This window comes from Pongo abelii, chromosome 14, assembly GCF_028885655.2.
Source record: "Pongo abelii isolate AG06213 chromosome 14, NHGRI_mPonAbe1-v2.0_pri, whole genome shotgun sequence".
In the NCBI taxonomy this organism is placed as follows: Eukaryota; Metazoa; Chordata; class Mammalia; order Primates; family Hominidae; genus Pongo; species Pongo abelii.
In genome coordinates, this window is record NC_071999.2 from 113,205,408 (window position 1) to 114,358,840 (window position 1,153,433).

The following is a 1,153,433-nucleotide window of genomic DNA, read 5'->3' on the forward strand; positions in this document are numbered from 1 at the left end:
CATTATCTCTCTGTGTTGCCCAGGCTGGTCTCAAACCCCTGAGCTCAAGCATGCCTTAGCTTCCCAAAGTGCTAAGATTTCAGGTGTGAGCCACTGCACCCAGCCTCATTTAATGCACCTAAACAACCTCATTTAATGCACACAACAACCCTAGGACACTGTAGGGAATTGTCATGGTAAGAGTATGAAGGGAGAGATACTTGCAATGAGTTTTGCAAACAGCGGTTAGCTTTAGTTAGCCCTGAGAATCTGTTTCTCAAAGTAAAAGGGATTACATTTGTAGAGGAAAATGGATTTGCCATGGTAACAGGCACGGTCTGTAACTCATAGCCCTCTGCTGCCTTGAGAATTATTTCGGCCTCTATTTTACTTATATTTTCAGGGTCTCTTACAATAAAATGTTGATTTCCAGAACTATTGTTCTTGAATAAGAGCATGGCAAACTGCTCCTGGGTTTCAGCAGTAGAGAAAGGGAAACTGCCAAAAGAAACCTAGGTGAGGGAGCATTATCTCTTTGAAGGTAAGAAATTAATTGATGAGCTATGATTTTTTTGGTTATAATTTTCAAAGTGGTCAATGCAACCAAAATTATACAACATGGTCTGATACGGTTAGGCTTTGTGTCCCCACTCAAGTCTTCATGTTGAATTGTAATCCCCAGATGTTGAGGGAAAGACCTGGTGGGAAGTGATTGGATGATGGGGGTGGTTTTCCCCATCCGGTTCTCATGATAGTACGTGAGTTCTCATGAGATCTGATGATTTTATAAGGGGCTCTTCCCCCTTGGCTTCCTACACATGCTTTCTCACCTGCCGCCATGTAAGACATGCCTGCTTCCCCTTCTGCCATGATTGTAAGTTTCCTGAGGCCTCCCCACCCATGTGGAGCTGTGAGTCAATTAAACCTCTTTTCTTTATAAATTACCCAGTGTAAGAATGGACTAATGCATGGTCCAATTACTTGTGTGCATTTGACCATTGTATGAGAAACAAAATCTTAAGACCAGGTAGCACACTTTTTGGAATAGCTCTTTAGAATTTTTTTTTTCCTTACAACTAAAATAATAATATACTTGGCCTATTTCTTTCAATGTTTTCATACATTTACTAACCATGAGCCATAAAAGGCAAAACTTATTTCCACCTATGCTTTCAGCATCTTTATTCCTCTTCATCTATACCAATCAGATCTGAAAAACTTAATGAGTTTACCCTCTGCTGTCCCCCAACAAAGAAACCCTTGACTTCAATCAACAGTCAAGTTTGTTAAGCATTGATGGAATAAGATTATTGGTAACAGAAGGGCAACTCCTTACAGCTGGCTTTTCTTTTTCTTCCTCTCCTTCTTCCCACCACCACCCCCTACCCTGCCTTATTGCTTTGCACAGTACTCTGCACATAGAAGGTGCTTAACATATGCTTTTTATTGAGTATTTAGTAACATTTTTGAGGTATGTTGCTGCTATTGTTGCTGTCGATAGAGGGGAAAAAAGAGTGTTTTTACAGTAACTAGTGATATTCCAGAGTTCACGGATAAATTTTCCTGTTGATATATTTCTAAATTAATGTGTGACACTTCACTGGATATCACTTTGAACACAGCTATAACTTCTGAAGAAAATAAATCACTGAATCAGACAGTGTTTATTAGCCAATGTGCTGTTATTTCCTAAAGCACTACTTCTACTTGTGATAAAATTGGCAGCCAGGGAGATAAAGAGAGTGTTTGAAAGTGTTATATCCAAGGGTCCTAGATGAACTGCAAAAATACAGTGTGTATTACATGAAAATTTTTGTTCTTTAATGTTTCCTTATTTGTTTAGAAAAATGCCATTTTAAAAATATTATTTATTATCTCTATAACTGTTTAATTAAAGCATTTCACAATTATGATATTAAGAGGAAAATCAGCATTCATTCATTTATTTTCCTTCCTCCTTTCAACAACTAGCTCCTGTTGTTTGCAAATTATAAAACGGTTTCTCATCTGTTTTCCATTTTACGTTCTATGATAATAATGCAACTGGTAACACTGCCTTCTCCCCAGTCATGGACAGTGTGCATCTCAGTTTTATGATTGCTTTTTGTTGCAGCTTGGGGAAAGATTAAAAGGCCTGTCAAATCTCAAGAGATTCCCCGCTAATGAATCACAAATAGCTCTGCAGCAGGCTGGAAGCATGCTTTCCTCTGTGAAACACACAGGGTTCTCTTTTGCATTCCCTTCCATTTGCTCTGGTGGACCTGTTGGAGGACCCAGTGATTTCTAGGCTTTGTCATGGATGTTAGATTTGGGAGCTCAATTAGCAACTATCTCAGCCAACAATAATGGGGAGCTAACGGGAGGTTTGCTTGGTGGCCTGTGCCTCTGTGGCAAAGCCACACCTCCACATGTCCTGCGGGCTCGCTTCTTCACTCCTGTCTGGAAGCCAAGATCTCAGTTCATCTACACATGCCCTGGCAGTGTCTCAGTCCTGTGTCTGAGATTCTTACAAACATCCCATATTTCAGTCAAATATTCTCCTTCTCTTTTTTTTTCTCCCTGCCCCATAGATCTACCAGGCACAAAGGACAAATGTTCTGTAATGGGTAAGCTTAGGCTGGTGTGGGTGAGGGTGCCTGGTAAGTTCCTTTATGGAACTAGCAGGGGTCACAAAGCAGACCATTTTCTCCTCCAGTGTCACTCAAAGTTAGCTAGCCAGTGGCCCTTGAAAAGAAAAATAGAAGTTCAAAACATAAAAAAATACAAACCAAATGTCTTCATTAAAAAAATCATCTTCATCAAAAAATACAAAATGCTCTGATGGTTATTCCACATTTTTAAAAGGTGATATGACCTTTGTACTTTCTGAGATAACCAGCTAGTGATGTTCCTGGAAGCCTCTGCCATCTCATCTCCTGTTCCCCGCATCACTAGCCTTCCAGATAAAATTTGTTCTTGCAACACCTCTGGTCTTTTGAAATGTGCAGACTCCTGTCTGGATTTCAGGTCAAATTCAGACTTTTTTTTTTGAGATGGGGATACATGTGCAGAACGTGCAGGTTTGTTCCATAGGTAAACATGTGCCATGGTGGTTTGCTGCACCTATCAACCCTCTTTTTTTTTTTTTTCAATATTACCATAAATACTGTTTGTTGCTATCTTTCATCTGGAACAAGCTGGTGAGTAAGGTAGATCTTCTCGTATTGTCTTCAGGGCATGCCAGCGTGATGCACTTCCTGGCTACCAGCCCTCATGGGCTCACGTTGGGTGCTGGTGGCACACTCACACATCCCCATAGCTGGGACTGAGATTTCTCCTTTCATACATTATTCACAGCTTGCAGCAATGAGTGCTTCTGCAGTCTTTTAACCTTATCCAAATGTAACCTCGCATTCACAATTATACATAACTTGGAAGAAGCATGCTGTACCATAAAAAGTTGCCTTCTGGGGAATTTGTTGTTGTTGGGCTTGAGCTTAAACTAAGATGGCTTAGACAGAAAATTGGTGAACAACAACATTTCTCCACTTCCTTTTGCATAACAGCTGGGAGGAATCAGTTCATGCTACAAGCCCAGGGTGCGCCGGCCAGCTGGCAGGAGCGCTCCAGAGCCAGGGTGCCAGATCCCAAACAGCTGCATCACTGCTCATCCATCTGTAGCACACACCATATGCCAAACCCCAAAGTAAGTGGGGAGGGGATCCCTTTAAAAAGAGATTTTCAAAGCCACAGAGAAAAAGCATTTTCTCCTATAATGCACAGACTTTGATCTCATATTCTCCTGCTCCTCTCGCCCTCACCCAGTCTGAACGCCCACATGATTTAGAATTGGTGCAAAATAGTAAGGGAGCGGTTTGCTTGGTCAGCTTCAGGAAACCATTTCTCAGGTAACTTGTAAAGAAACCTACCACCTGCGTCTATTTTTTACAAAAGGAACCATGTAATAATTTAATTTGGAAAAACCTTTCATGAAGTTTGCAAATCATTTGTTATGTCTTAGATTTCATCATGTAGCCACATTTTGAACTTTGAAAAGCACGGAATGAGTACCTTTGGGAAATACTCCAAGATTTTCTTCATCTTAGTAACTTTAGAAGTTAATAAGCCACAGTTAAGGAACACCATATCCCAAAAAGACCCTCTAGTCTTATGCTTTCCTTTCCAAGGTCATTGAAGATCATGAGAATTGAACTTGTGAAACGGTCTGACCAGATATTCCATTTTATAAAGAGATACTCATTTAAGTAAATGTGAATTCTAGAATGAGGATTGTTTAGGATAGTCAATCACTTACAGACATTACTTCCTGCTGGAAATGAGAAGAAAATATTTTCCCACTCTTTTGTGAACATCTCAAAATATAGATGGCAAGGCTCCAGTGGCCATGGGAAGATGGAATGGCACTCTGTGGTCACTCAGAGATGGCAGCGCTGACCTCTGATGCAGATTCCAGTCCATGTTTGGAGCTGGGGTGAGTCTTTTGTGAAAACCCATTGCCGTTCTGTTGACTTTACTTGGCATGGCTCTCATTGTCGTTCTGGTAGTGGTGATGGGAATACAATATCTTCATTGTACTTTTTTCTCTGTATCTACCTTTGACCTTGATTTCTAAGTTTCCTCCATTGTTACTAATACAAGTATTTTGTATTACAAACTACTTCACAGTTTAAATAATTCCTATTTATAAAATATTTTCTTGAAAGACACACTCAATGCAGGAAACTATGTCATTTGGAAAGTGGTACATATGGGAAAGGACTTGACCAGGCCAACACTATTTGGTGACATATTTCTATATTATCCTAAATAAAAGCCAAGGAGCCACGTGGCATAGTCTTTGCATGTAGTGGAATTCAAAAAAGGAGTTCAGCTGCCAAGTGGTAGATAAAAAGGGATTTCATTTTTCAGAGAACATTGAAGAGAAGTCATTTTCTAATTTTTAGTAACACTTTTTAAGAGCTCCCTTTCTCCACTATCCAACTGTTTAGTCATTCTCCATATTCTAAATCACAAACAATTCAGAGGCTTAAACAGGCTAGCAAAATCTTTTGCTGACATCACAGATGCAATATGTGTGTGCTTATATGAATATGTATGCTATTTATGATACACATGCAGATATAATAAGTGTAATATATACATATACATATATATCACATACACACATATTAATACAAATGACTACATAATACATGCATATATATATACACACACACATGCATATACGTGTTTCAGTTTAAGCATAGATATTCATATAAAAACTACTGAGGCTAGGCACAGTGGCTCACACCTATAATCCCAACATTTTGGGGGGCCCAGGAGGGAGGATCGCTTGAGGCCAGTTCGAGACAAGCCGGGGCAATATAGTGAGACCCTGTCTCTAAAAAAATACAAAAATTAGCCAGACATGGTTATAGTGCATGCCTGTAGTCTTAGCTACTCAGGAGGCTGAGGTGGGAGGATCGTGTGAACCCAGGAGTTTGAGGCGGCAGTGTGCTTTATTTGTACCATGGCACTCCAGCCTGGGAGACAGAGCAAGACACTGTCTCAAAACAACACAACAACAACAAAACAACCAACCAATCAAGCAAACAAAAAACCCACCACCACAACAACAACAACAAAAAACAACTACTGGAAGTCATTGTAGCAATACACTTAGGATGAGATAATTATCTCTCAGAGCCCCCAGCTTCATATACCATCACTTTGGGGGTTAGGACTTCAACATATGAGTTGGGCTGGAAAGAGGAGCACAAACAGTCTGTAACAGAGGCCATCCATGGTTTTGTTTCTAGGTAACTCTTCCAGGCATATGAAATATCTTGGTGGGAGGTTTTCATGGACACCCAGCTTTGTTTCTGTTCTGAACTCTAAGATGGCTGAATTGGGCAACAAGATCGATGTCGAGGTAGCACAAATGTCTGTTCAGAGTCCCCTGGGGTGAAAGGCAATATTAATCTAGAAATGGCAAAGAACTCTTCAACCTCACATGCTATTTTCAATTTAATGCAGATGATAGGAAAAAGAGGCATACACAGAAATTAAAAGAAAAACAAATTCAAAACAGATGTCAGGAAATACTTTGCTCCCCAGAGGAAGAAAAAAAACAGATGAGAAGAATATTTTAACAAGGCAGTTTACTAAGAAACTGTGATCATCATTTAAAAATAGAGACCTGGTGCTGGGCTAGGGGTGAGGTAGGCAGACACTAAATTTAGGGTGAGAAACATGAGCTTCCATAGAGAAAAATAAGCCCAGTGTGAGTTAGTCCCATTTATCATGCTCCACTGCCCCCTGCCTTAGTCTCTCCTTGGGTGTTTGGAAAGGTGTGCTAAAGTTGTGTTTATGAGACAGGAAATACATGTTTTAGCAAGAAATAAATCTGTCCCTACAGACAGAGATGGCTGTGTATTTCATGAAGTTGGGAGCCAGTTGTACCCCTTTTCACCTTTGTTTCCACTTTAGATGTCATCGCATGGACAGACTTTTCCAGACGACGGTCTCATAGCCAGGTTTCTGAATGGCTTTAGGTCAGGTTTTCAGACCAACATTTCCTGACTGATTATGGCGAGTAAAGTCCCCATTCAGCCTCATGTTTAACACTCTCTTTTATTTCAAGGGTGAGAGGAGAGTAGCATGAGTTGAGAAGTTGAGGAGAAGTTTTGGACCGAAACATTTTTAGTTTGTTTTAGAAATGCTTGTCTAAGAAGACCAAACATTTTAAAGCTTCTCAGACAACATATCACTGTAGTTTCTTCATCTCTGTCTCATGAAGTCACCCTCAAGAATGACTCAAGAAATAAGACTGCTGAATAATGATGCATGAATTAGATGCCACTTTAGAAATGGAAGGTTCTGGCAAATTCTGCATGAATTTTTTTTTAATTGTAGTCCTCAATGTTAAAAATATTTACAATAAGGTAGAAAATCAATGAAGTATGTACAGTCTAGTATAGTGAGTCCTGACAAAATTTCATACAAAATTCTGTTTTATTGACATGTTCCCAATGTCTAGTACAAAACTTGGGTTGCAGTAAGTGCACTGCAGTTTGCATTGAAGGAAATATCCCATGCCCTTACTCGTTGTTCAAATTATTTCTTACTCTTTGTTTTTCATGCAACATGCTGTTATTTGATACATCTCTCATCAGGTAAACCCCCTTTCTGGAATCATTTCAGAGTAAGTCCCCTGCTTCCCCTGCCCCTGCCCCACAAAGAATTTGTTGTTCCTTCCTCTGAGCTCCCATAAGCCTCTGGGGAAGCTGCTATTATAGCAATTATAATATCTTATTGTGCTGATGTATCTGTTTGTCTCCTTTCTTCAAAAAAAAAGCTACTCCCTCTTGAGATCAGGAGAATGTGTTATTACATTGCTTGTCTTTAGTCTCTGGTACATTTTTTTAGCATCGAATTAATAGCCAATGAAAGTTTATTGAACTGAAATGATCTCAGAAATTGTCTTAGTTTGGGTTCATTTATAAAAGGAACCTGAGATAAAGTCTTGAGTGCCTATGGTTTATTTGGAAGATGATTCCAAAAGTGAGGGCATGAGAAAGTGATGTAAAAATGGTAAAAACTCAGTAAGGGGTGGGTTGAGCTGCTATCTCCGTGAACAAATGAGGTGCATTCCCTGTGAGAACCTTCTTGAAAACTGCATAGCATGTAGCTCAGAATTCCCCTCTACCTAAAGAGAGGCCAGGGCATTTCTCTATCCATCCCTCTACCCATCTATAATAATGGTTGGCCTGGGAACAATCCCCATCACTGCCTGGCTACCCAGACTGCATGAGCTCCCAAGACTTTGGAGACAGCAAGAGACAAAAACGCTGACAGTCACACAGGACCGCTTGAGATTAAAGCTATCAGCAAGTGAAGACCTGCCTATCCCAGCTGCAGATAAAGGCTGAGGTGGGCTGTGGGGTAAAATAGTATCTACTTAATCCCCAGAAAGTATTTGTTGAACAATTTGACAACTGACTGAGGAATGAATGAGAAGTCTTGTGAATCAGACTCACCATGTCTGATTAACAGATGTGCACATAGAGTGCTAGATTTCTTTCACTCCAGCTGATAGGTAACTTCTTCAGGGGTCATAACATAAGAAAATGCAGACCTACAAAGCCAATTTGCGGCTGCATATGCGTGCATTGAAGAAGTAGGTGGATCAACAAGCTGTCTTTCTTGCTGCCTCAAGGAGTAAAGAGGGGCATGCTTGCACGTTTTTGTATATTCATGGGTGTGTGTCTATTTAGTGTTCACATTTATAACCCTCAGACCTCTGGTGCCTCATGTTAAGCTGTAGAAGTAATTTTTAAAAACCTGTATTAGGCAACCTACAGAATGGGAGAAAATTTTTGCCATCTACCCATCTGACGCAGGTCTAATATCTAGAATCCACAAAGAACTTAAACAAATTTACAAGAAAAAAAAACCCCATCAAAATGTGGGCAAAGGATATAAACAGACACTTCTCAAAAAAAGACATTTATGCGGCCAACAAACATAGGAAAAAAAGCTCAACATCACTGATCGGTAGAGAAACACAAATCAAAACCACAGTGAGACACCATCTCATGCCAGTTAGAATGGTGATTATTAAAAATTCAAGAAACAATAGATGCTGGTGAGGCTGTGAATTAGGAATGCTTTTACACAGTTTGTGGGAATGTAAATTAGTTCAACCATTGTGGAGGACAGTGTGGCAATTCCTCAAGGATCTAGAACCAGAAATACCATTTGACCCAGCAATCCCATTACTGGGTATACACCCAAAGGAAAATAAATTATACTACTATAAAGACAGATGCACATGTATGTTTATTGCGGCAATTATCACAATAGCAAAGACTTAGAACCCACCCAAATACCCATCACTGACAGACTGGATAAAGAAAATGTGGCACATATACACCATGGAATACTATGCAGCCATAAAAAAGGATGAGTTCACGTGCTTTGCAGGGACATGGATGAAGCTGGAAGCCATCATCCTTAGCAAACTAACACAGGAACAGAAAACCAAACACCACATGTTCTCACTCATAAGTGGGAGCTGAACAATGAGAATACATGGACACAGATAGGAGAACAACACATACCAGGGCCCTTTGGGTGGTAGGGGGTGAGGGGAGGGAAACTTGCTAACGGGTTAATAGGTGCAGCAAACCATCATGGCACACGTATACCTATGTAACAAACCTGCACGTTCTGCACATATATCCCAGAACTTAAAATTTTAAAAAGCTGTATTATAATTTGTCTAGTATCTTTGAAAACTCTTAAATATTCACGTACTGATGCTAACCCTGTCTTTTCTTGGACCAGAGAACTCACATCAAAGATGAGAAACATCCTTGCAGAAATGAGAGTATTCACACTCAGTGGTAATGAGGGAAATAGTTTCTTAACCTTTAACTCTTATGTTACCAAGCAAACAAATCCTTTCATACAAGCCACAGTAAAGGAACTTGCTATAAAGGACAAGTGAAAGTTATCCAATTAATGGAGCGATCCAAAAGTTTTTGGCGTTCTCTTTGTGGCAAACTTTTATTAGATATTTGTAGAATATTTTTGCCATCAAATTGTGTTTGACTTTAGAGAGAGAGGAAACTTGGTATTTTACCTAGTAGAGAATTAACCTGATTTAGAATTTAAAGGTTGTGATTCCATAAAAGAATGAGAGTGATGTTTAAACATAAGAGAGGGTTTCAAAGATTTGGAAAGTTGTCTAATTGGAGATATAAGGCTCTATTTTAAAAATAAATGAGCTTCGTGTTTTCTGTAAGACATATTCAGACTAACAGTACATATTATCCATCTTTACATTGAATAAAAAACAAAATATTCTATTTCTAAGTAAGGACATATCATATTCTAGAGGTATACCACGTGGTAGGGACCCACCAATGCCCGTGGCATTGAGTGACTTTGGGATCACAGGTGAATCAACCTAGTACTTGAGAAATAAGTGGAAAAGAAGACCCTAATGATGAATAGGTTGATTCAAGAAACAAGGAATAGCAAGTGCTAGGAGATAATTTTGGAAATTTGTCTTTGAAGGTGTCTTCACAAGTCAGCTGAATTTGGACACCATTATTGATGGGAAATATTCATTCTGTCCAATCACATTTTGAGCAGTGACCTTCTCATGGATAAACCCAAGCTGTACAAATAATGATGTAGGTAAGAAAGATTAAAGCTATTTAGAAAAGATAAATTCTGCAGTATTAGAGCAGAATAGTCAATAATTTATTTGGTCTGAAACACACTCTGCATACCTGCAGAAGCTAAGCAAGGTAAACCAGGGAGTTTGATATTTATCCTATTCTTAAGAGAATAAGACAATAAGAAGACTGGCTAGATTTTTGCAAAGAAGTTTTGAGTTATTCATGAATACATGAAATCTAAATGTAAAGTGCAGTCATAGTTCATTCTCCACTGAAGGCTCAGAAGGCTCATCTCTCTCACCTTTCTTGTAATGATCTTAAATAAGCCAGGTGGAAAAAAAATGAATTATTATTTTAAGAAATCGCATCCTCTCTGGATTGGAAGGAGCATCAGTTTTCAAGTTTAATTACTCACATAAAACTTAAGATTTCTCAATAACATCCTTATCAATAGTCTGCAGGTATGTGCTTGAGTTTCAGCTTTATTTCAGTATTATTCAGTATTATAAGCATCCCAAACCTCCTACAGCAGTTTATTTTGTACGGAGGTAAATGATTTTTCTGATAGCTTACAATTCCTTGAGTGTTTCTCAGTATGTACCTAGATATTCTTAAAATGTAGTCTCAGGACATTCCAGAAATGATTTTAAGGCACAGAGTATTAAATTCATCATTTTCTAAATTATTCAAGTCTTAATGCAGCTGAATAATAAATTAGCTTTGGTTTGGCAGTCAGTTCCATTACACTGCTAATTTATAAAAAGCTTAATCTACCTATGACCCCAGAAGGCTCTTTTATGCCTGCGACCACTGAGGCATGAATTGTAAATTACCTCCTTATAGAGGAAGTATTGAACATGGAAGACTGTCTAATAATTTTGAATCCAGCGGGCAACTTTGCCACTTACATTTCAGTATGTTCTAGCATGTCACACTCTGCCTGTGCCCTGCATACACACCGTTCCAACCACAAAGGCCCAGTGCACAAAGATTATGTGGCTCATTCAGGCTGGAATACGCTACAGGGCTATGCCCTTTCCCTGCTGTGGTCACATTTATGACCAGCTACTGTGCCTACATGTATCTAGAGCAGTGGTTCTCCATCAGGGATGATTCTCCCCAACAGGAGACATTTGGCAACATCTGAAGACATTTTTGGTTGTCATATCTGGAAGGGGATGTTAACGGCACCTAGAGGATATTGTCCAGGGATACTGCTAAGCATCCTACATTGCACAGGACAGCCCCTGTGACAAGGAATTCTATAGCCCCAAATGTTAATAATGCCAAAGTTAAAAATGCTTATGTCAATCATTTATTATCATCAATAATATTAATTAAGTGCCTTCCTGTGTGCACCCCTGGACATAAAGTGTTGGATTTAGCTCTTGTCCTCAAGATGGTTATCTTCTAAAACAACCACTCCTAATCAACGCAGTGTACAATGTACTGAGAAACAGTACAATAATCAATACAAGCATGTTTTCTATGGTTTCACATGGACGCATTTAGCAAGAAAAGCTGTGGTGATTTCTCCTGAGAGATTAGATATCGTAAGTTCCTTAAGTTAGATTTGCACTGCAACATGCAGAAGAAAACCATGTGAGCCCTTCTGTGAATCATGAGTACTGGTTTCTATACTACGAGCTATAGGTATCAGAATTTATATTTATCAGATTGACATAAGGTGTAACCCTATTAGTAGGTAACACTGATGATAATTCCAGAAAGACAAAGCTTTGTACAAGGCTCTTTTACATCCTTTAAAAAATATATATACATTTGCCAATGCAATCTCAAATTTCAGAATGTATGGCTTCTCTCTCAGCTTCAGTGAGACTTAAGCCCCTGAGGAAATGTATGTTTCTATGGAAACATTAATTAATTGTTCAATGTAGTAATAAAGTGCCCTGATGGATTTGCAAAGTAACTTGGTGGAGTCTGCTTTTCCTAAGTGATACCCATTTTTACTGCAATGTTCTTTCCTTCAAATTTTAAACTTGGAGACATTTAGGAGGTAGCATCCATAGCACTTGGTGACTGAATAAAAAGGAGCGCCACAAGAATAGGGAATGACAGAAAATTCTTCTAGGTCTCACTTGAGCAATGGCATTCACGGAATTGCCGTTCACTGGATATTGAGGGGAAGAGCAGGAGTTCAGATATGGACATATTCAGCTTAAGACACCTGTATGACTTATAAGTGAGAAGTTCCAGTTATATAGTTGGACCCAGAGCTCAAGAGAGATGTCATAGTGGAAATGTAGCTCAGGGACTTTGTATGAGAAGTCATGGAATTAAACCAGAACATCTGTTGGAAATATACGAATTAAGGAAGTGAAGTCAGTAAAGGAGACAGAAGAGACTGGTGGAATTTCAGAAGGGTGCAGGGAAATGGAAACAAAAGAGCAGAGGGTCTCAAGGAGCAAGTCATCAACTGTGTTATATGCAACAGAGTGACGAATGAGACTGTAAACTGCTGCGTGTCCATAGGAGAGCTTATACACATTCACAATTAGGAATCAAAAAATAAATTCCACAGGAGTGTGTGAGCTATGTATAGGCTGAACTTGAGCACAGCAAAGAGAGACTGGGTAACTGTGCAGTCAGAGTGCAGTATTAAAGGTGGGAGTCAACCAGCCTCTCTGTTGATGTGAGATGTGTCGGTGGATAGCAGGATCAGAACAGTGACCCCAGAAAAAATGAATCCCAGCCACACCAGCTACATTTTCTTCACTACAGTCTATACTAGAGATGTGTCCATAACTGTAGCTAATAATCAGGGTTCAGGTTCTGTCTTGCATGAGACCACATTCAAGGCCCTGGAAAGCCACAGAAATTTGGAATGCATTATTTTATATTAGTTTTGTTAAAGAAAGTATGCAAAATTGTTAAACTCTGGGCTCTACACAGCCTGTAGTAGCCCAAGAGCTTTACCATTACTTATGTGGAAAGAGATTGATGAATATATTTGTTTATATTTAAGGAAACTGTTAAGCATACCTCTGTTATGTGTAAAGTAGTATAAACCCCCAGCATATCCTTCAGATATTAACTACCAGGTAAATCCAACTATCACTAGTCATTGTGTCAAGATTATGCAGGTAAGGTAATGACAATCACTCAACATTTCACAAGAGGATTGGTCTGCTTTTGTTGCTCTGTATTTAACCTAATACATGCAATATGTTTGGATTGTGACCAGTTTAAAATGTAAACATCCAAAACTAAAGCCATCCAGATTGGCAGCAAACCACTAGAAAGTAAACATGAGAAGTATTTTTTTGAGTGCCCTTGCAAGTTAATCCTTAAAGTAACATGGCTATAGATTAGAATGCACGGTGACAACCAGAGACTGAATGGCAAATTTTGATTGATAGAAACAAATTGGTACATCTTCCAAGTAACACTGCAGCATGTGAAGAATGTCCATTTTATGGTTTATTTCCAGAGGCCACCCTCAAGATTGGTTAACTAGCAACCTATCATTTGGTATTTGCAGGAAAGGTGCTGGATGAAAGCTTTTTTTTTTTTTTTTTAATCTTCTTGATTTGTCTATGATGCCTCACTTGGGCATATTCCTCCATGCTACAAGTAGACACAAGAATGAATAAAATCCATCACTCCTAGTTCCCGGGTCTGGAAACCTCAAGGTCAAGATGCAACCCCGTTAACTTTTGTACACACAGCACTGCAAACAGTGAGCCCAGCGGAGTAGGCTTTAGATAAGGTATGTGGGAGCTGGGCAGAGACAGCAGCCTAGAGGAGTGGGAAAGGCAAAAAGAGGAGTAAGACAAAAGCAAAAGGAGAAGGGCTGCTGAACTTGGGGCTATCTGGTCACCCACAGCCTCACTCCCTTTGGATTTGAAAAGACAATTCGATGATTTTGATTTCCATCTTCTCCTCTGATTTTGTTTTTCCTTCCTCCTTCTCTCCCTCCCTCTCTTTCTTCCTCTTTTTTTTTTTTTTTTTGAAAAAATAACTGTAAAGTTAAGCTGCTTTTTGTAATTAATGGCCTAATTAATTTGTAATCAACTATTTGTAGTTAATGGACTAATTAATTTATAATCAACTATTTGTAATTAATGGTCTAAAAGTTGTTTTTGTTTTCGTTTCCCTAAGTTCAAAGCCATTAATGGCAAATGGGCTTCAGGCAGTCCTTCATCTGACCACACTTTGTTAGTAATTTTCTATTTTTAATTTAGAAGCCAGCACTTTGTGCAGAACAGTGAATGTGATTTAGTCAATTACTTTCCATTAAAATGATAAAAGTTTAAGAAACAAAAAGAGTGCAGCAAGTCATATTAGAAATAAGGGCAGATACTCTTATAATTCAGTGTTGTTTCACATGGTTAATAGACCAAGTCTGTGGCTACATGAGACAGGTGATAATAGTTACCACAGCTCTGATCATTAAACTCTCTAAGCTGCATCTTTAAAAAACGTTACCATCATATATTGTAAAGATTTCTTCTCGATAACACACATGCCCATGTCTTAATGTAAGTCTGACACTGGCCAAATAACAGGCCAATAATTGGATATTTGACCATTTATGAAAACAGAAAAAGGGCTTTAAAATCATTTTGTGTACATTAGCACAGGAAGTAGGAGAGGACATCTCACTCTTTAGATCTCTCTATGTTTGGCAGATGGCTTCACTTATTCTTAGTGATTGATATTGATGGGACAACTCTTTATTGTAATATGGCAGTTTATTCAATCTCAGGGCCACCCATCATAATTTATGTTGCTACAGTTTGAAATATTGAAGTCAGAATTCATACTTGAGATATTCTTGGCTGTGAGATGGAGAGCAAAGGACACTTCCCTTCTAATCTAAAGCCCTCCCTCTTCCTCTTTCTTCAGTTAAAATAGCTTTGTACGTATAAAAACTTGTCTTTTTTTTGAGATGGAGTTTCGCTCTTGTTGCCCAGGCTGGAGTGCAGTGGCACGATCTCGGCTCACTGCAACCTCTGCCTCCTGGGTTCAAGCGATTCTCCTGCCTCAGCCTCCCAAGTAGCTGGGATTACAGGCACCTGCCACCACGCCCAGCTAATTTTTGTATTTTTAGTAGAGACAGGGTTTTCACCATGTTGGTCAGGCTGGTCTCGAACCCCTGACCTCAGGTGATCCGCCTGCCGTGGCATCCCAAAGTGCTGGGATTACAGGCGTGAGCACCACACCCGGTCCCAAAACTTGTCTATTTTAACATCTGACTGGAACTTTTGGAAATTCTTATCACCTTGCCATTATGGAGTTCTTTAGCCCGTTTTGCAAAATTGCTTGTGTTTCTGTATACAGCCATCTCTATTGCTCATCTATTTTATTACTTCTCCACGATGCTAAAAAGCAGACAACAACAACAACAAAAAATATTTAAAGCTGGTAACATTGGTTTACTTAAAGAAGTAAAGCTCTTAACAGTTTATGAAGCACACTTATTTTGTAGGTTTGTGTGACTTTATCCCAGTATAAAAAACATAATTAACAAATAATAGGTAAAGAATGAATGACTAAATAGAGCCAACTAAGCAACGAAATATCCATATTCCAGCAGCTGCCCTGCTTTCTGCTTCCCCTAAAAGTTTCTCATTCCAATTAGTGGGAATGCCTGCCTTTCAGTTGCTTGGGTCTAAAACTCTGGAGTCATCTCTGATGCCTCCATTTCTCTCATTCCTCATCAGCAAATCTTGTCCACGTTGCTTTCAGAGTATCCAGAAATCGATGACTTCTTACCACCTCTGTGGATGCCACGCTGGCCTCAGCCTCCATCGTCCCTTGCTGGACGTTCCAGTAACCTCCCCGCCCTACCCTGGCTTCCCCCTCTTGTCCCTAGAATACAAGCTCAATAGATGAACCTGACAACCCGTTCATCATCGAAGCAGATCGGGTCACCCTCTTCTCAATCTTCTGAGACTTCTCAAATCAATCTAAGTAAAAGCTGAAGCTTCTAAAATGGTTTATGTAGCAGTCCCAGTTCTAGTTCTGACAGCTCTTTCTTTCCAACCTCTTCCCCTTCTCCTCCAGCTCTTGCTGATGCCTTTCCAGCTGCAGGGTCCCCTCACCACCCTTCCAACATGCCAAGCCTGCTCCCAACCCCAGGGCCTTTGCACTTGCTATTCTCTCCACCTGGAATGCCCACCCTTCCTGTGTCAGCGTTGCTCAGGGCATCTGCACCTCTTTCTGGGTGGTCCCCACTCAAACATCACTTCAGTGAGGCCTTCCCGTGACCACCTGATTTAAAATGCTCAGCCCTCGTATAACATGCCATGTATACATATGGCACATTTTGTGTATTATTTTATCGCTGTAGAAAGTGAATTCTGTGAAGCAGGGATGTAGTGAAGCAGTGTGCTTCACTCAGAGCTGTACTGCCAGTGCGTGGAGCAGTTCCTGGCACATACATGGAGCCAAAACATATTGGCAAAATGAATGATCCGTAACAAATGTGTCTAAACTCTGTTATCAAAAACTCCTGCAGTCCTATTTTCTATTCCCCACAGCGTGGTTGCCTTCACATTACCTAAGCTCGCCCACTGCCCAGAAGGCCCTGCTGCAGCCTTTGCAAGCCCCGGCCCAGCTTCTGCCCCCTCTTCCTGACACTTCCTGACACTTGCTACTTGTCCCTGCTTCTTGGATATTTATACCTCCTAACTTATATGTACATTAAATTCCTCTAAAGAATTTAATGTATCTTTTCCGCTTGCTTTCTTTTTTTTTTTCTTCCTATATTTCTCTTTTTTTGAGACAGGATTTCACTCTGTCACCCAGGCTGGAGTGCAGTGGTGTGATCACACCTCACTGCAACCTCAACCCCCCAACACAAGTGATCCTCCCACCTCAACTTCCCAAGTAGCTGGGACTACAATCAAGTGACGCTACACCTGGCTAATTTTTTTACTTTTATTTATTTATTTTTTTAAATTTTATTTTATTTTTTTGTAGAGACAGGGTCTCACTGTGCTACCCAGGATGGTCTCGAACTCCTCCCACATCTGCCTCCCAAAGTGCTGGTATTACAGCTCTGAGCACCGCACCTGGCCTGCAAGAACATAGCTTTTTCAGCAAGGGGTGCATGTTGTTATTAGTATTTGCTCAATAAATACATGTTGGCTGACCGAAGGAAGACGTGCATAAAGGAAAATCAAATGAATGACACATGTTCTGCCCTTCAGTGAATAGGAAGAGTGTGCAAAATCTGGAAAGAATTTATTTATGGGCGTATTAGAAATATCCCAAACACACTTTGATGGATTAGGCTGCTGATACTTTTTAATCATATACATCTTTGGTGCTTTTTCATCTGATTGAACTTCCTTTGAAAAAGATCATCCGTTGAAAAATTACATTATCAAAGCTAAGAGCCACATTTAAAAGATGAAACTTCCTCTTTCCCCCTGCTCCCAGAATTATTCTTTTTTTTCCCCTATTGGAAGTTAACTTTTAACATTAATTTTATTATCATTAACTATCTTTAGTTTAGGTACATTAAATTTGAAGAAGTTTTCTAATCAAAGCTACAACTATTGTCACATATTCCTGAAAAGAAATGTTCTCAACATACTAATTCAGGCATTCATTACATATTTTATTTTTGATGCAATTTAATCATAGGAACTTATATAACCTACAATTAGCTACTCCAAGAACTTGAAATAATATTTAAGCTACTGCAACAGCAAAACTTTAAATCTTCAACAATGGTTACTATGCAAATATCAACTAAGCAAACTCTCTTAATTTTTTTTATAAAAGTAATATACATGTGAATTTAAGTTTACTATTTGTGTGTGTGTATGTGTGTGTGAAAGAGTGTGCTTATTTTCACACATGTCTGTTTAACAGATATATCTATATGGAATTATTAGATGTTAAAAGCATGAGAAGCATAATGTATCAGGAGTTCTCATCTAGAAATCCAAATTCATGGGTTCTAAATAATATTATTTATGTAGCTGGAACTATTTATTAAATACGTACTTTGTGCTAAGTGCTTTGCATACATACCTCATTAATCCTCCCAACAAATGTATGAAACAATTACTGTTATTCCATTTTGCTGATTAGGAAACTGAGGCACAAAGAAAATAAATGATGATAATGATGACAAACGTGACAACCAAGTTTATTCAGCTTATAAATGCCCATCTGACTCCAATGCCCATATTCTCGCACTGAAGCTTTGCCAAGATTCAGCCCTATTATTACCCAGAGTTGTTATCTTAAGTAAGTCACTTGATGGCTACAATATGAATGGTGTTCTCTGGAATTATCTAATACAGGTGCTATTCTTCTATGGTCTTCAACGTCTTTATCTGTAAAATGGGGACATAATTGCTGCGCTGCTATCTCACAGTTGATTTGCAGTAGAGTTTTCACACCAACTCAATGAAGGGCACGAGTGTAAATGGCAGTACTATGGCTGCATTTTGAATACATAAGTGCAGCAATGACAGTGTTCCAGTTTGAATTATTATTTTTTGTATAATTAATTGTAGCACAGCTATTATCAGACTCAGCTCCAAGGACACTTCCCTGGCTACTGATTCCCTTCTTTCCTTCATATGACTTATGTACATTCATTTTTTCCATCCTAAGTTGCTTGCTTCTTTGAGGGCAGGTACTCTATATTTTTCACAATTCTAAGTGTTCCTGGAATCATAAATTCTAATGTACATCTAGTCATCTATTTCCAGTCCAGGAATAGACTGATCTCAAACTTTTCCTCGATTGTTTTCTTTCATTATTAATTACTTAATTAAGGAATTAATGTGCTTAATTCCTTTAATGACCAAGGTGATCAGCAATCAAGGAATGCCATCTAAGTGCCTCATGTGTACTCCATGCTATAGCCCCGTTACTTCCCATCTTTTCAGATTTCTTGGCTATGTGCACGTAGAATAATAAACAAATCTTTTATTCATATACTTTTTCTGTTCCTGTTTTTAAAAGACATGATTAGAATTGTTATTTAATCTATGATTTAATTATTTGCATTTCAACTGACCACAATTACAGGTAAGGGTTCACTTTTATGAATTAACATCTTTATTGTCTTTAAATATATTCACAATATATGGAAGTTTTCTCACCTTCAGAAGTCACATTACATACCACTGCACTGAAGAATTTAAGTTGATCGATGGGTTCTTTAGATCTACACCAGAACGGTATTTGTTATGTAGCCTCTTTGGTGTGGAGGGAAAAGTTCAGCGTCTGAAATTTGTTTCCAGGCTTCCTGTTTTCCTCACGCACTAGGAAGGGTAGGGAGCTCCCAAACTGCCTGCCTGGCTCAGGTCTAGAAAGGCGAGAAGCCAGGTGCTTTTCTACCTGTGTCCCAACTGCAGATGCTCTCAATCCAAGAGAACGAAGCACTCAAGCCACCTTGAAGTTATCACAATTTTACCTCTTGGAGGAGCCTCCACAGCTGGGATTTACACTTGACCTCGGACCAAGTCCTGTGTCATGGCTCTCACGCATGGACAACGATGGAATGTGCAGAAGTGCAGAAGCAACACTGTGGTGATCCTGGCAGTCGGCCTCTGCTGCATAGATAGGATAGGAATGGAACGCCTTGTGAAGGCCTGCATAGAAACAGGAATGGAAAACAGAAACCATGGCTAGCATCCACCCTATTTAGCTCAGCATTGACAGTTGACCATCAGACATTTTAATTCATGAATTAGTAATAGTGTATAGCCATTTACTTATTATTATTATTATTATTTTGAGAAATCAAGACAGCCTTGTTTTCAGTAGCATCCACTACTGACTATCATTCATCTACTTAACATGTGCCTGACATGAGCCCACAATTCTTCATCTTGTTCAAGATAGAAGCAATCCAACACCTGCTTTCTACTTCACAGCCTCTTGTATTCTATGTTAGCCTCACTGGGGACTGGATAAGTTATCAGAAAGAATTTACTCGTTTATAGTCTTATGGTCTTTTATCATATCCTCACAAACTATAAAGCAATAAAACACAACAAAGTCTTTCTAATCTTAGTTTAAATAATTTTAGAAGCAACAGGCTCCACTAGCCAACTATGTCTGAACACTCTGATAAAAGACAAAGTGTGATACCATTATCTTCAGTTTCTTTTGAATCTTACTTTTTAAAAAATAAATGCATATTGAAATATAACATGCTTCATACCTTCCATTGTATTTAGAACACTGAACTCATTGAATATCTATGTAAATAAACTGCAGTAAATACATTGCATTCTAAATGATGAAACACTATGGACAGAAGTAACTGTATTGGAACACACATTTCTATAGTCAATATAAATTTATATTGTTTCCACAAAGGACCAACAAGTAGATATTAACAGGTCAAACAAATATGGCTGTCCCAGTTAATTAGTTTAAGGGCTTCACTTAGAGCCTGCTCTAGGTGTTTATGCATTTACTTTGGCAAAATGTGCACTGTATCAAACTAAAAAGCTAGGGAAATAGATTTCTCAACATAAATATGTTACCAAGTAGAATTCCATAATTAGCAACACATAAAATCAGATATAGAAAGAGTAAAACCAGGCATGAAATTCAAAAATATTTGGGGGTTTAGATTTGAGAAAAAGCACCTGAATTATACATATCTCAGAGAATATATGCTTTTAGCAAACATGGAACACATATACACACATATGTATACATACATACACAGAACACACACATATAAAGATACATACACACACGCAAATATACACATAGAACACATTTTCATACCAACACATATTCACATACTAATAGTATTAACTCTTGATCAACAGTAAATTATAAATTTTTTTCTTTCTCCTGAATTGCCCATTTTTTTAATTCCACAGGACCAAGCACATTTGGGGCACTCAATAAATATTTGTTAACTTTAGCTTAATTGAATTGCATGAGTTTAGGACTGTGCGCAGAATCCCTGATTTGTGAAAGTCACTTAAATTGGTGTTGGAGGGCAGGACTAAATAAATTTTTTAATGTCAATTTCTCCTACTCTGCTTTCATAGTATGTTCAACATTTGCATACACCCAGGTGCAGTGGACAGATCATTCTAAATTTTTAAGTATGCTAGTTGGTGGCTCCTAACATACCATTAAAAAAAGCAAGAGCATATGACTATTTTGAATTCATTTGTCTATTTATGTTTTCAGCTTCTCTGACAATATCAATTTCCTAACAAGTCCGCAATTGAGAATGGAAACAATGCTAGCCTTCTGAAAGAGGGAGAAATCATTAACTTTCCTAACTAAAAGAGGGTGTATCATTTTGTCAAGTCTGAAGAAGACTTAACCTGAAAGGAGGACAAAAGAAAACACCCTTCTTAGGATTTTCTTGTGCATGTTTTCAAATTTGGTCTATGTTTTCACATAAGGACTCTTGTAGAACCTATATTTCTCTTTGATGCTTTTAATTTTTTTTTTTCCTCATTGAGGAATAAACTATGAAGAGGGCTTCTATTTTTTCCCTGTGGGTGAAACTGGCAGAGGCAATGGTTCACTAACTTTCCCTGGTGTTGCATCGTTTGCAGCAAGTAAGGTGCAGCCCGTGGTGTCTGAAGTGAAGGTGCTTTCCGGGCAGGAAGTAGACACATGATATGGCTCCTTAAGCAAGACTGTCCTAGACACCTAATCTAAAGCAAATAATATTTCAATATCCTCAGGTAGAGAGCCTACATTCCTAAAAGCCTTCTTGGGCAAGAAAGGGGTCAGCAAAAATAGCCAAAATAAAACAGCAAACCAGATAAGACTATCTCATGATAGACCTAAGAACTGCCTGGCAGCGATAGTCAATCTCGGGAAATGTTTGGTCAACACAGGAGCCTTAAAAGGAAGCAGGGGTGCTCCTGAGGGTATTGGTCTCATGGAAACAAAATATTGATCAGGTAGGTAGTTCCACTTGATAATCTTCAAACACTGGCCAAATAATTGGTGACAGATTTGAAGAATAAAACAGATAATGTTTTAAATAGTTGCTTTGGTGTGGAAAAAAATACAATTTCAGTATACAGTACCCTGGGGAATGCACTTATGGTGAATTGCTAATTTAAGGTGATTTTATGTTAGAGGTATAATTTTCTTTTAAGATAGAATCTTTACCAGGAAGGTGCCCAGTGGCAGGGCCCCCCCTGGCTTATGCATCTGTGAAAACAGATGGAAGTGAAGGACGGATGTCAAACCAGTTACATGCATGCAAATGCCTATATACAGGCACATTAATGTAAGTGCATAGGCTCTTTCCTAAAGTGTGAATTGATCATAAAATGATTGGGAGTCTTGAATTTCAACTGTGGGGTAGATTTGACTTTACCTGGATTCCAGGTATGAATACTCATTTCTTGCAGATGTAACACTTTCTGAAAGGGGACTCTGAAGTATGGGAAAAAAGATGAGCCCCGGGTGGATATTTTCTCCTGGGGCCTGTGCTTATGGTCACTGGATAATGTGGACCACGAGGGAAAGCATTTTCATAAAAGCTGGGATCATTATGATTTTCAGCTTTCTCTTTTGATAAAGCAAAATGAAAGGTTATTTTCTGGCATACTGAGATCATTACTTTTCCCAACATTAAGCTGTCTGAGTAGAATCGAGTCAGTATCTACCAGACACCAAAATACCCTAAGAATGTCTCATCCACTCTGGGTGTTTCTAACTCACTTGTGGTTTATTTCGTGTTTAGAATTTGTGTAGAGCTGCCAATTTGACAATAAAAAAGGAAAAATGGAATAGTTTGGTTTTGCTTCTTTGGTTTAAATTAACATCTGCCATCTTTCTGACCTGAATTCTGACAACACAATTGCTGTGAAATATTGTTTTAAACTTAAAACCAGAAATCCCAAGTGCAGCCTCCTGCGAAATAGGTGCTAGTTAGAACCAGCTGCCCAAAGCAGAACTGCTGAATGCTTCAAGGTTGCCTATGATCTGAGCAGATCCTGGGCAGTGCCTTTTCAAAGAGGAGCTGCCACTTCAAATATTTCTCCAAGATGGATTAAGATTTATCTATAGCACAACCTATGTGTTATTTCTCTTCTTGCTTAATTTATCATTGTGAAGTTCTCAAACTTAAGCAGAAATAATTAGGATTTGGGTGGTGGTGGGAAGGTGTGTGTCAGGGGGAAATGAAAGAAAAAAGATAGAATATCAATGAATCTGCAAAGGACAGTCTTAGAACATATGTTGTGGAAAAGAGGCATTGATTGTGGATGTATAACAAAAATTGCAAGTCCAAAGAGGCTCAAACCATACCTCTACATATCTTGCTTGTGCAACAGGTGACCCTTGATCATCAAAAAACAATAATAATTTTAACTAATCAAAAAAATTATCCGAGGGTAGAATTGGCCATGGTCATCTCATTAAGCACACAGTTCTGTTTTCAACCTAATTAGTCATCTAATTACTTACCCAAAATTAGTTAGTACATTCATATGCCTAATTAATTATAATTTCATTCAAAGTACCCCGTTGGTAATGCTTTTGTTCTCTGTTCCAACAAATCAAATTACTGAGGGACAGATTTGATTTGGAAATTGGTTTGGGTTGAGTCTCATCATAAACATATTAAAATATTAATGAATAAAACAGTGAGAGTATTAATTTCCATAATAAAGAGAACTCCTCAACAGTTAACTATTTCCAAGGAATACTGCCTTTAAATGGCATCATAAATCCCCTAACTTCTCAGATTGAGTGCTGAGGTTGAAGGAGCAAAATCCAAGTTTAAATACCCCCGTTTCTGTGATAAGGCCCTGTGCACAAAGGACTGAAAATTTCCAGGAGTGTAGCAAACCTGGTGGTGTAAAAGACAGTCTGTTTTCTAATCATCAGCACCGATTGCTCACTACTGTCTGTTCATTATCCATGGCTACCTTTTATCCTAAAAGATAATCTGCTTATGATGGTTAATTTGTTAGTTAAACATTTTTTAGGGAAAAAGAGTAAACAGGTATTATAAGTCTGCTCTAATGGCTTTATATGTTAACTCATGTAATCCTCAAAACAGACCTTTGAGTTAGACACTGTCGTTAGCCTCATTTTACAGAAGAGGTAACTGAGGCACAGAGAGATCACTTGCCTCAAGCTACCAGAGGCAAGGAATAAAGAACTGTTTTCTTAGAAAACCAGCCTTTAATGATGCACCATTTCATGAGCTTTATCTGAGAAGTGTCATGGAACTAAAACAACTCTGAATATAAAGATGGATTATGGAGAAGATCATTGGGGTTTGCTCTTTTTGCAGGGAGGGCCATAGTTGTGATTTCCACCCACAATCAAGCATGACAATAACGAAGGAGACAAAAGCCCACGGCCGGCCTCAATGTCATGGTCATTAAGACAAGGTAGGAGAATGTCATCTGATCTTTTCAGAAAATATAAAGGATAATTATCAAGGCACCCTTCTTTGAAGTAAATCTTCATTCTAATAGGGAATAAGAAAGTAAAATGAAGAAGGGAAAAGAAGGGAATCCTCATTGCATTCAGCAATCACTGTCAGAAAGACGGGAGTGATGTGACCTACTCTGATATTTCTTATCAAATATCTGTTACTAGTTGCTGTCCTAATCATTTTCCCAATGTCCTGAACTACTGGGGGTGCATTATATGACCTAGGGCTGGCCTTGAGGTGTCACCTCTACCATACCCTCATAATTTTATGACATTTCTGGTGTTACCCAACAATGTCCAACACAGGTTGTGTGCCAGAGTTCTCTGCTTCATGACCTAGTTACATACAATTCAAATATGTGTGAAATATTTGTATTTCCATGCTGGTTGGATCACCACTGTGCTAAATAACAAGGTGGCTTAGCCTGGTGGACAGAGCCCTCTCTAGCAGGTCTGAGCCTTGGTTTCAATCCTTCCCCTAATTAGTTGTGTAGACTCGGGCAAGGGGCTTAATATCTCTGAATCTCCGTTCCCCTTTTGCAAGATGAAGGCCTTTTTTTATGTCTAAAAAGGTACCCCACACATGACCCAGCAAAAATTATGTATTCTTAATTGCCTTACACACATAATGAAACTAAAAATAGAAATAATAAACATACCTTACACCAGGGATTAATGGGTGGTGACAAGTGAAGTGATTGTTTTGGTAACATAAAATGACTTGATCAGGGTTGCCTTGATGTGTTATATAATATCATAACATAGAATTTACCTTTTTCTGCTATTAATACAAAATTAGCAGCTAAATGCATTTCCAGGATGCTTTACACACAGAGAAGCCCCTGGCATGGATTGGGGCTTAACTATATTGTAAACTATGTTAAAAATAATCTACTTTTTAAAAAACTGGGCCACTGACTCATCTTTGTATGATAGTCATAAAAAGAAAAATTTAAACTTCTCAAGGGAAAGAGACAAAGCAAGAGAACCCAATTACCAGCTGAAACTGTACAAATATCAGCTCACACACCCAGCTTCAGCACAATAGGTATTGTAATGAATTGCCTTTCTTCACGAAAGCCCTGTGTTTCTATCCCCTGGTTTGCCATTTTCTCCTAAGATTGCCATCTCATTTGAGCTGTAAAGAAATGACGCATGGGTCTCCTTTTCTCAACTCCACCTCTAGAATTCAGTGCAAACATTCAACCATTCCTTTTCATTCTTCTCAACAGTTTTCTTGCCTTAATTAATGTTTTTATGAGAAGAAAGGAAGGGAAGGAGTGAGAATGAAGTATGTGAATAGACTGGAGAAAATCTTAAAACAGACACGTGCGAAGAGAAAGGTGAAGGAGAGAGAGAGTAAAAGTGGAGAGAATGAGAAAATTAAAAGAGAAGAAGGGAGCTGGGAGGCAGAGTTTCATGTTGTCTTTCTTTGTTGTTGATTTTCCCCATCTCTCCTCTTCCTCCTTTCATCCTCCCTCCTCCCCTCTTTCAGACTGTGCCCTTCAGGACTCAACCGAACTAGAAAGGCTCCTTCCTTGTCTTTCTTCCCAGGTCCACTGTGAATGATGAATTAATCTAAGGTCTATGCATAATTGCTCTGTGCTGTGCAAAACACATTTTCTTGAAGGGAGCTTTACACTTTATCTGTTTCAGCGATTAATATGTGTATAATATGCCTTCATTCCTAATTATTTTGTCACCATTTTGTTAAGTGCCCAGGATCTACATTTGAACTAAGACACTTTAATTATCAAATTAACACAATTTCATGGTAGATATGTCCCATTTCTCACCAGTGGACTTTTTATATTTTTATGTTTTTTTTGTTTTTTTTTTTTAATTATTATTAACTGGCTCCTTTCTGGTCCTTTCCCCTAATGGTACAAAGAAACAATGCCCATATGAATACGTTCCATAAATATCCAGAAATTAAGGGTTGCTAAACAGCAACCATACTGGCAACAAAGTCACTCCTTGTGTTTTTTATTAAATTTTAGTCCATCAGTGACATTTATTTATTCACAGGTTAGGAGCTTCAGTTCAGTTGGAAATATAAAATTTTCATAGCTTTTTCTACAACTAATTGCCTGAACTGAGTAGTCCCACGAACAAAAAGAAAAGAGCTTTGTGTTAATGAAAATGGGTATCTAAGCCTCTAGCTGACATTAAATTATGAAAAGAAGAAATACAAGAATTTACTTATTTTTTCAGTTGTCAAACAGAAATGGTAGGAGCAAAGGGGCAATGACTGAATAAAAAAGAAAGTAATTAGAAGAACCGGGATAATTTCTGAAGTTCTCTATTGAACTTCTTTATTGTACAATACTTAGCACAGTTTCTATTATGTGTTAGGGGCCCACACATATTTGCAATTTTCCTTCTGCCTCTGATAAGCAGACTCAGAGGAAAAGCGACTATACTGATTCTCAAGTTTAGACATTTATCTGATGATGCCAAGTGGCTGAGTTCATCTGCCTATGATGCCATCTTGATAAACATCATTTTTTAAAACAGCTTTATTGAGATATAATTTGCATACCATAAAATTCTTTTAAGTGTATAATTCAATGAATTGTAGTAAATTCACAGTTATGCAAACATCACCATAATCCAGATTTAGAACATTTTCATCCATCCAAAAGGAACTACTGTATTCATTTCCAGCCAATCCCTGTTGCCATCCTCTGGCCCCAGCCCATACTAACGTGCTTTCTTCTCTATATATTCATTCTCATAGACATTTCATGTAAGTGACATCATATAATATGTGCCCTTTGGCGTGAGACTTCCTTTACTTAGCATAGTGGTTTTGAGATTCATCCATGTTGCAGTAAGATCCTATTATTAACCTCAGCTTTACTGTTGCGGCTGCTCCTCCAAGAGGTTTTGGTTCAAATTGTTGTTTCTCCTGGAGTCAGTTTTTAGTTGGCTACATTGGGTGACGCATTTTTTGAATTACAAAGATGAACGATACCAAATTACGGAAAGGTGAAAAGATAATTTTTTAGATGATCAAGAGAATATTATCCAGAAGTTGTTGAGTGAGAGGCAAGGAAAAGTTCAATTGGAAGAATGGGTTGTTATGTGTATCGATACGATATTTACAAGGAAGAAATGGCAGCATTCAATGACAGAGTATTTGTTAAAGAAACCTACTCTGAATGAAGGCAGAAGGCAATGCCTGTGAAAAGTACTTGGGCTGAAATATTTACATATTTCAATGTGAAAAAAATCAGAAGTGGAAATATCTCACTTGGAGAGTGAAGAGTTAAGAGGCATCAAATAAGATTAAGTAAGGAACAAAATTAATGAGATGATATTGAGTATTCATTATTTTAGATACTAGATACTTTAAATTTACAAAAATACTTTTTCCTGCAGTATTAAAATAGATAAATGTCTATATTAGACCCTGCCCTCTCACTGAATACATTTCATTAAAATCTAGAGTGAATACAGAAGTAATTTGCATGAGAGGGAAAAAAACCCTGCAAGGATGTGTAACACTGTATTTTTTGAAGAAGGCATTTTTTTCAACATAGCATTATTTTTAATTTTTAAAATAAAATTACCTACAATTTTTCAAAATTTTATTTTATTGCTACTAAATTTAAAACTGGCTCTTTCTGCAGACCATGAGTTTTAAAAATAAACTATTTATTGAGAGGTTTTGACCACTGAAAATCATAGCATGCCGTAGTATTTTTACAGATTCAAAATTTTTTCTGGGGAGAAATCCTGATAGGACTTAAGTACAAATACATCTGCCATCTTGAGATGAATATACAAAATATCGATACCTTCCAGTCGAATCAGTTGGAGAAATAGCTAGGGCCTTGCTGAGCCATACTGGGGCCCAAGACAAAAGGAACAATGAACACCTTCATATACATGCTTTTATTATTTTTTTAAATCGACTTTACTTATTTATTTTATTTTTATTTTTAAAATTTTTTGTAGACATGGAATCTCAATATGTTCTCCAGGCTGGTTTTGAACTCCTTGCCTCAAGCGAGCCTCCCACTTCAGCCTTCCAAAGTGCTAGAATCAAAGGCATGAGCCACTGTGCCCAGCAATAGACTTTATTTTTTTAAAGTTTTAGCATTACAGAAAAATTAAAAATATAGTATAAAAAGTTCCCATATACCTCCCTATCCAGTTTTCTCTATCATTATCTGATATTAGTGTGTTATTCTTTTTACAATTAATGAACCAATAGTAATACATTATTATTAAAAGTGCATAGCTTATTCAGATTGCCCTAGTTTTTACCTAATGTCTTTTTCTGTTTCAGCATCTTATCTAGAATGCCCCAGTACATTTGGTGGTTATGTCCCCTGAGGCTCCTGTTTGCTATGACACTTGTTTTTGATGAACTTGATAGGTTTGAAGATGACTGATCAGGTATCGTGTAGGGTAGCTCTCTATTGGAATTTGTGTGGTATTTTGTTCACAATCAGACTCCAGTTATGTGTTTTGGGGAGGAAGATCACAGAGGTAAAATGTCATTCTTATCACATCACATCAAGAGTATGTACTACCAACATTAACCGTCACTGCTGATGCTAACTTTGATGACCTGGCTGTGATGGTTAATATTGAGTGTCAACTTGATTGGATTGAAGGATGCAAAATATTGTTCCTGGGTGTGTGTGTGTGAGGCTGTTGCTAAATGAGATTAACATTTGAGTCAGTGGACTGGGAGAGGCCGACCCACCCTCAATCTGGATGGGCACCATCTAAACAGCTGCCAGTGAGGCTAGAAAAAAGCAGGCAGGAGAAGATGGAAGAGCAGACTTGCTGAGTCTTCCAGCCTTCATCTTTCTCTCATGTTAGATGCTTCCTGCCCTCGAACATCAGTCTCCAAATTCTTTAGCTTTTGGACTCTTGGACTTACACCAGGGCTCTCAGGCCTTCGGCCACAGACTGAAGCCTGCACTGTCAGCTTCCCTACTTTTGAGGTTTTGGGACTCGGACTGAGCCACTACTGGCTTCCTTGCTCCTCAACTTGCAGACAGCCTGTCATGGGACTTCACCTTGTGATCATGTGAGTCAATTCTCCTTAATAGACTCCCTTTCATGTATACATCTATCTTATTATCTCTGTCCCTCTGGAGAACCATGACTGACATACTGGCTTAGGAGGTGTTTGTCAGTTACCTTCACCTCAAAGTTAGTTTTTCCCCCTTTTCATACTATAATACTTTTCATACTGTGAATAGTGATTCTGTCATAGGAAGTCACTATTCACAGCCCACACTTATCAAATGAGGAGTATGTTTTATCCTCTTGAGGGTGATCTACATAAATGATTTGAAATGCTTCTGAATGGGAGATTTGTCTCTTTTTATGTACTTACTAATGCTAGTACAGGCCCATGGATGTTTGGATGTTCATTTTACCCTTGGAGTTATATTCCAATACCACTTTATATTGTTGCTTAAGTTGTTCTAACTTTGGCCACTGAGAGCTACTTTAGTGGGCCTGTGTATCCCTTTGACATACCTTCATAAGTGTAGGATTTTATTTTAGTTTTTATTTGGCACTTTATTATTTTCTGGCACTACCAGATGCTACAGCCTCATCATGTATGTTTCCTGTACCAGTCAGAGATTCAGCCAGTTCTCCAAGGAGCCCTGCTTCTTTTTATTAAAGAATTATACCAGAAACCAAGGTCTGGGCATTAGGTGTTCTTGCTGCTCCTGAGGTGTCATTTCTTTCATATCCTCTTTGCTGACAGGGCAAAGGATTATATATATATATGACCACAATATTTTTAAATAATCAAATATGATTTTTCATAGGGGCTGAGAGAGCTTGCAAGCTCAAAACAATTATTTTAAATGGATAATATTCTCATTTATGATTTGTTTTTATATTAAAATATTTACATATTTCAGACTAAATGTTTTAGGATATTTTTATTCAACAAACATTTTCACAAGATTGTTTTGAATTTTTTTAAGGGAATTAAATTTAGACGGTACAAATCCATAGCCCTTCTCAGGTTCACTTTAATTTGTTACAAAATATAAAGTTAGTCAATTAAAAATAGGACTCTAACAAACGACATTATGCCAAGTTAATTCATTCTAAAATGCAATTATAGAATATCAAATTTAAATCTTGAGCATCATTGAACTATATGAATTAATTTGTTTGGTTCATCCGTTGCTTTTTTAGAACAAGTTACAATACCTTTCAATTCAAAAGTTTTGTTTTAAATAATTGCAATTTGCTAGAAGCTTCATAAGTTAACATTTTTTGGCACTTCATTCATTAAATAATTTTATTAAAGATTTTCACTGATTTTGAACAAGATGGTAAACCAAAATGTAAAAAATCATGTTACCAATGCTCAATAACATTCTAGATATTTAATTGGGATTCTTCAAAGGCTCAAACATGATAAAACCTGATTCAGGATGACTAGCAAAGAGAGTGAACTACCATACTAAGCATTTTTTATATCACACATCAGCTTTGGGCAATAAACATGTAGTTGAATATTTCTAGGTATGCATATATCAAAATATTTATAATCAGCCTACACTGATCCAATATTAAATTATTATTTGGATTCAATTATAAATTATGTGTACATTTCAACCAAGTCCTTTGGTTTATTAATTTAGTAAAAACACTGTTTTATCATAATGTTGACTTGACCCAAATTTATATTATGTATTATCAATAGAAGCAAACAAACAAAACAATACACATTAACTTATCTTTAATGTTTAACTCTTCATTTGATTTTATAACAGCATTTGCAATCATAGAATTAACTTCTCAAAACCTTACTTTGATTTTGTGAACTGGATGAAAAGGTATAACCGTTATTGGAATTAGCTTATTTTTCCTTCAAAGAATCGGATGACACTGATATAAAACTGGCACTATTTAACATTTGACAAATTCTTCTGCCAATGCGTGAACAGGGATTGCTTCACTTATTTTAGATCCATAAGAAAACCTGTAATATAAAAATAAGTGAAATTAATTTAAACAAGAGCCACGATCTATCTGGCACATCATGCTTCCTTCACCGAGGGATAGTCCCTGGACCTCTTCTAATGCTGTTAAATAATACTTGGGCCAAGTTTCAAAAATGACGATGACCTTGTGAAGGAGATGCTGATGCATCCTTAGAAACTGTGTCTCTTCTGGTTTCAGGGGATCGGTGGCTTTCCCATGGGCCTGCTCCTCTGCCCTCTGAGGATGATCAACACTGAAAAAAACTGACTCATGCAAGTTACATGTTTATCACCAACGGTCTTGGAAACCAAAAACCCAGTGCTTTTTTTGCATTAAAAATGCACTATCCGGGCACAGTGGCTCACGCCTGTAATCCCAGCACTTTGGGAGGCTGAGGCAGGTTTATTACTTGAGCCTAGAAGTTTGAGACGAGCGTGGGCAACATGGTGAAACCCCATCTCTACAAAAAATACGAAAAACACCTGGGCATGATGGCACACCCATGTAGTCCCAGCTACTTGGGAGGCTGAGGTGGCGGATTGCTTGAGCCCAGGGAGGTTGAGGCTGCAGTGAACTGTGATCACACCACTGCACTCCAGCCTGGGTGACAGAGTGAGACCCAGTTTCAAAAACAAACAAAAAAGAAAGAAAAGCTTAGAAAAACATACAAAGAGCAAAATGGAGAGAGAACAACATGTCTCACATATAGAACTGACAGAAGCTGCCTGGGTGAAGCATAATTTTCTAGAGAAATAGTGGTGAGAAAGGAAGCCAAGGAAAGTAAGCAGAAAGTGTCACTAAAACTCTCTTAAAAAGTTTGATCTTTTGCCGTTTTCTAAATAGGTCTTTTAATTAGATTTCAACTAATAATATGATCCAGTTGTACTGTAGGCAAGAACTTTTGAATGTTTTGATTGGAAAGGCAAATAATTTTTCTTTTTTTCTTTTTTCTTTTTTTTTTTTTTTGAGACGGAGTCTCGCTCTGTCACCCAGGCTGGACTGCAGTGGCGCTATCTCGGCTCACTGCAAGCTCCGCATCCCGGGTTCACGCCATTCTCCTGCCTCAGCCTCTCCGAGTAGCTGGGACTACAGGCGCCCGCCACCACGCCCGGCTAATTTTTTGTATTTTTAGTAGAGACGGGGTTTCACCGTGGTCTCGATCTCCTGACCTCGTGATCCGCCCGCCTCAGCCTCCCAAAGTGCTGGGAAATTTTTCTTTGCATTTACCTACCCCCTCTCTCTTTTTCTCTCTCTCTCTTTCTCTCTTTCCAAGACTGAGATTGGAAACATAAGCCATGAACTCTAACCTTAAGGTCAGGCAAAATGATCCCCACACTTAAAATAACTGCGTCGTGATACAAACAGATATAAAGCAAACCATAAATTATTTTGCATAAAAAGTAAGTCAGGAAGTGAGATCACAGCGTGAATTAAGTTAGAGAGGAACAAGAGATGAGTGACTGTCAGCATATTGAAAGATTGAGGAGAAAGGGAAGATGTATTTACGAGAATGATTTTTAAAACTTACATCCTAAAAAATTCCTTTAAAATAAAAGTTTTTTATTTGTTTCTAAGTGTCAATAAACAAGGGACCACAAGCTTACATATCACATATTTTAAGGTGTAGTATACAAATGGCAAAAAAGACATGTGCTTTAAAATATCTCATCCCTCAAAGGACCCCCTAGGAGTGTCTTCGTGCATTTCCAAAATTTCTTAATTTCCAAATATTAGCAATGCAAGTGTTTCAGGAATAAATTACTTCAAAGAAATATATGAAAGTACTAATGAGTAATTTACTTCATGAGAAATTATACATTTGTATCTCCAAATATGTTAGTATTCTGACATCATGTTTTCAGACTATATTTGACTGTAATTTTCTTTTTTTAATTTTAGTTTTTTAATTTTTTTCAATTTGCACATATTTGTTTACCAGTGGAAAGGGTTAACTACCATTGATTTCTTTAAATAGCCTATAGTTGTTAGGTCATAGTAGAGCATTTTCTCAATAGAAATCCCTCAGGCTTGTTAATCACACTATTTGTGATACTCTGCACACCGTACAGAGAAATAGCCTCCTTCCCAGTGCTGCTTCCATCTGCTCAGCAGGCATTTAAGTGAAGTGAAATGAAGGAGAAGACATTTTAGGCTTTCCTTAATTAATTCCCTAATCTACTGCTGTTTGTGTTTTTAAAAAATCAATCACAGCCTAGCTTCTGAAAAAAAATTAGTTCTGTTGAAACTTCAGTGAATTTAAGAATTGAACCAACTACTGAAAGGATCTAAGACCATCTTCATTCAAGGGTTATACATTTATTTAGCATCCTATCTTTATCTGCAAATCTCAGCTATTTTTGGTAGTATGTTGTTGAGGTCTATAGAGGCAGATACTTTTTACTTAGATTTTACAAGTAATTATTTACACACAAACATAGTATATAATCCAAACTTACAAATTATATTGTGCTTTTTATACAAGCAGGATGATAACTAGATAGACAGACGGTTGAACAGTAAGGAGGAACATTGAACAGTCTATTCAGAAACTTGCAGTGAAGCTAAAGAAAAGAAATACATTTTCAATTTTAAAACATGCTAAGTGATAAGTGAGAAAATTCTGAGATTGTTTTTTCCCATAATATAAAACATAGGTCAGAATGAGTGAGTGTATCAGTCCCTGGCTGTGAGTGCTGTATTAGGCTTTAGGGAAGAAGGATAATAGATCTGGTCTTATTAATGGGCAAAGTTTTCAAGAATGGAGAAAACAACATTCCTTGTGTTTTGGGGACAGATGGGAGAGATTTGAGTCAAACCAACGGAATAAAAAAAAAAATCCCTAGATAAGACCCAGGGACAGGAGCGTTACACATATTTGTGTTGGAGATAAGAATGGAAAAGTCATTTTGGTGCATTGTAGAGGGTAGGGAGTGTAAGCTAACTGCTAAGGCGACAGGAAGAAAGTCCTGTGTGAAGATTATCTTAGGTGCTCATGCCTGGCAGGACTATATAAGATGCACTGAAGTTCTGGAAAGGTTGATTTTTGACTATTCCTGTAGTTGAGGGCTTGAATAATGGTGATGACAGAGGAAGCTGAACAGAAAGTTTAACCAATAGAGATATAGTGGAATTAAAAAATGAAAATGACCTAGTGGTTGGATGTGGTTTGAATAAGCAGAGTGCTATCCTCTTATCTGAATGTATGGGCTATTTATGACTGTGTATGCTCTCAGTGCTAACACGTGGCATGACACAGAGTAGAAAATAAATATTTGTCGGATGAATGAATGAAAGGGTGAAATTGATGATAACTCCAGAATGTTGACCTTAGGCAACTGAAAAGGATAATTCTATCACTTAGGGGAAAAGTGGCTATAGGGCATGAAGTTGTTTTGGGAGTAAATATAAGAAGTTAGATTTAAACATGCAAGTTGGAAGTGAAGGTATTCTATCCAAGAGAAGATATTCAGCAGCCAATGTAACAAAATGAATTTGAAATTAATTGAATTGCATTGAAGAGGAAGGATCTGGTCATCTTTTGCCCAAAGACAATAGGTGAAGACTTGAGATTGAATGGTATATTCGGGGAAGAGAGAATGGAAAGAGAAAATTCAGATTCGAATTTAAATACGGTTGCCATTTAAGTTCATACTACATGCCAGTATTTATACTCTGTCATGTAATCATCAGTATGATCCTTTGAGATGAACATTAAAACCTCACACATAGCTGAGGAGGAACCTGAGGTTGAGAAAAATAACCTTGTTGAGAGTCACAGTTTGTGTACAGTACGGCCAAGGACAGCGCTCTGTCCTCAGGGCAAAGCAGCTTCCTACTGGAGGCCCAAGGAATAGATTATTGGAAACTGAACACAAGGAGTCAACAGTCAATCATCACTGAGTAGCTTGAAATGTAGTTTGCTTTGGCTGGTTTTGATTTCAAAACCAAATAAAAACCAGACCACACTCTTATACATGCTCTGATTGCTTGTTCCTTTCTTTGCTGATTTTCCTGTTCCAGTAAGGACTTTCTGCATTTTTTTAGTTGCTTGTTTAGATATCTCACATTTCAGTTAAACATGAACCATTAAAATGACTTATAAGGTTAAATGTAAATCTTTTTCCCAGTAAGAGACTTACTTGTAATTTTTTCTTGAAAACAATTAAGGGCCTATTCATGCTTTTAGATTTCTTTCTTCAGACATGCATTTTTATATCATTATTAGCAAATGGTATCAGACACAATATACTCTCCTTTTCCAGCAATTCACAGAAGAAAAACAAATATGCACTGAATCACACTCAAAGTTATCCACACCTTGGCTAAGTCTTTTATTCATTACAATTATTTAACAATGAGATAATGAGACAAATCCTAGTCTGACAGGATTTAGCGTATAGAAGTAGATACGCTAAGACAGCAGCATGGGCCTATTAAGGTATTAGGTTCTCACATGCACAGAGCATCACTAGGTAGAATCTTTAATTACTGTGGATAAAGAGCACCCAAAATTGTGGAGGCTGAAATCAAGAAAGAGTGGTTTACAGAAGCCTTGACCAATTCAGAAGTGAGAGGAATTAAGCTCAAATTAACTCTTTGCCTCAAAGATTGTGCAATTAACTACTAAGTATAGATGATTATTTTTGTATCATGTGGAATTAAATAGCACTACATACCTGTAATAGTGCACTGCACTGAGATATCAACTTAACTAAGATGAGGAAACCAAGGTCTACATAATAGGTTGATTTTTCAAAATAGTTACTTCAGAATTTTCCCTACATTTCTCTCTTTCCAGGATTATTAACATACTTATGGCAGAAATTCATATTTGTCTCTTTGAGTCCCCAAATGCCTGTCACCGAACTTGATAGATGGTAGGTACCACAGAATATTTTTTGAATGAATGCACGAATGTGTCATTAGATAAAATTTATAGGAGGCCATTGGTTTGGATGGAGCTCCTGCATTAGGCCCAACGGACCAAAGTGAAGTGGAATTACTCATGCCGAAGTTCTGTACCACCAAGCTGAAATTAAGATCGTTATCTTACCTTCTGAGAAATCAGGAGAGGGTGAGACAATAGCCAAATTCCCCAACAGGCCAGTTTCAGCAGGCACGAGGAAGTCCCCTCTACTTCAAGCTTTACAAGAAAAGTAGCTTTGCAACTATCAATCCCCTTTTTGTTTTCTGTTTCTGCTTTCCTCTATAGACAGCCCTTGTCTGCCTATAAAGCCAACCTCCTCTGCTCAGCTCATCAGAACACTCAATCTATTTTACAGAATGAGATGTTGCCTGATTCTAGAATTACAAATAATGTGCAATTAAGATCTCTAAAACCAAGATAAAGGCCCAAGAATGTGAAGCTAGATGACATTAAAGTCTCTTTTACCTCCCACATTTCTTGAAGTTCATCTTTCACCCTAAGACAACACTCACATGGTCTGTGGTCCTTTTGTCACCATCACCCTCACTCCACAAAAAAAAAACACAAAAGCAATCTAAAATATAAAATGTATTAAAGCACAGATAAAAAGAGTTTGAAATTTGACGGCATCACCCAGATTGATAATATAAATTAGTCAAAATAGCAAACATGGATATAATGGTGAAACAGTGGTTTACTCTGTAAACTAGCCTTGTACTGTTTGCGTGTAGTTGTAGCAGAGGGTGATTATCAAAGTATTGTTTCTTAAACTATGACTGAGTCCCATAGTGGTTGAAGAAATCAATTCATGGGTTGGAGTAGTGTTTAGCAGTGAAGTGAAGTGAAGAGATGAATGGAGAAAATTCATGAAACTTTTATTCACTTATACATGTTAAAGTGCCTAGGCCATGATCACATGGGTGTGGTGAGAAGGTCTGAAAATCACTGGTGGGCCAGGCACAGTGGCTCACACCTGTAATCCCAGCACTTTGGGAGGCCGAGGCGGGCGGATCACCTGATGTCAGGAGTTCAAGACCAGCCTGGCCAACATGGTGAAACTCCGTCTCTACTAAAAATACAAAAAATTAGCTGGGCGTGGTGGCGAGCGCCTGTAATCCCAGATACTAAGGAGGCTGAGCCAGGAGAATTGCTTGAACCCGGGAGGTGGAGGTTGCAGTGAGCCGAGATCGCGCCACTGCACTCCAGCCTGGGCAACAAGAGTGAAACTCCGTCAAAAAAAAAAAAAAAGGGAAGAAAGAAAAAGAAAGAGAAAGAAAGAAAAAGAAAGAAAGAAAACAAAGAAAGAAAGAAGGAAGGAAAGAGAAGAAAGAAAGAAGAAAAAGAAAGAAAGAGACACTGGTGTAGAGGAATGCTAAAATAAATTATGCTTTTATAGTTAGGAAATTTAATTTTTTTTCTAGGCCTTGATAAAAGGCACAAGAACTTTCTGCATTATCATTTCTGGCAGGCCATATCTACGCTCTGACAAGATACCAGCCGACTAGTTCCATGAAATCATTGACTTGGTGTGATATAGGTGTACCCTCACCAGATAAAAGGCCCCGCCTTTTATGTGGCTTTTTTTTTTCTTTTAAACACTGTAAAACATCACTAGTTGTGGGGAAGGTCAGACTGATTCTGTTCTACAGCAGAAAAGCCTGTTAAAAAACACATTAAAAGAAAGGCTTTTCTTTACTCTCTCACCCGTTTGGCTCTCAGCTGACAGGCAAAGGCTTAGAGCATCTGCTAAGTGCTTCACAGAATAACTTAGAAGCAATTGTGAGCACTCATTGTTTGAATGTAAATTATGGCTAGAATGGCCTAACAAGAATTTGTTGACCTTTACTGCAAAAAATGCTCAATAATTACCCTTCATTTTCTTAGAAAACACATTTTCACATAGCTTGCTATTAAATACACTATGTCCAGGCTTCCCTTATGATTCTGTTACTTATGTTAATAGTATTTAGTCAGCTCCTGTTTACCTGCATTTGTTCATTCATTCATTCACATTCATTGACTTTTGATCATATCCCAGGTTAGGAGCTGGACACCAGGGAATAGGGAGACATGGCTTCTGCCTTCAATAAGTTTGCAGTCTAGGAGAGGAGAAAGACAGGCAGACCAGCCATCACAGTGTGGTGCAATCGATTTCATAACAGATGGGGGAGGAATATCAAAATCATTCCCAGAGTCAGGGTAAGCCACCCTGAGGAAATGATGCTTGAATTAAGGTTTGAAGGATGAAAAATTGCTGGTCCTGTGAAGAAGGAGATAATGGCTGGGGTTCAAAGTGGTAGACTAGTAGAAGGAAGACCAGAAGAATGGGAAGGGCCAGCACCTTTATAGTACACCATACCCAACCAGTAGGCCTCTTACTGCTGTATTGTAATAGCCTTTTAACTGGCTTCCTTGACTGCAGTTCCTTCCCCTACAATGTATTCTGCACTCTACGACTGATTTGAGGACCCCAAAGCCTTTGTTCTCATCTATAGTTTCCCTCAGTTATGGAAGATAAATATTATTCTGCCAGCGGAGATCCTGCTTGACTATGCCCCATCTCCGTTTCTCCCCTCGTCTTCCCATCTAACCTATGGATTATGTGCATCACCAAAGCTGGTCTATTGGCTGAACCTGCTTCTGTTAAAGGAGTTATTAAGAAATTATTTTAGGCAGATAAAGAGGTAAAGGGGTCCTTGGGAAGTTTTTGTTTCTTTTAAAGCAGCTCCAGGAACATTTCTTGTCTACCAGGAAAGCCCCAGCTCTTGCTGGGCTGGAAAGCTCCAGAAACATTTCTTGTCTACCAGGAAAGCCCCAGCTGTTGCTGGGCTGAAAAGCTTTGATATGCAAATGCAGGCCATTAGAAACTGGGTCCACCCAAACATGGCTCCCTTCATCCTCCTCTTGCCCTTGCCCCCACACGTGCCTGGCAACATGGCTGCCCCCACATATCCCCATGTGTGTAGAACATCATGGCGCCCTGCATTTGCATATTAAAAGGATAGGGTGGGAGGGGAGGGCCAGGTTTTTCCACGGGCTACATGGATGACATGCCTGGTCAAACCAATCCCCTGAGCCCTATGCAAATCAGACACCACCTCCTCCAGCTTCCTCATATAAGCAGTCACTTTCCTCTCGCACTAGGGTTTTCTCTTTGTTTGAGTCATTCCTCCCTCTGTCTCTATACAGGGAAGCTGTTTTCTTCTTCCTGCTCTCCTGCCTGTTAAACTTGTTCCTCCTTAAAACCCCTCCATATGTGTTCATGTGAATCCTATCAGTGCAAGACCAAGAACCCTCGTGTTCCTCCAGCCATCGGAGCCGTAACACTTCTACTTTTTCCTTATTTTCTATTAATTACCCTAAAATATGCATGAAAGAGACAAGAGATCGTTAAACATGCCAATTCCTTTCCCTAATCTGAAGTAACATCTTTGCTGTATTTGTACCCAATCCCTAGTACCATCCTCCTGGTTCAGGAAAGAGACATTTTTTTCTTCCTCTCCTTGCCTGATACTGTAAGTGTTCCCAGTGGATTTGTCTTCTCACTGTGTGTGCACACATACACACACTGAAAGACGACTGTATGATTTCACCCATTTGTGTGGCTTCAATTACTACATAATGACTGGTGACTCTAAGACCCAAGAGCTCAAGCTGCATTTCCAGCTGTTCGCTAGACACACCACCTTATTTTTAGGAACATGTTTGAGACTAGAGTTAGTCTTGCTTTTCAGCTTGAAGGAAATAGGTTTACGCGCATGTGTGTCTGTGTGTGTGTACATCTCTAATTAGATGAAAATGGATTCATCTACCACTGTTCACCCAGGAATAATGGTCATCGGTGGCAACTGAGCCCTGAGAACATAATGCTGCACATTTTCTCTCTCCTATCTCATATAATCCCCATGACAACCCTGTGTGGTAGGCATGATTGTTATCCTAATTTTATTAATAACTAATTAGTCTTAAAGAGACTAACTTATTATTTCCTCAAGGTCATGTACCTCATATTTAGCAGAATCAAGTCACAAACACAGGTCTAATTATATTTCAAAATCCTTGTTTTTAAATGTTGCACCATACTGATGTCTCAAATATCTGTGCTTTTTTTGTTTGTTGGTTTATTTTGAAGCATTCAGAAGTGATCTCTGTTCATCTTATTCAAACTCCTATGGGTAAATATGTTGTTTATCTTCCTGTTTTGTCAACTAGAAACTAGAGCACAAGGAATATGAGGAGGGGCTTTTGAAGTCAGCGTGTTGACACAGTGAATGCCAGAACCAGCAGTTAAATGCAAATTTAGGAATATACATGATACAGCATCATGAAACAGCACAGACTACAGAAATAAAATAAAAACAAAATGACTCTAACTTCTTATATATTTGAATTTTCATAAAGTTGGAAGACTGTCTATAATATTGATAGAAAAAAGTATTTATTTGATCAAATATAGTTTTTCTAAGCTCACAGAAGCAAGGACAATTCTCAAAAGAATTGAGAGAGCTTGCCTTTTTTTTCACTATTATTTTTGAATGGGCATTCTAAGGAAATATTTACTTTGAGTACATTATAAAGCTACAATTTTTTATGATCTGTCATCTGTGATGACAAAATGAAATATTACTGCAAAATTTCTTTTTTCCCCCAAATGAGAGCTAACCACTGAGACAGCTCCCACGAAAAGGCAGATAACCCAGACTTTAAATGTCAGAAAAAACAAAAACTAACTTATGAAAATGCCTTACAAACTTAAGCAAAGGAAAGATTATTTTGTTCCTGAATAATCATTAAGGTCATGTAAACAAATGATATTACACTAATTGCTCAAGGTCAACCCGGGGAACTAGGTTTTTATGCTTGTGGCCACATATCCATACTCTGATCCTCTGAACTCTCCCACAGGGTCATAAAGAAAAGAGCCTTTCCCATGTTGTTGACAAATAATAATAATAATAATAATAATAAAGTATCTAAAGAAGTAACACAAATGAAAAAAATAACAGAAAGACAATAAAATGATAAATGCTGGAGCTGAAGAAATTTCTGTCGTGTTGGGTGTAAAAGTCATTTACGGAAAAAGTTTCTAGTTATCTTCAAAGACTGGTGCAGTGTGTCATAATTTTCTCCCAGAAATGACAGAGTCAAAAAATGTACTTAGTAGCTAAATATAGTACTTTATCAGTATTTGCATTATTTCTGTTCCCAAAGGAAAAACTATTAAATTTCCTCAACTTAATACCCTTTGCCATCTATTGCTTCCAGAACGTTCCAGACAAGTGCTGGTTGAACCTGTTGTGCTTGTTCCTTGGATTTCAGCCAAATGTCCAGTCACTAGTTGATGCTTTTGACATTCTAGGCTGGGACTGAGAGTTTCTGTTGACTTCTATTCTTGTGTGATTATTCAGACTGCTATGGGCTAAGGCCCAAAGCCATGGCAAGTTGCCCCCCCCTGCTTCAGGAATGACACCTCACACAGAGCTGGTTGTCTTATGAGTTCTCAGCCACCATTTTCAATACAGCTTAATAGATAACTCTACAGCTTTGCATCCAGTTTGTAACCAAATTACCCTTAGATAAGATAAGAAGTTTTGTACTTCCGGACTCTCATTTTAAAGTCTTGTCTGTCTATTTTGATTCTTGTACACACAGTCCCATTATGCCGTATGCAATATGATGTTATCAATTTGACATGTGTTTTAAGAAGAGGTGGCAAAATTTTTCTTGAAAGCTGTTCTTGAGTCTTTTCTTAGAAATATTGAATTTAGATACTGACTAATAAATAAAAACCCTCAATGTCCTTTCTAAAGTAGTTTGGGACCTAGAACTGAAAGAAATGTTGTAAAAGTTGTTATAATGTAAAATTAGTGAGGTAACATTTGATTGAAACACCTTTCTAAAACAATCATCAAATCAAATTAAATATGGAATGTAAGCATTCAATTTCACAAAAGCTTAAGTTTTTGGCACATATACACCATGGAATACTATGTAGCCATAAAAAACAATGAGTTCATGTCCTTTGCAGGGACATGGATGAGGCTGGAAACCATCATCCTGAGCAAACTATCACAAGGACAGAAAACCAAACACTGCATGTTCTCACTCATAGGTGGGAATTGAACAATGAGAACACTTGGACACAGGGCGGGGAACATCACACATGGGGGCCTGTCATGGGTTGGGGGGCAGGGGGAGGGATACCATTAGGAGAAATACTTAATGTAAATGACGAGTTAATGGGTGCAGCAAACCAACATGGCACATGTATACCTATGTAACAAACCTGCACGTTGTGCACATGTACCCTAGAGCTTAAAGTATAATAATAATTTTTTAAAAATTATCTTTCATAGTTAATTACGACTTCATAGCTAAAATGTCAGTCATGATGCTGATACATGAAATTCTTGCTACCTGAGTTTAGAAAACAATCACCTGAATAGCTATGGTCATTAGAAAGAAAAAGTGAGTCCTCACATGTAATTGATGCACACTGCTTATACACATTAGGATAGTGATTACTATTGTTTTTTCTATTTGATTCATTTGGGAAATTTGACCAATGGTAGCAAATTTCTCCTTAGAAAGTTTCTCATTTGAAGTTGACATTATCTGTTTTCAAAGACAGTCGAGTTCCATGGTCTAATCAGCAGTTCAAGCCATTATCTCCCAATTCCAAAGTCAATCACTTGTGATTCTGCTACCAAAACTCTCTGGTTTCCAGCTGTGGAAAGCTCATCCTCTGAGGGGAATCTTTCTTTACTGCCTCAGGGAAAACGTGAAGCTGACTTAGTTCTGGAGGCCTCCCTTTGTAGCCTTCATAGCAACATGGCAACAGAAGTTAATCATAAAATGCAGAGCACACGGTCAATTTCTAACCAAGAGAGATTAATTCATTTGAGAAGTTCAAACTAGACATACCCCTAGCTACTGATACAGTAAATAGCAGGATTTAGTCACATTTAATTCATCAAGGCAAAATGATGACAACCATTTATCAAGAAACACCTATGTTATGGATGTTGTGTACACATCGTCTGGAATTTTTAAGACATTTTATTAAAGCACTTGGTATTACACCTGCTTCATATATGGGCAGATAGGGTCAGAAAGGTATAAGTAACTCACTCAAAATCACATCTTTGTCACATCTAGTGACTTGCTGAGGTAGGATTTAGTCCCAGGACTGGACTGATACAAAGGCCAACCTCACAAACACTCCTGATCACATGACCATATTTAAGTGGTTAGACGGTTGTATAGTTAGGGTTTTCTTCAGAAGCAGAATATGAGATGTGTGTATATGTGTGTGTGTGTGTGTGTATATATATAGTGTGTGTATATAATATATATATACATAGTGTGTGTGTATGTGTATATACATATATATATTGTGTGTGTGTTTAGAGAGAGATTAGTTTAACAAATTAGCTCACAGAATCTATAGAGCAGGCTGAAGACCCAGGGAAAAGTTGCCATCTGCAGGCAGAATTCCTCCTTCCTCAAGGGAAGTTGGTATTTTCTCTTAAGGCCTTCAACTGATTGAACCTACTTTACCCAAAGGTTACATAATTAAGTGTAAATCTCATCTAAAACGTATCTTTTCAGAAACATCTGCATTCGTGCTTAACCCAAAATTCTGTACTATGGCCTAGTCAATTGGACACGTAAAATTCATTATCATAATGTAGTAAAATGTCAAAAGTCTGATTGGTAACTGATGGTTCAATTGGTCTGATTGGTAATTGTCTGATTGGTAATTGATGGGGGTCTTTCCAAGGTTCCATGATTTCATTGTTCTACACATGAAGGAAAATGCTGGTGGAGTGGATGATTATAACCAAAGGAGACACATAAGTGTCCTCAAAGAGTTCACTACCAAATAAGGTAATCGATATGGGCACGAAGAAGTTGTATTAAAGGTAAAGTTCATGCAGTGGCTTTCTTGATCTCTTATAAATAGATTGTGGACATTTGCCAATGGTTTTCGGTCTTCACCCTTTCCTGAGCTATAGCTGCTGGCCATTTTTCAGGATAAGGAAGCAGAGATCAGAAAGGTCAGTACCATAAGTCAGTATGACTGAGGGTGAACTGAGAAGTGTTATCTCCCTCCCCATCCTTTTCCTGCTGTCTCAGTTTCTGACTCTGTTTTGCGAGTCCAGTGCAGTTGGTTGAAATGAATGATTCTGGGCATGCAGTCAACATTTGTGTATAACTCTGCCCTAGATTTCTAGTGGAGCGGCAAAGCTACCTAGTGGTCGAATAGGGACCCTCCTGTTTTAGACCTTATGATTTCATTGTCTGCTTAGTTCCAGGCAGAGAAGCTGAGGCGTGGTTAGTGGGGAAGAAGATATTGCTAAGAGGAGATCAACTATACTGACCCTAGTACAGTTGATGAGACCAACATCTCAGACAGTTGTCATTCATATCCGTGATCTAACTTTGACCTATTGTGCCTCCAGTGAAAGGGGTTTTGCTTGTTGTCTGGGACCCCAAGAAGAAACCTAATCTGAGAGTAACACTGCATGGATTTTAAGTGTAAAGTCAATTTACAGCAAATATGATTAATATGCTCCCCTACCCTTGCCTGCTCCAAAATTATTCTTCCAGGAAATCTCATTAATGGTTGAAAAAGAAAAAAGATTCTCTTTTATTTCTAACCAAATATATTGTGCCACCTGCTTTACAGCCCCTTTATCTTGCTGAAGGTCTCAAATCATGACCTGAAGAACAACAACATTTTATTAGTAAAGCTTTTTATACACATTCTTAATTTACTTTAAAAATGAATAAGCCATTAAAAACCAGACCAGTGTACTGAAAAAATAAATCAGCCATCAGCACCTTAGAGTTTCTAATGTAAAGATAAGATTTGAAAAACCAAGTTACTTAAAAATCTGAACAGAAACTTCACACCTGCAGATCATCTTAGAAATGTGCAAAATGCAGACACATTTTTAACAAATATAGAAATAACATCCACACATTGGAAATAGAAACTGAGAAACATGAAATCTTACAAACTTGCAATAAACTTTTGAAATGAAAAAATTAAATGGCCCCCAAAGAACAGATCAGTGACTTTTAATCATTCTAATGCTGAGACGGGAAGACATTTACTATTTTTTCTAACACATTAATTTTTATCTGAAGACGTTTCAAAAAAATCACTTGACTGAAAATATAAATCTAAAACAGTAATGGTTTTACTTAGTAGGAAGGCTTTGGTTTTGCTAACTGCTGTACTGAACTTGAATGATGAGATTAATTATGTTATTGGATTATTCCACTGTTAACCCACCTCTAACTTGTGAAGAGGAACTGCCCTCATGAAGATTATATTAGAAGTGTTGGGTGCTTTACAGTAACAAGCAAGAAACAATTAGAAAGCAATATATGATCAAGTATTAAGTGGTATGATAAAGTCTCCAAACATAGCAGACGTCTAGACAGAGAGGACACTGGAACCAGCCAGGGGGATATCATGACAAATTAAAAATCTTCCTGAGGGAAATGAAGTGTGTGCATTTGACTAGACTGGCACACACAGATACAGCAGCAAACTTCATGGTTATTAGCTTGTCAGTAAATAACAAGTAGATTTAAAAAATGCCTCTTCAACTTTTTGAAATGTTAATCTGTATTCCATGGTTTGATAATGTTAACCTAAAAATGAACACTGTGGTCACCCAAATAAAATTTATGGAAAAACTATAAGTAATCTTCACTACTTCTGTCATAAACCATAAAATTAAAAAATCCAATCAGCCAGCAAGTTCAATTCATCACTCTTACACAAGTATCTTTCATCTGGCATCTACTGTTCATTCCCATGGTCGCTGCCACAGTTCATGCTGAGGCTGGCCCACCGCCTGACCCCGGGGGGCCGTGTTCATCTTTGTTCTAGCAAATGGTTCTCATGGGGTCTGTGTGAGGGGAGCATGGGTGTGCGGGGCCCGGCCCTGATTCTTGTCCTTACTGTTCCTTCCTTGGGCTCTTGTCACTGTTCTATCTGGTCTCTTCTTTTATGTTTTGTTTTGTTTAAAATCCCCTTGTTGCTAAACTGACACAATAACTATCTTTCAGAAACAGAAATGTGACTCTACCATTCCTCTGTTCTGATTTCTTACATCATTCCTTCCTTCCTTCATTTATTCAATCATCAAAACCTGCCATATTCCCAAATACACACAGTTTGTATAAGAACTTTCCAAAATAACCTTTGAATTACTTGTCCTAGCTTTTTAACTCCATTTCAACAAATATTTGATTATGACATGCCAGAAATTTTGGCAGACCCAGGAATAGTCAGCGCCATCTTTATGGAACCCCTTCCACCTCTCCTAAACTCCCAGCTGCTCCTTAGCTTAGATATTACGCTCCAGCATTTTTGAAGAATCCACAGCAATTGCCAATAACCTATCATGCTGTTCTCTGACTTTCAGCATTAACACATGCCAGTAGCTCTGCCTAAAGTTTCTTTTCTCCATCTTTTCATCATTCAAGACCCACTGGAATGTCTACAATGTTAAGCTGCAGGAGGGCTGTTTGTTCACTGATGGATCCCAAGCACCTAGGACAGTGTTAAGCTACAGGAGGGCTGTTTGTTCACTGATGGATCCCAAGCACCTAGGACAGTGCCTGGCACATAGCAGACATTCAATGAATGAATGTATGAATGAAAGCTCAGATTATATAGCTTCCTCTGGGAAGCACAGGACGTTTCCTAGAACAGATAGCAGGGTGGTATTGTGGAGGTGATTCAGGGGATCCTAAGGGGTTCCCAACCAAGAGTGAGCAGAGCAGCTACCAGCAGCTTTCCCAAGAAACCTTTCCTGCAGAGCAACTCCTCAACAAAGAAATAAATGGGAAGGCTGGCAAGTGGAGTTCTGGAAGTGGAGTACGCTGGTCTTCAGATGTGCCAATCTTGTAAAAATGTGCACTTCTTGTTTGTTTACTTTTTAAAATTTCACTCATGTATGACTAGACTTCTCATGACTCACACAAAACACGTTTATCTTCCATATGTGGGATGTATGCATGTGATACATTTCAAATGAAATGAAATGTGAGGAAACGGTAAAACAAACTTCCAACAATGTCAGGAAAGGCTCAAACCTATGACAAATGAAGTTCATGAAAAATAACAGGTCTTTTTTTTAAATTTGTTTATTTGAAGCCACAAGAGCAAAGCAAGCACAGGCCTTTGGGAAATATGATGTAATGTTGGCCAAAGGCAAACTTTGCAGTTCCATTTGGCCCCAAACTGTAAAGGGTAGGAAAAATCTAATGGAAAAAAACACCACTCAAGTTAGATGCAAAGAATATTTGAATCAAAAGACACCCAGTTAATATAAGTTCAAAACTCTGTGTCCATGAGATTACATCCAAATGTGTTAAATAAGTTTGCGTAGTCTCAAAAAAATTGTTTACAATTTTAAAAACATGTTCTCAACACAAAAGATGAATGAGGTGATGAATATTCCAATTGCTCTGGTTTCATCATTACACTTTGTATACGGGTATCAAAATATCACATATACCCCAAAATATGCACAACTATTATCTACTAATTTAAAAAGAAAATAATAAAGATAAATATATATGAATGATATGATGGGTTTTTAAATTTTATTATTTTTTGGCTGGAGAATGGCAACTATTGCAAATCTTCTGGAATTTCTAGAAACTATAGACTGTTATGAAACTATAGACAACAGTCTATAGTTTCTAGAAATTTTGCCAAAATAATATAATGAACTCTTTTCAGGGGATTGGTTGTGAGTAATTACAAAACAATCTGTTGATTCTAGATTTACTAAGCATATCTCATGCCTGACCAGACCAATTTAAAATTTTTTGTTAGAATCTCAAGGCACATTCTTCTTATGTACAAGATGCCAGTGACAGTTACCTTCATAGCAGTGTGACTGTAATGTTGAAATGCTAAACGAATAGAAGATACTGGGACATCACAAAGAATTATGACATGTGGATTCCACAGGAAAAGTTCAGAAATTCAACATCCTTAGAACAATCTTTTTCAAGAGGTTTATTAATAGCTAAAATGAAGGCATAAAAGAGAAGCAAATCTATTGTATGTTGACAAATTTTTTGAGAAATATCTAATATACTGTACCACAAAATGTTTTTATTACGTCTCAGATAATCTAAAATAAATTCTTAACATTGATGTTTATAATTTAGTTCAGATTATCTGGGATACAATAAAGGCATATTTGGGGGAAAATGTTCAATTAATCATGCTAGGTGACAAATAATACAATTTCTAAGCATTTGAAAGACTGGTTGGGTATTATTTTCTTTATATTAGGACATTCATGGACTAGATTGAGATCTACTGATGACAGGCCATCTTTATTGCCCTTGTGACCACAGCTGGAATCACCAAACCATTGAACACCTCTTTCTCCAGGCGCAGCTCTACTAAATGCCATGTAAAATTAGTTATTCCAGTCCTGTATCCTGGGTCTCTATTATGCACAACAGCAAAGCTTTAGCAGAAATAATGGAGAGAAAGCATGATATTCAAATATAGGACATAGTAGAAACTTTACAATTTTAGGATCTGCTTCTTTATTTGTGGGAGCCCTACCATAGGACTCAGAAGCTATGATGAGGTTGAGAGGCCTAACGTCCCCACAGCTGTCATCCAGTAATTATATATCACAAATTATGTTTATTTAAATGGCTTCACTTTGAGTACTAAATGTCAGTAATTCTGAAATATCACAGCATCATAGAAGATGTGAAATATCAGTACTGACTCATGTGTCTTCATTCTTCCCACCTTAATTTAATTTAAGGTCAGTTTTCTAAGACAAATCCCTGGTAGCTTGTTGACTTTCCAGCGCATTTTGACATGACCTTGCTCTTTGAAGCTTAGATCCTCTTAATTTCCAGCTCAGAAAGTGATTGCTTCAATAGGTGATATAGGTCCTTCACTTTTTTTTTTAAACCACTTTTCGAATACAGTTTTAGAAAAAGCCAGTATAGGCTTTTTTGGTATAAGCTAAAGCAACAAGTCTGTCCCAAGAAAGTTCAAATAGAGGCCAGCATCTATAGACACAATTTAAAAATTAACTGAAAAGCAAAACAGTTTAGACTTTCCACTCCTGATATATAGTACTTTTATTTTAGCCAAGAGGAGGACTATGAAATCTTTTGAAAGAGGTCAAAGTTACGTTCTATTCTCTAGCTTAAAAAAAAAAATTCCCCACCTGGAGGGCATTTTCAACACAATATGAACAGTTTTCAGCAAACACATTCTTAAAGATTCTTTCAACTCTGGTTTAAATGTACGGTGAGTGGATACATATGTTAATGACGCATGTTTACTGCCAAAGCTGATGCTGAAATAAAACCACTGGCTTCTCTTCCATATTCATTCCAACCTCTGTGGTTGGTACAACCAAACTGTGGGTTTTCTTTTCAGTTTTTGTATTTTCTTGTTCTCTCACCCTCGGTTCCTCCACCCACGGAGACAATTTATACGAACTCTGTATTGTTTTGCTCCTCCCGCTCTGCCACCTGGAATGTGTTCCCGGCTCCGGATCAGGCTCCTCGCTGTCTTCTGTAAAACACTTTATTTTCTACGATCCATTCCCTCAGTGCCTGCTTTATCACATTTTGTTAGCTGATGCTCCAAGATGAACTGCGTATAGCGATTCAATCACTGAAAGAGACAGATGACAACACTGCCCAGAGAGTCGACCGGACGCGGGTTAATAAGGAAACCCTTTGAGGTGGAGGCAGGGTTAAGAGAATCCAAGAAAGGGAATGAAGTCTCCCCGAGCTGGCAACGGTGGGAAGCTGTTTCCACCCCCAGGCCAAGATGCAAGGGTTTGGAACCATATTTCTGGAACCTAGAGAAAGATTGGAGCCCTGAGGAAAGGGACTCTCAATAGAAATGATAATTCAGCCACTGTGAGAATTAAAACCATGGAAGACCCATGATTTTAGGTTGACCTCACAAGAGAGCAGAGGACGAGGGAGTCTGGGTAATTTAGAGACAGTTCTTCATGTTTTGGTGGCCAGTCTCCTGACCCTATAGGCACAGGGCAGGGGAGAAGGGGGTGAGTAATGATCTTGGCAGTGGTGGGGTAAATGGAAAGTAAACAGGACACACCAAATGGGGGACTCCTGGGAACAGGATATTTTAACCTAAAGTACTTGGTTTCCCCAAACGTTCCGTGCCTGGAGTTTCAGGCATGAAAAGGACTGCTCGCTTTCAGACAACACTAGTAGGAGCAGGCTGAAAAAGTCCCAAAGTTTGCATAATGCACTGTGGGATGTGAACAAATCTAAATGTGGTAACCAAATTCTTGAATTGTTCAATTCATATGGTAATCTGAATTCCCACTGGAAATCCCGGAAAGATAAAATAGTTCACAGCTGATGCTAAGATTTGACCGACATGAATTGTAAGAAGCAGCACCTTGTTCCTGAAGATAGGTAAGGGAGATTGCATAATATATTTTTAAGAGCAATATAATCTTACTTTAGGAATCACATAAACACAAGCTCCGAAGTGGTTGCCTTTCTGCTTCTTAAAATAAAATTCTCCTAATTGCCATGTTTCAAGCTGAGCTGAGGAAGACAATACCAGACAGTCAAGTTTCTCTTCTATGACTTTTTATTCAATTTTTAATTTTTTAATTTTGAAATTATCTTTTCTTATAGAAAAGTCACAAATACAGTACAAAGAATATTTTCTTCCCTGAACTGTTCAAGAATATGTTGTTAACATGATGCCCCACTACTACTCATATTTTAGTGTACATTTCCGATAAACAAAGACATTCTTATATACAACCACATTGCAAACATCAGGAAAATCACATTCTTGCTGAACTACCATCCAACCCTCAGAGCCCATCCAAATTCCTTCCAGTTGTTAGAAAAATATCCTTTATAGCCAAATGTTTCAGTTCTGAATCACACATTGCATTTAGTTGTCATGAGCCTTTTGCTCACTGAATCTGGAAATGTTCCCCGATTTATCCTTTACTTTCATGATTTTGAAGGTTTTAAATATTACAGTCCATTCATTTTGTAGAATACCCCTCAATTTGGATTTGTCAGGGTTCCTCATGAATGAATTCAGGTTATGTTTATAATTGGCTGTCTTCTTCATATCACATCTTACCTGATGGAACAAAACTTTAAATTGTCCCATTATTGATTAAATTAACTTTGATCATTTGATTAAGGTGGAGTCTGTCTGGCATCTCCACTTTAAAAAGTCTTTTATCCTCCCTTTGTAACTGATAATTATTTAGGTATATGGAGTACTTTGAGATTATACAAAAATCTTACTCCTCACCAAACTGTGAACATATTCATGAGCATGGGCATATACTATCCGTATGCACTCATAGATTCCTGTTTTATTCAGTGCTATTACGTTCAGTGCTATTACAATTGGCTATTATCATTATTTTAATGCCCAAGCTGCCCCATATTTGCCCAGTGGGAGCCTTTTAAAGATGATTTCTGTGTCCCTTTGACATGTTCCCATGATTTTTAAAGAGCTTTTTAACATTTTCTTGCACAAGATGTTTGGAGCTCATTGTGTACATCTCTGCTCCAGTCTTAGACTCAACCATTTCTTCCAGAAGCCCTAGTTCCTTGTAGTGGAGAATAGAATTAAAAGCCAAGGTCCCAGGCACAAGACGTGCTTATTGTTTTTGTGGTGCTGCTAATCTCAGGCCCTCTTAGTGGACACAGCTCAAGACTCCATCAGACAAGTAACTAAATTAAGGGTTATATGAGACAGTTTTCTCACTGCTGGCAGAAGGGAATTATACATGTATACACACTTTTATGTCTAAATAATTTCCATATCTATTTGTATGTATTGAAAACCATGAGTACACACTGATACCTTATTTCCAATCCAACTGCACAGGATTCCTTTCTAGCTTTCTCTCTTTTCATATTTACGTGCCTCGTAAAACCCAGAAATTATTGGCTTGTATGATCAAGTCCTCTTTTCGTAGCCCATCTTCGATTGCTACTGCTGTCTGTTCCCCACACAGGCCGTGACACCCCAGCTGCACCAGCCCCCACGTGGACACCCACCTCACCTTGCCTGAGCTGCAGCACTCACCCTGGGCTGGGTTCTGTCCTCATGGAAATACCGTCCTGGCTCCACACAGGCTCCAGCTCCCTGCGCTGGGCTGCCTTCTGTCCAGACACCCTTCTTGCCACCTCTGGTTCCCAACTCCCCAATGGGCTGTCACCTTCACCCCCATTGAGAGGGTGCCCCCCTCATGCTAATGGCCCTTGCTGGCTTTTTATAAGACTTTTGCTCTATTCTCTGGGAACTCAGAATACATAAAAAGTAAATGTTAAGCTAAATATTACCATAAAATATTCAGGGCAGTAAAGGCTTGGTACATTGGACCATGGCATGCAAATTCTTCAAGAGCTCTTGCTTTCTAACAGATGATATCATATCAAAAATAATTCCATATCACTGGGAACCAAAAAGATCTATCACAAAAATCTGCAGTTTAATGATGGTGGTAGAGGCCATTTGTTCTACATCTTTCAATGTGCATCTGAGCATTTTAAAATATGAATTTCTGTAGTTTTCCATTTGCAGTTTAGGAAGACTGTTACCAGGTGGTGGAGATAACCTAGTCATGTGGAAATCTCTGCTGGCTTATGTATAAAAATCAAACTTTTTTGAAATGTAAATATTTTAAAGTAAACTTTACACTCAAAAGATTTTTTAAAGTACAATTTTACTGTCAATAAAATTATTTTTCAGTTTTTGAAGCATTTTTTATTCATAATCAAATTGCATGCATTCACTATACTCACCCACGTATTTAACTTTGTGTTAAATGCTGCATCGAATAATACATCCTCAAATCTCTGGACTTCAGAAATTCTTCCAACCAAATTCTCTGCTTGTGACCACAGGATTTTTTGTTTCTAACATAGTCAAGTACCACTTAAACAACATTGCTAGAAAAATGTAAAAGAGGGTATTTTTTATTTTGTTTCTCCATTCAATATCCTAAAATTTCTTGCTTCTAAGAATAAAATGTGCAGTGAAAATTGTTTAGCCCCAATCAGAGGGCAGTTTTCAGTGTTGCCTGTTCAGGAGGAAGAGGGAGGTTCTCACTCCACTTACCATTTTGGTCTCTAACTGGAATTTAACAATGTTTCATGAGCATGTTTCATTATGACCATAATCCTTGGGAGGAAAAGGCCTGTTTTTTCAAAGAGAAAATTAAACTGGTTTTATTCCAAGTGTGGTTATAATGTACTTTATTTTGTGGCCAATACATCTAATCAGAAGTTCATCTCCAGCTGGTATCATTGATGGGCATTTGGGTTGGTTCCAAGTCTTTGCTGTTGAGAATAGTGCTACAGTAAACATACGTGTGCATGTGTCTTTATAGTAGAATGATTTGTAGCCCTTTGGGTATATACCCACTAATAGGATTGCTGGGTCAAATGGTAGTTCTGGTTCTAGATCCTTGAGGAATTGCCGCACTGTCTTCCACAATGTTTGAACTAATTTACACTCTCACCAACAGTGTAAAAGCATTCCTATTTCTCCACATCCTCTCCAGCATTTGTTGTTTCCTGACATTCTAATTGGTGTGAGATGGTATCTCATTGTGGTTTTGATTTGCATTTCTCTAATGACCAGTGATGATGAGCTTTTTTTCATGTTTATTGGTCACATAAATGCCTTCTTTTGAGAAGTGTCTGTTCATATCGTTCGCCCACTTTTTGATGGGGTTGTTTGTTTTTTTCTTGTAAATTTGTTTAAGTTCCTTGTAGATTCTGGATATTAGCCCTTTGTCAGATGGATAGATTGCAAGACTTTTCTCCCATTCTGTAAGTTGCCTGTTCAGTCTGATGATAGCTTCTTTTGCTGTGCAGAAGCTCTTTAGTTTAATTAGATCCCATTTGTCAATTTTGGCTTTTGTTGCCATTGCTTTTTGTGTTTTAGTTATGAAGTCTTTGCCCATGCCTATGTCCTGAATGGTATTGCCTATGTTTTCTTCTAGGGTTTTTATGGTTTTAGGTCTTATGTGTAAGTCTTTAATCCATCTTGAGTTAATTTTTGTATAAGGTGAAAGGAAGGGGTCTAGTTTCAGTTTTCTGCATTTGGCTATAGTTTTCCCAACATCATTTACTAAATAGGGAAACTTTTCCCCATTGCTTGTTTTTAACAGGTTTGTCAAAGATCAGATGGTTGTAGATGTGTGGTGTTATTTCTGAGGCCTCTGTTGTGTTCCATTGGTCTATATATCTGTTTGGGTGCCAGTACCATGCTGTTTTGGTTACTGTAGCCTTACAGTATAGTTTGAAGTCAGGTAGTGTGTTGCCCCCAGCTTTGTTCTTTTTGCTTAGGATTGTCTTGGCAATGCAGGTTCTTTTTTGGTTCCATACGAAATTTAAATTTTTTTTCTAATTCTGTGAAGAAAGTCAATGGTACCTTGATGGGGATAACATTGAATCTATAAATTACTTTGGACAGTATGGCCATTTTCACAATATTGATTCTGCCTATCCATGAGCATGGAATGTTTTTCCATTTGTTTATGTCCTCTCTTATGTCCTTGAGCAGTGGTTTGTAGTTCTCCTTGAAGAGGTCCTTCACATCCCTTGTAAGTTGGATTCCTAGGTATTTTATTCTCTTTGTAGCAATTGTGAATGGGAGTTCACTCATGATTTGGCTCTCTGTCTATTATTGGTGTGTAGGAATGCTTGTGATTTTTGCACATTGATTTTGTATCCTGAGACTTTGCTGAAGTTGCTTATCAGCTTAAGGAGATTTTGGGCTGAGATGATGGGGTTGTCCAAATATACAATCATGTCATCTGCAAACAGAGACAATTTGACTTCCTCTCTTCCTATTTGAATAGCCTTTCTTTCTTTCTGTTGCCTGATAGCCCTGGCCAGAAATTCCAATACTATATTGAATAGGAGTGGTGAGAGAGGGGATCCTTGTCTTGTGCCTGTTTTCAAAGGGAATGCTTCCAGCTTTTGCCCGTTAAGTATGATATTGGCTGTGGGTTTGTCGTAAATAGCTCTTATTATTTTGAGATACATTCCATCAATACCTAGTTTATTGAGAGTTTTTAGCATGAAGGGGTGTTGAATTTTATCAAAGGCCTTTTCTGCATCTATTGAGATAAGCATGTGTTTTTTGTCATTGGTTCTGTTTATGTGATGGATTATGTTTATTGATTTGCATATGTTGAACCAGCCTTGCATCCCAGGGATGAAGCCAACTTGATCGTGGTGGATAAGCTTTTTGATGTGCCACTGGATTCGGTTTGTCAGTATTTTATTGAGGATTTTCACATCAATGTTCATCAGGGATATTGGCCTGAATATTTTTTGTTGTGGTGTCTCTGCCAGATTTTGTTGTCAGGTGATGCTGGCCTCATAAAATGAGTTAGGGAGGAGTCCCTCTTTTTCTATTGTTTGGAATAGTTTCAGAAAGAATAGTACCAGCTCCTCTTTGTACCTCTGGTAGAATTTGGCTGTGAATCCATCTGGTCCTGGGTTTTCTTTGGTTGGTAGGCTATTAATTACTGCCTCAATTTCAGAACTCTTATTGGTCTATTCAGGGATTCAACTTCTTTCTGGTTTAGTCTTGGGAAGGTGTATGTGTCCAGGCATTTATTTATTTTTTCTAGATTTTCTAGTTTATTTGCATAGAGGTGTTTACAGTATTCTCTGATGGTAGTTTGTATTTCTGTTGGATAAGTAGTGATCTCCCCTTTATCATTTTTTATTGTGTCTATTTGATTCCTCTCTCTTTTCTTCTTTATTAGTCTGGCTAGCTGTCTGTCTATTTTGTTTATCTTTTCAAAAAACCAGCTCCTGGATTCATTGATTTTTTGAAGGGTTTTTCATGTCTCTGTCTCCTTCAGTTCTGTTCTGATCTTAGTTATTTCTTGTCTTCTTCTAGCGTTTAAATTTGTTTGCTCTTGCTTCTCTAGTTCTTTTACCTGTGATGTTAGGGTGTCGATTTTAGATCTTTTCTGCTTTCTCCTGTGGGCATATACTGCTATATATTTCCCTCTAAACACTGCTTTAGCTGTATCCCAGAGGTGCTGGTACGTTGTGTCTTTGTTCTCATTGGTTTCAAAGAACTTATTTATTTCTGCCTTCATTTTGTCATCAACCGAGTAGTCATTCAGGAACAGGTTGTTCAGTTTCCATGTAGTTGTGTGGTTTTGAGTGAGTGTCTTAATCCTGAGTTCCAATTTGATTGCACTGTGTTCTGAGAAACTGTTTGTTATGATTTCCGTTATTTCGCATTTGCTGAGGAGTGTTTTACTTTCATTTATATGGTCAATTTTAGAATAATTGTAATGTGGTGCTGAGAAGAATGTATATTCTGTTGATTTGGGGTGGAGAGTTCTGTAGATGTCTATTCGGTCCACTTGGTCCAGAGCTGAGTTCAAGTCCTGAATATCCTTGTCAATTTTCTTTCTCTTTGATCTATCTAATATTGACAGTGGGGTGTTAAAGTCTCCCACTATTATTGTGTGAGAATCTAAGTCTCTTTGTGGGTGTCTAAGAACTTGCTTTATGAATCTGGGTGCTCCTATATTAATTGGGTATATATTTAGGATAGTTAGCTCTTCTTGTTGCATTGATCCCTTTACCATTACGTAATGTCCTTCTTTGTCTTTTTTGATCTTTGTTGGTTTAAAGTCTGTTTTATCAGAGATGAGGATTGCATCCCCTGCTTTTTTGTTTTGTTTTGTTTTCCATTGCTTGCAAAATACTCCACTGGGTATCACCAGCAGAGGTTGCAGAACAGCAAAGATTGTTGCCTGTTCCTTCCTCTGGGAAGCTTCATCCCAGAGAGGCACCTGCCAAATGCCAGTCAGAGCTCTCCTGTATGAGTTGTCTGTCGACCCCTGATGGGAGGTATCTCCCAGTCTGGAGGCACGGGGGTCCAGGACCCACTTGAGAAGGCAGTCTGTCCCTTATCAGAGTTGGAGCACTGTGCTGGGAGATCTGCTGCTCTCTTCAGAGCCAGCAGGCAGGAAAATTTAAGTCTGCTGAAGCTGCGCCCACAGCCACCCCTTGCCTCAGGTGCTCTGTCCCAGGGAGACGGGAGTTTTATCTATAAGCCCCTGACTGGGGCTGCTGCCTTTCTTTCAGAGATGCCCTGCCCAGAGAGGAGGAATCTAGAGAGGCAGTCTGGCTACAGTGGCTTTGTAGTGCTGTGGTGGGCCCTGCCCAGTCAGAACTTCCCAGCATCTTTGTTTACTCTGTCAGGGGAAAACTGCCTACTGAAGCCTCAGTAATGGTGAAAGCCCCTTCCCCCTCCAAGCTTGAGTGTCCCAGATCAACTGCAGACTGCTGTGCTGGCACAAGAATCTCAAGCCACCAGGCGCAGTGGCTCACGCCTGTAATCCCAGCACTTCAGGAGGCTGAAGCAGGTGGATCACGAGGTCAGGAGATTGAGACCATCCTGGCTAACATGGTGAAACCCCATCTCTACTAAAAATACAAAAATTAGCTGGGCATGGTGGTGGGTGCCTGTAGTCCCAGCTACTCGGGAGGCTGAGGCAGGAGAATGGCATGAATCAGGGAGGCGGAGATTGCAGTGAGACGAGATAGCGCCACTGCACTCCAGCCTGGGCGACAGAGCGAGACTCCATCAAAAAAAAAAAGAGAATTTCAAGCCAGTGGATCTTAGCTTGCTGGGGTCCATAGTGGGTGGAATCTGCTGAGCTAGACCACTTGGCTCCCTGGCTTCAGCCCCCTTTCCAGGGGAGTGAACGGTTCTGTCTTGCTGGCATTCCAGCGGCCCCTGGGGTATGAAAAAAAACTCTTGCAGCTAGCTCAGTGTCTGCCCAAATGGCCGCCTAGTTTTGCGCTTGAAACCCAGGGCCCTGGTGGTATATGCACCCGAAGGAATCTCCTGGTCTGGGGACTGCGAAAACCACAGGAAAAGTGTAGTGTCTGGGCTGGAATGCATTATTCCTTATGGCACAGTTTCTCACAGCTTCCCTTGGCTAGGGGAGGGAGTTTCCTGACTCCTTGTGCTTCCCAGGTGTGGTGACGCCCCACCCTGCTTTGGCTTGCCCTCCATGGGCTGCACTCACCGTCTAACCAGTCCCTATGAGATGAGCTGGGTACCTCCTTGGAAAGGTAGCAATCAGTTGCCTTTTGCATTGATCTCGCTGGGAGCTGCAGACCGGAGCTGTTCCTATTTGGCCATCTTGCTATTGCTCTGAAGTGGATTTTATAAACGGGTATCACACAATCTAGCTTTCACAGATGACAAAGGCCTTGGAGGAAGTTAATGTTTTGCTATTATTAACTTATCAAGCAACCACAGTCTCAAGGCATTCTTTCAGGCAATAAACCATATTCCTTTTGTTGTTGGCTCACTTTTTATTTTTATGGCCCATTAACCAGTGCTGAATTAAAATCAAATTTGTACAAATGATATAATACCCATATAGTCTCGCAAACTAGTTAGTCATCTGAATACCAAGTAAATTGCAATGCCAAAACAAGGTTATGAATCAAGTACATGAATAGATTTTAAATTACTGATGTTCAAAAACATTCTTATTTTAAAAGGATAGCCAAAAATGGGAGACAAAATGTTAAAAAGTGCCAAACAAGATAAATTTGGCATGAACTTTAGAAAACGTTTCATTTACATAGCAGAGCAGGAATTTTTGGCTGAATGAAACACACACTCTGTGTCGGCAAAAGCACAGAGTACTCTTTAGTGAGTCTTGTTTCTTGGTGTCTTCTTTTATTGGTCTTTGGAAGAGTTGAATGTTTCTGGACCAATTTGTCCACTTCTTAGTACTATGACATCAAAATACGCTAAAGCTTTTCTCTGTGAATTCATCTGCTACCCTGAAAAAAATGAAGACTAAACAGAATTTTTGCATGGGAAATTTCCGTGATCCTAATGAGAGGTTTGGAGTTCAGTGAACCAGCAATTATAATAATTTGAATCAAATTTTCTTTTTCAAATAACGAGCAGTTTTTATTTTTGAGAGAATAATTGAACTAATTAATTCCCTCCTAAATAAAGAAGGTGAGCGTCTCAACTCCCATGTGATGGCCACAGAGATCCCTTCGGCTTCACCCCAACCATGACCATGTAGCCGTTGGCAGTAGCTGGAAATGTCACTTGAGGTTCCTGTAGACATATGACAACATCATTACTAGGTGGAAGGTTTTCTCAGGGTATTCACTTCTTACTTTCGGCTGGAGGTGGGAGGATTGCTGCAGTGCTGTGATGCATACTGCCCCCAAACATTTCTCCCAAGTGCTTCTGCAAGAATTTTTAGCCAACGTTCAAATCTTTTTCAAGTAGAACTCTATTTGGACTGAGATGTTACACCTTGAAATAGGAAGAGCTTGTGTGGTGGAAAGACAAGGCCTTTGAATCAAGTGAACTTGGTTCCAATCCTAACTCCACCATGTGACATATGTGCTTATTATAGAACTCTTCTGTGAAACAGAAATGATGCTACCTGCCACTGGATTTATGTCAGGAATTAAATGAAACAACACACACAATGCAGTTTAATGCCCAGACATAGCAGAAGCTCAAGAATAGAGATTACTATTAATAAAATAAAACACACATGAGAAGGCGAAGGTATTTGAATCTTCAGTTGGATCGGTTTAATCTGTTGCTTTTTGGATTTCTAGTGCAATTAATTCAGCTACAAAAACAGAAATGTGACGAGAAGTGGTTCTCAATGCTTGCAAACCCAATGCCCTCCTTTTAAATTCATAAATAGTTTTGCAGTGTTTTGCTTATTATCTTGAAATAAAATGCATAGGCGAAATTAGATGCTCCTGGTTTATATATATATAGCTATCTTAAATATATATAGATTACATATAATCTATATATAATTATATGTAATATATATTCCAGAAAGTAAAGGCTCAATTAAGGCATACTACTCTACAAGAAGTGAAGAAATCAGATGCTCATCCTTTGTTATGGTCTGAATGTTTGTGTCCCTCCAAAATTCATATGTTGAGATCTAATCCTCAGTGTGTTGGTATTAAGAGGTAAGGCCTTTGGGAGATGACTAGGTCATGAGGATGAAGCCCTTGTGAATGGGATGAGTGAGCTTTTAAAAGAGGCCTAAGGAAGCTCATTTGCCCCTCTGCCACGTGAGAACTCAGCAACAAGGGGCCATCTATGAGGAACAGGCCCTCTCCAGACACCAAATCTGCCAGCGCCTTGATCTGGGACTTCCCAGCCTCCAGAGTTGTGAGCAATACATTCCGTTGTTTAAAAAGTACCCAGTTTCAAGCATTTTGTTATAGCAGCATAAATGGCTAAGAAATTCCTATATGTAAAATCTTCATGAATACAATAGATAAACAGTCAGACTGATTCAGATGTTTCATGCTGGTGATGCAAGTACCATGGACAACACCATATATTTTTTTAAATGGTAAATAATCCCCAGGAAAGTTCATAATGATCAAAAAAAAAAAAAAAGCTTTTCTCATTTTAGACATAGCTGCATTCCTGAAAAAGACAATCTATATTAGAATTTTATAACAGTAGTTTGCATTTATAATTAAACAACTAAATTTTAGGAGCAAAAGATTACCAATAAGCTTTTCTTTACATGGACATCCTACAAAATGCAGAAAGCCATGAAAACTGAGACGATTATTTATTGTGCAGGGCAGTTCCATGCTTTGCATAAGATAGCCTTCCAGATTCCTCTTTACTAAGGAAACCAACCAGCCAACCAACCAACCAAACAACAACAACAAAAAAACCGCAAAAAACCAGGTCCACAGGTTTTCAAAGTTTCCCCTTGGGTGAGTTCTTCTCTCCAGAGGAAGGCAATTTAGAACAATAGGTCCTGCAGGTAAGAGTAGACTGGGTGTAAATAGGGGAAAGGCCTGTAGGTAGTTACCAGGAATCTCAGGGTAGAGAAAAGCATGTAGAGAAAATGTTAAAAAGAAAGGAAGACATTGTCAATGGTAGCTAACTGAGAAAACAGGAACTGGCCCAAGAGTAGAAGCTTCCAGACATGAACTGGAAATAGGTGACTAAACCTACATCAGCTCTTGTCCAAGGGACTCTCTTAGTCTGTCTAGCCTGCTGTAATAGAATACCATAAATTGGGTGACTTATAACCAACAGAAATTTATTTCTCTTAATTCTGGAGGCTGAGAAATCCAAAGTCAAGGAGCTGGTGGATTTGGTGTCTGGTTAGGGTTCACTTCCTGGTTGGTTTATAGAAAGAAGTCTTTTCACTGTCACTTCAAATGGCAAAAAGGGTGAAAAACTTCCTCTGGATTCTTCTATAAGAACATGAATCCCATTCATGAGGATTTTAATATATGAATTTTGGGGAAACAAACATTCAAACCATAGCAGGGACCAAGTGGAGCTGAGTCTCAGAAACAAACATTGAGTTGAATCTGATCACAAGAGTCAGGTGACCCCAGTAGAGGAATCGCAAGAGGCAACTTCTGTGTTTTTCCCTATTCTGGAAAGCAAGGAGGAAGCTCCCCAAGAACCTTCTGCACTAAGGGTCTTCCCTAGCCCAGCACTATTCTCCACCGGCAACAACAAATATCTCAGCACCAAACCACTAGAATCACTCTCTGTCCACACAACCTGGAGACAGAAAAGAACCATCTTCTGAACTGATTTGTCTTCTGATGAGTCTATTTTGAAGATCCAGAGCAACAGCAAGATATTTTTGTCTTTCTCTTTCTAAACAGCTTTTGTTTTGTGTCTTTGAGTATTATTCTATTAAGCTATTTCATTAATGGCTCAATTGGAAACCTGAAAGTTTGTAATTGTTAGCATAAATGTTTTAGAATGGTAAGTAGTATAATTATAGTATTTTCATTGTTGTAACAAAATAAAATCACACATACAACGTATTGGTTCTTCCTGTTTAACAAGTACCCCATAACATTAACTGTAGTCAGAGTCTTACATGAGAATTTTCACAAGTGAAAATATCAACTTAAGGTTTATATCTGAGTTATAAGGGCTCAATATTCTCTGGTTATAAGATTAATATTACTCACCTTTATAAAATTTAATTAATAAAAAAGCCAAAACGTTTATCCAGATTATCTGTCCCTTTTTGCTTAAATGTCAGAACATTGGTTTTATTTATCCACAATGTGCTTGTTAATCCATCCTAGCTCACCAGAATGCCCTTCCTGGAACTTGTGACTTGACCAGCCTGTTTTTGCCCCAGCACTCCACCACACTGTGGCTCCTTTATTTTGTACTTCTGTGCATATGCATGCCTTAACAGGAACTCTGGAGGACACATGTCAGGCACACATGATCTACTGCCATAAAGACTGCATGTCTGTCTTGCCATGTTTCTTGCAGGAAACTTAGTTGCCTGTGCATCCCCATACACATGGAATATTTCCAGACTTGGAGGAGGCACCCATAATTACCAGTCAAATAAATGAATAACAGGGACCAATTTTTCAAATGTATATATGTATTTTGCTCAGTCTTCCAAGCCAATCTATTTAGATATTAATGTAACAGCTTTATTGAGGTATAAATCATATACCACACAATTCACGCATTTAAAATGTATAATAAAATAATTTGTAAAATATTGTTATGCAAACATTACAACAATCAATTTTAGAATATTTTTATCACTCTTGCAAGAAACTCTGTGTCCATTAGCTGTCACTGCTTCATTTCCTCATAATCCCTTAAACGCTACACAACCACCAGTGTACATTCTGTTTCTATAAATGCACCTATTATAGACAATTCATATAAATAAAACTATATGTCTTGCTTGGTGTCTTGCTTCTTTCACTTAGCATAATATTTTCAAGGCTCATTCATGTTGTAGCATATCCGTCTCTCACTCCTTTTTATGACTGACTAATATTACGTTGTGTAGATATTCCTAATTTTGTTTATCCATTCATCATTTGATGGAAGTTTTGTTGTTTTAAATTTTTAGATATTTCAAATAATGGTCATATAAACATTCATGTATACATTTTTATATAGACATATATTTTCAATTCTCTTGGGTATCTACATAAGAATAGAATTTTTGGATCATATAGTAACTCTTCAACATTTTGAGAATTGCCAAAATGTTTTTCAAGTGATGGTAGCGTTTATATAAGCAATGTATGAATTCTTCACATTCTCACCAACACTTGCTACCACTCATCTTTTTATTAGAACTATCTTAGTGGGTTGAAGTAGTTTCTCATTGTGATTTTGGTTTACATTTCTCAAATGACTAATAATTTTGAGTCTTTTAATGTGCTTATTGACAATTTGTATACCCTTTTTGGAGAAAAGGTTATTCAAATCCTTTGCTCATTTTAAAAACTATGTTGCATTTCTATTTTGGAATTGTAAGAATTCATTATTTATTCTGGACACTGGATCCTTATCACATAATTTGCAAATATGATTTGCAAATATTTTCTTCTATTTCGTGGGTGTTATAGGGTTGTTCAAGTCTTTTATTTCCTTCTGAAACTTCTAACTGGTTCTTCTATTTGTGGTTGAAAATGAAGTATTGAAGTCTTCAAAAATTATTGTTGTGGTTGGGAGTGGTTGCTCACGCCTGTAATCCCAGCTACTTTGGAAAGCTGAGGTAGGCAGATTGCTTGACCTCAGGAGTTCGAGACCAGCCTTGGCAGCATGGTGAAACTCTGTCTCAGCCAAAAATACAAAAAAATTAGCTAAGTGTGTTGGCGCATGCCTGTGGTCCCAGCTACTTGGGAGGCCCAGGTGGAAGGATAACTTGAGCCCAGGAGGTGAAGGTTGCAGTGAACCAAGATTGTGTCACTGCACTCCAGCCTGGGTGATAGAGCCCAGACCCACTTTCAGGGGAAAAAAAAAATTATTGAATTGCCTATATCTCCCTTCAATTCTGACAGCTTTTCTTTCATGTACTTTGAATCTCTGTTGTTAGGCACCTATTAATATATGTTTATAATTGTTATGTCTTTATGTTGGGTTGGCACTTTTATCATTAAAAAATGTTCTTCTTTGTCTATAGGAAAAAAATTTTGTCCTAAAATCATTTTTTTTCTGAAGTAGCTATCATAACCCTATTTTGGTTACAGTTTGAATTATATACATTTTTCAATACATTTAACATGAATCTACTGTTTGTTTAAATCTCAAATGTATCTCTTTTAGACATCATAGGGTTGGGTCACCTCATTCTTCCATTATGTCAATCTCTGCTTTTGGATTGGAGTGCTTAATACATTTACTTGTAGTGTAATTACTGATAAAGCAGAATTCACCTTTGCCCTCTTGCTATTTTTTGTCTATATTCCTTATATCTTTATATCTTTTTTATTCCTCTATTTCTCTATTACTGACTTCATTTGTGTTAGATACACATTTTCTAATACACAATTTTAATTCCCTTGTCATTTCTTTTACATTTTTTTTTGCTATTTTCTTAGTGTTAGAATTCAATTCTTATTTTAAAATATTCCAATGCAAATTAATATCAACTTAATTCCAATAGTACACAAAAACTTAATGTACAAAGGTTTGTTTTTGTTTTTGCAATTTGGAAGGTCAATAAATTGAGGATGTTAGTTTGTCCCTTGATATCTTTTTCAAGGAAACCAAATGCATCTTTGCATTTCAGAATTAGGTACTATGTGTGAAATTTTATAATTTACCCTCTATGTATAATAACTTTTAGGCTTGCTTCAGGCCATTTTATAATTCAAAGTGAACATATTTCGATTATTATTATTTTTCTTATAACCCTTATTCAAAAATTTCTTAATAATACATAAACTTGCTATTTTAAACCATACTATTTTATTTAATATTGCTGTCAGTCATTCTTCTCAAATACAGAATGCCTATTTAGTTTTAGAATTTCCTATACACTAGCTCTTCAATTAGATATGTACTGAGAATTAATTCATCTTGCATTTCTTGTCTTTTTACCCATTCCTAATCTAATGTGAATTTATCCATACCTAATCTAATGTGTACATTATGATTTAAGCTTTTAAAATTTACCGCATGACTATAATGCCATTTATTTATTTAAATTGGTAACTTTCAATTTTCAATGTAGAACGAGTGGGCGATGATAAGTTGCCTCTCTTCATGTTTTATTTAAATGCATAAATACTTTTCAAAGTTCCTTTATAGGATGTTCAAGTAGAGCCAAAATAAGTCTCATTTAAATACATTCTTATAGAATCTGCACATACAAACAGACACATATATTAATACTAGCTTATGACTTTGTCATCCTCATTAAAAAGTCAGTTTTAATCAACAATTCTACAATATGCATTTTCTTTCTCCCAAGCAAGGAGGACAATTACTGTGGAGGAACACAGAGAAGAATAGACTCCAATGAGCCTGAAGATAACAAAAGCAATATGAGGAAGGCCTAGAATGATGAGATAACTTGAATAAATACCTGAAATGATTGAAGTCTCAAGATATTAAGCCTAGAGACTTGGGAACATATAAGACTTATCTATATTTAAAGAACTGTCATTTCATGGTGGAGTAACTAGACAATATAGACATGTTTCCACCATGGGTAAAGCTAAGGAGATGAATGTGAGCTACAAGAGATTAAATTCAGGGTAACTGAGAAGGAGATTATTTAATGGTTAGATATTCACAAAGGTGAAAAGGAGTGAGTTCCTTGTTACTGTCATGTTCATGTATGGGCTGGATATACACTTGGGAAGAATTTGTGGAAAAAGCTTTTATATTATACCAAGTTGATATGTGAAATATTTAACCTTCAGTATCCCTCCAAAACCTGGGTCTTTATGATTTTGTGAGACAGAGTACCAATAATTATTAAACTTTAAAGCTAATTATGTCACTGGCTTTAAAAAGTAAGTTTCATGGAATGAATAAAATGAAAATTAATGAGATTAAAACAAAGGTCTTAAAACAACATGATTGAAGGTTGGGTAGACCAAAGGGAGCCCTTGCTGATCTTTCAGCATTAAAGGCCCAGGTCCCTTGACTCAACCCCTTTCTGGCAAACCAAATCCTTTTTCACCAGAGAGGATAAAATGTTCTGAGAGTGGAGAAATTCCTGGGACCAGAACATAAAATGTGAATGTTGATAGGATTATGAAAGTTGGATTGTTTAAATGGATTTCTATAAAGTAGTTGTGTCTTCTGTATCTAAATGTTTTATGAAAATGGATACTAGGACTGGGGACTATTTCCCTTATCTAGTACTGTAAAGCAGAGAGCATGTAAATTCATCCGTGTTGCAATATTAATTGGACATGTTAAATGGGGACTAGTGGGATTGTTCAAGCCCGCAGAGTGTACAGGAGAAGCTGGAAGTGTGGACAAGTTCTCCACTTGATAGTCCTTTATAGAGCATTTACTGGGGCCTATGCCAAAGACCTGTGGGCACCTCCCAGTGAGGACTACTGGGTCTCTGGGCTGGAGAATTTCCACTTGAGGGACATTTACTGCCTTGTGATGGGACATTAACTGAGTCTACCCCTGAGACTGTAGGACATAGAATGATCATGACATCTGAGATATCCATGCTGTCTGGGGTGGTGTCACAGAGGCACTATGATGGCGATGGCAGTGCCCAGAATTGTTCCATGATAAGGTGAAGCTGGTTTGTATAGGACCATGCTGCCTGGGGAGTTAGAAGGAGATACTCATGAGCAGGGTGCCTCTTTTTCCCTAGGACTGACTCTGGAGCTGTATGAGAAGTAGCTGGATCTTATAGGCCCCAACAAAAAACTCCTGACTGACTGAAGAAGAGCTGCTTGTCTTGTGGATAGCAGCTCTGGAGTGAGTGGTCAGCATCCTGTTTGGAGGCTGCTACTCTGATGGAAGAAAAGTAAAGAAAATATATATATATTTTTTTCTGTTGAGCTCCGTACAGCTTAGAGAAATTGGGAAAGTGGACTTCTATGAGCAAAATTTACCTTTCTCTTTACCTGATTTCCCCAAATTTGGAAAGTATTCACGAGTACCTTGATTTTATGACAATATAGTTATTTGGATAAAATTCAGTAAGAATCTGTTTTCTTTTGTAATGGGACATACTTGGAGACATTGGTTATTTTTCCAAGGCTTTGAATAGAATGGCACATTTTCGGGTATGACCAGGCTGCTTTGAGGAATTGAGATTGAATTTATGGAGCTGATAAAATGTTCTGTGGAAAGACTGGCTTGGTATCTTGCCTATATAGTTCCCTTATAAGATTCTTGACTTGTGGCAAGTAAAGAATGGCACTTTCTAACAGGCCCAGGAATCTCAAGATATTGTGTATCCTCAAGAAGAAAGAAAACTGTACAGATATTATAATCTGTTTGTTGGTGAATCCTTGGCCTGGCTTCTGACCTCAAGTCTTTTAAAAAGCCAAATTCAAAATTCTTTTAAAACTTCCAGCAAAGCCAACTTAAAAGGAGCCTATATGGCCAATCACTATTCTTGCTGCAATCTATACAAATAATCAGGCTGAATATAATGAGACTAAAATTTACTTGCAAATAAGTTAGTGTTACTATGATTTATCCTTGGTAGAAATGAGAAAACTGAAGGAAGAAAAATTTAGATTCTAGTCCTGATCATTATTTTTGAGTTTTTATATTTGCCTATAATTTGGGCTGAATTCTGAATTACTTCTTAAGTCTCTAAAGAAGAATCAGGTTTTAATTTTCTTCATGATGCTTTTAGTTGGCTGCCTAATGGAATAGGTTCTTTTTTGTTTTTGTTGTTCTGGACTTGTGTGCATTATATTTCTACTATTCAAATTATTAATGTTATGTATCTCATTATGTTATGTACCTCTTCTGAAAAAACTGAAATCACAGTATTCTCTAGTGAGGATTCATCAGATCCTGTGAATCTCCCTCAGTTGGAATCCCATTGTTTCCATTGCTAACGCACTGCTGCTGATGCTATACAATATCAAGCACCATCCCTAAAGGCTCGAGGTCCATTGGGGAAGAGGAGAGCATGTGAGATTGTAAGAGCCAGATTATGGGGTGGAGTGTGGGCCTAAAGCAACTCCATCTTGGATGCTAATCCACCATGTTGACTTCTGATTAACTTCAGTTCTCAAAAAGTCTCTAAGATTTCCAATTTATCCATTGTTCCTTATGTAGAGCACATATAAATCCTGCCCTTAAACAATTGTCCTACACATCCCTTTGGAAGCACAGATGCCCTTTCCCTGTGGTATATAAGCCCTGGGTCTGGCGGGTCATGGCACGAGGATCCACTTTCTTGTCTTGCTGCCACCTGAGACAAAGACATGGTTTCTGCTTGTAAGTCAGTCCATATTGAGTGTTTGTTTCTGAGAAAAATAAAATAAATAAAAAGGAAAATTCAAAAAAGAGAGAGGGTTTAAGGTGTCTCTGGCTGAAAAAGAGAGATAAGCATTTTGGAGGAGAATCAGGATTGTGAGGATGTTCTGAGGAAATCTTCAGAGGAGGGTAAAAATTATCAAACATATGCAGAGATCAATTTGGTAAAGTGAAAGTTCTTGTAGAATTGTATAAAAACTGGGCTCGGTGAGGTACAATGTGATACAAGGTATGGGAGGAAAAGAGAGATTTTACCAACTGAGAAACACTATACAAGTATACAAGTGTTAAGTGTTATTCTATTTTTAGTAAGAAACTTCAACTGGGTGGTGAAGTGTCAGGAAGCCTGGTACCAGGTGATGACCAGGTCCACTGTAGACAAAAAGTGTGTGATTCAGCAGAAGTAGAGAGCCCTCATTTCTAGGAGATGGTAGGCTATGCATGTAGTTGGCCTCAAGAGACAGGACTCTGGCTACCCAGAGATACTCGGAAGAGTGAGGCAATAACTAAATCTCAAAATAAGGATGTATCCTTAACAAGTAACCAAGATATGACCTCAGATCTGACACCATAAGCAAAAAATCTCGAGGAAGATGTCAAAGCCCAGTAAAAAGAGCTAAAATATGAGATTAGAGTGGCACCAATAAGGAGACTGGCTTATTTCTGAGTTTTCAAAATACTAATATGAGGTTTCCTACATTTTTTAACCTTACCGGGAAGATTGGCCTCAGAGCCTGGAGTAGAGCTGGATTAGAGACAGAAGCTGAAGAAGGATCCTAACCATGAGAAAGTAATGGGGGAAGAAGACACCAAAGAACAGCAGATGCATTGTAACTTGCATCTTCACTCTGACCACTTGCTAACAGCTACCTGGAGCATGACACTGTGAAGAGTTGAGAACACGTTTTACAACTTGGAAGGAAATAATGCCACAATCAAGTGACAGTGCCTGAAACAGGCATGGGACAGAGGTCAATGTTTGCATCCAATGTTCCTCACTCCTGCATAAGACCATTCTAAATTGAGGACGCGGCTCTGGAATGAAGTAGAGGCAGTGCGTGGCAGATCTTGATTACCAGATTGAAAGGTTATAATTTTGTATGAGAGCTAAGGGAAATCAGTTAAAGATCATGGCCAACAGAGATGCCTTTGGTGTTGGACTGGGTTAACAGAACAGGGTTGGAAGGAAGATAGGTTAATCAGAATAGCAGCAATCCCTCAACATCTGTGTTTGTGTCTCTCAGTTTTCACCCTAGTGTGAGAAGTGGGATTCAGTGCCCTCGTGTTGAATTTTCTGTGCAGTGAATTGTAAAAGCAATTGCCAATAAGAATGATTTCATGTATACATATTCCCCTGTGCAGCATGTTGCAAATTTATTCATAATCTTCTCCAGCTAATATAAGGAAACTCAGCTGTAGTGCCAAAATGACAGGATGATTTATGTATAAAACTGAAATCCACATTAAAAGTTTCCTATTTGATCTTCTGCTCTGGAATTTGTAGGGGAGAACAAAGGATGTTTAAGAAATAACCCTTCCTAAGGTATAATGTACAGGCAGGAGATTAACATCATTGCCTGTATAAAGTCAAATTTATGCTTTGCGTTATATGAATGTATGGAATAAAGATACTAAAGAAATGACCCCAAAACTAATGTCTAAACCAAGCAAAAATGATAGAATTTTAATCTGAAAATTAAAAAAATATATATTCTACTGCAAACCCATTTAATAGATGAAAAAAAGGAGGCCCAAAGAATTGTAGAGACTTGAAGTTTCTATAACATTAGGGACAGAAACGTAACTTGATATTAGATCTGCCAAGTGCAAAGCTTTTGTGCTTTCCACCTCACCATGATGTATTTTGAGATTTCTACTTCTTAGAGTGCTACCACTATCCTCCAGTTGCTGAGAGTAAAAGCCTTAGACGTTTTCTCACTGACTGCACTCCTTCTTATATCCTCCTACTGAACTCGTTGCTGCCTCACGCTCAGGTGCTGATTTACACCCATTCTTCTGCTTATCTAACTTTTGGATTTGTCTTTTTTCCTTCTTCATTGACTCTTAAATTTCTCAAGTGGACTTTTGTAAGAGCATCTTCATTACCTTGAGGGCTTTTATGTTTTGTTTCCTGTTTGTTATAAACCACCCTCAGATTTATGTTCATAAAACACAATTTAAATCAACTCTCCCAGGGTCAAAAGCCTTCAATGGCATCCAGTTTTCTATTACATATATAATATAATATAATATAATATATTTTAGAAATATATTTCACTTTACCAAATAGAAATAGAATATAATTTCTATTATGTATATAATATAATATATTATATATATTTTTATATATTATATATAATTATATATATTATACTTTAAGTTCTAGGGTACATGTGCACAACGTGCAGGTTTGTTACATATGTATACATGTGCCATGTTGGTGTGCTGCACCCATTAACTAGTCATTTACATTAGGTATATCTCCTAATGCTATCCCTCCCCCCTCCCCCCACCCCACAACAGGCCCCGGTGTGTGATGTTCCCCTTCCTGTGTCCATGTGTTCTCATTATTCAATTCCCACCTATGAGTGAGAACATGCAGTGTTTGGCTTTTTGTCCTTGCGATAGTTTGCTGAGAATGATGGTTTCCAGCTTCATCCATGTCCCTACAAAGGACATGAACTCATCAATTTTATGGCTGCATAGTATTCCATGGTGTATATGTGCCACATTTTCTTAATCCAGTCTATCATTGTTGAACATTTGGCTTGGTTCCAAGTCTTTGCTATTGTGAGTAGTGCTGCAATAACCATACATGTGCATGTGTCTTTATAGCAGCATGATTTTTATTCCTTTGGGTATACACCCAGTAATGGAATGGCTGGGTCAAATGGTTGAACTAGTTTACAGTCCCACAAACAGTGTAAAAGTGTTCCTATTTCTCCACATCCTCTCCAGCACCTGTTGTTTCCTGACTTTTTAATGATCGAATGGCATCCAGTTTTCTACTGACTTAGGTTCAATGGCATCCAGTTTTCTACTGACTTAGGTTCAACCTCTTTACTGCACTCAAGGATGGTGCTCCACAAACAACCCCCAACTCCTAACCCACCTCCAGAGAAAATTGCTTCTTTAGTGCTTCTGAATTATATTATATATAATATACATGTGTAGACACACAAAATACACACACACACATATATATGTGTCACCTTGAAAACTTACATACATTTATTAAATTACACTTCCCTGAATTCCATTCTTTGTTTGCATGCTGATCTCTCCCCAGAGGCTTTGTGCTCAGAGAACATGCCTACCCTGACTCACCCAGGCTTCTCAGCTTCTTGACTGCTTCATGATCAATGCTCAGGCATTTAGTAAGTAAATGAAACCCCCTCCCTTCTTTTTATGTGCCACCAATTCATTACACAAGCATTGCCATTCCAGCCGAACCAGTCTAGTCTCTGCCCCAAGAGTAGACATTGTACTGTCCCTCCTTTACACACACTTCCCCACCAATCTCTTGCTTTTTCTCTGAAATATGATATTCAAAATGGTGTTGCTCTGATTCAGACTTCTGAAGTGGAGTTGGAAAGTCACCCCAAGAAGCACTACCTGCACAGCCTGCACCCTTGCAAAACAAAAATTTGCCTTGAGCCTTTACCTAGGCTCAACCATCACAACCACAACATCCAGGAAAATAGCTAAATTTCACCAGCACTGCAACTTCTGAACAGAGACACCCAGTGAACTATGAACTCATAGAACTCCTAATCCACCTCCAGAGGAAATTGCCAGCAGCCTCCACCAATGATCAGTCTTTCAAAACAACTTGTGCAATCACACTTCTCTTCCTTTAAAAAGTTCCTACTCCCCTTCCTCTCTTTGGAACACAATTTGGCTTCTAGCCGAATCTGTGTCTCCCAAATTAGAATTCCTAAGACCCACATAAACGCCTTGTCTGACTGCTTTGCAATCTGGCCCTTCATCTCTTCTTGGTTGACGCTTCCCTTCTCACTCATCCAGACTGCATTCTTTTCTACCACTGTAGTCCCTACACATTGTACTCAAATGCTACTTCTTTTATGCATCCTTTCTTGATTATTACAATAGAAAAAGATCTTTTTTTTTTCTTCAGACCTACCACTTAAGAATTGCGATACAAAACACTTAGGATAAGGACCCCCAAAGCCCTGTGTTGCAATTATTTATTTGCAGGTTTTATTTATTTATGGATAGCAAGGTTGTCTTACCAATATTTGTATTTCCTAGAGCAGTTAGTGCCAAATATAAGAGCAAATATGAAATGCTAGTTTAAGACAGAGCACTGACTATATTACTCATAAATATCACAAAAATGGCACTGCCAGCGAAAAGGAAGGGTATTGTTAGTAAACCAAAACTTGTAGAAATACCTAAAAAGCAAGAAAAAAACCGTATATATATATATATATATATACACACACACACGTATTTGTGTATATATTGTGTGTATATATATATACATATTTATATACACACACGTACACACACACACAGGAGAACATTTCAGAAGTTGGCAGATAAAGAAAAATTCTAAAATTTGTTTTTAAAAATAAGAGCAAATATTAAACAAGCATCAGACTTCTCACCAACAAAATCTAATCGTTGACGACAATGGAAGAACAACGGTGAACAGGAAAATCATGCATAAGGGAAAAGTCAAGGTGCTTTTCAAACATAAAGAGGCTCAAAAAGTTTATTTGGACATGTACCTTTTTAAAAACTATAAACAATTTTCTCAAAAATCTAAGAAACAAAGCCAAAAAGAAATCTGAGAAAAAAAGAGGATATCAGTTTCAAGGAAGATGGAACTAACTTATGACTGAAGAAAAAATAAATCTCAGAATAACTCCTTTACTGCTGGCATAGAAATAATCATTCCAAATTAGAACACAAAGTCTGAGGGCTACATGAAAGTGTCTTCAAGAAGAAAATAGATAGCATCATACAAAATGAGTGATTATTCTGTCAAGAAAAATGTAAGGCAATTATAGAGTAAGGTTAAGAAGAACGTGAAAATAAATCATGATCTCAAAATAAAATTTTGACATAATTTGTTAGCAATTGATGGAGTTTAAAGAGCAGTGGCTTTTGAAATAACAAAGTCAAACAAAGATTATTCAGTTAATTCATAGGAAGCCTGACTGATATTCTCAATTCAAGTATAGTCACTTTGGATTTATGATAGTCAGAAAATATAATGACTTTACCATGATTTTCTTTTCTAGAAAATGATTTATCACTTTTTCTATAATGACCCACCTTCTAAAGTTTTTGAAAAATGTTAACTTTATGGGGATTTTTAAGAATATATATAAAAAATATAATATAAAATATAATTAGTTCTGTGGCTGTGAACATTATAATTAAAATATATATATGTTGAGATAATGTTTTTATTCTAAGTTCAGTAAGTTCTTTATTTTATTTCAGTTTCTTTTTTCCAATACATTTGAGAAAAATCAAATATAACACTTAATTAAAATATTAACAGTTGTTTTTTCATAATTATTCTTTTATCTACTTTTTCCAAATTTTAGATTGCAAGTGTATTAGTTCATTCTCATGCTGCTAATAAAGACGTACTTGAGACTAGGTAATTTATAAAGGAAAGAGGTTTAATTGGCTCACCGTTCCACATGGCTGGGGAGGCCTCATGATACTTACAATCATGGTCAAAGGCACCTCTTCACAGGGTGGCAGGAGAGAGAATGACAGCCGAGTGAAGGGGAAAGCCCCTTATAAAACCATCAGATCTCATGAGAACTTACTCACTATCACAAGAATAGCATGAGGGAGACCACCCCCATGATTCAATTACCTCCCACCTGGTGCCTCCCATGACACATGGAGATTATGGGAACTACAATTCAAGATGAGATTTGGGTGGGGACACAGCCAAACCATATCATTCCGCCCCTGGCTCCTTCCAAATCTCATGTCCTCACATTTTAAAACACAATCATGCCCTTCCAATAGTCCCCCAGCGTCTTAACTAATTCCAGCATTAACTCAAAAGTCCAAGTCCAAAGTCTTATCTGAGACAATGCAAATCCCTTCTGCCTATGAGCCTGCAAAATCAAAAGCACGTTAGTTACTTCTTAGATACAATGGGGGTACTTTGGGTAAATACATCCATTCCAATGGGAGAAATCGGCCAAAACAAAAGTCCCATGAAAGCCTGAAATCCAATAGGGCAGTCATTAAACCTTAATATTCCAAAAAGATCTCCTTTGGCTCCATATCTCACATCCAGGTGATGCTGGTGCAAGAGGTGGGCTACCATGGCCTTGAGCAGCTCCATCCCTGTGGCTCTGCAGGGTACAGTCCCCCTTCTGGCTGCTTTCACAGGCTGGAGTTGAGTGTCTGCAGCTCTTCCAGGTGAACGGTGAAAGCTGTCAGTGGATCTACCATTCTGGGGTCGGAGGACGGTGGTCCTCTTCTCATAGCTCCACTAGGCAGTGCCCCAGAGGGGACTCTGTGTGGGCACCCCAACCCCACATTTCCCTTCCACACTGGCCTAGCAGAGATTCTCCATGAGTGCTCTGCCCCTGCAGCAAACTTCTGTCTAGACATCCAAGCTTTTCCATACATCCTTTGAAATTTAGGTGGAGGTTCCCAAACCTCAGTTCTTAACTTCTGTGTACCCACAGGCTCAACACCACGTGTAAGCTACCAAGGCTGGGGGCTTGCACCCTCTGAAGCAATGGCCTGAGCTGCTGTACATTGGCCCCTTTTGGTCACAGCTGAAGTGGCTTGAATGCAGACCACCAAACCTCAAGGCTGAACACAGCAGGGGAGCCCAGGAAACCATTTTTCCCTTCTAGGCCTCCAGCCTGTGATGAGAGGGGCTGCCGTGAAGGTCTCTGACATGTCCTGGAGATATTTTTCCCATTTTATTGGTGCTTAACATTTGGCTTCTCATTACTTATGCAAACATTTGCAACCTGCTTGAATTTCTCCCCAGAAAATGGGGCTTTCTTTTCTATCACATTGTCAGGCTGCAAATTTTCCAAACTTTTATGCTCTGCTGCTTCTTGAATGTTTTGCTGCTTAGAAATTTCTTCCACCAGATACCCTAAATCATCTCTCTCAAGTTCAAATTTCCACGGATCTGTAAGGCAGAGGCAAAATGTCCCCAGTCTCTTTGCATAGCAAGAGTGACCTTTACTCCATTTCCCAACAAGTTCCCCATCTCCATCTGAGACCACCTCAGCATGGACTTCATTGTCCATATCACTCTCAGCATTTTGGTCAAAGCCATTCAACAGATCTCTAGGAAGTTTCAAACTTTCCCACATTTTTCTGTCTTCTTCTGAGCCCTCTAAACTGTTCCAACCTCTGCCTGTTACCCAGTTCCAAAGTTGCTTCTACATTTTCAGGTACCTTTACAGCAGTGCCCCACTACGTGGTACCAATTTAGTGTATTAGTCCATTCTTACACTGCTATAAAGAACTGCTCAAGACTGGATAATTTATAAAGGAAAGAGGTTTAATTGACTCACAGTTCTGCAGGGCTGGGGAGGCCTCAGGAAACTTACAATTACACTGAAATGGGAAGCAAACACATCCTTCTTCACATGGCAGCAGGAAGGACAAGAATGAGTGTCCAGTGAAGGGGGAAGCCCTTTATAAAGCCATCAGATCTTCTCAGAACTTACTATCATGAGAATAGCATGGGGGAAATCACCCCATGATTCAATTACCTCCCACCGGGTCTCTCCCGTGACATGTGGGGATTATGGGAACTACAGTTTAAAATGAGATTTGGGTGGAGACACAGCCAAACCATAGCAGCAAGTATGTATCATTTTTAAAACAAAAGCATATCATTTTAAGCAAATAAATTGTATTAGTCCATTCTTATGCTGCTAATAAAGACATACCTGAGACTGGGTAATTTATAAAGGAAAGAGGTTTCATGGACACACAATTCAGCATGGTTGATGAGGCCTCAAAATCATGGCAGAAGGCAATGGAAGACTAAAGGCACATCTTACGTGGCAGCAGGCAAGAAAGCATGGGCAGGGGAACTGCCCTTTATAAAACCATCAGATCACACGAGATTTATTCACTTTCACGAGAAGAGCAGGGGAAAATCCTGCCCCTGTGATTCAATTACCTCCCAATGGGTCCCTCCCATGACCTGGGATTATGGGAGCTACAATTCAAGATGAGATTTGGGTGGAGACACAGCCAAGCCATATCATAAATGTATTGAAAGTACCAAACAATTACCCCGAATGCATTCATTTAAGGAATTGTAACTGAACTCCAGAGACACCTTAGAATTTAAGATAGAGATGTGGTTTTTCAGTCCACTATGATGTTTATTTGTTGCACTTTCAAAATAAAAAAACAAATTGTTTGGGTGCAGTGGTTCAAGCCTCTAGTCTCAGCTACTGGGGAGGCTGAGACAGGAGGATCACTTGAGCTCAAGAATTCAAGACCAGGCCCAGCATGGTGGCTCACACCTGTAATCCCAGCACTTCAGGAGGCTGACGTGGGCATATTGCTTGAGGCCAGGAGTTTGAGACCGGCCTGGTCAACATGACAAAGCACCGTATCTACTAAAAATACCAAAGTGAGCCAGGCGTGGTGGTGCATGCCTGCAGTCTCAGCTGCTCAGAAGGCTGAGGCATGAGAATTGCTTGAACCCAGGAGATGGAGGTTGTAGTGAACCGAGATGATGCCACGGCATTCCAGCCATGGCAACAGAGCAAGACTGTCTCAAAAAAAAAGAAAAAAACAAAAGTCTAAGACGAGCCTGCGCAATATATTGAAACCCTGTCCTTAAAAAACAAACCAAATTGCCCTATTTACATTGCATGTAGAATTTCACTGCTTCTGAGTGAATTAAATAAATATTACTAGGAGTATGTAATTCAAGATTATTCACCTTTTATTTTAAGGAGAATAAATCTCAATTTTTTTTTTGTTTTTGTTTTGAGATGAAGTTTTGCTCTGTCACCCAGGCTGGAGGGCAGTTTCATGATCTTGACTCAATGCAACCTCTACCTCCTGTCTTCAAGTGTTTCTTTTGCCTCAGCCTCTAGAGTAGCTGGGACTACAGGCACATGCCACCATGCCTGGCTAATTTTTGTATTTTTAGTAGAGACAGAGTTTCACTGTCTTGGCAAGGCTGGTCTCGAAATCCAGATTTTAAGTGATTCACCCACCTCGTCTTCCCAAAGTGTTGGGATTACAGGCGTGAGCCACTGCACCCAGCCAACCTCAAGATTTTTAATGAAAATCATTTATTAATAGATTCAATAAGAAAAAATTTTGCTCCAAAGACAATGGTGAAGTCAATCCATGTATTAGGCTCTTTTTATTTTAGTGGTTAAACGTAAAGCACTTAAACATAGACCAACCTATAGTGAAGCGTACTCACAATCAGGAGAAGCAAAATCCGGGATGGAGAAGGGTCAGAGGAACCTGGACACCTGTATTGGTCAGTGGTAAATGAGAAGATGGTTTGTGGATTTGTGCCTGTTAGACCTCAGCTGGGATGTGATGGATCCAGAACCATGCTCCAGTGGGAAGGAGGAGGCCAGTGGAATTGCGTGGAGCTTGCTGGGAGCAGGGCTGCAGACCTGGGCCCTGATCTAGTGTAATTAGGTCCAAGTTTGAGGAAAGGGAACTGTAGACCAATGTTAGTGGCCAAAACAGATAAATGCAGGCTTTGGAGTCAAAGAGACCTGGGATGAAATCTAGCACTGCAGTTATACAACCAAATTATTTTTTCTTATTTTCAAAACAGTAACAACAATCTTTACCTAAATTCTTATCTTACAAACTTGCTATGTGATCAAAAGGGATTTGTGCAAAGCAGGTGGCATAGTGCTTGCATGTAGCATGCACTCCATGCATGGCAGCTATTAGGTTGGTGCAAAAGTAACTGTGGTTTTTGCCATTACTTGCAAAAACCGCAATTACTTTTGCACCGACCTAATGCTGCCACTATTCCTCTGGTGGCCATGGAGATCAGGGAGACCCAGCCTGGCAAAAGTTTCAGGCAGCTGGCCATGTCTGGGCAGGTGGCACGATTGTGACCTCAGAGGAATTTAAAGATGGTTGGGGGTTCACAGAAGAGCTTGGGTCCCAATAGAACTGAAGTGCTGACCAGATATTCATGCAGAAAATAATTGGTATGAAATGGATGTGCATAGAAATTGCTGGGAAAGATGAAGCCCCAGGATTCCTGGGTTCACACAAGGCATGGGTGCTACTGGATGTATTTTGACAAAGCCAGTTTGTTTTAGACCTCTGTCTGCTTGCGGGCAGGCTGGGTCTCCTAAAGTCCACTTTTCATAATGGCTTCATTAAATTTGACTCAAAATTCTGTTGAACTGAGTTTGTAAGTAATGGCTCTTTCTGTACATTTGAATGATTGATAAAGTTTTAAAAAGCATGTTTATATCTGGAACCCACTCTCTGGGATTTTTATTCAATTAGTCTAATGCACAGTCGGGATTGAAGATCCCTGAAGTAAATTCATTAATATCTACAACTAAATGAAGTTAAAATCTTAGGGCTGCAAATTAATTCTTCAGTCACATAAAGGTGTTACCAACCGCATGCTCCTGACTCCAGTTCTAGAAATGGTAACTCAATATCAAGTTCTGATTTCACTTAGACACTATGAATGCTTTCCACAGTTTAAAGGCTATATGATAGCTTTTTAAGTTAGGTAATTCCCTGTAAGACATTCTCTTGGATAAAATCTTAAACAAATAGAAAACACCTGTACAAAGCTACTGGGAGAGTCTAGTGTCATGTGAACATGTGAACATGATGTTAAGATCACAGCCATATTTGTCAAGTATTTAAACACACTTTATTTGTATTTGCATTAAAATAATCCTCTTTAGCAATGGCTTGTCTGTACAAGGCTCTCCAAGACAAGTCGAGACTGTTCAAGCTTGTTCATGGGTGTTCTTGCCTTAGCTCTCAACAAGGACAGACTTTACCCTACTGATGGCACACCTGGGGCTAATGTTTCTGACATTAGCATATCTCTGTTTGTAGATTTCTTATTATTCTACCCTAACATACATACACTTCTTGATTGATGGATTAACTGATTTATTTACTTGCTTATTCAGTCCATTCAACTTTCCAGCAAAGATTAAGACAAGAAGGCTTCTAACCCATAGCCACGACCCTGCTTCCCACACCCTCTTTTGCAGAGTGTGTCCCAGGGCTGCAAACTAGATGTGGTGGCTGGGCTGGTGAGTGGCATGTTGGTTTGCCTGTTTAAACACCCGGAGTCAGTGTGATGTGGTTGCTTTCTGTTCGTTTACTCATTGCTCCATATGGCCCATTGACAGCCGATAGCAACTTTGCTCATCTTTACAATTGGGTGTTTGACTGATGACAGATGTCAGTTGAAGATGGCTCTCTTACACATGGCCGACCAATCACCAGACAATCCCCAAAGGTGGGGACAAGATCCCAGTCAACAGATGGCTTGGCCTCTCTCAAATAAGCAGTAATTAAACATTTTGGCTAGAAATCTCCCTTTTTAGGTTTCCATTAAGAAGTTGTTACTCAATCCCATATGTGCTGATTTTTTCCATCTCCAAACATTCTTTCGCTGTCATTCAGGCACTTGACAGAAGTTCACATGAGTGCATTTTCAGAGATTCTGATCAAACAAACCCTAGAAAATCAAAAGATGAAGCTACCGGTGTTCAATGAGTGGCAGAGAAATAATTGAATTATAGACAGCAGCTTTGTAAAAGGCGGAGGTGGTTTCAGTAGAAGACATTGCTTCTGTTTACAAAAAGACATTCTAAAGGGCAGTTTATTTTTCTTACAGCTTTCTTCATATTACTGCTAATGTTTATGTTTCAAGAATATTGTTCTTTTTCCCAGTGGGTGAATCTTCATCTGATTATTTGTGTAAAAAAAAGTCCCATGTAGTTTGGACAAAAGCATGACATTTCAGATTGGGACCCATAAGCTCATTGCAGAACACAGGCCTGTAATGGAAAGTCGCGACTTCATTCATAAAGAAAGGAGGCAGCTTTCTTTGGAACATTCTTCATCTCAACACTTCTTCCACACTCACTTCTAGGGATTCTCCACTTTATTTTTTTTGTTTGTTTGTTTTTTGTTTTTGTTTTCCATTTCACAGCATTTTTCTTGTGGCAGATTTCTCTGTTTCACAAATATAAAAAATATTTTTAAAATCCTTTATGTGTACCTAGTGAAGGAATACAATGAATAATTTAGAAGGATATAAAATATTTCGATGTAAAAACATGAAAGGTGCTACTAAAGGCATGTTTATTTTGTTCTTGCCTCTTAGTAAAAGAAATAACTTTCCCCAACACAAACGGTAATACTTTTTTTTCTTTTTATTATTATTATTATCATTATTATACTTTAGGCTCTATGGTACATGTGCGCAACGTGCAGGTAAGTTACATATGTATACATGTGCCATGCTGGTGCGCTGCACCCACCAACTCGTCATCTAGCGTTAGGTATATCTCCCAGTGCTATCCCTCTCCCCTCCCCCCACCCCACAACAGTCCCCGAAGTGTGATGTTCCCCTTCCTGTGTCCATGTGTTCTCATTGTTCAATTCCCACCTATGAGTGAGAATATGCGGTGTTTGGTTTTTTGTTCTTGCGATAGTTTACTGAGAATGATGATTTCCAATTTCATCCATGTCCCTACAAAGGACATGAACTCATCATTTTTTATGGCTGCATAGTATTCTGTGGCGTATATGTGCCACATTTTCTTAATCCAGTCTATCATTGTTGGATATTTGGGTTGGTTCCAAGTCTTTGCTATTGTGAATAATGCTGCAATAAACATACGTGTGCATGTGTCTTTATAGCAGCATGATTTATAGTCCTTTGGGTATATACCCAGTAATGGGATGGCTGCGTCAAATGGAATTTCTAGTTCTAGATCCCTGAGGAATCGCCACACTGACTTCCACAAGGATTGAACTAGTTTACAGTCCCACCAACAGTGTAAAAGTGTTCCTGTTTCTCCACATCCTCTCCAGCACCTGTTGTTTCCTGACTTTTTAATGATTGCCATTCTAACTGGTGTGAGATGGTATCTCATTGTGGTTTTGATTTGCATTTCTCTGATGGCCAGTGATGGTGAGCATTTTTTCATGTCTTTTTTGGCTGCATAAATGTCTTCTTTTGAGAAGTGTCTGTTCATGTCCTTCGCCCACTTTTTGATGGGGTTGTTTGTGTTTTTCTTGTAAATTTGTTGGAGTTCATTGTAGATTCTGGATATTAGCCCTTTATCAGATGAGTAGGTTGTGAAAATTTTCTCCCATTTTGTAGGTTGCCTGTTCACTCTGATGGTAGTTTCCTTTGCTGTGCAGAAGCTCTTGAGTTTAATTAGATCCCATTTGTCAATTTTGGCTTTTGTTGCCATTGCTTTTGGTGTTTTAGACATGAAGTCCTTGCCCATGCCTATGTCCTGAATGGTAATGCCTAGGTTTTCTTCTAGGGTTTTTATGGTTTTAGGTCTAACATTTAAGTCTTTAATCCATCTTGAATTGATTTTTGTATAAGGTGTAAGGAAGGGATCCAGTTTCAGCCTTCTACATATGGCTAGCCAGTTTTCCCAGCACCATTTATTATATAGGGAATCCTTTCCCCATTTCTTGTTTTTGTCAGGTTTGTCAAAGATCAGATACTTGTAGATATGTGGCATTATTTCTGACGGCTCTGTTCTGTTCCATTGATCTATATCTCTGTTTTGGTACCAGTACCATGCTGTTTTGGTTACTGTAGCCTTGTAGTATAGTTTGAAGTCAGGTAGTGTGATGCCTCCAGCTTTGTTCTTTTGGCTTAGGATTGACTTGGCGATGCGGGCTCTTTTTTGGTTCCATATGAACTTTAAAGTAGTTTTTTCCAATTCTGTGAAGAAAGTCATTGGTAACTTGATGGGGATGGCATTGAATCTGTAAATTACCTTGGGAAGGATGGCCATTTTCACGATATTGAGTCTTCCTACCCATGAGCATGGAATGTTCTTCCATTTGTTTGTATCCTCTTTTATTTCCTTGAGCAGTGGTTTGTAGTTCTCCTTGAAGAGGTCCTTCACATCCCTTGTAAGTTGGATTCCTAGGTATTTTATTCTCTTTGAAGCAATTGTGAATGGGAATTCACTCATGATTTGGCTCTCTGTTTGTCTGTTATTGATGTATAAGAATGCTTGTGATTTTTGTACATTGATTTTGTATCCTGAGACTTTGCTGAAGTTGCTTATCAGCTTAAGGAGATTTTGAGCTGAGACAATGGGGTTTTCTAGATATACTGTCATGTCATCTGCAAACAGGGACAATTTGACTTCCTCTTTTCCTAATTGAATACCCTTGATTTCCTTCTCTTGCCTAATTGCCCTGGCCAGAACTTCCAACACTATGTTGAATAGAAGTGTTGAGAGAGGGCATCCCTGTCTTGTGCCGGTTTTCAAAGGGAATGCTTCCAGATTTTGCCCATTCAGTATGATATTGGCTGTGGGTTTGTCATAAATAGCTCTTATTATTTTGAGATATGTCCAATCAATACCTAATTTATTGAGAGTTTTTAGCATGAAGGGTTGTTGAATTTTGTCAAAGGCCTTTTCTGCATCTCTTGAGATAATCATGTGGTTTTTGTCTTTGGTTCTGTTTATATGCTGGATTACATTTATTGATTTGCATATATTGAACCAGCCTTGCATCCCAGGGATGAAGCCCACTTGATCATGGTGGATAAGCTTTTTGATGTGCTGCTGGATTCTGTTTGCCAGTATTTTATTGAGGATTTTTGCATCAATGTTCATCAAGGATATTGGTCTAAAATTCTCTTTTTTTTGTTGTGTCTCTGCCAGGCTTTGGTATCAGGATGATGCTGGCCTCATAAAATGAGTTAGGGAGGATTCTCTCTTTTTCTATTGATTGGAATAGTTTCAGAAGGAATGGTACCAACTCCTCCTTGTACCTCTGGTAGAATTCGGCTGTGAACCCATCTGGTCCTGGACTTTTTGTGGTTGGTAAGCTATTGATTATTGCCACAATTTCAGCTCCTGTTATTGGTCTATTCAGAGATTCAACTTCTTCCTTGTTTAGTCTTGGGAGGGTGTATGTGTTGAGGAATTTATCCATTTCTTCTAGATTTTCTAGTTTATTTGCATAGAGGTGTTTGTAATATTCTCTGATGGTAGTTTGTATTTCTGTGGGATCGGTGGTGATATCCCCTTTATCATTTTTTATTGCATCTATTTGATTCTTCTCTCTTTTTTTCTTTATTAATCTTGCTAGCGGTCTATCAATTTTGTTGATCCTTTCAAAAAACCAGCTCCTGGATTCATTGATTTTTTGAAGGGTTTTTTGTGTCTCTATTTCCTTCAGTTCTGCTCTGATTTTAGTTATTTCTTGCCTTCTGCTAGCTTTTGAATGTGTTTGCTCTTGCTTTTCTAGTTCTTTTAATTGTGATGTTAGGGTGTCAATTTTGGATCTTTCCTGCTTTCTCTTGTGGGCATTTAGTGCTATACATTTCCCTCTACACACTGCTTTGAATGCATCCCAGAGGTTCTGGTATGTTGTGTCTTGGTTCTCGTTGGTTTCAAAGAACATCTTTATTTCTGCCTTCATTTCGTTATGTACCCAGTAGTCATTCAGGAGCAGGTTGTTCAGTTTCCACGTAGTTGAGCGGTTTTGAGTGAGATTCTTAATCCTGAGTTCTAGCTTGATTGCACTGTGATCTGAGAGATAGTTTGTTATAATTTCTGTTCTTTTACACTTATTGAGGAGAGCTTTACTTCCAAGTATATGGTCAATTTTGGAATAGGTGTGGTGTGGTGCTGAAAAAAATGTATATTCTGTTGATTTGGGGTGGAGAGTTCTGTAGATGTCTATTAGGTCTGCTTGGTGCAGAGCTGAGTTCAATTCCTGGGTATCCTTGTTGACTTTCTGTCTCGTTGATCTGTCTAATGTTGACAGTGGGGTGTTAAAGTCTCCCATTATTAATGTGTGGGAGTCTAAGTCTCTTTGTAGGTCCCTCAGGACTTGCTTTATGAATCTGGGTGCTCCTGTATTGGGTGCATATATATTTAGGATAGTTAGCTCTTCTTGTTGAATTAATCCCTTTACCATTATGTAATGGCCTTCTTTGTCTCTTTTGATCTTTGTTGGTTTAAAGTCTGTTTTATCAGAGACTAGGATTGCAACCCCTGCCTTTTTTTGTTTTCCATTTGCTTGGTAGATCTTCCTCCATCCTTTTATTTTGAGCCTATGTGTGTCTCTGCATGTGAGATGGGTTTCCTGAATACAGCACACTGATGGGTCTTGAGTCTTTATCCAATTTGCCAGTCTGTGTCTTTTAATTGGAGCATTTAGTCCATTTACATTTAAAGTTAATATTGTTATGTGTGAATCTGATCCTGTCATTATGATGTTATCTGGTTATTTTGCTCGTTAGTTGATGCAGTCTCTTCCTAGTCTCAATGGTCTTTACATTTCGGTATGATTTTGCAGTGGCTGGTACCGATTGTGCCTTTCCATGTTTAGCGCTTCCTTCAGGAGCTCTTTTAGGGCAGGCCTGGTGGTGACAAAATCTCTCAGCATTTGCTTGTCTGTAAAGTATTTTATTTCTCCTTCACTTATGAAGCTTAGTTTGGCAGGATATGAAATTCTGGGTTGAAAATTCTTTTCTTTAAGAATGTTGAATATTGGCCCCCACTCTCTTCTGGCTTGTAGGGTTTCTGCCGAGAGATCTGCTGTTAGTCTGATGGGCTTCCCTTTGATGGTAACCCGACCTTTCTCTCTGGCTGCCCTTAACATTTTTTCCTTCATTTCAACTTTGGTGAATCTGACAATTATGTGTCTTGGAGTTGCTCTTCTCGAGGAGTATCTTTGTGGCGTTCTCTGTATTTCCTGAATCTGAATGTTGGCCTGCCTTGCTAGATTGGGGAAGTTCTCCTGGATAATATCCTGCAGAGTGTTTTCTAACTTGTTTCCATTCTCCCTGTCACTTTCAGGTACACCAATCAGACGTAGATTTGGTCTTTTCACATAGTCCCACATTTCTTGGAGGCTTTGCTCGTTTCTTTTTATTCTTTTTTCTCTAAACTTCCCTTCTCGCTTCGTTTCATTCATTTCATCTTCCAGGGCTGATACCCTTTCTTCCATTTGATTGCATCGGCTCCTGAGGCTTCTGCATTCTTCACGTAGTTCTTGAGCCTTGGTTTTCAGCTCCATCAGCTCCTTTAAGCACTTCTCTGTATGGGTTATTCTAGTTATACTTTCTTCTAAATTTTTTTCAAAGTTTTCAACTTCTTTGCCTTTGGTTTGAATATCCTCCCGTAGCTCGGAGTAATTTGATCGTCTGACGCCTTCTTCTCTCAGCTCATGAAAGTCATTCTCCGTCCAGCTTTGTTCCGTTGCTGGTGAGGAACTGCGTTCCTTTGGAGGAGGAGAGGTACTCTGCTTTTTAGAGTTTCCAGTTTTTCTGCTCTGTTTTTTCCCCATCTTTGTGGTTTTATCTACTTTTGGTCTTTGATGATGGTGATGTACAGATGGGTTTTTGGTGTGGATGTCCTTTCTGTTAGTTTTCCTTCTAACAGACAGGACCCTCAGCTGCAGGTCTGTTGGAGTACCTGGCCGGCCGTGTGAGGTGTCAGTCTGCCCCTGCTGGGGGGTGCCTCCCAGTTAGGCTGCTCGGGGGTCAGGGGTCAGGGACCCACTTGAGGAGGCAGTCAGCCCGTTCTCAGATCTCCAGCTGCGTGCTGGGAGAACCACTGCTCTCCTCAAAGCTGTCAGACAGGGACATTTAAGTCTGCAGAGGTTACTGCTGTCTTTTTGTTTATCTGTGCCCTGCCCCCAGAGGTGGAGCCTACAGAGGCAGGCAGGCCTCCTTGAGCTGTGGTGGGCTCCACCCAGTTCAAGCTTCCCGGCTGCTTTGTTTACCTAAGCGAGCCTGGGCAATGGCGGGCGCCCCTCCCCCAGCCTCGCTGCCGACTTGCTGTTTGATCTCAGACTGCTGTGCTAGCAATCAGCGAGACTCCGTGGGCGTAGGACCCTCTGAGCCAGGTGCGGACTATACTCTCCTGGGGCACCGTTTCCTAAGCCCGTCGGAAAAGCACGGTATTCGGGTGGGAGTGGCCCGATTTTCCAGGTGCCGTCTGTCACCCCTGGAAAGGGAACTCCCTGACCCCTTGCGCTTCCCGAGTGAGGCAATGCCTCGCCCCTGCTTCGGCTGGCGCACGGTGCACTCACCCACTGACCTGCGCCCACTGTCTGGCACTCCCTAGTGAGATGAACACGGTACCTCAGATGGAAATGCAGAAATCACCCGTCTTCTGCGTCTTCTGCGTCGCTGGCGGTGGGAGCTGTAGACCGGAGCTGTTCCTATTCGGCCATCTTGGCTCCTCCCCCGAAAGGAATACTTTTAAAAAATCATGTTGAGGTTTTCCTAAAGGAAAGAAAAAGACCGCTTCAAAAATCTGAGCATCTTTTTCTTAGCGAGTGTTCTAGAGAAAAAAGTATATATAATGAAAATAAATTCACATCCGTGAGTTGTTGAAGAAAAAAGCTACATAATAAATTATGATTATCAGTGTGCTTGCTTTCGTCAAATCCTATGTGTTACAGAACTTTCTAAGTATTTTCTTCTTAAAGTACTTTTTTCTTAAAGAAAAATTAAGCACAAAACATCACAGTCAATATAAACTCATGTCTGGAATTGAATTTCACCGTGTATCTGCAGCTTCTTCCTGGTATTGCCACTAGTGACCACACTGCTCACGTATGCAGCTATCCACACTTCATCTATCATTGACTTGTTGGAGCTTCAGACTGAATGGAAGTCGTTACCATGTGTGGCAAAGGGGTACGCTAACGATCTCTCAATCCATGATTCACAGACAGGACAAGGTAACATACAGCTCCAAACATCCACAACACACTAAGCCAGAGCACGCTAGTGGGGCCTGTCAATGTGTCATGTTATTGGGACAGTTGCTTATCCTGTTCCCTTTGGAGTCACCCTCATACATAATATTTAAATTTACTCCAGAGTTCTCACCTTTGGGCTAGTATTAGAAGCCATTTGGAATTTATGCAGCTCATTTTAGTAATGCTTTGTGTAATCCACATATTGGCCATCCACATAATCGAAAACCAAGTCATTAGAGATCATATTGAAGAATAATGTATAATATAGTATAATTTATGCTCTGTTTAACTTAATCTTCAAATGTTTTTACTTTACAAGTTCTCACTTGTAAGAGTTCATAGAATTACTTAGCAAAAATGAAGCTAAATATAAATAATTTCTAGATACCGATTCTTCATGGATGCTGTTATCCCTCCCATCTGTGGCCATTAGTTCTTATGCTGTGACGAAGGCCAGGAAACACAGATCAGAGCTGAGGTTGGTGACCTTTAGGTTGTCCAGCTGGCATGAGCATGGAAGAAGTATGTACCCTCTCACCAGCAGTTTCTGAGGCAGGGCTTCCAGTGCAAGATATTTATTAGTTAATGTTCTCAGGAGTCAGGAAGGCAAGACAGAGAAGGGAAAGCTTAGCAAAGGTGAGACTGCAGATGGAGTCCCAGGATCAGCTGGTCTCTGCAGGGGGGCTCTAGAGCCTTGTCCAGCTTCAGAGCATCACACTGGGTGTACTGGCACTGGCGATGGTGGTGCTCAGGGTGATTTGAACTCCCAGGCCCTCTAGTCCTCTTTACTAGTTGAGCAGCCCACTCATTGCCCAAGAGCAGTATCTGAAGCTGACTGGTGTGAGCCATTATCGGGCAGTTAACAGAAGCTGAGGGCTGGATGCATGGATGCACATAACTGATAAAAAGCAGAGATTCCATGTTCCTTGCAGATGGAGAAGGAGTGGTAGGCACAGATCTTGCCTGCTACCACACCCTTGGGGAAATTACACTCTCAGAAGACCAGGCTTCTGACCTGCAAGTAAAAAGCTCAGGAGCGAGGGGCAGGTAAAACACCATGCTTTTTGGATGCCGGGAGATTAGATGACATAATACTGCAAGTGCCTGGCACAGAACCTGAAACATGTTATTCAATTAGCAATTGTTACTCTCTCTCCGTTCTTGTAAGTACCCATCATTTTCCTGCTTAGCAATGTTCACTGTTCCTCGTTTTCTACAGAAAACATCTCATTTTGTCATGTACCAGTGTGAATGCAAAATTTTTACCAACTACTCCACAGATCGAAACTATGTAACCTGAAGCTATTGGAGTCTGTGAAGTCAATAAACCCTCTGAAATTGTGTGGGAAATCCAGAAAGCATGTTTTCATGGAAAAAGGCCCCATTGCTTGGAGAGGCAGGATTGTGTCTGAGTCCAAATTCCAGCTAACCCATTTCTTGCTGAGTGACCTGGAGAGGCAGGATTGTGTCTGAGCCCAAATGCCAGCTAACCCATTTCTTGCTGAGTGACCTTGGGCTGGTCTTGTTTAAACAATGTGCACTTAACTTTTGTCATCTGTTAAAGGGAGATGGTGACCATACGACCTCATAGGTCTGTTAGAATGATTAAATTAATTAATATATGAAAAGCCCTTATGTAAAAACACTGGATATCACGTTGAAATTGTGTGTGTTACTATTTATATTACTACTATTACTGCTGTTGTTATTATTATCATCATCATCATCTCATCCTATGCAGAAAGGTTGTGTGGCTGAAAGCTGTTTGGGAATTACTGCCCCTGAGGCATTTGCCCCTCTAACAAAGTTGATTCAACTTGCTGCCCTCTAAACATAACCCTGTATCTACGTCTTTGCTCTGCATGAATTTCCCCCTGAAGTTTCCTCTTCTCATAAGCCACTTGCAGCCATCTTTAAGGGTCATGTCTTCCTCCAACGGTCTTCCTTCCTCACAGTCTCTGGCCTCCAGAAGCCTGGCTCTCCCTCTGAATCCCCATCTCATTGCCAGTTTATTTAGCCAGTCAACTGTAATCCCACATTGTTGGGGATACTACCAAAGTCCCCAATTGTGTCTCTTCCCTCTTAAAAAAAAAAAACGGTAAGCAATATGGGAGGCAAGGCCTTGCCTGTATGACTTGATGTTCTACTCACCAACAGTCTTACAGAATAAGCAAATCCTAAGCACACAGAGAAGACACTCATTCAAATGCAGCTCATCCCTGTTGCCAAAGTAACTACCAAAGAGTGAGTTAGTCACATCATAGATGCTTAATAAATATAGACAGTGAATAAATAAATCAGTGGTGAAGCTTTACTTAAGTTACTGTGTTTGGAGTTGGCACCAATATTGATGAACTTTATGGTTAATGTTAAAGTTTTAAAGCAGAACTGCAAGTAAAAGAATAGACTTTTTCAAGCACGACCATTTTTGAAGTAGCACAGGATGTCACTAACTATAGCAAGCTATTGCCAGGCACTAAAATAACTGTTGCTGTGGGGCTGGTTAATGATACCTCGTTAGTGACAGAAGATAATGAGATGATAAGGGCAAGATTCATTGACCTTTCAAAGCCTTTTGATTTACTAAATGACACTGTTGGATAAGCTAATTAAATTTGGCTTTTCTCCTGCAGTGATAGCTGGGTTCTGCTCTCATTTGATTAGTAAGAAAAATCAGAGGCTGTTTTAAGGCTATCAGCTTGATTTATTACTATTCCTATCTGATGGTGCCTTGGGGCTCAATAAGCCATTGGTTTTATTTTATTTATTTTAAAATTATCTTTCTGATGCTAGAGATGATCCAGGAATTCACTTATAGAGCAATGATAATACCACTTCAAATAATGTTTCTCTTAGAGTCCCAGAACTTAATATGCTTTCCTTCTGAGTCACTACATTTGCCAACAAGGAGGATTCTGAAAGATAAGCTTACTGATGATGAAAACATCACTTGGTGGCCAACCTCCTCATTACACATAAAGACAAACAAATCTGAATCTAAGAGAAACAGAACAGCAAACACTTTGGGCATAGTGCCGTTAGTGAGCAAGTTACCTCATTGTCAGTTTCCAGGGAATTTGCTGCCCGTCCACGCACTTCTATTTCAATGGTAAAAATGTGGCATTTTTCTCCATAAATACTGGTTTGGCTCTGCTAAACCAAGTCCTACATTGAACTACAGACTTCTCAGTAATGGGAAAAAACAGCTATGTTTACTTTTTAGACAGGCATAGATTTAAAATGTTTCACACCTATAAAAAGTTTTAAATTCTATTTTTGCCAGATTATGAATTTCAATTCTATTCTTCATTGACTGCAGTTAAATGTAAAGAATATGAAACAATACTCTTTTTAAACAGAAGTGAGTTTATTTTTCAGAACTTGAAAGTGTAGATTTATTTCCCCTGGACTTTCCAAGACACACTTGTAAATAGTCATTCAAAAAGTTGAGTTCAACTCTAATAATGAAATAAATCATAATTCGCAGCTAGAATTTATGAGAATGATAAATTGAGCTTCTGACTGCTCTATTATATAATAGAAAACCACACAGAGTTAAAAGCCCGTATTAGCAACATACATCTACCATATGACCCCACAGTCATTCCACTTCCAGGCATTTGCCCAAGTGAAATTAAACGCATGGGTCCATAGAAAAACTTGTACACAAATATTCAGGGAAAAGTTATTTGTAATAGTCCCAAACTAGAAAAAACTTAAATGCTTACCAACAGGTGAATAGATTTTTTAAAAACTGTGGTATTGGCCTGGTGCGGTGGCTCACCCCTATAATCCCAGCACTTTGAGAGGCAGAGGCAGGAAGATCGCTTGAGCCCAGGAGTTTGAGAGCTGCCTGGGCAACACAGTGAGGCACCATCTCTACAAAAAAAAAAATAATAAAATAGCCAGGCATGGTGACACATGCCTGTGGTCACAACTACTCAGAAGGTTGAGGCAGGAGGGTCGCTTGAGCTTGGGAAGTTGAGGCTGCAGTGAGCTATGATCGCAATTTGGGTGGTTATTATATGCTGATTTTCTTAATTGTAATCATTAGACAGGTGTATACATGTTAGTTCTTCAACCTGTACAGTTTACATAAGCAGAGTTTATTGTACGTCAATCATATTTCAATAAAGTTGTTTTAAAAATTGCTAAGATAATTGATTTTTAATGTTTTTGCCACAAAAAAATGAAAATTTGGTGATATGATGAATATGTTAATTAGCTTGATTGAATCTCTCTGCCATGTATACATAGATCCAAACATCATATTGTGCCCCATAAATATACACAATTAGTATTTGTCAATTAAAATAAATTTTAAAAAACACTTGTACAAAAAAAAAAGCAATGTAAGTCTTACACAAAAGATAATAGCTGAGCTACTGCAGTCAGAGCAGTGGAGAGACAGACTACTGTGACCTCACCTACGTGTCTTAAATGACTTCTGAATAAAGCTCATTGGCAGAGAAATAAAAAACTTTACATATAAAAATAATCTATTGAAATTGCCCACAGGTTCTGCTTTTTGAAAATTACCTGCTGAAAAAATATGTATGGCTTGCATACTTTTGAGTCTTCTGGGCATAATTGAAGACTACATCTTTAATCTTTACAACTTTCTTTAAGTTATATTGTTTTGTTAAAGGGTCTGTTCTTTGAGTGTGTGGCTATCTGGTCGTGAGAAATGGACAGCTGTCCTGATGTGGTACGCGGCTTCCTGCTGCGGGGCTCGTCTGCTGATGGAGGTCAGAAACAGAAGAGAAATGGACAAGGGTGTCCTGATGTGGTACACGGCTTCCTGCTGGTGGGGCTCGTGTGCTGAGGGAGGTCACAAATAGAACACCCTTCTTGGTTTATCCTTTCTCCTTGAGCCCACTCCTGTATCCTGCACTAGTAATTGGTAGATAATGATTTTAGTAGCAAAACAAACCTTTCAATTATGCACTCTTGTGTGGAAAAAAAATGACTTAAATTTATGTCACGGTTGTCAATGCTAATGAGAACCGGAGATATGTGTTAAATGTAAGTCCAGATGGGAAGTTAATGTCATTTGGGCCCAGTAGGCTCGAGGCTTTCTAAAAGAATGATGAGTCATTCATGCCACTGAGGGGAATCTTTAAAACAATAGCCATGTTGAATTTTTAAAAAATATTGTTTGTAAGAGTTTTCGAATTGTACGTATCAGATTGAAAGCTGACATGACCATCCATGGGGGCAATGAAATATTTCTCTATGGCTGCTTCTCTCATTGATCTTCACCTCCTATAACCGATTCCCTGAGTCGACCCGGGTGAAAATGCCCCCAGAATTTGCCTATATCAGCAAAGGGGAGGATCCTGCCAGACACCATGCGGACTCAGAACCCTACTCCACGCTGAATTCCAGGAGGCTACTAACAACCAGTCGTGGGGAACAAGATTTATTCTCATCACGCCAAATGGCACAGTAAACCTACGAAGACCAACTCTGAAGACATTTGGTAGTATCACAGATCTAAACTATAAACAGACCAAAATGCTTCTTTAACCTGCATCTTACAAGCACACCCCTTTCTTAGCCTCCATTTTTATAGAAAGATTCTACTTTAACCATGTCTAGAAAGCTGAGGCTGGAGGAGGGAAGACTGTGTCTGGGAGAAGTTTCTCCTTTTTCTGGGTGGAGAAAAGTAGCACAAGATTATTCAGTCTGTACTTAATGTTCACGGTGTCTGATTCTAGGAAAAACTGCAGTAGACTGTGATTCATCATTTGTATTCTCTACGGGATAGTGCAGTCACTCTTATTAATAACCCAAAAGGAATATTCACTTGTGAATCTTAAACACCTTTGTGGTTACTGAATTAATTTCTATTTTTTTCATAACACTCCTGTAAAGAAGTTACAGAGTGGTCAACACTGTTACTTGTACTTTACTTGCCAGGAGGCAGAGGCAGAAGGAAGTTAAATGATTTGGTTAGGTGCAGACTCGTTCAGGCAGAGGGAGAAAAATGCATCGCCATTTATCGTCGCAAATTAGTTTATGTCTCCCCTTACACTTTCCCATCCACTACTCTCTAGTTTCTTAAAATTAGCTAGTGCTTCTCCCATAAATATGTGTGTTTCCTCTTATAACACTGTAACTAGGACTTAGTCGCTTACTTTTTTTTTTCTTGAGGCAGCCCATTTCTCGACTGCTGTTTCCCCAGCAACACTAGTAACCACAGAAAGGCTTGGACTATCTTTTAAATATGGGCGTAAGTATTCTGTGTGTTCTGAGCAATCGGGGAGGGGAGCCATTTGCTGGCTGTTCATTTATTGTGCTTCACTACAGGGTAAACGGATACTTTCCAAAATACTTGTCTGATGTCCCCAAATTAAATCCTGTGTCTCTGAGCAAACTTTTCCACTCTTGCCCTGCCTGTGTCTCCTGTGATCACTTCATACTCAGACAGGAGAAAACGACTTCAGTAATTGCCTGCTTAATTGGTAAGCATGGATCTCCAGACTGCACTTGCCTGTCTCGTCATGTCAGGCTGCTCCACAACTCTCAGTTGTTCCAGTATCACGTTATTCCCAAGATGGGCGCGTGATGACTTCCATTTTCAATCACGGTACTAAATCCCACACTTTGCTCCCGCGGGTTTCAACTAGTGAGGAGCGGGGAGAGAGGAACACACCTGCAGCCACTTTGACATGTCACGGGGAGGCTCCCTTGTGCATGTGTGCGTGTCTGTTTGCAAACCCCATCCCTGAAATCAACCCGCTGGTGGTTCTCTGCTAGCGGAGAGGGAGGCACCCCTTGGGGTGTGCACAGTACACGGGCCCCACAGGGTTGTGGCAGGAGAACACAGGCTGTGAATTTCTCAGCAGGCTGAAGATGAAATTGCTTATTGAAACTGGAAATAAAAATAACGAAACCATAAGATCACACAAATCCAAGGATTTTAGAGTTGAAAGCAACCGTAGAGAACATCTAGCTTAATTCCCTCGTCTATGATAAAATGTGAATCTGAGTCCCAGTGAGGTTAAAAGATTTTAGAAAGGATAATTCATGTTTTTCTTTGCTTTCTTTCTCAAGGGCTAACAATATTTTTTGTTTATTTTGGTCTATACCATGCCTTCTTTTAGAACTCCTAATTACACTTGTTATTGGGGTGGGAAAGACAGATAAAAGGAAAATCACTTATATCTTTATTTCTGGACTTTACACACGAATGTATGATGTCAAAAAGTCACAGCATTTTTATGTTAAAGAACAAAGTTATAGCACTACAACCATCCTAATGTCATAATGTAAATTTACTGGAAGAGGTCCAAATTTCTTGTTTTGACTTCTGTTCATATTTAAGTCCTATCTTCTTTCTCGCTATTTTTCTTCATCCCAATTTAGAATATGTCAGATTAAGCCAGGAGGGATCAGCGTCAATTGTTTCTGTAATCTCTCAGAAACAACTATATATTTATGCTAATTTATAAATTAGATGTTTTTTACATTGTTACCAAGGCAGGCCACATCTGTCAACATAGCATGTAAAAATATCATATAATAGTTCATTCTCACATTGCTATAAAGAACTACCTGAGACTGGCTAATTTACAAAGAAAAGAGGTTTAGTTGGCTCAAGGTTCCACAGGCTGTACAGGAAGCATGGCTCGGGAGGCCACAGGAAACTTTCAGTCACGGTGGAAGGCAAAAAGGAAGGGAAAACAGGCATGTCTTAATGGCCAGAGCAGGAGGAAGAGAGAGAAGGGGGAGGTGCTACATGCTTTTAAACAGCCAGATCTCATGAGCACTCACTCACTATCATGAGAACAGCAAGGGGGACATCCACAACCACAGTCCAATCACCTCCTACCAGGCCTCTTCTCCAACACTGGGGATTACAATTTGACGTGAGAGTTGGACAGGGACACAAATCCAAACCATATTGTATCAGTGGAAATTTAAAAAATCTCAGAGCTTTCCTTGCTTCTTTTCTTGGTTCAGTATCTATTTCTAGAATTTTCATTCTTCTTTCAGGGTCAGGAAATTTTTTGAGGATTTGTTAAAGACACAGTCTACAACTGGAAAAATAACATATCCACAGGCTCAAAATTCTGATTACAATGTCTAAGGGATATAACAATCCAGGGCCAAGAACCTCTCTTATGACTTTTATAAGTCAGGGTTTTTCAGAGGGACAGAACTAATAGGGTAGATGTATGTATGAAAGGGAGTTTTTAAAGGAGAATCGACTCACATGATCACAAGGTGAAGTCTTATGATAGGTCATCTGCAAGCTGGGGAAAGAAGAAGTCAGTAGTGGCTTAGTCCCAGTCAGAAACCCTCAAAAGGAGGAAAGCCAACAGTGCAGCCTTCAGCCTTCAGGGCAGCTGAAGGCCTGAGAGCCTTGGCAAACCACTGGTGTAAAGTCCCAGAGTCCAAAGGTCGAAGAACCTGAAGTCTGATGTCCAAGAGCAGGAGGAACGGGAGGAAGCATCTAGCACTGGAAAAGAAGGAAGCCAGAAGACCCAGTAAGCAAGCTTATCCCACCTTCCTTCACCTGCTTTCTGGACCCACTAGTAGCCAATTGAATGGTGCTGACCATATTGAGGGTGGGTCTTCCTCTCCTAGTCCACTGACTCAAATGCCCATCTCCTCTGCCAACACCCTCACAGACGCACCCAAAAATACTACTTCACCAGCCATCTAGGTATCCTTCAATCCAATCAGGTTGACACCTATTATTAACCATCACATGATTTATCTATAAGAAACAAATTCTAGGCCAGGCACGGTGGCTCAGGTCTATAATCTCAGTACTTTGGGAGGCCGAGGTGGGTGGATCATAAGGTCAGGAGGTCGAGACCAGCTTGACCAACATGGTGAAACCCCTTCTGTACAAAAAACACAAAAATTAGCAGGGCGTGGTGGCATGCGCCTGTAATCCCAGGTACTCAGGAGGCTGAGCCAGGAGAATCACTTGAACCCAGGAGACAGAGGTTGCAGTGAGCCGAGATCGTGCCACTGCACTTCAGCCTGGGTGACAGAGCGAAACTCTGTCTCAAAAAAATAAATAAATAAACCAATTCTATTGTTTTACCAGTGATCTAGGAGCTGTTAAGTTCAGTGTCAAGCAATACTAATTGTAGACCAATCAATACTAAGAACAAAAAAAGATACAGGAGGACTTATACAAGGAGCTGAGATTGAGCTCAGTGAAGACGCCGTTAACCAGACCAAAGACATTTGAAATAACAGAAACCTCTTGCAAATTGACATAATGGAGCTTCACCAATAAAAAATTGTGAGACTCTTAATGATAATTACCTTAATGGGAAATATGCAGAACATACAAGTGAGATTAAAAGGTGTTAATAAAAAGTCTCAGTAAATTTTATTATTTCAATAGAACCCAAAGTATGGGATGCATGTGTGGTTAAAATATAAAAGAGGTTTCTAAAACAACCCTCCCATCAAAGGTGAGCCAAAGGTCAAAATAATATAATCCATGTAGAATGTGTGTATTTCAAGAAAAGCAGAATTATGTAATGATGTTGCAATGCATAGAGTTAAAGAAAATAAATGTAGTGCACTGGACCTCAAAAATTCCTGAGTTTACTCTTTGATGAAATACCAGAAACACTTTAGAGATGGGATCTTGATGAGGATAATTCATTAGCCAAGACTCTTAGGAATTCTAGAAAATGGAGCACGTGCACATTTCATTGAAAAATACACAAGCTTTGGTAATTATACAGCTCAAGGACAAAGGGCAAGTTATAAATTTAAACAGTCATAATGCAATTATTTATTGAATAATAATGATCATTTTTTGTCATGAGGCTAGATATCATAGGGAGGTAGGGGAGTGGCCTGTGGTGACTATTAAAATCAATATTTCTGTACAGAAGAAAATACTGAGAAGAAATAATGTACATAAAGTTGCTATATAATAAGATGAGGCAGCATTCAAGTATTGGTACTAGGAACAATTTTTAAAATAAAATAAGAAACATGAAGGAAGAGATCTATGAAAACGTATTTGGAGGAAATTTTCTGGAGGGGGTATAATTACTTTGGATTTTTATTGTGAAGTAGATTTGGGGAAGGGGGCAATGCAGGGATGGAGAACCTGTTGTTCTTAGTTTTAGCTAGTGCTGTGTTAAAATAGTTCCTTTGAGTTGTAGGCTGAAGGAGATATTCCAGTTAGTTTACCAGTTACATTAGCTGGAGACCAGGCTTGCCACACCACCTCCCTCAGGGCAGTTTGTGATGCCCCTGCCATTTTGTAACAGGTACGACCAATTGATTCAGCAAATAAATCAACCAACAAGGTTGTTTGGTGTCATGTAGACAGAGCAACAGGGTGGAGTGCCCAAATCTGTTATTTTTATCAAGCTGTTTTTTGGAAGACAGGCAATCAGATGGTCTCACTTTGTACTGTAGTCTTTGAGGGTATCCAGCTTAATGAAAATAAGGAGTAACATATTCTGAAAATGGAGGGAAAAGATATTTTCTTTGACAGGAAAGAATTGCCTTATAAGTGGAAATTCTTATGTGGTCATTTCCAAGGATGACATGAAGAAAAGAAAAATATTTATCTGGGGGAAAAGGGATGATATGCTTTGTCTCTGTGTCTCCACCCAAATCTCATTTTCAACTGTGATCCCCATGTGTCAGGGGAGGGATCTGGTAGGAGGTGATTGGATCATGGAGGCAGTTTCCCCCAGGCTGTTCTCATGATAGTGAGGGAGTTCTCACAAGATCTGATGGTTTTAAAGTTTGTGGCAATTCCTCCTTCTCTCTCTCTCTCTCCTGCCACCTTGTGAAGAAGGTGCTTCTTTCCCCTTTCCCCTTCTGCCATGATTATAAGTCTCCTGAGGCCTCCACAGCCACATGGAACTGGGAGTCAATTAAACTTCTTTTCTTTGTAAATTACCCAGTGTCAGGTAGTATCTTTATAGCAGTGTGAGGATGGACTTACACAGGGGTTTTGTGAACAGAGCGGCGTACATCCCAGATTACACCCTAGATTTACGCAATGTCGAGCAAATATATGCCTTTGGTAACCATGATTATCTATCTGAATTATTTCAGATGTAAAAGTACTTGGTATTTTGTATGCTTTAGCCTGTAGAAACTGTGCCATCTTAGTGTGGATTCTCCAAGTGCAGTCATGTTCCTGTTAGACATAGACACCAGACACAGTTTTATGTTTGTTTTTACTTTGAAAAAAATACCATTACTACTACTCTGGTAAACAGAAAATTCTTCTTTAATGTCCTTTGAAATGTACACATTGAAAGCTGCAAAACAAAGAAATTATAATATTGAGTGTGCCTTTCCAACTACTCACTCCTTGGAGATTCGGAAATGTCAGACTGGTGAATTTGACCCTCCATACACATCCCCTTTTTAGTATTCCCTAAAGAAAGTGAGAGAGATTTTAGTGTCTACAAAATTGGGAACTTATTTTTCTTCCTTGTCTTTTGTGCCCTCGCTCTTAGCAACACATGTTCAGATGGGTCTTTGTAAGTTCAAAAATACCACTTTGATACAGGAGTAAGCAAACGAGAAAGGGGAAACTCGACACAAATAGGCAATTATATACTCAAGGAATACATCGTCAGCTGAAACCAAGAATTTGGGAAATATGGGTGTTTCCATGGGAGTCTAATTTCTGTATATCATGTGACTCAGCCACATCCATGTAAGTCTGAAGGGCCAGAACCTACACAGATCTATTTGCATATCTTATGAAAAACCACTCACCAAAGTGGAGAGGGGGTTGATGAGACTCCCTGCACACAACAGCTGTGCATCATGGTTAGAGTGAAAGAAAGAAGTAGAGAGGTGATTTTGAGAAACTCAATATCATTCAGGTCAATTTTCAGCCCAGGGCTGATGAAGCCACACTAGACTCCTAGGATGAGAAAAGCCTGATAGAGAGTGAGTAAAGAGAGAAGAGATGCACAGGTAAAACCTCTCAAAGATTACATAGCACGGAAAAGCAATGCCTGGTGTCCTGTGGACAGAATGAAGCAGAACTGAAGGATAGTATCTCCCCTACTCTAATCCTCTCATGAGGGTCAGCAGTGTAGGGGAACAGGAATGGGGGCACTGTGGACAGTGCAGTCAATGCCAGCAGCAGAAAGCTGACCCTACCTACTTCTGGGGTGCAGGTACAGGAAAGGGACAGCTGCCAGAGAGCCACATGGTTTTCAGAGGAAGTAAAACCTCGCCATGGTGCCCTGGATGGCCCTTCATATAACCCTACAGTAAACCCACATCTCAGTCCAACCTGGGAGGGACTTCAGGGATTTGAGAAAATCCCTCAATGCTCCAGCTTGAGCCTGAGCCAGGGATCCTGTTATTGTTACCCCAGGAAAACACGGGACACTCCTATTCTTAGTCTAGTCCAAGATTCTTGAAAAAAAAAAAAAAAACTAAAAAGCATTTCTCATGTCTCCAATTTTCACTGAATAATAAACCATTCTGGTTTTGTTCAGTTCTGCCAGGAGTGAGACTCCCCAGGGCTTGAATTCCAGCTCCTGCTGTTCACTAGCCATCTGGCTTTGGTCAAGTATTTAATCTCCTGAATGTTAGTTTTATTCATCTGTAAAACCTGGATAAAGTAACTACCTCATCAAATTATTTGCAGATTAAATGAGATGCATGTGAAATGCTTCCACAGTGTAGTTGGTGGGGCTGGAGGCTCCCTTTCTGCCAGGTCCTGAGGCACTTCTCCAGCTACACCTGCATCCCTGGTTTTCCCTTAGACCCCTTGGGCTGACTTGCATCTTCGTGCTGACAACCTCTGTCTGTTCTACACTCATATACCCAACTGTCTCCAAGGCCTTCTGAAATGTGTCAGCATAACAGAGGGGTTAGAGGTGCCAAAATTACTCCCTATGGCTCAGTGTCCTCATTTGTTAATTGACACAATAGTAAGGCTTATCTCTGCTATGTTAGGAAGATTAAATAAGTTAATATATGTAATAAATTTAAAACATGCTTGGTCCATAGTAAGCACTGTGTATTTTAGAGCTTATCGTTGCCACTGAATTCCTAAAAGGCATCCGAGATTTAACTCACCTAAGCAGAACTCTGGAGCTTCTGCCATCTCCAATCTCATTCAGTCATTCAACAAACATTTGCAGAGCAACTATTCAATACTGGACTGGGTTTCTGTCTTCCTAGAGCTAACGTTCCCGGGGCACACTGTCGACATGTGAATGCAGAGTGCAGTTTTGGTCTTTCCCATGTGCGCCAAGAGCCCCACCAGCTGTGTTTCCAAGCCCTGTGGTCTGGCACGTGGCTGATTCTCCCATCTCATCTCATGCACAGCCTTGTTCCCTCAGGCTGCTGCAGCCACACTGGCCTTCATTCTGGTCCGGAGGATGCTGGGCTGTTTCTAGACTTTCGACCTACTGCTCTCTCTGCCTGGAATGCCCTTTTCCAAGATCTCTTCACAGATGGCCCCATCTTGCCATCCAGAGTTCTGTCCCTGTACCTCCTCTTCAAGGAGACTGCCCGGCCTGTTCAGTGTGCCCAGCACCCAACCTCTGCTCTTTCTGGTTCCTCACCCTGTTTACTCTCTTTATAGGTTTGCCTTTTCTGAAATCTCTTATGTTTTGCTTTCCTGCTGTCTGTCTGACACCAGAATGAAAGCTCCATGAGGGCAGAAATCTTGTCTGCCTTGTGTATCGCTGTTTCCCTTCACCTGCAACAGCACCTAACCTTGGAAAATCCTCCACAGGGCTTAAACATCAATCAATAAATGATTTCCAGGGCTGTAACCATTCCTCCCAAATGAGGCCTCATCATATATCTACTTGGTCCGTGTTTCATCGAGGTAATACATGCTTGAATTGCATGTGTGTTAAAATATCATTAATGAGTTATAAGAAAGCTGTGACATATGACAAATTGATTAATCCTGTTTAGGCATTTCCTCATTTTTAAATATAAGTGGCTGCAGGCCTTGCTGAGCATCTCAGATCCTGCCATGAGCATCAAATATCAAGTAATCTTCTCAAGTACTTATGAAACCTGAGCCTTCTCTTATTCCTGCAAAGCTTTGCTCTGCTACCTGCTCTTGAGAAGTAGAGATGTGCCTCTTGTTTATGGTTACTCCTGAACCCTATGTCCATACAATTATATAACCCGGGTATCACTCAGATAGAAATAGTGAGGTTAGTTACACACACACGTTTTTAAATTTCTATCATTATACATATTGTCATATACAAATTACAGGTATATATGCAATATTTTGTTATTTTAGTTATCCAACTATTTATCAAATATTTCCAATGTTCTTGCTGTGTGATAGGTGTCATGCTAATAGTTAGAGGTGTAGAGGAAAATGTGAAATGATCTCGGGGATCTTAAAATTAAATGGGAGAGATATGTGTGAGAAATACCTTAGGGTATAGCATGGTCATTTCATATGGGTAAATATGTACAGTGATATTGAAAGCAGAGAGTAACCAAATACTTCTGCCTTGAGGTCAGGGAAGGCTCCATGAGGGAGGTAAAATTTGTACTGAGTCTTCATAGGCATTTCCCCAGCAAGGAAGGGTATGGGAAGGGCAAGAAGGGCCATCTGAATTGCTACGAGCATTCGTAAGTTGTAGGAGAAGCTGACACGCCGGGGGATGTAGTAGAAATGAGGTTGGACAAAGGTGCCAGAAGGAACTGTAGATAGGAGCTGAGTTAAAGGTCTTTGTTGCACAGAATTATTTGCATTTTGTATTTTGGAAAGCCAACAGAATATAATAAGCATAGGAGTTACTTGGTCAATTATTTTTTAAAGATTATTTTAACAATGATATTGAATAAGAGTTTAGTTGTGAATGATTGGAAGTCAGGACAAAGCTACTGTCAGAAAAACTTGAAGGAGACTGTTTCAGTAGTTCATGGGAGAAATAACAGGGTCATATCAATGTTAGAATAAGTGGGATGGAGTGCTACAATTTAAAAACCCACTGGAGAATCGAGGAAATGTAATTGTTATAGAAGGTTGCAAATCTTCTAGTTTGGAAGGTTAAATGACAATGAGGTTATCAGTTAAGATCTAGAATATAGAAGGCAGAACATGATTTAAGATGAAAAAAATTAATTCTACTCTGGTCCTACAAGACTGTAAGTAGCTGTATGTATTGTAGTCAGTGAGATATAATGATCTAGAAACTGGGACAAGTGATTTGTTATTCAGATAGATGGCATTCGGATCCTGTGCATGGATAATATCCTTTACAAAGAAGAAAAGGCCAAAATAGATAGAGTGGAGTAGCGTAGAGTAGAGTAGAGTAGAGTAGAGTAGAGTAGAGTAGAGTAGAGTAGAGTAAACAGAGTAGACTCTCCTTCCATGCTATGCAGCAGCTGTCATGATAAGGCCGAAAGCTGTCATGATAAGGCCAAAATCTAAAGAAGCAATATCCAATTAATGATCTCATGCTAAAAATCAGAAGTTAGCATGAGTCAAGGAAGGGGTTTCCCTAGAAATTTCAGAGACATCATGGCCCTACAGACACCTTGATTTCAGATATCTGGTCTCCAGAACTGTGAAAACATAATTTTCTGTTATGTGAAGCCACTATTTTAAGGTGTCTGCGGGGTTGGTTTTTTCTGAAGGCAGTGAGGAAGAATCTGCTCCAGACCTTTTCCCTAGCTTCTCTGGTGGCTCGCTGAGCATCTCCGGCATTTTTTGGCTTGTAGAGGCACCATCTCAGTCTCTACCTTTGTCTTTGTGTGGCATTCTCCTTGTGTTTGTGTGTCTTTCTCAGTCTCCAAATTTCCCCTTATTAAATAAGAATACCAGTCATATTGGATTAAGGCCCACCCCAATGACCTCATTTTGACTGAGTTACTTCTGTAAAAATTCTGCTCCAAATAAGGCCACATTCTCATGTATTGGGGTTAGGATTTCAACCTTTCTTTCCTGGGGGACACGGTTCAATTTGTACTCAAGCCCTGTAGGTTGCCTCAAGTGTTTCCAAGTTACTCCCAGACTTTCATGAATAGGTTCTAAGAATCTAGGAGACCCTTCACACTTTAACCTTGGGGATGACATCCCAGGAAGTAAACCTGGAACCACCCCCTGCTCTGTCTCTAATCAGAGGATTCACAGTCACCTGACTCTCATAGTTGGTCATATGAAGCCTTCCCTGACAACACTACTATGTTTGCCCCAGATGAAATGTTAGTGCAAGGTTTTTCAGATCTCCAAAGAGGGAAGATCTGGGACTTCACAGCTCACATAACAGGTTGTTTGTGCAATTTATTTGCTCTCAACTTTGCAAGCATGACAGAATTTTGCTGAGATCAATTATTGTCATAACTAGGGTGACAATATAATCAAATATGCTCTACACAGTCATGGTTTATTCCTGCTCTCTAGGTGTAATTATGAACAGGTCTCCACTTCCAGTCTCAAACAGGACCTGGTTTGGTAGCAAGGTTGGGAAGAAGTGTCTCACCCCATTTATTTCTAAACCATTGACAGAAGATGATACTTGCGCATCATCAAATTGTCTTAGGTAAGGTCATAGCAAGGTACCACATGGGTTCTGGTGGACAGAACCCCAAAACAAGACATATTGGAGCTGAAGGTGAACAATCTCACATCCACATTTGCTATGGAGAGAAAGGATTTGTCTGTAAGTCTTGAAAGAAGACTCATGCTTGAGCTATGAGTGGCTGGATTTACAATGCTGCTTTGGAGGTCAGAGGTTCTTCTCCAAGTTTCTGAATTCAGCAAGTTCAAACTTCACCTATGGGTTCCTTGTAGTGACAGACAGTGGCCAATATCACATGTTAAAGATTCAAGCCAGATCCAATTTAATGGATCTGTTGAATCATCAACATTGGATGATTCTTGTTCCCATATTTGGGGTGCTCCTTTATGTTCATTACGGTAGTTTAAAAGAAAATAATTATTTAAACCATCCTAAATAGATGATATACAGCTATGTAGAATCAAAATGGAAAGACTCAGTTATCTTTCGCCTCCTTTCAGGTTGCCCAAAACAAATATCGGTGTAACCCAGCGTAGACTCACTGACTTATGAGACAAGGAAGGTGAAAATATTCCTGCCTACATTGCTCCTCAAGATTTATTTTCCCTAAATTTATACTAAATTAATTATAATAAATAGTTAAATTGTTTTTAATACCCCATGGAACCCATGACTATTCCATTTCTTTTTTGGCTACTGAAATTCCAACATCATTTAGTTTACTGATTGACAAGCAGTGGGCATCAAACATTTGCTGTATTGAATTTAAGCCTGAGTTTCTGTTGATTAATGTTTAGGTTAAAATCTTGGCATCAATTAGCCTATTAACTAATTAACATCTAGTATGGATTGGACGTTGGGCTAATATAGATTTCCATCTGCAAAATCACCTACTATTATGCAGGTTAAAAACTACTTGATCTATTTCCAATGAACTGTCTCTTTATATTCACATATAGCCTCTGAAATGTCCAGAAGTCTAATGTAATAGATATCTACTTCTGCATGAGAAATTATCACAAACTTAGCACTCAAAACAACACAAATTTATTTTCTCACAGTTTCCATGGGTCTGAAGTATGGATCAGAATAGTTAGATTCCTTCTCAACTTCTCATCAGGGTGAGAATCAGGGTGTTGGGTTAGCCTGTGCTCTCATTAGTGGCTTGGAGTCCTCCCTGGTTGCTGGCAGGATCCAGTTTGTTGTGGTTGTATGACTGCAGTTCTCAGCTCCTGAAGGCTGCCTGCCATTCCCTACCATGTAGCCCTCTCCACACCAAGACGTTTGCTTCTTCAAAATAGGAGAATGTTTGCTGCTGCTTTGAGTCTCTCTAATACCTTCAAATTCTGATCTCTATACTTTTGCAGATTAATCTCCCTTTCATTAGCTTAAATTTGACAATTAGAAATCTTAATAACATTTTCAATCCCTTCTCCATTGTCAGATAATACACACTAATAATGAGAATATTTCATCATATTTATAGGACCTGTCCATGCTCAAAGGGAACACGTTCAACATGGAATGTATATGAGTGGGGAAGAATCTTGGGTGCCATCTTAGAATATGAAGAACATCTCTTGTTCCTTTGAAAAAAGGCAAAACTGTTGTACTCATCTGTAAAATGGACATAATAATACTTTAGCTCACATGAATGTTGTGAGGATTAAGTGACATAAAGCGTGCATTTACCAAAGCACTCAGCAACATGATCATGCTCAGTGTAACTAATTAAAAAGAACACTGTTCAACCCACCAAGAAACCTAGTCTTGCTCCATATTCCTGCTGGACCACAATTTAACATATTTCATGGCCATGATTCCATCTTGCCTTTCACCCTTCTTCCCAGGACTGCCCAGGTGGACAAAAAATAAAAAGGTGCCATGGAACACTTGCAGTCAACAACTGTCATTTGAAACTATCATAGGTTAAATGTAGGCATTTAAAATTTGGCAGGAGGTAAGATGGAAAGGAGCACCAGAAGTCATATTCCAAATATTTAACAAGTAGTAAACTACAGGGAAGTTCCAATAAAAAGAGAGGCCAGACTGATATCTGGACCTGGACCTAAAGATCACTTGTGGGGCCAGATACTCACTCCAGTTGCTTGTTAGTGGTGAGGTTCCATGATCCTAAGTAGGGGACTTAGTGGCTACAAGCAGCTGCTATGTACCAAGAAGTATGGAGATGTTTGGATATTTTTTCAGTTGGTGTGTAGCATGTGCACACTGGCTGTCTATTGCCCTGTTTGTAGTTTAAGAATATTTACTTCTAAAAAGTGTTCCCAGGAGAAATAATGCATTAAGCCCTCATCAGGGAATGCTGGAGATTAAACCACCAGATCACAGGGAAAAAGCTGTTTCATACAGATACGTTGATACGGTCCAGGATTTTACGGTGAGGAAGGGAGAAAAGACATTCAGAGAATTAAAGGGGGTTTTTCCTGAGTCCAGTCAGCTCTCTCCTCCCCTGTGTCTTGTTCTATTTCCATGAATACCTCTAACATCTATTACCTGCATTGGTTACATTGCTACAGAGCCCTGGTACCACTCTTGCATACACAAAGCCATCAAAAGCAGGCTTTATGAATTAGAGTGCTCGCCCAATGGAACTGTTTGCTTCCATTCATAATTCATTGACATCCTTGCTAAATAAATATTGGGGTATTCATTCATCCCAAGCAATTATCTAAAAGAAGCTACATCTATCACAAGGGTTCATAAACGGGGAGACTCGAGGATAAAAAATTCTAATTAAAAGAAGTCTGCTTTTAATAGCAAATACCCTCATTGTCATTCATATGTGTTAAGTACTTACCAGTATTGGAAATGAGATGCCAGCTGAAATGATCCATTAAAATACAGCAGCAGGCCTCTCTCCTTGTGGGTTCCCCTGTGTGCATTAGGATCAGAGCAGAATAAACCCGGGGTCTGGCAAGAGTTCTTGCGGAACTCAGACTTCTTTCCTATGTTCTAGCTGGACTCCAGGATCCCATGACCTGCTCACACCACTTGGACACCCAGAGCCTTGACACCCCATTTCTGATGTTTAAAGGAATCAGGGCCAGCACGTGTTTCAGGTGTCAGTGAGGAGAGATGCTCTGCAGGAGATCTCTGTCTGGCTTCCAGCTTTCAGAGTCTTGAAGGAAATCTTAGCACCGGCACATCTCTCTCACATCTTTCTGGTTTTGAACAGCGCATCATTAGGGCTTCCTCTAGGGCCCATGCCAGCCTCTAAGTTAAATAAATTATGCATGGAAACAAGCAGTTTCTTGCCATGGTTACCTTCTTTACATGATTGCAGCAGGCTTCTACTGTGAGGTAGGTGCCGTTGTGGGAATTGTAACAAAATTCCCCTGTTGACTTGAAGCAGAGGCTTGGGCATTGTTTCAAATGAGTTCTTTCTTTTGTCAAAATTCTTTCCTTGATTTTATTCCTATAGTAAAATGTCCTCTGTATCATTATGCTCAAAAATATTATTGACATTTGTATTGGATTACATGCAAATATTTGCATCACAATGCCCTAGAAATTATTTAAAACAACTTAAATTCCGACTCAAATGTTGTCACCTCTGGCTTCACATTTATTCATTGATTGATACAACAGGCATAATTAAGTCCTGATGTTTAAATAGAACCTACCTACAACCTCACATTTCACCAAACTTTAATGGTGATGTGGAAATGACAAATCAAATGGCCGATTTTCGTAAAGACAGAAGCCAGGTGCCATGGCTCTTACCTATAATAACAGTGCTTTGGGAGGTGGAGGTGGGAGGATCATTCAAGGCCAGGAGTTCAAGACCAGCTTGGGCCACACAGCAAGACTCTGTTTCTACAAAAAAGATTTAAAAAGTTAGCCAGGCATGGTGGTGCACCTGCAGTCCTAGCTACTCAGCAAACTGAGGCAGGAGGATCACTTGAGGCCAGGAGTGTGGGGTTGCCTGGGGCACAGAGCGAGACTCTGACTCTAAAAAATAAAAAATAGAATAAAATATCAATTCAGAATTTTATTTTTAAGTTTTCACAGAATCATATAAAACTAAAAGCATATCAGCTTATGTTTCTGAGACTTAATCCAAAATCTTTTTGGACTACTTTGAGCCAAAATCTTTGAAAGGCATGAGAAAATGACAACAACTTTAGAAGTTTGTGAAAACAAATATTAATAATAATGATTTTAAAAGGCAGAGCCATTCTAATGAAATTGTGTAACAGATTTTCAAAATAGAGTATGACATGTAAATCCCAAGTGACTATCACTGCTAGTCTAGAATGGACTCCATTTCTGCAGGTGCCTTTGTTTCTGTTTCCTCATCTTGAACAGTGAAATAACATTGTCTGCCCAGCCATCTGTTACAAAGATTAATAAAAAAAAATTCTTTCTTGGCATTTGGAATTTCTTGCATAAGACTCAATCTAGGAGTTAAGCACTTTTACATATTTTATTTTTAAAAAGAATGTAGAATGCAAACGTTACTTCTTGGAATTTCTCAAATAGTTTCATCTCTCAATGCATGGTTGGTCACAATTAATATTAGTTTAGAAATGATTATTGAATGTATTGCTTTGTGTAGAGCAGCAGTGTTGCACTTCTAGATGACAAAACTGCAATTCTGTGTTGTAAATATGAAGTATTAATACAATTACTTTATCCTGAGAGCAGCTATCTTATTCTCAGAAAACTCTTTCTACAGATAATAGAAAATCAAGCCCACGTAAAGGTCTCTGTGAGTTATCAGAATTTCAAATAGCATCTTCCAAAGAAAGAAATAAAATATTCATATTATGGATGTTTTTTCAGAAATATAAATTTTTGAGAAAACGTGTCTTTTTGATTTCAAAAGATAGTTTCCTACTTTGTCACGAGCCATTGCAAAGTGTCAGTTGTGTGCATAGCATGATTCAAAGTAACGTAAGCAAAATGAAACAATTATAATGATAGCATTTTGAACTTTTTATAACATTTATTCTGAAGACTACCTACAAAGTCATATGTAATCTTATTTTGCTGTAAAATCTTTGAATGGATGTGGTATTCTGAAAGACAGAAGTACAAAGAAATACTTATGTAATTCAAAAGTTAGCAATGAGTTGAAGGTAGATTCACACTTCCCATCTCCTATGAAACTATTTTCCATCAATAATTGTCTATAAATTTTTTTAAAAGTGACTCATTTCTATGAGGCTGCCTTGTTTAATTCTCATCTTTATTACTTTCATACTTTCTTTGCCTTCTATAAACATTCATTTTGTTAATTTGTTCACCTGCCCATTCATTCATTAAACAAACATTTATTAAGTACCTGCTGCATGTCATACATTGAATGAGGTGCTGGGAATATAGCACTAAATCAAAGAGAAGTCCTACAATCATTGATCTGGTATTCCAGTGGGTGTATTTATGGAATAAACTCTCTCTCACAATCTCTCTTCTCTTCTTTGTCTTTTTTTCTCTTCATTTCTTTCTACATACACACATGCACACGTGCACACACATATGGATCATATGTATATATATGTGTGTGTATTTGATATATATTTATAGTATATTAGATATTAACTACTATTTAAAAAATAAGCAAGACAGGGGAAAGGAATGGCTAGAGGTAAAAGTAATGAATAATATTATAACTTTAGAATAGGGTATTCCACTAAAGAACTTATTCACGTAAACAAACACCACCTGTTCTCCAAAACCCTATTAAAATGAAAAATAAAGTTAAAAAATAAAATAGGGTATTCACGGGGGAAGTGACTAAGACAGTGTAGCCAAGCACTGGCCTGGGTGCAGGGATGAGGATGAGAAGCTAGGCAGCTCTTCATTGTGCAGGAGGTCACGGTGCAGTGAGGAAGCAGTGTAGTAGAGGATGCTAACAGATGCCTGTGACAGGCACCATGGATTTGCTCTCCAAAAGCCATTTCAACCATTTTCCCTTTCCTCTTCCTTACTGTAAAGACTAGAAAGCAAAAATCCTTAATATTCTGGCTTTCCTCGTGGCTTGAAGTAGTCATATGACCCAGTTCTGGCCAGCAGGATTCAAGCAGAGGTTCTCAGAGCAGCATTCCCTTTCCAGGTAAGAAGGCACATCTTACTGGAGAATGTCCATACCTTTCCCCTCCTTCCCCCTGGAATGTCAACCTGAGATCCTGAATGTAGAAAGCTGAGGCACTCAAAGAGAAAAGGAGCTGGGCCACTGATGACGTTATTTGCAGCTGCCCAACCCCAGACTCTGTACCCCTGTTTATGGGAGAAAAATCGACCTCTATTTGTTTAGACCATTATTAATGAAACTTTCTACTCCTTGAAAGTAACAGCAGGCTGCATAAAGCTCATCATCACTGGTCATTAGAGAAATGCAAATGAAAACCACAATGAGAAACCATTTCACACCAGTTAGAATGGCGATTATTAAAAAGTCAGGAAACAACAGATGCTGGCGAGGCTGTGGAGAAATAGGAACGCTTTTACACTGTCAGTGGGAGTGTAAATTAGTTCAACCATTGTGGAAGACAGTGTGGCAATTCCTCAAGGATCTAGAACCAGAAATACCATTTGACTCAGCAATCCCGTTACTGGGTACATACCCAAAGGATTACAAATCATTCTACTATAAAGACACACGCACACGTATGCTTATTGCAGCACTATTCACAACAGCAAAGACTTGGAACCAACCCATATGCCCATCAATGATAGACTGTATAAAGAAAATGTGGCACATATACACCATGGAATACTATGCAGCCATAAAAAAAGGATGAGTTCATGTCCTTTGCAGGGACATGGATGAAGCTAGAAACCACCATTCTCAGCAAAGTAATACAGGAACAGAAAACCAAACACCACATATTCTCACTCGTAAGTGGGAGTTGAACAATGAGAAAACATGGACACAGCGAGGGGAACAACACACACTGGGGCCTGTTGGGGGTTGGGGGGCTAGGGGAGGGAGAGTATTAGGGCAAATACCTAATGCAAGTAGGGCTTAAAACCTAGGTGATGGGTTGATCGGTGCAGCAAACCACTGTGGTACATGTATACCTATGTAACAAAACTGCACATTCTGCAGATGTATCACAGACCTTAAAGTAACATTTAAAAAAATAATAACAGCATTCTTTACTAATAAAAGGTAAGAACCTAATGCAGAGAAGTCCCAAGAAGGATCAGAGCAGCTTGACTTGGGGAATTTAAAAGGGAGTCTTCCCAGAGAAGGTGAATGTGTGGCTGGATCTCCAAAATAGTGCAGAACTCTTCCAGGTGGGGAACTGAGGCTGAGGGTGGGGTGCAGGAAATGCCTCCATCCTGTGACTGACAGCCACTGGGATAACTGATGGGAGAGCACGTTTAGAAAGAAGGTAAAATTTACTGAAAAGCCAGAGAGTTCTTGTGTATGTGGGCTATAACTATGAATATCTGTAATATTAGACTTCAAAATGGAGAAACTGTGAATATATTTATTATATCTCCTAGAAATAACAATAATAACACCATTACATATTAACATAAACCATATATATGGATAAAAATTAGTTTTCCAACACACACAAAAAAGTGAGAAGCATGACATTGTTTTACATTTTGCAAATCTCCTTAAAGTCTGGCTTAATGGAAGACAGCTGGATTCTCGTATCTGCTTTTGCATTCAATTTATTGTGAAACATTGTTTTGGCTTAAGGAGAGGGAAAAAAATCTGGCCACACACAGATATTAGGTTTACAAAGAGAGGAATATACTAGCCTTATCGGATAATTGTATAGGTTCTTCTCTGATACTTCAGCAAAACCCAAAAAGTGGCTGTTTTTGAAAGGTCAAGTGAAATGTGGAACCTGAAATCATATCCTGGAACTTTCCATTTACTGTTACATTAAAAGCCGTTGGTCCAGCTGGCACTTTGGATATTTTACCTATGCATAACTTGTTAAATTTTGCAGTTGACACACATTCATATATGGTTTTTTTTAAACCACATTTTTCATTATCATCGCTGATGTAATTCAGAAACTCTTTAAGTGCTGGAAGACTATCAGGCTCACAGCAGCAAATATCATATGTCCACAATTCTAGTTTTTGCTTGAAACTCAACATTTGGCAATGCATACTGTCAATTGTTTTTCTTGCAATGACAGCCTCGCTTTACTCATTTTGAGAAAATGTCTGCCAAATGCCCAATTCTGGATAACCATACACTGTCTCTTAGTTGTCCTTTCAAGTAAAAATATTGTCCCATAGGAAAAAAAACTACTAGCTCAGCTTGCAGCTCCAACATATCATCAGTACCTTTCATTCAGACCATTATCTTACTTTGGTTGGCAACAATAGCACTTCATGAATATTTCTCATTTTATCGCACAGAATAATAGAAAGTACACACTCAAAAGTCAAGTTTCAACAGAATCAGTTTTTTTTCTGAGTAATCAAGGACTTACTTAAGTGAAACTAGCATTTCAAAAAAATTGCATGCCAGTGCTAGTAAAAAACATATTGACTACTAATATAGTTTGGTGCCACAGCTTTGATCCATGTTAAGGCATCAGCAGTGCCATTCACCCTTGCTTTTCTACCCAGAGGGAACATGCTATTTGCCATATCAAAGGCAAATAACATCTTAGTATCATTATAAAAGTAGTTGAACCTCATCGTGAAAAGATCTCAGGGATCCCTAGGGGCCTGCAGCCGGAAGTTGAGAACTGCTGCAATAGAGCTGTGGTTTTCAAACTTCAGTGTGCATCAAAATCACCCACTCATTAAAATGCAGATTGCTGGATCCGCCACAAGAGTTTCTGCCTCAGCAGGTCTGAGGTGGAGACCAAGCATGTGCCATCTAACAGTTCCCAGGTGATGCCTGATGCCGTTGGTCGGAAGACCATAATTTGAGAGCCACTTCCACAGAAGGTAAATTTAGTTGTTTAATATACAAGCTACCTCTTATTTGTAAGTTACAATCTATATTTGCGCAGTTGTAAGCATGACCCACATCTTGCTACCATTTAGAATTGCATTTTGCACAAACTTGGCATTAAGTCAATAATTTGGTAATCAAATAACTGGAGTACTATTATTGCCATAGACTGATAACTTGACAGAAAATAGGATATTATAAATATACTGTGAACATCTTATTTTCTTTCAAGTTATCAGTCTGTGGCTGATAAAGTTATCGGTCTGTGCAGATTATCAAGTTATCAGTCTGTGCTGGTTGATTTTACATATCAAAATCATGGAAAGCCCAGATATTGGGTTAAACATTATTTCTGGGTGTACCTGTGAAGATGCTTCTGGATGGGATTAATCCGGATAAATCAGTTGGGGGCAGTTTAACTTACATCATTGCCTCTATGGTTCTCCAGCTTGCAGACCTTGGACTCCTCAGCCTTCATAATTGTGTGGGTCAATTTTATATATATACATACAGTCGTCCCTTGGTACCCTCAGGTGATTGGTTCTAGGACCTCCCATGGATACAACACCCTGTGGAAGTTCAAGTTCCTTATGTAAAATGGTGTAGTATCTGCATAGGACCTACAACATCTTCCCAAATACTTTAAATCATCTCTAGATTACTTATAACACCTAATATGACATAAATGCTTTGTAAATAGTTGCTGTGCTATATTGTTTAGGGAATAATGACAAGGAAAAATGTCTGTACATGTTGAGTACAGACGCAACAAACCATCTTTTTTTTCTGAATATTTTCAATCGGCAGTTGGTGTAATCCATGTGTAGAGCCCAGGGATAAAAAAGGCTGACTTTATATTCATATCCTATTTGTTCCACTTCTTTGGAGAACCCAGAATAATACACAGGGTCCTTGGTATACCACTTTCAATCAAGATTGTCCATGAATAATTGGTAAGATCATGTATATTTTTTCAAGAATGACATAGCGTTTTGCTCTGTTTTTTGAAACATTTCTGGAATGAAGAATTCTGCAATGGAGAAAATTCTTGGTTATATCTAAGCCATCCTCAGAAGCATTGCATTTGCAGAAAGGCTGTTTGTAGTGAAGAGCCCAGATCTCTCTCCATGTCTTCAATTTCCAGTTAAAATGAGCAAGCCCATGATCTTACTTTACCTGTTAGGAAAATCTTACTGAAATAAAGAAGGCAACCTATCAAAGTTTTAGAATTGGCCTTCAAGGTTGCTATGTCTGAGTAACTTTAAGGTCATTTCAAGTTAGAAAAAGAAGTTTGATGGATGAGGAGTGGTAAGGTAGACAAGATAGCATTTCAAATATCAAAATAACTCAAAATGTCCACACTTTAATTACGTTTGTCAAATCACATATTTTAGATTCATTGAGTTCAGGAAAGGATGGTTAAACGTCATGAAAATTGAAAATGTACTTTTATTTCTGCAATGATGAAGTGACATTGCAGTTCTCAGGACTCTGCTGTTAGCTGGTTTTTCAAAATTTATTGGCATGATATCCCAGTCAGCCCCAATGTCAATCAACTTTATTAAATATTTATTTTTTTGCTAAGAAAAAAACAACATGAAAGGGAGCTATACTAATAATCAAGAGCATGAATGAATATCAAAAGAAGTAATTTTTAAGTGTCTAGTATCAGATGTGTCACTTTTCATTTCACTTATAAACAATATTTCAAGATCTTTAACACATTTTCTTTTCTCATAGATACAATTTATATTAGAAGAGTACAAATACATTTTTATTTATTATGGTTAGGTTTTAAGACATTCATTATACACATTGAATTACAGAAGGATTTAAGCATAAAACTTAATAGTATGCCGTCAAAAAAAGGAGAAGGGGGATGAGATCCTGTACAAGAAGATACTAAATCACACATTTTAGCTGTAGTGGGTGAATAATTCTTAGGAAAGAATAATGTCCAAGTTCTTAGGACCAATGAAGCTTTTATTTATCTAAAATTATCACCACCAGCATTGACTTTCAGAAAGTCACAGAACTGGAACAGGTCATTCTATGCTACTTTTAAATTTTCAAACCAAAGGATGGATACACTTTAGTTAATACTAACTCATTTCACTGTTACAGCTAAGGCACAACTCTCCAATTGGGGCAGTTAACACAATTCATTTGCATTCTGCAGATTTTTGGTTTGTGTTGCCTTTCAAACAAAGGTTTACGATAAACTATAAGCACTCACTCAGTTGTCTTCAGTAGCATAATTGTACCATTTACAAGTAGGTAAAATTCTGGTTTTCTCTGAAGTGTGTCCTTTATATGCAGAGGGTTATCTGAGTGTATTGAGCACTCAGTCTCATTTTGACCTGGCTTCCCCAAAAGGATCTAGCCTGTTGCACCTGGGATGCCTACACAGTCTTTGTTCATCTGAAAGGCACTTTATTTAGAGACACATTAGAGTTTTAGTGAAGTTGAAACAATATATTGAAATAATAAATAATTGCTTAATTCAAGCAGCTGTTAACTTGAACAGAATGAATGAAGCTAGATGTGCCTCCTTTCCAGTCTCCCCCTTCTTCATCTCTTCTTTTTCCCTCTGAGATTTGAAGACCTTTGGCAGGAGGCTGAATGCAGTGGGCAATGGATAATTGCTTGGTGATGGTTGTTTCTTTGGATTAGCTTTGAACTGCTCTATCTTTGAAAGATGGTTTTCAAAGTGATTCCATGGAGTTTATCATGGACCTGCTCTGTGATGTGCAGCCTTTAGACAAGTCAACCCTAAGGCTCTTTGCTGTCTCCTGCCTAATGCAGGTTGCAGTGAGAGGTAGCCCTGAACTTCCTGGGCCCTGCAGATCCACAGAGTCAGTGGCTGAATGTGTGGCTTCCACTACAATGGCAGGAAGAGCAGTGGCAGGAAGCCACTGTTTACCACCCACCCGCCAGGTGCTCCTGGCATTCCTCTTGGAGTTAACACTGAGTGAGACAGGGATTATGTCAGCTTTGTAACCTCACTGCTCATAGATTATGGAGTTAGGACATGAGAACTGCTATGGACCTCAGAGATTATTGTAGGGAATGACAAGTTTCAACACCCAGGCCATTTCCAAATGACCGGTAGTACCCACTAACACTCCAGCTGATGCTCTGCATTAAGAAAAACCTGAAGCTCTGTCTAGACTCTGGTAAGAGTGCCCTGTTGATTAGTCATGCTCGTCATGTGTGTAAAAAGAGGCTTCTTGAAATACCTCTTAAATGGTGGCCATTCCTTATATTGTTCAAGCCCATTCACTTTAAAATTTGGCAAATTGAGATTTAAAGGAATGAACTACCTGTATGCTGGTTTACCTCTCCGCAGTGAATCATCCTGGGAGGAGAAAACAATAACTGATTTTCTAACCTTGGGGATAACTGGTCTTTCATTATCCTCTTCACTATGAGGATTAAAACATTCCTCCTTATAGGGAATTATGTTGGATCTGCAAGTCCAATGTCTCGGTTTAGATATGGTGTAGTTATAAAGACCTTCAGCCACAGCTTGGACCTGAGTCTTTATAACTATTTAGGAGAAGAAAGACTTTATGTCTAATAAATTGCTATAATGTTTAATTCAAGTCCTACATAGAATTAAAATTTGGCAAGGGATAATGTGTAATGAGGAAATCAGAGACAAGTTTGGAGGAACTTTGATGGTAAGTGGAAGATGAGCATTTAATGAAGAACTTTGAATGCCATGGAGTATTCTGGAATCAGTCATGTAGGCCAGGATTTTTCAACCTTGGCACTATTGACTTTGAGTCGGATACTTCTTTACAGTGGGAGGGACTGTTTGGACATTAAAGGATATTTTGTAGCATCCCTGTCTTCTACTCAATAAACGCAGGAAGCACTCCCCAGCCAAGCTGTAAAAACCAAAAATACCACCTTTCCCTTGGGGGACAAAAATCATCCCAGTTGACAACCACTGATATAACTACATCAGTAGCTAGAAATCTCCTGGAATTATTAAAAAAAGAATTATATGATAAAGGCTTTAAGTAAGATTAATTTGTCATCTGCATTAGTATGGGTTATTTATTTAAACTTTATAACCTATTTATTTAAACTTCATAACCTATTTTTATGATAATTTAGAGCGTTTTAAATGGAAGATTTAAAAGGAAGATGGCAGAAGAAGAAATGTCTTTTAGGAAGCCATAATTTGACAAGTTATGTTAATTACTACTGGCAGCTGGCTCCTAAAATATTCTATACTTCCTAAATAGGGTCATACCTGCCCTAAAAGGAGATTAAAAGAAATTATCTTTTTCCCCTTCTGTGAAGGCACGCCCTGTGTGCACTGAGATATGCACATATCATCCCTGGAGAAGACAAATAACAGACTCCATTCTCTGAAATGTTTGTCTTTCCGGGGAGTACTTTAAGGATGGTGGAATTGATATTCTGTTCCTACCTTAGGCGGATAATCTTCGTGAACTTCATTCTTATTAAAACGTAGAGTTTTCTGATAGCTCTCAAATCATTCTCTATTCCAAATACTTTATAACTGCCTTGCAGTTCTCCAAAAGGTTAATTTTGTAATATTTTGGTTATGAGAACATTCTTTTAAATGATTGCAGCTAAGACTACCTCAAACTGTCAAGATAATAATAACACTTTGTGCTTATCAAGAGCTTTTCCTCACCAGGGATCACAGCACTTGCCCACGTGCTCTCTGATACCCTCAGAACCTCCTTGCTGTACTAGAATTTTAGCTGGTGTGTCTGAAAATGAATCCCTTCTCATTATCAGACCGCATTTTGCTTCTTCACATTCTTAATTTGAAAGCCAAATATTTCTGTTAAATCTATCTTGGCAGTTTTTTCATGTGAATATTAAAATCCAGTGCTTTTGGAAATCGAAAGGTTGCTTTGTAAATATCCAATCACAGGCTCTGCTTTTGAGATTCAATAATCGAAACATTTTCCCTTGCATCTTTGATTATGGTGTTCTCCCAAGTATGATGTGAATTTCCTAAAATGCACTTACTTTAGATGGATCTTATAAAAATGCTTCATCAGTGTGCTGTAAAACAATGAGATTTTTCAATGGTGAAAAAGGTGTTGAGAGAACCAAGTCCTTTTCCAGCTCTTTGCTTCATTAAACAGTCTGAAGGGCCCATCTATAGGGCAAGGCCTTGAATGGTGAGGTTATCACAGCGAAAACCCCGGCCTTGAGGAGGCTACTTCAGCAAAGAGACCCGTTGGTGTCTGTGTGTAGATGATAAAAAAGAACAAAAGCTCTGGCGCATTCACAGAGAACGCGTTCACCATGCCAGGCTACACTGGGAAAGCAGAGTTTAGAATGAGCTTAAAACACAACAGAACCAAGGAACTCATTCACTCCAGTGTTACTACAAACTTGGAAAAATAATCACTTCCAACTGGAGGGAATGGTTTTGAGAGGAGATGCATGATGGTAATTAGTCAGTGCATATATTACTCAAGAAGAGGAGCTGCTTGATCCTGATTACAGATAAAATACGAATTCAGATGAAGATATGGATCTGGTGCCTTTGAATAAGCAGCCTGTGTTTTATTCCTGGCTATGTCCTTGTGACAAATAAAATAAATTGTAAGATGACTAAATGACAGAATAATGTTCATTGATAATACATCCTCCTCAGTAAACTCATCTTGATAAATATTGTGAGCTTTTGGAATTCTACTGTTGTTCCAAGCATGCAGCAAAAGAAAGATAAGAATAAATTATCGTTGTTCACCTTTACAGGTAGACATTTGACTGGTTATTTTCCAAGGTGACATAAATCACAGTATTGTTTGATCTTCCATCAGAAAGAAATAAAGTGGATTACAAATATTTATGTAGAGTCTAATGTCGCAGGCAGAATGGCTGTGAAATATTGAGACCTACATAATAAGTAGCAAAATTTTAGGGATGTTGAGAGACTTGATACCCATCTCAGCTTTTCCAGTTTCTCCAGCAAACAAAATTGATGCAGGAAAAGCAGTGTAGATGTATAAAAAGTGATTTTCTTACTCATGGGGAAATCGTCCCATTCTTCGTTTTTATCATCATCTTAATAATTAAAAATGTAAACAAGCATTTATAACGCTTTCTTTTGTTTATATAATGATCAGAGTAAGATTGTACGTATTTCATTATTAATGGCTCCTTCTAACTATTGTGTGATTAAAGTATAGGCAGAGACCAGCCCATCACTAGGCACCAAATCTCTCAATGACACAAGCTGTCAGGTGCAGAATACTTCATTTGAGGGGGTGGGGGGAGTTGTTTCTGAGTCCTACTCTTATATATAAATTTAAATAAATAAATAAACATATATTATATATGATATTTGTGGTGGGGAAAGGTGTTAGATAATAAGTAATACTCATTGAAATACAAGAGGATATGACATTGTTATTTGTTTGTTTGTTGTTTTTTTTAAATACGGCAAAAGCATCCTACTAGTGCTAAAAACTTCAGTGCACCCACCCAAGCACAGCCAATTCTCTTATTTTTAAAGCTCTCCTCATTTCTTTATATTGTTCTCACTTCAGATGCTCTATATAGCTGAGAGCAAATTGAACTGAAATGGAATTCTTAGTAGGCATAATTTTCTCCACTTTTCTAAAGAAGAATTCTAGGCCAGAATCTGATGAGCTGATCTCACTGCTCCTGCAACGGTTAGATAAGCTTAGAACTGATTCCTCCATTGCTAGAATAGAAAGAGCTCAAGAAAAATCAAGCCTTAGCCTGTATTAAATGCACTTATCCCCTATTTACATATATTTCTGTATTCTTTAAGTCAAAATCCAATTTATTTAAAACACCGTCTTCAGCCTTACGTATTTTTCTGGTCATTAGGAAGTCCTGGCTGCAACGTTTGCTTAAAGCCCTGTCACAGGCCCAGATGTCTGCCACTGGCTTTTTTGCTCACATTCCTCTGCATTTATGTGTTTTTACTGACTCAGAGGATCTGAGCCATGCTCATGTGGGTAAGGACACGTCTTCTGGAGTCATCCACTTTGATCACTTACCCATGCAGAGACTGCTTGCACTGACATCCTGGCGTTCCGATGTGGTGCACATTCCTGGTGAGCTCAGAAATCCAGCTGCGCTGAGGTTCTGCCAGGTCATATTTCTTTCTCCTGGGGTCTATCATATTGGTCACCTTCCTAATATCAGTCAATCAAAGATTGGGTTAGATTGGATAGAATCGGCTGTGGAAAGGTGAAAATGATGCTAAAGGCCTGAGCACAAATCTAATGACCTCACCAGGAGGCTCTTTACCAGCTCAGAGCTGGGCACAGGATTGGCGACAAAGAAACTCTTGCCTGTTGAATGTTGTTGGCTGTCTGCTACTACTCTGGAGTTTCAGTTAGCCTGCAACTTGGTTAAATTTCATAGGGCAGGGCTGTACTATTTGAGCTTCTTTTTTTCTCCTCTGTGTTGTCATGGAATCAATCAATTATAATGCATTTGCTTTGGCTTACTATACCCAATTAAAAAATCAGTCAATCAATCCTGGCTCATAGGAGTATATGACTTATCCCAACACAGATTCCAAGGAAAACTAAATTTGAAGTGAGGAAAGGTAGGGTATATCTATTAGATTTATTTTATGGGCTTTTGCTCCTTTTCTTTCTTTCTTTTTTTTTTTTAATTGGGCTCAGTACCTGATGATCATTAATTCCACCCAGTTTTCTTTGAGGCCCAAGGCATGTGGACTACTCCTTATTTCACAGTTTCATCGCAATACATTTAATTTTTATATTTCATTAACAAAATGGCAATAAAAATGACACCTAATTTATGCAGCCAGGCTGAGACTATGTCTGAGATGTTTGATAGCTTTGTGTCAGCCAAATGAAATATGATGTTTGACAAAATCCTCCTTATGATATATGACACTTAGATTTGCTACTGCACATTTTATCATCATGGAAACATGATTTATATTGTATTCTTCATCAGGAAATAAAACCCTGAACAAATCCCTCTCTCTATACATCTAGATCTTTCACCTTATTAATGATCTTTCATGACTGAGAGGAGTGACTGCTAATAGCCACTCTATGCAGATTATAATAAGGTAATAAATAATTATCTTTTAAGGTTATGTACATGCTGATTTCCTCACCAGTTGAAGTTATGTGAGGATAAATATGAGAATACACAGAGGCGGGATTTCCAGGACTTTACACATAGACAATCAGATGAGCCCATCAAATGACACATGCTATTTAAGTACTGGGCAGGCTGCACACCCTCTCACTGCCCACCCCAGACTACCTGTGAGTGTCATATACCCATCTTTCTTCCCCTCCTCCATGTGGCCATATTACATGTTATTTCCAGAATGCTTGCTTTTATCCTTGCTGCTCCTGTGCCTGGGAGGGCTTCCTTGTATTCATCATTTCTTAATGAATTTTTACTCCATTTCAATGAAACATTTCATGTTCTTGGAAGCCTTTCCTAGCTTGGAAACCTTGAGTATTCCTTCTTGTGGCCTCCTATAGAGAGGATGTTTGATGAATGTATGAATGAAGTGGATTGTCATTATTGTAAAAATATTAAAGAAAGGAGCCAATAGTATTAGAATAAATTGTTAGGATTGTTGCTGGGTTTTAACTCCCTTAAATGTGCTTGTTGTTTGCTGAGGACTAGCTAATGTAGCTGGAGTTGTAAACCGGGGGAGTGCTCTTGTTGTTTCTTGCTTGTTTCCTGTCTTCCCCACTGCATGTCTCTGTTTATTTGCCCATTATGGACATTCTATGTAAGTGGAATCATACAATATGTTGTCTTTTCTAACATTTTTTTCCCTTAGCACAATATTTTCAAGCTTTCTTGATGTTGTATCACATATTAGTACTTCATTCTTTTTTATTGCTGAATACTATTTCATTCTGTGAGTCTATCACAGCTTTTTTTAATCCTTTCGTCAGTTGACGGGTATATTGTTTCACTATTTGGCTATTATGCATAATGCTGCTGTAAACATCTGTGTGCAAGTTTTTGTGCATGTAGGTTTTTATAAATAAAATTTCAATAGGTGTATCTTTAACATTTTGAGGAACTGCCAGGCTGTTTTCCAAAGCAGCTGCACCATTTTGCATCCCCACTAGCAATACTGAAGATTCCATTTCTTCCACATCCTCGCCAACCCTTGTTAGCATATGTTTAACTTGGCTATTTATTTATTTACTTTACTTTTTAAGTTGCCAGATAAAATTGTATATATTTATCAGATACAACATAATGTTATGAAATATACATACACATAGTGGAATGGCGAAATGTAGTTAATTAACATAGGCATTACCTCACATCATTATCATTTTGTGGTGAGAATGCTTAAAATCTACCCTCTTAGTGTTTTTCAAGAATACAATACAGTCCTACACCACATAACAACCTTTGGGCCAGTGATGGACCACATATACAACAGTGGTCCCATGAAGTTCTAATGAAGCTGAAATACTCCTATCACCTAGTGACCATGTAGCCATTGTGACATTGCAGTGCAATACATCACTCAACAAATTTGTGGTTGAGATGGAAAACAATTTTAAACTGGGTGTAAATGAGGTTGACATTGAGGAGCTCCTAGAGGTTGTTCCTGAGGAATTGATTAATGAGGAATTCTTGAAATCAAACAGGAACGCATAGCTGAAGAAGTATTCAAAAGAAAAGGAAACTGCAGAAGAAAACTCCCAAAGAAAATTTTGTGAAGTGTTCAGCAGAAGTTTTTGCAGACCTCAAGCTCTTTATAAAGTTTGAAAACATGGAGCCCAACACGGAAAGATTTTCATTATAAAGAGAAATGTTCATGGTGCATTACCTGCTTACAAGCAAATCTCTGATTTAAAAAAACAAACAAACAAGCAAACCACCATGTCATATTTCTGAAAAGACTGACACCTCCTCAAGAAGAGCTTCAAAAGGCATCAAGGCACTGTTATCATATGAGAAGACAGCTCCATGTGTGCTATTGCCCCTGAAGACCTTCCAGTAGGACAGGATGTGGAAGAGGAAATCAGTGATATTAGTCATTAGCCCAGTCACGCCTAAGCTAATATGTGTGTTTGTGTCTTCGTTTTTAACAAAACAGTTTAAAAAGTGAAAAAAAATGTAAAAATTTTAAAAGTAGAAAAAAGTATATGGAATAAGGATATCAAGAAAGAAAACAGTTTTATAGACCTGTACAATGTGTTTGTGTTTTAAGCTAATTATTATAAAAGAGTCAAAAAGTTAAAAATATTAAAAAACTGATAAAATTAGAAGTTAGAATAAGCTAGGGTTAATTTTTTATTGAAAAAAGAAAAATATTTTCATAAATTTAGTGTAGCCTTAGTGTAGTGTTTAAAGTCTGCTATAGTGGATAGTAATGCCCTAAGTCTTCATATTCATTCTCCACTCATTCACTCACTTACTCCTCCAGAGCAACTTCCAGACCTGCAAGCTGCATTCACTGTGAGTACCCTTTACAGGTGTACCATTTAAAAAATTTTAGACCAATTTTTACTGTAGCTTTTCTACATTATATTTAGATATACAAATACCATTGTGTTGTAATTGCCTACAGTATCTAATACAGTAACATGTTGTACATGTTTGTAGCCTAGGATCAAAAGGTAGTGCCAGATAACTTAGATGTGTAGGAGACTATACCATCTAGGTTTGTGTAAGTAAACTCTATGATGTTCACACAATGATGAAATCACCTAACAATGCATTTCTCAGGATGTATCTTTGTCATTACATGATTCATGACTATTGTTATTAACTATAGTCTTCATCGTGTTGTATAATAGATACCTTGAACATATTCCTTCTATCTAACTGAATTTTTTTACGCTTTGACGAACATCTCCCTGACCATCTCTGCTGCAGATGCACCACTCCAGACCCTAATAGAAACCATTATTCTCGCTACTTCTACAAGTCCAACGATGTATCTATACTACATTTTCTTTATCCATTCTTCCATTGATTCCATAGGTTGTTTGCATATCTTGGCTGCTGTGAATAATGCTGCAATGAACATGAAAGTGCAGGTATCTTTTTCACATACTAATTTCATTCCATTTGGATATATACACAGTAGTGGGATTACTGGCTGGATAATATGGTAGTTGTATTTTTGATCTGGGGGGAAACCTCTATACTATTTTCCATAATGGCTGTACTAAAAGTGTACAAAAAGTTTCCTTTTCTCTGCATTCTCACCAACACCTGTTCTCTTTTGTCTTTTTGATAATAGCCATTCCTTTATTTATTTATTTGAGACAGGGTCTCATTCTGTCACCCAGGCTAGAGTGCAGCTGCACAATTCACAGTTCACTGAAACCTTGACCTCCTCACTCCCAGGCCCAATTGATCCTCCCACCTCAGCCTCCCAAATAGCTGGGACCACAGGCATGTGCCACTATCCCTGACTAATTTTCTTTTTAAAATTTTTTTGTAGATATGGGGTTCCCTATGTTGCCAAGGCTGGTCTCAAACTCCTGAGCTCAAGTGATCCTCCTGCATCAATCCCCCAAAGTGCTGGGATTACAGGTGTGAGCCACCATGCCTGGCTGGCAAAAGCTATTCTAACTGGGATGAGGTGATATATCATTGTACTTCTGAATTGCATTTCCCTGATAATTAGTGACATTGGGGATTTTATTACATACCTGTTGGCCACTTGTATGTCTTCTTTTGATAAATATCTTTTCAGATATTTTGTCCATTTTTAAATTGGATTATTTGGGGTTTGTTTTTGCTATTGAGTTGTTTGAGTTTCTTATATGTTATGAACATTAGCTACTTGGCAAATGTAGAGTTTGCAAATATTTTCTCCCATTCTGTATGCTTTCTCTTCCCCACTGTTGATTGTTTCCTTTGCTGTGCAGAAGCTTCTTAGTTTGATGTAATCCCACTTCTCTACTTTCGTTTTTGTTGCCTGTGCTTTTGAGGTCTTATCCAAAAAAATCTTTGCCCACAAGAATGTCATGAAGTATTTTTCCTATGTTTTCTTATAGTAGTTTCATAGCTTCAGGTCTTACATTGAAGTATTTAAGTAATTTTGAGTTGCTTTTTGTGTGTGGTGAGAGAAGTCTAGTTTCATTCTTCAGCATACGGATATCCAATTTTCTCAGCACCATTTATTGAAAAGACTGTCCTTTTCCCAATGTGTGTTTTTGGCCACTTCATAAAAAATCAGTTGGCTGTAGATATGTGGATTTATTTCTGATTTCTCTATTCTGTTCCATTGGTCTATGTGTTTGTTTTTATGTCAGTGCTGTGCTACTGTAGTTACTATAGCTTTGTAGCACATTTTGAAGTTAGGTAGTGTGATGCCTCCAGCTTTGTTCTTTTTGCTCAAGATTGCTTTGGCTACTCAGGGTCTTTTGTAGTTCTATACAAATTTTAGGACTTTTATTTCTATTTCTGTGAAATATAGAATTTTGATTTTATTTCTACTTCTGTGAAGTATAATATTTTGACAGAGATTACATTGAATCTATAGATCATTTTGGTTAATATAAACATTTTAACAATTTTAATTATTTCAATCCATTAACACAAGATATAATCTAATTTATTTGTGCCCTCTTCAATTTTTTTCATCAGTGTTTTGTAGTTTTCAGTGTAGAGATTTTTCAGCTACCTGGAAAAACTTATCCTAGGTATTTTACCTTTTTGTAGCTATTATAAATGAGATGGTTTTCTTGATTTCTTTTTTGGATAGTATGCTATTAGCATAGCATAAAAATGCTACTGATTTTTGTATGTTGATTTCTGTATTCTGTAGCTTTACTAAATTTATTTATTAGTTTTAACAGTTTTTTGATGGAGTATTCAGTGTTTGTTATATATAAAATCCTGTCATGTGCAAACAAGACAGTTTGACTTCTTTCTTCTCTATTTGTTTATCTTTTATTTCTTTCTCTTGTCTAATTGCTCCAATTAGGATTTCAAGTATTATACTGAATAGAAACAAAGAAAGTCTTTGTTTTATTCCACATCTCAGAGAAAATGGCTCAACTTTTTTCTGTTCATATGGTGTCAGTTATGAGCTTGCCAAATGCAACTTTTATAGTGTCAAGGTGCATACCTTCTATGCCTAATTGGTGAAGAGGTTTTTTTTTTTATCATAAAGTGATGTTAAATTTTGTCAAGTGCTTTTTCTGCATCTATTGAAATAATTATGTGTTTTTTCCCTTTATTTTGTTAATGCAACTAGTCAAATTTTTTTTTTTTTTGATGTGCGTATGTTGAACCATCTTTGTACCCCTGGGATGAATCCATTTGAGCATGGTGAATGATTTTTTTTAAGGTGCTGCTGAATTGGGTTTGCTAGTATTTTGTTGAGGGTTTTTGCATCTATGTTCATCAGGGGTATTGTCCTGTAGTTTTCTTTTTCAGTTGTGTTAATGTCTGCCTTTGGTATGAGGGTAATGCTAGCTTTGTAGAATGAGTCTGGAAGAAATCCCTCCTCCTCAATTTTCTGGAATAGTTTGAGTAGAATTGTTATCAATTCTTCTTTCAATGTTTGGTAGAATTCAGCAATAAAGCCAACAGGTCCTTGATTTTTCTTTGATGGGAGACTTTCTACGATTCAATTTCATTATTCATTATTGGTATGTTCAGTTTTCAAAATTTTTTATTATTTAATCATGGTATGTTGTACTTATCCAGAAATTTATTATTTTATTCTAGGTTTTCCAATTTGTTTTCTAACAGTTATTCAGAATAGTCTCATATGATCCTTTGTATTTCTATGGTATTAGTTATAATGTCTCCTTTTTGAATCTCTGGTTTTATTTATTTGAGTCTTCTCTTTTTAGTTTAATTAAAGGTTTATTGCTTCTGCTTATCTTTTCAAAAAACCAACTTTTCATTTTGTTGAATATTTTGTATATTTTTTAGTCTCTATTTCATTTGTTTCTGCTCTGATATTTACTGTTGCTTTCTTTCTACTAATTTTGTTCCTAGTTTGTTCTTGTTTTTCTGCTTCCTGAAGGTACAATGTTTGGCTGTTTATTTGAGATCTTTCTAATTTTTTGGCATAGGTGTTTACTGCTATAAACTTCCCTCTGAATACTGCTTTTACTGTATCCCATACGTTTGTATATCTTTTGTTTCCATTTTCATTTGTCCCTAGAAATTTTTTGATTTCACTTTTAATTTCTTTTTGTCTCACTGGTTGTTCAGGAGCATGTTGTTTAATTTCCATATATTAGTATAATTTCTGAAAATTCCTCTTGTTATTTGTTGTTGTTTGTTTTTATTACTTTTAAAATTTATTTTCAATTGACATACAATAATTGTGCATATTTATTACCGGGAATACAGTGAGATTTCCATACATATAAGGTACAGTGATCAGATCAGGATAATTAACCCATTCATCATCTCAAACATTTATTGTTTCTTTGTGTTGGGAAAATTCAGTATCCTTTTTATAGCTATTTGAAACTATATATTATTGTTAATTAGAGTTATCCTACAGTGGTACAGAGCAATAGAATCAGGGCTGGGCTCTGTGGCACATGCTTGCAATCCCAGCACTTTGGGTGGCCAAGAAGGGAAGAATACTTGAGGCCAGGAGTTTGAGACCAGCCTGAGTAACACAGTGAGACGTTTGTCTCTAAAACATATTTCTCCCATCTAGTTATATCCTTTACCGAATCTCTCCCTATCTCCCCCTCTTTCTCCTAACCTTCCCAGTCTCTAATATCCTCTGGTCTACTTTTTATTTCTATGAGATCAACTTTTTTTTAGCTTCCATACAAGAATGAGAACATATGGTATTTAACTTTCTGTTCTTGGCTTACTTAAAATATAGTGTCCTCCAGTTCCATCCATGTTACTGTGAATGACAGGCTTTCATTCTTTTTAATGTCTGAATAGTATTCCATTATGTATAATGTATATCACATTTTCTTTATCCATTTATCTGTTGTTGGACACCTAGGTGATTCCATATCTTGACAATTATGAATACTGCTGTAATAAATGTGGGGGTGCAGATGTCTCTTTGATATACTGATTTTCTTTTCTTTGGATAAATGCCTGGTAGTGGGATTGCTAGATCATATGATAGTTGTATTTGTAGTTTTTTGAGGAACCTCTCTACTGTTCTCTATAGTGGCTGTACCAGTTTACATTCCCACCAACAGCACCTAAGAGTACCCTTTATCCACATCCTTACCAGCATGTGTTATTTCTTTATTTTTATAATTGCCATCCTAAATGGGGTGAGATGATACCTTATTGTGATTTTGATCCTTCTTTTATTGATTTCTAGTGTCACCACTGCAATCAGAAACAATACAGACAGACCTTAGACATACTGCAGCTTTGGTTCCAGACCAACACAATAAATTGAATATCACAATAAAGTAACTAACATACATTTTTTTAGTTTCCCAGTACATATAAAAGTTGCTTTTATACAATACTGTAACCCATCAAGTGTGCAATAGCATTATGTCTAAAAAATATACATACCTTAACTGAAAATATTTTTTTTTTTTTTGAGAATGCTAACAATCACTTGAGCCCTCAGCAAGTCACAATCTTTTTGCTAGTGGATTGTCTTGCCTTGATGTTTATGGCTACTGACTGATCAGGGTGGTGGTTGCTGAAAGTTGGGGTGGCTGGCAATTTCTTAAAATGTGACATCAATGAAGTTCACCACATGGTTTGTCTCTTTCATGAGAGATTTCTCTGTAAAATATGATAATGTTTGATAACATTTTATACACAGTAGAACTTCTTTCAAAATTAGAGCCAAACCTTTCAAATTCTGCTACTGCTTTATCAACTAAGTGTATGTAATATGAAAAATGCCTTGTTGTCATGTAAACAATGTTCACAGCATCTTCACCAGGATCCCTATCTCAAGAAACCACTTTCTTTGTTCATCCATAGGAAGCAACTCCTCATCCGTTCAAGTTTGATAATGAGATTGCATAATTCAATCACATCATCAGGCTCCACTTCTAGTTCTGGTTCTCTAGTTCTCTTGCTATTTCCACCACATCTGCAATGTCATCCATGAGGGTTGGAATCAACTTTTTTCAAACTGCAGTCAATGCTGTTATTTTGAACTCCTCCCATGAATCATGAATGTCCTTAGTATCATCTAGAATGGTGAATCCTTTCCAGAAGGTTTTCAAATTACTATGCAAAAATCCATCAGAAGAACCTATCTATGGCAGCTATAGCCTTAAAAATGTATTTCTTACACAATAAGATTTGAAAGTCAAAATTCTTCCTTGATCCCTGGTTTGCTGAATAGATGCTGTGTTAGCAAGCATGAGAAACCAGTTAATCTCTTTTTGTATCTCCATCAGAGCTTTTGTGCTACTAGGTGCATTGTCAATGAGCAGGTAATATTTTGAAAGGAATTTTTTTTTTTTTCTGAGCAGTAGGTCGCAACAGTGGACTTAAAATATTCAGTAAACCATAAGGTAAATAGATGTGTTGTCATCCAGGCATTGTTGTTTCATTTATAGAGTAGATTTAGCATAATTCTTAAGGGTCCTAGGACTTTCAGCATGGTAAATGAACATTGGCTTCAACTTAAGGTCACCAGCTGTGTTAGCCTCTAACAAGGAAGTCAGCCTGCCCTTTGAAGCAAGGCATTGACTTCTCCTTTCTAGCTATGAAAGTCCTAGATGACATTTTCTTCCAATAAGGCTGTTTCATCTACACTGTATATATGTTGTTTAGTGTAGTCACCTTCATTAATTATCTTAGGTAGATCTTCTGGATAACTTGCTACAGGTTTACATAGGCACTTACTGCTTCACCTTACACTTTTATGTTGTAGAGACAGCTTTTTTCCTTAAATCTCATGAACCAACTTCTGCTAGCATCCAACTTTTCTTCTGCAGCTTCCTCACCTCTCTCAACTTTCAGAGAATTGAAGAGAGTGAGAACTTTGCTTTTTATTAAGCTTTGGCTTCAGGGAATGTTGGGGTTGGTTTGATCTATGCAGATCACTAAAACTTTCTCCATATCATCAATAAGGCATTTCTACTTTTTTATCAGATGTGTGATCACTGGAGTAGCACTTTTAATTTCTTCCAGAACTTTTTATTTGCCTTCACAACTTAGATAACTGGCATAAGAGGCTTAGCTTTCAGCTGGTTTTAGATTTCAATATGCCTTCCTCACTAAATTCAACCATTTATAGCTTTTGATTCAAAGTGAGAGACATGTGACTCTTCCTTTCACTTAAACACTTTGAGGCCATTGTAAGGTTATTAATTGGCCTAATTTCAGTATTGTGTCTCAGGGAATAGAGAGGCCTGAGGAGAGGGAGACAGATGAAATAAAGGCTGGTTAGTGGAATTATCAGGACACACATAACATTTATCAATTAAGTTTGCTGTTTTATATGGGCACAGTGTGTGGCACCCCAAACCGTTACAATAGTAATATCAAGGATCACTGATCACAGATCCCTATAACAAGTATAATAATAATAAAGCTTAAAATACTGTGAGAGTTACGAAAATGTGATGCAGATGCAAAGTGAACACATGCTGTTGGAAAAATGGTTTCGATAGACTTGCTCAACTCAGGGTTGCCATAAACCTTAGACTTGTAAAAAATGCACTATGTATGAAGCTCAGTAAAAGGAAGCACAAAAAAAAGGTGTACTTGTACTTGATATAATTTTATTTTAAAAAAATTATTAAGACTTGTTTTGTGGCTTGCCAACTGTTCTATCCTGAAGATTGTTCCATGTGCACTGGAGAAGAACATGTATTCTGTTGCCTTTGAATGTAGAGTTCTTTATATATCTGCTAGGTGCATTTTGTCTAAAGTGCAGCTCAGTCTCAGTATTTCCTTCTTAATTTTCTATCTGGGTGATCTGGCCATTGTTAAAAGTGGAGTATTGAAGTCCCTTACTACTATCGTATTATTTATTTCTCCCTTCATGCCTATTAACATTTGCTCTTTATATTTAGGTGCTCCAATGTTGATGTATATATATTTAGAATGTTTCTGTCTTCTTGATGGATTGTGCCCTTTATCATTAGATAATGTCACTCTTTGTCCCTTGTGACTATTTTTGACATGAAGTCTACTTTATCTGATATAAGTGAAACCATCTCTACTCTTTTTGGTTATCATTGGCATGGATTACCTTCTTCTATCTCATTACTTTCAGCCTATGGGTGTTCTTAAGGCTAAAGTGAGTCTCTTACTCATTTTTTTAATTGGATAATTTAATCTATTTATATTCAAAGTAATTATTTATAGGTAAGACCTTAACGCTGCCATTTGGTTGGTTGTTTTCTCATTGTTTTGTAGATATTTTGAATTTTTCCCCTCCCTTGTTTTTCATCTTGATTTAGAGGTTTTCTTTAACACTAAGTTTTAACTTCTTTCTTTTTACTGTTCGTGCATTGGCTATAGTTTCTTGCTTTGTGGCTTACACATAGACTGTTTTATACTGATAACAACTTAACTTCACTAGCATACAAAAACTCTAGACTTTTATACTGTTTCTCACAATGTATATTTTTGATGTCATAATTTACATCCGTTTATATTATGTATTGCTTAACAACCTATTGTAGCTATCATTTTTTTTTATCGTATTGACTTTTGATCTTCCTACTAGAGATACGTATCATTTAAAGAGTACCATAACAGTCTTAAGGTATTCAGAATTTCGTTATATATTTACCTCTACCTCTACCTTTTAACTTTTATGTTTCCAGGTTACTACTTAGCAACCTGTTGTTTCTACTTGAAGAACTGCTTAAGCATTTCTTACAGGGCTGGTCTAGAAGTCATGAATTCTGTCAACTTTTGTTTGACTGGGAAAGACACTATTTCTTCCTCATTTGTGATGGACAGCTTTGTTGAGTATAGTATTTATGGTTGATACATTTTTTTACTTTCAGCATATTGAATATATTATTCCCTTCTCTCCTGACAGGGTTTCTGCTGAGAACTCCCTAATGGAATTTCCTTATATGACTTGACACTTTTCTCTTGCTACTTTTACAGTTTTATCTTTGTCTTTGGACAGTTTAATTGGAGAATTCCTCAGTGAGAACTTCCTTTGGTTGAATCTGTTGGGGTATCTTTTAGTTTCATGTATCTGGATGTCCATATCTCTTCCAAGACTTGAGAAGTTTTCAGTAATTGTTTCACCCAGTAAACTTTCTGTCCCTATTTTTGTCTGTTTTCCTGTAACCTCCATAATTTGACAGTTTATTTGTTTAATAGTGTCCTATAGATCCTATAGGACATCTTTACTTCTTTTTATTCTATTTGTTTTTATCGCCTCTGACTGGGTCATTTCAAAGATTACTTCTTTTTGCTTGATCTAGTTTAATGTTGAAGCTCTCTGTTGTATTTTTTTTTTTTTTTTTTTTTGAGACAGAGACTAGCTCTGTCACGAAGGCTGGAGTGTAGTGGCGCAATCTCGGCTTATTGCAAGCTCCGCATCCTTGGTTCACGCCATTCTCCTGTCTCAGCATACTGAGTAGCTGGGACTACAGGCACCCGCCACCACACCCGGCTAATTTTTTTTTTGTATTTTTAGTAGAGACTGGGTTTCACCATGTTAGCCAGGATAGTCTCGATCTCCTGACCTCGTGATCTGCACCCCTTGGCCTCCCAAAGCACTGAGATTACAGGCATGAGCCACCGCACCCAGCCTCTGTTGTATTTTTTTTAATATTAGTCGTTGAATTCTTCAGATGGAAGATTTCTATTTGGTTATTTTTCATGATAACTCTTCATTAAATTTCTTCTTAATATCATGAATTATTTTCTTGGTTATATTGAATTGTCCATCTGTATTCTCCTGTATTTCATGGAGTTTCTTGAAGATCATTACACTGAATCTCTTTTCCAGCAATTTATAGATCTCTTTTTATTTAGGATCTTTTATTACAGAGGTATTATATTCCTTTGGCAGTGTCATATTTTCTTGCCTTTTCATCAATGTGTCCCTGTGTTTATGTCTACATATTTGGTAGAACAATCACCTCTTCTAAATCTTACAGCATGGCTTTTGTAGGAAAGACTTTCACTTGTAGAAGGGACTTAGTGTGGCAGTTGGAAAGAACATTGTGGCTCTGGTTTTGAGTAGATGGAGTAGCATACCCTCCTTGCAGCTCCTTCAGTGGCATTAAATGTCAGTAATAACTGTGAGTACCTCAGTGGCCTAGGCTATTTGTGGCAGTGGCAGTGTGAGTTGTTAATGTCCTCAGTAGCAATGGCTTTTGGGATTCTCCTATTCTTGTTTTCCCTACAATGAGAAGACTTGGCTGAAAGGATCCCTCTTGGCAACAGGTCTAATATGGCCCACAAGCAGCTACTGTAGTACTGGGTTTCAGAGTGCAAGTGCCCAGAGCGGCTGTAGGGACGGGGTGCTACACTCAGGGTTTCACGAACCTATTATGGCACCTGAGGCCTGGGGTGGATGTTCACTCTCTGTGCCAGTGTTGGGTATAAATTACCCACAAATCCAAGGTCTATGACTCTGAGGCCTAGCAGCCTGGGCCCAGGAGCTGGGCTGTAGTGCAGCATTGGCCCAAGTCTAGGGAAGAAATGTGTTCTGGAGAATTGGGCCCAGAAAGCAGGATACAGTTGCAATTTGGGAACAAGAGCCAATAATGCTCAGTGACAACTCAGGTTCCAGGGGATGATGCAATGTGTAGTGGTGACTCTGGACTCTGGGACAGTGGGATTCAGCAATATCCCAAACTCTCTGAGGCCAGGTGCAGTGGCAGCAAGAACCTAAAGCTGGTAGACTGAAGCTGTTGCTTAGACCTGGAAGCAACACAGCAATAATTCCTCTCCCTGGAGGAGGAAGTGTCTTGGCAACCCAGACTCTAGGGGCTAGTCCAGGCAGGGAAGCATGAGACTAGAGTTGTTTGGCCTGTAGGGAGGGGTTTCTCAGCCCAGCCACTTCTTTGTTTCCCTGGGATGTGGGGTACAACATCAACTGGCTCTTGTCTATTTAGCCACTCGGCTCGGCCAAGGCACCAGTTCCCTAGGAGGCAATGTGTTACTGCAGCTCAGGCCTGGCATGAAGGGGCATGACTGTTCTGGTCATGGCACCTCTTTCCTGGGATGTAGGGTGATCCTTTGGCTTAGGTATAGTGTGAGGAAATAGTGCCTGGGAGGCAGGCACTGATCAACATAGGCACTGGTGAGGCCTCACTGCTCTGGGAGCCCAAGGTATAGTCGTTCCATAGCATTTGTGGGAGACTGGTTCCAGGACCCCCATGGATACCAAAATCCACAGGTGCACAAGTATCTTATATAAAATGGTGTGGTATTTGCATACAGCCGAGGCAGATGCTCCTATATACTCCAAATCATTCCTAGATTACTCATAATACCTAATACAATCTAAGTGCTATGTAAATACTTGTTATACCGTATTGTTTAGGAAACTATGACAAGAATAATCTGTAAATGGTTATTACAGAAGCAACTATTTTTTTAAAAAATATATTTTTGATTTGGAGTTGATTGAATCCATGGATGCAGGACCAATGGATACAGGCAGCTGACTCCTCTTTTCCCAGGAAGCTGGACACTGCTTTGGCTCTCGCACAGGCAGCAGGGTGCAGCAGCATCAGCTGGGAAGGGTAGATGGAGCAGCTGCACCAAGGCATCATTTCTCTGGAAGGGAATGTGCTGCTTCTGTGTGGGTCCCTAGGGGCAGGGCCAGCAGTGACTGGGAAGGATCGATGGAGTGGCTTTGCCAAGGCACCCCTTCCCCAGGAGAGAGTAGGCAGCGTCAGCTCGGGCATCAAGGGTGCAAGGTGTAGCTGCAACTTGGAAGGGTAGGTGGCATGGGTCTCAGTGACTCAGCTCCACGGGGTAGGGTGTTATAGCAGCTCGCAGTTTGACTCAAAGGAGTAGGCGAAGGTGATTTGGTAGTGGCTAGGTAAGCCTCAAGGACAGAAGGTTGCCATGGCCACTTGCCCCCGTAGCAGGACACGCTCCAACATAGTTCCAGTTCCAGCCAAAATGGTGTAGCACAGTAGTTGCATGGGCCACAGAGGGCAGGGCAGTGTAGCTCTTTCTGCAAGGGGAGCACAGCTGCATGGACTCCAGGCAGCTACCTCAGCTGAGCCTAGTGCCTGTGAGGACAGCAAGAGTCCCCAGGGGTGAGGTCTCTAGGTGTCCAAGGTATTGGTGGGGGCTACTGTGGTCCCTTTGCTCACCTTTGGGCCAGCTGACTCCTTCATTCTCTATGTGGCTATCTTGAGTTTCTGTGCTCTATAGGATTTGTGCTATAAATAAATATATATATAAAATAGAAAATTACAGAAAGAAACAATTCATAAGTTTTAAATTGTGCACCATCCTGAGTAGTGTGATGAAATCTCATGCTGTCCAACCTGAGATGTGAATTCTCCCTTTATCCAGCGCATCCATGCGGCAGATTCTCCCTGCTGTGAGTCACGTAGCCGCCTTGGTTATCAAATCGACTGTCCTGGTATCACAGTGCTTATGTTCAAATAATCCTTATTTTACCCAACAATGACCCTAAAGCACAAAAGTAGTAATGCTGGCATATTGTTAAAACTTTTCTATTTTATTATTAGATATTATTGTTAGTCTCTTACTGTGCCTAATTAAACTCTATTGTAATTAAACTTTATCATTTAATTAAACTTCATCTTCATAATAATTAATTAAACTGTAGTAATTAAACTTTATCATCCGTACGTATGTATAGGGAAAACCAGTATATATGTAGGGTTCGTCCCATCTGCAGCTTCAGGCATCCACTGGGGTTCTTGGAATGTATCCTCTGAGAATAAAGGGGGACTACTGTGTAATGAAGCTCCAGTTATTGCTGGTACATTTCCTCATTTGAGAAAATACACCACTTCGTGGATTCAACTGGACCCCTTAACTTCAGCCTCGCACATTCGAAATGTTTAGGACTTTTCACAGGGACCAGGACATGTGGTTGGTTTAGAACAAGATACCACAACGTGTTGACCAGCATAGTTTTTAACACTAGAATCTACAATCAAGAGGCCTGCAAGGTCAGGGGAGAGGGCAGTGGGTGCGAGTGGCCAATACATGCGGCCAGCGTGTTACAATGAGCATAAACCAGTTTTGCTTCTCATTTCATCACAATTCTGATGATGGATATTAACATCTTCATTTTGTAAATGACAAAACTGAATCTTGAATATATTAAATAACTTTAGCAAGATGACCTACGTAGCTAGGAAGTTTGAAGTCGAGAGGTGAACCAGCCCTGTCTGCTGCCATGCCCCACTTTCTGTCTGCAGTATTGTGCGCTGTGGTTTCTTCTCCTGTATCCTTTTCTTAAATACAAGATATTATCCTTAAATCTTGCAACTGTGGCTTATCTTTTCACTGAACCAGCCCTCTCCAAGGTTATCAATGTCCTTCAAACTCCAAACCAGTTGGTCTCACCATAGTCTTTGTTCCCTGTGTTGGCCGAGCAGCAAGGTGTCTGATTGATCTCGCTGCCACTTTTTCACACTTGGTTTTCAGCTCTTAAGAAAACATTTCCCCCTTTACTAGCCTCTTGCTTCTTGGGTCACTCCTACTGTGGCTTCCACATTATTCTATTTCCTAAAGCGGGCATATTCTAGGACTCAACACCGAAATTCATTCGTTTTCACTTTACTCTCTTCTTTGACAATTCATTGTCACACATTTGTATGGATAATTCCATAATGTCCATTTGTAATCTATTCACTTCCAGATACCTCCACCTGGGTGTCCTCTTCTTGTGTCTGCTGTTTGTTTTGATCAGCTGATACAACTTTATCTTAATGTTTTGAAGTTAAATCTCATTACGTGCATCAAACACTCTTCATTTTGTCACGGCCTCCACCAGTCTCTATTACTTATGTTAAATTGATTTACATATTTGTGTCCCTGGTAGACACTGCAGGCATTTAAGTTTGTGATCTCTCAAAAATCAACCTTTTCAAATATCAACACATCTTAATGACTCATCTAGCTCAGGGGTCAGCAAACTGCTATTCGTTGGCTAAATTTGCTCTGCTTCTTGTTTTTATAAATAAAGCTTTATGGGAACACATGACCATTTGTTTGCATATTGTCTACAGCTAATTTGTATCATAACAGCAGAATTAAATAATACTAACAGAGACAATATGGACACAAAAACGTTTACTATATGGCTTTTTACAGAAAAAATTTGCCACCCCAAATCTTGCTCCTATTCCAAAGTTCTTTATTTTGAAGGATATGCTATCATTCCTGCAACCACTCAGGTTAGAAACCATGTAAGTCATCTCAAGTCTTTTTTGTTTAACCTCTTCTATTTTTCTAATCACAACAACATTCTGTAAATTTCTTTCTTTTTAAGGCCTGTCACATTCCATTCTTCCGTATTCTAATACTTATCACACTATTATACAAGTCCTTCAACTAATTTCCCTATTTTTATACTTTTGCCTTCTTACTTATTGTGTAGTGCACTCCTTATTAACTTTCCTAATTCCATAAAATCGTCTTTTCTTCAAAAGTCTTAAGGAGTCATTCATTGGAATAAGCAACAGACTCATCTTATTATATAACTTTATTACATAATGTGCAATTTCTAAAAGGTTTAGTGATCACCAGGCTAACATATAAATGGGCCTGTCTAAATTACTCGTGTAAAAGGGATACATAATTTGTCTAAAATCATATTTCTGGCCATGGCAAAGCTGAAATTCTCATCCAAATCTTTAGGCTGTCAATACAGGACTCTTTTTATTATTTAGCCCTTCATACACACCCTTTCCCTGTCTGACCTCAGTCAAATCTCTAAAGATTTTTCTATTACCACCTAAATGAACCCTATAGTTCTGCAAAACATTTCCACTTCTCACCTCTGCATTTTAATCTTAGTCTTCATTCTGCATACTATCCTGTTTCTCTACCTTTTGTTCCTTTATAGGCTGCCTCAAAACCTCTTCCTCTACAAATCTTTTACTACTTTTTCACTTTCCTGTGTTCTCTGCTTCCCTTTTTATAAGATTTAATGGCTTATAGCAATACTGTTAACATAACTGGTTCATGTTGTATTTGCATATTCTCAAATATAAGTCTTTCTAGCTATATGATAAGCCTACCCTTCTCTGGGGTAGGAGCTCTGCTGTTCTGACTGCAGTGGGATGTGTTTTGGGGCAGTCTGGGACCTACAAAGCTACAGCCAGTGGCAGGGTGGGCAGAAGGCAGAGGGGCCTAAAAGAACAGGATGGGAAGAGCGAGCCCAACCAGTAGGGGTTGTCACTGCGGAGGTTGACCAGAGTCTGCTTAAGTTTCCCTCAGTTAAGTGTTTCTACACACACAGTTCCCAACTTGGTTGAACATGCTGCTTGTGTTGAATGCTTAGTGTCAGGTGGGACACAGTAAGGTGTTTCGCCCCTCACTACAGGGTTCAACATCATTCATAGAAGGCGGAGTGGGTAAGACATAGGTCTGGGTGGAGGGCACCAGCTTGGGAGGGTTGGAGTCCTGTTAAAACATTCATCCCAACAAGGAAAAAGAAAGCTGAACTGAAAAACAGTGCCAGCAGTCTAGTTATAAAGACAGTGAGTGTGACAAGGGTGAGGAAAATGCTGTGATTTTTGTGAGCAAATGTGTTTTTAGGCTCATGGGAGCCTCCCAGCCCTGACCTGGTGGGTCTGAGCAGACTGACACACAGGTGGCCTCGGGCAGGTTGGCTCACCATTCAGTCAGGCTGGACCTCTGGCTGACTTTGAGGATGTCCACAGATCAGAGGGTCTGGGGAAGACACAGACTGACATCCTTCCCTGATGCCTCCTGCCACCCAGAGCTCTTATCACTGCGCTTGACGCCCCTCAGTCTCCCAACACATTTGTCGCTGCTACCGAAGAGGATTGCAAGTCATCTTGTGTTTACTTAACACACTTACAGAAGAGTGGCGGCTGGGAGGACAGGGGAGGCAGGCGCAGAGCAGGGAGGGAGCACAGACACAGATGGAGGTGAAATGTTGACCTGGAAAGCTGCTTCCTTGAGAGTGAGCAGGGCATGGCAGAGATGCAGCCCTCCATTATTCTGCCGTACACAGCAGGCATTATTAGCAGTGAAAATAAAAGAAACGAAGCAAGGAAAGGCCACAAGAAGAGGAATGAATGATCCCCAAGGTCAGAAGCTGTGACTCTGCCCTATCTCCCAGGACAGGTCTGGCCCGTGGTGGATGCCTGAGAATGTGGTCATTGAGGGAGAGAAAGAGAAAACAGCTCTTTAGAGAGGGAAATAGGATAGTCAGAAGGAAATGCTGATATAGAAACTGGCCATCCGTCTTCTGGATTTGAGGAAATATGCTGAAGAAATGGTTTCTCAATGTGTCTGCCCCATCAAATTCACATCCAGTTCAAGACAAAGCAAGGATACTGTAGGTGGAAAAGGTGCCTAATACCTCTTCAATGGATGACACCAGTTTAGGTAAAGAAATGGCATCACCAAGAGGCTAGAAGGGTAAAGAAATGGCATCACCAAGAGGCTAGAAGCCCTGATGGCAGCCACCCAATGAGCCCGAGGTGGATTCAAGAATGTTTCATCTTATTTTGTCTCCCTGTCTCCTTCCTTAACAACCTTCCTTAGGAGAGAAGCAAATGAGACATAAGGTCAGATGAGAAAGCAGTGCCCTTCAGTTCAAGAAATGGGCAGTTTCCATGGTGGTTTCTGCTTATCTCATAATGGATTAACATTTAAGGTGAAGGAGGAAAAGTCCCGCTTGGTTTAGAATCCTATTTCAAGGTAATTTTAAGCTCTGCTAGTATTAAAATTTCACTTTTTTTTTTTTTTTTTTTTTTTTTTTTAGCCAAATGGAACCCAAATTTAGCCCCTGTGGAGTCTCCTGCTAGCCCTCCCAGTCTGAAACCCCATTCCAAATAAAACTCACAAGAGAGTTTATTTAAACTATTTTTTTATAACAAACTGGGATTTATTCTTAGAGCTGCTGATGGAACACTTTAATTTACAAACGGGTTTCCCAAAGCTTCATAAAGCCACCAGATGCAAAGAGAAGAGGCTGCATCACCGTGCTCAGCCTGTTTAATGCAGGCAATATTGTAAACAGCACTCTAGGGGAAGGTTTCAGAAGTACATTTAATTGCATTTTCCACTTCTTGTAACAGCAAGGGATTAAGCCAAGATGGAACGTAATGGAACCTGCTCCATCCCATCACCTTAAAGTAAGAGAGGAAAGGAATGCACAATGGTAGGCTTATCAGGAAAAAAAAAATGCCATCATCTTTATTTGAATAAGTTTGTGAATGCGCAAAAGCAAACATATTAATTTGTATTTTGTTTTCTGGTGGTCAGTGTGTACCTAAAAAGTTTACTCATATTTATTAGAAATAATTTTTGTCTCTCCTCATGGAATCTTGATTTCAGAAATAAATAAGTTCTAATCAGTATTTTATAGGCAGCACCGTTTAAATAGCTTATATCCTAATGATCCATACAATATATAGTAAGGAATATCTGGACTAGAGAAATGGGCAAGTACTAATTACTGAACTTTCAGCTTATTTGGGCTGTTGTAATGCCATAAGGCATGAGAAGAAACAAAGATGAGCTAGCTAGGCATTTGTTTCCAACACTCCCATTGAGGTTATTCCCATTGAGATCATTCCCGTTGGTCATTAGATGAGACAATAAATGCAAAGTGCCCAGTATAGTGGATGGAAAGTAATAGGAGCTGAATGTAAGTGAATCCCTTGCCCCTTTTAACAATTAGTAAATAATAGTATTTCAAAATTAATCATACTATAGGTTGTTTTATTTTTGGGTCTGTATGCTCTCTTCTAACTTTTTTCTCCGTGACAGAACATTTGTTGATTTTTACATTTCTAGCGCCTTAGCAAAATCTTCAGTAAAAGTACAGAGATGCAGACTCTGAGCTAAATATCTAAAATCTGCCACTTACTAGCTAAGGTTTAATATAGCTTTACTTCAATTCTCAAACCTTAAAACTGAAGAAAATAATTATCCTCACTTTATGGGATTAAGAATTAGCAAACACAAATGCTTAGCAGAGTGGCAAATAATAGACAACACTTAGTTCCCATAAGTCTTACCTCTGTTATACGGTGGGTGAACATTTGATAAAGGAATATGTGAGACAGAAAAGGCTGAAAAACACCAGTGTGGCTCAGTGCAGTCATTCTGTCCACAAAGGTCTCCATTAAATTACAATAAACAAATAATTAGAAAATTTAGAAGTGTGCAGAGGGATACCCCCACATGACATTTTAAATTTTTTTGCAAGGCCATGTATGTTCCTAGTAAACCATACATACTCCCAATTTTTTTAATGAAAAGATTTGACATAATTTTCTCATACTGCAAAATTTAACTCCCATTTAGGAATCAACAAATCTGAGATCTTTTATGTTGAAATGAGAGCAGGAATGGTGGAGCAGTTTTCAAAATATTTATAATGAGTCAGCGGTAGACAAAACACATCTAATAAGTTCTCTGGAAAACCATAGTTTTAATTTGCCATTTTGCTGGCTATGTTTGCATTCAAAAACTCAGAAAAAATATGTAGCACAGTTTTCAACAGATGAATGCACTTCAGTATCAGTAATTATTAATACTTCAAAGTGTGTTTGAATTTGCTTGAGTTTAGTTAATAAGAAAACTTTCTTCCTTTTTGCTTTTTAGAAAATTAAACATTAACCAGGCATTTTTCTTAACAATCTGCCGTTATGAGCCATACTGTGGACTTTCGTCTTAACACAGGCAACTCTACCACATCTGTACGTGAACAGCCCTGACATAGAGTAAGAACAAGCCAATTGCGCAATTTAATGAAATGCTTTGGAGTTTAGGTTTAGATAACACCTGCTTGCTTCCTCGTCTCCCCCAAGTATGACCACGATGGTGAAGAGAAAATGTAAACTTAACGTTAGTTAAGAAATTATTGTATTAATTGTAGATTATTAAGAGATCTCAGATAGATGATATTTTTAAAATGTTATGTAGAAAATTCTTCCCTTAAAAAAATCCATACCTTGGGCCCAGGGTGCTCCTATGCCCTTACTCTGAAAGGGATAAGACACTCCCAGGATACAAAGTCACAGGAAAATGAGAAAAGGGTGCCAAGGACCATTTGCCATATAGGAAAATTGGTCAGATCTAAAATTGTTAGGTCATAAGACTCAGTTTCTAGTCTGTTGGAAACCAAAATCGCATGGGGGTGGATTGGGCAGAGAAGGATCATAGTTTCCTCTAGGCCGAGGAGAAGATAACAGGAAAGAGAAGGTCTGGTCTAAGAAATAGGACTACATGAGCTGTCATCAGCTTGCAAGGACAAAAATTATCTCACTTGCCATAGACTGGCCAGACCAATGTCTCATGAGGCTACCGAATTTCCAAGCTGTATCAGTTGGAGATCTATTAGGTTGGTGCAAAAGTAACTGTGTTTTGTGTCTTTAAAAGCAGTGGCAAAGACCACAACTACTTTTGCACCAATCTAAGAGATCTTTCTCTTTCTCATTTTCCGGATTTCAAACTTGCTCCTGCTTTGGAAACAATTTCTCATGTTAAACACATATGCAATCGTGTCCTAGCTTAGTGTCTTTTCTTTTCTGTGTTGCCTACTTGGTAATATTCAGTTGGATTTTGAGGATGCCTCAGCTGTAGTGTTGGTCCAAGGATGGCTCAGACCAGTGGGTTGTTCTTGGGATTGCATTTCACCAAGGTGCTAAATGTCTGCCTCCAAGGTAAAATAATGTTAGAGAATGCTGTAGTGTAAATAAATGCACATTACAATTTTTTTCAGATTAATTCATATCAGCCACCATTTAAATTATTAACCAATCTTGTAAATGAATTGTACACTTTATTTTAAAACAAACTTACAGAGGACCAAGTATAATGGCCCAGAGCTGAAGAATGGGATTTGGAGAGTCAGAAAAACATTGTTTTGAGTCCCGGGGTTGTTACTTAGAGAGCTTTGTGAGTTTACCTTGGAAAAGTCACATAAATCCCAGAGACTTGATTTTCTGATTTGTAACAGCTCACACAGTAAGTGATGATAAGGTAGTGCTGAATGTATTTAAAAAGAATGACTATTTTATCCTAAATTACTATTTTTCCACACTATAGAGATGATATAATAGTAGTAACTAATAATTATTTACCTTTTACTATATTTCAAGGGCTTTTCTAAGTATTTTATAAGCATTTTCTCACTTAATCCTCACAATAACCCTGAGATCAATATTATCATTATCCTCATTTTCAAATGAAGAAAGCATGGTAAAAGGAGGATGAGGAACTTAGCTAAGGCCACACACTCAGTAGGAGCACTGCTCTATCCAACAGCTATTTCCTGAGTATATGTTATGTGCCAGGCACTGTTGTAGGCCAAAAGATACCACAGTGAATGAAAAGACACAAATGCCTGTCCTCAGAAATGACATCCTGGTGATAATGCTAATCTTATCAGCAACTGACACTTATTAAACATTTACCAGGAGCTGGGTGCTACAATAATCTCATGTATTTTGTAAACTATTTCTTTGAGGTAAGTAATTGTTTTTATTCCACTTTACGGGAAAAGTTTTGTTTCTCAGCTGTGTTTGCATAACTACAAATTGCTAACAGTAATATTATGTCTGCTTTGTTGAATCAATCGGGGGAACTGAAATTAATCGAAATACTGATTTGAATCAGTTTTAGTTCTGATCATTTTTTATGACTCCTTCAATAGTGCTGGTAAATTAAACAAATTAAGCCTAGACTAACTTACCAGCTACTAAAAATTTTGATTAATAAACACATTCCTGTTTGTTTTTTATTTGTAGTTCAGCCAAATTGGTGTGGGATGCAGCAGGCGCAGTCCCCAGATCAGTTTTATTGGTTAGGGTTCCTGATATTTATCACTAATTAATTTTTGTGCATAACTTCTGAGACTTGTGGAGAATATTAAATGACTTATTTAAGGCCTGACCTGGATGCCTGGTTCACGTCAAGTTCTCAGCATGTAGAGCCGATTACAGATTCACTCTGGGGATGTCCTGGAGTGCAGGCCATTTGGAAAGGACTCCAGGACATCTGGCCTGCACCCTGAAGCAATGGACACAGGGACTGGAGGAGAACTGAAGACCCTCTCTGGCCATGGGGCACTGTGCAGGAAGACCAGAGATAGGCACTGACAAAGGGAAGTACTTTTGGAAAACAAACCCTCTGCAAGGACCAGAAGCAATGAGATGAAGGGAGACTCAACACCTGTGCCTCAAAAAGAAGCAGTTGCAATAGAAAAGGGGCTTATGGATAATGAGAATGCAAAATTTCACATTTTGGGGAAAGGAGAACCATACAGGAATACACCAAATATTTGAAAATAGGTTCTGAGTTTAGATGGGGCACACACTAATTTGTTTTTTACTCCCCTCCTGCTGCCATGGACCCAGTGTGAGTCACCTGAGAAAGTGAAATAAGGATTAATTCATTCTACAATTTTCTTTGTTATCACTTGTACCTATTTATGAAATTCAGAAACCAGAAGTGTTCAGAAATATGAGTCAATTCCAGTTTGGAAGAAAAAGGAAAACTTGTTGCTTATTTTTTCAAACATAAGCTCTGGGATGGAACCAAACTAGAATCTGGGGCATGATGAAGTTACCAGAGGTCCACAGAGACAGTGCCTTGTATCTAGCAGAGGCTCAACAAGTATGTGTTGAATTTACAACTTTCTGGATTTGCAAAATGAGTTAAAGACCACCTAATGACCACTTCATTAGATACCTCAGTCTTTAATCACTGATTTTCCATGCCCTGTCTGAAGCTTAGGTCAACTTCATTTCCCATGGAAACCTTCATTCCATTCAGTTATTCTAATTGTTACAAAGCTCTTGTCTGAGTTGATCTGAAATCTGCCATAATTCCAACCACTGTATCTGGTTCCGCTACATTTGATTTGAATTGGGGTGTTGGTACACAAATGGATCAGAGGACCCCAGATGCATTGCTTACTTGAGAGTTTTGTCTTGGGCTCTGTGCACCTCAGAGTCACAAGAGTGTTATTTCTTCCACATCAATACACTCCTCCCCCAAATACATCTTACATTTGAGCTAAGTGTGCTCCACTTTTAACATTCTAAGAGAGGCATGATTCAAACACATGCAAATTCACCCACTCAGCTGAGTGAGTACCGAGGCAAAATGGACAATTTTTAGTTCTTTCAGACATTTTAAACTGTAAAAAAAAAACCTAATTTACAAAAAACTGAATATTGCATTTTGAAGTCTTATTTCATTCAAGTAAATTTAAATATCTTCAGTGAAATATGCAGAAGGTACAAAACACAGTAATTTAATTTGAAGTGATTTAAATCATGAGAACAATAAATCAGACATTCAAGTTAAACTATGATACAACCCATAGAATTTAATCCATGAAGCATATGGTATCACCTACAATATCTTCTTCAATGCAAAGATGAAGAGTAAAACCGAAAAGAAATAGGCACTACCAGAGCGTGCAATACTCATTTTACATGTAATTAAAACTAACAATTTCTTTTCATTTATAGAACATACTCTGATGACCTTTGAGGTTGGTGGCAGGATAGGACATTAGCTTATAATTATGCTTTGATTTGCAATGAAAAATTGAAATGACTATTCCTTTCCTCTCTGTTTGAATTAAAGCATGAAACATTACTGCCCTCTCCTGATATATTTTGGTAGAACACCTCCTAGAAGGAATTTTGACCTGAAACCAAATTTTAAAAATCATTTTACCCACTAGAAATGAACACTTTCCTTTACAAATTTATATCAATTTAATTTTAAAAATAATTATTTCACATCTTTTTAAAATTAAAAATGGTGCATTAATCTTTTGAAATCCAGATATAAATTAATGAGCCAGAAAATGCTGGGAAAATAATGATGGCTGTTAGTATCATGCATTTATATGACATGTTCAAAGAGTACTTAATGGAATTTTTTTCATTTGGTGTCACATCATCTCCAGGAGGAAGTAAATCATTATATTTTATTTGTTCAACTTTTTAGGTCTGTTGTTGCAGCTCATAATTGATTTTTCAAGTGCAAGTTGTAGGCCTTTAATTTGGATGCTTTTGTGACTGAGTTATGTTTCTTCATTCTACTATATCAACATAAGATAGTGCCTAAGTATATGTAAACAGATGATGAAGTCTCCTGCAATTTTTCTAATCTCCATCAAGAACCGAATACACATTTTCCAATGAAACGTAATTCATTCAGGGATTTTTACCATTTTATCTTGTCTGTAAAATGAAAAACCAAGATCAAAAGGTGAGATAAGGCACTGTTTGTATTTAATTATGATTTATGATCCACTTAAGCGTTGACACCTGCTCAAAATCAGAGTTTACTTTTTTATATTTTTGTATCTAGAAAAGAAAATTACATTTATTCTTTGCTTAAGGACTTGAGGGATTACAGAATGATTGCTTTTACTCTGGTTTATATCCATGGTTGCACAAAGGGAAATCCAGATGGGGAATATTTGCTTTGAATCTGTGCAAAAAATTTCCAGGATTATGTTTATGTTTATTTTTTATTCTATCCTCTGAAAATTTTACATTTTGTAGGGTCTGCAATCATCTTTGCAGAAGGATGTTTCTGACTGTACATTTGGGTCATTTCATTAATAAGGATCACCTGGATGGTGTAGTGACCAACTCTTAAAGCCTTGTCCTAATCATACTGCTAAATAAAAACCGATTGGATTTTATATGTCTTTTTTTTTATAAAGCCTTAGAATCTTCTCATGTTAAGGCATCTTACAGCAAATTTGGTTAATAACCATATAGCAAGTTTGTGCTTAATAACCAAAGTCTAGGGCAAAAATCAGTTGACTTTCATTTACCTCATTGTACCCTACAGCTACCAACATTCTGTTACTAAAACACAGGGACCTCCCCAGGGGAGGTTCTTCATTTACTGATTCTGTAAATCCATGAATATGCAATGCAAGCCTGTTGTGATCCAATCACTCCGTTGGCAGAGTGTATAATGGGGTGAACCAAAGAGAATTGGCTTTCCATTCAAAGACCCCCTTCAAAGAAATAGCTGTGAAACAAATTTACGATGGAGAGAAGCCCCTTGGGGGAGAAATGAAGAGAATTCCTGATGAGAGAGAATCACAGGGAGTTCCCGCTTTGGATTGGGCCATCCAGGAAAGCCTGTGTGAGTCTGCGAGCCTGTGTTTCATCAGGTCTCATGGGCACTGACTACAAGACACCTAGATGACTTTGATGTGATACATTCCACTCAGAAAACAAAGAAACGTGGTGCTTTTCTTCAGTTAGAATCTTTCCTTATACTCATTAGAAGAGCTTATTTTATGCATATTTAGATACAATTTTTAAAAATCATATATCACCTGTAGGTGAACATAAAATGAAAAATGTGAATAAAATAAGTTGATTAAGGCAATTCAAAAGCTTTCACATGTTTAGAGTTCAGTGGGGGAGAACGTGGAACAAGAAGAAGCTGAAAGACCTGGTAGAGGAAAGAATTGAGAAGCCAAGCTTTGGAGAGAGTAGGGAAACAGTGTAGTAGCTGTAGGGACATGCAAATAGGTGTGTTGTGAAGGAATATCAGTAATGTTACTGGAAATCAGCTGGCAGAACACGAAGGGAAAGGAGGCCAGCGAGGAGGTAACTGGAGGGATCCCATCGCTGAGAAGGTAGGTGATGATGCGGCCATGGCTGGTGTGCAAGAGAAGGGATACTCCCTTTTCTGAAAGGACAAGAGGAAGAAGTGGAAGCTGACTCAGCTAGATTTTTGATGGAAGATGAGAAAATCCCAGACTTTCAGTCTGAAGTCTTCTAAACTCTCTAACTGAATAAGAGGCAAAGTCTTCAGCTGAAAATGAGGATGTGTGTGCAGGAGGTTATGGAAACTTTAGGAATTCAGAAAAGTTATTAAATAATCTTTGCAAAAGAACAGAACTGTTAGCTGACTGGAGAGGCTGTAGTTGTTTTGGACAGTGGTACAGAACCGCTGAAGCTTGGGGCTTATACAACCAGCCTACTGTGTGCTGTATGGGATAGGCCGGAGACGTATATGTTTGTTTTTATATTTATTTTTTTCTGAAAGTTTACCCAGCGAAGACCTTAGGAGAAACACCAAAAGAGTCAAAGTAACTGCAAGGATGTTAATGTAATAAAATGTTGGGCAACACTACTGAGCTCTTACGATGTGTCCACCCCTGTTTTAAATTCATTGTATAAATTTACCCATTTGGTCCTTAAGATTGTACTGTGAGGTAGGAACAATTTTATTGGCATTCCTATTTCACAGGTGAAGAAACTAAGGCACAAATAGGTTAAATAACTTGTCCAAGGTCATAACCAATAAGTGTTAGAGCCTGCGATCAAAACCTGGCAGTCAGGATCCAGAGGCTGTGCTGAAAACACCTGTGTGACAATTCTTCTACCTTTAATGCTTCACTCTGTGGTTTCCATTAAATAAGATTATAAATTTTAAAAAAGAGGGGCTGATGGATGGAAAGAAAATGATAAGATCAATGAATTAGAGGATTTGATAAGGTTCTTATTAACCGTGTTAGGATTTAGATTGTGAACAATGTATTACCAAAAATATACAAATAATTTTATGAAAGTGGATAGGATAATCAAATTTGCATCTGTTTAAAAGTCCACACTGCCTCTGTGGATAAGGGATCAAGGATGAGCAAGACCGGAGCACAAGGACCCATGGATTCACTAGGAAAGCCAGTGTCATATTAGGAATTTGACTGTGGCAGTGAAAAGCTATGAACGTGTAGGAGGGCAATTAAAGAGGAAGAATCAGCAGCACTAACTTAGGTTTGATTGACAGGAAAAGGAGGCAGGGAACATTCTCAGCTTTCTGGATAGTTCAGCTGACATTGGAAGTGTCATCAAGATAGAAACAGAAGTTTGAGAACCGTGGGTGAGAATGTTTCCGTATTTATTTGGGGCATTTTGATTTTAAGCAAAAGGCTATAGAGATGGAGAGGTTTAGTTGGTATTTGGTTATGTAAATATTAAGCCCCACAGAGCAATTTGGGCTATACTTCAGTAAGGAGGAAAGTTATCAGCTTCTGGGCTGCAGTAGAAGCCATAGAAGGAAATGGGATCAGCAAGGGCACAGGGAGCTGAGGGAAGGGCAGAAGACAGAGAGCTGAGATGGGCTGAGGAGATGCAAGAGGCAGGGAAGAAGGCAGAGGAGGGCCAGGGTGCAAGGGCAGGATGGATGCAGAGATGAAGTCATGGGAACAGTGAGTGGGAAACATTTCAAGAATCAGGGAGTGACCAAGAGCAGCTGAGAGGTCACTAAAGACAGAGCTGTAAGTGTCCACTGTATTTATTGATGAATATGTTAGTCCATTCTCACACTGAGGAAATACCCAAGACTGGGTAATTTTGAAAGGAGGGAGGTTTAATTGACTCACAGTTCCACATGGTTGGGGAGGCCTCAGGAAACTTAGAATCATGGCAAAGGGCAAAAGAGAAGCAAAGGCCCATCTTACATGGCAGCAGGAGAGAGTGAATGTGTGTCCCTGAAGAAAAAAAACTACCATTTATAAAACCACCAAATCTCGTGAGAATTCACTTACTATCACGAGAACAGCATGGTGGAAACCACTCCTGTGATTCAAGCACTTCCCACCAGGTCCCTCTGTAAACACTTGGGGATTAAAATTCAAGAGGAGATTTGAGTGGAGACACAAAGCCTAATCATATAAATGAGGAAATCATTAGTAACCTCAATGAGATACACTCTATTAAAGCAAAGGGTGGATTGCAGGGGCTGGAGCAGCCACAGGAAGGAGAGGAGGTGGAGAAGGCAAGAACAGACAATCCTTCGAAAAGGCTTGGTTAAGGTAGTGGAGAGAGAGGGAGCTGTAGCTAGTAGGGTCAAGTGTTTATTTTAAGGTGGGAATGTGAAGAATGTTTAAGCTGTGCTTAGAAAAATCCAGTAGAGAAGAAAAAGCAAAAGATACAAGAAAAAACTATCAAGAGAGGTGATATAGTTTGGATAGATGTCCCGCTTAAATCGCATATTAAATTGTAATCCCCAGTATTAGCAGTGGTGCCTGGTGGGAGATGACTGGATCATGGGGGTAGAGTTCTCATGAACGGTTTAGCACCATCTCCTTGTCCTCGCGATAGTGAGTGACTTCTCGCAAGATCTGGCTGTTTAAAAGTGTGTGACACCTCTCTTTCTCCCTCTTGCTCCTGCTTCTATGTAACCTGACTATTCCCTCTTTGCCTTCTGTCGTGATTGGAAGCTTCCTGAGGCTTCACCAAAAGCTAAGCAGACATTGTCACCATACTTCCTGTAAAGCCTGCAGAACCATGAGCCAATTAAACCTCATTTCTTTGTAAATTACCCAGTCTCAGGTATTCCTTTATAGCAATGCAAAGATGACCTAATTCAAGAGGAAAGTCCCTGAAGATAGCAGGAGTGGACAGTGTCCTGAGCACAGATGGAGATCATCCCAGGCGGGAACAGACACGTCTTTCCTTGCAACTAGGGGAAGACACTGTGTATGAGCTTCGGTACAAGAGGGTAGTCATTGCTGGGGACAGAAATCAAAGATGGTCCCCTGTGATGACTTGCCTCATCTCGGAGAAGACGGAAGTGAGGTCATTTGCTGAAAAGAAGTGGATGATAGGAAAGTCAATGGTCTGAGAATAGAAAAGAGACTTTTCTGTATGACTGGCACCATTCTATGAATTTCTATTCTCCTTGATAACACGGAAGGCATCATTCCTGTGACAGTGGTGCCGTGACTTTGAAGAAGGAAGACTTATGTGTCAAGATTATTCTGAAAATAGTACTTAATGGAATAAGTGGATTAACTTCATTTTAGTGTTTCTTGAATATTTGTTAGCAAAGTACCATGTAAATTCTGTTGAGATTGTCTCTTGGAAGGCTTAATTAACTCTGGCTCCAATTTAGGTATCTTTGATAGGTAAAATTGATTTTCTATGTCCTCAGTTTTTTATCCTTAATGATAATGATGATGATGATAACAAAAACAACTAATTTTGATTGAGCCTTTAAATATACCAAGTCTTTTTATAAATACTTCAATCCCATTTCACTGTCAGAAGCGCTTATGAAGTAGGTAGTATTATATCACCTACTTTGCAGATAAAGAAATCAAGGAACATAAGGATTTAGTTATAACTTGCCTTGGGGCACATAACTAAGAAACGATGCATTCAGGATTCAAACTCAGTAATGTGGTTCTGATGAGGGTGCTTGTAACCTCTAAACAACATTTTCTCATGAACCATGGTGAATTTTGCCTAATTATGCCCTTGCTTTATAAGTAAAACCAGTCTGATTATTTTAAACATGTCAAACTTCCTGTAACCCCCAGAACTGTAACTCATCCCACTGTCCTCAGTCAGAGAATGTACTCACATTCTGAGAAGCAAGGGAACAGGATTATTGTCCTCCCCTCCGCTCAAGTTTATTGTCTTATCGTTCATGGGTTCTCTGTTTTCAGCTACACGAGTGGAATGCATTGCACTGGGTCTTTCCACGGCTAACTTTTCTTGCTCCTCTCTATCTCATTGTCTTCTGGTATTTGAAATCCTGCTCCTTTCCCAGGCATCTCCATCTCCATTTATTCAGCTTCAGAAAGCTTAAGCTTAGACTCATCCATGTTTCTTCTCCTCTCACCTACACATTCTGTTAATTAACCAGGTCTGCTGGCTTGACCTTAGAAACATATCTTCAAGCCATTTTTTTCTCATTCTTTCTGTCCTTGACCATGAGCCAAAGCCCTCATCGACACTCACATTTTTGGTTTCTGAGAAGAGCATATTACGAAGTGTAAACATTAAGAAAGTCATTTCCCAATATAACTGTTTCCAAGCTTTGTCTACCACTTGTGCTATCATCCAAATGTTGGTGTCCCCTCCTCCCTGGAAATTTGGATGGTGGAACCTAATCTTTAGTGGGATACTACTAGGAGGTGAGGCCTTTGGGGAGGTGATTAAGTCATGAGGTCAGAACCCTCATGAATAGGATTAGTGCCTTTGTAAAAGAGATGTGAGACAGCCTGTGGTGCATAGTTTCCTAGGACTGCCATAACAAAGTACCACAGCTGGGGTGGCTTACACAACAGAAAGTTATTTTCTCATTTCTGGTGTCTTGAAGTCCAAGATCAAGATTTTAGCAGGGTTGATTCCTCTGAAGTCTTTCTCCTTGGCTTGTAGGGGGCCGTCTTCTCCCCATGTCTGCTCATGGTCTTCCCTCTGTGTGAAACTTAATTTCTTCTCCTTATAGGAACACCAGTCATATTGATTTTAGGCCTACTGTAATGATTTCATTTAAACTTCCTCTTCGGAGGCCCAACTCCAAACACAGTCACATTCTGAAATACAGGGAGTTAGGACTTTAACATATGAATTTGAGGCAGGGGACACAATTGACCCCTTAACAACTGACTTTCACTCCTGCCACATTAGAGTCTTTTCTCAACACTGTAAATCTCATCATATTATCCCAATGGCTTTGCCTTATGCTTGGAATAAAATCTAGGCTCGTTGCTGTGGTTTTCATAGCCAAATACACTGCATTATTTCAGGTGTGAGAAGGCTATGGTGACCAGGTAAGCACTCAGTCTCTGGAGTTTCATTGCCTGTGCTCAGATTCTAACTCCACTTCAGTGACTTGACCTTGGTGAAAATTACTTAATTTACTTAAACCTCAGTTTCATCATCTATAAATAAGGATAGTCTGCTAGTAGAATGTTTAGGGTTCTGGATAAAATGTGGTAGTCCAGATACAGATTTCATGGAATCCTTGGTCCTTATGAAGATCCTATAAATGTTGGCAATTCATGATTTTCTTATATTCATTCACCTCTTTCCTGAGATTGTGCAAGAACTCCTAGACCTCCAGTCTCCAAACTCTTACCGTTTTAAACTTTCTTACACTCTTGCCACACTGTGTTCCTAGATTTATCTCTCTATAACCTGATCTTATCTTGCCAAAAACTCCAAAAGAGCTGCAATCTGTTTGACATAAATGTTATGTCCCTACTCCAAGAATTAAAGAGCTGAAAATTTGGCCAAAAACTACACATCCATCTTTTTCTCTCAATAACTCTACCAATCTTAGAATCCTTTACTTCAACTGATGATATTGCCATAGTGATGGCACACACCCTGCACCTTCCAAATGCACAGATTTTCCTAGTCTTTGCTTATGAACCTATTCTTTCTTCAAAACTTTACTTTTCTAGTCATCCTCCATCCAGAGTCTCTCTTCACTATATTCCTTGAGCACTTTATGTGATGTTCTCCTGATAGTGCTTACCATCAGTATGCTTCACTTTATAACAGTGAAACATAATCTTAGGATACAACTCAAGGGTGTAAAAAACATGACATATTAATTTTATTTTAATTTCCATATTGTTAGAGTGTATGTTCAAGTTTTAAAATGTAAGTATGCCAAAAGGTAAAAGTCCTGTACCTTACCCGCTTCATAAGAACCACCATAAACTCTGAAAAGTTTCTTCTGATGTTTATATTACATTTTTATACTGTTTATTCTGCTATTTCTCTATTTATAAATTTGATGCATTACTGTTATTATCATTATTATTAGAGTCAGAATCTCGCTCTGTAACCCAGGCTAGAGTGCAGTGGTGTGATCACAGTGCACTGCAGCCTTGAACTCTTGGGCTTAAGGGATCTTCCTGCCTTAGCCTCCTGAATTGTTGGGACTATAGACATGCACCACCAAGCCCAGCTAATTTGTTGTTATTGTAGAAAAGATGACTTGCTATGTTGCCCAGGCTGGTCTCAAATTCCTGGCCTCAAGTGATTATTTTGCCTCATCATCCCAAAGTGCTGGGATTGCAGTCATGAACCACTGCACCTGTCCTGGTCATTATTTTTTAACTTGCTGTCATAATTGGTGAGGAATATGCCATGCTACCTCACCTCATATTATAACCATACAGAATTTTGAGTTTCTATTACTTACCTTTGTTATTTATAGTAACATATGGTTTTACTTCAACATCCATCCAATAAAAATAATGTCTCTCGGTTCTTCGTGTCGTAAGATAACATTAGCACTTCCTTTGACCACTCCTTCATAGTGCTACCACCTTCACCACACAGGGCATTTCACCACACAATGTGAACATTGAGGACATTTACATACTATTCTATAACCATAATTAAGTATTCCAGAAGTTTTCTTTCTTTCTTTCTTTCTTTTCTTCCTTTCTTTTTATTTCTTTCTTTCCTTTTTTTTTTTTGTTTTTTTAGATGGAGTCTCACTCTGTCACCCAGGCTGGAGTGCAATGGCACAATCTTGACTCACTGCAATCTCCACCTCCCAGGTTCAAGTGATTCTCCTGCCTCAGCCTCCTGAGTAGCTGGGACTACAGGTGTGTGCCACCACACCCGGCTAATTTTTTGTATTTTTGTAGAGACGGGTTTCACTGTGTTAGCCAGGATGGTGTCGATCTTCTGACCTCATGATCCACCTGCCTCAGCCTCCCAAAGTGCTGGGATTACAGGCATGAGCCACTGCACTCAGCCGAGTTTTCTCTCAATTAACTCAATTAAAAATCAATGTGCATTTGATATTTTTGAGTAAAAAAATATTATTCATCATATGCCATGTAGTATAATATGATTGCTTTTCCTTTCTTGTATACATTTTTTTCCTGACATTTAATTGCTGTTTTCTTGTACCAATTAGCTTTAAAAGAGCTTCAAGTTTTTAAAGTCTCCATTACAACATTATTCTATCATGTCCCATTTTCCCAAATAACTCTTCCCTTCTGGAGCTCCCTGCTAGTCTCCTGTCCACAGAGGGCTGCTTTCTAAGCCTGCTGCCAAACATCAGCAGTTTTCTTTCATTGCTCTCCCAGGTAGATCCACTCTATCTTCAACTCCATCAGTAATGAAAACCTGCTACTTTTGCTGACCAGCATCCATTCTTTTGCTGTAACAGGAGCCTGATTTTCTGCCTGGAAACCATCCCTATCCTACTCTCAAGCTTTGTTGTTCTAGTGTTGTCCTGCCACCATAGATGCTTTGTGTATAGACCCGTTGTGACAACACTGGAGTGGCTGGGAAAAGAGACTGACCCACAGGATGGGTCATCTGGTCTACCTGATGGAATCCTCCCTCTGTAGCAGATGCTACTTGATGAATATCCACATAAGACATAAATATCTGTACACTCTGTGTGCATATTGAGAAGTCCTTCTAAATGCTTCTTCTCCAGCTTCCCTCGCTGCTGGTCTTTCATTCTTATTCATATTAATTCCCCGAAAGCCAAATTTTTAGACCGTTCTCATAAATCAGCATAAGTTTTTGACTTTGGCTTTTTCTCCTTCCAGGTATGGTATAAAATGGAATTTAATGATTTTTTTTATCATTCTCTTTGAAGGCCACCGTGATAGGACTATCATGGGCAGAATTTCAATCTAGTTGGAACCAGGAAAATTTAAGCTAGGCAGGATGTTTTTCTCCATTGTTCACTTATCATAGGGAAAGCCTCGTTAGTCCACAGATGGGATTGAATAAAAGAATCAATACAGCCAGAATAAGTGTCATGGGGGTCTGAACCATTTGTGGTGCAACTTATGCTAGCAGAACCATTTTGACCCAAAAGTTGTATGTGTGCAGTGCATGCGTACATACAACTTTTGCATGGTTGAATGGGAACTTGATGTTACAGGGTAAAACAATTTGTTATGTTTACTAGGCTGAAGTAACAAGACAAAACCCTTTTCAAAACTGTAATAGCTATTTGCAGAAGAGAAGATTGCTTTGCTCCAAAATACCAAGGTTCTTGCCCGTAATTCTTCTATAGGATCCCATAGAGCATCTCATGTTGCAGTTTGATTTCCTATAGATAGATCAACTTTGGATTAAGTAGCTGAGCATCTCACACTGCAGCCTTGCTACTGAAAAAGTTTTTCTTGCTCAGAATTCCACTCAAAATAAGTAGCCTTAATTATTCCTTGGTTCCTGGGTTATAGGGGCATACCCAAACCTGGTGTAAGTTGTTTCTAAAATTCAGAGTCCCAGAAAACATTTTGATTTTTTCCTAGTGATAGGCTGTAAGGAGGCAATCTTTGTCTCTCACTTTAGAAGGGATAGCCAAACATATCATATCCCTAGAGTACTATAAATTTATATGCTATTGCAGGGTTTTGTTTTCAAACTTCATTTCTCCTCCCATCTTCTGGTGTATATGTGTCTTATGGCATCTAGGTTACTTGCCAGTTCCTGATATCCAGGTTCAATTAGCATGATATCACTAACGCAGTGGATCATTGGAATGTTCTGTGTAGTAACAAGTTGGCCAAGATCCCATTGGACTATATTATGACAGAGTAGTGAAGTTGACATAGTTCTGAGGCATGACTGTGAAGGTACACTACTGTCCTTCCTAGGTAAAAGTAAATTGCTTCTGCTAGTTCTTTCCAGTCAGTTTAGAAGAAAACATAAACCATGTACAGGATATTATAACTTGGGATGTTATGCTTGAAAGAATAACTACAATTAGGGTCAATACCTGGAAAAGTTTATAGTAATCCCCATGATTATCTGGATCCATTCAGCTTTTTTTAGGACAGATCAAGTGAGTTAAAAGTAGATGTGTATATAATCCCCGCCTCAGTGTATTTGAAATTTTCACTGGTGCCCTTATTTTCTGTAGTTCCTCTAGGGATGTGAGATTGCTTTTGATTTATTCTTTTTATTGAACAAAGCAGTTCCAGGGGCTCCTGTTTGCTTCCTTCTGTCCTTAATAACATCACTTCCTGACCAGAGAACCAATGTGAGGAAATCTTCTTTCCAGAGTATGTCCTGTCTAGTCCAGTCACTCATTTAAGAATTGGGGAAATAACCCAGAATTAGGTTGTAGACTCACTCAAATGAATGTCAAATGGTCTTAGACTGTCTCAGAGGTGATAAGCGTCTTCACTTCCAGCAGTACCCCTCAGTAATATTTTGAGTTCTCAGGAATTAAAGTCAACTAAGAATTGGTGTCTAGTAATCTCTCCATCTCTCATTTTTCACTCTCCAGTGTACAGCCATTCTGACAAAAAATGAGTAGGATGAAGATTTGTAAAATACACTATTTATTGTGGCTGTGTCAAAGGAAACATTCTCTAGGCTGTTGAACCTCGCTTTCAACCAAGAAGATCTGCCTCTGTGAACAGACTTAATTCTGTCTGCTAGTTGGGAGGACATAAAATATTATTGTAGGTATTCATGACATAATTTAAGAGATTTTGTGGTTAAATAAATCAATTAACATTTTAATATGCCACTGTCTATTTAATTCCTTGGGGCAACATGACCAATGAATCACCTTTATCGGTGCCTTTGGATCAACACACTCTGACACTATGCTCCTGCTGGCATTTCCATAATTGTACCGTTTTCTCTCTTGCACTTAAGCATTGCCAATGGCCCCTATCACTCAGGGTTCATCATTTGTACTGAAATTAGAGCCCATTTCAATGACTGTATCTCCCATTATTATCCCCAGTCATAAAACAGTTACAGAACAGTTTCCAAAGAGCTTTCTAAAGATACTAATGATGTTTTCACCTATGCACTTTCTAATATCTTAGTAAACCAAGACACTTCAGAAGACCAAGTGTCTTCTGAACCCTGTCAGGTGACAGAGTAAAAGGAATAGGTGAAAAATGCACTTATAATAATCTACCCCAACATTACCATCCCTCTAAAATGTTACGTTCCTTTCTCCACATTATATCAGTTCTGGAATTTCAGACACATTAAATTCAGTACACAACATTGAGTCTATGGTTCAACCACTGAAGCAAACAAACTTTTCATCTACTTTCTACTGCTTGAACTAATGCATTAATTTCAGATTCTCAGGAAAGTATGCCCAAAACAATATATTTGGTCTGATTCAATATTATATTGGGCTTCCTTATCTAGCAATCTTAGAATTCATTTCCACACATGTTTTCTAGTTTTCTGACAATATAAATTGGCCTGATTTAGCAATGATTTGGGTGTACAAGTTGTCCCTTCTAAAAAAAAACTTTGTAATCCCTCTACATGAAGTGTACTGAAGATGATTGTATTTATAACTCTGGAGGAAGGATAGTTGGCGATGACTCCATGCAACAGAACTGCTTCTGGTGAGATCTCACGTGACTTTTAAGCAAGGGGATACCAGTTTCCTCAGGCAAGAGAAGAAAAGGTAACTATGATGGCAAAAGAAGACTCAACAGGGTTTGGTTTTAAGATTCTCATTTTCATCCTGGTCCAAAATCTCAAGGTTCTGCTCATTTCTAATCCCTTTTCTAGACCCACTTAAATAATTTGACAAGGCTGTGAATTCAATGTACTTAATATAATATTTGCTTGGAATCTGTCACGTGCTAAACAGTGGCTATAAGTAATAAGACATTTTTAAAGCCACTGAAAAACTTTTATTCTCTGACTGTAAGTTAAATTGGGGGTGCAAAGCCCTGACTTTATCTTTTTTTTTTAAAGATCTACGTTGCAATCAGTAATAGAAATCCCAAGCCACAGTACTCATAGCCATTATAAATACATACATACTATGATAGTCAGAGGCAGTATTTACTTTGTATCTCAGTGTCTTTCTTTCAATCAGCACTTCCGCTCTTGGTATATTCAGGGTGTTAATACACACTAGGATGCTCTGACTAAATAAATTTGAATAAGTAAATTTATAAATAAACACATGAATACACATTAAAGTGCTTTGGATAAATAATAATTTTTCAAACAGTTTGGACATTAACTTAAATGTTAAGCAGATTTTTTAATGCAAAAGTTCTCAGAAGGTTCACATACTAAAAGCACAGTGTGTATGAAGAACATACATGTTCCCTGAAGTCTGTTCTTCAGGACACATTTAGGAAATGCTACTTTAAGCCTTAGTGTCTCATCTAGGCCCTCGCAATGTGCCCAAATTAAATGTTTAGGATTTCTTTCTCTATTAGTTTTCTACTGCTGTGTAGCAAATTACCCCAAACTTAGCAGCTTAGAAAACATCCACATAATCACCGATTCTGTGTTAGAAGCCAGGCATGGCTTAGCTGCGCTCACTGCTTAGAGTCTCGCAAGGCTGCAATCAAGTGTTGGCTGGAGCTGCCCTACTGAACGTCAACTGGGAAAAGGTCTACTTTTGTTGTTAGAATTCAGGTCTTGGGTTGATAGAATTGAGGGCTTCTTTTGGTGCTGACTGTTGGCCAGAGGTCACTCTCCCCTCCTAGAGGCTGCCTTCAGTTCTTTGCCTATAGGCCTCCCAACACGGGCAACCCACAACAGGCAGCTTGCATTTTCAAAACCAGCATGGGGGTGAGGAGCTCAAACAAGATGTCTACTCTCATCATATAGGATGTAACAGTGTAACCACATGTAGGTGTGCACATCTATCCATCCCCTTTTCCTTATTGTGTAGTTAGAAGGACAGCACAGAACTCCTGCCCCCACGCATACACACATTCCAGGAAGGAGATTAGCCCAAATGGTGACTACCAGGAGACAGGGATCACAGGTGGCCACCTTAAGAGTCTGTCTGCCACATTTCCCTTTTGTGAATGGCCTTTTTTTCTGTCTGGTCTCACCCTATTAATTATCTCACTTGGGAAAAGGATGACATTTTTCTGTATTACACGGGCTGGATTATTAGGTGTCTCTTTTCTGCTACCTGGTTCCTTCAGAGGAGAGTACAACTAGAATTTACTCCATAATGGCCAAGTCAACACACTACATTTTCTTTCTTTTCATTTATTTGTTTTTTGCTATGTCCTATTACCTATTATCTACTGCCAAAAAGGTTCCTGCATCTGCCCTACATGCATAAAAGTACTGGGGAGGTATGAGAATCAGGACATCAGTTTGGAACTGGGACATGGAGATTCCACAGGGAAATTTAGGCTGCAGGAATTTCTGCAGCCTTCAGCTGAAGACACTCGCCAGCGACTCCAGACGGTGTTCTCATGTGGCCTAGCTGGTGCCCTCTGCATGTGGCCAATAGGAGCAGCTATCAATATTCCACTTTTCCCCCAGTAATTCCAGGCATTGCCCATTGTCACATATGACAGCACACTTTAAATTCAAGGACAGCTTCTCTCAAGCTGTTCTCTTTCTAAGTGATTTTGCCCTGCCATCATTTCTTAATGCCCAGAAAATATAATCTTTATTATTAAGCTAATATAATTGTTTCGGTGAATGAGATGCCAAAAATACACAAGAGTGCATGTCAAAGTCAACGTGCCTGGCTTGGGGTTATTCATGCTTTTGCAATATCTGTACTTCTTTTCTCTCCCACTAGAATAGATAATTAACAGTTGATTGAAATTTCAAAGCAGCATCTGTGTAAAAAAGCATCCAACTCATAACATTCAATAGTTGCTACTTTGAAAATATCCTCTTAACTAATTTGCTTTATTATCTTTCCAAGATGTGTCCCTTCCGATTTGAGTAACCTGGAACAAAGTGGCCCATTTGGCTCAGTCTAGTATTTCTTTTGGCTCACAACCTCATAACATAACAGTGCAATTGACTCCACATTCAGAGTAGAAAAATTGCTCTGCCAACATTTTCTAATAACACTATCTCTCTGTACCACTGGGCAGCTAAGTATTCTCTTGGTAGAACCAGGAAAGGAAAGAGATGTTTGTTACTTTTTATAAACTTTTCCTTAACCTAAAACCTTTTTTTGAAAAAAAGGAATTCTTGAACTTTCAGAAAGAAAACTAGTTTTATAATCCAAAAGTTGATATTGAAGTTGTTTGTCTAGAGTATTTAATGCATTTTTCCATAGATGCAATGCTCCAAGTAGTGGTTAGACTTATAGCACAGTAATACTGATCTGCCTCCTGCCTACCTCATCAGTCTTTTATTGTTCTACTCTGCCCCAAATTTCTGTTTCATTTATTCTAGGTTTGGCAAGGTTTTTCTGTAAAGTCCCAGGAAGTATGTCCTTTAGGTTTTGCAGGCCATGTGGTCTCTGCCACAACCACCTAAAGCTGCCATTACAAAGCAGAAACAATCATAGACAATATACAAATGAATGGGGCTATATTCCAACAAAAAATTATTTATACACACTGAAATTTGAATTTCACGTAATTTTCATCTCTCACAAAATATTATTTATCTTTTTTTAACAACCATTTAAAACTGTGGAAATTATTCTTAGCTTGCCACTTGTCCAAAAACAGACAGCAGCTGAATGTGGCTGTCGGGCTGTCATTTGTGGATCTAAGTCAGCCTTCTTCCAGTTCTTTGACGCTACCAAACTCTTTCATATTCAGTCCTATGTCCATATCCTTCCTTCTACCTGGTAGGCTCCATATTTTTCTACTCTCCCTTTCTTTTCCTCCTCTTTTACCAAAGTAATTTATATTCAGCCCTATCAACTTCAGAACTTACCTCTATTGCTATGTTTTAAAGGAAGCCTCCCATGAACCTAAAACAACGTCTGACTTTAGCCCCTACCACAGTCTGCTTTCACAGTGCATCCTGTGCTTCTTTAGAAAAGTTTATTGTAATATAATCAATAATCAACTAAAAGTATACTCACATAATATCTGTTATGCATTACTGTTTATGTCTACAAGCTCCTTGAGAACAGGGATTATATTTGTTTGGTTACAAACATATGTCCTATGCATAACACAATGCTTTCCATATAGTACAGGATGAATAAATGTTTTTGTACATCAAGCACATAATGCTTAATACAATTCTAAAATGTAAGTATCCCCACTTTATAGATGAAAGAGCTCAGGCTTCAATAAGATAAATAAATACCCTACTTGAGGCCACAAGGCTAATAAGGTCATTTCTGCCTGCTCCAAATGTTTTGATATTTCTACTATTGTATTAAAAGACATATTAACCTTTTACTGCACTGTATTAGTTGGTATTAAAATGTTAGGCATTTTCATTAAAATGGTGAAATCTATTTGTCGTATCTAAAATAGTAGAAAGGATTATGCAAAACATAAAAATGACAATACAAAATCTCATTTTTTTCTAACTATATGTACATTGATAAGAATTTTTGCTTATTTTTACAGTTTGGAGACTTTGAACCTAATCAGTGCTTAGATGTTTGTCTTTTCTCCTCAATCTTGTTTGAGACTCAGTCATTCCTTTCAATCTTCCAACTCAATCTTTCTTTCTCTGGGAGATTTTTTTCTTCTATTATTTGCTTAATTGTCTATCATCTATTCACTAATTTTTCATTAAGTAATAAACTTTGTTATTCATTAAGTCTTATAGATCTATTCTTAAAGTCTTCTAGCTTTGCCATCATGATTTCTATCTCTTTATATGACTTGGAATAACTCTCCTATTTGATCTTTTAGGCCACGAATTCATGCCTTCATAACAGTCAATGGAGCATATGACTTTTTAGTTCAAAAAATCAGATTTAAAAACAAAATTCCAAAAATGTGGCTTTTATGTGCTTTAATATCCTTGAGTGCTCATATATATATATATATATATATATATATATATTTAAAATTGTCATTGTTCAGTTTCATCAGTTATAATTCATTAGAGAACTGTTTTGTTTATTTTTCTCTCTCTGATCAGCTGTTTTCTGTACTTGAGGTGGTAGAGTTTCTGTTCCCTCAGCATCCTCCAGGGCAGCCTCTTCAATGTGAAAGAAATAGCATTTTTTGCCCCTGGGCCTCTGGTGCAGCAGAATTGGAATGAAGTTTCCCACTGAGACTCAAGAAACGTTCTTCCTCTGTTCACACCTATCCTTGCTCTTTCCTTGCTCAAATGTTAGCTTCTCCTCATTTTAGGGGATGCAGGTTGGCAGACATACTCACATAGTTTATATCCCACTATTTTTTTCCCTGGGGGGATGAAGGATTACTGGAGTCCAAGACGATCCATGTATCCCTTTACCTCCTCACCCTATCCCACTCACACATGCTGGGATAGGTTCCTTGTTTGCTCCCTAGGGGAGAAAATTACCTTCCTCATATGAATGTATTTTCATGAGATTTAAAGGAAGCTTCTTTTTAAAAATGCTTCCTCAAAAGTAGTGCTGTTGGAATCCAGGTCACTAGTGAGTCCTTTATATTATTTGTATGTAATGCATTTTTATCTGATGTTGTAAATTGATCTTCTTATGAAACTGAATGTCGGATTAAAAATTTAAAAATATATTTTAGTGAACTTTAAAAGAACCAATCTGTTTATTCTTGTACTATTTTTAAAGCAGGACTTTGACCTCAGGCCAGCAGCATAGCCCTGGTTAAAAGGTCCTCGTATGGAGATTGATGGGACAGGACCTGCAGACTACCCTTATTAAAACAATCCCAAGCGCAATTTCTACCATAGTGCACTGGGAAAAATCATCATATCGTCTTTTGTATGGAGAGTGGATTCATTATTTAAAAGCACATTTTCAAAATTCTTAATACTGCTACTATTTAAAATTACCCTTTAGAAAATATTAATTTTTATTAAAGAAACTAAAAATTAGTTTCTAGCATTCGTGATTTTTTAGGTTAGGTAAAATATTGCTCATATCATGAGGACAATGCACATAATAGCTTGGGTAGATTGTTCATTTTTCAGCTAATAATTTTGTTGTTGTTTTGGCCTAGCTTCGGAGTCACAAATTTTTATGATTTGATAATATTCTTGCAGTTACTTTTCTATTATATTTCCCTGCAATTCTTTTTTGAGCTGCATATTGCTATGGTAGTGCTTCCATTTTGTATTGTTTCCTGTTGGTTATTTGAAACTCCTGCTAGCAGTGCCTCCTGATGCTTACTAGAACAAAAACTTAATTTTTAAAATAATGCTTTACTACGCGACTTAACTATTTGGTCTGAACTATACCTAAGTATAGCATTATAAGTTAATTGTAACCAAATATGTTTGAAGATGAATGTTGATGAAGATAAATATAAATTTCAGAGTATAGTCCTTGAAAATGGACCATGATATTAGGTAAGATTCTAATATCAAGATTAGGTTTGAGATGATAAGATTGATTATTTATGTGTAAAGTAGTCACCCCATGGCCCAGGATGATCTTATTTTGTCAAAAATATGAACAGCAATTCCATTGTGCAGCACACCAATCTTGAAGATTGTTAACAAAACAATAAACTACTGAATCATCACAACTAGATCAGTTATTTTATTTCTGCCAAATTATTTTCCTCTGCTAAAGGAAAATAAAACAAATAAAAATAAAGCAAAGCAAAACAATTTTCAGAACATTTCAAAAGCCATCTTTCTGCCTAAAGTTCATCATCATCCTCCCTTTGCTTACCTATCTAACCTGTAGCTATTGAACAAATGATTTAAATTAAAACACAAGTATGGCTTTTTAGACTATATTCCTAACTCTGGTTCCACATGTGAGAGAATGAAGAGTTCAGATTTTATTCACAAAACACTTCCAAACAAAACTCCTTCAAATCGACTCCAAATAAAATGTTTGTCAATAAATAATGCAATTCTATCAATATCAATATTATTCTATCAATATCAATAAATAATGCCAATCCATGTACTATATGTATATATAATCCTTCTTATAAAAATAAACAAAAGAAAGTCGTTAGGAGTTGTAATATTGTTTCCAACATTTGTGACATTTCTCTGCAGGTAAGAGCTCAATGAGTTTCCTTGAATAAGATTATAAACCAGTCAAGAGCGGTAGCCCTCAACCAGAGGGGATTTTACCTTCCAGGAGATATTTGGCAAAGTCTGCATGAATATCAAGGAAGACAATCTTATTTCAAGAGTTAACTTGAGGTGGGGGGAAAGATTTGGGGCCCAAATCATCTTTCTCAGAAAGCCAATGTTTACATGATGGTCGGAACAAGGAATTAAGCTTCCAGAGTCACCTCTTGTCATGTGAAATCCAGTTGGGTAGTTGCTACCATCACTTTGGTCTAATTAACAAGTGTCTCTAAAGCATTTATTATTATTTCTTGGAAACAAATCTTATTGATATTGAATATTTGAAAAGTTAACTTGTCAAATCAGTACTAAATTACATTGCTAATGAGAGCTAGTTGTAGATATTGTTTCTATATATGAGAAAATGGAACTTTTGTATTGTCTGGATTGGAATTCAACAAAGCTATAGATTAGGTCTATAAATTAGTTCTTCAAAACCGGACAATACATAAATTTGCACAGGAAAACGATAGGAAAAATAGTGCAAATCCAAACTTTTTAATTAGGAAATTCACACGAAATGTTTGACATACTTATTCATAGTGACCAGTGTTTTTGATACTGCAGACAAAATACTATATTTTTATGGGTTGAGTTGTGTCCCCTTGGAAAAATATGTTGAAGTCTTAACTCCTGGTACTGTGAATATGACCTTATTTGAAAATCAGGTCTTTGAAGATGTCACCAAGTTAAAATGAGGTCATTAGAGTGCGCCCTCATCCACGGATTGGTGTCCCTGTAATAAGAGGAGGGAGATCTGAAGAGAACACCATGTGAAGACATGGAGAGAGGAAGATGGCCCCATGAAGACAGAGTCCGAGATTGGAGTGATGCTACCACAAGCTAAGAAAGCCTGTGGCTGCCAGAGCTGGAAGAGGCAAGGAGGGATCCTCCCCAAGAGGCTCAGAGGGAGCACGGTCTGGCCAACACCTTGACTTTGCAATTCTAGCCTCTTGAACTCTGGGAGAATAAATGTCTACTGTTTAAAATCTACTGTTTGTGGTACTTTGTTTTGGAAGCTCTAGGAAATAAATACATGTTTACCTATGGGAGAAATTATTTGTGTGGGATTGGGGGTGGGGAGATTTTTTCTTCCTGAAAAATCAGAATAATCAACATTGTGAAATTAAATCTCCCTTGAAGTACGATTTAAGAACACTCTTTTGGGATCATACAGCACCATCTTCTGGGCAGTTGTCTCAATTACCTAACTTACTGAAAATAATACTTTTCTTCTTGCAGTAATAATTTTTAAAAACCTATCAAGCACCTACTATGTTCAAGGCATTGTTTAGCTTTCTTGGGAAGCAGTCTGTGTGTCAAAAAAACTAAAAGACCAGAAAAGGAGGCTTAGACATGCCACACTCTAAGATAAAAAGGAGAGGAACAATTACACTTCTCATTTAAAAATTAGAAATTAATTTAGTGCTTATTATTTCATTTTAAAAAGTAAAATATGAAAATAAAATGCCAACGCTCTTATTCAGCAGTCAATAAAATATTTAATTCAAAGAGTATTTCACTCAGAGTTCTACGTTAATTTGCATGTCTAGGCACATATTCTAGAAAATGTAGCTAGATCAATAAATTTCTATACACATATTATATATATTTATAAAGAGAGAGTGTGAAATATTGGGTCTAAAATTAGTAGCACTATATGCTAACAAAACAGCATAAATTGGTGTTTACAACTAAATAGCTTATAATCTTATGAAATTGCACAGAAAATGAAAAGCAATACATATAAATATTTAAATGGTCTTTATTAATTCTATATACATTTAACCAATCTACTTATTGAACACAAAAAGTGTATGTATATCCATATATATAATACACATATATTAATGACTCTTCCAAATAATTCTTTTCCATTTATTTGGTCTTTTCTGAGATGCCCATATGAGGAAATATTAAACAATATTGTCCTATTCAGCCATTATTCATCTAAATAAAAAAAGTTGGAAGGATTGCCCTCTATGTTTAGTGTGTTTGCAGCTTTTTGAGTGAATTTTGTATTCATTAACACTGCATAGTGAAAAGAGCCTTATAATTTTTATTTCATTTAATGCTATTCCAAACACACAAAATCCTATGGGAATGTTACTAAATTTACAAATTATACACTCATGCATTTCCTGTGTCAATAGGACTTCAACTTTTAATGAAAAATCAATTCAAACAAATAAAAAAGATTAAACTCCCTCAAATTTGTTGGTGTCCACTTTACAAATGGAAAAATCTAGAAACTGCATACTGAGCTACTACAGTTTCAACTATTCTAACTGACAGGGCACAGGGAGACCCTCCTAAAAATTGTATTTGGGGTAAGCATAATCTCTTTCACCCACAGTGTTATTTCTCTGCCAGTCATAAAATATGGCGCCCCTTTGGCCTTCTTCTCTTCTGCCCTTCTGTTGACTGAAATGAGGATAGAATGTCTAGAGCTGTAAAATCCAAGATGAGACAAATGGGGAAAGGAGAGCAGGAGCTGGAGCAGAAAGATAGAGGATCTGCAGCTTCCGGGGACTTCACAGATCTGTCCTACCTGGCACAGGATGGACAATGTACTTCATTTATATATTTTAAAAAATGTGTATTCAAGTCACAAGAATTAAGCATATTTTAATTGCAGCCAACTCAGTCCTAATTGACACAGTTTATTTTGAGGACATATTTCCACAGAGAGCTGAAATAATTTGTTGATGGGTCTGAGTAGGGGGAGAGAGACGGGATTTGTTAAAAATAACAGGTAGAACAAATAGGGAATGGTGGCACCATCTCCAGAATCAGAAATTAAGTGAGAAGATTTGAGTCAGGAAGTGGGGGATTAATTTTGTTTTGTTTATATTTTTTGACTTGTTATGATAGAGATAACTATTGTGATGCTTAATACTGAGTGTCAACTTGATTGGATTGAAGGATGCAAAGGATTGCTCCCAGGCGTGTCTGTGAGGGTGTCGCCAAAGGAGATTAACATTTGTGTCAGTGGTCTGTGAGAGGAAGACCCATTCTCAATCTGAGTGGGCACCATCTAATCAGCTGCCAGTGCAGCCAGAATAAAAGCAGGCAGGAAAAAATCTGAAAAGACTAGACTGGCTTAGTTTCCCAGCCTACATCTTTCTCCTGTGCTGGATGCTTCCTACCCTAGAACATCAGACTCCAAGTTCTTCAGCTTTGGGACTTGGACTGGCTTCCTTGCTCCTCAGCTTGCAGATGGCCTATTGTGGGACCTCACCTTGTGGTCGTGTGAGTTAATTCTCCTTAATAAACTCCCCTTTATGTATACATCTATCCTATTAGTTCTGTCCCTCTAGAGAGCCCTGACTAATACAACTATTAACTCTCCATAACAGACAGTTGGGTATTAGAGGAGTGGCCAGGATCACCGGTATAAATATGCAAATTGTAAGCATAGAGATAATGTTTGAAATCTAGGGACAGGATAAAGTCAACTAGGGATCATGTGCGGAAAAAGGAGAGATTCCCAAGGCAACTTAGCCTCACTAACATTTAGAAACAGGAATAAAAGGAAGAACCAGGAAAGAAGAACCTATCAGAAAGATGGGAGGGAAATTAGGGAAATCTAGTGTCCTATAAGCTAACAATTTGCGTGCTAGAAGAAGGGCTGATCAGCTGTAGAACGGCTGCTCAGAGCTCAAGTAAGATGAAGGTTGAGAACAGGACACTGCTGGCGGCAAGATGGTGACCTTTGACAGAATATCTTAAAGAAATGGGGAAGTAAAGTCAAATTCATGGCTTGAGGTGGGTAATAAAATGGTGGGAGAGAACATAGAAGTATTCTTTTTATTCTTTTTTTTTTTTTTTTTTTTTTTTGAGACGGAGTCTCGCTCTGTCGCCCAGGCTGGAGTGCAGTGGCGCCATCTCGGCTCACTGCAAGCTCCGCCTCCCGGGTTCACCCCATTCTCCTGCTTCAGCCTCCCGAGTAGCTGGGACCACAGGGGCCCACCACCACGCCTTGCTAATTTTTTGTATTTTTAGTAGAGACGGAGTTTCACCATGTTAGCCAGGATGGTCTCGATCTCTGACCTCGTGATCTGCCCACCTCGGGCTCCCTAAGTGCTGGGATTACAGGCATGAGCCACTGCGCCCGGCCCCATAGAAATAATTTTTTTAAGGAGCTTTACAAAGGGGAGATTTGCCACATTTTAATTGGTTTTATATTTGGACTATTTCTTAGATTTCAGTCACTTTTTGTGTGTGTGTGTAAAATAGCACAACCTTTAATTAGTCTAATCTATGGTCATACTAGCTATTGCATGGAATCTACTTTCTTAGAGATAGTGTTTATACCATTTTCTTCCACCTGGAACATTAACACTCAAGGCACAGTGAACATCTGATGCTTTGAACATGTAACTTTCTAAAATATTTGATGCTTACACTTTATCAATACTTTGTCAGATTTTTAAACATTCTTAAAATTTTGAAAGCATTGATAAATTGTCTTCTAACATATTTGCATGCTGATATGAATTCTCATGCCAGAGTAATTCTCCTTTTTTTTTAGTTACTTTTAAAGTCTGTATCTCTTTAGGTTCTTCTTTTTATTTCAGTTGTTCTGAAATCTCATCAAGAAGTATTTAGCTATACATCATTTTCATTAAGTTCTTTTCTATTTGATGATCCATGTGTTTCTTAAACTTCAAATGCTTGCTTTTTTGTTCTTATTTTCTGTAACTCCTTGTGCAAGTTTTTATTAATATTTTGATGCCCCCCAAGGAATCACATCTGTGTATATTCTTGTATCATCTCTCCCACAATGCCCTGGTATTTTGGCCATGTGATTTGCTTTGGCCAATGAAACCTTAGCAAGTACAATGCAAGCAGGGACTTGCTCAACACTTACTGGTGCTTGACCTCTTGGAAGACATGAGGACCTTTCAAACTTTAAGAGCCCTGGACCACCATGTAGGGAAGTCTAGCTGCTCTGTTGGAGGATTACATGAAGAGAAAGAGAAAGCAGGGAAAGAGAGAGGAGTAAGAGGAAGAAAAGGAGGGGAAGGAAAGAGAAAGGAGGAGAAAAGGGGAAGGGAAGGAAAAAACACGAAGGAAAGAGAGAAATGCCCACTCAGCCTCTCTCTATTCCAGCCTCCTTCCAGCCAAGGTAGCAGACGTACAAGTGGGGACGCCGTCTCAGGCACTCCAGCCTCCGCAGATACCACTTAAAACACAAAAGCCACCCACCTGAGTCAATTCATTCATAGACTAGTGAGAAATCATCAAATGCTGTTCTAAACTACTAAGACTTGTGGATTTTTAAACGCAGTAATAAATAACATATTTTTCTTAAATAAATATTAGACTTCCTGAATTCTTATGAATTGTATCTTTTGATTATTATGAATGTGTTTTTTTGTCTTTTGTCTATGAGTTGTGTCTCATGTCTCATTTTTTTTCTATATTTTGGGAGATTTTCTCAACTTAAGCCCATCTGTGTTTTTTTTTTCAAAAGAATATATTATTTAATATGAATATCGGTATTCAATGAGTACGGAGGAAAAGTAATTTTAAAATAAAACCTTTCTTTATTAAATGATTAAATAATTTAAATAACAGAACCAGAGAAAAATTAATGCATTACAAATTCTTCAGAGGAATATTTTTAAGGAGTAAAAAATAAATTAGAAGAAAAAAAGACAGTGTTCTACAGTGTTAGAATTAAAAGCTTTAGTTTTATAACAAAGCACAAACCAAGGCTGCTACTAATTCATTTAAATCAAAGCAAGATTTTGCCATTCTATTTAGTTTATCATTCCTATGCAAACTGAATTCAAGGAGCCATTGAAAGTCTATAACACTTTTGAAGCTTTTCCTGGACTAGTCGCATTATATATTCCATTACGGGGGCAGTAAAGTAGCTTGAATGAAAGCCCCAAGGTAGAAATACCAAGAAACAGCAGGAACTGGCAACAGGAAGCCCTTGGTGTGCATGGATATCACACTGAGCTCGAGTCAGAGGTGTCCAGAGGAAGGCAGGATGGGACACCAATTGTCACATCTCTTGAGAAATCTCTGTACTCCACTAGATTATATATACCTCTGGGGCACTCACTGTAACTTCACATTTTTGGAACATTTGACCCTCCACTCCTAGCCCTAGTCAACTATTGATCACTTTTTTGTCATTATAAATTTTATTTTATATCAATAGAACAATAGAGTATATAAGCTTTTGTATCTGGTTTACTTTGAGAATAATCATTTTTAGACTTATTCCTGTGGATTTGAGTATGAGTAGTTTTTATTTTTAATTGATGAATAGTATTCCATTGCATAGATAAACCACATTTTGTTTACCTCTTCCCCTGTTGATGGATATTTGATTGTTACCAGTTTGTGGCTATTTCAAAAAAATTATTAAAGGTGCTATGGGTATTCATTTATCTTGGGTGAAAACATAGGATTGGAGTAGCTGGGTTGTATAGTAGGTGTATGCTTAACTTTTTAAGAAACTGACAAGTTGTTTTCAAAATTGATTGCACCATTTTCCATTTATTCCAGATGTTCATGAGTATTTCAGTTGCTTCACGTTCTCACCAACATTTGGTATTGTCAGTTTTTTTTTTCTTTTTTAATCTTAGCTATTCTAAATGGGTAAGTAGTATATCTCAGTGTGGTTTTAATTTGCATTTCCCTGATCTATTAGTTAGTTCTTGCACTGCTACAAAGAAATACCTGCGACTGGGTAACTTATAAAAAGAAGTGGTTTAATTATGTCATGATTCCACAGGCTGTACGGAAAGCATGATGCCGGCCATCTGCTCAGCTTCTGGGGAGGCCTCAGGAAACTTACATTCATGGTGGAAGGTGAAGGGGGAGCCAGCACTTCACATGGCTGGAGCAGGAGGAAGAGAGAGAGGGGAGAGGTGCTACATGCTTTTAAACAACCAGATCTCATGAAAACTATCAGAAGAACAACACTAGGCGGACAGTGTTAAATCATTAAAAACTGCCCCCATGATTCAGTCACCTCCCACGAGGCCTCACCTCCGGCATTGGGGATTACAATTCAACATGTGATTTTGGTAGGGGCACAGATCCAAACCATATCAGCTCATGATTAGTGTTTTAGAGCATCTTTTCATATGCTTGTTGGCCATTTTTATATCATCTTTGGAGAAATGTCTATTTAAGTCCTTTGCCCATTTTTAAAGTGGTTATTAAGGGTTGTTTTTGTTGTTGTTGAGTTAAAAGAGTTCTTTATATATTCTAGATACTAACTCCTTATCAGATACATGGTTTGCAAATATTTTCTCTCATTCCTTAGGTTGCCTTTTCATTCTGTTGGTTGTTTCCATTGCTGTGCAGAAGCTTTTAAGTTTAGGATTGTTGCATTCGTTTATTTTTGCTTTCTTTGCCTGTGCTTCTGGTGTTATATTGAAAAAATCATTTCCCACTTGAATGTCATAAAGATTTTCTCCTAGAAGTTTTATAGTTTCAGGTTTTACATTTAGGTTTTATTCCACTTTGAGTTAATTTTTGTACATCATGTAAAAAAGGATCTCACTTCATTTTTTTGGTTTGTTTTGGCATGTGGATATCCAGTTTTCCCAGCACCATTTGTGAAAAAGGCTATCCTTTTAAGATTGTGTAGTCTTGCCACCCTCATCAAATATTATTTGAGGGTTTGTTTCCTGGCTCTTTATTCGATTCTATTGATTCATATGTCTTTCTTTATGCCAGTACCATACTGTATTGATTACTATAGCTTTAAAATATGTTTTGAAATGAGGATGCATGAAACCTTAAGCTTTTTCTTTCTCAGAATTGTTTTTACTATTCAGAGAACTTTGAGAGCACGTATAAATTTTAATTTTTTTTTCTGCTTCTGTAAAAGAATGCCATTGAGGTTTTGATAGAAATAACATTAAATTTATGGATCACTTTGGGAATTATGAACATTTTAACAATGTTAAACCTTCCAATCCATAAATATGGATGTCTTTTCATATATCTCTGACTACTTTTTACAGTGTTTTGTAGATTTCAGTATATGTATTTTTACCTCCTTAGGTTTACGCTAACATATTTTATTGTTTTTGATGCTATTGTAAATGGGATTGTCTTCTTAATTTCCTAGTTAGATTATTCATTGTTAATGTATAAAAACAGGACTGATTTTTGTGCATTGATTATTATATTATCTAGCAACTTTGATGAATTTATTAGTTCTAACAGTTAGTGTGTGTGTATTGTTTAGGGTTTTCTACGTATAAGATCATGTCATCTGCAGAGATAATTTACCTTCTTTCCAATTTGGATGCTGTTTATTTCTTTTTCTTGCCTAATTTATCTGGTTGGCACTTCCAGTAGTATGTTGAATAGAAATGTTGAGAATGGGCATCCTTGTCTTGTCTTCATGATCTTAGAGGAAAAGCTTTTAGTTTTACACCATTGAGAATGATGTTAGCTGTGGGATTCTCATATATGACCTTTATTATGTCAAGATATTTTTTTTCTATTCTAGTTGGTTTTTATCATAAACATGTATTTATCATCAAAATACATTGAATTGTGTCAAATGTTTCCTCTGCATCAATTAAGGTGATCAATATGGTTTCTGTCTTTCATTCTGTTAATATGGTGTATTACATTGATTTATTTTCATATATTGAAACATCTTTGCATTCCAGGAATAAATCCCACCTGGTCCTGATGGCTAATCTTTTTAATATGCTGTTGAATTTACTTTGCTAGTATTTTGTTGAGGATTTTTGCATTGATATTCATCAAGATTATTGATCTATGTTTTCTATTCTTATATTGTCTTTATCAGATTTTACTATCAGGGTAATGCTGGCCTCATAAAATGAGCTTGAAAATGTTTCTCTTCAATTTTTTTGGAAGAATTTGAGAAGGATTGGCATTATTTCTTTAAATCTTTGGTGAAATTCTTCAGGGACACCATCAGGTCCTGGGATTTATGTTGTTAGAAGCTTTTTGATGACGAATTCAATCATCTTACTAGTTATAGCTCTATTCAAGTTTTTAATGCCTTCATGATTCAGTATTGATGGGTGGTATGTTTCTAGAAATTAATCCATTTTTTCTAAGTTACCCAATTTGTTGGCATGTAGTTGTCTATGATCATTTTTATTTCTGTGGCATAATCTGTAAAGTCTCTTCTTCAACTTCTGATTTTAATTATTTGAGTCTTCTCTCTTTTTCTCTTAGTCTAGCTAAAGATTTGACCGTTTGTTGATCTTTTCCAAGTACTAACTCTCAATTTCATTGATTTTTAAATTATTTTTCTATTTTCTATCTCATTTATTTTTGCTCGAATCTTTATTATTTCCTATTTCCCTTTCCTTCTGCTTACTTTAGATTTAGTTTGTTCTTCTTTCTCTAGATCCTTGAAATGTAAAGTTAGGTTGTTGATTTGTAATCTTTCTTCTTTTCAATGTATGCATTTAACTTCTTTCTTAGTACTGCTTTTGCTGCATCCCATATGTCTTGGTATGCTATATGTTCATTTTCATTTGCCTCAAAATATTTTCTAGTTTCCCTCGTAATTTCCTCTTTGACCCATTGGTTGTTCAAGAGTGTGTTGTTTAGTTTCCATATATTTGTGAATTTTTCATTTGTCCTACTGCTCTTTTTAGTTTTATTACATTGTGATCAGAAATGATACTTGGTATGTTTCAATCTTAAATTTGATAAGATCTGTTTTGTGGCCTAACATGTGATCTGGAAGAATGTTCCATGTGTGCCTGAAAAATGTGTATTCTGCTATTGTTTGTGGGCTGTTAGGTTCAATTTGTCTATAGTGTTGTTTCAGTTGTTTGTTTCCTTATTGATCCTTTGTCTGGTTGTTCTATTCCTTGTTGAGAGCAACATATTGTAGTTTCCTACTATGGTTTATATTACTGCCAATTTCTCCCTTCAATTCTGTCAAAATTTGCTTCATATATTTTGGTGCTCTGATGTTAGGAGTATATGTATTTATAATTATTATATCTGCTTAGTGAATTCATCCTTTTATTACTACATAATGTTCTTCTATTTCTCTTATGACACCTTTTGACTTAAAGTCTATTTCATCTGATACAAGTCTGACCATTTCTGCTCTCTTTTTTGGTAACCAATTACATGGAATATCTTTTTACTTTCTTTCACATTCAGCCTATGTGTGTCCTTAAATTTAAACTGAATCTCTTGTAGGCAGCAGATAATTGGAACTTTCATGTTTTTGTTGTTATTAAGTCAGTTTAGCCATTTTATGTCATTTGATTGAGGATCTTAATTCATTTACATTAAATTACTAATATACATTTAGTTATTAATATTGAAGCACTTACTCTTGCTGTTTTATATTGTGTAATCATTAACATAGTTTTATAGTTATATTTTATGTTTTATCTTTTAAATTCCATTCCAAAATTAAAAGTGATTTATGAACCATCAGTACAGTATTACAAGATTCTGTAATTTTTAATAGATTTTTCTTTATCTAAGAGCTGTGTATTTTTATATGCTTTCACTCTCTTTGTATTTTTATATGCTTTCACTCGTTTTACTCTTGAGCATCCTTTCATTTAAACTTCCAAGACTTTCATTACATTTTTTTAAAACAGGTGTAGTGGTGATGAACTCTCAAGATTTTCTTTAACCTGGGTAGCTTTTGTTTATCCGGGAAAGTCTCTATTTCTCCTTTATTTTGAGGGTCAGTTTTGCTAAACACAGCATTATTGATTTGTTTTAGAAATCTCCCAAAATAGTGTTATACTTTTTGTTTCCAACAGTAATATTTATTTGAAATAAATTAAGAAAAAAATATCTTTTACCTATTCCAATGCTCCTCACTAATTTCTGAAGATTTCCATTTCCCTCTGGTACCATTTTTCTTCAGTCTAAAAAACTTCTTTCACATATTTTTGTTGTTGTACAGATCTGAATTGTGTAAATTCTCTAGACTTCCACTGAAAATGTTTTTGTTTCACTTTAATTCTTGAAATATATTTTTACTGGTTATAGAATTTTTGAAAGGCATGGCTTTTTTTTTTTTGTCAGAATTTTGAAGGTATTGTTTTGGTGCCCATAGTTTTCAACAAGCTGTTCTCTGTTCTTTGCATGATTGCCCTCTGTATATAATGTGTTGTTTTGCTGTCATCTCTGGCTGCTCTCAAGACTATTTTCTTCATTTGGTTTTATTTATTTTGGTTTTTCTGTGTATGTGTGTGTGTGTGTGTGTGTGATCCCCAGGCATGAGGCTACCACTTCATTCATGCAATTAAAGTGAAGGTCGTCATTACTGGGACAGGGTAAAATAATGTTTTACATGATAGGGTAAACTTTTCTGATATTTTAGCAAAGATGTATAACCTCAAGCTAATAATATGGAAATATCAGACAAAGCCAAATCAGGAGGCTTTCTAAAATGTAACTGGCCTGTAACCATCAAAAGTTTCAAGGTTATTAAAGTAAAATACACACTGAGGAACTGTTTCAGACTGAAGGAGACAAAAGAGACAAGGCAACTCAATGCAACATGTAATGATAAATTGGGTTCTTTTGCTCTCAAGGTTATTTTTGGGATAATAAGTGAAATTTGGATAGGATCTGAGGACTAGATGGTAGTAATATCAATATTAACTTTCTGGTTTTTAATATTGTATCATAGGTATAAAGGAGAATGCTTTTATTTTATGAAATGTATACTTAAGATATTCTGAATGATGAGGCTTCAGGTTGACAATTTATTATAATATGGTTTGGGAAAATAGGAAAAACTCTATTATACTGTTTTTGAAGCTATTCCATAAGTTAATAATTATTTTGAAGTAACATAAAATAAAGTTTTCCATTATCAATAAATAAATTTCATTAAAATAACTAGTACTCTAAATAAAAATGATTATAACTGGCTCATATTTCTCTCTATATTATTATATTTAGAAGTATCACACTGTATATTTGGGTGAATTCTGATAATTTTGACTAGTAAACGAGTGACCTGATTTTCTCTCCTTTCTGTTTTACGACAAATGAGAATTTTAATTCATTTATTATGTAGATAACAATTTTCCTTTTGTTATCTAAAATTAGGCAATGTTTTACTTTCCATAAAAATGTAATATATGTCTACATTCTTTTATAGTATACGTTTTACATGGTTTTATTTAGCTGTAGTGCCAATGTAATTTTTGGATACCTTCTGGGCAGGGACGTGGTAACTGCAAACATTTTGTGCTCATGCTGTTGTGTGACTGCTGTGGTAGGCAGCAGTTAGCTACTGATGTGGTAGGTAGGTAAGATTGCTTTAAATAATTGAGTCTCTAATGCTAGTAAAAATTTTTTATTAATTTCAAAATGTAAACCTCAGTATATAAATTTAAATTACCATCAGCAAAATCCCTGGTCTCTTAAGTGTATATAGAAATAGAGACATTTTATTAAGTGGGAATAAATTAATATTAATCTGGAAATTGAATTTGACCTTATACAGATAATCCTAGACAATCTAAATACAAGTTTATTCATTTAACACTTTTTCTTCTTTCTTTCTTTCTTTCTTTCTTTCTTTCTTTCTTTCTTTCTTTCTTTCTTTCTTTCTTTCTTTCTTTCCTTCTTTCTTTCTTTTCTTTCTTTCTTTCTTCTTTCTCTCTCTCTTTCTTTCTTTCTCTCTCTCTATTTCTTTCTTTTCTTTTCTTTTTTGAGATAGAGTCTCACTCTGTCCCCCAGGCTGGAGTACAATGACGTGATCTCAGCTCACTGCAACCTCCAACTCCCAGTTTCAAGCAATTCTCCAGCTCAGCCTCCCAGATAGCTGGAACTACAGGTGCCTGCCACTGTGTTCAGTTAATTTTTTTTTATTTTCAGTAGAGACGGGGTTTTGCCATGTTGGCCAGGCTGGTCTCGAACTCCTGACCTCACATGATCCGCCCACCTTGGCCTCCCAAAGTTCTGGGATTACAGGCGTGAGTCACCATGCCCGGCCTCTCCTTACTATATTTCATAATGAAAATTATTTAGAATTTCTGCACATAAAACCTAGCAGAACTTATAAAGATACTTATTTTTGGCTTATTTCCAGAAAGCAGGCTAGAAGCCAGGATAGCCCGTGATATCCAGAATCTTCTGTATGCTGGCAGGATGCAGTTTTACTCCTTACTGCCATCTCACAGAAAGTGAGCACAATGCCTAAAGCCAGCTGGTCATGGCGAGGCCAACTACCCAGTGTGCCTAAGTTTAAAACAGTTCAAACCAGAGTATTATTATTCAAACTACATATCTTGCTAAGAAACAGACTGAGGGTTCCTTAAATTAAACGTTTTATTGAGAAATGAGTGTTTATGACATTGGGTCGAGTTCATGGAGAATCGCTAACCTCCTCCACAAATTATCATTGTTGACACTGTGCTGGATATAATACTACGTTTATAATGAGGCATTCCTTACATTTATAAGTTCTCATTACATCACTGATACTCTATCTCTTGAAATATTTTTTTTCTGGAGAACAGTAATTTTCTTTATCAAGTTTAAGAGAATGATTTCCCATCACTAAATCACTGGACACAAAGGTAATTTGTTATTTGCCAACAACAGAATGAGAACATGGAATGAAAAGTGTGTTTGCCAGTTGTCTTTAAGCCATGTGCCTGTAGCCTTAACTAATTTATAAACTTGTCAAAATAGGAGTTAGTGTCTATTATTCATCTTGACCATTGTCCTGAACACCCCTTTTCAGTTAATATTGACTGCTTTTGTTAGCGATTTTATATAAATGTGACATGATCATCCTTAACCAATACTGAACCTAACCCTTTATTCTGAGACCAAAGGTTTGAGGAATGTAAACCTAAACAATTTTATTGCATTTATTCCACATTTCTGACAATTAAATTTGCAATTTCTTTTTACTAATTAAGGCTAATCTTGAATTTTAAATGATTTTATAGACCCTTGCCTCTTTCCTGATTAGGAGAGCAGGATTGTATTAAGTGTGTTTTATTGAAAGAACATGGTCCTGGCACTAGAAAAATAGGGGTTTGAGACCAAGAACAGATGTTCCCGATTTGAGTGACTTTGACTCATTTTCATACTCTCTCAGAGATTTGTATCTCCTCCAAAAATTTAGGATTAAAAAACCTTTTATGCAGGTTTGTTGTGAGAGCCAGAAATAATTTATCCAAAGTTCTTGGCTCTGACAGATGCCTGAAAAATAAGTTGTCTCTCTTTCACCTTCTTTTCCTTCTCGGTAATATATCCCAATATTATTCATTTCTCCCCAGATATTTTATTTTGTAAAGCTTTAATCATTGTCATGTTCTCATAGCTCATATCTTAAAATATGAAGTCTAAAATTGAACATAAATCTTCAAATCTGATGTCATTACTGGATTAATGGCAAGCTTATGGTTACTACCATTTTAATGTTTCCACTAAAATGTTAACATAATTGAGGAACTAGTTTTCAACCTTTGGATGGTATTTAGATGATATTTGGAGTAGGCAGGCAATGACCTAATTTCTAGGGGTCTACACTGTGCAAAATGAAATATATGTACATATATTGTTAAATATGTGTGGATACTATTTCGATTCATATGTAAATTCATTTTATATAATTGAAGTATTATATGATACATAAATATGTAATGTAATGTTTCATATTACAGATTTGAGACGGTCCTCAACTATAATGGTTTGACAGATGATGTTTGACTTAATGATTTTAAACTTTTCGATGGTTTAAAAGTGATGTACACTCAATAGAACATCAATAAATTAAATGAGATACTCAGCACTTCACTATAAAATAGGTTTTGTCTGACAAACACTGTGAAACCCCATCTCTACTAAAAATACAAAATTAGCTGGGTGTGGTGGCGCATGCCTGTAATCCCAGCTATTTGGGAGGTTGAGGCAGGAGAATCACTTGAACTCAGGAGGCAGAGGTTGCAGTGAGCTGAGATTGTGCCACTGCACTCTAGCCTGGGCAACAAGAGTGAAACTACATCTCAAAAAAAAAAAAAAAAATTGGTTTTGTGTGAGATGATTTTGCTCAACTGTAGGCTAATGTAAGTGTTCCGAGCACGTTTAAGGTAGGCAGGACTAACTATGATGTTCAGTAGGTTAGGTGTACTTGTACCAAATGTGTGTTTTACTTGGAATATTTTCAACTTATTATGGGTTTATCAGGATGGCACCTCATTGTACGTCGAAGAGCATCTGTATATATATTTCTTGATCAATAGAAACGAATGCTAACTGGTGTCCTAAGGTGTGAACAGGGCCTTTGGATATTTTACATCAAGAAGAGATCCTCATAGAAAAGACGACTAAGATCATTTAAGTTGACCAGTTTTTTTTTTTGATTGCTGATAAAGTTATATTAAACTTAGACTTTAAAAATTACCTGATATTTTATAAAAACACAACACTTGAAAATGACTGTCCCCTTCCGGTTTAGCTATATTTGCCAGTTCTGTGGTTTGGAGACCTGAAGTTGCCTATTCTTGTTTGTCGTCTCTTTCTTCAAGAACCCACTCCCAAAGAAAACCAAGAACATATCTACCCACATTTTTACTCTCCTGACGTGAAATCCACAGTTCAGAGAACTGAGTAAAAGGTATGTTTTCATGGTAGAAAGAACTTTCTATGAAAATGCAGCAGGCATGCATGTGTACAGCTGGATGGCTCTGTGCATTTTGTAGAAATGTTGGTAGGGAAAATTGGAAATACATACCCAAAACAATTAAAGCTCTATTAACCCATAAACTTTCCTTAGAAAAATATATCTCAAGAAGTCCTAAAAAATGTTTATCTGAGAATGGTTATTGCAGCATTAAATACAAAACAAATCATGGAGATCTCTAAATACCTCATGATTGGAGACTATTAAAAAGCCTGGTTTGCTGACAGCAGAATCCTGGGATAAGGATGACGGGGATTCTTGGGTAAATACTGGGTAAATCCTATTTCTCTCTTACTTTGGGGTCAGTGGGTTATTAATACACATACATACATGTCTGGGTGAACTCACATACACACGTATACAAATACCTACATACATCTATAAAAATGAACCCTTTTTCAAATCTCTTCTGCTCATCTCTGCTGAAAGGCAAAATAGAAAGCATTGAGGCATTCCCCACTGTTACTCTCTCCATTCCTCAACAGATCCTATACCGACATTTGTCCCTCTGTTTTCAATAGGGGTCATGACTTTCTTTCAATCTAAAGGTAATCATTTGTTTTATAAAGTGACTCTTCCCTCAACTTTCTATTTTGATGTTTCCCATCTTTGCACATGACAAAATTTCTGTGTCTTTTGCTGGCTGAATTTAGATCTGATTATTAAATTTAAAATGCCACTCTATTTGTGCAACTAACTTCTGTCAATAGGAGTTAAATGCTTCCAGTGTACTCTAACTTTGCCATATTTTTTACATAACATGCATTGTAATCGTATGCCATTTTTCCACAGTGGTCTAAGAACCCCTGGAAGTCCAAAAATATGTCTTTTGTATCTATTTCTCCAATGCCTAGCCCCGTCCCAGGAGCATAGTGGCTGCTCAGTAAATTTATTCAGATAAATGAATGAAATCCATGAATGCAGGTAATTTATATCTCTATTTTATACAAACTAAAACATAGCTGTGAGAGATGTACATACTGGTCTCAAGATGAAAAGCATTAGGTATTAATTTTAAGCTTTAGTATGTTCCCCCTTCCTGAAACTTTCAATAAAATGAAGAGGAAAACTATTCAAAGTAATACTACTTTGAATAACAAAAGACACATTTTTACTATCCAGAAATTTTATTGGTGTTTATTATATGATTTTAGAAAGAAACATCATTCTGCTTTTCTGCCTCTTGTTCCAATTCAGACCTGGTTCCCAGTGCTCTCAATAGCACAGCTTCTCTGATGGAAAAGGGTGCTCATTGGTCAAGATGAGGTGTGCTGTGCACCAGGTGATGAATGGCCAGCTCACCTGCAACTTTGTGACAGGGAGACAAATAACGTTGTGCCCAGGCTTCATCAATTTCTCTCTAGTGTCACAAAAATAAGTTTTCCCTTCATACCTACCTTTGAGAAAAGTTTGAGGGAAAATAGAAAATTAATTAGCCAAGTTCATGGGTAAAAGAAGGGAGAAAACTAGTCTTTTATTTCTATAAATGAAATCACATGCTGATTTGATACATTAAATATTTTGCAAGATTTTTAGCTATTTGTAGTTAATTGCACAGGGATACACATTCTGAATAGATTATTCTTAAAATGAAAAAAACTGCTTAATATGTTTTTGTTAGCCTTAGATCATTTAAAATATATCTGCACATTTATAGCAGCAGTGCTACAATTGTATATACAGATAGTCCTTGAAAAATCTGGGAGTTAGGGGCTCTGACCTCTGAACAGTTGAAAATTCATGTATAATTTTGACTCCCCCAAAACTTAACCACTAATAGCCTGCTGTTGACTAGATGCCTTACTGATAACAGAAATAATCAATGAACACATACGGCCACTCAGGCTGGAGTGCAGTGGTGCCATCACTGCAATCTCAGACTCCTGGGCTCAAGGAATCTTCCCACCTCAGCCTCTCTGTTAGCTGGGACCACAAGTGCCTGCCCCTCTGCCAGGCTAATTTTTTTTTTAATTTTTATTTTTAGAGACGGGATCTTGCTATGCTGCCTTTTATATGCTTATGAATTGTGTTCTCACAATAAAGTAAGCTAGAGAAGAGAAAATGTTATGAAAAAATCATAAGGAAGGAAAAGTATATTTACTATTTATTAAGGGAAAGTCTTATGAAGTCATCATGAAGGTCTTCGTCTTCATCATCTTCAAATGTTGAGTACGTTTTGAAGGAGGAAGATGAGGAGGGGTTGGTTTTGCTGTCTCAGGGATGGCAGAGGCAAAGAAAATCTTCATAGAAGAGAACTCATTCAGTTCAAACCCATGTTATTCAAGGATCAACTGTCGTTTGAAAGTATTCGGGTAAACACAAACAGTGGCATTGTGGGGGATGTTGTGTCTTGGAAAAGGGGGCTAGACGTGTATTAATGTATTAGTTCTCCATAGAAATAGAAAGGTAACAATTTCTTAAGAATTATTTTAAACAATATATGCAACAAAATGGACTTTTGCAGATAATAAATATCCATTTCAGTTGAAACACGATTTTTTTTTTTTTTTTTTTGAGATGGAGTCTCGCTCTGTTGCCCAGGCTGGAGTGCAGTGGTGTGATCTTGGCTCGCTGCAAGCTCTGCCTCCCGGGTTCACACCATTCTCCTGCCTCAGCCTCCCGAGTAGCTGGGACTACAGGCACCTGCCACCACGCCTGGCTAATTTTTTGTATTTTTAGTAGAGACGGGGTTTCACCGTGTTAGCCAGGATGGTCTCGATCTCCTGACCTTGTGATCCGCCCGCCTCAGCCTCCCAAAGTGCCGGGATTACAGGCGTGAGCCACCGCGCCCGGCCTCAAACACGATTTTTTTAAAGCCAAGATTTGAAAGTAAATTTTCTATATTTTGTTAAAATACATGTAAATCTGAACTGCTAATCTTGAAAAATTTAAAGTCATTGTTTGCAACTTTACATTTATTCTTAGGAAAGTATTACCTTAGCATTTTTCCCACAAACTCTGATAGCTTCCCTAAGTCATTTTGAAAAGAATATTTCTTTTTGGGTCATTGTAATAAATTACTGCATCAGTTTTTAGTTGAAATTAAAGGTCTTTGCTGCACAACTAAACTTTTTCTAATAATATATTTAATGTATGTCGTGTATTTTAAGATATTTTTCTGACACAATCGTTTAAGCTTCTCTTCAATTCTAAGCATCATGAGATAGTTTACATGGTTAAACAACCATGCTGACACCAGTGCAGCTCATTTCAAATGAGATCCATTCCTGCAAGCTGAGTTGAAAGGAAAAGAGATCAGAGAGAAAGTGAGAGAGCGAGAGTGAGAGTGAGAGAGAGGGAGAGGGGGAGAGAGAGAGAGAGAGAGAGACCCAAATAAATAAAGGGAGATAATCAAATCTACATCTAACAACCTGAGTTTTTTGTTCGATACATGTTGGGACTAACAAAACGAATGGGTAGGGTTTTAATTGCATGTCTTCCTTAACATAAATATGACTCTGCATAGTTTCATGTGAAATTTGATGAGACCCAGAAAGCTATAGAAAAACTACATGAATTAAATAAAAAACTATGTTTTCTGAAGGGGAAAGGAAAAACGCACACACACAAAAATCTAGCAAATATTAGACTCTAAATATGGTGAAAATATTAGAATATTTTACATTTATTTTACTTATGTAAGTATAATGATCATCCTGATGGGTTTGTACATATTCAAAACCTGATTTTACTGTATCACATTTCAGAAGAAAGAAAATCAAATTAAATAAAAATGCTTTAGCTCAACTTGACTTTTGCTTAGAATTGTAAGAACACTAAGATTTGCATCAAGAATAAATCATGTTTAAAATATTTGAAAATGATTTTGTTCCTGATAGATTTTATTTACTGACAGCCCCTGAATGCCTTGCAGATTAAAGAAAGAAAAGAAAAATAATAGATAAAAATGTTAATTCTGCTTTTTCTAAATAATGAAATTCTTGGCAAGTGCTTCAGCAAATGATATCATGAACTGATCCTGTGGCATTGTGGAGTAGATGTTCAACTTTCAAGCTAAGATTCCAGCAAGACTAAGCCATGTCATCTGAGTTGCCTTCAGTTTCTAATGGTGGCCCACTGGTCTTTTTGTCAAACTGATGAATCATCAAGTCAGCAGAAATTATTAGCTTAACTTTCTGCCCTGTTACTTCAAACCGCGTAGAGAAATAGTCAAGATTAAGAAAGAAAAATGACACAAGAGAAAAAGAAATTAAGTAAAGCAATGAAAACTTCGCAGTCCTCTAGATAATTTTTTGAAACTCAATGAGCAAAATAATCAGCCCTAATATAAATATGTGCATAAAGGAGTTTAGCCAATTCTGTTTTGGATGAATCAGTTGGGTTAACATAACCATGGTGACAGAAAAAGCAAATTCACCTAAAACGAATAATCTAGGCAACCGAAGAAATAAGGCATAAACAAACTTTAGCAGTGGCCTCTATATCTTTTTAATATTTGTATTTTAATAATTTTAGAAGTTGAAATTAAGATCTAAGGCATTTCTTTAGCTACTAATATACTCCAGAATGTTCCTTTCCACATTCTTAGTCTCTCTTAATTAACTGGTTTTAGTACTTTTATTCCATGTTCATATTCACATAAAAAAGTACTTAAGTATATTCAGAAAAACAATTTAAAAATAATACATGTGTTTATACATTCCTTCCTACTTTTAATATGCCACACATCATCCACAAATCTAAGAAAAATAGAAATAAGGAAAATTAAGTGCAAACATGAGAATGCTTATCATGATGTGAAAATAAATGCCATATGGAAAAAAAGGAAGAAAAAGAAAACAAGAGTCTGAATAAAATTCAGATGTTTCTTTTAACGTCCATATAGAGCTTTAACTTTTGCTGTAGTTTTTATTTCCTATTGTTTTATCCATTTTGCAGTGAAATCGTCAGTAGAAAATGACCATAAGTTGAAATTTGCATTTTGGTAAAAATGACCTTCTACTTGGCTAGCATGCCAATAACTGGAATCTTGAAGCAGCAGTGCTGTGGTGAGCTGGGAGTTTTAGGGGAAATAGTCACTGAAGAAAGTCTGTATTCATAGATCAATGCTCATTACCCGATCCTAACTGAAGTTGTAAATTTATTTCACTGATCCTTCTCTCCACTGATTCTATGCACCTCTCACCTACCTAAATAGATAGAAATCAATGAAATAATTTAATCAAGAGCCCTGCTTAATCTATTTCCATATACTTTATCAAAAACTGAACAGCTTTTCTAACTTTTTTCACTGTAATTTCATTCTATAATAATTATAGTGTTAATTAAAATATATATTAATTCAATTTAATTATTTTTCATAATAAATGTTCCAATTTAAACATTTTCATAAGTTTAAAATTACTATAGTGTTTTTCTAAGGAATTCAGAGGTATCAAACATTTATATATTTTTTTGATCTATGAGTGCCTTAACGACCACTTTGAAGTTGCGTCATTATTTCTACTACCACTGTAGATGAATTTACACTTGCTTGTAGAACCACCTCAATTTGCATAGATGCCTTTAACTTTTGCTTGTCAGTAGTAGCCTTTTGGGAGAGGACATCGAAAATAGCCAGCGCTGTTTATTTTAAAAGTCATCAGAGCTCACTTTAGTTCTGTGATATATGTTAACACTTCCAAACTGTATTGAAAATCTATTGATGGTCAGTCTGCTAGATTAAGGATGTGAGGTGTTGTTAAAAAAATATGTAATTAAGAGATAAGCCAAAGAAATTCAGAAATTCTGAACAACTTCCAGGAGCAGTCCCTATGAGCAAGCCAATCCAGTTTCACTTTGTGAATAAATAGTCGTGATAACTAACTACTACTGAGCACCTGTTGTGTCCAGGCACATTTATCTTACTTATCTCTTTTAAGCCTCCAATGTTGCCACGAAGTATTCTTCTTGCATGAGGTGTCATGTACAAATACATCATTGACCTCCCTGTGTCACCTGGAGCCAAAGCTCATACCGAAACCATGGCTTAGCCCTAAGATCCTGTGCCTTTTCTCCACTTTAAAAATAAAAATTAAAAATCTATATTTTATTAAAATATTCCCATAGACCCTCTTCTCCTTTACCTCCAAAATATTGAATAACACAGCAAAGTCATGGAACAAAATGTAACATGACAAATGAACTCTGAGACATTCGCTAGATCTTCCTGATCATTTTGATGTTTTCATTTAAGATTGAGTGATTTTACAAATATCTTGGAGTATGGAGAAAATCCATTCAACTCTTCAAGTGTGTCTGAGACCTAGGGATCCCACTGTGCCTCAGAGCCAGCTTGTGTAATTTGTAATCAGAAGATGCTTGAGTTCCATCATTTGCATTATCTATCTGTGTGGCCCGGGACAAAATAACCAGGTGATTTTCTTCTGAGTTTAATCTGAATGTCTTGTCTGTGGTAAACATAGCCCTGAAGTACAGTATCTCAAGAATAAAAACCATCATTCATATTTTATTTCATGCCTTAAGTTTTATTCCAAGGCTAAGAAGATTATCTATACATTTTCTCATTATTTGGAGGATTTCTAGAATTTGTAGCAGAGTTTGATAGTTCTTATAAATGTCATGAAGACATTGCTTGAAAACTATACTTAGTTTTTTTCCTTCTCCCCACTGAAAGTCTTTTTATTCATTGTCACCCAATATCTACCTGCTACATTAGGTTTTTTATAAACATTGTTAAAGCTTGGAAGATGGAGATTCTGCCTGTTTCAAAATTGTGATTTCTTCATTAATGGAGATATTTTGAGAGTCTGTTTCCCAGGTCAAAGTAGGTACGGTTTTTAAATGACCATGCTGCTCTAACTTTGACAAACAAGTAGGATCATTCATCATTATGGTATACATGTGCTGTTATGGACTACATAATGATTTGGTTGAAGTTTTATTTGCAAGTGATGTGTGTGTGTGTGTGTGTGTGTGTGTATGTATGTATATATATATATCTTTGTATCTCTCTAAATATATACCATAGTATATAACCCTGTCTCCTCATATATGCATATGCATACTTATGAAATTAAATACCTGGCTGGGTGCGGTGTCTCACGCCTGTAATCCCAGCACTTTGGGAGGCCTAATGGCGGATCACCCGAGGTCAGGAGTTCAAGACTAGCCTGGCCAACATGGTGACACCCCATCTCTACCAAAAATACACAAATTAGCCAGGTGTGGTGGCACAAGCCTGTAGTCCCAGCTACTCAAGAGGCTTGAGGCAGGAGAATTGCTTGAACCCAGGAAGCGGAGGTTGCAGTGAGCAGAGATCTTGCCACTGCATTCCAGCTTGAGCAACAGAGCAAGATGCCATCTCAAAAAACAAACAAAAAACCAGAAATTAAGTACCTGACTGCGGTTCTAAATAAAACAAAATGCAGCTTTCAGTTCTGTGTTGATTTAATGCTTTGAGTAGCAAGAACATTGTAAATTTCATTGTTACCGAGAAAGAATGTAAATCATGCTTCAGACTAACGTTTTTGATGTTGTTCAGATATCAAATGCCATATTCCAGTTCAGGTATTTGGCACATGGGTCTGGCATCCAATTGCTTATTTCATTTACTTTTTTTCCCCCGGAAAAAATTATGTACTTATTCATTCATATAAAACCTCCTTTCCCCTCATCCCTGACTCTATCCCTCCCTTCTTCCCTCCCTCCCTCACTCCCCTCTTTCCTTCCTTCTTTCCTGTCATTCTTTTGTTTCTGCTATCTGCCTATTTTCTTTTGTTTTAATGACTACAGGTTCTAGTACCTAAGGTACCAATTCATTGGTAAGAAACCAAATTACTTTTTGTAATGATGCCATTTAAAAAACAACTTTCACTTACTGTCTTGTGAGAGAGGGGAAAAATACTATCTTTTTAATGCAAGAAAAGTTCAATATAACGCATCACCAAATGTAAATGCAATAAAGAATGACATTGAACTCTATTTATGTTATTTGCCATTTAGCTTAGCAGTACTAACATATTCCAGAAACTGAAATTTCTCTATTGCAGATAAAAAGAATAATAAACACAGGGAAATCTATGCCATACATTTATGAAACAAATATTGTTTTCTTGGTTTTCAACTTGCTTGCAGAAATAATTATTTTAATATTGTAGTTCATTATCCAGTATACGGTAGACATCTTCTACAGGAAAAACTAAACAAGATGATGATTACAAAGGAGCAGGGGCTGAACTTATTTGTTCAAAATGAACATGTGCACAACCTTAAGCATGCTCAAGTGTGTGCCAGGAAAACTACTACAAAGAATCAATGGATGTAGTGAAATCTGCATCATCAGTGATTGTTTCTGAGCTTGGGAAAGGAGTCGTTGCCTATTTGGATCCTCTGGCTGACCCCAGAAGAAGCTGCTTTGCTTCAACATGTCCAGTGGAAATATTGCGGGAAAGTGGTTACACACTTACAATAATAAATACTAGGCACTGAAATCATTCTCATGTAATAAGAATAGATGAACAAGAAAAAGATTCCGCCAGAATTAGAGACTATTCCAGTGCTGGCTGACTTGATGGGGAGAAAGGACTCATTCCCCTTCTCTCCTTACCGTTCCTTCCTCACCTAAATTATCACTTTATATTTACAATGAAGACTGCAGTGTTTCTCCCAACTTTCAAAGCTGTGTTTTGAGGGGGTGGGGGGGGAGCAGGGTGTACCTCTTATGTAAAGCAATAGTGGTTTGAGTTTTCCACCTTTTGGTTGGCATTATCTCCAAACAAACGCTAAAACACGGGTAAGTGGAACCTTCTGATCCTCTTGTATTTGTAAAGAACTTTAGTCAGTTCAAAATATATTGAGAAAATGAAAACCTATATTTTAAGGAATACTGCTTTTCGTCATTTTGCTAGGTGTTTAGAAAGAATAACTTATTGTCATAGCAATAAAAGTGAGTGGAATTTGCACTTGCATTGTCATTTTCTTGCAAGAATGGAAATGCCTATGGCACGGGGAGAAGCAGCATGAGGAACGCTGAAGAGATGGTGAGATGGCACATGGAGTGGCCTTACCACAGCAGAGGTAGATAAAGGTCAGAACAGACTCCTTCCTAGCCATTCCCTTAGAGGTCATCTGAATAAAATCGCCCTGTGAGCTCTCCCTCAGGAATCACTTGCAGCCTCAATTCCTCTGCTTCTCCGAGAAGTCCCCCCAGCGCCATTGAAATCTGTATTCCACCACTGGTTAGGGATACCAAAGTGCTCATTTCTACAAGTGTCTCACAGTCAACAATTCAATGCAATTAATGTGTCTCCCCCGAGCCATTCACTTTCTCAGCTTGTGTCCCCAGAAAAGCACCATGTATCCATACATTAATATATGATGCCTATGTGTATGTGTCTGTCCACATGTGAATGTATTTGCATTTGCAGAAAAAAAAAATTTTAAAAAGGAACAAAAACGGGAGAATTTTGCATTTTTGGTGTTTTTTTTTTTTTTTTTTGTATTTGCGCAGACCATTTTAGGATTTTCAGTCTCAACAAAACACTATTAAAACAATCTAGTAAAATATTGTGCATGTACTGCTAAACAATTCTAGCAATTTTATTAAGCAATACCTTTATTATTTTTGAATATTCTTAACAGACTGGAACGAAACATTTTTTTCAAAACAAAATATGCATACTGTACGCATGTCGCAGGGTTAAGTATGATGCAGAGGTTAAAGTCTGTTTGAACAAAAACAAATGCCCGGGGAAATTTCATAGCTATAAAGTTAATAACTAAATTTTGTTCACTAAGAGGACCTTTTCTATGGATTTCCTTCATCTCTCAGTCACACTGCAAACTTATCTGAAGTGCACTTCCCAAATGTAGTTAGAGAATAGGAAGGAATGTAAAATTTTTTTTTAATTATTTGTTTTGTTTGTTTTTTTAAAAACAGCCCTTATTAACTCTTCCTTCCACTGATTCTACTGTAAACTCATAAAATCCTTTTATAGAAAGCAAATTCATATACACTCAGCAGGTGAAATGTTCCCACAAAGAAAATAAAATACAAACAGTGATCAGACCTCTTTTCCTCAACTACCTAGAGCATGTTTTAGAGTGATAAAGTTTTTGCACATTAATAAAAATGGCTGACCTATTTATTTTTAAAAAAAAGAAATTGTTCCTCTGTGATAATGCAGAATTGCATACACTGTATACCTGGAATAATTTTAAACCATATGTTAGGGAAATACTGGAATAAAATTGTATATATTCTGTATATTGCAGGTGTTTGAGCATTTCTAGTGTCTCTTCCACAACAATAAGGGAGGAAAAGAAGTCCAGGTATGTGTCCACAATCCCTTTGTTCCCTGTAATTACAATGGCCAAAATGTGCTCCTATATTACTGCAACAGAACAAAAATCACAATGAAAGCCCACCTTCATTGTCAAAGGAAAATCTTCCTCACTCCCCGCATCCTGATTCTAGATAGCTGCTCCTGTCCAACTGGACCAGCAAGAAAGGGCTGGGCCACTTGGGGATGGGAACTGGAGCAATACAGTTCATGATAGTGTTTTTTTTTTTTTTCCTTTTATTTTGTTTTCAACATAAAAATGTGTTAACTGTCTGATTCCACCTATTATGGAGAGCACTTGTTTGTTCAGCTAAAAAGGAACTCCTGTCAGGCCCCCTTGGCTCTGCTCTGTTTCAGGTTTGTGCAACAGGGGCTCAGAGGCCCACCAAGTGTGCACACCCATTCACTGTGGTTACACAGACAGAAGCAAGCGGATGTTGTTTGCTTAGGGGACGAGAAGAGGGCGAGGGAAAGGAAAGGCCGGGAAGGGTGTTGGTTCTGTGGGTAGAAGGGAGACTTAGGGATTTTTTTTATTTTTATTTTTTGTTGTTTTCTTTTTTTTGTCTTTTTTATTTTTTATTCTTTTTTTGTTGTTGTTTTTTGCTATACCATGAGGTCATAGCAATCATTCCTCTAATAGAAACTGACAGGACATAAAGACAGAACTATCTGATGAACACACACAATGACTAGAAATATATAGAGAGATAGAGACAGTGAAAAGACTTAGTTTACCTCTGAGAAACCATCCCCCAAAATAAATCCTGTATTAACAAGTGCAAAAAATAAACAAATAAACCCAAACCAAAACAAAAGCAAATAAAACCTCCAAACATTAAAACACAGTGTATAAAATGGTGTGAGAAATTTAAAGTCACTTTCCAGCCTTTTAGTCAATAAAAAGCTGTGGTTGTGTCCTTGTTTGGATTCAGGCCCATCTGTTTAAATTTTACCCTAAAGGCCTTGCAATAAGTAATTCGAGGGTAAAAGCACCCAGTTTCTGTTACATGAGACAGCAGTTGCCATTTTTCACGGTGGGCCAGCTGCTGCTGTGGTGACACTCGTCCTTCCGTTACTCCTCATTGGTTGAGTTTTCTTCCAGCGTGTTGATGCCTCCAAAGCTCAGTCCGGCTGTATTCTGTGCTGCTGAGGCTGTGAGCACTGTGTGTAAGAGAATCAGTACAAGAACACACAGCTTGAGTCTGCTGTTGCACAGTCTTGTTGCTGATGACACTGTGAGCGATGTCCTGTGACAGGAGTCGCTTTTCTCTACGGTCCCTTTGGATGGGTTATTTGATTTTTCTTCTCTCCTGACGTCACAGCATTCTGGTTCATCATTGGTTAGAAAGGTTTCATAAAGCCCTGTAGGAAGAAGGAAGTAGAGTGTCAGCAGGAAGGAAATACATTTGCGACATAGTAGAGTGAAGCTGTTGCTTTAACATTCTAACCCACAAAATCTTACAGGCAATTAGACATTTATTTAAGGGAAAATCAAGTCAATACAATTGGATAAAGAGTCACCCATGGTCTCAAACCAGTATTGTTAGATTCCTCAAGTTGTTCTTTTATATTCCTGCCAGTCATACCATGAAAGTTCTGGGTCGTTGGGAATACAGAATAGAGGATTTCATTAAGTCAAAATCAGAACTTGAGGTTCTGGATCAACTTGGAGATCAAGCACATGCAATTATCCTTTCTTCTTTCACAGGAATGTGACCAATTAATGCACTGCATAAACTGACATTAGCTAGTTATGCTGAGTGAAATAAGCAACAGATCATAATGTCATAGCTCTAGGAACCATGTTATCATCGTTTCCTCTCAGAAGCCTCATCAAGTCTTCTCTCCCCCTCTCTGGGAGAATGGGCAAAACCATCTATGTGTCCAATGGGTGATCGGGTCATTTTGATTTATTTTCTAAACATTTGTCTTATTTTTCTCCATTTGCTTTCTATAGAAGTCTGCCTCAATTGAGGCTTCATGATCTTTTGCTTGGACCGTCACAGAAGGAGTCTCTCTGCTGTTCATCTTCTCATTTGATCTGTCCTCCAATTGTACCTTGAAGGAATTGTCTGTCTCTCTCTGCTTCTCTTGTTCTCTCTTCACTTTTTTCCTCCTTGCTGAAACTCTTCCTTCCCTTTTTCTCTTCTTCCTCTGATAACACACATTGTTCTTATTTTAAAATTGACAAATGCATATCTTAAAACTTTGGAAGTGGTAAAAAGAATAAAACAACTGTGTATCTACAATCTTTCCAATCCTTTACCTTGCTGTATTACACAGAATATTTTTATGCAAGCTATATAAGTCATAATGTATTTTTTTTCTACTTGACTGAACCATTTATCCGTGGGCGTTAGAATGAACTTTCTACACAAATTTTGTCATATTAATGTCATGCTTGAAAAACTTCAAAATGGGGATAATAGTAGAGTTGTTGTAAGGATTACATGAGCTTTTTCATGTCACGTGCTTGGTTCAGTGCCTAGCCTGTAGAAATAACATGAACATTTGGGCTGCTGTGAATAACAGTAGTTATCAATGGTATCTCATTACTTCAACCTAAACAATAAAATCTAAAGGTCACTCCTCTCTCTCCAGGCTCACTGCTCAATGTTCCCGCAATCCTGAAGCATTGGTTCTTCCCAGAGCACCCAAGCTTGTATCATTAGCCAAGCTACTGTTTCTTCCTAAAATGCCCTCCACCAGTTCCTCTACATACTTCTCATTTATCCTTCAAATGCGGTTCAAGTGAAACTCCCTGTATGAAGCTTGTACTCATACCCCTGGGCTATTAGCATTTTGCTTAACTCTTAATTATAGCAATTATTCTTAGTTTTCTTTTAATCACAATTGCTCATTTTAATTTCAATTTTCTTACTTATCTGTCAATTTAAAAGCATAAACTATACATTCTTTGTTTTGCATTCCCAATATGTAGCAGAATGCCTGAACAAAATACTTAATGAGCATTTATTGCATGAATAAACTCAGTATACCTAGTTATTTAATTAAAAATAATCTCAAATAATATACACTTCAATCTTCAGTTTCTTTTAAAGAAATGAACAAGATATCCTTATAATGATGCTTACAATATTCATTTCTTCTTAGGCATTCAAAGGTAAACTTCACCTTCGCCTAGGTAGAATATAAAAAAAACTGAATTAATGAGGTCTTCAGCTCTGACATTTTTATTGTATGATATTTTCTTTTTTCATATAAGATATCTCACTGGTAGACTAATCATTTATTGAAATATACATTTCCAATACTACATTCTATAACAAAAGGAGTTTACCATAAAATTATAAAAATAGAAATCTAGAAGTCCTTTAGATCAACATTTTAGAATGCTAATAATCAGAATATATTTAACAATGTTAGGTAAATAAGAAGCTCTTCCAAAATTTCTCCGAAACTGGTTTGCTGATTTACAACTAAAGTCATCACAGAAAAAAAAATAGAAGCAGTTCATTCAGGCCAATAAATGAACGCTTCTTTTTGTCTGGCACAATTAATAGTCTTTTTTTCCCTCCTGTCCATCTTTTTAACAAGTTTTTACTCAAATTTATGAATAACATACATCTATATTAAGATAAAATAATTCCACAGAGTATTTTACAAACTAACAAAAAAATCCTCCACCTCCCACATCTCAAATTCTTCTTTCTCAAAGGCAAATATTTGCATATCTTTCAGCTGCTTTGTATTTAGCTGCATTTCTGAGAATAACATGTTTAATGCTCTTCTTGATTTTTCGTTTTTTAGCATTATCTGTAGATTCCCCTCAGGAAATGTGGAGATAAAACATTTATTCTCCTCTTCCCTCCAGCAAATATGCTTCCCACCAAACCCTCACCCATTCCTCCATAAATAGTAACTTTGATACCTGCTGTTCCCTTTACAGTATTAGGATGACATAAAATGTAATTCTTCTTAGTTCAACCATGTAGTAAAGTCCAATTTTCTATCCCTATACCACTTCGCTTTTTTTTTCTACTGCTAATACTTGTCTTGTTATTTTCCCTCTTCTAACTAATTCATCCCAAATGCATTGCCAGTTCTTTCAGCTGCATCAAGTGTTCTATCAGTTGTTTTCTGAAGAAATATCTCCTGCAGCCTCCCACCATCTGGACTGGTTGCCATCATGCCTGCTGAGTCTCTACCGCTCTGAGCACTGCAGTGCTGGATCCCCTGCTCCCTGTGTCCTGTGCCTCATCCCCTTCTTTCTCCTTTGGAGGGTTTACAACCTCTAGTGTCTTCAGTAGGAAAAGCTCATGAGGGTGAATTTCCAAGATGCCATATGCCTTAAAATGTGTTTATTCTACCTCATATTTAATTGATTGTTTGGCTGGGTATGGAATTCTAATTTAGAAATGATCACTCTTCAGATTTATTCAAGCACTGGTCCTATGTTTGGCTGTTGGACCTTCAGAACTTGTCCTTTAATTTTCTTACTTCTGCTGTTAATATTTCATATTACTTCATTCCTTACCTCTGCTTTCAGGAGAATTTGGTGAGTTTTCATGTGACATAATTTCACTGAATTTTGCTTTTTTCCCTAGGATTAAGTTCCAAGAGCTCCTTTGTGTTATCCGAATGTTGCTTTTTGAAGCAACTGTTCTTATTTTATGGTTACCATGTTTATGTTTTTCTCACTCTGAGATATTTGGGGTACCCTTACTTGTTGTGTTTCATTCCCTCCCTGAATAAATTCCCTCCATTTTCTCTGTGTTGTCACCTTTTGTGTTTGTCCCTTGTTCTTCTTATGGAAACACCATGCATTCTTAGTTGTCTGAACAAAATAAAAAGCACAGGAAGTCTGGGCACCTAAGGAGGGCTGTGGCCTGTGAGCTGCACTGTGGGATGACATGCCTGAACTGTTAGGATAGAGAAACTTCTATTTATTTGTTTATTTTTTTGAGATGGAGTCTGTCGCCAGACTGGAGTGCAGTGGCACAATCTTGGCTCGCTGCACCTTCTGCCTCGTGGGTTCAAGTGATTCTCCTGCCTCAGCCTCCCGAGTAGCTGGGACTACAGGCTCCTGCCAACACGCCCGGCTAATTTTTTGTATTTTTAGTCGAGACAGGGTTTCACCATGTTGGCCAGGATGGTCTTGATCTCTTGACCTCGTGATCCACCTGCCTCGGCCTCCCAAAGTGCTGGGATTACAGGCGTGAGCCACTGTGCTCGGCCAGCGTGGAGAAACTTTTAAAATTCTGTCTTTAGGTTGATCAGACTCCACAGAAAAGTCTATCCAATATCCATCCAGGAAGCAGAAGGCCAGGGAGCAGGAGGGAGCAGCAGGATGGGGCTAGGGGAGTCTCAGCTTCCGGTGGAATCCTGGTGGTCAGAGAGGTCCCCTGCCCTGAACTCCTCCTACTGTTGCTCAGACCAACAACCTTTTCTATATCATTTTAAAAAGAAAAAGTTCCCTCCAGAAAGAAATACGCCCCTAGTCTCTGGGATGGGAGGAGGGAATGGGATTTGGGGACCAGACTGCCTCTCAAAACTGACTTCCACCCAGTCTTCCTTATTTTGCCCTTTCTTCCGTTGCATCTTGTGTTGTCAGTCCCTGAGTCTGGATGTAAATCAGACTGACTCTGTTTCCTCTCTGCTGCTTCATATTACGTTTTCTAAGTTTCATCAAATCTGTTACCATGCATCGACTTTCTAATTTCTAAGAAGTTTTGATTATTGTCTCCTTATCTATTCTTCGATTCTTTTGGATTTATGCCATAAAACAATGTCTTTTTGGTTGGAACTGCCTGGAAAATTTTCCAGCTCTTTTTTCTACATCATTTTTCTCTGACTTGAATTCTGATAGATGCCTTTTTCTCTGTCAAATGCATTTCTGAATAAGCAAGGACAGGCAGCCTTCTAAGGCCATTATTTCTTTGCCTTATATAGAGTTAGTGGGTCACATAAGCAGATCAATGACACCCTTGGGACCTGGGGGCACAGACTTCTCCACTTGGGAGTGCTACCTACAGATGGTTTCACCCTGCATGCCTCCTGGACACTGCCCTTGGTTGAAGTGGCAGTCTTGACCTATTTCTCAGGTCCTGGGCAGCCTCCAAATGATGTAGGGGTCCCAAAGCTGGGCCCACTTGACTCAAGTCAAGGCATCTCTCAGGGGCCATCCCAGCTTCAGATATTTTCCCTCTACCAAATTTCTCCTTCTTCACCCCCTCATAGGTAGCATGCCTGAGAGTTCTCCCCCAAAACCACCTGCACAGATAACCTGCTGGGGCAAATTTCCTAGGAAAGCCTACCTACAGAAATGACCTTTTCTCAGCATTGAAGAAACTATAAAAATATATTTCCAAATAAAAATAATTTCTCAAACAAGAACCTCCTTGCACAAACAAGTACAATTGCACAAATTAGCATTAGGAAAAAACAAAAGCAAATTTTCTGGGTAGTGAAATGTTGTTCTGATATATTTTGCTTACAAGCTGTTCTGTTTGAAATCTCTAGTGAATCATTACCTGCTGTTTGACAGTACAGTACCAACCTCACAGAGTTTTTTATTTTTATTTTTTGAGAATTAAGTAATACACATAAATTGCTTAGACCAGTGCATGGCAGGTAAGAAAATCTCACATAATATTAATTATTCATGTTGTAAGTAGAGATAAATAGTAAAATCAGAATTTATTATCAGGGGAATTCCTACCTAGAGGAATCAGACAAGAGAAAGAAGGGCATCCAATTTGACTTATTGGAAAAGAATAAGTCAAATTATTCTTTGTTGCAGATGATATGATTTTGTTTGTTTTTAAACTTATTTTTATTTTTCTTATATTAATTATCATCCAGCCCCAAACATCATAATTTTATATATGGGGAAAACTAAAAACTCCACCAAAAAACTGTTAGAACTAATAAACAAATTCAGTAAAGTTACAGGATACAAAATCAACATACAAAAATCAATAACATTTCTATATGTCAACAGTGAACAATCTGAAAAAGAAATCAAGAAAGTAATCCCATTTACAATAGCTACAAATAAAAGAAAATACCTATGAATTAACCAAAAAAGTGAAAGATCTCTACAGTAAAAACTATGCAACATTGATGAAAGAAATTAAAGAGGACACACAAAAAAATGGAAAGATATTCCATGTTCATGGATTGGAAGAATCAGTATTGTTAAAATGTCCATACCACCCAAAGCAAGCTACAGATTCAATGCAGTCCCTATAAAAAATATTAGATTGGTGCAAAAGTAATTGCAGTAATACCAATAGTGTTCTTCACAGAAATAGAACAAATAATTCTAAAATTTATATGGAACCACAAAAGGCCCAGAATAGCCAAAGTTATCCTTAGCAAAAAGAACAGAACTAGAGGAATAACATTATCTGACTTCAAATTGTACTGCAGAGGTACAGTAACCAAAACAGCGTGATATTAACATAAAAACAGACACATAGACCAATGGAACAGAATAGAGAACTCAGAAACAAATCCACACATCTACAGTGAAGTCATTTTCGACAAAGGTGGCAAGTACGTACGCTGGGGGAAAGGACAGTTTCTTCAATAAATGGTGCCAGGAAAACTAGATATCCGTATGCAGAAGAATGAAACTAGACTCCTATTTCTTGCCATATAAGAAAATCAAATCAAAGTTTTTTTTTTAATTATACTTTAAGTTTTAGGGTACATGTGCACCATGTGCAGGTTTGTTACATATGTATACATGTGCCATGTTGGTGTGCAAAAAATCAAATCAAAATGTTTTAAAGATTTAAGGGGCCAGGTGCTGTGGCTCATACCTGTAACCCTAGCACTTTGGGAGTCCAAGGCAGATGGATCATTTGAGGCCAGGAGTATGAGACCACCCTGGCCACTGGTGAAACCTCATCTTTACTAAAAATGCAAAAAATAGTTGTGCATGGTGGCGCAAGCCTGTAATCCCAGCTATGGGGAGGCTGAGGCAGGAGAATCGTTTGAACCCAGGAGGCAGAGGTTGCAGTGAGTCGAGATTGTGCCACTCACTGCACTCCAGCCTGGGCGACAGAGCAAGACTATCTCAAAAAAAAAAAAAAAAAAAAAGATGACTTAAACACTTAAATCTAATATCTCAAACTATGAAATTACTAAAAGAAAACACTAGGGAAAGTCTCCAGGATGTTGCTCTAGGCAAAAATTTCTTGAGTAATACCCTACAAACACAGGCAATCAAAGCAAAAATGGACAAATGGGATCACACCAAGTTAAAACGTTTCTGCATAGCAAAGAAAATAATCAACAAAATGAAGAGACAGCCCGCAGAATGGAAGAACACATTTGAAAAATACTCATTTGGAAAGGGCTTAATAAGCAGAATATATAAGGGGCTGAAACAATTCCATAGGAAAAAATCTAATAATTCAATTTAAAAATTGGCAAAAGATCTGAATAGACATTTCTCAAAAGGAGACATACCAATGGCAAACAGGTATATAAAAAAGTGCTCAACACAACTGATCATCAGAGAAATGCAAATCAGAGCTACAATGAAATATCATCTCACCACAGTTAAAATGGTTTTTATCCAGAAGACAGGCAATAACAAATGCTGGTGAGGTTGTGGGGAAAAGGGAACCCTGTTCGTGGGAATGAAAAGTAGTACAGTCACTATGGAGAAAAGTATGGAGGGTTCCTCAGAAAACTAAAAATAGGCCGGGCGCGGTGGCTCACGCATGTAATCCCAGTACTTTGGCAGGCCGAAGCGGGCGGATCACAAGGTCAGGAGATCGAGACCATCCTGGTTAACATGGTGAAACCCCGCCTCTACTAAAAATACAAAAAAAAAAAAAAAAAAACCAAACAAAAAAAACAATTAGCAGGGAGTGGTGACGGGCGCCTGTAGTCCCAGCTACTCGGGAGGCTGAGGCAGGAGAATGGCGTGAACCTGGGAGGCGGAGCTTGCAGTGAGCCGAGATCGCGCCACTGCACTCCAGCCTGGGCGACAGAGCGAGATTCCATCTCAAAAAAAAAAAAAAAAACTAAGAAAACTAAAAATAGAGCTACCATATGATCCATCAATCCTAATGCTAGTTATATGCCCACAGAAAGGAAATCAGGATATGGAAGAGATACCTGCACTCCCACGTTTATTGTGGCACTATTCGCAATAGCCAAGATTTGGAACAACCTAAGTGTCCATTGACAGATGAATGGGTAGAGAAAATGTGGTACATATACACAATGGAGTACTATTCAGCCATAAAAAAGAATCAGATCCTGGTCATTTACAACAACATAGATGGAACTGGAGGTCATTGTGTTAAGTGAAATAAGCCAGGCACAGAAAGAAAAACTTTGTATGTTCTCGCCTATATGTGAGAGCTAAAAAATTAAGACGATTGAACTCATGGAGATAGAAAATAGAATAATGGTTACTATAGGCTGGGAAGGGTAGTGGGGGGTTGGTAGTGGGGATGGCTAATGGGTGCAAAAATATAGTTAGATAGAATGAATAAGATCTAGTATTTGTTAATACAACAGGGTAACTACAGTCAACAATGATGTATTGTACAGTTTAACTAGAAGAGTATAATTGGATTGTTTGTAACATAAAGAAAGAATAAATGCTTGAGGGGGTGGGTACCCCATTTACCCTGATGTATTTATTACACATCGTATGCCTGTATCAAGATATCTCAATAATGTTATACGTATTATGTACTCACAAAAGTTAAAAATGTTTTGAAAATTTAAAAAATAACAGTAGAAAACTATTTTCTGAGTTCTGGAGGCTGGAAGTTTGAGATCCAGGTGTGGGCAGGGCTATGCTCCCTCTGGGGCTCAAGGGGAGGATTCTTCCTGGGACCTTCCCAGTCACTGGTGGCTACCACCCATTCCTGGAGCTTCTTGGCTGGCGGGCATCACTCCAGCTGCTGCTTCCGTCCCCACGTGGCCTTCCCTGCATGTCTCGGTGTCTTTGCTGTTCTTATAACACACCAGCATATTGGATCCCAGGCCCACCGCAATCTAGTATTGCCTCATTTTAACTTAATGAATTACATGTACAAAGACTCTATTTTCAAATAAGCTCATATTTTGAGGATACCCCATTTAGCCTGATGAGATTATTATGCATTATATGCCTGTATCAAAATATCTCATGTACCCCATAAATATATACACCTACTATGTATCCACAAAACTTTAAAAATAAAATATAGAAAAGAATTTATTATTAGGAGAGGCTTTAAAGAACATCTATTTTAAATCTTTTTTTGTTTGTTTTCCAATTAGTCAAAGCCACTTACCAAAAAGTCCTTATTTTTCACAGCTCAAAACAATTATTCAAGTATAGGCATTACAAACACTATCTAAGCACAAGAAAGTCAATAAAGTTCCTTTATTCTAAGGAAATCTTAAGGAATCTAAGGGATAAATATTTTCCTTATATCTAAGGAATAAATATTTTCTAAGGAAATCCTTAGAATAAAACATCGCATTATTTAAGTACGATCTTTATCTCAGTAATTTACATTTTGACGTAGAGTCCAAGAATATATGAGACAAATTTTTCAAATGTTTAAATAAGTAATGCATTTTAAAATTAAAAAATAATTCTGATTGCTGAAGCTTAGAAAACAGTAACATAGTCTTTTTCATCTGAAAAAAGAAGAAACTACTGCAATTTGTTTTCTCAATCTTTTTTATTAATGTGAACATGCATATATATACACACACTACATGCATATAATTTGTGAATCTCATATATAAAAATATATTTAATGTGAAATTGTAGCTACTTTGCTGTTCTTTGACTTTCCAGTATTTATTTTACATCTGGCATGTTTATTATCAAGTGAGATTATATAAAAATATATATAGTTATAGTTTTAGAAAGAGCAATTTTTAAGTATTTTAACCATCTAGGATAGTTCATATGGCATGAAATTTATAAAGCATTGTGGATAATGTTTCCTAAAGGTAATTTTCAAACTTTTTCAATTTCTTTCATGTTTATTAATCTGTCATGGTTACTTTGCATCAATTTTTATAGTTCATATTCTCTAAAAACAGCTTGTTTGTAGGATTAGATTATTATAGAGTTGTGCATAATATTGTCTCATTTTAAAACCCTTAATTTGTCTAGATTCTCTTCCTCATTGTTAACATTTTATTTCTATTTTATCTTTATTTTCATCCTTGATTAGACTTGAAAGGTTTTTTAGTTTTATTTGTATTATCAAAGATACAACTCTTGAACATATCAGTACTTATTCTGTTTGTTAGTGAATTGGTATCTTTATTTATGTGAATTCTTTATCTTTTGTTTAATTTTCTTTTACTATTCTCTTTGTAACAATATTGAATTGAATGCCACTTTACTCAGTTAAATTGAGTAAAATATTCTTTTTATTATTATTATTATTATTATACTTTAGGTTTTATGGCACATGTATACATATGTAACTTACCTGCACATTGCACACATGTACCATAAAACCTAAAGTATAATATTCTTAAAAATAAAACACTTACTGCTCTAAATGTATTCTTAAAAATAAAACACTTACTGATCTAAATTTCCATTTGATAATAGCTTCAGCCAATTCTCTTATGTACATATTTTGTAATTGCATTTTATATTATCTTTTGTACTTAAATTACTTGAGTGCTTTTTTGCTGTGTTTTCTTTTAGTTTTAATTGTTTGATACATTTTATAGAGTACTTTTATAACTTATTTTTCATTATATTAAGTTCAACAATGTGATCTTTAGAAAGTTTTTTTTTAATTGTTTTCCTTGTGTCTTACTATATAGACTTTTTTTTTTCTTTTGCAAATGTTAGCATTGGATAACCATGCTTAATCGCTATTTTAATGTATTTTTCCCTATTCAAAAGTCATCAAATGAGACGTGTATGTTTTACAAATGTTTCTAATTATTTTGCTTTAAATATTTTGTTATTATGTCTGTAGGCACAGAGAGTTCATAAACACGTTTCACTAGACATTCATCACTAAACTAGGAAAAATAGGACATTCTTTGTCGTTATAAAGTGCAATTATTGATTTATATTTGTTGAGATTTTGTTGTTGTTTTATTGTGATTTTGAATGTATTTTGTTTGGCTTTCTAGTAATCTCTATACATATTAGCATGCTTGTCTGATATATCTTTGTCCATTATTTTACTTTTTTTACTTTTTTCATAATTTTTCTTTATACTTTTCTCGGTATCACATTCTTTATCTAAGAGTTTCGCAATGATTGAAAAGGAGAACCCAACTCACTTGCTCTTACTGTCAGCTCTGAGTGCTTGTCCCTACTTTCGTCATCGCCTAATAACATTTTTAAATATCCGAAAATGTTTCTTTACCATTCCCTTTGTTTTCTGTCATTTGCAATATGAGCATATTTATTTATTTATTTATTTATTTATGCTGCGTGTGTGTGTGTGTGTGTTGATTTGTTTGTTTGTTTTGAGACAGGGTCTGGCTCTGTCACTCAGGCTGGAGTGCAGTGGCATGATCTTGGCTCACACTGCAGCCTTTAGCTTCCAGGCTCAAGTGATCCTCCTGCCTCAGCCTTTCTCAAATAGCTGGGCCTACAGGTGAATGACACCACGCCGGGCTAATTTTGTATTTTTTGTAGTAGTGGGGTCTATGTTGCCCAGGCTGGTCTCAAACTTCCGGGCTCAAGTGATCTGCCCACCTTGGCCTCACAAAGTGCTGGGATTACAGGTGTAAGTCACCACACTCGGCCCTATGTGACCATATTTAAATGCATATTTTTTCATAATTTGTGAAATTCATGCTGCTATTAACTCTATTAGAACTTATCCTTTAAAAAATCGCACACACTTGAACCTATATTTGTCTACTTAATGAAGATCATTAATGAGAAAATTGACAAAGTTTTACTTTCTTCAACAAATCCCTCACCATTTTTTTGGCTACAATTGGATGTTTCAAACCTATTTATTTTCAAATTATTAACATTTCATATATCCCCTCCATCCCATTTTGTTTTATTTCTGTCTTATTTGGGGGTGATTGGGTTGTATTGAACAGAAATTCACTGGAGCTGATTTAGGCAAACAAAATAAAAACGGGTGATGGGAAGAATATTAGAAACATCCAAGTCTATTTTATGAAATCCAAGGGCAGAGTTATTTTTGCTCCAACATGAAGAGCAAAATTAAGGTATTGTATAGCCATGAGAAGGGAGTGCTCCACCTCGGTGGAGAGGCGTGATTCATCCCTGCTTCCTGCCATGCGCCTCCCTCGCCATCTCCCACTTGGCAGGCAAGGCCTTGCTGCTTTCCGTCCATATGCGCCATACATCAGGGATGACTGGAATTGCTGGGTCCCAGCGACACACCCCTGGGGGAACAAGTCCAGTTGGCTTGTTTCTCTTGTCCATGCCAGTCAAACCTTCCATGCTAGGGAGGGATTCTCACAGCTGGCAGTGCACACGTTGGTCTACTTTCTTTGAAAGAGAAATCTGAACATTAAAAAGTTAGGAAACAACAGATGCTGGAGAGGATGTGGAGAAATAGGAACACTTTTATACTGTTGGCGGGAATGTAAATTAGTTCAACCATTGTGAAAGATAGTGTGGCTATTCCTTAAGGATCTAGAACTAGAAATACCATTTGACCCAGTAATCCCATTACTGGGTATATACCCAAAGGATCATAAATCATTCTACTATAAAGACACATGCACATGTATGTTTATTGTGGCACTGTTCACAATAGCAAAGACGTGGAACCAACCATCAGTGATAGGCTGGATAAAGAAAATGTGGCACATATACACCATGGAATACTATGCAGCCATAAAAAAGGATGAGTTCATGTCCTTTGCAGGGACATGGATGAAGCTGGAAACCATCATTCACAGCAGACTAACACAGGACCAGAAAACCAAACAATGCATGTTCTCACTCATAAGTGGAAGTTGAACAATGAGAACACATAGACACAGAGAGGAGAACATCACACACCAGGGCCTGTCGAGGGGAGGGGTCTAGGGGACGGATAGCATTACGAGAAATACCTAATGTAGATAACCGGTTGATGGGTGCAGCAAACCACCATGGCACGTGTATATCTATGTAACAAACCTGCACGTTCTGCACATGTACCCCAGAACTTAAAAGTGTAATAAAAAAAAAAGAGAAATCTGACATCCGTGTTTTTCTTCTCAAATATATTTCTCCCTGTTGTAGCTGGTAGGATATTTTATTTATTCACAAAATTCAAGAATGTTAGAAGGTGATCTAATTTCCTTAATTTTGCCTGAATGGAGAAAACCATTTTAATGCACTGATGGAAAGGTAGTTCCTATTGCTTTGTTTCCTCCTTCAGTTTTGCTTTGTGTGTTTCAGTTTATTACATTCCCTCTGATCATTTTTATATTCTCAGTCTCTGCCTTGGACTTAGTCTCTGTTTTCTGGAGAGCTCTTCAAGAGTGTCCTCCACGTTGCTTTTCTAGGTCTCTATGGCTGAAACTGTATGTGTATAACATATTTGCATGTTTTCCTTTTGCAGTTTTTTCCCATTGCATAGCAATATTTTCTTTTTCTATCTAAATTCATTTTCATGTTTTCCTGCGTCTTAGCTAAATTCCATTTCACTCTTCTTCCCTGGTTTAAAGGGCCTATTTGTCCTCAAATTGTATTGAGAGCAGATGCTATCTAAAATTACTCCTGTAGTAATTTGTCTCAAATATATGCTATTATTTTGTTTCTCAATTCTTGTTTTCCTTTTTTATGTCAAGTATATTTTATTAGCACCCATATTTCATTTTCTGTGTTTTATAGGTTACATTGAGTCTCCAAAAAAAGCTATGTTAAAGTCTCAACCCCGAATACCTCAGAATGGGACCTTATTTGGAAATAGGGTCTTTATAGAGATAACCAAGTAAGAATGAGGTCATTAGGGGTTCCTTAATCCAGTAAGACATATGTCCTAATAAAAAGAAAAGATGTGGACACAACGACAGGAAAACACAGAGGGAAGATGATGTCACAGACATACAGAGAAGGCCGTGTGATAGCAGAGGATTAGAGCAACGCAACTACAGGCCAAGGAGCGCCAAAGATTGCCAACCACCTCCAGAGGCTGAGAGGCCTCCAGAACAGATGCCCCTCACAGCCTCAGGGGAACCTATCCTGCTGACATCTTGACCTCAGGCTTCTAGCCCTCCAGAACTAGAAGAAAATACATGTCTACTTGGTTAATCTATCTAGTTTGTGGTACTTTGTTACAGTGGTGCTGGGGAAACGAATATACTTCATATTCATCTTAGAACAGAGATGTTTATCTATTTGCCTCCAGAACAGTGTGTGTTATTCCCCCCACCTCCCCGCCTCCCTGCGTGCCTCTCTCTCTCTTTCTGTTTTTGACACTTCACTTCCCGTGTGGATACTATTCAGAGTGGTAAGAGATCTAGTGTTCTGGGTTATCCTACTCCAGTTAGTTCTCTTCCTCTGAGTTTCTGTCTGTGTTACATTTCATATTAGAGATGATGGGGTCTTATTTGTACTATACCACCAATATTGAGTTCCTATGTTGTCCTCTTTCTCCAATAACTCTTTTGTTTGACTAGCATAAAACTTTAAATACTTTTTCAGATGGGATATATGAAACATAAACTTTCCACCATGTATATATTTATTTTTTTTTAATTAGCTTTTAAAAAACTTAGTTCTCTTATTCAAAAGATATTTTGCCTGGGTATAGGATTCCAGATTCACAATCTCCTTTTGCATTTCACTATAAGCAGCAAGAATCAATCAGGTTATACCTTCAACACTTTGCTGAGCAGTCTCCTCAGCTAAGTAGCCGAGTTTATCACTTACAATGTCCACTTCTTTCTGGAGTTTCATTTACCTGTGGCCAACTACAGTCCAAAAATGTTAGATGCAAAATTCCAGAAATAAACAATCCATGAGTTCTAAATTACATGCTGTTCTGAGTAGTGCGAACAAAGATCTTATGCCATCCTGCTCCATTTTGGCCAGAAAGTGAATCATACATTAGTCCAGCATGTCCACACTGTATATACCACCCTCCTGTTAGTCACTTAGTAGCTATTTTGGTTGTCAGACTGAAAAAATAGAGTATACATAGGGCTTGGTACTAACTATACATAACATTTGATGGGGTTTAGTATCCACCGGGGGATGCTGTAATGCATCCCACACAGATGAGAGGGGACTACTGTATCTATGAACTGCCTGTTCAAGGTGATCTGAACTTTTTCTATCATGCTCCACCAAATTTTTCCAACTTTACCACTGTCTGGTTTCAACACCACTTGCATATTTTCTATTTTTTTATTTTTATTTTTATTTTTGAGACAGAGTCTCGCTCTGTCGCCAGGCTGGAGTGCAGTGGCATGATCACGGCTCATGGCAACCTCTGCCTCCCTGGTTCAAGCGATTCTCCTGCCTCAGCCTCCTGAGTAGCTGGGACTACAACAGGTGCGTGCCACCACGCCCAGCTAATTTTTGTAATTTTAGTAGAGATGGGGTTTCACCATGTTGGCGAGGACGGTCTCAATCTCCTGACCTTGTGATCTGCCCACCTCGGCCTCCCAAAGTATTGGGATTATAGGTGTGAGCCTCCACGCCTGGCCCACTTGCATATTTTCTAGGCATTTTTTACATCAGCACTCTGCTTTTAGCATCACAATCTGTATTCATTTTCCCTTGCTGTTATAAAAAATTGTTACAGACATAGTAGCTTTAAATGATCCTTTTGTTATCTCATAGTTCTGTAAGTCAGAAGTCTGGGATGATTTAACTGGTTTATCTACTCGGGGTTTTGTGAGACTGAAATCAAGGTATGAGATTTGATTTTCCAAGCCCATTCAGGAAGTCGGCAGGATTTAATTCCATGTGGTTGCTATACTGATGTCCCCATTTTCTCGTCGGCCATTGGTTGGAAATTCTCAGCTTCTAGAGGCCACCTGCACTTCCTGGCTCATGTCTCCTTCCTCCATCTCAAAATCCAGCAACTGTGCGCTGAGTCCTTCTCATGCGTCCCATCTCGCTGATCTCTTCTTCTGTCTCATCTCTTTGACTGATTCTTCTGTCCTCTTCTTTCATGATTACATTGGGACCACCTAAATAATCCTGGGTAATCTCTTCATTTTAAAGTCATCTGATGAGCAATCTTAGTTCCATGTGCAATGTCCTTTCTGCCACGTAATGTAGCATATTTACAGGCATAAACCAGAGAGACTGTCACTGGGGTCAAATTCCTTCCACCACTTCCGGCCTTCCACCACTTCTACCTTTGTGTTCTTTTCCATTATGTCTTATTTTCTTCAAAATGCTTATATAGGATGGATCCTGGCTCTTCTACGTAATACTTTTCTCTCATCACCTTTAATTGTCAAATCTCTCCAAGAGGCAGAATTATCTGCAGGATGAGGGAATGGGAAACAAGGAGACCCATTGCAGCATCCTTCCCAGTACTACCCAAAGGAAGTAAGATGAAGACTGAACCTGAGGCTCCTGACTTCCATCCCACACACTCATTCAATGTTTGTTGAAAGAAGAACCCTGGTTTTATGGAGTGAACAGCACCACGCATATGTGGGAATGGAGACAACTGGGCAGTTCAGATGCCTGCTCATCATTTTAATCTATCAGGTAATTCCTGGCCCTTTTTGTTCTCTTTCTCTCAGTAATTCCCCCAAACAAATCCTGATCACCCATGGGTCCTATGGGAAGAATGATTCCCATTTCCTTTGCTCTTTTTAGAGCTTACTCTGAAGATTCTCAACTCTGGCCTCTGTCTTTTCTCTCGTATACTTTTTTATTTTTATTTTTTAAAGTATCAATTCAGTTCTATTAGGTTGGTGCAAAAGTAATTGTGGTTTCTGCCATTAAAAGTTATAATAGCGTTCCACTTTCCAGGCTTTAAGGATTCTGTGAATATATCTCATTTTATGGTTTTTCCTTCAATCGTAATAAGATTTACAGAGAGACGGGAGATAAAATTTTGGCTTCAGATCGTCAGCTTGAACCAGAATCTGCCACATCCATAACTTAAATGCAATGATTTACTCATCACCAAGACAATTTATTTTTTTGCCATCATGTAAATCCAAATTTAGTGTTGCAGAAAATGATCTTTGAAATTAGTATGTTGACTTTAATATCTCTTCATTTTATATTTGCTATGATAGTGATTTCACATGAATGTTATCTATAATTTATTTAAAAAATAACTTACAAAAATTAAAAACATCATCAGGATCCAAATTTTGTCTATTATTTTTCTCAAAGGTAAAAAATTATAAAATAATCTCTAGAGAATTTGATAATTTTCTAGGGTTATTTTATAATTTGGCAGGTAAAACAATAAGAGAGGCCAATCTAAGAAACCTAGAAAAAAAAAGTTCAAATTATAGTGACCATCTGCAGAAAGAATTCTGCAAACTTTTGGATATCTATACATTTATAATTTTTATCTTATCTTTTTAAAGTCAGGGCAAATTTTAAGTAATTAAGGAATACATTTATAAACAAGTAGTTTTTGGGAGTAATGGGGACAGATGTATCAGATCTGTAATGACGAATAAAGGTTAGTATCATTACATCTAATATTAATAGAATTATATTACTCTTCTTCTAGTTGACATTAGTGAGAGTAAGGATGAGTCCTCCACTCTCTCCTATTCTCAATACCCAGCCGTATGTGGACAAGAAGCTCTACAAATGAACAATACATATTTGTTTAACGAGAGAAGGAAGCAAGGAATAATGAATGCGCTAATACACTGAGTTATTAGAGGATGCTGCAATGAATTGAATGTACTAGATCACAAAGCACCTAGATGTAGCCTAAGAGTAAAATGTAATGCAAGTACACATAACAGGAAGGGAAGTGACACAAACTCTTAAGAAAAGGCCATACTGACCTGATTATGCAAAAGCCATTCAGAGCTGAAAGCTAACTGCACATTAGATGGAATATAGATTGCTCTAAAGACTGAAAAACGATACTAAATGAAATGAAAATCAAAGGCCCACATTAAAATGGCAAAGAAGTTAAACAGAGAATTTACTCATTCATTAAGATCATGAGCTAAGTTGAGGAATAAATTGGGCATTTGAAATGTCTTGAAGCTAAGCAGACAATTTCCTCAAGCAATATTCCTAAAGTTTTCCAGTATTTCACCAGGAGAACAAAGACTGTCTGCAGCCAGAGAGAATATAGTCTAAACAGAAATCTAACACACACTGCAAAATATCACATTTCACATTGTTATTTTCCCCAAAATGGTCACACAGTAATTTTTTTAATTATGAAAAATGTAGTCTAAGAAAATAGAGAAGAAAAAAATGGACAAAGAAATGTACACTCACCAACTATATCATTTAATTTTCCTCCCCCTCTAATGAACCCTTAGAGGGTTGTCTTAATGATCGTTGGACTTTATAGGATGGGGTACAGGAAAGTCACATGGATTCCTGGAGAAGAGGTCCTTGCTCTGTAGCTCAGTTGTTTGCATCTGCACCAACCATCCAAGCAAAGCAGGATTCAAAGCAGTGGGCATTGTCAGGATTGAATGACTTGTGTCTTTCCTTCCTACTCTGATAAGTTACCAAGTACCAGGGACTCCAAGTGGAGACTGGCAGTCACCTGGGAAAGGAATAAAAATTGCAACTCCTTTCTCTTTTATCACTATGAACCAACCAGTGTTGCAAAATGCTTTTACTTTTCAGGTTAGATTACTCTCATAAATGGGAAGGTTGCCTAAGGAGTTTCATGAAGCACATTTAGGAATTTGGAATAATTTAAGTGTTCCACGTGAATTTACGTTATAGGAGGATGTAAACAAGTTGGATCTCTCATAGATGTTTGTGTGTCTTCGTGTTGAGTGCTAGCTAGCTCAGCATTGGTTTTATTCACATCATTGCTCAAGAAGCCATATGAGGGGATTTGTATGTTCCTTGTTGAGAACATGACCTATTATGTTCTCCTTCTATTTATTTTTGTTATTTTCCTCTGTGAAATGGCACTGAGGGATCCACATTTTGTAAATCAGTGTTACTGTTTAGTATATTGCCCACAGTCATTTTTAAATTGGAAATCCTTGGTAACTACAACTCTGCAAAGGAAATATTCTAGAAAACAGGAAACTATAGAAATAATTCTGTGGCTGCAGTATCTCAACCCATAGGCTGTAATTGAAGAGACAGTATTGTTAATGCTTTGATCCATCAATGTATTTAGAGTACAAAGACCATTTCCTGCTTTTCTTTGTAAAAAGAAAACCAGACTTTCTGTGTAATGACAGAATGCATACAAAACTACCCCAACGTCTGTGTACACTCACGCATACACAGAACAAGCTAATGGCTTCAAGGCATGTAAACACCTCATAAATAGACTTGACTTCCAAAATATGCCTTATTTTCAATACTTAGGGGAAAACTATTTTCCCCAATTTGATCTGCCAATTTTTAAAATGTTAAATATTAAAAGTTGTGATTTTAATCAAAATGTTTTTACTCAAAACAAATGCTAAAACTTAAATTAGTAATCCTCTGGCTCTGAAGAAACACAATGATATTTTAAAGCAAATGTATTAGAAAATGTTATAGAACAGATAAGAAAATCATTCTCAATATTATAAAGCCAATATTAAAATTTGCAAAAGGAATATTAGTTAGAATAATCTGTTACCTTTATTTTTCAGACTTGAATTGAATGGACTTCAAGTAATTTTAATATTTCCAGGAGAAAATCAAATGAAAATAAAGTACTATAGCAATTTTCAAAAAGAAATTACAAAAACATTGGAAACAGGGACATCTCCGAGAGCACAAAGGTAGAATTTGGGGGATGGGGTGTAGCTTCATTTGAAGAGGATACTATTCATTAGAATTGCAGCATTCCATTGAAAAGAAAGCTGTAGTTATGCATATTTTTCACTGATTGATAGAAAATAGGTATTTAGTTCGGATTCTGGCATGTCAGTTGCCAAACAGAATAATGTCTCAGGTAGTATATTGTTTATTCCCCTAGTTACAGGGCCGGGTAGAGCGGCATCATTATGATTTACTTTATCTGGATGGCTCCTTGGATTATTTCTCTGTTTTGATTTCCAATTGCTGACCTCAGAGGTCATTGGTTGGCACCTATTTTTGAAGACATAAAAACCTATAAGGTTTCGACATAATGCAAAAGACTCTGATAACGCTCACTAAAGAGTAAAAAAAAAATGAGTTTGAAATGATAAAGATAAAATAACATAAAATTATTGATTTTTTTTGAAAAATAACAGAATTTAACACTCAGTTGCAACTCTTACTTGAAAGACCTAGAAAATATTTATAATAAGAAAAGCAGTCATTCTTGTAATAGTTTAGATATTTCCTGTCTTGAGGAAGATTACATTTTATTTCAAAAAATATATCTGAAAGTCTTGGAAGACCTATTAAACTGAGAAAATTTTTTAAAAAGTAAAAATTAGTTTTTGAAATACATGTTTCCTAGAGGCGATGAAGAAGCTGATATGTTGGAAGCCGGGGTCCTAGGAACTTCTCCACGACTTTCACAGTGTTGGCTGCATCAGTCACTCTAAGCCACGTGAGTAGAACACATTCTTAAAATTCTTAATTTTTTTTTTTTTTTTTGAGATGGAGTCTCACTCTGTTGCCCAGGCTGGAGTGCAGTGAGTGGTGTGCTCTTGGCTCACTGCAACCTCTGCCTCCTGGGCTCAGGCAATTCTCTTGCCTCAGCCTCCAGAGTAGCTGGGATTACAGGCTTGTGCCACTTTGCCTATTTTGTTGTTGTTGTTGTTGTATTTTTAGTAGAGACGGGGTTTCACCATATTGGCCAGGCTGGTCTTGAACTCTTGACCTCAGGTGTTCTGCCCACCTTGGCTTCCCAAAGTGCTGGAATTAGAGGCATAAGCCACTGCACCCAGCCAACTCTGTGTTCTTATAAGAAATACAGATGCAGGAAAAGGAGAATGTGCATGACCAACGATGAGAGAGAGAGAGACAGAGAGAAAGGATTATGTATTGAATGAACAATTAGACATTAAGAAGCAACATAAAAGGGAAATAAAAAGGACCATGTAAAAAGTTTAAACACAAATATTTAAAGAATTGACAAAATGATGTGAAACATTTTACTTATAAAAAGGAAATATTAATTATAACAACCTGTGGTAGCACTCCTCACACGGGGCACCAGCTGTGGGGGTCCGACCCACAGACCCTGACCCAAACGACAGATGAATAACATGCACTGACACACAGATATTCTGCTTTGCCAGTCCAGCTGAGTGTGTCTGGGCCGCTTACAGACTCCCTGGAGAGTACTGTAAACAGTTGCCACCGTGGCCCTGACCAGCTAGTGAGACTCACATTAATTTGGTAAAGATTAATTGACAAAGGCTTGAGTCAACACCACTAGAGGGTAATTGACATTGTGGAGAATAAAGCGCTTAAGCACCTGCGGTACATCAAAGGTTAGTCCTAGGATCACATGAGTCAACAAGCTAGCTAGCTAACTTCCTCACATTCCTTTGTTACTACTCTAATTTATTTAACTAAAGGTAAAGATCAGGTTGCCTTCAACCATATCTATTACTGAAGTTATGCAAACTCTCAGGCCTTCCAAGAGGGTTTGTGGCTATCATAACTAATATTTTTCCCACCAGCCTGACTGAACCCCAACAATAACCTATGACTACAAAGGAGTAAGAAAATGAGCCATATAATATACTTCTGGTGAGAATCCATGCAGTTATAACTTTTTGAATTTTTGGCAATAAATATCAAAAGGCTTAAGCTTTTGCATACCCTCTGACCTTTCCACTCCAATTTGTTTGTTTTAATGAAATAAATAGTAAGTACATGGAAATAAGTATGTTTATATATGTTCTTAGTAACATTTTTTATGTAGCAAAAAAGAAAAAAGAAAAAATCCTATAATTAGTAAAATATTTGTGCAATTTACATTATGCTCATATGCTGTAGTATTACTCAGTCATTAAATTAGGCTGTGAAAGCATATTTAATGGTTTGAAACACTATTTACGGTATAAGATGACATTTTCCTCTTGATGGTAGCTGAAGGTTTTCCTTATCTTCTTTTTGCTTATCTGCACTTACTAAATACTGTTAAATGATTAAGCATAGATTTTTTAATATAAATAATACAATAAATATGACTGCAGAAAGAATGCTGTGGCTTTTTAGGATATTTGAACAAAATGGTTAGAATTTTCAGAGACCATTTTTTACTGTCTAGAATAGGCAGCACATGAACAGTAAGCAGGGTGTTAAAAATGCGGATGGTTTGCAATGCATCATTATTATTAATAATAACAACAACAACAACAAAGCAAGGATGGTTTGGGCTTTACTTAGCCACTTAACAGAGGTGAGCTGTAAGGAGATTCATGTAGGCGTTGTTGGTCTCATTAATGGCAACACATGTAGGGTAGTGGGCAGCTTTTGTTTAATTACCCCTTCTGGGAAAAGCACCCAGATGTGGTTTTGGGGAGCAGTCCTCTCCAGTTCAATGGATGCAGTTCAGGTGGGGCTAATCTAACCCCTCCCACATGCAGGAGGGGCCCTGACTAACCCAACCGACCAGAGAATTCCGTTCCTGGGTTACATGATTGCTCAAGTGTGGGCATGCAGCTCAAGTCAAGACATGAGACTCCAGCACCGCGTGTCTATGAAAATTAATGGAAATGAGGTGATAGCTTCCTGCTGCAATTTCTAAACAGAGAAGTTAAGACCTGTATCCCCTGCTGAAATAATCTAACGAACAGAAAAGTGGAGCTCAGAGATAGGGAGAAAGAGAGCTAAAGCTAGAGTTGGAGCTGGCACTAGAGAGAGAGCGAGCTGTATTTATAAATCCATATTTATATTGAATCTCTCCATGTACATCTACCACCAATACATCTTTATATATCTCAACTTACATACCTATCTTATCTATCTATCTATCTATCTATCTATCTATCTATCTATCAATCTATCATCTCGATTTAATGAGTAATATACCTTGATGTTTATCTCCGGATTTTTCAGTTATATAAACCAATGGAGTCTCTTTTTGTTTAACACAGTTTTTGTTTGATTTTTGCCACTTGCAAGAGTCCTGACCCACATGCATACTTTCCTCACATAGACATTGTGAAGATGTAATGAGATCATTCATCTTGAGCGCTTGGCTGATTGTCTTACACATAAAAAGCATTCAAAATTAGAGACATCACATTACCCAACTTCAAATTATACTACAAGATCATAGTTACCAAAACAGCATGGTATGCATAGAAATAGGCATGTAGATCAGGGAACAGAACAGAGAACCCAGAAATAAAGCCAAATACTTACAGCCAACTGATCTTTGACAAAGCATACGAAAAATTAAATTGGGGAAAGGACATCCTATTCAATAACTGGTGTTGAGAAAACTGATGGGCCACATATAGATGAATAAAACTGGAGTCCCATCTCTCACCTTATACAAAAATCAACTCAAGATGGATCAAAGACTTAAATCTAAAACCTGAAACCACAAAAATTCTAAAAGATAACATCAGAAAAACTCTTCTAGACATTGGCTTAGGCAAAGAATTCATTACTAAGACCCAAAAAGCAAATGCAACAAAGATAAATAGATGGGACTTAATTAAACTAAAAGCCTTCTGCACAGCAAAAGCCTTCTGCACAGCAAAAGAAATCAGCAGAGTTAACAGACAACTCACAGAGTGGGAGAAAATCTTCACAATCTATACATCTGACAAAGGACTAATATCCAGAATCTAGAAAGAACTCAAATACATCAGCAAGAAAAGATAAAAAATCCCATCACAAAGTGGGCCAAGGACATGAATAGACAATTGTCAAAAGAAGATGTGCAAATGGCCCACAAAGATAAGAAAACATGCTCAACATCACTAATCATCAGGAAAATGAAAATTAAAACCACAATGAGTTAGCATCTTACTCCTGCAAGAATGGCCATATTCAAAAAGTCAAAAAACAATAGATGTTGGCATAGATGTGTTGAACAGCAAACACTTTTGCACACTGTTGGGAATGTAAATTAGTGCAACCATTATGTAAAAGAGTGTGGAGGTTCCTTAAAGAACTAAAAGTAGAACTCAAGTGACGGGTGCAGTAAAATCTCAGAAATCACCACTTAAGAACTTATCCATGTAGCCAAAACCCACATGCACCCTAAAACTATTAAGATTAAAATTTAGAAAACTGTCTTTCCAGGACTCTGCTTTCTCTCAAACAGACAAAAATTGGTGGCTAGTAATAATGCTAGTTACATTTGTAATAGCGGTAACATACTCAAGGGAGCCCAGAAGCTATGAATTAAACCTTCACCATGGATTTCATTCTTCCTTTGAGAAATAAGCTGTTTAAACTCAAGGAAATTTCGTTTCTCTGTATCGCCTTTTCACATCTGTAAGTTTGTGATAATCACACTCTCCATACTTACTTCCAAGGTTGTTCCCTGCCTCCTCTATACTTTCTTAATAGTTACGTATAAAGCCTGCAGGCTAGCATCTGTTTAATTTGCCTACTTCTGCAGATGAATATGCATTTCTTAGGTTAGGAACCAACTGAGTTTGTGGCAATTTGTTAAGGCGGGAATAGAAAACTAATACAACCGGTTCTTAGTAAATGTTTGTTGAATGAGTAAATCTCAAGAGAAAATTCTCAGAAGAAAAGAAGGCAGAATATACTTCTTAGTAGGAAAAATATTATAAAAGAGAAAGAATATCAACTTACGCAAATTCACCACATTTATTCTTACAATGTCTCCCTAGAACAGCAAGTCTAGCAAAGTATTTTATAATAATGGCAGGGAAATCATCAATGGTAGGCTAGATGAAGAAAATGTGGTACATATACACTATGGAATAGTATGCAGCCATGAAAAAGAACAAGATTATGTCCTTTGCAGAGACATGGATGGAGCTGGAGGCCATTATCTTTAGTAAACTAACACAGGAAAAGAAAACCAAATACTGCATGTTCACGCTTATAAGTGGGAGCTAAATGATGAGAACACATGGACACAGAGGGGAACAACACACATTGGTGTCTTTTGGAGTGGAGAAGGTGGAAGAAGGGAGAGGATCAGGAAAAATAACTAATGGGTACTAGGCTTAATGCCTGGGTGACGAAATAATCTGTACAAGAAACCCCCATGACACGAGTTTACTTATATAACAAACCTATGCATGTACCCCTGAACTTAAAATAAAAGTTTACAAAAATCAGGGTAATGATTTATAAGTCTCTGGAATCAAGCTAGTAATGAGAAAGGTACTCCAATTCCAAAATAAAGTTGAGGTGAAAAGAAAAAGCATTCTCAACAGCCAAGATGTAGAAACAACTAAAGTGTTCATCAATGGACAAATGGAAAAACAAACTGATATATAAGAATATAATACAGCATATTTTTCAGCCTTAAAAAAGGTAGAGATCCTGCCACGTGCCACAATGTGGATGAACCTAGGGGACATTATGTTAAGTGAAATAAGCCAGACACAGAAAGAAAAATATTATATGATGGCACTTATATGTGGCATCTAAAAAACCAAAAAAGTTCAAATATAGAGAGATAATAAAACAGTGGTCTCCATGGTGGGGGAGATGGGGAGATGTAGGTCAAAGGATTCAAAGTAGCAAATATGGAGGATGAACAGGTTGAAGGACCCAATGTAGAACATGAGGACTAATAATAGCGTATTGTGTTCAGGATTTTTGTTAAATGAGTAAATTTTGGCTGCTCTTGCCACAGGAGTTGGGGAGGTAACCAAGTGAGAGGATAGACATGATAAATTTGTTCCACTATTAACCATCCTCCTATATATATGTTTGCTATGGTTTGAATGTGTCCCCTGAATCTCATGTGTTGGAAACTTAATCCTCAAATTTATATGTTGATTGGATGTGGGGCCTTTGGAAGGGACTTAGGATCACATAAGGTCATCAGAGTGGGGCCCGATGGTAGAACCTGTGGCTTTGTAAGAAGAGGAAGAGATGCCTGAGCTGGCAGGCATGCTCTTGTGCTCTGGCCAAATGACGTCCTCTACCACACTACAACACGGCTGGAAGACCCTCACTAGAGCTGTCACTAAACCTTGGACTTCCCAGCCTCTAAAACTGTCAGAAATAAATATCTTTTCTTTATACATTACCTAGTCTTTGGTATTCTGTCATAGCAACATAAAATGGACCAAGACAATGTATCTTATAACATCATATTGTATATCTTAATATACCCTAAATATGCAAAATGCAATTTATTTATTTTTTAAAAAGATCATAGAAAAGCAATGGACCCAGCTAAGTGGGAAGTCAGATGTGCTGGCTTTTCCTGTGGGCTTTCCTGTGAACTTGGGAAAGCTACTTAATTTCTCGATTCTTCAAATGTATTTATTTGCTAAATTTAATTTTTGAGCTACCATGTTAGACAAATATGACCAAGAAAGTCCCTGCCTGCTTCTTCACGCGTGGTTGATGTTCCTAGCTGTTCACTGCATCCACTCTCATTTCTGCATTCTCCCTTCAGGCTGAGGCTAGCAGTCCACAGTAAACAACATGGCACTCACCTGCTGGAGCGGGGCAGCAGCTTGGCCCCTTCCAGCTCTACAGCTCTGTGATTTTACGTGAGGAATTTCTTTAATCATTTGTCCACATTTGCTTTTGTGTGTGTGCAAATTGATGGAGCTCGTGATTTTTTAATAAATTTGAAGTTTCCTCATGGAAATTTTTCTATCCTTTAAAATGTTATTCATCCCTTTGTGGAAATAATGATGGAAATGAAGGGAGATAGAAACCAATTTTTCTGGTAAGGATTAAGGCTGAGAATTTGAAAGCTGTCCAGAAATTAAATAAAACAGTTATATAAAAGTATTAGTCTATATTTCCTTTCAAAACCTTAAATATGAACCCATAAAATCAGGCTGGGAATGACAGAAAAAATATACTTTCAAATGGAAGAAAATTTTTCTAGAGATAGAAAGTTTGTCTGGCTAGTTTTGAGATTTTCTTACTCTTTTTTTTCTTTTTAAATAGGTTTAATTTTTAGTGCAGTTTTAAATTTTCAGCAATATTGAGCAGAAACTACAGAGAGTGGCTTGATTTTTCAGAGGAGAAATTCCCTAACTGCAGTTTCCTGAGATGATGGGTTTTCAGATTTAGGTCTAAAGTCTTCCAATTATTAAACCATGATTAATGGGACATAGCACACACAGCAGCATTGCAAATTGATTGTGCTTCTAAATTCCTTCAAAAGGAGATTCATAAAATTTACAAAAATAATTTTACTTTACAATTAAAGACTATCTGCAATGTTAATACCCTTTCTGCATTACTACTCTCTCTGCGTAATTATCGTCCTCTAAATCCTGCTGGCTGAGCTCCCTCGATGCCTTTATAATTCCTTTTTATTTCTTCCTGTCCTCTAATCCTCCAGAACTTCTGAAGCATGCAGAATTCGCCTTCATACAAGAGTTAGAATTTGTTCTTTGCTTGAACAAATAACATTGAATATGTCTGTTTTATTCCAAAACTTCAAGGCATTGCTCAGTGTATTCCTCTGCTAGCGGTGTCATCACAAAATCCCACGTATTAGGGGGCTTAAACAACACAATTCAGCTTCTCTCATTTCTGGGGCTACATGTCCAAAATCAATGTGTTGGCAGGGTTGGCTCCTTCTGGGGGTTTTCAGGAAAGCTCTGGTATGGGCCTTTCTTCTTGGCTTGCAGAGGATCATCTTCTTCCCACATCTATTCACATTGTTTTATCTCTATGTGTCTATATGTAAATTTCCCCTTTTTATACGCTGTTATAGGAAGAATTGCATACTCCAAAAATGTACCTGTTGAGGCCCTAACTCCCAGTACGCTAACATGTGAATGTATTTCACAATACCTGTGTAGGGCCTTCAAAGGGGTGCCATGAGGCTTTTAGGGTGGGTCCTAGTTCAATAGGACAGATGTCATTATTGGACACAGAGAAGAAATTTGGACACACAGAGAGACTCTCAAGATGTGCTGGCATGGAGGCAAGACGATGTGAAGACACAGCAAGAAGGCAGTGTCTACAGGCCAAGGAGAGAGGCCTCAGAAGAAACAAAACCTTGATCTCAGATGTCTAGTCTTCAGAAGGGTGAGAAAATTCATTTTTGTTGCTGAAGCCCTGTAGCATGTGGTATTTTGTCATGGCAGCCCTAGTGGACTAACACACACACTAATCACATTGGACTAGAGCTCATCCTAATGACCCATTTTAACTTGATGAGCTCCATAACCAAGTTATTTCCATATATGGTCACATTCTGGGGTGCTGGGGGTTAGGATGTCAACATCTGAATTTGGAGAACAGGGGATACAATTGAACAAATGACACTCAGTTTGGGGTACCCATTCAGAATGTAAATTCCATAAGCTTAGATGCCCCATCACTTTTCAGCCTTTGTTTTAAGTTCCAGCATTCCCGGTAGTGGAGTTGTGTGGCGGCGGGCGTGAACTCCACTCAGCAGGAGCCTCTCTACTGCATTGACAGGAGGGTGGGATACCAGGGCAAAAAACAGCTTTGATATGACATACTGAGGTGCTTCTTTCTTACTCCCAACGGAGGACACTTTGTTAAAGTGCATCCAACCATCAGCCCCCTTGTCATTCACAGCATTGCCACAGACGCCCGTGGGCAGGAGCATTGCAGGCTGTGCAGGGCATGGCTGACCGCTGCTTGTCCTGAGTGACACCTCCCACCACAGAGCTTCTTCTTGCTCAAAGGACGGAGTTGCTACTCACTAATGAACTCATCCAATGTTTGCTTATTGAACACAAACAATCTGTCTGGCACTTTTTGGTGTCCTGTGGACACACCAGAAGACATAAGTACTTACTTTAACCCAACTCACCAAAATGAGAAGGAGACAGGAAAGTGGCCTGGGATTAAAATACAGCCCAGTAAGCACCACAGCAGCAGAAGCACAGGGTGCTCTGTGCACACTTGCTCCAAACTCCCCCTTGGGGGTCAGGGAGGGCCTCTTCCTGGGAGCCACAGTTACTTCAGGATTAGCCAGAGGAAGCTTTGACAGACGGGCATCCCAGGCAGTGGGGCTTCACATGCTGGGTGGCTATATCTGGGGTGTTGGGTCCCAAAGAGGAACTGATGATGAATGAGGTTGGGGGGGCGGTGGGAAATAGGTCAAATCAAGCCAGGTTAAGGAGCTTGGAGACTCTCCTAAGGGAATTAGGACATCGAGCGAGGGGCATGATCTGTGCCAAAAATGGGTTACATGGCAAGCATCTCCCACACGATGGATGCGCAGACTCTTTCATCCGTCTCTACTTCTTGGTAGACATTTATTTTACAGTAAAATTCACAGGCTGTGGTAAATGATACAGCAACAAAAATATGCCTTGAAGAACTGCATTTAATACAGATGGCTAGGAATAACTCAAATGGCCATTAGTCAGGAACTGAGTAAATAAACGATAATAAGTCTGTAACCCATGACATCAGTTGCCAGTTGGCTGGGGGAGGTGACTTGATCTTGCCTGTTTTGTGTCTTTTGGATGTTGTGTCATGAGCACCACTTATCAATTCAAACATACGCAAACACACTTTATTTAAATATTTCAAAAGTATGTAATATCAACTGCTGCAGTCTCGGTGACTTTAGTGTGGCCACAGGACCTGTTCCTACTCATTGGTGGCATCAGACGTAACTCTGAGGTTGAACCTCAAGGACCCTGGAGCTGCGGGGCCAGGGGGACCGAGTGAAAATGAACGTTCATCCAGTGAAACTGCCTATTTACCACATCGGAAGGCACGCCACTGCAATGAAGAGATGGCGATTGAGAACTATTTTGGCTTTTGTCTCCACTTCTCGAAAATTGGCCTTTCCATGTGATCTCTTCCAAGGTCTATGATATGTGCATATACATTGATATCTATCTATCTATCTATCTATCTATCTATCTATCTATCTATCTATCTATGTATCTATGTATCTATCTATCATCTATCTATCTATCTTTCTATCTATCTATCCATCCATCCATAAGTTGATAAGTTGATAGATATCTCTCAACGTATAGGCACATATCATAGGCCTTGGAAGTGATCAGAAGGAAGTTTCTCTGGCTCTTCACAGTTCACAATGAAATGCTACATCTTAAAATTCCCTCTAGGGAGGCCCAGGTGGGCAGATCACAAGGTCAGGAGATCGAGACCAGCCTGGCTAACATGATGAAACCCCGTCTCTACTAAAAATAACAAAAAACCAGTCGGACGTGGTGGCATGTGCCTGTAGTCCCAGCTACTCGGGAGGCTGAGGCAGAAGAATGGTGTGAACCCGAGAGGCAGAGCTTGCAGTGAGCCGAGATTGCGCCACTGCACTCCAGCCTGGGTAACGGAGTGAGATTCTGTCTCCAAAAAAAAAAAAAAAAAAAAAAGAAAAGAAAGAAAGAAAAAAAAATGACCTCTATAAGAAGAATTTACCATGCAGTGAGAAACAGGTCCTATCTTGGGACAATTATTTCCCTTGTGATTGAAATTATTTTCATTTCCCTTGCAATGTTTGTTCCCGCGTATTTGAAGGTGGACTTCCTGGGGCTTTCTCAGCCCACTTACACACAAAAAAAGACTAAAACACAGCAAATGTCCCTAAGACAAGCCCAAAAAGACATCTCCCTTACTCCCTCAGGTAATGACATATTCCATAAAGGAGAAGCTATTAGTGAAGGTTACCATGAGCCTTACTTTCTGGCAGGAGTGTTTCGGTGGCGAGGTCGGCATTTTCAGACTCTCTATGCCTGGGTTCGTCACTCTTTTGACCCCGTAAATTGGTCAATAAAGGTACAACATACCATATTTAGGACTGAACCAGTAGTGTCAAACAACAACACAATAACCGGAGACCCATCATCTTAAAATAGCATTCTTGAAGTTTTATTCCTAACTGAACTGTTTATTTTAAAGTTTTCTTCTTGGAGAATTTACACATTTTATTCCATCAGTGCTGCTATGCCTAAATTAAATTCACTCTCTTTTTTTTTATTTGGAATTAACTTTAAAACTAATTTTAAAGTTCTGCTTACAAATTGGTCTTCGATTTTTAAACCTAAGGTATTTCTTATTTATTACTTACATTATCTGGAAATTTAGCTATTTTGATTATCTCTATACACAAATTGGATATTTGAATTATGTATAAATTATATAAATATGTGTTGATATGGTATAGATATTATATATTATATATACAATCTATTATATATTATAAAATATCTATAACACAAGGATAAGGTGATTTGGATTCATAATAATATTCACACAGACATTTTAGAAACTTTAGCACTCTGTTCTTACCCTTTATACTAATTTATTTGTCTGTGTGTGTATGCATCCTAAGAATCTCACTAACCAATCTGACAAAATTAGCCATCTAAGCAAAAAATTTTCCTGAGAACAATGACCTAGACAGTCTTCTTTTCTTTATTTAACCAGAAAAATGTCTACGTTCCAAAGTGCTTGTTACATTCATTTTTAATGTGACGTGTGATGTTGAGAAATCAGGACATGTTTGTTGAACATTGAGATTTGCAATGCAAAGACAGCAGGCTGTGGGCGTGATCACCTTCCGTTAACCTACTGACTGACTTTTTCCAGTTGTACATAGCAAGGAAACAATTGCTTACACATGAATTTCAGGATGGGCTGGCTGGTCGTTTCCTGTTCCACTACAAATGCTGGACTAAGAGCCAGGAAATGTGGCGCTATTCTTGTTTCTGCAATTGCTTGTTTTGAGGGAGTGGTTAATCCTCGAGGCATCAAACTAGCTGACTTCAGTAATTTTGGTTTGTCTAAGATTGACTGAATCTATAATCGCACAGGATAATTTCATTGTTCAAATTAGTCCAGTATCCAGAACAGCTACTGGATAAGTGGGCATAAATTCTTACAAAGAATTCACAAATTCTTCACATCTTGACAAAGATGTCTTACTTGCAGACAAAATAGGTAAATACTCTCATTGAATAAGATTTCACCTGTTGTGGGAAATCTCACTGGGCCATATTCTTCCTAAACTGACATTCCAGAATTCAAATCTTTCATTTGGCTTCCCGCTTTGACAGCTACTGTGTGGTCAGTAGTTCTAAGTTCGCTCACTCACGTCCAGTGCAGGGAAACCTTTGTCATGGGTGTGTGTTATCACCTCCTGGCTGTAGAGGAGATCACTACGTGCTTTGATTCAGCTTCCATCTAAGAACAGACTCACCAGCTCAGTAGTGCAGGTGCTGGCACTGCCTCTCTGAGGGCAGTGCGCATGGTCTGGCTTGAGCAAAGGGTGACTTTCCTTCCAGAGGGTTCAGAGGGCCTGAAAATATTTGCCAGACACGGTGTCACTTCTGTGCAAGGTTAGCGAGTGAGTATGGGCTGACGTCACTAAGTCTTCCCTCAACGGCATCAAAAAGGACAGCCATCAGGTGCTGTGCTCCATCTCCCGTGGGGCCCCCTGACATGGTGATGGGCCCTGACATGGCTCAGGCTGGGCCCTCAGTGGTTCCCTGGGGCAGCTGGCTCAGGACCCACCACTGAAGCACAGACACTTCTCAGGGCTGATTGAACTCCCGTCCCTGCAAGTGCTCCTGGCTTGGTTTTCTCCACTCTCCCTGGTCTGATGCATTTCATTTATCTTCTTAGACCAGTCAAGGTGTAGTGATGAGAAGCAGAAGGATAACTTGAACTGTGTTAGAATTTCCCCAAAGGCTGTCGAGGTGAGCAAGCTCATGCAGGGCCTGCCCAGTTGTCAGCACATCTGGAGGTAGAGGGGGGCAGAGGGAGGCAGAGCTCTCCCTGCTCTCCAACAAGTGTCACCCAGGTGAGCTGGAGGCAGAGAGGGGCACCCACAAGCTCTCCCTGCTCTCCAACAAGTGTCACCCAGGTGAGCTGGAGGCAGGTGTCTTCCTCTCCCCACACAGACAAGCGTAAAACCTCATTCTCCTCTGCAGCTGCACCTGCCGCTCTGCAAGCACCGCCAGGCTGGACTACACAGGGTCCCATCTAGCTCAGGCCTCTGCTCTCGGCAGGCCTGGACACTGAGTGTTCTGGCACTGGGCTCAGTACTGTTAGCCACTTGTGGAGGTGAGGCAATGAGACTTTATAGTCGGGGCGATTTTCCAAAATTCATAGCTACTGGCAGAATCCAGACATCCTAATTCCTCCTCTATTCCCTACATACATTCCCTTGCCAAAGGCAAACTTGACCTGCTGGGATCTTTATGAATATAGAATTCAGAAAAAGCAATCTTAAGTAGGAATGATCTGAACTCAAACCTAAAGATATTAACTGAAATAAACCTCAAAAAGTACAATGTTTTAATGGAAGAAGATGTCACGAACATATGAAGTTACGACATTTTACTTGGTTTCATAACGTACTCTCATTTTTTAATTTTATTCTGGGCATACCATCTCCCTTCCCATTTCTTTTTTCCCTTAAACTTTGATATATTTATAAAAATATTTTTTGTATGAGATTACATGATGCTATAACTACACTGGTCTTTTTATTATTCTGTTTTCAGAGAAAAAAACCCCTGATTTAAAAAAATTAAATGAACATATGCATACACGGGGAAAATAAATAAATTGAAATGGCATAAATGTTCAAATTAGAATCTACAGAAGTAGTTTTTTTTTTTTCTACTGAAATTTTCCTTTAATGAGAACATCTTTGTCTTTTAAAAATCTTTCTCAACTCACTGGTTATGTGAGGACTGGAGTTTTGCAAATGTTTTTTCTTTTGCACTTGTGAAGCCACTCACAAGTAAACCGTGAGATGCCAAACATTTAAAAAAAAATTCCTTCGAATGTGATCAATATGCAGATCGATGCATTTCCTCCCCTCGGGTTATTCCCTTCCGTTGCCTGCAGGCAGTGAACGTCCTTTCAGACTCTCTGCAGGCGCGCAGAGGTGCCACCAGGGGGCGACCACCTCCCATTGCAGCCTCAACCGCCTGTCAAGTAAGGAACAACAGCAGCCCACAGTATTTTCCCCAGAGACAGAAACATAACCTTATTCCTGTCACAGCTCAAAAAGAAAGAAAAAGAAAAAAAATGGAATGCAGAATTTACATAGAATTCTTAAAATATGTTTTATCTGCATTGTCAGTAACCCCCAGCAGACCAACTTTCACTTTTATTCCTTCAATAATTTCCCTATGTAAGGGAGCAGCAAATCATGGCTGGTCTATTCTATCTATCAATCAAATGGTAATTTTCTTAATGTTTGTTACCATAGCACCCACAGCCTGTGCTCCTCTGCTGCCTCTGTTTTCTTCAGCTTGGTTCACTGTTACAGGTAAGCAATCAAGGATTTCTCCAGGGGACTCTGGAATGAGGCGAGGGAGTGTGGAGAGGGAAGCCCACGTAATTACCACGATGACGGGCTGACATCGTAGAATCCAAAAACGACTTCCACCCCCTCACTTTAAAGATGAAGCAACTGAGTTTCTAAAATAGCAGTGCATTATGCGAACTGAGCTTGCAAACCCAACAGAACCCACCTTGACAAATTTTAGCTCAATAATGCCTAACATTAAATGACATGTTTCACCCTGACAGCACCTCAGAATTTCTTTCCAATTAATTTTTAAAACATTTCTTTAGTCACGTGTCAGTTTTATTCTTTAATAGAAAAAAATTCAAGAGAGATCTCAGGCAAAGTGCCTTTCCTTTTATCTCCTAAGACAGAATTGGAATTAAACATATGCACGGGGATGCTCTTGTCATCAAAATCCGTGGTTAGAACATTTGGTCATGACCTTTTGTAACATCCTCAATCACAAGCATTCTATAGTAATGGACATGTATTCTCAGATATTTCATTTTTTAAAGTAAGTTCCTGGCTTACTAAAGGATCATAGGTAGCAGACGATCAGAAATATATATATTTAAAACTTTCAAATTTGGTACCTGGTTATGTGAGCACCATAGAGAAATGATGCACGAGATACTGAATTTAGTAAGTGTGTCCAAAATGGTAAATAACTCCTGATCATTTACAGAAATTGTTCATTGATTCCAAGGGGTGATATTCCCTTTTTTGTGAATAATAGGAATCCTAGGTATCAGTATATAGCCAATTAGACAATGACAGCAAGAACTTGAGATCTCTAAGATTCTGGGTACAAAGGACTCTAAGAAAAGGAATCACCACACCACTGGTTTGTCACTAAGGAGAAGCACCTTGAAGAAAACTGATGCTCACATGGACAGTATCTGTCTTCAAGCCATATGCAGTTACGTGCTGTGCTTACAGAATACTTTTTTTTGAGGTCGATAAGAAAAGTAAGTGAAGAATCCTCGATATCCTAGAGGGAATTCTCCATCCTTCTGGAAGCTGTGAATTGGATGCAGTTCAAATAGCAGGAAAACCATTATAATTAAATTTGTTGAATTTGAAGGAAACTCCACCTATTCCTTTAATTCCTTTAGTGAGAAATCATTGCACTTTAACATCTAGAGTGGAAATCAAATGCTTTATGATTTTTTTCAAAAAGAAAAATTGCTGGAGGCAAGAGGAAGGTCACCTTACTTGGTGAATTCTTTTTGATGAAGTTACTACATTTTACTTGCTTTCATAACCTACTCTCATTTTTTTATTTTATTCTTGGCATACCATCTCCCTTCCCATTTCTTTTTTCCCTTAAACTTTGATATATTTATTAAAATATTTTGTATGAGATTAAATGATGCTATAACTACACTGGTCCTTTTATTATATTATTCTGTTTTCAGAGAAAAAAAACAGAATGTAAATGGCTCACATTTACTTGCAAACTTATTTATAATGTAAACTATTTAAAAATCCGTGTACATTTGTAGAAGATGGACATCCAAAAATGTGCAACTTAAAATCTGGGAACAAATTATATGCACATATGTCTTACTAGTTTCCTTAGAAGCATGACAAGCCACTCCACAGTTTAGCCAGTTGTCCTCTGGGCGCTGTCCTCTATTCTAACATCATCCAAGATGAAAACCATTCTGGGGCCCATGTCTGGGACTCTTATAAGCAATGAGCAGGCAGCTGTGATGGACAGGAGTAGAAATCTCCTTGCTCAGGTCCAGCAGTGCACTCTTTCATTTTTTTTTTCTATTGAGACAGGGTCTCGCTATGCTGCCCAGGCTGGAGTGCAGTGGCAGGATCACAGCTCACTGCAATCTCCAGCACCTGAGCTCAAGCAATCCTGTCTCTGCCTTCCAAATAGCTGGGACTACAGGTGCACATAACTGTGTCTGGCTACTTCTTTTATTTTTAACATTTTGTAGAGGCAGGGTCTTGCTACATTGTCCAGACTGGCCTCAAACTCCTGGCTTCAAGGAATCCTCCTACCTCAGCCTCCCAAAATTGTGTGGATTACAGGCATGAGCTACTGCATCTGGCCTCAGCAGTGCACTCTTAAGGGACACCTGTAACCGATGATGGGAAATGATGGCTGATAGTTATCAACATGGATGAGAATTCTTCAAAGAGGCATAGGTAACACCTTAGAAAAGAAGGTCAATATGAAAATTATCACCTTTTTCTGTCAGATTGTTTTACAGAACTTCAGGGTGAAATGACTTCAGAATTTATTCTGTATATTTTCGAGCAATTTAAACATAAAATGAACATTAACCCAACTGAAAGTGACATAAGAACCACTGTTCTTAGGTTTCCAAATGTTCAGTGATGAGATTATCCTAGGGGGCCTCTAACGGAGATGGCATTTTTCTCTGGATCTGATAAATCTCTCTTTTCCTGCCACTTTTCCTTAATGATGTAGCTATGGCTATGAAGAAGCTGTTTTTACCAAACTCGAAAACAATTAAAACTGCACACTGGATTCTCTGCCCATGTTGTGAAGTGAGAGATTTAACTCTACCCCAGCATTCTGACTGCATATGGAGGAAGTGGGTGAACATTCAAACATATATTTCAGATTCACAAATACAGATACATGTAGGAAAAAGAAGATAAATGCAAACACCTCGCCCTTCATTTGGGTTTTTTGTCTACTTTGAGAACTTGGTTCAAAAACTATTGTTCTTCTCTAGGACAAAAGCCAATGTGAGTGTAAATGCATAAATACAACCTGTACATAAAAATCGAATAGCTTCTCTGAAGCCCTAATGTCACAAACAGGTACCTCATTGTCCCACAAGAAAAAAAAAAAGAAGGCCTTATCTTCATGGTTATTTGTGGAATGTTCTATGCAAAATTCAATATGAATTAATAGCCTGTGTCTGGTGAATTTTGTCTCAAACTCAAAGCAAGAAGATATTGATATCCTCCTTCCCTTATCCCTTCTTTCCCTCTTCCCTCCTTCCTCCCGCTCCTCCTCCTCCAGCAGAGAGGAGCTACATAAAAAATGACTCGAGCATCAAGTCAGTAGAATAACACACAGGCCTGTGAAATCATTCTGCATTTCACTTTCTTGTGTGCAACGGCTATGGCTGGTCAATGACATAACTTGCCCTTCTCCCTTATCTGTAATCCTTGCAGCAAATCCACATGGGGGAGGGTTTGGCCATTGCACTTTCTAATTTCCTAGTGAAGGGGTGGTGCCTCTGAGAGAATGTACAATAGAAGCAGGATGAAGGCCAGTGCTCCGGACCTTCAGTCACGTGTTCTTCCCACAAGCTTGGGCAGCATAAGAAATACTAATCCAGGCTGGGCACAGTGGCTCACGCCTGTAATTCCAACACTTTTGGGAGGCCAAGGTGGGCGGATCACTTGAGGTCAGGAGTTGGAGACCAGCCTGGCCAACACAGTGAAACCCCGTCTCTACTAAAAATACAAAAATTAGCCAGGTGTGGTGGTGCATGCCCGTTATCTCAGCTACTTGGGAGGCTGAGGCATGAGAATCGCTTGAACCCAGGAGGTGGAGGTTAAAGTGAGCTGAGTTCACACCACTGCACTCCAGCCTGGGTAACAGAGTGAGACTCCATCTCAAAAAAAAAGAAAGAAAGAAATACTCATCCAGTTCTTAGGGCAAGCTTTGGCAGACTATCTCTTGATAGCTTATCACTTAGAACACTGTGGCTAATGAATACATATGTAAATAAGCGATGCGGAAATAATTTGATAAATTCTCATGTTGAGCATCTTAATGTGCTACTCTGTTTTAGAGGAGTTTGGCAAGTCTAATGTCAGAAGAGCATTTTCATATGTCTCTACACATATGACGGTGTTTTATCCTTACACTTGAAAACGAAATGTGCTACAACTCGAGCCACGTAATTCCAGGGATGCCGTATAGCATTATCGTTATAAAAGAAAATGCAGAGCAACCACTCGGATTATCACACCACCCTGGCAAAGTGTCTTGTTCTCACCATCTAATTATCTTTTTATTTTAAAAAAAAAGACTCTTGCTCTTTATATCTTATTCTGTCTAAATTATGTAATGCTTATAAATATCCAGAAAAGGAGTGCTGATATTGGTGTTTTGCCCAGTCTGACTCATTTGCTGAAAGAAGTAAACATTGTTTAATGGATAGACTTGTTGTGTGGCTCTAATAGACACACACACACACACACACACACACACACACACACACGTACAATTTAGGCAGATATTTTTAATGCTCTTAATCCTTTTTACAGATAAAATAACATAAAAATTCTCAGAAAATATAAAAAAAGAGAATAGGGCAAGAGAACATAAACATCTGACTAATTTGAAAAGCATTATTTCACTGGCCTTAGCACGTCTCCTGTTCTTATGGAATTCAAAGGCAATGCAGGCTGAATCTAACCTACACTAGGTCACATGTAAGTATATCTAATGATTGCTAATATTTTGCCATCAGATTTCTTCTTTTACACAGTGAATAACTGTGGTCTCAGTTACAGATAGACCATGTGGTTCAGAAGCTGAATCATTTCCAGACCAGTTGAGGGGAGCTTTCGGTGCTTCTATTAGTGAAAGTGCGGAAAACTACCAGCCGCATCTTCAAGGTTATATCAGTGAAAGGAAACAGCAAAGCAAACAAACATCATACAAGAAAGCAAAACCACCGGAGACTGGTGTACAGACTCCCACCCGGCACTGTACCTGTACAGATGAAACTGGAGAGGCCTCCGTAGATGACTTCATCATTGTCAGGCAATATAAATGGACACCTCGTCTGAACCTCCAAACAGTATTGCTTGCAAGGAATTGTCTTTCTGCAGTTAAACTGTGTGACTTCAAAATACTGGGAACAGAGCCAGGCTTTGTAGACAATCTGAAAAAAAGAGAAGAATGAAAAATATAGAGGCGTGACAACAGTTACAGTGACAGAGGCACTGTGAGAAGCGTGCGAGCGTGCTGTGGTTTCAAGTGGATCCTAAGAGAGCCCTCATTGTGAGAAAGCGTATTTACACAACGACAGCTGCAAGTGATAAAAACACAGCAACGAAAGTCCCCGCAATAAAAGCAAAACAGTATTTGATTGCATCCCTAATAGAATGCAAAAGGTATTTTGGCCTTTAGTTTTATGTGGCTTATTTGAAAATCAGTGGATTTAAGCAGGAAGTTAAGTTTTCAAAATCCAGTGATATCTAAAGTAAAATAAATAATTGACTCTGTTGCTCTTCTGTGCTGTAGTTACTTGCTGCAATGTGGCTGGTGAGCCAGTTCCCTCCAAATGGAGTCCCACGTCTATGCCTCCATCGGACGCTAGATGGCGCAAAGCACTTTACAAAGATGGCCCAGCAGGGGTTGGGAGACTGCTGTTTAGATCTTGGACTTTGAGAGGCACAGAACAGGCAGAAGTGGACATTTACATTCATGACTCACACCAAATGCATTAAAAATCTCACTGTCTGAAAGTCCGGAAACACCCAAGATAGAGCAGACATCATATGCTGTGGTGTGGTTGGGAGTAGGAGGGAAGCCTCATCAGAGCCACAGCTACAATCTTCTGGATGATGTGCAAGCCACATCAATGTTTGCTACGTATTTATATAATTTCATCAAACGTGAAAGGACTCGGACTTCATTCATCTCTTTGTTTTGGTGGCTATTTGGGAAAACAAACATTGAAAAAATTGCCTTTTTCTGACACGAAGGAATAAGCTGATCTTAAATTCAAATACAACAATGGCAGATGTACCCATTTGCAGTACAGGTCACTGAAATTCAGTTATTCTCCAGGTCCTTGGCACTAATGGCTTTTATTTATCTATTTCTAGGGTTAATATTATCCAAGTAACATTTTGCCGGTTATATTTTACCTAGAAAAATTGAGGCGCTGCAGTTAAAGGTAGCCTAAGAGATTATAAATACTTAATAATAACAAGAATAATAGCTGGTATTTATCAACTTTATACTCTTTTCTAAGTAAGATGTAAACTTTTTTTTTCCATGTAATTCTCAGCATGCACTTTTGACCATAACTATTAGTCACATTTTGCACAGGAATAATATTAACTAATAATAATATTAGGTAATGGAAATGGAAAATCCAGACTTCAAACCCATGTTCTGTAGGACTCCAAAGACTGTGTTCCTAATAGCTATCCTACATTTAATCTGAAAACTACTTTTAAAGCACTTATGAAATCACAAGGGAGTTTGCAGATGAACGTAAAATCAGCATGGCCTTCCATGCCCCGGGTCAATATCCATACGGTAGAAGGAGGATTGTATTTTTTTATTCATAACTTTTTATTAGGTTGATCAAAATGACGCTTTGTTCTGTGATCAAGGTGACTTGGTAGAGGTAAAATGAGATAAATATCAAAGTGAGACACACTTTTAAATGGCCAAAAGTCATTTTTCTTTGCCAGTCATCAATGGCTCACAGTCCCCATGTAACTTGTTAGTAAAACATACAAATAATTAGAATTCTTACAGGTCTTTTGAATGAGTCTTCTCGTAACAGTGTACACTGAAAAACTGCACTAGAAGAAAATGTTCCAACAGCTGAAGAAACCTCTAAGAACTCTTATGCCAACTAGGAAACAGAGGTGGGCTGTGGCTGTGCGCCCCAGGGGGACAGCAAGAGGCTGCCTCAGGGGTACAGGTGAAGGTGGAGGTGGTGCCGGCAGCAAGAGGCTGGAAGCACCAGCTTCAGAAGAAAAAATGAAATGATTTCTTAACCAAACCATGGGGAAGTTGAAAACGTTTGTCAAAATGCCATAGACATTGACGTTTGTGTAATATGACATGATACGTAATACGACATGACATTTATTAAGTAAACTAAGCTGTACTATAAGAATGAGCCATGTATCCTCTGATTCCTGGGCTTAATGACCTTTCTCAGGTACTAGAGGAAGCAGGATAGGCTTATACCTGCAGTTCAAAAAATAGCATTCTATTATGAGGACAACTTGCTTTCCGCACACTTCTGGGATTCTAAAGTCTACAGTTGCCTGTTTTTCTTTAAGGAAAGCCCTATGTAATTCCAGAAAGTGGCTCATGTTTTCATTGGCCAAATTGGGGTCCCCATTCCCACCGCTCCCCCACACATTGCCTTTCCACCGTTATTCCAGTTAAAATGGGTTCTGAATAGGGAATCGCATCCTGCAGCCATAAAGTCTTAAGAAACAATGTCTCCTCTCTGGCAGACAGTGGGGCGTCCAGTATTGGAGTCTCTTCAGATCTACCCATCCTCTTTGCAACCACTTTCCTCAGCATTGCCCAATGGGAACAGATCTATTTTTATTCTGGTTCCTTAAATTCTATTTCCGCTATATTTCCTTTGCAGATTTTTTTTTAACTCAAAAAAAAAAAAAAGAAAAGAAAAGAAAAAGAAACTAGTAAGAGATCACAGCATTTTTTTTTAAGTATCAGGTAGTACTAGTTATGAAGAAAAGTGATCGAGCATCATTTGCAAAGCCGCCGGCAGAATCCCAGACCTTAAAGCCGCCGGCAGAATCCCAGACCTTATACACTGGGCTATATCGACCTCTCCGGCCAGGCTCCACTGTGGCATCCGTTATGAGCTACCTCCTGGGCTTTGAGTGTGCAATGAATATTCCTCATTTGAGTATTAAATATTTTCTAAAATTTTAGCTCTAGGGGTAAGATACATCAGAAAACAAGTAGGGGAAACCATGTGAGCTGAATCGAAATCCGAAGGACGGAGGAGAAATATTTTATTGCTACTTAAGAGATTAAGGATGAGAAGCAGATGTTACATAACTGAAGGGTTTATCTTCTCTGTGTAGATGTGTTTACAATAAAAGAGGCAAAGCATACAGCACATTTGCTAAAAATATTTCAGAATAAACTGGAAAAAGTTTGCATGGGAAATAAACAAAAATTCTTCTAGAATCTTGAAAATGATTACTTGAAAAGTGAAATAGCACGTTAGTAAACACCTGAAAACTGTGTTATGTGAAGAACAGAGAATACCTAAGAATATACTGCGGCTAAGAGCAAACGAGGGGCGAGGTTCTTACAGTTATCTCGTGTCTGAGAAACGGCTATGTGCCAATGACGATGGCTTTAAACAATAAATTGTGGAATCAGAAAACAAAGACAACAGGAAAAACAAACAGGTAGCTATCAGCATGATATAAAGACGAGCTTTCCTGCCGGAAGAGATGCACAGAAATAAAATGAGCTATCTTCAAATGTGCCAAGTTCTCTAGAACTAGAAAAATTCCAATAGACTTTCAATAACTCTTGTCAAAACTTGGTGAGGAAGATTCCTATGTTAGGAAGGTGAGAGAAGGCCATGGCTCCAAGACACTTCCCAATGTCTTTCTAGAAGTTTTGCAACTTTCTAGAAGTTGTTGAAAAGGATGTTTTGTGGTGGCACCACGCTAGAAGAACAAATTGACTAAATCTTAAAAGTAATAACGAACTTTCAAACAAAAGCACATCATGAAAAATGAGTATATTTGTCTTATTTCATAAGAACTATGGAGTATAAAGAAGGCTAGAAATCTTTTTTATAATGGCTTGGCCTTCTCCTATAGAGAGAAATATTAGGTAAATTGCTTTTCTATGTGTCACTGCAGAGTATAAATAATTATATGAAATGAAAGAATAATTGTGGGAAGGAATAAAAATGTGTGCGAGGTCTCTTGTGACAGAGTAATGGCCCGCCGACATCCACCCACTCTCCCCTTTGATGGCCAGTGCCTCCTTCTACCCAAGAAGTAGCTTGATTTGTCAGGAAATTATGCTCTGAAAGAGTATTTCAAATGGCCCACCGCCCCCACGCTCCTCCACCGTGTCCTCTGGAAATGACTATTGACTGTCACAATCTTTGCTGGACAGCTGCCCACCATACAGTGTTCTCAAGGTGCCGTCTGGAAGAGGAGCAGACTACACTAGAAAAATGGTCCAAATGACAGCATCATTTTTACTTAATACTTGAATCGATGTTTCTCTTTTTCCCCTGAAGCACTTTCTCTCTTGCTATCTTTTCTCATAAAACCCTTGAGACTTGTTTGGGAAATGTTTTACAAATAAGGAAACGTATACAGGGAAATTAGGCAGCAAATAAGTGGAATTCAACTCTCTCCACAGCCCAGTCCACAGTTTTTTTCAGTGGGAACTCTTGTAACAGGAACTCTTCTGAGAGGACAGAAAGTGAAGGGAGCGTTGGATACGTCGGGGTCTCTGGAGTCACTAAGGTGAGACATTCCAGGGTGGAAAGCCTTAGAGACAACCTAGCTGAGCCTCTGTTAATGTCGGAAGTGGGGTCTAGAAAGATGCAGATGACAGTTGAACTAGGTGGGGCCTGGACACCAGATGCCCAGGGCTCCTGGGCGGCTGTTAAAATTACACTCCATGTTATTGGGAAGGCATCACCTGAGTATTATTCATTCCGAACATATATCCTTTTTCTTTTTTTCTTTTTTGCTTTTTGCAAGTCACTTCATCTTGAAACTCACTTGCAGTTCTGCAGAGTGGGCTGTATGAGCCCCCACCCTCTACTTCCAGACCTACGTCCACATCTTCCCTGCGTTTGCTTCAGCTGAGAAACCCTTGGTCACGCAGGACTGTTTGAAGAGGTGATCAGGGACAGCAAAGGCTGAAGAGACCAAGGAGAACCCAAGAGAGCTCATCTAGCAAACTCATTTTCACACTCTTAATGAAGATTTTTTTTTTTTTTTTAAAGCTTTGGTTATAACGGCACAGCCTCGAGACAGACCGAGGGGGAGTATTTTGCTTCCTGATTACGGGGAGTGATGTGAAGCCACGAACTCTAGAAAGAAATGCTTTACACGCAAGTCAGGACAATCCTGAAGTAGCCCACGCATTTGTGAATAGAACTCCTACGTGGGACCAGGATCACCATGGTTAACAATGGTGCGGTATAGACGGCTGGCAGGTGTGCCTATGTGGTGTCCTCATGTCCTCTCTTGGTTCTGGGCATTCCATTTGAAGATAGCTAATCTGTGCAGAACCTTTCAAAAAATGCCCTATGATTAATATTTTTCCAGCAGAAGGTCAGCTTCTCATTACTTTTTAAATATATATTACCCCCATCTCCAAAATCTATCTCTCTATTTTAGAGCAAGGTAGAAGATTTATAATGTAAATATATGTTAGCCTGCTGAAAAAATATCATGTTGGCTATATATTTTATCACAAAGAAAAATGTCAGATATTAAAAATGGTTGTCAGCTTCAAATCAAGAGGCTAAGCAGCTGCTCTCCCTTTTCCCCCACTTATTAGTAAGGACTAACTTTCCTTTCACATTTGTAGCATTTGTTGATACATTTTATTAGTTCCATTTCTGCCAGCTCTAACCCCGCTAGCGGCCTGAGTTTTGGGTATGTGTGGGTGAAATAATTGGTTATGTAAGCATTGGTCTGCGATAGCAACCGCCTCAGGCTAATGCACTTTGATGCATAACGCATGTTGCTACAGTTTTAAGTGAGGGTGAAACTCAAAATAAATTTTCACGTTCCTATGTCTGAATGTCTGCTTTCTGCTATGTCTGTGTCAGTGTCTGGTGAAAGCACATTGCACCCAGAAATTGGAAATCGTGATATATTCTGAAAGGGAAACAAGAAAGGCCCCACTGCTTGAGGCTGAGCTGAGTCTGTGGAGTAAGCTAAGGATGGGCGGTGAGCAGCACTCTAAGCTTCTTGATCCCTTGTTGGGGGTCCTATGACATCAGCACCCCTTGCCTTCCAGGGGTTTGTCTTGGCTCCATTTCCTGAAGTAAAATGCAAATGTCTTCCTGTTTTCTGGTGGTGACCCGTGTTTTGAATCCTGTCATCACACTTGCTCTATTCCCTTACATTTCAGGGCTTCCTGAGCTTGTTGGCTCTGTCCCACATTTCCCAGTCCACCCAAACCAGTCTCAACACCAAAATGAGGCTCCTGCAGTGCCCATCCACGCCAGCATCCCAGACTCCATTTATACAGGAGAGGGAATCAGTCTGAAAATCACAGGGGCCAACGCAAGCCCAGTTGGCCAATCAGGGTATGGCATCATGGAGCTGCCCAGACATATGATTGAACAGAAGGTGAAAAGCAGATCAACTCGGCTGTGCTTTCGCAAATAGAGAATGTGCCCATCCAGAGATAATCTGCACAGGGCTTAGGAAAAAAGGGAAACCAAGAAGCATTTGTCAAATATGTCTCCAGCGCTATGCAAGGGAAAACGTGTCCTAACTATGATACAGAGGCAACTTGGTTTTCTCTTTTTCTCTCTTCCTCATTAATAAACGTCTCATGAAACACTCAATATCCTCCTTGTTTTATCTTTCACTTCATCTCACTATGATTTGTCCTCAGCTCGAACCACTCCACTGAGATTCTTCTTTCCAAGCTCCTTGGCCCCTCTGCTGACAAATCCAGCTGGAAAATCAGTTGTTGTCTTATTTGACCTCTTGCCAGCCCTGATCATGGTTGATTGAACAGCTTCTGGAAATGCCACCGGGACTTGGGGACTTGTTTTATCCTGGCGTCCCTCTTAGTCCTCTGCCCCTCCTTCTCCATCTTCATTTGTTTGCTGTTGCTGTTGTTTGTTTGTTTTCCCTGCCATTCCCCAAAATGTTAGTATCCCTCCGGCTTCTGTTCCAAGCTTGTTTCTACACATTCTTTCTGGGCAACCATCCATCCTCGTGATTCAATTGTAGTCTTTAAAATAGTGAAGCCTAAATCTTCATTACCAATGCTGATCTCTCTCTCTCTCTCTCTCTCACTCAGTTTCAATACCTCAAGCACTACAAACTCTAAAGTGGAATTCGGCCTCTTCTTTTCGGAGGGAAGCAGGTGAGAAACGTGGGGGTCATCCGGGTGCCTCTTCCACGCTCCACAGCTCTTTAATCACCACGCCCTGTGAGCCTGCTTCCTCAATAGCTCTATGTCTGCCCAAATCTCTGATTTCTACTGACACCAGTGCTGCTCACGCCATCGCCATCTCTCACTTGGATTTCTGCCTTGGATATACCCCGTGGAGCCTACCCTTGTGCCTTCAGTTGTGAATTCTTGCTTCATGCTGCAGTTAGAGCAATCTATAGAAAATTAATTTGATTATTCCACTACTTCATTTTTAATAATTCAGCACCCCACCCCATCCCACAGCAACACCCAGGAGAATGTTCAAAGCTCTTAACAGATTCACAGCTCTGCGACCTTGCCCTGCTGAGCACTCGAGCCTCATCTCTGCCCACTCCCACCCGGCACTCTGCTCTCTGGCTGCAGGAGTGACAAGCAGGTCACTCAATGTGCAGCGTGCCCTCGGTGGCCCTGCACCAGGCTCTTCCTTCCGCCTCCCTCACGAATCCCTCAGCTTATTAATTCCTGTCCATCCTATGTGACCTCACCTGGAAGCCTTCCCTGCATTCCCTCTAGACCCTGCAATGAGCTCTTCTTCGGCAGTTCAGTAAACGTGATGCTGTCTTCTCGTCTGCCTCCTTCCCAGACCCTATGCTCTTGGAATGAGGGCCAAGCTTTGTGCCTTCTTGTATCCCCAGCGCCCTGGATGTATCTGGCAGAAATTTACCGTCAGTGGAATGCCCACTGGAAATTAGTGGCCTTTGGGCTTGCATAATGATGCCCCGCAATTGATTAGTGTGAGAGCCAGTCCACGTGGCCCTGAGATCCTGCCCAGAGCAGAGACTCAAACCAGGAACCTTGATGAGCCCCCAACATATTAAATCCTAGGAATCCCTTTTCATATGACCAACCCCGTGGCCTTACTGAAGGCCAAAAACAAAAACAAACAAACAAAACAAACAAACAAAACAAACAAACAAACAAAAACTAAAGAAATACATTTTTAAAAGTCCACTTCATGAAGTGAAACTCTCCTTCCAAAAAGACCTCATGGTTCAGGTCCTAAAGCACAACATGGGATTGGGTTGCAAGCTGAGAAAGATTGTCACACAAAGATGGGGAATGTTGTAGTTTATTGTTTTGAGCTCATGGCGGGAAGGCCCACAGAGCTTCATAGGGCAAAGTATATTTTATAGCTGTTATTTAAACGGACACACTACTTTGGCTGGGATTGTGGCAAAAAGTGTTGAGCAGAGAGGTTATACTAATTCATACCTTTCCAGAACAGTTCTATTATATATCCAGAAATGAATATTAACGATGATAATAACCAGTGAATTAACTTCACAGTAAATAAGGAAGCATTTCCTTTGGTGTGAAGGAAGATCTCTTTTAACAAACTGCCTTCACCGGATTATCATGTTAGTGACGAAGATGGTGGGAGCTCTGCTGTGGGCATCAAAAAAGAAGAAAGTCACTCCATAAGACTACTTCTGAGTGTTGGCCATGGATGGATATAACTCGATAGCCTTATCTAGAGTCGGAATGGGCCGGTAGTAAATGAAAGCACCTTTTGTGGACTCTCAGCCAAGCAACGCCTTAGAAATGCAGAGTATTACATGCCTATGGTCCTCCAAACATACCACTTATTTAACCTGGCCTGTATTGACTGTCACAAAAGTGCCAGTGATCCTATTAAAATTTATATCTACAAAAAGGCAGCAAGTGAACACTTCAATATAAATTCAATTTTGGGCTCCACACCTTGAGTGAGTTGAGAATGTTGAAAAGGGTTTAAAAAGTGGGAAATCAGTCTTCTAAAGAAAGGGAAATTGAATTGAGTCTTAAATAAGAAATCTGAAACTAATCTAAGGATATAAAGGGATAATATATTCACCAAGGATAGGAGAAGAGAGAATGTGTTAGGCTTTCCCTATTTTCCAGAACTTATATAAGAATTCAAGGAGCAACTGATGATTAATAAATGAATGTTATCTTCCATAATCTACAATCTATTAGAAAATACCAATAATACCAACGCACTGAGTAGAGCTATAATAAGTAATCAGTAAATTCACTATAAAATGCAGATGTATTCGTTTCTTCATAAAACCAAAGAGAAAGGAACTTACTATAACAGCCTCACTTAGTAGAAATGGGCAAAAAAAAAAAGAGTCTAAAGAAAGTTAATGCATAACTTTCTCATATAATCCAAAGTAAAGGGTGGAAAATGTGACATAATAAACTATAGTTAGTTACCTAAGAATCTGATACTTTTACATAGCTGTGCACATTGTAGAACTAGAATATATAATGCTTTTGGTATGTATCTAACAGTTTTACTTCTTGGCCATATTGTCAGGTCACTTGTGTACCAAGAGTGCATGATTGCCACCCTACTTTACCAATGTCAGAGTCACAAAAATTAGTAATTGAAACAAGAATAATCTGCTTTTGCTCAAAGAAAATCTGCTGTTCCTCAGTAGAGCAGGCTCTTTGCATTCTTTGTTTTTCCCACAGATACCAGCATTTCTGATTTTGTCATCACATTTGCTCCTCAAGAAACAGCAGCTAACACCACACTATCTTTGTTGTTTTCTGCATTATCTTAATGTGTCCTGCTAGTGAGAAGCTGGGAAAGGTATGAATGCAAACCCCTTTTGTAAATTAAGAGCCAACCGGCACCCTGGGAATGGAGTAGGATTGTGTCACGTGGCTCTTTAAACATGTTGCCTATTTAAATCTGGTCTGCATTACTGTCAGAAAAATGCCAGTGATTCTATTAGAATTTACATATTTAAAAAGTCAGAGTGAACACTTCAGTATTCTAATTGAAATACAGACTTGTAGCCTGTTACCGTGAAACAGAGGACTGGCTGCCTAGGTACCATCCAATCTGTCTGTTAATCCTACATTTTTTACTGACAGCCAACTTTGGAGTCTGACAGTAGATAGGTGCCTTGGGGAGCAGAGGCAGAAGGCAGGTTAAAAGTTTCATCATAAGACATTTTCCCTGGCATCAGAAATAGTGCTGTAAAATTCGAGGAGCCAGGGTAAGACGAATCCCGCTGTGAGTGCTCCCGTCAGTGCACCTCAGTGTGGAGGGAGCAGAAGTCAATGGGGGCTGAGCGTTTCTGGAGAAGAGAAGGGGACACCATTTGAGGGAGTGAGATGGGCATGTCAGAGAGAGGAGTGGGGCGGAGGTTAGTGTGCTTCTGATATGAGAAAGAGAGGGAGGAAGGGCAGAGCATGGAGAAAGACAGCAAACGAAGGAAGGAGATAATGAAATTTATATAATATTTGAACACCATAGAATACTACTTAGCCATGAAAAAAGAACATTTCTTTTGCAGCAAGTTTGCATTGAAGTAACTCAGGAATGAAAAACCAAATACTGCATATTCTCATTTATAAGTGGGAGCTAAGCTATGGGGTGTGCAAAGGTACACAAGGTGATATAATAGACAGTGGAGACTCAGAATGGGGCAGTTTGCAAAGCGGGGTGAGAGATAGAAAACTACCTGTAAGGTACAATGTACAGTACTCAGGTGACCAGTGCACTAAAATCACAGACTTCACCATTATACAACTCATCCATGTGACCAAAAACCACTTGTACCACTAAAGCTATTGAAATTTTAAAAATTCAAGGCCAGGCGTGGTGGCTCATGCCTGTGTTCCTAGCACTTTGGGAGGCCGAGGTGGGCGGATCACCTGAGGTCAGGAGTTCAAGACCAGCCTGGCCAACCTGGCAAAACTCTGTCTCTACTAAAAAACTACAAAAATTAGCTGGGCGTGGTGGCACATGCCTGTAATCCCAGTTACTCGGGAGGCTGAGGCAGGAGAATCACTTGAACTCAGGAGGCAGAGACTGCAGGGAGCCAAGATTGCACCACTGCACTCCAGCCTGGGTGACAGAGTGAGACTCTGTCTCAAAAAATACAAGGTAAAAAAATAAAAAAGAACTATTTACTATCGGTTATTTTGCCAGGTGTTTTCAATGCACGGTGTCTGTGATGTGAGTGATACTATTCTAATTTATGAATATGAAAACCAAGACTCAGAGAATGTAAGCAATGTGGACAAAGTCCCATAGCAAAATGTAACAGAGCCAAGGTGAGCTTTTAGGTCATTTTACCCTACACCCCGCCACCCCACATCAAAATGTGTTTTATTCTATACCAGTCATGCAGAGGTAAATATTAACTCACGATACTGTAAGTGTGGAGTTGTTTGTGGCTTGCAAGAAATATATTTTCTGGGGTTAAGCTTTGGAGATTCAGACATGTTCTATGCTGCACTCTATAGCTCAAAGAAAATGCGGCTGTTTTCAAAGAAGCTCAAAGAAGGCACTTCGGCAACTGTTATGTGCATTTTGCTTTAGAGTGAAAGATTCTAAAGACGGCAAAGGCTCACAATGTTTGTGATCTTAACACAAGCTTGAAACCCTGCAAATTGGTGACATGAGTAATACTAATCTTAATTAGGAAGGAGCCAGCATTATATCCGGAAAAAACAATCGCCTATCACTAGAAGTAACCGCCGCCTCCAATTAAGAAGCCTATTTTTCTGGTCCCGGTCTTAAGTCCTCCTTTCTTTCTGTGGGTTACTATTCCCCATAGAAACACCTATTTAACTATTAAATTATACAAAAGTGACACTAACTTGTATATGTTTTAAATGTACTTGCTAAACATTTTTAGTAATTACTCTACCCCTTTGAGATTTTTAGCATATTTCCCTTACATAAATATTCATTTATATACACATGAACTGTTATATAATGTGTACATTATACAACACACACAGAGCACAAGTGATTGCAAAGGTTAGGATAAAATTATAACTGCAAGAAGAATTTATTATTTTCTTGTCATACTTTAACAGATTATCTTGTGCATGTCCTGTGTGTGTTCGTCCCACTTAGGAGAAGCCTGACTTAAGTTAAACAGCAATTGTCAACTTCTTTAGCACTGAAATAAATTATGTAAATTGTCAAATTGTGTGGCACAGACATTTAAAACTGAGCACTTGCTTGAATTATGTAAGCAAATTTTAATGAACTTTATATAACTGACTAGGCAAAACCCGAATATTAACATAAGGGCAAGAACCTGGTCTGTCTTTAGGCAGCAGTGAACTCTCCGCAGGAGAGGCCTAGCCTCTGGCATGACTCAGCCATTAGTGCCTGAGTGAATGAATGAATGAAAGAATGCCTCTAGACACAAGCTCAGGGTGAATCCAAATGGCCTTGGTCTTAGCAACACATTCCTGTTCTATTTAGTGGGATTTGTTTACTTGATCAAGGTTTTGCCATTATTATTATTAGTTTAATCTACAAACTAAACTAATGGCATCCATTTTCTCTGATACATTTTTTTTAAGGCAAGCAATAGAAATTGGGCTAATAAGTACAATTTTGTATAAGCTGTAATGATGCTGAATTTTATTAGCAGTGACAGTAGTGAAAGCTACTATTTCTTTGTTCTGGTTGGCATAGCATCAGTTTCTAGAGCCAAAGAGAGATTTAGATATGTAAATGCTCATACTAAATTTATTGGCATCTTGTGAAAGTGTTGTTACATATAAATATTTATAGTTGTCAAATATATATGTATACATACACACACATATATAAGAAAGTCAGAGCATCTGTTGAATTCAATCCAAACAGTGTTAATAACTCATTTTTTTTGCAGTCATAAATGTTCCACCAACTTTTGTGGACAGCAGAAAAAGGAAACATTTTTCTTCCTAACTTTTGCCATGTTTCTATATTTCCTCAGTAAATACTGAGATTCAGCAGAATGTATTATTTTGACCTTTTAGATCACGTTATTGTTTAAAAGCTGAGAAAACATGTCTTTGAATGGGAAGATTCAGAACATAAAAATAGATTTCACTCATGAACAATGGTTCCATAAATCAAATGAAGATACACAGTTAAGTTGAAAGGCAAGACTTTAGAATTCCTCCCTAAAACATTTTCAAGGACAGTTTCTCGTTGGGTGCTCCCTGTGTTCCACTGACCTGCTGCGGTCTAACCCCTGTGAAGTTAGTATAACATAGCGCATTTTCCGTTCTCTAAGTGTGTTGTGTGTATCTTAGAGAAAAATGAGCATCCTCCTATTCATAGAGTTAAGAATATAAGTACACACTCTACAAGTCTTTGAACTTATCCCTGCAAATGTGCTTAGGGCACAAAACTCTAGGAAAGAAGACTTTTCTCTGCTACTTCGGCAGAAACAGAGGGCCTATCTTAGCCCATGTCTTCTTTATCCTGAGCTAAACATACCATCAGAAATATGTTTTTAGTATACAATAATGGGTTATGAATAATCATAACATTATTGATTAATTGATTACTAATTAATTAATTATTGATTATTAATTGATTATTGATTAATGAATAATATTATTCATTATTATTGAAAACTATAATCAATGGAATTAACAATCCTTAATAATAAAATTGGTGGTAACATTGGAAGGTGCAGCTTTGGAGCAGACAGTTGATCATTATATATTTGGAATTAAATGGCAGTACCCAGTTTTATGCTCAGAGTAAAGCCTGGCAAACATGTAGAATAATACTGAAATATGCAAAAATGAAATTAAGAAAGCACATATATCATTATGCAAAACATATAATAAAATCTGGACATTTAATTTTAATAATTTTCTGTCTTGAGAGTGCATATTTATATTCATCAATAAGATATGTCATTGTATATACAAATGATACCTCCATTTTTGAATTATGTATATAATAGAAATACAATACAAATTACATATATTTATATTTTCAGCCCAAAATTGGTAATTGGTAAAAAAGGTAAAAAATGGGTTAATTGGTTAAAAAAGCTAATAGATTTTATGTCCATAGCAATGTCTTACAATTTAAAACTAACCATTTACTTTCCTAGCATGTGTTTTGCTGTGCTGACTGCCATGGATCCTGAAATAAGCACCTTAACAAATTATTTTCTTTCAACTGCAAATATATCAAGGCTCAAAGATAATTTTAAATCAATAACAATGATAAAGATTTATGGCTTAGTACTGATTGTGATACAAATTGCACTTTTTAATACACAAATCTCATATTGAACTTTGGTTTAAAAATTAGAAAAGAAATTGGTTATTAGATTATTCTTAGGTAAATGAGAGTCTCCACAGCTAATAATTTGATATTTTTAATGATTCCTCACTGAAAAACAACAATAACAATAGAAAGAACAAATGGAAATAAAACAAAGCAAGCACATCAGTTTCATACCTAAATGGGAGTATTCAGGTAACATTTATTTTTATTTTATTTTACTTTATTTTACTTTATTTTATTTTATTTTATTTTATTATTTTATTTTTGAGACAGAGTCTCGCTCTTGTCACCCAGGCTGGAATGCAGTGGCACAATCTCGGCTCACTGCAACCTCCACCTCCCGGGCTCAAGTGATTCTCCTGCCTCAGCCTCCTGAGTAGCTGAGATTACAGGCACACACCATCACGCCCGGCTAATTTTTGTATTTTAAGTAGAGATGGGGTTTCACCATGTTGGTCAGGCTGGTCTTGGACTCCTGACCTCAGGTGATCCACCCGCCTCGGCCTCCCAAAGTGCTGGGATTACAGGCGTGAGCTACTGCGCCTGGCCTTATTTTTTATTTTTTGTTTTTGTTATTGTTTTTATTCTCACTGTAGCCTCAGCCTCCCTGGCTCAAGATCTTCCTGCCTCAGCCTCCTGAGTAACTGGGACAACAGGTGAATGCCACCACGCCTAGCTAATTTTTACATTTTTAATAGAGATAGGATCTCACTGTATTGCCCAGGGCGGTCTTGAATTCCTGGCCTCAGGTAATCCTCCTGCATCGGCCTCCCAAAGTACTGGCATTACAGGTGTAAACCACAGAACCTGGCCTCAGGTGACATTTAAACTTAAATTTCAACCAACGAAATGGTGGGGGGTGGGGATGGGGTGGGACCCAGACAATCAACAGTGTGTATGGAATAGATCTTTAAATACTCACTCTGAAAGCTCAAATAATAAAGTAAACTTAGCAATCAACTTGCTCTTTCCATAGAGATACTGAACACACAAACCAAAGGACCATCACATCCCCTGAATTCTGATTGCCATACTCTCGCCATATGCACACACACGCATGCACACACACACGCATGCGTGCACACACACACACACACTTTCTATACATGAGGTCAGATGTCGTTAGCTTATCAAGGAATGAAACACCTTCTGCTTGTTTCCCTGACATTGGAACTGGACCTGAGCTATTCCTTACACATTAAAACAAAGAAACAAAAACTTTCTACTTGCCACACACATGGACATTTCTAACTTTTTTTTAGAACTATGGCTTCAATAGTCTACAGAATTTAGTCCCCTGCATGAAGGTTGTTTTCTTAAGAGTCAGTGAGCTGGAAGGAAAACTATTGACCTTGGTATGTTCCTGGGGTTTAAACACACACCACTACCTAAATGGCAAAGCCTCCAGAGAGCAGGCTACATTGGATGAAGACCCTGGATAAGGCAGACAGAAAGGGAAGCCAATTGTATGTTATGGAAGGAGGCGGTCAGAAAACCCCAGCAAAAATACAGTTTTATTTTATTCCTTAGAATTTAAGATACTCACTATTATTTAAAATCAGGTCAAGCCAGAAAATATCTTTTACATTTTTCAGCTTTAAGCACAAAATAACATTAACTATACATTTATTAGAATGTGTAAATGCTTAGATGGAAATTGTTTCTTTTACAATGAAAAATTATCCAATAATCTTGTTTCTTTCACATGGTATAAATGTAAAAGTTCATTTGAAACAGATTCTTATTCACTGTGGAATAAAATGAGTACGTGACAAAACATAAAATCCTGTTGCTCGAATTTCATAGACTATAATGTAAAACATATTTAGCATCGGGTTTCTGACTTTTTATAACCACTGTCAACACACAGCAATATAAGTGATCATGGTGAATGTGAAATGGTGATTTCAAATCTCACCAATGCAACATACTTAGCAAAAGCAAAAGATAACTACTGATGCTGGCATAGCACTCACTGCATGTCAGCAACTAGATAAAGGTCTTACATGTAGTAACTCATTTAATTCTGACACAAATCTCTGAGGTAGATAGTAATATTTTTCCTTTATTCCATGGGTTTGAAAATATGAGGCCCAGAAAGTTTAAGTCCCTGACTGAAGTGAAGCCAGAGTTCATATCCCAGAACTGATACGCCCAGACATTGGGCCACATGACTTCTATAATGACTGCTAGATATTTGTATTAACAAAAGTACGCATTTTATTTGTCACTATGCATATTGTATCCAGACATTCTTGCACTATCTTATTTCAAGGTATTTCTTTTGAGAAAATAGAATAAAAGTATAGACTGAGCAATTCAACACACCATCAGAATAGCACAGAAAAATCTTCTACAATCCTTAGCCTAATGCAAGCATTACCGAAGCCTCCAAAACCTGCCGTTCTGTTTGTGCATCATGCACCATTTCATGATACCTGCATTTTGGCTGCCTTGATTTCTCTTTTGAAACTGATAAAGTTAAGGCAGTTTTTTTACCTATGAGATTCTTCCTTAGAATAACCCTCGATACTTCCAGAGGGCCCTCTGTGTCTAGCATTGAGTGTGCCTATATCTGCACTAGTAGTAAGTTTGATTACTCCAAGCTGCCACAAATGTTTAACACACAAAGTGTGCACAACTCCTTCTTAAAAAAATGTGTGGTAAACACCAGGTCTATAGAAGGGCTTTTAAAGCATCCAAATAGTGATTAAGAATGAACTTGAACTTTCTGATCAAGTATTCTTGATAACTGCATAAGGTTAAAAGTTTAGCAAACTGCTTTTCGGAAATATCTTCATTGCACAAGTCAAGATCGTGTAATACTGGTGATTTTTATGCCTTGATAGACAAGAAGGTACTTGTGGTTAAAGCAGTCAACATCCCTCCCCCACTCATGCCAGTTTTACATGGTGAGATTGACAATGAAGTGGAAAAGAACATATCCTGAAGAGGTAAGAGTCCTTCAAGTGAGAAAGCCTTCAGCATTTATTATTTGTGATGTGTTGGAGGAGAGAATGTATTTGCATTTAGCTTTCTTATTTGAGCTTCAGTTAGTAACCGAATCTCATAGGATTTTAGGAAGTATGCAGTAACTGCATACGTATCAGAAAAAGCAAAATATAATCAAGTCTAACAAGACTTTGCTAATAATAAAGTTGGCAAAGAGCAATATTTCAAAATATGAGCTCTTCGTATGTAACATATAAGGAACTAATGAAATCACTATTTAATTAACTTATTCATTCCACCAACACTTATTAAATATATGTCATGTAAAGAGCATACACCAGATATATTGCAAGGAGTGGTGCCATTATTTATCATTTATATTCATTGGTTAATTTAGATCAACAATTGTATCAATGGAGGTTAATCTCAAAGAAGGTTAATGGCAGCTACCATCTCTTATAGGCTATTTGGAAAAATATACAATGAAAGGTAATGAAGCAGTATGGAATTATGACCATAGTTCCTGTCATTCTACTGACATAGTCATCTTATTGCCAAATTGATAGTCTAATTCAGTGAAATCAGGCCATCAAATATTTTTTTAAATAATGTTAGACAATCCTGCATATCGAAGTAGAGGGTGGAAAGAACTCAGTTACAGGAAAGTAGTGAAATTGGAAAAACAGGCAAGAAAAGGTAATCCCATTATCAAAGAGAAAAGGCACCTAGAAGTTCAATGTAAACCTCTGCCTGCAGGGTGGGGAGCGGTGAATCGATGACATCAACCACTCATCATGCTCCATTGTCACATTTATCTCAAACATATGCCAAGAAATAATTCAGTCCCTTTCCATTAATGATATTATTATTCAAAACAACATCGAACCCATAGATAAATCTAAGGGTGCCGGTAACTCTTTTTTTTTTGGAGACGAGAGTCTTGCTCTGTTGCCTACAGTGGAGTACAATGGCCCAGTCTCTGCTCACTGCAACCTCCGCCTCCCAGGCTCAAGCGATTCTCCTGCCTCAGCCTCATGAGTAGCTGGGATTAACAGGCATGCACCACCACACCCAGCTAATTTTTGTACTTTTAGTTAAGATGGGATTTCACCATGTTGGCCAGGCTGGTCTTGAACTCCTGATCTCAGGTAATCCACCCGCCTTGGCCTCCTAAAGTGCTGGGATTACAGGCATGAGCCACCACGCCCGCCCGGGTGCTGGTAACTCTTGATTGATGATGCTTCTGCTTGTCTGCATGAAAAACCCTCCATTTCATTCATTATGGTTCTCTTCCTAAAACCGATTATCCTTTGTGGTTTAAGCCAACCAGCTTCTTAGAAACTATGTCGTCTGAATGTTTTATGGTATATACTAATATTGTTGTGCTTATAGCTTCCAGCATAATAATACTTGAACTAGCGGTATCTCAGATAAAATATAAACCACACTTTAGACACACACACTCAAATATTTTGAAGTAATAATACATTTAGGTGAGCATATTCATTTTGGATTTCATTTAAAAAATTTTAATGAGGAAATCTATTATGAGAAATACATGTTCATCTATAATCAATACCAATCATGATGATGGGACTACGTGGGGCTGGAGAAAGGCACTCTTGGGCAGGCATTCTCTCTCTGAGCATAAGGAAGTTTCATTATGTCAGTCTTGTGATAAAGAGAGTGTCAGGATCATTTCTCATGCTGGGGGACGTGCAACACCTGCAGCATAATTAGGTACTCAAAATCTGTTTGTATTTTAAAAGTGCTTTATATAACTGTTATTATGCATCAGGGGACGCCTTCAGCTCAGCTGCTAACCTTTTCATAGCTGAGTTCAAGAGAGCAGGGTAAGGAGTCCGCAGGAGATTCAAAGTGGGAGAGGAATTTGGAGGAAGGCTGGTTTATCGAGAGAAAGCAGCACCCCACACCCATGAACATTGATATTTTTATCCCTGGTGTTAAATCCATTCCCCTCTCTCCACCCTGACTCCGGGAGCAGAGATCATTAAGAACACATTGAAGTGCTTAATTGGGTTTTGAAGGAGGTTTCTCCATTAACATTAATTAAAGTCTCCCTGGGCTCATGAAAGCTCATTTGCCAGGTAGGGGTTTTCCAGGTTCACTCCTCTTTCCATTGCTGCCTCAGCAGAACTATTTTTCTTGCCTGGATTCCATAGGAAGCTTCCAGTGCAAGAGGTAAGAAAAACAGGGTAAAGCGAAGGGACACCATTGCATTCTGTGATGGAAGATTGGGCCAAGTAGAGAGAAGTCCTGTTGCATATGATTTTTCCCTTGAGGGGAAGGATAATTAGTATTTTGGTGAAATCACGTGTCAGTTACTGCCAGGTGACTATGGGAAAGGCACCCGGAGATGCCTCATGCAGATTCGGCCTCCTCTCTTTATGGATAGAAACACTTTTGAATGAAAATTAATATTATGTCATGAGTACATTAACTTTATTAAGTTGAGCCATATGAAATTTCTGATATGCAACCATTTTTGGTCCATAAAAATGGCAATTTCATATGGTTTAATCTAGTAAACTCTAGAAATTCTAGATTTTAAACAGGAAGAAAAAATGTATTCTACTCATAAAAGGTAGGGCACCTTTATTTTTCTCTCCCTCATCTCTATACTCCCTTAAATTTCAAAAGTAACTCTATATCTATGCATAGGAGCTAGAAGTATAGAATAAGGTCAGCATTATCTGTGGTTGCATGCTGAAGTGAAAAAGCCTATATTGATTGTGAATATATTGACGTTGTTGTATTTACCTCCATCCATCCTCATTCTTTTTTTTTTTTTTTTTTTTTTGCCTTTCAAGATGTAAGAAATAGAATTATGGGGGCAAAATTACAAACTTCAAGATAATAAATAAAGATAATAAATATTTTTATTACTTGCCTAGTAGGTATTGTGAGAAATACAAAGAAGATGTGCCAAGAGAAAATAGAAGCACAGAAAGCACTAAAGAAAGAGGAAGAGAGAGAAGAGAAGATAGCTGGGCCAGAAAGAGATAATATGAACGACTGGGGACGCTTTGATAAACATTGAAAAAAGCAGTGTTGAGCCAGGTTTAGTGGCTCATGCCTGTCATCTCAGCACGTTGGGAGGCCAAGGTGGGAGGGTCACTTGAGCCCAGGAATTCAAGACCAGCTTGGGGAACATAGTGAGACCCCATCTCCACCGAGAATTCAAAAATTAGCCAGACATTGGGGTGTATGCTTATAATCCCAGCTACTCAGGAGGCTGAGGTGGGAGGATTGCTTGAGCCTGGGAGGTTGAGGTTGCAGTGAGCCCATGGTTGTGTCTCTGCACTCCAGCCTGAGCAACAGAGCAAGACCCTGTCGAAAAAAAAAAAAAAGGAAGAAAAGAAAAAACAAAAAGGCAGCTATAGCTGTGGTTCTAGACACAAGCGCTTACAATTTACGAAAGGAAAGTAAGTAGAATTTGCTTTGAAATGAAAAATTGACAAATATAGGTTTTGTAAAAATATTTACCCCACTGGAGTAAAGATGGGAAGATGGGAAATAGGAATAGAAGAAAGCTGTTCATGTGAGACAAAAACTTTTAAACAAAAAACTTCATATTTCCTCAGTTATTTGCATATTTTTGCCAGTTTTATCTCAAATATCTTTTACAATATTAATGATTTTAAACATTATATAGGTATAATTTATTGGAGAGTGGAGCCTTCAGATTGTGGTTCTCTTCATGGTTTATAATATTGATCTATTTCCCCTAACCCGTGCTGTGAATAATTGTAACTATTTGAAGTTGCATTACCTTCAGACTAGGAAAAAAATGTCTTTACATGGAAGAGTTCCACACAGCAAATCTATGTCCCATATTTTTCACCTCTTGAATTTCAGCATCTCTATGAACCAACTACATTTTGATTTTACTAGCAGCTCTTCTTCAAGGTCTTCTGACTGTAATACACAAAAAAGCTATTTTTGAGCTACGCAAAAAATTATCTTTTTCCTTGATGGAGAACTACTAACTGTTTTGTGATTTGGAATATCAAAACTGATTTGTGCATTTGAAATCAGCAACCCTGGCAGGGCCACAGAATACAGCATGAAGTTAAAGGGGAAGGAGAACTGAAAATGCTAGTTGCCCTTCAGAAACCTTTTAAATCTTCTGCTGGTCGGACGACTGCAGATAGCTTCCCCAGGAGCAGGAAAGTTTTGATGTTTCATCTCATATGAAAGTAGTCCAGCATTTTTAAGCACTTCTAATCTATTTCTTTTTATTTTCTAAAAATAGAGTTGAAAATGGCTGAGTGTCGAATAAATGGAATTACTATGAAAGTTAGGGCACTTATAATAAGCAAGCCTTGATCAAGCACTTGGATCTAAATTTAAACATTAACAAGTCAGGTCTGGGAAGAATGGAGAGACGATATGTACGTCAATCCTGCAAATCACAGCAATTTCCTCCTTTGCAGTCACCATTACGTAAGCACTTTGAAACAAAGCCAAGGTAATTAGGTAGGTAAGGGCATGCCCTGTTATTCCTGGATGCCTGGCATCTACATTAGAGGATGTACAAATGGGAAGTTCAAAATCAGGGGAACAACGGAGCAAATTGGTAAGACTATCTGATAAAGGGGAGTCTGTTCCAGGATGGAGAGGGTCGTGATCACTAGAAATCATCTTGGAGGTTATAGAAAACACTAGAGATTTCCATTATGAGAGACCTGAGAAAAGATGATGCAGTATTAACAGATTCCTTCTATCTCTAAGATTCGATGTTGATTCTCCTTAACCAACTGACCTAGAAATCAATTAAATACATTATCCTAACACAAATCATCTTAGCCAATCCTTTAAGGACTGTCACAAAGGAGCTCTTCTTCACAATAGCTACCAATAAGCCCAAGTTGCTAAATATGTACTTAGAATTTCAGATATCACATTATTTTAATAATATTTCTTGCTTCATCAGTGATCTAGGCTGAAATGATGAGGCACTTGCTTGGGCTGGATGCAGAAGACTCAGAGACAGGGAGCTAAAATTCCGTGCTAAGAGATTCTGTGCACAGTTCCTGGAAAATTAATAAAGCAAACGATAAAAAGAGCCTGCAATTTTTTTGAGCACTCACTCTTTTTCAGTGATTGTTCCAGAAGCTTCATATGTTGTGCTCCTACCACACTCCAAATAATTCCATGCAGTAGGCAGTGTTGCTTTCCCCATCTTTATGGATAGACGAACTGAGACTCAGAGAAGTCAAAACACTTGCCTATGGTTACACAGGTAGTTAGTGTCAGTTGCTAGTTGCAAGATTGGATCCAAACGGACCACTTTCAGTCCCCACATTCTTCTCTGACAAGCTGTACTGCTTCTCTTTCTGGGAAGTGTTTTAGGTTGAAGGGGAAGCTTTTAATTCTATGCATTTAAGAACTGACATAAAACAACTAAAACAGTTAAGTTGAAAAGGGATCTGCTTTAATTATGAATTTTGAAAAAGTACAAACATAAACACAGTGATGTCTCCCCAAGTCATAATTTGAACACTCATATCAGAAAAATTTCATATACCAGCAAGAAATTTGGAAATACAGGTACAGGAGAAGGTGAGACACGTGATAACACAACCAAAGGACCATAGCAAGAGAGTTCTCTCAGTCGTCGATCGCTAATGGTATCATCTTTTTCCAGTGAGAAAAGATTACAAGCTAAAACAAGAAGCGTTTGTACTGCACTGTGTATGAAAACATAAACTAGCCATTTAGTAGAAGGTATGAAGGTATCACGTTCCATAGTGAAGACCCAATAATTCTTTATCCATCTTAATCTTCATAAAATCTTGAGTTCAAGGACCTCTTTGGGTATTGAAATAAATATCTAAGTGGAAAACACCCCCAATAGGCAATTGCAGCCAAGATTTTGGGGGAAAAAAAGGAAAAAAATATATGTAAGTGTTTTGCTTACAGAGTTGCAAAGGCTGATTTCTATCTGGCTCTGCTACATGTTACATAAGCAGATCCCAGGCAGGAAGAGCAGAGCAACAATCAATACTGTACTAGCTAAACTGAATTCAGTGCCCGAACAACTACATTTACCACACAATGCAATGGCGAGAGCTTGAGGGAAAGAGAGAGGAAAAGCTTAAAATACATACATACAGAGTGCTTTTTAGTTACATCACTGATCAAATAATAAAGTCAGCAGTTATAGATGATATGACATGATTATTACACCATGCGAGCTTATTCTATTACTACATTGTTTTTATGACATTGTTATTTGAATTATTACATTACTGTACAATTTATAGGAGAAACAGAACAGCAATAGAACTACAGAAGTATCTTGCTGAAAAACCTTGGATTTTCCAGTAGTTCATATTAACTGAGGTTTCCATATCCAGAGTTTCGCATGAGAAATTAAATATTAGGGTCAGTGTTATATTCTAAACTCCAGAACAATTAAATAGAGGTTTCCGTATGCTCTGTTTTTAAAGAGTGATGAATTGGCATGCTCTTTCAAATGTTCTCTATCTTTCCTTTCTATATTTTTAAATAAGGCAAATGTGCACCTTGTTGGAATCAAGTGGAAAGGGCAACTTTCTCTGGGGCTTAGGTGAGCCCCTCTTTCACCAGGGAGATGCTCGGTGACTTTGCCTGCTTTCCCCAGGCACAAGACAACAAACTGCACAGCAGCTTCTGTGACAAACAGTGACCTGATTATCCTTTCACGAAGGGATATGTGTCCTTGAGGTGGTAGGATTTTGTGTTCTCTGATTTAATGAGGATGCCATTTTTATAAACATCAAAGACAGGCGGGACAGCCAGCCCCGGCAGGGCTGCGAGGGTCCGCCCAGCACTGCCTGTCAGCCGGCCCTGAGCTCAGCAGTTACTGGGTCATGTGAAAAAGAAACAGAAGAACCTCCGAGATCATCTGCTCTCCCTCACCAAAGGTTATCTGGCTTTGCTAAGTCAGGGATGGCAAGTGACGTCCCCCAAGTCCTTGCTACTGTATCCAGCATAAGCTTAGAAAAAAAACCAAAACAAACAAAACAAAAAACCAAGAGCATTTTCAGCTCTTCTCCTTTGCTTTAAGAATTTTAAATGCCTTCCAATATGGTTATGCTTAAGAACTGGCCTATGACATCTCTATTTTTGGTGATGACAGTTTGACTGATTGACACACAGAATCCCTTCCTTACATTTCAGGCAGACTTGATGACATGAAAATCCTCATGTTCTGCTTTCTTGAATGCTAACGAGCCACAGTACAGCTCCCATGTCCCCCTGCCTCTCCACTTCCTTCAGCTTAATGATTCTCATCTCAAATTCATCCCCATTTAGCCTTCCTTTGGATAGGAAAGCCTGAAAATATCCATCATGCTCACTTTTTAGCTTTTACATTCTTTTTCTGTATAATTCTGTTTTTAATTACTTCATTGACAAATGCACCACAATACCATTCATCATTGTATAACTTATTAGAAATCTTAGTAGAAATCCATAAAACACGTAATATTTATGATCAGAATGCACTGTCTTCCTATGATTCAAGTTATCCCTGAAAGGAAATAGTTAATTATTATATATGTGCTAATAATTGCCTCTGTTGAAAATTTTTGCTGCCCAAACAGCAACATAAAAATAATCCAAGCTTGTCAACACTTACTTTTCTTTTTTAAAAAAAAGCCATTGCATCCAATGCAATGTACAGTTATCCCTCGATATACACAGGAGATCAGTTTCAGGACACTGTAAGGATACCAAAATCCATGAATACTCAATTCCTGTCCATGACATTGGAGTAGTATTCACATATAACCCATGCACATCCTCCCATATACTTTAAATCACCTCTGAATTACTCATAATACTACAAACAAAGTAAGTTCTATGCAAATAGTTTACTGTGTTGTTTAAAGAATAATGACAAGAAAAAAGTCTGTACATGTTCAGTACGAATGCAGTCATCCATTTTTAAAAATACTTTCAATCTGTAGTCCATTGAATCCACAGATTTGGAACCCATCGATACAGAGAGCTGTCTGTAATTTGTTTGCCTGTGTGATTCAAAGAAACACCATTTTCAGGAACACTCTCCATCAAGCATTTTCTAAAGAATTATGACAGAATTACATGAAATCACAAATGGTGGTGATTGATATGATTCTAGTCGTTCCATTAGTGTTCAGTGTGGGTTTACTAGATGAAAGGCATTGTGTTTCTACTATCATCTCCCATGTTTTGGGGACATGTTAAGGCATTTTCTTCGCTTGTAAACACTATTGTAGAAAGTGAAGTCATCTTACAAAGAAAAAATCCTCCAAAAGAATAGCACAAATGTCATAGATGGGTTCAGTCCCTCACTGTCTCCTAATAGTGCCTAGGAGCAATCTGCAGCAGGATTGCACCCACTTCTGACTTCTGTCCCTGCTTGAGATAGTAGGAAAGGCTGGCGTAGGCAGACTGCTGTCCCTATGGCCTGCTATTGTTGGTTGCTCTCTAGCTTGTGCTGGAGCTTGTAGGTCACAACATTGTGTCTCAGACATGCTGTCTGCAAAAAGGACACACAGGATGCTTACTGGATGGGGATAAAGGACCAACAAAGTACCAAAATTTCTCAGGCTTTCAAAGCAGGGAGCCTCAATTTTCTCTATAGAGGAGTAACTTTCAAATGTTCCAGAGTAGCTGCATTTGGCTGGAAAGTCACTCTCTTCAGACACTGTGCAAAGTTCCTTTTGGGATAAAAAATAGGAGCATGGTTTCTTTCCCTGGCACAGTCCAGAGACAGCAGATCTCTAGACTCCCAAATTAGAAGAGTCCCCAGAGCGCATAATAATTCCAATTTGAAAACTAGAAAACAAATGTAAAGAGATGTGTTTCTTAATGCTAGACATCAAATTAGTATCAAAGCCGTGGAATAGAAACTGTGAATCTCATCTCCCTGTTTGGTAGCTTGATTATGGCACTATCTGTCTGTCTATCTATCTATCTATCTATCTGTCATCATCTACAGTCATCCCTCCATATCTGTGAATTCTGCAACCACGGATTCAAGCAACCTTGAATAAAAAATATTTGGAAAAAAAGGATGTTTTTGTCTGTACTGACCATGTAGACCTTTTTCCTTGTCATTATTCCCTAAACAACACAGCATAATAACTATTTTACATAGCACTTACATCATATTAAGTATTATAAGTAACCTGGAGGTGATTTAAAGTATACAGGAGGATGTATGTAGGTTATATGGAAATATCACACCATTTTATATCAGGGAACTGAGCATCTTTGGATTTTGGTATCCTTGAGGGGTCCTGAATCAATCCCACACAGATACCAAGGGACAACCGTATGTGGTTTTTTTTTTTCTGTTTTTGATTATAGGGCATTATGATAAACACAGACAAAATACGTAATTTATATATCATAAATAATTTAGACTAGAAACTTAATTATTTTGAAATTACTGAACCAGAAATATATAATGAGAAAGGCTGGAGAAAGTATGAAGAAAGTTAAACTATGTCAATAGTTAGTTCTAAAACATATATTTAGAATATAATAATGTAGAACATTAAAGAACTAAGTATGAAGAAAAGTAAAAAAATGAGAAGTATGCAGTGTCTTGCCTCCTAATTTCGCTGTACTTATCTCACTTATAACCCAAAAACGAATATAGCTGTCCCTTGGTATCCTCAAGGGATTGGTCCCAGGCCACCCCTTGGAAACCCAGATCCACAGATGCTTAAGCTTCCCATATAAAATTGGGGAGCATTTGCATATAACCTAAGTACATCTTTCTGTATACATTAACTCATCTCTAGATTATTTATAATACCTAATACAATGTAAATGCTATGTCAATAGATGTTACGCTATATTGTTTAGGGAATAAGGACAAGAAAAATGTCTGTACATGTTCAGCACAAATGCAACCATCGTAGGCCTGACTACATAGTACACATCAGCAACAATATTTTCCATCCACAGTTGAATTCAACGATGTGGAACCCGTGGATGCAGAGGGACAACTTTGTATCATTAATATATAATAATCCACAGGATTAATATTATATGCATATATGTATATTGGGTGAAAAGACCAGTGGGTCAATTGGACACATTGGTTTATTAAACACCAATCTCTCTCACTCAGGAGAGATATATTCTCTATCTCAGCAGAGAGATTGGTGTTTAATATACACATCCTGGAGCCATTAACATACACACTAGAAGACAGAGTGTATGTGTATACCTGTGTGCGTGTAAAATCTCCCATAAGGGACACATAAACCATGATGATGAACAAATTTGTTATCTCGAATCCAGAGGTCTATAAAATGTGCAAGCTAACAGTTTAAAATAAGGCTCAGTTTTTAGGATGGAGCTAAACTACCTACAAGAAGGGCTTTCCCTGTTAAGCAGATATGACTTGTTGCAGGGGTCAAATCCATATAACATAGAGCCAGCACGGTGCAGCACAACTCGTGTAGGGTGTGAAATCACTGCTCACCCACCATGCGGTCACAGACAAATCATTTAAATTCTGAGGCCTCATCTTCATCTCAGAATTAGAGGAAGGACACTTTGAATGGCATCCAATCAGTAAATGCTGTTTGCAAGGTGAGAAGGACACGAGTAGCATGGCTTTTTGTTAAGATGGGTGAATGGAGTATTAGTCAGGCAAGGAGTCAGGTCAGGTAAATGGAGCTCTGCCGGGCCCTCTGCTGACTGGGGATGGCTCCTGCCATCAAGGAGCTCTCAGTCCACTGGGGAGTGTGACAAACACAGTAACCATTTAATCGAAGGTAAAAATCTGTGGGAGCACATGTGGCCAGGACGGGGCAAGTTCAAGATGCCTCATGGAAGGGACATCTCCTGAGCTGAATCAAGGATGATGAGTAGCTGTTAGCCTAGGAAATTAAGAAGAGAAGGGCTTTCCAGACAGACAGTACAAGAGCAACAAGGAAAAGTCACAGGAAAATGTGCTTTTGGGTAGGCTGATAATATCAAATAACTAACTGTTCTTGTAAATTGCAGGGCAGGCAGCAGGTTCTATGAAACCCAACAGTGAGGTCATGGAAATAGGGCCTTTTAAGTCATTCCAAGAAACTTGGACTTAGCTTGACTTTGAAGAGGAGTCACAGAATAATACAGGATATTTTAAAAGGGGGACCGTTATTCAGAGATATTTTTTGTTAGATCATTTTAACAGCTGTATGGGGGATGGATTTTAATGGTGCAAGATTATAGAAAGAGAAATAACATGGCAATATTCAAAAAGAGAAACATGAAAGCTCAAACCAGGGCAGAAACTTTAAAGATGAAAAGGAGAGGACAGGTGGAATAATTTACAGAAGTTCAAATTAACACAGGACAAAGTGATTGATTGAATGTGAAAGATGAAGAAAAAAAGGAATTTTTAGATTGAATAATGTTATCAGTTTCCAAGGGCTGCTGTAATCCAACCAAGTGACTTAAAGCAACAGGAATTTATTCTCTCACAGTTATGGATGCTAGAAGGCCAAAACTGAGGTGCCGACAAGGCCATGCTCTCTCCAAGGCTCCTCGAGAAGCTAATGTTCAGTGCTGCTCTCCTGCCTTTGGTGTTGCTGGTCACCCTCAATGTTCCCTGGTTTGCAGCTGCTTCACTCCAGTCTCTGCCTCTCTGGTCACATGGCCTTCTCCTATACGTTTGTGTCCTCACATGGCACTTCCCTTTTCTATAAGGACACCAGTCATACTGGATTAGGACCCATCCTAAAGACATCATTTTAACTTGATTACATCTACAAAGATCCTATTTCCAAACACGGTCACATTCACAAGGACTTCAACCTATCTTTTTGGGAGAAGACAATTCAACCTCCAACAAGCATCAAAATTTTAGTTTGGATAAGTTAGTGTTATTTTATTGTAAGGAAGTATTAAAACACGGTTTCAAGAGGAAGCCAATTAATGTAGTGGTCTTACTGGGTGAAAATAGCTTATTGGGTGAAAAGACACAGTGGTTTAGAGCTCAGAAGAGAGACTGGGGATTAAGATAAAAATAGAAACACCACCAACACACCCCAAAATACATATTTTCCCAGTAGGTATGAAGGGAAGGAAGAACAGTAGCACAGCCTTTGGGAAACAAGCACTTATGAAGCGGGAAGAAAGCCACCTGCTGGAGAGGGACCACGGGAAGGAATCCACCACAAGGGCATCATGGTGGTCAAAGACACCTGGAGATTTCTAAATTTCTGAATTTTAAGGCTGCATTAAAGCAAATCTGGTAAGAAAGTGAATTTCTGTTGGTAGGAATGTCACTTAGAAGTCAAAACGAAGGGTGAATGTAATAATTGTGTTATGGGCTGGATTGCATGCCTACAAAGTTGATATGCTGAAGCCCCCCAGTAACTCAGAATGTGCCTGTGTTTGGAGATGGGATTTTTAAAGAGGTAGTTAAGTTAAAATTCTCCCATATGAGGACACACAGAGAAGATGGCTATTTATGGACCAGTCCAAGGCCTCATCAGACACCAAATCTACCCATTCTTTGAATTAGGACTTCCCAGCCTCCACAACTCTGAGAAATAAGTTTCTGTTGATTATAAGCAACCCAGTTTCTGGTAGATTTTTATAGTAGTCCAAACATACTAAAACAGCCAGTTTACTTCATCTCTATCTCGGTTTCCTAACCTATAAAATGAGTATAACAATAACAATGGGACTTTTGTTAGATTTAAAGAAGTTCATGGCTTTGAAATATGTATTTAGTAAGTGCTTATCTATTATCATTTGTATAATAACTGAGAAAACTGAGATGTAGAAAGATAAGGGCACTCTATTCAGACCACACCTTGGCTTTTAACTATAACACGTGCTTCAGAAAATACACGTGGAGAACGAACCTGATCTAAGGTGAAACTCTGTAGTATATTGTATCAGGATACATTTTTAGGAATTCCATTAAAATATAAATGAGATTTTTTGGTCAGTATGTTTGAGTGTGTTTTCAAATTTTTAAGTGTTTACATTATTATTCAAAGAGGAAACTGTCAAACTAAAGATATTTCACCTTTTTTTTTAAGACTGAATTCAAGTGGAATGGGAGAGTGTTGCAAGTAAAGGTATTCGAAGTAAAAGAACTATGTCTTAGAATGGTGTCTTAGTTCGTTTTTTGCTGCTGTAACAGAATGCCTGAGACTGGGAAATTTAAAAAGAACTGATATTTCACTTTGGGAGGCAGAAGTGGGCAGATCACCTGAGGTTAGGAGTTTAAGACCAGCCTGGCCAACATGGCGAAACCCCATCTCTACTAGAAAAAAAAAACAAAAAAATGCCCAACTACTCGGGAGGCTGAGGCAGGAGAATCGCTTGAACCCGGAGGCAGAGGTTGCAGTGAGCCGAGATTGCACCACTGCACTCCAGCTTGGGCGACAGGGTAAGACTCTGTCTCAAATATATATTTGACTTCTAAGTGTATATATATATATATATATATATATATATATACACTTAGAATATATATAGAATATATATACATATAGAATATATATAGAGAATATATAGAATAATATATATACTTCCAGCATAGCCAAAAGCCTCATTATCATCTCCTCAATCTTTCTCATATCAGATATGAAGACCAGCTGAACTGAAAAGGGCCGTGAATGTCCTCGCCGAGCACCACACAGTGACGTGATCTCTAACAGATTGGAGTGGGGTCATAGAGGAAGTTGCGATAAGAACAGCAGGAAGCTGCTAATAATTCTCTGCAATTTTAATAAAGTTAATGGCACCTACTCAATGAGAGCATGCATTCCCTTCAGCTCCTGGCTCAGTAGCCCATTAGCTGTGTAACCACGAGCACGTTCCTTAAACCCACTGTGCCTCAGCTTCTGCCCATGTATAAAAACAGGCTCATCATGACACTTAGCACTTTAGTTGCTGTGAGGATTTAAGGATCGATACAGGCAAAGCCCTTACAGCAGTGTCTGGTGTACACTGGGTGTCTGTACTACAGTTGCTTAGAACGCATGGCACAGATTTTTGCAGTTCCTTACTATCTGTAGGATCTTGTTAACGTCACTTATTCTAACACTCAGTTCCTTTACCTGCAAAGCGGGAATGCCTGTGTCCCAGGCTTATTGAAATTGGTTTTATGAAACATATAAATATGAAGTGCTGTGCAGAGCAGTTAGCAGAGGGTTGGTGGAGACAGCAGTCCCCTTCCTCCTGGAAGACATACCCCACGGATTGGCTCCCCAGGCCCTGGCAGCAAAGCATCTCATAAAAAAGTGCCTTGGCTGGGACACTTGGGAGGGCCTGCTGACTCTAGATGATATTGGGAAACACTATTTTCCTATTGGCACTGCTTCTGCTATTGAAAATAAAAACAAATTCTTAAGCCCTTGGAACATTTATTCACTGCCCTCTACTTTTTAAATTGGTTTAAATTGGCCTGGATAACCTGTTTCCTATCCAGCATTCCCAGCTCAGAAGAGTCTGTAAATATATCTTCAGAGAGGGTCTTCTACAATACTGGATCAAAGATCTTGCGGTTCTAAGCACAGAGTTGGCCTTCTTCCTTCTCTCCCGTTTCCACCCTCTCCTGCAAGCAGCCGAGTGTCCTCACAGTGGGGCCATAGAAGCTGGCTGGGAGGAGGACGCCTCATGCTGGGAAGGCCCTTCCCTTCTCCTCCTCAATGTCCTGCTCCAGGTGAGTGCCCAGCAGGCGCTGTCAGGCTGTGACCTCCAGGAGGAATTAAAGGGAAATGTGGAAGAACAGACACCTCTGGGACAAGGGGGTTTCTTTGGCTTATCTTATGGAATTAAGTAGCATGTTGGTTTTTTCCACTGGTAAATTACAGCCCTTACATAATATTTGAATAAGTTATGAATGATATGTTTTGAATTAATTTACATTTATTTTAAATTAATTGATTAACATTAATTAACACAATTCATAAATAATTCAAAGTGATAGCAGTCTGCTCATTACTTATGCCTTTTTGTTTACTTAAATGATCCATTTTGCAGTATGCCATTGTGGAAACAAGGCTCGGTTTACAGTCTCCGTCTCTCTTTAGGTGAGAGACAAGTTCTGTATAGCCTTGTATAACTTGTAGGTTATACAAGTTCTCTGGGTTTTCTAAGTGAACCCAATTTGTTGGACAAGTGATCTGTCAACTACCTTCCAACTTGTACTCTATTACGAAATAGACTAATATTCTTCCCTGTCAACCATACCCTCCAAAGGACATTTAGGAAGTCTCCAAGGTGCCTCTTCCCTTTACCACCACGACAGTTTTAGGCCAAGCCACCCTCCCTCTCAGCCACCCATTTTTATTCTGGCCCCAATGCGATTCATCTCCACACAGCAGGAAGCCAGGATGACCCAAATGCCATCGTTCCTTCTTTCAAGCCCTTCCTGTCCACTCATCGCACTTGGAATTGCACCCAAATGTCTCCCCTGTCAGGCCTCGTCCTGACCTGACCGCTGCCTGGGGCTCCACCATTTTCTAGGATCTCTCCCCCTAAAGTCTGCCACTTCGTCTATTTCCTTTCTTTGAACAGGCTGAGCTCTTTATGCATCTTACATATTTTATGTGTTGAAATGCCACCTCCCTTGTCCTCTACCCCTTCCTTCTCCTTCTTAAGATCTCAACTTAAATGTCATCTCCTCAGAGTGAGCCCCTGCCCTGGGCCACGCAGGTGATTTCAGTACGTCCCCAGCCCTGACCCCCATTGTTCCCTGGCACAGCTGCCACCAGTTCTTCCAGGGCACGTATCACAATGCATGCCGTTGATGTATTTGTGTATTTGATTCCTGCCTGTCCCCATCCAAACCCTATCTCTAAAAGACCTAGGACTAAGTCAAGACCGTATCTGCCTTTGTTGATACAGAATTCTTGGAACATGGTAGGAACTCAGTAAATATTTTTGGAAGCAATGAATGGATTAATAAATGAGTTGTGCATCTGTATGTAGAGAAAGAACCAGAGACATTTAATGCTACCTCCTCTTCTGGTCTCCTTATTTGTTTTAAAGCTTTATTTTTTATTTCTTTTATCTATCGTGTTAGATGAGCAGGTCATGCTGCACATATGAGCAGGGCTGATGGGGATCATAAACAAAAGCATAGCCTCTGCTGTGGCTACAGGAGACGGCAGCAAGCAGGACACAGAGAAGTGATATTCCCATTGGATTCCATGCTGTGAATTCTGTGATTCACCCAATTTAGCCAAAGAAATGGAGGGCTTCCTCCTCCTACCCTAATTAATTGGCTGGACAAAGCAATACCGAAAGCTTCTGAAGTCACAAAAACCAGGTTAGCCTCCTGGACTCTGCAGAATTTGCCTTTTGTAGTGAACTCATCAATTAAAAGGCATATCATGGACTTCACAACAATCTGTGCCATTATTTTGTATCAAAATTAGCTATATAATTTTCCCTCCAATGGAAGTCACTTCACATTCTGCAATAAATTATTCCCCTGTTCATACTGACTCTCTGCAATACAGTGCAAAACACCGGGAGAGAGCAAAGCTTGGAGTTTTATAAAATAAATAGGAATTGCTATAGCGATTTTTCAGGGAAAAGGTGTTTCTTGTCATTTTCTGATGGTCTTATATTCAATTCAAAGAGGCACACCATTGATAGAGTATGTGCTGTCACTTTCAAGACCTGTGAATTAATGCTGAATCTCCTATTTACTTCTTATGTAAAAGCTATATGAGCTTTATCATAGTGACCAAGCATATTATGAGTTGATTCATTTGTTTTCGTCTGAAAGACAAGATGAATATGACCTTTATTCTTAAGATGACTGATGAGTTTTCTGCAAGGGTAGATGTGTCTGTTTTTCTGACAGGAATCCTCCGTGTCAGTGGTCAAATACAGCTAGTTTTTTTGGAGCTTCTATGATCTGCTTTTTGTACATCTTTTGAAGCTAATCTCTCATTTCCTCTCTCCCTTTAGTCTGAGTAGTCCTATTTCTGTAGCTGACGCAAACAAATTCTTCATCGATGAAAATAGTATCCCTCTACCTTTCAGACCATGTTTTTGAAAAGAAATCACAGAAAGGCAGTCTATGGTTGGTATATGAGAAACCATTTTACACATCGTAAAACTATTTCCAAGGGTAAGTTGTTGTTATAAAGTTAAAAGAAAGACATGTTCAATATTTGCCTACTAATTTTTTTAGCTTCCGTATACACTGAGTTACCTCTGATCCTAATTGATCATCAGTAGGTAGTGGAGATAAATATGTGTTTCCTATTATTTATTTAAGACCCAATGAACTCACTAAGAGCCATTCATACTTTATAATGTATTGGCTGAGCAAGAATATTGTCAATTTTCAATTTAACACTAACTTTAATTTATAGAGTAGCTATTACAATAGCTGGAGATAGCAATTTAGTTTTGAGGTACCAGAATCAGAAAGATGCATCCACAGTGCCCATGTGGGATAATCATTATGGCTTTGTAATATTAAGTCTGTTTCTAAAATTGGCAATGTATTTACAAAGCGACTAAGTGAACAATAACTACTTTTTTGCTTTATTTAATGATAATATAATGATAACTACTTTTATATAATGAAAAGCATGGTTTTCATGTGGCTCATTGGAAAGTCAAAAAATTGTCAAAATTTTAAAATTTACTTTTCACTATGTCTCTAGTATAAAGTGAAGTCCAGAATAAAGCGTTTTTTAATTATGTTTCATAAATTACATGCAAGAAATGCCTGTTCCCTGGATCATAGTTTTTGTCTACATTTAGGCCTCCAACTTACCTGGCTCAGCCTCTTGTCTCACCAAGGAATAACTCTGATTTTCAAGTCAATTCATTTTCAAAATAGTTTCATCTAATAATAAATCCTTACTGTAAAATAAGTCCTAACAAGATCATTTTATACACTGATAGCTAAAATATTCTTTTTGCTGGTCTTCTCCTTTGTATCTTTCTTCCCAGAAATGTTTGCCATAAGAGACTGAAAAAATCATATCGATTAAAAGAGCCTATCACCCAGGCAGGAAGAAGTCATACTGTTCAATATTTTTTTCCCAAAATAACTTTCTTTCAAAAATATTAAAATAAGGGATTTCTTTTTTTTTATATTCAGCCCGAATTAAGCACTCATTCACCATTGAAAGAGATTTGTCACTTCACTGTAGATGACTCCCAAATTCCTACATCTGTTTCTAATACTGTGATTCTACTGAGATCTGGCCCCACATCCTGAATGGAGTGTGCACGGTTCCTCCTGAATGAGCACCCTACCCCTACTTCCAACTTACACTCAGCACCTCTATGATAAGAGTATACCACCTTTCTCCACAAACCAACTCATCTTGTCATCTCTGCTGGCTTCCCAGGTACCGAAGCCGTCCTCCTCTCTCTCTGCGCACCCTCTATCTCATTCTGCACAATGAGGTTCCTGAAACCCAGAGCATCTTGCATATTCTTCATCTGTGTACTTTTGATTTAATTATAAGATAAGCATCAGGGGATATAAAGTATTTTCTTACAAATTTTCAGGGGTAAGTTTTCCTTACAACAATAACAACAACAAAATCATTTTCTGCACCCTTCAAGGCCCAGCTCCTTTCTCTCTTATATGCAGTTCACATCATACAGCCATTTCTTTACATTTTATCTCAATAGTTATTTAAGTTGTGATTTTATTATATTTAACAATCTTTTTTCATGAAGAGAACAAAACAGATAGACTTAGAGTCCTGCTAGAATATTAACAGCTAAAGCTTGAAACCCTGTTAAGGAACGTAGAGTAATTTTATTATTTCATCTTCTTCACTCCCTCTTTCTAAGAAGATCGATTTTTAAAAAAAGTCATTTTTTTGTTTTTCAGAGCAGGGTGAGAGGCCACACGGCATTCTCATTATATATCCTCAAAGATGCAGTTCAATCCTGTTTAAATACTTTGATTAGTATTAGCTGAAGATTGTGATTATTTGATCAAGAACATTTTTCTATTCAGAATGATTTTGCCAGAGCTTTTTGCCACTGAAAATATGAAAACTGAACAAGACTATTTAAACAAAAGAAAATTATAGTTTGTATTTGCTCTCAAATAAATATGCCACACTGAGGATTGTTTTTTATGATAAATTGCCAAACATCATGCTTATGTTTGGACATAGCAAAGAGGAAACGGGAGAATTTCATCTTTCAATGATACTTTTCAAAATTATAATAAACAACTAATTAAGTGGTAATTTTCTGGATTAAAAATGCATCTCTATCACAGTTGGGTCACATGTTAACAATGGTTTCCATTGGAGTACTTTTATTTGAGAAATTCTAGTGTTTCCATTACAAGACCTATTTGTAAGGATTTATTTCTCGTCTGTAAAAATTTACTCAGGGTTGCAACTGAACAGGTACTAGCCAGGGAAAAAATTCTTCTCACCCAATTTATACTTTAATTAGCTTGGCCTTTTTATCACTTTGGATTAACATAAAGGAGAAGAAAATAGTTGGAAATGCAACAGTGAAAAATAATCTATTTGTTGACATACATATTGGCAAAATATGTTACCCTAAGCATGGATTCCTTTATCTTCCTTAACATTGACAAGGGCAAATTTTAAGAGTCAAGAGTAAAAATCCATTTATTTTAAAAATGTATCTAGTATCATCTATTAGAACAAAATTCCTGGAAAGATGACAAAATCTGTGTGCTTGCAGATACGAATAATCAGTGTTTTAGATGATATACCCCAAATGGGTTTGATTTGTATATATGACCAAAGCACATGAGAAAGAACAATACGATTTAGTTATGCTGTAGAAATTCTAATATAAAGGCAACTTTCAAAAATCCTTAGCAAAAAGATGTTTAGTGGAAAAAAAGAAGAGCTTTCTCAAATAGGAGGGAAAATATTATACACTAAGGTTACAAGTTAAATGTACAGTTGAATCACATATACTTGAAAGAGCTTTCTACATCTTAAGGAACACATGGGGATATCTGTTATTTGGACTGAAAGGAAATTTAATTAATTCAATGTAGAAAACAGAAAGTAATGATGATAAAATGAGATTAGGATAGTAGAAGGGAAAGCATGGATATTAAAAAATGACTTTGGGATTTTGAATTCACAGAAGCAGAAACAAATAACAACAACAAAACCCCTCTATTGGCTCAATCTGTCTGACTTCCATAACACAGAAACGAGCTGAATATAAATCAGTTTTCATTATGCAGTGTCTGGAGAGGTCACATCTGGGGCATTTTGCTCAAGTTTAGCACATTATGGTGGCTTAGCAAAGAAGTGAAAAGCAAAGCCAAGAGCACCAACAATGATCAAGCATCTTAGAAGATATTCACATTGGCAGGAGAGTTATGCACCTCGGAAAGAAAGGTGTCCTACCCCAAGTGCATGATCATTATCACAATGTTATCACCACTTTGCTGTAGCAGCAATGAATGAGGCAGAAACATTATTTAGAAAGGCAAAGAAAAAAGAGGACAAGAAGACAATAGAATGTGAGTTCTTTAGAGGGAACAGCAAAGGAGATCGTCATAGTGCAAAAAAAGGAGAAAAGGCCCAGGTAATCATTGAAATTTGGAAAGAAATTTTAGGCAAAAAGCTTTCACTGTACTACATCCAGGTGCTCTCTGTAGCAAAAATTCCAGGCATAGAATTCAGGTTACAACCTATCATTCCTGCTGAGGTGTTGCTGGTTTAGTTATCCAACTGCTTATGGCTTACTGTTGGTATTGTAAACAACACCTGAAAGTAATCCATTCATGAACTTAAATTCTTGCAAAAATTTAGCAAGTCAAAACTTCCAAAATTCCCTGTGGCCTAAAGAAAGGTTAACAGTAAAGCTTAAGTTAATAGCAATTTTTTTCTTGGAACTGTATCATCTAGTATGGTAGCCACTAGCCACATGTGGCTTTTTAAATTTAAATTCAGATTAATTAAAATGCAAAATTCAGTTCCTCAGTTGTACCAGCCACATTTCAAGTTTTTGATAGCCACTGTGTTAATATTGGACAGCACAGACACAGAACATTTTTATCCCCACAGAAACTTCTAATGGATAGTATTTTCTAGAATTTAATAGAACATTTTGATAATATACGAATTTTGAGTATATGGATTAAGGTACGGCCTTTTATTCTCACAATATAGAGTTCAGAAATAGGCAATTTCTAAGTGAATAATGATGGATATGAATAAACAGTGCAATACAGACAATTCAAAAAAAATTTCTGGAGAGTTGATTTAAGATAACAAATATATATATATATATGTTGTGTAGACTCGAAAACATGTACTAAAAAAACAGTAATGACATGGGACAAGTTGAAATGTCAGAACATTTCTTGATTTCAGAATCTGCATTCTTCCCCTTAATCTCCAGCCTACTCAGAGGAAGATTTCTACTACATTTAAAATCATTTGGAAAAATGGCAGAAAATTATTCAGATTACTATCAAAGCAAAATTTATTCTTTGAGATTTTAATAATTTTAATAACAAAGATATGATAGGGAGATAATTTTGCATTCAGTCACAGTTTTATACTTAGATTATTGTGATGATTTATGGCAAGGAAATCTACATTAAGTAGTTTCTTGAAAATCTTATTTTCTCATTGTTGAATGGATCTAGAAGAATACAAAAACATCATTATCTCAAAAAATTACATCCCAAATGGTCTCCAAAGTTCAGACAAATAAAATTGCACAAAAAAATGCCAGGAAATTGTCTACACCAACTCATGTTTTTATTCTAATGAAAATATCAACTTTATGAAGCCAAAAATATTTAGTGAGTGACCGTAGGTTGGGTATCTTTGTTTAAAATGAACTCAGGTAATCAAGAGCCACCCTGAAGGGTGGCAAACTCTTATTAATTTTGAGTGTAGATGTAGAGAGATGGCCAAAACTATCATTTTTCACTATGACATAGATAATTGAACTTTTATTTTGTACTCTAACTTCCTTCCTTCCTTCCTTCCTTCCTTCCTGCCTGCCTTCCTTCCTTCCCTCCAGCATCTCCCATTCATAAAACACATCATTAGTAAATCAAAATGTCTTTGAGGTGTTGTTGAAACATTTTCGTTGTATAAGATTTTCTTTTGGAATGGTGTTTGTTAATTAACCTAACAGTTTTGATTTTTATATTGACTATCAATTAATCACTTTGTAAGAACATGCACCAGGCTTTAAGGGACACTCAGTCAATTAGTATACAATTAGTATAAATCACTCATTCTCAACCATGGTTCTCAACCTTCCTTAGTATCACTTGATGAGTTTTAAAATAAAATAATGTGTTGTCTCCTAATCAGAGCAATTAAAACAGATTCTCTAGGGGTTGAGCCACTGGTGTTTTTTTTCCCCCAAGTTCCCTAGTTAATATTAATATGCAGCCAGGGTTCAGAAGTACAGACGACATAAATTCTTCACCACTACTGGGGCTCCAAATTAGAATTACATGCAATGCTAGTTATATATCAGAAACCACATTATCTGTTTATTTGAGAGCTATTTTCACTGAAACAAAAATACCATAGGAAAAATATTTCTACATAATTGAAATTAACTAGAAACTATTTTATATTATTAACCAAAAAGTTACTTACTATGCTTGTATTCAGAAAATAAGTATTCAAAATATTGCCCTCAGCTATAGTAACATGAATTATTCAATTTTTTTTTTAAAAAAACAAAGGAATTAGAGAAGAGCCTGCCAAAAGAAAGTTGATGATTGTATCTTATTTCTCACACAGGACTTTAATGGTGGTTTGAATTGCAGTAACACTGGATGGTAGAGATATGTGATAGAAATATTATGCATATATTTTATTTTCATTAACTTCTTTGCTGTAATTTTCAGAGAGGATAGGAAAATGCAAAATATATTCTTCATCAGTTTGGGCGCATTGGTAGAGCTGAGTCTTCTCTAATAAATAGTATGGCATTAAACTCTCTCTAACTATACCCTACTGATATGGTTTGGATTTCTGTCCCTGCCCAAATCTCATGTCCATTTGTAATTCCCAATGTTGGAGGAGGGGCCTAGTGGGAAGTGATTGGATCATGGGGTCAGACTTCCCCCTTGCTATTCTTGGCATAGTGAGGAAGTTCTCGCTGGTTGTTTGAAAATGTGTAGCACCTCCCCCTTCACTCTTTTCTTCCTGCTCCCAGCCATGTAGTATGTGCCTGCTTCTCCTTCATCTTCTGTCATGATTGTAAGTTTCCTGAGGTCTCCCTAGCTATGCCTACTATACAGTCTGCAGAACCGTGAGCCAATTAAACCTCTTTTCTTTATGAACTACCCAGTCTCATATTGGCATGCCTACGTACTTACCACTTTGTAGATTGTGTAGTGTGACCATTCAAAAACAAACCAGGAACTGCTGTATATTTAGCTATGTTAATCAGAAAAAATAAAACAGGCAAGATTTTCCTCCCAAAGTCAGTTAAGAGCAGTTGTTAAGACCAGACGCCTCTATTTACCCCTCATTATTAGATGGAGTGAATTCTGAAAGCACAAACTCAGAAAGTCCACAAAAGTCGCATTTCTGGCAGATTAGACAAGAAGCCACAGACTTAGCAGAATTTTACAAGATGAAAATTTCCATTTTTGTCTCAGTTTTAAAAGACACGAATTTGGTAAAAGGTGAAGAGAAGATTGTGCTTTTTTGTAAAGCTGCTGTGGACTTGCTGCCTTCACCAGTGATGACTCAGTGTCTCATTAAAGAGAGAAGCCCCTGCCTACAGCTACATCCCACAGGCTGAAGCCTCGGAGCCGGGTGGCAAGGAGAGGTTATAAACTTTGATGTAGCTTCAAAGAGAACTCTTAGCTGAAGGTAGGGGAGTGCAGAATTCTATTATGGAAAAGTCAAAGAAGATGGAGTAATGGACACAGTGCAAGTTAAGCTATGTCAGGAGGATAAATGGATTTATTTGTATTCTGCTACCAAGAGGGCCCTTTCCTAGCCATGTTTAAGTGGGTATTACACAGTTGGATTTTGAAAGAAAAGTGAGATTACATATGCTTATTAAAGAATGGTGCTTGGAATGTGGAGATTTTTATTTCTTAGTAATATCTTTATTATTTTATAGTCTGATTTTTCAAAACTAGTATTTAAAGTGGTAATGTCACATGCTATGGAGAAAAGCAGAGAAAGGTGTCTGAATGTGCCTACAGAGAGAGTGTCCCCTGACCCCAAGTCCTCCTTCCTAAAACCAAAAAGCCCTGGAGAAAGCCCAGCACGCAGAGGGGTACTCTGGCAGAGGGAGAGGGCAGGAGGCCCTAGGAGGGCCTGGTGGAAGTGGAGCCTCCACCACCCCCACTGGGCATGGGAGGACTGGCGAGGTAGTGGGAGGTGGGCTTGGTGTCACTCCTGGAGAAACACCCACCTCCAAGCCCAGTCACGTGGTGTTATTGCTGGAAGGTGTCAGTTTGTCACAGTTTGCTGGATGAACAGCCCTCAATTCCTATGAGCTGTTGGCAAAGAGTCACGATTCCCGGCCACAGCACACGGGCCTCTTCATGGAGAGGCTCACAACGTGGAGAGTTGCTTCTCCTGGTACAGGTGGTGGGAAAGAGGAGGGAGAGAGAAAAAGAGGAGAGAGAGGGAGCAAAAGATAGAGAAGGTAGAAAAAAGAGAGGAAAGAGGAAGGGAGAAAGATTGGGACAGACACAGAGAGGAGAGAGAGAAAGAGAGAGAGGAGAAGGAAGGAGGAGGGAAGGGGAAAAAGAAAGAAGGAGATAGAAGACAGAGAAGGAAGGAGAGAGTGAGCCCACTCTGGAAGCTGCTTTCATAGCCTCACCTCCACAGGTGCATGCCGTTACTTCTACTGTATTCTAATTCCTTGCAAGTGAATCACTAAGGCCAGTCCACACTCGGGGTGGGGGAAGGAGATTAGACAGGGGCAGCAATGCCAGGTGGGACCATGGTTAGATTTGTTGTTACTGTTACTATTTTCATCCCACTTTAAACAATATAAACAACATTATTTTCTAAATATATCTCAAACTTACTGCAGACATCTGTTCTTAAAGCCCAAAAGGCATATATATAAGCAGTTAAAAGCATAAAGACAGTGAACATAAGGGAAGGTATAGTAGAAAATGTTATCTTTGAACATTATACATATTTTAATATCATTTAAAATAATATTATAATGTACAATTTCATACTTTGTTGTCCTTATCAAACTTAATAGATTACCCCAAAATAACACGTTTTCTTTTTACATTTCTATTGTTTAATGACATAGTTATGAAAAGAAGTATTCTGTAAAATATTAGTGACTGAAATGTAAATTTAAATAATAGTCAACCTTTTATTTTACAAAAAGCAAATTTGAATCAATTCATATTTGTGAAGATCTTTGAAATACTGGGACTTCTTTCTTTTTTTTTTTTTTGCAGTAATCCCTTCTTTCCTTGTTCCTTCTTATATACTTTCAGAGTTATTTCTTATTTCCATTCATCAAGTGATAACTTTGTTTTTGGAGCACCAAAGCACGTCTACAAAGCAACAAGCTAGATGGCCAGGAGGTCTTTTCTAAATGCATTGCCCATAAACTCAGAAACACTCAGTGATTGATTCCCTGTCCACTTGGCAGCAGGCAACACTGGGACTGCTTTTTAGATGCTCCCGTCTCCTGGGGAGACCCCTCACCCCCAGGAGAAGGCCACCTTGCTCCCTCTAGTGAGTGCCTATGTGCCACATTGAGCTGGGGAAAGTCCTCTCCGTGTCCTCAGCATCTCTAACACTTGTTTACATCATGGAATTCAGGTCACATCCTTCTGAAAGATTAATTCTATGGCAAGGCCTGTAACAAGCTGGGCTTATTCAGCACCAACTCCTCAGCACAACTCCTGCCTATTTATCTAACTTAACCTCCCGTTCCTCTCTACCTTGTCTTTGTTTCTCCAGCCACACAGGTCTTCTCGCATCTCTGTGAATACCCCAAGCTTGTTCCTGACTCAGTACCTTTGTGCATGCAACCCTTCACCTCATCTATTCCTCTCCCGGATCTTCATGTCATTAACTTCTGCTCAAATGGCACCTCTTCAGAGGGCCTTTCCTCTCAACACCTCACACTGTCACTCTGCACCCGTCATCGCTTAGATCCCTACCAGTTGTTGTATGATGTAATCATGGACTCACTTGTGTGTTGTGTCTCTCCCATTAGAATATGAGCTTTATGATGGCAAACACTTTGGTCGCCATGACACCCCCAGTGCCAAAGTAGTTCCCTTTTATAACAGATGTTTAAGGGAGCAAGTACTAAATATATATATATATATATATATATATATATATATATATATATATATATACTTATAAGCACACAGGAGCTTTCCATGAATAAAATGAGTTAACAATCATTGCAGCCCAATTACACACAGGCAAGACATTGGACTTTTTATGCACTCCAACCCATAGAATCTTCACAGTTGTCCTATGAGCAAGAAGTTGTTGTCATCTTCACTTTAGAGAACAGAGATCAACAGCATTAACTTGCCATGGTAACAGCTAGGAATTAATAGTCAGAATTTCAACTCCGGTTGTTGGGTGGAAAGCACGCACGTTCAGCCTTACGCCATACTGAACAGCATTATGTGAGAAATGAGACTTAAATTGGGCATTGGACATTACATGGAGATGGCACAACCTGCAGGGCTGGAGGAACTTTGTCCGTGTTCCACAGTGGGGATAGAGGAAGGAAAGTAGTGGCAAAGGGATAGTGAATGTTTCTGACACCATAGTCCACAAAGCACTATTGGAGTGGGGAATGGTGATTTCTATAGCCCCTACCACAGCTGTCCAGGCTCACTGATGCTTGTAGAGAGGTGTCCTCAGAATCACCAAATATTTGGTATCTGCCCACTTGTAAGCCTTGCCCTGAGTAAATGAACCACCTAAGGAATGTGGTATGACATAATCTACACAAGACTTTTCCCTCAGACGCTTGTCATCATGACAGAACCTCTTTTTCATTACTACTGATGTCAACATCCCCAGTGCAACTAGAATTTGAGGAAATCATATTTTTCTTGTATAATTCAGTCAGGCAAATGCTATAACTACAGCTATTGTTATTAGCCTATTGACTTACAGCCCTAAAACACCTAGCTTAATTATACTCACTCAAGGAAAACACACAGTAGTGGTAAGTAAATATCACTGAACATATGGAAGGCCATATTTGCTTCATCTTTCCTTTCAAAGATGTTTATTTTTTAAACAACATGATTGTTAAACTCAGGATGTATTCAAAATATCTTAATTTTCTCATTTGCAGGGACTTTACAAATACCCCTTACAATTTCCTACCCCGTAGAAAAAAGGATCATAAGTGGGTACACGGGAAACATCAGTCCATTTCACTTACAGACCTGCTGTTCCCATTTTAAAGCAGGACAGATAGACAGCTCTCTCACAGGGTGCATATCCTCGGCCTGATTGGCGGTGTGCTGGCAGAAAACAATCGGCTGCTTCCCGCTTTGCTACCTCTTTGCTCCTTTATTGGCAGAAGGTTTTTGTCTTCCTTCATTTTCCACAAGAAAATTCCTTTGTGTTTTTCTTTCTATTCATCTCTTTATGTTTTAGTATCTTCTAATACTGAAATAACCCCTTTTAAATTACAGTGTGGGTCCGTATTTAATGTCTCCGTGGCTGCTGAGGGTGCTGCATAAAATAAGTCCCAAATTAATGGCCGCACCCTGCCCTCTCCAAGTTACAGAGTAATATTCACAACCTTATTGAGTCCTTGGCTGACATCCTTACCAGGTTTGGAAGTAGCAAGGATAATCAATCCATTTTATAGATAAAGAAAGTCCATTTTGATATAAATGAATGGAGAGGACTAATCCACAATGTACAGTAATTAACATTTATCATGTTCTCAACATATTCCAAGCATATACTTACATATAGTATCTAATGTATATGCCAAGCATACACATTATATATAGTATCTAATACTCACAAATGCTCATAACAGCCTTTAATGTTATTATTATTACAATTTAATAATCTGAGGCAACTTGGGCACTTTTTAAAGTTCTGTTTGTCTAGTAAGTGACAGAGCCAAAAATCTGAACTCAGTTTTGTCTGTTCTGAAGCCAACCCTTTAATTGCATTTCTTTATTGTCTTTTAATAAAGGCAGGTAGAATCTCATCAATGGATGAGCACATTTATTGGTTATCTAACATAGGAAGGTATTATTAATATGTTAAGAACTTGGAGAAATTGGATATTAACAAAGGCAATGATAATGAACATTATTTGATAATATATGTTCAGTACCAAAATATGCTTACTCACAACAGGGATATTCAGAGCCTACTCATCCTGGCTCCGGAAAGCCCATTTTTAAATTTTTAATGAATTTTTCAAACTAGTTGTTGAAAACAGACATTATTAAAAGTTAAATTATATAAATGTAGATTATATTAAAAACAAAGATAAATACGTAAAACACATTGCTTCCTAATTATTGTACTTTGTTGTACTGTTATCTGTGCTCTTGAGATTTATTCCACTAGGCATTGCTGTACGGTGGAAGTACTACATAATAGCATGCTGCTGTACCTCTCTCCCTAGCCCTGTGTTCAGTGATGCCACATAAGGAGCTTGAAGTCAGCCATAAGGGGAGTATTTACACCACAGAAATTGGCAAAAAATATACATCAGGGCTTGACTTACGATTTTGTTGACCGTCTAATCTTTAAGTGATGGAGAAAATGTTAATAAATCACATTAAATTAAAAACTGCTTCATATATGTAGCTGTTACAATTTGAGTAGCATGACAAATGAGGAAATCTTCCTCCAGTATTCAAAAACCATCATCTAATTGGGGAAAGAATTTGCTGATATCATTGACTCGACAAATGAGTAAAGTTTTAATATATATCTTCAATGCTTCATTTTCTTCTTACTTGTTAATGTAACTGAAAATAACAACCCATTAAAGTTGGGACTACCCTTGTTTGTCAGTTGCAACTAACCTTGTTTGTCAGTTGCAACTATGGTTTGACTACAGATATAGGAGTTTGCAAGAATCAGCAAAAGCATCCATGAAAATCGATTGACAATATGGAATTAACCATAAAGATTATTGTATATTTCTATTTTTGTAAAGTGCATACTACACATCCTTTATATCAGTAAAATGTATACTAAGCTTAGGGACGCATCTAAGTCTGTTGTTGTATTAGTCTGTTTTCACACGGTTATAAAGAACTTCCCTGAGACTAGGGAATTTATCAAGAAAAGAGGTTTAATTGACTCACAGTTCCACGTGGCTGGGGAGGCCTCAGGAAACTTAAAATGACGGCGGAAGGGGAGGCAGCCACCTTCTTCACAAGGCCACAAGAGAGACAGAGAGATAGAAGGGGGAAGAACCCCTTATAAAACCCAGATTTCATAAGAACTTACTCCCTATCACAAGAACAGCATGGGGGAGCAACCTCCAAGAGCCAATCACCTCCCTCCTTTGACATGTGGGGATTACAATTCGAGATGAGATTTGGGTGGGGACACAGAGCCGAACCATATTAGTTGTTAACCATTTATGTATTCATACCACAGGATTTGGTAGGAATAAGACCGTTGTGACTGCTGTGATCTCTTCTCCCATGGAGCATAAAGTCATTTAACTAATAACAGGGAATTTAGAATACTTGATCCATCTAACATATTCTTAATATTTGGAGAAAATATGAGTGTGTAAAAGAGCTATGCTGAGCACTAATGAGGCTTCAAAAGTGTTTCTTCTGCTTTTTTTTTTTCTGCTTTGAATTTGATATCATCTAGGCTCTAGAAGAAACCTCTGGGATAGTTTTAAGGGCCCTCAGAGAATCATTGAAATGGGTATCTCTCCTTGATCTTGAGAAACTGTCCTAGGGAACTCTCCTATCTGTGAAGAGGTCAGCGACCCATTTCCCATCACTGGAGGCCCTGAGGTGGCCAGGCATGTGCAGGTGTTTCTGCAGAGCAAACCACTGCCTGTGAGTCATGTGACCACAGAAAGGCTGGCTTTGGAGGACGGTAGGGACTATGATGGTGGTGGGAGGTAGGGGATGGGGGGTGGTGATGCAGAACTTTGGAGTGCTTCAGAGCTTTCCTGTGACCTCTGCAAGTCTTTCTCCTACCGGGACTAGAATAAGAGGGAGAATTCAGCTCTCAGCAACTCATGCTTGGCTAGAAGCATTTAGCAAGTTGCAGAGCTCCTTTACATAGTGAAATAGGCTTCTGTTGCAATTAATAAATAGTGAAAGGTCACATTTTATATAAACAGTAAACAAATATATAAGTGAGTCCACTCTAGTTCATATTGAATGGGAGTAGCTTTGGGGGAAGATAATTTGCTTCACATAGAATATACTTTTGGGAAACAATGTGCCCTCTCATTTGGTAATGGCAAAAGACAGCAAAGAAAATTTGGTTTTGACCTTATTGGTCATCTCCATACATCTCCATGTATCTGATTATAGGTAAAATCAATAGAAATTAGATGATATTTTAATAACTTCTAATGACATAAATGTGGGCATTATTTTTATATTTTATTGTTAATTTTAGATTGCTAAATCTGTATTTCAAGCAAAATGAACATCATTTTGTTTTTACAATGAAGGATCTAACTTATATTGCCTCCACAACACATTTGAAATCTAAGATAAAACACAATGTTTACAATGCCATATCTCATTCCTGCAGCTAGAGAGAGGTAATGGCCTCTGAGTCAAAAGTTCATAATTAGTTGGTAAGACTGGTCAAATCTACAATCACAAAATTTAATTAGGCTAAGCAAAAAGTCCCTTCCCCAGCCCACAACCTAACTGTGTAAATACATGAAATGTTATTTATTTACCCACAGCTAACTAGATAAGTTTGATATAATCCATCAGGGTGATGCAGAAGCCAATATGCTGCAGTGATCTTGGTGCTAATGACATTGCACAAAGACTATTGAGCTCCTTTCTTATCCTATACTGACAAAATGAAAAGCTTCCAAAAGCAAGAAGACTAGAATGATGAGTGGCCTACAAAAGGAAACATGTTTATGAAAGGCTTAAGGAATTGAGGATGTTTAGATGGCACAGACACAGAAAGAACTCTAAGCTGCCTTTCAATACTTGAAGTATGCTCATGATGAAACAGTATGTGTGGCTCCATATGACAGGCATAAGCCACTGCACTCTGCCCAGGTATTTCTTTATAGCAATGGGAGAACAGACTCATATACCATGTATATGACTCAGTGATTGTCACATGTTTAAGGAAATCTTTCCTTCATTACATTTCCTCGATTGCATCTCCCCTGAACTTCTATAACCCCAGGATTTCCTTTCTGCATCAGGGGAAAGTGTGCCCTATGCTTCTGAGCTGCTCCTGGCCACGTGTGCCTTTTCCCCTTTTCCTCCATGAGCGGATAAACTTTTTGATGTAAAGTCTTTTGCTTTATTCATCTTTGCCAAGCAGAGTGTCTTACAAGTAACCGGTCTTCAATAACTATTTTCTATAACTTTACCTGGTAATCAGGAGTCCCAGGGATCTATCACTGAAGAACTGAATTCATTGAATTTCTGCTCTGGATCCTCTGGCTTTTGTAGGTCAGAGATCAGGAAAAACTGCAAATATTGTGTACAATGTCCTCAAGATCTGTCACTGAGCCTCTGGGGTCTTGCAGATTTGTCTGTCCCCTGAGCCTGCTATCATGCCCACAGGACATTGAGAGGCATGAGGACATTGCTGGAGTGAGTGAGTGAATGCATGAGTTTCTTTTGTCTGACATTAGTCTAGGTCTAGACTTGTCATAGAAAAAGGAATGAACAAATCAGTAGAAGAGTCAAAAATGACAAGTCAATTCACAATAGTTACTACCAGAAGTAAAATTAGTTGCAGTTACCTGCTTTCAAATGGTTTCAAATGTTTTATTATGGTAGGGGAGGCATATATAGTTATCTGAACTTAATAACCAATTGACTAGTTTCTCACCTAGCACCTATGAGTAGTAGATAGTCCATGCAGACAGTACAGCAGCTATTTGGAAGCTAACAATACTCCTTATCTTCAAGATGCTTGAAAGTATCATTTACATACAAAATCACATATTTAACAATGAAATCCACAGCTCTAAACTCCATGAGAGCAAGCACTATGCCTATTTCACTCTCTGCTTTACTGTCATTACTTGGTACTTGATAGCAACTCAATAAAGATTTTCTTCATGAATAAATTGTGGTATTTGAAAAGAGGCATAGCTCTGAAACATGGAAGAGACATGGAAAGTTTAATCAAGAATATAGAACTGAATCTGGGTCTTTGTATTGCATCATATACATAAACTAAGATAGGAGTAGAAGTTAAAATGAAGTCGGGTTGTCATGTTTATGACTAAACCTAGATCTAAGCATCCCACAATCTCCAGTTAAAGTAGGGATAATTAGTTAAGGTACCCTGGATGAAGTCATCGTTAAAATTGTTGCATGTAGCCAATAACTAGTTCTGTGAAACTGTCTGCTGTGAATGGTTGCAAATGCATTCCAGAAGACTGAGGTTTAAAACAGTTGTCTTCTCTTGATGAGCTGCCATCATTTGTAACACAGATCCTGCATGTTGGAAATACAGTACCGTCATACTTTGAAAGTCAGGTAAGATTATTTGATATGGGCAATGTTCTGTTAAAACATGAACTTTTTCAACTTCAGTGCAACTTGCTTGCAGAGTTTTGGTTTTCAGAGCACTCATGAATTTGTATTATAATAAAAATCCCCCACTCTGATTTTCTAGCTCTGTTTCTTCCATTCCTTAACATAAACATATAAGCAGTGATGCTTTGTAAACAGACTGATGTACTGGCTTATTTCAGGATAACTTAGCAGGTCAAGAAAATGTTCCTCCTCTCCTCATTGTCCTTACATTTTAAAAATCCTGATTCTGAAGTCAGATGACCCGGACAACCATGAGCTTCTGAAATTACACATGCTAGCTATCTGTGGCTGACAGCAGTGTGTGGCTAGCTCTGTTTTCTCCTTTCTTCCAGGGTTCCAATTTAACCACATTACCCAGGGTTAAGGAGTTAAGGAGTTCTATAAGCCTGGGTTCTAGCCGATGGAATGCAAATGACGTTAACGTGCTTCTCTTCCAAGTCTGGGCCGTAAAATTTTCCCATGCACGATCCTCTCTTCTTTTCTTTTCTGTCTCATTTCGAAGATGGTTATCTCCATGGGCTTATTGGAGCCTGGGTTCCTGAATCACTTCTTAGGAGAAGGTCACCTGCCCTGCACTGAATGGAAGAGTTTATTGTGTGAAGCCACTAAAATTTTGGACTGGTTTGTTAGAGTAGTTAACCTACTTGAACTAACTGATGGGTAAAATTAAAAAGTAAATAAATACAAATGTTTTAAACTTACAGTCCTGTTGTCTGGGGTTCCCAGGGGAAGGAGGCAGGTGACATCAGGGTGAAATTAGATAGAAATCTCTCTCATTTTACCTTCCCTCTGCTCTGACTCCACACCGTGTACCTTCCCTCCACCCCGTCTCCACACCCACGCACCTTCTAATCTCCAGTCCCATCCCTGGATCCCGCCACATCACATGTGACCTCAGTTCCCTTGATGAATGTTGTTGGCTGTGTGGCCATTCTTCTCCTCCCCTATCCCATCAGCAATGATTTTAATTTTGCTCTACACTCTGACTCATGTACTTTGGGAGAAGCTGCCCCCATCCTCAAATCCTGACGACAGTCAAGTTCAAGGGTACTCATAGGACCAAAATGGTACAATCAGGTAAATCTCGGAACTACTGCTGGGGAGTCTGGAACAGTGGGCTTCTCTCTCTATTTTTATGGACAGCATGATGTGCAGGACCTGCTGTGAGTGTTTTCCCATCTGGGGGTAGGCAGCCTGTGAATGAAACCAACACATATTGAGGTCACACTGAGAAAATGGCAGAAGATACAGAGAACAGGGGCAGTAGCCACTGATTAAGCTGACCCTAGAGATGAACCTGCCTCTAGATTTCCAGTTACTTGAGCAAATAAATCACTAATTTCTTTATCAAACTAATAAAATAAATATATTAGAAAGGAATCTTTACTATTGCAGTTTCAATTTGGAAATTTAAAGGCACAGGTTTATAGGCATAATGACTTGTCTCTCCCTGCCTCTCCCGCACCCTCCATTTCAACAGAGTATCCAGGTATGGAAATATATCAGGGGCAACAAATCACATTAATTAATTTATTTGCTATTTCTGAAATTGTGTACAGGCTTAAGATCCAAATAAATAAATAAATGAATAAATAAAATTGAGCACGCTTCTACATATTACAACAAGTAAAACAAGCTATCATGAACAGCATATGGAAGGCCAGGCATGGTGGCTCACACCTGTAATCCCAGCACTTTGGGACATCGAGGTGGGTGGATCACCTGAAGTCAGGAGTTCTAAACCAGCCTGGCCAACATAGTGAAACCCCACCTTTACCAAAAATACAAAAATTAGCCAGGTGTGGTGGCATGTGCCTGTTGTCCCAGCTACTCAGGAGGCTGAGACAGGAGGATCACTTGAACCCAGGAGGTGGAGGTTGCAGTGAGCTGAGATCATGCCGCTGCACTCCAGGCTGAGTTACAGAGCAAAACTCTGTCTCAAAAAAAAAAAAAAAAAAAAAAAAAAAAAAAAGCATATGGAAGCTGCAGCATTTCTTTTGGACGATGCTTATACTATACATCAAACCAAAACAATAGTCATCTCCATGTATCTGTTTCTCTGGAAGAGTTAATTCACTTCCAAAATGTATGTGTTATAGGCACAAAAACAATCATTTCCTTCAGAAAACATGATTTCTTTACACACACGCAGAAATGTAACTTATGATAAGAATAAGCACTGTTTATACAAATACATCAAATAGGCTACCTGTTGGGGTAGATGCTCCATTTTTCCCCAATATTATCAGGGCGAAAGACATCCCATGGAACCATATTAAGTTGCAAAGCCCACAAGCTCTCTCTCTCTCTCTCTCTCATTCTTGAGCAAGATCACTTCATTGTATATGGGGACCAAAACAGATCATGGAAATCAAGGTGACAAGTCACTTTACAATGTTTGCCGTAATTGTAACGTATGCACATGGTTCCCAGTGTGTGAGTATTTGGTTAACAAAGAGAATCACAGAATTGTTTGTTGTATAGAAATGATTCAGGGCTCTACCTTTAAATGTTTAATAGTAGGAGCAAAGACCTTTAATGGGTAGCAAAGGTGAGGAAAGGTTGAGGGGTTGTGGTGACCACCTGTCCTGGCTTGCCAGGGACTTGCCAGAGTCTTTGGAAAAGTCCTGCATCCCTTGAAACCCTTCAGTCTGTTCCTGACCAAGATCATTGGTCACCCTAGGGGAACTCCTTTTTAACCCAGCAGCAGGGCTCAATTCTTTGCATATAAATGTATAGGCTCCCAACACCCCACAAAATGCTAACAGACAGACACACACACACACACACACACACACACACACACACACACACATCTCAGTGGACTCACAGTTGATGTGTCTATGAAATGAATCTTTGCTTGATTATTACAGAAACCATTTTGATTCACTGAAGTTTCTGAGCATGCAGGTGACCACATCTTTTTTCATGGCCACTATAACCAATTTATTTGTTAATGGTTGATATGGTTTGGCTGTGTCCCCACTGAAATCTCATCTTGAATTGTAGCTCCCATAATTCCCACATGTTGTGGAAGAGACCCAGTAGGAGATAACTGAATCATGGGGACAGTTCCCCCATACTTTTCTCATGGTAGTGAATAAGTCTCATGAGATCTGATGGTTTTATATGGGGAAATCCCTTTCATTTGGTTCTCATTCTCTCTTTGCCTGCCACCATGTAAGACATGACTTTTACCTTCCACTATGATTGTGATGCCTCCCCAGCCATGTGGAACTGTTAGTCCATTAAACCTCTTTTCCTTTATAAATTACCCAGTCTCAGGTATGTCTTCATCAGCAGTGTGAAAATGGACTAATACAATAGTCCGTACAACCCATCCAATTATATCTCTTTCCTAGGAAAATTATCCTAGGCCCTTTTCCTAGATTAAAAACATGTTGGATAAACTCAAATTTTCCCTCTGCCTAATTGGTACACACAGCTACCTCACAGCAATAGCTGATGCCAATCTTTTGGTTGTGTTAGGAACATGGTTCACCTGGCCTTATGGAATTGTGGCCAGCTTTAATTTGATTAATGCAAAGAGTACATCTTGTAGATTCAGTTACAAATATTTTAAAAAGAAGAATGTGTCTTTAAATCTTTTTCTCCATTCATGATATTCAAATCCCCCAGTGTGAGAATGAGGCCATTATTTTTGTGTTATAATCTTTATTTTCCATAATGACTTAACAGAATCTTTTCAACTGTGGCAAATTAAATTTTTTATCAATTATATTGCCAACTTAATAATTATTGTGGCCATTTTATGTAAGCAATTAATTAACAAGACTGGTTTATAATCATTGGTTTATATATATAAATGATTTGTTTCTCATCACGTTTGTTTTAAAGATTGAATTAACTAACTTCTATCAGAAAGCCATTGGGAAAAACATATGAGGTGAGGGAATATGGGTTGTTTTGTTTTGCTCTCCATAGCTAGTGCTATCATGTAAACTTCATACAATTTACCATAAAGGGAGGAATGTGTCTTTCTTTTATTTGTTAATTACACAAAGAGAACATAATTTCATCTTCACTAAAAATTGTTTGGTCAGAAATATAGAGGTATATGTGAGAAAAAAAAGAAACAAAATGCCCTCTGCAGCAACCTTCACCGCAACCCAACATCAGTTTCTACCCCTTGCCTTCGAAGGAACAACTATTAATAGTTTGATGTTTATCTTCCCAGGTGTTTTTCTGTGCATTTGTGTTTATGCGCATCTGTGCAGCTACTCATGTTTTTGCATGTATCATTTCTAACGTATGCATTGAACCACATTAGTGTTATTCTATTCTTTAATTTTCTCTTTGGATTGATGATGTTTTAGACTTTGATGATGTTTTAGAATTTAGACTTTGACATTGCTCATTTTAAATAGCTGCATGCATGCTTCATAATCTAATTAACCATTCCATGATCACTGGATATTCAGGTATTTCCTAATTTTTCACTCTTTCAAACACTGTTGCACTAAATAGGCTTGCATAAAAGTTTTTGTATTACTGTAGGAGAGATTTCCTAAACATTGTCCATCATGTGAGAAGGCATTTTACCTTTTGAAAAATGTAGTCAAACATACCTTTATGAAAGCTAGGTGTTATCCACCTTTTATATTTTGCCAACCACTTGATTACAAAAGTGTTTTGATTCTGGCTATTTATCCGATTATTATGAGATAAAGTAACTTTTTAATATATTTTTCACCAATTACTCTTCTTCAATGAATTGCCTATGCATAACATTTTCTAACTTTCTATTGAGTTGCTTGTCTTTTCTGCATTGATTTGTTAAATTTCTCTATTATTCTTTATCTATCCACATTACAGAATTGGTTATTATTAATATTAATATACCACTTAATTACCTTTGTTCACTGTATTTTTTTAAAACATTAATGTAACTGCCAAATGTAAAGATTCACTTTAAACAACAATTTTAAGGCATGCTGTAGACTTTATTTTTTATTTATTTATTTTTTTAGACAGAGTTTCACTTTTGTCACCCAGGTTGGAGTGCAGTGGCTCGATCTTGGCTCACTGCAACCTCAGCCTCCCAGGTTCAAGCAATTTTCCTGTCTCAGCCTCCCTACAGGCATGCATTACCACACTTGGCTAATTTTGTGTTTTTAGTAGAAATGGGGTTTCACTATGTTGGCCAGGCTGGTCACAAACTCCTGACCTCAGGTGATCCACCCGCCTTGGCCTCCCAAAGTGCTGGGACCACAGCCATGAGCCACCATGCCTGGCTTACTTTTTTTTTGTTTTTGTTTTTTAATGGAAACATATTTAAAGACATTTTTACAATACTTTGGTCTATGAATATGAGCTAATTTTACCCATGTAATTAATATACTGAATTTTTTTGTCACTTTTTTCCATAAGTAAATTATATAAACATAGACTAAATAAAAAGTATCTCATAAAGAAATCAGTACCGTAGCATCTGTGTGGCAAAGTCTAAAACTATAGAAAGGATATGATTTTCGTTTTCTCTAGGTGCTGGGAAATAGTTATTTCAGATGCTCTCTTGTTTCTTCTCTTAAGCTTCCTGAAAATAGTATAAAGTGTTATAACCTCTATTCCTAAGATCAGTAAAGAAGACATAAAGGTTAAATGCTCTCGCAAAGCAATCTAACAAAAGGCAAGGTTCAGCAACCAGGGCGATGTAACATACAAATTGCATAAGCGAGCTGAGAATGTGGTGAGAATCTCCTTCTTTCCATTCAGAGAGCTTCCTTCTATCACACCGACGGGTGTACTCACCTGGCTAGTCTCAGGTTTACTTTGCCCCAGGTAAGAAATACACGTGTTTTCTGGGTTTGTTTACATAAAATCCTATCCCTATTATGCTATCCTTTAAAATTAATGAAATTACATTTTTATTCTACAAAAGGATATAAGGTTGTTCATCACAGGTTGAGTGCTCTGTGTACACCCCTCCTGGAAAATAGATGGCTACCTGTACTGTTGACAAGGTTTCACACCGTCACACAAACATTCAGTTTCTTTTTGGCATCATTTCCTCTTATTTAGGTTATTTTCCCATTACTCTTAAGTTTCCCACCCTCTTGTTTTTGGACTTCATTCTGTAGAAGAATTAGATCCTTATAACTATGTGTATGTATGTAGATACATAAATATACACATACATGGATACAAAAACATAAATACTTGTATATCTAAACTATGAATACAGAAACACAGTGTCATGGGAAAAGCACATCACAGAGGTTGACCAAAGTCTCAGCACTTCACAGTGCAATTTTTAAGGGTCAAAAAAACCCACAGGAAATAATAACATGCACAAAATCAGCTATGCAAATTATTAACACAACTACTGTCTATTGCTCAATAATACTGCAAAGTTTTTTTCAGATTAGGTTCACCATGAGTATTTCCCAGAGATATGCATGACTGTAGCATGGGCTGGGCTGTCTGGCAATGCCTTCATTTCTGATATGGGATGTACAGTAGAGCCTGGCTTGTAGTGTCTCTAGAACTCAACCCACCCAACTTTCTACACCAGGATGTTTACCAAGCAAGTGTTACTTCATGTTCTCATCTGTTTCGTTTTACACCTGGGTTAACTGAGGTCCACAAGTCAAGTGTTCCACTGTAGGGCCAGGCACAGAATTCAGGTTTCCCCATAAGCACTTGGCTCTTGGCCAAGACTCCCCTCCACCATGCTTTGTGCATTTTGTTTTCCCTCAAAATACAGCAAGCAGTCAATAAATGCTCACTGATCACGTATTTGGACCTAACAATATGATAGAACCTAGAAATACAGTGGTTAATGTAAAGCTTACAGCCTAGGTGAGAATGTAGATACCAAATAAAATTGGACCAACGAGGTACAGTCAAGCAAAGTGATGTAAGAAGGACAAATTGAGAAAGGAGAGTCTAAAGGGGAATTGGAAACACGAAAGGTTGCCAGGGAGGTGGAGGGAAGGAGATGGAGGTAGGCATGAGCATAAAAAAAAACATAAAGAATCTTTATAGCGAGAGCGCTGTGTGTTGTCTGTGGTGGTCTATACAGTAGTCCCCTGTCTATGTTAAAACACATATACAGTAGAGACCCTGTCTGTCTATGTTTAAAAAAAATGTATCCCACTCATTGGAGAAGGATACATTCCAGGATCCCCAGTGGATGCCTGAAACCACAGATGGTACTGAATCCTATATACACTGTTTTCTTCTTGTACATACATACCTACGAAGAAGTTTAAAAGATTAACAATGATAATGAATAATAAAGTAGAACAATCATAAAAATATGCCAGCTTCACTGCACCTTGTGCTTTGGGCCATTCTTAAGTAAAATAAGTGGTACCTGAACACAAAGACAGCAACGCCACACCAGTCCATCTGATAACTGCAATGGCTACTAAGCGACTAACAGGCTGGTAGCATAGACAGCCCGGACAAAGGGAGAATTCACGTCCTGGGCAGGACAGAGCCAGATGGTGTGAGATTTCATCACACTGCTCAGAATGATGAGCAATTTAAAACATATGAATTGTTTATTTCTGGAATTTTTTTTTTTTTTTTTTTTTTTTGAGATGGAGTCTTGCTCTGTCACCAGGCTGGAGAGTAGTGGCGCGATCTCGGCTCACTGCACCCTCCGCTTGCCAGGTTCAAGGGATTCTCCTGCCTCAGCCTCCCAAGTAGCTGGGACCACAGGCATAAGCCATCACCACGCCCAGCTAATTTTTGTATTTTTAGTACAGACTGGGTTTTACCATGTTGGCCAGGATGGTCTCGATCTCTTGACCTCATGTTCTGGCCGCCTCGGCCTCCCAAAGTGCCGGGATTACAGGTGTGAGCCACCGCACCCAGCCTATTTCTGGAATTTTCGATTCAATATTTTGGGACCATGGTTGATGGAGGGTAACTGAAATCATGGAAAGTGAAACCACAGATGAGGGGGAACTACTGTGCCCAAAACTATCTATGTGATAAAATTGTATACAACTAAACACACACACACATACACGAGGAGTACAAATAAATCAGTAGAAACACAAATGTGATTCTTGGATTGCATCATTGTCAGTATCCTGGTTGTGATCATTGTACTATATTTCTGCAAGATAATACCGTTGGAGGAACCTGGGTAAAGGATGTATAATATCTCTCTGTACATTGTTACAACTACATTGAAATCTACAATTATTTCAACAAAAAGTTCAATTAAAGTGGGACTAATAATTTATCCTGATGAATTAGACAATATTCTTTAAAAAGTCATGTTTAACCTAAGACCCAGAATTACAAGTTAGGAGGGTTAGGAGAAATCAGGGTCCGGAGGATGGTATTCCAGTCAAAAGAAGCAGTGTGTTTGGAGACACGAAGAAAAGTTTGATTTGCCAAATGTAGGGAGAACAACAGGGTAGTCTCAAGAGTAACTGAAGGGCCAGATTTTTTAGGGCATTGAAACCATAATAAGTATTTTGTTTGCTTTTCTCTGAGGGTAATTTATTTTAAGGAGAATAGTAATGTGATTAGATGAGTGTTTTTCTATTATCTCTCTGGGTGTAGAGTGAAAATTGGATTCGAAATTAGAATAAACTGGGAGTGGTGGTGCACGCCTGTGGTCCCATGTCCTTGGGAGGCTGAGGTGGGAGGATGGTTTGAGCCCAAGAGGTCCAGATTGCAGTAAGCTATGATCACACACTGCACTCCAGCCTGGGAGACACAGTGAGACCCTGCCTATGTTTAAAAAAAAAAGAATTTAAAAAAATAGAATTGAGAAATTGTGGGTGGGAGGACAGTACTTTAGTAGCTACAGCAATAGTCAGGGGGGTTCACAAGAACTAAGCAAAACGATGGTGATGTGGCTGGAGGAAAATGGGTAGATTTGGCAGGTCTTTAAGAAGCAAAAGACATGGACCTGGTAATTGATTGGATAAATTCATATCTTGCAGAGTGGATAGTAAATGTTATTCACTATAACCAGAAACACCTGAAAAAAAGTCAGGGGTCCAGGGATCCAATAGTATGATTGATTGTGGAAAGGCTTTGGAGGTGAATATGTTTATAGTATTTTTAAATAGGTCTCTGTATCAAGGTTTGAACTTATTTGTATTTCTGTATGTGAATTTCTGTGTTGCAAATCACCCATGGTTTGTAGACTCATATTTAGAACAGAACATCCAAGAGTGTCCTTTTATCCCCACTATATTGTACTAGATAATGACAGCAAGTCACCCAAAGATATAAAGGCATAAGCATCGTTGGTCTATGTCAGGCAACAGTTCCAAGAGGAAAGAGACCTCCACAGAGGGAGGAGACATGGAGAACACTTGTGATGTTACAAGCAATTCTATTTTATTACATAACGAAGAAATACGTTTCTTATAACATCACTTTCAATTATGAATGAAGCAGGATTATTTGAAACTGACCACCTATATGAGGCCATCAAAATGTAAAAGTTTCTATTCCAGGAATAATCAAGCTTTTCTCCGAATATTGAAAACTTAATTTCTATGTCAAACTTTTGATCATTCCTTCAACTGAATTATTAATGGTTTCCAAGAACAAATCCTAAAGACTAATTTTACTGCAATTTCATTTCTCAAGGCAATATATGCACTGTATACTATGTTAATTTTTAAGTGGGGATCAAAATAGGAAAAACTATAAATTTTAACACATAAAATATTGCATATATTTTGGTAAATGTACCATCTGGACTTAGTAAAGTGCTAATATGAAGTTAATAAAAATTATGTATTTAGCAGAAGAGTGAACGAATGATTAAGTTAAAGGTATTTCAAGATGTTAGGTGTGATTTTCAGTATAGAAATTCATATTTAAGTATAACTTTAAATATAAAATTAAATTATTTTGATTACATGAATTTTCTGTGAGGTTTTAGACAAGGATAAAAATAAGGAAAACTGGAAACTTTGTTGATAGTTATATTTTTAAAGAAATGTTAAAGGCAGTATCAGCTGTGCCAAATTTAAGTGGTATGTTCTTAGGTACGTTCTGAAGCATCCGTCTCAGATTTCTTATGTATGAAATAATAATATTCTTCTTCATTTGGTAGTTTGCAGTAGACAGAATTCTAAGATGGCTCCATGACCTCTACCACCGATGTTACTCTCAAGATTATGTAACATTACATGAAGAAAGGAACTGTGCAGCTGCAGTTAAAGTTACTAATCATTTGACCTTAATATAGAGACATTATCTGGGTGGGCCTAACTTAATCGCACTCCAGTTTCAACTGGCTGGCAGTAGAAGAGGAAGTTAGAAAGAGTTGAACCCTGCAGGGGTGGTATTTGATGTGTAAGAAGTTCTGGCCTTTGAAGATGGAGGAGTCACAAGACAGGAAATGTGGGAGGCCTCTGCAAACTGAGGGCAGCCCTCCACTGGCAGCCACAGGCAAAGTAAAAGTAATTACTTGGGACACAGCCAGGGACAATGGAATTGGTCCAATAGCCTGAATGAGGCTAGACGACTGGCGCTGCAGAGGAGGACACAGCCTGGCTGAGACCCTGAGCTGAGAACCCAGCCAGGCTGTGCTCAAGCTGTGCTCAGGTATTGCAAGATAGCAAGTGCGGTCATTTTAAGCAGCTAAGTTTGTGATAATTTGTTAGTCAGCAGTTGAAAATGAATATATAGTTTTCAAGATGGTCTGATACAAATAAGGTAAACCCTCAGAGCCCTGTGTCTTTATAAGTGTGTGCTTAATAAATGTAGTTCCTTCTCTTTTGCTACTGGACTATATATATATATATATATATATATATATATATATTTATATATACAAATATCTCACACTCCAATTTCAAACCTACGCTTCATGGCAAGCTATGCTTTGTCAATGAACTTTCTGACAAATGAATTAATATGAGCACATAACTCTCTATATGTTATAAGTAAGAATAATCATGAGACCTCAGGACTCACATTCAGGCAGGTCTCCAACTTCCTAACCCAGTGCTTTGGTTTTAGAGAGAAAGTGTACTTCATTGAAGGCTAATAAAACAAACATAAAGTACATGCAAAGACATGAATGTCTCAATATCATTTTTATACATATATATAACATATGCACACAAATGTATACACACTGGTACATATATAAAATTAACATGTTTGCTGAGAAAATAAGCAGACCTTAGAATTTTTAAAAAAGAGAAGTTCGTTGTCAGTATTTTTGGGAGCTATCTCTTCACTTACATTTATGCTTCCTTATAAAATTCTATTCATTTCACAACTGTAATGAAGTTAGTTTGCTCAATAGTTCCTGTTTTGTGTGATACAGTTCATGCAATGACTTTGTAGGATCATCAGAAAGTATAAATGAGTATTAAAATATATTTTCAGCCATCCAAAGGTAGTATTCATTTCATAGACTATCAAAATCATCAAAAGCCTTGAGAAAACTTTCAGGCAAGAAAACAAATGGTGTAAATCATGGGTTGCTTCAAAATGTCAACATATCTGTTAAAACTAAGGAAAGCTGGAGTCATATACACATATACGTGTATAAACTACAATATAAAAATGAGAATAAAAAAGGCATTTGCAAGTTTTCATCAATGAGAATGTATATGGCATTAGCATGCCTTTGATGGGGTTCAGGACATGCTACCCAAAATATGACATCTTGGCATTTGAGAAAACAGCAGAAGCAGGAAGGTCACTCACATCTTCCCCTGTCTCTCTCCTTTGAGGCTGGTTATAAAACCTAGGAAGAATGTTCTGAGCTTCCCCTGAAGCAGGTCATAATATTCTTATGCACTCCCCCAATACACAGAAGAAAGGAGCAGAAGACACAGGGAATCAAAGAAGAATCTGAACAAACAGACCTTGTTACGTTTCCCCAAGTCCATACCAATAGGTCGTAATGTTTTGTCCTCCTATTTCTCCACACTGTGTATTCTTAACATTAAACCTGACATAAAAATACTCAGGTTTACCTGTTCTTTTGGGGGGATGCCTTCATTTTTGTGTGAAGGCTCCAGTGTCACATAAAACTTATATTAAATAGATTTGCATGCTTTTTCTCTTGTCATTTGTTACAGGTACCTCAGCCATGAACCTAGTATAAAGGAGGAAAAATATCTTCCATCTATGTTACAGACATTTTATTAATATCATTCTCAAATTTACTTTCCTTTTAAACAATGGCCCAGGATTATTGGAAACAGCATTAAGAATTAAACTATCACAAAAGGCTGTCCTAGAAGAGCTGCTCAGAACATGATGTTTTTGTTCCTAATGACTGAATAATCATTTTTAAGACTCTTCTATAGCACATATAACAGGAGAAGAATGATGAAAGGCACATTATGTGCTAGACACTACACATCATGTTTGAGTATTTCTAGTGAAACAAGGTTCTTTTCGCTGGCATCCACAGAACAGAACAGGGTTGGCCTTTCTGAGAGAGAAGAGGGCACTTCTTAAAGCAGTGGTGCTGAGCATGGCATCTTCTAACCTCCCAGGGTCCTAGGGTGGGCATGGATACCCTCAACCATTTGCAGGTTTTGGTGGGTAGTTCCCTGCAGCTTGCTGGGGAGAGGAATCGTCATGCTCATGAGCTTCTGTAACATCAAAAAAGTTACTAGTCACCACCCTAGAGACATCTGAGAACCTACATTCACTGAGGTCTAGTGATCTGTTTTGAATTTTTTTTCTAAATTTTAATAGTCAATACTTCACTTTCATACATAATTTTTGTATGTATGAAATTACATACTGGTGAAATTGCAGTTTTTAAATAGAACCCCACCAGTGAATATGCAAATGGGAGACAATATGTACATTTCACACACTTGGGTAACAACAGAGTCATTTTCTTTTTGGAACATCTACAGCACCAAATGCACCAGTGAATGACTTTGGTAATGCAACTGTAACAGGATAAAACAATCTTGCAAAGCAAGATGGTGGCTTACACCTGTAATCTCATTGCTTTGGGAGGCAGAGGCAGGAGGATCACTTGAGGCTAGGAGTTTAAGATCAACCTGGGAAACAAAATGAGACCCCATCTCTACCACAAAACATTTTTTTAATTACTTGGGCATGGTAGTGCCAACTCCATGGGAGGTTGAGGCGGGGGGATTGCTTGAGCCCAGGAGTTCAAGGCTGCAGTGAGCTATGTTTGTACCACTGCGCTCCAGCCTAGGTGACAAGACAAGACCTTGTCTCTAAAGTAAATAAATTAATTAATTTCAAAAAAACAGTATGGCAAAGCAAAACAAACAAAAGGTTAAAGTCACATGATCAGTAGGTATTACTTACAGCCCAAGTATTTTTCTGCCCTTTCTTTGGGTTATGGAAAGCAACAAAAGTTTTTAGAGTTGGGAGTGGTATGATAATTATGGTATTTTAGAAAGATGGATCCTTTAGTATTATATTGGCACACTGGGTATGTAAGAGAATACTGACAGGGAGATCAGTAAGTAAACTGTGGTCATGGAACAGGCAGAATTTATAGAGGTCTTACCTGCTTGGAAGCCAAAAAAATAAGAAGAGAAACAGAGGGAGGGATTTGAGAAATGTTGCCAAGAATTGGCACAATACTACTTCATGACTGGTTAGATAAGAATGGAGAGAAAAGGGAAGATTGAAAGATGTTGCTCTCCTGCTGAACCTGGATAACTGATGGATTAGTGTAAGGTGCCCTACACGCAGTATAAAATCTTTGATTTCATCAAGAGATGATATGTATAAGACATGCAAATGGTTACAAAAATTGTACAAAACTACTATTTTTGCCTTCAAAATAGCCAGTGTCGACCTTCTTTAAGTGTTATTCTATTAACTTTTTTGATCTCCTTTTTTAAAGTAAATTATTTTAAAAATTAAAATTTCAAAAGTATCTATATTTTTTTTCACCAAATGTCTCTCTAATGGGGCAATGAATGTGTGTTATCAATTAAGAGGGTTTAAATGCAAATTATGTATCTCATCTCCAAGGTAATAAACTGTCATCTGTCCTGGTGAGACAGGCAAAGTAAAAGTATAATCATTGGTTCTGCACTTGACAGACCAATTAAAACACAGTCAATCAATTTTGTCAACCTTGAGAGCCTGTATGGACCCTCACCCAATTATTAGGTAATATATTAGTTGTCTATTATTGCATAACAAATTACTCCAAAACTTCACAGCTTGAACAGTGATTCTTTTTTTCTTTATCTCACAATTTCTGTGGGTCCGGAATTTGAGTGTGACTTAGCTTTGCCTCCAGCTCAAAGTATCTGATCTCCAGGTCTTCCAGGTAAAACATAGATTAAATTCGAATGTCAGATACATAACAAATAATTTCTTGGTCTGAGCGTGTCTCCAACGTTGCATGAGACATACTCAAACTTTTAAAAATTATATTTGTTTATCTGAAATTCAAGGTTGTCAGGGTGGCCTGCATTTTTATTCACTAACCTTGACCACCTTACTTATGATGTTGTGTGAAAATGCTGGCTGAGCCTGCAGTGTTTAGACCTGACTGGGGTTGAAGGAGCCGCTTCGAGCTCATGCTTGTGGCTGTTAGTGGGTTTCTCATAGGACGTTGAGGTGAGGTCCTCAGGTCCCTGAAAGCTGCTCAACTAGGGGGTCTCAGTTCTTTGTTTTACCACGTTGGCCTTTCCATAGGGCTGATCCCAACTCCCCAGCATGATGGATCCAAGAGAAAGACCAACTGGGAGCCACTATCTGTTACTCTCCTAAGCTCACCAGCGGTATCCCACCCCTTCCGCCATATTCTGTTCATTAGAAATGAATCAGTAAGCCCAGCCCACACTCAGTGGGAAGAGATTACATAAGGAGGTCAATACCACAAGGCAGGAATCGTGAGGGAGCATCTCCAGGCAATGTACCACAGGCATATTCCCAATCAATTACATTTTCTGATGTCCAGAATAGCTACTAAACACATAACTTCATCTCTTTAATCAGAAAATTAAATTTTCTGATGTCCAGAATAGCTATTAAACACATAACTTCATCTCTTCCTGAGGTTGTTCCTCTCTTTCCACAGAACATGTCCCAACAGGAAATAACAGACTACGTAGTAGATGCCAATGAATCTAGCATATACTCAGCTATTTGTATTTTGTAGAATCGAACAATTAAAAAAAGGTGGTTTCACACTGAAATACATACACATAAATTCTGGGTCAAATAAAAAGGAATTTAAAGCATACCTGTCATGTAGGCTTAGTTCAAAAGAAGAAGATATTTATATGCCTGCTGTTTTGATGATTATAAGAAAAACTTCAACATATTCCATCTCATCTTTGTATAGAATATAACAAAAAATTAAACTCTTTAGAGGAAATAGTTGCAGACTTCCCATCTGACAAGGGATTAATAATCAAACTGCATCAAGAGATAAACACATCATTTATAAAAAAGAAAAGTAAAAAAATTACGCATTTATATTTAAAATTTAAAAACATTCTATAGTTGGAAAGCCATATTTTTAACTTAGCTGATGTAGAATTTTAACTATTGGTTATTTTTTTACTGAAGATGTCTGATTTGTTGACCCTAACAAGTCTATGTTCATTAAAAACAAAAACAAGAGAAAAATATTGTTCAAATCCTCCCAAAAACATTTCCAAATTAACAAAAATTACCTTTCTCCTAAATATTATGTAAGATACAGAACATTGTATTCACGTTCTAGTTTTTCCCTGGGTTCCAGGAAATTATTTGAGCTTTCTGGTAATTTGAAATAATTGTTTTCTTCAACTGTGACTCACAAATAAGGAATACTGAGTATCTGCCCGGAAACTGCCAATTTAATACTTAATAATCACAAAGTCACTTTTTTTCCTTCGTAGCTGAGAATTATTTTGAGCACCATATTTTAAGATATCTTAATTACTTGTGTCTCCTTGTCTATATAAATAATTATCCTAATTATTAATACAACCATAATGTTAGCAAACAGTATACAACTTTAAGAGTTAGAGAATAGGCTATTATTCTCAATTTTGCCTCAATTTTCTTCTCTCAGGAAAGAAAGCATGACATATTCAATTTCTACTTTAGGCAATTTCCTCTAAAAACTCAACTACCCAGAAGGAAAGCTTTCTATCCCTTTCCTTGGTCAAAATTTAGCTGTTTTAGGATATCTACAGGCCACGAAGAGCTATTATCAGTATCTAAATTTGGATCTTGACTGTCAGTTTCTCATTGGCATTGCTTTGGAAAATGGCTAAGTGAAGTCACTCATTCTACTAATGAAAGGGTTTTCTAAGGCCAATGACTAGAAGATGAACCATGCAAACTATTTCGGCTTCTCTCCTTCTCCATATTCCCAACTTCTATCTGGTTCCCACCCACCTACCATCAACCAATTTCTAGCTTTTTAATTACTCATCTGTTATTTTACAAAGTATCAGTGAGAGAGTTTATGGAAATGATTCTAACCTATAAGCATCAAATCAACAGGACTTTAAAATAATAAGCAAGCTGGTAGGAATTGAGCGGATGTGCTAGACACTGGGTAAGTGCTTCACTTGTTCTGTCCTGCGTTCTCCCACAAATCCTTTTAGGTCAATGTTCATCCCACATGTGACCATCTCTGTGCCTCTGACCTTGCTGCTTTAATAATTGAGAGAAAAAAAAAACTTGTCAGAAGCCACCATGTGTTTGCATCTTATACCATGATTTATGAATAAGAGCAGTAGTTTCTACGGGATGTTCAGACATGGATCTAAAGTATCCGTTGCCTTGTTAATCATAGACCGCATTGATCAGGTCACCACTCAGGCACATTTGTGGTCTTAAGGATATTTCGCAGAAGGTAGAGTCTATCATTGGCTGGATTGTTTTATAGTTTTCTAGCCCCATTCGTGCTCAAAATAGGTCTTGATCAAATGTTAATTTTTGCCATTCCTAAACGTGTGATCTCATGCTCTTTCATTTATCATCTGCCAAATTAGACTTTTTAAAAAATTGGGATCACTCTTGACAAGTCCATATTATTTGCTATTTGTTTATGGAGTGTATATGTAAAGAAGATAATGTAAGGCATCAGACTGTAAGCTCCCTGGAATTAAGGATTATATGGGGTTTTGTTTTTCCTCCTTTTGCTCTCTGACTGTATTATAGTCCTTAACACTCATAGCACCACCCATGTGATGGATGAATAAATGAGTGAATGAATGAATCTATCATATTTTTCATAATCTAGGAGCCTAGAGCAAAAACAAATGCCATATTTTCCTGAATATATTTATTTTAGATGCCCAATAAAGTAGCTTGTTTATATAAAATGAAACTGCTTACCAGCTAATTAAGGGACATGTATTGTTTGTTTTTTTAAAAATCTGATGATAGTATTTTTGCCTGATCCTAGTAAGCTACAAACATGTAAAATGACTAGCTACGAAGCATAAAAGCTTAAAGAATATGCCAGAAGATCATTAGCTTTTAAAAATATTTTAAATATTTTTCACAATACATTGGAATTTGTTATCTGTTTTAAATATTCTGCCAAACTTCCCCTTTTGCTCTACAAAATTATCCTTTCCATATTGCAGTGAGGTTACTAAAGAAAGTCAGAAGTAATGATGATTGGCTTCAAAGAAAATGAATGTCATCTATCCTTAACTGGTTACCCGTCTATTCATTTATTCAGGTCTTTTCTTTTCTTTTCTTTTTTCTTTTCTTCACGAATTATCTGCAGTACCTCAAACTCTGAATTTCCACATCAGTTTCTAACTAAACTGAGATTAAGGCCATCTTAATCTGAGCTCTAATTTTCTTCTCCTTTTCTCAAAACGTTCATCTACTCTGTACTTCCCCTGGACATGGAGGAAGAAATTGCTGCTTCATGCCTCAACCATTTTTCTCTCTGTTTTTGTTTGTTTGTTTGTTTGTTTTGTTTTGTTTTTCTTTGAGACTGAGTTTCATTCTTGTTGCCCGGTCTGGAGGGCAATGGCACCATATCAGCTCACTGCAACCTCTGCTACACGGGTTCGAGCAATTCTTCTGACTCAGCCTCCCGAGTAGCTGGAATTACAGGTGCATGCCACCATGCCTGGCTAATTTTTGTATTTTTAGTAGAGATGGGGTTTCATCATATTGGTCAGGCTGGTCTCAAACTCCTGACCTCAGATGATCCGCTCGCCTCAGCCTCCCAAAGTGCTGGGATTACAGGCATGAGCCACTGCACCCGGTGATGCCTCAACCATTTCTAAAGTAAAATTCTCCAGAGATATTCTTGATCCTTCCTCTCTTCATACTTGCATCATCAATCATGTCCTATCTCTCTGTCTTCAATCCCTCTATCTCTAGGTACTCAACTTTGCCTACAAATGCTTCCTAGTCTTAAACACATGCTGCCCTCAATCTTGCTTTTTTGCAACACGCAGTTTTATCTCTTTCTCCTTTTCTACCATCAGACCCCATAATCTCCCTTTGCTACCTTCATTTCCTTTCCACCTGCTAAATAATATCTTGGAATCTACTCCCACAATTTAATAGAAATCATTCTTCCCAATGTCTTCAGTTACCTTATAAATACCAATTAGAATTGCGTTTGCTCAATCCTTTTCCTGCTGCTTTCTATAGCACCTAAGCTAGTTTGTTTTGTATTATAGAGATGAGGTCTTGCTATGTTGTCCAGGCTGGTCTTGAACTCGTGAGCTCAACTGACCCTCCTGCCTTGGCCTCCCAAAGTGCTGGGATTACAGGTGTGAGCCATCATGGGTGGACACCTAATCTAGTTTATTCTTCTATATATTCTCCATCCTGCAGATAGACTGAACTATCACATGATCAATACTGTACTTTTTATGTCTGAACATTAGAATCCTTCCATAGACAGTCTCCAACTGTTAAACTTCCCTCTTTACTCCATAGTGTCCAACTCAAATGCTTTCTTTCCATGAAAATAATTTCTGACTACTCTGAAATTTCAAGGCTTGTAGTTTCTCTCTTTTTAAAAACTCAAATTATGCTATTAGTTACTTGCACAAATGTTATGTCTCACTTAGTTATATACTAAACCACATGGGGTTTGTTAAACTTTATATATCATTTTTATCTTTTCACCAATACTGTGATAATCAGGTTTTCATCAAACACTCAAGAGTGCCCCATGTTTAACCATTATGTATTTCCTGATTGACTGAATGATACATGCAAACATTTTTTGATTAACTTCCAAAACATAATCACAGAAGGTCCCACCACACTATAATCTAGAGTCTTAATGCCTTTATGTTTAATGGCAAACTATTCTTAGCATAAAATTTTTTCCAACTAGCTCATTTACCTTTATTTTCATGAAAACTCAAGAAACTTAAGAGTCTTTCTATTCTGAATTGCCACCTTTAGGCAAATTGTGACCAGTCAGCTCTAACTAAAGGGCAAATAGTCTCAAAAAAAAAGTGGTTTGTATCCCTTTATTTGTACTCTTTACCTGTGAACACTATGAGGTTATACACTTTTGTGTCAAACCTGAAAGTCCCACAACTCAAAATTGCATCCCTAATTTTTCTAATGGGCTAAAGGAAGGCACATGTTCAAAAAGAGAAAGTTGTATCCCTTTGTACTACAGTTTGGCATAATGGAGCTTTATCTTTGTTTAATTTAGTATTTTCTATAAAATAAACTATGATGCATGTCCATCTTTTTATATGTCTATAGCACATGCAAATATAAAGATCTATATCTATTCAGGGACTGTATTCCTATAAATATTCATTGGTGAATTTTTAAATTTATTCCAAAAATATCTATTGAGTGCTCGACACGTGCAAGGTACTGCTAAATGCTTTGGGGAACATAAAAATGAATTAGACAAAAACCATGCTCTTAAGGGACTCACCATATATTAGGGAATATAAGAAATACACACAAATAACTCTGGTACATGGTTGACGATGATAAGTCCCATATGAGCATTACTGATGAAATGCCATGGGGATTCTTGAAATAATGAGGTACTTTGCACAGCAGGAAGGAGCAGAAAAGCTATCACAGAAAATGTGGAACTTGAGCTGATCCTTTAGCAATTGGCATAATTTGAGCATGAGGGGAAAATATTTCAAGGAGAGCAAACAAAATAAGAAAAGACATGGAGGACATTCCAGAGTGTGATGGTCCTGCTATAGGCCTCATAATGCCGAAAGAAATAGAACACAGGGGCACAGAAAGGGCTGCCGAAAGTGACGGTAATTAGACACTTGAGAAGGGATGAGTTATCTCTCCAGGCCTAAGTATATGAAGGCGATGCATCCATTGTCCTGACTTCTTCGAACCTGACTGTATTAGTCCATTTTCACCCTGCTATAAAGAACTGCCTGAGACTGGGTAATTTATGAAGGAAAGAGGTTTAATTGACTCACAGTTCAGCATGGCTGTGGAAGCCTCAGGAAACTTACAATCATGGTGGAAGGGGAAGGGGAAGCAAAGCACCTGTTCACAAGCTGGCAGGAAGGACAATGAATGCAGGAGGAACTACCAAACACTTATAAAACCATCAGATCTCATGAGAATTCACTCAATTTCATGGGACAGCATGGGGGAAACCACCCCCATGATTCAATTACATCCACCTGGTCTCTCCTTTAAAACATGGGGAATATGGAGATCATAATTCAAGATGAGATTTTGGATGGGGACCCAGCCACACCGTATCTTTGACCCAGAAAGCTTTTCACTCTGCATTGATGGTGTTGACCACTGAGCTGGTGTGCCTGCATGAGCAACAAGGGGAGGAAGCAGCGAAGGACATATGCTTTCTGAGTTGTAAACTTATGTGGTATAATGTGTACCTGACTCTGCTGATTTGAGCAACCTCATCCAAAGTCCAAGTTGTCATATGTACACCAATACTCCATCCCAGACTTTGAGGTCAGGTCTAACACATATGACAAATAATAGAGTGAATTAAAGCAGCGATAAGGGAATGCTTGCTATGAATGTTATCCAGAGAGCAAGTCCTATAAATAAAACATGAAATTTTACTTAAGTAATACCTGAATTAGTGTCATAACAAAGAGGATGGACTCTGGAGGAAGCAATGAATAGGAGAGGGAGAGTTGGTGAACCTGTTGACTAAGAGGATATTGGCATGGTAGCCAGCCCCCAAGCTGGCCACTAGTGAATCTGGCCTCATCATATCTCTATGTGGTTCCTTTCCACACTAGTAGGGTTAGACTGTTTAACCAGTGGAGTAGTGCAGTAATGACAGAGTGCGACTTCTTAGGCCAGGTCATCTTGTCCTCTTTGGGATCACTCACTCTACAGCAAGTATGTTGTAAGGACATTCAGGCCAACTTTTGGGGAGGTGCATGTGATGAGGTCCTGCAGCCTCTTGCTAACAGCCAGCACTAACTTGCCAGTCATGTAAGTGATCGATCTCGGAAGTGAATCCGTTAGCTCCTGCCAGGTCTTGAGGTGACTGAACCTCATGAGAGACGCTGTGCCTGTAGAAGCCAGCTAATCTACTTCCCAAATCCTCTTATGGAAGTTGGGTGAGATAACAAATATTTATTCTTGTTTATGCCACTAAGTTTTGGGGGTAATTTTAAATGTAAAATAGCTAGAAAACTCTTCTATTAAAGGGAAATAATTAAAAGTTGTACTTATCAGATTACACATTGTAGAAAAACTTGAGTATTCACCGGAAACATACTTCCAATTTTAGACAGAAACGGTCAGTACAGAGGAACCAACAGGAGCCCTAAGGAGTTGATTAGGAGTCCCTCAGTGGTGGGAGAAACTTGTTAGAACCACATTTGCCACACTGAGATTATGATCATGGCCTAAAAGTGAATTGTCTGGCTGGTTGTATTAACTAACTAATATAATTAGGCTGTATTCATTGGGAATAGGGAGAGGGTTGTAAATCACTGGTGAAATATTTATTTATAAACAAGATCACCTTACATATGTGCCAATAAACATATACACAAGTGACATCAGCAAATTGGTGGAGTACGGCAGCTCCAGACTCCTGTCTCTCCTCAGAGACATCAAAAACAAGGAGAAACTGCCAGAGCAAATTTTACCATAACTCTCGAAAATGGGCAAAAGTTGACAGCAACCAAGTGAATGCTGAACAAAAAAAAATTGGCAACACAAATAGGTTAAAAAAAATATTAATGGCACTTCAGGTTGCTCTTGCCTCACCTGCTCCCTGGCTTGGGGACAGTTTTGAAGATGGCATCCCGTGTTCCCAGTTTGCAACTCTGGTGTCTGGTTCTGGATGAAGCAGAGCAGATCTTCTTTATTTATTTATTTATTTATTATTTTTGATGTTGTTGAGACAGAGTCTAGCTCTGTCGCCCAGGCTGGAGTGCAGTGGCGCAAACTCGGCTCATTGCAAATTCCGCCTCCCGGGTTCACGTCATTCTCCTGTCTCAGCCTCCCGAGTAGCTGGGACTACAGGCGCCCGCCACTATGCCCGGCTAATTTTTGTATTTTTAGTAGAGACCGGGTTTCACTGTGTTAGCCAGGATGGTCTCTATCTCCTGACCTCGTGATCCACCCACCTCGGCCTCCCAAAGTGCTGATGTTCTAACCTGTCTAGGAGTTCCCTAAAAGACTGAAGAAAGACACTCATCTTTGTTGTGCCTGACATAAATCACTCAAGATGAAAAAGTGGTGAGCATTGCTCAAAAACATTATAAGACAAATGAAAAACCTATAGCCACGTAGGGGAAAGGATTATGGCTGACATATGATCACAGCCTAATGTCTGGGAGAGAAGCAGGGAAGCATTTCTTTGGAAAATCAGGCATTTGAAAGCACTCATATATACAGGGGGAATTTAGAAAGCTACACATATACCCAGGGAAGGGCACATGCTTACAAAGACCCTCGAGAAGGGGGAGAACAGGATTTCCAGTTAGTATATTTAATACTCAAATGTCCAGTTTTCAATGAAAAAAATATCACAAAGTATACGAGTAAGCAGGAAAGCATGACTCATTCAAAGGAAAACAAAACAAAACAAATTGACAGAAACCATCCATGAAGAAGAAAGGAACTTACCAGCCAAAGACTTTAATTAACTGGCTTAAATATGCTCAAAGAGCTAAAGGAAGCCAGGAACAAAGAACTAAAAAGAACCAGGAAACAATGTATGAACAAAACTAAAATATCAGTAAGAGATGGAAACCATACAACGTAACTGCTATGGACTGAACTGTGTCCCACCCTCCCCCTCAAATTTATATGTTGAAGCCCTAACTCCAACGTGATGGCATTCGGAGATGGGGCTTGGGAGGTAATGAGGTTTAGATGCGGTCATAAAGGTGGGCCTCCATGATGGGATTAGTGTCATAAAGAGGCACCAGAGAGCTTACTTCCTCTCTGCTCCAACGTGCACACAGAGAAGACCTCACGTGGGCACAGAGCATGACGGCAGCTGCCTACAGGCCAGAAGGGGCCACAGAATGAAACCTGCCATGCTGGAGCCTTCATCTTGGACCTCCTAGCTTCCAGAAATGCAAGAAATTCATTTCTATTGTTTGAGCCACCCATCCTGTTTTTTTAAAATGATAGATTGACTTGACTAATACAATAACCAAATAGAAATTCTGGAGCTGAAAAGTGTAATAACTAAAAAATTCACTAGGAAATTTCAACAGCAGATTCAAGCAGAGAGAAAAAATAATCAGCAAATTTGAAGATTGAAGCATAGATTCAGTGATTAGGACCTGTTGCATATATTGTACGTCTATGTGTACTTTGAAATAGATTTATGTTACTCTGCATGCTTATTTATCATAGCAATACAAGTAGGTAAAATAGAAGAGAAACCTACAAATCTTACTATGACATTTACAGATTCACCTGTCTTCTCTAGTCCTGTATAATACCTAAGAGAAGCTGCTTGCATTTTCATGACACATATGCCCCAGATATGTGGGTGAATAACAATGTGGTTATTCCCATACGACTTCTGAGGAAATGAGAAATATTCAACAACCATTGGAAGACTGCCCTAGGGCTTGCATAGAGAGAAGGACACAGATACTGCCACCTCTAAGTCCAGGACAGCATGGCTGTTCTTAGACTAGACAGTGTGTCTTTAAGTAGCTAATGCACTTTTTCATGTTCTCACGTTGCACTTCCAGAAAATGAAAACCCACTGTGTACACTTGCACACCATGTAGACATCAAGTCAAATGGAACTGAAATGAGTGCAAACCATATATGTGTATGTATAGGTAATAGATACCACGGGTATATTGTTTTGTATATACATATTCATATTATAGAGTATAGCATATATATGGTATATAGTATACAGAGGATGCATGTAGTATACAGTATATATTATACATAGTATATATAGTAAGTATTAGGATTCAAGTGAATGAAATCTAGAGAAACTTCATGAAAAAGAATAAGCAAAGCTGCTGCCCAGGGGTCTGAGAGAGAGTCAAAGATTCCTAGAAATGAGGGTGATAATATGTGAAAGTGTCCAACCTGAATAATAGAAAAAAAAGTAAAGATAAGTGCACAGAGTGTAAGGGATGGATGGAATACATTCAAATGGACCAATATTTGCATTTTGGGAGTCCAAAATGGAGAAGAGAGGGAGTAAAGGGCATGAAGAATATTTGAAGAAATACTGGATAAAAACTTCCCAAATGTGTTGAAATAAATAAATCTACACATCCAAGAAGCTATATGAATCCAAGTAGGAGAAACACCAGGAAGTCCATGCAGATACTTTATAGTCAAACTGTTGAACGTCAAAGAGAAAGAGAAAATCTTGTACATTGTTGGTGGGAATATAAAATGGTTCGGTGGCTGTAAAGAAGTTTGACAATTCCTGGAAAGTTAAACAAAGAATTACCACATGACCCTGTAATTCCACTCTTATGTATATACCCCTCCAAAATTGAAACAGATACTCAAACAAATACAGGTACACACATGTTCACACAAGCATTATTCACAATAGAAAAAGGTGGACATAGACCTGGTACAGTGACTCGGGCCTGTAGCCCCGGCACTTTGGGAGGCTGAGGGAGCAGATCCTTTATGCCAGGGAGTTTGAGACCAGTCTGGGCAACGTAACGAATCCCCATCTCTATTAAAAAATACAAAAATTATCCAGGTATGGGTGGCACGCACCTGTGGTCCCAGCTACTCAGGAGTCTGAGGTGGGAGGATGGTTTGAGCCTGGGTGACAGAGTAAGACCCTGTCTCAAAAAAAAAAAAAAAAAAAAGAAAGAAAGAAAAGAAACAAAAAAGCTGGAAATAGCCCAAATGCCCATGAATGGATATACAAATTGTGATACATACATACAATGGGATACTACTCAGCCTGGAAAAGGAACTACATATTGATACATGGATGAAACTTTGACAAACATGATTGAACCTTGAAAACATTATTCTAAGTAAAAGAAGACAGATACAAATATCCCACGTTGAATTAGTCTGTTTATATAAAACATCTGGAAAGATAAATCCATAGGGATAGAGAATGCAGACTGGTGATTGCTGAAAGTTAGGAGGAGAGTGAATAGGGAAAAACAAATTGATGTGTAAGCGGTGTAATTTTAAAGAGATGTTTTGGACTAGACAGAGCTTGTGGTTGCACAGCAGTATGAATGTTCTCAATGCCATTAACATAACTGCTCACTGTAAAGTGGTTAATTTTAGGGTAGGTGAGTTTCACCTAAATAAAGTATTTTTAAAATTGACATGCACGCATAAACCGTATTCTGAGGAAGGTGCGCAATAATTTCCTTGCTGCAGAATTGAAAGCGCTGTTAGTGACTAAAAACATAATGGTAACCAGAGCCTTCACACCATCTCCCCAACCCATCAGCATCAACAGTTGGGAAAACCGATGAGGTACAAACATATCCAGACTTTGTAATTATCTGTGGAACATCACATGCATATACAATGCCACATAGTAATCAATCTGGCCCCCTCTGTTTATGAGTATTTGCTTTACAAATACTTTCTAGTTCAGGTATTTCCCATTCGGCAGTGATACACACAAATGCACATGACAAGCTGGTGGCCTCCTGTGTCTCTTCATTACCCTCTCAGGAGCCTGGGTGGTTTTATTTTCTCAGGGCTTCTCTAATACTTTGAAAACGTCAAATAAAAAGTAAGTGACTCAAATTTCTCCCAGAATTTTCACAGCATTTCTGAAGACAGGTTTATTAACCTATACGGAATTCTGATTACCTAATAAGAAATGTATCACCATGCCTAGATGTTCTGAAATTTGTTTAAATTATACAAGATCATGACTAGTATATTTAAAATCCTGTATGTTTTTCTTTTCCTTTCTTTTCTTTTCTTTTTTTTTTTTTTTTTTTGAGACAGAGTCTCGCTTTGTCGCCTAGGCTGGAGTGCAGTGGCACAATCTCAGTTCACCACAACCTCCACCTCCCAGGTTCAAATGATTCTCCTGCCTCAGCCTCCCGAGTAGCTGGGATTACAAGCGCCTGCCACCACACCCGGCTAATTTTTTGTATTTTTAGTAGAGATGGGGTTTCATCATCTTGGCCAGTCTGGTCTTGAACTCCTGACCTCAAGGTGATCCACCCACATTGGCCTCCCAAAGTGCTGGGAACAGGCGTGAGCCACCGCACCTGGCCATGTTTCTGATTCTGTGTCTTCACTGTGATATACAGATAATTCAAAAGACTTCATTCTTCCCATATAGGTCCTTATTTTAGTTATTAAAAATTTCCTGCTATATAAAAATTCATGGCTATTTAAAATATTTGAAGTCATATCTCAATTGACTAAATAAATTATATTTAATAGAAGATTAGTTTTCTCTCTCATTAAGAAATATATATGATCTGAAAACTTTTTTTTTTGAGACAGAGTCTCACTCTGTCGCCCAGACTGGAGTGCAGTGATGCAATCTCGGCTCACTGCAACCTCTGACTCCCAGGTTCAAGCGATTCTCCTGCCTCAGCTTCCCAAGTAGCTGGGATTACAGGCACCCGCCACCACAGCCAGCTAATTTTTGTATTTTTAGTAGAGATGGGGTTTCACCATGTTGGTCAGGCTGGTTTTGCACTCCTGACCTCAGGTGATTCACCCGCCTCAAGCTCCCAAAGTGCTGGGATTACAGGCGTGAGCCACTGCGCCCAGTCTGAAAACCTTTTTTTTTTTTTTTTTTGAGATGGTGTCTCGCTCTCGCTCTTGTTGCCCAGGCTGGAGTGCAATGGTGTGATCTGCTCACTGCAACCTCCGCCTCCTAGATTCAAGCGATTGTCTTGCCTCAGCCTCCCGAGCAGCTGGAATTACAGGTGCCCACCACCACGCCCAGCTAATTTTTTCTAGTTTTAGTAGAGTTGGGGTTTCGCCATGTTGGTCAGGCTGGTCTTGAAGTCCTGACCTACGGTGATCCACTCGCCTTGGCCTCCCAAAGTGCTGGGATTACAGGTGTGAGCCACCATGCCCAGCCCAGAAAACATATTTTATGTGTGGATAGAAGCAAGCAATGATGCAGCTAACACTCTCTCTTATTCCTGGTACATGTTCTTTATGTTCTTTATTTGCTACATTTTGAAGTTAAAACAATGATAAGTCCATCAGATAAGACAGGCAGACACACCAAAAAACTGTCAAAGTATGAAAAAACTATGTGAAATATAGATAGCCACCCATTCTCCTTAACAGTGTTTCATTAGCTGTTCATAAATTGTTTGTTTCATCTTTATCCAATCCACCACTGTCACAGGATATTGCACTTTTTATTTCCTTTGCTTCAGATAGTTTTCTCCATTCTCTGCCCTTAGCAAGGTCTTTGCTCCAGCATCCCTGACACCCTATATAAAATCATAACCTTTCAGTTCCATCACATGAACACATTCTTCCCTTTCCTCATACATCTCACTGACACTATGTCGTATATTTACACATGCCTTGTCTATTTACCCACTAAAATACATGCTCTCTGAAGCATCAAAGTTTGTCCTGAACACTGTTTAATCCCCATGACTTAGAACAGTACCTGGCACAAAATAGATGCTCAATAAATACTCATTGAAAGAGTTAATAAATGACTTCTCCTAAATATTCTGGATTTTTTGGCATTTTTTGTTGTATAATGTAAGTAATATATTATAGAGGTATACCATGTACGTTAGGGTATGATACACATTATATATGTCTACACACACATACATACAGTACATATATTGGGAAGTGTTCACTATTTACTGATGGTTTAGAAACCAACGAATGAGGATAATCAGATTCAAATGTGCTGATCTTTTCAGGGAGTAGGCATCTGAGTGTACACATGAAATCCACGAGTCTCCATCTGCAGTCATCCAGCTGAGAGCCATTTGGGGATAAAACGAGCTATTTCCTGGATGAATTCATCACCAACACTCCACCAGAATAGCTTGGAATATAGATGTTTCAATGACTAAAAGAACATTAAAGAAATATGGTCATTCCTCTGAGTCACACAGAATAAATGAATGGATATGGAAGAATAAATGGAATTAAAAGACAAGCTATTTTCTAAGAGCAGCAACCCCTGTAGTGAGCCTGTTCAACTGTGAGAACGCGTTGAGTCTCATCAAGGAACTTTCAGGAGAACAAGGGGGGCAGGTAACAGGATGTTTCCACTTTGGGTTCTGATAGGATAATGGCAAAATTATACTATATCCAATGGGTGCTTGGACTTAGTAGACTTTATTGGTTGATTCCCTTTGTTAAGCTTTTGAATTTGCTAAATATCCCCCTCACAGTATCCTCTGCTCATGACCCCTAGTCTCCCACAAACCAGCAAAAAAAAAACCCCGAAATACATTTTGCCACAAATTATGTTCAATGAGTTGGATGATTTCATATCATGAAATTCATGACAGTGATTTTAGTAACCTGTATAATTCCCTCCTCCCTTCCAAAATAGGAATAAAGGGGGGGAAAAAGATGTTGATATGGTTTGGCTGCATCCGCACCCAAATCTCATCTTGAATTGTAGTTCCCATAATTACTATGTGTTGTGGGAGGGACCTGGTGGTAGATAATTGAACCATAGGGGCCATTTCCCCCATACTGTTTTCATGGCAGTCTCACAGGATCTGACGATTTTATAAGGGGTTTCCCCTTTCGCTTGGCTCTCATTTCTCTATTGAAAGGCACGTAAGATGTGCCTTTCACCTTCTGCCACGATCGTGAGGCCTCCCCAGCCATGTAGAACTCTAAATCATTAAACCCCTTTTTCTTTATAAATTATCCAGTCTTCTGGGTATGTCTTTATCGCAGCATGAAAACAGACTAATGTGTGAAAACGGACTAATACAGATGTATTTCTTGTTTCAATATTTTATTTTGAAATAAACTTATTGCAATTTAAGTAAACAAATTGACACTGAGGTATGCCTTTATGTGCTACTTACACACATTTGTGTACATACTATCTACAGTTTTTTATAGGCTGGAATAGATTTCTGGGTTTATCTTCAATTTGCATGTCATTGAATAAAAGGAAAAATAGTGCCACCCTTAACTGACAGATTTGGAAAACAGTTATTAATTGAAGATTTAGAGTACCCTGAAGTCCTCACTTGAGACTGTGAGGCAAATTCAGAAAACAAAGGCTTTTGATTGCTCTTAGTTGGCTAAAGCCTACTCTTAATTAACAACATTGTACCTCTATCATTTCTTTCTCCTTAGGCAGATTATCTAGTTTGCCATATTTTGCAGTTTGATTATACTTAATAACTGGTTCAAATATACAATCAAATATGTAAAATCCTCTTCCCAAATGTATTTCTTTATTCTGGAAGCTGATTCTTTTCCCATTAACTATATTGATATGAAAAACAATTGACAAATTATGCTCTGATTTAGTGTTTCCTGGTTTATGTGTTTAGGTGGTAAGCATAACATAGGTTGAGCATCCCTAATCCAAAAATCTTAAATCTGAAAAGCTCCAAAATCCTAAACTTTTTGAGCACCAACATGACACAAGTGGAAAACACCACACCAGACCTCACGTGATGGTGCACAAGACACACAGTTTATTTAGCATCCCCGAGGGGAAAGTAAAATTACTTTGAAGCTATTTGTAAGGTGTATACAAAAAAAAATGAACTTCATGTTTAGACTTGGGTCCCATCCCTGAACTATATCTCATTATGTATATGCAAATATTTGAAAATCTGAAAAAAAAAAGTTAATTGTAAGCACTTCTTGTTCCAGATACTTTGGATAAGGGATATTCAACCTGTAATAATAAAAATTCCCCTCTGACATGATTTATCTGATATGGTTTATATTGATAAAAGATAAAGCTGCCTACAAAATCAAAGACTTAACATTACCTATTTCTTGAATAAAAAATAAGAAAAACATTTTTATGTTTTGAATAAAAAGGAAAACATTTTTAAAATGAAATGTTTTTTTATCTCAACTAAATATTGCAGATATTTTACTTTAACAGTACATATTCCAAACTGATTTAATTTTCAAATAGAAGATAGTCATAAAACATTTAGCTTCTTACATAATTCAGTAAGAACACTGAAATGTATAAGTGACATAAAATATCCTGTTCCTATTGATACACAGTCATGCATTGCTTAACAATGGGGATATGTCCTGAAAAGCGTATCGTTGGGAATTTCATCACTGTGCAAACATCACAGTATGTGATCCCTACTACATTCCCAGGCTATATGGTATACAGCCCATTTCTCCTAGGCTACAAACCTGTACAGCATGCTACTGTACTGAATACTATAGGCAAATGTGAAACAATGTTAAGTATTTGTGTATCTAAACATAGAAAGCTACTGTAAAAATACAGTATAAAAAATAGAAAAAAACTGATACACTTGTATAGGGCACGTGCCATGAATGGAGCTTGCAGAACTGAAGTTGCTCTGGGTGAGTCAGTGAGTGAGAAGTCAATGTAAAAGCCTAGGATATTACTGTACACTAATTTTTTTAAACTTTTTATCTCTTTTGTAATAACACTTGGCTTAAAACACAAACACATTACACAGCTGTACAAAATGTTTTCTGTCTTTATATGCTTATTTATGGCTTTTATCTATATTCCATTTTTAATTTTTAAACTTTTTGTTAAAAGCTAAACACATGTGTGTATTTATATGCACTAACCTAGGCCTACACAGGGTCAGGTCATCAACATCACTCTCTTCCACCTCCACATCTTGTCCCACTGGAAGATCTTCAGGGGCAATAACAGGCTTGGAGCTGTCCTCTCCTGTAACAACGCCAAAGGCTTCTTCTACAATATCTATTGATGAACCTGCCTGAGGCTGTTTACAGTTAAAATGTTTTTTAAAAAGTAGAAAAAGTATACTCTAAAATGATGAAAAAATATAGCAAATATTTAAACCAGTAACAATTATAATTATTATCAAAGATTACATACTGTATATAATTAGAGGCACTAGACTTTTATATGACAGTGTAGTAGGTTTGTTTACCCCAGCATCACCATAAACACAAGAGTGATGCCTTGTGCTACAACATTACAATGGCTAAGATGTCACTAGGCAATAGGCATTTTTCAGCTCCGTTATAGTTTTTCTTTTTTTTTTTTTTTGAGCTCTGTTGCCCAGGCTGGAGTGCAGTGGCATGATCTCAGCTCACTGCAAGCTCTGCCTCCTGGGTTCACGCTATTCTCCTGCCTCAGCCTCCCGAGCAGCTGGGACTACAGGCGCCCACCACCATGCCTGGCTAATTTTTTGTATTTTTAGTAGAGATGGAGTTTTACCTTGTTAGCCAGGATGCTCTTGATCTCCTGACCTCGTGATCCACCCACCTCAGCCTCCCAAAGTGCTGGGATTATAGGTGTGAGCCACCGCACCCAGCCAGCTCCGTTATAGTTTTATGGAGCCACCATTGTACATGTGGTCCATTGCTGACTGAAATGTTGTTAGGCGGTGCGTGACTGTATGAATCCTAAAGTAAGCATTCATTTTGGTATTTTTTAGACCTTTCCCTGGAAATAGAAAATGTTATGCTATTATACCACAAACCAAGGGCTATGGAAAACTTTCCTGGGAATCTCTAGGCCTCACTTCCCTACTCCTTTCTCACTAAGATTTGCCTGATCTCCATCACAGACACTAACAAAAGGCTTCCCAGAAGAAACAACTCCACTTTATATGTCTGGTGATAATTAATACTGAGTCATCCTCATTGTAATGGTCACTTGGACTGGCCATTTCATAGGCAAGCTTTAGGCAGTGGCTCTGAAAAATTAGTATTCTCTTACATCCTTGTGAAAAATGGGGAATTTTCTTGGAACCAACCCTCAGAACCTCAGGAATGGAGCCCAGCAACATACATTTGCAAGAAGTACCTTCCATTGTTTTGAGCTACAAGGCTCCAGGGGAAATGGAAAACAAAACCAAACCAGAAAATATAAGGCATCTTTCAAGAAAGGCGGCTTTACTTCAAGACTTGGAGAAAACAACCTTATTGTTTTATATTAAAATAAGAACAAGTATTTTATGGCATAGAAGGCAAGAGTTGCACACAATTGGAAGATAAAACAGGGGAGGATTTAAGCTTGTCTTAGACCATGTTAGCTACGTCTCTAGATGCGGACAGCACTTGTTTTGCTTTCCTTAACTGTGAGATAAACTTAGCGTTGGAGAAGGACTCTGCCTGCAGATGGCTACTGCTTGTATGTGCTGTCTAGCTATCTCGAAGAACTACTGCCAATCTCACCCCCATTGGGCACCAGTCCAGTCAAGGAACATAGGGAAAGGAGGGACAAAGGAGAAGAATACTGCTTCAGATGCTGCAGATATCCAGAACGAGTTGAATCCCAGGCACCATTTTTTTGCTTTCAACCTTCGTAATTTTCTTTAATCCTTAAAATAAAGATTATAAGGATTAGTAGTGTTTTCTCCCCATTCATTATAGCCAAACTGAATCTTAGGTTAGATAACTCGTCCATGGTCACATATTTACTAAACTTCAGATTCAAAATTCCAATACAGATCTTTATCACATACAAGGTGTAGAACTTTGAAGAAGCTACCTAATGATAACTATAACAACACTGCTACAAACAAGAGCTAAAGTGTATTGAAAAAGTCATTTATTTCACAAATATTTATTTAGCGCCCTAACATGTGCAAGATTCTCTTCTAAGCACTTTCCAGATTTTCATTCATATAATGCTTAACAATGCTATGGGGTTCATACTCATATCGTCCCCATATTAATGTGGAAACTAAGGCAAAGAGAGTTCAAAAAACTTGTCTAAGCTCAGAAAGCTGGTAAGCGACCTAGCTGAGAATGCAAACCTCAGACTATCTGTCAACATCTCTCTGTGCTGCCCAAGCTTCTCATTGTTTCTTTAGACTGTATCTCAGTAAACTTAACTTCCTTAAGTTAAGGATATGAGTAAAATACCTACCTCACACGGTTATTGCGAGGATGAAAATGAGACCACGTACAATGTTCAATAACATTTCACTGAAGAAAGAATATTGGAAACGAGACTTCTCTCTGAGCTTTTGATGGATTGGAATCTTGATTGTTGCTACCTATGTACTGAATTTCTTTTTTTTTCTTTTGACTTTTGTTTTAGATTCAGGGGGTGCATGTGCAAGTGTGTTACAAAGGTAGATTGTGTGATGCTGAAGTTTGGGGTATGATTGAACCCATCACCCAGGTCATGAGCATAGAACCCAGTAGGTAGTTTCTCAACATTTGCCCCCTTCACCACTCTTGTAGTCCCTGGTGTCTGTTGTGCCCATCTTTGTGTCCAGGTGTACTCAGTGTTTAGTTCCTGCTAATAAGTGATAACATGTGGTATTTGCTTTTCTGTTCCTGCATTAATTCCCTTAAGATAATGGCCTCCAGTTGCATCCATGTTGTTGCAAAGGACACGATTTCATTATTTTTTATGGCTGTGTAGTATTCCATGGTGTATATATAATACATTTGCTTTATCTAATCCACCATTGATGGGCACCCAGGTTGATTCCATGTCTTTGCTATTGTGAATAGTATGCACTGCATTTCTTTCAGTGACATCTCAGATTCTCCACCTCTTGGTAGTGTCTCTCAGGTGCCTCCCCCTGCTCAGTGTCTTCCCTCCCAATAACATCCACTGCCTTCTTCACACTCAGTGAGATGACAAGTTCCTTCCCAAAGCTGGCATGGCTCTCATGCTCTCCATTGCTTAAGGCTTCCCCCAAACATTAAAATGCAAGGAGTGGGAGGAGGGTGGAGGAGGTGGGAGAGAAGCAGGAGGAAGCAAACAAGAAATGCTTGGCTTCAAAATGGAAGCATTGGATTACTTTGGTTTTGAACTAAAGTAATGATATTTTTAAAGTCAAATGTTATTTTATTTTAAATCAAAACCCTATGGGCATAAAATTCATGCTCATCTGTCAAAATCTGATTATTTAAAAAAAACACTACTTTAACAGTTTCTCAAAGCTACCCACAGAAACTGCTGGTTATTTCAGCTCTTTTGCAAGTCAGTATTGTGAACTGTCAGTGTAAATTCTGAAACAAGCTTTGACTGAATTCCTTTAAAATGCAAGAACTTAAAGAATTGAAGAAAAATGCTTGCCAGAATACATTGTGAAAATTGTTCAGCAAGATGTGGGCAACATTGAAAACACTTTTAAAAGCAAATCATTGCCAACTTGGCACTATTTCCAATTTCACATACATTTCCCTATCTAATTTAATAATACATAAATTAATGAAAAATATAGAAAACTTACACAATATCATCACATTAATAGCAGTTCCCCAAACTGTATTTTCTCTGCCAAACCTACATTGCCAAAAGAGTATTTGTAATACATCCGACTACATTTTCAGATTTAATCCGTGATAGTGTTTATTTTTAAAACTTTTTTTCAAATGTATCAGAATAATAACTAGAAGAAGATACAGTAGCCTAGTGGTATTTAAAATAGTTATAGTTAAATTTGTTCACAGCTTATTTTTGTGGGACTAACTTTTTAAAGAATATCTACTGAATATTCTTCAGTAAAATTAAAAAATCTAGGAAGGTGTAATATGCTACCTGAAAGATGACTGGAGTGAGGGGCAGAGAGCAAAGATGCAGGAGGCTTTAGCTGCCAACTTCAAAACTAGCATTGTCCTAGAAAAAATTATTTTATTCAAGCTCTTATTTCAAATTGTTGGTTTCAGCTATACTGAAGAAAATTTTAAGATAAATTACTTCCCTTTAAATTGATGAGCAATGAGTTATCAACTGACACTTAGATTTCACTCTCTTAACATTTATTAAGGGAAGACTCAGCAGGCAACATTCCTAGTTGCAATGTACAAAGGTGACGGACTCTGTAGCAGGAGAGAGAAAATTAACAGTTAAAAAAGAAAATATATATATATTTTTCAGAGTGTCAAGAGCTGATAAAAACAGGATGGTATGATTGAAAGTGTTTGCAAATTAAATTCAAAGGTAGGTTGGGGTGAATGTCAAGGCAGAATCAACCACACAGTTACTGGGAGCAGCTGTCATCTTAAGTTACACTCAGGCACAAGGTATTCAGAAAAAAATTTGAAAATTAATGTATCATTATGAGTCGCCACCCAGACCTACATAGATTAGAGTTTTTTATTTTATTATTTATTTATTTTTTCATATGCTACTGGAGCTGTGGTAGAAAAGGCAGATGATTTATATTCACCTTGAGCACCCCGAGCCTCTCAGTCTATGTAATGGGCTTCTCCTCCACAATTTTTATTACAATATTCTTCTGAGCTCCATTATAACTTGATTATCTCATTCTCTCACTGAAGGGTAAGGCTCTGTGGGAAAAGGATAGTGTTTTTTTCATTGTTTTTTACCTCCAGTGTTGAGGACGTAGTAAGCACAAAATGAATGTTTGCTAGAATGCTTTAATGACTCATTTGATAAAGAAAAGAAAAAGTATTTTTCTCAATTTACCAGTAAAATCATTGAGATCTTGTACAATTAATTTATGTGTGAGTCTCATTTTTCGCTCTTTAAAATGAGCTATAAGACTAAAGTTACTTCTATTTCTACAAGTCAAAGGGAAGGATATCTGACTTCAGAATATTGAAAGGAGGGGGCCAAACTTTATCTTTCATTTTAACCTTGAAGGCAGCCAGTTCCCCAAAGGCTAGACTTCAGAAAATGTAATTAAAACAAAGAAATAAAACAAAATCAAAGGCTCTCAGAATTTTTGGAGAAAGACAATGACTGTCAGAGTGATCAGAAATTTGAAAGGATGCCCAGTCCGATAGATATAATTCAAACTGAAGGTAAACCCACTTACTGCTTAAGTTTCTACCTTAATAATCAGCTTATTTTTATATTTTAATAATGACTTCTTAAGTTATTTAACAGAAGGCAATATGGAGCAGACTAAATGAATTACTGTTGAATAGATTATAGCCACGTGGATGTTAACTGTACATACCTTAGGAGTAAAATGAGAAACAAGACATATTTATAAATATTTTCATAGATTCACACAGGTCAAATACTGCTACCTAATTCTGTGAAGAGTTCCTGAACCATCAAAGGGAGCACATCTTACAGTAAAAGCCATCTGTTGTCCACCCAAATATCTCCCATACTGTATTCAAAACCATTTCAATATTTTTGCATTGAAGTTTGGGCAAATTTAATAGATCAGGCTTTTATTGTAATGAGTCAAGAAATACACACACACTTGGGAGGCCAAGGCGGGTGGAACAGGAGGTCAGGAGATCAAGACCATCATGGCTAACATGGTGAAACCCCGCCTCTAATAAAAAATACACAAAATTAGCTGGGTGTGTTGGCGGGCGCCTGTAGTCCCAGCTACTAGGGAGGCTGAGGCAGGAGAATGGTGTGAACTCAGGAGGCGGAACTTGCAGTGAGCAGAGATGGCGCCACTGCTCTCCAGCCTGGGCAACAGAGAGAGAGACTCCGTCTCAAAAAAAAAAAAAAAAAAAGACAAAAAGACACACACACACATACATATTTTACTTTTTTCTTTATTATTTTTTTTTATTTATTTATGTTTTGAGACAGAGTCTCACTCTGTCACCAGGCTAGAGTGCACTGGTGCAATCTCAGCTCACTGTAACCTCCGCCTCCCGGGTTCAAGCGATTCTCCTGTCTCAGCCTCCTGAGTAGCTGGGATTACAGGCATGCACCACCACACCTGGTTAGTTTTTGTATTTTTAGTAGAGATGGGGTTTCACCATGGTGGTCAGGCTGGTCTCGAACTCCTGACCTCGGGATCCACCCACCTCGGCCTCCTAAAGTGTTGGGATTACAGACGTGAGCCACTGCACCTGGCCACACATATGTTTCTTTATTTCACTGTTTCTTTTGAAATAATTTTAGATTTACAGACATTTATAAAAATAGTCCAGAATTTTTAAATATACTGTTCACCCAGCTTTCCCTAATGATAACAACTTACATAACTACAATGCAATTCTCAAAAACAAGTAATTAACACTTGTGTAACACTCTAAAATCTGAAAGTCTATCCAAATTTTACCATTTTTTTTCCCCTAGTGTTCTTTTTCTTCTCTGGGATCCAACCTAGGATCCTATGCTTTTAGTTTTTATGTATGTCTTATTCTCAATCAGCAACAATTTTCATTCTTTCTTTATCTTTCATGATCTTGACACTTTTGATGAGCACTGGTCAGTTACTTTGTAGAACAGCTCTCATTTGGGTTTTGACTGATATTTTTTCATGCTTTGACTGACATTTGGTAAGACTCCCATAGCAGTGACATGTTGTCCTTCTCAGTGCATCCGATTGGAGGGTCATGATGTGATGTTTTATTACTGGTGATACTAACTTTGATCATGGACGTCTCTACTAAAAATACAAAAATTAGCTGGGCATGGTGGCGCATGCCTGTAATCCCAGCTATTCGGGAGGCTGAGGCAGGAGAATTGCTTGAACTGGCACCCAGGAGGCGGAGGTAGCAGTGAGTGAGATCCTGCCACCGCACTCCAACCTGGGCTACAGAGTGAGACTTTGTCTCAAAAAAAAAAAAATAATAAATAATAATAATAAATAAATAAATAAATAAGAAGGATATACTTTGAGGCTACACTAACATCTTATTTTTCCTTAAACTTTCACTGACTGATTTTCCAATTCATAAGTGGATCTTTCCTGCAGCAATTATTACTGTCACATTGACAAAGAGCAATTTTATATTTCACCTATTTCTTCTACACATATTAGTTGAACCCATCTGTAAGGAAGAACTGTTCCTTATTTATTTATTTATTCGATTGTGTATTTGAATAACGTTGTTGTCTTGTGTTCTTGTTGTTGTTCCATGAATTATAATCCAATTCTGTCATTGTTTGATTGCTTAATTGTCCTACTTTGTCCCTGGGAATTTCTCCTGTTCATCTGGCTTTCTTTGGACACACCCATTCCTGTTTGAACACCTCATTTTCTGCAGCCACAAGAAGCTTCAGGCTTATCTTGCATTTTCCTTGCCCCAACCTGGGCATCAGTCATTTCTATAAAGTGTCCTGGTTCCTGTTCTTGGAGACTGGTATTTACAGAAAGAAGGTATTGTTTCCTAGTCCACAGAAGATACTCCCTGGGAATTCTCCTAAGATTTGCAGGGGGCTGGAGGTCCCACTGGGACAGTATGTGGTCATGAGTTCCTAAAATTTGGACATAAATACCAATTGAATCCATTTTTAACCACTGTCTGGCAAGGTTTCAGGACCTTGAGATTACAGGATTAAAGGCTATGGTGCTGAAAAATTAAAAATACAATATCCAAAGTTCCTGTTCTGATCATTATTCCAGCTACAGTCCTGTTCTCTCATCTCTACTCAGTGAGACAGCCAGGTTTTAAATTGATCTAGAAAATTTCCAAACCAGGATAAACACATGATATGAATATATTCCCTGCATTTGTAGCCTCAGGCCCAAGATTTTATCAGATGTGCTTGTTGTTTCATTAAACAAGGTGAGTTATCATTCACAGTGTTGCTTTAATTAAGCTCATTTGGACAATTAGAATGATTCATATTAATATTTGCATTATTTCTAAATGACAGAAAATGAGCATACTTTACAAGTATACTTGTTTATTTATTGCCATTTCCAAAGTATCCACACTTAGTTGGTTGTAATAAAAAATAGAAAAATATTATTTTCATCTTAAATTTTAACTGTAAGCTAAAATTTCATTCTATTTGAACAACTGCTAGTTGCCATTTCCTTATTGATGGGTCATGGAATGAAATATAAAAGTACTGCATCTAAATGACAATGAAAAATGGTGCAATTGACTTAATAAATAGCTTGTTGAAATGTCTAATATTCATGAAGGTTTACCTACCTCTGGCAGGTTTAAAATGTATTAGCTAAACGAGAGGAACAGATTAACTGTTCAAATGTTAATTTATTTCAATAAATCCCTCAAAGCTGGAAGAATAAATAGCTAGAGCAATCAAAATTCAGGTGCTGTTAAATACATTAACTTCACATTACATAACAAATCTTTCTTATGCATTCTTAAATCTATCAGGTTACAGTATAAAATGGAAGGCTGGAATTCAGAGTTTGCAAAATACCCAATCACTCTTGCAATATTTGCTTGTTTCTCTATATTCCTCTTTTTTCTTAGGTATGTTTTATCGTAAATTATGTTTTTCATTTTTTGTACAAATCATCTCTAAAATATTTAACCAAGGCTACTGAAGTCTAGTTCCCCACCATAATTCCTCAATTTACTTTTGTGGTTACTCACTGTGCCGCTGTATTCCAGATATAGCCTGTTCAACATCCATCCATGGATTTAGTTATTTGTGTGTTCATTAATTCATAGACCAAAACAAAGGACCACTCAGCAATCTGATATCAAGAATTAAAAAGTGAAAAAGAGAAAGCAATGGCTTTATAAAGCAATGGCTTTCAATGTAGTACAAAATATAGGCAGCTGTTGAAATTTTTGAAATATAATCAGTAACATAAAGTAGTAGCCTCCAAAACATGGACAACAAAAAGTGCTATAAACAGAAACCAAAAAATAACAAAAGCAAAACCTTCTGTTCTACATTTACCTCTGAGATTACTTACTATGTAAACTTTAAAGGAATTATCTTCTCATCTGCATTTTTCCTCATCTGAAAATGAGAATATTTTATGGGATTATATGTCCTGAACTAATTTGATTACATACTTCTACATAATTATTTATGAGAATGTAGTTATTTCCTTTAATTTATTTTATAACATTTTTTTCTATAGTTCCTTCTTGAATTAACATGTTTTGGCCACTACTATAATGGTCTATATTTGATATGTGTTATTCTCACATATTTTGGAAAGTAAAAATAAGCCAACAAACAAAAACAATAAGAAAAACCCTGGTACTTCACATCCTAACAACTGTGGTGGATTAGCCTATAAGAGATCAACCCTACAGCCAAGAACAACTAGAAAAGCTGAAAAAACAACCTATTTACACAATTAGAGGGTGCTCTGGTTTGAATGTTTGTCCCTTTCAAAACTCATGTTGAAATTCAATCCCTAATGAGGCAGTATTAGAGGTGAAGCCTTTAAGAGGTGATTGGGTCATGAGGGCTCTTCTCTCATAAATGGATTAATCCATTCATGAACTAACGGATTGATAGGTTAATGGATTAATGCATTCTCATGGGAGTGGGACTGGTGGCTTTAAAAGAAGAGAGACTTGAGCTCGCAAGCTCAGCCCCTGCACCATGTGATGCCCTGTGCCACCTGGGGACTCTGCAGAGTCCACACCAGGAGGAGGATTCCCACCAGATGCAGTCCCTGAACCTTGGACTTCCCAGCCTCCATAACTGTAAGAAATCAATTCATTTTCTTTATAAATTACCCTAGTTTCAAGTATTCTGTTATGAGCAACAAAAAACAGACTAAGACAGAGGGCTACCAAGGAAGTGAGTATTTGAAGGCCTCAAATCTTAGAAAGAGTCAAGGCCTAGCAGTGAGCTCTTCATTTCAAAAAATTTTTTTTTCTCTTCCGTGTTTGCTTGAAGAATTTGCTGAATTATAAGCTGTGATGTAGTGGTGGATAAAATGAGCAATAACTGGTATGCAACAGAGTGATAAATTACAACATTGGGGCTCCAATGGAAATGGGAGGGGAAAATATCAGTTTAGCATCTAGCAAAGAGAATGAGATCTGGTGAAGACCTCAAAGCTAACCAAAAATAGATCAAATGAAAAAAAATTAATAAAATAAACCTAAAACCTATGTTCAAAACAATTGAATCTGAATTGGATCAAGGTGATCCTCCCCAAACTAATGTGCCTGCCAGGGCAAAGCTAAGTACCAAATAGTATATATTTTAGGCACTGCAGGCCACATATGATTTCTTGCCACATATGATTGCTCTCTCTCTCTTTCTCTCTCTCTCTCTCTCTCACACACACACACATTTTAAACATGTGAAAAACATTCTTAGCTTGAAGACTGTGCAAAAACAAGCTGTGCACCAGATTTGGCTTTCAGGCTGTAGTTTGTCAACTTGTGACCTAGGCCTTGAGTTGAACTTGCATGACGTGCTCCATGTCCTCGTCCATACTTGTCACTTTCTATTTTATTTTTTTGTTGTTGTTTGATTTTGTTATAGCTATCCTGGTGGGTATGAAGTGGTGCCTCACTGTCATTTTTATTCGACTTCCCTAATGCCTGATGGTTTTAAGCTTTTTTTTCATGTGTTTGTTGGCCATTTGTGTATCTGTTTTGGAGAAATGTCTATGTAAGTTCTTTGCCCATCTTTGGTATCTTTTTGTTGTTGAGCTGTAGGATTTCTTTATATATTGTGGATATTAAATCCTCAACACAAAACTATAAAATAAAATAATTTACAAGATCTAATGACTGAAGAGCAAGAGAAGAATCACATCAAGGGATATATGATGTATGTTTTATTCACTTTTCTATAGGTATATTATACTTCAGCCTAAATTGTATAGGTTAATAAATAAAAACATCAGAATATTTGTGCCATACATAGTGTCATTTTAATTTCCTCTTCATTTCATGTTTGAGATGTTTGTTATTATAGCTGTAGAGTAAAACAAATCTGAAATGTTTAAATCAGATTTCTCAAGTTCCTAAAAGCTGTAAGACTCGTGGACTCAACACCATCCCCTGTTTTCGTTATTACAAACTCCAAAAGCAATGTAGATTTTTTTTCCACAGTCCCATTCCTGTGACACAATTACATAGCCTATGGCCACATTAATGGACAAAATTCATGAACCATTAAGTGTTCTCTTCAAGAAAATTTTTTTTTAACCTCCTGAACAATCTAATTTAGAAAAAGGCCACTCAAAAATACAGTAGATACTATCTTTTAGGAGACTGAGTTTTTTTTTCCTAGGAGATATTCAACTAGTTGAGTAGTCTAAATACTACTGTATTTTTAGTAACTATGTCTGAAACTATTTCCTTAATTTATTATTCAATGTCAGAGTACTTTTGCAAAATCAATCCAAATATAATCTATTTCTCTGGGTTCAGTTTCTCATTCAAGATGTACAAATAATTAGAGACATATTTATAATTTCTTCTGATCATATCATTTGAACCATATCATTTAGCCTATATGATTCAGGAGTGATACAAGTGGATAATTGTGAGTTTAAAAATCCAATTTGGTTATATTAATATACTTAATATTGTAGATCTACATTCAGGGAGCATCACTCTTCTTAAATTAGGCACCTTGTATTTCCATCTGACCACCTTCATGTGCTCTGACTGTCACAACTGGTTGTTTGGTATTGAATTTGAGGTATTAGTGAATATAGACATGTAAGTCCTGGAAATAAAAATTGGAATTTGGGCCAAAAGCTTTAAAAGATTTAGTTTTGAATTTAGCAGTCATCAACAAACAAACGAGAGATGGAATTGTAAAAGTAGACAAATTCACTGAAACTATACAGACAGCATAGTAAGTGCAGTGTCTCCAGCTTGCATTTTACTTTAAAGAACTTGGATGTGTTATCTCAACTGATAATGACAGCAATCTGTGGAATTAACAAAGAAAATATGAACATGCTCATTGTATAACTGCAGAAACAGCTTGAGAGGTTTAATGACATCCACCATAAATGTTTAAAATGCGGCTCCAAGACCAGAAATTGTATTTTCTCATTCCTAGACTACCACTTCTTAAAATATGTGAATAACAATTACACTTAAGAGCAGCAGAAAAAAATCCAATTAAAGGAGACAGAGTTAAGTGAGAAAGTACATCCACAAGATCTTGGTCAGCCAAGGGAGCAGTGTCAACGAGATGGCAGTGATAAGAATGTCAATTGCTGCAGAGAGTTCAGGGCTTTGCCACCTTGGTAGCTCTATGCAAATGTTATGTATTATTTACCACTGTTGTTATTATTCTGTGAACACACTAAAGACCATTAAGTAATTATGAACACAGGCTAACTCCTGGAAAATAAATGCAAAAGTCTTAGGAAGTCTTATTGGAGTCTTTTTCTGAATACAAAATGACAATAACCAAATGAGGTTTTTCAGTATGCATGGTGATAATAAGCTATTAAAATGAATGTGACCAATAGTTTTCAGAATAACAGTTGCTTGAACAAAATCAACATTTACATTCAAACTTCTGCTTACTCCTTACAGTCATAGCCTCACACTCCCCAATTAGCTGGTTGTAAGTTAGTAAATCATACCTCACTGCAGAGTTAGAGACACTCACAACATCTCTACAATGTGTCCAGCACTTTGCTTTAGGGACCCCAAAAAAAGCATATTTTTTTCTTCACTCTCTTTAGGCTGATTGCATTAAAGAAAACCACATAATAAGTCATAAAATCTCCTATTTATCAGTTCCTTCTTGAGAAATGTCAGAGTAAAGGTTGTTTTGGTAGTTAAAATGCTGAAGTTAAAAATGCTGATTGCTTATGCAATAATGGGATTTCTAAAACAAATGGCATCATTATATCCACAACCTTTTTTTTTAAACTTATCAAAGTGCTAATTGTATTTACTCATATTAAGTTAAAAATCTCAAACTCTTTAAACTTATCTTCTGCTTATGCATTAGATGTTGTCATGAGAGGATAATGCTTGTAATCCATGAAATTCTAACTGACACAGTGAGGATGGCAGAAAAGAGCCTGAGTCCTGTACAATGTCACGGCACTGCCAAACTAACCCACATGGTCTCATTGAATACTATACAGCCATAAAAAGGAATGAAGTGGTGACACATAAAACAACATGAATGAATCTTACAGACTTTACATTGAGCAAAAGAAGTCAGACACAAAAAATATATATACTGCATCTTTCTTTCCATCTAAAATTCTAGAAAAGGAAAAATAATCAAAGGTAGAAACATAAGAGCAGTGGCTGACTCTGGAGGTTGAGGACTGAGAGGGAAGTAATAAGAGGGAGATGCTTTGGAAGATAAAGTGCTTTATGTTGTGAAAATGTGTAGGTTACACCAGAACATCCATTTGTCAAAACTGCACTGCTGAGATATATGTATTTTGATGGATGTAATTTTTACCTTAAACACTGTAAAATAATAAGAAATCAACTAGCAGTGAGGGGAGTGGGTGGAGGTACAAACTAAGAATGGCAGAATGTTGATAACTACTGAAGATTGGTGATGTGTGAATAAAAACACATTAGTTCCATTCTTACTTCTTTATACATGTTTGAAAATTTCTAGAATTATAAATTTAAAATTATCCCACGGTAATTACTTATTGTAACTCAAAGAGTTCTTTCTTCTTTGAACCAAAGAAAAGCCACCAGACAGACAAAAACGACAAAAACAACATGATATGACTTCTCACATTGACATGATCGCTGTTGGACAGTGGTAATGGAATCAAATCACAAAGATGTTCCCGCCTCCCATCTGTGGCTGATGTGACAGACTTGAGGATTGTACAGCAACAGTCAAAGCCCACCATCGGGTTCCACTGTAATTTTTATGTCTGAATTCTGGCAACGATTTTGTTATTATTTGGTATCAGTGATGATTTGGTGTTAATAATGAAATCTGAGAGTTCAGTGATTTGCAAACACTTAGGGTTGAATAAACTGTCATTTACCATTTTGAGGATTAAGGGAAGTGGCTCCAGTCTCGTTCTGTCAACAGCAACTGTGGCCACAACAAAAATGAATGATATTTTATTTTCACTAAAAAACTGGTAGAAAAAAATGTTACCTCATATTTTTACCATAAGAAATAAGAGTAACTTTCGTTTGCCAAAGTACCATGTTGGCCAGGTGAGATGGCTCACGCCTGTAATCTCAGCGCTTTGGGAGGCTGAGGGGAGCAGATCGCTTGAGCCCAGAAGTTTGAGACCCACCTGGGCAATGTGGTGTGACCCTGTCTCTACAAAAATAAACAAAATTAGCTGGGTATAGTGGTGCCTGCCTGTAGTCTCAGCTACTTTGGAGGCTGAGATGGGAGAATGGCTTGAGCCCGGGAGGTCGGGTGTGCAGTGAGCACACCACTATCCTTCAGCCGCAGTGACAGAGTGAGAGCTTGTATCAAAAAAACAAACAAAACAAAAACCCCAAACACGTTTTTGCCATGGGAAGTCTCACCTGAAATGCCTGACTTTACATGTTTCTTTTCTTAATAACACGTTTTCATATTTTATAAGTCCATTTACTTCTAAGGCAGATGTGCCCATTCTTCTAATCAAAGCCATGCTATTTCCAGGGCTCTAAATCATTTTAATTGAAAGTGTGCCCACAAGTGAATGAAGTGTAAAACCTTAGACCAGTTATTCATAACCTTTACTGCCATTAGACTCACCTAGGGAGGTTGGAAATCCCAGTGTCCACACTGCATACCATTAAACAAGAACCAAGACGTCTATTACTTGGGACAGAGATGAGAGAACAGAGGGAAAGAGGAAAGTTATAGTTTAATTGACTACCAGGCACTGTCATCAGGAAAGCATCCCTGAATTAGGCAGAAAAAACTAACTTAATGGGAGGATCATATTTTCTGATTTATTTGATTGATTAATTTGGATGATCCCCCTTTTTTTTTTTTTTTTTTTTTTTTTTTTTTTTTTTTTTTGAGACCGAGTCTCGCTCTGTCACCCAGGCTGGAGTACAGTTGCGCGACCTCGGCTCACTGCAAGCTCCACCTCCTGGGTTCACACCATTCTCCTGCCTCAGCCTCCCGAGTAGCTGGGACTAAAGGTACCTGCCACCATGCCTGGCTAATTTTTTCATATTTTTAATAGAGATGGGGTTTCACCATGTTAGCCAGGATGGTCTCGATCTCCTGACCTCGTGATCTGCCTGCCTTGGCCTCCCAAAGTGCTGGGATTACAGATGTGAGTATCTATGCTTTTCGACACTTTAGTTTTTGAATGTCCATAGCAATCATAGCCAAAATTTTAAAAAGAAATTGAGAAATATTGCCAACCATATAAAAAACTGCCAGTAGTTTTCCACGAATTACAAATAGACTATGTTTCTAAAAATTAATGGATAAAGGGCGTGAAACAATAATTTGGCACAAAGGAAATACAAGTGCTCAAACAGTGATTGAAAATATATTCAACCACAACTGCAATGAAATCAAGCCAATGTCTCTCCTGAAAAGCAATCCTGAATATGAAAACTATTTATTAACCACAGATGAATTGCAACATGACTTACATTAGCAAAAGGATGGCTTGCTACAGTAGATATAACCTATAGGTTGTTTTTCTCAAGCCAATGCCTGCAAATGGGCAGCCAGACATTCCTTTTTCCTGCCTTAGCAGGCTCTTCAGGCTTCAACTCTGTCTTATCTGCTCATTATTTTAATTCCTGAAAAACATTTGAGGTGTTGAGTTTATTTGATTTCTAATTCAATGGAAGGCATTTAAGCTGTAGATCAAATATGTTTTGTCTGCTTGTGTATCTATCTCCTACAATGGCGCTATTCCAATAGAAATGTACCTGTCTATTTATCTCACTCTACTTTTAATGAAGCAGGCAGCTCATTAATGGTGAGTACGTCATCTTACTCATTTTTCTGACTGTTTGAAACCTTGTAGGCCCTCAAAAAATGTTGATGGATGAATAAACAATTCAACAATGAGCAAAGGAACACCTGTCTTTGGTGAGATGCTTTCTCTGTACACAGAAGAGGTGAGAAAAAAAAGACTTGGACAAAGTGTTCTTCAGTATGATGTCATTCATCTCTTCTGATTTCTCTCTCACATTCACTGGCATACAGAGTTTTTGACCACTTGAATTATGACCAAAACTATTCCTGCTTCTAAATGCCAGAGTGTGATCACTATCATTTTACTTTTCTTAAAATTCTGAGAAAAGTCCTGAGGCAAATAAGAATCACACACAGGCAAGAAAAGTCAGAGTTTATTATTTGATTCGGGAAAGTGTGAGCTGACATTTAATGAACTAGCATTATCCTTATAAGAGGTCTACACGAAGGTTCACGGGAGGAACAGGTGCAAGGAAGGTCAAGCTAAAGAACACATTCAAATACGAGGCAGTGTGGCTTAAACTTAATGTGGAGATTGCTGGTTAAGACAGAATCAGCCCCATTTTGTGTAATTATTCTCAATTCTGAGTCTCAATTAACATTTTGCTTACCAGAGAATTGACTATAATATAGTTGGAACACATGGCAAATTCTTTAAAAGCACATTGCTTGTTTAATGGATTTGGTTAGTATGTAGCTTAAATTTCAACTTCATGTTGATGGTAGTACAGAGTGTTTTCTTTTAAATAATTTTAAAATTCTGATATTTGTCCTCAAAGTTTTACAGTAGCGAAGATTCCTCTTAAGCAGTTCTTTATAGCTATTTTATATCTTCATTTTAAAAGCAGAATACTCTGAGGTATTAGCTCAAACATCCCAGATGCCAATTCCACATGGCGCTACCAATAAGTTGGTAGGCAAATGTTGGGTTAGGTTTTATTTATGTGTGTGTGTGTTTAGCTTTTAATGTCTTGATACTTGAGGTATTAAGATGTAACTTCTGGGCTGGGTGCGGTGGCTCACGCCTGTAATCTCAGCAATTTGGGAGGCCGAGGCAGGCGGATCACTTGAGGTCAGGAGCTCAAGACCAGCCTCGCCAACATGGTGAAACCCTGTCTCTACTAAAAATACAAAAATTAGCCGGGCATGGTGGTGGGCACTTGTAATCCTAGCTACTTGGGAGGCTGAGGCATGAGAATCGCTTGAACTCAGCATGCAGAAGTTGCAGTGAGCCAAGATCACGCCACTGCACTCCAGCCAGGGAGACAGAGCAAGACTCCATCTTAAAAAAAAAAAAAGTAATTTCTCCTAAAACATTGAAAAAATAAGTAGTTTTCTTTTCACCAATAATGTTTTTACATCAAAGTATCACCAAAGTATTACCATGAATTTCATTACATCAAATATAAAGTAGAAAGGTGATTCTCTTGACATGAAAATAATGCTAAAATAACTAGAAGAGGAACAACAAAATCCTGGTTTTCTTTGTATATTGAGTTATCGACACATATCAACCACTTTATCATAAAACACAATAAAATTATTTATTCTTATTTATTATTATTTTAGATGGAGTCTCACTCTGTCGCCCAGGCTAGAGTACGGTAGCATGATCTTGGCTCACTGCAACCTCTGCCTCCCAGGTTCAAGTGATTCTCCTGTCTCAGCCTCTGAAGTAGCTGGGACTACAGGCACCCGCGACCGCACCTGGCTGAGAGATGGGGTATCACCATGTTGGTCAGGCTGGTCTCAAACTCTTGACCTCAGATGTTCCACCTGCCTTGGCCTCCCAAAGGACTGGGGTTACAGGCGGGAGCCACAGTGCCAAGCCATCTGGATTATTTAAGACCATATATGAGTGAAAAGACTAGTGAGAAATTAGAAAATATGGCTAGGGAAGAAAGGTATCAACTTGTTAAGAAAAGAAACTCAGAGCTGGCCAAATATCCTAAATGACGTTATAACACATTTTTTTTTCCCCAAGAAATGAGATAGCTCCTCAGCTGTTCCCATCTCTACTATCAGTACTGTTTGTATTATTTTTTTTGCTTGAAGGTACTTCATTTACAGTCTACATGAAAAAAGGAACAGTAAAGGATGTCTTGTACAGAAAGATAATTCCTGTTCCATCCCAGCATGCTAATTTTAAAGATAAACATATTTACCATTAAGTTTACACTACCATTAAAACTGTATGTCAATTCTAGAGCTATCTGAAAATTAAAAGGATTGATATTGCTTCTTTAATTTGAAAACTGTCAGATCTTAAAACACATAGTGTCTGAGAAATTTAAAACTTTCTAATTAATAAAGCATTCATTTTTGCATACAGAGGTTTACTGGCTTAGATGTAAAGACTGTAGTCCATTAGACAAAAGGGTTTTCTTAACACTAAACTGTATTTAATTGTTTATTAAATTATATTATATTTAATAAATGATATAATATAATAAAAATAATTAATGAGCTAAATCATCACAACAGAGTTTCCCAAAAAGTATTCAACAAAAGCCTAAAAATGGGAGAAAATTTTTGCAATCTACTCATCTGACAAAGGGCTAATATCCAGAATCTATAAAGAACTCAAACAAATTTACAAGAAAAAAGACAAACAACCCCATCAACAAGTGGGTGAAGGATATGAACACGCACTTCTCAAAAGAAGACATTTATGCAGACAAAAGACACAAGAAAAAATACTCATCATCACTGGCCAACAGAGAAATGCAAATCAAAACTGCAATGAGATACCATCTCACACCAGTTAGAATGGCGATCATTAAAAAGTCAGGAAACAACAGGTGCTGGAGAGGATGTGGAGAAATAGGAACACTTTTACACTGTTGTTGGGACTGTAAACTAGTTCAACCATTGTAGAAGTCAGTGTGGCGATTCCTCAGGGATCTAGAACTAGAAATACCATTTGCCCCAGCCATCCCATTACTGGGTATATAACCAAAGGATTATAAATCATGCTGCTATAAAGACACATGCACACATATGTTTATTGCAGCACTATTCACAATAGCAAAGACTTGGAACCAACCCAAATGTTCAACAATGATAGACTGGATTAAGAAAATGTGGCACATATACACCATGGAATACTATGCAGCCATAAAAAATGACGAGTTCATGCCCTTCGTAGGGACATGGATGAAGCTGGAAACCATCATTCTCAGCAAACTATCGCAAGGACAAAAAACCAAACACTGCATGTTCTCACTCATAGGTGGGAATTGAAAGATGAGAACACATGGACACAGGAAGGGGAACATCACACACCAGGGCCTGTTGTGGGGTAGGGGAAAGGGGGGGAGGGATAGCATTAGGAGATATACCTAATGTAAATGACGAGTTAATGGGTGCAGCACACCAACATGGCACATGTAGACATACGTAACAAACTTGCACATTGTACACATGTACCCTAAAACTTAAAGTATAATAATAAAAAAAAGACTGCAAAATTAGACATTTCCAAAACTGTTCTCTGCACTTAGAAATCGTAGCAATAGTGTCAAGGAAAATCAGAGGAGAACCCTACATCTTTTATGAAATTAAGAGATACGTAAAACCTGTAATAACAACACATGAAGAAATAAAAGAAAATGGAGAAGGGGTAACTGACCTAGCAGAGTAAGAAAGCTTAACTCAATTTAGTGGTCATCTGGTGAATTTGCACAGAGAACTATGGAAAGATGTGAAAATTCTCATCTACCAGTATAAAATTATCCAATCAGCTATTTTAGTGCCCTACTCTTAACTAAATAATAATAAGTATCACAAGATATTTGAGGAAAGCTCCCTACATAAAGAGACTGAAAGCAAAACAAACCAACAAGGGAAATCTTGGAGAAATTGTCAACATGACAGAAACACTAAGTATTGTGAATAAACTAGAGAAGAAGATCTCTTGGAAATTTAAAATGTAATTGCTGGAATTTTTTAAAAAACAGAATACTTGGAAGATAAAATGGAGAAATCTCTAGAAAGCAACAAAGAAAAAAAAAGTAAAAGAAATAACCAAAAACAGGATCAAGAATAGGAGACAACCAACTCATGAAATTCCCAAAAATATAGAACACAGGGAAAAACGAACAGGAATTTTTTTAAACAGAAGTGTATTTTCCAGGACTCAAGCCATGAGTTTTCAGATTGAAAAGACTCTAATCATAATGTGATAGAAAAATAAATTTCTGGACCTCAAAATCACTACAGCAAAGGGAAATGTCAAGCAGGGAACTATGTCAGGCAAACCTGCCTCCAAATTATTCCTAAATAAGATAGCTACAAAGATTAAAAACAAACAAACAACAACAAAGAAAAATAACCACATACCTCCCTCACAATTTGTCCACAAGAGAATTCCTTGTGGGCCTCAAGATCTTTACCCTAAAACAGTTCTGTTGGATTTCACCCTGGCAATGTAAACTGGTAGCTTGTCTTCACAGGTGCGGGAAAAAAGACAGAACTCAAAGTCATCCCTCTGCTCACCTGAGACAGATGTATATCTGATTGTTTTCTCTACCCTATTGCTTATGTAAAAACGTAGATTCACTGAGCCTGACTAAGGCATAAGTGACTATTCCTGTATCCTCCTCTCACATGTAAATTGTGTACTTAGTGAAAGGCTGATCAGTGACTCAAAAGAATGCAAACTTTTGTCTATTATCTATGACCTGGAGGCCTCCACTTCAAGTTGTCCGCCTTTCCAAACCGAACCAGTGTACATCTTACACATATTGATTGATGTTTCATATCTCCCTAAAATGTATAAAACCAGGCTATGTCCCCAAAACCTTGGGTACATGTTGTCAGGACATCCTGAGGCTGTATCAAGGGTGCGTCCTTAACCTTGGCAAGATAAACATTCTAAATTGATGGAGACCTGTCTCAGATACTTTTGGTTCACAATAACTACAACTTAAAATAACTTTAAAGCAAAATTAGAACAAGGAAACAAAAAAGTACAACAGCAAGTCACTGACTGTGATTTACCACCTGACCATCTTCTGAACGTCTCTCAGGTCTACTCTGTTTCTCTCCAGCCCCACAATCACTACCCCTGCAAAGGGCAACGGCATCCCGTCCTAGAACTCTAGGATCACTTTCTAATTAGGCTTTAGGCCCCCAGCTGGCCTTCTGGAATCCACTTTCCACCTAACAGTCTGAATAATCTCCTACAAATGCGAGTTCTTCCATTTTTTCCTTGCCTTAGGATAATGTGCTAATTTCTTAATGAGACTCTGGGAGTGCCCTATCTTAGCCCTTCTTAGTTTTATTTTGCACCACTGTCTATACTCCCTGTTCTCTTCTCCCTAGTTCCATGCTTATCTTGATTCTTCAGAAAGATTTATTTCCCTTTAGATCCTACATTGAACAATTTTACCCGATCTGACTCGTACCCCTCATACATGACCCTCCCTTGAATAGAATGTACTCTTGACTCTTCCTCTGCAAGATTCCTATTCCAATTATCTCAGCATTAACATAATTTTCTCTTGAAAACTTCCTCCTGCCCTAGTCTTGGTTAGGTAGACACTTTGTTGGCCACTGAGCTCATCCCACAGGGTTTCATTGTCTTTCACCCATTTATGCTCCCCATTAGACTGTCTGCCCTGGAAGGAACCCTGTTTATTAACTGCTAGCATCTTCAGGGCATAGCACAATGCAGCGCACTTAGTAGGCACTTGAGAAGATTAGCTGAATTGAGAAATGAACTGATGAATGAAAGCTCACACAATTCAAATAGTGGAATCAAAGCCATAAAGTTGTCATCTGGTGGTGGTGGAATGAGGTAATGAATCTGAAAGCATTTTCACTGTGCTCCTTCATTTTTCTATGAAAATATCAACCTAAATACTCCTAAGGGGGTTACCCTGTGGATTCTCACAATATGCTCCAACAGTTAACTACTCTGTAAGAATTCTCAGCCCTCACTTTAAATTAAATTCAACTTAAACAAAATTAAAAATATGGCCTTTTCCCTCATATTGGCTCCTTTCTGAATGCCCTTTCTTTGTATCAAAATAAAAAAGTGAAAGAATTAAAGAATTCTACTACTCTTCATTTGTATACAGTAATACATTCTTTGTTTTCTTATAAATATAAATTTCTTATAAATATGTCTTATAAATATAAAAATATAAAGATGTACCAAGCTTCACTCTTATCCCTCTGAGCCAGACTCTCTGCACTAAATATTACCTTCTAATACTCATCCCATACCCACGTGATGGATGCAGCCAAACTCACTTTGTTAAAACGCTGCTTTTCAGTGGGTATTTAAAAAATAATATATTCTCGTTGCATGTGTAGCTTTCTCTTACTGACTTGGAAAGTCTTCTATAATCTACCTTCAGTGCTTTCTCTTGGATATTTACTTTGTCATAAAATGTAAAATACATAAAAACTACTGGCAATTTCATATTGGCACTGAGCAAATGCAATTTCCAAGGTACTTTGTTGGGTTTTCCTTTTTTTAGATTTTCTTTTGAGTAAGTGTTTTCTATATGAGAAATTGAAAGAGTAAGTCTTTTCTATATGAGAAATTGAAACGTAATCCTTTCAGGTCTTCCACCCTTACCAAGAGTGAGCCATGAACATTTTTGCAGTTATTTTCTATGCTCAGCTTGCTTCTCTATTTTTACTTAGCAGGGTTTTTTAAGTGTTTAGCATCTCTCTTTGCTTAAAATTATTTTTGTTTTTGGCTTCTTTCTTCCAAGGTAGTAAAAACGAGCATATCTCTTTCCAATAAAAATGATAAATGAATTGAAGCCCAAAATATCTTTTTATATATATATATATTTTTATTATACTTTAAGTTCTAGGGTACATGTGCACAACATGCAGGTTTGTTACATATGTATACATGTGCCATGTTGGTGTGCTGCACCCATTAACTCGTCATTTACATTAGGTATATTACCTAATGCTATCCCTCCCCCCTTCCCCCACCCCACAACAGGCCCCGGTGTGTGATGTTCCCCTTCCTGTGTCCATGAGTTCTCACTGTTAAATTCCCACCAATGAGCGAGAACATGTGGTGTTTGGCTTTTTGTCCTTGTGATAGTTTGCTGAGAATGATGGTTTCCAGCTTCATCCATGTCCCTACAAAGGGCATGAACTCATCATTTTTTATGGCTGCATAGTATTCCATGGTGTATATGTGCCACATTTTCTTAATCCAGTCTATCATTGATGAACATTTGGGTTGGTTCCAAGCCTTTGCTATTGTGAATAGTGCCGCAATAAACATATGTGTGCATGTGTCTTTATAGCAGCATGATTTATAATCCTTTGGTTATATACCCAGTAATGGGATGGCTGGGGCAAATGGTATTTCTAGTTCTAGATCCCTGAGGAATCGCCACACTGACTTCCACAATGGTTGAACTAGTTTACAGTCCCAACCAACAGTGTAAAAGTGTTCCTATTTCTCCACATCCTCTCCAGCACCTGTTGTTTCCTGACTTTTTAATGATCGCCATTCTAACTGGTGTGAGATGGTATCTCATTGCAGTTTTGATTTGCATTTCTCTGATGGCCGGTGATGATGAGCATTTTTTCATGTGTCCTTTGGCTGCATAAATGTCTTCTTTTGAGAAGTGTCTGTTCATATCCTTTGCCCACTTGTTGATGGGGTTGTTTTTTTTCTTGTAAATTTCTTTGAGTTCTTTGTAGATTCTTAAGATAAGTCTTAGGACTTAAAGCTGTAGTTTTCTCTTTTTAAGAATCCACTTTTTCTGCTTATTGCTGACTTACTTGCGACTGGCTGCCTACTTTTACATATACGCTGGTCAAAGAATAACACCTAAATCTTCAATTAAGTCATCATTGCAATGATCACAATAAGCAATACATGGGAAGTACTGAAAATCAAACACTTTAAAAGATTTTTAGAAATGTAAATGAAAGATCCTTTCTAGGAAATGAGAAAAACTATTGATTGCTATTTAGTAGATATAAAACTTGCCTAACATTATTGTAGAAACATTAATAACCAAGACTATAATTCTGATTTTGCAAGAACTCAAATAATACTTAGTTTTACACTTAATCTTTTATCATCTGTGACAAAACTTACCAAAATGAAAGATTATCTAGAAGCAGAATCAAAGTTGTAATATAACTATTTTCAAGAGTTAGACGACCCATGCATAAAATCATTTATTGAGACATGCATATGTGTCTAAGAATACATTCTAATACACGTTTAGTAAACTGTCATTAAAGCATATCTGTAGTGGGGTGCCAATCACTGATTTTTAACAAAACCATTCTATGATCCATTGAGAGAGGTATTGACTTTTATCCATTTTGTCTATAATATCATCACAATTTTACATATGGGAGGTTTAAACAAATTAGAGGTTTAAAAACACGTAGAATTCCTGGGAATAATCTTTAGATGCAAATTTTAAAACCAATCTATCCCCAAGTTCTGATACTAAAACACAATGTTCAATCTTAGTTTGGAAGAAGTAAGAAACATGCAAAACAGATTACATTTCTAGTTTGATTTAGATCTTTAATTCTTAACTTATATTAAGAGCATATACTAGACTATTATAAGAAATAGCAGCATACAACATATGAATGTTTATAATATGTACAAAGTAACTTATTAAAAATAATTGAATTATAATGTCCACGCCACAAAGACAAGATATCTGGTAGTTATCTAGAAAAACTGAGAGAAAACAATGAGATAAAATTGAGATAAAATGAAGCATTAAAACATAAGATATAGAATTTTCTAAAAATAAAATGTCAGAAAATTTTCAAGGTAATTAAAGAAAAGAAGCAAAAACTAACAAACAAGTTGAGTAGAGCATTAAAATGTTAAATTTTTGGAATAAAAATGCTTAGAAAGCATTCAAAATCCAATAGCATCAGTTAATAGAACTGACACAGGTAATAATCACTGAGGATTCTCATACTTTTCTATCACTGCTTTCCATAAGAGGCATGGAAACATGGTAAGGAGATATGACTGAGCATAAGAACTCTGTCAGAAAAAAGCAAAGGAAGCAAATAATCTTTTTTTCTATTAATTTTGTTTCATTTTATTTTAAAAAGTCCTAAGGAATTATTTACAAATGACAGTTTTCTGACAAAATATGTAAATCAAATAAATATCATTCAAAACATCACAAGCAAAGCTTTTTGAAATTTTTCAACTGTTTGTTATCAACTGCACAATTCCTGCTTTAAATAAAATGGTAAACTAGAATTTGTATTTGTATCTTTTTGCACAGAATATGTCACTGCCCTAGCATGGCTGTTTAAGTTACTGAGTTATTGAACGCTTGCAAATTGCATAGAACGATGAGCCATGTTATGAGTACCACTTTTTTCAAACCTTAAAAATATCTTAGGAGAGAAGCAGCATTTATAAAGTATGACTTTCAGATGGGAATTTAGATTTCTACACATTAAATTAGAAAGCCTATATACTTTGAGCAGAAGGAGAGGAATAATAGAAACTTTCATGTATTGTGGCGGGACTAGAAACTGGGGCTGCCTCTTGATAGCACAACTTGGAAATACTCATCAACATTTTGAACATTCACACCCTTTGCCCCAGCGATGCTACTTTTACTAATTTTTCCTACAAATGTTCTTGTACATGTAGGCAAGACTATGCACAAGAATGTTCATGGTGACATTGATTATAGAGCAAAAATATAGGGGCAAACTAAAGGTTCATTAATAAAGAATGGTTTAAGTAAAATTCATAAAACAACAATAAAGATTCAGTGACATGGTCCACCTATGGCATAAAGCAAGCACAATGCATACAGTATAATTGCTGCCATTTGTATGTCCATTTATAAGTAAGCGAATTTATTTTTCCAAGACTCATATTACATACATGTTTCTACACAGACTTACGATTGTCCAGAAAATTTTGGTTAAGCAGCAGAGTTCAGGGAGTTCAGTTTGGTAAGTCACAGTCCTAACATCTTTAAAAAGTGCTCAAAGATGGAGACAGGTGTCTCTCAGCATTGTTTGATTGAAAGATGTGAGGGAGAATGTGCCAAGAGATAGGGCTGGGCCAACTGGTCCTCTGGCCATCATAAGCATCCCATCAAAACCATCAGGGTTGGGGCGGTGGGCGTTAGTGATAAAATGATGAGTCACAAAAGAATGTTGAACCGGTGAACGTGGGACAGAAGAATGCTGTGATTAGATGTATATTAACATATTGGAAGATCACTCAGCCAGGAGCATAAAGGATGTATTCAGGGAAAGACCAAAAGTGGGAAGGTTATTAAAATGACAATTGCAGTATTTAATGGAGATATGACAAGAGCCTGAATTCAAGCACTGACAGCCAAGAAAACCACTGGATAAACAGGATGGAACAGATAAAGACGCAATATAAGGAGTATACTTGTTAAAAATTGTTGATTAATTAGATATGAGAAGAAAGTGCTTATGTTATTTTCTGCCTTGTTCTTAGAGGTTCATAAATATAAAAAGAAACACATATAAATATTTCAGATAATTATTAATTCATTAAATGTGCATAACAACTATATAAGGTAGGTTCTAATACTATCAACTTATACAGATGAATAAATAGGAGTACTGAAGGTTTAAATTACTTGTCCAAGTTCATGCAGTCAGTAAATGGTGGGCTCAGAATTACAAACCAAGGCAGTTGAACACCACTGCCTGTACATTTAGCCACTACATTCTACCTCCCCTCAGACTCCCCTGATCACTTTCAGAGCTTCTAAGATGATGTTTGGATTCCAACTTAGGTGAATGGGTGAAAAGAGCCACCACTAATCTAATGAGGAGAAGCTGGAGTTAATGGAATGACCACAAGTCCAATTTAAAGGGCTGAGATTTGAAGTACTTGTGACACACTAAAGTTGAGGCATTTAGCAGGAACTTAAAGAACAGAACAAGGCTCCAGTTATAAACTTCAAGCCTCTTGGTAAAACCATGGTATATTGAGATATAGACATGGAAGAGATGTTCTAGAAAAGGTAATCTCCAGTCTTTTGACTTGCTAATTGTATGATATATATACACTTCTCTAGGAGGTCTTTTAAAGATGTGCCTAAAAAATAAACAGACATTGACTGGCAGTAAGAAAATATGGCCATTTTAATCCTTTAAAATAAATCTGAAAACTATACAATTCAGAAGAAAAACACCCCATCAAAAGCCTGTCCTTTGGAATTATTTCCTTAGTTTCTCCCACGCCAACACACACACACACACACACACACACACAAAACCAACCAACCAACCAAACAAAAAAACTTAACCAACAAAATCATCTTCTTTTGACCTATTCCACTGTTAATCAGTGAAACCCTCAACTTCAGATGGACTTCTTCCAAATCTTTGACTCATTTTCTTACTTCCTCGCATCAACTCCTTAGTTGCAGAGAATGAGGTCAAGGGACTGAAATAACATTAAATAGTTAATCATGATGAAACTAGAATGGGTAATAAAAAGCAAATCTTGAGATAATCAGGAATTATTCCTATAATCCCTCCATTATTACTATTGAAAGAATAGGGCTCCTTTGAGTAAAGAATGTTGGTATATGGACGTTCACTCAGTACTATATCCCAGGCCCTGTGAAATGGATCTACGACAGGACAAACTCACTCATTGCATTGTTATGGATACCAGGATTTCCTCTTATAACAAAAGCATAAGATGACCTTAATAATCTTATGATTGCCAATGCTCCTTTTGGCTGTGAATATCTCTGAATTTATATTAATAAGACTGTCTCAACAGGAGCTACTATATCTTTTAAAAAATTATTTGTATTTTTCAAACTCACAGCTCAGAAAATATCTTCCATGCATATTGATCAGATGGGGCAGTATTCAACTCATCACTGGTGGTATCATTAAGAATGGTATTTCCTATCAACATTTATAAAAAGGAATTTATGTGAATAGAAATAAGCTAAAGAAGTCTAAAATGTGGAGAAATTGAAAATATTATTGCACACTGAATTTTAACATACATAGAAAAAGTTAAAGTGGGTGAAGCAAATCTAGAAGACCTTTATCAAAAAAGGATAACAAATGTTTTTATTTTTGTGGGTAAAATAGTCATTTTACTTTTTCCCATCAATATTAAACATCCTAATGATGGGCCTTTAAATTTGAAAAGTGGAGTTTCTAAGATAAATTAATGAGTTGAAGAGAACAGGCTGGCTAAAGGAACAGAACAGAAGCAATTTTATTTTTTCAAATATTGAGAAAAAATATGAGAACACTGCAAGAGATTGATATTGAGTATTAATCATTTCCCTGTAGTTTGTGCAATTTTCTCTGCTAGAAGAACATCCTGATCTCCACTGGAAACATTAAATTTGCTTTGTGAGTTGAAGAAAAAGCTAAGCTTAGCAAGTTTGTTCCAGGTGTTTAAACACTGATTTCAGGAATAATTAGTGAGATGACTTTCTGAGGGTTAAGATATTTGCCATTTTTTTCTATGAAAAGGCAGCCCATTTTCAGATCTCTACATGGTAAAAAGTTGCACTCAACTTGAACTGAACTTTGGTTTCCACTAATTTCCATGGGTTGTTCCTGGCCCTGTGTCTAGAACTACACAGATTCTGCCTGTAATGTCTTTCATAACACATCCTTTCAAGTGTTTAAAAAGCTCCAGGTCCTCCTAAATGGCATCTTATCAAAAATAATCATTTCAAATGTGGCATCATTTTGAGATGCTGTACCTGTTAACACTTTTTCGATCACAGTTCTATCCATATCCCGTTTAAAATAAGAATTCCAAAACCTAAAAAAAGGTATATATTTCATTTCTGTCACATTAGAGCAATTAAGGTAGAGTGAGATTTTTCCTCTCTTCTCTATTAGTGGAGCCTTACCCCCTTAGTTTCTGGTTTGTTTTTTATAGCCATACCACTCACCCTATTAGCTTATCATGGATATAGAGTGTTTGCTAAACTAGGACTCCTTGTCTTGTATTTGCGAAGATTTTACTTAAACCCAGGAGAGATCTCTGTATTTTTCCAGGGATAACAGTTATTTCCATTGGCTGGTCATGCGAATCCAACCTTTTTTTGTATATGCTCTGTAATTCCTTATCACCTTCAAGTTGCTATTTTTCCTTTTCAACAACATTTTCTAGGATAAACTTTAAACAGCTCTATGCTCACCTACATGTAACATGGATAAATCTACATACATACCTATCTCTTATTCAAAAGACTGGTTAATATACCTTATTAGATGCCTCATTACAAACCATGAAGAAGTCTTAGAACATAAATAATCCATGGCATGAGACAGCATACGCTAATTTTGGATTCTTGTGATGACTTATTATTAAGTAAACACAAACCAATCATTCAGTGCTAGAAATTAACTATGAGTCATCATTACGCTACCTGTTCTCTAACTCCTCTGTTCTCCCTTTTGAATTAAAAAAAAATACTCCATTTGTGATCTTCTGGCACCTCCACTCTAATCCCTGGTTTGTGAATGAACACCAAGGATGACTGAAGACCAGCCTAAGAAGGGAGTTCTTCCAGCAGCTTCCTGGATGTGCTCCTCTGGTCCTGGGAACCTCAGATTTTGATGGGCTCAGTACATACTTTCTCTCTCCTCACACAGTTTATGCTTCAAATTTCATAACCATCCTTTGTCCACTCTTTCAAGTCCACAATTCTGTAAGGAAGGAGACAGGCAAAGTGGAGGCTGAGTTGCTTTGCCATTCATAAATTACCTCCTTTCAAAATGATCCCCAATACGATGTCCTTTCTGATCCAACAGTAACATTTGCTCCACCAGATTCCATAGAGTCAAGGGTGTTCCTGTCCCCTTGGAAGTCTGCACACCTTTGAACGCCACAGGCCACACTTGGATATACCCAGAGCTTTTATTTTTTGAGATCCACCACAGACTTCACTTTCTCTTTCGAACTCATATAAAGCTTAGCTGTTTGTTTGCAGAACGCTTATCTTTTCATGAATGAAGTTTTCTGATTTTATTAATAGATCACTGGAGTATTGACAAGCGAGGACCAGTTAAGAGACCACTACTGGACTGTGACCTTCCAGATTTTCAGTAGCAGGATTCAAGTCTCTATCTCCACAAAATTGCAAATGTTTCTGTGCTATAGAACTTCTCATTAGTGTGAAAATAGTTCCATTAAAAAACATTGTAGCTATAATTCCTCAGTGTCTGTTGAATAGTTCTAACAGCTCCACTCAGATTTTAAGACACTTCACCAATCTTGCTTCATTTCAGGCTTTCATCTTCAAATCACTATTTTAAAATTATTGAGAAAATTCAACTGCACCGCTCAATTTCAGTCTTATATGACTGTTGTTTATTTTTGGAGATTTAGGGAATGATTATTTGATCTGCCTCTGAGTTTATTTCTGATGTTGCTACCTCAAATTTTTTTTTCTCTATTTTTTTCTCATATAGCTCTTTTTAAAAACACAAATCTGATCAACTTCTTCTGCTTAAAGTCTTCCAGTGACTCCTAATGACTCACTTACCCCCAATCAGATTGTGAGGGATGAAATGAAAGCCTGCCTGTTTTCACAGCCCAGAGCAGACTCTAGTACCTGTACTACAATCGACCTGCAATAAACATTTCTCAAACAGAAGGAATGCACAACAACTAAACTATGAAAACATTCCATTGTGCTTGTCCCTGGTCTTATGTTTATCCTTCCTTTTTTGCCCAACTTTTTGTTTTAAATTGTAACTTATCCAAGAGACTGTTTGAATACACCTGCCTTTATTTTCTCTAGGAATCCAGGACTTTGGGAGGCTGAGGCAGAAGGATCGCATGACCCCAGGAGTTGATCAGCCTGGGCAACATAGCAAGACCCTATCCCTATGAATAATTGAAAAATTAGCCAGCATGGTGACGTGTGCCTGTAGTCCCAGCTATTCAGGAGGCTGAGGCAGGAGGATCCCTTGAGTCCAAGAATTCGAGGTTACAGTGGGCTATGATTGTGCCACTGCACTCCAGCCTAGGCAACAGACAAATGAAAACAAAAAATATTTTCTCTAGAAATTTTTTCACCAGTAGGAAATTAAAAAGTGGCTTTAGAGTGTTTTCATTTGTATTATTGTCCTAACACTTTGACAGTATTTTTCAGTCCTTCCTATTATTTTTCTGAATCATGGTATCTCATACTTCTAATCAAAGACGTATTTCAAAAGGCCTATCATTTTAAAATATTTTGCTTTATATCCATGGAAATCCTTTTAGAACTTATTTTAATATTTCTTTCATCTAGATTTAATACGCTTACCTAAACTCACCAGAGACAACCTCAATTTGCATTTCCGAGATCTGTTTTAAGATACTTGACCTTGTACTTAACTTTCTGGTTAACAGATTAAAGTACTACATTTCTGGGAGTGGGGGGAAGAAAATCTGTTTAAAACAGTATCTAGGGCACTTGTGCACATTCACAGGCAAAATTCTAGAAGAAAATCCCTAAATTCCAAGAAAGTATCCATCTGCTAGATAATATCATTGCATAGAGGAGTAACTGTGGGTTAATCAAAACATTCTATTTCTTCACCATGCATTGACTCATAGAATGTTGCGTATCAGTTGTGTTTGTGTGCCTGTGTGTGTGCATAGTAGATATACTTGTAAACTCATGAAACAGTGGCCAAACCTTCCAGAAATATTTCTAACTTTTCAATAGTTTTTATTACTTGTAAAGAAATTATAATTCATTACAAAAGAGCTGAAGTTAAATTGATTGATATGTGACAGTTATGCCAAAGTATCTACTGTCCAATAACTCAAGGTATATTATTCAATGCCATGTAGATCATTTCTACACTATGATATTAACAAAACCTGGATGAGTCAATTTGTTCACTTTAGCCTTCTGAAATGATTTATGTCTATTGCCACAAATTTGATTTGCTGAAGAAATTGAATCAATTGTAAAGATGACTATTGCAATCCACTCCCTCCTGCCAAAGGCAGTCTATTCAATCAAGAGCTATCTTGAAATCATCAGTGGCTTCTCTAAAAATATGGAAGTACTCAGTTAACATATGATTTATTTTTCATGTTCTAAATATTATTAGGACAAAACCATTTACTGTATTTTTGAGAAGCATAGTGTGCATATTATAAGACAAAATGGCATAATCCAACATCATATACATAAAAAATAAAATTAAAATAATACAAATCATATAAAATCATATAATGGCCTGAAATCAGAATGCATGATGATGAGCTAATTTTTCCAAGTTCTTTCACATCTATTTTAAAATTAACACTCAAGACAATCTTATGAGACATTTTATAACCCCTTTTTGACTAAAGACAAATAATTCATGGAATATAATGGCTTGCCCAAAATTAGTATGTTTCAGAGCTGAGGAAAAGCAAATGGAAGACTTGATTTTTACCTTGACTTCCAATATTTTATTATACAGTCACTTATCTTTTTAAGAATATAATCTGGCTGGGCGCAGTGGCTCACGCCTGTAATCCCAGCATGTTGGGAGGTTGAGGCGGGTAGATCACTTGAGGTCAGGGGTTCAAGACCAGCCTGGCCAATATGGCAAAACCTTATCTCTACTAAAAATGCAAAAATGAGCTCGGCATGGTGGCACGCGCCTGTAATCTCAGCTACTGGGGGCGCTGAGGTAGGAGGATTGCTTGAACCTGGTAGGCAGAAGTCGCAGTGAAGCAAGAGTGTGCCACTCCAGCCTGGGCATGAGAGAGAAACCGTGTCTCAACATATATATATATATATATATATATATATATATATATATATATATACACACACACACACATATATACAACACACATATATACATTATATATACACACATATATACAACACACATATACATATATACATATATGTATGTGTGTGTGTGTGTGTGTGTGTAATCCTATTTTTCATCAAATCGTTTCACTAACCTCGAGTCATCCAAAAAGGAAAATATACAAATTTCCAAACAATTGTTTTAAAAAATCTGTGGTAGTGAAAACAATTTCGAAGGCAGAAATGCTAGGAGGCAGGAATCAAGAGGCTGGGATTGGAGTCCCACCTAAATAATATAAAATCTGGAAAAATTAGCATCAGTCACATCTTAGTGCACCTGAAGCAAAGTTTAATGGAGATGAGACCTGCTTACACTTTCTTTCATTCTCCTTCTGATAAATGAGAATGTTGAAGCATAGCTGGTCTGAACAGAGCTTCTCGGGCATTCCTGGTCCATGAAAATCTGGCCAGTCACAGGTGTTAGAGCAATGCCATGTAAATTACCAACTTTATTAACGATTGACCTTTCCTCCATGCAAGACATTGTAATAAGTGAATTATATGCATCATTTTAATTAATTCTTAGAACAATTCTCCATTTTCCCCATTTTATAGCAATGAAAACTGAGACTGGGTTAAGGAACTGGCCTATTCATAGCCAGTAGATTAATCCAGATTTGGACTCAGCTTCCTTAAGGAAGATCACACTGAGAGGATTGAGCTTCAAAATGAGTGTTGAAGGTTTGTGAATTGTCTACAGAATGCTTTAAGTGGGCTTTAGACCCTGCAGGGACAGAATATAAGAAACCAGCAAGCAAAGAATGTGGCTCTTCAGCATGGTGCCCAGGGATAGTGCCTCCACTGGGCCTTGAGGGTGATCTTAATTAGAGGATTCCCTCACATGATCCAGCCAGGCTAGCCAGATCCTGTCACAAGAACACCTAACCCCAAAATCACACATTGAAGTTTTCTGTCATGAACAAAGGTCAGAACAGAGAACTGGGACTTTCACTAAATTTTTAGATGTTATGACTTTCTTTATGTCTAGTTGCTAATTTTAAAAAGTTGTAGTTCTTCTTGCCTGTAACTTTGCTATCAGGCAAGGAGAATTATAGCTTTTACCTGCCTCTAAATACCAGCAGCCACCAAGACCTACAGAAAGGGGAGCCTGGCACCTAGCTTAGTCCATTGGCTATAGCTAGCCTGGCCTCTTGTCCTCACTCAGATGGGGCTTGGCCTGCTGACTTGTAAGAGGGAAGGTGTTGGGTGCTGCATTCTTCCACCTTGCAGCTCTGTTGAACTACATTCATTTCAAGAGAGATCATTTTATAAAACCAATTCACTATGAATGAGGTCCCTGTGGCCGAACCATTCTATAATGGGCAATATTCTAATAGACTGTCATTCACATTATTTTAATACATTCTTTTCTATTATCAGGCTTTTGGTATAATTACCACTTAATCAAATGTCACTGAGTGTCCTAGATATGGTAATTTATCTGGCTTGTGAATAATTTCAGCTTGATGAAACATGATAGCAATACTTTTAAAACTTTTTACTGACTTGAGCTACTGGACCTCAAGTGCATCTTACTGAGTGATCATTTCCGCTTTTCTTCTCTTTACCTATTTGTGGTTGCAATACCAGCATTCAAATGGCTAATGGTTTGCTCTTCTGTACTTGCTAATTAGCCTGAACAGCCATCAGATATTAAAGGTATCCTGGGGACTGTTTATGGGTGACTCTATAAACCTCTGTCCTTGCCAACCCTCTTTATAGAGTGGTACTCCAGCCACCAAAATCCTAGTCATCCCTCAGATCTCAGCTTAAAAGTGCTTTCCTTTTTCCTTTTTTTTTTTAAAGACAGGATCTCACTGTGTCACCCAGGCTGGCGTTCAGTGGCACGATCACGACTCACCACAGCCTCAACCTCCAAGGCTCAGGTGATCCTCCCACCTCTGCCTCCCGAGTAGCTGGGCCTACAAGCATGTGCCACCATGCCAGACTAATGTTTGTAAAGATGGGTCTCATTATGTTGCCCAGTGCCCAGGCTGATCCTGAGCTCCTGAGCTCAAGGGATCTACCCACCTTGACCTCCCAAAGTGCTGGGATTACATCTGTGAGCCACAATGCCTGGCCACTTTTCTTTTTCCTAAACACCCTTTGACTTCTTCCAACTTTTCATCTGCTGCAATACACACACACACACACATACACACACACACACACACACACACACTTTTGTTTGGCTCTCACTATTATATTCTGTAATTTTCCTTTCCAGACTCATCACACTCACATCCTCTGTGCTTAGTGTATTGTAGGTGCTTAAAACAAACTTTTCTTGTACTTTGTTCAAATTATTTCTTAAAATAATTTCTAATTTATCACAACTTAAACTCCAAAGTGCAACTAGTATGAGAAGTCCTCCCATAAAGCATTTTCCTTCTGTTAAATAAAGACACTTTAAGAAATGGCCTTGACAAACCTTTGGTTTCTCTGCTCTCCTCTCTCTCTTCTATTGAAGTGTTTTGAAGAAATAGAATGAATTTCTAAATGAATAGTACAATGCCTCGATCAATCCTTTTATCCATGTCCTGGAAAAACAATTTTGTAATCTCATTTTTTAAAGGAAGAAATAGAAGAATAACCTTGCAATCCAAAGTCTAATCCTCTAGGTTCACAGCAGGAAATCAGGGTGACAGCACTTAGGGTTTCCAGGCTCAACCACAGAGTGGTGGCCAACACTATCAAAAATTTACCCCTTTTGCAGAATCTTGAGCCATCACAACTCCAGTGCAAACCAAAAAGGGTTTCAGGAAAAACACTAACCCAATAGGTCCACCAAAAATGTTGTAACTAGGCTTTAAATTAGAGGTACAGTGTTTCACCAGTATGAAACTGTAACATCTTAGATTATATCATGAGGAAAAGCATCTCAATGAGTTATCAAAATGAGGTACAGTGTTTCATCAGTGTGACACTGTAACATCTTAGATTATATCATGAGGAAGAGCATCTCAATGAGTTATCAAAATGAGGTACAGTGTTTCACCAGTGTGACACTGCAACATCTTAGATTATATCATGAGGAAGAGCATCTCAATGAGATCAAGACACGTACAACGTTCAAGAACAAATGTGTAGCATAAATATAAAATAACTATAATTCCTTAACACACTGCTTTAAACATAAAATTTGTTAGGAACTGAAAATATGCCTTCTGGAATTTAGAAGAGCACAAAGAATGAAGGCATAATGAGCAGTAAAGTTTGATTTCATAAAAAAGATTAAAATCTCAATGTAAGAATTTTCTAGAAATTCACATAGCAATTTAATAACAAATGGTGTGAAAGGAGCACTCTACCTAAGTCATGGCAATCTGAGCTCAACTATCCAGGGAGCACCATGTTCTAACACAGATAAGTGTTTTCCAACAAGCCTCATTTTCACTGTCCAGTAGCTTCGCTCCTGGGCATACCTGGCTTGACTCTTTTTTTTAATTTTATTATTATTATACTTTAAGTTTTAGGGTACATGTGCACAACGTGCAGGTTTGTTACATATGTATACATGTGCCATGTTGGTGTGCTGCACCCATTAACTCATCATTTAGCATTAGGTATATCTCCTAATGCTATCCCTCCCCCCCTACCCCCCACCCACAACAGTCCCTGGTGTGTGATGTTCCCCTTCCTGTGTCTGAGTGTTCTCACTGTTCAATTCCCACCTATGAGTGAGAACATGTGGTGTTTGGCTTTTGTCCTTGTGATAGTTTGCTGAGAATGATGGTTTCTAGCTTCATCCATGTCCCTACAAAGGACATGAACTCATCATTTTTTATGGCTGCATAGTTACTTTTCGCGAAAAAGAAATTGTCCTTACAGATTTTATTGCCTAACTTTACCTTTTAAAACTTTAGACGATTTCTGTCCTCCCTGCTTTCATTTCAGGTCATAGGATTTGGGGAAGTGAGGTTTGGGAATGAAACACTCGATTTTTGCTTCAGAGTCTCCTTTGGTTCTGGAGAACTCAGGAGGGATTGTTCTGGGAAAATCATGTAGATCTCCCTGCCCAGAATGGACCCTAGGCTCAGGCCTCCTAGAGAAGGCTGCATTGAATAGCTACACGAGGCACTTCAGGGCTGTAGCCTTTGTTAAAGCCACAGTCTGACTGGAATGCTTGTGGTATAAATTGAGGTGGCTGGCTGCTCCCAGAAGTGAGAGGAGCTGATGTGTTTATTTTGGCTCTAATGATGAGGAATTTGAAACGTTGTCTACTTGATGTCCGAAGAGAAAAGATGTTGAGAAATATATGAACACACGGTCTCCATTATATGTAATATTCAATATTTGTAAATATCACTATAACTGAATATTTAAATTTCTATCTATATACCTGGTCTTATTATGAATTGTGGGGAATCACACTCTGAATCAAACTAATTCTCATTTGGTTCTCAATTTGGGTAAAAAGCACATCTTGGTAGCTATTAGAGTAGTTTATATTTACAACCCAATATTAGTAAACACAACACAAGGGACACTGGATATTTTGGGGTTTCACCCTCTTCCTAAACTGATGTTTCAAATACAGAATTATCACATAAGGTCTTTTTCACAGACTCTAGTCCTGTGCGTTTTTGCAAGCCACCGGGCTGTGTCACCATAGTTACAGAGGGATATTGGAATAAATGTGCTTCCAGGAATAATTGTTTCATATTTGTGTACAAACAGCTGAACTGCATATTTCCATTTCAAGTGCGATCAGTCTAAATTCAAACCCTGTCATGAGGAACACCAGAGAATGCTCAAACAAGAATAAAAATGAAGATTTACGCTAACAAAATTCTTTCGAATACATGAAAATGTTTCTATTATCTTATCTTCTTGTGCCATAGCCTTTTTATATGTCTGCATTTATCTTTTCTCTACTTATGAATGACTTTTTAAAAGAGTTGACTATAACCTGCTTCATGAATTACAGGAATGCAAGATGGCCCAGAACATTTATAAAATAGGTAATAATTGCAGTGAATATAGATTAGGATGGTAAAAGAAGATTAAGAAATACTATTAGTAACAGTTCTAAATATTCACTTTTTCTAAAATTGTTTATAGAACAATGGTAAATACATATTTGGAAACTTCAACTTTATAATATTGAATGAAAATGACTGTTTTATAAAACATTTTTTAGCAGTTAGAGAAATTTCATATTTAACTTTTTTTTCTGGTATGGTATCATTCTCAGTAATGTAATATTTTGAAGACTGTAGTGCAATTGTTCAATTGCTTGTCAAGACTGAGGATCAATTTGTTAATAAATAATAGAAATGTTTTAAGAGATAAAGGCAATGTTCTCATAGCACTGTAATGTTTACTGTGTTCTTATGATCCTATACTTTCCTCAGAGGTCATGAACCATAGAGGAAACCCAGTCTCACCACTGTGTTTCACAACTGGAGAAACAGAGGTCCACAAAAATTAAGTATTAGGTTGATGTAAAAGGAATTGTGGTTTTTGCCATAAAAGTGATGGCCAAAACCACAATTACTTTCACACCAATCTAATACCTTGTAGATGTTTACATGGTTAACTAGTTGCTGAGCCAGCATTAGAATTTTGTTCTCCTGACAGTCATTCTAATCTGTTTTCTCTATACTTTATCATGAAATAACAATAGGATTTAGATAATTGTCCATTAGAACGTGAAGCAATTTTTATATAATAGATATAATTTTCTTTCAAATAAATTAGAGAAAAATATTATGCATATTTGTAAAGACTCAGAAGGGATCAGACATTTAGAAAAGAGAATCAAAATGTTTATAAACATTTTCATAAGACATTATAATTTTATATATCCTAAAATATTAATTATTAGATCCTGAAGAGGACATATTTCAAAGGACATCAAAATAGTCAATGAAAAACCAAGAGCAAAATTCACTCAGCATCCTATGTATACTGTCTATTTTTGAAAATATAATTATTCATAAAATATTTTCTTTAGAAATAATTGCCAGTAAATTTAAATTATATTTCAGAAAAAGAACAATTCCTGGATATGGACATTAATATTTAGTTTCTGATATTAGGTCTTTGCAAACAAACCCATTTTGTTTATAAAACAATTACCTTTTGAATGCATAGATTTTGTTAAAGTAGCAATAAAGACCCCACTTCAAAAACATTCATTTATGAGTTCCATAACAACATTGGAATGACCCTTCTCACCCCGCTCAAATCACCCAGCTTGCAGAAGGGGCAGAAACACATTCAGCAGTGTGCCACCTGGCATACAAATAGAGAATTTAAGCATGGAAGGGAATTATATCAACACTGTTTAAACGGTGAGAAAAAAAAATCTGCAAAGGAGCAGCAGGAGTAGAAAAATACAACTAGAGGGTGTCCTTTTCATTTACTGTGATAGTAGCCGGAGCCAAGCCCTTTCCAATACTGGAGGCGGCCCTGGGTCAGTGGAATACAGACCTAGTCTCTACTCATGGCCCCTCAGGAGCAGCTGTGGGGCCAACATATTTCTACAGAAACAACTGCTCAAATTGAATTCCAATCTGCTTTCAAAAATGATTTAAAAACAATATTAATGGGATTCTATTTCTGATAAACAATTTAAATAAAAAAGTAAATTTAAGAATGCAGCTGCCTCTTTCTTATGGTAGTTATGCTTTAAAAAGTCACTGTGAACACCTAGTAGTGGATACAGAGACATTGCTCCTAGTAAATTACATGGGTAAGGTCCCACGAACCTTTGTTCACATCTCCCTCAACCCATCAGTACATCGTTTTTTTTGTTTGTTTGTTTTTGTTTTTGTTTTTTGTTTTTGTTGAGACAGAGTCTTGCTCTATGGCCCAGGCTGGAGTGTAATGGCGTGATCTCGGCTCACCGCAACCTCCACCCAATGGGTGCAAGCGATTCTCCTGCCTCAGCTCCCAGAGTAGCTGGGATTACAGGTGCACGCCACCACACCCAGCTAATTTTTGTATTTTTAGTAGAGACGGGGTTTCACCATGTTGGCCAGGCTGGTCTCGAACTCTTGACCTCAAGTGATCTGCCTGCCTTGGCCTCCCAAAGTGCTGGGATTACAGGCGTAAGCCACTGTGCCCAGCCTACATCCTTGTTTTATGGCTGTTTCTGATTAAAGACACCTGATTCAATATATAATGTTGATTCACGAACATTGAACTCATGGCCAACGAACTATAACCCGTGCCTAAATGAAGCTTCTCTAACATACATTCTGTGAGCCACGTCAAAGAATTCCTGGGCTTGGGAACACCAGACAGTGCTTCAGCACTCCACTTGGGAGTCATTTAGGCTATAAAATCACCAAAAAAGCACAAGAAATGAGAAAAATATGGCACTCATAGGCTTCAAAAAGGACGCATGCTTACAATATGAGAGCTGGCCCCAGCCAGCAGGGAGGGCATGGCTCTGTGCGACCTCAGTTGGAGACAGACCTGTGGAGGGACTCACATTTTTCACTGCTCTGGGCATGTTCATGAATGACAGTGGAAGTTCCGTGAGTATTGATGCTGGGGGCTGGTACGAGTAAATTTTAGCAAGTAGGTGAATTCACAACTATAAAATCAGCGAATAATGAGAATTGGCTGGATCTGGAAAAAGACCAAATACTCATATACTTGAGCTATTTTAAGGAGGTTGATCCATAAAATGCGTTACTAATGTATAGTGGCTTCAATCCCAAAGCAAGTGAAAGTCAAAGTGAAAGCAATCAGCTGTTACTTTCTCCTTTTACCTGAGGGGATAGAGAATGTTTTCAATTTGTAGATGGGATCATTTCTGTTCATTGACATGGGTGGTATTTTCCTTGCTATTCACAAACTGACTGTGATTTGCAAGTTTCAGAATTTCTCACTGATGAATAATTCAGAGAAAAGGATGTATCTTTATTTTTGTATATTTTCCTTCCAGTTTCCCTTAAATAAAGGGAATGTATTATGTTCATTCATGCCACTGTTTCATTCATGAAGTTATGTTTAGAAGTAAAAAAAAAGTCTCAGAAAATTTAGAAACACACATTTTAAAGGAAACTAAACATAAATTAAATATTCTCATTATAATTCAATTGCTGTGATGGCAGATCAAATTCAAGGAATTCAGACATTTTGACAAACTTTTATTAAGTATGGTAATAATAGTCTAAGATTTGCATAGAAGGACATCATTTTAACCGGGGGCGCTCTTCCTAAACAGAAACCCCAGAATATGAGTATTATCAAAAATGCTTTATTGGTGAATCTGATCATCTGATTTGCTCTTTTAGTTGAGAACATCCTGCCCAAAGGACCAAGGCCCAGGCCCAGCTTAGCTCTTCAGCTCAACCCTCCCTTTTGTATTCTGAGCCTTTTCCAACCCCTCCTTTCCAAGCACTCTGGCCAATGACCTCTGGCTTTCTAGAAGGTTCCTTCACATCTTCTTTGATTTGCACATTCTTCCAGAATGTTCTTTCACCCTCTTAATGAGAGAGTGCCTTTAGGAGTTCACCAGTAGTAAGGTTATTTTTTCAACAATGAAAAGTGAAAGCTGGGGGAAAGATTGTATTTAGAATTTACGAAAAGTTTTTTCTTAGTAGAAATGGAGTCTCTATTTACATTTAAAGCTAAGATTTTTTAAAAAACTTTTTAAATGGCTCTTCACACTAATTTACATTTAAAGCTAAGATTTTTTTTTAAAACTTTTTAAATGGCTCTTCACACTAATTAGAAGCAGTTATTTTTTGGGGGAAATGTAGTGATGCTTTAAACACATGATTGAGGAACACAGTGAAGGATTGCTCTCTAAGTTCTTGTTGAGCCTATCAACTTGATGGTGATTTGTCTTGCTGGGTGAAATGAAAAGCGATATTCCCAGGCTCAGGAAGAATTTGGGATAGAGGCTCATGTTACTGCTCGTTATTGGTGGTGGTGTTTTTTGTGGTTTTGGCTTTGAGATTTTGAAAGTTGCCATCAAAGATGAGGAGAGGATGAGGACACCTAAAGACCTCTGAAGTCTTTGTGATCTCCTCAATACCACGGTCAGGATGAAGTGCGGAGGATGGATTTAGAGAGAATGCCGTTCCCTCCTCATCTGCCCCACACCCGGCATCAATATGCTTGCATACAAGCTCTAGACGAAGTCTTCTGCTAAAGGAAGGGCGGATAAGAAGGAACTAGGCACCAATTTCCACGGTCTCATCTTAAATCTTCTGGAAGTTAAAATTAGTGGCTTCGGCTCTGTGAGAACATCAGATTCCTCAGGGCTTTGTATTAAGTGATACTTGACAACTTCTTATGGGCACTGTCATTAAAACAGCAACTCCTGAATCCCTCATATTATCTGTACTGCAAATTAAACTGATCAAGTGTTTTGAAGCTATAACTAATCTTCACCAGTCTTCACAGGTGCCAGAGAAAGCACGTATAAGACTTCCTATTAAATCCCACAGAGAAATGACCTTTTCCATTCCTTCATCTAAAATTGAACATTTTCTTTTAATTTTCCACCACTTTAAAAGTAATTTGAAAATCCCAATTGTGAGACATGTTTGTGACTTTTTCATGGCTGTCTCAAAATCTGTAGCCATTTAGAAATATAATTGATTGTACTTCTTTTAACCTCAAGCAAGGCATTTTTCACCTTTCTGGTAAATGATAATGTACTGTTTTGATTCATGCGTACCATCACTACAGGCAGCTGGAAAAGGAAAGGCAGATGGCCTTGGCCTCGTTTACTTCTACCTACCTTTTCAATTGATTCTATCCCACCAATCAACTCAAGAATATGCTTTACCATAAGTGGGATATTGGGATACATTTACTTTACTCAGCAATATAACTTCTAAATCTTATCTTGATCCTTTTATTAGTTTTATAAATTGCATCTTTCCAAATACTAATTTTTTTTCAGTTTTAGGAAATGCTTTTAAGTAATTCATTAAGCTAGTACATCAGGGAACTGTGAAGTGATGGTGAATTTCTTGTACTTTTCCTCTCTCTTGCAAAATTGATGTCTTACTAGTATTTAAAATCTAATATCAGCCAGTCATGGTGGCTCACACCTGTAATAACAGCACCTTGGGAGGCTGAGGCAGGCAGATCACTTGAGGCTAGGAATTCAAGACTAGCCTGACCAACATGATGAAACCCTGTCCTCTATCAAAAATACAAAATTTAGCCAGACATTGTGGTGCATGCCTGTAATCCCAGCTACTCCGGAGGCTGAGGCATGAGAATCACTTGAACCCGGGAGATGGAGGTTGCAGTGAGCTGAGATTGTGCCACTTCACTCCAGTCTAGGTGATAGAGCAAGACTCTGTCTCGATGATGATCATAATAATAATAATAATAATAATAAAATCTAATATCTTCACAAGTAGAAAAATTACATTTCAGGAGCTTCACAGTACACAGTTTAAAATAATTCTTACCTATATTTATTTGTTGATTGCTACCAATGCAATAGCCATTGGAGTTCTAAAGGAATATGCTCCCATTCTACAGAGGAGAGAACAATCTTTGTTTCTAACATTATCAGGAAGACAAGTTGGGCAAACTCACACACTCTCAACCAACCCCATCCTCCACTTCCTCTGTGGTATCAATGAGATCTGAATGTTAATTTCATGTAACATAAAACTGTAAGTAAAGCCCATTTTCAGCAGTAGTTTCTTTTTCTTATTAGGAAATGATCCTGAAAATAATCTACAGTCTAATTATAAATTTAGGTTTATAAATGAGTTGATTTGAAGTGTCACCAAGTTATTTTATTTCCCCCTTACTCTATTATACAGTTACAGCAGGATCAAGGCAGAAAATGAGGAACATCTTTTGAAGTGGCTGTTTCTAATCAGTATTAATCCATTCATGAATAATGATCAATTGAATGAAAAGAAAATCCCCCCCAAAATGACAGAAATCTCTGTTAGAAACCAGCATTGTTCTTCTTTTATCCCAAATAATAGGTTTTCCTAAAAATAAAATATATTCTTTCATTCATCGAAAAAAAAAAAAAAGTCAGAAGAAAAGAGACTCTTTAGGCCACATCATGGCATGGCTTCCACCTTGGAAAATGTAAGTATCTGGGTGGTCAGATATTTGCTCTGTTGGATCAGAAAGCCTATAACTGGTTTTTTAAAATGTCTGATATTGATTTCCAGTGCTCAGACCCAAGTGCAATATGAAAATACATAATTCTGTTATTTCTTTAAATACAAAGTTAGATTACTTTGCAAGCAGATAAAATTTACTGTGTAAATTCTTAAAGATTGAAACCCAGTGTTATATCTGTATTGCTTTCAAATATAACATTTTTAAACATTTATGTTTAAATTCTCTTCTTTCTTTTAAATGTATCTTTGCAATTCTTCAGGGAGTTGAGATGTATTTTGGGGCTCCTTATTGATTGCTGAGGCTTGTCAAAATGTAATGTGCCTCCTGAGTGTCATTAATGCTGATAAATAAGAAGAGATGAATACTTTGCCTTCACATCATGCCTGATACCTCACCACTCAACACTCATGTCCCTTCGCGCCCTTAATCCTATGAAAGCTATTTGAGGCCATTATTGTATAATTTCCTCTGTGAAAAAGTCAAGAGCTGGGAGCTGACCAACTTGCACACAGGAAAGTGTTAAGAAAAGTATCCAGGGATTAGGGATCATGGATGTATCATAGCACATGTCAAGATTTTGGGGTCAGACAGACATGAACATCAGTCTTGACTCTACCACTTCCTAGGTTGGTTGTTGCTTAACGTCTCTAAGCCTCTATTGTCTTATCTGTGCAATGCAATAATAATGATAATCTTTGCAGATTGCTAAGAAAAGTAAAAAGAAATATACATCCCTACCACCCTGTCATGAAAATAACAGTAATACAAAAAATTGTGGTGTCTGTGGTTATGCTGGGAAAATCTGGCATTCATCAGTGACTATAAAGCTGTTACATACAAAGTGTCATATTTCATCCACTTTATGATGCGTGCATTTGCGTATTTTAACATCTCCAAAATTGGGATGTTTCTTAGTGATGACATCTTTTTAAACTGAATGAAATGCAGTATAATCCTTGTACACTTCATTTAAAATAATAATGAAAAATCATTGCTAAATTTGAGCTCTTACTATGTGCTAAGCACTGAGCATTTTACATAGATTGTTTGACCTAATTCTTACAATCCCCATGGGGTAGAACCCCTTTATGTAAGAGGCTAAGTACCTTTTACATGGTTGGTGCCTGGGTAGGGAGCTGGAATAGGGGACTGAGTACAAGTATGGGAAATGAGGTATAACTGGGTTGCCTTTTAGCAACAATGTGATTTTAGGAAAGCATTTATCCTTTCACCTTTCTCAACAAAAAAATAGTGTAAATATATTTACAATAAAGTCACTGGACTTAGTGACTAAAACATGTCCTCTAGAGCTAGGCTGCCTGCCTTTGAATACTGGCTTTAATTGCCACATATATGACCTTGGCCATCGATTGACACAACCCCCTGAGTAATTGTTTTCCCATCTGTAAAATAAAGACAATAATTGACCAACCTCATGGGTATGTTGTGAAGATTAGACACATTAATATTTGCAAGCTCTTAGGAAAGTCCTTGTCACCCATTAAGAGCCATTCGAGATTAACTTTTGTTATTATTACATAATACAGTTGTGAGGTGTAAGAGGAATTGTTTGGAAAGTATCTCATGCTATGTAATGTTGGACCTGTTTGCCTCACGTGTTTCCTGAAGATGTGGGTACAAAACAACTGTAAAAAAGTTACAGCTTGACGGCCAGTCACTGTGGCTCACGCCTGTAATCCCAGTACTTTGGGAGGCTGAGGCAGGCGGATCACGAGGTCAGGAGATCGAGTCCATCCTGGCTAACACGGTGAAACCCCGTCTCTACTAAAAATACAAAAAAAATTAGCCGGGCATGGTGGCAGGTGCTTGTAGTCCCAGCTACTTGGGAGGCTGAGGCAGGAGAATGGCGTGAACTTGGGAGGTGGAGCTTGCAGTGAGCAGAGATTGTGCCACTGCACTCCAGCCTGGGTGACAGAGCAAGACTCTGTCTCAGAAAAAAAAAAAAGTTACAGCTTGAACTCAAGGCATCTAGTAACTGCAATGAAATAACCTGAAACTTATTTTATATTTTAAAAATCTTTATCTTCTTATTGTTTGGTTGTTAGCTTTGAGACTTGCGTGTTGGGTTTATTTTTAAATATGGTTAACTTTCCCTAGGCACTGAGGCAGAAAGCAAAGGTGCTAGGTGGTCAGACCCTACTCATCCCTTTGGCAATGCTTCTCATGATTTAATGCACGTGTGAGTCATCTAGTAGGTTTGTGAAAATATAGCTCCTCCCACCCACCACCTCTGATTTTGATGGTCTGAGATAGGGGCCTGCAAATTTGCATTTGAACAAGGCCCAAAGGATAGTGATGCTGCTGGTCCATAGACCACTCTCAGAGGAGTCCAGGACTCCCCAGTGCTGTTGTAAATAAAAACCATACCCCAAAAGGAGCAGAGGAGTATGTGATTTCTAGGAGCACTGGCACAGCGTCCCACAGGTACCTTTTGGAGAACTGAAGGGTTACCGGCACTGGATAGTTGCATCATTTATTTTCTGAAAATGAAATTCCACATTTTACTTCCCAGTAATGACAGGCCATTTCTCCATTAAGGCAAACACCAATTTTCAAAAATAAGCCATTTACTTCCTCCTTTAACTCTAAACAGATTTGTACTGTTTTCAGAAGATATTGTGCTTCTGACCTTGACAAGTCATGTGAGCAATAGAAATGTTATTCTATAGATCACAAACATATACACAAATATACATGTATTTCCTAATTGTGTTCCACTATAAATTTTATTTAAAAAATTCCCTTTTCAATTCTCTCATTATATTTCCTATTCTCAAATAATCGTCATTTGAGGCTAGACAACATGAAAACAGATTTGCCATGTAAAAACTGCTAAAATAAAGGTGGTGCTGACCTGCCCATTTCAAAGATGTAGGATTTATCTGTGTCTCATGCCCAATCTGTTACTCCTCCTCATGCCCAATCTGTTAAAGGAATGTGGTTACATACATTCCTTTAAATGCCTCACTTACATTCCTTTTTTTTTTTTTTTAAGACAGTGGCGCAATCTCGGCTCACTGCAACCTCTGCCTCCCGGGTTCAAGCGATTCTCCTGCCTCAGCCTCCCGAGTAGCTGAGATTACAGGTGCCCACCAGCACACCCGGCTAATTTTTGTGTTTTTAGTAGAGACAGGGTTTCACCATATTAGCCCAGCTGGTCACCAACTCCTGACCTCAAGTGATCCGTTCGCCTCAGCCTCCCAAAGTGCTGGAATTACAGACGTAAGCTATGGTGCCTGACCTTTCTTTCTTTCTTTCTTTTTTTTTTTTTTAATATTAAGCTAGAAAATAAAACATGAAAGGAAGAAAGGATTTACGGGAAGAGAGGAACAATTGTGTATATCACTGGCAGTGGAATACAAATAGAGTCATGTTTGAGGGTGTCCAGGGCCATGAGACTGCATTAAACTCCACTGTCTCCTTTTCATTTCCACTGTGACCATCTGAAGTCTTCATTTTGTCCATTTTCAGTTTCAATGTTTCAATATTTTCTTTACATTCCTGATCTATTTTCCTCATGAATCCAATTTTAATAAACAATGTTATCTTAAGTAAGCTACTCTACTTCATCACAGACTGCAATGGGACAGCCTTTCAACAACTACATCTGTAAAGCTTGGACAAGTCATATGATCACAGTCCTGAAGCCCAGAGAAGAAATTTAGGTGAGAAGTTTGGATCTGCAGAATGCCAGCTGATTTATAGAATCAAAGGTAGTCAGAAAGATTCAAGAAAAGTATTGTTACTGCCCAATTTTTTCATCTCCTAGTATCAGCCCCCTCACCCCCCACCCCAAACACTTGCATATATCTTTGTTTGGCCAACATGCTGGATAATGGCAGTGATTTCTAACAGATACTTGGTGCTAAGGACAGAAGACCTAGACTCTATCAATTGACAAACACAGGAGATATCTTTTGACTGGATGAAGATAATACTTCCCATCAGCCTACTTTGATATAAGTAAGACAGTGAGCAGATTGTCTAGGTGGTGGAGTGGTCTTTCATTTTTGGTATGTTTGAAAACATAGGATGCAATGGAGAGGCACAATAAGCACAGTTAGCTTATGCAAAGCAACCGAAACACCCTGTGTGTGTGTGTACATATGATCAAGCCAGCCTCTTCAGTGCCTTGCATTGCTGTTAAGAGGGGAGGTTCTAGGGTAAGACTTTCTGAGTTTGGATTCCTACTATGCTACATGACCTTGGGCAACTTACTTAACTTCTCTGTGCCTTGTTTTACTTATCTGCAAAATGGCGAAAACAATAGTACTCACAGAGGTGGTGAGGATTAAAATTACATGTATATCTAAATTGTGCAGTATATAATACATATACATATATAATTATACATATATATACACTTGGGTACATATATATGGTTTGTTGTATATATGGGATATACATGTATATATGATAGATACATTATATATAGTATATATGGATAGAGTATATATTACTTACACATTATATATTATCCATCTATAATGTGTATGTGTATATATATATATTTATAGGCTTTTTTTATCTTCACCATTACCCAGGGTAGTAGTGTTTCATATAGATACATACACACACACACACAGATAAACTACATATGCACATATAAACTACACACACACACACACACACACTCTCATGCATATATACAGTTTAGAATGTTTCTCACAGAGAGTAAATGCTCATTAGGTGTTTGATAGCTAGGAAATATCAAGGGTTCAATATGTAGCTAAGGATATAACTCTATTACCAAAACAACTAGACATTGCCATAGCCAGTCAAGCAACACAATTAGCTTATCAAATACTATAGATTTTGTCACAATTGGTCCACATGCCAATGTCTGCCAATGTAGGCCATTCATTAGCCATGAGCAATCCAAACCAAGAGAATGAAGACTAACGGAACAAACAAATCATTTGTATTTTCTATAAGCTTTTTAAAACAGAGGTAATGGCAAGAGCTCATGGAGATGATTCAAATATACTATAGTTTATTAAAAAAGTAATTCTACACAGTTGAGTGAAACTATTTTTGGCAAAAACAAATTGACAAAGGACTAGATAGTAATAACTATGTTCTTAAGTATATTTTAATTGAATTAATTTTGCATTAAAATGCTACAAAACATGAAAAATGCCTCAGGATATCAACAAGATGGTGGAAAAGTAAGTCCCAGTCCTTATTTCCACAACAATATACAGCCCAAAAACCTTTATGAGAACTCCAGAAAGCAGAGAAGAAGCGGCAGAACCCTGGATGAGTACAATGATGAACAGCCTTATTGAAACAAATACACAGTATATGCAGAAGCCATTTATGACATCAATAACATAAAATAAGGGTGGAGAGATACAAAAGAGTAGAGTTTTTGTGTACAATTGAAGTTAAGTTGATAATGGCTTAAAATCAATTATTATAACCATAAAATATTTTATGTTAGTCCCATGGTAACTATAAATAAAACACCTATAGAAGAGATATAAAAGGAAATGTAAAAGGAATCAGAGCATGTCCATACAAAAAAAAATCAATGACTCAAAAAGGAAAGCAGTAAGAGTGGGGGAAAATACATGTATCTAACATCAAAGCTCCCAAATGTATGACGCATACATTGACAGAAGTGAAGGGAGAATTCAACATTAACACAATAACAGGAGGAGATCTTAACACCTCACTTTCAACAATGGATAGAACAATCAGACAGATGGTAAGTAAGGAAACAGAGACTGTAACGACACTATAACCAACTGAACTTAACAGACATGTATAAAACACTCTACCCCACAAAAGCAAAATACACATTTTTCTTAAGTTCACAGAGAATGTCCTCCAGGATAGATCACACATTAGGCTACAAAACAAATCTTAACAAATTTAAGAAGACTGAAATCATACCAATTATCTTTTCTGATCACAATGAAACGAAATAAGAAATCAACAGCAGTGGAAAAATGGAAATTTCACAACAATGTTAAAATTAAACAGCACACACTTGAACAACTAAGTTAATAAAGAAATTGAAAGGGAAACTGATAAGGTTTGACTTTGACCCCACTCAAATCTCACCTTGAATTTTCACATGTTGTGGGACGGACCTGGTGGGAGGTGATTGAATCATGGGGGCAGGTCTTTCCCATGCTGTTCTCATGACAGTAAATAAGTCTCACAAGATCTGATGGTTTTAAAAAGAGGAGTTCCCCTGCACAAATTCTCTCTCTTTTCCTGCTGCCATCTATGTAAGACGTGACTTGCTCCTCCTTGCCTTCTGCCATGGTTGTGAGGCTTCTCCAGCCAAGGGGAACTATAAATCCATTAAACCTCTATCTTTTGTAAATTGCCCAGTCTTGGGTATGTCTTCTTCAGCAGCATGAAAACGGACTAATAAAGAAATTAAAAAATATCTTGAGACAACCTAACAAAGCTTATGGGATGCAGCCAAAAGCAGCACCAAGAGTAAAGTTTATAGTGGTAAAAACCTACAGTCAAAAGAAAGATCTCAAATGAATAAGATTTATACCTCAAGAAATAAGAAAAAGAACAAAGTAAACATGTAGTTAACAGAAGGAATAAAAATTAGACCAGAAATCAACAAAGTAGAGAACAGAAAAACAACAAGAAAAAAAAATTAAACACAGAGTTTTTTTTTTTTTTGAAAAGATTAACAAAGTTGACAAACCCTTATCTAGACTAAGAAAACAAGAGAAGACTCAAGTAACTAAAATCAGAAGTGAAAGATGAGACATCACAATTGATGCCAAAAAAGGAGATAATAAGAGACTACAGAACAACTATCTGCCAGCAAATGGAATAGCCTAAAAAAATGGATATGTTTCCAGAAATATAAAGTCTACCAAGACTGAACTATGAATTAGAAAATCTCAACAGATCTATAACTCTTAAGAAAATTGAATCAGTAATCAGAAACCTCCCAATAAATAAAAGCCCAGGACCAGATGGCTTCACTGGAGAATTCTATGAAACATTTAAAGAATAATTGCCAATCCTTCTCAAACTCTTCCAAAACACTGAAGAGGAGGGAACACTTCCAAATTCATTTTATGAGTCCATCATTACTCTGATACAAAAGCCAGACAACGATACTAACAGAAAAGAAAATTACAGGTCAATATCACTGATGCATATTGATGCAAGAATCCTTAACAAAATACTAGCAAATCAATTTCAAAAGTACATTAAAAAGAGTAGACACTGTGACTAAGTTGGATTTATTTCTCATATACATGATGACTCACAAACAAAAATCAATCAATGTGATACACCACATTAACCAAAGCACAAAAATCACATGCTCCTCTCTATTGATGCAGAAAAAGCATTTGACAAAATTCAACATGCGTTCATGATAAAAACACTCAACTAACTAAGTGTAGAAGAAAATTACCGTAACATAATAAAGGTCATATATGAAAAGGACACAGGTATCATTATACTCAATGGTTAAAAACCAAAAGCTTTTCCTCTAATATCAGGAGCAAGACAAGAATGTCCACTCTTACCACTTTTATTCGAAATGGATTGGAAGGCCTACCAAGATAAAATAGTAGAAAAATATATAAATAAATTCATCCAACTTGGAAAGGAAGAAGTAAAATTATCCCTTTTCATAGATGAGATAAACTTACACATAAAAATCCCTAAAGATTCTACCAAAAAATTGTTGGAACTAATAAAAACAAATTCGGCAAAGTTGAAGAATGCAAAATCAACTCTCAGAAATCAGTTGTGTTTCTATATGCTAACAATGAACAACCTAAAAATAAAGAACAATCTCAGTTATAATAGCATCTACACACACACACACACACACACACACACACACACAAGACTTGTACACTGACAACTTCAAAAACATTGCTGAAAGAAGTTAAATACATCAGTAAATGAAAAACCATCCTTTGTTCTTGCATTGGAAGACTTATATATTAAAATGTTTATATTACTCAAAGCAATCTATAGATTCAATGCAATTTCTATCAAAATCTCAACTGCATTTTTTACAGAAACAGAAAAAAATTCTAAAATTCATATGGAATCTGAAAGGACCCCGAATGGCCAAAACAATCTTGACAAAGAAGAGAAAAGCCGGAGGCCTCACACTTTCTGATTTTGAAACACACTGCAAATTAAGAGTAATTAAAAGGATTAAAAGGGTATAGTATTGGCATAAAGACAAAGACATAGACCAGAAGAACACAATTGAGAGCCCAGAAATAAACTCTTGTATGTACAGCCAAGAGATCTTTGACAAGCATGCAAAGTCTACACAATATGGAAAGAAGAGTCTCTTCAAAAAATTGTACTGGGAAAACTGGATGATCACGAACCCTTATCTTACACCATATACAAAACTAAGTCAAAATGGATGAAATACCTACATGTAATACCTGAAACTATAAAACTCTTAGAAGAAAACATAGTAAAAGAGCCTCATGATATTAGAATGGACAATGATTTATTAACTGTAACTCTGAAAGCACAGACAGCAAAATATAAAAATAGACAACAGGACTACATCAATCTTAAAACTTAAACCTATGGATTGAGAAAAAATATTTCCAACCCTTTATTGGATGGAGGGTTAATATCCAGAACTTACAAAAAAATCTTGCAACTCAGCAACACAAACAGTATCAACGAAAATCAACCCAAGGAACATATAAATTAAGAATCTGAATAGACATTTCTCCAGAGAATACAAACAGATGGCCAACACGCATAGGAAAAGATGCTCAACATCACTAATCACCATGGAAATGCAAGTCAAAACCACAATGAGCTATCACCCCATACCCACTAGGATGGGCAGCATAACACAAAACAGAACAGAAAATAACACACGTTGGTGCCGATGAGGAGAAACGGGAAACATTGCGTACTTTGTTGGGGGCGGGGGGGTGCAGATTGTAAAGTGGCATAGCTATTATGGAAAACAGCAAGAAAGGCCCTCAAACATTAAAAATAGAACTCCCATATGATCTAGCAATCCCACTTCTGGGTATATATCCAAAAGAATTAAAAACAGGATCTCGAAGAGATAAGTGCATCCCCACGTTCGCTACATCATTATACGCAATATCCAAGAGGCGGAAGCCACCTAAATGTACATCCACAGATGAATGAAGAAAATATGATGTACACGCACACAATGCAACATATTCTGCCTTTAAAAAAGGAAGTCCTGTCATGTTCTACAACATGGATAAACCTTGAGGAGATTACGCTAAGTGAAATAAACCAATTAGAAAAATACTGCATGAATCCACTTACACATGACAGATGGTTACGAAGTAATCAAACTCATAGAAAGTAGAGTGATGATTGCCAGGGTCTGGGGAGGGGAAAATGGGGAGTTGCTCTTTAATAGGTGTAGCATGTGGTCATGAAAGATGAAAAATTCCTAGAGATATTTTGCTCAATGATATGCATATAATTAATTATACCGTACTGTACTATTAAAAACTGCTAAGACAGTAAATCTATGTTATTTGTTTTTTACCACAATTTAAAAAATCCTCATTTGATGGATCTATTACCCACAGCCACATGAGAACAATCTAAATTATCTTATAAAGCATAAACAGATGATTTTTAATATTAGAGTATGTAATCTGAGACAACTGCATATTTTTTCTTCCTTCTGGAAAACTGGGAAGAAGGCTCACAATTTTACCAATGGCCTTTAAAGCAATATTTATGTGCAGAATTAGGTTTGTAAATTCTGATTTAAATTTAAATTTTCTTATTTCTTTTTTATATTAGGGCTCCACTTTTTTTAAATTAGAAAAATGGTGGATTATATTTATCTTCATATAAATGAAGTTATAACATAAAAGTGTTCATATTTTTTAATGGAGAAAGGTACCCACAAGCGCCATAATGAGGCCCTGGTACTGGACACATTTCTTTACTTTTGCCAGACTCTTTTCCAAAGATCCTCAAGTTGATGGCTTTCTGAGGCATTCTGCCCCACCTGCCTTGGGGTCACGTCATCACTCTGTGCTAGACATCAGGTGCTGCTCACTTGCCTAGGACACCGCCAACTGTGTAGCACCCTTGCCTTTGTATTCCTCCTCAGCCCTGCTGAAACAAGCACTCTTGGGCATCTTATTCTGAAATTTCAAGTGGACAAGTCTAAACTCTCTGCTTTCCTAGCACAACAAACATAACTCAAAGCCATACTTTGAGTTACGAAAAAAGGTATGCAGAAGAGTCCACGTAATCATCACAAGCCTCAGACAGGCTCTCTTTATTCAACTACAGTACAGTCTATTTTAAAATTCCATCATCTTCTCTTTCACGGGCAGTCTATCCAGCCATGTCAAGTAACAATGAGCATGAAATGCCCAACTGTGAATCGATGATCCTATCCTCATTTCCTCAATCTTGTTTAATAATGCATTATGCAAAAGAAAAAGTCTGTGTTAAGTCAAATGAAAAGAAAAAAATACTTTCTAATTACCAACCATACCTCTGTAAGGGACTACAAATATTTTACTTGTGCTAATAACAATGTGTAAACTCAGACTTAACAATGTCCACTGAGCATGTGATGATGATAAGAGTTAATTATTGGTTGTCCATGAAATGTTCCAAGCTTTTAAGATGCGTGGGTATTATGATGCAAATGCTGCCACAAGAACACTCCTGACCCAGCAGCGATTCTACGCCAGCCTGGACTTGGGTCTCGCTTGTCACACCTCTCCACAGAAAGCAGGAAAACATAACCATCCCTTTGGATTCTAAGGTCAGACCCCATGGACATTTTCCCCAAGACATCTATTTCAGAATATTCTGGTTAGTTTATTAGTTGTCCTTAGTTATCTAAAAGCATTTCTCAATTGTTTTGAGATTGCTTGAAACTAGTTTTAAATGTTATTTTATTTCAGTTCTGTGGAAAATACAAACGAGCTTCTGGTTGATTGAATAATCAGAGGCATTTTCAGAAGAAAATTAATAATAAAGTTACTGTGTACTTTATGGATCAAATAATTTAATTTAGCTCTTGAAATTATGAACTATTGGATTTTTTTAAAGAAATATTTCATTTGCATTAAAAGTGTTACATTCACTCGGAAGTAAATTTAGCACTTTAACAAATAGCAATAATTGTGTCAAATTATGTGGAAAATTTAAAATGCATATAATGAAAATCTTAATTTTTTTTTAAAATTGTACTTTAACTTCTGGGATACATGTGCAGAGTGTGCAGGTTTGTTACATAGGTATACGTGTGCCATGGTGGCTTGCTGCACCTATCAACCTGTCATCTAGGTTTTAAGCCCCATATGCATTAGGTTTTTGTCCAAATGCTCTCCCTCCCCTTACCTCCCACCCCCCAGCAGTCCCCTGTGTGTGATGTTCCCCTCCCTGTGTCCACGTGTTCTCATTGTTCAACTCCCACTTATGAGTCAGAACATCTTAACCATTAACAGAGTGTTTATCTCATTTAGTGACAAGTCATATATTTTCAGATGAAGCAGGCGTTTAATATTTTAATGGTTTTTGTAAATATGTAGTAGATTTTTATATCACTTAAAAATATAAGAATAAGAATCATTGAAAGCTGCTACAATTCAACCGTAACACCTTGCTCACCTTTTCCTTCACGTTAAACCTCTCTTCCACTTCAGATGCCAGCTCCTCCTTTGTAAGATGCAAAGATGCCAATACCCGGACCCCACTCATTCTTCAAGAGAGTGTTTTTGCTATCCTTTGGCAAATGAGAAATCAAGCTGAGTGTTATAAATGACACAGTCACTCCAGCACTGCACACTGTGTGTGGTGGATACCAGTCATATACAGAGCATTTGGCATTTAGAGACATCTGTGAATCATAATTGTGAAATAGGATTTCCTGGGGACATTCTCATTAGCCTGATTCTATCTTACATTTTCTAGCCTGTGCATTTTCAGATATTTCGAAAGAGAAAAATCGCCTCTTTCTTCATTCCCCTCCTTCCCCACCTGGTGTCCTTTGCCGAACTAATCACAAGTATGTCAAAAGGACTCTGAATGCCCAACTCCTGGCTCCTGGCCTTGTGGCTCATCTCTGTGGCTCTTAAATAAAAGTGATGTCTGCCCCTTGTTGACATCAAAGGGTCCTCAGTTCCTAGTATGTCCCCTTGGAGAGTAAAAGTTCTGTGGAAGGCACAGTTAGTTGTGCCCTGAGAGGAAATAAGAAACTGAGGGCCGGGTGCAGTGGCTCACACCTGTAATCCTGGCACTTTGGGAGGGCGAGGCAGGTGGATCACGAGGTCAGGAGATCGAGACCATCCTGACCAACATGGTGAAACCCTGTCTCTACTAAAATACAAAAAATTAGCCAGGCGTGGTGGTGCATGCCTGTAGTCCCAAATACTCAGAAGGCTGAGGCAGAGGAATCACTTGAACCTGGGAGGCAGAGATTTCAGTGAGCCGAGATGGGGCCACTGCATTCCAGCCTGGTGACAGAGTGAGAATCCGTCTCAAAAAAAAAAAAAAAAAAAGAAAAAGAAACTGAGGTAGCAGATTTATCTCCTCCGTGCAAGACAGCCATAGGTAGACCCTCTGACCTATTCAAGATTTAGGTTTTATGTGTATCCCTTGTTTATGTTCTCTATTGCAGTGGTCCCTAACCATTTTGGCACCAGGAACTGACTTCATGGAAGACAACTTTTTCATGGACCAGAGAGGATGATGGTTTTGGAATGAAACTATCTCACCTCAGATCATCAGGCATTAGAATCTCATAAGGACCCTACAACCTAGATCCCTCACATGTGCAGTTCACAGTAGGGTTCATGCTCTTATGAGAATCCAATGTAGCCACTGATCTGACAGGAGGCAGAGCTCAGGCGGTAATGCTCCATAGCCTGCTGCTCACCTCTTGCTATGCAGCCCAGTTCCTAACAGGCCACGGACCGATACTGGTCCTTGGAACTGAGGGTTGAGGACCCCTGCTCTATTGTACGATAAAACAGTTCTGTGCAATCAACACAAATTCAGTTACTAAGACTCAAATGTATTTTCATAAACTTAATTGTGCAATAATATTTTACTGAGTTCCTGTAAAAAAATTAAAAAGCTTTATAGATGAAAACTACTGAGCCTCATGGGAACACCTATAGCAGGTGTATTTTAAGTGCTTCACATAAAAGCAATATTCTTTTTAAGAGTTAAAAAAAATAGTTCCTCACACGGCAATAAACCCATTGCTAGTCCTCTTTTGAATTGCAAAAGAGAGACTTAAAACCATCAGTGAAGCTGAGGGGACAGCTAGTAACATTAGCTGTGAAATCTCATGCTAATCCTACTGTGTGATAGAGAAAAACAAATATGTTTACTTGATTATGCATTAACGCATATATTAGATGATTTGCCTTACATATGTCTTCATTGAGGTAGAATGATTCTAATATGTGTCTATTTTTCCCTTTTCCTGAGTGTTTCCTTACTAGAGGTAGTATTTTGATTGAGGATTTTTAGGCTATTGCAGTGGTTCTCAAAATGCATCAGAATCACTCAGAGGGCTTGATGATGCATAGATTGCTGGCCCCAACTCCAGATTTGCTGAATGTGTGGGTCTTGGGTAGAGACACCAGAGACTGCATTTCTAACAAGATCACAAGTGACATCAGGTGACACTGATTCTGTGGTTTGAGAATCACACTAGGAGACCACTGGGGTATGACAACTACCAAAGAGTTACTGACTTCAGCTCAATTCTGCACATCTGTAGTCCATTAAGTGAGCCCATGCTAAAAGGAGACATCGTTGAACTCTAAAATATCAGTAACTATCAAGCTTTCCTTTGTTGCTGAAGCAGATATCAGTGGCCGGTAAACCTTCCTATATGCTGATTTAGCTTGCATAACAAAGTCTGGTGATAAATGCAAGATAAATAAGTTCTAGAGATCTGTTATGCAATACATGTCTCTGATTAACAATACTGTACTGTATACTTAAAAACTTGTTAAGAGGGTAGATCTCACGTTAAGTGTTCTTATCGCAATAAAAATAAATTGTGAAGGAGATTGTAGTGATGGTGTGAGAGTTGCAGATACCAAGATGAAATCACTTTTTTCAAACCCAAATAAAATAGGGCCAGAAATGCACGAAGGAGAGGAGGTTCATGCTTACATGTCTGAGATGAGACCTGTTTCCCAGGACTTTCTCCCCTTTCTCATCCTTCACACATCTCCTGTTTTGATAAGGCTTATCACAGACATTCTTTAGAACTGCAGTAATGCAGACAAGATGCTCCCGGAAGAACACTTGCCCAGTAACAGCATCTCCACCAATGAACCGACAACAACTCTGGCTTTGAGCCTCTGGAACCAATGAACTCTGTTTCTAAGCAGCTTATGCAAATCTCTCCCTTTTTGCTAATAAAAGCTTCCCTCTATCCTTCCCTCACCGGATGCACTGGTGGTGTGCCATTCTATCCATTCCAGATTATAATCCTTATTTCTTATTCCCGAATAAACTCAACATATTTAGAGACAATTTTCTCTAGTGTCTTTTTTAAAGTTGACATTGTCAACTGAGGAATTGCAAGGTTCATACATTTGGAGAGGAGAGCTTCATTTCTTAGAAAGGGTCGCAGCCTACGGGCTGGCCATCCTGACAGACTGGGAAGCCACTGGCAGAAACCAGAAGCGGGCACTTCAAAGGAGGGAAGAGTAACATAGGCATTGATGCTAAACAGACTGGCTAAGTACGCGTATTCAACAGGTTATAAGAAGAACTATGAATATTTATGGAGGGGGTCTGCACCTCATAGTGAGCAAACATACATGTTACATATGTCCTATATTCACCTTAGGGTGAAGGCCTTACATTTACATGCATAAAAATTCGGCTGTATATGTCAAAAGGTGAAATGGATGACACAGAGGAATCCTGTGTGCAGTCTCTGTAAACCGGCCAGAATCACTCCACAGTCAGGAATGCTGGTAAGTTGTGTTTCATGGGAAGGAGAGTCTAATGGTAGTTAGCGAGGGACGGAGTATAATGAGGTGTGTCTGACCTGCTGTTCCATCATGGCCAGGAACTAAGTTTTTCAGGTTTCTCTGGGGTCCCCTTGGCCGGGAGGGGTTCATTTAGTCAATTGGGAAGCTTAGGATTTTATTATTTCTCAACAGTGTCGTAGTCAGTTTGGGCTGTTGTAACAAATTATCATAGGCTCAGTGGCTTAAATCACAAACATTATTTCTCATGGTTCTGGAGGCTGAAGTCCAAGATCACGTTGCCAATGTGGCTGAGGGCTGGTGAGGGCTGTCTTCCAGGTTGCAGGGTGCCAACTTCTCCTTGTGCCCTCACAAGGAGGAAAGATGGCAAGAGAGCTCTCGAGTCTCTTACTGTAAGGAACTAATCCCATTCACAAGAGCTTTTACCCTCATGGCCTAATCATCTCTCAAAGCCCCACCTTCTAATGCCATTACAGGGGCTCGGAAAGCAATACCTCTAAGACTGGCACTTTGACAGGCTGAGGGGCCTTAGCTGCCTCACAATGAAGGTTCCTCTAATTTTTGTCTTGCCCCAGCCACCCCAAATACAAGAAGAGATCTTTTCTTTGAGATTTCCTTATTTGACCAAGAAAGCTTCTTTCCAAAAGGCATGAAGTTGTCTTAAGACTTCTTCCCTAGGAATCTCATCACATAACCAGGAAAGATTAATCTCCAGAGAAGAAGAGACTGGGTTACAATGCTTAGATATTTTTTATCTATTTTTTCTAAGGGCAACCGCAAGAGACTTCCTGGGGAACTTACCTGCATAATGAGACAACCTTTGTACCCATGCAGCTTCTCCCCTCACCTTCCTTCTGCCTCCTGACCATTCACTCTCCCTCCTGATTTACCACTTCTCAAAAGAATTGTCTGCAGTCCTCATCTCCCCACTTCCCTACGGAAAAGGGCATATAAGCTTCTCTAACACACTGGATGACTAGGTAGTCACTCTGTCACTTTCCCTCCTGCACACTAATAAAATTGTATTAATAAATTTGTATCCTTTTTCTTCTATGAATCTGCCTTATGTCAGTTTTTCAGTGAACCTACAGAGAGCAAAGGGGAGTTTTCCTTCAACCCTAAACCATTGCATTGGGAATGGGTTTCCTAAATATAAATTTGGGGGAAAACAGGCATTTTAGTCCACTGCAGATGGAAATTTTCTTCTGAGACTTGATGCATCATGATAAGCCACATTGCCACCTGGCAAAGTTCTCTAGTCAAAAGCTGTCTGTTTGTTTGTCTTGTGAAAAGAATCACCAACAATTTCTTTTTAGAAGTACATGTGCTTCATAATAATGTGGAAATTCATAAGAAGTTCATAATTCAGAATGCAGAAGTTCATACTAATGTGGAAATGGTCAGAAGAAAAACAAGATCTGCCTGTTATAAGACTCAGCCAATGAGGACTTGTGGCTGACAGAACTGTGAGATAATAAATGTGTGTTGTTTTAAGTCACAAACTTTGTGATGATTTATTTCGGCAGCAACAGAGAATTAATCCAAGTGTTGAGTGCTCATGTACACACACCAGCAACTCTTCTAGATTTAACCAGGGTGGCCTAATGTCTAACATAGGAATAATCCATTAATTCATTAGTAAATGCATAGATATTTATTCCTATACTTAAAAAGAGGAAGACTGGAAATAGCATTGACTGAGCACCTAGTACATGCCAGGAATAATTCTAAATGCCGAACATTTATTGGTAGTTTTACTTCTCATAACAACCTCAAACTAGATGAGACAGCCAAGGTTCTGAAAATATAAATAACTGCTCTAATTCACACAAAAATCAGAAGCTGAGTCCCCTCAACATCAAAGCCCTAATTCTTCAACTACAACTTAAATTAAAAGAAGTGCTTCAAATTATAAAATAACATAAACAGCATTTTATTTTGTTTACTTACTTCCCTAGCTATGTGTCACTGTAACTTGTGGCCAGGGCAGTGCTGAAGGAAAGGCATTATGAGCCAGCTGGACTTTAGCATGGGTAGAGGTGAGAACCAGAGAGAGAGTAGACTTGTGCTGCACCACATGCGAGAGGTGGTACTGGGGACCCTGGGCCATGCAGGAGGAAAGGGTAAAGAATCAAAAAGGTATGGTGGAGGGAGAGGAGAAAAAACTCAGAAACCTGGGGAACTGTGTGATGGTCAGCCAGACAGGGGTCTACTCTTGGAGATGGCAGCAAGAGAGAAAGAGAAGGAGGAAGTGCTACACGCTTTTAAACAATCAGATCTCATGAGAACTCACACTCATGAGAGCAGCAAGGGGGAAACCTGATCCATTCACCTCCCACCAGGTCCATCCCCGAACAACAGGAATTACAATTCTACTTTAATGAGATTCGGGTGGGGACGAGAGCCAAACCTTATCAACAGGCATCTTCTTTGGAAATTTCAAGAATAAATACTTTTTTAGAGCCTGTCATCATTTTGCTCAGAAGAATTTTGGAGGCTCCCAATTTGGACTTCTGTTTCTGTAGTCCCTTCCTAAGGCCTTTGGTTCATCAGTAAAGTCCTTTATATTTATAAGCTATGGTGGGAGAGGGTTTTGTTTGTGTAAAAGCCCCTGATAAGTTTGGCTTCCCATCTGCAATGGCATGAGGTCCAACAGCAACTGTGCTAGAGAAAGAAAATTCCGGAAAGTAGAAGACATGAGAATGAGAACATGATCACCCACCCCGGCTGAGATCCCCAACCCCAGGATGTCACTCAAGGTTTGGAGAGGACTAAGGATTTCAGCAGGGCATGGATTTGAGACCTTCAAGCCGGTTTCCTGGCAGGGAGGCTGCAGGTGGCATCTGGGCACTGCCAATCTTTGTTCTCAGTGATCTTTGCTTGTGGGCAGCCCAGTCTTTGGGCTGGTTGCCCTCATCCATCTGGGGGCAGCAAGTTACAGCAAGGTGACAGGTCGCACAGCAAATAGTCTCTGCACAACGAGGTTTGCAAACCCCAACGTTACAATTTGTCATCTTAGGGAACAAAACGTAATCACACACAGTAATAGAGTTTTTGAAGCAAAAGGGAAAAAAAGGGAGGAGGGCAACGAATTAAGTTACAAGGTGTTCTGTGGAACATTATGCATGAGACTTGGTCTCTAACTCTAGTTTGAGAAATCTTGGTCTTGTAATCCATTAATTTTGGCAAAATGATGACAGGTTCTAAAAAAGTATTTATTCTTGAAATTTCCAAAGAAGATGCCTGTTGATAAGGTTTGGCTCTTGTCCCCACCTGAATCTCATTAAAATAGAACTGTAATTCCTATTGTTCTGGGAGGGACCTGGTAGGAGGTGAGTGGATCAGGCTTATGAGTGTGAGTTCTCACGAGATCTGGTTGTTTAAAATCGTGTAGCACCTCCCTCTTCTCTTTCTCTCTTGTTGCCACGTGAAGACTTGCTTGCTTCCCTTTTGCCCTTCTACCATGATTATAAGTTTCCTGAGGCCTCCCCAGCCATGCTTTCTGTACACTCTGTGGAACGATGACCAAATTCAACCTTTTCTTCATAAATTACCCAGTCTCAGGTAGTTTTTTATAACAGTGTGAGAATGGACTAATACACCTGTGCAGAAAATGTTGACTGGAAATTGAGAAACATCAAAGATTAAAGATTTTAATATGGTAGGACATCTGTTCTCAAGCAGGGTGTGTTAGTGCATTTAATCATTGATAAAGTTTCTGGCCCCTAAAAAATTCAAAAGAAATCTAGGATTGTTGGCTGTCTAACTTCTGTCTGAAAGCTGTCTTTACTATGTCAAGTTATTGCCCTTCTTAAAGCCTGTGAGTTGGGGCCCTGGGTACCCACTCCTTAACAAACACAGGAGCCGATGTCATGCTGCTAATACAGGTACAGTTAGCAGAGTTTAAAACCTCAGAAACTTCATAGATTTTCTGTGAATCTCTATAGATGTGACCACTGCTCTGAAAGTAACTATATTTCAACACCGATTCACATTTATAATTTAGTTCTTAAAGATGATTTTCATTAGATATTTCAGAATGTCTGAATCTATGTCAGATTTAACAAAAATGTAAATCTACAACAACACAAGGATGCTCAATAAACTAATATTTAAATATATGAAGTGTATACAACAAAAGAGAAACTTAAATCTCTAATGAACTCAGTAACAAAGTGATTTACTAAAGCTTAGATGCTTTTCGATTACTATATAACACCAAAGAAAACTTAAATTGCTTAGAAAGCAAAATGACAGTTTGGGTAGTCTTTCTAAACTACAAATTAAGACATTCTAGCTATACGATTTTTCTAGTATTTGTTCCATAGTCTGCTGTTTTCCTCAATTCATCCCCTATCCCTCACTTAGAACTCATTCTCAAGAAATATGATACTAAATACACAGATCATGCAGTTCCCTTCACCAGAGCAAAGTTTTAGACATTAAAGGACTTCAAGTAGTAACTGGATTAGTAGTTTTTTGAAGTTTATGATTCAACAGAAAACAAAAGTAGCTAAAACTCAAACAGAATAATTTTCTGGTTAACAGGTGTGGATATGGAAATGTTCTGTTGTGGAATCAACCAGGACCAACACATTTCAATACAATTGCCTAACTCACCATGGGAAATGTAGTTGGCCTTTGAACAATAATTTGGAAAACAAATGCCAACCATACAAAATGTACTGTTTCTGCTTTATCTCGGCCTTTACAGTGTTACCATTCTACTGTTGCAACAAACATTTGGTGAATAGATAGTGGCCTGGTCAAAGTACACATCATGAGGGAAAGGAGGATAAATCAAACACAAAGGGTCCTGAGATCCAATGGAGAACATAGGAGATATAATACAACTGCATTAGTCCATTTTTACACTGCTATAAACAAACACCCGAGACTGGGTAATTTACAAAGGAAAGAGGTTTAATTGACTCACAGTTCCACATAGCTGTGGAGGCCTCAGGAAACTCACAATCATGGCAGAAGGCAAAGGGGAAGCAAGCATAGACCTTCTCATATGGCAGCAAGAGAGAAGAGAGCAAAGGGGAAGAGTCCCTTATAAAATCATCAGATTTAGGGAGAACTCACTCACTGTCATGAGAACAGCATGAGGGAAACCGCCCCCATGATCCGATCATCCCCACTTGGTCCCTCCCCTGACACATGGGTATTACAGGGATTACAATTCAAGATGAGATTTGGGTGGGGACACAGAGCCAAACCATATCAATCATGTAGAAAGCAATAGCTGCCTTAGGAGATACGTGGTGTTAAAAACAACAACAACAACAAAACCAGACCTTACAGCAGGTCTTCAGAGAGAGAGAAATTACTTCTAGTTGAGGGACCAGGAAACGCCTTATAAAAGGAGTAGCTTTGAAGCATTTGAACAGATAAATGAACAGGAAGGGCATGTCAAGAGAAGGATCCCTTTTCTTTTTTCCAGCACTTCATTCACTCATAAAAAAAAGTTGCTACTAAAGAGCTGAAACATAATCTGGAGATAATAATGGCAAATATTTCCATAAATTCCTTGCAGAAAGCAATGCAATAACATATGGACATAAATTAGAGACATTAGTTTAATGAATCATTTCTTGAGGGGTTTTCAAACAAACAGCTCAGCAGGGCTCACTGATACTTCAGGGGTCACTGCAAGGCTCTCCATGGCTCATCTCATTATTTGCATGAACAGTATCAAGTTTAGGTTGATAATGATTTCAGTATCCCATTTGGGCCATGCATAAAAATATGCATTTGCAATAAATAAATGACTATATGTAATGAATATATGCACACATGTGCATATGCATATTTATATACACATATATATGTGTGCATATAGACATATGTGTCTGTGGATACATATATGTATGTATACACATTTACACATGCATGTTTATACCTGTTTTATATACGTAACATGTGTGTGTGTGTGTTTAAAATAAAGCAAACTGTTGTTACAAGTGCAAACTCTGGAAAAGACAATTTGGACTGATTCTTGGTTTTATCACTTGCTTGCTGTATTACCTTTAGAAAATTACCCAACCTCTCTGAGCCTTAGGCTCTGCAGTTGCCAAGAGAAGAGCAACATGATAACTGCTACAAAAAGTACTTGAGCTTCAGTGGGATCCAGGTGAAAAACATTTAGCAGTGCATGATACTTAGTAAATGCTCAGAAATAGACCGCATCAAAATATATTTTTAACCTCATTTATTGGCCATGTAGTCATGTCTACCATATTATAAGAGATATGGAAGAGATTTGTGAAGCAAATAGAACAGTTTGGAACACTAGGCCTCATTGTGTAAGAAGGTTTAAAGAAGAATCCCTGGGAAGCATTTTTTTTAAGACATCCAATAAAACAGTGTTGGAAATTAAAAATGCAATACCTTCTGCCATCATCAGAAGAGTAAACTCTATGGATGACCCCTGAATCACTGAACTCAAGATATTCTGCAAGTGGGTCTTATCAACATTCTCCATGTGACATCTTGAAATCCATCACAATATGCATGAGTGAAATGTTGATTTCAATGAGTCCCATGTATTTTTTCTATTTACACACAGGTTTCTTTGGGATTGGGTGCCAAGCAATGCAGGAATGGTTCCTATTGGCAGCTACTCTTCATGAACATTTCAACCACAAAAGCGTATTCTGAAAATGCCACTGTTTTTTGTTAGTTTTTGGTTTAAAAGCAGCTAAAAATTCTGGACATTTTTGGAGATCCTGAACTATTTTGCCAAGTCTCCCTTTAATCCTATATTCTCTACTATCAGGGAAGCCTTCATTCCAGGCCAGCTGGTCCAGAAACTCCTCAAAACATGCTTTGAACCTTCCCCTCCCTGAAATTCTGTTCATTCCTCTGTCACTCTTATAATTGATTCTTCTCTTTTTCCCAGATCAAATCATTCTCATCCTTTTTTCTCAGTTCTGTTTCTCTTGCTGCAATTTCTCCTTGAACACTCAAACCTACAGTGAATATCTCTCATGTCAACATTCATATATGGTACCGTGGATTTGCTGGGTATTGTTAACTGATTTATTTTGTGTCTGCTATGTCTTTTTACCAGACTCTTGAGGTCTGAGATACTATGATCTTTGCCTTCCCTTCCCTCAATGTCTGAAATAGAAAAATGCATTATCTAGCCATATTTATAACTGAAGTGTTACTTAATAACTGCTGTGACATCATTCTATAAAAGACAAAAACTGAATATGACTTTAAAAGTGGACAGCTTAATAGATATTAAAGAAATATTAATATTCTGTCATATTAGTTACAAAAATTATAAAGTTTTGCTCTCTAAAAGTTTTGTTTCCCTTTCCTCCTTCCTTCTTTTCCTCCCTCCCTCCCTCCCTCTCTTCCTTCCTTCCTTCCTTTTGCTTTCTCAGTGGCTATTTCTCTCTAGTTTAGGAACCAAATAAAAAATGTTGCTGCCTCTAGGGGGTGGCATTTTAATAACTTTTTAAGTGGGGTCTAAATCAAAGAGCCCTTAAGGGCTTCAAAGATTCTGTCTTTGTTAGTCTGCCTTCAGAACAGAGTGTGTGTTCCCAGACAACAGCGGCAGAAGGAAACCATGCAACCACCTTCAATTATAATTTGTTCATTTGCACCTTAATGAATGAATTAGTATGCCACATCAGTTCTACTCCACTGTCATGATAAAACTTGCATTTATATAACCTGTAATCATTTTTACTATGGGCACAAGGGAGAAATTGATTTCTAAAGTTAATGACAACAAATAGGTTATGCTATTGCATAGCCATGAGAATTTGCAAATGACTTGTGGCAATATGCAAGAGACAAGTTGCAATTAAATACATGCCAATAGAAATAATTGCTTTGATGATGGCTGCTATGGCACTAATAAAGAGAAAATAAATGTAGGCACTTGTATGCTTTTACAAGTAAATAAATTGCAATGGAAATAAAATGAATCAGAGTCAAAGGAAGTGTGCATACAGTTGCTAGTCATTTCTGACTCAATAGCAAGTTAGAGCCTAAACTTTGTTTGAAATGCAGCACAATTTTCACTAAACCACAATGCTCAGATCCCCAAAGAATTCAGACCCCAAATTGTATTACTCTTCACTTCAAGATCAAAAACCCATTGGAATCATCAAATCCATTTGAGGATAAACTAGTAATGAAACATCTCACCCTTTCACATCATGAAAATTGGTGGAGTCTTAGTTATTTGCCAAGTTCAGCCAATATTTTTTTAATTATGAAAAATTTCAAATATATAAAAAGAAAATAGAATAATAAATGAGCCCTCACTTATCATCACTCAACTTCAACTCATACCAAATCCTATTTAACCTATATTCCTACCTGCTTTTTCACACTCTGGATTAATTTGAAGTAAATAACAGACATTATATTAATATACTTCATTTGTAAATCATATTTTAAGCATAATTCTCACCTGAGTATCATTGTCACAAAGGTAAATTAAATACCTTAATGTAATCAAATTGTCTTTACCACAATTTTAAATAGCTTGTTCAAACTAGAATGCAACAATTGTAATAGACTGGTTTTTAAGTCTTTTCTAATCTATAGCTGTCTATCTCTTTCTTTCTTTCCCTCCTCCCTCTCTCTCTTATTCTCTTTTTCTCTATATCTTTTTCTCTTGCCATATTTTTGGCTAATAAAGCCTACTATTTTTCTTGTAGAGTTTCCTACAATCTTAATTCACTGATTGCATATCAGTGATGTTTAATACGTCCTTTCTCCCACATTTCCTGTAGGTTTGTAGTTAAATGTAAAGGTTTGATCAGTTTCAGGTTCCATTTTTCTCAGTCAAGTCTTACACATATAAAGATTTTACTTTGTAGAACAACAATGGATCAGCAACCCAGAGCTTGCATTCTTCACTTCTCAATTCATTGTCCAGCACTCTATTACCAGAAATACGTGCTTAGCCAGATAAACAAAAAGCTACTAACTGCTTAAGTATCATATACAAGTGGGCTGGAGGAACTGAGGGAATGACTACGGACGGAAGTGACTTTTCCAAGTATTGAAGCCTGTTGGTGGAGGCTGCTGCAGGAAGTCCACCGAATGAACAAGAAACTTGACTGGCTCAGGAAATAGTAAGTAACAGGTAATTGGAAATTTGACTCTGTTGCTGGTGGGTAGTGAAAGACCAGAAGCATCTACATATATGTAGACAGTACATGCGGTAAAATATGTGAAGACATTCAAGACAAAAGCACGGTAGGGGAAAAAAGAAGATGTTAGAAAGACCCCCGATTTATGGATCTGGGAAAAGAAAAATGAGCCATGGAAAAAAAGTAAGGGAGTAAAAGAACCAGAAAAGCTAGAGAAGAAATAGTGCAGGAGGAATAGTTTCCCATCAGAAGATGGTGCAGCAGAGCTGGTTTTGCAAAGATGCAAGATAAGGTGAAAAGGGAAGGAATTAATATTTGTTGTGAGTCTACAACTTTTTATTTAAATCACACGGTAACCAAATACATATTAAGATCTCCATTTATAACTAAGAAATCTAGTTAAGCCATTATCAAATACAGTCAGCTTGGCTGGTGATCCCCAACATGGTCAGCTCTTCGCTGGTCTTGGCACTTGGCACTTTCTTATCTCCTTAAAGTTAGGCAAGGCCAGATGATTCACTTTAGGCAATGGATGGTGAGTAAAAGAGTAGGCTTGAAGCATTGAAATTCCAGTGTATGATTTTCTAACCTTTTTCTCCTGTCTAGGAAAAGAAGAATCCTTGTTTTGAGATGTTCTGAGATGGCACCATCATAAACTGGGTCCCTGAGAAACTAATAAACAGAAGTCTCACTGCCAACCTGCACTGCACAGGTAGAGATGGGGAAATTCAACTCTTATTTTCTTAAGCTACTGAAATTTGGGAGCTGGTTGTTACTCGAGAATAGTCTGCCCTGTATTGACTGATTCTCCAAATGACAAGGTTACCTGATGGTAGGGAAAAACGGGGTCAGGTGACAGCTTTAATTATGATATTCTTGTAAACAGGAAGGAAGAGTTGTACTCATTTTCTAGGGTCTGCTGTAACAAACTATGATCAACTGAGTAGCTGAAAACAAGAGAAATGTATTGTCCAACAGTGCTGGAGGCGAACAGTCTGAAATCAAGGTGCTGTCAGGACCATGCTTCCTCTGAAACCTATAGAGTAGCATCTTCGCTTGCCTCTTCCTGACTTTGGAGGTATCAGGCAATCAGTGGCATCTCTTGATTTGCAGCTGCATGACTCCAATTTCTACCACTGTTGTCACTTGGCATTCTCCTGTGTGTCCTCTTCACGGGGCATTTTCCTCTCCTTATATCAGACACCAGTCACACTGGATTAGAGCCTACCCTAATGACCTCATCTTAACTCGATCATCTGTGAAGCCCTTATTTCCAAATAAGGTCACATTAACAGATTCTGGGAGTTAGGACCTCCACGTATTTTGCTGGGGGGACACAATTCTACCACAAACAAATGTCTGGAGGGATGTGGAGCTCCTGTGATCCAGCAAACACCGTGTGTCCTTTTACAACTTTCCCATAGGTGAGCACGTACCTGTCTGAGTGGGCACACACACGGAGCAACCATGATGAATGTGAGCTTTTGGCATGTCTACAGTAAGTGGAGGGATTGAGTTATCTATATACACCTTTAGGCTCATGATAAAGGTAGAAACTCTATCTTATATCCCTCTTCATAGAACTATGATGTCGCCAAGACTCAAAAGCTTACCATATAATAATTGGGATCATAAAGTGAAAAAAAATAGATCTGAACCAGGAAACAATAGAACACATAAACAATGCCTGAAATTCTACTAGAATAATTAAGTCGTTCAATACTGTGCATGTTTCAAAATCTTTAAGTCAAGAATTTTTATTTCATTTGTTCATTTCTATTGAAACTGTCAGATAACCCTCTAAAAATCTTAGGATTTCTAACAGGCACTAAACTGAGCATTTTCCAAATGTTCAAAAAGAATTGCATATAACCTTATTCAGAACACTGTGTTGATTCTGGATGAGGTTGGTAAACTTGGTTTATCTGATTTGTTCACAGTAAAACATGGTTTTGGCTGGGTGTGATGGCTCATTCCTATAATCAAAGTGCTTTGGGAGGCTGAGGTGGAAGGATCACTTGAGCCTAGGAGTTTGAGATCAGCCCGGACAACATAGTGAGACCACGTTTCTACAAAAATAAAAGTAAAAAGATTATTGGGGCGTGGTGGTACACGCCTATAGTCCCAGCTACTCCAGAGGCTGAAGTGGGAGGCCTGCTTGAACCCAGGAGGTTGAGGCAGAGGTGAGCTGTGAACACAACACTGCTGTCCAGCCTGGGTGATGAAACAGTGAATAGACTGTTTAAATCAAAGCAGTAAATTAATTTAATATTAATTAATTTTTTAAAAGAAAAGTATAATATTTTATTTTTGGCTTGCTTATGTTTAACACCCACAATAAATAAGAAAAATTTTTGTCTATTGAAGAACCGGCTTCAAAATTTGCCCTAAAGACTTCTTGGATCAGAATTTCCTCAATGGTCTTGATAAATAAAAGCATAAAACATTCTACTCTGTTTCAAAGGGAAGTTGCAGTAAAATCCAGTTCATGTTGTGTTTTCTAACCTTCTCAAGAAATGGCAAGAGGTTAACTTTGGGTTCTGAGTGATTGATAGGTAGCTTCTTTTACTGAGAATGTGTAGTTGAGTAAGAATAGAAATAGGCATAAATAAAAATGAAATAGCCTGGTTTTGCTCCTTGCATTTTCTGAACATTCTAATGAGTCTATACGTAATAAGAAGCTAGAAAACTACTTATGTTTTTAGTACCATTTGTAAGAGCATATTTGGAATGTTTTTCTTTTTACTGAGAAACGAAAGCTGCTCAGTACTGTTTCAAAGTATCTTCTTTTTATTAAACAATTATAGAGCTTACAATGCTCAAAACATTTGCACAGCATGTCCATTCAGGCATTCAAAATAATTTTGATAAAGGGATCTAATTTTGATCTAGGAATCTAATTTTGATCTAATCATCTTATATATGAGCATTTGTTGTTGATCTTGAACAACAAGATGAAAATTACTTAATTTTTTAGCTGATTATAAAAGCAGGGAGGATGCAGTGCCATAGCTGTGTGATGTGAAATGCAAGGCACGGAGTGTACATCCAGGCTAAGCCCGTCCACATATGTAACATATTAAAGGGGTGAAAACACTGGCAGAGACATTGTCAGCATTGCTGAAATACGTTTCCTGTCAACTACCCCGTCTTCACTTTGGTGTTCAAGGCCATCCAGACACGGAGGAATGGGGTTTGCTCTTATACTCCTTGGGAACAGAAAAGCCAGGCTGCTGTGTTCTCAGCACCCAGCGCACTGACTGCCATAGAGTACCGACCCAATACACCATATGTTATAGAACAACAAAGAAATAAGTGATTGAACAGTAAAATGTGGTTTTAAGTAAAGGAGTCAAAATTTCCCTACGACTTCACCTTAAAGGTAAAGGATCTTCACTGTAATACAGAAAGGGGGTCAGACACAAGCATCTACCCCAAGCTCGTAAGAGCCTGACAACCTGACCTAGGATAAGGTGATTTTGACATTAAGGGGAAAAAAAGGCACATTTCACCATTTCACCAATATGTGATTCTGTGAACAACTTCTTTTTCTTCCTTCTTTCTTCTCCTCTCCCTCTCCCCTGTCCCCTCCCCCTCCCACTGCCCCTCCTCCTTCTCTCTCTCCCTCTCCCTCTTCCTCTTCCTTTTATTCCTTCTCTTCCTCCTCTTCCTCCTTCTCCTCCTCCTTCTTCCTCATCTTTGCCTCAAACAATTACTAATAGCAAGATCCCTTGAAAATGCTTACCAATGTGTATGATGATGAACATAATTTTATTGTGAAGGTGGTCAGGCAACATTTGAAAAGGCACAGAAAAAGCCACAACTACAGAAATACTGCTTTACAACCTACTAATAATTTATCAGGTAGTAGGGAAAACATGAATGGGTGGTCTCCTGCTTAATTAATTTGGAGAGGAACCTGAATTTCTCTCCAAAGTTCAGTCCTGAGCTCTCTCCAGTACACTTTTCCTCTGACAGCCCTGCCGAGAAACTTCTTGCTACAAATACACATCTCTCAGTTCAGTGTCCTTCCTTCACTTTAGGGCTTTCTCTCTAAACTTTCCAATGCAAAGAAACATGGAAAAATGTGCAGAAGCAGAAAAGAACAACACATGTATTCATATCATATTTCTGGTCTTTTGTTGTTTTGATGGTCCTTATCAAAACTTACATTTCAACAGTTCCAGGGAATGGTTACTGGGGAATGGTTGACCTCTTACAGAGACATTTTGACTAATAAGTAGTATCCCTGTAATCTCATTCCATCCCTGGGGAGAGTCAGGCAGTGAATGTACTGTTTACATCAAAGTAGAGAGATCCTCTTTTAGAAATACCATTAATTAAATAGATCCTCTGAGCTACAACATTATCGGCTTAGCAAATACCCTCAAACTGCACTAAAATATATTTTGCCTACTCCCATTCACTATGCCGCATTACTAGCTCCCACAGACTGCTTGCCTACATGTCAAGCACCTTGCTGTTTTAGGTTAGAATCCGAAGAAATTGGAAGTTCAATTAGCAAGCAACAGTGAGATGACAAAGCCTCTTGTGGGCTCTGTTTAGAATTTCCCTGTGTGCTAAAAGCAACAAAATAAGTTATGCCACTAACATAGAAATCATCCTAATGCAAACAAAGACTCAAACAGGTGATGATAAATCAGGATTTACTTTGATAGGAACAATAAAGTCATTCTTAGCATATGCAGAGACTCAATGCCAGTGAGAGAGAGTGTAGCACCCTTATTCATGGAGTGTTTCTCTGGGACTGATGGTTTCTGCGAAATCTAGATTTAAATATACAGAAACTGCATACTGTGCCATAATCTTCATACAAAAAAATAGGTTATGCATTGAGATTCATCTATCCTTGTGATGAAGAATGATTTTAAATATCTAACCTTGAAGAGGGCATTATAATCACTTTGGCTTTATTCTACATTTTGCTTCTGCTTTTTAGCCTCTGCTGTCTATGAAATTCCCCAGTGCAAAGCCTGCTGTAAAACTGCAATCAAAAAAAGGCCTGCCTATGTGGATGAGTAAGTTCATGATGCATTTACCAACAAAAGGGGCTCAGCCCAATTTTGGAGGCAAGAGATTCTTATGATAGCCATCATTTTCCATTTATTTTATTCCTTCCACGACACACTGTTTATCAATATGACTAATTTGGACCACACTTTCTACTCTGCCGACTGATTTTTGCTTTGGAAAATAAATTAAACTGTGGTTTACAGAAAATCCAAAACAACAGTGGCTAAGCAATATAGAAGTTTCAATAGTTCTCATTTAGTCGTAAGCAATTTAGTGTTGGTCTGACATCCCATATTGTCAGGGACCTCCACTTTCTCTCTTATTGTTGATCTGCTGCCCTCAATATACAGTTTCCATATCATTTTCCAAGGCAGTTGTTCATGTTCATGCTCACAAAGGGGAAGGAATGGCAGAAACACGTACATACTTTTAAGATACGAACTGGGTATCCTGCAAGGCCTTCTAGTCATATGCCATTGGCCAGAACTTTCTTATGTGGGAAATGAAGCCTTCACTCTGAATGCCTCTGGATACAGCTAAACTCCAGGGGTTATTTTAGAGGGAAAAGAGAAGAAGGAATATTGGGGACAACTAGTCCCTTGCTCAAGGATGAAAACAAAAGGGCAAACGCAGAAAAGCGAAAAGTAAGGCAAGGAAAGAAACACTGCAGGTAAGCTGTATGTGCTTACATTTGGAAAATTAATTCAAAAAAATAAAAACTGAGGGATAACTCTTCTTACCACACACTTCATCTCCTTCATAAAACACAATTCAAGCATTAATTATCATGATAAAATTTCACATCAAGAGGTTGTAAAGCAAACCTCTTAGAGAGAGCCACTGATCACTCTCATACAACCTAGGCCTGGGCACCACCAGCGGGCAATTACTGAGTACGTGCAGGTTCTGGGGACTCAATTAGACTGACCCGAATGTGGTCATTCTCCTGATTTCTTGTTTCTGGCTGAAGAGCTGGAGGACAAAGTCTTGTCCTCATTTCTTGCTTGAATGTATGAGTCAGTCATGAGTTTCCCATTTGATTCCCGTCTCTCCCAGCTGAGAGAGAACTTGGAGAGGAATTAATTACAGAAGTGGCCTGAGTGTCGCTCCACGTGGAAGAAGGACACACACAAGGCCTGCGGCTTCACTGGGAGCCTCATGGGTCTCTAAGCAGGCTGTGTAGCAGATTTCCCTGACACTTGCTTGAAGGGTTACATGGGCAGGAGCGTACTGACGCCCCTTGTGCAAAATAACACAACATTTCATTTGACATCATGGCTATCTTGAGAGACAAAGAGGGTAAAGATCATTATCCGTTGACCATCTACTAGGCAAATATTTAGACAGGCTAAAAGTTGCTCAAATCAGGATGGAGTCTAGGGAACTCAGGCAGACTAGTTTACTGTACTAAAAAGAAACATGCATTTAGGTAAAGCGTTCTTCTTGTAAAAGGGACATCTTTCTGAAGATGCTATCTTTGATTTCAGTGCAAACATACTGAGCATTGTGGTTCTTTATGATAATAAAAGGTGGATGATGGGAATACTTTCGTGTATATAATTTGAGCATTTTAATCCTATGTATATAAAATAAGTGGTTCTGTGTACTTATGTTTAGGTGCATTCATAAACAGTGATAATTTGGCTCTTTATACCTCATTATAATTCTTAGAAAAATTCATGAGTCTTTGCATCTAGGAAACAAAGGGTTATTGCCCCATACTAAAAGTTATAACACCAATATGGTAGCATGACTCTAAACTGAAGTCCATAGAAAGCTCTCCACTATGTGGCATATAATGCCCTTTGTATTAGTTTTCTGGTCTGGTGTAATTAGCACAAACTTGCAAAGATAAACAATGTAAATACTTTTTTTTTTTTTGAGATGGAGTCTCACTCTGTTGCCCAGGCTGGAGTGCAATGGCCCAATCTCGGCTCACTAAAACCTCCTGCCTCAGCCTCCTGAGTAGCTGGGATTACAGATGTGCACCTCCACGCCTGGCTAATTTTCTTACAGCTCTGGAGGTAAAAAGCTCAAAATACCACCATCAGGGCCATGCTCACACCAGAGACTTCGGGGGCAATTCCACTCTTTGGCTCTTCTGGTGTCCGGTGGTTGCAGGCACTTCTTGGCATTCCTCTGCTTGCAGCCACTTCACTGTAATCTCTGCCTGTCTTCACAAGGCCCTCCTCTCTGTGTCTTCTCTTCCATCTGTGTCTCTTATAAGGACATTTGTGATTACATTTAGGGCCCACCATGACCATCCAGAATAATCTACTCATGTCAAAATCCTTAACTTCATCACATCTCCAAAGACCCCTTCTCCAAATAGGCAACATTAACAGGTTCTTGGAATTGGTGTGTGGACATGTCTTTTGGGGGCCACTATTCATGCCTCTGTTCCCTTTATGGTATGGATCTCCGTATACATTTTAACTTCACGTCCTACGCCCACCCCCTCAGTGCATCATATTCGACCTATTAACTCACCATTATCAAATGGGTCAGGTTGTCAGTTTCGTGCATTTGCACATTCTATTCCCTTTACATGAAATGCAGTTCCCTTCCTGCCTAACTTGCAAGCTTCTGCTCATTGTGTGTCAAAAGTTTCCAATTATTGCCTCCATGTCCCTTTCTCCCAAGAAAGTAGAGCACTTTTCTTCTGAATTTCCATAGCCCCTTAGGTACTACTCTATCAGAGTATGTATCAGATGAACTCCAGCAGGCATCACACATGTCCTCACCTGATTGTGGTTCCCCTCCCACAGAAGCTCATGATCCATCTCTATATTTATGTTTCAATATATGAATTATAATAGTTTTTAGTATGTGCACTATAAAAAATCTCAATATCTTTTCTTATTACAAGGAAATTTAGGTGATTTAAATATGCATAAATGAAAAAATAGAATTGCCTATGTCAAGTGGTAAAAACAGGACACGTTTAACTGGTGTATATCTTTCCAGCATTTATATATTTTTCATTATGTATACATCTGTGTATATATAAAAGTCACTAAAATCAAAATAATCTGTACATTCTTTGTTCTCCTGAAACCTAGTATATACTTAATAAAAGTTTAATAAATTAATGAAATAATAAATTAAAGATTTAAAACCTACCACCTAAAGAGAGCTAACATGATCACAGAATAAACGATGTTATTACTTTGGCATAAATATTGGTCTCTGCTTGGATTTCTAAGCAATTATTCCTAAGATTCTATCAAAAAGGGCTTTATTACTATCCAAATGTTATACAGTTTTTAAGAACAGAAATAGAAGAATCCCTCTGGACAGTGATATTATGAAAATAATTTATTCTTGAAATCATATAATGTAATGATAGTTGGTAAGTTTTCTTCACATTCTTAACTTCAGTGTCTTTCCAAAGATGGCCTTGAGGCAAACGTAAGATGATAGTAATTGGGGCTTTGTTGTAAATATCTAATTTGTTCATTTCCTAATCCAAAGGAGAAATAGAAAATATAAGAGCTATAATGAATTTTTATTTCTTATGAATTCAAATTAACACAGATCGCCCTGCAGGAGAAAAACTCTTCATGGAAAGCTTGTAGCTAGAATGCCATTCTTCCGAATCATGCAAATGTTACTTTGGGAAAGCTAAATGCCTATTAACCTGAGGCACAGAAAGTGCAAATCTGTGAACTTGGTTTGAGGAAAAAAATACCTCTACTTTCATTTTCTGCATTCCAAATTGCAGTTTGGGGGAAGTTAGCTTTCCTGCAAACACTTGTCTGGAAGGAATCAGAGGGCTTCCTATCCGGTGAACAGCACATGCAATGGATGAATCAGCACTAGCTGTGAGGCATACATCCTTCTCGCCCCAAAACAGGCTGCTTTCTTCACTTGGAAAGATACTCAAGTTTCTGGAGTTCTCTTGGAGAGTACAAACAGGCTCTTGCAAAGTTCTATCACCCTGTGTTCTAAAACTGAGGAATCTCAAAACTTACAAAGCCTAAATCAGTAGACCCTGGACCACTCCAGAGCCAAAATCTGTCCTGGGTGGCCACAGTGAATTGAAATCAACGTAGCCTTCAGTTAATGAGGCTTAAACTCTTCTGCAGATAGATCCAAAAGTAACTTAGTAGTTTTAAAATTTTTAATTTATCATCCATTAAATGACTTACATCCTCCTACCACCGCATGCTGAGCTGCTTCTTTAAACAAAAGAGTCAGAGGGTATACTGGAAAGCAAAACAGTTGTATTAGTCCGTTCTCATGCTGCTAATAAAAACATACGTGAGACTGGATAATTTATTTTATAAAAAGAGGTTTCACTGACTCACAGTTCAGCACGGCCGGGGAGGCCTAAGGAAACTTATAATCATGGCGAAAGGGGATGCAAACATGTCCTTCTTCACATGGCAGCAGCAATGAGAAGTGCAGAGTGAAGTGGTGGGGGAAGCCCCTTATAAAATGATCAGATCTCCTAAGAACTTGCTCATTCTCAAGAGGACATCATAAAGGTAACTGCTCCCATGGTTTAATTACCTTCCACAGCATCCCTCCCACAACACGTGAGGATTAGGGGAACTACAATTCAAGATGAGATTTGGGCGGGGACACAGCCAAACCATATCAATAGTAAACTTGGAATTCAGAGATACACATTTCAGTCCTATTATCTGGGCCAGAATTTCAACTGTGAACCTAGGAGAAAGTTCTGAAAAAAGAGTTTTGAGATATTGGCCAGGCACAGCGGCTCATGCTTATAATCCCAGCACTTTGGAAAGCCAAGGAGAGAGAATCGCTTGAGCACAAGAGTTTGAGACCAATACGGACAACACAGGGAAACCGTCTCTACAAAAAATTTAAAAATTAGCCAGGCATGATGGTGCATGCCTGTAGTCCCAGCTGCTCAGGAGACGGAGGTAGAAGGATCGCTTGAGCCCAGGAAGTGGAGGCTGCAGTGACTATGACTGCAACACTGCACTTCAGCCTGGGTAAGAGAGTGAGACCCTGTCTAAAAAATAAAAATAAAATAAATAAATAAATAAATAGTTTCAAGATAACATCACAGTGAAAACCCCAAATATAAAACAGCAAAGGTGGTACTTCATTAGACTAAACTTTTTCATAAGAGTCTCCTTAAACCTTTTGTTATGATAAAGTCAACCAACCACAACAAAGAGACTCTTTCGACAAAGATGTCTTTTTAAAAATTAGTCAATTAGTAGTTATCATTGAGGGTTGCTATTTTACATAGGTCTTAGCATCTAACTTACTTTCTGGTGGTTGTACAGACCTTGAGAAGTCGAGATCAAACAGATTAGTAATTAATCTTCCAAAATCAGCTATTCTTTATTCAGGTAGAAATGGCAAAAGTTAAACTTGCAGCATCAGTCAAGGGAAAACTCATAACTGATGTGTTAACATTTTATTACAGTTTTAGAAATGTCTAGACATATCTTTTGAAATAAAAATTTAATCAAGCTTTTCCAGACTTCCCTGTCCCAGAATTGTGCACACATTGACAATAAGAGAGTAAGAAGGCTGCTCAGATCTCTCCCACCCCAAAGAGGCCATGATTCTGTGTATTTATTCTTTGAGCTGAATGGGGCATTGTTTTGTGAACTCCTGCCTTGGAGCGCAGTAAGATGCAGAGAGGTCTCCTCATTGCCTGCACAGCCGCAGAACAGGAAAGGTGTTGAAGGAAAAAAAAATTATTACAAGATGAACTAAAGTCCCTGTTTCTTTCATCTTTCAGACTCACACAATTTCTTCCAATATTCATGTTTAAACAATGTATATGGAATTCAAAAAACACTAAAATCTCTTTTGGATCAAGTCCTTCTGACAATACTATGATGTCTGTGATTTCTATTTTAGATACCCTTCAGGGTAAGATATGCCATGCCCCTATTGCAATAATTAAAACTTCTATGGGACAAACGACATGCCAGCCATGAATATTGCAGGCACAGAGAAATATAAATTATAATTTGCATATAACCACATCATTTTACTCTCATAGTCCACAATTATTCACAGTATGCCTATTCATTGAAAGGCACTATACTCATTTTCAAATTAAGTTCTGCCCTCTAGGCATTTGAAATATAGCCGAGAATAAATATTTAATGAAATTTCAACAACAAAATAAATAGTATAGTATCATAAAAGTCACACAAACTTGATTTCAAACAATAGCTCTTAGAGACGGAGTAAATCAATGAAGATCTTCAATTAGATAAGATAATAGAAAACAACATTTGGTGATAGATCAATGCTTTAAAAATGTGTTCTACAGAATACCAATCTGTTATTAAATATGCTTGAAAGGTTGCAATAATGTATCATCATGAAGGTTTAGATATCAAAGGACCCAAGAAACTCTTAAGAAAATCTTTAAACACTCATTTAGCTCAGCATTTCCCAAATACATGTAACTATTAATCTAACTCTCTTTTTCCTAGTAATACCAATTACTAGGATAGCAAATACAACTGAATTGGACCCTAAATTTTCTACTGCTAGCATCTGTTAACTTAATGAAGTCATTTAATCTCTCTGAACCTTTCTTTCTCTATCTGTAAACTGGGGATGATAATGCAGGCTCTGATCCCTTTGGGATTAGTTCATGTAATTATGTGAGTTACATAATCATGACATGAGTAATTATGCATCATATAAGGTATACAGAGCATCTAACAGAGAACAAGGTTCTTACCAGCACCTCACTAAATGTTGGGTCCCTGTTCTCTCTTCCTTTCATTCTTCATTAAGGAAGAATAGACCTAACAGGAACGTCATATTTTAAAGATCACAAATGAAAAGTAGATGTGAGACTAGCACCCAGTTCTCTTGATAACCAGCTCAAAGTTCTCTGGAGATCAAAGATTTTGAATACCAGAGGTTGAGACCTGGAGAAGGAGAGTAGACCCAAGAAAGGTGTAAGACCTAACATGGAATGGATCAGAGTAAATGAACTGACTGAGCTTCCAATGTTTTAGTGTCTCAGCGACTTAACATTTCAGTGAGAGCTGGGATTCTGATCCCAATCCCTGGAATCACTTTGCCTTGCTCTGTCCCTCCTACAGCAGATGCAAGGTGGAGCCCGAAAGGGGCCACAGCCAACGGGTCCAGCTGCATTCCTAAACAGACTGAATAAAAAGGGCTCTACACATTTCCAGGGCTACTCCATCTGATTGCAAAGGATACTCAGCACTCACGCCTTTCTAAGCATCAACCTGGTCTCTGAAATAGCCACAAGAGGGCAACACTATCATCTCTTTCTTTTTCTTTTCTTTCTTTCCTTTTTGTTTTCGTTTTTTTGGGACCATGAGATTTAGTCTGACTCACCACACAAAAAGCACATGGTTTCAATGTATAAAGGCCAAATAAATCTGGCCGAGCATGGAAGAAGGTCAAGATTATCCATCAAAAGAATCTACCTTTTTTAGAGCACGTTACATTCATTGAAAAAATTAGGAAAGACTGCACATGGTGATCAACAGTTTCAACATACTTAATATCCCTTAAAATGGAACATACTTTTTCCTATTGCCAAAGCAAAAATAAAAACATTTGGGATGTTTTCTTTTTAATGAAAATTATTGATTTATTAAAATATTTACTTTTCTGCATTTTCTAATGATTCCTTCATTAGCATGTTTTCCATGTTATTTTATAATTATAAAGGATGCATATTGTAACATCCATCAGTGTCATTTTCTCTGTCTTTCTTGTGCAAGTACTTCTCTGCTGTAGTCAACCTGGACCAGTCACCATCCCACAAACACATCATTCTTCCCTCCATAGCTTGCTTACATCATCCCTCTAAGGTATGTGAGGAAATTCTGTCTAAAACATTCACCATCAGGAGCAGGGAACTATTTTCAGAGAAGAATTTATCTGCTCTCATTCAGCACATGACCTCAGTGGATCTTTTTTACTGAGTTAGCTTCCCATCCAATAGGAGATCAATAAGTAGATCCTCTATCAAATTCTAAAATATAATTCATTTCTTAATGTTTCAGATTTTATATTACAAGCTAAGCTGTATAAAATAACATATTATTGATATTAAGCAGCTTTCCCTTGAAAAGACACATTTTACAATCATCATGGTATTGCTCACAGAAATTCTGAATGAGATGCTAAGACTTACTCCTGTCTTTTGGACGCAGAGGCTGAGGCTGTGCCCTAGTTTCACTAGCAATACCACAATGATTATAATCCCCAGAGCAACAGTGTTGGGAGGTGGGTTGTAATGGCAGGTGTTTAGGTCATGAGGGCAGAGCCCTCATGAATGGATTAGTGTCATTATCATGGAAGTGGGTTTGTTATGAAGGTGAGTTTGGGCCCCTCTTGAGCTCTCTCACTGTCTCTCCCATGTTATGCTTTCCACCATGTTAAGATGCAGCAAAAAAGCTCTCACCAGATGTGGGTTTCCCAGTCGTGGACTTCCTAGCCTCCAGAGCTGTGAGTCAAATAAATTTCTGCTCATTATAAATTACCCAGTCTGTGCTATTCTCTTAGAGCAGCATAAAACAGACTAAGAGAGTATCCTCCACTGGTTTAAAATTAACCTTAATATAGCTTCTAACTGTATAAATTGCTCAATTATATTTTCCCTGGTTTTACAGAAAAAGAAGTATTACATACATTCAGTTGCATTAATTTGAATAGGATAAGTATAGCACATTTAAAATTTTAGCAACTATTATCCAAAGAATAAAAATAAGTAAAAGCAAATAAATGTCTTGGGCTGTGATACCATGTGTGTATGTGCATATGTATTATGTGTTTAGCTTTCAAGTATGTAGTTTCAAAATCAACAATTCTTTCCTGCCTAATCATATTCAATAACCATATGAAAGCTTCATTTGACATTTTCTATTAGAACACTAAAGAAGACAAATTGAAAGTTATTTTAATATTTTTTCATGTTCTCCAAGAGACTCTGGAAAATACTTGATCACATTCTACAGAAATATTTTTATAAAAAATGTATATTAAACAAGCAAAATCATTCCAGAAAAAATCTATCATGTAAATAATTAGGAAATGTCTCATTTTTGTGCTTTGCTCAATTTCAGTTACGATTAACTGCTGCTCTGTGTAATGATACATTGTATATTTTCCATCATCAATTGAAAAAGTGGAATAATAGGTATATAAGGAAATTGTTTTAAGCTTTGATTTTGAATTATCAGTTTAATTTCTAATAATATGAGAATGCTATAAAGAAAAGAGCCAATAGAACAAAAAAGTAACTCTAAGTTTGAAGAAACTATCAACACAGGATATTATCCTCTCATCCTGATAAACTATCACAGTAAAAAGAAAAGAATGTTCTAAAGAGGATTCAGAGAGAATTTACCCAACTTGGGTAGGGAGTAGTATTGGGAAACAAGGAAATAAATGTGAAAGCCAGCCTCCAAAGTGACCTGATGCCCCCTCCCAATAGTCATGTTCCTATAAAGCAACCCGCTATATACATACACACACACACACACACACACACACACACACACACAGAATGATGAATGGGGCCACCAATGGGATACTACAGAAGGGTATTTTGAGACTCTGAGGCTAGATCATGAAGAATTTTGTGGCTTTATTCTTGCTCTCTCTGAATTGCTCATTTGGAAGCCAGACCTCATCATTTGGACAATCAAGCAGCCCTTGGAGAGGCCCAGATGGGAAGGAAATAAGGCCTCCGGCCAACAACATCAGAACTTTGCGTGCCTTGTCCTGCCATCCAACCCCACAGCTCCAATCAATCCTTCAAGTGACTGCAGTCCAACATCTTACCCTAATCAGGCCCCTGACCAGAATCACCTAGTTAAACTGTTGTTTTAAGGTACTAAGTTTTGGGGCAATTTGTTGTGAAGCGATAGATAGATAGGTATGTGGGATTAAGAAGAACTTATACTTTTCCTCCTTCACATTCTTCAATTGTTTTTTAGGCAATTAGCATGTATTCATGGGCAGCAAACTTGCCTATGTTGCTTCCCCCTGGACTCCAATCCTTGGAGCAAGCTCTGGTACATAATTGGCTCTCAACAAATGCTGAATAAACTCAATGAGTAACTGCTTTCAATTAAAATTATGCCACAGGCCACCTAGGAAAATGGCCAGAAGACTCTCTGCAAATGTAATCTGCCACCATCTCTCCCCAGAGAGTTGCTGAAGACTGTAATGTAACAGAGTCCACGAATTATGTCCAGTATTTCCAAAGTACCTTAGGTCTGATCTGCAATGAATTGAGCTATAAATTCATCAAGTGTTTCAACAACCTAAAAAAGAGTCCATTTACTAATGATAAGGCTGTAACCCACACATATCCTAGTGAAAAGAAGGATAAACATTTAGCTACTTTATCTTATATGTTTTAGACAAAAATGGAGAGAATTGCACAGCCCAGAAGACTGACTACACTGCAAATTCGTGCACTGACCTCAGCCAGGCCCAGGAAACTGTCCAACAATTGTTCTGTGATTCTTGTGTCAACTCGCTCCTGTTCAGCACAATGATGGCTGTAAAACTGCCTTCATTCTCTGGCTGCATTTAATGCCAACCGATTTCTCTGTCCCTTCCCTCCCAGCAGATTATGTTACCTTGCCTCGTATTGTGTAGAGAAGACAAAAACCACCAGAAAGCAGCTCACACCTCCTGCAGCTAAGTCTGCACATCTTCTGCTCCCACCCCGCCCCCAGTGAAAAGGCAGCCATTGTCTGGTGCCATGTCTACTCACCACCCTTCTCCTTAGGACCCGGTGCTGATCAAAAACAAGGGTTGGTGTGTTCATCTGCTCTAAAGTGTGTTCTTTCTTTTGAGGAAACAGGTGGGACTAGGAAGGCGTGGACTTGCAGAGCTAGAGAAGAAGGATCTGGAGGCAGCTCTGTGTCTAGCACTTGGGTGAGGCTCAGCAGATGGGTTTCCTGCTGTTTCTACACTAGTCACTCAAGCAAGGACCTGCGTTAAAGCAGAAGGATCATGGAGAATCTAAAAGAATGCATTTTGCATTTTGCATCTTCCCTTGGCAAGGGCCTTATCAGGAGGTCATAGAAATAAAGTATCTCGGTAGGCACAGTGGCTCACACCTGTAATCCCAGTACTCTGGGAGGATCACTTGAGCCCAAGAGTTCGAAACCAGCCTGGGCAACATAAGGAAGTACTGCCTCTATGAAAAAATAAAAATAAAAAATAATAATAGTAATGAAAGGAATCTAAGATGTTCACAGAGATAAGAAAGGAAGAGGTCAAAGGTACTGGAGAATGCCAGGGCCTTCTCCCTGATTCATGTCCCTGGATCCTGCCCTGATTCTCAAGTTGTTTTTCAAATTTACATGGAAATGCACAGAATAGAGATAGTCATCTATTTATTTTCAAAATGATCTAGCAGTTTGTACTACATTTTTTAATAATAAAGGTTTGGATGAGCTCTAAATTATTTCTGACTTTAAATATGAATGAGAAATGAAACCAGCCATTGTTCACAAAGTATGTATGTTATTATAATATTCCTTTCTCAAAACATCCTTTGTTTTCCTCCTAGTTCTCTCCCTTTGAGCTCTTATCAGATATGATTTCTTTGCTAAAATGCCATCTCATCCTACTTTGTGCTTTTCTTTTGTGGCCCCCTCAGATTTTAAACAAAGTTAGAACTTAAAATGTAACAGGCAATAGATCCTGGGCTTGCTGTGAGCCCGAGTTGCCTGAAAGCTCAGAGTTACGATAGTCTTTATTTTACATTCTGTATGATGCTAGAGGGAATGATGAAATTTTATCACCAAAACAAACCAAGAGGTTCTTACAAATATGAATAGTATATTTCCCTGAAGTTCAGTTCTTCAAGAAATATCACTAATGCTAAGGAGTACTGGCTTGGTATACTTGAGTTATATATAAATAGTGAATAGTGGTTATTACAATGTAATTGATTTTTAGTAGGTAAATAATTTGGAGAGACATATATATATATGTATGCATGTCTATATATATAAATGATATTGGTAATAGTCAATTTTAATGAAAAACTACACGTTCAGATTAAACATACATGTACATACTTTACCAAGAGCTTTTGGGTACTCTGAAATGGAAGTCAATTTCTAGGATTGTTTCTCTTTTTATAGCCATAAATACTATGAGATTTTGTCACAAATTCTGGTTTCAAGTGACAAAACATTTAGCTGAGTATTTAAAAATCTACAAATTTGAAATATTGAACATTTGAAATATTTTGAAATATTGAATGTGAAATGTTGTCAAATGTATTTCTGTTGAACAATATAGGTTAGAAAGGAATTGAAAATATATAGTTAGCACTGCAAGAAATGGTGGGTATTACAGCATATTTTTTTTCCAAATTTTAAAATATTATTGTTGAAAAATAAGGCACAGAGGCATTTACTGTTTTTAATGAGGTTTTATGGACAGAAAAACAAATAATATACTGATTATCCTGAAACACAGAACAATCAGGGTTTGATATTTTCAATAAAACATATAATTAAGATCTCATTAATCTGGACGCTTTTATTCTTTGCAGCATTTTGAACGAAGTAATGATCACCACCGTGGGCTGATAAATCACTAACACTATTTATTGTACCTTGAAGAAATAATAGCTGGTAACTTACAAGGCCCTTTAAAAGGAATCATTTTATCTTTATAGACCACCTTGCAAGTTACAGATGCTTCTAAATAGGGTTGGCAGATTCCATTTCTTATGTAGCTCAAAAAAATCACTTTATGTTCTGTTGAGTGATAACCCAGAAATAACCATAGTTGCAGGCTGTTAATTAATTATAGCTTGTGTTATCACCAAGGAAACAGCCAGAAACCAGTAACAATGACTTTAAATGACCTAGTCCCAAACCAAGCCTGGGACAATTTTGTTATTGCTATAGTAACTCTCCATTAGTTTCTCAAAATGCTCGGGAATTTCTATGTTTCTACAAAGTCAAAATGCTAATTTACTAATAGGATGTTTCCCACCCTTTACATTCTTCTGAGAGTTCACAGCAAGCTATAGGAAATTTAAGTCTGAGACGCAAGTTGGGGCAAAGCCAAAGGAATACAACGCAGAGGGAGTCCAACTCTATACCTGTACCACGTTGATCAGGAAACCCACGCCCTTCTCAGGGAATGTTGCTAATGACAGCACAGCCTCTGTGCTCAGGACTCCAGGAGTCCTGCTGCTCAGCTGTAAGCCAGCTAGAGAATTCTCTTTCTCCTCTGCTTCACTCCTCATGCAAGAACCTTGTTTGATTAACTACTCCAGCCTGATCACTTCTTATTCCACACCTGCTCAGAACTAATTAAACTTCAGACAAATGGCACATCTCAAGACAACTTATCATAGAATACACTTCCATTCACAGGGAAATGATGGAGTGGGCAGATCACATGGATTTACACTTAAGGCTGAGATTGAAAAGTCTCACTGTTAAATCACTATGACATGGAGATGCCAGACATGTCGAGACACAGTGAGTAAATGCTCTCTTCCAGAGGCACAGGCTTACCTGGTAATTTATTAACTCTTATCGAGTTTGAAGAAAAGAAAGTTCTACACATGCCAAGAAGTTTTCCTTAATGGGCTGATATGGCTCCTTTTTTCTTCTATGATACTGGAAAAGTAATAGCATCTTTTATAGTTATAGTATCAACTAGCGTTAGTACTAATTGGTTACTTCATTATTTCTGGCATTTCTGAGTCCTTAACTAAATGTATCTACTAAAACAACAATTTTTAACAAGCACTAGTATTTTTAACGTTCCTAGTTCAGAAATAATGTTAATTTTTGCACACTTGAAATAGCGTTTCCGTTATATTGCATATTTTTTAAGATCTGATTATTTATGTGATAGTGATTACAAGAACAAGAAATCATAAGGCTTTATATAGAAATTGTCTTGAGAAAATCTTATATAAGGACAGAGAAAGAAGTACGACTTGAACGCTTTAACCAATGAAATATAAAACATGGGTCTATATTTGTGTAGCAGAGAGTCACCCGAGTACTAAGGCAAGGCAGTTCTGAGACATCAGAGTGATCTCCTTCCCTGAAATTCTTCCCGGCCCCCATACTCTTTTCAGTACAAAGGACATGGGGTGGTTTTCTTCTTCAGAAGGTATATTCCAGAAATAAACAACAACTAAAAATATTCTATTTTGAAGGAAAAGATAAAAGACTTTGTTAAAAGATGGGGATTTAAGAATACATACATTTTAGTGGGCCGGGAGCGGTGGTTCACGCCTGTAATCCCAGCACTTTGGGAGGCCGAGGCGGGTGGATCACGAGGTCAGGAGATTGAGACCATCCTGGCTAACACGGTGAAACTCCGTCTCTACTAAAAATACAAAAAATTAGCCGGCCGTAGTGGCGGGCGCCTGTAGTCCCAGCTACTAGGGAGGCTGAGGCAGGAGAATGGCATGAACCCGGGAGGCGGAGCTTGCAGTGAGCCGAGATCGCGCCACTGCACTCCAGCCTGGGTGACAGAGCCAGACACCGTCTCAAAAAAAAAAAAAAAAAAAAAGAATACAAACATTTCAGTAGAACTGGTTTATTTTCATTTCATATATATGTAAAATAAAAAGTATATATTCATATATACATGACATAATATATTCATATATATGAAATAAAATATATATTCATATATATATATGTATTTAAAAGTTCGTTAGAATAGAGGGGAAGAGGACTTAAAGAAAAAAATAGATTTTTTTTTTTGAGACAAATTCTTGCTGTCTTGCCCAGGCTGGAGTGCAGTGGCATGGTCATAGCTCACTGCAGCTTCATCCTCCTTGGCTGAAGCAAACCTGCAGCCTCTACGTCCCAAGTAGCTGGGACCACTGGCATGCACCACTACACCCAACTATTTTATTTTTCTGTAGAGATGGGGTCTCACTGTGTTGCCCAGGCTGGTCTTGAACTCCTGGGCTCAAACGATCCTCTCACCTTGGTCCCCCAAAGTGGAAATTATAGACGTGAGCCACCACACCTGGTAGAAAACAGATTTCTAAAAAGGGTATTACAGCCCTTTCTGCCACCTGCATCCCTACGCACCGCCCACCCCCCGCCCCACTCCCACTCTTCCTAAAGAGACCAAGTTCCAAATAAAAGGGCTAGGAATGATAGACATTGGGGACTCCTGAATAATTGATGGAATATCTGAGAGTAAGGGAGTTTCATAGACGGTGTCAAGTCAAGTTGCTCTGATGATGCCTGGGGGCACCAGGAGAAAGGTGACTCTTCTCTTCCTTGTGCTTAGTGCTTTTTAGTAGCTGTTCTCAATACTGTGTCGCTACCACTCATCTATCTCTTGGGATGAGTGCTGCTTAGCTTTCCATCCTGATCTCTTCCTCTCTCTCCTATTGCCTCTCTTTAAGATGCATTCCCAGCTTTACTTCCATCTGCCACTACTGGCTGCTCCTCCCCAAGCATTTTTCTCTGGGGAGAGAGTATGGCCACTCACCCTATTGCTCAGGCAGAAATAACAGGAGTCATCTGCATGTTCTTTTTTTTTTTCTGCCTCTCACCTAATCCATCAATATAAACTTTCTGCTTTTCACAATGGTACTGGTACGCCACTATCATCTCTTGCTGGGCTTCTGAAAGTGCCCCCTCATTTCATTTCCTGTGTTCATTCTATTATTTCTATTTTCTTCAAATTTATAACATTTGCTGCACACAAGTATGAATCCATTGTAACACCATGACCCAGTTGCTATATAAATGATATGTACATGATATATACATGGTACATGTATGACAGCATATATTGGCATATAAATTATGGCTTAAAAGCAAAAATTGTGTTTGAATAGTTATATAAACAACTCAGTGAAAACCCTCAGAGGGGTTTGGCTAAATATTGTCATTAATATTCTGTAATCATACAGATACAACCCTATCATCTTTAATGAGTTTTACTTCTTAATTTTTTCTACTTTATATATTGAAATAAATTTAAACTTACAGAGGAGTTGCAAAAATGTTAACCCTTCACTCAGCTTCTCCTAATGTTAACATTTTACATAACCATAGTTTATCAGAACTAAGAGAAATAAATACTGTTATAATGCTGTTAACTGCAATCCTTACTTTTCCCCTTAACGCCTCTGTGATGTCAGGAACTGATCTGAGATCCCACATGTTTTTCCTTGTCCTGCCTCCTTAGTTTCCTCCAATCTGGGATAGTCCCTCTGTCCTTCCTTGTCCTCATAACCTTGCCATACTTAGAGAGTGCTGATTGGTCATTTGGTAAAATGTCCCCCACTTTACCAGTGGACACTATGAGTGGTGTTGTCTGATGTTGAGTTCAATCCTTTTTCCTCCTGAACTCTTTTGCCCTTGTGTGATCCATCACCTTTTGGCTAAGTGGCCGGTGTTAGCTCTGCTTTAGGGAATAAACAAGGGTGTGAAACAGACAACAGAAAGCTACAACAGCATGAAGAATTGATTGCAAGATATCCAGAGACAGCAGCTCTGGAGCTCAAAGCTGCAATCACCAGTGAGAACTGAAAGACAAACCCCAGATTGATACCTGGGACATACAAGCCCTTCTCAGATTTCCTAGGGGTTTAAATACTGTGAGTTAGTAGTTGGGTACAGTTTGAATATTTTATGACCTTATTAAACTCTCTGGATTCTTTTTAGCACATGTTTGCAAGATCCCTGCAGCTTCATAAAAGTGAATTTACCTCAGTAATAATCAACAATAGCTGAAGGTATTATGTGATTGATTACTGTTATCTACTACACAACTTTAGGAATAAAAAGACAAGATAATTTTGTGACAGTTTTCTTCCAAAATATAGTCATTGCTTTTATAACCTGAAAATGAGCTAGTCAAATTTAGCTTATTTGTAGTATCTATTATGCGATTCACCTCATTTGCAAGCTACAATTTTGGTGGCGTTCTACTGACCTGATTAGAATTTAACACGATTATTCAATTCACACATCTATCAGCCACTGTGTACATGGACTCTGTATACCTAAGGTGCAAGATTAATTCACTTTTGATCTTTTCACATTACTTTTCCTGAAACTATCAACCACTGAAGTTCATTATTCTTACAAGGTCTACATGCTTTTAAAAAAAAAAAAAAAAGAAGTTATCTGCTTTTATTCTTGGGAAGTAATTGATGTTTATACCTTTGTCATGCTTAAAAATATTTTTGGAAATAACTAAAAGATTTTGGGAATAATATTCCCATTCCTTGCACCAGAAGAGCAATTTGCCTGACAACATGCACTTTTTCCCTTAAACAAGAACAAATTCATGGCATGTAATTATAGCCCAGTTTAAGAAGAAAAAGCCTTTGAAAAATTAGTAACTTAGAAAATTAAGACACAACTCTCAAATAAGAGATTATTTACCTAAAAGATAAATTGGCTAGTCCATTTTTAATGCACATTCTTAATGCAAGTATGTATTACTTGCCTTACAAATTCAAGTGAAATGCAATTTAAAATTGCATGCATTAAGCCAGGTTTGGTGGTTCACACCTGTAACCCCAGCACTTTGAGAGGCTGAGGTGGGAGCATCACTTGGGCTCAGGAGTTCAAGACCAGCCTGGATAACAATGCAAGGTCCCATCGCTATAAAAATTTCTTTAAAAAATTAGCCAGGCATGGTGGCTGACGCCTGTGGTCCCAGCTACATGGGAGGCTGACGTGGGAGGATCACTTGAGCCCAGGAGGTTGAGGTTGCAGTGAGCTGTGACTATACCACTGGACTCCAGAATGGGCGACTGAGTGAGATCCTGTCTCAAAAACAAAACAAAACAAAACAAAAACAAACAAAAAAACCCTGCCTGCTCTGTATTAGAACAAGTACATCTAACCTCTAATGTCCATGTACCTTCACAGAAATCTAGATTTGGCCTTTAGTTTTGCTTTTCATACAGTCTGCAAGTTTAGTACCAAAGCTATTAAATAACTACAAAATTTCTTTTTTTAATTACACTTTAAGTTTTAGGGTACATGTGCACAACGTGCAGGTTTGTTACATATGTATACATGTGCCATGTTGGTGTGCTATTTCCAACAAGCAAATTACTCCTTCAAAGTTTTATCTGGAGTGTGAAAATTTGTTTTTGGTGTTTTTATTTTTTAATTTTTTTTGCTTTTATCCATATAATTTATATCCCTTTATCGTGACTAAAATAAAATCATATTTCTTATCAAATTAGAAGTGAATAAATTATTATTTAATTAAATAAAACCAGGCAAGGCATCTTTATTCTTCTAATCAGACACAGATAACATATGAACCTTTGTGTGTCTTATATTGATTTTTAAATTAACTTTCCTCACTTTGAGTGTAAGTGTATTTAAAACAAAAGAAGGTGAACCACAGTGGTAAATGAAAAGCTGAAGAAAGATCTGTCTTTATCCATCTGATACAAAAAGAAAACTAACATGTGTTACAGACTTTGCTTTCTCAGGCAGGATGTAACAGGGAGTGTGTTTCCCACTGGTTATGCCACTAAGATTGAGAGTCAGGCTGCCAGAGTTAAAAGCTCAGATCCACTGCTTAGCTCTGAGACTTCAAGCAAGCACATTATTCCCTGTAAATCTGTTTCTCCATCTACAGAAAGTGGGTGATAATATCCATACCCACTTTATGTGGTTGTAAAGCTAAATTATATAATCAACATACGGTGGTGACCAGTGGCTTTGGCACATATTAAGGAGTAACTCAATGTTAGCTATTATTCCTATCATGATTTCAAAAATCCTAAAGCTAACAATAACAATATCTCATTTTATAAAGTTCAGTTAAACAATAAGTATTTCCTCCTCCTTTGGTTCCTTTTCTCTTTCCTTTCTAAATAAAAACGTCTTCAATTGTCTTAAAAGCATATCTGGCAGGGCGCAGTGGCTCACGCCTGCAATCCCAGCACTTTGGGAGGCTGAGGAGGGCAGATCACTTGGGATCAGGAGTTCGAGACCAGCCTGGCCAACATGGCGAAACTCTGTCTCTACTAAAAGTACAAAAATTAGCTGGGTATAGTGGCGTGTACCTGTAATCCCAGATGCTCAGGAGGCTGGAGCAGGAGAATCGCTTGAACCCAGGAGGTGGAGGTTGCAGTGAACCAAAATCCCACCACTGCACTCCAGCCTGGGTGCCAGAGCGAGACTCCATCTCACAAAAAGGAAAAAAAATGCATATCTATGACAAGGAAAGGAGGTAAAGGCAATTTGAGTTCTTAGAAATTAATTACACTGAAAGTTTCTTAAAATAACAAGGTATCAGGCTATTTGAAGAACAAGATTCTGTTTTGTTTAGTAGTTTGCAATCTGTATATGCAAATTCTTTTTATTATTATTATTATTATTATTATTATTATTATACTTTAGGTTTTATGTTACATGTGAGCAATGTGCAGGTAAGTTACATATGTATACATGTGCCATGCTGGTGCGCTGCACCCACTAACTCGTCATCTAGCATTAGGTATATCTCCCAATGCTATCCCTCCCTCGTCCCCCCACCCCACAATAGTCCCCGAAGTGTGATGTTCCCCTTCCTGTGTCCATGTGTTCTCATTGTTCAATTCCCACCTATGAGTGAGAATATACGGTGTTTGGTTTTTTGTTCTTGCGATAGTTTACTGAGAATGATGATTTCCAGTTTCATCCATGTCCCTACAAAGGACATGAACTCATCATTTTTTATGGCTGCATAGTATTCCATGGTGTATATGTGCCACATTTTCTTAATCCAGTCTATCATTGTTGGACATTTGGGTTGTAAAAATAGTATTAAAAGGAACAAACTCGATATTTACATTTTTGTCCCATTTATAGAAAGTGCTATTTCATAGCATATTTTTAAACATTTTTTCTCACTCAGTAATAATACTAAAACTTAACAGAATGTCCCTTGCTTGGTTAAATCCAAACAACAAATTAGAAAAAAATAATACCTCTTGGAAGATAAGCAGTCCATTATTTCACAACTGCAAAATTAAAAGTGATGTTTTTGACAAGAAATCTTGAAATGGGGGAGGATACCTTAAGGTCTATAAAAACCGGATACTTACCAATTTTAGTTTTAAAATAGAGTTTCCACCTTTAAATTTCTTAAGATTTTTATTGAATGCTATAGAATACAAGATTATCATTCCTTTCCATGTTTTGTCTTTTTAGTGAGAACTTGTTTAGTAAACTTGGCATTCAGGCTGATAGAAAAATCACAATGCAAAGATAGATATCTTCATTCAAAATATCTTTTCCTAGAAGTTATACTAACATAATTTCTAGATTATTCACAAAATAAAGTGTCTAAAGGCAACCTCACCCCCTCTTGGTTGACTGTAAGTCAAATTGCTTAGTATCTTCTTCAGTTCTAAGAAATGATTGTGGAAATTACATTTCTCCTTAAGTGAACATGCAATTTGATGTCTCTGGAAACTGGGGTTTTACACAACTGTTTCCATGACTTGGAAAGTCCCTCCATAGCTCTTCTCCTAACTATTCATTCTCTAGAATGCCACTGAGCTGCCACCTGCTCTGGGAAGAGTCTTCGAAATCCCTAAGCCTGGTAAATTCTTGCTTTTGTGATAAGCACTCCAGTGCTTGCCCTGGTTTTGCAGTAGCTAACTGTGTGATCCTTGACAATCACCTGTCTCTGCCGAAACTGGGAGATGGTCTGGTGACCTCAAAGCTTTAATATGCTGATGCTGATGCAGTTATCATGATGCTGTCACAAATATGGCCACAAATCTTTCACTGGCCATTTCCTTAAGTTATCTGAGCCATTTCATTCTAGTACATCCACCTGTACCTCGAAAAACTCTTAGGTTTCCATGCCGAGAGCTTAGAGGCCAAAGGAAAGTTATATAAGATGATGGATATTCCAGGAAAAGGATGAGAACAAAGTTGTCTTTTAAGTAAAAGTGACATGTTGGAAAGAAACTACAAGCAGCTCTCATCTAGCAGTTGGCATGCCAGACTAAAGAATTATATATTTTCTGAGTCTGGAAAGATTGCAGTTCATGTATTAGCTATGCACAAAAAAATGAAAAGCAACAACAACAACAACAAAAAAAAAACACAAAACTTTACCAAAAACTTCACCAAAAACTTCAGTAGCTGCTTCAAATAAAGAGGACTATGATGGATAGATGCATCTCTGGGTAGGAAAAGGAAAATGCCCGATAAAAGGCATCTCAGCCATTTTAAGTGTCTTAGAAATTTCAACAGTCCTGACGGAAACTGAATTTTTTTGGAAGGGATCCAAATGTGAACCTTTGAAAACTCAGAGATGTTTCACAAATCTATATTACTCCTTGTATGAATTGATTTCTCTAGTTCCATGACCACAGGTGGGATAACATCTGACACAGAGCTTCTGTCCCAAGTTCAACCCCCATTACACAGCACCAAGCAGCAGGTTCCTTCATTCCTTCACAAAGCCGAATCCTCCCAAATAAGACATGACTTATCTTCATGCGTTTAATGGGCTACTGTCAACCCCCACTGATTAGGGTTTCTGGCTGCCGGTCTACTGCTGTCTTGTTCAATTGAAAGCATGCTGCTAGATTAAAAAGGAGTTTTCTGGGATGGTACAGAGGATCTGTTCATTGTCACAAAAATGAACCCCCACCTCCCAAAAATGACACCATTTCAATGATCACTTCTGATCTGAGATGAGAGTTATATAACCAAAACGTCCTAAAAGGCCAAGCCTTCCCAAAAGCTTAAGCAGAATTAGAAAGTCAGACTGCATGCAAGAAAAAAGTGCTGACTGTGCAGCCCTGAAAGCTAACAATTAGTGCAGCAGCTGCCCTCATTTTGCATAAAACTGCTGAAATTCATAGGTACTTGTACTTTTTTCAAAAGCTAAGTCATTCTTCAGTATGATTAAAATGCTACCCTTGAGTAACTCATAGTGATGGTATTTTCAATGACTTTCTTAGCATAGCTGGTCTCCTTTTGCTTTTCTTTCTTTTCTCTTCATTCTCATTCATTAAAATGTACCAGTTGCCCATCTATTGTACACCCTCACTGTACCTGTCTAGCTGAACCCTCCCTGAGTGAATGCTTGTAGAATGTCAGTAGCACCAGCCTCTGTCCATTGCCTTTTTCCCCTTGCAAAGTGGCTTTTAGCAATAAACAGGTTGCTAATCTCTGGTGTACTTATTAAAAGATCAGAGGCATAACAGAATGTTCCCAGAATTTCCCTTATAGTACTTAATCATTTATAATGTACATCATTTGAAATACACTCAAAAGAGATTTTTTCCAACTCTGATCTCATGCAAGAGAAAAGCTATCATGTATTCATTACGGAGAATACTTTATGTCTATTGACCAGGGTACTGGACCAAAATATAAAAGCTTAGATATCTCTCTTTTTCGAAAGCCCTATGCTAAAAGCACCATTCTCAACTACTTTGGAAATTGCAAACCTATTGTAGCCTGGGGAGCTATGCTGGTGCATAAATCTGTGTTAGATTCTTATTTATATGTTTGTCCCAAAACTGCCTCTTTTCGAATGCTTAAAAAATTAGGAAGAATGGCCCCATATATCTGAGAAAGTACACATTTCATACGAAACAAGACCTCAGTGCCATACAAGACACATCAGGTATTGTTCAACACAAGAGTTTACAACCTAAAGAAAAAATAAATTTCCCTAGATAGAGACACTGCAGGTTTTCCAATGAATGTTCTTTAAGCAAATAAGTGCACTCCATCAAGAAAAAGTAAAATGTATTTAAAGGGAATTGAGCCTGCATAGCCACAGCTTCATCATGGTATGCAGAATTTGGGGGAGCCTAGAAAGGGCATCAATCCAGGAAACAACTGTCCTTTAACCTGCACCATGGCAGGGATATCAACATCTTTCCAGTCAATTAAAAAAAAAATCTGAAGAATTGTTGTAGAGCAAAAACAGATGTAAGGATACACTGATAATACATTACACATTCATGTAAACTATTTCTAAACCTGCTATAACTTGTAAATATCTTTAAAATGTCACCTTCCATGATAGAAGGAAGTGTCAGCAGAATGCAATTCTCAGGCTTCAGGGGATAAAATAGTCGCTGCACTGAGACAGTCACCAGCCACCTTCTGATGGTACCTGTGCTTTTCCTGACACCTGATATTCAGAGACAGGCCAGAGCGGCCAGTAGGAGTGAGAATGCCACATAAGTTACTATGTTACACTGCTGCTTCTTCAGCAGTAGCCAAAGGCTCACTTCCACACTCCAGGTACCTGTCAAAACTACTCATCACATTGTAACACACTGTTATGAGTTGAATTGTGTCCCACAAAAAGATATGTTGGGGTCCTAACCCCCAGTACCTCACAATGTGACCTCACTTGGAGACAGGGTCTTTACCGAGGGAATCAAGTTAAGATGAGGGCATCAGAGTGGACCCTAATCCAATATAGTTGGCGTCCTTATAAAAAAGAGGAAATGTGGACACATGTGTAGAAGAAAGATGACATAGATACAGGGAGAAAACAGACATCCACAAGCCAAGGAGAGGGGCTGAGAAGCTCTCAGGAATCGATTCTGCCAATACTTTCATCTCAAATTTCTGGCCTGCAGAAATTTGAGACAATCATTTTCTGTTGATTAAGCTACCAAGGTTGTGATACTTTACTATGGCAGCTGTAGCAAACTTGCTCAAATGCCATCTATTTAGCTATTTATTACTTCATGGTTTGTTGTATGTCCACCCACACAAACACACATACACACTGGCATGGGAGCTCATGAAGGCAAGATCATGTCTGTTTTGTTCACTGAAGATCCACTCTAACTGCATAGAACAGTGCCTGGCATTTAGCACTGTTCAATTAACACTTATTGAAAGAATAAATTGTTTCAAGGAAGTAAATTTATAATATATATGTAATTTGATGTGACAGTTACTGCAAAAAATTAAATCAAAGAACTTAGATATAGTAGCCCAATTATTTCTTAATTATTGCCTCTAAAACATGGCTTGTCAGATGTTTAAACATGAGAATAAAACTTCTAGGTTTGATTTCTCTTTCTCAATATATCTCTATCTACCTCACAATTTCTAGGTGAAGTTAACAGTTGGCCCACTTTGGTAGTAAAATATATTCATTAGTAGATTATTGGCCGGGCAACATGGCTCACACCTGTAATCCCAACACTTTGGGAGGCTGACAGGGGCAGATCGCTTGAAGCCAGGAGTTTGAGACCATGGTGAAACCCCATCTCTACTAAAAATATAAAAATTAGCCCAGCGTAGTGGCACATGCTACTCAGGAGGCTGAGACATGAGAATTGCTTGAGCCCGGGAGGTGGAGGTTATAGTGGGCCAAGATCACGCCACTGCACTCCAGCCTGGGTGACACAGTGAGACTCTGTCTCAAAAAAGAAAAAAAAAAGGAAAGATTATTAAAAGGTTATTAAAAATACCTTTCCTTTTCGACCAGAAACATAAATTGACATTAGAAAGCTTTTAATCTTTTGAATTCTTGAATCAATAAAGTATCTTAAAACATAAATAAGATGCAAAAGCCAAAAACATTAGAACAGTAATAGATAAGCAATGATATGTATAAACCAGTGGTATTGTCTGGGCGACAGAGCGAGACTCCATCTCAAAAACAAAAAACAAACAAACAAACAAAAAAACCAGTGGTATTAGAATTTACTTGAGGGAAAGTTGATTAACAGACATGATTAGTTACTATCCAGGGCCAACCTTGGACAATGCTGTCATTTTACAGATAACAGACGGATGGCACAGAGAGATAAAGTAAATTGCCAGACTTCACATAAAAAGGGCAGCCAGAAGTTGCATGAAGCTTCAGATACAAGAGGGTATTTGTAAAACAATCCTTTTTGTACATCTACACGACCAAAAGTCAAGACCTGCAGGCAGAAGGTCAATAATAATAATAATTAATAATAGAGGCTGTTTTAGAGAATGAAAGAAAAGACAGACACTGATCACTGCATTTAGCATTGCTTTTTAAAAGTTACCGAGCATCTACCATGTGCCAGGCATCACAGTGAACTCTGGGAATGAAGTGTGGAGGACGGAGCATCAGTACAGATGTCACTACTACCCAGGACACAGGATATTTGGGGATGTCATTGGAAAGCAATCCTTTTTCTTCACTTCTTTATTTAAATCTCTTCCATGTAAGGAGCTTTTCCTAGCTCTAGGGATAAAGTCCAAGGTGGGTCCTAGAAGCACCTCCTCCTTCTCAGATGATACAAAACTGCTGAGGACTAAGCTCTAATTTTTTATCTTGGCCAAATTCCCACCTAAGGGGTCTAGGGAGTAATACCCTACAAACCATAAATTCTCATCAGATGGGTTTTATTTGACCCTATATATCATGACTTACTTTTCAGTCTGACTCTGGTATAATGTTACAAGAAAAGGAAAAAATATTTAACCCCCAAATACATTTCCTTGTCATACCTTGAAATTGTCCTGCAAAGTCCCTTGTGAGAAAAATCCACATCCTATAAAGAATCCTGTTGCCTCTTTGATTTCCTTCCTTTCTTTCCAGATCCAGGAGATAATCAACTAAGAGCCAGGCACCCCTTTTAGGTCTGATAAGAAACACTTACAACTTGCTCTCTCTCTGAAGTTGACTATCTGAGAGATTCCTCTCCACAATAAAACTTGGTGTCCACAATCCTTTACCTCAACCTGAACATTCCTTCTCATTGATCTTGTCTTCAGATAAATTCAACCAATTGTCAACCAGAAAATGTTTAAATTTACCCATAGCCTGTAAGCGCCCGCCCCGCCCCCGCTTTGAGTGGTCCACCTTTCTGAATCAAACCAGTATATTTCTTAAATATATTTGATTGATGTCTCATGCCTCCCTAAAAATATATAAAACCAAGCTGTACCCTCACCACCTTGGGCACACGTTCTCTAGACCTCCTGAGGGCTGTGTCACAGGCCACGGTCGCTCATATTTGGCTCAGAATAAATCTCTTAAAATATCTTACAGTTTGACTCTTTCTGTTGACACTGTTGTAGATCCTTTGCAGCTCAAAGTCATGGTTTCAGTTTAGGAATTAAAATCTTTAGTCCACAAAATTATAAAAATTGTCGAACTTTATTTGAAATTGTGACTGCTCCCTGCCTCTTATCCTCAAATTGACTTCCCTTGTTTCTGCTTGTCTCCCTTTGTTGCTGACCTCTAGCATTGGACCCTTAAGAAGGACAAGTGAGCTGGGAGTGGATCTTTCTTTCATGGGGTGCTTTTGTGCAATCTTCAGAGATTCTTTCCCTTCCAGTCCCTGGAGATTCACCCTTGAAGGGGCCCTCACCCTGGAAAGTGCATCACCAGCACAAATGCTTGGTTCTGAGTCCTTGCTCAGTCCCAGGAAACAGGAAGCTCCTCCAGCTCTTTACTCAGCACCCTCAATCTCTTCAGCTGCTCCAGTTCACAGGATCTGCTAAACACTCATGCATCCTTTTTCCCAACAAATTCTGATAGCAGAGATAGCCCTCTCATGCAGCAATTTTTCTTGGTTCTGTTTTCAAAAGTGGCCAGACAGGTTCTCACTGTAAACATTTCCAAGGGCAAGGGAGACACCAAGGTCTCTCTCTGTCTTTATGTTATCTGGCTGAAGTCTCCAAGATATGCGGTGATGGGCAGGGGTCTTTAGGGGTGAGGGTGAGACTTAAAGTATATCAAAGATTCTTTCTCCAAGTGTGCGTGTGTGTGTGTGTGTGCACGTGCATGCATGTGTGTGTAATCTCAAGTAATACATTGGTCTTTCCACCCTCTTACATAGACTGGAGATGACTGGTCAACCAGCATCACAAAACCTGTTTGGTGCTGTCCCCTTGCAAATTATCTGAGTGTGACCTACAATCTTGGTTTGGAAGGTGCCATCTACCATCCTGGACTCTTGGCAGAACTCCTGGTGAAACAGCTCCATTTTAACAACCTGTTATTCTGAGATTGCAAGAAGGATCTAACCACAGTGGACATGGAGGAGTCAATGGTCTCAGGTGGGGCATGGGGTATGGACAATGCTAAGGAGATAAATAATGGGTCATTTTAGGAACTAAAGGAACACTAGTGTGTAGCACAGCATCAAGTCCAGAGGAGGAAAGGAAGCAAGAAATGGAGGATGTGAGGAAAAATAAGCACGTAGTAAAATTCTGTTATCCACGCTAACCAAATAATCTATTAACGGGATTTTAGGTTTGCTTTGATATTCTTAGTTACTATAAAGAGTTGCAGGAGAAAGAAGAAGGTCCTTTAACTTCAATTTATAGCTTATTCAGCTTTCCAAAATTTTAGATTTAAAATCTAAAATCTAAATGAGAGTATTTTTGTCAAGAAGGAAGAGGAGAAAGCTAACTTCTCACTATTCTAGGTTATCCAGTTCAGTCATTTGGCTTCATGGAAATTTATCCAGATTCTATACAATGTTTTCAAACTTATCGATATTTGGTGCAAGCAGTGGGGAAATAAAGGTCTTTGCTCTGAGACACGAACAAATTAACTTGCTATTTAACCTGAAGCAAAATGTCTAGCCTATCTAGGAGTCCATTTCCTCATGGGGAAGGGGATGTTATTTAATTTTCAAACACTCCATGGCTCAGTGGGCCCATAGGTTTCTCCCTTCAATAGAAATGAAAAGACAGAGACAATTAAAAGGAAATAGCTCAATTAAAAGAAAAGGGTAGGGATTATGTTAATGTTTATGTCTGCCAGCAATCATTATTGATGATTAAATTAACCACAATAAAGAATATGATTCTTTGAGAGTTATCCAAAAGAAATTAACAATGGGAATCAGTCAAGGTGACTTGGGAGGACTTATTTTCACAATAAAACTCTATCTCTATATAACTTTAGGCAGTTTACATAAAAATTCATAAAAATGAAAAAATAACATAATATTTCTGCATTTAGTATGTTGAGTATCACAAATGAGAAAGAAATGAAGAGGTACTTTCTAAGATATTTAGCTAAAACAATAAAAAGCAAATTGCTATATAATACCTGTAGAGATTGGTAGCTGAGGAAGTAGAGTTAAAATGGATAGGAAGTAAGTAATCAACTGGAGGGATCTTGTGAGAATGTAATATACGCATGATGTCAACACCAAATCCACTTTTGGATTTATATGCAGCACTTTAGTATATTGTATCATCCTTTCCCTTATTAGCATTCAATCTAATAAGTTACTATTTTAGTGGATGCTCAAGGGAAGGTATTAATTAAAAACTGTAATCTCTATTTCACTAGAAGTCACTAGTTCAGTAACTTATTAAAATGATACTGGGAAATATTTCCACAGCTTTCAGACGAACTGTGGCAGTGTATAGCTAATGTATTTGAGAAAATCTCAACAGCTTAAAATAAATAAGGTCTGCAAATAATAGGGTTATTTTTGGTGTTGAAACTCTCTTCTAAATGTATAGAGTATATGTGCTGTGATCATATAATTTATCCTTCAGACTGGGACACCTTTGAGAGTGAAAGAAGGAGCTATTATTAGGTAAGCTAAGACAAAGTTGTAAACTGGGGCCATCACTGGCCTGCGTATAGACATACCTCATTACCAGGGTAGTAAGGCTGGTGATACTGTATAGTCCAATTTCATCACAGAAAGGTTTATTTAAAAATCTGTTTTTCAAATAAAAAGGTACCAAGGTATAATATATTCTTAACATTATTGAAATTTGGGGCAAATTCCATTATTAGACTTTTTCTCATAAAAATGCCTATACTAAGACAAACTTTTCATAGGCGAAAAATACAATGAGAAAATTATGGACAATCAGGCATTGTCAAGAAATATATGGATCATGTTGAGTGGATGCTAGCAGCCAAAAGATGGCCTGGGAGGAACAATAGGAGAAAAAACAAAAGCAAGGAACAGGGAAGGAGAACAAAACATTCTCTACCAATATTTTGCTTATGGCAACCAGAAATGGCAGGAGATGTGACCAGTGGGGCTCTCCAATGGGGACATCCAATGATATCCTGCTTCATTAAATCAAACAACATCATTTTGACTTCACATTATGTGCTAGACACTAGGAGAGAGATGACAATATAAGGCATAGTCCCCTTGCTAAAGAAATTAAAGGTCTTTTGAGGCGCTACATGAGAAATGAAAATGTTAATGTTCTCAGAGAAGTCCAGACAATAAGAACTCATCTAATTAGTAAACATTGGTTGCCATTCTTTTCATGACTGCAGTCTGTTGACAGTTGATTTTTTAAAAACAAGATCATCTTATTGATCACACTAAATGAATTGATTCCATTCATTACACTTATACCTTCTGTGGTGGTTGCTGAATTGATTAGGTTCACTAGGTCAGCCCCGGAGATGATTCCAGGAAAAGCCAAGATCTTCCCAACACTAAAGGCAGTAATAGCCTCATTCAAGGCCATAGATATGGGAAAAAGACAAATGGCAAGCCTCCTAGTACCTCTTCAGAGCTTCCCAGGAAGACGCAGTCAAATCAGCAACTTCTTAGATTCACCTTTAAGATTCCTCGGACTACACAGCTGGGTCTCTGAGAAGTGTCACCGTGGACTCATAGGCATGTCTGCTGGGGGTTTATCTTCCTATGTCATTAGGGCTTTGGTTGGACAGCAAGTTTGCAATTCTCTCTGAAACTGCATTAGCTTGCTAGGGCTGCCATAACAAAGGATGACAGACTGAGTGACTTCAAAAACAGAAATTAATTTTCTCACAGTTCTTGCAGCTGGAAATCAGAAATCAAGTGTCAGCAAAGTTGGTTTCTTCTCAGGCTTCTCTCGTTGACTTGTAGACGACCGTCTTCTCTCCATGTTTTCACATAATTTTCCCTCTGTACGTGTCTGTGCCCCAACCTCCTTTTTGTAAATAAGGATGCCTATCATATTGGATTAGAGACCACCCTAATGACCTCCTTTTTTCTTAATAACCTCTTTAGAGACCCTATCTTCACCTATAGTTACATCCTGAGGGGCTGAGGTTTAGGATTTTGTCTTAGCTCAGGCTACCATAAAAAATCTCTTAGACTAAGTAGCTGAAACAACCAACATTTATTTTCTGACAGTTCTGAAGACTGGAAGTCCAGGTTCAAGGTGCCAGCAAGGTCCATGTCTGGTATGAGCTCTTTCCTTGGGTTGCAGACAGACACTTTCTCACTGTGTCCTCCCGTGGCAGAAAGAGACATTTTGTGTCTTTTTCTTCTTATAGGGGCACTGATCCAATCAGATTAGGTGGCCTGTGTCCTCATCTAACCTCCTCACAGGCTCTATCTCCAAATATAGTCAGACTGGGGGTAAGGGCATCAACATAAAAATGTGGGAGAACACAGTGCAGCTCTTAACGGAAGCATTCTGTGTTCGCAAAAGATCTCTGCTAAGGCCAGCGCCACATCCAGTTCTGTAGAAGTGCAAGAGAGAACATTCAGGGAAGCACCCTTGTATTTGTGCTCTAATAGGCACAGCTGTGCTACCAAGAACATATACAGTGAAAGCTCTTTACAATCAGGAAAGCATCTCAACATCCCATTCTGATATTTAAAGCACTCCGGGGGACTGAGTGGCTACTGACTGATCATCAGGACAGCCATGACAGCAAATGATCATTCTGCCCCTGAGTAGACTACAACTTGTCATGGAAACAAGCCTTTTCAGCAAGGCCACGTACTCATGGAAAATATTCTGAAAAAGCACATTATTAGCACTTACTGAAAGAACTGTAGGGCTGTAGTGCTAGTCTCGTTAAGTTATAGCTTATCAGGAGAATAAGCACAGTCCTCTCTCACCCTGCAGTAGAGATGAGGTTCTCAGCAGTCTATACTGCTCAACTCTCACATCAGGAGCTCTGTGGATTTTTTTGTGACTTCTGAATGAAGATTACAAAGTAGAAAAGTATCAATAATACTTGACTGATTAATATTAATCAGACTATATGTGTGTGTTTACGTGTTTATATGTTTGCATGTATAATATACATTTAAATATGTACCAAATTACTCAAGATCATGGCAGAGGCCAAAGGAAGCAAGGTAGCCTGGAGGCATATTTGGAGGATAGAGCACAACCCTTGGTGGAAGGTCTAACACCTGGGACTAGGGATCCAAGGTCTGGTTGGAACTCTGGCATGCACCTCAGTTGACTGGCACTGAGCACTGAGCCAGCCATCCCAGCAGGGAGGCTGCAAGGACTGTTCCTGAGGTTGCCATTCCAGAGTCCAGGCATAAGAGCCTACTTCTCTTGCTCATCCTCTGCAGCAACGGGAGCTGATTCCCTTCTTCCTGCCCATTATATTTCCCTTCTCTCCAGGTCTGAGAAATGATGAGAGGAGGAAAAATAATTACTTAGAGATGCTCCAGGACTCAACCTTTGTTCTGCGTGTTCCTGATGTTAAGGTAAAACTGCATGCACAAAATGCCAAAGAATCTTGACAAGGATCTTGAAATGCTGTTCAGACTCACTGCACCCACATGGTACTGCTAAGTTAAGCTGACATGCCCATGAATTACATGTACTATCAACCAACAAAACTGATTCGCGGGCACATCTTGTCCTGAGAGGCAATCACATAGGATTCTAATCTTATTGTGTCTACTGTGCTCCACAGTCTGCCCTGGTTTCTGCCCGTATTTGAAAATTACTTAGTGTTAAAATGTGGCTTCCTACATTTTGCTTTTTTTTTTTGTCTTCCAAGAGGTATGGCCTTGAGTTCATCTCTTTGCTCCACATTTGTCAAGTAGAGTAACCTATTATAGTTTCCAACGTTATGACCTAGGTACCTAAGCCCTGGTGCTAGCCTCATTAACTAGTGGTCATTAAAAGGAGGGTAATAAAAAATTACTTTGAAGTTGAATATTAATCTATCTTCCTATATATAGAAAATTCTTACATCCTAAAAATAATCCAGGGATTGGCATATAAGGCTCATGATATAAATGATGGCCATTGTGAAAAGTGGTTAAAATTGGAGTGGTTAATATGCTGTTACATAATTAATCATGGTACAGATGAACTTGTCTGATATTTATTCATTCTCCCTCCACCAGCCTGACAAGGTTCCAGAAGCAGATTAATAATAAGCAATTCATACTTCATCCTCATTGTCCTTTTCAAAAAACAGAATTGGGCATTTTTTTCTCCACATTTCATTATGAAGGGCACAATCTCCACCTTTAAAAACCCATTTTGAAGGAATAAGTTTAGAATCTTGCTCCTTGCAAAACGATCATTGCTTACGTATTTTCTTATTATTTTAGCTATCTGGATCAACAACCACAAAAGCTTAACATTGGTAGAGTTCATGTTTCTCCGAGTTTTACAATGGATTCAGAAAAAAAGATTTTCCCTTAACCAAATAAAGGCAATATGGAATTTTAGATGCTGGCAGTTGTGACTAATTCTCCTGTAAACAAACATCCAAAAAAAAAAAAAAAAAAAAAACTCAAACAGTATAGACTAAACAATGTGAACTTTAATGCTCAAGGATATGTATGTGCTCTCTCATGGATACTTCTGGAAACTGAATGAAAGCATGTTAAAATGCTGGTTCTTATCATTATTATTCTTGGATAGAATGAGTAAATAAATATTATAGTAGGTTTTGCTAGGTTGGAAATTGATTTTTTTCAGGTGTGGTTGTTCCCAATGCAAATTACGTTCATTTAGTACTGATAATAAGCAAACTTGACTTTAATTCAGAGTAACTACTCTTATAACCTCACGTGCTTCCATCATCGATGTGTCTCTCAACACACAGCACAATGACTGGTAGATAGCTGGTACTGAACAGATATTTGTCATATGAATGAAAGAATGAATTGATGGTTAGGAAAACATAAGCAATACATTAATCCAACTGTATGAGATGGGAATATCAAAGTCATTATCTTCAAATATTTTACCAATTAGAAACCAGTTTCTTCACTGATGGCCAGGAGCATTTCTACATACGAGGAAGGCTGAATTCAAAAGATTATAAGGAGCTTCCATGTTTGGAGCAGAAAGCTATGCTGGTGCTTAAAAATGTTCATTCTCAGGCCTGATGACCATCTTCACGAAGTGACATGGTCATAGGTTAGAGTAAGCACAGCTTTCTCAATTATCCTGGTAAAACCAATACTGTTATAGATTGCGCGCACCATATTTCCTGTAGAAGCTGCAGACTCAGTGAGATGGCAGACATGAGAGACCAGAGACCACTCTCTTACATTTTGGTCACTGGGAAACAAATGGAGGTAGGGGATTGTATACAAATTATATAACATAAGATAGAATGTATTATGCTCTGGGAAGGAAGTGTTGTTGAACGTTTTATGTAAACATAGATAATTGTGTGTGGACAGCTTATTACAAAAAACAGAATACTCATAATACAGTAAAATGATCAACATTCATAACGCATCTAACCTATACTGTACTTTCCTAAAATAAATATCTGAAAATAAAGTACCCACACATTCACGTACACACACACACAGCCTAGAGTGAAGAAATCAATCAATCCAGTTAATGAAAGAGAGAGGTCCCCCTGCTGCCGGCTCTGCTCGTGTCCTCCTCAAAGCTCTGTGGCTCCTGCCATGTCACCATCATGAAATTTTCATCCTAATCCTTTCACCTACAAAACCTTTGTTGATTCAAATTCCTTGGTTCCCCATTTCCTAAACAGTGCAGCTCTTCACACCCCACCAACACTCTCAGAATTTAAAGTAATGGTATGCATTACCAAGAGGAAAATGAGTAGCAGAATACTCTAATTCCTAGCACGGATTTCTGTTAAAATATCTGTTTAACAGTTCTGGTTCTTCCTTTACAAATATGTGATATAAGAGCCCAAACTAAAATGAAAGCAGAAAAGAATAACGAGGTACACATAATTATAGCATTCTGTGTACCATATTGTTGAAAAAATGAATTATTTACATAAAATTATCTATCAGATAAAGTCATTTCATAATAATGCTCTTTTTAAAAGACCATGTGTCATTACAAATAATCTGACAAGATCATGGTGTATAATAAAAAAAGACAATAGAATTAAAATTTTTCTAATTGTCTTCCATGACATTAACTTAATACTATGTTCACTTTATACCTCAACTTCAGAACTGTACAATATGTCTCATGCAGGTAATTGTTAACTAAAGGATTCACCAATCATCTGATTTTTAGCATTTAGAGTGCAATCAGGCATATTAACATATATGAATTTGGTCTATTATCAATAATTTATGCACATAGGCATGGATTATTAAATAGAGTAATTAATTTTAAAAATCGTAGGTGATTAACTTGGTGGTTAGTATTTTCTATGTAATTATGCTTATCTTAGGCAAATTTTAAGAATAATTTGAATTAGACAATAAATATGAACAAGGAGGAGATGGCCCTCAACCTTGCTTTTTGGCAGTAGTTCTCAAACCTAAGCATCAGAAGCATGTTGTAAGAGCGGGCGTGATGGCTCACACCTGTAATCCCAGCACTTTTGGAGGCTGAGGCGGGCAGATCACAAGGTCAGGAGATCAAGACCATCCTGGCTTACATGGTGAATCCCATCTCTACTAAAAATACAAAAATTAGCTGGGAGTTGTGGCGTGTGCCTGTAATCCCAGCTATTCAGGAGGCTGAGGCAGGAGAATCGCTTGAACTAGGGAGTCAGAGGTTGCAGTGAGCTGAGATCATGCCACTCCACTCCAGCCTGGGTGACAGAGCAAGACTCTGTCTCAAAATAAAATAAATAAAATAAAATAAAATAATAATAAAAAAATGCAGACAAATTAAAATTTACCTCATGTTTAACCTGCATAAACAGTTACAAAACTTCACTTGTGAATCTTGAAGAATATCCTTAAGTCTTCTGTAATGACAGTTTATGCAACAAACCTTCATATATCACTGGGCTCAAAAGCAATTCACTGGGCCAGTTTAGGTGAGATCCCACATACACACTTTTCCCCAGTGAAATTATTTAGATACCTGATTCACTCAATGCCACAGAGATGGGCTCCAAGAACTTTGAAGCATAAATGCAGTCTTAATTATGTGGATACAGTAGTGACCCCTTATCCATGGTTTGGCTTTTTGTGTTCCAGTGACTTACTGTCAACCATGCTCTTAAAATATTAAATAAAAAATTCTAGAAATAAACAATTCTAAAAGTCTAAATGTTATTGCATTCTGAGTGGCATGATGAAATCCTGTGCCATCCCACTCAGTTTCACCTGGTAGGTGAGTCCTCCCTTTGTCTAATGTGTTCTCACTGTACATGCTGCCTGCCCATCAGTCACTTAGTAGCTGTCTCAGTGATCTGACTGAAAAATACTAATATATCTAGGGTTTGCTACTATCCCTGGTTTCAGGCATCCCTAGGAGTCTCGGAGTATATCCTCCCCTCAAAAGGGGTTACTACCATATTCTGATTTGGCCAACGTGGAAGTCTTTGTAGAACATGGAGAAACTAAGCTCAGACTTGGGATACTGAAAGGATTTAATTTTCTTGCCCACTAGTAATTATGCTGCCTCTTTAAAAATCAAATCTGAAATATCTTTATCACAACAAATACTGGGATAAATTAAAGCAAATTATTATTTTGTCAAATGGTTTTTGTATGACAGGCTTTTCTCTGGAGTTGTTCATTTCCATGTCAAAGAAAAAACAATATTGTGCATTTCTAAAATAAACAAACCATTTATAAATTATTCTCACCCAACAGAAATAGTTGTTACTTTGAAAAAAAAAAAACAATGTTGAATTTATTTTCCTGCTGTAATAATTGCCAGTCAGCCAAAATGGCATGTGGTTGCTGATATGCGATTGCATAATGCATTTAGGATAGCAGCAAAGTCACAATCAAACCCATGTTGGATGGTTTGCAGTTAAGAAAGACTTTTTATACAAACAATTTGATTTTTTAATTGTTTGCTAATTATTTAATTATTTATTTTAGCATCATGCTGAACAGTCATTACACTCATATTATTTCTTATAAAAAGTCACTTTACTCTCCAAATCAGTTGAGGGCAGACTCTAAGATGGCTCTCAATAAGCTTCACCTCCTGGTATGCATGCCTAAGAGGAGTCCCTTTCTCCTGAATGTGGGCTGGCCTAGCCAAGCTGATGGGATGTCCTTTCCCTTCTTAGGTTTCAAAAGGTAGTGACTTCAGTCTTGCTAATAGACTCTCTCCTTTGCTTGCTTTGATAAATCAATCAGCCATGTGGAAGAGGTCCACATATTCAGGATCTGAGTGAAGCTTTCAGCTAACAGGCAGCAAACAACTGAAGATCTTAGTCCAACTAGCCAGAAGAACCAAAATCCTGCTAGCAACCACAGAGCTTGGGAATTAATCCTTCCACAGTCAAGCCTTCAGGTGAAACCTCAGCCTTGCCCAACCACTTGAATGCTGGCTTGGAGAGACCCGAAGCACAGCTGACTTAAGCACTGTGAGATAGTAAATGAATGTTGTTTTAAGCCACTGAATTTGTGATAAATCATTACACAGCAATAGATAACCAATACAGTGTCTTTCATTATTCACTGGTTTTCTTTCCGTTGTATATGTTGTCACATGGTTTTAACCCATGTGTATGTCAGCTAGAGGTATTCTGCATCATTAAAATACATTTTCATTGAGAGATGCCACTGAAAAGTACAGGCTTTGAAGTCAGAGAAGAAAAATCCATATTCCCATGCAAATAATTTAACCTCTCTTGGCCTCAGTTTACTTGCCTAGAAATGGGATTACATTATTATTACTTCAGGGTTGTAGCAAATATATGAACTGACCATATGTTCACTTAACAGGGTGTCTGAAATTACCACTATTAACGTTCTGAAGAAAACATGATAATCAATGACTTTTAGGATTCTTCCTTATTGGTAGCCACTCTGTCATTCTACCAGGCCAACTCATCACCTCTTCCACACAATCTATTGCCTCAGCAATAGATTTTTAGGCCTCAGCCAGGACTGTGTAAGAATTGTCCTACCGGAAGTCAGAGTTTTCTCACCATCAAGATGTGCCCAGGTTTGGATGTCTGCAGGCCTGGTGATTTAGCCTCTGACTTGATGGATTGCAGCTTTCTGGCTCACAAAGGACTGGTGTCCACACTTGACCCCACACTTTAGTACTCACCTCTGCTTGGTTTCTCTTGTTCGGGCTTTTTTTTTTTTTTTTTTTTAATCATTTTCATAATCCCTTATGGTTCGGATGCAGAGAGGAGTGATTGTGAAAACGATTCAAAATACAATTTCTAATTCTTAAAAACTCTTTTAAGCCAATTTTTGGTTGCCTGGTATGCAGCTCTCCTGTGGAATAAATGTGCTTGCTCTGACAGAGCAAATATTCAGTGGGTAAGAATCCCACTAATTGTGGAGCTATTCTGCACACTGATCATGTCTGGGAAAAAAGTAGCATGCCTGAAGTGATTAGATTTTCAGACTATTCCATTACTCTGTTTATTTGGTCTTTAAAGTACATAATTCAACATTTCAGATTTGCTCTGAAAATGAAAAAGTATGCATTTTTCATAGCTTACATGACATGTTCAATATGATACTTATGCAAGTTGTTAAATCAATTCTGCAAAGCAGCAGTAAAAAGTGGTCTACAGTTTTAATAAATGCTAAGCACTGAAGGCAAGTTCTTCCACAAGGAAATGCAAGGCCTTCTTTTGCCACAAAGTTTTAAAAAAATCACCTTTTTTAGAAACATTATATTTATGAATGAAATTATACACCATTTTAGCTTTAGTTTTTTATCTGAACAAACAGAAACGTCTTCTTTCTTCACATAACCATAATCTCACAGTATTGAAAAAGTGGTCACAAGATTGTTTTTGTCCATGGAAAGGAAGAAAAGGGAGGAGTTGCTATTATGTTTTAGTCTCTTGAATTCTATGACATAAAACAAAGCCTGATAATTAATCAGTATTAACAGATGTTTTTAACCTGTATTTTCATGCATCAGGGTGTAACCAGTAAACACTTAAAAATAAAGATTTAGTTACAGATCTTTCTATAAGGCACAGATATGAAAGTATAAACATTGTCATGAGAAAGGTAAACTTAAAATGTGACTTCACTCTAATTATCACCTTTTGAAAGAGATGTGGGATCAAAATAGTCGCTTTACCCAAGGGTAGCTTTTCTTCTTGACTAAAACTTTATTCTTAAAGATTATTTTGATCATTTCATTGTTGTGTCATTTGCAACTTAGAGGCCAAAAGTCCTGCTGACACCTGCATTAACCATTTTGAATGGGGATAATTATAAAGTAAATGGTCACTCTAGTGCTCTCAGTGACACCATGATAAATTCTCAGAATTAATGATAGCTTCAAAGATTTGTCCCATAAGAGAATACGGTTTATATTTGAAAAAAAATAAATATATCTTAACAATTATAGTAATGGTCACACAAACAAACCACTGAAAACATTTTTAAATTAAAATTGACCTACGGAAAGAAAATTCAAAATATCAAAATAAAAATTCAGTTCCTAACAAGGTAATTATTTTAAAAGCATGCAATTAATGCTCATGAAAAGAGTAGGGAACAAATTTGGTACTAAATAATACACAGAGATGTCAGAGATGATATTAGAAGGTCAACAAATATTTCATTATTATCTATCATGTATACTTCAGTAGGAATTATAAGTTTGCACAAAATGAGTTTTATGAGTCCTATTATTTATTTATTATGCATTTTTCAGAAATATATTCAGGACCTTTTCTCATTTTTCATCAATATTGGGTGAATAGTCCAGTTACATGGCTAGTAAAAAAGTCTTTTATTATGAGAGCATAATTATGAGAGTATAATTATGTAGACTGCAGCAAGGAATGTAACTTGTGACCGCAGTGTCCACTGCGTGACAGTCACTCAATAAAGTTTCATCTGTGTGTGCCTATGACAGTAAAGTTGCAATAACTATTTTAAAATAAAGCACCCTGTGTATGCAGGGTAACTTCTTTTGGATATGGGCATATTCTATATAGTTTTTGCAATTATCCTTTCAAACTTGAAAAATATATAGGTTCTGTGAACTTTATAATATGTTAACATCCATCATTGATTCCATTTGTTTATATTTTGCTAATAAGTATAAAATCAGTCCTGCTATATGGCAGCCATTCAATTTCCCCTCCCCAAAAATTGAGGCACCATGTCTGAGCTCTCACAGCATCTTATAATGAAAGTAGAAATATAAACGAAAATATCCTACTTTCAGAAAGGTCCTCTTAGCTTTGTTAAATATGAAGTATAGATTTCTGCAAACCCATGCAGAATATGAAAAAGGTAAAAAAATGATCTAACATCTATCCATCTCGCTATACCCATTATTGGCTGGTGGATGCCCTCTTGCTACATGTCTCTAGTGCCACCCCAAGTCTAGTGCCTTGAAGTGGCCTTTCTGTTGATTGATCCACATGTAGCTGCAGCACCAGACTTCAAGATTATTCATTTCTCCTCCTTTCAAGTTGGCCAAAATTCCCTTTTCTTTTGAGCAGCTAATCTTGGGCAGTCAGGAGTTCAGTGTCTGATTAAAAATTGTGATTTACATTAGAACTGCAGAACCCTTGGGAAGTGCTATTTGTATTTTAAAAGATCATCTTATAAATCAAATTCTTCCTAATAGGTCATACTGTGGCCACACTGATGAGAGAGGGAGGAATGAGGTCCACAAACACCTCAACTATGCCATTGAGAGGATCATAAAGCACTAGTCTTATGTGTTAAAAAAAAAACTACGCAGGCCAGGCGCGGTGGCTCACGCCTGTAATCTCAGCACTTTGGGAGGCCGAGGCGGGTGGATCACAAGGTCAGGAGATCAAGACCATCCTGGCTAACACGGTGAAACCCCGTCTCTACTAAAAAATACAAAAAATTAGCTGGGCGTGGTGGCGGGCGCCTGTAGTCCCAGCTACTTGGGAGGCTGAGGCAGGAGAATGGCGTGAACTCAGGAGACGGAGCTTGCAGTGAGCCGAGATCGTGCCACTGCACTCCAGCTGGGGTGACAGAGTGAGACTCCGTCTCAAAAACAAACAAACAAACAAAAAAAACCAACTACACAATGGAGGTTTCTGTGCTGGCAAAGAGAGTTATTTAGAATAGATAAAAGAATACACCAGTAGATTAAAGCCAGGGATCACGCAGTAAATCAGGAGACTTGTGGTTCATGTTAGCAAATTCAGCCAATATAATTACCTCAATACTTCTCCCATTTCACACATAAAATATGTACATCTCTCTGGGGATGTACAGAATGAGTTAATTCCAAAGCAAACTTTTCCATGGTGCCTATCTCTCAGAGGATCACCACCACTACCTAGAACCGCTTCTTGTCTTCTGACTGACAAGGCTATCCAGCCAACTAATACATCATTTAGGATAAAACAAACACATCTAGGAAAAGAACATCACACACTTCCTTTGTGAAGTCACTTGATTATTTAGAAAAAACTTTATGGCCATCTTTAAAATTACATTGCCTTAGGAATAAGTTCTTACTTAACAATAATAACATTTAATGTAAATAGATTAAACTTTCCAATCAAAAGACATCAAGTAGATGAATGAATAAAGAAAGACCCAATGATCTGTTGCCATATGGAAATGGTAGTGATTTGCCATATAGAAACACCAACAGTGAGCAATCTGAAAACAAAATCAAGAAAGTAATCCCATTTAAAATAGTTACACATAAAGTTAAATACCTGGGAATAAACCAAAGAAGTGAAAGAACTCTACAATGAAAACTATAAAACATTGGTGCAGTAAATTAAAGACGACATACAAAAAAAATGAAAGGATATTCCATGTTCATGGATTAGAAGAATCAACATTGTCAAAATGTCTATACTACCCAAAGCAACCTACAGATTTAAGACAATTGCTATCTCTATTTTGATAGAGATTAATAGAATGCCATGCTTTACAGAAATAGAAAAAACAATCCTAAAATTTATATGGAACCATCTCTATTCATTTCTATTTTGATAGAGATTAATAGAATGCCATTCCTCACTGAAATAGAAAAAAATCCAAAAATGTATATGAAATCACAAAAGACCCAGAATAAACAAAGCTATCATAAGCAAAAAGAACAGAATGTGAGAAATTGTATTATCTGACTTCAAACTATACTACAGAGCTATAGTAACCAAAACAGCATGGGACTGGTATGAAAACAGACACATATATCAGTGAAATAGAATACTGAACACAGATAAATCCACACACCTAACAGTGAACTCATTTTTGACAAAGGTGTCAAGAACATACAGTCTGGAAAAGATAGTCTTTTCAATAAATGGTACTAGGAAAACTGGATAGCCACATACAGAAGAATGAAACTCAGACCCCCATTGCTCACCATATAAAAAATCATATAAAAATGGATTAAAGACTTAAATCTAAGACCTCAAACTATGAAACTTCTAAAAGAGAACATTGGGGAAACTCTTCAAGACACTGAGCAAAGATATCTTGTGTCATACCCCACAAGCACGAGCAACAAAAGCAAAAATGAACAAATGAGATCACATCAAGTTAAAAAGCTGCACAGCAAAGGAGATAATCAACACGGTGAAGAGACAATCCACAGAATGGAAGGAAATATTTGCAAACTACCCATCTGACAAGAAATTAATCACCAGAATATATAAGGAGCTGAGACAACTCTATAGGGAAAAAATGTAATCTGATAATCTGATTTTAAAATGGGCAAAAGATCTGAACAGACATTACTCAAAAGAAGACATACAAATGGCAAACAGGCATATGAAAAGGTGCTCAACATCAATGATCATCAGAGAAATGCCAATCAAAATTACCGTGAGCTACTATCTTACCCCAGTTAAAATGGCTTATATCCAAAAGACAGGCAATAACAGATGCTGGCGAGGATGTGGAGAAAAGGGAACCCTCATAAACTGTTGGTGTAAATGTAACCTATCTGGAGAATAGTTTGGAAGCTCTTTAAAAAACTAAAACTAGAGCTACCATATGATCCAGCAATCCCACTCCTAGGTATATACACAAAAGAAAGAAAATTAATATGTTGAGCAGATATCTGCCCTCCCACGTTTATTGCAGCACTATTCACAATAGCTAAGATTTGGAAGCAACCTAAGTGTCCATCAGCAGACAAATGGATAAAGAAAATGTGGTACATATACTCAATGGAGTACTATTCCTCCATTTAAAAAAGAATGAGATCCTGTCATTTGCAACAACATGCATGGAACTAGATGACATTATGTTAAGTGAAATAAGCCAGACACTAAAAGACAAACTTCACATTTTCTCACTTATTTTGGGGAGCTAAAAATTAAAATAAAATAATTGAACTCATGGAGACAGATAGTAGAAAGATGGTTACCAGAGGCTGGGAATGATAGCATGGGAGTGCACAGGGGACAAGTAGGAATGGTTAATGAGTACAAAAAATAGTTAAAAATAATGAATAAGAACTAGTATTTGCTAACATAACAGGGTGATTATAGTGAAAAATAATTTAATTGTAGATTTTAAAATAGATTTTAAAATAATTAAAAGTATATAATTGGATTATTTATAATCCAAAGGACAAATGCTTATGGTTATGTATACCCATTTACCCTGATGTGATTATTATGCATTGCATGCTTGTATCAAATTATCTCATGTAACCCATAAATACCTACACCTACTATGTACCCACAATTTTTTATTTAAATTATCCTGCCTTTAGCTCTTGGGTTATCCATGTGTTTTGCCATGAGAAGATATTTACGAACTTCACTGTCAGGCTTTAGTTGACTGTTATCGCTGCTAGAGAAGCAGGGCACACAGAACAGTGAACAATTCTGAGAGCTAGTTCTGTATGGACACAATGGGTAACACAATTGGAACAAGTGATATTCTTCATGCCTCCTGGGTTCCATTCTGTGACAGATGACAATCATCAGCTTAATGGAAAGTCATGATCAGACTGGCTTCCCAATCCATGATCCTTCTATGTGCATTCACAAAGCCTTATTCTACTGAGAGAGAAAGGTATATGGTAAAATACTACACAGTGAATAAATGATATAGGGGGAGATTGTTATGGAGAGGTTTTGCTTAATCACATGAAAATAAAATACAAAAGACAACTGGGATGCCAATCATGATGTGAAATATAAAAATCAGAACCAACCTTAAATATCTTTTTTTTTTTACTAGTTTTTCTCAATCCTGTTCATATTAAAATGTACCAACTATTTATAGAAAACCAAGAAAATTCTGTTTTCCTGAAACAGATAGCAAAATAAATTTGAACAGTGTTATAAAGAGGAGCTTTAAAGATAAACATACAAAGCCCAACGTGAATAGACTGTCAGTTTTATGTCGAAAGGAGTTCTCACAGACAGGAGGCATGGCTACTGTCTAGGCCCCAAGTGGTAGAGATCAGATCTCTCAGCTCAGTTTAACAGGTTCTTAAGAAAGATCCAATTATTTTATTTTAATTTTTAGCTCCCCAAAATAAGTGAGAAAATGTGAAGTTTGTCTTTTAGTGTCTGGCTTATTTCACTTAACATCATGTCATCCAGTTCCATGCATGTTGTTGCAAATGACAGGATCTCATTCTTTTTTAAATGGAGGAATAGTATTCCATTGAGTATATGTACCACATTTTCTTTATCCATTTGTCTGCTGATGGACACTTAGGTTGCTTCCAAATCTTAGCTATTGTGAATAGTGCTGCAATAAACATGGTAGGGCAGATATCTGCTTAACATACTAATTTTCTTTCTTTTGTGTATATACCTAAGAGTGAGATTGCTGGATCACCCAACCACCACTACAGTAAAATAATGAAAAATCAATTCAACATCATTTATTTATTTATTCAACAAATAGAGATGCAAGAATACCAGGCTCTATGCTAGATGTTGGAGATACAATGATGAACCAAACAGAACTGAACCCTCTTTGAGTTTGTGGTATTGGGAAGAAATTAATCAGATCACCACAATAAATAATGCAGAATTGCAAACTGTGAGAAGTGAAAGAAAGGTAGAGGGAAATATGGGAAAGAATAATGAAAGGATCTGGCATGTTGGAGAGAATTCTTAGAGGACTGATGCTTGAGCCAAACTATGGGAGATGAATGGGTGTGAATCAGTGAGGAATATTGGGGCTCAAAAATCAGCGTGGGACAAGATCTCAGAGTGAGAGACAATGTGGGTACATTCAAGGAACTAAAGGGACATCAGTCGTGGTAAATCAGATTCGAGAACTGAACCTACACTAGAGCTTGTGTGTGTTGTCTCATTTAACAATCACAACAATCAATCAAATTGGTGTTAATTTGATTTTCATTATGCATATGTAGGAACCAACACTTAAAGAAAGTGTAAGCAACTTACCCACAGCTAGCCAGAAAGTAAATTATAGATCTGAATCTGATAATCTCGATTAGTCTGAAATACATAAAGACACCACACAGCTAGACTAGGGAATTTTTACCCTTGCCCTCATCTCTTGAGTACTACTGCCTCTTTTAGTGCCTCAGTCTATAGCTGCACAGTTCAGAGCAAATCCAATCATTGCCAGCAAAGCATTTTTTCCTATCTACTGATTAAGCATATGCAGTAATGCAAGGCATCCATTAATTTCTGTAAATTCCAAAATGCTAGAGCAGGATGGTGAACCATCAGCTCTCAAGGATGGAGTTTTATGGAAATTTTATGAAAATATTCTCTTTCTATATTTGAAAGTAACAATGCTTGGTGTTCGTCCAAGAAGTGGTAAATATTTAAAATAGAAGTGGGCTCAGGAAAGATTTTTTTCTTTTAAGTTGGGTTGATGCAGCCATGAATGCTCATTGCTTAATTGATTTAAATTCCCTGTGGCAGCTGATTTCTCTCCATTCCACACCTTTTCCCCTGGGCTTTCAGAAGGCCACACCCTGCTGGTTTTTTCTTGTTCCTCAGGCTTCCTGTGTGTCTCCTCGTCTTCCCTGTTGGTGTGTCCCATGTCTCTGAATATTGACACACCCATGTTCTATCAAGGATTGGCTTATCAAACCAAGAATCCGTACCTTCCACTGAGAAGACACTGGCAATATCCAACATTCCTATGTGGTTATTTATGTAGGCACAAATTGTTATTTAGGACTTGGAACAATTATACAGACACTTGAATCAAGCAATTAAAAATGCACACATGAGTGCATGCACACACACACACACACACACACACACACAGGACAATGCTGTTAAAATACTTGAAAAATTTCCCAGAAAAACCAGGGAGAAAGACTTTAAATGTATCAGGAAGAACAGTAAACCAGATTCTGTGAGGCACTTAGGTGCAGACAATCTAGATTTTGTCAACAAGTCTCAGAAGACTTACCTCAGCTGTACCCTATATCTCTCGTTTAAAATTATCAACGTTGGGGGCCATAAAAGACAAGGACAATAATGATTAATGTTTCACATACTCTGAAAAATATTTATGCAGAGCTACAACCTCTGATTGAATTTTATTTCTAAATCAGAGTGAAAGACTTTTGGTGTGGAAGAAATTTTAAAATGCCCAGTTCACGGGAGTTCCACAGTCCTCAGATTTTCAATAATAGTAAGATTGGGGATTGGACATGGCACAATAAATTCAGAGTCAACAAACTAGCAATGAAAATGCTTGCAACCGGTCATCCAATTTGTTTAGGCTGCATATTTAGGATGTGGAAATAATACGTTTCCTTCAGCAGCAAGGTCGCATCTCAGCTTTCAAGACCTTAGGGGTGGTTTGAGCTGTCTTATAAGCCAAGGACTGTCGGAAAGGAATGCAAATTCGAGGACATGTAAGGATGTTTAAGAAAGGTTGTGGATTTTTCTTTGTTGCAGTGCTCAGAACACATTTCTTCTCCTGGGAATGCCTTGTTGTAATCCTGCCCACAGGCTGAAGGTGAAATGTAGAATCTTGTTTTTTTTTTTTTTTAATAGAGACAGGGTCTTGCATCTTGCTCTGTTGCCCAGGCTGGAGTGCAGTCGTGAGATCACGGCTCACTGCACCCTTGACCTCCTATGCTCAAGTGATACTCCTACCTCGACCCCACAAAGTATTGGGATTACAGGCATGAGCTTCCCAGCCGAAATGTGCAATCTTAAACTGACTTGAAATCATGGGTTTATTCCTCATTCAGTTGTTCAGTTGTTCAACTCTCACCGAGCCAGGTGTGGGGCTGGGCACTGCAGATGGAGCACTGAGAAGCCGTCACTGGCGTACTCTTCACCAAGCTTCACTACAGCAAGCAAGGCAGATATTGACAAATAACTGCAAGTCTGACGTGTGTCACTAATGGCAGAACATTCGAAAGAAAGAACTGTTATGCCAACCCACTCCCCCGCAATGGCCTCACTACTGAACTGGAATAAGTGGAGTCCGGACCGACTTCCTTGAAGAAGTTACATTTGAAAGGGTGAGACCAGGACCCGGTAAATGGGAGTGGAAAAGAAGGGGACATTCCAGGCAGAGAGGATGGCTTGGATGGATGTCAAAGCAGAACACACCCCAGGCTGGCTAGGAGTTTGAAGACGGGAGGTGGCAGCAAGGTGTGGCAGTGAGGAGGCTAACATGGAGGCCACAAGGTTGACCTCTCTTTTTCTACGTTAGATGAGGAAAAATGAAACCCACTGACGTGATCTGATTTGCACTTTACAAACCGCACAATCCTCAGCTTATGAGTGTATGTTAAACTCACAACCTCACAGCGAAATGAGCTGTGACTTCAAGTGACAGAGACAGAGACACCAGTAAGTCCAAATTTCCACACGCTTAAACAATAGTTTCCCACATGAACCTCAGTTCTCTCTGAAAAAGCAATAGTCATAGCTGACACTTACTGAAAATTTACTTATACCAAGCACTAGTCTAAGCATGTCACGAAAATTGTCTCATTTAATCTGTGAGTTAGATACTATTATTACTTTCATTTAGTGAATAAAAAATTTAATAATAGTAATATTTTTTTAAAAATTGCCCAAATTAAAAAACAATGGCAAGTAGTCATCCTGTTTTGGTGTCCACTAAAACCTTCAGGGCTCCAGGGCAGTGATTTCATAGATAATTTCACATCACTGACTTGTTGTTGCTGTCACTGCAGTATTCACACTGAACTCATAGATTGCTGGATATACTATATACTATCTTCACCAGTACCATATGTTTTCATGAAGAATGATAGTAGTAAATTGCTTGCTATATTTGTACCCCTGCAGCAAGTCACAATTGCTGAGTTCATATTGCATTTAATATGTTTTGCATGTCACTGTCATATTATGTTATAGCTGTAACACAGCATAAGACAATTGTTCAGTCAGTTGTTGCCTCAAGAATATTTACAATACTATCATATCAAAAAAATGCATATCTGCCCATTCACACATTAACCAATATTGTGAGGGCACCGGTTTCAACCCTATTACAAGAGAGACACTTGGCATAATAAAGTTGTCTTAAAAGGGAAGTAATGAATTTTAGACTACTTGAACTTACACAATCTTCCTTTTTAATAGCAAAATAAATATGATTTTGTGGAGGTAGAGTATTGCCTTGTTTTATAGCAAAAGTACCATATTTTATTAGGAAAATGTGATATGAAGAATTTCACATTAAGGATGATCTATGAAAACCACATGAAAAATTTTAAAATGTAACCTAGAATTGTTGAATATGTTAATATTAGTCTTCTTGCCAAAAGCAGGAACATCTTTTCCAGAACTGGGTAGAAGGGAACACAATGTAATCAAGTAATAATCCAGTGTCTATCTTCTTCCAAATTGAAAAGTTGCCTTCGATTTTTCCATGAAATAGTTAGTATTAATTATTGCACAATATATGTTTATGTACTAATATAATATTTTAGAAAATGGTTATGAATAAATAACCTGGACAGAATAACTGATAACCACACAATTCTAAGTGCATGCTATCTGCTATAATAAAAATGTTCACTGCTACATCTTAAGTTAAACCTGGAGTACGAGAAAAAAAATCTACATTAAAACCTCATCTATTAACAAGACCTATGTGCATATTATAAACAAGTGATAAACAAAATGCTGAAAACTCATCAATTTTAAACATCTAAAAATTTTTAGATCATATATATTTAAGAAATGGAAGTGACACAATTGAATTGTAGATGCTGGTTAATTAAGTAAAATTACATGATGTGTCATGGGTGACTATCTGTTTGTTGGTCACTTATTTTTCTTCTTTTGTGAATTAACCCTTCATGAATTTTAATAATGTTTCCATTTGAGCCTTTTTTTCTCTACTACATTGATCACATACTGAGACTACACATTAGGAACACAAAGACTACTGTATAGGTTGCTAAAATGTTTTTCAATCTTTCATTCAACTTTCCATCATTAAATGGAATAGTATTATATAGAAATATTTTTAATATTTTATTTGTTGAGATGGAGTCTCTCTCTGTTGCCCGGGCTGGAGTGGAGTGGCACAATCTCAGCTCACTGTAACCTCTGCCTCCTGGGTTCAAGCGATTCTCCTGCCTCAGTCTCCCAAGCAGCTAGGATCACAGGCATGCACCACCACGCCCAGGTAATTTTTGTATTTTTAGTAGAGACAGGGTTTCACCATGTTGACCAGGCTGGACTGGAACTCCTGACCTCAGGTGCTCAGCCCACCTTGGCCTCTGGCCTCCCAAAGTGCTGGGATTAGAGGCATGAGCCACTGCACCAGGCCAATATTTTATTTTTAAAATGCCATGTAGTCAAAATGAGCTATTAAAAATAATTTATTATTATAAGCATATAATCATTAAAAAACTTCTTATTGAAAATAATTTGAAAAACATATATCTATATATATAGAATTTTTATGATGCCAATTTTTAATAGTTAAATATTGATTCCACCTGGAATTAATTTGGTAAAACATCTGAAGTAATAATCTAGTTTTCTTTCTTTTCTTCTTTTCTTTCTTTTCCTAACTCTCTCTCCTCCTCCCTCCCTCCTCTTTGCACATTTTTCAAATATATATCTAGGTGTTTTATGAGGAATTCTTATTGTTTTCAAATGGAATTTGTAGACTATTGTATTTTTCTATTATATTCGGTAACAAATTACCATATATACATAGGGAATTTATTAATTCTATTAAATATAATTAAATTTAATTATAATTAAATATGTTAATTATATAGTCAGCCTCATCATTGCTCACTCTATTATTTTCCCGATTAGATTTTCATTAAATTACCTTGAGTTTTCTGGGGATAAAATTACATTATCTCTAAATAATAATATTTTCTATCTTCTTAATTAAAAGGAATAGTGCTATCATCAAATGCATTTCTCCCATGATCTAAGTTGTTATTTTTTACCATACAGATTATTTCCATAAAATTTACTTCTAAATCTTGATCATGAAGTTTCTATAAAATTACAGTTGTGTGTGGAGTGAGTGAGTGTGTGTGTGTGTGTATATGTGTGTTTAATCAATTCTTAGAAGTGTGAGTCATAAATATTCAGGCTGTAATAAATATTTTAAAATAGTCTAATTCTTAATTAGTATTTGTAAATGTGTTTACCCTTGCACAATGTTCTAGAAGCAAGTGTTTCAAAACTTCAGCATATATAAAGATAAAATAAAAATTGTCATTGCCTGATAAAAATCCAAAGATAAATTATAATGCTTACCTTTAAAATCAACATAAGCAAAATAATAGCCTAGCAACACTGGCATTGTCAAAATAAACTTCAAGACATTTTACTAAGTATAACTTGAAAAAATTTTTAAACTCAGTCTTAAAACTCATATTTTAAATACATATCGATGAAATTCTCTGCCTAACATACATCCTATCTTTATAAACAACTGCCTTAATTTCTTTTATTATGATGTTGAAGAACTAAAAGACTAACATAGTTAATCAAAGAATATATACACTTTCAGTTTGTGAAAGATATACTGGATTTTATGTCCACTTCAAAATGCCCAGCATCCTAAGGACAAACTGAGGGCCATAAGGAGAGAGTTTTTTTTTTCTTTTTCTGTGTGAAACAGACTTTTCTGCTTGAAAGCAACAGTACATACTGTACTACCTAGACTGAAACAGATTTAGGATTAGTAGTGGGTGAAAACTGGCAAGTTTTCCTTCATATAAATCTTGCTAACAACATAGCAGATTTCATTATCCTGAAAAAAAATCTTAAAACTTTCTAAAGCAAAAGCAAAACAAAATATGTATGACTTTTCGCCCAAAATAATTATTGCTGCCACAACAGTCACTTCACTCTGAATATGTGGAGAATTGTATAATCTCATCAGGGGGCCTCATAGTTTATCTGTCCTCTAGCTGTAAATAAATAAGAAATTGGATAACCAATTTTGAATTTTACTCTCCATTTAAAGTTATCTGTAACGTTCTTGGAAAGAGATACCCAAATTAGGTGATACAATGTGATGTGGCACTTTAATAGGTTTTCCATTTTCTAACTACAATAGTGAGAAATTTTACTTGGACACATCAACTCTGAGTTTATATCTGACACGTAAGACCTTCTGCTCGATGTTGACGATCTACTTCCCAGTGTTTTCTGCAACAATATTTGTCCCTTGAACAACACAGGTTTGAACTACAGACCACTTATATGCAGATTTTTTTTTTTTTTTTTTTTGAGACGATGTCTCGCTCTGTCGCCCAGGCTGGAGTGCAGTGGTGCAATCTCTGCTCACTGCAAGCTCCACCTCCTGGGTTCACACCATTCTCCTGCCTCAGCCTCCCGAGTAGCTGGGACTACAGGCACCCGCCACCATGCCTGGCTAATTTTTTTTTTTTCTGTATTTTTAGTAGAGACAGAGTTTCAACGTGTTAGCCAGGATGGTCTCGATCTCCTGACGTCGTGATCCACCTGCCTTGGCCTCCCAAAGTGTTGGGATTACAGGCATGAGCCACTGCACCTGGCCTAGATGCAGATTTTTTTCAGTGAAAGTTATAGAGAGTATGCCTGCTTCTCCTGTCTCGTCTTCTACCTCCTCCCTCCTTCAGCCTGTACCACCTCTGAGGCAGCAAAACCAGCCCCTCCTCTTCCTCCTTCTTCTCATCCTACTCAAAGTGAAGACTAGGAGGATGAAGATCTCTACGATTATCCACCTCCACTTAAATAATAGTAAATATATTTTCTCCTCCTTACGACTTTCTTGAAACCATTTTCTTTTCTCTAGCTTAACTTGTTGCAAGATACTGCATATAATACATACAACATACAAAACATGCGTTAATGGACTATTTATGTTATCAGCACAGCTTTTGGTCAACAGTAGGCTATTAGTAGCTAAGTTTTGGAAGGTCAAAAGTTATATGCAGATTTCTGAGGGGGTCTATCCCCAACCCTCACATTGCTCAAGGGGTCACTTGAATTGTTGTATCCTCCTCCCAAATATATGTTCTTCAAAACAGTATTTACATATTTACATTACATATCAACTCATAGACTGCTTTTTCTCTTGCTTGCATTGACGTATTTCAACTCGACTTTATTCAAAGCACCATGAAGGAAGACACCAGTCTTTACACCCTGTCTATAAAGACCCGATGTTGAATTGACTGCCCCTCTCCAGTGAGGGTGGGTTCCCATCACACTGATGCTCACAGTGGCAGCTTGTGCCAACTTTCATTCAGTCAATGTGGGAAAATGTTCATCCCATCCTGACATTATCCATTCTCACCTCCTTCTTCACTGAGTTTCTTACGTGAATCTGGGACAGAATGCACATTGTTGTTTAACTCTTTAAATATTTTTCTTTCTTCCTAACATCATTTCTAATGATGCAGAAGTTTTTTCCTGAAGCTAGGCTGGAAGACATTCTGAGCAACCTGTTTTATCTTATACTCAAACCATTTTTGTCCTGGGTCCCTAACCATTGTCTGTGCTTTTCAATATTGACTCAGAGTGAGTTCTTGTTCTATCAGGTATTGATTTTGTTTGCACAACAGATATCAACCGCATCAGACTTTCCAAGAGGTATCTCAGGCCTTCATAAAAGTAGATATCTATTATCTTCATCTAACAACCCCAAATTTGTCTAGTGTAAAAATGATCAAGTGAAGCTTAACATTTCATTATATCAAAATTCCTCTGATATTTGTTTGTGGAATACATTTTTAACATTTAATTGATTGTCTCAATATGCTGAACTTTGTGTCTTCCGGGCCTAGATGTAGACTGTAACATCTGCTGGGTGTGGAAGGTGCTTATTTCTCTATAAAGCAATGGGATCCATGTATGGCAGTAACAACTCCACTCCAGTCCTTGTCTTCCTTCCTGCCTCCTGTTTCATAATATCACCAATGTATTAAATGGAAGGATTTTTAAGAATTCAAATATGGCCTCTGGCTCTTTTCCTTCTTTATTATATTCAAAAATACATGGGCTAGCTGGGCACAGTCGCTTACATCTGTAATCCCAGCACTTTGGGAGGCTGAGGCCAGCAGATTACCTGAGGTCAGAAGTTCAAGAACAGCCTGGCCAACATGACGAAACCCCGTCTCTACTAAAAACACAAAATGTAGCCGGGTAGGGTGGCACGTGCCTGTAATCCCAGCTACTCAGGAGGCTAAGGCAGGAGAATCGCTTGAACCAGAGGCAGAGGTTGCAGTGGGCTGAGATCACACCATTGCATTCCAGGTTGGGTGACAGAGCAAGACTGTGTCTCAAAATAAATAAATAAATTAATTAAATACATGGGCTTAAATAAATAGAAGACATTTTTCTATTCACAGTGGTACTATTTGTTCTCTACGAGTTTGGCCCAGTAGAGGTAAAATTACTGTCTCTCATCATGTGACTGTTGTGTGCTCGTTGGAGACTATCCCTATGCAGGAAGTCTCTATAAGGGTTCCCAGCAATTCCTGTCTCCAGCATCCATGCCCTGGAGTAATCCCCTCCCCTCGAGTGTGAGCAGGAATCACTTACTGCCTTATTTCTAATGAAAAGGCTATGGCAGAAGTGACAGGATGCAACTCCCAATATGAGGTTGTAAAAAGATTGTGCTTGTGGCTTGCAGCTTGGGTTCACTCTTTTTCTCGCTGTCTTCCTGGATTCCTAACACACAGAAATGATGAGATAATAAAGATTTGTTTCTCTCAGTTGCTGAGTTTTGAGATTATTTGTACACAACAGTAGATAATACAATCTATTTCTTTTTCCCCCCCAACTTTTATTCTAGGCTCTGGGGTACATGTGCAGGTATGTTACATGGGTAAATTGCATGTCAGTGAGGTTTGCAGTACAAATGATCTCATTGCCCAGGTAATGAACTTAGTACCTGCTAGGAAGTTTTTCAACCCTCACTCCTCTCTCACCCTCCCCACTCTAACAGTCCCCAGTGTCTATTGTTTCCGTCTTTGTGACCGTGTGTACTCAAGTTCCCATTGATAATTACAATTCATTTCTTACACACATACATGTAATACCCCTGAAACACAAATCACTTATATGTACTCAAAATCTAAAATAAGTAATCTCACTTAAGAATTCTTAACTTTGTTCCAAAAAATTGTTGACTAACATTGAATTTTATCTTTTACTACCTGAGACAGAGAAGAAAAGTAGATGGCAAGAATATCACTTTAAATAAAGCTGAGTATATAAAATTATAATTCTACCCAATGCCAATATAAACAAATATAAATAAATAATATGACAGCATCAGTGAAGTTTCTTGTGCTTCAGAGGTTAACTGGCCTCACATACAAAGTGCAGATTCACTAAGCTGCATATATGTTGACTAGATTTATTTTCTTCACAGGAATCTACAGTTCTTTCTAATTTTCGTTTGGAGATTTGTATGATTTATTTAAAAGTAATTCCTCAGTTAAAATTTGATCAGATTAAAACAAAGGTAGATTTTCCCCCAAATTATAGAAGTTTAAAGATATTTTAAAGCTATATTTGCTAATAAAGATAATATTTATTGTTGGGTGTACCATATGTGCCTATCTCTTAACTCAGGCAGTTTTCTGCATATAGGCCATGATTCACACAATATCGCTGTAAAGCTAATCCTGTCATGAACAGAAAATGAGATATAAGCTTTGTCCAGAAAAGGATGAAGTTGAATAAAAATAGCATTGACTCTTGCAAGAGGCAGTAGATTTCATATCACTGAAGAGGTGAAAGTCTGGATCAGAAAGCCACCAGGTGAGGATGCTGAGGCACAGGTGGAAGGCCCCATTGGGAGGCTGAACTCTGTGGTCCCTCCGCTCTGTAAAAATTACAATTCTAATACGATAATTAAGTGGTGCTAAGATTTTAAGTTTTTTATTTAGCCTTTCTAAATTCTTTCAAAATCTTTAATAAGCATGATGTACGAAATAGTAAAAGAGGCAAAATTATAAAATATTGTAGAGGTAATCTAATCACATGAACAAGTGGAATAAGCAAATTGATAAAATATTTCTCTGATAGTGCAAAATCGTTTTTGTTTTTACCTGCAAGTGCAATTGCTCATTAGTTGATTCTGAATCTCTTCTGGAAAACCGAGAAGCCAGTTTGCCATGCGGTGTTGAGACAACAGTTTACTTATATGTTACATGTCTGATTCTTCTGAAGACCAAGCTCGATGGCACTTCAAAAATGGAATTGAAAAGTAACAAAAATGGAAGTGACTCTCGGTTTAAACTCCAGGAAGCCACTTTGCCTCTTACTTTCTATTTCTATTCTCAATTTTTATTAGGACACTATGGCTACAGAATTCAATTTCAGTGTTCCCCAGAGAGAATTGAAAGATGAATGCTACTAGAGAGAATTCCATTTTGAATTGGTGCTACTTTGAATTTCTTACATGTTTTCATAGTCAGCAATAGCAATAAAGATATTTTTCCAATTTTGAAAGACAAAACAAAAAAGAGGAAGTTAATCATCAAATTGTTTTAAAGCCAAACTTATTTAGATGGTTCTTCTAGTATAAAACTTCTTATATATTGCTAATGTGATATTATAAATATATATTTATTCCTTTCTAGACGAAAATAAACTAATAAAATAATAATTATGCTAATTGTATAAAGGAAAAACAAATACATCATGTTTTAGCATTTTTTTATTATGAAGTCAGATTTTCTCTCTCTCTAACTGGCAAAAATTAATTCTGTTAAAACTCAAATGTCTTTGACACTTTTCCTAGAGAAATTTCAGCTGACAAGTAACATCATAGTGGTAGTCACTTAGAACATGATGACTCCACATATGCCTTCATTTCAGAAGTGACAGTGTCTCTTTAGGATTTCTAATTTAATTCATTCAATACATTAATCTAGGAGGAAGCAACCATACATATACCCATACAAATATATGCTTTCTATTTATTTATTTAAGCACAAATTCATCGAGTACATGTGCAATTTTGTTAAATCCATAGATTATGTAATGGTCAAGTCAGAGCTTTTGGGGTATCCATTACCTGAATAACATACATTGTATCCATTAATTTATTTCTCACTTTCATTTTTGTGTGCCTTCTTTGTCATTAGCTAGAAGACATTTCATAACTTCTTGCTTTTCATGTTTCTCATATTTCTAGGCATGCTATCTAATATCACCTGTTGTTATATCCTCATTATCTTTATTTGAGGGGCTGTCTTATCTACTTTTACTAAACAATGCAAATTAAAGCTCATAATGGGAGTTTTGGTTGGTTTTAACTCATCAATATATTATGCTAGAGTCACTTCAAATATAGGAAGAAATAACACTTTTATCCAAAAATACTGACTTCGGTGCAAGGCATCCTCTATTCTAAGAATGTAAAAGTGAAACATCAATTTCACATACACTCACCATCAGCATTGAGACCTTAAATAAACATTGGTCTTCTTAGAGCTCAGATGATTCATAATCTTCCAAAGCCCAGATTTGTTCTGCACTTTCTCTGGTGCTTCCTCCTCAGATATATCTCAATACTCATTAACAAAGAGAGTTTTAACTGCTCTAGTATGTTACTTGCCAGATAATCATAGTTTTATATTTCTTTACCGAGACTAAGTTGTGTAATTCATGGAAATAAAATATCTATTTGTTAAAATGGGGCATTATACCTTTGATTCAAAAAACAGTAAATTATAAATGAGAGATAAGATGAATTATGCCAAGTATAATTTATTTCATTACATAAACATAGAAAACCAGAAGGACAGACCACGGGGTAGCTTTACTGTTTTTTATAATGATGCCTCCTTACCCTGACAGTTATCACAACATAAACATGGAAAACCAGAAAGACAAATGAGAGGGTAGTTATGCTCTGATTTTATAATGATGCCTCCTTACCCTGACAGCTATCACAAATGCAGCAAGGTGGGGTCAATGATGTCCCCTTGGTAGATTTGGTGATGGCTGGGAAACTTTGTCAGTAAGTGTCATAGAAAGCTTGCCTTGTCAATTTTTGACCTTTCTTCTTTTTCTGTAGTCATTGAAAACATGTTCCAGGATGGCATAAAAGGTCAGTATTTTGCTGGTTTTTAGCCCAATCTTCAACAAAGTCCTAGTACAAAATTTTGGAACACGCAAAATGACAATGCTGGGGATTGAGAAGCAGAGTAACATGAATTGTGTTTTCTGAAGGTGACAGCGAATAAGGCATAAAATCCTGTTTTGGCATTCTATTTCTTGTGAAGTAACAGTTCTCTTCATGTCACCATTCAACCCTTACCCATAAGATGTATTCCAGGTACTTTATAGATCACTCCTTGGGGTGGAACCACTGTTCCCACTCATCATCATGGGAACAATGACTCTTATGAAAAGCATTCATCAAATTCCTCTCTAAACATGACTGTGCTGGGCATCGTAGCAAAAAGTGAAACTTGCATTATTCTCCCTGTTAGGAGTTTACTATTTACTGCTGATAAGATTGATACAGAAATATACTCTTTAATGTTTATAAGCCTTAAAAACTCAACTGCTTTCATGCTTCATGCTCTTATCTCAGTACATGGATATGATGAAGAAAAGCTTAAATCAACAACTGTCCACTGACCATACTTTATTTTAAACTAGCCAGAGAGAAATTCCACGACACATTAGAGTTTCATAAAATAGAGTTTAAAAACTACTGCATGAATAATAATAATCATAACAGTCATCATCATCATCATCATCATCATCATCATCATCACCACCACATTCAGGACATTGATGGGCCCAAGTAGGGTCGGTTATTTTTACAACTTCAACTTCCTGCTTCATGTTGTTTTTACTGCATAATGACGGCAAATTGAGCATAGCAGGCAGGGTAATGGCTCCCCACAAAAGCTACTTCCTTATCTTTGATTCAAAAAACAGTTATCTCTAGAACCCGTGAAAAGATATCTTACATGGCAAATGGGACTTTGCAGATGTGATTAAGTTAGGATTTTGACATACAGAAATTATCCTGTATTATCTTGGTGGGTTTAATGTAATTACAATGTTCCTTATAAGGGAAAAGGAGAAGTCAGGGTGTTGGAGGAGAAGGTGTCACTAAGTAAGCTGAGGTCAGAGAGACAGATGCTGTTCCTGGCTGGGGCCACAAGCCAAGGAACAAGGCGGCCTCTAGAAGCTGGGAAGGCAAGGAAATGAATGCTTTTCTAGAGCCTCCAACAGGACTGCAATCCTGCCGACACCTACATTTTAGTTCAGGGAAACCTATTGTGACCTTCTGGCCTCTAGAACTGTAAGATAATAAAGTTGTGGTGTTTCTCACCCCTACATTTGTGTTCATTTGTTATGGCAGCCATGAGAACCTAATGCAGTGATGATGTACTGACTCTGAAATACATCAGTTTTGTTCACATTTGGGATATGAAAACATTAATCCCTGTGGTGGGAGGCTACAGCGTGCTAATGCATTTCTTTTTACTGTTGACTTAATGAAGGAAACTCAATTGAAAATTAGTGACAGTTATTAGCACAGTCTGAGGAGTGGAGGTCAAGAATGTTGGGAAAAATAAGAAGCAAAGATAACGTGGGGCAAAGGTCCTAAATTCAGGAAGTCTAAGACACAGTGAGCAGAATGATGAGCAAGAGACAGGAAAGAAAGCTTTCGTCGGTGGAGATGTCTGTCTTGCCCTGTTCTGCAGCCCTGGCTATTGTCACTGGCAGTATTTTATAGAATTTTCCATCTTCTCTGGTGGGGAAATCCAGTGCTCCCAAAAGAAGCCTTCCTTACAAGCAGCAAATATTATTTCGAAAAGAGGAAAAAAAACTCGGGTTTCTGAAAACAAAATTTTCTTTATTTTCTTCTCAAATGATAGAAGAGAAAAATGAGGAGACAGAGAAGATGTGTGACTAAACCCTGCCTTAAGCTTTACTGGTATACCTCATTATAGTTTCTTCTGATGAGAATCTATAATATTCTCATATTGAATATTTTCAGCTTATTTGAAAAATAAAATCAATCTTGGAGACCAAAAAGCATTTTGAGCTTTGGAATTGCCCTGGAAAGGCAATAAATTATGAGTTAACATAAGACATATGTACGATCATGTATATCTTCCAAAAGCTTTAGAATAATTTGCCATGCTGATTATTAGTCTTCAAATTATTTACTTGCAAGATGTTTTTTGCTGCAAAGTAAGACTGTATTATGTGCTTGGGATTATTTGTTTCAGTAGTCCTCTACTGCAGGCTACTAGATTTAGCATCCATTGATGGGAATGGTCTGAAGCAATTACTACCGGGATGTTTGCTAAGTGTGACTTTCTATTTCAATAATTTCTCCTGTACTTATTAACTGTAATCCTGCTGTAATGAGGAAGATACAGCTATTTATTTATTTATTTATTTATTTATTTATTTGAGACAGGGTCTGGCTCTGTTGTCCAGGCTGAAGTGCAGTGGTGCGATCTCAGTTCACTGCAATCTCCACCTCCCAGGCTTAAGCCTTCCTTCCACCTAAGCCTCCCAAGTAGCTGGGACTATAGGTGCACATCACCATGCCTAGCTAATTTGTCTATTTTTTTCTAGAGATGGAGTTTTGCCACATTGCCCAGGCTAGTCTTGAACTCCTGAGTACAAGCAATCCTCCCAACTCAGCCTACCAAAGGGTTGAGATTAACAGGCAGGAGCCACCGCCCCTGGTGTCAATATTCCTTATAATAAATATAAAGGTGATGTGGGAGGTGATAGGGATACTAGCATTGCTATTTTGAAACATAGTAGCCAGCTGCATACCTACCTTTGCTGCTACAAATCATGACAACAATGTACTTGAGAATAAAATATGAAGATTTATGAAGCAAAAGGCAAGAAAGGGAAGAAGAAAAACAGAAGGAAGAAGGAGAGCAATGACACTCACTTGTAAAATGGACACATTCTGATTTACTGGTGGAGAATACTGGCTAACTTCAAACCAAAAGCATGGGAGAGATATTTGATATTTATCGTCTACTACTCATATAAATGTAGCATTGTTGGTTCTATTTATCTACCTTCTTTCAAACCACCTATCCATCTCCTTCCTTGCAACCTCTTATGATTCCTACATAACAGTGCATTTACATTCAACTTTGGTATTCTAGGTAAATAAATAAAACTTTGCTTGGTGTACTTGTCTATGTTCCTTAGTATTTCCATATAAATGGAACACATCAAACATATCATCCTTTCACTTGTTAGTCACAAAGCTCCCTCATTCTTCCTCATTCAGTGAGAAAGAAGTATTTGCTTTTAGATTGTCGCCCTCTGTTAGGCAAACCACATCTTCTCTAGCAAATGAAAGTTGTATTTTGCTCCTAATTTTTCTACTTACAACATTATGAATGATAGTTGATTTGAACAAAGTCTAAGCTGCTATTAAACTTTGAGAAAAGAATCCTTCCTCGCCAAAGGTGAAGTTTGGGGCTATGAGTTGAAGCAATATGCAAAACCACAATTCAGTTGTGGGTGAAAATTTAGATACGTTCTTCCTGTTAGTAATTCATCATAAACTAAGTGCATTTCTAAAGAGAAAAGCCTCACCAGTGAATCTAGCCTAAAATACTATAAATATGTTTTCCCAAATAGCATAAAGAGAGCACATATTTAACACAAATGTATGAAAGGAGAAGGAAAGAAAAGCCCAACTTAGAAATAAGGTATTCAGAAAATATTGACTCATTTCATTTATTATTTTTTAAAGAACATATTAAATATCAATGTACTATGATGTTGACTAGGTACTATGATATTTAATATCTATGTAGAAATGATGATGTTGAATATTCATGTACTATGATATCAGATATCCATGTACTATGATATCAGATATCTCTATACTATGATGTTGGATATCTGTATATTATGATATTGAATATATGTGTACTAAGGTATTGGATATCTCTCTACTGTGATTTGGAAATCTATATATTATGATAGTGAATACCTATTTACTATGTTGTTGAATATCTGGGTATTATTTGGATGTCTATGTACTAAAATATTGGATCCCTCTGTAGTATGGTGTTGAGTATGTACTATGATATTGGATATCTATGTACTAAGATATTAGATATCTCTATACTGTGATATTGGATATCTCTGTACTATGATATTGGATGTCTACATACTATGATATTAAATATCTGTGTACTATGATATTAAATGTCTCTGTACTATGATATTGGATATCTCTCTGTACTTTGATATTAGATATCTCTGCACTATAGTATTGGATACCTCCTTTCTGTGAAACTATGTTAGACATCTTTTTACTCAGGACCTTACTCGCTGCTGTGCACTTTGTGGCCTCCCCTTGCTCCTGGAAGATTCCAGGCTCTCCCCTCTACCAGGGCGATGTGCTTTCTATCTCCTCTGCAGAAATGCTGCCTGACAGTTTGTATCCATCCCTCACCTCCAACTTTACTTTTATTCATTCCTCAGATTTCAAAATTACTTCCTCAGGAAGGCCTTCTTTGACTTTTGAATCAAGATCAAGTTTTTGTTAGGTGAGGTTGTAGAATGAGGTTTCTTTCCCTGTGTGTTCCTTCCTGTACTTATTTGATTAATATCTGCTACCTGTGCTTGACAGCTCCAAGAGAACAGGCATTGTTGAACAAATGAATAAATATGGTATAAAAAATTTTAGAAAGTTTAGGAAACTGACAGCCAGGACAAATATTTGAACCTTCATATGACTGTTGTTAGAGGCCATGAGATTTTCCCCATATCTGAATGCCCAGGCCCCTCCACAATCTTTGAAATTTAGAAGTGTGTTTGGGTTAATTATTTTTTTACCATATTTTCACAAGCAATCAACCATAAAAAAGAAAAGAGCTTGCAAAGGGTCAAATCACATGTGCTTTTGAGATGAACTAAAGAATGTGGCCTCCATAAATTGCTTGTATATAACTAGGTCCTAGTCTAGAAGTGTTAATGTAGCTTCAACATTTCTCAATTTTCTTCAACAAAATAAGCACTATTTTAAAATACACAAATCAAAGGGTTTAATTAGACTGCTTCTAGATATTTTTTCCCTAATCTTTCTTTTTTTTTATTCGTAGTAGCATACTGTTTGGAAAAACTCAATTGATGGTATCATGCTATCTTGAGTCATAAAATAATTTAAATTTCAGGCTCTTGATATAACAGAATAAAATACCATACAGTTATTAAAATGAATAATTGTAAAAAGCAAAAAGCTAAAATAATATTGGTCTTCTTATATTAAGTGAAACAAGTACATAGCACATTATATAACCAAAACAATGAAACAATGTTAGCCAATTACCCCAATTATTATTATATATTCTAACTTTGCATGTAGAAGAAATTAATACACAAAACTAAAATTGTGTGATGATATGAACATGATGTGTTAATGTTCTTATAATTTTAAAAAATAAGCATATTGACATTTCAAGTAGATAAGTACACAGAAATTAAGTAGTTAAAATTTTCTTTTTCATTAAGTAATTTTTAAATTCCATCTCACACACATAATTACACTATTTTTCCATTGTTTCTTAGAATAATCCTGGCTCTAAAATACTGTGCATTTTGTATACTTTTTTATACTCTTACTGTATTTCTTCAAAAATACTTTTTGGCTCTAGAGTATAATAACAGAACTTCAATTTTTTTAAAAAGTAGTCCAACAAAATATGGCAATGATCTATTACAGTCATTTTGACTGTTTGGAAGAATTTTATTTTATTTTTATTTGATTTTATTTCTTAAGAACTTCTTAAGAAACAGAATATTTATGAATCTAGAATATAGGTGTCTAAATTCTTTGATCATTTTTCAAGTGAGTTAACTTTTGATGGGAAGAAAAAAAGAAATTAAGGTAGCAAAAAGAAAAGAAATACAAAAATTTGAACAAAAGTTTGTGTTGATACATTTGCTTTTTAAAATTTGAAACAAAAAGCTTGCATTGTGCTTTCTCTTCAAGTTTGTTCAGGGCTATGGCTATTTGGCACAGAGAACTGGATTTCCTTTTCAGACCCAATCACCAAGCTTCCTCTTTTGAGTAGCCTAACAAGAGTTGTTCATAAGCTGGCTGAGTGCTTCCTTCAAGAAATATGAAGCTCCCATCTAAATACTATTGAGGATTAAAAAAAAAGATAAAAGCTACCTCTAAAGTTCAATATCCTAAAGAATAATGCAATGCAATTTCACAAGCATGTATTTAACTTGAAATATTCTATGGGGCCTATTGCACAAAGAACCTTACTTAGGGAGAAAGACATCTAGTTATTTAAAGCAGAATGAAGTAATTGGCAAGACAGAATTTTGGGGGAAGAAGCAATTGAAATTGGTTTGAAAGATCTCTTTGAAAAGAGGGAGCATGAGCTCATCCTTGAAGGAGTGAAGTAGAGCAATTTTAATAAAACAGAGCCGCCTCTGGCTAGCAAGTGGTGTTTCCCATGAGCAGGGCCCTATTTCAAGCCGTTCATATCTATTAACCCAAGTTAAGCCCTGCAACAGCTCTATGAGGTCAGGGATATTATTGTCCCATTTTAGAGGTAATAAAACTGAGATTCAGAAGTGATAAGCCTCATGCCCGAGGTTGCACTGCTGCTGTAAACAACTTAATCAGGACTGGAAGACTGGCAATCTAGACCCAGCATTTGGGAGCTTTGAGGCAATCTATGCTGCCTTCTGTATGAGAAATCAGGAAATGTGGATTCATTAACATATCTGTAAAAAGTTGTTCTCTGGATTTCAATTCTATCTATAATTTGAGCAGTGTATGTGACTGTATTATTTGTAGGTTCTCCTCCAGCCCTAAAATTCTGAGGACAGGGCCTCCCAGAATCAGGAAACAGCCCTAGAGAAGGGGCCAAGCAACAGAACAATAGGAAATGTTAGGATGGAGAGACAGTGGTGTATTGTTAAATTCTGGATTCTCAGATCTCTAAGCAAGTATTTTGAAAAACAAAACAAAACCGAAAAACACCTTTATCTCTATCTCCTCTAACTTCACTGCTTTTGAGGAAGTTTTCTGATAAATATTCCATTGCTAATTGTCTATGGTGGCTTCTTGGTCTTTTAACAAACTATGTATGTTTTGCTTCAAATTAATAAAATTTCAGCTAATAACAATCCTTCATCCTTTTAAACTATTTGAAGAACCCTCCATATAATGGCTTAAGTGAATCATCAGACAGTCAAAGGTCAATTCTTCAGTCTTGTTATTAGGTGCTTAATATGAACAGATTATTTTTGTGTCCTAATAATATAACCATATTTTTGAAATGCTTGCAGTCTGGATTATTCACATCTTTAAAAGAAAAGAGATTAGGCCGGGCACGGTGGCTCACATCTGTAATCCCAGCACTTTGGGAGGCTGAGGTGGGTGGATTACCTGAGGTCAGGAGTTTGAGACCAGCCTGGCTAACATGGTGAAACCCCTCTCTACTGAAATATAAAATTAGCCGGGCGTGGTTGTGCATGCCTGTAATACCAGCTACTCAGGAGGCTGAGTCAGGAGGATTGCCTGAACCTGGGAGATGGAGGTTGCAGTGAGCCACGATGATGTCACTGCACTCCAGCCTGGGCAACAAGAGTAAAACTCAGTCTGGAAAAAAAAAAAAAAAAGATTAGAAAGCAGTCAAAATAGTTCCATGTGTTTATTATGCTGACCTGCCAAATATAAGTTAATATTATTTGTAGGTAAAGCACCAATCGCTAAAATAATAGAGGGAGAATGGAAAGGACACCTATCCCTGCTGTCTAAGATACTGTTTAGATAAGGCAATAAAATCGGAGCATGGTGACAGCACTATTGAGCCGATGTGCTACTCACTGGAGAACCAGCCTCACTAGTGTTTGATAAACTAAATAATGTTAAAGGAGACAAGATACTACAGTGGTGGGCACTGAACTCTTGCCTTCACTCCTTCTTACTCAACAGTGTTATCAATGACTTAAGACTACATACAGTGCTTTGAAACTAGTAAGAAACAAGATGATAAAGACAGAATCAAAATCCAAAGTAATCAAATGTGGAAGAAACACAGAACTAAAGTGCCTGAGATTAATTTAACAAGGATAAATGCAAAGATCTGAAATTCAACCTATAAATACACATGTACAGTTTTTGAGACAGTATTGTTTCACAAAGACCTGGAATTTTTCTATGCCCTAGCTTATTAAGAGCAAAATTCAATAAAGCTGTTATATAAACACATAACCTATGAGACTGCTTAACTTTCCTATACAAGAGTTGATAGATCATACTTGAATTTAGGTATTGAGTTCTGAGCCCCAATATTAAGAGAGATATCGATTTCTGCAGAATATATTCACAGCAGGGAAAATCAACTGAAGAAAGATTCTAGAAATTATTTATTCATTCATGTATCTAAACATCTGAATACATTATTGAAAAGCTATTTCATAGCAAGACGTTGGAATATAATAGTGAATAAGGCAGAAAATTCAGATAACCAGCACTGACCATAATGAAGCTGCAGAGCTAAGAGATTTTTTTTTTAAATAGTTGTAACTTTTTTTTCATTATTATACTTTAAGTTTTAGGGTACATGTGCACAATGTGCAGGTTTGTTACATATGTGTACATGTGCCATGTTGGTGTGCTCCACCCATTAACTCATCATTTAGCATTAGGTATATATCCTAATGCTATCCCTTCCCCCTCCCCCCGCTCCCTCCACCCCATAACAGTCCCCGGTGTGTGATGTTCCCCTTCCTGTGTCCATGTGTTGTCATTGTTCAATTCCCACCTATGAGTGAGAACATGCGGTGTTTGGTTTTTCGTCCTTGCGATAGTTTACTGAGGATGATGGTTTCCAGCTTCATCCATGTCCCTACAAAGGACATGAACTCATCATTTTTTATGGCTGCATAGTATTCCATGGTGTATATGTGCCACATTTTCTTAATCCAGTCTATCATTGTTGGACATTTGGGTTGGTTCCAAGTCTTTGCTATTGTGAATACGTGTGCATGTGTCTGTATAGCAGCATGATCTATAATCCTTTGGGTATACGCCCAGTAATGGGATGGCTGGGTCAAATGGTATTTCTAGTTCTAGATCCCTGAGGAATCGCCACACCGACTTGCACAATGGTTGAACTAGTTTACAGCCCCACCAACAGTGTAAAAGTGTTCCTATTTCTCCACATCCTCTCCAGCACCTGTTTTTTCCTGGCTTTTTAATGATCGCCATTCTAACTGGTGTGAGATGGTATCTCATTGTGGTTTTGATTTGCATTTCTCTGATGGCCAGTGATGACGAGCATTTTTTCACGTGTTTTTTAGCTGCATAAGTGTCTTCTTTTGAGAAGTGTCTGTTCATGTTCTTTGCCCATTGAGCTTTCTATCAAACACAGTTCTGTCTGACTCCAGAGCACATACTCTAGTTACTCTACTGCTTTGCTTTTCATAATTTGGTGCTCTTCATGTTGTCCTAATAAATTCATTATCTTATTAAAAAACAGTGTCCTTCCTAATGACACACCTCCCTGTGCAGCACTAAGATGAGTGGGCCTCTCCGTTTGCTTGAGGAGGTCTCACTTTATGATTGATGTTTCAGCATAACTATTAATGGTTTCTCCTAAACACACACACACACACAGTGCATGCACACACACACACAATCTCAATTTGGACAACAAATAATTTGTTCTCCTTGCCTAATGCCATGATGCCATTTCATTTCAATGCATAGCATAACTTGAATTGAATGGCTATTCACTGCTAAAAGGAACAAGCGTTAAGTAGAGCTGTGTGGTAGAGCTTTGGCTCAAGTCGCAAGAGTGCCATCACCAGTTAGCTATGTTCTTCCTGGGCACAAGAGTGAGGGATGCTAGCCCATCATGGTCTGGTCACCCAGGACTTTGCACTATTTCAGGACTAAGTAATGTATCTCAAATATCAGTCATTCTGTACTTGCTGTTTCACTCTCTGTAATGCTCCTCTTCTGTCTACCAGACTTTCTTAACAGGGGTTCTATGAGGAAAATTAAGTCCTAATGCTCTAAAAATGCCATTGTATGTAGTGAATTAACTTCTCTAAAGTGCATCCAGAATGGCAGTAATTATATCAATCCTTGGAGAAACCAAAAAAAGTTGCTAAAATTAGTTTTGCTGTCCTGCGGTGAACATGAGGGACCAGTTCATTGCATCTTTTCATCAATATATTTTCTGTCTATGTTAGACACTTTTTTGCACTGTTATAAAAGAGTACCTGAAACTGGGCCATTTACAAAGAAAAGAGGTTTATTTGGCTCACGGTTCTGCAGGCTGTCCAGGAAACGTGGAAGTGTCATCTGCTTCTGGGGAGGCCTCAGGAAGCTTTCAAACATGGCGGAAGGTGAAGGGGGAGCAGGCATCTCACTTGGCAGGAGACAGAACAACAGCATGAGGAGGCGCCACAGTCTTTTAAACAACCAGGTCTCCGGAGAACTCACTCATCTCCAAAGGGCTGACACCAAACCATTCAGGAGGGATCTGCCCCATGATCCAAACACCTCCCACCAGGCCCCACCTGCAACCCTGGGGATCATATTTGAGATGTGGAGGGAACAAATATCCAAACTATACTACTATCATCACAAATTTCTTGGCAAAGTAGCTCTAGATCAGTGCTTCTCAACCTTGGCTATATGCTACAATTATCTGGAAGCTTTAAAATAGTAATGATGTTCAGGTTCTATCTAAAAAACTGTCAGAGTCTCCAGGGCAGGACCTAAGCACTGGAAAGTGTCAGCTGCTTCCCCAGGTGATTGAAATATGCTTTCAAGAAGTAGAATGTCTGCTACGAATGAGTGACTGTGAGGAAGTCAGGTGTCCACTACACCCCAGCCTTCAACCTCTGGATGTGGGGGAGGGGTGGCTCCAAAATTTTATGATGTCAACGTAAATTTAAAGCCCTCAACAAGATACTTCAATTTCCCTGGGGATCTCATGTTCTCATGGTCATGTCTGGCCCCAGCCCGTTATCTATGCTATCTTCATTTTTCTTTGGAATTTCAATAATTTGCCCATTCATAACTTCAGATTATGATTGGTTTCGTTTATAATTGTGTGGCAATAGTTAAGGTAAAAAATAAACTTATATTCATGGCGGCAAATAACTTATGGTAAATTAGACATTCATCTCCTGAAGTCTTCTTAATCTACTCCCTCCACATCAGCCCAGGGAGTCCCTTAAATCCACACCTTTTGACTCTTTTTCCTCAACCCTCTCATTCACCCCTTGACCTTTTCTTTCTTTCTCATCTCAAGATAAACTTTAATGTCTGATCTTATCCAGAAATTTGACACAATTAGACTACCTTTAAGGAGGCATCTTATCAAAAACAGCCTGACCCTAGGAAGAATTCTGGAACCTGTAGTTAATATGACCAAATGGCCATTTTGCTAATTCTGTGAAGTAAACATTGATTAAATTAATTTTTATTGTACAGTGTAATAACTTTATGCTGGAAGAGAGACTAGTTGCCATACATCGATGACTAATAACTGATAACTGTCTATGGTTAGAATAAATGTGTCTTCTAAAATAAATCATTTTAAATTATTTTAAATTGTTTAAGCTGCATCTTCTTAACTACTCACAGATTTGGTTTTTAGGGTGATTGCCCATTGTATGTCAAATTAATCTAGAGTTACAGATTATGGAAAGGATATTAAAGAGATAATTAGTTATTTTTTAACTGGAAATACACTTCCCATTTCTTCAGTTTAAAACTTCTAATTTTGTGTCGTGATAGAATCACCATCATCACAGATTATATACTATCAGAAATTCTCAAATAATAGATTTCCCTAGAGATCATTTTTCACTTAGCTTACAAGGTTAAATGAACTCCCAGAAGCTCTGCTGGAACACAGACCCATCTCAAGAAACACACAAGCAGCAAATTTGCTGGTGGATGTTGAGATGAACACTTAGGAGCTGGTAGATTGCTGTGTTTGAAGAGGCCCCAGGATCTCACAGACAAGCAAGGCTTGTCCACTTATGACTATATTACTAGAAAATGTGAACAAATCAATTTTCCATTGAACTAGGAGGCTGTAATAGAAGATCAAAAAAATCAAGTGAGAACCGAGAAGCTGCATATTTCTGCTCTACTAAAAGATGAAGTAAATTGACTAAGTGCATAGCCAATTTGAGAATTCTACAACTGTCATATTCTGAATAAGAGGTCTAGTTTCAGTGGTGTATAATCTCTCTCATTTTATATTGAGTTGAACATTATTGTGTTAAAATGCAAAGAAATCTTAGTCAGTGGTCTCTCATTTTTCAATTTCTATATTTGTGAAAGTAGGAATTTTATACCAGCTGACTGTAGCCTGATTATCGTTGAACATTAACATAAGAAGTTAATGCTCACTTTTACTTATTTCTCAGTAAGTGAAGTGGGATATTTTCTCTAACCATAAAGATGAAGAATAGGTGTAGTTTACACTAATCAGAAATTTATGTTAACCAGAATCGTAGGAGACCATACAATTTGGATGAAGTTATTGGTTTAGATTTTACACTCAGTTTATTTTGCCAGCCTACCTCTCCTGAATCACTAAGTGACTTCTGCTTTTCCAAAATAAGCAGCAATAAATGCTCACAGATAGAGTACAACTTGCATCATTGGACCTAAGTCATGGGAATAGAGCTATGCGAAGAGGCAGCATCACAGAGGAAGAAAACATGGAGTTGAAAATCAGCAAAACTTTCTTTAAATTCTAGCTCTGCCACTTACTAGCAAGGCCCTGAAAAGACTGAAATATCCTCTCAATAATATATTTGCCCCGTTTTGCAAATGTAGAGAATATTTTATCTCTCAATAATATATTTGCCCCATTTTGCAAATGTAGAGAATATTTTATCTCAAAGAATCCCTGTAAGATTTCAAGAGCTTAGCTGAAGGCCCAAAATGTAATGCCCAGTAAACGTAGTTATCGTTATCAATCTTCACATGAGAGTGGGATACACACACCCTGAGGTGGCACAGTGACATCCCCTGGCTATATTCTTTTTTCTATGACATCGATCTTCTCAACTTCACTGGCCTCAAAATGGTCATATCATCAAATAACAGGTGGATTTCTGGAGGCAACGGGTATGTTTAAAAGATGCTTTTTGCTGTAAGTGTCCTGCTTTGGTTCTACGATGGGCTTAGCAAGATTTGGGGGTAAGTATCCTTAGCAACTTAGCACCATTTATAATTTGGCCTCTATAAGAAATATACGGACAAAAAGCCCAAAGTGTCAAAAAGAGTCCTATCTGTTTAGGAACAAAATAGGCATGTTCCTATAGTTCTGTCCCTAAAACAAATCATTGAGATGTTCCATAGGTTCTAAAGACCTTTTCCAGCTGTGGAGCTGAGAAGATACTAAAATAATAGCATCTTAGAGGTTGATTACAAAAAAAAAAAAATCAAAAGTCTAGTTAGCCCCAAATGATGTCAGCAGACCCACTTGAGGTGTTTTCCTTCATTAAATTAATACACGCAGACAGCTGTTTTGGCTGTTTCATTTCTCTTGGTGGTGAATCTGTTTCTTAAATGACTACTCCAGGATTATAAAGGGATGTAAAAGTTTATCTTCCACTCATGAAATAATTACATTTTGTTTTAACTTGCTGACAAACCTATCAGTTTCAATGCAGTTATTAACCCAGCCAATTCCTACCTTAAGAAAATTATGACAATAGTACTTGAGCTTTTTTACTTCATTCAAACAGGCTGATGGTACAGTGTTCTTAAAGATGAAAAGGAAGCACTTGAAATAAGTAACAATTTGATGCCTGAGATGTGGGAACTTTTGATAAGTATTTACATCTTTCATAACAAAAGAGTGTGAGAAAGAATTAAGGGGGAAGGAAAGCGCGCGGGGGAAGATACTGGGTAAACAGAGCAACCATCTGACAAAAGCCACTTCTCCATGTTCTTAGGAAGCCCTTTCTGCAACCTACTTAACCTGGGGCTGAGTTTTCTCATTGCAATGAACACCATGGCAGCAGTTCCACAGAGCTACAAAGCTGCAGCCCAACACTGTTGAGAAACTGAGCTGTCTGTCACATACAAAGCTGAGTAAGGAGTTCACCCCATTAGGGGCGCCATCTTTCTAAAATCACTAGGTCAAAACTTCTCCGAGGGCAAGACAGACCAATGGCAACAGTAAGCTATTAGCCAGTGAATTTTGTGCATGGATTAATATATTTCTTCTGTAAGTCATTTCTTCTTAAAACATTTTTAAATAACTGCCTAAACCTGTTCTTAGAAATAAGATCTGCAGTTACAATTAATAGGTCAGAAAAATTTCCAAAGAGAAAATTCACTTTGCTGAGAAAATAAAGGAAATAAACAATTTACAAAACATCTCCTTGAATCTAGATTTTTTTTTAAAGGTAGAATCCATTGATGTATTAAAAGGGTAACCATTATGACTAAGTGGGGATCATCCCAGACAATGTGACCGGTTTAATATTTGAAAACAAATCTGTCATTCACAGTATTAGCACAAAAACAAGAAAATAAAGCAAAACAACAATTTTTTAAACCTATGATCATTTTAGTCAATCGGTAAAAGCATTTGACAAAATTCAATATCCATTCATGACAATGACTGTCAGCAAACAATGAGTAAAAAGAAACTTCCTCTATTTTATAATAAGCATCTACCAAAAAATTAACAACTAGCATCATAGTCAACAGTGAAATATTGAATATTTTCACCCTACAATTAAGAATGAGATAAGGATGTCCACTTTCATCACTTTTATTTATCATTGCACTAGAGTTCCTAACTAGTACTCTAAGGCAAGAAAATTTCAAAAAAGCATAAAGTTTAGAAAGAAGAAGTAAAACTGTATTTGCAGATGACATGATCGTTTATGTAGAAAATCTAATTTATCTATAAAACAATTATTAGAATTAATGCAGAATACAAGGCCACTAAGCAAAAATCCATTTTGTTTTATATACTAACAATATATTTTTGTTCATCGACAGACTATATTAAGAATATAAATAGCCAAGACATGACTTGTCAAAATATTTTAAAGACATATATCTGAAAAATAAGTGGTATCCAGGACATACAAAGGACTTCTACAACACAATCATATAAACATAAGCAACCCAATTAAACAAATAGGCCTAAGATTCAACCAGATACCTCACTAAAGAAGAGATGTACAAGAAAGCACATGAAAAAATGTTCAGCATCATTACTCACTAAAGAAATGCCAATTGAAAGCACAATGAAACACCATCACACACTCAACAAAAGGACAATATTTAAAAAACAAAAACGAATACCACCAAAACCTGCCCCACATGCAGGGGCACACTGACTATCCTGTATTGTTGGTAGGGGTAAAATAGTCCAATCGCTTTGAAAAATGACCTGGCAACTTCTTATAAAATGAAACGTATGCATGTCCTGTGACTCAGTATTTCCATACTTAAGTATTTCCTTTAAAATAAAAAAAGAGCCACACAAAAACTTGTAAGAGAATGCTTATTGCAGATTATTCATATGGTTCATCATTGTCAAAAACTAGAAATCATCTAGGTGTGCCTCAACAGGACACTGGCTGAACAAATCATGGTACACGTATAAAAAATATGTCTAGACATAAAAAAGAAGGAGCTACGTACATACAACCCCATGGGAATATCTCAAAAATGTGACTGGAAGAGACTTTACAGAAGAATGCATCCTCTACAGTCCAACTTAGAAAAAGTGTCAGAACAGTCAAAGCGAACGCAATGGCAGACCATGTGAGAAAAGGAATGGCTATTGCTAAAAAGGGGCATGAGAACATTCTTGGGAGCAATGGTAATATTCTAAAAATTGATGTTTGTATTACACTGGTTTACATATTTGTCAAAATACAGTGTTAACTTAAGATTTGCGCATCACTTCATTTAATGTACATTCTACCTCGAAAACAAAAAGGGAGAGAGAGCAAAAGAAAAGCAAATATTGACCTTTGAAGCATTTATTGGTGAAGTATACTGATGTCAGTTTGAAATACATCAAAATTGAAAGAACAAATTAATGTATGTATATAAAACAAATATAGTAAAATGTTAATTATATAATATAGGTGATGGGTATGTGGACATCCAATGTATTTTTCAGTTTTTCTATATGTTCGTAAATTATTCTGAGTGATCTGAATATGTTTTAAAAATTATAAACCTTGAAATGTACCTTATATTGCATGACTTGATTATAAACGGAGGATTCTAGAAATACTCACCAAGGTTAACACAAGTCAAATGTTCCTCAAGAAAAAAAATTCATCTTTGAGAAAGAACTAAATCCCAATATTTTTTTCAGATGTTCTAGATATCCTAGCTTGAAGAGGAAAATGTATACTATTTATTTTGGACAAGAATATTGAAAAGTTTATCTGATCTGCTTAAAGTTGAGAATTGCTGGTTTTGTAAAGTGACAAAGGGATTAGAAACATTATTGAAAAATAACTTCTATAATGCTTGCCAAGATTGCCCTAGAAACAGAAGTAGGCAGAAAAGTATCTCTTACGTTGCAATCTGACATGGGTTGTTTCAAATTTGCAGAGCTGAATTTAAGAATAATATAGGCTGGACCCAGTGGCTCATGCGTGTAATCTCAGCACTTTGGGAGGCCGAGGCGGGAGGATCACGAGGTCAGGAGATCAAGACCATCCTGGCTAACACAGGGAAACTCCATCTCTACTAAAAAAAAAAAAAAAAGAAACCAGCCAGGCGTGGTTGGTGATGGGCACCTGTAGTCTCAGCTACTCAGGAGGCTGAGGCAGGAGAATGGTGTGAACCCAGGAGGCGGAGCTTGCAGCAGTGAACTGAGATCATACCACTGCACTCCAGCCTGGGTGACAGAGCGAGACTCCGTCTCAAAAAAAAAAAGAGAGAATAATATAAAGGGATAAAGGGTGTCGATGTTTGATTTTTAAAAAAGACTACTTGACAAGGTATGCCAGCAATAAAATCTTAGATATATCACAATCATTCATTTTAAGGTATATTTTTTATGTTTTCGGTATTTTTGTTTGAATTCAGAGATGTCATGTATTAGAAATAAAAGTTGAGAGAAAGAAACTTCACACAACCCATTAGCTAAAACACACGCACATTTTAAAGAATTCACAGATAGTTATATTTGTATATTATGCATATTTAATGCTTAGCAACCACAGTTCTAGGGTAATTGGTTATCTCACTGTAATCGACTTATGTATTAATTTAGTATCCAGAGCCTAAAAACAGAAAATATTTCTACCATACTTTGAGAACCTCAATCCTCATACTTAGTGCGGTATCACATCCACCTGGCTGATGTTGGAGTTATAACATCTAATGAAAAATACAAATGAATTTCCTGGAAGGAAAATGGTGAGAACATTCCCTACCAACAGGACCAGCACTAATAAACCTTCCTTTGTTCTTCCCCTTTAAACCTGGTTTTCACCAATACTCAGTTCTTGCCACTGCTCTGGTTCTGCTGTTGTGGATATTGATATGTTGGACTAGGTCTTCACAGTGAAGAATGACATTTCCCAGCTATCTTAAAAATACTTTACGTGCCCTTGGGTTGTGGTTTTAAGAAAAAAAGCCTCATCTACAGGAAGAAGGGCTCCTCTCCAAATGCAATATGGTCCCATGCCCTTTCCATATTCTTTCTCTCATGAATTATCTTTCTCTAATTAGATAGATCTCATTGATCTCAAAAACTCTCAAATTTCTTGTTAGGTAACTTTTCTTTCATGTAGATGGAGGTAAACCAGAGTCACTCCACTTTCAGAGTACGTGTCATGATTTCAGCACTTCTTTGTCTTCTGACAATAAACCACCTTCACAGTGACACTAGGTTTTTGTTGCCAAAGTCAATAAATTCACCTGGAATATTGTGAGTTGTTTCTGAGTAGGGGAAAGAGAGGGTCAGAGCAGAAAGCAAAATACCTCACCCTTGGCTGCATTATTCTTTAACTGTTGGAAAAAGGTCATTGACCATTTAAGAGAAAAAAAGCCTACCTGCTCTAATTTTATGTATGTTTTAATATTTGGACTTAAAAATACTTTCACTTAATATTTTGGAATATCTGATTTTGTCCATTATAACTGCAGTTCGGTTTATGTAGAATTAGAGAATAATAGAAACAAGATATCCAAGGGATTTTCTAGTTCAACACCCTTAGGTTGTCAATGAGGGGCTTGTGGTATATATTTTGAAATTCTGAAATATTGACTAATTTCTCTAGGTATTTTTGTAATACAATTAAACACTTTGTCGACAAGAGTGGAGTACTGTACTTATCTGAGTTGAGGAAAGGATTTTATGGAAAACATGGTGGGGGTTGGAGTAGTTGTGGAAGATGAGAGAAACGTATTAAATGATGCACAGAAATATCAGTTCAATACATTCCCTTTGATTGAGATGTGTTAAAATTTCATATAGGTGGCACGACTAAGCCAGCTTGCAAGAATGTGCCACATTCCTTCATTTATTCAACAAATAGTTATTTAGCATCACTCCATGTACTGTTCCAAGTGTCAGAGAAGCAGCAGAAGACATTTTTTAAAGTCAGTCATAATGTTTGGACTGTTTTGAGAGAAAGAGAAGAGGATGCAGTGTTCTCTGAGTGAGTAGTAGGTCGATTGTTGAAGCCTAATGTGTGAGGGAGAGGTAATTAAATACTAGAAAACTGAGCATCTGCTGATTCTGCACGTGTTTTTGATGGTTTATTCTTATTTGTGAGGATGGTAATACAGAATCTTGCTTGAAATTGGATTTTTGTGAACTAACCGAATTCTCCAAGTTAAAATCTAGGTGTTTTCGTCAATTTCTGTCATCAGGCTGAACCTGTCTCACAGTTCCTATGCTGTGTTGTTGTCCAAGGAGCTCCTTCAGAGATGGCCTTAATCTAAGTTTATGGCAAGCTTTTCAGTTATAATTTTTGGCAACTTTGGTATAAATAAACAAGACTGCCCCTCTCTCTAACCAAGGCAAGCTGGTCACGAGATTGCAATATGCCATCTAACCACAGGTAGATGCTACCTGAAAGATCTCTCTCCAACCTCCAAACCAATGTTTTCAAAAATTATGTTGCAAGGTCTGTTAGGATACCCTTCAAGTATCCACTTTTGTATAATTTGCCATATTGGCCAAATCCCAGAAAATTCAGCATATTAAAAAATATCACACTGACTCTATCTCTTGCCCCCAACACCATCTCTGTCAGAGACAGAAAACTGTGACAATATTTGATACCTGACAAGATTGATATATTTCACTGTTGGTCCAACCAACAGAAGATGAGAGCAAGTCAGACCAGACATGACCACCTGAAATATTTAAGTCAATAACTATGAAGTTGTTCATTTCTATGACTAGACTGGATCTATTGAGGAATCTAACCTGAGGTAAATTAAGGCAACGTGAGGATCATTACAGTATAAAATGAGCAAATGGCCTATTCTAGGCTTTTGGATCAGGTGATGGAGAGGCAGAGACTGCTGTGAGTAATACCGAAGAAGTGTGAATAATGGGACTTAGTCATGAAAGGAAAATGAAGCAAAGAAGTCAAAGATTCACTCCCTGTGTGGGTGAATGGGAACATGATACTGCTAAATACAGAACTGGAAGGCTAGAAATTCCAGGGAAAGGGAGGAGAAGAAATATTATGAATTTAGAATTTATTGAATGTGAGACGTCAACAGGGCACTCTGGAGGGAATGGTTAACAGGAAGTTACACATTTAGGACTAGAGAACTGTAGAGGGCAACGGAAGGGGGTGATTTCAGCTGGCACCCTTGGGAGGTAGAGATAGGTGCAAGGAGACCAGTTACTACTTAGTGGGCAATCTGCCCCTCTAGGGGTATCAATATGCAATGGCTCCTTTTGGTGGAGCACAAAATCCGTAGGTTTGATTATATAAGTGAATGTGCAATAGGAAATACTCAACTGAATAAAAGCACGTTAGGAGGAGGCTGAAAGACAGAAACAGTAAATAAAATGAGAAAACAGCAATGTCAAATACAGTAAGAACTCAAAGTTAAAGTACTAGAGACCAACATATATTTTTAAGAGAGCCAAAATAGGATGGATTGCCCCAAAGAGTGCTATTTGGGGAATATTTCTGGAGGGTGAGATTTGAAATAGAGCTTTAAGTGCCAGGTGAGCATGGCAGGCAGACTATAGGCAGGAATAATAAAGTGTTACCTGAAAAACTCATTAGGAGAAAGAGGGAGAGAGAGGGACAGCAAGAGACTATGAGCCTTGCTCTCTTGGGGGCCCAGAGATCCTAGCAAGATTTAGGTCTGGGTAAGAACAATTTAGAATTCAGACAGTAATTTTGTCCATTTTGTTCACTGCTATATACAAGCACCTAAACACATAGTTGTTCCATAAATTATTTTTTGCATAAATAAACTATGAAAAGAAAAGCAAAAGACCAGCTTTGCCAATTCACTTGGCTCTCTTGTTGTCTGTGTACCCCTAGTTAACAAGTCTGCTGGCCTGGGAATATCTTTCAATTTTTCACATAATGAAAACAGGCTTTTGTTCACTGCACAGGTAACTGCATTTAATGAAGTCGATGCTTGAGAGGAATGGAAGAATATTTAAAGACAAGGATACCTGTCATTGGTTGTGATCAGGGTCAAAATAATGATGTCTTTTGGTATTTAACCACAATTGTCCTCCTCATGCAAACCTTTGGAATTATCAATTTTTTTAAAACTTTTTTAAGGAGAGATATTAAGAAAACCAATATTTTTCTCACTTCAAATAAAACTTTGGTTCATATTTAAAAGGTTTTAAGTCACAATTTTTAAAATGCTGGCGTAAAAAAGTGAATCAATGTGACAAATCACAAGAAAATGGCAAATCAGCATTGATATAATGGTTAAAGTTTTAACTGAAAAACCAAATGAAGAATGTAGACTCATATAACAAAAGAGAATATTTTAAAATTGTGTCTAAAAATAGGGCATAGAACAACAGCTTATTGGAGTAGTCTATAAATAACATAAACAAAATAGTGAAATAAAGATGTTTTAAAATGAAAGTTACTGGATGCATTATAATAATTCATATTAAAAAGGCAGCATTTGTGGTGGGTTAAAGTGTGAAAGAACATGCAGCAAATTTACCTCAGAAAGAAAAATTCATTACAATAGTATCAGAAACATTACAACATAAATTTATTGTTTATTCATCTATCTATCTATCTATCTATCTATCTATCTATCTATCTATCTATCTATCTATCTATCGATATGTAAGTTTGAGACGGAGTCTTGATCTGTCACCCAGGCTGGAGTGCAGTAGTGCAATCTGGGCTCACTGCAACCTCTGCCTCCCAGGTTCAAGTGATTCTCCTGCCTCAGCCTCCCGAGTAGTAGGGATTACAGGTGCCCGCCACCACACCCAGTTAATTTTTTGTATTTTTAATAAAGACAGGTTTTTGCCATGTTGGCCAGGCTGGTCTCGAATCCATGACCTCAAGTGATCCACCCGCCTCGGCCTCCCATAGTGCTGGGATTACAGGCGTGAGCCACCACGCCCAGCCTACAATATATAATTAAATCTTAATGTTTGTTTGTGAGAAAAATTCTCACTTGAAAATAAGTCCAAATATACAGAAAACTTTCTCTTTAAACTAATTTTCATTGATTTGCAATTATGCTTAGCTATTGGTAAAAGTTTTGGCGTCATCTACTTGCAAATGGGTGTGTTTAGAAAAGGTAATCCCCGTCTAGTTGTGATTAAATGATGACAGTACATAATAGGTACTGAGTGACCATGATTGAAATAAATATTTGCTAGGTTGGTGTTATTAAATTTATGAGAAGGGGTCCTAGAGAAATATTTAAACAATAATATTTAATTTGTTTGTAAATGTGCTTATTTTAATGTGCTTAGCATAATTCAAGCAGTCCTTCTGATAATATATTTAAATTTGCAGCTTCCAATTTTATTAGCAACATGAGGTATTTCATTTTCAGTGTTCATATTAATCACATAAAATGATTTTCTTTTTAGTTTTGGTTCTCCTGTAATTATCTTTTCCCAGTTTTTCTTGCATATACCTGGGTACTTTGATATGTCCAAGATAAAAATTGATTATAAAATTAGGATTATTTTACTGACAGAATAACCACAAAATACCTTTACTAATTATATAATGAAAACTTTCAGCTTATTATGCTAAGATAAAGAAAAAAGACATTTATACTTGGCACATTACTTTAACTGGGCATTTTTACTTAGTAATATTATTTTATGCAATGCGAACATAAATTTTCACAAACATTTTTATTATTTAGAAAGAAAAAAAGCTATGTAGAGCAGTCTTTGACTTTGTCTCTTCACCCTGTAGCAGACTTACATTGATTGATGGGTTTGAGCTTATAATTTAATGTGGCAAATTTTTGTTACCCACAAATATTAGGAGATTGTATGAGCTTTTCTATAGGGAAGGGGAGTGGCAACTATGAACTCAGCAAACCAGAGTTAAACTTAATTTTCTCATATCTTAGTATACTTATTCTATAAATAACAGAGTTGGAATAATGCAAAAAAATCTGTTAATAACAAAATAAAACATAATTTATGGCCTAGAATAAACTTGAATGGATCCACATGATCAAACAATCCCTTACTTGTTTTGACGAGCTATAATAGAGCTATGTCCTGATTGCAGAGTATGTTTATACAGCTTTTTACCCACTTTTCACAAGAAGTTGTTCTTTCCTTAATTATTCTCTAAAACAAGAACACCATATTTATACAAGTCTTGTGCAAAATAAATAATTTTAGAAATTTTATTTTTAGTACTTTACCTTTTTAGTGTTTTATTTTGGATTTCCACATATGTATAATAGTATAATTATCCTGCAGCTACTTTTAGGTAGTTTCAACAATATCAATATTTTCCCAATCTTACTTCATCTATTCCTACAAACACAGTTACAGATTTTTTTTTATATTTTGAAATAATTATAGATTTACTGGAAGTTTCAAAAAAATAAATATACAAGGAGATTCCATGAGATGTTCTTTCAGCCTCCTGCAATGTGGTGATATATTGCATAATTATAGTAAGGTATCCAAAGCAAAAATTTGACTTTGGTGCAATCCACAGCATTTTCAGATTTCCACGAGCACCTGTGTGTGTATATGCATGTGTGTGTGTGTGTATGTTCTATGCAATTCCATCACTTGTGTAGCTTCAAGGAGCCAGCCCCACAATGAAGGTACAGAATGACTCTGTAGTCCCTTACAGTAGCTCTTTACAGCCACCCTCTGCCCTCTCTCCAAAGTCCCTGACCTAATCTAGTCTTCAGTTTTCTAATTTTATTGTTTAATGAATTTTACACAAATGGCATCATGTCATATGTAAACTTTTGAGACTAGTTATTTTCCACTCAGTATAATTCTCTTGACCTCCATCCATTTGTATCAATAATTTGTTGCTTTCTATTGCCTAGTATGGATGCATCACAGTTTGTTTAACCATTCACTCATTGAAGGACTCATTCACTCATTGGGTTGTTCCGGTTTCGGGCTACTACAAATAGAGCTATTAAAACCATGCGTGTACAGGTATTTGTGTAAATACAAATACATCTCTTTGAGACAAATGCCCAAGATTGCAATTACTGGTGCATATGGTAAGTATGTGTTTAGTTTTAAAAGAAACTGCCAAAGTATTTTCCAGAATGTCAGTGACATTCTGCATTCCTACCAGCAATATGTGAGTGATCATTTCTCTGCATTCTCATTAGCATTTAGTGTTATTTTTTCATTGTAGCCATTTTGATAGGTACATAGTGATATATCACTGTAGTGTTATCTGTCTCTCCACAGTTTGCATTCCCAAATGGCTACAGGTGATGAGCAGAAAAAATTAATTTTTAATTGGCATAATGCCACCAATTCACCTGTGATTTATTCTTTATTTGGACTTTTTATTATAATGCTTTAAAAATACTAGTCACATTTATATTTGGGACAGATTGCTTTTTTTTTAGATGGAATCTCACTTTGTCGTCAGGCTGGAGTGCAGTGGCGCAATCTCAGTGCACTGCAACCTCCGCTTCCCGGGTTCAAGCGATTCTCCTGCCTCAGCCTCCCGAGTAGTTGGGACCACAGGTGCACGCCACCATACCCAGCTAATTTTTGTATTTTTAGCAGAGACAAGGTTTCACCATGTTGGCCAGGATGGTCTCGATCTCTTGACCTTGTGATCTGCCCACCTCAGGCTCCCAAAGTGATGGGATTACAGGTGTGAGCCACCACGCCCAGCTCAGATTGTTTTTTATAGTGAAAATAAAGTTCTGATAATTCTTTTGTCTAATTCTGTTCATCTTTTGTGTTCTATTTCCTAAACATTTTTTGTGTTTACACAACAAGGAAGAGAAGTAGCAAGAAAAAAGCATCTGAAACCTCTACTAGTAACAATGCCATAATTAAATTCACACACACACACACAGAGGCACACATGTATTTTTACTAAATTGGAATTATACCCTGTATGATACTGTGCTCATTACTTTCTATAATTTAACATACTATGTATCATCTTTTTATCCACCATTATTATTCCACATTATTATATTTCATGGCAGTATAGAATATTTTTGTGATATTGTTTACTTGTTTAAAGGTTAATTTTCTGAAAATTGTATTGTTTTCTCAAAATTTAAATATTATTTATAGTGGTGACTCCTAACACTTTCTGTTTCTTAATTTTCGTTCATTCACACTTTGATATAAAGAAATCTCTCTGAGAGGATACACAGGATCTATGTCAAAATTCTCATCTTCCACATTGTTCTGCAATCTTATATTTATGTCCTATATAATAAAAAAAATAGAGCACTGCTAAATAATTGCAGAGTAAGTCATTTGTGCTGAAGCATTAATGCATTAAAAATTCTGGCATGTCTGAAACAATCACATGAATATTAAGCCGATAGATATATGTTTGACTCCATGAGAGTAAAAACAGTGGTCTTTCTCTCACCATTGTATGCTTAACATCTAGCAGAGTACTTGACAAATTGTAGACGTCCAATAAATATTTGTCTGATGAACAAATGAAGTACTGTATTGGGATTTGCATTTGAAAAAGTGTGTGTTCAGCCCTCACTAATGCTCTCTATTCCCTCTTCCCAGTTTGCTAAGCTGGTTAAGGCTGGAGGGGCCAGCAGCTCCTTCCTCCCTCCTTTTCTCCTTCGCCTCCTCCTCCTCCTTGTCCTCCTTCTCTCCTTCTCCTTCTTTTCCCTTCTCCCTTCTTCTTTCTTCTCCTTCTCCTTCTTTTTGTTTATTTGTATTTATCTCAGCAAGATCACTCGATAATCTGGCTGATTTTGTCCTGCCTTGGCCCTTCCCGTGCAGAGCTCACCTGAAAGTCCTGACCACGTACAGGTGTTGTTACATTCTTAATTCCATCTCTCCTTTCTTCAACAAAACCTATCATTCTGAGTCCAGTCACCATAAGATGCTCATTTCTTTTACTGGGTGATAGAATCTGCTGGATACCTGCAGGTTTCTGCATAACACATAGGAATCCTGGGAGCTAGCTTCTACTGAGCTTTACTAATATGCTAGGCATCATTCTGAGCTCTTTATGTTTTCGCTTCTTTATTCCTTTTTACAGCTCTTTCAGGGGACTGTCATTATTATTCCCATTTCACAGTGAGGAAGCAGGCACAGAAAGTAGAAGGAAGTGGCAATGGATCACTGATCCAAAGAACAGGATCTACACTGTGTCTTCTGTCCGGCTCAATTCTGTGGCAGCAGCTGCGGTCAATTCTACTCTCCTGCACGGCGCCAGACATCCAGAATCAAAGCCCAGAGTCAGTACATTCTTCCAAGTGGCCACGGAACCTGCATCATCAAAACCTGCCAATGATTTACCAATGGTAAATCACTGTGGGCTCTCTGCATCTGGCTTCGGCTGGTCTATATCTTTGGAGGTAGTTGTAGAGTCCTGCTGAAGTCAGAAACACTTAAAAGTCTTCTGATCCACTTCTTGGTTCTGGGGAACTGATGCCTGCTCTTTCAAATACAGGGCAACTTTGACCCCTCTGCCTTGTGCCTACATTCTGACAGTTTCTGTAGACTTAAATCTGCTCCCTTCCTCTCTTATATAATGTGTTCGTTAGCCCGAGCCCCTGCCTCTCAGTCAGGCTTTCTGCTCTTTCTTGAGTTCTACATTCAGCATGTGTCTTGACCCCACTTTCCACATCACTGGCTCATACCTTCGATTCCTGGCTGAGGGTCTGTATCAGGCCACATTTCTGTCCACCTGTGCCCATCCACTGTGTGACGACTGGAGCTAATTTAACCAGAAAAAAAAAATCATGCAGATATATTGAAGAAATAATTTGAATTTTTAGCAATGGCCATCTGTTTCCAATACCTTAACCTAAGGAGAAATCCCAGTATTAGGAATTTTCGTCTCATGTTATGGAAGTACAAGAGATGATTTTTGACATGCTGGCACCTTGGACCACATCACTCTACTTTAGCATACAGTTGGTCTTGTCTCTGCAAGTGGAGAAGTAGGATATTTATATAATATTTACATGGAAGTTTTGGGAACGATAATGTCCAGGAGGGGTCATGTCCAGATTGGTGGTCATATGCATGTCACATATACTGGCATTTTCGTCATGTATTTTTATGCATTACTGATCATTCACTCAAGAAACATACAACGAGCAACTACTATCTCCAAGGAGCTGTTTTAGGTGACAACGCATTCAGTACTACATCACGCACCCATATTTGTATATAGAAGTAGCCTTGGAATTGCCTTTGAAAGTGTCTGAAAGTGGCACAATAGACATACAAATTCGAGTCCCAAGGGCACAGAATATTATCATATCTTTCCTTATGGTTCATGTAGGTACCACTTTTCTCAAGCTAATGTGAGAGGAGCTGACAGGACTTTTGCTAGCAGTCCTCCCTCTGCCAAGTGCCATGCAACTCTCCTGCAGAGCAGAGCTGTGCTGTCAGAACATCACATGACTGCCAGGTGCAGTGGCTCATGCCTGTAATCCTAGCACTTTGGGAGGCCGAGGCAGGTGGATCAAATGAGGTCAGGAGTTCGAGATCAGCCTGGCCAACATGGTGAAACCACGTCTCAACTAAAAATACAAAAATTAGCTGGGCGTGGTGGTGGGCACCTGTAATCCCAGCTACACAGGAGGATGAGGCAGGATAATCATTTGAACCCAGGAGGTGGAGGTTGCAGTGAGCCGAGATCATGCTATTGCACTCCAGCCCGGGCAACAGGGTGAGACTCTGTCTGAAAAAAAGAATTAAAAAAAAAGAACATCACACGGGTGCAGTGTGCAAGACCCAGGGGATGTCTTGGGTGGAGTGTGAAACTGGAACAAGAAGAACTGGTTGAGAGACTTCCTGAAAATCAAAAGTAGGAAGGATGACTGACCTAGATTATTGACAATGGAAACATAAAGAAAGAAATGGATGAAAAAGGAAGAGGTAAAATTGCAAAGGGTGTATTTGGACGACAAAAGAGATTAAAAAGAATAAAAGTGAGGAGTTTCAAGCAAGAAGTCTGGTAAAATATAGCATGCCTTTTAAAAAAGAAGTCTAGGAAGATAATGCACAAGCGGATATGTAGAAGTCAGTAAAGAGAAATTTTATTTTGAATCTATTGTGAAGATCTTGGGGAACCTGGAGGTTAAGACATCAATCTGGCCTTGGAGTTCAGAAGAGAAATTGGTCTAGAAATGTAGGCTAGGCAGCAAAGTTGCATTTAATAATAATAGCCAATCTTCACACGGCACTTAGTATGTGTTGGAGGCTATTCTCGGTCCTTTAAATATAGCACATAATTTGATTGGTGCAATAACCTGAAGTAGATCTTATCAACATTATTCCAAATTTACAGTTAAGGAAACAGAGTCACACAGAGTTGGATGCCATGCCTAGAATTCCACAGCTAGTAAGTAGGCAGAGGAGGCTGTCTCCATGAACACAATCTCATTTGCTAGGGTACTCTGGCCAGTGTTGGCATCAGCAATTTTCTTCAAAGTGTTTGTGCAGGAAGAGGTGGGGGTAGATACATGGGTGATAATACATAAGGCCAAGAGATTAAATAATGACATAAATCATGGCAGGCCTTCTATCATCTGTCCCCTCTGGAGGCCAAGCTCAGTGACTCCTTCCAGTTAGTGCTTTGTGTAGAAGACAGGGCTAAGGGCTGGCCTAAGGGAGAGATGAAAACACAGGGGAAGAGTGGCCGGAAGCTAGACCAAGAACACCCATATTTGAAGGACTGGGGAAAACAAAAGGGAGGAATTGAGAAAGATAGAAAAGGAGCCACCACGAAGAATGTGGGAAAACAAGAAAATGCCCATCACAGAGCCACGGGGACTGGGGGCCTTGGGGAGAAGGTGGCTTTTGTGGCCAGCATGGGAAGGAGTGGTCAGGGCTGAAAAGACAAGCCAACACAAGCCTTTGGGAGATCTGGTGAGTGTGAAGGCTGAGATGTGAATAGAGCTGTTTTTGCAATGGGGTTCAAGAAAACCAACTGCAGGAGGATGAAGCACAGGAATAAGATGTGAAAAGGGAAGCATTAAGTTTAGGCTGCTTCCTGGAGTACTTCCAAGTGTGGGAATGCTTAGGAGACAGAAGAGTTTTTGATGCGGGGAGAGGGGAATAGAGGGCGAGAAAGGCTGCAATGTGCAAGGCTTCTTGGGGATGCCATGGGTGAATCCCCAGCGTCTGTGGCCGGAACTAGTTTAAAATGGAGAAATGAAGTGGGGCTGGGCATTGGAGAGGAGTCCTCGTTATTGCCAACCTCATTAGACAACACTAATAGTTATAAACAGATAATTTGCAAGAAGACGAAAGAATCCAAATTCATGTTGCCAATACTAAATATTTAACTAATGGAAAATATAGGCTTTGAATTGGCTGTGAAAACCTCAAATGACGAGTTAAATTTTAAATACTTTGTGCCCTGGAGATGATGTTTCCATCCCTGATTTTGCCAGATGGGGTGTGAGTCACAGCACAGGAAATAACACTGGATTTCACATTATTTTGCTTATACAAAGGATGTGAACCTTCTGAAACCAGCCGCCCTGTAGATGAAATAAAAACCCAAAGGGAGGCAATTAGGATGACTGTGCTCCACTGAGTCGACCCCACGTGTCCAGCAAAAGCCGGGTCAGAGCTCTGTGGCAGGAAACCAGGGGTGGTGAGAATCTGCCAGCGCGGCCACAAGCGGAAATGTTTGCTTCTCCCCACACCAGGAGGCAGATGCCAGATAGAAAGACCCGCCAGTAAGATTCATAACTGTGGAGACTTCAGTGTGGTGAGAGGATGATCTAGCATGGCTGTGAAGCAGTCAGGTTTTCCTGATTCCCCCTCCTACTTATTTCATCTTCTTTTGAAGCACATGTGCTAAATTAGATGGATTGAAACCTTTATAATAAAACATTGTGTCCTGGTCATTTACGGGTTACAGTTCTCAGAACAAACAGCAGTTATGGAGTCGTGAGTGTGTGGATAAAGAGTGTTAGCCATACACGCTTATGAAATAACAGGGCACTGTGTGATGTTAAAGATAGCTGGGATGAGCAGCATGTCTGAATACATGCTCCAGGTATTTCAGCCCCTTTCTCTTCCATCAGCATTTTTATTCTCTTTCCTCTTCACTGGTTCTCTCACTTCTGCTGTGTACTTGAACAGATTTCCCTTTCCCAGAAAAACATTATGCTTCTGTTCACATTTCTGCTCAGTTTAACTCTCAAACTTCTTAATACATTGCACATCACTCTATCCAATTTTGCACCCTCTTTGTCTATCCTTCCTCTCTAAATGACATCTATGATACTTCTGCTCTACTAAGACCAGACTACCAAAGGTCAATAATAACGTTACTGGCCAAAACTAGTGGATTCTCTTCTTTCTTATTGTGGAGAGGCAAATCCCAGAAAGAGGGTATGTGTTTCCCAAAGTAATTCACCCCATCTGCAGGACCTCTGTTTTACTGGTGTCCCTGGTTTCACACTGATTTTTTTTTCTCTCCCTCTCTTATCCATCTATCCATATCTAGCTCTCTGTCCTTCCTATCATGTGTCTATCCATATAGTGTATTTCTTTGACCTCACTGAGGCTTCTTCCTCCTCTGCTCCCTCCTTCCACTTTTATGGGTGGGTGTTTCCTAGCTCAGCTCTTTGTGCTTAGCCCAGGATGCCTCAACAATCTCTTCCTCCTGCCCATATCTTACTCTAAAATGTAAAACCCTGGTGATCCACAGGCACATGGTCTTATGTGTGTTATTAGTCTATTTTCATACTGCTATAAAGAACTGCCCAAGACTAGGTAATTTATAAAGGAAAGAGGTTTAATTAACTCACAATTCAGCATGACTGGGGAGGCCTCAGGAAACTTACAATCATGGTGGAAGGTGAAAATAAAGCAAGGCACCTTCTTCACAAGGTGGCAGGAAGGAGAAGGGCCAAGTGAATGGGCAAAATCACCTTATAAAACCATCAGATCTCATGAGAACTCACTCACCATCATGAGAACAGCAAGAAGGTAACCACCTCCATGATTAAATTACCTCCACTTGGTCTCTCCCTTGGCATGTGGGGATTATGGGGATTACAATTCAAGATGAGACTTGGTGCAGACGCAAAGCCTAACCACATAGTTCTGCCACTGGCCCCTCCCAAATCTCATGTCCCTTTCACATTTCAAAACCAACCATGCCTTCCCAACTGTCCCCTAAATTCTTAATTCACTCTAGCATTAATCCAAAAGTCCAACTTTAAAGTCTCTTCTGAGACCATAAGCCTTCTGCCTATGAGCCTGTAAAATTAAAAGCAAGTTAGTTTCTTCCTAGATACAGAGGGGGTAAAGGCCTTAGATAAATACACCCATTCCAAATGAGAGACATTGGCCAAAACAAAGAAGCTATAGGCCCCATGCAAGTCTGAAATCCAATAGGGCAGTAATTAAATCTTAAAGCTCCAAAATAATCTCCTTTGACTCCATGTCTCATATCCAGGTCAGGCTGATGCAAGAGGTGGGCTCCCACAACCTTGGACAGCTCCACCCCTTTGGCTTTGCATGGTACAACCCCCCTCCTGCTGCTTTCGTGGCTGGCATTGAGTGTCTGTGGCTTTTCCAGGCACACAGTCCAATCTGTCAGTGAATCTACCATTCTGGGGTCTGAAGCATGGTGGCCCTCTTCTCACAGTTCTACTAGGTCCCCAGTAGAGACTCTCTGTTGGAACTACAACCCCCCATATCCCTTCTTTACTTCCCTAGCAGAGGTTCTCCATGAGGGCTCCGCCCCTTCAATACATCTCTGCCTGGACATCCAAGCATTTCCCTATATCCCTGGAAATCTAGGCAGAGGTTCCCAAACCTCAATTATTGTCTTCTGCACACCCATAGGACTAACACCACATGGAAGCCGTCAAGGCATGAGGTTTACAACCTCTGAAGCCACGGCCTGAGTTGTATCTTGGTCCCTTTTAGCCACAGCTGGAGCAGCTAGGACATAGGGCATCAAGTCCCAAGGATGCACATAGCAAGGGGCTCCTAGGCCTGGCCCACAGAACCATTTTTTCTTCCTAGGCCTCCAGGCCTGTGATGGTACAGGCTACCATGAAGACTTCTGACATGCCCTGGAGATATTTTGCCCATTGTCTTGGTATTTATCATTTAGCTCTCTGTTACTTATGCAAATTTCTGCAGCCAGCTTGAATTTCTTCTAAGGAAACAAGTTTTTCTTTTCTACCACATCATCAGGCTGCAAATTTACCAAACTTTTATGTTCTGCTCCCCTGTTAAACATAAGTTCCAATTCCAAATCCTCTCTTTGTGAATGCATAAAACTTAATGCTTTTAAGAGCACCCAAGTCAGCTCTTGAATGCTTTGCTGCTTAGGAATTTCTCTCACAAGATACCCTAAATCATCTTTCTCAAGTTCAAATTTCCTCAGATCTCTAGAATAAGGGCAAAATGCCACCAGTCTCCTTGCTATAGCATAGCAAGAGTCACCTTTATTCTAGTTCCTAACAAGCTCCTTACCTCCATCAGAGACCACCTCAGCCTGAAATTCATTGTCCATTTCACTATCAGCTTTTTGGTCAAAGCCATTCAACAAGTCTCTAGGAAGTTTCAAACTTTCCCACATTTTCCTGTTTTCTTCTGAGCTTTCCAACTATTCCAGCACCTGCCTGTTTCCCAGTTCCAAAGTCACTTCCACATTTTCAGGTATCTTTATAGTAGCACCCCACTGCTGGTACCAGTTTACCATATTAGTCTGTTTTCATACTACTATAAAGAACTGCCCAAAACTGGGTAATTTATAAAAGAAAGAAGTTTAATTGACTCACAGTTCAGCATGTCTGGGGAGGCCTCAGGAAAATTACAATTATGGCAGAAGACAAAGGGAAAGCAAGGCACCTTCTTCACTAGGTGGCCAGACGGAGATGTGCCCAACAAAGTGGGAAAGAGCCCCTTATAAAACTATCAGATCTCATTTGAACTCACTCACTATCATGAGGACAGCATGGGGGAAACCACCCCCATGATTCAATTATCTCCACTTGGTCTATCCCATGACATGTGGGGATTATAGGGATTACAATGCAAGATGATATTTGGGAGGAGACACAAAGTCTAACCATATCACAGTTGTATATGTTTTGGCCTGCAGGGTTTTTCTTAATGGTGAGGCACAGTTTTTAAATTGAGAGGTTTTCATGCTTCTCTTGAAAACTTTGAAAACCTAGAAATACTGAGCCTGTGTTTTGTTTCTCCCTGAAACCAGCTGCATATCCCCCTTCTGGATAGAACATGGTCTCTATGACTCAGCCTAGAGTTCTCTCCTAGGATTGTCAGCCATTTAGGCTATTTAACTGGGCCCTATAGACTCTTTTCATGAGTCTACTGTGGTTACTATTACTATTGTTTGCTAAGAGTTAAATCTTTAAGTATGAAAATGAAAATGTTTCTGAAGAATTGATATGGTTTGACTTTGTGTCCCACCCACATTTCATCTCAAACATTAATTCCCATGTGTCAAGAGAGTGAGGTGATTGGATCATGGGGGCAATTTCCTCCATGCTGTTTTCATAATAGTGAGTGAGTTCTTATGAGACCTGATGGTTTGAAAAGAGGCTCTTCACCCTTTACTCGCATATCTCTCTTGCCTGCTGCCATGTAAGATGGTGCCTGCTTCCCCTTCCACTATGATTGTAAGTTTTCTGAGGCCTCCCCAGCCATGCAGAACTGGGAGTCAATTAAACCTGTTTTCTTTATAAATTACCTAGTCTCTGGTGGTTTTCTTTATAGCAGTGTGAAAACGGATGAATACAATAATAACTAATACCAGACACCTCAAAAATTCTATGTTTAAGAAAAACTTTTGCCTTTTTAAAAAAAATAGTTTCAGAGCAAGTTTAGTTTCACGGCAAAATTGAGTGGAAAGTATAGAGTTCCTATATATCCTGTGACCACACCCATGCACAACCACCCTGCCTCTATCTGCTGTGAACATCCCACACCAGTGACCTGTTTGTTACAGCTGATGAACCTGCAATGAGACATCATCATCACCCAGAGTTCATAGTTTACATTATTGTTCACTCTTGATGGTGTACAGTATATGGGTTTTCACTGCCGTGAATATCCCCTGTTCTCCACCTGTTTATCCTCCTCTCCCCACTAACCTCTGGCAAGCACTGATCCCTTTGTCTTCATAGATTTGCCTTTCCCAGAATATCATATAGTTGGAATGAGACATAGCCTTCAGATTGTCTTCTTTCACTTCATAATATGCATTCGAGCTTCCCCTGTGTCTTTTCATAGCTTGATAACTCTTTTTTTTTTTTTTTTTTTTTTAGTGCTGAATAAGAGTTCATTGTTAGGATGTGCCACAGTTTACCCATTGAAAGGTATTTTGGTTGTTTAATGGCTTGGGCAATTATGAACAAAGTTGCTATAAACATTTGTTTACAGGTTTTCTTGTGGGCAAAAGTTCTCAACCCTTCTTGTGTACATACCCAGAAGAACAACTGCTAGATTGTATGAAACTTTTTTCATTGCTCTCTTTTTGACTGAAGCCTTACTGAAGGGTAGGACAGTGGGATAGAGGAGACTTTTTTCAATAGAAAGTTCATCTCACAAGGCAGAAAGCAACCTGAGTGGGAATTTGACAAGTTCAGGCTTTCTCTCACCTGACACTAGAGTGCCTGTTTAATTCAGAGCTGGAACATAACTTATTATTTTTTCTGTGAAACTAAAAGGCATGAAAGTAAAAGCAATGGTAAACTTTCAGAGCACAATGCTACTTAGATTTATGTGGCCCATGACATTTATAATTAATTTTTCAAAATTTATTTATTTGAATCATGACCTGTGTGACAACTTAAGAAGTCATTGCTAGGGACCAGTAGGAATCAGCTAAATAAATCATATCATATCTCAATGAAACTCTCCATTTGGCCCATGTTAGCTTAATGAAATACTTAGGTATTCTAAGCTGTGTTTACTGGCTTTGTGTCAGGTAATACTACTTAGTATACTAATGGAGAAAATTTTCCCACCCTTTGTGGTTTCACTGCAGTTTTATTTTCAGGGATGATATGTAATGTGCTGCCAACGCTCTGACCTCTCGTTACAGCCTGAAATTTCTTATCAGTTTTATTTTAGAAAAATAAATTGCAGAGAACACTTCCTAGACTTCAATGCTAGGAAACATGCTGGCACGTGGTAAGTTTATTCTCATATTTCCATTTTTTAAAACATATTTGAAATTACCGTAAACTCTAGGAAATGGTAGCATTTCCTTAAGAGGTGACAGTTGATAAAGGTGAATCTTCACCCATAGTTCCTGCAAAAAAGAGGGATTAGACAAGTTATCTATCACCTTCAAGAAGTTGTATAAATTACCTTGTTTTTATTTAGCTAATGAGCTTTAATTAAATTTTTTATTAAAGCTCATGAGCTTTAAATGATGACATTCATATGGCATCTGTTGATGTGAGAATATAAGGCCACAGTTAGAACACTGGTAACATGTAGAAAAAAATTCTAAGGTTTAGATAAAATCATTGGAAAGAGTGTTTCTTACTTTCTTACTTAGCTTTTCCATTCAAGATGAATAAATGCTGCCTTAACACTAAAGAACATTATTTTTGAACAGTTTACGGTATGATTTAAAGTTTTTACTTTAAATCACAAATGGTAATACCATTGTCAGGAGACAACGACACGTTAAATATATTCAGAGATTAGTATTGGGAGGGAATTTCGAGGCATTTGATCTAACTACCTCAGTTTACTGGTGAGAAATCCAAACCCACAATGGTTTCCGATTACCTATGAATGTAATATTGGCCTCATAGGAAACATTGGCCTCAATCCAATTCATGAGATAATTGGTTAAGTGAATGTGTATCTCCAAACACAGTGCAGAAACCCAAGAAAGTGTAGCAAGCACAGGAGAAGCAGGAAGAGATTCTATTCCCTGACTTAGAACATTTACTAGAATACAACCTTATCATTCAGAGTTTTCAGGTGACGCTTAAGGTTTCATTTGCTAAACTAGTAGCTATATCTTCACAGGCTAAGATAAATTAAAGCATATGTATGTTTTCTGAACCCACTGCTATTTATTGATGAAGGCTAAATGACCACTTGAAGACAACACATGGAAATTAAAACCTCAGATAATCTTGAAAACAAATGTTGAGACATTTGTTTTGGTTACTCAAGTCCAACAAACAAACACTTTCCAAGGAAGCTTCTCTGTTCCATTTATTTACTTATTTTTGGCAATCTCTGTTCACGTTTATTTTTCCACTTGTGCAACTACACAAGAGCTGCTATTAAAAGACATTTCCCAGTGCAAACAGAGCTGTTGCTTCCACCTTTTGTATTAATTTCTATGTTGTTAATTCTTTTTTAAAGTGGTTTAGACCACATTGATTAACTGACAAACACTCCACAGCCTGATCTTAATCTCTCATACTCTATCCCCTTGTTCTCTCACTGCCCTCAAAACCCAAAGCGGTGAGAAGGAAACAATACATAGGAAAACATTCTTCATTTATTCATTTGTTCTCTCTTTCAAAAAACATCTCCTTCATGCTAATTCCTGCTGCATGCAATATTAGAAAATAAAGAAACAGTATATTCTATGTCAGAAAAAAACAGCATTGAAGGAAAAAAATAGACACCTAAGTGACCAGCCCTCATATCTGGCATAAGAAACATTTTAGAGCCACTTTGACAGGAGACCTAAAGGACACTTTCCTCAGAGAGGGGACCAGGAAAGCTCTGGCAGAGATAATGGGTCCCCACTTAGCAAGAGTGCTAAAAATAGCAATGAGAACAGGGACCCCACACAGGAGGAACAGTGTGTGCCAATGTGCAGAGGCAGGGGCTGCCTGACATGGCAACAACTGTCGTCGGCAACACAGGGATGCCCAGTAATGGCCATGAGAAGCAGGCAGGTATTCCTCACGTGCAGGAAGTGCACGCCTGGGCAAAGCCAAGTGCAGCAGGTCCTCAGGGAGTGATGGGAAACGAGAGAGAAGCAGGCAAGCACAAGGTGAAGTTAAAGAGGAAGACGTGCAACATTTAACAAGCGCTTGGACTTCAACACCACTGGGAAAATCATAAAGAAGAGCTGCCTTGATTTACTCACTCTTAATGTTAAACATTTCTAAAGAGTATACCAACAATGCAGAAACATATATATGGAGACAATAGCAAGCCTGGGAGTAATTTTTGGTGTATGACAAAAGTGGTATTTTAATGTAAAGAGAGATATTATTTAATATATTTTGTTGGCTCAGTAAATTTATTAATACACTATTTTTTGGATCAGCGTTTGGTTTTCAGAAAAATGAGCAGAAAGTGCAGTGTTTCTATACACACCTTCATGCCCCATCCCCATGAGTAATATCTTGCCTTAGAGCGGTACATTTGTTATAATTAATGACCTTGAGTTCGGTGATGGCTTTTTACATACAACACCAAAAACACAGTTCAGGAATTAAAAAAAAATGGTAAGCTGCACATCATTAAAATTGAAACCTTCTGCTCTGTGAAGACCACTAAAAGAATAAGAAGACAAGCCACAGACTAAAAGAAAGTATTTGAAAATTTATCTTTCTTATAAAGAGCTGGTATCCAGATCCAAAATATACAAAGAACTCATAAAACCCAGCAAAAGAAAACAAAGAAACCAATGAAAATAGAGGTTTTTAAGATCAGAACAGACACCTCACCAAAGAAGATATACAAAAGGAGATTAAGCGTGTTATTTTTAAAAGAGGTGTCTTCACTTCGCACCCTAGAGCTAGCAAATTGTAAATTGATAAAAGCTTTTAAGGTAAAACACACAAATATATATATAAAAGGCCTGTTTTGTTAGTATACAATAAAAAAGCCTTTCTCAGCCTTAGAAGACACAATAGAGCCAGAGACTGATAAGTCTTACTGCATAAAAACATAAGAAAAAAACATTTTTTTCATCAGAGACCACAATAATATTGTCCTACAGTATTTTTATAGTACATTGCACATATTTTCTCTGACAGAGTTCAAGAAGTGTTTGCATTCCAAGACTTCAAGATAAAAAAGCCATACAGGCCCTGAAGCAGAGCTTATGTCTCCTGGAGCAAAAGTAAATAAAAATCCCCTGTATGTAAGAAAATCCTTTCTAAGCCATTCTTGTCATGTTTCTTATTTTTTATTTTTTATTTTTTTGAATCAGGGTCTCGCTGTGTCTCCCAGGCTGGAGTGCAGTGGTGTGGTCTCCACTCACTGCAGCCTCTACCTCCCAGGCTCAAGTGATTCTCCCACCTCAGCTTCCCAAGTAGCTGGGACCACCTGCGCGTGCCACCACACCCACCTAATTTTTGTATTCTTTGTAGAGATGGGGTTTCACTAGGTTGCCCAAACTGGTCACAAACTCCTGGGTTCAAGGGAGCCGCCATCCTCGGCCTTCCGAAGTGCTGGAATTACAGGCACGAGCCACTTCGCCTGGCCCTTCTTGCCGTATTTCTGACATTCTTTCTGTGCATGTGAACTGAAGTCTTGTATTTTGGAACCAAACCAAATGTTTAATTAAAAAGTGAAATGAATATTTCTTTATATCTCACTTCTTTCATCTCAACCTCAAAGAGGCAAGAGTGGGAGGGTGACAAGATGATAAATTAAAAAGCAAGAAGCCCAGACACCTCTACGGATGGATTCACAACCTCCACATTTGTCCCCAAGTGGCACAGCTGTGTGATCCTCAAACAAGACTACACACAGAGGTCCTGTAGATGGGAGCTCGGCAACGAGGGTTATCAACTCTTTACTTAACATCCAATTATTTTTCTAATTTAACACATATCTCGAAAATTCTGAGACTTGGCACCTTCCTCCAATATTATGAGCTAACAATTGACATTCCAGGTATTATTCTGTGCTAGGAGTAGGTGTGCTCAGTCCCAATGTGCTGACTTCTTTCTAAGCGTTTTGTTCTATAAAAGATGTTCCTGGGTGTCAAATTCAATGTTTGTAAAAGGTACACAGGATTCTGTGGTTAAGCAAAGCATCGATATGTTTTGTACTTAGCAAATCTCAACACAGATTTTGACCTAGTGCTGTCTTCTGCAAGGTGGTGCATATTATAGGTCTAGAACTTTACAGCTATTATAATTGTATACAGTATGATATACACTAAATTGTCCATATTGATAATACAAAGTCACTATCAATTTTTTAATGATTTTGCTTTTCTCTCAATTCATATTTATCAAAACAAAATTATTCTTAAAATATATTTCTTCTAAGGATTCTTTGCAGACTATATCAAATTTTGCCTTTAAATGTAAGAACATCTCTGACTAATGGCAATGTAACCTAATCAAGGGTATTAGAGGTGAATAAAAGACATTAAGATTGTCTTTAACATCATCATATTTTTGGAAAGGAAATCCATTTGTACATGAGGAGACACCTTTTAATACTTCATTGTGGGACCTAAAGCCACCTTTAAAATATAGAGTAAAAATCAGAGTATTCATCCTTGATTTTAATTGTCCTTCTAAAAGACCAAAATTTAGAAAATTATTTTGTTAAAAGAACCCATAAAACAAAATCCTGAAGGATAAATAAAGACTCAAGCCATGGATTAAACCCAAGGTCTCAAATTTATCATTAAAAATTATAAAAGGATAAATAATTTATATCCTTTCTTCTAAAAATGAGATCTTGTCCATTTTTTTACTATAGTCTTTTCCTTGGTAGAAAAAAGAATTAAATTATAATTTAGAAATGTCCTTGTATTAATCAAAACTATTTATTAACATGAAGTAATTAAACTTGAATGAAATCGTGCTATGATTTGCATAAATATTCACATCTAATGTCATTTATGAACTAAACAATTGAGAAGAATATTAGACACATTTTCCAGTTGCAGAAAATTAGTGTTAAGAAAATGCTATGAGAAACATTCCTTTTCCTCTATACCAAACTTCTAAAACTCTACTCTATATATAAATTCTCTAAACACTCCCTACCACCATGAAGTAAACTGAAAAATCATACTGTTTTATTACATGCATATTTTGTTTTCAATTAGGTCAAAAATATTTTCAAGTTTTCAAAACATTTTTTTGAATTATGCTAGCAAATCTCAACACAGATTTTCACATGGTGCTGTCTTCTGCAAGGTGGCATATACCGTAGGTCTAGAAGTTTACAGATATTGTAATTGTATATGGTATAATATACACTAAATTGTGCATATTAATAATACAAAGTCACTGTGGATTTTTTAGTGTGATTTTCCTTTTCTCTCAACTCATATTTCTCCAGGCAAAAAGAGCCAACAGAATTCTAAATTGAACTGAGAAAACAGACACTGGCTTTTGTCCCAGCTTTTGCCCTGGTCTCAGCTCCCAGCCCTTCTCAATTGTCTCAAAGACTGAGTTTAAAAAGGCAGTAGGTTATTCACATTCTTATTTTGAGGCAGTCCCTTATTTACCCGTTACATATTTTCCTTGGCTTTTCAAACATTGGCTTTGACCTTCATCTTCCTAGTATTTCCTGGGAGGCTGAACCCTACTAAGGAAAGTTTTCTCTATTTACCCATAAATGTGTGAATTCTGCCATTTTGTGTACTCCAAGTTAAAGATCAATTTTTTGTGTGTCCTACAGTAACTATAAATCACCAGCAACCTTCAAAAAACTCTCTGATATTCCAAAGAAATGCAAATACAAAATGTGAAGTTTGAGCAAATACAAAGTTCGTATTTTGCCTGGTTCTCTAAAATGAAAGAAAAAAAATAAACTTGTGTCTGAATTAATGAAATACTCTAATTATCAACTAACATACAATGCATATTACATATATTTGAAGAAATGTTAGATTATATCAGAAGTTACATAACTGCATTTATTTATACAATCATTCAACAAAGATCAATTGAATATGAAATAAATAGGAGGAAAATAAAAGAAATGGGTATGTGAAATGGATGTAATGACACATGGCAGGTGGTGAAGGGTCAACTCAGCAGGCCCAGGCTGCCCAAGCCCTGCACATTCAAAATCAAGGCCTGTTTCATGAGGACTGGCCCCTGCCTGGCTCCTGGGACATGCCCTCTCAGTCACTGGAATACTCTGCCCTATGAGAGCAGCACTATGCCTACTCAGCTAGTTCCCAGTGAAACCCTAGACAGGAAGGCTTGGGTGAGTTTCCTTGGCAGCTACACTTTGTGGGTGTTGTCTCACTGCATTGCTGAGAGAAGCAGGTGCTGTCTATAGAATTTCACTGGGAGACGGTAACTGGAAGCTTGCACCTCATTTCCCCTGGGCTTGCCCTATGCACCTTTTCCCTTTGCTGATTTTAATCTGCATATTTTAACTGTTGTAAACCATAATCATCAGCAGCATACAGCTTTTCCAAGTCCTATGAGTCCTTCTAGGAAATCATGGAGCCTGAGGGTGGTCTTGGGGAACCCGGACACACATGGATGTGCATAGGATGGGCGGAGACATAAAAGCAGAGATAGTTCTGATGGATTGAGGGAAGATGTCAGAAGATATATGCTCTGAATCTTGAAGAGGAAAAGAACAGTACTTTCATCTCCGCGTATCTCCTAATACCAGATACAGTGCTTTGTGATTTTATATAAGTTATTTTATTTAATATTCCTAAATGTTTTTTGACATAGGAATTATTATCCATCTCTATTTTACTAACAATTAGGTTTACAGTTAGGGTTAATCTAATAAGAATCACACATAGATTAAAGAAATGGATTCAAGGTTCCAAGCTATGTCTGTTAGACTCCAAGGTTTGTGTTTCTACACAATTCTATGGGCCCAGAGGTCATTATTCTAGGTAACCTGTTGAGTAAATTGCAAATATCTGGGAGAGGGTACAGAATAGAGAGGAAGGAAAGGATGTTGCTGGACCAAAAAAAAAGCATGCATATCAAATTTTGAAATTTACTATGTAGGAGATATAGGTACATTGAGTAAGAGGAAGTTTTGTTGCTGTTGTTTTGCTTTGTTTTTGCCTCCAATAAGCTTCTAAACTGAGAAGCATGAGAGTGAAAGATGAAACAGATGTACAGGTATTATAATATTAAGTATTTGAGGATAAGATACTTATGATATATGACAAAAGCATTGTTACAGAGGTTCAAAAATGAGGACAGGTGTTTGTGGAGAGCAGACAACTTCCATAGATTAAAGAGTATTCAGTAGAGAACAGAAGATGTAGAATACTTATACTAGCAAGGAAAAACAAGAGGAAAAGGAATTCCAAAAAAGCAGATACCGTTGTTAATGCCTTACATCAAACCAGAAACTGTGCTTGTTGCTTGATATAATGATAAGGAAGGCTCAGTTTCTTGCCCTTGGGAAGTTCGTAATCTAGTTTTGAAAAACTGATGTGTAAACAAATCATTTCAGTAACAGATCTTTATAAGAAAAGAGCTAAGAATGAAGGGCTATCCACACTGGAACAGAAAACCTACTAGTTAGGTGTAGAATAGTAAGAATGTCTTTCCAGGTTCCAATCCACCTGCCTGACCCCAAAACTCATGCTCACAACCAGGCAGGCGGGTGAGATTTCCAGCTCTACCATTTCCCAAGCTATGTTACCTTTGGCAACTTATCTAAGTTTCATGAATGTCTATTTTTCTCATATGTAAAACAGAAGTGCTTTTATTTACCAACTCACATTAAAAAAAAACTGTCATAGTACAGTGAGTGATATGCAACAAACACTCAATAAAGGTTTGCTGTTACTATTAACACACATGAAGATGAATGAAATTTAAATGAGAAATATTTAAGTGTGGAATAGATGCTATGGATTTTAGAAGGGGGCAGCACCAAAGTCACACTGAAGTGTCAAAACTAGGGAGCTGGAAGAATGTATTAGACTGTGAGCTCTCAATTACTGTATCACTTTTATATGGATTTTTTATATTTTCAGAAATCATGCCATTGTTTAAATAAATGCAATACAAATTTTTTTTTTTAATTTTTTTTTGAGACGGAGTTTCACTCTTGTTGCCCAGGCTGGAGTGCAATGGCGCGATCTTGACTCACTGCAACCTCTGCCTCCTCAGTTCAAGCAATTCTCCTGCCTCAGCCTCCCAAGTAGCTGGGATTACAGGCATGAACAGCCACGCCTGGCAAAGTTTGTATTTTTCGTAGAGACGGGTTTTCTCCATGTTGGTCAGGCTGGTCTAGAACTCCTGATCTCAGGTGATCTGCCCGCCTCGGCCTCCTAAAGTGCTGGAATTACAGGCATGAGCCACCACACCCGGTGGCAATACGAATTTTTAGACCATTTTGTTGAGGTCTGCTCAACATACAAAAAGCAGTATATATTTAATGTATACAACTTGATGAAATTTCAGGTAAATACAATAACACAAGTATTATCTAATCTGATCTCTATTCTAGAGTCATTATAAGACAGGCTTTATTTATTTATTTTTTTTCACTATTGATTGATCCTACAGGTCACACTTTGCATTTTTTATTAACTTTACATTTTGGTATATAAACTTTACTTTTAACATTTATATGTTTAATTACAGCATAAAAATCAGCAAGTCTGCTTCATGATTTTTAAATTATTTCTAGCTTCTATTAACATTATGTGAAACTTTGGTACGGTCACAGAAGTTTTCAATTTAGATTTTTTTAATATAAAAGGAAATGTTATATGGTCCCTTGGTTTATTAAATATCTCACTTTTTGGTTTGTTAAATGTTGTCATGTTTTTAATATATACTATGAATCAAATTGTATAATTATATATATATGCCTCTTTGTTTACTTTTTTGCCTAGCATTCTTTATAAATCTTAAAGTTTATATACTTTTTTTTACTCTTTCTTTACCCTCCTAATTTAAGCACTTGTTTTACATATCTTAGCACCTGCCTGGGTCTCTGTGCTCTGGGAAAACCTCTATCACACAAGATTCTGATGAGCAAAGTAGTTTGGAGGAGATCTATCAGACTGCTGTCTTCACTGGTATATCTAATGTGCTAACACATTCCTTATGTAATGAGCTTCATTTTCACCAACCAGAACTTGGAATGGAATCCTACTACACACTGGCAATGATGCTATGGCTGTTGATGAGATGGGGCACTGGGGAGTGTATTTGTTTGGTGGGGCTGTCGTAAAAAAATACCTGACACTAGGTCATTTATACACAACAGAAATGTCTTGCTCACAATTCTGAAATCTGGGAAGTCAAAGATTAAGGTGCCAGCAGATTTTGTATCTGGTGAGAGCCTGTTCCTCATAGATGGCAACTTTTAGTTGTGTTCTCAAATGGTGAAATGGGTGAGCAAGTTTCCTCAAGCCTGTTTTAATAAGGCACTATTCCCAGTCATAAGGGCTCCACTTTCATGACTGTATTAGTCTGTTTTCACACTGCTAATAAAGACATACCTGAGACTGGGAAATTTACAAAAGAAAGTGATTTATTGGACTTATAGTTCCACGTGGCTGGGGAAGTCTACGATCATGGCAGAAGGTGAAAGGCACGTCTCACATGGTGGCAGACAAGAGAAGAACTTGTGCAGGGAAATTCCCCTTTTTAAAACCATCAGATCTCATGAGACTCATTCACTATCATGAAAACAGTGCAGGAAAAGGGCTGCCCCCATAATTCAGTCCCTCCCACGACATGTGGAAATTGTGGGAGTTACAATTCAAGATGAGATTTGGATGGGACACCGCCAAACCATACCAATGACCCAGTCACCTCTCAAAAGTCCTCACCACTTAATTCTATTGCATATCAGTGATTAGATTTCAAGATAGGAATTTTGGAGGTCCACATACATGCAAAGTCTATAGCAGGGAGCAAGTTCAATAATGACATGGATAAGGTAATAATGGCAAGAATGGTTGAGGTGGAAATCAGGGTTGCAGGACATGGAAGATTCACTCAAATGCAGGTCTCAGGAGTGACTAATCTGGGGAGAATGTCTGCCAAGCATGTCAGAGACAGGGTCTGCAGCAAATGAGTCAAGGCACTGCCTGCCTCCAGGTAGGACAACAACTGCCTCATCCTTGTGGCCTAGAGCATATGGAAACCTTATAAAATCTTCAGATTTTTGGTTGTTTCATCCATTCAACTTCAGGCAGAAGCAGAGATTGAGAGAGTTTATTTGATAATTCAGAAGCACATTTCTTGAAATAAAAAGAAATTAGGCTACTCTGGAAAGGAGATCTGAATTGTAGAAAATGTCTTTGTATTATAAGATTCTGGAGAATTTCTTGTAAAGTGCTCTTTCTGGTTTTGTTTTCTTTCGGGGTGTTGTCTCGGTTTTCCTCCCTATTTTGGGGTGTGTGGTCAATGTGCAACCGGGGTATGGGTGTGGAAATCTGCTTCTTGCTTCTTTCAAATTTCTCTATCAACTTTATTTATTCTGGCTTTTTCATTTATGTATGTCCATTTTATGTTGCACTTAACTGACAATGATGCATAGTAATTTCTTAAAGATTTTACTTCCCCACAAAACTTCACTTGAAATATTTGACCACTTTTTCTAAGGAGTTTTTTCATCTGTTAATTCAATATATTCTTAAAATGTATATATGAATTCTTGATAGCTATTTTATTATATGTTGGTAGTCTTTTGAATCTTGAGAGCAGATTACATAATTTCATGTTGACATAGAAGTAACTGAATCCTGATGACATTTCTGTTACAAGTAGAAATGATAAATATCAAATTAAAATCTGTCCGATTTTGGCACCTAAAATAGATATATACTTTCATTACTAAGAGACTAAGGTTAAAAACATTTCACCTTAATTTTCTTAATTTGAATTAACCTTAATTTCATGGTTAAAAAAACAGTTCCCCAGAATAACTACCACTACTCCACATTCTTCCATTTCTATGTGAAATTTATTAAAATTTTCATGATTTACCCACAAAGGGATAGCAGCATATTCAATCCTACTTGCTCTTCTTGAGTGTTGCTGTAAAATTAAGCTACTGCAATCCATAATAAAAATTTCATTACCTTCTCCTAATTTTTTATGATTAATAAAAATAAAGTAGCAATTAAGAAATGTATTTTGTTAATACTGCATTTAGTAGGAGAAATAGCCATATGAGAGGCAAATAAGAAGATTGAAAAGTCAAATACTTTAAACTATCAGTAAAATTCTTATATGATTTAGCAATCAATATTCAAGAAGCATTTGCTGGGCACAGTGGCCCACGCCTGTAATCCCAGCACTTTGGCAGGCGGGCAGCTCACGAAGTCAGGAGATGGAGACCATCCTGGCTAACATGGTGAAACCCGGTCTCTACAAAAAAAAAAAAAAAAAATTAGCCGGGCATGGTGGCGGGCGCCTGTAGTCTCAGCTACTCGGGAGGCTGAGGCAGGAGAATGGCGTGAACCTGGGAAACAGAGCTTGCAGTGAGCCGAGATCCCACCACTGCACTCCAGCCTGGGAGACAGGGCAAAACTCCGTCTCAAAAAAAAAAAAAAAAAAAGTATTAAAATCAGCAACTGTCTGGCAAAAACAGTCAGAGGCCTGTTCTGTCCCTCCGTTTTTCTGCCATGGAAAGGCACTTGATTATCGCAAATAACAAACAAATTTCTGATGTATTTTACAATTCACAGAAGAAAACTGTAGCGGTTATTGCTTTAATTTAATTCAACCCTAATTCAATAAAATTTACTTGTCATTACCTAAGGTAAAATGGAGGCCACTAGGCCAAAAAATTTGATTTCATTCAACAAATATTAACAGGTACAAAGATGTATGTATACATGACCACTTTTCCACTCTCATAAACCTTGAAAGCTGGAGGGAAAATAGACAGCAATACTCACCTGTGTACATGGAAGAATGAAAGGAAGGCTGACCACCCACTGCTGTCAATCTTTATAGCCACAACTAGTTAAGAGGGGTTGATCCACTTCAATTGTGTGCATGTTCCCTCTTTTTAAAACTAGCCATTATAAAAAGTATGAAACTATAATAAAATCGTAAGTAAATCAATTTCTATTTTCAACAGTATAGCTGACCAGACATATTTTTAAAGCTCCAGATACAAAATATGCAGTTTCTGATTAAAATTATTATGTAACAAACACTGTCAAATGTTTTAATGAATAACTGAACTTCTGGAAGAGTAAGAGAGGAATCAAATATGCAAACAAATAGTTATAATAATGGGTGATTTTAAGATTGGGAGTATGAGAAAAACACTTTGGCAACAAACAAGAGAGGAAATCCTAGTATTTAAAGAAGATAATTATTTTATAGGTGTATTTGCATGGTATGGAGTCAAAGTACACACAGTAACACAGGTACCATTACCTATTAAAATGAATATATTTTATGATTATCTAATGAAGATACAACAGCATGATTATAGTTGGTATATCTTGCCGAATTTTGAGAAAACTTTCTCAATAAAATTTTTGCCATAAAATATGAATCCTAATAACTTCCAAGGTCTCTGAGGTTTTACTTTTACAGATACACTCAGTTTTCTAAAATGAGCTTTAGAATTCTACTCTATATTTTTATACTCAGTTTAAAAATTCTACTCTATATTTAAAAATCAGTCATAAAAAAGGTGTCATAAATTTCTCTATTCAACAAGATATTCTGTTTTAGAGCACATTTATGATTTTTCAATCTAAGCTGCATATAGTCTTTAAATATGACCTTTGAGAGAGAAGTCAAAGATGTTATCATTTACAGATGATACTTCTCATACGTGATGCTTCTTATAGAGGATGCCTCAAGTCTTATTTTAACAGTTATAGATAAGAAACGTGACTGTTATATGCCCAGTTATGACAGCAGAAAAAAATGGAAGTGTCCACCATGTGGTTGTAAAGTACACTTGGCCCTACGTGTCCATGGGGATTGATTCCAGAGCCTCCCTTGGTACCAACATCTGTGGATTCTCAACTACCTTACATCAAATAGTGTCATATTTGCACACAATCTAGGCACATCCTCCTGTACACTTTAAATCATCTCTGGATTACTTATAATACCAAATACAATATAAATGTTATGTAAATAGCTGATACACTGTATGTGTTTAAGTTTTTTTTATGTTTTAATATTTTTTATCCGTGGTTGGTTGAATCTGTTGATGTAGAACCCGTAAATGTCATGAGTCAACTGTGTATCTTTTTTTTTTTTTTTTTTTTTTTAGACAGAGTCTCGCTCTGTTGCCCAGGCTGCAGTGCAGGGGTGCGATCTCGGCTCACTGCAAGCTCCGCCTCCCGGGTTCATGCCATTCTCCTGCCTCAGCCTCCCGAGTAGCTGGGACTACAGGCGCCCGCCACCACGCCCGGCTAATTTTTTGTATTTTTAGTAGAGACGGGGTTTCACCGTGTTAGCCAGGATGGTCTCAATCTCCTGACCTCGCGATCCGCCCACCTCGGCCTCCCAAAATGCTGGGATTACAGGCGTGAGCCACCGTGCCTGGCCAACTGTGTATCTTTTTAATCAAAATAAGTTTATGACATACCTCTTAGGTAATAAATTAATATTTATAATTGAATCTCACAGTAATTGTGAAAAAATAATTTAAAAATGCTAGAATAAGAAAATATTGTCTGGAAAGGTCTAATGGTCCTAACTATTTATTTGCATATGGTTGTTCTTAAACCATTCATTTTAAATTTACTTCCTTATTTGACACTTTAGTTAGGTAACATAGAAAGGTTCCAAACATTCAATGCTTTAGGACACCTATCCTCAAAAGTTCATGGTTGAACGTTCTTTTATCTTTCAGGCAGAACATAAGTCTCATCTATGCAGGCAGATAGTAGAGCAAAAGTCTACTTGGCTACAGACAGTCAGACACATTTGTTCATATGATATACTGTAAATCCAGGGAAGTCATGAGGTTTTCTTTGCATTGCTCACTTTTGATCCACTACCAATAAAGTCAAAGGTTACCTTAGGTCGACGTTTCACTTCTAGAAAGCTGTCCTTCAGAAATATTCACACAAATGCACATACATACATGTACAAAAATGTTTGTTGGAACATTATTTGTAAAACTGAGGGAGCTGGAAAAACCGAAGTGTCCCTTAATGGCCAATGTTTAAATGAATTGTTTTACATGCATCCCATGATATATGATGAAGACATGAAAAAATATTAACATAATTCTATTTGAACTGTTGAAATGTTTTGGAGTCAGGTAATGATTTTATATAGTCATATTATTATAATATAATACACATATACATGTATATTTATGTATACACACAAAATTAATATAAGATTATTAATAACTACTATTGTTAATAATTTAATGGGTGACTTTCACATATTTTACATGCTTTTATATTGCGCAAGTTTTGGCAATGAGTATAGTTTGCTGAAATGAAGGCCAAAAAACTGGTTTATGATTGAGCAAGAAAAATCATCCCCACAGCTGGACAATATTCTTCAAGAACTATTTGCAGCATGGTATATTATGATATTTTGATATGAAGTCACTCTTATCCAAACCCATTGTTAAAGCTGGCCATCCTACTGGAGAGGCTGAAAGAGAAATCCATGCATCTCTAGATTGTATAACTTATGGCATGAGTGTGCACATAACACTATTTATTGCTGTAACCAAGTTACCACGTGAGACACAAGTTTCATTGTGATCATCAAATTGGCAATTTTTAAAAATGTGGATTATATTCCTTCTAAAATGCTAATTTATCTACCATATTTCTTTAAAAAATAAGACACATGTACATATAAGAAAGAGCATTTTGGCCATGTAATTTTAGAACTGTCTAGGGCAGAAGCAGGTGCAAAAGACAGGGGAGGGATGGGGTTTGCAGTCGGGTCAGGGGATGGTTAAATGAAGTGAAGGGCAGGCAGGGGCAGCCGGTCAGGAGGCAATTACAGCACAGTTTCTGCTGTACGTATTCTAATATTGTGGACTTATTTAGAAAGTGCCATGACATGGATATTATGTAAGTTTCCGGTATGACTTTTAATTACTAAGAAATTATTGATAATTTATTATATGTTGGCTTCATTGATGTCTTATTTTGATTTTTTGCATCCACTATAGAAACCTCAAAAATAAGGTCGCTAATCAATGTGCCATTTGGGAAGAAATGTTTCTGTTTTGCTATCTGAAGAATTAGATCTCTTCATCCACAGAGGAGTAGGGGATAAAATGAAAATATAACACAAGTACCCTTCTGAAAAAATGGGGTATCCCTGTGGCACTTAGAATTATTCAAGTCATTTATGCATTATGACAGCTCATCCCAATGTATTATTTTATTTGAAAATGGCAGAGAAGAAAAAAAGAGGAATATGTTTTTGTCTCTCCAATTATTAAAATAGTAGTCAAGAAAAAAATGTATTAACCTATTCTGTATATCGCTGTGAACTTACCAACAGTACTTGTTTTGTGATTCATCTAGTGCTAAAAAACAGGCTCCAAAGTAATCATAAATACTTCAGATATAGCCGGGCTCATTGGCTCACACCTGTAATCTCAGCACTTTGGGAGGCTGAGGCAGGCGGATCACAGGTCAGGAGTTCAAGACCAGCCTGACTAACATGGTGAAAGCCCGTCTCTACTAAAAATACAAAAATTAGCCAGGCGTAGTGGCAGGTGCCTGCAATCCCAGGTACTCGGGAGGCTGAGGCAGGAGAATCGGTTGAATCTGGGAGGTGGAGGTTGCAGTGACCCAAGATCGTGCCATTGCACTCCAGCCTGGGCAATAGAGCGAGACTGCCTCTCAAAACAAACAAACAAACAAACAAACAAACAAACTTCAGATAACACTGGGGCTGTGATGGTTAATACTGAGTGTCAACCTCATTGGATTGAAGGATGTGAAGTATTGTTCCTGGATGTGTCTGTGAGTGTGTTGCCAAAGGAGACTAACATTTGTGTCAGTGGACTGGGAGAGGCAGACCCACCCTCAACCTGGGTTGAGGGTGGGTGCCATCTAATCAGCTGCCAGTGTGGCTAGGATAAAAGCAGGCAGAGGAACATGGAAAGACTAGACTGGCTAAGTGTTCCGGCCTCCATCTTTCTCCTGTGCTGGATGCTTCCAGCCCTTGAACATTGGCCTCCAAGTTATTCAGCTATTGGACTCTTGGACCTATACCAGTGGTTTGCCAGGGGCTCTCGGACCATTGACCACAGTCTCAAGGCTACACTGCTTCCTGACTTTTGAGGTTTGGGGACTCAGACTGGCTTCCTGGCTCCTCAGCTTGCACATGGCCTACTGTGGGATTTCACCTTGTGATCACGTGGATCAATACTCCTTAATAAACTCCCTTTCATATATACATCTATCTTATTAGTCCTGTCCCTCTAGAGAACCCTGACTAATACTGGGGAGAAACAGAAGCATGCTCCTCTGTGGCTGCTTTTTTCTTTTTAAACCTGGAATTTGTCTTTTCTATTCCCAAGCACTGCTCACTTTCCCACTTCTCCTGAAATGCCTTCATCCTTTCTCTCCTCTTGAATGAGCATACTTTCCTCAAGGATCAGTTCAAACACAGCATCCTCTACGAAGCTTTCTTTTGTTTTTACTTTCACCTTACATAGATTCTCCCTCTGGAATACCAGAGTATTCATTATTTGCTTCCCTCGTGTACCACAGGCTTTTCTGTTTTTACACTGTCTGATCTTTTTCATGAGCGTAGGTCTAGATTCTTCAGCACCAGGGTCCTGGAAGGTAAGAACCATTTTACTTATCATCTCTAACATTGGGGTTTTGGACACACCTGGAATTTGATAACAAATTCACCCGTTTGCTTTGTTGACTTAGAATACAGGAACGTTAATTCCAGTAAGCTCCTTAGAAGTCTCACTCTGATTATATTTCATGTATGGCAAGTGTTCTCTGCGTTCTCCACCAAAATTAAAATAAAACGCAAGGTCAGCATTTTAATTACTCTCTAAGTCACCCAAGATACAGTTATATTGTAATATAATTTCAACAAATGGTGGTTGTTTCTCTGAAGAAAACAGGACATATGTCTCATAAAATACTATGGCACTGCCTAAGAGAAGGTAGAGGGAAGGACCATTGAAACAACAATTTGCTTATGGAAAAGAGAGTCCAAAAGAAAGTAGTAGAATTACAGAAGCAGACTATCTCAGATTTAGATTCTCATAGTCTTCATTTTCACTCCATTCAGCAGACATCCTTCCAGCCTGCTCCCTGCCCCAATGGCTTGTACTGATTTACATACCAAATTCTACCCAAATAGTTCTTCTCATTCTCCCACATGCAAGGGGAAACAAAAGTGCGACTTCTCCCAACCATCTGGTTTCATTGGCTGTTGGCTCCAGTGATGACAGCGGGGCCCTACACTGTCCCTGCACCTGCTTCCTGTGTCTTGTATGTGTTTTTCCCTGTATATGAACAAGCAGTGTTAGGAATAAGGGATAAGGACATGGTCTGCCCGCAGTCATCCATTGGGACCCTTGCAGCTCCCTCCCTACCCTTTATGAGAGACAATTTCTACTCCCTTCTTCTCTCAAGTGTTGCTCCTTTGGGCACACTCTATTGACTACTTTTCTCAATAAGAACATTCAGAACTGAACAAAATATTTTTTTCTGAAATTAAGGGACAGTACAGGATAACAATAGGCATATAAGTTATTATAGTAACTCAAATCCCTAACATTGTCAGTGGAACAAGGACTAAATTTCCCTTTTCAAGGGTATAAACTGGAATGTTATAGCCAAATACTAAACAAAATACTTTTGATGTGGTCCAAACACAAGATAGACAGTTAACTATATTTCATACTATCATCCAGAAACTGTACTTTTAAGAATTGTGTTAGTTTTTAGCTTCTGCCCCACACTGTTGTTGGAATAAGACGTATTTCTATGTCATTTGTTCACAAATTGCTGCCAAGTTCTGATCTTTCTCAAATTGATACTTGTATGGTTTACTAGAACTAATACTTAGCAAAAATATGCTAGATTATTTGAGAGAGAAATGTAATAATGTCTTCAACATACTTTAAAATGGGTTAGAGAAAAATACACATACATACAGAGAGAGAGAGAGAAAATGTAGTAGAACGTTAAATGTAGGTGTTTATTGTGTTATTCAATCAACGTATCTGTAGGCTTGAGATTTTTCATAGTATGCAGTCAAGAACAAGAAATTTCACAGTAATGGGAGGCACTATCCAAGTACGTATATGGGTAGAGACAGATCCTACCATGGAAGTTTTTTTTGTTAACAGAAGGTAGACGTTTTTGACATGAAGTGTATAATGTCTGTGCCTGGGTTCTTTTGTACACTCACAAGTATAAGATATATTCTGTAAGAAGTTATTAGGCAAATGTTGATCATATGCTTTCCTTCTTTCAGGGTCCCTAATTTCATACCAGTTTGAAAGCTTTCTGGTTTTTTTAGTGAGGCTGTCACATTTTCCTGAAACACAAATCAGAGCACATCATCTGCTAAGTGTCAAGTGGCCAGCAGGACACAATATCTAAACTTGCTACTACCCAGGAAAACAGAACAAGAGGTTCTCATTAGAGAACCAAGAGGAGCACTCACGTTTGAGAGAAGAGGCCAGAAGAGCTGAAATGTGAAAGGGAAACAACACTACAGTCCCCATCATTGGGAGGTTTGTCATCTGAACATTATATTTGAACTCAGCTATCATTCATTGAACACATGTGGAAAGCACTCGTCAATTCTGCGTATAGCATTTTGTATTCATACAGCCAGGTGCTGAACAAAACACTTTTGATAGGGTCCAAACACAAGACAGAATGTTACTGTATTTTATATTATCTTCTAGAAACTGTGTACTTTGAAGGTTTGTGTTCGTTTTCAGTGTCTGCTCTACTACTCTTGAAATCAGCTGAACTTAGATGTCATTTATCCACAAATTGCTGCCAAGTCTGAGATTACTCAGTTTGATACTTGTTCTATTTACTAGAACTAATGATAAACAAAAATGTACTGGATTATTTGAGGGAGAAATGTATTAAATGAATTAAATGAGGGAGGATGTTAATTACTATAAAGTTCTTGACCAAGTTGGAGATTTCTTGGGTTAATAAGAATTCACATTTCAAATCAATGATTTAAAGATACTTGAAGAGCCAAGGAATGAACTAATAAAACTGGGCATAATTATAGCCTAATTTTATGGTAGAAACTACTAAAGAAATTCTCAGGGAATTCTTGTCTCTTTTAGTCAATAAAATGGACACAATTAAATCAATAAAGATTATTTCCTCGTATAAACTATTTATTGAGAGTTGTTCAACCAATATTATGTAGGAAACCAAAGACAGAGACACACATACCTAAAGCCTTCATCCAGTGCTGCTCAAATATAATTTCCCTCTTTTTTTTCCCCATTGACCCAGGAGAGTTATAACTAGTAAAAAAGAATGTGAAAAAAAGCAATCCCAAAACCTATAAATCACTGGACATCATGCTTCTGAAGACAGGTTCATCGAGAAGAAGAGATTTAAGGTATGTAAACATCTATATTCTTTTGAGAAATGTGTCAGTACTTGGGTGACAGGTTTAGATCTTGAAAAAACAGATATTTGAAAAGTCTAATATTTTGGAATTCATGTAATTCCTTTTGAGGACAGCACCTCTGGATTACAAAGATTGTCCTGCCCTGGCAGGCAGCCGACTTCTTAAGTCTAATTTGATGTCTCATGCACACAAATAACCTTTCTTATCAAATCCACTCATCAAAGGCGGTGATTATAAAATAAAATATTACAGACTAGCATGCAGTGTGCTATAAAGAGTTATGATACAAGGGTTTAGAATTTCTGATTTCCCTTACCAAATGTCTGACTATATTCTTAACCATCTGAGCATATTTTTTTTCTCATGTGTAATGTAAAAGAAAATTAAATTAGATTAAGAGCTATTTTGGCTGCAAATGTATATAATCCTGCCTTTAAAAACAGTTGTATTATTAAATTAATCAAATTATTTTAATATATTTTAAGCAAGTTATTCATTCTAACAGTAAGAACTCTATTATTTTGACACCTGCACAGTATCAAACCATCCAAAACATTTAGCATAGTCTTTCTCAGAGGAGTGAATAAAGTTCAGATACTTTTTGACAATTGTATTAGTTCTATTTATAAATACACCTCACTTGCAACATGTGGAGCTGCGAATTTTTGCATTCAATATCATAAGGTTGTGATTATAGATTTATATGGGAATCCTTAATGGACTCACCTAGTAGAAATTCTCTGGCAGCAGAGACAACCACAGAGACCCTCTGCTGGGTCAATTAATACAAGTGTTCTTCTAATGAGCCAAGAGGTATTTAGAAGCTCAGGGATCAATTAATTTGTAAGTCAATAAACAATTTAGGAAAGTAACTAGAGAATTAAAATGGACAATTTTTTTTAGAGTACTAGTCATATTAATATGACCCTAAAAATTATTTTTATGCAATGCTTGAAACCCTTGCTAATGGCAATTGCAGTCAGGGAAACCGAGTCGATAAAAAGTCTAGTGAAATTAAAGTCATCTTTGTCTTCTATTTCAATTTCTGTAAAATAAAAATATATATACTTGAACTTTCAATAACCTACTGTGAACTGAGACCTCAAGGAGTCCCATAGTTTAATAACCAGGACCAAGAATTAGGGTCTTCTGCATTAACCTGACTTTACTATCTGTTTCACAAATATTTGCTCAGGAAGATAAAGCTGTAAGCCAGTAAATAACTTCATGGTTGGCTTCAGGAGCTTTCCCCAAACCAACAGACTGCTCAAACAGCACTCCTCTCAGCAAATTGCTCTTTTATAGAACAAATGTTTATTTATCAATATTTGCTTCAAGACCCTCACCTCTAGGAGTCCACTAATCCTAAATCACAAAATCAGGACCTTGGGCCAATCCTACTAAGGTCCCTATAGGGAAAGATTTATCTTAAACAACTTGAGTCCAGACCTCAAAAAGCCCACAAATATCCATTCCTAGGCCCTCCTTTCTGAAAATTACTGAACATCAACTTCTTGTGATCTTCCTTACTGGAAGCAATAAACTGAGCTTTGCTTGATCAACAGGTTACTCTTGGTAGTTGCTCAAGACAACCTTCATATCTCCATGTGACTAAACTTCAGACAAGTTTCTTGATTCCAGGACTCTTTTCTTTTTTTAAAAATAACTTTTAAGAGCATTTATTTTAGGATTGATGTAGGGCAGGAGGCTTTAGAAAACCTGTAACTAATTTCTTTTCCTGCCCCTTAAAGGTATGTGTCTTCTTCCAACCTGCTGCCAGGTTTTCAACCCAGGAATGTCTTTCTCAAGGACCTACAAGCCATTCCTTCGAAAAGTATTCGTCAAAGAAGACAGAACTTCTATCTCCCAGTCCTTATAGGAGGGTAGAAGCCTAACTTCAGCAGATGCCTTGCTTCAAAGTATAAATGCCTCCTGTCACAGAAAGTGTATGATTTCTCCGCAGAAGGTTAGCATACTCAGACAACCTACCATCCTGCTCCCTGCTCTCTGCGTTTAAAACTCTCCGGCCCTTTGTCTTAGCAGAGTTGAGCTCCTGTTGGGTTTAGTCCCTCTAACTCTTATTGCAGTAGCCTTAAATAAAGCCATTCTTGCTGTCTAACTTTTCTGGTGCAATTTTTGCTTCGTCATGATCCTTCAAGGAGTTGGCAGTCAACACTCATTTTCTCACATAAGAAATGTGCATTTTTGATGTGCACAGAGTATTTGCAAAACTCAAAATACTTGTTGAAATGAATGTTGAGATTCCTAAATGTAATTTTTATTTCTAGTTGGACCTTATCTTTTTCTTAGAGAATTCAACAAAATCTAATTATGTAATTTGGTTAGTTAACATTTTAAAATGATTCAAAACAAAAATACCTAAAAAATAAAATTTACAAATAAAATATAACATATCAAACAAGAAAAAAAGTCAGTGTTGAATATTTTTAAATAGCAGAGGCTGTTCTTTGTATTAATTTACTATTTACAAAAACACTATGAGGTTGGTGAAGTTACTATTTTCATAGTACAGATTTTTCTGAAAGTCAAAACAAAAACAAAGGGGACATAGAACTTACTCAATGTCACCTAAAAGAGTTCAACAAAGAGAGTGTGGTTTTCCATTCTGTGTTTAAACCACTATGCTGTACTTACTTGCTGTTAGGGATAAATGCTTATATTTGTTTTTATAATTTTTTTTTGCATAACTAGGAAAATTAAAGAAACAGCCTTTTTTGATTTTCACTAAAACCTGGGATTTGTGCCACTTCAACACAAAAAGTCACTATTATATAATGTATTATAGAGTTGTATTGTGTTAAAAATACATATTTGAGAAATATGTGGAATGTTTAGAAAGAAATGTGCTTGTTCCAGATCCTAAAATAAAATAATTTCTGACTTTCCATGAAAGTAACAGTTCAAAAGTATCTTCAGGGTTTCATCATGCAGAGCACCTGGCAAACCAGGAGAATTAAAAATTCCTCACATCAAAGTTGCTTTTTAATTCAAATGAACGCAAAGTGCCAAAGGAATGACTTACACTGTCAGTACTAACCTTCCTTAGAAGATGCCCTTAAAGTCAGTCCATTAAACCAGATGAGAGGCAGCTGCTGCATGTTCTGATCCCGCTGTCCTCTCTCCCTGCCCAGACACTCTAGTTTTTCAAAGTTTTTCCTGAATATTGGAAACATCTGCATTGGCAGTGCAAAGCCCTCAAGAGAGCTATCAGTGTCTGACTTCTGGGAATTTTGAAACTCCTGGCATCATAACTATTACCCTCTTATGATCATTTTGCTCCATAGTATCTCTTTGTTTTACTTTTACAATCATGTTAAAAATGCCAATCATATTCATCTCCTACATTTTAAAATATTTTTATTTCTGTTACATATCTATCAAAGAAGACTGATTCTCATTCTGCTCTAACTCCTCCACAACAACTTTTTTAATAGATTCATTTGTTGCTGGCACATAACCTATAAGTATCCACCTTCGTAACTGTGACTTTTGTCCTTTGGAATTAGAATGGTTAAACAGTTAATTTCTAAACAATTAAAGTACTAGATGAAGTTTTAAGTGAGATTTGCTCTTGGAAAAAAATGTAAGGAGGAGGAGCTAATGTCTTTTGTCTAATTACATGCACCACTAATTAATATCCAGACTTTCAAGGAAGATATTATGCTCCTATAGTTTTAGCCTATTGTAAAACAATATTTGAGACCCATGAAATGTATGACAGACATATTAGAAACTTGCCTGTAACTTTTTAAAAATTTAAGTAGATCATATTTCCAGAACTCAAGAGGAAATTAATATAAAAGAAATGGCTTTTTTTTTGAAAGTCACACACAGTTATTTCCATTCAGTTTCTCTCTCTGCAATTTTTACCTTCATGAAAAGTGGTTGCAATATCAAGAATGAGATTGGCACTAGGAAGATGGGTCATTTAAGCAATTTCTGGCTTGATATAGGAATGGGAAAAATATGTTTCAAAGGATCCAATGTCAAAAAAATAACCTAAAATACTAATCAGTAGGGGGGATCACTTACTCATGATTTGGAGACAAAAACTTTAAAGCCAAATTTAGTTATTAAAATCTAACATTTTTAAGCACCATTTCTGCTAGTATTAAACCCATTTTATAGTTGAGGCCAAATGAGGGCCTCAAGTAAATGTACCAAGAACAGACAGCTAGTGAGTGGAGGAGCTGAATATTGAAACTTGGCACAGTGACTTCGGAGACCCCTTTTAATAGTAAAACAAGTAGTGCCTTTCAGGTGGTCAAGCTTACTCATTAGCTTACTCACTAACTTCTTCATTTATTAAGTCATTCATTATCTCAGTAATTCTAGCATATCTGCCTTGCAATATTTTGACTCAAATTGATTCTTCAGTAAAATTCCAAATTGCTACATGTCCTGGATGTTTCAAGTCTCTAACAGGAGTGTCCAATCTTTTGGCTTCCCTGGGCCACAGTGAAACAAGAACTGTCTTGGGCCACACATAAAATATACTAACACTAACGACAGCTGATGAGTTAAAAACAAAATCCCCCCAAAAAGTCTCATAATGTTTTAGAAAGTTTACAAATTTGTGTTGGGCCTCGTTCAAATCTGTCCTGGGATACATGCGGCCCACGGGCTGTGGGTTGGACAAGCTTACCATAGAACATTTAAATCTGTTTATACTAAAGAACTGTTTTAGTTTTTATTATAGTCTAAAATGAAACATTGTAGAACATAGAGATATATGAGATAAGGAAAGTCTAAAGCTCGAATGAAACAATAATATTTGCTAAAAATAGTATTTCGACTAAATTTCTAATTTTAAACAAAATCTACTGATAAAGGCTTTCTCATATCGTTTGGCTAATACTTCTATGAAACCCACTATAGTCTTTAAAAATATTCCAAAATAAAACAAACTGGGTTGAAAAAAAAAAACTTTGATCGTTTGATAACTGAAATAACCCGGGACTTTATTGAACAAGATCAAGATTTGAATATGTTAGTCCTTTTGACAATCTGAAGAGGTTTTGAGGCAGCCTTGGCTTTTTGAGGATGAAGATTTTCTCTTTTACTAATTACTTTTAAACTGCTTTGACAAACATATTACCACTGGATTGATTGCTAAGAGCTTAATTAGTGCAATTAAAGAGCAGTTCTATTATAATGTCATTGAGATCAAGATGATGACACTGAAAGATTCCGTATCATGAAGAATCTGAGACTGAAAACTGCCCATCCCTAAAATGCCTAATAAATGACATACTATCTTGAAACAGTTTGCTAACAATATATCTTGTCACAATAATATATCTCGAGTGACTTAATAGTCTAAAATTGTTTCCTACAGCCCTTTCAAACTCAAATGAAAAAAAGTTATTTTCTTTGCTGTTAAAAATAAGTTATTATAAAAGCAATTAAACTAAAATCAGTTTTTTACTACTCTCCAAAGCATGTAAACAGGTACTGAACTTGACTTTTTATAGTTGAGTTTGTAAGTTAGTTAAAAACTATCTATTAAGCACCTACTAGATGAAAGGTACTGCTCTCAGAGGACAAAGGATGAAAAGACACAGTGCTTTCTGCCCGAGAATCTCCTGGTGAAGCAGGATAAGTGAAAATCCAAGGGGGAGGAGTGTGTGAAGTGTTATGAGGGCTTCAAGGGTGAACTGGGTGCATCTAATTAACAGCATAAGCAACACTTCTTGGAAAAGGTGATATCTGAAGGGCCCCTAGAGGACAGGAAGTTTTTGAGAGGAGTCCTCTGCTCCAATATACTGTAGTCTTTAAGTGTTTTTACCCAATCAAGGCATAGAAATATCATAAGCTTTAGTAGAAGTAGAGGAAGTTGACTTAACTCATGAGGGAAATATTCTTTTATCCTTAATTCTGCCATTTGCATGACATTGGTTATCTTAGTGTGATGGTTAAGTTTATGTGTCAACTTGGCTAAGCCATGGTACCCAGAGAGTTGGTCAACCACCTATCTAGACGTCACTGTGAAAGTATTTTTTTTATGAGATTAACATTTAAATCATGGGCCGTGGCTATAGCAGATCACCCTCCATAATACGAATGGGCCTCATCCAATCAGATAAAAGCCTTAAGAGAAAAGACTTATCTCTCCCGAGAAGAAGGAGTTCTGCCTCCAGATGCCCTTTGGATTTGAGCTACAGCATCAGCTCCTTCCTGGGTCTCCAGCCGCGGCCTCCCCTGCAGATTGACGACTTGCCCGCCCTCACAGTGGTATGAGCCAATTCTTTACAACAAATCTTTCTGTCTCTGTCTATGCACACAGACACGTCCTATTGGTTATGCTTCTCCAGAGAACCTGGACTAATACACTCAGGGGCCTCGTTGAGGATGTTACTCCTCAATGAAAAGCAATTTATAATATGCTTCCATATCGACAGCATAGGAGAAAACTCAGATATAGTTTGGTGAGCAATGGAATTAAAAACAAGGGAAGAAAGGGAGAAACTGCAATAACTACTATTTTAAGAAATGTAGAAAGGCACATTCTGCAGAACACATGAGAAATAAACATAGCTTTCAGCAATATAATAAAAATAGCCCACGAAATTAATTTTCAGCAATAGCATGGGAAGTGGCCTTGAATAGTTGTCCTGGGTAAACAGAAATATATTTTGGCCTGGGTCAGGATGAGAAATGGATAGAGGTCATACACAGAAGGGAAACTGTGAGGCTTTGACAGTCAAGGAGAAGAACATGAGAAAACGCAGTCCCAAAGCAGTTCCCTAGCCATACTGGCAACGTGCACTATGAATAATAAATTTTAATATGTAAATCACAAGCTACTTCTTCCCCTTCTCAATTAACACTCTGTCATCCTCCTGGCCTCAGCCCCATGTAACTCTCCCAGAGAGGCCTTCCCCAACTGCATGCCAAATGTAAGCTGTCTAAATGCCCTCCCAGAACGATGCAGCCCTGGTAGTACTTAGGGGTGTTGGAGTTTTACGTTTATTGGTGGGATTATCTGATGGATGTCTACCTCCCAAATACCTTGTGAGCTCCCATATGTAAACACAATGCACTGATTATGTCTGCTTTTATTCACCTAGCATCATGCCTGCACATAGGAAGAAATCACTATCCATAAGTTAAATGAACAGATGAATTAATATTATATGACCAGCAAGATGAATGCTTTAAGATAAGTTAGGTAAAATGCATATAAATCTCATTAAAAGTCCCAAATTTCTGTGATTCAAAGACAACTTTGTTCCTCATGTCTTATATCTGAAATCTAGAAGTATAGTAAAGTCAATGGCTTGTCACATTTTAATTGTGTTTTTCTCTTTTGTAGTTTTAAAATTGATAGCACATTAGATTTGGTAAAATGAAATGTATGTTTGGTTTTCATATAATCAAATTTCCATCTATAATAAATCTGATTTTAATAAATCTGATTTCTATATGTTATAGAAATCTATAGAGTATTTTTTATTTTTTAACCTGCATACAAAACTGTAGGCTTTTCGAGGAAGAGATCACTAGACAAAACAGACTTCAGATTATTTTAGAATAGGAATAATTTCTTAAACCGTACAATTTTGGTTCTAAGAGCTTTGAACCCCTGACTCTTATTAGACGTGAATAAGATTTACACAGAAAGGAATCAGAGCTTCAAGTTGGAATCTGATATTTAATCTCTTACACTTGTGACATTACTATACTATAGCATTAAAACTAGTATTCAAAACGTCAGCAATCTGCATTAAATATAAATTAATGTAATATTAAATTTTAAATTAATAGCATTAAATATAAATGCTACATAAATAGTTAAAAAAAGCTTTAGAGATAAAAAATACTATTTTAAAGCAAATATATAAAATTTTGTAAGATTCATATAAAAATTCTAAGGAATAGGTAATATTGGTATTATTATCATAATTTTCACAGTTTTGAAGATTAAATGTTTTATTCACCGTTAAACAGCAAGTAAATGGAAAAGTCAGCATTAAGTGTAAATTTTCAAAATGTAAAGTCTTGTTCTTTGTCCACCAGATCACTATAGCACAGTGCAGAAGGCCAAAAAAGAATGAGAAGGTCATCATTCATGATAGCTTGTTAACGATAGGATGGTAATTGAAATAAATAGAAAATATGCCCAATATTTCAATATATTGCAGTAATTCTAAAAAAAGTGAATTATCCATTTTTCCTGCATATTCTGTATTCAATATGAAATTGAACTAGTTTTGTGTCCGTTTTTGACTCTTTTGCTTTATAAACACTTTCTGGCAAATTACTTTGGGGAATGGTCATGTTTTCAATCATGAGAACATATTAGAAATCTGAAACTGCAATTATTCTTTCATATTATGAAATCCCCATAAGGCCTTGACAAGGAGAACTGGTTTGGCAGGGGAAGAATATATGCTCTGAAGTGAGAGGGACTTTCTTCTTTTTTTCTTCTCCCTCCTCCAGCTTAAGTAAAGAACAATCAAGACTTCAACAGGGCTTTTTACCACCCATCTTTGGATTCCCAGTGCCATCCAACACATATTGTTGAACGAATGACCATATGAATACATGTCCCCCATTCCTTGGTAGCTCTGAGTGCAATATAGTACACTTGGCATTATGCAAAGCAGAGACAGATAAGGAGGAATAAAATCCAGAAGATATTCTGATATTTGTACAGAGTTCTACACAGTAGCATAAGGGTACCATGAAGTTCCTGAGAACATCTCCTTTTATGGACCACAGCAGGCAATACTTATTGTTTGAATCAGAACTCCAAGAACGTATAAGCAGGGAAAGCCAGCAGAGAAACTCTAGTTCATAGACACGGTAATCCATTTTTCGCTGGAAAGCATCTCAGAGAAATCACTTTTGCAGAGTATTTGTCTTTAGGGTATTTCCAATGTTCAAAGTACTTGACCAGTGGAACACAATGGGATATCAAATTCTGCTTATGTTTATAAACTCACAGGACATGATAGCCTCATAAATGCTAGGTAACTCACATAAGGCTTGAAAAGACCTGATTTTTCAGCAAACTTCCTAAATGTACAGCTATGACCTAAGTGTTATGAAGTAGGGCTGCATTTGTAACTCCTATCTTCCCAATGATGAAGGCTCCAGAGCTGCTGTGCATGTCTGTGATCGTTTTGGAGATGAAGACAGTGCCTTTCACAGTTGCCTCTCTTCGTGATTGCCAATTAGACTCTTTAGTGTCACTCACTTTAATGATTGCTAATTAGTCACTTTACTGGCACTTCTGCTAGAGCCTCAGCAACCTCAGTACTTGGATCCCATCAGTTCCTTTCCTGTTTCCCAGCATTCTAAAGTTTCAGACTTATGCAATGACATCAGTCCTCATGTTTTGTAAGGTGCTAAGCAGTTTTGCAGGGCACACTTCTCAATGGATAGCAACACATTTTAAACAAGGACTCTACCTTCCACCACGTTAATTATATCCATTCCCCACATCTCATTTACCATCAGATATTCAACAATATAATTGTAAGTAGGTTGGGAACTGAACTGCTTGGGAACAGGCAGAGGTCATGCCTCATTTATTTCTATATTTCTTGTACTCAGTAGAGAATGAAGTTTGCAGATCATTTTCAATAACTATTCATTGAAGGCAAAAATGAACATTTGCTCAACAAGAAATATAGATGCATCTGTACACAATTTCTTTAAGCAATTTTGCACTATGTTGCTACCTAAAATTTAACCAAAAGCAAAAACCTTTTATGTACACTCAGGGTCTTTGTTTAGGTGGCTTTTCTCAGTTCCCTCAACTCTTCTGCAGGGTATAGAGGATGGCTTTGCACATGCAAATGATCTCGGCCTTCCTCCCCATCACTTCTTATCATTAATTCTAAGATAATTACATCCTTGAGAAAACTTGCACAGATCTCTAGATGAGGACAAGTTTTTCTGTTATATGTGCTCGTGGCACTTAAAAATCATATTTTTCCATACATTTGTGAAATTGTTTTATGTATATCTTCCTCCACCTCCCACCCTTCTAAATCCTACAAGCCTACAAATTTTTACAATCCATTTTATCTCTAGAATATAGTTCGGTTACAGGCATACAGTTGAGTGCTCAAAATATTTATCAATATTAACAAGGTTCGGTTTCCTCTTGGCCAAGATTGCACACACACAGGATGCTCATCTGTCCTCATGGATCGGAACAGAGCTAAACTGATTGGACAGTATGGGCTTTTTCTCCAGGACCTGGGTCGATATGTACCAGACTCATCTCATAATAACTAACTGGTGAAGAAAAAAGACCTGCACTTTTTAGCTGAAAGGAATTCTTAGGGGAAAGATCATGGAAAGAGTTGCCGGTAGGTGAACAGGGAAAGCAAGATCTGAAAAATCTAGGAAGAAGCAGCTTTTGTATTAAACTGTGGCCCAAATCTCCCTCTTTTCTGGATCCCCACATCTCTGAGGCTACACAGCAGGTCTGGATATCAGGGAACAGAGATGCTAGACGCCCTCTTACGTTAGTGATGTGTCCTGGGCTGCAGTAGGTGAACCTTGCTGCTCTCACATGGGATGTGGGAAGAGCCAGCCAAAAAGAGTGGCAGAAAATGGAGGCACACAAGGTGACACAAGGAGGTTTCAGTTTTAATTTCTCACATCTTTCCAATCTCATTTTTCCTGAGAAAGAAGCACAAAAATGAGTGTGGCCTTTCTTTGCTTCTCCTCATTCCCTTCTTTTCATATAATATTTCAACTCCCTGCTTTTGGATATTGAAGGGAGTCCATTTTTTAACATGTTTCATGGAGGTAAACTTTTTTTGAGAAATAGTAGTATTTAAGAATATTTTCTTAATATATTCCATACAAAGACTTCACTAAGAGTCTACAAAGAGTTATCTGTCCATAAAGATTCTGAAACCTAATTTTAGTAAGGCCTCTCTAGCAACTTGTAAACAGAGAGACCTCATTATACATAAAGTAAAACATGATACAGTTATAGACATGAATTCCTCAGTGCAGCTTCTGTCTGTGTGTCCCCAGATGACTCCCATCATTTGATGAGTTCCAGACCACCCATGGGTGAGGAGCATCATCTACCACCTACTCCCACACACATCATGACATGTTTGCCACAACACATAAAATGTCTTATTTTTAAGTACATGGACATTGAATTCTAGATGGACAATATTAATATTTGAAAATTATCTGGAGTAACTAAGAATGGGCAAAGCACTGGTAATTTTCACTCACAATCCCACACAGATATCACTTGGCAAACAACTTTCCAAGTGTCAGGGCATATCATATTCTTCTGGATGATGAATATATTGTTGATAAGGTACTTACAAATAAACAGAAGACTTTTGTTTTAAAAAATGGGGATTTATAACCAACAGTTTAAAAACTTTGATTACTTAAAATGCATTAGGGTGTGCACCACACAGTTATGCCATGCACAAGACCTATGGAGTGGACACGTGTATCCACTGGGTGATAAACACTGTGCGAGATTTTGTTATTTACCTACAAGAAACAAATTTTAAAAAGAGTGCCTATGTTGAACCAACCTTGGATTCCGCGGATGAAGTCTACTTGATCATGGTGCATAAGCTTTTGGATATGCTGCTGGATTCAGTTTGCTAGTATTTTTTTGAGGATTTTTGCATCAATTTTCATCAAGGATATCGGCCTGAAGTTTTCTTTTTTTGTTGTGCCCCTGCCAGGTTTTGGTATCAGGATGATGCTGGCCTTATAGAATGGGTTAGGGCAGACTCCCTTTTTTCCCATTTTTTGGAATAGTTTCAGTAGGAATTGTACTGGCTCTTTGTACATCTGGCAGAATTCAGCTGTGAATTTGTCTGGTCCTGGGCTTTTCTTGGTGGTAGGCTATTAGTGCCTCAATTTCAGAACTCGTTATTGGTCTGTCCAGGGTTTTAATTTCTTTCTGGTCCAGTCTTGAGAGTGTATGTATCTAAGAATCTATCAAATTCTTATAGATTTTCTAGTTTATATGCATAGAGATGTTTATAATATTCTCTGATGGTTGTTTGTATTTCTGTGAGGTCAGCTGTAATATCCCCCTTATCATTTCTGATGGTGTTTATTTGAATCTTCTTTCTTTTCTTATTAGTATAGCTAGTGGTCTATTTATTTTATTAACTTTTTTTTTCAAAAAAAAAAAAACACCTCCTGAATTTGTTGATCTTTTGAATGTTTTTTTCCTGTCTCTATCTCCTTCAGTTCAGCTCTGATTTTGGTTATTTCTTGTCTTCTGCTAGATTTGGGATTTGTTTGCTCTTGGTTCTCTAGTTCTTTTAGTTGTGATGTTAGGTTATTAACTTGAGATCTTCCTAACTTTTTGATGTGGGCATTTAGTGCTATACATTTCCTCCTTAATACTGTCTTAGCTGTGTTCCAGAGATTCTGGATGTATACACAAATCAATAAATGTGATTCATCCCATAAACAGAACTGAAGACAAAAAACCACATGATTATCTCAAGAGATGCAGAAAAGTCTTTCAATAATATTCAACAGCGCTTTATGTTAAAAACTCTCAATAAACTACATATTGATGGTACATACTTTAAAATAATAAGAGCCATATATGACAAACCTACAGACAATATTGTCCTAAATGGGCAAAAACTGGAAGCATTCCCCTTGAAAACTGGCACAAGAGAAGAATTTCCTCTCTCAACACTCTTATTCAACATACTACTGGAAGTTCTGACCAGGGCAATCAGACAAGATAAAGAAATAAGGGGCATTCAAATAGGAAGAGAGGAAGTCAAATTATCCCTGTTTGCAGATGACAAAATTCTATATCTAGAAAACCCCATTGTCCCAGCCCAAAAGCTTCTTAAGCTAAAAAATAATTTTAGCAGTCTCAGGATACAAAATTAATGTGCAAAAATTGCTGGCATTCCTATACACAAATAACAGTCAAGCTGACAGTCAGATCATGAATGGACTCCCATTTACAGTTGCAACAAAAATAATAAAATACATAGGAATACAGTTAACTAGAAAGGTTTAAGATCTCTCCAAGGAGAACTACAAACAACTGCTCAAAGTAATCTGAGATGAGACGACACAATCAAATGGGAAAAAAAAAACTTTCCATGCTCATGGATAGAAGAATCAATATCATTAAAATAGTCATACTGCCTAAAGCAATTTATAGATCCAATGCTATTCCCATTAAACTACCATTGACATTATTCACAGAACTAGAGAAAACTGTTTTAAAATTTATATGAAACCAAAAAAGTGCCTGAATAGCCAAGGCAATCCTAAACAAGAACAAAGCTAGAGGTATCAAGTTACCCAACTTCAAACTACACTAAAGAGCTACAGTAATCAAAACAGCATGGTACTGTTATAAAAACAGACACACAGACCAATGGAACAGAATAGAGAAACCATAAATAAGATTTCACACTATCTGGTCTTTGACAAACCAGACAAAAACAAGCAATAGGGAAAGGATTCCATATTCAATAAATGGTGATGGGATAACTGGCTAGTCACATGCAGAAAATTGAAACTAGACCACTTCCTTACACAATGCACAAAAATCAACTCCAGATGGATTAAAGTCTTACATGTAAAACACAAAACTATAAGAACCCTGGAAGATAACCTAGGCAATACCATTCAGAACATAGGCATGGGCAAAGATTTAATGATGAAGGTGCCAGATGGGATCTAATTAAACTAAAGAGCTTCTGCATAGCAAAAGAAACGATCAACAGAGTAAACAGACAACCTATGGAATGGGAGAAAATGTTTGCAAACTATGCATCTGACAAAGGTCTAATATCCAGCATCTATAAGAAGCTTAAATAAATTTACAAGAAAAAAAACAACTCCATAAAAGAAGCTGGCAAAGAACATGAACATTTCTCAAAAGAAGACATACATGCAGCTAACAATCATCTGAAAGAAATCTCAACATCACTGATCATTAGAGAAATGCAAATCAAAACCACAGTGAGATACCATCTTACACCAGTCAGAATGGCTATTATTAAAAAGTAACAGATTCTGGCAAGGTTGTAGAGAAAAAGGAACGCTTATACACAGTTGATGGGAGAGTAAATTAGGTCAACCATTGTAGAAGACAGTATGGTAATTCCTCACCTAAAGACAGAACCTATCATTCAACCCAGCAATTCCATTACTGGGTATATACCCAAAGAAATACAAGTCGTTCTATTACAAAGACACACACTCGCATGTGTTCATTGCAGCACTATTCACAATAGCAAAAACACAGAATCAACCTAAATGCCCATCAGTGATAGACTGGATAAAGAAAATATACCATGGAATACTATGCAGTCATAAAAAAGAACAAGATGATGTTTTTTGCAGGGATATGGATAGAGCTGGAGGCCATTATCCTAGCAAACTAATACAGGAACAGAAAACAAAGTACTGCATGTACTCACTTATAAATGGGAACTCAATGATGAGACTAGATGGACACACAGAGGGGAATAACACACACTGCAGCCTATCATAAGGTGATGGGTGGGAAAAGGGAGAGGATCAGGAAGAATAACTAATGGGTACTAGGCTTAATACCTGGGTGATGAAATAATCTGTACAACAAACCCCCATGACACACATTTACATATGTAACAAACCTGCACATGTAACCCTGAACTTAAAAGTTTTTTTTTTTTAAAGGCCAATATCTATATAGTCGTCACACACCTGGGGTTTACTCTTCAAGTTTATTGTATAGAAACACAATGTAATATAAGAAATTATGAATAATAACATAATGTACTTGAGAGGCTAATAGAAATATTTAATCAATTTCACTAAACTCCTGCATATTCTGCAAAGACAAGACACTAAACCTTCCAGCAACAAGGACACCTGTGCCCCAACCCAGCTTGCTGTTTTACCTCAGCAAAATTAAGCCATGTATCTTCCACACTCAACTGAAAAAAGCCACAAAGTTCTCTATCTTAAAGGTATCTGATGAACTCCTTATAAGTCTAACAAGCCAGTGGATTACAGCTGGAGGTGTTTGTTTCAAGAAGACAGAAAACATGAAATTGTGGCAGACAAAACATCCTGAGTTGATTCCTGGAACAATGGAACAGCTAGTTGAGATGGAACCAACTGAAAGGATGGTTGTTCAGGTGTGGTGGCAGACCAGGTTCAGAACATTTATAAAGGCTTACAGAGTTTGTCTATTTTCCCCACTAGGGTCACATAGAAATGACTTTGTCAGTTATAAGATGTGACAGACATTGCAAGAAATTCCTCCAGGTGATTGACTACAGGTTTGAGAATGAAAAGGAAAAAGTGAATGATATCTGTGGAGATGACACAGTTTTCAGAAGCATATAGGATGCTGATTTTTTAATTGCATGGTGTTTGAAGAGTTCAGGCTCCACTCAGGGAGCTGAAGTCCACTGATTCAGAGACTGAGCCTACTAGAAGACCATCCCTGATCCAGCTCCCCAGAGGTACCCTGTGAGTGAGGGCAGCCCTATCATTCTACCCCACAAAGATTAATGATACAACTATGGAAGCAGAAGTAATAACTGGAATGTGAACGTCATCAAACCAACCACATCAGAAACTACTGTTAAAAAAACTCATCTGTCTCTACGTTGCCCCATATTTAATGTCTTGTTTGTGCCATATTCTCACTACCTTTGCCCTCCACCAACACTCTCTCTTTGCAACATTCCATAAGTTGTTAGTAAATATAAGATGGTATAAATTATAGTGCACATTTAATTCTTAGAAGGTTATTGTAAAAATTAAAAAGAAATAATTTGAAGACAGACAATAGGAGTAAAAGAGAAGAAATAATAGGATCAATAATTTTAAATGTTAATGATAATATCATTCAAATTATTATTATTATTATCCTGCTGAAAGAGGTCTGGGCACCTGTATCTTTCAAGGCACTCTGGTAGGCTCCAAATGTACAAGTGTTTCATTTTTACAAGCCTGTTTGGGTGTTTTTTTTTTTTTTTTTTTTTTTGAGGCAGAGTCTCACTCTGTCGCCCAGGCTGGAGGACAGTGGGACAGTGGCACAATCTCGGCTCACTGCAACCTCCACCTCCTGGGTTCAAGCAATTCTCCTGCCTCAGCCTTACGAGTAGCTGGGATTACAGGCTCCCACCACTACACCCGGCTAATTTTATATATTTAGTAGAGATGGGTTTCACCATGTTGGCCAGGTTGTTCTCAAATTCCTGACCTCAGGTGATCTGCCCGCTTCGGCCTTCCAAAGTGCTGGGATTACAGGCATGAGCCACTGTGCCCAGCCACAAGCTTGTCTTAATCTTACCCTCATATGAAGAATTAATGGCTCCAGAAATGGTACCAGATTGATGGTCTACGAACCCTACAGTATTGTCCTCTTGTTGCCGCACATATTATTCTCTGTACCACAGCTTCCTTACATTCCTTACATTTCTCATTCTATAAATCCTCTCTCAGTTCATGGGTCACCTCCTCAAAGAAGCCTTCCTTGCCTTGCTCAACAGCTTGCTATGATATCCTATCCATACTCTGAAACTGCAATTCTACAGTATTTTTCTAATTGGCTATTTAATTTTCTCTCTTCCTACTTTTCTATCAGTTTTGCACTGTCTGTAAATAGGATTTTTTTTAATACCAAAAGGAATAAACTATGATTAAAAAAAGATTAACTTGTAAGACTTTGATAATGGCTGTACATCATGGATAGGCAAGAATAGATATTTCTGTAGTTCTTTAGATATAAAACTTGTTCAATCAGAACTCCAACAAAAAAAGTACACAATTTTGTTTTCTTTGAAAATAAAACATCTGTGACCAAAAAGAGACAGCTGTTGTAATGACTTCACAGTGATATTAATATGTAGAATAATTATGAAAAACAGAGCAATCTGTTATTAAGAACAAGTGTGGCTGAATTAGAATTTGTTGCTAGAATTTTGTGCAACAGTGGATCATCCACTGTTTTATCATCTTTAGAATTGTTGGAAGTGCTTTCATAACCATTATTACAGCTTGATGGCTTTATCTTCTCATGATAGCCCTGATATGCCCAAAAAGATATTTCCATTTCCATTTTATGTGTGAGGCAAATAAAAATCACTCTGGTCAAGAGATTTCTCAAAGCTGAGGCTCCGTGCTGCTGGATAAAGCAGAAATGGCAATGAATGAAATGGAAAAGGAGTTGTCTGGAAATCTTTGTACAATAAGAAATAACTCCAGAAAAAAAAAAAAATGGAAAGTTAAATTTACTTCGTGCCTTTTCCTGTACATCGTGTGAACTCCTGGAAGCAGGTAGACCAGGCTCTCTTGGATGTGCTGCAGTGTGGTGGCATTTGACTTGGAGTCTTAGTGGATGAAAGTGCATGAGGTTAACTACATCACCTTCTGTCTACAGAAGGAAATGCTGTGTTTATTCTACCTGTACAAATATTGACTACAGTAAAATGAGCAGTTAGGAATGTATAGAAATAAAGAAGTTTACAGTTCTGAGGGGGCTGGAAACAATTGCCAGTAAAAATAAAACAAAAATATTATGGCCAGGTGCAGTGACTCACAACTGCAATCCCAGGGAGACTAAGGCAGGAGGATCACTTGAGTCCAGGAGTTCAAGACCAGCCTGGGCAATGTGGTGAAACCATGTCTGTAAAAAAAATAAAAACAAACAAACAAAAAATAGCAATGAGTGGTGGTGCATACCAGTAGTTCCAGCTACTCAGGAGGCCGAGGTGAGAGGATGGCTTGAGCCCCAAGTGTTTGAGGCTGTAATGAAATATAATTGCCCCACTGGACTCCAGGCTTGGAGAAAGAGCGGGACTCCATCTCTCAAAATTATACATATACACACACATATACATGCACACACACAGGCACACACATATATGCATTAGAGAAAACTATGGTCTGTGCAGAAGACATATTGTTTTCATTATTTAACAATTTGGCTGTCTATACATAGGTCTAATGATTTGATTTCAGCACACTAAACTTTATTTCTACTTCATAAATGTGGTTCTGAAAATTGATATGATTTGAGACTCAATTGTTAGAACTACTGATAAAAACAAATGATTGTGACATACAATAAAAATATTAATACAGGACCAACACTTGTCTTCTTGCCATCCTTAAACTGGTAGATGAAAATTACCAAAAGAATCACTTTTTGATAGTCATAAGAGGACAAATTAATTCAATAATTTGGGTAGCTAACACCAAAAGGCAGGTAGACAGAAGGGTTAGTTGTGTAATTATTCACATTAATAGCTCCAAATAGAGATGGCTTGGATGGAACCAGGTACTTGCTGACTTTGTTGATAAAGAGAAAAAAGCAACAGAATAAAAGGGCAAAACCCAAATGGAAGATGAAAAGACGAGAGCTGAAATCAACACTGCTTTTCATTTTGAGTAGATATGGCATAGAATGGTCTACCTTCCATGGTTGCCTGGGCTGTTTGTCCCCAGGCCCTGATGTTCACGACCATGATTTGTGGTGCAAACTGATGGATCATTCATTGCTGCATAACTGAGCAATGAGATTCAAGTGCATTGGAACCATGAGTCTTGCAGTCTGTTTGCTTTACCTACGGGTTGACTACTGTGCTTTGTATCAAGGTGTTATTAGTTTAATTTCTGACATTATAAATAGCATGACAGTGTTTCCTAAAAGTTCAAATAGTGCAAATGGGAATGACCCAGATATCTCTGTGAAAGGCTAAACGACTGTGTGATTTTTAATGACAGATAGAAAAACACACACAACCAAGTGGATCGGGGGAACAAGTAAACAAAACAGAGAATACTGCACAATATATGGAAATAATTTGGGTTTGGGCATTGTGAAGAACAGAATGTAAAAGCACATATGGAAACTAAGTCTCACAAGTAGAGCATAAGACAAGCAAGTGCTCCTAAATCAAGCAAAAGGGTTTGTCTTCCAAAAGGACACCAATTCCCAGATGGACATAGAGGCGTTACTGTTTGAGCACACCACACAAACGGATACATCATCATATCATTCTCTTGATTGCTCAATGAAACTGAGTCAAGTCACATTTCCTGCATCAGAAGTTGCAAGTAAGATATTTCTAGTTTGAACAAAAGGGAAAATTTTGACAACAGATGTGTTGGCCTATATAGTGTAGAGCTGATTTTGTCAGATACTACAAACAATTGTGCTTTTTGTGGTATATAAAGAGATGCGCCAAATTACGGCAACAACAATGTCAACAAAAATGTGAAAAATGTTCTTCTTAGCTCTTAGGTACTTTGATTTAGAAATGGAGTTTTAAGTCATCATCTTGATTTCTATGAAGATTTTAATGAAACCACAGAAAGCATAAAATGAAAATTGTTGATTTTTGATATCTTGTCCAATGCCAAATAGACTCTGCTAGTTTATCTGCATACTTGGCAGAAAGTACACATGAGAATGTTCACAAATTCCATACAGACTATAAATTCTATACGCCAAACCCCTCCCTGGAAAAACCTTCTAAGTGTCTTGTATACCCTATAGACAATACTACTAAAACAGGGTGTGATTTGATTTCCAGTGGTGCTGAGGTTTTCATAATTAAAGTTGTGGTCACTGTTCAGTTTCCTCAAAACATAAAGCATCACTTTTTTGAAATCATAGGAAGGAAGAAGATAGCCTTTGTAGACAAGATGGTTATCATTGTTGTCAGCCATAGAAAATGTGTTAAAATGCTGATCTGCCATAAAATCATACTTTCAGAGTTTGAGACAAGAAGAGTGTCTCTCACTAATCTGAGGTTCATTGAGGATAAGAATAAAGAAAATGACTAGAGTAAAAACCAGAAACCTACATGCTGCTTCTCCAAAAGTGTTTGATGACCTTTGAAGAGGCGAGGAGACTTGAGAGGGATGAACTCTCTTTGTTCAATGTTATGTGTAGGTTATGACAAAAACTCATAAAATTACATATATTTTTGAAACATGACTGCTTTAGAATGGAAATATATGTATATTTTAATTCTGGTAATATATATTACCAGAAATGGGCAAACAAGCTAAATTGTTCTTTCTCAATTTCTTTACTAGAATTGTAAACTACCTTTGATTTAACAAGTTCAAATTATCTCTGGGTTTTAAAAGTATTTTCCCTGAGAAAGAGCAATTTGAGATACCATCCAATGTGTTTTGAAATGTTAACAATATCAGACACTTTAGGCACAAATAGTATGATGAGTTTATAGATGCAAAGGACCTAACTGACAAACAGCTGGTCTCCAAAAACAAGCCTGTAGATACAAAGTAAATGGAAATTTTTGGAGAGCAGACAACTGATTCCTACAGGTCTAAAACCTGCTGTTGCTAGTAAATGAAATCATCAGGATCCCAGGCTCCAAAGCTATTGCCGAGATGGTGTTTAGCTTGATGTCCTCACACTGGACTGACACCTGGAAGCAGTGCCATGAGTGTCTGGTAGGAGCAGAGCTGCTAGTCAGGTGGAATTTCTGTTTAATCATGTTCAGTTTTACCACAACATGTAAAACCGTGTGCTAAAGGCTACAGGCAGTCTCCAGAAGCATTATTGGAAAAGGAAATGTATTAGTCCGTTTTCATGCTGCTGAAAAAGACATATGCGAGACTGGGCAATTACAAAAGAAAGAGGTTTAGTGGACTTACAGTTCCACATGGCTGGGGAAGCCTCAAAATCATGGTGGAAGGCAAGGAGGAGCAAGTCACATCTTACATGGACGGCAGCAGGCAAAAAAGAAAGAGCTTGTGCAGGGAAACACCACGTTATAAAGTCATTAGATCTTTTGAGACTTATTCACTATCACGAGAACAGCATAGGAAAAACCTGCCTCCAGGATTCAATTACCTCCCACCAGGTCCCTTCCACAACATGTAAGAATTCAAGATGAGATTTGGGTGGGGACACAGAGCCAAACCATATCAGGAAACAAAGACTTAAAATATTCTACTGGAGCATGGACAGAATGCAATACATAATTTTTTAAATACAGGCACTATCTACTTAAGCAGTCCTATTTCTAAATTTTTCTTTTTAAAATTCTTAGATTTATCAATATCATCATTTGATAATATATACAGCCTAATAAATTTAAACATCCAATAAAAGGTTTAACAAGAAGTTAAAATAAATTGCTATATCTCAGAACACGAATAAATATAAAAATAGTCTCATTTTTGACATATACAATTTTAGTTATACTCTTAATTACTATTAATCGACACTGATATGAGTTTTACTGTTTTATCTAATTTATGCAACAGAAAAGTCTTATAGAACACTACATAATTTCAAATAATGACCTAAACTTATATTTTTATTAAAGCCATAACACCTCTGTATATCATTATTCACTATATAATATTGCTGTGTTTTCATTTATCTTACATGGCTATATGGTCATCTCTACCAATATGGTTGTGCTGATCACCAGGTTTATCTGCCATGCTCAGGAAAGTTACTCCATTCCTCTGATGTACACTTTCTTCAAGTACATCTTTCAGAATGATTTCAGATCCACATCCAATGCTATTCTATCAATAAAGGCTTTTTAAATAAAAGCAAACAAAATTAATAATCCCCAGTGTCCCTATAGCACTTTGGACACAGCTATCTTATAATTGGATTGACATTATAGATATGTGTGTGTATACAGGTTTTGCTCATCTATCACAGACAGTCCAAGGTCAGAAGCCCTGCCTTGTGTAACTTCATATGGTTACAGCTCCTCTGGTAGATGGAGGCATTTAATTAATAACCAAATATGTTTTTGCTGCATCTGATAATTAAATACAAAACAACTAAATCACAAATTAGCAAATCTGCCATATGCATGCAGATAAAGTCAATAATTGTAAGCTTTATTGTTTCCAGATGATCAGAATTTTTGCCCTTGTTAGAATATGAAACATAACAATATTGTTTGAGTGCCTTATAAGTTCTGGTTTTCATGCCAAAAAATCAGATGAAGCTAATAACATGTGATATTTTATTTTATTAGTTTGATGTTAGACTAGATGAAATATTGATTATCTAATTTAAGAGCTATCACAGAAAGCAAATCACGTACACATAATCTATGTGTAAACAAGAAAAAAGAATGCCTAAAGCTACATCTGGTGATGAATGTATCTCATATCAAAATGAGGGAACCAGGAAAATATTAATCACATGGCAAAAAAATTCAGGCAGATATCATGTCAAACTGTAGAAAGTTCAAACATAGAGACTTCTCATTGATGGATCCATGACAGGCTAACTACTGGTAAAGAATTGAAGAGCTTGGGAGAGGACTGTGGCAGATGAAGAACAATTTATGTTGGGGAAAATAAGAAAGCCCTGGAGATGTCTGCTTTCCTGTCACTGTTAAAAAATGGCTTTGGATTCCTAAAAGTCAATTGAATTTTCGTGTGATTTTGGAGGTTAAGCAAATTTTGGGCAGAAAGAGATATGGGAATATGATGATTAATGATCACAGGGAAAGATATCTGTTGATGCAATTCGAAAAGAGAGAATGGTGGAAAGAAGACAGGAGGAGAACAATGTGGAATTAAGAAGTAATTTCAGAACTGAGGAATTCCTGGCAAATGAGACAATCTCAATCAGCAAGGGAAGGAAAATGAAAGACTATACTTATGAAAGTATTAAGTAGGAGTTTGAATTTTATTCTTGTTACTTTTATTGTTTTGACAATGAGTTCAATGTTCTTTGACAAGGGAAACGAAAACAGTAATTCTGACAGTGGCCATCAAGTTACAGGCTGAAAAGGGATTTTTTCAGGTTAATCCAAAAAAAATCTCTGACAGAACAGCTAGAAGTGCAGTTTTCATTCAGAATCATTAAAAATGTATATATGTAGGAAGAGTAGTAGATTGGCAGTGATAAGATTTTAAATGTCATTAGGTTCATCAAATGTGTATTCACATCTGTCTATATGGGTGTTCAGTACATATCTAACACACACACAAAACCACAATGCAGCCTAATGACAATGATAATTCACCAATGAAAAAAACGATCAACACACTCAGAAGCAAAACTGAGATGTCTGATTTTTAAGTGTTTTAATTATTTTTGTAAATGAATTAACTCCAAAAGTTAAAAAAAATACCTATGATCACCTTATAAAATTTATTAATATAGGACCTAAAGGACAATTCACAAATACCGAAAGTATTCATCTTCTCAAACATTTTGAGAATTATAGACCTCTGGAGTTGATAAACTATTAGAACTAAATCCCTGTCTTCCGTTTAAAAGTTATATATACAATAAAGTTTTTTTTTTCTTTTTCTGAGAAAGGGTCTCACTCTGTCACCCAGGCTGGAGTGCCGTTGCACAATCATAGCTCACTGCAGCTGCAAACTCCTGGGCTGGGGGATCGTCATGCTTGACCTCCCAAACTGCTGGGATTGCAGGTGTGAGCCACTGGGCCAGGCCATATTGCAGTCTTTTGAAGACACTTTGCCTCAGAATAGCAGAAATTCAACTTTTTGGTTCAAAATCCTAGGTTATATACCACACACATGATCTTAAGTCACTATTATACTATTTCAATAATAAATAATTTTTACAGTATCATTCTGAAAATTAAGGACACTGTAAAGAAGGCAAAGATTTGAAGACCCAAGGGAAAAAATAATCAGTTACTTCCTTACGGCTTGCTTTTTTTCTTGTTATTCTTAATTTAACATATTCCTAATTATTCTACATTTCTTTTATGAGTATGTATTGTCTCTTTTTCTTCAGATTAATAGGCATAATACCTTATGCCTATTATCTAGTACAATTTTTATTTGTTATTTTAAAATAATATGCTGATAGACAACTCTATTGTTTCTCTGAGGAAACTCATTATCTTTAAAACTCATTCTAATATTCCATTTAAAACGTCAGATATAGAAGTAGCATCAAAATTATCATCCAATCACACACAGTTTATAAGTCAACAGAGTCAATTATTATGTATAAGATTAGAAGTTTACAACTGGGCTTGTCAGCTTTGAAAGCACACTGGAAGGCTTGACAATTTTACATGTATTAATTCTAAAGTGGACAGGGATGCAAAAAATACTCCACTATTTTGTTTTTGTTGTAAAAATTAACGTCCTAACACATCATTTTATACCTTAGTCCATTTTGTGCTGCTATAAAAGAATATTTGAGACTGGGTAACAAAGAATAGAAATTTTTTTTAATAGTTCTGGAGGTCACAAAGGCCAAGTTCAAGGTGCTGGCAGGTTAGAGTTTGGTCTCTGCTTTTAAGATAGTGCCTTGGACACTGTGTCTTCTGGAAGAGGAGAAAGGTCATGGCCTCACATGGCAGAACAGCAAAAGAAGGAGAACTCACTCCAGTATGTGCCTTTAATCGGGACATTAATCTATTCCGGAGGCTCCACCCTCATGACGCAAACACCCCTAAAAGTCCCCACCTCCAACACCACAGCGTGGGGGATCATATTTCCAACCCAGGCAAATGCATTCAGAATATAGCAATGCCTAACACTACTTTGCTGCAACTCTCATTTCTTTCCACTTTGTTTAATTTTTTTTTTAATTTCCATTATGTCACATCATGAAGATGTCTGCTAAGAACTAAGCTGCTGGAGCAGCAAATATTTTGAACAATGACTCAATAAACAGAAGTTTTGAAAGAGAAGGTCTGCTTTCACAGTGTCAAACATGTCAGGTAAACGGTATTTCATGCATTTACCAAGTCAATGTCCTCATACAATTTTAAGCATAGGGGTGTGCATTATTTAAGGTGTCACTGATGGGATCAGAATTTTACTTTCTGTTGAATGTGTATGGTTTAAGGAGGTTAAATAAAATGGTGATTTATTAGAAAATAAGAGAGAAGAAATGCTGGGGTTTTTGCATTCTTCTATTCTGCAAAATATATAATTTCAGGCACTTATTTTAATGTGAATATGTCTTTTTAGTGTATTATAGCAACAACTAACAATTTATTTACCCAACTGAAAGGATGGAACTCCTGAAGTTCATTTCATTGTTTTTCAGGCAAACAAATGAAAAAAGATTTTTGTCTGGGGCTCTGTTTTAGTGAAGGCAGAAAAAATATCCTCTCATTTAAAAGGACTGAATAAACCTTTTGTCATTTGCAGATAATATTTGACTGAGAACAACATGCAGATTGGTTTTAGACCCCAACTTTAAGCAGAACAGTCTATGTTTATTGCTAAGCACCTGTTTCATTAAGGTCAAGAATACAAAGAATGCATTATCCCGAATGAAAAAAGAGATTATACCCTTTGTCTTAATTAATCCTTTGGAAATTTTCATGAAAATACAAATATGAGAAAAAACACTTTGATAAGTCTTCCTATTAGTAGTGTAAGATTTAGAAAAATACAGTTCATATTATGTTTTATTCCAAAAGGGACTTTTAAGAGATGTTTGAGATTTCCGGGCCCCCCTCCATCCCTCAAGCATCCCACCCTGTAGCAAATGCAAACAGTCTTTCTCCTATAATCCTCTGAGTTAAATTCCTTGGTAGATTTTTATTATGTAAAGAGATCATATTGTTTAGCTTAATTGTGATTAATTTAGATAGGTAAGCTACATTGAAGGATTTCAACAACGATCATAAAACAAATGAGAGCTATGACGACCTTGATGAGAATATGCCTCCATGGAAACCACCTGTTCCACGTGGTTACCATCACCACAGGTTACCTTGAACATTCTAAACTCCTGAACCCTTCCCCTTGGGGCTTTGGATGCATCCCTACTTTTGAAAACTTCCATCAGATATTATGCCTCTTCTAACCATTTAAACAACACATTCTAGGTGTTACATATTTTTTCAGACCATGAGAGAAAACTGAAAACAGGCATGTGATTAAATCTAGATGTTTCCCCCAATAGTTGTGTTTTTCTGTAAAATTTAACCTCCTAAAAGCTTTCAGGAAATAGAGCTGAATTAATTTTGATATGGTTAAGTAATGAGTATTTATTTTTTCTTTTAAAAAAAATACAAATGGAAGTGCAGATTGTCCATTTCTGTATTTATGAAAATGGTCATCAAAGAGCGACAGTTCCACAGAAGGAAGCCCCACATCCCACAGTGTATCCAGCCCAAGAGGCAGCCCAGTTAGTTAACTTCAGCTTTGAGAGCACTCTTGCAGGCTCAGAGCCCACAGGCTCAATTCTACCAGCAGACTGGTTATGTTTACCACCAAGCTCAAAAAATAAAACTGAATGTGATGGTGTTTGGTGGGGCAAGCCATCTCCAGGCTTAGATTCATAGGAACTTCAGCCAGGCCAGCTCATTCATTCAGTTTTCCTGCCCAGTTCATTCTTTAAGGCATTTGAAACTGTGGCCTTTGCAGAAGACAGAAATGTCAAGACAAAATAGACCAACATTTTAAAGGACACTTCAGTAACTAGTACTGCTTAATAATGTAAATTAAAGAAAAAAAAAAAAAACAAAAGGTAACAAATGATCTTTAAATTCCAACAGGTATATGAAAAGGCACTCAACATCACTAATCATCAAGGAAATGCAAATTAAAACCACTATGAGATATTACCTCACACCCATAAAAATGGCTCTCATAAAAAATACAGGAGATAACACATGTTTGCAAGGTGTCGCAGAAAGGGAACCTTAATACACTATTGGTGGGAACATCAATTGGTACAGTGATTATTAAAAAGAATATGGAGGTTCCTAAAGAAATAAAACTAGGGCTACCACATGACCCTGTAATCCCTCTTCTGGGCATATACCCAAAGGAGATGAAATTACTACCTTGTAAAGATACCTGTATTCCTATGTTCATTGCAGCATTATTTACAAAAGCCAAGATATGGAAACAACCTAAATGTCCATCTGTGGGCATATGAATAAAGAAAATGTGTGTCTGGTGTGTGTGTGTGTGTCTATGTATGTACGTAATGAAGTATTATTCAGCCTTAAAAAAAGACCCTGCCATTTGCCACAACAGTAGTAGACCTAGAGGACATTTTGCTAAGTGAAAAAAGCCAGACACAGAAAGAAAAATATTGCATCATCTCACTTACATGTGAATTTTTTTTTTTTTTTAAAGAGCTCAAACACACAGAGATCAAGAATCAAGGCAGGGCACGGTGGCTCTTGCCTGTAATCCCACCACTTTGGGAGGCTGAGGCGGGCGGATCACTTGAGGCCAGGAGTTTAAACCAGCTGGCCAACATAGTGAAATCCTGTCTCTACTAAAAATACAAAAATTAGCTGGGTGTGGTGGCATGTGCCTGTAGTCCCAGCTACTTGGGAGGCTAAGGCTGGAGGATCCTTAAGCCTGGGAGGCAGAGGTTTCAGTGAGCTGAGATTGCACCATTGCACTCCAGCCTGGACTACAGAGTGAGGCCCTATCTCAAAAAAAAAAAAAAAAAAAGAAACACTGTTACCCATGGGCAGGGAGTAGGGGAGGAAATGGGAAGATGTGGTCCATGGATGCAAAACAGCAGATTTGTGGGATGTACAGTGAGGATTAATGTTCATAAAAGTTTATTGTGTAGGGATTTTTGTTAAGTAAATAGATTTAAGCTGCTCTTGTCACAAAAAGTAGCTATGCCAGATGATAGATATGTTAGTCTGATTCACTACAGTATCCATTTTACTATCTACATATCCCATAACATCACATGATAAACCACATATGTACAAAATAAAATTTATTAAAAACTCAATTCCTTTGTTTCCATGTTGTTTGTAACATAAAGTTCAAAGTTCTTGATACTGATGTTGAAGGCCCCCCTAAATATGACCTCAACTTCTCAATTTTATTCTACGTACTAACCTCACCCCCAAAACTCTTATTTATATTGCATATAACATATCCTTTCACTCAGGTCTTTCTCCCTATACTGTCTCCAGTTCCATCATTGCGTCTGCTGCCATTCTAACTTATTCTATTCATTCTAGGAGAAAAAGATCATCCTGGCTGAAGCTGCTATGAGCCCTCATGTCTCCTTAATTTCTCCAGACACATCTGTCTACTCAACAAATGTTTAGCGAATGCCTACTGTATACCAAGCCTGGTTTCAGGTCTGGGAGATCCAGTGTCAAACAACACAAAGGGCCTTGACTTCAGAGAGGTTTTGCTCTAGCAGGGGAAACAGACAGTGCATAGATAGACCAATATGGATTTGCTGTAATTGCAAGAAGCAGTAAAGGCTATGGAGAAACATTCCAGGGGCAGGGATTAGAGATGACTTTGAGGACTTCAAGGATGACTTTGAGCAGGTAACAGTGGAAGAGAGGAGAACTGGCTGGAGTGATGGCAGCACCATGGGAATATGTGGAAGGACGTTCCTAGCAGACAATACAGAAAGCTGGAAATTATTGCAGAGAGCACAGCATTGGTGAGGAATGTTAAAGGCCTGGGATAGGTAAAGTGCAGGGACAAGAGGAGGGAGCAGCAGGTGCAGGCCTGGAGGGCGTGGCAAAGAAGAGTGGGCTTTATTCCAAGTGTGAAGGGAAGCTGTCAGAGGGTTTGAATCAGAGAATGGCACATAGTCTATTTTGTGGTTATGAAGGGTCCCTCCAGCTGCTGTGTCGGAAGCTCAGAGACAACACTGCAGTGGTCCTGGTGAGAGCCACTAGAGGCTGATTTATGTGGAAGGAAGGATGGCAGGATCTGCTGGTAGACTAGATTGGAGGTGGGGAGTGAAAGAAAGAGAAAGTCATGGATGACTACAATGCGTGGCCTGACAACCGGGAATGAGGAAGAATCAAGTAACACGGAGAGAAGAGCAAGTGTGGCGGGCAGTGGAGATTAGGAGTCCCATCAGGCATGTGCAAAGCTTGAAATGCCTCTTACACAAATAAACAGAGATGGTCAAGAGAGCTTCATAGTAGGTCACTGGATACTGGTCTTGAATTTCCAGAGCTGAGCATAACTTTGGAAGTTACCAGTTTTGATTATTTCCATATTATCGTGAGAATTATTTTAGTCTTATTATCTCCATTGTATGTGGAAAACTCTGTTTTCCCACCATATTAAAAACTCAGTGGAGAGAGAACATCATCGGCAGAGTGGTTTGCCTAGTGACAGATAAATGCAAGTAGATAGTATAAAATGAAGGCTCAATAAATACTGATAGAACTTTTGATAATAAATTTTTCTTTATGGGTAATTTACTTGATAATTTTTGTTATAAGAACAGTTTTAAAGACTTTTAAACATGTTTAATGTTGTTCCACTGGCATTATTTATTAAGAATTATGATGTAAAATATCTTATCACTCAAAATATCAAACTTCAAGAATATTTTTGTTGTTGTCATTGTTAACTTATGACATGAGGATGCTTTATATGAGAAATTAAAGATTTGATTTAGTCCAGAAAGGCCTTTAAGTAGTATTAATTTAAGAAAATATTGTAATATTTAATTATCTTTCCCTGAAGTCAAGCTACCTGTATGTATTTTTTCTATTCCTTCACTAATATGATTTTTAAAAATATACTAGATTTCAAAACAAAATAGTATAGTATATTTTAAAATAAATGACATAATTGAGATATAATTTACATATAATATAGTTCACCTGTTTAAAGTATACAATTCAAAGGTTTATAGTGTAATCACAGAGCTGTACAACCATCACCACATTCTAATTTTAGAACATTCTTGTTACCCCTAAAATAAAACATGTACTTATTAGCAGTCACCCACCCCAGCTCAAGGCAAACACTGTTCTGCATTTTTCTCTCTCTATTTATTTTGGAAACTTCATATGCATAAAATGACAAATTATGGGTCTCCAGTGAATGACCTCTTTCATTTTGCATAATATTTTCAAGTTCATCCATACTGTAACAGGTATCAGAATTCATTTTTTCTCTGAATAATATTCATATACATATTTGTATTTATCTATTTATCTTTACCCACTTATCACTTGCTGGACATGTGGATCATTTCTACTTTTTGGTAATTGTAAATAATACTGCTATGAACATTCATTTAGACATTTTTTTTTGAATTGACATTTTTTTTTAATTTCTCCTGACCATATACATAGGAGTGGAATTGTTGAGTAATAGTAACTTTTTAAAGAAACATCTATTTTTAAAAACTATTATATAATTCAGAAAATATTTTTAATTATCAGGAAAAATTATCTTCTTTTACTGATAAAATAGGAAAGAAAAAGACTGCTGAATTTCTTGTGTATGGCCAAATTTTAATTGAATAGTTGGTCTTTCATGGAACATGTGAAAAACACAAGTACTCTTCATTCAACATTGAATGGAGATACTAAGTTGTTTTCCAGGGAGAAAATAATTATTCGGATCTGTAATAGAATTTCATGTGAAGCTGACCTAGGTTAGGCATTTTATTAGGGATTTTCTAGTTAGCAGTTGTAGGTAACTATAGGTTTGTAGGTAACTGAAGGTTTTTAACTATAAAAAATGGCAGCAGTATCTAGCAGGAAGATAGGACTTCTTCAAATTTTCTTTCCTTAATTTACTTAGAATAGAGGACATTTGTTTCTAATTAGCCCAGAGGAGATTCATGAATTTTATATGGTAGCTTTTTTTTTTTTTTTTTTTAAATGGAAAGAAATGAGAAACAAGCAATTGAGGAAACTTAGGGTTAAGAAACCTGTTTATGTATGTTTAAAAGCCCATATCACATCCTTTTTTTTTTTTTGCCTTTTACTTTAAACATCTCCCATTATGTCCTAGATGCCTAGATGTTTATTCTCCGTTAAAAAAAAAAAAAAAAAAAGAAAAGGGCAAACACACCCAAGACAGTAAGGATCGCAGAGCCACTTATTCTAGAGTGCCAAAATCAGGCCTTTTGGTTCTTACATTGTCTCAGCCTCTTAATATTGAGATTCCTTCAAACAATAGCCTGCTATATTTATTGAAATCATAGGAAATAACTAGACCTGATTGTCGAATTGATAATTGAAGAGCCAAGTGGAAAAATAAGTTTAAAAATGTCTAACTGCATTAACTAGAAGACTAAATGTTGCTCAAAGTAACTGAATGCTCCTCCAATGCAATGCAGTGTGGCTCCACCCTGTGTCACCATCTCCCAAGCCACACACTCTTGCTAGCCCTTTCTGCTCTGAAATCCCACTTTCTGCATAAAAATGAATTAGCCTCAGCAATTAGAAAAAAATAGTAATAAGCTATCCTGTTCTGTCCTGTATAGAAACACTACATGACTTTTGACAACTGGAAATATTCATAGGAATATTTGGCCATTAATAGAAGCATGAAATATATTAAGTATTATTATTGTTTTATGACACTTGAGATGGTAAACATTAGAGGATATTATGCTTTTTTATGAAACCTTTAAAAGCAATGTTTCAGCTCTTTATCTTATCTTGTATAAGAACAGTATTTGGATATCTGAGATCAGTCATAAATGCTCTAAACTAATGCATAATCTAAGGAACTTATTAATATTTGATATACTCATGTATATTAATGTACACATTATATATCATATAGTGGTATATTAATGACATTAATATAATGTATTACTATATATTATATATAACATTAATATATAATCATTGTAACCACTGATGAATAATACTAATGATAAAAGGAAGTTTAATAATAAAAAATAAGCTGAATTGTTTGCCTGGTAGAAGCCAAGTCACTAACCAGGTGTGAATCTTGAGCAAGTCATTTAATCTCTCTTAAACCTTTCATTTTCATCCAGGAAATTAACTTTCACACATTGACAATAAAATGCAGTTCTAGTATTCTGACTTCAGCATAACCTTTCAAATTCAAGTTGTTCTTTCTTGAGCCGTTTGCTAAAAAAGCAGCATCACAGATGAGGGAAAGACAAGTCCGGCTGTGCACGATTACAGGCTTGCAACTACACACACACAACCAATCTCACAACTGACGCAAAATCAGAAAGAAAACACCAACCAAACCAGCCTCATCACCTGAAAGCAGGGCCAAACCCATCTTTCACTCATTAAAAAAAAAAAAAAACAACAAAAGCTGGAAAATGCTATGCTTTCCCTGCTAAATTTAAAACTTGGATTTAGGAAGCTCATTTGCCTTTTGTTAGAGAACACTGTGATTATTCATTGTGAAAATAAGCCCAACATCAAAATAAATGACTATTTGCGAATTGTATTTTAACAAAATATATTTTAACAGCTAGTAAATTCAATTATAAATTTGAGATGTATATGTCTGTTTAAAAAATGATTTTTTTAAAATGATTTTCTATTTCAAACAGAAATTGGCTCAAATATACAAATTCAGCCTGCTGTTTATGCAAAAGTGATTTATTGAGATTCTACTGTTAGCTTATATATTCTCTTTTAGTGGTATATTTACATATTACATATTGTTTTATAATATCATATACAAACGCATACATATGTACTCAAATACACCAGTCTTGGAAATCTTATTCCATATTCATCAAATAGAATTGATTGCTCTATTTCTCACTATTCTAAGGCTTTAGCTCCAGGAAATTTAAATATTAATTATAAAGCATATTAACAACTACGAAACTGTTGTCTAGGTTTCCTGAAGCCAAACCCTCACAACAATGATTTTTGTAGCAAAAGATTTATAAGAAATAGATTTAAATAGAAATCCAGGTGTTAGAAAAATGGGTCCTTGAGTATTCAGTCTTCAATGACCAAACCCTTGTCAGTTTGTCCTTGAGCTGTATGTAGGTACTTCACACAATGTTGTTTTTACAATGTTATTTCCAGTTTTCTTTTCAAAATTTCAGTATATCTTATTATATGCAGATTCAGCTCCTCACTTTGGCCACCATAAATGGAGAAGGGATTAATACAACCAGAAGTCAGCAACAAATTATTAGCCGTTTCAAAAGACTGCCTTATAACTGTCAGATTATAAGGCTTTCAAATAGACTCTCCTTTGAAATTCCTGAAAGAACAACTGGTTTCAATTGGTTTAACTACAATTCTTTTTTTTTTTTTTTTTGAGTTAGGGTTTCACTTGGTCACCCAGGCTTGAGTGCAGTGGTGCAATCTCAGCTCACTGCATCCTCTACTTCCCAGGCTCAAAAGATCCTCCCACATCAGCTCCCCAAATTAGCTAGGACCACAGGTGTGCGCCACCATGCCCAGCTAATTTTTCATATACTTCGTAGAGACGGAGAGGTTGCTATGTCGCCCAGGTTTGTCTTGAACTCCTGAGCTCAAGTGATCCACCCACTTGGGCCTCCGAAAGGGCTGGGATTACAGGTGTGAGCCACAGCATCTGGCCTGCAATTAATCTTACATTTTCCTTTTATAAAATCCATATCCCGGTAGAACACCTAATTAAAGCTCAAATATGTTTGTGATGATCATGTTGCTATTTGAGTGACAGCATTCATTTTCACTGATGTTTTCACACCCAATTCCTTGTCTTCCCCTCCATAACTTTGGGGAAAATCAGCAATTAAGCTCAGTTCATTTCATGATTCTGAAGAATTGCTGCCCAAAGACACTGTAAACAGAACAGAAGAGGAATGCTATCTCATTTGAGCCTACAACGGAGGGTCTGATTTCATTACTTTTAAATGGAAAAATCAAGGAAAATCAGGCCAGAATCACCATAGAGGTCGAAAGAGTTTTGTACTCTACAGATTTCTAAGGCAGCACCAAAATACAACTAAATTTTATTAAGTACTGAATATTTTTCAGACACCACATTACATACTTTAAAACCTGTCTAATTTAGTCCTTACTATAATCCTGCAACATTATATTTTATGCCCAGTGTATTGATATCAAAACAGTTGAGAAAGTAAAAAGCTGCCTCTGCCACCGTAGAGTTTGCCTTGTGAGGCCTTGATACTCTGCGGCTGAACACAATGTCACAGAACAGCAACACCAGACAAGGACATTCGGCGACCATGACGGACCACGAGCTCTGCATCCACACCTGAGCACAGACAAAAACACAAACTTTGTTCACACCACAGAAATGGCCAAAATTCTCTCCATCCTGGCTCATGGGATGGACTGTTGCTTCCTTATAAATTACAGCTTTAGTTTCACTTGAGTACCCCCTCCTTCTAAATAAGATTTATTAAGATCCTCCAATTATAGAAATTCCCACACCCATCCTATGTTCCGCTTCCTGACAGCATCTAGCCCAAAGCAAGGCTCCACCCTTAAGCCCTCCCCAAATCCCCTGAGCTACCCTAAACCATCTAAGTCCTCCTGATACCTTCTTCCTGAGATGTCCCATGCTTTCCCACGCTGGGTTCCTCTTTGCTGCTGCAGAAAGAAGCCTGTTCACAGTGACACTGGATGGAGGACATCCACAGTAAAACTCAAGAAGTTTGAAGTGACTCCTTCAGGTGACAGATATTTTAGTGAGCAGAAGCAAGTCTCAAATCCGACTCTTCTGTTGTCTGTACACAGTGTGACTAGATCGTATTGTCGCCCAGTGCTTATTCTACATGGCCTTAAAATATATGACATGTGATTGGGGTCACTAGAAACTCAAATATTAGACTTATAGGCATTCAGAGGAGAGAGAAATTACAGAAGTTTGGTGGAAGGGGTTGGCAAGCAAAATCTGTAGAGGAGGAGAAAACATATGCAAATGTGCAGAGGAGAAAAATAATAATACACAATGTTGTAATACTTCATAAATTCCCAAATACCAGCCAATACCAACAAGATGATAATATTTAACAAGTCTGCTACAGTGAGCTCAGTCCTAAGTGCCTTACATGAATTAACATGCTTTCTCATAACAACATTATGAGTCAGGTAACTATTTCTATTCACACATTACAAATGGAGAAATTGAGGCAGGGAGACTTTATCTTTGTTAAGGTCTGATGCAGCTGCTAAATGGCCACACCAGGGGCCAATCTTTTATAATAGAAAAAATAACTGCATATCTACTCAGAATATTGATGTTTCATTTCCTACGTTAAAATTAACTACAATCATATTGTGATTTTACAAGTATTGCTGTTTCAACATTTTACGAAAACAAGGTTATGCCTCTCTTCACCTGCGTCTAATGCCTTCATTGTTGAAAAGCATTTTGAATACCTGAAAGCAGTTACCCCAAGCACATCACCTTCACTTCCCAATCGTCTGAGTAGCAATGTTTCTGGCTGTCTTTGATGGCTTTACTGAAAGTCAAATGCCAAATATGTGTAACGTTAGTACATTTGGTTGGTTGTTTCACTTCTCTCTAGAGTTTATCTGAAGCACACATTGCATTAACAAAGTGATCTTTAGAAAAACCTGGTTTACTTTGGCTGGGCGTCGTGGCTCACGCCTGTAATCCCAGCACTTTGGGAGGCCGAGGTGGGTGGATCACGAGGTCAGGAGATCGAGACCATCCTGGCTAACACGGTAAAACTCCGTCTCTACTAAAAATACAAAAAATTAGCCAGGCGTGGTAGCACACACCTATAGTCTCAGCTACTCGGGAGGCTGAGGCAGGAGAATCACTTGAACCTGGGAGGCGGAGGTTGCAGTGAGCCAAGATCACGCCACTGCGCTCCAGCCTGTCCACAGAGTGAGACTCTGTCTAAAAAAAGAAAAAAGAAAAACCTGGTTTAGTTCAATATCTAGACCTTGACATTGTAAAGTCACACTGAGGCAGGACAGGTGAGCCCCATTTTGGGACTCGGCTCATGAGGGTTCTTGGCTTTGTCCAGGAAATAATTCAAGGGCCAGTGGCGGAGCAGAAGAAAACAGCTGTATTGAAGCAGCTGTGGCACAGCTCCATGACTGTCCTACAGAGCAGGGCTACCCCACAGGCAGGGAGGGGCAGCTCAGGGCAGTTCTGCATTCATATTTAGTTCTGCAGATTGAGGGGCAGTTTTTGGCGAAATTTCTAGGGAGGGGCAGTCATCAAGGGTACTTCTGGTTCATCAGGTCATTGTCATGGAAAGGGGTGGTAACTAACTCCAGAGTGTTGCCATGGCAATGGTAAACTGACATGGGACACTGGTGGGCATTTCTTACGGAGAGCTGCTTCCACCCGCTCCCTTTTTTAGCTAGTCCTCAATCTGGTCCAGTGTCCAAGCCCTGCCTTCAGAGTCGAGTTCCGCCTCTTACCACAATACCCCAAAAGACTAAATATTATAACGCATCTCTATTATATTGTGTTGATTTTAAAAATTCTTTTGGCCACCTACTACAATAGACATCAAAACAGCACCACTTGAATTCACTTCAAGCCAATATGTCTTCCAAAATAATATTTTCAAAATAAGTATTCAAAAGAACACATCCTAGTGTGAAGGACTGCATAAGGATTCAAAAATAAGACAACTTTTTTTTTTAGGGGTTTTCTTTTCAGAAAATAAACCTATCTTTGATATTGGGGTCTATATTTGGGGAATTATCAATTACTACAAGCTTACCAATTATCACTGTCCTGGATGATGCTTTCTGGCAAAATAATTTATTAAACTGTGAATCTGAAGTCATTTTTTCAACTTTTTCACTTGGACAAAGACTCAAAACTACAGAAAAGTTGCCTGAGCGATCTATTTTTGTGTTGTTCTTATGCTACACATCCTTCTCCCTCTCCCATTCCAAGCACTCAGCAAGTCTTCTGTATTTCCTTGCCTCAGAGGAGGTTTGTACTGTGGGAAACAAGCCATTGTTTAAGACTGAAGCATCCCGTCTTTTTTTTTTTTCCCTGGTATCCGAGCTAACTAAGGTTTATTACTATTGCAATAGAGGAAGGAAGTGTCTTTGAAGGATGAAGGTAAACGTAATAATAGAAAGCACAAATATTGCCTCAAGCCTAGATCAATGGTGGGGTTCCACGAATAGAAGAGATCACAGACTCTCTTTTTCACATTGTCCCAGCACTAGCGCTGGCAGGTCTTCCAGGAGAATGGCTGAAAGCACATGAAGGGATGCAAAACCAGAAAGAGGCTTGGACCTGCAGGAGAACAGGATGTGCCATCCCAAAATAGAAAGAATTTGGAGCTGAAGACAATTAAGGAGAAATAGATGCAAGAAAGGTCTCTGCCCGCTATTTGCCTAAAAGCAGGGCATAGTTTTTTAAAGACAAAAGGTATCCATCCCTCCTCCTTACCAGGGAGAACAAAGATTAACCACTGAATACAACTTTAGACCTTTATTTTCTGGAGAGGGCACCAGAAGAAGGTACATGGACAAGCTTTGCTAAGGAGCCTTTATCTGCCATTGTCTGTCTTCCCACAAGCAGCTGCTCTTAGAGACTCAGAGTCCTTTTCCTTTGTCTTATCATTGCCGTAAAAATTTACTGTTCTCTTTTGCAAATGCTAAGTAAGCTAGAATTCAAAGATACCTTTTTGAAAACTATTCATTCTCTGGCTGTTTCCCATGTATAGGTGAAATGTACATGTTAATAACCTTTTATTTTCCTCTTCTTAATCTCTCTTTTGTTACAGGGATCCTTCCAACTAAGAACTTATGGAAGCTGAGGAAAAAATTACAATTACTTTCCTACAGGTCCATGGCAGTATGGGAGATTCGAGACATCAGACTTAAGGGACACATGTCAATGAACAAATGGATGTTTGGGTGGTTATTGGGCCTATGATTTGAGAAGCTTCTCCTATATTTATCTATCTATCTATCTGTCTATCTAATCTACCTATCTATAAATCAATTTTTTTTTTGGTTCATCTTAAGAACCTTTGAATGGGCCCAGGTTTGAAGGCCAGCTGAGCCATCAATAAAACTGAGTATAAAATACATGGCTCTGGCATGATTAAAATAAATGTAAGGTAAATTTTCTTGCACACCTGAATTGTTTGAAGAAGAGTTACATGTTTCACATGGAAGTATAGAATAAATTAATATATGTTACTTTTATTAACTGAATCCTGCCCTTCTTTGCTCAGAGATGTCAAAAAATGTGCTCAACATCACACAGCAAGTAAATGATTGAGCCTGGTCTGTATGATTTAAAGCCTATACTCTCCCCCACTTATCTACTGGCTGTAGCCTGAATCAGTGCATAGATGACAGGATATTATGGCAAAACAGCAGTCAAGCTAGTAAAGTATAGTTTGTTGGTAGGCAACAGAGAATAGAGCAGATCTGACCTTTGTTTATTTAACAAGTATTTATCCTACAATTCCTATGCATAGAGGAGACATAGACTGTAACCTCAAAGAGGTCCAGAAAGATTAAGTTGGTTATGTGACCTGCTAGCTGTGTGGCCATATGCAGGTTATTTAACTTCTGTGAGGAACATTTTATTCACTTATAAAATACAAGAAATAGGTGTACCCCTCTAAATGGAAGCTTTGAGGGTCAAATGCAGTCCTTTTGCAAAAGTGCAGTGTAATCACTATAGAAACTACTCCAGACTGAGAAAGTACTACCCTCACAAAAAACTGCGTGGCATCTAGTTCTTGAATGATGACAGTGATGACAGTAAGATTGGAAAGGTGAGGTGTGGGAAGTGGTTTGAGAGTAAAGGAAAACAATTAAGACCACCAGGAATTTTACCTTTGGAAAATCAAGCTGATAGTATGTTGAGTATTAAATATCAGTATACTGAGTGCTTACTATGTGTTAGACACCATGCAAAGTTCTTTAACCCATTTACTCCTTATAACAACCTGTTATAAGGTTGTATGGCTACGATCCATACATAAGAGGAAAGGAAACAGACTTAGCTAACCAGAGACCTGCCCTACGTTACGTAGTTTCATGAGGAACAAACACTGGGTTTGAAACCAACTCCATACAGCTGCAAAGCTCATATTCTTATCTGTTCTCATTACTAATAACAACCAGGTATTCTTACGCATGTATTCTGTAACACAACCATCTGAACTGTGAGTTTAAGGAATTTTCTCCATGCTCTCCTTGTCAGCATCTTCACAACCCTGTACATTACACGTTTCCCACACCCTAGGAGCTGAGACAGCTCCTCTGTCAGCCTCATTTGTGGATTGGTTGGAGTAGAAATTACCCTGTTGTACTCACTGTTTTAGCACAGATTTCAGGAAGAAAGAATAATTTCAGGACTTGCAGGATGGAAGCGTAAGTAGCTTCATTGTTTTAGAAGAAAGTTGTATCTCAGGCATTGACTATGTCATGAAAGGAACTGAAAAAATCTCACAAAGAGGACAATGAGTTGACGGTTCTGGGCTAAGTAGAATATAGAATGAAAGTAGCATGTGATAACAGAGTGACGCATTTCCAGGATGGACTAACTCAGTGGTTCTGATAAGAAAAGGAAAATGTTCATTGGGGGTTTGAATATTTAGGGTTTCAATATTAACTGGAAAGGTCGAAGCTCTTAGGTATGAACTGCAGGGTTTTAAGGAAAAAATGGCTGACATCTGATCCACATGCAATAAAGAGTTCTCATCCAGCTTTCTAAAGAACACAAAGATGACAATGAGCAGAGTCAGGGTCTGAGAACTCAGACGTGGAGAAAGAAAAAGCAGAACGCAGAATAAAGGCCACATAAACTAACTCATCAGTGTGGCAGAAAGCATTGTGTGAAGGCAAAAAGCATGTGGTATTTACTTGCTGTTCTGTGCCTATTAAGTGTACCATATTAACAATCAACCAACATTCCACTGTGTGACGAAGCTGTCTTTAAATATAAGCACCTACCATGAAATGAGCAAAGGAATTTCATTTAATTTGATGACTAAGTTTAAAATGTTTTTCAGCTTTATTAATGTATGCTGCTTTCACGACATTGCCAGCCTTCACATTGTTTTATTAAAATAATAAACAAAACAATTTAAGTAATCTTGTAGCAGTTAGCAATTACATTTAGAAAAAAAAAATCCATAGTGGTGACTACTCTTTTAAGATCTCTGCTATAAACAGACAAATTGAATACAGCATGCAGGGACTCTGAGTGCAATCACATTCCAGCTTTCTAAATTGAGCACTACAGGGAAACTCTGAAGCCCCGCCCACCATGATTTCTGAATGTCTCGTGAGGGATTCACTAATATGTAGGCATTCACTGATATTTTCCCAAATAAACATTAAAGTTTGCGGTTTGTCAATTTGCAAAAGTGGACATGAATTCTTTAATAAACACCAGACTTCAAAGCTTCTAAATATCAACATGTTGGAAAACCTCACGTTGGATAAACAGATTTATCCATTTACTAGGCTGACATCCATGGATGATGAGGTAGGATGGTGCCAGACTATAGTTGGAAATGCATTCATTTATGTGGCCTAGGAAGATGGTCCTTAATATTTGTATATTCCTTCCTCATTATTTATTTTCTTATTTTTAAGTTGTATATGTATATGTGTATATCTGGGCTTCAATTCTGACTGATATTTTATGATATTTAGCAAAAGATTCTATGCTATTTGGCACAAAACCTATTGAAAATAGAGTTGAAAATATCAGAACGTTTTATAAAATAGAGAAAATAGTCTTGAAAAACTAAAAGAAAAGAAAAAAATGAAGCAAAATATTGGCAAACAACATCCAGGCTTAATTTACTCCCCCATATTACTGGGAATTTTCAAAAATTAAAACTTAAGGCCAGGCACAGTGGCTCATGCCTATAATTCCAGCACTTTGGGAGGCTGAGGAGGGTGGATCACAAGGTCAGGAGATCGAGACCATCCTGGCTAACATGGTGAAACCCCGTCTCTGCAAAAAAATACAAACAATTAGCCGGGCGTGGTGGTGGACGCCTGTAGTCCCAGCTACTCAGGAGGCTGAGGCAGGAGAATCGCTTGAACCTGGGAGGCAGAGGTTGCAGTGAGCCAAGATCGCGCCACTGCACTCCAGCCTGGGTGACGGAGTGAGACTCTGTTTCGAACACCAACAAACAAACAAACAAACAAACAAAAAAACACTTAAGGCCAGGCGCAGGGGCTCACGTCTATAATCCCAGCACTTTGGGAGTCTGAGGCAGGTGGATTATCTGAGGTCAGGTGTTCAACAGCAGCCTGGCCAATGTGGCGAAACCCTATCTCTACAAAAAATACAAAAGTTACCCAGGCCTGGTGATGCATGACTGTAATCCCAGCTACTCAGGGCTGAGGCAGGAGAATCTCTTCAACCCGGGAGGTGGACATTTCAGTGAGCCGAGGTTGCGCCATGTTGCACTCCAGCCTGGATGACAGGGCGAGACACCATCTCAAAAACAAACAAAAACTTAACAGAAGCTCAAGAACGTAGTTTGGAGTACAGCAGAACATAACCCAGACAAAAACAACCCATGAGTCCTGCACAGAATAGAGAATGAAAGAGACAAAGTTGAGAAGACTCGATGCACTGAAATAAGTGAGAGATAAAATGATATAGTCAAATATGGGGAGATGGTAGTTTAATTTCTTTTTCCTGTGAAAATACGTTAATTTTCATTGTCTGATTTCAAGTTAAAGAATTCAGTACTGGCACAGAAAGAAGAGGAAAGAGGACAGAATAGATAAGATCAAATGTTATATTCAAATAATTAAATAAAAAGAAGATCATTCCTTGGAGAGCTACACATGGCTCTGGTTTCTTAATTGTTCACATTTAGTCTACTAAACAGACTCAGCTGTTGGAATTTTGGGGCATCTAGGAGTTTGAGGAGTGAGAGGAGTTTTTTTCAAATGAGTGAAATGAAATTTGACTAATACATGTACTTAAAAATAAAGGAGCTTCTCCAAGGTACTTGGAGATAAATTTTTTTTTTCACGTGTGCATTTGTCCACCTACTCGACTGCTATTTATTGGTTGTGTTGTGCGTCAGTCAATTTTCTAAGTGCTTGGGATACTTCAAGCTACAAACCAAAGGTACCTTTTCTCCTTGAGCTCCCATTCTAGGGTGAGGCACAGTAGATACACATGAACATGATGGATGAGTAAATGTATAGTATCTTAGAGAATGATCACTGCTTTAGAATAAGAAGTAAAAAAAGCAGACTTAGCCAGAAATTGCCCATTTACTTATTTGGACATTCAGGAAGCATGCTGATTTTCAGACAGAACATTCTAAACAAATTTGAGAACATCATGGTCATATATTTGGAAAAGTGAATTTGAAGTAGAACTGAACAAGATAACAAGGCCAGAGTGATTCACAGGAGAAATGAAAGTGGGATTGAAATGCCAAGTGAACCATGAGGCCACAGTGATCCTTTGGGAAAGCAAATTGGAATAAGGTTGAAGTAAACTAGCAAAGCAAATGCACAGGGAAATGGTCCAACACTCAGAGGATGTGCGTCCGAGTCGGCCTTCAGGTAGGAACTTGCACAAGGGCATAATTTGGTGTTTGCCTTCAGGAGAGCTCTGCTAATAGCTGATAAAAATCACTGACTAATGGCTTGTGATATGTATTTACAATCAGTTACAACTTACAGAATTAAAAAAAATATATTATTTACAGGAGTCTCCAACCAGAACCACAGTATTCGAAATTCTTAAAGAGGAAAAAAATATTATCTGGTCACTCAATTCCAATTTATTTGATTGCAGCTTATTACCAATAAAGTTGTATTGTGCACAGGATGCTGAATGAAGAAGAGAATTCTTATGTGATACTGTATCAGGGGATCTGGGAGGAGGAAAAAAAAACTTTTCAAAGAAAACACGTTAAAGGATGTAACTACTAAAGCCAGTAAAACTGCTAAGTAATGGTTTCCAAAGAACCTAGTGTTATAAGAATGGTGTTCATGCCCCGAGGTTGTCCCAGGGCACTGTTTCAGGAGGACACCAGTCAGTGCATGGTCTATCCAGGGGTTTCCATCTGTCCATTATTATGAAGGCAATGGAAGCTGTTAAACAATAGCTGCTTTGGGCTGGGAGAAGGAAGAGTTGCTGAGGAACCCCATTAACTCCTTCTCAGCCAAACAAAAGTTTCAGCATATAATATATAATATCAAAACATTAAATGAAATTAAATCTACCTGACCTAAAATAATGAACACTATTTTCTGGCCAAAGAAATGGTTTTCTTCCATTACAGCCAACTGTCTTGATATTACCAAGATTAGCGAGTAGAGAGAAAAGAAGTAGCTTGAGAAACAGTTTTCAGGTATTATTCAGTTAGAATTAACTATCAGTTAATTCTAGAGATAGTAACTATCTCAAACCATAGAGAACAGAAATTTTAACAAATGTAGTACTCTGGTTAAAGTTGCCAATAATATCCTGCATTAATTTTTATGAAATATGCTTTAAAAATTGGAATTGTGGAAGTAAAATGAATGCTGTAAGGATTAGACTTTATTTTTTAATGCTTTATGATTATCCTCAGTGTCTTCTGTCAACATTATAAATATTAATTGTAATTTTTACATGAGAAAATTATAGCACACAGAAGTTCATTTGTACTAGCTCAAGTTATACTTTTAACATTGTTTTTGGGGGGTTCAGAGAAACATAATTGTTTTGTATATGTATAAGAAAAAATACACATGAAAGCAAAAATGATCAGTTGCTGAAGGGGTCAGTCACATTGGTTCTCACTTAGATGAAGATTTTCTGTTCTAAGAGTTTGTATTGTATTTCATGATTGATATAGTACAAATGAATTTCAGGTCTCCCTAAGAAACTTACATTCCTTCATTCAGTGTATCTTCACAGTAAATGTCTAGAAATAAAATGTTAAAGAGCCATGATTATTACAACAGAAAGGAAGGAGAGGATTGAAGCTATACCTGAAGAAATGAGCTCAGAGATTATGAGATGTCTTTTGACATAAATTGGAAAGCAGGGAAACATTTCATAAGGTAGGATTAATTGTGACCCACAGTAGCTAACGCTTACTAGAGTCACACAGTGCCTGGCACCCAAATAAGCTTTCTACAACCAATTCCTCACGCATGAAGTTTATTCACCCAATCATTAATTTATCCAAACCTTATGATGTGATTCTCAACAGGGTTGCTTCTGTCATTGGTGGATGAACTCTTCCCTGTGTACGACTGACTGCCCATGCGTCACAGGATGTTTGCATCACCACGCACTAAATGCTGGCAGGGTGCCGCAGTCTTCTAGAATGCCTCCCCACATATTTTTCAACACATGGGGTAAGGTGATGCCAAGCCCAGGGTAGACCCCTGCCTGTGAGAGCTGAAAGAATATGACCTCTGACCTTGAGAGTCCATGCAGCACCGGGGTCCTCTCCAAATCTCCACAGCATAAGGCTAAGAAAGACATACCCAGTGATCTATGCTTTACACTGTATATTTTAAGATACATTTATGTACTTTCTCTAAGGTGTGAGGTCATACCATCTAAACATAAAAAAAAATAGGAATATATAAAGTAAGCTTTATAAGAAGTGATTTTGCATTAGCACAGCATGACTGGAAGGCCCCAAACTCACTTGATAATAAAATGTCTGCATCTTTAAATTGCGATGTGATACTGGCTCTAATATAAAGCAATGCATCCATGAGGACAAAATATGTGCCATTTCAATTAATCACAATTTCTGCAATTGGAATTTCATTTGCAACAGAAAATTCATCCAGAGAAAATCTGACTTATAGTTCATCCCACCACATTAAAACAAATAATAAATCCCAGTAACTGTATACATATTCAAAGAAAAAACACTATTTACTATTTTACAATTTATTTCTTAGTATAATAGAAAACCTATATAGCTTTTCCCCTGATGTCTACTTAAACTTAGTAACATAAAATAAAACTAACTTTCTAAGTCCTGATAAAATGTTTTCTTTCATTATAGTTTCATACAAAATGGTATATTAAGTTGACTATTATATCCCCACTTATAAAGCACGAGTTAGAATAACAAATTCAAATGTATTATTCTATCTCACATGTTATGGTTTTAGTAGCTTCACTATTAATAATTAAATTATGCTTTGCTTTTGTCTTTTAATAGGGGTATATACAGGTATATGGTCTGTGCTTCAAGGGGAGTTGCTCTCATCAGCTGGTTAGTGGGTGGCTAGCCCAGTGTCCCACAGTTTAAAGTAGCCCATTGCCAAAATAAACTATATATACCTAGGAGTGTCGTAGACCACTTTTAATTCTGTACTCTCCTGAAATTGGTCTGTTCAGGATCTTGGTGGAGATAGAAGAACTGGTTCTCCTTTTCTACCTCTGTTTTCACAAGCACCTTTCTTCTTCAACTTACACACACACCGCACACACACATACACACACATGCACAGAAACATACACTCACACACAGCATATCTCTCACATATCATGAATCTTACTAGATCACTATCTTAAGGGATACAATTTTCCAGGTTGCAAATAAAAAAGGAGACAATTACAGATACTGTTATAGGTAATAAAGAAATAAATCCTCTTCCGCTTGCAACAAAAATGCTTTTGCTATTGAAGGAGAAAATAATGGATTTATCTGTTGACCACAAAGAAAAACCTCATTTCCCAGAGCTGGGCCTTATTTTCCCTCTTAATTCTATTGGACATTTTTCTCATATTTCGTATCCTCTCCCCTACGCCACTGAAACAAACACAAATACTTATTTTTCCTTTAATTTCTTGGACCCTTTCTCAATCTCTCCATATAGACGCCTCATCTTATACCACTTCTTACAGTGTTTCTCTCCAATATAGTTTTAAGTGTCTAATCTTTTTGTGCATCCTTTAAAGAAATTCATCCATCTCTAAAGTTTCACTGATAAATATTTGTCTTCTATCTTTTCCAGAATTTATCTGTTTATATGTGGCTTCTTCTCTACAGGCCACCTACTAGATTTAGTTTAAGATAAACTTTCTTTCAGTTCATATTTTTCTGGTGAATGATATTAAATAATTTTCATTTCCCTAGGAGTTTTGAAATATCCAGATTTTTTTTTTTTTTTTTTTTTTTTTTTTGAGAGACAGAGTCTTGTTCTGTAGCCCAGGCTGTAGTGCAGTGGTGTGATCTCGGCTCACTGCAACCTCTGCCTCCTGAGTTCAAGAGATTCTCCTGCCTTTGCCTCCCGAGTAGCTGAGATTACAGGTATGTGACACCATGCTCGACTAATTTTTCTTTTTTTTCTTTTTAGTAGAGACAGGGTTTCTCCATGTTGCAGGCTGGTCTCCAACTCCTGACCTCAGGTGATCCACCTGCCTCGGTCTCCCAAAGTTCTGGGATTACAGGTGTGAGCCACCGTGCCCGGCCCCTCCAGATTCTCTAAAAGGAAGTTCTGCAAAAATGACATGTTGAAGAAATTTAGGAGTGTGAACTCCTAAGCTCAGTATGTCTAACTGGATCCATCATTGGTTTCTCATCTGAAACTACCATTTGGTAATTGTTACTATATAAGAGTGGATAAACCAGTTGGCAGTTGCAAAGGGAGATGGATGTCAGAGGATTGAGGAGAAGAACTAATGAGATCATTCTGAAAATTATCCAGGAAACAGTACTGGATATCATAAGGAGGGAGGGATTCAGAGCCATTGTTCTCCACATTTGCTATTGCCCTGGGTCATCAAAGATAGCAAAACATTGCCATCAAACATTGCCTTCAATGTGCACTGTCACTCTCCAGGTGGCATAGTTTAATGTTCACAGGTATTTTAGAATCTCAGTAGCAAAAGTGCCCTTGTACACCACTGCACAATAAGGAAAATGTTTTTTAATTTTATTATTATTATACTTTAAGTTTTAGGGTACATGTGCACAACGTGCAGGTTTGTTACATATGTCTACATGTGCCATGTTGGTGTGCTGCACCCATTAACTCGTCATTTAGCATTAGGTATATCTCCTAATGCTATCCTTTCCCCCTACCCCCACCCCACAATTTTATATGCATATCCAACTCCAGACTTTCTTGGGAATCACTAATACAGAGTTCTAGGTGTCAAGTCTAGTCAATGAGGTAATGGCTGGAGCAGGAGAGATTGCCTTCTTAAGGGTGGCTGCTCTTAGTTTTCAAGTCTTGGTGTCTGGAAGGTTGGTAGTACCTATCTATGGGAACAAGGCAAATCAGAATGATGGGTACATTTAAGACAAAAACAACAAATTATTTCGGTTTGAATTTTATCCCTAAAATGAGGATTGATTTCTTTTCTGATTATGAAAATATGTGATGAATCCAAAGAAAACCAATATTAAAAAAGAAGTAATTACATGCTATGTTATAACCTCTTATTTTCATTTTAAAATACAATAAGGATGCATTTTATATCAACAATGTAAATCTACAATGGCTATATAAAATTTCATTACTTGGAGTTATCTTTAATTTGTGTAGACAATTCCCCATTGCTGAATATGAAAGAGTTTTCAACGTTTTGACTGTAAAATAATGATGAGCTTTGATTATACCTCTCTATACATATTTTTAAAAATTCTAAACAGTGCTATTATGGGGTCAATGGGCAGGCCATAGAAACTTTGGGTACTTCTTTACAACCCGCACTCAAAAATTTCTTCCAGTTTAAATTTCCACAAATAATGCATGAAATTGTCTATTCCAACATTCAGAAGTAATATGATTTTTCAAATGCAAAAAGTTGAAGATGTCAGAAAAGTCAAGTGGAAATGAGCCAGTTGATTGAAAATGATTGTCTGCAGATCAATAAAGAGGCCACAGCAGGAAGTAGAGGTTTGAGAGCTACTTCTTTGATTATTTGAGAAGTCATTACAATTAATGTAATTTTTCAAATAATAAAGTATGTGAAGGAAGATGACATTTCTAGGTTTCTATGTGAATACAATGTCAACATTTAAAGGATGGTACGAAAGGGATCCACAGAAAAAGTTAGAGTAGGATGATCAACCAAGTAGCAGGAAGAGGATAAAGGGAAGTATAACAGAAAGCAAGGTAGATGGGATGATTTTTAAAGCAGAATTAGAATACCACGTAATAATAATTAGCACTTGAAACATTTTGTCTCCCAAAGCCTCAAAGCACTTTGCAGCCTAATCATTTGTACCCTTGGTACAGAGATAGTAATTCAAAGGAAAACTTAGGGAAAACAAATAAGATGGATGGCTCAAAAGTTTACTCGACCTTGGCAATCTCAGGAACTCAAAACCTTGGGTTAAGAAAGGAAATGTTGACTCTCAGCTAAATTACTGTATATATAATATTTACGCATCCTCAGTTTCAGATGATTTCTAGAGCCATAGTTCAGCAGCTGCAGCTTAAAAGCTGTGAATTTAAACATCTCAGTATAACAGCTGAGGAACTTGTTCTGAGAGAGAGAGAGAGAGAAAAAAAAAAAATCCCAAGGAGACATAGAGAGCTTCCAAGCTTCCAAGTTTAGCCCACCAGTTCTGTCTTTGTTTTCAACACGGGGTTTTGGCAAGATTAACCTGTAGAAAATCCGGCAAATCTCAAACATTTCGAGAAACTATATGAACCCCTGTTTTTTATTGCATTTTAAATTAACATACAGTAAATTTGACTTTCTTGATGTGTATAGTTCTATGAATTTTAACACATGGAGATTTCTGTAACCACCACCACTATCAGGATTAAGAAGAGTCCCGTCACCCCCAAAAACTCCCTCATACAATCCACTTACTGTCACACAGTCTCCTCAATCCTGAAGTTGATGGTCAATAATCTGTTCTCATCTTCATAGTTTTGTCTTTTCCCAAATGTAATAGAAGTGGAGTCATGCAGTTTGTAACCTTTTCAGAATGACTTCTTTCACTCAGGATATGCCTTTGAGATTCATCTATGTTGTTGCTGCATGTATCAATATTTCATTTCTTTTTATTGTTGAGTAGAATTTCATAGTATAGTTGTACCATAGTTTGTTCATCCTTTTACCCCATGGAAGATGCTTGGGTTGGTCCCAGTTTGGGGGCATTATAACTTCCAAAAACGTCTATGTACAAACTTTGGTATAAACATATATTTTTATGTTTGTCTGGGTAAATACTTGAGTGTGGGATTTTTTAGTCAGATGATAAATTGATATTTAATTTTATAAGAAATTGACAATCTGTTTTTCCAACGTGGCTCTACTATTCTGTGCTGTTTACTATTTTGCTTCAACAATGCACGAGAGATCTAATGCTCTGCACATTTACCAGCACTTGATATTGTCTATATTTAAGTGTCTGTATTATAAACACTTAATTTTAAATCATTCTAATGGGTTGTGGTATTCTATAGTGATTTTAAATTGCATTTTTATAATGGCTAATGATGTTACATTTTGTGCTTATTTACTATCCATATATCCTATTTCATAAAGTGTCTGTACATGTTTTCTTCTCATTTTTAATTGGGTTGTTTTGGTTTTCTAAACCATTGAGTTTTAAGTGATTTTATAATATTATACACACACATATATTCTGGATACAAGTTACTTGCCAGATATATACTTTGCAAATAATCCCCATCCCCCTAAGTACATGGTTTGTCACTTTACTTTTAACTGTCTTTTTTTACCATCTCAATTTTCATGCATTTTTTTTATTATTGTAAGAGCTACTACCTCTCCATCTCTATTTTCTTTTCATGAGCACCTGTATGTTCAGATAAACTGGAGTATGATCTTAAGATAACTTGAATTTTAAGATATACCTACCACAGCGCCTCTGAACTCACCTCTTCTGTGAGGATTCACCTACTGAAAGCTTTTCCTGGCAGCAATATATGTACCTCTTTCTGATGCCTTTATCTCTTAATTCTGTTTCAATTGATTGTTTTATGTTATCTATGTATCCCTAGCAGAGAAACTGAGGAGTCCTTGTACAGGGTAGTTATTTGTGTAGATAATTTAATATGTATTATTCATCTTATCCATTATTTTCCAAGGCAATACAGCAAGCCTGACAATCTTTGAGGATTGAGTTGCATTCGAATGACAAATAAGATTACCGTAGAAGGATGAACACTGGTAAATTATTGTTTAGCAAGGGGACCCTAACAGAGTGTTAGGAATTGCTGTTTTATCAATATAATTGATATGATTTAAAGATCAAAACAATAGGAGATAAAGTGAAACTACAGGCAGGAATTAACCATGGGTAGAGATACAGCTCATGCATGTGTTTGGAGAGCATTAAACTTAAGATACTCAAAATCAGTGAAAATCTATCCAACTTTTGAAGATCCTTTATGATTAAGAAATAGCATCTGCTGTTCAGTAAAGAAATGAGTCCAGAAAAACACTTTCAGACATGAGACAGCTTGGCAAGTGTTTGTCTACTAAATGACAGGATGAAATTAAATTGAGAGCAAGTATAGTCTAACCTAGTTTTGACACAATTGATCTTAGGCTGAAGAACCACGAAGACTCTTGAATAAGGGCACTAAGAAATTAGGACAAGCATGATTCTTATAAGCCCCAATGTTTGCAATGTGTCTTTCAGAGTTTTCTAATTAACCCCAGTGAAATTTCAAACACGGTTTTTTCTATTGCCTTAAGTGGTAAGGAAAAAAATAAATGTCAGATAGGACTATGATCTGCTAGTTTTTACTTGAGGAATTACAGCTGCTGACCTGCTGTCATTAGATCACTTTGATGTGTGGAAGCATGAGTGGATTTCTGCTGATCTCTCTCTAGGCTTACCTTGGCTCCTTTGTGATAAATTAACATCAGCAAAGTGTTCAGGGGACATCTTTGGGAACATGAACAGAGAAACTCTGACAGGCCAGAAGAAGAAAAAAAGCTCTGAGAATGGCACAGATGTGTTCGATTTTGGAAGTTTAAATCTTTAGTTTTCAAACAGTTCATTAAAACAGTAAAATGTTTTAATTACACATATGCACGGGCACATGCACGTATGCACACACAAACACAAACATACACATGTTTTCCATGGCTGATAATTAAATACAGATTTATTTGCCTCAATTGAAAATGCTCTGGGCACTTAAAGTCTGATATGGTGTGGCTGTGCCCCATCCAAAGCACATATTGAATTGTAGCTCCCACAATTCTGTGTTGTCTGAGCCAGCCGGTGGGAGATAATTGAATCATGGCGGTGGTTTCTCCGTACTGCTCTCCTGGGAGTGAATAAGTCTCACAAGATCTGATGATTACATAAGGAGAAACTTCTTTCACTTGGGTCTCATTCTCTCTTGTCTGCTGCCATGTAAGACGTACCTATCTGCTTCTGCCATGATTGTGAGGCCTCCCCAGCCACGTGGAACTGTGAGTCCCTTAAACCTCTTTTTCCTTTTAAATTACCCAGTCTCAGGTATGTCTTTATCAGCAATGTGAAAACAAACTAATACAAAGCCTAACTGAATTTTCTTATTTAAAAAGAATTCTTGTATTTCAAAAGAAGTTAGTTTACTACAAAGTAATATAAACATATCTGATAAAATGAACTGTCATTACGAATATAACTGAAAGAACATCCACTGCTATAAAAGTGCAAGTATATATAAACAAAAACATGCTTAAATAGTCAATTATTTGTAAAGATAACTGAAAATGGCCTCTGCAATTAATCTAGACAGTAATACCATAATTTGCATGCTGGTAACAGCAATTTTTAAAATTAACATGTTAGACCTATTAGAAAAAAAATAGTTTCACAATGGGGCCAATATGTTCATGTAAATAATAGAAACTTTGTCATAATAAACTTTATGTTATAACAAATAAGTTAAAACTATATATTCCGGTTAAAACAAAAGCCTATATAAATATACTCTAACAAGTAATTGTGTGACATATCAGTTACTTGTAACCCTTAATGGATTCATATGCTTTTTTAGATTAAAACATGTCCCTTTAAAGAGGAATTCACTGACTGGGTCACATAAACTTTTGTTTCTTTTTTACATTATGAAATTATTCGAATTATCCCAGGCTCCAAAACCCTCTCTCTAAAACAAGCCTCGAGGGGAATTGCCTAGTTTCAAAGGTATCAAGCATCCGGCAGGCATCAAGGGATAAAGGCCTGTTCTCCAGGTGTGCAAGCCAGAATTGAGAATAAATTTGGGTCAACATACATAACATAGTAGGTCCTGAGGAATTAACCTCATCAAAGAAGGACAGCAGATGAGACAGCCTCCTGACACAAGCTGATGTCAGGAGTCTCTGATGTAGGTAGAAGAGTCATTGAAAACATTGCTTATCATCGCGATGATTCATTAATACGTACAGTAAAGGACCCAGCACAATCAGTTAAAGAACCAAAGAAACCAAACACTGCTAACAAATAACCAAAGAAACAAAAGCACAATGAAATCTTTTAATAAACAGAAAAGGACACAATTCTTTCTATCATGAACTTTTAGGTACATGGCCTCTGCCCATGAAACGTGTTCCTCTTCCTGGCTAACCCTGCTTATTTTCCAATAAAAGTATGAATTCTATGACCTTTTCTACGGTGTTACTCAGCCTCACCTCTGTTTTCCCATGGCACCCTGACCAGAGCTTTATCCATTCATTTATGTTCTATTTCATTTGCTTAACAAGATCTTCCCACCAGAGAGAGAGAAGCCTAATGTTGGAGACTTTGTCTTAACCATGTTAGTTCTCTCAGTGCTTAGCATGTGGCTGGCAGACTCTCAGCAAGTGAAGGAATGGGTGAATACCTGCATAGTGAATAATATTCAAGAGCAGAGAAACGAGACCATAGTTCTGGTATTAACAAGTTGTGTGACTTTGAGAATCACTTCACCGATCCAGGCCTTCAGATGAAAAAGATGAGTAGCAATTGGGTAGGCAGCCAGGAAAGAGAATGCCCCAGATGGCAGAAAGGGAATTTGAAAACAGGGAGATTTAAGTGAGCAAAGTACATTCATGAAACAGCAAATTATTTGGTAATCTTAGATGTTCCTCAAACTTTCTGCTTTTGACTTTTCACACAACCCTCAATATTCACACTATATGTCCTCGATGTGTGCGATTCAGTGGTCTAATGTGGACTTCCAGATAAAAGGCCAGCAAGGCTGACTTCCAGCTCTTCCAAGATGGCCCTGCAGGACAGTAGCCAACCATTCGCCAGCTTGGCTCGCATTGCAATGTGTGTGTGATGATTGGAAGATGTGATGAATTAATTACATCTTTTTCCCTTTTTTAGATCTTCCATCAAGCTCTGACTGCCATGTGAGAGAGGAACGGGCATCACCTGAAGGAAAGGATGATGTCTCAGGACTTTCTAAGAGGAACAGAATGTTGGAAACTATCCATGGTAGGGGTGCAGTTGGCTAGTTACAATGCTTGACATCTCTTCATCTAGTGGCCATGGGACTCCAAGGTATCTTTCCATAAAGAACCAAAGCTAAACTCACAATTTGCCTAAACTGCTATTCTCAGCTTTCAAGAGGAAGATGACTGTTAATACCCAAGAGTAAGAATAAGAAGCAAGGGTTCTATAGCTAACTCATGCCTTCTTCCCACAGCTCACTCTTATTCAGCAATATGGGCTCCCTTAGCTCCAACCCTCAAATCCCCACCTGGGCACCTTTACCTTGTTCTCTCTCCACCCTGGGACACTCTCTCCTGCCTATTAATGAGGCAGGCTCAGTCTTATGCTTTATAGCTCAGTCATCTACTTAAGGAGGCCTAAAAGCTCTGTCCAAAGACAAAACCTCCATCCTAGCAAGATAGTCTGCCTTTGTTTACTTCATAGCATATATCCCAATCCATAATTATTTTTATATTTGTTTCCTATTTACTACCTGTATCCACCACTAGCATGGATACATTTAAGCTACTTGATCATCTACTATATTCCCAGAGCCATGAAAACATCATACATAGTAAGTGCTCAGCAAATTACTTGCTAAATGAATGAAGTATATCCATACAGAGTGAAGCAAAATCTAAGACATTCCTCTAAATTTAATATTTGTAAGATTTTTTTAAAATGACAAGATTTGTATTTATGACCTGTGATCATTTTAGTATATTCATAACATGTGCATGTATGCAGAAGATGGACTCATTCCACACAAAAATGTCATTGTACAAATACTATCTGTTGAGGCAGCCCAGCAGCTACTACACGATAAATAGGAGGCAAAAATAATATTGCAAATCACCACAGCTATAGAGAACACATAATATCACTCACATCATATTGACGTAAGTTGAAATCTGTCCAGAGCTGAGGCTAATCATTTATGAAAAGCAGCTGACAATATAGAAAGAAGAACAAGCATCTAAGTTATATATGAACTATTTTCACCATTCTCCTTATAAAGTTTTAAAAATAATATGAAAACCAGCATGATTGCCTGAAATATGAAAAGAACACTGACAATTTTTATTGTGATTTTTAGTGGAAACATTTTAGTTATGTAAAAACTGTTAAAGGGATAGTCTTTATACCCTAAAAAAGAACTCTGCTGAACACTATCATTCATATATATATATATATATATATATATATATATACACACACATATATATATATACACATCTGAGATATTTTATTAGGATGCATTCCTATAATAGGAATTACAGAACTAAAGAGGATGGATTTTTAATATATATTTTAACATAGCTCTCCAGAAATAAAAAGTTCTTGATCACTGATGGAGTTTGGATATTTGTCCTTATCCAAATCTCATGTTGAAATGTAATCCCCGTTTGCTGGAGGTGGTGATTACATTTCAACAGAAGATTTGGGAGGTATTTGGATCACGGAGGCAGATCCCTCATGAATGGCTTGGGCCATCCTCTTGTTGATGAGTGAGCTCTTCTTCTGAGTGTATGGCACCTTACCCCCAACTCTCTCTCTTTTGTTCTGGCTCTAGTCATGTGACAAGCCTGTTCCTTCTTCACCTTTCACCATGATTGTAAGCTCCTGAGGACTCTCCAGAAGCCGAGCAGATGCCAGAACCATGGGTCCTGTAAAGCCTGAAGAATCATGAGCCAATTAAACCTCTTTGTTTTATAAATTATGCAATTACAGGTATTCCTTTATAGCAATGCAAGAATGGCCTAATATAATCAGTGACACTAATCATCAATATCCTTATTAATTTTCCCAGTTTATTCAATTCAACATCAAAACCAGTAAATTTTAGTTAAACTCACATTAAACATTTGTATTTTTTTCATTTTATGAGTTATCTGTCTATATTTCTTTCCACTTTTATCTCAGTATGCTCATCTTCTTTCGTTGTTGTTTGACTGGAATATGTGTTGCAAGTAATTTTTCCAGCTTCTCATTTGCATCTTAATTTTATGATGGTATTAGATATGCCAAAGTTTTGCTCATGTGAAGTATTATCTACTGATACTTCCTTTAGAATTTTTAAAAATTAATTTTATGATTATAAACTTCTCTGCCATTTTGCAATCTTATATTTATGTATTTGTTTTCTAGATGACTAACACGTCTTTTTCACAATCAAGTTCATAACACAGCTGAATTTGCATACTGACCTAACTTGAAAATTTTCTTTCAAATAGTGAGTTATCCTAGAAGCATTTAATGGAAAATGCTTTATTTCTTAACTGACTTACAAACTACACTTTTGTATACTAAATCCTTTGATGTGCTAGGTTCTGCTCCAAGTTTCTTGTAGTCAACCAAGAACAAAATGAAAGAGAAAGAAAGTGAACAAAAGTAGAGTTTAAAAAGCTACAGCCTTTCAAGGTAAACATTTTAAAGTAAAACAGCATCTTTTTCTTTGAAATCTTATGGATTCCCACAGTGCAAAACACGCTTCTATCTAATAATCAGTATTAAAGAATCTATTAAGAAATTTCAATGATTTTTGTTTCCCTTGGCCGAGCTCTCGTTATGGACTGTTTTGCTGCTTCCTTTCTCTACGAAGAAAAATCATTCTCAGTGTTACAATGCTTTTGCAATAAGTGTTCATTCTAGTCGTGTGTGCTTCCTCATCAACAAACATGAAATTTATCTTCTTAAATATCAAGAGTTCAGGTTATTACAAAACCTAAGGCTTACAGTGTGGTATAGTCCAAAATCATACTCCATAAACTACTGGAAAATTAATCAAATTATATTACATGAAGTTTTTATATATTCATATCTTTTGACTTGAGGTATTTCAAATATTTGAGAATCTCTTATAGACCTCATTTCAACTTTAATTTTTCTGTCTCATGTGTTTGGTCCATTTATGTGACTTGCCTGGGACATTAATGAAATTCTCAAGAACATTAATTTTCAGAAAATCTAAATCCCTGAAAAGTTAGCAATTTAGAGATTATTCAGGAATATAATATAATTTTGTGCTAGTTTCTAATGTAATATTGCAATTATATTAACTGAAGACAAAATATTGCCACCTAGACTTCAAGAAACATGTTAAAGGTAGTCGCAGAACTGTTAAGAAAACAACCTAAAAACAGTAGCCATTAACATATTAAAAATGGTATAAAAATTAAGAATACATGCTAAGATGAAAATTTAAAACATCATTTAGAAACCATACGCTTTGACTGGAGACAGCTGTTGCCTCTCTTTTTGACTTAAACTTGTATTTAACTCATTCTACTAAAATTAATATCCCCACTAAAAGAGACAGTCATAACCGCAACTTTTAATGAGGCTCAGTTTTGCCCCTTTCTTTTTTCTCTGTTTTACATATTTTGTTTGTAAAGTGACTGTTAGAAACATTTATAGAAATTTACACATTTGAAATGCATAGTGCTATAATTACGTGAGTGTAGCTTCTTTGCTATGGTTTGAATGTCAGATCCTCCAAAATTCATGTTAAAACCAAATCACCACAGTGATAGCATTGAAAGACAGGGCCCCTGGAAGGTGATTAGGTCATGAGGCTCCTTCATCATGATAAGGCCCTTCTGAAAAGGGCTTTCAGGTCTCTGCCATGTGAGTACACAGCCTTCCTCCTCTACAGAGGAGGCAGCCCTTATCCAACAACTGAACATGCCTGCACCTTGATCTTGGACTTCCCTGCCTTTTGCATGGCAAGAAAATAAATTTCTGTTCTTTATAAATTACACAGTGTATGGTATTTTACTACAGTAGCATGAACAAATGAAGATATTCTTTAATAACTGTTCAAATTAGAGATTCTATGAATCACATAATTATCAGGAAAGGACTTGAGGAAGTATTCAAAAGGCCATCTTTCAGAAAACAAACCAAAACAAACTCTCCAGCAAAGCAACACCCCCAATTCTGTCTTCTGTTGAGGGTCTGTGATGCCTAACATGACACCATGCAGGATCATGTCTTCAGTTAAGGTCTCAAGAAAAGCTCAATACTTCTAAGGGAGTGTCTTTGTCATTGAACATAGGTAAAATCAGTTCTACAAACTGTTTGAAAATATAGTTAACATTAATGGGCAATGGGGAGGGGGAGACACAAAAAGATCTATTATGACTTGGTGAGAACCAGGGGACCAAACGTCCTGCAAAGAGGAAAATTATCTGCAAAATGCAGAGGGAGACTACAGAGAGCACAGAGAAACGGAACGTGACAGGGAAATTCAGGGTAATGATATAAAAATGTGGTCATTGTGATCTTTTTAGAGCCACAAACGTGTTCACTTCAGAATTTTTGCCTCATCTTCCAATTAAAAACAATTTTAAAATTGCTAAAATATGTTTATATTTATTTGATGCATATTAACATTTTCCTCTAAGAAAAGCTATTTGTAATTCAGTTAAAAAAAGAACAAAAGGAGAGAGCGAGCTGGGGAAAAGAGGAGCAATAAGGACAAAAGTTAATATGAAATGCTAATGTTCTTTTTTGTTTTTTTCCATCTTTTATTAAGTTCAGGTGTACATATGCAGAATGTACAGGTTTGTTACATAGGTTAATGTGTGGCATGGTGGTTTGCTGCACAGATCAACATATTAGTTAAGTATTAAGCCTGGAATGTTAATTTTATAATATACAAATAAGCCAGTATTTCCCACATTTTAGCTGAGGAATTTGTTAAAACATGCAGACCTCAGGCATCTCTCTCAGGGATCTGGGTTAAGCAGGTACAGTGCTGATGCTGACTGTATTTCAGACAAAACACTAACAGTTACTCTGAAGCAGGAGACCCCTGAACTACTCCATGACAACCACTGACCTGAAGCTTCTCCTCTGGATGGAAAGATAATTATTCTTTTGATTGTATGGTAAAGTACAGAGTATTCAGTGTGAAGCATTTTTTTCTTCTGACTCAAACACATCCACATACTAAGATTTCTGCAGGTTGTTGGTGTATAATTATTTGCCTCAAAGCTTTTAAGCATCCAGATCAGCCATTTTTAAAGGAATGTTTCTGTTATTGGTGTATAAGAATGCTTGTGATTTTTGCACATTGATTTTGTATCCCGAGACTTTGCTGAAGTTGCTTATCAGCTTAAGGGGATTTTGGGTCGAGACGATGGGGCTTTCTAAACATACAATCATATCATCTGCAAACAGGGACAATTTGACTTCCTCTTTTCCTAATTGAATACCCTTTATTTCTTTCTCCTCCCTGACTGCCCTGGCCAGAACTTCCAACACTATGTTGAATAGGAGTGGTGAGAGAGGGCATCCCTGTCTTGTGCCAGTTTTCAAAGGGAATGCTTCCAGTTTTTGCCCATTCAGTATGATATTGGCTGTGGGTTTGTCATAAATAGCTCTTATTATTTTGAGATACGTCCCATCAATACCTAATTTCTTGAGAGTTTTTAGCATGAAGCGCTGTTGAATTTTGTCAAAGGCCTTCTTATACACCAATAACAGACAAACAGAGAGCCAAATCATGAGTGAACTCCCATTCACAATTGCTTCAAAGAGAATAAAATACCTAGGAATCCAACTTACAAGGGATGTGAAGGACCTCTTCAAGGAGAACTACAAATAACTGCTCAACGAAATAAAAGAGGACACAAACAAATGGAAGAACGTTCCATGCTCATGGATAGGAAGAATCAATATCGTGAAAATGGCCATACTGTCCAAGGTAATTTATAGATTTAATGCCATCCCCATCAAGCTACCAATGACTTTCTTCACAGAATTGGAAAAAACTACTTTAAAGTTTATATGTAACCAAAAAAGAGTCCGCATTGCCAAGACAATCCTAAGCCAAAAAAACAAAGCTGGAGGCATCATGCTACCTGACTTCAAACTATACTACAAGGCTACAGTAACCAAAACATCATGGTACTGGTACCAAAACAGAGATACAGACCAATGGAACAGAACAGAGCCCTCAGAAATAATACTACACATCTACAACCATCTGGTCTTTGACAAGCCTGACAAAAACAAGAAATGGGGAAAGGATTCCCTATTTAATAAATGGTGCTGGGAAAACTGGCTAGTCATATGTAGAAAGCTGAAACTGGATCCCTTCCTTACGCCTTATGCAAAAATCAATTCAAGATGGATTAAAGACTTAAATGTTAGACCTAAAACCATAAAAACCCTAGAAGAAAACCTAGGCAATACCTTTCAGGACACAGGCATGGGCAAGGACTTCATGTCTAAAACACCAAAAGCAATGGCAACAAAAGCCAAAATTGGCAAATGGGATCTAATTAAACTAAAGAGCTTCTGCACAGCAAAAGAAACTACCATCAGAATGAACAGGCAACCTACAGAATAGGAGAAAATTTTTGCAATCTACTCATCTAACAAAAGGCTATATCCAGAATCTACAAAGAACTCAAACAAACTTACAAGAAAAAAATAACCCCATCAAAAAGTGGGCAAAGGATACGAACAGACACTTCTCAAAAGAAGACATTTATGCAGCCAACAGACACATGAAAAAATGCACATCATCACTGGCCATCAGAGAAATGCAAATCAAAACTACAGTGAGATACCATCTCATACCAGTTAGAATGGCGATCATTAAAAAGTCAGGAAACAACAGGAGCTGGAGAGGATGTGGAGAAATAGGAACACTTTTACACTGTTGGTGGGACTGTAAACTGGTTCAACCATTGTGGAAGACAGTGTGGTGATTCCTCAGGGATCTAGAACTAGAAATACCATTTGACCCAGCCATCCCATTACTGGGTATATACCCAAAGGATTATAAATCATGCTGCTATAAAGACACATGCACACGTATGTTTATTGCAGCACTATTCACAATAGCAAAGACTTGGAACCGACCCAAATGTCCATCAATGACAGACTGGATTAAGAAAATGTGGCACATACACACCATGGAATACTATGCAGCCATAAAAAAGGATGAGTTCATGTCCTTTGTAGGGGCATGGATGAAGCTGGAAACCATCATTCTCAGCAAACTATCGCAGGGACAAAAAACGAAACACTGCATGTTCTCACTCATAGGTGGGAATTGGACAATGAGAACACTTGGACACAGGAAGGGGAACATCACACACCAGGGCCTGTCGTAGGGTGGGAGGAGTGGGGAGGGATAGCATTAGAAGATATACCTAATGTAAATGACAAGTTAATGGGTGGAGCACACCAACATCGCACACGTATATATATGTAACAAACTTGCACATTGTGCACATGTACCCTAGAACTTAAAGTATAATTTTAAAAAAGTTAAAAAAAAGGGAGTGTTTCATATGCACTTTCTTAGCCTAATTTGGAAACTAATTTAAACATGTATTCCTCTTATACATGCCACTAGTTTTTTAACTGAGATGTAACATTTGATTAATATTTAGCTTTACTAATATAACTTTTTATTTAGTGAATGGAATCAATTTTTCATCATGCCAATTAAGGATTTGAATGGAACTGAGATTTGTTGAACATTTGATTTCTGTAGTAACAGAAGATTGTTTTTCACTTTTTCATTCCCACAATATTTTTAGATTCATGCTAAAAATGATATAGTTGTCGTCTTATATTGGAATGTGAAACTCAAAAGCCTTCAGAGACCATCCAGGCAATAAGAATGAGAAGCAAACTAGGAATCCACAGAGACCCTAAGGATGTGGTCAGCTTCATAGTCCAGCCTCCAGGCAGTGGCACTGAGTGTGGCAATGCACAGCACACAGTAAGTGGGGCCAAATTCTTCAAACTTTCAGCTGGGCATGGTGGCTCATGCCTATAATCCCAGCACTTTGGGAGGCTGAGGCAGGTAGATCACTTGAGATCAGGAGTTCAAGATCAGCCTGGCCAACATGGTAAAATCTTGTCTCTACTAAAAATACAAAAATTAGCTTGGCATGGTGGCGCATACCTGTAATCCCAGCTACTCCAGACGCTGAGGCAGGAGAACTGCTTTAACTGGCAGGTGGAGGTTGCAGTGAGCCAAGATCGAGTCACCGCACTCCAGCCTGGGCAGTAAAGTGACACTCCATCTCAAACAACAACCACAACAACAACAACAAATTCTTCAAACTTTCCAGAGCAACAGTAATCTTAATTAATGTAGTGAAATTGTCTGATTATTGAAGATTTTCCAGATCCAATAAAATATGATTGAAAACCACAATTGACTTTCAATTCTTCTATTTTCTACATCTGACCAACTTGTGTCATATATTCCAATCAAGCCATGTAATAAATGCATTTCTTTCTATTTGTACAATCTATATCCTTTATTTGGAAAACTTCTTTTCACTCTTCATGCTATCTTTTCTGTAAGTCTTTCATGGATCAGTAATCCTTGAACCATTTTCCTTTGAATCCCCATAGGTGTATCCGCTAAGTGTATTTTATAAGACATTTCCATATGCAAAGATTTAATCAGCATAATCCTACAACATAGAAAACATTACTTTTCTTATGTTAAAGGTGAAACCATTGGAGCTCAGGTTAAATTACCTTCCAACAAGCCAAGTAAATGAAGGACCTACATGGAGTTCTCATCATATGATCTCATCAATCCCGTTTCTCATTGGACAATATATCTCAAGATTCTGTCATTGGACTCAGACCTCAGTTCAAACACTGATTCTTAGTTCTAATCATATGATATCATAGATCCTGTTTCTCATTGGGCAATATATCTCAAGATTCTGTCATTGGAATCAGACCTCAGTTCAAACACTGATTCTTACCTGAAAACTTGAGAAAAATTGCTTAATTTCTCTAAGCTACAGTTTACTTCTCACTAACATGGGGATCCTATCTGTTCCACAAGATTGTTGTAAGAATTATAATAGATAATATTTATAAATGGTCCAGCATAGCACTTTAAATATAGTTAATGGTCAATATAGTTTAGCTTTCACAAAAATAATTTGGAAATTACTTAATAAATAGTACCCATTCTTATTATAATTATGATCATCCATTCATCCATCCATTCATTCATTTTGCTCTCAAATATCTATTTAGTATTTATCTCACTCAAGAAATTTTGCTAAACCCTTGGTAGGTATACATTAGTAAACAACACACATATGAACTTCTTATTTTTAATACATCACTGGAATTTGGGTACTAGGCTGTGGTAGGCTATTTTCTTAGACCATTTTCCATTGCTCTAACAATGGAATATCACAGACTGGGCAATTTATCAAGAAAATAAGCTTATTCAACTTATGATTCTGGAGACTGGGAAGTCCAAAATCATGGCATCAGTATCTGGTGAGGGTCATCCCATGACAGAAGGATGGAAGGGAGAAGCAAGCGTGCAAGACAGAGCAAGAAGTAGAAGCATACTCACTTTTACAACCATCCATTCTCACAACAGCAAACCCACTCCCACGATAATGAAACATGAATCCATTGAAGAGGGCTCTGCCCTTGTGAGTCAATCACCTCTTATTAGCCCCGCTTCCCAACACTGTTGCATTTGAGATTAGATTTCCAACACACGAATTTGGGGAACACATTCAAACACCTTCAGCATAGGGTTGACAATCAAAGAATGTTTGCTCAATTCAACTGAATTTTCTTAAACTTATTTTTCATCTATAAAATGGGGAGAAATAAGAGATGTTTTATGAGATGACCATTAAAAAACAATATATTAATAGTCTGAAATAGTATAAAATACACAAAATATTTTATAAAGAGTTAATTAAATGACTGTGTTAACATTATTTGGATAGTTACTGGCTTACAATGGCTCTTTGAAATGTTCTAAATCATATGACTTATATGTTTATATCTGCAATGGTTATGACTTTGTGTCTAAATCATAATTGGTGAAGCTAAGACTCAAACTCAGTTCTATGACTCCAATTTACATATTCTTGACTAGTATGAAGTGCTGGTTTTGCTATACATTACTGAGACATATAAACTTAAAGTCTTATTTCTAATGTTCCTAAAGATAGCATAACTGTAATAGTTGATGAATAGCTCTAATTAATAATTTCTTAAAATATAATTAAAAACAAAACAAGAGGAAAACAACAATAGATCCCCATCAGCTTCTGATGTATACACACACACACACACACACACACACACAAACACATATTAGACAATTTGTAAAGCATTATGATCCTGTAGGCAATTCCCATCAGAATAACACAGCTAAGTCATTGCTTGTTATGATTCAAGGAATGCTCTTTATACCTTTGATGGTTGTGAATGGCATTCTCTTTAAGCATAGTAGGAATAGGATTTTACATGGAATGTTTGTCAAGCTCTAGTCTACTGAGAGGAAATGGAATTCCAGATTCTTCAACCTCTGCTAAAGCTGAAATATCTAACATATAAAAATATTTTTATTTTAATAAACTTGAATAAACTGCCTCTGGGTTTGACTTCAGCAGTTTTTTAATATACTTATACTACATAAACAACATTTAAATTTCTAACTTCTCTATCATGACCAAAAGGTTGTATCATATATCCTAAAGTTGCATTCTCAATTTCCTAAAGTAAATATTTTATATGTATGTATATATGCTCACTGGAGGCAGAAAATACAGACCTTTTAGAAAAGGAAACAATTTGCTTTTGAAATGCTGGATTAATTGAAAGCTCTGGTGTTAATTTCCACAGTGACTGCTGGTACTCATGTTGCCTGAATTTTAAAATGTTGGTCTCATTAGGAGTAAAAATCATTTAGTCTTCTCCTGCACTCTAAACATTTTATACAAACTAAAGTCATCCAATTTCCAAACTCCTGCCAACAGAGCAAGCATTAAAGTCTGGGATACATATGTATGTGGTGATGTATACATTGGCCAAAAAAAGTTTTCGGATATTCCTAAACAAGAAACTTTAAAAACACACAAACTTGAATACATAAACTTATTTAGAAATGAGTAGATTCTGTTTAAGAATCCATGAAACACTATGACACCCTTTTTAAAAAGACAATTCCAATAACACTTCATTAGGACATACCCCTGTTAAATTAACTTTACAGACTTCTAATGGATTTCTTAATTATACTTGTTATTAACAAGAATATTAAATGAATTAAAAACAGCTCTGACAGCCTCTTGTAATAAACAAAAACTGAAAAGCAAGATTTATGCTCTTTACTTTTCCCTACTCAATCCAAAGCTTTTAATAACCTTACAAATGTACTGCAATTAATTATTCAACTGTCAAAAAATAAAAAGCTTGGATCGTTACACGTCTGTTTAAAAAGGCATTTTTGTTATTTCAAAGATGAGGCTGGTTACTGGAGCTGCTCTTCTAGTCTTGCTCTTGAAGAGGCTGTTCCAGCTTGGATGGTACATTGTCCTAAACACGGTTGTTGTTTAAGGACATTAATTCAGTATGTCTCTATCTGCAGAAGTACCCCTTCTCTTCCTTCATTTGCTAGATAAAAAGAAGGGCATTTAATCAAAAGAGAAGAATAGTTGAATTCATAACTCAGAACTCTTGAATGACCAATCTCTTTTGAGTTTAAAAAGAGAAAGAGAAGGAGAGAGGAAGAAAGGGAGGGATGGAAAGACAGAGAGGGCACAAGATTTTCCCCTGTGGACCACACCAAAGACCTTATGATCTGATACTGACTTTAAATGTATATAGCTTTATATATGCACTGTGCCCTTCAGTTTTATTTTTATTTTGTTGATATATGTGTGTGTGTGCAGGTGTGTGCATGTGCCTTTACTGATAATGACAAGACAGTCTTCTAATATAAACATGGAACAACAGATATAGAAAAGAAAAAATGTTGTTTCCTCAGGATAAAGAAGAGCAGTAGACGCTGCTATACTTATTTATTGAACCTCTATTCCCCAATGATGATGGCTTTGCTTCAGTGAGATTTTAAGTATAGCTCCAAGAACTAAGTGTGGCCACCCTCCAGAGTTCTATATACTTTGCCAAGAAGTCCAAAGGATTCCTTGATAACTATGAATAGAGAAGTTTCAGAAAACAAGCACTGTGGAGCTGACCACACCCTCAAGGTCTCTGTGGAGCCCTAGCTTGCTTCTCTCATTCTTATTGCCTGGATGGTCCCTGAAGGCTTTGAGTTTGATATCCCAAGGTAGGAAGTGAAAACCACCCAAATGCCTATCAAAGGATGAATGGAAAACCAAAATGTAGTTTATCTATACAATGGAATATTATTCAGTCATAAAAAAGAATGAAGTACTGATACATGCTACCACCTGGATGAACTTGGGAAGCATTATGCTAAGTGAAAGAAACAAGACACAATAAACCACATATTATACGATTCCATTTATATGAAATATTCCAAATAGGCAAATCTATGGGACAGAAGTAGGTGAGTGGTTGCTTCAGGCTGGTGGGGGAAGGGGGCAATGACATTGTAGAAAGGTAGTAGCTAAGGGAAACTGAGTTTATCTTTGTAATGAGAAAATGTTCAAAAATTGACTGTGGTGATAGTTTGACATATCTGTGAATATATCAAAACCCACTGAATTGTATATTTCAAATGTGTGAATTGTATGGTATGTCAGTTGTAAGTCAATAATGCTGTTTTTAAAAAATTAGTTGAATCAGATATGATCCAAATGTACTTTTTCACTTAAAAGAACCAGACATCAATATCAGTATCTCCACTCAATCAAATGTATTTATTTGACACGTGATTAGTATAAAGTCTGAGCCCATAAGTTTCCATCAATAAACCATGTCAATTAAATGTAAAATTAAAACAATACATTAGTAGTTCTATATGTATTGCTGTTGGAATATATGCTGATAATTCCATATGGCTACTCAGCAAGTACATTTGAATTCTTAGCTTCAAATTTTTCTTAGAAAATCTATTAACATATGGTAAGTTTAGTCAACTAAAAAGACACTATCATTTATCATTTTAAGTCATGTTTCCAAAACATTAGAAACCATGGCATCAAAATAGTTTATATTTCTTGATAATTATATAAATGTTCTTTGGTCCATTTGTCACAACTTTTCTCTTCACAGTTTATAATAATCACTGTCCTATCACCTTTGCAAACACTATTGTGATGTTTCTTATATCTGTTTACTAAAGAGGCTTAATTCATTCAGACGGATATATTAGTTGAAATCACTCTACTTGCATTCTGAACAAAAGCTACTTAACAGACTACCTGAATATTAACTTAAGAGCCAAATGATTATCTTTTGAAAAAGATATTTACATTTAAAAGGGCTATCACTAAAACTAAACTTAAATGTAAATTAAGGTATAAGGAAAAAATATAAATTAGGGTATGTTCAGCATGGAAACTTAAAACTAATGCTACATAATATGTTATGATTTCATTTAGCCCACTTTATATAAAATTACAACAACCATAAAACAAAACAAAAAAACCACATGTCATGAATTCAATTGTAATTAACTTAAGATACTATTCAGACTCACTCACAGAGAAAAGGATCCACGTCTGTCCTATTCTTTTTATATAAAGCGGCAGTTATAATTTAGCCATAATAGGTATTCACTTATTAGATATCTTCCTAGAAAAAAATCTGCCATATATACACATATGCTCCTTGACTGAGTTGCATCCCAATAAACTCATTGCAAGTAAGAAGTATTCTGTCAATAAAGTATTTAATCCTTTCATAAACTCATCACACAGTTGAAACAGTGTAAGTTGAACCATAAATTGGGAACGGTCTGCATATATACGTGTGTATATATGTATATATGTGTGCATGTGTGTATGTGTGTATATATATATATATATATATTTCCACCATTTCATTTCTAGTTTTCTCTGCACCTCTGAATTGCTCTTTAGTTTGAGAACTCTAAAATTGGTCATATATATATATATATATAGTTTATATATGTGCATATGTATACATGTACGTGTATATATGTGCGTATGTATACATGTACGTGTATATATGTGCGTATGTATACATGTACGTGTATATATGTGTGTATATACATGTATGTGTATGCGTCTGTATATACATGTGTATATATATGTTCACAGTCAGAACAACAATCTAAAAGTCAAAACATAACGTATTTTGATACTCAAACATATCAGAACTCAAACATATCAGACTGCACCCTTCTGCTAGAATTAATGAGATAACTGAAGTGTACAAACATGATAATAGCATGCCATATGCAGAGCAACCTAAATTATGAAATTCATTCTAAATAAGCTATCTCTTTCACTCACATGAAGAGGTGGGCTGACACATGCTTTTAGCTAAGTGGCCTCAAACACAGACACTCTCTGGGATACCCAAAGAAAATACCATTTTGACTTTGCAATATCATTGAGTTAGGAAAGCTTGGCATTTGTGATATTTTAATATGCCATATATTTCCAGTTCAGAGACTACTTTATTTCAAATGAGTCAAGCCATAATTGAAAATAGATGTGTTAACTATTAAAAATAAAGAAAAACTGCAATTTTGCCCAAATCTTTCACTAGAATAAACAAAATTAGATCTCAGAGACAAAATAGAAGCATGAGCAATTTCTGAAGTCAGAATTCTAGTTCCTTCTAAACCATTTTTGCTGCTAAACTTAGACAAGTTTAGAACCTCACAGTCCATATCCTGATTTAACTGGCTAAAATGCCACCATGGGCACTCAATAGCCATGACCGTTCACAGGACCCTTGGTTCTATAATTATCTCAGTGTAGCAGCTTTTTAAGTTTCTTTTCAGATCCAGGGAGAAGCCTATTATTGACATCAACCAATGCTTTGTGACAGGACTTTCATCCCTGCCTTGAAGGAGTAAAAAAGTGGGGAGCATTCAGCACATGACTAGAGAAGTAGAAAAGAGATTCATTCATAAAATATTTGGAACATCAGTTCTGTGTCAATCACCGTGTAAGGAGCTGGAACTACAAGGGAACAGAATGGAGATCACCGTCCTCTGAAGAAGACAGGCTCATGACTGTGTGATAACACAGTCACAAAAATAAACATACAGTGGCACACTGTGCTGAATTCCCAAAGGAACACACACAGTTTGTTCTGCGTTATGGGCTAAGTTGCCCCCTCAAAAGATATGCCGACATCCTAACCGCTAGTACCTATAAAGGTATTTGGAAATACGTCTCTATAGATGCAGTCAAGTTAAGATGCAGTTCCTAGGGTGGAGCCTAATCCCATATAAACAGCATTCATATAAGACAAAGAAACATAGAGACAGATACATGTAGAGGAAGACAATATGAAGAGACACAGGGGGAGTGCTGTGTGATGACAGAGGCGGGGATTGTAGCAATGAACCCACAAGCCAAGGATAGCCTGCAACCTGGAAGCTGAAAGGCGGGAAGGCAACAAATTCTCCTCTGGAGCCTTCAAAGGGAGCACAGACCCTCCAACACCATGATTTCAGACTTCCAGCCTTCAGAAGCAGGAGAGAATACATTTTCAGCCATCTGAATTCAGGTGTTTTGTGATGGTAGCTCGAGAAAGCCAATAGACTACAGCAGAGCAAACCAGAGATGTCTGTGTTTATCTCAGGAAGGAAGGACTAGGTCAGGCAAGAACTCCCTGAAGGACAGTTGGAGCCTGAGATCTGAAGGACGCATAGGGTCAGAGCAGATATGGAGCTGAGGGTCAAGTGTCATTTCCAGGCAGGAACCAGCATGGTCTGAAAAACTGAGGAAGCAAGACGTATGACGCATCCCAATGGGAAGAGGTGGCTGTGAATGATGCTCAGAGACTGTGGGCAGTGTGGGGTGGAAACAGGCAAGATAGGCAGTGCGAGATGGTATGGACTGAAAAAGAAAGCCATTGAGTGAATTCTATGTATGACTCTCTTCCTGTACCTCCTAATACCCGGGAGTTGCATGAGTAAATGCTAATCTCCCTAATAACTAATATCCCTGCTAACTAGTTTGCCTCTGTACAGACTTCTTCCTCATAGCAAACATCTTAAATGATGTTGCATTTTTCCAGGCTTGTCTTTGTTAGATAAAAACAGGAGCTTTCTTTATATTGGAGTGTTCAGGGCTCTGGGTCAAGCATTGGAGAACATTTTTTCAGCTTTCCCCAGGGTCCTCTGCAGATCACCTGAAACCACTGGGCCTTCATTCTTCCCAGCAGTTATAGTCAACAACCCGATAAACCTGCCAACACCCACTTGGCCTCTTGCACCCTGGGGCCAGTGTGCCAACAAAGCCCATTGCGATTTATTCCACCCTGCTGCTCTGCAGACAGGCCTCATGTAAAGAGGGAAAGCCGCCACTTGAACTTAGTGCTCTTATAATAACACACACCTACTGCGTTTGTCCTCAAGGCAGGAGGAATCAATAGTAAGTACAAACACACCCTGCTAAGGTTTTCCAGGCTAGGCTTTCCCAGCACAGGTTTGCCCAGAAATCCTCTCACGTTTCCTCTTAATTGACCTCATGGGTGATGTGTCCAGAATATAATGGGCTGAGTTATTTCATTTTAAACTAGGACCAGCTCTCCTAAATACTGCATTCATTTGTAGATTCAAGTTCTACATTGGCCTTTTTATTTGCACTTCCAGGGGGCAAAAGAGCTTGAGCTAAAACCTGAACCACTGCTAATGCAAATCAATATTTCTCTATAAGGCAAGTTTAATTATTTTGTGGTTTCTCTCTCTCTCCCTCCCTCTCTCTTTGTCTCTCTCCCAGCAAGGTTTCCATCTATGCCTAAATTTAAAAAGTAAACAAATTCCACTGATGTAGTATATCAGTAAAATTACCTTTTAGTAAAGAATACAAATATTGTGATATACGACTACCAAGCTGCGTGTGTGTACTGCATTATACATCTAAGTAGCACTTCCTGCAGCACTCAGTATACTTGAGTGCCTAATATAATAAATGCCATTTTATGGTATTGGAGGAAATATGGGAGAATAATTTACAGATAAACATTGGCAGGCCTAGTTTTCTAAACCCAACTCAAGTATTAGCTGTGTGACAATTATGGAGTCACCTGACTTCTCTTACCATCTTAGGCTGCTCATTTGCAAGTGGAGATAATAAAACCTGTATCATAGTTTTGCTATGAAAATTAAATAACATATTTGTAAACATCTTTGTTCAATGCCTGACACTTTGAGAGTGTCCAATAAATGATGAGCACTGATAATCATCACAATATATAAACAGAAAGTACAAATAACAACATTCATTCTTTGACTTCAACCGCATCAGAAGAGTGCCTCATATGTATAATAACATGATTTCTAATATTTCTGTGACGGAGGGTGAAAAAGTTGTTCCGGTGTTTTCCTGAAAGAAACTGTTCTATTGAAACTGAAATCCAGAAAAATTGAATTTTGTTATAAAATCCCAGATTATTTAATTTGACAATACTTGCTAGAATAATGTTAAATTTCAATTACTTTGGAACTTAGAGGCTATAATAAATATCATCTGTTGGTTACCAAATTTTTAAACAATTGTTGAATAATAACATGGTTAATAATTATTGAATGTTTCTCATTGGCTGCGGACTCTGTAAAGTATTTTTCATGGATTGGTTTAATTAATCCTCACTACAGTTCTATGAGGTGGCAACTATCATTATCCCCATTTTACAGATGAGGTTACCAAGGCATGATTTGCCGTTATGATACACGCAGCACATGGTGAAGCCAGTTTAGAATACAGGCCTATGCTCCTGACTCACACACACTGTCCTTGCATCTATATCATCCTAAGCACTTGGGGCCACATTACAGCAACTTCACCCAGGACAACACGGCATTTAACAGAGTGGTAATTACACACTTCTCTTAAATTGAAATGTATTGATATAGTCTATAATCTGATGAGATTATTGGTAGAACAAAACAGTGTTTAAAAAATTTAAAGAGAAGGGTTGCGACTGCAAGACCAGCAGTAGTAGCACAAGTAATTAAGGAATAGTGAACACTCTATTAGGAAAAAATAAACAGGAGATGGCCCACGCTTGTCTAGAAAGCCCCTCCCTATTATTTTTTTTTTTAATTTTAGGTTCAGGAGTGCACGTGCAGGTTTGTTATATAGGTGAACTCGTGTCACAGGCGTTTATTGTACTGATTATTTCATCACCCAGGTGTGAAGCCCAGTATCCAATAGTTATTTTTTCTGCTTCTCTCCCTCCTCCCACCCTCCATCCTCGAGTAGCCCCTAGTGTCTGTTGTTCCCTTGTGTTCATGAGTTCTCATCATTTAGCTCCCACTTATAAGTGAGAAACAAGTGGTATTTGGTTTTTTCTTCCTGTGTTAGTTTGCTAAGGACCATGGCCTCCAGCTCTATCCACACTCCCACAAAAGGCATAATCTCATTCTTTTTTATGGCTGCACAGTATTCCATGGTGTATATGCACCACATTTTCTTTATCCAATCTGTCATTGATGGGCATTTACATTGATTCCATGTCTTTGTTACTGTGAATAGTGCTGAAAAAACATCTGCATGCATGTGTCTTTGGAATGATTCATATCCCTCTGGGTATACACCCAGTAATGGGATTGCTGGGTTGAATAGTAGTTCTGTTTTTAGCTCTTTGAGGAATCACCGCACTGATTTCCACAATAATTGAATGAATTTACAGTCCCACCCACAATGTATGAGTGTCCTTCCTCCCCTTCCACAATCTTTCAACTGCCACACTCTGCTGGAGATGGTTCCTTAAGCTTTCCAGACTGTTCTGGGCCCTGACCTGCTCCCCTCTTAGTTCCATAACAACCCATAAGTAACACCAAGTGTGTTCTGTTGGGCCCATTGATGTCCTTCTTGACTATCTACTTGTAGCCTGCGAACTTGTAGAGGAATATCTAGCCATACACACACACATAAACGAGTGTGTTTGTATTATACACATAAATAAAATAAACAATTTTATTATAAAGACAGCTTTTGGTCATATTTTGGGAATCCAAATATAAGTATTGTGCAGCTTCTGGGTGAGAAATGTAATGTGAAAAGTGCGTCTTGGTCAAGAAATACCATAATTGCCCATCAGCCAAGTAATTTATTAACATATTGACTATAGATGCGTAATATGAGCTTTTACCTCCAAAATCCAGGATCTAAAATGATTTTTACATTCGATGACCTCAGATAATAAAGGTTACCTTACAAACATATTCTTTTGTCAATAACATTGACGTGGAATTGCTAAATGCAAAGAAGCTTAATTACCTTTGAGCAAAATCAGTAAAAGTTAATATCCCTGTTGCACTAATCTATGACATCATTCCTTACATTTATCAATTGAGGGTGACAGTGGGACTGGCAGTGATTATAGTAAAGAGAATATGAAGGATTTGTATACTTTTAAGTGGAAAAAATACAGTTACTTGCTGTATTCATATTTGTATATTGAATAAACCTGAAATTTTTAAGAAGTTGCCATTAAGAGTCTCTAAGAACATAAACTAAAAATTAGGTTTCACATCAGGTGAGATTAATCAATACAAAGGTATCAAATTCAGCTCTGAAGAACTACATACAAATTTGAGTTTTTCTTTAATTTTGAAGAGATATATCTTCCAGAAAAGTTGCAGAAATAGTACAAAGAAATGTAATACATCTTTCCACCAGATTCCCCAAATGTTAACATGTTAGTGCATTTACTTTATTATTCAGTGTGTATATACAGTTGTGTATACATATTTTTTGTATACTAATTGAGAGCAAGTTCCAGATATAATGCCTCTTTACCACTACATACTTAAATGCTTATTTAAACAAGAACAATCTTCTCATAACCATACGACAATGATCAAAATCAGGAAATTAATATTGTTAAATTTTATTATCTAATCCATGGAGCTTATGGAATTTCCCCCAATTTCCCACTAACATTCTTGATGCAACTTTTCATTTTTTTTTCTGATACAGGATCCAATCCAGCTTCCAATAAGAATTGTATTTCCTGTCAACTATTCTGTTCATTTGGTCTGGAACACTCACTGAGTCTTTCTTTGCTATTCATGACCTTGGCATTTTTTAAGAAAGATAGACCATTAAATTTTTAGAAACTATCTTTGCATTTGTCTGATGTTTCTTCATCAGACAAATGATGATCCATAATCATTTAAGTAAAATAACCACTTTAGGGAGCATTGAAAACATCACATCCTCAAAGCCGTTGCAGATATTGCTACTTTTGAGGGACTTTACTGTACATTTTTACAACATTCTTGGATAATGATTCCTCTCTTTGTCTTCACCTTCTTCCTTCTGTGTCCTCCTGGTTAATTTCCAGTTCATTTAAGTTCAGCTCCAGAGCTCACCTCCCTCCCATGTCTCACTGTCTCTGAATCTATACCTTGGACTAAGGACTTCTCTGTGCTACTGGGACTCCTATTGTTTCATTCATTATGAATTCATCCATCTTTATTGTTAAAATAAATATAAATGAACAACTGAGTGAAGCTTTGAGATTTCTAATCATCTTTAATAATAGAATAATTTATCATTTTGTTAACACTTTAACACACTGGGATAACATCTGATCCTGTCTCCCTTTCATAATTATAGTCTAGGTCACCAGAATGTCACAACCTTGTCCGCCAGCATCTCTCTCATTGATCTTTTCCTCATTATTCAAAATTCACTACCTCAGTTCAGACCCTTCATTGTAGCACTTCTTGAATACTAAAAGGGGTTTCTGAATTTTCAGTTATTCTTGTTTCAGACAATTTTGTAAATAAGTCATTAGTCTTCCTTAGACATTTCTTTGATTAAGAATGTGAAGAGCTGAAAAGGAAAGAAGGGTGAGTTTTGCATACCAAAGAGGGTAACTAGACCAATGAACTATAATGTTAGTTTAGGTCCTGGCTCAAGTGACCTGAGATGAAATTCAAATATTCTGATCTGGAATTGAAGTTTTTCCTAACTTTGAGGTTATTTCACTATTTATTGACATTCAGAAAAAAAAAAAAAACTGTCATTGTCTGTGCTGTTGTTTCCCCTTTAGTCTCTCTTTTTATCCTTATATGTTGTTCTTCCTGTATAAAGTACATATACCTGTGGCCCCGTATGTGGTACCTGTAACTTGATTTTTTCCTGAAATCAGTGCTGTGTCCTTTCTCACTTCCACCTTTCCACTTTCACTATCACCAGAATCTTACTGTATTCTTCTCTATCTCTAGTCGTATTGCGTCTGAAGTACATGTGCAGAATCAAGTTTATGCACTTCTTGTGACGTCTCTTCTATGAACGAAGACATCTGTTACCTGAATCTCAGATTTAAGTAACACTCTATTTGTTATTTAAATCCTATATTTACATACCATTGCATTTATGTCTTATATTTATGCAAATTCCCATTTATTTGTGTTTTAGCATCTCAGCTGTGTGTGCTTTCTGAAGTCAATAATCATAACTTTATCAGCATTATGTGAATCCACAGTAATTTTAAAGCAATAACGACAACACAACAAACCCTACCTCTCCACTGCTCCATAACATTGAGCTAGGGACAGAAATGAATGAGATACAATATCTGCAATTCATAAATGTGACGGCAATTATATAAATATGTAAAACTTCATTTTATTTTATTAAATAAAATATTACATCGAGTAAAGTTATCATTTCTTGTGCCCCTACTATTATTTTCTCAACTGTCAAGATTGGGGGTTGGGAAGCTGTCATCTTTATAATCATAATCTGAGGACTGATTCACATAATTTCTGGAGTTTCAAAATCATGAAATGCCCTTGATGTTGAAATTAACAGTAATCTCTTAGTGACCTCTTTTCTTAAACCTCTCTCCATAATCCTTTCAGTGTTTCTTCTGTTCTACTTATTTCTGTTAAAGTACTAATATGTTTCTAACAAGGTTATTTATTACACTAAGCAGGTCTACTCTGTACCTCTTAGAGTTATTCTTCAGTCATTAAATTTTCTTTCCTAAGAGCAAGTAGTTAATAAAACAATCAGAATCTATTTAAGCTTTTGTTTTAATTATAATATAAGAAAATAGCCTCTAATTATGCTGTTAAAGGTTAATAAACATCTTCTTCAAAGTGTCCAGAAGTAAAAATTATGAAAGTAAACAGACATTTCTCGACAAGAATATATCCCCTCCAGAGGTGTACTAAAAGAAAATGCACGGGAAATCTAAGATAAACAGACCAATATCTTCAAGCTGCATTATATGATTTAGAAATTAATTCTGAGATAGACATATTCCCTCACTACATTCTATGCAGAATGTAAATTTTTGGAAAGTGAGACTCTATTCTTTTTAGTATATTCTCAGCACCCAGGCCATTGCCTGCCACAGTCAACAAATGTTTCCTGAACAAATAAATAGGAATGCAATATGTGTCAATCAATATACGTCATCATTATTATTTAGTTTCAAAATATGACATCATTATTTAAGTAGATTAATGCATTGGGCAAATTATGCATTAGCAAATTAGATAATATTAGGAAAATGCACAGCTCATTTAATAGAATTTCCTTCTTTACAGAGGAGAATTTGGTGATTTTAAATGTTACTCCAAAAGATAAAATCATGAGTCCATCAGTCTACAAACACACACTGGCCTCATTTATGTGTATCACGTTCTCATAAGCTGAGGATCCAGGAACACCACTTACAGGCACCACGGAGTCCCCACCTCAGTCTTTCTAAGGGTCAGCCCCACTTCACTGTTCGATATTCAAGGCACTATAACACATATATTCATAATGATTCTGCCTTTATTATAAAAGGAAAAAGCATGAATAATTATATTCTAGTTCTTTATAGAGTGGTGCAAGTTTTTTATTGTTCTTTAATCTTATGGTACTTAGAATATGGTTGACATAATTACATCACATTTTTAGGAAGTAAAAGATGTGTGCTTTACCAGTGATTTACTTTCGTTTATATAATATTAAAATATCGTGCACAATATTAAATACAGCTTAAATGTATAAACCCCTTAATTTTCTCTTAAATACTCCAAATTGTTATCTACGAAATCAGTAGTTAAAATTAAATAACTAAAATTTAAGATGAAAGGCCTTCCTTCAGTTTATAAGATTTACAGGCTCAGTTCTCATAAATATAAATAGATGAATCTTCAATATCATCAATATACAGTAAATGAAAAGCAACACAGGCAAGATAAAAAAGCTGAAATGGTTTGCAGAGGAAATTCTACCTAAAGTTTAAAGATAAGTGGTGTTTCCTGGCTTATAAAATTTAGAAATGCATTACTAAATCTTTTTATAAAACTGGTTTATAACATGCAAGAAATCCCCTTGTAATGAATGTACTTCACATTTCAGAAAAATCACGTTTTTGTTATGTCTTGAGCAACCATCAATAATTCACCCCATGACAGAATTTAGTAGACTTATATACATGTTACCTGACCCTTTCCGTATTAGACTCATTAGAATTGCACTGTGCTAAGAATATAGCTACATTTTTAGGCGAATGTTTATACTGTATATAATATGTTCCAGGAATTATAAGAGAGTATTTACATGTGTAATTTTATCTTTGAAAAAAACCCTTTCAATTGCTTCTGAAGTTAGCATTATGATTTACTATAGATTTTTATGATCTAAAGTGTATTTACAAATTAATGTAATTTGCTTCTCTTAACGTCCTAGTTGAATTGTCATATCAGTAAAATCTCACCAATCAAAATATTCATTTGGCATTTAAATTAATATAAGTTAATTAAGCTTCATGAATTTATAGATACCTTATGGATATATTACAGCAAATAATTAGTTAAGTCACTTAAGTTATGCCAAACAAAGGCTCTTCTGTCTCTGCTTCAACTTTAAGAATCCAAGACACGAGTATCTCAGAGGCCAGAGGAGCAATTGCACTTCCTCCATCCCTACTTTGCCTCTCAGGGTTCAAGTTAGTACTTATCCTATCACCAATTCTACTTTAGTTAAGTAAGTGCCCTGCAAAGTCCACGTCTTCTTTAAAAGAGCATATCCATGCACTGACACAGCCAGAGAGTCATCAGTCAGATTCTCATTGTCCCCGGTTACTTCACGGCTACATGCCATGGAGCTATCCAGGCCCGAGAGCCTTAGTTTCCACATCTGCAAATGCAGATAATCCTGTGAGCTCATGCAGTGGTATGGGTAAGTGGGTGACCTGACAGCAAGCTCCTGACACTATGTAGGGTTCCTGATGTATGGCAGACACACTCCGAGCTGAGCCCGGAGCCGAACTTGAGGCTGTGCCACAAGATGCAGCTGATGGAGCCCCAGGCTTCTCTTTGCAGGAAGCTCCATTTTCAGATTTCTGGAGAGAAATTCAGAGTATAGAACTATGTCATTCCTTCTGTCCTGTTCCATGGTCAAAGGCCAGAAGTCTGGGGGAAAAAGCTAGAAGGAAAATACTCCTTTAGTGAGAGAGTTTGTGAGGCCTGAGTCGGAGAATCTGCTACTTCAAAAACAGGGTGAAGAAGATTAATGCAGAGTTAGTCAGTTCTGCACAAAACACAGGGTGCCGCTGGCCAAGGAAAGACCCAGGCCAGGCAGTGCAACCAGTCCTCAAGAACCTGTGCAGCCCGGGGACCCAGGGAGCCTTCCCCTTATCAGAGGCCCAGAGAGGCTGAGAGAGAACGGAAGCCCAGACCCAAGAACTGGCAGGGAGTTGCCAAAGCAGGCCCTGGCCCCCATCAGATTGGATGTATTATTTACACAGGTTTTAATGTCAGAGTTTCCAATGTAATCTCCCTTTGTAATTGCTTCTGAGGGTGGCTCACCATTCACATTTTCTACCCGCAGTTTTATGTTGTGTCTGTGCAAGTTTCTCGACCTCTCCAGCCACCACTGAAGCATGATAAATATCGCCCTTCCTCCTGTGGAGGGAAGGTTTTGGTCTCTGCAGAATTCACAAGCAGGCTGGCTTGCAGGGTAGAACTCCAGAGTACGGAAGGAGGAGTGTAGAGAATGTCTAAGTAGAGGAGGAACTAATGTGTCCAGGCAGGAGAATGCAGAGCACCTCCAGCCTCTGCAGTGAGCATGACAAGTACCAGGCACAGACGACTGCGCAGAAGAGCTTTGAGCCTACCCAGTCCGGGGAGGCACTGCTGAATAACATTTTTTCTCTCTTCTAAATATCACAGGTAAAAAAGGCAAGGTTGTGCCGTAAAGCAATCACTTTAATTGGAGTGATCATTGCAATTCTTTAATTACTTAAATTGGCAGCAAACAAAATAATGCAATTGATCATTAAGCAGGCTGCTTAATTATATTATATTCACCACCGGAACCACGAGAATAGGGCTCCAAACTGGATATTACGCATTTCTTCATGCAAATCATCACTCAAAACTTATGTTGTGAGGGGAGAAGATGTTTGATTTTATTATTATTATTAATTATTTATTTATTTTGAGACAAAGTTTCATTCTTGCTGCCCAGGCTGGACTGCAATAGCGCGGTCTCATCTCACTGCAACCTCCGCCTCCTGGGTTCAAACAATTCTCCTGCCTCAGCCTCCCAAGTAGCTGGGATTACAGGTTCCTGCCACCAAGCCTGGCTAATTTTTTTTTTGTATTTTTAGTAGAGATGGGGTTTCACCATGTTGGCCAGGCTGGTCTCGAACTCCTGACCTCAGGTGATCTGCCTGCCCCGGTCTCCCAAAGTGATAAGATTATAGGCATGAGCTACCACTCCCAGCCAGATGTTTGATTTTAGTAACAAATTTAAAAAACAAATTTGGGAAACTCTTTAGAAACCCAAATTCACTTTGGGTAACAATCATTAACTTTTTTCTGCTTATTCAAATTGCTTTATTGTTAATCAGTGCATCATTTATCAGGTGTCATCATCTCTATGTATAATGAAAAAAAGTCACTATATTGGGGAAAGCCTCTTTCAAATAAAAAACAAAATATGCTTATTGGAAAATTTTAGAAGAAATTCTACTACCTGCAAGCTTATATGCTTATATAAAAATCAATACCTAGCAAAAAAGATTATATTTTGAGAATATTGTTGAAATCAAACTAAGAGCCTTAATCTTAACTAAGTAAAATAACTTCCTTGAGAAATAGTTTAAATTTCACTATCAAATTATTATTGAGTATTCTCATATTCTAAATCAATAAATTTTATTTAAGTCTATGAATATATTATCTCTTCAAAACAGAGATATATTATTCACTTGAAAGTTATTTTGGTTTTATATTTAAGCTAAACTTGTTTCAACTGAAGAGAACTTGACCAATTTTATACATATAAGCTCTCTTATGAAAGACGGACATGGAAAGATGGGGTATTGGGCATAGATGTGGGACTGGTAGTCGTTCCTTTTGCTTATCTTCAAAGATGTGCCTCTCTCCTCTCTCTCTCTCTCTCTCGCTCTCTCAACATACATATATATATATATATATATTCTTAGAAAATAATATTTGGATCAGAACTTTTTTCCTAGTTTCCTTTAACGTTAAAACTTGAGAACTTGAGGCCTTACAGAGCCACACTGAATTCATTGTCTGTTTATTTTATTTTTATTTATTTATTTATTTATTTATTTTGAGATGGAGTTTCACTCTTCTTGCCCAGGCTGGAGTGCAATGGCGCGATCTCAGCTCACTGCAACCCCTGCATCCCAGGTACAAGCGATTTTCCTGTCTCAGCCTCCCAAGTAGCTCGGATTGCAGGTATGCACTGCCATGCCCAGCTTTTTGTATTTATTAGAGACGGGGTTTCACCATGTTAGTCAGGCTGGTTGCGAACTCCTGACCTCAGGGGATCCACCCGACTCAGCCTCCCAAAGTGCTGGGATTACATCATTATCTGTTTTACTGTTCAATAGTTTCTTCAGAATAGGCTCTGCTTATCTGTCAGTGTTTGGTGGAATATGATGAAGAAGAAAGACAAAGAGGAGGAGGAGAAAGAGGAGAAAAGGGAGGAGAACTAGGGGGATTAGGAGGAGGAAGAGGAGATGAGAAAGAGAAGAATTAATCTCCTAAGAGATGGAAGAGAAGCAAGTGTATTCAGTACTACACAAATTGTATAATGTGATTTTTCAACCTCTGAAATATCATGCATTGGGTTATGATTTAGTGTACAACAGTACACCTTCCCCAAAATAGCAGAGCAGTTTAATCAGATTTTTACATATTTCAAAAAGGTAATATCTGTTCTTTAGTCATTTTTGATGGCCAGAGCCTAGCTTCTTAAAAAAAAAAATTGTTTTGTTAGGTGTTTGCTTGAAGAACATTCGTTCACTGAAATTTAGGGCTTACTATGCATTGTAACCCTTTTAAGCACAGAAGCTACAGCAGCAAACAATGCAAACAAACAAGCACAGTCCATGCTGAATTCTTAAATGTGACTCTTGTAGAGGCAATTTGGATGGGGTAATGCTAATTTCACATAGCCCCCATCACATTTGGGGAAAAGATGGAAACTTTGGAAAGGGGATGGGGTGACGGTTTGCATACCGTGGGGAAGGCAGAACCTGCTCTTTGCTGGTTATACCTCATCTTAACCTTCTCTCTGGGATGTGCAATTAAAAAGCCCCCAGTTCACACCTTCCCATTTTATGACTGGGGATATTTTATTTTTCTTTAGTCTTGTGACCTTTAATATTGGTTGTTAGTGTTTGTGTTACCAATTATTTTATTTGACATATTTTCATTACTTCTAATTGTACATTATTTATTCACTTTTATCAATCTTTTTAAAAGTAAGCTATTCTTTGTTCTTTTCAATAGCACAAAAACTATCATTGAAATTGGGCTAGTCTGACAGCTACTGTTTTTACTCAGAAGTGAGCCTGAATGCCTTTCCTCCCAGTGGGTAAATCCTCAAAGATCATCCTAGTGTGCTGAATCCAAGCTCTTGTCCTTGTTCAAAACGGTTGCTTTGGTCTAAACGTGAACCAGCTGGTAGATATTAACAACTCACAACTAAAATCAATAAAACTGAAAAACTGGAGGTTTTACCGAGGGACAGACCACTAAATTGAGATTAATTCCAAGAGACTTAGAGATTATCCCTATAATCAATGGGTACTTTAAATCCTGTCTCTCTTAATAAAAGTAAAGGGGCTTTAACTGTGTGGTTGGGATTATTGCCAATAGAGTCAATAGGAATAGGAGTCCTTCAAACTCAATAATATATGGCCTTTAGGATTCTCCTCACCCCAAACATCACGGTAACCATGATGCTGATCATCATATCATCTTCATCATCATCATGCACTAATTTATAAGACATCATTTTCACTAGATTCAAATTCCTATATCATCTGAATTATAGGAAATAATGTGTATAAAGGCTTAATACAGATCTTAACATGTAGTAAGCACTCAATAAAGCTATTTTTATGAGTGGCAGCAATACTAGTGTTATTATCTGCAAACCCTAGGATGTGCCACAGCTTCAAATATTAAGTGCCCAATGCATCCCTGGTCAAATTTTCTTTTAAATTTCTGTAGATTGTTGACCATATAAACTGTATCAGGTAGAGCTCTGTTTTTCAAAGAATGGAAATAGATTTTGGCTGATTATACCAGAGAATAAATATTTTGAAATTCCTCAAAGACCTGGAGAACTAGACTTGGGAAATGGATATAATATGGCCTAAATCACTGCCAAACCTACTAACAACACTGCTACCAGCAGAAGGGACACTGGAAGCCCCTTTTGTGCTGGCACCAGACCACTGGACTGCTCCTGGCTCTGTCTCTGTTGCTCTGGAAAACTGAATGGTCATTTCTCTTTGGATTATTTTGGTTTCTCAGAAGCACAGCCTTTTTGAGATGGAAGGAAACACATTTTATGGAAAGGAACACTCAGACCCAGAAAGTTTCAGTGGTTTACCTAAAGCACAAAATCCATGGGTCCCAAATCCCATCTCCATATGCGTTCTCCATGCCACACTGTTTTAAAAATACAAGTGAAAAAGCAAGCATGGACACCCATGCAGCTGAGGAACCGAAAAGAGGCTCTACAGCGACTCTAATTTTTCTTTATTCTGAAAATAATATATTTCAAATGTTATCAAAAATGCCTACTGTCAGTACCGTGTCTGTGCACTAACGTTGTGCGTTGGTATTCTTGTGGGATGTGTCACTGTTGTGCTGATTGTTCATGCTGGAAAGGTGTCTGCATTCAGAGAAACTGAGCACCAGAAACACAACCCAACCAACCCAAGCTGTGTCCCTGTTGTCTACACGCAGGTCACTGGCCTAATGATTCTGAGATTTTTCCCTGAGAATCTTCCAAGAAAAAAAAAATTCAAATGTTGATGAAGATGAGTTCAGAAGGGAGAAATTGCTCCAAAATATCACAGAAAATTAGTGGTAAATCTGTGAATATTCCTTGAGTCTCTTTTTTTTTTAGTGTTTGTGTTACCAATTATTTTATTTGGCATATTTTCATTGCTTCTAATTGTACATTATTTATTCATTTTTATCAATCTTTTTTAAAAGTAAGCTATTCTTTGTTCTTTTCAATAGCACAAAAATTATCATTGAAATTGGGCTAGTCTGACAGCTATATGTATAGTATAGTATTCCAATTTGCTAAAATTTATCCCTAAATATGGTATTCCACATTGCTTGAAAGAAAATACTAATGATCCCACAACAGATAAAATACTAAGAGCAACTGTGGTTGCCTATGCTTGTTTTCACAGAATATAATTAAATCACTCCTTACTCTCACCTTTGGTTTAAGGTATGGCTTGAACTGGAATTTGGTTTGAAGAGGTAGAGGTAGAGGTAGAGGTGGTGGAAGACATCTGGTGGTAGTAAATTTTATGTTTCCATTTGACTGGGCTAATGCCCAGATCACGGGTAAAACATGATTTCTGGGGTGTTTCAGGGAGTTTCCTGGAGAGATTAGCATTTTGCTCTGTAGACTGAGTAAAGACGACCTGCCTCGCCCCTGCCTATGGGCATCAACCTGTCTGTCGAGGTCCTGGATTGAACATAGGCAGAGGAAGAGCAAGCTGTCTTTCCTCTTGAGCTGGGACATCCATCTTTCCCTGTCCTCAGATATCTATGCTCCCAGTTCTTGGACTTTTGGACTCAGACTGGGACCACACCCTTGGCTCAGTGCTGTGGGGTCAGTGGGCCTGGGCTGGAAGGAAACTGTGGGCTTTCCTGGCCCCCCAACCTGCAGGGACCAGGTCGTGGGACTTCTCCGTCTCCATGATGGCAGGAGCTGACACTTCATAACAAATCTCTTTCCGTACATGTATGTATCCTATTGGCTCTCTTCCTCTGTAGAGCTCTAATACACACCCCATGTGGAGGAGACAGCAGCAGAGAGGAGAGGCCATGCTAAAAACTCAGCCAGTGTTATTAAAGAAGGGGTAGTAGAGAAAACTTCAGGGAGTAACTCCCAAAGTTTGCATGGTGTAAAAGACACAGAAAACAGTCCGGATAAGGAGTGAATCTTTCATTGCTCGCGTATGAATTTTGCCTCATGACAATAACAACAACAAAACAAAACAAGTTAAGGCAGCTAGCAAAAATAAAAAGAGTAGACTACAATGTTAGAATAAAGGAAGAAATAATAAGAAAGGGAATAAATGCAAGAGAAATAAGATTAAATCAAGAGAAAAGTAAAAAACCAATAATATGTCATTTGTTTCTATCTGAGCTTCCTAGACTCAAAGGAAGGAAGGGAACCAGCTCAGGCTGAGGAGGCATGCGGTCTGCAGAGGTTGTATACGGTGTCCCTGTGCATCCTTAGGTGTTCTGGGGAGGAACAACTACTCATCAGGATAGACATTTCTCCTCTGCATCCTTATAAGGGCTGTCAAGGCCATGTAATGAACTATCTATTCAGAATCAGCATCAAACCTTTGCAACAACAGCAAAAGCTTTAGGGTTGCTATTTGAATGTACACTCACACACACTCATTCCCAGTCCGAGTTTAAAAGTCCATTATTCTTTGATGTTCATTAATGGTAAACTCAAATTAAAAACTAAAATTAACATAGAATTTTTATTCTAGGAAAAAGATAACAATGTGAAATATATCGCTATTGGTGAGATATAAACGAAAGACATGGCAGAGATGGAACCAGCTTGGACTAAGGGGGGATCCACTGGCGGAGGAAGGCAGGTAGCCCAAGGAAGGAGGCGGAGATCTTCCCAAGGCTTTCCTCCATAGAAAGGAAGGAAGGAGAAATCATTAAGCAAGAGAAGGGCCATTTAACCAGGGAAATCACCAAGTTTTTTGGGATTAGGGCTAAGAAGACAGTCAGGGAAGACAAGCTGGTTTGGAAACATTGACTTTGAAACGCCCGTAGAATTTTCAAACAGAGATAATCGAATTCACAGGTTTCCAGGAATGTGCATTTGGAATTGGCAAAGGAATCTGCTGAAGAAGCTAAAGTCAACAGTGGATTCCAGAAAAGGAGGAAAATGAGGAGGGGTCTTCTGCAATGTAGACTGGATGGGACTAGGGGGGAATGTTTGGGATCCAGAGATAAAAATGATAAACCACTGAATTGAATAAAATACCCAAGGACTTGTCTGATGATTTCTTCCAAGAACACTACAAATAAAAAAGCAAACTAGATACTGAAATTATGTACTTAGAAATGCCTTTCTCACTCCAAAAGTAAATATATTTTATGGTTTCTTTCTGTACTTTAAAATTTTATTTTTCATTTAGTTTTTTAAAGATTCTGAACTATATTTTTAATATAGTATGATGTACTACATTGTCATTTTAAATGGAGAGCAGTTCACCAAAACTATGTCATTATTAGTATGTTCTTTCCGCTCATGTCTTCATCATGTAAATTCACATACAAGCACACATGTACACTCACACACACTCACACAGAGGTATTTGTAATCTATGCTCCCCCACTGGTCTACTGGTGCTCTGCCAAGGCCATTTATTTTTATATTTTAACATCTTTATATTTGTTAAGGCACAGAAACCAACCTTCTTAAAAAAGATTGGTTGAAAGTCTTTACTATCAACTTTGTGTGTACAGGATAATCTCTTCACCATGGTTGTGAAGAATGCTAAGAAATTATTTTCAACATTCCTTTTTCTAGTTTTGTTTCCTAATACCACCCACCATTAACCCCGTATGTTTTTCAAAAAGCAATTTTTAAAACTATTCTATGTCAGTTCATTATTTTGTGTCATTATACACGTGTTCTAAGTGTTAAATGTTGAATGCCCTTGGCAGTATTTGTTTCTCTGAAACATTTATGCCTTAATACCCACTTAAGGTCTTATTTCCCAAGAACAAGGATACTCTCCTACAACAATGCAGTTATCCAAGTCAGTAGATGTAACATTCACATGATATTTTCATCTATGAAACATTTCATATTGCAATTTTAACAAATATCCCAAAGATTTCCCCTGTTCTGATGGAGAATCGAGTCCAGGCTCACATGTTGTACTTACGTGCCATGTCACCATCGTCTCCTTTTAGTCAGAAATGGCTCCTCAACTTTACTTGGTTTTTCATGACATTGACATTTTGAAGGCCAAAAGTAAGTTATTTTATAGAACATCCTTCACTTTGGGTTTTTCTTATGTTACCTTGTGATTAAGTGCAAGTGTTATGTTCCCTACCAGAATAACAAATAACTATTATTTGTCAGAGTATCATATCAGAAGGACTCAGTGTCTGTCTCCTCCCATCAGCAATGGTAATTCTGAATTACTCAGCCAAGGTGACGTGTGAGATTTCCATTACAGTCGCTACTTTGCCCTTTAACTAATAAGGAATCTGGGGAAAAACTTTGAGAACATGCAAATTGCCTATTCCCTGCCAATCTTTTTAGTTTGTAAATTCCTACCTATTAATTTTTAAGATTACCATCTCCTCTGTATGAAAGTTTCACCAGTCACAGATAATGATTATTTCATCTTCCCCACTTCCTGTGAAGCCTGTCCATGTCCCTATCATAGGACTCATGGTAAACCTGTTTGCATAACTGTCTCTTCGCATATTAACTTCTCAAAGGCAGAGACAACATATTGCTAGCCGTTAATGAGCTCAATGTTAAGAACTATTTGCATTATTATTAATGGACTTACATCGTATCAAAAGAAACTTTCCTAGGTTTGTCATTTTAGATTAACAAGATAATATGCAAAATGGAGCCTGCTTTGTCATCCCTTGAATTTAAGAATATTTAGTAAAACTGTATTCCTAACGTATAACAATGGTTACCTAATAGTCTATCTGAACTTCTTTCTAAGTATTATTTTGCTGTTTCGACCTTGCCTTGACATCCTGGAAATGCAAATATTATATTTTACTTCAGGATCCACCGCTCTGTAGGGACACACTTTTTCCCATCTCATTTCAAAGGTATACAACTCATGAAATTCCTGCACGCTGGCATGGATGTGATCTTCATTGTCATTCTGTAACACATGCTATTTTGAATGAGTCTTATGCTAGCATCTGTGCAGTTTTATTTCTAAGAGAAACGACAGTCAAAGGCGTGCTTGTAATTTGTATACTGCATCCTTATCTGCCACTCATGTCTGGTCACAGGACTGTTCTGGAAGATAGGAGATTGTAAGCTCTGCAGTCCCTGGACTCCTGCTGGCTCCAACCCTGCTGTACCTCCTCTCCTGCTCTGTATGCATCCCAGAGCAGCTGCAGCCCAGGGGTCTGTGAAGATACCTGATATCAATACAAACGTTCCCATTTTATTTTGCTCTGAAAAAATCAGTTGATAAATGCTGTGGATGGATGTGGATCTTTAAGTCGTCATCTGCTTCTGTAGAATCTCCAGGTGTCAGCCGACAAATGTGAACTTCAAAATAAACATAATGCCATTTGTTTCCAAGACCATATGAACTCATTCTTTGGACATCTTTTGACTATGCCCTGTGCTCCTGGCTAAAAGAGCGACCAGAATAAATTAAATGTGGTTCTTAACGTGAAGGAGTACCATGCAATAATCTGATGAAACAGGAGTGAGTGCTATGAGTTCTCTTTTTCATTTCACGGAAAAAATTACCTTCCATGCATTTCCCAGTTCCCATGACGAGTTTCCTCTGTGTTCCACTTCCTAACTGCCAAAGGTGACTTGAAATTTTGGAGCTGAGTCCTTCTTAAAACTTACATGGGTAGGCTTTTTGAACTCAGAGGTTGGAAGGCTTCTTCAGATGAAAAAGTTAATGTAAGTATAATAGGTTTAATGAGTTTTAACAATTGTTTATTCACATTAGATTAATAACAACAACAACAAAAAAACCATTTACTGAGCACAAAGTTTAAGCACATTCCTTGCTATTTGAGGAGTGAAAAAAAATGAAGGAGAAAACAAGAGATTCCAGCCTGCTGGGGAAAATGGCAACTTCACAGGGAAGCTCAGCTGTGGATGATAGTCACAGCCCCCAGGTCAAAGATCATCTCTCACAGACTGTGGCCTTAAAAACAGGCCAGAGCACATTGATCCATTGTGACAAACAATCACTGCTGTATTCCTGCTGCCGAAAGTGTGATACAAGAAACACCAGCATCAACATCCTTAGAGAGCTCCTCAGAAAGGCAGCATCTTGGCCCCCAACTGAGAACTTGAGATCGGAATCTGCATTTTAACATGCTTTTCAGGTGATTTGAGTGCAAAATCGTATTTGAGAAGCCCTGACACAGCAATTGTATTCTTTTATTTACACTTCAAATAGTGGCAGATATTTGCAAAGTTGATTTTGTAGAAAAGATTGTGACATATCCTGCAGAAATATCATTTATGTATTCCCATAAAGCCCTAGTGTCCTTTACTTCTGTCCCTCTTTACTGAAAGTCTTTGAAGACATTGCAGCTAAATAGCCCTGTGCAGTTATAAGGAAATCAAAAGAAAACATTACCATTCTGGTCACCGGCAGCAGCACCAGCTGTTATGTAATTTTGTTATAAAGCTATTTCCTGCTACTGGTGGGTTTGAAATAACATTTACTTGTATAATTTTAATTCCATTTAGTTGATCCATCCGGGGCCAAATAAAAAGCATAAATTAATCCACTATGAATATGTCAGGCAGATAACCATTTTAGAATACGAGAGAATTAAATGTTGTTTACAAATAATTTATAGCCTTATAAAAGTACCTTACAAAGATCTCTAAACATTCACGGAAAGTCCCATATTTGGCCCCTTATTGTTCAGGAGAGCAGCATTTTCCAAACTTTCATGGTTCTTAGCACTTTGGAATATACGAGATGTATTGGGAAAGACTCTTGGAAAGAAGAAACAACTGAAAGAATGGAGATAATGCACCACCCTGATAGAGCCTGGGGTAATGAGGCTTTCTCTATCTCTGCAATCTAAAAGTTCATCCCTCAAATTTAAATATGCAACTAATCAATTTTAGGGACTTTGTAGCTATATAATCCAATGATTCTAACTTTATTTTTTTGTGTGTATATGTGTGCGTGAAAGTGAGAGACATAGATTGATTTACCAAAAATCTTATTCCCTCATATTGGGAAACTGGAAAAAAGAGCAGCAGTTGCCAGTCATTCTTCCAACATCTCCCTGCCTTCCAACCTGTCCTGGAGTAAAGCAAACATCAAACCACAGCCTTTCAACACGCAGGTCGTTTTAAGTGGGTGTACCTTTCCTAGTTCACCCTGGTTGTTCTTGCTCATCCCCAGTGTAATAAAGACCCCCAAACCTAGAGTCCAGGCCCCTAGTTCTTGGAGCTTTATTCTTGGAGATTGGACGCTGATATTCTCCTGAGTATCTCAGATAAACACTCCACATATAAAGTATGGATGCCACTTAAACACTACAAACTGCTACAGTCAAAGCCTCCATACACCTTCCTCCCTCTGTCCAAGAAAGGCCCACTGGTTCTAAATCAGCTGAAAGTTTATTCTTCTCCCAGGCTGGAAGAGTGTTGGTGGCAATAGGACAGGGCTTCTCTTTGGGTCACTCTTCCAATCTACAGTTCAGCTAGCAGCAATAGAGTCTCTTCACCCTTGAGTCTAAGAGCCATTAGGGACCTGAGCCCAAACTCCCCCATACAGGTGAGGCTGACAAAAAGCTTGAAAGGCAAAGAATTAAGGTTGCCTCTACTATTGGGACCATGCGCGGCCACTCAGCACAAAAATTTCCCCACTTGAAACATGGGCAGGAAGGAGGTGAAAGCAGGAACCAAAGCTGCTGTATAAACACAAAGAAGTAGGAAACAAGGGGCAATATCTGCAAAAAAAAAAAAAAAAAAACCTAGCATAAGAGGAAAAAAGACATGAACAACCATTATAAAATAACAGTGTCATACAACAAGATATAGGAATTCAAAAGTTCCTGAGAGAAAAGACAAAAATGACCCCAAATAAGAAATTATTAAAATTAAGGGGCATGGCCAGGAGCAGTGGCCCACACTTGTAATCCCATCACTTTGGGAGACTGATGCCAGAGGGTCCCTTGAGACCAGGAAGTCAAGGCTCCAGTGAGCTGTGATCACACCACTGCACTCCAGTCCGGGTGGCAGAGCGAGACCTTATCTCAAAAAAAAAAAAAAGGAAAAAAAAAAGATTAAGGACTATAATGGATAAGAACTCTAGGAAGGTGATAAAGTATGCCCAAAATAAAGCAATGCTCTAATAAAAACAAAATAAAACAAAAACCCTATTTTCCATGAACCAGAGAAGAAAGACGAAGATATTTTGAAAAGAAGGCAGTCCCAAGAGTTGAATAACCTCTTTTCTAGGCCTGATCTGACACAAATTCATTCTCTGATTCGAGCAAGTGATGATTCTCAGTAGGTTTCCATTTCCCCATCTGCAAAATGAGACCATGCCCATGAGTCTAAATCACGTGTGTGTGCATGTGTATGTGTGTGTACATACATGTGTGTATGAGTGTATCAGTCTCAGGTTATGGCCTGTTTTCTTTTTCTGTAACTTACAACCATTAGTTAGAGCTTTCTCCTTAATCTGATTGTTCTTGAATGTTATGAACCTATAATACTTTGTCCAGGCCAATTTCTGAATTTTCCTATGAAATTTAAAATAATTTAACTTGGAACTCCTAGCAGCCTCTTGCAGGAAAACATCTCCATCATCGAAATTTCTGTTTAAAACAGAAATGAAATGTTCCCCGTCCCCAAAGCAGTGTAACATATCACTGGCTAGAGCGTAGATTTTCAGTTAAGAGATAATTATATTTTTCCAGATGGGGTAAAATAATACGATATTTATTGCTCAAACGTCATAAGTTATAATTTACCTCAGTATAGGTCAAGATATTCTTTCTTGTTGAAAGGCATTTCTCACCTGCAGGCAAGAATTGCTACAAAAATATTCATCCACAATGATAGGGAGGATTTTATAAGAGGCATTTCACAAAAGATATTCACAATTTTACAGGCAAGGAGGGGTTTTATGGGAGGCTTGAGCAAAGTACATTATTTGGGAAATAAGGTAACCTGCCAGCATCTTTTGCATGCTGCAGATTTGTGCAATAACTAATATAAACATAAATAACTACCATAACAGAAATAGAGGTGAGGAAGTCTCTGTAGTCACAGAAGAATCTCTCTGAAATGTAATGACTGTACTGGGAGCAACTGTAGTGGTGCGATGGCCCTGGAGTATTAGCTAAGTCAGCCAGAAGCACCCAGTGCTGTCTAGGTCCACAGGCTGGATACCCTTTCAGAACACTAAGCAGACAACGTGATCCAACAAGAAGCAGGTCAGAGGGCACTAGGCAGTCCACCCTAACCAGAGCCTCACCAACCTCACTGAAAGGGGTTTGCACAGTAACACCAGATTCACGTTGTGGTTCCGTTTCAGACATCTTCAGAATGTGCTTTAAATATGTCTTTTATTTGCATACCATTGATCCACGGGTGCTTTTAATCCTTTCTAACGAATTATTTTGTCATATTTTTTTCCGATTTCCAATTTCATAGATTACCATTAGGTAATCCTAAAGAGAGCTGTGTGAACAGAGTGGATTTGACATTTGCAGGCATGATTCACTTTTTAAGGCTGGAGAACCCCGAGGCAGTGCCCTGAGCGGCTTCTGTCCAGGCCAGCTGCCCAACACGGATATATTAGTACATTTTGAATCAATGTATTCAAAAGACTGCTGTATTTTGGTCTATAAGTTGATGTCAGGCTTCATTTTATTTTATTTTTCCTACATATTTTTTTCTGATTAAAAGAAAAAATTACAAAGGCATAAAAATGCCAAATATTAAAGACAAACATAATGCAAGAAATGAAAAAATGCTACACTCCTGAAATAACTGTCTTCAACAGTTTAATGAACATTCTTCCAATTTTGTCCTTATATGTGATAACGTAGTTAAAATTATTTTTTAAAAACTCAGTCATATATATTTGTTTTAAAATAAAAATGAGCTATATGTATATCTGTATATATACATGCTGAATATAGATTCTTCCCCATACTTACCAAAATGTATTAGACATATTTTAATTGATAGCAAATTTTGACAATTTATGACAATCTCAGCTAATGTTAATATTATATTTAGCCTTTTTAAAAAATAAAAATAAAAGACTTACTAGGACCTCAAGTCAGGAATTAATTAGACATTAAGCAACACACATATATTGGCCTGACTGTCTACTTGACATGACACCCAACTTCACGTTTTCTGTTAACTTTTCACTTTGAAATAAATACAGATTCACAGGTTACAGATGACTACTCAGAGAAATCTTGTACATATTTTCTACAACTAAGGTAAAATTCAAAACCAAGAAACTGACATGTCTAATACCCCTAGAACTTGTTAAGATCTCACCATTACACACGCACACTTCTGTACTTGTGGTTGAATGGGTGTGTCTGTAGCTCTATGCAGTTGTTACATGTGTAGCTTTGAGTAACCACCACCAAAATCAAAATACTCTATCATAGCATTAACAGGAATCTCCCTAACATTACCCCTTTATAGCCAAACCCACCCTGTCTCCCATCTCTAACACCTGCCAATCCCTAATCTGTTCTTCATCTCTGTGATTATGTTAGTTCAGAAACGTTACATAAATGAAACTACGCGATTTGTATCCTTTTGAGAAGGGCTATTTCACTCTATAATTTCCTTGATGGTGATCCAAGTTGTTATTTTTGTATACCAATGTTTTGTTCTCTTTTTATTTACTGTTTATTTTTGAGACAGTGTCTTTCTCTGTCTCCTGGGGCCCAGGTGGGAGTGCAGCGGTGTGAACAGGGCTCACTGCAGCCTTCACCACGTGGGCTCAAACAATCCTCCTGCTTCAGCCTCCGGAGTAGCTGGCACATCACGCATGCACCACCATGCCTGGCTAATTTATTTTAACTTTTTCGTAGAGATGGAGTCTCACCATGTTGCCCAGTCTGGTCTCTAGCTCCTGGGCTCAAGCAGTCCTCCCACCTTGGCCTCCCAAAGTGTTGGGATTATAGGTGTGAGCCACCACACGCAGCCTTGTTCCCTTTTTATTGCTGAACAGTTTTTCATGCTGTGGATATACCACATGGTGTTCAACCGTTCTCTCATTGAAAGACTTTTGAATCATTTCCTGTTAGGGGCTATCACAAATACAGCTGCTATGAACATTCAGGTTTAAGTTCTTGCATAAAAATCAGTCTTTATTATCTGGAATGTGTGCCTCAGAGTGCAATTATTGGGTTGTATGGTAAGTCCATTTTTAGTTTTGAAAGGCAGTACCAAACTATTTTTGGAATAGCCATACCATTTTACGTATCCACTAGCACTATATGACAGATCCATTTTTTATATCTTCACCAGCATTTAATGTTATTCCTACTTATTATTTTAGTCACTCTAATAGATGTGTACTAATTTCTCATTGTAGTTCTAATAGCCATTTCTCTACTGGTTAATGATGAAGATCTTCTTATGTGCTTATTTTCAAACTGTATATCCTATTTAGTGAAATGTCTGTGCATGTTTTTTGAGTATTTTTAATTGGATTTTTTGAATGTTGAATTTTGAAAGTTCTTTATATATTCTAAATACAAGGTCATTGTCAGATATGCAATTTGTAAATATTTTCTTCTAGTCTCTGATTTTCTTTTTATAACAGTCTTTTGCAGAACATTTTTTAAAATATTGATTAAACACAGTTTATCAAGTTTTCCTCTATGGATTATGCTTGTGGTGTCCAATCTAAGAACTATTTGACTAGTTTTAGGTAGCAAAGATTTTCTCTTATGTCCTTTCTAAAAGTTTTATAGTTTTATGTTTTAAATTTACAAACTGTTTTGAGTAAGGCGTGGGATTCATATAAAGTGTGAGATATAGGTCAAAGTTTATATTTCCTCTTTTGAATATCTAATTGCTCCAGAACCATTTACTAAAAGTGCTACCCCACAGCCAGGCGTGGTGGCTCACGCCTGTAATCCCAGCACTTTGGGAGGCCGAGGCGGGTGGATCACGAGGTCAGGAGATTGAGACCATCCTGGCCAACATGGTGAAACCCCGTCTCTACTAAAAAACTCCAAAAAATTAGCCAGGCGTGGGGGCGGGCGCCTGTAGTCCCAGCTACTTGGGAGGCTGAGGCAGGAGAATGGTGTGAACCCGGGAGGCAAAGCTTGCAGTGAGCCGAGATCGTGCCACTGCACTCCAGCCTGGGCGACACAGCGAGATTCTGTCTCAAGAAAAAAAAAAAAAAAAAAAAAAAAAGGGCTACCCCTCATCCACTGAAATAGTTTTGTTCTTCACCAAAAATCAGTTTGGCATATTTCTGTAGATCTATTTCTGGATTATTTATTCTGTTCCATTTATCTATGAGTCTATTGTTCTGTTGGGGGTACACTGTATTGATAACTGCAGCTATCGAGTAAGATCTAACATCAGGAAGAGTGATTCTTCCCATTTTATTCTTCCTTTTCAAAATTGTCTTGAATATTCTAGAGTCTTTATCTTTTCATGTACATTTTAGAATTACCTTTAAGTTGCCTGTTTATAAAGAAACATGCTGAGATTTTAATAGCAATTGCCTTAAACCTGTTTATCAATTTGTTAAGAATTGACATCATTAGTATATTAGTCTTCCAATACATGAACGTGATATATCTAATTGTTTAGGTCTTCTTTGATTTCATCATATAGATCCTGTACATGTTTTATTTTCCTTGGAAAAACTGCAAAGACATTGTATTTTTTTTAAAAATCTCTGTTTCAATTTGTTTCTTGATAGTATAAAGAAATTCAATTGACTTTTTTAGGTAACTTTTGGTTCTATGACCCTATTGAACTCATTTATTAATTTTAAAAAGTTGTTTTAATTGCTGTACACCTTGGTGTTTTCTATGCAGATAATCATGTCGTCTACAAACAGAAACAGTTTTACTTCTTCCTTTCCAATATATATGCTTTTTTTTTTCTTGCATTACAGCAGAGACTAGAACTGCCAGTGCTATATTAAATAGCAGTGAGAAAAGCAGACATCCTCATGTTAGTTCTGATCTTAGAGGTAAATAATTCATTCTTCCACCATAAAGTATGATATTAGATACAGACTTTATATTGATGCTTTTAATAAAGCTGAGGAAGCTCTCTCTATTCCTAGTATAATGACAATTTTTATCATAAACACGTATTGAATTTTGTCAAATGTCTTTTCTGTGTAAATTGACATGATCCCATAATTTTTTCGTTTAATTTTTTGATATGATGGATTACATAGATTGATTTTCAAACATTGAACCAGCCTAGCATTCCTGAAATAAATCCTATGTGCTCCATATTTATTTTTAAAAGCAAAGAAAGCATATCATTGGTATATAAGATTTAAAAAAATTATTACCTGATATATTTCACAGAGGAAATATTATGTAGCTTTAATATTAACAGACACTTGCAGTAAAATCAGAATTTATGTTTTAGTATATATATTTATTTAAAATGAATATAAACAGCTATATCCTTTCAGCTATATCCTTTGCACTAAATTTTTATAGGAATTTTAAAAGAGAATTAGAGGCTCCTTCCATTGCATGCTAGAAATGAAAAAAAGATAAAGAATCTTAGGAGTCTTCAATGAGATTTGTATATTTTAGTTCTTATGAATTGCTATGGCAACACAACCCTAAAATTAGAGCTGAAATAGATGGGGAAACATTATTTGAAATGAAAACACTGTTACAAACATCATGTATAAGACAAGAAATAATACTGTTGCAGCATAATAAAAAATATATGTTTGGTTTCTGCCCCCAGTTCCTGACACTTAAATCATAAAATCCTTGGAATTTCCTGAATGGTCCAGGTGAGAGAAGTGTCTTTTTTTAATTCACAATAACTCCTTTTTGACCACACCTGAGTTTATGCTAATGAGGTGACCCTTGGATGCTTGGGACTCATCACTGGAAAGACTAAAGTATGATTAGAGTAGCTGGACATTTTGGTCCCAACCCTGGACTTCTGGGGAGAGGAGAGGGGCTGGAGACTGACTTGATCACCAATGCCAAGTGATTTAATCAATCATAATTAGGAAATGAAACCTCCACAAAAACCCTAAATAATGGGGTTTGGAGAGCTTTCGGCTTGGTGTACACATGGAGGAGCTGGGAGAGTGGTACACCTGGGTAGATGGGAGCTCCATGCCCCTTCCCCATTCCTTGCCTCTTTCATGTGATTTTTCCTCAGGTGTGTCTTTTGTAATAAACTAGTAAGTAAAGTGTTTCCCTGAGTTCTTTGGGCCATTATAGCAATTTATTGAACTGAAGAAGGGGTTCATGCTACTCAGTTAGAAGTTACAGGTGACAACTTCGGACTTGAGACTGAAATGGGGAAAGTATTATAGAAATGAGCCATTAATGTGTGTGGGATCTGTGTTAACTCCAGGTAGCTACTATTAGAATGGAACTGAATTGCAGGGCACTCCAGTTGGTGGGTAAACAGAATTGGAGAATTGCTTGGTGCACAAAGAACTTACACATTTGGTTTCTATATGAGTAGAAGAAGTGTTATGTATGAGTAGAAGAGTAGTTTTTTCTTTAATTGCCTTTTTAAAATCCAAGGTGTTCCAAATTATTGATCTGTAGAAATCATATTGAGAAACGTGTGTGTAGCAGATTACAAAGTATTCTCAATGCTTCTAAGGTACCTTAGCACGTCAACTATCACTATAAATAGCATTTCATATTAATATCTTAAAACCATACACAAAAATCTATAATTCACATTAACATGATAATTTATAAATAATATAATTGGTATATCTTGCATAAATGCATTCATATTAATATCCTAAAATGATACTACTAAAATTGCATTTATGGGAAATAATTCTCCAGAAGCTCTTGCCTTTCTGCATATCTTGTGAGGAGGCACTGACTCTCTTGTTCTGGTCTATTTTTTTCAAGGACCTTCTGGTGATGAATGACCCAGGGAGACAGAAAAAGTTTGTCTCCATGGAGCAAACAAAGGGCAGGGGGATACTTAATGCCCATTATAAATGATTTGTTTTCCTAATTTCAAGCTGCCTCTCCTGTAATGCAATGCACTGGGTGGGCAGGGGTCACTTGGCTCTCTTGGTGTTACCCCTGTGGGAATTGGGGCTCAAAAAAACTGTCACAAAAATGATGGCAGTCTGTCTGTTGCTATTCTGTGAGTAACAAAATTCCCTTTGTGCCGATCCAGGATTCTCGTGACTTCTACCAGCATCCATCAAACTTTGGCAGGAGAACTTGTCACATTGCAAGGAGGGTAAAATCTTAGGCCTTTCACTGTTTTTTACAGATATATTATTTCCTTAGCCCTACTCTGAGTGAACTAATTAGCAAAGAAACTCTTCATTTTGGGAGACAAATGGCACTTTCGAAGTTCCGAGAACATGGTAATTTAAAAAATGGCATATCTAGGTCTGAAAACCAAATTCATCATTCATTTTTATGTTAATTTATCTCTTTTAAAAAATAATTCATACAAGAGATACTTTTCTTTTAAAACATATGTCAAATCATGTCACTCCCTTCTTCAAAACATGCCAGTGACTTCCTCATCCCACTCAGGGTAAAATCTAAAGTGCTACCCACAGCCTACAAGGCTCTTCTAGACCCCATCTCCTGGTACTTCTCTGAAATTGTCATGAGCCTTGCTCCCCTGTGTCCACCCTGCAACCCTACAGGACTCTTTGCTTGCTCTTCCTCAAACACACAATACACACTTTCTTCTGAGGGCCTTTGTGTCTGCTTCCTCTCTCTGAAACGACCTCCCTTGTTTATCTTCCTGTGCTTTGTTGCTCTAGACCTCTGACCACAGCAGCCAAGAGCCCACAAAACTAGTATTGGAACAGAATTGCTGCCAATGGTAGTAAGTACACCAATTTAACACTTTCCTAACATACTTCTGCTTTTATCTAATTCTTTTATCTTGTACATTTTGGTGTAGATCTCTCTTAAAATTTGGTTTTCCTTATAATTGTTATTTTGCTAAGGTATAGAGCAGTAAAAACCACTGACCTGGGGAATAAGAACACCCACAGTACATGGCACATAATTGATGACTGGGGCAAATTCCTACTGCACCAAATATACCTCTCTTCTTTTTACCAATGTTCTCAGCTAAAAGACTGCACTTCTGCCTCACTGTTGCATCCAGATATGGAAATGTAGCTAATTTCTGAGTAGTGATTTATAGCAGAACTTGTAGGTGATGTCCAGGAATGCTACTCAGAGAAGGTTAAGCTACTCTTTCCTTGATATGATTTGGTTGTGCCCCCACCCAAAACTCATCTTGAATTGTAGCTCCCATAATTCCCACACGTCATGGGGGGGACCTGGTCAGAGGTAATTGAATCATGGCATCTGGTCTTTCCTATGCTGTAATCATGATAGTGAGTAAGTCTCATGAGATCTGATGCTTTTATAAAGGGGAGTTCCTCTGCATGTGCTCTCTTGCCTGCTGCCATGTAAGATGTGACTTTGCTCCTCACTTACCTTCCACCATGATTGTGAGTCTTCCCCAGCCATGTTGAACTGTGAGTCAATTAAACCTCTTTCTTTTGTAAATTACCCAGTCTTGGGTATGTCTTTATTAGCAGTGTGAGAACAGACTAATACGTTACCCCATCGCTCTTTCTTGCTACAGTAAAATCATCTGGCACACAGGATAGTAGAACATAAAGACAGAAAACAATAAAGGTATATGGTATTTAGGTCCCCAGTGTAAGAGTTCTGTCTACTTCTACTAACATATGACAGTAAAATATATGACATGCCTATTTCTGCAAATATATGACATGAAAGAGAAACAAATTTTTGTCCTGCTTCAGCCAGTATTGTTTTGGAGTTTCTGTTTTACGCATCAAAATATAATCTTGAATGAAAAACTATTCAAAGAGATTTGAGTAGGCTAATGTCATAGCCCCATCATTCTCTGTTACCCTATCCTATACCATTCTTATTCTATCATTCATCATCACCTGACAATGATGCCTTTATGATTAATTGTTCACTTGTTTGTTGCCTATTTCTTCTCTCCAAACCCCAGCTAGACTACAAGTTCCAGGAGAACAGAAGCTCTTTCTTGATGGCTGGTATATTCTTAGCATCTGCAAACACAAGTACTCAATAAATGTTAAATATGGTCATTGAATCTTTACAAGTGATCTTGTGCAATGAATATATAAATGAGGACTCTTATTTGGAGGTAAGACCATTACTTCTGCATTAAAAGCACTTACTGGAGATCAGGCTTTGCTTTTTCAAATTAAGTGAGGCTCACAGATAAAATTGAGTGACTTGTTGGTAGCAGATCAAAGTCTTACAGTCATAAAAGGCTCAAGGGTCCTATTATTCTGCAGACTTTTGGTTGATTCCACAGCTTGAAATCCCTAAAGGACAGGCTGATTTCTCAATCTGCATATCAATGAACAGCCTTTCCTTAGAAAAGATGTTATCTTTAAATTACAAATGGAAACTTGACTCCATGTAAAACAGAGATCTGGAAAAGAAAGTATATACAATCTCGGGTAGGCACGTGAGAAGTTTTTCACAACTTAGAGACAGTAAAGTGACTAATAATTATTCTTACAGTTGAAATATCTTGCGCATTATGACTACTATCCTCAGCCAACAAAACTCCCGGATGCATGCCATAATATATTTCTTGAGGCTTAGAAAATGAGTCTAACTATTTTCATTGTACGAGGAGCAAGGGCATAATCAAGACCTAAGTGCACAAGGCCCACCGTGAAATTCCATTTTCCACTAGCACTGGAAAATTAGGATGATAACACAGACTTAGATAAATGGGTCATTTGATAATAGAACAGAGCCTTAGAACTTTGGTGAATTTTTCACCTTATCAAAACTGGTAGAGTTCAGGGAAAAAAAAGAACAGAATCTTAGACAAAGGGACTTCAAGTCCATTTGGTAGGATCCACTCAATTTGCATTTAAAAAGATTTAGGTGCAAAGCTATGGAGTGAGTTGCCCAAAGTCAGTCTGGTCAAAGAGGAACTAGAACCAGAGTCCATTCCAGGAAGGCTCTTGTCTCTCCAGGGCACCATCCCATGAGCCCGTTTCTACAATTTTAGCATAGAGTCCCTGACCTGGTTCTTCTATACATCCTGAAGAGCAAAAATTACCACAAAATACTAAGGCTGGCAGCACACTGCCTAGGAAATGGAAAGCCAAGAAGGCTCCATATAAACAACTTGCCCTCATCACCCATGCTATACCATTCCCCGCCAGATGTGGCCCATTTCCCCCACTCCCTTTGCATTCCTCGGGATCCCTTCTCTCCCATTTTTCCATTTTGTTAAAGATGGACTCCTGGCTGTCACTTTCAGCCATCAGTCTGTAGTGGGAGAGGGTGGGTGAAAAAATCAGATTTTGCAATATTAACAAAATTGTAGCATCTAAGGTGATTTTATTTTTCATCTGTAACATAAGCCTTGGAGTCCAGATTTCAGTTTGAGATTGCCATAGAACATAGTCTGGGTATAAAACAAAGTGCAAAGATGTATGTTTGGGAAGAGGTGTGTGTGTGTAGGCGTGTATGTGTGTTTATATGTGTGCATATGTGTGTGTGTTGGGGGTGTCTGTGTGTACATATGTATGTGTGTGTGCATGTATATGTGTGTATGTGTATATGTGTGTGTGTGTGTGTGTGCGCCTGTGTCTGTACGTGTGTGTATCTTTGTGCAAGTGTAACACATTTTGTGTCTCAGTCCTGATCCAGAGCAGAGGGATAAATAAAACAGTGACAGGATTCAAACCTCATTATGTTCTCTGCCCTACTTGAGTTCACGAAATGCACTCTACCATCGTCTTTAGCTTTACTATTTAACGATGAAAGAAAATTTCTCTGACAGGTCTTATCATTGCAGATAATGATTGGCTCTTCTTATAGAGAATAACCATTGAATTTCTAATTTATGCATGTTTGCTAACACCCTTCCCTCCCAGCTTTAAAATTCCTAAGTGAAACGATCTTTACCTGAAAAAAAAGAGAAAGTGTTTTTTTGTTTGTTCATTTGTTTTCTATTCTCTTAAGAAGTCTTTGCTTGGACTAAGTTTATACCCTACTACATGTCAGGAACTCTAAAGGGTGAGGGTGGGAAACCACAGATAAATAAATCATGCTATCTTCTCAACAAGGAGTCCGTTGTTGACTCCTTCTCAACAAGGAGAAAACAAACATCAGAAAATAGTTACCACACTTGTGATAGGCTATAGTAAGACTACATACAGAGTCTTGCACGTGGGTCACATACATATGGGTCAAGGAAGGAAATAATTAATTTTCTAGGTGGCACAGGGAAGGCTTCATGATCTGGACTTTGTGAAATTGGGTAGAATAAGCCAGACAAAGAATCGGAAAAGCCATTCTAGGAAGAAAAGAATCACTGGCACAATAGAGGCAGGTGTGAAATGGGATGCCATGTATTAAAAATGACAAGTGACAAGGAGTTTGGAAAAACAAAAGTGTAGAAAGTAAATATTTCGTAGTCTCAATGTAGGATTGACTTACCAATTGTTCATACTCTGTCAAAATCTTCTGCGAGCAAGCCTTCTCATGGGAGTGAGAAAATAGGAGCCAGCATTACAAGGAAGGGAGTTAAGTAAACTCGGGGTCAAATCCCTTAAATAAATTAGAGAATAGACACATTTTTATAACAAAAAGGGCCTACTATTCTCTGACCTAAGTAACATAAACTTGTTTCTTTTTCATATAATAAACTGGGAGTGGGCAAACCAGGCTGGCATGAAGGCTTGGCTCCAGAAAGATATTTTGGAGTCCAGGTTAGTTCCATCTTCTACCATTGACATCATCCAGTTCCAGAGGTAGAAGACAAAACTAACTTGGACTTTAAAATTTCATCATTCTCATCTGCATGTTAGAAGGTGGTTCACCATCAAGTCTGAGCTCCAACTTTAAGATTTGGGGAAAGGTGAAAAACAATGCAAGCAATTTCAAGCAAGGTATATGCAAATCTCACAGATCTGCCTGTTCCTCTAAAGTTGGTTGGAAACTGGTCATGTGGCCACACCTAGGAGCAAGGAGGGGCTGATACATGTTCTTGGAGGCCAGCTTGCAAAACCAGGAAGAAAGGAACATAGGTTTGGGAGAGAAAGCTAGATATCTGCAATACCCTAAATTATCAAAGTCAGCAGAAAACCCCAAAACTAGGTAATCCGTGATCCAGGAACGGTGTGTTCATAATTCTTTTGCAAAGCGATCTACATATTAGCCCTCACTGAATTTATTAGCTCTGTGATTTAAAGAATGATCCTAAGTGTTCTTGCCTCTACTGGGAAGATCTCCTTATTAGCTGACTTGGAAGATCTATTTTTTGTTACATTTTTTCTCCCGCAAGTTTTCTGTGACCTGTATGTTGTAAAGACCACCCCGTTCTTGAAACTCTCCCACCCAAGCCTATGAGCTTCTTAAATGCTGCTTCATCCCAGATCTCTTCAAGTTCCATTTTCACCTCCCTGTGTACTTTCTGGTTCTTCCTCTTCCTTCATCGCTTGAGTGGGCTCCTATCCTTGCCCACCTTCTTAGGCTACCCTTTCATTGGTAACCTCCATCCTTTCATCATCAAGTAGCAGTTCTAATACTTTCCCTTTAGATGCAAATTTCCAGCTTAAAACCCTTTGAGACTCCATTCATCTAAAAGTATCTCCTGTGGGGTTTCACCAAGACCTGAAATTCTACAGGTCTAAAATTGATTGGTGCTATCTCCTCTTCCCAATTCTTGCCTCTTTGTTTTACTCATTGTGTATCCAATCTCCAGTCACTGGAACTTAACATTTGAATCTCTGATAGTCTCGACTTATTTGCTGTTGTCATCCCATTTGTTGACATGTTCTTCCACCTTTTCTTTACAAATAAGTCCTAAATCCATCAACTTTTATTTTTTCTGGTTGTTTCTACCCTAGCACAGTACCCTGTTCTCCCTCACGGACAATTTTTCTAAGTGGTTTGACATTAGTCTTGCCGTGTTGAAATAAATTTACTCATTTTGGACTAGTCCTTTTGATGTGTGTCAAATTTCAATCCACTCAACATTCTAATAGAGTAATTTTTCATCCTTTCTTGTGATGTTTTCATTGGCCTAGGATGCTTTCCTCTCTTTTACTTACTTTAATGGAACAAATGTTTTGAATTCTGTCTCAAAACTTCTTTTATGTCCTCTACCACAACAACCTCAGCCCAGGTAGTCATTCTGGCATTTAATTCATACTCATTATATATTGCCTTGATGTTTTCCATAAATGAAAATCTTATATATTACCTATCAACTAGATTGTTGTATCATTGTGATATGAATCTTATTTATTTTTACCTGTGTTCCATAGTACATATTAAAATGAATTATCCTTAATATAAAAATAATAAATACTGCTAATCTTCTAAGTAGCATCTGAATTTTGGAAGATGGAACCACTTGTATGAATATGTAGAACTATACTGTGTGTTGAAAATCACAGATTCTTAACTGATTCGTATTTCATTTCTTAAATATGCTGCTATGTTTGTACCCTTTAGAGCCCCAAGCCAAAGATTATTCTTATCGTGGATTTTGCACGTCTCCCATCTCCCATGTATAAGCCATCAGCAAGTCCATTTATTTCTACCATATTCCTTCTCAATTACTGTCACTCTGCTCCAAGCCCTCATTGTACCTTGCCTGAATTACTACAAACCCTAATTTTTCTCCACTCTTTCACGCTAACACTCCATAATCACCTCTCTATTTCAATATTCAGTTTTTTTGAGATGGAGTCTCACCTTGTTGCCCAGGCTGGAGTGCAATGGCACAGTCTCAGCTCACTGCAACCTCTGCCTCCTGTGTTCAAGTGATTCTCCTGCCTCAGCCTCTGAAGTGGCTGGGATTACAGGTGCACGCCACCACGCCCAGCTCATTTTGTGTTTTTAGTAGAAACCGGGTTTTACCATGTTGGCAAGACCGGTCTTGAACTCCTGACCACAGGTGATCCGCCTGCCTAGGCCTCCCAAAGTGCTGGGATTACAGGCATGAGCCACTGCACTTGGCCACAATATTCATTTTCATAATCAATATCCATTCAGGTCTTCCTGAGTGCACTGTGCCCCTCCTTATGTGGTCACTGGAGACAGAGCAATGAGAAAAGCAAAGTCTTTGTTGTGAGAATCCAGGCCACCCTCTCCCCTTGGCCACGTGGCCCCTTGTGTCTCTTTCCTGCCTTCCTTTCACCTCACAGTCTGATGCCTCTCTTTTCAAACACCAAACTCCAGTAATGTCTTCCTTTTGCTCCATAATACTTTTACCTATTTCCCACCCCAGGGCTTTAGCATCTGCCTTTTTCATGCCTGGAAAGCTCTGCCTGAATTGTGTGTGTGGCCCTATCCTCTTCATCATTCATGTGCCAAGTGCCAAGCCCAATGGCACCTCTCTCACAGGCCTGCTCCAGCTGACGGTTCAAAAGTAGCACTTCCCACCCCACATGCATGATATCATCACCCCCTTTAATTTTCTTCATAGTCCTCTTTACTCTCTCAAATTATATTATTTTCGGTACATCTAATTTTTGAGTCTTTCCTTAAGACTCTCAGTTTTATGAAAGAAAGAACGTTTTCTTGCTTGTGGCTTTATTTCTCGGGCCTGGCACAGTGAATAATCGATCAAATTAATCATATATTCTTTCAGGTTTTGAGGAAAAAACTTAAAACTTTGGAGAATCATGTTTAATGCACAGATTGTTTTCCTCTTTCTGAATTATAACTAAACATTTTAACAACAGTGGAAAAGAGAGCCAGGTTTTGACCAGCAAGGACTACAGACTTGGTGATGATTCAAGAGTCAAAGAGAAAGAGCCGAGGAACAAAAAGAAAGAGTCACCTTAACAATGGGAGAAACACTGCCCTTGTCGGTGCCAACCTGAACAGGAGCCAAGAAAGGCTTTAAATGAGTTGGAGACCAGAGAAAAATAGTCAAAATACGGTAAACCCAGATAAGAGCAATGTAAAAGGCTCTGGCTGTGAAAACTGAGACTAGGAAATGATTTTTTCAAGAAAAAATTTAAAAATAGAGTTACGTCTCCTGTTTTGTTCGCGTTGTTTGTTCCTCGGACGCATTTTGATTCAGCTAAGGCAAGCTGACCACTGTTTCAAGATAGCATTTGTCAAAGGCTGGGCAACTGCTGTGTTATTGTCTTTTCTTGGTATTACGCAAATGTGACCATGTGATATGTTTTCGTGTAAAGAAAAAAGTAACACCATTAAGGGCCAGAACACGGGGAACAGAATCAACAAAGGAAAGCTCTGTAACTTACTGCACTATCACTCTGTATCTCATACCTTTGAGCTTCCTACTTAGCATTTGTCTTATTACATATGTCTTGAAAGCGTAATATAGTGTTTACCTGTTCTGTCTAGAGGGAAGCAATCACAGCATATCAAATAAACTTCCAAAATCAATGGTCTTGCTAATTTAATTAAAAACTGACACATAAAACCTTGTGTACTACAAGAAAATTGTGTAAAGAGAGAAGGATCCAAATTATAAAGAAGGAAACATCAATCTAGTTCTGGTTGGAACTAAGTTTTAATAAAACAAAATGAGTGTATATTTCCAATACATGTCTGGATAATGGATATATCCTTGCAAGCAGGTCCTTGAGCCCTGTACAGCTCATAAGCAAATGGCATCTATTACAACTAGGAAATTGCATCTATTTTTCTTTATAAGCAAATTATATCTATTTTTCTATTCTGACACCAAATCACACCCTCATCAATTCACATACAGTTCATTAAAATAGTCTCCCATTTTGATGACTGTTCTCACCTATCATCTTATACAAATCCATAATAATAATTGTTCTAGTTCCTCGCAATTTCAGCCTATGGTGATCATTCCCACAAAAGATGCCTTTGGACATTTACTTTTCATGTCACTCATTTACTACAGAATTATAGGCTTGCTTCTAGGAATTCTGTGTTTCATTCTACGTTCTTGCTGAACTCTCCAATGCTGTAGGTTGCTTAGCCAAAAGCTCTGGATATGAAACACATTATCTACATTATATATAAAATTTTAAAAATAATGAGAAAGATAATTTTGTTGACTCATGGTGCCTAAAATTACCATAAATGACATAAATCCTTTAAAATAGATTCATTTTTCAAAGTCCTTAATGACTCTGAAGTAGACATTAAGAAAGGCGTAGGGCAGAAGCCTGGATAAGGCATGGGCCTTGCTTTGTCCATAATGTAACACTACTGTGTGTAGAAACACACAAATACCACAGAGGGTAACAAACATGACAGTGACGCCAGAAATACACGTGTTACAGAAGTGCCACTGAATTGGCAGAGAAGCAGGAAGGGACTCACAGGCAGATAACAATTGCAGCTGGTCCCAAAGGCTAAGAACATTCCAGTTCCAAAAGATAACCCTTGCAAACTATCCAGGAACAAGAGAAAATAACGAAATGTCAAAAATCAAGCACGGTGCAGTGCCAGCTGAATTTGGGGCAGGAGGCATGACTGGCTACGGGGTCCGAATTTAAAGAAGATTGTTTCAACTTCAACCTATGGTTACAAATTGTTTCTTTTCTTAAATTTTAATGTAAGGAAAGATTCAAAGTAATTTTGAAAATATATACATGAAATATTTCTTGTACATTTAAGCAAATGTGCATACTTGAAATGTGGAGTTCATATTTAAGAGCAAAGAATTCTAAGAATAACACTTTCATTATGACTCCCTTAAATAAAAAGAAAATACTGTATAATTCAGTTTGAAACTTTCATGTGTAATCAATGTGTAGCCTAAAATGAGTCTACGAATGCACATCCACACACTGCTCCATACACTGCTTTCTCACCTGGGTTCTGCTGTTGAGAAATCCAAAGCCATTCTGACCTCTGATTCCTGGTATATCACCTTTTCCCCCCCTCTCTGGAAGCTTTTGGAATCATCCTTTCATCATTTATGGCTGAAATATCTCAGTAATGCATATAGGAGTAGGACTAGTTTCATCATTTACAGGAACACTTCTTGAAATATTTCATTACAATTTCCTTCCTCTTTTCTCTGTCTCTTTTAGAGAGTCAGAAGGAAATAAAGATTCTGCATTTGATAGATAAGACATATAGACATATAACATTATACTATTTATGAAACATAATGTTATATAAATATATAATTTATAAATTTTAAGATTTACAATGCATATGTATTTTTGCAAGAATGAGTTTAATGATATGCTTCTCCGCTTCAGGGTCTAAATAAATGCTCAAATAATGTTATCAACATTTTTACATTGTCAAACAAGTTAAATTTTTATTCTAAGATATTTTTGTTCAGATCACTTGTAAGTTATGAAATATGATTTGGTAAAACAGGCATGACCTCTGCTTTCATATTTTAAATATTTTTGTGTCTTTTGGACGTGTGGCCAATGATATAATGTGGCAGGAGTGATCCATCAGAACAACACTATTACAATGGTTATTGTGATTTTAAGACCAGTTTCAAGATACGCACTTTTAGAAATAAACAAATTGTTTGAGCTCTCAGTGTAACCGATATTAAAAATACACTGTGAGCACATATGACTATCAGCATTCTCTTACCTAAAGAGAGCCAGGATTATTTACCCGGCATTAGTAAATAGACATTTTTGGAAGTACTTAACCTCCAAGGACTATTACAAAGAGTTTGTGTTTATAAGTCTGAAAGGGGTACAAATTTTCAAAGCAATATGTGTCTCCAAGAGTTACTGTCTAGCAAAATACCCTGTAACCATTCTTTCCCCTGCTACAGAATGCAGCTTTTTCCCTGGCCCTGTTTCTCTCTTCTCCTCATTAACTTTCTTCTTTGACTCCCAGGTAAAGAGAGAGGTTTTCTACACCCCTATTCTAAGGACAAAAAAATTATCTTAAATACCCTTTATCTTTCATAAGGGAGTATATAACAATGAGGCATAATTGCCATCCAGGACTTTAGGTGAAATTTTGAAGGATATCTGGTACCTGAACATACAGAATCTATACTTTAAATTTATAGAAAATCATTTAAAAATGTGCTATGACCTAGGGACTCTCAATAAATGGTCTCTCTCTCCTGTGAAATATGCATTTTCTGAAATGAATGAACATAGGGAAAAGGAAATTAGTCAAATAATCATCTGTGAATATAAGATTAATATGTACCTGATACACATGAAAATTAGACATACATCACAGTTATTTAAGAGGTTTAACAGAAATTGTGATTTGGAAAGTTGGATAGTCTAAAGCTACCACTAATAAGTAAGGTCCTTACAGGGTGAAATAATTGAAAGTATTTTAATGCATGCCTGTTTAAGAATATGAGCTTTTTTTCTTCTAAATTTTGGACTTGAAAAACCCATATTTTTCCGTATTCATTCATCAATTTACTCCTGCAGTTTAACATCATAAATTAAACCTAAAGGAAGCAGTGATTAACATGTAAAAGATGGACGACAGTTAGAAGAGGCTTTTAAATGATTGCTTCTTATGGGAATATCAAGTATCAGATTATTCTCATCTCTTATTACTGCATGAAATGATGTTAAAATACACTGTAATGTTGACTAAACTGCCCCCATACTTTTTATTACTCGTATTTTTCACTTGTGATATATGGAGCAGTTCACTTCTGACAGCAAGTAGATCTCACTATCATTTCAAAAGCCACTCACTTGGGAGGTCCCTGTGCCATGCCTCACTCCACGTGAAGCCCACAGGCTGGGTGGCCATATCTGCTCACACTTTCCTCCCAACACAGTCCTTCAGATTATTTTGCAGCCTGCTTCTTTCACTGCCTGGTATTGCCATTATTATTATTATTATTATTATTATTATCATTATTATTATTATTATCATCACTGTTACCATCACTACTTCTTCCTATTAGGCTACCACTTCTTAATTGCCTATTACCTGCTATAAATGCTGCCTTCTAAAAGGCACAGAAAGATAAAGTAATTGGCAGTAGACACACAGATAAAATGTGATATAACTGCAATTCTAACATATTCTGAGTTTATAGTAGAAACTTGCCTACCATATTAAGACATCAGTCTCCTTTGAACAAAAGAGATATGTTTTATCCATCTTTTAATCCAACCCAGTCATTTTTTTCCAAAATATACTCCTAATAATCAGTTGTTTAAATAAATCAAATAAAGAATATCTTTTCTTCTTTTACCTGAAAATAGATACAGATAAATTTGAGAAATTACTAGATCAAACTTTTAACCAACCAAACAAACCAAATCAAGGCTAGCATGGCAAACTTGAGTAAAGACAAAAAATACTCAGTAAACCCAAGTGCTTTCTGAGGAAAAAAAAATAGAATAGAAAAAAAAAATCCAGCGTATCTTGGAAGAAACATGAGGTTTCACCCTTAGTCGAGGCCAATAATTTTGTTTTAAGGAACCAACAAATTACTGTCAGTTTTCTGAAGGTTTCATAGAGGCAAAGGAGAAAGCTTCTGTGTTTTTCTTTTCTTAAGGAAAAAATATGAAATATTGGACAAAATTCCAAAGATGATGTTTTAGTCCAGCATTGATTCATTTCAACAGCACCTTCTGGATGGCGGCTCCACTATGGGAAATTACCAGCCATTTATCATCACCTACTTCCTGCTTGCTGGGGCCTCATAACCCAGCTGACAGCCTCTGCCATCTGTTCTTGGATAATAGTCAAGAACAATAAATACCTCAGAACAACAAAACATCACTCTTTGTGTTTATTTTTTCTGCCATTACCACATACCAATTTCATAAACACACTCTATGGTATTTCATTAATTTAATCACTCATTTCACAAAATCCTTTCTATTGAGGAAAAATATCAATTCTCTGAAATATCAAGCAAAGCATGTATTTAATTACTTTTGACCATATGTTTAGCACTGGAACATTTGCTTATGATAGAGGCAGGATTCAAAATTAGTATTCTGCACCATCTAATGTGAAAAGTTAAGATCTGGAAGAATGCCTGTCATCTCAGCAGGTGACAAAAATGGAGATAAGCAATGGCATTGATTTTACATATATTGAATATAGAAGGCTATGTGTGAAAGAAAAAAAAATGGAAAGAAAGGGAACTCATGGCCCAGGTACCTGATAGAATTGTGGCACCCTTGGAAAAGTGCTATCTATAGGGAGAGCTGGTTTGAATCTGCAGCTTCATCACATACTACTACCGAATCTTAATCCCACTTTTCTCATTTACAAAGTGGGGCAATACCATCTTACCAACTTTGCAGGATGGTTAGTAAAAGATGAAAACACTGTAAAATGCAGTCTTATACCCCTTTACTAATAAAAATCCTGGCAGTCAATGCGGCTTGAAGACATATGAGTCTACAGTTTGCATGTGATGGCCCTGTGATTCCCTGGGACTCCAAACAGTAAATTCAATAGCTCCAGCATGCTTTTAGAATACCATTCTGTTATGAGTCCATTTCACATTTTTAATGGCTATTTAAGGAAATCATTGTATTTATCTATTTATGGGAAGTAGGTTAGTCAACTTGTATTTTAGGAATATATTTTCAAAAAGTAATCACTCAGCGATCTCTTGCCTACATTTAAAGCTCCCCTATGGAGATTTTTTGTGTTTTTTTTTGCTAGGAATGAGTCTACAAAATGCAGGAGAGCAAACCAAATAGACAAATGTAAGGAATATTGTCAAAGGGACTACCAGATCTCCAAACTGCCACTACTTTTTGTATTCTACTATTCTCAACATTCTGCGTCAGTTACCTGTGGGCTCTAAGATTCATGTACAGAGAAGAAAAAATGGATGAGCATTAAAGACAAAAAATGAAGATGTCATAGTAGAAGGAGAAATAGTAAGTTATAAGGAATAGATGAGAAATAGATTTACCATGATTAATCTATTATGCTAGCAAACTTATATAGAGCCATGCATTAGTAGATTGATTAGATAAATCTTATGAATCTCTTTGAAAACCAAGAGAGTAGGCATAGGACAGTCATGAAGGGAACACAGACATCTCACAAGGCTTATAAGAGTTTCTACATATGAATTGCAGAGATTGAGGTGCTTTTCCCAACCACACGTGGATTCCTTAAAGACAAAGACCTAAAAAGTTAGGCACTGCCAAAATCATAAAGAGTCTCTTTGGAAGATCAATTTATCAGTGTACAAATACACTTACTGCTAAACTATATCTTTCATGGTATTCTTTCCCTATTTCAATTGTGACTTGATTTTTAACCTGTTTCTCTGTAAAGAAAATACAATTCCAAATATGAATGTTATTTTAGGAATAATAATTGTGGACAAAATCACAGTCCGATTTGTTATAGCTGGGCAGAGGGAGAATAAAAGGAAAAGCAAGAGTAAGAAAGGATAAAAATGCACTCTTATAAGTGAGTCTGAGAAAGTGCTGTGTTTGCATTTGATATGAGGAAAAAGGGATTAACAAGTGATTTTAAAAAAGTAAATAACGCGGGCAGTCTGAGATGCAGGATTCTTCACAACTTTGTCCAGAGATGAACAATGAGAGGCACGTGATCTGAATCAACACTTGACTAACTTATTATTTTTTATTAGCATTAATTGTTGTCCATAATTTTGTTTCAATTGGGCTAGAGGTGAGCAAAACTGAACAGGTGCACAGCTCTCTCACATGGATGCATCCCTGCTAGACTGTAAACCACACATGGAGACGGTGTGTCTAACTCCTCTCTTCTGTATCTCCAGAACCTAGCACAATAAAATGTGCTGAACAAATGTGTGCATGGAAGAATGAATGACTGACCAGCTTATGAATATTCTCTTGCTTACTTTACCAAGAGACTTTATTCCCAGAGTGCTATTTAATTAAGCTACCATGGTCCGTCTATCAAGGACTGTTCCCACAATTCTCAGATGAAGTGGTCACATTCCTAAACATCTTTCTCTACTCTTTCACAGTGACACCATCCAAGAGCTTCCAAAAGTGGACTGCCCATGGGAGGCCCCTATTGCCATACACACGTTTCAGCTGAGAATGAAAGAACAAAGAGCCTTAACAGAAATTAGTTTATCAAATAAGTTAGCGACCCAAACTGCTTTAGGCAATGTTGAGTCCCTGTCTTGATGCCATGTGACATAGAATTGAATGTGGGTATGTTAGAAAGTCTGGAAAGACTAAGCTGAGAAATCAGACTGTTACAACTTGGATATCTAGAGGCCCTAAAGGAAGCCCTGGGAAACGAGAATGACCTAAGCATGCCTGGGAATAACACAGAGACCCCAAATAATTGGGTACAGGAAAAGCACCTGCAATTATGAGGGTTTGGGCATACGTGAAAGACAGAATGAAGTCATCAAAAAACCACACTGGCCATTTCATTGTTTTGCTGAAGGCTGTTTGGTGCCTGTAAATCTGCTGCCTGTGAGTGTAAAAGGAAACACGGAGTAAGTAAATTTTACTTGTGTATTTTTTGACATGTAGTCTTTTAAATCCACATCTGCATAATTTTGACTGTGCAGAAAAATATCCTTTTAATTTTTATTTTTTCTAAATAGGGCATATTTGGCACCACGTCAGTGGCATTCTGCATAGGTACAAAACTGAATCAATCATGTTTTCAGTGAATAAATGAGGGGAAAAAAAAGAAAGCTAAATCCTTATGCATCAAGAGCATGTAAACCTTGGTAAATGGCAATGCCACAATTTGTGTCATTTTAAGAAATAGTTTAAGCATTTGAAAATGCTGACATGATCAACTTCATCAAAGGTTAACACACATTTCTGCCCAAAATAATTTAATTGCAATCCATTTTAATTGAAAGTTAGCCTAAAATATTCAGGACAGGGGAGAGCAAACACATTACTGCCAAGATATTTCAGACCAGAATTTTTGTTTATGGTTTTCCTTATTTTTGAGGGGTAGTGTATACAATGAATTCTCAAGAAAAATGAAATACCAATTTATGAATTATCCAAATTATTGTTTATCTTGTGTATTTTGTTCTGCTTTTTAACCTTTTTTATGAATACTGGCTTACTAGGAGTGCTTAGAAAAATCAAGAAGATACTACCTTCATCACCATTAAAATCATGGATGTTCTTCAGGGTCACAAGTGAAGCCAAAAGCAAATTCCAAGTGTCTAAATTTTGGTAGGTTTTTACTAAATGGCAATGGCAATCTTTCTACTAGGATAAATTTGTGTATAAAAATAATTGCTGAAACACCATGATTTTACAAGTGCATTGAATCAACAGCAAATTTAATTAAGTTTTGGGAAGTTTTAAAACTTCATTTTAGGAATTCTTGATATATTCAAACAGTTATCTGTGACTTGAGGGTAAATGATCTATCCAGGATATTTTTTTCCCTATGCATTAAAGAATAGCTGGTATTTGCAATTAAATATTAATTTTATTAGACCAAACCTGTTTAGTTTTCATAAAAGTTAACATAAATTTATCTGAATTATGAGTAGATGGCAATTGTGATACAAAATATGAAATTAGAATATTTCCAAAATACATATATAATTGAATATTGATTAAAGTGGTAAGTTATCTAGTAAACTTGAATCTTCTTTCTTTGCCTGATTTTTGGAATTTCCCTTGAGGCAGGGCTTATATGATATGATGGGACTTTAAATATTTGCTAATAACATATCAGGCAGGATAACCAAACAGATTGCACAGCTAGTCAGCTGACATCTCAGATGAAAGATGGTACTGGTAGCTACTAGGCACTTCCACCGCTTCTATTGCTGAATAGATTACTATTTGTTGCTTTTTCACTTGAATGGAATTAAATTTTCTTTGTGTACTTGTTCTTGGTTGGCAGGAGAGACACTAGAGATACAGAAAGACTGTAATTATAATAGTCATGAATACTATTTTGACAAATATCCTTATTGTGAAAAGTACCACCATCATAAAGTTAGAAAATGTTTAATCTTTATTTAGCATATAAAGATAAATTAAATGATAAAAACTTTTAAATCAGTAGTAAGAAATCCATGAAAATTACAATATTCAACATCTGACTTGCAAAATATCAATTTTATTTCTATAAGTTGTTTTTATAGGAAACAGAAATGAGTTCGTTAACTTCTAAATTTCAAAGCATTTTAGGGTCACTTAGAAGAAAATGCAATTTATGACCTTCAGGATGATTATTGTATTGTGAGATATTGTATTGCCTTATGTATCATGTGCTCAACAAGTTTGTCCATTGGTGGAAAGAAAATAGTTTGAATTTTAGACTGTTAAATATATAATAAATAAACCATCTCCATTTCTATTAGTAAGAAAAACCAAAAAGTCTTCCTAGTTCACACTGTACAGTATAATAATGTTTTGTATATTTGGTGACATCAAGGAAGATTTAGAACAGAGAAGAGTTTGCTATTTAAAATGGAGCTATTCGCAGAGGTTAGAAACAAGCCTCATCCTTTTCTAACTCCTTTCTTTGTCCATTTATGCATCTATCATGTGTGAATTTCTCTAAGCTGACTTCTGTTGCAGTAAGTGAGTATCAGTTTACATTGCCTTATGAGGAAGAAGTTGAGCCTCTGTGTGTCACATCGCAGTAGTAACCGAGAAGAGGCCAAGCACTTTTCTCATGTACAGTTTTGATGACTCTTCTGCTCAATCATCATCCCCCACCCTCCACACTTCCGAGATATGCCTTTATCTTACAGACACCTGAAATCCCCCTACATTAGCTGTAGTTGATGGATTAAACATAGAAGTCATAGGATACGTAGGATTGTTTGTAAGCATTCTACTAGAAACTCTAGCATAGAGTTTATAAAGACTGTTATAAAACTTATTGATAGAAATAACATGTAAATGTAAAATTGAGAAACGGTAAAGAGAAAAGAGACCAACCAGTGATCCAAATGCCTAATGGAAGTAATAAAGATGAGAGTAACAGTAGAATTCCCATTAAGATAACTCAGTAGTTTCATGATGCCAAGTAATAAAAAGAAACAGTCAAATGAGCATAAAATGGAAATGAGAATAAGATCGAGTATGGATGGAAATATTCCAGAGACCTCTTCCCTCCTGCAGCTTTAGTAAATGCAGTGACATATGAGTAACAGTCTTCATTTGAGTGACCAAGTTTAATACTTATTCTGTACTTAATAGGCTTTGATCATTCAGCATTGAGACTTCTTCAGAGACTGACAGAAAGATTTCACTACATCCAAACCTATCTTTTAGATAAAATGACAGTATGCAAATGTAAAATTTGATTAGAAGATTTTTACTTACTTTATTATACATGTCAATTAAGTGCCAGATGCAACATAAGCAGTAATTCAGAGTCATTTTCTTTTAATTTTTATTATGGGGTTGACTTTGCCTCCAACTGAGTGAAGTGTAACTAGATTTAGGTCTGTTTGATTGTATAGCTCTTCCCACTACTTTCATAAAAAGAAGAAAGCCATTTACATTTTCTTCACTCACTTGGAGTTTTAGAATTGCTTCATGCTGAAAGAAACACAGTATGAAAGAAAACTTTGTGACTGATTCTCAGTATTTGCTTTTCAAATATGAAGATCTATTTGATCGAATTAAAATATTTGGTAAAATAATTTCTAAAAATTAAACATTGTCTGAACATTTTCCCTCAACAGTCAACTTAGATGAAGAAGGACTCTTATTTCTAATAATACTGAAGATGGATGGAGACCGTATGGTCCTTGGGACAACCAAGTAAATAATCGACAATGTTTGACCTCCAATTTCAAATATTTACCTAACCACATGCAAAAATTTTACTCAGATGACACTTTCTAATGATTTTACTCAGTGTTTCTTAGAAATCTGCTATACTATGATCTCATTTTTATCTGGCAAAGAAAATGTATGTGTGTGTACATGTGTAAATAATTTTTTAAATGCCAAGTAAAAGTATAGTTAGTATTTTTAAGCTTTTAATCTGTACGTAGCTAAAAATATTCTTAATGACTTGCTAGACTCTCTTAAATAAACAATTTAAATTACTTTTAATCTACTTCAAAATGTTATACTTGCTATGATGACTAGGAAAGAAAAGACGGAATATTGGCAAAACTAGCTAAACTTCAAATACTTAGAAAATCTCATTAATCTGTGGAAAATTTAATTCATTGATCAATTAAAAATTGCATAGATCTGTAGATTATTCTAGCAAGAGGAAGAATTCATTTAAAAATACTTTAAAATATTATTCCAACTATTTTTATTATATAACAGAGTTTTATTAAAAGTATGGGTTTGTCCTTTGATATTATTTACACCATTGCTACGAAAAAACATTACTTGGTTCTAAGAAGAAGGGAAGTACTGGCATAAAAATGGAATGTCATAAAAAAATTAATAAATTCCACTAGCAGAATAAAAAATAGACAACTTTATTTCATGGCAAAATAACAGAATGCCTTGATTCAGCTTCACCTAGGCTCATCTTGGTGTATATGAAATTGAAACTCTATAGAAAACATTTACTCATTTTTTGGTTGTTATCATCAACTTCTAAACTTCAGTAATTATCAAGGTCCAAACATCATTCATACATTTTAGAAAAACCTTCTTTGCATGACTTTTAACAGCATTTGTAGTTACCGATAAATTCTTACAAAATAAAGATACATAAAAATGAAATCCTCTCTAGATGCAAATCATCTGTCCTTTCTGCCATCTATGCATATTCTTTATTTCTTTTTCCTCAATTCAAAAGTTTTCAATGTTTTAGCATTTGGGTAGCTGTCTAAAGAAATATAAGCAAGTATAAATCTTTTATAGACATATAAAAATATATTTTAGTTAACGCTGTTGATCTCTTTAGCAAAGGTCATCTTTTAATATATTTAACTGTATTACAGGGTAATTTTTAGAATTATGGCGGTCCTGTATCTCCTTGATGAAGTACATATTGTGTTCATTTTTAAATTAATTAAGCAATAGATTTCAAATAAACACTTCCAATACACTTAGGACCATAAATTTAATCTAGGAATTTAAACCTGAAGAACATTTAATGCTGTACATTATTCTAAAACATCTTATTTTATGCATATAAGTCAACTTCTAAGACTAGAATTATTTACCTGATGAAAATAATATTAATATTTTAATCAAATATTTGTCCATGGTTTTATTATTTAATTTTTATGGCTACTTTTTAACCCTAGAATTTTATTATAATTCTTGAGAAAGAGTATGCATTGACAGATGTTGACTGAATTAAATTTTACATGGTAGTAGGTCATTATCCTCTAGTCACTACAATTTCCCAAAAGAAATAAGCAAGTTTTTAATAAATTCAATTAGCAGATTATACCCCTAAATGAACAGTTATAAACACACAGGACTTTAAAATTGTGAGAGACCTAAGTCTATCTCCCCAAATTTTGTCCTTCATACCATTCAATAAATTCCAACACTGAAATCCTAGGAGTCAAATGATGTGTTTGGGGCACATACATCATTTGCTTGACATCACACAGATCATGATACCATGAAGCCTTGAGTAATAATAAAAGAACCGTTTAATGCTATCACTGCATATCTAGAAAAATATCAATTATGACAATGACCAACTCAGGACTGCTTCTGGAATGTTTTCAACAGGAAAAAAAAAAAAAACAGAAACGGAAACTTGTATTTATTTAGAGATTGTCTTGGATCAGGTGCCATAGAAGGTCTTTTCAAATATATTTAATCTTTCTAACAATATTTAGGGGAGTCCATGGCAGGAAATAGAAACTCTAGAATACTGAGCTTTAGGCCCACAGATAGCATGACAAATTTACAGCTAAATAAAACCTCCTTTATCGAAAGCATGACATTATGTCAACCTTCTAGATAATGATCCATTCATTCATCTCCTTTTCTTCAAATCCAAATCCCTCAAAACTGACACTCCAACAAGCCCTTCTGTCCACTCTTCAATTCATGGAAATTGAGCAGAAAGTGGGCTGTAGTCTACATAATCTCCAAATTCCAAGTCTGCGTTGTCGTCCATAGCTTCCAGCATGACAGCAACAGTGCAAAATTTTACTACATCAATTCCCCTATTAACACTATCTCCTTTACCTTATTATGTGAAAATTAGGCACTCAACAAAGATTAATTAATTTATGAGTAATACATAAATAAATGCTTTACATCAATTTGAACAGTGAACTATGTAGTCAATCAGTTTGCAAAATCAATATTACCAATCTCTCCCTGTGTGTCTCCTTCCCTCTTATCTTCTCTTTTGTCTCTCTGCCCCAATCCCCTGTGTCCCTGTGTGCAGGTTCGCATGCCTGTATTTTTTTCTGCTAAAGTAATCAGTGTGGCATATTATCAAGGCATTGTACATTTACTGTCCTTTAAAGAAACCTAAAAAAAAATACTCCACCCAATAGTGTTTATGAAAACAGGAAACGATAAAAATAGTGATGGCCAAAACAATTTCATATATTCATATAAGTTTGTGTTTAAAGCATAAAACCTCTTACAATAGTATTTGAGTGACCCAAAATCAACTGTGACAATTTTCTTTATTAGTGGGAAAACTAAATTAAATTAATATTGTTTTTCCTTTTAGAAGGATATGTTGAAATAGTGCTGTCACACTGACAACTCTGTTAAGCCCAGCATTCACAATGTACCCTGTAACAAATCTGTACACGTACTTCTGAATCAAAAGTTAAAAATTAAAAAAAAGAAAAGGAAATAAGAAAATTTTGGCAAAATATTTGTGTCCACTGAATTGCCTGTACACTTTCAGATCCATAGTTTATCTTTTATGATTACATAATTTCAAATTTTAAACGTCCCAATAATTAATTTAGCATGTTATTATTTTAGCATGCATACAGATACACACATAGTTAGAAAGCGTTCAAGGAACATGAACAGACAAGACAGCGACCAGGGTCCCTGAGGGGTTTAATATCAGAGTAAGGGAAAACAGAAATCTTTCAGTCTCTTTAAATCAACACTTTCAACCTAGTCATTTGGAAATTGTCAGACCATCCATAATCATGGAAAAGTTTATCTTCTAATTAATTGGAGTCTATCTAATCTACCACATAATGAGAACATTATTCTAATCATAAGAAACATAATTCTTTTACATAACAATTTAAATAACAAGAATGGGTTCAGGGCATCTCTTCTGTTGTCCATAAATTTTAGCATATTAAAATTGTTAAAAGAGAGTATCTCATATGTTCTACTGATGGCACTAAAAACGCAGTGGTATAGAATGCTGAGGAACATTTTTCTAATATTGCCTGGATGCTTATGCTTTTCATGGCACACCATCTACACATGCTTCACTTCATAACAAGACAAAATAGTAATAAATAATTGCAGTTGCATAGCTGATTTCATTTTTATACAAGCAAGAATGGGCTTATTTCTAATGCATACTTTCTAATTGCAATATTTTCCAGATAATCGCTTTTTAAGAAGATAAATGCAAAGATTTTATAAACATGCCCTGCCTAATATAGCTGTCACATGCGTCAGCTGTGACCATGAGTGATGGAAAAGAGAAAACTCAGAACAATTCCAAATAACTGTAAAATCAAGGCTCAAATAATGCAGCCTATTTTAACAGAAAGAGTTCAAGGGTCCTGCTCAATAGATGATCATGTGATCTGTCTGCCACCATTTTCTGAAATTTGCCCCTTACTTGTATAGTGTACCCTCTGACTTTTCTGCCTAGGTTTTGGATATTGCTGGGGCTCCAGTTGATATATTTAGCCACTGGTCACTGACATACCAAAACAAAAAAAGAGTAATATTAAAGGTTGTGGGGTGGAAACTGCCAAAACCCAGCTGTGCATGTGGAAGGGGAAGGTATCAGTCTTCAAGGGCAATAGAGAGAAAATTATCTTCAGTGGAGGAGGAATGATCTGTGGGAGAAGGCACCTCAACAAATACAAAGTAGTGGGAATCTTGCAATATTAAGGTCTCTGTCAATCTCAGGAAGCTAAAGCCTCTAAAGAAACTCAAGTGCCTCCTCATAAGAAAAGGGAATTTTCTAGTTTAGCCATTGTGAAAGACAGTGTGGCGATTCCTCAAGGATCTAGAATCAGAAATAACATTTGGCCCAGCAATCCCATTACTGGGTATATACCCAAAGGATTATAAATAATTCCACTATAAAGACACACGCACACGTACGTGTATTGCAGCACTATTCACAATAGCAATGAATTGGAAACAACCCAAATGCCTATCAATGATAGATTGGATAAAGAAAATGTGGCATATATACACCATGGAATGCTATGTAGCCAAAAAAAGGTATGAGTTCATGTCCTTTGCCGAAACGTGAAGTTGGAAACCATCATTCTCAGCAAACTAACACAGGAACAGAAAACCAAACACTGCATGTTCTCACTCATAAGTGGGAGTTGAACAACGAGAACACATGGATACAGGGAGAGGAACATCACACACCGGAGCCCTGTTGAGGGGGGTGGGGGACTAGGGGGAGGATAGCATTATGAGAAATACCTAACGTAGATGACGGGTTGATGGGTGCAGCAAACCATATGGAACATGTATACATATATAACAAACCTGCCCATTCTGCACATGTATCCCAGAACTTAAAGTATAATATATAAAAAAAGAAAAGACAATTTTCATTCGTGTTCATTTCTATTTTTTTCCCATGTTGGCAGTATGCTCAATGTTATACTTATTTAGAGAAAGATATCATGCCTGTTATTTTAAGGAACTGAACTTTTTGAAGTCATTTCAAGTCACTTAAAAACACAATGATGATTGGAACTTCTAGGTATGCAGCTCTATTTCCCCTGCTTCAGTTTTCTATTTACTTGAGACATTTCGATATATTCAAATTGAGATAGACCTTAAATGATATTTTGAATAGAGGGTGTTACGTTTCATATATGCCCTCAGAAAATATCAGCAGTGCTTTTGTAGATAAGGTGAATAAACAGATTTTTCAGTCAATCCTTGAAGAAGTCTATGTTATCAAAGACACTCGCATAAAGCAGCAGGTGTATTACCTTAATGCTTTATGGCTTCTACAACTAATGCACATACACACACACACATACAAACGTGTACTCGCACATGTACACACATGCCTCCTGCATAGGTACAGGAGGTAAATTAAGAAACGTAATGCAAATTATGCTTTTTGTACAAGATTTAAAGAATGTCTACAGTAGGTTCTCCTATGTAGTATTTCATCTCCCACATAATTACTTTGAAGCCTCTCCTTTTATATAATGACAGTGAAAATGCATGAATTTTTGTGTGTGCATTAAGGTCTAACCAAGACTATCAATCTCATACACATCAAGTTCTATCTTCCCAGGGCTTTTGTTCTTATAAATAATAGAGGTAACATAAAGGGTACTGAATTGTGTAAATGGCTTCCTTCTAGCAAAATAATATAAAAGCTTACAAAAGAAAAAATAGTCAATATTAGGTAGTACAATACAATTGTAAACGACAGTAGAAACTTACTGAGACCAAACCTATGAATATCTAAATTTTAAATGAAAATCACTTTTGCTGCTAATTGTAAGAATACATAATTATTTTAAAAATCAATCAATAAGAATAAAATAAAAAGTAAAATTTATACACAACATTATGTAGAAAAATATCTCAGTTGCTTTTCATCTGGTACTTAATTACTACTTAAACCAAATTTTCATCTCTGTTAAGAAGCTGTAGGAAACTAACCCCTTCAGGAAATATAGACAAGAAAACCACCATGACATTCGAAATTCAAGGTTGAAGATTATATGTTACAGTGACAATTACAAGACTATAACTTGGCAATCAAATTAAACTAAATTTTTCTAGGTAATGTGATAGTATCCTCTATAAGACTTAGGGATACGCCTAGATGGTAAAACCTAGGTTAGTATTTTGCTCTCTGTCCAGAATTTGCTCTATGGACACACACAACATGCACACACAATACACACACAGGCATACACACACCACTAATTTGTCATAGATGTGTGATTTCCTTTCTATTTAACTTCACATTTTGAGCACCAATCCCTCTTGGTTTTCCACCTTTATCTTTGGTAACAATCCCTTTTTTTCTTTGCTGAATCCTCACGTTCCAATCTCTTAATACACGAGTAGCTCAAGATTCAGAACTGAAATGCCTATGCTCATGTTTTTAAGTAATCACTGTCAGTCCCGTAGTTTGAAAACAACTTATAGACTGATGTTTCCCAAATACATACCTCCAGTCCTAGGTTTTCTTGCTTGAACACTAACCTCATAGACCCAGTTGCTAAGGCAAAATCATTAACGGGATGCCTAATTTGCATATCAAATTTAATGTGTCTAAAACCAAAGTTGTAATTCTTCCTATCTCCAGAATGTGCCTTTCTCAGACTTGTTTATAAGCAGAATAGAAATTCCATTATTCTAATTTCTCTGGCTAAAAATTGCAATCTATAATCCTCTGACACCATGCTTTGGAACTGGTTCTTCTGCATAGGATCATCTTTCTTCATGTCATTTCATGGTTTGCACTCTTACTTACTCAGGTCTCTGATCAGTATCATTTTATAAGAGAAGTCTTAAAGGGCCACCTTACCTGAGGCAGTGGCCTTCTCCCTCCATTATCATTATTTACTTACTGTAGCTTATTTTTCTTCTCACTTATCATGATCTGACATAATTTTCTTCCAAGCCAAATTACATCTGGGACTTTATGGTGGTGTCTTCTTGCTTTTTGCTGTTCTTCCCGCCAAGACTAGAAAAGTACATAATGCTCAATAAACATTTATCAAATTAAGAAATCAAATCATTTTGTCTTATGTCCCATAGTATGAGTTTGTCCTAAGTTATTTTACTGAACATTTGTGTTGTTTCCAAATTTTCACAACAAAGATGCTTCAAGGAATATCTTTAGACATGATTCTGAGCACATGCAAGAAACCATCTCTAGGGATATGCCTTAAAGTAACATTACATTGCTAGGCCGAGGTGGGCGGATCATGAGGTCAGGAGATGGAGACCATCCTGGCTAACATGGTGAAACCTCGTCTCTACCAAAAAAATACAAAAAATTAGCCAGGCGTGGTGGCGGGCACCTGTATTCCCAGCTACTCGGGAGGCTGAGGCAGGAGAATGGCATGAACCTGGGAGGCAGAGCTTGCAGTGAGCCAAGATTGCGCCACTGCACTCCAGCCTGGGCGACAGAGCAAGACTCCATCTCAAAAAAAAAAAAAAAAAAAAAAAAGTAACATTATCAGGGTGTGGTGTATCCAATCTCATCTTTGAAAAATACAGCCAAATTGCTCTCCAAAATTTTGTACCCACTCCAGCAGTTTCTGATGTCTCACTTTTCTACATCTCAGCCAATATTTGTTATTGCTAGATTTTTAAATTTTTGTAAACCTAATGAGTATAAACTAACATTTTATAACTTATTTTTACTTTAAATTCATTTCCAAATTATTAGTGAAGTTGAACACTATTTTATGTGCTCTTGTTTCTGTTTTGCCTATCCAGTCTTCTGTGACTTTTAACTAGTATAATAGGATAAGCTAAAAATATTAATTATCATAAATACAATAAAAATTGACTTGGTTTCTTTATCTAAATAAGTTGTATAGAGCATGTTAGGGTAATTATACCTGCATTCCTGTAGGCATTTGGTAAATCCCAGGCTAATTACATGGGTCATAAAATATATCCAGTTGTGTACAACGAGTCATATTTAAATAATTTTGATCATTTCCCCACTATATGGCCTAACTCTGATATAATATATTATTATTACTTGAATGATACCATCATAGCTTATGAAACAAGATCACAAAAAACTAGATAAATATCTCAGTTGCTTTGCATCTGGTGCTTAATTATAACTTAAATAAAATTCTCATTTCTGGTTAAGAAGCTGTAAGAAAGTAGCCTCTTCAGGAAATATTGTAGATAAGAAAATCACCATGGCATTCAGAATTCAAGGTTGAAGGCTGTGTGTTACAGTGACGATTGGAAGACAGCAACACAGCAATAAAATTTCATTACATTTATCTAGGTAATATGATAGGATCCTCTATAAGACTCAGGGATACCCAATAAGAAACAAACAAAAACAGGGCAATGTTAGCTTTTCAATGTCTTCCTTATATTATCAGTATTTTAGAGTTAGAATGACTTGAGATTTTCATCCCACAAGGAAAGACACCAATTGTACAGAAAGTTAATAAAAACAGACCTCCTCAAACTATTATGTAGGTTAATGTCTTTTAAAAAAAGGCCAGATATTCTAATTACAAATATGTTATTTTAATAAGGTTTTAATTCAATATTCATAAAAATAAAATATTTCAATGTTTTTTTGAATAGCTAACTTACTCCACAAACTGAGATACTGGCTAAGTCACATGTTTATTGTGTATCAGTTACTTATAGGAGTCGGTGCCTGTTGGATGCTTACATAGGCACTAAGCCTGGCTCCAGAAAGAGAGGTAAATAATATTAACTTATATAGACCCTCATTCAGAAACATACAGGTGAATAAGAGATAAAAACAATAAAAGTAGCTTGAGATTTAAAGGAGCACTATGATTGATTGGTATATCATTAGTACTTTGAAATATTCCTGACACTTAACTTGACCTCGATAGTATCTGTTGAATGAATGCAGAAAATTACATGACTGCAGGGACTTGAAGGATGATTAGAAGGTATTTTAGGCAAGTGCCTAGTAAGAAATGAGTTTGTGCTATTGGGTGGGTCAGGGCAATCCCGGACGAAGTCCTGACAGATGGAGAGCTGATAAAGGAAAACAGATATAAAGGAGAGGTGTAAGTCACATAGGTCTTCCTAATCATGTGAAGGATTTCTCTCTTTACCTAAGAAAAATACAGAGCCCTGAAAGCAATGTCAGTTGGGGACCAGCATGTGCGACTGCCCTGTAGAATGATTGCTGTAGTATCCATTAGGCAGTGGGCCAGATTGTGCAATGCTCCCCGACCTCAGATTGAAGAAACCCACAAGGAGTCTAAAGCCCCACTTCAGGCTGGAGGTGATAGGGAACTGAGCTGAGACTGTGCTGACCAGGATCGAGGTGGATTCCAATGTAAGAATTCCCCTAGAACACCTAAATGCAAATTTGGGAACTTGAAACAATCTTGTAGATTATTTTACTCTATTTTTAAAAGAGAATTGTGGACATTGGGCCAAGAGATGAAGCGACTTTTCTTGAAATATGTATCCAGCTTTCCTACAAACACTACTTTCCTGTGCTCTTCTGCAAGAATGGATTCAGCTCACCTCTGGGCACTCACTACAGACCAACCTAAATGCAGTTAGAATTCACAGTTTTTATCAGGAGGCTTTGTTTGTATTTTGTAAGCTAAATTATTAGATTACCTCCTGACTGTAATTTCTCAGGGTGTAGGAATATCCTAATAAAGCCAACGTCTTCATCACACTTTTCAAAGAACTAAGGCAGTGTCTCATTCACAACTGTTTTAGGGTATTCTCTTTTTTCATAAGCAGTGTTTTGGGGATTCAGAGATGAATACAAAACAAAACGCACACATATACAATAAAAAAAGATCACTATCAGTTGGAAAAAGGTGGAGCTAGAGTATGTTTCTTCATATAGACATATTCTTAGCTAAAAAACAATGCTGTGACTTAAACCCAATATCAATTTTACCCAATCAGAGAGAAATTACTGAGGCTCCCTCCCTTCCTTCCTTTTCCTCCTATTTCTCTCTCTCCTTCTTCCCTATCTTTTTTTGTTTTAATGCGACAAATTTCCCATTGTTTCCTTGAACATTTTTTCTTCAAATTCAACATGACTTGGACAATTTCCTAAAAATAAAGCTCATGATTTAATTGTATAGAAAGGTCTCTGAACTGCATCCAATACACCTGTGTTCTAACTTCAGCTTTTCACTCAGAAGATCTATGTTTTTGAGCACGTTTTAAACTCCTAGGGCTTTAATGATCTTATGTAATAAATGACAGGTTTAGCCAAGAAGATCTACAGATTATTCAGTTCTAACCATCTATGAAACCAGGAAAATTGAATCTAAAAATCTATATACTCAGAGTATAAGAGGGAAGGCTTTGTAAGCAGTGTAGTTAGAAAGAGGCTGAAAATAAGCTATTTAAAGAGAAAACATTGCCTGTTATAATGTAAGGCATACTCGACTAAAATAACATCTGAGATCTCTCCAGAGTGTCTCCGCCACCCCTACTTTGGCGTCCTTGGCCCAGTCACTCAACCTCCCTAAGGTAGTTTTCCCATCTTTTAAAGGGATAACGTAAAGTTGTTTCTCTGCCTCAAATACTTCAGGCAGATTAAATAAAAAACAATGATAATCAATAATGCAGGTATTTATATCATGGTGGCATGGCTTATTAATATTTTCCTATTTTCCTTAAATGTTACACAACAAATTTCCAACTGCATTTGAGTTTGCGTTTAAATAATTAAGGAGTGCTTAAAAATTTAACACTTAGTTTGACTCTATAAAAGGTTTAATTCACTAAATTATTCCTTCGCATCTAACCCTGGAATCCACATGCTTATATCTGCCAGTTTTCATATGGATCCATCCACCTTGCCAACGCCATCCATAGCCTTGCAGGACCAATAAGCGTAAACAAAGACACAGAATTCTCTATGCTTATATGTCATTATAAATATATCTATATATATATTTAAAATTTTATCTTCTTGAGTAATTTTGTGGCAAATCTTTGTCTTCTGCATGAATGACTTGGTGATTAGGCCTAGTTAGTGGAAAAACGGACAGGGCAATTTCGCAGCTCTCTTAATATAGACAGACTCTCTGGTCCCAGTCATGTCTATAAAATGAACTTCTATTAAATTGAAAATCGTTTCTGATTAAAATTTCTTTTTATGAAAATCTTACTGCTTATTGTTTTATAAAGCAATGCTAAAATTAATAAAAACAATCATTTTTATTTTTCATTGTACTGATATGCAATTTAATTATTAGTTTTACAATTTAGACACTGCTGAAATGTTATTGCAAAAAGAATTTCTAGTTAAAACACATTTTCTCTTCTCATTTTCCAGGTGACTTGTGGACTCATGACTCCATTTGCTGTTAGCTGAAAATCTATAGAGGTAACAAGTCATTTCCTAAGAAGAAAGATTGCCATGTGCTAGCCAAAATTGCTCAAATGTAAGAACTTACTCTCAGATTAATTAGAAAAGTTGGCTAAATATGAGAGGTTCTTTTTATAAATTTGAAGCAATAATGAGTTATTGTTTTTAGAGATAAAAGTCATCAACATGCAAATAGTACAGTCTAAAATTAGTGATACAGGCTTATTTTTAATATACCAAAGTGTGTCAAAAAGAAAAGATAAAAATGGATTAGCCAAATCATATAAAATGTACACTCCTCTCCTTTTAATAACAGATGAGTAATGAACACATTAACAGAGAGGCAATTTAAAATCTGACTGTAAAAACTAGATTGAAGAAGATAGTGAAGATTAAAACCAAAATCCTTGGACTATCATGTGGGGCACCAGTGAACCATGGTATCTGTGTCTGCTGCTCCATTTTCTATATTTCCATCTGTGACTCCAAATGCCAACAGGATTCTGGTGAATACAGTTATCTATTTTAAAAATGACTTGCTTTTTGCACGTTTAGACACTCTCATGACATACATTTCTTAAGCTGTGCATGAGGAGATTGTTCCACTTTGTTGCCCTGGAGTAGGAGGAACGTAGCAAGAGGTGACACATACCAGTCACGTGCAGGAGGCTGTGTTTTAAGTCAAAGAATTTATTTTTAATTGAGGTAAAAGTCATTCTCAATTTCGGATCTTCCAGAAATAATTGGTTCTCTAGCCATATTCAAAGACAGAAATGATTCATGTAGCTAAAATATGTCTAAGCCATCAAAAAAAGCATTCGAGCACACAAAAGTTAAAATACTAATACCGTTCCTCCCCCATTTTCTAAGTCAGTGACCTTTAGATCAGAAATGATGTACTCCTTATAATAGCATTCTTGCCAATAATCGTTTCCCAAATGCAAGCATACTAAAATTGCTTTCTTGTTGTTTAGAGGACTTAGGGGCTACATTTAAAATTGGTGGCTTTTAATCCAAATAATTATTTTGTCGTTTTTTTAAATCTACATTTAGAATTCAGTCATTTTTTCCCCCTTTCTTTCTAAGGAATTTAGAAACTATTTTCTCATTTGTATAATTAGGCATTTTAGAAGAACCAAAATGAAAATACTCAAAGCAGTGTAATTCCAACCTGAATGAGTGGATTTTTCATTTCTTGGGAAACGTATCTGAACAAAACATTGCTGATTTCAGAAAAGTATAGGATGCATTTGAGTTAACATGTCTGATATTCTTTCGGAAGACTCAGTTGAAAAGGCAAGTAAGAAAGTTATTCTCCGTAATTAAGGCTGGAGAATTAAACATGATATGAAAGAAGCGGCAGAATATGGCATGTTCCCTCATTAATATTCCATAACGTCTTTATTTTAGAAATTTAAGCTCACAGTATGAAATTTATCTCAGAATAATTTCTGTGCTACTTCCAAGTTACCCGGTGGTGGTGGCCAGTGGTGACATCATGAAGCTGTGCTGCAGCCTCAAGACCACAGCTGAATTCTTGTAGGAACAGACATCAGCAAGTCCCCCTCTCAATCTCCCTGTTAGCCATGAGATCGCGATAATACTACAGGTAATAATTGTGAGAGCTTTCATTTTTCTGGGTGCTTACTATGTGCCAGACCCCACAGCATGTGCTTTACATGTATCTTCTCATTACAAGAAAGTATACTCTAAAGTTGATACAGAATTTTTGCAGTTTACAGGTAAGAAAACTGATGATTAGAAATTTCATCATTTGTCCCAGGTCACAGAACAATTGACTCACGGAGTTTATCACAGATTGGCTCTAGAAACGAACTCTCAGCTGCTGCAATACCCAAAAGGATGATTTAAACGAAACGCTTGTCAAGGCATGGCTTTCATTTGTGACAAAGACATCATTTAATACAATCACATTAATAATATTCTGTGTTTTCCTTAAGTCAGAATTCTAAGAACTTGATGTGCTTCCTTTCCAGTGAAATAGTTGAAGCTATTACTGTTCATGGCATTAAATATGTAATACATCCTCCTGCTCTCTTTCCAGCTTCATCGGGAGTCATAACCAACTGTTCCTAAAAGAAGTGGAGACATTCTCCTACCTTCCGGTTAACTGATTCGGGACTTGGCTTTGCAGATTTATAACAGAGACAACAACAAATTCATTATTAGGCCTATTTACTTAATTGTATATTATCATGTTTTTGTTTTTATTATTTCTATTATCTATTAGTTTTTGTTATGGGTATCGTTTATGGGTTTCACAGGAAAAAAAAAAAGATTAAAGAAAGCAAAACTTTATTCCTAGGAAGGAAAAAATTCTAACTTGATCCTTCTTGGAAATTTCCATCTATGTACATATGACACTAAAATGTTCTATAGCCTAAAAATGTGGCTTATCTTTCCATATGGTGCTTTTCCAAAGAGCTAGACAAGGGTGTTGCAGATTAAACAAAGTGGGCTCAAGTCCCTGCTGCTGGGAAACATCCTCTCTGTACAGTGAAACATATTAGTTGAAGAAAACATTTGTTGAAACATTTTCCAGCAGACAACCTGTTCCCACGCTGAGAAGCTAATGTCTTGCCCCTTATGCACCAGCTAATTCATTCCAAAAACACATGTAGACCCAGCTAGGTTGTATCATTGAAATAATTACCCATCAAGGGATGCAAACCTGGGAGTGTTTCAATTTTAGGATTCAATAGCCAGATCTCCAAAAAATTTCCCGAAATACCCTACAGCACACAAGTCTTCATTTATATATACAGTGCAGGCAAAATGTGTTTTCTACTGCCTAAATTCACATGTACATTCAAAAGCCCCAAAATGAGCATTTTACAATCCTTGTTACAATAATTATTATGACAATGGTACTAGTGAGCACATGGATCAAATCAAGTAGTAGAAGTGGATCTGCTACTCCCTAAGGAAACATGCTCAATCTTACCAATCTTGTGTTCCTTAACATCTCATACATATGTGTGTGTGTGTGTGTGTATACATATACAGATGTGTGTGTTTATATATGTATATACACACATATGTCTATCTTATTTATTTATACTTTTTTGTATTTTGTTTGTTTGTTTGTTTGTTTTGAGATGGAGTCTGGCTCTGTCACAGAGACTGGAGCGCAGTGGTGCAATCTCTGCTCACTGCAACCTCTGCCTCCAGGGTTCAAGCGATTCTCCTGCCTTAGCCTCCTAAGTAGCTGGGATTACAGGCGCCAGCCACTGTGCCCAGCTAAATTTTGTACTTTTAGTAGAGTCAGGGTTTCACCATGTTGGCCAGGCTGGTTTCGAACTTCTGACCTCAGGTAATCCACCTGCCTCGGCCTCCCAAAGTGCTAAGATTACAGGCATGGGCCACTGCACCTGGCACCTTAACATCTCTTGAGAGGAAACATTTCAAATATATTTGTTGACAAATTTAAAAAAAAATTACACTGCAAACAATGCAAAATTGGCTTTCAAGCTGAATAGTGAGTTGGTTGGTTGGTTGACTCCATATTTTCTGTGCTATGATATTACTGAGGCACCAGTGATTTAGAGTACTTGAAAACAAAATCTATCTGTCCTGAAAAGTGAAATAATTGATTATTCTTTATTTGTCTCTATTCCACAGAAATTTAACATTGCCAAATTATCAAAGGTATCATCTGCACTTTGCTCTGCTCTAGCCTGCTTATAATTGGAGGTAATTCATTTTCTATTATTCTGAAGGCAGATTCTTATTATATTTATACATTGGTGCAGAAGTATTTGTGGTTTTTGTCATCAGTTAATGGCAAAACCTCAATTACCTTTTGCACTCAACCTAATAGATTAGTCATTGTGTTTCTAGAAAATACTACAAGGGCCCAAAATGTATGAAACCTAAATCCAATCCAGATCGAAGAAAAAAATCCTATTGAACTTATAAAGTAATTCTAATTGAACAAAAATAAGAGTACTGCATAGTAAAACATTAGGAATTTAAGTATGCAGGTCTTAAAAGATTGTAGGCTTAAATTGAATAAATGAAAGATTATAAATAAGCAAGACAACATTTAATTCACAAGCCTGAAAAATAAACATATGGATAATGCAGAGAAAGAAGGAAGAAATAAGTAATGAAACGAATATAGATTTAATAAATTAGAAGGCAAAATAAGAGATATTTTCAAAACATCAGAGGAAGGTTCTTCGAAACTAGTAGTAAATTAGAAAATCTTCAAGCCAAAATACAGGTGTTTTTTTTTGTTTTTTTTTAAAGAGAAGTCCAAAATATACACTAAACAGAGCGTTATTATTTCTTTGGCTTAAACACACCCACTTAGCAAGCCCTCACTCCTCCCTCCTGCTCTGTGATATCGGGGTGTCTCCAACTCAGAGGAAAAGTAATGCCTCGGAGTTGAGAACCCTGGGTTGGAGTCCTGTTCTCTCACTTACTAGCTGTGTGACCCTGGGCAATTTACTTAACTACCCTTGCCTTACTTATCATTTCTTTAAAATGAGAAAAATACTGGAAGCCAGCACACAGGGCTTCATGAGAATTTGATGGGCAGCATTTGTAAAGCAGTGAAAACCACACCTGTAACAGTGAAAACACAATTAGTCTATAAATCCATTCCCCTAATCTTCCTCTACAGAAGGATGAGCGTTCCGTCATGGACTTCACTGTCTACACTGAAATGCTGGACTACAAGTACCTCTATGTGGAACTCTGCCATTTTCTTAATTTCCATCTCATTATTTTAAAACATTTCTACTAATTCTTGACATTTCTCCCATTAAAAGGTAAGGTGTAATTTCTCTCCCTCTAAGTATGAAATAACTTTAATGTCTTTTTTTGATGAGCAAAATGTGTTGGAAGTAACGTTACTTGGCACCTGAGATTAGAGGTAAAACAGCTTCTCCCAGCTCTCTTGTGGGAATCATGCCCTTGGGATCCAGACATAATACTGTGAGAAACCCAGGACACGTGGAGAAGCCACATGATAACGTTAAGCCAAAAGCCCTCACTAAAGCTCCAGCCAACAGCCAGTGTCAATGATCAAATACATGAGTGAAAGAATCTACAGATAATTCCAGGCCCCCTATTCCAAGTTGGAGCAGAGATGAACTGAGCCCACAGAGATCTGCCCAATATGCAGACTTAGGGTAAAATAAATATTGTTGTTAAGCCGTTAGGTTCTGGGGGTGGCTTGTTACACAGCAAAATATTACCAGCACAGACTTTGTTACTTAAAGGGGAGTTTTGTCATGTCCAAAACCCTAAAATACATATGAGTAGCTTCATGATTGGGTGGTAAGGGGAAGCCACACTTGGTGACATACAGCTAATTCTAGAAGTGTAAGCAACGGTTGCAGGGCACTTACTATATGTCAAATATAATTAAGCAACTTGAAAATTGAAGAGAAAAAACATATGATTGTGTTGACTCCGAAAAAAATAGAATTCATCCCCAAAGCTAAGGATGAGGCTACTTCGCCAGTGAAGGAAGAGGTGAACGGCGTCCTTTGAAGTAGGATCAGACCCAGCTAGCAGAGATGGAGAGTGACTCTGCTGGCAGAAGGCAGGCGAGGATAAGCTAAGGATGCTGCTGTGGCCTCCATGAACTCAGCAAGAGTGGGACGCCTGTGCTGGGCCGGGCACCAGGGATGGTGCTGAGTGGGGCAGAGGCCTGCCTTCAAGGAGTTCACAGTGAACAAGATGAGAAGGGCTGGGCCCTGCTGAGAAGGGCTGGGCCCTGCAGGGTCAAGAGCCCCAGTTATGTACAAGACACTTTGGGAGGAAAGAAGACTACCTTTTCTTTTCCCCCTGCGATTGGTATAGCTGGTGCCCCAAAACTTCCACCTCCCTCCCTGGCCACCTCTAAAATGATTGGTATAGGTGCTGCCCTACCCCTTAGCTCTCCTATCCTGGGCTAGAAGGCCACACGGGCTGTCCCCTAGAATTCTTCCTCCCCTCCCCCACACCATTCATTCAATTCATGAAACAAATCTTTGCCGAGAGCAGTTTATGTGCCAGGAACATCATTCTGTCCTTGCAACCTGGAACAAGACCAGCTACCACCCTAGCTTCATCCCCTACTTGCACCAACCAGTCCCGGGTTAGATCTCAAATGCCAGAAACCGGGGATGCCCAACTCTGGGTGGCCCCAGTCAGAACCTCTGGGATCTCAGTGAAGCTGTTCTGGCCTCTCCTCCTGCTCTCAAGGGGCTGCTTTTCAACCAAGAGCTTTGTGAGCCTGGTCTGAGCCTTGCACAGCCACTGAGTATTTTTTATGCCTTAGCCGGTGTACCTCCTACCTCAGTCTATGTGAGAGGAAGAGAATATGTGTCCCTGTGGGTCTCTGCAAGTGACAGACGTGTAGTTTTTAACAGCATTATCAGGTTATGATTAAAGCCTCATGAAATCCTCCAAAAAAAAGTTGAATTCCATAAAATTTCCCTCCTTAAAGAAAAATCTTAGCAAACTGTTATCAAAGAATATCATAGATTTAAAAGACAAATAATATACTTGGATAAAATATATGCGTATATATACACATCACAGACAAATAATAATTACCAAAGATGCATCTATATTTACATGAATTAACAGGCATATACATAGTGTGTGTGTGTTTCTCAAAATCAAAATTTTAAAAGGGGAAAACAGAAAAACAAATGACAGGAGGAAACAGAAGAGAACTTCCAAATAGCAAAAAGAATTTATATAAACAATGATGATGATTGATAGATAATCAACTTTAGAAGTGATGAAATGAATACAAATGAAAATTACAATGAAATGCTTCCTGTCTGCTCTCAGATTTACACAAATGTAAATGGTCTAAAAAATTAAATGAGGATAAAGATATGGGGAAAAATAAACTCACAGCTGTTACTAGGGAAGAGCAAACTAGTACAGCTACTTTGACAAGCACCTGGGCAGTATCTAATGTAACTGAAGATGTATGTATTACGTATGACCTATCTGTTCTCCTTGCAAGAGTATACACTAGACAATCACTCACATTGTACAAGAAGATTGGAGAGTTAAACAAGAGTACCCATTACACCAAAATTTATTAAAGAAATTCCAAAATATCTACTTACCTTAGTGGATGAATAGATGATTTAAACACTTAAAAGAAATATTCTATATATTAATGAAAAGATCTCTAAAACATAATTTCAGGTAAAAAAAGTATGATACAGTGAGCATTTTGTCATTTATAAACTTTAAATAGACATGAAACCATGAAATATGTTGTTTCTAAATACAATATGTGTGCAGATGTTTGAAAATTGTACTAGGACGATACATGTCAATTCATGATAATACCAGCCTCTGGATTCTCAATCATGGTTTAAGAGAACTTGAACATTATTTGTATCGTTAAAGTTAAGTTATATGAAAATACTTGAAAATAAATATTGTTTAAGTGGAAATGAAACAGAATGGTCTCCGGAAAGTAGAAAATGGGTTCACGAGCCTACGTGTAGGGAATGACAAACCTTATGTCCATTGTGAAAAATCCTTAATTCTAAGAATATTATTTGAGGATGGACAGAGTCAACATGGAGGTTTCCATTTCATCAATGGGGGACCAGGGGCTGGGCGAGCTGACACTAGTGCTGAGAATGACATTGGCACTGTGTGGAGGAGGTAGGTGTCAAGAAAACCCAACCGTATGTTTTGAAAATGATGTTGCAGGCCACGTATAGATGAGTAGGAAGGTGGAAGGAGAGAAAGAAGTAGAGGACAGGGAAAACGGAGCACTCTCTGTGCTACAGTCTAGATATCGCAAGAGCAGAAACTGCCCTGTAGGTGTAACCATTTTTGTGTGATACTTTGTGTAATTATTTCATTTTGTTCCCCTTCTGGTATTTAGCAGTCCTTTAAAAAAAATGTCAGTCCGTCTCAGCTGTGCTAAGGGAAAACAAGGAAAGGCGTTTTAGTAAGAACTTGAAACGGAGTCCTCTGTCGGTAGGATGGTAAAATGGTGCAGCTGCTGTGCAAAACAGTACTAAAGTTCCTCAAAAAATTAAAAATAGAATTATCATATGATCCAGCAATCACACTTCTGGACTTATATCCAAACAAACTGAAAACAGGATCTGGAAGAGAGATGTGCACATTCGTATTCACGATAGCCAAAAGGCAAAAACAACTATAGTGTCCATTGATGGGTGAATGGGTAAAGCAAATGTGGGACATAAATAGCATGGAATATTATGCAGCATTTAAAAACAAGGAAATCTTGTCATATACTACAAAAAAGATGAACCTTGATAATTTTATTTTAAGTAAAATAGGCGAGTCACTAAGGAAAACTAATAGGCTGAGTGCAGTGGCTCACGCCTGTAATCTTAGCCACTTGGAGAGGCAGAGGTGGGAGGATTTCTTGAGGCCAGGAGTTCAAGACCAGCCTGGGCAAAAAAGCAAGACCAAATTTCTACAAAAAGTAAAAAAAAAAAAAAAAAAAAAAAGCGAGAGAGATAAAAAAAGAGAACAAAAAATTAGCAGGGAATGGTGGCATACACCTATAAGCTCAGTTACTTGGGAGGCCGGGTTTGGAGGATTGCCTGAGCCTAGGAGTTCGGGGTTACAGTGAGCTAAGATTGCACCACTGCACTCCAGCCTGGATGACACAGCCAGACTCTGTCTCAGAAGAAAGAAAGGAAAGACAAAAAAGGAAGGAAGGCAAGAAGAAGAAAGAAGAGAAGAGGAGAGGAGAGGAGAAGAGAGAGACAGGGAAAGAGAGAGAGAAAGAGGAGGCAGAGAAGGAGGGAGAGAGGGGAGGGGGAGGGAGAGAGGGGAGTGGGAGGGAGGGAGGGGAGGAGGAGGGGAGGGGGGAGGGAGGGGAGGGGGAGGGAGGGAAGGGACTGAGGGAGGGAGGGAGAGGAGGGGGAGGGAGGGAAGGGACTGAGGGAGGGAGGGAGGGAGGGAGGGGAGGGGGAGGGAGGGAAGGGATGGACGGAAAGGGAGGGGGAGGCATGGAGGGGGAGGGGGAGGCATGGAGGGGAGTGGGAGGGCGAGGGGGAGAGAAAGGGGAGGGAGGGAGAGAGGAAGGAAGGAAGGAAAAAAATAATGCATGATTCCAATTATATGAGGAATCAGAAGTTATTAAACTCAAAGAAAACAGAAATTTGCCAGGGGATGGGAAGAGGAAAAAAGTAGGGTTGCTCTTCAGTAGGTATGAAGCTTCAGTCACGCAAGATAAAAAAGTTCTAGAGATCTGTTGTATAACTATGTGCATATAGTTACCAATACTGCAATATACACTTAAACGTGATTGAGGGTGTGATTCTTCATTTTATATGTCAGCTTGCCTGGACCATGGATTGCCCAGACTCTTGGTCCCACATTGTTCTAGGTGTGTCTATGCTAGTGTTTCTGGATGAGACTAGCACTGGTATTGGGAGAATGAGTGGAACAGGTGGCCCTCCCTGCTGTGGGTGGGCCTTGTGTGATCAGTTGAAGATCTCAATAGAACAGAAAGGCAGAGTCAGAGAGAGCTCCTCCTCCCTGAATGAGGTAGGACATTGCTCCTTCCCGACTTTTAAACACAGGCGGGTACACTGGCACTTCATGGACTTCAAGGCTGCCAGCATTTGGACTGGCACTGGCCCTCCTGGTTCTTAGGCCTTGAGACTCCAACTGGAAATATTCATTGACTTTCTTGCCTGCTGCAGATTTTGGGACTTCTCTTCCATAATCACATGAGACATATTTTAAAAATAAATCTCCCTTTCTCTCATAGGATAACTATTTGTCTATCTAACTATCAAATAGGACATACACCTCTATTCACAGCCTATTGGCTCCATTTCTTTGGAGAACCCTGAAGAACAGAGAGGGCGAGGGCAACTTTACGTTTGTTTGTTTTTTTTTCTCCACAATGAAAAAAAAAAGAAAAGAAAGAAATGAGTCCCGCCTCCCCTGGAGGAAGTGGGCAATCCACAGGGATGGGCATCAAAGGTGAGGACTCAGATCACAGGGAAAGGTGAAACTCCCGGGGAAAGATTCCAAACTTGCAGTTATGTTTTGTTTCCTGCTTGTTTTACTCAAAGATACTAACTTTGGAGCCTTTTTCCTGATGAAATTGCAAATATTTTGTTATGTTTAATCTTGAATGAAGAGGCAGACTGTTATATTAAGCGGCAACCAATGTCATTCCATCTTTTCTTACTATTGGAGACATTACAAAAAAGAAACCTGAAAATTGGCAGGTAGGCGGCCTCCGCAATAACCCTGACTGGCTAAATTCTTTCTCTCTCCAGGCCAACTAGGGAATGCCTTTCTTGAGGGTGCTGCAGACTCTGGTCAACAGTGGGATATTCAACTCATCATTTTTCCTCCAAAGTCAATGGAATATGACAACCAATTTACTATCAAAATGGAGTGATTGAAATTAAAGTATAAGTTTTACAAAATAACTATGTACTTCTAGATTTCCATCCATGTTTTATTTGAACTACCTTGGTTTTCTTATTTCTGGGCCCTAACTCCATCCAGCCACATCAGAAAAACAAATCACTACTTTATTTGTATGCCTGTAATTATCTGCAAGGATTTCATACAGTTAATGCATCAAGTTATTTCAGTTAACATAGTATAGTGTTTAGCACAAAGTAACTGTTCAAAAAATAGTTGTCAAGTCAAACTGGAATAGGTTTTCTTGGAAACAACATAGAATGTAGAAATAAAAATTTTATCATATTTCTTATTGGGCAGAAAATGGAGAACGAGAAATCTACACTCATGGAGTGACTATTCTACACAGGTGCTATGTTTATTCCTTCCTGTTGGCATGTCACTTGGTTCTCATAGCAACCCTGAGCAGTAGACACTACTGTTATTTCTGTTTTAAAGATAAGAAAATTGATACTCAGAAAAGGTAAGTACTGACCCAGCTTTTTGAGATGTTTTCAACTGTGTTCATCTGTAATATTTCTTGTTTGTGCACTTTGCTCATTAGATTTGAGAGGAGTTTAATGCCAGATGTTAGATGACTTTGAGCATGGGCATAGGGATGAGACCTTTTGTCAGAGAAAATTCCAAATCTCTCATATCATAGCAAGATCAAAAAATCTTGAAACACACACTCACTTACCTAAAGTGATCATTTTAAGCAACCTAATAACTCGGCCTTCTCTAACATCATCAAGGATTGGAGAAATGCTTCTCTACATCTAGCTTTTTTGTAAGTACATGTATTCTTGTTAAACAGGCCAGGTGTTGTCTGCATCTGTCTCCCTATATCCTGAGATTCTACTATGAAGACAGAAGACACAGTTTGCATCTTAAGTCTTTTACTTACTCTTTGTGTGATCTTAGGCAAGTTACCTAAACCCCCACCCTCATTTCCACATCTATAAAATGAGAATAATAATAGAATACAATGAATAAGGCTGATATGAAGATTTGATGAGCTAATGTTTATAAAGTCCTTAGAACATTATAAGTGCTGGGAAAATAGAAAACTGCTGTTTAAATTTTCATTAAGTAAACAAATATACCAACTATTCTCTGGATAAATATGGGAGTTTGTCATTGGATCACATATACTCTTACTTCTACTCTGAAATATTGAAATGCAGGCACCTCTTTTTGAAACTTTGCCCTTTCCCTAATTTCAATACTGCACCTCTTTTTTCTTTTTTTTTTTCTTTCTTTCTTTTTTTTTTTTTTTGAAGACAGAGTCTCGCTCTGTCACCCAGGCTGGACTGCAATGACACAATCTTTGCTCACTGCAACTTCCTCCTACCGGTTCAAGTGATTCTCCTGCCTCAGCTTCCTGAGTAGCTAGGATTACAGGCACCTGCCACCACATCTGGCTAATTTTTGTATTTTTAGTAGAGATGGGAATTCACCATGTTGGCCAGGCTGGTCTTGAACTCCTGAGCTCAGGTGACCCACCTGCCTCAGCCTCCCAAAGTGCTGGGATTACAGGTATGAGCCACTGTGCCTGGCACATCCTGCATCTCTTTGTTTCTGACCATAGACATCTGAATATTACAAAAATAAGTTGACATAAACTTGACCTATTCATCGTCCTCTTTCAGTTCAACTAACACTTTATACATTTATTTTTTTTTTCCTATGAAGGGACAAAAGCGACATCTCTGAAGATGTCTGTCCTCTCTATAATGTCACAGTCCTTTGTCTACAGTAGGTACTCAATAACAATTAGCCTCTGTTTTCCATTCTTTTGCCCCCGGTACCATGTTGGCGGGTCTGCTCCCTTATGGCTTGCTCTTACCCTGCCTTTTGCATAATTATTTTCCCCATGGCTATCCCCTGTCAAAGTCTCATGATTGTTTCACAAACCCTGCATGAATTCACAAGGTCACCTCTGTTTCTTATAATTATCTCCCCTTCAACTCTGGTGGCACCTATGGCCTATAAGATGATGGTGTGCCAAAATATTGATCCCCTTCGCCTTCAGGGCAAGGTCATAACCTGGAGTGTGTGGATCCCATAGGCCAGCCACTTCCTCTGAACCAGCTTCATTAACATTGTGCACACACAAACTAACTCTGTGTGCCCTGATACAAAAAGGGTGGGGTGCACTGGTCCATACTAGTCATTTGATGCTTAGAAACCATCTTGAATATATTTTCTTTTAAACTAGGTGGGCACTCTTCTAGGTTAAATTATAAACCCTCCTAAGAGTGATAAATATTATCACTTATATCTTCATCGAGCAAAAATATGGTATCTGCTTGGTGAAATGTGTTTCTTAAAGCAAGTCTCCATGGCATGAGTGTAAATCTTAACTTTGCTAGTTAAAAGCCTTATGGTAAGTTAGGCATCCACAATGCCCAATCTGTAAAGTCTGGCATTTTACAGATCTGCTAAGTGTATAAACTGATGTCCTCCACACAGGACTGTTTTGAGAATTAAATGAGCAAGTGTATCTGAAGGTCCTGTCACACAAAAAAATGTGCAATAAATGACACTACCTCTCTTAAGTAACTTCAAAACTATTGCTGAATATAAAGAAGATGTGAAATTAATACCTGCATAAACAAGATGGAAACTTCCTGGAAAAGAAACATCTATTTAAAAGTTAAAAATAAAAGTTTATCATCATAGAAGATGAAAATGTAAATGTTAAGACTAAAATTCCAACACACTCACACAGCATTTACGTTTAAAGTGGGCATCATTCTCTAGTTGATTTCTGTTAACACGCTTTCCTAATGATTAGCCTATTCTTTGTGAGAACTTTCCCCTCACACAGAGATCCCATCACATTGCATAATAATCCAAGGACATTTGCCAATTTTAATAAAGTCTAAGTGTTTGGGATTTTCTTTTACCATATGGGTTGTAAGCAGAATTTATTTTTAATGTCTATTTCAAAACCATTTATGTGTTATTTTTGATGGAAATGTGTTGAAATTGAAAACAAAATACAGATTTGGTTTTGAAACAGAAACCAGGAAAGCCTCCTGCAAACACACCGGCTACAAGATTGAATTCAGATAACAAGATCCTTACTCTTCCTTCTTTTAGTCCAAAGCAAATGTCAGTAGCTGCTATTTCATCCCTCCTTTGTAGAACAAATGCCAGACAAGCTGACATATGGAAGACACACAGTGCTTTGAGGTCATCCGAATATTGATAGAAGTAAAAGGACAAGTCAGTCCCCATGCAGCCCAGTACTCCCCACTCCACAGTGCATTGAGCATGGCCAGCACAACCAACTCCAAAACGCCTTGCTGCATCCACCTGCTCCTGGACGACAATAAAACTAAAAACAGTCAGATGCTGTCTGTGGATTGAAATGCAGAAATAACCACTAGGTAAGGAAAAATAAAAATCTCTTATAGAGCAAATTTTTCCATATATAACAGGAAATGTAATGACTACAAAGAATTATTTTCAATACAAAAATGCCATGGTTTATATAAAATGGTGTTTTTCCAGTACTATAAACAGATGCACATTTAAGCTAACTTCATAACAGATACCTTCAATTTGTCTGGAATTTAATCATCCAAATAAAAGAAATAAGGTATTTTACATCTTAAATCTTGCATCTTTAAATTGGAACATATTCATATCCTTCAGAACTGAAGCATAAAAATGTTTTAAAATATGAACCTGGTATCCATCCTAGGAAGCAAGCTGGGTATTCTCAAGGACATGGGACCCTGCTTTGTGAAGAGGGAGAGGGAGAGGTCTGATTAAAGGGATCATTTAATTTATGATCTGTAGATTTCATTCAACTGTCTTACCAGAGTATCATTCGTAATAGTCAATCTACCAAAGGATTCTATATTTGGCTTTTTTCTTTTTGCATCAATAAAGAAGAACAACATCCTTCCTAGGCACGTTATTTACTTAACAACTTAAAGAAGCTTATTGAAGATGTTGATCCTCTATACCTTTATGTGAGATAAGAAAAATCTGTTCTCAAAAATAAAAAATATCTGACCACCACCGCAGTGAATGGTGAAGGACCCATGAGAAAGAACTGTGGGTTGAGAAGACAACAACTAACTCAAAGGCCACCAACTGAGTGAAAACAATAGGCTGAGGCGGGAAAGCCTGGTAGATAAAGCAGCATAGGCAGGACAAGTGCAAAGAAGGCAGCTGGAGAGAAAAACAAAAGAAATCACTTGTTTCAGGGGTGCTGACAATTTTTCCATTTTTTTCTCCTCCATGTTTCTCTTTAGCATTTCTACAGGCACCCAAGTTATCAGTATTTTCATGCTGACCCAATCGACCATAATTCACCACTCTGAATAACTGACACACTCCAGATATTTGTGATCACTTCCCCTTGAAATTTTGCTCTCATTCTTAGAATTGCTTTATAACTAAACTGACAAATGCATTTTGTTCATTTATTTATTCAACATATATTTATTGAAATATCCCATAATGAATAAAATAAGCATGCTCCCTGCTCTCATGTAGCTAATAATTAGAAAAAGAACACAAATGCATTTAAAGCTATTGACAGATCAGGCTAAGCGCTGTGGAGCATATAAACAGGGCGCTGAGATAGAAAATAAAATAAGTTCGAAAGTAAGACTGTCAGGAAAAAACCCTGTTGAAGAAAAGAGATTTCAGCTGAGATAGAAACCAGAAGAAACCAGCTATTCACAGTGTGGGCAAAACACTCCTAGAGAAAGTAAAGGAAATTGCAAATAGGAACTGTTCAAGGCAGGAAAGAAATTGTTATAAACTGGACCTGGTGGAAGGTCACTGTGGCTGCAGTGTTGCGAGCAAAGGGAGGAGGTTGCAGAGGGAGATGGGACTGGAATATTGTGTGCATTTGGGTTTTGTTTTATGATAAGTGTAAAGGAAAGACCCTCGAGTTTTCAGTAGAAGACTTATCCTACTTTTTACCTTAAAAAGATGATTCGGCCATTGTGTGGAAAATGAATTAGAGTCAAAAAGAGTGAAAGACAGGAGACCACTTTGAAAGCTTTTGCAGCTCTCCGGTTAGAGAGATGGCAGTTGCCGGACCGGGATGTTAGCCAGGAGCGAAGATGACAGGTGGCTGAATTTGAGATGCATTTTGGAGGATTTGCTGGAAGACTTCATGTGTGTGTCAGGGATAGGAGGGAGAAGACTGTGAAGGAAATGAAGGAGTGAAGCACTCTGACTGACCACTCGTTAGGTGGCAGTGTCATTTAGGGATACGAGGGATATCGGGGATAGACTGAGGGTCAGGGAGAGTATTGATGCTTAGTCTGTAGGGGTGGAAAGGAAACCAGATTGACAGTTTGGAGATGGGCTAAGATGTAGCAACAATAGCAAAAGCTAAACAACATATTGCTTTATATTCTTATGTCTGCCCAAACCTCTATATTCCTAGTATTGCTACCTTAGGGGATCCTCATTATCCAATATCAGGAACAATGCGGTTGCACAGAACTTACTGTGATGATGGAAACATTCCCATTTGTGCTGTTCACTAAGGCAGCCACTAGCCACGTGTAGCTACCAAGCACTTGCACTGATTACCGTGATGGAGGAATTGAACTTTTTACTTTCATTTATTTAAATGGCAATAGCCCTGGTGTCTGGTGAACACCTTACCAGGGAGGTACATGTCTAGAATATCACCAGTGGATTCTATTCCAGAGACATGAGGACATTACGTTTATGTGCTCAGGTCGGTTAAGATGTGATGATTCCTCTTTTCTGTACTCTGTTAGAGTGAAAGCACTCAGGCAGTGAGACAGTCAAGATGTGTACAGAGAGGATGGAAGAGAACTGACCTGGGTTTGTGAGAATCAGCCTTTTAATAAATCAAGAACTTTTATTGATTTGGAGAGAGATCCCATCATGAAGTATCTCATTGCTCTGCAGCATAGCTACAGCCCCATGGAACCCTGGTAATCAGCGGGTATTTTGGAAGGAACACAGCTTGATGTCAGAAAATTCATGGCTGCCTGATAATGTAAAACAAATTTTAACACATTGCATTTTTCTTTATTAGATTATGGTAAAATGTGCAATCTATTACAAACCTCAAATTTGTAAACACTGTAAAAAGCATCAATCATTTAACAAACTTAATTTTTAGAGCAGAATCACAGACTATTCAAACTGGAGGTACTTAGAAATCATCAAACCTATGACTTGAAAGAAGCTGAGTGACTCCCTCAAGTTGCACAGTAGCTAATAGCAGAACTACGACAAGAATGTAGGTCTCTTCATTCTTGGTGTTTACAATTTAGACCCTCAGGTAACCATGTTATATGATAAGATTTAGCCAAACAACAGAAACTGAATCTTTTTATTTTTCCAGAAAAGGCCAATATAAAAATTTTAGAAACTTGAATGTGTGGGCATCCTGTCATTCTGTCAAATTTCCCTTATGAATAGATTAGGAGTGGAAAGAAACAGGTGTCCTCTTTTTTGTGTGTTCATTATTATGTAATCTGTCACATATTAATTGAACATTTTTTCTGATGTTTTCCAATTGGCTTTTATCAGGCCTTTTAAACTGAATAATCCCTAATTGTGATGTTTGAAACCTGTTCCAAAAAAATTCTCCTCTAGGAGAAGAAAAAATAATGCCAATGCTTAGCCAGGAAGCTTCTCATTGAAGTCTAAATGTCCACCTCAGAACCACAATTTGATGGTGAGCCAGAGAAGAGATTTCAAAAGAATGGTAATGATTTGGACAAAGGAGAAATACCCCTGGTATTTAAAGCCATCAACACCTGAGCCACAAAGAGACCCATCAAACACTAATAGAGATAATCTATGCAGAGAATAGCATGCTATCATTGGAGCGATACAGGATAATCTTTAATCGTGTGTGCCATTTGAAAATTCTAAGAGGAACAGAAAAGGCTTTGGAATTCTGTAATTAGATGTTCACAAATCTTTAACAGGATTCCTAACCAGCTAGACTCTTTCTCACCTTTATCCACCATGGGATGTGTTCCCCATGTCTGGATTCCCTGGTATTGGGAGGAGGTTTCTGATACTGTTGCACCAAAATGACTTGGTCCCAGCAGTGAGCACTGTGGCATCTGTGTTCTCTATTCCACTACTCTTTGGCCAGTTAGGATAGAAATGGTAACCACTGTGCATATTTAGTACACAAAAACACTCAACCTACATATGACAGACATATATGGGCCTAAATATTAAGCGTGTTTCCACCTCCACCATACTTGTCTTTGGTATTCCATTCCCACTGGACTATGTGACAGAGAAGTCTCGAATTGTCTGTGCAGGGAGGCCATGAGGGAGGTGTCCGCTCATTCTAACTCAAGGCTTCTCCTTATCCCAGTTAATCACTATCCCTGGCTCTTTCTAACTTTGACAAAATGTGTTTGGTTTATTTGAAGAGAAATGTTAAACCTTGTACTAGAAGTAATCATTTCTACTGCTGTCTCTGTGTGTGTGTGTGTGTGTGTGTGTGTGTGTGTTAACTTCAGTAGGCAAGGATGCCTGCTACCCAAATCTTCATATTGTTCACGGTACCTGGCTTATTAGGAAGTCAAGTGCAGCGTGTAACTGACAAGTAGTTCCAGATGAACTTGCAGTTAGCAGTTACATTCTGAATGTTTAAACTCTCCCAGCAACTCCATCACATTCTTCCCATCCTAAATTACAGTGTTAACACTGCAGTCCACTATTAACTAGTTAGCGCATTTCAAGGACAGTAAGAATATTTCACTATTATCTTTTTAAGTTAATTTTTTCTAGTATTAATATTACTTGAGAATGAAATAATTGTAGATACATGTGTGTACATGCCTTTTATTAATGACAATGTTAAGTTTTCTAATATCTATCAAGAAGCTGTGAACTGTGAGAAGATGGCAAAAAAATTCTGTTTGACGAACTCTTTAGCTAGGTTGCATGGACATAAAATTACAGAGAACTATTAAGTCATCAGAAGAATAGTCCTAGCAACTGGAGAACCATGTTTCATATGTCTGCTATCCCAACTTAACATGCTACTGCTAAGAAGTTCTAGCTTTCAAATGACTGTGTGATTTTTTCCTCTACTATAGTTGTTAAGATATTACTTTCTACATCTAGGTATGCTCGTTCCTTAGGGACAATGCACATTTCCCCCAATCATGCCTGATTGTAATGTCTGGCTCTCTGCCCTGTCACTCTACCTAAATACTGAACACAATAATCCATGAGAAAAATTGAGGCGCTCTGCTCCACTGACGCCGTGATGAAGACCTAGAGGAGGCTGTGGCCTTCTGATCACAGCTCATGCTGGAATTCAATCCCTGGGTTTCTGAGGCAAGCTTAAGTCTAGATAACTGAGTCGGGCAGGGCTCTATCTCTGTCTTTGCTCCAAGGTTGGTTCCACCATGGATAACTGGGAATGAGATCCTTCTCTAAACAGAAATTTTTGTGATTCATGGAATGACATCTGGAATATGCCCACAAAGCAGTTTTTTTTTTTTTTTTTTCTTTGAAACTGAGTCTCACTCTGTCAACCAAGCTGGAGTGCAGTGGCGCTATCTCGGCTCACTGCAACCTCTGCCCGCCAAGTTCAAGCAATTCTCCTGCCTCAGCCTCCCAAGCAGAAAACGGTTTTTCTAAGAATCATGGCTGGGTACAGTGGCTTACGCCTGTAATCCCAGCACTTTGGGAGGTCGAGGCGGGCAGATCACCTAAGATCAGGAGTTCAAGACCAGCCTGAACAACATGGAGAAACCCCGTCTCTACTAAAAAAACACAAAATTAGAAAATTAGCCAGGCATAGTGGCACATGTCTGTAATTCCAGCTACTCAAGAGGCTGAGGCAGGAGGAGAATCGCTTGAATCTGGGAGGCAGAGGGTGCGGTGAGCCGAGATCGCACCATTGCACGCCAGCCTGGGCAACAAGAGCGAAAAACTCTGTCTCAAAAAAAAAAAAAAAAAAAAAAAAAACAGAGAGAAAAGAAAAGAAAAAGAAGCATTACTCTGCTCCATTGATTACTCTGCTCCATTGATAATCTGCCTCTGCTGAATTTTGCCTGCTTAACAGAGAGGTAAGCTACTGAAAAGAGAAAAATATACTGTACAGTACCACAATATTGATTTCACCCCAGGGGCTTGCGGAATCATTCTGCTCAGATGGGAAATTTAATAATTTGTCAATGAACACATTGCTCTTAACCAATGAAAACCATTCCATTTCAGATCCAGCTCAGATTAAGTTAATTTATTTATTTATGTATTTATTTATTTATTTACTTCGCTTTCTGTAGACAATGCACCCTCTAAGGAACAGTTCTCAGGAACTATTATGGTAACTAGGCATAGCAGTGGCAATAAGGTATTTGATCCCATCTACGGGGTTTTCTATCAAAGTGAGAAAAATACATTTATATGAAACCAAGTCCATCTGGGACAGACATTTACAGCACCATATAAAATTGTGGAGCTATTAAACAAACCTGCTTTAACCAACAATATCTACAGTACTCTAGTATGTCAAGAACTTGTGTGAGAGGTTACCACTGTTTCCCAAGACATGCTCTTAAGAATGTGGGAATTGAACAATGAGAACACATGGACACAGGAAGGGGAACATCACACTTCGGGGACTGTTGTGGGGTGGGGGGAGGGGGGAGGGATAGCATTGGGAGATATACCTAATGCTAGATGACGAGTTGGTGGGTGCAGCGCACCAGCATGGCACATGTATACATATGTAACTTACCTGCACATTGCGCACATGTACCATAAAACCTAAAGTATAATAATAATAATAATAATAATAATAATAATAATAATAATAAAAGAAAAAAAAAAAGAATGTCATGAGTTCTCATCCAAACTTTATTATAATGGTGTGAGTCACCTAGATCTATAACTCCCTCATAATTTTGCATGGTAAACATAAATAATAAGACACATACACATAGTCAACTCTATATTACCTGTTAAAAATTTTCAAGTTCTTATTAATATAATTTTGTTGGGGGGTTTATAAATCTTCTACTGTTTTAATGTCTCCTATCATGACTTCTCTGTATAGCCTGAATTCTGAGTAAAGAAACAATTAAACAGCAATTTTCCTGACACGAATTTTCTTCATGGAAATATTGTTTTTCTTGCAAAATTAAGTTATTTAAGGTGATAGTTACATGCCTAGAAAAAACAAATCATTTCCAGGCTTGGAAACAGAGTAAAGAAATTAGAAAAAAAAATATTACTCCCCCTGAGCCATCTTTAAAGTTCCTCTTGAAAATGTTTAGGATGCCTAAGACTTTTAAAGTCAGAAATATCCCAAAGTCTTATATGAAATATAAGTAAATGTGCCACAGGCACTATTGTTTCGTTCTGTTGTATGCGTAGTTGAAGGGCATTGCCCAAATCATATGTAGAAACGCAAAGATTTGGCTTGTTTGCTGTGAACTAAGGTAAGTGAGGTGGGATTGGCCTTCTGTGCTCCCTCAACATCTCTCAAGAAACCTAAAATGGTCAGTTCATGTATAATAATTAACTAAGCAAATGAAATGGGCACAAATAGAAAACAATAATGAGAAAAGCCTCCATGAACTAGATAATACTTAGTCATGGGCTCAAGAAAGGAAACTGCTTTGGCCCAAAAGATAAGGAATTATTTTCTAGATGGAGAGAAAATGACACACAAAAGTATTTTGCAGCAAGACAGTGGATGAAAGTGTATATGGAGATATGTATAATATGTCAAAATATAACCTGACTGAAGCATCAGTGTATTCCAGTTGTCTGACGAAATAATAATCTCATCAGCTCCTATTTGCACAGTACTTTAACGTTGGTAAAAATTTCCTGGAATATTATGGCACTAGCTTCCTGATGGAGAATAACTATGATAGAGGAAAAATCACCCTCATTTTACAAACAAGACAACTGAGGCTCAGAAATGTTAATGAATTATCCAAAGCTACCTACACACAAGAAAATGGTAGAGGGAGTATTCGCCATTCTTCTGACTTTGTAGCTAATGTTCTTCTACTACGCCACTGTGTGGTTTACACAAAGGTTAAGTATATGTTACATGTGGATAGTGGGGAGCAAGGATGGGAAAAACATAAGAGAAAAATGAAAGAGCTCTTAAAATTCAATTTATTTTTAATATTGCTTCCCTTCCATGGTATATTGAAGTTCTCATAAAAATTCTTAAGAAATCAGAAACTCCGTGATCTGTAGTTCTGGAAAAAACCACAGGATGTCATCCTGTATAATTCTTTTTAGGCAAATTATTATGAGTTTTGAGATGGAGAATACAGATTTTTAAAGGACAGCATAAAGCTTCACTTTTTAAAGTAAAACATCATTTTAATAGCTGCAGAGCACTTTAATATATAGATGTTTATAGAAGGATGCTTGGGTTCTTTCAAAGTTTTGCTGTGAAACTTTTGAATAGCAAATTATAAACACAAACATAACTAAAATGTAGTTTGATTTATCCATAGCGATGGCCTTTGCCACGTAGCTACCAGTACCGCTCAATTCCTCATTGCATTAAGCTCTTCCACTGCTTTCTCAGCAAGGAATAATGGCTGCTTATCTTCCTAATAAAGGAGGGGTTTGAAGAAACAGATATGAGATTATGAAAAAGATGCTCATGCTCAAAATCTTGGAGGAAAACACTAGGTTGTATTTTTCCAGAGGAAAAAGTAAATCACTCAAATGTTCTAACCCATAGACATTTCCAAATCTCTATTCTTATGCACAGTTTTATTCTCCATAACCCAAGGCTTTTTCAGCACACATTCATGTAACTCTATAAATATGATTCCAACTGTCTACTGTGGCCCCTAATTGGGCTGAGGAATTGGCATTCCTTATGGGCAGACACAGAACTCACACACAGAGTACCACTTTTTCTTGCCTTTAAAGATTACATTTCCACTAGCACCTGATAATTTGATCTTAGCCTATCTCTACTTGCAGCTTTATGTAGGCACAACACTAGATTCATCTCCACCCGCAGGCAATGTACTTGAAAAACCATGAAATGTGGTTCAATGTTTTTGATAAAAGGGGCTAAATGAAAAGCACCTTAATGATTAAGAAAGATGTTGACTTTCTTGCACTTAGCAGAAAACAGCACAAAGAGATAAGCTACCTACTACAAATTATTAGCTATGTCTTAAGTGATTAAACTACTTAATGTAGATGTTATTATTAAGGTGTTATTTAGCAGAGCATGTCAAAAATTATCTTAGGGACATTGCAAAACTGATTTCCCATCTTTCATGTCTATATATGTTAGTGCTGCATTTTATGTGAGGCACCAACAGTCTAAACAAAATGTTTCCAGATCAAAATTTATGAATTACATGCTTGAAAAATAAGTTATAAGGTCTTATTTGCTCCAATATCCATTTGATCCTAATGTTCATTTCCTCTTCACCATTCCCTCATATAGCCATTCATCTATCTTCCAGGCCAGGAGAATTTTACAGTTTCCCCAAAAGGATAATATTTCTAAAATAAATAAGCTTCCTAGACTGGAGCTACACGACACCAACAAAACCTGTTGAAAAGTGAAAATTCATTTCTACCTGACACTAAATAACTGTTCTGACTGATTATTTTCTCTGAACTGACAGGTTGTTTTGGTAGTGTAGACACAAGCTTAGTCAATTTAGCACATGAATGATACAAGAGGGGTTCCATATTCAAAGCAGAAAAACTTTACAGTTACTCACTGAATACTGAGGGCATTTGCTGGGCTCAATAATGCTTATTTTAAAAGAAGTATTCATGATGTAGATTATGAAGGTCGCTTCTTTTTAACTTGTTAATCTTATGAACAACACAAGATTGGAAAATATTGGCAATGGTTAATAGATTTCATTAATAACTGATGAGGTGATATCTATGTCAAAGACTTCAAAAACTATACTGAGTTACCACCTTTGTAAGTCTATCATAATCACGTACACTCTATAAGAGTTATATGCAAAACTGTTCCTTGCATTATTATTTATAACTGAAAAAGTAGAAACAAGCAGAAAGATCTACAGTGAGATACTGGCTAAGGGAAACCCTCATACACAGTTGGTAGAAATACAAATTAGTACAGCCACTGTAGAGAACAGTATGAAAGTTCCTCAAAAAACTAGAAATAGAACTACCATATGATCCATCAATTCCACTACTGGGTATATACCCAAAAGAAGAAAGGAAATCAATAGATAAAAGAAATACCTGCACTCCTATGTTTTTTGGAGCACTATTCACAATAGCCAAAATATGGAATCAACCTAAGTGGCCATCAATGGATGAATGGATGATGAGAATGTGTAAATATATAAAGTGGAATATTACTTAGCAATTTAAAAAGAATAAAATGTCATCATCTGCAGCAATAGTAACCTCTATTTCCTTGGATGAAACTGGATATCATTATGTTAAATGAAATAATCTAGGCACAGAAAGACAAATATCACATGTTCCCACTCATGTATGGAAGCTCAAAAAGTGGATCTCATGGAGGTTGAGAGTAGATTGGTGGTTCCCAGAGGATGGGAAGTGGTGGGAGGAGGAGACATGAAGGGCCAAAATGACATAAATGTATTCATTACCACTGAACTATACAGGTAAAGATGGTAAACTATATATGCATACTCTACCACAATAAAAACAAATACCTAAATTAAGGAACATTTTTATATCTTATTCTTCTCTGCCACATACTTCAATGATGAATTTGAAAAGTTGAACTCAATTTCAAAGTGGCATATTGTTCTTCATTCTTCTCTATGACATTATACAAGGAGCAATTCTCCAAGCTGAGTCAATTTCAAAATGGCATAGTACACTAAAAATTGAATCACATCCTGTAGACTAAGGGGATTTTTGTCCCTTGTGGAAATATTTCTAACCCAATTGATTTAGATGTCACTCTGTGTTCCAGTGAACTCAGGAAAGTTTTAATTACATAGAAAATATGTTATGATTTCTCACAGGAAATAATATATGGGAATCAGAGTGTGATTTTGAAAAAAAAAGTATGAAAGAAAACGAGTACCTTGTGAGATTAAGCACTACACCAGCTTGATTCTATCATACTAATTTATCAGACCCTGTGTTATTAAAGAGAACAGATTTCTTGAAGCTTTGTTTTCCTTACGATTATTATTAGAAAAGCCTATAATGGAGTCCATGATTTAATAGGAAGTCATATTCTTTTCAGTGTTATTTACCATGAGCGAGGAGAAGGCTGTCTTAATGGGTGCTAGTGAAACCTTAATGAGGAACCCCTTCTGTACCTGTATTTTCTCTGCATGAAAGCAGCATGGGTGTCAGCAACTGGGGCGTATTCTTTGTTATAAGCCCAGAAGTGCAATTTCCTATAAAACGTATATTTTAAAGCCCACACATAAGGCTTTAAAAATGTCACTTAAAAGGTTACACGCAACAAAAAGTCAAATGGAGAGAGAACTGCAGTGGTGGGCTCTATTTTCCACCCTGTCATCCCATACGTTATTATTAGAAATATCAGCAGTCTGCTTTCCAGAGAGAAAGTAAAAATTTGACTGCATTCAATATAAATACTTCTGTAGATTTGTTCAATTTGCCTGAATTTGCTCTCACCTCTGAGTCCCTCTGAAACCAAACTCACTGGACAATAGGAATGCATTGTAAAGGCTTCTGCCTTGAAACTAAAAAAATAATAATAAATAAAAAATTTAATGACCAGTCAAAGTAATTCTCCTTTCATTTACTGGTAAAGTTATGTGGAATTTATAAATCATATGAGAACACAATTATGCACTCATAAATCTGAAAATGGACAGGTGATCACACAGATCAGACTTCTCTGTCTTCAATGACATGGAGTTCTTTCTATCCTGTATGACTGCTCAGTTACCACACGTGCAATGTTTGCTTTTAATGAACCACCACGAAGACCAGCTGCCCTGGTAATGGACAGTTGACATCATCCCAAAGCAAGATGTTTCCTTTAAAAAGACAGTCAAGATGCATGATCTGGTCATTCGGTGTTATAAATTAAATGGCACTTCTGACTGCCTCACTTTGCATCCGTACGGTGCATTTCAGCTGATTTAAGGCCAAATACAAAGGCCTTCTAGCATAATGGACATTATATATCCCAATTCCCACTTTTGCTTTCAGTAGGGTACCCCTTTATCTCATTATTTCCTTCAAGGAGAATGCCAAGTGATACGCTAATGGATCTCTTGCTGTTAGCGGCTCAGTTGGAAACTGAGGCCACTGGCAAAATTATTAGTTAGTAGGTTTCCACTCAAGATACTATACCCGTTACTTCTCCTTTCGTGTCACAGGTAAGTCTGAGAAATACTCTACTGTTTTTACCTTTCACGAAATATGTTTCACATTAAAGAAACCATTGTCTTAAGCAATACCGCCAATTCCCAAATCTTACTAAAAACAAAAAATCTAAAAATAAAACAAACAAAACCCTGGTTAACTTTCACATAGAATGCCAAATGGCATAACTTTTTACAAATTTTATTCATGTTTATACTTCAAAATAACTTATTTTAAAAACCTGGGCAATTTTTAATAATCATGGCATCTAGACATCAAAGTGGTTCTGTGACAAACATCTTCAACCAGGAATTAAGAAGTGATGTTAATGTGCTCTTTCTTTGTGAATCTTTTTCTTACCTACCTGCTCCCCAATTAAATTTCATCTCTCTTAGGGAATGCCTTTTTGTATGTTATTATAACTAACAGTGTACTTACAGTCTGTTCTCCAGTACATAAAACTTTACTTAGAAGAAGTTGTATTTCCTACTTTCTTATCCATGTCTTGTACTCTTATATCCACACAGTGTTGTGCCTGGAGCTGAATTAAATTTCATAAGACTAATGTGCACTAAAGAAGAAAAATTTCTGGACATATAATTAAAGGCCAGGTTGACACTATGAAATGTGCATATTTATACTAATAATCAAAACACATCTTCATTTATTTGACAATTAACTCCAAGATGCTATTTGTAGAAGTAATACTAAAAGAGCAGTAATCACTAATACATCATTCTGTTCTCACCCACTGTACACATACTTATTCAGGCAGACATGACCAAACAAAATCTTTGAGATCTACTTTTAAATACCTATGAAGAATGTATGATATTGTTCTCTATGGCATGGAATCATATATCTGAAAACTGAGACTGAGATTTTTGGCAATTTTCTAATTCCAAGTAAACTATGCTTTTGATGTATTAGGCTTCAAGTCTGATAATTCCTCTTAAGATACAGTTCTGTGTTTTCTGATTATCTACTGAACATCACTTATTGGGCAGTGACTTGCTTTTTCGAAAACCGTCTAAAACTCAGTATCTCCCCTCACCCTCCCAGTTGCTGTCTCTTCTCATTTTTGATAAACAATGTCACTTTTTATCTTGTCAGAAAGCGACAAATTTTGGAGTCCTTCTCAATAACTCCTTTTTCTTTACTGTATTTCAGTTGATCACCAACTCTTATAAATTCTACTTTAGATAGATATAGATAGAAATGTTTTACAGTTTTTACATTTCATGAAAGATATTCTCTTAAATATATTACTTGATATATATATGAATGAACTATTATATGTATGTGTATGTATTCATTTACATCTTATTTTCTTTCTGTTTTGAATGAAACACGTTATTACTTTCTGGATTTGTGTTACAGCTTCTGAACTAGTATCTTCGCATTCAAGATCTTCTCACTGTAATCAGTCAAGATATCTTTTCTAAAATATCAATCATTCATCTGTCTATTTGTCTGTCTAATCTATCATCTATCTCTCTCTCTTCTATGGCTTGGATAGACTCTCTTCGCCTAGTTAGATCAACCCATTTATGCCAGGTGTTCCGTTATTGGAACACTAAGCTTGTGAGAGTTATTGATATCCTACTGCTCAAGGTCATCGCCAAGGTCTGATTTTTCATAAAAAATTTGCAACCTCTGACATAAATGGGTGAAATGCATTCTCTTACCATGACACAAGAGTGACTTGAAAGTTTGCTATCTGTCCACTCTTACCTCTGTCCAACTCTTTTTGAATCCACTGCACAATTCCAGGCAGCATTCTTGTTCACTCATTATTCTCTCAAAACACCATGGGGTCTGTGACTTTAGGGCCCTTCCTGAGCATTTTTTTCTCCCTGAAATGCTTCAGCATCCCCATCTGACTGGGAAAACGCTCAAATATCACCCCCTGTCCAGCAAATTGCATTACACCAGAGGCGTTTCTTATAGTACTCTAAAGTCATCTTTGTACAAATATATAATTTTTAACCACTAGAGCCCCTAAAAGTAGAAATACTGTTTTTACCATCTTTTTACCTGATGTCCCTGCCATATGGTAAGCTCTCAACAATATCTTTTGAATGAATAATAGGGGAAAATATATTTTTCTTATAATCGTCTAATAGGAGGTTTAGATGTTTTGCATATACAGGTATGATCTAAATCTGGCATAAAAAGGCAGCTGTTTGAAGACAAAAAGGAGTTCTGAAATATGGTTTGTAAAATATATATATATTTATACTAGGACATAATTCAACACTCTCATCTCTTAGATGATTGAAGATCAGTTGTTAAGCAGAAACGTTGAGGATTTATGCTCACTTGACTGGCAGCTGGGGACAGCTACCTAGGTAACTGAACTCAAATCTTCTAGCCTTTTTAATCTATGGACCTAAATGTGTAAATATAGTAGTCTTTTGGAAATATTCTCTTATGTTGGAAAAATAGCATTTTTTCTTATTCTTTTGCTGTAATTTCGTATATTATTTTATTTATTTAGAGACAGGGTTTCCCACTTTTGCCCAGGCTGCAGTGCAGTGGCACCATCATGGCTCACTACCTCATGAGCTCAAGCAATCCTCCCACCTCAGCCTCCCAGTAGCTGGGACTAGAGGCTCACGTCACCACACCTGGCTAATGTTTTTCATTTTTAATAGAGAAGAGGTCCCACTTTGTTGCCCAGACTTCAAATATTTGTAATGCATAAGTAATAATAAGACCTGCCAAGATTGTGCTTGCTATACTGGAGACCTGGGTTGAAGACCTGCTTGCTATACCGGAGACCTTATGCGCATGCCTCCCGTCTGTGTAGGGGTGCTCCCATTATTTTACAAATGAGGACCAGACGCTGAGAATATAAAACTATAATAATGAGTCATATATTTTAAATGGGGAAAATTATCTTTTATGACAGCAGCTAAATGATCATCTTAGTTTTGATTTTTAGTTCGTTAAATTATGAGAAAATTACTTCCAAAATTTGGTAAACATAGCAGAAACAATGCCACTGAGTTTACCAAATATCCAGAATTCCGAGAATAAGTCCCTCTTGAGAGCTTTTTATTACAGAGGGAAGCATGAACAACCAGGATGCACAGCAGGACTCGCTCCCGAAAATCACTTGGCTGGCCAATTGCATTGACTAGTCATGCATAGGCTTGCCGAGACCTCAAGCAGCAAGACAATTGGTTTTCTTTATGATAAGCCTCTACATATCCTTGCTGAAATCAAATCAAGAGAGAATTCATCTCACTTGATGCAGATTATATATATAGCCAGAAATATTAGACATATTTCATGAGTACCTTTTTATTTTTCAAAGCCAACCAGAAAAACATCACTTTAGCCACATAATTCTCTCTCGTGCCACAGCCTCTCTCTGACTCTCTGTCTTCTTCAATCTCCCCTTCAAAGACTTAAAAAAGATAAAAACTCCTACAGGTTTCAGAAATTACAATGATGCATGTTTTCATCCTCCACATGTCATAGTCTACAAAGTATAAATTTATATGTTAATAAAAGTAAATTATACCTATTATATTATCAAAGATGTTTGGTTGACAAAACATCTTTGCATACGCTATTTAATTTAAAATGAGTTTAATGTGCCACATCAGGGTATTATAAGTGTCTGTAATAGGATATCAGCATGTTAAACGCTCTGGTGGCAAATACTATATCTATCTCTGTATCTATCTCCATATCTGTCTATCTGTCTATCCTTCCATCCATCCATACACACATATATTTGACTGATTCATCTCTGCCTTTACATCCTTGGGTAATTCAACTCCTGTGTGATGCTTCTGGATTATGGTTTCTGAGGAAGGAAATATAAAAGAGTATGGGCATAAAGGTCCTGTCCTTGGCTGATATCTGTAGAGAGGCCTTTATAATTTTTTTCCTACTCTCTTCTGTCATCCCTTCTCTCCCCTTCCTCAGGAACCCACCTCCCTAATAACACTCCCAACCTCTATATTTTCCCCATGTAGGCATTCTCCAGAACTACTGATCCTCTCTTACTTTCTCTTTCATTCTGCCCCACCTTTTAATGGCCTCCTCATCCTGTCTCCAACTATCTCTGTAGACTAATGTCACTTGCTCCTACTCCCTCAACAAACCCAACAATAGAGAGTAAAAAATCCAAATTTTAGCTACATTTCATTCATTAGGCTTAAAGACTAAATTTGGTATCACTTATGTTTAACCAGATTATAATGCAAGCACACATAGTTATATATAAGAAAAATCTGAAAGTAAACATTGCATTTTGAAATGAATGAGGGAATAAATAGAATATGATTATTGTATCTTGAGTTCTCTAGAGGAAAAAAAAGCCCAGAAAAAGATGGAAATGAAGGCAGAAATTTTTATAACAAGCCTCATGAAGAAAAAAAAAAAAGGAATGGCGAGGTGTGTGGATTTAACTTAGTGCAGCTCCTTTAAAAATTAGCATGTGTCTTCAGGGAGGATTAGCATGCAAAGTAAGACATGATGCATTTTTAGAAAGAGAGAATAGCTGGTCTGGTGATCTTAAATTCATGTCCCTCTTTTTTATGTTTTATTTTTGGAAACAGTCTTTGTTTATAAGAGAAAGAATGTCTGAAGAGCATATTCAGATGAAATAAATATGCTTTTATATTTTCATATAAAGGAAGAAAATTTTAGGAGTTAGTGACTTTTAAAATAAGTGTTTAAAGGTCTTCATGTATATGAAATACATACATAAAACACAAATATAAGATGTTCTGAAAATAACATAAAATATTTTTAAAAATTGTGTCAGAGTACTCAAGAACTCATAGGTAATTGCTGACCCTGAGAAAATCACGCATCTCTTCACTCCACAGTCACCTCACCAAGACAAGGAATAACTAGAATCGATCATTTCTGAGGTCATTTCAAGCTCAACTTTTCTATCATAATGCACCATTTTATAGACGATCTTTGTGAATGACCATTCTGTTTTTGATGCTAAAACATTAGCCTATCACTTATTTTATTCCTGTCCAAGTTATTTACCTCCTACTCTGGTCTTTGTGATATCGTACGTCCTGGTCCTCATAAATACCACATTAAACCCATATAAACTTATTTTCTCTTTTATTTCCTCTTTATTAACAACAGTGTAAAAACAAATCCAGTTTTTTAACTTTGTTATACATTTGTCCAATATTTTATTATTCATATATATGTGTGTGTGTATATATATATATGAAACACATATATATGGAAAATATATATATTTATATATGGATATATATATATTCTATATATATGGATATACATACATATCCTGTTTTACCAAATTGGTCTCATATATTTGCTCACATATATGTGTATGTGTGTGTGTATATGTGTGTGTGTGTGTGTATATATATGAAACACATATATATGGAAAATATATATATTTATATATGGATATATATATTCTGTATATATGGATATACATACATACATCCTGTTTTACCAAATTGATCTCATATATTTGCTCTAGATACTATTATGTGCAGAGTTATTTCAATTTTCATATTTTAAAATAATCAAGATACATATATCACGAATACTTTAGTCCTTTATAAAATTGTGTAGAATTACCAGGCTGATACCAGGTAGAGAACATCAACTGATTAATCAACAAGCATTTATTCACCAGAAAAAATGTATTTAGTGACAGACCTCTGGAAAGGGAGGCAAAGATGGCGGGGAGGCAGTGACTAACTGCCTAGTTTACTCTCCTCCCCCTTCTACATATTTATATTCCACCTAGAAAAGGTTTGGGGGTAATGAGAAATTACTTAATGGGTACAATGTATGTTACACTGGTGATGGATACCCTAAAGCCCATATTTCACCACTACACAAGCTATGTATGTAACAAAATTGCACTTGTACTCCATCAATTTATTAAAAAATAAAAGGCAAACGTAAGCATGAGTTCTTAAAAAAATTAATGTATATGAACATGTCAGAAAATAATTTTTTTCCAAAATGTAGTATTTGCAACAGAAGCTTAGGAGAAGGGGAAAAGATCTTGGAGTAACATAAAATACTTAGGAAGTGGGACTTCAGCTAACGTGCAAAGGATTCAGAAAACCAGACAAAAGGAGGAACACAAATGGGAAATGATATGAAAACAGATGGAAAGGTAGTGGGTTTTTTCCACATTTCAGGGAGAGAAGGCTTAAGAAGGAGCAGAGGCAGAACTGCTGTGGTGAAAAATGTTGGGAGAATCAAGAAAAGTCAGCAATTCTCTCATCAAGAAGGAAGACAGACAGACCTAAAGGGAAAAATGCAGTGTTGATGTTACATGCTATAGCACTCTACAGAGAGCAAATGGTCTAAAATGGGAATTGGATATACTGAGGGAATTACAGTCAACTTTAAGTAGAACTGTTTTAGGAAAGTGCCAGGAATAAGTCCCACAAGTAGGAGTATAAGATTATAGTTACACAAACAAGCTGAAGGGCGACAAGTATATTGTAAATTACCTTTTCTACTTCCTACTAATCTACATCACAAGCATTAGTACACACAAGCAATAATTAATATGTTTTGGCCAAATACGAATATGTGAATATCTTCACAATTGATGTTCCCTCTATAAACTGGTGGGCTTTTGATTTTCACACACCTGCAAACTCAAATTCCTTTAGGTATTGATATTTATTGTATTAGTTCATCCTCATACTGCTATGAAGATATACCTGAGACTGGGTAATTTATAAAGGAAAGGGGTTTAATTTACTCACAGTTCCTCATGGCTCGGGAGGCCTCAGGAAACTTACAGTCATGGCAGAAGGGGCAGCAAACATGTTCTTCTTCACGTGATGGCAGGAGAGAGAAGTGCCGAGCAAAGGGGGAAACACTTCTTTAAAAAAACCAGATCTCTTGAAAACTCACTATCACGAGAACAGCAACATAGGGGTAACTGCCTCCATCATTCAATTACCTCCCACCGGGCCCCTCTCATGACACACAGGAATTATGGGTACTACAATTCAGGATGAGATTTTGGTGGGGACACAGCAAAACCGTATCATTTACCCTCTAAAGCTAGCATAAGTTTCTAATGTGTTCTCTGTATGCAAGCCACTATTTACTAGCTGATTATCCCTGGACAATTCTCTTAGCCTTTCTAAACTTCAATTCCTCCATCCATAAAATGGGAATGATAATAATTGTAATGAACCTGTAGGTTTGTTTGAATAATCAAACATAGCCATGCATGGACGACACTTAGCCCCATAAGCTGCACATGACTGTTACTTAATGTTAGTTGCAGTTATTAGCAATAGTTCCTATCGAAGCACAACCTACTGGTTGCACAGTTAATTGATTGGCTTGAATAGGAAACAGAAGCCTATCCCAAATTTGCAAGTATAATTTGGTCTTCTATAGCTTATTCAGTTATTAAATCCTAAACCTCAATAAAATTGGGGGATGTTTAGTAAGAAAAATCACATAAGTGAGCTGTAAAGAAAAGCATTTTACGGAAGTGAGAAAAGTATTTTATGGAAGGGAAAATAAATAGGGGAAGCTACCTATTAGGTTGGTGCAAAAGTAATTGCGGCTTTTGCCAATAGAAGTAATGGCAAAAACCATGATTACCTTTGCACCAGCCTGCCCTCATCAGTGCAGTTGGAATCTGCACCAAAAGAAGCATGAAGCAGGTGAATCACATCCCTCCTGCACAGCGAAGAAGCAGAAGCTGTCACTACGTCACACGGTTGAATTACTGAATCCATTACCCAGAATAACTTGATCCAAAACCAAAGCTGCCAAACAAGATATAAACTGAAATAAAATATAGCTGAGTTTGCTCGAGCATCCATTCATTGAAAGCTTTAAAACAAATACAAATTGTTTGGAATTGTCTGGTACCAATACTATATAGAACTCACAATATGAAACAAAACATTTCTTCATTGTATGGTTTTAAAAGATTGATTTGTGGGTGCCCCATCTAGACACTGATCAAGAAGACTAACATTTAACCATTTATTTTCAAGGAAAAAATGCTAAAAGATAAACCCTTTTCACTATTTCTAATTCTAGCTTCTTCTATATCATAGTCCATTTGTTTAGCTTTCTGATTGCTTTTTGAAGCAACACATGATTTTTACTTTTTAACTCTTCTTGTACAATTTTGTATGGTAAAGGGAAATAGGCTTTAAAGTAAAAAATTACAGTATTATTTAGATCAGTCTTAATTTTATAATATACTTGATAGCCTCTATACTTTTTTCCAGTACAGCAAAGTTATTTTCTATTTTTCTTAATACTGCCCAGCATTTAAATTTCACCTTTTCTCGCACTTAAAAGTACATAATATACGAGGCAAACCTGATCCATTGATTTAATTTTGTTGTCTTCTTATGAGACTATGTTAATCTATACTATATATATTATACTATAGTCATGATCCACATGAAGACATTTTAGTCAATAATGAGTCACATTAAGAACAGTGGTCCCATAAGATTATAATGTAGCAGAAAAAATCCCACAATGTAAATATTATCACTGTGTTGCAACTGCCTATGGTATCAGCACAGTAACATGCTATACAGATTTGCAGCCTAGGACCATTAGGCTATATACCATATAGCCTAGGTGTATCATAGATTATACCACCTCATTTTGCTTAAACACACTCTATGATGCCGGCATGACAAAATCAGCTAAGGATGTATTTCTCAGAACATATCTTTGTTGTTAAGCAATGCATAACTGTATATTGTATTTGGTGTGTGTGTGTGTGTGTATATATATATATATAATTTATTAAGGAAAACTTTATTTCTTAAGTTGTTAGGGAATTTTATTCATGATGTAATTATTCTATTTGGGGAATTTTTATTATATTTCTCCTATACTTAAAACTCAAATCAAAACCAAACCACAACATAAATCTACTACTATTTCAAGGTACTTCCTTCCAAAAAGAAAAGCCTTCTCTATGTTATGTTCTAACCCCTTTAAAATGCTGCTACCTAATGATCCCTGTGTAAACAGGCTTTACAATCTTATTTTCTTCCTTTAGTGAACAATGAAGCTCTCAGTCAACGAACACTGCTGTGGCAGATTCATTATCCTTTTTGCCAAAAAGTACCGTACCTGACTGCCACACGCTGGTGTGTCCAGTGCAGGTTGTGCATTCGACTGAAGCCCCTCTTTCTGCAGATCATTTTATCTTCCAATCCATGTTGGAACCAAAAGTATGCAAATGGGAGGGCTGAACCAGCCACAAATAATCCAATAAAGAGTCGCATGTGGGATGTTAAAATGCAAGTTTTTGAGAAGAAACAGAGTAATGATCTAGAAGTTTTATATACCTACACATGTTACATGGGATCTAAAGGACCATCCCATTCTCTGTCTACCTCATCCATTTTCCTTACTTGTCTAATTAATGTTCACTGGCATTTCAGCTTGTGATTCTTGACTTAGAGAGTCAAATTAGCCTAAAAAAAGTCACCATGGTGAATGCAAAGACTAAAACTCAACAGATTTGGTTTTAACAACTCTGTACCATACAGTGCCTTAATGACCATAAGTCATCTTCTTGAGTTCAACTTTCCTCATAAGTGACATCTAAAAACGACATCATCTGTTCCTGCTAGAGTGTTTATGGAAATCAAACATAGCAATGAACCTATATATATGAAAGCACTGGGAGTATATATCCCTATCTATATAAAGATTTATATATATATATATATAATTTAAGATGAACATTGGGAGAAAATACATTATTTAAGATGAACATTGGCAGACTGCTTCTACCTTCCATGAAAGTGGTATCATTTATTTCCAGGAGTAGATTATTTTTTCGTTTAGCAAAACATATTACTAGACCTGTTTGTTTATGGGAGTGGAGAACTCCCACTGAGTAACGTAGGTAGGGAAAGTGTGATTCATTCATTCATTCATTCATTCAACAAGTATTTATTGCATGCTGACTATATGCTGGACACCACTCAAGGTGCTGGAGGATAGCAGCGAATGAGGCAGAGGATGTCCCTGCTTGAATGAGTCTCATAACTTGGGATAGGACAGAGGGAGAAGAGGATAAGGGACAATCACAAAGTGAATTTATTGCTGAATAAGACAGTTTCAGAGAGTGATGCAAGCTTTGAAGGAAAAACTAATAACAGTACAAACAGCAATGAGACAAGAGAGTAGCTGAGAAAGTTTCTACAGTAGAGTCAGGAAGACCTCTCTGAAGAGCTGGTACCTGAATCATTCAGAAGACAGCTATTTGAAGATCTTGGAGAAAAGCTCTCTGGGCAGAGGAACCGGGCTAGGCAAGGGCTGTGGGGTGGGATCGAGATCAATTTGACTGAAGCACTACAGAAGGCTGGTGAGGCTGGAGAACAGTGGGCTACAGGAAGGTGATGAGTGGTGACTTCACAGATGTAAGTGGGGCCAGATCTCACAAAGATGAAAGAATCAGAGACACTGATGGCTGACATCTGGCTTCCCTATACGCACATAACATGTAAATGCTTTTCATCAACAGGAGCTCAATAAAGAATTGCTGATTGCTTATTGTTACAACAGCTGATGGATTACAGTACATCCTCAATAAAAGCAAACTGTTCTTCTGAGAGAAATAATGAAAAAAAAAGCTGTTCCTATGAAGAGATAATTTACTTAATACATTTGTTTTGTTGGAAGCCAAATGGAATCCTTCTAATCCATCCTCCATGGCAGCTCAACCGACTTGCAAGGTAAAGTCTAATGCCATTCCCCTCTGCTCTTTCATAGTATATGGCCTGCAAGCTGCAGCCTGAAATACAAGACCCTGCAGTGATCTGATCCCTGCCAACTTTTTCAAACCCATCTCTCAACAAACTCACCTTCCTTTCTCCCTGATGACCCAGCCAAATAAAACATGATAGTTCTGTAGACACTCCATGTCATGCATGCATTTGCTCATAGTATTTACTTATCCTGGAGTGTCCTTGCACTTTACCTCCAACTTACACTTTAAAAAAGTCAGCTAAACTTGTGCTTTGAATTTTTATCTAAAACACTTCCCTAACTACCCTGTCTGTACTAGCTGTTCCACTCCACACCCTGTACCGATTGCAGCCTGTGCATAGCCCCTAACATTGTGTGTTTAGGAATGTATGCTGTCCTTCTCAGATCCCAGGCTTCTTCAGGACACAGGTTTGGGGTGTATAAATCCTGGAATCACTAGCACTAAACAAACACTGACAAAGAGTAAGTCTCAATTCAGGCATGACGCCATGCCTGAAACCTCAAGTAAAGAGGGTCATGCCCAGCTCAGGTCCTTGCTGTGCTCATTGCATTCTTTTATTCTTATTTCTGTAACAATCTGCAAAGTGTTATTATGAGTGATATTGTGCTCTACTCATGCTGGTATTCCTAATACCTGAGAAAGGTAGTTGGCGCCTGTTATTTCTTGAATATACAATTATTTGAGAATTATTTAACGCATCTTACATTATAGCTGTTTTGAATTCGTCTTTACAATCAAACATCATCTAGGCAAATGCTTGATAAGATAAGGGCAAATCTTATATTCAAAAGGATTGGAATCATTGACTGTTTTAAAATATTTATTATTTAACTTGCCTTCTTGTTTTTACAGCATTGCTTTGGTGAGTGAAAAGGAAATCATTTGAAATTATAATTAAAAGAAACTTCTGCCAAAAAAAAAGAAGAAAACAACTTTACACAGTGTTAAAGGTTATAAACAAATTCTATGTCTCAACCACTAAGTACCACGGCATTAGTCAGAGGAACAAAATAAAAATTATAACCTGCCCTATATAACAGAGTGTACAGCTAAACTGATGAGAACATGTCTGTTTATGCTGTAGAGCAAATTTTTTAGCACTATAAAGTCAAGGCAGGGAATTTTAGAATTTAAAATAAAACGTTCCTAAATTTATAAGCTTATTTGGTTTTATTTTACTTTAACATAACATTTTTAAGATACAGTAAAATGGCATCCAAACTATTTTAGCCAACTTTCTCAGCAGCATTCTCATAACCTTTAATTTCACATCAGTTTTACTATATAAGATTTGGGATTAATAAATATGAAATAAATAATCTATAGATCAAGTGTTCTTCAGAGATGACTTTCATCCATCACTCCATGGAAAAATATCAGCCAGGGGACAATATTTGTGTAAATAATTTTATAAGATTACTTTTATCTCAAGATTTCATTTACATGAGTATTTTTCTAAGAATAATAATAATCCAAGAAATGTATTTGGTATTTGTGTTATATCACTCTGTGTGAGACCTAGGAACAATAATCATAAAAGACCCCAAAGAGAAAAGATAGCAACATTCATTGTGTTTCTCTTAGATCTTGAAACCAGTATGAGGCCCTATGGCAAGATATAAAAGATTACAAGGCATACAACTTATCTTTAAAAAGTCGGCATCCAGCAGTCTCACTGCTTGGTATACACACAAAATAAAGGAAATCAGTATGTCAGAGATGTCTGCACTCCCATGTTTATTGCAGCACTATTCTTTATAGCCAAAATATGCAATCAATCTATGTCCATCAATGGATAAATGGATAACTAAAATATGGTATTGATACACAATGAAATATCTACTTGGTTATAAATAAATGAAATCATCTTATTTACAGCAACATGGATGCAACTGGAGGTGATTATGTTAAGTGAACTGTTTTAAGAACAGAAAGATAAAAATCTCATGTTCTCACTCATATGTGGAAGCTAAAAAAGTAGATCTCATGGAGGAAGAGGATAGAGTGGTGGCTCCCAGAGGCTAGGAAGGGTCAGATGGAGGAGGATGAAGACAAATCGTTAATGGGTATGAAAATACCGTTCAATACAAGCAGTAAGTTCTAGTATTCAACAGCACAGTAGAGAGACAACAGTTTGCAATAATTTGTTATTTATTTCAAAATAGCTAAAGGTTAAGAATTTGAATGTTCCCAACCCAAAAAAAGATAATTGAGGTGATGGATAAGTCCACTATCATTATTTAATAATTACACATTGTATACATTTATCAAAATATCACTTGTGCCGCTATTATACATTCTTTTAAAAAAATAAACATGAGTCATAATTTTAGTTGGAAAAAACAAATAGAGATTTGGAGACAAAAATAATAGTAACATCAATAATTGCAACAATGGGTAAAAATGATGGCTTAGTTACCACCATAGGCAAGATATTACTATTGCAAGGCCTTGAATTGAAATAATTTAATCCTCTCAACATCCACATAAGGTGGATCCCTTTATGATTCCCATTTCACAGATACAGAGATGGAAGCTCAGAGAATGTGAGTAACTTGCCCAAGATCATACATCAGAAAGTGGCATCAGAAAGTGGCAAAACTATAACTTGAAACCTGACGAGTCTCTACTTCCTGACTTCTCATTCATTACATCAGCATTTAAACAATGATGCACAAGTTAAAAGAAGTTGTATTGAAATCTCCTCAAAGATAGCAACCATATCAGTACAGCATGTTTACCTATGCAAATTATGTACCATAGAGCTAAGAACATAGAAAGCATATGATTTAAAGATTTGTCCCTACCACCAAATCTCAAGCACCAGTTTTATTGATCTACCTTCCATAGATCTCAGATTCTGAATGTACGCATCACAGTTGTAATTTTCCAAGTATTTCTAGTTACTTTGGCATCAGCAGCCTTTCTTAGGGAAGTCTTCCCATGCAGTTCCTCCTTCTAGCATGAGAACTAAGAAGACTAAATACATTTCTCCCTGCACTTCCCATGCCTTTTCCCTACACCTGTGGCCTCTGGTGAGGCTCCAACAACAACTGGGGCTCCAACAACCCTATATTTTACTGCAGGAGTAATAAGGTTGGTGTCTTAAGGAAAGATGTGACTGTCCCTTTTCTTAGCAGCCTTCCACCTACATGCCTTCTGATTTCTTTTTATTTTTCTTTAGCAAAGATGTGGTCTTTGTAGTGTATTTTTATCAAAAAATGTAAACACATGAATTTATTTATAATTTAATAAATCAGTGGGACTTTCAAACCCTGATGCTTCAGTAGATCAGTTATTATCAGTTATTATCAAAAATCATTTGATAGCAGCTAAGAAAAAATTCTAGCTAACCCCCAAGCAGGTGTTTCCTTCAAAGGTGCAGAAATATTTCATGGAGACTAAGGGAAGTTAGGGGTAGCTGGATCTCAGAAGAGAAGAACCAAAACCCAGAGCCCCATATTTTTTTCAATTCTAGTATGTTTCATTATTCCAGTCGCTATGCAAACCAATGCTTCTGTTTCTCCAGTGTCAGGAAGCAGCCAGCAGTCCAGATTTTCCAGACCCTGTGTTAGGGAACAGTTGGAGTCTCTAAGTCTCAATTTGACAGGTTCCTGGATGGCAGATCTTGTGTCAGGCCTCACAACCTGAACTGTGGCTGGGGGCCAACTCAGCAGGAGCAAGGGAGATCAAGAATCTAGGGGGATTTATGAACCAGGTTTCAACACTACATGGTACTTCTCAAGCGTTTCTGTATATTACAACCCCCTGGAAAACTTTAGCAAACCCCAAACCCAAATCTCATGCCACACCCATTAAATCCAGATATCTCGGGGATGAGATTTGGCATCGGTAGCTTCTATATATAGCTTTCCAGGTGACTGCAATGTGCAGTGAAGAATGACAAACCCAGTGCTGAGACCAGGTAAGGTCCTCAGACCAGCAGCATCAACTGGCCTGGGAGCATGTTGGAAAGGCAGCATCTTCCTGACCCACTGGATTAGAATCTATATCTTAATACAATCCCCAGGCAATTTTTATGCACAGTAAAAGCTGAGACGCTCTGGTTCCAACAACTATGAAAGGTAGGAGGAAGTAATTACCATAATTCATGGAATTATATTTTCACTAAAAGTGAAGGCAGATTTTCACTTATTTATTTCTCTATTATTCAGTTAACTGAGCTAAAATATCGGCTATGCCCACACAATAAGAATATACCTGAATTGAAGTCAGCATTTATCCATGTATCCAAAAAACGTTTAAGTCAATGCCATGCATCTGGCAGTATATAAGGCATTATAGAATTTTGGTTTCCAATGAATAAAAAAATAGACATCATATGCCCAGCATATAAGATGTTGATCATTGCACACATTTCATGTTGCCGAGCTGAAATGGTCTATTTTGTTTATTCAGAACGATCAATTCTTGAAATTTAGCTATGTCAACATATAGCTCCTGAAAATATCACTAGGATTCATCTTAGTCAAATTTCTATTTATCTATTTCAGAAATGTGTAGTTTTTGTGGAAGGACAGACACCAGCACATCACAGAGGGATACATACATAGGTAAAAAGATCACAAAGACCCACGTTAGATGATAATGGGGAAAGGAAAGATAGTTGAGCATACAGTCAGTGCCTAACACTTAACATAGCTATAGCACATTGTTTATCGTGAACAAATGCCTTATTTAATCATTCTCCTTATGTTGTATGTGCTCATGCCAGAACCTCTTTTAACTTCACTTAAAGATCTGGCTATTGTGCTCTGCTCTTAAATTGGCTGTTTCAGGAAAAGGAGCTGATGCAGAAGCATCGCATTGGAGTTTCTGCCTTGCCCTAATTTCCACATGGATGAGGGTCACAGCACATGCAGGCAGATGGCACATATCATGGAATAAGACAGCATCCAACACAGCTGACTGTTGGCTGAAGAGCAGGCGTATGTCATCAGGTTTCGCAGTTCATTCTCCGTTAGGGGCACCCAGCCAAAGCACACTGGGAAACGCATTCACCCATCCAGACAGAGCCCGCCATGGGTTATGGTCTTCACTTAATTCCCAAGAAGATGTTTATGGCCTGGTGATGATTGTACTCAAGAACACAGTGATGTTCTACTTAAGTTACAAACACAAATGCTTTTGATAAAATGATTATTTCCATTGATGAGGTGGCTAACTGAATGAAATTAGAGATAAGAAATAATAGACTTAAGGTATTAGTATAACCAAAGAAGAATGTGCCAGCAAGGAGGGCTAGCAACCTTAGTTTAATAAACTCTTCCCATTCAAAACTGGAATATGACAGTTATTTATAATTATGGTTTCAAAGACATGTAAGTTATAGGAAGGGCTTCCAAATAGACAGAGATAAGAAAAGCTCAGGATATAGAAATGTAAATACAGTATAATTTCCATATACAGTGTATTTGGTGGGGGGTGAAAGGAAATGACAATTTAAAATATGAAATTGTTTTATTTGGAGCAAAGGGAACCAATAAAGGGGGAGGATTATTAGAAAAATAAGCAATTTATTTTCTTAATGGTTTTATTTTTAATTTTCGAGTCTTTACATATTACTTTTTATGATGAGAAAAAACACATTTTCAATTTTGAAAGTGGAGAAGGTTTATGAACCACAGAAGAAGTAGTACTATGCCTAATGCCAAAAAACATTGGACTCAAACTAAATCCCTTTGTGCATCCCCTTCTGATAATTCACTTCCTGTGCAGCCTCAAGGGAGATCCAGGTGGGTCAGAGCTTGGCCTGCCCATCAGCTAGATTTTCGATTGAGAGAGAGAAGTTTAGAGTCAGGAGACTGAAACTCCTCCTGCCACTGAGTTTCAGATGAATTTTTAATGATAGGTTTACACAGTTGTGTGATAGCTTCTGTTGACACAGAAAACACTACTGCATACTCAGAAACATACTTCTATTACTTCCCATTTTCACAATAGCAACCAGGTTTAATATTATTTCCCCTGTTTACATACACAGAAACTCAGGTCAAAAAAAAAAAATCTATCCAGTGCTAAGTAGCCAATAAATGGCAAAGACTGAACTTGAACCCGTATCTAATTAACTTTAAATCATGTGCATTTTCTACTCAACTACTCTCCACTTAGCAACTTAATGCATTCTTCTAGTTAATTTTAGCATCACAGGACAGAAAAAAATACCTTTAAAAAAGACATTTAGAGTGTGTGTATGTGTGTACATATATACATATATATATACATATATATATATATATAAGCTTTCACTTAAGTTGCAAATCATAGCATGCTCCAGTAGTATAAGGAAACTGTTCATAGGTCTAAAATATGGTCTTAAACATATTTTTAAGTGTTAATTTTTAAAGTAACTCTTTAACCATACAGAAAGGAAAGTGAACACACCTCTGGAACCACCACCCAGATCAGTCATGATCCTTGCCTCATACTGCTGTAGAGCAAAAATAATCACTGCCATAGATGTGTTTTGGTTGTCTTTTGATCTTTATACACACAGAATCATATATTTTGTTTTCTACTGTGTCTATCTTCTTGTTATTTTGTGTATTAAGAGGTCATCCAATTGCTTTATCTTATTGTATAAATGTACTACAATTTATCTGGCATTGCCACCACTGATGAGAATTTAGAGTTTCCAGTTTTAGACTATTATAAATAGTGCTGCTATAAATACATGCGAGCATTCTCATTAATGTACCTAGGAGTCAAGTTGCTGAGTCTTAAGGATGTATATATTTAGCTTTAATAGGTACTACAAAACTGTTCTTCAAAGTGATTGCTGACAACACCACAAGCAGTTACAGCTGCTCCACATCCTCACCAACACTTAGTATTGTCCTTTTCATTTTAACCAATCTGAAGGATATAGATGTATCAAAGTGTTTTTCAGTGTGCATGTTTTTGATGACCCTGGTAGCCAGAATAATGTCCCCACCTTCAAAGCTGTTCACCTTTTCATCCCTAGAATCTGTGAAGATTTTATCCAATTTGGTACTAATTGTCAAATGGAATGTTGTTACTATTTATATGTTTTATTGATTTTAATCAGTTTAACTGACCCAATTGTTTTGGGTTTAGGTATGCTATATTAGTATTTACAACCTGTTTATCCTATCCACTTAATACAATTTTTATCTCTTTTCTTGTCCTGTTTTGACAACAGAGAGCCTGGGTAGTTTTCTACAAATTCTCCTCTGCAAGTTATGAACTCAAATTTCTCTGTCTCTACCACCATGAAAATGCTGGGAGACAAAAAAAAAAAAAAAAAAAAAAAAAAAAAAATCCGTGTTTTACTCTCCAGCTGTTCTGTGCCTGGTTTCTTAGACTTCTGCCCTGAGCAGCTTAATCAGCAAATAACCGAAGGCAAAACCGGCACCATGTATTGACTTTATTTCCTTGTGCTTTTCTCCTCTCTGGGATTTTAATTTCTCATTCCCGAGTATCATAGCAAAATTCAATTCCAGGTTTTTGCTCCCAAACTCCAAGAGGTTGCAGTAAGTTCAGATGCTCTTTCTGACTCTTGGTAGCCACTCTCAACCTGACTTCTGGAAGTTCTTGGTTTCTTACCCTGCGTCAGCAATCAGCAAATGACACTATGGGGAAAACAGGATGCAGCAAACTTGCCTCACAAAAACGGGCTTCCCTGCTCTTGGTAACAGCCCTTCTAGTATTGACTAGTCAGCACTGAGAGTTTTACACATCTTTTAAAATTTCATCTAACTTTTCTAGATGTTCTCAGTGGGAACACTGGTCAACAAGCTATTCCTTTATAACTAAAATAGTAATTTTACTTTTCTGATGAAGAATATTAACACTTCCTATCCTGTACTCTTTCACATACACTCCCTGGAAAACTGCCAACTTCTTAAAAAAAAAAGCAACAAAATGGTGTAGACAGGTAAAAACCTTTCACATTCACATTCTAACATAATAACAGTAGTATCTTCCAAATGATGCAGTGAAATAAAATGTCATCCGATGGGATTTTCGTCTTTTCTAAAATTGAGAAGCCATTACCTTAAACTGCCTGAAGAGATGCTGATCCCTTCTTTTCTATTGTTTTTCCCTCTTATTCTATATTCTCACAGGTAAAACGACCAGTGACTCATGAATTGTTGATTAGAGGACCTAGATTATTTCCTTATTCTTAATTACTGAGTAAAATATTTTCACATGAATTTTTTCTCTATTAATGTAATCTGTATAATAATGTGTTTGATTTCTAATATAAAATAAGTAACACTCTACATCAATCAATTTGATGAGACTCCTGAATTTAGCTGTATTTAATCATGGCATAAGTATATATAAATCTTTTTACATTGACAGCTATCTTTAAGAGCTTGTCAGTAAAATTTATGAGGTTAATTTATGAATATATGAATTCATTAGTTTAAATCAGAGTGTTCTCATTAGGAAACAAATTCATATGGTGATTCTTTTTTATTTTCTAAAGGACAATGATTTGTATTTACATAATATTTTAGTAAAGATTTGACATCACATCAAAAATTAAAATGCACTCACCTGTTGACCAAGCAATTCTACTAATATGAATTTACAGATATTACCACTCATTGGATAAAGACTTACATACTAGAATGCTTATTGTAGCTTTATTTATAAATCAAAAGTTTGGAAATATCCTAAAGAGACTGGTTAAATACGTGATATTATATGTAATCACTGTGCAGATTGAGGCAATTTATATATAATAATATGAGCAATCACCAAAATGTTGGGAAAGAAAACAAAACGAAAATGTAATTAAATGCAAAGGAAGCATAAGATTAGGATGTTCCCTGGAAAAGTACAAGAACATGAATAAATCCTGTCTCTTCCCTCACTCTATGCCCTCAGTAAAGAGTTAGTTTTTAAAATTTTGTCCTTTTTTTACCATACAGATAAGTTGCATTTTCACTAAAAATAGTCTACTAAATCAAAAAAGAACCCATCATGTTGATACTTGCAGCTCCAGTTCATTCCTTTTAAATTGTTGCATGGTGTACTATGTTTTATCAAAAAAAAAAAAATTTAAACATTCTCCTACTGATGGACATATAGATTGCTTCTACAAAAGCAGAATTGCAAACATAACACATCCCATGAAAGCCTTAATAACGTAAGATACTGCTTAAAATTAATAAACTTTTGTATTAAAAAAGTATGTACTTTAGAATTAGTAATGTCCACCGGTGACAACATGTATGGCCTCAACAAGTTACTAATATCCGAGTTCAATTTGTCATAAATAAATAGAGAAGAAAAATGTAAAAAGGAATTACTTTAAATATAATTAAGGAATATTTATATTACGGGTGTATAGTAAATTATATAATGCAAACAACTGAGTTAAATATTACATTTTCCAAATTTTAAGCCATTGAGCTTCTTCACACATTTGAAATGGGGGAATATATGTTATTTCAAAACTGATCTACCCAGGCATTTATTTTTTAAAACTGAGCTTAACAAATTTTAAAAAGCTACCCTAATTTTTACCTGAAGATTACAGAAAAGAGTAATTTGTTTCAAAATTATGTGTATTACGAAAAGCTACAAATGATAAAAACAAGTAGTATTGTTTTTTAATCAATGAGTTACATCTTACAGATTTCAGTATACAGAAAAATTGGGCAGAGTATACAGACAGTCCCATATGTCACCCCCCCATACACATCTCCCTTGTTGTCATCTCACTACATTTGTTACAACCGATGAATCAATATTGACACATTATGATTAACTGAATTCCCTCATTCACATTAGGGTTCACTCTTTGCATTGTGCAGTTCTATGGGTTTTGACAAATGCCCAATGTCATGGGTCCACCATTACAGTATCATACAGAATAATTTCACTGTCATAAACGTCCTTTGTGCTCCACCTGTCAATCCCTCCTCTTCTCCCTCTAAACCCACGATAACCACTGATTTGTTTACTCTCTGTACTGCTGCCTTTTCCAGAAAGTCAGGTAGTTGTAATCATGCAGTACGTAGCCATTTCAGACTGGCTTCTTTCACTTAGCAATATGCATTTAATGTTTATCTGTGTCTTTTCGCAGCTTGATAACTCATTTCTTTTGAGCCCTAAATAATATTCCATTGTATAGATATACGAAAGTTTGTTTATTCATTCACCTATTGTAGGACATCTTGGTTGCTTCCAAGTTTTGGCAAATATAAATAAGCCTGCTATAACACCCACATGCAGGTTTTTGTGTGAGTATAAATTTTTAATTTCTTTGAGAAAATACCAAGAAGACTGCTAGTTAGTATGGTAAAAATATGTTTAGTTTTGTATGAAACTCTCAAATCATATTCCAAAATAGCTGAACCATCTTGCATTCTCCCTAGGGGTGAATAAGAGTTCCTGTTTATTCACATCCTTGCCAGCATTTGCTGTTGTCATTGTTTCCAATCTTAGGCATTCTAATAGGTGTGTGGTAGCAACTCATTATCGTTTTAATTTATGTTTCCCTACAACATGCAATGTTCAGTATCTTTTCATCTGCTTATTTGTCATCTTAATATTTTCTTTGGTGAGGAGTCTTTTCAGACCTTTTGCCCATTTTTAAATTTGTACTGTTTGTTTTTGTTGTTGAGTTTTAAGAGCTCTTTTTACATTTTGGATAAAAGTCCCTTATCAGATATATGTTTTGTAAATATTTCCCCCAACCTATGTTTTATTTCTTCATTCTCTTAACAGCACAGTTTTTAAATGTTAAATAAATAGTATACCATCAGTTATACTATTAACTTTGTTACTTCCCTTTTCATCTCACCGTGTGGGAACTGTCAATCTTCACTGTTTATGCAGATATTCAGATTCTCATACAGAGATTTTTATATCTGGATTCATACATCTGTAGATTAAAACATCGAGAAGCATATGAATACATAATGCAGCAAGAGCTGTATTCCGTTTCCACTGCAAATGCTGTTGAAGAATATTATTTGGTTTTCAATGCTATGTGATAAAATTTATATAACCTTTTCTAAGATGTACTGGCTATGCAGTTGTGTTTTTTCCAGTTATATTTTATTTTGTTTAAAATGATTGAATCAGATACTGTCTTTGCCACACATGTACATTTAAGTCCTGGGTTGTAGAGTTAATTATTTCATTTAAATTACCTTTCATGAGAGGCATATTTAGTGAATGCTACATTACTTACCTTTATTCAATCCTCTTTATGTGCAAATAAAGCTTTTCACGTAAGTAGTAAGTTGAACAGTCACAGAAAATAAAAACAGTGTATCCTGGAAAATTATTTTTTAAATGTCATAGCCACCTTGAATGATAATTAAAAGGAAAGCCACAAAAGCTACAATATAACTGAGATAGTACAGGGTATTCAACTTTGAATATAAGAGACTTTCTGTCTTTTAGGAAACTATATTTTGTGGTGTGCTGTGTCCTGCAGTCTACACCAAAAAAGGCGACCCTAACTAAGCATAGTGATTCAAATATAGGTTAGGCCCTGGCCCCTACCCGTCAGCTTGCCATCCAAAATGATAACGCTACGTGGACTGTTATCAATACTTGTAAGTTACTTTGGCCAATAAATTATAGAACTTAAAGGAGAAGAACTACAGATTTTAAAAAATACTTGAAAAGGCACTCTAGATTTTAAGCAGATTAAATTTGCCCTGCTGATTCTCCCATTTTCAAAATGAATATTTTAAAAGTTGCCTGTTAAGTCAAAGATTGGAGTTTTTGTCCCTGGTGGCATATCCTACGCTGTCATTAATGATATAGTTTCGATTTATCTGATAAGGTAAAGTCATTACAGATGCCCCCCAAGTCAATAGTGCCTGTCAAGGAAGGTCACCTGACAGAACCAGGGTACCCCTGGCCACCCGGACCTGGCCTGAAGGGGGCGAGCAATGAGGCTGCGCCACCTAGTGGCTGCAACTTCGAGTCTCCTCTAGCAAAATCAGATGTTCTTGGCCAGCGCTGCCAGTTGAATGGTAATCTCTGCAACCATTAAAAAAAAAAAAAAAAAAAGGCAACAAATTAACAGCATTTGCAGTGACCTGGATGAGATTGGAGACTATTATTCTAAGTGAAGTAACTCGGGAAGGGAAAACCAAACATCGTATGTTCTCACTGACAGGTGGGAGCTAAGTTAGGAGGACACAAAGGCATAAGAATGATACAATGGGCTTTGGTGACTTGGCGGGGAGAAGAGAGGGCAAAGGGAAAAAAACGGCAAATATGGTGTGGTGTATACTGCCCGGGTGATGGGTACACCAAAATCTCACAAATTACTACTAAAGAACTTACTCGTGTAACCAAATGCTACCTGTACCCCAATAACTTATGAAAAAATAAAAATAAAAAATAAAGAAAGAGATCATGTCTTTTGCCAGAACATGAATGGAGCTGGAGACTATTTCATCCTTAGCAAACTAACACAGGAACAGAAAACCAAATACATCATGCCTCACTTATAAGTGGGAGCTAAATGATAACAGCTTATGAACACAGAGAAGGAAATAAGAGACACTGGGGTCTACTTGAGGGGGGAGGGCGAGAGGAGGGAGATGAGCAGAAAAGATAACTACTAGATACTGGGCTTAGTACCTGGGTGATAAAATAATCTGTACAACAAACCCCTGTGACACGTGTTTACCTATGTAACAAACCTGCACATGTACCCTCAAACCTTAAACAAAGGTTAAAAAAATAAAGAATTATAAATTCATTACTTTATTTGATTTGTTTAATGTATGAGATGAAAGGAAAATGAGTTACTATGCCTGCTTCATACGTGGAGAGAGAGTAAGGCCTTGCTGAGAGCCACATGGTACATAACCTCTGGCCTTTGACATTTAGTCCCGGGCTGTTTCTGTTCTGTATTCTTTACTTGCGCGGAGCAATAGTCAGGAAGCAATGACCATAGGTCATGCCAGGGATGCTTTAAAACTCTGTGCTTTTCTAATTATACAACGTCGAAATGTCAGGTCACAAAACTCAATTTTTTATTACCTTATTTGAATAAATATCTGAGATTTTCATCAGTATTTTGATGTCCTAGAGACTTGAGTTGTCTCTTTTTGTGAGGGTTGGGAATTCTCTGAAATAAGCAAAACTATGTTTGAAAGTATTAAGATTATAATGCTGTTGCAATAATGAAAACCTCTACCAATAAATGTATTAAATGAATATTTTAAAACTAGCCTGTTCCACAGGATGGAGTATTAATTAGTTTTAAAATGGAGCAGACATTCCAGCTTACTTAACTCTTCTCAGCAAATAAAACTAATGTCCCACCCACACCTTCACCTTCCAGGACTTCCCGCTGTCTCTGAACTCAGCTTGTTATGTGAGGTTCCTAAGGAACTATTCCACAAAACTGTTTGCAATAATATACACTTGAGGATTACTACAGTGCAAGTATTGAGATCTAGTCTAATTAAAATAAGACATCAGAATAGAGGGAAGGATGGAAAGAAGTAAGGAGGCATCTTACTCTCTGATGTTCAGTTATTCAACCAGGACTCTAGAGACTGCTCTTTGCGAATATATCAAAGCTAATTTTAAACTTGAAAGTTTTCCATTTTAATGAATGTGAGATCATAAACTAGAAGACATAATGTGATTTTAAAAATCTTTACAGATATAAATATGTTTAACTCTATAAATAACTTTATTATGCTTTGCTGAAAAAAATACTTATGCTTATGATACAGAACTGACTTCAATTTCTAGATTTAGCACTAAAAAAAGACAGAGTACTCATCTGTTACTTGGACTGGGACTTTGGACAACTCACTTAAGCTTTTGGTCCACAGTTTTATCAATGCAATGGGGAGATTGGATTACCTAAGGATTTAACTCTGTCCCATTTAAATTTCTGTGATTCTGAGTTGTGTGCAATTACACTGCTCTATTTGTCATTCTGGCCTTTGTTATTAAGATTGTTTAAAAGGTCATTATGTGCTTAATGACTTTTAACATATTTAAATGTTATTATTAGAGAAATAGTTATGGTTCTTCAAAGTCGAAGATAACTAAATATAATATTGTTTTAAATTTTAAGTTTTCTTAAACATATATACAATACATGGCCAAAGCCCCTTCTCCTATGAAATTCAACATATTTACAATTTTTGGAAATTCATGATTGGACATCTTTGAGTGGCATTATTTTGCACACAGAAGTCAGCCTCCCTAGCCCCAAAGGATCACGCCCATCCCACATGTAAAATGAATCCAATCCCATCCTAATATCCCCCAAATCTCAACCCATTACAGCATGAACTCAAAATCCTAAAACTCATCAGCTCAGAACTCCCAAATTTCATCATCTAACTCATTAGGCATGGTTCAGATATAGGCATGGGCTGTTTCAACTGCAACATTCTAGGAGTGAGTTTTTACTTCCATTTTTTTCTGCCTGCCCGTATGCCAACAAACTAATCATCCTTATGTTATCAGTAAAGGCCTTTCTCCTTGGAATTACTTTTAGATTATCCCTTTTCACAATATGGAAACATCAATGATTAGAAGCATTGTGCCATTTGGTGCCTCAAATTGCTGCAATCTGAATTTATCCACAGTCCCTTCTATGTCCTAAGTTGCTATTATTTATTTTTCATAGCTTCTGCCAACAATGTTTCAACAAAGACACACGGGTTGAAGGACGCTTCATTCATAAACAATGGCAGAAAAGATGGTAAAACACTCCTGGTATCTTTGTGTGTTGCTTTTAGTACCATGAACATTTTTAAGTACTTGTAAGAACATGACATTTGAAGGGAAAACAATCTATGCTTTATTTTACCACATTAAATTAGATTAAACCCACTAAATTTGTATATTAAGTTGTGTATTTTCATGTTAGTCCAATAACAAACGAATTCTCTCATATTCTGTTTATTTTATCGTAGGGGGAGAAGGAAATTGGGAATTACCCTACAGGGACCAAATTCACTGAAAGTTTCCTGACTGTTGAAAGAGAAAATTAGGTAATAGAATTATCTGCCTACTTTTACACTGAGGCATCATTTATTTTAGTCCTAGTCATCTAACACCAATAAATATAATCAAGCCTTTGCTGTTCTTGGCAGAGAGGTATTTTTTTTATTATAAAATAGTGTGGAGAAATGTTGGCATCTGTCAGCAATGTCACTAGCTGTAGTTTTTTGTTTTTCATTTCAATGCATTTGACCTCGTCATACAGACAGGCCATCCCTGAATAGAATATATTCTCTCTACTTCTACCACAGTTCACAAAAAGAACAGGAATCTACGAGAGACGACCTTCGTGACTCTAGATCCCAAAAGACCACCTCAGCTGCCCAATTAGAAACAACTCCAGAGTTACTTTCGAGGTCAAAATTACTTGACTCTCGTAGGGCTCCCCACCCCACACCACACACACAATAACAGAAAGAAATGGTAAATAAAAATAAAAAGTTTAAGCAAGTAAATTCCTATGCAACAAAGATAAGGAAAAATACAACAACAAAGTCCTCAAAAATATCTTCTTTCATTTGCAACTCAGAAAACAGCATTAAAGAAAAAACTCACACAATTATTTGATTTTCCAAGTTATTTTGTTTCAAAAAATTAGTGACTAATAAATCAAAACCCAAATCCATCAGAAGGAAGGAAATAATGAAGATCAGAGCAGAACTAAATGAAATTGAAATAAAAAATATACAAAAGATAAATGACACAAAAAGCTGGTTCTTTAGAAAGATAAATAAAATTGACAGACCATTAGTGACATTATCCAAGAAAAAAAGAGAGAAGATCCAAATAAGCTAAATTAGAAATGAAATGGGAGATATTATAACTGATACCACAGAAATACAAGATTATTCAAGGCTACTGTAAACACCTTTATGTGCATAAGCTATTAGATTACTGCAAAAGTAACTGTAGTTTTTGCATTACTTTTAATGGCAAAAGTAGGCGCTTAGCAATGCCATTACTTTTAATGGCGAAAACTGCGATTACTTTTGCACAGTAGAAAACCTAGAGGAGACGGATAAATTCCCGGAAATGTACAACCCTCCTACATTAAGCCAGGAATATATAGAAACTCTGAAAAGATGAATAATAAGCAGTGAAATCAAAATGGTAATAAAAAAAATTGTCAACAAAACAAAGCCCAGGGCCAGGGGATTCACAGCTGAGTTCTATCAGACATTCAAAGAGTTTGTACTAATCCTATTGATACTATTCCAAAAGGCAGAGAAACAGGGAATCTTCCCTAAATCATTCTATGAAGCCAGTATCACCCTAATACCAAAACCAGGGAAGGACATACCAAAAAAAAAAAGAAAACTACAGACTAATATCCCTGAAAAACATAGATGTAAAAATCCTCAACAAAATACTAGCAAAATGAGTTCAACTGCATATCAAAAAGATAATCTACGAAGATCAAGTGGGTTTCATACCAGGGATGCAGGAATGGTTTAACATACCTAAGTCAATAAATGTGATACACCACCTAAATGGAATTAAAAACAAAAGTCACATGATCATCTCAACAGACATAGAAAAAGCATTAGACAAAATCCAGCATCCTTTAATGATTAAAACCCTCAGCCAAATCGGTATAGAAGGGACATACCTTAAGGTAATAAAAGCCATCTACGACAAACCCACAGCCAACATTATACTGAATGGGGAAAAGTTGAAAGCACTCCCCCTAAGAACTGGAACAAGACAAGAATGCCCACTTTCACCACTTCTACTCAGCATAGTACTGGAAGTCCTAGCCAGAGCAATCAGACAAGAGATAAAAATAAATCGTATGCAAATCGGTAAAGAGGAAGTCAAACTGTCGCTCTTTGCTGATAATATCATTGTATACCTAGAAAACCCTAAAGACTCATCCAAAAAGCTCCTAGAACTGGTAAATGAATTCAGCAAAGTTTCAGGATACAAAATTAATGTATACAAATCAGTAACACTGTTAATCACCAACAGTGACCAAATTGAGAACCAAAATCAAGAATTCAACCCCTTTCCAAATAGCTGCAAAAAATAAAACAAAGTACTTAGGAATATACCTAACCAAGGACGTAAAAGACTTCTACAAGGAAAACTACAAAACACTGCTGAAAGAAATCACAGACAACACAAACAAATGGAAACACATCCCATGCTCATGGATGGCTAGAAATTAATATTGTGAAAATGACCATATTGCCAAAAGAAATCTACAAATTCAAAGCAATTCCCATCAAACTACCATGATGATTCTTCACAGAACTAGAAAAAATAATCCTAAAATTCACATGGAACCAGAAAAACAGCCTACATAGCCAAAGCAAGACTAAGAAAAAAAAAAATTCTGGAGGCATCACATCACCTGATTTCAAACTATACTATAAGGCCATAGTCACCAAAACAGCATGGTACTGTTATAAAAATAGTCACATAGACCAATGGAACAGAATAGAGAACCCAGAAATAAAGCCAAATACTTATAGCCAACCAATCTTCCACAAAGCAAACAAAAACATAAAGTGGGGAAAGGACACCCTATTCAACAAATGGTGCTGGTATAATTGGCTAGCCACATGTAAAAGAATAAAACTGGATCCTCATCTCTCACCTTATACAAAGATCAACTCAAGATGGATCAAAGACTTAAATCTAAGACCTGAAATCATAAGGATTCTAGAAGGTAACTTTGGAAACTCCCTTCTAGACATTGGCTTAGGCAAAGACTTCATGACCAACAATCTAAAAGCAAATGCAACAAAAAAAAAGATAAATAGATGGGACTTAACAAAACTAAAAAGCTTCTACACAGCAAAAGAAATAATCAGCAGAGTTAATAGGACCACAGAGTGAGAAAAAAATCTTCACAATCTATACATCTGACAAAGAACTAATATCCAGAATCTACAAAGAACTTAAAATGATCAGCGAGAAAACCACAAACAATCCCATCAAAAAGTGAGCTAAGAACATGAATAGACAATTCCCCAAAAAAGATATACAAATCATCAACAAACATATGGAAAAATGCTCAACATCACTAAAGATCAGGGAAATGCAAATCGAAACCACAATGCGATACCACCTCACTTCTGCAAGAATGGCCATAATCAAAAAAATCAAAAAATAATAGATGTTGGCATGGATGCAGTAAAAAGGAACATTTTTGCAATGCTGGTGGGAATGTAAACTGGTACAGCCACTATGGAAAACAATAGGGAGATTCCTTAAAGAACTAAAAGTAGATCTACCTTTTGATTCAATAATCCCACTACTGGGTATCTACCTAGAGGAAAAGAAGTCATTATACGAAAAAGATACTTGCACAAGCATGTTTATAGCAGCACAATTTACAATTGCAAAAATATAGGACCAGCCCAAATGTCCATCAGTCAATGAGTGGATAAAGAAAACGTTATACACACCATGGTATACTACTCAGCCATAAAAAGGAACAAAATAATGGCATTTGTAGCAACCTAGATGGAATCGGAGACTACTATTCTAAGTGAAGTAACTCAGGAATGGAAAACCAAACATTATATTTTCTCACTCATATGTGGGAGCTAAGCTATGAGAACACAAAGGCATAAGAATGATACATTGGACTTTGAGGACTGTGGGGGGCTGCGGGGTGGGGGGAAGGCTTGAGGGTGGTGAGGGATAAAAGATTACACATTGGGTACAACGTACACTGCTCAGGTGATGGGTGCACCAAAATCTCAGAAATCAGAACTAAAGAACTTATTCATGCAACCAAACACTACCTGTTTGCCAAAAACCTATTGAAATTAAAAAAAAATGTAAACAAAAATTTAAGTTACATTTTCAGTTTCAAACTTTTTCCTGAGCCCCAGACCCATGTATCAAGTTTACTTCTGTGTGTGTATATATATAGAGAGAGTGAAATTATACAGGTACTACAAATATTTCTTAAAACTAAGCTAATTACTTATTTCCCCCTAACTAGGTATACCATCATCAAATAGCAGCTATTTAGAAAGTAACCTGTTCAACTATTTTCTTGCTGGTATTCTAAGTATTTGTGCATATGTGTGCATGGGTGTGTGTCTTTCTGTGTGTGTAGATGCATTCATACGTGTGTGGATTTGGGGAACAAACAGCCTGATCAATAATCATAACGAGAAAAGAAAGTTTGCAGTGGAAGTTTTGGGGAGAGGATCACATGTATTGGGTATGACTTTAATGCTGTGGGTAGAAAGTATTTACCAGTCTTTGTGGGGATACTGCCTTGATATGGCTGAACAGTGACTACCCTGAATACTCAGGAGACATGTGCTCTTACACAAAAACCTACTGCCCACTCCTAATTCCACCTAAGAAGGGCTATTGATTTTTGTTATTTCGAGGTATATGCTTAAAACTGATCATATGCTAACAACTGAAATATCAACGCCAGGCATTACTTTGTTGAGATTGCTCACCTATTTACCATTTTCCTGGTGCACGGTTCCATCTGACACTTCAGACCTCCATGAATGTCATGTTTTAGAATTCCTTTACTTTAGTAAGGAGTTTTGGTGGTAAACTCTGTTTTTGTTGAACTAAAAAGATTTTTATCTTGCCCTCCTTTTTGAACCAAAATTTTCCTGGGTGTACATGTTCAAGACATTAGTTATTTTCGGAGGCACTTTGTCTCCTGGTTCCCAGGGACCCTTTAAAATGCTGATTGTTGGTCTGACAGTGGTCTTCTTATCGGCTACTTGTAAGACTTTACTCTTTATTGCTTTGCAGTTTTAGGATGTCTCCGGGTGTGAATTTCTTTTTTAATTTCCTTTTGTTGAGATTGGTGAGCCTCCTAAGTAGGAAGATTGGTGGATTTATCTTACTTAGTCTTCAAAATTCTTATCTATCTTCAATTTTTTCCTTCTGCCAATTATCTCTCCTCTCTCTTGCAACATTCATTTGCTTATGTAAGAGCCTCATCTGTCTAATATCCATGCCTCTGGATCTCTTTTTCATATTCTTCATCTCCGTCCCTGCTTTTCAATGCTTATGGCTCTTATCACTTTCCTTAATAATATCTACAATTCTCAGGTCATTTGGTATCAATTATCAACACTCTGTACCTCAAACTGTACTTCAGGTTGAATAATGAATTTGTGCTTTACTTCTAAGCCAAATGAATTGGTATGGTTTAGACTGGTCCCTTTTTCTCAATCTTTGTGATTCCTAATAGTCTAGCGGCATTTTCAAACTCTATTTCTTGTCATCACTAAAATATTATATTTCTGAAAACTCAAATCCCAAATATTCATTCTCGTAGCTTTGTATTGCTCTAAACTCAGATTCTCTCACTCCCGCTCCACTATTCTTTAACCTCATTGAAGCCTTCTTACCCTTGACCCACTCATCACTTCTTACCAGTGTTATTAAAATAATCCCACTGCCTTGAATCATTTCCCAATTCAAGTTCCTCTACCTTAACACCACGAAAATGGTATTTCTACAACAAAAGTTGATTATGCCCTTCCCCTACTCAGATTGTTTGTTCAGTAGGTCCCCAGTCAAGGAAAGTAGTGACCTGAAATGTGACCACTTCTCCAGATCATTATTCCACCTCCTCCATAAAGCTCCATGTTAGTGGAAACAAAACTACTTGTAGTTACCCATGTGCACCATTATTTCTCCTCTTCTCTGTGCATTTTCTTGTTAAGTATTTTATTTGGAATACCCCCCTCAAGTAGCCAGCACTGACACACACACACACACACACACACGCACTCAAACTTGTCTTCCTAATGGAGCCTGTTCATTGTTTAAGAATCCACTGAAGTGTCACTTTCCCCTGGGAGCCACCCACCAGGGTGAATCAGGAACCATTTCTTTGCTCCATACCATTCATTTATACTTCTTGCTTATAATTTGCATGTAATCTATTGCATTTATCTTTTTTTCCCACTAGATTGCTGCCTTATCAGTGGAGTGTCTTCTATCTTTGTCTTTGGTCTCAAGTGGCGTGTCTTCCACATTTTTGTCATTAAAAGAAAAATGTTTAGATCTAAAAAGATCATCCTTCTAATCCCTCAAACTAACACATTTACTTATTTCTAGAGACCTATTCTCCCTCCTTCCCCTATAGCATTTATTTGGCATCTATTTTTTGAAATACAAAGTAGTCTAACTTGTATTATAGTAGAATTGCCTATCTCTCGTATTAAATAATAAAAACCTCCATGGCAGTGAATGTGTTTTTTTTTCTTTTTATATGGTGCTTAGAGTGGTGCTTTCTAAAATATAAAATATAAAATCAATAATATATACTTTTAAATTTATAAATGACATGGATTTGGCTGCCACCGAATTCTAAGTAATATATTCTTCTCTAAACATTTGGCTATAAACCAATTACAGGTGGTCCCTCACTTTTAAAAAAGTATAAATTGTCAAACATTTTCTTTTTTTTTTTGAGATGCAGTCTCGCTCTGTTGCCCAGGCTGGAGTGCAGTGGTATGATCTCAGCCACCACACCCAGCTAATTTTTTATATTTTTAGTAGAGACGGGGTTTCACCATGTTAGCCAGGATGGTCTCAATCTCCTGACCTTGTGATCTGCCTGCCTTGGCCTCCCAAAGTGCTGGGATCACAGTCATGAGCCACTGCACCTGGCCAAATATTTTCAGTAAAGTAGAAGAAATTCTGAGTCTAATGAAGGCTTGAAGTAATATCTGCCTTTCAAATTAAAATGTTTTTGGTAATGCAAACCATAGTCTCTTCACATGATTTATAAAAATCTTAGGTTGGGTGTGGTGGCTCACACTTATAATCCCAGCACTTTGGGAGGCCGAGGTGTAGGATCACGAGGTCAAAAGGTCAAGAGATCAAGACCATCCTGGCCAAGATGGTGAAACCCCGTCTCTACCAAAAATACAAAAATTAGCTGGGCATGGTGTGACCCTGTAATCCCAGCTACTCGGGAGGCTGACGCAGGAGAATTGCTTGAACCTGGGGGGCAGAGGTTGCAGTAAGCTGAGATCGCACCACTGCACTCCAGCCTGGTGACAGGGCAAGACTGTGTCAAAAAAACAAAAACAAAAACAACAACAAAACAAACAAACAAAAAACTTACTGTTTATATGAATGGTTTAATTTCCTAATTATTTTCTACTTGTAGACACAGACTTGGCCATGATCTGAGAAAATTATCAAATCTACAGTTAAAAAGCATGATTTTTAGGGCACAGATTATCTTTAGGGCATTGAAAAATACTCTGTGAGATACACTATAATGGTGAATCCATGTCATTATACCTTTGTCTAAACCCATGGAATGTACACCACCAAGAGTAAGCCCTAATGTAAACTATGAACCCCGGACGATGATGATGTGTTGATGTAGGTTCATCCACTGTAAGAAATGGACCACTCTGATGAGGGATACTGACTCTAGGGGAGGCTGTGCCTTGGTGAGAGATGTGGTGTGTAGGAAATCTCTGTACCTTCTGCTGAACTGCACTGTAAACCTAGAGTTGATCTAAAAATTTGTCTAAAAAAAAGTAAGGTTGCAAATATCAAAGGATTATTTTCTTCATTGCATAATTTTATTTGGGAAAAAAATCCGTAAGTTGAACTCAAAGTTAATAAAAAACTAGCTCTAGTCATTTTATCAGGAGCGGGATTGGAGCACCTCTCAAACAAGACGTTTTCAGTGCTGTGAGCTTCTAAATTCTAGGAACTTTCAAAAAAATTTTGCATTCATCATCAGAGGAAATTTCTTGAGCAACTTTGTGTGGATACGGGTTTCAGGATTTCTCACCAACTTCCAGCCACCCCACACTTGCCTTCCTCTGAATCTTACTAGCATTAAATGAAAACCTTTTCATCGCTAGAAATGGGTGCTGGCAAATACATTAAACTAGGCTGCATCAGATACTTCCAATTTAATCCATAAAGCATATGCCTTATTGTTAGCTTGGGAAAGCACTTACATAGCTTGCTTTTACTTTCATATCTTGCTGTTTATGACATATTCAAGGAAGTAGAGAAGACGTTATCACAGAATGCCCAACAACCAAACTGGAGTCACGTCTTTTGCGAGTGGCCAACTGAACTAGTAGTACAGGTAACTAGATATGAAAGGCATAACAGAGACGCTTCCTAACAAATAAAAGCACTCGGCATAATACCTTAACCAAGACATGCCACATAACCTGAGGATTAATTTAATTAGCATTACATAATGTTCTGTGAAAACTGAATTACTTCCCATCTCACAGTTTGAGATAACATCCTGTCATCCATCATCACTGGGAAAATCATGGGTTCTCCAGCCCAATTCACATTGAGGCAATTATGCCTAGCTAATAAGAAATGTCAAGGAATAAATATATTCTACAACACTAATTTTATACATATTTTAAGCCTGATACTTAACACCTGTTATAGCTTTACTCAGAAGAAGAAAAAAGACGATAAATAATAAATAAATCTACATAAATTTCTTATTTTTTTTCAGCTCTTAAACCCAATCTATAGTTTTATAATTCCTGTAAATTTATTTCTATGGCTAAAACCTTTTAAAAAATTGTATGAGGACGTTATTAATGCTGACTTCTGCTCCAAGAAAGACTAAATTCATGAAATCTTCCTAGATTAAAAGAAGTCAGGGTTGGGGGAGGACAGCAGAAAAAGCTCTATTTTTCCATTAAAATTAAATCCTTTCTCTTGCCATTTTTGGACATGGAAGTTTTCTGATACATGTTGTTCTCTCCCATTTTGGCAACCACTCTTCTCCTTCCCTTGGTGTCCCCTGGCCTGGACATCACAGCCTGGCTGGGTGGCCATGATTGTGCTGGAGGTCCCGAGGTTACAGGGTGCTCCAGACAGCATCCACATGGAGTCCTGGACACTGGATTCAACTGCGTGATGGTAGAACTCATTGTTTCCAGGACATGTTGCTAAGACAGAATAGAGCAGCCAATAAAGTATATCATCTACCAGCTTCCACATTTTATTTAGCAGACTTTTAAAAGTATTGAAAGCATGAACAGTGTTGCCTGTTAATGCTTTCTGTTAATAGGGAAAATTAACCCTGATAACTAGCAGATACACAAATACCTAGGAAAAGCATGGGAATCATTTTTTCTTTAAAATTGGAGTTGTGTTGTTTTTAGCCATTTTGATATTCCCTGCTGGTGTGTTTCATGCAGTTCTCAAGAACCACATCCGTTAAAAATAACTTGAAAACAGAATTATTGTCACATAATTCACCTATTATGTATTATAATTTTAAAGATTCAAAAACGAAAAATGTTAGCAAATTAACAGTAAAGAAATTTTAAAGGGAACTGTATTTATCTACATTTTCTAATGAAGAGATAATGATACCATTATTAGTTGTAAAAAGACACTCTCGTTTTAGAGAGCCTCAATGAACATGTTTACAATTGAAAGACTATTACCTCAACTAAATTAAGACTATGCTTTTCGGCTAAGTATGTTTTAGAGATTTTTGGAAACAAAATTAACTTACATAAATCATTAAATATTAATTTAGAATTTTAACTTGATTTTTAAGTTTGATATTTATGTATTATTTAATGTGTCTACTATCTGAACTTAAATGACTTAATTAATCTAAATTAACAAAATATATAACCCCCTCCTCACTTATTGTGATACTACATATTTGGTTGAGTAATTTCTTTTCATTGAAAAATTGATTATGTTGGTACTATGTAACTATCATACCATAGTCTTACAGTAATAAGACTTTGCAAATGAAATGTACTAAGATATTTCATTCTTGAAGAAGAATGTTCAACTGCGTTTGAAGGTGAAGATAAATTCCAGTGACTCTTTTCATAACAGCACATAAAATTCATTCATCAGTTCCTTAGGGGAAAAATGTTTCCTTTTTGTGTCCAAGGGTAATAGACCTGAATAGAAAACTAATGAAATAGAAATTGCTTTGTGCTACAGCCAAAAGAGACCTTCAGAAGGTATGTAGCGGATTTATCACCAGTGCTGGAAAAACACACAATTAAGACCTCTTCATCATTTGAGTCTTCGGTTAAAAGTTAAAAAGACCTTTAAAGATCTTCAAAGCAGAAAACCCTGCAGAAGCCTGTCAAGATAATCGTATTTTCGTGTGTTTTGTTTTGTTGTCGTTGTTTTTTGTGTGTGCATTTTAATATCTCACACTACAGTTAAACCATAATTACTCATGCTAAATTCTCCATATCACCAGCTCAAGAAATATACCATAATCTGTTTCAGAACTTAGAGAACAATACAAAGTATCATACAAACTGATCTTGACAATGTCATCACCTCATTACCAAGTTCAGTAGTTAATTCTCACTTATCTTACTAGAGCTATTGGCATGATTTTCACAATTGATCCCTTCTTATTTCATGTACTTTCTTCATTTGGCCTCCTGGATACCACAGTGTCCTTTCCTTTCTCCCACCACTTCGGGTACTTTTGCTCATTCTCTGTTACTTATTCCCCTCAACTCCTTAACTTCCAATGTTGGTGTAGCCATAGTGCTAACCTCATCTCTCTCTTCACTCCCTCCTTTGTGACTGCACCCACTACCATAGCTTCAGACATCATCTGTGTGCTGATGACTCCCAAATGTATACCTCTAGCTCAGAAATCTCCACCATAGTCCAAGCCCATATGTTCACCTTCGGTTTGGCACCTCTGGTTAATATTTAATAGACATGTCAGAAAACCACCTGACATTTTCTCCACCAAACCTGCCTCCCACTCTCCCATTCCCAAAGTCTTCTTTATTTCAATTAGTGAGGACTCCATTCTTCTAGTTTGCAGGACAAACCTAATAAATAGCCTCTATACTTCTTTCTTTCACATATACGCAATCTGTCCACTTATCTACTGTGTTGGTTCTACCTTCCAGTGAGACTTACAACCCAATGGCTTCTCATCACCTTCCATCACCTTGTACAAGCCCCTCTCCAGCCTCATCTGGATCATCACATTAGCTCCTAACTGATCTCTACTGACACTCTTGCTACGATTTCCTCAGTCTATTTTAAACACAGTGTCAAGTCAGGTCATGTCCCTCTTCTAAGCATAACCCTCCATTGTTTCCTATTTAATGCAAAGGAAAAGCCAACACCTATGGTGATGCCCTCTAAGGCCTTAACTGATCTGCTTTCCTCACCACCACTCCCCAACTTCAGTCTATGAACCTCCCATCATTCAGAGAAAATTACTTCTCCCCTTTTCCACTCATCTCCAAGTTTCCCTGGTTTTTCATACTTTTAGACAAATACAAACACAAGGAAATGTTTCTCTTCAATGCATTCCCTGGAGTTTTAATTTCCACATAGCTTGTTTTTCTTTTTCTATATTGTATTCTTTTAATCCAGTGAGATACTATACATTCATACTTTTTTAATTTGACCCAAGCACGTTTTTCTGTAAGTATTACTGCAGTTTTCCCAGGGTGCCTTGAATTTGGTGTGTCTCTGCCCAGGGGTTTTTGTCCTCTTCTTGACACCCTACTCCAGCTCTTTGGTTTCAACTGTTGATCATACAAACCACTCAGAACAACATGTAATAATGATGGGAAAGTGAAACAAAAAAAATGTCAAATTTCCAACAGACAATATGGTACTTAAAAGCAAACATATAATGGTTACTATAAGAGGATAAAAAAATTAGCTTTGAACTCCCTAATATCATTGTAAGGGAAACATTTGACTAGTTTGGTCATTCTAATTTTCTTACTGTAGAAGAAATGTCTGTACTCAAGATTAATTTTTTTCTTATATTTAGCACTGGTATTCTGTAGAAGCCACATCTATACTCAAGGTTTATTTTTTCCTTATACTTAGCACTGATACTCTACATGTAATATTTAAAGGGAGCTTTAACAAGCAGTCAATGAGATTTATCATTGTGTTTGTTTCGGGAGTGTTGAGAATGTCTCTAAAGGCATTAGAAAATAGAAGACTTACATTGTTAGTATCACGATAGTTCTTACTCTTAGGCAATAGTTTTGTTTTTGTTTTTTACAATACAGGCACTGTAAATATTGTACCTAACCAGTTTCCATATTAGCTTTTGCTACAATGAAGCTTAAAGACAAATTTGTCAATCCTGTCTAATAAACACATAGTACTTCGTGGCATGGTAATTCTACAGAAAATATATTTCCCCCTCTCCATTTCTGCTCTCAATTCTGAGTAAACTATAATTGGATGCTTTACTATGAAATATCTTGTTCTTTTATATTATTTTCCATATTTTATCTCATCTTGTCATGTTTGTGTCTTGTAAGTTGTCTTCAATGCTTTCAAAAATATTGGAAATAAAAGAAAAATATAAAAAGAGACACCGAATAATATGAGGGGACTTCAAAAAGTTTATGAAAAATAAAATTAAAAGATAAAAATGAAAAAGATAAACTTTATTTTTCAACATAAGCTCCATCAAGGTCAAGACACTTTTGTAAGTGATGATACCAGCCATTTAGTCCATATCTAAAGAACTGAGGGTCCCGGGAATTTACCCATATCAATGCAGTCTTTGGCACACTATTAACTGAATAAAACTTGACGTTCTTTAAAGATTTTTTTTTAGTTAGGAAACAGAAAGAAGTCACAAAATGCCAAATTATATCTGTAAAGTAGATGTCTAATAATCTCCCATGAAAACTCTTGCAAAATTGCCCTTGTTGGATGAGAGGAATGAGTAAGAGCATTGTCATAGTGAAGGAGGATTCTGTGGTGAAGTTTTTCTGGGCATTTTTCTGCTAAAGCTTTGGCTAACCTTCCCAAAACACTCTTATAATAACCAGATGTTATTGTTCTTTGGCCCTCTAGAAAGTCATTGGCAAAATGTCTTTAGCATGCCAAAAAACTCTTGCCATGATCTTTGTTCTTATTGGTGGTCCACTTTTACTTTGACTGAAACATTGCCACCTCTCGGTAGCCATTGCTTTGATTGTGCATTGTCTTCAGGATCATACTGGTAAAGCCATGTTTCATCTCCTGTGACAATTCTTCAAAGAAATATTTGGGGATCTTTATTACACTTGTTTAAAATTTCCCTTCAAAGTTCTGTTTTTGTCTGCAGCTAATATAGGTGCCACAGTTTCAGCACCCATCAGGTGGAAAGTTTGCTCAGCTTTAATTTTTCAGCCAGAACTGTGTAAGCTGAACCTATTGAGATGGCTATGGCTTTGACTATTGTTTTGACTGTTAATTGTGGTCCTCTTCAATTAGGACAAACAAGATTAATTTTATCTTCACAAATTGATGTGGATGGTCTGCCACTGCAGGCTCATCTTCCACATCATCTCATTCCTTCTTAAAATGAGTCATCCATTGTTAAACTGCTGATTTATTTGAAGCATTGCCCCCATAATTTTTTTGTAAAGTATCAATAATTTCATGTTTTGATCCAAGATTCACCATAAATTTGATATTAGTTCATGCTTCAATTTTAGCAGATTCATGTGGCTCTTTTCAGACTGATGTCTTATCATTCTCAGTGCCTCAGACTAGATCCTGTTCAGATGTGTTATAGCAAGTTAATATGAGTTTTTTTAGTGAAAAATAATTTTGAACCATGCATAGCTTTTTACATAATATGCATTTTCCATGAATTTTTGAAGACCCCTCATAGAAGCAATTACACTATTTCAAATAATTATACTCATGCATTTTTTAGATTTTTATAGTTTCATCTTGATCCCAATTCTCCTTCCATCTAATTTAATTGCTCAATAAATGCACCCTCAATTAATAAACAGATACCCAACAATTTAATTGTATTTAACTTTGTATGTAATTACCATAAACAACATTTTAAAGTTTGAGAGTCAATATAAATTTTATGAGAACCCCAATACCCATAAACACACTAAAAATTAAATGGTGATATGTCCTGAAAATATTTATATCCTTCAAGTCATAAAATCCTCATATAAGAGGAGATCCTATCATCACCACCCCCACTAAAAAGTTTTACTTCATATAATTTTAAAATACAAGTCAAAAGGAAAAGAGACCCCAATATCAATGTTCTTTTTGGTTATTTAAAATTTAAAAAGATAAATATTTGATTTTCATTTATTTATGTCACCAAATGGTTTAGGCCTCATTTTCCTCACTAATTATGTGAGCATTCAAACTAAATGATTTCTAAGGTTCTTAAAGCATATTTGAAGGTAGAGAAGTAGTATGAAGGAAAGTGCAGTGTTAATATTCTTGGTCCAACAGATATGTTTTCAGAGTTTAAAGTCACATTTTAAATTCAATTCTTCTAATTTCCTTTTAGAAAAAAACGAATGCCATCCATTATAACTTCTACATAGATCAGAAATTAAATCCCTACAAAACATTTGGGCTGCTATAATAGTTTCACAGCAAAAGAGGCACCTAATCAAACCACTATACAATCATAGAAGAGTATTCAAATTTTTGAAAAATCTTCTCTCTATATAATGGAAAATATTTTCTTATTTCTTAAAATGGCAAAAAGTGCATGAACCACTTTTTTGTTATATATTTATCTCTACATATATCTGCATACCCAATTTAATTAACATATTTACAATGGAAAAATATGTGTCCATATGGAAATTTATATCAATTATTTTTTAAGTAGAAATGATGTGTCCCAGACTTCACTGAAAACTTATATATTGGTAGTTCAAGTAGTTTCCAGTCTATTTTGAAATAAGCCCTTTCAAAAGTCACTGGACTATGGTAAGGCACATATTGCCTAACAATCCACCAAATAAAATAAAAACAAATATTCCATTTTTGCCTATCCAAAGAATAAACATGCAGGGTTTAAAGATGGGAAAATAGTATGCAATTCTCTGTTCTGTACTTTCCATCTCAACTACTAACTCACCTCTGAGGTTTGGAAAGTCCCTGATCCTTTCTTCCTTCCTGTATCTTGGTGAGGCCCAAAACTCAGGTAGTTTTGCTCCTGTTGTCCTGCTTGTGGGTGAGCACAGGGATCCGAAGAGCTGGTGGTGCCTCTTATCTTCCTATCCTGAGAGTCACTCAGCTTCAACTTCTCTAGGGAACCCACTACTGAGAAACATTTAGCAAGCAGAAGCTAGTTGGTTCTTCTGTTTGTCTGATACCTAGATAAGTAAATCTTCCTTTCTTTGTTTCAATATTTGCAATATTCATGATGAATAATTGTATTTCTTAGGAGTTTCTGAGTTAATGATGGCAACTACTTCTCTCTTCCATACCCTAGAACTTACACAACAGCATACACTAAACTCAGGAGCAACTCCGTCCTATGATATCTGAGACGTGCTCATGTAGAGTCCAGGCCTCTCTGCTCTAAGAGACTCCATCCATGAAATACTCTATTATAAATCTAACAGCTTTTCATTTATAATTTAGTTATGGTTCATAACCTACCTCAGAGAAACAGCATGAAATTTAATGAGATCAGACCTAGGGGACGCTGTGAGCTTCACAGAAGACAGACAGCCCATAAATACTGTACCAAGTATTAGAATGATCTCCTGAGTTTTCAACACATCTTAAAAAAAAGATACCTTCAAAATCAGAAACCAGTAAACCATCCTCAAAAATTCTTGCTTTTAGACTTTGCTATTAATACTTATACATATACACTTTAGCAAAACTTAATTACATAATACCGATATTAAGCTTTTTTGTATATTTTTACTTATATTTATTATATAATCAACATTTTGCTGATAATCTATATGTTAAACATTACCCTAGGCCTAATACACAGAAGAAAGGAAGAAAGGAAGGAAAGTGATGTGGTTCTAGTTTTCAGGAGAGACTCAATATAATTGAGAAATGCTAGCGATAGCTTTATTTAGATATAATTTTTGCATATGAAAACACTTTATCCAGTTATAACCAGTAATCAGAATTTACTCTTAATAGTCATTGCTTATGATTGTGCAGAATGGCAGCACACGCTTGAAAACTAGAAAATGTGAAACTCAGAATGCTACTGTAAAACTGCTAAGTCCCATCTTTAATCCAAATAAATAAAAACAGGAACACGTGATTGTAAGCACACGCCATTAACAGAGCAAACCAATTCAATACAACATAAATGAGTCATGGGGACCTGCTAAAAATATTGGATTCTCTGAAGAAGCACAGAGCCACTGCGAGAACAATCAAACATCTGTTATTTACAACAGGTTTACAAGCAGAGCTTGTGTGAGCTCATCACAAAGGTTTACCAACACAACCACATTTTTCAGAGATGAACAGCATAAGAGCTGTTCATGTGCTCATTGAGATGAACAGCATAAGAGCACATGATGTTCATGTGCTCACTGTAGTAATTAAAAAATAAGAAAGCAGTCTCTTGGCTCTTTTTTGAAGAAAAGCTAAGTGGAAGTGCTTTGGAATATACTGCAAGTCAGAACAAATGCAACTGAAGAGTCTCCTATTTCAGCATCCACCCTCCCACTTTCCAGCACTGCAATGTTTTATTATTCTCTCTGGGTCACAGAATTATATGGATAATGATGCTGCAAATCCTCACTTATGAAAGCTCGACTCAATCAAAATGATGTTTGGAATTATTTGGCTTCACTCTATAATTTTTAATGATTCACAGAAAATGCAAAATAGTCACTCTTAAACACCTTCAGAAAATGTATCCTTTTGACTTCACCATCTACCATTGCAGTGATATGTTTATGCTTTTAGTTTAGAGTCACTAAAAGGTGACTGAAAAGGTTAGTAAGATCATCTCCAGAGAATTCGCTGGTGTGCATAAAGGTGAATTCATTATACAGAAGAATGCACTAAAACAGGCAACAATTAGGTGAATTTAAATGTGGTCTTATTGACTAGTAAAATAGTCTTACCGGCAAAACTGTTCTTTTATATACACTGTACACACAAACATGACACACAAGTACACACACACACAGGCACACACATACAAGAACTTAGGAAGGGCCGTAGTATCTCATTGATCTTATTTTCAAGAAAAGGGAACACAAGGGACTTAAGTGAGGCCTCTCAGAGAGATGGGCTAGAGTTCAGTCCCCTTTTCTTATAGAAATCAGTGACAAGACTATCTTTTCTCGAGGCTATAATAGTAAATGAACTAAAGTATGTAAATGACCAACATCTCTTCTGAGACATGGAAGGTGTGACATCCACAGAGGCCAGATATAGCCTGGTTGTTTTGAGACTCTTTACTATCATTGTCATATCCCATGGGCCACATATAATTTCTTACCAGCTCTTCTAGATTACAGGGCCCAGATCTGCTCAATATTCTTCACAACCACTGATGGTATTCCTTGCTATGGTCTGAGGAGCATTTATGGCACAGTGCTGCTCATACTGAGATTACAGCCTAAAAACCCTAAGACATTTTCTGAAAATTATTGTTAAGCAAGGTCTCCTATACTCGCTTAAGAGTAATACCCAGTGCTGGTAGAGTTAAAATTTGGAAGTGAGATTTTCATCCACACAGCCAGTCAAGACATTTTTGGGTCTTGAGATTCCATTGTCTAGCCTCTTCTCCATCCTTTCGAGTTCTCTTATGGACGATACACCTAGGATCATTTCCCAGCTCTGCTGATTTTTAATTCTGTCACTTTGAATCAGTCATTGAATCTCTCAGATGTGCAACTTCCTTATCAATTGAAAATGTTGTATGTTCAACTCAATTTTAATGGAGTAGAACAAAAGTAAATATAATTTTCACTCAAATTTTTATAAAATTATTTAAAACAATGAATAATAAGTACTTAAAATAGTGAAGAAAATTTGAGGAACATGGAAGTAGTACTTTCTTAAGATAATAATATATCTTGTGAACTCATAATTAAAATATTGACACCAGTAAATAAATGAGCAGAAAGATCCATGATAAAGAATACAGATGATAAAAACAGAAAGAACTACACAGGGGAGTTTTTCATATAATATAAATATATTTAAAAGCAGAAGGAAAGATTGATTATTCAAAGTTGGGGCTGGGACAAGTGGATAATCATTTAAGAATGAAAAAGAGTCAGATCTATAGCTCATAAGCATAGTCTCTTACACTGCATTAAATTAGTAACGTAAAAATGATTGGAAGAAAATCAATGTACACAGTTTTATATAAGCTGTATGGGAAAGGCCTTTGGAATCTAATATCAAAGGTAGAAACAATTACACAAAAGACTGACCAATGTTATATAAAGTTTAAAACTTTTATACAAAAACATACTTTAAAAGTTAAAAAGTAAATATTTGCCACACATATAGGTGAACAAAAGACTTTATTTTGGAAAATAAATTAAATATGGTAATACACAAGACCAGAAAACCCACAAAAATAAAACTAATGACAAATAATTACATGAAAAATGTGCACACACAGTACAGTAGTGAAGCAGGACAGGTTAGGTTGATATAACATTTCTTGTTCAGAAGACTGTCCTATGCCTGGAAGAATATACATCAAAATGTGAGTAGCTTCCTGTTGACAGGAAAGGTGTTTTTTACTGTAATTTCTAAGCTTTTATTTTTCAAGAGACATAATGGTTTTCATAATAAAAACAAAAGAAATCCTACTTCTATTACAGGGGTAAAATTGCCTTGAAAAAAAATCTACCTCATTGGTTCATAAGAACGAAAATCACAAAAAGGCTGTGAAAGCCCTAACATACATGTTCGGAGAACGTGAGCTGTTTTCCTGGACACTCTGGGGTCCGCATGAGGAGGTATTCATCAATTAACACTCTGTTGAGTCCACCAACCAGCTATGAAGCATCTTTAAGCCTATTATCCAATCCACTTCTCTCCAATCCTTCCATAAAAGTGCCATGAGACTTTCTCAAATAGCTTGCCATAATAGAAGAAGATTGACTATTATAGCTATTATACCTTCAATCTAATAATATCTCACACATATTCGTCAAGCCGTTTACCTTTGAGAAATTGATGCAACATGTATTGTCTTAGAATGCTGCAGTTCAGGTCTTATCCAGAGTCTAGCATAGGATAGCACATAGGGGAGGTGCTCCCTGTAGACATGGTGGTGAAAACACAGTCCTAATAGCAACTATAGTCAGGCCTGCCTCGGCCTCAGCACCACTGTGTAGAAAGAAAACTGATATCAGAGAAGATACTGGGCAAGAAGAGAGTCAAGGCTGCCCAGCTGGGAAACTTGGTTATAGCTAACATAACCCTTAGTGGAACAGGCAATGATTGCCTTTTTAAAATCTGTGATTCTTTCACATTATTCTTTTTCTCATTATTTCAACCATTTCTTCTCTTTACTATAATCATCACCAGTACTAGTAAACAGCAATTCTGTCAACATTTTGACTCCTTCACAAACTCCCTACTTAAGCTCCAGTGACCTAAGGTGATTTTAAATTATCTGAGGTAAAAAATTTTCCAAGGTCACTAGTGACCTGCGAACTGTGGACTTTGTTGTCCCCAACACAATGCTCATCAATGTTTGGCATCAATTACTACCTCATCTTTGCTTTTTTCTCCCCGCCCCCCCGCCCAATACTTCCCTTTTCCTTCATTGGTTCTTCCTTTGTTCCTTCACATGGAGATATATTTATTCCCCCAAATCCAGATGCTCACTTCTAACTCAAGAGTGTCGACAGCAAATGCACATCCATATCGAACAACAAAGGTGCCTACAGCATCTACACCAAAAACACCTTTTCTGTTTCCTCTCCTTTCTGTATGTGTGTGGCTGCATGTTTGGCCTTTGATCTTGTGTTCTAAAGACTTTCCAATAGCTTATTACTAAGCCTCCTTTTCCTTCCCCTTCTCTTTCCTCCTGTCTTCTCCTCTGCAGTTAAAGGATTCATTTAATGAGCTTTAGTTCCCAGGGGAAATGCTTTAATGAAATTAGTAGAGGAAAATAAACAACCACAAAATAGCCTGATGCACCACACCTCTCTTATAGCCAGGGATTGGAGCTTGTCCCAGGGAAGCAATCCAGTTGCTGTCTTCTGGAAGGTGGAGGGGCTGTTGTGTTTACCACAGGAGAATTTTAGTGATTATGCCCAACTTGACGATATGGTGCTACTCCTATTCTCTCAGGATCAAGCTATGAAAAAGAATCCATGAGCTCAGATCATAGCGTTTTCCAACTAAAATAAATAAATAAAAATAATCAGGGATCGGAAGAGCTTTGTTAAAGGATACACAATTGCAGCTAGATACAAGGAATCGGTTCTATGTTCTATAGCCCTGTAGGGTGACTATAGCTAGCAATAATATCTAGTTTCAAACAGCTAGAAGAATAGTGAATGTTCTTGACACGAAGAAATGATACATGTGAGATGATGGAGATGTGAATTGCTCTGATGTGATCACTATACATTGCATGTATCAAAACATCACTAGGTACTCCATAAATATTTATAATTACTATATGTCAAAAATAAAAAATAATAGTAATAATGAAGAAGAAAATGAGGTGAGGGTCACAGAAGACGTCATTCAGTTGTACTTGTTGGATCTGGTCCACTTGAAGAAGCAGAAGGCACAGATGACTTAAGTGTTCTCCCCACACCAACGGCCGGCTCCACATGAGCTGGGCAGCAGCTATTAAGTGTCCTCCAAAACATATTTACAGTTCTCTTTATTACTGGCCCAAAGACAAGAGCAACACCAAACCATCACTTAATTTTCACTTCAAGTTTCAGCATAGATTTTAATATCTAATCTGATTTCCTGGTTTTGCCTGCTCCTTAGCCCTAGTGTGACCAGTGGAAAGGTTTTAAAAAAAAAAAAAAAAAAGTCTAAACAAAATCCCTGCCTCCACGTTCTCTGCTGGCCTACTGTCCTGCATTGCAATCCGGATATAACCCACAAACAAAATCGGGTGCACACATAACTTTTCCAAAATCTGCATTATAGTAAATTCTATTATCCAAAACACAAGCATGCTATCAAGCATCTTAACCAAACCAAACACTCCAGCCTCTTTTCTATTTCATCCTGAGTGCATCCTATTACTTAGCCCTCGCTGGATCACTCACGGGTCTTTGAATATGACCTGTGCTTTCATGACTATAAGGTTTTGTTCATGCTGTCTCCTCTGAACCTTACGCCCTTTTTTTTCAATTGACTTCTATTGGGAGATTGGCATTTATTCATTAGTTTTTCTTAAACAGCATTTATTGAGTCCATTCTACTTGCCATGCAATATGGTAGGCCCTGTGGCTGTCCTCAAGGGGCTGAGACTCCAGACTGGGAAGAAGCTCATTAAGGAAACAATCACACATCTACAATATGAACTACAATACATACACAGACTAAGGCAGAGACCTGAAGGGACAATGCAAAACTTCCCTTTAAATATATGCAAGACCATAAAGCACCATTTCAAAAGCATAGAAGAGGAAGGGCTTCTCAATTCAGAGACCAGGGAAAAGTCCGGGGTGGCAGAAGTGAAGGTCAAGTTGGGGAAAAGTGTGTTGTCGAAATGTTTCTTCCTTGCATTCTCACTCCCTCCAGAGCAACTCAAAGGTCAGATCCTGTTGGAAGCTTGGAGCTCAATGATGTGGACTATTCTTAGTCTCAATGAGGAGGCTAAGAAGTAGGTAGATGAGGATGTGGTGATAGGATTTGTTACAAAGTGAGGACGACACCTTGAGAGAGGCAGGTTAGAGGTCCCCTGTGGTAGTGTACTCAGCAGATAAAGAGGCCAAGGAATTGGGGCTGGAGAAACATTTCTATGCTTTTTTAAAGGCTCAATTCAAATATCACCTTTCATGTTAGACTTTCACTTCCCAAAGGAAACTGACATTCTGTGTACCATTTCCACGGCAACTTGCTCATCCTTCTGCTCTTACATTCCTGGTATTTGTCCCTGGATGTTATCAGCAGGTTTGAGCTTGCCCCACACTGGGCTATAGGCTCTGGGGCCGCAGGCTCACACGTCTGGATCCCAAAATTCTCACTGTATCTGCGCATAGATGGCATCATCGCCCAGAAGATGCTTGTTGAAGAAATGCAATTAGAGTTGTTCTAGAGGCTTTTCTGGGGATGGGGGAGAAGGGAGGAAATCTTTATGTATCTGTAAAAGATGTTAAACCATCTTTATCATGTTGCATTATAACTTCTTTATCTCTTGTTTCTTTTTCTTGAATCGCTAGAATTTGAAAATGTATCTTTAATCATATTGAAGTGCTCAAATAAGTGTTTTTGTTTCATTAAATGATTTGTTTGATATCATGTTAGCATTAAATAGGCTGTGTCTACTGTGGTCAAAAGAAATGTGTACCTAAGGTCCTTTGCCTGAGGTTTCTATCTCCCTAGCTACTGCTGCCTGGTTCTATCACCAACATTTTAAATACTGGTATTAGCACATGTCAATTCTTGTCCTTGTACACTTTTGAATTGCTTTGACAAGGAATACCAAGTCACTATTATAGAGCCAATCCAGATGAGGCAAGGAATGTCACTCATACATGGGGATCTAAAAAATGCATCTTCCATACCTTCTTCTTGGCTCCAATTGAAGGTATGGAGGAAGGTAAGACTTCCCTTCTCAGAGTGAGGAGTCACTTGCTACCAGATTTCTAGAGTCTCATCGGAAACAGTCAGCCACAAGCAGAATTCCAAGGCTTGTGAAATTACAGGTCAACTGCCACCCATGCCAATTCTCCTTCCTTCCCCAAAGGTACAAAGGTTGTCATGAACTTTCACCTGCTAAAACAAGAGCCCTAGAAAAACACTCAAGCCTGCTCCGAGGAGTCAATACTACTTATTCCTTCCTTCCCTTGAAAGAGTATAATCAAATTAAACAAATGCGCACTATGACCAAATGACCACTCCAGACCTTATAACCTGTCCAGTATATTTGCCTTAAAAATACTACTACTTCAACCAACAGAGTCATATAGACTTAGATCCGGTGCCTAAAGATGTCAATGGGGCAGTCAGCATTCTGGGAATTCTCGTGTGAAGATTTGATCTTTGCAAAGTGTAGGTATTCAAGTGCAGGAATAGCGGGAAGAAAAATCTACAGCATGCTTCCTTTAGGCATAGGACATAGTATAAAAACACGTGGCATATTTGGCATATGTAAAATTACCTGTCAAGCCTAGAGGAATGGGGCTAGCTTAGGAGGGCTGCCAGGCCCCATTACAGACATAGCCCTTTGTCATACAGACAAAACGTTGTTATCACAGCATTTTATGAGGGGACTTCTATGTGTATCTTTACTTTAGAAATGCAATTCTAGATACAATTTACAGAAAAGATGAAAGGGGAAAGTATTTATCTTTGAAATATATCTGTACATGTATATACCTCACATTTGACATTTGAATGCACACATACACATTTTTTTAAAACTGGTATAAAATAGTACTTATGTTTATTTTTGTTGTAAGCCTATAAAATTGACTTTAAAAATCATATAAATCATCTCAATAAAGCCAAAGAAACGAAGGAGAATAGAATAATAAAATACCAAAAGAATTCTGAAATTCATCAGGATACAAAATATCTACCTGCTAAAACACCCTACAGATTTACGGCTTTGATGAGACACTGTCTCCACTTTGGGGTCAGAATTATATATATGACCAGATGGAATAAATAGTCCTTGTTTGTTTTGTTTGTTTTTGTTTTTGTTTTTATGAGACAGAGTCTCGCTCCTTCGCCCAGGCTGGAGTGCAGTGGTGCGATCTTGGCTTACTGCCACCTCCGCCTCCCCAGCAAGTGATTCTCATGCTTCAGCCTCCTGAGTAGCTGGGACTATAGTCGCACATCACCACGCTCAGCTAACTTGTGTATTTTTAGTAGAAACAGGGTTTGTCATGTTGGCCAGGCTGGTCCCGAACTCCTTACCTCAAGTGATCTGCCTCAGCCTCCCAAAGTGCTGGGATTACAGGCGTGAGCCACCATGCCCAGCCAATAGTACTTCTGAAGCCACAGATGTGTAAATGTGTATAAACACAATTGAGAAAAGCAGAAATATTTATCAGGAGCCTTAATAAGGTTAGACACTCAGTTTTGTAACTCTCCTCCTAAAATTCTGTCACAGGAATAATTAGAATTGGGCACAGAACGTATAATCAATTATGCTGAGCACATTATTATTTATAATACCTAAAAATCAAAACTAAATTTAACGTTCAGAAACAGGAGAATAAAATATGTCATGGTAAATTCACATAATGGAATATCACAGAGATCAAAATCACTTCTTATGAGAACATGTAGAGATATAATAAACTGTCAAGTAAGAAATGAAAGACAAAAAACAAAATATGATCAAAATATTGCTTTAAAATTTTTTATTATCATCCACCTATTGTTTTTTCAATCATATTATTCTGTCAATGTATCTATAGTCTGCGATTATACTGTAAATAATTAAAGTGTAGATTGTGAGATAATGGAAGCAAACACAAACAAGCAAACAAAACAAAATAGTAGAGACCTGTAATTCAGATGGTTGAAGGAAGCTTGAGTTGAATTTTCTAGAATATACACACTTGGGTTTAGAGAGGCAGCTTCTTATTCTGAAACCTTTAAATGTCCATAGCATATTTCTGCCATGGTATATTTTGAAAAACGTCTATACAAAGCCATGGCCCAAAATCTTTTCAGTTAATTTATTTATTTTTGGATTTCTTAATAACCAGGCCATAAACAAGTACAGAAATCTTAAAGTCTATCCCTTTTGTGTGTCAAAATGAAAAATAATCCTGGCTAGACTATTTGCGAAGTCAGTGACCTTCTTTGAAGCATTTACTTTTAGCTTGCACTTTACAAGCTTTCTCTTTCCTTCCAATGAACTCCACAGACAGGAGGACATTGTGAACGGGAGGGATGAACTGTGTGCTCAGCCTATGGCCGGCAGGAGGTGAGGGCTACGAGGGGGAGAGGAGATGGGTAGGAATCTCAAGGTTTCAGTTACACACACAAAAAAATCTAGAATGACCTACTCATCTACATAAATGTTTACAGGGCTTCTGTTTTTGCAAAATGCCATCGTTACCCACAGACATGGTGCCTGAGAAGTGAGCAGGAGTGTCCAAAGAAACAGAGCTGTGTCCTACACCGTCCTAGGGGCAAATCCAAATCTCTGTGACCTCAAGCAAGTCACCAGCTTCCCTGAACACTGCTTTTGTCTGCGGTTTTGTATTAGTTCACTTTCATACTGTTATAAAGAACTGCCCCAGACTGGGTAACTCATAAAGGAAAGAGGTTTCATTGACTCACAGTTCAGTGTGGCTGGGGAGAACTCAGGAAACTCACAATCATGGTGGAAGGTGAAGGAAAACAAGGCAACGTCCTCACAAGGGGGCATGGAAGGAGAAATGCTGAGTGAATGGGCAAGAGCCCCTTATAAAACCATCAGATCTCGTGAGAACTCACTATCACGAGAACAGCACAGGGGAAACCATCCGCATGATTCAGTTACCTCCAGCTGGTCTCTCCCGTAACATGTGGGGATTATGGGGATAATGGGGATTACAATTCAAGATGAGATTTAAGTAGAGACACAAACCCTAACCATATCAGGGGCTTCAGGAGGCTATAGATAAAGTGTTTGGCAAATAACAGGTGGTTTGAGACGTATTTGTTCCTTTTTCCATAAAAGGTCTTTAAGGCCCTTTAAAGGATTATCAGCTGTACTTCTCACTCACCTTCCATTGTTCTGACTTTTCTCTCTAGGCCCATATATTTTGTATAATCTGGGATAGCCTCAGTTTCCTATAGTTTAAATATGTTAAAATATGATAATTAAATGCATCTAAAATTTAATGTATAATTTTTCATAACCTTGTAAATCTTCACATCAAAAAAAATTATGGCAGGAAAATATGCATTTTTTTCAAAAAACATTTTCTTAAGTTTTTTTTGAAAATGTGAAAACCCTTAACTATAAACGTTCCTATGATAGGATACAAAGTGTTTTTCTCCTTATTAACCCCCGCTAGGTACATCTAGGGCTTAGCATATAATAATTGCTCAATAAATATTTGTCAAAGAAGCAAATATTAGATCCCGGGGGCTGGGTGAGGGAGGGGTAGTTACAGAGCCAGACCTCACTGTGCAAGTGACTTTTATGCAGGAGAAAGCAGCTTAGAATCATGATAAACATTATAAAATGTAACTCCGATTCCTTTGAGTGGACATGGGCTCTGCGCCCTGATGGAGGGCATGCACCTTCCTCAAGACCTCCTCAGCGCCCCCCACGGGGTCAGGGAGGTGTCATTGTTCGGTCCAGAATGTCCCTCATCCAGGAGGTCCTCAGCTCCCACTGTGGTGCTGCACCACGGGCAACCTGGCCTTCCCTGGTGTCTCTCCATTTTTACAACACCAAGCAACCTCTAGGGGGAAAAGATGGATCTTTCCCCGGAAGCTCCACCCAGCCCACTGCCACTCCATTCCCAGGTGTCTCCATTTAGTTACTGAAGAATTAGGTTTCTTAAAGCCTCAAAGCTCTGCACCTGGGTGTATTTGAATCCACTGACTCCATGCAGCTGTTTCTAAGAAGCAAAAACACACGTTCACAGCTCTTCTTTTGCTCCCATTCTTTTAGTGAAGAGACATGCTTCCCTCCCTCGACATCCCCAGGACATCTGAGTGTGTCCCCTCGGTGGCCATCAGAAGGGGTGGGAGACCTCCCAAGCATGGCTGCTTCAGAGTCCCTGCCTGAGTGCCCAGGTGCCCATGTGCCCAGGTGCCCAGCTGCAGGTACCCAGCTGCCCAGGTACCCAGCTGCCCAGGTGCCCAGCTGCCCAGCAGCTGTGCCCACACAGGCTCTGCATTGCTTTCAAGAGGAGCCAATGTTGCCAAGCTCATTTCTTTTGCTCTCATGCCAGCTCTTATGTTCATATGTGTATGAGTGTGTGTGTGTAAACGTGAACATGTGAGTGTGAGAACTCAAGGGTGTGAGTGCGTATGAATGAGAGTGTGTGTATGAGGATGCGCATGTGTATGCACGAGTGACGGTGTGTGAGGAGTGTGTGTGTATGTGATGGTGTGTGGTGTGTGAGAATGTGTGTGAATGAGGGTATGTGACTGTGTGTGAGGATGTATGTGTGCACGAGTGAGGGTGTATGTTTGTGAGAGTGTGAAAGTGTGTATATGAAAGTGTGTGTGTATGTGTAAGGATGCAAGTGTAAGAATGTGTGTGTGTCCATGAGAGAGGGTGAGTGGTGTGAGTGTATGAGTGTGAATGTGCATGAGAGTGTAAGAGTATGTGAGTGTGCAAATGTAAGGGTGTGTGTGTGTGTCCACGAGATAGGGTGAGTGGTGTGAGAGTGTATGAGTGTGAATGTGCATGAGAGTGTAAGAGTATGTGAGTGTGCAAATGTAAGGGTGTGTGTGTGTCCACAAGAGAGGGTGAGTGGTGTGAGAGTGTATGAGTGTGAATGTGCATGAGAGTGTAAGAGTATGTGAGTGTGCAAATGTAAGGGTGTGTGTGTGTCCACGAGAGAGGGTGAGTGGTGTGAGAGGGTGTATGAGAGTATGAGTATGCATGAGTAACAGTGTGTGTGTGTGTGTGAGTGTGTGTGTACATATGTCATGTCAGTTAATTTTTCAGTTTTTTGCCTATTTTTTTTAAGTGCACATTTCGCATTTTGCTAAAGCTGAGTGAATGTTTGAAGGCTTGTTTTCAGCAGTCACTGACAATAACGCCATTCCCTATTGATGGTCTTTCCCCCTACTGGTGCCTGACCCTATGTTACAGGGCAAAATACCCGGCTGTACATGTATGACATTCAAGAGATGAGTGGCGCTAACAACGGAAATGTGTCTTTGAAGCCATGTGTCTTTATCAGCAAAATAAAGAATTTGACAGAATCAGGAGCCCAAAACAGTTATTTATTTGATTGTCGGTCTGTGTATTTTAATAAAGATTGGCCACACTGACTTCAAATGAAATAAGTGGGCAAAGTCCAACACGTGAATGAGATGAAAGAGTCGCTGGTCTGGTGGAGCTGGGGCTGGAGTACGGGCTGCCTGATTCACCCCCTCTCGCTCCCTAATTGCCCTGGGGTGCATCTGCCAACTCTATGGTTTCAGGGAGAAAAGTTTTAAAAAAATCACTATTTTACATAATCCCTATGCCCAGTTAACCTCTACATTTTTAAACTCAAATACCAACCTGAAGACATCAGGGAGGCCAGACTGTCCATGAGGTGAGCTGGGGAGACCGAGTGAGATGAAATGACCAGAGCGGGCTGTCCATTTCCCCAAGGCTGGTCCAATCTTGTGACACTTAATGCCGACATCTGGATCCTGCTCTCATCCGACGGCTGCAGGTGCCTAGGGGAGGCCATCCTCTCAAGGGAGCCCAAAGGACGGCAAATCCCCCTCCTTCCTCCTGTAACCAGCCCTGACACTGTGCTTGTTCCAGAAGCCTCAACTATTTATAGATGCAGAGGCTGAGAAGCAGCAAAAGAGAGCAAGCTGAAATGACAGAGTGGCCTCGTTATTCCTCCTCCTCTCCACTACCCCTAAACAAGCTTCCCAGTCGGCTCTTCTCACAGTCTGTCCCAGAAGCATGTGCACGTTGGACTCCTGTGGAAATCCTACAACCACAGTGCACCCAGATGACTTCCTGGTCTTTTATTGCACTAACAGACATGAATAAACCATGCACTGGGAACATATTAAAACACAATTGCTGGACAAGTTACAAGGTTGAAATATGCTGGTCCTAACCAGACCCTGCTTTCTCCTAGGTCGTGCAAACGTCTCTTCAGGCCCACATTGATTCCTCTAACCCTCTAACAACTCTGTGAATAGACAAAGCATTATTGCCTTCATTTTGAGAAGAAGAGGAAAGACAAATACTCTAATATGTTTTAAGAAGCCAAAAACAGCGAGCAACTGTGATGGCGATGTCATGTATAAGGAGGGATCTGCCCTGCTTGCTCTCTGGCCCGCCTTCAGACTCAGGGCCCACCCTCCTTGCACTCATCCTGAGGCTCTTCTTCTAGTTCTTCAGACAGGCAACACTCTCCCCTCCTTCCTCAGCCCCTAGCACAGGCTGTTCCTGCTGCCAGCATTGTGCTGTTCCCAACACACTGCCTATCTGCCTCTGCCCCATCCACATTCAGCTCAAGTATTTCATCCCTAACAAGGCCCCCAGGACCTCCCACTCAAAATTAGGCTGCACTTTCATGCTGTCTTGTGATTCCACTTTTTTTTTCCATTTTCTTCCTCAACACTTTTTAAAATGGGTACTCTTTTGAGTGAAGATGCATTCATTATTTATCTTCCTCTCATTCTGAACTACAAGTTCTGTGAGGGCCAGCCCACCTTTGCCTTGCCTAGGTGTCCTCTTAGGCAGGGGTCCTCCACGAGATGTGCCGCATCGGGGCATGAATCAGGATGTCTGAGATTCACACTGAAAGCCAACTCAGCCCAGGTGCAGTCGACTTTCTAATGGCCTCTGCCATAGTATGGTCCCAAACTCTTTCAAAAGCCTATGTTTGTTTTAATTATAAATGCAAAATTAAATTATGTTTAGGGCCAATTTTAGTAACAAATTGTTCTTTATTCAAATATTTAAAATGGGAAGTAGGCACGGTAGTTCACACCTGTAATCCCAGCACTTTGGGAGGCTGCAGAGGGAGGATTGCCGGAGCCAGGAGTTCAAGACCAGCCTGGGAAGCAAAGTGAGACCCTGTCTCTACAAAAAAATTTAAAAATTAGCCAGGTGTGGTAGAGTGCACCTGTGGTCCTCGCAGTGGGAGGATTGCTTGAGCCGGGGAGGTCGAGGCTGCAGTGAGCTGTGATTGTGCCCCTGTACTCCAGCCTGGGTGACAGAGTAAGAGCCTGTCTCAAATATAAATACATAAATACCATCAGTAAGTTGAATAGACATAACTGCAGACATAAGAAAGCATAATTTTATTTTGTTTTCCTACCACCTTTAAAAAATATCTGATTTAGTAATCTTTCTCAGACACTGAACAAATCTTCTGAGAGAGTTCCCATGCCATATCTGCCTATATGTTGTCAAGAGACAGACTTAGGGTCACTTTATACTGCAAAATAATCTTAATTCTGTGATTAGAATCTACATGTAAAGATGTGCTTCCAAACTCCAGAATTAACCGAGCATTAGGTCTTCCTGTTTTCCACAGCTCATGGCAGGAAGCCTGCAGTGGGGACGGAGAATGCAGTTCTTTCACTCCCTATGCTTTGCTCCATGTGGCTGCTTGGTTTTGTCCTTTCTTAGCTGGAAAGTTGAATGCTGGGGTCCCCAGAGAGGCCGTGGCATGACTGAAGCTGACTCTAACTCAATAAAGGGCCTCTTCAGAGCTCTCCTGCTGGGCTCCTCTCTCCTGGGATTCCCTTATCCTGCACAGACGCATTTCTATTCTGGAAGGGTCACTTGCAATTTTGTCCTCTGTCGCTGTACTCCCAGTGGAACACATCCTGTGAAGGTCTCCTGGACACCTGCTGAGGGGACTCACATCAACCCAAAACTGACTTTTGCCCGTATGGCCCAGATCTCCTGCAGGAAAAGCACTCAAATGTCCTTGCTCCGCAAACTCTGGCACCTCCAAAGCATCCTTTCATCCATTTGTTCCCTATCTCCGCTGCCCAGGGCACTCCGGATTCAGAGCACTTGCACCTCAGGCCACAGCCCTCCTGACGTTCCAGGCAAGGGCGAGCCACCAGCAATCTGTGGCTCCCAAATGCAGAATCCACCTCACAGCACTCTGTTTTACCAACCTCCAGCACCTGCAGGAAGTATTAACCCCCAGCTCATCACTTCACAAAGGGTGCAGGGGAGCACCTCGCTCCTTTCTGAATCTTCTTTCTTATCCTTGACCTTGCTAAGGGGTCTTAGAAGAGTTTCTTGATGCCACTCCCTGTGTAAATGTGAAAGGTGAGGAAGAGGAAACGAGTGTCACACTTGGTTTGGCATTTGGCAGCTACTCAGAAATAGGAAGCTGAAAGGATCTCAGTCTCACATTTTCCTACAATCATTTAAAGTCAGCTACTATGATATTAACATGATCGTCCTCAGCAATCCTAGAGAAATATGATTTGCTGCAGGAGGGATGAGTCCCAAGTGGAATCAGAGAGTATCCAGGAGGACTCTGGGGACAGAGTGGGCCAGGAAAGGATTCTCTGCCCAACGTTCCTTTCACCCCAAATTTAACTTTGGAACACACTTTTCTAAAATAGAATACTGTCAATAGACTCTCTGGCTGGTGGAACCCTTTTAATTGGAAAGACATGAAAAAAAACTATCATTTCAGTTCAGTTGTCTCTAGTGAATTACTTAGCTAACAATGAGGAATTTTGGGAAAACTCAGTACTTATCAACACGCACAGATGTTGACAAATATCTTCAATTTGGTGTAAAGTTCCTAATTAAAATAACACCTATCCCTCTCTTTGAGTAGCTGGCAATATTAATCCTGAATGTTCCTTAACACCCACAAATGCCTTTGCCACCTAGTTACACCCTTTCCTTTCCATTGCTAATCCGGGCTTCATTTCCCCAGGACTCCTGTGAGTCTGGGGACCAGGTCATCTACCGTAGTTACTGGTGACCGTCTCATCTTCCTTCCTAGTTAAAAACAAGAAGGCTGGGCGCAGTGGCTCACGCCTGTAATCCCAGCACTTTGGGAGGCCAAGGCAGGCAGATCAGGAGGTCAGGAGTTCGAGACCAGCCCGGCTAACATGGTGAAGCCCCATGTCTACTAAAAATACAAAAATTAGCCAGGCGTGGTGGCGCACACCTGTAATCCTAGCTACTCAGGAGGCTGAGGCAGGAAAATTGCTTGAACCCAGGAAGCCGAGGGTGCAGTGAGCCGAGACCTGTGCCATTGCACTCCAGCCTGGGTGACAAGGTGAGACACCGTCTCAGGAAAAAAACAAATAAACAAAAAAACAAAAACAAGAAGGCTTTTTAAGGATACAAACTCCCACTTTAGCATTTTTGTTTCCACAATACTACCAAAGGTAGGGTAGGGGAATGATGAGCCTTACTGAATTGGTTTTAATTTAACACGATTACTGTTAAATAATTGATACTTTTCAAATAATTAAAAATTATATAGTAATGAATAAAAGATAAAATCTTTTTTTAAATGATTAAAAGATTATATAGAAAAACATATGTTGGAATTCAAGCACAGAATGCTAGTAACTTGAAATGAAGAGCAGTCTTTTATGACATGAAATATATTGATTTTAAAGAGAAAATTTTATCTTGACCAAAGTTGAATTTTGTTTCAGCAGTAGCTCTTGAACGGATCCATGGATCTCTAAACGTGCTAAACTCATACCTAATAAAGAGCAGCAACATGGAAGGAAAAGGGGTGATTGATACATGAATGCAAAGTGCAGAAATGCAAATGATTAAATTCCCCTGTGGATCCATGTTTTGAGCGGGGAGTCTCTACAGACTCAGTTCTGAGTCCTCGGTGTTCCGTGGTGTGTGTATGTCGATAGGTTCCTCTCTTACAAGACTTACTTTCTAGAGTACAAGACTTACTTTCTAGATAGGAGAAGGGCAGAATATAACAAACAGATAAGCTACAAATATCATTCACAATGGTGCCACGAAGAACATAAAATAGGCTGATGTGAAGAAGCGGCAGGGCAAGCAAGGGTGGAGCAGCTGGGCCTCGAGGGGAGGATGGCAGCGGCTGGGGGCCAGCCTCTGAAATGCTGAGGGTTGAATAAGGACCACAGGAAAAGCCAGAGAAATGTCTGGGGAAGAACTTTCCAGAATGGTTTCTCCTGTAGTTGTATGGTAGAAGCAAGCTGGGAGTATAAAGGAGACAGCAAGTGGGTGACAGGTTTCAGATGAAGGCAGAGGGTAGGGAAGCGCCCACCTGGTAGGAAGTTCAATTTCACATGATTGAAAGTCTCTGAATCCTCCCACAGTATAATCAAGCAACTGTATGTTTTTGTTTTAGAAAATAGGTCACATTATTTTTATTTATTTATTATTATTATTTTTATTTTATTATTATTATACTTTAAGTTTTTTTTTTTTTGAGATGGAGTCTCACTCTGTCGCCAGGCTAGAGTGCAGTGGTGGAATCTTGGCTCACTGCAACCTCCACCTCCGAGTTCAAGCAATTCTCCTGCCTCAGCCTCCCGAGTAGCTGGGACTACAGGCACATGCCACCACACCTGGCTAATTTTTGTATTTTCAGTAGAGAGGGGTTTCACCATGTTGGCCAGGATGGTCTTGATCTCTTGGAAAATAGGTCACATTATTAACATTAACAGGTACTTCTCCAAAGAAGACATACAGCGGCCCACAATCATGACAAAATGTTCAATATAACTATCATCAAAGACATGCAAGTTACAACCACAATGAGATATCATCTCATACCAGTCAGAATGGCTATTAATAAAAAGTCAAAATAATAACAGATGTTGGTGAGGGTGTGGAGAAAAGGATACACTTATATGCTACTGGAAGGGATGTAAATTAGTTCAACCCCAGTGGAAAACAGTATGGGGATTTCTCAAAGAACTAAAAATAGATCTACCACTTGACCCAGCAATTCCACTACTGGGTATCTATCCAAAAGCGCACCAGCATGGCACATGTATACATATGTAACTTACCTGCACGTTGCGCACATGTACCATAGAGCCTAAAGTATAATAATAATAATAGTAATAATAATAAAAAATAAAAAATAAAATAAAATAAAAAAAAGAAAAGAAAGAGTTTTAATCAAAAACACACCTGCAATCCTATGTTTATTGCAGCCTTATTCACAATAACAAGATCATGGAATCAACTTAAGTGTCCATCAATGGATGATTGGATAAAGAAAATATGGTGCATATACACCATGGAATACTATGTAGTCATAAAAAATGAAATTATGTCCTTTGCAGGAACATGGATGCAGCTAGAGGTCATTTTCCCAAGTGAATTAATGCAAAAACAGAAAATCAAATGCTGACTGTTCTCAGCTATAAGTGGGAGCTAAACAGTGGGCACACATGGACATAAAGATGGAAACAACAGACACTGGGGACTCCAAGAGTCTGGATGGAGGGAGGGAAGGAGGGAGGGGGAAGGGCTGAAAATCTACTTCTTGGGTGCTATGTTCACTATTTGGGTGACGAGTTCAACTGAAGCCCAAACTCCAGAATCACTCAATATGCCCATGTAGCAAACCTGCATATGTACCCCCCTGAATTTAAAAAGAAAAAAAAAAAGAAATTGATCCAGTGCATGCGCACACACACACATCACCTGGGAGCCAAAAAAGAAAAGAAAATGGGTCACAAACTGAAGTGTAGGGAAATTAATTACAGTGATATGTCTTATGTCTTATATATTCTTATTGAATTGGGATAATAATTTTACCTATTTTAGCAAAACGAGTTGCCTAGAGCAACACTGTTCAATACTGTGGGCACTAGTGACATGTAGCTATTTCAGTTTCTCGATGAAATACTTTGTATAAGTATCACCCACACAACATTTATACTAAAAAGAGAAATAAAATTAGAAATTCAGATTGTCAATTGCACTAGCCGTATGTCAAGTGCTCAGTAGCCACATGCGGCACATGGCTGCCATGGACACAGAGCATCTCCATCAGTGCAGAGATGTCTTTGGAACGGCACTGGGAAAAATGCCTGAAATCCCAAAACCAAAAATTAGGCAAAAATATATTTAATTTTCAAAACGATAACACTCCTCAACAGAATACTGGCATAGAACAACATTTTAAAAATAAAGTATAACAATATTAACTAAAAATATTCTAAACACTAGTACTATTATTAGTTATAATAGTGACTAAAAGTTATGCATTGCCTTATATGTGGCAAATGTGTGCTAAATGTCTTAACCACATCCTCTTATCATTTTCACTTAAATCTAATGACACAGGCACTGTTATCATGTGCATTTTATGGCTATGAAGGCGGAGGCTCAGAATAGTTCATTAACTTCCCCAAGGCTGGAGAGATATTACATGTGGCCCCAAGTGTCAAATCCAGGAAGCAGACTCCAGAGTGTGTTCCCAACAATTTTTCCCACCTGATGTTACTGTTAAGTTTAAAAACCTTTTACACGGACATATGGTAGGATTTTACTCTGAGTACTGACAAGCTTAACATTACTAAATTCAAATTATACGCCATTTCTGTTAAATCGGATGAGCTTTAAATAATCACAGAAATACCAGCTATAGAAAAATGTATAACTATGTTTTGAACAGTATAAAATGCCTTAGATGTGCATGGCAAAGCACTCTTCAATTGTTTTTAGAGCTTAACAGGAAAAAGAAAAAAAGGATGAGGAATGAAAATTCTAAAGCAGTTTTCCAATAAAATAAAACAAGACTTCTTTTTTTCTATATAAGAAAGATTTTTCAGGGGAAAACCCACAGTGGGTGTCAAAGACAGTGTATCTCTGTGCCATTCCAGGGCTCATGTCGAAGCAGTCCTACCTCCGAAGGCCAGGGACCTATTGCCAGAGAACTGAATCAGAAATTTCAGTGCATGGGCGAAATCCCTCTCTGAACACATAGAGGTCAGAGGCAGAGGTTGGCAGAAATGTGGCTCCTGGGTCAGGTGACCGAAATGCATTACCTAATGAAAATGACACCAAAGTGCTGCAGACAAGAGTCCCGAAACGGAGGTCACTGGCGAGGATGATGGTGATGAGAAGCAGCAGGAGGGCACATTTTAAATGGAGTCGAAGGACAAATGGCATGGAACAAAGAGACCCAGCTCCAGGAGTTTAGGATTCTGCTCTGTCATGGACTGGACAGGAAGGCTGATCAGACAGCTGGCTTCCCTGGGGAGATATTTTTTGTACTCCCCTTGACAACAACCAGGGAGAAGTCGCCCTTCCCGGAGTCACAGCGGTGCAAGAATCAGCAACTGCGCGCTAGGAGGCAGATTCTCAATTCAACCCAGCCAGTACTTCTCACCTTCTCTGACTCTGTCCTTCATCTGTTCTCCCTCTTCCAACTACCTTGTCTCCTTCTTCTTTTTTCTCGTCTCTTCTCTCCTTTCCTGTACTCAGATGCTACTGACTACATTTTATGATGACAGTTTTTAAATAATTGATAGGATATAATCCACAATCTTTGACTACTTTCATTTTAGGATCCTAGTAAATCAAGAATCACACTGGAGTTGAATTTTTGTAGTTGCTTTCTGAGAAATGAAATTAAAACAGTTTTGGTAATAAATTGACACTGTAAAGAATTATACCTTGGTTATATGGACTTTGGCCAAATGGAGTTTCAAGAGACTGCTGTGTGAGCCTAAATTTGAACTCTAAAAATAATAATATTGAAATACTTAATTTTTAAAAACCAGACATCAGAGTCATGGCAGATATTTTTGGAAAAAATATAATTGGGAGATTTTCAAATTCTCCATGTGAATCTGGGAATGGGACAGTAATGCCAATAAAAATATGTTTTTCTTCTAGAAAAAGTCTTAAGATTCTTGGTATGTGTAAGTGAATGAGTTATGGCAACTTTGAAAACATTCCAGGCTCTGCTTCTTAACTTAGTTTTATTTATTTGTCTTCATTCCCTTTGGCAAATTGAAGACATAATCAAAAGTAACATCTCATAAAGACTTTAAGTTACAAACAATATAGCTCCCTGCAGATAAAACTAGAGCTTAACTTGCACCTTTTTTATGTAATTACCATTTAACTTTAGCATTTAAGTAAGTGAAAGTGAACAAATTATGCAAGAAAGTTTAAGAAAGGAGCTAAATGTATATTAATTGCCTTTCACTGTTAAATTTAGCTGATTTAATACTTAAAGTAATCCTTGCAAGTAAGTCTCATTGTCCCTATATTTTTTACACATGAAGAATATGAAAAAAGAGAAGATTAGAGAACTGTTTGAGAGTTAGAATAAAGAAGAAACTGCATTGAGACTCTTATCCAGTTCTGCTGTGTTCCTAACTCCATACTTGGCCATGACATTATGCTTTAAGGGTTAATGCACTCGAAGCTTCAAATGAGAATGTTTACAATTCAAAAAGAAAAGAAAAAGACTTACAGTGTTTTGTTGTCAGAGAAAGGATGCAAATTAGGGAACCTCACATTCTTAGTGTGCAATTAACAAGTTCAGTAACATTTAAAAGTTTCCAGGACTTGACTTCCCCAGGGAGAATTCAATGTAGGACATCTGGAATGATAGATTTTACGTTTGTTCAGAGAGTTAAAGTGGTTTTTGCACTGTCTCCTGGGGAATTAGTGAGTGATTTGAACTACAGAATGCATTCAGATTTAAAGCTACTTTGTTTAAGTGGAACAGATCAACTCTATACACTGAGAATGCTCATCTTAAAATTTAGGAAATGAAAGCTAGAGAGTAATGATACTATCTCAAGGTAGGATAGAGTGTTAATGGAAATAAAAATATCTTTTAGACTAGTTTACTAAATATGGTCAGAACAAACACTTTGAAGGAGATGGGAGAGGAATGATTGATGAGTTTCTGAATGATGTCTTAACCAAAGGATCGAACGGTGCATTGGGGAGGATGAAGAAAGAATGAGAGAAATGTCATTATTCATGCTATAAACACTTGTGCAGTTTCTAACAGTCATGGAGAAGGTGCATTCAAAATATGATGGCAATAATAGAGTTCACCCACGCATTCTTACAGTGATATGGAAAATCTATTTAGCTTTACATAAATCTGAGCCAATATAATTCATGATCTGTTATGAGTTGAATTCTGTCCCTCCCCTAAAATTAATACGTTGAAGAATCGCAGAACTTTAACTTATTTTGTAAATTCAGTTAGTCAAGGTATGATAAGGTCACACTGGAACAGGGTGGTCTTCTAATCCTTTATCCAATATCACTTATAAAACCAATATCACTTATAAAAGGGGAAATTTGGACTCAGATGCATACACAGTGAGAATATCAAATGAAGATGAAGGCAGAGATTGAGGTGATGCTTCTGCAAGCCAAGGAATACCAAACATGGCCAGCAAATGGCCAGAAGCCTGGAGAGGGGAGTAGCACAGATTCTCCTCACCGCCTCTGAAGGAGCCAACCCTGCCAACAACTTGACTTTGGACTTCCCAGTCTCCAGAGCCATGAGACAATACATTTCTGTTATTCAAGCTACTCAGTTTGTGACACTTCACTACAGCAGCCCTAGGAAACTGATAAAGTATCCCAGGACATACTTTCCTTCTGATGATCGATACGGACTGAATCAGATTGTAAGGATATGGCCCACATATCCTTACAATCTTTGAGGATCAGAATCAAAGTAAAAACAGGTCATCTTCCTTCTCACATGCACAGAATCCAGTTTTTCTTAACACCATATGTTCAAAGTCAAAGAGGACAGCAACAAATTAACAACTGAATATTGACAGGAGCAAGTATCTAAAATCCATTTATACTGTGCAATTTAATCTCATATATTATATATGAATGTTTGCTTTGATGGTTTTTGTGATATATTACACTAATATGAAAATAATAAGGTTATATGAATAAAAATAATAGTCAAGAAGAGTCTAAACATTCTGTAAAGACAAAGAATAATGCACAAAAACAACAAAAAGGGTATGTGAGTAAAACAAATAAATGCAAGGTGGGTTTAAACAAGATTTGGAGAAGATGTATGTTTTCTTAAAAACTGTTTAAGCCACAACACTAAACTCTCCATTATTTTGTGGAACAACTGAAGACATGACATATATCTATTCTTTTTATCTGAATCTCTGAGAACAGACATTAGTATATTGTTCTTGTTCAATAAATGTTTCTTAAATCTCTGAATGAATGAACAAATGAAGCAAATAAAATCTTATGGACAAATGAGCATACGACTCACCACATCAACCATAATTACTTACATTAAGAAGAGATGAACAGATGAGGCATATTAAGATTTACGGAACATTCTTATTACTTAAAATCATTAATTGTTGATTTTGAATATGAAAAGTTCAAAAATAAATTAAAAGCCTAATTCAACTCTTTTCAAATTAGACTCTAGTGAGAATGAGTTGCAATTAATGCCAATTTTCCTACCTTCCTTTGATCAACATTGAATACCTGAATTTAGTACATCTAAAATAGAATGGTAAGTTTTTGAAATATTAGTTCTATGTGAAAAAAGTGAATTTGTTAAAGCAATCTATGGGGAATTATATTTTGATACAGATACACAATGTAGCCAAACACAAACTTTTTCTTTCATTTAAAACCTCAATTTTCTTGAGAAATCAAATCTAAATTGACTTTATATTATGCCAATCTGGCCCAGCTTGAAGCAATCTAGAAATTACTTTAATTCTGGCTATTTATGGATTAAAGTCTTATACTTGCTGCTAAAGAAACCCAGACTATGTGATTCTTAATTGTTTCTTCTGGGGTCTCAATCATAATCAAATAAAAATGTGAATCTGAAGCCAAAACTATGCATTATAAGTAAAAATTTTCTCACAAACCTTGAAAAAGAATGGTGCAGCTGACATATTTAAAAATAATCTTCTTAATTTGGTATATATTTATGGCTATGCCAAACTAACAATGTCTACTCACTATGGTTGTATGGCTAGAAATCTCCCCATTCACTGTCTGCCTGAACAACTAGAAAAGCAGGAGCAGTTATTAAATGAACTTTAATTAAATTTCAGAATTTAGATAAAACATAACAGTATACTTGGGTTGGTTCCAAGTCTTTGCTATTGTGAATAGTGTCGCAATAAACATACGTGTGCATGTGTCTTTATAGTAGCATGATTTATAATCCTTTGGGTACATACTCAGTAATGGGATTGCTGGGTCAAATGGTATTTCTAGTTCTAGGTCCTTGAGGAATCGCCACACTGTCTTCCACAGTGGTTGAACTAGTTTACACTCCCACCAACAGTGTAAAAGCGTTTCTGTTTCTCCACATCCTCTCCAGCATCTGTTGTTTCCTGCAGGGACATGCATGGAGTTGGAAACCATCATTCTGAGCAAACTATCACAAGGACAGAAAATCAAACACCGCATGTTCTCACTCATAGGTAGGAACTGAACAATGAGAACACATGGACACAGGGCGGGGAATATCACACATCGGGGCCTGTCGTAGGGTCGGGGGGTGGGGGGGATAGCATTAGGAGAAATACCTAATGCAAATGACGAGTTGATGGGTGCAGCAAACCAACATGGCACATGTATACCTATGTAACAAACCTGCATGTTGTGCATATGTACCCTAGAACTTAAAGTATAATAAAAAATGAAAATAAAAAAACAGTATACTTCTGGAATAAACAAGAGGTAGGAAACACTTTTCAGTCACAGGTGCATGGAATCCCTGCCATGCTTATTAGGTGAGGCAAGGTTATTTTAGAAAGTCATTTTTCTTTTTTTTTTTTTTTTTTTACCTTTATAATGGTGGTAAGGGAAGTATTCATTGCATCTAGTTCATTATTGTTGCTTACTTAGTACTTTCTACTATATCGCCATTCTAATTGCCACAGAACATTGACCATACAAATCGAATATGTTTCCCTCTCAAAAAGATGTCATAAATGTACACACTGAACACAAGACAGTCTCAGAAATGCTAAGACATGACTCAGATTCAGAGGCCATGGTCCTTTCTAAGTGCTGGGCTACTTGTTTCACACACTGACTTCGTGGTTTGCTTGCAAGATCTTATTAGGTAAAAATTATCACCTTCATTTTGCAGAGGAGGAAACTGAAGGGAGGGAACCATTAAATCGTACATGTAACGTCACAGTATTGGGGATGGTTCCAGCCACCCCTTGATCATAACACCTGACTGTGTACTTTACTATCAGAAAGACAGAACTCTCCAGAAAAAGGCTGTTGGCTGCAGGTAGGAGAATGACTGTATGTAGCGACCTGTAGCAGGGAGCAGTACTTGTTAGAAACATGGATGAGGGGTTTTACAAACAGCTGTCAAAGCTAGAAAAGATTAGGAGACGCCGTTTCAAATCCTACTGGAGTTTCTCGGCCTCGATTCATCTTTTCAAATCAATTGGTAAGTTATCTTTCACTTTCTACTCCTCCATAAGCTCAATACTATTCTATCTGCTTTATATATATTTTTTCTGCCTCTCTCCATTGTTTTGATTTGACAATTTAGTAAGCTAAGGAAAGGCAGACTGCATTTGCTTCTGCTCTCTCTCTCTCTTTATATATATTACATTGTTGAAGTCAAAATCAATTGTCAAGCCAATGACTGGTTTGCATAGGAATGAATTCATGAAAAATCTGATATATTTTGTTTTACTTGGGGTGGGAGGTGGAGATCTGCATATAACAGAGACTGGGACCCAACAACAAAGTATTTAGGTACTGTTAAATCACTGATAACTTATTGACATTTGAGATAGTCATTTTGTCAGTTTTTGAAATTGTGTTGCTCAAGCCTCAGGTCAAATTTTAATTATATCAAAATAGTCCTGATTTCTTAAGCAAAAAATACTAATACTGCATATATCAAACTTCACTTAGAAAATAGATTTATTTTCCCTCCTTTGCAACTTCTCTGTATCTATGATATTATTTTGAAGTCAGTTCTTTTTTTTTTTTTTTTGAGACAGAGTCTTGCTGTGTTGCCCAGGCTAGAATGCAGTAGCACAATCTCGGTTCACTGTAACCTCTGCCTCCCAGGTTCAAGCAATTCTCCTGCCTCAGCCTCCTGAGTAGCTGAGACTACAGGCATGCTCCAACATGCCTGGTTAATTTTAGTATTTTTAGCAGAGATGGGGTTTCACCATGTTGGCCAGGCTGGTCTCAAACTCCTGGCTTCAAATGATCCGTCCACCTTGGCCTCCCAACACGCTGGGATGACAGGCGTGAACCACCACACTGGCCTGATGTCAGTTCTGATTATAGGTTCTACTCCTCAACTAACTTGAACGTTGAGGAAGTTCCTTACCCTCTAAGCCTCAGTTTTCTCACCTATGATATAGAAGCTATAACTACATTTAAAATAGAAGGAATTAAAATCGGAAAAGCACCTATCCTATGTCTCAAAGTCAGAGAAAAACTAGTGCTCCAGACAGTTGACAGACAGTGATCATTACTTTAGATGTGTAAAGTAGGATAATTTTTATAACATAAATTTAGCTTTGTAGAAACCAATATGCATTAAAACAAACAAGCATAAGTCGACCGTAAGGCTATAGTCACTGTGACACAAGAAAACATTCAGCGACTCCCCTGTCATGTATTTTTCTCAACAGGTTAATACATCACTTTAAAGGCAGATTCATGGTTTCATACCCAAATGATTTTGCTTATTCCTTCCTACTGAGACACCTGCCTAATTTAATTTTTGTGCTTGTTCAAAGCCCAAAATGAGCTCTTAAACACAGAAATTTTATTTGGGGCTTTTGGAGAATAAAATAACACAGGTAGAGAGAATGAGCAAATAATACCATTCTCCTTGGTTCTAGATGAGAACTCTTTCTATTATAGCATGTATCCTTCCTTATGATATCTGTGCTCCTCTAACATATTCTTGTAACAAGGCTTACACAATTAAGCACACCTTTATCAAAAGCATAAATAAGATGCAGTTTTCGGCACACTGCCTGGTTCAATCAATTTCGTCCAATGAATTAGTACAACTCAATAATGGAGAATATGAGTTATGTTTGCTCATCTAAATTCTTTTTTTTTTTTTTCTGAGATGCAGTCTCTGTCACCCAGGCTGGGGTGCAACTGCACAACCTCAGCTCACTGCAACCTCTGCCTCCTGGGTTCAAGCAATTCTCCTGCCTCAGCCTCCTGAATAGCTGGGATTACAGGCATGCACCACCACGCCCAGCTAATTTTTGTATTTTTAGTAGAGACAGGGTTTGCACAATGTTGGCCAGGCTGGTCTTGAACTCTGATCTCAGCTAATCTGTCCTTCTTGGCCTCCCAAAGTGCTAGGATTACAGGCATGAGCCATTGCGCCTGGCCTATAAATTCTTCTCAATATAAAGCCTTTATTTGCTAGTCATCTTTGAGATTGTGAGACTTAAAACAATAAGAAGCTAAAGATTGCCTCTGGTAAAAGATATACTATTGTAATTTACATTTCAAAATTTCCAACACCTTGCAACTGTTAATCATAGTGGACATCCATTTGATAAAGGGTGATTCAAATCTGATTTCTATTTCATAACTGACAACGTTACACAAATGAGAAACTATAAACACAGGCAGACAAGGGTAGCTTTGAGGACTTGGGAGTCAGACACACTCAGTCTTAAAAACCAACTCTACTGCCTACTAGTTAGGAGTATGTGAGCGAAGTACTTCACATCTCCAAGTTGAGTGAGCGTGTGTGTGTGTATTTCTCTTATATACATTTGTGTGTATATACACAAAATATCAGAATTAATAATGTTTTACAAAAATGTTGGGGACTTAAATTAGGTAGTGCATATGTAAAAGAACCAGTAGCGTTTGGTATACAAAACGCTCAATAAATAGCAGCTATTATTTGAGTTTCCTAATTTAGATGGTGTTTCAATTTGGAAACATTTGCATATCTTGCATGATTTTTGCTTTTCTAATTGGCCTGGGTTTTCTATTTTGTAGATTGCGTCCTTGCCTGTACCCTAACCTACATGCATACTTTTACATTCATATACATTCTTACATGTATCATTCCTTAAAATTATTAGAATGTTATATTATTAGAATTAGAATATGTATAATTGCTTAGAATGTTCCTCCCCTATAACCTGCTTTTTTATTTTCTTTTATTCATATGGTCAAGTAGCTATTGTGTTCAATGATCAATTACAAGGCATAAAAAAAAACAAAGAATTTGGTATGTTAAGATAATTTTGGGGAGTTTTAGAGAAAGTCTAAATAATGATTACACAGAAGTTAAGTTACTGCCTAAGGTCACATATCAAGGCTATGGAAACTGAAATAGGAAATAAAACAACCTAATGCCTCATTTCTAAGTATCTAACACTTCAAAAGAATGGCTATTCCACAGGACACATATGTATAAAAGAGTTCTGTATGTTTTATATGACTCTGCTAAAAGATTCCTTAATAGCATTGGATTGTGAATACCTCACATGAAGATTCTAATTTGCCAAGTATCTAATTTAAGTGAAAAAAAAAAATCAATTCCAAGTGTTAGAATTAGCCCAAAACATTAATTTGTAATCTTATCACAATAATTTTATTTTGAACTTTATACCTTAATGTTCTAAAACTTGATTTGTATTGTACAATATTCAATAGTGTTTTTCACCTATAATTAGTTTCCTACATTAAGCATTTTTATTTTTTAGTCTTACATAAAATTTTCTAATTAAAAGTTGTGTCTTTTGTTTGGTCCTGAAAATTTTATTGGTTTGAAATACCTTTTATTTATCAAGTAAGCTCTCTACCAAAACGTTTATCAAGAAAGAAGGAAAAAAATTCATTTTTCCCACAATATCTATACACAAATATGAAAGTAAAAAGAATCAAAATTATTAACATTGAAGTTGCACATAAATTAAAAACCTGTTTTCCTTTGCATTTTATTCTTGACTCTGACTAACACTTTGTACTTAAACCATCTCAACCTTTGTTTAGCAAACAGCCAACTTCTTTCTAAACTATCTTTAACATAGCGGCAAATTTAAAATCTCAAACTAAATTACATATGGGGGAAAGTTGTCCTCACCTCTAATCCCCTTGCACCTACTTTTGTAGTTTCCAATGTGTAATACACATGCAACTGAATTACATACATTCCCATTTTTATACCAATGGTAGCAACACCATACACACTGCTCTGCATTTTGTTCTTGCTTTTTTAAATTTCTTTTGGAAATCTCTTCATGACTATTGATAAAGACCATCCTCATTCTTTTTACTGATAGCAATTACTTGCTACTCCTTTCTATAAATTTATCTTAATTTGTTTAACCTGGTGATAGAAATTTAAGTTGTTTCCCATTTTTTGTTACCAAATAAAAGTAATATAGTCAATATCTTTGGGCATATGTAGTTCCCAAATGTGCTAGTATGTCCAAATTGTTGGTCAAAAGGATATATGCTATCTAAATTCAGGAGGTACTGCTAATTATTCTCAAAGTAATTGTGCCAATATACACATCCAAGAGCAATTCTAATCTAAGCTTTATTCTGGTGCTTCTGGTTCAGCCAGGGAAAATCTTCAGACTGTTCACCATAGTACTAACTAGTGTCACTTTTCTGTTTACAGAAGCTTTGTCCTTTAACTATAGCTGTCTCCCACCTACTCCTATACCCCATATAATCCATTGCATTATATATAGATTTACATGTATATAGAATATATATTGCCAGTATATGCTCTTTACTGATTACTTATTTGTTTCATGACTAAAATGTTCCCCAAAACATTTTGAATATAAAATATCATTCTCCGAGATCAAGACTACAAACTGACTCCCAATTTGTTCATAGTGATTGGGATTTTCAGACGGACACAACAGCATGCAGAATAAGAACTACATTTCCCTGACGACTTTATAGCTAAGTGTGGCCCTGACTAATGAGATATGAGACAAACTGTACCCACTTCTGGGTCTTGCCTTCAAAGGGGGAGTGCACCTCTCCTTTTTCTTTCTGTCAGACATAATGCTGATAGAGTGGTGACAGACATCTAGGGTCATGAGCATTGGGAATATCAGAGCAATAAGATTCAAGAAGTCTGGGATTCTGATGACTTCATGAAGTGCAGTTGCCTTAACCACTTGTATTTTTACAAGTGGGAGGAAAAAATAAATGATCCTATCTTACTCAAGGAGCCTGTCATTGTAGGTCTTTACCGTTCATAGCTGAGCTTATATCACAACAAATATCATTTCCTTAGCATTTGCAGAGAAAATACATTGTTACAAATTACAAAGTCAAGAATTATGGTTAATATTTCATGGAAGTAATGTTAATGTGAACTTTTTGGTTGGGAGTAACACTAATTTTTGTCCTCCTAACCCAATATTTATTGAATCTTTCTCAAATAAATATGTCATTACACGCAATATAAAAAAGAGAGACACTACTTGGAAAGATACATTACTGAGAACTGGACTCTGTTTTGATAGAGAGAAGTAGAGAAAAGAAAAAAATATTCCAGAGGACCAAGTCTTAAATAGAAAACGGGTGTTCCATGATATAAAACTCAATTATTCTGAATTACTTTGAAAAATGTATTCAGACATCCGTTCTAAAACAGGCAACTGAAAGAACTTTCTCCGTCCAGCAACATTTATGTCAAGAAAGAACCCCCACAGACAGTGCAAATATGCTGTCCCAGTAAGAGGGGTATGAGGGACAGAAAAACAAGGGGAAGAAATATTCAGAAAATCTTCATTTGTTTTTATGTCCAGTTGAAACTGGCACTCATTACTATTCAACATAGTACTGGAAGTACTAGCAAAAGCAATCAGACAAGAAAAAGCAATAAAAGGCATCCAAATCAGAAAGGAACAAGTAAAATTATCTGTATTTACAGATGAGATAATTCCATATGTAGAAAACTCCAAATACTCCACACACAAAAAACTGTTAGAACTAATACATGAATTCAGTGAAGGTTCAGAATACAAAATCAACATAAAAAAATCAGTAGCATTTCTACACACAACAACCTACCTGAAAAAGAAACAATTCCATTTATAATAGAATCAAAGCAAAAATATTAATTATGAATAAATTTACTCAAGTAGATAAAAGATTTGCACACTGAAAACTATAAAATATTGCTGAAAAAATTAAAGACACAAAGAAATAGGAAGCTATCCCATGTTCATGGATCAAAAGAATTAATATTGTTAAAATGTCCATGCTACACAAAGTAATATATAGATTTAATGCAGTCCTTATCAGAATTCCAATGGCATTTTTCACAGAAATAGAAAAAAAAGCCTCAAAATTTATTCAGAACTACAAAAAAACCTGAATAGCCAAAGAAATACCGAGGAAGAGAAACAAAGTTGGAGTCATCACAATTCCTGGTTAAAAATTATATTACAAAGTTATAGTACTCAGAACAGTATGGTACTGGCATAAAAACAGAAACAAAGACCAATGGAACAGAATAGAGAGTCCAGAAATAAACCCAAACATATATATAATTTTGAGAAGGACATCAAGTGAACATAATATGGGAAAAATAGTTTATTCAGTAAATGATGCTGAGAAAACAGAATTTTCACATGCAAAAAAAATTGAAATTGGACTGCCATACATAAAAATTTACTCTAAATGAATAAAGGCTCTAAATGTATGACTATAAAATTCCAAGAACAGATAAGGGAAAAAGCTCCTTGACATTGGCCTTGGCAATGATTTCTAAGATATTACACCAAAAGTTCAGTCCATGAAAGCAAAAATACCTGAATAGGACTACAGCAAACTAAAAAGCTCCTGTGAAGCAAACAAAATAATCTACAAAATGAAAAATCAACCTACAAACTGGGAAAAATGTTTGCAAACCCCATATCTGATAAGGGGTTAATATCCAAAATTTATAAAGAACTCTTAAAACTCAACAGCAGAAAAGCAAAACAAAACAAAAAAACCGATTTAAACATGGGCAAAGGACCTGAACAGATATTTCTCCAAAGAAAACATAACAATGTCCAACAGATATATGAAAAGGTGATCAACATCACTAATCAAGGGAAATACAAATTAAAACTCCTATATCACCTCAAGCCCATTTGTATGGCTGTTATCAAAAAGACAAGTCATAATAAAAGTTGGTGAGTGTATAGAGAAAAGAGAACCCTAGGACACTGTTAATGGGAATGTAGGTTGATACAGCCATTGTGAAAAGCAGTATAGAGCTTCCTAAATAAAAGAAAAATAAAACTACCATATAACTCAGCAATCCCTCTTTGGGGTGCATACCCAAAGGAGATGAAATCACCACCTCATAAAGACATCCTTCACTCTCATGTGCATTGCAGCATTATTCTCAAGAGCCAAAATATGGAAACAACCTCAGGATCCACTGAAAGACAAATAGATAAAGCAAATGTGGTATATATAACACAATGAAATACTATTCAGCTTTTAAAAAGGAGATCCTGTCATTTGCCACACATGACTGGACCTAGAAGATATTTGCCACACATGACTGGACCTAGAAGATATTAAGTGAAATAAGCCAGATATCCAAAGAAAATATTGCATAATCTCACTTCAATTTGGTATCATTAAAAGAAAGTTTAAATATACAGAAATAGAGAATAAACTGTGGTTACCAGGTATGAGGGCGGGAGGAGGAAATGAGATAGGTGTGGGTCAAAAGACACAAACTAGCAGATATGTACAATAAACAAATCTAGAGATCTAGGTACAACATGAGGACTATAGTTAATACAACTGTATTGCATTTGGTGTTTCTGTTAAGTAAGTAGATTTTAGCTGTCTTCTCACAAAAAAGTAACTATGTGAGATGATAGATGTATCGATTTTCTTCACTATAGTAAACATTTAACTATATATAATTATCACATAACATCATTTTGTAAGCCTCAAATATACATAATAAAATTTACTTTAAGAAAATAAAAAACAAAACAGGCTTTAAAATGAGCTCACTTTAATGCGCTTATCATATTGGTTGGAAAGAGGAGGGCTTCTGAAATTACACAGCCATCTGGAGAAAATAAATTAAAAAATCACAACTGGCTACAAAGTATAATAAATGCATTGACAAACTTAAATGGTCAAATGTATCTTTGAAAGCAAATAATGCTACACTATATACTAAAACAGAGAAAGAGTAAATGTAGCTATACATATGTGGAATTGTTGACAACCCTGTGTAATATTGAGAGTATGGAACTTTGGTGTCAGATCTAATGTAAATTATGGTCCTTTCACTTATTATTTGAGTGACATTAGCAAATTTATTAAACTTTCAGGACTTCTGGTTTCACTCTGTAAAAAAAAAAAGTTATGAGTAGCAATTACTCTAATTAATATAAGCAGTGGAAAATTTAAAATAGCAATTTCTATTACAAACCTTTTTATGAAAATGTCCCCTATATACCTCTTCTTAATAACCAGTCACATTTCTCAGAAGCAACCTGTTTTAGATGTTTCTCTTGTATTTAAATTTATATTTACATATAAAAAGAGCTCTTATATAATTCTTGAATTATATATTTTAGAAATTTTCTACTAGTTTATTGTTTAAGAAGTTTTATCGTTTTACAGTGTTTTGTTTTTTGGTCTCCAACTTTTATTTTAAGTTCAGGGGTACATGTCAGGATGTGCAGGTTACATAGGTAAACTCGTGCCATGGTTTTTGCCACACAGACCATCCCATCACCTAGGTATTAAGCCCAGCATCCATTAGCTATTCTTCCTGATGCTCTCCCTCCTCCCATCCTCACAGTCCAACAGGCCCCCGTGTGCGTTTTTCCCCCCATGTGTCCCTGTGTTCTCATCATTCGGCTCCCACTTATAAGTGAGAACACGCAGTTTTTGATTTTCTGTGCCTGTGTTAGTTTGCTGAGGATAACATCATCCAGCTCCATCCATGTCCCTGCAAAGGACATGATCTCCTTCCTTTTTATGGCTGTATAGTATCCCATGGTGTATATGTACCACCTTTTCTTTATCCAGTCTGCCATTCATGGGCATTTAGGTTGGTTTCATGTCTTTGCTATTGTGAATAGTGCTGCAATGAACATATGCGTGCATGCATCTTTATAATAGAATGATTTATATTCCTTTAGGTATATACCCAGTAATAGGATTGCTGGGTCAAATGGTATTTCCGCCTCTGAAATGTTCTACTAGTTTTCTATTATGGTGTATGGGTAGATATTCAGCCCTGTCACTCTTCTTATTCACCTACTTACCCATTTATTATCTTTCTCCAAATAAATACTTTATACCAATATCTTAGTTAAATTAATAATTAGCTTATACATTTTCTAACTATTTAAATACTTTTTCCTGCTGTATCCAAATAATATGTTTCTTCTTTGAACAAATTTTGTTTTCCTTACATTTGACAAATGTCTTGCATGTCTTCATTTGCTTAGTTTTTTTTTTTTTGGACGGAGTCTCGTACTGTCACCCAGCTGGAGTGCAATGGCACGACTTCCGCCTCCCAGGTTCATGTGATTCTCGTGCCTCAGCCTCCCGAGTAGCTGGGGTTACAAGATTACAGGTGCACATCACCATACTTGGCTAATTTATTGTATTTTTAGTAGATATGGGGTTTCACTATGTTGTCCAGACTGGTCTCGAACTCCTGAACTTGTGATCCGCCCACCTCGGCATCCCAAAGTGCATTTGCTTAATTTTTTAACAGCTCCACAGTGAAGTTACCCCAAATCAGTAAAAGCCCTATCAATTCTAATCCATTTATTTTCAAAGGCATCTGGAAACTTACTTTTCTTTTTTTCCCCCGGAGTCCTTCAGTCTGGAACTTTACTAAACCTGCAGCATAGGGAAACTCTCTTTCCTGCCTTGTCCGTGAAACCCCCTGTTCCCTACATTTCTTGCATTTTCTTTCATGGTTTACTCCATAGTTTTGGTATCACATAGCATCTGTAGCTTCATAACAAATATTGAAATAGAGGTAAACATTTATTTGATATTTTACATGGCCAAAATGTTTTGGTTCTTTTTTTCCTCTTACTCATTAATAGTTTGGCTGTCTATAGAATGCCAGGAAACATATCCATTTTCCTACCTTTGGAAATTAAAAAAGCATTCCTCTCTGTCTTCTAGAGTCCAGTGCTGTTCCCAATGCATGTAAACCAATCTGATTAACTTGCATACAGCTTTTTAAAGAAATTTTTGGTCCTTGATCTTACGTTTTGCCATGTAAAATTTTATTTTAGTGTACGTTTGTGCGAATTCCCCACTACCCTCTATTCATTGTTCTGGTTGCTTCATGGTCCTTTTCATGCAAAGATTTGTGTTCTAATACTGAAATGTATTATTGAATTGTTTATTTCTTTTATAATATTCCATCTGTTTTCTTTTGTTCTTTCTTTTTGAATTCTGAATCGTTAGATCTAAGACTTCCTGATTATTTTCTCTCATTCACCAGTCTTTTCTATACCAATGTCTATCTCTTTGAATTCATTATATTTTTGAAAAATTTCCTCAAATTTAGACTAACATTTTTCTGCTAATTTTTTTCAGCTATTGTGTACTTAACCTCCCAAAGTTATTTTTTAGTTCCCTGGCAGTTGATATTGGTACCTCACAATGCAATAGTGTTTATTTTCAGCCAGTTTTATACATTGTGGATTCTAACACTCCAGTCTCAGTATCTTTTGTTTGGGACTATTGGGTTTATCCTAAAAAGAATCCCATAATCTCCAGCTTTTGGAACTATCTGCATGGCTACAGTCATTCTCAGGCAAAATAAGAGGACAGCGAACCCCACCTTTTCAGTGTGTAGAATATGATATATTCATCATGTTTTCATTTCTAAACTTTACCTTAGAATTGAGATACCCTGAGTCTCAATTTCTCTAGCTCACTATTTCACAGGTTACATTGGGAGAGACTGCGGGAAAGGGGAAAGAATGCTCTCTGTCTGTTTACTTCATTACCTGTTTGTCTAACTATTATGCAAACAGAATTTCAATCAGTCTTTCTATTATTAGTCTCATGCCTGGCCTATATAACTTATGGAAATATGTTCTTCCAAATTCTAGGCCTCCTTGTCCACACGATGTGCCAGACTTTAAATACATTCTCTCATTTCAACTTTATATCAGGCATATTAAAAAGTACACATATTACTCCCTTTGATATACAAGAAAATAGAGGTACTCTTAAGTACAGAGGTACTTCCCAAGACACACAGATGTAATCTCAAGACACTGGTGGGGACAAAACCCAAATGCAGCTTTGTCCAACTAAGAAGTTGATACTATTAACTTCTACATGCCCTGCCTCCCTCACAAATGTGTAGTACAGATGTGCTTTGCCACAATGAACTCCCAGTGCAGGATGCAGTCATTACTGAGAGTTTTAAAAAGAAACTTGAATTGAAATAAATTAAAATCATTTACTGCAGTTAGTACCAGCAAAGTACTTGTGAGACAGCGTGCACACAGATGTATGCACTTGCTTTTGAAATATTGGCAAATTACATAGTCTAATGCAATGAGCTGCAGAAAGTTCATATGCTAAACCTAAAGATTTTATATATATATATATATATATTTATATAATAGTCCAAGTTGTACCATGCTTACACAGTGATGCATAAATAGAAAACAATACAGATTTGTCATTGATCACAAGATTATTATTAGACACAAACAAAATACTGGCTTAGGAAGAAGCACAGTGAGAAAGTAATAAAATTATCCCTATGATTTGTTCCAAATCCAGGATTATAACATAAAAAACAGGGTGAATTAGCTACCAATCTCCGCTGAGGACAAAACAAAAACAAGTATGCCTTTCAACATAGAAAAAAAAAAAAACAACAGATGCTTTAGTGAACAAAGTGTGCAAATTTGGGAGGCTTTGCTTTTATTATTTTTTCTCATTGACAGCTTATATTTTGTCATATATTTATAGGCATAAGAGAGGAGTTAACTAGTATTTTTCCAGCTAATACATACTGCAGATATTTAAGAGAGAGAGAGAGAAAGAGGGAGACTCTCTGCTTAGTGGTGCAGTGCTTTAAAACACTGAAGGACCTGTCAAAAGCTTAACTCAATAAAGAATCAGTTTTATCTCTAGTATCGCCAATGACTATAACTTAGACATCCGGATAAAAGGCACATTATTCAGCTTAAGTACACATGTTCTATAGCCTGCTAAACTGCAGGGAAAGGCAAAGCTGGATGGCTGCAGTATTCTGAAACAATAGGAGTCAATCTTTGGTGGCAATAAAATGTCAAAAATGCTTTTCCGCAACTCCCCACATAAAGGGGAAAGTCAATTATTAGTCAAAAATGCAGGCAGAACTCTGCTCCCTTCTGGACACTATAAATTTCATCTTTTATCTTCTATTTCTGTTTCTTAGGAAGACATATTATTTAGAATATGTGGACACGCAGTTCTGGAAGACAGAGTCTATCAGCAGTTACTTCACTAAGCCTAATAAGACATCATAGTATATTAAGATTTCTCACATGCATTCTTTTTAAGAAGATGAGTTTTATTCTAAAATAGATTTTCTTATCATATTTATTTCTTCATGTCTAATCTGCCTGTTCTTCACCACCTAGAACTGTTCTCAATGCAAATTTAAATTTGGCATTAAATGCAGTCTATTTCATTTGGTAACTTAAAAGCAGGATCAGTCTTGAACAAAGCATTGCCACTCAGAGAAATAAAAGATTGGATTTTTTAAATAGAATGTAAGCCAAATCCCCACTCACACAAAGTAGGCTGTACTAGAATGAATGGATATACACAGACTGGCTCAATGATTGGCTACACTGATTCAATTCTTCAACTGTAAACATCCTGCTTTGTAACTTAAAATACCAGTAAGAAAATGTTTTCTGTTAATAATTCTAACTTCATCCATAGTTGAATACAACTGCTTAATTTTTGAAAACATATGGGGAGAGGGTTATGCCCACCAGTCTTTAGATCAAGGGCATTCTTATGATATTATGTCACTAGACCCTTCAGGTAGGCTGAAATAAATCCAATAATCTGGAAGACTTTAATTTCTTTCTTGAGTCATAAAAATGATGCATCCAATATAAGTGGTAAAGGGATTTAAGTAGATTTTATCTGTAATAGCACTTTTTTTTTTTTAATTATTATTACTATTATTATTATTATACTTTAGGCTCTATGGTACATGTGCGCAACGTGCAGGTAAGTTACATATGTATACATGTGCCATGCTGGTGCGCTGCACCCACCAACTCGTCATCTAGCATTAGGTATATCTCCCAACGCTATCCCTCCCCCCTCCCCCCACCCCACAACAGTCCCTGAAGTCTGATGTTCCCCTTCCTGTGTCCACGTGTTTTCATTGTTCAGTTCCCACCTATGAGTGAGAATATGCAGTGTTTGGTTTTTTGTTCTTGCGATAGTTTACTGAGAATGATGATTTCCAATTTCATCCATGTCCCTACAAAGGACACGAACTCATCATTTTTTATGGCTGCATAGTATTCCATGGTGTAATAGGACTTTTAAAATTGTTTTGGCCGCCCCACTTTGGAATCCCTTTTCATGTTGATGATGTCTCCTACCTCTAGCAGACTCCAACCCTCGGAACTGAAGTGGAAATTCTAGATACTTCCTTTTCCATCCCATCCCACAGCTAGGGCACAGGCATGTGACTTAGTCTCTGCCAACCACAAGCACCGACTCCCTACTTTAAATAAGCAATTATTGAGCCAAACAGGCAGGAATGAACAGACCAGTGGTCACTGTGTGCAATGTCAGGATATCAATTGTCCCTGAAGTGGAGATGGTAGTATCCTATCTGGCTAGATATTTGGGGGTAGACTTCATTGCTCATAGCTATATACCCTTCACGCTGGGTTAGCTAGCTTTCTGAGAGTTTCTATTAGCTACCCAAGAGCCTTAAGTGCATTTCACTTTTCTGCTTAAATTAGCCACACAATTAGCCAATGTCTTTTGCTTGCAAATAATAACTCTTACTGATACTCTATATTTTCTGTTTACTCTAATTTTTCATCTTTGGGACTTCCAGACCAAAAAGACACACAGTGATCTCTGGTTTTTTAAATGCATGCTGTTCTCATATAAATAATTATAATCCACCCTACCCCCCACCCCACCCCAATTGTTTGCATGAATAGGTGTATGTGTTTTCTGGATAGCACCAAAGAAACAATAAATACAGTCAATTTTCTATCTACAAAGTGCTCATATAATTTTTTATATCAAGGTAAAAGCAGGGACCTTTGAAAATCATGATAAAATTTGCTTCTAGGGAAGAGTCAACCCTTGCTCTATTGCTCACATTTTTTCTCCATTATGTCTGAAATCAGGAAACTCTTACAAGGCAAGAAGAATGATCCTTATTTAGAAACTACAACTGTCTCTTTAAGTCACCAACTTTTTCTCAGCCATAATTATACTTATGGATGCTCCTTCAGTTACCAATGTCTTACCTCTACTGGATGTCCTGGAATGATCTCCATTCCTAACAAATGCAGTCACAAACATTAGGTATAGCAGGTGCCACATAAGGTGCTAAAAGGAAGGGGACAACTAGGTCACAGTCTTTGCCTTCAAGGATCTTAAATATCTAGGGTAGGACTAGTATATAAATAATATTGATAAAAGACAAGTTGTAATTATTTTAAGAGAGATATAGGTTAAGTCTCACTATGGTTTAAAGAAAGTTCTCACCATTTTTGAAAATCACAGAAGGAATCATGGATATCACTCTGGACAGAGTTTACAAATATGCTATTGTTGAAAGAATTTCAACCACCAATTTGACGTAACCAATTTAACACCAACCAACTACTTTATACCTTTTCTCTTGTTTTCTTTTTTTTTTTTTTTTTTGTCCTTCAACTTTTAAGTTCCAGGGTACATGTGCAGGATGTGCAAGTTTGTTACATACGTAAACGTGTGCCATGGTGGTTTGCTGCACAAATCAACCCATCACCTAGGTATTAAGCTCAGCATCCATTAGCTATTCTTCCTGATGCTCTCCCTTGTTTTTCATTTTAGAAAAGTTTTCTATTTCTAAGTAAAATGTGTTTATCAATAACTAGCTCATTTTTCCATTTATGTTTACCAGAAATACATAATCAGCAGAGCTTTGGGAACAACACAAAATAAGTGTCATACTAACACCAAATAACCACAATGATAACCACAGCAATGGTATTCTAAAGTAAAAAAAAAAACAAAAATTCAAAAAGTGATGTCATACTTTAGAGTATTTGTTTCAGTTGTGTTGAAAGAGAACTCATTTGCATTATAAAATGTTAAAAATAAAGTAGTGTAGAGTCCATAAATGTCACTTCCAAGGGCTCAGTGTCACTTATATCTAGATTCACAGGTCAACTCAATTTCATGAAAAAATATACTTGTGTGTATTATAACAAAAAACTAGGTTGGTATAGTTCAATTTCTATGGCAGAAGAGGAGATGGGGCATGGGCATTTGTTCATGTGTGTCAGCACGTTCTGAGGAGCTGAGCTGACTTTCTGGTTACCAGGCAAGGTGTGCTCTGCAGTGAGAACATGGATAATTCATGACACCCTCTGTCAGGCCTCCAGATCAAACTCATCTAAAAGCTTTCAACTCATTGCATGCTAACCCACCATCTATCTGACCACAAATGTGCTTCACAAGGAAACTAGTTCTGGAAAGGAGATAGTCTAGATTGCAACCGTATCAATGTAGCTGCTGACAAGATGCCACCTTTAGAGTAAAATACTTTTTAAAATTCTGGTTTATCAATCAGTATCTTGTGTAATTGATTTCCATCAGTCAGCAACAGAGTTGCATCAATAGTCTAAACATGCATATGGATTTTAGAAACTTTTCTAAGCAATTTATCTCACCTTTTAGGAAGCCCAGACTAAATATTCAACAAACCTTTTCCCACACAGTTTGATATAATTACAACAAATAACTACAATGCTAAGACGACAATCTCAAACAGTTGTTGGCAATATACCATGGCACATTTTCCCACATTTTTGGTCTATTCCATAGCTCAGTCTCAAATATAGAATATTTCTAAAAGTTTTAGCCAAACCTCAGATTTAATTGGAAAGAGCTCAATATAAGTTTATGCACTCGAGCCAGGAGTAGCAGTGTGCAACTCTAGTCCCAGCTACTGGGGAGGATGAGGTAGGAGAATTGCTTGAGCCTGGAAGTTCAAGGTTGCAGTTAGCTATGATGGTGCCACTGCATCCAGCCTGGGCAAAAGAGTGAGACCCAGTTTCTTAAGAGAAAATACAAGAAAAGCAAAGAGGAAAAAAAAAAAAGAAGAAGAGAAAGGAGAAAAAAGAAACAAGAAAAAAAAAGAAAGAAAAGAAAAAAAGAAAAGAAAAAAGAAGCACCAGTGTCTATATTGCAGACATACCAAACCTCTCAGTATCTACTCCCTGATTTAAAGAGTTGGCAACAATTGCCCATTAGATAACAAGAAACCAAAACCAGGCTGGCTCATTCTTGCTAAGAAATTCATATTCCATCATCATCTCCACAAGCCCTTAAAAAATCCCCAGGAGACCAGATGTTCTGGATTAGGGCTTGTGTTAGTTCGTTTTCACAATGCTATAAAGAACTACCTGAGACTGGGTAATTTACGAAGAAAAGAGGTTTAATTGACTCACAATTACGCATGGCTGGGGGGGCCTCAGAAAACTCAGAAAATCATGGCAGAAGGCAAAGGGATGCAAGGCACCTTCTTCAGGTGGCATCAGGAGAGAGAGCGAGAGAGAGCGAGAGGAAGTGCGACACTTTTAAACCCTCAGATCTCGTGAGAACTCACTATCACAAGAAAAGCATAGGGGAAACCACCTGCAGAATCCAATCGCCTCCCACCAGGTCCCTCCCTCAACATGTGGGGATTACAATTTTCATATACATACATATTATATATATACACATGTGTATATATACACAGACACGTATAAATATACACAGATATGTGTATATGTATATATACACATATATACACACAGACACACATATATATTAATATATATACACACACAAACATATATATATACACATACATTCCGAGTAGTTATGTATCAATGAGTCTTATTTGCTTGGGAATGACTGAATCTAGGTGTTAGTAATCATTTTATGAAAGACTACTTCAAATAACATCGATTTATCCTACAGTTTCCTTATCTCTCCAACTAATGCGATTTCTCCTTCTGAAATGCTCAGTAACTGACCACTCACAGATCTATTTTAGAATTACTCTTTATTTACCTCGTCTCCTCACTACCTTGTTGGCAACCTGAGGGAAGAGCGTGCATCTTTCATGTCACAGTGTTACCCACACGCACCAAAAGAGTGCCCTTTTTCCAGTAGAGATTCCAGAAATGCTTATGAGATTGAATTATGCATCATATTGTGATACTAAACCAAATTCATGGTCATTGTTTGTTTGTTTATTTATTTATTTATTTTTGAGACGAAGTCTCGCCCTGTTGCCCAGGCGGGAGTGCAGTGATGCAATCTCAGCTCACAGCAACCTCCACCTCCCAGGCTCAAACAATTCTCCTGTCTCAGCCTCTGGAGTAGCTGGGGCTACAAGCATGCACCACCATGCCCGGCTAATTTTTGTATTTTCAGTAGAGACAGCGTTTCGCCATGTTGGCCAGGCTCTTTAACTAGGCTCTTTAACCTAGTATAAAGTAGATGCATTTGCAAAGAAAGAACCAGTCAGTTATATAAAGCACCCAAGAAAAGCACCTGCCTGCCTTAGCACATTGGGGATATCCGTGTTCCATAAGGTTTGTGTGGTAGCTTTTCTAAGAGGAAATATCTTATTAATCTATGACAACAATATGGTATTCAGCAGAAATTTCAAACAGCATTCTCAAGACTACTTCTAAAAACTACTACTTCTAGAAACAGAAAGGGAGACAGGCTAAAAATGTATGTTTTTACTGTAGCTATTGATCTTGTTTTTTATCTTCAATTAATAGGAAACATGCTTGATAACAACAGACTATTTCTAATGAATGCTGTACTTGAAGGCTGCTGCCACAATATAACTACATAAACATCAGGCAAGTTTAGATTGTTTTCTCAGCCTGAGAAACAGGTTTTTATATGGATTACCTAAAATCACACAAAGTCCAAGCAAGAATATACAAATAAAACCATGATTATATCAAATCCTTCCACACCAAAAAAAAAAAAAAACCTTTGAATTGTTAACCTTAATTAAGTAGTTACATTTTAATCCTACAACACACACACACATTATAAATGTTGCCTCAATTTGGCAATTAGGATCTAAAAACATTGTCCTAATTGACCAGTGACTCCATTAAACTCAGAGGTTTACATTTGAATTTGGAGAGACCTCAATGCCTATATTCTTCCTTTTTCTGCTCTCTCCTAAAAGAGGTATTAATAAACAAAGGCATTCCCAGAAAGGATTAAAAAACTGGAAGGAATGAATGCAAAACAAACAGGCAGTAATCACTGCAATAAAACAGAGGACAAGGCAACCCCCAGCCTGAAAAAACACATTAGAAGTGAACAATAAACACAAACTGAATTTTGAGAGACTGAATTAAACTAAAGCCCAGGATGGCGCATGGAAGATTTACAAGCCACAGAAATTAATATAGAAGCTTCTCCTTTCAAGATTTGATTAAAAAGTCGAAGAGACAGCATGGGGTCACGCAGATGCAGAAAAGCAGACCCATGAACCACAAAGCCCAGCCCCAGCTTCGTTTCGGGGAGAATGACAGTCTCGCCAGACAGTGGACTGCTATACTCATAATTTTACTGTAGCATGTGCTGGAAGGATAAAATAAAAGAAAGCAGTGAAATGTCACGCAGTGTGAAAGGCGTGTATGGAAAGGTACAGAGCTGTCTTTCAGCAGACAGTCTACAAAAGCTTTTCAAATTGTTGCCTCATAACAGCTGCAGTGGTTTGATTCCCTAAATTCAAAAGACTTTCTCTTGTGTGTTATCAAAGACAGAAGCTGACTTCGCTAACCCACAAGGAAAATAGACACTGAGTCTGAGGGTCCACCAGGTTTCCTTTCCACCCATCCGGAGGTGGACTGTGTCCAGCATGTTAACCTGACACTGGGGAGCGAGCCCTTCTCCTTGGCTCCAGAACAGGACATTCAGAGCTGAGGTGTCCCTGCCTGCAGCTCCAGAGAACGCCTTCCTGACCCACATCCACAGGTCAGAACCACGTCCACACATCGGGGGCTACGGCAAAGCAGCAGCAAATTTTCTTTGGAAGTAGCTCTCTTAAATGGATCTTTTAGTTTAATTATGTTCTTCTAAGCCCCCTCTTCCTTCAGTAAGTAGAACATTTCACATACGGATTATCCTCTGCAGGAAATGAACACAGACAAATGGTTTTTAGTCTTTGAGAACACAATCATATACTTAGGCATTGTTCCATTCTGAATTCATTACACTTTCCCTCTATCCTGTTTTAAGGGCTCTGATATTTTTTACTGAATATAATGATATCAACATGTAATGATATGGCTCATATTTATGGCTTGTGTACTACATGCTAGGCGCTGTGCCAAGTGCCTTACATGAATGATTTCCTACAATCCTCACAATAGCATTGTATGGTGGACACTGTCATTATCTACATTCCATAGATGAGGTAACAGAGGGATAAAGAGATTACATCATCATCTGAGGTCACATCAATAGATTTAAGAGTGGATTTTACAAACTGGTGTCCTTAACATTGTGCTATTCTACTCTTACCTCAATTTGGCAACTCAGTCTCTGTTTTACTTAGTAAACCATGTAGTATGAAGGCAAAAGAATGATAAAATGGAGCTGAAAGTAACCAGCACATACATATGTGCTATACATTTATCAGTAATTTTTCTGTATCTGTTTTATTTCAAAAGGGGGCAATTCACAGCATCACCCAATATCCTAATCCTTCCTAATGTGCAAGTACAGCTCTGCATGATTAGAAACAAAACCTTGAATTTTAAAAAATGCATTATAGGCAGTATGCTTTATAGACTGAAGGAGAGAAGTGTTATTAAACGATTAAATAAAAAGAATGAAAACAGATGAAGGAAAAGAAAGAATAGAGTAGAAGAAAGGGGCTCATGAGAAGCCTCGGATGTGAGTCCTGCTTTTAGCTTTCACCACCAGTGAGGCCTGCCACAAGCTACTTCAACTCTCTGATTTCAGTTGACTTCACCATATAATGAATAGAAAATCAAAATTCAAAAACTTTCACTTGTATGTTATCAAAGAAAGAAGCTCTTTTGTGATGACATATGTTGATATAAAGAATCTTTTTCATGACAAAGATTCCATTTATGGTTGAATATGAGACATAAGTGCATTTGTATAAAGCTTAGAATTCACAAGCTGCAGCGCTGCTGTCCTTCAGATCACTTGTTGGCCTTTGCTTCCTGGCTTCACGCCATGAGACTTGACACTATGAAATCCCCCCTAAGGCACCCCTTTCTCAAAACCTTAGGAAACCAGGCCAGGCACAGTGGCTCATGCCTATAATCCCAGCATTTTGGGAGGATGAGGTGGGCAGATGGCTTTGAGCTCAGAAGTTCGAGACCAGCCTGGTCAACATGGTAAAACCCTATCTCTACAAAAATATAAACACTAGCCAGGTATGGTAGTGCATGCCTATAGTCTCGGCTACTTGGGAGGTTGCAGTGAGCCAAGATTGCACCACCGCACTCTAGCCTGGGTGACAGAGTGAGGCTCTGTCTCAAAAAAAAAAAAAAAAAAAAAAAGGAAAGAAAGATAAAATTGGGGAACTTTTTAATCCGAACAGAGCATTTCCTCTTTTGTTTGTGCTCTGTTTTGACACTTAAGAGTTGATTTCCTATGAATTTGATATAGACGTGTTTGTGTCATTGTTTTTCCTACACAGAAATCCTAAAAAATTAGGTGCCGTATCCATAACATCATGTTCCACCTATGTTTTCTGTGCCAGAGTTTCATATTTTTAATTATTTCAAAAATTAACCTGGTTATACCATAAACAGTAGTGCTATTCCAAATGTGGATATTAACAATTAGTTACTATTCGTAGCAAGGGAAGAAATGAAATTGAAAGTGTTTAGAAGGTTTTTTTTTTTGCATTTTCTCTCATTTTTGAATTTTTTTTATTTTTGTGCTTATATAGTAGGTGTATATATTTATGAGATGAATGTGATGTTTTGATACAGCCAAATCATGTCTAGTAATCACATCAGGATAATCGGCATTTGGCATTTATCATTTCTTTGTGTTTGAAACATTCCAATTCTACTCTTTCAGTTATTGTAAAATATTTTTATAATAATTTCTTTCTTTCTCTCTTTTTTTTTTTTTTTTTTTTTTTTCTGGTTTTGTTTTGAGACAGAGTTTCGCTCTTGTTGCCCAGGCTGGAGTACAGTGGCACTATCTCAGCTCACAGCAACCTCCGCCTCCCAGGTTCAAGAGATTCTCCTGTCTCAGCCTCCTGAGTAGCTGGGATTACAGGCATGTACCACCACACCCGGCTAATTTTGTATTTTTAGTAGAGACGGGGTTTCTCCATGTTGATCAGGCTGGTCTCGAACTCCCGACCTCAGGTGATCTGCCCGCCTCGGTCTCCCAAAGTGCTGGGAAAGTGCTGGGATTATAGGCGTGTAAGGCTATGGAGTTCCTGTGCCTGATGAGGGAGTGATTTTGGTGAAGAGGCTATGGCAGAGTTGGAGTGGTTTCAGATTCATGTGATGAGCCGCCTGTGGTGTGAGCTTTGTACAGTCACGTACAGTAGGGCCTTGACAGGTTGCAATGCAAGGGGAAAAGTGAGCCCTTCAGCAGAGATGGCTGTGAAGCACAACACCACAGTGTGCCCTTCTGGCACGGAGGCCTCTCGCGTCTTTACGCTTGCCAATGTGTTCAGCCCCATATGAGCATAAATAATTACGCTGGATTAGCAATAAGTAACCTTTTTTGAAATGTTTTTAAAATGAAAACAAAAGTTCAAAAGATTGGGATGCAGGGTTTCATAAAGGGGGATAGAATTCTTTCCTTATAGTTACATGTATCGCTCCAGAGAGAGGGAAGAAAATGGAGCAGTTAAAGAGGATGGTATGCTTGCTGTTTTTTCTGAGTTTGCTGAGTTCGATGCATGGAACAACTTTGGGAAGCTAAAAAGGGAACTTAGGGTGTTAAACTTAGGGTGTCCATCTCAGGCGGTAATTCAAACCCATTTATGTCACCTTGCGAGGCAACATTGATACCTTAGATCCCCCATCAATGCTTCCATCAAGGCCATTCAGATGTTCTCAAAGGCGTCAGACTCATTTGCACTTTCTAGCTGGAGTTATTACCAAAGATAAGAGAGTGCTGAAAGGTTCAAAATTCAGAGTCTTTGCATTTGGAAAAGAGAACTTTCAACCACTTGAGAGCAGTGCTCCCTGATTTCAGACAGGTGTAAAATTCACCCAGGGAAAAACGTCTGAGCATGTTTTGTTTCCCAGTGCCATATATTCCTCTTTAACCCGCCCTGCAAAGGCTTCATCAGTGCTTAATGCCGAATACAAGAGAGAGGACCGCCTGATTAGCTTTCCCTCCCAATCTCATTTTCAGTTCATCCAGGGTCACAGCTTGATGTGGGAGAGAATCTCTGCACTTATATTTACAGACAAATTTGGTGGGCCACTGCTTCCTCTCACTGTCCATGTAGGCAGGTGACACATTCCTTCCCCAAAGTGGATATGCTTAGCTGGATCCAGCTTAGCTGGAGACAGGAGATGTGACTGTATTTAAATACAGGATTTTTCATTACATGAAGTGTCTTTAATGCCTGATAAGGTTATCACACAGCTTTTGCATGCCTCCCTGGAGAGTGTCATAAATATTGAATTTGGTAGGAAGAGAGCTCAGACACCAACTCTTGTTACTGACGGCAGTGGTAGAGGAGTGAAATTATGAAAAGAAACACATCTTTACACCTTTTTCGGTTGTTATTTTGATGGCGGGGTTTCTGTAAAGAGAAGACAGCCCAGGATACTTTGAATAAAAATGCTGAACTTGGAAAAACCAAAATCACTGACTCTCAGAGTTGGGAGTAAACTTAAAGATCATCTCTTCCAACTGCATACCATGCTAACACCTGCTACAGTGTGCTTAGCAGGTAGATATTTCAACTGTCCTCAAAGCTCACCCACATCACCCGCATATCCCATGTCAATGCTTCCTCTCTTTGACCTAGGTTCTTTACGTTGTGCCAGTAAGATTTTCCTTTACCCTTCCCTCATTAATTCTATTTCTATCCAGTGAGAAGAAACATGAGTAAAATCTCTCTTCTAGCTGACAAACATTTCAATATTTGAAGCAGTCTGTCTAGCATCAATCCAATAGGTTTTTAATCTACATGTTCCCCAAGTGTAGTGCCCCAATCGGCAGCATGAGTATCACGTATAGACGTATCAGCATTGCAGATTCTCAAGTCCCAGCACATACCCACGGAATCAGAAACTCTGGGGGTGGAACCCAGCAAGCTCTGGTTTAACCCGTCTTCCAGACGATCCTGATGCACACTGAAGGCCAGTGAGCTGGAAAATCATTAAAAGCGAAAGAGGAGAAGTCGAGAAACCCACGGGATGCGGAATCAGAATGTGTTCATTAAGGTATCTCGGAGATGTTAGGTAAAAAGTTATGTCCAGTGCTCAGGGAACTGCAGTTCTATAATCAAGAGATGAAAAAAAAAAAAAAAAAGATGCATCAGTCTTAATCTACACAGAAAAAGACTAATTTTCAAAAAGAAAAGAAAAAAAAAAGGTTTTTACCTTCTGAAAGCCAGGAGCAGAGAAAGTAAGGCAGCACCCTCCGTGCCTTCCTTCTCTTTCTCCCCATCCCAAATCCCCAATCTTAGCCTCGTTTATCCTTTCCTGATCTTAGTTACTGAAGCAGCCACAATCAGGGCACAGAGATGATTGGGATATAATGTATCTAGATCTGCTTCAACCTTTCTTTTTTCTTCGCCAAGTAATTTTTAGCTCTTTCTTTTTTCAGATCCCCAACTCGCTGGTCCACAGTGCTGCTAAGCTTACTCACTCTCAATTAGACCCAGCCCTCCACCTGCTGTTGTTCCAGCTGATAAAACTGGCTTTGGTTTTTGGTTCCTACATTCTGGCAAGGAACCAGATTGGAAACCAGGTGTCTCTTCAGCGAATGCGTATCCCTCATCCTGAGGCGAGAGCTCTGCTGCTGTGAACATGTGTCCTGGATGGCACTGTCTCCCTGCCTGACCCCTTCTAGAGTCTTTCCCACTCTAGATTTCTGAACTCGATGTTCTTTCTCTCTGTTATGACCCTATTGCTCTGTCTCAGAAGCTCAGTTGCAATGCTTTATGCAATTCCGAATAAGACTGTTGTGGACTTACGGGCAGTAGTCCCTAAAAGTCAGAATCCTCGTCAAATCATCACAGTCAGCAACTGCACCAAATCAGTTCCCACAGAACCTGCCTCATTAAAGGAAGAAGACTCTCATCCCACTTCCTCCCCACCTACCTAGTGGCTACCACACCTATGATTATCCTAGCGAACTCTGTCCTCAGATATTTTTCCTGGGGAGAAAATCTGCTCAGCTTGGCTTGAGCAAGGAGAAAAAATAATAGGTAGATTTTGTGGACTAGATGAGGAAAAGACAGTTCTTGAGAGGAGTATTTAGAGCTTTAAATGAGCACCAAACAAAGAGTTATGTGAAACTGGTGAATAGCTGCCCCATGTAGTTGAAAGAACACAGTCTTTGAAGCCAGTGTGATGTAGATCCAGCTCTGGGTTTCAATGGACTTACTCAACAAATACTTATTTCACCCCTACTCTGAACCAGGCCCTGCACTTTCTAATATGGTAGTCAATAGCTACTTGTAGCTATTCAAGCTTGAACAAGTTGAAATTAAATAACATTAAAAATTCATTTCCTCGGTCACCTTAGCCACATTTCAAGCACTTAATAGCCACATGTGTCCAGTGGCTACTGCACTGGACCAGGCAGATATAGAACATTCCCTTCATCTCAGAATATTCTTTTGCACAATGCTAGGTGCTAAACCTTTGGTGGTTTTGCGTAAGCATTCGATCTTAAATTCTTCATCTAAATAGAAGCATGGTTTCAACTGCTTGTATTTGAATTAAATGAGATAATTTACATAGAGTGCCTGGGTCCCTAGTAGATACTCAGTAAATGATCATTATCATAATTACTTATATTCTGTTCACCAAAAAGATTCTTCAATAACCATTTTATTTCCATGTGATGTTCTCTCTGTAACTAATGAAAATCTGCTGAATATTACAGAGATTATCAATTACCTTGTTGTTTTCTAGTTAGCGAGGTTTCTTGAATTTTCTAGTATTTAATCTTGTTGACCACTGGCAGTTCTTTGAAATATTCTCTTAGCTGTCTCAAGGCCTTTCCTGTTTGCCCAGTGCTTCCATCATTGCCCCCATGTAATCTCTCTAAAGTCTCCTGATTCTACTAATCTATCATAAATGTTCACCATTCTTCCTTCTACAGTTGTCCTTTTTTTTCCCACTGACACAATCGTGCTTCCCCTTTCAATAGTCACTTTGTAAAGAAATTCCCAAAATTTATTTATCCTTTCCTGACTTCATCCTCAGCTCCAAATCCATACTTCTACTTGGATATCTATAGTAGATGTCCAAGTAGAACTCAAAGCAAACGACTACAATGAAACCACGGCTCTTCTCTCACTTCCAACTATTAATCACTGTGCCTGTCCTCTGAATATCCCATTGCTCATAATGGTGTGCTACCTTGGGATCCAGGCTTGAGAGTCCGTATTCTACTCTCAAAGTCATATTCTACTCTTTTCCTTTTTCCCCCAACATTGATTCCCATGCTTCTGTCTCATTCAACCCTTCATTGCCTCTAACCCAAATAATACCAACAGTCTAATGGAGGCTCCTGGGCTCCCCTTGCCGAACTTCATTGCAAATATGACTGCATGGCCGATTTTCCTGAAGACAATGTCAATCATATTTCTCTCTTCTTCCTCAATAATCACCGTTCCCTCTGCTCATGTTTCTCTCTTTGCTTGGAATGCCCTCCCCATCTCCACTCACTTTGTCGCCACCCCAATATACTCCCATCTTTCTGGCTTCTCTTATTTGTCACCACCTCCATGGAGCCTCTCCTGCCCATGTGCAACTAGACAATACTTTATTCCATAGCATTTTGGTGGCCTCCACCCTACGAACTTGCCGCTCATTAAACGTGTACATGACTTATCTGCCTTAATCTCCTTAAAGACAATAAAGTGCTCTATTCAATTTTACAATAGGCATAGTTGGCCGGGCACAGTGGCTCATGCCTGTAAGCCCAGCACTGTGGGAGGCCAAGGCAGGCAGACCACGAGGTCAGGTGTTCAAGACCAGCCTGACCAATATGGTGAAACACTGTCTCTACTAAAAAAATACAAAAATCAGCCAGGCGTGGTGGTGCACACCTGTAGTCCCAGCTACTTGGGAGGCTGAGGCAAGAGAATCGCTTGAACCCAAGAGGCAGAGGCTGCAGTGAACTAAGACTGTGCCACTGCACTCCAGCCTGGGCAACAGAGTGAGACTGCATCTCAAAAAAAAAAAAAAAAAAGCATATTTCCCAGAATGAGTATTGTATGGAGTCCAGTAACATGTGCAGAATTAAGTTTTTAAGTTCTGCATTTGACCACCTAAAATATTGGAGCAGCCAAATAGCCAAATCAAATAAATAAAAGGAACTTAGCTAGGGAACCAGATAGAATTTGTTATTTTCACAGCATTACCCAACTGCCTGCATTGTAGTTCTAATCCACGTCCTTTTAATGACCGATGACTTTAGACCACAATCAAGCTGAGCTGAAGGTAGTGATTACTCCTTTCTTCTGGATAAACACAGGTTGAAACACATCTGTTTATGCCAAAGGTTGCATATATGCATTTTTATCCATGCTGGCAGGATGATCCAGCACATTCTATTTGTGTACAGCCGCATCTGATCTGAAGACTGAGCTAACAAAAACATTATTGCTAAATCCATTTGTATCCATATGGATGTCAAGGCTCTCTGTGGGCATCGTGGATATCACTTGAATGGTACATTGGAACCTAAGAACTGAGTTATTCACTCCAAAACAGACAGTAGTTTAAAACTGGGTGTCATCAGATCTCAATACAGGCACACACACACACACACACACACACATAATGAAATAATCATAACTCTCATTGATGGACTAGACATGAAGGACAGGACTGTGAGTGCTCTGTGTATCATGCACCAAATTGTATGAAATGAAGTTAATACATGTAAAAATGATACCAGTTCCTAGGGGACAAAAACAACAGTGAGCTGGTCCTGCATCATCTTCCGCCAGCACCCAGCAACAAGGAATATCCAGTCCTCACAGTCCAGCCCCTCCACTGTGACAGTCCTTCCAGAACACAACTGTTGCTCATTTTGATATGTAAGCTATGCAGGGAGGCAGAGTCAATACCTACAGATGGACTTTCAATGCTAAGCTACATTTTTTAATGGAGCAGGTAAAATTATTTCAAGTTCTATATGTTTCTGAAACAACATGCAGACTACAGCTCTCTCCATGGTGTAGTGCAAATCTGGCTTTCTCTCTCTCCGCGTGGCCCCATGCTGCAGGAAATTGCAGGCAGCCTCATCAATCCCCTTTGATGGGATTTCCCTCTTCTGGGACCTGCCCAGAATGTACACTGGCTGTTTTTCTGGCAGAATCCAAACACCTAATTCCCAGGGAGGGATGGACGCTGGGGAGATCCCCCATTTGCATTTCTGCTTCTCATTATATTGATCGTACTGCCTAGCGGTGTCAAGCAGAATATATAAAATCCTCTCTGTTCTCTCCTGGAGGAGAGGGAACTGCAGCGCGGTGAGGAGATCTGGTTTCTGATGTCTGATCATCACAACACACCCCTACCGCAGATTCATGAATATTTTAAAACTTTTTTGAACGAGGCTTTTGGCGTGCTCTCTTTATTCACACACGCTGGCTAGTGATAAATAAGAAACATCACTGAGGGTTCCCCCGCTCTTGCCTTTGAGTTTAAGACGATTATAAACTTAAGACAAAGCATTCAGCAAATTAGGAAATAGAGATATCCTGGTAGAATTCTATGCAGAAAATGACCTAAATCCAGAGAGGAGGAGGGAGGGAGAGAAAGGGGAGCAGGTTAAAAGTTCAGTAAATCTACCTTAGAACACATGGTCTTATCATAAAGCAAAAAGCAGTATGCGTCGCTCATATCCTTTCTGTATTCAGAATCCAAATTAAAGAAAACAAGGAGAAACCTAAGTTTCTCCCTTCTTCAAGGGAGAAACTCTGAGAACCTAGATCCTTTTCACGTGTGTTAACTTCATTTCATAGAATTTGGTGTGTGATACACAGAGCAGTCGCAATCCTTGATATCTATTCCAGAAATGAAAGTTGTAATTATTTTATCACCAAGAAAATTGGATGATCTGATGGTTCATGTCACTGAAAATGAGGAGCCTCAGGTACTTCCTTCACTGCTCTGGCCACCTTGTCTTGGGTGTTCTGGGCACAGGAACGGAAGCAGTGCCACCCTGACTGGGAGTGGCACAGGAGTGCAGCCTCTCCTGCCAGTGCCTCCCTAGCAGGCCCCTAGCAACACTACCATGCTCCTTCTGAAAACGGTTGCCTACATCTCTCCTAGGACAGTGTGGGAGAAAGGCTTTGGATCCAGAGAGACCTTAAATCAAACCTGGGCCTATCTCCACTCGGGTGGGTCAGGGCACCTCTCCGCCCCTCATTTCCATCTGTAAAATGGAAGTAATCAAATGTGACTTCAGAGTTGCCGTAAGAATCACAGATGCTGCAGAGGAAGCACTCAGCCCAGTCAGGTCAGATTGTCACCACATGGATGGGTTTCAGCGCGCACCTTCCCTCTCACCTGGGTCCCATGTGTAAGGCATTGCTGTACATGGCAGCTCTGAGCACGACGCCTGGTGCAGGCCCTAAACAGAAGGTATCATGACTATTACACAATTTAAAATTAGAAAATGTAGAATTTTCCATGTATTTATCAGAATTTTTCAAAACTGAAAAAATATCTTAAAAGCTATCTAGTTAGAATTCACATCCAAATCTTAAATTCCTTGGGATATATCCTGATTAATTATTGCCTTCATTCATCACATTCAGTCAGTGGGTTGGGCCCCAAGAAGATGATAAACTGAGCATGCGATTCCTGGGATACATGTTTATGATCACCCAATACCAGAATTCCTTGCTGCTTTTGTGGTTCCTGACTTTTCTAGATATCTTTTGCCCTGAGATTCCAATTTCTAAATGTGTTGGTGTGGTCTACACTCTAAAAACTCTGAGTTCTATTTTTAGAAGTTTGACCTGGCTTGCATTATGTACTTAAGACCTGGCAAGCTCAAAGATTGACTACCCAGTCTAAATTGTGTTCCTATAATTTTTTTATGTAACTTAATAGTCTTATCACCCAATTCATACACACACACACAGTATACACACACACATTTTTATTCAATAATTATTTGCTGAATGAATGAGAGCATGTGACATTTAAAGAGGGTTTTAAACCAAGTACAAAAGATTACCATACTGAACTTGGCGGCTAAAAGGAAAACAATAAAAATAAGAAAAAGTCATCAGGAGAGAATATCGCAGGCCAGTGCATACTATATACTCAAACAAGAAGTGTTTGAGTCAACATACGACTGAGGGCAATAGGGCCCGATAAACTTTTTTAACGACCTCTTACAGCTCACATGCAAACGAAGCAGACTTGTGGAGAAGGAAAAAAATAAAAGGTCCAACTCAGGTTTAAGAAGGTTGGATAAATCACGGAGTGAAATTGTTGTCTAGCTTACAACTTTTATCTAATTTTATTTCATCGTGTTTATCTAATTTTAACATGAGAAACTGTACAAAGAGCCCAAATATTCTTATATATTGTTATATTTAACAATATTCTTTAATTTTTTCATGCAAATATTTGATTTTTACATTGATAAAGATATGTTCCAAGTTAAATTTTAAGCTAAATAATTTAAGTTAAAATAAGAGATTCATCTTTTCATAGGAGAAAGATGGTTGCAAATTAATTTTCAAAGACATAATACTGCTTACAAAGAACACACTCACAGAAAATTAAAGATGAAAATAGGAAGCTTGTTCCATTTTTTTAATGAATAAACTGAAGACTATTTTTTTACCCCCAATTTCCAAACACTTCTGCATCAGTTGCTTTTCCCTTTTAAGATCTTTTTTGTCAAGGTTTCAAATTTTGCTCTTTTTTAATTCTTCACTTTTATTGTTCCTAGTTTGAAATTCATGCCTGCTTCACAATGTTAACTATATATTGCTAAAGTTTTACCTAATACAAAAAAATGATTAAAAAAGAAATCACCTTCTAGAAGAAAAATACATAATCCTGATTTTTATCTTATTTCTTTTTAATGTTGTAAAATATCTTGATAAAACCCAGAATATAATCATTCATTTATGAAATGATTTTTCTCCTCAGTTTGTCTGCTTCAAGATTTTGATTGAAACGAAAAACAATGTACACAACACTCATATTCCATCCCTCCCTCCCTCCCTTCCTTTTACTTTGCTCATTTTCGAGACAGGGTCTCACTCTATAATCCAGGCTTGAGTACAGTGGCATGATCTCGGGTCACTACAGCCTTGACCTCCCAGGCTCAAGTGATCCTCCCACCTCAGCCTCCTGAATAGCTGGGACTACAGACATGCACCACCATGCCCATCAAATTTTTGTGGGTTTTTTTTTTTTTTTTTTTTTTTGTAGAGACGGAGTGTCACCATGTTGCCCAGGCTGGTCTCAAACTCCTGAGCCCAAATGATCCACCCACCTTAGCATCCCAAAGCTCTGGGATTACAGGCATGAACCACCATGCCTTGCCCAAACCTGTATTTTCTAGGAAGTCCATTTCTAGCTCTATAAACAATGAATATAACTCAGAGGTTCTTTTCACTGATACCTCTCATTCTAGCTTCCAAGAACTCACTCTTAAGAAGTTAACCAGAGATAGAAGTTAATAGATAATTTATTGATAAATATTTTGTGTTCATCTTACTTCTGGATGAAAATACGAATAAATACAATTGACTGTTGTTTCACATTTTAAAATTTTTTAAATAAACATTTCCTCAGCTTCATGATAATCAGATTTATTTTTGTATAAAATAAAACTCATAACTTAAGACAAATCCTTCAAATTGCTTCCTCTGTATTTCTCTCTTTAGAGAAATTTTTCTGTTTGGGATCAATTTTATAAACACATTAGTTTTGTGGACTACATTTTAACCTATTAAACTTTTTTTAAAATTTCTAATTGCTCAGTAATTATAAGAATATCTATGATGTGCTGTGAATTATGAGGGAAAAAATGTAATTTTTATTCTTGCCAAGATGGACAATTGCTAAGAGTAGAAAAAGTGAAATAGGGCCGGGCGCAGTGGCTCATGCCTGTAATCCCAACACTTTGGGAGACCGAGGCAGGCAGATCACCTGAAGTCAGGAGTTCGAGACCAGCCTGGCCAACATATAGTGAAACCCCGTTTCTACTAAAAAACACAAAAATTACCTGGGTGCAGAGGCGCACGCCTGTAGTCCCAGCTACTTGGGAAGCTGAGGCAGGAGAATCACTTGAACCAGGGAAGTGGAGGTTGCAGTGAGTCAAGATCATGCCACTGCACTCTAGCTTAGGTGACAGAGCAAGACTCTTTCTCTCAAAAAAAAAAAAAAAAAAAAAAAAAAAGTGAACTGAACTGCCTTAATTCAACTCACTGACATATTACAGCCCTAGAACATGATTTATTCGGTAGACAAAAAATAAAGCAGTGGATACATTTTTTGTTTAACCTGATATGAGTGGCCATAAAGTTCCAGATTACAAGGAAATTCAACCGTTTTGGTTTTGTAATTTTTTTTCATATTGCTGAGTATCCCAGGAAAAACCCATCCAGCTGGGTGTTTCTTTGATCATAAAGACTTTGGTGTTGAAGAAAGAGCAGTGACAATCGAGTAGACGTTTTTCGCTTTCTGTGACCACCTGGTGGACCCATGCACCTACTAAGTGGGGTGGATGGGTGTGCTTGCATGTGGTGGCATCTCTGTCTCTCTCTCTCCCTATGACCTACTTCTCTGTCATCTAGGGCTTACTGCCAGTTATTCAGTCTTAGTGATAATTAATACAAAGACACAAAAATGGACAATTTTCATTTCATTCTATTAGTTTTTCTTTATCTTTATCTTTTTGATGTGCAAAAATGCAACTCTCTTATGTTTTTTATTTTACCAATAGTGACAAGAGAAATGAGTCCTTTCATATTTACCAAATAAGTTAGCCAGAAACAAGATGAAGCAGGACTTATATTTCAGCAGCTCTTCTCATTTTTCTTCTTAATCTGTGATGGAATATTTATGTCCTTGAAGCCAAGTAAATTATATTATGCTGTCTCACAAAACCAAATAAAAAATTCCTTTTATTTGAATAAACCGAGTTCACACTAGATACGTGATACTAAGGTGTTCAAATTCAACATGAAGCTATGTGATGTAAAGAAAGGCTCTTGCCCTCATGTATATTCAGACAATTTTAAAGTTTTGTGAATATGCTATGTAAAGGCAAATTCTTTTTTTTTTTTTTTTCAGACGTTGTCTCACTCTGTTGCCCAGACTAGAGTGCAGTGGCGCTATCTCTGTTCACTGCAACCTCCACCTCCCAGGTTCAAGTGATTCTCCTACCTCAGCCCATTGAGTAGCTAGGACTACAGGGCACAGGCCACCACATGCGGCTAATTTTTGTATTTTTAGTAGAGACGAGGTTTCACTATGTTGGCCAGGATGGTCTCGATCTCTTGGTGATCCACCCTCCTTGGCCTCCCAAAGTGCTGGGATTATAGGTGTTGAGACACCACGCCCGGCCGGCAAATTCTTTGTGTGTGTGTGTGTGTGTGTGTGTGTGTGTGTGTGTGTGAAATGAAGTCTCGTTCTTTTGTATTTTTAGTAGAGACGGGGTTTCCCCATGTTGGTCAGGCTGGTCTCGAACTCCTGACCTCATGATCCTCCCTCCTCGGCCTCCCAAAGTGCTGGGATTATAGGCGTGATCCTTCAATGATACAAGAGACTGCCCGTGGTAGTAAAGGATACCGCATATTTAAGGCACAGACTTGAGACCAGCGTGTCTTTTGCTAAAAGAGAAGCCCAAGGCACAGCTTGCCATGAAAAAAAATGTGATAATACACATAAAGAAACAAACTAAAATAATCTTGTAAGAATGTCATCTGAAAACATTAAAATGAGTAAGATGCATTATTTCCCTATATCTATGTGACATTATTTGAGTTATTCCCAAAAAGTCTCCAGGAAGAAATTCTGAGTGTGGTGGCACTTCTCATGAGAGTTCCACAGGATGAGGATTTTCAGAACTTGGGAGCTGCTGTACACCCCTCTAAGACCTGCCTCGCATCATAACCCATACTCTGTGGGCAATAGGGAAAGATAAAAGGCTTCCTTGAGTCCAGCAGTGGGTCTCTACTACAGTCCTTGCTTTTGGCACCAGTTCCTGTAATTTCATCAGCTTCTAAACCTGAAGAAAACCTACGCAACGCCATTCAGGACACAGGCATGGGCAAAGACTTCATGACTAAAACGCCAAAAGCAATTGCAACAAAAGCCAAAATTGACAAATGAAATCTAATAAAACTAAAGAGCTTCTGCACAGCAAAAGAAACTATCATCAGAGTGAACAGGCAACCTATAGAATAGGAGAAAATTTTTGCAATCTACCCATCTGACAGAGGGCTAATATCCAGAATCTATGAGGAACTTAAACAAATTTACAAGAAAAAAACAAACAACTGTATCCAAAAATGGGCAAAGGATATGAACAGACACTTCTAAAAAGAAGACATTTATGTGGCCAACAAACATATGAAAAGACAAAAAGTTCATTATCACTGGTCATTAGAGAAATAAGAATCAAAACCACAGTGAGATATCATCTCATGCCAGTTAGAATGGTGATCCTTAAAAAGTCAGGAAACAACAGATGCTGGAGAGGATGTGGAGAAACAGAAACGCTTTTACACTGTTGGTGGGAGTGTAAATTAGTTCAACCATTGTGGAATACAGTGTGGCGATTCCTCAAGGATCTGAAACCAGAAATACCATTTGACCCAGCCATCCCATTACTGGGTATATACCCAAAGGATTATAAATCATTCTATAAAGACACATGCACATGTATGCTTTTTGCAGCATGATTTACAATAGCAAATACCTGGAACCAACCCAAATGTCCATTAATGATAGACTGGATAAAGAAAATGTGGCACATATACACCATGGAATATTATGCAGCCATAAAAAAGAATGAGTTTATGTCCTTTGCAGGGACATGGATGAAGCTGGAAACCATCATTCTCAGCAAACTAACACAGGAACGGAAAACCAAACACCACATTTTCTCACTCATACGTGGGAGTTGAACAATGAGAACATGTGGACACAGGGAGGGGAACACCACACACCGGGGTCTGTCAGGGGGTTGGGGGAAAGGAGAGAGACAGCATTAGGAAAAATACCTAATGCATGTGGGGCTTAAAACCTGGATGACAGGTTGATGGGTGCAGCAAACCACCATGGCACATGTATACCTATGTAACAAACCTGCACGTTCTGTACATGTATCCCAGAACTTAAAGTAAAATAAATAAATAAATAAAAAAGAAAAAGAATCCAGCCTTGAGGAGATGGCAGAGGAGACTTTCCTCTTTGAACTGTACAACCTGGTTTGAAATGGATAAAATGCTGTCTTCGTCAGAGGCTGGCAGAGCTGAGATGTCAAGTTCGAGGGCAAGATAAAGGCTCATGGCCAATGGGTCAAAAAGACATCTGCCGAACAAGCTACAATGAGAGAGAAAGATAAAGCCGTGCAATTCTTGGAAGACATTTTGACGTTCTTGAGACTAAGAAGTTGCCCATATTTGATGTATCTGTTCATCACAGCAGAGAATGGCAATTTAAATAACTTTTTAGGGGATGCAGCAAATAGCCTTTGAGGAGAAAGCATTCACTCTATGGACCACCAACCACACACCGAATTTGATCAAGTTGGCAAACTACAGCACCATGTCTGAATGCATCTGTTTTTGTACAGCAATAATCTAGGAATATTTTTTATTTAAAAAATGTATAAAAATATACTTATAAACAAACATAAAGAAGAATATGTGAAACAAGCAAAACAATGTCTGCAAAATCTAAAACATTTACCATCTGACAATTTACAGAAAAAGTGTCAATTACTGACCTAATACAAAATTTGGCCTATTAAAAGTCTCCTTTTCTGCTTCCTCCTTTAGCTCTAAAATCTGTAATAGGATGCTGTTCTTTGTTGTGACACTGTAGAGTGCCACTGAAAAAAAATAATAAATGTGGAAATGTAATGTATAAAGTTGCTATTAAAATGTTAGGTATTGATGGTTTTTTTTTTTTTTTTTTTTTTTTTGAGACAGAGTCTTGCTCTGTCACCCAGGCTGGAGTGCAGTGGCACAACCTCAGCTCACTGCAACCTCTACCTCCCAGGTTCAGGTGATTCTCCCGCCTCAGCCTCCTGAGTAGCTGAGATTACAGGCACCCGCCACTACACCCACCTAATTTTTTTGTATTTTTAGTAGAAACAGGGTTTCACCATGTTGGTCAGGCTGATCTCGAACTCCTGACCTCAGGTAATCCACCTGCCTCAGCCTCCCAAAGTGTTGGGATTACAGGCATGAGCCACTGCGCCCGACCCTTTGATGCATTTTTAATTTAAAAAATAGTCTTGAATGAATTAAACTAACTCGGAGGGTGTAGCTACCGTGGCCACATACAGTTAAGTCATTTACTAGATGGACCTTGATAGATATATGCCTAGAATAAATGACTTGGTCTACCAAAAATATTTATTGAGTGTCTCCTATATGCAATGTAGTAAAAAATATTATATATTCTAGATCTATATAACTCTTGGCCAATATATTAAAAGTCACTTCTGCTGATTATCAATAACATAATCTATCTCTACAATATCTCTTTTCTAAGTCTGCTATGAAATTTGCTACAGGGAAGATCAAAGATCTGTCTGTACCAAGAAAAATGAAAGGGCATATCTACAAAATAGGCTTCTAAATACAGAACTACTGTCAAGAATCATTATATTATTTGTATTATTGCTACTTTGCTCTAAATAAAGTGATTTCTTTTCCCAGAATTATTGAAAATATTGCAGATACATGAATGCATTTCCCACACTTTGCATATCACAGTGGGATTCAGGCTCAATGAGTACTCTCCTGTCTAACAACCTAGTCTTATCCTCTGTAATACAAAAATTATACAGGACTCTGCTTCCCAAATTGGTTTCCATTTTTCTGGTGACTGACATGAGTGGCTTAATTAAAAACAATATCTAAGCACAATGTAAATTAAACTTGAGACTTTAATTTAATATAATGCTTTCCCGTACTTCTGTGTTCATCGATTTAATTTATTGGCTGGAATTGAAATGAGTCTCTAATAATTCCTAATGTTCCAACCTAATACTTGCTTTTCTAAGAAGACATTCAGTATTGCGTTGTATTCCGCTATGATAGCTCAGAAACAATTTTTACATCACATGGAAGTCATTTTCTATGTACTTTTCAATAAAAAAGTCACACTTCTTTAACATCTTGGGGGTACCTGTTATGACTGCATGAACTTAGGCAACCATCTCCAAATGAATCACCACCAATTACCTTTTATTATAATTGAATAAATGGGTAACACGGTCTCAAATAAGTGCTAGTGATACTTCAGGAACGATGCAACATACTTCTGTCTGACAGCATATGCCGAAATCCCTGGCTTGAGTCTGTATCCCATTAAAGACAACATAGCATATAAGTGCTGAAAATTACCCCTAGGTTTTCAGCTCAGACAAGGGATAAAGTGCTCAGCATTACACTCCATCTGGGTGCTACGGGAATGTCGATCTCCGAGAGAGATTTGCCTGCAGAAGATGTTGAGTGAGCATGAAAGCTGTTCAGACAGTATAAATTACAGGAATGAGGATTGTTAGAGCATTAGAGCATTATGCAATGTTGTTTTTGCTGTGGTCTTTCTTAGGCAGCTAGTATGCTGATTAGCTTTCCAGAAAGCAAGATGTGGAAGGAATCTTTGCACAAAAGTGTGGAAAGCATCTCGTATCTTCACAAAGAGATGATTGAAATGGTATCTTTTTGTACTAAAAGGAAATTTCACTTCAAGTTAACATGGCAAAAATATCATTTTTTACTCTCAACAGTAGCCTTTATATATATGTTCATTTACAATAAAACATTACACTTTGGGGTAATAACTGAGGAAAATGTACTTGAGAATCCACAATAAATTATTTTTTAACTTATTTCAGAAGTACATGTGCAGCTTTGTTATATAGGTAAACTTGTATCAGAGGGGTTTGTTGTACAGACTATTTTGTCACCCAGTATTAAGTCTAGTACCCAATAGTTATTATTTTCCGTTCCTCTCCCTCCCATGCACCCCCGACCCTCAAGTAGGTCCCACTGGGTGTTATTGCCCTCTATGTGTCCATGTGTTTTCATCACTTATCTCCCACTTATAAGTGAGAACAGGCAGTATTTGTTTTTCTGTTCCTGCATTAGTTTGCTAAGGATGATGGCCTCCAGCTTCATCCATGTTCCTTGCAAAGGACATGATCTCATTCTTTTTTATGACTGTGTAGTATTCCATGGTGTATATGTACCACATTTTCTTTATCCAGCCTGCCATTGATGGTCATTTAGGTTGATCCCATGTCTTTGCTATTGGATAATCCACGCATTAATTTATGCTACAGTAAATTTTATAAATTCTTAAAAATCTTTCTCTGCTGCTTCCTTTGTCCTACAGAATTCTCCATAGAGCTATCCTAGATTTAGGACTGTAGGAATTTGTATGATGAAGAACAAGCAAAAAAATAGTGGAATTAAGAATTGTTGGGGCCCTGCTGTTCCAAACTGACTTAGTCCATGTAGGTTATTAACTTCTCACATATTATCACTCTCATTTCTAGGAAACTTTGACTCTCTATCAGCCCCCTGGGCAGCAGCTTTGCTTATTATTTTTCATGAAGTTTCTCTACATTGCATTCACTTGAATCTTAATACTTACTATATATACTATATATAATATATACTGTATACTACATGCATCCTCTGTATACTATATACCATATATATGCTATAGTCTATAATAAAAATACATATATATAAAACAATATATCCATGGTATCTATTACCTATACATACACATATATGGTTTGCACTCATTTCAGTTCCATTTGACTTGATGTCTACATGGTGTGCAGGTGTACACAGTGGGTTTTCATTTGCTGGAAGTGCAACATGAGAACATGAAAAAAATGCATTAGCTACTTAAAGCCACACTGTCTAGTCTAAGAACAGCCATGCTGTCCTGGGCTTAGAGGTGGCAGTATCTGTGTCCTCTCTATGCAAGTCCTAGGGCAGTCTTCCAATGGCTGTTGAATATTTCTCATTTCCTCAGAAGTTGTATGGGAATAACCACATCGTTATTCACCCACATATCTAGGGCATATGTGTCATGAAAGTACAAGCAGCTTCTCTTAGGTATTATACAGGACTAGAGAAGACAGGTGAATCTGTGAATCTCATAGTGAGATGTGTAGGTTTCTCTTATATTTTACCTACTTTCATTGCTATGATAAATAAGCACGCAGAGTAACATAAACCTATTGCAAAGTACACACAGACATATAATATATGCAACAGGTCCTAATCATTGAATCTACGCTTCATTTTTCACTCTTCGTCCATAAAGACACATATAGACAAACTTGTTTATAGCTCACCCATCTGGTAAAAAGAAACTTCACTTTTTTAAGTTAATGATTATAAGAAAGTTCAGAAAAAGGTAAGGGGTTTGGGGTGAGGGCGCCATTGTGTGTAAACATATTGTGCTAATTTCATGGATTAATATAAAGAATGTACATTCTTTATATTAATGGAATGGAAAAGAAGGGACACTTGGATTGAAAGAATCTTCACTCAAATCCTGTAAATATATTGGACATTTCTTTAGGTTAGTAAGTTATTCTAGTAGGATAAAAAAAAGTGCCAGTAGCACTAATCCATTATTAGCATTTTAGCGTTTATGCCTTATGCCAACTTAAACTGTCTAGTCTGAGCCTAGCAACCTAGGGAGAAGTCAGAGGCTCCAGCAGTGACAGCAGCACATTGCAAAAGCACTTTCTTTTTCTTGTCCTAAACAGACCCCACCTATGTCTTCTCTGGACACTCCAGGATCACCACTATCAAGAGAGTAAGTTTACACTGTAACAATTGTGAGGGCCCCTGTGTATTCGGAATGGCTTAACTCTTAGTTATTTTTCTTCTTTTTGAATTTCTACAGGCAGTGACAGAATTTTGGCCATATGGAAGATTTCAACAGCTTACAACAGTAGTTTTTAATCTAGATGTATCTTTAAAAAACAAAATTATACAAATAGTCAAAGAGAGTAATACATCATATATCTATTACAGTTCTCTAAAAATCAGAGGCATTTATTAGTATTAGTGTAAAATAAGGAAGTAATTTTTATTCATTTCTAATCTACATAATGAAAATAAACCAATGACAGAAATAACTAGTAGGAATATCTCATGACATTAAAAGCCACGACGGTCATTAGTGAACCTTAATTTATTTAGATATCTTTAGATATTATGTGATAGCAAAAATTGTTGCTAGGACACAACTTATTTCTATTTCCTGGAAGAGGAAAGCATAAGAACAGAAGAGATATTCATGCATTGCTTAAGAAGGAGGATATGAACTGGGAAATCGAATATTTTGTCATTGTGTAAACATCATACAATTTATTTACACGAACCTAGATGGTACAGCCTACTACATACCTAGGCGGTGTGGTATAGCCTGTTGCAAACCTGTACAGTATGCTACTGTACCGAATATGGTAGGCAACGGTAAAACAGTGGTAAGTATTTGTGTATAGAAACTTATCCAAACAAAGAAAAAGTAATGTGTTGCACTATGGTGTTATGACGGCTATGATGTCACCAAGAATAGGAATTTTTAGCTCAGCTCCATTATAATTTTATGGGCACAGCATTGTATATGCAGTCTGTCCCTGACCAAAATGTCATGGCGGGGCACATGACCGTCTATGATAATGAATCTGGTCTTGCCACCACATCACTTAATTACGCACCTCATGCGGTGGTATCAGCCGGTATTAACCAATGAATTCTACAATGTAACTTTGGGAAAGGTCATCACTAGGGACCATCTGCAATGTTGCACTGAGGCAAGAGAAAATCTATGGGTATTTTTCCTTTAAAAAAAAAAACACAATGGAATTAAGGAAAGAACCCAGAGTTAAATGCAGAGTCATGAAAATACATTTACTTTCCTCCTGCAACACCAGGAGTCTTTTATAAATAAGTCCTCCTAAGAGTTATTATTTTTAAAGCCGTGGTACATAGTAAAATCTGTGGCATAATGGAAACAAGTTTTGTCTCTAGGAAGATGCATTTTCAAATCCCCGTTCTTTCTGATAATAGATGGGTGACTTGAATAAGACATTTATGTCTTTGAGCCTCAGTTTTCTTATTCATAAATTACAGATAATGCTTATTTCATGTGAATATTGTGAAGTTGAAATAAGATAGCACACATAATGGGCTCCCATTAATAAGGATGATGATGATAACTACCACTGACAGTATATACGCACCATATACTAAGAATTTGTATGAGTAATATCGTATTAGATCCCCCAAATGAGTTCTCTTTTGCTCTCCTTTCTCCGCTGTACTCCAGCCCAATGTTTAGACTTTGCTATGAATCCCCTTCTACAAGTGGAAGTAAATTGGCGGCTAACCAGTGAAATAAACTCCACTTAGGAATGTATGGGATCAAAGACTACTGCTCTTGGGAGGAAAAAATAGAGCTGCAGATTGGAGAGCCTGCCTTCCCACCAAGAATACAATATTCCACCAGGAAGCCTCGTGGGCTGAGAGCCCAGAAACACTAAAGACTTGATCTAAATCCAATTGCATGGGCCTGTGGTGCAAAATAGTAACCCAGACCACACGGTCACTTCAGAGTCCCAGGAAAGAGGACTGTGATAATAAATTTCTGTTTTGTTAAGTTGTACTCCATATATGACAACTAAACCTGGGTAGTAAAGGCATCCTGAAGCCAATAGCCTCTGTGACAGACTAAATGACGAGTATTTCCAAATTCCAGGTGATCAGGAATATAACATGGTTGGATGAGTAAAATAATTAATTTGCAGAGAATGGCCAAATGTTTTCAGCCAGGATTTGAGTTTTGGCAGCTTGCCTGTTTCGGCTGGCTTTAGAATGCTGACTAGCTCTCTTTATCCAGGAAGGTACTATAACATCAGAAAAAACTCACCTGTAAATTCCCCCATCTGCTCACACACGTTTAATTTCTCTTTTCTCTGAGATTAAGTTGGAAGAGGTGTAAGTGGCAAGAAGTAAACGGAAATGTGATATCTGTACTAATTCAAAACAGACCCCTTAAGGACCCATGATCAGAAAAGAAGCTTTTGGATTGAAATAACCAATCGCTTTAGTAAAAACAGTAAATATTGTACAAATAGCTGCAGTCTTATAGATTTGAATTTACATTATTAACAGATAAAGGTAGCTGCCTCTATTTTGGCATCCCTTTACCCACCAACTCTTCTTGGTGTAGGGGTAATGGGGAAATACCGCAAGCCTTGGCCTGCAAATCACATCATCACAGCTAATAAGATACTTCAGGCAGTCTTACCAAAGAATGAGAATTGTGCATTCTTGAGCTTCTAACTCTTTTTTTAGTAACTTTTCTCTGCTCTGAGTTACATGCTTCTCTTATGGCATTTGCCTCATTTTATCTTGTCTGACATTATTTTATGTTGATTTTATATTCCTTGCTAGACGATAAAGACTTTGAGGGCTGAAACAATAGACATGTGCTGACTGGATCAAAGTTATCATGATGTGACTTACAGCCCAATAAAATGTAACAAAACAAAGATGATATTTTCAAGGCTTCTCTGACAATTGCACCAAGATGCATACGCATGCATACACACACACACACACACACACACACACACACACACACACGCATGCCTAATAAGCTGTATCTAAACAGCTGCACTGTGTTTGTTAGAAATGTGGGCACTTCTGTAACAGAGTGCAGTGGCGGCGGCGGCATTTCTTAGGTTGCATAATGCTTTCTTGTTGGAGTTTGCTTGTTGAATTGTTCATGCAGGTTGATTACACCCCTGTTGCTGCTGCTGTCAGTAGGTTTCCCTGAAAATAAGATGCTGCAACTCAGTAGGTGGGAATAAATCAGCACAAATAAGCAGCACACGTACTCACTCCTTTGTGCTTAAAATACTTAGTTATGAATCTCTATGAAACCTACATACTGTTAGTTCTCGAAAGAACTCCAAACTATAGAGCACAGCACCAAATTATATTTTACACTCCCACTGTTCAATTTGGGTGTTATATTAGCATTCAAATGTTTGGGGGTTTAAATGGTCTCTTCTTTTCAGCTCAATCCTGCTGCCAACAAATTCTAGTCATTTAAGCTAGTGCTTTTAGTTAACAAGTTACGGAAAAAGCCAGAGTGAATCAAAGACTCATAGCTAATTTGGGGTGTATAGAGGCACTGATAGATGAGAAAAAGAAAGGCTACAACAGAAGTGCTGAAGTAGACAGCAGCAGCCTCCTTCTCCAACATTTGAAGCTAAAACAAAATGAATGCAGCTCCACCATATTGACATTGTTTTTCCTAGACTAACTTGGCAGGGGATTCCCACACAGCGAGGAAACCTTAATGGCCTGCCAACCATTGGAGCAGTGCTGCCTTTCTAATTACACATATTTCCATGAATTATAACTGGGTGTTTTATCTCTTCAACCAATTTGGAAGACAGCTGAGAACCACATCAACTTTTCCATGTTCTTCTTTGATTCTGAATATTAAAACAACATTATTAAGTCTTTGTAAATGGCATTATTAATAGCTGCATGAGTATAGGATACAGAAACACCAGTGTCTTCTTAGTAGCCATTATATAATTTCCAGTTTTTTATGATTATTATTAATGAATTCAGGAGACCATTTCACAGCAGTTGGTGGTGGTTCTTTCTACAGTCTAGCTAACAATAAACAAAATTCCCATGTCAAAAGTGATGAATATTTATAAGCTTACTAAGCCAAATTATTTTAAATAGTTTTATTAACATTCCAATGAGATGTGGAATTCCTATTCACTGAATCCTAAATGGCATCGGATATTCTCACTTGAAAACTAATTGATTTTTAAAACAAATTGATGGGAAAATTGGAAGATCACTCATTAGTAGAATTTGCGTTACTCTGGAAATCATAGGTGATTATTTCCCATGTTTATTAGCCATTTATATTTTTTACTTTACAATCATTTTTTCTTAATCCAAAAAAAATTGCTGGGGTTCCTGGAAAAAGGAGTCAAAGTAGAATGTAAATTTTATGTAGTTTCATTGCATACTTTTGCATAACTAACTTTCTGAGAAGCTCAAGGGATGAGAATAGAAACAAATTTCCTAATTATTTGTACATTTACTTCTGCATTTTGTATGAGCACATCAGTTAGCTATAAACTGTTGAAAAATGACCCATTGTATTGCAGAGTACCCTGCTGTCTGGGGTTCTGTATGCCTAATAAAAACAATTTCCTTCTTCCATTTATAATATAGAGTCAGAATCATCTTTCCAAATAATAGAAAATGCATCCACGTACAATTCAGGCAGAAGGGTTTGAAATCACTTGGAAAATACATATTTTTTCAGAGTCATAAACACAAGCATAAAAAAACAGCAAAGATGGTCTAATTCAGTCAGTTTGATACTAAGACACAAAACTAAAATATTTAAAAACATGGCTCTTTGCAGTCAGCACTATTTTACTGCAGAAGGACAGTGAAATGAAACATAAGTCACCATTGGTCACTTACCATCCGTCTCATTTAAGTGTTTATTTCTAAGAATAACTGTGACATTTTTGGGAATGCCCATTAAAATTATTAATAGGATATCCAGTTCATTTATGTCTTGCCAGAAAAGGAGGTGACCGAAAACACTTTCTAGAATGTTCCCCAATTGATATTGATTCATGCCTATGAGAAGTTTCTTCTGGACGAGAGGTCACCACTTCCTGTTCTAAGTGGCATTTATGCATTCTGTGGACTCATGATCTTAAATCCATTGGTCCAACTGAACAACAACTATGTTAGTCTCATAAGATTCCAATCTTAAGCCTGGACTTCACAAAATAACCCATTTTCTCCCCGTTCCCTTGTCCCCAGACACTTTCTCATTCTTCTAACAGTCTATTTGGATCAAATAATTAATAACCTGAGAATAAACAAAGAAATAACTACAATATCACTTTGTGTAATACAAGTAGATTATTAAAAACTTTCCCCCTACATTCTTAGAATCGGTCAATAAAAGGACAGTTAGAAATGAAATCAATACATTCTCAAAAGAGTTCAGTAAAATTTTCTTTATTTTATTTTTGAAATGGAGTCTAGCTCTGTCACCCAGGCTGGAATGCAGTGGTGTGATCTTGGCTCACTGCAACCTCTGCCTCCTGGGGTCAAGTGATTCTGCCTCAGCCTCCCGAGTAGGTGGGACTACAGGTGCCTGCCACCATGACCAGCTCATTTTTGTATTTTTAGTAGAGATGGGGTTTCACCATGCTGGCCAGGCTAATCTCGAACTCCTGACCTCGTGATCAGCCCGCTTCTGCCTCCCAAAGTGCTGGGATTACAGGCATGAGCCACCGTGCCCAGCCGAGTTCAGTATAATTTTCAAAGAGAAAACTGAAATTCAGTTTTATAATCAAAGAGCATGTTTGCTGGAAGCCATCATTCTCAGCAAACTAATACAGGGACAGAAAACCAAACACTGCATGTTCCACTCATAAGTGGGAGTTGAACAATGAAAACACATGGACAACATCCATAGGTGCAGCAAACCACCATGGCACATGTATACCTATGTAACAAACCTGCACGTCCTGCACATGTATCCCACAACTTAAAGCAAAATAAAAATATATATTTTTTCATATATTCATATATAATATATAAATATATAATAAATAAGATAAAATATTACATATTATATATGTATAAATTCATATATAACATAAAATATATAATTCATATATAACATATAAAATATAACATATAAAATAAAATATAAACATTTAAAATAAAATAAAAACAAAATAAAATAAAATATAACATATAAAATATAAAATTCATATATAACATATAAAATATATAATATTATATATTATATAATGTATGTATAAAATCTGGCTGCGGAGTTTTTGATCTATACATTGAACAAATTGTCTCACCTACTGATATTGACCCTCACTGATTCATCAGGAACATATAGTAACAAATACATAGACAATGACTAATGCCATGGACAAATACACGGACTAATGCCATCCCGAACATACAAAGTATAATGTGCTATTTCTTAAGACCTCAAGAAACTGAACTCTATAGTGGAGGAGTCCCCAACACCCAGGTCCATTAGGAACAGGGCCACACAGCACGAGGTGAGCAGTGAGTGAGCGAGCGAAACTTCATCTGTATTTCCAGCTGCTTCCCAGTGCTCACATTACTGCCTGAGCTCTGCATCCTGTCGCATCAGTGGCGGCATTAGATGCACATAGAAGCGGAAACCCTATTGTAAACTGCACATGTGAGGGATCTAGGTTGCGTGCTACTTATGAGAATCTAATGCCTGATGATCTATCACTGTCTTCCATGCCCCCAAGATGGGACCATCTAGTTACAGGAAAACAAGCTCAGGGCTTGCACTGATTCTACATTATGGTGAGATCTATATTATGGTGTAATGATAATAGAAATAAAGTGCCCAATAAGTGTAATGCACTTGAATCATCCTGAAACCATCCCCCTCCCCCAGTCTGTGGAAAAATTGTCCACAAAACTGGTCCCGGGTGCCAAAAGGTTGGAAATTGCTGCACTGAAATCAGTATAACTCAATATATACATTGCACAATTTATATTTGAGAAATATTTTTATTAATCTCAGGTAAAATTATATTTATATGAATATATAGAAAACTAGGCATTTTCCCATTGGAAATGACAAATGCACAATGGGGCCACCTTATTACAAACAGAAACAAAACCATAGAAAATGTAATAGAATCAGAAGAGATACAGTCTGTGAGGCATCTGTTGATAATATTATATCTGTCCTCTTTATCTTTGGAGATTAGAAGATAAAAACTGCAAATTATTATTTTTGCTTTGGGGGATTTAGTATGGAAATACTTAAAAATCAACTGAATATAATTTGCACTGAATTTCTTGAAATTACATAGCATCTATTATTAGATTATTCATCACAATCTTTCAGACTCACAGGCAAAGGATAATAAAATAAACACATGTAATAGAAAACTAAAAGTGTTTACCTATTAATTTCAGCCATTTTTCCATAAATCAAATTATTAGTAAGCTAGGACACGTCTAGATATTACTGAATGTGCTCACTTTGTTTCTATGATCATTTTATAAATCGGCATCATTTTGCATGCTTCACTGGCTCAAGAACGGTTTGCCAAATTGGTGGACTACTTTGCCAATCCTTGCTAGCTTTTTTAGAGATCAGAAAATGAAAACCCTGCTGGAATTTCCATTGGCGGGAATAAAATATATGCTTTGGAATATGTACAAGAGAAGGATAAGCTATTTCTGTTGGTTAAAGGAGAGAAATGAAGGCAGTGAAGAACAACTTTAAATATCATTAAATTCAACAGCTAGGGGGCAGTGATCATGATGTTTATTCATTCATGTATTCATTTATTCAATACACGTCACTGTGATCCTACTACATACTAGGCATCACTTTGATTCTCTTGTTTGGTATCAGAAGCATTTTGTGAATTATAATACAACAAAATAAAATCAGCATTAAGACAACTAATTTGTGACAATAAGTCTGGGCTCATCAAGAGCACATTTGACATAAAATTCTGAGACCTATTATTTACATTTCATTCTGGTGCTAATTGGATTCTGGAATTCCACTAACTATGGAGACCTTCTCTCAGTGTTGTTTCCACAAATAGCAATGTAGCAAAAAGTATTTTCTACCCTAATTCAGCTTCCCCTAGGATAAATATTTGCCAAAGAAAACAATGATCAATGAAACAACAATTTATTGTTAATTTACATATTATCTTGTGGATAAAGTGAAGATATATATAAAGGATAAATGCTTTCATTATCAATAAGAAATGTCTACTGAGTACTTACCTTAACCCATTTACTATCTTATGTAGGAGCAATCAGGTGAGAAAGCTTGAATGATGACAGGTATTTAAGCACGGATCACTGAGAAAATGATGGTACTATAAACAGGAATAGAAATATCTTGCAATAATACAAGGGAACTTTTAGCACTTCTAAGCTCATTTCTGAAACACTGCATTTAGGAACTGGCATACTGTCCAGTTGGAATTGACAGGTGTAAGACCAACACACAACTCAGGAGCCAGGTCCAGGAGTCAGCTCCAGGACCCAGATGGTACAACTAAGAGTGACCGAATGAGAAACTGGCTGAGACAATTTGGCTCATGTACCTCTGAAGGAGAGAAGTTAAAGCCAAAGGTAACCCAAGACCTGAAAATGGGTTATTCTCTAGTTTATCAATGAACAAGGAAAAACAGAGCAAGTTTCCAGAAAGACATGGACGTGGATAGCTGTGACCACCAGCTTGAGGTAAGGAACAGTTCTCAACCTCATCCCTACAGAACTTTGGTCTTATGTGGCTAATAATAACAATAACAATCATACATTAAAAATTAAGTTGATACCATAGATATCCATTACATATGTTTACAATGTGATTTCTTTAAGTAATGGTGCACCATGGTCTCAGGAAACAGCACGAGAAGTGAATGGGAAGTCAGTCTCCCCTCATTCAGCGGGATCCAGTGCCTTAGCCTTTAGAAAATGTGTGGGTCACATGGCCAGCTCCTGCAATCGCCTTTTCCTTTGATGGATCACTACCACCCTGGCTGTTCATGTGCTGCCTCTTTCTTATTCTAGAGGTCTCACCTAAAACATCATTTCCTGTAGACCAACCAACCTACCTACAGTGAACATCTCTCTGTTCAAGTTTGTTGTGGTTTGGCTGTGTCCCCACTCAAATGTCATCTTGAATTGTAGTTCCCATAATCCCCATGTGTCCTGGGAAGGACCCAGGAGGGGATAATTGAATCATGGAGGTGGTTACTCCAATGTGGTTCTAGTAATCCTGAGTGAGTTCTCAGGAGATCTGATTGCTCTATAAGGGGCTTTCCCCCCTTTACTCAGCACTTTACCTTCCTGCCGCCATGAGAAGCATGGGTTTACTTCCCCTTCCACCATGATTTTAAGTTTCCTGAGGCTTACCCATCCCTACAGAAATGTGAGTCAATTAAACCTCTTTACTTTATACATTATCCAGTCTCAGATATGTCTTTATTAGCAGTGTGAGAATGGACTAACATAAGGTTATTCCCCTGGTTATTTCCTTCAATGATTGCAGACCTTTTCTCACTAGAGTGTGGTAAGCTCAATGAGAGCAGATGCCAAGTCCATTTTGTTCATGGGTTATACTCACAACCCCCAGCAGAGGGTCTGGCACCCAACAGCCACCAGTGTCAAATGAACAAATAAATGAATAAATGACACCATGCTAAGAATTGTGGATGCTACGGAGAATGTAGAGATAAATCCTCAAGTCTTTGGCCTGGAGGAGTATGGCAGTCATATCCCACACCAATTTCCTCAGCACACAGATTTCTCAAGCACACCAAGTGGCTCTCTGCCTGAGCATGTTTGGTGACTGCTGGACATGCTCAGTCTGTGCTGGCTAGGCTGGGAGGCCTGGGAGTACTTTGACAGCAAGTGCCCTTCAAATAGTACCAGAGGGAATTTAGCATGTTGATATCCCAACTTCTTCCCTAGCTGGGAGGCTAGGAGGTCTTACAGAGATTCCCAAAGAGATTGAGTCTCAAGTTTTCAGAGCATTAACTTGCCCCTTAACACACATCCTTTCCTTCCCTGTCTCCTTCCTTTCCTGCAGTTTTGTATAAGTGTATAAGTGATCCGTAAGATCAGTTCCCAAACAGAAACCGTGTTTCAGTCTCAACTTTCAGATGAATCAGCCTGTGACAAGAAACTTACTTTCTAGTAAGAAACAGCATGCTTATATCGCTCCAGCATAATGTTAAAGGTAATAAGGGCCATAGCAGAGCATAATGTTAAAGGTAATAAAGGGAATAAGAATGAAAGCACAAAGCAAGGGCTGTGGAAACTCAAGAGAAGAACTGTACCTACAAGAATCCGTTAGAGATGATATTTAAAGAAAAACAGAAACATGCATTATATACACAACACCTTCCCAAGTCAGTTGCTACAGTTTACACCTCACTTGGATTAAGTTGAGAGAGAAGATTTGAAGATAGCCATGAAGCAATTCCTAACAGGAGGATATTCCTCACAGAGTACACAGTATAGCAGATTTGTATACAGAACACAGTGAGTGCTTCTGTTTGCCTATGCCGTATGCCTTGCAAAAAGGATTAGTAAGAGGATAGGTTATACAGGAACTGTGAAGCTAGACACAGTGTAAGCTGTATGTCCAACCAGGAATTGTGATTATTTTGCACAGGCAATCAGGAGTCTTAGTGATTTCTTTAAAGGTAAACAGCATCATCAGAAAGTGCTTTAGAAAAAAATGATCCTTTAATTATGCAAAATAGATTAGAATTGGGAAAGGGGGTTGTGAAATCCTTGTAGAAGACTAGTCCAGTAGTCCAGGTAACAAATAATGACACCCAGACAGACTTAAGAGTACAGCAGTCTGGATGAAAAAGAAAAGACAGAGGTATATATTAGATTCAGCCTGGCTGACTGTGAGGAAAGAAAGAGACTATAAAAATCCAGCACAGAAAGTACAGCAGACAGAGAGACCTTTGAGTCAGACAGACTTGGGCTTAATCCAGTGTGAGATCTTGCAAGCTGTTTAAGCCCTCTGAGATGCAAGAATTTTCATTTGCAAGAAAGGGAAGAAGACATAGCCCACAGGCTTGTGATGCTTCAAACAGATAATGCATTTAAAGTCCAGCAGAGTGCCTCGAGAATTGTAAGTGTACAAATAATCGATGATCGTTACTGTCATTGCTGTTAAAGGACAAATAAGTAAGCGAAGTGTTTTAAAAAAAAATGATATCCCCAAGGCCGAAACTTAGCCAAAGGTATTAACATATTAAAATAAAGAATTGACCAATTGGAAGATGTATACGGTTTCTCAGCCTGAAATTAACCATTATAGAAAGAGGACAAAAGATAGATAGGTACAGCCCTATAGTGGAGTCCAGCACCTGAGTCTATGGAAATCATGTGATTTATGCTCCTTCCTCTTCTTTGACATGACCTCAAAACAACCTTGAATTATATAATTTGATTTCCCATGAAGGTCTGTCTACCAGGACACAAGATCCTGGCCACGCCAGCTTAAGAAATGTGCTTTCTATAGAAGCGATATTTTTATTGAAACATAAAAAATTCTTATTTTAAATTTATACAGGTTTTTTTGACATGGTATAACATAATTAAACTCTCAATAGTAAGATAAATTCAAGTGTCTAAGAGTGAAAATCTTAACAAGAAACTCTAGGTTAAAAAGAATTAACCAGAAATATCTGTTTATTTATATATTTCATTCATCTCACCGTGACTGTCACACAGTGGACTTTGACAGTCCTGAATGTATGACTCTACCACACAGGTTTTTCATTCTACTCCACTGATATTCACCATCAGTATCAACACAAAAGTTAGAACTATTATCAACCTGAATAAAAGGTCCTTAGCAAACATGATAGAATAGATATTCCAGTCCACGGTGAGGAAGGTCTGTAGCACTAATACCTAGAGGGGACATAAACAAATTTTTAACTGCAACTAAAACTTAAACAAAATAGAAACAAAATAAAGCAGATAGTTTTATTGTTTTAAATAACTTTTGAAGCACCTGTAGAAAGTGACACAGAAGAAGAATGAAGGTTGACCCTATTACAGAAGAAAAGCACCGGATCAAGAGTTAAGAACCAAGAAGGGGGACTGGTCTCTTGTGTTTCCTGCACTAGCCTTGTGATATTAGTCAAATTATAGACACCCCCTAGCTGAGTTTCAAAAAATGTTCTTAAGATTGTTGGATTAAATGATTACAAATGTCTTTAGCAGTTCTAGTATGCTGCCTGAAACTGCTGTTATTCCTTAGCCAACACAAATTTGATCCCCATCACTCACGCTTTTTATTTCATAATGGGGTTTACACAGATAAATGCTAAAAAATAAAATATTTACAGTGACCTATGTTTATTTTTCTGTTGTAAACACTCAAATCAAGGAGTTCTTCTTGCATATGGTACCAATATTTATTTATTGTTTATTGCTGCCAGCAAGGCAGAGCAATACCATAGATCCAGGGTGATATGGTTTGGCTGTGCCCCCACCCAAATGTCATCTTGAACTGTAGCTCCCATAATCCCTGCATGTTGTGGAAGGGACCTTCTGGGACCTCATCATGCTGTTCTCACAATAGTGAGTGAGTTCTCATGAGATCTGATGGTCTTATAAGGGGCTTTTCCCCTTTGCTCAACAATTATAATACAACAAAATAAAATCAGGATTAAGGCAATTCATTTATGACAATATGTCTGGGCTCATCAAGAGCACATTTGACATAAAATTCTGAGACCTATTATTTACATTTCATTCTGATGCCTATTAGATTCTGGAATTCCACTAACTATAGAGACTTTCTCTGAGTGTTGTTTCTCCAAATAGCAAAAAGTATTTTCTACCCTAATTCAGCTTCCCCTGGGAGAAATATTTGCCAAAGCAAACAATGATCAATGAAACAATCAATTTATTGTTAATTTATATATTGTTTTGTGGATAAAGTGAAGATATAAAAATATCTTCTGTCACCTTGTGAAGAAGGACACGTTGGCTTCCTCTTCCACCACGATTGTAAGTTTCCTGAGGCCTCCCCAGCCATGTAGAACTGTGTGTCAATTAAACCTCTTTATAAATTACCTAGTCTCAGGTATTTCTTCATAGCAGCATGAGAATAAATTAATACACAGGGTTTAACCAAAGGTGCTTAATAAATATCGATAACTGAACCTATATACATATTCTGTTGGAGAAAAATAGAATCAGGTTTCTTTTCAATATATTGTGGAAAACATTCCATTGCCAAACATGATTTTTCACTGTTTAGTACTCTGTTTTAGCATAGGCATTTTTGAGATCAATTGTCCTTTAATTCATTCACAACTTTATATTAGCATATAATCTGTAACATTCATATTAAATAGGAATTTTACTATCAAGAAACATCTGTATTCTTAAGCAGTTATTTTCTGCATCTTTGCTGGAGATGCACTAAATGTAGAAGCTTCTTTTTGGTGTTAACAGGAAGGGAACACTTGGTTTGATAACACTTTTAAAAGGGCCTTCAGCTGACTATAAATCAGTGCACGTATTTCTGGCCCCTCTTTTCTATTCCAAGAACATATAACAGAGAAAGGACAGCCTTTTCATTAGATGGTGTTGGGAAAACTGAATATCCACATGCAGAAGAATGAAATTGGGTCTGTATCTCACTTCATATACAAAAATGCACTCGAAATGGAATAGAGACGTAAATGTAAGACCTGAAGCTGTAAAACTCTTAGAAAAAGACACAGGGAGAAAGCTTCCTGGCACTGGTGTGGCCAGTGATTTTTTAGACATAACCCCAAAAGCACTGGCAACAAAAGCAAAAGTAGACAAATGAGATTGCATCAAACAATGAGATACTGGAATAGAATACCAGTGATGGAGCCCACATGCATGTACGTTATTGAACACAGCCTGGCATTGTACATTCTTGGGCAATTTTAATTTCACTGCCAATTTTCTGAGAAGGCCAAACATGGTGGCTTTAAGATAGGATCTTGGTATATGTCCACAGACTTTTGGATAAAATGTAGTAGCCACAGTAGCCCTTTAGCTACATTTATTAGAATAGATTTTTTTTCTATCTCAGAAGTATACCCAAATCAAGGATAGCCATGAAGAATGAAAATTTAATTCTCCATTCAAGCTGATTATTATAAAATATAAGAATGCTTGCAGAAAAAGCTGCATTTCTCTCTCCAGCTTCATTAAGGTATAATGGACTAATAAAAATTGTACATATTTACAGTGTACAATGTGGTATTTTGACATATATACATTATGAAATGATTAAAACAAGTTAATTAACTTATATGTCACCTAAAGTACATATAATTTTTTGTGGTAAGGATATTTATGATCTATTCCCTTAGAAATTTTGAAGTATATGTTATATTATCATTAACCATTATCAATCACCATGCTGTACAATAGATCACCAGAACTTACTCATTCTGTCTAAACTGAAATATTTTCTCCCGTTGCCTAGATTGTTTCTTCACCCTGTTGATTGTTTCCCTTGCTGTGCAGACGCTTTTTGGCTTGAAAATTGAATTCAGGCTGGCAAAACTTGCATCTAACCAAATCAATATATCTCAAAATTTTATTCTACTAACAGATTAATATTCCTAAGTCAAATTATTAAATGTTATTGTTTACCAAATAAGTGTCATGAGATTCAGAGAACATAAATAGACAATGGGATTGCATCGAACAATGAGACACGGAATAGAATACCAGTGCCAGAGCCCATGTGCATGTACGTTATTGAACACAGCCTGGCATTGTGCATTCTTGAGCAATTTTAATTTCACTGCCAATTTACAACATGACTATAATTTCCATCTTGAGCCCTGTTTCCTTGCATTTCTTCACAACATTATTTGCTATTCCTGATGGTGATTTACATTTTCTCCCTTATCCCTACGTGTTTGCAAGTTTTCTTCTCCATCTCTATATTTAAAAGCCTGCCATCTTGTACTACTAACTTCAAATGGTGCTTCTTTTGGGATGCTCAACCTTTCCACCAGATGGGATCTTACTTCCGCTAGGGTTCTCATCCAGTAGTCAAGAAATGTACATCCATCCTTTAGTTTTTCTTAATTCTATGCATGTTGGTCTTACCTCCCTCTGTCTCCCATTGTCTCAAACACCTACCTCAGTAAAGATTTTTAGAATCGAGTCATACTTTTGCATAATGGCCAAACTCTGGTGTAAATCTAATGTTTGACAGGGAGTCTTGGGAACTAGTGGAGAATCATATGGCCACACTCAATAGTCTATGTGTGTTACACCTTTCGCTTTTGTTAGATATAGATAACTAAATTCTGTCATGTAATAATCCTCTTTTCTAGAAAATAAGTCTTCGATGCAGAATTGTATTTACTCAAGAAAGGATCTGGGCTTTGTTTTTTGTTTTTTGTTTTTTTTAAATCAAAGGACTCACAATTAAAATGTATAAGACTCCCTATAATTGTAAACACACACACACACATGCACATACACACACGCACAACTTAAGGTAAAATATTTCATACTAAATTTAATTATTTCTGATTTGTCTCCTGTATGTAATCAAGAGTATATAGGATAATCTTATGTGTCACCAAATATTTTCCCCATTGTGATTACTAATGAGGAACATCGTAAGTAAACTATTTATAACTGAAAAAGCCCATGTTATTTCTGTAACTAAGGTTTTTCATTCTAATGTAACGACAAAATTCAATCACAACTACAATAATCTAGCTGCCCTTCCTCAGCACAGTGAAAAGCATCCTCAGTTTCCCTCTTTCTCATCAGGAATCAAATGGGATGGTATATGCTAAATCACTCCAACAAGAGTAAAAAGGATAAGAAAATGAAAAGCAGGAACTCTTACCAAGTAATAGTCAATCTGCTTTCTCAGTAGGCAATTTTATATTCTTTATTAATTTGAGTTGTATAAAAATAACTCAATTGTAGTTTACAGCTTATAAGACAGAAAATTCACTGTTCTTTAATGTTTCTTATGAGCAAATTGTTGCTTTGCGGTTCCACATAACTCACCTTGTTTAATATATGGAGAAAAAAGTCTCAAAATAATAATAAATGAACTAGTCTTTATACCACACTGGCATTGACTAGTTTTGCTACATGTATGGTATTTGTTAATGAACACGATTATTCTCCATGAGGTCAGATTATTAAATTCCATGTGTGCCTATTACTGACGAATCTCCAGTGTCCAAAAGCACAATTGCTTGAACAATGTAAACTCTCAATAAATATTTATTAACTTACCTGACAATTAATTAGTACCCATTAGTCAACAATAAATTTTGAATCAGTAGCAGTGAGCATCCTCTGGTATTTAATGTAATGTCTTGAATATTTAATTGAAGCTAGTGATAAAAATTAAATATGTTTAGCATATGGAAATGCATGTACTACACTGGGATAGGGATTTCACACACATTATTTGATTAATTATATTATTTGGGTTTTACCCACCAAGGATGAGTCTGAAAACGGGAGAAAGAATGAGAGAAGGAATTGGAGGAAGCTAAAGCTGGAAAAGGCCATTTAGCTGTGGGGAATGGGCACCAGATAGCCTGAGAACACACACAATACACATGAGGAATGCTGAGAGGTCCTGACGCTGGTAATGTTGGAATAAAAGATGATCAAAATAATGAGTCACATAACTATCATTATGCTTCCCCAGTTATGATCCATAGAATGCTATTCCTGAAAGATGTTCCTTGGGAAATGGGTGATGAGCTAAAATCAATTTAGGAAATGACTCAGACTATAATGTCTATAATTGTGTGTGTGTGTGTGTGTGTGTGTGTGTGTGTGTCTATGTGTCTGTGTGTCACATATTAAAACGCTGAGAAACCTTTCTAACTTTAACTTTGTGAAACACATATTTTTGAAATTTCTGCATTTTAAGGCAGTTTTCTCTTAGTAAAATGCAAAGGAGCTAGAGAAAAATTTAAATTTTGTGAAAATCCGCTGCCAAGTTCACTTTTATGAAGAGAACCGTCACTGTCTCCTTCCATGTGAATCACCACAGCAGCCCCGCCTAGCAAATGCAGTGCAAACCATATAGGCAAGTTTAAATATTCCAGGCACCGTGTTAGAAAAGTAAAAAACAAAAAACAGAAAAGGTGAACTTAATTTTAATACTGTATTTTATTTAAACCAGCCTATCCAAAATCTATCATTCTAGCATATAACCAATATAAAAACTATCCTTGAGATATTTTACATACTATAATATACTATGTAGTAGATATAATATGCTATATACTATTTTATATACTACAGTATACTGTAGTTTTTCATAGTATATCTTCAAAATCTTGTTCTTTACATTTACAGACGTTCTTAATCAGATGCTAAAGTTTCAAGGTCTAAGGTAAATATAGTCGTAGCAAATCAATAAAGTAAACTTGATATGAAATTATTTTTTACTGTGTCAGTTTGGTTTTTTTGTTGTGGTGGGTTTTTTTGGTTTTGTTTTTTTTTTTTTTTGAGACAGAGTCTTGCTCTGTCTCCCAGGCTGGAATGCAGTGGTGAGATCTTGGCTCACTGCAACCTCCACCTCCCAGGTTCAAGCGATTCTCCTGCCTCAACCTCCCAAGTAGCTGGGACTACAGGTGTACGCGATAGTGCCTGGCTAATTTTTGTATTTTTAGTAGAGACAGGGTTTCACCATCTTGGCCAGGCTGGTCTTGATCTCCCGACCTCATGATCCACCTGCCTCAGCCTCCCATAGTGTTTTTAAATTTTCATCGATTAAAATTAGATGCAATGATTTAAAGCATTGCCTCGGCCTCACTAACCTCACACCCAGTGCGCGGTCGCCACTTGCCCAGTGGCTGCCACACTGGGACACGCAGACCTAGAGACTCAGTGTGTCCCCTGCACCGCTGGAGAGCCAGCTCCACACAGGGCATCGTCCCTGACTCTGGAACACGGAATACGGTCTTCAAGCTGTCAAAGCGAGTGTCTATCTTGGTGTTGCCTACAGTAACCATGGGAAATGAGTTCTCAGAAAATACAGGAAGATATGTAATCAATGTTTAACTCATATTCAACTGAGCTGCATAACCATTTTTAAATCCACATATATTACAATTTTCCTGAAATTTTATATCTGGATGTGTTTTGGAATCAAAGAAGTGAATCATATAAAAGCATGCATTTAGTTTTTTAAAAGAGTGAGAAAGAAAAAGAAAAAATAGAAAAATTATAATTGATGTTGGATTTTACAAACATGAAAAAAATAAAGGAAAACAAAGAAGAGCAACAAATGAAACAAACCCACAAGTCACGATGTGATAGTAACAGGTAACAGTACACTACAGTCACTTAATCCAAAATTCTAGTGAAGAGTAGCAGATGCTATAAAATGTCTTTACACTAAAATCTCTAAAATAAAATACCAAAAATTAGAAAATAAACTTCTTGAAAGAAATGTTTTAACTATAAAACTAATAGATGTTAAAGTTGAAATAACTGAATTTTTCATGTGCTCTGTAAAGCACACTAACCTCCAACTGCCATCTCCAACCCTGCCCCCACAGCCCCCGGCCAAAATAAAACACAACATAGAAAGCTTCACTTAAAGACTCCATTCTGGTGTACACAAATGAAAGTTGGACAGGTGGAAACCTTAATCTGGAAGCCTCTTGACTGAGTGATAAAACAGGCCAGAAATTGATTAATCTCTTTCAACTACAAAACGGAGTGCAATGTGCTATTAAGCATATTAAAGCAACAATTTCATTTCCTCCAGTGCAAACTAAGGAGGAAAAGCTGATTTTCCAGAAAATTATCTATTTTGTAGGCATAGGAGATTTCAGTTGAGTGACCTGCCTTACCCTTTTTGGAGTGGGTAAATTATTGTAACACTCACAACAAAACATCCAAATGTGTTCCAATGATATTTCACATAGCTTTGCCCACGGTAGAAGTAAACAGAAGTCGCATTTCTGCACTTATGGAAAACTTTCTGTGTTAAAAATAATGGGAAACTGACCTTGAAGAATATTTGTGCCTTGTAAAGTGTTAGAGAATATCATTTAGGTAAAATAGTTATAGCTACATGATGTCAAACAGCTGGTGTTCGGACCAAACACAAATAACTAACTGGCTTGACTATTTTTCTTCAAAAACTTTTATCAATTAAAAAGTTAGGTCCACTCACTGCATACATGCACAATTTACTGAACTAAAGAAATTAGTTATTCCTAAAAACCTAATTAATGTTAATGGACTTTTCTGCTGCATATATATAAATCTATATTACCTGCTGAATGACATTGAACATGTACAAATTGAAGCCCTATTAAGATACTACTGTAAAATAATGCCTGTAAAATAATGTCTGAAATGCTAAATCCTGATGAGGAATGTAACACAGAAATTTATACAGCTTACATTCCGTAACTGACTGCTTACCCTAAAATAGACTTACAAGAAACCCAAGCCTAGCCAATGTTTTACTATTGACTACTAGCAACATACATGTGCACACACACATATATTATAGATATTCAAAATTTAAAATAATATCAAAACAAATTCATGTCATCAAGGTGCTTAGAATTTTACCTCTGCTTATATTAATAAAATTTAAATTTTACACATTGCAAAGCATATTCATTTTTAGTATTCTATCAAATTTCAAACATATTAATATTCAAATTAATATTTTAGAAAAACATTAATATACATGGGAATGATTGTATCATTTTTATTTGGTACACATGAAGCAGAAAATATTAAATAATTTAAAAGTAGTAAAATACTGGCATGTCAGATGCCTTGCCTACCTGTTGAATGATATACCCATTACAAAAACTACATAATAGTATCTTCCTTTCTTCTACAATAGATTGCCAATTCATTGAGTTTTCTGTCTTTCACCATTGTATTAGCCAACATTTAGATTTTGGCTATCACATGAGTATTACGGTTTAATAAGATAAAAACATTCTTTATTGAGACTCAGAATTCCTTTTTAAAATTTTAAAATATTTAATTAACAAATAAACATTGTATATATACAAGGTATACAACAAGAAAATTTGATACACATATATTGTATAATAAATATCATAATCAAATTAATTAACACATTCATCACCACCCATGATGTTCATTGACAGATAAATGGATAGAACAAAATATGGTGTGGGTGTGTGTGTAATGGAATAATGGAATACTATTCAGCAATTTAAAAAGGGAGGAAATGCTGTCATTTAAGATGAATCTGCGGGGCATTATAAGTGAAATAAGTTGGGCACAGAAAGACAAATACTACATTATTTCACTTATATATGAAATCTTAAAAAGTTTCTTCTGAAGGTCAACCTAGTTTATTTCTAATCCCTTCCAAAGAGACTACAGACTCTTAATAATTTGTTCACAGTAAACTCATCACCTTTTAAATAAATGCTCAGCACAAGAAGGAAACTCAAGTAAGTTATTGTATAATTGGACATCAGATAATTGGCAAAGACCAGGACATACGTAAACCTGTTTGTGCTTTTCAAATAGTGAATCTATAATTATACATATAAAAAACAGAAAGGAATAGAAAAGGAACCATGCTTTTGATCACTCTCCCCCACATTAGTACCATGCGAAAATTCCAATTAGACTTGTGTTACGAACTTTGTTGTTATGAATTATTTTGTTCTCAACAAGGATGTTTAGTAACATAAATGTATGCACTGTGTCTTTGAAAACCAGGGTTGTGAGTGTCTTACACAGAGGAAAGGAGAATGGTTAAAGAGCAATTAAAGGCACATCCCTGCTTTCCTCTGTAATGCTCCTTGCAGCCCTGGGTTTGGCCATCTGCCCTTTGCTTTAAATATCTGTCCACTCAACCACAGGCCTTTCCTACTATCTTAAAAGATTCCAAACTTCTTCAAATGATTACTTTTCTAAGCTTTTATAGCCAATTTTCTCACTTTTAACTGGTTTATGATGAGAGGTTCTTCCATTAATTTTGCAGTAAGGCTTCAATCCACACAGGTTTTCTGAGATTACAATAAATTTTTTCCCTGGGTCTTTCTGACTCTAAATCACTTGTGAAATTTCTTGGCAGTAAATCTTCTTTGTTATTGTTGTTGTTGTACTAATGTAAATAGTGTGTTTGGTCATAACAAAACCAAGGCAGTCTTTTTTTTTTTTTTTTTTTTTTTTTTTTATCTTCAAGGGATGATGACAAAATACAAAGTGATGGTTGCAAAACCTCAACCTGGGAGAACTTTCTTAAAGCACAAAAAACTCATTTGGTTTTTATTCACGTCAAGGCAAAAAGAAATGAAATATAATGGATACACAGAATACTTTCTGCACAGGATTTTTTGCAATTTTCCTCTTCATTTTTTTGAAAGGCTGAAGACATTGAAAGTAAACTTTATAGGTATACGTGATTATTTTTAAAGTTCTCAACATAATGCAATAGTGGGCCAAAACTGAAAAGATGAAGTTGAACAAGGATCCACATAAATTGTAGCTTTTAGGTTCAAAAAGATAATGGTACAAATAAATCTGTGATGCAGCAGGACTGGGAGTTTCCATTTGCTTGCAGATGAGAAAAGAGTGATAACACAGACAAACGGCAGAGACTGCATTGGAGGGTGCTGTGCTCAATTCCTATCCACGTGCTAAAAAGAGGTACTGACAAAACAGAGGTCACATAGAAGAATGCTTCCAAATGTTGGGCAGCTGAAAATAAAGAGATCTTCTCTAATCCATGGGGAATAAAAGAGAACAACAAGGACTATATTCTGCTTAGGTTTGCTAGGTGTGATACAAATAAGTTGTCAGATAGGAACTCTTTCATTCTGATATTACTTTCTTCCTACTTTTAAGTAAAACTTATTTTTGTACTTATTCAGTAAAGGTGAGATTAGTTAGATGGTAGTGATGTCTTTAATGCAACTCGACAAACCTTTCATTTGATTTGATTTTAGTGGTCCATTAAATTCAAAACCGAAAGAGGGAATACTAGGTTACCTAGGAATTGTATTTTTGTACATTGTAAACACACACACACAGACACAGACACACACACACACACACCATATATGGAACCTCTGAACAATCTGAGCACATTTAGCTTAGAAAAATTCCAAAGAGAAGCATGATAATTATCTGGGAATCAATCTCAATGTAAGGAATGAAAGTGTTTTTGCTGTGGGGCAAGTTGAGCAAACATGTAGATCACTAAATGGTTTTTTTTTCTTTAAAAATAACTTTCCAAAATCTGTCTTGAAGAGTTGAATAAAACTGTCAGTACATGAGTTTAAAGAAAACCTGAATGAAAACCCAAAAGGAAGTAGAGAGCATTTCTGTCCTTCATATGAAAGTTGGAGAAGATGATTCTCCATGTTTTCACCGTAAGATCACATAATTTTGTAACTTAACAAGTTTAAAAAGTGTCTTTCCACATTTGTCTTCTAAATTCACTTAAATACTTTCATCCACTAACACTGACAAGAACAATGCCTTCACATACCCACACTATTAGAAAGCAGAGAAGAAACTGTAAATCCTGTGGATGGGGTAAGTACAGTTTTACTCTTCAATGTTTAAAACTTTTTTTCATGTTTTCCTCGAATTTATTTTATTAAGAATTTCAGTTGTTATAGTTAAGGTCTCCTGGTAAATTGTATGTGGTAGTAATCCTGTGTCTCCTTCAGTAACTGTGTAATAAAATTTCAAACCTCAGCTCTAAAATTGTTGATACATTGAGAAAAACTGCGAAGGCATAAGGAATTAAAACCTTTAAAAGTACAAAAACAGTTGTTTTTTTTTTTTTTGCTTGTTGCCAGATTACTTTGCTATGGGCTCAGTTTAGATTCCCTGTTGCTCCACACACAGCCCTGCCTACGGCTCCCTTTTATCTTGTAAATGAAATTTAAAGTTTTAGTTTAGCATTTGACATGTAGAAGGCACATCTTCAAATTATCTCCATTCGCCCACCACTTCACTCTAGCTGCACTTCTCTTCTATTTCTTCTTCACGCCTCGTAATTTTTGGTGTTCTTACCTTTGCTCACACAGCTTCTTCCATTTCAAATGCTTTTGCTTGTCTCTACTTGGCGGAGCGCCATGTATCTTCAAGGTTCAGTTACATACGAGTTTATCCAAAATGTCTTTTTCATGAGTCCATCTAAGTAATCAGAAGCTTTTTGGTTCCATTTTCATGCCAAAATTATTTCTGTTCAATTTATTTTACATACTAGATTCTAAAGGCCCAGAAGGCAGGAACTGTTATATATTTATCTTCTCAACTGCCACAACTCCTATAATGAACATATGTTGATAGACAAAACAATCAGAGCTGTTCAGAATTAATTCTACATATGTTTGATTGCACATGCTTCACACACATATGTACATACATGCAGAGGAAAAGCTACAATCTACCGCAGACTTGGAGGCGACCCAGAATTTCAAATGGCATCATTTGTCTCATAACAGAAAATCCTGAACACCAGAACCAGGAGCCCTGTTACTTCAGGAGTAAAGAAAAGCAGATTCAGCAAGCTTATTTGCCCTCATATTTTATTTACATACAATCTTATGGCAGTCCTTTAGATTTCTACAGGAAATACAGATGTGATAACTAATAACACAGAGGTCACCAAAGAGAAAGAACCAACTTCAACTGATATCTAAGCTTGGTATATTCACAGTATCTAATGAGGTCTTGCTTCCTAGGTTACTAAAGACGTTGTGTCTAATGTTTCTTTGTTATATTTTGTTTGTGTGACTCCTACATGCAATCTCCATCTGGCAGGGAAGAGAAGCTAGAAGAGAGAATCTTTTAAGAAAAATACTAAATTATTATTTCTACGGGGCTCTTACATCCCAAAGATAATGGCGATGTTTCAAAACCAAATGCTAATTCACGTCTACAGGGGAAGGTGTCTTTTTAAAATTCAGACCTTGACTCAGTAGTTCAGACTGACACCTGAATTCTAGATTTTTAACAAGCTCCCCTGGTGATGCCAATGTGGCTGGTGCCCAAACACCACCTTGAAGAGCAAGGATGTAGGGTAGAGACTAGTATTTAAATCAATCACAACTAAATATTAAATAAGTTTAATGGCTATATATATATATATATATAAAGCATAAATACACAAATGCATGTAAAACATAAATACATGTATCTTGGCAGAGACTTTACATTTTAACATAAAATAAACATTAGTCTGGGTAGAACTGACACAGCTTTTGTATTGTTACAACTGTCATTTTAAAATTTTTATCCTTTATTAAACATGCATGCTAAATACCTCCACGGATTTGTCACCACTTAAATGATCCCTTATGGCCCCCAAACCATGAATATCAACTTTCCTAGGCACGTCACAGGTCGGAGGCCATCCTCCTACAGAGGCGCAAAAAAGAGGGTGTGTGCTCAGTGAAGGCAACAATTAACCCTCAGAACCAGGACCTACGCTTTCCCTTTCACACAATAAACAAGGACAAAAGACATATTACATTGAAAAATTAATTGTTTGCTCACATAGAAAAGTTTAAGGATATGATTTTGTTGTAATGACATTAGATACACCCATGGATTCATGGGTGCATTATTGTTATAAGTTCATATTAAAGGCTACAAATTAACATGTGTGCTGACTCCCAGTTTTCCTCATTGTAAATATTAGCTCAAGGATACTTTGAAAAAGAAAAAAAATTATATGCAGATGTGACTCTGGACTAAAGACTTGTGTTAACACATACAAACCTTCCTCATACAAGCTTCGGATGAGATGCAAGAAATGGCCCATGCCTTTAAACAAGGAACAAGGCAGTGATTGAGGTAGTATGTACTGATGTGCAGCAAATAAACACAGGAAGGTGTGAAAAGTGTATGATATATCTGGCAAAGTGAGGGCAACTCTATATTAACATAAGGAAGACGGAAGACATCACATAAATGTTACTGGCGTGGGATGGAGAGGGGGAGATTTGTGGAAAGAATGGACATGATTTTGGAGAAACAGCAATTTTGGAGAAATGAAGAGTAACATTATGGAGAGCTTCACATTCCAGTTAACAACACCGGCCCTCATGTTTTTTTTTTTTTCAGTCAACAGGTACTATCAAAAGTCTATGTGAATGATAAGGGGCTAGAAATCTATACAAATGCAGGCCCCAACTATGAAAAAGTAAACAGTTTGATAGACAGTAAGGAGCCATGGTTAATATAAACAGTGGTACAGATCATGAATCCCAAAATATCTATTTCTATTATTTTGAAAAACTTAGGAGAATATCTGGTTATGCGTATACACACACATACACACATACTTTCTCCTTGTGTAACTGATTAAATTCTTGATTTTTGTCACTGAAGCATAAATCTGTCTGTCCTAAGACCTTAAGAAAACTCTTAGAGTTTTATTGGCTAATGAGTAAAATAAAGCATCTATCAAATGAATCCACTTAACTAATTTGAAGTTTATTCAGTCTGAATATTTAGATTTAAATAATTTGAAAAATTCTGTCAAATCATCTTGAGTTTTGTAATTACATCATCCTTGATGGTTATTGATAAAAAAATTATCAATAAGCTTTTATTTTGAACATTATAAATTGTATTACATTATTTTCCACTATCAATTGTTCAGGGGCTGATGGGAGAGACAGATTATCTCTTTATTTGGCTATTTCTTTTATATATCCAACTGATGGTGGCATCTCTCCAACACCACCCTTCAAAAATGACAAGAGAAAAGTAACATCAAAATATATCTCCTCTATTCTGTTACTGAGGCAATGCAAGGAAAATGTCCAATGGAGAAAATGATTAAAAAAACAAAAGAACTGTGATTGCATTTTGACTTCAAGTGTACCTGCTTATCTCTATTATTCCTCCATACACGACTATTTCTACATAAGTGTGGGTGTTACACTAACTAAACTGAAAATTTCTGGCATAAATGTTTATCCATGTATGTATTCCTGCTTACCATAAATCTCAAATCAGCAAAGCCATAAAACAATTCATTTTTAATTTTTATATATTAATAAAACCACATGCATTATTGTATTACAGATCACTTGCTGAGTCCATAAAAAGCATGTATAGGCTGGGTGCAGTGGCTTATGCCTGTAATCCCAACACTTTGGGAGGCCAAGGCGGGCAGATCATGAGGTCAGGAGATAAAGACCATCCTGGCTAACACGGTGAAACCCCGTCTCTACTAAAAATACAAAAAATTAGCTGGGCATGGTGGCGGGCACCTGTAGTCCCAGCTACTCGGGAGGCTGAGGCAGGAGAATGGCGTGAACCCGGGAGGTGGAGCTGGCAGTGAGCCGAGATAGCGCCACTGCACTCCAGGCTGGTGACAGAGCGAGACTCCATCTCAAAAAGAAAAAAAGAAAAAGAAAAAGAAAAAAAAAAAGCACGTATAATTGCCAAACTTTTGGCTTTTCCACAAAATACAAGTTTGAAATAAGTTCTCATGCACAATGGATAAAATGTTTAGGTATAGAATTGTTTGATTCAGAATCTCAATGCAGGTTTTATGAGAAAGCACCAACCTAAAGAACAAGACCACTGAAACCCTACCTCCAAATGATAAGACTCTCTGAAGCCAAGCTAGATGATCTAAGCTGAAAGAGCGTGAGGATAACTCTACAATCAATTCTAGTTGCCTGGCCAGGAACCACCAAGATCTCAGGTTAGTGGTGTATAAGGTGCTTGTAGATTTTGTAATAGACTTCTGTCCTCATGTATCCAAGAGTCAATGGGTTAAGAAGAAATGGCAAACAGCAGGGTCAGGAGAAATACCACCCACTGTCTTTTAAGGATATTCCTGTATCTTAGTAGAAATGGGTTCATTTGTGTCTCTGATTTCTTTTGTTTTTGTTTTTGTTTTTTGAGATAGTCTTGCTCTGTCACCCAGGCTGGAGTGCAGCGGCGCAATCTCAGCTCACTGCAACCTCCGCCTCCCAAGTTCAAGCGATTCTCCTGCCTCAGCCTCCCGAGTAGCTAGGACTACAGGTGCATGCCACCACCCTGGGATAATTTTTAGTATTTTTAGTAGAGGCGGGGTTTCACCATGTTAGCCAGGATGGTCTCCATCTCCTGATCTCATGATCCACCCACCTCGGCTTCCCACAGTGCTGGGATTACAGGCGTGAGCCACCACACCCTGCCTTGTTTCTCTGATTTCTTGCACATGCATCTGGTTCTCTCAGGCCCAGACCCATATTCCACCTAGTCCAAGAGGCAGACTGGTTTTGTTAGTGCCTGTCAGGTTTGGTGCTAATTCCAGTCTTCAACATTTACAGAACCCATCAGCCATCACTCTGTGTTCTGCCCTTACCTGTTCAGTGTCTCTGTCCATCCTCTCTGTTTGGAGCCTCAATTAGCTATCTTCAAATGGCATTTACTTTGCTTTTTTTTTTTTTTTCTGGGACTTAGTTAATTGAAATTGCTGATCTCTTCCCAGAGAATCTGTTATTCTTACCAAATGATTCTCCCCCCATCCTCCAGCTGTGTCATGCTGGGAATGAAGAGCCCATCAAGACAGCACCATGTTCTTCAGGGTACGTGAAACCAGAGCAAGTTATGATAACTTTTTTGCCACATTCAACCTTCAACAGTGTGAAATATCTATCTAGTAATAATCTGTAATTCTACCAAAATACCAAATTAGTTTTCATTCCAATATACAGTCATTCATGGCTAAGGTAGGAATATAAAGTGAATGCAATCAACATAAAATTCAAGCAAACCTTAGCAAGTTATGCCAGCCTTTGCTGTCCAAGCTCAGAACATTTTGTAAAATAGGTACAGAGTTATTGCATCAAGGTAGATTTCTCCTTTTTTTCAGAGGCATATGTTTGATTTTCACATGTATACATGCACATAGCAAAGGGAACTCTGGACGCCAAAGGAGGAGAAATAATTCATCCTCCATGGATCAAAAAAGGAGAAGATTTTAAAATCAACATGAGGCTTATTGTGAAAGAGAAGAGAAAGGACAGACAACACAAGGAGGAACATCAGTAGAAGCAAAGCACTACCCCTCCTGATGAGCCCTGGAAAGTCTCGATGGATGTCTGCTATTCTAACTCAACTGAACTTCCCCCTTCCACTCTCAAAAAGGTCTTTGTTAGATGATGAATTATATTTTCACAGAACAAGTAATCTGGAAATCTAATTGCTAGTTCTTAAGTGGACCCTAACCATTCTTCCCTTCAGCAAGTCACTGAGGCTCTTTGTAAAATGGGAATTGTAATATCCTATGGTATCTCTCAAGATCGGTTATGAAACAAAAATTATATCAATGATATGACCACGCCTTTAAAGTTTTAAGTGTTACTTGAATACCACACATGTTGTCATAATTCTAGCAAGGTGTTAGCATTTGGTAACAGGATGTGTTTTCCTCTGAAATTTGTGCTCTTCCTTCTTCTATAGCTCCTATCAATTATACCCCATTTCCTTGGCAGCCATTATAACATGTCTTTGACCTAATTTTTTGCAGTAGTAGTTGAGTCTGACTTGCTGTAATTAAGGGAGCCGAAAGAGAAGAAAGGAGCTAATAGTTACTGAAGATCTACTTCATTCAAAGCATGAAGTACCACAGTAGGCACAGATGATGACAGTAACGGCTGTCATTTGTAGAGTTTTCACTAACAGACTTCTGTCCTCTTCTAGCCAAGAGTTAATGGGTTAAGAAAAAATGGCAAACACTGGCCAGGCGTGGTGGCTGAAATCACGCTTGTAATCCCAGTACTTTGGGAGGCCAAGGCGGGCAGATCACGAGGTCAAGAGATTGAGACCATTCTGGCTAACACGGTGAAACCCCATTTCTACTAATAATACAAAAAATTAGCTGGGCATGGTGGCAGGCGCCTGTAGTCCCAGCTACTTGGGAGGCTGAGGCAGAAGAATGGCGTGAAAGTGGGAGGCAGAGCTTGCAGTGAGCTGAGATCGCGCCACTGCACTCCAGCCTGAGTGACAGAGCAGGAGGACTCTGTCTCAAAAAAAAAAAAAGAAAGAAAGAAAAGAAAAAAGAAAAAAGTGGCAAACAGCAGGATTGGGAAAAATACATGCACCTGTCTTTTAAGGATATTCCTGTATCTTAGAAGAAATGGGTCCACTTGTGTCTCTGATTTCTTGCACATGAGTCTGGTTTTCTGGGTCCGGACCGATATTCCACATAGTCCAAGAGGACTGACTAGTTTTGTTAGTGCCTGTCAGATTAGGTGCTAATTCTAGCCTTAATTACAATTAGGAATTAGGGTAATTCCAATTAGGCATTGTGCTAAGCAGCTTGCCATAGATTGAAATATTTAATGCTTATCAGCCATCTTTGAAATGAAATCACTCATTATAAATAAGGAAGTGGGGTTCCAACACATCAAACAATATTTCATAACAGGACTTCATATTCAAAGTGCCTGATTCCAACAATGGTTCTGTTACTTATGAACTGTGTCATCTTGGACAAATCACTTAATATCCCTGTCCTCCTAACACATCTGACAATGGACATAATCTTAGTATCTACTGCAAAGAGTTATTATGAGGATTAAATGAATTAATATAAGGATTTAAATATGCCCACTACATAACAAGTGCTATGTAAATGTCAGTGATGGCGGCTACTAGCACTGCTATTATTGCTGTAAGAAATATTTTTATTGCCATCATCATTATTAAGATCTTTGTGTACCCAAGGGCACACAACTTGTAACTGACAAAATAAGATTCAAATCTAGGTATTTTGAGCACTGACCCAGTTATTCAGGCAATTAGTACTTATTTGGTGTGTGCTATGGTGCCAGGAATGAAATGATGAGCAAGACTGGGAGTCCTTTATATGTAGCTATTGGTTTTGGTTTCAAAGGCTCACATTCTATCAGAAAAAAAAAAGTAAAAGTTAATTTTTGTGATGGTTGGAAATAACAAGGTGCCATGTGAGAGCACACATTGGGTGTAAATCTCCCACTCCAGGAACGCCTTTTAAGTCTATATCTGAAAGGTGAGTTATACATATGTAACAAACCTGCACATTGTGCACATGTACCCTAGAACTTAAAGTATAATTTTAAAAAATTAAATTAAAAAAAAGAAAGAAAATAAGCACACAAGGGGTCATGGGAGAGCATACCAGGCAATGAGAAGGATGTGAGTGAAGATCTGAACTGGAATCTATGATGGGAACTAGAAAGACATTGTGTATGGAGATAAGGCAGAAGGCAGGTTTTGAAATGAGTTAGAGAAAATCAAACAGGAGAGGAGGAGTCAGATCAAGGAAGTTTAGGAAATGGAATGGGGGTTGCATGGGCTGGAGGGAGGAAATAGAGAGTCGTTGTTCAATGGGTACAGTATCTCAGTTTTGCAAGATGAAAAAGTTATAGAGATCTGTTGCACAACAACGTGAATACACTGAACACTAAGAACAGTACATTTAACAATGGTTAGATGGTCACTTTTATGTTATGTCTTCCTTACAATTATTTTTTTAATATATTAAAAAAGAAAGAGAGTCTTATAAATTGTGTTAATTTTATCTGGCAAGTGATGAGAAATAATTAGAAGCTTTTTAGAGAAGGAACTGACACAACCAAAATAGATACAGAATTTCCACCCTCTGGACACCAGCTTTTGTGGAGGCTGCAAGGAATAGCAATGTACACATCTGTTTGATACCTTTTTTTTTTCTAGTGGGCCATAAATTTAAGCTGAAAGAAAGAAAAATAAATTCATCATTTTTCTGGCATTAAACAAACTTTTTGAAACCATTTTATATAGTTTGTAAAATCTTTTAAAGTAAACATAATACACTAGAAATCACAAAAATGAGAAAATCAATATCCCCGCAAGTAAAGGATATCCGGTTAAACTGCTCTTCAACCTCCTCCTCCCCAAGAATTAGTCACCAATCAAACCTTAATGGGTAAAAATAGCGACTCCAGTAAATTAAATATCACTAGATGCTATTCTCCATATAATGTCCACTTATAGCCTTAAAATAGTTATTTAGTTGTCCTGTTATTATTTTCTTCAGACTAAATCACTAGTTCTCAAATGATGTACTTTCAGAACATCTGGGATCTATACTGCTGTGTTTCATATTAAAATTCAAAAAAAAAAGGCAAGCCTTTCCAGTTCACTGGAGATAAAAATAGTAGATAAGACTATTTCCACATTAAATGCCCTTCAAAAATTTTTCTTGAAGCTTTGGGGCCTGCTTTTGCTTGTCTTATACAAACAACATTAATGAAAAAGCAGCATATAGATATTACTAGTAAACCTGAAAATAGCTGATGACTTCTGTCATTGACTTGCGTACCAATGGTTACAGGGATACACAATACAAACATATGATATATCTACTAGTAAAATGTTTACTGTTTTGTATCACTGAATTAATACATCAATATTATACAAAGTTATACAGACAGGACTACCAGGTATACAATGATCTGGATGAGATTTCCAACCATTGGCCTAGGGGTCTACCGTACCTAATTACAAGCTGTCCTATGCTGTGTCACCCTATCCTAAGTGCATCACCTCTTGTTTTCTTCCTGTTACTTTGCATTATATATCTAAATCGATTTAATAGTCTTGAGAATTTGATCTACTTAGCTTGGTCTGAGAGCCTTTCTACTCAATGGCTGGCCTCTGGGAAAGTCGACCAGGCATAGAGGTATCAAAGTACCAAGAAAATTTATCACTGGTCACTCTTTTATTTTCTTCTACTTCTTACAACTAGGGTGAAAACATTATGGAAACTGGGCATGTTTGAAGAGGAAATAGAAAGGCAACATATTTAGATACTGCAACATATTTAGGCCAAAGTTTATTACTTATTTCAAAATTAAGTAGGTGATGTTTGTATATATGATGTTGCATAATGTTATAACATTAGATACTGTAACACGTTTAGGCCAAAGTTTATTACTTATTTCAAAATTAAGTAGGTGATAGGTTTGTATACATGATGTTGCATAATATTATAACATAATACATATGTTCTATGTGTATATATTATATATGTGTGTATATATAATGTGTGTGTATATATAACATGTATACATTTGTGTGTGTGTGTTTGTGTGTATGTACATAGACAGAGAGAGAGAAAGGAAGACTTTGGCATGAATACATCAATATCTGGTAAAGTATTCTAACGAAGGGACTTTGTCTTATCCAGGTGACACTAAGGTAAGACAAATCAATGAAGGGAATACTGAATATATGTGACTTTGTGAAACCAGCACATACAAATTCCTGGGACTACATCAAGATGACCATTCTGCGTTGTCAAGCGTGGAAAGCATCATGGTTAATATTGAGAAGTCTCTCCTATCATAAAACTATTCGTCAGATGACCATGATCTGTATGACTGGTGCAAACAGTGCCAAATGTCCAGTGATGGATTGGGATTCACTTTACTGGAGTTTACAATTTTTTCAGCAAGATACTCTTTGTGCTTAAGTCAACTATATGATCTCAAGTCAAGCTCTGCAGATGGCTGCATTCAATTAATAAGTTTCCAGACATTGAACTGAAAGAATCAACTCAGATTTTAAAGTAATTTATCTTACTACGTGGGTTACTTTATGCATGGAGGACATCCAGTCCCTGCTTTTCAAGTCACTGCAAATTACAGCATCCTTGCTAAGTCCTCTCTAAAACAAGAGCTGCTCCTCACCCACGGAAAGAGACGTCTAGTAGATATATTTGTCACTTCTCTGAATGATCGTTACAACTGAATGGAAAGAAAATATGTTGCTAGGATTAGAATATCCCAGGAATCCCCCCACCACACACACAGCAGCTCAGCCACAGAGATACTGAAATCTCACCACTTTCTTCATTTTTCAGCTTTGTTGTGTTAATTGCAATTTACAGATTTTTCATTGCACCACAAATGTTCAACAAGCCATAAATACCCAATTCAAAGAGCTGGGTCTCATCAGAATCTGTTCTGAATGAATCCAGTCCAACAGGGTTTCTAATTTTCTCTTTAAAATATTTATCCAACAAGAAAACTCTAAGCCTCAGTAAGAGGTTAATGTGCATGGGACAATATTATAGCATTATATAAGTAACAGCATATGGAAGTGCCATTTTATCTTGATTATCATGATATTATATAGCTCAGCACATAATCTTGCAAGCCTACTTACATAGTATTTGCTTATTTCGTTCTGTTTATGTGTGGATGTACATAATTGTATATGTATACATTTATCTATTTAATGATAGATTTAAAAGTGAAATTGTTTTCATCTTTAATGAAACCATTTAGTAAATAGGATCCCTGCCCACCCATCCTTTATATTTATAATAAATGGAAATAGATAACTTGCTTGTATCATTTATGAAACCTGGTCTCACTGAATAGTTCTGAAATATTGCCTTAGTTTATTTAAGCTACTAAGTAAATAAATATTTAAAGTAATAAAGGTTACCTAGATTTTGAAGATTCTGAAGGGAATAAAGTATTTAGAAAACGCCTACTATTAAAGTTTTATAAATATTTGAGGAATATGTCTATGACAAATCACATCTTTTAGGGTGTAATCAACTAGCTGTTTTAAATTCCCCTTTATCTAGGTCACATTGCTCTCTTTTTAAAAAAAATAGCTATGTTTTAGCTGTTTCTGTTCCTTTGTTCACTGTAAAAATAATAAGCATAAAGAACAGAAAATCATCTATAATAGCTCCATCGAAGGCAACCACTGTTTACATTTGATGATTGCCTTTCATACTGAGTTAGGAGGTGAATGTAATTACTGATATACGTGCAGCAATAATGAGGCCTTGCTACAGCCCCATTAGCCTGAGAAGCTTAGCAAGTCTCTCTGAGGACAGTTCTTGTAAGATAAATCTGTACCATCCCTAGTGATCAAGTAAATACAATAGATATAATTCATTTTAGACAGCAATCTAAAGCCAACAGGGACTTAGCGCTGCGTGAGAAATGCTGCTTTGCAAAAGAATAAATAACTGATAACAATGTGCTCAGAGAAACATTTTTTTAAATCAAATGAATATCAGACAAAAAGAAAACACAGGATTAGGTCACTAGAAATTAATTTCCTTTCAAGGGAAATTTTACTACAAGATTGAAATGCAGAACTCTTCGTAATAATGGTGATGGGGGAGAACTTAATTGAAGTCTGTAGTGAATTTATTGTCTCAAATGTCTGCTGGGTTAATGATCAATACATATTTAAGCAGATGAGCTAAGTGTCAAACAGGATATTTTAGAACGGGTTTCAACCTATGAGAGAATTTATATCTGTGTATGTAAAACATTTTTAAAAATCCTTAAAGCAACATTCAGACAGCAAATTCAATTGAAAATACAAGACAAATTTTATTAAAACAAATTCAAAGCAAGAAAATTTCTAACTTTTAGATCATCACAGTTGATGTAAAGTAGTTCACAGAAAGGCAGACACTGTGGACTCCTGCTTCAGTCTTTGTTTTAATGCCATCTGACCCACAAAAAGAAAGCTACAGAAGTAAAACCAATTTTATTCATATTTTCATGTTAAAAACAAAGCCTAAAAACTGTTCAGAGTGATTTGTTTATAATTTTATTTTATATTATGGCTAAAGGAGGCAGGCAACTGACAACAGAAAGACTTAGACATGTGGAGGAAAAACAACCAAACAGGGGTAAGACAGAGTCAGAGAGAAAAACCTAACAAAAGAGGAAAAAAATATAGAAAAGGAAAGATAGATTTACATGCAGAAAAAGACAAGGACACACCTCATGGTGTGTTTCCCTCACAAAGAAACAAAATAAATGTTTCATATGGGTAGAAACTGGTAAAACGTTAACAACATTGAAATCCACAACATGTGACCTTCTAGGAGTTTTTCTAAAGTTAAAGTCACATTGTGCTTTGTGACTGGATGTATAATTGGCTTGTCACTTCCTGTCACTTGCCTCCAGGGCCAGATGAAATTAAGTCAAGGACTCAGGATTCCCTCCTGCTGCTGTATGTCCAAGTGTAATTGGCAGCAAAGACCGACTGTCCCCTGCCTTGGTGTTCTGTTGCAGTAACTAGTTATTCAACGCAATCCCACTGTCCTAAAATGCTCTAGAATGTCTTACAAGGATTTCAGCTGTTGGCTCACATCAGAATATTCTAGGTCACAGGTCTACATGTAAATTAGAAGACGACTGTATACCTTATGAGAAGAATCTTAGAACTGCAAGTGTATCTTAAAGTTAGGGGAAAGGTTCCAAATGTATCATGTGTTTTCATGGGATAGTATAAAAGTTACAGGTATGCTGCTAAAGGTCATTTTTCCCCAATATATTTCATTAAAGTATCACAATTAGGAAACTCCGGGAAAATTATTAGGACACTCCGGTTTGACTATACGGTCCATTATTTTTTAATCTTGACCTTTTTATAATAGAATTTTTCTCTATTTATATATGATAGCATACCCTGCTCTAGTATATACTTCAGGCCATTGCTAAAACTTTAAAGAGCGTTTTTCTCATTTTCATGTTTTATATGAGAAGAGACACAATTAAGAGTGGGGAGAGATGTATAAAGTAGACACACGTTGAGAAAGTAAGGACTACCCGGAATGATCCTCGGGCAGTCAATCCACAGAGTCCTCCTCAGAACCCGTTTATGATGAAGCAGGAGAACAGAGCTGGGGTTAGATTGATGTGAATGCAAATCTCAGCGCCCTCACTTAACAGTCTTGTGTTCTTTGGCCTGTTACTTCAATCATCTGAGCCTCGGCTTCCTTAATTAAAAATGGAATCCATGATACTCCATTGATCCAATGCCTCATAGGATTATTTTGAGAATGAAATGAGACAATACATGCACAAGGCTTTGAGCAGTATCTGGCACATAATAAGCACCCAATAAATGGATAGTAATTTGTTTCTAAAATTATGGCTCTGACATGCTAAATACTGTATAATTGTGACAAGTTATTTCAATACTGTAATCCTTCAATTTTCTTTCACAAAATAAAAATAAACATATTTCCTAGAAGCGAGGCTCATTTTAAGGATTAGAAATAATATTTGAAAATGTTCTAATATGATGGGACACAATAAATTGGTTAATAATCCACAATAGCTTTTATAAAAATTTGGAATGTGAACTAAATCTTGAGACTTATTTTTTTCTACTAATTGAGATTTCCAAAAAGCATTTATAAAGAACAGGATGAACAACTGGAATCATTCTCGGAATAACTTTCCCTTCATCTTTAACATCTGATAAGCAAATTGAAGAAAATGGACTAAAACCTTTTTTGCAAGTAAGGGCATACGAAGTAATACTACCAATAACATTAATGAACAGCAGCAATTGACTGGCAGATATAACAATTACTTCGGCGTTTAGAAATAAACACAGGTTTTAATCCTAAAAAAACGGTTCCATTAACCCTTATATAATCCGCCAGTCCCTGATTAAATCACCAGCTGTGAAAAGTTTTGCTGTCTGAGCCTAAAGTATAATGGATTACCATCACCACTTAGAGAATTCCATCAATATACATCCTCCAAATATCTCAAACTTCAAAATTCACTTTTCTTTTGTTTTGTTTTTTTTGAGACGGAGTCTAGCTCTCGCCCAGGCTGGAGTGCAGTGGTGTGGTCTCGGCTCACTGCAAGCTCCGCCTCCCAGGTTCACGCCATTCTCCTGCCTCAGCCTCCCGAGTAGCTGGGACTACAGGCACCCGCCACCACACCCGGCTAATTTTTTGTATTTTTTAGTAGAGACGGGGTTTCACCGTGTTACCCAGGATTGTCTCGATCTCCTGACCTTATGATCCACCCTCCTCGGCCTCCCAAAGTGCTGGGATTACAGGCGCGAGCCACGGCGCCGGGCCCACTTTTGTTTTTTATAATAACGATATTCTCCAACATTAGCCAAAGTTATCTAAGACGTTCTTTTGATTACTTATGAGGTTTGGAGCTACCTAAAATTCAGAGGTAGTTGTTTAGTTCTCCTTGAAAGTGTAGATGAGGGGTAAAAGGTCAACTCTAAATTGTCAACTCTTTTGCATGCCTAAAACTTTTAAATGTCAAAAATTATTTAATATTATTTATGCATAACAAATTATTCATAGAATATAGAAATGTAACTAGTTTATTATTAAATAAGAGCTCTATGTTTTAAGGAAAGATACAGTTCATAAGTATCTACAACTGGGCTTTCACTTCTGAAACAGACTTCAAGTACCATGGTTTCACAAGTAAGTAATATGAACTTTCTTATCCAGTGATCCTTTTAATCACTCTCAAGCCATTGTCCAAATATGTTTCTCCAAAATACAGGGTTTACTAACAGCCTTTTGAGAGTTGCCTATTGTAATTAGGAAGACATGTTAATAGCCTGGGTGAAATCTCAACGGGCTCCTTGTAAATGTTCATTTGATGGCTTTGTTCTCAAAGACTTTGTACTAGTCAATTAAATCTTTAATGACCTGACTTACATTTTTCTCTTCCCTTTTGAAATAACTTGCTGATTTCCTTTTTCTCTGTGTTTTCTTTGCTTCTGGCAATCTTTTGGTTGCATTATTCCTTTTGGCCTAAATAGTCTTTGGCCTTTAGCAGACCTTGTGAGTTTCTTGTCTTTTTCCTTCCTAGGAACGAGGGAGCGTGGGTGTAGCTCCTTAAATAAAATCACCTGACATCTTTCCTCAAAGGGGCATAAAACAATTTCATTTGAAATTGTACGTCAAATATCGATCTATCTATCTATGTATTCCATCTTGCAGATTAAATTTGCATTATGTTAAGGACTAAATTTAAAAAAAAAACTTACCAAAATGTAAAATTAACAGAACTATTAAATTTTACTTTCTGGATGTTTCCAAATCCTAAATTTATATGTTGGTTTGAGATGTTATTTTAACATGTTGTGTGTGTGTGTGTCAGTATATGATAATTACTTGAAATCTGATTTAAAAAAATGTTTTACAATTGAAAATATAAATTGTAGAAGGCCTATAATTATCATCATAATACATAACATACTTAATGGCTATCAACGGGATTGCATGTCATTTTATGCATACACATATATAAAATATTTGTTCTGTTTTCCTTAACAGCATAAATGTATATATGTGCATATTATAAACATATATGATACAATATAATATATAAAATCTATAATATGTAATATAGTATAATATATAATATATATTAGTGTCAGAGGCGTTCAAACCAGAGCGACTCCATTTTGGGTCAGGGCTGGGAAAATAAGGCTAGGAGTTGCTGGGCTGCATTTCCAGAAAGGCATTCCTAGCCTGTAGATGTTTACTGTTAAGGGAACAAATTAATAATGTTTACTAAATAGACTCAGACTTGAGAGTGTCCAGATATCCAGATATCTGGAGAACAAAAGCATTCCTTTTTTTTTTTTTTTTTTTTTTTTTTTTTGACAGTGTCTCGCTCTGTCGCCAGGCTGGAATGCAGTGGCGCGATCTCGGCTCACTGCAGCCTCCGCCTCCCGGGTTCAAGTGATTCTCCTGCCTCAGCCTCTGGAGTAGTTGGGACTACAGGCACATGCCGCCACGCCCAGCTAACTTTTGTATTTTTAGTAGAGACGGGGTTTCACCATATTGGCCAGGATGGTATCAATCTCCTGACCTCGTGATCCGCCCACCTCGGCCTCCCAAACTGCTGGGATTACAGACATGAGAACAACGGCATTTCTAATTTTGCTTTAAAAATAATAATACTGATTCTTGCAAAATATAGTAATTAAGAAAATTAATCTTCTATCACAAACCCTTGAAGCAGAGCACATCTCCCCATATATACAAGTATTGTATCTAGGGTGGACCCGTTCCTCCTCTTACTTTCAGGAACTCCTACTCTGTCTATGGAGTAGCTACATTTTGGCTACTTTACTTTCTTAATAAACTTGTTTTTACTTTGCACCGCGGACTTGCCCTGAATTCGTTCTTGCCTGAGATCCAAGAACCTTCTCTTGGGGTCTGGATAGGGACCCCTTTCCTATATCATTAGTAGTGAAAATTTTTTAAAATATTGAGGTAAGTGGACCATTTGTCTGATCTGTTATGCATTATTAGAGAGTTTCCATATTTAATGTGAAAAAAACAAAATCCTGTCCTGGCACAAACAATACAATATGTCTCTATTTTTTTGAGATAAGTTCAATGTAAAACATAAATTCAGGGAGTTCTTTCAGGAGTTATATAAATGCTACGTGAAAAAAAGTCCCTAATTAGCAACGTAGGTAATATATCAGTAAAAGCTAAATTAGCCATTATGAGATTTGCAGCTTCATTTACAGCAGGCTTTTCTAAAACATGTTCAACGAGAAAAGAAATTCTGGGGTGAAATATTTGTGGAAAACACTGTGAACTATATCCCTTTTTGGGTCACGGCCTTGACTATTAGCCTGTTAGAAGCCTATTAAAAGCTCTGAGAAGCTTAGGTTCCTATGCGAGAGAAACAGTTATTAAAAATCTCTGAAAGCAGTTTTCCATGGAACAAGTTTTTTTAATGCTACATTTTAAAATTCCATATAAAATCTCTACCATATGTCATTATTTCCCATTAAAAAATAATGTTTAAATTGTTTGCAATATAAAATTTCAGGATAGATCTTTATTATCTATCACATTTGAAAAGAGGGTTTTTTTAACATTTCATATTTGTTTTATTTAAAGAAGATTAAATGAGTACAGTGTACCTTGCTATGCACAAGCAAGGTAACATGAATAATTTACAGTCCTTTAAGAAGCTCAATGTCATTAAGAAGATGAAACAAAGTACTACTAAGGTAAGCAGTATATTGGCCATGTGTTTTTAGAAGCTAGTTGACTGTATTGTGTTTTTCATTCAGAGTTTGACATATTTTACCTTGATCATATTCCAGTTTGATGGATTACTTTCAATTTTCTCATCAGAAATATGAACTGAAGCAAAGATAGCATTAGCAAATGTGAAACTATCTTGATACACATGATAAATCATACTTCAGAGTTATAAATCATACTCAGAATAAACAAGCTCAAAAATAGTGCAGAAAAGACTAATGTCTTTGTTTAAAGCTAATATATGGCTAGACCTCAAGTTATTATGGGATAATCTTGTAATTACTTTGCCATGGGTTAAATAAGCTAAAATTCTGATAAAATAATTTCAAGGATTGATTTCTTATTCTTGTCCTAATTCTATTCCTGTATTTTGAATAATTTTTCTAAAACAAAGTATTATTCTACAAAGATCTCTTATTTTTAACAACAGTATGCGTTTTTAGGCTTTGATTTCCTTATCATTTAAAAATAATGAGTGTCCGCATGTTCTCACTCATAGGTGGGAATTGAACAATGAGAACACATGGACACAGGAAGGGGAACATCACACACTGGGGACTGTTGTGGGTCGGGGGAGGGGGGAGGGATAGCATTAGGAGATGTACCTAATGCTAAATGATGAGTTAATGGGTGCAGCACACCAACATGGCACATGTATACATATGTAACAAACCTGCACATTGTGCACATGTACCCTAAAACTTAAAGTATAATAATAATAAAAAAAATAAAATAATGAGTGTCACTATTTTGTATAAGTGTACAATCAACTATATTGTAAAAATCATTTTGTGTTTTTGATCCTGCTGCAGATAGATTTCACCCTTAAATTGTCAACTTCAAGTATTTTAAACTATTAGTTAGTTAAGTCAACCTGTTATGCTTCTATTCATCAAACATTGTCTCTATGCTCCAGAAACTGAGCTAGAAATTTTACTTTTTCATGAAGGTGAGAAGAACAGTCAGTTACTTCAATCATTTCTCTCGATATTTCCAATGGATTTAAGAAGACTGATATACGGCAGCAGTAATCCGGTGTCAATTTAAATATGTGTATTTCTATTTATGTGCATAGGTGTGTTACAGAGCTCCAATTCTGCATGTCATGCTATACGTTTTTCTCAATGGTTTACAAATATTAGTGTCAGCTCTAAACAGATTCAAGGAATTTATAAATCAGCTAGGGAAATGAAGTCCACAGGCAACACCACTGGATTCCAAAATCAATTTGAATATGATTTTGTTATGGCATTTCTTTCCAATTTAGGACAAAATCCTAAGAAACTACATTCAGCAATTTTACAGTCAGATAGTATATGTTCCTTTATCTTTTCCTGGCTACATTAACTATGTTCGCCAAATTAAAACCTCTCTGAGACTAAATTGTTTATTAGTGAAATAGAGGTAAATACATTTCTTACCTAACACCAGCATATAACTTTGGTTACTACATTCCCTATAGTTCCATAATTTATCCAGCAGCCATTTCTATTATGTGCAAGGCTTCCTATTATATGCAATTCCTATTATATGCAAAGCTTCAGTGCTAGGTAGTGGGGATGGAGAAGTGGAGAAAATAGCTCTTTTTTGTTCTTATGGAGTCTCTGGGAATGGATCACTATTAAATTAGCCATGCTGTGAAGGAGCTGAAACCCTTCTTTAAAAAACAGCCCTAAATCTCAGCTCTTATGGTTCTTCCTTCCTCTCTTTCGAGTCAGGAGGGCTCTTTCTTCTCTGATATCTCTATATTATGCACATGTGTCTTAGAGACCACATCATACTACAGTTATAGATATAAATGCCTATGTCTCCCAATGAACTGTGAATTTCACTGAGATCAGAAACACAAAGCTATACTCTAAGCTAAACAACATTTTAGATGCTTTCACATTTTATTTCATTTATTCTTTACAACAATATGGAAAAGTATTATGTTCCCCACTCGAAGATAAGGCAACTGAGGTTTGGATAAGCTGAATAGTATCTCTGAGGTTAGATAGGAAATGACCAAGCTAGGCTGTCAGAGCAGGTTTACTTTTATGCACCTGGCCTAAGAGCCAAATGGTGATATCATAGTCCTAAAGTGTCCTAAAATCACCCTAAAGTGAAAGTCGACCTTGTTTTTCTCTCAAGTCAACTGTACAACTTGCTGGCTTCAGCAGCAAGAGGGAAAGAGGATGTGGCATGGCCATCAGCTGTAGCTTTTGAAAGCAGTCGGGAGAGAACAAAACAAATGTACAAACTGAGCTAAATCTGGAGCATTTTTAAAATCATTACTATCATTAGACACATTGATTTGGCAGAGGCAGAGGCAATAGAGGGCAGTGATGAATTGTCTCAGCTATGGAGTCAGACAAGCTAGGTTCTAGTCCTGCTCCATCTCTCATCAGCTGGGTAAGTTTTCTTGGGTAAATTTTTTTAATGTCTAGGTACCTTGGTTTCCTCATCTATGAAAAGGGATTAGTCGTTGAACCTATCTCAAAGGGTGGCAGTGAGAAGTCAAGGAAAAATTGTACACAAACTGTTTCTGGCATATGGGAAGCTTTCAGTAATAATATCATTCTTAACACATAAAGAACAGGTCACAAATTTATACCAGCATGACAACGCGATGAACACTATCACTAAACAAGAGTGTAGCCTGACAGGTGAACTCTCAAACTGCACCATATCCACACTTATTAATTCATCTATTATATTAATCTCACAAGGATGTATTGAATATCTACTGTGTGCTAGGAATCTTGATAGATCTTATGAATACAAACTTGAGTAGGAAACAATTGCCTTAAGAACATGACAGATTTTAGGATGTACAAAAATGTAAATGCATACTTAAAATACACACGAAATGTGCTTTGATGTAAATGCTGCAATATAAATTAATACCAGTTTTAGTGGTGGCTTAATAAAAATACTGAAAATTGGCTGGACATGTTGGCTTATGCCTGCAATCCCAAAACTTTGGGAGGCCCAGGCAGGAGGATCGCTTGAGGCCAGGAATTTAAGACCAGCCTGGGCAATGTAGGAGGACCCTATCTGTACAAAAAATCTAAAAACTTAGCCAGGCATGGTGGCTCATGCCTGTAGTCCCAGCTGCTTGGGAGACTGAGGTGGGAAGATCGCTTGTGCCCAGGAGGTTGAAGCTTCAGTTAGCTGTGATCCTGCGACTGCACTCCAGCCTGGGTGATGGAGCAAGAACCTCTCTCAAACAAACAAACGAACAAAACACTGCTAACATTGACTGATATTTCTATATCTGGTAATTTTCCCGAAACTTCACATAAAGTATCTTGCAAGGCTGTCACAGCATCCTGATGAGGAAGATTTTATTATTGTACCTATTTTATAGGTAAGAAAATTATATTTAGAAAAAGTTTAAGATTTGCCCCAGACAGAAAACTAGGAGGTGGTACAGCCAGAAGTCTGCCTCTTGAGCTTTATCAGCCAATAGCTAAGAAGTATAAAGAAAGGGAGATACACCATTGACATAGTTTGGATATTTGTCCCCACCCAAATCTCATGTTGACTTGTAATCTGCAATGCTGGAGGGCCAGCCTGGTGGAAGGTGTTTGAATCATGGGGGCAGATCTCTCATGGCTTGCTGCTCTCTTTATTATAGTGAGTGAGTTCTCACAAGATCTGCTTGTTTAAAAGTGTGTGGCACCTTCCCTGCAACTCTTTATCTTGCTCCTACATTCGTCATGTAAAGTGCCTGCTCCAGCTTCTGCCATAATTGTAAGCTTCCTGAGGCCTCCCCACAAGCTAATGCTGGAGCTATGCTTCCTCTACAGCCTGCAGAACAGTGAGCCAATTAAACCCTTTTTCTTTACCCAGCCTCAGGTATTTCTTTGTAGCAATGCAAGAACGGCCTAATACATCCATCAATGCCTTTAAAGAACAGAAATTTAATTTTATGTAAATTATAGGAGAGGAAGAAAGTGGCAGTTATTGAAACTTGAGGGCGAAAAAAAACTTTAAAAGGCCCCCTTATGTATGTTTATGGACTATATATGTTTAACAAAAGGGAAACATATTTTTACAACATATTCCCAGAAATGTTCTTCCTTTGCCTTTGTGACATTGTTCTTACTTTCTGTCTTGTTCAAATTCTCTGCTGATTCATTTGCTGATGAATTAAAAATATAATTTAATAAGATAGATTCAAATTGCACATTTTACTTTTTTAAATAATTGACTCCAAATCCTGAGATGAGGGAGACCTGGGTAAATGAAATAACGTGTGAAAACACCCAGGACTTCTGGGGTGACTATTTAACAGGAGTGAACAGAGAGACTGGGCTGCCAAAACTCCCCTGCAAACTGAGGCTGCATGAATGGAATGACAGGATTCAGAACAAAGGAAACATCTGTCTTCCTCCATCCCTTGGTGTAAAGGAATGTATTTGGAGCATCATGCTTAAATCTGGTCACCATGTTTTAAGAAGGAACTTAATTAGAGTGTGCCCAGAGGAGGAAATCCAGAAGAGTGGAACATCTAATGTGATACTGTGTGAGGAGTGGTTAAAGCAACTGGGAATATTGAACTTGAATTGAATTCTTAAAGGGGGTATGATCACTGAATTCAAATTTTAAAGACCTGTATGTTGAACTGGAATTGGAAAAGATATGACTCTTGATGGCAGAACTAAAGTCAATGGCTGGCAGTTTGTTGAAGGCAGATTTCAGGCTAGGATTAAAACAGGAGTGTTGCAGCCATAAAAAATGATGAGTTCATGTCCTTTGTGGGGACATGGATGAAATTGGAAATCAACATTCTCAGTAAACTATCGCAAAGACAAAAAACCAAACACCGCATGTTCTCACTCATAGGTGGGAATTGAACAATGAGAACACATGGACACAGGAAGGGGAACATCACACTCTGGGGACTGTTGTGGGGTGGGGGGAGCGGGGAGGGATAGCATTAGGAGATATACCTAATGCTAAATGATGAGTTAATGGGTGCAGCACACCAGCATGGCACATGTATACATATGTAACTAACCTGCACATTGTGCACATGTACCCTAAAACTTAAAGTATAATAATAATAAAAAAATAAAAAAATAAAAAAATAAAAAAAAGGAGTGGTTTTTTTTTCTGTTTTTTTGTTTGTTTTTGTATTTGTTTTGTTTGAGTAAACTGCCTATGTTTAGAAGGGCCTAAGCACAAGTTTTCAGTGTGGACAGGAGATGGAGGCCATAAACCTTAGGGTCTCTCCCTATTCAAAGGCCCCATGACTCAGTTTTCATGCTGAACCCTCTTTCTTCTCTCCCCACTCATTCTTCAGGTCAGTAAGGGCTCCCTCAATCACCTGTTGTTACTTGATGATTCCCTGAAAACAGCCTGTGGCTCTCAACATCAGTTCTCACTAACCAACTATCACCTCCAAAACCTATATGTATTAACCATAAACTCTCAGATTTTTCCCAGGATCAATTATTTTTATTTAAAAAGTATTACTATTTAACTCTTCTTAACCTTATCTTCTTTACAGTCAATAGTCAAGTTCTGCTGCTTCTTTCTTTTATAGGTCGAGATTTATAAAAAGCTAATTATTTCATATTTGGAATATTTTGGCTGAATTACTGTAGAGAGATGAAATATTTTTGCAGCTTTATGCTTTTCTCATGCATAAATTTCACTGACACTTCATTGTTCTGCTATGCATTATGTTGATCTAAATAAGGGATGGATGTGTTTACACCTGCATTCTTATAAAATTGATTCTAATATCCTAGTTTGTGGTTTCCTCTCAGGCCATTTTAATCCTGCCAAAGTTTGCTCAGAACCAGAAAAGGCTACCTCTGATATCACCTTCATGACTACATGTGGAAAGGCATTATCACATCTTTAAGTTATTTTCTTTCCATATTTCCTTTAAGGAGTATCCAGTTCAGATCCTATACATTATCATCTCTGAGTCACACTTATGATGATATTGCTTCCAAATCGGATCCAGTGGTTTTCAAACATTCCTGTATTTCCATGTGCCTTACAATGCTTACAATGAGTAGGGTGAAGGAGATTCACCTCCTATTGCTCTTCACTGCTCACTCTCTTGGAGCCAAACCATTCTAGCTGACAAAAGTGCGTTGATTCCTAGCTTGCCAAGCACTCGTTCAGTACTCTGCCTTTTAAACTAAGTTTGACATTGAATTTTCATACATTAAGCTGAGATCTCTACACAGTTGGATGAGTTAATTAATACTCTGAAGTTTCCCACTGAATCCCTTCTTTTACCCCTCTTATCTCCACCTTCTTCTAAAACCTCAGAAAACATATTTTTACTTATTGAACCAGATACAAACAACTCAATATCCTCTTTTCATTTCATGCTTGGAACCCTGAACTTGGAGAGTCTCTGCTGTAAATGTTAAAGTACGCTTCCTGGTCTTAAGCCATTTAGAAAACAAAATTGCATTTTTAAAAGTTAGTATGGAAAGTTTATCTTCATACAAATGTACTCTTATTACTTTGTTCTCTATCTCCAAGACATACTTTTTTTTTTTTTCTGAATGTACTTTACAATTGCTATTGCGGTTTTGTTGTTGTGGTTGTTATTGCAGAAACATTTGTTTGTGGCCCGTGGCAATCTTCTACACAATTTACTGTCCTTAAATTTAAAAACTCCTTGCAGTTAGCCAATCTCAATCTTCCCTTACACTTACATGTGTGATCCTTTCACTATTTGTAGTTTGCCTTCCCTTCTTAATTTCCGTATTTCAGCTCCCACCCAACTAAACACTTTACCTTTTACTCAGGTTCTCCACTTTTTCACAGTTTTTGCTTGCGTTCAACACTGACGTTCAGCACAATTTTTCTGTGCCTTCGAAAAAAAGTCCTGTCTTTGCTCAATTTTAACTTTCTGATGTTTAATACAGGAATGATTAAAATTGTGGTTATTTCTCACAGGTGTTGAAAGTATCCAATGAGATAACGTATTTGAAAAGAGTTTTAACTTTTTTTTTTTTTAAAAGACGCAGTCTCACTGTCACCCAGGCTGGAGTGCAATGGTGTGATCTCGGCTCACTGCAACCTCCTCCTCCCGGGTTCAAGCAGTTCTCCTGCCTCAGCCTCCTGAGTAGCTGGGATTAAAGGCGCCCACCAACAGTGGCGGTGGCTCACACCCGTAATCCCAGCACTTTGGAATGCCGAGGCAGGTGGATCATCTGAGGTCAGGAGTTCGAGACCAGTCTGACTAACATGGTGAAACCCTGTCTCTACTAAAAATACAAGAGTTTTAATTTCTGTAAAGTGCTAGGCAATGATGATTATTACTCTGTAACCATTTTACATGGGCCCCCAACTGACTTCATAATCTTTTAGTAGTGCCTTTACTGATAAAAATCTGAGCCTTTGAAAAATGGAGACCAAGTTTTTATTCATCTTTATATTCTTAGCATTTAGTATATTGCTGATGACATTTTAGATGCTTATTTATTGAATTAGATAATCAATATATGCTAAGTGTTTTATCAGTTGCACAAACTAGAACATAGGAGAAATGTCAAATACTTATCAAATTTATAGTGGATTTGCATCACTTTTTACTGGTGATAACACTAAAAATTTCTTCTTGTGCCAGGAGAAAACTAATTAGTATTGTCTATGCTAATATTATTATATGATTATTATATGAAAAATTTCATTTTGTTTCTATGTTTTTTGAAACCAGAGATGCCTCTGCAAAAAAAGAATGTTCATTTTTAATTTAATAAATCTTTAACATACTAATCATTTAAAGGCAAAACAGGGTGCTATATGACAGAGTATCTACTTGTATCAGAGGCTGTATTACATAAACCTTAAGAGATTTAAAAATCAACATTCCATTGAAGAAACAGCCTGAGTATAATTTATAGATTTTTTTAATCTGATCCACATTTTGGATCTATACAAAATGTTACTTCAGTTTGCTCCCACCCCTACATATAAGTACTCTGTCTCCTTTCTAACTCCAGGGGCTATTTAAATCTATCCACATCTATTCTTCCCTTACTAATAACATTACAAATTTGAATTGTGTTTTGAGAGCTTGATGTTTGGTCAAATCACTTAAAAATGTATCAGCAACTCTCACTAAATGACAGAATCAAAGATGTGCCAGCTTACTAGATCATATTAGAAGTACACCCCATCTTCAGGATCTCTTCTTTGCACCACTTTATTTGGTGCACAATCTCATTTTGAGTTAGATGTCACTGCTATATGCCTCTAAAAGCTCTATTCTTTGATTTTAATTGTTTATTTAATTTCATGTTGCTGTTGCCTGCATTGACTGTAATAATTATGTGGACAACTAATACAAGTTTTATTATCAAACCCACACTGCCTAGCTCAGTAAAGTTTGTTGAATGACTCAATGAACCAAACACTGTTTTGTTTTATTTTTTGCATTATTGCTTAGTTGGTGACAAAAATTGTAAGGAAAGGCTAAGTTACATTCTGTGCAATGGTTTTATAAGAAAATCTTATAAAAACCATTTACTGTGAGAGATGCACTCAATTCCTCTTCTACCCAGTACACTTTCAGAGCTGAGCTCCCGGAAGACAGCAGGATTACTATGTGCTGATTCCACACAACCGCTCCACTCAGTGAGAGACTGAGAGAAGACGTCTCCTTCCAAGAGCCATGAAGAGGTGCCAGCTGTAGATAGTATTTTAGATGCCAAGCTGCATGGGATTTCAGGAAAACTTGTACACAATAGGATCTACATATACTTGTTTATTTTAGAAAAGTAGATTTCCACAAAGACATGCAAAGAGTAGCGAAATAACTACTGCCCTGCTGACTTTGAGTGATGGGTCTCAAGTAGAAATTGTGTTTTTAAACAACCTGAACAGGAGGTGAAAGCATGGAAACCGCATGCTGCAGGTAACTACTAAAACAAGCAATTGTGCTATCATACAAAGGCATCCACAAATACCAGCATAGCTGTTCCTAGTTGTCAGTTCATAAAAATTTTTCCTAGTAAATTATTCACTAATTTTCTTCTTTATATGTTACAGAAAGCTCCTCGGATTATCTTAAAGTGTCACAGATGAAACATTTTAAGGTCTGTTCTGATCAATAGTTAAAGTCAAATTAAAAACAGGTTGCTCCAGTAAGGAAAAAACAAATAGGCCGGGCGAGGTGGGTCACGCCTGTAATCCCAGCACTTTGGGAGGCCGAGGCAGGCGGATCACGAGGTCAGGAGATCGAGACCATCCTGGCTAACACGGTGAAACCCCGTCTCTACTAAAAATACAAAAAATTAGCCGGGCATGGTGGCAGGCACCTGTAGTCCCAGCTACTGGGTAGGCTGAGGCAGGAGAATGGCGTCAACCCGGGAGGCAGAGTTTGCAGTGAGCAGAGATCCCGCCACTGCACTCCAGCCTGGGCGACAGAGTGAGACTCTGTCTCAAAAAAAAAAAAAAAAAAGAAACAAACAAACAAACAATTCCCTCAAAAAGCGGGCTAAGGACATGAATAGACGATTCTGAAAAGAAGATACACAAATAGCCAAAAAACATATGAAAAAATGCTCAACATCACTAATGATCAGGGAAATGCAAAATAAAACCACAATGCGATACCACCTTTTTCCTGCAAGAATGGCCATAATCAAAAAATAAAAAAAAAAGTAGATGTTGGCGTGGATGCGGTAATCAGGGAATGCTTCTACACTGCTGGTGGGAATGTAAAGTAGTACAGCCACTATTAAAAACTGTATGGAGATTCCTTAAAGAACTAAAAGTAGAACTACCATTTGATGCAGCAATCCCACTACTGGGTATCTACCCAGAGGAAAAGATATCATTATATGAAAAAGATATTTGCACACGTATGTTTATAGCAGCACAATTCACAATTGCAAAATCCTGGAACCAACCCAAATGCCCAAATGCCCCATCAATCAACGAGTGGATAAATTGTGTGTGTGTATGTGTGTGTGTCTGTATATACATATATATATATATTATATATATATATGGTTTTATAAGAAAATCTTATAAAAATCATTTACTGTGAGAGATGCACTCACTTCCTCTTCTACCCAGTACACTCTCAGAGCTGAGCTCCCGGGAGGCAGTAGGATTACTATGTGCTGATTCCACACAACCGCTCCCCTCAGTGAGTGACTGAGAGAAGACGTCTCCTTCCAAGAGCTATAAAGAGATGGTCTACATGATGGAATACTACTCAGCCGTAAAAAGGAATGAATTAACAGCATTTGCCTTGACCTGGATGAGATTAGAGACTATTATTCTAAGTGAAGTAACTCAGGTATGGAAAACCAAACATCGTATGTTTTCACTAGGTTGGAGCTAAGCTATGAGGATGCAAAGGCATAAGAATGATACAATGGACTTTGGGGACTTGCAGGAAAGGGTGAGAGAGGGGTAACAGATAAAAGATTACAAATAGCATTCAGTGTATACTACCTGGGTGGATGGGTGTACCAAAACTTCACAAATCACCAGTAAATAACTTACTCATGTAACTAAATACCACTTGTACCCCAATAACCTGTGGGATAAAAAAGAGATTGCTCCAGTGAGATGCAAAGAAATACCTATAATAATTGTTCCCCCTTACAGACATTTTGAAGGCTGTACTTTGATGACAGTGGTTCTCAAACCTACAGAAACAAAGAATAATTTTCTGTAATCCTGGTGAACGTGTTATCAATCAGGATCTGACAGGCCACAGAGGACACTCAAATTGGGACAATGTGAGGAGGTTTTATTTACAGAGAAAGAATTGTGGGCAAGAGGTAGGGGTATGATGAGGTTTGGTGTAAAAGCCAGGCAGAGTGTTCCCACAGCCAAGACTCAAAAGACAAGACCATGGAGAGGGCTCAGAAAGAAAGTCACAGAGTCCCAGAGATAGTTTCTTTTGGAAGAGCAAAGGTTTTGTTGAGGACTTAGCCAGGACAAGGAACCCTCACAGGAAGGAACTCAAGAGAATAAATGGGCAGGGTGCGGTGCTCACGCCTGTAATCCCAGCACTTTGGGAGGCTAATGTGGGCGGATCATCTGAGGTCAAGAGTTTGAGACCAGTCTTACCAACATGGTGAAACCCCATCTCTACTAAAAATACAAAATTAGCTGAGCGTGGTAGTGCATGCCTGTAATCCCAGCTACTTAGGAGGCTGAGACAGGAGAATCATTTGAACCCAGGAGGCAGAGGTTGCAGTAAGCTGGAATCGCACCATTGCACTCCAGCCTGGGCAATAAGAGCGAAACTCTTTCTCAAAAAAAATAAATAAATAAAAAGCCGGGTGCGGTGGCTCACTCCCGTAATCCCAACACTTTGGGAGGTTGAGGTGGGCAGATCACCTGAAGTCAGGAGTTTGAAACCAGCCTGCCCAACATGGCGAAACCCCGTCTCTACTAAAAATACAAAAAATTAGCTGGGCGTGGTGGCGGGCGCCTGTAATCCCAGCTACTCGGGAGGCTGAGGCAGCAGAATCACTTGAACCTGGGAGGCAGAGGTTGCAGTGAGCCAAGATCGAGCCACTGCACTCCAGCCTGAGCGACAAGACAGAAACTCCATCTCAGAAAAAAAAAAAGAGAGAGAGAATATATGCCTGAGCTCAGGTTCTTCTCTCCCTCTCATCTCCTTCCAAGGCAATCACTTTTCTCACCAAAATGACTACGATACTCACTGAAATCTAACTCACTGATGCTACAGATCCACTTCCAGGAGCTGAGAGCAGAGCAAAGAATGTTGAAAAGTAGATCTAGTGGGGACAATGGACGCCTGAGATAGCTTCATTTCTGAGCTAAGAGCGCTGAAGTTCAGAGAGAGTCATACCCTGAGTGGTAGATATACCTGAGAATGTTTATATAATAATTTCACACTATTATTTCATTTAGTCTCCTACGCCTACTCCTGACGTACAAAGAAAATATTAGATCTCTTATGTACATCTAGTATTACTCTTTTAAGATATTAAACTGTCATCACTATTCATTACTGAAGATTTAAGAAAATACTTTTAACCAGTTCTTTGTACACCCATAACAGAATATATTCTTATGTTGATCAGAAATCACTAACTTTTTTCAATAATCTAAAACTCTGGCCTTAAATTTTTCCAATAATATATGTGTACAGCTGTAAATATTATCATCACAATTATATGATAAGAATGTCTGTGTAATTGGTTTATTTAAAGATACAAACTTTATTAGACGCTCAAAGGTAATGCAAAGTCAGACACATGGGTTGAGTCCCAAATATGCCTTCTGTTCTCTTTATGATTCACAGTTTATGTGTCTATAGTTTTACAACCAATGACACCAAACCTATTGTTATGTGGGTCACGGTAAAGCAAATAATTAGCTAACACCAATATTTCCATGTCTTTTTCTGACTTTCAGAGAATTGAATTGAGAGCTACCTGACTCTTGCTACATTCCCGAAACTAGTATATCATTTATTCTAGTAAATGAATAAGTACAATTAAGTATTTCTGAAGTTATGTTTTTAGAAAAAATTACTACCAGTCTAAAACCTCTTGCAAACTAATACATCTGTCTCATAGAAAATACTTAAAGCCACTCTTTCCTGAACACTGCAGTATATGTGCGTGAATAATAAGTGCATCTACTGATAAATAATAAGTGCATCTACAAATCCAATCTTCCTAAGTAATATAATTCTTTTTTTAGACCTTGATAATTTCATTCATTGTTAGGAATTGAAAGCTTTATCTTATTTTACATCCTTATCCCCAGGTTAGATGTGCATCTGCCAACCCACGGTTTGCATGAATTGTCCCTTGAATCTCTCAAAGTCAGCGTGTCCTGAGTTGACTTCCATTTCTTTAGCTTGCCCAGCGGAGCCACCATCCAGACATTTGGGTCAGTCTGTACTTTGGATGTCATCCTTAGCATTTAAATCTTCTTCATCCTTCTTGTTTGAATCCTGTCTATTGTAACTCCTTTTTTTTTCTATTTTCTTCATCCCATCATCCCAAAATTAGCTTATCCTCCTTGTTTTTCAACTGGATCATTGTAACAGCCTCCCAGTTATTATCTGGGTGTCTCATCTTGCCCTCACTGATCTATCCTCCATAATTGGGCCTAAATGTTACGTTTTTTAAAGTCAATCTATCTGATAACAAAGTTTCCCTTTTTAATTTTTCTATTTGGGACATTCATGGTCTGACATCATCTCTCTCTCTCTCTTCTTCCTGCACTGGTGGATCTTGTTGAATAAATGAACTTTTCCAAATGTGTTCAAGTCACTACCTTTCTTCCTGCAATATCTTCTTCCTCTCTCTTCCCATGGCCAATCTCTAGTTGAAATTTTGGATTCACTCTAGCCCTTTCCTCTTCCAGTAATGGTTCTATGAATGCGCAGTTTTTCCTCATGTGTGATAACACAGCACTTGGCGTCTACCGGCACATGGCCATAGTCATTACACAGCTCTGCTGAACATGTCCACGTTACCCACTGCAGGGCAAGCTCCAGAATGCAGGGGCTTATCTGGAGGACCCCAGCAGCTCATTTAACAGCTAGAATGCATCTGCCAATCAATGAATGCAGTTTGATTGTATCCTTTTTTTTTATTTTTGTCACATAGACAGAAGGCTTGCCCAATTGCTGAAGGACAGTGGCAACCGGAAAGTGTTCGTGGAAAAAAAATCAACAACATATGATAATTATTGAAATTCTGGCCTGGAGGTTGGCCATAATAGAAAGCAAATATGGTTAAACTAGTTAAGTTAATGGAACCTTAATTAGATTGAAGAGAAACTCCAGTGTCTGTCACAAGTGCCATTCTGACTGTGGTGAGGAAACTGTCAGGGGGTGACGCAGAGCTCACAGGCTTATCTGAACTGGACCAAGAGAAGAAATAAGAATTAGGAGACACAGTGAAATAACAGAAGGAAATTGTGTGTGTACAAGTAAAGGACAAGGGAGATCATGACACTAAAATTAAAATTTTAGTGGCTTGGCTTGAATTTACGAAAATTAAATTTTGATTAGACTGTAATTTCTACTCCACAGTTTAATTACAACAATAAGTACAGAGGGATTTCACAATTTTTGAAAATCTCTTTTGCTTTAAAAAGTACTTCATTAATTCAGAATGTCGTCAGGCAATTCCTGTCTTAAAATCATACAGAGTTCCACCTTACAGGATAAAATCTTTATACACAGATCGTTTATTGTTTGGAAACTATGCTTACTTCATCTTTATCTCATCATTTCTTTGTCAGTCTGGACCATGAGATGTACAGGCTAGAAAAAGCAAGAGTGAAAAAGAACAGAGACATAGTGAGCAGTGGCTACACCACAAACACCATCACGTTTTTTTCCTTTTTAAGCATCAAAATCATCCTAAAATAGAAGCAAACATTCTTTTTCCATTTTACAGACAATAAAACTGAGACTCAGACAGATTCTTTTTCAGGGTGATACAGCTACAAAGTGGCAAAATCAGAACTGGCACCCAGGTATCCCAGCTGAACGCCCATGCTCTCTGCACCGCAATATGCGGCCAGGGAGTTGGTTATATTCACCTAAATTCCTGGTCAATTGTAATAATCTGGACAGAAACTCGTCAACCAACTATTATGTCTTGAGTTACGTATATAGGCAAAGAAGGATAAAAGAAACTAAACTTTTGTTTAGGAAAATTAAAATGGCAAATTGTGCTGTTCAGGACTCATTCACTCCCTTGTACACTGTACACAATATTTGAAAATGTTCAAAAGCGCAGGTTTACTGTGCTGCCTCCATAAAATTACTGCTATCTTACAATGCAAAACCATCAAGACTCATAAACCATAGGCTAATTTAGGAAACTAGAGTGGTTCAGACATAATATTTAAGAATTTTCCTGAAGCATTTACAGCAATGGCAACCATCAATGTTTACTAAGTACTTTATACCAAGCACTGCTCAAAGTCTTTCATGTGTATTTACATATACTACTTGGCTAAAATAAAATACAAAGTATTAAACATAACTTATGACCAAAAAAATTTACAGAAAAAAGTAGAATAGTACAGTACATAGAATATGCCAAAATTAACTCTTAAATAGGCAACAAATTGAAGAAAGCATAAAGAGTGGATATTAAAATATTAAAAAGACTAATTTTATTTTGGAAGCTTAGATGAAAGCATTTATAGAATAAACTATACGTCATCTAATTAATTTAAATCTGTTCTGTAAGTAAGCATTTACCGATCATCTCCTATATGATGAAGTTTTACTGATGATGATGAAGATAAATTGAATAAAACAGGGCTGAAATCTTTATGTCAGATCACATACACATAATTCACTAACAGCAACATGAAATGAGTCATGGCAAGATGTGTCTATTGCATAGTTATTAAAATAGCATAGCAATTCTGCATACATTTATGTGAATAAAAGAAGCAGCTGTTTCACCATGTTCATAGTTAACCAAGGAGTGTTAATTTTTAGCCATATATGGGTACAGTATTAAATGGATTTGGGAAAAAAATGCATAGAAAATGGGTGCAGGTTAGGGCCTTATTTTAGAGGTCTTTTAGTTATATAATATACAGGGCTAAATAAAAATCTATAAACATAGATTTATAACAATGTTACATCATATTAAAAATATAGGATTCTTATTCTCTAAAGAGCTTACAGCACCATTAGGAAAAATCATAAGACAGTATAGCAAAAACGGCATCTGATCCTAAGATAATACTGGAAGGAGATGGTGAAAACTACCCACAAACCTAAAAATGTTATTAGTCTCATATACTTTTTAAAAAGGTTGTAAAGGTGGCAAATGGAAAAATAAAATCCACCTTTTCCTATTTATTTTACTTATTTAATATAGAAAAAAATGTAAAGTTACTAATATTCAGGTTTGTTGCAACTACAGAAAGACTGGTGAGAATATAGAATGGTAAAAATGTTTTTGCCAAAAGTTTGGCAATATTTATCAAATATTCCCTAAAATTTGTAATAGTTTAAAATGGCTATGCTGTTAATGGAAACAGCAAAATTTAAAGTATCATCTACAGTACAATCCTGATTTTTAAAAAAGACAAAAACTATGTACCTGTCTATCATATCTATCTAGCTAGCTAGCTATCAATCATCTATGTCTTCACTCTATAGCGATTACTCCTGGGGCATGGGTGATTATCATTTTAGACTTTATACTTTTGTCAAGTTTTCCATAAGGGCATGTAATACTTTTATAATTAGATATATTTTTAATGCAGAACCCCAAAAAATACTAGTTTAGGGTATATGATGATCCTTTGGTTCTTCTAATGGATATTTTATTTTTAAAATTCCTTTTGCAGTAAGTCATAAAAAGAAGTACATTGTACTCAGAATTGACAAAAATATAATGTTGTGAAAAAATAATAATGAGTTTACCAAGAATCCTTACATTTGAAGTGCATGAAACACAGACTCACACTTTGGGAGGGTGAGGTGGATGGATCACTTGAGGTCAGGAGTTCCAGACCAGCCTGGCCAACATGGTGAACCCTGCCCCCTCCGTCTCTACTAAAAATACAAAAATTAGCCAGGTGTGGTGGCGGGTGCCTAAAATCCCAGCTACTCAGGAGGCTGAGGCAGAAGAATTGCTTGAACCCAGGAGGCAAAGGTTGCAGTGAGCTGAGATCACGCCATTGCACTCCAGCCTGGTCAACAAGAGCTAAACTCCATCTCAAAAAACAACAACAACAACAACAACAACAAACAGACTACAAATTTGCTATGTTTTAAGTTACAAAAAGAGCTGAAGTCGATTTCAAATTAATTTTTTATCAATATGCAAACGAGGCACGTAAGTGGAATTTTAAAATGTGCAGTACATCTGAAAACCTATAAACACATTTTTATTTCATTAAGTCAAACTTGTGTTTAGAAAGTCTGTCATTGAGATACTAGCTTACCAATTTAATGCCAGAGTATGTGGACACTGCACTTACAATGCTGTCCCACTTTGGAGGCTTGGGTTGAGCCATGCTCAAAGACCAAGAAGCTATCTCAGAATTTTGTCTTTCTTATCAAGTACACTACTAATCCTATTTGATCCATACTAAAACTTTGTACCCTATCATGACGCATATTTTTAAAATCTTTACAAACGTAATGCTAGACATGGATTAGTTTAATACCACACGTATGACATTTAGTAAAATTATAATAGATTTTTCCTCAAGTCCATGCCACTTTTCAGAAGAACTAAAGACAAAATGTGAAAGTGTCGAAGTGTCACTCAGCAATACTCACAAGATCCACTTCTCCCCCACAAACAGATCTTTATAAAACATAAATTTGTACAAATTTATAAAATTTACATCTTGGTATCTGAGCCTAGTGAGATCTGCTTTCCTGTGGCTCAACCCAAACTTCCTCAGGACCAAAATGGGACATTGTTAAGTGCAGTGTCCACATACTCTGACATTAAATTGCCAAACTGCTATCACCATGACAATCTTTCTAGACACAAGTTTGACTTAATGAAATAAAAATGTGTTTATAGGTTTCCAGACGTATGTTAGTTAACGTTCATAAAGAGTGAAACACTTATGTAACAATCACACGAACGAAAGGCTTTGGTGTATCATTTCATGTTTTATAATGTACCCAAAATTACAGTTTTTAAGCTTAATTCTTTTTAATCATTTTGTTTGTTTGTTTGTTTAGACACAGGGTCTCACTCTGTCACCCAGGCAGGAGTGCAGTGACAAAAATCATAGCTCACTACAGCCATGTATACTGGACTCAAGGAATCCCCCGCCTTGGCCTCCCAAAGCACTAGGATTACAGTCGTGAACCACTGAGCCTGGCCTCTTTTTAATTCTGTAGCTCCAATATCCTTAATTTGTAAATAATATTTATGGACATCAGTGAGACTTGTAAACACAACCACAAATAAAACCTCTCTTTTATTCGGTAAGATCAAAAGTATCATGTTTTTGGTAATAACTTATATAGTTTGACATTAACAAGAGACAGTTGAAGGAATACAAAAAATAATGAGAAAGTTTGTTCTGTGCCCTTTTAACTCAAGGTGATCCAGTTTATTTCAACAGGATAGCAGGGCTGTTGATTTTTTCATACGCTCCATATTATGCCGCAATGCCATTAGAAGAAATACTTACCTGTGCATATCTTACGTGTTGATAAGCACTCTCTACAACAACAGTGAAAAATTCACATTGTCAACACTAGAACTGATTATGATGCAAGACTTGTCCTAACATACAGCTAGGCTATGCATTTAGGGTTAGTCAATGCCATCTTAATGTATTTATCAAATATAACGATTCCACCCACCCAATACCATGCAAAATGTTATTGTGAACATTTTACTTAATCTATTTTTATAATTTTCCCAAAGACACCAGTTGATGCCAGGTACACGTCAAGTATCTCCTGCTTCTATTAAGAAGCAATGCTACTTCAATTAAGAAATAGGTTTATGTCAAATTTTTAATATTAGTATTTCTTTTTAAACCTCAGCTTCAAACTTTCTGTCATTAACATGTCATAAGTTTGAGTCAGACCTAGTTATTCTGAATCAATTTCTACTCTGATTTTGGGTTATAAAGTCTCTTCCACCCACATAGCCTATTATAAATTCTGGTATCCAGACACAAATAAACCCACTTCAACTTAACTACTTTCTTTAGTCTGTAAATTGACAATGAATCACTAAAAGTTTTTTTTTTTATTTTAGTCTTTGAAAGTTGCATGAAATTGTCTGAAGAATAAAATGAGTGTGACTATGAATTTCACTAACTCATCTTATTCACTCTTATTTCAGATGAGATCAAGCACCCTCAGGGCAGTTAGTCTGTAGACCTATTCATTCTTATTTCACAGCAAGGTAAAACGTAAACCATTCCAAACAGGAGAGAGAATTTCACTGTTTTAAAATATGTTCAGGAAAAGAGTTAAATGTCTTATTTATGTAAATGATTCCCACAGCCAATTTATACGTAATCTACAGCCAATTCATACTTAACCTGGATCCACAGGACTGCAACTTACACCTCATTTCCTGTTCTATGCCCTTGGAAATGAAGAAAAAGAACAGCTGCCTGCCACTTTTACATTCAACATGAAAGCCCCTGGTTATGTCTCTAACTTGACTTGTCCTTTCCAATCTAAACCAGGGTTATTTTCCTGTAGGCTTTTGACTTGTCCCTCTTGAACAATTGTTGAGTCCTTTTTTCCCGGTACTATTAGAATTGCTCAGCCCTTGAACTGGAAAGAGGGAGACAAGGTATGGTAATGTTAATGGTGATAGGGTAAATCTATTGTTCTCTAACTAGCATGCAGTGTTTTTTTTTTTTTTATTGCAGGAGTTATAATGCTTAACAATATGTCGAAATATTATATTATTGAAAAACAAAAAACATTTTCACCCACCAAAAAAAGAAAAAAAAAGAATCCTATTAAAACCTGATATGCAATGCCAGTTTCTACAAGTATTCTTAAAGTCCACATAATTGAGTTAAAAAAAAAAAACCTACCATCCCCATTCCCTACCTATAGGACATTAGGAATAATGGCAACTCTATTACAGGATCATTGTAAGAATTTCAGATACTGTAAAGCAAACTTCTACCACACAGGAAGCGCTGAATAATTATTTTTATCTGTGCTTTTTGAGTTCTAATGTGAATGTTTGTACAATGTAGTCATGTCTAAAGCTATGTTTAAATTACACAAAATAATTGGTTTATGTTAATAAAAGGCAAATATTTTTCTGAACAAGTTCTTCTAACATTGAAGAGATAAGAAAATCTTTTGATGTACTGATTACCTTATTTACTGAGAGTATAATAATGAGGACAAAAAGAAAAAAATATTTAAGAGGCACATTAATGTGTATACACATTAATTTCATAAGATGTTTCTTTGCATACACAAGTAATTGTAAAAAAGAATACACATTAAGTAAAATGGGTAAAAATTAGCTAAGATAATGTTAGACACATGCATTTGCAGTTTCTATTCAGAATGCAAGCGTAACTACAAACCATGCCTGTGTTTCTGGATAAAATAAAATATAGCCAAGCTAAATTTAGGTCAATCTCATTTCCTCATTCTCAGGCAACAACAACCAAAAACAAACAAACAAAAAACATCAATACACATCTTGCAAAGAAAGAGGGGGAAAGCCACTGATCTGGGGAAGGGAAAAACTTTACAAAGGCTCATCATTCACATGTAACTTACTGAGTTAGGTGCTATTTTTTTTTCACCTGAACACAGAGAATGGAAAGTGTCATTAAACAAATCAGTCCATCCCTCTCTAGTTTAAAGTTGTCCTTTCTCCTAGAACCTCACAATCCTACCATTTTAACAAGTTAGGTCCAAATTGCTGGAAGAAAAGTCCTTTACGCTTTTCTGTAAAAAGCTACTCTCTTCAAATCAGCTCAAAATTCAGAAGGTAGAAGGCTTTGTTCTTGCAGGATCTCCATGTATTCCATTTATCTTAGCACAATGCTGTAGACAATAATTATTGTTGTTATTATCCTTAATAATACTATAGTTTATATAGCATTTAAATTTTACAATTTGCAAGCAAAGTTATCACAAGTTAGCTATGAATGGAAGTTTAACATACATTTCCATTATTTCGCTAACTATAATGTCCCTTGAACATAAAAGAAATTATTCTTCTCTAGTTTCATCTCAGTAGCATTGTGTTATGTCAATAGCAGTGAGGAATAATCCCCAAACACCAATCTCTTGCCTTGTTAAACATACATTTTCTCTTTCTTTTCTTATTCTCTGTTTGAATATGGAGAAAAATCCCTATAACAGCAGATTGAATACTACTAGGCTTAAGGGATATCAGTGTTGATATTGGTGAGTGTCTTATTGCAGTCTAAAGCCACGATTTTTTTAAGAAATCAAATATTGATGGTTAAGGCATTTTTTAACAATCCAACAGGTTTAATGCTAATATAAGGTAATCTTTGTGTGTGGTGATGTATAGATTAATAATCCCCCTTAAATACATTTCCCTCTTCAAATTTAAAGCCATAATTATAGAATTTCATTTCATGTGTTTTATGTAGTTTGGGTCTTCTAACTTCTTGAGCCCTGTAATAAATTCGCAATAGTTTTTGTTCACATCAAATAACATCCAATTTGTCAACATTTATCTTTTATTTTTCTGGGATTGCTCAGCTACATTCATTAATTGAATTTTGGAGGCCTTGATGTAATACTTCTCTATAATGTTTTGTTTTAAGATAATCTTTTTGCCTTCATTATTTTCTAAGCATTTTTATTTTCTCTCATTCGATGTGAACAAATGATCGAGATGTATTTAATATCACTTTTCACTGGTCAAGATTTAATTATATTTTGTGATTTCAACTCCATCTAAAATTCCTGTGAAATTTGTATTTCTTCCAACAGCTATTAATAAGTCTGAAAGTACTACTCTCGCTGCTTTATTGATCCTTTGTGTCATTCCCCTTCCCTGCACGCCGGTGTTACTTCTCTATGCTGTTAGTGCAGTCATTCCTCCTTCACCAATCATAAAATACCTCCCTGCTATCTTCCTGACAGTCCCCATTCCAACTTATTCTCCATGATGTTATCAGAGTACTTTTCTAAAATATCATTCTGAATTATCAGGCTTACCTGAATAAAAACATAAATGACACCCTTCTAATTACAGAATGAAGAAAAATTCCTTAACAGAGAATACTAACCTCTGGCACACTCATACTTTTCCATCACCTTATCTTACCATATTTTACACGTGCCCAATACTTCTGTCATACTCATACCCTTATTCTCCACAAAACACCAAACTTCCTCAGCCATTTCCACAAATGCATGCCCTTCACAACCTGAAATGTACTCCAGCTGCTCATGAACCCCATGTTTGTTTCAAAGATCATGGCCACCAAAAAGCTTTCTGAGCCAGGAGGTGATCGTGTTTCCTGCCACCAGATCCCCCTGCTCCCTTGACTCTGACAGGCGAGCATGGCGTCTTGTTTTTTTATTTTTCCATTTCTATTCCTCATCACCTCCCATTTTTCTTTTCTTTTCTTTTCTTTTTTTTTCGTTTTTTGAGACGGAGTCTCGCTCCATCACCGAGGCTGGAGTGCAGTGGCGCATCTTGGCTCACTGCAAGCTCTGCTTCCCAGGTTCACACCATTCTCCTGCCTCAGCCTCCCCAGTAGCTGGGACTACAGGCGCCCGCCACCACACCCGGCTAATTTTTTTTTCGTATTTTTAGTAGAGAGGGGGTTTCACCGTGTTGGCCAGGATGGTCTCGATCTCCTGACCTCATGATCTGCCTGCTTTGGCCTCCCAAAGTGCTGGGATTATAGGCGTGAGCCACCGCGCCCGGCCCACCTCCCGATTTTCAACCCCCGTCTGTATAAACATTTGCTTAGTAAATAATCCACAAATACTTACTAAGTATGTACGATACATGAGTCAGTGTTCTGGGCACTGGGGCTTTATCAATGAACAGAACACATCTTCATGGACGTTCCAGTCTGGTTGAAGAATGAATGAAACTCACAAGCTAAAATATTGTTGATTTTCAGATTTTATATTCGAAGATAAATTTCATTTAATTTCTTTTCAAATATCTAATTTCAGGGAAGATAAAAACAATAAAAGTAAAAAAAAATTTTATCAATCCAAAGAATCAATCTTACATTTGAATGACAAATGTGAACCATACTTTTTGTTATTTTTCTATTCTTGACCTAAGAATACTTTCAATGGAACTAATGAAATGCATTTTAATATAAATGGCCCAAGATGGCTTTTCTTTTCTACATTTAAAATTTGAAAGCAATTTGCACCAATTTAAATAGCATATCCCATTTTCCTCAACTTGGGATCAGCAGATTGTATTCAGGTATATTGCTAGGAAAACCAAGCCGATTGTATTCAGGTATATTGCTATGAAAACCAAGCAGATTGTATTCAGGTATATTGCTATGCTATGAAAACCAATATTTTTGGCCACAGAGACATGATGATGTATAATAAAGGATTCATAATTTTCCCCATGATTTAGGCTTTCTGGTTTCATTCTTTGGAATATGGGGCGCTATGGCATCTGTCCATTCAACAACAATAAGTAGAGATTATCAATGGTTGATTGCAGCCAATTTTAGTTTTGTGTATTTTCTTGTCCTTTGCATGCAAAATTACTTTTCAGAGGGCACAATTAGTAAAATGTACACTAAATATATGTTGCCAGTTTAGTATGCTAACTTCTTCTCTCTAGAGGTTAATATATTTTCCATTCAGAATTGAGATACTATTTATAAAATTAATAACAAAAATTCTCTAATATATTAACAGCATTTTCTAAAACTAGAATTGCAAAATGTTATAATATTATTTTGAGGTAGCACAATTATTATCAATCTCTTCTTTCCTTCCTTTATTAATCTCTTCTTTCTTTCCCTATCATCTTATATATCCTTCCTTTACTTCAGTTCTCGTGTTTGTGTTCCTCACCTTTTCTTCTGAATTTTGAAATATATTTAAGAAGCAGATTAACAAGTGATATTACAATTTAATTTATTAGAAAAAAACCCCAGGGAATTCAGACCGAAAATTCTATCAGTTTGGAATGTATTTACAGTTTTGTCTTAAGCATTTCTAAATACAGTTTGCCACTATGAGACAAGACAATACTTCATTTGCAGGCTAAGTCTTTCTGGCTAAGTCCTACTTTGAATACAGTCTGTAGTCCATGAAATCCTGGCAATAGGGAAAAACAAACTGCCCCTAAATATTGTAGAACAAAACGCAACTTTTTCAAAATAGAAATAACAGTAAACACATACATCGTAGACTTTTGAGCACCTATATATGTCAGGAATATTATGTTTTCTCTTTTAGGCTCACAAGTGCCTTATAATTAGTCTCATTTTAGAGAAATACCGAGCCTTAGAGAGCCCTATATAATACAAGTCCTGTGACCTGGAAATTGCAGACTTAGTAGTCCACACTGGCTTGCCCATTCCCCAAAGCCTCTGCCCTTAAACATTGTATATCCACTGTCTTCTACTTAGTACCTAATCCACACACAGCGGATCAAGGGAAGCCTTGCAAAAATGACTGTGGCGTCAGACATTTCCTGTAGTGATTTTAACACCTCTGTAGGGATATGAAAGCATGCATTACAAAATCTTAAAATATTATGTTGGTTTAGCCACAGACTCCTCTCATTGTGCCCTATTTACAGCTTCTTTTATGAGGCTGGCTCAGCAGAAGATCCCTTGTAGGTATGGATATGAATGTGACATGCCTGTAAATGAGGTGATATGTGGGAAAGTGCTCACTGAGCTCAATACCACGTACATGGTATACACTCAGTAAACACCAGTTTTCTTGAATCTTTCTTTTCCTCATATATTTGAACATGGGAATGATGAAGTCAGCTTTTCTACATCCCATCCCCCCAAACACCACCATCATCACTTAGAAGCTAGAAGTTTGCACTCACAATTCACTTTTACAAATAATTCTTACATTTTAAAAGGCGTGTTTTGTTTATAATAAATCTTAGGGTAGAAGGATCTATGGGCTGATTATTAGATGCTTTAAGAATAGAAACTGCAGATGTTAAAATGTTTAAAGCCAAAGAGCAATAAAAAGAATACTGATAATTTGAAAAGTGTATTAAGATTAGGTCAGTGGATGAAAGCAAAAGAGCACCCTTGGGGTTCCAGATATTTTTCAGATTCCCTTTACTTTGTAGAGGAAGGTAAACACAACAGCAATAACAATGAAAAAAATCAGGTGAAAAATCTCTAGAATTTCAGTTACATATTTTGTAACTAATTACTGTACAGAAATAGGAATGTATAAGGAAGCAAAATGGATTGAAGAAAGCTGGAAAAAGAAAAAATATTGAGAGAGGAAGAAAACAAGGATAAAGAAAGAAAAGGAAGAAAGGGCGGAGAGGGAGGTGCTAATGTTTATTCTGAAGAACAAAACTATGCCTAATTCTTCTTTTGCAATCTCCGCACTTAAGGAGCATACAGGTGATAATTGTTGGTGGGTCGAAATATAGAACTAAAGAAGAGAAAAGAGAGAAAGATACAAAGAAAAGGGAAGCAGAGTGCGGTCTGAAGTTTTGTCTCAGGTATCATTTACAATTGCACTTTGCCTGGCTTTCATGAACATGAAAATTAAAGATTGAGCAAAGCAGATTGTTGAGGATAATTTACTTTCAAATTTGACACTGTGTAGAAAACCAACCTGAATGATTTGATCGTATTTTTACTGTTATTATTATCATATCACTTTTTCAGGAGCTCTGTCATGATTTACACTCATGGAATTAAGTAAAATGAGTTTAAATATAGTAAACTACACTAAGTTTAAATAGAAATAAAAATGAGTCCCTAAACAATAAATTTAATAAACTTCAATGTGTACCATTATAAACCAGTCATTTGCATCTGAATTAACTAATTTAAGTCTCATAGTAACAAGTATAGTTTACTGTATTTAATATAATATATAATATATAAATTATGTAATATAATATACATATTATATAATTATATAATACATATAAGATATTATTATATAATATATAATACATCATATTGTATTTTATTAGTAATAAAATACATTATATTATGTATCATATAATACATATAAGATATTATAATTATATATGATATAATATATAATACAGTTTATAATATAGTTCACTGTATTTAAATACAGTACAGGTAATTTCTAAGTTGTTAATGAAATAACATCCCCTAAACCAAGCATTACTTGGTTTAAGTTATAGTATGATGTCTCTTGCTCAAATAATAAGCTATAGATAATTGAGACAAAGCCTTTTATTTGACAGATGACATTCAGAACTTCTTCTATCAATGAACTATCTTATACTAATTCAATTTCCTCAATCGCATTTCAAGGAAATCAGTGTGTATAATTTATCTCACTACAAGTCCTACACAATCTGTCAGTTAAACTATTTAAATGTCCTTAAACAACACCTGCTTTCATTTGCTTTACTTAGTTCAGCAGATTTTTCTACAGATCAATACAAAACACAAAGGTACATCACATAGCGTAGCATTAAGATGTTTGTTAGGGAAGTATTGAGAACTATAAGAGTGCCATTTGCTGTCACAGAATTCTAGACATTCTAGATGATTGAATATAATTATATCATTAGAACACTGTCTCATAGCTAATTTTCCTTCTGAGGTACCCATGCATAGAAAGCATAGCAATAAGACATCACCCAGATATTTTAGGACAGTAGATTAAATGGTGTACTAGGATGATGTCAATTTGTTTTAAAATATTTATAAGAAAGGTTTTGAATAGTTGAGCAATTACTAAAGGAAGCTGGCATAATTGTAATACAGTCAGAGGCAATGCTCGGGCAGTGTTCTTATATATGAGAAATTTCAAAGAAATTCAGTAAAAGGCAATAATAATAAGACAGATGGTTTTGGTAGAGCCTTGGCAGCTGTCAATGGAAAATATAAATCAGTGCATCCATTCCTTACAAGGTTTTCCTAGAAACTGACTGCAGAAAATTAAAATCCTGTCGGGGCCAACTAAATATGTGCCCTATATTGCTGACATAATATTCAGTTGGATATGAGCAGATTTTAATTTCATATCCTAATTAACATTGATAGAGAGCAATTTCAAAAATGTTTCACAAGGATGAACTAAGTCTACTCAGTCGCTCTCTAAAATTGGCCATGAACATTTGCATAAACAGCCTTCCGAGTCGCCTTCTTCCTTCCCTTTTCCTCTTCGCACAGCCAGCGCTGCACCGGTTGAATGAAATGATTCCGAATTACCCTCTGCCTTTCACACATTTCACGGTCTAAATTCTATGACTGTCTGTGTATCAGCAGTTTGAGGAACCATCTTTTTTGCCTATGATTTTAGGTAAGAATACATTTTGGAAATTTTTTAAAAAGAACGAAACGTGTGAAACCTGTTCTTTGCAAACACCTCAAGATGAAAGTCTCTTTGCTATAAAAATCCTATTAATAAAAAGTTGCTAAATGTCTCCTCTCTGATAAAGAGAAGACATTTGTGTCAAATATAAATGTAAACCATCATTTGTTTATGTAATAATTTTTGTAATTGCTTTATTTCAATTTGTAAGACTCTCCCTATATTTTTCACCAATTATCACATTATAAGTTAGTTTGCTGTGTAGATACCCCTAGAAAAATATTTTATTACCAAAAGTAGAAATGACAAAACTAGTCTTTCCCAAACATGACTTTGGAATAGTTTTATTTTTCCACTTACAGCCTTTAATTTACTTGTGTATATTTCAGACTGTTAAAAATATCACTAAAAATACCAAAATCATATTATTTATAAATTATATCCTTCTAAACATTGTGCATGTATATTTTCTTCTTGTAATTTGCAATTTTATAAATCTTAGAAAAATTATTTTACGCTTATTTTTTCTGTAACCCTTTTTAAATTTTCATTTTTCTATCAATCATTTAAAATTTACTGAAGCACAAAACTGCCAGAGACATACAGTTCCCAGAATGGAAAACAGATGAACAGAACAAGTTCCTTGATGACAAAAGCCATGTTTTTTTAGATATCAGTGTGTAATACCCAGCATAATGCTTAGTAGAGAGTATATATAAAATAAATGTTAGGGTGTAGAAGGATAACTGAACGAATAAATAAAAATTGCTGAATGTGCTAGACAGAATAAAAAAGAAAAAGCCATTTTTATACCATTCCCATTACTAAATTTCATTAGTTTGAATGCTTGCCTTTAAGATTGAGGATGATCATTTACTTAATAGCCCTAAAGAAAAAAATCTCAATGGAAAGTTGGGTTCACATGAATGGTTATTCAATGACCAGTAAACTCAATGGTGCTGGATGGTCAAGCCTTGGTCGGCACCCTTTGGGTAGAAATGGAAAAATCTCTTACACACAACTGCCGGAAAAATCTCAACTTTGGTGTCATTCATTTATATATTCAGTTGTCCAAAAATACTTCCTAAGCACTTTCTACATTCTAGCATTGTGCTACCAGGGAATGACCATCGCAGACATAAAGGAAACGGCCCTGCCCTCTCTGAAGGAAGGTAGCTGAGCTGTGCCTATTATTTGAAACTGGCGAACAAATGGCCTAGAAAACCTGAGGAGACTGGATCCAATAGGTAAGTAATATTGATATGAATTCTAAGGGCAATTACAAAAATTTAATGACATTATATTTCTATATTAAATACAACATGGTCAATTTTTCTCTTAGGATTCTAGTTGGTTTCTAGAAAATAGTAGTGAGAGCCAACTGGCATCTTGCTCAAAAGTAATAACTTTATAAGGTCCAATTACTATTTTGTGACCTAACATGGATTAAGAACCTTTAAAAAAAATGGCATCATAATATTCAGGGTAAAAATCATTAAGAAATATTTGATGAAAACTTTTCATCTTTAAAATATCACATTTTTATTTTGCTGTTCTCCTTTTGTACAGAATTGTATCATGTTTTCCAGTGCAGAGTGATTACCTTCCCTAGGCAAATGCTGAACTCTTTGAGCTAGAAAGTTCCCTTAGAAAAGTTACCCCAGAAGTATGGGGAGTTGCTTCATTTATGGTTTTGATTTGTAAAACTAAGTACAAATAAAATGAGTCCCTAAACAACAAATTCAATAAACGTTAATGAGCACCATTATAAACCAGGCAATTGCATCTGAATTAATTAATTTAACTCTAATAACGCGATGGTTTCAGAGGGGGCAGTGCCTTGCCCAAGGACACACAGGTAAAATGACAGTGCCTGATTTAAATAGTGGCCCCCAGAGTCAGTCCATGCACCACGGAGCTGCTTCTATTATTTTGGCCCAATCTCAGTGAATTGCCTAAGACAGAAAATGTAGTTCCATTGACTTCTCCTTCCCTATACCCAGCATCACAGTCAATTGCCACATCCGGCCCACTCCCCCACCCCAGTGTCACAATTGTGTCCTCTTTTCTACTTTCCTGGAATTATCTTTCCTAAACAGGAACATAAGCGTCCTTTCCAAAATCCCGCCTACAAGTGCCTAACCCACACCGTGGGCTTTTCTCTCGCGTGTCCACCTTGATCCAAGCAGGTACCCTTCCTGAAAGGTGCAATTTGTCTTCAAGACCTTGTTCACGCCCATCTTCTGTCTGGTATGCTCTTTAGTCATTCATTTAAAAATACCTGTAGCATCAGTTATACTCCAGTGCTTCCCTAGCGCTGGGGAGACAGAGAGAAAAAGACAGACACGGTCCAGTTCTCATTCCTTCCCACTTCCCTTTCCTTGAGGCTGGAGCTCAGAGGCCATTTTTTTTTCTCTGAGAACTTTCTCTGGTCTCTGCCACTATAAACATGTGTTCTATTCTCCTCATACCCTCATTCTAGCTCCCTGCAGTGGAAAGTCCTGCACTAGTCCCCAAGCTCCCTGAAGACAGGGACAGCATCCCTCCATCCTGTGGCACTCCTCACCTCGCCAAGACCCAGCATGCAGTGGGTGGCACTCAGCAGGTACTTGCACTGAATGTGTTCTTTTTCCCCATGGGAGAACATCGGCACACTGTCACACTCTTCTCAGTATGAGGGCACTCGGAATGTCTGGACATACCAGCCATTTTGAAAGATAATATGCGGATATTATAATCTTTAGAATTCAATATGCACTAAAAGATTGTGGTGTAATGAACAATACCAGAGTAACTCAAATTTGTTCATTTGTCTATAAAAGTGTGTATATATATATATATATATATATATATACAGGAATTTTTGCTTTGAACAAGAAATAGAAAACAAAATACTTCTTTGTTAATGTAAGCGGATAAATTGTGCCTTATATATTTAATCATAATTATTCTGCTTCAAATTACATTTACTGGGACTTAAGTAATTGAAGACAATAACATGCATCATAATTTACATACCATAAATATAGCACAATTTAGGTCATTGAATATATATCACTGACTTGGAGGGTGACCTAGACACCTGACATAAAATAATTACTCTCAAGTCAAGCAACTAAAAACAGTAATTGAAATATGTTTACAGAAGTGTAATTATCCTAGGTTTATGTTTTATGAGTCTAATTATGTAACATTAAAAATGACATTAAGTACATTATACTGTAAGTAAATTTCATAGGTCACTTCACTATTTTTTAAAGATTTCTCAGCGCTTACTCTTACAGATGATATGCAGTCTCCTTAAATTTGCATATATATCATCAATAATTGCCCCTCAAGTGAGCCAAAAACCTATCAATGCTATCAGTACTTGTTATTTCAAACATGTTTGTCTATGCATTGTGTCACTTCTATGCCTACGGAAGAAGCATAGATGATATTTTAGGATGTCCAAGATAATTTTACTCCTTAATAATTGTAAAATAAACACATGCATTCCCCACTCTCCCAGGAGCTCTTTTGTTCTTACAGAGGGATAGAAATGGAGGGAATATAATACACTGCAGAGTTTATCTGCCTTCTTAGGACCCTTGCTTTATTCCATCAGAAAGAAAGCATGGTTTCAAAATGTCTACCTTACATGAGTAAATAAATATTAAATTGAGAAATGGGATGCTCTATTTAATCCTATGTGCAGTTACCTTCAATTAGTGATCTCAGGAGCAAATGTACACAGAAATAAAGTATTTTCTACAATCTTGGAAGTCTTGAATATACATTTTGCAAGTGTCTTCTTAATGAACTGGTAACAATTCTCACTAGTATTGGTGCTGGCCTTCACCTGTGGCTTCTTCCGCCCAGATCCCTAAAGCCTGTGGGCTGCTAATCATAAAATCACCGAAAAAACATCATGCACCAAATTAAAAGGTCAATCCCAACATCTGTAGGTTAAAAAAAAGTGAAAACATTGTCGCCTTAAATATTTTCTTACTGTTATTCATAGTTCTAAATAAGATTTTGTAGAATTATATAGAAAGAAACGAAGAAAGATTCAGAAACCTCATCCCTTTTGTAACAGTTTCAGATTGCAAGCATTTGAACGAAGCATATAAACCTCAAAGTGACCTAGAGAGAAAAAGCAATGGTTGGGAAGGCACATGCGTTTTAGAGGGCTGACCTACATTCCGATAACAAAGACTCTGCTGGCTCCTGGGTTCTGTTGCCTACAGTTTTAAAATACTCTGTGCCTTCAGGTAATTTAATGTAGTCACTGCTGATGTGGCTTAAATATTGACCTTTTCAATTGTGAGGAAGATGAAATACTTGCAGTATTTATGAAAACATTAAAAGACGGAAATGTTAAAACATTCTAGATCAAATTAAAGAAATTACATCAGAAAAGAACCACAGAAAAAAAAATGAACATTCAGACATACCCATTTTTTTAAAAAAGCCGATTACGTATTTTGTCCGTTTCTTAATATCTCACATAACTTAGAAATGATAAGAAAATATGATGAGCTTTGAACACCAAGGGACTGTTAATTTATCTTTAAATATGGTGTCATAATGTGACATCCGGTCAGAAAAGCAAAAAATGTCTATACATATAAGGTTGATTCAATACACTAAGTTGATGAGAAAAGTTGAAATGTACTTTCAGAATAATTCTTAAAAAAGTCACTCCGTAATCCTTGACCTAGGATTATAATAATTTCCAATGAAACTGAAATCTCTGCATTTTATTTACCAAATGTTTCTCCAACCAACTACAAGAAATGGAAAACAGACTTTTTAATAGCTCTTTTGTTTAAACCCCAAGAGTTTCAATTCAATAAATCAATAACATATACTTTAAAACCCCTGATTCATGGGCATCATGCTTCATTTCTTTTCTTTCTAAATCATTCTTATAAATTGAATTACATTTGCTGGTAGACATTCTATAATTCTTCTTCAAAGTTAAAACAATTTTTGGCTGGTTCATCTTATTTTCTATTTTGGTGAATTCTGATGTGTCTGAAACTCTAAATATCACCCCAGTAGACACTTATTAAAATACCAAATACTGACATGGACTTCTAAAAGAACAAAATAGTATATTCACATTCTTTCATTATTAATTCCTTCATGATTTACCCTTTTTAAATTCAACTATAAAATATTCAGTATGTAAATATGATTATATTGATATGAAAATGTGTTTATTCAGCTTCATAAAGCAGTTTGTATTGTTGCAAAATATTATTTTCAATATCTAAGATATAATATGCACAACTAAATATAAACTATTACCATGCATAAAAATATACTGTGATGCATTTTTGTATAATATTACTACACCTGGATGATTCTGCAAGAACTGATAAAATCAAAGCAGTAAAAACACTTCAAATAGGGGAACTACTTGCAAATGTCTAAAATGACACACTAATATATGAAAATTTTCAATACTGATGAGCATTAGTTTTCACCAACAGGAAAAGTCATTGAGCCAGTAGATGGCTGCCAGCCAAGAAGCACTTGTAGATTTTATACTATTCTTTCCACACTGCATTACCTAACTATTGTGATAAAATGGAAAATGTACCAATGATAAATGAACTCAAAATATTTCAATGTGGTTCCTTCTACAAATAATAATTTATGCCAGAAGCAAATGTTATCTGGTGAGTTCTAGGTCTCTCTCATTAACAGGCTGTCTGATTTAGGAAAATTACTTTTTTCTCTTCAGGCTTCATTTAGTTTATTTATCAAAGGGGACCATAATGATTGTTAATTTGCAGGGGTATTGTAGAACGCAAATGTTTTTGCAGTCTAGATATATACCCCACGGGGAACAGCTCACACGGACTACCATATAAATGACTGTACCAAACAATGTTTACAACAAAATCTTTATGATATTTATTTAGATTGCCAAGCCTAAGTAACAAAGACGAAGACTATAAAAGAAAATTATATTTATTTGGAAATAGGCATTGCAATGGGAATATATGTGAGTGTGTTCCAGGAGGTAAAAAGAGGCAAGAATCTTTAAGAGAAAATTGAGGAGGGTTACATAAGTTGTTGTGAGACAATTATACTTGGCTAGAAGAATCGATAACAAGGGTGGCTTCAGTCCAAGGTTGGACAGGCAGTTGCCGGGCTGATGCACTCACAGAAATATATATGTTTTTGTAAGGCTGCAGTAGCCTTTGTGGGTTATAGGTTTTGCAGAGTCTTTTGTGGCAGCCTTGTTATCAGGCATACATGAGTGAGAATCCTCTCTTCATAACCTTTCTCGGCTCCATTTGTCAGGCTTGAAACACAAGTGACTCCATTCTAATTCTGACAACTTTTAAAAGATTCTTCCATATGAAAGGGATAGCTATCTTTTTCCCCTAGAGAATATAAAGTTCACTTACTTTTTTGCACATTTTTTCCAAGATTTGTCCTACTTTTGGCTTATTAAAATCTGTCTTTCCTTCTCCTGACTTCCCTCACAACAGGGTAATCTTAACTTCAGTAGCTCTTCTTGCTATGAACATCAACTATGAACAGAGGCTTTTATAGAAACACAGATGACTTGAGAAAAGAAAGTGTAGCTGAAAGAGGGAGTGATCTTTCTTATCTGTATTTTCCTATCTGCACAACTTTTAGTTGTGATCAAATTTCCACTATACAGATTTAAAAAAAAAAAAAAAAGACTGCTTAGATAGATTAGGAGAACAAAGTGGAAAGCTATGCAGTAAAAGAAAAGGCAATTTGGAAGTTTACTTCCCAATATCTCACAAAATGTATCTCCCTGCCTCCGATCATAATATTACACACAACTGGGAGGGAGAGCAAGAAACCTTGCAATACACATCCAAATCGAAATGCCTTTGCACTAGATGGTCCTATATAGGACCCACTGTCACTCCTGGAAATAAGTTACTAATATGCAAACCTGCTTATATGAACTTCAAGAATAGGGCTAACAAAACTTGTTTTCTGAAATCATAAACTATACAAAATTTTCAGTGAAAACCCATGACTAAAGAAGAAACAACTCACTCTAGAAATCTGAGCCACCTGAGTCACTTTGACTCAGGGAAGCAGATTCAATTTTAAAATAAGGTGCAGAGCTTCAGATAGGGAGTTTTGGGATTCAGCATTTCACATTTCTCTTCATTATCTAGTCCGCAAAGAAACAGAACCCCAATCCTATGTTCACTTCTCATAATGCGGTTAATCAGGCCATGACCTAAATATGTTTTTACCTAGACGTGGACAAGGCTGCTTTAACCATCTGTCTTCTCAAGCCACATCATCCCTCCTCTTGTGCAATCGTTGCTTTCTTTCCAATGATGTTCCTACCCCTCTTAGTGCCTCCCAACTCTTGAACAATTACTGAGACAAGCAGTTACTGAAAAGACTCTGTCTCATGACAATATCCAATGTGAAGGCATTTGCCACTTCACTTACACTATAGGTACCATAATTCAGCAAAATTTCAAACTCTAGAAAAGCCCTTTTCTCCTCCCCCTAACTGACACACCCACTGTTCACATACGGTGTGCTTCCTTTTCTGCACAGCAAATTTAAAATGCAAACATTGCCCTTGGTAGTTTTTGGCTGATGGCCTTTATCACCTTGGAGAATCATGAAACGTGCCCTCAATTTTTGGAATACTTATTTTTGCTATAATTAACTGTCTTGTATGAGATCTTAATATCACGCCTACTTTATATCCTCATTATGTCTTTCCCAGATAGAACGTTCACTATAGTCCACCCATACATGTGTCTAAGAAAACAGAATCCATACTCATGGAAACGTCCTCCAGATTTCTCAATCACACCTCACCTTTTTCTTTTGTCTTCATTTATCAACTTCATTCTGTCTCAAGGAAGAAATAGTTCTACCCCTTTTAAGGCAAATCACTCCATCATAGTTTTAATCTTATCATGTCTTTCATTTCCATTCTCTCTCTCTCCTTTCTTCTTCTCTCTTATTTTACCACTTTTCCCCCTTGATTTATGCATATACTAGGACCGCATCATACTACTATTTCATCTAGCTTTCTTCTCTCAAATTTTTCCTAGAAAGAAATTTACATTTTCTACTTCGTCTTCCTTACCAATCCTCTTTCCTAAATATGATCAGATTGGTTTCTTTTTCATTTCTCCATCTCTGTAGCAATTATTTTCTCCAAGGCCAACAACCTCTTCTCAGTGGAAAACCCGTACTCTACATACAACTCAATATCTCCTCAAATTTGACACTTTTAAACAGTCATGGAATTGCCTTTTTCCTGCCCTTTTATAAGGATTCCTTAGCACTTTTCCTTCTCTGTCACTAACAGTTCATCTCAGAGTCTCTTCATCCCTCATTCAATGACTGGCCATCCTGAAGTCTATCTCTCCCAGATTCGGGCACCATTCCTCTTTTCTTCTTGCTCTCTAGGTTCTTTCCCATAACTACCTGTCATCACCTCTATACAGATAAGCCCTAAGTCTACACATTTCTGTTGATCTCCTTAATTAATTTGATATCCATGTTTCCAATAGCTTCTTTTATATTTATACACAAATGTCCTGAAAACATCTTAAACTGGGTAGATATAAAGCAAACATTATTTTTCAAAAAACCTTCTTCCATTCTTGTCTTGGTTATTGGCAGATCATTATTTTTATAACCCAAGCTAAGCCATCATGCTTCTCTAAGATTGCTGTCTCTCTCACATTTACTTCATTCCATCAGTCACAAACTCCTGTCAATATGCAGTTCAAAGACTGTCCCATCCTGTTCTTCTTTTTTGCATGCAAAAAAAATCATTCTGTGAACTAGATCTTCAAAGTCTCTCCATAGAGATGTTGCTTTCGCATATTGGTCAATCTTCCCATTAATCTCCTGCCTCTCTATTCTATCCTCTTCTCTAGAACCAGATTAACTTCTGTACAATTCTCCACTTATATGTGCAAACATACATTATTCATAAATTATGTATATATTATTCATAAATTATGTATATTATGTATCTAATATATAAATAATGCACAATTATATCCTGTGATGTACCATGACACACTACACCTTTACTCGGAAATATTTATCTATAGAGTCCGAAATCCTCCTTATGAAACTCAAGAGCTTCTGTTAAGAGTCCCTTTTAAGCTTTGCATTATTCTTTAAGCAGCATCCATCTCCCTACAGAACACTATCTAAGCTGCGGGCACACTGGATAATTAATTGCTACTGAAACATAGTGTACAATTTCATACTTGTTTTCACTTGTGCTGTTTCCTCAGGGGAGATGTTATTTCTCTTTTGTCCAGTTAAGAAATTCTACCAAACCATCAAACCTCAAATTAAATGCCACTGTCTATAAATGTCCCTGATTCCTGAAATAAATAACTGTTTCTTTGACTCTGATTATGTGCCTTTTAATCTCTAATGTGCCTTTTAATCTCTATGTTACATTTCTATATCTTACGTTGATTGACATTTTATGTGTATGTGGCATATGTATCCTCTTTATTAAATTATGAGCTCACAGAGGACAGGACATGCATATTATTAATCTTTATGGCCCCCTAAAGTATGTGTTTGACTTTGGCAAACAGATACTTTAAATGCTTTTGTGTTTTTGTATATTTATACCTGTTTTAGTTCATTTTCTGCTGCTATAGCAGAATGCTACAGCCTGGGTAATTTATAAAGAGAAGTTTATTTGGCTCATGGTTCTGAAAGCTGTTAAGTCCAAGAACATGGCCCAGACATCTGGGGAGGGCCTCATCTCATGGTGGAAAGGCGATAACTAACCTACTCCTATGATAATGACATTAATCCCTTTATAAGGGCAGAGCCCTCATGGCCTAATAAGTTCCTGAAGGCCTCATCTCCTAATACAATGGGAATTAAGTTTCCAGCACATTAACTTTAGGGGACACATTCAAGCCATAGCAACACCTTTCATTGTCTTTATTGATGTGCAGGGAAATTTATCATAACAGTTAAAATGTTTCCTCATTTGGTATTTTCATAAGACCTAAGAACTAATGGAATCTAAGAAACAGAAAATATTTTAATGGTGGTTAGTATTCAGTGTTTAATACTTAAACAGAATTATTAATAGCAGCATTTTAAAACTGATCAAATCTTAGTAAAGTTCCATGAAAAACTAAAGCTTCATTCATTTCAACTAGATGTATGTTAAATGAATGAAAAGTCTACAGGTAGCATAAATGCTGTCATATCCAAATATTAGTTTCATTTTCATTAAGGAACTATAACTACCAAGTAAATGTTGCCATTATAAATACTACTGGCCTCAAATGAATTAAATGTTTTTATTATAATAGTATTTGTTAACTAATCAAAATAATACCACTATAATATTCTAAAACAGTTTGATCTTAGACTAGTGAAAAAGACCACTTGAAATGGGTTCTTTTGATTTATGTGCAAAGAATATACAACACTGACATATTTCGTCTTAGGTCTACTTAGCAATGTGATTTTTAGCCATGTCAATGAAAAAATATTTCTAAAAATAGATACAAAGTTTGTATCATAATATTAATCTTCAAACTTCTCTGTATTGATGTATATTTTAACCCGTAGATATATACAGAACTTTATACAATTAATTTCATATTTAGCATGTAAAACTTCTTATGATTGTAAGTAGTTAGTATTTATTTGTATTTTTATCAAGCCATGGAGTCTGTTTTCAAACAGTATTACTTCCTGAAAATTTCTAAATAACGCTACAATTTCTATCCATGTTATTATGAGAGGGTTTTTGTTGTTGTTTTTCGTTTTTTTTGTTTGTTGGTTGGTTCGTTTGTTTGAGACAGGGTCTTGCTCTGTCACCTAGGTTGGCGTGCAGTGGTGTCATCTTGGCTCATTGCAACTTTTGCCTTCCTACAGGCATGCGTCACCACGCCTGGCTAATTTTTGTGTTTTTTGTAGAGAGAGGGTTTTGCCATGTTGTCCAGGCCAGTCTTGAGCTCTTGGATTCGAGAGATCCACCTGCCTCAGCCTCCCAAAGTGCTGGGATTACAGGTGTGAGCACCACGCCTGGACAACAGGTTATTATGATCTGTTTTGTAAAGCTTATTCTCTTTTGCCCTTATTGCAAGAAGATTAGCAAGTTTCTTATTAGATATACACTATGAAATAGGCTTGGTAAAATTTTCATAAATAGTGAGTTACTGAGCTTTGAATAAATATGCTTATTTATATGTGTCATTTCCCCATAGCAAATTATCACAGTGAACAATGAAACCAAAGCTATAATTAAGTTGATAGAAAATGACTATTATATTCCACAATAGCATTATAGGTCTTGAAGGTGACTGGTTTATAAACACAAGCTTAAAACATAAAGAAACAACACATGGAACATATGAACCAGCCTGAGGAAAGCCAAAGTATTTAATTCCTCCTGTAACATTAATTTCATGTTGTAAAGCTCAAAAATAAGTTTTGGAAAGCTCAAACTTGTTTTGTTTATTTGTGTGTTTTCCCATTTTCTCATAAGGTTGGCTATATAACAGGTACTATTTATTACAAATTATTATTATATTACATATGTACTAGGTGTTATATATTTCATGCAGGGTAGATACTTACTGAATTCAACTGGCTGTTAATAATAGAAACTTTCTGTTGAAAATTCTAGCAAAGTGCATAAAGAAGACCAGCAGAAAAAATAAAAATTTCTATTCTGACATCGGGATGGGGCTTGTGGGTTCAAACAAGAAGAAGAAAGTATTAAATCAATATAAATCCATCAGACCTTCCATATATGTGAATAAGATAGACACTGAATGGACATTGGAGATGTGTTGCTGAGATTCAAGAGCATGAGTTTAATTAATTAATTAATTTAATTAATTGCTGTTCTTATTGTTGTTGTTGTTGCTATCATTGTCTAACTATCCTAGTTGGATTTTAGATATAAAGATATAATCAATGTAGGTATCCAAAATACATAGGTTTTTGAGCTTATGGCATGAGAAGATAATAGGGGGAGTACAAAGAAGGAAACTAGAGGAGTATGATCTTATATTCTGCAAACTGTGGAAAAGAAACATATAAGGGAAACTCACACAGCAGACCACTGATTCCTATTTCAGGGGAATATCTTGTGGCTGGACAAGAGTTGTACCTAAGGAACAGGGATGGATTTTCTGATGTTTATATTAAAAGCCACTAGAAGACAGGACTTTCTGATAGAATTCACCTTGCCATGATATTGCCAACTCTCAGTCAAAGGTGAGGAGAGGTATTTTTGGACCATACCCCTATCCATCATCCTCAATCTGTCTACACCACCAGCAAAACCAGTCGCACATGGAGGCTGTAGGCCCTTCCTTTTACTGGCCATCCAGGTCCTGGAAGAGAAGGAGTACTAATACGCATTTTAGATTTTCCAAACTTTTAATGCAGTATCTGCAGGAGACACTTCAGATGGAAAAATACAAATAGTTTAAAAGTAAAAGGCTGGATAAAGGTGTATTATGCAAACAGCAACTACCAGAAAGCTGGAGTTGCTATACTGATTTCAGAAAAAATAGACATGAAAACAACAACAGAATAAGTTACCAGAGATAAAGAGGGATATTTTATTTTATAGTGATAAAAGGGTCATCTGATCAGGAGGCTATAACAGGTGGAAAACATACTCGCCTAACAGAGCCTTAAAATACATGAATCAAAAATGGAAAGAATTGAAAAACGGAAAAGATAATTCAAAAACAATAATTAGACATGGAAATACTCTATTTTTAATAATTGATAGAACTAAGCAGAAGATGAACAGGGAAATGGGGGACCTGAACAAACCTATAGACCAACTAGACTTAGCAGACATCTACTGAACACTTCACCCAACAAAGCAGAATGAAAATTCTTCTCAAGTGCACATGGAAATTCTCCAGGATACATCACGTCTTCTGGCATAAAACAGAATCCAATAAATATAAAATGTTTGAAGTCATACATGTATGTTCTCTGATCATACACAAAAATTAATTCCAAATGGATCACAGACCTGAAAAATAAAAGCTAACAATTTAAAGCTCTTAGAAGAAAACATAGATGTAAATTTTTGCAATCTTGGATGAAGCAATGGTTTCTCAGTTATGACTCCAAAAGTCCAAGTTATAAAATTTAAAAAAGATACATTTGATTTCATCAAAATTAAAAACTTTTGTACTTCGAAGGGCACTATCAATAAATCTAAAAGACAACCCAAAGAATGGAAGAAAACATTTGCAAATCATGTAACTGACTTTTTTAAAATTTTTATCTAGGATCCAAAAAGAACTCTTACAACTCAGTAATACAAGGTAAATAACCCAACAAAAATTAATCAAATGATCTGAATAGAAACTTTTTTCAAAGAAGATATACAAATGGCCAATAAACTCATGAAGAGCAATTCAACATCGCCAGCAATCACTGAGATAAAAATCGAAACCTAAATAAGATACCACTTCACACCAATTAGGATGCCTATAACCAAAAAGACAGACAATAACAAGTATCAAGGAGAATGTGAAGAGATGGGGACCCTTGCACATTGCTAGTAGAAGTGTAAAATACAGTTCTGCAGTTCCTGAAATAGTCAAACAGTTTCCATTTGACTCAGCAATTCCACTCCTAGTTAAACACCTAAGAGAAATTAAAACATATATTCACACAAAAACCTATTCTTGGATATTCACAGAAGCATTATCCATAGTAGCCCAAAAAGGTGAACAACCCCAGTGTCCATCAACTGGTGAATGGATAAAAAATATGTGGCATAGTCATACCATGCAATATTATCTGGCAATAAAAATGACTGTAACACTGATATATACTATAACATTGATGGACCTTGAAAACATTATGCCAAGTGAAAGGAGTCAGTCACAAAGGACCACACATACTGTATCATCCAATTTATGTAAATTGTTCAAGATAGGCAAGACTCTAGAAACAGAAAGTAGATTAGTAGGTGCCTAGGATTGGGGGTATTAAAAGGAAATGGGGAGTGGCTGGCTGCTAATAGGTATCAGGCTTTCTTATGAACAGAGAAAAATGTTGCAAAAGTGTTTATGGTGATGGTTGACTAACTCTGTGAATAGAACTGAACAAAACATTAACAGGGAAACAGGAGACTTGAACAAACCTGTAAACTAACTAAACTTAGCAGAGATCTACAGAACACTTCACCCAACACAGCAGAATGAAAATTCTTCTCAAGTGCAGGAGACATTCTCCATTCTCCATGGAAACTTAGAACTTACTTTTTAAAACAGTGAATTGAATGATAGATGCATTAGTCCATTTTCACGCTGCTGATAAAGACATATACGAGGCTGCAAAGAAAAATAGGTTTAATGGACTCACAGGGGAGGCCTCACAGTCATGGTGGAAGGCAAAAGGCACTTCTTACATGGAGTATGAGGAATGAGAGAGAATGAGGAAAAAGCAAAAGCAGAAACTCCTTATAAAACCATAAGATCTCGTGAGACTTATTCACTACCACAAGAACAGTAAGGAAGAAACCAGCCCCACGATTCAATTATCTCCCACTGGGTCTCTCACACAACACATGGGAATTATGGAAGTATAATTCAAGATAAGAATTGGGTGAGGACACAGAGCCAAACCATATCAATAGGTGAATTATATAACAGTAAAGATGGTATACAAAAGTTTTTATTGACAACAAAGCATAGATTATTGACAAGCATATGACAAAGTTTGCTGAACTATTGAGTATTGCATTAAAAAAAAACCTTAAATTCAATGTACAACAGAGTTATGTTGAATTTTCTTTTCATGCGGAGTGTGTCCACCTGATTCGTAGACCTCCCTCTCTCTTCCCAGTCCAGGAGTACACAGGGATATTTAAAACAAAACGTGGGTCTGCCAATCAAGCAAATACATTCACGAGTAGCACTTCCAACTTCATTTTATCATTTCACCTTTTCCTTTTTATACATATGGATTTTGGAGAATTTAATATAAATGTAGGGTTTTTTGTATTTTTAATCTCTTCAAAACTTAACCATACTTGGGAGAAAGAGACTGAGCAAAAGTGAGTGTGAGGGAAAGAGCAAGAGTGATTTACATGAACTATAAATACCCATATCAATAAATGAAGAGGCAAATATGTGATGACAATAGAAGTAGGTGAGGACACAAATAAGTAAATAATGTGATCCTCATTACAAGGTTATCTAAAATATATGTCACTGCTAAAGACAAAAAGCATTCACATTAATAAAAATGTGAAATGCAGTATATTTGAAATTGTGGTTTGCACAAAATCACACATTTTGAGTATGAAAACAACAATGCATATAGGTGTGGTGTCCTTGTGCTACTTAGAATGATGATTCTGTAACTTTTGGTAGACTTAAGCAGAGATATGTGATGTAAGAAGTGTAAGCAAGTGAGGACACACAGCCAGAGCTATATAAAGAAACATACTGTGATATCTTCAGAATGTTCTTATCTTTAAATCATTCAGTCTAGGGAGTGCCGAGATTTTAATCCCTGTAAATATCTTCTGTTTTCTCTCCCAATTCCCTCCTCTTAAAGAAATCCTTGTTTTCCTTTTTAGGATAAACCATCCATCTGTGCCTTTTCACCTCTTTTTAAAATTTGTTTTCAATTTATCACCAAATATAAAGGACACCAAATCTATCTGCTAAAGGACTCCTGCTCAAATATGCTCAATTCTAAATGGTTTATTTCACCCTTTTCACTCCAGGGTGCTTCCATGGTACACTGCACTTCCCCACATCACTGCAAGCTCCTCCAAAGGGCCCTCTCTTTGTGAGTCCTAAACCTCCTCAGCACACCATCCCTTGCAATCTGGCTTCCATTTGCTTTATTTGCATCATAGTAGCACAGGCTTTTGTTTTTATATCCATCCATCCATCCATCTGAAAAAGATTTATTGTCAGGTGCCTGTTAAGATTTATGAATATGCAAAGGAATAAGGCAAGCTCTTTGCTTTCAAGGGGATATTTGTTGGTAGAAACAGACATGAAATAAAAGATATATCCCTATCCTTGAATTCTCCCTTCAGGTCATATAGTAACCAATGCTGATTTTCTTCTATGCTGTCTGCTCTGGTATATGATGGCATCGGAGGGACATCAACAAGCATTTTCTGACCAGGTCAAGTGCATTAATCTTAGGGGAACATCTTGAGGAGAGGTAAGCTTGCTCCCGTTCAGTTAGACACATGGAGGGGCTGTGATCCAGAATAACTCTGCCCACCTGCTGCTCTTCCTTTTTAAGGGATTGGGGAACATCAAAGTGGGAAAAGAGAGCAAAGTTCTCTCTGAGTGCCAAAAAACTTTTGCTCAAGGCCACATGTTTACAGGAGTTTCTGGGGACAGCACCTGGCCAGGATTGGAGACATTGGAGGAAGTAGGGTCTGCACATAGCTGCTCCTATTGGAAGGGGGTTTGTGGAGGTTGAGTCCCAGTCCCAAAGATCTCCTAACCAGGGAGCATGGACTACTTGGTGTTGAGTGGCAGATTGTAGAGTTGGAGTTGCCTGTGTCTTACACATGAAATCAGAATTGGTCTTAGAAATCCAGTTGAGCAAATATGAAACTTCCAGTGTGAGGGTGAAACGATCCAACTATGTTCTCGCGGTGTGAGAATGCTGAGGGCTTATAAAATATGAGAGCCTGAGTACTGAAAGTCATGCTGGATTATTTTCTTTCTGTTTCCCACAAAGTGCACAAGCTCTTACAGATGAATACTCTCATGACAACCTGTAACTTTTGTAATGTTGACCATGAGTAAATAGTTTATAGCTCTAATTCCTCAGATTAACCTGATGTCTTGAAGATAGTAGGCTCTGAATAAATATCTACCAAATGAATAAATAAATGATTTGTAATCACTTCATTGAATAAGCCTCTCTTTTTCATTAGAGCATAAGTAATATGAAGCAGGGTATAATATTTACCCTGGATTCCCAATGTTAACACAATGGCTGCCACATAAACAACAGGCACTCAATAAACACCTTTAAGCAAATTAATGATTACACGACTAGTTCTAATTCGTCAGATTCTGCCTCAGCAACATTTCTGGCAACTGTGTCATCTTTCTTCCAAACTTAGGGCATCATCATCTTTTGCTTATACTTCTTAGGTGGGACTACCCATGCTCTACACACCTGAAAGCTATTTTATAAACTTTGGCCAAATGAATCTTCCACAAGTACAATTCCATTTATGTTCCTTTACTACTCACAAATATTAATCGCTTCTCATTGGCCACTGAGCAAGGTCTAGATTTAAATGACTTAAAGAATATATTAATTGTGCTCTGCCACTACATTCCCATAAAACGAATCTGCTGTCTCCAGCTGGAAATTCTCTCACTCTCTCTCTCTCTCTCTGGAAATTCTCTCTCTCTCTCTCTCTCTCTGGAAATTCTCTCTCTCTCTCTCTCTCTCTGGAAATTCTCTCTCTCTCTCTGGAAATTCTCTCTCTCTCTGGAAACTCTCTCTCTCTTTCACACACACACAGAGCACACACACTTCTTTCTCTTCCTCTTTTTCTCCTCTTTCTTCTCTCAAATTTTATAATCTGTACCTTCTAGTAGCACTTGCCACTATCTATTTTTTAGGCTTTCTGATGTGCAGTTATTTGCTCATAGAGTTGTCTAAATTGGGTCTGGCATATTATCAGTTTCTTCCCCAACAATGGATTCATCCATAAGGAATCTGGAAGCCAAATCCTGAAGACACAGATTACAGACTTCTTGCTTCAGACACTGCTTTTCTTTTTCATTACCCAGCCCCATTTCTTGTGACCCAGGAGGTAGAACCCCAAGCACCCTTCTTTCTGCAGGAAGAAGTTCTACTCCTATGCTCTTATTCATAAGCTCCTTGGCGGTTGACTGCTTATTGTCTGTATCATTTGTCTACAGTGCCACAGATAGTATTCTGCATAAGGTAAGAGATCAATAAATAGATGTTTTATGGATGATGCATTCTGTGGTGTTTTGTGAATGCAAGAATTTCCTGTTCTTCCAAAGAAATTTTATAGTCAGCTGGACTCATTGCTAACCATATATTTTCATGAGCATGACTATCTCCAATTGCCTGAATTGCACTCATATTTTTAAAATTGAATGCATACACAGATCTGACATTTTCTTAGGATGGTTTATCCTAAACTCTTTTTGTACATCACACAAGCAGACTGAAATTGCCTCAGCCTTGCTACCTACAGCTCCTAATCTACCTTGTCAAGGTACTGACATGCAAACTTATTTTTTCAAAACCTTCCAGGCAGAAGCTTATGGTGTTTAGGGAGTCCAAAAGCCTAAATGACAATTTCCAAATGAATAATGGGAGAGTTAATCTATTTTCTCCTATCTGCTATATAAATCTTTCCTTTTTGCTTAAATGCTTCACATTTTAATGAAAAATACATGTTTCCCAGTCCTCACTATATTGATATTTCTGTCACAATGCCTGCTGCTTACAGCGATTTTCCAGTTCTAGTCTGTGGCTTAATAACCACAGGAGACACTGATTTGGCAAAATATGATGTTATTTCATGATCTAGTCCATAATCCATATTAGAAACCCGGCAGCAAAATGCCCCTGCCATGTATTTATTCCAGGTATTGGCAAACATCATCCGGCGCTACCTGCATTCTCATATATGTGGACAAAATGCATAGCAATTAATTCTGCATACTCCCTCCCTTAGAATTTTATCCAACTAGAAACACAAGCATGAATTCCAGTCATAATATGCGCATGTGCATCCATCACTGCCTATGCCCTTCAGGAAAAATTGGTCTCTAGAGCTGAAAACAAATGCTTCCTTAAGGACTGAAAGTATTTCAGTGCTAAAGTATTATTTTTTACTTGTTTATTTGAAGTTTTGTTGACATAGTTTACCATATTTTGCTTTACTACAGTGATGTTTACAAGAAAGAGAATTGTCTACCTGATTTGCTGAGGACATATACCCCAATACCTTTCAACTACTGAAATACCAATCTGCTCAAATGTTTACAGTTATGCACGTACAGCGACTTAGCATCAGTAATGATTCCTGCAGTTATACGTCTTTCAGGCAGAAATCTGAAAGTCATGCTACTGTAATGTCATGTTGAGATTATGCACCCTTTGAGATGACGCACCCTTTGAGATGACGCGTGAGGGCTGTAACACCATGTCGAGATTATGCACACTTTGAGATGATGCATGAGGAGGACATTTCTTCTCTGCAGAATTCTTTCCAAAAACCCATGACCCTAGTCTAATACGGAGAAAAATACAGACAAAGCTAGAGTCAGAGACATTTTACAGGATGGCTGGGGAGCACTCTTCAAACCGTCAAGTCATGAAAAGTAAAGAAATACTGAGAAACTGTCACAGACCAGAGGAGACTGGGGAGATATGACAACTAAATGCAATGTGGTACTCTGGATGAGATCCAGCGACAGAAAGAGTACATAATAGGGTGACTAGTGTAATCCAAATGATGTCATACCATTAATTATGTTAACAACAAAGTAAGATTTTAAGCTAATCACTGAACGTGTTTGTAAAATACTGTCATTGTTTTTCTTCCTTAAACCTTTAAACAACTTATCTGTATTATATAATAATTAATATTTACATTCAAACATATTTTAGAAGGACTAGTGAATTAATTGGCCATGGCACAATATAATCCCCAAAATAACTTTAAAATTGCAACAGGTGTGGACAATGGTGATATATAAATGTATTTCATTTTGTCATACCTTCTATGCTCTCCCGTGAACATAAAATTAATCACAACTATGTCTCTCTCTTAGAAAATGTATATGTGTATCATTGAGAAGCATGCGTCCTTAGAAAGCTAGCTCACCTTTTACTTAATAAAAAGCCTCTTGTTATAAAAGTGGCAGAGTAGATAGGAAATAAGGTCATCATACTGACCTTCTGCAGCAAAAACAACAAAGCCCAGTTTGACTTCCATTCCTTTTTAAGAAAATGCACTTGTGTGGTGGAGCTCCACCACCCCTCCAACCCAAGCTGTTACCTGATGTCATGCAAAAGTATTTTTTTTTTTTCTGAGACAGAGTCTGGCCCTGTCTCCCAGGCTTGAGAAGACCACCTTTTCCACTACTGCTTCTCAAAGCCTGGCCTCTACACTATCAGCAGCAGCAGCACCTGAGAACTTTTTAGAAATGGAAATGTAAGACTTACTGAATCAGAAATCCTGGAGAGTGAGGTACAGGAATCTATGGCCTAATGAGCCTACAGAGGATTCCATTACACACCCCAAAATGAGAACTACTGCTTTATTATATAAGCAGTTTAATGTGTACAGCATAGAAGTAGTCAGCCATGTAAAATCTCAGCATTGCAGTTGATAAATCGTGAATACTGTAAAAGTGCTGAGATCCTTCTTTTTATAACCTGCTTCACATGTTTCTTTTTATTCTAGCACTAATGTGATTGAAAATCTTCCAAATTTTGGCACTAGAGTTAAAGGGATAAGTTGAATTAGCATTCTGGAAAGATATGAAGATTTAGGAAAATCGTTAAATTTAAAAAGAACAATGAAAAATTTAGCTTAAAAGATGAACCCAAAGACTGAAATGGTCAGTTAAGCTGCTATAGTTAAATCGAAAATTTATGGGGTGTGAATATTAATTCATTTTTCTGAGAAAGTCTGCTCTTCCTTCAGTTGGGTTTTAATAATGTGTTTGCCAGTGGCCATAACAAATAATCGGGTACTGCTGAGGTCTGCTGAGAATGAGAATCTCTGTAAATGTGCTTGGACACGGCTGACCATGGGAAATGCTGTTGTCAAGAGCATTTGCTTAGTTTTACTGTAACAGTTCAATTTACCCTAATTTCCTCATCAGTATCTACCTCCTTCCACTATTTAGAATGGTCAGTTACCTTCCTCGTTTGTCTGGCAAACCCCTGCCTTTCAGGCCTAGTGTGGCTGCTACTTCTCTGCTGAGTTCTTCTTCAACAGAGAATTCTAATTCAATTAAAAGCTCCATCTTATTGTGGTCACTGAACTGTTGACTTCACCATCCTTACCCTTGCTCACACTACCATCCACTCTCACCTGGGTGAGTCCAATAATCCCCCATTTTACCTGCCAGGAGCCCCTCTGCCCCTGGCTGACATTTGTTCTCCATGCAAAATCATGCCAACTCCACAATTTCCCAATGTTCTTAGGTTGAAGGCACATCTCTTCACCATGGCCAAGAACTCACGCCTGGATTTGCCTCTGCGTACCCCTCCAGGCTCACCTCTGCCAAGGTTCTCTGTGCTCTGCTCTCACTGGCTTTGGTCAGTATCCCCCAAGGCCTCCACTCTCTCTCCCTTCTCCAACTTATGCCCTACAAATCCTTCAAAGGTTAATTCTTCAAACAGGCCCTCTGTGACCTTCCAGAGAGCTTTCATGCTCCTCTCTTGACACAATTTTATATATGTTTGTGTGACAAGTATATACAGATTTTGGAGCCTGACAGCCTGAGTTTGAGTATTGGTTATGCTGCTTACTAGCTGTGTGATACTGGGCGAGTGATTTAACCTGCTTGCTTTCAGTACTCTCATCTACACAATGGGGATAATAGTAATGCTTACTTCATAAGGCTGTTGGGAGAAATCAATGATTTAATATATGTAAAGTGTTTCTTGTAGTGCTGGCATCTAGAAAATGTTCAATATTACCATTGCTGTTATTATTATTATTATTATTATTATTATTATTATTATTATTGGTCCCCATCATTCCTTAAAGGCAAAGGCTGTTCCTGTTTTTTTATCCTGTGTACCAGCTCATGGTATATGGATGGCTTTCAATAAATGTTTGTTGAATAAACAAATAAATATTTCCATATTATATTGACCACATATTAAAATAACTGTGGTAAGCACATAATTCCATCCATCTGCTTTCCACTAAATTGTCTGATTGTTACTATAGGAACCATATCAAAGTGGCCCCTAAATATATTTGTTTCGACTCTAGTGCCTAACACTGCACCTGCAAAAAGTATTTGTGGAAGGAGGAAATTAATGAGAAAAAAAAACTATGAATAGATGACTTTCCCTAAAGCTATTTTCTCTCTTAATTTTCTTAACTACCTGCATTTTGGGTGATGCGTGGTTGGATTGTTAAGGCTGTAATGGAATTCTTTCTTCATCAGTACAAAGCCTGGGGAAATGGTCCTCAGATTGGAGAACACAAAATCAAGGGAAGAACAGAAGTCATGAGTCTGATATTCTAGACAGGAAATTCTGGCCTGTACTAATCCAGATTGAGGAATTAGAATAACTGATTCAGACAGAAAATCATTTTTCTCTCAGCTCCATTATGCATGGGTAGAAGATTCCCCCATTCTGTCTATACGAATACAGGTAATCACAAAATTCCAGGTAAAGAAGCCAGAACTGCAAGTGCAGCTCGTTTTTGATGAGAATCCTGATGAGCATGTGGGTGCACGTGGTGTTCAGTGAGTATGGACTGGGCTCTTCTGTCGCTGTGTAGTCATAAATCATATTTGCTTTGCACCACTGCTCTTACGAGTTTCAGTTTGCCACTTCAGTGGCCACTGTCAGATGTGTGAAAGTAGAAGATAAAGTACTAAAATGCTTTCCACATTTCCTGAATACTAGGACATGATCCCAAACCACAAATCTAGTAGCTACAATGCTTCTGTTGTTGTTTAGTTACTTGTTAGTTTATATTCCAATAGTATTTTGGATATTTAGAAAGGAAAGGCAATACTACTAATAATAAACCAGCTTCATAAAAATAAAACACAGTTATCAGTTCTTAAAACAACATAAAGTAAACAAAATTTGGAATGGGTTTTAGTTACTAACTAGCTTTGGCTTTTTTTTTTTTTATGTGATAGATGATCTAAAATCTACCTTCCAAAATTCCCTCAGCTGTAAAGTGAGAATGTTGGTCTGCTTTGGATGCCTGAGTAAAGGGTATTTTAACTAAAATATCTTGTGTCTCTATATAATTTTCTTCTCTAGCCTAACCTAAATGAATAATGCTATTTGATTGGTGAAATGACATTTTTCATATCAAATGTCATATGACATCAGAAAAAAAGTTGATGCTCATTCATTTTTAAAGAATGGACGCATAATCTGTCATCAGAATCTTTTGTCCTTAATCTGATCTCTTGTCTCAATCCATAATTAGGCCTCAATCCTTGTGCATCATGATAGAAAAAGCACTTCACAGACAGCATTCGTTCAATAACCTCTGGAAATATTATTTCATAATAAAAGTGGGGAAGATATGGAAAATAAATAAATTCCTGTACTTGTAGAACATAATCAACTCCGCATATCACTAATATAAAGTTCTTCACCTATCAAACTCTGTGAAAAGAAGAGAAACTTCATAAACCTTTTAATAAGCAGTTATCACAAAGGCCAATAATGTATCCATATTTTGACTATAACTAGTACTATTTCTTGTTTGTTTGTTTTTGTGACGCAGTCTTGCTCTTTCACCCAGGCTGGAGTGCAATGGCAACATCTTGGCTCACTGCAACCTCCACCTCCCGGGTTCAAGTGATTCTCCTGCCTCAGGCTCCCGCCACTGTGCCCAGCTAATTTCTGTATTTTTAGTAGAGACGGGGTTTCACCATGTTGGTCAGGCTGGCCTCAATCTCTTGACCTCGTGATCTGCCCACCTCTGCCTCCCAAAGTGCTGGGATTACAGGCGTGAGCCACCATTCCCAGCCTTATAACGAGTACTATTTCTTAAAGAGTAAAACTATCCAGCCGATGGTCTTTTAAAGGGAGCCACATTACTGAAGCCTGGAGAAGAATATCTTAGATTGAGGAAAAGCAGAGAAAGAGAGGGAACATTCATTTGAGATCCCTGAAAAGTGGTCTTTCCGAGTTAGCCCATTTCTGTGTAGGTGCCAGAACATAGGTGCATGTATGTGTGTGTGTGTGTGCATGTGCACGTGTGTGTGTGTGTGTGTGTGTGTAGTGTGTGTGTGTGTGTGTGTGTGTGTGTGTGTAGTTCCTACCAGAGTTTAAAGTCACTCAACCAACAACACAAGCTGACAGGGTGTTCCTCAGGAATGCCCACAGTTCAAGAGCTGCCAAGCCCACCCAATAGCATGTGCATGCTTAAAACAGAAGAGAGGGGCATGAAAGAGCGGGAAAAAGGCATCATGTATAACAGTCCAGTATGAACAGGAAGACGCCAACGGGGCTCCCGGCTGAATGAGGAAGCAGAATAAAAAGTTATTTTTTAGAAAAAGAGGATGCAGCTTATAAACACTTTTCAGTAAGTTTAGCAGACTCTTTTAGCATTACAATGGGTGATGTCAGAGTGAAATGTGACTGCCTAAAACATACACAAGACCAGTGGAGGAGACCACAGTCAACTCACAAAGAGAACTTTTCCTTCTGAGGAGGAGGCAGGATTTGGATTCAGAAACATTTCAATTAAATATTCTGCTTCACTTCCTTGTTTACATGACCTTGGGGAAACTAATCGAACTCTCTTAGCCTCGGTTTTCTCATTGGAACAGGTGGCATCATTGGCCTCAAAGGACTGCTGGGGAAAGATATGGAGTGAATTATGCACCCTGCCTGACACAGGGTAGGTGCTCCATCCTCTTAGTTTATGAGAAAAGCAAGTCCTTATACAAGTGGTAGAAAATTATGAGAGGAGAGAAAGCAAGTTAGCACGTTGAGTTAAATCAGCGTGCCTTCGACTACTGGTCCATGTACATTCATTTACTTACAAGATTTAGCACCTACTATGTTTAGGTTTCCAAGCTGTATGCTGAACAAAATCTCTTGCATTAGGATTTATGACTACAGGCTCCTAAAACTACAAATATTGTAATATACTTGTTTTAACCAATCAAATCAATATTATTTGAGTCATCTTAGAAATGCAAAAATAAACATTTGTGGAGTGTCTGTTAAACATTAAGGCTTTTTCTTAAGCTGATACTCCTTGTAGCCTTCTCAACTAAACTTGCAGATTTACTTAGTGTGTTTCTTTTCTCTTTTTCTTTTCAACTAGATTATGGTTCATCTGACCTGAAAGATCTGAAGGATTCCTTGATAATTCATTATGTCTTTCCTTCAGGTCATTCCAACCAGGTACGCAGGAAAAGCATCTGTCAGAGTCAGAGGGCTTGTTGCAGGACTGCTGCAAGCAGACCCTCTCCTAGGAGCTAAATCCAGTGCTTCCCACAAACATCCCAACATGGGTCTGGCCATTGGGCAGCGTTAGAATCCAGCCAACCAAACCCACCTTCCCAGGTCAGCAGGCACCAGCCACCTCTAGATCAGTTCATTCCGTCTGCTTTTAAATAATCACTTTTCATTTTTGTTTGTTTTTATATTTGTTTGTTACTATAGATATAATTTTTGCCCCACAAATCAATAATCTAGTTTTATTCCACGAACATTTTATTAAAAACACTCTGCTTTATTTTCCACCTAAAAATGAGATACATCAAATGTTTGTCAATGTAGTACTGAATTGAAAAACAACAGTATTATAATTACTGGTTACAATTTTAAGAAAATTTAAGTTGGGTAAATTTTGGAAAGGGCAATTAAAAACATGCCTTCTAGCACAAAAATGAGAAGAAAACCTCTTCTGGGAATATTATACTCTTGTATTTTTATTTGTACAAAACTGCAGCCATCGGCGGTAGGAAGCATTTTGTCCCTCAGTCAGAACCTACTTCTACCCTGAAGCTGGCTGTGCCAATGTATACTCACAGGTGACAGGGATCCCACAGTTAGAGTAAACCAAAGGGACTTCTGAGTTCGATTTCACATTATTTCTCATTTGGGCAGTTTTCAGCTTAAAGTGCTGGTAACACTTTTATTAAGCCACGCAATCTTATCTTTCTTTTTGAAAAAAAATTTTATGAGTAATTTGAGTGAAGGCCCCTTTTAGTGGCACTGACATTCCAAATTTTTGTTATTGTTATCTGGCCTATATCCACGTCACTGTGTGTGGTTCTAATCTGCAGTGACTATGGTAAAGTGCATAAACCACGTCACAGAAGCACAGAAAAGGCTTCAGGTCAGGCCCTGCACAGCAGCTGCAACTGCATTCATACATCAGTGTGTGCTTCTATAACTCATCTCATTTAATTTGATTAAATCAAATCACTCAGAAAATAGAGTGCTTTTTGTAGTTGAGCCACTGACTTGTTCTTTTTTTTTTTTCTTTCAAAGAAGAGAACACTGTGAGGAAATTCAGAATAGGTAGAGAGTCATATTAAATTCTATCTAACTATCTATCTATCTATCTATCTATCTATCTCTATATATATACACACACACAAATCTCCCACAGCAACAAACATGATTTTTATTTTAACTATATTCCAATCCAATATCTCTTTTCAGAGAAGATATATTTCTGCTTGGAGAAGCAAATAAAACAATAATGGCTTAACAATTTGTTCACCTTCTCAAAACCTACAAAAAACAGATGTGGATTTGTATTTTCACTTGATAACTAATACCTCAATCTATACAAATAAAAATGTGGTTTCAGATCAGCTTGCGGGGACAGTACCAATTTCACCATTTTGGTTATACATGAATCATTACCTGGACAAGGACATTTCTTTAAGCTATTAGATTATGTGCACTGTTTTTTTTTTTTCCTGACCCAAAGTTCAATAAAATCTGTATCCGTTGTCTATCTTAGAAGAGCCCCAAAAATAGCCTGATCATGAACATGCCCCCTCTTCTCTGCACTTCATATTATATCTAGCCAAATGGGCAAAAGTAGACAAGCAAAGGTCAGAATGAAATACCAGAGAGATCACCCATTATTTTCACAAAGCAATGTGAAGAAAGCACTTTGGAGGATATGAGAATGACATGGATGTGAAATAAGTATACCCCTACATCCAGCTTCCATATTTGTTCTACACTATACCTAGGAAACACCAATACTGAGCAGTAACCAATAAAGTTTCTAATTGCATTGGTCAGTCAAAGCCTGTAACTCTGATCGCATACACCATAGACACCATAATAACTATGTGCATGCTTCAGAAATTTTCTAGACCGAAAATACTGTGGAGAACCTGACATTTAAATGTTGACATAATATATTCCCACAATAGAAATGAAATAACTTTTGGATCTCATGATTTTTTTTCCAGTGGTGAAATAAAATCAGATCTTCAAATTCTTTCAGACAAAAGCACTGATATTTAAGGGCCATGTTATGAAGAGAACCTCCTTCTTGCATTTTAATATTATTATAATAATAACTAAATTTAAGACAACTGTATTAACTGTAAATCTAAGTATTATTGTTGCTTCAGAACAATTTATGAAAAAAAGATCATGAGTTTACTCATGTCTGAAAATTCTGCTGCTCCATAAACACGGATGACAGGTTTACATGGTTTTCCTCATCAGTGAAGTTGGCATTTCTATACTTTTTACAATTACTTATTCACAGCAGTCTGTAAGTTTTGTATTGTAATAGGAGGGTACATACGATTTTTTAAATTTCTCTTTATGCACTATCATCTGTACCAAAGATGTATATCACTTCCCATTCATTCGTAGTATCACTATGTTGAAAGGCTATTGATGTCACATTTGGGCTTAGCAGGAAGTAACAACAAGAAAGTCTGGCAACAGATGCCAACCCTAACTCACAGAAGATTACCTTTTTATAACCCAAGAGTGCAATTATTACCCTCGGAACCCTCACCAAATAAGTAGGAAAACTACACTGAGAACAATTAGGCCCAGCTGTCTCTGGTCCATTTCCCTTTCTGCCACCTCTGGTGCATTAAAGCAATCTAACTCGATGAATGATCTTCCAGTAGGAAAGATGGGGACTTCACACCGTGCAGACCCAAAGATCTGTCTTCCAAAGGCCAATCACCACTGTATCCTTCGTTCCTTTAAATGTCATGTTTATTTGAATATATTAAGAATAATATCAAGGTAATTATCTACGTATAAAATTTATGCTTTTTTTTTTAGGTACCATCATACTGTTTTCCACAGTGGCTGTACATTTTACATTCCCCCAACAATGCACAAGGGTTCCAATCACTCCATATCCCTGCCAACACTTGCTATTTTTTGAGTCTGGGACAGCGAACCTAATGGCTGGGAAATGGTATCTCACTGTGGTTTGGATTTGGATTTCCCTGATGATTAAAAACGTTTCACATCTTTTCATGTCTTTTGGCCATTTGTGTATCTTCACTGGAGAAATATCTATTCAAGACCTTTGGCCATGTTTTAATCAATTTCGGGGGGTGGCGGGGTGGAGGATTCTTGTTGAGTGTTTCCATCCCTCCTCTTTTTCCCTCCAAACACTCTTTCCATGTGATCTCACCCCTTCCCGTATATTTAAGCTCCTTCTGCACCACAGGCCTCCAAACGGAGGTCAAAGAATGCGATCTGCCACTGACGCATGTGTGTGTGCAGAGATGTTTTCCTTTGTCTTTTGTATTAAACTATGAATGGAATCAAGACTTACTCATATTTAATATGTGGATTAAAATGGTACCTTCACCTCATCCTTATCTCAGATAATCCCATGTCCTACATGAAAAATGAGAGTCCTGGGGGAAATAGGATGTTCCACAAAGAGTATGGCTGACAGTGCTGACCTCACTCTGGCTGTGTGGATTAAAGGAGCTCCTTATAACCAGAGTTGTAAAAGATTCCTGCAAAGAAACTGGGACTGAAGAGTGTCCTCAAAATAGAAACACACAAATCAAGAAGAAATCGCAATGCTGACACTTTTCCTACTCTGAATAAGAAATTTTCATTATCCACATTTCAAGGTAAAAACCAAGATAGTTCATCCAGACCTGAACAACAGACAGTTTAAAAATTCAAATGATCAAGAAGACGATTTGACCTCTGGATTACATTGACTATTGCTAACCATAAACTTTACCGTACATGTATACTACGCCTTCAGAAACTAAAGAAACCAATAAGATTAAAACAGCTAAAAAGTAAGCCTCGGAACTTAATAAGATTAGCAATTATTCATAACTTAAAGAAATAATATATTAAAATATAGCAGCCTTGTATAATAATTTGCAGAGATAGAATGTAGTCATGGCAACATCTTGGGCCCTGCAGAGTTGCGCTGGTTTGGCTTAGGTCAAAGTACAAATAAATTATTTTTCTTAAAAAAAGAAAAAAAAAAAAAAAAGGCATGTTCTAAAGTTACTGAGTAGTGCTGTGATTCAATAGAAAAAAGAGTAGAAAATCTGGGACCAAGCCTGAAATGTAAACATACTCAACGGCACTTCTGAGAAAGGTGATTATATAATGATGAGGTAGAAATGACAATAACTGATTTCAAGGAAAACATTTAAGCTTTGGAAAGAGCATTTTGTAACAAGATGTTTGTGCATATTTGCAGCCCCTGGGATTTTGTTGTTGAAAACAATGTATGCCACCTCTCATCTCTGCCCAGACAGAGAACTTTCTAACACATTTCAAAATATTCCAGAGTTTAGCTTTGGTTTAAATTCATTTGATAATAATGCAAAAATTCAACATTCTTTTAGTTTGTAAAGACAGTTAATTTTAAGGAAGATGGGAATTCAAAAATCGCATTTCGATTGTTTGAGGACAAAAATTTTTCATAATTTGTGGACATCATTAAAATAAAGTCTAATGACTTCATAAAGTCCATATTGTCCTTCCATCTAGAACTACACATTCTGTGATTATCTTTTAAACTATCATATCCGGTACTGAAACCAAAACTGTGACATGAACTGAACCTAGAAGTAAATTTTCCAAGCACTTTATCCTAAATATTAAACTAAGATTTTAGAAATAATGATGGATATTCAATCCTATTATTCTAACTTCAAGCTGATAATTAACATGTTATCATTAATATAATATTTATTATATTTAATCCATTCTATTTAAGTAAAAACAAAGATATTATATATCATTCATAGGCAAAAATATTTTAAAATATTGCTTACTTCAGCTTTATCTCATCTTATGTAAATATTTTGCATATATACTGAATGTGCATAAATACATATACATGCACATTAGTTCTAATGTATTTATATATAGATAATATAAAAATAAAATATTCATATTTGGGGTATATAATGAAGAATTGCTAATCCCACTTGGATCCCACAAGCATCTCAAATCTAATATGTACAAAACTGAACTCCACACCATCACCCTTCAAAAACCTGTTTGTCTGCCTCTCCCATCTTATGGAATGATACCACCTGCTGCTCACTTGCCTACATTGGAAGGGTCAGGGTCCTTCGCAGCTCCTAGTTCTTCCTTTCATTAACATCCATAGAGTCCTGTCCATTGTGGCAGCCAGAAGCCTTTGTCCTCTTCCTTCAACCCTTACAGGCCCCATCTGGCGTGGCTTCTGCTCTGCTCTGTCTCACTAATTACAAGAATCTCCTAAGTGACCTTCCTTCCTACTGTGCTGCTGTCTCCCGACCCCCAGTTCAAGCCGCAGAAGAGTGATCTTTTAAAAACAACAAATCATAGGCTGCATCTTCTTAAGAGCATTCGGTAGTTTCCCATTGCCCTTGGATACACTCCAATCTCTTCTTCTTCAGCAGCACAGCGCCTGCTGGCATCTGTAGTCTCCCCTCCCTCACACTCTAACACGGAGCTAGTCAGCACTTTTTCCATTCTTCATGTGGCCCCTGGCCTCTCTGGTGCTCCACACACATGCCCCATCTCCTAGCTAATGGTACCCGCCCTGCAGTTTTCTGTGCAGAGGGCCCCTGCTAGGTGAAGCCCTCTCAGATGGTCCCTGCGCCTCCTTTAACATACCACTTTGAACATATGAAGACACGTCTGATGAATAATTTGAACTGCTTCCAGAACAAGAACAAGGTCTACACTTGCTCACCAGGGTAGACTTGGTGACTTGCACAGTGTCTTACCCATACTACACCTTTCTTTAATTGATATGTATTGAATACACATATGAATACTACTGGTATAATTTTATACTCGGTTCAAAATAAGCTCTCTGTTGTCCAACGTGCATTCTTGGGATGCAAGTCACCTCCTCTTTTCTTTTTCCATCTATAGGATTATTTTTGGAAAACTATTCCTGCTAGCTGACTTACACTGTTGCTTCTGTCTCTTAAAACAGATCTTCTACATTCAAATCTCCCTATCATGAAGTACCAAATATATTTACTTTCTTGGGTGCCATGTTTAAATGTATTTTTTACTCATGTTCAATGATCATCATCCCCCTTCTCAATCCTTTCCATTACAAAGGTGTTAAAAACAAGATACTTGATGTACAAAAGCAATGGGGAAACAGATTAAGTCATGAGTCAAAAACTTCTCAACCAGTTAGTTAAAATGTTGAAAGAAAGGACAAGCCTTCTGACCACCTGTTACCTAAGGCCCTGATAATGCTTCCCATGTAAAGGGATTATTCCATAACACCCTTTTACTTTTTTTATAATAATAGTATTTAAATTTCCAGTATTTTGCATATTATCTTAATTATATTAATGTATCTTAAAGCTGTTTTTTTAATTTTTAATAATGCCATTCACTAATATATAAATTTGTAAAACTATGGAAACTTTGAGAAAGAAATTTCAAACTTATGGTTGGCCCTCCATGTCTACAGGTTCTGTACCCATGGATTCAACTGAGGATCGAAAATATAAAAATAATAATGATAGTAATCATAATAATAAATAACAATATGACAATAAAAATGAAACACAAATTTTAAAAATACAGCCTAATTACTAGTTATACAGCATTTGCTTTGTATTCAGTATTATGAGTAATCTAGAGATGATTTAATGTACATGGGAGAATATGCATAGGTTAGATGCAAATACTATGCCATGTTAAATATGGGATGTCAGCATCAGTAGATTTTGGTGTCCATGGGGATCCTGGAACCCAATCCCTCTCAAATACCAAGGGACAACTATGGTCAATTAGACCACTTCTGCATTACATTTGAGCCAGAGAGCAAGAGACTGAATTTTTAACATTTTTAATAACCGCACAGCTCTTACCATCAATGTCAAGAGTATGGGGAAAAAAATGAATGAATCATGCCTTTATTTATCAGCCAAGCTGTGAGAGAGTAGTCATCAGAGTACTGGTCCAACAAGGTTGGCAATTAATGATGCAATAAAGGGTAAACAATTAACTAGTGTAATTAAAAAGATTCTGAATCTCATGTCTAAATGTTACCCCAGACAGCTGGATCATTTGCCTGGAGAAAAGTTTACTCTCTGATTTTTTCATAAGAAAAAATAGACTCAATTTTCATTTTCATATACCCTGTTTAGATGATAAAGAACGTTCTCCGGAAAATATACATTAAGCTATTTCAACTCTGCTAAGGTATGGTATGCAATTTAATTTTGAATATTCTGTCAAAACATTGTTCATCTGTAGCATTGCTTTCCTAACTGTGGGACGATAATTTCCTGTGTAACAAATTCCTCAGAAAGGTTCCTAAGGAAACGAGGCAAGAACACCAAACTAATTCCACGTTTAACATGACAGCAAACGGCACAGAGGAGGGAAGGGAAAGCTCACTCATGGGAGACATGTCATAAATGATAGCCTCTAAAGACTGACTGTGGAATAAGGCAGCTGTCACATATACACTAGCATTATTACTTGCCTTTCTCTTGTTTCATCCTTTCGAGAAAATATGTGATCACGTATTGTCTATGATGTTCTAATACAGGGTTAGTTATATTTTTCTTTTGATGTAGCACAATATTTATTTACAAGATGGTTGTAAGGATGTAGTGTCTTAAGGGTTAAAAACAGAGGTACCAGAAGCCTAGAAGAGCATGGGTTCACACACAAAATGGAACAACAGATTTTTCCCTTCTTTTCTTAGATACCAGAAGATTAAAAAGCCTTATAATGTATGTACTGTCCTCAGTATCTCCCCTTCCCCAAATGGTGGAAGGATTGACTTGCCTCCCTCTTGGCTCCTAACTCTCACAGCCAAGGCTCTTACAAGAGAGCATGTCTTACCTTCACTAATAAAAGAGCCATCAGTCTACCAGCCACTCCTCTGAAAGTAGGAGGAATAAACCTCCTTTTAGGGACTGCCCCTTTCCTCAGCTGGTCCTGTCCTGAGAATGAGGGAGTCAGGGCTTTTGTCACTTGAGGCTTTTTTGTCACCTATTATGAGGCAATAGAAAATACAAAACTATACAGTTAGGTATTCAAGTGAGCTTAGGGGCAGGCACAAGACCCACACACACACCGGTGACTCAGGGCTTAGCTAGTTAATAACAACATTTCTGAAGTATATTAATAATAATATTCAAGCAATAGTGACAGGAAATGTGTGAAGTGACAATATTAACTCAAAGAGCTAGCATCGCTGAGGCTTACTCTGTGCCAGGCTGGGGGTTTCACATTCTTATTTTACTCATCACAGAAACCCTCTGAGAACATGCGCTCTGTGGTTACCATCTTACAGATGAGGATCGGGGTGAGAGAAGATTAACACATTGCCCACAGTCTAGATCATCAGGAGAACTAACAAATCTTGGGCAAGGATTTAAGCCCAGGAAGCAGAAGCAGCACAGAGCTGGTCTGCCTTTTTGTTTTTTTGTTTTTGTTTTTTTTGAGACAGGGTCTTGCTCTGTTGCCCACATTGGAGTGCAATGATGCGATCATACCTCAATGCAACCTCTGCCTCCTAACTCAAGAGATCCTCCCACCTCAGCCTCCTGAGTAGCTGAGACTACAGGTGCACATCACCATGCTTGACTAATTTTTGCAATTTTTGTAGAGATGGGGTTTCATCATGTTTCCCAGGCTGATCTCAAACTCCTGGACCCAAGCAATCTGCCCCCCTTGGCATCCCAAAGTTCTGGGATTACAGGTATAAGCCACCATGGCTAGCCTAGTCTGACTTTAAACATAATATATAGGTGATTTTATGTAAGTTTTAGGGAGCACTTTGCTTTCAAAGCTGTCTTAAATAATTTTTGTGTTTGATACAAAAGGGGCTTAGAAGAGAACAGTAAGCCTTGAAATTAAGATCGTTGAACATTAACATTTTGTAGTATTATTTTGCTAAATATGTCAATATCATTAAAGATGAGGAATTTCTCACTGAAAAAAATGGATTAGCCCATCTGCTCATGAGATGGGATTTTTTAAATTTTATAAAAAAATAAAATTTAATTAGGAAAATAGTACAAATATTTTATAACACAAGGAAGAAAAGCAGAATCCGATAATATTCTGAGCTAAGTATTACTCTGTATTTGAAGGGTACTTAACAGTATTTTTCTAGCAATGAAAGTCCTCGCCTGATTTCAAAATATCCTTTAAAATATTCACTAGCCAAGTGACCTCAGGTGAGTGTCTCTAAATTGTTGCTGAGATAAATTATGTGAAAATATTTGGAAATGGCAAAGCTCCTTATGAATGTTACTAACATTAGGTGATGTTATTCACACAGCTCTTATAAGCTCATCAATCTCAACTTAGCATGTAGCGTGACGAACAAGGGGAGGCAGAGAGGATGACACTAAGGGGAAGAACTCTCCCCAGTTCAAGTTCTGATTTACTGAATGAAAAATACATCGGGGCAAGGACAACTCTTAATCACAGTAAAGGGCCTTTTCTTGCTTTAGAATGAAAAGAATGTAGTCCTTTTCTGATATGATCTCTTTAATCCATGATAGAGTCTGGATGCATGTTCATACGGGCATGCTTTCCACCAGCTACCTGTTACATGTAACACAATTTGAAATGTCTTAGAAATGTGTCCCCTAGCCCCCTTTAAACAGGAAGAGCAAACTGATTTCCAAATGCAGGATGCTCTATACAGTGTAACCAATTACAGGAAAAAGAAAATATTGTAGTTGAAAAGGAAAAATAAAAACATTCCATTTCATTTTAATGTATTGTTAAGGAAAAGGAATGCATAGCGGTGCATCTCAGATGTTATTATGTTTGGGCATCCCCTCCAGAGCCTATTGAACCGTAGATTCTGATTCATGGGATGGCGTTGGGTCTCAAAGTGAAAAAGACAATTCCATTTCTTGACATCAGTGGTCCTTTTCATTCATACCACCTCCCACTATCAGATGAACTTCTAGAATTTTCCTTAGGCATCTACCTGTTAGATGGATTCGGGGTGAGTTCTGTAAGTACAGAGGACATAATGCACAATGGTCCTGAAAAGAGTGGGGAGATGCTGAGAACACAGGGAAATATCAAAGCTTGAGTGGCACAAATAACCTGAAATCATCTGGGGAGGGTTTTGGGACCCCGGATGCCCCACCAGCTGCGCAGACTCCCGGGAGTCAGCGTGACATCTGCTTTCTCTCCTCCCCTGCAGACTTCACAGAGCCACCCGGGTGTGAGAAAAGACATTTGACGAGGATGATGAATGAAAATGATACTTTACCAGTTCTTTCTGCAAAAAAGCCTGAAATACTCTAAGATCATTTGATGGAGGTTTCCCTGTGAGAAAGCAATCATAACTGACTTAAAAAGGGAGCCTCCATCAATACAGTATACAGATTTAAAAAAAAAAAACACACGATTAAAAAAACTCATCATAGAACCATAAGGCTTCAGAAATGTGCTATGGTTTTATATTTTTCTTAATTAGGTGCTCGAAATGTGAGTAAAAGCGACTATGACTTCTGTTCAGACTGAACTTCCAAATGCTGGAAGCACGGTAAACTCGGCACAAGAAGTACTTGTGAAGGAATGGGCTTCTAAAGAGCCTGCCATGGATCCTTTCCACATCTACCAAGAAGTTTTGGCAATATACCTACCATAGGCCCTCTGAGTGTAGCCAGAAACAAACAAATAAACAAAAAGCCAGCATCATCGGCACCTGGGGGATTGTCAGAAAAGCACTCTCAGACCCAACTCCATCCTATGAATCAGAATCTACAGTTCAGCAGGGTCCCAAGGGGATGCTCAAAAACAATAACATCTGAGATGCACCGCTATGCATTCCTTTTCCTTAATAATAAATTAAAATCAAATTGAATGTTTTGATTTTTCCTTTTCAGTTGCAGTATTCTTTTTCCTGTAATCGCTTACACTATATAAAGCACCATGCATTTGGAAAGCAGTTTGCTTTACTTACTTAAAGGAGACTGGAGATCACATTTTAAGGCATTTCAAATTGTGTTGTACATAACAGGTAACTGGTGGGAGGCATGCGTGTATGAACACGCATCCAGGCTATACAGAGATTAAAGAGATCTTAGCAGAAACAATGGCGATAGCAACAGTTGAAAAGTGCTTTAGAGATCTGTTTTATTCAAGCCATCATTTAAATTCATGCCAAACACACCTCCACCCTAGTCTTTCCCTCCAGTGATCTCACTTGGTTTAAAAAAAATACATGCTGTTAGAGGTTCCAGTTACTCCTTGAGCAGGTGGGAGGATGGCGCAGAGCTCTTCAATCACTCATCTGCAGAGTTCGGGGATGTTTTGAGTATGAAAGTCATTATACGACAACAAATCCTCTTCTATCACATTTCACTTGTGAGTAATTATTGTGTTCTGGCAAGTGGAGGATTAACAGTTCTTCCTCGCAGTAAGAGAGAGCACAGCAGGTGCTTCCCCCTCACCTGCAGGGACCTCTCTTTGGTTGCAAAATTCTGCCTATGTTTGAGTCAGCATCTTGCCCTCTCAGACACTGAGGATACGTGGTGACCTCCTCCACTCTGAATTAAACTAACAATTTCTATCTTCCTAGAAAAAAATATATTTGCTATGTAACAAGACTAGGGGTAAGGGGCTGATATTTAGTTGGCCTACTGAGTTTACTGCTTAGTTTAATTCTAATTAATGCCATGCAGACAAAGCCATCTTCCTGCTCTTATTCTGGTCACACATGTAAAATCGTAGGTGTTATTTAAGCAGTGTCCTAACATCTTCACTTTATCCTTCTTCCAGTCCATCTTTCAGACTCCAATCTTTTATCACCGACCTAAAATCCCAATTTCGTCATCTAGTATGCTTCTGCTTCCAATTTAAATCACTTATTATTTTATATACAGAAAAGTCTAAGCTCTGTAGCTTATCATGAGAGGATCTCCTTTATAAGAAATGCTAGTTATTTCATATTGTTTGCTGTTGCCAGGCATTGTACAAACACATTCCATACATTAATGCAATCCACTGTCTGATGTAAGTTCAATTATTCCCCACCTGTGAGGAAATTAAAAGAGAGAAAGTTCAAGAAACTTGCCCGATGACACACAGTTAGAAAGCAGCAGAGTATGATCCCAATCCTGGGTTTAGAGTGGGGAAAATGTGGTCCTGCATAAGAAAAAAAAACTTTTAAGTATTATTTAATTTTTAAATAAAGAGATATCTATGACCCATAAAACATTTGGGAGACAAGGAATAAAGTGGAAAAAGTAAATTAAAATAGTGAAATACCACTTTTTATGTCTTGTATGGAACTTAGAGTACTCTGTGAGTAATTTAAACTGGTGAAATAGCATGGTATACTATATTCAGTTTGCACTTAAACTTGTATCTCCTTCCCTTTAATATACAAAAACAAGTCACATACACAAATATTCTACAAATGCATGTATAACATGGACTTGCAATGCTCTTATGTAGACAAAGGGAGATCTACAAGTTGATCCTATACATACCCTAAGATCTAAATATAAAAGAAACCAAAAGAAGTCAATGCAGTTGATAAAACCCTTTAGCAATGCCACTGCGATATATAGTTCCAGTCATTTCTTCATGCATTCAATCACTCATTCTTTAGTCAGTTAAATGCAGTTGGCTGTGTACCTAACTCTATACATGCAACTACACGAATAGGAAAGAAACAGGATTGAGTCTTTGGGACTGGAAACTGCAGAAGGATTGTGATCTATTTGAAAAGTATGTAGGTCAGGGTTATTGTTAGCTACATATAACGACAAAATCCCAAAAATGGTGGCTGCAAGCAAATAGTTTATTTCTTACATTTTAAAAGTGGCAGTAGGTGGTCCATATTGGTTTAGGAGACCCAGATATTCATCACGTCCCCTGGAAATTGTACCAATCTTAGAACATGACCTTCCTGGTCAAGGTTCAAGGTGTCTGCTGGAGCTCCTGAACATTACACTTGCATTTCAGGTGGCAAAATGGAGTGATAAAAGGAAAAGGAATGTGCCTTCCATTTAAGATGATCCCCCTAAAGGATTACACCAAATGCACACAGACATTCAGTGTACTTGGTCTCACTGACACATGCAGCTGCAAATTAGTTTGGGATACTCGGGTTCTATTCCTCGACAGCAAAGAGAGAATGTCTATTGGGAAGCAATTGTCAGTCTCTCATACATGGAGACAAAAGAACTGGACCAAAACCAACTTGAAAAGGTTTTCAGTACATCAAACCCATCAGACACAGTAAGCTCCTTCCACAACACACCCTGGTCTTTCTAGTCTCTGGGTTTTTGTTCTCGGTATTCTGTCTACACAGACTGCCCTTTTTTCCTTCATATGTTAAGATCCGACTCATCTTTATTATTTGATTTAAAAGCTACTTCCTAACTGAAATCTTTCCTAATCCTTCCTTGCTGAACTTGACCTTTCCTAGTGATCCCTAGCATCCTGGCTTGGAAAATAAATCATTTTAAACAACTCTATTTCTCTAATTATATTATATGCTCTTGAGGGGCAGGGGTCATCATCCGTGTATTCACTCATTTACTCAACAAACGTGAACTGAGCAACTATTATGGCCACCTCCATCCCATGTTTTGTATATACAAGATATTTTTTAAAATTTGTTAAATCATGCAGTTACACTTAAGCAGATTTGAAATAAAATTTTAACAGCATTCTAGGTTTTACAGTCCGGTAAGGAGTCAAGGCAATCAGGGATCACCTGGGCTTCCATCTGTCACTGCCCAAACTACTGGCTAAAGAGCTTGCATGAAGAGACAGCCCTCGCTATGTGTGCCTTCAAGGTGCCATCCTAAAAGGGACAGAGCTAGTCAAAGACAAAGATGATTATTTGGCACATTTGATGACATGAAGAAGTGCTCTTCAAGGGTATTTTCCTTTAAGTAGAAAAAATTCATATTAAAATGTTTGAGGGGAAAAAAGGGGAAATCCCCACCACTGGAATAATGTAAATAAATATTATAAGTCATGGATGTTTACTCCTGTTTAGTAGGACTTGGTTCTTCCCGGTGATAGTTACTCTGGGCATTTATTGCCCATACAAAAGAGAAATGCAAAAGAAATGCTGGAATCTCCTTAAAAAAAATAAATAAAAATAAAAAGTTTTCAATTGTTTGTTTGACTTTGTTTTGTTTTATTTTGTTTTAACACATCACATTTCACAAAGACTGTTTTTACACTGCCGTAGGGAAAGCATATTGTTTAAATAAGTTATGAAAAAGAAGTCAAACTGTATGCTTTTTTTATAATATTTCCTGCATACTTGAAGTATCACTGAAATCCCAAATATTCTTGCAAAAGAATGCTTTCTAAAAATCATATGGAGAAATATGCATCTATACATAATTACTATTATTTGAGAAACAGACAATATGTAGATAAAATATTAATGAGTAGCCACATATTAAAAATAAAAATATGCTCATATCTGCTATTTATGAACTCTTTTAAATTTACTACTTGAAATATCATATTCATTTATACATAATAAATTTTTAAAATGTGATTCCATTTAGAATATTTTAGCCAATTTAACCTCGATGTGTATAATAAGGTAAAACAAGCAATTGATTATTTTATTTCTTTAAAATACCTAATATATCATTGATATAAACATGGCCGAAAATCCATATACTCATAGATATCAGAGTTGAAAAAAAATTTTTTTAATGTTTCATTTATTTGTATGAAAATGAAGTATATCTATTTTATAGATGAAACAATCAAAACTGAGAGAAATCAAATTATTTGTGCAAGATAACAAAGAAATAGTGTGTTTATTACAGAAATTTAGTATATTGTCTTTAAGAACTCCTTCAGTAATGGCTATGATTATAATACAAAACTACAATTGCTTTCAAAATCAAATGTAAAGATTAAAAGTAAATTACCTAAAAAGTTTAAGGGTATAAATTTGTACATTAACCAACAAGTAACAGTTTTTGTGGTCAAGTATCTTTAGAGTTTTTTTATTTTAGTGTCTCAAATTGTAGTGGACATAAGTCCCTCACAATGCCTTATAAAAGAGTTTCATATTTAAATAAATTTGGAGATTCAAAAGCACATGATATACAAAAGAATGGCCTTTATGGCAGGTCTACAAAAGTAGACCTGCCATAAAGAAAGTAATTAACTTTTTTTAAAAGCTAATAATTCTCTGACAAACGAGCAAAAATTCCTTTATCTTTCAGCTCTCAACTTCCTAGGTTATTAGTCATTCCTCAGCACACTCTTTGGAAAAACTTGAGAGTGATTTAATCTATCTTGGCAAATCTCTGGGAAGAAGACATCTGCCGGTGTGATATTTCTGTCTGGCTTCTTATTTAGGTAACACTAGGATACGGCCCCCTTCCCCAAGAAACTGATGTGTTCTCCTCAGTAAGAGGATCATCCAGATGTTCCCCAAGCCATAGAAGCACTCAGGCTCCATGGGTCATGTGCATATTATCCAGGCCACTGATACCTGCCTAGGTAGTAGAAATACATTTAACATTTAGATAACAATGGCCAGCAGACCATTAATGAAGACTCATGGTGGGCTGCTGTGTTTTACCTGCAAAGCATATTTTATTTATCTAACAAATACTTCTATGATACTTAAAATGCTCCAGATAGTATTCTAAGTGTTTTATTTATCTGAATTTATTTAATCTATACAACAATGCCAAGAGGTAGATGCTATTATTCTCATAACAGAATGAAGCAACTGAGTATCAGAAAAGTTAAGGAAATAGCTTGAAGTCACACAGCTTTTAAATCGCAGGGATGAAGTTTGAGGCTAGACAATCTGACTGCATATAGTTCATGCTCCACTTAGAGAATCATCCACATTCTCTGCTGCTCTAGAAAAGAAATGCTAAAAGGACCTCCTAAATCTCCCTTTGTCAATGGTCAAGTCTTCCTGCTATCACCTGTAACACATCATGACCTGGAAACTCATCTGAAATGCAGATGCGCAGCCCCACCCCAGACCTGAAGAATCAGGCTTAGCATTTTCGCAAGATCCCCAAGTGGTTCCCCTGGTAAAAGTAAATGAAATTTACTGGGAGATGAACCTAATCACTCCAATTTCTTATTTCAGCTTTGTTTTCCAGCAGATACATCCTAAAACTTCTGACATGCACATGGATGACCTCTTTACTGCCTTCCCTGGGATGGAGGCCAGACTGACCAAAAATCAGTGAAAGAAAGAAGAGCCAGTAGAAACATAAGCCATCTGCGAATGGAATCAGTCCAAAAAATAAATTGAGATAAACTTTACAGCATTTTAAAGACGTTTGGAGAGAAACTAAATGTTAACTAATGATAAAAAATAATATTTTGTAAAATAGACGTTGCCCCTAATAGCAAATGCTATTGCTTCTAAAAAGATACAGTGTTGCAAAAGTAGGTTTCATTGAGTTATTTCCACTCAGTACTGAAGCATCAAAAAATGCTTAGTCTTTACTTTCTGCATAATTAAATCTGTTATTAATTAGTTAATAATGGGCATTAATACTCACTCTTCTCTTACCCAATCTCTAAAGAAACCTCTTTTTTGAAGGGTTCTAAAAATAGTTGATTAGGGTAATTAGAATAACTTAACATTCCCTTTCCTAATGTTTATTACTAGAAATAAAGACAGTCTGTTGAGTAGCAAGTTGTTTGTAGCCACAAATAAAATATAGACTTTAAGAAAATCTAAAAAAATCAGAAACTATACAAGAGAATCTTATGAAACAACCAGAAGAAAACTAATAATAAAAAACACAAATTTAAACTGAAAAGCTGTCATTATGTCACGGTTCTTTTATATTTTTGCAAGATACTAATAAGAATTTGAAAATTCATTATTATGTAGGTTATTCTTAAGATATACTTCAATGAAGTTTTAAGGAACAAAATGCTTTACCTTTGGATTCAGTTTTATTAAAAGAATATTCCACAATAAATATAACTGAATTCAATATTCAGTAGTTCTTGCTACAGACTAGCTCTTCACAGTTAATCTTTTTATTCATCACAAACCATTAAAATAACTTCAGTCCCTTAAAAAAGCTAATCATAATATAGTAATTATATGAATCATCCTTCGATTTGAAGAAATCCAACAACTGATAGTTTGACAATGGAATGAATACATTTTTAAATTAAGAGATGGATTTGTTTAAATTATTTTTTCCCTAGTTAAAACAAGATTTTGACACTGTGATCCAGCATAACTTTAAGAACCACACAGAAAAAGACCATAGCTAAACTGTGCCTAATTTCCTCAAGAGCATGACCTTAGGGATAGGCGTTTCTGAGAGTCAAAACAGGCCTGGATACCCAAGAGTTGGTTCTTTCCTTTTTCATGTTTATGATACTAAAACTAAATTTTTCCAAGTCAAATATATCAATTTAACAAACCTTTAATGAATACTTAGGTATCAGATACAATGCAAGAATAAATAAGATTTAGAGTTTTGGAAATCTACAACAGCACATTAATTCTGAGTCAGCAATTATGCATAGGAAAAAGGAACACTATACACATAGCTTAATAGTTCAAAATATCTGGGAATATGGTGATTTCATTTATGGCAAAGAAAATTCCAGAAAGATTTTTTAAATTCTTAATTTTGGTTGACTGCATTCATTTATTTTGTCATTTTGGCATGACCCAAGTCCAGATGAAAGACTGCTAATTCCATTGTCTCCATCAAACATCAATGTAATGCTGTGAGGCGGCATAAGCTTGAAATCCTTTTCCAGGTGGTGATGATGTATTTGCAGTGATCCATTTACACTTCCTGAAACAATCAGAATGTCCAGCGTGTGCTGTGGAATGGAGCTACCTGATGATAAGGAATAGGTGTATGTTGAGGTGGGTGGGGTAATGGTGAACCTTAGCCTTAGTCAGCTTGCCCAATGCCCTAACACGATTCACTCCTTCTCCACAAAATCCATACCAGTCACTCAATGAGTATGAATCCAGAATCTGAAACATTATCCCCACACTGTGCCTTCCATTTTCAATACAAAGCATTCTATTTTTCTCCACTTATTTGGATAACTTTAACTCATGAAACCATGGTCATATGGAGATAATGCAATTGAGAATAATCTCTCAGATCTCGGGATCCTTTAATCCCTATGCTTTTTGGGGGAAGACTCCAAAATATTGCTAAACACATACCTCCATGCTAACTTCCCCACTCTCTTTTAAACTACTGACATTTTAAAATTACAAGTGAACAAAGTCTCATCCATCAGCTCTATCAATTTTAGCACCATAATACTACCCAAAAGAATGCTACTACTAAAGAATTATTTGTAACAGTTTCCTGAGAAAGGACAGCTTGAAACCTGGAAGACGATGGTAGAGTTGAATATAATTCAAATTCATGTACATAAATATAATTCAAATACATATGAATATATATATTAGAGTACACAGCAAAAAAATAGTACCAGTCATAAGCAAAGCCCTGAAATGTACAAATCTATCTTCTTTGAGCCCAGGTTCTCTGCATTTTGCCCGTATCCCCTGGTAGAATGTATCACTACTTGTCACGCATTCCAGGTCCCTCCCTGCTCCATTGAACACAGGAGTGGTGACATGACTTGCTTTAGTCAGTGAAAGGTAGCTGCAAGCGTTCTGTATCTCTTTTGAGCTAGATTTTTCAAAGCCAGAGTATGGCCCTGTCTCTTTTTTCTTCGGCCATGAAACCCACCATGTTCTAGATAGAGATTGTTCTGTCAGACAGGAGTCTGGAATGAAAATGTATACAGAGGCACTGCTGAACCACAAAAGGCATAGAATGTTGGCAAGAAAACCTTTAGCAGAAATTGTTGTAAACCGGAATACTTGGGGAATGTTCATTAGTCAGGGAAACTTCGTCTATCCTGATTGATACACCTATCTGCCTTTCCAGCCTGCCTCAGTACTGCCATTTCTACCCCACTCTCCCTAGCAAAACCATACAGCAAACAAAATGTGGGAAAATCTTACTTTAAAGTAAATGTGTAATGAGGATAGGCATGTAGAATCTGTGCTTTAATGAGGATCAAGGACTAAAGACAAAAGATGCATCTCCTAGAAGAATTAGAAGAATATCTAGCATTCCAGAGTTGGTGAAAAGAAATAAATCTGCCAGTAGGGTCAGAATAGCTGAGGAGGAGTTTCCAGACCTCTATTCATAAAAGGCAGTTGTCCTAAAGTGCCTTTGTGTTTATTTCAAATCCCATTGCTGAAACCTTTAATCTGGATTTAGCCTTATGGGCAGCATTCCAGACAAATGAGATTTAGACAGATGACTAAATAGGCATATATGATTACTGCAATGGCCTAAGTAAGTCAACCTAATTATGAGAGTTCTAAGTCACCACTTAGAAACTACAGGTTCCAAAGATTTATTAATTTGCTCCAAAATACATTTTTAGGAAACAGACTTCTAAAGCAATTATATGATATTTATTATTCCATAATGACAGCAAATTTCTTAAATTAAAAAAAATTAAAGGCAAAGTTTAGAATTGATTTCACACATTGTTTTGGGGAAAAAAAAGAAAACTTGAACATGACCTTTTTTTATTTCATTAATTAAAACTAAATTTTCCTTATGCAGAATAATGCCTAATAAAATTTAATTTACCTATTTGCATTTAATAATGGGTGATGATCTCCTATGTTTACAAATATTCATCAAACATTTCTCTTTGATTTATTGACAACATCAAACAAAAATAAACATGTATCTTTCCTGAGCTGATTTTACATTATGTGAAATTATCTCTGATTATCTAAAAAATAATGTAATGGATGTGCAAACAGTCTTTAAGGTGGGCCTCTGATGTTTCCTCTTGAAACTCATGGCCTTGTGTCATCACCTCTCCTTGGACGTGGTCAGAACCAGTGAGTTGCTTCTAACAAACAGAATACAGCAAAGGTGAAGAATGTCAGTCTCGTGATGACATTACATAAGATTGAAACATCTGTCTTACTGAGAAACATTCCCCCTTGCTGGCTTTAAAGAAGCCAGCTGCCAGATTGTAAGCTACTTTGGAGAGGGTCACAGGCAAAGAAGTCAGAGACAGCACACAGACAGCGAACAGCTGACATCCTCAGCTCAACAGCCCGCAGGGAGCAGGATTCAACAACCACGTGAGCTTGGAAGCTGATCTTTCCCTAGCAGAGCCTCAGATAAGACCCCAGCCCTGGCTGACACCTTGACTGTAGCCTTGCTGAGGACACAGCTAAGCTGTGTCCACATTTCTGACCCACAGAAAGTGTGAGATAATAAATACGACTTGTTTTTAATCTCTAAATGTGTGAAAATTTGTTACACAGCAATAGATAACTAATAAAATGAAATTCTCTACTTTTTTTGCAAAGCAAGAAAAATAAACTGAACCTGCTTCACTTTGATCTAAACTTTAAGAAGAAATCAAATATAATATTATTCCACTTTTGAAATTATCTGTGAAAAATGGCAACCAGTCTATTGAATCAAAAGTGTACTAAATCAGTCAGAAAACTAATTCATGCTTTCCTTCAGGACAATTCACTGTTTGCCACTTTCAGCTGTTAGATAATGCCTTTTGTTGCTGATTACAACATAACGAAGTTTTCTTTGGTGGTTTCTATAATTGTTAACCTTTAGCTGTTCCCAAAATATTTCAAACAAATCAAATGAGCAAATTTGCACTAATACTCTTTACAATGTTCAAAAGTATGGTTGGTAGGTACATAATCAAAGAGGGGATGATTTTAACATATGCATGAAAATGTAACTTCTTTCTCCTAAAGAACAATAGAAACTCTAAGATGGAATGTTTGATGTTATAAATGCAGAGTAAATGATTCAATTTCAAGAGGAATAGTTTACTATGGTTTATTAATTTGAAAACAGCAACCAAACACGATTTCAAGTAAATTTCCCAAATAATGCAGCCTTAAAATTACTTTTCCCTTCAAAATGCAAGCAGCTATATTTTGATGCTTTAATTATTTGGACAGCTAATTTCCTTGTTACTTGCTACATGTGGACACACAGTAACACATATGAGTATAATTCAATGAAAAACGAAAAAAGCGATCTATCCTAAATTCCCTAAGCATCCTCTGTGTCTCTCCGTGGCACTTCATTTTCAGCCTCAAACTGTATCTACAACCTGTCCATAGGCAATTACCTTTTGGAAACATAATATTTCTCATAACTCTTTAAATGAAAAATTGTGCAAAATGTCTATCCTGTCATATTTGATACTAAATGATTTAAATGAACAGGCAGGGGAAATTTCTGAAATTGCTTCAAGAATCTACTTACCAGCATTACCGACGTGACAGGAAAAGAATTCAGTCAAATACATGAGGCCACATAGGTTTCTTTTATTTCAATTTTCATTAATTTTACTCAGTGGAACCTCTCACACAATGGAGAATCATTCATCAAAATATTATGGAACACTGTTCACTTAACTATTGCTGCATAACAAACACCCCAAAATGTAGTTTACAACAACACCCATTTTATTGCATTCTACAATTTTGGTGGCTCAGGAATTAAGATATTGTGTGATTAGAGCATAATGATGACCATTAGGGATTTAGCTTCTTCCTCATTTTACTGGTAATATTCTATCTCATTTCATAATGTGAAATAAATACAGAACAATGTTTGGAAAGTGATATTTAAAACATTTGCTGTGAGTGATTTGAATTTTTGGAACTATATGACCTGCCTAGGTGATTTGTCAGAGGTTATAACAACCTTGCTTCTCTGCACATCCTAGGGAAGTTATCTGAATAAGATCGTGTAGTAAAGAAAAATATTGACAGTTCTCTCCTCTAAAGTTTGTAAGACTTTGGGAAGACTTGAAGGGGTCAGTGTGATTTAAATGGCTGGGTGGTAAGTTAATCTGCAAGCTTCACCCACATGTCTGGTGCATGGCCTGGGAAGACACGAAAGCTGGACTCAACCGAGACTGTATGAGGAAGCCTGCCCAAGGCCTCTCTATGAAGCTTGGACTTCCTAGCAGTGTGGTGGCCTTGGGCTAATTGAACATCTTACAGGACAGCTCAAAGCTTCAAGAATACTTGTCCCAGTAAACAGCATGAAAACTGCATGGCCTTTTATCATCTACCTTGGAAGTCCCAGAACGCTATTTCCGCCCTACTCACTCTAAATTGGAGGAGTGTCAAAGAACCTGCCACTGTGTTTCATAACCACCCACCCGCAAGCTCTCTTCTTTTCCTTTTTTCTTTCGTTTCTTCTTCACAAGTGATTAGACAAAAATAATTAAGAAACAACGCCTATCTTTAATAGTACTCTCAAAATCTAATAGGAGAAACAAAGGCACTGGTATATAATTCATTTTATAGCTTTATCATGTAAATTATTCATGTGTTGCTAGAAATTGTCTTCAGGCTAATACTTTTAGTAATTTATTATTTTCTTCCTTTTCAACAATTTGTATGCAACCTTTGAAAATTAAGATTGTTTCTATACCAAGTAATATGACAAAAAATAAATGTAAAATTATGTTAAAAAGCCTTAGTTAAGAATGCTGTGCCCTAGGCCTTAGTTTTCTTATCTGCAAAATGGAATAATTATCAGGCCTACTTCACAGAATGAAATAAATTGACCTGGCATTATCACAAAGTGCTAATTGTTCACTACCACTACCTACCAGAGGAAGAAATCTTCCCTCCAGCTTAGGCATAATTTTGCTGTCTCTCCACTTATCAAATTAAAGTAAAAAGATAAAATTTGATTAAATCGTTTATATTTAAAAAGACAGAAGAATGTTTTACATCACATATCTTCCCTGTACTTCAGTTGTTGACTGATATTAAACTGTTTTCAAATCAGATGACAAAAGCAGTCATAGTATTATACTTGTTAATATTGGTTTCTATTATAAGTAATAGACTTTACACACACACATACACACGAAAAGCTGAATGATGGCCATTAGGGATTCAGTTTCTTCCAGTAACAGCTTCTTCCTTGTTTTACTGGAGATACTCTAACTCACGTCATAATGTGAAATAATGCAGAACAATGTTTGGAAAGCGATATTTAAAACATTGGCTGGCCAGGCACGGTGGCTCACACCTATAATCCCAGTACTTTGGGAGGCCGACGCGGGTGAATTACCTGAGGTCAGGAGTTCAATACCAGCCTGGCCAACATGGTGAAACTCCGGCTGTACTAAAAGTACAAAAATTAGCCGAACGTGGTGGCATGTGCCTGTAATCCCAGCTACTTGGGAGGCTGAGGCAAGAGAATCACTTGAACCCAGGAGGCAGAGGTTGCAGTGAGCCGAGATCACACTCCTGCACTCCAGCCTGGATGACAGAGCGAGACTCCATCTCCAAAAAAAAAGTAAAAGAAAAAGAAAAAAAAATTGCTGTGAGTGATTTGAATTTTTGGAACTATATGACCTGCCTAGGTGGTTTGTCAGAGGTTATAACAATCTTGCTTCTCTGCACATCCTAGGGAAGTTATCTGAATAAGATCGTGTAGTGTGTAGTAAAGAAAAATATTGACAGTTTACTCCCACAGTTGAATTAATCTTTCAATTGTGTTGTCAAATAGTCACTTTTTCTGTTAAGTGGAATCTTCTCTCTTTCAATGTCATCTGAATTTTTTACCGGACATGGTAACTTTATAGTATCTTTTCAGTGTCTTCCAATTCATAAACTAGGCAGCAGAACAAAATAGTGACATATTTTGCTAATAGCTTCTAATTTGAAAAACAAGTGACATTAGCTTTAAAAATTGCCTATCTGGAAAAGTCCACAGATGGACAGTTTTTTTTTTTTTTCTTTAAGTGGCCAGATTAAGGAGACACATCCCCACTGCATGCTATGGAGTGATCACATCACTGTTTATTACTTTTCAAACCCATAATTAGCCATAAAGAGGCATGTACAAATAAAATACTGTATTTATATTTCCCATATAAAAGACTCTGTTGTTCAGTCACAAAGATATCAAACACTATATTTTACAAAATTAGTATTTTGTAATTATCTGACTTAGAGCTTACTACATTTTAGAAGAGAAACAACGACACTTTCATAAGCAAGGAGAAGGAACAACTGTCAGGTTGAAATTGCTGCACTGTCTTAATTTCAAAGATCTGAGTAAAATCCAATTTTCAGTTACAGGTTGGAAGTGGGACGGTTTGAAAAGGGAAATGTGTTAACTAGCATTTTTAAGTAACAGATTAAGAGCACGATGCTTTTGGATTAAGGACTTTACAGGCTTTTTCATTTTATTTATTTCTTTTTTTTTGAGACAAATTCTTGCTCTGTCATGCAGGCTTGAGTGCAGCAGGACAATCATAGCTCACTGCAGCCTCTACCTCCTAAGCCCAAGCAACCCTCCTACCTCAGCCCCCCAAGTAGCTTGGACTTCAGTGCATGCCATCACGCCCGGCCATTTTTTTTTTAAATTTGGGGGGTGTCACTATGTTGCCCAAGATGGACTTGAACTCCTGGCCTCAAACCATCCTCCTGCCTCAGCCTCCCAAAGTGCTGGGATTACAGGTGTAAGCCACCTCACCTGACCCATGCCCTTTAATCCTGTTCTAATTAATGTGCACCTAGAAAAGGAAAAGCAAATATTCTTCTAGGTTTTCCATTATATTCTTTTCTTCCTTTCCTTTAATAAGCATCGTGTTTATATATAAATGGCTTACATTTTTCCATGTCCATATATGAGTCACACATGATGAAATACTTGATGACTTATTCCTTTTTAAACTAGGTGCACTGTGGGACACCTTTTATCTCAGTGCCTAAATTACCATTGCCATATAATAACAGCACTCAAATTAAGAACCGTTTCCACTAAAATTCTATTTTTAAGAAGCAATATTCATTTGTTGCTCTACTGTGTTTCTTTTTCCATGTAGTACACAATACTTGTGTGACAAAATGCATTCCCAGAGAAAATGATCACAAATTAAGACATTAAAATGTTTCTTTATGCAGCATCCTTTAATGACGCTGGACAATGATCATATCCTTTGCACAAAGTCACTGTGATCATTTCGAGGAAATGCATGTGGTCTCTTCAGAACTGACAGATCTTGGTCTGTCTGATTCATGTGCTCATTCCACATGTATGGGCAACCGAGAAAATGGTCCTTCACCATTACTTGAAGAAATCAGAAGAATCAGGTTGAAAAGCCCCTTGGAAAATTATTTTTCTTAAGTTTCCACATTAAGTACATTATCTGTTGTCATGGCATCAAAAAACACAATAGAAAAAGCATAGGTTCAGGGCCATACAAAATAACCCACAATGGAGATAGCATTCCACTGATAAGAGAAAATTATTATAATCGGTCAGAGGTAGGAAACGGGAACTCTCAAACATCATTTTGTGGTTTCCCTGGCTTATTTGCAGCATCCATTCAGCCACTTCATCTTGTCCCATGCATCTCAAATGTCAGGCTATTAAGATGAATTAATTAAAAGTCATATTTGAGTGAATATGATTTTTTCCCAAAACCAGCTCTATCATAAATTAATTTTCCTAAAATTCTTCTACTCTAGTCATCACATGGAAAAAAAGGAAATTGTTGAGTGCTGTATAGTGTCTTCAGCTATATTGTTTTAATATTATTAATGTTCTCCAGTTGTAAAAGAAATGCAAATTTGCACGGCTCAGATTTTGCATTTAATCTGACTAAAGTTGATATTGTGAGAAAATTTAACATCCATCTAAGTAGGGTGTAATATTGAAAACCTGAGCTTCATTTCCTAATCAGTGATTTACCATATTTCTGAGAAAGATTATTAGCCCCAGAAAATTAGTTGACAAAACAATGTTTTAAATCTTTGCATATTTGTATTTGTCTCAATTGTAGTTATTTATGGGTCTTAGTTTTCTTTTCTTGTGGACACAGTCAAAAAGGGAACTAGGAAAAACTGATAAGCATTGTAACCACTCCTGCAATTATGGCCTTTTGTAAAGTTGCTACTTTTATGAAACAATTGAGAACACCAAAGATTATCCCCACAGCTTTAAGAACGCTTTGAAATTTTCACTATGAAAAAATTTGAGTTCTTAGTATCACAATACTGCAATACCACAAATTAAATTTTAAACTAATAAATTTAATACTAAATGTACAATTAAGGATTTAAGACATAAATATCAATAGACTTTCCTAATGTTCCACAGATTTTGCAGTTATTTAGAAGTGAGAAATGTATTTACGAAAGACTAAATAAAACACACAAAAATAGATTGGGTACTCTTTTAAAAAAGACTTTAAAACTTTAAAAGGTTTGATTTTGTCAACAAACAGCTCCTTTGACTCACCGCAGGTGAAATAGCATAGAAATAGTTGGATTGTTTCACCCACTAAGTTGTAAGGACAACAAAATACTAAAAAATACTTAAAGATTGGATCAATTATTTTAATCATCTTGAAGAGTTAATTCATTTAATGGAGAAATCCAGTTTAGTTGACAGCAAATACTCCATTTTCTTGTCAATGAAGCAAAACTATGCAGATAGGATTTTATTCACTCAGAGCTGAATTCTCTCCTCTTTACTAGAATTTGCAGGCACACTGAATAAAAATGAACATTCGGTGTAAAAAAAGCCAAAGCTGAAATGATATAAAAGGATTCATCTTTTCATAAGTGACTTTTAATATTCAATATGTATATTTAGAAACTTTCCAGGACCCATAGAATATATCTGAAACCTGCCGTACTTGGCCAAACCTCCAGAAAGCAGGTCAGTTGCATTTTAATGCTTGTGGCCTCTCTTTTTTCTCACTATTTCACTGTTTCATCCAGACTGTGGCATGAGGCCATTGCCTGAGAAGGCATACCTGCCTGACAACTTGTTGGCTAGTGGTCCATAACCACCAGTCTGCTGTTCACTACGGCTGGAGATACCCGATTGTAAGTGATTTAAGATTCACATTGACCTTTTTAAAAACATTTGCTTCTCTCCAAACCCTGCAGCTATCTAGGGTCACTGTGATTCCTGAGGTTGAATTTATTACCCACGCCTTTTTAAAAAGACCTATTTGGGGTCGGGGGCGGTAGCTCATGCCTGTAATCTCAACACTTTGGGAGGCCGAGGCGGGCAGATCACGAGGTCAAGAGATTGATACTATCCTGGCCAACATGGCAAAACACTGTCTCTACTAAAAGCACAAAAAAAAAATTAGCCATGCACGGTGGTGTGCGCCTGTAATCCCAGCTACTCGGGAGGCTGATGCAGGAGAATTGCTTGAACCTGGGAGGCGGAGGTTGCAGTGAGCCAAGATCGCACCACTGCACTTCAGCCTGGCGACAGAGCAAGACTCTGTCTCAAAAAAAAAAAAAAAAAAGAGACCTATATGGAAACCTACTTCAAAACGTCCGTGAGGCAGTTCATTTGGACTAGGAAAAGGCCAACTTTTGGTAAGAAACCAATTACTGAGACTAGGCAGATAACCTCGTGGATCTTTTCTACCCCCTCAGCATCTAGAGAGCAGGCACAGTGGAGTGCTGGTGAGGCGTAGCAGGGAGTGGTCACCTCTTTGCAGAGGCATTTCGCTGACAGAAAGGAAGCTCTAGTCACATCTCACCACACACTGGCTCCATTCCATCTCTGGGTGCTGCCTTAAACTGGATGCACTAATCCCCATTTTACAGGAACTGGTGAAAGCACCCTGGGAATCAAGGCCTCTCTGACTCTTAAGCTTATGCTCATTCCTTACACCAAGATTGTCCAACCCCCGGCCCGTGGGCTTCTGGCGGCCCAGGATAGCTTTGAATGCGGCCCAACACAAATTCATAAACTTTCTTAAAACACTTTTGCGATTTTTTTTTTAGCTCATCAGCTATCGTTAGTGTTAGTGTATTTTGTGTGTGGCCCAAGACAATTCTTCTTCCAATGTGGCCCCCAGAAGCCAAAAGATTGGACACCCCTGCTTTACACCAAGCTGCCACAACAACACACATTCTGGATGAAGCAAGTTACATTATCTTTTATGTACCAAAGAATTGTATACTTTATCCACTCCTGCTGTTCTCCTCCACCTCCTTCGCTCTAAAACAAAAACAAAAGAAACAACAGGACAATCAGACATGGGCAAAGACTTGTGGCACAGTGAGCAGTATAAGGTAATAGTGTAGGTAAACCCAAGAGATTAAGAGCCAGGTGTTCCCGGGTTTGAATTCTGGATGTGCCATACTTACCCTATGAGAACGTTCGCACACTCTTAACCTAAGTCTTAATTATCGCTTTGTTAAAGAAAACTGAGTTTGCCCATGATGTTGAATTTTTGTGGGGAATGAATAACATACGGATGATAACATTATCATGACAGATCTTGTTTATTGAATAAGTGGAATTCCCTAAGAGCGAGAATTTTTTTTTTTTCCAGACAGGTTGTTGCTCTATTATCCAGGTTGGAGTACAGTGGCACGAATACTGCTCATTGGAGCCTCAACCTCATGGATTCAAATGACTTCCCACCTCAGCCTCCTGTGTAGCTGGGACCACAGGTATGCACCACCATGCCTGGCTAATTTTTAAAAAAATTATTGTAGAGACAGAGTCTCACTATCTTGCCCAAGCTGATCTCAAACTCCTGAACTCAAGCGATCCTCCTGCCTTACCCTCCCAAAGTGCTGGGATTACAGGCATGAGCCACTGCACCTGGGCAAGAGAAAGAATTTGTATACAATGACTTCAGTTCTTTTGCTAATGTCCCCAAAGAATTGGATGTGGACATGAATAACTATGTGCAAAGAAGTGCTGTGAAACCAATGGAGAAAAGTCATATGAAAACTTCTCCTTCCCAGCACCACCATAATGTTGAGTCCTGCTTTGCTCTAGAGGGTTCTTTGAGAGTTTATAATGCTTGATGTGTTTGTGACCAGAAGAGATGAGACAGTATATATTCTTGATATTAGCAAGAGCAAACAATTACTTATAAATTAGTTTCACTTCCTGTCTAACTCTAGGGTAAGTATACATACTTTATTCATTATTTTTTAAATTATTCTCACTGATAACATGAATAGGAATCAGAGAAATAATTTAAAGTTGAAATTGGCAAGCTTTCCTTTTTAAAATCAAAGTACTACTACTGTGAGCAAGGTGTTAGGCTAAAAAAAATAGTTATTTTTTTATGTGATGGAATTTTATTGGCAATAAGTACCATCTCACCATGCAAAGTCACTTCCAGGTGCCTCATCTTATGCCAAAGGATGTTGGATGGAATGTTTAAAATTATGTAGCCCAACCTGCAACCCATAGGAAAGATGCTCTCTAGGGTGGTGGCCGACAGCTCCCATCCCATTTGTACATTTTCTGTGGAAATGTGCTCTTGAGTTCCTCAGACAGCCCTTGCCTTTGTAGGAGAGCAAGTCCTTTAATAGAACACTCTTCCTTATGTAGAGCAGAGATCTTCTTGCCAAAACACCTGCACACAGAGCCTCACTCTCACTCCTAAAGCAACACAAAGCATTGGATAGTAAGACTTCCTTCCACAGGATGATTTTCATCAACTTAAAGAACCTTGCTGTGTCTCCCTGTGTCTTCTCTATCTCAGGGTAATCCTGTTTCTCTTCATGCAGCACAGCTTCCAGCCTTTTCTTCAACCTGCTCCATCTTCTCTGTCATGGCTACCAGGTTTGCCTTGTCTGGTAGCTCTAGTTCGACATCAAGGATATCTGCTACCCACTTCATCTCACTCCTCAGTCAATAAAAATACTAACTATGGCTGACTGGATAAATGCCGAGTGAAGTAGAGAACAACAGAGACAACCAACCATAACAGAATACAAAGCTGAAAATCTAGGGTGCAGGACAAAGTTCACACCTTCTACAGTGGAATCTGGAAGCACATGGCTTTCCAATGCCTGACAGACGACATAACACAAAACGTTTCCCAAGACCATTTCTACCCACAGGTTTACAGGAGATGGAGGATCACTACAATGGTTTCTCCCCTTGTCCTCTCAAAATGGCTGTGAACCAAAGTGCTCAAGGCCTTTGGTTACGCACCTATCAGGATCCAGTCAATCTAAAACGTAGCACATGTTAATCTCTAAATTAAAATAGAGAAAAAAATTCCAGCCTTAGGAATGAAACATTTTACTCCAACTGAACTTATGGTTTCCATTTTACTCTAGAGTTGTTCAATAATTTAGAGTCACCTTTCTAGAGAAGCACAATAAATGTAGGTGCAATAAATCAGAGGATTTTCCCATACAATATGCAAAGTCTGTTTATAAAAGTCTTGTAAATCAGTCTTCTATACAGAAAATTTATATGAGATCTCAAGTGAGGAATATATTAATTTTATTGATGTTTCCCATGGGTTTTAATGAATTGCTCCTATTTACTGGGCATCATCAAGCCCTAGGCAAGGTCTTTTCATATGCTCAGGAGTCTCTTAATTTCTTCCCCCTAACCATTGGCATAAGAGAGGTATTCACATCCTTATTTTAAGTAACTTCAGCAATGTCATATGACTAATAAATGGTGAAACTGGGAGTTGAATCAGTCTATTCTCAATCATTCTTTAAACTATTTTACTATGCTTTCCTATTTGGGTTAAAATTAATTTCTATCTTTATAATTTTCTATTACACATATTAATATTTCTCAGGAAACCAAGAAAGAGCTAGCCATATTTACTTCAGTTGGTTACAGAAATTTGCCATTATATCTCAGGTCAACACATTCTGATAGAAAATAATTTATAGTAATACATACTATGTAATTGTTGCTAATTCCATATTTAAAGCCAATAATTATTTTGTATCATTTGAAAATGAGCTTTCTACTTCATTTAAGCATATTCAAGTTCATGATGTGTTTATTTTCAGAAATTCAGAAAATTAATCATTGCTCCTGTTTAAAATACAAACAAGAAAATAAAGGTTCTTAGATATACAGCAGCACATACAAGACATAAACTCTCCTCCTCACCAAGGCAGCACGTACAAGACACAAACTCTCCTCCTCACCAAGGCAGAGCAAAAAAAGCAAAAAAAGAACCCATCACCTCTTATTTTCCATCTGTTGCTACCATTAATTTTTCCTTAATATTCTTCCAATAACATACCCCCATCTGGATCTTAGATCAAAGGCTACACATATTCTAAAGTTTATTCCATCATAAATCATTTATTTCTGTAAACTCACATCCATCTTCCCACTTTTTCTGTTCTCTTTCCGTTTCACTGCCAAACTCAGTGAAGAGTGGTTTGGACTAGTCTTTATTTCCTATCTCCAGCTCATTCCTTAATCCATCACATTTTGACATCTCTTCCTACCATTCTATTAAAACTACTCTTGTAAGGTGACCAACACTTACTTGTCAAATTCAGCGACCTATTTCTAGGCTTCATCCCACATATCCTCTCTGCAATGTTGGACATTGATTCTGTATCTTGCCTGAAATCCTTACCTAGGCTTTCAGATCATCACAGTCTCATGATTCCATCCTTCTCCTTCTCCCTGCTCTCTTTTTCTCTCTCTCAATCCCACCCTCCCCACTCCCATCTCCTGTTCTCATTCTCACTGTCATTCCTTTTTCCTTCTCCGTCTCTTTCCCTGGTCCCTTTTCTGCCAAACCCTTCTCTTAACTGTTGCTTTTCCTCAGGATTTATCTTTGGCATTCTCTTCACATCACCTGTTTTGGTTAAGTCATCTAATCTCTGCCCACAGCTTCCAGATCAAATCGACAAGTGGAGAATGGACTTCACACTCAAGCTCCCTGCCCAAGTGGCATACCATCTACTGGACAGCTCCTGCTATTATTATCCATTTTTTCACCAATCTCAACTTGTTCTTCCTCCTTTATTTCCTATCTCATTAAATGGGGCTTAATACCTAGGTGATGGGTTGATGGACGCAGCAAACCAGCATGGCACATGTCTACCAATGTAACAAACCTGTATGTCCTGCACATGCACCCCAGAACTTAAAATTTAATTTAATTTAATTTAATTTAAAAAATGGCACCAACATATCTCTAGTTCACACTTTACAAAGTTTGATTCATATTTTCCCTCTAAATAAAATTGGTTACTAAATACTGTAAATGTGAACTCAGAAAAGCTTCCTGAATCTGGCCTTTCTTCTCCACTTCCACGGCCACTGTAGTCATTTAGAATTTTCTGTCCAACGTCATAGCCACTAGCCACATGGAGTTATTTAAACTTGGACTAATTACAATTAAATAGAATTAAAATTTTAGCTCCTCATTTACCCCAGCCACATCTCAAGTGCTCAATAACCACATGTGGCCAGTGGCTACCATATTGGACAGGGCAGAAAATAAAGCATTTCCATCATCACATGAAGCTCTTCTGAAGAGCGCTGATTTAGAAAACCATCCTATTGCTCCTAAGAAAGGCAGCAACTTTTGAATTGATGTCTGTGCCATCACTTCATCGTATCCCAACCTATTGCTCTCTCACTACACGTGCACAGAGGAAACGCCGCATGAGGACTTGGTAATGAGGTGGCCATCTGAAAGCCAGGGAGAGAGCCCTCCCCAGACACCAAATTTGTCTGCACTTTGATCATGAACCTGAAGCCTCCAGATGTGTGAGAAAATATATATCGTTGGTTTAAACAATCCAGTATGTGGTATTTTGTCACATCAGCCCAACCAGACTAAAAGACTCTGCCATATTGAAATTATGAATTCATAGAAATTATCGCCAATCTCCAAAGTTTATTTCCCTCCCACCAAAACCTTACACACATCCTTTCTCTACTTAGCTCTAAATGTGAAATCAGAAACCTAAGTGTTCTTCTGATCTTCACATTATTCATTTATATTCAGGTTACCTAAGCCTTTGACATGATAAACCTGGCCATCCATCCTAGTTGCCCAGGACTCTCACATTTCTGTCTTCTTTGCTTGCTATATCATCTGAAAAATGTTTTTAATGATAAGTTAAAACTAAATAGAAGCAGTAAATATGGCAAAATTCGTAATAATTGTAAAATGTATGAGACAGTTATATGTGGGTTTATTATAATAATGTCTTAATTCGTTGGGATGTTTGTAAATATTTCTAATCAAAAGGAAAAAGAAAACATTTACAGTGATGAAGTGACCCTAATATTTAAATTACCCATCTTGGCTGGGTGCAGTGGCTCAGGCCTGTAATCCCAGCACTTTGGAAAGCCGAGGTGGGAGCATCACCTGAGGTGGAGAGTTCAAGACCTGGCCAACATTTGGAAATCCCATCTCTATTACAAATACAAAAAATTAGCCATTTGTGGTGGGGCACACCTGTAATCCCAGCTACCCAGTGGGCTGAGGCATAAAAATCACTTGAACTGGGAGACAGAGGTTGCAGTGAGCTGAGATTGCGCCAATGCACTCCAGCCTGGGCAACAGAGTGAGACACTGTCTCAAAATACATAAATAAATAAATAACCCATCTGTTTGACCTTGGGATAGTTAACTTTATGTCCTCACATTCCCCATCTGTAAAATGTGTAATAATACTTCCCTCATAAAGTTGATGTGATGATTAAACAAATTAGAATAGTTTCTGACATCTAATAAATTGTTGCCTGCTATTAAAGATTGCTCTAGGGCTTAAATTTCTGGGTGATTTAAGTCATTTTCTGTAAGAGTTAATACTTAGTAATGATCGTCTATTTAACCTCTTAGTTCAGTTTTCTATTCAAATAAACAAAGTCAGTGACAGCTCCATAAGAAAGAGATCAATCTTTTTTGATGGAGGTGAAGGTACAGAGAAGAAAAGAAAGAATTCTGAACTTCGAGTTTCCCATGGTACACAGGCTCTGGAAATGCAGCTAACAAATGGCAGGAGAGGACCCAGTGATGGAAAGAAGGCACATTGACAAGGAGGAAAGGAAAACTGAGAGGTGAAGAGGCTAAGTCAGCAATTTCTTAATGTTGATAGAACTCATTTTCCTTCTTGTGCAAAATGAAGCAGCTGACATACAAAATCCCCATGTATTTCCAAAGAAATGATTATTGCATTCACCCACCACACATGTTCTACTGCTAAGATCAATAACGGTATTTAAACAGGTATTAAACATCTATCTTTTGCAGGATCTTTAACCATCTGAGATAGCTTCTATAAATTTTGTTTGTAAATGACTCAATGTAGAAAGAAAACTTCAAGTGGGGACAATCAACTACCATATTTTAACACCTTAAAAGCCCAAGAATTTTTGAAAACTACCCAAGAATTAAATATTTTCATGCATTCCAGTACAATACATCTGTAAGTCATTAACAATTTGTTGACAAGAAAGAAGTCATGTTAACCATCTCTCATTTCCAGTATTAAAGAATCAGAGTAGGCCGGGTGTGGTGGCTCACACCTGTAATCCGAGCAATTTAGAAGGCCAAGGCGGGTGGATCATTTGAAGTCAGGAGTTCGAGACCAGCCTGGCCAACATGGTGAAACACCATCTCTACTAAAAATACAAAAATTAGCTGGGCATGGTGGCAGGCTATAATCGCAGCTACTGTAATCCCACCTACTCGGGAGGCTGAGGCAGGAGAATCGCTTGAACTCAGGAGGAGGACGTTGCAGTGAGCTGAGATCGTGCCACTGCACTCCAGCCTGGACAACAGAGCAAAACTCCAACTCAAAAAAAAAAAAAAAAAAAAAAAAAAGAATCAGAGTAAATTAGAACATTACATTGAAGAAATTCCACTATGTAGATTACAATGATGCTTGATTTCTTATTAGATAAAATTTAAATTTAACTTTATATAGTATCTCATAAATTAAACTTAAAAAATAAAAAAGATGACTGATATTACAACCTTGGCTAAAATACAGAAAATCCATAGTTGCCTGACACAACCTTAAACAGTCAAAACTCTGGCCCTCCACACATCCATCTCCTTCTCTCCATGATCCCTTCTAGCACATTCCCTAACTGAGACCCAGTTAATTCACTTCTCATGCACTTCCTCAGTCTCACCAATAGAAATTCATTCCCTGCCCTTGGGATATGTCTTACTGCCATTACCACTTTTTAAAAAATCTGAGTTATACTTTCATCAGTTGAGCAAATGGGATGATTATGTACTACTGAGATACAGGAGCTGAAAGGTCATTCTATACCAACTGTCACTGTGAACCAGAATGGTGGTTCCCAACCTTGGTTGCACATCAGAATCACCAGGGAGATTTTGACAGAGCCCAGACCCATGACACCAGCAGGACGATAAAATCAGAATCTCTTAGGGTTGGGATGCCCTGGCCTTAGTGCCCTCAAAGATTTCTAGGATGTTCCACTGTGACCCCAAAGACCACTAATCTAGAGTATATGTTAACTGAAAAAAATATATTTGCAATGTAGATCAATATAAACAACAAAATATTTGGTGCTTAGTCATTGTGAGATCAACACAGTGGATAAAGATTTTAAAAGAAGTTGAGAAAGAAAATTAAAGCAATAGTTCACATCATTCAAATCAAAATAGTCTTTTGTTTGAAACAGTTATCCATAAATTTGTTCTCGCACATTAAATCTGGTAAAAATATATGTTAATGAATTATGATTTACACGTGGAGGAGCATGAGAGCATTGCTTGATTTCCTTTGTTAATACTTTAATTCATCGTGTATATGTGGACACTAACTTCACCTAACAAAAGAGGTTAAAAACAATATATAACAGCATTTATTTAAACTTTGTGATCATACCTATGTAGCCACTAGTTTGACCCAGTTACAAGTTCAAACTAAAAATATGTATTCCATGGTCTGAGAGAAAACAAATATCTAATGATAAGATATAATGTTGGATATCTTTCTATAAAAATAAAACACAAATCATAAATCAATAGTTGTACATGGAGCAAGAAGATAAAAAACATAAACCATAAACTAAAATGATTATGATATTCTCTTCAACCTCATAAATAGCTTTACTAATGGTTAAAGAAATAAAAATACGTATAACTATCATGTATCAATAAAAAAATTTTTAAGTAGTCATCTGCATGGTCAGACTGATCTTGTAGAGAAGCAATGCCACTACAAAAATTATTTGTAAATAAAGCGGTAGAATATTAAAAGGTTCTATTTATAGATGTGTACTCCCACTTCTGAACAGTGACATGATATTACAATAGCACTTAGTCAAGAGTAAAATATTTTTGGTTCAAAATTTAGGTGAAAAAAAATTGTAAGATACTTGTTTTTTTCTTAAAAAACTATTTCTTGGCCAGGCGCTGTGGCTCACGCCTGTAATCCCAGCACTTTGGGAGGCCAAGGTGGGCGGACACCAGGTCAGGAGATCGAGACCATCCTGGCTAACACGATGAAACACCATCTCTATGAAAAATACAAAAAATTAGCCAGGCGTGGTGGCGTGCACCTGTAGTCCCAGCTACACGGGAGGCTGATGCAGGAGAATCGCTTGAACCCGGGAGGTGGAAGTTGCATGAGCCGAGATTGCGCCACTGCACTCCAGCCTGGGTGACAGAGTGAGAACTATTTCTTTATGAATCTTCAGTGTGTAACACTAAAATACATAAGAATTTAAGAAATGCATTTTTTTCTTTTCAAATTGTACATTATGTAAACCAAACTCTATGTTCTCAAACTAGATGGGTAATGTTTGTGGGTGATGCAAATGAGAGAGCCCTGCTATACATATCTAATACTTGCAAGGTATCCTTTTGGTCAGTGTCTGTTAAATAAAAATAAGCAATATAATCTGCTTTAATATACGATTGTAAAAATAAAAATGTGAGCATTCATACATTCTTGAGAGAACAAAAATTACAATTTATACTGAGAGAACTAAAGTACAGATGGTACAATGGTTTATTTTGCAATCTAATCTCAAACCCACTTACGCTGACCAACTGTTTGAGGGAAGAGTAACTAAATAAAGCTATCAATAACTATAGAAGTTCGTCTGTAAAATAAAAGTTTATATCCCATAAATTCCTCACGTTTATATTTATTTGCAAGAATTCTCAGGAACTAAAGAATGGCATGTATAAGAGAAAATATGTATTTAAGAAAAATCAAACATGTTTATAATAAATATTTGTACTTTTGTAACTTAGAATATTTTATTTTTTAATATTGTCAAACAACTTAAAAGTTTTGGTAGCTTTGTCAGTATTTTATTATGCATCAAAAACACTGTTTTAAATAATACTGTAAACTACAGGGGAAAATTACTGCTGTAGTATTTACTACTCAATTTATGTAATGTAGCAAAATGCTATAGTATTAATGATATAGTCAACATCTCGTGTTCTTTATTTATCCATAAATAATTTCCCAGATAAATGCATATATTTACATTTATCACAATATTTTAAAATTGAGTGCACATTTTTTGTATGATACGTTGCAATACAGAAGTACATCCAATCTATATTTGACCAGCAATTACTATAAGTTTGAGACACTGTAATTTTATTAGATCTATTCTAAGCGGTTTCTTTTGAATAATTGGTCAAAAAGCCTTTTAAACAATTAAAATCAAAATGAAATTTAATTTATTCTTATTTTATATGAAATGTAGCAATTTTGAATGAGGGCAGAATATATAACTGGAAAGTAATCATTCATCCTAACTCTAAAATTTAGAAATCACTGCATTACTCATTTAATTATAAATGAGTATAATAAAGTTAATATAGTTTTTCTAAAATACGTATCCCCAAAATTTGTGGTGCTAACATGATTTTATGTATTCTTTTCTCTACAATCTTAATAAATATATTTATAAATTATAAATTATAATTAATTTTTAATGAAAATGTTACCAATTACAGAAATATAATACATTTACTTTTAATGTAGCCTATGACTTTGCAGATGCCTTCAGAAAGGAAAAATTTCGCATAGAACTTCTATCTTGAACAAGGCTCCTAATGATAGTCACTTCATAGGCATAAGTCCATCTGAAATAAGTAAAAGTGTTCAGAAAGAAACTCAGGCACATCTTTCAAGGACAAAAAACATTTTAAGTAATGCGGCATAGTTTATATGTGAATGTGTTTGTGGCTTTTTCAGAATCAAAGAGAAATTATATGTTAAACTAAGAAACTATGCTTCTACTACCTTTCTACATATAATCAATTGATTTGTGAGTCTTAAACCAAGAACACCACACTTTAAATTTGCAACTGTAATTTTTGACAACAGCTATTATGGAATAAATATTTCAAGTTTACAAGAAACCACAACAAAAAAACACCCCACAACCAATAAATGTCTGCAAGACATATCATGCAATTAATTCTCCATTGCAGTGATGAGAAATCAAGTATCTGCATTTACTTATCAATGTGAAGACTAAGTTTTTAAAGAAATTAAGGTTTTTATAATGTGCTTTTTTGTGCCTACAGTTAACTTCTACTTTACACAAAAACATAATCCAGAAGTAGGCAATAACGTTATAAATGAGTTAACTTACACAATAGTTTATCGCTATGATTATGTAAATGATGTAAATATACACTTGAGAGGTAATTTAGGTTAAGGGGAAAGAAAACTTTTTAATATATTTACTTGAACATTTAAACTAAGATATATTTGGCATGCTTATTTGAAAATATGCTGCAGTCTATTGTCAATACAGACTGTCTCTTAAATACTGAGTTATACAAATGAAAATTATCAGAAATTAGGGTTTACATGCAGGGAAGGAGGCAAATATAATTATTACAGGGTACCACTCTTAAACACAACTAAACTGAAACCTCTGCAACCCTTTTATTATTAGTAGAATTAGCAGACATAGAGTTTCCTTTTCTTTACAATTTCAATGCAACATATCTTGTCAAAATAAATAACTAAGCAATAATTGCAGTAGTTATTCATTATTAATTTCTACCATTAAAGTTTTATTCCAAGGCATAAGTTAAAGTGATATGGTTAAAAAACTAGATAAAAAAGTTTAAGGTACACTTGTCTAGTGAAGTATCACTCTAAATTAATGTTTTAAATTCAGACTTACTATTTTCTGAGAGCTGTGTTTCTGGTCTTAAAGAACGAGAATAAGGCAAGGTCAGTTTGAGTTTAATGTAATTGTCAAAAGCACAACTAATCCACCCAAAGTAAAATACGGCCCTTCAGCTGTGTTCATTTAAAATAGGCATCACTTAGTCCAGTTCTTTTATCAAAAAAATCACAGAATTATTTGATCTATACCACCCTTGACTTCATTTTCCCAGCAGAACGCAAGTGAGATAGAGGGACAGTTGTTCTGTTTGTATATGGGACTGGGAAAGTAGAAGAGAGAAAGAGAGAGAATGTGGTGTATTATTTCCCTTGAAAAGCAGTACCAGTTTATTGTGTTGTGTAAGAAATTACCCTTGGAACGAAATATTAAGGCTTATAGAGATACTGTCATTACATCTTCCCTACTAAAGGTCACTGCAGTATCTTCATCTTCAATACAGCTCTTGGGTAAATCTCATTTCAGCACCACGGACAGAGACGCTTCTATTAAAACCTGCGCCTATTGTTGCATTTGCATCGACCAATTCTTAAGAAACTTGCGCAGGCTTCCCATTTGCCCATCAGCAAGGGTTATATTCTTTATTACACTGAACAGGGAGAGCTTAAATATAATACAGACTATTAAATATTTCAGTAAATTTAACTACAGCATCAACGTTTTGCTATTTAATACTTCGGGAAAGCATACTGAAAATCAAGCTAATTACATAGTGTGTCTGATAAATAGCCTATTGCTAATCAATCACTAGACACCTAATTACAACTGTTCATTCATAGTAAGTCCCAGATCAATAATTATACAAATGTCCAAGAGGAAACAGGAAACTTAAAAAAAGTAAATATCCTCGGGTAGGCCCCCAGACTTTCTGAACAACCAGAACTACCCCTGAAAAAACAGGTAATTTTTTTTTAACTACCGAAACAACTACAACCACTTTCTCTTGCTCAACCAACTTAATGATATCACTATGAAAGCGTTCCTGTGTGTAGATCTATATTGCAAACCACACATGCCTGTCTCGAACTCTTCTGACTTTACCTGTGAGCATCAGTGGGCAGTCTCATTGCTAGCTTCCTGACATGACTTTTTCAACTTCCTTTTCTTAAAAGGTGTAACAGAGTTTGGGCCAACTGCATGAATGTAAGAAACAGTTAAAGTGCCAGCTTGATTATCTCAGATAACCGGGGACTTCCCTGATCTTCCAAGGACTCCCAGAAGAAGGCATCAGTCAGTCCACCAGCAATCCACCGGGTATTCTCATCTCAAACAGCAAGCCAAGCTCTTAATATCCTCAGAAAACACAAAGTAACAAAACCAGAGCCAAAAAATAATAATAATAAACTTGAGAAGACCCCCCAACCAAGCAAGCAGAGATAGGAAAGTGCAGGAAAGGGGGAAACCCCCGAGGGTTCCTACCTTACAGTCCTCAGGACAGGATTTCACCGAGTACTCCTCCGACTGTAAATATTTGTGGAGCACGCTTTCAAACTCTTCGTATTTCTCCTGAGCATGGTGGTCATAGTCCTGGTAAGCCTCGACGCACTGCCTGCAAGTGGTCATCTCGCCGCCTTCCTTGAGCACCACATCCAGACTGCAGTTCAAAGTGTTGGGACTGGACAACCCCGAGAACAACTCCCAAAGTGTGTAGGAATTACAAAACGAAAGGTAAAAATCCGACAAGTTCCAGAGCGGAGTGGGATGCTTGCTCCTCACCTCCTGCCCGTCCCCCCCGGCCGCCCCCCGACTCCAGTTCCTGGCGCACACCGCGTCCGCATTCTCCACCGTGAAGCACTGGCCCGAGGACGCGCCCTGGGGGTAACAAGTCTCCAGGCGCCACACGGGCTTGGCAGAGTTTCCTAGAAAAAGAGCCTTGCCCCGGTCGTCTTTGCCTCGGTTGCCCTTGCCGCCGCCGCCGCCGCCGCCGTCTCCCGGGGAGGGGGGCAGGGTGGGGGACGAGGAGGCGGAGAGGAGTCTGTGTGCCTGGGCGGCGGGCGAGGACTCCCCCATGCTCGCCAGGAGCGCGGGCCAGGAGGGCTCCTGCTGCCGCCGCTGCTGCTGCTGCTGCTGCCGCTGCCTCTGCTGCTGCTGCTGCTGCTGCTGCTGCCGCTGCTGCTGCTGGTGCTCCTTGTCCCGGGCCCGGGTCAGCTTGGCCTCGGCGCAGAACCACAAGTGATCAGAGAGCAGGACTGTGAAAAACAAGAGAGATGCCAGAGACAGTCGCCATTTCTGAGCCCTCTCGGAATCGATGAACGGTTTCTCGTTCTCTCGGGGTGCTGCCAACCAGATTTTTAAGCCGTCGTCATACTGCCGACACATCCAAGCACCCCTGGTCATATTTTGGGAACGCACAGCCCTGGCCGACTCCACCGTGAGGGCGCCTGTGCCGGTGTCACCACAATATGCATTGACTTAAAGGGTTTAATTTCCTTATCCCCTCCTCCCGTTTCTTCTCTCTCCTCTCTCTCTCTTTCTCTCTCTCCCCCTCTCCCTCTCTCCTCTCTCTCTCTCTCCCTCTCTCTTATCTCTCTCTGTCTCTTGCCTACATAAATATTACCAGGCTTTGAAGGAAGGTCTGACTTGCTCCCGACCTAATCATCAGCCGACCCCATCCTCTGTAGAGTGGGAAACAATAATGGAGAGAGAGAGAGAGAGGGAGAGAGAGAGAGAGAGAGAGAGAGACGGAGGAGGCTGGTGCTGGTGGCCGGTGGCGAGGCTGGGTGCAGGGGGCGATGGTGGAGGTGACAGGGTGGCTGGCGCGGCTCCGGTCACCCAGGCATTGTCAGCGCGCGGGTCCCCATGGCCCCGCGGAGCCCAGCCCGCTCTCCCCTGCCAGGGGCATGCCGCGCCTCCGCTGCCCACTGACGGCGCCCGGAGCGCCTCCCCTCCTCCTCCTCCTCCTCCTCTTCTCCTCCTCCTCTTCCTCCTCCTTCCTTTCCTTCTCCTTCTTCTTCTCCTCCGCCTCCCGCTCCTGCTCCGCGCTGGCTCTCCCAGAGTCCGGAGCCTGGGCTGCCTCCGGCGGGGCGCTCCCTCCCCCCCACCCCCCACCCCGCGCTCTAAGTGCTGCCGCCGCCGCCGCCGCTGCCGCAGGGCCGCCCGCGGGCGCCGCCGCCCGGGCTCCGACTGCTGACGCCGCCTCCCGCGGAGCTCCGGGCCGAATCGCCTGGGCTGGGCCTCCCGAGAGCCACAGTCATCTTCAGTCCCCGGGCTAAGTTGCCGCCATCTTCGTCCTGGAGAAACACTTTTTTGGGGGGAGCGCTGGCTTTTGCGTCATCTCCTCCCGCGCCGAGCTCGCTCCATCCTGGCGCAGTGGCGCCGGCTGGGCCCGGGAGGAGGCGAAGGCGCGCGGGGGCGGGCGGCGGCGGGGCCGCGGTGCCCAGGGGCCCCCGCCCGGCTCCCCGGGCTCAGGCGCCTGCACTTTCCTTTCCGTCCCCCTGTCCACGATATTTTGTTTTAATCACTGAAGAGAAAAATAAAAGTCAGACTGCGGACGGCATGGCCGGTGAGGCTCCTCGCGGCCGCGCCGCCCGCACGCTCTGGCTCCGGGAAGCGTCCGAGTTGCAGGCGCCCGGGCAGAGGTCTCTACTGGGGCGAGGGTCTGGGCAGAGTCCTCTCAACTAAGGACCGAGCCACTTCGGATGGAAGGTGGGGGTCCGCGGAGGAAGCTCGAATTGGCTAGAGGAGGGATGAGGTGACATTTGGTCTCTGAATGCGTCTCGGATCCCGGACCCCGAGATCCATCGCTCCCAGTGCGTGCAGTTATTCCGTCCTGCTGTGTGACACGGGAGAATGGCGCGCACGCCTGTGCACCTGCATCGACCGTGTAGCTGCCTGGGTGACAGCCACCCGTCTATGTTTTCTTTCCTATTCTAAAGTAAACGATTAGAAGTGGCCTCATAAAGTCTTAGGAAGAAACAGTAAGCCCTGCGCCACCCGGGGTCACTGCCTAGCCCTGCCCTCCGCGTGCACCATCCGCGTCTCCGAGGGCTCTTCCTCGGATCTGGACCCTCTGGACCGGTTCCGACCCTCCCTCTGCCCCCGCTGCCTGCGTCCAGCCCCCTCCCGAGTGGGCTTCTCCGAGGACCTCCGCAGCCGCGGGCGAGCTGGGTGCCTGCGAATCGCCGCCGCAGTCTGAGCCTCTGGTGCCCCTTAGCGTTGGCTCTCGGAGTTCTGAGAAGGGAAGGCGACAGACACTCTGGGAAAATCTGGGGTCACCTCGATTCCGGCTCCTACGCTGGATGCCGTGGGCAAGCATCGGGTCTCCTTTGATCTGAAGATCCTGCCCACTCCGCCCCTTGCCCCTGCCAGACCCGCGGGAGCAGGAGGTGGCGTGGGTGGCAGACGCTGCCGGTGCGCACCGAGTGCAGCGCTGCCCCGGCTCGCCCCGGGGGTCGCGTGGGACAGCGGTTTGCGGTGTCGCCCTCCCTACGGTGCTTTCCAAGGACCCTCATGCCCCGCCCAGGTGCACATTCACCACACGGGTCTTACTAGGTGACCTCGTTCTAAGTAAAATGCATTGAGAAACCAAAGGGATGGGGCATCCGTATCCATTTTCCTTTAACGAGCGCTGTGGGTGTTGGGGATGCGGGAGAAGTAGGTGTTTTTTAAAGAGAAAATTGCAAAACCTCTTGGGCAGGATTCGACCTACTAGCCTCTTCTGCTGCGTAATAAGGTACTGTATACACTAAATTTTACCCCTAAACATTTTCAGTTCTTACCAGCTATAGGTAATGATCATCAAAAAGCTGCGTCCAGTTTGATGGCTGATTTACTCAAGTGTCATGTAGTGTTTTAAAAGACGATTTGTGTAAGTAGATCATTCTAGTACTTTCGATTTCAATGTGTTGAATTTCTGAGTAATGTCAGTTTTTCCTCATAATACAGACAAAATTACTGTTTATTAACCAGATTGTTTATTAATCAGGACTGTACGGTACATGCCACAATATTTCTTAACGAAATATGAGTGCATACATTCGCGCTGACATAACTATTATTATACAAGTACAGTTTGTGCATTGTAAAAGTATAAAAATAAAAAGAGCAATTTAAAAAGTCATGATGATATCAACACCCAGATATAATCAGTATTTTCATTTTACAGCATCTTCCTAACATTTTTATTTTGTATTACTAATTTCCTGTTTTGTGATATTCACTAGTCCAGCATTTTCGAAGGATTGAAGTATGATAGAATACACGTCCACACTTATTAGATAATAATATATTTCCCTTCAATAATGCATCAATTTTAATCAGACACAAACATTTTAATGGTGGCTCAGATTATTAGCATCCAATGTCTTACTCTGCATGTCTGATTAAATCAGAAAGAGAACGAAAACTAGGGAAAATAAAATAAGTAAACAATATAAATTTAAAGTTTCGTAATTATCAAACAAGGAACCGAAGCAAAGGAGGGCTCTGTGACTTATCTTATTACTATTCAGATCTAGTAAAAATCATGTCTCAGAAGGTAGTTCAGTGATACTTAGTAAAAGTCTTATATACTGCATTAAAATAATAGTGTTTAATCTATTTTTACTTTATGTAACAGACTATATAGTTAATTCTTTATTTTTAAGTAAGCTGGGCCTTGCCTTCCTCTAATGTTTCTCATGAATTAGGATATTTTTATAAAAGACAATTTTAAGGACGCAAGCCCACTGAAAGTAAACTGTTGAGAACCAATTTGATTTTTGTTTGTTGTGCGTTGGTTCTAGAATGAACTGTTGGAAGACAGATAAAAGACCATGTATGGCCTCTTGAAGCTTAGTCAAGGAGCAGATAATACTAACTAGGCCAACAATTACAATACAAGGTAATCCGTGAAGATTAGCATGTTTTGAGACTTCAGATTAGAGCAGTAAACTCCAGTTGGATTTTATGAGGGACTAGGGATAGATAGGAATTGGGGACATTTAATGGGAGCAGAAAGAAGTCTTCTAGGGAGTAGAAAAGGACAATTCAGAAGAACAGCAAAGTTCAAGGACTCAGGAGCTTGAAGGAGCCCAGGGCACTGGTTGGACGACTGACAGATAAGTGGGGCTGTGTTGTGTGTGACCTGTACATTGGAAGGGGGCAAAGGAAGAGGCTGGAGAGAAAGGCTGGGGCTCTGTTATGAATGACACTGTATAAATACTCAGAGGAAACTGGCTTTTCTCCTGAAAGAGATGGATTCATTAAGAAAATTTAGATTGTGACTTTAATGTTCGTTTTCATGAACATCACTCTTCACTAAAATCAAAACGACAAATATGTTTGGAGAAGGTGTTAACTAGATTAGTAAATGTTGATTCTTGTTAGCTTATCAGCTAATATATTGCATAGTGGCAAGGAAGAACAAATAGCTTGGCTGGAATGTAGGTTGCATTTATATCAGGAAAATCAGGCTGTGGAGTCTAGAAACTCCTACGTAGGTTTTACCTAGGAATGTGACTAATGGAATAGAGAAGTTTAATAGCACCAGCACATTTCAGAACGCTGCTGAATAGTAGACAGTTGCAAATACATTATATTGAGGGATCTCCTGACAGGATGTACTCTGAACAAGAGAACATTGCAGAAACAATCTACATATATATCATAGCTCCCGGGTTACTGTTCAGGGGGTCATTTATGTTTATAACCTTCAGAAATTCAAAGCTCTTAATGTTATTTGATCATGCTTATCTTCATGGGAATTAGTGCTTTTATTCCTATTTAAATGGCTAAAGTTGTTATGCATTGGGAGACGGGTTTCTTATTCTGCCTTTATATTATAAAAACAACAAAATGATATATTTGTTGTCTTCTCAAGTATTTATCCTTATCCCTTAAAATTAACATCTGCCAAATAATTTTACCAAAGAAAAACAGGAAAATCCAGAATATCTTCTTATCTAGTGAAGGCCATTGCTTAAATATGTCTACTCCATAAATCAAGTAAATAACAACCCCAAGATATTTTCTTTTTTCACACTGAATGTATCCTGAAAACACAAAATTAGGTACACCCTTTGTTGTTCTCATATACTGTTTATGTGACACATATAAGTGAAAATGGATTATGCTCTTATATACACATTAATCTCAAAAGACTTTTGTGCTTTTAGAATTCACAGGTAATGTGCAAATTCTTGATGAGCATGTCTACATTTTCTACTTATTTTTGTGGTTGTTGTTTTGAGATGGAGTCTAGCTCTGTCCCCTGGGCTGGAGTGCAATGGTGCGATCATAGCTCACTTCAGCTCAAAATCCTGGGCTCAAGAGATTGTCCCACCTCAGCCTACCGAGTAGCTAGAACCACAGGTGCATGTCACCATGTCCAGCTAATTTTTATTTTTATTTTTATTTTTTGTAGAGATGTGGTCTCCCTGTATTGCCCAGTCTGGCCTAGAACTCCTGGCCTCAACTGATCCTCCTGACTCAGTCTCTCAAAGTGCTGGGATTACAGGCACGAGTCACCACACTGGCAAATGTCTACATTTTTAAAAACAAATTAAACATAAAGAGCTCATAAAGAATAGTCAAAGTTTATTTGTGGAAAAATATAAGACTGATCTATAAGCTTTTAATTCCGCTATCATTTGTGAATGTAAGCCTCTCTTTAAGATAAAAGCAGATTCTAGCATCATGAGATAAAAGCAGATTCTAGCAACCTGAGGGCTCTAGTTAGTTACCAGGATGGGAAATGTGCCTGGGGATTTCTGTAATTGCATTTCCACCTTGATTTGATAGGGTTGATTTGGCAAACTAGCATTTTCTCTCTATCTGTGTACTTCTACCATGCTCCAGCTCAGTGATTTTCTAATGTTGGTGGGCAGAGAATCAAGTAGAGACTTAGTCAACTTGGGCCCCTCTCCAGAGACCTGCCTCAGTAGAACTAGGCTGGGGTCCAAGGAAACTATTTTTAACAAGACCCCCTTAGTAACTTTTTATAACCTAAGAATGCTTCTATCTACAGTATTGGCGCTGCTGGATAGAGTGGCCGGTGTGAGTCAAATGAGGGTGCATGCTCTAAATTCTAAGCAAGTATCAAGATTCATCTGTGGAGAATATAGTGTTAAATAATGTTATTTGTAATTAAGCATTAGCATGTATAGAATTAAGTCATGAACACTTTTCATAGAATGCAAACAAAGTATACCCCACATGACATTAAAAATCTCCGTCATCATTGTCATCATCGAAATTACTATTTGACAAACTCTTTTAAGAATGTGTGTACATACACACCGTTTTGCAAGCAACAAAAGTGACAGAGGGAAAACACTTCACTCAAGATACACAGAACGAGGCCCATATGGAGAAATGAACAGAAGTTACTGACAAATAAAATAAAAGATTTGAACAGTAAGAAAAATCTGCCTGTGTCTACATAGAAAGATGGCTATTATAAAGATGAAAATTCTCCCTAAATCAAGTTACATATTCCTGAAAACAAGATGTGATTATTTTTCCTGAAAGAAACTATCCTCCAGAAAAGAGGGAGCCATTTTATATTTGAGTTCTTACAAAATCTCTCATAATGTGGGGGCCTCTCTCTATTTTATTTCAAACTTCATTTTGGGAAGACACAAAGGCTCCTGAAATGAGAGCCACCAATGTTTGTTTTTAGATGCTTATAAAGGTTACCTCATGGAGCTGTTAACATAGCAAAATAAATTTTTTAACAAAGGAAAATTTGGTAACTATTTCTGGGGTAAAGATTTTACAATAGCAAGTATTATCACTAGACATTTCTTTAAATGTGGATTTTTTTAAATCATGGTAGAAAACAATATAAAAAGTGTTCATGTGGCAGTTGTTAAGAATACACATCTTCAGGGTTTTTTAATATAAAAAGGGGAAAGAACAGTCTCATTATTATATGCATAGTTTCTCTGATTTGGTACAAAATTTTCCAGTGATGTCATTGATGTCATTGTGGAATGATCCAAGTGTTGCCTGTCAGCAGAGATAGGAGTGAAGTTGATGATGATGGTTAGATGGCCTCACAAGGGACTCTAGTGATAGTAAAGGTTCCAGTGGCAAACACACAAGTGAAAAGTTTGGATATAGTTTCATAATGTTTGAGAGTGTAAAAAATGCATTTTTAAATTAATACATTACTTTCTGTACTATTTTAAATAAGTGTGTATCTAAATAAATACATAAAATGTTATGAATAAACATTAGGCTATTTAATTTCATTTCATCTTTAAATTTGGGAAGTACAAACCGACAGGGCATGGTGGCTCAAGCCTGTCATCCCAGCACTTTGGAAAGCCAAGGCAGGTGGGTGGATCACATGAGGCAAGGAGTTCAAGACTAGCCTCGCCAACATAGTGAAACTCTGTCTCTACTAAAAATACAAAAATTAGCCGGGTATGGTGGTACGCACCTGTAATCCAAGCTACTCAGGAGGCTGAAGCAGGAAAATCACTTGAACCCGGGAGGCGGAGGTTGAAGTGAGCAGAGATGGCATCACTGCACTCCAGCCTGGGTGACAGAGCGAGACGCTTTCTGAAAGGAAAAAAAAAAAACTCATAGAAACCTTTTTGGAGTTAGCTTCTGATTCATCAAAAAGTATGATGGGCTTTAGACCTATTATATTTGGGCTTGCCTTATATGTGTGCATAAATATGATTTGTTCAGTACAATTTCAATTAAAAGATTTTTTATAGAACCTGACAAATTATAAATTTTATCTGAAATTATAAATAGAAACTAGAATGGAGCCTCTGTAACCATGGTCCTACAGCAGCTTGCAGCTGTCATGGGAAACATCTGGCTCCATCTTCAGACAGCCTTCCTGGTGCTCTGGCACTAACTTCAGTATGCTCACAGGGAAAGCAGAGTAGACAGGGTAGATAAATGGTGACTCCCTCATTCCATTAATATTTGATGCAGGATCCAGCCTCTGCCCTCCAGCTCTAAGAGAATCTCCAGCCAGAGCATGGATGAGGCCAGCAGGCAGATCTCAGAGACCTTTCCTGGACATTACTATATAGTTGGCGCTGGTTCCCACAATACAGCACAGAGAATAGCTTTGTGACACTAGCTACTAATTTGATCACAATTTGAGATCGGATGCATCCATGAAAGAGTGGACTCTGATATATTTCTCTCCCTACTTCTCAGACTTCAAAACCCACAGGGATGGTAAGAGCAGAGGTCAGAAGAAAATTAATTGCCAACAGAGAGGAGGGAAAACACACCTAAGATATCTACATCCAAGAGGACAGGCCACCCATTTGGGGAGCATTTCAATGCAGGTGGATTTTAAAGTATATAAATAAAAGTAATGAGGTGATAACCCTACCAGGTGCTAAAACATATGTTAATAATATAATAATTAAATAAATGTTTAAGTAGGTAAATAGCAGTAAAAACTAGAAATGACAGAAAAAAGGCCTAGTTCATGTAAGAATTTAGTATATGATAAAGGATAAAGAAAAGTATTACATAATATATGGTTCTGGGACAATAGTTTACATACTAGGATATACGTTCACTTAGATATTTACTTTCTGAATAGTTTCTAGGCATGTTAAATAATTAAATATTAAAATAATCAACTGAAAAAATAGATAAGACTTTTTTAAATGGAAAAAGCACATAATAAATTATAAAATTAAAATTTATAAATCCATACATCTTTTGTTTGTTAAAAAATTTATACTCTGGGGGACAGCCAATATGGCTGACTAGATGCAGCCAGGAAGAGCTTCTCCCATAGAGAGAGACCAGACCATCACGTAGACTGGCACACTCCAAACAGATCTTCAGAAATAAGGCATTGAGAGTGGACAGAGGGAGGATGCAGACCCTGGGCTGAAACAGAAGGAAACTGGGAACTCTTCACAGGGTTGCTAAGTAGCTGGACTCGTTCCTGGCCTTGAGCAGCTCCTAGGGGTGGGTGAGTGACCTAGGCATGGAGTGGCCTACTCTTGCTGTGGACCTCCGGGATCCCAGCTGTGGGAGACCCCACAACCCCCAGCGACATCTGAGCTGGCAGGGAGAACTGTCCAGAGAGTTGATAGAGACAGAACTCCAGCCTGTGTGGAGCCCAGAGTGGCATGGGAACAGCTGCAGTGGAGCAATGCCATAGGCACCCATCCCCCAAGGCTTGCCATAGTCCTGTAGGTGTTTCTACCCGTTGTTGGCTGCCAGACTTGGACAGAGTAGAACTGTCTTGCCCATGGGACAGGGCCAGTCTGATCTGAGTGACCCCCTCTCTGCTGGCCTCTCCCAGGGTCCCTGCCTGGCCACCACACCTGCTTGCAGCACAGCCTCAGCTTGCCAGTAGCCACTGCCATAGATCTTTTGCAGGCAGACCCCACCTAACTGTCAGAGCACTTTTGCAGACAGACTGCCAACAGTGTGCATCCACCCACAGCGTTCCCCTCAGGGGACATGCACACACCCATGGTCTCCCCCTGCTGCCCCACCGGCACACATGTGGGTGCGGACCGTTGGCCAGCACACACGTGCAAGGACCCCCACTGTTCTACTAGTATGCATGTGTGTGGGTACCCACAGCCGCCTTACTGGAGTGCTTTTGCCAGCAGCCCCTGTCAGAGTGTTGTTGCCAGCAGATAGGGCACACCTCAGCCAGTCTAGCACAGCAAGTGGTTAACCTTGAGGGGCCAGAGAACAAAGCCACAGGCCTAGTCCCAGCCCCCCAGAGTTGGAACATGTAGCCTACGAGTGCTGAGCTGAGGTTTGACCCTCTGAAATCATCCAGAAATGAAGCCAATCCACTAAATCCAACTTATACGATGGTCATATCCTCGAGGGCATCAAATAGTGTGAATGCAAAAAGCCCCATCCAAAAGATAACAACTTCAAAGACTAAAGGAACATCAGCCCACATAGATGAGAAAGAACCCGTGCAAGAACGCTGGCAGCTCTAAAGGTCAGAGTGTCTTCTTACCTCCAAATGACCACACTAGGTGCCAGCAGTGGTTTTTAAACAAACCGAAATGGCTGAAATGACAGACAATTCAGAATCTGGATGATAAGGAAGCTCATCTACATACAGAAGGTTGAAACCCAATCCAAGGAATAGAATAAAATGATCCAAAAATTGAAAGATGTCATAGACATTTTAAGAAAGACCCAAACTGAATTTCTGGAAATAAAAAATTCACTACAGGAATTTCAGAATGCAATTGGAATCATTAATAACAGAAAAGGCCAAGCTGAGGAAAGAATCTCAGAGCCTAAAACCACTCCTTTCAATCAATAGAGGCAGATAAAAATAAAGATAAAATAATGTTTTAAATGAATGCGACCTCCAAGAAATATGAGATTATGTAAAGAGAACAAACCTACCGTTCATTGGCATTCCTGAAAGAGATGGAGAGAGAGCAGGCAACTTGGAAAACATACTTGAGGATATTGTCCACAAAAATTTCCCCAACCTTGCTAGAGAGGTTGACATGCAAATTCAGGAAACTCACAGAACCCGTGTAAGATACTACACAAGATGACCATCCCCCAGACACATAGTCATCAGATTATCCAAAGTCAATATGAAAGAAAAAATATTAAAGGCAGCTAGAGAGAAGGTGCTGGTCATATACAAAGGGAACTCCACTAGGCTAACAGCAGACCTTTCAGCAGAAACTTCACAAGCCAGAAGAGATCAGAGCCCTATATTCAGCATCCTTACATAAAAGAAATTCCACCCAAGAATTTTATATCCAGTCAAATTAAGCCTCATAAGCAAAGGAAAAATAAAATCCTCTTCAGACAAGCAAATGCTGAGGGAATTCATAACCATCATATCTACCTTACAAGAGGTCCTCAAGGGAGTGCTAAACATGGAAGGGAAATATCAGTACCTTCCCCACAAAAACACATTTAAGTACATAGCCTACTGATACTATAAAGCAACTGTACAATCAAGACTACATAACAACTAGCTGACAATACGATGACAGGATCAAATCCTCTCATATCTATATTAACCTTGAATGTAAATGGGTGAAATGCCTCATTTAAAAGACACAGATGGTGGCTGTGCATGGTGGTTTACACCTGTAATCTCAGCAATTTGGGAGGGCAAGGCAGGAAGATTGCTGAGCCTAGCCTAGGCAACATAGCAATACCCCATCTCTACAAAAAAAAAAAAAAAAAAAAAATTAAAATTAGCTGGGCATGGTGGCACATGCTTGTAGTCCTAGCTATTTGGGAGGCTGAGGGGGGAGGATCATTTGAGCTTGGGAGGTCAAGGCTGCAGTGAGCCAAGATTGTGCCACTGCACTCCAGCCTGGATGGCAGAGACCTCATCTCAAAAGAAAAAAAAAAAGACACAGAGTGGCAAGTTGGACAAAGAAGCAAGACTGGACGATATGTTGCCATCAAGAGAATCATCTCACATGCAATGACAGCCATAGGCTCAAAGCAAAGGGAGGGAGAAAGATATATCAAGCAAATGGAAAACAAAAAAGAACAGGAGTTGCTATTCTCATTTCAGACAAAACGGGCTTTAAACTAACCATGATTTTTTTTTTAAAAAAAGGACAAAGGCATTACATAGTGATAAAATGTTTAATTTAACCAAAAGACTTAACTCTTCTAAATGTACATGCAGCCAACACTGGAGCACCCAGAGTCATAAAACAAGCTCTTAGAAACATATGAAGAATCTTGAATAACCACAGAATAATAGTGGGAGACTTCAACACTCCACTGAGAGTGTCAGACAGATCACAGAGACAGAAAAGTAACAGATATTCAGGACATAAACTTGACATTTGAACAAATAGGCCTACCAGACATCTACAGAATATTCCACTCATCAACAACAGAATATGCATTCTTCTCATCTGCACATGGCACATACTCTAAGAACGACCACATGCTTGGCCATAAAGCAATTCTCAACAAATTTAAAAAACTCAAAATCATATCAACCCCACTCTCAGACCACAACACTATAAAAATTGAAATCAATACCAAGAAGATCTCTCAAAACCATACAACTACATGAAAATTAAACAACATGCTCCTGAATGACTTTGGGTAAAGAATAAAATTGGGGCAGAAATCAAAAACTTATTTGAAACTAATGAAAATAAAGATACAACATACTAGATGATACAGCATTAAGAAGAAAGTTTATAGCACTAAATGCCTAAATCAAGAAGTTAGAAAGATCTCAAATTAACAACCTAACATCACACCTAGAGGAACTAGAAAAATAAGAGCAAACCAACTCTAAAGCTAGCAGAAAATAAATTAAGCAAAATCAGAGCTGAACTGAAGGAAATTAAGATGTAAGCATGCCTATCAAAGAATGCAAAACCAAAAGTTTGTTATTTGAAAGAATAAATAAGATTTGATAGCTAGCTAGATAGATTTTTAAAAAGAGAGAGATCCAAATAAACACAATCAGAAATGCAAAGGTGACATTACCACTGACCCCACAGAAAGACAAAAATAGAGACCATTCAAACACCTCTGCACACTAACTAGAACACCTACAAGAGATGGATAAATTCCTGAAACATACAACCTGAGATTGAACCATGAAAAAGGTGAAATTGTGAACAGATCAATAACAGTTCCAAAATTGAACAGTTATGAAAAAAGAAAAGAAAAGAAAGAAACTACCAACCAGAAAAGGCCCTGGACCAGAAAAATTTACAGTTAAATTCTACCAGATATGTAAAGAAGAGCTAGTACCAGCCCTACTGAAAATATTCCTAAAACTGAAGGAGGGGGGAACTCCTCCCCAACTCATTCTATGAGGCTACCATCATTCAGATACCAAAAGCTGATAGAGAGACAATAAAAAAGCAACCTTCAGGCTAACATCCCTGATGAATATAGATGCAACAGTACTCAACGAAATACTAGCAAATGAAATCCAGCAGCACATCATGAAGCTGATTTACCACAATCAAGTAAGCTTTATTCCTGGGATGCAAGGTTGGTTCAATATATGCAAATCAGTAAATATGATTCATGACATTAACAAGACTAAAAACAAAAACCACATGCTCTTCTCAATAGACACAGACAATGCTTTCAATAAAATTCTACATCTCTTCATGTTAAAAACCCTCAACAAACTAGGTGTTGAAGGAACATACCTCAAAATAATAAAAGCAGTCTATGACAAATGCATAGCCAACATCATACTGAATGGGCAAAAGTTGGAAGCACTCCTCCTGAGAACCAGAACAAGACAAGGATTCCCACTCTCAACACACGTATTTAACATAGTACTAGAAGTCCTAGCTAGAGCAATCAGGCAAGAGAGAGAAAAAAAAAAAGGCTTCCAAATAGGAAGAGAGAAAGTCAAACTATCTCTGTTTGCAGGCAATATGATTCTAGACTTAGAAAACCCCACAATTTCTGCCCAAGGGCTCTTAGAACTGATAATCAACTTCAGTAAAGTTTCAGGATACAAAATCAATGTACAAAAATCAGTAGCATTTCCATACACCAAAAAACATCCAAGCTGACAGCCAAATCAAGAACACAATCTCATTCACAATAGCCACAAAATAATAAAATTCCTAGGAATACAGCTAACCAAGGAAGTGAAAGATCTGTACAACAAGAGTTCCAAAACACTGCTGAAAGAAATCAGAGGGGAAACAAACAAAAGAAAAATCATTCCATACTCATAGAGAGGAAGAATCAATGTTTTTTTTTTTTTTTTTTTTTTTGAGACAGATTCTCACTCTCTCGCTGTGTCGCCCAGGCTGGAGTGAAGTGGCAGGATCTCGGCTCACTGCAAGCTCCGCCTCCTGGGTTCAAGCCATTTTCCTGCTTCAGCCTCCTGAGTAGCTGGGACTACAGGCACCCGCCACCACCCCTGGCTAATTTTTTTTTGTATTTTTTAGTAGAGACGGGGTTTCACCATGTTAGCCAGGATGGTCTCGATCTCCTGACCTTGTGATCCGCCCACCTCGGCCTCCCAAAGTGCTGGGATTACAGGCGTGAGCCACCGTGCCCGACCGAATCAATGTTGTTAAAATGGTCATACTGCTTGTTTACAATGGCAATTAGCAATGTACAGATTCAGTGTTATTCCTATCCAATTACCAATGTCATTTTTTTTCACAGAATTAGAGAAAACTATTGTAAAATTTATGTGGAACCAAAAAAGCCCAAATAGCCAAAGCAATCCTAAACAAAAAGAATACAGCCTGAGGCATCACACTACTCAACTTCAAACCGTATGCAAGGCTACAGTAACCAAAACAGCATGGTACTGGTACAAAAATAGACACCTAGATGAAAGGAACTGATTAGAGAACCCAGAAATAAAGCCTCACACCTACAGCCATCTGATCTTCAACAAAGTTGACAATAACAAACAATAAGAAAAGGGTTCCCTATTCAATAAATGGTACATGGATAACTGGCTAGTCATATGCAGAAGATTGAAACTGGGCCCCTTCCTTTTACCATATATGAAAATCAACTCAGGATGGATTAAAGACTTAAATGTAACACCTAAAACTGAAAAAAAAAAAAAAACCTTAGAAGAAAACCGGGTACGTACCATTCTGGACATAGGCCCTGGCAAAGGTTTCATGATAAAGTCTCCAAAAGCAATTGCAAAAATAGACAAGTGAGTCTAATTAAACTAAAGAGCTTCTGCACAGCAAAGAAACTATCAACAGAGAAAGCAGACAGCTATGCATCTGACAAATAATCTATTAAAAAAACTTAAATCAACAATGAAAAAGCAGACAACATGAAAAATGGGCAAAGGACATGAACAAACACTTCTGAAAAGAATACATGCATGCAGCCTACAAGCATATACAAAATGCTCAACATCACGAATCATTAGAGAAATGCAAGTCAAAACTACAATGAGATACCATCTCACACCAGTCAGAGTGACTGTTATTAAAAAGTCAGAAAGTAACAGATGTCGATGAGGTCGTGGAGAAAAAGGAATGCTTATACACTGCTGGTGGGGAAGTAAATTAGTTCAGCTACTGAAGAGTGAAGTTTGGAGATTTCCAAAAGAACTTAGAACCACCATTCCACACAGTAATCTCATTACTGAGTATATACCCAAAAGAATATAAGCCATTTTACCAAAAAGACATATGCACTTGTATGCACATCACAGCACTGTTCACAACAGCAAAGACATGGAATCAACCTAGATGCTCATTAATAGTGGACCAGATAAAGACAATGTGGTACATATATACCATGGAATACTACATAGCCATTTAAAAAGAAAAAAATCATGTCCCTTGCAACAACATGGATGCAGCTGGAGGCCATTATCCTAAGCAAATCAACACAGGATCAGAAAATCAAAAAGTGCATGTTTTCACTTACAAGTTGGAGCCAAACATTCAGTACATGTGGACACAAAGAGAGGAACAATAGACACCAGAGCCTACATGAGGGTAGAGTAGGGGGAGAGGAAAGATAAAAAACAACTACCTATCAGGTACTATGCTCACTAACTGGGTGATGAAATCATTCGTGCATCAAACTCCAGTGACACACAATTTACCCATATAACAACTTTGCACATGTACCCCATGAACCTAAAATAAAAGTTGAAAAAGAAAAAAATATATATAGCTAAACTGAAAGGAAAATAAACTCTTACCTGTTCAAGTATTTTATGAGTATGGCAGATTAATTTCCTGACATTGATACACATATCCTCCCCAAACTTACAAATATAAAGGATTAGAATTCCAAAATATTGTGTAATGTGTATTCATTCATCAGTTCATTATGAAACATTACTTATTCTACAACCACTAAGTATGAAGTAGATGTCTTGTTCTCCTTGACTCAAGGGTGAACAATGTAAATATGTACTTTAACCACATGGTACTGACAGTCCAGAAATATGGGCAGATATTTTTATACTTTTAAAGGCTTAAAAATTAAATTTGATATTATGTAAACTTATCTTCACGAAAGAACAAATACGTTACCAATCCAGTTTGCCTTGTAAATTCTGATTCATTCATTGAATTTCAACTTACACATTGATTTTTCCCTGATGTCTTCCTTGACTATTCCAGATCCAGCTAGTTAGTCTTTCATTAATTCATTTCACCAGTGTATATTGAATAGCAACTATGTATCTTTCTAGGAACAGAAATATGACCATTTCCTTAACATGTTCTCAATGTAGTTACAATTTTACTATTGACTTTTTAAAATTTGGTGTTTCTACAATAATATATTCAGTAATTCTTAACCATTTCTTAAAGTATCTCTTTGCTTTTTTCATGACAGCTCTGCACACTCTCTCTGAAATCGGTTTACAGGCTCATACACTCAGTATTTTGCACATAATTTTACAGGGTTCATGGACTTCCTGAAATTCCATCATGGATCATTTACATCAGGTCAACCATACATGCAATAGAACCTTCCATCTTGGCAGGTGCCCATAATTATTGCCTGTGTTTGTTTATACATCTTCCCTTTTTCTTCGTTTTTATCCTCTTATAGGCTCCTCTTGGGCAGTGTGTCTTTTTGTATTTACAGCAGCTAACAGAGTGACAGCACATATCAATATTTATTGAATGAAAGTGGATATGTGGAAAGACAGAATTCAATAGGATCTCACATGGCTTTTATTCTAAAACCTGCTGCATGAAAGTTGCTTATGCCTACATAATTCAATCTCCCCCAGAAACAACTAACCACATAGAGCATCAGTTAGGATTCTTCTGTTGAAAGCAATAGAAAAAAAGTCCTAAATAGACTTAAGTAAATATCAATGTATTGACTCATGTAACTGAAGAGTCCCATGGTAAGCTTTCTTTCAGACATAGCTGGATATGCAGGATTAAACAATGTCTTTCTTTTTTTTTTTTTTTTTGCCAGTGTTATTTTCCAGCTCTCTGTTCTGACTCCTGATGTGTTGGCTGTGCTTACACGTGGGTGCTTCATTCACATGGCAGGGTTGTGTCAGCCGCCACCATCCCACATGCTTCACAATTTAAGACCATTAGAAATAGATTCTCTTCCAGGAGCTCCCACAGAAGTCCCGAGTTTCACTGTGGTTGGAAAGGCTTAAGCCAAGTGCTTACTCTTGAACAAATCACTGTGGCTTAGGCTGCCTCATGTGATCCACACCTGGAGCTGAGATTGATCCACACCCTGGCTGAGTGTGCAGAATGCAAGAGTGGTTGACCTGCATGTGAAAATCTGAGGCCATCACCAGCATTGGGGGAATGGATGCAGAGCTCTCAATGACTGGCAAGCATCCATGTATCCTCCTTGTCATCTAAACCCCTTCAAAAGACACAGGTTTACATAAGCTGCCCTCTCCCCTCTACAAATACAGACAACCTCTGTAAAGTAGGTCTATTTATTGGCAAATAACAGAAAAGTTGCTTAAAACTAATTTCAGAAAAGAAAAATGATTATTTTGTGTTCTATTACCAAAATGTTCAGGAACAGAGCCGAGCTGGCTTTGTGTGTATTTATATTCAACTCAGCCTCTCTAATTCCCTCAGCACTGTGCTGGCTTCGTTTTTAAGGTCCATGTTTTGGCTTCTGGAGATACAAAGTTGAACATAAGTCTCTGTAACTGAGGTGTCTTACTCCTACTGAATCTGGCTTGGTTCTAGAGTCCGTCCTTGAACCAATCAGCATGACCAAGAGGATGGAACATGTTGAAGAGGTTAGTCTGGAGAATGTGTTTTATTCAGAAATCCAGCAGTGAAGTTAGCTTTGCAGAAACTACATGGGTTGAGGAGACCCCGAATAAAAAGATGGGGTACTATAATCACGAGGAGAAGGGGGATAGTGAGAAGAAAAAAGAGTATTTATTAAAATAATATAACCTACTTTTTCATCTTGGAGTCCCAATGTCTGCCTCCATGTCCAGGATCTCTGAATGATATGCCATAACATTGGGTACAGATGCGACTTCTCACACTCTGGCAACTGTAGATAAATAACAAGACTGACTACTCCCAAACATACCCAGCACAGCATTGTGGAACACGAATGGCCATTTATCAAAAGCGGAGAAACTTCCACTTCCATTGTTGGAAGACAGGCTTCTTCCAGCTTGGAAAGCCAAATAAAATATAAAATATATCTCTGTGGCAGCTGTGACACACCACGGTAAGTCCCATATTCCACACTGCTCTTCAGGAGCTTGTCAATTCAGAGCAACAGTGAAGAGGCTTTCTAGCTAAACTGAAAGAAGAAACTGTGGGAGTGAGGGGAAGGGAAGTGACTCAGGTCCACCAAAAAGGGGAGACCACAGTAAATATCTCAGGCGTGTAGTCCGGAGCCTCAAACATTTACAGAGTAGAAGGAAAGAGAACAAGAAAACGGCTGGCCCTTATAAGGTCTGAAGCCTAAATTTGAAGAAGATTGATCCCTGATGAGATTGTGGTGCTCTGTGTCTACCCTAACTGGCTACCTGGTACAAACGAAAACCTCCCATGAGAAATTTTAAAATTATCTCTATAGTGTTTCACATCATCATTTGGAATGTAATAAGCAAATGATCAAGTCTATCAAAAGATAGCATAACAGAATTTTTGGAGAAAAATCAAACAATAAAAACAAATCTGTAGAAGATCCAGAAATTGGGCATAAGATTTCAGATACTTTTTAATTGGTGTGTTCAAGAAAATAGAATTCTTCTAGCCTTTTTCTTCTGCCTTTCCTTCCAGCCTGTATTTTCTCTACATTTAGCTTAGGACTGGGGATTTGCTTTTTCTAACCATGCAAATGTCCCAACTATTAGATATCTGATTCTTTTCCATCACAGGCTGAAAGCAGAGGCATCACTGTTGTCAGATGGGCTAGTTTCAACATCAGCTTGGCACGTGTTTCTTCCTGTTGACTGTAAGATCCAGACTTTTTTCTAATATGTTTTTAATGCTTACCCTCCCAGGTGTATACCCACCCAGGTGTATATTCCTGGGACTCAATATTCACAAGGTTGTGCTCGAGTGTCTACTGTACCCCCAAATCACAAGAATTCCCAACTTTCCGTCTTCGGATATTGCCTACCTCGAGAGATAGCCCAACTAATTTCACGATTTAGGCAGTCACTGTCATATTTTACATCATCACTACTCTTACTTCAACACCCTATTCTCAATTTAAAATTCAGTATCAATTGGGATTCTTTCACTCATGTAACTAAAATTACTGGCTTCAGATTTGTGGGATTCAGGCCACTTTTTACTCTTATCACTTGGCTCTGCATTCTATTCCACTGCTCTGTTCTCAGACTGAATCCTGATCACAGGGGCTTGAGCCTCATACTCTCTCAACTTCAGCCTCAGCCAAAGTTCCACTGTATTTCCTTGACTCTGATATGACGAAGTGCCCATTTCTAAACCATTTCTCTAATGGGGTAAAATTTGGAGAAAGAGTAAAATTTTCTCATTTACCAGGACTGTCAACAAGTGATAATCATTGTGCTATAGCTAAAGAATAAGAAATGAACGAGCATGGCTCTGACAAATTAAAGTTGTGTGGTTCTCTACAAAGAAATGGAGAATGAAGCCTAGATTGTATAAACAAGCATATGCCTGTTTCACCATATTTAGACTTTACTCTACACACAAGAGAATGTCACTAAAGTAATTGGAAAAATTCTGAAATAACAATCAGATTTTGCATTTTAGACATTTGATCTTAGTAGCAGTGTGAGAGAGGCTAGTTTGATAATATCACAGTCAGGGGTATTTGTAGGAGGACATTCCAGAAATCTACTCCACAAACTCTCAGAATTATGCACACAGAAATGTCATTTCAGAATTTAGCTTTCAGTGTGTTATTAAAATATACTCTCTTCATGACTGAGGCAGTAATTCTTCAGGCTGCAGGGAGCATTGGATACTTTCAGTATTTAGCTGAATTCCTACTTAGGAATTGCCATAACTCAAGGCGAACTTCCTTGCCCAAGGTTATACCCCATTAAATAACCAGTCAGTGTAAAGGAATGAAGGATCAGCCCCATTTCCTCAATTAGGGCAATTCTGATGGACTTGCCCAAGTCAAGAGCTCCTCATTGGATTGTCCGAGGCTTCTAACTACAGCACAATCCAGCTCCTTCCTCTGCCCAACCCTGCTTCTCTCATTTCCTGGAGGTTTTGTTTCAGGGTGCATTCTTCAATAAAACTTCTTCACACAAACTTCTCCCTTTGAGTCTATCTCCAGGGACTCTATGTAAGATAAGTGGCACCAAAAGTAGTCCAAGGAAAAGAACACAAAATGGGATTAGGATTTCCAACAAGATGGCTGGCAATGAGGACCCCATCACTGGTGGTAAGTGTTAAACTCTGTGGCAGTACAATTTTAAAACATTTACTGATGCAAAGTCTGAAGCTGTGGAAATAAATTCACTAACTGATGTAATAGCCAAGGCATTTGAGAAGTATGAATGAAGCAGTAGCTATAAAGACCATGAAATCGGATGGCCAATGGAGCCAAAACCAAGGGTATTCTGAAACAGTGTGGAAGTCAGAGGCTCTCCAAGGCAGCCATAGAGAAACTTTATCCCCTGCAACCAAAAGGTGAAAAGACCTGCTGATGACACCTCTATTAGTCCATTCTTGCATTGTTATAAAGAACTACCTGAGATTGGGTATTTTTTTTTTTTTTTTTTTTTGAGACAGAGTCTTCCACTGTTGCCCAGGCTGGAGTGCAGTGGCACAATCTCAGCTCACTGCAAGCTCCGCCTCCTGGGTTTGCACCATTCTCTTGCCTCAGCCTCCTGAGTAGCTGGGACTACAGGCACCTGCCACCACACCTGGCTGATTTTTTTTACTTTTAGTAGAGATGGGTTTTCACTGTGTTAGCCAGCATGGTCTCGATCTCCTGACCTCATGATCTGCCTGCCTTGGCCTCCCAAAGTGCTAGGATTACAGGTGTGAGCCACTGTGCCCTGCTGACTGGGTAATTTATAAAGAAAAAGGCTTAATTGACTCACAGTTCCATAGGCTGTACAGGAAGCATGACTCGGGAGGCCTTAGGAAACTTACAATCATGGTGGAAGGTGAAGATTAAGCAGACCTATCTTACATGGCTGGAGAAAGAAGAAGACAGAGAAGGGGGAGGTGCTGCACACTTTTAAACAACCAGATCTCATGGGAACTCACTATTATGAGAACAGCAAGGGGGAAATCTGCTCCCATGATCCAATCACCTCTCACCAGGCCCCTCCTCCAACACTGGGGTTTACAATTCAACATGAGATTTGGGACACAAATCCAAACATATCATTCTGCCCCTCCCAAATCTCATGTCCTTCTCACATTACAAAATATAATGCGTCCTTCTCAACAGTCCACCAAGTCTTATTTCAGTATTTCAAAAGTCCATAGTCCAAAGTCTCATCTGAAACAAGGCAAGTCCCTTCCACCTATAAACCTGTAAAATCAAAAGCAATTTAGTTACTTCCAAGATACAATGGAGGTACAGGAACTGGGTAAATACACCTATTTGAAGAGGGAAAAATCAGGCAAAACAAAGGGGCTACAGGCCTATGCAAATCTGAAACATAGCAGGGCAGTCATGAAATCTGAAAGCTCCAAAATAATCTCCTTTGACTCCATGTCTCACATCCACACTGATGCAAGGAGTGGACTCCCAAGGCCTTAGGCATCTCTGTCCCTATGGCTCCACAGGATACAGCTGCTTTCATGGGCTGGCATTGAGTTCCTGTGGCTTTTCGAAATACACGGTGCAAGCTCTCAGTGGATCTACTATTGTGAGGTCTGGAGGATCTACCACTGTTGGGGCTGGAGCTTCTCACAGCTCCACTAGCTGTGCCCCAGAGGGGACTTTGTGTGGAGGCTCCAACCCCACATTTCCCCTCTGCACTGCCCTAGTAGAAGTTCTGAATGAGGGCTATGCCCCTGCAGAAGACTTCTGCCTAGACATCCAGGTGTTTCCATACATCCTCTGAAATCTAGGCAGAGGCTCCCAAGCCTAACTCTTGCTCTCTGCACACTCACAGGCTTAACACCGCATGGAAGCCACCAGGTTTATGGCTTGCACCTTCTGGAGCAGTGACCTGAGAAGTATCTGGGGCCCTTTTGCCACAGCTGGAGACGGAGTGGCTGGGACACAAAAAGCAGTGTCCTGAGATTGCACAGGGCAGTGGGGCCATGGGCCCAGCCCATGAAACCATTCTTTTCTCCTGGGCTTCCAGAACTGCCACAAAGTTCTCTGAAATGCCTTCAAGTCATTTTTCCCCTTTGTCTTGGCTATTAGCATTCAGCTCCTCTTTGCTATGCAAATTTTTGCAGCCAGCTTGAATTTCTCCCTGGAAAATGCGTTACTCGGACCCATTTTTCAGACCTTTACAGTCTGCTTCCCTTTTTGAATATAAGTTCCAGTTTCAGGTCATTTCTTTGCTGATGAATATAAGTATAGGGTGCTAGAAGCAGCCAGGCCACATCTTGAATGTTTTGCTGCTTAGAAATTTCTTCTACCAGATACCCTAAATCATTACTCTCAAGTTTAAAGTTCCACAGATCTCTAGGGCAGGGGCACAATGCCTCCACCCTCTTTCTAATGCATAACAAAAGTGACATTTCTCCACTTCCCAATAAGTTCCTCATTTCTCCTGGACTTTATTGTTCATATCACTATCAGCATTTTGGTCACAACAATTGAACAAGTCTCTATGAAGTTCCAAGCTCCCTCATCTTCCTGTCTTCCTCTGAGCCTTTCAAACTGTTCCAACTTCTGCCCATTACCAAGTTCCAAAATCACTTCCTCATTTTCAGGTATCTTTACAGCAGTACCCCATTCCTGATACCAATTTTGTGTATTAGTCTATTCTCGAATTGCTATAAAGAACTACCTGAGACTGGATAATTTCTAAAAAGAGGTTTAATCTACTCACAGTTCTGCAGGCTGTGCAGGAAGCATCTCTGGGAGGCCTCAGGAAACTTACAATTATGTCAGATGGTGAAGGGGAAAGCAGATACATCTTACATGGCCGGAAAAGGAGGAAGAGAGAGAAGAGGGAGGTGCTGCACACTTGTAAACAACAAAATCTCATAAGAACTCACTCACTATCATGGGAACAGTAAGGGAGAAATCCACCTCCATGATCCAATCACCTCCCACCAGGCATCTACATCAACACTGAGGATTACAATTTGATATGAAATTTGGATGGAGACACAAATTCAAACCATATCAATACCCAAGTGTTAATTACAAAGTTAGAGATTCTCCAGAGAAGATTAAAATTTCAACTCCAGCAGATCTGCTACACAGGTTAGAGGTCTGATGGACTCTGACACTTTGGATAAGAACATCTGGGTCAATGCAGAAATTCTGGACTCCGTAGATTCTTCCAAACCCTCTGCACTGAAGAATGTGTCCCTGTCTCTCCTTTAAAGGCTAGTGCTCCCCTTGCTTTACAATGGCATAGAAGCCTCTGCTTTGCAGACTATAAGTGTTTCCTTAGAGTCTATCTATATATACCTCCCTCTTTTGCTGACCACCAGCCCCAGAATTTGGAGCAAATCTAAGCATATTCTAATTGAGAAATCACCTGGCCTCCAAGGGGAGAAAAACTAGAAAAGCTGTATTACCTCTGTGAAACCCTCAGGATCCAGGAGCTGAATCAAGAGGGGCAGAAAATAAAGCTGTGTAAGGGATAATTTGTTAAGATGGGAAAACTTTCTTGGGGTACAAGGGTAACACCTTGGCATGATCTCCTGGAAAAGGTGCTAAGCTGCTACTAGTGTGGCTCTTAGAAGCTTGGAAGAAATGGTGGTTGGGTCTCAATGAAAGAAAAATGCAGACCCCCATGGGAGATGATGGAGGAAAGCTTATAGGCCCTGAGGAGTGGGCATGCTAGTGAATATGACACTTCAGGCCAGAACTCCAGCTGAGCATAACCCATGGGACATCCCATAGGATGCTCTATTTACCAAATAAAGAGTGTGCTGTGTGTGGTGGGCAGCATTATCAAGACACTCAGTATGGCAGTCCTCCGTGGGGAAGGCTGTGATGGAATGCAGTTCACAAGTAGCAAAAGGAAGAACAGAATCTCAAAGTGATAGAAGCTGCATAGCACACACAGGTGAAAACATGAAACAGGCAGAAAAATCTGGAGGTCAGAGAAAGGTCAGAATGGTTAAGAAAGGGAATAGTAGGGGCTGTCCTATATGTGGTGGTATTTTAATTTGGCACTAATTTTTGCAACTCCAAAAATTCCAATTCCACCATCTCCATAGTTTGGAGTAAATCTCAGCATATTCTAGAACTATACCTTTTAGCAAGACTTTTACATGTGAGCCAAAAGATATGTATAAAGATGTGTAAGATAACAGCGTATTTAATTGATATAAAAAGTGGGAAAACTCTAATTTTCCATTAAGAGAAAACAATTAAATAATAGTTAATGATATTTTCTATGAAGTGTGGCTATTAAGTTAATGAGAGCCATGGAAATTGACATAGAAAGATTGTGAACACATATTCTTAAAGGGGTAAAAACCAATAACTGTCAACATAAATTGATCCAAATTAAAATTTTAAAACCCTATATGTCCATCTCTTCTATGTATATTGGAAAGTTTAGAGAGGAAACTCACCAAACTATTCCCAGGACATGGCTCTGTACAGGGAATCCTACTCAGGATTACGGAGATGTAGGATTACGGAGATGAGGCAGTAGAGAGGAAAAATAATGTGATGAAGTAAATACCTGTTTTTCATTGTGCTAAAATACACATAACACAAAATTTACCATCCTAACTATCTTTAAAGTTACACTTCAGTGGTATTAAAATACTGCCATTGCCATGCAACCATCATAATCATCCATCCCTAGAACTCCAGAGATGTCATATAAGGAATCATAGGGGTTACATTTCTTCTGCTTTTTTTTTTTGAGACAGGATCTCTGTCACACAGGCTGGAGTGCGATAGCACAATCTTGGCTTACTGCAACCTTCACCTCCTGGGCTCAAGCAATCCTCCCACCTCAGCCTTCTGAGTAAGTGGGACTATGCTATGCCTGGCAATATTTTAATTATTATTTTTTGTAGAGATGAGGTTTTGCCATGTTGCCCAGGCTGGTCTCAAACTCCTGGGTTCAAGTGATCCTTCTGCCTCGGCCTCCCAAAGTGCTGGGATTATGGAAGTGAGCCACTGCATCCAGCCTCTTTTCTGTTCTTTATCTGTTTATCTTTTTTCCTGAGTTTTTAATCACTTAGGGTGTGTCATGTATGGCTTTTTGTAATTGCTTTAAAAAAGTTATATGTAACAGTAACTTATGCTGTCTGTGAATGAATAATGAGAAAACACGTTTAAAACAATAAGACATCTTTATTTGAAAGTTTAAATTTCATATTTGTAATTCACTTTACCAATTTTCCTTTTGCACTGGTCTAAGTTTTCACTATTTTAATAACATGAAATGAAGAATATAAAAGGTCTTGAATAGTTTCAGCAGTAAACCTGAAGAAAGACTAAGTGTGGAAAATCAAGCCTGTCCACACTCAATCTCCCCTGTCTAAAGTGTAGACAAGCAGAACACGCTAACAACTTCATGCTCCCCACTGTCGTGGCTAAGAGACAATGACAGAAGCTAGAAAAGTACACAGAAGAGGGTTGGGACTGAGAAGATCCAGGCCATTTAAATCCATAACCCACAGGTATAAGATATGTTGCCACTTGCTGCCAACTTTTTTACCTCACAAGCTAAGTAAAATGTATTCCTCAGATGTTGGCTTAATTTTTTATTTTTGAGGCAGTTTAAGGATAATGTTTAGCTACACTGCTTGGTATTTCTTCAGGTTAAGATTGCTAGAGTGTTTCTTGTCCGTTTTTTCTGCAACTAATTGTCCCACCTTCTATGGAAGTTGAGGGTATGAAAGTAGCATCAGTCCGATGATGGTGAGCCAGTTAATACCCAGGACTTCATCAGTAGTCATATTTTGTATCATGTGGTGTGACTCCGATACACAGATGATGCCAATTGTTATGGTTTGGCTCTCTGTCCCCACCCAAATCTCATCTTGTAGCTCCCATAATTCCCAGATGTGGTGGGAGGGGCCCAATGAGTGGGAGATGATTGAATCATGGGGGCAGGTCTTTCCCATGCTGTTCTCATGATAGTGAATGGGTTTCGCAAGATGATGGTTTTAAAAATGGGAGTTTCTTTGCACAAGCTCTCTCTTTGCCTGCTGCCATTCACATAAAATGTGACTTGCTCCTCCTAGTCTTCCACCATGATTGTGAGGCCTTACCAGCCACGTGGAACTGTAAGTCCAATAAATCTCTTTTTGTTTTGTTAATTGCCCAGTCTCGGGTATGCCTTTATCAACAGCATGAAAACAGATGAATACACTGATGATTCTCCTCAAGCTATGAACACAAAATCAGATATCCTTGAGACTAAAACATAAGAGGACATCAATAGAGAAAACCTTAGAAAAGTAGTAGGTTCAAAATGATGTTATAATAATTTTTTAAAGCAGCTTCTGGAAAAGCATGGGCAAAGAAAAAAATCTCAGAATTCCAATGGTCTAAAAATAGTTGCTGAGAGTCAGAAACATAATAACTGATCAGTTGACACAAATTGAAGAAAAGTTTAAAACAGAGAGTGGTATTTTCACACAACTTTACCATTCTAGTTCAAATAATACTTTCAGGATGCATCTAAATACAGAAATCTTTGGCATCTTTAATCTCTGATTAATGAAATTCAATACTAGAGGTAATAAATGAAGTGATTTTTAGTAAATTCTTTGTTACTGAGAATGTCAAGTGATAAAACTGTTCATCAAAGAATTTAATATTAGTGGTTAAAATTAAAATTTCTTCTATATTTTAATCTCTGAAAATCTGTATTTTAAAAGTATGTGTGTTTTTTGTGTGTGTGTAAAAAAGGGCATGGATGTGATTGAACACAAACAAATAACATAAATACACTAGTGTATTAGTTAGCTTGGGCTGCCATATCAAAATACCATAGTTTGGGTGCCTTGAACAGCAGGAAGCTATTTCTCATAGTTCTGGAGGCTAGCCAAGATTAAGGTAGCAGGTACCCACTGATTCAGTTTCCTGATGAAGGCTCTATTCCTGGTTTGCAGATGGCTGCTTTTATGCTGTGCCCTCATGTGGCAGAGAGGAAAAGGAAGCAAGTTCTCTGGTGTCTCTTCTTATAAGGACACTAATCCCATCATGAGGGCCCCACCCTCCTGATCCAACCTAAACCTAATTACCTCCCACAGGCTCCATCTCCAAATACCCTCTCCCTGGGGGTAGGGCTTCAACATACAGATTTGGGGGTGACATAACTCAGTCTCTAGCAACCAGTATATATCTGTGTAAATTTATAAAAAGTATTTAAAAATCCAATAAAATCCTAATAATGGTTATCTATGGAAGGTGAGATCAAAAGGCAGAGTGGTAACTTCTACTTATTATTATTTAATCAAAATTCATGAATAATCCTAGTGATATAATCATTTAGACAGCATAATTTTTTGGGGAGAAAAAGAAATTACTCAGCATATTGAAAGGAAAAACAATGAGGCTAACTCCACAAAATGAGGTGACAGAGAATCTCCAAAGACCCTAGGAAATGTTCAGGTGAAACCAAATCCTTAGTATAATTTATATCTCTGGGATGAAAATGGCAAGACACAAACAGGGACATTCCAAAATTTCACAACTCTGCAGCAATCAAGATACTGCTAACCTATATCCATTTCCAAAAGAGAGGAGCAAACATTAAGCAAACAAGCCAGGGAGTGTGTCTGGAATTAGTTCCTTCTGGTGGGTTCTTGGTCTCCCTGACTTCAAGAATGAAGTCACGGACCCTCGTGGTGAGTGTTAGAGTTCTTAAAGATGGTGTGTCCAGAGTTTGTTCCTTCAGATGTTCAGATGTGTCCGGAGTTTCTTTCTTCCAGTGAGTTCGTGGTCTTGCTTGATTTCAGGAGTGAAGCCACAGACCTTCACAGTGAGTGTTACAGCTCTTAAAGGTGGCATGTCCAGAGTGTTTGCTCCTCCCAGTGGGTTCATGGTCTCAGTAACTTCAGGAGTGAAGCCGCAGACCTTCACAGTGAGTATTAGCTCTTAAAGGTAGTGTGGACCCAAAGAGTGGGCAGCAGCAAGATTTATTGTGAAGAGTGAAAGAACAAAGCTTCCACAGCATGGAAGGGGACCCGAGTGGGTTGCTGCCGCTGGCTCAGGTAGGCAGCTTTTATTCCCTTATTTGGCCCCACCCACATCCTGCTGATTGGTCCATTTTACAGAGTACTGATTGGTCCATTTTACAGAGTGCTGATTGGTGCATTTACAAACCTTTAGCTAGATACAGAGCACGCTGATTGGTGTGTTTACAAACCTTTAGCTAGACACAGAGCGCTGATTGGTGCATTTTTACAGAGTGCTGATTGGTGCATTTACAAACCTTTAGCTAGACACAGAGTGCTGATTGGTGTGTTTTTACATAGTGCTGATTGGTGTGTTTACAAACCTTTAGAGCCCTGGAAATTCCCTGAGTTATTGTGGTTTTAAAAGCTGGACCATTGTTGCTCTGTAAGCTTTGGGGAAGCCCAAATCTAGGAATTATTTCATGAATTAGGACTTTAATCACTTCCTAAGTCTTCTCTGTCTTGCAGGGGAAAGCTTCTATCCAATTTGTAAAGGTATCAACACAGACCAACAAGTATTGAAATCCCTTTGACTTAGGCATAAGGGTGAAGTCTAACTGCTAGTCCTCTCCAGGATAGTGACCTATTCTTTGTCTACCCAATGGGGCCTTATGATAGACCAAGGGATTATTCCTTTGGAACACCTCACAGGCTTTGACTGCCTGTCAGATGGTCCAGAGGAGATGTGGCCCCGTAAATAGGGATTTGGCCATTTGATGAGTGTTTTCAATACCGATATGAAAAGTTTGGTGGAGGGTTTTAAGTATTTTCCACTGGCTGGCTTCAGATATAAGTACCTTTCCTTCTTCTGTCATTAACCACCCCAAGGGGAGAAAACTATGCCCTGGTGAAAGTCCCCATTCTGTTTCAGTCGAGGAATACTACGGCTTAATCTCTTGGAAGGGGGTTGCTGTAGGTATTTCTAACGGGAGGTTCCTCCTGGCAGCAATTTTGGCCTCAGCATCTGCCTGACGGTTTCCTTCTGCCTTTTCTCCTTCACCTTTCTGATGGCTTTGGTAGTGTAAGTGGGTTTTTCACTGCATGCAATAACTCCATTATTTCCTTGTGGTATTTAATGGGGGTTCTCCCAAAGGTTAGGAATTCCCTTTCTTTCCAAATTGCAGCATGGGCATGTAGGATTACATAAGCATACTTGCTATCTGTATACACATTTATTCTTTTTCCCTTTCCCAATTCTAAGGCTCAGGTAAGTGCCACTAGTTCTGCTAACTGGGTGCTGGTCTCTGGAGGAAGAGGCTTATTTTCAAGTACGGTTACCTCACTAACTATGGCATAACCTGCCCTTTGTATCCCATTCTCCACAAATGAATTTCCATCGGCATATAGGTTAATGTCAGGATTAGCTAAGGGGACTTCTAAGAGATCATCTTGGGCTGCATAAGTCTGGACTATAATTTGTTGGCAGTCATGTTTGATTGGTTCCCTATCCTCTGGGAGAAAAGTGGCAGGGTTGAGGGCCATGCACATACACATTTGAAGCACTGGCCCCTCAAGAAGTAGCACCTGGTATCTAAGTAGGCAGTTGTCTGATAGCCATAAACTTCCTTTGGCACATAGTATGCCATTTACATCATTAGTAGTCCAGACAGTGAGATCTTTTCCTTGTATTATTTTGATAGCCTCTGACACTAAAACGGCCACCACCACAACTACCCTTAAACAATGAGGCCAGCCTTTTGCTACTACATCAATTTCCTTACTTAGGTATGCCATTGGTTGTGGGGTTGTCCCACAAGTCTGAGTAAGGACTCCAAGAGCTATCCCTGCTATCTCTCTAATGTATAAAGAGAAGTTTTATCCTGTGGGAAGGCTTAAAACTGGAGCTTGGGCCAGGTGCGGTGGCTCACGCCTGTAATCCCAGCACTTTGGGAGGCCGAGGTGGGTAGATCACGAGTTCAGGAGATCGAGACCATCCTGGCTAACACGGCGAAACCCTGTCTCTACTAAAAATACAAAAAATAAGCCGGGCATGGCAGCGGGCGCCTGTAGTCTCAGCTACTCCAGAGGCTGAGGCAGGAGAATGGCCTGAACCCGGGAGGCGGAGCTTGCAGTGAGCCAAGATAGCGCCACTGCAGTCTGGCCTGGGGGAAAGAGCGAGACTCTGTCTCAAAAAAAAAAAAAAAACAAAACAAAACTGGAGCTTGTACTAGGGCCTGCTTTAAGGTTTTGAAGGCTATTTCTGCCCCTGGTTCCCATTCTACTAGATGAGTATTTGCCCTCTAGGTCTCCTTGATTAGAGTATAGAGGGGCCTGGCTATTTTGCTGTATCTGGGGATCCATAGTCGGCAAAAGCCAGTGATTCCAAGGAACCCTCACAACTATTTTAATGTCTTAGGGTGAGGATAAGCCAGTAGAGGCTGTATTCATTCCTTGCTGAGGGCCCTGGTCCCTCTGGCTAAGATTAGGCCAAGATATTTGACTGCAGTAGGCAAAGCTGGGCCTTTAACCTAGATGCCTTCTACCCTTGATTAGCTAGAAAGTTCAAGAGATCTAGAGTAGCCTGCTGGCATGAGGTTTCCAAACTGGTAGCCAAAGTAAATCATCCACATACTGAAGGACCAGAGTGCCTGGACTTGAGAAGTGGCCTAGATCTTGGGCCAGTGCCTGATCAAACAGGTGAGGGCTATCCCTAAACCCTTGGGGCAAGACCATCCACACAAGTTGGGACATGTGGTCTGTGGGATCCTGAAAGGCAAAGAGAAACTGGGAATCAGAGTGTAGGAGAATACAGAAGAAGGCATCCTTGAGGTCCAGAACAATGAACCATCCTGCTTCCTCTGGTATTTGAGAGAGCAGGGTATAGTGGTTGGGTACAACTGGATATAGAGGAATTACTGCCTCATTGATGAGTCTAAGATCTTGCACTAGTCTCCACTGACCATTCAGTTTCTGTACTCCTAGAATTGGGGTGTTGCAGGGACTGCTGCATCTCCTTACTAAGCCTTGAGCTTTTAAATGTTTAAAAATATTGTGTAATCATTTATGAGCTTCAGTCCTTAAGGGATATTGCTTTTGATAAGGAAAAGTGGTGGGATCTTTTAGTCTGATTTGGACTGGGCAGGCATTTTTTGCCTTTCCAAATTGTCCTTCCAATGCCCAGACTTCAGGGTTGATTCCATCCTCAAGTAGGGGACAACAAATGGGTAACTTGTTCCCCATATTCATGTAGATAATAGCTCCAGCTTTGGCTAATATATCCCTCCCTAATAGAGAGTGTGGGACTTTCAGGCATAACAAGAAAGGCACGTGAAAAGAGCAAAGTCTCCCAATTACAACTGAGGAGGTGGGAGAAATACCTGGTTACAGGCTGTCCCAGGATTCCTTGGATGGTAACAGACCTTGAAGACAGTCGTCTGGGACAGGAGATTAACAATGAGAAGGCCACACCAGTATCCAGGAGGAAGTCAATTTCCTGGCCCTCAATGGTTAAACATACCTGGGGCTCAGTGAGGGTGATGACATGAGCTGGCACTTGCCCCAGGCACCCTCAGTCCTGTTGTTGGATCATCTGGTTGGAGGCTTCTGGCCCAGAGAACCTTTGTCCTCTGGGGCAGTGTGCCTTCCAGTGACTGCTTCCGCATAGCAGACATGGATGAGGGGGCGGCTTGTTTCTCGTTGGACAATCTTTTTTAAAGTGTCCTTATAAACCACACTGATAACAAGCCCTATGGGGTGACTGGCCTGCTCCATTTTCTGTCCTCTCTGAACCAGCAAGGTTTGTTTGTCTGAGGGCTGTGACTAAGGCTACAGCTTTTCTCTGATCTCGCTTTTCCTTTTAGGCCTGTTCCTCTTGGTCCCTGTTATAGAACACCGAGGTTGCCAGGTTTAATAATGCCTCCAGATTTTGTTCAGGGCCTAGGGCTCGCTTTTGAAGCTTTCTTCTGATATCTACAGCTGATTGGATAATAAACTTATCTTTTAGGATCAATTGACCCTCAAGTGAGTTGGGTGATGGGAGTATATTTTCTTAAGGCCTCCTGTAGCTGCTTGAGGAAGGCAGAAGGATTTTCTTCCTTTCCCTGAGTTATGGTGGACATCACTGAATAATTCATGGGCTTTTTTCTAATTCTCCTTAGTCCTTCTGGAACACAGGTCAACAGATGTTTATGACTCCAGTCCCCATGATCTGAGTTGAGGTCCCAGTGGGGATCTATACTGGGGATGGCTTGCTGACTGGTAGGGAATTTGTCCCTTTCTTCGGCAGTCATTCTATCATTTACTTGACTAAGATACCAGGTATCTCCAAACTCTTGGGCTGTAGGTGAAGCCACATTCTTTTCATTAAAGGCCAGGATTTGATCTAACAATAGCATGACATCTCTCCAAGTGAGATCAAAGGTTTGCCTAGACCCTGTAGGACATCTATGTACCTATCAGGATCATCTGAAAACTTTCCCAGGTCTTCATTGATCTGCTTTAAATCAGAGAGGGAGAAGGGGATGTACCCGGGTTGGGCCAAATTCACCTCCCCCTACAGCTTGAAGGGGACATAACAGATAGCCTGGGGTTTGTTGTGGTCCTTTGGAGATTTCTTTGCTTGTTTCCTTCTGGGCAGGGGAGATTAGAGGAGGCTTATCGTTAATATGAAGGGGAGCTATAGGGAAGCTAGGATATGGGGGTAAGCTGAAAGGTCCTCCTGTGGGATGTAAATTGCAAGCTTTGCATAGTTGTATATTCTCCTTCAATGAAAAGAAAGCTTGGACATAAGGTATTTCACTCCATTTGCCTTCCCTCTTACAGAAAAGGTCAAGCTGCAGGATAGTATTGTAATTTGTACTTCCCTCAGGTGGCCATTTTTCTTCATCAGAGAGAGAATATTGGGGCCAGGATGTAGTGCAGAAAAAAATGAGCCACCTCTTTTTCAGGGTTTGCAGGTCAAATTGCTCTCAAAGGCTTAGGATGCATTTCAAGGGTAAGCCTGTTGATGACTGAGTGTTTCTCATCTAAAAGACAAAACCGCCCATGGTTTTGGTTTGTTTGTTTCTCCCCCTGCCCTAAAACCCACAACAGTCCCTGGACCCTCTGATCAGAATAGTTGCACTCACTGATGCAGCAGAAGAAACACCTCTTGCCCAAGAACCCTGGACCCTCTGATTGGAATAGTTGTGCTCACCAATGCAGCAGCAGAAACACTAGTTTTCCTCCTAGATCACAAGGAGGACCAAGGAATGTTGGATTTAGTGGCCCTTGCCAATGCATTCTCAAAAACCTGCACCCTTGCCTGTCTTCCTAGACCACAAAGAGGACCAAGAAAAATCAGATTTAGTGGCCCTTACTGATGCATTCTTGAAAACCTGTTAGAGTCCTAAGCATTCTCCTGTTAGTATTGGGCCTTTACCCATGTCCTACAAAGATGTTATGCCCCGAAAATGAAGTTGGAGGGCCATACCCTGAGGGAGGGAAGGGATCTCTAGAGTTAGAAAGGTGATGCCTTTTGTCCTCACTTATATAAATAGGAAGGATACAATTTCTGAGGCTCCCCATATCCTAGCTTCAGGAATAGCTTTTGTTAGGCCTGCTTGTCTAAAGAGGGATCCTAGAATTCCAGATAGTCCCCCCTACGATGGGGCTTTGGGCAAAAATTATGTCTTTCTGATTGGTAAGCCCAGATGCCTAAAGAAGGTAACAGAGTCCTGGAGTTTATACTAGAAATCATTCTTATGGGAGAAACTAGAAAAGCATCAGAGACAGGGAGTGGTTTTTAGAAGCAGGACTAGCCTCGGAGAAGAGAGGCAAAAGGAAGTTTGTCTAACAGGAATTAGGACCCGGGAGGCAAGGGTCAGGATAGATAGGATAGATGGGCAAGCCTCCAGGATAGATAGGATAGATGGGCGACATGACTTTGAGAGTTCTGCTCATGGCCGCAGGGTCAACCAACTTGCTGTCAGGACCCCGGAGCTGAATGGCTTTCCTCTCTGTCAATCCTTGGCTCAACACAGAAGTACAGGAAAAGCGGAAGCTGGTTCTAGGCAACCCAATGCTCCCAACTCCAAGAGTCGGCGGTTGTTAGAAAGCCCTTTCCCAGAAAACCTGACACCCGTGTCTTTAGTCCGGCTTCCATGCTAGTAGCTTTTAACTGGCCGACAAGTGCCCGGTATTTAGCCCCCAAATTCTAAGGAAAAATAGGACAGAATAGCAAGTGAAAAAGGTCCGATGGTACTCACCACTTGGTGATTGTACCTTCATGGTTGCCAAAATGTGTCCAGAATTGGTTCCTTCCTTCCAGTGGCTTCTTGGTCTCACTGACTTCAAAAATGAAGCCATGGACCCTTGTGGTGAGTGTTACAGTTCTTAAAGATGGTGTCTCCAGAATTTGTTTCTTCAGATGTTCAGATGTGTCCAGAGTTTCTTCCTTCCGGTGGGTTTGTGGTCTTGCTTGACATCAGGAGTGAAGCTGCAGATTTTCACAGTGAGTGTTACAGCTCTTAAAGATGGCATGTCCAGAGTTGTTTGTTCCTCCTGGTAGGTTCGTGATCTCGCTGACTTCAGCAGTGAAGCTGCAGACCTTCACAGTGAGTGTTACAGCTCTTAAAGGTAATGTGGACCCAAAGAGTGAGCAGCAGCAAGATTTGTTGTGAAGAATGAAGGAACAAAGCTTCCACAGCATGGAAGGGGACCCGAGTGGGTTGCCGTTGCTGGCTCAGGTGGCCAGCTTTTCTTCCCTTATTTGGCCCTGCCCATGTCCGCTGATTGGTCCATTTTACAGAGTGCTGATTGGTCCATTTTACAGAGTGCTGATTGGTGCATTTACAAACCTTTAGCTAGACACAGAGTGTGCTGATTGGTGCATTTGCAAACCTTTAGCTAGACACAGAGTGCTGATTGGAGTGTTTTTACAGAGTGCTGATTGGTGCATTTACAAACTTTTAACTAGACACAGAGTGCTGATTGGTGCATTTACAATCTTTTAGCTAGACAGAAAAGTTCTCCAAGTCCCTACCTGACCCAGGAAGTCTAGCTGGCTTCACCTCTCAGGAGGACTAAGAACCACAGGCAAAAGCGGAAAATTCTCATAGTCTACAGGTTGCTGGCAAGCACAAAAATCTGGGAGGGGGTGCCCTCCAATAACACCTGACTGGAATAAGCCCCTGAGAGTCTCAAAAATACCAGCAGGCCCTCTCCTCCAGAAGAGAGCCTCATCCCAAGGGAAGACTAGAGACTCAGAGTTCAAAGTCAGCAGACAAAAAGCACTGAGAGCAAGAGTGAGAGAAGGCTCAAGGGGCCCAAAAAGGAGAAGCAGCTCCAAGAAGTGTGGGGAAGAAATGAGGTGCCTGAGGCTGGGAACCTGCAGATCAGGAGAAGCAGATCCAAGAAGTCCAAGGAAGCAATAGGGTGCTTCAGCCTGGGAGGCCGCAGACACTGCAATGCCCATGGGCCTGGGGCTTGGGCTGAGGCAGAAGGAAAATAATGATCTGGAGCGTATCAGTTGGGGTTCTCCACAGAAACAGAACCACCAGGCTGCATAGAGATCAATAAGAGGAGATTTCTTATGAAAATTTGCTCACACAATCTTGGAGACCTGGAAGTCCCACAGTATGTCATCTGCAAGCAGACAAATCAGGAAAGTTGGTGATGGAACTCAGTCTGAGTCCAAGACCTGAGAATCGGGGCAGAAATGGGGTGACTCCCAGGGTCAGAAAGCCCCTAGAACAAGGAGCTCTATGTCAGAGGGCAGGAGAAGCAGGATTTCCAGTTCAAGGAGAGAGGGAGAGAATGAGAATGTACCCTTCCTTCATCTTTTTGTTCTACTGGAGCCTTCAAAGGATTGTATGGTGCTCACCCACACTGGGGAGGGTGAGGTGATCTGCTTTACCCAGTCACTGATTTAACCACCAATCTCTTCTGGAAACACCCTTGCAGACACACCCAGAAATCGTGTTTTTCACCAGCTATCTGAACATCCCTTAGTTCAGCCAATATGATGTATAAAATTAACTGCCACACTGGTCGAAGCTTCCTTTAGAGAGACCAGAGTGGCCTCTCAGAGAGGGTGAGGTTATATTGTGAATCCTTTAGGAAAACAACAGGTGAGGGAACCCATGAACTAGAAAACCAAGAAAGCTGCTCTAGCCCTTCTGTTTCCTGTCACCTCATGCAATGGGATGACAAAAAAGAAATATACTCTAATCCATAAAAAGCTACTCTGAGGAGAAAAATTAAAGTAACCCTACTCACATGTTAACAGATAATGAAAAAACACCAGAAATACAGGGTCACAAAGTGAATGAACTCTAATCCAGTATTTTATAATGATCTGGAAAAATTAAGAAAACAATCAGAGCTCTGAAATAACCAATCGAAAATCGCAAAGTTCAGAGATGATGTGGCTAAATCATACAGATAATAATCTTACTGAGTTATTTTATAAACATGTTCTCTAAAAATTGACTCCATTTTGTTTAAAATTGGTTGGAAATCTTTAATCCAAGTATTTGGTGAATAGAGTGCTAAGAAACTTCAGATTTTGAATAACTGCGTGAACTGCAATTGTTGGAAATAGACCTTGCAAGCAAAAAGACATTGAAAATTACCCTGACAAAAGCAAGGGAGGAACTGAACAAATTGCAGAATGAGAGCTCAGATGGTGCACAGAATTTAATTCTCAAGTTCTATGAGTGTGATTTGGAATATCTTGGATTGTGAGAAGAATTTCTGATGAACTTCCTATTTTAATTGGGTAAATTTGTGTTCTGAGTGGAACAGAATGAAACGAAGGTCTATGATTTTCCAGCATGTAAATGTAAAACATCCAAAAGAATCATAAATAGAATCAACCGATTTTCCATGTAAAAATTCTTTTCAAAGAAAGATGATCTGAATAGAGGCTGAAAAGCAGTACCTAAAAAATATTTCGGCAAAATATTTATACATTTCACGTTGTTTAAAATGACAAGGAAATCCTCCCTGAAGCAGAATTTTCTCTGAGCTTATTGGGTAACTCAAACCCTGAAAAGAGTATCTTCTCAAAAATACTTGTGTATTCAGGGAACATGGAATCAAGTTTTCAACAAACATAAAGAAGTTATTAATTATAAATTAAAAATTTGAAGATTACAGTGAAGTTTATAACAAATTATACATGATCATATTCAATTGAAAAAAAAACCTTATTTCTGAGAAATTCCAGTGACAAACTCATCAAATAGATGTAGGTAAAAAATAATTTTGTGAATGTTACAAAGATGAATTATTCTGATTTTTCATCTTTGAGGCTGAGAGTCAATTTTTAAAAATTAAAAATTTGCTTTGCTATACACAATGTATACATTGTATTATGTTACTTCATTTTTTGGGACATAGTTTCATTTTTAAAAACAGTTTTGAGGATAATTCTCTTCAGGTTCACCAATAGCATAAAATCAAATTACTCATGAATAAATGAATATTTCTAAAACTCAGATAGTTTGATTTATTGGGCACCTTCTCAAAATAATCCTAGTTCGGAAAATAAATTATATAGTCACCTTGATTATTAATTGATGATAATTATTACAATGTAGAATTCAATAAGTGAAATTCATAAAGACCCAAGTACAAGATGAAAGGTCTGGAAACAGGAAGAGATCCCTCTTATATGGGTACTTGGCTTATGAAAGACACAGCCATGCAGAGCAGTAGAAAATCTTCAATAAATGTTTTGACAATTGATTTCAATAAGTGAATGTTTTGGGGTAATTATAATAATATATGATAAAATTGATGTTTGAGTCTAACCTTACCAAAAACCAATTTCAAGTTAATTAAAAGCAACTGTAAAAGTGAAAATTATAAAACCAAGAACATAGGAAAATAATTTCCTCACTTCAAAATAGGCAGTAATTGTTAAGCAAGACACAGTGAAAATACCATCCCTAATTTACGTTATTTAGGCAGCAATGGATTAGTGTTATAATACATAAAAACTTATTAAATCTGTGAAAAAAGAGAAAGCATGTACATGAGAAAGACATAAAAATCGATAAAAATAAACATGCAAACCAATGAAAATGTGCAAAAAGAAAAGAAGTATTTTAGAAAAGAGAATATTCACATGGTCAATAAACATGAGATAAACTATTTAACTTCATTACAAATCAGAGAAATACAAGAAATACCAAGAAAAAAGACATTTTTAACAATTATATGTAAACATGTTGACAAAATAATTTTTAAAATCTGACAGTATATGGAGTAAAGATGTAAAGCAACAGGACTTCTCACACATTTCTGGTAGGAATGTACCTCATTACAAATACTTTGAATAACGGTTTGGCCTTAGCTTCCCAATTTAAAAACATACACATCCTGTGACTCAGCAACTCAGTTCTAGGCATACATCCTAGAGAAATGTGTGCTCTTCATGGAAGATATACATATGTGATTGCCACATTTTTTTTTGCACTAACTTCAGAGTGAAAACAAAACAAAAAAATGGTCTATCCTTACTATAGTGGATAAGTATGGTCTATTCAGAAGACAGAATTTAATACATCATCAATAACAATGAATAAGCCACAAATACAATCAATACTTTGCATAAATCTCACAAATATAATATCGAGCTGAAGAAGCCAGTCAGAACATAATGTGTGTTATTGAATTCCATTTATATAAAATCCCCAAACAGCCAATGCCACAGTGTTTAAGGATTCATAGAAGCAGTAACACTATAAGGAAATATAAAAATCTAGAGAGCAGTTGTTGGCAGTGGGAAGAAAGGGAATGGACCTCATCACTCCTTCACAGTCCAACATGAACTTCCACATCATCCAGAGGTGAACACAGGACCCAGGCTTGCTCAGTCAATAGCACATCTGATTACTGGGAGTGATTGTGTAGTTCAAAAAGAACTAGTGAGGCTCCATCTTAGAATGTTTAGAACTTCTAGGATGAGAGAATGGTATGTAAGCCCTGAGCTAGCCGTGTTGTCATAAGAAGAGAGACAGTCTGACAACAGACCCCTGAAAAGTAAGGCAAGCTTGGACATGGAGGAGATGGAACTGTATCCTCATGTGAGCTTCTCAAGTTTTGAATCCATAAAAGACAAAATAAAACCTGTCCCAGGCGCTGAATGTTTTCTGAGTCAGTAAGTTGACCTTCTTATCACAACTTTGATTGTCTCTTAGGCTAAGAGATCTAATATTCCATAAGTCATCAAAATGTCACAGCCCACAATTTCATTTTCTAGTATATACAGCTCCAGGATACTGCCTCTCACACTTGTATGTGGTACAAAATTACTGAATCAAATAAGACCCAAATCATTTCTGCTTGAAATACAGGGAAGCAAAGTGAGTCTTGAACTCAAGTTTTCCTGTAAGTCTCACCTACCTCTTTGACAATCATTACTGGTTACATTCACCACAGATGCTAGTCTCATCACACACTACAATTACCTTCCCTTACATTACTAATTTGAAGCATTATTAACACAAGCCTCACATACTTAGTAAAGTTTGCTATGTTATAGCTAAAGTCTGTCTTCACAGATCACTACATTTGTGACTCACTGCGAGTTCAATAATCAAAGTTCATGAACTCAAGGTGATTGATACACAGTGTCCTCATCAGTGAACCTGGTGTTAATGTAGTATTTGTTCATAAAGTTATTGTAAGGACTGTATAAAACACTTGCAGAAGTTCATACTGAACCGGTTAATGGTACCTATTCTGAAGCCAGTCAGTGTGTGTTCAGACCCTAGCTGTTTCACTACTACCAGTGAGACCTTGAGCAGGCTAGTGCTTCAGGGTTCTGACCTGTAAAATTGGATGATAACGGTAGCAAACTCCCGGTATTGCTGTGAGATAATAAGAGTACTTAGAACAGTGCTTAACACTTAGTGATTGCATAGTCATTATTTGCTGTTATTAAAGAATAATGTTTTGGAAAGGGCCTGGCACATTAAAAAAGCTAACTATTAACATTAAATACTATTATTAGTATCAAGAATAAAAGATTAGATATCACTACTGGTTCTACAGTCATTAAAGAATAACACGATAATTTACAAATAATGTTATGACAATAAGCCTGACAACTTAAATAAAAATGACAAATCCCTTGGAAAACACAACTTACCCAAACTAACACAATAAGAAATAGAAAGTATCTATCAATGACTTTTAACTCATAATTAGAAACTTTTCCCCAAAGAAAATTCTGGTCTCATATGGATTCACTGTTTTTGTTTTTGTTTTGGGACGGAGTCTCGCTCTGTCACCCAGGCTGGAGCACAGTGGTGTGATCTGGGCTCACTGCAACTCCAGCCTCCTGGGTTCAAGTGATTCTCCTACCTCAACCTCTTGAGTAGCTGGGATTACAAGTGCCCACCACCATGCCTGGCTAATTTTTGTATTTTTAGTAGAGACAGGGTTTCACCATGCTGGCCAGGCTGGTCTCGATCTCCTGACCTCAAGTAATCCGCCCACCTCAGCCTCCCAAAGTGCTGGGATAACAGGTGGGAGCCACCGAGCCCAGCCTATACTCATTTTTTGAGGGTTTTATAACTATTATTAAAACCTGCCAATGACATTGCAAACAAAAATAAAAGAAAGCTGCAGATCAAGAGCTCTCGTGAATGTAACAAAACACTGAAGAAATCAAATCAAACAATTTAACTGTATAATCCATGATGAACAAATAGATTTATCCTTGAAATACAAAGTTCATTTAACAACTGAAAATTAATAAATGAAGTTCAATATAGAAAAAAATTAAAAAATCACAGATATCTATCAATACATTCAGAAAAAAAGTATTTGACAAAATTCAATACTCATTCGTAATAAAGACTCTCAGCAAATTAGGACATAAGGAAATTTCATCAACCTGACTAAGGGTATGTGGTAGATTGAATGGCAGACCCATAAAAGATATTTCCAATTGTTAATCCTGAAAACCTGTGATTATCATCTTATTTGGAAAATTGTTTTTTGCAGATATAATTCAGTTAATATGAGATAATTCTAGAATATCTGGTTGGGCCCAAAAATCTAATGAGAAGTGTCATCTTAAGATACACACAAAAGAAACACGACACCCAGAAGAGGAGGAGGCATTGTCATCATGCAGACACGAATTGGAATGATACAGCTGCAAGTCTGGAACCACCAGAAAAGGGAAGAGGCAAAAACCAGGTTCCTCCTGGAGTCTCCAGAGGGACCATGGCCCTGCCCGTACCTTCATGTCAGAGTTCTGGAAGCCCAGTTGTGAGATCACAAATTTCTGTTGTTTAAGCCACTCAGTTTGTGTTAATATATTAATGCAGCCATAGAAAACTAATATTGATCATTTACGAAAATTCTATAGCTAACATCATACTTAATGAAGAATTATTGGATAATGCAAAGTTATCTGAAATCCCCACTGCTACTCATCATTTTAGCTGAAGGTTGTAGCTAGTGCAATAATGCACAAAAATAAAGGCGGAGAAAGGAATAATTAAATTATTTTTATTTGCATAAAATATGATTATCTATGCAGAGACTCCATAATACATACAAACATTTCTAGAACCAAAAAAGAAATTTAGCAAGTTTTGCAGAATACAGAGAAATATAGAATTATCATATTATTTCTGTTATATATAAATGCAGAATATTTTCTTTATGATAATTATTGTTATCTGTTATATATAAATACTGAATATTTTTGTGTTAATATATAACAGAAACAATATGATAATTATTGTTACTGTTATATATAAGTACAGATATATATTTGTGTGGGTGGAAGACCTGCCCCCATGATTCAATTACCTCCCATATCAGCAAAACCATATCAGATGGTAAGTTTCAATATTTATAAATATTAGCAATACTTATATAGAAATATTCTGTATTTATATTATATAGAAATATTCTGTATTTATATTATATAGAAATATTCTGTATTTATATTATATAGAAATTCTGTATTTACATGTAACAGAAACAATTAACTTTAAAATAAAATTTAAAATTTTTATTTACAATAACATACAAATATATGCAAAAATAAATTTAACAAAAGACATGCAATTTTTTTACACTGAAAAAAATACAAAATTTACAGAGATTAAAGAAGAACTAAACAAATTGATGTATGTAACATGTTCATAGATTGGAAAACTCAACACTGTTAATATGTAAAATACCTTCAAATGTACCAATAGATTCAAAGCAATCCTAATCAAAATTCCCATAGGCTTTACAAAAGAAATTGACTAATTCTAAAATAAAAAACGAAGTAAAAAGGATCTAAAGCAGCCAAAGCTAGATGATAAAAGAAATTTGAGGGATGTTAAGACTTCATGTAAAGCTAGAATAATCAAGGATGACATGGCATGAGGGAAAAGATAAAGCCATTGAATGGAATGGAACAGAGGATTCAAAGCGTAAAAGAAAATGCTTTCAACAAGTAGCACTGAAACAACAGAATGGAGAATGGCTAAAGAAATGAATGAATAAGCAAATTGTGGTATATTCACACAGAACAATAATTCTTGGCAATAAGATGAAACTATTGATATATACATGAACACAGATAAACCTGAGAAACATACTGAGCCATACACAAGAGAGTACATACTGAATGATCCCACTTCATGGAAGTTCAGGAAAACAATGAAAAAAGCCTAGTCTATGGTGATAGAAATAAGAACAGTGGTTTCCTATGATGGGTAAAGTTTACTAAAAAGGAGAAAATAAAACTTCCTAGGATGGCGGAAATGATTTTTATATTTTGAATAAAGATAGATGTACTATATGTCAAACATCAAATTTTACAATACTTAAAAATCCACATAAAAAGAGTGAGATGGGAAAAAATATTTAGTAAGACAAATACTCAAGGATAGTAAGAGGGAAATAGACCCTCAAAATAATGGGACACAGCAGTTGGCTTCTTGCAAAATTTGGTGGATTGTTTTAGAAAAGTCCTCACATTAAATATATCTCAAAATATTTTTACAAAGGAAAATCCAGGAAAGTGAGATTGATATTTGGCATGATTTTTTCTTTCAGAATATAGATAATTTAGAACCTGCAGCTAAGAGACTTCGTTTTGTCACAAGTACACAAACACCTAAGAGGCTAAGCAGTTGAGCAGAGCTTTAGGCAGTTGCACAGGATTTAAGAGATAAAAATTAGACACGGTGTTTGACAAATATATGCTTCATAAGACCATCTGCAGAGTTCTTTTTTTATTTCTAGGACTTACCCTACAGTTACTGAAGTCTTGTAGGAACCAGGTGGTGTTATGGCCTGCATGTTTGTGTCCCACTCAAATTCAAATGTTGAAATCCTAATTGGATGTGATACTATTAGGAGGCAGGGCCTTTAGGAGGAGATCTGTCATGAGGGTGCAGCCCTCACCAATGGGATTAGGCTTATAGACAAGGGAGAGCTCTCTCGCTATCTTTCCACTGTGTGAGAGTACAGAGAGAATTCACCAGTCTGCCTCCAGGAGAAGGTTCCTCACCAGAACCTGACCAGGCTGGCACTCTGATCTTAGATCGCCAGTCTCCAGAACTGTGAGAAATAAATTCCTGTTGTTTATCAGTCACCCAGTCCATGAGATTTTTGTTATAGCAGCCTGAAAAGATAGATGGTGTATTAGTCTGTTCTCATGCTGCTAATAAAGACGTACCTGAGACTGGGTAATTTGTGAAGGAAAGAGGTTTAATGGACTCACAGTTCCACATGTCTGCAGCGACCCCACAATCACGGCAGAGGGCAAAAGAGAAGAAAAGGAATGTCTTACATGGTGGCAGAGAAGAGGGCTTGTGCAGTGGGAGCACTTATAAAACCGTCAGCTCTCATGAGACTTATTCACAATCACGAGAATAACACAGAAAAGACCCGCCCCCATGATTCTATTACCTCCCATATCAGCCAAACCATATCGGATGGTAAATTTCAATGAGGTCAATCCTGCCTTTTTTTGACCAGCTCCCCATATCAGAAAAAAATCATTGGTTTAAGGCCAGAGTCCTGAGCAGGAGAACCAGCAATCGGGGGGTGCCATTATCTCCAGGATTTCTACTTGCGGCTGAGTCAAGCTTGTGTCAGCCTCAGCTTCCAGATCCAGGTTGTTTCTTCTGATGCTGACACGCTGTGAACTCTTGCTTTTTTTCCATTCGATGCTACCTTGCACTCTTATTCCTTCTGAATTAGTTTCAATAACTTCAAAAATTTAGGGATATTCTTGAGTCTTTCATGGAAGACTTTTTTTTTTTTTTGAGTAAGACTTTATTCAATATGTGGAGTTTGCGTTCACAGCAGCTTTCTCTAGCCAGGGATGATTTTCCAAACACCTCGCTACAGCAGTTTGTGTGAGGGCTGAAGCATTTTTTTGCTTTCTTTGCTGTGTGGAAGAAAATTGACATCAAATTTCTGTCAGCTCTTCCTATCACATTATACTAGTTCAAGTACACTGTGCAGCAGTTCAGAAATGAAGGGAATTTGAGGGTATGTGACCAGATATAATTTCTAATGCCAGGCCCTGAAAACTTTCCATTTATATCTGTCATTTCTGTCTGAGGCCTGTCATTTCTCTGAAAGTTCAGAGGCATATTGTAACGCCAACTCAAAATTCTCCACTTCTGTTTCTGGCAGCATAGTTCCTGCATATGTTTCTAGGCTCTGGTTACACCAGGAGTTCAGAACTGTGCGTGACAGACGACCCACCTGCAGCTCCCCAGCCGAGAGGTTCTCTGAGTCAGAGAAAAGGGCTGCAGCGTGCCACTCACAGCGGCCACAGACATCCTTTCCCATGGCTGCACAGCTCCAATTTCGTGGTACAATTTTCACTCACAAAGATGGATTGTACCCCATTTTCCACTTTTCCCAGTTACCCAATGTGATAGAATTTAGATATTTTCCCTGCCCAAATCTCATGTTGAAATGTAATCCCCAATGCTGGAGGAAGGGCCTGGTGGGAGGTATTTTGATCGTGGGGCAGATCATTCCCTTGCTGATAAGTGAGTTCTTGCTCTGAGTTCACATGAGATCTGGTCGTTTAAAAGTGTGGGCACCTCCCTCCCCAGTCTCACTTGCTCCTGCCCTGGCCATATGACACACCTGCTACCCCTTCGCCTTCTGCCACGGGTGTAAGCCCCTGAGGCCTCCCCAGAAGCAGAGCAGATGCTAGCATCATTCTTCCTGTAAAGTCTGCAGAACCATGAGCCAATTAAACCTCTTTTCTTTATCAATTACCCACTCTCGGATATTTCTTTATAGCAATTCAAGAAAGGCTTAATATACCATGGTTTCTTAGCCTTTTCCTAGTAAATTCACAAAGTGATTTAGGGCCTGGGTCTGTACTTCTCACACCCATCTTAAAACGTGCAGTTCACAAAAGTTCCAACTAAGATCTCAGAGAAGTTTTCAACATGTCCCTGACTTGGAGGTAGGGTGTGGAGAACTTTCACAGATCCTGCCTGATCTGTCTCAACTTCTAGTCACCTCACATCCAAATATTATCATTATTATTATTATCTGAGACAGAATCTTGCTCTTGTTGCCCAGGCTGGAGTGCAGTGGTGTGATATCCGCTCACTGCAACTTCCACCTCCTGGGTTCAAGCGATCCTCCTGCCTCAGCCTCCCAAATACCTGGGATTACAGGTACGTGCCACCATGTCTGGCTAATTATTGTATTTTTAGTAGAGATGCGGTTTCACCATGTTGGCCAGGCTGGTCTGGAACTCCTGACCTCAGGTGATTTGCCCTCCTTGGCCTTCCAAAGTGCTGGGATTACAGGTGTGAGCCACTGCACCTGGCACATCCCAAGATTTAACGTGTGGTGAGAGGCCATTCTTAAATTCAATTATAAAGCATGGTTTAATCTAACACATATTTAGGTATTGCATTTTAGTATGAAAATGCTATGTGAAAAAAATACACAACACTTAAGATTCCCAGCTACTTCAAGATTTGGAAACATTTAGCATTAAGCACCTCTTCCACAGCTTTGAAAATTAAGCTACCCCCACAGTTTCTCTGAACCCTTTAATCTTATTTTTGTATGCATTCTGCTTCTATGCGTATGCCCAGGTTGCATTTCTGCTCTGCCTAAGGAGGTCTCAATCATTGTGCCTTTCCCCAGCCATACTTTGGATATTTATTGTACATCCCTGAGGAGGTGAAAGTTTGCAGGAAGGTCCAATAGAGCAGTGCATAGCCTTCCAAAATCTCCCTGGCCCTCTCCTGCTGCACAGCCGTCTCCAAAGCCTCCAGCTGCCTTCTTTCTGTGTTCAAAACCCCAGGAAGGGAGTGTGATCTAATCTCTTGTTTCCCTGCTCCCTTTCAAGTGGCTGCCTCTCCTTGTTGGTCATCCTTCTACAATTTTGTTGAAGAAACTATTGTTCCCTGACAGTTGTTGAGCACCAAATTGTAACAAGTTTTGCATAGTGAGCACTTAGGAATTTTGTTGCTGTAGTTGTTATTTATTTTTTTTTTTTGAGACAGAGTCTCTCTCTGTTGCCCACGCTGGAGTGCAGTGGTGCAATCTCAGCTCACTACAACCTCCGCCTCCCAGGTTCAAGCAATTCTCCTGCCTCAGCCTCCCGAGTAGCTGGGATTACAGGTGCATGCCACCATGCCCGGCTAATTCTTTTTGTATTTTTAGTAGAGATGGGAGTTTCACCATGTTGGCCAGGCTGGTCTCGAACTCCTGACCTTGTGATTTGCCCTCCTTGGCCTCGCAAAGTCCGGGGATTACAGGTGTGAGCCACCATGCCTGGCCCCACTTCGGAATTTTTTTATTCTAGTAAGGAAAATGTGCTCATTTCTTCATGTTCCCCTAATTTCCCCAATCCAATTTTACATTGCTGATGGCACTGTTGACAATCTTAAGTGCTCTTACCCGTTATTTTAATGGCACCTTCTCCATTATCCTAGATTTCTAAATTCTCTCCACCACTCCCCACCCAGCTCAGTCAAGAAGCTCAGGACACAGTGATCAAATGGGGATCTCACCCTCTTCCTCCGCCTGCAATTCATTTTTATGTTGTTGTCTGCAGTTCACAGAGGAAGACATACAATCAAATTTGTTTGTTCTGTTACAGATCTATGCTTATTAAATTTGATTTTGCCTTTTCTACTATTTTAACCATTTTATTCACCCTGTTTATTCCCAATCACAATGCTCACAGCACCTGATCTATATATTAAATTTTTGTATTTATTCTTCTAATCCTTTTTAGCAGAGGAACCTACATAGCACTCTACATAGAACCCAAAAATAAGCAGTAATAATCATAGCCACAAATCACCTTCTCCTCTGGAATTTTCAATGCTCTTAGACTACCTTCGAATATTACCCTCTCTTACTGCAGTGTCCTCAGTGGTGAGCACAATCTCTCTCAAACACAATAGCCAGTAGCATAAATTGAAAGAAGCTTCCTGGAGCCCAGTTTGATCATATATGTCAAAATGTAAAGTGAGCGCAACACATGATTCAACAGTGGTGATTTCCATGAAATACTGTAAAGGAAATAATCCTAGAAGAAAAAATTTTAAAATAACAGTAACTAAGTAAAGAAAAAGCATGGTCTAAATAGCAAAAAAAAAAAAGGCATGGCTGAGTAAATTGCAATTTATTCATCTGTGGTAGAATTAATTTTGATCAATTTATTGATGTCAAGTGTTACATTTCTTGTGGCCTTGTGTAATAGACATTTTTCATAATTTGGATGAGCAGCATCCAGTCTTATTTCTGTTTGTTATTATGTTGGTAACTTTGGGGAGATAGTGACTGCCTTCCTCTACAGAAACCAAAGATGCTTAGTCCTCATTTCTACACATGGCATAATCAAGAGGTATATAGGATAAGACTTAGTCCTAACCAGTTGGGCGCTCTCTCAAGGGATTTTGAAACTGAGCTACTAACAATGGATGGCTTGGAAAGCAATTTCATTATGATTTAGTGCAGAATCTGACTGTTTCCTGCACTTCACTGTAGTTACAGCTGCCTGATGTTCACAGAGTCCTTGATTCCCAGGCCTGGGCAGTTAATTTCCAAGAAAACAAGGAAAACAATCCTTACCAAAGGTTGGAAACTCTTCCAGGTATTTGATATGTATAAACCTATTTACTCTGTACAAAACCCCATAAGTAAGTTCAATTATTATCCTAAGGGAGGAGACCACCCCTCATATTGTCTTATGCCCAATTTCTGCCTCCAAAGAAAGAAAAAGTAAAAACTAACAGGCACAAATGAAATCCACAAGCAGACAGCCCGGTGCCACACCCTGGGCCTGGTAAAGATCGACCCCTGACCTAATCAGTTATGTTACCTACAGATTACAGACATTGTATAGAAAAGCACTGTGAAAATCCCTATCCTGTTTTGTTCTGATCTCATTACCAGTGCATGCAGCCCCCAGTCACGTACCCCCTGCTTGCTCAATCGATCATGACCCTCTCACACGCACCCCCTTAGAGTTGTGAGCCCTTAAAAGGAACAGGAATTGCTCACTCATGGAGTTCGGCTCTTGAGACAGGAGTCTTGCCAATGCACCCAGCCAAATAAATCTCTTCCTTCTTTAACTCGGTGTCTGAGGAGTTTTGTCTGCGGCTCGTCCTGCTACAATCCCATTTTGCAGGTAAGAAAACAATCTCAGAAAGGTTGTATGACTTGCTCAGGGATACAAAGATTAAGAACAAGAACTCTGGCTGCAGAGTCTGTGAACTTCACTCTTCTTATTGCCCTTACTCTTGCCTAATTTTGTAGTCTCTTGAGAGCAAAAATTGTGCCTGAAATGTCTTACGATCCTTTCCAGTTAAAGCAGTAATTAGGCTGTTCTATGCTGTTGGCCTTAGGAAATGGATGGCACCATAGCAGGTATCATGTTTTGTTTTGTTTGTTTGTTTTGCTTTTTATAGAGATGGGGTTTCACCATGTTGCCCAGGCTGGTCTCAAACTCCTGAGCTCAGGCCATCTACCCACCTACACCTCCCACTGTGCTGGGATTACAGGCATGAGGCATCACACCTGGGGATGACACAACAGAATGCAGATTACAAAAGAATCAAGTTTTTGAATGCCAGTTCAGCTTGGGTGAAAGGCAAAAGGCACAGGGCGTACATGAAAGGTGTGGAGATTGCAGGTGCCCTTCACTCAAACTCAATATAGGTTTTCTCATGGCGGGGATGTCAGGGTAACAAAAATCTTTTATTAAAAAGGCTTGTGCCTTGACACGATCCAGTCTAAAATCCAGGTAAACAATGGCAGGGGAAACCACAGAAATCATAGAAAGTGCGAGCTCAGAAAAATCACAGTCTAGGAGTAATACATACACTATGAATGAGATGAAACTGAAATAGACCCTCCCACCCCCGATAAAGCTAAAAACCAAGACCCAAGATTATTAGGGTAAACTGCTGCTATTAAATTCCGATAAATAATCGAATGAATGGAAACCTTTTTGAGAAGAGACCACAATTGATAGATTCTACATCTAGAATGTCATTTGGAGTGTCATAGTGTTACATACCATTAGAAATTATTAATTGTACAAAAAAGCAAAGAGAAAGATTATTAATTGATAGAGAAGATAATGAATAGAAGCAGATGCAGTGATGATTAAGATATGGGAGTTAGCACGCAGAAATTTGACAATAATGATAAAAATATAAAAAAAGATAAAAACATACAGCCAAAATAGATGAAAAGATGGATAATTTCAACTGAGAATGGGATGTATTAAAAGATGGACATCATAGGATGGGAAAGTGAAATAAATGAAAATTAAGAGCTCATGGATGGTTTTAACAGCACATTGAAAACAGCAGAATAAAAGATGAGTGACCCTGAAGGCCAAATAATATAAAAAGTCTAAACTAAGGAAAAGAGGAAGAGAAAAAAAATATAACAAAGCATAAAAATATGTAGAACATGGCCCAAAGGTCAAAATGTGAACCTGGAGTCTCAGAAGGAGAGCAGAGAGAGAATGAGGCATGGGGAATTTTTCAAATATGATAAAAAATTACTAAAGTTTGAAAATTCAATAGCACACTTCTACAAAATCCATAGCTTAAAAGGAAACAATAAAAACTTGAAAATATTTTGAGCTGAGTGATTAAATATATATAAAATCTGTTGTGATTTGGTTTTGTGCCCTCACCCAAATCTCACCTTGAATTGTAATAATCCCAAGGTGTCAAAGGTGGGACCAGGTGGAGGTAATTGAATCATGGGGGTGGTTTCCACCAAGCTGTTTTCGTGATAGTGAGTGAGTTCTCAGGAGATCTGATGGTTGTATATACATCTCACATTTCCCCTGCTGACTCTCATTCTCTCTCCTGCTTCCCTGTGAAGAGGTATCTCCCACCATGATTGTAAGTTTCCTGAGGTCTCCCTAGCCATGCAGAACTGTGAGTCAATAAAACGTTTTTCCTTTATAAATTACCCAGTCTTGGGTATGTCTTTATTAGCAGTGTGAGAATGGACTAATATCATATCAACTCATGGAATTTTCCTTAAGGGAAATTTTTAGCCTTAAAGCATATATTTGAAAAAAGGAAAGTTTTGTAGTAATCAATCATTTAAACTTCCAATGTAGTTAGATTTTTTAAAAGTTGAATGAAAAATAGAAAAAAATGAATTAATTAAAAATAAATTTAAAAATCAATGAAATACAAAAATATAATAAATTAATAAAACTAAATTTGGTACTTTGAAAAATTATTAATACTAGTACTGAAAAAGAAATTGTCTATACAGAAATTAAAAAGAAGACATTATCATAAATACAACAGATGTTAGCAAGTAAATAAGATATTATACAAAGCTTCATGTAGGTAAATTTGAAAATTTGGGAAAATGGATAAATTCCTTAAAAGTAAAACCTACCAGCCAGGCGCGGTGGCTCAGGCCTGTAATCCCAGCACTTTGGGAGGCCGAGGCGCGCGGATCACGAGGTCAGGAGATTGAGACCATCCTGGCTAACACGGTGAAACCCCATCTCTACTAAAAATACAAAAAATTAGCCGGGCGCGATGGCGGGCGCCTGTAGTCCCAGCTACTCGGCAGGCTGAGGCAGGAGAATGGCGTGAACCCAGGAGGCAGAGCTTGCAATGAGCTGAGATAGCACCACTGCACTCCGGCCTGGGTCGAAGAGCGAGACTCCGTCTCAAAAAAAAAAAAAAAGTAAAACCTACCAAACCTGGTAGAAGAAGAAATAAAAGGCCAGGTGTGGTGGATCACGCCTGTAATTCCAGCACTTTGGAAGGCCCAGGTGGGCGGATCAGCTGAGGTCAGGAGTTTGAGACTAGCCTGCCCAATATGGTGAAACGCTGTCTCTACTAAAAATACAAAAATTAGCTGAGCGTCGTGGCGGGCGCCTGTTATCCCAGCTACTTGGGAGGCTGAGGCAGGAGAATCACTTAAACCGAGGAGGCAGAGGTTGCAGTGAGCTGAGAGCATGCCATTGTACTCCAACCTGGGCAACAAGAGCAAAACTCCATCTCAAAACAAACAAACAAACAGATATAAAAATGTCTACATAAGTCAACATTTACTAAAGTTGAATTTATAATTAAAATCCTTCCCATTAAGAAAATTCCAGATCCAGGTGCCTTTATTTGTGAGTTCTTTCAAGCATTTAGGAGTAAACACCACCACATTTTGCATAAAAATTTCCAAAGAACAGTGAAAGGATTCCAACTCATTTTATGGAGCTGGCATGATCTTAATACAAATACATAAAAAGAATATTACAAGAAAAAAATACTTGTTTATATGTCTCATATATGAAGATATAAAACTTTCTAAATATATATTTTTAAAATACAATTAATGAAACACATAAAAAATATAATCATGACCTAGCAGGACTTCAGGAATTCCTGCATTATTTTAGGAATGCAAGGCTGATATAATATTTGAAATGAACACAAATCTTTGCATTAACAGAATAAAAGAGAAAAACATTTGATCACCTCAATCATTGCAGAAAATAATATTTATGAATGCATAACTCAGCAATACAGTAATATGAAACCTCAGGGACAAAATAATAATAATAGTAGTAACAACATCAACAAGAAAGCACTAATCCAGTGACCAATCCTGTGTGGCTGTTATTTAGGGTTAACGTCTCACCCCTGGTTATTTAGAGCTTTGATTTGAGTGGGCTGTGAAATTTGATCTGAGATAAAGTCCAGGGCTCCAGCAACCTGGATATTTGGATCAGGCTATGGCAGAAAATCAGAACCCCAGAGGTTGCTACTCACTTTGGAAGTATGAGTTGAGGTGGGAGGAGCAATCGTTCTCCTATTAGGAGTAAATAGAGTCAGAAGCTACAGTACCTATTCACCTTCCCATTTCTTTCTTTTCAAATAGAAATAGATGGAGAGGAGTGTCATGGCTGGTACCTGGAGATTGGGTATTCCTTTACATCTGCTGAAACTTTTTTTTTTCCTTTCACATTCGCTGAGATAATTGGTTTAATCCTAAGGTGAAGAAATAGGTTTTCTAAAAGAAATATTTTACTCCTCTTTTTTCACCTGAATTTGTAGACATTTGTCTGGATAAGTCATATGCCAGCAGGGATGGCTAAATTGGATTTTACAGAAGGAAAAAACATCTAAATAAGGTTATTATGTCTGAAGAACTTGCAATACTTTCTGTTAATCCAGAAGGAGACTAACTAGATTATCTGGTCACAGCCAAATCTGTGTAGTTTTCATGGGCTGCAGTTTATGAACTTAGCTTCTTCTGAATCTCATTCTGGGCTCACAATCTCATAATGGCTTCTTGTAAAAAATAAGTATTCCATTAGACATGAGCTTGACAGATATCCCTGGGTCCTCCCCATATTCTTCTGTCATCAGGCTTTAGACAAAAATTTTCTTTGTGCTCTAGTAGGTTTGGTGCTTACCCAGATGATCCTTACCAGTTTTCCAAAGATGATCTCCATCCTGCAGACCTCACAAAACTGTTGAATAATAACTGGTTTTTAATAATCAAGTGCATATTTTAAGTCGATCTACTTCTATATTAACTTTTCCCAGGATCTAGTAACTTCTTCCCAAAATGAAAGCAAATTCAAACACAGCCGACCCCATCTGGTTGCGATGATTTATTATGACATAGGTTATGATGATTTATTATGACATAGGTTATGACATAGGTTTGTTTGTTTGTTTGCTTGGTTTTTTGGTTTTTAGTAGCTCCACCACTTTCCCTGTTACTTTGCTTCAGCAAAGAAAGAGGAGAAAAGGATTTCGTTAGCGGACCCTGGTACCCTATCATGGGCAGTAATCCTGCTAAGAGTGTCTTGTGAGCACGTCTCTGAAATATTGAGTGCTCACTGGCCATATTTCCTGTCTTCCTCCTCTAAATTCACTATCACTTATAATCTTTAAAAAAAAAAGCAAACAAAAAAACCTGTCTGACAGATCATACTCTTTTAAAAAGTACATCTGCCCTTTCTTATTAAGGATGCTTTTTCTTCTTTTAACCAAAAGAGAAACAGATAAAAATAATTAAAAGTTTATTATTTATTTATTTATTTATTTATTTTGAGACAGAGTCTCACTCTGTCACCCAGGCTGGAGTGCAGTGGCACGATCTTGGCTCACTGCAACCTCTGCCTCCAGGATTTGAGCGATTCTTGTGCCTCAACCTCCCAGTAGCTGGGATTACAGGTGCCTACCAACACACCTGGCTATTTTTGTATTTTTAGTAGAGATGGGGTTTCACCATGTTGGCCAGGTTGGTTGCAAACTCTTGACCTCAGGTGACCTGCCAGCCTTGGCCTCCCACAGTGCTGGGATTACAGGCATGAGCCGCTGTGCCCAGCCTAAAAGTTCTTTTTTTCAAATAAGTTTTAAAAAATTTAACATTTGAAGTGCTTATCTTTCTGATTGTCACATAGACCAAATGTTTTCACTTCTTAGTGTAGAATTTCTATTTGGTATTTTGTAAGCAATCCTCCTTCAAGAAATAATAGGAGAGTGGAGGAAAAGCCCTGTGGTCCAAGAAACCACATTCTTAGAAATGCAGATTGTCCATTTGTGTGCCAAAACTTTGAAATATCCTATTGTGGAAAAATGTGCTTAACTTTATTTAAACTAGCCTTTCCTAAATCTATTTGACGAACAATTTTTTTAACTTTTATTTTAGCTTCAGGGGTACACGTGCAGGTTTGTTATATAGGTAAATAACAAATAGGTAATAAGAGGGTTTTTCTTATTTAAATTAGATTCCATAAAACTGAACTTTTTTTTTTTTTTGTCAGGGCACTAAATAGGTTGCTTGATCAAACTTAGGTGTTTTTATTTTATTTTATTTTACTTTACTTTAAGTTCTGGGATAAATGTGCAGAACGTGCCGGTTTGTTACATAGGTATGCATGTGCCATGGTGGTTTGCTGAACCTATCAACCCATCATCTAGGTTAAACTTAGTTTTGAAAGGGCTACTTATGTTATATCCATATTACGAGTAAGATCAATTACTAAGTCGGAAAGAACAATTGATGGAAAAAAAGATGAATCATTATCAAATGATAGGTCATGCTTTTATAGCCATTGCAGGTGATCCAGATAACTGGGTAGGCAGGACTCAAAGAAGGGTAATAAGGGTGGTGGGTTCATTAAAAAGCATTCTTATGACCACAAGTCCTGAAATAGAAGGCAGAATAGATTGTAACCTATTTTACCAAGTTGAGTATTTAAACAACAGAGGATGTGGAGTACACATAGTTTATTAGAGGATTAATTATGGAACATATTACTGTGTCTGTTTTATGCATTTAGTCAACATGTGAATATCTACCTTAGGCCAGGCACTGTGACTTTCCTGGATATGAAAAGATGAATACTTTTGTGCTTTATGTCAAGAAGCTTCCTTCCTGTTAGGAAATACAGACACAGAAATAGCTGATAGCATATACTTTTACATATCTACATTGTTCAAAGAGTTCTTCCACATCAATAGGAAATCTAAAAATGGGGCAATGGCAAAGTGTTTGGGCAAATATCAGTGGCCTTTAAAGGGGAATTTGTGTTTAATCTCACTAATAAATAAGAAAATAAAATGTTAAGAGAAAGAAGTAGGGGAAGAAATTAAAAACTTTGTCAATAACATCATTAAGAAGATGGAAAGGCAAACCATAGTCTGGAGAAAATACTTAAAATTAATGCTAATTAATTGAAAAATAACATAATACATCTACTCTATCCTTAAGTTTACTTCTTGCATGTTATAGCTTTCTTAACCTTTTACAATCAAAATATCATATATTATAGACAGTAAGAGATGTAATTCTCACTTTTTATCTAGACTGGCAATCTGTGCCTTTTAAATAAAATGTTAAAAACATTTATATTTAAAATAATTAATATGGCTGGACGTTAACACATTACTGTGCTATTTACTTTTTATTTGTCTCATCTGTTTTTTCCCTTTTGTGCTTGTTCTTATTTATTTTGAGTTAATAAATATATATTATAGCATTTCTTTTTAATTTCTCATTTATCCTTTTAGCTAATACTTTTCCAAATGTTTTAGTGGTTCTGCTAAAGATTATATTTTTAACTGAGTTTTAATATTAATACTGTACTACTTTATATACAAATATAGGAATCCTATAATGGTACAGTTTCATTTACCTCATTTCTTTGTGCTACTTTTGTCATCCATATATATATGAATCATATATAATATACATGTATATATACATATATGAAATCTTTACATTCCTTATAAACCCCACAATGTACTGTTAGAGTATTTTAAACTAATTTCTTTTTAGCCTGCAGAATTTCCTTAGCATTTCTTATAATGAAGTCAGCTGTCAGCAAATTTTCTTAGTATTCATTTATCTGAAAATATTTTTATTTCACTTCATTAGCTAAAGTTAATTTATGGATTATGTTTTACATAAAATGGATAAATTAGTATATAATCAGATAAATGTTGTCAGATGTTTACAACTATAAAACCACATCATTCAATATACAGCATGTTTTTATCACTCCAGAAAGTTATTTGTACCTCTTTGAATCCAGTCCCAGAGTACCTCTCACCTAAATAATTTATTTGATTTACGTCACTATATATTATTTTCCCTGTTGTGGAAATTCACATAAATGGAATTATAAGGTATGTATTCTTTTGTGTCTAGCTTCTTTCATGTAGCGTGATGTTTTTGAGATTCAGTGATGTTTCATAAATCAGCATTTCGTTACTTTTTGTGGAAGAATATTTTATTTTACAAATATAATTTATTTATACATTCACTTCTGGAAGGATATTTGGCTTATTTTTATTTGAGTTTATTATAAATTTTTAAAAAGCAGTACAAGTGTGTTTAAATCTTTTGTGGAAGTATATTTTTATTTCCTTTGAAAAAAACTTCTGGAAAAAGTTTCCGGGTCCTATGGTAAATGTATGCTTAACTTTAAATAGACCACAATAAAATCATCAAAGTTGTGGTACCATTTTACACTACTATTAACAAAATTTGAGTTTAGTTGTTTCACATTCTGGCCAATACTCTTTTAATTATACTCACTCTAGTGGTTATGAAATAGCACTATGTCATTATGGCTCCATTTTGCAATTTGCTAATCCCTAATGAATTTCAACAGTTGCTCTTGACTTATTGGCTATTCCTGTGTCTTTTTGCAGAGTTGCAAGAGATGGCTATATATTCTGGATATGTCCTTTAACAAATGAATATATTACAAATATTTTTCTGATGTCTGTGACTAGAATCCTTTTCATTTTTTAGAGACGAGGTCTCACTCTGTTGCCCATGTGGGTGTTCTGGGGCACCTTCTTAGCTTACTACAGCTTTGAACTCCTGGACTCAAGCAAACCTCCCACCTTGGCCTCCTGAACTGCTGGAACTACAGGCATGAGCAAACGCACCCAGCCTCATTTTCTTACTAGTTCTTTTGAAGAGCAAAAGTTTTTAATTTTGATGAAGTTCAATTCATATTGTTTTCCCTATTCAATATTAGTAGAATTTTGTTTGTAAGATACCTTTGACAACTTCAAGGGTGCGTATATTTCCTGCTACTTTTTCTAGAAACTTTACATCTGAGATATGTATCTAATTAATTTTGTGTATGATATAAGGTAAAAGTCACAGGTAATTATCCCCTCACACAAATATCTAGTCATTGCAAGGCTATTTGTTTGAATGACTGTTTTTTTCTCATTGAATTATGTTGATACTATTGTTGACTATCAGTTGACTATTAAGTCTAATTGTGGACCCTTTGTTTTGTACCAACTATCTATGTGTATACATTTATACTGTTACCACACAGTCTTGTGTACTATAGCTTTATAATAAGTTTGAAGTCAGGTAGGGTAGATTGTCCAGATTTATTCTTCTTTTCAAAGTATTTTTGACTATTCTACTCTTTTGTCTTTTGGTATTTTTTTTAGAACCAACATGTCAATTCCTACCAGAAAAATAATAATTGGAATTTTGATTGGGATTTTGATGATCTAAAGATTAACTGGAGAATAGTGGACTCTTACTACTATTATGCCTCCTAGTCCATGGACATATTATATTTCTCTATTATTTAGGTCTTATTTAACTTCTCTCAACAATGTTTTGCACATTATTTGTTTGATTTATTCATAAGTTTTTAAATGCACTATGCTGTCGGAAATAAAATAATTTAAAATGTAATTTTCCAAAGTTCTATTGTTAGCATACATAAATGACCGATTTTTGTATATTGACTTTGTATCATTTAATTTTGCTAATCTAACTTTAATTCTAGTAGTTTTTGGTAGGATCCTCTGTATTTTCAATATAGACAGTAGTTCATATATCTATTATGATGGATAATAATATTCAATTCTAAAAACAACTCATCCTAGTAGACTCTATTTTCTTTATCTCATAAAAAGAGAAAATGAGGCTCAAAAGTGTTACATGACTTGCCTGAAGCCTCCTCACTCACAGGTGCTAGAGCTGGGATTCACATTGGATACATCTAACCCCACAGCCAGAGCTTCTTGGGCTAGGCTGCACTGCACTGCCTCTGCCTGCTCCATCCGCTGGATGTCTCCGTATGACAACTGAGAGGAGAATGTTGCCTCACCTTGTTCAGTCTCAGCTGGGGGTGGTGTGGCAACTCAGATTCTTAGTTGCTCTGTGCATGTCTGCCAATGACCATGAAGACACTGCTTGAATATTGATTCTGTGGTCACAAATAAATTTTAGTTGAACTTTCAAATGTAGAATCTATGAATAATGGGAATGGACTGTGTTTAGCACCCTAAATCCAGATAAGAGCACTTACAAATAAGTGAGGGTAGAGCTAAGAAGAAATACAAATATTGAGTCTTGAGGCATTTAACACATAGCCACACCCACCAACAGAGAGCACAGGAGAGGGACAGGGAATATAGCCTGCACAGTGATCTGGGAAAACCCAATACGTGATGAGGAAAACTGGAAGAGTGTCTTAGAAATTAAACAAGGAGTTTCAGGAAATGGCCAAAGAAGGGAAATTCAAGAAAAACAGATTTTTGTCACATGGAGGTTGCTGGTAATCTTGGCAACAGTAGGTTTAGTGGATTTGTTGAGATACATTTAAATTAATATTCCAGCTATCTATTGCTGCCTAACAAACCACTCCAAATTAGTGGCAGAAAACAACTTTTTTAATGCTTACGATCCTGTGAGTCAGAAATTTGGTTTGGACGCAGCAGAGACCATTTGACACCTCTCTGTGTGTCCCGCCTAGTTGGCATGGCTCAAATGGTGGGCAATGGCTAGGGAGGTTGGCTGGCTCTGTGTCTGGGTTCAATCTCATGGCATCTGCTGGAGTTGGGTTTTCCAACGTGTCTACACTGGCTGTCACTGCTCCTGCTCTCTATACACCCAGATTGGGCTTCCTCGCAGCATGGCAGGCTCAGGACAATTGGACTTTTTGCATCCCAGCTGCATTTCCCTGAGCTAGCATTCAAGAAGACAAAGAAGGAAACTAAATGGCTTCTTATGACTCAGCCTCAGAAGACATATATATAGCCTGGAAATTAGGGATACGATTCAACTGGAAAAACAAAAACATTGTGGGCAAGAATAGATGAGATTTATTGCACAAATGGAGAGGTTATAATTAGCTTTCAGCTTAGTAGGTCTATTTATGATCACAGCAGGGAAGGTAGAACACATGTGCATAGTGGCGTGAACGTGGGGATTTAGTAATGAGAGAATAGAAGTTTCTCTTTTATTTGACTCAATTTTCTCTGTTAAATGAGAAGAAAAGCCAACAGTTGAAAACAGGGCATCAGTGGGCTTGAGTTAGAAGAAGATGGTAAATGTTGTTTGAGGGGTATAATATGTGAACTACCTAACAACATGAAATAGCAGGACTTTGATAAAGGATGTTATATAATTCACTGCGCACTATGTTCTGTCCCCTGCTTCTTTGGGATCCTTCTACTTACTGACATGAAGCTGGTAGCAACGTGAGTTTTCTCTACCTACCAGCCTACCGAGAGCATCCTCTTGAAAAGTCTGCACCTTATCCCATAGTTACATCCAACTCTCTCCTGGATAGCTGCCCCTTCTAGCTCCTTCCTCACTAGAGGGTCCTAGATGATGGTCCTCCTATTACATCACTTTTCTGGATTAAACATCATTCTATTTATCATATCTCTTTGCTCGTTACTTTTTTTTTCCTAGATCTCATACTAGAACAACAGCAACATTATCTGAAGTACCACTCCATCCCAATTCATTTACTAGTAGACAAATATTTTAACTTTAGCTATAAAGACCCATGAAAGAACCACTCCATCGCACAAACTGTGTAAAAAAAGGCACAGTTTGGGCTTTCTGAAATGGACAAAGATTATTTCTTTTCTCTTTTTTCTTTTCTTTTTACCTTTTAGTAGGTGAAAAAAAAATGAGTTCCTGCAAATTCATGAAATATGCTGGATCACATAGGAGGTAATAATTTCTGAAGGCCTGACTCAAACCTAGTTCCTCTGTCCCCAGAAAAAAAATTATCTTTCCACTGTAATCACATTTAAGCCCATTCTTGAAATAAAGTACAGTTTATAACTTCAGATGTTTTCAAAACTGAATTTGCAAAGAGGAGAAAATGGGCAATCCTTGTCCCCAGCCTTTAGGCACCATCACATACTTCTCTGCATTGTGGAAGAAGGCAACGACACCAACATTTAAACTACTGCATGAGAGGATGACGGCTGTAAGTTTATTTCATATTAGCATTCATTTTATAGATTTTCCTCTCTGACTAGAAATATCGCTTGAACTCCACTCACCATGGCAACAAAACAGCTGAAGATTCTTACAGCTTGCCTAGTGAAGAAAAATACTTGAAAATATCCTTTGATGCTAAAATTGGTTTTGTTTTCACAGTAACACATGAAGCAACTGAGGAACAAGGGATATCACCGTGTATTTCAAAAGATGGATTCACCCAGAAGGAGCATTGAGGGTATAGCAGAAAGAGAGGAAAAGAATGAAGGCACAAAAGGAAGGGAGGAAGTACAAAAAGAAAGAAGGAAGGAAGGAGGGAGGGAAGGGAAGGAGGGAAGGGAAGGGAAGGGAGGAGGGAGGGAAGGAGGGAGGAAGGAAGGAAGGAAGGGAGGGAGGAAGGAAGGAAGGAAGGAAGGAAGGAAGGAAGGAAAGGAGGGAGGGAGGAAGGAAGGAAGGAAGGAAAGTGAGGCAGACCGCAGCACGTTCATATCCTTGAAGGCACATTTATCCACACACGTGCTCCCCAAAATCATTCCTCATCCATACCATTGCACACACTTTGTTGTTGGATATCTTCACTTTGTTGTTTATCTGTCTGTTTCCTGCAATTGGATTGTTATTTCCTTGAGAGCAAAGACCATGCTTTATACATCTTCGAACTCCTATTTTTTTTTAAGTGTGTGCTGGATAAACAACTAAATTAAGATTTTTATCAAATAATCAAAAAATATAGAAACTAAAAAACAGTTAACTTCGAACAACATTAAAATTTTTGGCGTGAAAGGAATGGTCAGAGTAGGATTTTTCTTGGAATTTATTATTTCTGGCAAAATGTATTAACCAGTCTATTTTCCTTTTTCTCCCGGGATTGGTTGCAGAGTCCTTCTGTAAAAGGGTATTTGTGGAGGAAGTTAATAAATAACTGATTAATTGAATTAAAGTAAGCACGTTTAGAAAGGTAAATGCATTGCCAAATAGATAAAAAATTACAAAGTCATATTAAATGACTGTTCATTTTTATCATGAGAAGTCCTTGTTTGTATATAACTGAGATCTGATTACATATCTTAAATAATGGATAAGTGGCAGATTGCCATGTTTTCTTTGAAAGAGAAAGTTTTTCCCAGGAACTTCATTTTCAGAGTCTAATGACCATGTTGATATTACTCTGTTCTTGGCTGCTAGTCATCAATAAATAATAGTCTCCATTTTGGGGGCGATATATCAGTGATGTATTATCAAATGCTTAATAATCAACTTTCCAAGACAAAAAAAACAAAGCCCATGCTTTTAGTATTTGCCAGTTTCCATGGTGTAAATACTCCTACCATGACCAAATTCAGGATATCAACACAATGCCATTGAATGCAGAGTTGGGAAGAAATGTGCGGTAGTGCAATATGATGTCGCAGGTCCATCATACAGAGGCAGTAGATGTAAATACTCTCAAAAGCACAGATAGTAGCAAAATAATTAGGAAGTCATGAGTCTTGAGTATTTTTTTGTTTTAATATAATTCAATTGTAAGTTTATATAATGTAGTTTTTAATAAAGGTTTCATTTAAAAACTTTAACAGTCATCTCTCCCCTGTGGAGAGGAGACAGCTCCAGCACACCACAGGATGCTGTCTCTGTAGTTCTGCCTTAGATTACAGTGAGTCGGAGGTATGATGTGATGTTATTTAACATGGCACCTCCTGGCCTGAGTAAGGAGGTATGCAGTCTTTGCCTTATTGTACAATGTTAGCACAGACACACAGCAACAGTTGTGCTGTGCATTGTAACTGTAAAACAAGGGTGAGTGGGGAAATGGAGGCAGAGAACTAGCAGAGCACGATGTTCCCATGTTTTGTTTTGTTTTTTTTGCCATTCTGCAGGGAGGCAGCTTGTGTTGGCAGGAGCTTACCACACCAAAGAAGTACACCATTAGAGAGACCCAACCCTTCACATTACTCTGCATATTATAGAGAAAGGAGGGCAGAGACCATGCAGTCTATTGGGTAACAATGGGTGCTTCCTGCTATAGATATAACTTTATTTAAAAATAAGAGTTTCTGGAGATGTTCTTCCATTGAATCAACTGGAACATGCTGAGCTAGATTCTCACCAGAAAAGGAGGAGGAGATGAGGATTTAGAGCATTCAGGATGTGCTTTTCTTCACCCCACACCAACTTAGAAGGTTGTCAAAATAAAGTAAATGTGGTTCCACAATGTAGTTGTTTTTTTCTCTCACTAGATTTTAGTTTTCCCAAGTCATCCAATTTTTCTGTATGGTGTAGCCAGAGCCCAAAAGTTCTTGGATATCCTTATGAGGTAAATAGTAGGGTTCAGGTCTTCTTGTGAATTCTGAATGGTCTAAGGAAAGGGTGACTTCACAGTCAAAGCTGTGCCACTGATGGCCTGACCAGAAGATGAAAAGAGGGACTAGAGGCAACTCAGAGAGGGTTAGGGAAACCAGCATGAACCCAGGTGTGTAATGTCAGCTTTGGAAGATGATCAGGCTTTCATCAAGCTAAAAGGAAATGGGCTACCTGCCTTACCAACCAGAATCTTTAGCAGAATTTCCAGCAGAATGACCAGAAAGCAACTTTAACCAAGTACTCTACAGAGATCAGTTGGAAAGCACAGAACAGGGTGATGAGTGGAAGACCCCTACTCTTGTACTGCCAAGTGATAGAGCAAGCCCCTCATAGACACAAGGCACCATCTTGGATAGAGAAATGAGGATGAGGGTAATATTACAGTGAACAATTTCCCCTAACAGCATTGAACAATTCCTCAAAGGACTGTTTAAATTATCCCTGAGACTGAGTTGAATACATTAGGTTTAAATTACATTTTTCCAATTCCCAGTGGAAAGGGAAGCTATAAAGTAAAAGCATCACTTATAAAAAGAAAAAGAAAAAGAAAGAAAGACAGACAGACAGAAAGAAGGAAAGAAAGAGAAAGAAGCGAAATATCCTTTGCACATTTGAGTATGGTATTGATAAATCCATGACTTTCTATAAAATATTCTTAGCAATCCATGGCAAATTTTCACATATGGGTCGTACCAATATTATTCCACCCATTGTGGTGTGCAAGACACTACATTTTCCCTATCATTATTTCAACTTATAGTTATTTAAGCATTATTCAAATAGTGGTGGAAACCAATTAATATATGAAAATCTTCTTCCCCCAGTTATCTTCCAATCGTACAATTGAAGAAGATGAAATTCACACACACACACATACACACACACACACACACACACACAGAGTAAATCATTGCTCAAGGACAAAAATGGTCACTGGGTAATGAAACTAGTACATAGCTCAAGTTTCCCAATGCCTACTGTAATGTCATTTCCATTTAAGTGTGTTACTCTCATTTACTAAAAACAGCTACTGGGCTGCTACCCATTTGTTCAAAGCCTAGGAACCCAGTTCTTTTAGAGAATTTTCAGCCAAAATTCACAGGAGGCTCTCTGCCTCTCCAGCTCTTCATTGATTTAATTGGTGCTTTTTATAATACTTTAAATGCAAGATTTAGAAGGACCAGAATCAGATGTTAGAGGGGAAAAAAGAGGTGTTCATCAAAGTTCCTTTCATTCCTACGAAGGAAAATATTAATAACTTAGATATTTCACCTAAGCTGATTTGGTAGCTTCCTGCTGGTGAAAGCATATGGAACTAAAACATATTTCAGATGACTACTGACTGACAACTTTCCCAATTCTTCTAAAGTAATCTTCAAAAGTAATTCTTCTAAAGTAATGTATGTTTAGAATTCCTGTATCTTCTTTGATTAGTTTTGGTGCATTGCTAGATTTCTAAAAAATTATGCATGTCACCCATGTTTTCAAAATTATTTGCTTAGTGTTGAATCAGAAGTCTTATGAATCAAAACCCCTCTATGTCTGTGGTTAGATTGTCCTGATCGTGTCTTGTTTTGAGTAGTTGTGTTTTGCTTCCCACCACTTGTTTTCTTTGAAAAAGTTAGCTCATAATTTCTGTACTTTATTGTATCTTTTTACTTCAAAAATCAAGCTCTTAGATATATTTCTTTTGACAATTTTATTAATGTCTGACTTTACTAAAATTTACCTTTTACTCTCAATTTTTTGTCTTTTAGGGTTTTTTTTGTTCTTTTTCTAACTCCTTGAGTTGGATTTTTGGGTAATTATGTCTTCTCAATTGATAATGCAATTATTTATTGCTGTATTTATTTCTGGAGTGTGGGTTTGGCTCTATCTAATGTAATGTAATATTTTATTATAATTACTTTGGAGATACTGAGCAACAATCCTTTCTTCCACTAACTCTCCCTCCTCAGCCTTAGCCAAAAGTCATTTAAAGAGAATGTTCAAAGTTTAAATAGTAGGATATTTTAGTTTCTAGTTTTTCTTCATTTATTGTTATTGTATTTTGATAAGAAAATGTCTTTGTCATAATGTATTTTCTTCTTGTATAAATGGTTTGGAGTTTTCTTTGTTAATTCTTGTAGCTATTTTAGGATGAATGGTCATTTCATTGACAAGAGTCAACAGTAAGTAAAAACTATTGAAAATAACAGAGATTCTACAAGGATAATTCAAACATCATTTAATTATCTAAAAGATACAAATATAGCAACTCAATACTGGCAGGTAGCAAAATGATCAGTAATATTTTCACAAACATAGTGAACATTTGGCACTAAAATTCCTCACTACAGAAAGCAAAGCTACAGATGACAACATGTAAATGAACAAAGGTTGCACTAGGACTCCTTAAAGTGTAAAAATTTCTCTCTGATTCCAGTTTGGTATAGATGATGCTTTAGAAATCCTGCTAGTAGTCACATCTGAATCCATGCCGGAGAATAGCTCATCTTGGCCAGGTGTGGTTCATCAATCTCTGAGATATCCTGTGCAATTTATCACTGCAGGAAAATAGCACCCTCAGACATGAAGAAGTCCTCATCTGTCACTCATAGACTTGGGTTAGACAATCTGGCCTGAGACAATTCCTAATTTTATTGTCTGAGAACCAGGACAGGGGGCAATTTTCAAACAGCTTTTAAGAGTCATGGTTAAAATGTCTTAGACCAGTTGCAGTACTCCTTGGACTCGTGGTTGGGCATATGGTTACTTAACAAAAAGGCACATCCTCTGTTTTCAGGACACAGAATTCACTGTATTGAGTAGATATTTTTATTCATCACATTACCTAGGTCTTATTTATCATTATTTTGTTCACATGCTGTGCTGCAAGAAAGATATGAATAAAATTGCCTACTACATTGCTTCAATTTCTCTTTATATTGTCTGTGGTTTTGTTTTACAAATGTTTATGATATTTTATTACATGCATGGATATTCACAACTATTAGATTTTAGTTGCAGATTGCATACTTAATCAATATGAATTGCCCTTCTTTGTGTCCTGTAGTGTTTAGTAACTCTAAATTTAATGCTGACTGATATCGTGACTCTTGATCTCAATTTGTGCCTGGCATGCTATGTCCATCTGACTATTATGAGTCACTTTGCTTTCCTGACTTACATACAATAATATACAGTTGCATTTTATTCTGTAATTCCAACTGGGAGTGTTGGTATAATAAATACGGTGGTTCTTCATATAATAAATGTGGTGGCTCTTGGTTTTGAATTCATATTTTGTTATTATATTACTGTTTCATTGTTTAAAATTATTTTTTAACTTAATGCCTGTATTGTTTGCATGTGTTAGTGTGTGTTTCTTCTGATTGTTTGGAAGATTTGAAATTTTGTTCTCCTGGCCAAATTTATAACTAAACTTTTATGTTACACATGTCCTCTAATTTTACTTTTCTCTAACAAATCAATTAATTATATAAAGTTAAAAACAAATGCAAGAAATATCTTGTAAAATAAATGCAGAATTAATAAATGATGATACTAAATAGTAGTTATGTAGCGATATTAAGTTATTTTAGTTATAAAGACTTCTTCCTACAAGATAATTCTTTCACATTACAAATTTTGCTGGTATTCCACATAAATGTGTGGTCATGTGTATGTTTCTTCAGTCAATTCTCAGGAGACTGAGGGAACTGGAAGTCATGAGTGGGGCTTCATTGAATTTTGATGCCAAGAAACATGGTAGGTCTGAATGAAAATAAGTCACAGTATGGTTGGCATAATTTGACTTTGCTTCTTTTGCTGACTGAAGCCTTCTCCTACAACCATTTCCCCTCCATTCCTAGCTCACCACTCTCATCTCCCTCACATTCTCTAAGACAACTCTAGAGTTTGTGTAGCTTGTTTTCCCCTTCATTCTTGCCTCTCCCCACGCCTTGACTTTCTGTTAATTTATTAAGTCATGTTATTCATCACACCCCAACTCAATTTTATAAAGAGAATGTAGTGAAAACTGTAGTAACTGAAGAGGAAGCAGAGCATTATAAATACTCAGAAAATGCTCTGGATCAAAATCTGATTCGTAAGCAAACAACTATTACTGCTGAGACATTTAATCTTATGAAGCACCAGAAGAGTTTCACAAGCTTTTAAAATTTTGTGCATATAAATGCAAGGAGAAAGAGCTGAGTGCAAGCACAAATTATATATATTTTTAAAATATCTAAGCAAAGAACAAAAGATGACTACCAAGCTCTTAAAATTATTACTTTAGAATACTTAGTATAATGTTGCTTAATTAGAAGAAATAGAATGTATTTATCTGAGAAATAATTTTTCAGAACACTAAATTGTTATTCATTTACTCATTCTTTAAGTATAAATTGAATGCCAACAATATTCTAAGGGACATGTCATCAATATAAATATGACATAGTCTTTTGAACACATATAATTTATAATAACAAAAGGAATCCATGTGCTTACAGAAAATGTAGAAAAATGACATAGAAGAGGAAAGCAAAAAAATACAGCATAGTGGATAGATAGATGGTTAGATAGGCAGACAGAATTAATGTTGTGTTTATTGTACTATATAGCTCTCCATTTTTTACTCAGGTGAAAAATAAACCTATATTAAGCATTTACATCACATTTATATATTTTATAGGCTTTTCCCCCTTACTATGAAATACAATAATTTTCCATGTCATTAAATGGCTAATTTAGTGCTTAATACTAATCTATTAAATAGAAACATCTAATTTCCTTAAATGACCCACTATCTTTGGACCTATACACTGTATCCTACTCCACTGCATTATGAACAATTGGTTCACAAACTTTTTCAGCTCTCCTTCCTGTAAGATGTTTCAGCATAAATTTAGCATATAAATATGTATATATAAATTATACAAAAATTTGTGCACTTGTGTTTAATTCATGAAAGTAATTTTAATTATTTTCCTCAAAATTGTATAAAGAACTGGATGAGAAATTTTAAAAAAATCTTACAGTGAAAAATTTTTATTGAAAATCTTCTGTGTCCCCTTTGCAGACTAATTGCACATTTCATAGTGTGGGCATGAAGCAGCTTTCACTCCAGAGAAACTTGTGCTCTTCTACAAGGTGTAACTATTCTGGGGTTCTGCTAAAGCCTCAGTGAATGAGAATTAAGGATTCTCCAGTGGGTCTGGTGGTGGTTTGGACATCCTTTTACCTTGTGTGAGCTCTGAGCAGTGTTCCACTTACCATCCCTTGCCCAGCCTTTTAAAAATCTACCTACTCTATGTAGGATGGGATAGTATTCAGCAATACCTCAAGGGTATTTCTGTACTCATCTGTAGTGCTCTTTCACCATGAGACTCCTTCCCCAGAACTCTGTCCCACAACGTCCAGCCCTCTCAACCCCTTTAATTTCCTCTCCCCATCTTGTCAATCCAGTGAGAATGCTGGGCTCAGTCTGTGCTCTCCCTCCTTATGCTCATGATCCAAAAACTCTCTCAGGCAAACATCTGAATTATGATCACAGGACTCACTTCACTTGTGTGTTTCCCCACAGTCCCCACAATCACAGTCCCAGGCTGCTTGTCATCTTTTACCTGAAACAGTTGTTTCATGTATTTTCTCTATTCTTTTAATTTTTAATGACAGTGGGTTAAGTTCAGTCCTGTCACTCCATCATGGCTGGGAGCAAAATTCTGTGCATTCAAATTTAAGTAAGAACATAAAATTTGAAGGATGCAACTTAATACACACTCCCAAGGATGGCTGGCTAGATGTAGCTGGAATGTACCTTTTCCGTGGGGAGGAACCCAAATGTCAAGTAGCCTTCACACATTGAACTTACCTTTTGAGAAAAAAACACTGAAATTTAATAGAGAAGCAATGAAAGACACCATAATTGAAGCAGGGAGCAAGGCTTCCTGCTCACATCAACCTGCTCCAGGACCAGCCCCTAGCCCAGACTAGACCCAAAAAGGGGGTGAGTGAAGGACCCTGGTGTACCTCATTCCCATCGTGGACCTCTGAGATCCTAGCTACAGGAGTTCCCATGATTGCTCCAGACATTTAGCATGGGAAGCTTCCTGGGGAACACACAGAGCACTGCTTGAACCTACATGGAGCCTAAAAGGCATCAATCAGTGTGCTGGGCAGATGGAGCAAAACGTGAATCTGGGCCCCATCTCCCAAATCTCTGTCTCCTGCCCTGAACAGCTGCAGCTCTTACTGTCTGTCAGGTTGGGAGAGAGTGTGGCCAGGGCATGCCCACATGCCCAAGACAGGCCTCACTGACATTGTCATGGGACTGAGGGGCATCTGATCACATGCCCCCATGTCCACTGGTCCTTCCCAAGACTGCCTGCTTGGCCTTTCCCACCATGGAGGGAGTGGGTAGAAAGCATGGCTTCCATTGCCCGACTCAGTGGTTTGTTCACTGCCTGAGAGTAGTTCAACACCCCATCACTGCTGGTACTTGACCCCGAGGAGGCAGAGGACAAATCTGCTGGCCTGGTCTCAGTTCCCCGGGACTTCAGCATACCACCCACGAATATGGGGAAGAGATGTGTGGCCTGATCTCCAGCAGGGGAGGAGCCCCCACTGTTAAATCACAGAAGAGTGTGGCTGTTTTCTGCAGCAGGTCTGGAATGTCTAGAATGGCACAGCAATCTGGGTGTGGGAGGCTTGGAACTAACCTAACCAGTCAGGCTTGTTGCCATGAGGATACCAGGGGAAACCCTCTCCCCCCAGGGTCTGGAGTATGAAAGCTGGGGGGACCCACAGCCATCTTTTTGCCTGGAAACCTGGGCTGCCCCTCTTCCCCTGAGCAGGCTCCATGGCACAGAAGAGGCACCTCCTTGCAGGGTGGCCCAGTATGCTGAGAGCTACTCCTAGACCCTGACAAGTTCAGTGCTTGCACCTGCCTCAGAGAGCCTAGTGTTGCTGCTCACCAGGCCCAGCCATGCCCAGCTTTATCCCCTCCAGCCACCTTGACAGCACAGCCTGGGGTAGAACCCCTGAGAACCCGATACCTTGCTCATTGCCGGGGACACCTAGGTACTTCTCCCACCAAGAATGGCCAAGTAAGAATTCCACTCTTAGCACTGCAACTGTCTCTCACTTGCAAGGACCATGTACTGGCCAGGAGGTCAAACTTTCCAGCCCATCACAGCTGCTGACATCTTTCTACAGTGCTCAGCTTCTTGCTCACAAGTATCACCCACTGAACCAGTTGAGCACTGTAAAATGATGTCAGCAGTTGTGATGGGCTGAGCACAACCCAGTGTAATTCCTGCTGACAGAAGTGCACAATGCTGGGTAATGAGATAAGCCCCCTGAGACTTCCACCTCCTTATCTCTATAGGAGACAGTGAGCCTGAACACATGCACAGCACAGCAGTGTTACAACCTGCAAACAACTAGCAATTGAGAAAACTGCTACAAGGAGGCTATGTCCAGGAAAATCATACAGAGCCTTGGTCTCCTAAAGGCACAAAGACACAAAGCCTAAAGGGTCCCACCCAACATACACAACAGTTGCACCCTTAAGGGAGGAAGACAAAAACCCCAAACAAATGAAAGTAAATCCAAAAATTGGAAGTGACATCTTCTACAGATGAGAAGGAACCAGCACAAGGACTCCAGCACCAAGAAAAAATAGAATGTTGTGACAACCCCAAAGGACCACACTTGTTCTCTAACAATGGGTCTTAACCAAAATAAAAACTTTGAAAGGACAGATAAAAAAAATCAAAATGTGAATTGTAAGTAAGCTCAATGAGAGCCAACAGAAAATTGAAAACCAACGAAAAGAAACCAGGAAAACAATCCAGAAGGTGAAAGACAATTATACGAATATAAAACAGAATTTTGAGAAATGAAAGAATTCACTGAATGAACTTCGAAACAGAGTTGAAAGCTTCAAGAATAGACTAGACCAAGCAGAAGAAGGAATTTCAGAGCTAAAAGACTAGCCTTTTGAACTATCCCAGACCAAAAAAAAAAAAACAAAAAACAAAAAAAGATTTTAAAAAAATGAACAAAGCCTTCAAGGAATACAGGATTATGTAAAGCCAACCAAACAAGACTTTTCGGCATTCCTGAGGGAGAAAAAGAAAAAGTAAAAAGTTTAGAAATATATTTGAGGGAATAATTAGGGGAAATTTTTTCAGACTTACTAGAGATGTAGACAACTAATACAATAAAATAAATTCAGAGAATACATGTAAGATATTATAGAAGACTAACACCAGTAAAGTATGTAAAGCATACAGCCAGCAGACTATCCAAGTTCAACGTGAAAGAACAAATCTTAAAATCAGCTAGAGTGAAGCATAAAATTACCTATACAGGAAATAACTTCAAAGTAACAGCAGACATCTCAAAAGAAATCTTCCAAGCCAGAAGAGAATGGGGACCTATTTTTAGCCCTCTTAAAGAAAAAATAAATGCCATCCAAGAAACGCATACCCTGCCAAGCTAAGCTTCATAAATGCAGAAATAGATTCTTTGCCAGATAAACAGATACTAAAGGAATTTGTCAACACTAGACTGGCCCTGCAAGAAATGTGCAAAGGAGTTCTAAACATGGAAACAAAAGGACAATACTTGCCATAAATAAAACACACATAAGGAGAAAGTTCACAGATCCTATAAATTCCTATAATTCACAGATCCTGTAATTCCACAATTAAGACCCCAAGGCAACTAGCTAATAAAATTATGACATGAATAAAACCTCACATATCAATACTAACCTTGAAATTTAAAGGCCTAAATTCTCTACATTAAAGATATAGAGGGCAAATTGGATTTTAAGACACTATTATTTTGCTGCCTACAAGAGACTCATCCAGTGGTTAAAGATATCCACACACTCAAAGTAAAGAGGTGGAAAAAGACATATTATGCAAATGGAAGATAATAGTGAGCAGAAGTAGCTACTCTTATATCAGCTAAAACAGACTTTAAACCACAACAGTAAAAAAAGATACAGAAAAAGCATTATATAATGATAAAGTTTTCAATACAACAAGAAGATTTAACTATCCTGATTATACATGTACTCAACACTGGAGCACCCAGATTTAAAAAATTAATACTACTAGACATAGGAAATAGATTGCAAGCAATACAATAAGAGTGCAGAACTTCAAAATCACACTGACAACATTAGACAGGTCGTCAAGGTAGAAAGTCAACAAAGAAACTCTGGACTTAAACTGGACTCTAGACCAAATGGACCAATAGACACTTACAGAACATTCCACCTGACAGTTGCAGAATATACATTTTTCTCACCCACACCTGGAACATTCTCCAAAACTGACCATGTGCTTGGTCATAAAGCAAGTCTTAATGAATTTAAAACCTAAACTGAAATCACATCAAGTATCTTTCTGGACCACAGTGAAATAAAACTAGAAATCAATACTAAGAGAAACTCTCAAAACTATGCAAGGACATATAAACTAAACAACTTTCTACTGCATGGCTTTTGGGAAAACAACAACATGACAGCAAAAATCAAAAAAGTGTTTGAAATAAATGAAAATAGACACAAAACATATTAAAACCTGTGGGATATAGCAAAAGCAATGGTAAGAGGAAATTTATAGCATTAAAGGTCCACATCAAAAAGATGAAACTTTCAAATTAACCAATCAATGTTGCAGCGGAAAGAACTAGGAATGCAAGAACAAACCAAATTGAAAGCTAGGGAATAAAAGAAATAACAACAATGTAAAGACGATTGAATAAATTAAGATTGAGACTAAAAAATACAAATCAACAAAATGAAAAATGTTTTCTTTGAAAGGATAAACAAAATCAATAAACCATTAGCTAGGTTAACCAAGAAAAAGGGAGAGAACATTCAAATAAGCACAATCAGAAATAATAAATGTGACATTATAACTGATACCACAAAAAGGCAAAAGATTATTTGAGATTCATCTCTATGTGCACAAACTAGAAAACTTAGAGGAAATGGATAAATTTCTAGAAACATACAACATCCCAAGATTGAAATAGGAAAAAAGAGAAATTCAAAACAGACCAATAACAAGTAATGAACTTGAATCAATAATAAAAATATTAAAACAAAGAAGCCCCAAATCAGATGGATTCACAGCTGAATCTTACCAAGTTTACAAAGAAGAGCTGGTGCCAATCTTACTGAAACTATTTCAAAAAATTAAGGAGAAAGTATTTCTTCCTAACTCATTCTATAAAATTAGCATCAGCTTGACACCAAAATCAGGTGAGGATACAATAAAAACAAAAAACTACAGTCCAATATCCCTGATGAATATAAAAGCAAAAATCCTCAATGAAATACTAGAAAACCAAATCCAACAGCATATCAAAATGATAATTCATCTCAATCAAGTGAGTTTTATTCTAGGGATGCAAAGAGGATTCAACAAGCACAAATCAGTAAATGTGATTCACCAAATAAACAGAATTAAGAACAAAAACAATATGATCATTTCAATAGATGTAGAAAAAGCATTTGATAAAACACAACAACCCTTTATGATAAAAACCTACAACAAACTAGGTGTTGAAGGAACATACCTCAGTGTAAGAGTCATATTGACAAAGCTACAGTCAACATCATACTGACTGGAAAAAAGTTGAAAGCATTCCTCTAAGAAAGAATAAAACAAGGATGTCCTCTCTCACCATTCCTATTCAACAAAGTACTGGAAATGCTAGCCAGAGAAATCAGGCAAGACAAATAAATAAGAAGCGTATAAACTGGAAGAGGGGAAGTCAAATTGTCTCTCTTGATGAGACAGTCTTATGCCTAGAAAACCCTAAAGACATCTCCAAAAGACTCCTAGACTCAATAAACAACTCCAGTAATGCTTCAGAGTACAAAACCAATGTACGGACATCAGTAGCATTTTTATACACTGATAACATTCAAGCTGAGAACCAAATCAAGAATTCAATTCCATTTAAAATAGCCACAAACGCTGAAATGAAATAACTAGGAATACATTTAACTAAGGGGATGAAATATCTTTACAAGAACTACAAAACACTGGTAAAAGAAATCATAGATGACTCAACAGTGACACAAACAGAAAAACATCCCAAGCTCATTTCATAATATTGATGTGAAGAATCAAAATCATTAAAATGATTACCCTGCCCAAAGCAATATATATATATATATATATATATATATGTATATATATTCATTTTATTTATTTATTTATTTTGAGACGGAGTCTTGCTCTGTTGCCCAGGCTGGAGTGCAGTGGCATGATCTCGGCTCAATGAAACCTCCGCCTCCCGGGTTCAAGCAATTCTGCCTCAGCATCCTGAGTAGCTGGGATTACAGGCGTGCACCACCAGGCCCAGCTAATTTTTGTATTTTTTTTTTTTTAGTAGAGAAGGGGTTTCACCATGTTGGGCAGGCTGGTCTCAGACTCCTGACCCTGTGATCTGCCCACCTTGGCCTCCCAAAGTGCTGGGATTACAGGCGTGAGCCACCGCCCCAAAGCAATTTATAGATTCAAAGCAATCCCTATCAAATATCAGTGTAATTCTTCAAAAAGTTAGAAAAAGTCAACCCAAATAAGCCTATTTAATATTAACACATTTAATAATCAAAATCCCAAAGGTCAAGAATAATGGCTGGATTCTAAAAGCAGCAAGAGAAAAGAAACAAGTAACATACAAAGGAGCTTCAATATGTCTGGCGGCAGACTTCTCAGTGGAAACCTTACAGGCCAGGAGAGAGTGGCATGACATATTTAAAGTGCTGAAGGAAGCATATTTTTTTCCTGAAATAGTATACTCAGTGAAAATATCTGTCAAACATGAAGGAGAATTAAATAATTTCCCGGACAAACAAAAGTTGAGAGAGTTCATCAACACCAGACATGTCCTACAAGAAATGCTAAAGGGAATTCTTTAATCTAAAAAGAAAGGACTTTATTAAGCAATAAGAAATTATTTGAAGGTACAAAACTCACTGGGAATAGTAAGTTCATAGATAAACACGGACTATTAAAACACTGTAATTGTGGTGTGTAAAGTATTCATATTTTGAGTAGAAAGACTAAAAAATGAACCTACCAAAAGTAATAACTACAACAGCTTTTCAAGACAGAGAGAGTGTAATAATATATAAATAGAAACAACCAAAAGTTAAAAATTGGGGGAATGAAGTTAAAGTGTAGTTTTTATTAGTTTTCTCTTTGCTTGTTTGTTAGTGTGGTTTCACAATCACTGTTAAGTTATAATCAGTTTAAAATAATGGATTATAAGATATTATTTGCAAGCCTCATGGTTACTGCAAATAAAAAGCACAACAGATACACAAAAATAAAAGCAAGAATTAAAACATGCCACCAGAGCAAATCACTTTCACTAATAAGAAAGCAAGAAGGAAAGAAGACAAGACCAGACAACAAATCAACCAGAAAATGAATAATAATATGGAGGGAGTAAGTACTTACTTATCAGTAATAACATTGAAAGTAAATGGACTAAACTATTCAAAAGACATAGAGTGGCTGAATGGATTAAAAAACAAGACCCAGTGATCTTGAAATTCACTTCACCTATAAAGATACATAGAAACTGAAAATGAAAGAATGGGAAAAGATAGTCCATGCAAATGGAAAGCAAAAAAGAACAGGAGTAGCTATACTTATATCAGATAAAATAAATTTCAAGGCAAGCACTGTAAAAAGAGATAAAGAAGTTTATTATATAAAGATAATGGGGTCAATTCAGGAAGAGAATACGACAATTGTAAATACATATGCACCCAACACTGGAGCACCTAGATATACAGATCAAATATTACTGGAGCCAAAGAGAGAGAGAGACCCCAATATGATATGAGCTGGAGACTTCAAGACCCCATTTTTCCACTGGACAGATAACACAGAGGGAAAGTCAATAAGGAAACATCAGACTTAATCCTCACAAATGGATTTATTAGCTATTTATGGAACATTTCATCCAACAGCTGCAGAATGCACATTCTTCTCCTCAGCACATGGATCATTCTCAAGGATAGGCAATATCTATTACACCAAAAAACAAGTCTTAAAACATTCAAAAAAGTTGAAATTATATCAAGTATATTCTCTGACCTCAATGCTATACCTCCAGAAATAAATAACAAGAAAAGCTTTGGAAACTACATAAACACATGGAAATTAAACAATATGCTCCTGAATGATCAGTGGGTCAATGAAGAAATTATGTAGGAAATTAAACAATTTCTTAAAACCACAAAAAAACATGAAAATATGGAAACACAATAAACCATAACCTGTGGGATACAGCAAAAGCAGTACTAAGAGGAAAGTTTAAGCTGTAAGTGCCTACATCAAAAAAGTAGAAAAGCTTCAAATAACCTAATCATGCATCTTAAATAACTATGAAAGCAAGAGCAAACCAAACCCAAAATTAGTAGAATAAAAGAAATAAAGATAAGAAATAAATGAGATTGAAACAAACAAAAAGTACAAAACATCAATGAAAGAAAAAGTTAGTTTTTTGAAAAGATAAAGCAAATGACAAACTTTTAGCTAGAGTACAAAAAATAAAGAGACCCAAATAAATAAAATCATTGATGAAAAAGAATACATTACAACTGATACCACAGAAATTAAAATGATAATTTTAAGCTACTTTGAGAAACTATATGCCAATAAAATGGAAAACCTAGAAAGAAATGAATAAATTCCTAGACATATACAACCTACCAAGACTGAACTGTGATGAAATCCAAAACCTGAGCAGACCAATAACAAGTAATGAGATTAAAGCCATAATAAGGTCTTCCAGCAATGAAAAGCCTGGGACTTGATGGATTCACTGCTGAATTTTACCAAGCATTTAAAGAGGAACAAATACCATCCTACTTGAACTACTCTAAAAAACAGAGGAGAGAATAATTGAAAACTCTTTCTATGAGGCTGGTATTACCCTGAAACCAAAACCAGACAAAGACATTAAAAAAGAGGAAAGAAAAAAGAAAAAAAAACTACAGGCCAATATTTTTAATGAATATTGATGCATAAATTCTCAACAAAACACTAGCAAATCAAATTCGAAAACACATTACAATGATCATTGATTGTGACCAAGTGGGATTTTACTTAGGAAGTTCAACACACACAAAAATAATCATTGTGATATACCTTATGAACAGAATGAAGGACAAAAACCATATTATCATTTCAATTGATGCTGAAAAATTAATTGGTAATGTTCAAAATCCCTTTGTGATTTAAAAACCATCAAACAACTGGGTATAGAAGGAACACACCTCAACACAATAAAAACCATATATGACATACTCACAGCTAGTATCTGTGATAAAATGGGATAAAACTGAAAGCCTTTCCTCTAAGACCTGGAACATGACAAAAATGCCCACATTCACCACTGTTATTCAATATAGTCCTGGAAGTCTGAGCTACAGTAATCAGACAACAGAAAAAATAAATAAATAAAGAGAATGCAATTGGAAAGGAAGAAATCAAATTATCTTTGTTTGCAGAGGATATAATCTTATATTTGGAGAAACTAAAGACTCCACCTAAAAACCATTAGAATTAATAAACAGGTTCAGTAAAGTCACAGGACATAAAATCAATATACAAAAATCAGTAGCATTTCTACACACCAACAGTGAACAATCTGAAAGAAGATATCAGGAAAATAATCTCTATTTACAATAGGTACAAATAAAATAAAATACCTAAAAATAAACTTGACCAAGAAATAAAAGATCTCTAAAATAAAAACTATAAAATTTGATGCTACAAGTTGAAGAGAACACAAAAAAAGGAAAGATATTCGATGTTCATGGATTAGAAGAATCAATATTGTTAAAATGTGTACACTATCCAAAGCAATCTATGGATTTCATGCAATCCCTATCAAAATACCAATAGCATTCTTCACAGAAGTAGAAAAAACAATCCTAAAATGTATATGGAACCACAAAAGACACAGAATAGCCAAAGCTACCCTGAGCAAAAAGAACAAAACTGGATGAATTGCATTACCTGACTTCAGATTATACTACACAGCTATAGTAAATAAGACTGCATGGTACTGGCATGAAAACAGACATATAGACCAATGGAACAGAATCAAGAACCCATAAACAAATTCATACATTTACAATGAACTTATTTTTGGAAAAGTGGACAAGATCATGCATTGGGGAGATGATAGTCTCTTCAATAAATGGTGCTGAGAAAACTGGATATTCGTATGCAGAAGAATGAAACCAGACCCCTGTCTCTCACCATATACAAAAACCTAATCAAAATAGATTAAAGACTTAAATCTAAGACCCCAAACTATAAAACTACTAAAAGAAGACACTGAAGAAACTCTCTAGGACATTGGACTAGGCAAAGATTTCTTGAATAATACCCCTAAAGCACAAGCAACCAAAGAAAAAATGGACAAATGGGATCATGTCAAGTTTAAAAGCTTCTATAGAAACAATGAACAAAGTGAAGAGACAGCCCACAGAATGGGAGAAGATATTTTTAAACTACCCATCTGACAAGAGAGTCGAAATCAAAATATATATTGAGCTCAAACAGCTGAATAGGATAAAAAGATAATAATCTAATTTTAAAATGGGCAAAAAGTCTGAATAGATATTTCTCAAAAGAAGACATACAAATGGTAAACAGGCATAGGAAAAAGTGCTCCACATCACTGATTATCAGAGAAATGGAAATCAAAAGTACAGTGAGATATCATTTCACCCAGTTAAAATGGCTTTTATCCAAAAGACAGGCAGTGACAAATGCTGGCAAGGATGGGGGGAAAAGGGAACACTCATACACTGTTGGTGGGAATGTACATTAGCACAACCCCTATGGTGAACAGTTTGGAGGTTCCTCATAAAAACTAAAAATAAAACTGCCTTATGATCTAGCTACCCAACAGCTAGGTATTTACCTAGAAGGAAATCAGTATATCGAAGAGATATCTGCATTCCTATGTTTATTGCAACACTATTCACAAGAGCCAAGATTTTGAAGCAACTGTAGTGTGTCCAGAATTGGTTCCTTCTGGTGTGTTCTTGGTTTCGCGGACTTCAAGAATGAAGCCACGGACCATCGCGGTGAGTGTTACAGTTCTTAAAGATGGTGTGTCTCGAGTTTGTTCCTTCAGATGTTCGGATGTGTCTGGAGTTTCTTCCTTCCAGTGGGTTCCTGGTCTTGCTGACTTCAGGAGTGAAGCCACAGACCTTTGCAGTGAGTGTTACTGCTCATAAAGATAGTTCAGACCCAAAGAGTGAGCAGCAACAGGATTTATTATGAGGAGCAAACAAACAAAGCTTCCACACTATGAAAGGGGACCCAATGGGGTTGCCACTGCTGGCTCGGGTGGCCAGCTTTTATACCCCTTATTTGGCCCCGGCCATGTCCTGCTGATTGGTCCATTTTACAGAGCACTGATTGGTCCATTTTACAGAGTGCTGATTGGTGCGTTTTTACAGAGTGCTGACTGGTGCACTTACAAACCTTTAGCTAGACACAAGCACTGATTGGTGCATTTTTACAGAGGGCTGATTGGCACATTTACAAACCTTTAGCTAGACACAGAGTGCTGATTGGTGTGTTTACAATCCTTTGGCTAGACAGAAAAGTTCGCCAAGTCCCCACTCAACCCAGAAGCCCAGCCGGCTTCACCTCTCAATAGTGTCCATCAACAGATGAATGGATAAAGAAAATGTGGTTCAAGAAAGACACATAGACCAACAGAACAGCAAAGGGAATCCAAAAATATATTTACAGTGAACTCATCTTTGACAAAGGCACCAAGGACATGCAGTGGGGAAGGAAAGTCTCTTCAATAAGTGGTGCTGGGAATACTGGATATCCATATGCAGAAGAATACAACTAGACCCCTATCTCTCACCATTCACAAATATCATATGAAAATGGATTAAAGACTTAAATCTAAGACCTCAAACTATGAGACTACTACAAGAAAACATTGGGGAAAATATCCAGGACATTGGACTGGGCAAAGATTTTTTTCAGTAACACCACACAAGCACAGGCAACCAAAGCAAAAATGGACAAACGGGATCACGTCAAGTTTAAAAGCTTCTGAACGCCAAAGAAAACAATCAACAAAGAGAAGAGACAACCCATGTAATGGAAGAAAACATTGGCAAACTACCCATCTGACAAGGGATTAATAACCACACTATAGAAGGAGCTCAAACAACTCTATAGGAAAAACTCTAATAATCTGATCAAAAAATGGGCAAAAGTCTAAACAGACATTTCTCAAAAAAAAAAAGACATACAAATCGCAAACAGACGTATGAAAAAGTGCTCCACATCACTGATCAGAGAAATGCAAATCAAAGTTACAATGAGTTATCATTTCACAGAAGTGAAAATAGCTTATATCCAAAAGACGGGCAATAACAAATCCTGGCAAAGATGTGGAGAAAAGGGAATCCTTGTACATTGTTGGTGGGAACGTAAATTTGTGCAAGCACTATGGAAAACAGTTTGGAGGTTCCTCAAAAAACTAAAAATTGAGCTACCATATCATCCAGCCATCCCACTGCTGGATATATACCTAAAAGAAAGGAAATCAGTATATTGAAGAGCTATCTGCACTACTATGTGTGTTGTAGTACTGTTTACAATAGCTAAGATTTGGAAGCAACCTAAGTGTTAGTCAACAGACAAATGGATAAAGAAAATGTGGTACGTACACACAATGGAGTACTATTCAGCCATAAACAGAATGAGTTCCAGTCATTTGCACCAACATTAATGGAACTGGAGATCATTATGTTAGCTGAAATAAGCCAGGCACAGGAAGACAAACATACTTGTTCTCATTTATTTGTGGGTTCTAAAAATATGGACATAGAGAATAGGAAGATGGTAACCAGAGTCTGGGAAGGGTAGTGGAGGGTGGGGAGTGAAGTGAGAACGGTTAATGGGTACAAAAAAATAGAAAAAATGAATAAGACTTATTATTTGATAACACAACCAGGTGACTATAGTCAATAACTTAACTGTACATTTTAAAATAACTTAAAGAGTGCAGTTGGATTGTGTGTAACTCAATGGAACAATGCTTGAGGGGATGGATACCCCATTCTTCAAGTTGCTTATTTCATATTGCATGCTTGTATCCAAATATGTACCCCATACACATATATACCTACTATGTACCCACTAAATTAAAAATTTAAAAAGTAATAATGTTATCTAAGAAGTCATTGCAGAAGTCACTTTGCAGTAATCTAAACCAATACATTCTTCTGTATGAATAGGTTTCCTTTATGTGGTGACTGCTCAGAGAATAAGCAGCAACCAAACACTCTGTTTCCCTTTCCAAACTAAGTCCTAGCACAAAGGAACACAATCTTTCTCCTTTTCTATTATTTTAAAAGGGAATTTTTGGTAGTTTAACACATTCATTAAAGGTTTGTTTTTTTTTTGTATCGGTGTAATTATATGTTATTATTTATAACAGTTAAAATTTGAAAGCAATCCTAACATCTAAGTACTAGAAAATCCCTAATGTAGTCAATCAACAGAATGTCCTGAAGCTACTAGGAAACATTTTTTATAAACTAGATATGAATATACGGTTATGCTGGTGATTCAATGTTAAATCATAAAGGTAGAATTATGTATAATATATGTGTATGTATATGCATGTGTATATATGCATATACATATCATATGCTATTTTCATATGAATCTTTATATGTACTCAAGGAAAATAGATATGCACCACAATATTGCACGGTGAACATCTTTGGGTAATAGTTCATTGGGGATTTTATTAGTTCAATTTATTTTTTCAAAGTTAAAAAATAAACACATATTTGGCTGCGCACTGTGGCTTACACCTGTAATCCAAGCACTTTGGGAGGCTGAGGCAAGCAGATCACTTGAGGTCAGGAGTTTGAGACTAGCCTGGCCAACATGGTGAATCTCTGTCTCTACAAAAAATACAAAAATTAGCCAGGTGTGGTGGCGTGTGCCTGTGGACCCAGCTACTTGGGTGACTGAGGTAGGAAAATCACTTGAATCCAGGAGACGGCAGTTCCAGTGAGCCAAGATAACACCACTGCATTCCAGCCTAGGCGACAGAGAAAGATTCTGACTCAATAAATAAATAAATATTTATTTTAATTTATTTAATGAAAATATTAATTTTAAATTAAGAAAAAAAGTTGTGTGGGCCAAGTACTACCAATTCTAGGAAGTTATTATTTATTATTATTCTGTGCTTTTGGCTCCATTAATTCTATGAATCTTTTTGATGTATTCTCAGTTTTAAGTACAGATTCAAACAGCATTTTTGATGTACATATACACACTCTTATATGTTTGTGTATGTGTATATATGTATGTATATATATATTTACATTATTTTTATTCTCTTTCATAATCCTGCCATGTGGTTTCTAAGTGGCATTGCTCTTTCTAGTGCTCTTTTCTCTCTCTTTTTGTAAGCCTTTGGGAACAGCTCAAGGAAGAAGTAGAGGAGATAATTTGTTTTTTATTATGTGAGAAACACTGACAAATGAAATAAGACAACTCACAAATGGTCTCCTCTTTTGCAATTCTTTATACTTGATATATTTCATAAACAAAGACCAATTTTGTTTTCAAAGAAAGAACAAAATTCCCCTGGTGATGAATTACCAGGGTAACGGGTGAATTACCACCCCTTACCATGGCAATGATCCATTTGATGCAGGGCCAAAATGTCTTCAAAATATTTCTTGTTGCCAGAGTCACCAAATTTCCCAATACTTCTCAAAATTCATTTTGAGGCTTGAGTTTGGCATCACTTCAGATCATCCAACTCCATATACTGCAATGTTTAACCACAAATTTTCCATGATTAGGAAATAAGTTAAAATACATAACACATCAAAGATTTTAATCCATCAATTATAAAATTATCATGGTTTCTCCATTTTAGTAATCATTTTCAGTGAAAAATAAAAGTTTCAGAATGTTTTGTCATAATTGACCATTTGTTTTAACTCATCATTTCCTATTGGGAGTAAACTCACGGATATAGGCTACTTAAGTGTTCTATTATTCTCCTTTTTATCCTCACAACTAATGTTCTACTCCTAGACTACAATAATTGATAGAACCCTAGATGCTGATAGACATATACATAGACAGGAAGAAATAGAACTATTGGGAATGTACATTCAGATATTTTCCAAACTTTAATATCTACTACACTCTGTGTAGTAGATATTCCACTCCCTTTTATAGACATAAGAAAACTAAGATTTGCACTAGCTGAGAAATTCGACTGGGGTCACATAATTTACAAGTTAGGAGTCATCTTGCAGTTTCACGCTCATTCCAATGCTCATTCTGGGTTGGGAAGTGGGAACTGACTCCAAAGGTAGGGCTCAGACACTGGACCAAATTGAGGACTAACTAAAATAGGGGTGAGGTGGAAGCAGCTTTCCATAAGACACGCCCACCACTAAGCCATGGCAACACCTGGGAATTACCACCCCTTACCATGGCAATGACCCAATGACTCAGAAGATACTACATCTTCCCTAGAAATTTCTGCATAAACTATCCTCTAATCTATATGTAATTAAATGTAGGTGTAAATATGACTGCAAACTGCCCTGAGCTGCTATTCTCAGCACACTGTCTATGGGGTAGCCCTGCCTTACAGGAGCAGTCATGGAGCTGTGACACCCTGGAGTTGTAACACTGCCCCTTCAATAAAGCTGTTTCCTTCTATCCTACCACTGGCTCACCCTTGAATTCCTTGCTGGGCAAAGCCAAGAACCCTCACATGCTAAGCCCACTTTGGGGCTCGTCTGCACTGCATCAATTCTATCTTTCCTCACAGTTCAATGAGTCTCTTGAATCACTTAAATTCACCCCAAATCTTGATTCTAGATTAATGTTTCTAAAGCATAGTTCTGAGATACTAGTCCCTGGCTCAAAGCCATCATGAATAGCTTTGCTTTCAAACTAGACTTGCAGACTCACTTATCAATCTTTAAGAACATACACATATATTTTAATAGAATGAGGCTGCATGTGCTCTGGTGCCTTATATTTTTTGAATGTGTTGGCGCTTACAAGTAAGCCATTCTGCTCTCCACAGTTCTTGAGATAATTTCAGTCATTAAATGTTGTCACACATGTCCCAACAGTGTAGCTTATCCGATCACCTCTCATGTCCCACTAAACTCATGGAACCTTTAATTCCACATTACATGATATATATTTGTGCACTCTTTGTGTTGTTAATTTATACCCCACCTTGTATTAAAAATTTAAAATGCATGGTTTTCTTCAATGATACCCTTAAATAACACTATTAAAGATTAAATAATAATGTATTCTACAGACATCCAGCTCTGAAGCCATGAAGTATTCTCTCTCCTTTCTATCTTCTTCTCCTTGTGTTTTTAAACAGTATCTTACTAGACGTGTGGATTCAGGCAATGCCTGTTAACCTCATTTCAACTTAAAAAAAAGCACTGCCATAAAAATGAAGATAGGATGAAAACACAATTATGTTTTAAATATTTTGTGCTTTTTTAATTCTATTTTTTCTTCTAGTGATTAACGCTATCCTCAGAAGACCTGCCCATTTCAAAATAGGGGAGAATTTGATACTTAAATTTACAAAATGTGCTTAAATTATTTTTACTTATATGTGAAATTCCATTTTTAATTATTTTACTTCAATCTTTAATTTTATAATGAGAGAAGAAAATGTTCACTACATGGAGGTGGACATAATCATTCTGTTATGAAGACAAGTCTCTTCATCCCTAAAGTCAACGAATAAACATGTTTGCAAGTCATTCTGTGATTGGGTCAGGCTGGCATTATGAGGCTGGGTGGCACTTTCCTTGTACTTCCTTCCTCTCCTCCATGTACATAACCCAGAGGCTTTCTTCATGGTTCCAGAGACACTCAGGACTCTTCTTTAACCAAACCTTTAACTCATTTTGCCTATTTCCCTCCTGCAGCAACCCCACACACCAGGTTTCAATCTTACACCCACCAGTTCCCAGGAAGAAAGAGGAGGAAAGAAACAAGAGCCACTGGTCAAGATTGGCTGAGATTGTGAGCTGGACCCAGAAAGGAGCACCCCATTGGCTACAGCTGCCATTCATCTTGCCAGAAGCCACGCCCCTTCTTGGGTGCCCAGATGCAAAGACAAATTGATACAAGATTGCAAAGGCCTGGTCATCTTGATTCAATGTCAAATAATTACAAAGGGATAATCTGTATCCATGACCTAATTCCCTGTGTGTTGCAGCTTAGGTTTTTTAGCAGGAAGAATGTGCCCATGAGACCAATAATTTCTGGAAATCTAATGTACGGTATGGTGACTACATCTAACAGTATTGTATTATATACTTGAAATTTGCTAACAGAATAGATTTCAGATGTGCTCACCACACACACACACACACACACACAAATGGAAACTGTGTGAGATGATGGATGTGTTAACTCACTTGATTGTGATCATTTCATAATATATACATATATGTAATCATCACTTTATCCACCTTAAATATATACAATGCTATTTGTCTATTATACCTCAAAAAAGCCGGGAAAAAAAAGATATGCCCTTGGGACCAAACTCTGTGGAAAGGAGGAGAAGAACAGAATCAAAAGAATGTCAGTCCCCTAGTGTGTGCTCCTGTATGTGTGTGTGTATGTGTGCCTGGTGATTAAGTGGTTTCTGCTCCATCGTGGCAGAAAAAAACATAAAATCAAAATGAAGGTTGATTACACTCTAAGCGATTTTCAAGCCTCATGCTTGAAGGGATGAATACCCCATTCCTCATGATGTACTTATTTCATATCGCATGCCTGTATCAAAATATACACCTACTATGTACCCACAAAATAAAAAATAATCTAAAATAAATAAAAAGTATAAAACAAAAAAATGAGGCTTGATTATATTAAAGTGATAATATTTCCAGGTCTCCATAATATTCTGGGGTTGCTGACTATTGAGATTATCTTGTGTTTCTCATGATGCTCTTAGATGATAGAAGTCATGTCTCAAGGCATCATTCATGCAATTACGATTGCATCGCTATTTGCACACTTGTTTATTATCTTCCTTGTGTTTCTCATGATGCTCTTAGGTGATAGAAGTCATGTCTCAAGGCATCATTCATGCAATTACGATTGCATCGCTATTTGCACACTTGTTTATTATCTTCCTTGTGTTTCTCATGATGCTCTTAGGTGATAGAAGTCATGTCTCAAGGCATCATTCATGCAATTATGATTGCATCGCTATTTGCACACTTGTTTATTATCTTCCTTGTGTTTCTCATGATGCTCTTAGGTGATAGAAGTCATGTCTCAAGGCATCATTCATGCAATTATGATTGCATCGCTATTTGCACACTTGTTTATTATCTTCCTTGTGTTTCTCATGATGCTCTTAGGTGATAGAGGTCATGTCTCAAGGCATCATTCATGCAATTATGATTGCATCGCTATTTGCACACTTGTTTATTATCTTCCTCTACCACTAGGGTGATGGTTGTGAAAATCAAGGACACTGTCTGACAGTCCATTAACCAGAAAAGTTTGTCACCTAAAATTATCAATAATTATTAACAACTGTTGAATAAATTACCAAATTAATATTTTTGTATGATTGTGTGAATAAGTGATATGCCTGTATACCCAGTCTTTATTATCTGGGGTTCTTTTTTTGTGGTTGTCTCCTTACAGTTTTAAAAAATCAGACAGTACATTGCCCCAAGACACTTTTGTTAGATGATTATTTCCGGAATGGTGAGTGCTTAAAATGTAGAATCATGTCTGCAGCGAAGAAAACAAATTGGATGCAGAGAATGTCAAAATCCAGTTTCTTCACATTAGAGCACTGGCAAAAGAATAGACTAAAATCGGGCTATGCTGAACATGTACCAGAGATTGTCTGATGTCGTGTTCTTCCTACTGTGTGACCATTTCATTGTAGTATATCCCTCCTCTGCCCTTCTTTATTGTAAATTAACATCCACGTTATCACTATAAGTTATTTTGAACATTAGCCTTAATAAGAGAAAGAATATTAACTTCAGAAGAAGTTATGGCAGGCTTTCTCTGGCAGCTTCTAGGAAAATAGAAAGAACTATTATGGACCAATTTATATTCTTCCTGTTACAAATATTTTTCCAATAACAAATATAACAACTCCTAATTGTAGAAAATATAGGAAAATATGAAGAAAATGATCATTTCATTCACTCCCACTTAGAGAATTTTTTCACATTTTCTTACTTTTGGTATGTTTTTCTTATGGTGTTTTGTGTGTAGGTACAAGTGCATATGTGTGTGTGTGCAGGTGTATGCCTGGTCTGAATTTATCTATCATACTTCAAGAATGAGTAATGCTACCTTTTAATTTATGTCATCAACATTTCTACCTTGCAAGCCTTCTCCTCAGTACTGGAGAGAAGTGTAGTTTTCATGGATGCCAATCATGACCTTTCATCAAAGACACCTCAGAGTTTATATCAGTCCAAGCCTGGAAGTCCCCAGTTTCCCGTCACTGTGCTGACCTTATTGCTGGGCTTCTGAACAAAACATGCAAATCTACTTGGGGGGGACAGTTTCACAACAAATGCAACATCCACTGAGCCAAACTTTGAGCCGAACTCAATATTTTTTGAGTCACCTGAGAGTTTTACCTCAGTTCCTAGGACTTCTTTGATCAGTTCCCATTCTCACTCTTAATTACATTTTATCTTTACACCTCATTTACAATCGCTAAAAAACAAATTTTGAACTATTTATTTGAGAGCTAATGTTATCTTCCCCTTCTTCAAAAGTTTCCTTTAACTCTCCCATTGGAATTATTTATTCATTATCTATGGAAATAAAAACCTTACTTTAGCAAATGTAATCCTATGATTTGCCCGTGGCTGGGATTTCTGACCACATTCTCTTAAACCTCCAGTTGGATGGCACAATGTTGTGGAATGTTCCCAAATGATTTCTCTGTGTCTGGAGGGTTTTATCTAGTGCTGTTTTGCCACTTGAGATGGGATCATCTACCTCAAATGTTTGAGTGTGTAATGCACTGAGTGAATGGCATGTAGGTATCTTATTACTATTGTCATAAGATAAAAAGTAGGTACTGAAAAAGAGAGCATGCAAGTATTGCCAATGTAACTCCCCTCTTCATCCATCGATCATCGAGAAACGGAATGTAAAAAGATAAAAAGTCCACTTATCTCAAACTTATCAAGCAATGGGCTTAGCATTTCTCAGATCGTTGAGACAAAAAGGAGGCCCACCCCCATGCCAAACAGTTGGAGTGAGATGGATGTGTTTGGCAACTAACAAAAGGCCTGTAAGAATTATTAATATATATATTAGGAGACAGAAGCATATATATAATATATATATACACACACACACACACACACGTGCATATATATGTGTGCTTCTGTATATATACATGCATATACATATATATGCTTCTGTCTCCTAATATATATAAATACTTCACATATATGAATGAATATATATATACACACACATATATGAAATGATTGGGTTTATAATGTGGGGAAAGCACAGACCAAAATGAAAGAGGGCTAGATATAGAGAAGGAGCACCATTATTTGTGAATCAAGTAGTTAAAGAACTTTTCAGCCTGTCAAGGCATGAGATGGTTTGCCATACCAAGACCCAATTTATAAGCACTCCTGGGGATAGTGGTTTAGTAAGAAGAGAGCACATCATAGGAGTCAAGGGAAATAAGGGTTTCATATAACTTAGTAAATTTAATGTTCTCACACAAACGAGAGCATAACAAAACAAACAAAGCAAGCAGCAGACGCATATCTGTAAGAAATTAGATCTGCAGTTCTAGATGTTGTTACCCTGCATTGGCTAAGGAGGGATGAAATGTGTGGGGGTGGAGGAAGAAACCTGAATGTGAGAACTGGCAAGCATACTCATTTTTGCAGGGGGCTGGGGGATGGAGGGATGGCATGGGCATGATAAACTCAGATTGAATGAAAAATAATTTTAGTATGCATTAAGAAAACAATAAAAAGATGCTGAAATCAAAAGGTTTGAGCGTCACCACTTGTGAGCAATGAAAATGATTGATATAGGACTACACAAATCCTCATTGTTAAATCTGAAATCAATGCTGAGGGATAAAGAGAAGGTCAAGGAAGAATCAACCCAATGTCAGCCTATTATTATAAAGCTCACAAAAAAAGCAAAACTAAAATATGTACATAATGTTTAAGGACATCTATTACTGTGATAAATCTACAAAGAAATAGGAAAAAATGGTTATCACCAAATTAAGAAAAGTGTTACTTGTTGTGAGGGAACGTTGGAAATGAGATCAGGGAGTGTCCCATGAGGCTCTGCAAAGTACTAATTTCTTCTTTCTTTAGCAAGGTGTTGATTCATGAGGTTCATTTTATTATTCTTTAACTTTATATGCGTATTACAAACACATTTTAATGCATTTTGCCCTTTTAATGCTAAATATAATTAATAAACTTTCTCTGCTTAATGCATGTCAGCAAGTATAAATTTTCACAAATAAGAAATTCCATGCTAAAGAAACACTTTCATTATTGCTAATAACAGCAAATGTCATTCATGGAGGTGCCTTGTTATTTTATTCTGAGACGTTGTGTACATTTGTAACTTATAATGGGTTTGACCAGTTTGTGCAATGCTTTTTTGATGTTTTGTATATATGAACAAAAAAATTATTGTATAAGATTGCCAAACTGTGATAATACCACAGTACTTGCAAGGCGAGTCATATGAATACTTTGGAAACCAAAGTAGACTTAATTAAAATATTGTAAGTGGTAAAGAAACAATACTATTACTTGTTTGGTTCTTCTTTGAACTTTGAAACAGACCTGTGCAATCTAATGTGTTCATAGCTAAAGAGACCATCTTGAATACTTAGAAAGATGTTCTTTTATTTTAGGATGATCTGCATGAGGTTTGGTGGATGTTATTCAATCCATGTATTCATTCCACTAATGTGTATTAAGTATGCTTCCTCTACAATGTGTGAGGTATTATGCTAAGCCCTTCATGTGTCATTTTAACTACAAGGTTGAAAACAAAGCTATGGGATAGGTATAATCACATGAAATTGAGATAGATGAGATTCCTGATACACTATAGGTTGTATTAAGTATTAATTTTAAAAAATGATTTGTGATTGAAAAATAAAAGAATACATTAGAAATTGACCAATATTCCTCCAATGAATAAGCATTAAAGCTGGGATTTGAACCCTCTGTTCTCTGAAGCTTTTAGATATGTGCTTTCTTCAAATGAATTGTATCTGAATCCCTAGACCTGACTGCTGTTTTCAGAACATGCCATTGCTATTTGTTTGTTTGTTTCTTCTGTTTGCATTAAGACTGTCCTACACATTAGAAGATTAGTTGAAATGAATCAACCTATTATTAGCCTACTCTAAGATTCCAAGTGATGTCACTTCTGAATGTTAGAAATAGATATTTGAGTCAGTGCAAAGTCTGTATCAACAAATGCATAAAATGGTTGGGGGTGGTTGATGGGATGTCTGAGGAAAGAGTGCATGACTAAATCTCGTAACAGTATTTTTAAAAATCACATTTGAGATGCAGATTTAACCAAGAGTCTAAACTTTTCACTGATACTTGAAGTTTGCCTCCATAATATTCTGACTCATTCTGCACACCATGTTAATAAATCAGTAGGGAGATATTTTGATGATAAGAAATGTATTGAGGGAATATGAGAGCAAACTGCCTACCTTCGTTTATGCCAAAGACACTGAATGTTAAAAATGCAAACAGACACACTCTTTTCTCTGCATGCCTAACACTATGCAAATACAAACTTAGGACAAGGGCCAATACAATGTAACAGAAAGTAAATAAGCAAGCACAATCTCTTGACATATTTTGTGCTTCAGTGATACTAGTCTTCTGTTTACAAAGGAATTTCAAAGTTCTGATCTTCATGTTTACACCCTGCTGCAAGATGTCTGGTTTGGAAGTATTTTTTTTTCCAGTGTGTTTTTACACAAAGCACACATGAGATTACTTATCTAAAATAAATATAAATATTCATGAAAGCCTACATGAATATGGGTAACCTTTATTATGAAAAGAGCATTAGCCAGCCCTGCAGGCTAATGTTTAATACACACTAAAGGAAGGAGAAATCGTCAAGAATTTAAATTTAATAAGTGATCCGTGATATTAGCATATGTTGAATTGTAATGAATATTGTCATTCTGGTCGATTTTACACTTTTCTAAATGATATTATTTCATTATTTGACTATTCAAAATATCTTCTTTAGAATTTATAATACTTATATAAAGAGTATGTATACCAGAATAGTACAGTTGTCATTATGTATGCATAAACACATGAATGTGTACAGGAAATAAAAATATTCTAGAGAAAGACATATTTAATTCAGAAGAAAGTTGTTAGCATTTTTCTAAAATGTAGTATTTGAAAAGTACAAGCCAGTATTATATAATATTACATATATAAAATTTATATTTTACAATGGAATCATATTTGCATAACTGGCTTAAACAAAGCACCTTATTTTTGTGTCATGTCCCAAGGTCTCTGAAGAATATGAAAAATATTAGAAAAATGCATCCAGATAAGGAAAAAGCTTTGTACTTGAGATACATTTTTTGTCAGTGGCCTTAGATTCACCCATCTCCGATATATCTTCCACACAATCCTCAGAGTCCTCTTTCTAATATGCAAACATAGTTATGTCATTGTTTGTTTTTACCAAATGTGCTCAATGTCTCTTTTCTACAGGAAAAAACAGATTTCATTTTTTATATATCAGGATCTGGTTCTGTCCACTTATCATACTCATGTTTTTATTTCCTCAGGTGTAAATAATTGTTTGGGTTCTGATTTTCTTTTGTTTCTGTCCTTTTTACTGCTCATAATCCATTTTGAAGGTTATTCTTAAGTAATTTTAAAATAATCCGAATTTGAATAATTCATTTTATTTGCTGAGAAGGAGTTTGGCACTGCCCCTGCCATGCCTAGAGGTAAGCACGTAAAATCAAACTCAGCAAGTCAGAGCGCCCCAGGAAATATAAAATGACCAAATATGAGCCAATCAATCACCTATCCAGAACTTTTCATACGGTGTTAGGAAAAAACAATGACAATAACAATAGCAACAAAAATTCTCATCCTCTAGGGTAACTAAGTTGATGGATGTGAGTCACCAGCTTTGGCTACCATCTTTGTCAACTCTACTGAGAATGACGCCAACACACAAGAAAGAAGAGGCAAGGGGTGGAGACAAAAAGAGAGTCCAGATGGTGTGATTTGAATCCCTGGATATTGCTATGCCAGAAACCATAATATTTTAAGTTATATGTGTACAAGTCTTCCTCTGTTTCTTCTTAAATCTAGTTGAAGCAAGTTTTCACAACTGTAACTGATAGAGTCATTATTAGTACATCCTTTCATTCTCATCTCAAATAATAATATCCTGTAATATGAAAATTCTTATATTTTCCAAAACAACTTCTGTTGTTTTGGACTTTCATGACTTGGCACAAGAACCCTCATCTACAACTCTCTTCCATTGTTTCTCAGTCTAATTCACCACTTTTCAACATTTTACTTACAACTAAAATGGTTTATCCACAGACAAAATTTCCCCGACTCCATTAGAAACTTAGTTTATCCTTCTACTAATCTCCTCCTACACACAAGGCATAATCTGGGTCCAGGAAAAAATGTCCTTTTGCTATAGTAATTGCTACATAGGTTGAGAGCAGGAACTGTGAAATGTCATGCAAATCTTTACAGTGCCTGTAAAGATACATATATAAACTGAATAAATAAATTTATTGCCTCACAGTTCTGGAGGCTTAAAATCTGAAATAAAGTGTCAGCAGAGCTCTTTCCTCTGAAACCCATAGAAGGGAATCATTTGTTGCCTCTTCCCAGCCTCTGGTAGTTTGCCAGCAATCCCTGATGTTCCTTGGCTTGCAGCTGCCAGCACTTCAGTCTCTGTCTCTGACATCACAAGATAGTTTCCCTGTGTGTCCGTGTCTTTACGTAGCTATTTTCCCCCTCTTATAGGAATGCCAGTCAAATTGGATGAGGGCCAACCTTAATGACCTTGTTGTAACTTGATTATATCTGCAAAAAAATCTATTTTCAAATAAAGCTATGTTCACAACTACTTGAGATTAAGACTTCGACATATCTTTGGTGGAGACACAACTCATCTGAGAGAATTTTTTAAATGCATGCAATAATAATTATAAATTACATTAACAAGTATGTAATGTATGAAGATTTAATTTATGGCAATAACCACAATAAAGAGAAAGATGGAGCTGTAAATGGGCAGGAGTTTTGTATATTATCATAGCTAAGTTGGTATTAATTCAAACTAGTTCGTTATAAATTTAAGATGTTAAAATGTTAATTGTAATCCTCAGGATAAATGCGGAGAAAATTACAAAAAAAAATAAAGAAAATGAGAAAGAAATCATAATGGTACGTCGAAAACAATCAATTAAGCACAAAAGAAGAAAGTAATGGAGGAAATGAGAAAAAAATGAGAAATATAAAAAACAAATGGGAAATAAGTCACTATAAATGAATTTATCTTTTCAATTAAAAGGTGGAAATAGGCAGAATGGATGTATAAATTTATCCAAATATGTGCTGTCTGAAGAGACTCACTTCACATTTCAAAACACAAGTCAGTTAAAAATAAAATAATAAAAAAAGATATTCAAATCAAATTGTAGCCAAAAAATAAGGGATGTGGCTATATTAATATTTGAAAAAAAAGTCAAAAATTGTTACAAGAGACAAAGAAAGATATTACATATTGATACAAGTGTCAATTTCACAGGGAGTTATAACAGTTGTAAACAAATGTGCACCAAATGAGAGGGTCCTAAAATATATGAAGCAAATATTGATAGAATTAAAGGGACAAATAGTTCAACAATAACAGTTGGATACATCAATGTCCCATTTTTATTAATGGATAACCAACTGGACAAAAGATCAACAATGGACAAGAGGACTTGATCACACTATAAATCAATTAAATTTAAAAGAGATACACAGAACACTCAACCCAGCAGAATACACATTTTTCTTAAGTGCACATGAAATGTTCTCCAGGATAGATCATATCTTTGGCCACAAAACAAGTTTCAATTATTTAAAAACATTGAAATCCCCAAAAGTATCCTCACCAAACACAATGGAATCAAATTAGAAATTAATAACATAAGAAAACAGAAAATTTAAGAATAGTTGGAGATTAAACAATCTGTCCTTAAAACACCAATGAGTCAAATAAGAAATCATAAAGGAATTAGAAAAGGTTGTGAAACAAATGAGAATGAAAATACAGTAAAATTTTGGGGATGCATCAAAAGCAGTGCTCAGAAAAGAATTTAGAGCTGTAGACACCTACATTCAGATGGGGAAAAAAATCACAAATCAATTACGTAAACTTCTACCATAAGGAATGAGATAAGTAAAGCAAACTAAACCCATAGCAAGCAGTAGGATGAAAATATAAGAATTAGACTGGATATAAGTAAAATAGAGAATAAAAAATCAATAATCAGAAATCAACATTATCAAAAGCTGGTTCTTTAAAAGATCAACAAAATTGACAAACCTTCAAGTAGACTAACCTGGGAAGGAAGAGAAAAGACTCGATTATTAAAATCAAAATGAAGCTGGGCATTTTAATAACTATACAAAAATAAAAATAAATGAAAATTAAAATGCCAAGACCACTTAATGGGAAAAGAATAATCATTTGAACAAACAGTGCTAGGACAACTTAATAGCCAACTGAAAAAGAATAAATTTGGACCCCTACCTCACACCATAGACAAAAATTGCCTTAAAATGGATCAAAGATCTAAATGTAAGAGCTAAAATATCAAACACTTAGAAGAAAATATAGGTATAAATCTTTGTGACCTTTTTTTAAGCAACACTTTCTTAAATATGACACCAAATGCACAAGCAACAAAAGAAAAATAGATACATTGGGCTTCATCAGAACTAAAATGTTTGTGCTCCAAAGGTCACTATTTAAAAAGTCAAAAAGTCATCCACAGAATGAGAGAACATATTTGCAAATAATATATCTGATAAGTACCAAGTACCCAGATTATATATATAATTGTGCAACTCAACAACAAAAAGACAAAAAAAGCAATTTAAAAATGCTTATATATTTGAACACAGAGATTTTTCTAACAAAGATGTACACCTGTCAAATATGCACATTTAATAGTCTTACCATGGAAAAACAAATCAAAACCACAGTGAGATACTCTTCACATTCACTAGGATGGTGATGGTTAAAACAAAAATAAAAGGCAAATTGGTGTTGGCAAAGATGTGAAGACATTGGAACCACCTCCTGCCCTGCCATACATTGCTGGTAGGAATGCAAAACAGCGAGTTCACTTTGGAAAACCGTTTTGTGGTTTCTGAAATTGTTAAACAGAATAACCACAGGATAAGCAATTTTACTCTTAGATACGTACCCAACAGAATTGAAAGCAAGTATAAAAACTTGTACACAAATGTTCTTAGCAGAATTATTCATAATAGCTAAAAAGTGGAATCAACTGAAATATTTATCATGTGATGAACTGATATACAAAAAGTGGTACATAAACATAATGGAAATTATTTGGCCATAAAACACATGAAGTACTGGTACACACTACAACATGAATAAACCTTTAAGACAATATGCCTAGCAAAAAGGTTAGACATATAGACTATTATTCCATTTATATGAAACTCCCAGAATAGGAAAATCCATAAAATGAGAAAGCAGATTAACGGTAGCCAGGGATTAAGGGTGGGGCAAAGAATGGAGATCCGCTGTTCAATGAGTACAAGATTTCTCTTTGAAATGGCAAAAATGGTATGAAATTAGGCAGTGGTGGTGGTTGCACAATATTGTTCATGTACTAAAAGCCACGGAGCTGTACACTTTAAAGTGTTTTCGGTGGTGAATTTTATGTTATGTAAGTTTTACCTCAATTAAAAAGAAACAGTTCAAAAGACAATGGGAGTGCAGGGCAGAAGTGCTGACAAATTATGTTAACGATTTCTTATTTACCGAATTAAATACTGATTTGAGGTCACTTCCTATATTATCTACATCTTTTTTTCTATCCACTTACCACAATAACTTACCTTTGTACATTTACATAAATGTAGCATAAATTAGTACTAAACTGTGTAATTACTTTGTCCTTTTTCACCTACTTGAAGTATCAATTTAATATTGACAAATTACTTCAGTTTTCAGGCTTTGCAAATACATTTGTTAAGCTGTAACGTCTACAGTAAATATTTTTTGAAAATGAGTTTAGTTGACCTTTTATTACAGAAACCTACTAAGCAGACATATTTTTCAAAGAATATGTGGCAAGAATTTTACTCCCTAAAAACTGTATTTTTTCTTTCCATATTATCTAGATTAATCGATGAATTTTGAATATTTAGGGGATGCTAAAGAGAGACCCTGGAAAATCACTATGGGTCACAGAAACGTGTGGAAGGAAAACGACATGAGAAGATTCATTGATTTTCCAACAGAGTTGACAATAATGTAACCAGAATATGTCAGGAGCACATAACAAGTAGCACAGTAGGCAGGGCAGTTTCTGGGTTTCAGAGGGATTCAGAGGCTTCCAATCACACAGGAGTTCTTTTATTTTCCTCTTTGTTTGAGTTTTAAACGTATCTAAAAACAACTGTTTGATTTATTTTGTGATTTTAAGGTGTCCTGATGGAGATTTTTGGAGTGAAAAGTGTTCTAGAAGCATGTGGTGGTTCATTTCATGGATTTCTCATACCCATTCAATCCTCAGATCTGGTAGCAGGTGCCATGGGAGAAAGAGAAGTGGAATAAAAGCAGCACAAAAGACTCTAAAACCTCTGAAAGAATGTAGCTTTTATTTTTCCAGCATCAAGGTCATTTAACTAAAAAGCATTTTCATCTTACACAGCTGACAGTCCAGGTATGGCTGTATTTAACCACTTGTGATTATTCCACAATCAGGCAAGTGCCAACATGAACAATGAGAAGCACAGCATTCTGTCTGTACTTAACATTCTTTAAAATACTGTTCAGTTATTAGTTAAAGCCCTATGGGAAAAACACGTCATCCAAGAAAATAAATAGTTTGAAGACTTAGAAAGAAAAGTATCTATTCAATAGAAGGCAATAAGATGAAATAGCACTACCCTTTTAACTTCCGTTTTATTGTGCAAGTAAAGTGTTCAGGGTGCTGTTTGAGCTCTTCTCGTAGTGAGTATATTGGCAGGTAAACATTAAAGTAAATGTGGCTGGTATAGTCTTCTCTTCAACACATGATTAGCTATGAAATAAACTTCACATATGCACCTTGAGATGAAGGAGCTCTTCCCCTACATACAAACATTCACCTTCATTAGAAAATGAGGCAAATAAAACAAAGATTTTTCTAAAATAATATCCTACTTTGAATGACAACCCCTCCTATTTTAGCTCCTTTAAATATGTTATTTCCGTTGTGTAACATTCAGCTAAAAATGGGAGGGTTGATGTTGTAGTGAAAAGCAAGGTGAGTGCAGCATTGTAATATTTAGAGGACTAATGACAACAAAAGTCCTGTCTACTTTGAAATATGTGAAAACTAGGCTTTGCATCTGGTCATCAGATCCACAGTACCTCACTGAAAGAACAAGACATACTACTACTTAACATTCTCAGATATGGTTCATAGATATTAATTATTAGAAGCATTCTTCATGGTTTATGACCCCCAATGTAACATGTGTTACTAACAAGTTCTAATTGCATCTAACACTATTTATGTAAGAGAAGAAAAAATACCTATTTTGTAGCTAATATTAAAGCAGCTGACAGAATAAATCTAAAGGATAATTCAAGTTAGGTATATAGAGTTTGCACTGTAAATTAAGGTAAATCAATTCTTAGAACTCACAGATAGCCAGGTTACATCTTAAAAGATATTCGTCTTATAAGAGATATTTCTCTCTTTCTCTAAAGGTTGTCTGTTTACTGGCAAGTTAACTCAAAGGGCCAGATGGCCAAAGCCATATGAGATCATTAGACAGTTCCTGTTAAAATTTTGGACAACAATTAACAGAAGCCCAGCAGGAGTTCCCCACTGTTGACCCCTAAAGGGTGGCTAATCAGCAGCATATGTGTTTATTTATACCAGCAGGCTCTTTTAATTAACAGCTCTGAGGTGTGCACTTTTTGGAATTTTGTACAGTCTATTAGGAAACAGTTCTGAAAAGGCCCAGTTATAAAGCATAAGTTATATTAAAATTGAAGTCAGAAGACAACAAAATGTCAAGATGTCTAGGCATAATACAGGTGGACCAAATATTAGTAAGATCCCAACCAAAAAATCTCTTTGGCTGGTTCCAAGGGTTGCCAAGAGTTGATGCTGTTTTCACTTTCCCGCCCCAATCTGGATGAATTTACATAATCTATAACTGTAGCACTGCCGTGACACTTGGAATGTTACTGATGGTTCTGAATCCAGACTATTCCCCTTGCTGCTTGATATGGTTTGGCTGTTTCCCGACCAAATCTTATGACTGGTTTTGAAATGTGAGGACATGAGATTTGGAGGGAGGGGCCAGGAACAGAATGATATGCTTGGGCTGTGTCTCCACCAAATCTCAACTTGAATTGTATCTCCCAGAATTCTCACATGTTGTGGGAGGGACCCAGTGGGAGGTAATTGAATCATGGGGGCAGGTCTTTCCCATGCTATTCTCGTGATAGTGAATAAGTGTCATGAGATCTGATGGGTTTATCAGGGGTTCTGCTTTTTCTCTTGCCACCATCATGTAACAAGTGCCTTTTGCCTCCTGCCATGATTCCGAGGCCTCTTCAGCCATGTGGAACTGTAAGTCCACTTAAACCTTTTTTGTTCCCAGTTTCGGGTATGTCTTTATCAGCAGTGTGAAAATGAACTAATACACTGCTCTTTGCAATTAGGCTTTTTATCTACACTGATGCAATTAGGCTTTTTATCTACACTGATGCTTTTTATCTACACTGATGAGATCAGCATTTATGAGCTAATCTCAGGTGGGCCTCACGCTCTATGCAAAATATATGCTAGGCAGTGTCATACTGAAGATCTGACAGCAATACTCCTTTTTTTTTCTCCAAAAGTTAGGCTTAGTGTAGATAATTTCCTTACCATCATTGGGAAAATTATAAATATTCAACAGTAAAAGATTAAATAAATTTCCCTTCTTGGTCCTAACCTAATATTTAATCTTTATGCACATGGGTTGTTACAGTTGAAAACTGATACATAAAGAAGCAGAAACACCAACAACATCGAATCTACTCCTGTGTAAGTCATTGAGAGGATGATGATGTCACAATGTGGCCTCATGACAAGAACTCCATAAAGTCTTGATTCATACAAGCTCCTGAAAAATCATTGATTTACTTATGAGCTCTCCATAGGCAAAAATAACCAGCAATATTAATAATACAAATACATTAATATAAATCAATGTTCTAATTATTCATTTCACTTTAATTTGGAATATTTAATTTCATCCTTAATGAAGTAATTTTTATTCTGAAAGTACCTCTGAAATACTGGGATTGGCTCTTTCTTTGGTATGTCTTTCTTTGATCTTCAAACATGCATTTCATTTCCAAATGTTCAAAACTGATTTGACAACTAATATTTCATTAGATTTTAGCAGTAGCTGTAGGAAATTGTCAAAGCAGATGTCATTGTTCTTCTTTTATAGGAAAGAAAGAAGGAGTCTTATAAAGCTCCCAGCACATCAAAGGATTCCATCCTGTGTCCCCTGGTTCCGTGAGAAATGTTTTCCTCTTTACCATTCTATCTCCAGAGCATCTTCTGATGTCCCAAGCCTCCTCAGGAAACTGCAGAGTATCTCTAACTTCTAGGATAAGGAAACACATTTTCTTGGAAGTACTAATTATTCCCACATCCTTAAATCCTGAGGAAGTTATTCACAATACTTGTTTTAAAAATGATTTAATAATAATGTTAAAGATGCAAAAGGCATTCTGTAGGTGTATTTATTTACTGTTGTTATGTGAGATAAGAGGTTCTGCATGATCCAGCCTAAATATAGATAGATAATTCTCATGTTGTAACTACAATGTGTAATTAATGTAATTACTGCTTGTAAGTGATTTAGTGAGGTTGCTGAAAAGAACTAACTCCAATGTGAATCCTCAAATTGAGTAAGACCCATATGTTGTTGGCTTTGCTTGAGATTAAATAACAGTTAATGAGTTCAGAAAACAAGGCAATAGATGATTGTATCATATTAGATAAATGGGATTTCAGTATTTTAACACAATAATAGTGAATTTTACTTGATATTATAGTTGGCAAAGATGAAGTTTCAATTAACCATTACTATAAAACAAAATAGTATTGCTCAATTTGAATGCTAAGGGCTATAATTCTCAGTGAGTTTATTTAAAAAGAATACTGTATTTATTTAAAAATAAAACAATTTTTACTTCTTTGTAACCTCACCAAATCACTTATAAGAGGTAATTACATTAATCATTTGTAAAATGTTTCATTTGAGAAAGAGTACAAGCACTGGGAGGAGAGCAATTATCTACCATAATGGTGAGTTATACATAAAGAAGATGAACATTGTTACTTGTGGTGTTAGTGTAACTGATTCGTCCTAGATGTGAATTGCATTTGGGCAAGTCACCATTTTCACTTCAAATAGATTAAATGCTAGGATAACGTCAAGAAGTTCTGGGCTTCTACATTCCTTAACAATGCCTGCTATCAGGCCCTTACATTCTGCTGAGACTGAATTGTATATATAATTGTATTTTAAATGGGTAGACATGAAAAAGGCTACCATAATATATCTTTGGTATCAATGTCACACATCATAGCAGAAGACTCTAAAAACTTACAAGGTTCAAAAAAATTCATACTGGGATCAAAGGATGACAATGAGCTCCCATCTTTTATGCTGTGGTTACATTTTAAAGTCCATTGCCTTGCATTTTTATAGATTGATTAATAATGCTTTGTTTGCATAACGAAGCAGACAATCCTAATCAAACAATATAATAATAAAAGTGAAAGTACTTTATTTTTTATATATTTAGTAGAACAGTTTACATAATAGAATCAAAATCTTTTAACATCTCTGTAACTTCAAGTTCTTTTTAGTTTAGTAATTTAGCTAAAAGCCTACAACTAATTTTGGTAGAACAAAGATTGAAATCCAGATCTTATGAGCTATTCAATAGATGTTCAACCACTATAGAAAGTGCCCTAAACATTGAGTGACCCATTAATTGTGTGGGCTCAAAAACTAGGTAAATCAAAGTGTCATTTTTACAATATAAACTTTATGAGAAAATAATCTCTACGCTAGTGATGGCATACTTGAGATAATTCTGTAAAGAAAATATATCACCAGAGACTCTTAATATATAAAGACAATGTATGCTTTTGAAAAACGAATATAATTTTGATAAAGTATAGTTTTTAAAAGGAAGTGAAACTTTGTTAAATAGATCTAAAGTTAATTTACTCATAATGACTCAATTATACATTTGTAGGTAAATATATTTATTTAGAAATGGTTGTGCTTTTTCCAGGATTTAACTTGTTTTTCAGTAACTTTGACTTATTACTGCCACATCTATCAGAACTTTGAAAGACAAATATTGTAGTTGCAAAGATACGTGAAAATTAGGAAAATATTTTTATGCAGGTTTCTTGAAATTCACTTCCTCTGTTCTCAAAAGGAATATGCTATACCATTCTAATGTTAGCAGCTATGTGAGATGGTGAAACTCTAAATCACATAATTACGTATCAATTTTAAAGATCAGAGATGACCTAAAGTGACTTCAGTTGATGTGGTCTATTTTAAAGCCACGTGAAGAATAAATAAAGGACAGGAAACCTCAATAGTGACCCAGACAAGCTTCAATAAAAATGGGATTTGTCCAAATGTAATGGATGTCTGGCCATGGTGGGGGAACGATGTCCTTTGCCTCTACAGAGGGTGTCTCCTGCTTCCCACATTAGTGTCCTGTCATAATGTTGGGTCTGTTACTCTCTGTGTTTGTTTCTATTGGTTCTGTTCTTCTGACCACTACCAAATGTTTCCACTTCCTCCCAATTAAAACTGTCTTTTGGGGATGGCTTTGATTGTTTCAGCCAGTCTTCATCAAGTGTAGGGTGCCTTGTTGTGCACACATTTTCTAGGGCAACTTACAGAGCCTTGATTAGCTTGTAATTGTTGCAATTGGGTAGGTGATTACATTTCGTCCAACACCCTGTGACTAGGATGGCAGACTCACAGGAAACAAAGCATAATAATATTTTGGAAGAAGGTTTACTCATGTTCTAGGGCATTTGAAAGGGAAGTGATGAAACTTTCAGACACTGGTGTTAAGTTACTAACACTGACACCTGCAAAATATTAGCTGTCATCTAGTCACCATAATGATCAATGTGATGATGACGTTGCTATATACAGGCTTTTTCAATTTCAATCTCTAAGAACTCTAAGACATGCTAACATACTAATAATTAAAACATCCTTTTTGCAAACTTTTTTCACTGTTTATGAAATAGATTCACACTTCAATTTGGAGCTTGGTCCTCCAAATCCATGCTTAAATTTGGAGTTTTGTTTACTCTTTTCATTTTTTTTCCTTAGAAATGAATGTGCTAGCACAAAGGATGCACCCAGGTAAAGGAAGTTATCAGCTGTTACACCTGCTTCCATTGTTAGAGATTGTTCCTCTCATCTTAAATTGCAGATCACACATTTTCCCCATATTAAGCTAGCATAGTGGTATAGCGGCTATACCATATGGGGCAGAGTGACTGTTATGTTTTTTATTCTTGTCTTGGTCGCAGAATGAATGGCACATTATCATCAGCCTTCCTGTTGATTTTCGTCTGAGTATCCAGGCTTCAGTGATTGCCAGCATGGCTATTAGCTACAGAATCATTCAAGTAATATGATACAGCTATTTTGCTGATGACTGTTCTTTGAATTTTAGCATTTCTTATACTCAAGAGTCTTTCAAAAATAAAAAAAGTAATGCTCTCTACTAGAATTTTGTTAAAGAAAATGTAATAAATATGCAAAATATAAAATAGAAACCAAGGTAATTACTTAAATAATAAAGGCAAAGCAATGCAATATCCAATATCGAAAATAATATTCATGAGTATATTTTAAACTATTCAAAATATTCATTTTTATTTTATTGATATCCTGTGGCATATTTTACGGTTTTCTTAATAATGTGATGCATGAATGTTGCCCAAATGTTTAATGTTACTAGTAGTAACATCAGCAAACCTGGATTTATTTTTTAAAGGGACTTTATTCAGAAACAATTTATAAAAATATGTAATCATTGACAATGTATACTAAATTATTCTGACTTAAAAGCATGCATGATAGATTTGTTGAATTTTAGTAAAGTCCAGCTGTGTTTTTAAAGTCAGAAAAAAATCAAATAAGGTAATTTTCTCTAATAAACTCATATGATCAAGTTAGAGGTTTTGATTAATATTAACAAGTCCTCCATTTAGAATTTAAGGCATGTTCTTTGCTGAAAGTAGGAATTATTTTAGAAATATTAATAAAGATGAATATAAATAAAATTACTAAAAAATAATTATGAATTAAATAATCTTCTCAAAAAAGATATATTGAAGTCCTAAACCCTGCTATTTCAGATTGTAACCTTATTCAGAAATAGGGTCTTGCAGATATGAATCACCTTGAGATGAGGTCTTATTAGAGTGGGATGTGTCCCTAACTTAATATGACCGTGTCCTTATAAAACAGTGCCAATTTGGAGACGGGGAGATCACTATGTGAAGAGGGACAATTGGAGGGATGCGTCCTTGGAATACTAAAGGGTGCCAGCAAACCACCAGAAGGTGGAAAAGACAAGAAAGTATATTCCCTTGTAGGTTTCAGAGGGAGCATGCCCTTGACAATACCTGAATTTCACACTTACCACCTACAGAACTGTGAGATAATACATTTTTGTTATTCTAAGCCACACAGTTTGTGGTACTTTGTTATAATAATACTAGGAAATTAATACAAAGTCATTCATAAATAATTAGTAAACATCTACCAAATTGAAACATTGTGTGATATATTCGAGAAGATTAATCTAGAGAATATCAGGAAAATCGAAGTATCTTTCTGAATCTCACCAACATACTACTAAATGTTTTAATATTTCTTATTAATGCCCTGTTATCTATAACAAAGTTATATTGATAACTTAGTATCAAAGGTCTTTGAAATTCATGTTGAGAGGTCAAATTAGACCCTTCTCTAACAGTTTTTTTTTTGATAAATGCATTTTCCTGAACCCTGTTATAGGTCTTACTCAGTGAGTCTCACATTGAGAATGGAAGTCAGTCCTTCATTTTGTTTCCTTAGAAATGAATGTGCTAGCACAAAGGATGCACCCAGGTAAAGGAAGTTATCAGCTATCACACCTGCTTCCATTGTTAGAGTTGGTTCCTCTCATCTTAAATTGCAGATCGCGCATTTTCCCCATAGTAAACAAGCACATTCTTATTGACAGTAAAAAGAGCAAAAATAAAAGCATATGGGAGGTGAATTTAGCAAAGGTAAGAGTACAACGACCTGATTTGGAAAAGGCAGTGATAGCTTACTTAAGATCATTTCTGAGATAAACTTTAAGAATGAATGAAATCATTCCATGAACAAGAGTATTCTAGAGGAAGAAAACATGTGAAAAACATACGGAGGCCTAAATATTCCTCCAATTGGCTTTTGGCTCATCATGCTCTGCACTGCCCAGGGTTTCAGTGTGGTTTATAGTTTTATTTCCAGGTTTCACCTTTGGAACATCAAAAGCGTTTGTTAATGGCTACAAAATATCAACATGTTGTTTGAATGAGTGTTTTCTCAATTGAAAGCTTCTGCAAGAAATAAAAAGAATTGTGGACATGAGGGCGTTTGGCTGGTTGGAAGCATTGAAACAGATCCTCCTTTAAGATCAGCAAATGCATGAAATACCTCCCCTGAACTGCCTCCGTATATCCCTAGATCCCACCAATCTCAACATGCTCCATCTATGGGAAGACATCACTAATGAATCACAACTTGCTTTCCTGCTAAGAAGTGAATAAAAGTTCTCATCTCAGTACCGATGCAGTTAATCAGGGGTGGCCTGCATTTGTGTGTGTGTGTGTATGTGTGTGTGTTATGTTTATGTCAGTAAAAAGGGGATGTGCATGTCTTGCAACTGTAGATTCCTTCAGAAGGGAAAAAGAGAAGGACTGGGTAAAGATTTCAAGAATGTGAAAAGATGGAGAAAGAAAAGGGGCATTGTTTCAAATGAAGATGAGAGAAAATAAATGTTTTACCTTTTAGAAAATACTCTCCAAAATACCGTTTATTCATGTACAAGGAGCTTTTGATAGCCTTCATGCAATTCTACAGCAGCTAAACCATCATTAGCCGATGATGCCAGCTTGCTTTCACAAGTGTGTTTAATATAGTATAATTTATGGATTTTAGTTTCAAAATAAGTACCACTTATCCTGTCTGGCACCTCTTCCTCCTTCTTCTCTGTCACAAAGTGTTGACTGTGAGCTGAGTAGCCTCCAGCCAGGAGAACTATGGACGGCTGTTCTTCCCTTTCCTACTCAGCAAAGCCACCTGCTGTTGTGTTGCTCCTGGCTGCTCTCAGCAAAGAGGATGCAGTGCTGGGTGAATGCCATGGTCAAACATTTGCCATGATAATGAATGTTTTAATAAGAAATTGATTAGTATCCTCTAATATCCGCAAAATATTCAGTAAAATGAACATAATGGCAATTCTGAGCTAGAGGGCTGCACAGATTCTTTCAGCCATTTAAGTACAGCCATAGAAACGCACACATTTTTATCTATAGTTATCTAACTCTAAGCAGAGAGACAAACATTTCAATACAGAAAAATTAAAGCAGAGCTAACCTGGTAAAGGGCCACCTTACTTCAGGTACCTATGTTCTTCATGTGGTACTGGCCACCTAATTTGCAGGGCCCAGTGCAAACATGAAAATGTGGGGTTCCTGCTCAAAAGCTATTAAGAGTATCAAGATGGCAAGAGCAGAGCATTAAACCAAGTAGGAGCCCTTTTGAGTATGGGCCTTCTGTGACTGCACAAGTCCTGTGCCCACAAAGCCAGCACTGCCTTCACGGTTTGATTCTGCCATGTTACGTGTTTATTTCATCATAATTAGATGTAGCATTTTCCTTTACCAGTTATCTATTCTCTTTTTTATCTTATGATGGACGAACTTTCCTTCTATTTTTTCAGTCTTACTTGAAAGTGACAAAATAAATGTTATACAGTTTTGATTTTATCTACAATTGACAGATCATCAAATTCTTTCTAGGCATAAAATTCAGAACTCTGTGAGTTAGAAAAAAATAATAAATTACTTGATTATCTGGGTGTGGTGGCACACTCCTGACTCCTGTAGTTCCAGCTACTAAAGAGGCTAAGGGCAGAGGATCGCTTGAGCCCAGGAGGTCCAGGTTGCAGTGAGCTGAGAACATGCCAGTGTACTTAGCCTGGGTGACATCACAAGACCTTGTCTCCAAAAATTAAATAAATAATTTAATTTTATTTAAAATTACTTGAAAATTAATATCTATTTTTAGATAACTCTTTAGTAATAGTATATTAGACAATAATTCCAAAGTTACTTTGTATTAAACACCATTTTTTCATTGATTTACAATTCTGAGCTCAGCATTGCTAAGTAGAGAAATAATCTCCCCAGTTATTAAAATATTAAAAATCTTAAGAGCACAGGAAGTAAAATTTTCCAAACCAAATGTGTTTAAATATATCAGCTTTGTGTTCATTAATATGCAGATTTGGGCTTCTGCAGATCTAATAACACTGATCATTTGTGGCATAAAAAAATTCTGATTCTATTTCTTTATTGAGAAAAAGACAGCAGTTAATATCAAAATTAATTAATCTACCATGCATATATCATTTTCCTTAATAATTTCACTGAGATATGTTTTTATATATCAAAACATTTTAAGTATGTACAATTAAATGAACTTTAATTTTAAAAAAGTCAGTTTTAGAATGTTTACCTAATAACACCCCTCATTCCTATTTATAATAATTCTCCATTCCCGCCTTCAGCCCAGAAAACCTCTCATCTATTTCCTGTTTCTATAGAGTTATCTATTCTGGACATTTCATGTAAATGGAGTCATATACTTTGTGTTCTCTTGTGTCTATTTTTTTAACTTGGCACAACATTTTTGAGGTTCATCTATGATGCAGCATATGTTAGTAAATTGTTGTTCTTTTACTGTTGAACAGTATTCTACTATGTGTATATGTCACATCTGTCTATCTACTCCCAGATGATGAGCATTTCGGTTATTTTCAGTTTGTGGGTATTAAAAATAATGGTGATAGGAATATTCACATGCAAGTTCTTAATGTGGACACACATTTTCATTTCTCTTGTGTAGACACCTAGCAGTGGAATTGCTGGGCCATATGGTAGCTTTATGTTTAACTTGTTGAGAAATTGCTAAACTGTTTTCTAAAGTGGCTACACCATTTTACATTCCCAGAAAAATATATATGAGGACATTTGTTTCTCCACATTCTTGCCAATATTTATTTTAGTCTGTCTCACTTATTATAACCGCTCTTTCTTTGATTTCTATTTTTTTATTTGTGCAAATTTATGGGGTACATGAGAAGGTATTTATGTATACAGAATGCATACTGATCAAGTCAGAATATCCATTCTTGTAGGTATGAAATTGTATCTCATTGTGGTTTTGATTTGCATTTTCCTAATGGGTAATAATATTGAACTTCATTTCATATACTTATTAGACATTATATACCTTCTTCTGTATGTCAGTTCACATTTTCTTCCCATTTTATTTTTCTTTATGTTTCTTCTTGATTTGAAAGTGTTCTTTGCAAATTCGCACTGCAGATCCTTTATTGGATAAATGTTTTGCAAACATTTTCCCCCAATCTGTTACTCGTCTTCTTATTTTCTTCATGGCCATTTTTAAAAGGTAAAATTTGAACTTTGAAGTTTGGTGAGGTTATTTTTTTCTTTTATGAACTATGTTTTTAGTGTCATATCTAAGAAATTGTTGCCTAACCCAAGCTCTCAATGTTTTTTTCCTATTTTTTTCTACAAGTTTCACTGTTTTAGCTACTTCCTTTAGGTTCATGATTCATTTGGAGTTAATTTGTGGGTGTTGTGAGGTGTAGGTCTAAGTTCATCATTTTAGATATGGATATCCAATTGTCCCTGCACCATCTGTTGAACAGACTGTGCTTTCTCCAGGAAATATTTTTGGCAACTTGGTCAAAAGTAAATTGACTATAAATATAAATATGTATTTCTGGATTCTCAATTCTTTTCCATTTTTGATATGTCTATCCTTACCATCTTGATAATTGGAGATTTATATTAAGTTGTGAAATTATTACATAAAGCTCTCCAACTTTTTCATTTTCCAAATTACTTTGGCTATTCTATATGTTTTTCATCTCCACATAAATTTTTAGATTTGTTTGTGTATAGCTGGTGGGGGAAGCCTGTTGGAATTTTGAAAGGGATTGAATTGAAACTTCAGATTAATTTGGGAAGAAGTGCCACTTAACAATATTGAATCTTTCAATTCATGAGCATGGAATGTGTATTCACTTATTTATATCTTCTTTGATTTCTCTCAGAAGAATTTTGTGATTTTTAATGTAGAAGTCTTCACTTCTTTCTGTCAGACTTAATTATTAGCATTTGTTTTGATACTATTATGAATGGAATTTTATTCTAAATTTCTTCTTTGGATTGTTCATTGCTTGTATGCATATATCACTTTTTTAATGTACAGTTTTGCACTGCATAACTTTGTGATCAATGATAGACTGAGTATACAACAGTGGTCCCATAAGTTTATAATGTAGCAGAAAAATTCCTATCTCCTAGTGATGTCTTGGCCATCCTAACATCCTAGTGCAATGCATTACTCTTGTGTTTGTGGTGATGCTGGTGTAAACAAACCTACTGCACTGCCAGTCATATAAGAATGTACTGTGATGTCACACACCTTCACATTTACTCATCAGTCACTCACCGACTCAACTAGAGCAATTTCCAGTCTTGCAAGCTCCATTTGTGGCAAGTGCCTGATACAGGTGTATCATTTTTAAATCTTTTATACTGTATTTTTATTGTGCGTTTTCAACGTGCAGATAGGTTTACATACACAAATACTTATCACTATGTTGCAATTGCCTACAGTATTTGATACAGTAGCATGCTGCACAGGTTTGTGTCCTACGAGCACTAGGCTATACCAGGCGTGTAGCCTATGTGTGTAGTAGGCAATACCATCTAGGCTTGTGTAGGTACATTCTGTGATACTCGCACAATGACGATATCAACTAATGATGCATTTCTCAGAATGTATCCCCATCAAGAAGCAATACATGACTGTATTTCAACAGAAATTTCTTTTAAACCCTGTATTTCTCTTTTGTACATTTTTGAGCAACAAATATTCACTGTGGGAAACACAATTATAATACAAGAGTCACTGGAAGCTACCATATCAGGCAGTTGAGTCATATCTGCATCCACTGTAGTTCTCTGGTTCCATCTTGCTATACATATGCAGGTCAGCCAAGGCTGTGATGCTCAACAATTCCACAGTTTTATTTTTTGCCATCTTTTCTACAAATATTTTCTGGGCAGGCTAAAGAGCTTAGTGGCTAAGCACACAAATTCTAGATTCCAATCCTAGTTCACCACACACTATTTGTGAGAGCATGAGTAGGTTGCTTACTCTCTAATTATTCTCATTTCTTCACTTGTAAAGGGCGTGATGTTACATTTCTTTCCACGTTCCTTTTTTCTTTCCTTAACTCCATCCTTTCTTCTTTTTCTTTACTCCCTTTCCAACTCAATTTCATCACTCTAGTGAGTTCACATCAGGCCTTCTGTCTAAAATAACTGCTCTTGAACAGTACATCCTCTCAAAAACTGGGACGCCAACCTCATATTTCACATCTTACCTCTGATTTAGAAAAAGTATTCCAAGGATCAATACCACCTCCTCTGAGTCCATCTCTAGTCTTCTCAATATGCCTTCCAGTTTTCCTCTCCTCTGACCTCCAGATATAACCCAGATGCAATTTGGGGCGCCCTAACTCCTTGGAGTGAAAGGTGAATGCTCAATTTCCCAGCTTTTGTGACTTCAGCATCTTCCCCCAATGTTTTCTCTGAGTGCTTGGTCTGGGTCTCCATTTCTGCATCTGTGTACAATGATTTAATTTAGCTTCGTGCTGATTGATATGCAGATCTGGGCTCTGATACTATTTTACTATGTTAAAAACCCAATCACACTCATGTTTTCATGAATTTAATAACTTCCATGAAGATTCAGGAAGATTCAGGGAAAGCTTGACTCACAGATCACAAAAACATCTGCAGTTTTGCTGTCTCCTCACCTTGGGGAGCCCACACTTCCCAATGTGAGCAACGCACAGAGGCAGCCCATCTCCCCCAGCACCCCTCTTGTGGGGAGAAGCTCTGCCAAACACACTGGCCTTCCCAAGCCCTTATGATTTTCTGAAAGATGATAGCAAGGTATGTAAAAGTCCAGAAAAGAACCAAAAAGAAAAGAAAAGCACCTGCATTTTTATTATCCAGAATTCAACACCATTTTTAAAATATTGTACATGCTTTTCCTTTTATATAGTTTTTGAACTTTTCAGTTATAACCTAGTGTTTTAAGATAGTTGGGGCTCTACCTATGTTTTGGCTAAAGCAATCAGATGATTAAATCACATTATTGTAACTGTCAACAAATCAGTGAATAAATTGAACAAGTTACTTTGATGTATTATTATTATTTTGCATGGTATCAAGATGGCACTATATTACAGCAATTACTTAAAGTCAGAAATCCTAATACTTTGCCAGGTACCAATTGCATGCCCTTGAGTAGGTTACTTCAATTTGGGGGCTTCACTTTCTCTAATCATAAAAAGAGGAGGTAGTTCTAGTTAGACTTCATGTCTTCAAGCTGCCAGTTTAACAATTGACAGATATATGAAATATGTGTGCTTGTACTAATTTCATTCAAACCTAAGCTGAAAATGGTGTCTTCGTTTTGAAAAAGAATAGCTGCATTTCCATTATTCAGTCTGAGTTGAAATGTGGAACCATGGATAAAGATAATTTTATCATAGTATTTTATCATTGTATGATATTTATATCATAGTATTTATCATTGTATGATCCTAATATATGCAAAAAGTTTAGACAACGTAATTATAAAAACAAACTCAAAACTAAACTGTTGCAAATTTTTAAAATATCGTAGATAATTTCTATTGCAGATAGAAAGGAGGCCTACGTGGCACGTCAGAACACTGGTACTTGATTTTGAATGTAGAGAAAGGATTTAATGGGTTTATACCATGATTTCTCTATCTTTTTCAATAGAAGAGTAATTGCTGGTTATTTCCATAAGCAGTTTCATATGTTTAGTGATTTTAAATGATTTTAGAATCCAAATGACAATTATTTATCAAGGACAACGTGTCCTAACACCGCTCAAAGTAAAAATGAGGCTTAATCGGCTCAGAGGGCTAAATGAAAGTATTTAAAGTCAGTGTTTTTCAGTGACACCAAGCTTGATGTGCAGTCTTTAGATACTGCATGGTGGATATTTACGCAACGGTTCTGCATAATAAATAAGAATCTAGTTGACAAAAATTTGCTAACTAGTAGTAAACCACTACCCTCCTTGTAAAATACCTATTAAGGCCAGCCATTTTTGCTGAAACAAACAATATAATTTTACCATTTTTGTAGTAGCTTCCATTCTGTAGCTCATGGGTTAAGTGCCGTTACTAAGCTTGCCCCTAAAACCCACCTGCCCTTTTCTACTTACTAGATTTAAGCTATTATGTGCCTGGAAATCTTTGTTCTTACTTTGTAAGAACATCTATGTGGTAATTTTTTGAATAATAGCTGGTGCCAAAACTGAGATCCGTTGGTATGAAAACAGCTTAATTGTAGAGATTGTAGAAACAACTCAAGTGGGGAAGAGAACATAAGCATCTTCGGAGTTCATGCAGCATGAAGAACAGAGCGACTGCTGAACAGTCTTCCCCAAATGTACAAGCAAGCCAATCAGGGATGTGTGGCAAACTGAGAGTGAAGCAAAAACAAAATTAGACACAGCAGACCCCAGATTATAATGTGAGTCTAGAACGTTTAGGACTGTTGTCAATTGCCCTTGTCACCCACCCCCCATCTCCCACCCCACCTAATGTACCAAAACAAGACATTTTGAGAGTATAACCTAAGATATTTATTTCAAACTGCGATGAAGTCAAGATTAATCTCTGAGGCCCCTTTGGGCTGTAACAGCTTGTGGTTTTATAAAAGAGATGTGTAGGGTGGTCAGTGATGGCTTCACAGGTGTGTAACCTGAGAAACCACATAAGGCCCTGCACTTAGAAGAGCACCATGCTTAGTATAACACTCTGGTGTTGTCGTTTCAAAATTTCTGATAATTTTCAAACAACTCTCCTCCCCACACACATATTTTCATTTTGCACTGGATCTTACAAATTTTGTAGCCAATCCTGGGTATAGTATTTTTGTTGCAAGTTTTAGAACAAATTCTGTGACTGTGTACTTGGAGAAGTAACTAACTTTTCTTGCATATAAGATTAGATGAGGTTGAACCAGTTATAATCAAAGGGTCTTCATGAAACTTGATGTTTAATATTGAACTTCCTTTAACATTTGTAATGTGAAAATCATGGTCTGTTTTTAATTGATTTCAATGAGACATTCTGTGTCTTACAGCAGAACAGCAAGTTTCTAGAAATAGTTGTATCCAAATAGACTTATTTTTTAGAACATTCCCATGTATGTTTCAGACAGTGGAAGAATGAACTTGTGTGAAAAAAAGGAGTATACTTTGAAGCTATATAGACTTTGGTTTGGTCCTTGCCTTCAATGTAAGTTATCTGTAAAAATCCTATAATTAACACTTGTTTATGGTGAAATATTTAACACCCTCTGTGCATAGTCAGGAACAAGGCAAAGTCCACCATCACCATTTTATTCACACCATATTAAAGTCCTAGACAGGTGTTACTAAGAGGTTCATAAGAGCCTACATTGCCTGAGAATATGTAACATACTTAAAAACAATGTATTTAAAAATCATAAAATGTTTCTAGGATAATATAATTTAACAAAATTGACTCTAGACTAATTAGAAATTTAAATAGGTCAATTTTCATAGGAAGAGTTGTTAATGGCATCTTTACCAAGAGTATCAGATCTAGATTATTTTAAGGTAATGTCTATAAAATTTGTTTAAAAATATTTTATTTATTATTTTGATTTTTAAAACTTTTATTTTAGGTTCAGAGGTACATGTGCAGGTTTGTTATATAGGTAAACTTGTGTCATGGGAATTCGTTGTACAGATTATTTCAGCACCCAGGTACTAAGCCTAGTACCCAGTAGTTATTTTTTCTGCTCCTATCCCTTCTCCCAGCCTCCACCCTCCAATTGTCCTCAGTGTATGTTGTTCCCTTCTTTGCATTATGAATTCTTATCATTTAGTTCCCACTTATAAATGAGAACATATGGTATTTGGTTTTCTGTTCCTGTGCTAGTTAGCTAAGGGTAATAATCTCCAGCTCCAACCATGTTCCTCATTCTTTTTTATGGCTATCTAGTACTCCATGATGTATATGTACCACATTTTCTTTATCCAATCTGTCATTGATGGGCGTTTAGGTTGATTCCATGTCTTTGCCATTGTGAACAGTGCTGTGATGAATATATATATGCATGTGTCTTTATGGCAGAATGCTTTATATTCCTTTGGGTATATACCCAGTAATGGAATTGCTGGATTGAATGGTAATTCTGCTTTTAGCTCTTTGAGGAATCTCCATAATGCTTTCCACAATGGATGAACAGATTTACATTCCCACCAACAGTGTATAAGCATTCCCTTTTCTCCACAACCTCGCCAACATCTGTTATTTTTTGACTTTTTAATAATAGCCATTCTGACTGGTGAGAGATGATATCTCATTGTGGTTTTGATTTGCATTTCTCTAATAATCAGTTATATTAAGCTTTTTTTCTTATGCTTGGTGGCCGCATGTATGTCTTCTTTTGAAAAGTATCTGTTCATGTTCTTTCCCCACTTTTTAAAGAGGTTGTTTTTCTCTTGTAAATTTAAGTTTCTTATAGATGCTAGATATTAGAACTTTGTCACATGCATAGTTTGCAAAACTTTTCCTCCATTCTGTAGATTGTCTGTTAACTCTGTGATAGTTTCTTTCACTGTGCAAGTAACTCTTTAGTTTAATAGATCCCGTTTGTCAATTTTTGCTTTTGTTGTGATTGCTTTTGGCATCTTTGTCATGAGATCTTTGTCTGTTCCTATGTCCGGGGTGGTATTGCCTACATTGTCTTCCAGGGATTTTATAGACTTGGGTTTTATATTTAAGTCTTTAATTCATCTTGAGTTGATTTATAGACATGGTATAAGGAAAGGATCCAGTTTCGGTCTTCTGCATATGGCTAGCTAGTTAGCCCAGCACCATTTATTGAATAGTGAGTCTTTTCCACATCGCCTGTTTTTGTCAGCTTTGTCAAAGATTGGATGATTGTAGGTGTGTGGCCTTATTTTTGGGCTTTCTATTCTTTTCTATTGGTCTATGTGTCTGTTTTTGTACCAGTATCATGCTGTTTTGGTTACTGAAGCCCTGTAGTATAGTTTGAAGTCAGATAGTATGATGCCTCAAACTTTGTTCCTTTTGCTTAAGATTGCCTTAGTTACTCAGACTCTTTTTTGGTTCCATAAGAATTTTAAAATAGTATTTTCTAGTTCTGTGAAAAATGTTGTTGGTAGTTTGGTAGGAATAGCATTTAATCTATAAATTGTTTTGGGCAGTATGGCAATTTTAATGATGTTGATTCTTTCTATCCATGAGCACAGGATATTTTTCCATTTGTTTGTGTCTTCTCTGATTTCTCTGAGCAGTGTTTTGTAATTCTCATTGTAGGGATCTTTACTCTCTCTGGTTAGCTGTATTCCTAGGTATTTTATTCTTTTTGTGACAATTGTACATGGAAGTTCATTTGTGATTTGACTCTTGGCTTGACTCTTGTTAATGTATAGGAATGCCAGTGATTTTTGCACATTGATTTTTTTATCCTGAGACTTTGCTGAAGTTGTTTATCAGCTTCAGAAACTTTTGGGCTGAGACTATGGGGTTTTCTAGATATATAGGATCGTGTCATCTGAAAAGAGGGATAGTTTGACTTCCTCTTTTCCTATTTGAATGCACTTTATTTCTTTCTCTTGCCTAGTTGCCCTGGCAAGAACTTCCAATACTATTTTGAATAGGAGTGGCAAGAGAGGGCATCCTTGTCCTGTGCCAGTTTTCAAGGGGATGCTTCTAGCTTTTTCCTATTCAGTATGATGTTGGCTATGGGTTTGTCTTATATGGCTGTTACTATTTTGAGGTATTTTTCCTTCAGTATCTAGTTTATTGCATGTTTTAAACATGAATGGATGTTGAATTTTATTGAAAGCCTTTTCTGCATCTATTGAAATAATCATGTGGTTTTTGTCTCTAGTTCTGTTTATATGAGGAATCACATTTATTGATTGGTGTATGTTGAGACAACCTTGCATCCTGAGGCTGAAGCCCACTGGATTTTGGTGGATTAGCTTTTTGATATGCTGCTGGATTCAGTTTGCCAGTATTTTGTTGAAGATTTTTCCATGAATGTTCACCAAGAATATTGGCCTGAAGTTTTCTGTTTTGTTGTGTCTCTGGCAGGTTTTGATATCAGAATGATAGTGGCCTCATAGGATGAGCTAGGGAAGCGTCCTCCCCTCCTCCTCAATTGTTTGGCATAATTTTAGTAGGAATGGTACCAGCTCTTCTTTGTACATCTGGTAGAATTCAGTTGTGAATCCTTCTGGTCCTGGGATTTTTTTTGGTTCGTAGACTATTTATTACTTATTCAATTTCAGTGTTCATTATTGGTCTGTTCAGGAAATCAATAGTTTTCTTTGTTCAGTTTTGGAAGAATGTTTGTGTCCAGGAATTTATCCATCTCTTCTAGGTTTTCTAGTCTGTGTGCATAGAGGTGTTCGTAGTAGTTTCTGATGGTTATTTTTATTTCTATGGGATCAGTGGTAGCATCCCCTTCATAATTTCTAATTGTGTTTATTTGGCTCCTTTCTCTCTTCTTCTTTATTAGTCTAGCTAGTGACCTATCTATCTTATTAACTTTTTCAAACAAACAACTCCTGGATTCATTGATCTTTTAAGTGATTTTTTTGTGTCTCAATTTCCTTCAGTTCAGCTCTGAGTTTGCTTATTTCTTGTCTTCTGCTAGCTTTGGGATTGATTTGTTCTTACTTCTCTAATTCTTTCAGTTGTGATGTTAAGTTGCTAATTAGAGATCTTTCTAACTTTTTGATGTCAGCATTTAGTGCTATACATTTTCCTCTTAACAATGCCTTACTTATGTCCTAGAGATTCTGGTATGTTGTATCTTTGTTCTCATTAGTTTCAAAGAACGTCTTGATTTCTGCCATAATTTCATTATTTACTCAAATGTCATTCAGAATATTTGCTTAATTTCTATGTAATTGCATGGTTTGAGTGATTTTCTTAATCTTGACTCCTATTTTTATTGTGTTATGGTCCAAGTGTGTGTTTGCTATGATTTCAGTTGGTTGATTTTAGAGTATGTGCCATGTGGCAATGAGAAGAATGTATATTCTATTGGTTTGGGGTGGGGAGTTCTGTAGAGGTCTATCAGATTCATTTGGTTCAATGTTGAGTTCAGGTCCTAAATATCTTTGTAAATTTTCTGCCTTGATGATCTGTCTCATACTGTCAGTGAAGTGTTGAAGTCTCCCAACATTATTGTGTGGGAGTCTACATCTCTTTGTATGTCTCTAAGAACTTGCTTTATGAATCTTGGTGCTCCTGTGTTGGGTGTATATATATTTAGGATAGTTAGATCTTCTTGTTGAATTGAGCCCTTCACCATTGTGTAATGCCTTTCTTTGTCTCTTTTGATCTTTGTTGATACAAAGTCTGTTTTGTCTGAAATTAAGATTGGAACTCCTGCTTTTTTATTATTTCCATTTGCTTGGTAGATTTTCCTCTATCCCTTTATTTTGAGCCTATGGGTGTCATTACATGTGAGTTGGGTCTCTTGAAGACAGCACAACATTGCGTCTTGCTTCTTTATCCTGCTTGCCATGCTGTACCTTTTAAGTGGAACATTTAGCCCATTTGCATCCAAGGTTAGTATTGACATGTGTGGATTTGATTACACCATTGTGTTGTTAGCTGGTTTTTATGATGGCTTATTCGTTTGGTTGCTTTAGTGTCACTGGTCTATGTATTTAAGTTTTTGTATTAGCTGCTAGTGGTCTTTCTCTATTTAGTGCTCCTTTCAAGATCTCTTGTAAGGCAGGTATGGTGATAATGAACTCCCTCATTATTTGCTTATAAAAACAATAATATTTTAATGGCAGTTACACTATTCTAGTTTATATAAGAGAATGAAATCTAACTTATATGAAGAAAAATAAAAGAAAACAAAAATAAAAAATTAATCCAAAAATACCTTTCAGACCAATTTTTTATAAATAGTAAACAAAATTCTATTAGCAGATAGAATCCAGCAATACTTTTAAACATTAATAAAACACGACAAAATTGAGGCGAATTGAATAATGCAAGAATTTTTTGGAATTAGGGAATATATTAGTCCATTGTCACACTACTATGAGGAAATACCCGAGACTGGGTAATTCATAAACAAAAGACTCACAATTCTGCATGACTGAGAAGGCCTCAGGAAACTTATAATCATGGCAAAAGGCATCTTTTCACAAGGTGGCAAGAGAGAGAATGATTGCTGAGCGAAGGAAGAAGCCCTTTATAAAATCATCAGATCTTAAGAGAACTCACTATCACAAGAACAGCATGGAGGAAACTGACCCATGATGCAATTATCTTGACCTGGTCCCACCCTTGACACATGGGGATTATTACAATCCAAGGAGAGATTTGGGTGGGGACACAGAGACAAACCACATCAGGGAATCTAGTAATATAATTCATCATATTCATAGCCTTATAGTAAAAATTAAATGATCTTCATTCATACTGAAGTAGTATTCTAAAGTTCAAAATATTCTTTGTAAAAATGTGTGATGATAAAATAGAAGTAGATATGTTTTTAACACAATATACAATAAGATTAAAAGCAACAGTTGCAAGTTTAAATTAAACATTAAATACATCAGGAAAAGGCTAAATGGACTATTTAACCTTGTACAGAGTACTATTCAACACTGTTCTGGTCACTATCACTGCAGTCTGATGAGGGGAAAATTTGGAAGCATAGAGTCATAAAAAAGAGGTAGAAAGAATTATTATTATTCTAAGACAACATAATTTCATTACTGAAAAGCAGAAAAACAAATTATGATAAGTAGAAATCAGTAAATAGGCTGAGTGAAAACAATAATATTCAGAAATTAATAGCCTTCATTAACCCAAAAAAACTTTTTGAAGACAAAAGTCAAGTTAAGGTCCTACTTAAAATAGCAAACAACAACAAAACCAAGGAATGAATTTTAAAATAGTGAAGAAAACTTAAAAATATAAAGAAAGTTTTTTTTATTATTTTATTTTTTTGAGATGGAGTCTTGCTTTGAAGCCCAGGCTGGAGTGCAGTGGTGCGAACTCGGCTCACTGCAAGCTCTGCCTCCCAGGTTCACGCCATTCTCCTGCCTCAGCCTCTGGAGTAGCTGGGACTACAGGCACTCGTCATCACATCTGGCTAATTTTTTGTATTTTTAGTAGAGACGGGGTTTCACTGTGTTAGCCAGGATGGTCTCGATCTCCTGACCTCGTGATCCACCCGCCTGGGCCTCCCAAAGTGCTGGGATTACAGACGTGAGCCACCGCGCCCAACCAGAAAAATGTTAATGTTTTGAACAGATACAACAGGGTAAATGTTCCTAACATGTAAAAAGTGCTGATAAATCAATAAAAATACCAACATCCCCATAGAAACATGGATAAGGGCTGAAACTCTAGAGAGAGTTTTTAAAAAAGGGAGACACATTATTCTTTAACATAGGAAAACCTCAATTTCCTTGTTACATAAGAAATGTAAAATGAAACCATAGTGAGATACCGGGTTTTTTTTTGATGTTCAAATTAGTAAGCTTTAGAAGTTTGATGTATTTTTCCCAAAATTTGGAAATACTCTGTATAAATGATATTCACGGAAACTATATTGTTTTTAGTAACAAAAACCCAGGAACTTGCCCACTAGAGTCTAAAGAACTTTCTTGTTTGTTTTACTGCTATATAATAAATCATTGTATGGATTTCAAAACATTTAATTTAATGTATCTTGTCATATTGAAAGAAAGTAGTCATTGATTCTTATTTCATTGAGTTTTTCTTCAAACAAAAATTGTTGGAAAATTGGTCAAATGCTTGTATATTTGATTTCTTTCTATTTTTTAATATCCTGTATTGAAATCTTCTTGCTTTGAAAGAGATGTTGATAGAAATCTTGTTTTGGCCAGGTGCTTTGTATTAAGGTAAAACATTGACATTTTCTCATATAAAATGAAGCTGGTTAGATTTTCTATCATTACTAGGATCATTTTAGAAACTCAAATTTTTCCAATAATGTATTATATATTTATTTCATGCAGTATAAACATATATTAGTAACATATTAAGAAAATTATTCTACTATGATTTTTTAAACTTATTCTAGGGATTTCCTGCTATCCTATTTTTTTCTTTCTTCAGTACTTAATAGTTTAAACCTGATTTTTTAAAATTAAATTAGGTAGAAATGCTATGTTTTGTGAATGAATTTTTCAAAAATTCAGCTTTTAGATTTATTTATTCTTCCCATTTATTCTGCATTAGAAAATAGAGATAATTCACTAGATAACTCATTAAATTTTATCAATATCTATTCTTGCATTCTGATCTGCTTTCCTTTATTTTATTGCTCATTCTCCAAAATTTTGAGTCAAATATATAATTTGTTAATGATACATATATTTGTGTTACATAAAATGTTATGTAAAATATATGTATAATTGTGTGTGCATATATAATATATATAGGCATTTTCATACAAACTTTTCAAAGAATACTTGTGCTATTTCACAAAGGTCTCCATATACAATGGTAATTTTATTATTAAGTTAAACAACTCTCATACCACAATATTTTTTCTTTTTAAAATTTTCTCACAGAATTATTTTCTGATTTTATTATTACTTTTTCACACTAAAGAATAATGTCAGTACTACTTCTATTTTACAAGAGTTTGTGATTTTCTTTTAGTTAAGTTTATGGTGAATGTTATTTTGGCCAAAGAAAATCACAAGAACAGTCTAGATTTAAGCTGTGAAAATAATACATTGCAAATATTTTGTCCACTTTTTAGCTGTGTCAATTAGGAGGATAAATCTTGTTTTCATTACTCCATTTTTGCCAGAAGTGGAAGCCTCATCAGAATACTTCAATTTAAGAGAATTAGCTAATTGATTACAGTATCTCCAGCAAGAAAAAAAATAAATCAACATGCTACTAAAATAAAGTTGATAAATATAACAGCAAAATGTTTAAATCTGGAGACCAAAAACCTGGATCTTGATGTAAGTTACAATTTTGTAGAGTCATAGCTTCTAATTGTTACCAGATTGATTCTCAGAACAGAGCTCCTGATTGAAACCTAGGCCACATCCCTTGTGAAAGAATCATGTGACACAGCCAAAGTACACTTTATAAATATTCTTTTAAGCATTGCTCAAAAGAGGTGTGGATTCACTTAGTTAGCTTACTGTGCTGTGGGGAAGGGAACTATCTGGGCATCCCAGGGACATGAGACACTGGCTGTAGGTGTACTGGCTCCAGGTAAACAAAGGCACCCCTGTGGTATGACAGTCACAGTGGAGCACAAAGGTGGTGTATTAGTCCATTTTCATACTGCTGTAAAAACTATCTGAGACTGGGTAATTCATAAAGGAAAAAGGCTTCATTGCCTCACAGTTCAGCATTGCTGGGGAGGCCTCAGGAAACTTACTATCATAGCAGAAGATGAAGGGGAAGCAAGGCACCTTGCTCACAAGGTGGCAGGGAGAAGTGCCGAGCGAAGGGGGAAGAGCCTCTAATAAACCATCAGATCTCATGAGCACTCACTCACTATCATGAGAACAGCATGGGGGAACCACTCCCATGATTCAATGGCCTCCACCTGGTCTCTTCCTTGACCCCTGGGAATTACGGGGATCACAGTTCAAGATAAGATTTGGGTGGGGACACAAGCCTAACCATACCAGGTGGTCAGGTGTTGAGTGGAGTTTTGGCAGAGGTTTGGATCACAGTGGTGATTTCCTCAGTTCCTAAATATAATTTGAGTAGCTGTACTTGGTAACTGACAGAACCCCCGTCCTGACTCTCTGAACCGAGGAGTGAAGCCTGTCACAGTAGGGAGAGAAAAGTCAACGCCATGAAATGACTCTGCTCTGAGTATTGTACACAGAGTATTGTCCAGTACTGTGTCTCTGGACAAACCACAGAAATTGTGACCACAATCGAGGGTTAAAAATGCAAGAATGGTGATTCATCTCAGAATTCTATTTAACTTTCCTGCTTTCCTTTGCAGTAAATAATGATCTTAGAGATTCTAACTGCACATATAATTAAAGTAACCAGAGATTATTCCAATATTAGTTGTTGTTTCAGATGTGGTATCTTAATGGAGAAAATCAGCATATGTCCTTAATCTTGCATTTAATCTGGAAAATATTCATTTTCCCCCTGACTAATTTATAAGAATCCACAGAAACAGCCCTAGGCTAGGCTGTAAAAGTTTTCACTACAGAGCATTTCACTGCTCTACTTCATTAGTGATGTCACATTAATTCAACCTGATGAACAGGAAGTAAAGAAGGCTTAAAATGCCTTAGTAGAAAATATAAATGCCAGTGTGGAGGTGGGGATAAACTCTGTGAAAATTCAAAAGCCTAGCAGCTTGTAGAAATGTGAGTATCCAGGCATCTGAGGTATATTTAATCTAACCCTCTGTCTTAGTCCATTTGGGGTGCTATAACAAAATACTGTAAACTGAGAAGCTTACGAACAATAAAAATTTATTTCTCCAAGTTCTGGAGGCTGGGAAGTCCAAGATAAAGACACTGGCAGCATCAGCACCTGATTAGGGCTTGGTTTCTGATTCATAGGTGGCATTGTCTTGCTGTGTTTTTATGTAGCAAAAAGACAACAGCATGCTCCCTTGGGCCTCTTTTATAAGGACACTAATTCCATTTATGAAGGTTATGCCCTCATGACCGAATCAATTCCCAAAGACTTATCTTCCAGTACATCACACTGGGGGTTAAGATTTCAACATATGCATTTCGGGGGTGGAGGACACAAACATTCAGATCATAGCACCCTCCAAAGTGGAAGATAAGGTACTGCATGTTGCATCTCCTATAATGTGGCACATTATAGGTAGATTTAAAAAAAAAATTGTAGGCAACATATAACATGTTCTGGAAGCCCATCCAATCAATTTGCCATTTATCTCCTCAGGCTGCAATTTTGAGTGAGACATAGAACAAGAAAAGGCTCTGCATTAGGCCCAGGTTGGTAAAGCTTCTTTTATATCTGGGCCTTGAAACCCACAATATCCCATGGTAACTGAAGCACTTATGGCAAATGGGATTCTCTTCAGAGCCTCCAGCGAACTCCAATAGGATAGGATCATACCAGTACAGACCCCTAGATGTTTGGCAAAACAGTCATCTCCTTTTTTGCATATACCCATGTTCCTGAGTTCTACTAGAGATTCAAGGCATGTCCCATAGGACTTTAAGTAACTGTTGCCTATCATGAGAGGATGATACCATGAGACTGGGTATATTCAACAGCAATCCATCATCATGTGGAAATAGTATTAAGGAGACCAGGCTTGAGCAGATCTACGAGGTCCAAATAAGTGTGCATGAACTTCTGGCTTGAATGTATTTCTCCTCGCTTTCAATCTAGACATGTGGCCTTCTGTGGATTTCCATATGAGCATCTGACTGAGGAATAAAAACATGCGCCTCTGCAGAATAGTGAACTTTCAATGTGATGTAGACTGCTGCACATTATAGCCCTCTCAATAATGTACCTGAAAAGTAATAGTGAGGACAAATCTTCCCAGTGGGCAGAATTTCTAGCTGCATAGTTAATTGTTCATTTTCTATGGATTGAAAAGTAGCAAGAGTTATGACTCCATATTGATTCGTGGTCAATGGCTATTGGCTGAATAGTTAGGAATTTAGGAAGAATGAAATTTCATGACTGTCATGAGGAAATATGGGAAAGGTGTATGTCAATGGACCTGCCAGATGAAGTACAGAGTGGGAAGACTGTTCATCAAAGGGCATTTGTCTACTCAGGTGTAAAAAAAAAAAAAAAAATGCCCAGGAGCTCTCACCCAGCTTCTGTCCCCAGCCACCCAGTATGTAACCAATGGGCCAAAGTACACAATGTCTATGATGGCAGAAATGGGTACTATTTATAGACTCCATACATTGACTCACCCTCACCACTGTTCTGTTCAATAGTTAATGGGCCAACAGCAGAGACAAATTTTCTTGGTCCCCAATATAACCTCATGCCTAGAAGGGCTAGCCACTCATTTTTTAGCAGGTTGATTATTTTGGACTTTCCAGCAATTAGAAGGTAGCACTTTGTCCTCATTGGAATAAACTTGTATTGTGGAGATGGGTTAACTTTCCCTATATTTAATGCTTATGCCAAGACCAACATCTAGTGGACATACAAAAGGCCTTATTAATTGCCCTGGTATAGCATCAACTGTTGCTTCTGATGAAGGAATACATTTCATAGCAAAGAAGTATGGCAATAAGTTAAGACCCTAAAATTATCCAGTCATACCTTGTATCCCATTATTAGGAGGAGCTATCCTGATTGGCCACTGAGAACTCTGTTTTACCACCAGTTGAGAAATCACATCCGAAAAGTTTGAATTACTGTCTTACAAAATGTGATACATGATTTAATAAGAGATTAATATATGGTGCCATGCTCTCCTTTTTGTTTAATCGCCAAAAATCTATGTAATTATTTCCCTCTATTACATTTCCATTCACTAAATAACTGTGCATTCCATTCCATTGTTGAAATATCTATGCTTTTTATGCTTTTCTGACTATACTCTAAGACAATATTTCCCCATGTAATTTTGATTTGCATTTCTCATAATCAATAATGTTGACCAATTTTTATATACCTGTTCGTCATTTGTATATCTTCTTTTGATAAATGTCTATTCAGATCCCTTGCCCATTTTTAAATAGAATTATTACATTTATTCCTATAGAAGTGTTTGTGCTTCATATATATTTCGATTTCTAATCTCTTGTCAGAAAATATTTTCTCCCATTCTGTGAGTTGTCGCTTCACTTTGTTGATTGTTTTCTTTGCTGTGCAGTTTTTTTTGTTGTTGTTGTTTGTTTTGTTTTGTTTTGTTTTTGAGACAAGGTCTCACTCTTTTTGCCCAGGCTGGAGTGCAATGGTGCAATCTCGGCTCCCTGAAACCTTTGCCTCTCAGGTTCAAGCAACGCTCCTGCATTAGCCTCCCAAGTAGCTGGAATTACAGGTGCCGGCCACCACCTGGGCTAATTTTTGTGTTTTTAGTAGAGACTGGGTTTCAACATGTTGGCCAGGCTGGTCTCGAACTCTTGACCTCAGGTGATCTGCCCACATTGGCCTCCCAAAGTGCTGGGATTATAGGTGTAAGCCACCACACCCAGCCTGCTGTGCAGAAGCCTTTTAACTTGATGTGATTTCATTCGTCATTTTTTACTTTGTTGCCTGTGCTCGTGGGATATTACTCAAGAACTCTTTGCCCACTCCATTGTGCTAGAGTTTTCTCAACATTTTCTTTTATAAGTTTCATAGTGTCAGGTCTTAGATTTTAGTCTTTAATCCATTTTAATTTGACTTTTGTATATGGTGAGAGATAGGGGTCTAGTTTCATTCTTCTGCCTATGGAAATCCAGGTTTTCTAGTACCATTTATTGAAGAGACTGTCCTCCTCCCAATGCATGTTCTTGGCACTTTTGTCTAAAATGCCAAGACTGTCTATACATCTTTTGTCGCTCTAGATGTACAGATTTGTTTCTGGGTTCTCTGTGCTATTCCACTGGTCTCTCTGATTTTATGTAGCACCATGCTATTTTGGTTACTATAGCTTTGTAGTATAATTTGAAGTCAAGTAATACAATTTCTTCAATTTTGTTCCTTTTGCTCAGGATGGCTTTGGCTATTCTGTATCTTTTGTGGTTCCATATAAATTTTAGGATTTTTTTTTCTATTTCTTTGAAGAAAGTCAATGGTATTTTTATAGGGATTGCATTAAATCTGTACATTTCTTTGGGTAGTATGGACATTTTAACAATATTAATTCTTCTAATTAATGAACATAGAATATCTTTCCATTTTTTTGTATCCTCTTCAGTTTGTTGCATCAAGGTTTTATAGTAGAGATCTTTCACTTCTTTTCATTGTAGAGATCTTTCACTTCTTAGGTTAAGATTATTAATAGATATTTTATTTTATTTATAGCAGTTGTAAATGAATATTATTTTTATTTCTTTTTCAAATTGTTCACTGTTGGCATATACAAATTTACTAATTTCTGTATGTCAATTTGGTATCCTGCAACTTTACTGATTTTTTTCTCAGTTCCTATAGTTTTTTCATTGAGTCCTTAGATTTATGCAAATATAAAATCATATCCTTTGGAAGCAAGGATAATTTGACTTCTTCCTATCTAATTTGGATGCCCTTTGTCTGACTGCTCCAGCATCTTGTCTTATTGCTCTAGCATCTTGTCTTATTGCTCTAGCATCTTGTCTTATTGCTCTACTAGGGACTTTCAGTACTATGTAGACTAACAGTGGTGACTGCAGGCATCATTGTCGTGTTTTAGATCCTAGAAAGGCTTTCAGATTTTAACTATTCGGTATGATACTCACTGTGGGTCTGTCATATACAGCTTTTATTATGTTGAGGTGTGTTTCTTCCATATCCAGTTGTTTTAGGATATTTTATCATGAAGGGATGTTGAATTTTATCAAATGCTTTTTCAGCATCAATTGAAATGATCATTCAGTTTTTGCCCTTCATTCTGTTGACATAATGTATCACATCGATTGATTTGCACCATACTTGCATAAGTGAGATAAATCCCACTTGGTCATGATGAAGGATCTTTCTAATGTATTGTTGAATTCAGTTTGCTATTATTTTGTTGAGAATTTTTGCATCAATGTTTATTATAGATATTGGCATGTAGTTTTCTTTTGTTTTTGATGTGCCTTTGTCTGGTGTTGTTATCAGGGTAATACTGGCCTCATAGAATGAGTTTGGAAACACTCCCTCCTCATATTTTTCAGAATAGTTGCAGTAGGATTGGTATTAGCACTTCTTCAAATGTGTGCTAGAATTCAGCAGTAAAACCATCAGGTTCTTGGATTTTCTTTACTGGGAGCCTTTTTATTACAGCTTTGATCATGTTAGTTGTTACTGGTCTGTTTAGGTTTTAAATTTCTTCATGGTTCCATTGTGGTAGGTTGTATGCATCTAGCAATTTATCCATTTCTTCTAGATTTTCTAACTTATTGGCATATAGTTACTCATATTAGCCACTAACAATCCCTTGAATTTCTGTGGTATCAGTTTTGATGTCTCCTTTTTCATCTCTGATTTTGTTTATTTGGGCCTTATCTCTTTTCTTCATAGTTTCTCTAGCTAGAAGCCGTCAATATTGTTTAACTTTTCAAAACACAAACTTTTCATTTTGTTGATCCTTAGTATTACTTATTTGTTTCACTTTTATTTATTTTTGCCCTGATCTTTATTATTTCTTTTCTTCTACTAACTTTAGATTTGGTTTGTTCTTGTTTTTCTAGTTCTTTAAGATGCATCATTAGGTTGTTTATATGAAGTTTTTCTTCTTTTTTGATGTAGGTTCTTACCATAATAAATTTCCCTTTTAGTACTTCTTTTGCCGTTTCCCTGCCTTAGGTTTTGTTATGTTGTGTTTCCATTTTCATTTGTTTCAAGAAATTTTTCAGTTTTCTTCTTAATTTTTTCATTGATCCACTGGTCATTCAAGAACATATTGTTTAATTTCCATTTGTTTGTATAGTTGCCAGATTTCCTCTTCTTATTGATTTCAGGTTTTATCCCATGTGGTCAGAGAAAATGCTTGATAATATTTCAAATGTTTTAAAACTTGTTTTGCAACCTAAAATATGGTCTATCCTTGAGAATGACTATGTTCTGAGGAAAATAATGTGTATTCTGCAGTAGTTGGATGAAATATTCTGTAAACATCTGCTAGATCCATTTGGTCTATAGTGCAGATTAAGTCTGATGTTTCTTTGTTGATTTTCTATCTGGATGATCTATCCAATGCTAAAAGTGTGGTGTTAAAGTCACGAGATATTATTGTATTGAGGTCTATCTCTCTCTTTAGCTTTAGTGTTGGGTGCATATATATTTATAATTGTTATATCATTTTGCTGAATTGATTCCATTAATATATAGTGACCTAATTCATCTCTTATGGTATTTTGTCTTGAAATCTATTCTGTCTGCTATACGTATACCCACTCCTGGCCTGTTTGGGTTTCATTGGAATAGAATATCTTTTTTCATCCCTTTGTTTTCAGCCTGTTTGTCTTTATAGGTGAAGTGTATTTCTTATAGGCAATAGATTATTGGATCTTGCTCTTTATCATTCAGCTACTCTGCATCTTTTGATTGAGGAATTTAGCTCATTTACTTTCAGTTATTTTTAAGTAAGGACTTACTTCTGTCATTTTGTTATTTGTTTTCTGGTTGTTTTGTGGTCTTCTCTTACATTTTTCTTCCTTCCTGTCTTCCTGTAAGTGAAGCTGCTGCTCTCTGGTGGTATGATTTAATTTCTAACTGTATTTTTTGTGTGTAAGTGTTTCTGGATTTGACCTTACCATGAAACTTGCAAATACTGTCTCATAACCCATTATCTTAAGCTGATAACAACTTAACACTGTTTGTATAAAGATACAAACAAGCAAAAAGAAAAGAAATAAAAAACTATGCACCTTGACTTCTTCTCCTTCTTGTTAACCTTTTGTTGTTTCTATTTATATCTTACTGTATATGTCTTGAACAGTTGTTGTAGTTGTTATTTTTGATTGGATCGTCTTTTAATTTTTCTATGTAAGGTAAGTTATAACAACCTGTGATTTTCTGCATACTTACTATTATCAGTGAGTTTTGTACCTTCAGATGATTTCTCATTGCTCATTAACATTCTTTTCTTTCTTATTAAAATACTCCCTTTAGCACTTCTTATAGGACAGGTATGGTGTTGACAAAATCACTCAGCTTTTGTTTGTCTGGGAAAGTATTTCCTCATGTTTGAAATATATTTTTATTAATTATACTATTCTAGGTAAAAGTTACTTTCCTTCCACATGTTAAATATGTCATGCCATTCTCTCCTGGCTTATAAGGTTTCCACTAGGAAGTGTGCTGCCAGACATATTGGAGTTTCTTTGTTTGTTATTTGTTTATCTTCTCTTGCTGCTTTTAGAATCTTTTGTCTTTGACCTTCTGGGGTTGGATTATTAAATGTCTTAAGATAGTCTTATTTGGGTTAAATCTGCTTGGGGTTCCATAGCTTTCTTGTACTTGAAATTTGATATATTTCTCTAATATGGAAAGTTCTCTGTTATTATCTTTTTGAATAAATTTCCTACCCCACACTTCTCTACCTCCTCTATAAGACCAATAACAGATTTGCCCTTTTGAGGCGATTTTCTAGATCTTGTAGATGCGTTTCATTATTTTTTATTCTTTTTTCTTTTGTCTCCTCTGACTGTGTACTTTCAAATAGCTATCTTCAAGCTCACGAATTCTTTCTTCTGCTTGATCGATTCTGCAATTAAGAGATGGATTCCTTCTTTAGTATGTCAATTGTATGTTTCAACTCCAGAATTTTTGCTTGATGCTTTTTAACAATTCCTTTCTTCAATTTATCTGATAGAATTCTGAATTTCTTCTCTGTGATATCTTGAAATTCTTTGAGTTTCCTCAAAACAGTTATTTTGAATTTACTGTCTGAAAGGTTACACATTTCTGTTTCTGAAGGATTGACCCCTGGTGATATATTTAGTTTGCTTCTTGAGGTCATGCTTTTCTGGATGGTCTTGATGCTTGTGAATGTTGTTGGTGCCTGGGCATTGGAAGTTAGGGTTTTATCCTATTTTATTTTATTTTTTGACAAGTTCTGCTTTGTCACCCAGGCTGGAATGCAATGGTGTGATGACGGCTCACTCTAGCCTCGACCTCCTGGGCTTTAGCAATCCTCTCACCTCAGCCTCCTGAGTAGCTGGCACTGCAGTCATACACCAACATGACCAGCTAACTTTTGTATTTTTTGTAAAGACAGGGTTTGCCATCTTGTCCAGCCTGGTCTCAAATTCTTGAGCTCAAGCCATCTGCCCACTTCAGCCTCCCAAACTGCTGGGATTACAGGCATGAGTCACCACACCTTATTTTAGTCTTTGTATTCTGGACTTATTTGTACCTAACGTTCTTCAGATGGCTTCTAAGGTATTTCAAAGAACTTGTGTGTTGTGATCTAAGCAATATCTGCATCAGGGGACATCCCAAGCCCAGTAACACTGTGGTTCTTGCAGATCCATAGAGATACCACCTTGGTGGTTGATATGGTTTGGCTGTATCCCCACCCAAACCTCATCTTGAATTGTAGCACCCACAATTCTCACATGTTGTGGGAGGGACCTGGTGGGAGGTAATTGAATCATGGGAACTGGACTTTCCTGTGCTATTCTTGTGATAGTGAATAAGTATCAGAAAATCTGATGATTTTATAAAGGGGAGTTTCACTGCACAACTTCTCTTCTCTTGTCTGTTACCCTGTAAGACTTTCTTTGCTCTTCCACCATGATTGTGAAGCCTCCCCAGCCATGTGGAACTGTGAGTCCATTAAACCTCTTTCTTTTGTAAATTCCCCAATCTTGGGTTTGTCTTTATCAGCAAGGTGAAAATGGACTAATAAAGTAAATTGGTACTGGTAGAATGGGGTGCTGCTATAAAGATATCAAAAAATGGCCAGGCGCAGTGGCTCACGCCTGTAATCCCAGCACTTTGGGAGGCTGAGGCGGGTGGATCACAAGGTCAGGACTTCGAGACCATCCTGGCTAACACGGTGAAACCCTGTCTCACTAAAAATGCAAAAAAAAATTAGCTGGGCGTGGAGGCAGGCGCCTGTAGTTCCAGCTACTCGGGAGGCTGAGGCAGGAGAATGGTGTGAACCCAGGAGGTGGAGCTTGCAGTGAGCCGAGATCGTGCCACTGCGCTCCAGCCTGGGTGACAGAGCAAGACTCCGTCTCAAAAAAAAAAAAAAAAAAGATATCCAAAAATGTGGAAGCAACTTTGGAACTGGGTAACATGCAGAAATTGGAACAGTTTGGAGGGCTCAGAAGAAGACAAGATAATGTGGGAAGGTTTGGAACTCCCTAGGGACATGTTGATTGGCATTGATCAAAATGCTGATAGTGACATGAACAATAAGGTCCAGGCTGAGGTGGTCTCAGATTGAGATGAAGAACTTGTTGGAAACTTGAGCAAAGATGACTCTTGTTATGTTTTAACAAAGGGACTGGCAGCATTTTGCCCCTGCCCTAGAGATTTGTGGAACTTTAAACTTGAGAGAGATGATTTAGGGTATCTGGCAGAAGAAATTTCTAAGCAGCAAAGCATTCAAGAGGTGATTTGGGTGCTGTTAAAGGCATTCTGTTTTAAAAGAGAAACAGCATAGAAGTTTGGAAAATTTGCAGTCTGGCAATGCGATAGAAAAGAAAATACCATTTTCTGAGGAGAAATTCAAGCCAGCTACAGAAACTTGCATACGTAAACAAGGAGCCAAATGTTAATCACCAAGAAAATAGGGCAAATGTCTCCACGGCATGTCAGAGATCTTTGTGGCAGCCCTTTCCATTACAGGAAAAAAAAAAAATGGTTTCATGGGCCAGGCCCAGGGTCCCTCTGTTGCATGCAGTCTAGAGACTTGGTGCCCTGTGTCCCAGCCATGCTAGCCATTACTAAAAGATGCCAAGGTACAGCTCTGGCCATGGCTTCAGAGGGTACAAGCCCCAAGGCTTGGTAGCTTCTATGTGGTGTTGAGCCTGCGGGTGCACAGAAGTCAAGAATTGAGGTTTGGGGCCCGGCATGGTGGCTCACACCTGTAATCCCAATAGTTTGGGAGGTTGTGGCAGGCAGATCACTGAGGTCAGGATTTCCAGACCAGCCTGGCCAACATGGTGAAACCCCATCTCTACTAAAAATGCAAAAATCAACTGGGCATGGTTGCAGTACCCTGTAATCCCAGCTACTCAGGAGGCCAGGGCAGGAGAATCACTTGAACATGGGAGGTAGAGGTTGCAGTGAACTGAGATCGCACCATTGCACTCCAGCCTGGACAACAGAATGAGACTTCGTTTAAAAAAAAAAAAAATTGAGGTTTGTGAACCTCTGCCTAGATTTCAGAGGATGAATGGAAATGCCTGGATATCCAGTCAGAAGTTTGCTGCAGGGACGGGACACTCATGGGGAACCTCTGCTAGGAAAGTGAGGAAGGGAAATGTGGGATGGGCACCTCCACATACAGTCCCCACTGGGCTGCTGCCTAGTGGAGCTGTGAGAAAAGGACCACCATCCTCCAGACCCCAGAATGGTAGATCCATCGACAGCTTGTACCATGTGCCCGGAAAAGCCGCAAACACTCAAGGCCAGTTTGTGAAAGCAGCCAGGGGGGAGGCTATACCCTGTAAAGCCACAAGGGTGAAGCTGCCCAAGACCATGGGAACCCACCTCTTGAGTCAGTGTGACCTGGATGGTGAGACATGGAGTCAAAGGAAATCATTTTGGAGCTTTCATAGTTGACTGCCCCACTGGATTTCAGACTTGCATGGGGCCTTTAGGCCCTTCATTGTGGCCAATTTTTTCCATTTAGAATGGGTGTATTTATCTAATGCCTGCACCCTTGTTGTATCTAGGAAGTAACTAACCTGCTTTTGATTTTACAGGCTCATAGGCGGAAGGCACTTGCCTTGTCTCAGATGAGACTTTGGATTGTGGACTTTTGAGTTAATGCTGAAATGACTTAAGACTTTGGAGGTCTGTTGGGAAGGCATGGTTGGTTTTAAAATATGAGAACATGAGATTTGGGAGGGGCCGGGGTGGAATGATATGGTTTGGCTGTGTCCCCACCCAAATATCATCTTGAATTGTAGCTCCCACAGTTCCCATGTGTTGTGGGAGTGACCTAGTAAGAAGTAATTGAATCTTGGGGGTGGGTCTTTCCTGTGCTATTCTTGTGATAGTGAATAAGTTCCACAAGATCTGATGGTTTTATAAAGGGAGTTTCCCTGCAAGTGTTGTCTTCTCTTGTCTGCTGCCATGTGACATGTGCCTTTCACCTTTGGCCATAATTTTGAGTCCTCCCCAGGCAGGTGGAATTGTGAGTCCATTAACCCTCTTTCTTTTGTAAATTGCCCAGTCTCAGGTATGTTCTTTATCAGCAGTGTGAAAATGAACTAATACAGTGGTCTTGGTTAAGAAACAAAAGAATTTTCTAGATTACCAGGCAAAGACTTTTATTCTCTTCCTCCACTTTCTCCCAGAGTCTATCTGTCAGTGCTAAACTACTTGGAGCTAGGGGTAGAGTGACATAAGCACCCCTGTGGCCACCACCAGTGGTACTTTACTGGGTCAGAACCAAAACCAGAAGAGTCCTGGTTCTCATCCTCAGCCTGCAGTGACTATTGGCTGACTACTGCCTATGTTCACTGAAAGCTCAAAGGGCTCTACAATCTGCAGATGGCAAAGCCAGCCATACATGTGTCCTTCCCTTCAGGTAACAAGTTGGTCCAGGCAGGGATGGTTCAGAGATACCAGCCAGGAGCTAAATACTAGTCATAAGCCTTAGAAATCTGCCTGTTGTTCCATTGTACTGAGGCTGAGCTGGCACTCACACCATGAGACAAAGTCCTTCCCACTTTTTCCTCCCCTTTCCACAGCCAGAGGATCCTCACCCTACGGCCACTGCCACCACAGACTCACAGGGGGTACTACAAGGCCACCACTGATGTTCCATTAGGGTCCAAGCTTTCTTCAGTTAGCTTGTGGAGACTATTGCCTGGTCTGGGACTCACTTCAATGCAATGGGGCTCCCTTTTGGCCCAGGGAAGATTCAGAAATCCTATCTAAGAACCAAAGCCTAGAACTGGGGACACCAGAAACCCACTCGGTGCTCTAAACCACGTGGCCAAACTGGTGCCTGAAGTGCAAGACAAAGTCAACTTTACTTTTCCCTTCACTTTTCTCAAGCAGAAGTCTCTCACCATAGCCAACACAGCTCACGATGGTCTGGGTCTCACCTGAGGCCAGCATGTCAGAGTTTCACCCTTCTCTTCAAGGCAGCAGGTTCCCTTCTGGCCCAGGGTATGTCTAGAAATTTTATCTGGGAGCTGGAGCCTGGAAGGGGGGCCTCACAACTTTGACTGGTGTCTTATTTCACTGTGGATGAGCTAGTATCCAAGATGTAAGACAAAGTCTTCTTTAATCTTTCCTTTCTTCTCCTCAAGTGGAAGCAAGGGGTCTCTTTTGGAGTCATGAGCTGTGCTGCCTGGAGCTGTGGAAGAAGGTGTGCAAGCACTCCCCTAGCCCGCAGGCTAATGTCTCAGTAGGTCATGTGCCCTCCAAGTTCACTGGCTCTGAGCCCAGCTCAGCACAAGGATTTGTCTGGGAGTTGCAGTCCTTGTGTCCTAGATTGCCTTTCAGGTTTATTTATGGCCCCAGGGCACTTTAGCACACAGTGGCAAGGCTTGCCAGAACTCAAGTTCCCACTGCTGGGATGTGCAATTTCCTTTTAGTTAGGGCTGCTCTACATGCTCCCTCTGTGGACAGGTGTCTGCGGAGTTCAGCCTAGTTTTGCTTTTCGCTGTGACAGGGTAGCCCTGAGTTCAATGTAAAGTCTCACAATCACTGCATTCTTCCTCTCCCAAGTGTACAGATTCTCTCTGTGTGTCATGCAGCTGCTGCTGTGGATTGAGGGAGGAGTGGCATCCGTAACCAAAGACTATCTTTCCTGCCCCTTCAGTGCCTCTTTCTGTGACATGAAGTTAAAACAAGGTACAGTGAGTGCCCACTTCACTTTTGGTTCTTACGAAGGTGCTTCTTTGTGTGTAGATTGTTTTTAAATCTGGTGTTCCTGCAGGCGGGACGATCAGTGGAGCCTTCTAGTCAGCCATCTTGCTCTACCCTCTCTGCTAGGAATTCCCAATTCAGGATTTATCAGCAACCATATGAACGTAGGTTATTGACTGTATACTCAAATTATCTCATATAGTTGCCACTATATTTTTGGTGTTAAGCTAAATAGTTTTTTCCTGCTTTCTTAGAGGTTTTTTTCCTCAATTGTTGGCTTTCATAGAGCGGAGTCGCTGCAAAATAGAATTTTATAAATAAAACTGTGTCTATAATCTACAGTGTGCTTACATATCATGGAAGGGCAGGATCATTGCTCACTGGTTTCTGCGCCTCAGCACACATACAAAATACATGTTACTATATCATTTGAGTAAAAAGGACAATATTATAGAAGAACTTGTAATTTTGAAGGTAAATAAGGAGGACACAGCCTATTAAGTGCACTGAAATTTGTAAATTGGGTAATTACTCACAACGGGCAGGAACACATTTAAACACTAGTGTAGGCTTTTTAGTCTGAAGGGCAAGGAAAAGTAATATCACCTGCTGTTAGTTTACAAAAAACATAGAGCTTTGAGAAGTTCAAATATTTGCATCATGAAATAGTTGAAGTCAGGTACTGTAGAAGACAAAAAGAAAAAATGAAAAGTCACAGAAATTAGGAAAAAAAATTATTTTATTGTATAAGAATAACTATTTAATATCTAGCAAATCAGAAAGTTTAAAGTGTTTGCCCCCTTATATGACAATGTATTAAGAAATATTATCTTTACATTCTGTAAGTGAACAGAATCTAATTTTTATATTTTGCTTTGGCAAAGCCTGTGCATCTATTTAATTTTATTTCAAGCATTTAAAGAACAAATTGCTATAGATATGTGGTAGAAATATTAAGAAATGTGGTTTGGACTTTAAAAGACTTCTTCTAAGGTCTTAATTTAGGGGCCAGTGTAAGGCAAATTGCTCAAAAGACTAAATTTCCATCTAAATTAAATTCCTTTCAAAATAACAAGAACAACAAAGCTTAAATTACTGCAAAGGGAACAATAGTTTGATTACAAAGTCTTTGGGAGTACTATTTTGGAAGTGGTGTCTAGAGCCAATATCTGCCATGCAGCACCCACCTCCGCCTCAGCTGTTCAGTACTGTTCATAAAACCCAGGCGCTAGGAAGGAAGTTAACCCTTCAGGATTTTTTATCAGTGTACTGCCAAGCCTGATTTCTTTATGTTAAAATTTTTAACAAAATAGGATTATTAGAAAAGAAAAGTGTTTTAGTTGGCTATTTCCTACTCACTGAACCTCCTCCCAGGAATTATTGGCAGAATGAATGAAAGTGGAAAAAATTAACATTTCTCTAGGGACTATAGATTTTTTTTCAGTAATTCTTTATGTTTTGAATTAAATATAATTTTCATTAAGAAATTTGGAAAAGGGAACTCACAACGGTTAATAAGGCCCCAAGATCACATACCTGAAATGTAACAGAGTTGCAATTCAAATTCAGGTTTGTAATAATTCAAATTCTGTAATCTTTATGTTAATATTTTTTGATGTTATAAAGTATATATGTATTTACAAAATGTCATACATGTGTTATATTTGTATGACATATCCATAACATGTATATACACATACTTAAAGAATAATATTAATTGATATATTTGTACCTACCACTCGGTTTAAGAAATTAAAAATTATCAGTGTTTTTGAAGACTCCTGAATGTTGAAATTGCATTCACTCTTTCTTCACTCAATGTGACAAATAGCTTCAGTTTTGTTTTAGTCATTTTTTCCTATTTTATATTTCATCAAATGTTTAATCCTTAAACTGCATATTCTACACCTAGATCTGTTTTTAAGTGATATAAGTGCTTTATCTATTTTCATTGTCATATTGTACCCCATTTTCTGAAGCTATAATTTATGCATTCTTGAACACTTGGATTGTTTACTTTTTTCTTTCCATTTTTACTGTAAACCATGCTGCTGAGAACATTCTAGTAGATGTCGCCTTGTACACATCTGTAACGGTGCTTTGGTGAATATACATATCATTGGAATTGCAAGGTCGTAGAATATGTACAACTTTAGCCACACATTAATGCAAAACTGAAAATTTGGACGAAGCAGTATACAATCTCAGAAACAGCAAAATAGTTTTATTTATTTCATATCCTCACAAACACTTGGCTTTAAAAGACTTTTTATAATTGACTAATTTGGTAGGTGTGAAAAAAATGTGTCACTGTTTTTCATTTTTATATTATTGGAATTAAATATTTTAAAAAATCTTTTCATATAATTTTCTTTCTTTTTTTCTTTTACATTTGAAGATAGTCAAATGCTTATTTACATTTTTACCCATTTTTTCTATTGAGTTGTTAATTTTTTCCTCAATGATTATCATAATTCTTTTTTTTTTTTTTTTTTTTTTTTTTTTTGAGATGGAGCCTTGCTCTATCGCCCAGGCTGGAGTGCAATGGCGTGATCTCGGCTCACTGCAAGCTCCGCCTCCCAGGTTCAAGCAATTCTCCTCCCGCGTAGCTGGGACTACAGGCGTGTGCCACCTCATCGGCTAATTTTTGTATTTTTAGTAGAGACAGGGTTTCACTGTGTTAGCTAGGATGATCTCAATCTTCTGACCTCGTGATCCTGGCCTCAGCCTCCCAAAGTGCTGGGCTTAGAGGCGTGAGCCACTGCACCTGGCCGATTATTATAATTCTTTATATCATAGATATTAAACTTTCTGCAGTCCCATATGCAGCAGGCTCTTCTACTCGGGCATGAGTAGTGTTTTGTCTCGTTTTCTTAATTAAATTTTAATTTGAACTCAGTGTGGATTGACCTTCACTTGAGGGAAATAATACAGAGAGATCTTGCATACCATTTCCCTAATTCCCCTTTATGGTAACATCTTGCAAAAATATATTACAATATCATAACCAAGGTATTGACATTGATACAGTCAAGATACAGAACATTTCCATCAACGCATGGATTCTTCGTGTTCTTTTGTAACCACATCCAATTCCCACTTGCCCCATCCCCTTTTTAAGCCCTGGCAAATAGTGGTCTTTTCTCAATTCCTATAATTTTGTCGTTTCAAGAATGTTATATGAAGAGGATAGTGCTGCATGTAGCCTTCTGAATTGGCTTTTGTCACTCAGCATAATTACCTGTAGGCTCATTAAGTTTTTGTGTGTATTAGGCGCTCCTTCTGTTTTATTATTGAGTAGTGTTCTGTCGAATGGATCTATCTTATTTGTTTAACCATTCATCCATTGAAGGTCCTCTGGGTTTTTTTTTCTAGTTTTTGATTAATATAAATAAAGCTACTATTAACATTTGAGTACAGGTTTTTGTGTGAACCTGAAAACCTGTGTTTTTACTGATCTGGGATAAAAGAAAAATGTCCAAGAATGTGATAACTCGGTTTTATGATAGCAGCATATTTAATTTTTTTTTTTTTTGAGACGGAGTTTTGCTCATCCCTCAGGCTGGAGTGCAGTGGCACGACCTCAGCTCACTGCAACCTCTACCTCGTGGGTTCAAGTGATTCTGTACCTTAGCCTCCAGAGTAGCTGGGACTACAGACATGCACCACCACACCCGGCTAATTTTTGTATTTTTAGTAGAGACGGGGTTTCACCATGTTGGCCAGGCTGGTCTTGAACTCCTGACCTCAGGTGATCCACCTGACTCGGCCTCCCAAAGTGCTGGGATAACAGGCATGAGCCACTGCACCCGGTCTATTTAATTTTTATTAAGAAAGTGACAAACTGTTTTCATTGTGGCCATAATATTTTACATTCCTACTAGCAATATATTATTTATCTAGTTTCTCTACTTTCTTCTCAGATTTTTGTGTTTTCTTCTTCTTTTTTTTTTCAGATTTTAAACATTCTGACAGTTATACAGTGATAGTTCATCTTTTTTTTTTTTTTTTTTTGAGAAGGAGTCTCGCTATGTTGCCCAGGCTGGAGTGCAATGGCATGATCTCGGCTCACTGCAACCTCTGCCTCCTAGATTCAAGAAATTCTCCTGCCTTAGCCTCCCAAGAAGCTGGGACTACAGGCATGCACCACCAGGCCTTGCTAATTTTTGTGTTTTTAGGGTTTCACCATGTTGGTCAGGCTGGTCTTGAACTTCTGACCTCAGGTGATCCACCCACCTCAGCCTCCCGAAGTGCTGGGATTACAGGCATGAACCACTGCTCCTGGCCTTCATCTTGGCTTTAATTTGTATTTCTCTGTCATTCATGATGTTGAATATCATTTCATGTGCTCCTTTGACATGTGTATATCCTCTTAATTGAAATGTCTATCCAGGACTTTGGCCTGTTTTCTGGATGGGCTATTGAATTTTTTAATGTAGAATTTTGAGAGTTCTTTACGTATTCTAGATACCAATCCCTTATTGGATATGTAAATGCAATATTTTCTTCCAGAAAAAGTTTGAAGATTTTAAAAATTGTTTTCTGCTTGCTTTCTCTTTTTCTTGTTCCTCTGTTTTCTTTTCTTTCATCCTTTTGTGCTACTGGAACATATTTTTAAAATTTCATCTTTACTTTATAAATAATGCTTATCCCTTTGTGTAGGTTTCTTGGTAGTTATTCTGAGTATTACAATATTATTACAATACAAATATATAATTTATCACAGCCTACACATTCAAGTTTTATGACTTTGAGTGAAGTATTTAGGACTTGTTTCTATTGAGGATATTTTACCTTCCTTCTTTGTCTTGAAAATTATAATTTCTTAGACTGCGTTAAAATTTTTATTTCAATCATCACATACATTTTAGATCATGGTATAATTTTTGTTTTAATCACTGCATATGATTTAGAAAACCTATGATGAGGATAATCTATTTATTTACCCACAGTTCTGCTCCTTCTGTTGCTGTTTTTTTTTTTTTCCTTCCTGATGTTTCCAGACTTCTTCTTTCACCATTTCCTTTCCTTTTGAAGAATTTTCTGTAACCATTCTTTAAGGATAGATCTGCAACTGACAAATTATTTTACATTCTTTTTGTCTGAAAATGTCTTTATTTCTACTTCATTCTTGCTGGATAGTTGTAGCTGATATACAATCCATGGTTGGTAGTTCTCTGCTTTCAGTGTTTGAAAAATGTTGTGCCACTTCCTTCTGCTCTCCACAGATTCACGTGAGAAATCCACTGTTTTTAAAATCAATGTTACCTGTAGGTAATATGGTATTTATCTCAGGCTGCTCTCAAAACTTTTGGTCTTTAGTTTTTAGAAGTTTAACTGTGATAGTTCCTAGTGCAAACTTCTTTTGGTTTATTTTAATGAGTACCTGGTTGGGAGATGAGGGAGAACATTCTGGAGCTAAAACCCATGAAGCGTGGGGGCCTCCATAAAACTTTAGTCCCCAAGAGTATCTCACTTTCAGGCTAGCCCACTTCTTCTCTAAGAATTCCTCAGAGGCACCATACACATATTCTGACTAGTTTGTGGCTGTAGCCGCTTCCGCTTTCGGTAAGCTGATCTTAGCTGTAATTCCCTTACTGATCTGTCTCTCTAGACTTTGTGGTGACCTGAATTCTGAAAGACTGAAGAAAAGTCATTGAATTTCAGTCTTCTTAGCTTTTTCTCACTGCTAGAATGAGAGTGATGACTTTAAACTCTATATGTTGAAGCTGAAACCCGAAGTCCTATCATCTTTCTTTGTATTTATTTCCATATGTACCAAGTATAGCAACTTTGAATAATGATGAATTCCCTTTTATCTTATAATTCTTCTCATATTCATCTCTGTTTCTTGTCTTATTTGGCTAGCTAGGATTTACAGCACAGTGTTAAATAGAAAGGGTGAGAGCTGGTTGTCTTGACTCATTATTAATATTAAAGGAAATATTTTTAAATTTTACCATTTAGTGTATTATGAACTATCGGCATTTTTGTAGATATCTTTTTCAAGGTAAAAAGTAGCCGAAGTATTATTTTAGCTCTGAATAATTATTATAAATTGATACGTTGCTTTATCAAATGCTGTTACTATAATTGTTGAAATAATCATGCATCAGTTAATACATTTATATGTATTTTAATGATGAACTAATTTTTCACCTCAGGAATTAATCCAATTCTGATATAATTTGTACCCACAACTGAATTCAGCCTGCTGTTATTTTGTTTAGTATTTATATATGCATGTTTGCAATTAGTCTATATTTTATCTTTTTGTATAATTTTTGTCAGACTTTCATGTTAATATTATACTAAGCTAATGAGTTTCAGTGGTCTTTTTATATATTTTGAAAGTCTTTCTATAAGAACTACCTTTTTTGTTTTACATTTTGGAAAGAACTTGGCTATAAAACCTTTGTATTACTGCTTCTTGATTTATAGAAATATTTTAAACTACTGATGCAATTTTCCTAAAGGTTAAAGGTACCATTTTTATTTATTCTTGAATGTTTTGAAACATATTTTTCTAGAATTTTTTCCATTTTTTTCTTGTTTCTAAATATATTGGCATAAAGGTATTTCTTCTAATATTTTCTTATTATCTGTTTAAATTTCTCAGGATCTATAATTTTGTTCCTTTTTATATTACTAATATTAATTATTTTACTTTTTCTTTCACTTTTTATTTTTTTTTTTCTTTGTTGGTGATGAGTTTGTTGTTGTTGTTGTTTTTGACAGAGTCTCACTCTGTTGCTCAGGCTGGAGTGCAGTGACGCAATCTTGGCTCACTGCAACCTCCTGCCTCCTGGGTTCAAGTGATTCTCCTGTCTAAACCTCCCAAATAGCTGGGATTACAGGCATGAGCCCAGGTAAAAAAATTATACCCAGATAATTTTTTTGTATTTTTAGTAGAGATGGGGTTTCACCATGTTGGTCTGGCTGGTCTCAAACTCCTGACCTCAAGTGATCCTCCCGCCTCAGCCTCCCAAAGTCCTGGGATTACAGGCATGAGCCACCATGCCCGGCCTATTGTTTATCTACCTTTCTTTTCTTTGTCTTTATTTTGTGATTCCTTTTCTAACATTTTATATGAACCACCTCATCCGGCCACTTTCACATTTTTCTTGATTAATCATAAAACATATTTCATTTTAATAGTCTTTTCAAAGACACTGGTTTATGTTTTATTGTTTCTCTGGTTTTTGTTTGTTTGTTTTGGTTTCCATTTTATTAATCTTTATTATTATTATTATTATTATTACTTGAGATGACGTTTCACTCTTGTCACCCAGGCTGGAGTGCAGTGGCAAGATCTTGGCTCACTGCAACTTCCGCCTCCTGGGTTCAAGAGATTCTCCTGCCTCAGCCTCTCAAGTAGCTGGGATTAAAGGCACCCACCGCCATGCCTGGCTAATTTTTTTGTATTTTTAGTAGAGACAAGGTTTCACCACGTTGGCCAGGCTGGTCTTGAACTCCTGACCTCAGGTGATCCACCCACCTGGAGCTCCCAAAGTGCTGGGATTGCAGGCCTATTCTTTATCTATCTTTCTTTTCTTTGCCTTTATTTTGTGATTCTTTTTCTAACATTTTATGTTGGTTATACTTCATTAATTTTCTTCTTTTCTTAAAAAACACTATCTTAAGATTAAGACGTATTTATATTTCATAAATTTTTATGATTTTATGATTGTTTTATACAATGTATTTTTACATATCTATGTAGGCCTCTTTTTCACTGTTAGAATTTAAAAAATTTTTCAATTAAATGAGAATTATACAGTTTTATTTTTACTAGTAATTCTGTCTTCGTTTCATTTTGGTGGGTGAATAAATTATGTATGTGATATGGTTTGGCTGTATCCCCACCCAAATCTCATCTTGAATTGTAGCTTCCATAATTCCCACGTGTTGTGGGAGAGAGCCAGTGGGAGAGAATTAAATCATGGGGGTGGTTTCCTCCATACTATTCTGGTGGTAGTGATTAAGTCTCATGAGATCTGATGATTTTATAAGGGGAAATCCCTTTTACTTGGTTCTCATTCTCTTTTTGCCTGCCCTCACGTAAGATGTGCCTTTCGCCTTCCACCATGATTGTGAGGCCTCCCCAGCCAAGTGGAACTATGACTCCATTAAACCTTTTTCCTTTACAAATTACCCAGTCTCAGGTATGTATTTCTCAGCAGCATGAAAATGCACTAATACAACATGATATGTGGATCATTTGAAATGTTTAAGACATAATTTATGCCATAGCATGTGGTCATTTTTTATACTTGTTACTTTTTGTAATTCTCATTTTATAAGTGTTCTGAAGAGAAAGTTTACTCATTTTTTGTGAACTGATTTATATTGTCTATAGTCTCAATTACTGTGAGAAATGAATTTAAAATATACCAATATAACGATGGATTTGATCATTCCTCTATTTTGTTTTATACAGCCAATTTTATTAGACTTAATTACAGTTTGCTTCTTTCTAGGTTTGTGTTATGCTTTCTTGCCTGTCAGACCTTGCTTCTTGCACTTTTTCCTCCTTTTGAAACTATTTTTTTGGTATTCCTTTAACGACAGACTTATGGCAATTAAGGTTTTTTTTTATTATTTCCCTGTGTTCTCCATATTCTGGAAATAGAATTTCCTTGGTATGAAATTCTAGGATGACAGTTGTTTTATATTGGATTTGTAATTTTACTGGTTTTGAACTGGCTTCCGTTATTGCTTTGAAAATCCTGTGTCTACTTGTAGCCTGTTAGTCTCCTTATGATTTGTTAGGCTATCTGAATGACAAGTTTGGTATCTTAAGTAGGCAGAATAATGGTCCACAAAAGATGCCCCTGTCTTAATTTCCAGAAACTGTAAATATGTTATATGACATGACAAAAGAAAACTAAAGTTGCAGATGGAATTAAGGTTGCTAATCCTTGAGATGTGAAGGTTATCCTGCGTTAATTGCGTGGGCCCAAGGTAAAGGCCAGGATCTTTGAAAGATGAAGGCAAGAGAGTCAATGTCAGGGTTGAAAAGAGCTATGCTGCTGGTGTTGAAGATGGAAAAGAAAACAGTGAGTCAAGGAACGTGGGCAATTTCTGAAAGTTGGGAGAAGGAAAGACACATTCTTTCCTAGAGCCTTCAGAAAGAACGCAGCCTGCGGACAGCTCAGTTCCAGCCCCATGAAGCCCCGTGAAGCCTCGTGAAGCCCCGTGAAATCCCGTGAAGCCCCGTGAAGCCCCGTGAAATCCCGTGAAGTCCCTTGAAATCCTGTGAAATCCCGTGAAACCCAGTGAAGCCCCGTGAAGCCCGGTGAAAGCCCCGTGAAACCCCCGTGAAACCCCCCTGAAGCCCCGTGAAGCCCCCCTGAAGGCCCGTGAAGCCCATGAAATCCCGTGAAGCCCCGTGAAGCCTCGTGAAACTCCGTGAAGCCCCGCGAAACCCCGTGAAGCTCCTTTTTGGCTTCTAACCTCCAGAACTCTAAGATAATAAATGCCTGTTAAGTTTCTAAGTTTGTGGTAATTTGGAAATGGAAATAGTCATTCAGAAACAAAGAAAGTTAATACAGTATCCTTCATCAGTTCTGGAAAATCTCCACTATTTTCTCTGCAAAGTTTTTCTGCCTGATTCTCTCCATGCTTTATTCTTGAAATTGGTTTAATAAATGTTATGTCTTCAGCTTTGTCCTATAATTTGCTAAAATCTGTTATTTAATGTTTTTGTATCTTTGTTCTGAGTTCTGTATAGTTTATTCAGATATGTTTTTACTAATGTTCTCTTTATAGATATCTAATGTGCTCTTTAAAATATTCATTCAATTTTTTGTATGTTTACATTTTCTAGAGTTCTAATCTTTTTTTTCTCTATAGAATCCACGATATGTGTGTATGTGGATAGATAGATATCTAGATAGATTAGATATACATATCTACATAGGTAAATACATATAGATAAATAGGTAAATACATATAGATAGATAGATAGATAGGTAGATAGACAGACAGACAGATAGATGTGGAGAGAGAGAGAGAGAGAATGAATTACTCTGTTGTCCAGACTGGAGCATAGCTCATTGCAGCCCTGACCTTCTGGGTTTAAGCAAGCCTCCCACCTCAGTTTCCTGAGTAGCTGGGACTACAGGCACGAGCCACCATACCTGGATAATTTCTGTATTTTTTGTAGAGACAGTGGTTTCGCTATGTTGCCTAGGGTAGTCTCAAACCCCTAGACATAAGCAATTCTGCTGCCTTGGCCTCCCAAAGTGCTAGGATTACAGGCATGAGCCACCACAGCTGGCCTACGTGGTCATTTTCATAGTCTCTTCCTCGCTGTCTCTCTTTTTGAAGTGCTACTGATAATTTTATTTTTTAGTTCTTCAAACATACTAAGTAAATGAATTTTCATTTAATTCAGTGTTAATTCTAACATTGTAGTCTGAAAATCTGGTTATCCAGTTTGTGTTTCAAAACAGTCCCACTTATGCTTCTGCATTTATTCTAGCATTTTGCTATTTTGTTATTTTCTTGAAGCCTCTGATTTTTGGAACCTTATCTGTGTCAATGTTTTGAAACCTAGGCTTAAATTTAGTTATGCCTCACAGGAATTATATTTGCTTCTTTTCAATATTTATGAGTACAAATCAACCTAGCATTAGCTTATATTTTAGTTTGGGTTTTTCTAGAGGGGAATCCACAAAGATTTTTTTGATTGACATTTCAAACCTTCACAAAAGTGGGCTTGGACTGTAGTTAGAAACTTTGATAAAGACATTTTCCTTCAGAACTATGATTGAGAAAGGTAGCTGTCTCCACCATCTACAAAGAGGATGTTTTTGTTGTGGTAGTTTTGTTGTTTTCATGTTGCTGTTGTTAACAGTGTTGGCTGTGTCTTTCCTCATGTGTCTCAGCTTTCTGTGAATATGTCTGATCAAGCTGCCCACTTTATGCTGGCCCTAGGTTCTACACCACACGTGTTTCATGGAATCCTATGAAGACAAAAGTTCTGGGTCATTAGGTTGGGAGATGCCACCACAAGCAAACAACTGTTTTAGTGTCTGTTTTTCTTACTAAATTCTCACTTTCATGTTGTTTATGACCCCAGAATATTTCTTTATTTTCTTGACACATCTATGCTTACAAAAGGACATTCTTCAATATTTTGCCCTGATGTTTTATTATTCTAAACAAGAAGATTTTATGGAATGTAGTCTACTGAGATGCTAGAAATAGCTCCAAGTTTATGTGTTTCAAGCCAAAGTAGAATGAGAAACATTCTGAAGTAGTTTCTGAAGCCTTTCTCTTCTAATCATAAAATTTAACAGTTGTGATTGTGGATGCTGAGTCCTCTGCATTTAGTTCTTTCCCCCACATCAAAAATTTTTATTGGATGAAATTATATAACCTCTGAAATTTGTCTCAAAATTTTTTGAGTGTGGAGAAAGTGGATGAAATGTGGATGAAACCAGAGTGGACAGAGTGAATGGGTCATGGTCGAAGGTGGGTGATGGGTACGTGGGGATTCGTTGCATTTTTCTTTCTCCTTCATGAAATAAATTCAAAATTTCCATAATAAATGGTTACAAATAAATGACACTTCTGAAATCCTACTATGAGTCCACGCTTTGGAATATACAGAATGGAATTTCTTTTCAATTTAGTAAATAGAATGAATCATCTTCAGTCTATTCATCATCTAATATAGTATCTGGCAGAGTGCTTAGTGATTATTGATGAAAATAAACATTCTAAACAGCTAAAAACATTTGATAAATATGAACTTTTACATACAAATATGAAAAGAGCTTGAATATAAAACATATTAAAAATTGTAATTATCCAATATTAAGCCCTGAAAAGTAGAGCCAGGCTGTTCCTTAACTTTTTAATCTTTTGATCTTAGACTTTATTGAAGAACTACAAGATGAAGTCATTACCAAATAGATATATGATTTTAGTGAAAATATCACTTATGCAACTTATAAAAATGACTAGACATCAATTTTTCTATGGCAATAATTATCCTTAAACTTAGTAGAAAATGAGTAGATTACAAAATATACTGAAAATGAGTAGATTACCAAATATACTGAATGTTGAGTAGATTATGTTCTGGTCTAAGTAGGTACTCTGTATTACTGGACATAGATTGAGCTGCTCGGGAATGAAGTGTATCTCAGTGAAGCCTCAGTAATTGGTTCTGTATTACATCATTTCCTTGGTGCACATTGACTAGTAACAGTGTCCTATAGGAATTAACACACTTTATTTCCCATAATTATATTTTACTTTATATCTTGCTATTTAATTATACTTCATAAGTGCTTTTCCGTATGTTTGTTAAAACTTGCAGAATAGGGCATTTTACACTTAAAAAATAGCCAAACATTTGTTTTGCAGCTCATACCTTTCCTTCAGCACATTTCACATTACGTGATTATTGTTTCATCAAATCATTCGTATCTTTTACTATTTGTTTGAGTGCAAAATTAACTCTCATTACAAAAGGAATAGGCAGAAGAACCACCTTGAATTTTTATTTCAGTAACCTGGCTTTCCTTTTAAGCAGGCAAAACATAATTAAAGGTCAAACCTGGTTTAAAGTATGTTCTAATCTGATCGTTAGGCAGTTTGTCTCCAGTGGATGAACATTCTTGCACTCTGATTGTTTCCTGTAGGTGGTAGCTGGTTGCAAGAAAGGAGGTGGGTGGCTGATATGACTGGTGGGTTCAGATTTTATGACACGTCCTCATTTCCAGGTAGCATTCTTTTCCTACATGTTGTTAACTAAGTATAATCCTCCTCCTGCCTCCTGGGTGTGGCTTGTGCAGGAGTCATTCTTGACAGTTATCTATGTTTGGCGCCACTCCTGAGCTGCCTCCTTTCAATTTGGAGAATGCTCCAGGTGTGCTCCTTGGCTTCCCTGGTGTTGCAGGAAGTCAGGGACCCCGAATGGAGGGACCGGGTGGAGCTGCGGCAGAGGAACATAAATTATGAAGATTTCATGGACATTTATAAGTTCACAAATAATACTTTTATAATTTCTTTTGCCTGTCTTTACTTTAATCTCTTAATCCTGTTATCTTTGTAAGCTGAGGATGTACTTCACCTCAGGACCACTGTGATAATTGTGTTAACTGTACAGATTGATTGTAAAATATGTGTGTTTGAGCAATATGAAATCAGTGCACCTTGAAAAAGAACAGAATAACAGTGATTTTTAGGGAACAAGGGAAGACAACCATAAGGTCTGACTGCCTGTGGGGTCCGGCAAAAACAGCCATATTTTTCTTCTTGCAGAGAGCCTATAAATGGACGTGCAAGTAGGGAAGATATCACTAAAGTCTTTTCCTAGCATGGAATATTAATATTAATACCCTGGGAAAGGAATGCATTCCTGGGGGGAGGTCTATAAATGGCAGCTCTCGGAATGTCTGTCTTATGTGGTTGAGATAAGGACTGAGATACACCCTGGTCTCCTGCAGTTCCCTCAGGCTTACTAGGATGGGGAAAAACTCCACCCTGGTAAATTTGTGGTCAGACCGGTTCTCTGCTCTTGAAACCTGTTTTCTGTTATTTAAGATGTTTATCAAGACAATATGTGCACTGCTGAACATAGACCCTTATCAATAGTTCTGCTTTTGCCCTTTGCCTTGTGATCTTTGTTGGACCCTTGTAAGTAGTTCTGCTTTTTGCCCTTTGAAGCATGTGATCTTTGTACCTACTCCCTTTTCTTACACCCCCCTCCCCTTTTGAAACCCTTAATAAAAACTTGCTGGTTTTGAGGCTCAGGCAGGCATCATGGTCCTACTGATATGCGATGTCACCCTTGGTGGCCCAGCTGTAAAATTCCTCTCTTTTTACTGTCTCTCCTTATTTCTCAGCTGGCCGACACTTATGGAAAATAGAAAGAACCTATGTTGAAATATTGGGGGTGGGTTCCCCCAATACCCTGGCTCACACCTGACTTCACACAGGTGTTGTGCCTTCCTCTGGATTCTGGCTGTGACTCCCATTCTGTCCCTGTCCAAGCAGCACAGTTCCCATCCCTAACTACAGTCACCTTACTGCAGTCAGTAAAGTGTAACTCCCGTACATTCCACATAGGAACTAGGGGCAATATGGAAAGACATATCCCAAATCTCCCTCTCCTTGTCCATGTTACGGGGCCTCATGTACTTTGCAGAGATTGTTCCCCAGGTTGGTATATGATTGCCATTGGAGAAACCACTAACCCAAGGTCTAAAATGTAAACCTCAATTGCACAACATATTTCCCTCTCTCTGGGCATCAGGAAATTGAACTTCCTCCATCTCCTCCCTTCCTTATTCACTTTCATAGCCTCTCAGTTTTTTAAAAAATTCTATCCATGTTATACCCGCTACTTCTATGCTGTCTCTCTACACTGTGGGAGAATTCTAAGGGCATATATCATTCAGCATGGTTGTTGATTCACAAAGTTGATGAATAGGCAAAGAAAAATGGCAGTCTTTATCCACACAATACATGAGCTTGCATAGCTAATTGTTTTGCTGCAAATTCCATTTTGCACAGAAGAAACTTTTTATTTGTATTCCTTCTATAACATTACTAATCTTCTCTGCAGGCAAATGAACTGCCTGGGGCAACTAGGCTTAAAGTGATGCATTAGTAAAGACATTTCACAAAGACACATTAATACTTCTCAATTTTTTTTCTTTGTTGAATAACATGTGTTGCAAATATATTGTGGAGCAGTTTTTGGTAAGAAAGTTTATACTCAACAACAGAAAATAAGAATGGAATAAAAAATGTAGAATAAGATAAACACTAAAATGCAGCAGAAATTTCTGTATAACTTAGGCATTGTTATGCTCTCAGACCAAAAAATGGAAGCAAGAGCTCTAAAACTTCTGTAAAAACATCTGCCCAGCAACTGTCTATCCAACCTTGGACTGACATCTCCCTTATTATTGATCTTTGTAGCCAAGGATAATTCTTTCACTTAAAAACCTTCCTCTTGCTTTACCTCCCTGAATACATTCAGCATATTTCATTGTAATGTTCAATACTGAATAAACATTATTTTCTTTTCAAGAGCCTTTATGTTAATTATTTAGGTTTAACACATATATGCAGTGTGTCATTGAATAGAAAACAAGACTTAACAGTTCTCTATTACTCTGTATTTCACGAACAATTCACTTTACTACAGCAACTTTTTAAAATCAGCTGAACTTTGTTTCAATTTTCTAGTGCTACTCTGTCCAATACAGTAGCAATTGAACACTATTATGTGGCCAGTAAAACTGAGAAGTGCTGAAGATGTGAAATATACACTGGTTTTCAAAGGCTTAGTATAAAAACGTCATGTAGAATATTTCAATAATATTTATAGTATCTATTTTTTGGCATAATAATGTTTTAGATATTTGGGGCTAAATAAAGTATGGTACTAAAATTACTTTTATGTTTTTCCTTTACTATCTTAAATATAGCTATCAAAAAATTTCAAATTACACCTGTGGCACTCCTTTACAACTTGCATTATTATTCTACTAGATAGTTCTGTTCTAATATATTAATTCTTCTAACCATGTTACCTAAATAAAATCATGCCTTTGCTGGGATGTGTTGGATAATCCTTTATGCAAACAAGACAAAGCATAACTGACACTTAAATAAAGCAATTAAGCAAAATACTGAAAGAATAATCTTAGTTGGGTGTTTTAAAAGAGAAATGGAATTAAACTTTGATTAGATTTTTTCCCCAAGATGGCAGATTAGAGGCTTTTAGCATGCTTTATCCACTTGGAAATAGCAAGATAATGCATAAAGATCAACTCTGTGAGGTTCAATTCAAGAAGAAAAATGGGAATAAAGAGGAATCATGAAGTACACCCAGATGCTATGGAGGAGAACACTGGTAAACAGCCCCCATGATGGTGCCTGGCTGATAGAAGCAGAAATCCACGTATGTGAACCTGATTTCCTGGACCAGCAGCCTGAGCCACCCTAGATCACTGAGCCTCCACATAGATCATTGTGCAGCAGGGCTATCTCTGCTCCACATCCGGGCAGCTCTCAAAGGATTTGGAGGACCCATTCACCTGGTTCAGCAGCCTGAGCAATCCCACCCTTCCTGGACATAAATCATGGTGCGACGAGACCTGCTCTGCTCCACACTCAGGCTGATCTCCAGGGAGTCAGAGTACTTGCTTGGCTGGTTCAGCAGCCTGAGTTTCCCCATACCTCTTGTGCAGGGATCTTGGTGCAGGGGGGCCCTTTCTGCTCCAAGACTCATCCAGCTATTGTTTTCAAGAAACCCGTCTCACACATAATGGCACCCATAGGCTCAAAGTAAAGAGTTGTAGAAAGGTCTATCACACGAACAGAAAACAGAAAAGAGCAGGGGTCACTATTCTTGTATCAGATAAAACAGACTTCAAACCAACGACAGAAAAAAAAAAAGGACAAAGAAGGGCACTACATAATGACAAACAGTTCAATTCAGTAAGAAGACATAACTATTTTAAATACATACGCACTCAACATTGGAGAGCCCAGATTCATAGAACAAGTGCTTCTAGAACTACAGAAGACTTAGATAACCACAAAATTATAGTGGAAAATGTTAATATCCCACTGTCAGCATTAGACAGATCATTGAGGCATAAAACTAACAAATTCTGGACTTAAACTTGACACTTGACCGACTGGACCTAATATATGTGTACAAATAGTCCACCCATCAACCACAGAATATACATTCTTCTCATCTGCACATAGAACACACTCCAAGATTGACCACCTGATTGCACATAAAGCAAGTATCAGTAGCTTTTTTAAAAATCAAAATCATATCAACCATACTCTTGGACCATGATGGAATAAAAATAGAAATCAATATCATGATCTCTCAAAACCACACAATTACATGGAAATTAAACAACTTCCTCCTGAATGACTTTTGGGAAAATATAAAATTAAGGCAGAAATCAAAAAGTTATTTGAAACGAAAACAGGGATACAACATTCCATAATCTCTGGGATTCAGCAAAAGCAATGTTAAGAGGAAAGGTTATAGTGCTAAACACCTACCTCAAAAAGTTAGAAAGTTCTCAAATTAACAATCTAACATCACATATGGAAGAACTGGAAAAATAAGAACAAGCTAACCCCAAAGCTACCAGAAAAAAAGAAGTAACAAAATTAGAGAACAACTGAATGAAATCTAGACCCCAAAATTTACACAAAAATAAATAAGACCAAAAGCTTGTTCTTTGAAAGCTTAAATAAGATTGATAGACCACTAGCTAAATTAGTAAAGAAAAAAGATAAAATCCAAATAAACACAATCAGAAATGACAAAAATAACATTACATTAGATCCCACAGAAATACTAAAGATTTTCAGAGACTGTTATGATATCTCTACACACACAAATTAGAAAATCTAGAGGAAATGGATAAATTAATACACAATTTCCCAAGATTCAGTCAGGAAGAAATTGAAACTCTGAGCCAACTAATGCTGAGTTCAAAACTGAATCGTTAATTAAAGTCTACCAATCAAAACAAGCCTTGGACCAGATGGATTTATAGCCAAATGCTACCAGATGTACAAAGAGGAACTGGTACCATTGCTACTGAGACTGTATCAAAAAAAATGAGGAGGAGTAACTCCTCCCTAATTCATTCTATGAAGCCAACAGCATCTTGATACCAAAACCTAGGTAAGACCCAATGAAAACAGAAAACTATAGGCCAATATTTGTAATGAACAAAGATACAAAAATCCTTAACAAAATACTAGCAAACTGAATTCAACAGCACATCGAAAAGCTAATTCGCCACAATGAAGTAGGCTAAATTCCTGGGATTCAAGCTTGTTTCAACATACGTAAATCAATAAATATGATTCACCACACAAACAGAATGAAAAACAAAAACCATGTGCATGCGGTCATCTCAATAGATGCGGAAAAATCTTTTGATAAAAATAACAGAAAGGTACAGTGCTTCTATAACCTTATTGGGCTTATGAATCACTTGGGGGTCTTGTAAAAATGTAGACTCTTATTTAACACAGTATGTCTTGAGTGGGGCCTGAGATTCTTTATTTCTGACAAGCGGTTGATGATGCCAACAGTGCTGGTGCTCAGTGCCATGTGATTGGTTTTAATCAACAAACAACAGCAATTTGCAGAATGATGAGATTTGAAAGGTTATTTGTGCACTGGGACTTTTCCTCTCTTTCTCATCTTACCTTCCATCACCCCCTAATTGCACCCGACTTAGCCTGTTGGAGGGTGAGAGGCCATGGGGAAGAGAACCCAGGTACCCCAACCTAAAGTCAGTCAGTTTAGCCCCAGCCAACAGGCTGCTAGCTGCCATCACTGTAAGTGAAGACATCTTGGCTTCACTCCAGCTAATCTTCCAGTTGACCATAGACACCTGAGCAAATACAGCAGCTCTCAGTCAACCTGGTTCATACAAAAGATCTCCTCAACCAACACACAGAACCATGAACTAAATAAAATTGTTGTTTTAAAAATAAATAAATAATAAATTTTTGATTAGAGAAAATTAAATCTGAACAATTTAAATTTAATTTTCTTTTAAATTATTTTAATGTCATTATACATATTTGTCTTTAAATATGTATGTATAATTGTACATAATTGCATGAATAATCAAATTATTTATCTTTTAAGTGCTTTTATGCTTCATTGTTCTTATCTTCATCAGCCTATCTTTATCTTCATCTTCACAGCATGTTAGCAAAATGGACAAGCTAATATGTAGTCATCATATCTTTTCATGCTCAACTAATTATATATATGTATATGCATATATTTTCATATAATGTATGCATATATTTGTTTATATATGTGCATATACACTTGCCATTTTGCTTTGCAATAAATGGTTTTTATCACGCATACTTTTCTTAATCTTTCACTTTCCACTCGTACTTTCTTGTTGACATCATTCCAAGTCAACTTGAAATACTTGAATTTATTGTTTTTAATGGTTTCTGAGTATTCCAAGGTGTGAGTACAACATAACGGTGATATATTTAAGTGTCCCTCTATTCATAAGCAATTACATTGTTTCTGGAGGTTTTTTGGGGTGTCCTTTTTTTCTTTTCTTTCATCATTATTTTATTTTTTGCTGTTACAACCAAGACATTCATAAATACTCCCATATCCATGTTATTTTGTAATTGGACTTTTATTCCCATGGGAGATGTTTCCAGGAATGATATCACTGTCAACAGATTTATATCTAATGCATACATGCACACACATTATAAAATGGTTTTAAATAAAGATCGTGGTTTTGTAGTTAAAAATAGTATGATGATTTGTAGTTCTGTGGTAAGGCTGAGGATACGGTAATCTGATCTATGTATGTGAATAAATGTGTGTGAAAAGAAAATAATACTGTTTTCAAGTTTTGCCAATTCAGTGATTATAAAGTAATACTCTGTTACTGTAATCACTGTTTCTCAAACTACTAGTGAAATTGGACTTTTTTGTGTTTACTTATTGAGCATTTGTATTTGCTCTTCTGTAAACTGGCAATATAGAGCAGAAATATTTCATAGAATTTTCAAAGTAAGTAGAAATTTTTTTAAATGTTTTAAATGGCTACACATCGTCCACCACTTGTCATAGTGGACTGTGCAGATTTAGATTTTCAATCTGTTTTTAATTTTTTCCTTTCATTCTCAAAGAATACTTTCGATATTACAGAAATTAACAGTTTATTATCACTACTTTTTAAAATTTTACTTTAAGTTCTGGGACACAAGTGCAGACGTGCAGATTTGTTACACAGGTAAACATGTGCCATGGTGCTTTGCTGCACCTATCAATCCATCATCTAGGTTTTAAGCCCCACATGCATTAGGGCATTTGTCCTAATGCGCCCCTTCCCCTTACTCCCACTCCACCGACAGGCCCTGGAGTGTGATGTTCCCCTCCCTGTGTCCATGTGATCTCATTGTTCAACTCCCACTTATGAGTGAGAACATGCGGTGTTTGGTTTTCTGTTCCTGTGTTAGTTTGCTGAGAATGATGGTTTCCAGCTTCATCCATGTCCCTGCAAAGGATGTGAACTCATTCTTTTTTATGGCTGCATAGTATTCCATGGTTTATATGTGCCACATTTTCTTTACCCGGTCTATCACTGATGAGCATTTGGGTTGGTTCCAAGTCTTTCCTATTGTGAATAGTGCTGCAATAAACATATGTGTGCATGTGTCTTTATAGTAGCATGATTTATAATCCTTTGGGTATATACCCAGAAATGGGATTACTGAGTCAAATGATATTTCTGGTTTCAGATCCTTAAGGAATCACCACACTGTCTTTCACAATGGTTGAACTAATTTATACTCCCACCAGCAGTGTAAAAGCGTTCCTATTTCTCCACAGCCTCGCCAGCATCTGTTGTTTCTAGACTTTTTAATGATCACCATTCTAACTGGCATATTATCACTACATTTTTAAACATTTTGTTTTAAAATATTTATTGTATTTTAACTTGTGAAAGGGGTTAAAGTGATATTGTCAAATTTTATATCATTCCATTTTTAAATTTTATTAATAAACTTTGATATGACTTCACATTTTTATAATACATTTAACAAATAGAGTGAAAAAAGAGATAATATCTTGATAGTGCTTTATGATTTTTCTTTAATCATATAGACTATATTTTCAAACTTGGTATTTTAATATTTACTATTTAATAAATGCTATAGTTTTCAAACATCTTCTTCTGTTCTATTTTTATTATTTTTCTTTAAAAACTAACATTTCTCATTTGCCCACTTTAGTAGTTTTCATCTAGTTATGTTTACTAAAAATACAAACATTAATAACTTGTTAGGATTTTAGATGAAGCAATATAACTATGATATAAAGAGTCAATGTTTATTTTCTCCCTCAAATGCCTTCTTGGCAGTTATATTCTTTATTAGGATATATAGGATATAAGAAACAACTTGTGGCCTGGCGCAGTCGCTCACACCTATAATCCCGGCACTTTGGGAGGCCCAGGCAGGTGGATCATCTGAGGTCAGGAGTTTGAGATCAGCCTGGCCAACATGGTGAAACCCCGTCTCTACTAAAAATACAAATATTAGCTGGGCGTAGTGGCAGGCATCTGTAATCCCAGCTACTCAGGAGGAGGAGGCAGGAGAATCGCTTCAATGCACAAGGAGGAGGTTGCAGTGAGCCGAGATCGCGCCATTGCACTCCAGCCTGGGCGACAAGAACAAAACTCTGTCTCAAAACAAAAAACAAAAAACGAAAAACAAAAACCTGTGATTGTATTTCTTGACAAATCAAACCACCATATAAACTAGAAACTCATGTAACAGATTGCTAGTACTAAGCTGAGGTTATATGGTGTAAAAAATATATTTTCAAATTTATACAACTGATTGGAAATCTTTTCTGTGGCATCATGTAACTGGAAGTTTATGCAATGAAGGCAGAACAGATTCTGATTTAATCTCTTCTAACATGCAATGAATTTACATGATTTAGTCAGTTGCAAAGAAGTCATGTTTATTACAAAGAAGAAGCAATAAAAATAGGGCAGTTGTAATTTTTTTCATATCAAGAATGGAAAATGGGTTCACATACATAAATTCTTTCACATATGCTATCAAGATTTTATTTGTGCAGAAGACATGATATCACATTCTTTCAAGGTTGTAATTCACTGTTGATTTGACCATATAGTCTAGTTATATCATTTCACCAAAATAATTGTTCTTCATTTATTTTGAGTTAATGGATTTTAACATTTATCTCACATTTCACTGTTGTTTCAATAACAAAATAAACTTCCTACTTATAAAATTAATGCTTGCTTATGGTAGAAAATTTAGAAAATGTTAAAAAAAAGTAAAAATTAAAAGCTAGAGAGTAAAAAATGTGGAAAAAAACATAATGAAATAAGCCTCAACTGTTATCATCAAATAAATAGATACTTTTTTTATTTATAGAAATTACATAGCATAAACTATTTAAAAATGTTTAAGAAATTGTCTTGTAACTCATACCTTCGGAAACATAGTTTTGTTTTGCTACATGGTATTTCATACACTGACAAGCCAAGAATGCCAAATCACCATTTCATTGGTGCTGTCGTATACAGGTGACAAACGAGATTCTACCCATGTCAGCAGATTGGAGATTGCAGTTCTTCAAACCTGAGTGTTAGGTGTCTCTGAGCAATATGGATTGCAGACAAAGGTAGGTTAAAGTGCTATTTGCCTGGAAATAAAAGATTTTGTTAGAATAAAACATAATCTTTAAACTGAGTCAAAGGTTAATGTGTGCAAGCTTCTGGGCCACACATTTATTCAGGCTCCTTTCAAGTCCCTTTACCTGTGTTTTTATTGTTAATTTTTTTTTCTCAAAGTTGGTTGTATAAATTAATTAAGCTGCCGGCCCCATAAAACCAGGATCTACCTCTGGTATCAGTTAAATATCTGTTTTTTCCCTACTTTTTAGCCTTAGAAAACAATGCTGTCAATCAAAAGTATCCTGCAAACATGAAAATATTAGTCTTCTCTGATACAAGCTGCATAAAGCATCATAAATTGGGTAAATAAATTTTATAGGAGATCTTCTATTATATAAAACCAATAATTCATTTCAACATATTATTTGTTTTTTATCTACTTTTTTCCTTTTTGCTTAAAATTGTCCTTGAGAAGAGGACATTTAAAAATTAAACAGGTAAAGCATTTGCATTTAGTATGCAAGCCTCACTTTTGTATTCATTTTCTCATTCACGTGTTAATTGTGGACATCTGTGCTATGTGAAACAAATGCTAGACACTGTGCTTGTCAGTTGACCTATTAAATCACATCCCCCACTTGAAGGATCAGAAAATACTATTTTTCTAGCTCTATTGCTCCTATGTGGATTCCTTGAACTGTCTACTTGAGTTTTCATTTTTTTTAGTGATTATTACATGTCCTCACTCAGTCTTTTAAAATTTCCTTCCTAACCCTGAGTTCATTCTCTGGAATGAAAAAATTATATTAAACTCCTCCATAGTTTACAACTACCGCTTTACATAATCATGAGAGAAATCTGAAAAATAATGTGAAGTAAAAGTTGATTTGTGGCAACTAGAATGGCTGCTTTACTCATGCAGTCATTTATTAACCAATAAATAACTAAGGCATTGTAATCTTTAGGTGTGAGCTTTCAAGTTACATGGGGGGCAAAATCCTGGCTTTATTGATAACTAAAAATTTGACCCTGGATAAGTCCTTTAAATTAAGTTGCCACATCAGTAAAATGACATAGTGTTTTATGTGTGTGTGTGTGTAAGTGGTAGAGAAAATACTTCTATGTTTTGGCACAACTATGCCTTTCTATGCAGATTTTACTGAAACTTGAGATCTGAATTAAAAACCAGCGTTGGAAGTTAATCTACAACTCTAAAGATAATGAGAACTCCAGAGAGGCTCACCTACCTCCTGAGTTACGCATGGACATTTTGAGGGAGGTGGCAGGGGGCGGAGTGCTGAGGCCCAGGACCATGGAGGCATCTCTTAATTGTGAAACTGAAGACATAGGACTTACCATGTTTCCAAAACAGACTTTCTCAGAAGGGAGAAGAGAGGCAGTTGCCTTACTCCCCACTATAAGCAGATACAATTCATTTTTTTCCATTCCTTGATTACCATATAGACTTGGTGTGTTTAAGATACTTGACCTGGCTTTCATCACCATGGCCCTGGGATAAGAACGAAAGCACGGGGGAATCACACACTTGTTTTTTGCTGTAAGTCATAAAAAAATCTATTTCTGGTCCAAAAACTTTGTGGGTGCATTTAGGACAGAATCAATAAAGATGAATATTAAAAACCTAACAGTTGGTTGTGATGATTAAATATTCTGATACATGACGATGTTATCACAGTGGTACACACTAAGTGCTCAATTATGGTTTTCTACTCTTACAACTGACTTCTTTTAAGCTCCTGTGAGTGAAAAGCCATCTTCCAGGTGCTACGTCACAGTACAACTGATAGAAAATTGAAAACAAGGACAAGATTACTAAAAGTTGTCCACATTCTTTATATCATTTCAGAATGCATTCAGAGGACTCATAGAAAAATGGCTATGAGTCTATCATTGATCTGGAGAGTCATTTTTATCCACTTATTTTCACAAACCTGGGTGCTTCTCTGTGGGACTATGACATGGGTCATTTAATTGCCAGTTTCAATATTTACAGGTATAGAGATATTGAAAGCAAGTTAACTTAATTTCAGACCTTCATGTTAAAATTGTTTATATCAATAACACATGCCAGCAAGAATAGTACCAACGTTTTCTTAAGATATAGCTCAAATCATTAAAGTACAAAGGGAAAATATGGGACAGTCATGCACAGCTGTTGTTTAAACACAGAAAGAAATCACATTAGCAATCAGAACATTTTAACATCTAAAAATGGTTCCACGATAAATTTAAACACTTCCTTAAATACCCCATGCTTTTGAAAGTGATAAAAGATAACTTAAACAAATGAACAATTAAAAGAACTTTGGGTCTGAATATAGATAATTACAGCTACACCAAAAAAAAATCCTCAATTTTTATTTGTAAATAAAATATTCAGTACAGTTCTAACTTAGGCATATGAAGTTAAATAAAACTCAGTCTTCAATTCTACAACTGAGCTTCTAAATGCAATCTTAGTCCTATGGGGAATACCATTTTTCCCCTCGAGGACTGAATCTTGGCTGGTAGCGGGGCCAAACCCAACGCTAGGACAATGCAGAGGTAGAAGTGGGAGGGTTTCTTGTCCTTGATGTCACAGGGCCCAGCTGGCATCTACTGAGACAGCCATTGGCTTCTTTTAGGATTTGGCCATTTATCATTCGGAGTGGACTTATGATCTCTTGAAGATCTGTGACTCCTTATGCCTCTGAGGAGAGAGTGTTATTTCATAATTCCGTGCCACACTGCAACCAGGAAATTCTGTCCATATTTCTGATTCTTACTTAATTGAACTCTAAGCTATGAAAACTATTTTGTTGCTCTTGTACACTACTGGGTTAAGGTAGAATATTTCAGGCCTGCTTTTGGTCCATCTTTCTGAATATAAGCCCGTGACATTCCTCTTTAAACTGTTCACCTCCCCAGATCTCCATCTAAGGCGTTACACACATAAACACCCTCCATTCTCAGATCCCACAAACCTTTTTGTCCATTCCAGCTGTCCTTACTCCCCACCTCCACTTCAGGGCGCTGTTTTTCAGGACTCCACCAGTCCTACACAATTCCCATTGGCCGCTGATTCTCTCCCTTCCATCAGCCCAGAGAATCATTAAATGGGTTGCAGATGGGGTGGTGAAAAAATGTGCACATACTATCTCAAACCTATGAAAAGACTCCCTTTTCTTCTTTTCTCCTATTTCGAACTTTTCTCCAGAAAAAGAATATAGTACTTTAGCTGACTAAATGGTGAAAAGGCCATTCAGTCCTTTCTACTTGTTGGCCTTTCTACTTATTTGTACTTCAGGCCTTTCTACTTTCAGTCGTTTCTACTTCAGGCCTTTCTACTCCTTGGCCTGAAGTAGAAAGAAACAGGAGTGGAAAGAAATACCAAGGAGAATTGTGACAGAGAGATTTGGCATGACCCCCCAGACTTCAGCATGTTACCTAATGCAATCCTAGCCCTCAGAATGTCACACAGAGCGATGACTAATATTTCTGGAGTTTAGTTTGTTAAACAAGAAAAATAGGACCCCATATTTTAAAAAGAGTTAAATAAATATTTAATGTATTATTTAAAATATATTTCAAAGTAACTATCTCAATACTCAAAGTAGTAATACTAATCACTAATAACCAATCATTAATTATAATAATGTATCAATATTGGTTTGTTACTTGTGGCAAATGCATCAGGCTAATGAAAGATGTCAATAACAGGTGAAACTGGGTGTGCAATATATGGAAACTCATGGTACTATCTTTGCAGCTTTCCTGCAAACCTAAAATTATTCCAAAATTTTTTTAAAATCTTTGTTTTTTCAAATTTTATTTTCAAGGAAAAAGTGAATTTGCATAAACTGAGAATCATTATTCAAAGTTTACATATTGTGTACCAGACAGTACCCAAATGAACACTTTTCCATAATTGAATCAATGATAAGAAATAAGTCCACCACCAGAGAGGAGTTATGCTTTCATGCAGATTTCAGTTTGGATTTCAAGTCACAATTAAAGTTGTTGACATGGTCAAAAGGGGTCCATCTGAAGAGTTTGTAGGTGTGTTAGTCCATTTTCACACTGCTGATAAAGACATACTCGAGACAGTGAAATTTACAAAAGAAAGAGGTTTAATGGACTTACAGGTTCACAGGGCTGGGGAGGCCTCACAATCACGGGGGAAAGCAAGGAGGACCAAGTCATGTCTTAAATGGATGGTAGCAGGCAAAGAGAGAAAAGACTTTGTGTAGAGCAACTCCTCTTTTTAAAACCGTCAGATCTCATCAGACTTATTCACTATCACAAGAACAGCACGGGAAAGACCTACCCCCATGATTCAATTATTTCCCACCCAGTCCCTCCCACAACACATAGGAATTCAAGATGAGATTTGGGTGGGGACAGAGCCAAACCATATCAGTAGGCATCTTTTTCTATTTCTTTTCTGTCATATAAAAGGAAAAAATTCCATTGTCCTATTTTGTTTATATTAGTCTATACGATCCTTTTTCTTTTTCCCATGCATTATAATATATGGGCTTTTAAATATGAGCAGTAGTTGAGAGAAATAGTCCTCAGGTGAACCCTGAGCCTCCCAAATGACGTGTCAAGTATCAGATGCCTGCTGTCAACCCTGGACTCAGGGGACTCTTCCCTTGAAGTCTCTTCTGGTTTTTCTGTGATATCGTCCCAGAAAGCATCCATTTATTTCTCCTGTCAGCTAGAATCACTAGAGTTTTAAATCTGTGAATTAAACATGACTGATTTTTCTTTTCAGAAAAGATAAAAACTGTGCTAAATAATTCTGCCATGCTTTATCTCTGGGACTTTAACAGGATCAAGTTCTGGGGAGGGAAATGAATTATAAATTTGGTAAAATGCCGTTTGTTTTGAAGTCTCTAATTTACTTCATTTGATTGTGGAGTTTTCTTCCTTCCCTAATTAAATAAATGAATAGAAAACTACACATTTTAAAATGTATTTTTCAGAGTTTTGTCCTTTAGGAGAAACTGAAAATAAAATAGTTGTCCACAACCTCTAGTTTTACTAGATTTTCTGGTTTCTGGTAGTTTTTTCTGTTCTGAAAATTGTTTGATTATCCAATAATTTTTGATGAATAAAATAATTAAGAAATTTCACTTTGTTTTAACCAGAAATGTTAAAATCTACCTTACTCCAGTGGTGAATTGATGTGGCAAACAGAAAGCTTTACATTGCAATTTTCTATTAGTAGTTTCACAGCATTTGTGTTTTCCAGACAGTTATTTTCAGGGAAACTTTTGTAACAGCAGGATCTTGACTTGTTTAGAAATAGTTGGTTTGGCCAACATTGACTGATACTAACTAAAGAAAGAAAAGAAGGAAGAAAGGTGGGGAGAAGAGAGGGAGTATGAATAAATAAAGAAACAAGCTAATACACTTTAAGAAACAGTGGGTGGAGATTTGGTAGTTCTTCTGCTACATATTCAAGAATTTTAAAAGAATTTATGGAGACCTGCATTTCAGGTCAGAATACAGTAACTGTTTTCAACACATTGGACAGCAGGTGAAAAGGACATTAACTCTGAGAGAAAAGAAACAAACTAAAGAAATCTTATGAGTCCTTTAGATTTGCGTTTTGAGAAAGCTTCCAGGCAGTGGTGTAGGAAGCGGAAGCCCAGCGGACACACTGAGTTGAGGAGAGAGAACTGAGAGACGAAGGAGACCACAGTGTTCAGGTGTTACAGAAAACAATGCAGAGGAAGAAAGAGCCAGAGGGGGAGAATTCCAGAGAGCTGCAGAGGATTCCATTGGGTGTTCATCTGATCAATAAATGCATATAGGAAAAGGACTTGTGGCCAGAGAAATAAGCCACTAGGAAGAGAATTAGGAAGGGTAATAGAGCCTGTTCACGCCAGTCAGAATGGAAATCCCATGGTTCATGGGACACTGCATTGAGTTTGCAGAAGGGTCTTGCCTTACTAATGGAAAAAAGTTGGCTTTAGACTCAGCACTGTCCTTTTCCTGCCTAACAGGTATTAAAACCAATATCTGAAAGGATCAAACTGTGAATAAGCAACTTATGTCCCAGAACACAGGTTAATAATAGTTTAAAATCCTCCAGCACTGAGTAAGGTAAAACTCACAACTTCTGGGATCCGGTAAAAAATCACTAAACATGTAAAGAAGCAGAAAAATATGGCTCATAATGGAGGGAAATCTCTCAATCTTGACAGATGTGAAAATTAACAGACATTAAAACAGTTATTGTAACTGAATTCTATGTGTTATGGAAGTTAAGTACAGACAGAAAAGATATGAAAAAAGCCAAAGCAATATTTCTACAAACTGCAATGTCTAGGATACAAAATGCATTGCATTATACTAAGGACAGATTAAACACTGTAAACAAAACGATTAGAGAACTTAATAGCTAGTGACAGAAATTAACTAAAATGAAACACAGAGGCAAGAGACAATGATTTTTATCATCATTTTTATCATCATCCCATTTTAATCATTTTTAAGTATACAGTGGGGTGGCATTATTTACATATTGTTGTGCAACTGTGACCTCTGTTTATCTCATAACTTTTTCAGCCTCCCTGACTGAAACTCTGTATCTGTTAAACAGGAATACTTCATTCTTCTTATCTCCCTACCCCGTTAATCACTATTCTACTTTCTATCTCTGTGAATTTGACTATTATAGGCATCTCAGATAAGTGTAATCATATAATATTTATCCTTTTGTGTCTGGCTTATTTTACTTGGCATAGTGTCTTCAAGGTTCACACATACTGTAACTTGCATCAGAATGTCATTCATTTTTTAAGATTGAATATCATTCCAGTGTTTGTACATAGCACGTTTGGGTTATCTATTCATCTGTTCGTAGACACCTGGGTTGTTTCTACCTTTTGGTTGTTGTGCACAACGTTGCTATGAACATGAGTGTACAAATATTTGTTTGAGTCCCTGCTTTCCATTTTTTGGGGGTATATGCCCCACAGTGAAATTGCTGGATTATGTGGTAATTCTATGTTTAAATTTTTTAGGAGTTGCCAAATTGTTTTCTATAGAGGCTACACCATTTTACATTCCCACCATATATGTACAAGAATTTCAATTTCTCCACACCCTCATCAACACTTGGTGTTGCACATCTATTTGATGTCTTTTCAATGAATGGTGTTAGAACAAGTCAATATCCACATAAACAATAATTTCAATCAATACTTCAGACCAGGAACAAAATTAACTAAAATTCATCGTAGATCCAAACATAAAATCTAAAGCTATAGTACTGTGGCTGGCATAATATTTCCCTCACAAGCCAAGAAATGCTTCTAGAAGCTGAGAATGACCCTCAACTGGCAGCCAGAAAGGACTTGGGGATCTCAGTCACATAATTGCAAGGAATTGAGTTCTGCCCACAATTCAATAAACAAGGAAACATATTCTCCCCTGCATTCTACAAAAAGAAACACAGTCCTGCTGACTCCTTGATTTAGCTCAGTGAAATCCATGTTGGACTTCTAACTTAGAGAACTGTAAGATAATAGATAGGTGTTACATAAACTACCAAGTTTGTGTTCATGTGTTATGGCAACAGCAGAAAACTAATACACCATATGAGTCAGCAAATATACAGAAGTATATTTATTTATCCAAGAAAGATGAAACATGATTTTCACAAATAGCCTATACATGCATGTCTACAGTGGCTTCATTCATAATTGCCAACAACTGGAAACAAATGTCCTTGAGCTGGTGAATGGGTAACAACTGGGGCATAGCCAAACAATAGAATACCATTCAGCAATGGAAAGCAGCAAAGAAACAGAGGGTATGATTGTAAGATACCTTAGTTCATTTAGAAGAGAGAAAGTGAATTAGTTTTTTTTTCCTTTTAATAATTGGTGACACAATACAGTTAATGCTAAACAGATGAAATATTCTGGTGAGATATGAAATCTCTGCTACCTAGGAAGATTACATAAAAGGTAATTAATAACCTTTATTACTCATTGTTAAGAACTCTGAGCTCAGCTTACAGTTTTAACAATGCAAAACAAAAAACCTAAATTCTAGTTTTGCATTAGTAACATATTTGGTAACAAAGTTTCACAAACATTTTATTTCTTATGAATATGGTAACAAAGTTTCACAAACATTTTATTTCTTATGAATAACTGAGTCAACTTTGGCAACATTTAACACATGTCATTTCTTCTTTTCAGTTTCATTACTTAAAGTTATTATAAATGAAAGCAAATAAACATTTCCTGTCTGTGTACCTTCTGCAACTTCTTTATCCATTCAGTCTTTGTCACCACCCTGCTTTATTCTGGGAACACCAAATCTTATGACAAAAGTACACTTTTCTCTTTTGAAGAACAAAACCCATCTTAATAGATTGCATACACAACTACATGTCTCTGTCACTACAGCTTCTAATATAGTCTCAACCATCAATAATAATTATAACTTTTACCCAAAATAAGTCACTTATAGTTTACAATATAAAATTGGTACTTGGATAATTGAGTACTTTCTGTAATATACTGTTACCAACAAAGCTGGTCCCCAAAAAGTTGGGGGACACCTGTTTGGTGTCACAAAGCCAATACACAAAACCAGAAGTGAGTGTCAAGAAGTGTAGGCTTTATTTGATGGCCATGGAAATGAGAAGGGAGCCATGGCTCACAAATCAGCGTCTCGACTAGTGAGAGGTAAGGGGGTTACAATGTAGAGTTTCTTTAATGAAGGAGTTGGACATTAAAAGTAAGAGAAAGCATATTCATGTCTTTTCTGGAAATGGGTGGAGAACTTCTGGGAACTAGAGTGCTGCCTTCCTTTTTGCCCTTTTATGGCTTCTTCCAGTCATTGTCATGGTGATTGTCAACTGTGATGACACCGGTGGGGGTGCTATTAAGCAAGGAAATGAGATTATCATGAATCCTGAGGTCTTCTTGAAGTTGTTTGGTTGGCTATCTTGATTCTAGTGTGTCTCAGCTAGTTTGGTTACAAAGGGAACTTTTTATCACAGGTGTCCTGTTTCTTAAAGACAGGCAGGGTAGAAATTCAACTATGTCACATAGGCATGACATCGGGCAACAAGGCTATCATTTTACAGACTAGCAAAACTTCTGACACTGATTATGCAACCCTCTACACCTACGGATATCAGGTTTACACCATGTTTAGTAATATGACCCAAAGATAAAGTCACTTTTTAGTGAGTGTAAGAAAAAATGTGCATGAACTTAAACAGCCCATGAGGAGTACTTCCTAAGAAATGTGGTTTGCTTAGTTCCATCAGATGAGTTCCATGGGCTTCTTGGTTGAAATTCTAAAACTATTAATGTGTAATTTTGAAATATGCTTTAAAAATGACATTTACAAAAATAAGATGATCCAATAGAATATCATGTGAGCAAAAAAAAAAAAAGATAAATATATGTCAAAAATTTATTAAACTCATTAATTAAGGGCACTAGTAAGATATTATGACCAGTTCAAAAAGTAGTTGAGAAACTAGGTATAAATAGGCAATGATAGGACAAAATTATTGGGTCAGATACAGAACTGATTAATGCCCCCGAAAGGCGATATATATGACCTTCAAGGTTATCTCCAGAGAGAAATCATTTTATCTCTACCAGACAAAACTCTGCAAGATGAGATGTAACTTAGTGCAAGACCTTTAATCGATAAAAAACAGTGAATTGAACTGTGCACATTCCCCTGGCCTTCAGCTTCATGTGACATTAAACGAATGTACCACACACTTTTTTTTTTTTTTTTTTGCTGTATTTCCACATTTTGGACCACACTTATGCATACTCATACCACCACCTCAGCAGCTGTTGAAAATTTACTTTCTTTGGAACCCTAATGGAATTTCTAAATATGTAAATAGCACAATCAAAAGATGCCTGAACCCGCGAATCACCACGGCTCCTTCCGATACCTTTCCCCATTCCACACCCACACACAAAAGTCTAGATCTTCCTATCAGCATCAGTGTTCCCTCTCTTCCAGGAAAACATGTCCTAGTACAGTGATAGCACTGAATTAGATAAGCTCAAGTCCTAGATTCACTACCAAATAACCTCATAATCCTTGGCAAATTATTTAATTCTCTAAATTTCAATGAAGTTCTTTCCAATATAAACATGATAATCCCTATCATATAGAGATTGTTAGGATAAATAAAATTCACATCTGCTGTTCTTTCTGCAGGGAAACTTTTCCCCAGTTTTTGCATTGCTGACCTCTCATTACTCTGTCTTTAGCCAAGTCACTTCTTGGTGAAATTAAATAAGTCTTGTCCTGTAGAATTTGCTGAAATGACAAAAACGTTCTATATCTGTGCTGCCTAATAGTGTAGCCACCAAACTGATTTTTAAATGTTACTGCATTTTAATTTACTTCAGTACCACATGTGGTTAGTGGATAGCACACTGTACAGTGTGCATTTTGAAAAGGGGCAGCAACTAAGAAGAACAGGAGAGCACAATGGTTTAAACATCAGGCTATCAAATGAATAGTTAATTTGTAAAGTTCAGAGTTAAATAATTGAGGTAGAAAAAAAAAACAGCAATTAGGTCACCTGATATACACAGTTGAATATATAGAGTGTAAGATCACATTCACTTATTGAGTAGAAACTTTAAAAAAATCTGAAGTCAAGCTCCACAGTTGGGGAAGGAGGGGGCACTCTTGGTTCCTGGGAATTTGGTGAATGAGTCTTCCAAAACACTTAACTTGTCCATATTTATGATTTCCCCTCTCTATCTCTTTGTTTCTTTCTTTCTCTCTCTCTTTTTCAGTTCCTTTGCCTGACTGCCTTTTAAAAAAATGTTTAGTCCCAAAATAACTTAAATGAATTCTTTGGACTTTGTTTTGTCATTCTCATTTTGCAGCTGCTAAGTATTAAATTGTCTCAGCCAGCTGAGGATGTCTAAGCTGAAGGTTATATACAGTATTATTTAACTTGAATGTGTTAGCAGTTCAGCTAAAATACTAAATTTACATTAGGGATAATTAACACAGACACAAAAAAGAAGTCACTTCAGAGTATGACAAATAGGCTGGGCACAGTGGTCCATGCCTGTAATACTAGCACTTTGGAAGGCCAAGACAGAAGGATGACTTGAGCCTAGATGTTCAGGACCAGCCTGGGCAACACGGGGAGACCTCATCTCTACAAAAAATAAAATTATTAGCCAGGCTTGGCAGTGCACACTTGTGGTCCCAGCTACTCAGCTGGCTGAGGTGGGAGGATGGTTTGGGCCCAGGAGGTTGAGGCTGTAATGAGCTGTGATGGCACCACTGCATTCCAGCTTGAGTAACAGAGTGAGATCCTGTCTCAATTAAAAAAAAAAAAAAAAAAAAGATGACATATAAGAATCCTGGTTTTCAGAAGAAGCCTTTATTTCAAACATTTTGTTTGCTTTCCTCCATAAAACATTCAAATGTGGGATCAAACATTTTAATTGTTGATTTCTGGTTTGGAAAAATGCAAACCCCTTATCCATACTTGTGGTGTGGTTATATGTCAATTTACACAGTTAGTAAAGTATAAGATTTAGAATTCATTTTATTTTAGACATTTACATACAGAAATAGATTATGAAGATTGGTATTATCAGAATTCAAAAATTTCAGGGAAACACACTTAAACAGTATTTACATCAATTTAAGAGCCTTGATAAAAACAGAAAAATTCAGTTGCCTGTCATTTGAGAAAATGTAGCATCATGTAAATACAGCCTAAAATGTGTTTAGTTAAAGTAGTGCCACGTTCATTTCTTTACTCACCGTCTACTGATTGGGGGGCCACCAGGCATCAGAGACCTGTTACATGTTAGGGATGCTTCAAAGGACAAAATAGTATTTATTTCAACTTCCATTTAACTCACTTTATTATTTTAAAAAATCACCTGAAATTCATTAGATGAATCATGTTTCTTAGAAACTACCTCTAGAGCCTATTGCAAACCCTAGCTGTTGAAGCATTTGCTAATTTTAGTTACTCTTTAACTTAACAACTAAATTATAAAGTTACCTAATAATAAGTTACCAGTAACCCTTATGTAAATTGATAAGGGGAAAGAAGTAGAAAAACTTGGTGTATAGATGACAAGTAGATAGATGATAGATTAGATAGATAGATAATAGGTAGATAGATTGATATAGAGATAAACGATAGATATGCACCCATATACTCAGGCACATACATAAAGAGAAAACAAGTAAGAAATTGGTACACACACAAATATGCATGTATCAAGCAAGAAATGATTCACAGTAGGTGCTTCAGTCCTAGCCTCTGTAACTGAGTACTTATAACTTCCTTCTTCCTCTACCCATTCCATGTGTCCTCTGCCCCCTCCTGGCACCTCAGATCATGGGTTTCTATAACCAGTGCAATGACTGGAGAGTCTGGATCCTCAGAGGCTCTGCCTTGCTTTGCCTGCCGTAGCTTTCCATGAACTTTTCCTGCATGACATGGTAGTTTGAGAGGTGTTCCAGAGAGTCCCTGAATCTTAGACACATTCGTCCTTCTTGCCCACATTGTGTAGCAGCAATCTGTTTTTTTTTTTTTTTTTCTACCTCCTCCCCAAACTTTTTTTTTTGAGAGGGAAGAAAATGGTCATTTGTACAAAAGATACTTTCATCTTATTAGGCAAAAGAATGCAATTGTTTTAATTGTTGCGTGGAATTGAAAATATATGTGGAAAGTTAAATATGGATGCTGAGTGTGCAAAATGGTGGATTGTACTGAGTATTTGGATATTATGCTATTATCCTTGAAACCACCTTTGCAAAATCACAAGAGAAACCTGACATAGTTGACTTCATCTTGCTTCTAACCTCCACACTTTCCTTGGTCATTCCTAGGCGTGGGCCAAGTAAACTTTGAAAGAAATTTAGTCCATAGTTTAAATAATAACAGCCCTTCCCCAAAACTAAACCATCCTTTTAAAACTAATGACAGGCCACCACGATAGGAGGATGAGAGGGAAGCTACTGCTGCCATTGTTCCAGAGGTCACAAGATTTGCAACTTCCCCAATTACACCTGTCTAAAACATCACTATTGTAGAACCCAAGATTGGCCATTTGAGATGTCTTTTCAGGCCTTTGCATTTCTGCCTACCAGATGGCCCCACTGGGACCAGCAACTCCTCTGGTGGTTCCTACTTAGGAGCTCACTCAGCACACAAGGACTGCTTTTCACATCCCTACGATTGCACCCCCAACCAATCAGCATTCTTCCTTCCCTAGTCTCCTGCCCATCAAACTATCCCTGAAAAACCTTAGCCTCTGAATTTTCAGTGGGATTGCCTTGAGTGTTAACTCCACATTCCAGGTAATGTGGCAGGCCATGCATCAGTTAAACTCTTCCTTTACTACAATGCCATAGTCTCAGTGAATTGATTTTGTGCAGCAGGCAGGAAGGACCTGACGGGTAATTACATCCTCCTCCTCAAACTACCTCTCTGTTCTCCGCTCTGTGATGCTGGGGGTAAACTGCAAACTATACTTGGTTGCCAGCAAGCTTTCTGTCAATTTATGCTGACAGGGGGTGCTAGGGAGACAGTGGAAGGCAGGAGACATAGGAGGGCTTGTTGCTTCCTAGATCTTATTTGTCCTACCAGGTTTGCCCCAGTAAGGACCCTTCCCTTTGGAAGGATTTTTGGGTTTTAACAGCAGCTGTTTCTATTTCCAGATATCTTCCTTAATATCTTAATTAGCTTCTACATGATTTTCAGAAATACCAGCACCAGCCTAGAGGTACCTCTCTTTCCTCAGAATTCTGGGTCCCAATTCTGCGATCCCTTGTCTGAGAGGCTGAGGCTCCAAAAGCTGTTCAGAAGAACTTCTCCTCAGAGATCTAGGTCCCAGCTCAGCAAAGCCTTCTCCAAGCTCAAAATGTTCCAGTCCCAGCCAGGCAATATCTCACCTAGGACATCTCAGACTCAGTTCATAGGACTCCTCAGCCAATGCTGTAGGTTCTAATCCCAACCTCATCCCTCTTTTTCCAGCTCTTGGAGTAATGTCTCTGTGGTGCCTGACCAGTTCCTTTAAGTCTTCTGGTCCCCTCATACCTGTTTAACCAATATCCTGTATTAAATTCTCTCTGGTTAAACAAACAAACAAACAAACAAACAAAACCCTATTTTGCTTGCTGTGGGAAACAGAAACTTGATTTTGACTCCAAGCTCCCAGTTTGAAAGCTCATTCGTGAAAGCAATATTCAATCAGAAACATAGCTCAGTTATACTGAATTGTCCTTCCTGACACTAAAATGCATCATAATTTTTTCCAGTATTCTCTTTGGAAATTAAACTGAGTCCTATGATATTCCCTATTCCTTGGGCAATTATGTTAGTAGAAATTATGGGTCAGCAGATGAACTTTTTCTTGGGTTGTGGACATCAGATAGGTGATTAACTTTTTTTCTTAGAACCAAATAGATTTCTAACAGTAATGTAAGCTTGATGTTATATGAGTTTTTAAAAAGAAAAAACAGTGAGATGCTACCTAAATTCTGTACCATCTGAATTTACTTTTTTTTTTCATCAACTTTTATTTTAAGTTCCAGGGTATATGTGCAGGATGTGCAGATGTGTTACATAAGTAAATGTGTGCCATGGTGATTTGCTGCACAGATCAACCCATCACCTAGGTGTTAAGCCCAGCATCCATTAGCTATTATTCCTGAGGCTTTCCCTCCCCATATACCCCTGACAGGCCCCAGTGTGTTGTTCCCCCTACTCCCAATGTGTCCATGTGTTCTTATCATTCAGCTCCCACTTATAAGTGAGAACATGCGGTGTTTGGTTTTCTTTTCCTGCGTTAGTTTGCTGAGGATAATGGCTTCCAGCATCATCCATGTCCCTGCAAAAGATATGAATCTCATTCCTTTTTATGGCTGCATAGTATTCCATGTTGTATATGTACCACATTTTCTTTATTCCATCTATCATTGATGGTTATTTGAGTTGATTCCATGTCTTTGCTATTATGGATAGAGCTGCAATGAACATGTGTGCATGTATCTTTATAACAGAAAGATTTATATTTTTGGGGATATATACTCAGTAATGGGATTTTTGGGTCAAATGGTATTTCTGCTTCTAAATCTTTGAGGAATTGTCACACTGTCTTCCACAATGGTTTAACTAATTTACTTTCCCACCAATAGTGTAAAAGTGTTTCTTTTTCTCCACAACCTTGCCAGGATCTGTTATTTCTTGACTTTTAAATAACCACCATTTTGGCTAGCATGAAATGTTATAACATTGTGGTTTTGATTTGCATTATTCTAATGATCAGTGATGTTGAGCCTTTTTTCATGTTTGTTGGCTGCATGAATGTCTTCTTTTGAGAAGTGTCTGTTCATTAGACCATTACTTTAAAGAATAATGAAAGCTAGGAGTGCTGAACTCAGGGATCTAAAGGAATAGGTCATGAGATGACCAAGTTGAGTTTCCTGGAAATGAATGAGCAGGCTCTAAGTTAGTGACTCGTTGAAATGAATCTATGTTACTGTGAAAGGAAATTAAATTTGGGGGCCCCAAACTCATTTAGCCAAAGGGAAAAGTCAAGCTGGAAACTGGGTCATGCAAACCTGCCTCCTACTTTTAGTTCCTAAATAAGATGGCTACAAGATGAAAAGCTACATGCCTCCCCCATATTTTGCCCACAGGAAATGCCTATTGATCTGTTAAAATTTCACCATGGCAATGCAAGCTGGTAGCTCATCTTTACAGGTGCAGTCACCCCTGGCCCACCAGACACAAATGCATATCTGATTATTCCCCTGCCCCATTTTGTCTATGTTATCTTATGTAAAAATGCCGATTCACTGAGCCAGACAAAGGCATGAGTGACTATTTTCTCTACCTCCATCCCACATAAAACTTGTATACTTTTCAATATCCCATCCTTTCCTCTTTAAATTTGGAGCCCTCAAAATCATCTTTGGAGAAAGGTATAGACCTGTCTCCCAGGTGCATCCTTAACTTTGTCAAATAAATCTCCTAAAATGATTGAGACTTGTCTTATCATTTTTCTCCATTGACATTACTGTACTGGTTGTCCCATCCCTCCAAGTTCCTTTATATTCTGAGGAGAATATTTAGACAGCTTTGTATTGATAATATTTGTTGTGGGAAGTCAGGGACCCCGAACAGAGGGACTGGCTTGAGCTGTGGCAGAGGAGCATAAATTGTGAAGATTTTATTTTAATATGGACATTTATCAGTTCCCAAATAATGCTTTTATAATTTCTTATGCCTGTTACTTTAATCTCTTAATCCTATTATCTTCGTAAGATGAGGATTTACATTACCTGAGGACCACTGTCATAATTAACTGTACAAATTAATTGTAAAACATGTGTGTTTGAACAATATGAAATCAGTGCACCTTGAAAAAGAACAGAATAACAGCAATTTTTAGGGAACAAAGGAAGACAACCATAAGGTCTGACTGCCTGCAGGGTCGGGCAAAAAGAGCCATATTTTTCTTCTTGCACATAGCCTATAAACGTACATGCAAGTAGGGAAGATATCGCTAAATTCTTTTCCTAGCAAGTAATATTAATATTAATACCCTAGGAAAGGAATGCATTCCTGGGGGGAGGTCTATGTGCACCACTGAACATAGACCCTTATCAGTAGTTCTGCTTTTGCCCTTTGCCTTATGATCTTTGTTGGACCCTTATCAGTAGTTCTGCTTTTGCCGTTTGTCCTGTTCCCTCAGAAGCATGTGATCTTTGTTCTCCTTTTTACCCTTTGAATCATGTGATCTTTGTATCCACTCTCTGTTATTACACCTGCTCCCCTTTTGAAACCCTTAATAAAAAAACTTGCTGGTTTGAGGCTCAGGTAGGCTTCACGGTCCTACCGATATGTGATGTCACCCCCGGCAGCCCAGCTGTAAAATTCCTCTCTTTGTACTCTTTCTCTTTATTTCTCAGCTGGCCGACACTTATGGAAAATAGAAAGAACCTACGTTGAAATATTGGGGGTGGGTTCCCCCGGTAAATATTATGTCTACAGCACACAGAGCTTTATTTTCTATCATTCAACTTAATTTCTGACTCCACCTTCAGTTGTTCCTGATTCTTACCCCATAGGATTGTGACACATTCCAAATATCTTATGTTAATGCCAAGCATCTTAGTCCATTTTGTGTTGCTATAGGAGACAACCTGAAGCTGGGCAACTTATAAAGAAAATGTTTATTTGGCTCACAATTCTGATGTCTGGAGAGGTTCAAGACTGGCCATCTCATGAGGGCCTGAGGCTGCTTCCACTCATGGTGAAAAGCAAAAAGGAGTTAGTGTGTGTAGAGAAAGAGAGAAAGAGCAAGCGAGAAAAAGTGGGGGAGGAACAACAGAGATACCAGGCTTTTTATAACAAGAAGCTCTCTCTTGAGAACTCATAGAGTGAGAACTAACTCACCTCACCCCTGGGAGGGCATTAATCTATTCATGAGAGATCTACCCCATGACCCAAACACCTCCCATAAGGCACCACCTTCAACAATGAGGATCAAATTTCAACATGAGGTTTGCAGGGGACAAACATCCAAACTCTAGCACCAAAACATGACAGTTAGAAAATGTGCTCAATTGTTGGTCCACAGATTACCGAAGAGGTCTGTAGTGCCTGGTGGTGTGGCCCACTCAAGCTCCCTGCAGTGCTCTTGGGCCACAAAAGTCTCTAATGAGGCAGCCGGAGAGTGCCATGGGCCTACCACTGGGGCACTTCTCTCAGGGCTGGCTCTCCATGGCTCTGTCAGGACACGACACACAGAGATACCGCTCATGTCTCCTCCCTAGCCTCAGAGAACATCTTTACATTGTGTGTGTGCAGTCTTTAAAGTTTTATTTTTTGTATGAAGAGTCCTCAAAAATGTATCAGTTCTCTCTATTCTAGATTATCAGAGTTATAAGAGCCAGTAAAGTTGAATCCCATCATTCATCACGTTCTTCAATTGTATGTATTATACTAATATAAACATTGAAAAATAAATCTCTGATGTGAGAACCTTGTGACACCTTTGAGGTAAGTGTTTCTCTAAATGGAGTGATTCAACATCAGTGGTTTAGGATTTTTTTTTTTAATTATTACTTGAGTGAGCGCTAAAAATGTTAATCTGGATTTCAAATGTGTTTCTGAGAACCACATGAGACTTCAAAGTCTGAGTTTGCATTTGTTTTTATTAATCATATTTGCCACTATTGCTTTTTTTAGTTTTAATACACATGAGTTTGTTAGTTAATGTTGCTTAATTTTGAAGCATTTATGACAGAGAAAATTTCATAAAGTGAGTTTATAAAGAAAAATAAATTTTGTTTCTAATATTTAAATGATTAGAAAATGAGGAGTTTAAGATGTCTTACCTAACAATGCATAATATTTTAACCAAGTAATCTCCACTCTCTGCCAACTGAAACAAGTTTTATAATGTTTATAGTAACAGACAATTGGTCTTCTTGAAAACCCCAAAACTGATTTCTATCACATCTTTAGGGGCTTGGTTTTAAAACCATGACTCATATAACAATTTATAATTACAAAAATAATTATGAGAAATCCACAAGAATTTTACAAGATTGCAATACATCCATCACCAACAACAAGCGTTAAGGTGAGACTTTCTACATTCTCTGAGACTTATGTAGTCATACAGGGTTGCAGCCAGTGTGAAACTAAAACCAACAACTTAATGAATCCATTCTCAACATTTATGTCACTTTCTGCTTGGATTTTGCAGTTGTCTGAAGCCGCACTGCATCTTGTGGATATGGAGAAGGGAACACAGAACAGCAGGTCACAGTGCTCCCTCATGTTTTGTTTATCACTGCAGCTCTGAGCTGTTAACAGCTGTCAGCCCAGGGAGGGGCCTGGCGGCAGCTGGGACACCTCTCACACCCACTGCAAGGTGCGGTAAATTGGTGGTGAAGTAGCATCCTCAGCAGAGACTGGCTCATGTGAACTGGAATAATTGGTACAAATAGGTTTTGGTGACAAAATACTCCACTTAGAGGAATAAACTACCTGCCTTTCACACTGGATGAAGTTATTTTCCTCCCTGGCTGAAACATCTCTAATCCCATTTCCAGACTCTGCCAATCTAATTATTTTTAGCATAAATACATACAAGTGTATCAGAACTCTGGTTAGGTTCTGATACTGAGTTTTTGTGGTATTTCGTTCCTAAATCTTGTATCAGAGGGTTTCTTGGATCAGCTGTTCCAATATAATCTATTAATCAATGTTTTCTCTTACCTTTTATTAACATTTTAGTGATTTTATTCTTGTCTAAGAATGTGCTTTAATTTCCTCCTTCCATCCTCTCTTTTTATCTTCTGTTAATGACAAATTTCCATGCTCTACCTGAAAAATAGTGGTAGTTGGATTAAATACTAATGGATTTTATGACCTTGTCAATAACAGAAATCATTCAATAGGAATTTGGTTTTCTAAGATATCCTAGTATCCTAGAGTGATTTACTTTAAGAATCGGACACCAGATTTAGGCTTTGTGAAAATAATCCTTGGGAAAATATTCTTATATGTTTACTATACAAAAAGTTCTAAAGCTTGAGTTGTCCTAGCCATGTTCTCTTGCCTGCTAATTCATATGCAGTTTAGGCCTCAGAAAACATAATAAACTTTATTTCCCAAAGTACAATTTTGAATAGTTTTGAATTAGTGTCTTGATATATGATAGGTACTTTTTATTATATAGGATAGGTTACATCAATAAGGTAGAAAATTAGGAGCCATTTACCTATGTAAGGGGAAAATCAAAGCAAGTTGAAAATATATACATTTACAAGATTTGAAACTGCTCTCACATTCCCAGACCATTTAATTTATTTTACTTCTTCCAGGGCAAATTTTTTTGGCATTTCCCTCTTACCATAACAATATAAGTTCGTCTCGGCTAAAGCTCTGGGTCATCCTAAGTGTGTTGGCTGCTTTAGTAGGCGACTAGGGATGACACAAGGGCAGCTTGTTTGTGTTCACATCTTCCTTGCATGCTACCTGGATCCTGGCTGCGTGGACTGTGTGGCCTAACATGTGTCTCCCATTGCACGCAGGTTGCCCCTGGTTGCCTACCTGTGAGCAGATTGTGGGCAGCTGGATGGCCCCCGACGTCTCTCTCTTTTATTGGACTTGACACTGTTTAAAGTTTTCCTTTTTTTCTCTTAAACATTTTTCGCCCGTTGTAAGCAAATACCTCTCTCCATTCTACATCACCCCTGCCAGAACCTGTCATAAAGATTTAGAGAAAAGATGGAATTTCAATGTTGCGAGACCACAAGCACCCTGCTGCACCTTCTTCCGTGGGAGCGCTCCTACCCAGTGATTTCACAGACCTGCTTTGACACAGTGCAAGCCTAACAAGGGGAAGCTGTTGCTTTCTGAAAAGCTGGTGATTTTCTTCTAGAGAGATCTCAGTAGTCCTATACAAATTAAAAGACAAACACCTTCTCCTTTAGAACCTTACAGAGTGATGACTATACATTTATATGCAAACACAAAAGTCATTTTACTTTTTAACATAACATCTAAGCCCCAGTGTTTGGGAAATGATCCATGCTTTACTAAAAAACAAGTGTCAGTGCATTTAGGTGAAGGATAATAAAGTTTAATTTTAGAGTGTACACAATTTGAACTAAGTTTTAATAATATAACCAAAATTGAGATAGGGCTTCTTAATACCAACCAGTTTGCAAGTTAAAGGTTAATTTTCAATATGATCTGAGCTAAAAAATTTCCATTCTAAATGCCATGTAAATACAATATATTTTGATCTTCATTCTATAACCACCTTATATTATGCTAAGGGAATTATTAGTGCTATTTCCAGGCACATTACTAAATCAATCACAGCAGTACACACAGTGAGAGACAACAGCCCAGAACCTTAATATACACAATAACAGAAAATAAATATTTTAATATTCATAAAAATATGAGGGCATGTGCCAACCAATATTTCTGAATATTTTATGTTAATGGAATGCCTGCTTCTAACTTACTAAGTATGACATAATTTTAAATGCTTAATTTTATATCAGATAAGTAAAATATTTATTTGTGATATACAGAAATAAAGCATACAATAAAAGTGCTAGTATCTGCTTTCATTTTGGATCTAACATAATCATTTTTCTGAAATGGTCAAGTCAGTTTCAAAGTAATTTTCATAGGTTTCAAATACTTAATAATAATTATCCTGCCTACAAGATATATTGTGTTGTTTGTATGGAAAATGCTCAAATAAAATTTTTCCTTATGTGTTTTCATTTGAATGGACAGCCAGTAAAGCTGAAAATATAAAAATGTCACGTCGCTAATACAAGGTTTTCTAGTACAGAGATGTGTCTTCAAAAATATAAGTGATCTTGATGAAAATGGCATTCATGTTCTTAATAGCAATCATTTACTTAACAAGTATCCTTGAAACTGAGTCTTGGTATAGCTTTTCCCTGACACACAACAAATCACACACATCAATCACAATGATGTTAGAAGCATTTCGGTCTTTTATTCAATTTCTCTATATAAGACTACCAAGGAGGGAGGGGTATGTGCCTGTTGCTGGAAGCGTTTAAATCTTCTCTTCTTTTGCAGCCCAGCTCACCATCGTCCCACAGGCGACAGCTGCTTCAGGTGCTCTTACTGCCACCCTCATCTCAAACCTCACTACGCTTTGCTACATTTTATAATCACTCTCTAAGCCTCCCTTTAGCCTGTCTATCTTCCTTGGATTCTATCTGTAGACTCCTGCCTAGTTCCTTCACATCAACCTATAGTTCCAGATCCAAAATGCCATTCGGAATTTGAATCTCTAAGCTTGAAATGAGGAAGGGATATGAGAATGCTTTATATTGTATATGTATGTTTTCTATAATACAAATAGTTTGCTTTTGACCATGTGTCACACAAACATGTATTCCTTCCCTGACGAACTTCCTTTCCCCCAAAATAGATCACCCGTTCCTCAGCTCCCAGACTGGTACACACACATGACAGCCAACCTTTACACTGGGTAATGATGCTGCCCAGTGTAAGGTAATTGTAATACATTTTACTCCAGTCATTCTCCACTGGTGATTGTATTAACCTCAAAGAGCATTTAGCAGTCTTTGTGTCTGGTTTGTTCGTTGGTAGATTTTTATCCACAAAAGTTAAAAATTTAAAAAAATTTAAAAAGATATAAGCAAAATAAAATACTGTCACTCTGGGTTTCCTTTCCAGTAATCTAAACATGGTCATCTTTGAACAGAAAATTCTGCCCGCCTCACTGAAGGTAATATAACACATAAAACCAACCCAATGGAACACTGCATAGAGAATGTCCAAACAGGGCTGGGGGTGAGGGAATCTAAATCTCTAAATGCATTAGTTCCTCAGGGCTGCTGTAGCAGAGTATCAAACACCAGGTGGCTTAAAACAGTAACTATATTTTCTCATAGTTCTGGAGACCAGGTGTCTGAATTCAAAGTGTCAACAGGGCCATGCTCTCTCTGAAGCCTCTAAAAGAGAATCCTTCCTCACCTCCCCTAACTCCCAGTGGTGGCCATCAACCTTGGCTTGTAGAAGCAGCTCTCTAGTCACATGGCCATCTCTTCCCTCTGTGTCCTACTTTGCCTTCCCTGTGTGTGTCTCTCTCTGTGTCTAAATTTTCCGTCTTTGATAGGACGCCAGTCATAGTGGATTAGGTCCCAACCTAATGACCTTATTTTAATGTGTTGGCCTCTGGAAAGACCCTATTTCCAAATAAGGTTGCACTGTGAGATACTGAGGGTCAGAAATTCAATACATCATTTTTGGATACTTTTTATCTTAAAAAAAGATTTCTGTTTTTAAATGGAAAATCTTATATCTTTTTCAATTACATTTTAAATTATTTTATTTATTATTGGATGGTCAATAATTTTTAACTGCTCTCAGAAGACAAAACTTACAAAATATTCTTTTGTCCTATCTGACTTCATTGTGTACAGGGATTGAGGGAATCCCTGCAAAAAGCAAAAATTACCAAAAAAAAAATACATAAATAAAGTCGCATTCCAACTGTGAGGTTTAATCTTGTGTTTCAACTTGACTAGGCTAAGGCTGTCCGACTGCTGGTAAAACATGATTTCCGGGTGTGTCTGTGAGAGTGTTTCTGGAAGAGATTTACACACCGTCACGAATGTGGGTGGGACTGTCCAGTCCATTGAGGGCCCAGATAGAACAAAAAGGGAGAAGAAAGGTGAATTTTCTCTCTCTTCTTGAGCTGAGACATCATCTTCTCCTGCCCTGGGATATTGTCTCCTCTGGTCCTCAGGCTTTTAAACTCGAACTAAATTATGCTACCAGCTTTCCAAGGTCTCCAGCTTGCAGACAGCATATTATGAGATTTGGCCTCCATAATTGCATGAGCTAATTCCCATAATAAAGTCATCCTCTCAGCTCTCTCTTTCTATCTCTCGCTCTGTTTCTGTCTCACTCTCAATTATATTTTAATTATATAAATATAATTAACATATAAATATATAATCATACATAATTAATTATATAACTTTATACATATATAAAATTGAGAGTTTTCCAGATCTTGAAATAAACAAATCCACAGGTTGAAAAAGCCCAATGAATTACAGACAGAATAGTAAAAATCATGACATATTTTTAATACAATAAAAAGACAAAGAAGAACTTATATTTTCTGGTTTTATCCATCTGTTTAATATTTTTTGCTCTTTAGTTCATTGATTTTCTTCTTGAAGATAATGTATTTAGTCTGCTAATTGAATGTCTTCATTACAGCATTCTGAAGAATTATTAAATCAAAAATTTTATGCTGTCAATCTGGATATTTTCCCTTCATAGAAAATGAATGGCTTATCTTACTCTACCTTCATTTTTAAACCTATATCTAAAATGACATTGTCGATTTTATCTAGAATTGTAAACTACACAATTGTGATAACAACATGAATGATTTTGTTAAGATTGTTCCCTTTCGCCATTCTATTTTGTCATTATAATTGACGAGAAAAACTTTGATATTTATGATTTCCACAGCCATGACTGATCTGTTTTCTTGTATTATATTAGTAATTTTGACACCTTTCAAATGGCTCAGACTTCAAGTACTATTTTCAGGAACTACCCCTAGAAGCTAAGTTTTATGAATCCTAAATATCTGTGATGGGCATGGACATTTGGGGTCAAATATTTTCCACTCCGCAATTGTGGATATCACATTATCTTTCTGGTATGTTACACAACTATGAAGAAATCTATAGCCACTTTAAATTTGTCCTACTCTGTTGGTTCTATTTCTTTAAATATGAATGTCAGTAAAATGATCACCCAATTACAACCAGGTGCAAATAATTTCTTTATTTTGTCTTCAACCTTGATAAGCCCCCTACTTCTAAAAATTCAGAAGGTAATGTTTTTCTCATCATAAAATCCTTTGGTTCCTCCATATACTTGATTGATGACATCTTTTCCTTCAGTTGTTTCATTTTTTCCTTATATATCATAGAAGGATAAATTATACATCCAAGATCTTTTCTCCTATCTTACAATTTTCATCTACTTATTCTTTTCTCTCCTCTTTGTGATTGGTTCACAAATATGTTCTTTAGATAACTAATTCAATTTTTGATATGTCAGACCTGTTCTTTAAAGCTTTCCACTTGTTTTCTTTTTTTTTTTTTTTTGGCTTTGTTTTTTACCATTGCCAACATTTTTCATGCCAGCTGTTCTCAAGTTTGCTTTTTGCTTTCACAGTCTTTATAATGACCTACACTTTTATCACAGATAATTTTCCTTACTGAGAACATGAAGAAACTACATTAAAGTCAATTTCAGAAATATGCATTTCTCCTTTGTTCTTGGCATATGCTCTTGTGTTTTTTTGTGGCCAATTAGATTTTTCTCTGTTTACTCAACAATACAAAAAGACACGTATTTTGATGGTTGACTCTCTTGTCCTTCTCCCACAGCATCTTTCCAGACAACAGCAGCATGCTGTAGAGAGAACAGCAGAGCCAAGATGATGCATAAGTTTTTTTATTTTTTACAATGATCTCTTTGCTGGGACCATGCAGCAAGAAAAATAAAAATGACCAGCAAAAGCCGTGCCCAAGAGAATCTTAAGAAATCTCCAAGTTCAATACATTTCTGTTTATCTGTCTTGCAGACCATTTCCTCATTAGTTCAGGCATTTTTCTCTACATGAATCCTCCAGAAATGTGCCTCAATTCTTTCTTCTCTTGTGGTTGCAAAATCACAAATTCATTCCTTTCAATCACTGCATCATTTTCACATTTAAAAGTATCTTGTTGAGTGAGTCTTTTCCACCATATCTAATGACTCAGGTATTCTATTTTTACAAACAAAATATAGTATGCACTTATATCCCCAAATATGCAAGACCAAATGGTGTGCCTCTCACATCTATATGGCTTGACATAACAATTTTTTTTTACCTGATATTATGATAAGATTTCTAATGTGACCAGGATGACTCAGCAGCGGTTTTGTCCTTGGGATGGTTAGGATGCCTGGATTACTGTAGGCACTGGAAAAGTTGAAAAAACCTTGAATAGAGCAAATCTCTTTGAGATAACTGAAATGAATTTATTAGTTTGAAAGATAGGCAAAATGTTTGAAAGATAAAAATAAATTAGGTTTTAATTTCAGAAATAAATTAGGAGACCTGAAAACAAGAAAGATTAATTTCTTAAATTAAAATAGAACATGTATTGTGTGCCTACATCATAATAAGTGTAATGTTTGGATGTGGATATAGCTGTGGTTATGGTTTTCTTGCCTACTGAGAAGGTATGCTGACCTGAAGACAAATGGGATTTTGAGAAAAGGTTTTCTCCAATAATTTATATATACAAATGTTATTCAAGACAAACATTTTACTATTTTCCTTAACCTACATTGAATATGGCTGGCTATACATTAAAAAACAAAGTGACCCTAGAAATCAACTCACAAGCATTTGATAACTTTTCTCATCAAGGAAAATGTAAGCATCTATGGTAAGGCACCTAAAAATCCCCAGTTTCTAGCTCTGAACCTCTTTATGCTCTTTCCATAAGGTCTTTTGGTTTCACTCTAATAACTGAAACCACAGGAGGGTTTTGAGGAGAGGTGTGGTGTGAACAGGTCTGCTCTGAAGACAGGCAATGGAATTTGCTGCTGAAAAGTTCAGAGGCTGTTGCAATAATAGAACTGAGAGATGATCATGGCTTGACTAGGATGGTAGCAGTGAATGTAGAATTAAATAGACAGATTTTGTATGTACATTGAAGGTGGTTTACTGATAGCATTATATGGAAGAGGTGAGAGAAAGAGATTTGTCGGGGATGAGTCCAATAACTTTTCTTGAGCAACAGAAAGAACATAGTTATCATTTACTGAGATAAGGAAAGCCATGTGAAGGACAGGTTGGGAAGAAAAACCAGGATTTTAGTTTTGAGTTGTTTAGGTTCAAGATGTCCATTTAATATCAAGGGGAAATGTTGAGTAGTCAGTTGGATACGATGTTTGGAATTTAGAGGAAAGCTCTGGACCAGAGATATACATTTAGGTATCATTAATATATATATGGAATTCGAAGTTCGAAGACTGGATGAGATGAGCCAGGATATGAGTCTAGCGAGGGAAAAGAAGTCTGAAAATTGAGCCCTTAGACTCTACAACTTTAAGATGTTAGATAACGTGAAAGAAATCCAAGGGAGACTGATCATCTGGAAGTCCAATGAGGGGAGGTTTGCAAGAAGTTATTAATGGTCATATGCTGATGATGGCTTAAATTAAAAACAAAAACAAAAACAAAACAAAACAAAAAAACAGACCAAGAATTGATCATTGGCTTTGGCACAATGAGATTATTCATAACATCTGTAACAACTCTCTGGGTGAAGCTATGGAAGTGAAAGCATACTTGGGAGGGAACTGGAGACATGTAATATTGACAAGTCTTTTGACAAACATCATTAACGAGATGGAGCATAAAGACAAAGTTATAGCTGTAGATGGACCGAGGAGTTAATTATAGTTATTAAGGTGTACAAATGAAAGGTTGTCCTTAGAGAGGCACTGAAAGTCAGTCCTTGGAATGTGCAGTGTATTTGCCTACATGCAGAGATATTGGTATACATCGTGGTGAGAATGAGTGGAGAATTTATTCTGATATTTTCTATTTTCTGCAGCAGCTGAGAATGAAGATTGGGAAGGATGTATGAGAGATTTGAATAAAATTAGAATAAGTATGAAATAGTGTGTAGTGCATCAGTCATCTGTTGTCACCTAAAAAACCACCTTAAAATCCAATGGCTTTAAAAAGATGATGAAATCCACTTTAGTTAACAAGCTCATTGTCTCTGTTTCATATGCTATCATCTGGGGATGCTAGATTAGAGACTGGAGGACCCACTGTCGTGGTGGCTTGCTCACATGGTGCATAAGTGGGTATCGGAGCTGTCAATGAGTCAGGTGCCCAGCCAAGATGTGTGCCCCAGGCCTTAGCTCTGATGCACATGAGCCTCTCCATAGCTGCTTGGGATTCTCTGAGTCATAACAGCTAGATGCTAAGAGCAAGCATCCCAAGAAGAGCAGGCAAAACCCGCATCACCTTTAATGGCTTAGTCTGGGATGTCGCATGACATCAATTTGTCCACCATCTATTGATTAAGGCAGTCATAAAGTTTCACCTAGGTTCAAAGGAAGGTTCAATTCCACCCCCAATTCTATTGGAAGGGTATAAAGTACACATTTCAAGAAGAAAATATGATGGGATATATTGTTGCTGCCATCATTGGATAAAATGATCTGTCACCAAAAAGTCATCTAGTAGAGTAGGAGAATAAATAGACCTGGGAAATGAGATATGATTGCTAGATGGTTCTAAGAATCCACCCACGATTGTCACAAATTGAAAGAATTTAAATGTAAGTATGTGTTTTGCTATCCACATTCAGGTATGAGAATACTCATTTGAAGTAGATAAAGATGCAAAATTTAAGTAGGCTTTAGATTTTCATAGGCAAAGTGATGAAAAATGCTCATGCAAAAGCATAGAACATCCAAGCTCAATACAGAGGGAAGTAAGATCATAAAGAAGATGAGGGGCTGGAACAAGGAATAGTGAACAATGGATCATAGATCTCACAGAGACAAAACTTTGTTGTGTTTGAGATATTAGAATTAGCTGGCAGTGCTGACTTGAGAGCAAGATGCTTAAAATTGAAATTAAAAAGGGACAAATAGTATTGATAATGACAGTATGTATGTAAGCTATGACTATGATAGTGAGTAATTTAAATTGAGAGGAAGTCAAGAGAATAAGAGGCTGGGATTTTACTGGGATAATATACATGGGTATAGAAAACACCAAAAATAATACAGGATAGAATACCCAAGAGTCAAGTGTTAGAATCTTCATGTAAGAAGGAGTAAAAAAGAAGTCTGTAGGTGACTCTTATTAACCCCAGCTTGCACAAGGAGTGACTGAAGCACAGAGGCATTAGTAACTTGCCCTAAAAGAAGTAGAGCCTAGATTGGATTCCAGTAAGTAGCTCAGCTCCAGCACCTGCACTCTTAGCTTTCAGCTCCCCAAGAACAAGAGGACAAAGTGTGATATAAACCCAATCACCACTTTCTTTCAAGAGTAGCTTTTATCAAATTAAAAAGGGAGAATATTATTGGTAATGACAACCTATAAGCTACGACCATGGTCGTGAGTAGTTTCATAGGGAACTCTATAATATGGTTTTTACACCTGAGTCTATACAAACTGACTTTTAAAAATCCATTTGTTTGATGCTGTGGCACCATATTTACATTCTAAAATATTAAATGACTTAGAGATTATTTTAGTCACTTAACAGACTATTCTTCAGTGTCAGTAAAATATATTTACTCATAACCATATTAGCCAATTGTATTGTAGAGAGTACCATATAAATGATTGCACACGTCCACCTGTGTTGTTGTGAAGGAATGTCTGAGACTGGGTAAATTATAAAGCAAAACATTTATTTGGCTCACAACTCTGCTGTTTGGAAGATTAGGCCTGTGGTGAAGCCCCAGGCTGCTTCTGTTTATGGTGCAAGGAGAAGAGGGGCTGGCATGCACAGCGATCACATGATGAGAGAGGAAGCTAAAGAGATGGGGAAGCTGCCACACTCAACTCAATAACCAGCTCTGGAGGGAATTAACATAGCGAGAACTTGCTCACTTGTGCTTCCCAGAGAGAGGATTAATTTATTCATGAGGGATCTTTCCTCGTGACCCAGACACCTCCCATTAGAACCCACCTCCAACACTGGGGATCCAATTTCAACAGGAGATTTGAAGAAGTCAAACCAACCATGTCCACAGTATAGCCACACCCATTTGTATATAGAAATGGCTGGGTTTACATCTATAGGTGTGTTTATGTGCGCCAAAACTTACGTATCCCTGCAAACACAGTGAAAAGGTTGGGCTTGCTCAAGTAATGATAGGGTCAACAAAAAGGCACATGGCCCTAGCTGGGGGCCTGGACATGCTCCTCTGGCAGTAAGACCCAGGTTGCCGACTGCCCATTATGTTGTTCTGTGTTTTCTTATAACAAGCCAGACTCTTCTCACATTTATTTGATTCAAAGTACTGTGTAGATCTGGAAAAACAGAAATACGAAGGTAGTAAAGACAAGACTGCAAGTATAATTTTTAAAAATCTATCTGGGTATAAAGTTCTATGAATATTCAATTGATTTAATCCAAATAGCAAAGACCTTTTTCCTTATAATAGTTAACCTTTCAAAGCCCTGCACATTTCTAAGAATAAGAAGTGTTTGGTGAATGCTGTAAGAAGTAGCTCAAAAATAGATGGAAACACAGAAACCAGCTCACCTGGCAGAATATTACATTTTTTTCCCCAAAAAACTTTGTAGAAATACCACGTCTTTTTTGCCTTGTGTTTTTCTGTTGAAACCAAAGATTGCAAGATGTCATGTTTGCACCCAATTTTAGAGCACTGTAATGTCAAGTAGACTCCATTTTACATGAGATTCCAAAACTGTGTGCTGTTTTTTATATTCATCTTTCTTCTTTCTAACACAATTAAAAGCATCCTGCTTTCTTCACAGTAATCAGAACATGAAATATTACCTTGTGCTCCAAATGCAACCCCTGGGGGTGTTTAGCATGTCTCTACAAGACTCTTGGGAATTCTGCACAAATGTTGGAAAAATGCATGCTGGCAATGTCATTAAAAAGGAAGAAAACAGATGGTTCTTTGCCTTGAATTTATGCAGGCAATTTTATGTGTTCAGGACAAGTTTGATTAAACAATAATTTCAATAGGATTTTAGCTAACAAATAACTGTCCAACCATCGTCTGTTTCAGAAAAAGTAATTCTGGCTTTTTTCTACATTCCCCTTTTCCCCTAGCCTGGTGAAAATATTTAACATTTTCAATCCTAAGATAGAAAAACTTGAGGAGTTTGCTTTTCTCTGTCATAATGTCAGAAATTCTAATCATCTGTGACATAGGAAAGCAGCATAGCACGGTGGTTAGAAGTGTGTGCTTTGGGATACGCAGGGTGAGTTCAAATCCTTGGACAATTAACCCTCCTGTTGCCTCAGTTGCCTTATTGTTTACCATGAGGCATAATAACAGTATCTACTCCAAAAACCTTTTGTGAGAAGACAATGTTTGAAAAATAGTGCCCAGTACCTAGGAAGCACTCAACCAAACATCAATGTCTTTACAAATATGTATGTGTTTGGAGATACAGGCACAGAGCAATGCTATATTTTCCCTAGGCTTTCTGGTTCTCCAATAATGTAGTTTAGAGTAAAGAGATGTAAAGAGATGACGAGTTTAAACTCATCTACTGGAATTTTACTCTGAATAGTTCTCCACTCTGAGACCCAGTGTCTTGTCTATAACTAAAAGCAAATGTGTCCAATGAAAACACGAGATGATAGTGCCTTGAACTTTCTCACCAGAAATGAGCTTTTTAAGATCTCTTGGTGCTTTCTTGGCCCATCTTTTGTCTCACCAGAGTATCACAATTTGAGAGGGAGAAATATAATAGAGTTAATAATTTGCTAATTATGAGTAGGGTAATGTTTTTGTGCAGCTGTATGTTTGTCTATACCCATGTAGTGTTATCAATGACCAGCTTTGTGAATGCATGTTAGAGTTTACAGTTTCAATGGCTTGCCTTATGAAAACATGCTAATAAAATATGAGTAGCAACAAAAAGGGCTATTTTCCTCTCCTTTACATACAACAAATAGTAGGTCATCCTGAAAATCTGTAGATCCTTCATATGAAGTGACTGTACCTGCCATATTTCTAATGATTAGGAGGATGAAGGAGATTATCTGCATTGTAGTCAAAAAAGTGGATCTTCCTGGGTCTTTCCCAAATTGGGTTTAGGGAAAAACCTATGTTTTTAGCTGAGTAAAATAACAGGCCAGTTTTTTCTACTTTATTTTTCCATTTTCTAAAAACTGAGGAGGATTAGGGGCTGGTGCTAGGTGAAAAGCATATTGATTTTATATAGTGCCTCAAGGCAACTAAACATGAACCCTCTTTCCAGAGCTTGAGTTCATCTTTTGTACTTACTTCTTTTGAAACGGAAATATACAATCATAAATTCTGGCCTTACTATACCAAAATAAGTGTTACATTGAAAGATTTTATATTTGCAGCGCTTCCCAGTTTTCAAAATGCTCTCAGCCATAATGCAATAGAAAAGCACATTTCTTGGAATAGTTTATATCTGGGTGTTAAACTGGGCCATTACATTAAGCTATTATATTTAAAATGATGTAAAACTAATATCTTCAGAGACATAGCTAGAAATGTAGTAATGAAAACCAATATAATGGTGCAACCGGCCAGGCACGGTGGCTGATGCCTGGAATCCCAGCACTTTGGGAGGCCGAGGTGGGTGGATCACCTGAGGTCAGGAGTTCAAGACCAGCCTGATCAACATGGTGAAACTCTGTCTCTACTAAAAATACAAACATTAGCCCTGCATGATGGAGGGCGCCTGTAATCCCAGCTACTTGGGAGGATGAGGCAGGAGAATTGCTTGAACCTGGAAGGTGGAGGTTGCATTGAGCTGAGATCACGCCATTGCTCTCCAGCCTGGACAACAGAGCAAGACTACGTCTCAAATAAAATAAAATAAAATAAAATAAAATAAATAAAATAAAAATGGTGCAACTATTGATGCCAGAACTTGGATTTAACAGTAAGATATTTAGTGTTAGCCTAAGGACAGACACCAGTGGAAAAGAGTCGAAAGTCTAGAAATATACCTAAAAATATATTGCTTTTTTTTTTTTGACAAAAGTTCTAAATTCAATGCAGGAAAGGATAGTCTTTTCAACAAATGGTGCTCTAAGAAAAGTTGAGAAGAAAAGAAAATGGAAGAAAGGGAGAAAGAAAGGGAGGCAAGGAGGAAAGAAGGAAGGAAACAAAGAAGGAATGAAGTCAATCAGGGCTCAAACTAGAAAATAAAAAATAAAAGATAATCCATACAAACAGATCTAAAAACAGTCCTGAGAGAACATCTTTGTGGCCTTGTGATAGGCAAAGATTTCTCAGGATTCAAGTAGCACTATAAAGCAAAGGAAAAAAATTAATAAGTAAATTGGACTTCATCAAAATAGAAAATTCTTCAGGAAAGACAATTAATGAAATAAAAAGGCAAGCCAAAACAAAGAGAAAATATTTATAATATATGTGTCTAACAAAGCAAGGTGTCCAGATTGTATTTTTTAAAGTCTTACAACTCAATAATAAAAAGACAAATAACCAAATTGAAGACTGGGCATGAAGGAACTTAACTGGAATGACAATGATATAGGTGTATATTTTGGTCAAAACTCACCAAACTATACAGTTAAAAGCTTTGTCTTTTATTGTATGTAAATTATATATGCATAAAATGTAAAATATATAAATCTCACTAATATTCTTCAGTTTACTAACCTCTATTCCTAATGTGAAATTGAAGTTCTAGGAGCGAATTGGGTTAAATATTTTAACAAAAACACATTTCAAAAATTAATTTGTGTTTTTTATATTTAAATTTGACTATACTTGAATAGAGATTCTACTGGCTTTATATTTTTTACCCTTTATCATTCTCAAGTCAAAATATTTTTAATAACACTCACTACACCATATTTCCTGAGAAAGATCTCCAATCACTAGGGCATATCATTATATACCTCCCCGTTCTTCTGTGATTTGAATTGATATTTGGAAGGCTGATCTCATGATATAGAATTTTTCTAAGTTTCTCTCTTTTTGTTTACTTTCACTTTAATATTCCATAATCTACAATAACAAAATCTGAGTAAAGAATCTATCAAATTAAGGAAATATGTGCTGCATAAAATCTATATTGCAGTGAGAAAGAGTGAATTAATCCAATGAATGATTGGACTTACATTAAGAAATACATAATCTTTAATAAGTTATGTACATATTAATAGAGCACCTTTTTTTCTTAAAATATTTTTGTTTCAATTTTCAATTACTCATGTCAAAGCCTGAAAATATTCCCTAATAGAATTAAAATATATCTGTTGAAATGTTCATGGATTTTAATTAAAGACTGCTGTTGTACCTTTAGGTAAAGAAAATATAACGATGACTTAGACAAAATGACTAAACATTCTTAAATTAATTTAAAATATTTACTTTTTTGAATTCATATTTAAAACATTTTTTATCAGTCAAAATAAAAGTGTTACCATTTTTAAATTAAAAAAATAAAACTGAAAGCATATTAAATAGAAGTTTATAATACAAATGCAGATTACATTCCTACCAATTCACTAGGAAACACTTAAAAAATTTAGATACTGAGAGTGCAGTGATTGTAGGACTTTACACTGGAACTCAGTGCTGCCTATCACAATGGAAGCAACACAGGGCAGAATTCAGCCGGCGCCCACAGAGGGAGCATTTAGACCAGCCCCCGGCACATGAAAAGCATTTAGACCAGCCCTCACCACAAGAAAAGCATTTAGACCAGCCCTAGCCACAGGGAATTCATCCATTCCAGTAGTGGGAACCTGAGTTCTGGGAAGGCTCACCAATGTGAGCTAAAGTGTTCTGGAGTCCTAAATAAACTTAAAAGGCAGTCTAGGATAGGCCACAAGGATTGTGATTCCCAGGCATGTCCTGGTGCTGTGCTGGACTTGGAGCCAGTGGACTTGAGGTGCACGAGACCCAGTGAGATATCAGCTGGTGCAGCCAAGCAAGGGTTCACATCACCCCTCCTCCAACACCAGGCAACAGAGCTTGCAGCTCCTGCAGAGACTCCTTCCTTCTGCTCAGGGAGAGAGGAGAATAAAGAAGATTTTCTTGCAACTCGGATACCAGCCTTGCCTCAGAAAATGGGGCATTTTCCCTCCAGGCCTTAGCTCCCAGACAATACTTCTGGAAACACCCTGGACAGAAGGAAACCTATTACCTTGAATGGAACGGCCCAGCTGTGGCAGGATTTATCACCTGCTGACTAGAGAGTGCTTGGACCTTGAATAAACATCAATAGCAGCCAGACAGTACGCAACATCGACCTTGGGTGAGAGCTGGTGCTGTGCCAGCTTCAGGTGTAATCCAGCACCTTCCCAGCTATGGTGGCTAGAAGAGACTCCTTCTACTTGGGAAAAGGATAGGAAAGAGTAAAAGGGACTTTGTTTTGCAGCTTAGGTCTGTGCTCGGGCACAGTAGTGGAGAGCAGCAACCAGGCTCCTCAGGTCTTTAATTCCAGGCTTCGGCTCCTTGAATGCATTTTTGGACCCAGCCTGGGCCAGAGGAGAGTCCCTGCCCTGAAGGAAGAAATTCAGGCCTGGTAGCATTTACCACAAGCTGATCGAACAGCCCTTGGGCCTTGAGTGAACATTGTTGGTAGAAAGGCAGCATTCACTATGTGCCTGGGGTGGCAGTGGCCATGTGGAGAGACTCTTTCTGCTTTAAGAAAAGAGGAAATAGTGGAAAGGACTTTATTTTGTGAGTCAGTGCCAGCTTAGCTGCAGTAGAATAGAGTACCAGATAGATTCCTAAGGCTCTAACTCCAGGTCCTGGCTCCCAGATGGCATTTCTGAACCTAACCTGGGTTGTAGTAGGAGCTCATCACTCTGAAGGGAAGGACATAAGCCTGCTAGACTCACCGCCTGCTGACTGAAGAGCACTTGTGCCTTGATTGATGTTCAATGGTGGCCAGGCAGTGGGTTGCTGCAGGTTTTAGGCTTTGGATGGGACTCAGTGCTGTGCTGGCTTCTGGTTTAACCCAGTACAGTCCCAGTGGTGGTGACCACAGAGCTGCTTATGTCACTCATTCCCCAGGTTTGGGGAGCTCAGCACAGAGAGAGAGAAAGAAAGAAACTCTGTTCGTTTGGGGGTAAAGTAAGGGGAGATAACAAGAGTCTCTGCCTGGAAATCCTGGTAATTCTCTAAGGTCTTACCCAAAACTACCAAGGCAGTACCTTCACAAGTCTGCAAGAGTCACAGTGCTACCAGACTTGGAGCAGATAAGGCCACAGTGACCAAATAATTAGATCACAACACTCAATTTACTTTGAATACTTGTAAAGCCTTCCTAAATAGGATAGGTACAAACAAGCCTAGACTGCAAAGACTGCAATAAATACCTAACTCTTCAATGCCCAAACAACAATGAGCATTTGCAAGCATCAAGACCATAGAAGAAAACATGACCTCACCAAACAAACTAAATAAGGCACCCATGACCAATCCTGAAGTGACAAAGGTATGTGACAGTTCAGACAGAGAATTCAAAATACCTGTTTTGAGGAAGCTCAGTGAAATCCAAGATAACACAGAGAAGGAATTCAGAATCCTATCAGATAAATTTAACAAATAGATTGAAAGATTGAAATAATTCTTAAAAACCAAGCAGAAATTTTGGAGCTGAAAACCTTAATTGACATGCTGAAGAATGCATCACAGTCTCTCAACAGCAGAACTGATCAAGCAGAAGAAAGAATTAGTGGGCTTGAAGATAGGCTGCTTGAAAATACACAGCCAGAGGACACAAAAGAAAAAAGAATTTTAAAAAATGAAGCATACCTAAGGATCTAGAAAATAGCCTCAAAAGGGCAAATCTAAGAATTATTGGTCATAAAGAGGATGTAGAGAGAGAGAGTGGTAGAAGGTTTATTCAAACGGATAATACTGGAGAACTTTCCAAATGTGGAGAACGATATCGATATTCCAGGACAAAGAAGTTATATTAGTAAAACACCAAGAAAATTTACCTGAAGTAAGGCTACTTCAGGACACTTATAATAAAACTCCAAAAGGTCAGGACTAAAGGGAATTCATCAATCTAAAAGAAAATGACATTAAGGAACAATAGGAAATCATGTGAAAGTATAAAACTCACTGGTAAATACTAAGTACACAGACAAGCACTGAATATTAAAACACTGTAATTGTGGTGTGCAAACTATGCATATCTTGAGTAGAAAGACTAAAAGATAAATCTATCAAAAATAATTACAAAAACTTTTCAAGATATAGACAACATAATAAGATATAAATAGAACCACAAAAAGTTAAAAAGCAGGAGAGATGAAATTAAAGTGTAGAATTTGTATTAGTTTTCTCTTTGCTTGTTTGATAGTTTGTGTTTCTTCTTGCAATCAGTGTTGAGTTGTCATCAGTTTAAAATATGGGTTATAATATGTTATTTGCAACCCTCATGGTAACTTAAAATAAAAAAAATACAACAGATACACAAAAAATGAAATGCAAAAGAATTAAAACATAGTACTGTTGCAGGACTTTTCCCTAGTTCAGCTAAAAACAGAGTTATTTGTTCCATTGCCATGAAAATTCAGGCTTTCGGACAGTTTGAATGGTGAGTGAGACAGAGTTTTATTGGGTGAAAAGGAAGAAAAGGGGGAAACAGGGACTCTTGCTAGGCCAGAGTCCCTGCTAGAATGTTTCCCACCTGCCATTCAAATCCCAGATACCACACAGGAAGAGGAGCGGCAAGGTTCCTCCCTGCTGCAAAGGGCAGGAACCTCTGTGGCTCCACCTCAGTGCACAGGCCAGTTGGGGTTTTTTTCTGGGAAGCCCCTCCCACCTGGCTGTCTCAGGACCAGAGAAAAGTACCTTCACAAAAAGGAAGACAGGAAAGAAAGAATGAAGGAAGAAAAGACCACAAAACAACCAGTAACCAAATAACAGAACGGTGGGAGGAAGCACTTACTTAACAATAATAACATTGACTAACTGGACTAAACTGTCCTATCAAAACACATAAAGTGCCCAAATGGATAACAAATCAAAACAAAAGCTAATGACCTGTTGCCTACAAGAAACACACATAGACCAATGTAACAGCAAAGAGAACCCAAACACATATCCATACATTTACAGTGAACTCATTTTTGACAAAGATGCCAAGAACATATGCTGGGGAAAGGAAAGTCTTTTCAATAAATAGTGTTGGGAAAGCTAAATATCCATATGTAGAAGAATGAAACTAGACCCCTGACTCTCACCACATACAAAAATCAAATCCAAGTGGAACATATAATTAAATCTAAGATCTCAAACTGTGAAGACGTTGGAGAAACCCTCCAGGACACTGGACTGGGCAAAAAGTTTTTGAGTAATACCCCACAAGCACAAGCAACCAAGGCAAAAATTGACAAATGGGATCATATCAAGTTAAAAAGCTTCTGCACAACTAGCAAAACAATCAACAAAGTGAAGTGACCACACACAGAATGGGAGAAAATATTTGCAAATTATCCATCTGACAAAGGATTAATAATCAGAATACATGAGGAGCTCCAACAGCTCTACAGGAAAAAAATCTAATAATCTACTTATAAAATGAACAAAAGATCTGAATAGACCTTTCTCAAAAGAAGGCAATGGTAAATGGCAAACAGATATATGAAAAGGTGGTCAACATCATTGATCATCAGAGAAATACAAATCAAATCTACAATGAGATATAATTTCACTCCAGTTAAAATGGCTTTTATCCAAATGCAGGCAAGGATGTGGAGAAAAGGGAACTCTCATATAGCGTTAGGGAGAATGTAAATTAGTACAATCACTATGGAGAATAGTATGGAGGTACATCAAAAATCTAAAAATAGAACTACCATATGATCTTATGTTATACCACTGCATATACCACTGCTAGGTATATTCCCGAAAAGAAAATCAGTATATTGAAGAGATATCTGCACTCCCATGTTTACTGCAGCATTATTAAAGACAGCCAAGATTTGGAAGCAACCTAAGTGTCCATCAACAGATGAATGGATAAAGAAAATGTGGTACATATACACAATGGAGTACTATTCAGCCATAAAAAAGAATAAGATGCTGTCATTTGCAACATGGATGAAACTTGAGGGCATTACATTAAGTGAAATAAGCCAGGCACAAAGAGACAAAAATCACATGTTCTCACTCATTTGTAGAGCTAAAAATTGAACTGATAGAGACAGAAAGCAGAATTATTGTTACCAGAGGCTGGGAAGGGTGGTGAGGTGGGGGGTGTGGGGACAGTTAATGGACACAAAAATAAAGTTAGTTGGAATGAATAACATTCAATGTTTCATACCACAACCAAATGAATACAGTCAATAATAGTTTATTGTACATTTTAAAATAACTAAAAATATTGGATTTTTTTAATACAAAGAAAGAATGAATGTTTGAGGTGATGGAAATCCTATTTACTCTGATGTGATTGTTACTTATTGTATGTCTGTATGAAAATATCTCATGTAACCCATAAATATACACACCTAGTATGTACCTATAAAAATAAAAAGTAAAAAGTAAAAAAATCTTTTTTTAATTTAGATACTACAGAAGAGACCTCTATGGGAGAAAGGAGACAATCTTGATATATCACTTTTTTAAATATTCACACATGAAACAGGTATATATAACCCTAGCAAAAAGGAAAACACTATGAAGAAAATATGAATGTCACAAATATAAATGAAGGTTAGGTACATAGGGAGTTATTTTTAACAGATAAGAAATGCTAATATAGTTTCAAAAGATTAATTCATAAGGTTTGTGATGATACAATTTATGTAAAAGGAAAAATAATATGTAAACTTATGGGAAAATTCTCAAATACTTAAAAAAGACAAATGTAAATTATAATTGAATTGAAGTAAACTTTCAACATATTGGCAAGGCATTTATAAAAATTTAAATGCCTAATGTTTGCAGATCTGTGGTGATCCTGTTTGTCTCAAACTTTGCTAAATAATGTTATAAAATCATAAAAATAATTTTAAACGCTGAGACCACACACATTAAGAGTCACCATAACGTTCATGCTATTTGATTAGTAATCTCGTATCTTGTCATTAATTCAAAAGAAGCACTATCAAATATGGAAAATAAATACATGCAGAAAGATGGTTTTTCAACATTTTTAACATAATTAAAACCAGAAACAAAATGACTGTTCAATAATATAAAACATAGAAAGAAATTATCCGTATTCAGTAGGACCTTATGATAACATTTGAAATGATAGTTAAGAAGCTCAGATGGTTAAGAAGATATGATATATTAAAACAATGGGCAAAATGTCCACCTAAGACCAAATCAGTGAAAGGAGCATATTTGTTCCTATAATTAAAAACATATTAATGAAGCTTATGTAAGGGTGGTTAGGTTATAAGTGTCCTTTTTAAAACTTTGTCTCATCAAAATCATATTAAAATCATAATAAAAATTATATATAAGAGCAAAACAAAACTAGCTGTTATTAATACATTTATTAGCTTAAAAAGATAATTTATTCAAGAGTCATATTATAGGTACCACAAATCATCTGTATTTAATAAAACTTTAATTAAAACTATCCAGCAATGGAACTAGATAAAATGAGAAAAACAATCTAATTACTAAGACCTTTAAAGGGAGAAAGATTTTTTTTTTTAAATCTTCCTTCTCTTCCTGTAAACTCGTGAATTTTATTCCTAATGTTTCCATGTGAACTTATTTTTGTAAATGTGCTAAATAAATGCAGAGTTAAGATAAACTATCTAAGTCTTTGCTTAAAAAAAAAATTAAATACCACTGATCTCTCTAGTAGTACATGCATCTAGTAACATCTACTCAAAGAACCCAATACACCAGAGACAGAACGAGAGAGAAGGGAGGGATGGAGAGAGTGACAGAGGGAGACAATATTGATCTATCAGTTTATTACATTTTTAAGCATTTACTGTGACTATATCCTTTATTCTATGTTCATTCATAAGTATTTATATTATTAAAGAGCATAAATATAAAGCCAAAGAATTACTACTAAATATCTAGAGTAATGGTGACAAAATCTTTGATATTTAATAATCAGTTGTGCCTACATAATATTAATATTTGTAGTTTTGCCAAGCCATTAAGGTTATTTCCAGAGGGAGTAATGGATGTACAGCATGATTAGGAAGAAACTAATGCAGATATTGTTGGATGCATACCTGATGCTTGACCCCATTACATGTATTTCATTTTATTCTCACACGAATCCTTTGATATAGATAATATTACATGCATTTTATAGATGATGCAATTAGTCTCTACAGAGTTAATTGTCTAAGGTTATAATGAAAGAAAAACACCTAAGTCTTCATATCTCAAGACTAGCAAATTTTTTGCTATATTGAGCTACATTGGAAGTTTCATTGTTGAGATAGTATACAACTTTCAAAATTCAAAATTATTATTTACTGTTTTACTGAAAAGATAAATGTGAAAGAATATGATATATGGAAAATAATGCATTTCCTTTCCACCTAATTAGCTCATAAACTCAATGAAAGAGTGGGTAGATAAAGATATCTAGAAGAGTTATTCCTTCTTTCTCATGTGAATGAATGTGAAAATAAGAGAATATCACAAATATTGTCTTTGGAAATAATTCTTAAATGTATTCTATGGTGGTTGAAAATAAGGCTCTTCCAAGAGAGCAGGATAATAGTACATGTCATATGTAAAGGAAAGAAAAAAAAACAGATATATAAATTGTGTAGGAAATTCAGTGTTGTAGTAAATGGAAGATAAGACTGGTGTCAGAGGAGTGGAAGTCAATTATAAGAGAATGCAATCAGTTTCATAATTCACTTCATGTGCCCCAATAAACAAATAGCAAATATTTGTTATTTCCTTAGCTAATGAAAAGCAAATAATAATTTTTAAAAATAAATCACATTTGAATTTTTTAAATTCAAATGATGATAATAAGAAATGTGAAAATATGAATCATATTACACATAATGAAGTGCTACCATAATTCTAAATTATTTTCTTTAAATATAATACTGAGATATACACAAATACCTCTGAGAACTAATCTCTGATTTTTTTTCTTGCCCAGATTCCTATCTGAGTGATCTGGGGAGTCACACCCTACAAACCATAAATTCTCATCAGATGGGTTTTATTTAACCCTATATATTGTGACTTACTTTCCAGTCTGACTCTGCCATAACACTACGAGACAAGGAAGAAACTCAAAATACTGGGCCAGGCATAGTGGCTCATGCCTATAATCCTAGCACTTTGGGAGGCCAAGGCAGGTGGATTGCTGGAGCTCAGGAGTTTGAGACCAGCTTGGGCAACACAGTGAAACCCTATCTCTACTAAAAGAGAAAAAAATTATCCAGGTGTGGTGGTGCACACCTGTAGTCCCAGCTACTTGGGAGGCTGAAGCAGGAGAATTTCTTGAACTCAGAAGAGGGAGGTTGCAGTGAGCCAAGATTGCGCCACCACACTCCAGCCTGGGCAACAGAAAGAGACACTGTCTCAAAAAACAAAAAACAAACAAACAACAACAACAACAAAAAAAAACAAAATCAAAATACTTTACCCCAAAACATGTTTCTCTGCTATATCTTGAAATGGCCCTGCAAAGCCATTCTTTGTGGAGGAAAATCTGCATCTGTAAAGAATCTCTATTAACATAGATCATTGCCAGGTCTGTCCCACCAACCCTGGCAGAGAGACAGATGAAAGGAGTGCACAGACACAGGTATTTTGCCTGAGAGCATGGCTAGGGGACTGCACGGCATAGCACCGCTGACAAGAGTGCAGCCCTGATAAGCTGGAGCCATTTGTATTTATTTAGTACAGATTTAATGACAAAGGCCTGGAGCAAACACAATTTGTGGGTAATTAACACTGTCAACCCCCCAAGTTAGAGAGCAGTCCTGAGTGTGAATGATCAAAGGCTGGTTTCCAGGGACATAAGTAAACCAATTTATCTAGGTGAGTTCCTTTACATTCCCTTGTTATCTACCCTTTGCCCTTAAGAGAATTTAGCTGATGGCAGAATGTAGCTGAGAGCTTTTGCAAAACCTCCCGGCCTTCCAAGGAGATTTGCATCTTTCCCTAAAATTTTTTCTTATAACTTTTCCCACCACCCTGACTGATGTCCTATAGATCTTTTTGTTCCAGGTGCTCCCAATCCTGAAGAGATTAGCTAAAAGTCTAGCACCTTTTAAAGATCTGAATAGGAAACATTTGTCATCTATTGTCTCTCAGGGCAACCACTACAAGACTTCAAAAGAACCTTGGCCTCCACAATCTTTTCTCTTAACCTGAACATTTCCTTTCTATGGATCCCAGGTCTTTAGACAAACTCAACCAATTGTCAACCAGAAAACGTTTAAATTTACCTATAGACTGGAAGCCCCTCCCCCACAACCCCCTCACCCCGCTGTCCACTTTGAGTTGTCCCGCCTTTCTGAACCAAACCAATGTATTTCTTAAATGTATTTGATTGATGTCTCATGCCTCCCTAAAATATATAAAACCAAGCTGTACCCCAAACACCTTGGACATATGTTTCTTGGGACCTCCTCAGGGCTGTGTCATGGGCCATGGTCACTCATATTTGGCTCAGAATAAATCTTCTCAAATATTTTACAGAGTTTTACTCTTTTTGTCCACACCTTAAAACCCTCCTTGTCTTTTAAAATTAAACCAAATTTGTGTAAATGCTCAGCTTATTCGGAACAAACATGTTTGTGAGTTTTATTATACATGTATTTTATGGTGTGTGTGTGTGTGTGTGTGTGTCTTTAGCATATAGACTCCTAAAGGCTAGGGAAACTTTTTACGGTGGCTTCTTAAAATAGTTGTGTGTATACCTTTGATGAATGAAAATATGCAAATTTAAAAAACCCCAAATCAAGTTCCGTTGAGCTCAGGATTATAGAGGAGAGCTGAAGGAAGTTCATGTCCACTGTGAAAAATTAAAAAAAGAAATTCAATTTTAACCTAACAGAGACCTAAGGTGTTAGAAACAAATGCTTGGTGCTGCAAAGAAAAATTAGCACTCTGGCAAAAAGCTTTCTCAGCAAGGTGATTTACTTCTGCAGAAGAGTGCCACTTGTGCCTGGTGTGGTTGCAAGAGCACATCAAATGGGGTGGGGAAGAGGTTTTATTCCAAACACAGCAGCTCCTGTAGCTGTGTCCCTTTCTCCATTGGCTGGAGTTGGACTGCACAATCTAAGCTGACCCAATTGGCTACTGTTTAAAATTAAATAGGGTAACTAGGCGGGATGGGAGAGGCTGTCCGTTACAGTTTTAGGTGCAGTAAAGGCAGGAAGGATAGTTCTGGGGGGAAGGTCAGTTACAGAGTGGGTAACCAAGGGAGTAGATGTGAGTTTTAGATTAGGACTGGCAGGAAGGTTGTTTACGCTAACTAGGGGCAAGGAGGCACAAAGAAAGAGGAAGTTAGATTTTGAAAACTGAGATCAAAGAACAAGGAAGCTGAACAAGCTGACTCTTTGAAGAGAAACTCACTCTACCTCACAAAAGTCACAAGGCAATCAACTGGCCCCAAATCTAAGGAGATGTGAGTACCCAAAGGGAAAGAAAAGACAGAAACACTTCCCTCCATGGGATAGATAACAATCAGATATTAGAAGAAAAGAGTTCGGCTGGGCGCAGACTAGTTAAAGTATCACCCATGTAGTGAGAATTCAGTTACCACCCGATTAAGTCCCACACTGAAGGCTACTGTCGTAGGTCTAGTCTTTAGAAGTTGATCCTTGAAGAGGAGTCCTTGTTTAGGAGACATGGAACAAGGGAAGCAGTTTAGGTCAGGGGAAAGCTAAGCCAGGATTCAGTCTCACCTGTAAACTGGCTTCCCTGTGTTCCCAGGGAAGCGCTGGGGCCTGGCTTGCTCTGGAGATCATTCTAAAGCCATCTGGCTTTCAGCACCCCTGTCTTTTACCTATTGACCAACTGCTTGCCTCAGGGAGGCCTTAAGGGCATAATCTTCTGGGCAAGGTGACTGTCATTTTACTGCACAATGTTCTGCCTGGCAATTAGCAGGCTCTGAACAAATATTTGTTAAATGTTATTCATGTTATTTATTATCTGCTTAAATGCGCCCCCCGCCACCGCCAACTTGCCCACCTCCAGTGACTCATGTTCAACATAGTCCGAACTGAGTTCAGCATTTCTCCACCCACGTATCCTATCTTAATCTTATTATTATCCTCCCTGCCACAGAAGCAAGATTTCTAAGTCAAATTTACTTCTTACTTGCCTTTATTCACTCATAAATAATTCATTAATTCTACAAATATTGCTGCTGAAAACTAAAATAAGTGCTGGTGACACAGAGTCAAATAAAACACAGCCTCTGCTTTCAAAGATAATTGTACCTAGTGGAAAAGGGAGACAAGTAAATCAAGATTTACAGGACAACGTGGAAAGTGCAATGGCAGGACGAAGAAGAGAGGCCAGAAGAGGAGGGGAAGCCGTCAGGAAGAAGTGAAGCTTAATCAGAATTAGAAAGAATGAAGACAAGGGAACCAAGATGAATCAGGGAGAGGGACAGAGGAAATGGTGTGTGCAGAAGCAGGGAGGGCTCCATGGTGAATGGTTCCAGCCAGGATGCCAGTAGTTCACAGTGGCTTCTTGGAAGCCAAACATCAGGAGAGGCCAGCGAAGTCTCCCAAATGCAGGCATCCTGTGGGGTCAGGGAACAGGCACTGCTCTGATTCTACAGAATTGGCAGAAAGGTCATTTGTCTTATTTCAGAAAGCTCTGGAGAGTGGTTGAGGGATTTTATTCAGGGTTTAATACTGTGTGGGAAGTTGAGGGGGGCAGGTGTGCATGCTATAAAGAGTATATTTTCTCATTATGCCATGGGGATCTAGTGAGAAACCTTGTCAAAATTTTATATGATTTATATAAAATCATATAAGAAAAAGAATACAAGAAAAACATATATACTATGTTCACAGCAATTCTCTTTTGTTTTGAACTAGCTCAGAATGGAAATATCTGATTTGTTCCAGGCACTGAGGATCCAGAGGCACATAAGAACCAGCGCCTACCCTGGGAACGCACCATCCGTCAGTAATAAAAGCACGTGCCAATATAATGTGGTAAGTATCGGCACAAAGATGTGAATGGGTGGCTGAGCTAGGACAGCAAGGAAAGGCTGACTGCCTGAAGCTGACTCTGCTCCGGACCAATGAAGGGTCCTGGTGACCAACCGCTTCCTTTTCTAACTACTTGCCACTTTTGTAACCCATCCAAGAATCCAGCAGGATAGATCCATTTGTCTGTGGATAGTGAATTCTCTTTGACATTTCTGTTCAAATGAAAACTTTTAAAAATTAAAACATTGAGAAGTTAACATTTTGTTGGTGTGAACATTTAAATGGTGTGAATACTCCTTGACTAAATAAAAAGAATAAAATGGACTTTGATTATGAATTCACTCCTGGTAGAACTGAGCTACAGTTATTAGGCACTTCTACTAATTGTGATGAGATCAAGCTAAAAATTATATACAATAAATGTCATTTGGGTCAAATTCCTCATAGCAGTTTCATGTAGGGTCAGGCATTCTATATTTGTGCGTTCATTATGCATTTGATTTTTATTTGTTTTTTAAACAGAAAAACAAATAAGCCGAACTCATGTGCAATAAAAATTCAACAAAATAATCCTTATACTACTCTGTAATACTTCGGAAGATTTAATTACTCATGTTTCTTAAATAGTCTCCATAAACTCCTATTATACATTTGACACATTGATAATTGTAAGGTCAAAATAAATTTGCGTTTTTTCATTTAATTGTTAATTCAAAACTAAAGCCGTTCCTAAAGAAAAAATACAAATGGCCACTAGACACATGAAAAGATGCTAAATATCATCAGTCATTAGTTAAGTATAAATCAAAACCACAAGACATCACTTCATACCTTCTAGGGTGGCTATTGTCATATAATGTAACATAACAGTATAATAAGTGTTGGCGAGAATGCAGAGAAATTGAACCCATCATAGAAGAGCAGATCCTGATAGTAAACCCAAAAATTGCTCAAAATAAGTGTGTTAGTCAGGATTCTCTAGAGGGACAGAACTAATAGGATATATATATATATATATATATATATATATGCATGAAAGGGAGTTTATTAAGAGAATTGACTCACACAATCACAAGGTGAAGTCCCACGACAGGCCGTCTGCAAGCTGAGGAGCAAGGAAGCCAGTAGTGGCCCAGTCCAAGTCCCAAAACCTCAAAAGTAGGGAAGCCGACAGTGCAGGCTTCAGTCTGTGACAGAAGGCCTGAGAGCCACTGGAGTAAGTCTAAGAGTCCAAAAGCTGAAGAACTTGGAGTCTGATGTTCCAGGGCAGGTAGCAAGCAGCACGGGAGAAAGATGAAGGCTGGAAAACTCAGCAAGTTGGCTTATCCCACCTTCTTCTGCCTGCTTTATTCTAGCCATGCTGGCAGTTGATTGGATGGTGGCAGCCCACACTGAGGGTGGGTCTGCCTCTCCCAATCCACTGACTCAATTGTTAATATACTTTGGCGACACCCTCACAGACACACTCAGGAAAAATACTTTGCATCCTTCAATTCAATTAAGTTGACACTTAACATTAACCATAGCAACAGGCTTTTAGATTCATTTCTATCTTTGTCACTATAAGAACATTATTTATTATTGTTATCAAAAATAATTTCAGACTTTAGTGATAGAAGTTATGTTTTAATGCTTGTCAGTTGAAGACATGTAATGATAACGTACTACAAATTCAATAATATTTTCAAACAATATCATTTATTTCCATTAGAAAAGCACGTGTGTGTGTGTGCATACACATGTCTGTGTCTCTAGGTTTGTGTCTATGTGTATTATGGGTATGTATAGAAAAGATATTTGTAAGCATTATTTTAAACCAATGCTTTAAATGTAATAACAAAGTAGTCGATGTGCTTAGGGAAAACAAAAAGTTGACAATGACTTCTAAAGGAGGAATAAAATTCAATGAGAAAATTTAAAAAGCAGTAAAATGGATAAGCACATTTGAAATGCTCTTGACAATTGTGGATGATGCATGCTCTTATAGACACTGCTGAGTAAGTGCCAGGGGGTAGGCAAAGTGTTTTTTTTTATTCATTATCTCATTTAACAGGATGAAAAGGGTAGAAAAAGAATACAAGAAAAATAAGTTCTTTACTTTCAAATAGGTACAAGGTGTATCACATGGTAGGAGCAAACCAATAGTGGAGGTTACAGAGAGTCAGATTTTTGTTTCCAAAAAGAAAGAGTTTTCTAACAATGTGACAGACAAAAATAATTAAGTCATTTCGAAAAATAAGACAAAAATGTCTCTGCATTAGTCAAGGTTCTCCAGAGGGACAGAACCAATCAGATATGTGTATATTGGAAAGGGAGTTTATTTGGAAGAATTAGCTCACACGATTACAAAGCAAAATCCCAGGATAGGTTGTCTGCAAGCTGGGGAAAGACAGAAGTCAGTAGCACGGCTCGGTAAAGTCTGAAAGCCTCAAAACCAGCAATCAGCCCTCAGTCTATGGTCAGAGGCCCAAAAGCCCCTGGGAAGCTTCTGGTGCAAGTCCCAGAGTCCAAAGGCCAAAGAACCTGGAATCTAATGTCCAAGGGTAAGACGAGTGGAAGAAAACATCAGGCACGAGAAGAAGAAAGAGAGCCAGAAGACTCAGCAAGCAAACTTATCCCACATTCTTCTTCCTGCTTTGTTCTAGCCACACTGGCAGCTGATTGGATGGTGCCCACCACATAGAGGGTGAGTCTTCCTCTCCCAGTCCACCTACTCAAATGTCAATCTCTTCTGCCAACACCTTCACAGACACTCCCAGAAACAATGCTTCACCAGCCACCTTGGCATCTGTATTAGTCCATTCTCATACTGCTAATAGACATACCCAAGAATGGGTAATTTATAAAGGAAAGAGATGTGGTTGACTCACAGTTCAGTATGGCTGGGGAGGCCTCAGGAAACTTACAATCATGGTGGAAGGGGAAGCAAACACATCCTTCTTCACATGGTGGCCACAAGGGGAAGTGTTGAGCAAAAGGGTAAAAAAACCCTTATAAAATCTTTAGATCTCACGAGAACTCACTCATTATCCCAAGAACAGCATGAGGGTAACCATCCCCATGATTCAATTACCTCCCACTGGGTCCCTCCCACAACACATGGTGATTATGGGAACTATAGTTTAAGATGAGATTTGGGTGGGGACACAGACAAATCATATCAGCATTCTTCAATGCAATCAAGTTGATACCTAATACCAATCATCACAATCTCTAGGTACAATTTTTAAGACTATTTTGAGTAAAGGTAGTGAGTTTTACATCTGATTTATAAATACAGATAAACATACTTTTTATTGAGGAAAAGTTTAGATATATAAGTTATAATAATTTCGACATTTCATATACAAAATGTTCCAAGAATATCATGTTAAGGGATTTAGCAAGTCTACAGTAGAATCTACCACGTATATTTTTATAAAACTCCATGGATAAGTTTGGCGTGCATCAGCAATTGAGAATATATTGCCTAGATGCTAGATTCAATTTAAATAAGTAAGGCTGTGGCCAAAAAGAATTTTAAATAACAACTAAATTTATGACTGAAATAATACTACTGTTGTCCCTTAATACCAGGCAAAGTACCAACAGGACTCATTTAATAAGTGGAAATGTGTAACAGACAGTGAGAATACTGATAAATATCCAGGAACTTGCTATAAAACATACCATTTCTGAAATATTTATAGTAATAACATTTTTCTCCTATAAGGCTGAGTATCTCTTCTGATTTGACAAGTCTTCCCAGGCAACCATAATAGTAACAGATCAAATCAAATGAATCTAATTATTCCCAGCACTTCTCCTTTTATAAGATGAATTAGCAAGTCTTGGTGATTAAGAACCCTCCAGGAAAACTCAAAGCTACTTTTAGATTTAAAATATACCCCGAAAATTATATTAAATTTTTCTATGTTTAGGATTCCATTTGGAAATGAAAAATCAAAAAGGTTGTCAGAAAAAATTTGGACTTTTGATTAAGAGAGAACTATGGATGCCTTAGAGGCAGCCCTATTTGCCTATGTAATCAAAAGGACAATAAAACATTTAAAAATAAACCCGTCCATGTTATCAGTAACTAAAAGATATGTTAGAAATGTCAAGATCTAAAAAGATTGTCACATTCTACAACAAGGAAAAAGGCAAGACAAACTGAAAATTAATGACTTTCATTGAACCTACCAGAGAATTGAAGACACAGGACATTCAGTTATCCTGAATTCTGAAGAGACACATAAGCTTGCAGAAAGAAATAAAACCTAAGCATTTGCTTAGGGGCAGACATCACTGGATGAGATATAATCTGGAAGGAAATTTAAACTCATAACTTGTAACCAATTGCTAAAGGCTGAATATGAACTAATGTCAGAGTGTGAGGCTGAGAGGGGCACTGACATAGAGGTCTCATGCTCCTACAAGCCTTTCTGCTGGGATACTTACACTGATAAATCACAGAGAAGCCAGAGGAAGAGGCCCTACTGAGACTCATTCCCTCCTATTTCTCCTAAGCATGAAAAGGCTGATCTGCAGAAAAGGAGTGATAGAAGCATTGTTTGAGGACACTGCAGCTGGCTGAAGACAAATGGTGGGGTAAGAGGTGCTACACCTATTGGAGCCACAGAAAATCTTGAGAAGGCCACACACCCAAGGGCTTCCCTAAGTCTAAAACCTAATGAGAATATTATAGTGAACCCGCTCGCTCCTTCCACCCCACCTCATAACCATGCTAACAAGCTTCAAATAAACAATAACAGGGGAAACATCTAGAGAACTGCAAAAGGAAAACTCTCTCCAGGGAGAAACACAAATTAAAGATGCAAAGCCAACCAGAGAGAAAAAATCCAAAATATCACTAGAGAAATTGCAAGTCTCCTGTGCCCATAACAACAACTAATTCCAACTCTGGTAACTAGAGCAATCGAACACTTCAAAGTCAGCCCAAATCCTGACAAAATTAAAACAAATGCCATACTAGATGCATAGCAGAAGGCATATAATAAATACTTGCCTTGACATCTCTTGTCACATACAATACATCCACCTTTCAATACAAAAGTATAGGGCATACCAGAAAGCAAAAAAATAAATAAATAAATAAAAATAAATACAGTCTTGAAGAGTCAAAGTAATCATTATAACCAATATCAGTCCTAACACAGATGTTGGATATATCAGACAAGGAATACAAAATAATAATAATTAGTATGTTAGAGATTCTAATAGAAAAAGTAGATAACATGCAGGAACAGAAGCCAATGTGCAGCACAGAAGGCTACTACAAAAATAGTAAAATGAAAATATTAGAAGCAAATGAAAAAAAACCCCACAGCAACAGAAACTGTACAAGTCTTATTAGTAGATATGACACAGCTGAGGAAATAAGTACACTTGAAAATAGGTCCACATAAGTTAACCAAACTAAAATGCAAAAGAAAAAAGTATATTGATAAGAACACAACACATCATTCAAGGGCTGTGGCACAATATCAGACCTTCTAACATACATATAAGTTGAATACAAGCAGGAGATGACAGGGAAAACAGGATGGAAGAAATATTCAAAGAAACAGTGGCTGAGAATTTTAGAATTTTTTATTATTACTAACAGTTACCAAACCACAGATTTCAGAAGCTCAGAAATGACCAAACATGATAAACAACAACAACAATAACAATAACAATACACACACACCCCTCTAAGCATATCATATTCAAATCCCTGAACCAAAGATAAAGAGAGAATCTTGAAGGCAGCTGAGAGAAAACAACACTTTTCCTGCAGAGAAACCAGGAAAAGAATGATGACATACTTCTCACCAGAAACCATGCAAGCTGGAAGACAATGGAATGACATATTTAAAGAGTTGAAAGAATAGATCTGTCAACCTAGATTTCCATATCTAGTAATAATATTTTCCCAAAATGAAAAGAAATAAAAACTTTCTTAGGCAGAAAAAAACTGAGGGGATTCATTGGCAGCACACCTCTACAAGAAATGTTAAAGAAGTCCTTCAAGCTGAAAGAAGATGATAAAGGTTATTAGAAACCCAGATCTACACGAAGCAATGAAGAGTGTTTGAAATGGAACAAATGAAGGAAAATAAAATATTTTATCATGTTATAATTGCTCTCAAAGAAAAATAATATTTTAAAGGTATAATATTAACAATGTATTGTGTGATTGTAGCATAAGTAAAAGTGAAATATATGACAAAATTGGCATAGACAATGTGGGGAGGAATGAGGAATATGCAGATGCTGCTGGACTTGTGATGGGGGCACTTCTATCAAGATGTAACCTTGTCATAAGTTATATCTGGACAAAAGTAACTCCATCAACTTAAGCCAAGAAACTTACTAAATTCATTTTGCATTTGCAGCATTGTAAAGTTGAAAAATTATGAGTCAAACCATTGTAAGTTGGAGACTGTGTGTACTGATATAGGATCCTTACACTACACTTGATGAGGTATAATATTTCTAGGTGAACTTAGATTATTTGAAAGTGTATTTTGTAAACTCCAGGGCAATCTCCTCTTCAGATGAAGCAGTTTAGTCACATATTTTTCTCCATTCTAGCTACAATTGCATTACTTGCACACTATCTTTCTCATAATAAAACCATTATGATGAAGAGAAAAGTCATGCTTAGTTGACAGGTAAGCCCCAAGTCCATCGAATTAAACTATATTCTACAATGTATTACTCCTAATCTGTTTCTCTACATTGCTTTGTTGACCAGCAGATCTTTCTTTAATATGCTGACTTAATACATTATGAAACTATTAACTAAATCTATCAGAATTTTCCTTGAAAAATCCAACATTTTCTTTCTGATTAAGATTACCTTACAATATGAGTTATTCTTTATTGTGTTTCCTGACCACCGATGGCCAGAGACCTGACCACTGATGGCCAGAGAAGTTCACTGCTCAAATCTCCGTCAAGAGAGCCTGCTGCGGGGAGCATCACTGACCAGCCTCAGCCATTGACGCTTGAGTCCATGCTGCATTTCCACTGATGTCACGGCCCCTCTGGGTTACTACCAGGCAATGACCATGGTGGTGGCACTGGTGTTGCCCATATCTACCTGACATGGGATCCTTTCCACAGGCAGCCTTTGCTTGGAAACTCCTCATTTGCCTGTGAAATTTCCTCAGGACTCCACCATGGTCACACACTCTTCTTTCTAATTTGCTCTCCCTCTCCTTTCACAGTCATCTGCATCATCATCTGAAGAATTTTCCTGCCTGTTCCTAGCAGAGTCCTTCCCTTTTATCCTTCACAGACACTTCTCCTAATAAACTTTTTCCATATCTAATCCCATCATGGCATCTACTTCTTGGAGAACCCAGAGTCACACACTATCATACATTATATTCTTGGCATTTGTTAAAGCTAATTTTCACAAGTTATTGTTACTCTTCCACAGTTTACAGTGATAAAACTACTTCAACCTTGAAATATGGAGCCAGAACATGAACTTGATTCTGCTTCCTCATTTGCTTGTTCCCAAATTTCATGCTTTCTCTACTATACAACACTGCCCCCAAAGACAAGCACAGTCCCTTTCAAATAAATAAAATGATGCATGGAGACTGAATCATATCATTAGGCAAACAAACATCATATATATTTGTATATCTCCCCAAAAGTCCTATAGCAATTCAGATGTGATCAATTATATATGTATGATCTGTCCCAATCTTATTTTTATCTTTTTTTCTTCTGAGAAGTTTCTGGAATTGACTGTCTCAATCTTGACTAACTGCTTAATGACATTGATGCAACCTTTCAGAAGCCTAGAAATCTGAACAATTCCATAAAGTACAAATATCTCCTAGAAATACTTAAAGCATATTTTTGAAATCCCTGCTCCACCACTGCTTAGAGATTTTCAATTTTATCTGATAGGTCCCATAAAAAATACTACAATATTTCAGCACCTCTGTATGATGGACAGACTTATAATGACAACCCTAAGGCCTAGAATTAAATCTTGAATCAAAAGTGGCTTGTAATCCAAAAAGATGAGATCCCAGCATTAAGGAGCAAAGAAACTCTACAAATGTAAGTGATGATTAAGAAGTGACTTTTTTAAAAATGGAGTCTGGCACTGTTGCCCTGGCTGGAGTGCAGTGGCGCGATCTTGGCTCACTGCAACCTCCGCCTCCTGGGTTCAAGTGATTCTCCTGCCTCAGCCTCCCGAGTAGCTGTGATTACAGGCGCCTACCACCACGTCCTACTAATTTTTTTGTATTTTTAGTAGAGATGGGGTTTCACTATGTTGGCCAGGCTGGTCTCCAACTCTTGACCTTGTGGTCTGCCCTCCTCAGCCTCCCAAAGTGCTGGGATTACAGGCGTGAGCCACTGCGCCCAGCCAAGAAGTAACATTTTTATACCTGGACTCACTGTGTAAGAATAGAGCAAATTTTCCATCTTCAAAATCTGGCAAATTTCTTAAAAAATGAAGAGCAGCACCCATGTCTCCAAATTCCAACTGAGGTAGTGACAGGGCCAAAAATGCCAAACCACCCACCACTAACTACTATCAACCAATGGACAAGCTGAGCTTCCTCAAGTGTCAGGCCTGAGATGTGCATTTAGCTTGCTGTTTTATAAATGAGACACTGCTCTCACTTTGACATAAAAAAAAAAAAGTATAAGCCATGATTAATACGTACCCTGTTTAAGAATGCTAATGACTTCTGGGAAAAAAAAAAAAGAGAGCCTTGAGCTTCTAGCACACTCCAAATTCATATATTAGTATCCTAGTTTGAAAAAGAAAATGTGCCACTATATCAGCAACAGTTACATACGATTTTTATTATGTCTAGCAAAAATGTTAAAACTCTAACTAAAATGGAAAGGAGGAATTGAAGCAGGATTTTAAAATATAGTGGTTCAGGAAAAACACTAACTGAAGTGTGGAAGGCTCATTTAAAGAAACACTTGGTATTTAATTTGTATATAAAACAAACATTATCATTATTTCAGCACTATCAAAAACAATAAGCTCTTCTTTACAGAAAGGTTATTGATTCACTATTAACTACAGATATTAACTAGTACTGTTTTGTCCTAATAGTAATTTGTATGACTCTTTTAATGATCTTACTGACCAACTATTAATATCTTGTAATACTGCTTTTTTATTATCATCACTGTCATGTTCACCATCATTATGATTACTGTCTTAATTCTGAAAGAAGACTTAGGAATCATCTTTATCTACTTTATTTTACCTATGAGAGGTAATGTAATTTTCCCAAGATAATAGTCACAGCCATTTTAGTTATTCACTTAGGCAGTTTTTCTGTCTCTGAAGTTAATGTTATTTCTCATACAAAAAATAAATAAATGAAACAGGACAAAGTATGCTAGATTGTCCATTATTAGGAAATATTCACTGGAGTATTTACAAACAAAGAAACATTATTCTGGCCTCTAAAACAATTGAGAAAAAATGTTTAAATGCAGTAAAATATTAATATTTGAGGATTCTGTAAAGGATATCCAGCAATTATTTGAACCATTCTTGTATATTGCCTATAAGTCTTTAAATATTTTTTTTAAAAAAATACCGTTTGGAAATATTGTGCAATAAATAACTTTCATTAAGTCTATATAAACTATGATAATTTTTTTTCTGATGATTAACAAAGTCACCAACATCTTGTAGGACCTAGCCTCTCATATAAATATGAATAGTATTGATTATTACTGTATAGAAATGTAAGAAACATTGGCAAGAAATGGAGATATGTTTAGTAAAGATTTCCAAATTAGAAGTATTTTTGGTTATTGCAATGTTTATTTTAATCCAAAATAATATGTGTAATAAGAAAGATATTACTTTACTATGCATTAATATTTCAAAAATTTTAAGTAGAGTCAACATGTGCTAAATATCTGCCAAACTTTGTGCTATATATTTTAGATAGCTTTACAGATAATTCTATCAGAACTTTTAGAGAAATTTGATATTAAGCCCATTTCATAGATGAAGACATTGCATGTTGGAGAAGTTAAATAACTTTCCCAAGATCACAGGCATTAAACAGTGGACCAAGTATCAAGCACAATTATATTTTCCCCCTGTTTCTAAGCACCAAATAGCAGCACTATTGCAATGTGTTTGGCAAAGGAATTGGATGCTATGCCCTATAAGTTACGTTTAAAGGAACTAGACATATTAAGTCCTGAGAACAGATGACTTGATGGTTATGATCTCATAGGCCAGTCTCTGGGATAATTGGCAGAATTTGCATAAACATAAGTTTTATTCTTTCAAACTATTGCAAAGATCCATTAAGTTTCTATTGGTTAAAAAAATACTAATAATGAGATTCAACCTTTTTTTTTTTTTTTTTTTTTTACTGTCAGAGAAAGAAGCTATAGTAAAGCAAGGAGGAGAAGGCTATATTAAACAGTGTGGCACAAGATCAGATTCAGAGACATCAATATGAACTCAGGTTTACTTTTATATGTATATACGATAAATACAGAAATAATTATGGATATGTGTGTATGCATAGGTTAGAAAGCATGCATCTATTTCCTAGCTCTGTCCGCTGAGAGACCCTAGAGGCAGCGATGCCCAGTATAGTGAATATACTCAGCAACCAGTTCTTGGTTTCTAAATATCATTCTCTACGAAAAAGGAATGAAGACACCTTGGAGAAATGGCTGATGGAAGGGTGGGGCAGGGAAAGTATAAGATGATCCTAGAGCATTCTGGAATCCCATAAAGTAAAGGCTGAAAACCAACCAACCAAACAAAAAGACAGGGCTGCATCAAAAGAACACAAGAGCCAATCTGAAACAGCTCCCAATGGACAAAGCTGAAACAATTTAAGCAACAAAAAAAATGTAAAATGGGTTTATATAGAAAAGTACGTATTTTTTTAAAAAAAAAACCACAGGCGTTCATACTAATACAGGTAAATGGGTAACCACGGGCAAAACTTCATTACAGAGGAATTTCAAATAGTATATGTAGTTACTCTCCATTCCAGAGGTGGAACTTACTTCTCCTAAAGTATAGGGTTTATTTCCTGCCAATACTGCCCCCTCAACTGCGCAAAAAAAAAAAAAAAAAAAAGAAGGAAGGTAAGAAAGAAAGAAAGCAAAAATGCAAGCAAACAAGCAAGCGAGCAAGAATAAGGAAATATGAAACAAGATGTAAAAAGCCATTTATTTGCGCTATTGTTTTCTCTATATTGCTACCAAAACTTTTTGTTTTTTATTTTAATGTCAATATACCTCATCAGTCAACAATATGGCACAAAAGGCCCTCAAAATATGGACTACTTTCTCTACTACATTTTAATTTATTGTCACCATTCTAATAGAATCCTTAAGCCACCTAGAACATTTTAAAGGAAATCCAGATACTGTAATGCAAAGTAAAAAGCAAGAGGAAGATGGTCAGCTGGTCAGCTCTGAGAAACTCGTTTATTTTAAGAGGAAAATGCCATTGTTCTTTCCCAGAGTCGGGTTTAAACACAGGTAGGTAAATCATAGCAGAACAGAACCTCAATAATGAGTCATTTTAATGTGAATAGAAGCATTCTTCATTTACAGTGGCAATTTATGCTTGGCAGCACTTTTGTTCTCTCATTACTTGAGTTTCAAAAGATCCCAGGGACGTGAGCTGCTAGCCTAGCATGGCATATATTGCATTTTTCAACCCATAGACCATTTTCCCAGGGCTGGTTAGTAGGCATAAAAAGAATATCTAATAAAAGGGGCTTTTTCATTGGTTCACTAATTTACTTAATATGAAAGAAAATTAAGCTTGAAACTTAACTTTAAAATACTTGGTCATTTGCAAATGCTTTTTGCAATGTCTCATAAGAGCTAAGTACTTAAGATGCAAAAGAAAAAAAAGACCGATGTTCCAACGCCATGAAGAAACTGGCATTCTAAGTCAAAGTAATTTGGAAAAAAGAATTAGTCAAAGGTTCTTGGCAAAGTTCTTGTGTGATTGGAAGCTGTCAAAATGATTGAGAACTAAAGAGGTTATGACAGTTTAGTATCTCCAATTAATTTCATTATTTTATTGAACTTAGCAATAAGGTTGCGAGTATGTGCTTATACATATTCCTACTCTCTAATTTTGAGCAATAATGTCGCCTGCCAAAAATAACCTGTTGTTTTAACCCTAGCCATTTATTTCTGTGCTAGGGCTGTCAATTAAGATCACATGAGTACTTTAAAACTAATACTTATAACTACTATAGCTTTCTGCTTTATAGTCACCATTAGGCTTACATAAAATATCTTATAGCAATCTATTTTAAGCTGATGACACCTTAACTTTTATCACACAAAATAATTCTGTGCTGTTTACTCCACACTCCCCAACGTTTTGTATTTATGATGTCATAATTTATGCATATGTTAAATAGTTTGATTAAGCCATTCCACAACTTATACATATATGAAAACATCATGTTGTACACCATAAATATATACAATTTTTTACTTGTCAAATAAAAAATGTTTATATAATTTGCCATGTGTAATTAGCTATGCCCAAAGTGATATATATATAACCACATATATTTTTAAATTGTAGTTAAAAAAAAAAACCCACATCCACATAACATAAGCTTACCCTCTTAACAACTCTGAGGTGATATCTTCAACTCCTATATTTTTACATTTGTTCTTTGTGCCTAATACTGTGAAAACAACTTGAAATAAATCAAAACCTCAGTAAGAGTGTTAGATATGAGTTCTAAATTCATCTTCAAAGAATCAATATGTCAGTATATTCAATTCTTTGCCTTCTACTTTTAAACTTAACTTCCTTATAAAGCAACCATTTTCTATTACCTGTTCCACCCTGAATCACTCCAATTACCTGCTCTGTCATAACCATTTTTCCCGCCAAACCACTCAACTTGTCACTCTCTTTAAATTAGCCAATTGGAATTAGTTTAGCCTGTACAGTCCAACCCTAGCCAATAGGGGAACGACACTGCAGCAGGGGCCACGTGCGTCAGGGATAAGAACACCTTCCCCTCCCTCGTCCAAGTGTGCACTCACCATCGCTCCGTCTGTAAGGGTGCACCCTTCTATAGAAGTACATTGCCTTGCTGAGAATTAAAAAGAAAATTTTATATTCAAGTGCTATTTCTTTTGTGGCACCAATACTTTATTTATAACAAGAGGTTCTATATGCTTTTATCCCATGATCTTGAATTGCAGAAACTCATTTGAACCTCTTAAATGATTGTCATAAGCTCTACAATTTTGTCATAGAAACACAACACAGCCTGGAGCATGCCCTCTGGGGACTACAAGACTGCCAGTGAGAGGCCTTGCATCTGGAATATTCAGGATTTTGAAAGGAGTTAGCCAGCTTGCTTCAGGCAGACTGCAAAGGGAGGGCCCCTGGAGAGCCTCCGCCCCACCTCGCAAGTGCTTGCACCGGATATTTTGTTCACATAAGGCAACTTGCAAAGGGGGCTTGCCTAAATATGCCCACAGTGGACTAAGGGCCCACATGTACACTGGCGGAATGGGGTGGAGCTACCAAGAATTCACACCTTATACAAATAGGGAACCCAGCCCCATCAGCTTATATATAAAAAAGCCCTGGTATTCTACTGTAAAGGGGGCAACCGGGAACCTGCTTTCAGGACCCCTCTCTTTGCTGAGAACTTTCCTTTTTGCTTAATAAATTCTACTCCAGTCGCTCTTTGATGTCCATGTGCCCATTTCTTCCTGGCAATGAAACAAGAACCCAGCCCTGGCTGAGCTAAGGAGAAAAAAATCTTGTATCAATTTCTCCACTGACACTGAGGGTTGCTTACAATGGGAGTCAACAGAAGTTGCAAACCCAGATTTATATGGAAACTCTCACAGTATTGAAATGTCAGTCCAGGGTGTTCCTTAAACAGTGTGTGGAATATATGTGTGTGGATAACAGTTTGCATTATACTGTGTATCTCTTCTCAATCAAATCACAGACTTCCTGTGAGCAGAGGCTATTTTTGTTCAGGTTTGTTTGACGCAGCCAATGCAATGCCTTATGCAAAGTGACCATTTGTGTTTGTAGACTTGAGTTTGGCAAGGACAAAAAGAAACATCCAAAAAAAAAAAAAGAAAAGCATTATGCAACTTTTCCTTCAAAGCCCTGAAGGTCTCACATGGTCTCACCATAAATATTTTACAAAATGAAGTGAGCTATAAATTCTGTCTATCAATGGTCCTGATTTGGGACTAGGAATGGGGACTAGGAATAATTATGGCAAAGGGCATTATGATTGACAAATGATTTGTTGCAAACCAACAGTGAAATAAGCCCTAAGAAATCATTGCATTTAGCTAATCGACTGGGTTTTATCAATTGGCTTTTGTTATTCAGTTTTGTGGCAGCTGGTTCTTTCAAGAGGTTATTTTTGATATTGTGTGGCTTTGCTCTACACGATATCACATTTCCAACAAGTCTGTGTTATTATTTTGTATTTAATGATTCTAAAATGAGAAAACACTTAACCACTTCAGATGTAAAAAATAAACTTGCATTCTTCAAGTCTGTTTGTGTAGCATTCTTGCAACTCATTGTGCTTTTATGAAATGGTGTTTGGGTGTTCCCTTGATTTTCCTTGTTGTTTATGTTATTAATGAGACTCTTATAAATTCTTGCACAAGGGAGCTAAGAAGCATAAATGTTATGTGGGTGGTATGTAATCAGGATATATATGAATGACAACTTTTAAGAGTGGGAATGATCAGACTGATTTCTCCATGTTATTATGTTAATTAATTCACATCATAAAGTTTTAGTCCATTTCCTTTTATTAAGAAAACTTAAGATGCTTGGCATACAGATTTAGATTTAAATATAAGACAGGGTCTATGGTCACATCATAGCCAGACAATAGGAGCAAAGCAGAAATCCTTCCTCAAAACTAGTAGCAAACTAGTTAAAGAAGAGGAAGTTGCAGGAAACATAGAAGGTAAAGTGAATATCAAGGTTATGTAGCTGTTGTGAATAAAGCTGTTTTAATTTTCTGAGTTAGGGCTCCTTTAATTTCAGATGACATATTCACAAAGTAAAGCAAATTTCATGACATGTAGCTGGCAGTCCAGGAGCTCCGTGGGACCCAGAAGTTGAAGCAGTCTTGTTCTCCAGAAGGCTGCCCTCACGTGGTGGCCAAGATGGAGACGAGAAGTTCCTGCTCTCATCATTCTTCCGGCTAACAAGCCCAAGGAAATCAAAATCACATTCCTCTTGATGGTTCCAGCAATGACCTCGGAGCATTTTGATTGGCCCTGCTTGGGTCAGTGCTAATCCACTGGCTACTTACTGTACACCAGGCAAACTTTTGTGAGCTTTTCCCAGTTTTTCACAACTCTGGTGCAAGAGAGAGAAAAGAGTCAGAACTTTCTAAGCCATGGGAAAAGAGTTCTACACAAAGGTTTGTTTGTTACTAGAAGGGTTATGGGGTCTCCATAAGACACAACCTATGGTCTACCTGAGTGTAGCCACCACCGACCACTACATCGTTATTACCTCTGGGGAGGCTGCTGGAGCTCATAGCCTTTGACACAGACTCCTGAAGAACAGGGACAATCAAGAGAAGGCAGATGTGTTATGTTCAAGCCCATTGCTTCAGCAACTTGATCCTGGTCTCCAATGCTCCCATCCTCAATTTATATTGGCTGTGTCTGTTTCTTTTTACCAATCTTGCCATTCTGATGCCAGTCCACAATCTGATTGCAATTTACCCCTGTTCCAGGGTCTCAGCAAAAATGGCCCAAGACCCTTGTGTGTATATATATATATATATATATATATATATATAGAGAGAGAGAGAGAGAGAGAGAGAGAGAGAGAGAGACTACTTCCTGTATTGTTTATTGTTTTCAATTTTCTCATCTGTAAATAGTCATTTAAGTGTTTTAGAGACAGGTGTGATATTTTATGTTAGCTTGAGTTCCCTGTAGCATCCCCTGTATTCTACTGAATGGTTCAGTGTTCTTTCCTGTAAAAACAGACAAGATAGATTCTAACTGAAGAAATCAGAGAGCTTTCAGATTAGTTCCCCTGGTAGATGAAGTCTAACTCAGCATTCAAGTTTCAGATTTTTCATCCGACTTTTAAAACCCCAATGGATTATTCTATCCAAGACTCCTACAGATTGGTGTTTGTATATAAAAGCCCTTCCGCTGAATGCTTTAAATCTGCTCTACAGAGTTTAATATCTCCCTTGATTTGAAGAGAAAAACATTCTTAGAGTTGTATATTTCTGGATCCTAACTCTGGGGCCAGGGCTGGCACTCTGGCAGAAGGGTTTGAAACATGGGCTGAAAATAGCTGACTTCCACAGGCTTGCCAGGGATATCAGATGAGCTCAGAGGACTCTCAAGAATTCTCTCAATAGCGTTTCTGCCATTCTTGGGAGGACGAGATAACCAACAGTGGCTAGTTTTAACTTTTATAGCTTTTCTGATTACTATTGGTATTACAAAATACTGTTAATGCCTCCCAGGGTAGCATTTGAAAGGGACCCTCTCAGTGGGATGGCATCTTGGAAATTTGTCTTTGCTTCAGTGCATAAACAGTCTGGCTCAAGGCCAGCATCATATTATATACGATGAGCAGAATGGTGAACGCTGCCCTTGGGTGAACATGCAGAGTGTCTGAACTAGAGCTAGATCATCTTTAGGATATTTTCTGGATATAAAATTCTATTATATATCTATTCTGTATTCTATTCTGTATATTTTTCCCCAAATTAGGGCACAAAGGCAACTTTTTAGTATATTTATTTGTAAGATATGAAATGATTGAAGGAAGACCTAAATCACTTTTATAAATGGGCACAACTTTTAAACAGTCTAGACACCTGAAAGTCCCTTGAGGGGCTATCAAATAGAGAGCCACATGCCAGAATGTCTTCAGAAGGGAACTACACTCCGGGGGAAAGTCCACTCAGTTATTTGCTTAAAATGCAGCCATATAGCCTTTGAATCAACTCTCTGAACCTAACACATTCTGTTCATAAGATAGCCTAGACCTAATGTACATGTCATACAAATGAATTAGTTAAGAGCCTTTCAAGTTCTGTATACGAATTTTATAAGTGGTTTTGTTGGCATTTAAAAAAGGATAATTTTCTTGGAGCACAAGTAGTTAGCCCCTTTATAAGTAAAATCAATTGTCAAAAAAAAAAAAAGAGAGAATCTGATGCTTTCTATACAGACAAGTGAATTAAAAATAACAAAACAAAATAAAACGCGGTCTTCCCTACATCAGCAACTTTCACAAGCATTAAATTCACTTTAATGGTTTTAACTCTGGACATGTCCAGTGGCATGCTGACTGTGACAAAATCACGTGAAACCTACACGTTCTTTCATAGTTGTTTCAACTCTATAAAAGAGAGATGACAGTTTAAGGATGACTCCACTCTGCTGAGAAATGATAGAAGAGAGAAGGTTGACAACACATACTTCCCAGACTGCATTCACCAAAATTCCTTATAATAGAAGGAGATCACAGGAGTTGGAAAAAGTTTGACTCCAGCATCTTTCAAAACTCTGTTTCATCTTATTCTCCCATAGTGTTCTCTATAGGAAACGGAATCTTTGGAACTGTATTTAACATAACTTCTCTAGAAAGTACAACAATTTCTTAGTGGTTTCAAGTATCCTTGCAAGTTATACATCTAGTATGGAGATCTGTACACCAGCCAAATCTGGCAATGCCTAACAGATGTAATTATCACACAAAAGGTAACAATGGGCTCATGTCATCCTGAGTGCTGACTCCAGGAGCCACGTAGACGAGAGAACAGCAAAGTCTATCAGCTGAGTCCCCATGAGCTGGTACAACGTATCACTTATTTCAACGTTTCATTGACAAAATTAAGAAATTTATTAAAAAGCTAGAAAACCCTAAATCCTAGTTAAAAGTCTAGTTTTTCTACTGCCACATTTTATAATTTTACTCTAAAATTCTAAAATCGTATGTATTCTCAAGTACAGTTTTTCTACAAAGTTTTCTTCAAATGCAGAGGCATCTTGTGGTGGCTTGAAGTGTGGCCACCAAAAGGCCTATCTGCTCGGGACCTCAGAATGTGACCCTATTTGGAATGACAGTCTTTATAGGTGTAATTAAGGTAAGGATCTTAAGATGAGGTCATCCTGGATTAGCATGGGCTTTTATAAGAGACAGGAAGGGAGCGATGCTGAGACATAAGAAGAAGACAGTGTGAAGTAGAAACTGAAGTCATGCAGACCCAAGTGAAGGAACACTTGGAGCCACAAGAAGCCAGGAGAGGCAAGGAAGGACACTTTCCTGGAGCCTTCAGGGGCACTGAGGTTCTGCTCATGCTTTGGTTTCTTTTGTACTTCTAGCCTCCAGAACTGAGAGAGATAATACATTTCTATTGTTTGAAGCTACCCTGTTTGTAGTAATTTATTACCACAGCCCTAGGAAACTAATACACATCTTTAAGTAGTTGATGCATTTTTAACAGAAAAACTATATAAAATTATGAAATCACTTCTCTCAGGGTCTGGTATTTGCAGGAGTCAAAAATTATAGCAAAAAAGATTCACTGAGTACAATTATCTAAGTGCATAATGTTGCAATTTCTTTTCAAATATTTTACCTAGAACTTGGAAAGATGTTTTTAAAAGGCCATTCTGTAAGGGTCTCCTGAAATGAACAAGGCTGAGATCGTAGATGCATGATGGGCAGTAGGTGCTGAGAATATTCTAAGCAAAACTGAACATCTGAAGTGTGGACAAAAATCACTGAATTCTAAACTGTGTAAAAATGTCTTTCAAGGACAAGGGTAAAATAAAGACAAATAACTATGAAATCTACTACCAATCTTTCCTAAAAGAAATCCTAGAAGGTAAAATTCAGAGAGAAGGGAAATTACTCTAGAGAGCAAATCTAAGATACAGAAATGAACAGAAAGTAAAAATGTTAGAAAATGGGTGAGTAAAATCTAGGAATTTATGGAGTCACTAAAGCAATCATAGTAATTTCTAATTTGTGATAAAAATAGGCAATATAGAACCAAGATATTAGACAAAATTAACAAGAATGGGAGAAAAGGTGAAAGGAGTTAATGTTATCTGTTATTTCTATGGAGGTTAATTTTAATAATTTTAATTAAATAGGCATGTTACACCACCTATGGTAACCTGTTAAAAAATAACAAGGAGAGTATAACCTTCATACTAATAGATGGAAAATGAAATGTGAAAACTAAACAAATAAACAACAAACCCTCAATTAATTTGAAAGAAGAAATCGGGTAAAAAGGGGAAAAACAGAATAAATCACAAGAAAAAATGTGAAAATAAATCAATATATGAGTAATCACAATAGATGAAAATTACTACAAGTTTATCTTTCTCATAAATATGGATTAAATGCACATTTTCAAAAATGGCCACAAATAGTGATACTTTTTTTGGGATGTGAATATCTGGGGACTTATTAAACTTCTCCAGAGAGGAGGTATCTTTCACTTGAGCTTGAAATTAAGATGTGGAAGACTTTGGATAACAGACTTGGATTAGCTGATGTTCTGGGTAGACTCATATTTTACATCCATTTTCTTCCTTTCTTTAAGTCTTTGTTTCCTTTTCTTCTATATGCTCTGTCTTCCTTCTTTTCCCCTGATAGCACTACTGTCTATTGCCAATAATAGGTTTCAAATTTAGGATACGTAACAGATTCTGAGAAAACAGATATACCCTAAGTGTTCGTATCAAAGGTAGTCAGGTTTTAATGCATAAGTATGAGAATTATTGAGTGTTCCAATACTTCCCTTTGCATTTGCAAAGGAGAAAACCTGACAGACATAGGAACAGGAATTTTCTTCTGCACTCATCTTACCGCGAGGTTAACACAGTTTTGAGGCAGAATTTTTGTTCCAGTGGAACACTTCCCAGGTACATGGGGATGAAGAGTCACCACCACTTCTATGCAGACATTTCAGAGTGTAAAGCAGAATAGAGAGCTCATTACCTGAGGGTTCACATAAGGAACAAAAGTTGCCTGATATAAAATAAGAAATAGTAAGTTTTTTCTGCAGTTCAGACTCTGATCTTTGCTTTAAAATGAAAATGGAGAGACTAAAGTTCTGGAGGAGAATGATCTCAGTTCACCATGGTGGGAAGTCATGAGAGACTTATGTATAAAGATCTAAGAAACGTCTTTCAAAATATCACATATAGTTGTTTCAGAAAATAGAAAAAGAAATAAAAGATTCTGGATCCTACTTAAACATTTTGAGCAATACAGGCATTAGAAGGATGCTTAGGGGCCGTGCAAGTCAATGATGAATGCCTGCTGCCTAAGAGTTGGGTAGCTCACCTTCCCTCTCCTGGTGGCCTGCTGAATGACAAGTTCTTAGAACTAATTATTTGTTTCCACTAGCAAATGATGCCTAGATACTAACATTATTGTACAAATTTTTATAATTAATATTTTAATAAATATAATGAGTCTGTTATAAACATATTCCATGTTTTCCATAAAACTCAAAAAAGCTGTCTTAATTTTTTGAATGAAAGTAGCCACCAAAGATGTATTTTCTTTTTCTCAAACTACCCTTCGCAAAATAGTTACTCATTAAATATCGAATTCACCCCTCTCATATAAAAATGCCTGCAGGTGCAAATATAACCGAATAACTTGAGTGAAGGAATTAAGATTTTAAGTTGCTTCTCTTAAAGTACAGAGGCTATTATATGGGTCTTACATTAAAAATTTTTCTCCACTGATATTTTAGCTTTCTCTGAGGAATCTCCTTGCTCTTTCTGCGACTGCGGTAGAGCCTAAGACACATGGAAGCTTGGATGGCGCTGTTGGGTGTCTGGCCTGCCCTCCATCCCCCTTCTGCTCATACAGGTAGAGGAAGCAGAATGTTACCGAGTTGATGGGAGTAATGCAGGAAAAAAAGACAAAATGTTAAAAAGAGTTAGCAGCATAATTGAGACAAACCCCCTTTTACACAATTTGTGTTAGATAAAATCCAGCTCTTCTGAGAACAGGGTTCTGTTGGCTTATGGATGGAGGGATAGATGAATGGATAGATAGATAGATAGATAGATATAGATAGATAGATAGATAGATAGATAGATAGTTAGACAGACAGACAGATAGATAGATGATAGATAGATAGATAGATAGATAGATAGATAGATAGATAGATAGACAACAGGTAGGAGTTGTATGTTATTTTAAAGTGCTACCACCTGGAATAACCCTTAGTTTCTTTATACAGCCTGCTTCATAATATCTTAGTGTCCTTTAAAAATATCCATGGAGTCAAGGTTATCTTAAAGGAAAGACTATTTTATAATGATGATATATTCTACGTATTAGGGCCTGCATTTATTAAACCTAATACACCTTAACAGCAAATAATGTTAACATTAAGTTTATTTAAATATAATTCTAAATCCCAGAGATAGTTGAAACTTTCTTTCTGTGATTCTTTTTAGAGAGGTGATATCAGATGAAGAAGAAAGTGATTAAAAATTCTTGTTCCTCAGAAATTAATTTATGACTATTATTAAGAAAACCTACACAGTTTTCTTTAAACACTGCATTCTCCAAACCATGAGATAAGCATAAATGCTCTTTAAAAGAAAAAGGTAGGGTTTTGGGGCAATGTCAATTGCAAAATGGCATAGATATTTAATGTTCGAACAAAAAAATCAAGAGTAATTCACTAATTATTTTCCTATTTTATGAGACATTCGTAGAGAATTTAATAAATTATGTAAATGGAAACTCCTGATTTTCCTCAGTAGACATCTCTTCTCTTGCTTATATCATGAAAATCTGAGTAAAGTATATTCATTCTCATGCCTGAAATATATATTCTGGTAGTTGCTATTTTAACAAAGATCCTTATTATTGACTCAAGCATAAGTGTTTTATTGATTATTTTTGGAAAGCTATAAGTAAAAATACGTCAAGTTAACTTAGTAAACAAAAAGAAACTTAATAGCAGGTGATTGAGTCAAAAATCAAGAACCACAAAATTTCAAAATACATTGGTTGACAGTGAGAATTTAGCTTTAAGCTCCCTTCCATATCTGGAAGTGTGTAATTGATAAAAGAGAATTATATGTTCAACTTTTATTTCATTCTTATCATACACAAACAAAAATGACACAACCACTTTGAAGTGTTGACCAAAACTGAGTCACACTAGATATTAGCAACCAGCAATAAACTACCCTTTGAGTGGTTATTATCAAAAGGCTAGACTGAATCACATTTTTACACATCAAATTTAACTCAAGTCCAATCATTTGTCACAATTATAAAATTGTGGAATTTATTTTTCAAATTTTAATTTTCTAATTTTCATCAATTCTAATCCTTGTTTTTACACTTTAGCATCTATGATGCATCGTAGCATTTAATATTACTGATAATCAGGTGCTTTCTATCATGGACATGCAAACTCTCCATATCACAGTTTAATTGGCAGTGCATTTTCTTTCTTGGTGGTATATAACATAATAGTGTAATTTTTAAATAATGTCATCTTAGTTTTCATTAAATATTATGTTATTAAGACTTTCCTTACCTCCACTCATTCACACTGTTTAGAAGGAAACAAAAAAGTTTGATTAGTAAAGCATTTCAGGAGCAGAAGCCACAGGTTCAATTCTTGCATTAGCACTTGATTAGAATTTTCATAAGTAAAACTTGCGTATACATTTTTTATCATAATATAGATTAAGTGGAATGAAAATTAAATGACACATATAAAAGTATTTTGACTATAGTAGGCTTTCAAAATACAATAGTTCCCTTTTCCTCATGATTTAAGAAAAATATATACTTAGATAATTTTAACAGCAATAAAGTAGTATAGTAAAATAAGAGTAATGATAATTATTATAGAGGTTGAGAATGTCCCACTGCTTTTGTTTTCAAGAGAAAAATCTTTCCCCTAATCCTTCCAGGCCTCTTGTCAAGGAGGCTGAGTGAGGTATCTGATTTGTGGATGACAGTTAATGTTCATTGTTCAAGTAATAATAACTTCCTAACAGACATTTCAGCCCCACCTTCTCCTTGGGCCCTCCTAAAGATTATTGGGGAAAAAGCATCAGGTGAGAGAACAGGTGTCATGGTGCTGAAATAGCTCTGCCAAAATAGATGCCTCCATGCCTCCAGCCACTATGGTTTATCTCGATGAGTTAGTACGGCCCATCTCTGCAGTACCACTGAACTAAAACAAGGCTTAGGAGAACATTTTATCCTAGCTCTGCTCATTTTAGGTTTGATTTCCATTGGCATAAGGAAGAGGCATAGCATGTGAACTTCAGGTGAGTCCTTCATCTTCAGGAAATGTGCTTTTGCTTAGGCTTTCTGAACTCTTCTCTGTTCTGCTTTCAATCCCTGCTCTGTGGTGTCTGCCCAATCTTAGCTGCTTTTAGCAGCTCTTAAAGATGTTCTGAGATCTGTGGTCTTGACAGGAGTAGAGGTCTGTTTTTCTCATTCTCCTTTTTGCTTTTGTGTTGTTTTCAGCAGAAAAGGCAGTATCTAACCTCTGCAGCCACATTTCGTCCAGAAGTCACTTATTCATATATAAAAATGTCAAGTGCCATGTTCACAGTGAATCTGCCATGGCCATCTTCTGAGAGATTTTCTAATTATTACAATCTGCTCTCAGTCTTCAAAAAATTTAGATTAAGTAAGGATGTATATAAAACAATACCAAAGAAATTATGTGCAGGATTCTGTCGTTTGGACCACATGTGAAAAAGAATTTAGAAAGGAAGAAGTCACTGTGGGCTAGAGAAGCCAGGAAGTACCCTGGGGAGGATGCTGGCATTAAGAGTTTCTTGAATAAAAAAAAAGTAAAAGGTATAGAAAAGAAGGTTTAACAGGAGGATGACACTACTTTAAATTGCACATTACAATGAAACCTGGAAAAAGAGTTTTCTTTACTGTAATTACAGAAACAATTATTTACATTGATATCCTGCTTTAGAAGTTTCAGATCACTTTCCCATATAATATTTGAGCAATCCTATTAGATTCCCTCTGGATGTATGTGCAAAAATTGGAAATACACTTTGGGAGCAACATGTTAGTAAATATGGCCAAAAACTAATTTGTATTTAAAAGCAAACACAGTGTGCTAACACAGTGTTTTGATTATGTGCTTAGGAAATTGACTGAAGATAATGGTGTTTTTTGTTTGTTTGTTTGTTTTTTGGAACAGTCTCCTTCGGTTGCCCAGACTAGAGTGCAGTGGCACGATTTTGGCTCACTGCAACATCTGCCTCCTGGGTTAAAGAGATTCTCCTGCCTTAGCCTCCCCAGTAGTTGGGACTACAGGTGTGGAGTTTTGTTTTTTTTCTTTTTTTTTTTTTTTTTTTTTTTCGTATTTTTAGTAGAGACGGGGTTTCACCATGTTAGCCAGGATGGTCTCAAACTCCTGACCTCCGGCAATCCTCCCATCTCAGCCTTCCAAAGTGCTGGGATTACAGGAGTGAGCCACCGCACCCAGCTGAAGACAATGTTTTCATGGGGTGGGAAAGGTTGGTTATAATTGGATTCATGCTGCAACTTCTTCTCATAGCTAATATTTACTTTTGTGATTACACATAGTTTTCTTCAATATAAAAGCCTGTAGGTGTTATCAATCCAAATCAAATTACCGAGTGACTAATGTTGAAACAATATTTAAGTTAGCTAGCATGTGGAACATTCTTTGGTATGAACTCCCAGGAAAGAGCATGGAGATTGATAGACTGGACAAAAAGTGAAAATTGGATCATTATTTAGTTACCAAAATACAAATTATTAAGAAAAAATACAGCATTATTTGTAAGATTTGATGTGAATAGAATTGGCCTAGAATAAAGGGTAGATTTTGATGGAAAATTATGATCATGAGGAACAATTACTGCATTAAAATAGAGAGACATTATAGGTTTATCTGGGGAAAGTCTTGTAAATTTTGTAAGAGAAAAACATTGTGTGTGTGTTAATGCACAATGGGCAATATTTTATTAGAATTATTTTGGAGAAATATGAATCAGTAGAATAACAAAAATCACTGAATCCTTTAAGAAAATATATCTGGTTAATGCAGTTTTCAGACATATGGAAACCAAATAAAAGTGACAAAGAGACAATGACTGTAATTTTGGCAATTTCCCATTCCCAACCATGATGAATTACAGACTGGATTTCGGGAGCCATGTTTGCAGGAACCTGGGGTTGAGATGGATGGCTCGGGGCCTGGGCTGTGGGTAGGGGTGTGTGCACTGGGCCAGTATGTTGGCTCTGAAAGGCCTCCACAAGGAACAAAATCAAGGCTGCATCATCCATGGAGATGTTTCATGCCTTGTAGTTCACCATCCTTGCTGGGGAGGAAATCCTAGAGATAGCAGTGTGGGACACTTACTTCTCCTTAACATTGACTTGCCAGGTATAATTCTAAACTTAGTTTTCTAAGTTTCATAAACTTTAACTCACAAAACTCACAATGTACACACACACATACACACACATCTCTTCTAGGGGTTGTGAATAATAGAGAGAGATTGAAATTTAGATGTACCTTGCTCAGAAAAAATGCCTGACACAAAATCAATTCTTTCTCGCTGTTGTTGTCATGAATATTATAATTGACATTAAGACTAATGTGGCAAATTAGAGATATTTATATGTGGAAATTAAACGTAGTGGCATACATTTGTGTTAAATAAAGTATTATGCCATGACTCATTCTGTTACTAGGAACAGCCTTTTTTTATGGGGCTATATTTAGAAATCTAAAGCCTTAAAAAAAATCCAAGGTTTAACTTACGTTAACAAAATGTGTTTTTTAATAATACTTTTATTCTGTGTATAATTAGATGTAATTCAGTCTTTTTACAAGAGAAAAACCGTCATTTTAGTTTGTTTTTCTCCCCATCAAGATGAAGTAAGAATGGTTGGAATAAACCTAACATTGTCATGTAAACCAATTGTAACATATGAGTGGCAGTACAGCTAAGTCATTCAGAGCATGAGATTTGGATTCAAACAGAACTAAGTTCAAGCCTGTTTCCACCCACCAGTGGGTAAACCCTTAAGACTCAATTTTCTTATATGTTAAATAGAGATAACAATGTTAATATTTACATTATATGGTACTTGTGAAGGGAAAAATGTATTCAAATTGCTTGGCACAGTGCAAGGAACACTTTTAAAACCTTGATAAATGGTATTTATTGTGCTAGTATTGTTTCCCTTCCCTTTCCTCTTCTAGTAAGCCAGAGTCTGAGTATTTTTTCCCTTGAGAAAAGTGCTCAGAAATGAAATAGCAAGGAGCCTGAGGTCTATAAGCCTGAGAATGAAGGAAGGGGCATTGTTCTTTCTTGATAGCTCCCGGCGGGTCTAATGAGAAGCCAGGGGTGAGAACAACCACTTTCTGGCATTGCCATTAGATGAAAATATCCCATAGTATTAACTTTCTTCTAGGTCTTCACACAAGGCTCCGATTCCTATGTGAGAGAAGCTTTTTTCGTTAGTAAGAATAATGTCTAATCTCCATGCTAAGATTAGAATTCCACTGACCATGTTAGGGTACAGAGGAATGGTTTCCCAAAGAAAGGAAAGCTTGTCGGACCAAAATCCAGATGGGCACTACAGTACCTAATACTAAACAGGGTGGAGCATTTCTGGGTTCTGTAAGTGAATTTCAGAGGATGATGGAAATGTTCTAAATCTTATTTTGTGTGATGATTACTCAGATCAAAACTCATCGATTGGAATGCACTTTATTATTTATTCCAAGTAAATCCTAAATAAATCACTTCATTTAAATACCTCAATGACTCAGTTAAATTATCTTCAATAGTTAAGATGCAATTTATAATTAGTCTTTCAGTAGTCTGCTATATCACAGTCTACCAATCAGCATAAGGATAGAAGAAATTCAGAAGGAAGAGACATGCACAGTGGTTTCTCTTGATATCTTTTATTTCTAAATTCAAGTTAAGAAATAAAAGATTAAGTACTGCATATACACATTAATTTATAATTCAAATAATTCATATGCAATATTTAGGTAATAACTTCTATTTTCGTTTTCATTTTAAGTAGGTTCTCTGTTGCTAGGTGCTTTCTAAAAGTGATTTTAACAGTAATATGGTAAAAGTGTTACATAGCTCCTCTTCTAAAATTTCAGTCTTATTTATATCATTTTTAAAAACTGTTTCTGAGAACAGTATTGTTATACTTATTCCTCTTTGAGAAAATGAAGTGAGTAACATTTAAGTCGTTTAACATAGACTAGAACTCAAAGAGCTGTGTTCTGTTATTACTTGAGGCATGCAACAAACATATTTCTATAAGCACAATGTTCAAGAAATGTATGGACACCATCGCTTCATGATTTGAATTTTTAAAAAGGAAATTAGAGATAAAGTGCATAGAAAAACTGCATTTGTCTTGTACATTATCCCATGATTTCCTTTATGCAGAAAATTCCTAGTTTATGTATTCTGTAGTAACTCTTAGAAATGCACATTTTTATGTTTGCAGCATTATTTTTGTATTTAAGCAGTTATTCGCATATATACCCATATCTGTAGACATCTATACTATCGTCCGTATATTTAATAATCTGTAAACTGAAAATAGTTATGATTGACTAGTTTATATACTCTTATTCAACACACCTTTACTAAGCATCTGCTATTAGTTAAGCACTGTGTTTGAATCTGTAAAGAAACCATAACCTCATTAATAATCTTAGTTCAGAAACTCTATTACTTGTTTTGGAAAACAGATGGAAAAATTTCAAGTGCAAAACATAGTAAAAGAAATTGTGAGGAATATTGGAAGAGAGCAGCTTGGAAGACAGAGAGTGAAGAGATAAGGCATGACTAATGAAAATCGTAGCAGAAGAATGCCCCAAATAATACAGAAAACTAGCCAGAGGTAAAAGAACACCTTGAATCCGTCATTTGAAAGGCATCCTAACATCCCAGGATAATTTTGAAATCTATCTGGTATAATTTCTGAATTCCAAGAATAAAGAAAAGACAGCACACATATTGCAATGGGAAAAATAAAATGAGAGAATAAAAATGAAATCCAATTATTTATGGAAAATCCCAGTAGCTAAATGGTAACAGAGCAATGTTACAAACTTTAGGGAAACCAGGAATAGAACCAAGAATTCTGGTCCAAACCAATATAGATTCATGTATTAGTGCAAAATAAAGATACTCTTGGAATTGCAAAGCTCAGAAAGTATTCTGCCTGTGCTATTCTTGGCCTGTTGACTCAAAAGCCATGCCCTGCCCTTCCCCAGGTTCTATATTCTGCAAACCAAGTTTCCCAGGCTTCCTCTCTAGCTGGCTTCTCACTAGATTCCAATAAAAGGAGGCCCTGGCAGGAGAATGGAAAGTAGCAGGAAGGGAGAAACCAGAAGCTTTCTTCCTGCCTGTTACTGCAACAGGTTGCACCCTTGGCTGTCACTATCTCTTCTGTGGTCCAGCTCCATCATGGTTCTTGTAAGACCACCTGCTCCCCTACCCCTCCAACCCTTGTGGAAATAGCTGCTTAGAGGAAAAGAGGAAGAGGAGGCAGTGTAACAGACACTTTATAATGCATTTTTTGCAAACCTGACTCTCTGCCAAAGCTGCTGATGGAGGAGACAGAGGTGTCCTCAGACATGTGGAATGAAGCAGCAGCTGTACTGATAAAGGATTTGGCTTTCCGGGCTGAGGGATGAGAGTAATAAAGCAGATTTCCGTCCGTCTCTGCAAACTTATTAAATGAACATAGAATTCTTGCCAAAGTAACAAGGCTCCTGTGAGTCATTGACTGAGTGTGGGTACCAGCAGTCCTTCATGTTCATATCCGGTAGCTGAAGAGTTCTTTCAGGTGTGCACCTTTGCCTGAAAAGGTGGTGGTTAATCAGTGCCAATGGAAGAAAAAAGCTGACCCCTGCCTACTAAGATAAAGTTCAAATGGTTTCCAAAGATTTGTTACAAGTACAGCAAATTTATAGCAAAATATCCACCAAACCACATTTACACATTTGGAAATTCAAAAATATTTTCCAGATCACAGAAAAGCTGGTTACTTTTCCAGCCTAGTCCAAAAGACTGTAACCATAACAAAACATGCAAAACTTTCTTGTGTACAAGTGATCACAATCAAAATTCTTTTCAGTGGTATGCCCATACAGCTCTCTTAACCTACAAATCCCCTCTTAGGTTAACACTATGAATTTACTTCCTGATTTATTTTACATATTAGGAAGAAGGATAGCAAAGAAAGAATCAGAAGTATTTGGTGACTGAATGGATATAAGAAGTAAAAAGTGCAAGATTTTACTTTTAAAGCTTCTTAATCAGTTAAAATTATTTTAAGTTCTCAGACCTGTATGGCTAAAGAAATGTCATAGCATTGCTACTGTGAGAAACAGACTTACCCATCCAAATGCAAAGAATGGACTCAGAGATCCAAGAACAGCAAAAGTGAGACTTTTAATAATGGTCTTGCAAGATCGGGTGTTTGATGAGCAGGCACACCCAGCGCAGTTTTAACAAGCAAACTATCCCCTAGTGCGCAGGTCCCTTCCCCAGTTCCTCATAGGCTGGGTACTATGGGGTCACAGTCTTCCAGAACATCGCCTATTGATTGTTGGGTAGGGGCTGTAGGTATTGTTGTTTTTTTTTTGAGGGGGGAGTGGGTGGCGAGGTGGTGGTTATCTTGCTGCATTTTGTTGCAGTCCACAATGTATTGCAATCGTAGTTAGCTTAGGGGGTCTTCAAGTATTTGACTTATGACCTAAGTGGCTGGGCAGGCTGATAAGAACAGACAAAATGAGCTACTTTGCAGGCTAGTAAACTTTCATTTTAGAATAAACATTTTTGGTTCGGGTGAGAGCACAGAAGTGACGGGGGAAGGTAGGGGAAGGTGGGGAGGCCAACAAGCAGGCATCGGCTATCCAAGCAGGGGTCTAGTATATCCTGTTTCTTCTGTAGTTTGCTGACCCAAGGAGATTCAAGACACTTTGTCTTGGAAATGGACCACTGTGTACATTATTTCATTCAATAGAAACAAAGACAGGACAGTTAACTTTCAAGAAAACTGATATATTGCTGTGCAAAAGCCGGGCAGCAATGTTCCTTGCCTCTGGACAATAACACTCATTCTCAGAAAATGGCTCAAGATTTAGGATGTGGAAGTGGGAATTATTTGCATAAAAGGCTGGTTGGAGTCATGGGGATGTGATAGTTCAAGGCAGAATGCAGCACAGATTTCAGGACAACTTGGGGAGAAATCAAGTGAGAAAAATCACCTAAGCAATCAGTTTCCCTGTATGCAAAGTGTAATGTGTACTAAAGAACGTATTATAATCAGAAAGCTGTATTTTACCAAACCTTTCTGTGCTTACCCACAAAACCCTCACACATTTAGAAAAGATTAGAAAATATTTTCATATGAAAAACTGAAAAGATAAAAACTCATAAAATACAAAGCTAGTAAAGTCAGTTGGTAAACCATGCTGTATATTAAAGTGAGAAATATTGGAATGGAAAAAAGGCAAATCTCCTCATACTCATCACAATCCTTTTCAGTGGTTGAAAAGTATTCAGGTGAAAAATTAATGTAAGTACACTCAAACAAATATAATTTCCTTCAAATTTCTGAGAACTTTACAGGACAAACATATAATTTATTTTTTCTCACTTCCTATTTCTTCCTTCAATCACACGCACACACACACACACACACGCACACACACACAAGGTGTGAGCACAAAACGCTTCTGCTCAATGCCATCAAGTCCTGATGGATATTTGCTTTGTCTGTTTGCTTGTTTTTTATAGAAATATTCTTCCCTGAACTGTAACTCCTTGACGGCATGAGTTATATCTGTTTCTTTCATCTTCCCTACGTCTAGAAAATTTCCTTGGATATTGAAGGTTATGTATATACATGTATGTTATATATGTGTGTATACATTTGTGTATGTATGTGTGTATATATCTTACATGTATATACATGTGTGAATATGTTTAACATATACATGCATATGTAACATATACACACATACATACACAAACATAGATGTGAATATATATGTATAAAAAATTAGAACCAATGCATTTGATGACTCAATAGTACTATATCATTTATGATTGAAAACACTGGATCATTTGAAACATCAAATTTTAAGCAACTAAGCTGTAAAAATACAGTGACAGCAGGATACCATTTGTTGCACAGTCATCAAGATTCTGGACCATTGTATATCATCTACTATTAATGCACAGAAAGACATCATCCGCCAGGGAAGACAAATGTGGAAAGAACCCATAGATTGTTGTAACACCAGACTGAAAGCCAGAAGTCATGTCATGAGATCCTAGCTCTCACACCTTCTAGCTACAGTGACTTCAATTCTCTACACTTAAGTTTTTGTTTTTTATATAAAATAAAAAGTGTAGATATTATGAATCCAGGATCATTCACAAATCTAAAGATTTTTCTATTGCTGGAACATATATACAATAATTAAAATGGAGCTTGGCACAATGCCATGATCGATAAATTGTTGTTTTAGTAGGTGGCAGAGAAGGACATGTAGAACTGAGTCCCATCCAATATTGGAAATTCAAGATCACAGTCAGGAAAGCTTAGAGCAAATGTTGGGGGATTTGCCTAAAATCTCTGTCTGAATCATTCCCATTGGGAAACACTGTCTGTTTTTCCTAATATTTTAAAAAATCAAATAAAGATCTTATTTTTAGACAATATGTAGCATACAGACAAAGAAAGATTCATCTAACCTGCAGTTTCTTACACAAGATCCAAAATACATTCTTTTTTTGTCCTCTGCACTGAGTGTAGTACAAGTTAAACACTCAATGTTACTCAATTACAGTATTTCTTTAAGTGAAATAAATTGAATTATGTATTTACAAGGATTAATTGTCAATGTACTAATTAATCTTTATTATTACAAAATCAAAGATCTCATCTTAAATATCTCTGGACACCATATATGAAAGTTAACTTAAAATGGATTAAATACTTAAATATAAGACCTGAAATGGAGAAAGTACTAGAAGAAAACATAGGGGAAAAGCTCCACAACATTGGCATAGGCAAAGATTTTTTGAACAAAACCTTAAAAGCATGGACAGCAAAAACAAATACTGTAGAAACTAATGGGATTGCATTGAACTAAAAAGTACAACAAAAGAAACAATTAGCAGAGCAGAGTGACAACATCTATTTTAGAGAACGGGAGAATATATTTGCAAACTAGATATCTGATAAGGGGTTAATATCCAACATTTTAAAGAAACTCAGACAACTCAACAACAAAAACCCCAAATAACCCGATTTGAAAATGGGCAAAAGACTTGAATACACATTTCTCAAAAGATGACGTGTAAATGGCCGACAAATATACGAAAAAATGCTCAGCATCACCAATCATCAGGAAAATGCAAATCAAAACAACACTGAGATACCACCTCACTCCAATCAGAATGGCTACAATCAAAACATCAAAAGATAAGTGTTGGCGAGGATGGGAAGAAAAGGGAACCCCTACACACTGCTGGTGTGTAGCAATTATGGGACACAATATGGAAGTTCATAAAAAATGTAAAAAAGAACTACCGTATAATCCAGCAATCCCACTGCTGGATATATAGCCAAAGGGAATGCAATCAGTATGTTGAGGAGATGTCTGCATTCCTATGCGTACCTATGTTTATTGCAGCACTATTCACAATAGCCAGGATATGTAATCAATCTAAATGTCCATCAGTGGATGAATGCATAAAGAAAATGTGTTAATATGTACAAAACAGAATACTATTCAGCCATTAAAAAAAGAATGAAATCTTGTCATTTGTGGCAAGATGACTGAACCTGGAGGACATTATGGTAAGTGAAATAAGCCAGGCACAGAAAGACAAATACTACATGATCTCACTCATATGTGGAATCTGAAGAGTTGTTCTCATAGAACAGTAGAATGGTGGTTACCAGAGGACGAGGAGAGTCAGCGGGGACAAGAGGATAGTGAGGGATAGGTCAATGAGTACAAAGCTACAGTTAGATGAGAAGAATAAATGCTGGTGCTCTATTACATAACATAGGACTAGAGTTAGCAATAATGTATGTTTCAAAATAGCTGCAAGAGAGGTTTGTGAATGTTCTCATCACAAAGAAGTGATAAATGTTTAAGGTGCTGGATGTGCTAATTATCCTGATTTGATCATTATATAATTTATGTATGTATTAAAAAATCACATTATATCCCATAAATATGTAAGATCATTATATCCCATAAATATGTACGATAACTATGTGTGCATCATAAATTTAAACAAAGAAACCATTAAAATAAATATAACAAATATTTATGTCAGAAATAAATATAACAAATATTTAAGTCAGAAACTTCCATACATCTACTCTAATTCGTGTTGGCTATGGTAGTGCCTATCTGAGATTTTGGACTATCCGGCATCCCTTCCTTTCAGAAACAGCTCCTCTCTCCCTACACAAGTCAGCCAGGGCTCTAAGCTCAGGAACCCAGGGGCAGAGACAACACCCATACCAAGATAATTAGATTCTATCACATGGGAATTGGAATCTTGTATGAAGACTCATAACTTTCTATTCTTTTTTTAAAATTTTATATTTTGTTGAGTAGTAGTTCTTACTGCATTTTGTAATTACTTGGAGAGCACCCCAAGAAAAAAATGTGGAAAGAGAGAGAAAGAAAGGAAGGAGGAGGAGGGGGAGGAAGAGGACAAAGAAAAGGAAGAGAAAGGGAAAGGAGAGGAGAAAAAATGTACCAAGTTCAGCATTGGAATGCTGACGTAATTGTTCCAGGATGAAGCACAGCCATTAGTTTTTATTTTTGTATGTATATATTGCTCTCCCCATCAAAACAGTAAAACAAGATCTTTGATTAAGATATAGCTACAGTTCATTTTCTATGGCCAGCCTGAGGTCAGCATACATTTCTGTGACTTATTCCCTTGCTTCTTCTTCTCTATAAGTAATACTAAAATCATCCATGTAAAATATTCTGCAATGAATATTCTAATATATATATACATACATACATATATATACACACACACAGACAATTAGATTGTTTCATACATTATAAAAAACACTCTATCTTTCCCTACTCCATCGGAAACTATTCTGCTTAATATATTCTTCTTTAAAATGTATATATTTTTTATCCTGTGTGTATGCATTGTAAATCCTCTTAATGGGATTGTGCTAAATATGTTGTATTGTTTCTTTCTTCAGTAAGCAAGTGCTTTTAAGATCTATGCGTGTTGCTATGTATGCGTATCCAACCCATTGTTTCTAACTGCTGCACAATACTTCTTGGTGTATATCCTCCAAATTTGACTGTCCTTTCTCACATGGATGGACAGCCAATTTGAAATCAACTCACTGTAACACAAATGTCTCTGCAATGAATATTCTTTTTTTGTTTTGTTTTGTTTTGTTTTGTTTTGAGACAGTCTCACTCTGTTGCCCAGGCTGGAGTGCTGTGGCAGGATCTCGGCTCACTGCAACCTCCACCTCCCAGGTTCAAGCAATTCTCCTGCCTCAGCTTCCTGAGTAGCTGGGATTACAGATGCGTGCCACCACGCCTGGCTAATTTTTGTATTTTTAGTAGAAACAGGGTTTCGCCGTGTTGGCCAGGTTGGTCTCGATCTCCTGACTTCAGGTGATCCTTCTGCCTTGGCCTCCCAAAGTGCTGGGATTACAGGCATGAGCCACAATGAATATTCTTAAACATGTTCCCTTAGGGACATATGTGAGAATGTCTTTGGAGTATATGGCTAAGAAAGGAATTACTGTGCTATGTGAATAATTTGGCTAAATAATGACAGATTGCTCTTCCACATGGCTATGCCAATTCACACACCCAATAACAAGGCATGAAGTTTTATAAATGCTCACATCCTCACTAACCCTTGGTAATACCCAACTTGTTAATTAATTGTCATTCTAAAATTGTAAAAGGGATAATTTCATTTAAGTCTTCATCTCCATGTTTATCAGTTATTCCAAAGATGTTTTTATGTTTGTCAATTTTAGCTTTTTTTGTTACAGAGATCACTCCTTTATATCCTTGCTTATTTTTTTATATAAGTGTTGCCTTTGATTTAGTGTTAATTTCCAGGAATTCTTGGCACATTCTAGATATGAGGTGCCAGATTTAGACTAGAAAATACTTTCCTTGTATTTGTTGTTAATTTAATCTACTTGATACTTTATTTGATGCCTCAAGTCTTCCTTATTTTCTGCAGTAGTGCTATTGAAAAGTTCTGCAGATGATTCATGGTATAGCCAGGTTTGATTCACAGCTCAGAACCAATAACCAAGATAGAGGTTCAAGAGTTTTGCTGCTCATATCTGAGCTGTTTTGTTCTCATCCTCCCCAAGGCCTGGTTGTCTATAAGTACAGAACTTAGAAAGAGCTGATGGTAAATGTAGTATGACATTTATTCTGAGAGCCCCGTGGCATGCCAAGCTCGCCTTGTAATTGTTTTTCCTGTGACTGAGCCTATAGTGGATATCTGCAATAATGTACAAATATTCCACATTAATTTCTGTCATTTGTCATTATATTTGGAAAGGCAGAAGGAAGAAATTAAAGCTTTGCCTTCCCCATCACAATAGTAAAACATGGTCTTTGATTAAGAAAAAACTACAGTTCATTTTGTATGCTAGCCCATGGTCAGTATAAATTACTGTGACTTACTCCTTTGCTTCTCCTTCTCTATAAGTAAGACTAAAATCTCAGCCTCCTCAACTTGCTCCAAAATCAATTGTGATGTCAATGGAATTAGATCCCCAAATGGAAGCGGCAACTATGATCTGTTTAATTCCTGCATAAGGGATCAAGTTTCATCCTGGCTAGTGCATAGGCTTAGAAAGTCACCATAGTGAAATAAAAATAACCTAGACTTGCTTATAGAAAGAAGTTTCTAGGTAAGGCTCTGCCAGTTAACTATGTGTATGTGTACATTATATTCTTAGCACATAGGAGTATGTGCAGAGAAATATTTGTTGCTTGAATGACCGAATTTGCTATATGATCTTGGTTAACTACCTGAGTCCACATTTTACCTAAACAAGGGAATTAGGCCAGATGATATCTAAAGTCTATTCCAGTTCTGTGATCCCAATATATTGAAGAATTTCTACCAAGTTGTTACCATTTATATAGCATGGAACAATATATTCCCAAAGTTTTATGATATATAGTCTCCTTTTACAGGAAATGAAAATTCTCTGGTGTTTTAATTTCATAGCGACTTAAATCTGCACAACCTGGTATAAATTTCTTAACAATTCAACGCACCTATGAAATTAAAAAAATATATAAAATAAGTGGAAAAAACTAGAAAAGTAAGTTAATTTCGAATCAATAACATTTGTTCAACTAGATTGTTTTGTTGAAATTAAGTTACAAATGGTGGCTTTAATAATAAAGTATAAGTGTTTGATCATAAGGAACATTTAGCCCAGCACCTATTTCTATTTTAATGTTTTCTCCTATGTTGAATTAAATATACTATAATTATAGAAAAATGTCTATATGCATTGGTATGTGTTATAAAATATTAATAATATTAAGACTTGATTCGGTGAGCTAATTAATGAAACTCTGGCATAGGAATTTCTCTAATGCCGATTTAAATTAGAAGTCACTTATTCTGTACTGTTGTCTTGTCTACTTACATATAAAGTTTGCTTTACTGAATTCTGCATTGCATGAGTGTATGGTACAACCACTGCCGCTATCTGGAGCAGAAAATGTCTTTATTGGCAATGAACAGTTGCAAATTAATGTCTATAAGCAAAGGAACCAGGTGACATGCCTGCTGTCAATATGAACATGGCAATGTCTGCTGTGGCAGAGGTTGTTTTGAGCTTACCTACCCTTACCAGTGAGAGATGCGTTATGGCTCAATTCCTCCACCGCTTTGCTCCAATTATTGCAAAACCTTCATTCCTACAATGTACCACAAATATTTACATTTGGTCTTTACATGGAGTGAAGTTAAATGGAAAGGTAATTATTGGAGCAGAAATAGAAACAAGATTCAGTAACAGGCAGCAATGTAGATGATCCACAATATATTTACATTGAATGTTTAATTAAAGACAAGGTCAAAACACTTCATTTAAAACTATGGAAAAACCTGAAGGCCTCTGAGAATGTTTACTGGGCTGGCAGGGGATTGCAGACTACAGTTTGAGAAATACTGAATTCTGAGCATAATAGCCAATAAAAATATTAAGTCTTTTTATAAGTGAGCACTCAAAATACATTTCTTCTATTGAGAAACTTAAAATTAGAAAACCAGTGGAAGAAGCATCAAGATTCTAAATAATCCTACTATCTATTGCTAGCTACACTCCAATTTTCTGATGGAAAATATAGCCTGCAGAAGATATAGCTAAATATTCAGCTGGGGATTTTCAAAATTGATGTAGATGAGAAACCGCATAAATATATAGGAACATCAGACACTTTCTCAGATCCTTGTTTGATTTATTTGCCTACTCAGCTGCTTTGGAATGGGCAGGAGAAAATACCCTCTCTCCATTCTGCCTTTCCTCGTCGTGCAATGATGATGCTAATGAGCACAACATGTTCAATGAGAAGAGAATGAGAAGGAGATACAGAAACCCCAGGGCACTGAAAATGAACTAACTGGTTGCCCTGTTCCCCTGCAAAGAGAGCTGATGATCCCACTAAAATAATAAGGCAGAATATTTTTAAAAGTTATACATTTATGGCATTTTGGAAAGGGTCAGTGTTTGTCGGCATGATACTTGTACAATATAAAAGGAAAATTGTTAAGTGTACAATCCTTTCAATTAAAAACAGGTAAAAATGTTAATGGGCAAATGATCAGGGCTCAAACAGCAGGCCACCCCCATTGCAGCACACCCCTGGTCTCTATATGACAACTGAAAAGTTATATTTAATACCAAGGAGATTTCTTTGTTTTTTGTTGTTGGTGGTGGTGGTTTTATTTTTTATTTATTTTATTTTTTATTTTTTTCAGACAGAATCTCCCTCTGTCGCCCGGGCTGGAGTGCAGTGACGTGATCTCGGCTCACTGCAACCTCCACCTCCCGGGTTCAAACAATTCTCCTGCCTCAGCCTCCCGAGCAGCTGGGATTACAGGCGCCCACCACTACGCCTGGCTAATTTTTGTATTTTTATTAGAGATGGGGTTTCACCATGCTGGCCATGCGGTCTTGAACCCCTGACCTCAGGTGATCTGCCTGCTTCAGCCTCCCAAAGTGCTAGATTACAGGTGTGAGCCACTGCACCAGCCCCAAAGAGATTTCTAAAATGGCAAGCAAAGCTTTGAGACCAGTTAACTGTAGTTTTCTCAGGGGAAAAAAAGTAAAACTTTCAAGAAAACTGGATTGTCAATATCTTAAATGTAGAGTTAGTTCATGATTCTTTTTAAGATACAAACTTAGAATCAAATCATCGATTATTGTAGTTGGGAGGAACTTTAGACATGGACTAGTCCAATCAATTTATTTCAAAGCTAATCCTGACTGCAGAATATACCTCAGTTGTTAGAGCATGGAATTTTTCATCCAATAAAATTTGGGTTAGAGTTTTAATTCTATGATGAATTGTAGGATGGCCAGGGTTAAAGGTACTAACTTTCCATTGCCTTTATCTATAAAATATGAATGACAGTATCAATCATATGAATGTGCCAGGAAGATTAGGCCAGATATGAACATAAAGCACCCTGCATATTAAAAGTACCTAAAGAATGGCTGTTAGAATTATTAATGCTTGAAGTCATGTGATGAATTGCTACTCTGATAGTAGATGCCACAGAAAACATATGCTCTGCATGTTATAATGCTTATTTAACACTAACCGTTACAAACAACTGCAGAGAGACCACACCGGTGTTCTTATCCTAACTTTGATATCTGTGGTTGCAGTATGTCACTATAAGTTCTCTCAATCTCTGTTTCTCATAATTAAAATATAAGAGAAGCCTACATATCTTTTTCAGTGCTTTTCTAGTGATACATTTGTCTGAGTTCCTAAACTGTGAATGGTATGCAGCCGCCTCACTCCTTTTATACAAGGTGAGAGGAGAGACTGCACTTGAGTTGACACAATGCTATAACCACAATGGAAAGAATGAACTCAAGCTTAATTTTTCTACTCCCTACACGTTTTCTATGGCTCTATAGAAAATCTGCCAATAAAAAATATTGTGTAATAGTTATGATGAGCTAAGTTGATGGGTCCTGTGGGAGATCCAAATTTGAAGAAGTAAAACATATGCATAAGAAGAAAATGAACCTCATTCAAACCCAGGCATAGCTTATGGCAAATAAGAGCTGCTAAATTCATGTTGAGTCCTGCGTATGAACAAAAGAGGAGGAGACGAAACATTAAGTGTTTTAAAGATGGATATAACTCCCAAAAAAGTTGACATCCAGCGACAGGTAAATACGTCTGTCTTTCTGTGCTGTACTATGCCTATGTACATGAACTATGTAGATGAACTGTACAATTCATTTACAGTCACATTATATTTTCATTTTATAGCCTCAGTCACTATAGATGTTTATGCATTCCATTATTCAGGAAGATTGAGAAGATATATATTTGTACACAAATAAAAATATCCAAGAGTAAAGGAAATAAAAACACAAGTAGAAAGTTTCTTTTTATTAAAAAGTTTTGAATCTTTGAAGATGTTTCATCTTTAAATTGGTTTATATATTTAGAGAAATTCTCTATGTGAAATGCAGATTCCTTTTGTCTCTGACAATACATGCAAGAAAGATGAGCTACATGTATCAAGACCAGGTGCTGAGTATGACTCAGGCCTCCACCACATGCCAGCTTGACACAATCTTATTCAAATCTCATGTTGGTTTTACAATTCCATATTTGACCTCTCACCAACTCCCTGCCAAGGATGTAGCATGGTTCAACTAGACTGCTTTTTGTTGTTGTTGTTGTTTTTTTGTTCCATTCATTTAGTAAATATTATTGAAGGTCTACTAGATTCTACTAGAATCTAGTGGATTCTAGTAGAATCTAGTGGATTCTAGCTTTCTAGTGAAAGCTCTTTGTGATACAATCATGAACAAATGAGCCCCTGAGTTCAAATCTTTCAGACAACATATCTTGTGTAGGTTAAAAGGAACACAGAAAATTACTCTGTGATAATTTAGGAACCTCTTAGAAAGTTGAGAAAATGTTCAACCTGATTTCTCTCCATGGTTTCAAAATAAGTTGTAAAATGCAATTTCAGTCGCTGTCCATCAAAATGCTACTCAAGGCTAAAGTTCGAATGTGGCTATGGAAATGGGAAATACTCAAGAAGAGGCAGGAAATCATAAGTGCCTAGAACTCATTGACTATGTAAACTGTGATACCCAACATACATGAGCATATGTGAACCTGACTACCTCTTCCATGAGTTTAAGTTCTTACCTAAAAAAGTTAGGTCAATCCTACAGAAGTTGATATAGTTTGGCTCTCTGACCCCGCCCAAATCTCATCTCAAATTGTAATTCCCATAGTCCCCACATGTCGAGGGAGGTACCAGGTGAGAAGTGAGTGAATCATAGGGGTAGTTTCCCGCATGCTGTTCTCGTGATAGTGAGTGAGTTCTCATGAGATCTGATGGTCTTCTAAGTAAGTGTTTGACAGTTCCTCCTTCAGAGGCTCCCTCTTGCCTGCTGCCGTGTAAGATGTGCCTGCTTCCCCTTCCACCATGATTGTAAATTTTCTGAAGCCTTCCCAGCCATGCAGAACTGTGAGTCAATTAAACCTCTTTTTTTTATAAATTACAGTTTCTTTATAAATTGCAGTTCTTTATGGCAGTGTAGAAAAGAAATATACAGAAGTAAAAATTTGCATTACCTGAACTAATAATAATATTTTAGAGTTACTTTTTAAGAACATAAATTTTAGCATTTCTTTGTTGAATCATCTTATGTGGATACTTCTTAATACATGATGAGATTCATATTCTAGTAGGAAATCTGACCGATATTCTTCATAATCTTACTCCTGCTGCTTTTTTTCTAATCACTCCCCTGGCATACACCATCATTCATCCATAACGATGTCTTTCCTGCTCTCTGGACACATATGCTGTTTCACACAACAGTGCCTGTACATATGCTGCTACCATTTGTCAGAAATGCTCTATCATTTTCATGTACTGGGAAAATTCCGACTCATATTTCAGAACTTCCGCAGATTGTTCTAGTCTCTTCTCTGGCCCTTAAATATTCGCTAAGACCATCTATTAGAGCCTTTACCAATGTATCTTGTAAAACATTATCTAACCTAACTGGGTCATGAGTTTTCAAAGGACAATGTATTGTTCATTTTCGTATCAACAGTAAACTTTGTTTGAATCAAATGTAATGAAAAAATTTAGAGTCTCTCTAAACTTCAAAGAATAAATGTAGGTACGTTCCAACAGCAGGAGACTTTAAAAGGGAAAATAATTCAAGAATGATGGGAGGCTCTCAAAATGAAATTCTGAAGATAGCCTAACATATGACCTCACTAAGGAAAAAAAAAATGTCTCTATTTGAAGAGGCTTATGTAGTTGTACAGCCTGTTAGCCAATGAGTTAAGATATTGAGCAAGTATACAAAATGAAAAAATAACCAGAAGTGGAGATAAGATGGGAACTCAGGAGTTAGGTGATTCATTCTGGCACACTAAATTACTCATAAAGCTTTGCAATATCCACTAGACCACAGAAGATGTGTCCTGCGGTGACACTGTCACTATCCAAGGGGGCTGATTAAGTTGATGAGATGGATTATTGAGGCAGGAACAAGATTTTTTGCTTCATTGACTCCCAGTGGTATGAACTAGGATCCTATTAAGGTCTTCCGTGAAGTTCATACTCCAGCCCACATGGAGAAAGAGATTAGCAAAGGATAGACAGGATGTTAGAGCCCCAGCTGAAGGAGTTAGTGGTAGTCTCATTTCCTGTACTGTACAAGGGTGCCAATCAGGGCCTACTGAGGTGAGTTATTGGGCCAGGAAATTATAGAGTGGAATAATTGAGGATAAGTTGTTACTGGGTACTTGCAAGTACATAGGAGTAAACAGAGGGGAAAATACCCACTAGGAACAAGAGATACCAAGATTACAAAGTGAGAGCACTTCTCCTCTCACAGCTGGGAGTGGTGACTCTAATATATCATTGGCTGTTTCAGCTGTGTCTTGTAGCAGGGTGAGGTTATTAAGACAAAAATGGATTATAGCACTGACAAGGTAACACGGCTACTATAGGCTATTCAGACCTAATATTCATTAGTAAGGGTACGTTTATAGAAATGTATTATCTAGAGCAAAATATGTGATTGACACTCCCTACTTTTGCAGCCTTAGGTGCATACTTAGAATATCATGTTTTCTTCTCAGCATGAATTTTAAGGTAGAAAAGGACACTAGAACATATTGAATGAAATCAGTAGCCAGAATTCAATATAACATCAAATTCTGTATAGAACTACAGGGTTACTTTTTGCCAGAATTGATATAGAACAATTTAAATGTAGACAAGGAATTAAACCTAGAATATGTGAAGTTGGAAGAATTAGTACCAATAATTTGAAGTTGCAGAAAGCTTATACTAAACTTAAAGACCTCTCCAGAGGCAGAGCTGCCAAAACAAAAACAGAGTGGTTTGCCTTGTGCAAAATATAAACTGATATAAATCATGCTCATTGGTCAAATACTTTGTTTAATATATTAATAGATGAGAAAGAAATTATAATTCTTAATTCAGAGAAATCTATGATTTTTAGGAATAAGTTCCATCTTATTGCAAACAATGTTGTCATGACCATTAGGTTCCATGAGTGAAAGTTTCTCAGGGGACATACCCCAGAGAAAATGTTCTTATGGTGAACAGCAGGCATTTCCAATTTGCTCAGTAGTATACGAGTTTCCACCGCTCTATATCCTCAGCATTACTTGATATTGTTGGATTTTAATATTTGACTATCTGATGAATGCGAGATAATAATTTTGATTTTAACTTTCAAACTAGTAAGGTCTCATTTTAATATATTTAATTGTCATTTGTATTTTTTTCTTTTGTGGAATGCCTACTCATTTCTGTACTTATCTTCAATTGGGTGGTCCATCTTTTCTTTTTAATTAGTCAAAGTTATTAATATATTTTGCATAACAATCTTTTGTTGGTTAAGCATGTATCAAACATCTTCTCCTAGTCCATGGCTTATTTTTCCAATTCTATGGTGTCTTTCAACAACAAAATATTTTTAAAATAATTAATTAGTTAACTTCATTTTTTTCTAACTTGTTTGCATTTTTCTTTTCTTCTGTGTCTTCTTTAAGAAAACTTTCATTACTTTGTGGTTATAAAACCACACTGCTAATACTGTTTTGTCATATTTAGTAACATAACCCAACTGAAATTGCTTTTCCTATATGGCATAAAGAAGGATTCAGGTTTATTTGTCTGCATATGGGTAACTAGTTGGCTGAGCACCAGTTATTGAACAATCTTCTTTCTTAGCTATGTTGCACGCTAGGTTTCTCAGAGGCATTGGCCTTGTTCTGTGCTATTTTGTTTCAATTGTGTCTTGGCCTACCCATAAACAATACTACATGGCCTTAACTACTAAGCTTAAAAATAATTTGAAAATACATCTTAAGTTCTAGTACACCAAATCCCCCAACCATTTCCTTCTTCAAAACTATCTTGACTCCTCTTGGCCTTTTTCAAGCCCATATAAATTTTCAAATTAGCTTGCCAAATTTCATGAAACACCCAGGTTAGTTATAGATTGGCATGACTTGATTGTATAGATTAATTTGGGGAAAATTGACAACTTTGCCATATTGGTTCTACTTACCTTGAATGTCATATGATCTTTTGTTTATTTGAGTGTTTCTTAAAATTTTTCTAGGCCAGGTATGGTGGTTCACACCTGTAATCCCAACACTTTGGGAGGCCAAGGTGGGTGGACCACCTGAGGTCAGGAGTTCAAGACAAGCCTGGCCAACATGGTAAAACCTCGTCTCTACTAAAATACAAAAATCAGCCGGACATGATGGCAGATTCCTGTAATCCCAGCTACTCGGGAGGCTGAGGCAGGGAGAATCACTTGAATCCAGGAGGTGGAGGTTGCAGTGAGCCGAAATCGCGCCATTGCACTCCAGCCTGTGTGACAGAGCGAGACTCTGGCTCAAAAAAAACAAAACAAAACAAAAACAAAAACAAAAAAAACTATAAGCTTTTATAATTTTCTTTGTAATTGCCTTGGTTTTTATTTATTTATTTTTTTTATTTTTTTAGATGGAGTCTGGCTCTGTTGCCAGGCTGGAGTACAGTGGTGCGATCTCGGCTCACTGCAACCTCCGCCTGCCAGGTTCGAGCGATTCTCCTACCTCAGCCTCTGGAGCAGCTGGGACTACAGGCGTGTGCTACCATGCCCAGCTAATTTTTGCACTTTTAGTAGAGATGGGGTTTCACCATGTTGGCCAGAAAGGTCTCGATCTCTTGACCTCATGATCCACCCACCTTGCCCTCCCAAAGTGCTGGGATTATAGGCATGAGCCACTGCACCCCACCAGTTAATTAAAAAAAAAATTTTCTGCTAGATATACTCCTAGACATTAGAATTTCTTGCTTTTTCTTTTTGCTACTATAACCATTATCTCTTTTTAAATTACAAATCCAGACAGCTTATTATTAGTGAGTGGAAATAAAACTGATTTTTACTTATTGATCTAATATTCAGCAACATTGACAACTATCTTATACATTCTAAAATGATGTCTATCAATTATCTTGAGGCCAAGGTAGGAGAATCGCTTGAGACCAGGAGTTCAAGACTAGCCTGGGCAACATAATGGCACCCCGTGTTAATTAAAAATAATAATGATACATAATTGATTTGTTTTTCTATAAACACAGTGGTATAATCTTAAAATAATGATAGTTTTGATAGTTTTATTTTTCCTTTTCCAATTCTTATACATTTTATTTATTTTTCTTATACTGAACAGAAATGACCAGGCATGTTTGTCTCATTTCTTATTTTAAAGGAATGTTTCCAACATTTCTTCATTAAAAGATGTGCCAGTAAGGGTTCTGTTATAAGAAAAAAATAAAATAGCTTCTCCGATTATCTTAAGCATAAAAATAGTTAATATAGAACATTAGGTCCTGGTAAAATGTTTTAAAATGCTGGAGTAGTGGACCTTGACTGTTTATCCAGGGAAATATCCACATGTCCTGACCCAGCTTTCCAAAACAGCCAAGAGTAGAGCTTCCACTCAGCTTCCACTTCCTATGCCTCATGTAAGTTTATCTAACTGGAAGAACTTAATTCACTTTCAGGACCCTATCAGTGAGAGATGCTGGGAAGTGCAGCTTCTAACTTTAAAGTCTTTGCAAAGACTCACTAGAGTGTACACTCTTCCGCATCTATACTTACCCTTCCATTTGCATTTGCACTTTCAGAAAGTGTGGTCCAAGTTACATTTCCCTACACCCTGAAAAGGGAACTCCACAGAACTATCAATCACTGTGCACATCTGTGGATGACGCTTTTCCCTCCTCCAGGTCAGTCCCAATCCACTTTTTTGTCCTAAAACCTAAGGATTTAGTTAAAAAGTTAGCCTCCATCAACAGTCCTTTTATTGATCTTACAAAAATGAGAGAGAATAAAAGAAAATTGTTTAGTTTTTAACAAGTATATGCTTAACAATGCAAGAATAAATAAATAATTATTAAAGTCTTTGTTCCTGTAATTTATCAAGAAATCTAAATGACATCTAAAATGTCTTATCCCTCTAACCATTCCATGTTTCCATTGCCTCATTCAGCACTTCAGGGAGATTGGTTCTTTATCTGGGAGTGTAGGTGGAGGACCCAAATCTTCATTTCCACAGGGTATGAGCTTCTAATGGTCTTGTATGTATAAGATTGCAGAAGTCTTCCATGAATTTTTACCACTGGATATGACATTAGAATGAAGAACCCCAAACGATTTCCTGGGCTCCTAATTCTTTCCTCCTATCTTACCTTGCCAAGAGCAGCCCTATTGTTATAGGAGTTACTAAGAAATTATTTTAGGCAGACAGAGGGGAAAAAGGGACCTTGGGAAGTTTTCGTTTCTTTTAAAGCAGCTCCAGAAACGTTTCTTGTCTAGCAGGGAAAGCCCGGCTCTGGCTCTTAGAGCCAGGCTGGCAACCTTTGATATGCAAATGTCGGCCATTAGAGACTGGGTCCACCCAAACATGACGATTCCTGCCACTTTCTTCTTGCCCTTGCCCCACATGTGCCTGGCTACATGGCTGCCCACACATAGCCCTACCTGTGTAGAACATCATGGCGCCCTGCATTTGCATATTAAAAGTTAGGGTGGGAGGGCCAGTTTTTTCAGCGACTAAGTGAGTGACATGCCTGGTCAAACCAATCCCCTGAGCCCTATGCAAACCAAACACCACCTCTTCCCCTGTCCTCATATAAGCAGCCACTTTTCCACCAACCGCACATGGGGTTTTCTCTTTGTTTGACTCCTCCCTCCCTCTGTCTCTGTTTGGGGGAGCTGTTTTCTTCTTCCTTCCTTCTTTCTTGCCTATTACACTTTTTGCTTCTTAAAACCACTCCACATGTGTCCATGTAATTTTATCCGAACTGGCGCGAGAACCAAGAACCCTGCTGTTCCTCCACTCATGGTAGCTGTATCACTGTTTTCTCTGTGCTATTCAGGATTTACAAGTGCAGTGGATGCAGAGTATTTGGGGGCTTATTTACGAGTGCAGTGGGCACAGAATATTTTGAGGATTATTGGATCAATGGCGTGATGAGCCAGAAATGGCAAGTTGACAGTCTCAGTGGAAACGTTTTTATGCCTCTGATGAGTCATCTCTCCTTTGTACCCTAAGACTTCTGACCAAGCAGAGGCTAAAGGTACGGTGTCAGGAAGCAAACATTTGCATATGGCTCGCAGGTCTTCGAGCGGCAGGTGCTGCTCCTCCTTTCACCCCTGGGTTCCACAGTCCAAAGTTCTAGTTATGGAAAAAACAGAATTTTTTCTTCACTGATCTTTCAGTACATACACTACATCCTATAGGACAACACCCCAAACTCTCAAGGTGTTTTCCCTCAGTTGATGCTGTAACTGAACTGTCAGTGAGTCAGCTGCATCTTATAATTGGTACATGGTAAGATGTGTGAATGTGTTATGGTGTCAGTCTATTGCTTAATTTTTTTTTTTTTTTTTGTCATTAGAAAGAGACAGAAAGAGAGGAACTTGATCAGAAATAACGCTATGTGAAATACCATGAAAGGAATAAGGCATTCAGTAATTTTACAGTGGTAACCCTGAAAGACATAGAGCAGGCACAGAAGTCAAATTCATATCCAAAGTCAGTATATGGTTCAGCAAAGAGTTATCAGAGCCCCGGCTCGTAATGGACTTGAGCCAATGGAATCCACCTGCCACCAGAGGGCTGGTGTTCTCCAAAAGAATGGTGTCACTTCAGGGGATGAGATTGGTCTCTGTTTTGGTAAAACACACACTCAACAGTGTTGGTAGGCAGTTTAGCTTTGTGAAATTAAGTCCACATATTTGAAGGCTCTATTTAAATTGATTAACTTTGAGGTCCTTTTTGGTTTTTGTTTATTTTTTCCTGATAAAATCACACTGCAGTCAGAAAATGAATGTTACTAGTTACTTTATTTGACATTTGTTAATACTTGCGTTAGGACTCAGTCGAAATTTTTATAAATGCTTTAAGTGCACTAGAGAAGAAATTGTTTTCTGTACGTGCATATGTATTTGTGCATATATATATACACACATACATATATATACATATATATATTCAAAGTATATATGTATACTTTGAAAACAGGCTATATGTGCATGTTGTTATTAACTTTTAAAAATACACTATATTAGCCTACAAAAACTCCAAGATGTCCTACTAAAAAAAACTTTTTGAACTTTAACACAGAACTTGTCCACAAAAGTTTGTATATGTTCTATGAAACTCTTATGAACTATATAATGTTATTTAATTTTTTTGTTATCTTTGGCTCTTCCTCTATAGGCATTGCCAGTAAAATCTTTACCAAAAAATGTGTTGCCAGCTTTTGAGAGAGGGCAAAGTGGCTGAGTTTCCTGAGTCTGCTGGAAGGAAGAAAAGAAAAAGTTAGAGAAACCATTTACAGAATGAGAAAGAGCCAAGGGACTCATTTCTTTGAGGATCTATCTTCTCTCTGCTCAGAGTCTCTAAAAGAGAAATAAATAAATTCCAGTGTCTCCGAGAAGTCTGGACAATTTAGCAACTTGACTAATACCCTCGCTAAGAACCAAGTCAGAGAATCTTGCAAAACTTCACCCGGATTCCATGAAAAATAAGCCAGTGGGCTTCTGTTGAACAGCCTACGGACCAATTCCTTTAAATTTCCTGGAAGTCTAGTGTTTGATTTAGAGGATGTGAGGCACACCCTTCATCTCCTTAGAGGGCCTTTTGTCTGACAGAGATCTCTAGAGTGCCACATTTGGTCTTTCTAAGGTTTGAACAAAACATTTCACAGTAACAACTTCATCCTCATCTTTAGGCCATGCTTTCTTGGTGGTGCTTGGATTAGATATTTGCTCAGAAGCCATTTTTTAATTTTGGCATTGTTCAGCATGTGGAGAGCTGAGAATCTTCCAAACCAGCAAGTCATGATTTATTTTTGTTGAACAGTCGTTCCTTTACTTACTCCTGTCCTCTCACCGTTTGTAACAAGCAGTAGGGAAACCAGGTGACGCTTGCAACACCCTGGACAAAAATCTCCTCAGTTACATCACCCAGTGAGTTAGATACATTTCATACCTCCCACATACCTGCAGGTGACAATGTTGCCCCCTGTATCTCTGAAATAAATCCATACCATCTTGTCATTTTAAACCATGGTGCCATTCCCTGGATGCAGGAGGGTTTTTATTCTCTAAAACCCCACACTAAATTTCCTGTATTATCTCATCAGACAGTCAATCCTCGATGAAGACTGCCATTTTCAGGCAATTGAGAGCAAAATCCAATGGTAACACAAGAAGAGAGAGAGCAGATGGAGGAAGGAGGAGATGGTAGGAGGGTGAGGGTGGAAGCAGCAGACCAGCAAGACAGATGTCAATAAATGGAGTCAAAAAATATTTAAAAACCCCTACCTGTGCCTATCATGTCTACTAGGGCCAGTGCAGAATCTAGAAGATAATTTTGACCTGTTAAGATACCTGCTTTTTGTCTCAGGTCCAAATATGATAGCACCTAACGGTGTGACTTTGAGAAAATCAGTTTATCCCTTTAGGTCTCAGGTTTCTCTTCTGAGAAATGACGATCTACAATGTCCCTTAGGTTATGTCCTAAGCTTGTGATTCATTGGAATAGTTGTGCAAAGAATAAACTATGCATTCTTCATTATCTTCAGTATCTGAGGGTGAGTATCTGACAGAAAACAGCCCTGAGCAGGCTGCACAATTTTTTGTTCCCCTGCCAGTCTGGTGTTCAGATATCATAAATGCACTCTCTCTATTCGTATTCAGGGAGACATGACCTATTGGTGCTGTCTCTGTTCTTGCCCTGTTTGTTTATGTTTTAGCTTTTCCACCAGTACAGCCACATCAACTTTGACAGTTCAGTCACTGCAATCACATTTGCCTCATTACTGTCCCCTGCTATTGATAACATATTATTTAGTGTTGAATATGTCTTCTAACACTTAGAAGAAAAAAGAGAGTTGCTATTCTTTTTCTTCACACCACGGTGTGTCAAATATTCTGCTGGAGACTAATAACACTGAATACTTTTTGAAGAAGTAAAAAGTAAAATGGATGTATTTAATGCCATATTGATACAGGAGTTAAGATGAAATCACTAAGGCAGAGAGTAAGGGTGTGGGAGTCCTCAGCAAGGCTTTTCTCTTTAATGAAAAGCAGTCTCAAATCATTGTCTAGCAAAGAGCAGCCTGTAAAGTTGAGCTGAAGACATAGTCAAGCAAGATGGGAGCTTGCACGGTGAATGCCAGCAGGAACTGAGGACTAGACATGTTCAAGATGGAGGCTCCATTATCCCTTCTCTTTGTCAGCTATCTATACAGTAAGGAGCAGACAAGATGGCACCAATAAACTGGAAAGCCTATTTGAAAAATAAGATTAGAGTGGGGCTACCAGCCTTCCCCTCACACTATGTAAACGTCATACCTGATCCAATTAATCTGTGAGTCTTACCTAAATCAGACACTGCGTCTTCAAACCGGACTATAAAATCCCGCCCATTCACTCCCAGCCAGTCTTTTCCTCTTTGAGGCCCCTCTCTCTATATAGAAAGAGCTGTTTCTCTTCTGCCTATTAAACTTCCACTCCTAAACTCCTCACGTGTGTCCATCTCCTAAACAACAAACTCCAGGATATATACCCGAGACAATGCAGCCACTTCAATATTATTAACACATTTTTGATCTATGTTTTTATGAAGAAATATAGAAAATGTTGTAAACCAGTAACAACCATCCTGGAAAGCTATAAGAAAAGAAATTTTATGTAATGAATTGTAGTAATTTAGAGATGGAAAGAAGAAAATAGATCTTGAAGAAAGTTATTAGTTAGGAAACTTATCTAGTAGTAAGCATGTAAAAAATCATCTCTGAATTTCTAAAAGCTTCTTAATTCTCATTCCATTGGCATTTATCCCAAATTTTTTTCTATCATTAGATTTATCCTGAAGTATTATAATTATGAGAATACATTTGAAAGAAGTTTATTTTAAGTACTCAATTCATATATGTTCTTTTAATTGTTAATAGTTATTACAGTTTTTGAGCACTATGTTTTGTGTAGTGTGGAAATCAAACATAAAATGTCAGGTTTCTAACATCAAGAAGCTTACAGCTAATTAGACTAGTGTGTCAGGTGAGTGTATGAAGCTGGGCATCACTTTAGCTCCCCACGGAACACTGGTCCTGGGCAAATCACTGGCTTCTTGCTCAGTGGTTTCATTATCTGTAGAAAGGGGCTTGCACTTTGCCTCAGAGCCGTGAAAATGGCATGGCTCAAACATATGTGACGTACTGAGAACTTTCATGACCATCAACAAACATCAGATTCCATCTGTTCTTTTCTGAAAACCCAAGAATTGCTTGTTTTGCAACCATTTATAGAATCTGTTCTGTGCCAGTCAATGACATGAATGCATTCTAAGTATCAATTCCGCCTTCACAATTACCCTACGAAGAAAGCCCTCTCATCACCCCATTTTACAGAAAAGGAGAGTGAGGCCTAGAGGTGTTAAGTATCCTTCTCAGGTTCATATAAGTTGCAGAGCTGGTACTTAAAGTCAGTCCGTTTGGCTTCAGAATCTATATTCTTAAACACTAAGGTATACTAGTTTGGTTTACAAAGCCACGTATTTGTGAGAAGATATTCTCCCAATGTACTCTCACTTCTGATTTTTGAGTAAAAATTTCAAGTTGCTGATTTCCTTCATTCTTAGTTTATTATGAGAGTGAATTTTTTTTTTTTTTTTTTTTTTTTTTTTGGAGATGCAGTTTCACTCTTGTTGCCCAGGCTGGAGTGCAATGGCGTGATCTCGGCTCACTGCAACCTCCACCTCCTGGGTTCAAATGATTCTCTGGCCTCAGACTCCTGAGTAGCTGAGATTACAGGCACACACCACCACGCCCAGCTAATTTTTGTATTTTTAGTAGAGACGGGGTTTCACCATGCTGGCCAGGCTGATCTTTAACTGCTGACCTCAGGTGATCTGCCAGCCTCGGCCTCCCAAAGTGCTGGAATTACAGGCGGGAGCCACCGCGCCTGGCCAAGAGTGAATTTTTTCACATTTGTGTTTCACCACGCTTCCTTTGAAAATTTCTAAATTTCATTTTCCTATAAAATTAATTGTCTATTGTTGATGTGCTATACATATATATTCTCCACTGATTAAAATTAGTAAATTTTGGCTGTCATAGTTTGCAGATATGTATTTCCATTCAGTTATTCAAGAAATACTTATCAAGAGTTTATTATGTGCAAAGACTTGTGCCAAGCACTTAAGACCTAAGGAAGAGGCATTCCTTTTACCTGCTGAGGGATTAAAGTCCACCTGCAAGCACAGATATTTAAACACAGCAATACGTTAAAGGGACTATCTGGATGAATCCTTTGCATCTTCCTTTCCTCTGTTACCATCTGAGTGACATTGACAATATGCTTAGCAACTATTAGCTTCAGTTCCCTTATGTACAAAACAGAGGTGGTGGTGCTGTCTTCCTCCGGGGGTCACACAGAGGATTCGATGGGGAATCCTGGTAAAGTGCTTAACGAGAAGGTAAACTGTGGTAAATTTTACCTATGGATGAGGAGGCAGTGTTTCTAAGCATAAGACTGAGTAAACAAGAAAAGTGCTGTAAGTAAAGGTATAAATAAGCATCTGAGAATAAACAGACATGCAGATTCATTATGATTACCCACGCCAGAGGAGGTTTAGTGAAGGAAGTTCATGAGAGTTGGGACTTGTATGTTGGGCAGCTTTCATCCCCCAGAAATCCACATAAGAAAGGGAATTCTGGATGAAAAAGCAGTGCAAGGATGACAAATGGCACTTTCAGAAGTTATCTGAACCATAGGACATTTTAAATGGGAAGATGACAGGGCTAAACACTAAAGATATTATAGTTTTAGGTGGGGAAATAGAAATATGTATAATCAAAGTTATGGTTATATTTGTATTAATTCCACACACTGAAGTATTAACCTCTGAGAAATAAAAATTTTTCCATTGGTAATTCTGTGAATGAATTCAGAACCGGCACATTTTTCAATAATCCTTCATAATGCTGATTGTTATTTAGAAAAGAACAAGATTGATAGAGCAACAACTTCATGGAGATTCACCAGAAGTCATCATACACATTACTGAAATGTGTCACTGCCTGTGAGAACAACACCAGTGTCACCGCAGTGGGGTAACCCCACATTTGTTCTAATGAGTGCTGGGAGTCAATACGCATCCAAAGGTTCCAACAGCTTACTCTGTGCCAAGGTCGCAAATGCTCATAGGACTTGGTGCACTTCTTGACTACTTTTGATACTAAAAGTAACAATATTACTTGAACCTTCCACAAATATTGGGTATAAGGATTTTAAAAATAATTTTATTATACTCATTTTTAGAAGAGGCTCAGGAATATTAAGTGATTTGTCCAAAGTCACATAGCTAGTAAGTGATGGAACTGGCACTCTAGTTTTGATGTTTTTTCTACTACACCACAATGCTTAAGCAGGTGCATACACACACACACACACATACACACAAACTCACAGTATGATTGAACAAAAATGAATCAATCAATGCAATAAGCAAAGCTTTGAAAGTCAGTAACCCCCAGAGGGTAATTCACTAATAATGCCATAAATTCTTATCCCACTGCTCTCAGTTACTGAAACTATAAAATGTGATTTATTTTAGCCAAATTGTAGCCCATAATATTGTCCGTGACAGAGTGAGATACATTTAAATTTTCTACATTTCTTCAGAACATAACTCTGAAATATAAGAAAATTCCAATGATAATTTAGAAGAATATTAGTTTATAATGCACACAAGCTGGTAAGTGCATTTTCTCAGCTTCACTGAGGTATAATTGATCAACAATGAGAGCTCTCAATTTCAATGTGCAATTTGTTGAATTTTACAGAGGTTCATAAGCACTGAAATCATGACATTGAACTTTTCCATCACCCCACAGTCCTCGTGATGGTTCATATTGAGTGTCACGACTGGATTGAAGGATGCAAAGTATTGTTCCTGGGTGTGTCTGTGAGGGTGTCGCCAAAGGAGATTAACATTTGAGTGAGTGGACTGGGAGAGGCAGACCCACCCTCCATCTGGGTGGGCACCAACCAATCAGCTGCTAGCATAAAAGCAGACATGGAAAGAGCTGACTTGCTGAGTCTTCTGGCCTCCATCTTTCTCCCGTGCCGGATGCTTCCTGCCCTCAAACATCAGACTCCAAGTTCTTCAGCTTCTGGACTCTTGGACTTACACCAGTGGTTTTCCAGGGGCTCTTGGGTCTTCTGCCACAGACTGAAGACCGCACTGTCGGCTTCCCTATTTTTGAGGTTTTGAATCTCAGACTGGCTTCCTGGCTCCTCAGCTTGCAGATGGCCTATTGTGGGAAGTCACCTTGTGATCCCATGAGTCAATTCTTCTAATAAACTTCCCTTCATGTATTCATCTATCTTCTTAGTTCCATCCCTTTAGAGAATCCTGGCTAATACAGTCCCTTCTTGTCACTTGGCAGTCAATCACTTCCCCCACTCCTTGCCCTTTAGGGACCACTGTTTTGCTTTCTATCTCCATAGTTTTGCCTTTTCTAGAACTACATGTAAATAGAACCATAGAGTGAATACTCTTTTTTGTCTAGACAATTAATAATATTTGAATGTTTATTAAATTTAGGACCCCAAAAGGGGCAAATTCCTGGGGGCCTATTTAACAGAATTGGTAACTTTACTACTGTACCGCCAACCAAGAAGCAGTTCCTCCAGTGATTATATCATTTTTTGAGTACATTTTCAATGTTTTCTAAAAATTATAACCTTAAAAAGTCATTTTCCTGTAGCTCTGGAAGTTCATGAGATAAAGGAAGACTGAGACTAGAAAACACTGCTGATTTTGGCAAAACCTCATCTAACTGTTGAGATGATACAAGCATTTGTTATACACTTTATTGCAGAAAAAGTCAAAGGTGGTTGATGTGGGTGAAGAATAAAGAACATTTTGCTCTTGTTTGAGAAATCATAGGAACATTGTATTATATAAATACCTGTAAGGTCATCCCAATTCTCCCTCATACTGACATGTAATCAATTGTTATTTAAAATTTATTCCATTTGTGCCTCAAAAACCTTTGTTTTACCAAGTATTTGGTTTTATTTGCTATCGTGTTTCATTTGTGGATTGAGTTGTCTATTCATAATTGAACTCACATCAATTTTATGACATTCTGCCTTGGGCTATGAGCATAACCATTAAGGGGGTCCTTATGGTGGAGGTCAGAGACACCAGAAAAGGTTATGCTGAGAAAAGGGACTCAGGACAGAACAGATTTGGAGAAAAGGGTGGATTTTCTCTGTGCCTAAGTCCATCTCCTCCTCAGCAAAGGACAACCCAAAATATCTGTATTCACTGCCCCCATCATCAATCTAGAGTTTCTGATTGCAAACTTCAGTTTCCTTTCAGACCCTAGGAATTCTGGGAAAGAAGAGGCTGAGGGCGGTGGGGGCGTGGGGGGACATCACAACTTCAGGGTTTACCGGGCTAGTCAGTGGACAATAGGGTCGCTAAGATGAAGCTGTTCCTCTAGTGGATCTGAGTTTTATGAGGCCTCTTTGTGTTTGAGAACTTACCCATCTCCCTCTTCTGTTTTGGGCATATTTCTTAAACTCTTAGTTTATTTATGCACTCACACTAACCTCTGGGAAGTTTGAACAACTGCAATATGTGATTCCCACCCTACTGGGCCTCACATGGAAGGAAAACACAAACATAACTCCTACTGTAGTGCTAGTTTATAAAGATCATAACAGAGACATGTACAATCATACAAATTAGAAGAGTGGGCTCCTCAACATTCTCTGCGTGGACTAAAAGGTCATCCAGGCTAGATATGGCATTTGAACTGAGACTCAGAAGAAATTCATGGCAGGCAAGAGGAACGACCTTATGCAGGCAGAGAGAAGTTTTATCCTGTGTTTGGAGGGGAAAGTGGGTAATTCGCTTCACCATTCTAACATTCCCAAACATTAACAAATTACACTTTCATTTTATTCCAAAGCTTAAAGATAGGAGATGGTTAAAAATGATTCCGTCCATGCACCTAGAAAAAGAAACAAATTCTCAACCTATTTAATATTATTACCAACCCCTTCATTATCTCTAGTTAAATGTTCTTTAATGGACATTGACTTCTATTTCATGAAACCCGGAGAATATTAAGTCCATCAACACACTTGGGAGGCAGCAGAAATCAAGGCGCCTTCTCCATTCTGCTAGCGCTGGCCCTGCTGTGGGACCTCTCTTGGGTGCCCTTTTCATCAACATTCCCTTCTGTTTCATTTTCATTCACCCTCTCATCCCGCATCCCACAGTCTGCTACTGACATCAGTTCCTCTTGCTTTTGTTCTCTAATGAGGTCCAGGTCTGTCTGTCTTTGAGTTTTCTGTTCCATCTACCTAATGTTAACATGCTGTGGGAGGTAGAGTTCTGACTAAGGACCATTCATGATTAGGCTAAAAATTGCCTTCTGACTTTTTTCCCTAACCATCTTTTTAACATGAAATGTTGTTAAAATATAGCTGAACTCTGCCTCACTCTCTTATAGCTTGGAATGGAAGCTAAGCTCACACGTGTCCCCAGATATTTTTAATTTCAAGGACAAATTCTTGTTTAAAATAATTGAAAACTAAGTGTAAGATGAACAGAAAAACAATTATAGCACCTAGAATGATAAATAAGGCAAAACAAGCTTCCTGTGGACACATCATCAGCATCATCCATGGAGATTTCTGGAGTACTAGCTGCATCTCTACATTGTGACAAAGACACAGATATAAAATTAGGCTCCTGGACTTGAAGAAATTGCAACCAAAGCTAGAAACAAGATATGATAATATGAACCTTAATCATGAAGTATGTAAAAACAGTTAACATCAATGGTATACATATGACTCATTGCTTAATTAAAATTGTTGTAGTTCTCTGTAAAAGAAAAAAAGTCACTTGAGGCTGACATGAAAATGCATTAAATTATTATACCCTTCTCTAAAATCTACATTATCAAATGCACAGCTTCCTTGTTTCTTGAAGTCACTGTCATTTTAGTTTTTCAGTTCATAATGTTATTTTCTCCAGCCATGGTTGTGAAGGGGATGAGAGGGAAACTAAGATTTATTAAGACCCTCCTTTATGTCTGGCATTGTGTTCATAGTAACCAGATGTCGTTTAAAATTCAAGTTATTTCTTTGTATTTATTTATTTTTTAATTGACAGATAAAATTGCATGTATTTATGTTGTACAAGACATCTTGAACTATATATACATTGTGGAATATTTAAATCTAGCTAATTAACAAATGTATTTGTTCACACCGTTATTATTTTTGCAGTGAGAACACAATATCCACAGGATGGGGAGATGTCGGTTAGATGGTATATAATTATAGTTAGGAGGAATAAGTTCAAGAGATCTATTCTACAGCGTGTGACTATAGTTAAGGATGATATGTTGTATTATTAAAAAATAAAACTCCAGTTAAATTGACTTCAAATCCATCTCAATTCCTAAAAAGTTCTATTAGCAATCTCAGCAGGAATTGACAAATATCACTTGAATTATATGGAGAACTAAAGTATTTTGTAATGTTTCATTATGACATAAAGTAGCTCTTCCATTTCAATTCCCATTGTTTATTCCATTGAAAATAAAGCTAACAAGCAAACAAAAATCGTCAAAGAAAGCTAAACTGACAAACTGTCCAGCAAAACAAACCCTAAATAAGCAAATCAAACCATGTCAAAAGTTGTAAAAAAAAAAAAAAGAGGGGAAGGGAGATATATGTATGACAATTTTTTATCTCTGTCTACTCCTGCACATCATTAGGGGCTTTAACTCAGAGATCTGCAAAGTTGAGTAGACATTAATTTAGTGAAACAAAATTCTAATAATACAAACCATTTAAAATTTCCATGAATTTTACTGTAATGAGATTTTTGCTATTTTTTTGAAGCTATGCTTTCTTAGTTGGAACAAGTAAATTTCTAGCATTTGAATGTTAGAGAAATTACAGTTTTTATTTGAAAATTGTAATACAATTTACAAACACATACATACGCACTCTTATATAGATAAGGATTTGCATGCAGAATCCCAGTCCCCTAAAATAATGACTTTTTAAACAGCAGGATTCTCCCACCCTTCAAAACCTCCTGACTGAATTTAATTATTAATGTAAATATATTCTAATAAAATGTGGATAATATTTCAATGCATAATAAAATGTACATACATATACTATTAAATTTCCTTTTTGTGTCCTCATTTTGCAAAATCTCTAATTACATGGTTATGATGAAAATTTTCACATAATTTGCATTTTATTGACAGTGATGCCAAATAGATAATTTTTCTTGAGTCTTAAGTTCTTTTGTATTTTCTTAATTTTGATTGGTAGAATGCTTATTCTGTTGAAATAATAGCAATTTGAATTTTCAATCCCTTAAAGCAATGTTAGATTTGTAACTGTCTTATAAATTTTGTTTTATACGCATGGTAATAGGAGTACATATGATAAATTATTATTATTACAGAAGTTATTTCAAGTTTTTTTCATCATTTAAGTGGTTTTTTATCATTGAATGGTGGTTTTTACCATCTCTTAAAGCAATACATGAATCCATACAGTATCTTAAAACATTCTGCTTTTGACTTTTTAGTGTTAATACCATTATTATAGGCTTGCCATCAGCAATTTCTGAAAATTGTTCTTGAAAATTAAAAGTTATATTTTTCAGTTTTTGACTTAAGTCAATACCTGTACGTTTTACACGTATAGAAAGTATGACCATGAAGAGGGTTCCACTCTCCTGGGTGTAAATGCGGTACTAACAAAATGTTCAATGAAGCCAGAGAAGCTGGAGAGGCATCACATTCTGGCCTTTTTCCTATTAATGAAATGATACAGGGTCTTGGGGATCTGGTTTTAACCTAGAAAGTTCAATAATCCAACTTTCTCTCCTCTAGAGGAAAAATACCAGACTAACACACTTTTTAAATTTCTGAATTATATTTTTATTATTATGTAATGATGTGACTGTTTTTGCCAAATAAACCAAACAAAAATAAATTATAAAATGGACCATTGTCAATCATCTTTCAGTATTCCACACCCCCCCAACCTCTCTCTCCTCTTTCTTCCTCTCTCATCTGTACATTTTTGTCCCGTGTTGCTAGAATTTGGCTTGGGAACCTGCCTCTCTTTTGTCTCCGCAGGGAGTTCAGTCTGTATGTCCTGGCCAGGTGCTCTCCCACGTGGACTAGTCTGGGATAGAAAGTCTATTTTCTTCTCCAGGTCCTCCATTCTGGTCACAAATGGTCTCTGCTTTTGCGTTCTAAACCAGGAATGGCAGGGTCATGTTTTGCATCCTGTGCATCCTGCCAAGGGCTCTGTCTACTATCCCTGAGCAACACCCTTTCATTCTAAACCATCGAAGTTCTCTTAGATGACTGTGTGATCCCAAGGGGTCGGGGTCTTTTATGCAATGTCTGGAACAGCTAGTGGGACATTTTAAAGCCCTTTTGATAGGAAAAATCATCTCATGTTCACAGAAAAGCCAAAAATGGGCCAGCTATTTGCAGGACAGCATTGCCACTCTTTGTGTCACGGCAGTAACTCTATGGTAAGTCAGAGTCAGAATGCAGCTTACACCTAGCACTGTGTAGGTCACATACATGCAGTGCAGTGGGCTTGTTGCTGCTAATAACCATTGTGGCAACACAATTATTGTTAATATATGAATATTCCACGATTGTCCTCTTTACTTGTCCACCGACGAGGGCCTGCCTGGCCTTGCTGGCTGAGTGTGTTTCTTTCCTTATACTTCCTAGCCAGAGCTCTGCCACTTGGGTTTTGCATTGAAGGAGGAAAGGTGGGTCTGGGAAAGAACTTCAGAGATTGTGAATTGAGAAACAGCAGAAAAGTAGCAGAAGGAGAGAAAAACAAGTAAGAAAATAAGAAGGATTTTTAGAAATATTGCTTGAGCCATATAACCATCCATAGTATCTGAAAACTATTTTGAAATTACTCTTTGGTACTGTATGGTTCTCCTTTGTTCATATTTGAGGCTGAGCCATAAGTTCAAACCTATAGTTCAACAGAAAAATATGAATAATAGTAATACAAATCGTTTACATTTATGGTGTGCCAGGAAATCTTTTAAATGTTTTGGAAAAGAGGAGTGAATTTAAATCTTACGGCAACCTTGAGGGTAAATTTTATTTTATTCCCACTCACAGATTCAGAAACAGCCTTCTGGAACTTATTTTCCTTAAGGTCGCTCAATAAATACACATCCTTGCAAGCCTCAACGCCGGTTGGTCTGACCCCAGACTCAAGGCTCCTGAAAGATACACCCACGCTGCCTGGTGATCTTGGATATTCAGCCGGATTCCATATTGCTTTCTCACTCTGGAAGAAAATGCCAGATAATGTAACCAGATTCTTTTGGGTTTTCTGTTGAATGAAGAATAAACCTTTGTGAAAATTAATTCATCCAGAAGGATTATTGGTTCCCTTGAATATATTGTATTTTTATTCTAGAAATAGCCTGCTTTTACATCAAAACCCACTGTTTTAAGCTGAAATGTTGTCACCTTAAAAAAAATGATATGCCCAGGCTCGCTTAGGTAAACAAAGCAGCCTGGAAGCTTGAAATGGGTGGAGCCCACCACAGCTCAAGGAGGCCTGCCTGACTCTGTAGGCTCCACCTCTGAGGGCAGGGCACAGACAAACAAAAAGACAGCAGTAACCTCTGCAGACTTAAATGTCCCTGTCTGACAGCTGTGAGGAGAGCAGTGGTTCTCCCAGCACGCAGCTGGAGATCTGAGAACCTGCTGACTGCCTCCTCAAGTGGGTTCCTGACCCCTGACCCCCGAGCAGCCTAACTGGGAGGCATCCCCCAGCAGGGGCAGACTGACACCTCACACGGCCGGCCAGGTACTCCAACAGACCTGCAGCTGAGGGTTCTGTCTGTTAGAAGGAAAACTAACAGAAAGGACATCCACACCAAAAACCCATCGTACATCACCATCATCAAAGACCAAAAGTAGATAAAACCACAAAGATGGGGAAAAAACAGAGCAGAAAAACTGGAAACTCTAAAAACCAGAGTACCTCTCCTCCTCCAAAGGAACGCAGTTCCTCACCAGCAACGGAACAAAGCTGGACGGAGAATGACTTTGACGAGCTGAGAGAAGAAGGCTTCAGACGATCAAATTACTCCGAGCTACGGGAGGATATTCAAACCAAAGGCAAAGAAGTTGAAAACTTTGAAAAAAATTTAGAAGAATGTATAACTAGAATAACCAATACAGAGAAGTGCTTAAAGGAGCTGATGGAGCTGAAAACCAAGGCTCGAGAACTACGTGAAGAATGCAGAAGCCTCAGGAGCCGATGCGACCAAATGGAAGAAAGGGTATCAGCCCTGGAAGATGAAATGAATGAAATGAAGCGAGAAGGGAAGTTTAGAGAAAAAAGAATAAAAAGAAATGAGCAAAGCCTCCAAGAAATGTGGGACTATGTGAAAAGACCAAATCTACGTCTGATTGGTGTACCTGAAAGTGACGGGGAGAATGGAAACAAGTTGGAAAACACTCTGCAGGATATTATCCAGGAGAACTTCCCCAATCTAGCAAGGCAGGCCAACATTCAGATTCAGGAAATACAGAGAACGCCACAAAGATACTCCTCGAGAAGAGCAACTCCAAGACACATAATTGTCAGATTCACCAAAGTTGAAATGAAGGAAAAAATGTTAAGGGCAGCCAGAGAGAAAGGTCGGGTTACCATCAAAGGGAAGCCCATCAGACTAACAGCGGATCTCTCGGCAGAAACCCTACAAGCCAGAAGAGAGTGGGAGCCAATATTCAACATTCTTAAAGAAAAGAATTTTCAACCCAGAATTTCATATCCTGCCAAACTAAGCTTCATAAGTGAAGGAGAAATAAAATACTTTACAGACAAGCAAATGCTGAGAGATTTTGTCACCACCAGGCCTGCCCTAAAAGAGCTCCTGAAGGAAGCGCTAAACATGGAAAGGCACAACCGGTACCAGCCACTGCAAAATCATACCGAAATGTAAAGACCATCGAGACTAGGAAGAGACTGCATCAACTAACGAGGAAAATATCCAGCTAACATCATAATGACAGGATCAGATTCACACATAACAATATTAACTTTAAATGTAAATGGACTAAATGCTCCAATTAAAAGACACAGACTGGCAAATTGGATAAAGACTCAAGACCCATCAGTGTGCTGTATTCAGGAAACCCATCTCACGTGCAGAGACACACATAGGCTCAAAATAAAAGGATGGAGGAAGATCTACCAAGCAAATGGAAAACAAAAAAAGGCAGGGGTTGCAATCCTAGTCTCTGATAAAACAGACTTTAAACCAACAAAGATCAAAAGAGACAAAGAAGGCCATTACATAATGGTAAAGGGATTAATTCAACAAGAAGAGCTAACTATCCTAAATATATATGCACCCAATACAGGAGCACCCAGATTCATAAAGCAAGTCCTGAGTGACCTACAAAGAGACTTAGACTCCCACACATTAATAATGGGAGACTTTAACACCTCACTGTCAACATTAGACAGATCAACGAGACAGAAAGTCAACAAGGATACCCAGGAATTGAACTCAGCTCTGCACCAAGCAGACCTAATAGACATCTACAGAACTCTCCACCCCAAATCAACAGAATATACATTTTTTTCAGCACCACACCACACCTATTCCAAAATTGACCATATACTTGGAAGTAAAGATCTCCTCAATAAATGTAAAAGAACAGAAATTGTAACAAACTGTCTCTCAGATCACAGTGCAATCAAGCTAGAACTCAGGATTAAGAATCTCACTCAAAACCGCTCAACTACGTGGAAACTGAACAACCTGCTCCTGAATGACTACTGGGTACATAACGAAATGAAGGCAGAAATAAAGATGTTCTTTGAAACCAACGAGAACAAAGACACAACATACCAGAATCTCTGGGATGCATTCAAAGCAGTGTGTAGAGGGAAATTTATAGCACTAAATGCCCACAAGAGAAAGCAGGAAAGATCCAAAATTGACACCCTAACATCACAATTAAAAGAACTAGAAAAGCAAGAGCAAACACATTCAAAAGCTAGCAGAAGGCAAGAAATAACTAAAATCAGAGCAGAACTGAAGGAAATAGAGACACAAAAAACCCTTCAAAAAATAAATGAATCCAGGAGCTGGTTTTTTGAAAGGATCAACAAAATTGATAGACCGCTAGCAAGATTAATAAAGAAAAAAAGAGAGAAGAATCAAATAGATGCAATAAAAAATGATAAAGGGGATATCACCACCGATCCCACAGAAATACAAACTACCATCAGAGAATATTACAAACACCTCTATGCAAATAAACTAGAAAATCTAGAAGAAATGGATAAATTCCTCAACACATACACCCTCCCAAGACTAAACCAGGAAGAAGTTGAATCTCTGAATAGACCAATAACAGGAGCTGAAATTGTGGCAATAATCAATAGCTTACCAACCAAAAAAAGTCCAGGACCAGATGGGTTCACAGCCGAATTCTACCAGAGGTACAAGGAGGAGCTGGTACCATTCCTTCTGAAACTATTCCAATCAATAGAAAAAGAGGGAATCCTCCCTAACTCATTTTATGAGGCCAGCATCATCCTGATACCAAAGCCTGGCAGAGACACAACAAAAAAAGAGAATTTTAGACCAATATCCTTGATGAACATTGATGCAAAAATCCTCAATAAGATACTGGCAAACAGAATCCAGCAGCACATCAAAAAGCTTATCCACCATGATCAAGCGGGCTTCATCCCTGGGATGCAAGGCTGGTTCAATATACGCAAATCAATAAATGTAATCCAGCATATAAACAGAACCAAAGACAAAAACCACATGATTATCTCAATAGATGCAGAAAAGGCCTTTGACAAAATTCAACAACCCTTCATGCTAAAAACTCTCAATAAATTAGGAATTGATGGGACGTATCTCAAAATAATAAGAGCTATTTATGACAAACCCACAGCCAATATCGTACTGAATGGGCAAAAACTGGAAGCATTCCCTTTGAAAACTGGCACAAGACAGGGATGCCCTCTCTCGCCACTTCTATTCAACATAGTGTTGGAAGTTCTGGCCAGGGCAATTAGGCAGGAGAAGGAAATCAAGGGTATTCAATTAGGAAAAGAGGAAGTCAAATTGTCCTTGTTTGCAGATGACATGATAGTATATCTAGAAAACCCCATTGTCTCAGCCCAAAATCTCCTTAAGCTGATAAGCAACTTCAGCAAAGTCTCAGGATACAAAATCAATGTGCAAAAATCACAAGCATTCTTATACATCAATAACAGACAAACAGAGAGCCAAATCATGAGTGAACTCCCATTCACAATTGCTTCAAAGAGAATAAAATACCTAGGAATCCAACTTACAAGGGATGTGAAAGACCTCTTCAAGGAGAACTACAAACCACTGCTCAAGGAAATAAAAGAGGATACAAACAAATGGAAGAACATTCCATGCTCATGGGTAGGAAGAATCAATATCATGAAAATGGCCATCCTTCCCAAGGTAATTTACAGATTCAATGCCATCCCCATCAAGCTACCAATGACTTTCTTCACAGAATTGGAAAAAACTACTTTAAAGTTCATATGGAACCAAAAAAGAGCCCGCATCGCCAAGTCAATCCTAAGCCAAAAGAACAAAGCTGGAGGCATCACACTACCTGACTTCAAACTATACTACAAGGCTACAGTAACCAAAACAGCATGGTACTGGTACCAAAACAGAGATATAGATCAATGGAACAGAACAGAGCCGTCAGAAATAACGCCACATATCTACAAGTATCTGATCTTTGACAAACCTGACAAAAACAAGAAATGGGGAAAGGATTCCCTATTTAATAAATGGTGCTGGGAAAACTGGCTAGCCATAGGTAGAAAGCTGAAACTGGATCCCTTCCTTACACCTTATACAACAATCAATTCAAGATGGATTAAAGACTTAAATGTTAGACCTAAAACCATAAAAACTCTAGAAGAAAACCTAGGCATTACCATTCAGGACATAGGCATGGGCAAGGACTTCATGTCTAAAACACCAAAAGCAATGGCAACAAAAGCCAAAATTGACAAATGGGATCTAATTAAACTAAAGAGCTTCTGCACAGCAAAGGAAACTACCATCAGAGTGAACAGGCA

At 37.3% G+C, this 1,153,433-nt stretch overlaps 1 protein-coding gene, 1 long non-coding RNA gene and 1 other non-coding gene across 5 annotated transcripts; 1 reads left to right on the forward strand and 2 right to left on the reverse strand.

Moving 5' to 3' along the window:
* Positions 1-122,670: 122,670 nt before the first annotated feature.
* On the forward strand, positions 122,671-140,069 carry LOC129049700 (uncharacterized). 2 transcript variants are annotated; one of them, XR_008512957.1, is made up of 3 exons: positions 122,671-123,246; positions 124,169-124,224; positions 124,635-124,886. It is a non-coding gene; the product is annotated as an uncharacterized LOC129049700 (long non-coding RNA). The 2 variants fall into 2 exon arrangements; XR_008512958.1 differs by lacking the exon at positions 124,635-124,886 and adding an exon at positions 140,010-140,069 and having other exon boundaries at positions 122,731-123,246.
* Positions 140,070-190,046: 49,977 nt separating this feature from the next.
* On the reverse strand, positions 190,047-887,057 carry NALF1 (NALCN channel auxiliary factor 1). Of its 2 annotated transcripts, XM_063714698.1 has the most exons (4): positions 885,611-887,057; positions 231,031-231,202; positions 194,007-194,052; positions 192,186-192,273 (listed from the first exon to the last, which is right to left on the reverse strand). In XM_063714698.1, exons 1-3 carry the CDS (start codon positions 886,526-886,528, stop codon positions 194,030-194,032), a joined length of 1,113 nt encoding a protein of 370 aa, XP_063570768.1. In that variant the 5' UTR covers positions 886,529-887,057; the 3' UTR covers positions 192,186-192,273; positions 194,007-194,029.
* LOC112128639 (small nucleolar RNA SNORD31) lies at positions 339,687-339,754 on the reverse strand. Its single transcript, XR_002911129.3, has one exon. It is a non-coding gene; the product is annotated as a small nucleolar RNA SNORD31 (small nucleolar RNA).
* Positions 887,058-1,153,433: the final 266,376 nt, after the last annotated feature.

What these genes read in the sequence shown, in the direction of transcription:
- NALF1 (XM_063714698.1), bottom strand. Translation starts at nt 886,528, where the DNA reads ATGACCAGGGGTGCTTGGATGTGTCGGCAGTATGACGACGGCTTAAAA. An exon ending in CCTGTCCTGAGGACTGTAAG is followed by an intron (nt 231,203 to 885,610) that starts GTAGGAACCCTC and finishes TCTTTTTTTCAG; the next exon opens with ATTGTCTACAAAGCCTGGCT. An exon ending in CTCCAGTTTCATCTGTACAG is followed by an intron (nt 194,053 to 231,030) that starts GTACAGTGCCGG and finishes TATTCTACCTAG; the next exon opens with GCGAAGGTGAAGTTTACCTT.